This window comes from Ambystoma mexicanum, chromosome 5p, assembly GCF_040938575.1.
Source record: "Ambystoma mexicanum isolate Mex_15411 chromosome 5p, UKY_AmexF1_1, whole genome shotgun sequence".
NCBI classification, from domain to species: domain Eukaryota; kingdom Metazoa; phylum Chordata; class Amphibia; order Caudata; family Ambystomatidae; genus Ambystoma; species Ambystoma mexicanum.
The window spans coordinates 655,229,698-656,383,130 of NC_090930.1; the positions used below are offsets into that span (position 1 = coordinate 655,229,698).

The window sequence follows — 1,153,433 nt, forward strand, 5'->3', positions numbered from 1 at the left end:
TGTGACGGTGCACAAAGCCCTTTCAATGGTTCCTCCTTTACGGAAGTATTCCAAAATCTTCTCAGGACCCTTGTAGTTCAGTATTTTCGCTATTATTGGCCGGGGGGGTGTCCCCGGTTGCGGCCTCATCATGAGGGCTCTATGCACCCGCTCCACAGTAAAACCTTGTGAGAGTTTTTCAGCCCCTATTTCTTGCAAGAGTAAATTTTCGATATAGTCTGTAGGGTCTCGCCCTTCCTCTCCCTCTGGAAGACCGACCACGCGAATGTTGTTCCTCCTTGCCCTCCCTTCCGCCTCCTCCGCACGATTTTCCAGGTTAACGACCTGCTGTTTCAATATGGGAACCTCCTTTGCGTTGTCTGCGCCGGTGTCTGAGTTAATTTTCACTGTACTTTCCAGGCTGCTCGTTCTCTCCGACAATGTCCTTACATCCTGTCGTAGCAAGGCGACGTCAATGCCTACTGCGTCTATCTTGGCTTCCAATGCAGTGCGTAGGTCCGCCATCGCTGCCCCCCATGAGTCCCTCAGCTCCGTGATAGCTGCTAGAATCTGATGGTTCTCCGTGGCTACAGTACTCTCTGCTGTTGTTGCTGGCATTCCTTTAGGCACGGTGGTCGCCGGGGATAGCTGTGCCCTAGTGAAAGTTTCCATAGTATGTTGTTTATTTTTGTTCTTGCCCACGGCCCCCCGCCCGGCCATCCTGCTGGTTTAGTTGCCTTTCTGAGTCGCTCGGCCTCCGCTATAGCAATTTAGTTACACTGCTGTAGTACGACTCCAGAGTGCCATCACAGGTCTAGGTCAATTGTCCACAGGGGCACTGCGTGAGGTTATGCTCACTGGGTTCGTGCACAAACAGACTATGTCCTTGCACGATACAGTTTATGACGGTGCGTGCTAGGGCTCACTGTGCCCAGTAGACCATGGCCTGCGCAGTTCCAACTTTCGCTGTGGGCTGGGCTCACTCCACAGCTTATATCTTGTAGAACTGATTCTCACCCTGTGGCACACACAGCGTCATGTGCCAGTATTTTAGCCTCTGCACGTGCCTCCAGGTCTCAATGTTGCATCTGTGTTTATTTCAATAAATAAAGGCACGGTCGCCGTTGCTTGCACCCGCATGGCAGCCTCAAACCACACTCCAGGGCCACTACCATCGACCTCTCCACAGTGTTCGCCGCCCACCGTGTCACACACACTTGTCCAGCTTGTCATGATCTCTGCTTCCAAAAGATCAGGACTTGCCCGACTCCCTTGGAAGCAGACCCATAACCCCGGTTCCAAATGCCAGCCAGTCCCAATTGGGACCTTTTGGACCCTGTCCTGGCGCCAGTGGCACCAGGCTCATAAAGATGCCCAGTCCCAGCGCTGGAAGCGCCGGGCTCATAATGCTTGGGTGGACTTACCTGCAGCAGACCATGCTGCTTACTTACCTGCCAGTTGAACCCCTGATCCTCTTCTGTTTGGGACTACTTTTCCTGTTGGGTGGGGCAGGAGCCACTCCCTAGGTTCAGAACACTGGAACTCTTCTGGAAAGCAGGAACTCTTTTCTTACCTTGGCGTGGCTGTGGAAGGAGACACCTAAGCACTACAGGAGGCTATTTAAACCACACCCGATGGATGAATCTTGCTTTGCGTTATTCTGCATTCTCTGCAGCAGAACGCTCATCGTGTCTTCTGCTTCTGATCCTGGGCCTAAGGGAACAAAGGCTTACCATCCTGGAATCCAGTCTTCAGCAGCACCTGTAAAGACAAAGAAAGAACAGGTTAGCACTACGGTCTTCAGTGGCAGCGCATCTCTTACCTGGTCCATCGGCTGTCACCAACGCCTCGCGCTGCATTCCGGCATCTGAAAGACAAAGGCTTACCTACTCTTCGCATGCTCCGGAGGTCTTCGCACTGCATTCCGGCATCTGAAAGACAAAAGCTTACCAGCTCTTCGCACGCTCCGGAGGCCTTCGGCGCTGCATCCCGCATCTGAAAGACAAAAGAAGGTGCGTTTAAAGACATTGGGCAACTTTATTACTCACGTGCCATTACTCCTTCCCACGCCGAATCCAGTGGGTATTCCAGCACCCTTCAGCTTCTCTAAAGCTCCGAACTTGTACCTGCAAGATAAAAGGGACAGTTAGTGCGCATCGTGAAGCAGGCTACAAGCGCTTACTTACGTGCTTCCAGGCGCTTCTATTCCTCACGCGGGTTCGATCCTCAACTCTCATCAGCCCGCCATCCGCCATCGCCGGAACCCTGCAAAACGAGATATCATTACAAAAGACTTTTAAGACATTTGAAGTGCCCAGAACTTACCGTTCGTGCAGTTAACGACGGACAGCAGTCCTCTGAGGTCAAGAGGCCTGCACCCTTATCCAGTGAAGAAACTGGTTACGGCACCCTGCCCCGAGGCAGATGGAGAGCTCGGCGTTCACTTACCTAAGGTGAGGGCGTTAACCTTTGGGGTTCTACAGGAGAAGAGAAAGGGAAGAGGAGAGGGGCACCCAATAACCCCAGTTCATTAATCCCATATTTTCTATCTGCAGACATCTTACTCTTCGAGTCAGACATACAGTGCACAGAGGTCCAGCCAAAAGAGCCAACCGTGTGTTACACATCACCTTTGAAGATACGGCATTCACCCAGTCAAGACCGGCGCCTCTGCGGGAATCAGGTGAGCGTTACAGAACACAAAGCCTACCGCAAAACTCCCACCCAGGCGCTATGGAAACCTCGGATACCGACCAGCTAGCCCAGTTACTTGGGGAACTAAGAGCAGAAGTGCATGCAGCCCGTCAGGAAACGAATGCTCTAAGAAGGGAACTGATTATTTCCAAGGAGCGAACAGACGATCTCGCTAGACAATTGCTACAGTCACAAGCCGGACAAACTCCATTACCCGCATCAGGGGCAAATCTTCCTTCAACATCCTCTACGAACCCAGTGCAGATCAACCTACCTGGGAATGTACCTCTGGCTCCGCCCGAACGATTTTCTGGTGACCCAAAGAGGTTTGCAGTATTTATTAATCAGTGCCGGTTGCACTTCTTATGCCGGCCAGCAGCCTTTCCAACTGATCAAGCTAAGGTAGCTTTCGTGCTTTCGTACCTTAGTGGCAATGCGGCAGACTGGTCGATCCCTCTAGTTAATCAAGATGATCCGGTTCTCCATGATTTTCAAGCTTTTCAGCTCAGTATGGAAAAACTGTTTGCAAGACATTCACAGGGGCAGGCCTTGGACAATGAGCTCCTTTCATTGCGACAGGGTAATCAAGACCTTTTGGCTTATATTGCGTCTTTCAAAAGACTGATAGTGGAAACTCGATGGCCTGAGGACAAAAGGATTACGCTGTTTTATAGAGGTCTACGTGGAGAGCTCAAAGATGAGTTAGCCCAAGTAGTGAATCCCCCGCAAGACTGTTCGGACTATATTGACTTAGTCGTTCAAATTGACCACAGACTGCAGAACAGGAAGGCCGATCGTTCCAAGTTTGATGCTCGAGTATTTTCCAAACCACCAAGTCCTACCAAAGGAGTAGACTCCGGGGAACCCATGCAAATAGGGGGCCTGAAAGGACCACTAACACAAAAGGAGCGGGAAAGGAGAAAGCAGCTGCAATTATGCCTCTATTGCGGAAACTCGGGGCACTTTCTTCGAGACTGTCCGGAGACACCAGCCAAGAAGGCAGTAGGAGCTGCAGTTACCAGGGTCACAACCTCTGAGCAGGGAAACGACCTCGCCCGACAAGAATAGAGGTCCTCTTGCCGAGCGTTAAAACCAGTTCCGTGACCTCGCATTTCGTGATACCTATGGTCCTCATTAGCCCTGAACATCCGGATCGATTACATGCGATTGAAGCTTACGTCGACAGCGGTGCCATCGGCAATTATGTGGATCATGAAATGGTTTTGAGGATGAATCTGACTCTTTGTCCAAAGGCTGTAAAGGACGTCATTACTACGGTGGATGGTACGGAGATAGCCTCCGGACCAGTAACGCATACCACCCAAGAAGTGACGCTAGTAAGTCAAGATGGACACCATGAGAAGATCGTGTTCGATGTGATCAAGGCCCCTCAGTTCCAGATTATTCTAGGAATTCCTTGGTTAGAGAAGCACAATCCTCAGATCGATTGGCGAGCAAGAACGGTTCAGTTTCCAGAATGTGTCTCTACTTGTCACCCTCGACCTGGTGTTGCACTGGCAGCAATTTCCTCGGAGGCTCCCCAGTTACCTCCTGAATACCTAGAATTCCAAGATGTTTTCCGGAAGGATCAGGCTAACTCTCTACCTCCTCATAGGTCTTATGACTGCCAGATAGACCTGATACCTGGATCTACTCCTCCTTGTAGTAGAATTTATGCCCTCACCGAGCCTGAGAATCTTCACCTCCGACAATACCTGGATCAATACCTAGCGAATGGGTTTATTCGTCCTTCCAAGTCCCCTGCTTCCTCAGCTTTGTTCTTCGTTCCAAAAAAAGAAGGGGACCTTAGAACTTGTATAGATTATCGCGCCCTGAACCAGATCACCGTTAAGAATAGATATCCGTTACCTTTGATCCCTGAACTCCTGGACCAAGTCAGAAAAGCATGCATATATACAAAGCTGGATCTTAGAGGAGCCTACAGCTTGGTACGAGTAAAAGAGGGCGATGAATGGAAGACGGCCTTCCGCACCAAGTATGGGCTATTTGAATATCAGGTTATGCCCTTCGGACTTTGCAATGCCCCGGCCGCCTTTCAATATTTTATGAACGATGTCCTCAGAGAGCTCATAGATGTGTGTGTTGTTGTTTACATTGACGACATCCTCGTTTATTCTTCATCGGAAACTGAACATCGGAAACACGTGAAAATGGTCCTCGAGAGATTGCGTCAACACAAACTTTTCGCTAAGTTGGCGTGACTGAAGTTGAATTCTTGGGATTCATATTATCACCTAGCGGAGTGCGTATGGATTCAAAGAAGGTCGATGCAATTCTCAAATGGCCATCGCCATCCTCCGTAAAAGGTGTTCAAAGCATGTTAGGCTTCGCTAACTTTTACCGCAGGTTTATCCCCGAATTCTCTCGAATAGTCCAGCCCATCACCGCCTTGTTAAAGAAAAACAAACGTTTTGAATGGTCTACCGAGGCGGAACAAGCTTTCCAGAATTTGAAGACTAGATTTATCTCGGCACCGATCTTAAAACATCCTCGCCCAGAACTCCCCTACATCGTTGAAACTGATGCTTCGAGCCTTGCCATGGGGGCAGTTCTATCACAAAAGGACCCAGTAACCAATCAGTTGCATCCCGTGGCATTTTGGTCCCGCAAATTCTCGCCTCCTGAAATCAATTACTCTATTACTGATAAGGAACTTCTAGCTATCAAGTCCGCCTTTAAGGCTTGGCGGCATTATCTTCTGGGGGCCCGACACACCGTTACTGTGATTACAGATCACCGAAACCTGCAATATTTGAAAACCGCAAAAGCTCAATCCTCTAGGCAACTCCGTTGGGCACTATTCTTTGCCGAGTTTGACTTCATAATTACCTATCGACCTGGTACAAAAAACGGTAAAGCTGATGCCCTTTCTCGGATGGGAGTGGAAGAACATTTGATCAATCCTAAACATGTACCTATCATTCCCGAACAAAGAATTCTAGGTGTAATCGCCACACAATCCATAGAGGAAGTTAAGGATAAAGCCAGGCTACTGGTAACTCCAGCAGACATACAGAATTGCCATCTGCAGGGAAAGGACTTTACGGTGAAGGACAACCTATTATATTTCCAAGAACGGTTATACCTGCCCAGCACAGATTTACAGAAAAAGGTAATCTCTTGTTATCACGATTCTTTAATGGAAAGTCATCCCGGTATGACCAAGACCTCGGAAAAGATCAAGCGCTACTTCTGGTGGCCGTCTTGGAAAAAAGATATCAGAGACTTTATAATGTCCTGTGGAGTATGCGCCCAAAACAAGAGTCAAAAGGAAAAACCAGCCGGCCTCTTACGCCCTATTGACATCCCGCCTCGCCCTTGGCATACGCTTTCTATGGACTTCATCACCGATCTACCTCCATGCTCCGGATACAATACGATCCTAGTAATCGTGGACCTATTCTCCAAGATGGCGCATTTCATTCCACTCAAAGGCTTACCAACAGCAGCAACTCTGGCCCGAGAATTTCTCAAAAACATCGTCCGACTGCACGGTTTTCCTTCAGTTCTAATTTCGGATCGAGGTAGTCAATTTATTTCTCATTTTTGGCGAAGTTGCTGTCGGTCGGCTCAAATTGATGTGAGGCTTTCGACCAGCCACCACCCTCAAACCGACGGACAAACCGAGAGGACCAATCAAACTCTGGAACAGTATTTGCGCTGCATGCTACAACAAACTGAAAAAACTTGGAAAGATATCCTTTGGATAGCCGAATATGCCTACAATAACTCTGTCCACTCGGGAACTGGGAAGACCCCGTTTTTTCTTTTATACGGTAGTCACCCTCGAACCTCGGAGTTGGATCCACTCCAAGATCTTGGAACACCAGCAGTAGACCACCTGCATTCTACAATCACCCACGCCTTTAAGGAAGCCGTTTCTCACCTTCAAAGGGCTAAAGAACAATACAAGAAAGGAGCAGACCAACATCGGAAGGAAGCCCCCCAATATCAAGTAGGAGATCAAGTCTGGTTATCCACCAAATATCTACCTCTAAAAGGACCACGCACATTCAACCCAAGATACCTTGGTCCCTATTCCATCACTACCATAGTAAATCCAGTAGTGGTCAAGTTGGACTTGCCCCCTCACATGAAGATACATCCGGTCTTCCACGTCTCTCTATTAAAACCCGTGCAACCTCAAACCCGACTAACTACATCTCCAAAACCTATTCTAGTTGATGGAGAACTCGAGTTTGAAGTCAAAAGCATCCTGGATTCCAAGATCTCCAAATCTAAACTATTCTACCTGATTAACTGGAAAGGCTACGGTCCCCAAGAAAGATCCTGGGAACCTGCAGAATATGTCCACGCGCCTCGTCTAATCAAAAGATTTCATTGAACATTTCCTAACAAGCCCAAACCCCCGGAGAAGCCCGGTTTGGGAGGGGCCTTGAGGGGGGTGCTGTCATGATCTCTGCTTCCAAAAGATCAGGACTTGCCCGACTCCCTTGGAAGCAGACCCATAACCCCGGTTCCGAGTGCCAGCCAGTCCCAATTGGGACCTTTTGGACCCTGTCCTGGCGCCAGTGGCACCAGGCTCATAAAGATGCCCAGTCCCAGCGCTGGAAGCGCCGGGCTCATAATGCTTGGGTGGACTTACCTGCAGCAGACCATGCTGCTTACTTACCTGCCAGTTGAACCCCTGATCCTCTTCTGTTTGGGACTACTTTTCCTGTTGGGTGGGGCAGGAGCCACTCCCTAGGTTCAGAACACTGGAACTCTTCTGGAAAGCAGGAACTCTTTTCTTACCTAGGCGTGGCTGTGGAAGGAGACACCTAAGCACTACAGGAGGCTATTTAAACCACACCCGATGGATGAATCTTGCTTTGCGTTATTCTGCATTCTCTGCAGCAGAACGCTCATCGTGTCTTCTGCTTCTGATCCTGGGCCTAAGGGAACAAAGGCTTACCATCCTGGAATCCAGTCTTCAGCAGCACCTGTAAAGACAAAGAAAGAACAGGTTAGCACTACGGTCTTCAGTGGCAGCGCATCTCTTACCTGGTCCACCGGCTGTCACCAACGCCTCGCGCTGCATTCCGGCATCTGAAAGACAAAGGCTTACCTACTCTTCGCATGCTCCGGAGGTCTTCGCACTGCATTCCGGCATCTGAAAGACAAAAGCTTACCAGCTCTTCGCACGCTCCGGAGGCCTTCGGCGCTGCATCCCGCATCTGAAAGACAAAAGAAGGTGCGTTTAAAGACATTGGGCAACTTTATTACTCACGTGCCATTACTCCTTCCCACGCCGAATCCAGTGGGTATTCCAGCACCCTTCAGCTTCTCTAAAGCTCCGAACTTGTACCTGCAAGATAAAAGGGACAGTTAGTGCGCATCGTGAAGCAGGCTACAAGCGCTTACTTACGTGCTTCCAGGCGCTTCTATTCCTCACGCGGGTTCGATCCTCAACTCTCATCAGCCCGCCATCCGCCATCGCCAGAACCCTGCAAAACAAGAGATATCATTACAAAAGACTTTTAAGACATTTGAAGTGCCCAGAACTTACCGTTCGTGCAGTTAACGACGGACAGCAGTCCTCTGAGGTCAAGAGGCCTGCACCCTTATCCAGTGAAGAAACTGGTTACGGCACCCTGCCCCGAGGCAGATGGAGAGCTCGGCGTTCACTTACCTAAGGTGAGGGCGTTAACCCTATGGGGAAAAAAGACAAAGGCCCTCATTACGACCCTGGCGGAAAGGGGAAAACGATGGCGGAAATGCAATACCGCCATCGAAAAGCGCTCGGTGCGACTATGACCCGTCACCGCAAAGTACGAAGCCATTAGCGACACCGTAGTGAACGCCAACGCTAACTGCACTAAGCACGCGCGCGCGCACCATGCCAAACCGCAAACACCACCATGGTGCAACGGTACGGCAATTCCGACCCTAGCGGACATGTACCTAACGCCATCAGGCATGGCGGAATGGACCATTCCGCCATGGCTAGAAATACGGCATCGTGAACCAACCGTAAATGGCCCACTGAGTGCCTGTACTCCACTCCCTGGCCACATTGCACAACTCCTGGCAGGCGCAATGTACTCACACCATGCAACCAGTGAAATCTACAATTCACCCATGCATGCCAACGTAGAAATGCATGCAGGTGTTCGAAGCGCCCCGTGAGTGGGCATCCATGTACGGCATTTCACCATAGCCGTACTGATGCAGCACAGGCATGTGAAGGTACAAGACATCAAAATGGAAATCAAGAACACATGACACAAAACAACAGTAGTCCCCCATCGCTTGCCACCAGCGCAAGGCAACATCCAAAACAGCATCCTGAGGGGGATTGCACCAGACCTGTACTCTTGCCAGTAAACAAACCAACCATCAGCAGAAGCATGTACCACACAAGTTGGCAGAGTGACTGAGCAGCCAGGCACATCCCAAGAGGGGCCGATGGGAGCTGCAGGGCACAGATGGCATGAATACAGAAGCTATTCCAATGGACATGACCCCAGTCCCCCTCCAACAAACGCACGCAAACACAGGCACCTGTGACCAGCCACATTCTGAACATCCCATCATACCATCAATCGACCTGGCTGACAGGCACCAGTCGGCCAAAAGCCAATCCCCCGCCCCTGAACAGCACATCATGTAAACAGTCACAATGGCAGCCCCTATCCGTGACCACACTGTGCTACGTAGGCAAAAGCGGCCAGTACTGTACCACACAACTCAACTCAGAAGGCGGAACACAATGCAGATCATCTCGCAATACATACCGCCACAAATCGAAAATCGCCACATCACCTGCAAAGAATAACGCAACACGCCAAATATCGGAATACAATTTAAATGCACATCCAAATGACAAAGGCCTCACAGCAATTTGTAAAATAACACCAAAACATCCATCATCACCGAGGGCTGCATCTGCAATAATTGACCAGCTTCCACTTGTGTGACGCCCTGTACCATCATGGCACACAGGGCCAACATCAACGTTCCAAAAGGCAACATGGAAGCGGCAAGAACCGCAGGTCCGTCCCATGAGGCAGGCACTAGTCCAGCTGAAAGGCCGAAATGTTGCACCTAGCCACCAGAACAGCGTAAGGGCATGTGGCCCATTGGCGATCGTCCCATAAGATCGTAATGCTGCTCCACTGATTCACCCGAAGCTGCAGGTGTCGAGAGTAAAAACCATCTGGAGGAGTGGCGTACAGATGGCATCTGCAATAGGGCAGGAGATACCTGTCACCAAAATGAAACACAAATTAACCGATTGCACTACATGACACATGATGCATCACTATCTTCATTCAACACACCAAATCCACACCCATATGCATGCTAGGCCACTCCAAAGGAATATACACACCCCTAAATCAGTATCGATACATAACGAAACCAATCGAGGTTAATACACCATTGGCAACGTCGGTTACTGTGCATGCGTCCGTCAAGATAGAACCCATGACATGGGATTAGTAACGTGCCTAGACACAAGTGTATGAAGGCGCGTCGAGACAGGGAGGATCCGACAAGGGCAGATAGACGTAAGTCCCACTATGGCAGCCTTGCATCACATAGCGCAGGGGAAGGGGATTGAATCAAAAAACACATGTACATGGCAGACCCTAAATGGAATCATCTGTCCATGCATCCATTCATCATTCCCTCATCCCGCAATGAAAACGCATGAACATTCACTCACATAATATGTGAAACTTCCATCGCGTCTGTGCGTAATGCAGTCTGCAAAAACCACTGTGCTCCTGGCCGGATCTGTAGTGTCGTGAAGCTAGATGGACTTGGGAACGTCCTGCCTTATCGTCCACTACGCTATTGCGCATCCCATTCAATTCATGTCATTCATTGCTTGCTCGTTATGGGCCCTGTCCCAAGGACATTCAACAATAGAACGTTACATTTCCAGGCAGACCTGTGGGCGTCTCCTCACCGCTACTTCGCAACCAAAAATCCTGGCCTTCGAATTCCTCACTTGCAACATTACGTCGAAAAGGCTTCTGTGAACGCTTGCATTCACAATTACATCAATGTAGTGCGGCTGTGTGTCATAATGCTAACTGGCTGCAATCACAAATGGGACGCCACGCCCGTCGGTGAAGTACGATACTGTGCTGCATGAGGGTCGGCCATCGATCGAGCCCTACATACCACTGACTCTTCACAGGTATGTAAGCGGCTGCAATCATAGCATGTGTAACAATGGGAGCATAGCATGAAAATCAGTCAAAGTACATCACACTGCCATCGGGATTTGATACATGATTCCAACCCCAAGATGCCATGCGGCCAAATGCAGCCTTACGTGCGGGACGTGCTCGGCCAGAAGGGATTGCATCTGCCACAGATTCATTCAATCAGCACAGGTGGAGGCCATACAGGCCGACAGCACATATATAGCAGACCCAAACCCCTCCCACAACCACTCCCACTCCAAAATGCTACCGGCAGGACTAGCGATGTTGGGCCTGGGGCACCAGATAGCACTGCAAGTGCTACAACTACAAGAAGACGACGAACAACAACAGGTACAACAACCGGGCGCACAGGGGAGACGGAGGAGAAGGAGGAGGAGGAGGGCAAGGCAGGGTCAGCAAGGCCCACAAGCACTGCCACTACCACCACGCAGGCGGCCCGCAATCCCACGCCTCCGAGCTGATCCGTTCAACCTCACTGCTGAGCAGATCCACACCCTCTACCGTTTGGACCGGGACACCATAATCGCCATTGTGGACATGACACATGCTGACCTCGTGAGCATGATAGATAGCCCAACCGCCATCCCACCCCTACTGAAGGTGGTGTCTGTACTCCACTTCCTGGCCACAGGCACCTACCAGCACACAGTGGGACAGTTGCATGGCATTTCACAGCCACTGTTCTCACGGACACTCTCCCAAGTGCACGATGCCCTCCTGAAGCACGCCGACGACCACATCACACTACCACGCACGTACCAGGAGATTACCAACGCAAAGGTGGGATTCCATGCACTTGGCGGCATCCCGGGTTGCATTGGTGCCATCGACTGCACCCATGTTGAATTGGTTGTCCCACATGCCATGGAGGTCCAGTACCGCAACCGGAAACAATTTCATTCAATCAATGTGCAAATGGTGTGTGACTCCAACAAGATCTTTACGCATTGTTGTGCCAGATTTCCAGGATCTACCCATGATTCTATGGTCCTGAGGAACACAAGAATACCACGCTACATGGAGCGACACGCAGGGCACAGATCCTGGCTACTCGGTGAGTCTCATTCCATGCATGACATCGTGGCCCATTTGATGCGTCAATGACCTTGCAGGAGGGGGGGGGGGCTACTTAGCACTATCATTCCACTGACACCCTTTATTCGTCCCATACAGGTGATGCCGGGTATCCACTGAAGAGATGGCTCCTTACACCAATCCGGAACCCACAGAACCAGCATGAGGAGGACTACAACCATGCCCACTCACGTAGCCGTGTGGTCATTGAACAGGCATTCGGCCTACTGAAGGCTCGTTTCCGCAGCCTCAGCAGGTCTGGCGGGGCACTCATGTACAGCCATGAGAGGGTTTCTAAGATGGTCATGGCATGTGTCATGCTGCACAACATGTGCATACGTAGGAATGTGCCCATGCCCCCTGACGCTGTACTGCATGCACCTGAAGATGATGATGATGAGGGTGGGGATGTGGAGGGACGCCAGGGAGTCCATGAGGCACAGGATGCACGTGCAATCCGACAGAGCATCATAGATGCATGCTTCTAGCAACCACGCATGGTGCCTATTACACGGAAAGGGGACCTGTGGCACTGTGTGTGTGTAGTACAGGCACATAGTGGACTGTACGCCTATGAAGGCCTCGTACGCAAATATCAATGTCCACACATGTCATTGGATGATAATGAAGTGCTGTATTGTTAATGTGATTTGATTCATACACCCTATGGACCCGCCACCCAGTGAAGCCCAACACACCCCCTCCACCCTACTTCCTCCCCCCCCAACACCAGTGTCCAGATATGCATGCTGCCCGTGGGTAGACGCTATTGCAAGCCCCCTCTACGGGTATCAGGGGCACCCCTGCCCGTGGAGCGCAGGTTCCTGCCAGATCTGCGTTGGGGGCTGCCCTGGACGGAACTTGCCACGGATGACGTCTCTGCCTGCTCGCGTCCATGCATGTCTCTGAGGGTTTGTGAGAGCTCCGAGAGCACACGGCGCACAGCAGCAAGTTCAGCACAAACGTCTTTGGACGTCGCATGCAGTTCCCCCCTCAGGCTCTCGGTGCTTTTCTCCATTTGTGCTCTCAGGCTCTCGGTGCTTCTCTCCATTTGTGCTCTCAGGCTCTCGGTGCTTCTCTCCATTTCTCCCCTGAGGCTCTCACTACTTTTCTCTATTTGTGCCCTGAGTGTCTCGGTGGATGTTTCCATGGCTGCCCTGGAACCCCCGCATTCATTTGCATGGTCCTTGAGTAGCGTGGACGCTTCCTGCTGTTGCTCGATCAGCAGGTCGAGGGACTGTTGCCTCTGCTGGGCCATGGACATTTGCGGTGGTGTGACAGGGGGGCTGCTCAACACATGTTGCCTTGGCACAGGACTTGTGGGGGTTGGCCAGTCGTCGTCTTCAGGGTGCCCCTGCGTGGTTTCGTCATGGTGTAGGGGATGGAACATGCAGGGGGATTGGGAAAGGTCATGGATGGTACCTACGTCGCCAGCACTGTTTTCCGTGTCGGAGCATGCTGGCATGACAGCTGTGTCACCTATGGTGCTGCTACCACCAGAGGCAGTGCCATCAGATACGTTCTTTGGGGGGACCTGTGGTGCTGGGGTTGTGGACTTGCTGGCTGCTGGGGTGCCTGTTGCAGTCCCCTCCAGTGTGCTGGCACTTGATTCCTGCTGCTGCCGTGTCTTGATCCTTGCACCTGAGGTGGAGGCTCTTGGGACGTTGGTCCTGGCCCTCTTTGCAGGCGTGCTGGTAGGGGTGTCCTGCAGCTCGTCGTTGGTATCGGACCCTGTGGTGGAGTAAAGAGGGGCGAGCGTTAGTTATGGGTCTGTCGGATTTGGAATGGCAACGTGTCAAATGCATTGGGGTGGTACATGAGGCTGATATGGGACTGGGCCTTGGAGGTGGTCTCATTTTCGTGTGGATTGAGGATGCATTCATTTGGCTGCCTGCAGTTAGGGGGTGCATGCTGCACATGTAGGGGTTGTTTATGGCATCTTGATTAATTTGTTTATTCATTCTGACTTTTAGAGGGCGCTGTCAGGGCAAAGTATGTATTGCACTATGGGGTCACATGGTACTGCACATGTTCGTGGTTTGTGGATTTCGCATTGTTTCTCTTGGCAAACCTACCTGATTCTCCGGATGTCGGCACTCCTTTCTCCATCCCTCCGACTCCCTCTATGCTCTCCATTCCTATGGTGGAGGCGCAGATCTCCTCCCAGGGGGTCAACTTGATGGGCGACTCTGATCCCCCCCCGGTAGCTGTGGCGATGTTCCTGTTCGCAGAAAGTATGCTGCGTACGCGGATCCGCAGGTCGTCCCACCGCTTGCGACATTGCTGTGGCGTGCGGGGTGTTGTCCCCACCGCACTTACGCGCTGTGCCACAAGGGCCCATATGGCCTTCTTGTTGGCAAGGGCCGTCCTGGTCATTTGACTGGAGAAGACGACGGCGCCATTTTCCTGCAGGGTCTCGGTCAGCACGGTCAGTTCCTCTCGGGAGAAGTGGACCTGCCGCTTGCGATCACACGCTTTCTTGGCTACCTTTCCCATATTTATTTTTTGAACTGGGGTTGCTAACGGGTTGGGATGTGTGTCAGGGTCGGATTTTTAATGGTTGTGTTGGGATTCGGATTTTATAGTTGTGCGGCGTGCTGTTTCCCGTTCCGGCCACATGCTTTTACTTCCGTTTCCGTATATTTACGGTGCCCGTAATTTGCGGTGCCCGCTCATTACGGTGCCCGCTCATTACGGTGACCGCTAAGATGGGTGGCGGTATTGCACCTGGTGCAGCGTACGGCGGCGGTAAGGGCCGTTTTGGGGTCATTTCCGCCATCGCAGCCTTTCGGATTCCGCCATGGCGTAATGCTCGTGCCCGATGGGTCGTAATTAGCCGCACTTTGCTCCTTCGTGCAATGGCGGAAACGCTATTTACGCTGTTGCGGTCCGGTCAGTCAATTTCCGCAAGGGTCGTAATGAGGGCCAAAGACATTGAATGAGCGAATGCAAAGACATTACCTGAGCGCTCATCCAGAACTGTTTCACTTCGGGTCGGCGCCATATCTCCGGGTCTCCGAACCCCGGCCCCTAAGGGGAAAAAGACATAAGCATTAGCGCTTGCTGCAATTAGACAACGAGCATTATTATTAAGCTTGAACTTTTGAACAGAACTTTTACAGCGTCTTACCTGAACAGTCAAGCTTACCTGAACTCCCATCAATCCTCAATCCAGTGAAGTAACTGGGTTTCAACGCGCCCCTGCATCAGAAGCAGGATGGAGAGCTCATCCTTCCAAACCCTAAGGTGAGGCTTCACGGGGAATCGTGGAGGAGGTATCGTGGAGGGTTGGAAGGGAGTGGGAGGCTTGAGCATTGTTCCACAGTTGGTAATACTCCCTTTTCACGCACAGGAGGGTATCCAACGAGCCAGGGAAGCCAGAATAGAGGGGCCCTTCCTGTCCATCTTCAGAGTTCTGCGCCTTCGACGCCGCGCCTCCGTGGGAACCAGGTGAGCGTTACAATTACAGACTTCTGAGGATTCACAGCTATTCCAGACAGCCCCGCATACCGATCCATAACCTCCAAGATATACTGGAGGTTCTCCTCCGGGTGCTTAAGATACAATAGCAAATCATCTGCATATAAGGAGATCAAGTGTCGCTCCCCTCCTACTTCGATGCCTATAGTGTCATACTGCTGTCTGAGATATATAGCCAAAGACTCCAAAGCCAATATGTATAACATAGGGGACCATGGGCATCCCTGTCTAGTACCTCTGCTTAGCCGCCATCTCTCTGAAATAACAGCTCCCGTCTTAACTCTAGCGAGCGGCTCACTGTATAACATCTTTGCCCATCTTATGTATCTAGGCCCCATCCCATATTCCGCCAGAGTCGACAGCAGCCATGGCCACTTGACAGAGTCAAAAGCCTTTACCACATCCAAGGACACTACTGCCATGTCACCCTCATTCCCCCCCGCCCATTCAATGACTCGGTGGAGTCGCCTGTGATTATGAGTTATGTTCCTATTTGGAACATACCCTGTCTGATCAGGGTGTCTGAGTTTGTCTATGACTCTTCGCAGTCTGCTTGCCAAAACAGCTGTTAGTATCTTGCTGTCTTGATTCAACATTGATAGTGGTCTGTAGGAGCCACAGCTGTGTCCAGGCTTATTTGGTTTAGGAAGCAGAATTATAACTGCTTCCCTGAGCGACTCTGGCAGCTGTCCCGTCACAAAACGCCTCATTTAGCATATTCAGCATCGGAGGGAGCACCTCTGCCATGTATGCTTTATAAAACTCACTCGGAAACCCGTCCGCCCCTGGGGTCTTACTAGTAGGCAATTGTCTCACCACCGCTTCTAGCTCCTCCAAAGTGATTGGTGCATCTAGCTCGTCCCTCTCTTCAGCACTTACCCTGGGCAGACCTATATCTTTGAGTGTTTCTTTTATCCTCTCTTGATTATCCTCCTTGACGTCCCCATACAGCTCCCTGTAGTAGGTGGCAAATTCCTGATTAACTCCCTCTTGGGTGTCGGCTACACTGCCATCGTCCCTTGTTATTGCCCTAATGGTGGGTCTGGGGGTTTCGCTCTTATATAACCACGCCAGAAGCCGTCCTGTTTTATCACCACCCGCGTGCTGCCTCTCTATGTATTTCTTATAATTCAGTTTACACAACCTATCCCAATGTTCTCCACACGCCTATTGTAGTTGGAGTATCAGCTCTGCATTCGAACCAGTATTTCCATCCTCCCTTTGCGCTTGTTCCAACTCCCTCTCAGCTGCTTGCAAGTCAGTCAGGATACCGCCTTGCAGACTTTTGGAGTTTGCTATGGCTACGACTCTCAACACCCTTTTAAAGGCCTCCCATAACGTGCACGCCGAATCTACACTACCCGTGTTCTCCTCAAAGTAATTTATGATCTCCTCCCTTATATCTTCTTTGAACACAGGATCTTTAAGCGCTTCCGCTCGGAGCCGCCATGTTGGGATCCTTGCTCTAGGAGGGCAGTATTGCCAGCTGACAATCAAGGGCGAGTGGTCCGACAGGACTCTCGCTTTATATTCCACCCACTCCATTTCCATTATTATGCCTGACGTAGCAAAGACATAGTCCAATCTAGTAGACAGCTGTTGTGGGGCCGAATAGTGAGAGTACTGTTTTTCTTGGGGGTGCTTCATTCTCCATACATCTGCCAGGTCAAAGTCATTGAGCAGTGTTTGTAACACATGTGCCGCCGGGGCAGGTTTATCCAACTTTTGATCTGATCTGTCCACCCTGGGGTCTAGTACACAGTTAAAATCCCCACCCCAGATTACCACACTTCCCATGCACATGCCAAGGTTAGCACTCAGGGTTCTGAAATACGTCGCTGTATTCTGATTGGGCGCGTATGTGTTGACTATACTTATCACTCTGTTCTCTACCAATCCCCTGAGTATGACCATTCTCCCATCTGCTTCAGCAGTTTCCTGTAACACATGAAAGGGGACATGCGGAGCCACCCAGATAAGGACCCCTCTAGCATAAACTGAGTATGTTGAGCCCACCACCACTCCTTTCCATTTCCTCCTAATCATACCGAGTCTCTCTTTCGTCAAATGAGTCTCTTGTAATAGCGCAATGTCTATCTTTTGTCTTCGCAGGTAGAGCATAACCTTATTTCTCTTCAAATAACTGTTTAGACCCCTGACATTCCACGTAATTATCTTAAGTTCCCCCATGGCTTGTTATGGCACCTGCCCCCACCCCGGCCGTGCAATCCACTTCTCGTTCCCGTTCTCGTCTATTTAGGCTCGTACCCCAGTTCAAACTTCCCCTAACTACACACACCCCAAACACCCCTCCCTTCCCCCTATCCCACGCTCGTCTCTTCCCAACCAACCCCAACACCCAGCGCCTCCCGCCCCCCATTCTCCCTCCCAGCCCCAACAACCCCCTCCCCAACTGTTGCCCAGCTCCATCCCTGGATCTCAGGCACCCCCGCATCTAGCACTTTTCTGGCTTTCGCCTGTACTCGATGCTCCGCGGGGTAAGGCCGCCCTAATGGCTAGCCTACTTGGACTAGTATGGGGGGGTAGGGTGCTCACGTCCTGCCGCTCCTATTCGCTATGAACTCAACACACTTAACTGTACAATGAACACATGTGTGCACATTACTATATTCAAGTCCTTATGTTCGCCCAGGTCCATGGGATCCGCTCTAAATGCCATCCGTACCCAGTGATACCCCTCAACCATAACCATCACCCTCAGTTCTATTGAAGTACCCACTGCGCATCATGTCACGCTACATGTAATGTCCCGGCCACGTATCGTATTACTCTCGAGCTTGATCCGCCTCCTGTTCCGGACAAGCCTGAAGGTCTAGCCATGTCGTCGCTTCTTCAGGAGTGTGGAAAAAAAACATCTTGCTCTTATGTATCACTTTTAGCTTCGCAGGATACAGCAGCATATATTTGATCCCCGCCGCGCGTAGCCTTTGTTTGATCGCCACATAACTGTACCGCTGCCTTTGGACCAGCATTGTGTAATCTGGATATGCTGTGACGGTGCACAAAGCCCTTACAATGGTTCCTCCTTTACGGAAGTATTCCAAAATCTTCTCAGGACACTTGTAGTTCAGTATTTTCGCTATTATTGGCCGGGGGGGTGTCCCCGGTTGCGGCCTCATCATGAGGGCTCTATGCGCCCGCTCCACAGTAAAACCTTGCGAGAGTTTTTCAGCCCCTATTTCTTGCAAGAGTAAATTTTCGATATAGTCTGTAGGGTCTCGCCCTTCCTCTCCCTCTGGAAGACCGACCACGCGAATGTTGTTCCTCCTTGCCCTCCCTTCCGCCTCCTCCGCACGATTTTCCAGGTTAACGACCTGCTGTTTCAATATGGGAACCTCCTTTGCGTTGTCTGCGCCGGTGTCTGAGTTAATTTTCACTGTACTTTCCAGGCTGCTCGTTCTCTCCGACAATGTCCTTACATCCTGTCGTAGCAAGGCGACGTCAATGCCTACTGCGTCTATCTTGGCTTCCAATGCAGTGCGTAGGTCCGCCATCGCTGCCCCCCATGAGTCCCTCAGCTCCGTGATAGCTGCTAGAATCTGATGGTTCTCCGTGGCTACAGTACTCTCTGCTGTTGTTGCTGGCATTCCTTTAGGCACGGTGGTCGCCGGGGATAGCTGTGCCCTAGTGAAAGTTTCCATAGTATGTTGTTTATTTTTGTTCTTGCCCACGGCCCCCCGCCCGGCCATCCTGCTGGTTTAGTTGCCTTTCTGAGTCGCTCGGCCTCCGCTATAGCAATTTAGTTACACTGCTGTAGTACGACTCCAGAGTGCCATCACAGGTCTAGGTCAATTGTCCACAGGGGCACTGCGTGAGGTTATGCTCACTGGGTTCGTGCACAAACAGACTATGTCCTTGCACGATACAGTTTATGACGGTGCGTGCTAGGGCTCACTGTGCCCAGGAGACCATGGCCTGCGCAGTTCCAACTTTCGCCGTGGCCTGGGCTCACTCCACAGCTTATATCTTGTAGAACTGATTCTCACCCTGTGGCACACACAGCGTCATGTGCCAGTATTTTAGCCTCTGCACGTGCCTCCAGGTCTCAATGTTGCATCTGTGTTTATTTCAATAAATAAAGGCACGGTCGCCGTTGCTTGCACCCGCATGGCAGCCTCAAACCACACTCCAGGGCCACTACCATCGACCTCTCCACAGTGTTCGCCGCCCACCGTGTCACACACACTTGTCCAGCTTGTCATGATCTCTGCTTCCAAAAGATCAGGACTTGCCCGACTCCCTTGGAAGCAGACCCATAACCCCCGTTCCAAATGCCAGCCAGTCCCAATTGGGACCTTTTGGACCCTGTCCTGGCGCCAGTGGCACCAGGCTCATAAAGATGCCCAGTCCCAGCGCTGGAAGCGCCGGGCTCATAATGCTTGGGTGGACTTACCTGCAGCAGACCATGCTGCTTACTTACCTGCCAGTTGAACCCCTGATCCTCTTCTGTTTGGGACTACTTTTCCTGTTGGGTGGGGCAGGAGCCACTCCCTAGGTTCAGAACACTGGAACTCTTCTGGAAAGCAGGAACTCTTTTCTTACCTTGGCGTGGCTGTGGAAGGAGACACCTAAGCACTACAGGAGGCTATTTAAACCACACCCGATGGATGAATCTTGCTTTGCGTTATTCTGCATTCTCTGCAGCAGAACGCTCATCGTGTCTTCTGCTTCTGATCCTGGGCCTAAGGGAACAAAGGCTTACCATCCTGGAATCCAGTCTTCAGCAGCACCTGTAAAGACAAAGAAAGAACAGGTTAGCACTACGGTCTTCAGTGGCAGCGCATCTCTTACCTGGTCCATCGGCTGTCACCAACGCCTCGCGCTGCATTCCGGCATCTGAAAGACAAAGGCTTACCTACTCTTCGCATGCTCCGGAGGTCTTCGCACTGCATTCCGGCATCTGAAAGACAAAAGCTTACCAGCTCTTTGCACGCTCCGGAGGCCTTCGGCGCTGCATCCCGCATCTGAAAGACAAAAGAAGGTGCGTTTAAAGACATTGGGCAACTTTATTACTCACGTGCCATTACTCCATCCCACGCCGAATCCAGTGGGTATTCCAGCACCCTTCAGCTTCTCTAAAGCTCCTAACTTGTACCTGCAAGATAAAAGGGACAGTTAGTGCGCATCGTGAAGCAGGCTACAAGCGCTTACTTACGTGCTTCCAGGCGCTTCTATTCCTCACGCGGGTTCGATCCTCAACTCTCATCAGCCCGCCATCCGCCATCGCCGGAACCCTGCAAAACGAGATATCATTACAAAAGACTTTTAAGACATTTGAAGTGCCCAGAACTTACCGTTCGTGCAGTTAACGACGGACAGCAGTCCTCTGAGGTCAAGAGGCCTGCACCCTTATCCAGTGAAGAAACTGGTTACGGCACCCTGCCCCGAGGCAGATGGAGAGCTCGGCGTTCACTTACCTAAGGTGAGGGCGTTAACCTTTGGGGTTCTACAGGAGAAGAGAAAGGGAAGAGGAGAGGGGCACCCAATAACCCCAGTTCATTAATCCCATATTTTCTATCTGCAGACATCTTACTCTTCGAGTCAGACATACAGTGCACAGAGGTCCAGCCCAAAGAGCCAACCGTGTGTTACACATCACTTTTGAAGATACGGCATTCACCCAGTCAAGACCGGCGCCTCTGCGGGAATCAGGTGAGCGTTACAGAACGCAAAGCCTACCGCAAAACTCCCACCCAGGCGCTATGGAAACCTCGGATACCGACCAGCTAGCCCAGTTACTTGGGGAACTAAGAGCAGAAGTGCATGCAGCCCGTCAAGAAACGAATGCTCTAAGAAGGGAACTGATTATTTCCAAGGAGCGAACAGACGATCTCGCTAGACAATTGCTACAGTCACAAGCCGGACAAACTCTGTTACCCGCATCAGGGGCAAATCTTCCTTCAACATCCTCTACGAACCCAGTGCAGATCAACCTACCTGGGAATGTACCTCTGGCTCCGCCCGAACGATTTTCTGGTGACCCAAAGAGGTTTGCAGTATTTATTAATCAGTGCCGGTTGCACTTCTTATGCCGGCCAGCAGCCTTTCCAACTGATCAAGCTAAGGTAGCTTTCGTGCTTTCGTACCTTAGTGGCAATGCGGCAGACTGGTCGATCCCTCTAGTTAATCAAGATGATCCGGTTCTCCATGATTTTCAAGCTTTTCAGCTCAGTATGGAAAAACTGTTTGCAAGACATTCACAGGGGCAGGCCTTGGACAATGAGCTCCTTTCATTGCGACAGGGTAATCAAGACCTTTTGGCTTATATTGCGTCTTTCAAAAGACTGATAGTGGAAACTCGATGGCCTGAGGACAAAAGGATTACGCTGTTTTATAGAGGTCTACGTGGAGAGCTCAAAGATGAGTTAGCCCAAGTAGTGAATCCCACGCAAGACTGTTCGGACTATATTGACTTAGTCGTTCAAATTGACCACAGACTGCAGAACAGGAAGGCCGATCGTTCCAAGTTTGATGCTCGAGTATTTTCCAAACCACCAAGTCCTACCAAAGGAGTAGACTCCGGGGAACCCATGCAAATAGGGGGCCTGAAAGGACCACTAACACAAAAGGAGCGGGAAAGGAGAAAGCAGCTGCAATTATGCCTCTATTGCGGAAACTCGGGGCACTTTCTTCGAGACTGTCCGGAGACACCAGCCAAGAAGGCAGTAGGAGCTGCAGTTACCAGGGTCACAAACTCTGAGCAGGGAAACAACCTCGCCCGACAGAATAGAGGTCCTCTTGCCGAGCGTTAAAACCAGTTCCGTGACCTCGCATTTCGTGATACCTATGGTCCTCATTAGCCCTGAACATCCGGATCGATTACATGCGATTGAAGCTTACGTCGACAGCGGTGCCATCGGCAATTATGTGGATCATGAAATGGTTTTGAGGATGAATCTGACTCTTTGTCCAAAGGCTGTAAAGGACGTCATTACTACGGTGGATGGTACGGAGATAGCCTCCGGACCAGTAACGCATACCACCCAAGAAGTGACGCTAGTAAGTCAAGATGGACACCATGAGAAGATCGTGTTCGATGTGATCAAGGCCCCTCAGTTCCAGATTATTCTAGGAATTCCTTGGTTAGAGAAGCACAATCCTCAGATCGATTGGCGAGCAAGAACGGTTCAGTTTCCAGAATGTGTCTCTACTTGTCACCCTCGACCTGGTGTTGCACTGGCAGCAATTTCCTCTGAGGCTCCCCAGTTACCTCCTGAATACCTAGAATTCCAAGATGTTTTCCGGAAGGATCAGGCTAACTCTCTACCTCCTCATAGGTCTTATGACTGCCAGATAGACCTGATACCTGGATCTACTCCTCCTTGTAGTAGAATTTATGCCCTCACCGAGCCTGAGAATCTTCACCTCCGACAATACCTGGATCAATACCTAGCGAATGGGTTTATTCGTCCTTCCAAGTCCCCTGCTTCCTCAGCTTTGTTCTTCGTTCCAAAAAAAGAAGGGGACCTTAGAACTTGTATAGATTATCGCGCCCTGAACCAGATCACCGTTAAGAATAGATATCCGTTACCTTTGATCCCTGAACTCCTGGACCAAGTCAGAAAAGCATGCATATATACAAAGCTGGATCTTAGAGGAGCCTACAGCTTGGTACGAGTAAAAGAGGGCGATGAATGGAAGACGGCCTTCCGCACCAAGTATGGGCTATTTGAATATCAGGTTATGCCCTTCGGACTTTGCAATGCCCCGGCCGCCTTTCAATATTTTATGAACGATGTCCTCAGAGAGCTCATAGATGTGTGTGTTGTTGTTTACATTGACGACATCCTCGTTTATTCTTCATCGGAAACTGAACATCGGAAACACGTGAAAATGGTCCTCGAGAGATTGCGTCAACACAAACTTTTCGCTAAATTGGCGTGACTGAAGTTGAATTCTTGGGATTCATATTATCACCTAGCGGAGTGCGTATGGATTCAAAGAAGGTCGATGCAATTCTCAAATGGCCATCGCCATCCTCCGTAAAAGGTGTTCAAAGCATGTTAGGCTTCGCTAACTTTTACCGCAGGTTTATCCCCGAATTCTCTCGAATAGTCCAGCCCATCACCGCCATGTTAAAGAAAAACAAACGTTTTGAATGGTCTACCGAGGCGGAACAAGCTTTCCAGAATTTGAAGACTAGATTTATCTCGGCACCGATTTTAAAACATCCTCGCCCAGAACTCCCCTACATCGTTGAAACTGATGCTTCGAGCCTTGCCATGGGGGCAGTTCTATCACAAAAGGACCCAGTAACCAATCAGTTGCATCCCGTGGCATTTTGGTCCCGCAAATTCTCGCCTCCTGAAATCAATTACACTATTACTGATAAGGAACTTCTAGCTATCAAGTCCGCCTTTAAGGCTTGGCGGCCCGACACACCGTTACTGTGATTACAGATCACCGAAACCTGCAATATTTGAAAACCGCAAAAGCTCAATCCTCTAGGCAACTCCGTTGGGCACTATTCTTTGCCGAGTTTGACTTCATAATTACCTATCGACCTGGTACAAAAAACGGTAAAGCTGATGCCCTTTCTCGGATGGGAGTGGAAGAACATTTGATCAATCCTAAACATGTACCTATCATTCCCGAACAAAGAATTCTAGGTGTAATCGCCACACAATCCATAGAGGAAGTTAAGGATAAAGCCAGGCTACTGGTAACTCCAGCAGACATACAGAATTGCCATCTGCAGGGAAAGGACTTTACGGTGAAGGACAACCTATTATATTTCCAAGAACGGTTATACCTGCCCAGCACAGATTTACAGAAAAAGGTAATCTCTTGTTATCACGATTCTTTAATGGAAAGTCATCCCGGTATGACCAAGACCTCGGAAAAGATCAAGCGCTACTTCTGGTGGCCGTCTTGGAAAAAAGATATCAGAGACTTTATAATGTCCTGTGGAGTATGCGCCCAAAACAAGAGTCAAAAGGAAAAACCAGCCGGCCTCTTACGCCCTATTGACATCCCGCCTCGCCCTTGGCATACGCTTTCTATGGACTTCATCACCGATCTACCTCCATGCTCCGGATACAATACGATCCTAGTAATCGTGGACCTATTCTCCAAGATGGCGCATTTCATTCCACTCAAAGGCTTACCAACAGCAGCAACTCTGGCCCGAGAATTTCTCGAAAACATCGTCCGACTGCACGGTTTTCCTTCAGTTCTAATTTCGGATCGAGGTAGTCAATTTATTTCTCATTTTTGGCGAAGTTGCTGTCGGTCGGCTCAAATTGATGTGAGGCTTTCGACCAGCCACCACCCTCAAACCGACGGACAAACAGAGAGGACCAATCAAACTCTGGAACAGTATTTGCGCTGCATGCTACAACAAACTGAAAAAACTTGGAAAGATATCCTTTGGATAGCCGAATATGCCTACAATAACTCTGTCCACTCGGGAACTGGGAAGACCCCGTTTTTTCTTTTATACGGTAGTCACCCTCGAACCTCGGAGTTGGATCCACTCCAAGATCTTGGAACACCAGCAGTAGACCACCTGCATTCTACAATCACCCACGCCTTTAAGGAAGCCGTTTCTCACCTTCAAAGGGCTAAAGAACAATACAAGAAAGGAGCAGACCAACATCGGAAGGAAGCCCCCCAATATCAAGTAGGAGATCAAGTCTGGTTATCCACCAAATATCTACCTCTAAAAGGACCACGCACATTCAACCCAAGATACCTTGGTCCCTATTCCATCACTACCATAGTAAATCCAGTAGTGGTCAAGTTGGACTTGCCCCCTCACATGAAGATACATCCGGTCTTCCACGTCTCTCTATTAAAACCCGTGCAATCTCAAACCCGACTAACTACATCTCCAAAACCTATTCTAGTTGATGGAGAACTCGAGTTTGAAGTCAAAAGTATCCTGGATTCCAAGATCTCCAAATCTAAACTATTTTACCTGATTGACTGGAAAGGCTACGGTCCCCAAGAAAGATCCTGGGAACCTGCAGAATATGTCCACGCGCCTCGTCTAATCAAAAGATTTCATCGAACATTTCCTAACAAGCCCAAACCCCCGGAGAAGCCCGGTTTGGGAGGGGCCTTGAGGGGGGGTGCTGTCATGATCTCTGCTTCCAAAAGATCAGGACTTGCCCGACTCCCTTGGAAGCAGACCCATAACCCCGGTTCCGAGTGCCAGCCAGTCCCAATTGGGACCTTTTGGACCCTGTCCTGGCGCCAGTGGCACCAGGCTCATAAAGATGCCCAGTCCCAGCGCTGGAAGCGCCGGGCTCATAATCTACCTGCAGCAGACCATGCTGCTTACTTACCTGCCAGTTGAACCCCTGATCCTCTTCTGTTTGGGACTACTTTTCCTGTTGGGTGGGGCAGGAGCCACTCCCTAGGTTCAGAACACTGGAACTCTTCTGGAAAGCAGGAACTCTTTTCTTACCTAGGCGTGGCTGTGGAAGGAGACACCTAAGCACTACAGGAGGCTATTTAAACCACACCCGATGGATGAATCTTGCTTTGCGTTATTCTGCATTCTCTGCAGCAGAACGCTCATCGTGTCTTCTGCTTCTGATCCTGGGCCTAAGGGAACAAAGGCTTACCATCCTGGAATCCAGTCTTCAGCAGCACCTGTAAAGACAAAGAAAGAACAGGTTAGCACTACGGTCTTCAGTGGCAGCGCATCTCTTACCTGGTCCATCGGCTGTCACCAACGCCTCGCGCTGCATTCCGGCATCTGAAAGACAAAGGCTTACCTACTCTTCGCATGCTCCGGAGGTCTTCGCACTGCATTCCGGCATCTGAAAGACAAAAGCTTACCAGCTCTTCGCACGCTCCGGAGGCCTTCGGCGCTGCATCCCGCATCTGAAAGACAAAAGAAGGTGCGTTTAAAGACATTGGGCAACTTTATTACTCACGTGCCATTACTCCTTCCCACGCCGTATCCAGTGGGTATTCCAGCACCCTTCAGCTTCTCTAAAGCTCCAAACTTGTACCTGCAAGATAAAAGGGACAGTTAGTGCGCATCGTGAAGCAGGCTACAAGCGCTTACTTATGTGCTTCCAGGCGCTTCTATTCCTCACGCGGGTTCGATCCTCAACTCTCATCAGCCCGCCATCCGCCATCGCCAGAACCCTGCAAAACAAGAGATATCATTACAAAAGACTTTTAAGACATTTGAAGTGCCCAGAACTTACCGTTCGTGCAGTTAACGACGGACAGCAGTCCTCTGAGGTCAAGAGGCCTGCACCCTTATCCAGTGAAGAAACTGGTTACGGCACCCTGCCCCGAGGCAGATGGAGAGCTCGGCGTTCACTTACCTAAGGTGAGGGCGTTAACCTTTGGGGTTCTACAGGAGAAGAGAAAGGGAAGAGGAGAGAGGCACCCAATAACCCCAGTTCATTAATCCCATATTTTCTATCTGCAGACATCTTACTCTTCGAGTCAGACATACAGTGCACAGAGGTCCAGCCCAAAGAGCCAACCGTGTGTTACACATCACCTTTGAAGATACGGCATTCACCCAGTCAAGACGGGCGCCTCTGCGGGAATCAGGTGAGCGTTACACAGCTCTTCCCTCCAGACTTCACTGTCCATCCGGTGCACTCTCAGTACCTCTACCCTCCATTCCTGGGGCCGTATCATTAGAGGCTGAGGCATGCGGCGCCCACCATTTCCTACCCGAGGCCCCACGCAGCCTTCGCAGCTGATCTCCACTGCAATAGGGGGCCCCCGCCCACGCTTCGGTGCACCTCAGTTCCCTGCAGCAGGCCTGCCTCTGCACGGCCAGGCATCTCCGCGATCGGCCTCCTTCAAGCGAAATGTTACAGCACGCGAGGTGGATGGCCTCTCCAGGTGCTGGTATACAATGTGACACGCTCTCAACGTCGCACTGTTATTTCAGCGTTCCGCTGGGCACCCCAGCTAGCATGAGTTTCGGCGGCCACCGGCAACAATATATCCCGGGCTCATCGCACACCGCAGCACGTCTTCTGGAGCTGCTCCCACCGGCCGAACGTGCGCCGCCAACTATCTCATAAAGGGAGCCCCTCAGTCACAGCGAGTTTGCTGGCTTCAGTCGTTCCGGCGATCAAGGTGTTTTCCGAACCCGACGCCTTTGTCTGCCGCCATTTTGCTAGAATCCGCGTTCCACTAGGCGACCCTTGTGACGCTCACAGTTCAGTAATCGCTGCTCCACACGAACCGTCCTTTGCTCTTTTGGTGGAGGGCTGCTTCCGATGCCCTCTCTTATGTTTTTCAGTAGTTTTCGGATCATATGTGCGTTATTATCAGGATCGATGTCGGATCTATCGGAGCAGCCGCATCGGAGCACGTTCTACTCCATGGCTGGCTGGCCACGCCCCCCCATGATTTCTTATTTAAATAGAATTAGTGGTGTAAGCCTTGTGGTTAGTTGAACCCAAGCAACAGCAGCACTCTAAGTGTAATCACTCTACTTCCAAATCCTCACCGCTGTACACCAGGAATTCAAGAGTCAAAGGGCCAGAGCCAGGGTCAAGTGACACTGGGTGCCTCTTGTCGAGAATCACACAGTCGGACAGTTCACGATTCAACGTAGCCAAGAGTACTTTTATATTGTCAATGTTCTGAAGCAAAAGTTATAAGAAGGAGGGAAGACAAGGGCAAGCCTTGGAGATGAAGAAAAGGGATTCACCCTAATTCCTCAAGCAGAACACAGTACCTTATTCAGTGGAGAAGCTGGTGCCCTCGCAGTTGTTCCTGTTGGTTTCCCGCAGACCCACAGTTCCTGGAGCTTCGATGTGAAGGAGGACGTCTGAAGGGGTCTGCACCACACAGGGATGAAGCCGGCAGCAGCAACGATGAATAAAAGGTGCGCTCCTTAAAAACAGAGAGGCTCTTCAGATGGCTATCTGGACCACTACAGCAGTGTGCAGCGATTTTGACCAAGGAAGAGGATCCGCTGGCTGTAGAAGATGAGCTGGTTATCCCCACCAAGCTCAAGGGAAGAAGACTCCGGACTGGATCTTCTCTGGTCGTCGAAGGGTAGATAGCTCAGGACTGCAGCAGGGCTTCACCGGGACGGGGTAGTTGCAGCAGCCAACTTCTTCTCCAGTTCTCTTCGGTTCTTTGTAGTTCCAGTGGCGACTCTCTGACTTCTAGCCCAATAGACCTGCCTTTTATGCGAAAAACCCCCATTCACACAGCCTGGCTGTCAATCACGCAGCAAGGGGGTTGTCCAGCCCGGACAACCACCTCAGCCAATCATGGCAAAGTACGACTTGGGTTTCCTAGGATACCTTGTGCAGGGGGTGACTACAGCCCTCCCTCACATTCAGCCCACCTAGACACCCAGGTGCCTGGAGGATGGCTTCTGAGCATTAGCTCGCCAAAAGACGGTGAACAAAGGAGGCAAACCTGGTTGCCGCGCAAAGTAAGACACAAGTAGAACTTTAACAAAAAGAAATGGTGAATAAACCCGACCGGAGCCAAAAGAAAACGTATTTGGTGAAGCGGGTTTAAGTTTGAGGCTAATATAATAGCCTAAAACAATACCACGTTTATTTAATATAATCGAGTTAGAAAAGTTAGGGTAGATACCACTGCCACCAGCCAAGTCTAAATGTTAAAAGAGCAAACAATGCTCTAGGAGGCACAGATACAAAGGGATACGAAGTAAACCTTTCCAGCACTCCATGGAAGATGGGGTGTACTGGATCTGTGGTAATTTGACTAAATAAAGTCAATGGCAACTTTACCCTTTTCTGGGGGACTGTAGTCAGCCCCAGAAATGGAGTTGGTGGGAAGTCTAAAAGGCATCCCTGTGTCACTGCACTGATGGTGCTGTGTAAGACACAAAAGAAGGGGGCTACTGAAGTGGTGTACCCCAGAGTCCACAATCATAAAACAGGTAAAAGACACATGGCAAAACCTGGGTAAGAGTGGGGGAAAAGCTCATACTCTTACCAAGTGAAAGAAATTAAACTCCAGAAGTCCAGCAAAGCTGCTGGGGGACTCACCAGGTGAGGGAAATTAGCCATAAATGAGAATTCTCCCTAACAAGTGGCAGTAGCCAATGCCAGCCCAGCTGGGGTGGGCACCTCGCCGCATCCGTATGCCTGTGAGATAATATTGTGGCTTGTGTGGCATCTCTTGTGGTTGTCAAGTCTTTTTTAACATTACTTCCGATCACGCCCCCTCCTACATCCCTCCCCCAAACAGAGGAATTATAACCCACCACAACCATAACAACAATAAACTCATCGGCATCAACGCCTGGGGGCTGTTAGCTGGCCTGGCGGTGACGTACCGGAATGGGGAGAGTGTAAGGAGATTTACAATACCGTACAATTAACCAGTGTAATTAGCATGGGCCACGTGAGCGGATCCGCAGTTCAGAAGGAAAACAAGATCAAACTGTTGGTGGATTTCGGTGGAACCTAGTCTCAACTGTGAGTGCGGGTGACTATTGGCCCGCTTCCGGGCATGGACTTGGGGGTTCACATTGGGCCACATCAGTACCATCGCGGCGGTGGAGAATCAGCCAGGAAAATGTCCATGAATTTTGAAGCCTCATCTGGGATCGTAAAGAAGAATGTCTGATTCAAGTGTTCGATCCTTAGTTTGGCGGGGAAAAGCATGGAGTATTTAACCCCTTGTTCTCGAAGCCTTCTTTTTACTGCCACAAAGGTTTTGTGTTCCTGTTTCACCGCCACAGAAAAGTCTGGGTAAAGATGGATCCTTGCAGTGCCTAGACGCAGCTCCCCCTTGACTCTAACCGCTCGCAGTTGAGCATCTCAGTCACGGAAATTTAAGATTCTGGCTATGATGGGGCGTGGAGGTGCGCCAGGCCTTGGTTTTGCAGTTAAGGAGCGGTGAGCTCTTTCCTCTGCGAACTGCGGGGACAGTTTCTGAGAGTCTAAGAGTGACATCAACATGTGCTCCACAAAGTCTTCCATGGGCTTGTTGATATTGTCCTCGGGTACCCCGACAATGCGTAGATTATTGCGTCTCGAGCGGGATTCTAAGTCATCGTTCCTTTTCTCCACCACCAGCATCCGAGTGGAGAGTGAAGATACCATGGCCCGTAGGGAGCCCAGCTCATCTTCAGTGGCTCCCACCCTACTCTCTATCTCCGCCACCCGGCCATCAGTCTTCTCGATATGTGCCTTTATAAATGAGATGGTGCCATTCATATCATCCAGTTTTGAGTGTAGAGTGGTAAACCCCTCGCAAATGTATTCTAGCATCTTCTGCGAGTCGTCAGGGGCCGGCGTGGATAATGTTGCTGGTGTCTCCGCCAGTGTTTTGGCTGTTGATTTAGCTGGGGTCTTTGTGAACATGCTCAAGGAGCTCTGTTTCTTTCCCGCGCCCGCTCCTTTGGTCATGGTGTCAGTGGGCGGGGGCTCTGGGAAAATGGGCAGGTGTGGGTGGCTAGAGATGTCAAAGTTATTGCCACTCCGAGTGTAGCAGGATATACAAGGCCACCCTGGCCGGCCAGCTAAGAGAGCTACGCCGGGTCCCCTCGAGTGCGTTATGTCCCTAGCTCCTCCAAGGCGTTGTAGGTAAGCTGCAGCAGAGATTGTGCCCACGCACTAAATGTTGGGGGTCTTGCCCCAATTGTAGGGGCTGGAAAGTCTGGAAAGAGCATTATTTTGAGTGATTTGTAGTTTATTGATGTTATTGGTAGACATGCCTAGCAGTAGGACGTTGCAATAGTCCAGCTTCGTGCCAATGGTAGCTATCGCTATGTTGAGGCAGTTTTTTGGCGATAGATGTGGTTTCACTGCATTGATTATTTTAGTGGTGAGAGCAGCGGATGATGAGATGGCATTAACTTGTCTGTCCATTGATAAGTTTGAGTCCAGGTATACAGGTATACACCTGCATAATATGATGTCATAATTTATGAGATAATTATGCAATGCGTTTCTGTTATGCAACACATTACCCAGCCCAGGAGACCAGAAATCTAAAATGTTCTTTATTTGCAGGTTCCATGGAAGATAACAAGCAGACGGGAACATGATAATCGGTGTGAGGTCTGATAAGGTTAAGCGTTTACCGGATGGGATGCAAAATGGATGACCAGCGAAAGAAATAGAATGATGTTAAAATGGTGGACAGATTTATGGATTTGAGAAGGGACTATTGGTGGAATAAGGTCACAAGTCTCTTTAAGGACCAATAGCAAGAGAACTACTAAAGACTAATTTTACATGGAGCATGTCGTTTTTCTCGCTTTATTGTTCAGATATTTTTGTTATTGTTATGCTGCTCGAGCTAAGTAAAGATAAGAGAAGCATCATTTCTTTAACTAATGTGTTGAAAGTCTGAATTATCACTCCTTTCCTGTGTCATGTGCAAACAGGGTTGCTGGTAACCCAGGCCGTTGCTGTGGGAAAAGCGAGCGCAAAAAAAGGGACACAGAGACAGAGAAAACTGTGTCCGTCTTTATTCACGTCCCCTTTTTCTCTGCCGAATGTGGCAGAACCCGTTGCGCATGCGCAAGCATGTTTACTTTCTATTTGTCCATGTCCAGTGTGATGTGGCTGCTTGTCGCGCTGTCTTAACTATGTCCTTGCCAGACACGACAACTCCCAACATAGGACCTCATTACACGGATGGCGGTAAGGATTTACCGGTACCGGTAAAATACCGGTACCAGTAAATCCTTACCGCCTTACTACGAGGTCCCTTTGCGGGTTGGGGGATTTAATGCCTGCTTTTTGCAGGCGTTAAAAACCAACCCGCAAAGGGACCCAGGGAGCTAATTACGGTACCGCAATTTGCGGTACCTTAATTAGCGCCTTCCCCATTCCCATAGAGCCCTATGGGCCAAAAATGGGAATGGGGAAGGGCAATGGTGGAAGGGGGAAATACCGCCCCGCCAACCTTGGAATCGGGCGGTAATTCCCCTTTCCGCCAAGGCGGTGCCAGTATTTTACCGGCATGAACCATGGCGCTAGTAGCGCCATGGTTCTCCGCCATCCGTGTAATGAGGCCCATAGACTTGTTGTATTTTCATATGGTCAGTGAGACAGTTGGACAACAGGCATAAATTGGGTGCAACCATTACATGGTGAAATACATGCAATGCATGTTTGAGTAGGCTCAGTAATTGTTGTGGCCTCAGAAATGACTCCACACAACATTGTTGATAACTTGTTTAATCAACCAGCATTAGTTTAACTATTTACATGAGATAGTTACTTCACTTCCATATGTACCCATTTAAGTCTCTGGTCTATATTATGCTGGGGTGCAAGTAATGTGCCTTAGTGGGCCTCTTAGTAGGAATGCCAGAGTGCATCCGCTTGCTGCACTCTCTGTTGCTGTCCCCGCATCGTGCACTCGTTCTCTCCCCTCCTACTCTATGGTGCTCTCTGTCTCTCCTATCTTTTCTAACTGCTTCTCTATTGACTATCCTGCTCTCCTCACAAAATCTGGTAGGAAGAAGGTTAAAAAGGATGTCCTGGTCTCCAACCCGGGCCTCCCTATCACTGACACCTATACCAGTGCCTCCTCCAAGGAAACTCTGACTGACATCCTCTTTGTTGTTCGTTCGCCAGACCTATGGACCATACATATGGTCTCTGTGCTCTCTCCTTTCTCTTCTTCTTCCATTAATGGTGGCACCCGGTGGGATGCCCTCCTGGCCTCCTTCCATTCCTCTAAGGTCATCATTAATGTTTATTCTAATGGGACCGTCCTGGTCCAAGGCCCTCAGGCCAACCTTCACCTCTTTGAAAGACGCTTCCCACGCCTCATCAATTTCCTTTCTTCTCCTGTTGTCCCCTCTCCCCCCTCCACAGCCTCCTCACCTACCCCCACTGCCTCCTCCTCAGCTACCTTGCCCTCTCATTCCCTCTCTGCCCCCCTTTGGGCTCCTTTCACACCTCCGCAGGGCGTACCTCTGATCTGTACCCCTCCCCGGAAGTCCTTCAAGGATGGCAACCTTCTCCACATTGCCAGTCTTAACTCTCGCTCAGCTGTCAAATACTCCTCTGACATCTGCTGCCTTCTGTAAGAATTTGACCTTGATGTCCTCTATCTCACCGAGACACGGTTCACGGCCAGCTCTGTCACAAGCTTTGACACACTCCTCCCTGACGGCTACAAGATCCTCCGCACCGGAGGGGGTATAGCCCTGATCTTCCCTGAGTGGATTCCATCTCTACGCAGGCCTACTCCTCTTTTGAATGCCTCGTCTGCAAGCTCTCTCTCTCCCCTAGCCATTCCCTTACTGTGGCTACTATCTATGGGCCACTTGGTCAGATTTCCTCCTTCCTCTCTGAGTGGGCGGACCTCTCCTCCTCACTCCTGGCCTCGACCACTTAACTCCTCCTTCTTGGAGACTTCAACATCCACCTGGATGCCTCCTGTCCTCCCTCTGGACTCTTTTGCAACCTCTGCGACTCTCTCTCACTCTCTATTCTCCCCTCTGGTCCGACTCACTCTGCAGGGCAGACTCTGAATGTTCGGATTTCCTCCAATCTTCCCCTTTCTGTCCCTCTCACCACTCCTCTCTCCTGGACTGATCACTTTCTCCTTTCTTCCCATTTCACCCTCTCTACCCCACAGGCCAAGCCACTTCCATCACTGCCACCCACCTTCTCGGTCCTACGACCCATGAAGCGTGTATCAGTTGAGGCTTTCGCTGCCACTTTCTCACCCCTCGCCCCCTTTGGCTGATTCTCACCCTGACACAGCCTTCTCCACGGTCCACTCTGCTATATCTGATACTCTTGATATTTTTGCCCCTGTCATGAGGATTCACCTGAAGCCCAAAGCCAAGTGCAACTCCTGGTACGACTCAGACCTCATCACCCTTAAACACAAGTGCAGGGTGGCTGAGAGGAAATGGCGTGCTTCTTGTACATCCTCTGACAAACTGGCCTGCCGCCTTCTCCAAAGGCAATACCGGCTCTCTGTCCTCACCAAGAAGAGAGCTCATATCCAAGCCCGCGTCTCAGCGGCATATAATAACTCGGCTGGACTCTTTAAAATCTGCAAGGAACTGGCCAATCCTGCTGCAGTCTCTACCTCTCCTGTCCCTTCCCTGGCCCTCTGCACGGCACTGGCTACTCGCTTCATCTCTAAAACTCAGGACATCCTGTCCTCACTCTCCTCCTCTCCCCTCCCTCCCTATACTCCCTGCTCTTCCTCTGGCCCTCCTGCAGCCACCCCTACTCCCTCCTCCTCTGCCTTTCCCCTGTTCTCCGCAGACGAGGTTTCTAGACAAGTCTGATCTATGAAAGTCTCGTCAAAACAGGTTCACCTCTGTTCCTCCAAAACCATCAAGGACCACATTGATATCCTGGCTCATGCTCTGGCTGACTTCTGCAACCACTCCTTCGCCACTGGAGTCTTCCCATCCCCCTGAAGCACTCCCTTGTGCACCCTCTTCTTAAGAAACCCTCTGCCGATACCTCCTGCCCGGTCAACTATCGCCCAATCTCCATCACTCCCTTCCTGGGCAAGCTCCTGGAGAAACTGGCCATCTACCAGCTTAATCTCCACAATTAATCTGTTGGTTGTCTCCATGACCACCAGGCTGGCTTCAGAGCTACTAGAAGCACAGAAATTGGTCTCCTGAACATCCGTGAAGACCTGCTCTCAAACCTTGACTAACACTCCCTGTGTCCTTGTCTTGCTTGATCTCTCTTCCTCCTTTGACACTGTCAACCATGCCATCCTGCTAAAGTGTCTCCATGATAATTTAGTGATCACTGGTAAGGCCCTGGCATGGCTGACTTCCTTCCTCTCTGACCGACCCTCCCAGGTCCAACTTGGGTCCTTCCTCTCTGTTATCTTTTTCTCTACCTGTGGTGTCCCCCAGGGGTCTACCCTCTCTCCCTGGCTGTTCAACCAATACCTGGCACTCCTTGCTCACCACATTGCCACTCTCTGCCCCAACTTTCAGTGCTATGCGGATGACACTCAGCTCATTTTCAGGCTACCTTCAGGCCATCACTTCCCTGTCCCTCATCTCTGACTGTCTGTCTTCTATCCTGGAGTGGTGTGCCGCCAATGACCTCTGCCTTAATGCCACTAAGACTGAGATTCTCCTCATCAGCACACCCACTCCCTCCTTTCCTGTAGCTCTCTAGCCGGCCTCCCTTGGCCTTCTTCCTGCTCACACCTGCAAGGCTAAAAACCTGGGGGTCATCTTCAACTCCACACTCTCTTTCTCACCTCACATCTCTGACGTCTCTAAGAAGTCACACGACCAGCTGCACCTCCTCAGAGGTATTCTTCCTTTCCTCTCCTTCCCCCAGAAGCTCACTGTCTCCAGAGCCCTGGTTCTCTCCAGGCTGGACTATTGCAATAGCCTCTTTCCTAATATGCCTGCTTCCACTCTATGCCCTCTGCAACTCATCCAGAACAGGACTGCGAGACTTGTCCTTGGACTCAAGTCCAGGGATCGTATCTCTCCAGGAGTGAAATCTCTGCACTGGCACCCAGTGGCGGCAAGGATTAAGTTCAAAACCCTCTGCATCGTCCACAAGGCATTCTGGGGCCTGGGACCTCAATACCTTCAACTCTCTCTTCCTAAATATCTTCCCTCGCGAGCTCTTCGCTCATCCGCCTCCAACTCCCTCACGGCCAGTCGCTTCTCCAAGCAACGAGTTGCTTGTAGATCTCTCCCTTCAGCTGGGTCCTCGCTCTGGAACAGCCTCCCTTCCTCCCTGAAACTTGGGGAGATCCACCTTTGGTACCGGAAGCACCTAAAAACCTTCCTCTTTGCTTCTGCTTTCTCTCCCCCTCTCCCCTGCTAAAATCCTGGCTGATAATGAGACTGTACTGGTTACCTGGCCACCCATCTGATCTCGGGCCCAAGCCCTGTCAGTTGCACGCTTGCACTGCCTCCCTGGCAACCCCTGCACCTGGGGACTGTTTTCTGTATCCCTACAGTCCCCAAACTAGCACTTACGTCTGCACTCACTCTGCACTTGCCACCAGCTGGCCGTTCTTTATTTATTTTATGTTATTATTTATTGTCCCATGTACTGCGCTTCCCCCACCCCCGCACTTGTCTTTTTCCCACTTGCCTTGCACTTGCGCAATCTGAATGACACCTGGCCTATTACGATCATTGTCTGTCTTCCCTCTGTTCCCCCTCCCTTGCCTCATCGCGCCTTGAAACACTTGTGTATAGGCGTGTTTTAAATGTCATATCATATCATATCATGAAGCCTCTTGATGCTTCGGGCGGTCCCCTGGACCCACAAGACTTCGTCATTACATACCTCCGTTTGTTGAGCAGCTTGGTCCTATTCCATCACAAAGTCTTCGTACCTTACAAGCCTTCATTGCTCACATTGTTGCTGGCCTTCTTCGTTCGCTCTACCCGGTGATACTGTTCTTGGCATTGCTTCTCCACTTCTCACCAACCTCAATATGTTCTTCTTATGTTGTATATCTCTCTCATCCCTCGTGTAGTCTAACAGTCGCTCAGTCTTGTGGATCAGTTCTGACATTTTATCTTCATGTGGGCTTTCTATCAGTTTGACAGTGGACTCCTTTCTCAATATTTGTTCCCTCAATATAGGTTCCCTCAATGCGTTTGGTTTCTTGCCATTTTGTGTACATACATGATTGATGCCTCGTTGCAGTACTCTGAGAGGCCTGCTGTACCTGGACCCCATTCTGTGGTCCTTGTGAGGCCACCAAATTTTAACTATGTCTCCTTCCCTCATTCCGTTCTCAGGGCTACCATTTGCCTGTTACTCAATTCTTCATCAGTTCCTTGCTGCTTTTTAGTCTCCATCCCACATCCTCCATATCTACAGACTCATCCTCCCTTACCAGTGTGGATGCAGCTCTTCCTCCCCTTAACATGTGGAATAGTGACACGTTGATGGTTCCATTCGGGGTGAGTCAGTGGGCGTCCACTGCTTCTTTTACAGTCTTGTATGGATCTAGGCCTGAGGCCATGGGCAGTTCCAGGGCACCTTATATGAACCTATTTGTTCTTTCAACAAGCCCATTTTCCTGGGGATGATACAGGGAAGCTTTGATTTGTTTGATGCTGTTTCGCATAAATGTTTCCATTTCGTGTGAGACCAACTGAACACCATTGTCCGTTACTATCGCTTTCGGCAACCCCTCTCTCTAGAACACGGCAATGAGCACCTCCATAACTGAGTCAGTGGTATTATCAGTTACAAACTCTGCCTCCATCCATTTCAACAGGTAGTCAATCATGACCACACCATACCAATGATCAGCCAGCATGGCTTCCAAAGGCACAATTAAATCTAAGCCTAGTTTGTGCCACACGCCTTCAGGAATTTCAGTGGGAATTAATGGTGCCTGTCGTGCTTTCAATCGCTTGTTACTATTTATACACTCGTGACATTTTTCCATCCTTGCTTGAATGTCTTGATGCATGCCTGGCCACCAATAGGACTCACATAATCAGCTCCCTGTCATATTACTCCTGAGGTGTCCGGAGTGGGCTCTGCATTCCCTGATGTGGAATAACTTGGTCTCCTCTTATTAGTAACCCTTCAGATTCTTATATTTCATCAGCAACTTTCCAGTATGGCCTCAACCCTTCCGGGATTGCCCTTTCGCTTGGCCATCCTTTCTTGACCCAATCCGTCACTTTCATGGTTGTGGCATCTGTGGCCGATTCTGCATGCCAATGACTCTCAGTCATCTTCATGAACTCCTTACTCTTTAGATCTCCTATGGAAGCCACCACGCATTCATCTTTCAGGAATGTGGTTGCAGTTTCTCTTTTTTCAGGTATCTGTGACATGCAATCGGCTTGCGCATTCTTCCACCCAGGTAGGTTTACTATCTTATAGTTGTGTTCCTGTAGTTTCACCATTATGCATGCTAATCTGGGAGTAGACGTCTTTGTCCCGCCTGGGCTCAGCATCTGTATCAAGGGTTTGTGGTTGGCGACTAAATAAAACCGTGGCCCTCATTCCGAGTTTGGAGGTAAGTAACGTCCCTTACCGGCATGGCACAAATAGAGTGTCCGTGCAGGCATCAGCCCGCTAATAGAAGACTATTACGACTTCACGGGCACAAGCTTTACGACATGCCGGTAAAGTATCTTGCGCCATGCCACAAAAGGCTCCCAAAAAGCCCTTACTGGAATCAAGCATAGCGAAGATAACACTACCAATACAGTCCAATGCGTCATTAGCGGTGACCGTAAATAGCGGTGACTGTAATTAGCGGTCACCGCTATTTACGGTCACCGCTAATAAGCGGAACCGGAAAGCGTCATCGAACAGGAACGGGAAGGAGCACAGCGGCCATCTTTAAAAACACAATCCATTGCCATCCTCAGCACACAGGACCCTAGGGACACTGCTGATCATCAGAAAACTTCCTCCTACAAGACCAGAATGCCTAAGGTCCTGAAGAAGGGAGCTGCCTGCCTGAGAAAGGACCGATTTAATGAGGACGAGCTCCAGCTGCTCGTGGACACATTGCACGAGCATGCAGGCACAGTGTTCTCCAGCAACATGAGGAGAGAGGCAGTGCTACGGAAAAAAGAGATCTGGCACTTGTTGCCCTGAAGGTTAGTGCCGTGGGCAACACACCACGCACAGTGAAAGACTGCCGTAAGCATTGGGACAACCTGCGCCTAAGGGTGCGCAACATACTATCCGTCAATCGCAGCTAGGCCATGGGAACAGGAGGAGGTCCTAGTTCCCTTATAAAGCTCACCCCATGGGAGGACACATGTGCAGGCATGATTGGGATGGAATCCATGGAACACAACATTGGGCGATGGAGGTGAGTGTCCAAAGTAAACACTGCTATGCCAATCTGATGAAAGTCAACCCCAATGTCAGTCCGAAGAGTCATGCCATGGTCGCCCACACACACACACTCCCCGTAAGGTAGGCCGAAGCATCACTGATGCCTGGTGCAAGGCAACATCGTACATGACACATAGCACACAAAGTAGGAAATTCCACGAGGCACACAGCGTGCATGACCAAAATAGTATGCATGTCAGACAGCACTGTTCCTGGTCAACATGAGTGAAGCCGACATATGCCTGCATTTACCACCCATGTATCAAATGACGTGCCCTTCCAAACACAAATGCCTATTACCCCCAATTGTGTGGATGAGCAATTGTCCCAATGTATGTATGATGCCTATCAAAATATCACTCATGCCGTCCCTCTCTTTAACCCCCACAGGCAGTGACCATGTCAGCGATGGGCAGGACGCTATCCCGCACAGGTCACACCCCGGAAGAGGTCCCAGGAGGACAGCAACCGGCCGTCAACCTCTAGGGGAAAAGCCAGGGGGCACCATGTCCCAGCATCCAAGCCACCGCAGGTACACATTGCACCTGTGCCACCAAGGCCTGTGGAGGGCACAGCACCACCACCACCTCCACCCAATGGTCAGCTTGGAGACACATGTGAGACACCCCATTCGTAGGAGTCTAGTTTGGCTGGGGAGGTGGCAGCCACGGCACCCCTGACTGTGGATGACACCCAGGAGGACATCTGGGGCACCATGGAGGACGATATAATAGATGTGGTCCATACCCCAACCCAACTTGCATCCCCCCAAGTATCATCTTACGATACCGGGAACGCCACCACCCCAAAGCAGTCCGGCCATGACCACACCGAGGGACATCTCAGTCCCATTTTCAGTGTTGGGGAGGCTGAGCAGGCTGGGCATGACAGCCAGGTTCCCAGCACATCCACAGGTGCACCCGCAGGGCCGCAGTGGGCTGACTAGCTCACTGCACTCGTCTGTGAGTTTGTACAGGACAACCGTCAGGCCAGAGTTGCGAGTTAGCTGCACTAGGCCGGTCCATGACGGACAACACTGCCACCCTGGTGAGATATTTCACGGACAACACCAGTCGCCTCTGCGAGGAGGTCTCGGCCCTCCGGCATGTGTTAGGGCGCATCGCGGATGCCATGGAGGCAGGGCATGCCACCACACTACCTCAGCAGGCGGCCACACCATCGTCCTGCAGTTCCACACAAACGAGCCCACTCTGCAGGTCGGCCCGTACACAGCGCCGACCAGACATGCCGCCCCGTGGGTCAGGGAGTGCCGTGTAATAGTTATGGCAACCTCATGTAGGCTTCGGGGACTCAATGGGACTTGTATGGGGGAGCTGTGGGGGGAGGGGGGAGGGTGTGTGGGGGAGTTGTAGGGGGAGGCGGAGGGGGGTGAGGGTGGTGGAGGGTTTAGTCACTTACGTTTATATTGTTACATTCAATACACCGGTTGTGTGCAAAAGAAGACCTGAGTGGACATTCATCATTGCGCATGTGTCATTTATTCATTTACAGTGCATAGTGCACATGTACCCCCACACCCAGTGCCCTCTGTCCAACCATCTTGTCACCCTCTGCTGACATGTGTGTCAGAAATATTGTGCAATCACTGACTGGCGCACAGCATGTCCCTCCTGTGCATCGGCACCGTGATGATGTCCTGCCACATCTTCTTCTTCCCCTTCATCATCATCAGGTGGTAGCAGTTCAGTGTCAGGGGCAGGGGCACATTCCGGCGGATGCACATATTGTGCACCATTACACATGCCATGATGATCTGGGCCACCTTCTCATGCCTGTAGAGGAGTGCCCCACCCGACCGGCTGAGGCAGCGAAATCGTGCCTTCAACAGGCCAAAGGTCTGCTCGATGACCACACTGGTACGGGTATGTGAACGATTGTAGTCCTCCTCGTGCCTGTTCTGTAGGTTTCGGACAGGGTGGAGGAGCCACGGCTTCAAGGGATAGCCACTATTACCTGCATGAGAGTTAAATAAAGGTAAATGTTAGGCGATTCATGATGGACAGCTGTAATAGTCACACATGCCTGCAGGTTATCGTTGCCCACATGCACATGTCCCTGGATGCATTGACGCCATTTTCATTCCCTCAATGTGTCCTGTGCCATGGACTAATGGTGTGGGTTGCATCTTCAAGTTGATACATGGTGTGCACTGATATCTTGTTGCACATGTATCGTGTATGCTGGAGACAGTAACATGGTGCATATGCACTGCATGGTGAAGGATGGCGTTACGGAGGGTGAGGGTCGCTGATGATTGGTGCACGTGTTGTGGGATGTGGGGTGGTTTCCTGTTAGTCATGTAGTGATAGGTGTCGACCTTACTTCATTCATATGGAATTTGGGTGTCATGTACGGTTTGTGATGGTTTGGGGCACAGTGTTCGGTGATGTGCACATCGTCCAGTCACATCAACATTGGCAACATGGTGGTGTGTGCATCTCTCCCCCATTTCAATGCCAAGTGCCAATCCTGCTACTTACCAAGCAGCCAGGCACCTCGTCCAGCATGTCGCTCCATGAAGCGTGGTAGTGTGGAGTTCCGCAGGAACAAAGAGTCCGAGATATCGGGCACAACAATGTGTGATGGGGGCGTGGCTTGGACGGCCATGTAAAGGGTCGCACTCTGGAGGAGCTCCGTTGATCCTGTCTTGATCCTGATGGAAAGGTGCGTCCACGGGGGCCGGCCGATGCTGGAAATCGATGTCCAGGTGTGGGAATGCCACCACCACACCCGCTGAAAGTTTGTGATGTTTGGGAGACCGGAAACCGAAATAAATGCGATTGACTGGGATGAGCCCTGAGTAGGCGGACGAGACAAAATGGCGGCGACACTTTGCGAACACCGAGGACCGTGAAGTCATCGTCGCGATCACGAGCGCAGGACCTACGGGTCCCTTTGTGTGGGGACTAGTACACGATGAGCACCGCCTAAGACGCACGGTGGTCCGGCGAGCTGGAGGGCCGAACGGATGTAGCTGTGACGACGAGACCGTGGGCCCGGGAGCTGGGGTGTTTTGGGCGTGTTGGGTGCCCCATGGTGTGGTGGGCCAGGCTCTGCGCCCGCACTGAGTGGCGTGATCTCCCTTCGGCGCCTGGCGGGACGGGCCCCCGCCCGACTCATACAACAGTATGACCACGAGAGGTGTGAGACCCAAGGCCAAACAGCCCACGATGGAGGCCTACGCCAAATCCCCTCAGGGGCGGAAGGAGGCAAGAACAAAGAGACCCCCGTGGCGGTCGCAGAGTCGCCGGGCACGATACAGGAGGTGCTGGCGGCGATTGCGGACTTAAAAGTGTCATTGGAGACCAAGTTGGGCCTTGCCATGAAAGAGCTGCAGGAAGGCCTAGACCTCAAGATCGGTGGCGTCCAGGAGGAGGTAAATCTGCTAAGACAGGATGTGAGGGCGATTTCGGAGCGCATGGGGACCATTGAGAAGGAGACGGCCACGAACACGGCAGACTGCGCTGCTCATAAGAGGGAGCTCCACGCCCTTGTGCAACGGGTGGGCAACCTGGAGGACAGAGCGGAGCAGGCGGAGGGACGTGCCAGGCGCAACAATATTCGTATTGTGGGCCTACCTGAAGGAACGGAAGGATCAGACCCCACGGAATTTGTGGAATCCATGCTTTTGCAGGAGATTACTGGCGGGGTGCTGACCCAGGGGTTTGCAGTCGAGAGGGCGCATAGGGCCCTAACCAGGAGGCCACCTCCTGGGGCCCCCCCGCGGCCGGTGATCGCAAAAATTCTGAACTACCGAGATCGCGAAAAGATTCTTGAATTCTTTCGAAAAGGGGGAACGATTGACAGAGGATCGGCCAAGATCACGGCCTACCCTGACTACACGCTACAAATACAGCGGAGTCGGATGCACTTCGGGGCGGTGAAAAGAAGACTGCGAGAAGCTGGCCATCGCTATATGCTACTCTACCCGGCCAAATTGAAAGTTTTTTACAGAAACAGATCCCTGTTCTTTGAAACACCGACTGAAGCAATGGACTGGCTGGACACGCTGGGCAGTCCTCAGGAACCGGGCATCCAGGCGGAGACTACGGAAGATAAGTAGCTTACGGCTGTGTCGCCTAGGGCAATGGGGCCGAGACATTGGGACTCGAATATAGTCATTTATACGGCACATGGTGCGTGTGATGTGGTGCTGACTGGCTGGCCCATTGGGCGTGCCTACCTTTGGTTACATGGCTGGGAGCTCCGAGAGGCTTCTTTTGTCCCCAGTAGTAACATATCTAGTTAGTTAGGTCGCTGTTAGATCGGCGACGCCCCGCGGGGTCCTACTCCTCGAATACGGGATAAGACCAGACGCGGGTGGGCCTGAGATCCAGGGATGGAGCTGGGCTTTTGTTGGGGTGGGATGGGTTGTTTGCTGTGGTGTGTAGTTGGGAAACAGGGAGGGGGGATGGGGATCAAGGATGGGAGAGCCGGCGGAGAGTTAGACAAAGGGAGCATTGTGGGGAGGGCGGGGTTGAGTACAGACCGAACTGATGGCATCGGATAATCTTCGCATAGCTACCTGGAATGTCCGAGGCCTCAATAGCTACCTCAAGCGGAACAAGGTAATGCTATACCTGAAAAGGATGCGGATAGATATAGCCCTGCTACAAGAGACCCACCTCACTAGGGAGAAATTGGAGGTGGTCAAGAGAAAGTGGAAGGGCAATGTGGTGGGTGCCACGTACTCGGCGTATGCTAGAGGGGTTATCACCTGGGTGGCGCCGCACGTGCCGTTCCGGGTGCTTGACTCGATAGTGGACCCGGAGGGCAGAATGGTGGCGATAACAGGACTCCTGGAAAACAGGGAAGTGCATATCCTCAACTTGTATGCCCCCAATCATGATACTGCAGCCTACTTTAGATCCCTCTATGGCAAACTAGGCCCCCTGGTAGGGGGTGCGATGGTGTGGGGTGGGGACTTCAACTGCGTCTTGGATCCCAGAATTGACCGGTCCGCTGATACAAAAGGGAAAATGTCGCCGGCGGCCAAGGCGCTCGGGACATTGCTGGGAGACCTGGGACTGGTAGATGTGTGGAGGAAACTCCACCCCACAGATAGGCAGTATTCGCACTATGCGGCGCCATATGACTCATACACGAGATTGGATTATGTGTTTGGGACTGCCGAGATAGCGGGAGAAATAGTGGGGGCAGAATACAAGGCCCGAGTATTGTCGGACCATTCGCCCCTGGTGGTAGAGTGGCGACACCAACCCCCTAGGCCTCGGGTCCCCACATGGAGGCTTCGGTCGGAGGCACTGCAGGATGAGGGGTTCCGGGAGGGCTTGAGGGTTGCCATTGGGGAATACTTTGAGATAAACACGGGTAGCGTGCGCTCTGTGGGAACTCTGTGGGAGGCCTTTAAGGTAGTGGTGCGTGGAGTGGCCATCTCTAAATCCAAAGGACTTCAAGGGGGTATCGAGAGGGAGCTTCAGGACACCGAAAGGGAACTGGAGAGCCTAGCTCGTCTCGAGAACGCCACTCAGGAGGACATTACTAAGGCAAGGGACCTTCAGGTGGCGTGCAGTGCTCTTTGGGATCGACTATGCAGATTGAACCACAGGAAATACACCGAGAGTCTGCACGCGGGGGGCGACAAGCCAGGCAGACTGTTGGCTTGGCTGTACAAGAGCGAGTCCCCCCGGGTGGTTATTCATGAGATCTGTGGTGAGGACGGTTGTCTTCGCAACACTCAGGACGGGGTGAACGAGGAATTCCTCAGGTTCTACAAACGTTTGTATGAGGACACTGGGGAAGACAGGAGTCAGGACATCCTGAACACACTCGAAGACATTGGTCTGCCCACCCTAGACGACCTGGAGCGGGAGGATTTGGACGCCCCTGTCACTTCAGACGAGCTGGAGGTGGTGATCCGGGGCCTCCCCACGTGTAAGGCACCTGGATCGGATGGATTGCCTAGTGAGTTTTACAAGGTGTACGTGCAGGAGCTGCTCCAGCCACTGCTGGCCATGTTTAACGAGGCATACGAACAGGGAGAACTTCCGTTGTCCCTCGGTGAGGCCATGATTGTCCCATTACTGAAACCAGGCAAGCCGGCTGTTGAGTGTGGATCTTATAGACCTCTGTCCATGCTTAACCAGGACAGCAAAATACTCACGGCGGTGCTGGCCAACAGGTTGAAGAAGGTGATCGGCAAGCTGATCCACCCGGACCAAACGGGATATGTCCCAGGCAGGAATATCACTGATAACCATAGGAGGCTGCACCATGTTATCGACCATACTAGGGACGACATGGGCGAGATGGCGGTAGTGTCGCTGGATGCGGTCAAGGCCTTCGATTCAGTGAGATGGCCTTGGCTAAAAGCGGCCCTGCAGGGATACGGCGTGGGTCCTGGGTATATCAGATGGGTCCAGTTGTTATATAGCAGCCCGGTGGCGAGGGTCAAGACAGGAGCCACAGTCTCGGATGCCTGACAACTCAGCAGGGGGACCAGGCAGGGATGCCCTTGGTCACCCATGTTATATATACTCGCGCTGGAGCCGCTGGCGATATGCCTGCGGCAACAATACGGAGAGGTGGGCATTAGCACCGCCAGCGGCAGTCACTTAATATCTCTGTATGCGGACAACATGCTGCTTTACATGCGCTACCCGGAGGAGAACCTGCAGTATGTACTGGAGGTACTGGATCATTACGCTGTCCTCTCGGGCATATCAGTGAACCCCAGGAAGTCTAGCTTGTTCCCTCTGGGCAGGTACAGGGATGTCCCGCTGGAGAGGCTGCCTGTGTTGCCAATACCATGGCGGACCGACACGTTTAGGTACTTGGGGGTAAATATTTACCACCAGACTGAGGCGGTACACAAGCATAACACAGAGAGAGCCATAGAGGGGGTCAGGAACAGCATGGCATTCTGGTCTAGATTGCCCCTGTCCATGATGGGGAGGGCGGCCTTGCTTAAAATGGTGGTCCTTCCCAGACTCCTGCATTTCTTTGTGAACGTCCCGTATTTGATCCCTAAGAGCCTATTTGTGCGACTTCATAGTATGTGTAGGGGCTTCATGTGGGGTAACTCCAGGAATAGGGTGGCCCTGTGGAAGCTCCAGAACCCGTGCGAGAAGGGGGGTATAGGCCTGCCCAACTTCGAACTATATTATCTGGCGGGGCAGCTGTTGTATGTGGCCAGGTGGTTGTCTGATGAAGATTCGGCGGAATCTAGGTTGCTGCGGGAGGACGCGGCCCCATACTTCCTAAGAGAGGTGGTGTGGCTACAAAGGAACAAACTGACGGGAAGAGGGCGGCTGTTGAGGTTGGGATGGGAGGTCTGGCACAGAACGTGGAAATTGATGGGGGAGTCGGAACCGCTCTCTCAGCAGGCCCCGTTGGTGGCACTGTGCGGAAACGACTCCCAACTGTTTCAGTCTGTCCGTAGACATTGGGAGCCGGTAGGCCTGGCCACGCTCGGGGACATATGGCTGGAGGGGGAGGTGTTGGACTTCCAAAAGTTGCAGGATGAGACGGGGGTGCATAGAGGCCAATACATCACCTATGCCAGGCTTGTGAAACGAGTAAGAGAGAGATGGCCGGAGACGGCGCTGGCAGATGACCCTGATGCCTCCCTTGAAACTATGTATGATGTCTCAGAGGGCGGGCATGAAATATCACGGATATACGAACTCCTTAGAGCGAAGGCTGGGAAAGAGTTGCTCCAACTGAAGCATGAATGGGAGGAGGAGATGGGTGGACCTATGACGGAGGGTCAGTGGAAGAGGGTCCTGAGGTATCATAAAAAGGTGTCCCGAAATGCACGGCTCCAACAACTCCAGCTGTACATTACTCACAGGGCCTACTTGACTCCCCAGAAGATCGCAAGGTTTGGAGGCTCGATCACTCAAAAATGCCCCAGGTGTGGGGAGGTGGATGCAGGGTTGCTACACATGTTTTGGGCCTGCCCGGAAGTGTATAGATTTTGGGAGGAGGTCAAGATGAAGCTCGCAGGTGGGGGAGTGGTGTTGGACGTGGGATCGGCTTGGCCGTGTATGCTTGGGATCTTCCCCAGGCCCAGACACTCTAGGCACCTGAGCAAGATGAGGGACCTGGCATATGTTCTGGCCAAACGCAGGATTGCCATGAACTGGAAAGCGGCCAGCAGGCTGAGAGTGGAACTATGGTGGGCGGACCTCGTGAGGTGGGCGGAGGCGGAATCCGTGGTATGGTTTGAAGCGGTCACTAGAGGGGGCGAGGAGGAGATAGGGCCCTTGCTGGCCTGGAGACAATTGGTGGCCTCTATGACCAACCCACAGCAGGGTTTGGACGAATTTGAGAATTCGGATGATGGGCATACGGACAATGCTCCACCCGACGGTGCCCCGACTGATGATACAAGGGAGCCGGCTCTGGCTTGATGGGGGGTGGGGGGAGTTTTTTCGTATTTTTTTTTGTGTTTCTGTAATGTAATATGGTGCTTCGATGACGACATGCTGTAACAGTTGTATTGTGTTGTGTGCTGTTTGGTTTTCTAAAATATAAAATCAATAAAATATTTAAAAAAAAAAAAAAAAACAATGTGTTGCTGGCGTCGCATACCATCTGCACATTGATGGAGTGGTATTGCTTGCGGTTGCGGTACTCCACCTCCATGGCATGCGGGACCACCAACTCCACGTGGGTGCAGTCGAGGGCACATACACAATTTGGCATGCCTGCCAGTGCATGGAAGGCAACTTTTCTATCAAATATCTCCTGGGGAGTCCGTGGTAGGGATATGTAGCCCCTTGTGTGCTTGAGGAGGGCATCCAGCACTTGGTTTAGAATCTGGGAAAAAAAGGGTTGTGATATGCCATGCATGTGCCCCACTGTGTGCTTGTAGGTGCCTGTGGCAAGGAAGTGGAGCACAGACACTACCTTCAGTAGAGGGGGGATGGTGGTGTGTATTTCAATGAGGCTCACTATGTTGTTGTGTATCAGGTTCACTATGGTGGTGATGTTGTCCCGGTCCAGACGGTAGAGGGTGTGGATCTGCTCAGGGGTTAGGTTGAAAGGACTGGCTCTGATGCGAGGGGTTGGGGGCTGCCGGCGTGGTAACGGTGGCTGCACTGGTGGGACATGCTGGGCCTGTCTCACCCTCCTTCTCCTCCTGTGTCTCCTCTGTGGTGGCACCTGTTGTTGTAGTTGATGTTGTGGCAATGCAAGCAAGTCCTCCAGCTCCAGTAATGCTACTACTATTGGAATCATCTTGGTGTGGGAGGGGGTGTGGTGTGTGGGGGTGCTCCTTTTGTACTGGGCCTGACTCTATTTCCTCCACCTGTGCTGATTGTGTGCACCTGTGGCAGTTGGGAACACTGCTCAGGGCATTTTAAAGTAGGTCGGCGATGCCGTTATTTACGGCATGCCGGTAACCACTTTTTCCGCCTTCATGAGGCCGTTATTTGCATGTCCGCTTCACTTGTGATCTACTTCAGTTTACGGCATGCCGCTAATGCCGGCATGGTGGGTCACGTGCGCACGCCCAGACCGCTATTAATGGGATCGTACTTTACAATGCCTCTAATAGCGGTCGGGCTGGTCAGAATATCCCATAGCGGTAATCGATGCCGCTATTCTATTACTGGCATCGTTGTTCCCTTAGCTCCAAATTCAGAATGAGAGCCTGTGTGCCCCACACATATGATCTGAAGTAGTTTACCGCCCATGTGCATGCTAACATTTCCTTTTCCAAATTAGAGTAATTCTTCTCCACATCAGATAGCGCTTTGGACATGAATGCCGCAACATGTTCTGTGTCACCCTTTTTCTGGGTCAGAGTCGCTGTTAGAAAAGATTTCTTAATTGTGGGTAATTTTCCTTCCATGTGGCAACCCCTAAACTTTTTGCTGTTGTTTTTCACCATGATCTAGACTTTGCCAGAGAAGCGCAGCCTTCTGCCGCACTCCTCTGGGCTTTCGCTCCATTCTTACGGGGAAACTGACATGCCCTTAAAAAAGTCAGTACCGGGGAACATTGTTTTCCGTAGTTCTTTTATCATGTTGCAGCTTTCGCGCAACATGACACAAGAGGGCACTGTAAGCTAAGTTACTGCTCTCTTGGGTCTCTAGTCACTCTACAGGCCCTAAACACTCTCTTTGGATTGTTAACGAACGGTGCAAGTGAATCACGGACCACGAGGCTCTTTGTCCTGCCCGCTGACCGTCTTGCCCCCTTCACCTTCCCCAGGTCGAGCCGACCCGGGGCATTCCTTATTTGGGCATGTACTTTCCTGCGAAACACAGATGCTTTCGCGGGCTTCTACAGGCCTGGTGTGTGCCTCCAGGATGTGGGCTGGGATGTCTGGTCCCAATACACATCCTGGCTAGCCAGAGAGTCTAGTGTGTCGTGAATGCCTGGGACCACCGTGGTCCGTGATAGGTCCACGTATGGTGTGAGTGTTTTGTGAGCAGATCTCCTATTGGGTCCCCTCCGTTTTGGCGCTAAGGGAACCGTGGATAAGAGGAGGCTGGAAACACCACTACCATGTCGATCTCCTGAGTTCTCACGAACAAGGGATACAGAAGCCAAGTATCCTGCAACTACGAGGCTTAACCGAGGAATCACTGGTGACCCGCTGAAGGACTGCTCCTCTGCACTGCTGTCGCTCTGTGAAACCATTCTGCCTCTGATCGAACGAGAAGGCCTCTACTGGTACTTCGACCCTTTGGAATAGTGGGAACAACTATTCTCGGCATCTTCATCATCTCCTGCACGTAAGCCTTCGGAAGTGTCTCTGGGCCATGAAGTGGACTGACCAGCTTACCCAGGAGTCTTGCTCTGTTACCGCCGTCAGGTTGTGTTGTATTCCGCGTCCTTAGCACTCTCACACGATTCGTACACTTGGCATTCCCAGGTCTGAAGTGAGAAGTGCACATTGGGATGAAATACACACGGCCGCTCCGTTGCCCTGCTGTGGTAACAAACTGTGCGGGTTCACTGCGTTTGGGACATCCTCAAATCTAACTTCTGCTGCCGCGGAATCTTCACGACGCCGAGACGTCCCCTGCTCGTATCTGAACCTGCCAGCACTGAAACTGACACGGAGAAGCCTGGGTCTGCCTGCATCGGGGACCGGTGAGTAGCAACGCTAGGAACTGGTCGCCCTCCTGCAGTAGCCCGTAGCTTTTCCTCGCTGTGTTAAACAGCACACCTTTTTCGCACTCGCGTTCTGCTTCTGCCCACAAGTGGAGGCCGCGCTTGAGTAGCGGAGATCTGTTCGCCTTCCTTTGTTCACCGCTCTGAACTGCCTGACTTCCTTGAAGAGACTCCCCTTGGCCCACTGGCACCAGCATGTGCAGGTACTTTTGAGCACAAGGCTCCACTCTTCGTAGGGCTCGGACTTCCTTCTAGTTAGGTGGCCTCTGAAGGCGAACTGGGTCTAAATGATTACTTGCACTGTCTGTTTTCCTCCCCCTCTAGGTGGTCTGCATATTTCGTGCTTCTTACTCTTTAGACCCTTCGGTAATTGTATATATATTGTATTTGATTGTGATGTGTTTGTTTACTTGAGTTTTATCGTGATTCTTTGCTATGGTCAATATTACAAAGACCTTGTAATAAATGTGTCTATATTTTTAATATAACACCTGCTTGGAGTAATTTGTAAGTGTCCTTGCTTTGTGTGCTCATTGTGGGCTTTCAGTCACCCTCACCCTTCTTGAGACCTAGTCTTGACTGCTGCGATCGCTACCTTGATTGGTCTGGCTTGTCCAGAGGTTACCCTGTTCCAAGAAACTAGGCTGGCCTTCTGAACCTCTGCCCCTCCAGGACAGAGTTCAGAAATCCCTCTTAACAGTCGGTCCCAGCCCATACGCACTGGCATCTGTAGTAATGAAAATGTTCCACAGTGGGCTGACTGGTCGTGGACAAGGGGCCTCTGTTATTCTCTCTTTACCTCCTCAAAGCTCCTTTTTGTTTCTGGTGCCAGTCATACTCAGCTCCCTTCTTTAACAGTTCTCACAATGGCAGCGTTGTTTCCAAAAATCTGAGCACAAATTTGGCATAGCATTCTGCGAGTCCTAGGAATGATCTTAATTCTTACTTTTTGCCTGGCACCGGGGTCTTCACTATTGCTTGTAGTACATTTTCTTTTTCAGAATGATCCCTTCTTTTGATATTTTGTAGACTAAATATTTACTTCACCTGCTCGGCTCACACATTTTTCATAGAGCAATCTTACATCTGCTTCTTGGAGCTTGGTGAGCACCTTTCTCAATGCAGCGTCATGTGTCTGTGTCTTCAGCATATATTAGGATGTCCTCCTAAAAAGTAGAACACATTGGTGATGTTGCGTAGCAACGAGTCTGCACCAGGGGACCTCCACCAAGAGTAATCCAGAGAAAGGAAACGTAATCAAAAAAAGGAGCATACACCAAGCTCGAAGTAACGCAGATTTATTGGACCCACACAGCTGATAACTATGGTTCAGACAGCCCCGTGGAACTGAACGGAATTAAATTAGCTCAACGCTGCCCACTGCGGCTATCCTTTTTATACTTGAATTACAAAATTACCATACAACATTTTAGTACACATTTTGGGCAGGTCACAGGAGCTGACTGGTAAAACTACATCAGACCCCCATTGTGAGCCATACCATAATTGATCCTCATTAGATAAAAGCTTTCTTGGAACAAAAACACATTAACACCCCTCGTATGATATGATATGATATATGATATTTTATTTCTATCGCGCTCGTACACAAGTGTTTCAGAGCGCGACAAGGCAAGGGAGGGGAACAGGGGAGAACAAAACAGCGATCTTACTAGGCCCAGTGACATTGAGAACGTGTAAGTGGATGGGAGAGGGGGAGGGGAAAGTGTATGGAAGCGGGGAGGAGTGGAAAGTGCGAAGCAGAGGAGAAACAGATAAATAACAATAAATAAATAATAGAGGCAACAAACAGTGGTAGTGCAGCCAACAATTTGCAAGTGCTAGGTTTAAGGCAGCAGACAGGGTAGGTCTGATAAGTGCAGGAAGAAAAAGGGGGGGCTGTATGGGTACAGATACAGACCCCAGTGCAAGGGGTGGCCCGGAGGCAGTGCGGGAGGGTGGCAGGGTGAGCAGGTACCTGGGCCCGAAGGACAGAGGGTGGCCAGGTGCACGGTACCAAGAGAGAACAGATCAGCAGGGGATAGGGGGAGCGAAGGCAGAAGAAAAGAGGAAGGTTTTGAGGTGCTTCCGAAACCAGAGATCGTTCTCCTCAGGTTTTAGAGTGGCAGGGAGGCTGTTCCAGAGGGAGGCCCCAGCCGAAGACAGAGATCTACCCCTAGCTCGTTTCTTTGAAAAACGACTGACCCTGAGGGAGTTGGAGGTAGAGGAGCGAAGAGCTTGAGAGGGGAGGTATTTGCGGAGGGATAGCTGAAGGTATTTTGGACCCAGGCCCCAGAAAGCCTTGTGGACAATGCAGAGGGTTTTGAATTTAATCCTTGCATCCACTGGGAGCCAATGGAGAGATTTCAGAGCTGGAGAGATACGATCCCAGGGCTTGAGGCCAAGGACAAGTCTCGCAGTCCTGTTCTGGATTAGTTGCAGAGGGCGGAGAGTAGAGGAAGGTAGATTTAGAAAGAGGCTGTTACAATAGTCCAAGCTAGAGAGAACCAGAGCTTAGGATACCATGAGCTTCTGGGGGAAGGAGAAGAAAGGCAGAGTACATCTGAGGAGGAGCAGTCGGAAATTTGACTTTTTAGAGACCTCAGAGATGTGGGCGAAGAAGGAAAGGGTGGAGTCAAAGATGACCCTGAGGTTCTTAGCCTCACAGGTGGGGGTAGGAGGAGGGCCAATGGAGGCCGACCAGAGAGTGAGGGGAAAGGATGGTGAAGGTGTGCCGATGAGGAGGATCTCCGTCTTGCTGGCATTCAGACAAAGATCTTTGGCGGCACACCAATCTTGAATGGCAGTTAGGCAATCAGAGATGAGAGAGGGAGAGGAGGTGGCAGAGGGCAGCCTGAAAATGAGTTGAGTGTCGTCAGCGTAGCACTGGAAATTTGAGCAGAAAGTGGCAATGCAGTGGGCGAGAGTTGCCAGGTATTGGTTGAAAAGCCAGGGTGAGAGGTTAGACCCCTCAGGAACACCACGGGTAGAGAGGAAGATAGATGAAAGGAAGGACCCAAGTTGGACCTGGGAGGGTCGATCTGAGAGGAAAGAGGTCAGCCAGGCCAGAGCCTAATCAGTGATACCCAGGTTTTCACGGAGATGGTTGAGCAGGATGGTATGGTTGACCGTGTCAAAGGCAGAAGAGAGATCGAGGAGGATGAGGACAGAGGGAATGTTAGAGTCAATGTTGGAGAGCCGATCTTCACGGATGTTCAGGAGAGCAGTTTCCGTGCTTCTGGCAGCTCTGAAGCCAGACTGGTGATCATGGAGACAGCAAACAGAATTGGAATGAAGGTTAAGCTGAGAGATGGCCAACTTTTCCAGGTGTTTGCCAAGAAAGGGAGTAATGGAAATTGGACGATAGTTAGCTGGACAAGAAGGAACAGCTGTGGGTTTCTTGAGAAGAGGAGGCACAAAGGAGTGCTTCAGAGGGGAGGGGAAGGATCCCGAGGCAAAGGAGTGGTTGCAAAAATCAGCAAGGGCCGGAGCGAGGGTGTCAATGTGGTCCTTGATGGTTTTAGACGAACAGGGATGAACCTGTTTTGATGAGACTTTCATAGATCGGACTTGTCTAGCGACCTTGTCAGGGGAGAAAAGAGGAAAGGACGAGAAGGATGGTGGGAGGGTGGCTAAAGGAGGGTCAGCAAGCACAGATGGAGAGGGGAGAGGAGGGGAGTGGGTGGAGAGGGTGGACAGGATGTCCTGGGTTTTTGAGATGAAGTGAGAGGCAAGGGCATTGCAAAGAGCCTGGGAGGCAACAGGAGGGGTAGAGACTGCAGCAGGGTTGGCCAGCTCCTTGCAGATTTTAAAGAGTTCGGCCGAGTTGTTAGATGCTGCAGAGACACGAGCTTGAATGTGGACTCTCTTCTTGGTGAGGACATAGAGTGGGTATTGCCTTTGTAGCAGGCGACAGGCCAGTTTGTCAGAGGATGAACAGGAAGTCCTCCATTTCCTCTCAGCTGCCCTACACTTACGTTTAATTGTAGCTAGGTCAGAGTCATATCAGGAATTGCACTTGGCTCTGGACTTCAAACGGATCCTCATGACAGGAGCAAGAGCATCAAGCGTATCAGAAATTGAAGAGTAGAGCAGAGACAGGGCTGTGTCAGGATGTGAGACAGTCAATGGTGGAGGCGGGGGAGAGAAAGTGGCGGCAAACGTCACAAACCTTTACGACACCACCCAATAATTACATGATTGTGCTGATCCATCAAAAAACACTTATTTGCCATTGGTTGGCAGTGTTCAATTTACAAATGGTTAACCTGCTGCATACTGATTGAACATGGCACCTTGAGATGGCAAAGGGCGATACATTCTCACTGAATCCGACCAATGATGTGCCCCTTGGATATCAGCGAGGACACTTTACAATGTTGCACCCTAGGAACACCGAAACTTCTCTCCGCTAATTGGCTCCCTGTCGCGCGCCCCACATCCCTACCCCCATTGGTCTAGTCCACCCAGCTCTCTTCTCATGCCTCGCTGCCAGGCATACGTCTAGAAACGTAACCACTACCTTGAATATATTTGAATTAACTCTATTTGATTCCTTTTTCCCAGGTGCCGAGCTCGGTGGCCTCGAAAGTATCTTATGATGAGACTTTGATAGGGCTGCGTTCTTTGGGGAATCTTCAGCCTTGCAACATTTCAGCGCACTGTTTCTGCTGAATATCCAAGAAATGACCATCGCTGTCACTAAGGCCTACAGCCCTCTTATTATGAGCTGTCTAAAAACATGCTTTTTCTAACATGGGCCTACAAAAGATGGTTTCTCTACTGTTCCCATTTTGCTCAACCAGGACTTGGCCCCTTATACACCATAAACACCTTGCACCCCCACCCCTAGCTCTGTGCTACATCAGCTACGCTACACTTAAGCACGTTACACACGCCCGCACCTATGTCTTAACAACTATCTCTATACTACATTTGCCCCGTGCAGTGATATCACCATTCCCAATGTCACCTACCACGTCACTGTTTACGTCCCCACATTACTTGAGTAGCTAATATGTGTGTCCCCCTTGACAGTGCTGGACCTGGGCTCTTACAACAAGTCCACCCCTTGAAATTCTGAAGCAGCAGAAGATAACCTGAAAGGCATCCTGATAAACTGAAATCTGCCAAAACCGCTGATGAAAGCTGTTAGTGGTCTTGATTATTTATGAAAACTGATGATACGCATCCCTGATGTCTAATTTGGAGAAATACTTGGCTTCCTTCATCATCAGGATTAATTTGTTTATGCTTGGCAGGGGGTAACTGTCAGTTATCACTTCTAGATTCAGGCTGCGTAGATCGATGCATACTCTCCAGTCATTTGAGTGCTGTTTTTTATGAAGACCACTGTGCTCAGCCGTTTAGACAACTCCACTGTCTCGATTATGCCTTCTTTAAGCATCTTTTCTAGCTGCATCTGTAAGACACTTCTTGCTGTCGCTGGCACAGGTCTCACTTTGTGTTTAACTGGGACCCCATTTTGCCTTAATCTGATTTTGTGTACATAGTTATTGATTTTCCCTGGGTGATCCGAAAATAATCTTGGATTCTAATTTCTTGTCACCGATTCTCCTCTTGTTCTCACTGAGAACACGTGGTCGTCAGTGCTGGGATCAAGCTTGATGTCCAACTTCGCCTGCTCGTCCCACACCAACACGGCCGGGGCCTCTTCTTAGAAGTACACTTTTATTTCGGTTCTCCTGCCTTTAAACCAGATGGTCTCATTGATGTAGCGTAGCAGGCAGACTGAGGCACCTTCCAACACTGTGGGCCTGTACTTCGTTCTTCTTACTTCTACCTCGATTTGGCCCACCATATTTTTGTACGTGCAAATTGGCCGTATTGTCAAGTCTGACCCCACGTTGTCCATCACTCTGGTTTCATTTCCATCCAGCTTGATCACAGTGTGGCTTTTCTCTCCTTGCTGTGGAGCTGTTCAGCGTACTTTTGCTCAGCCTTTCTACTTTAGAGGATCCAGTACCCCCTGTGCTTCGATTGACGTGATTTTCTTCCTCCTCCATTTACAGGCAATTGCTATGTGGCCAAACCACCTGCACTTCGAGCGCTCTTTATTTCTGGCTGGACAGTCCTTGTCATTGGCCAAATGGGGGGTGCTAGTACACCTGTGACATTCAGAGGTTCTCTTTCCCCCCCTCTCTCAGCCCTGCCATTGTTTCAGAGCCTTTCCTTGCCAAACCTGTACTGGATAGCATGCACATCAGTGGCTTTCGGCCCTCCCACCAATTCTTTGCACCTGCTCGATGTTTCTTTGACGACTGTGGTGATTTGAACCGCCCCATCCAGCTGTAGTTCTTTTTCTAATATGAACTTCCCTTGCACCTTCCGACAGTCGGTGAGTACCGTTAGCATGTCGCAGATCATGGCCTTTGTACGGTTGCCAAATCCAAACAGTGCAGCCAATTCCCACATCCTGGTGACATACTCATCCACGGACTCTGAGTTCTCTTTCTACCTACAGCAACATTTTATTCAATGAAGTACTGTTTTTCCTCTATTGGAGAACCGCTTAACAATTCTCCTGATGGCCTCTTCATACACATCATCGTCATCACCCTCAACGAGTTCATGCTTCAGGCCGGCAAAGATTCTTTGACCTTCCACCCCCATTGCATTAAGCAACATAGCCTTCTTTCTGGCCGGGGTGTAATCCATGCCTCCCAATGCATTCAAGTACATGGCAAATAACGGTTCCCACTTGGGCCACGGTATGGCCGGCCTATGCAGGAACAGCAGGAATGCCGGTGGTGGCATCGCTCCATGCATCCTCAATGTGGCATGTCCATTCCGTACTCGTCACCAATTATGTTGTGGCCTCAGATATGACTCCACACAATGTTGTTGATAACTTGTTTAATTAACCAGCATGAGATTAGCTATTGAAATGAGACAGTTACTTCACTGCCATATATGTCCATTTAAGTCTCTGGTCTGTGTTTTGCTGCGGTGCAGGTATTGGACCTGAGTGGGCCTCTTACTCAGGAGGAGCACCAGAATCCATCCCCTTGCTGCACTCTCTATTGCTGTATCCTTGTTGCATGCTCGTTCTCTCGTGCATGCGTGATGAAGTCTCCTGATGCCTCGGGCTGTCCTGTGGCCTTGCGAGACTTCAAACTCACAGTAATCTATTTTTATAGGAGTGTACAAGGATCACACGAGGGTGTGAATGATATTTCCGAGTCTACTTTAGCAGCCACAAACTGATTGGACAAAGCTTAGTGACGCATACCAGCTGTTTACAAATCCAAGCAAACTCCATTCAAGCCAACAATCTGTCACGATTGCATGTGTCATGAAGGAAACAGTAAACAGGTGCCAGGACTCAGAGCTGCTAAAAGATTTGCTGAAGACTCAGGGCTTTAAGCAGGGCGTGGCTATTCCAGACTAGGTCCAAAGCTTGCGCCTAGGCCGGAGCACGCCCAAGCAAACTTGATTTCACCTATGTGCATGATCTGTCACCTGCACATGGCACACAGAGGAGGCCATATGACTGGAAAGGTGTGCTTCACCCTCAGACATCCATCTGGGCTCTTTTGCTTTCCAAAGATTGCTTCCAAGCTACCTTTGAAGAGTCACTTGCAAGAAATAAACCTAGGCTGATTTGTACTGTAATTCAGGGAATGACAGATGCCTAGAGCAAGTGCGGTGCTCAGGTCTCGTGTAAGGAACCGGATCATTGCTGGAATCTTAGGGGACTTGGGCATGTGAACGAGAGGAACCATGTGCAAGGGAGCAGGCATTATTTGCTCATGCAAGCTATATGGCGGTAGCTCTATAAAGGGGGCAATTGCATGCTGAGAGAAATTAATATTGTACACTTGAATAAATAGCTTGCTGAGTTTGACAAAGTTTACATGCATGAGTTGTCTTGACTAATGTTCATAGCTACTGTACCGCAACATAATTGGTGTCAAGACAGGATAACACTCATCAAGAAAACAGCGACCACAGCTACAACATGCAACACCGCCCTTTCAACCAATGCCAGGTTGGCCAGTGATTCCATGGGCACAATGTCTTCGTCTATTCGCCACATGTATTCTCGCCTTAGGAGGAGAAAAGTACCGACCAGCAATAAAAAAGGCAATGCTTCGAAATTCTATGGGAGAAGAAGGTCAGAGAATATTTGCAGGAATAAATTTAGAGCCAGTGTTAGCAGCAGATCATAACAATGATGTGCACAAAGAAGCAATGAGAAGAATAGCCAAGTGATTCACCAACAAGGTAAATAGTGTACTACACAGATTTCAATTCTACAGCTGTTCGGGCAAGTTTATTAGTAAATCGGGGGTGTATACTAGGGAGCAGCAATTGGTCAGATTAAGATTGGGATGGGAGGACAGGCAGGCGGAGCACAAGAGGTTGGGGTCACGTAGGGTGCTGCGCGTGCTTAAAGCAGTGCGTAAAAGGCTCAAGCAGCATCTCACTGGCAGGATGGCCCAGGCAATGCTGAAGACCAAGCAATACTATTATGCTTATAGGAACTGAGCCAACCGCCTCCTATTATCTAAACTGCGAAAACTCCAAAACCTGAACACAATATTGGTCCTGCGTGATAGTCAGGGGGTGGTGCAGCGGGTGGGGCAAGGCTGGCATATTGGGGATTTTTAGGCCCATTTTGGGGCCGTATTTCGGGGGGTGCCTGCCCTGGCTGAAGATAAGGCTCAATACTTGAGGGGTGCGAACCTGCCAAGACTGTGGGCTGAAGAGCGTGCGTCTCTGGAGGACTGATCCTGCCTGGGGAAGAAGAAAGGGAAATCAAGACCTTGAAGAATAAGGCCCTTTGTCCTGATGGGTTCACAGCTCCCTTCTATAAGAACATTTTGTGCTCTCTTGGTTCCCCCTCTAGTGGATCTCTTTAATTCCTTTTTGGTATCCGGTAGGGTTGCCCTCCACACATGGGTGTTTCCACAACTGTCTTGATTCCCAATCCGGGGAAGGATCCAGTGCTTTGTGACTCCTATCGCCCCCATCACCCTTACTAACATAGACTCAAAGCTGTTTTCCAAGATTCTGGCGATGATGAAGGTTCTCCCCCGATTCATAGACTGCGATCAGACAGGGTTTATTGTGGGGTGCAGTACCCATGATAATGTGAGGCGGGTCCTGAGCCTGTTGGAGATGGGTCAGCAATCAGGGCCAGATCTGGGGATTATTGTACTAGATGCCCATAAGGCCTTTGACAGGGTTGTGGAGAATCCTGTGGCTATCCCCCCAAAGCCCTGCGTCTTCACCCAAGTGGGCAGACGCTTTCTGATTCCCAATCTTGGGTGTGGTGTGCTGCGTGAGGATCACCTGGGTGGAGACAAGGCCCAGGATATTGGGGATATTTCACAGGATGAGACTATTTCAAGAGAGGTTATAGCCTGTTGCGGTTCAGGTGAATTTCCACCTATGGTCGAACCCAATCTAATAAAATCTACGTTGAAAAAGTTTAATCTATAGGGGGCGCTGTTGCGCACGTTCGAAAATGGCTGCCTGATCAGAACGCTCCGGCCCGAGAATCATCCGTTGATTAAATTGATCCTGTTTTGGAGCCCGCAACAGGGAGCTGAGCACACCGGAACGTGTGGCAGGGGTAGCAGCATCTGCACTGAAAATCCTGGAACGAGCGGGACCTTGGTTGCGGAGATACATGGCTCGGCGGTTTCAGCGGGGTGGAGCTGTGGTGCGCGCCGACCCCGGGAACCAGAAGAATACTACTGGGAGCCGCTGACACTCTAGTCAAAGGGCCATAGAGAGTGAAGCCTGCGAAAAAAACGACCGGAGCTGCGGCGGAGCAACCCAGCTCCCCTCTCCCTCTCATACCTACACCAGACCCAGCCACGGAGAAACGGTCGAACGTCGCGATAACCCGATGAGCAGCGGCTCCGACACTGCACTGCTGGAAACCTGCAGCTAGAGGCGAGACAAACCCTGCCCTCCCGACACACAACTCAGGCAAAGCCGGCCCCTCGCGCGGATGCCCCGCGCAGCCCCGTAAGGCCCCCGCTTGACTGTTGGAGCTGTACGGCGAGCCGGGTGGTGGCTAAACAGCCTAGCTCCCTGCGGATGTTAGACAATGTAGCAGGGGTGCAGAGGTCCCTACGAACCCTACGCGAAGGGCTGGCCTGTGAGGCAGACACATTGAGGAGACAAGGTGAGGCGGATATATCCCTGACGAACTCCTCCAGCGACCCCGGTGTGTGGGTCATTGAGCCTTGGCTGCGATTTGGCTGCGTTTGAAGATACACGTGTGGACCTCAAAGTACCGGGGCTGCCTGACACCCGAAACCACAGGTCAGTGAACTGTCGACCACAGGGGCATGGGGAACACGAGGAAGCAAGACAAGATGGCTGATGGAGTAGGAGCTAAGAAGAAAGGGCCAATGGACTCATATACTAGCGGCCAGGCGTGGGGCAGCGAGATGGAACCGCCGCCGACAACTAATCCTGTGACGAGTGCGGAGAATGGAGACAGGGTTGAATACTTGACCAATATAGTCCAAAGTGGCTTTTTGTCCCTGAATGTGAAACTGGACGACATCGTAACGACCATAGGGACTCTGAAAACCAGAGCTGATAAACAAGACCTGAGATTAACAGAGGCAGAGAATAGACTTGGAACAACGGAAGACACAGTCGCACGACATGACCAAGATATTGCCCAGCTCAGGGAGAACTTGAATAGGCTGCAGAACAAATGCGAGGATTTGGAATCACGCTCAAGAAGGAACAACGTACGCATAGTTGGGGTTCCGGAGTCATTCGGCAAAGACAAAATGGAAAAGCGAGTTGAGGAGCTCCTCCAAACCCTTTTTGGAGCATACTCCCTCTCCGACCACTTCTTAGTTGAACGTGCACACCGCACACTGGCCCCGGTGCCGAAACCTGGAGCGCCGCCCCGCACGATAATTGCAAGACTGCTAAATTATAGGGACAGAGACACGATCCTTCGACTGGCACAGGAGCATGGGACACTACACTACGAGGAAAACCGTATACACATTTACCCTGATTTTGCCACTGGAGTCCAGGCGAGTCGTAGGTCATATGAGCCAGTTAAAAAACTTCTAAAAGCAAGACAAGTCCCATATGCATTAATATTCCCAGCCAAGTTACGGATCCAATACGGAGGGAGGGCACACTTCTTCGAGACGCCGGCTGACCGGACCAGAACAGGGGACACCCTCCTGCAGATGCAGACTGAAACCCAGCTACGGAACACAACACATGCAAGTATCATTCTTTGAACTGCACATGTGCATGCTAACATTTCCTTTTCCAAATTAGAGTAATTCTTCTCCACATCAGATAGCGCTTTGGACATGAATGCCGCAACATGTTCTGTGTCACCCTTTTTCTGGGTCAGAGTCGCTGTTAAAAAAGATTTCTTAATTGTGGGTAATTTTCCTTCCATGTGGCAACCCCTAAACTTTTTGCTGTTGTTTTTCACCATGATCTAGACTTTGCCAGAGAAGCGCAGCCTTCTGCCGCACTCCTCTGGGCTTTCGCTCCATTCTTACGGGGAAACTGACATGCCCTTAAAAAAGTCAGTACCGGGGAACATTGTTTTCCGTAGTTCTTTTATCATGTTGCAGCTTTCGCGCAACATGACACAAGAGGGCACTGTAAGCTAAGTTACTGCTCTCTTGGGTCTCTAGTCACTCTACAGGCCCTAAACACTCTCTTTGGATTGTTAACGAACGGTGCAAGTGAATCACGGACCACGAGGCTCTTTGTCCTGCCCGCTGACCGTCTTGCCCCCTTCACCTTCCCCAGGTCGAGCCGACCCGGAGCATTCCTTATTTGGGCATGTACTTTCCCGCGAAACACAGATGCTTTCGCGGGCTTCTACAGGCCTGGTGTGTGCCTCCAGGATGTGGGCTGGGATGTCTGGTCCCAATACACATCCTGGGTGCCAGAGAGTCTAGTGTGTCGTGAATGCCTGGGACCACCGTGGTCCGTGATAGGTCCACGTATGGTGTGAGTGTTTTGTGAGCAGATCTCCTATTGGGTCCCCTCCGTTTTGGCGCTAAGGGAACCGTGGATAAGAGGAGGCTGGAAACACCACTACCATGTCGATCTCCTGAGTTCTCACGAACAAGGGATACAGGAGCCAAGTATCCTGCAACTACGAGGCTGAACCGAGGAATCGCTGGTGACCCGCTGAAGGACTGCTCCTCTGCACTGCTGTTGCTCTGTGAAACCATTCTGCCTCTGATCGAACGAGAAGGCCTGTACTGGTACTTCGACCCTTTGGAATAGTGGGAACAACTATTCTCGGCATCTTCATCATCTCCTGCACGTAAGCCTTCGGAAGTGTCTCTGGGCCATGAAGTGGACTGACCAGCTTACCCAGGAGTCTTGCTCTGTTACCGCCGTCAGGTTGTGTTGTATTCCGCGTCCTTAGCACTCTCACACGATTCGTACACTTGGCATTCCCAGGTCTGAAGTGAGAAGTGCACATTGGGATGAAATACACACGGCCGCTCCGTTGCCCTGCTGTGGTAACAAACTGTGCGGGTTCACTGCGTTTGGGACATCCTCAAATCTAACTTCTGCTGCCGCGGAATCTTCACGACGCCGAGACGTCCCCTGCTCGTATCTGAACCTGCCAGCACTGAAACTGACGCGGAGAAGCCTGGGTCTGCCTGCATCGGGGACCGGTGAGTAGCAACGCTAGGAACTGGTCGCCCTCCTACAGTAGCCCGTAGCTTTTCCTCGCTGTGTTAAACAGCACACCTTTTTCGCACTCGCGTTCTGCTTCTGCCCACAAGTGGAGGCCGCGCTTGAGTAGCGGAGATCTGTTCGCCTTCCTTTGTTCACCGCTCTGAACTGCCTGACTTCCTTGAAGAGACTCCCCTTGGCCCACTGGCACCAGCATGTGCAGGTACTTTTGAGCACAAGGCTCCACTCTTCGTAGGGCTCGGACTTCCTTCTAGTTAGGTGGCCTCTGAAGGTGAACTGGGTCTAAATGATTACTTGCACTGTCTGTTTTCCTCCCCCTCTAGGTGGTCTGCATATTTCGTGCTTCTTACTCTTTAGACCCTTCGGTAATTGTATATATATTGTATTTGATTGTGATGTGTTTGTTTACTTGAGTTTTATCGTGATTCTTTGCTATGGTCAATATTACAAAGACCTTGTAATAAATGTGTCTATATTTTTAATATAACACCTGCTTGGAGTAATTTGTAAGTGTCCTTGCTTTGTGTGCTCATTGTGGGCTTTCAGTCACCCTCACCCTTCTTGAGACCTAGTCTTGACCGCCGCGATCGCTACCTTGATTGGTCTGGCTTGTCCAGAGGTTACCCTGTTCCAAGAAACTAGGCTGGCCTTCTGAACCTCTGCCCCTCCAGGACAGAGTTCAGAAATCCCTCTTAACAGTCGGTCCCAGCCCATACGCACTGGCATCTGTAGTAATGAAAATGTTCCACAGTGGGCTGACTGGTCGTGGACAAGGGGCCTCTATTATTCTCTCTTTACCTCCTCAAAGCTCCTTTTTGTTTCTGGTGCCAGTCATACTCAGCTCCCTTCTTTAACAGTTCTCACAATGGCAGCGTTGTTTCCAAAAATCTGAGCACAAATTTGGCATAGCATTCTGCGAGTCCTAGGAATGATCTTAATTCTTACTTTTTGCCTGGCACCGGGGTCTTCACTATTGCTTGTAGTACATTTTCTTTTTCAGAATGATCCCTTCTTTTGATATTTTGTAGACTAAATATTTACTTCACCTGCTCGGCTCACACATTTTTCATAGAGCAATCTTACATCTGCTTCTTGGAGCTTGGTGAGCACCTTTCTCAATGCAGCGTCATGTGTCTGTGTCTTCAGCATATATTAGGATGTCCTCCTAAAAAGTAGAACACATTGGTGATGTTGCGTAGCAACGAGTCTGCACCAGGGGACCTCCACCAAGAGTAATCCAGAGAAAGGAAACGTAATCAAAAAAAGGAGCATACACCAAGCTCGAAGTAACGCAGATTTATTGGACCCACACAGCTGATAACTATGGTTCAGACAGCCCTGTGGAACTGAACGGAATTAAATTAGCTCAACGCTGCCCACTGCGGCTATCCTTTTTATACTTGAATTACAAAATTACCATACAACATTTTAGTACACATTTTGGGCAGGTCACAGGAGCTGACTGGTAAAACTACATCAGACCCCCATTGTGAGCCATACCATAATTGATCCTCATTAGATAAAAGCTTTCTTGGAACAAAAACACATTAACACCCCTTGTATGATATTATATGATATATGATATTTTATTTCTATCGCGCTCATACACAAGTGTTTCAGAGCGCGACAAGGCAAGGGAGGGGAACAGGGGAGAACAAAACAGCGATCTTACTAGGCCCAGTGACATTGAGAACGTGTAAGTGGATGGGAGAGGGGGAGGGGAAAGTGTATGGAAGCGGGGAGGAGTGGAAAGTGCGAAGCAGAGGAGAAACAGATAAATAACAATAAATAAATAATAGAGGCAACAAACAGTGGTAGTGCAGCCAACAATTTGCAAGTGCTAGGTTTAAGGCAGCAGACAGGGTAGGTCTGATAAGTGCAGGAAGAAAAAGGGGGGGCTGTATGGGTACAGATACAGACCCCAGTGCAAGGGGTGGCCCGGAGGCAGTGCGGGAGGGTGGCAGGGTGAGCAGGTACCTGGGCCCGAAGGACAGAGGGTGGCCAGGTGCACGGTGCCAAGAGAGAACAGATCAGCAGGGGATAGGGGGAGCGAAGGCAGAAGAAAAGAGGAAGGTCTTGAGGTGCTTCCGAAACCAGAGATCGTTCTCCTCAGGTTTTAGAGTGGCAGGGAGGCTGCTCCAGAGGGAGGCCCCAGCCGAAGACAGAGATCTACCCTTAGCTCGTTTCTTTGAAAAACGACTGACCCTGAGGGAGTTGGAGGTAGAGGAGCGAAGAGCTTGAGAGGGGAGGTATTTGCGGAGGGATAGCTGAAGGTATTTTGGACCCAGGCCCCAGAAAGCCTTGTGGACAATGCAGAGGGTTTTGAATTTAATCCTTGCATCCACTGGGAGCCAATGGAGAGATTTCAGAGCTGGAGAGATACGATCCCAGGGCTTGAGGCCAAGGACAAGTCTCGCAGTCCTGTTCTGGATTAGTTGCAGAGGGCGGAGAGTAGAGGAAGGTAGATTTAGAAAGAGGCTGTTACAATAGTCCAAGCTAGAGAGAACCAGAGCTTAGGATACCATGAGCTTCTGGGGGAAGGAGAAGAAAGGCAGAGTACCTCTGAGGAGGAGCAGTCGGAAATTTGACTTTTTAGAGACCTCAGAGATGTGGCGAAGAAGGAAAGGGTGGAGTCAAAGATGACCCTGAGGTTCTTAGCCTCGCAGGTGGGGGTAGGAGGAGGGCCAAGGGAGGCCGACCAGAGAGTGAGGGGAAAGGATGGTGAAGATGTGCCGATGAGGAGGATCTCCGTCTTGCTGGCATTCAGACAAAGATCTTTGGCGGCACACCAATCTTGAATGGCAGTTAGGCAATCAGAGATGAGAGAGGGAGAGGAGGTGGCAGAGGGCAGCCTGAAAATGAGTTGAGTGTCGTCAGCGTAGCACTGGAAATTTGAGCAGAAAGTGGCAATGCAGTGGGCGAGAGTTGCCAGGTATTGGTTGAAAAGCCAGGGTGAGAGGTTAGACCCCTCGGGAACACCACGGGTAGAGAGGAAGATAGATGAAAGGAAGGACCCAAGTTGGACATGGGAGGGTCGATCTGAGAGGAAAGAGGTCAGCCAGGCCAGAGCCTAATCAGTGATACCCAGGTTTTCACAGAGATGGTTGAGCAGGATGGTATGGTTGACCGTGTCAAAGGCAGAAGAGAGATCGAGGAGGATGAGGACAGATGGAATGTTAGAGTCAATGTTGGAGAGCAGATCTTCACGGATGTTCAGGAGAGCAGTTTCCGTGCTTCTGGCAGCTCTGAAGCCAGACTGGTGGTCATGGAGACAGCCAACAGAATTGGAATGAAGGTTAAGCTGAGAGATGGCCAACTTTTCCAGGAGTTTGCCAAGAAAGGGAGTAATGGAAATTGGACGATAGTTAGCTGGACAAGAAGGAACAGCTGTGGGTTTCTTGAGAAGAGGAGGCACAAAGGAGTGCTTCAGAGGGGAGGGGAAGGATCACGAGGCAAAGGAGTGGTTGCAAAAATCAGCAAGGGCCGGAGCGAGGGTGTCAATGTGGTCCTTGATGGTTTTAGAGGAACAGGGATGAACCTGTTTTGATGAGACTTTCATAGATCGGACTTGTCTAGCGACCTTGTCAGGGGAGAAAAGAGGAAAGGACGAGAAGGATGGTGGGAGGGTGGCTAAAGGAGGGTCAGCAAGCACAGATGGAGAGGGGAGAGGAGGGGAGTGGGTGGAGAGGGTGGACAGGATGTCCTGGGTTTTTGAGATGAAGTGAGAGGCAAGGGCATTGCAAAGAGCCTGGGAGGCAACAGGAGGGGTAGAGACTGCAGCAGGGTTGGCCAGCTCCTTGCAGATTTTAAAGAGTTCGGCCGAGTTGTTAGATGCTGCAGAGACACAAGCTTGAATGTGGACTCTCTTCTTGGTGAGGACATAGAGTGGGTATTGCCTTTGTAGTAGGCGACAGGCCAGTTTGTCAGAGGATGAACAGGAAGTCCTCCATTTCCTCTCAGCTGCCCTACACTTACGTTTAATTGTAGCTAGGTCAGAGTCATATCAGGAATTGCACTTGGCTCTGGACTTCAAACGGATCCTCATGACAGGAGCAAGAACATCAAGCGTATCAGAAATTGAAGAGTGGAGCAGAGACAGGGCTGTGTCAGGATGTGAGACAGTCAAAGGTGGAGGCGGGGGAGAGAAAGTGGCGGCAAACGTCACAAACCTTTACGACACCACCCAATAATTACATGATTGTGCTGATCCATCAAAAAACACATATTTGCCATTGGTTGGCAGTGTTCAATTTACAAATGGTTAACCTGCTGCATACTGATTGAACATGGCACCTTGAGATGGCAAAGGGCGATACATTCTCACTGAATCCGACCAATGATGTGCCCCTTGGACATCAGCGAGTACACTTTACAATGTTGCACCCTAGGAACACCGAAACTTCTCTCCGCTAATTGGCTCCCTGTCGCGCGCCCCACATCCCTACCCCCATTGGTCTAGTCCACCCAGCTCTCTTCTCATGCCTCGCTGCCAGGCATACGTCTAGAAACGTAACCACTACCTTGAATATATTTGAATTAACTGTATTTGATTCCTTTTTCCCAGGTGCCGAGCTCGGTGGCCTCGAAAGTATCTTATGATGAGACTTTGATAGGGCTGCGTTCTTTGGGGAATCTTCAGCCTTGCAACATTTCAGCGCACTGTTTCTGCTGAATATCCAAGAAATGACCATCGCTGTCACTAAGGCCTACAGCCCTCTTATTATGAGCTGTCTAAAAACATGCTTTTTCTAACATTGGCCTACAAAAGATGGTTTCTCTACTGTTCCCATTTTGCTCAACCAGGACTTGGCCCCTTATACACCATAAACACCTTGCACCCCCACCCCTAGCTCTGTGCTACATCAGCTACGCTACACTTAAGCACGTTACACACGCCCGCACCTATGTCTTAACAACTATGTCTATACTACATTTGCCCCGTGCAGTGATATCACCATTCCCAATGTCACCTACCACGTCACTGTTTACGTCCCCACATTACTTGAGTAGCTAATATGTGTGTCCCCCTTGACAGTGCTGGACCTGGGCTCTTACAACAAGTCCACCCCTTGAAATTCTGAAGCAGCAGAAGATAACCTGAAAGGCATCCTGATAAACTGAAATCTGCCAAAACCGCTGATGAAAGCTGTTAGTGGTCTTGATTCTTTATGAAAACTGATGATACGCATCCCTGATGTCTAATTTGGAGAAATACTTGGCTTCCTTCATCATCAGGATTAATTTGTTTATGCTTGGCAGGGGGTAACTGTCAGTTATCACTTCTAGATTCAGGCTGCGTAGATCGATGCATACTCTCCAGTCATTTGAGTGCTGTTTTTTATGAAGACCACTGTGCTCAGCCGTTTAGACAACTCCACTGTCTCGATTGTGCCTTCTTTAAGCATCTTTTCTAGCTGCATCTGTAAGACACTTCTTGCTGTCGCTGGCACAGGTCTCACTTTGTGTTTAACTGGGACCCCATTTTGCCTTAATCTGATTTTGTGTACATAGTTATTGATTTTCCCTGGGTGATCCGAAAATAATCTTGGATTCTAATTTCTTGTCACCGATTCTCCTCCTGTTCTCACTGAGAACACCTGGTCGTCAGTGCTGGGATCAAGCTTGATGTCCAACTTCGCCTGCTCGTCCCACACCAACACGGCCGGGGCCTCCTCTTAGAAGTACACTTTTATTTCGGTTCTCCTGCCTTTAAACCAGATGGTCCCATTGATGTAGCGTAGCAGGCAGACTGAGGCACCTTCCAACACTGTGGGCCTGTGCTTCGTTCTTCTTACTTCTACCTCGATTTGGCCCACCATATTTTTGTACGTGCAAATTGGCCGTATTGTCAAGTCTGACCCCACGTTGTCCATCACTCTGGTTTCATTTCCATCCAGCTTGATCACAGTGTGGCTTTTCTCTCCTTGCTGTGGAGCTGTTCAGCGTACTTTTGCTCATCCTTTCTACTTTAGAGGATCCAGTACCCCCTGTGCTTCGATTGACGTGATTTTCTTCCTCCTCCATTTGCAGGCAATTGCTATGTGGCCAAACCACCTGCACTTCGAGCGCTCTTCATTTCTGGCTGGACAGTCCTTGTCATTGGCCAAATGGGGGGTGCTAGTACACCTGTGACATTCAGAGGTTCTCTTTCCCCCCCTCTCTCAGCCCTGCCATTGTTTCAGGGCCTTTCCTTGCCAAACCTGTACTGGATAGCATGCACATCAGTGGCTTTCGGCCCTCCCACCAATTCTTTGCACCTGCTCGATGTTTCTTTGACGACTGTGGTGATTTGAACCGCCCCATCCAGCTGTAGTTCTTTTTCTAATATGAACTTCCCTTGCACCTTCCGACAGTCGGTGAGTACCGTTAGCATGTCGCAGATCATGGCCTTTGTACGGTTGCCAAATCCAAACAGTGCAGCCAATTCCCACATCCTGGTGACATATTCATCCACGGACTCTGAGTTCTCTTTCTACCTACAGCAACATTTTATTCAATGAAGTACTGTTTTTCCTCTATTGGAGAACCGCTTAACAATTCTCCTGATGGCCTCTTCATACACATCATCGTCATCACCCTCAACGAGTTCATGCTTCAGGCCGGCAAAGATTCTTTGACCTTCCACCCCCATTGCATTAAGCAACATAGCCTTCTTTCTGGCCGGGGTGTAATCCATGCCTCCCAATGCATTCAAGTACATGGCAAATAACGGTTCCCACTTGGGCCACGGTATGGCCGGCCTATGCAGGAACAGCAGGAATGCCGGGGGTGGCATCGCTCCATGCATCCTGAATGTGGCATGTCCATTCCGTACTCGTCACCAATTATGTTGTGGCCTCAGATATGACTCCACACAATGTTGTTGATAACTTGTTTAATTAACCAGCATGAGATTAGCTATTGAAATGAGACAGTTACTTCACTGCCATATATGTCCATTTAAGTCTCTGGTCTGTGTTTTGCTGCGGTGCAGGTATTGGACCTGAGTGGGCCTCTTACTCAGGAGGAGCACCAGAATCCATCCCCTTGCTGCACTCTCTATTGCTGTATCCTTGTTGCATGCTCGTTCTCTCGTGCATGCGTGATGAAGTCTCCTGATGCCTCGGGCTGTCCTGTGGCCTTGCGAGACTTCAAACTCACAGTAATCTATTTTTATAGGAGTGTACAAGGATCACACGAGGGTGTGAATGATATTTCCGAGTCTACTTTAGCAGCCACAAACTGATTGGACAAAGCTTAGTGACGCATACCAGCTGTTTACAAATCCAAGCAAACTCCATTCAAGCCAACAATCTGTCACGATTGCATGTGTTGTGAAGGAAACAGTAAACAGGTGCCAGGACTCAGAGCTGCTAAAAGATTTGCTGAAGACTCAGGGCTTTAAGCAGGGCGTGGCTATTCCAGACTAGGTCCAAAGCTTGCGCCTAGGCCGGAGCACGCCCAAGCAAACTTAATTTCACCTATGTGCATGATCTGTCACCTGCACATGGCACACAGAGGGGGCCATATGACTGGAAAGGTGTGCTTCACCCTCAGACATCCATCTGGGCTCTTTTGCTTTCCAAAGATTGCTTCCAAGCTACCTTTGAAGAGTCACTTGCAAGAAATAAACCTAGGCTGATTTGTACTGTAATTCAGGGAATGACAGATGCCTAGAGCAAGTGCGGTGCTCAGGTCTCGTGTAAGGAACCGGATCATTGCTGGAATCTTAGGGGACTTGGGCATGTGAACGAGAGGAACCATGTGCAAGGGAGCAGGCATTATTTGCTCATGCAAGCTATATGGCGGTAGCTCTATAAAGGGGGCACTTGCATGCTGAGAGAAATTAATATTGTACACTTGAATAAATAGCTTGCTTAGTTTGACAAAGTTTACATGCATGAGTTAATCTTGACTAATGTTCATAGCTACTGTACCGCAACATAATTGGTGTCAAGACAGGATAACACTCATCAAGAATACAGCGACCACAGCTACAACATGCAACACCGCCCTTTCAACCAATGCCAGGTTGGCCAGTGATTCCATGGGCACAATGTCTTCGTCTATTCGCCACATGTATTCTCGCCTTAGGAGGAGAAAAGTACCGACCAGCAATAAAAAAGGCAATGCTTCGAAATTCTATGGGAGAAGAAGGTCAGAGAATATTTGCAGGAATAAATTTAGAGCCAGTGTTAGCAGCAGATCATAACAATGATGTGCACAAAGAAGCAATGAGAAGAATAGCCAAGTGATTCACCAACAAGGTAAATAGTGTACTACACAGATTTCAATTCTACAGCTGTTCGGGCAAGTTTATTAGTAAATCGGGGGTGTATACTAGGGAGCAGCAATTGGTCAGATTAAGATTGGGATGGGAGGACAGGCAGGCGGAGCACAAGAGGTTGGGGTCACGTAGGGTGCTGCGCGTGCTTAAAGCAGTGCGTAAAAGGCTCAAGCAGCATCTCACTGGCAGGATGGCCCAGGCAATGCTGAAGACCAAGCAATACTATTATGCTTATAGGAACTGAGCCAACCGCCTCCTATTATCTAAGCTGCGAAAACTCCAAAACCTGAACACAATATTGGTCCTGCGTGATAGTCAGGGGGTGGTGCAGCGGGTGGGGCAAGGCTGGCATATTGGGGATTTTTAGGCCCATTTTGGGGCCGTATTTCGGGGGGTGCCTGCCCTGGCTGAAGATAAGGCTCAATACTTGAGGGGTGCGAACCTGCCAAGACTGTGGGCTGAAGAGCGTGCGTCTCTGGAGGACTGATCCTGCCTGGGGAAGAAGAAAGGGAAATCAAGACCTTGAAGAATAAGGCCCTTTGTCCTGATGGGTTCACAGCTCCCTTCTATAAGAAATGTTGTGCTCTCTTGGTTCCCCCTCTAGTGGATCTCTTTAATTCCTTTTTGGTATCCGGTAGGGTTGCCCTCCCCACATGGGTGTTTCCACAACTGTCTTGATTCCCAATCCGGGGAAGGATCCAGTGCTTTGTGACTCCTATCGCCCCCATCACCCTTACTAACATAGACTCAAAGCTGTTTTCCAAGATTCTGGCGATGATGAAGGTTCTCCCCCGATTCATAGACTGCGATCAGAAAGGGTTTATTGTGGGGTGCAGTACCCATGATAATGTGAGGCGGGTCCTGAGCCTGTTGGAGATGGGTCAGCAATCAGGGGCAGATCTGGGGATTATTGCACTAGATGCCCATAAGGCCTTTGACAGGGTTGTGGAGAATCCTGTGGATATCCCCCCAAAGCCCTGCGTCTTCACCCAAGTGGCCAGAAGAAGGCAGACGCTTTCTGATCCCAATCTTGGGTGTGGTGTGCTGCGTGAGGATCACCTGGGTGGAGACAAGGCCCAGGATATTGGGGATATTTCACAGGATGAGACTATTTCAAGAGAGGTTATAGCCTGTTGCGGTTCAGGTGAATTTCCACCTATGGTCAAACCCAATCTAATAAAATCTACGTTGAAAAAGTTTAATCTATAGGGGGCGCTGTTGCGCACGTTCGAAAATGGCTGCCTGATCAGAACGCTCCGGCCCGAGAATCATCCGTTGATTAAATTTATCCTGTTTTGGAGCCCGCAACGGGGAGCTGAGCACACCGGAACGTGTGGCAGGGGTAGCAGCATCTGCACTGAAAATCCTGGAACGAGCGGGGCCTTGGTTGCGGAGATACACGGCTCGGCGGTTTCAGCGGGGTGGAGCTGTGACGCACGCCGACCCCGGGAACCAGAAGAATACTACTGGGAGCCGCTGACACTTTAGCCAAAGGGCCATAGAGAGTGAAGCCCGCGAAAAAAACGACCGGAGCTGCGGCGGAGCAACCCAGCTCCCCTCTCCCTCTCATACCTACACCAGACCCAGCCACGGAGAAACGGTCGAACGTCGCGATAACCCGATGAGCAGCGGCTCCAACACTGCACTGCTGGAAACCTGCAGCTAGAGGCGAGACAAACCCTGCCCTCCCGACACACAACTCAGGCAAAGCCGGCCCCTCGCGCGGATGCCCCGCGCAGCCCCGTTAGGCCCCCGCTTGACTGTTGGAGCTGTACGGCGAGCCGGGTGGCGGCTAAACGGCCTAGCTCCCTGCGGATGTCAGACAAGGTAGCAGGGGTGCAGAGGTCCCTATGAACCCTATGCGAAGGGCTGGCCTGTGAGGCAGACATATTGAGGAGACAAGGTGAGGCGGATATATCCCTGACAAACTCCTCCAGCGACCCCGGTGTGTGGGTCATTGAGCCTTGGCTGCGATTTGGCTGCGTTTGAAGATACACGTGTGGACCTCAAAGTACCGGGGCTGCCTGACACCCGAAACCACAGGTCAGTGAACTGTCGACCACAGGGGCATGGGGAACACGAGGAAGCAAGACAAGATGGCCGATGGAGTAGGAGCTAAGAAGAAAGGGCCAATGGACTCATATACTAGCGGCCAGGCATGGGGCAGCGAGATGGAACACCCGCCGACAACTAATCCTGTGACGAGTGCGGAGAATGGAGACAAGGTTGAATACTTGACCAATATAGTCCAAAGTGGCTTTTTGTCCCTGAATGTGAAACTGGACGACATCGTAACGACCATAGGGACTCTGAAAACCAGAGCTGATAAACAAGACCTGAGATTAACAGAGGCAGAGAATAAACTTTGAACAACGGAAGACACAGTCGCACGACATGACCAAGATATTGCCCAGCTCATGGAGAACTTGAATAGGCTGCAGAACAAATGCGAGGATTTGGAATCACGCTCAAGAAGGAACAACGTACGCATAGTTGGGGTTCCGGAGTCATTCGGCAAAGACAAAATTGAAAAGCGAGTTGAGGAGCTCCTCCAAACCCTTTTTGGAGCAAACTCCATCTCCGACCACTTCTTAGTTGAACGTGCACACCGCACACTGGCCCCGGTGCCAAAACCTGGAGCGCCACCCCGCACGATAATTGCAAGACTGCTAAATTATAGGGACAGAGACACGATCCTTCGACTGGCACAGGAGCATGGGACACTACACTACGAGGAAAACCGTATACACATTTACCCTGATTTTGCCACTGGAGTCCAGGCGAGTCGTAAGTCATATGAGCCAGTTAAAAAACTTCTAAAAGCAAGACAAGTCCCATATGCATTAATATTCCCAGCCAAGTTACGGATCCAATACGGAGGGAGGGCACACTTCTTCGAGACGCCGGCTGCAGCCTAGGCCTATGTGGAGGCCACCATTCCGTTGCCTCCTAAAGGTCGCAGACCGGACCAGAACAGGGGACACCCTCCTGCAGATGCAGACTGAAACCCAGCTACGGAACACAACACATGCAAGTATCATTCTTTGAACTGCTTGGCCCCCATGAGGGCTCCAAGTGCTGAGAAGCGGGTAGCCTCGTGATGCAACGTATTACCCTCAGGAATATTCCTAACTGTTGTCAGGGTTCATTGTAAAGTTGGGGCAGATGATGTGGGTGGAGGGAGGGGTGGGGAGGGATGTTTTGAACAATTGCAACCACCTAGACGAGTTTAAGTCTGGGGGAATAGCAAGTGTGTTTGAAAGGTTTATGTTAACTGAAACATGGTTTCGCGGGCGCCAACGCCACTCAGATGTGAATAAATTGCATGATCATGGTCGATGCAGTAATCTACGATATGTTCGCATGGAAAATGGGTGATGGGTTAAAAATAAGACTAATGTTGTGGAATGTCCGAGGCCTAAACAATCCAATGAAAGCCAGGAAGGTAGGCAACTATGCCACCAGGCATGGGCCACACATATTGATGGTGCAAGAAACGCACGCACAGAAATTGGTTAATGAGAACTTACTAGCTAAATGGGGTAAACTGCGATATTATACCAATTACTCCTCACAGTCCAGAGGGGTGTGCACCCTCATACACCATTCACTGGGCTTTCTTGCAAAGGGCCACTTAGCGGACCCAATGGGAAGATATGTGCTGGTCTGGGGGGAAATCGCGGGGAAACAAATAACCCTGGTGAATACCTATGGCCCCAACTTAGACGATCCTGATTTCTACCTGCAAATGTTTGAGATCCTTGCTAATCATGATGCGACCACTGTTATATGGGGGGGAGACTTCAACGTTGCGATAGACCAGGCCCTGGATAGATCTTCCAAAGGGAACAGGCCACCTCCCAGAGTAGTATTTACCTTGAAACAGATCCTCTCGCAATTGTCCCTGATTGATGCCTGGAGGGTACTCTATCCAACCAGCAAACGATATACATTTTACTCCTCTGTGCATGACAGTGAGTCACGTATAGATTATTGGTTTGTGTCCTCAGACATGGCACCAGCGCTGCAAAATTGTGATATCCTGCCCCGTACGCTATCGGACCACTCCCCGGTCATACTGGAGATTATACTGAGAGAAGCCCCTAGACCGGCGCGACGATGGAGGATGCCTAGAGGTATACTTAGTGACCCAAATGTTGTCAAAACCCTGCATGAAGAAATCACTAACTTCTTTACAGACAATGTTGGGTCGGTAGCCCAGATATCAACAGTATGGGAAGCATTTAAAGTCTGGGCGAGAGGGGCGTTGATGTCCAAAACCACTGGTTTATTGAGGGGCCTACGCACGGAACTGGAGGGGGTGGAGAGGGAATTGAAAGAACTGGAAGAAACCTATAGCCACACACATAGCAGGGGCACACTGGCCAAAATACATAAACTCCTTAGAGATTTCGACAAGTTAGCAAAGCAAGAAATACAATACATGGCAGCCCCGACCCGGGCACGCAGATATGGTGAGGGTAATAAAGCAGGGAAAATGTTGGCCAACTTGGTCAAACAAGAGAAACAAGCAATCCCGATTGCCGCGGTCCAAACGGCGCAGAATGAAATAATCACGAACGAACAAGGAATGAATGACGAATTTGTTAGATATTACAAAAATCTCTATACTACCAGAGATAGGAAATCCCCTGCTGAGATCAGACACTACCTCGCGGCGCTAGACCTCCCCAAGCTCCCAGAGGAGAGCAAATTGATACTAGAGCAGCCCGTTACAGCAAAAGAGCTTACCGAGGCAATCAAGGAGCTCAAGTCTGGCAAAGCGCCGGGCTCAGATGGACTGAGTGCTGAATTTTATAAAGAGTTTCGGGAGGAGCTGGTCCCGGTGATGTTGGAACTATGGGAGGAGGCCCTGGATAAGCTAATACTGCCCCCCACAATGCGAGAGGCTATAATTACGGTATTGCCTAAACCGAGACGCCCGCCACAAGATATGGTATCGTATAGACCCTTATCCCTGATAAATGTGGATGCTAAGATGTTTGCAAAGGTGCTAGCGAACCGCATGCTACCCTTTACACCCACGTTGGTACATGCAGACTAAAGTGGGTTTATTCCCCGAAGGTCCACTGCCTTAAACGTGCGTAGGTTATTCGGCATAATGGCACAAATCAACCCAAACAAACAAGCTGTGGCGGTGTCTCTTGACGGCGAAAAAGCGTTTGACTCAGTCTCCTGGGAATACCTCTTCTTGGTGCTTGAGGCGTTTGGAGTGGGCCCCCACTTTATCAAGTATGTCAAACTGCTATATACCGCCCCTGGGGCGAAAGTATACACAAATAGAACCATGTCTGGGCTGTTCGAGCTGGGCAGAGGAACCAGGCAGGGGTGCCCCTTCTCCCCCATTCTTTTCGCTTTAACAATAGAACCCATGGCAGTTGCAGTTCGGTTGAGACATAACAACAGGGGTATAACACTGAAAGGAGTCACCCAAATAATATCACTGTACGCGGACGACACACTGCTTTATGTCCGCGAACCGAAAAAAAACATTGACCCCATCATGGCAGACATTAACGAATTTGCACAGTATTCCGGATACACGATAAACAACTCCAAGTCAGAGGTATTTCCACTCACCCCTTCCACAGAAAGCCCCGCTTTGACATGCGGCCTCAAGTGGGCGGCCCGAAACATTAGATACTTGGGGGTGTTGGTTTCAGGTGATAAGCAAACCCTCTACACGGACAATCATGAACTGCCACTGCAAACAATCAATACCAAACTACATGTCTGGAGACACCTTCCAATTTCATTGCACGGCAGAATCGCAATCCTTAAGATGATAGCACTCCCGAAACTGCTATACCTGTTTGTAAATATCCCCATATGGCGGTAAAGGAATTCTTCTCCAGGCTTAGGTCCATGGCAGTGTCGTTTCTCTGGAACGGGGGGGGTGGCCAGGATCAGCTGGGAAAAGATGACAGAACCATATGAAACAGGGGGGATAGCGGCGCCAGATTTTGAGCTCTACTGCATAGTGGCGCAGGCTAAGTTTGCAAGGTACTGGTATGATGAGGTAGATAATTCACCACACACCTGGATAGAGGAGTACACCACTGCACCCACAGATATCAAATCAGTCATTTATGATACGAGACACAGAGATGCATGTGAATTTGACCCTGTGAGCTGCACTGTTAGGGTCTGGGGGGCGACATTTAAAAGACTGAATGTAGAAATGCCATATAACCCAGAGACTCCCCTTTGGAATTATCCAAAAATCCCCCCTACATTTGATACTAGTATACAGGAGGCCTGGGACCCTGACAGAGAGATGAAAGTGGGAGATATGCATATAGAGTGGAAGTTTGCAACCCCTGATGTATTCACAAGAGGCGTGGGAGGAGGCCCACTCCGTATATTACAGTACTATAGAATGAGATCTGCATATCAAGCATGCTGGCCATCATTCCCTGACAAACCCACCTCTCACCCTTGCACACAACTGGTTACAACACAGGACGGGCTGGGTATTTCCAAATTGTATAAGGTAATACAGATCCACACCCCCACGGCCAACCGGGTGAAAGAGAAATGGGAAACAGATATGGAAACGCAAATACCTGACGACAAATGGGGCAGATATTGCGCACTCACGAAAAAGGTATCCCTTAATGCGGGACTACGCCAGATACAATTCAAAATTCTCAATAGGTTACACTACACGCCTGCAAAGGTTGCTAAATTCACACCAGACGATTCAGGCAATTGTCCCAAATGTGGGATTCCACAAGCGGGATCCTATCACATGTATTGGAAATGCCCGGAAGTGGCGCTGTTTTGGGAACAGGTGGCCGCTATGTTGGCTGATGTCACACAGATGCCTCCACATTTGTCTCCCCAAAAATATCTGTTCGGGGACATCAGTAAATGCTCGGATAAAGTCAGAAGACTGTTTAATGTATCCTGTATTATTGCTAAGAAATGTATATTGCAAGTATGGAAAAGCTCAAAGCCCCCTACCATGAACACTTTCTTGCGAGAACTAACATACATCAATGAGTGTGAGGAACAATATGTGCTTACCCAACCCAGCGTGAGCCGACCGAAGGACATCTGGGGCCCTTTCAGGACATATCTATGTGACAGGCTTACGGACAGCGAAACAGATATGTGAACGATGAACTGCTTAACATGTGATGATGCCATTGCTGTAAATTTACCATGAAATGCATTGACTGAGTGGTGTTGTAACTGCTGAGACCTTAATAAAAAGATGTTTAAAAAAAAAGAAAAAGTTTAATCTATCACATCCCCTTAACTATTCTTTGTTGTCCTAAAATGTCCTCCTCAATATCAAAGGTACATCAAGAGGAATGATAAAAGTGTGGCCCTTCAGGTTCCATCTTTCTCCAAAAGGGTTAGGCCCTACAATCCCTCTCTTAATAACATCAAGGGAGGTAAAAACATTTTTAGAAATAATAAGGAGGAAGAAAAAACAAATTTCCTTAAAAATGACTACATGTCCCAGAATCCCTCGGGGACTGTGATGAAGAGGAGGGCTGAAGGGGCATGTACAGCTAAAAGACAGGCAGGTAGGCCTAGTAGCTTGTGGTAGCATCAGGTAATTAACTTTAAGGGCCTGCACCTGAAGCCAGTTAACCCACTTGAGGGGCATAAAAGGCTCCTGCAGGAAGGAGCAGTAGAGAGAAGCTAGAGTAAGAGCTAGAAGGTCTGCAGCAATAGCAGAAGAAGAAGCAGAGCATGAGCCTGGAAGTTTACTAGGAAGGTTACCACAGAAGGGACGCAGGAGCGAAGGAAGAGCAGATTTTACCTACTGGCTCTGAGCTGGTCCTGTGCTCACAAACCCTACATTGCTGTGGCTGCATTGGAAGCGGCTGGTAGAAACTAGAAGTCTTTATGGGTGTGCCTAGTTGGTGTGAATGCAGAGCTCAAGTTGTGTATCCACCTGAGGCCTGTGTGCAGAGACAAACCGAGGGAAGCTGCAGAGAAGAAGACTGTCCATTATCGGGGCCGGATCTGAGACACATGTGCAGCAGAGGGGTGTGGGTCCCAAGTGTGCCAGAAGTAGCAGAAGCAGAAGCAAGAAAGTAGGGTAGTAGAAGCCGCACACAATCGCTGTGTCTTTAGAGCCAGCGAGTGAAGCTCTGCTCTTCCAAAGCACAAGAATTTACTTGCCGGTAACTGTAGCCAGCAGAATTCACACTTGCGTGGAAGTTGGAGCAGGTGAAGTTGTTTGCAGTTGTGTGAAATCTTCTATAACAAAGGGAATTTGTATCACAGGTTTTCAGCAAATGTTAAAGTGCTTGCGTACGAAGAGAATCTTTTCTTTCCCATTGTTGCCTTTAAAACCTTTACCGGGAGGTCGCGTGCCTCCTATTAAGCAGGAGAGCGTTATTGGTAATTGGTCAAGAAGTAGTAATTGACTTACCCAAAGTGTTACAAGAGCATTTCACTTCAAAGAAAGGTCATGTATGAGAAACTGTGTTGCCGGTTCCTTGTTAAAGCAGAACGCTACAAGAATAAAAGGGAACGCAAGTCAGAAGTAGAAGTTTACCATCAAAGAGACATCGCATATACCTAATTTCATTTCTGAAGTGAAGACTGACACTTGTAACATTCTGAACAAACATTTAATACTTGTAGAAGTTGCTGATGTCACGAACAGAACAAGCACTACCCGCCAATAGACAGTTCCTTTATTAAGCAAATCCAGCCCAATTAAGATCTGAACACCGATATTCTGAAGTTGTTGAAACTGATATCAACCAAGAATCCTCTGATACAAGGGTGGCAAGGTTATCCAAGGCTGAACAAGTGGCAATACAGCTTTGGGGTAACTACTTGATAGCAGAAGGTGTGTATAAAGCTGGGAAAGGGAACTGGGTGCTTGATGAACAATCTGTGAAACTGAGACTGTTGAAGTTGATATGAAGAAGCAGTCTAGAACCTGATACATATTTTTGTGGTAGCTGCAAGACTGTAAGGAAAGGCAAAGAGGCTGCCCTTTCTTATAACATAGGAAGAAGAGTGCCTTGCCAACCTGTGGAGGTGTCAAGTTGCCTTAACATATTTTTAACATACCAATCTGCAGCTGAAGCAGCAGAGCTGTGGTTCTCTAACATTTAGCCAGAAAATGTTGCTTTGAATGAAGTTGACTGTGAGGCAGAGGCGTCTGCTTTCACCTTATCAGTCACAGAAGGGAGTTGCCAAGGAAAGAGCAACCCCCTTAGAAGCAGCCTGACAAATTGCATTCAAGATGCAGAGTTTATAAAAGAAAAGTTGTTATTAAAGCACACGTGGTTATTTTCTTTTGAACTTTTTCATTCTATCCTGGACGGAGGTCACCCAGGACTACCATTGGTGCTGTTTTCTTTGTGGAACTTGGAAGGGGAACTTTTCAACAAACCAAGAAGGAACTGTTACCAGTGGATTTTTGTTTGAGTGAACTTTTGATTCTTTGGAACTTTTCAAGAACCGATGTAAGACTTTATTTTCCTTGGGAGAGGTTGACTTTGGACATTGTTTTTTAAATTGTTTATTGGTTAACATATCTTCAACCTTAACAATACACAAAATAAAATAACCAAACTCAAGAGGAGTAACATAAATAATACATATTTCATCTACAATCAAATAATCAGCATATAAAATCATCCCACTAAAAAAAGAAAAAACTGTATAACTCGTCTAACCTAACAACCATGTCTGCCCAGCTACACACTATTACAAAGATGCACCACCGAAACTGCAATGGAAAAAGGATGCCCAAATACACATTCCTCCCAGAATGATTCACAGTCAATATTATCACATAGGACAAAACACTTTTTATTTGTTATAATTATTTTTATTGACATTTGCAAACTTAACAAAAAGAATACCCCTCCTCCGAACCACTCCCTGACCCTTCCCCTCTCCCCTCAGGCAATGTCCAAAATCCGAGTGTTCACCAGGCTTAGTTGAATCTGATAGTCATCCCTTAGATAGTCTAGCAAATGCACCAATCCATCCTGAGCTTTTGGTTATCACTCTGCAAGTTATAGGTGACACATTTGTAAGGAACGCATGGTGGCAATAGTAAGACAGACACAAGTGACCACAGCTCAAGGGTGTTTATTGAACTTTCACAAGGGTGTGATGAACGTTTATCTAAACCTAAATCTACAGATGGGAGCAAGCTACAACCATCAAATAATTGTAGCGCAGTCCTAGTGGAGCTATTGCCAATCCTTACCACTAATTCACGCATTGGATTGGACAGTTATTTTCCTTTTCCTTTCCCTACCATAGTCTGGCTTCTGCCAGCCGATAGGGCAAGGGGTTTAGGAAGTCTGGATTATGGATGATGACGGGAGGAGAGAAATACATCTTTTTAAAATGACATTTAAAGTTGCATTTTGCAATATGACAAATGTCTTTTTACATATAATCACCATAATATATATATATATATTTTTTTATTTTTTATTTTCATTTAAACACCAAACAAACACAAAAACAAAACAAACAACAACTCACAACATTTGCTCTGGCACTTTCGGGTTTGAGTCCATATTGTTCATTATCGGCTAGGCCTCCTCCTTCTCGATCATGATGTCCTCACGCTGGCCTGTGTATTGCACCCGGGTGTGGGCGGGTCAGCTCTCGTCTCCCTCCGGGTCGCTTGAATCGCTCGTGCTGTTTCTGTCATTGTTTCCGAACAGGTATTGTACAAGAGTGTTCCACGCTAGTATTCTGGCTCCGCTATTACTTTCTCCCCTTTGCGTGGCCCTGGCAAAGACTGCTGTTTCTGCTACTGCCCACTTTTGTAGGTCCGCCCACCAGTCCTCTATCGAGGGTCCCGCACTTGCGTTCCATGCCATTGCAATGCGGCACTTCGCCAGTATTGTCATCAGATTTTTCATCTTTGCCACATGTGCCCTCTGCTTATCTCCCCTCGGGAACAGGCCCAATATGTAAGACACCGGCGACCAAGCTTGCATGTGAAATCCTGCCTTCAACGCCCTTTCTTTTATCGTGCTCCAGAAGACCATTACTCTCGGGCACGTCCAGGACATATATACCATGTCTGCTTGTTCTTCCTGGCAGCGTGGGCAGCTCCGGGTTTGTCTGTCCCCCATGTTCGACATTTTTTAGGCGTTAGGTATGCCCTATGCACTATGTAGAGCTGCATCTGCCTGAACCTTGCGTTCCTGGAAACTTTCTTTGCATACTGGAGGGCCCTGTTCCATTCCTCATCCTTGAAGGGTTGCTGAAGATCCTCCTCCCATTTTGCTCGCGTGTTCAGTGCCCTTGTGTTGATGGTGCCCAACAGTTGTTCGTAGAGCCTGGACACGGTGTGTCCCCCCTCAGAAACATCATACCAAGCGTCCAGCGCCCTTCCCATGTCTTCCTCCTCTGGTAGTCTCCCACCTCCTCCTTATTGCTTGAACCATGCTATTATATAGTATGAATTGGCCCCTGTGTATGTCTTGCTCCTCCACCAAGGACTGGAAGTCCACCCAGTGTCCTTCTTGCCACAGATCACCTATTTGGGCCACTCCTTTGTCTTCCCATTGTGTTCTGAACATTGCCAGACTTGCGATACGATGCCGGTATTTGCATGTCCACGTGGGTTGTGATGTCCTCCTATTACCGGCATGCCGGTATTTGCTCCCCGAAGGTGCGCGTGTACGCGCACATGCCGGTATGAGGGGGCACGGTACGGGCGGTGCCGGTATTGATGGGTTGTCGGTCGAAATGCCCCAGACCTGTTAACGATGCCGCTATTACCCTTCCGCCTTCCTTTTTTCATTACCTCCATTCTCGTAATGAGGCCCATATATTCCCTAAAAAAATGAAAATGTGCCCAAAAAAACGAGAACCAATGAAAAAGTTGTCAGTGACAAGTAGAGCTCTAATAATATTAATGCCTCATCTTAACAGGACTTTTAAGGGGAAGAACATCTTTTAATAAGCAGAAAGTATCCCTTTTGGCAAAGCCAATTACTTTTTTACTCCCTAAAAATGCATTTGACTCAAAGTAGGAAGCAAAATCTGATTAGAGCGCTGCTTATACCCCCGATATAGGAAGTTAAATGACATGTCACATAATAAAGTCTAAAGGTTTACCCACCCTTCCGCACCGCAGCCTATATAAAATTAAATAAGTGCCTTAGTGAGGTTTATTATGGAGCTGTGCTGAAGAAAATCACATATATATGCCTTTTAAGTTAATAGCATCAATTCATCAGAGATACAACTGATTGAGTGCCTTCTTCTGTAACTATGGATCCCTCTTCTGTATTTCGTTGTTATCTGTTAAATAAGAGGCAGAGGGATGCTAGAGACGATACACACAGAACGCATGGTTATATTGAAAAGCCTTCAGCAGCTGAGCATAGAAAGAAAAAGAAGGTGCTGTTGTATAGATGGGTACTATAATTTCCTATCCTGTAGCAAACAAGCAACACATTTCCTTCAGTGTACTGCCAAAATGTCTGACTTGATTTTTGAAATTTGATGCTTTGTTAATCTCCCGCAAGGAGTGATGACCTATGCTCTTCCACCCATACCCTTCCCCGGCCCCTGTGCTAGCCTCCAGTACTAGTTGATCGAGCACTGTAAAAAGTGAGGGATTGTAGCAGTAAACACTCACTGGGATTTTTGCAGATCCACAATACTTTGCAAGCAAGGCATATTTAATGCTTCAACATATGTACATTTGAAGAATGTCATGACTCTGCATGTACGCAATTCTTTTGCAGTGCATACAAGATTGTTTGCAACATACCCCACCCGTATATTATTGTGTAGGATTACACAGTACTCAGTGAAACCGTTTTTGTATAGCAGCGATTTACCATATAATGTGTGGAGATCTATGCCCAAAGGAACTCTGAACACTTGAAAACGAGGCAGTTTATGTGAAAAGCATTCTCCTGTCTGAATATCCGGTGCCTTGATACTATGGACGAGTAATCCCAGGCATAGTCCATACCCATTATCCCTTGTTGGCAAAGTAAATGATATTGCAATGTTGCTCTCCACTTATAGGGTAAGGTTAGTAAAGCAACAGTAGGAGACACTGAGCATCACATTGGTCTTCTCAAAATCCTTACAGGGCAAATTAATATTGGTTTATAATGTGTTTACTTGCAAGGGGGCCGCTTCAAAGCACTTGAGTGACATATGTACAAAGAAGAGGAAGCATGGGATAAAATTACATATCCAGGTAGCCTACTTACTTACAGTCAGTATCCGATATTTGAGCTGGTAGTCCGAGTGTATTGTGTGGGTGACGCTTTTGGTAAGGCACAATGAGTAACAGAAATTCTGGCACGTGAACTTTATTCAGGTTAGTCATATTAGTCATATTACAACAAACATAAAACAAGTGGATCTAGGTACACATCTTCTAACCTTTCACAGAGCCAAGAGATGAAGAGTCAAGGTTGTCCGATACTATCTTAACGTGTTCTGGGGCAGAAGTTCGAGTCAGAAGGTAAATGTGTGGTAGAATCAATCTTAGGAGTCATGGGTGGGGAGGGAACATATTTGGTTAATGTGTGCAGGCATATCTTGGTTAGATTCTTCTGTTCATGGAGCCAGTTTTTCATGTTTGTTTTTAACCTCTTATGTGTGTATTTTGCTGCTGTTAGGGATTTTAGGTGTTTACGGCCACCCTTGCATAGTAGTGTAATGCAAATGAGCAGAATATCAAGACAAGTTGCTTATTTTAAGAGAAATACAATTTCAAGTAATTGCTGTGGCTAGTGCCTTATTACATCTTTTTGACTAGGTGAGAATTGTCTGTGTGCGCTGCTAAAAATCTTCTGAGCGGCCCCCAGAAGGAAGCTGGGCAAGCGCACATGCGCACAGCTTGGGGGGAACATGGTGGGCCCTTGGCCCGCGCTGGACGCAGCGCAGCAGTAAGCACACGGACGCGCCTTTTGGTGTCACTGTAAGTGCAGAGCAGGAGACCGCTCAGCACCTTTATTAGTGCGGGCCACGTGGCCCCAACATGTGACTGGGCACAAGCCACGGCGCTCCTGCTCATGTTACAACATCCCATGCCAAGGGTAAAGGCAAACAAATGAACGTTTAAAATGGCGGTGGATATCTGGCTATGGAATAGGACGTGCTTTGTGAGGAGCTCCTGATGATCCGACTTTACTTTTGCTAAAGTTACCCGCTGAAACTGTAACGAGCGCCTAGAACTTTTGGGATCAGGGGTCGGAAGCTGCATGCTAAGTGGAGTTCGTGGGAGAAGTTCATGGTCCCGAGGAATCGTGAGATATATATGTTTTTGTTGGTACGGCTGTGTGGCTACTTCGGTGCCAAGATGGCGGCTAACAAAGGAGAGGCCTCCGAGGAGAAACGAAACGGATTCCCCGGGACTGCGGAACAAGGCTGCGGACGATTGCCTGGAGGACGAGTACAACAGGAAATATGGAAAATGTTCAAGATAGCACCGTGAGAGTGCCCGGCCTGGCGTACGCTAATGATGCCTTGGCGATCTGACTGCAGGAGGAGATAGCATTGGATACTTGGGCGACAAGGCCTACGGAAGTTGAATGGTGAGTGCGAGGCCATAGCCCACCCGTAAGACAATCCGGAGTGCCATCTTGAATGTGAGTTAGGAGACCTGGGAGCCAGACTATTGTCAGACTAAGGACAGTGCAGCAGCTGCACCAAGACGGAGCCGTACAGGAGTGGAGGGCAGCGCCATTTCGGCGAAAGGGTTGAGAGTCAAGTCCAAGCAACCCACGATGGAGGTTTTTACGAAAATGCAGCGGACCCCCTCGACATCGGTGCAGAGCATGGTCGTGACTCCCGCGGAAGACGCCCCCGAAGGGGATAAGCACCAGATCCTGGAGGCTATAACGGGACTGAGTGCTAAATGGGACTTGGCAATGGCGGACCTACGCACAGCCCTGGAGAATAAGATTGATGCTGTGGGCACGGAACTCACCCTGTTACGTCAAGATGTCAGGGCACTTGCAGAAAGAACCAGTGGTCTGGAAAGTGGGGTGAAGATCAATACCGACGTTAGCACGAACAATGTGAAGGAGATTCATGTCTTAAAACAACAGGTTGCCAACCTGGAAAATCATGTGGAAGAGGCGGAAGGAAGGGTGAGGAGGAACAACATCCGTGTGGTTGGTCTGCCGGAGGCGGAAGAAGGCCAAGACCCCACAAACTATGTTGAAAACATGATCATACAAGGGATTGGAGCAGGGAATCTTTCGCAAGGATTCACGGTGGAGCGGGCGCATCGCGCCCTAATGAGAAAACCCCGGCCGGGGGCCCTGCCAAGGCCGATCATCGCGAGGATCCTGAATTACAGGGATAGAGAAAAGATCCTTTAATATTTTCGTAAGGGCGGTACGATAGAGAGAGCATCCAGCAACATCACAGCATACCCGGACTATACGATACTGGTGCAAAGGAAGAGGTATAGTTACGTCGCCGTCAAAAGAAGGCTGAGGGCGGCGGGAGTCAAATATATGCTGCTGTATCCGGCACGATTGAAGGTGCTACATAAGAACAAAGCGCTATTTTTTGATACCCCGGAGGATAATGTCGCATGGCTGGACCTGCAGGGTTGCCCGGAACAAGAAGCGGATCGTGACCGGCAGGAGCATACCGAATGAAGATTTTGTAATACGGACATTGGGAGGGTGAGTGGGAGGAGGATCCTGATTGTACAGAGAAATTGTAACTGGCTGAACTTTGAGCACAATCCGAGCCTGGTGCTCGACATGGACTAGAATATAGTGAGTGTAACTGCAATTGATAACTGTCTAGCATCTGTATGCATAATATTTCTTAAAAGGAGCAACACCTACCCCGATAGATTATTAGTTTCCGCGCCCATTAAGGTGGCTTACCCTACTGAGCACTGAGTAGAAGGTTGTGCTAGGCAGGGCTAGATGTGGGGGTACCTGAGATCCTGGAATGGAGCTGGGCAACAGTTGGGGTGGGTGTGGTTGGGGAAGGGATGGGGGTGAAGAAGGTGGGGGGATGGGAAGTTGAGTGTGCGTGTGGTTATGGGAAGTTTAAGTTTTGTTTCAAGCCTATTTGGAGGAATCAGAATGTTGCACTTGCGGCGCATGAGGGGGCGGGATCGGCGGAAGATCGAGGGGGTGCTTACCAACGACTTATGGGAGACCTCAGGATAATAACGTGGAACGTCAGGGGCCTTAACAGTTATCTGAAAAGAAATAAAATCATGATGTATCTAAAAAGGCAGAAAATAGATATTGCACTACTACAGGAGACGTACTTGACGCGAGAGAAGTTGGACCTGGTTAAGAGAAAGTGGAGTGGGACTGTGGTGGGCTCGCCATATTCTGCGTACGCCCGAGGTGTGTTAATCTGGGTGGCACCGCATGTCCCGTTCCAATCGATACAAGAGGTAGTTGAAACTGATGGAAGGATGGCTATATTGCGAGGGCTGGTGGAGAGCAGAGAGGTATGCATAGTAAACACGTATGCCCCCAACCAAAACACAGCAGCATATTTCAGAGCCCTGTGTACCAACCTTAGTATGTGTATAGGGAGCGCGGTGATCTGGGGTGGGGACTTTAATTGTGTGCTGAATCCTGTGGTGGACAGATCTGATGGTGGGGTGGGTAAGCCTAGCCCGGCAGCAAGAGCGTTGCAGACGCTGCTAATTGATTTTGGCTTTACAGATGCGTGGAGGATGAAACATCCCACTGAGAGGCAGTACTCGCACTATTCAGCCCCACATCAACTGCACACTAGGCTTGATTATGTCTTTGCTACAGCAGATGTGATGTCTGAGATTACTCAAGTCGAATATAAGGCTAGGGTCCTCTCAGATCACTCGCCCCCGATCCTCGGATGGCAATATTGCCCCCCGAGGGCGAGGATCCCTACATGGCGTATCCGAGCAGAGGCACTTACAGATCCAGTCTTTAGGGAAGACATAAGGGAAGAGATTACCAACTTCTTTGAGGAGAATACTGAGAGTGTTGACTCCGCGGCACATTATGGGAAGCTTTTAAGGTGGTGATGCGGGGGGCAGCCATTGCTAAGTCAAGAGGGTTACAGGGTGGGGTCTTGGCTGACCTACAGAGGACGGAAACTGAGCTAGAAACAGCATTGAAGAACAGTGACGTAGACACGGAGCTGATACTCCAACTACGGCAACAATGTGCAGGGCATTGGGAAAGACTCTGCAATCTTAATTATAGGAAATATGTTGAGAGACAGCACGCGGGGGGAGATAAGACAGGCCGTCTTTTGGCCTGGCTATACAAAAGCGAGACCCCTAGGCCTCCGATTAGGACCATTATTAGGGAGGACGGGGATGAAGTGGCCACGCAAGAAGGGGTTAACAAAGAATTTGCGGATTATTACAGAGCGCTGTACGGGGATGATGAGATGAGTGACCAACGCAAGATAATTGAAACGTTAGAAGACATAGGGCTGCCCAAGATCAGTGAAGAGGAGAGAGAGGAGCTAGATGAGCCAATCACGTTAGAGGAGTTAGAAGCGGTTGTTAAGCAGTTGCCTACCTGTAAGACCCCAGGAGCAGATGGATTCCCCAGCAAATTCTATAAAGTATACATAGAGGAAATCCTCCCCCCAATGCTGGACATGCTTAATGAGGCGTTTGAGATAGGACGGTTGCCTGAGTCGCTCAGAGAGACGATCATAATACCGCTGCCCAAGCCCAACAAACCGGAGCATAGATGTGGTTCCTACAGACCTTTGTCGATGCTAAACCAGGACAGCAAGATTCTAACGGCTGTCCTGGCAAATCAATTGCAGAAAGTGATTGGTAGACTGATACATCCTGATCAAACAGGTTATGTCCCGAATAGGAATATAACACACAACCATAGGCGTCTTCACCGGGTTGTTGAATGGGGTAGCAGGAATGAAGGTGAGATGGCGATAGTGTCTCTAGATGCAGTTAAAGCTTTTGATTCCGTCAAGTGGTCATGGCTATTGGCTGCCTTGGAAGGGTATGGAATGGGGCCGGGCTATATAAGGTGGGCTAAGATGTTGTATAGTGAGCCGCTTGCCAGGGTCCGAACTGGAGCGGTGATATCCGAGAGATGGCAACTTGGTAGAGGCACCAGACAGGGGTGCCCCTGGACCCCGATGCTTTACATTTTAGCCCTGGAGCCTCTGGCAATATGCCTTAGGGCACAGTATGATGCGATAGGCATTGAGGTAGGAGAGGAACGACACTTGATATCCTGGTACGCAGATGATTTATTATTGTACTTGCAATTCCCAGAAGAAAATCTCCTATACATACTTGAAGTGATGGAAAGATATGCAGAGTTGTCGGGCATATCGTTGAACCCCCAAAAGTCTGTCATATTCCCGCTGGGTAACTATAAGGGGACCCCTGTGGATAGACTACCGGTGCTACAAGTACCATGGGCAACTAGCTCTTTTCGTTACCTGGGCGTAGATGTATACCACACGGTGGAAGAAGAACATATACATAATACAGAAGTAGCCGTCGAGAAAATTAGGAACAGCATGCAGTTCTGGGCAAAACTGCCCCTGGCGATTATGGGGCTAGAGGCAATGCTCAAGATGGTAGTCCTACCCAGGCTCCTGCATTACTTTAGTAATATCCCATACATGATACCCAAGAGGTTTTTCAGTAAATTGAACAGCATGTGCAGGGAGTTCCTGTTGCATGGTACCCGAAATAGAGTGGCGTTTTGGAAATTGCAGAACTTTTATGAAAACGGAGGTATCAGACTGGCTCATTTTGAGGTTTACTATTTGGCGGGACAGCTACAGTATGTGGCTAAGTGGCTCTCCGATGAAGTGACCCCTGAGCACAGGGTGCTTGAACAGGACTGCGCCCCGTTTTACTTGAAAGAAATTATCTGGCTGCCTGAAACCAAAATGAGGGGGCGTCCTGCGATGTTGAGGTTTGGGTGGAAAATTTGGCATAGGGCTTGTCGCTTGATGGAAGTCCCATGCCCGTGCCTCCCGCAGATACCGCTGGTTGCTTTGACAGGAGGGGATAATCAGTTGAGGGTGATTATTAGGACCTACTGGGAATCGGTGGGGCTGATAACGCTAGGCGATGTTTGGCAAGAGGGGTCCATTAATGAGTTTGTAGAACTCAGCGAAGAGGCGGGGCTACATACGGGCCAATATGTCACGTACATTAGGTTGGTGCGGATGATTAAGAACACCTGGCCAGAGACAGTTTTGATAGAAGAACCAGATACAGTTTTCGGAGCAATATATGATATATCCGAAGGAGAGCATGAGATCTCGAGATTGTATTAGATGGTGATGGCTAAGGTTGGGAAAGAATTAACACATCTGAGACTGGACTGGGAGGCGGAAGTGGGGGCCCCAATGGAGGATGGGGTTTGGGAGCGTGCCCTGGGCTATCACAAAAAAGTGTCTAGAAACGCCAGATTAAAACAAATACAGCTGTATGTAACGCATAGGGCATACATGACCCCTTTGAGGATATCCAAGTTCCGAAACACTGGAAGACAAGCGTGTCCCAAATGTAACTTAGAAAACACTGACATGACACATATGTTTTGGTCGTGCCCGATCATTGGGTGTTTTTGGGGAGAAGTGGCGCAGAAACTGGCTGATAAGGGGGTTACTCTTGTTACAGACACGGCCTGGGTCTGCTTACTGGGCGGGTTCCCTAGGCCACGGAAACTCAAGCATATTGAGAAACTGAGAAATCTAGCGTATGTGCTTGCAAAACGTAGGATTGCCATGGGGTGGAAGAAATGCCACAAGCCTAAGGTGGATGTATGGTGGAAGGACTTGTAGAAATGGGCGGAGGCTGAAACGGTGGCATGGCAAGAAGCGAGTAGCCTGGCTGGAGAAGGGGAGGCGGGCACCCTGTTGGCTTGGAAATCGCTAATAGCAGAATTGTTTGGAGTAATATCAGATCCAACAGACTCCGAAGAGAACGAAACCCGGCCGCATGTGCCAGACATTGAATGAGAGTGACAAATAGGCTCATGGGGGGAGGGAGGGGTTATGGGAGCAGTGATTAAGATAAATTGATTTGTAATAGAACTATTATGATTATGCTGCTTGTTTGGTTTGTGTTGTTTTGTTTGCATAAAATCAATAAAAGAAATTTAAAAAAAAAAACCGTTTAAAATGGCATGCGCTACAACAACTGCTAACGCTCACGCTCACGCTGTATGTAACCTCATAACACAGATATACACATTCTTTTTTTGTACGCACTAGCTACAAGGGTGCACTACCAGGGGTTAGGAAGTTAAGTTCATTGTCTCGTGAAGGGTAACTCCCTTTTACGCTTGCAGTTCTGGCCATCATTGATTTCAAGCTGTTCTACAGGGCCTACTTTACACACGTATCACTTTTGCAGTCTTTGGTCTGCTATACACTTGGGCACATATATACATTGGGGTGTAGCACGCCTATGTGCTTTGTTACTACAAACTTTATTAGTCCAATGCGGAAGTGTGGGGTGGCCCCACTGGCCGGAAATGCCGCACCGGGCTACTGGGTCCACATCAGCAGATGGTCACAGGGCACTCCCTCTGTGTCAGCTCGCCCATGGTGGAAAGCGCTCCACTAGCCGGCAAAGCCGCATCCGGGGAGAACGGTGGCCCATCGGCAGTCGTCTTGCCAGCAGGTCTCTGGCCCGTCTGCTGTAGGGTGGTCGTCCAGAGGGCCTGAGTGGTGTTCGTCTCTTCACGGCAGACAGTAGACTGGAGTCTTTCAGGCTCCGTTTCACCATGAGGATAGGGGCCAGGGAAGGACACTCTCCTTCCATCCCTCACCAGGTGAGGAATCGCTGGATGGCAGCGGCCAGACCCTTGCCCAGGTTCCCCCTTCAGGCGGGAGTTCTTACTTGTTACCGCTGTGAGGGCAGTCCCACGCTGTTGCAGCTCCCTGCTGCCGGAGTTGGCACTTGCAGCGATCAGGGCCTTGCAGTGCCCAGGCCTTCCCTCGGCTTCACAGATGGTACTTGCGTTGGAACTGTGGCGGCGACGGCCGTGCAGTGTTCCGGCTCCCCTAGTCAGGAGCTCTTCCTGGCCTGCCATCTGCCTGACCGCACAAGCACTCTCTTTAGGGCGAGCCGTGGCCTGGCTGGCTGTTGTTCTTTTATGGCCTCCCCCAGGCAGGAATTCTTCTTTGCTCTCTTCTGGTGTATGGCCACTGTGGCTGCGCAGTTGCCGCATCGCTCCCGGGTGTTGGTGATGACATGGACGTACCCCGCTGCGTGATCCGCTCCTTGCCCGTTGGCGGCAAGGATAGGCAGTCACTGTAGTTGCGTGCGTGAAGCCGTGGCGGCGCCAGTTGCTGCCGCCCTTTTCTTCGCTCGCAGGTAGGTGCTGACGGCACCCTGTTTGGTCCAGGCTCACTTTCGTGCTCATCTTCTGCCCGAACGTATGAGCACTCTCCTTGGGGAGAGCTGCGGTCGTGCCATCTGTGGGCTCCCTTCCAGGCAGGACTAGCTTGGGGCGCAGAACAGGCAGCGTTCCATGTTCTGCTCTCTGCGGGCTCCCTTGCAGGTGGGAGTAGCTTGAGGTGCTTGGGTGCAGGATGGACAGCAGTCCGTGTCATGCCATCTGCAGGCTCTCTTCCAGGCGGGAGTGTTCACTTACTGTCCTGGGCTCCAGGGTACAGCCCCAGCAGCAATGGTTCTTGCCGTGCCGCTCTACTCCCGTTGAGTGTTGGGGACGTGCCCCACTGCATGACCTGCTCCTGACCCATTGTCCGCAAGGATAGGCAGAGTCACATTGGTGGCTTCAAGGGAAAGCCCCTGCAGTGCCGGGTCTTGCTGTGCCGTGCTTCTTCTTCGAGTTTCTCCCCCAGTCAGGAGGTGCTTTAGGCAGCGTACCTCTCCTCCAGACGGGAGTGCCTTGTTGGAGGCAGTGCACCTCTCCCTCTGACAGGAGCACCTTTCGAGTGTCCACTGGTCCAAGGTGTTCCTCTGGCGGTTGCCCCAGGCAGGGGTCTGTAGTGCTGTTGCGGCATGAGCTGACAGTCCTCGCCCAGGCAGGAGTACATATTGTCCATGTGGCGGCATGGGCCGCTTGCTCTCCCCCCAGTAAGGAATATTTGGGGCGATGGAGCAGCACAGGCTGTTTTTCTCAAGTGGGCAGGAGGTCACCTGCTCCCCCTCCGTGCCCTCCCCAGGCAGGAGCAGCATCCAGAGGGATCCCTGCTCCTATGCCATCATCCCTGGGCAGGAGACTTACTTGCGCTCTATTTGATGACAGCGTGAGCCGCTTTCTCTCCACTGGGCAGGAGCTCATTCCTGTTCATGGCAGCGAGTGTGCTGCATTCTCCCTCACCCCAGGTGGGAGAAACGTGCTCCCTTCTTGTTTTTTTCTTTTCTTCGGCAGCGCAGGGAGGGACCGGGCCATGCGCTCTCCCTGTGACAGGTGGGAGCACTGCCCCTTTCAGTCTGCTGCAGCTGCCTAGGGCCTCGCCGCATCTCTCTGTTCTCCCAGGCAGAAACATTCATTCATTTCTTTTTTTTTTGTTGGCAGCGTGGTGCTGTTCCCTCCCTGAGGCAGGTGGTCATCACTGCAGGCCGCAGTATCAGCGGGGCGAGCCAGACTCGTCTCCCTCGGGCAGGAGATTCAAATGATTGTTTCTTTTTTTTGCATATGTGGTGTATGCCGCGCTCCTCACTGCTAGGCAGGGGAATGCTGCGGGTGGCGGCTCTGCTGCTTGGGGGTGCTAATTACAAATTACTGGCTCGATCGCTCCCCAGGGCAGGAGCTTACCTTTGCTGGATACGGGGACGAGGCCTGCGCCATGCTCGCGCTCCGTGCCTCCAGAAGCAGCGACGGCCAGCAGTCTCTTCCCCGCCGTGTTGGGGCTCCCTCAGTCAGGAGCCTTAAGGCAGCCAGTCTCCCTATCCCTGGCGGAGCCCCCACGGGTGATGCCGACAGGGCTCTCTGGCCCTCAGTGTCCTGCCTGGCACCCAGCACGGCAATGGTGTGAGAAACAGGTTGTGTTCTTCTTGGGATCGACATACATCCAATCCCATCCTCGTCGCCAGTTGTTACAGGGTGTTGCCGGTAGTGTGGTGACTGCCCCTTTAAGGGCATTCACACGTGGCAGAGTGACGTAACTCTGCTGCGTGTGCCTTAAATAAACGGGGCGTTCCACAGCCGTATTAGAGCAATCGTGGAGCCCGGACTGTGAGCATGCTTGTCTTTGCGCTCTGTGACAGGGAGGTTAACGGGGGCCAGGAGGGGAACCTGGCCCCTCGCAACAGTGGCAATGAGTCAAGGGAGCATTCCGACACGCGCACACGGGCGCAGGCGGTGAGAAACTCAAAGTCGTTTTCTCCGGTTTTCATGTCGCGGAGCCGGCAGATTCCATGCGATCGGCCGCCATTTTGACCACGCGGTGAAGACGGTTGCGGCTCCTACGAGGAGTGCTTGTGCACCCCCCACGTGGAATTTTTAGAACCTCTACACAGGGGACAGGGGACATTGTGCTGCACATCCTTCCTTGCACTCTTCCTGGGTGTTTGGACATTGTTGGAAGGGGCTACTGTGTGTTGGCCCTGGGGATGGGAGGGGGGGGGGGGTTTAGTGGCAAGTGGCCATACGTCCAATTTCTTTACATTTTGGACTGGGCTCCAGGCAGGGCCTTTGGTGGCTGTGTGGTGGTGGAGAGGAATCATGTGAAGTGGCTGCAAGGGCGGTGTCTGGCCAATATCATCACACTCCACATCTTGATGCAGTTTTGCCTGGAGGAGGTTATTGGTGAGGACAGCAGAGTGGCCACACTGCTTTACTCAGCGGGACCGGCGGTGAATGAAGTCTTTCAGTCCCTGACACTGGCTGATACGTCGTACATGGTGGCCAAAAATGTTGGCCGCTTGCCAACATGGATTATGAACGCTTTGTGATGTGCAGTGCCAGACAGAAGGACTATGAGTCTCTGGACAACTTCTACGGACGGCTGCGCCGGATGTCCCCCTCATGCGCCTGGGAAAATCCCCAAACAATGATTAGAAACCAAATCATACAGGGATGTTCGTCTGGCAAACTGTGCTGGCAGGTGCTGCGGGAGCCCGGACTCACGCTGCCTCGCATATTTGAGCTTGGCCGCTGCCAAGAGGTATCGGGGGTGCGTGTTTCAAGAATGGAGGCGGCTGTGCGTCCAGGGAAGATGGAAGACTTATGTGCTGTGGGCCATGGCCAAGGCGGAAGAGGAGCCCGACATCCAAGTGGGGGCTAGTAGGGCAGAGGTAGCAGGGCCCTCAAATCATGCACAAAGTGTGGGTATGACCTCCTGCACCCCGCAGAATGCCCATCGCAGGGGAAGGCCTGTGGACGGTGTGGGGCATTGGACTATTATGCCTGCATGTGCAGGGCTCCGTTGCCGGTGTTGGTACCAAGGGGGCCAGTGCGGGCAGGATTCTTTAGACCACAGCGCCCACCCAATGTCTCCCAAATAGACCAAGGGGAGGATGTGCACCTCAAGAGGAAGAGGAGAAAGAGGAGAACATCTTTTTCATCTCAAGCATCAGTGCGTTTCGTGCCACCACCAGAAGACAGCCACGGTGCCTTGTGAAGGTAAACGAATCAATGGTGCCGGTGGACACTGGGTCATCAGTTAATGTGATGGCCAGGGTGCACTACGATGCCATGGTGGTGCTGCCCAAACTACTGGCTGGGGTGTTTGTGGCCAATGTCGAGCATGGAGGGTCATCCATCAAGGCCAGATTTTATGTAACAAGCGTCAGCAGCAGCACCCTCCTGAGTTGTGTGGCGGCGGAAGCACTGGGCATTGTGAGTTTTGAGTACTCTCTGTATGTGGAAGACGTGCAAGGGCTGCTGGCGCAGTACAGCCAGCAATTCGAGGGAATTGGCTGCATGGCTGGAGACCCAGTGAGGCTGCATATTGACGAATCAAGACAACCGATTGCGCTGAAACATTGCTGGCTCCCATTTCCTCTGTCGGATCTCATTGACAAAGAGCTGGACAGTTTGGTGGCACTAGATATAATTGAGAAAGTGGATGGCCTAACCCGTGGGTGTCTCCAATTGTTATTGCACGGAAGCCCAAGCAACCTGACTGTGCGAATTTGTGTGGACATGAGGCTCCCAAATAAGGCATTTAACGTGAAAGACACATCACCCCCACAATTGATGGTATCATTGCAGAAAAGGGGCACGCTTCTTCTCGAAACTGGACCTTTGGGCGGGGTACCATCAAGTGGTATTGCATCCGGATTCACGGTACATAACCCCCTTTACCACACACAGAGGCCTCTATCAATACAAGCGCCTGAGTTTCGGAGTGTCATCTGCGGCAGAGGTATTCCATCATATCATTTGTTGGGGCCTGACTGACTTGGATGGAATCCTCAACATCAGTGAAGACATCCTGGTGTTTGCAAAGACGGAGGCGGAGCACCTGGAGAGGCTAGTGAAGACCCTGGAATGGCTGCAGGCACTCGGACTAACTGTGCACAAGGACAAGTGTGAGTTCTTCAAGAAGATTATCAAATTCTTCAGATTCGTATTCAAAGAGGAGGCGTATCACCTGATCCCCGTAAGGTCAAAGACATTGTGGAGGCAAGGCCCCCGGAGAATGTGTCTGAAGTCTGAAGTTTCTTGGGGATGGTCACTTAGTGTGGCCGGTTCATCGGCAACCTAGCATCCAGGTCAGAGCCCCTGCAGCCCTAATCAAGGAAGAGGCAACGTGGCAGTGGGGTCCCCTTGTTCCCGGATTTCTGCATCTTGTTCAGGGGTGTAGTCCTCTCATTGGGGCAGGCGGGTCCGGGGTTTGTACTTCATCATGAGTTCTGCCAGTGTTCGGCCTGTTGTATCATGGGGGGTGTTTCTGTAGCTCCTGAGCATGCGACATATCGCTTGTGGGTGTGGCATTTGGCCCAGAAGGGCCTTTTGTCTTGTCAATTTGATGGTGGCCATAAATCTTTCCACCAATTCCTGTTGGCTTGGGGCCATAGCGGGGTGATTTTTTGATGGTGGAAGCCTAGGTGGTCGGCTAATTTCCTGAATTTGTGCCCTTGAAATGGGGGTCTGTTGTCGGTCTTTGAATGGGGCATACCCGCCACAGTACTGAATAGCTCATCTATCATTGGTGCTGCATCGTAGAATGATGTCGATGGTATCTATTTGACGAATGGGAAACAGGAATATTCGCCAATTGCTACGAGTAACTGTCCTCCTTCTTCGAGGGGCCCGTAGAAGTCTATTGCAACTCTTTGCCATGGTCTTTCGGGTAGCGGCGTTAGTTGCATTGGGTTTGGGTTTGTTATTGGTGCCACTTTTTGGCAGGACTCACAGTGGACTTGGACGTCTTCCACTATTACGTCCATGTATGGGAACCATACGTGATTCCTCAAGATTTTCTTGGTGTTTTCGATTCCTCTGTGTCCTTCGTGGGCTATTGCCACTAGCGCCTTCCGGAGGTGTTTTGGGGCCACCAGTCGGTTACCTCTCAGTAGTATACCTTGTTCTGTAACCACCAGCTCTGCTTGTATTTTGGCTAGACGGGATAGGTCTTTCTTGTCAACCTCCCCTCTCTCGGCATATTTTGCATGGATGTTCCTCTTGTTACCACTGGCGAGGCATATTGCTGCCTGTATGGTGGGGTCATTCTTGCTTCTGGCAGCGAACTCCTCTGCTGAGATGGTGGGGGGCATAGCGTTGGTGGACAGGTATGCAATGTACTCCTCCACTTCTCAGACCAGTGTGGCATCAGTGTTGGCGGTCGGGTGGCGTGATAAATAGTCTGCAGGGTTGGTATCCCCACTCGGCTTGTGTATGATGGTATAGTCGTACTCTTGGAGGCTGATGCCCCATCTCTGAATCTGGGGAGGCATTTTTGTTTGGGGTTTCCGAACAGGGAGAGTAGCACTTGATGGTTGGTGATGAGCGTGAAGCCCCTGCCGATTACGAAATGATGGAACTTTTCGCAGGCCCATACGGCTGCCAGACTCTCACGTTCTGCCTGCGAATAGGCTTTTTCAGTAGGATATAGGGCTCTGCTGGCATATGAGATGACCGCGTGTCGGGTGTTGTCCCCGGGGCTGGTTTGGGTCAGGATGGCACATAGGCCAACGGGGCTGATGTCGACGGTGATGATGGTGGCCCAGCTCGGCTCAAAGTAGGCCAGCTGTCAGTGAATCGCCAGACTCTCTTTGATGGCTTGGAAGGCCTCTTGGCATTGTTTGTCCCACTTGAAGAGTAAGTCCTTCTTGAGTAAGGCCCTGAGGGGTTCGGTGGTAGTGGCGTAGTTTGGGAGGTACCCCGCCATCCCTAAGAAGGATCTCAATTCAGCAATATTCATGGGGCGTGCAGGTTGTTGATGGCCTTAATCTTTTCCGGGTCAGCCGTGATGCCCTTGTCTGAAAAAATGTGCTTGAAGAATCACAGGGTGGTTTTGTTGACATCGTACTTGGGGCCGTTGAGGGTTAGGCCTGCGTCGTGCAAGATTTTGCATACAGTGAGGAGCGCTTTGTCGTGTTGTTCCTGGCTTTTCCCTAAAATGAGAATGTTGTCACTGTAGTTTAGAGCATTGACCTCCGGCGATATCAGTTTCCGTATGGTATCTCGGAAGATCTTCGCCGCCGGGTATATTCCGAAGTTGAGGCGTTTATTTCAGAATAGCCCTTCATGGGTGACGAAGGTGGTGATTGGTCTGGAAGCTGGGTCTATGACAAGTTGGTGGTATCCCTGGTTTAAGCCTAGTTTGGAGAAATGGGTAGCCTGGTTTAGTCTGACGAGCATATCCTCTATGCTGGGTCCCGGGTGTCTCTTTATTTGTATGGCTGCGTTGGGAGTGCGCATGTCAACACACAGGCGCAGTCGACCATTGTCTTTGGGGACGACGAGTGGGGATACCCAGGGCGTGGGTCCCTCCACCTTCTCAATGATGTCATTTTGCAGGAGCAGGTGTAGTTTTCTGGTCAGCTGCGCTAGGAGGTGGAATCCGACTTTGCGTGGGTGTTGGGGGACAAGCGTGATCTATGGGTCAATGTGCAGCTTGATGACCGAGTCCTTAAGCATCCCCACACCCTCAAACAACTTGAGGAAGCCGGTCTTGTGGGTCTCCATGTCAATGGTTTGGTGGATTATTGACCTTACTTCTTGTCTGCCAGGTGGGTAGCCTTTTATTATCTCTGCCGGGTCGTATTGAAGATCGATGAGTGCCAGGGCTCTAGCCGTCCGATAGCTGAGGAGGCACCGTCCCACTGACAGACTTGGTATGACATGGATGGCAGTGCACACTGTGAGACCTCTGTGGGACAGGTCACAGAGGAACTGACCTTTGGATGCTAGTGGGAGTGTCACTCCCCATTGGAAGATGTGTGTGCGTGATTTGCATAGGGGGTAGAGGTCTGCTATTATGTGATACAGTTCTTCATTCATCACGTTGACGGTAGCCCCTGTGCTGACGATGAATTGATTCTGGGTGTCTCCCATTTGCACTGTTACTCTGGGGGCTAGTGTGTTGTCCAAGGTGCTGAGGAGTCTGACATACTCTCTATCACAGCCGTCTTGTAGGTAGAGTGGGTAGTGGTCGACTGCAATCAAGGTTCTTGGTGGTGAGTTATTATACGGGTCATAGTCCGATGTAGTGGTGGCGGGTGCATTCCCTTCTTGCTCCCTGGTCGCTGTGTGTCCTCTGACGTAAGTGTCATCAGGAGTGGTGGCCTGCAGCCCAAAGTGGGGTTGGTAGTCGTATAGCTTGTGTAGCTTCCTGTCGGGTTCAATGTGGAGGCTCTCCGGGGCCCTGACTGTATCCAGGGAGGCGGTGGGCGCCGTCAGGTAGGTCATCCATCTTTCAAATGGTCGCCGGTCATAAGGCTCCCTTGTCTGTTCTGGGTGCCGTCCAGGGCCTTGTGTTGGTGGTGGTCGGTATGATCCCACGTCAGGAAGCTTCTGCCTGCATATGGCCTGGAAATTGTTTTCTTGGCCATAGTGCATACACCTTTGAACAATTTCTGGACACGGAGCTCTGTGGGGGTACTCAAACCCACATCTGTAGCATTGTTTGTCGCTCTGAGGCCGTTGTAGTGGGCCTCTGAAGGTTTGCCTTCCCAGGGGGTAGAGGGCAGGATATTTTGGGTACGGTGAGAGGGCTGTGATTGTGTCTTTCTTCAGGTTTTCGATGGCTGCGGCTTGGACGTCGACTTGTTCATACACACGTGCTAGGTGGAGGATTTCTTGTAGGGAGAGTGTTTCTTCAGGAGGTGCTTCCTGAATAGGGATGAGATGCACCCTTCAATGATTTGCAGCCATATCGCCTCGTCATCGTTGAAATTGGCGAATTCACATTTCAGGATTTTCCTTTGTAGGCAGATAAAAAATTTGCCAATGGATTCATGTGCTTGTTGGGCGCATTGGTTGAAAGCGTAGTGCTCATAGTCTCTATTGGGGGTTACCACTAGTTTGCTATTGATGGCAGCGAGGAGGCATTGGTATGTGTTTCTTTCTTGTGCTGGTATTGTCCTTATTATGTCCTTTATTTCTCTTCCAGCTACATTTGTGAATATGTTGATCTTGTTGGGTGAGTCTTGGCTCCCTATGGCGCCTACGAAGTCTTCAAACTCTTCAACCCATTCCTCCCACCTTTGTCCCTGGTCATGATGTGGGTTGAGGGTAAATGCGTTGGGGCGTCTCATGAGACTGGCGTGGGACGTGGGACGTGGGACCAACGTTAGCTAGGGATTGTGCCCCTGCATCAGCAGCCGTGTGATCACTCATGGTGTGAGGGATGTGTGGTGGTGCTTCGCGTGGTCGCCGGGCCTTGTTTGTTGCTCATGGGGCTTTCTGCAGGGTGGGATGATCTTTCTTGGTTCGCTACGCTTCTCCTTTTGGCAGTCCTGGGTGGCGTTGTGCGGTCAGTTGGCTTGTGGCGTAGTGATCAGTGGTCTCAGGGTAGATGGTGTAGGCTCAGGCGTGAGGTTGTTGACAGTATTCAATGTGGGGACACGCTGTGTCTCTGCGGTGGCATATGAGGCATGGTGGGTCGCTATCCTCCCACTTCGTGGGTTCTCTTATGGCATTGCTCTATTCTGTTGGCCTGCGCATTGGGGGGGCCGCCATGGTCGAGGAGGTGGGTGCCCCTCGCAGTCTGTTTCCTGTTGTCCCTCTGTGGGCCTGAGGGTTGGCAGCGCTGGTGGCCTGCGTGGTGTGGCCCTTTCACATGTCCCATGTTTCTTGCACTTTTTCCATGTGTTGTTTGTTGGGTAGGCCCACGGGGCTGGCTGCTCTGGGGCCGAAGGATGTCCTTATCAATGTTGTTGGGCCTCTTCTCTTTTTTTTTTTTGTACGTTTGCGCGAGTGTGTTGGCGTCCAGTGCAGGGCTGGTTGCTGTCGCTGCTCTCAGCTAGCGGCCGCAGCGGTGGGGGAGGGCTGTGGGTTTTTTACCAGCGTGCCTGGTGTCTCCCCTTTTGGGCCACTGCAGTCTTCTCCTGGTAGCCAGGCTCCTTCGTTCCTTCTTACAACTGCTAGGCTTCCATGGCGGTCTTCTACTGCTCTCCGGTTCCTCTGTGTTACGACACAGGCCGCTGGGCTCCTCACCCCTCCATTGGCCTCCTCGCTGTGGCGCGTGCTGCTGAGCACAGTCGGCCAGCCGGGCTCCACTTCTCCTTGGACGTCCTCGCTTCAGCGCGGCAGCAGGATACCTGCCGCAAAATCCGCTGGGTGTCCCTTGGGCACCTACACAGCAATTTTACAGCTGGGCTCACTGCAACGTCGGCCCTCCTCGGTACTGCAGAGTACGATGACCCACCTTTGCTGCAGGCGCCGTTGCCTGCTCCTTCTGCTCTTCCCTGCTGGGCACACGGCCCACCCTGCCGTACACCGTGGGACACGATGGCCTCGTCACCAGTTGTTGGCCCCCTCCCCAGGGCCTTAGCACACCATTCCAATGATTCACACAGAGCCAACATCAGTTCCAACTTCTTTTATTCTTCCACTTACATCATTCCCTCTTCCCATGCCCCTCCCCTTCCTCCCTCCTCCCACAAACTCCTGCCCTGGGGTGCTCTCTTTCCCTTAAAGGGCCCGCTCTTCATTCACCCATAACTATGAGGAGAGGACTCCGGCCCCGGCAGCTAAATCCGGAGGATGAAGTGCTTGTGAAGAGCTGGCACCCTCAAGACAAGCTGTCATTAACTTATAAGCCCGGTCCAATGGACTTTGTGGCAGTGCGTGGTTCCATGGTGACCGCATTGGACAGAACTGCCATCGTCACCCGCAATGCCAGCTTCTTCAAGAAGGTTGGAGAGACAAGGCCGGAGGCCATTCTAAGAAGAGACTGTGGTGATGTACCAGACGAGGGCAGGGGCCTGGCCCATCCGCCGAGTTCCCCAGGCCGGGGGGACACAAGTGAGGAGGGCCCGATCCAGGAGGCGGGCAGGAGGTATCCCCAAAGGGTCAGTAGGGGGAAGCTTGCCCATCTCAATGACTATGTCTTGGACCCCTGAACTGTTGGCCCAGCCCATGGGTTGACAAGTGACTTATGGGACTGAGAGGAATGTGATTAAAGGGGTGTTCATTTTTATGGTGCAGTGTAATGTTGTTGAAGTGTTTGTATTTTACCTCTTTGGTTGTTTGATATGAAAGAGGAGGAGTGTGGTGACTGCCCCTATAAGGGCACACACACATGCGGCAGCGTGACGTTACTCCGCCGCGTGTGCCTTAAATAAATGGGCCATTCCACGCCCACGTCAGAGTGACCTGTGATGTCCACGAGATCTGTGACTGACAGGGTCAATGCAGATCACGTGGGCTAAAGTAAATAAAAGGGAGCGAGAAAGCCTGCCAAGGCAATCTCCACTCTGACACCAGAGCCGAGTGTGTGTCCCGTGTCTCCTTGCTACCCTGCGCAGCGTGCCCAGCCTGCAGGCCCCGCCTGCCATTCCTGTCATCCTGTAAGCCTGCAGGCCCTGCCAGCAGCGCACATCACACTGGCGACGAAGGTGGGGGAAGCAGACCCACACCTGCTGCAGCTCTGCTCATAACAGCGAGTCACGCTGACCCAGCACTGCGTCGGTAGAACGCCTGAGGAAGAGAAAAAAAGACAGTAAATGCGCTGCATGCGCGCACCGACAAGAGGCAGCATCCCTCAATCCCTCACCGCCTACTACGCTGCAACCTCCAGCCCATGGCACAAGGCCACCTGCTATGCCCCTGTCAAAAAGAGGCACACCACAGGCCAAGAAACCTAAACCTCCACAACACAAGCCACCCAAGGCGCAGTGGAACGCCTCTGGCCCCAAGCGTCCACAGCCACAAAGCACTACACAGCACCAGCCCCGAGCCTCACCCAGTGGCCCCACCAGCAGTGAACCACCACTGAACAAGGCAGAGGATGCTGCACCTATCACTGGCAAGTGACCCAGCAAGACCACTAGGCAGCGACAGAAAAAGGCACATTTGAGGGGTGTGGGACAATCACCAAGCGCACATGCCCTCCTGTGAACCACGCACCATGGCAGAGGACCCCACATAATGCCACCGAGGCAGCAAGACCGGAATCTCGACACCAACATGTGGCTAGACACAACACAAGGAACATTTATGCAGCCATTTCAACCTTTTGGTCCCTGTGCAGGGCCCCGCTGGGAGCTCTGGATCCAGCAAGTTGAGCTGAGCCTCCAAGCATGCGACATCATTGTAGAGGAGAAAAAAAGGACATTCCTTATGCTTAACCATGCACCATGGCCCTTAGACTATTCAACGGACTCCCGAACCTTGGCACAGAAGACTATGAGACGGTGAAGGACGTCCTCACAAGGAAATTCAAGCCCCAAGTCAGCCCCGACTTTGAACGGTTCAAAATGAGCCAAGCCAGACAACACCCACAAGAGAGCATCGATGACGTCCACGGCTGGTTGCGGGAGATGACCATCGGCTACGACTTTCGGGACGACCATTTCGCAGTGAGGCAACAGGTCATACATGAACTCTCCTCCAAAAAACTCAGGAGATCCATACTGTCAGAGACGAACCTCCCGCTAGAGACCATCCTGACCATGGGGCGACAATGAGAAAGAACAGACGAACACGTGGCAGAAATGGAGCAAATGATCAGTCACCTGCCACTGGATACAGAGACGCCGTGCAACAGCATGACCTCTATCAATGCCCTGCGGCAGAACAAACCCCCACAAGGGCAGGCAGCAAGCAAGCCCAGAGAATGCCTGTGGTGTGGCAGACAGCAACACAAAGGAGAACCCTGTCCAGTTTACGGCACCACGTGCTACAAGTGTGGAAAGGTCAATCATTACGCTTCAGTATGCCTAAACTCCCAGAGAACCAAAGACCATTCGCCCCAGAGGAGAGCTCAAGACTGGAGGAGCGACACAAGTCCCGAAAACGCACAAACATTCTGCCCCAGACAACCCGACCAACGGCAGCATAGACAACCCAACCGAACCTGTGACACCCGGAGAGGACGGACCCAAGCAATAGAAGGAGAAGACACAGATAGCAGCAGCAGCAATGACGATCAGCCAAGCCACATGAACCGATACCAAGACATGAGAAAGTCCACATGATCTCAGCCATCAAGCCGGCCCACGGCAGGCTCCACAACGACAGCAGATCACAACGCAGCTGCACCATCACCGTAGGAGCCATCCCAGTGATGATGATGGTAAACACGGGAGCAACCGTGAATGTCATGCACACGGTACGACAAGCTAGACCCCAGGCCACCCCAGTGGTGAAAAACTGTACAACTATTCACATACGGTTGCAAAAAGACCCTCCCAGTCGTAGGATACTTCAAGACAATACTCACACACAATGAGAAGAGCTGCAGAACCCGCATCTATGTGGTTGACGCAGGAATTGAAACGCTACTTAGCTGCCCAACTGCAGAGAGGCTAGAGCTAATCCTGTTCACCTTCACCATTCACTCCTGAGAAATGGACCATCTGCTAGCCAAGCACAGGAAACTATTCCAAGGCATTGGATGCCTAAAAGGGAGGACAGTAAAGCTCCACATCGACCCCACAGTTGAACCGAGGACAGTCCAGCACCGAAGAGTCCCCTTCCACATGAGGGTGGTAGTTGAGACAGAACTAAACAATCTTGACAACCTTCGAAAAATCGAGAAGACCACAGGCCCCACACCCTGGGGTTCCCCCATGGTTGTGACTGCGAGAAGCCCAAGCAGCCCCAAGCGTGCGGATATGCATTGATATGCGCCTGCCAAATGTGGCAATTGGGCGAGAAAGACACACAGTAGATGAACTAATTGTGGACCTGACAGGCACCACAGTCTTCAGCAAGCTGGACTTAAGGTCAGGGTACCACCAGATCCGCCTGGCAAAAGAATCAAGGTATATCACGACTTTCTCGTCACACCTGAGGCTGAGGAGATACCGTCGGCTCAATTTTGGAATTTCGTCCGCAGCGGAAGTGTTCCAACACGAAATACGAAAAGTGCTGCAGGACCTCCCCGGGGTCACGAATGTCAGAAATGACATCTTGGTGTATGGAAAAACCGAAAAAGAACATGACGGCTGACTGGCTGCCACACTACAGCGGCTGGAAGAGTCAGGACTAACACTCCACAAAGAGAAATGCGAATTTGGGAAATGAACATTAAGCTTTTTCGGGCATGTCTTCAAAGAGGAAGAGGTGTCCCCGGACACTGGAAAAGTAGAAGACATCAAAAATGCCCGAGCCCCCACTAGCGCCACCGAAGTCTGCAGCTTCCTAGGTATGGCGACATACTGCGGACGGTTCATCCCCGACCTGGCCACAATTGCCACCCCCCTGCGGGAACTCACAAAAGCAAAAACAACATGGGAGTGGAGAGCGCCCCAAGAGACAGCATGCCAAAAGATCAAGGACTCACTATCCAGCAACGCCACCATGGCATTCTTCGACACGTCCAGAAAAACAGAGCTACTAGTGGACGCCAGTCCAGTTGGCCTCAGAGCAGTCCTCACTCAGACTGACCGAGACGGGACCGTTGTCCCCATCGCATTCGCCAGCCGAGCCCTCACTCTCACAGAGAGAAATTATGCACACATAGAAAAAGAGGCCCTCGCCATCATATGGGGATGCAGACACTTTCACGTGTATATCCTGGGCCACCCCGTGACAGTACTATCGGACCACAAACCGTTGGTACCAATATTCAAGGGGTCAGCACCACACTCCCCAGCCAGAATTGAATGCTGGATGCTGCAGCTACAGCAATTCGACCTTGAAGTACAGTACTGTGCAGGAGGAGACAAGCCCTCAGACTTCTTATCCCAACGCCCCTGACCAGCCCCAGCAACAGAATGCTAAGCGGACAAGGAAACCGAAGAGCACGTATGCCAGATCATTGCCTGCGCCAAACCAAAGGCCATCAAGCTACACAAAATCGTGGCAGAAACAGACAAGGACCTCTGCCTCCAAAAGACCAAAGAAGCAATACTCTCTGGGGATTGGAAAACGTTCCTCTGCGCTGTTGCTCTCCAGACACCCCAAGCGTAGGAGATGATGCAATCCCTGTTCAGAATACGACACAAGCTGTCTGTATCTCTGGAAGGCCTAATCCTCAAAGGACACCGCATCGTACTGCCCACCAACCTTCATGAGAGAGCGCTCCAGCTTGTGTACGAGGGGCGCCAGGGCATCGTAAAGACACAGGCTTTCCTCAAATCTCAGGTGTGGATGCTGCAGATACAACTGTAAATCATGAATCTTGTTGAAGCCTGCACAGCGTGCATAGCCACCCGCAGACTAGGACAGCCAGAACCCATAGCCTGCCCCCCCAAGAAGTGAGTGTCGCTGGGACGCAGTGAGCATAGATTTTTGCACGATCGCCAATGAGACCTATCTCCTGGTGGCAGTAGATGAATACACAAGATACCCGGGAGTTGAGCCAGTCAATTCGACTGACGCAGCCTCGGTCACAACAGCGCTGGAGAAGATGTTTGCGGTCCACGGCATACCATTGTCAATAAAAAGTGACAACGGGCCCCCATTCACAAGCAATGAATTCAAATGCTTCATCGGCGATATGGGAATCCGTCACCACCATATCACAACATACTGACCCCAGGCCAACAGTGACGCAGTACGATTTATGGCATCTATCAATAAGTGCGTGAGAATCGCCAAGGACAAAAGGGGACACTGGCTACCAGAACTATACCGGTTTCTTTGCCCGTACCGGAAAACTCCTCACTCAGCCATTCAGGTCAGCCCATCAGCCCTGATGTTCGGAGTACCCATTCAGGCAAGGCTTCCCCTATAGCACACGTGGCAACCCCCACAAGTGGACCTGGAGCAAATAGAATGAAGGAGACAAGAACATAATGCAAGAGAAGACTACTCAAGAAGGGCGACACTGAGTCACCTCAAAGTAGGAGACACGGTACTCGTCAAGAACCGCACGCCAAAGGGAAAGATGACCCTCCCCTGTGAGTCTCTCCCCTGGACTGTCACCCACTGAGAAAACGGACAGGCTAGAGCCACACGAGGACCTGAAACAGTCACCAAAAACATGTCCCATTTCAAGCGGACTCCACCTACCCTATGGGAAGAAACTCAACACCCCAGTGAGGACCCACTCCATGCTGACTGAACAAACGCCACCAGCAGAAACCCAGAGAGAAACACCAGATCCAGAGACTCCGGCATCCAGAGTCAGAGAAAGGCGTCCACCTAGATCAGCAACCCCATGAAGGGAGGACGGAGGGCGATACTCACTATGGAGGCGGCTGGTACCATCCACCCAACTCCAAGGATATGTACTGCATAGCATCGACAAACGCACGTGAGCATGAGCACACGAGACTGCCACCACCAGAAACCACCAAATGTTTTAAAAGTCCTACTGTTCACTTGGTTATTGTTCATGGTGTTTGCTGGTCCAAGTTGTAGAGGGATGTGATGTCCACATGATCTGTGACTGACAGGGTCAGGGCAGATCACGTGGGGTAAAGTAAATAAAAGAGAGCGAGAAAGCCTGCCAAAGCAATCTCTGCTCCGACACCAGAGCCGAGTGTGTGTCCTGTGTCTCCTTGCTACCCTGAGCAGCTCGCCCCGCCTGCCATTCCTGTTGCCGCTCTCCGTGTGTCCCGTGAGCCCCCCGCCTCTTCACAGACACATACAGACAAGGTGTTGTAGGTTCGGGCTCCCCGGTCGCTCTGAGGCGGCCGGGAATGCCCCGTCTATTTATATCGCACGCGGCAGAGTGAAACGTCACTCCGCGGCGTGCGCGTGCCCTTAAAGGGGCAGAACAACACTCCTCCTTTTCCATAACAACCAAAACCATGAAAAGGAAGCACTAGCAACCACGCATAACAGCACACTGCACCAACATGTCCCCAGTGACCCCTTTAATGACATCCACCCTGGTTCCCAAGGTGAGCGTCGGCCATCATGGTATCCGGGACATAACACCAGTTTATCTAGTCCATTACATAGTCTGTAAGACGGGCAGGTTTCCCTCGCTATGTCCTCAGGGGGTACCTCCTGCCAGTCTCTCGGGTTGGCGTTCCATCACCATGTCCCTCGCAGGTTGGAGACCCGGTAGAGGAGAGGGGCCGCCACCTTCATCAGGCACCTCCTCCATGTCCATTTCTGCTGTAGTCTCTGCCCTGGACTCACCCAGTTTTTTAAAGAAGCTACCATTGTGGGGGACAGAGGCTGTTCCATCCGACGCCATGACCATCGACCTCTTTACTGCCACAACATCTAGCGGCGCCGGCTCATACGTGAGCGAGAGCTTTCCTTGAGGGTGTCGGTTTCTCACCAATACCTCATCCCCCGGGACAAGTCTTAGGGACCTTAGACCCCTTCAGGCATTCTCCAGATCTGTCCGTGCTCTTCTCTTCCCTTCCACCTGCTCATTATCAATGACTGCTGGCTCACGCTCCCCCACTTCTCGCAGAACGTCCCTTGGACAGCGCTGAAACATGGCATCCACAGGCACCACCCCTGCGGACGTGTGTGGGATGGTCTGGTATCCTTGCAGAAATACATGCAGCGCCCTTTGCAGACATTTGCCTTTGGCCTGAGCAATGCAGAACACTTTGTTCAGCGTTCTCATCATGTCCTCCGCCTCTCCATTGGCTGTGGGCCACAGCGGGGTGATTTATTTGGTGTATTCCGTATGCTCTCATCAGGTCCGCAAAGCTCTCGCCCTGAAAGGGTTCTCCGTTGTCCGAGCACAACACTTTGGGCAGTCCGTGGGTGGCAAAGACCTTCTCCAGTGCCACCACCACCTTTTCAAATGCAACAGACTCTACAAATTCCACCTCTGGGTATCGGGACCACTCGTCAACCACCACCAGGAAGTGTGTGCCCCTGGTTGTGGAGCCGAAGTCTGCGTGCACTACCTCCCATGGTCTTGTCCCTCTGAGCATGGTTTCAATGGTCGGTTCCCTTAGCGCAGGTGATGCCGCCTGGCACCACACACATGATGCTACAAACTCTTCCACTCTCCTTTCTAGCTCCGGGAACCAGACTTTCTGTCGGAGGCGGGCCTTTGTCTTTGGTACACCCTGGTGTGCCAGCTCGATGATCTGCTGCACCTTAGCTTGTGGCACCACTATGCGGTCCCCTCGAAGAAGCAGGCCAGCCTCCGAGAACGCCAGCTCCTTGCGCACCCTCCACAGTTGCTCCAGGGTTACCTTGGACTCTTGCGTTCTTCGGGCCAGTGAATCCATCACAGTCCTCCATGCGCCCTGCTCCATGGCCTTTTTTAGAATGCTGAAGCATTCGTCAGCCCAGGAGGCCCGCTCCAGTTCCTCCACAGGCACCAAGTTGGGCGTTGCTGCTTTGACTACCAGCCGGATATGTTCGTCCGCTTCCTCCGCACACCTGGACTGGTCGTCCCCCTAGGGTAGCTGGAGAGGTAGTCTGCGGCCTTGCTGCTGCCCGGTCAATACACCAGTGACACGCCGTACTCAAGGAGCGTCAGCATTCAGCGTTCTATCCTCGCAGGTGGTTTAGAGGACAAACCTGTTAGGAGGGGGAGCACAGGCTTGTGGTCCGTGACCACCGTCACCGGCCTCCCCAGTACGTACAGTCTGAAATGCCTGCAGCCCCACAAGACCTCCAGCGCCTCTCACTCAATCTGTGAGTATCGCTGTTCAGTGTCTGACAGTGCTTTGCTGGCATACGCTATCGGCCGGACTTCCAGATTGGCATCCACCTGGGTAAGCACCGCCCGAGACCATAGGGGGTTGTGTCGACCACAATCTCTGTCTGTAGGGCTGGATCAAAGAAGGCCATGGTATCCTCAGTGGTGAGAGCACCCTTGATGTCATCAAAGGCTGCTTTTTCCAACGGCCCCCACTTCCAGGTGACTTCTTTTCTTGTGAGTGTCCGCAGCGGCTCCGACCGCGAGGCAGGTTTCCTGATGAACCGGCCACAGTATGTGACCATGCCCAGGAAGCTTCTTACTTCAGGCACGTTTTCGGGCAGTCGGGCTTCCTGTTTGTCCTTCACCTTCCGTGGAACGGGCGACACCCCTTCCTTGAAGACGAAGCCAAAGAACTCAATGGCTGTCTTGAGGAATTCGCACTTGTCACGATGCAGGGTTAGACCCAGGGATCGGAGGCGCTCAAAGGTCTTCGCCAGCCTGGATGGATGCTCCGACTCAGTCTTGGCAAACACCAGAATGTCGTCACTGATATTGAGCACCCCTTCGAGGTCTGCGAGGGCCCCTCTGATGAAAACCTGCACAGCCCTCGATGGGTGGTAAAGGTGGTGATGTATCTGGAATCTGGATGAAGCACCACCTGATGGTACCCAACTCGCAGGTCGAGTTTAGAGAAAAGCGTGCACCCTGTAGCTCGGTGATAATGTCATCGATGGTGGGCGTCAGGTGTATTTCCCGCTTGATAGCCTTTTTGGGTAGACGCATGTCCACACATATCCTGACCGAGTCAGGATGCTTCGGCTTTCATGCAATCATGACAGGGGAGACCCAGGGAGTGGGGCCCTCCACCTTCTCAATTATGTCCAGTCTGACCCGATTGTCTAACTCCTGATCCACCAGGTCGCTTTGATGGAATGGCACTCGCCGATGTTTCAATGCCACAGGTTGGATGGAATCGTCAATGTGTAGCCTGACTGGGTCACCAGTCATTCGCCCAATGCCTTCGAACAGAGATGAATGTTTGTCCAGCAGCATCTGGATATCCTCTACGTACACTGAGTACGCAAAGGACACGATGCCCAGGGCCTCTGCTGCCGCGCAGCTCAGCAGAGTGTTGCTGCTCACCAGAGTGACATAGAACCTTGCACGAATCTTCGCCCCTCCATGCTTCACATCTGCGACAAACACACCACCAAGTGGGATTGGTTGTGCCCCCTCAAAGGTAAAGATGCAAGCCCTGGGCGTGGAGAGGCATGGCGGGGATTGCATAGCATCATAATGTTCTCAGGCTATTACATTACAGAGGCGCAAGTGTCCACATGCATCAGAACAGAGTCTTCGTTGACTAGCACATGGCATCGGGGTTGCCACCTGGACTTTGAGCGCAAGACACCCACGCTCGACAAAAAAGAACACATTTTCTTCTTCCTCCTCCTCTTCCTCACTTTCTGGCCCATTGCGGTCGTCCCCTTGGTCTACCTGGGTCACATTCAATGAGCGCTGCTGGCAGAAGAAGCCAGCACAGACAGGATCTATTGGAATAACCATCGGACTTGGGGCCTTGCACATGCAGGCAAGGTGGTCAGCGGCACCACATCGGCCACACGACTTTCCAATGTCTGGGCATTCCGCAGGGTGTGGGAGGTCAAACCCGCACTTCATGCACAAGTTGACCGGCGCCAGCCCTCTGTCATGCTGACCGCCCACCAGGCGTCGGAATCCTCTGCCTCTGCCCACAACACAAATGTCCTCCACCTTGTTGGGATACACTCCAGCCTCCATGCGGGACGCCCATAGCTCAGACACTTCATGACACCTTCCCAGTTCGAAGATGCGAGGGAGGGTGATGCCCGGTTCTCTCAAGACCTGGCGGTGTAGCTTTCCAGAGGCACACCCTTGAATCAGTTGGTTCCCGATCATTTTGTCGGGATTATCCCAGGCACAGGGCACTGCGAGCCTGCGCAGCCTCCCATAGAATGTGTCCAATGTCTCATTGTCTTTCTGGCGGGCCGCGCCCATGAGAAAACGTTCATAATCTGCATTTGCCATAGGAAGAAAGTAGTTGTGGAGGGCATCCTTCGTCGCAGCATACGAGCCATCCTGAGGTTGGAGGGACAGAAACACCTCATGCACTGCAGGCCCAGCGCAGTACAATAGGGTAGCAACCTTGCTGTCGTCGTTGGTTTCCGCGGTGGCCCTGAAGTGCATCTCTAACCTGTCCATCCACATTTTCCATCTGGGCCCCAGACTAGAAGGTACACCTGAAATATCAAATTTAGGCATTGGCTGCAGGGCCCCGGTGGTCTCATTAGAGGTCTTGGTGGCAGTGCTGGTGGTGGCTGTTGGACTACCACTGCAGGGGCTTGCTGCTGGGCCGCAGCTTGGTCGACATTCAGGGTGACAAGCGCACAGGCACCCCAGATGGATTGAATGGGGCCGCAACTCGCACCATCTCACCTTGCAGCGTGGACCTCCTTTAGTTCACCTTCAACTGGACACTGACAGGCCAAAGATGTTTCACAGGCAGTCCAGCAAATGTCCTTCCATGCCAGAAATACGAACTGGGGCAAGCCCAGACGGCTATATCTGAAGAAATGAGTAGAAAACTACAGTACCCAGTAGGCTTGGGGGCGAATGTAGTTTCAGACTCCCGCCACTAGCCAGCTGCAGGAAATTGGGGCGTTTACTAAACCGACGGCCGCCCGTGCACGGGTGCTGATAATTGTTGATTATACACAGGCCTGGACTGCCCCACCGGGACATCCCCCGGTAGGCCTCTGGCCGTAGGGCCTCTTTCGCAGTGGAAGGATACACACGTAGAAGCAGCTCGCATGATTTTGCCTCCTCCTGGGTGTTTTGCCTTGAATTGGCTACCTGCAGTGCCAGCTGCCACCACCGACCGAGGCCGGAGCTGCACTTTTTTTTTCTTACCAGCAGGGCTGGGCTCAGTCCTGCACATGAGGGCCTCTTGGACTGGCCACCGGAACCTCACATGCCCTGCAGTGCACACATTGGCAGCACAGCGACAGGTATTCAGAGAGGCTGTAGCGGGCCCCGGCGGCGTGAGGCCGCCTTGCTTGGCAAGATCCATTTTGAATGATTGTTGGCTAAGGTAAGCAAGACACTGAACGATTTCACTATATCATGAAGGAACCTTTGATATGAATGGTTCCTACTGGAAGGGCAACTGGGTGCTGCGTAGGGTGCATGAACATGAAGACTTCCACACACCCCATAAACCATTTCAGACATGCGACAGCCACACTGTTTGCAGTCCACTCCAAGGCACAGCTGAGGGATGGAAGCAAGCAGCAGTTACAGTAGACAAGCACACTTGCACCAAGTCAAGGCCAGAGGGGACATGCCAGAAACGGCACACAGTGCACTCTGTGCCACGTACTACAAGTGCGCACTGCTCCACCGCACTTCACGTGTCTAGGGCTTGGAGGTTGAGGTGCTTCTTTGGTGCGCACCAGTGATTATCTGCCTATCCTTCTTACCATCACTGGTCCCCCTCCCCACACAAGCAGGCTGTTGCAGGAGTGATACCCCCTCGAGATCAGGGTGGCCTGGGAGCCAATCAGGGAGTAATCTCAGGGGAGATGGCATTATCTGTGCCGCTTCCTGTTCAGTCCCCCTCATCCCCTCGTCTGATGGAGCTCAGCAGAACTGATCAATACTTCACAGAGGTAATATCAATATCCTGTGGGGGACAGTATTCACCGCCTCACCGTGCACATGGGTTTGAAAGGCGTAACCTCCTGACCCGGGTCAAAGGGAGGTGGGCGAGGGGCGTGTGGCCATTGTGGAGGGTATTGCCTTTGACTGTGAAGGTCTGCGCCACGGGGTATAATCACTCATCCCCATCTCAGGATGTCCCTGGAGGCCTTCCCTGCTAGGGGGCTCAGGGCGAGCCCAGGAATCGCCCCCATCCTTCCAGGAATGTCGGGATATTCCTTCCACTGCTATCAGGTCGCCCCCTGCCTGGCGGGGCATTCCTGGGGACGGGGACATCATTATGCACTAACTAGCAAGGTAGCACCGGGCAGCACAGTGCGCCCGTAACCATACCCCACACTTCCAGTACAGGCTCTCGCCTGGAGGGGCTTTCGTTTTAATGCCAAAATCTGTTTTTCATAAATAGCACACTGCACATGTTTTGCATCTTCAAAGCACTCTAAATAACAAACAATCCCGGGTATACAGTACCACAGTCTCCTTTCAGTGACCTCGGGATGGTGAAAGCTGAGTTGCCACCTCTGGGATTCAGATCTGTGTCCTGCGCCTTGCAACAGGCATTGACTCCCAACTATTAAGTCCGGTCCTAGGATTGGCAAAAGAGACAGAAGGTTGGAGGAAGAGAGGTAATTATTCGCTGACCCTCACTTGATTCTGCTCCAGTAGCACTTTTGCCTCCTTCTTTGCTCTCCTCTCCAGGTTTACCTGCCCTCCTCTCTTCTGGACCACACCCCCACCCCCTGTCTATTTCCTTCCAGACCTGTCTCCGCAGCCAACCCGCCATCTCGTAGTCGTCTTCTTATTCCTCAGTCATCAGCTGCGTCCATTCCTCTTCCCATTCTCTGTATCCTTTCCTTTAAAATTTGCCAGCTCTCGAGTCGTTTTTTTTCCCCGTTTGTCACACCTTCCTTCTTTCACCCGCAGCGAGCCACTCTCCCATTGTATCTTCTGCTGACCTATCCAGCTTCAGCCGAGGAGAAATACCCCATCCCACCCCATACCTTAACACCATCAGTTTAGCACCACACCCTTCCTCACACCTTTGAGGTAAGAGAATTAACCATCTGTACATATTTAAAATGTGAGGAAATTGCTCAAAAGAAAACCCAAGTCTCTGTTTGACTGCGTTTTGCCGTTGTCATGATGCCTACCCCCCGGGGAATCAGACCAGGTTCTGCAGCCCCGGGAGCAGGCATCACGTTCCCGGGGAAAGGCCCAGCGACCTCTGTTAGGGGCCATCTGGACACAGTCCTGGCGCCTTTGGCGCCAGGCTCATATGAGACTTCAGTCCTGGCGCCAAAGCTCATAAGGGGAAAACTTACCTGGACTTACCTGATGCAGACCATGCTGCAAGGTATCCAAGCCCTCAAGAGGCCTAGAAGGGACTACTTTACCTAGGGACTCTTTTGCCACTCGGGTGTGGCGGTGGAGGAATACTTACCTGGAACTACTTTAGAGGCTATTTAAACCACGCCCGAAGAGCAGCACACGCTTTGCGTTATTCTGCATCCTGCAGCGTAACGCTCACCGTGCCTGCAGCAGCATCCAGACTTCAGCCACGCCCGCCTCGAACCCAGAGCACCTAGAAACAAGGGAAAGAAGGAGAAAGGTTAGAACCAGAACATTTACCAGCTTCTTACCTGATTCCAGAGCAATCGCATCGTCGAATTAAAGGAAAGACTTTATTTTTAAACACGTTGCATCGCCAGCAGCAGCGCCGCGCTGCACTCACCGTTCCTCGCAGCATCTTCACGTTTCACCGCAGCCTCCTGCATGTTCCCGCCGCATTCCGGCACCTAGGGGGAGATAAAGACAATAAGATGAGCCAAGGGAACATATAGAGGAATACTGGTTACCACCCTAAGACCTACCTGATTTACCACCGGGGGAACCATTCCTCTCCTCGGTTCAGCACAGCTCCCACTGCACCATCACCATACCCGGCCCCTAAGGGGAAACAAAAGCACAACAGGGTGAATCAAAAGGACAATCAAGGGGAGCCACCTCCCGCCATAGACTTACCTCCGGAAGTATAACTCCTCGACTCTGGTTTTCTCTCAGCACCTGAATAAAGGAGAAGACCACAGATTACAGGATTGGATAGGAGTGATGGTCAGGCATTTGAACTCTTACGAACTGCATACTTACGGCGTCTTGCCGGGAGAGTCAAAACAGCCCTGGAACTCACCAATTCCTTCGACCAGTGGAGCAACTGGTCCATCACGCACCCCTGCGCTCGAAGCAGGATGGAGAGCTCACCCTTTCAAACCATAAGGTGAGACTTTAGAGGGGACAACAACAACAACAGGGGTGGGGGGGATTTACGCTCAACTCCACGGGTGGTTAATTCCCCTTTCTCCATTCACAGAAGAGTACTCCTACCGGCCAGACAAACGACACATCTCGGCCCTACGCATTACGCTGGAGGAGGCCGCAGCAGCCCAGATCAGACCGGCACCTCTGTGGGAGTCAGGTGAGCGTAACAGCCGTGGTAATAGAATATCTGCGTATTGCTTAAGCAGTGTTTGAAGTAAGGCATATCGGTGGGTTAACGTTCCTGCTGCAGGGCTCTAGGGGGGGTCTGTGTTTTCATCCTCAAACGAATAAAACAGAAGTTGCTGAATTACATGGCCTCATTTAAAGTGTGCAATAGTCAATTTAGTTTGTGGGGTGTGGTAGCAATATGTATACGTGTTTGTATATATTTCAAATAATTCATTTAAAATGGTAACGGTACCTGAGTGGGGAACTTCTCGAAGAATGCTGGAAGGTGTTCATGTAACTCACGAGTACCTTGGCGTAGGTGTCTATGGTGTTTTCCGGTATTTCGCCGAGGATGTCTTGCACGTTGGATCCTACAGCATGGTTTAGTTTCTATTCATCCTCTAGTGGTCCGGCCGCTTTTAAGCATACTTCAAAATCCCTCAGCCATCTTTTCCACCTTGATCCGAGGGTGCCGGGGTCAGTGAGGTCGAAGTTTGCCGGCCATTGGGCTAGGAGGCTGTCTGTCATCTTTCTGTGCTCTGTTCTGGCTGGAGTCACAGGGACTGTCAGTGGCTCCTCTTCCGAGCTACTCAGGGGCTGAGCCGGAGTTGCAGGGAATATCAGTGATTCCCCTTCCAATACACTCATGAGCTGATTTTAGGTGTTTCTCCTTGCGCTGGCTGTGCAGGGTGGAGCTTCCTTTTCTCTGGTCGTGGCGACACACTTTCGTTTCTGGCGGGCCGCTGCTCTGGGCATGTGCGCCAGGAGGGGGCGCTGGGCCACGTGGTGACAGCCTTGCAGGCCTTGAGTTTGATTCACGTGTTCACGTTGGGGAGGGCGCTGCGTTGTGGGCTTTGACAGCGGTTCGCGTTGGGGCGCGTGAGCTTACCCTTGTGTAGAAAGAAAACGGAAGGCCGTGTCTCTCCCTCCCTCCTCGGAGGTCCTTGTCTCTCGTTGCCGTCGGCGGGAGGTGAGTGTTCCTCAACCGCCCGGAGATGCGCTGGAGCTTCTATCCAGCTGTTGCCGTCGGCGGGAGGCCAGTGTTCCTCGACCGCCCGGAGATGTGCGCAGGGAGCCGCTGCTCCACCCGCGGGTGAATTGGTGTATGTCACGCGGGGAGCTGCTACAGGTGCTCCGCCCGCGGAATGTGCGCATGGGAGACTCTTCAGAGTTCGCGCAGGGCTGCAGGGCTCTTTTCAACAGTGGGGAGCCTTCTCGCTCCGACCCACTAGTCACCGGGAGTCCTCGACCGGGAGAAGTCCCGCGGCTCCAGTGGCGCCTGGTTGCACGCCACGAGCGCTTTGGACTTGGGGTGGCGGGCACCGTGGAGACACGTGTCCGCTTCATCGCCAATGTGATATCGTGATAGTGGACCTCCTCACGCAGCCGCTCGAGTATCCTCTCACACATGCAAGGATACTCCAACACAGGAGCTGGGGTGCAACACGTCTTTAATCAGACGATATCTGACTCGTAACCCCGCCCATCTACAACACGTGGGACGCAGCCCACTAAACGATGACAATGCAAAGAGGACTCATCCTCATATCAGCTAAACAGTGACGACACCACAATGCCAATATTCTGAAGACCCTGAGAGATAGATTTCAGCACCGAAATCGGGAGAATGCATTTTCCCCATAGGAATGCTGTGATGTCCCCGCTCGGGGCTAGGCGCGCTGCGTAGCAACGAAAAAGGCCGACACGGAGCTCTGCTATAAACGTGCTCTTTATTTCAATACAACTTTCTTATTGCCCATGCCCCGCCCTCCCGCGTCACTTCCCTTTCCCCTGCTCCCTTGTCCACCCCGCCCTGGTTGCTCCGGAGACGTCAACGTTACATCTCCCCCCTTTTTAAACAGTTACCAAACTCTTCGCAACAAGCGGCGGTCTGGTGGGTTTCTAGTCCATTTCCTCGATCCATCTGCAAGGTCTGCTCCGGGTTCGCTGCGGTCGTGCTGGTCCGGGCCTTGGTGGCGTCCTGCTTTCAGCAGTTCCTGGCCCTGTTTCCTGCTCGGGCTCGTCTGCTTCCCACGGATCGTCCCCATATTGGTCATCCGACTCTTCGTCTGACGGGGCCTGCACCCTACCACTCGGATGTCTCGTCCCTGCTTGCAGAAGCTCCTTGAAGTGGAAGGAGTTGCGGGTTACCGCTCCTGCTGACCCTTGGGCGGTGATCATTGACCCCTTCCTTTGTGTGACGAGGAGAGGCTCTTCCCGAAATGCTGGCGTGTGCTTGTGGGTCGATGGCTGGCGAACCGCCACTATATCACCTACTTCTATTTGGGACGGCTGAGCCCTCCGGCGGGCGTCAGTGTATTCCTTCATTCTGTTCTTGACAGCATCATCACGTTCTCTGACCTCGGAGTCCAATGCCGGCCGTGAGGTGATTGCTTCAGCTTGTGGCAGTCGTGTCTGCGTGTTCCGCCCAAACATGAGCTCAGCAGGTGTCTTCCCTGTTGTGCTGTGGGGTGTCCCACAGTAGTCCCACAACAGTTGATTGAGTACTTGTTCATACGGCTGCTCCGTTAGGCGCGCAACCTGCAGGGCACGCTTGAGGTTGGCCATGAATCGTTCGATCATCCCATTGGCTTGGGGCCATAGGGGCGTGATCTTTCGGTGATGAAATCCTAGATACTCCGCAAACTGAGCAAATTGATGTCCACAGAATGGAGCTCCGTTATCCGTCTTGAGTACATTGGGCACACCATACGCCGAGAACATGTAATCCAGTGCCGAAATGACCTGGTCCATTCAAATTTCTCATTCTGGTGTGTTAGTTTCCTTAATGGCTCGCTCACCGATGCAAAGTTCTTGATGTATCTGCTGCAGTAGCTGGCTAGACATAGAAATGACCGATGGTCAGATACATTGATAGGTGCCGCGGTGTTGTTCAGGGCTGACACTTTGTCCGGGTCTGGGGTCATCCCAGATTCTGAGAACACATGGCCAAAGAACTTTAGTGTGTTCTTTCGGAACTCGCATTTGTCTCTATACAGCGTGAGGTTGGCATCATGTAGGGCTTTACACACTTTCATGAGGGTCTCATCGTGTTTGTTTGCGTCAGTTCCGAACACCAAGATGTCATCGGAATAGTTGAGACACTTTGGGAAGTGCTTTATTATGTTGTGGACTTCTGCTTGGAATGTTTCTGCAGCTGAGGACACCCCGAAGCTCAGTCTCTTGTTCCTGAAAAGGCCGACGTGAGTGACGAAAGTGGTTATGTTGCAGCTCTCTGGGTGTAATACCAGCTGATGGTACCCTTTTTGTAGGTCCAGTTTTGAGAAGACTTTTGCCCCGTTCAACAGTTGGATCATGTCAGTGATTCGTGGTGCTGGGTATCTCTCCCTTTTGATTGCTTGGTTCGGGCACCGCATATCGACACACAATCTGATGGCTTCAGACCCTTTATTCGGGACTGGGACAATTGGGGAGACCCAAGTGGTTGGTCCCGTGGCTTTTTCGATAATGTCTTGCTCTAGCAGTTTCTTTAGCTCATCCTCCACCTTCTTCTGAATGTTGACGGGGATCCCGCGATATGGTTGAGCTATTGGGCATATCGAGTTGTCCACATGTAGTTTGACTTGCCGGTTCTTGAGCTTCCCTATTCCCTTGAATATCTTGGGATATAAGTTATTTATCATTTCGACGGGATCTATATACTTGTGAACCATGATGTTGTAGAGTATGTGTATCATACCCATATCTGCGGCTGCCTTGAAGCTCAGAACGCAGCCGCTGTCTGTCTCCGTGGCCAGGATGTGAATTGGAACTTTCATCTCTTGTCCCTTGTAGCGGCAGAGCCCGCTGCCCAGTCCTATGCACTTGAGAGGAGTTTTGGCTGCATAGGCGTAGATGTCGACCATGGCTGGCTCGAGCTTTGGTTTCGGGGTTAATTCGGAGTATATTTGTTCACTCATCACGCTGACAGTGGCACCGGTGTCTGAGGAATTTGGTTGGTCTTTCCTGCAACTTAATGATTAGTGTTGGGCTGTGGGCTGTCACCGTGGGGTTACCCAGGGCGTAGACATATGCCTTCTTTTTTTGGTCACTCCCTGATGAACTGGGATCGGACTCAGTAGGTGATTGTTCTACCAAGTAGCGTAAGTGTCGTCGTGATCTTCTCTCTGGTCTAGCACGCATCACAAATCTTCTCCTTTCCCTCCTTTTCTGTCGGTCCTCACCCAATTCTTTGTCCCTCTGATCGCGCAGGGCTTGATTCTGGGCAGTGGAGGTGCTTGAGGTTGGGTTGGTGCTGGACGTTCCTCCATGGCGACTCCTCATGCGAGCAGTGTTGTCTCTGGGCCGCTCGCTCCCTCGATCCCTGAATAGTCTACACACTGCCTTGAAATGGCCTTCCTCGCCGCAAGACGTGCAGTGTTGCCCAACAGCAGGGCACGTCCCTTCATGTGGGTACTTGAATCCACACTTGTAACAGAAAAGTTCTTCCGACTTCCTTTCTAGGTGCAATTTGTTCAAGTTTTCTCCCGCTGTGGTGGTCCCGAAGCTTTCCACTTGAGAGTCAATGGCTCGTTCAACCCTGGCTAGTGCCAAGATTTCTTCCAGCGTGCAGGGTTTTTGGAGCAGTTTCCTGTGGAAGGCTTGAGACTCGCACTCTGATATTATTTGAGACCTTAGGGCCTCAGTGTTCGAATAGTTGGCGAAGTCACAGTGCTTGAGTTTGGTGCGAAGTCGCATTACGTATGCGTCCATCGCCTCTCCCTTGGCCTGCTTCGTGCTCTGAAATAAATGTCTTCGTAATCAACATTGGTGTGAGGTGCAAAATAGGCTGCCAATGCTTCTTTGAGATCTTGTATGGAGTCCTGGGGCATCTTGTCTATGATGTCGCGGGTGGCAGAGCCTACGGCCAGCTTCAAGAGGCACACTTGCCTTGCATCCGCTACGGGTCCCGTGGCCCCCATATAAAGGTCGAAGTCCCTTATCCATTTGGTCCATCTGGGGCCCATATTGCTTGTGTCCGTCACGTCAAAAGCACCCGGCATCTGGGCTGCCAGAGTGTATGGTAACTGGTATGGCACATGGTTTAGTGCCGGGGGCCCATTCCCTTGGGTTTGCACTCCTCGGCCATCATCTTGGTCTGACATAATGGCAGATGCGTGTCCCCTTTCTGCGTGGAGACCTCTTTGCTGCAGTGGGAGGGCCGCCTAGTGGGGCACGAGCACCATCCCCTTGTTCTTTTATTTTGTCCGGGGCACTTCCCCGTGCATTGTCTGGTGGGTGACTCCGCTTCACCTCGTGTGAATCTGTGATGCCATGTGGGATTGCTTCCCTTCCCCCACGTGGGCCTGGTACATGCAGATCCTTTTCCCGCCGGCACTGAGCGGTGTCGCACGTGACGGTGTGGGCCTCACAGGTACGCCGTACCCTGTTGTCTCCTTCAGGGCGAGGGCGGGGCTGTCAGCTCCCGCATGCGTTCACCTCCGCGGCCCGGGCCTCTGCGTATGGACACGGGCGCTGCGTGGGGACATGGGCGAGCTCCTGCTCCTGCCGCATGTTTCCCTCTGCGTCCTGCACCTGCTTGGGTCGGGCGGAGCTCCGGCGTCTTCATGTGTTTTTCTTGCTCGGGCTTGCGTTCGCGCCGGCGAGCGCTCTGCACCCGGTCGCGGGTGTGTTGGGCAGCGCGTGTCTCTCTCTCTCTCTCTCTCTCTCTCGACGGGGGGGACAAGCGGCTCCTCATCCCATCCTCGTCGCCATTGTGATGTCCCCGCTCGGGGCAAGGCCCACTGCATAGCAAAGAAAAAGGCTGACACGGAGCTCTGCTATAAACCTGCTCTTTATTTCAATTCAACTTTCTAACTGCCCATGCCCCGCCCTCCTGCGTCACTTCCCTTTCGCCCGCTCCCTTGTCCACCCAGCCGTGGTTGCTCCAGAGACGTGAACGTGACAAATGCACTGGGGATATTGTTATTTTAGGCGGGAGACAGTAACAAATAGTACTGTTTTTAAGGAAAAAATCGGGAGGGTTGGCATGTATGTCTTGGTTGTAACATGAGCACAAACCGCTGTGGCTCATGCCCAGTCACATGTTGGGGCCTGCACTTATAAAGGTGCCGAGAAGTCTCCCGCTCGGCAATCACAGTGACACTAAAAGCTGTGTCCGTGTGCTTATTGCTGCGCTGCGTCCAGCGCAGGACATGGGCTCACGGCGCGCCCCACCAGCAGGGGCACCACCATCATGATGGGTGCCGGAGATACCTGTTGCGAGTGGCCAGGTTCCCCTCCTGAACTCCGTTAGCCCACCCCTGTCACAGAGTGTACAGACAAGCATGCTCACAGTCCGGGCTCCACGGTCGTGTGATGTGCGCTGCCGGCAGGGCCTGCGGGTTTACGGGATGGTGGGAACTGTGGCCCTGCCCCTTTAAGGGCACGCATACAGAGCAGAGTGACGTTTCACTCCGCTGCGTGCGATATAAATAAACGGGGCGTTCCTAGCCGCCTCAGAGCGACCGGGGAGCCCGAACCTACAACACCATGTCCGTGTGTGTCTGTGAGGAGGTGGGGGGCTCATGGGACACATGGAGAGCGGCAACAGTGGCGACGAGTGGGGAAGCAACCCGGGCACGGCGGTGACTTTCGGCAGTGATTTTGTTTTTGTTTACATGAATCTCACAGTTTGAAACATGACACGGAGAGGGACACAAACCACACGGTCAGCGGCCATATTGGAATCCAGGCCTAGGAAGGTCAAGGCTTAATTTTGAAGACACAGTGAGCCATCCAGGCCCAATATTTGGAAATTATTGTGGCAGACAGCCATATCTTGCACATGATGTTCTTCTTGATGTGAATTTTGAACATTTTCCCCCATTTTTGTCGAGTGTTGGGTGTGGAGCCAGGGGAGGCCTGCTGTCCTGTGTGTTCTCTGGGCCAACCCTGCTAAATTTTTGGGGCCTTTAGCCTGAACTCTGTCTGCAGCATCGCATCTGCTCCCCAATGGCTTGTGGGACTGTGCCTCTTGGGGTTTCTACATCCATGGATGCCTTTTGAAGCACTGGTGATTTTGGGATGTCAAAACCGTAAGGGATGATAGGGGATCGACCCCCCTCTCCCGAACCACAGAAGTTGAATAGATCGACCCTCCCACCGTGGTTGGCACGGGCATCTGAATAGTAATATAACAGATAACCAAGTGGAAGCCAATGGGGGAAGACAGAGTTAGGGAAAGGGTGTGGACTGACAAAGGAAAGGAGGGGAGGTAACATACAATTGACAATTCCTACGTACACCTTATCACCAGTCTGTATCCCCGATCCTGAACACCACCTACTACAGACTCACAAGAACTCTCGAACATGCATATAAACGTAATTGCTTAACATAGTACATCAGCTTTGACATGAACACATATAAGCAGTAAGCGGTGTGACACAAACAAGGGAACTGCTCCCATCTGAGATAGACATGAACGCATGGCCTGAAGGGCAGGCAAACAACATAACAACATAAAACGCAGCAAATGAGGATAGAACTCTGCACTCTGCATTCAGAGAATGGTTCCCATGGTCCGGGCTAGTTGCACAGTTATTTGGATACTCTGAGCATGAAAACGTGAAGTCCTGGTAATGTTATATATATATATACATATATATGTATATATATATATATATATATATATATATATATATCCGAATACAAACACCCTTAAGGCAAAGGTCTATTGCCAATCATAGACCCAAGAGTGAGCGTAGCGTCCATGTATTACGTCTCTACAAACTTAAACACTTCCAACAAGGAATGGAACTTGACACCCTCGTGGAATAAACATGTAACAGAAAACACCAGCACTTATCTTGTTGTCCGGGTGCCTCGTGACCGCACCCGGACTTCCAGTAGTAGCGCCTTCAACCTCCGTGAACAAGACGTCCACGGCCGAGGAAACCACCAGTGCAGGAATCGTCCCACCATGTAGCAAGGGTTCCGCGTGTTCGGTTACAAACCATGTCTCCACTCGAATTACTCCCGCGGACCGCAGCGTGACTCCAAGCAAAATGACGATCTCTCCTGCATCCTTCTTCCGAGAGCGAAACCCCGTGACCGCCCGTGCTGTATAATCAGGACCGGACTGGAAACCAAAAGAGGCCCTGTAAATTGTTTTGAAAGTGGCCCCATATTTCGCTGAACGACAGAGCACAGCACGTGAACCCAACCCTTCTATGAGGGGATTGGGAGTACCTCCGCCCCCGCCAAGAAAATGTTGAATATAATTATTCAAAATGAGTGTATTTAAAGCATGTTTTAAACATATATATGGATTAAAACGTCATGTTTTAAATAAGTTCATAATCTCTCCAAGTGGATCTGCAGTGCTTTACTTAGTTACTCACCGCACGTCTGCCACCACTTCTTCACGTTCCACCAAAATACTTTCCCTTCCCTGTCCCAGTAGCTCATCCCACTGCATTTTCTAGTGCATGTTATTGGTCCTTCTCTGTTTCTGAGTGCCACCCAGAGAAGCACTTGCTATCTAAGCCTTTTATCCACTAGAATCGTTCAAAACTGTTTTCCCTGTTTCGGTGCCCAGTTCAAATATCACATTTGACCATAATATGAAAAGGTCAGTTATATGTTCTCTATATGTTAAAGCGGAACCCCTTTTAGGGGTGCCTTCCTACCCGGCCCCTGGAAAAACCTTCTGCTCTGTCCTCTCGACGATGATAGGTTTTCTCCTGGCTTAGGTGGTGGTGCATGAAAAGGAGTCTAGTGTTAATTTTATGGTGACAGGAAGATACATTGTTGAGTGACAAGCTTCACCACAAACATTGGTGCTCAGCACAAGGCCCTCTGTCATTTAAACACGGGTAGAAAAAAAACCTGACCATCAGCCACGCTCCGTATGCCTGGTAGAAATGTGCTCGGCAGCAGTGGCAACGCCTCTACAGTTGTGCTGAGGAGCTGGCCCACCCTCTGCACCACCCGGGCAAGCTGGTCCTCCCTCTGTACTAACGGGGCAAGTCTGATGCAGGCTTGGGGGAGCTTAAGAAGCTCTCTGTCCTGCAGAAGAGCGCAGGCTAAGCGACTTCAATCAGCCCTCTTCTATGCCTGTGTACATTGGTACCCTGAATTCCACAAAAGCTTAGAAGCAGTTCCAGGTTGCAAAGTGTGACTTGCAACCTGACTCAAAAATGCAGAAGACACATATCACAAACTGTGTGGATGTGTTTTTTCCCTAAATCCTGTGTAAGGTTTCTAACTTAAAAGCCATATGCTTACATCTTTTAAACACATTCTTTTCACTGTTACTAGCTCCCCTGCTGTTCTCTATTATTTCAGAATATTATCAATACATTATAATAATGTTACAGCTCCGCCGCACCCGTGGAATATTAACAGGCATTATTAGCCCCATCTTCTAGGTGTACATTTTACCAACCTCGCAATGACAAAATGCTGAAGCTGTGGCAGTCAGATGAACCCTTTACGTAACAACTGTTCATGTAATACGATTGCTAATTTTACCAGTCTCAGAAGGATGAAAGGTTGTCATCCCTGACAGTATTCAAACACATGAGCCACAATATATACACAGATCTCTGCACCAAAAAAAAAAAAGGTTTAAATTAAAAAAAAAAAAAATTCGACCATTTTGTTTTCGATCAAATTGGTTCGACCATTTGTCTGGTGCTAGAGGCTGCCACTGAGAGCGGGTGCATTCTAAGCTATCGAGCAGCCATTGAGATGGGACTCATTCACATCTTATATCGCCTCATGGTGCACAAGTACTTAGACCCAACGGCGAGCATCGAACAAGTCTTCCCAGCACTGTTCAAAGGCCTCGGAAAACTGAAGGACAGGCAGATTGAACTTCACATCAACGCCAGCGTCCCACCAGTAGCACAACACTACAGGGGTATCCTCATCAATATTCAACAGCAAGTTGAAAATGAACTAACCAAACTGCTCGAGGCAGACATTATTGAGCCAGCAGAAGGCCCCACACCCTGGGTCTCCCCTATAGTGCCGGTGCCCAAGAGTGACTCCCCCGACATCAGGATTTGTGTAGATATGAGGAGACCAAACGAGGCCATCCTGAGGGAACGACACCAAGCTCCGAGAATAACAGACATGGTACATCTTTTGAATGGAGCGACTGTGTTCTCCAAGCTGGACCTAAACAAAGGCTACCACCAGCTGGAACTCAGCAAAAACTCCAGGTATATAACAACATTTTCCACCCACCTAGGCCTATTCCGTTACAAACGGTTGAGTTTTGGAGTGTCCTCCGCGGCAGAAATCTTCCAAGCAGAAATTCACAATGTCATCAAACACGTGCCCAACTGTTTAAACTATAGCGACGGCATCTTAGTCTTCGGCCAAACTCAAGAGCAACACGATGACATGCTAATGAGGGTCTGCATGGCCCTTGAAGAAGCCCAGCTAACGTTGAACAAAGAAAAGTGTGAGTTTCGCAAGAAGACACTCAGGTTCTTTGGACACATATTTTCTGAGAAGGGAATGACACCAGACCCCGAAAAAGTAAGCGCACTCCGTGAAGCTGAACCACCCGCGACAACCTCAGACCTCAGATCCTTCCTAGGGCTTGCAAGCTATTGCACAAGATACATACGAGACTTCGAGTCCATCAGCGAACCTCTCAGAGCCCTCACCAAGCTAAACACCGAATTTGTCTGGTCCCCCAAATGCCAAGAAGCATTCCAAATTATTAAGGACCGTATCTCTGATGCCCGCAACATGGCCTATTTTGACCCCAAGAAGACCACAGAACTCATTGTGGACGCCAGTCCCGTAGGATTGGGTGCCATTTTCATGCAATTGGACAACAGAGAGGGCAGTGGGAAGCACATAGTATCCTACGCCAGTCGAAGCCTCTCCAAAACTGAACAAGCCTACTCGCAAGCGGAGAAAGAAGGACTGGCGGTCGTCTGGGCCTGTGAGCATTTTCATCTTTTTCTATACGGAAAACCTTTTGTAGTGGTAACAGACCACCAGGCACTCGTTTTCATTTATGGCAATCCTCAGGCGAAAATGCCACCAAGAATAGCCAGGTGGGCACTTCAATTACAGGACTACCAATTCACCATCATACACAGGCCGGGGAAGGAACAAAACCCAGTGGATTTTCTCTCCCGCCATCCAAGAGAAAAGAGTGGACCAGAACCATCCATTGCTGATCAGTATATAAGATACGTCAATCACAGCAGCACACCACAAGGGCTTGACATGGAACAAATAACAAGGGAATCTAACGCAGACCAAGGAATACAAATCATCCTAAGGTGCCTGGAAACGGGGAGATGGAAACATGCAAAGCAGATCCGCGAAGCAATGAATGAGGACCCAAAACAAGACATCACATGCTTCTTAGCGGTAAAAGAAGAACTCGCAAAGTCAGAGGAAGGACTACTGCTAAAAGGGACCAAGCTCGTCATCCCGATGAGCCTACGTCAGAAGGTGCTAGAACTAGCACACGAAGGACACAGGAGCATTGTATCCACAAAAAGGATGCTAAGACAAAAACTTTGGTTTCCCCAACTGGACACATCAGTGGAAGAACTACTGAAGAACTGTCCCACCTGCACCGTCATAAAGCCGCACACATTCCCTGAACCGCTAAGCATGACTGCGCTGCCTGAAGGAACCTGGGAAGAAATAGCCGTCGACCATTTCGGACCCATGGAAGGGGGTGAATACATATTAGTAGCCGTGGACGAATACTCAAGGTATCCCGACCTGCAGATAGTCCCGTCCACCTCCGCACATCATACCATCCCAGCAATGGATAGGATGTTCGCAACCTACGGAATACCCAAAGTAGTCAAGTCCGACAACGGACCCCCATTCACTGGACAAGACTTCCACAGATTTGCAGAATATATGGGTTTTCGCCACAGAAAAGTAACACCTTTGTGGCCTCAGGCAAACGGTACAGTAGAACGGTTCATGAGCAGCATCAAACGCACAACACAGATTGCGCGCCTCACCGGAGAGCCTGTCGAAAAACTGCTATGCCAACTCCTGCGAGACTACAGGAATACCCCACACAGCACCACTGGGAAGTCGCCATCAGAAGTGATGTTCTGACGAATGATTAGAACACGACTACCCCATGTAGCCGCTAATGAAGACCAATATGAGGACAACGCTGAAATGAGGATAAGAGACACTCTCATGAAGGAGAACATGAAACAAGCTGCCGACATCACTCGCCGGGCCAGAGGAAGTGACCTGGCACCAGGGGACATGGTAGTGGTCCGACAACCTCAACAGCGCAAAAATGTAGCTCCTTTCAATGAGGAGCCACTCATCATTGTCAAGAAGAAAGGGTCACTCATCACCGCGGAAGGGGACCGCCCGTCCATAACTTGAAACTCCTCATTTCAGAAGGATGCCTGGCACTCAGTACGCCGGTGACACAAGCATGAATGACACGTTCTCTCAGTGGCACGCTCCCTATGACGGAGACAGGGAAGACTCTGGAAACGACATGGCACCTGAAGAACGGGCAGAGCCATCTGCAAGAGTGAACTATCGACCACAGAGAACAATAAAAAAACCTCATCGCCTCATCGAAGAAATGGACTGAGGGCGCAACTAAATGTTTAGTAACGGGAGGGTGTGGTGTCGTCACTGTTTAGTTGATATGAGGATGAGTCCTCTTTCCATTATAATCGTTTAGTGGGCTGCGTCCCACGTGTTGTAGATGGGCGGGGTTACCGCCCAAACGGGCAGTTCGAGTCAGATATCGTTTGATTAAAGACGTGTTGCACCCCAGCTCCTGTGTCGGAGTATCCTTGCATGTGTGAGAGGATACTCGAGCGGCTGCGTGAGGAGGTCCACTATCACGATATCACAGGCATGTGTGCAAAGAGGTTATTTAAACATTCGGACATCGCATTTTTTCTATAGGTAATTATTTCTCTTATTTAAGGGCGGTTCAATGGTTCAAACTATTTTGTAGTGACTTTCGACTTAAGTTTTAAAATTAAAACTGAATAATCATGTTGTTGCTTGCGAACGATGATGTTTAACAGCGGGCGGTATTTGTTTTATTTGAACAGTAGATGGCAGCAGCGCTTTATTTATTACACACCGGTGCCTTCTTTCCTTTTTGCAAGCTGAGAACCCCGAATCGGTGTCTAGTATTCGGGAAAACAAAAGATGGACTTGGAAAAGAACGCCTTTTTAGGCTCCCGTGTACAGCGGCCATATTGAAGTATAGCGTCTCCAGTCTTGCGAACGGAAACATTCGATTGCGTCAAGAGTGCAGGGAAATTAAAACCAAGATTGCAAACATCTTTATCATCTTATTTAAAAAGGTACCAATACACGTATGCAACGAATTCATTTTTGAGCCATATATCTTGATACACACTATATTGTAAAGTATACAGATGGGTTTCATATAGTTTTGTAGTCTTTGATTTACTCTAGCTGTAAAATAACTACCAAGATGGCCTCCTCCGCACACATGCTAGCGGCTAGACTTCAATAGGGTCTCTTTTCTGGTTCCCTATCGCAGTTTAGATGTAACTTGGTTACTTGGGTCATATTTTGGTGGTGGTGTAAGTTATGTGTAGTTATTGATTCCTGCTCTGCTTCTGGTGCCGTATGGCATATTATCCCTGTCGTACTGCAGCTTGCTAAATGGATCAACCGGTAAGATGAAGGACTGTCAGAGCCGAATGGCAATCATCAGTGCTCTAAGTGGGATGAGAAAATGTTAAGGGAGTGGGGCGGAAGTGGTGTCACTAGAAATCAATAATATGGGGGCATTTTATAACAAAAGAAGCGTGGTGGTGACACATCAAATAAGGGTCACCAGGACAATAGCTATATTTTATCAAATAGGAAGTAAACACAGTGTTTTGGGATACACAGCGCCAACCTGGTCTAAATATAGCAGAGTACTGAAAAAATGAAATATTCTATTTATGTTTGATAAAAATTGAAAACTGGCAGCACCTGTTCCGTGGAGCCTGACACACAAAAAGCAGTCTCGAGTAATGCAAAGCGAAATCTCCGGTCTTGGTGCGCTCAGTGAAGAGTATTTTTTACAATAAAAGCAATCCAATACATGCATTTCATCAAATTGTTTTAAGATTAGAACAGTGTGCAGCTCAAAGCTGCTTCTTCTACCGTGTACCTGTGCCAACATTTACCTACTGGAGCACGTGCAAATATTTTGCTGTATCTAGGCAAAAAACATTATTATTATTGAGAGTTTATAAAACTACATGAATTATACAATCTGGTCCATAGATCAGTCACACATAATCCACCTGTGAACATGCACAACAAAGGAGAAAGGAGAATAACAAAAGGGAGGGAAAAAAAACACAATTACAGCCATATTATCAAAAAGATAATTAAAAGAACCAAATAACAAATGTCAAACTTTTATATGGGAGCAGTCTATAAAAACAGTGTTCACCAGCCATTGATGATTAGCAGTGGGCAGTTAGTAAAATATTGAAAAATGTCCAGAGTGCAATACAGAGTTAGGGTGTTGGGTGGTGCTACTTTTTGGTACATCTGTATAAACTAAGGTATACATTGTTTCCACATTTTTAACCGAGATCTGGATGAGATCTGCCTCAACGTATCAACTAAAAAAAGTGATGGTCGCTTGTTGTCTAACCTATCTAAAAAATGGTTCTTTCAAAGATGTAGGCCTGTCCCCACGATGACTCTGGATTTGCAAAAATCTGCTGCAACGAAAAGCAAAAACTATTGAATACTATTGGCTGTAAACCAAAGGTTCTGTTTTATGTTATAAGATAGAAATGAGAAATTAAGAGTTAGTCCTCACTCACTCGTATTAGATAGGCTTCTATTAAATAGCATGTCAATTTTAACTTGACGTGAAAATAGAAGTGTATAGGGCCACCGTTATCTATATAAACAAGTGATTTTGCAGGACTTAATTCCTATAGATACTCCCTCGAGTCTTACCTGCCATTGCAGTGAGTATTTCTTTCAAAATGGGGGGTTCTTCATGGTGGATCACCGCTGCCATTTTGAAAGTAAGTATTTATATGAATTGCATCATTATCATGCATACGTAATGATGTCACATTTGCGTGACCGTAGACGGGACAAATCCAAAAATAAGCAGCATTCCCACCAAGATCAACACTGACGCCTGAGAGGGCGTCCCCATGAGGTCAGAGGATGATGCCCAGATTCCCCGCACTACAGCCTTTGAGATCAGCCCTCACGTTAAGATGGCCACCACCTCTTTCACCATGATAATCATTGCAGCTGTCTCGCCCTTGGCCTGCTCTAGTGGTGAGACAACTGCTTATCCAGCCGATGCGATATGAGCCGGCTGGCCCTCAAGAAAGGCTGTTGCCTGTCTGTGCTTGTCCATGCACGGCCGTGCCCACCGGCCCCAGGACCCTCTCGCTCCCCACTGCAATGAGGCTCTGCTGGTGACGCCCTAAAACTTTCTCTTCTGATCCACAGCAGCAGTTCACTTCACCTGCGGCGACCTAGCCACATTTCCTGAAGGTAAGAGGATCACCTCTGCTGACTCCTGCCACCCTCATTGTCTTGATCCCTGCCCCTCCCATGGCACAATGCCATCATCTTCACTTACTGTACCTTACTCGCTTCTGTTGCTAGTCGCAGATACTTTACTCTTCTTAACAATGTCATTCAGCCCCGTGTTGCCTGGATACTGCCGGTATCCAACCTGCCATAACAATCTTTCTTGCAGGTTCATGACTGTTCAGCCTCGTGCTGGAAGGACTTCTATCTGTAACCCACCCTCTACGACCTATTAGCCTTGTGTTGCTCCTGTACTGCATTATGCCCTCAAACTACTTAACTCGTTCTGATCAGCCTCGTGCTGCACCTGCACACGTATTATCTGTGCAGCCCACCTACTTTAACTTATCAACCTCGCGTTGTATCTGCATTTTATTAAGTCAGTAGTCCACCTACCATGCCTATTGTACACCTGACGTGGCTCCCTGTAACATGACGCATGGCTTTGCCAGACTGTGCACCTACTCTAATTTTGTCTTTTGTGTATCTGTATATCTGATGTAGCCCCCCGTAACGTGGGAAAAGGTTTTCCCAGACTGTGCACCTACTCCAATTTTGTCTTATCTGATGTAGCCCCCCCATAATATCAGATGTGGCTTTGCCAGGTTGCGCGCCTACTCTAATTTTGCCTTTTGTGTATCTGTATATCTGATGTAGTCCCCAGTAGCATGTGACGTGGCTTTGCCAGACTGTGCACCTACTCCAATTTTGTCTTTTGCATACCTGTATATCTGATGTAGTCCGCAGTAACATGAGGGATGGCTTGGCCAGACTATGCACCTACTCTAATTTCATCTACAGTGCATACTTGTACATCTGCCGTAGCTGCCTGTATCATGAGGCGAGGCCCTGCCAGATTATGCTTCTCAAGATCCACTTGCATGTTGTAACCTTTATGCGTGGTCTTGCATCTTGTGGAATCCTACTTTGCACTTACTGTAAGTAGTGCCTAGATGCCTGAGGGTTTTGTGCGCTGCTATAAATACAAATTGTCCATAGTAAAATTTGCAAAGAATTTTTTCAATTTTAATTTTCTACATAATTTGTATGCATCTACATATAAAGCCACTGGTTGCAATCTTACACTCGGTGCAAAAGACAATCTTTTTAGTAACACATTTCTTTGTCCAGTAGAAAGAGTTTTCTTAGATACATTTACAACAGTATTATTTGACCTTAACGGTTCAAGTTGTATCTGACTCTGGACCTTGTTTGTACTATTATATTTTCTCTTTGCATGTTTTTGTCCCTTTCCTCCTTTTCCTCTTCTTCTGTGGAAGAAAGATCTGTAATGCTCTAGCTGGTTTCTAAAAAGAAAAGTCACTCTTTTATAAGAAACATTTAATCCATGTTGAAATCTGTTCCCTCTTCTATAGCATTTTATTTCAGCTAAATAATTCCACTTGGTTTAGAGTCTTCCCCCCTATAAACCCCTGGTTACATCAATTTCCTCTTTACGTTATACATCCGAGCTTGCTGATAAAGTGGGCGGTGTTTGGCCTGTGGATCCTCCTATTCTGTCATATTTTGGTTGATAAGTATACATTCTATCTAACTGGCAATCCTTATTGGCCCTAAATCATTTTCTTGATTTTTTTAAAACTAAATTTCATCCTGAAAATCCCAAAGGATTTGATCTAAGGTGTTAAAATTCTTTTTTGTGGACTCTGGTCAATCCATTTTTATTATTTCCTCTTCCAATTCTATGATTTCTTGTTCTGATTTAGAATGACTTTTTTTTTCTGAATGTTTGATTAATTTCATCATGTTAAACGAGGATTGTGATAGGTTATCATCCCAAACCTGTGCTAATTCCACATTGTCGTCTTCATCGAAATTAAGAAAAATTAGTATTCTTAAACCCTATGAACCATTTCATGTTCAAGATATTCCCCCAAGGTGACTATTTCCCAATACATAGCAATTTCTTTTTTATGTACCATTTCAAGTTTCATACATTTCTCCTCGAGAGTTTCGCCTTCTGTAATTTTTGTACAAAAGGGTGTAAAGTACTTCCCTTAGGCCCAAAAAGCGCTATTCTATCTTGATCTCTTCCTGCTCTAGGTGTACATTCTATAGGATCAGTTATGGGAGAAAGCACTCCAGTTTTGTGCCATCAAGAAGATTCTCCACACCGAAAGAGGAGGACTTTTGGAAAAAATGCTTAGACAACAAGAAGCAAAACTTATCTTTTTCTTCAGATGTACATCAGAAGGCTTGAACTCTGATCATGAACTTCGTTCATATTTAGGGTAAACCATATAAGTTTAAAAAAATGTTTTGTCCCAGGTGACATTTCCCTACATTTGGTCATGTTTTAAATAAAATGTATGAAGGAAAGACCGGTCAGTGTCATTGATGATCAAAGACAATATGAGTCAATTTCCAAATGGAAAGTAAAGAAAATAAGTTAAAATTATTTACGAAGTAAGGTTTTACATTTCCCTCAAATCCATTTAAAGATGGCTCTGGAAAAACAAGTCTTTCCTTGATGTTTGTTAATGAGGTAAGAACACAATCCTCTTTCCATGTTTATGGTCAAAAATAAAAAACAAGTAAGATCAAGATGGCACAAATTTACTCAAAAAGCTAGCACAAGGTGCTTATCATGGCACTGTGTGTTCACTGTGGAAATTGGGTAAGAAGTAAGGACTTTGTAGGCAGTTATTTTTCTAGTTATAACATAAGACTATTTTCTGTGTTTAGAAATTATTTCCTGAAAAATATAAATTGAAGAATTTAGATTGAAAAATCATACGGAAACCAATTGGAACTACTAATGAAGGTATTTAGGAGTTTAAAGGTCCTTATTTATTTATTTATTTATTTATTTTATTTTACTCTCGAATTTTAAGTGAAATTTGAAATATAATAATTAACAGCAATTTGTTTTTATTAACTTGCGGATAGGTTTGGTGCCACATACCCAAACATTTGGGTTTTTGAGAAATCAGTGACAAATCAGTAAATTAGCGATCAGGTAAGCGGTCTAAATTTTTGAATAATTAATTTTAGGGATGAAATAAATAAATGCACAGGCATGTTGTTAAAGATCACTGTGTGATACTCCCTGGTGTTTAGTACCAAAATAAAGTTCTATTTCTGAAAAATTGGTTTGATATTATATGTTGTACTACGACCGTTACTAATAATGTTTTTTCATTTTTGTTCTTCGTTTGTTTTTGAATGTTGTTTTTGTAGACAGAATGTGATTTTAAAGATAGGATGAATTGTTTAATAGATGTGAAGAATGTCATAGTATGCCTTGAAAATTCTCTCTAGAGGTTACAAATTATAGATGTATCTCTAAGCAAAACGCGTGTTGGCAGTATCTAGTTTGTGATTTATTGAAAGGCAGTGTTGAGGTTGTGATTGATTGAAACTTGTGATGTACAGTTTTGTATGATGGATATTTGTTAATAAATAACTTGACAATATGTCAATTTTGGATCGGTTATCTACGGGTGTTATTCCCAAATATCAGTCAGGGGCTAGTGGGAGGGAAAACACACCCCCTAAGGGGAAGCACCATTTGCATTAAGTAGAAACATGCTGTGTGCTCCCTCCTTCCCTTCATTGGACCATGAAGGAGAAGAACATCATATATAAAGAGGTGATTGAGGCATTCCAAAGACCCTCTGGCCATGAAGAGGACCGAGTGATGGCCCTGGAGCAGTGCACTGGCAGAGATTGAGTTTACTCCCCTCATCTACTCCCAGTGGAGGGTGTTGATGACAGCGAGGATCATATGGCTCCTGTATGTAATAATGCTGAGAGGAAACCTTGACCCTTGTAGATTTTCTAGGCCACAGTAAATGTCCCCTTTGCCATAGCTGATCCAGATTCCCAGGAATGGGTGTCTGCTGGGTGTGTGGGTGAATAAGCAGATGCTTTTACTAGGGCCAAAGTAGATGCCTCCACCAGGAATAGGATGAAGCTGAAATACCCTCAAAAGTATCAATATTACACAGGTGATGGATACTAAGGGCTTCCTTTTCAAACTATGGAGCATATAGTTCTAAAGAAATAGACATGGATTAGTTCATATGTTAAAATAGTCATGTGAATGTCTTGGGTCCTCCGATTCAGATTTTGTACTTGGCAGAGGAAGCGTAGTTTCCAGGGCAGAGTCTGGATCCTGGATCTGAGTTTTCTTGGCAATGCCAATGGTTCTTTGACATCAGATGAGTAAAGGGATTTTGTTGAAGATCAATCCTAAACTCTTTGTCATAGCGGAGTCTGAAATTGTTTGTAAACTCATTTGTCAAAAAGTGTGAATATGTTCACTTCCATGGGCAGAGCTCAGGCCTCCAAGCATAGAACTTTCACTCCACTGATCTCTACCAACAGTATTCGAGCCAGAAGCTGCCTGACTGGGATGTCTTCACCCACAGGGGGTAGTAAGCAATATCTTTTTGGTAAGGACACGTTTGTTGTTTATCCTCACTTCAAGATGGAGATGATTGTACTGTTAAGGTCAGGAGATTGGTTAGTGAGGTTAGATTTGAAGGCCACTTATCTCACCATCCCCATTTCCCAGGAGCCCGTACCAACGGCAACTTTTAAATCACACTCTTTGGTCGCCCAGGACCCTGTTTGCTCCCCCTCGCCCTATTTTTCCTTACCTACCATGCACGTGCCCGTTCTAAATGCACTACCTTACTTTTCTTTCTCTCTCTCTCTCTCCCTCCACAGCCTGCACCACTTTTCTCTCCACTCTTCCCTATCCTTCAGCCTCCTCCCAAATGCTACTCAGGCCGCTCCACTCTCCCTCCCATCCCACCCACTCGAACATCATCTACTTTACCTGCTTCCCTTCATCTACTCCAGCAGCTTCTTCCTCTACTTCTCATTTCATGATCAGCAAGGACATACTCATCTGGCACCGACCAGGCACCCTCAACCACTTCTTTGATTTTGAACTTTTTTTCCTCAAAACATTCCCAACTTATGTCCCTGAATTTTAATGGGTGACATTGTGAAAAATTCAACCATCCGCACAGGAACTGTGCGCTCGCCTGTGCTTTTTTGATGAACATGAATGATGGGAGATCACTCAGAAAATGTGTGGGGCTAATCCGCACACATTTTCCTCTGCTCACCGCACAACAAACACATAGTCATGTTTACTCCGTGGGGGGCACCGCTTACAGGCGTAGTCCTCCCTGTCACATTTAACTGGAATGTGACAGCCACTAGTACATCAAAGCATCTCAAGAAGGGGGAAGGCAACACCTTCCTCTGGCCATGGCCAGCCTAATTAAAATATCAAAGGCTCCATGGATCCGCCCTCTCTATTGTCCAAGTTCTGCTGGTTGCAGCATATACTGCTGATTTTATTTTTTTTTAAACAATTTTTATTATTTTTGTTAACACCACACCAAACATTACAAACATTGAGGACATTCGCATATGAATTTTGTTTCATTATGTTCACTCGTTGTGCATCGCCGTCCTCCCCCCTCCAATCCCCTTAACTCGAGCCCCTGCTTCAATGCCACTAGCTTGCTTGTCTTCCTCAATAGTCCCCCTCATGTCATCTTCACCAAGATCTGCCTGGGGGGTTCCCACCATTGTGGCCACCAGTTGCCTCCACGCTATCAGGGGTCCCGCTTCTTCCCCCCCTCCTCTACTGATTGCTTCATACCAAGCTGCCGTCTCTTCATCTGCCCACTTCAGGAGGTCAGCCCACCACATCTCTATTCTGGGCCGTTGGGCAGCCTTACAGCCCATTGCGATTCTCCGTTTGGCCAGGATGTCTGGCCTACATCCTTTCATCTTACTAATGTGCTTCAGGTTACGTAGTCTGGCGAAAACCCCCAGCATGCATGCCCAGACTGACTCCACCTCCAGTGTGATCCCCTTTTCAGCTAGGCGTAGCTTAACCTCTGTCCAGAATCTACCCACCTCCGGGCAAGCCCAAAACATGTGTATCAACCCAGCTTCCACCTCCCCGCACCGTAGGCATTTCTGTATTGCTGAGCATCCAAACCTGGCAATCCTGCTAGGGGTCATATATGCCCTATGAGTGACGTATAACTGGATCTGTTGTAGCCTTGCGTTACAGGACACCTTCTTGTGATACCTTTGAACTCTATCCCATTGTCCATCCAGCATAGGTTCTCCCACCTCCTCCTCCCAGTCTCGCCTCAGTTGGAGCACCTCCTTACCCACCCTAGTCATCAATAATTCGTATATGCGGGATATTTCGTACCCACCCTCCGATATGTCATACATCGTCTCAATGACCATATCAGGTTGCTCCACTAGCACTTCCGCAGGCCACCTTTCCCACACCCGTTTGATGATTCTTATATAGGTAATGTATTGGCCTTTGAGCACCCCGGTATCTTCCATTAGCCTCTTGAAGTCTAGTGCCTCCCCCTCTTGCCATACATCACCGAGGGTCGCAAGGCCCATCGGTTCCCAGTATCTGCGGATCCCTATTATCATTTGCAAATCCTCCCCGTATAGCGCCACTAACGGCACCTGCAGGAAGCATGGGGTCGGGTTTCCCACCACCTGCCACGCTTTGTTCCACATTTCCCAGCCCAGTTTCAACAGTCCCGCCCTTCCTTGCAACTTAGATTTAGGCAACCATACCACCTCTCTCAAAATAAAAAGGGGGCGGTGTCCTTGTACAATAGCCTGGTTTCAGCTGTCTCCACTTCGGACAACCATCTGGCCACGTACTGGAGCTGCCCCGCCAGATAGTATAGCTCGGAATTCGGTAGGTTTATACCCTCCTGTCACACAGATTTTGTAGCTTCCATAGGGTCACCCTATTCCTGGAGTTGTGCCAAATAAAGCCCCTGCATAAGCTGTGGACTTTCGCAAAAAAACATTTGCGGAGCATGTATGGAATGTTCGTAAAAAAGTGCAGCAGTCTCGGCAGGACCACCATCTTGATCAGCGCCGCCCTACCCATCATGGCCAGGGGTAGCCTGGACCAAAACCCCATGCTATTTTGAATGCCTATCACTGCCCTCTCCGTATTGTGCTTGTGTTCGTGCTCAGCCGTGTGGTAGCATACTGATGAGAGTTAATTGAAATAGACCTGATCGCAGAACTGACAAAAGGGGACAGGAAACCCAACACCTCTTTGATATGCAATGTGTCAACTTGAAGCTAGCTCCCAACCCTCTGTTTGAAGGGCAGTGAAGGGGGCATGTCTGGGACAACTTTTTACAGTAGGCCACCCCTGCAGGGAGACCCCCTTTCAGAGGGAAGAACTATGTGAATTGATGGAGACCGAAAGTCTGTTCTCGCCACAAACTTCAAGGGAGACTTGCTGTCAACGTTTGAGGGTCTCACCTGTGTTTCCTGGTCGCTGTCGGAAACCTCTGATCCTGATAAGGCGGTTGTGAGTTCCTTGGGAGATCCCTTCTTTGTGAAGAGATAGGGTCTGTCCGGGAGCTTGCCACTTTTGTTGGACTGTGGAACAGCACCAATACGAAGGGCATGCTCCCTGCGCAGCCCTGAAAGGGGAAGAAGACAGATGGCACAAGAAAAACCTGTTTGGTGTTTCCAAGCAAATGAAGAGCAGTCCAGTAATCCAGGTAAGAGTTCCACAGAGCAAACAGTGAGACGTAGGATGGCTTAGTTCTGTAATTCACAGGAAGCGAGGATGTTTGTACAGTATTCCAGTACGGGGTCTTGAGCAGTAAGCACGAGGTACAGGACTGTAGGTGGTATCCAAAGGAAGAAGCAGCAGACCCCCAATGGCTGTTGTTCCCAGCAGGCAGGTAAGACTCCACAGAAGAGAAAGCAAGGACAGGAGGAGGCTACTTTAAGAACTCCAATACAAAGAAGCGAAGGAGAAAAGAGAGCAGGTAATAGCAGCGCACTGCGTACTGCTAGAGCAAGATGGTAAGCGTTTGAAAACAGCTCCAGCCGGTACACGTGTAGACAAGAAGGAAGAGGACAGCATAAACCCAAACGCACCGAAAGGAATAATAAAGAGCTTTGATTCCGCCTGGATGGAAGAAGGCACCGGAATCGCTGCGTAGCCCAAGGGAGGACAAAAACAAAATACCCAAAAGGAGAAATGAAGGAAAAGAAAGAAACGGAAGGGGGGAGAGAGAGAGAGAGAGAGACAGAGAGAGAGAGCGCCGGTAGCGGGGGAAGTGCAAGGCAAGCTTGCGACCGGCAAAATAGATAAAAATCAAAGGGAAAGCTCACAAAGCAAGGCAAAAGACCAGCAGAGCTGGTCTTGGAAACAAGGAGGTAGAATTGGTCAAAATAACTTTTACTGAAAGGCAAAGGCGAGCGATCAGGAACGGAGCAAGAGTTTTCCTAGAGTTGCAACGCGTAGGGTGGCGGGCCACAGAGCTGATCTAGGAAGTGGAGTAAAAAGACTAGAAAGGTACCCAAAACATCCATGGCACGTTAATGGCAGATCTTCCACTGTGTCCAGTGCTTCCAGGAACCTGCCCTCATGACACTTGCGCTTTGATCAGGAGCCACAGAGAGTTCAATTAACTAGAGAGACACTTTGATCCACAACAGACAGGAAGATGGGTGGGATTTAGTAGTACATGTTGTCACCCCTTAACTTTCCTGTTGCAAAGCACTCTGGTTATGACCTCACGCATAACAGAAGATTGTTGGTGAGGACCCAGGATTGGTTCATTAAGGTAGGCTTAGCCTGCACCAATCACTGAGGCCTATTTGGCTTTAAAAGAGGGCTGATCCCCTCACTTAGCAGATCATCCGATGACTTTGAAAGAAGTAAGAAGAAGGACACATTTTGACCCTGGCTGAAGGTACAGTCTGCCTTACAACTTACGTTAGTGAATGAAAGCCAGGATTTCCAAGAGGGAAGCAAGATCCCTCTCCTAAACATCTCCCACAAAACACAGGGAGCTACCAGACTCAGAGGATCCATCCAGCAGCTTCAAGACCGGTACCCAGCCAGCACACAGTGTGCCTTGCTAGGTTCTGCCAGCAAGCTTCCTAGGTGGGAAGTGCCAGAGAGTCTCGGAACAAAGGACAAGGCTGTTGCCTGCAAACACTCTCCTCAGCTTTGGCCCGTCCGCCTTAAAGGATGACACAAGCCCTGCAAAGAAGCTAGGAGGAATGCCACAACAACCATCAACCAGCGTACATCTTTTAAGGACATTTTCGAGGCCGTCGAGCCCTTGCATCGCGACAGGCTGCACCAGTGACTGTTGTCACCCTGCAGTTACTAAAGCTGTTCGAGACGCCTCGACCAGCGTTCCAGTTCCGCCAACCAGCACAGAGGCAACGATTCTTGACCCTGAGCCGCCGTGTAGGCCAGCCTGCAGCTGTCCGTCCAGCCTTGCTTGGCGAACTGCCTGCTGCCTGAGACCCGCCGCTGTCTCCCGTCTTGAACTCTGTCACAGGAGCTGCCAAGAGTCCTGGAACCGACTTCCGACTTAACGCTGTCGATTATCAAGATCATCTCTAGCACCAGGTGCATTGTGGTTCTGTCCCCCTGGTCTTCTCCGAAGTCCCCTAGTGACATTTACAACCCCTTACTCCCTTGATACTGAAACCAAATAACCTTGAACAGTTAAGACAAATTGCTTTACCGACTACCCTCCTGCAGTGTTGTAAGGAACTCGTGGTGGCAACAGTAAAACAGACCCAAACGATCAACGGTGTTTATTTAAACAGTAATCTAAACCTAAATCCAAGATGGGAGCCAGCTTCTACAATCGAAATAATAAGAATACAGTCCTAGTTCAGTTTAGTCAAATAAAAAGGCCTATACTAAAAAAAACTATTGCCAACACCTTACAGCTAAATTACAAAAACAGTGTGGGGCAGTGTTCTCAAGAAAAGAAAGAAGTGTTTCCAAATAATAGGTCAGGATGTTATGGCCGCAGTCTCCCTTCCCCACGTTTTCTATCACGGAACAAAGGCGGGACTCAAGCACATCACGAGGTGACAGTTCCTTTCAATGGTGCTAGGACCTTCCGGGGCCAAGTTTCTTGTCTGCCAAAGTCTTTTGCATTAAAAGGTCAGCTGCACCAAAAACAATAAACAGAAAGTTTTCTGGAAATGGCAGAAAAGTAAATACCATAAAACCGGAGGCCTTAATTATAATTAATGTGAATAGTTATTAGCCCCTTAGCCTTTAGGTTATATAATTTAAACAGTTTTTAGAATGTGCTGTGATTAAGTGCCACATTGAAACAACATAAAAATTATTATATTTTGTTTCTTCTTTGTGAGACACCACCTGTTTGTTTTTAATTGTGCTTCAGATTAGAGCAGCCTGGAAGAGACACTTAAACACTGTCATGGAGGATGCAAATTGGGAAGGGGCACTTATGTACCACTGGAAGGTCTTGAGAAATGCTAGATTTAAGATGACGCTATATGACCTAGTGCATAGGGTGTATCTGGCCCCGGTTTGGATGGCTTGAATGTTCGCAAACTACTCGTCCCGTAGCTATAGATTCATGCAGGAAAATGCAGGATTGCTGCATTTGTTATGTGGCTGCCCTGTGATACACACATTTTGGAAAAGGGGGCATATCAAAATGCGCAAGTTGAAAACTGGGACTTATTTGTATACGCCTCGGGTCTGTCTGTTGGGAATGTACCCTAGAAGAGGTCCGATGGTCCTGAACCATGAGATAAAGTTTGTAGATCTCGCATTTGTGTTGCCGAAACAGAGGATTGCGTTAGCCTGGAAGGACAGAGCATGCCTGCTTATTGAGAAATGGTTGGTGCACCATAAAAGTTGGTCACTCTCCGAAACTGAGGTCTGGATGAGAGCCAGAGGGGGTGGGGCAAATAAGGCAGACGATACACAGATGGCCTGGAATTGTTTAACTCAGTCACTGTGTCATCCCTCTGATAATAAGCCTCTGTTTACTGAAGGGGGATGGTTGACCCGCCAATACTGTTGGGATTGTCTTCTGGAAGAGACTGGAGAATATAAAAGCCCACTGGGAGTTATTGCTTGTGGGTGGCACCCGCAATAGTGAGATGAATACAGACAGGCATTCGGGAGGTCTGGGGGTTGAGTTGAGGTTGTGAGGGAGGGCTTGGTGTGAACTTGTATTAATGTTGGGGGATGAACATACTCTATGTGACAATCGGGGAACTGAGGCATCAGGATCTGTTATGTGTTTTTTTTTTAATGAAGGAAAGCAATACAGGATTTTTTAAAAAAAGAACTTCAATTCAAGCGTGAGTCCAAGGACCCCCTACCTTGACCACCTCCACATCTTGCTCCAAGCGCTCCCTTCTCCACTTGCTCACTCCATTGAATGCCCCTTTACTAAGTTAAACGTGGTCTATCTCCTTCATATCCTGCTGCTACTTCACCCATCCTGCCTCTGTCCTCAACCATTGATCTCCCTACCCATCCAGCTGCTTAAGATAACAAAGTGCTGCTGCTTATGCCCATAGCACAATGAGAGACCACACTGTTCTCACCACCTACAAGGACTCTCCACTGACCAGGACTACAAATCACAACACTGCCAAATCCTCCAATAGCACTAATCTAACTTGCTCTTTCCGCTTTGCACCCACACAAACTATCCAAAACCCTCCAGGCCATGTCCCTCTGCCCCAAGAAATGATCCATCACTCAATTTCCTCCTCTCTCCTTCTTCTCCATTAAATGCTCACCTCTTTGCCTTATTTTACCTTGCTCTGTCTCAACTGGTATCTTCCCAGCTTGTAACAGAACAGCTACACTTTCTCCTAAAGAAGCCAAGTGCTGATCCCAACAATCCTTCACTCTACAGACCTGGTTCTCCTTTCCTACGATTGTAAAATGATTGAGAGTGTGGTCGTCAACCACATAGTCAACTATCTTGAGCTATACTCGGTTGCCGATGCCTCCCTCCAATCTGCATTTCTGTATAAACACTTTATAGAAACTGCACTAGTCCTTTTTGCCAGTTCTCTTTATACTGCCTACCATTCTCACTTCCCTTCCATTCTCATTCTTCTCAGCCTATTACTTTTGACACTAGATCTTCCTTCCCTCCTTCCAAACTATTTACCGTCTTGCCTTCAAGGACTCCATGCACGCCTGGGTGTCCTATCTCTCTGAACCCTTCTGCTCTATCTCATGGGACTCCAGGACCTCCTTACCAACCCCCCTTCCTCCACCCCTTCTTCCTGTGGGTGTTCCTCACAGATCAGTCCTAGACCCACTACTCTTCACCTATACACTTCCTCCCTCGGCAAACTCATTTCCTCCTTTAGATTTAACTATCACTTTTTTGTTGACAGTACTCAGACATTCTTCTCCTTCTTCTCCTTCACCACTGCACTGCAATCTTTAAAAGCATAACTAATTTCCTCACTGTCGTCCACCACTGGATGTCTCTGCAGTGCCTCATGCTAAACTCTCCAAAAAAGGAAATACTCTTTCTCCATGCCTTTCATGGCAACCCCTCTCTCCCCTCTCCCTCCTCTTTCCCTCGACAGCTTCACCCCCTCGCCTTTGGCTTACAATCTTGTGGTTCTCTTTACAGTGACCTGAATATCTAGCAGTTCATCACTGCCACTACTACCATAGCCAGACACAACCTGCTAAACTTTAAAAAAAAATCTACACACACCTCACGCACCATTCATCTAAAACCCTCATTTCTACTCTTGTGCTCAGAAAACTGTGAGCTACGTTGCGAGTCTACTTCTTGGTGCACCCTTCTACTCTTTTGCTTTCCTCAAGAAAGTCCTCGGCTCTGAGAAGGGGATCGCTTTCAACCAATGCAGACCTCCCACCCTATCTCTACCTATGGTCCCCACACTAGATGGCTCTCCATACAAAATAGCCATTTAAATTCCTGCTACTAGTCAATAAATCCATCTGTGGTATTTCCCCCCACTGCCTCACTGAATGCATCCCACGTTACTCCCCTTTCTGCTCCCCAACTCTTCACAACCTACCAGCCCATGTGCCTCCTCTCACTTTCTTTACTTTTTCCCTATTTGCGCCAATGGAATACTCTACCCCTGGCCATTGTGACGAATCCAGGGAAGTTGTCCCTTTTCCCCAAAGGGGAACCATCCCCTTTGGGACTAGGGAGGTGAGCCTGCTTACCTTAAAATCCCCTAGGGGACAGGGCAAGCGTGATCTCATTCGGAGTGCCCCCCCACCCTCTTTGGAGACAAGGAATCCCCAGATAAAGATTTTGTTACGCCTCCCTTGAGACAAGGATCCCAAATGTTTGTAGGCTACATGGGGATTGTACAATGTAATACTGTGCAGGGGCCTCTAAATGTGAATAGCTTGGTTAAGGACCCCACTCATTTGACATTGATTCCTGCAGTGAGGAACCAATGGTGTCTCCTCTCTTGTTCCAGGGAGGAACATAAAACTTCTGAGTTCCATACACATGGGGGAAGATCCAAGCCAAGGGCGCAAAGCAGAAGTCTGTGCCATAGCTCGGAGAGGACGGATCCTGGAAGCAGGACCGCACCAACTGAGTGGTGGCTGGAGGACACCCGGAACCTGTGGAATGCTGCCGAGTCTAGGCGGGCGAAGAGCCTGAGGATCTCAGCTCTACCAAGGAAGCGAGCTTCCGCAGACGCAGCATCCAGCATTCAGCAGCTATGATGCCTAGTGAAGAAGGTGCTGAGCGACCATGACGGAAGCGCAGTTCCGTAGCCGCCTCCCCCAGCGGCAAGCACTGCAGAGAACCAGCTATGTGGCTAACCTGGTGGAGTGGGCAGGAGGGCGGTTAAGCACCGAAATTCCCCACGAGGGAGTGAGGACAATGCGCAACCCAGATGGCCAGATAGACCACACCGGGCTGGTCTACCAGTGACCTGCAAATCAGAAGTCCAGAGAGGACGGACAGCCCACTCTTGGCTGAGCTATCAGACACAGCACGAGGGGGGGGGGAGAGAGAGGAACAGACCACAGGAGGGGGCAAAAGCCATAAGAGACTTGGACTGTTTACAGGACTGGATAAACCACTGAGGGCTGAGAAACCAGATTCCCCACGGTGGGTGAGAAGCGTGATAACCCGTGCTGGGCTGAGAGAAATAGCGATATAATAGAGACTGAAACACCCTGGAGGGGTGAACACGAAACACGAGTTTAAGCAGGAATCCAGGACGCGTTGTAATACGCGAAGTCCCCTTTCCTAGAAACCAAGGGAAGTTGCAGAACTTGTTTTGAACTGCGTCTGCAGGCTGAGGCCTGAACCAGAGAGAGAAAGAGAACCAGAGACACAATTGGGTGGTACCAGGAACCATTCAGCCCAAGCCAAACCAAAAGGAGTGAAACTACTTTTTAGGTTGAATTTATGTTTTCTTCCAGTAAATAAAATAGGTACGGAGAGAGGACTGATTTTGTTTTGGTAGACGTCTTGACGAGCACCTGTGTGTTATTCTCCTTTTAATAATAGAGAACAAAAACCATAGAAATAGGGCCGGAAGAGTCATTCTGTTACTTTAATAAAACTGAATTACTGAGAACATGTCTTCATGTGGTCCATGAAAGTATTATAACCTGCTTCTAAGAGGCAAAAATAGTGCATTGCACAATAAAGAAAGGTGGATTGAGCAATGATAAGTAAATCCAATTGGGAATTGGCAGTGTTGAAAACATGCCTGTATTGTGAGTAGGCGGCACCAGGGATAATCCTTAATGAGCAAAGTGGTGAATCAAGTGGTGAGGGTACAGGAGCCAGAGCGGAGCAGGGCCAGAGCAACAGACCAGGTGTTGGAAGGAAGGAGGGGATGGGAGAACATGGTGCAGAAAATGGTGTGGGAGACCTGAGGCAGATCCAGGTAAATGACACCGCGTTCACCTACCCCCATTGACTCAATGTACGGGCTTACGAGATGTGCGAGCTAGACTCTGGCATAGGCCACAGATTTCCTAATGCGGAACAGTGTTAACGTTCGAAGGGTTATCATTTTTAACATGCAGGCAGAGCTCTGAAGCTTCCAAAATATAAATGTCGGAGACAGCCTCAATTGTTTGCCCCATGAACAGGCGTGTCCGCTCAAAACGTGGACTACTCAATTCATGACATAAGCAATTAATTATTTATTTTTGACAAAATTTCAAAAAGAAACTATTAGAGAAATTTAAAAAAGAAATCCTCATTGGGTCTACTATACACATTAATTAATACTACATTCACACCCCGGAAGGGCACTCAGACAGTCAGGTGGATGGAAAAGTAGACGATAACACTGTGTACTGCCCGCTTTTTCCAGCCACCTGAGGCGCTTCTTCCAGGTGATGCCATTTTGATTATGGAGAGGCAAAAGGGAGCATCTCCCTTTTGTGTCCCCACATCCCCCCCCCCTCCTCACCACCCCCAAAGACATCCCGCACCTTTTCCGCACCCCCCCTGCTTCCCTCCCCACTTATCTGCTGGACCGAAGCTTTGTGCTCTGAACCCGGTGCTCCTCCCGCTGGCATCCGCCATATAAATAGAAAAGGGACTAATTCCCTTGTCCAACGACTGGGGCCACCGTTTTTTTAAAAATCAGGCGTCTGATCTCGCTTAAACCACGTGGAGCCCATCGCCCGTTGAAAAATAAAATAACACTATTTGCAATCACCCGCAAACCCCAGAGTGCAGCTAGCTATCACCCACTTGTCGGGGGCGGGGGGGGGGCATACATGGCTAGAAGTGGCCCACAGCACTCGCCGAGGCTCTGGCTTCCCTCGAGCCCGTCTAGGCTCAGACTGGCTGGCCGATACTGCCCATGTTTGCCCTCCAATGTGGGGATGATTGCTACAACAAACCTAGATTTCTAACGTATTAATTAGTAGAAAAAACTTGCTAACCAATAAATAAGGTCTTATCGCATCATAAGCAATATGGCAATTCAAAACATGTGGTCGAAAAATAATGATGATATATTATGATATTGTCTGCTTTGAATAATGATGTGAAAAGATATAATTGAAAAATAATGTTTCTCTCGGCAGAGGCACCCGACAAGGCTGCCCCTTGTCACCACTATTATTTGCTCTTGCCATCTAACCAATGGCTCATATGATTAGGGAACGCCATAGGATACAGGGAATAAGGTTAATGGGACCCCCTGAAATAATTTCCCTCTATGCAGATGACGTATTACTATATGTTAGGGACCCACAAGTGAACCTTGATCCAATAATGCGTGATATTATGCGAGTGGGAGAGTACTCAGGCTTTGTAGTGTACTACACCAAATCTGAAATTGTTCCGTTATTGGCCTCCACAGGGAAACCAACTGGGGACTTCCCCCTGAAATGGTCACCTGATCAGATCAAATATCTAGGGGTCACTATATCGAGGGAGAAGAGCACACTCCTTCAGGGACACTATGCTGCTCTAGAACGATATGTTGGGTAAAGAATAAGTAGGTGGAAACCTGTAACCCATTATGCTAGCAGATAGGCTGGCTCTAGTTAAAATGATGCTTCTCCCCAAATTGTTGTACACTTTCAGAAACAACCCCCTTTGGCTGGGCAAAGCATACTTTGCTAGGCTTCACGGGACCCTTGCCCAATTCCTTTGGCATGCGGGGGCTGTTCGAAAGAAATGGAATTGACACTGCTACATGACAGAGGAGGTTCTGCGGCACCCCACCTTGAAATATACTGGTTTGCGGGCCAGGCGCAATTTGCCTCCTTTTGGTACGGGAGTGAAGGCACCCCACTACAGGTCAGGTTAGAAAATTTAGCAGCAGGCAAGACTGACACCAGAACACTGATATTGGATGCAGAGTATAAAGATGACTGCCCCTATAACCTGGTACTCAGTACTATAACTGCGTGGCAAGCTATTTTTGTGAAAATGTGTGTGACACACCCATATTATAAGTGGTTACCATTGTGGAAATTCCTTGGCCTCTCCCCCATCTGGGATAGATCAATTAGTACACACTGGGGACAGATTGGATACACGGCACTGTGGGACCTATTCCCAAAAGGAAGATTCCTTACACTGCAAACATGGAAACACAGACATAAGGCCACTGCAACCGAGATTAGCGCAGCTATTCAGGCTGAGATCAGCGGTTTCTACAAGGTGGGAGGGTTTCCCTCTTGAGCCCACGGAAAATGATTGTCTCATGTACATCTCCAATTCAAGCGGAGGACGTAGACTGTTGGCCCCCCTATACAGAATGATAATGAGTAAGGTAGATTTATTGAACCCTAGGGTGTGGCCCCAGTGTGCTGCAGATGTAGGCACAGACCTCTCAGACAAACAATGGATCCGGATGTGGATGCGCACCAAAACGCTATAGCTGAATTCCAGGTTTAAATTGACGCAATACAAAGATTTTAACAGATTGTATTATACCCCTGATAAAATCAGTAAAATATACCCGACAGTGGACAACAGATGCCCAAGATGTAAACGTGGCAATGCGGACCACTTACTCATGCTGTGGAGCTGTTGCAAGCTATGTGTCTTTTGGTCATATCTGCTGACTACTTATCGGAAGTGGTGGACGTGCCTGTTTCATTTTCACCTATGGGTGCGTTATTTGGTCAGTGGGCAGATATGCCAGCGAGATGACTTAGATCTTTCCTTAATATGGGTTGTATAATAGCCAAATGGTGTATATTGCGAAAGTGGAAGGACAAAGCCCCCCTCAGACTCTAGAGTAGTTCACAGACCTGACGTGGGTCGAGAGATTTGAGGAGCTTTATATTGGGATACTACTGTGTACTTCAAGACCCAAAGATAAATAGGGAGAACTCTGAGTGTAGGACATATTGGCCCAATGGGGTGGGGGGGGTGAGGGGGGCGAGTGCAAGTGGACTGCTCACCAATTGGGAGGAGCCATGTTTATATATGTGTTAATTCATTTGTCAATGATGTATAGACGAGAACTGCCGAGATATCCTTTTCATGATCATGTACTCTGTGATTGCCAAGCTTGAATAAAGGTTTAACCAAATATAAAGGCTAAACGTAGTCTTACGTGAATTCATATGGTGGCAACTCTTACTAGCTGCATTGGATAGTATGTGAAACAAGCCAGTAATCTATAATTGCTCCATTAACCGGTCTTGTACTGTGCTATGCTTAGTGACGTGCAGAACACTTTACCCTTACTTTGAGATGCATGTTGAAGAATCTGTAGGCTATAACGTATTGTTTCCAGCTGTCTTTCTTTGGTTATTGTCCATCAATGTTTTCTACATCATTTTGTATACATATGTTGGCATTGGTTGTTTACTGTTTTGAGCTTGCAGTCCTCTGCTGAAGAAGGGCATCAATGAACAGTCTCGTATAGACGACCATTTGGCTTCGATTTTCCTTATTTTATTATGCTCATGTGGCCAGAAAAGCATCAAAGCACAGTGAGACCAAAACCGAGAGAACTGGCAGATGCGAGAACAGAGGGGTATTGATTTTCTTTCTGAAAGGGGTCATATCATTGATGTTTGTGCCAAAGCACTGAATGTGCAACTATGAGAGATGGATTCAAATGTTTGCTTCCCACCTTTATGAAAATTCACTAATCTGTTATCGTGTGATGACATATTAACCAGTTTCTCCACAAGCATCAGTTATACAAGATGTCGTGCTGCATAGAAAGAGAGTATTAAGTGTTCTATTCAAACACATGTGGTGTCGAGGAAAGGAAGGAGAGGAGCATAATGCCCTTTCTGCTCAGTGCAAATTAATGGGGAACCAAAACCACTCATTATTTGCAATAATTTGACACAGAGAGGGCCGTCTGTCCCTGCCAGAAAGGAGTGGGGGTGGGAGTGTGGGGGGGAATCAGTTCTTTAAGCCTTAGCTGGTTGGACGGCGTGAACAGCTACACGTGAGTGAGGATACGAGCACTGCAGCTCCTGCTCAATCCCCATGAATCTCCATATGATACTGGTTAAATTTGGACTTGACAGGATGGTGGCAACCCCCAGAAACCGGTGAGTGCACCCAGAGCTGCACCCCGACGGGGCAACAGCTCACAACTAGGTTCCCAAGCTAGCAGACATATGCTACTCTGCACGAAAGCGCTCCCAAGATGGCAGACAAAGCAGCGCCTGCCATCTGAACAGCGGCCCTATGAGGAGGTCTCAACTCCTGGGAGCAAGAGGCGAGCTGAGCAGTGGTTTTGCGGCTGCTCGTGGATGTGCTTCAGCAGCTGAAGTGACAGAGGGCCAGGAGCCAACAACGCAGTAAGGAAAGATGGTGCTCCCCTGTTACTGGCGACAAGGGCACTTTGTTGGTCACAGTGGGAACGGCTGCAAGAGTGGACGGAAGAAACTGAAGAGATCAATTGGCCTTCTTGGCTGGGGCCAGTATGTAGCCCTACCTATGAACAACATAAAGAACTCATAGCTGCTTTTTTTAGAAACGTCCAAGTATGGATCTGCCCCTCCAGCCCCATAAAACAAGGAGGACATCCCAATGGGATGGGAAGCCAAAAAATAGGACTGAATAAATGCAATCATAAACCCTTATTCCTGAATCTTTGCCTATGACCGGGGTACAGGCTGCCGGATTAACATATATAAAGGTGAAAGACTATTTGAAAATGCCTTCGCCATTGCGGGTACCCTTGCAGGCAACCTGGGTGCAGAATATGTGATCTCTGCACGCACACTATTGTATGCTGAGAGATAGTGGCTTGCTGGGGGCGACTTGCCAATACACCCTTGACTAACCAGCTATTCACCCGACTGCGCCCTTGGTGAGCCTGTAATCCGCACTGCATTATCATGTGTTGAACTTTGGACACAACACCACAGACAATTGCAGATCAAATACATGCTCCTATTCCCTGCAAAACATAAGATTATTTTGAATGGGACTTCACATTTCTTGGTGACACCTGAAGGGATCAACATAATATCAGAAGCTCACCACAATGGTATAATGTGAAGAATACAAGAGGGCCCAGAAAACAATTGTGTGCTGAGCTCCAGCAAACTGAAAAACCCAGGAGAGAAGGCCCATGCTGGCACGTGCAGGTGAGATGAAGGCTGGCAGATCCTGAAACGCCACATACAAACTGGTTTAAGAAAAGTGCTGATACTTATTGTATGATTATTCGGGTTTGTAAACCAACGATAAGCAGTTAACCTCTTACAGAGGTTAGTTTTAACCGGAGATGGAAATAGCTAATGTGAGTAGACTATACTACTATCTTAAGTCTTAGATGCTGAAAGCTGTCTATATCACTGACAATACAGGGAGGGTATGGGAGATATGACACTATTTACTTAGCACTTCTTTTTGGATGAATATGCGACTTTCCAATGCATCCGATATAAAGTTTGGGGCTGGCAGCACCCCACCCTGCAAAAGTATTAAGGGGTGCACTTACTATAGCCCCCTTGAATGGGTTTGCTCACAGGCGAAGGAGAAACTGATTAAGAGATCCCTGCCGGCTGTGATTGGCCCTGAGGTAAAACAATAGTGTTACGAATATGGACAATTTGTCCCTTCTCCCCACAGGGGAGCCACCCAGAGGGGGCCTACTAAGCAAGACCCTTCCTAGGGGTCTGGGCAAGTGGGACCTTACTGGGAGTGACTCCCTTTTGGTGACGACTCCCATTCCGATAAGGAACTCCTAGTCCTTAACACCCTTTCTGCCAACATGGGTGTTGGAAAGACTTGGTTATAGTCATAACAGGGGATACCAAAGAAGTTTCTTGCACTCTTTTGGCTTCAGGTAATGCTGAGCATCATCTGAATGCCATAATCAAAGAAGACGGACACAATTCTATTGGCACTGATGATGTGTATAAGAACAGAACGGACTGTGAATGGAGGAAAGTCTCTTATGGTGGGCGGAGAGCAACCCTTACGCAGAGGCAAGCCTTTGTAGAGACAATGGGCCTCATTACGAGTCCGGCGGTAACCGAGGCGGTAAAACCACCTGGTTACCGCCGGACTCGTATTACCATTCCGCCTCTGTGATTCCCGGAATTACCGGGGCATTACAACCCCAGTTTTCCGGGAATCACGGAGGCGGAATGGTGTTAATCTCCATTCCCATTGAGTCCGATGGGACTCAATGGGAATGGGGATCATGGAAACACTGGCAGCATCTCGTAATGCTGCCGGTGTTTCCTCGTCCGCCTGCAGGCGGGCGGTGTTAAACCCACCAGGTCAAACCTGGCGGAAACATCACCTCCTGCCTTCAGGAGTCGGGATTAGGCGGTCCGGAAATAACAGTGGCGGCGGGTTTACCGCCACCGTTATTTCGGGACCGCCTGATTTGTAATGAGGCCCAATGTCCTGGAGGGGCGCATCTACACCAAGCTGTGCAATCAGCAGTGGCGTAAAGGAAGCGGACCCGTTAGTTAGAGGCTGGAAGGCAGGCATGCTGACTGAGCAAGAGGCTCCTGTCAGGAAAAAGTCAGAGATGGGAAGACTGCCATCTACACAGTTGGCGCGAGCACTGAAGAGGAGTGATGCGCCTGGTAACCGACAACACCAGACAAAGGAAAGGAGACCAGGTCCCAGAGCCCCACACGTTAAGTGCCTTTTCCGCCAAGACGAGCACCAACCGGGAAGCAAACACTCCCGATGTGAGATAGCCAGTGGAGCTATGAACTTTGGTTTCAGAAATTGTCAAAACCGAAGAGGTTACAGGAACGGAAGAAACACGAAAGGAAAGAGCCACAGCTGGGAAGAGAGAAAGGAACAGGCACACGCCTCCTGTAGAAAAGAGTGAACGAGATACAAACACTGTATACCAAGGCTGGAGAAGCTGACAAAATTATGAAGCCTGAGTAAACTGGACAGGCACACGCCCCATGTAAAAACATAGTTAAAAGGATACATGCGCTTTATACCAAGGCTGGGAAAGCCGACAAAGGTATGAGGAACTGATAAAATCGGACAGTTTGCTTCCTAGGTGAAACTGATTGAAAGGAGTATGAACGCTCTGCAACCAGGCTGGCAAAGCCAATTAGGTGACCGGTACCTGCAAAACCTGAGTGGGTAGACACCCTACGTTTATTAAATCTATTGAGAATCAAGACACCTAACAAAGCCACTGGACTTTGGGGAGTCCCAGTGCCCCGCAGGTGAGACACAGAACATTGTGTTAAAAGTGATCCTGGAGGGATTTGGACACTTGTAAATATCTGAAAAAGTAATCTAAGACACATTTCTTTCTTCCAAACAGGAAGAGAATTCACTAAAGAGGATTTCAAATTTTTTATTACCAGAATCTATCAGAAAGACTAGGAACTGTATCATCCTGTTCTAAAAGATATTTGAAACTGAAAATAAGTCATCTATGAGTTGGGCCATGCAGAAGCGCACAACGAGGCTGTTTCTAAAGCCTCAACTTTTGTTTTTAGTTCTTTTTACTTTTTTTAATGTATTTATTTTAAATCAAGGCAGGTTGACAAGCATACATCGTAAAAAAAATAGCGGAGACGTATTGACCCTCAAATATTTCCCTCCGGACCTGTCCCCCTCTCCCTCCGTTCCCTGCAAAGGCCTTTACTCTCTGGGCCCTCCGTTCTGTGATCCATAGTCTATGCGTCCCCTCCGGGATCCTCCCGGTTTCCCAGGGTCCATCGGGCGTTGATAGGCTTATAGGATAGGGCGGGAAATCGCTGCTCATATTCTAGTACCGGGCCCCCAAATGTTCTGGAATCGGTGGAGGACCCCGGCCTTTGCTGCTGTCACCTTTTCTGCTATCAGTATGTCCCATAGTTTTGTCCACCACTGAGCTAAACAGGGCCCGTCCGGGGACTTCCAACAGCGGGCCAGCACCGATTTCCTCGCTAGAAGGCATTGGTTCAACAGTTTCGCCCTGTTCCCGTAGCGTGGGTAGATCGCCGGGACCCCCAGCAGGACGGGCCCCGGTTCCGGCAGGACTGATGCCCCGTGATTTGTGTAATTGTCCCTAGGCATTGTTTCCAAAACTGATGGATTTTCGGGCACATCTACCAAATGTGGAAGAAGGAGCCTGGGTGGCCACATCCTCTCCAGCAAGAGTGGTCCAACCTGGGGTTCATGTGATGGAGCCTAAGAGGGGGATAGTACCACCTCAGCATGATTTTATATGCACATTCCTTATTGGTGACACAGGTGGAGGAGGTGTGCGCTCGGGTCCAGATGTCCACCCATGTTTGGTCCTCTATCGGGTGCCCCAAGTCGGCCTCCCACTGGGCCATGCTGCGGGTTCTCCCAGCCAGGAAATCGCCCAGAAAGCGCCTATAAGAAATATATATCCTGCCTCGGATCGGGGGATCCTTGAGCGATAGTTCCAGAGAGGTCGGAACGCGCGTTGCTGCTTGTAGGATTTGGGGCTGCGAGCACCAATGGTATGTAGGTAAATCTCTCTTTTTCCTGAAGTTGGAACTTTTCCTTATCTTTTTACTTTTTAAAGTGGTAGGGCCAGTTAGTCGACTAGGATTTGGACTGGGGACTGTTTATTTTCGACTTCGACAAGCACCCTTAGCTTGGTTTTAGAAGGTAGGGAGCTTCCCTCATAGGGCCAGATAGGCATTTTGCTTTTGATTTAAATAAAGACCCTTGACCCATGAACCACTGTAATCAGAGGTCTTCTTCTGGGTCACCCCAGTAGATAAAATATGTTCTTTTCTTTAAAGAAATATGTGTATGAGAAAAAACAAGGTTGTTTTAATTGTGCGTAATTGATGGAGTAGCATGAATGTTTAGATGTAGGAATTAGAGGTGTGTTGAATAGAGTGTCATCTCGAGAGAGTGGTGTCTAGAGGAGACACCAAAGCCTGTATTTAAGCGACAAGAACAGACAAATCTTCTAAATTTGAATTGGTATGATTCTTCCAGTGGTAGAAATTTCAAGTTGCAAGCTACTAGCCATCCATAAAAAGTAACTTGCCACTTCAATTCTAAACATACACACAGCACACCATTTCTTACTCAACAAGAGTCAAATTTTGCAAAATTAATTTTTGCAAAATCGAATTGCAAAACCTGGGCTCTAGTTCTACACACAAAGGTGATCAATCTCCTGGAATGTTTGTGGATTCAAAAAGGTGGTTTAGCAGTGTAGGGCGATGACATATCTCACATAGAAACACATTTAAAAAGCAATACTGTGAGGAGACCACCAGGGGGCATGGACCGGAAAGGCTACGTGAAGCTGCTTCTCCGCTCATGGCTCGACGAACCTGAGCTTGTTGCACTATCCCCACACCATAACTGGCCGTGACATGCCTGACCCCTCCCCTCCCCGGGGACTGTATAGGGCCATCTGTGTCTACGCCCCAAACCTCAGGTTGTGTGCTTGGCGAGGTGCAGTGACTGCAGACTGGGCCTAGAGTGAGGATAAGGCTGCACCTAGCGATTGCACCAGGCAGGTGCCGGCCGCCCCCACTCCCCCCGCTGGGAAGAAAGCAAGAGGAAGAGGGCCAGAGTCTGGGTGGATTGAGTGCTGCAGCCCAAAGGGACCATGGCAGCAGAGAGCTACCTGATGTGGAGGGAGCAGTAATCTGCCTCGAGCGAGGAGGAGCCGCTACGTGTGTCCGTGGCATAGACCGGGCCACCCTGCAATGGCAGAGCGGACCACGGCAGAGGGGACAACGGAGCAAGCAGTAAGCCGGACTGCGGGCAACAGGTGAGGGGGGGCAGAGATGGTTCCTATAGGCACTTGTCTGTGCGCAGAGAATAGCCTCCCCACTAGCTCCACGCAGGATGCGAGGGAGACAGTGTTGGGCCAGTTCACCCCTCCCCCACCTGGTAACGCGGCCGGGGGTAACCAGAGGGACAGGGATCCCGGGCCGGAAGAGGCCAGAAGAGGAGCAAAGTTCCCCCAATCCCATTTGGTTCATAGGGGGAGAAAGAAGGGGGCAACGTGGTGCTCAGGAGCATGCCCCTCTGGCTGAGCGCGCTGACTGGGAACCCGGCGGCCATCACATGCGTACCACTGAGGTGCTAGGGATTCCAGAGTGCCTGCGAGAAGGCAGCAACGGACAAACCCAGGCGATCCCCAACAGCTGCTGGAACACCGCAAGAGTCCTTGTGAGCACTCCCATGCAGGTGTGTGGAGACTGTGTACACTTGTAAAGTTGTTGGTAATTTTGCCCAGACAGGAGAATCCCATATACTGTGACACTTCTGCCGGGTCTTACTGCACACAAGGAAAATCCTCCATTTGGCACACAAGAAAGCTGTTGGGTGCCCCCAACCTTGAATCAAGATACGTTCAAGAAATGTTAAAGGTAACAACGGCTCCTGGTGCCTTTTATGTAAAATTAGGAAGCCTGCATACGCAATAATAATTTGAATTTAAAACCCGGGTACTTTTGTTGTTGCAGGCTTGAAAACGTTCTTTCAGTGTCTACAATGGCGCACTAAAACCAATTAACTCTAAAAAGTTTTATACTTTCTTCTCGATCTTATAAAAGACCTTTCGAGAACAACAACGGTAAGCATTGGTCCTTATCATTGACCAAAAAGGGTTCAACAATAACACTATTGTGTCTATACCCCGTAGTGAAGTTAAAAGTGTTCTTTCTCAACAGTTCTTGTTGCAAAAGGAATAGCACATTAACTTTCATCTCTGTGCTGAAATTGTGAATAATCCTTCTTGATGGATTACGCTCTAAATGAAAAGTTATCACTAATCAAAGAAAATAACTTTACCACTTCCATATAAACTAATTGTTATATTTGAAAAGAAATAGACCTTAAGTATGCAGGATATGGTTAAATGTTTGATACCTTTTCTTTTGCATATGCCTTGGCTGCAGTCAGTGAAGATTAAAATGTTGTGTACTGTCTACCGGGCGTTCCGCCGCTGTCACACCGTTAATGTTTTAAACAACTGTTTTTAGCAACCACTTTTTCGTGATGCCTTTCTTTGATTTATATTTTTATGTATATGTGATATGTTTATATTTGTTTATCTTGTAGTGGGTTTCGTGCCTTTTTTAACGACACAGCACGATGTTTATGAAGTACTCAACACTGTCAAATCATTAGAACATCTCGTTTCTCCTTTGTCCTGAAGACGGCTACACCTGCACCAACAGACGTTTTTTTGTGCATTGCCTGATTTCTTTTGGTGTCAATAGCCGAAACATATGTCGACTTTCACAAAATGAAACCTAAGAAATATAATAGGTTCTTTTCACATGATAGAGCTAGTTCTACCTATAAATGCTCTACCCTTTCTCAGTTGATGTTGGTCATTGAGTGCTTACCCACTGGGTCCTTATTATTTTCGTTTTCCATGCTCTTATCCCACTGATATCAATTTGTCAATCTGGTAGTTTGATTCCACTTCACCACAACCATAGTGCACATGTATTGTTGTTTTTTAGTAAATAATTTTTTAGAGGTACTGTATTGTGACCAAAAATAAAAAATTGAGTTTTAATTGCCATTATCGAGTGGTTGTTTTTCCCTTTCAAAAGAATTCCTTTTGTTACAACTTTATATGAATAAAGTTGAAATAATCTCCCGTATTTTGAATTGAACATCAGTCAATTGTGATTTTCACATCAAAATGTTTTTTTTTAAAACCCTGTTTTGTTTTAGAACAAATTAACGAGTGCACAGGTGGTTGTTTCTCCCAGCGACAGACACATCAATCACCTGACTGCAGGACCAAGGTCCCAGGGTCATCACCTCCCTCTCTCTCCCCTTGTGGGTTTTTTTCAGTGCCAGGATATGTCGTGCCATGCAGCAATAAGCCCCCAGCATTGGCATCACGGTTGTTATAGGACTCACAATCCACCCACAGCATGGCACCATTTGACGGAGAGGGCAACCAGTGATTGGGTGCCACTGGACCTCTGCACTGAACACTAAGAAGGGTCACTGGCAAGAGGGACAAAGGATATCTGAGGCAACAAAGGGGTGCGGAGGACAAGAGCGGGGACAATACATACAGAGGGTACACTGGGTCCCGGCGATCGCCAGGGCAACCTACCGACTGAGCCTGGTAGTGAGGCGTTGCCCTCGCCGGAGGAGCTGGGAAACCCTGGATACCCCGGTGCCCCAAGGAGCAGTGGAAAAGAGCCAGAAGGAGACCATCCCAGATTTATATACAGAATTAGGGTTCCACTGGGTCATGCCCAGAACAAGGCAGACATAATTGTGGCAAATACAGGGGTCCTCTGACCACGTGTGGCCCTGGTGGACAGGCGGACCAGGTGATAGCCAGAGGATACGCCAACCATTGAGGCACACCGCCGGGAGGACCCAGTGGTGGCCAGTGGATACACTGACCATCGAAGCGTACCGCCTGAGGCCAAGCTGGGGAAGGACCATAGGTTGATGAGGCATAGCAGCGGGACGCAGGAGGGAATACAGGCCCTGCAGCGTTTCCGGAGAGACCGGGCGGAAGATGAGAGAGGGAGCCAGACAGGAGGTGTCGGCGAGGGGAGGCACATCGACACCGGCCTTGACTGGAGATGACCTCATGGACATCCTCCAAGAAATCAAGGCAATACGGACAGACATTCAAGCCTCGATATGCGACCTTAACGGCCGCATAGACAAATTGGAGGGCAAGATGGAGGGAATGGAAAACAACCACCTACAAGTCGATCTACTGGATATGAACTATGAGGCTCGCCTAACAGATATGGAAATGCGAGAGGAAGAAATCACCTTGAAGCTTGATGACTTGGAAAATAGAGACGCCGGAACAATCTGCGCATCCTGGGGGTCAGAGAAGAAAAGGGCGAGTCTCCGGTGGAGGCCAGAAGGAAAATGCAAGGTCTGATCAATCAGCTCTTTGCATTGGAGTGGGGAAGGAAGTACAACTGGAGAGGGCGCACAGGGGAGGTAGCGTAGGAGCAAAGGGGCCAAGGTCGATAGTGCGCTTTCTCAGATATAGGGAGTAGATGGAGGTCCTTGAGCAAGCTAAGAGAGTGGGGAGCTTTCAGTATGAAGGGGACACGTTCAGGGTGTTCTAAGACTTGTCGGGACTCACCTTGACCCGGCCCAGAGACTGCCGCCCCTCACGCAATGGCTGACAGAAAGGGGCATACAGTATCGCTGGTCCTTCTCGTTTGCACTGTCCTTTGAGAAGGGGGAAGCTGATTACCGAGTGACCAGCGGACAGGAGGCACACCAGTTCCTCCAAGTCCTCAAAGGAGGAGACCCCGCAGAGGAGCAGGGGGGGTTGGCGGTTGAATCAGTGGAGCAGCATAGGCCGGATGGCCGCACAGCACAAAGAAGAAGATGCAGGGCGGCAGGAAATTTTAAAAACTCAACACCCCTCCGCAGTGGAACTCAGGGGACTCATGAAGAGTGGGAAGAGATTGTTTAATCAAAATACATGAGATGTTGTGTGGGAGGTGCAGGGGGGAGGTATAGTGGTTATGGAAACGACAGACTGAGCGAGCACCCCTCCCTGGTGGCCCATCACATGGTGGATGTCTCGGAGGGTAGGATAGTCAAAGTTTGGGGGGAATCAAAAAAGGGGGAGGGGGCCAAGGAGAGAGGAGAATCTAAAAGGTTCATATCGAAAGGCAAAACCAAAGCTTGCATGGCGACTTCAGTACCATGTGAGGTCCGATGGTTAGAAAGGAGATTCATGTCCTTAAATGGCGCACTCTGAGAAAGGGGGTCGGGCTGAGGTTCTCAAGTTGGGGAAGTTGAATGTTAAGGGCCTAAACTCGCCCACCAAGCGCTCACTCCTGGGGAGAGAAATGCAGAATCGAGACCTGGATATCTTGCTGGTACAAGAGACAAGGACGGTCCAAGGGGAGGAGAGACGTATCCTGGGGTCCCACGTTAGGCAGACCTTCTGGGCTTCTGGGCCCTCCAAGAAAGGGGGTGTAGGTGTTCACTTCAATTGAAGAATGAAAGTGGTCGAACCAGTGGTTTAGAAAAGAGCTAATGGGAGGACCCTGGTGATCTCGGGGTCAATTGAGGGCTTTAGGCTGTCCATCGCCTCTATGTATTGCCAGAACTCAGGCCAAATGCAGTTCCTACAAGAAACTATGGGTGAAATGGTTGGGGGAGACTTTAACATGTGGGTGGATAGGGGGATGGACCATAGTAGTGGACAGGTAATTCTTGGAAGTGGGGAAAGGCGAGCAGAGGGAGGATTTGTTGACTACATGTCAGATCAGCGGCTGGTGAATGTTAGGGAGAATTCTCTCTTTAGGCTGGATTTCCTAACCTAGTGAGTCCCCCAGCAACTTTGCTGGATTTCTGGAGTTTGTTTTTTTCTCCTGCCAAGAGTTAGACTCTCTTTCTCTCACTCTTGGACATGATTTGTGGTGTTCCTTTGACTGTTAATATGTTTTATGGGCTATGGGGTCCTTTACTCCATAGGGTCTCATGTGTTTTTACTATGTGTGTTACACAGCACCCTCCGTGCAGTAACACAGGGGTGTCATAGTGACCCCCCACCATAGACTCCATACCCTGGGACTGACTACTGTCTCCAAGGGCATGTAAAGTCACCATTGGCTTTACTAGTTCCAAATAATTATTAACAGAAACCAGTACAAACCATCATGTTGTGGACGTACTGGTCGGGGCAATTCGATTGCCCCGGGGTCTGTTAGTCGAGGGGGCACGTCTCCGACCCCCTGATCGAGTTTTGGCTGGTGGCAGTGGATACTACTTTTTATATTCGACTGCAAATATTTCCCTATGGGATTTTCCCATTGTTCGAGGCTACCAACTTTAATTATTTAATTCTCATAGCCTCGAACATACCGCCGGTTTATTTAATTAATATTAATTCGCCGGTTGGTATTTTTTGCCAGGGCTCGATTCTAAAATGGCGTTTGTGTTCTCTTCTGTGACTCCAACCCAAGTCGAGCCCTTTGTTCCACTTTTTGGCCGGATCCACTTTAAGAGGATCAAACAAAATGTGTCCAAGCTCACACGGTTGCAGTGCACAAGAGTCTTGCAAAGGTTCAAAAAGAGTTGGACCAAAAGAAAGGGACCAGTTAGGAGGTCAAGGCGGCCAGCCCAGTCCAGAAGGTTAAGGGGTTATTATTACCTTGTAGCAATCTTTAGAAAGGCAGGCCTGGCGGACACAGTACCTTAAAGTGGTGAGAATATTCCAGCGGGGGCAGTGGTTCCTGGCAGTGGATGCAAGTCGGTGCTTCGTCCGGGGGAAGAGAGGATCTCGTCGGGGAGGAAGACAGGAGTCCGTTGCACTGCTATGGAAGAAACTAGCCGCAGAGTTCTCAGGTAAAAGGAGCGGTCCTTTAGTTTGCGGTCCAGTGGTAAGTGGCTATCCGGTTCCCGGGGTGCTTGGCACGGGCAATTCGACCACAAGCCGGTCTGGGGTGCGAAGAGAAGAAGGTAAACTGGTTGTGCCCACCAGTCAGGGGAAGAAGCCTCTCCAGCCGGGAGATCTTCTCTGTCGTCGGGAAGTGGTGAGTCGGTTCCGCAGGGCTCCACCGGTGGTGTCGTCGTGGTAGGTCGGCTCAGCTTCTCCCTCGTCGGATTCTCAGGTCCTGTGGCGACTTCTGAAGTTCCAGTCCCCAAAGCCCTGCTTTTATGCAGCACATCCCCATTCACTCAGCCTAGCTGTCAATCAAACATGCTAAGTGGGGAGCCGGCCGGCTCACCACTCGGGCCAATCACACAAGAGTGCGACTTGAGTTACCAAGGTAACTCAGTCCAGGGTGCCTAAACCCCCTCCCACGCCCCCTGTGGTACCCAGACAGAGAGGCACCACTTTTGGAGGCTTCTGTGGAGAAGCCCGCCAAAAAGTGAAACAAAGGTCTCGACTTGGGTTGGAGTCACAGAAGAGAACACAAACGCCATTTTAGAATCGAGTCCTGCCAAAAAATACCAACCGGCGAATTAATATTAATTAAATAAACCGGCGGTATGTTCGAGGCTATGAGAATTAAAGTTGGTAGCCTCGAACAATGGGAAAATCCCATAGGGATATATTTGCGGTCGAATATAAAAAGTAGTATCCACTGCCACCAGCCAAAACTCGATCAGGGTGGACGGAGATGTGCCCCCACGACTAACAGACCCCGGGGCAATAGAATTGCCCCGACCAGTACGTCCACAATATGATTGTTTGTACTGGTTTCTGTTAATAATTTGGGACTAGTAAAGCCAATGGTGACTTTACATGCCCTGGGAGACAGTAGTCAGTCCCAGGGTATGGAGTCTATGGTGAGGTGTCACTATGACACCCCTGTGTTACTTCACGGAGGATGCTGTGTAACGCACATAGTAAAAACACATGAGACCCTATGGAGTAAAGGACCCCATAGCCCATAAAACACATTAACAGTCAAAGGAACACCATAAATCATGTCCAAGAGTGGGGGAAAAGAGTCTCACTCTTGGCAGGAGAAAAAAACAAACTCCAGAAATCCAGCAAAGCTTCTGGGGGACTCAATAGGTTAGGAAATTCAGCCTAAAGAGAGAATTCTCCCTAACACTCGCCCCCCCAGACTAAGGGACAGGAGGATTTAATCCACTCCTGGATGAATCTCATACCTCTAGTCGATGACATACATCCTAGAGAGACCATCAGCATTTTGGTGGTGACACCCTGACCTGTGCTCAATGGTGAAATCAAACCCTTGCAGGCAGATTGACCATCTCAATAGTTTTGGGTTTTCCCCTTTCATTTGCATTAACCATCTCAAGGGTTGGTGGTCAGTCTGAATGACAAAAGTAGAACCATACAAGTATGGCCTAAACTTCTTCAGAGCCCACACAATAGCAAAACACTCTTGTTCAATGGTTGCCCACCTTGTTTCAGGATCCTTCAGTTTTCGACTGATGAAGCAAATGGGGTGCTCCCTACCTTTCCCATCCAGTTGACTGAGGACTGCACCTATTCCTACATTTAAAGCATCTGTTTGCACAATGACAGTTTGGTGATAGTCAGAAGCTCTGAGTACTGGGGCTTGGCAAAGAGCCTTTTTCAGGGTTTCAAAGGCCTGATTGCATTTCTCATTCCACCTAACCTTTTTAGGGAATTTCGGAGAGGAGATGACATTCAGTGGAGAAGCTATGGACCCATAGTTCTCAATGAAATTCCTGTAATACCCAGTGAGACCTGAGAAGGCTCTCACTTGGGTCTGAGTAGTAGGTGTTGTCCAATTTTGCACAGCTTCAATCTTACTGGGCAAAGGCCTTATTTCTCCACCTCCTACCTCATGTCCAAGGTAGACCACTTTACTCTGTCCAATCTGGTATTTACTTGCCTTTATGGTCAGATTGGCCTTTCCAAGAGCCTGCAAATCATATCTCAGGTGGTGCACATGTTCTTCCCAGGAATTGCTGAACACTGCTATGTCATCCAAGTATGCCATGCAGAAGTCCTCCATCCCATTCAGAACCTGGTTTATCATCCTTTGAAAAGTAGCAGGTGCATTTTTCAGTCCAAAAGGCATAACCTTAAACTGGTATAAGCCAACTGCGGTAGAAAATGCAGTTTTCTCCTTGGCATGGTCTGTCAGGGCTATTTGCCAATATCCTGACGCCAAGTCAAATGTGCTGAGGAACTTGGCTGCACCAAGTCTATCCACCAACTCATCTGTCCTTGGCAAAGGGTGGGCATCAGTCTTAGTGACTGCATTAAGAGCTCTGTAATCCACACAGAATCTAAGTTCTTTAGATCCTGCTTTTGGTACTAACACAAATGGGCTAGACCATGGACTAGTAGAGGGCTCTGTTACCCCGAGATCAAGCATCTTGTTGACCTCACCTTTGATGTGGGTTCTTACATTTTCTGAAATTCGATATCCTCTGCTTTTGACTGGCAGACAGTCACCAGTGAGTATGTCATGCTGTCCCCAAGGGGTCAAGCCTGGTGAAAGTGAGAACAGAGAGGCAAACTGATTTAACATAGATTTGCACTCTTCCTGTTGCTCAGGTGTCAGATTTGAAGAGAGATTTACTCCTTCAATCTTTTCGTCTAAAGGTAAGCCTCTGATGAGATCAGGAATAGCTTCACTCTCTTCTTCTTCCTCTGATGATGCTAGAAGCAAAGCTCCTACATCAGGTCTGGAGACATACGCTTTTAGTCTGTCGGTGTGGAAGACTGTTGGAGCCTCCTTGGGGTTTCCCAAGTCCACCAGATAGTTGACCTCTCCAAGTTTACCCACAACTTTGAAGGGTCCCATCCATTTGTCTTGCAAGGCCCTCTGCCTTGTTGGAATCATAACGAGAACTAGCTGGTCCTGAGTAAACTCGACCATGTTATCCTTTTGGTCATGCCAGTGCTTGACCAATGCTTGTCCAGCTTTCAAGTTATCACTTGCTTCTGCCATCATTTGTGACATTCTCCTTCAGAGACCTATCACATAGTCAGTCACTCTGACTGGCTTGGGGGAAGGAGCACTCTCCAACCCCTCCTTGATCAGGGCCAATGGACCCCTGACCGGATGACCATAAAGAAGTTCAAAGGGAGAATAACCTACTCCCTCCTGAGGGACTTCTCTATAAGCAAAGAGAAGGCATGGCAGTAGAAGGTCCCACTTTCTTTTAAGGGGGTCCTCTAAAGCACCTATCATGCTCTTCATGGTTCTGTTGAGCCTTTCAACCAACCCATTTGTCTGAGGGTGGTATGCGGTTGAGAACTTGTAAGTAACTCCGCAGGTTTTCCACATGGCTTTCATGTAGTGGGACATAAAATTCGACCCCCTGTCAGAAATTACTTCCTTAGGAAACCCAACCCTGGTAAAAATACCAAGGAGGGCCTTAGCCACAGCCGGAGCTGTAACAGTCCTCATAGGAATTGCCTCAGGGTATCTAGTAGCATGGTCTACTACAACAAGTATAAACCTGTTGCCTGAGGAAGTTGGAGATTCAAGGGGACCAACAATGTCAATCCCTACTCTCTCAAATGGGACTCCCACTACAGGGAGAGGCACTAAAGGTGCCACATTCTTGGAGCCAACCTTACCAGAAGTCTGGCAGGTGTGGCAGCTCCTGCAGTATTTATCTACTTCAGCCCCCATCTTTGGCCAATAAAAGTAGAATGAGAGCATTTCCTTATTCTTCTTGAAACTCAAGTGACCAGCCAAAGGAATCTCCTGGGCTAACTGCAAGAACTGTGGTCTGTTCTCTTGGGGTACTACAAGTCGTTTGTTGTCCCCAGGTGCAACTCCGTTGGTTCACTGTAGAAGAGGCCATCTTCCCAGTGTAACCTATATTTCCCAGGCTCTTGCCCTTCAGCCTGAGCATCTGCCTGGTGGCGAAGACCTTGCAGTGTTGGACCTTCTCTATGTCCCTTACTGAAGTCTGCCCTGTTGGGTCCACCTTCTGCCAGTAAAGACTGCAGCTCAGGATGGTCAACAGGATACAGATCTCCAATGAGTGCCTGGCCTTCCACTAGCTCTTCTTCAGAGTCTAGTTCAACCACACAGGGTTGTACCTCCCTCTCAGCCTCAGCTGGAGGGGAAGTTACTGGTGTAACTTTGGACAACCTAGGGGAAGTCCTTGTTGGCTGCACTGGAGTGCTGGCTGTGAGGTTCTCTTTAGAAGTTTTAGGTTTCCCTTTTTCTTCTAGTTTCTTAGAGACAGCAGCTGACACCTCCAGTGGAGTAGGAGTGATCTCTTACTTCATCATCTCCTTGGGAGTACCTCTCATGGTTCTCTCCCTTGCAGGTCTGGTGAGCTCCTGTAACCTTTTACTAGGAGGTCTGGGGGTATGTGACACTACTCCAAGAGTTCAAGTCATTACCCAGCAGAACCCTTCCTGGCACCTAACTTTGTATGCTGACAGGTATCTTCACAGTCATGTCATTACACTGGATGAGAACTGGTAATTGGGGAAGCATCTGTACAGGCCCTCCAGTTAACTTGGTGAGGTGTTTGGGTGCCTTAGCAACATCCTCAGCCTGAAAAAACGATTTGTCCACCACAGTTATGCTGGCCCCAGTGTCCCTAATGGCAGAAGTCTCCTGACCATTCACCTGGACAGTGTCCTTATAATACTCTTTAGTATTATCTGGGATGGAATTATAGACATCTAAGTTCTGTTGTTCCCACAGACCCAGAGACACTAAAGAAACACTGGCTGAGACTCCAATGGGTTCATCAGCCAGTAATAGAAAGTTTCCACTTGCCATTTGTACTTCCTCCTCTGGTGCGAAGGCTAAGGAGACAAGCTGGACCCCTGAAGGTTTACCCTTACATCTGGGATCTCCTTTCACATGGTCAGTAGAGCCACAAACAAAGCATTTACCAAATGCTTTCTGGAATGGTGGCTTGTTCTGACCTCCTTCTGGTTTGGCACCAGGAGGTACACTAGCCTGATTTGGTTTCCCTTGTGGCTTACCCTTTTGGTTTTGTTTGGGGCCCTCTTTGGATTCGGAATTATTAGAATTCTCTTTGGCGTCCTTTTTTGGCTGCTTTCCCTCATCGTTTTACTGAGTAGCCCCAGAATCCTTGTGAGTGGCCCTGTTGGCAACCCACAAGTCAGCAGCCTTAGCTAACTTCTTGGAATCTAATTCCTTTGAATCAGCCAAGTGCTGTCTGAGCTCAGGAGAGCAGGCATCATAAATTGACTCCAACATTACAAGATTCTTCATTCCTTCATAAGTGTTAACTCTGTAACCCTTAATCCATCCCTCTAAGTTTTTAAAACTTTCACTCACCCAGGTAGCCCCAGGGGTACCATCATGCTTTTTGAGGGTCCTAAACCTCTTAAGGTACTGGGAAGGGGTCTTCCCAAATCTAGCTATCAAAGCTAGTTTCACACATTCATAATCCTTCTTATCCACCTCCCCAACTCCATTACCACATCAGTTGCAACAGGGGGAAGCCTAGAGAACAACCAGGGAAGTAACTCATTCCCTGTGATGTCCTGGAGCCCATGATTATACTCAAACATTTTTAACCAATCCAACACATCCAACTTAGGTTCATACATACCCACTAATTCCTTAGGCATCCGGGGTCTTTTGGGACTGGAACTCCTAGAAGAACCAGAGGAGAGAGAAGCATTTTCCACAGACAACTTTTTCATTTCTAGCTCATGATTAAGCTCTATTTCTCTGAGTCTTAACTCAGCTTGCTTCTGCTCAGCCTGGGCATTCATTCTTCTGAACTCTAGCTCTTGGTTTCTTTCAGATTGAGCAATAAAACGTTTGTACTCTAATTCAAGCTTCATTTTTTCAAGTTCAAATAAGCAGAGTTACATGTGGGACCTGGTATAGGCCCAGTAGGTACAGTAGGTAAGGCAGACAGAGGCTCAGAGTGGCTAATTTCATTAGGTTCACTTTCCTCTTGACTCATTATCAAGACTTTCATTCAGATCAATAACATCACTGTTTTCTACATTTGCCGGGGGTGGGGGGGGGTAGATTCCTCTGTACCACCCAGACTTTGTTTTTCTAACAATCTTTCTATAAGTTCCATTTTCTTGCCCTTCTCAGAGAGATTCTTATGTCTACACAATACTTTTAAGCAATCAGCAGTTTTGGCAGACAATGATTCTAGGGTATAACTCTCCATAGCAGACATAGGTAGAAAATCAGCTTTTTAGTGCTAAGCTCCGTGGTTAGTTGTCCTAAAGTGTTCACAAAGCACTCTAAAGTGTATACTCAATACAAATCCCACTGCTGTACACCAGTGTTAGGCAGAAACCTGTGCAGTTCCCTCTGGGACCACTGCAAAAGATTTAAGACTACAGGTGTTTGGCAGTAAACCCACTTGGTAGCAGTCTGTACCAGACAGATTCACTTGGTAGCTGTGGCTGAGCAGTCAGACGTCCCTCAAGAAGAGTTAGGCAGTATACAGAGTATTCACAATAGGTCAAAAAGAACACAATGGAACAAGTAAACACTGACCAGGGCTTGGTGTAAAAGAGATATTATTATTTATTTCAAACCACATCTAGAAAAACACACAGGCACTAATAGTAAGCAATTCAAAAAAACGGTCACTAAAAGATATACACTCCCTTAAAAGAATATTAGACAAGTCTTAAGTAAAGTCCCACTTATTTTCAGACAGCGGTGAGCGCTTAACGCAGATGGCACTCTAATTCGTTTTTAAAGGGAGAGAAAAGCAGAGAATAAATTGAAACAGATCCCAACACTTTTACAAGAACACAACAAGAGAGGAAGGCAAAGTAAAACCGTGAAGGTAGAGTTCAGTAGGCCGGATCCACTTAAAGAGGATCAAACGAAATGTGTCCAAGGTCACACGGTTGCAGTGCACAAGAGTCTTGCAAAGGTTCAAAAAGAGTTGGACCAAAGGAAAGGGACCAGTTAGGAGGTCAAGGCGGCCAGCCCAGTCCAGAAAGTTAAGGGGTTATTATTACCTTGTAGCAAACTTTAGAAAGGGAGGCCTAGCGGACACAGTACCTTAAAGTGGTGAGAATATTCCAGCGGGGGCAGTGGTTCCTGGCAGCGGATGCAAGTCGGTGCTTCGTCTGGGGGAAGAGAGGATCTCGTCGGGGAGGAAGACAGGAGTCCGTTGCACTGCCAGGGAAGAAACCAGCCGCAGAGTTCTCAGGTAAAAGGAGCGGTCCTTTAGTTCGCGATCCAGTGGTAAGTGGCTATCCGGTTGCCGGGGTGCTTGGCACGGGCAATTCGACCACAAGCCGGGCTGGGATGCGAAGAGAAGAAGGTAAACTGGTTGTGCCCACCAGTCAGGGGAAGAAGCCTCTCCAGCCGGGAGATCTTCTCTGTCGTCGGGAAGTGGTGAGTCGGTTCCGCAGGGCTCCACCGGTGGTGTCGTCGTGGTAGGTCGGCTCAGCTTCTCCCTCGTCGGATTCTCAGGTCCTGTGGCGACTTCTGAAGTTCCAGTCCCCAAAGCCCTGCTTTTATGCAGCACATCCCCATTCACTCAGCCTAGCTGTCAATCAAACATGCTAAGTGGTGAGCCGGCCGGCTCACCACTCGGGCCAATCACACAAGAGTGCGACTTGAGTTACCAAGGTAACTCAGTCCAGGGTGCCTAAACCCCCTCCTACACCCCCTGTGGCACCCAGACAGAGTGGCACCACTTTTGGAGGCTTCTGTGGAGAAGCCCGCCAAAAAGTGAAACAAAGGGCTCGACTTGGGTTGGAGTCGCAGAAGAGAACACAAATGCCATTTTAGAATCGAGTCCTGGCAAAAAATACCAACCGGCAAATTAATATTAATTAAATAAACCGGCGGTATGTTCGAGGCTATGAGAATTAAAGTTGGTAGAATCGAACAATGGGAAAATCCCATAGGAATATATTTGCGGTCGAATATAAAAAGTAGTATCCACTGCCACCAGCCAAAACTCGATCAGGGGGGACGGAGACGTGCCCCCTCGACTAACAGACCCCGGGGCAATTGAATTGCCCCGACCAGTACGTTCACAATATGATGGTTTGTACTGGTTTCTGTTAATAATTTGGGACTAGTAAAGCCAATGGTGACTTTACATGCCCTGGGAGACAGTAGTCAGTCCCAGGGTATGGAGTCTATGGTGGGGTGTCACTATGACACACCTGTGTTACGGCACGGAGGGTGCTGTGTAACACACATAGTAAAAACACTTGAGACCCTATGGATTAAAGGACCTCATAGCCCATAAAACACATTAACAGTCAAAGGAACACCATAAATCATATCCAAGAGTGGGAGAAAAAGAGTCTCACTCTTGGCAAGAGAAAAAACAAACTCCAGAAATCCAGCAAAGCTGCTGGGGGACTCACTAGGTTAGGAAATTCAGCCTAAAGAGAGAATTCTCCCTAACAGTAGGAAGGGAGCGGACACCCTGGGCAAAACGCTACATTTAATGGGGGCTGCAGTGAGGAGTGAGGGGAACCCAGTGCTGGTGGCCTTGGAGGCCGAGAAGGCCTTCGACCGTGTGGACTGGGGCTTCCTCCACGGGGTATTGATGAAATTTGGATTTGGAGAGAGAATGCAGAGGAGGTTATGGGCGCTCAACGCAGCCCCGGTAGGCCAGGTTACGGTAAATGGGTGCCTGTCACCGCCCTTCCCACAGCAGAGGGGTACGAGGCAGGGTTGCCCCCTTTCCCTGCTCCTGTTTGCCTTAACGATGGAGTACTGGAAGAATATTTGAGGCTGGCGCCACAGGTAGAGAGTATCACGGTGGGTGGTAGAGATTTCAAACTGGGGCTGTTTGCAGATGATGTGATGCTCCACCTGCTGAACCCGGGGGAGTATGTCCCAGTGGCCTTGGGTATAATCGAGGAGTATGGGAGGTTCTTGGGTTTCAGGGTCAACAGAGAAAAGTCTGTGATATTCCCCTTTGCTGTGGATGCGGTTAGTGAGGTAGATGCGCTCAGGCCCCTGGGACTGCAGATCCAACAGGAAGGTCTCAAATATCTTGGTATCAATATAGTTAGATTAAGAGAAGATCTGGGCACAGCTAATTACCCCCCCTCTTTGTGAAGTTGTTCATGGAGATGATCACGTGGGGAGAGGGGATGGGGGATGTGGCAGCTCTCCTGGATGGGGATGCTCAATGCGAAAGATGAACCTTCTCCCGAGGGTATTATATTTGTTTCAAATGTTGCCTATCGGGCCTCGGACCACTCCTGAGGGAAGCGAAGCTACGCATCTTGAAGTTCCTCTGGCAGGGGACGGAAGTCCAGGGTGGGTGGGACATGGGACGCTAATATTGCCAAAGGACAGGGGAGGAGTAGGGATCCTAGACTTAACATATTACAGGGCGGCACAATTTAGGGCCCTGGTCCCGCACTTAAGGGGAGACTCAGAGAGGCAATGGGTATTCTTGGAGAACCAGCATGTGCTCCCGGCAACAGTGGGAGAATGGCTCTGGGTCCCGAGAAATAGACTCCCTAGGCGCATCCGAGAGCATCCAATCCTGGGGGTCCACTGGGAGGTTTTGGGCATGGGTGGGAAGAAGGAACAGATTACTACTTGGCCCTCCCCCATGAGCCATAGCTGGGCTCCGCCAGTGAGAGATGCGATACCGGAGGTTGAAAGATACCAGTCGTGGTTTGAAGGTGGGCCTGCTAGGGTAGGTCAGTTGTGGAAAGGAGAGGACTTTATTAGCATTCACGACCTGGAAAAGGCGCTTGAGATAGGAAAATTGTTAGTACTCCTGTACCTCCGGTTAAAGGGAGCCTTCAGAGCAGAGAAGTGGAAAGATTGCATGCAGAGGGAGCTCACGCCAGTGGAAAAGTTTCTCAATGGACACACGGAAATGAAGGGCCTTATCTCACACCTTTATGTAGCCCTCCTGGAACCAAAGGTGGGGGCCATATCTGGGCTTCGTGCACGGTGGGAGAAGGACCTGGGAGTGGAGGTGGGGGAGCACCTCTGGCAGCTGATGTGCAGGAGGGCTTTTAAAACTTCCATAGCGTGTCAGTACAAGCTCCATGCAGTGAATCTGCTACATCGGTGGCAATATGATCCGATGCGCTTGTCCAAAATGTTCACCACCTTCGACCCCCACTGCTGGCATGCTTGCGGGACCAGGGCCGATTACTGACACATGTGGTGGGGCTGCCCAAGGGTGCAAGTGTATTGGACAGAGGTCCTAGGCTAGATCAAGGAGGCGGGGGAGGGGAATGTAAGCTCGATCCCTTGTTGGTGCTGTTTGGGTTAGAAGGGCGTGAGAATCAGTGGCTTCCCTTCACACCACTGGTACACTTCCTCCTCTTGGCGGCACGCGCCTGCCGCGCTAGATATTGGAAAAGAACGATCCTTCCCACAGTGAAAGAGTGGTCTAAGACAGCAAAAGACATTTATGCAATGGAAAGGATCACAGCAGCAATGCACGGGGGAAGTGCACCCATAGAAATGGAATGGCTCCAATTTTGTAATGTGTTTGGGTAAGGGGGAGGAAGGTGGTTGTTTTACAAAGAGATTGCCGACCGAGAGACTTTTAACAGTAGGGGGGCATCGTGGACAATGATATAAGGTGAAATATGGGTCTGTGGACCACTGGACATTTACTGATCTACAAGTAAAATGTCTATTATTTAGTTGCCAAAAGTAGCGTTTAGTTGAAACCCTGGGGGGAGGGAGAGGGAGTTTGGGGGGGATAAGGGGAGTTTCACGGAGGATTTGTAGAGGACATGTTCCTCATGTGGTTATGTTTTCCTCGAGATCTGTCACTGTTTAAAACCAATAAAAATGTTGATTTACACACAAAAAAAAGCAAAACTGCTAGGAAAATCACCTGACATGAGAAGGACATCGAGAAGGACAGGCTAAGATGCTGGCTAGGTGAGGAGGCCTGGGATATGGGTCTGTGAAGTCCTCCTTTGCAAGAGTATTATTGGTACGGTTATCTGGAAGTACTCTTTTTATGATGAACAAGATGCAGGGAGATAATGAATGTGAGTAGACTGGTAATGGTGATGGGTAATCTGGAGGTTAGCACGATTTGTTTGGTTACCTTCTATGCACCCAACGCTAATGCAACATATTTCTGATTGATGATAATAATTGTGATGGCAAATAGTAATAATAATATGGTGTTTTTATAAAGCACCAATATCTTCAGAAATCTACGGAATGAAGTGCTGAGTTTTCCTGACGGGTATCCAACACCTGACACACGCCATTGTCCTGTTCCCAAGGCAAGCAAGTTGTGCTTGGGCTGTCGTGTTGTCTGATTTATTTGCCACCTTTGTGTTGGACAGTGATCCTATGTGGTTATCGGTGGAGACTTCAGTTGTACAACTGGCCCCACACTAGGCCGTTCTGCGCCTTGGTGGAAGCAAACCTCATGGGCATCTAGATCAATGAATGGATTAACAATTTAGAGCCAGAATGAGTGAATATTCTTTTTATTCTCACCCACATAGACTGTGCCCACTGGATGCAAGGAATATGCATGCCATCTACGACAGGGGTGTGTAGAACATGCAACATGCAATCCTTATCACCTTGCACAGTAGATTACACGCCTAGAAATAACAGAAACTACTGTTACAGGATGTGTCAAATCTAATAGGACTTGGAATTCAATGCATGAACGTATGGGGCATGCTTGGTAGACGTGATCATGCTGCCTACTCAGAGAGACTACACTTGGATACTGAGAACGCTGGTAGGCTACTGGCATGGTTGCTTAAACAGGATCAAAACCACACAGTTATTACAAGCATAGAGTCCGAACTGGATTTCACGCAAGCAGAACTTAATGACATATGTAAAAGGTTCTACAGTGAGCTGTATGGGAAGGAATTTAGGGATATCACTGATGACTTATGAGACACCTTAAGCAATATAGAATGAACAACAGTCTCAAGACCGCTAGCATCACCCAATGGCTCCCTCTGGGGGTTGTGAAAAGCTTTAAGATCTATTTGTTTTTTATCGGGCCATGCATTCTCTGCTTATTAGCAAGTGAGTCGTGTGGAGTGGGGGGAGGGTACAGGATTCCGTGGGGACTGGCAGTGTGATGGCGATGGGTGCACTCAGTCGGGAGGGCTGGGTGGAGGCCACAAGGCGACTGGATGAACCTGGGCATTCACTGACATATTCCGCCCATGATCCTAGCCACCTGAATCGCTGAGAACACCCTTCCCCCTTGATAGCAAATTCCTGATATAGACGGGTGGGCTAAACAATATGTGCCCCTTTTACTTTCAGAACCCCCACAGGATGCGCTATTGTCCAAAAGATATGATTTGGAACATGTTTTGCGTGAGTAGTATTTTATATATGCACAAAACTTTGCTTCATGCAACAAATGCAGCACAGCTTTAAGTTAGACGAGACTGGGCGAAAAATCTAGGCTACGAACGCTTGGATGGCTGATGGACCACGATGCAGAGCTACACGAATGGGTTGTCGCACACTGATCCTTTTAAGCTATTAGGTTGACATGCCCCATGGAGGGTTCTTGACCCCAAACAGATTTCCCAAAATGTACCCACAAGCCATGCCGATGTTTCCTAGGTGCACCTCTCGAAAGGCAGATGTTACACATGTTCTGGCAGTGCCTTCATGTTCGATCGTTCTGGCTTAAGAGAAATGTGAATAATGCAGGTTGAATTCTCCACTGAAATGTGCTTGTTAGGCATGTACTGCTAGGAATAATCAAGGCAGCACATAGTAATCGATTTAGCCCTGAATCTAGCGAAAAAGAGGCATACCAATGGGGTAGAAAAGTACGTAGGGCCCAAACCTGGAACTCTGGATCATTACCTTTAGAAAGCTGTCCCAGGTGGAAACAGACCTTGGTTTCTTCACCCGGGAGACAGCGGGCTGATCTGCATGCCCAAATGCTGCAATCAAACATTATAATGCAGAGCATGTTATATCCATCTAATGACAGAGCCCACTGAGCTAACCAGACTCTAGTGTTCACGTCTTTCACTGATACTATTTGAATAAGAATACGTTTCCTGTTTACCTGATACAAGTGCATTGCATGTGCTCCCCTGTAGTCTAAATATTGATAATCCATCATATTTTTGGGTGGTTGGGAATGGAGAGGGGGGGCAGGTTTCTCTCCAATTATTATCTAAACCAGGTTGATATTGACGCATGTTATATAATTTGAAGTTGGTTAAGAATGTTTTAAAAATTCAATGAAGACATTAAAAAAAATGTCTTAAGCCGGCTGTGTGTCCATGTTTTTCTGGAGTGTGTGCGATTTCCCACCATTTCAATGCACCATAAGGCAATCTGGCACACTACATTTTGTGGTGCTGCCTATATGTGGACGTAGGTCGGACTCCATAGGGTGTCAAAGCCATGAAAATTCCGTTCTGATATGATTATTCATTTTAGAGGCCTCCCATTTGTTAATGCGTCAATTTTGTGGTTTTATTTCAGCTTTGAAGCAATGCCTTTGCCTATAGTGATGCGATTACTCTACACGCATGTTTCTCGCTCACTGGGTACCAGGCGGTTGTTTTCTGGTGTGGCAGTGGATAAAGAATGGAGAACTGCTGGAAGCGTGGAGGCACAGAAACTGAAAAGTGCAAAGAGAAAGGGCCAAACATTGTCTAAGCTGCAAAGAGAAGATGTTTCATGGGAAGAGAGGTAAGGTGGTGTCCACATTTTTGTAAGGCAACAACATAATTAAAAACAGTCACACAAAAAACACAAAATAATCTTTCCTTTCATCCCCCAACCTGCTTAGTTATAATTGATGGGGGTTCCTAGGAAGGAGGAACTGACCATTTAGGTTGCCAGCAAACAAGCATGCTCTGTTGAGCAACCATCCTTCACTTGACCTAAAAGATGGTTAGTAATCTTAACAAAGCTAGTCACTTAGAAATTGTCCGCCAGCTCCAGGAATCTGATGTAACTAAGTAAGAGGCGTGTAGTGCTCTGATTGGTTGCCTTGTTATGTTTTTCTGTGTCCATTGGGCCCAGCTCTTCAGGCGTCTATTTAGGTTGAGTTCATAGATATTACCAATAAAGGATACATATCTGTGGAATGTGCGATAAACATCGCTGTTGTATTTATTTGGCCCTGTATTCCCCTGATGTGCATTCAAGTAACCTCTGATCTCAATAAGCATTCCTGGATTGCTATTTGACTGGTTTAGTGCAGTACTGGTTGGGAGATGTTGGAACATGATCACAGGGCTCATTGCCTATAGGGCCAATGGCTGTCCCCATGCAGTGCTGAGGTTTTTAACAACCAACTGCCGCGAGCAGCACATTAGTCCATCTAACATTCAATAATGTGACCCATCATGAAAATCTACATTCTGGTTCCCCAAAAGGTTATCCTTTTTGGATACAGGGTGTCTTTAAAGTCATTGTAGTGAAGCCAGGCTTTACTTTGTACTCTTTTATTATTTTATTTACTCTTTATCAGTCATTTTGACTGAAATTGAATTTCATGATACCTTTCAAATAACTTTAGATATTTAAAAGCACAAAGCGCATTATATAATGCCAGCTGCGTACAGCGTATGTTAATTGATATTTGCAAGATGTGTGTCTGTTTTGGTGCCTGGTTTGGTGGAGTCCACCTAACCGGTTCCTGGCTTGTGGCGGCTGTGCAGAGTGTTCTGTGTGCTAGAGGGGAGGGCATAGACGGTGGCAATTCAACAGGTGTGTGTGCTGCCATCCTTCCTCTTCAACCTTCCTTTCTCCATGGCACACACTGGGGCTCATCCTTTTTCTTCTCTTTTCTGTGCCCCGCATTTCTCCTCCTCTTCTACATGTCCAGCATTGTGCACACCTTCCATTTGGTGCTCTCTGCTATGCACAATGTGGTCTCCACCTCTTCTCAGTTTCCCTGTGAATGTTTTCATGGCTCTCCATGGTGTTTAACAGGCGGAGCTTGCATTGACGCCCTTAAACATTTGTATATAGTGCAGGATAGGATACAATAACCATCTTACTGTTACTGTATGCTAGTTATGTTTTGTTTGTTAGTATCCTCTGTGCCATTCTTGAGTCCAAACCAAAGTAGACTAAAAACATGCAAGTAGGATGTGAAGATATAAGTGTCATGTTCATTAAATATATTGATAAAGTTATGCATATTGTCATGTCATATGGACAGATCAAGCTGTGTATGGTTCTATGTTTTTGTCGAAAAAGAAGTCTGTTTTAGGCAGAACACCAACCCAAAGTCCCTTCCGTAGGATCATTTTAGGCTGACCCAAAAGCCTTTCAACTATCTACTTTGAAAATGGTTAACAGTCCCAGAGCAAAACGGTGCCCTCCTTCGAAAGGTCAGGACGGGTTCTTCTTTCTTACATTATTGGATTCTAATCAAATACAGGACTTGCCATCTCTTCAGAGCACCTCTGTGTAGTCCAAAAGTTTAAAAAAAGGAAAAGGTTCACACTTTCTTCAATGTTTTTTTTTTCTTCTAAAGATCGCAATATTTCATGGCAACTCCACAACACTTAGTCTCAAGGGTTGTCTCTCCAATAGTCCTCATATTTGTCTTCGGTTTATGGTGCTCTAGGACCACCTTCAATCTTGTTGCATGTCATTTAGCCATTAATGTGTCTCTGCCACAAGCTACAGATACATACGGTAGTTTCTCTCCCACTTTTCAAGAGGGGCAAACGGGGTTATCTTCTCTAGTTCCCACAGAAAAGTGCCCGATTACCTTCCTTTCTCTGGGACCTGATCCCTTTCCTTTGCACAACCTCTTTACTTCTCCTCTGACCCCGACCCTACATGTGCTTGTTCCTCCTCCCACCGTGGGTTTAACTCCCTCTGATCAGGTTCCTATAATCATCTTCTTGTGTTTCCCATGTCCTATCGCCTGCGGATGTTTTCCTCCACCATGAGTTTGGCTTAGTCAACATCTAATCTTTCTAGTTTCTCTCCAAACTCCTTCCATGGACTCCTTTCAGAACAGCCAACTTGTTCCAAACTGCTGCCACTACTCCCTTCTCCAAACACCCACAACTTCCCTCACTAGGGCACCATTTTTATACTCTTGACATCTACATACCGGGGGCTGGGCTGGGAGTAAGGGCCTGCACATGGGTGTCCTTATTGGTCCCGGTGTGTGATTGGTTATAGTGATATTGCTATACTACTCTCTGTCATAGCCTATATCTATGCACGTCAAAGCTGGACTTAAAAGGCCCGTTGGCCATTCTGGATTCTTTGAGAATTCTCTTGCACTCCAACGTTCACGGATAGCCAGAGAGCCAGTGGAATACACATTGAGCGTTTCAAATGCTTCAAAGATGTTGGCATAACGTCTGGGGGTTGGCCCCTGTATTTTGATGAGCGTGCAGAGGGTGTGCACCGAACATGCAAAAGAATGTAGCCCATTTGTCAAAACGTTTAAAGGGCCAGTACTATGTTTAAGGGACATGTGACTGTCTCCAGTCCAGGGACAGAGGCTAAGTAAGAATGACAAGGGAATCCTCCCCAAACCGTCTTCTGTGGCCATCATCCACTAGCTCAGGGTGGTCCTGCCTTCCTTGGTCACCCCAGTAAAAATCTCCAGTATAAAGCTAGGGACTTTGTCGTAAATTCTTAGTCATCTATGAACCCTTGCAAAATCTTCAACTGCACAAGACATTTCCATCAAGCCACAGATCACTTTTAAATATTGCCCACTTTTAGACAAAGTGTGGGGTCACAACAGGCATCAGAATGTGCTCTTGCCACTAACCATCGGCTAGTGATAATTGACTCTTGGCAAGTCACAAATAGTGTGCTCCTAGTATGTGAAGAGTAAGGGGCAAGTGACTTTTTATGCTTGGCCAGTAGTTTGCAATTTTACATTTCTATCCCTACTCACTATGCAAACCAAACTCTGCACTTAAAGCATATTTGTAAGCACATTGTCCAATAAGACCCACATTACTGCTCCAGCAATGACTTCAGAAATCTCTTGGCCCCTCCCTCTTGGACCTCTTACTCATCCACTTTACCATTTGTTTACCTCTTCACACATGATCCACCCTTGATCATCTGCCATCAAACGAAAATGAAAGCCTGACTATGTACTCCTTGATCTTGAGCAAGTAAAAGTCTCCCTCTTTCAAGCTCTTTTGTCTACTTGCCTGCTCTATTGAACACGACTCGGTTCAGTTCAATGCCGCACTTGCTACCCCCTTTGTTCACTATACTGCATGCTCCTTCTGCCCTGCTTAGGCCACTGGCACAAACATCCCTCCCGACTTTTCTTAGGGCCAAAGAGATGTGTCTTGCAATCATTCTAGACACTGACAAATCTTCCTACTACACAAGTCTTGCATTCTCTCTCTGCTCGCACCCTTGCAAACTACCTTTAACTCTCCAGGCCATGCTTTATACACCTAAAAGCCACTCTTTATCTTGCTCCCTCTCTGCTGATGACATTTCCTCCTATTTCTCATCGTGCCACCCTGCCTATCCACCTGACGCTCTCATCTTCCCTTTCCTCACTTTTCCACTTATTCCCCACCACCTCTGCCAAACCCATACCCATACCCATCCATCTCTCTGCACACCCTTCTATTGATCCCATCACACCCCAAATGATCAAAGAGCTTGCGCTTGTTCCCTCCTTCTCTCATCTCTCCTCCTCCTTCAACCTTTGTCTCAACTGCTATGTTACATAATACCCACAGTCATTTCCGTACTAAAAAACACCAGTGCAGCAAAAGTGGGCAGGGTTTAGTCTGCTGTTTCTAACTTTGCCTGACATCGCACTGTCCCAGGTGGGGAATGTGGGAAACCAAAGGGTGCCTCACCCTCTAGTCCTCTGGGACTTGTAATGCAGGTGGACAGAACACGGCCATCACTTTTGGATCCAGTTCCTGGGGGTGGACCAGTGCGGGAGGATCACCTGGGTGAGGGGAGTGGGGGTGAGGCAGCTGATGGTGAGACGCAGTATTCCCCCCTTTTTAGTTCACCTAACCCATCCTATTTTCTATGTTTGTCCGAGGTCCCAACTCCTCCCCTCCAAACCCCCTCCCCCTTTTTACACAAACAGTGGGCCAGAGGAAGAGGATGACTGAGAATAACAAGACAAACTCTTCTACATCGTACTGGACATGTCCCGCTAATTGGGTCAGGCAAAGTCAGACACTTGACTCTATTAGCTCTCCTCAAACGGATAAAAGGCAGAACCTAGAGACACACTCTTCAGAAGGCAGAACATGAGTACGAGCAGAACTTCCGGTGCAAAGGCAAACCTACTGAGGAGAGCGACGGACCAAGGGACGAGAGCAGTTGCTCATAAACCCCAAGAGTTCCCTACTGGAGGTCATTGCTTCCGACAGGCCGAGAAAGAAACGTGGAGAAGGCCAGATCCCACATCAGAAGGCTGCATTGCGTTTCAAGGACGCCAGCGACCCTCCCGGGTGAACGGCAGAGTTGGGGAGGCAAGGCCAAGCCTGTGGTACTAACCTCGACTCTTGAATTGGAAGTCATAAAACCCAGAAAGAAACGCACACAGCCGGTGAGTTGGCAAGCGACCTGAGAGACAGTTGTGTGTTAAGGAAAGTTTGAAGTGGCAACATTATATCACAAGTGAAGGCTGCAAGCGTGTCGATGAGACGTGAAGAAAGGCAGACCTGTTAATGAACTTTGACGTAAAGACAGCTTTGAAATCAGCGTTACTGAGTAACGAGTGGTCAGGCAAAAGGAAGTAGCCCACTCGAAAGTTTCAGTGAAAGGTCCATAGCTTGTAACGATAAAGCAAATGAATTGCAAAAACAAAGGAAGCTAAATTAACTCCTAAAGAAGGGGAGAGTGAAACTTGAACCTTGAACTTTTAGTCGAAGTGGACTTGTAAAGGTCTGAGAAAAGAAAGCCACGCACATTTGAAAGTCTTCGACATCCGAAAGCAGTCTGAGCCAGAGTGAGGGAGACCCGAAGTGTAATAAGCTTGGGGAAGGTAGTCCCCTTGCAAGTTTTGTTGAGCTCGACAGGGAGGGACCTATGTGAACTTTTGTTGCGAAGGTCTGCGCCCGACAGGGGGTGGGTACGTAAACCTTTTGTTGAAACATTATTTGGAAGTCTGGAAAGAGAGACTTTAATGTGGAAGGCCAGGTGGGCTCGATCCACGTTTTGGAACTGTTTATTGTGTTGAAAACCCAAGCCAGAGTGTGTCATCCTGCCTACAGAGACTGCCTTACTCTGTGTTGTCTAACGTGGGGAGAAGAGGTGATTCAGCTACATTTATTCTTTTGAACACTCATTTTTCCTTTACATACATTTCTCCTTTGTAGAATTTGTACAAGAGATAGGGCAGGCATTAGGTTTTGTTAGCATAGGCCATTTTGATTTGACAGACTCCACTTGGACTGTTTTCTTTATCATTTGAGGATCGAGATTACTTCCATCTTAGTTATAGGGAAAAGTAGGAGTTCTTCCAACCCCAGAAACTTCAATAAAGGTTTTCACAAATTGCACTTATTGTGTCAGTGTCATACCTGTGACACTATGCCTCCCCTACAGGAAGAAGGGACCAGATTGACCAGGGACAAAAGGCCAATCCCCAGGGAGGGAGGAAGATAAAAGGGAATCAAGGGAAGCAGGCAGCTTCGTATTGTGGAAAAATCCACCACTGCGCTAATAATCCAATTCCAGGCTAGGTTGGTAAGCTTCTTTAACGGCAGTTGACAAAGCAGCAGAAAGACATCAACAGAACAGTAGACCAACACAAAGCACCCAATCCCAGTGTCCTTCTGGACCACGATACAGTAACCCCCCTAGCCTTCATGGCTATCGTTGGAAGGGGCGTACCAAACAACCTTCGATGGACACAGTATGCATTATATAAGCGGATCTACAGCCTGTTCTTGTTAGAGCATTTCTACTTTCATTTTTCAGATCCGTCGGAAGCGGCTCTCTTGCAGAGTGCAGCTTGACGTCTCTGGACTCGTAAGATCCTTTCCTCTAGTCTATCAGTCCTTCAGCCTTTGGTCAGGGGGCTGGCGTTCCAGCGCACCTTCGCTCAGGTGCTGCTTGCCTGTTACCTACAAAAAAGATGAGGAAACCGCTACGTAGTACTGGCATAGAGCTCACTCACACTGAGAGAGTGGCTAGAGCAGAGGCACCAGAGGAAGCGCCTCTGTTAGCAAAACAGTGCTCTGGTGGAGAGCTGTGGTCTGATGATGGCTGACCATTCTTGGCAAGCTAAAACCTGTCACGGAGCTTACATAAGTAAGCAAGAGTGAGCCCTGGCCTGCCCTCTTTCTTATTGGGTAGACTCTACAGCGTTCCTGAAGGACTGGTAGCAACCAAACCTGAAGGGGGACTCTATGCGCTTCCAATGCCATTTTCATTGTCCCTTCCAGGCCTTCACAGCCTCTCTGCATTCCCTGCTCCCCGCCCTCCCAACCCTGATTGGAGGACACAGCTGGGTCAGCTCACCTACACTAGATATTGGACCCTTCCAGGACAGCCTTGCCGGGTGGCCAGCTAAGGGCTCAGGCAAAGGGCACCTGCCTTGTACACCTCCTATATCTTTTTCCCTGGGACGACACAGCCCCTGCCAAGCCTCAACCCCTGTCTCATGCGACAATCGGTTAGGAGACAATGTTTTTGTATTTTAGCAGTGTTGTAGGCTTGCATTTGGAATCTTGCTGTTGTTTTGCACCACTACTCTGCATCCTTTTCCACAGGGTTGTGGGATTGGCTTCCATTTTGAATCTCACTGTTTTGGGCCTGTACCCTGCATCCTTTTCCACAGGGATAGTGTTGTAGGCTTACATTTTGAATCCCGCTGCTGTTTTGTGCCACTACTTTGCATCTTTATCCACAGGGATAGTGTAGTAGGCTTGCATTTAGTTTACGCAGGGATATAGGCGGTGGCCTCACAATCCACATTCTCGCCCTATTCCTCCTCACTGAACCTGCATATACAGTACTCCTATTAGAGATCTGCCTGCACTCCAAACCAGCTAGTGCAGATCTCACACTTGATTACTGTAGCGGCTATGTTTTGACCCTGCACTCTTACACCCCCCCTATGGCCGAGGTTGCAGGTCCCCCGTCACGCCTAGCAGCCCCAAAGTTAGTAGTGAACTCTGGCACACCAGAACTTCCTCCACACCATTTTGCAGACCACACACCTACATGCCACCTCACCCTCCTTATCCTGGCCCCTCTTCCAAAGAGAAAACAACCCCACCCCACGGCCCTGACCCGCCCTTCCTATTCACCCACTCAGGCCCCCCACCTGACTTTCCCAGACCACCTGCACTTTACCTTACCCTCATCCAGACCCCTTCTCCGGACCCCCATCCCCTCATTCATGCCATGACCCACTCTGCATCACTAAACCTTGTCCGTGCAATCCTAGACACCCCCCCACTCAGCCCCCCTCGAAACCTCACACACACATACCCCCCAAAATCCTCTTAAAAACAGACACTGCACCACCCGGGTGCACTCTATAATGCACAACTCGCCCTGTCTCTCATCCAGACCCATTACAGTCCCCCTCACATACGCACATGACTTCCCCCAGTCGCAGTCCAGTACACTCTCCCATGCCCCCTCCAACCTCGGTATCCACTTTCCCTCTCACACCAGGGTCTCCTCCTCTCACCCCTCACATACTCCCAGCACCCCTCACATTCTAACAAATCCCAACCACGACAACCTCTGCTCTGAAGACCCTCGACCACAGCACTCCCCTGCCACCCAGAGCCAACACCCCCCAGCATATCTCGCCACTGCTACAGCAACTATAACAGCGCAACCCTCCCTTAACCTTACTTCCATACCACCCTTTCACCTGCAACCTGGTGGCAGCCACCCCGCCTTCCTAGTCACCCCCCAGAACCTCCTCTGCTGGCATCAAACACTCAACCTAGCAACTGATTAACGTGCATCCTGATCAATGCCAGATTTATTGCAAAAACATGGCACTACATTTACGACCCAATTTCTTCTGAAGGCCCAGACATCCTCTTCATCACTGAGACCTGCTTCTCCCTAGACTCCCGGCCCATTGAACATGAAGTCTTCCCTAAGGCTACACTCTTCTTGTGCATAACCGAACCAGCAGGCCAGGCGGCATTGCTATCCCATACAGATCCCACATCTCCATTTCACACTCCAAGGAATAAGCCTGCAACTCAGACTGCAAATCACTCCTAGTCAAATTTCTCCTCACACCCACACACTCTCGCAGCTTCTTACTCATATCCAGACCCCTGGGCTACAACAACAATTTCGAAGAAAACCTCAGCAACATTTTAGCTGACATGCTGGTTTCTTACCTGCCCGTCGCTAGGCTAGGGGATTACAATATCTGGTTCGACGTTCCACATAACACCATGACATGACCCATTCTGGACAATCTGGAATCTCTTCATCTAACACAACTAGTATCTGGACCCACACACTCTGCAGGGCACACTCTAGGCACAATCTTCAGCTCTATTGAACTGATCACCACGCTCTTGCCTCAGCCACTAGTCTGTATGGGCCATGCTGCCATCTTCACTCTCTCGACCGTAGACCCTCCTTCCTTCCCAAAAGTCCCAGAACCTCCCACCTGCTGCCCTCTGTGGAATAAGGTCAAAGTAACTCCAGACCTGGCAGATTCCCTACCTTCCCTCCCACTACAGTCGGGTCAGACCTATCTCAAACAACCGGTTCATAGCTAGACTAATGGACCGAACAGCCTAAATCCAGCTATCCCTTTTCACAGAAACCAACCTCCTCATCCTCAATCCCGTCCAATCTTACTTCAGACCCATACGAGGAACTGAGTCGTGCCTAGTTTCCATCTGGGATGATCTCGAAAGGAACCTCAGACTCTAAAGGTATTGTCGCACTAATGGTTCTCGACCTCTCATCAGCCTTTGACACAATTTACCACCTCACCCCATGGACAGACTGCACTCTATCTGCATCAGGTATGCAGCCTTGAAGTGGATCTCCTCCTTCCTCTCCAACAGATCCCAAATATCACCCATGCCTCCCATCTCCTCGACTCCCTGCCTTCTTACTCACAGAGCACCACAAGGAGCCTCTCTCTCCCCTCTCCTCTTTAACTTCTATCTGAGCCTCCTCGCTGCTATCATCCTCTCACATGGCCTACCTTGCTATAACTACGCAGATGACACCCAAATCATCTTCAAGATCCCAAAGGACCCTTCCAAAATCTGAAACCATGTTCTGCGGGAAGAGTGCCTTATTCCCCTAACACAACCCTTGGCCGCCCCCTCTAGGCTCACTCCCCTCTACCTCCAACACAGTAAACAACCTTGGACACACTATGGACTCAGACCTGACATTATCACATCACATCAACTCGGTGTCAAACTCTTGTTATCTACACCCATGCATTCCCTGATGCATCCTCCCCTACCTGACCTTTCCACACAGAGTAGCTGTGATCACAGCTATCGTACTCTCACGCCTAGACTAAGATAACACCCTATACCTGAGTGCCCCTGCACCAGAACTTGGAAAACTCCAACAAGTTGAAAACACTGCAGCAAGGCTCCTTCTTGCCCCATGCCCGAGAGGCCACATCACACCCACCCTCCATGTCCTAAAATGGCTGCCATTCTGGCGATGATCCACCTTTAAGGCAATACGCATCACCCCCGAGCTCTGCACAACACAAAACTAGAATATCTACAACACAAGCTTGCACTCTAAAGGCCCACCAGAATCCTGAGAGCAGGCCCTGCTCTCCTCCTTATCATCCCAGTCGCAAAAACGACCAGAACAGGGGGATCCTCTTTCTGCGTCCAATCTCCCACCATTTGCAACTGGATTGCATTTAGCATCTGCAGCATAGAGGATCCCCTTGCTTTCCCAGAAGACACTCAAGACATGGCTCATCCCTTCTTCATCTTGACTGACCTAGTGCAATTCCAGGATGACCTATCACCCCCAGACAGGTACGTGGGGGCACCATTGAGCCACCTGAGTGGACTAGAAGACAGTACCTAGCCTGCAGAGAAAGGATTCCAGTTGATCCGTATGACATGATCTGAATACCCTCATCGCATCTAGATATCAGCTGTGATGCTCTGGTACGTAGAGCACTCCATCTTAATGGAACATAGCTGTATCCCTCCAGGGGCATAGCCACCTACCTGCATACATCTTCACCAGCTCACTACTCACCTTCATATCGCACTTCACCTCTGCCATTAGAATACAACAGAGTCCCACGAAAAAAATGCAGTTCATTTGGGCACTTAATTGGTCTCCTTGCCTCACCTACTCCCCTGACAGTCTATCACAGCACCCATCCACTATCCAGATCTCCATGGGTCGTTACCAGGGACTTAGCCACCCCACCCTACCCTTGTTCTGGCTAAAATACACACATGCATTCTAAAAATCCACCTTTCAATTCTCACACCACAGTCTTCCGTCCTCCAAGGGCGTTCACCCCACAGCGCTTTGAGGCTATACCAATGACATTAGGTGCTATATGAATGCCATATAACATAACAAACTATGTTACTCCGGTATTCTGTTACTTCTGTTATTACGAGCCCCTTTGAAAGTCTAATGGTGCATTAAGGGCACTATTGGGTGCCCTTTTCGGCCTGCTAGGTTTGCTTGTCCAGTATCATCCAGACTCACCTCACCCTCTATACCGGCACAATGGGTACCGGTGTAATTCGCCCCTAGCTTATTAAAGCAGATACGCTGCCTCTCTTAGCTAAGTGGCGACTTGGAGTAGAAAGCTTGAGCATTGAAGCCCAAGACCAAGAAAGCCCCTACTGCGACCTCAGTGAGGAACAGAAGCAGGAGAGCCAAGGCTCGCCTGCACCAGTCGCAGCTACTGAGTAACAGACTCACTCAATCAACCTTCAAATGGGTCCCAAGGAGCCAACAGCAGGTAGTGGGCCAGGGGCCTGCAGCGGGTCAGGCCTAGACCGAGCCATGGCCGGCTCTCACCAATGCAGTTGATTGGTTCGGCAGCGAAGAGCACATCTTTTCCTTTAATTACTCTGGTACCACGGCAGGCCTTGTAGAACAGCTGCCGAACCACTCTACTCAGGGCACGGGAAAACGACTGCAGCAGCTAAGGCCCCTGCTGGCCCTCTCATCAGTTTCCCAGACAGGCCCAAACTGCCATCAGCACACAAGATGGAACTAGCAACAAGACACCGTGTTCTACACGGTTCTCATAGTACGGTATACACACCAACTGCCGTCTCACGCTTGGGCGAGGGCACTTTGAAACATGGAGTGGACATATTGTGATGATTCACCAGGTCTTGTCACTTCTCCCCAGATGCAGCCCTTTCCTATGAGGCTAGAGAGGTGAGGCCGCTACACAATAATCCTGCTAGGGGGGTAATATGCAGGAGAACTCCCCTACTGGTGATAAGGACATCCAACTGCGGAAAAGCCTACTTAAAACCCTATCACCTAACCCCCTACCCTCATGGCCACCCTTTTCTCCCACCATTGATAATGAAACCATATGGAATACCAGTTTGCAAATACAATCAAGTACTGTAACGAGATGCCCCACGGGAGGCATGAAGAATACTAAAGAGACCTTAGTGAATGGTGTTGATGTTACACAAGGGCGGAGTCAACCATATAAGGCAGAAGGCAAGAAAGGACGAGGAGCGTCTCGGCGGAAGCTTGTAGTACACAAACTAAACCCAGGAAGTTCAAACTGGGAGGACCCGAGGTGAAGCAGAAGCAGAAGCATCTCGCCTGAACGATAGGACACTGCTGAATGGCCATGCGAGCCGGAAGGAGCCGACTCACTTGGTGGTGACGTGACCACGGAGAGGTGGACCGTCTGTTCCGAAAGTGACACTGAGATCACCAACCTGCCGCAGAGCCGCACAGGAAGAAGCAAGAGAGGCGGCCGCAACCCTGTGAAGAACCAGAGCCATGTCCCAAGATTCCTGCATGTAACGGGAATGTCAGGAAGGCCGGATGGGGTCCGGGTAGTGGCCCGAAATAACATCAGGAGCCATCTCCCTCAGCGCAGTGGCCCAACAAATACCACTGATGAAACAGAGTGCATTGAGAGTAACTTCCCTCATCGCAGTGGTCTACCCAATACTACTGTTCCAGTAGAGTGCATTGGGAGTCATCCCCTCATTGCAGTCGTCCATCATATGCCACTAATAGGACTGAGTATAATGGGAGCCTGCTCCCTCGCGGTACTGATACAACAAGTACAGCTAGGAAACCAGAGTCCTCCGGGAGACCTCTCCCTCATCAAGATACTGCTTTTGGAGAAACCAGTAAGGAGACATATAGAAGAAATGCAGAGAACCCCAGGAATGGTATCGCTCAACAGAATGTCAAGTGTAAGCCAACTATGGCTATGAGCTTTTTTACTCCTTGGAAGGAATTAAAGAAACTTATTTATGTTTTATACCCAAGTCCTTAAATAACACTATGTGGAGTTTTTACAGAAGGACCAGGAATGGGTAGCCATTCCCCTGGTCCATGGTAGTTGAACATTGAAGGAATTACTCCTATATTGTTATAAGTCTGAAGTGTTAACCAGGAGAAGGGAGTCCTTCTCCTGGTGAAGGAAACACAAACTTCACTTTAGTTAAAGACTTTCATTATAATGTTAGAATTAGATTAGTTGGTTTCTAACAGAGGACAGAGAACATTTTATTTTGGATGGACATTGACACGTCACCAAAGTTTTCCTAGGTTGAGGCAGGGCAATCCCCTTAGAAGTAGGGGGAGAGAAGTTTTCTTGAGTTGCAGAATACATGTTGTTATAGCCACAGTATGAACACTCCTTGTCAGTCACCTTCTACACCCTCACAATATTCAGATACATTTTCAACAAGTCAGCATATTCTGATGCACAACAATTCTCACGCTGTTCAGGCAGTGCCTGGCCTGCATAATGTTGCTAATGCTACACACTGGTACCATCTCGCTGGGCGAGGCAGTATTCTACATCTCGCTTGTCTGTGTCAAAGTGGAAATACATAGGAAGCGTGCAGACTATGATAGGAGCTGCTTCTCACAGCATACTTGATGCATCTTCTGTTAAGACATGCACACAACGGCAACGGGTTAGGCTGGTTTGAAGCAGTGTATTATAATTCAATATGGCAACAAAAGTGTAGCTAAGCTTTGCATGTATTTGATAGAAGTCATTAAAGAAATGCAGTATATGTATTTTCCACCAGAATTCTCTCAAGTCTCATCCATTTAATGATTCAGGGAGCATATAATCACACAATGGAATATCAGGACAGTGCAGATCTTTGATGGTTCTGATCAAGTACAACATTTGCGTCTTTCTCTGAGGCTTTTTATATTTCTTTTGTATAAAGGTACATAAACCTTTGCGCAGTAGGAGTAAACAATAAGCACTCGGGAAGAGAAAGAGTATCATTAGAGTAATATGTAGGGCAGGTGTATCTAACGAATCGAGGATACTGGTAATACAAGACCACACGGACCAATCGGGACTACTATTCTCATGGAGGACGTCAACAGTCTGGTGGATGTCGGATACAATATCAGTGATATTACAATCAGAATTTGGTATGTAAGTGCAGCATTCAGTTTTTACGACCGCATACGCCTCCTTTGGAAGCTAAGAGGGTTCCAGAGCCATACGGTTCTGTAGTACCATCGTAAAGATGGTGGCCTTCTAGTGGGGCAGCAGAAAGAGGTAGGAGCAGGTGGCGTTGGCAACCTCCTCTATTAGTCCGGACAGTTTAAACAGTTTCTCCAAGTTCAGTTTCACAGCCAGTCCAGGGTTGAGGTATCTGTGATGATTCATGGGATCTCGTCACTTCACCCCAGAGGGGAGCCCTTCTCTGTGAGGCTAGGGAGGTGACCTGCTACGCAACATTCCCCCTAGGTGTGGCGTTAAGCGGGACCTCGCAGGGAGAGACTCCACTCTTGGGAATAGGGACTCCCATTCAGTGAAGGAACTCCCTAACCCTCTATCCTATGAGAACTTTAGGTCATCACTACCTCAAGAACTCCAACGTGAACAGACAACTGTTTTCTATTGTAACGCCTCTTCCCTTACCCCATTAAAAACCACAACCACTGAGAAGAGGGAGAGTGAAGGAAACATGAAGAGTGCCAACAGGTTGGATCCACTCATATGAGGAAGAAGAAGAATGAAGCAGTAATAACAATCACTCCTCCATTGGAAACATACATCACTGGGAAGAGGTGGAGCCACAAAGTCATAGAGAAAACTTCATGGAGACTGAGGAAGGACAATGATCCTTTGCGGGGCAGGACCCAGCCAGATAGTATAAATATTAAACAAGGACTTGCAGAAGAAGGAAGCCGATACCAAGCAGGTGTAGCCCGTAAGCTCAAACCTGCAGGCGTGAAACCCATGGAACCAGGCTGGTCTTCAGTCGAGAGGATGTGGTGAAGCAAAAGCAGCAGCAGTCCAAGAGCCAGCAGCGAGTTGACTCACATGGAGAACTACACAATCCCAGTGGTGGCGTGACCGTGAGGAGGTGAGCCATGTGGTCAGCAAGCGACACTGAGATCTCAGAGCACCGAATGTTGGAGAGAAACCCTGGAAGCGTTTACCAGCACAGAGGCAACCCGTGACCCCAGGAAGAACCAGTGACACCAACCTGTGAAGACAAAGGTAATGGGAGGGGCAGGAGACCCGGTAGGGGACATCGGCATAGAGAAGGCAATAGCGAAGGTCAGTAATTGGGAAAACATTGCAGCAAGTCGAGAATACTATGGGATTCATAAGCTTGGAAACCAGTTAAGGAAATCAAGACTACTACGGGAGACATCTCCCTCGTCCCTGTAGTAGTGAAGTAACTAAAGTCAATAAAGAGGACTACGGGAGGAGACTGACGTACAGGATGTATTGGAGATTGCTATATAGTTTTATTAAAGGTCAAAATGAAGAGAAAACCTACCTTTCCCTATGTTTTGAGGGGATTTCCTGCCTCAACTAAAAGAGCTAATGGGACTGTCAGGATGTTGTTGCAATTTATGAGTCCACCGTCCTCCGTCCCTTACACTTCTAACTAAACTATAGAGGTAGCAGAACTTCTTGGTCTGGAAGAATGGCTCCCTTCTTCTGGAAAACGCATTGCAGTTCCAATTATTAGTTGGGATGTTTACTTGAGGGAATGACTCCCTTTCCCAGGTCTCAATCCCTTTCCAAGGTACAAAACAAAGTTCCAGGATGTAATGCTGAAAGCAGTAAAGTTCCAGTTCAAACATCAACCTTCCTTATTGCCCATAGTTATTTCTTCACTATTGGGTTCCTAGAGAGTGCCTCCCTTCTCCAGGTGTCTGGCTGTTAGTGGTTTTCCTTACACAAACCCAGGTGGAAGTACTTCCTTCCCCTCGACTCTCTATTAACTTGGCTTCACGATTTCACAATGCCAGGGGAATGACTCCCGTTCCCTGGCCTTTTCCCATGCTTAGTGCTCACACACTCCTGGGTTTACCTTCACAACACACAACATCGGGGGGAATAACACCCTTCCCCTGGTCCCTCTTGGCTTTACTTTTACAGTTCACAGTGCCAGCAGGAATGTCTCCCTTCCCCTCGCCTTTCTCACTCATATATATATATATATATATATATATATATATATATATATATATATATATATATATATATATATATATACACATACTTGGTGGTGCAGGTCCCGGTCCCAGATTCCTTTAGTCTTCGTCTGGGCTGACTCGGTTCACTCACCTGATAGGTACTTCCGCAAAGAAAGGAGTTCGTGAGGATTTCCTCCTCAAGTTGCAGGTTCCCAGCCCTGTTTTCTTCTCTGTACTGTGTTCCTAAAATACCTGGTTTACTCTGCGGCCAGGTACTACCATATGACCAATTTCTTAAAAGATTCTCCTTTGGGGGGCGTGGCCTTGCGGGAACCTAATGGAGGTCTAATCTCCGAGGCTCTGCAGCCCTGCGAAGCGAGTCAGCCTGCTGGTTGCCGTAAAAACTGCTATGAAGCCCTGATCTCAATGAATTTAGGAATTGGAACCTGTTTCCTAGCGGGGGATGTTGTCCGTACCCCTCTGGGAGGCCCCAGTCCCACAGAATTCGGCCTGTCCGATTGAGGGCCAACCTGGCGACCGAAAAGAAAATGGCCGCTGCGACCCAGAGCGGCATCAGAATTAGTGAGCCGAAGTGAGGGACAAGCAGGCACAGATCCTGAAAGAACCTCGGTCGGGGCAAGCCTGTTAGCCGGCACGGCTCCGATCATCCTCCACAGTTCACAGCATGGCCGGGATGTCAGAGGCGGACAGTATCGTTTATAACCCCCGCCAAGAATGCAGGTATGCACAGAGCGCAGGGCACTTGAAGGCGTAGGAGCTCTCGCTCTCCCTCATTCTGGTCAGGGGAGAGGAGCGATCCGCTGGGGCTGCGACGCACGCCTAGCACACATTGACTTCATTAAAAGGGGGATAATTAAGCTTGGCAGCTCGAGCCCTCTAAGATTGGATATTGCAACACCCAAGCCATAAGGAATTGCAGGTGGCGGGCTGGTAAAGCAGCCTCTAATGCCCCATACAGGATAAAAGCAGCACCTGGGACTAACCGGCAGGGAATTGTCCCTAAGCTCACAGACCACACAGATCTGCACCACCTCAGGCAATCCAGGATAAAGAGCATTAATACGTTCACCCTTGGGAAGCCTTAGGGGGGGAGTGAAACCCAAACTTCCAGCGGTCCAGTAGAAAATAGCCCAGAATCCAAAGAAAATAAGAGAGTGAACAGATACCCCCAGCAAAGATAAACTGCACAGAGGGTCTCCTCAGGAGCCCAAGACACACTGAGCAATTATTCTAAGCGCTCTCCCTAGTGGATAGCTCAAAACTGGTATATGTCAAGTGTCAACAATATCAGAGAAGCCCTTCACTACACCTCAGAAAGGAAGACCTTGGTGCACCCAGCCCCCCCACCCGCGACCCCCCGCTAAGAAATCTCACTTATGGGCAGGATGAAGACAGGCAAAACTAAGGAGAAAACGGGGACATCCATCAGGGATATGCTCCAACAACCAAAGCCACCACCAAAGCTATCACCGGCGCTGGAAGAGGAAGCCCAGCCTGCCACTAAAGGGGACATCTTGTGCTTATTCCAGTCTCTGCAAAAAGAAAATTAATCTAAATGTGACGACTTGGAAACAGCCTTCTGTGAACAAACCCAGTCTCATGATCAACTCTAACAAAGGGGGCCGGAGCACTGGAATCATACCGGCGCATGGCGGAAGACAAGCAAGAGGTTGCCGAAAATCATTCCCGAAGGAACAATATATGAATAAGGGGAGTGCCAAGAGATATCCTAGATCGCAACCTGTAAGGGTACGTTCAAGATCTATTTCAAGATATACTCAGTGACGATACGGCAGACCTTACACTGGACTGTACACATAGAGTGTTCTCCAATTTTCAGACGAAACAAAATCTCATCCCGGATGTCCTAGTGTGGGTCCACTTTTTCAAGACCAAAGACCTCATCTTTCAAAAGGCTGGAGCGATGGGTGACCTATTATTCCGAGGATCGACTTTACAGCTGTTCCAAGATCTCTCCCAGGGAACAATACATTGTCGCAGACAAATGAGGCCATTGACCATTTGGCTTTCAGAGAATGGGATTCGCAACAAATGGGGCTATCCATTCCGGATCATGTTCCAAATGGAAGGGTCCCAACACCAGTTTGCATCTCACAAGGCAGCGGTAGAAACTCTGAAGATTCCAGAAACGGACATACACCTACCAGATGAACCGACTTCAGAAGCCTCGGCACCTCCATGGTTACAACCAAAGTCAAGGAAGAGCAGGGGCAGAGACCGTAGGAGACCTTTGATGGACAAAAGAGAAAGGAGCAGAGACGAAGAAGCACCAGAGTGAACGACGGGCTTGTTGACCTAACTCAATTTAGCTCCCTCAGGAGCTACACTGTGTCTTTGGGGGTTCAAGTACTCTGCAACTATGCTACCAAGGAGCTGTATATCAATGGAAATAATTGTAACGGCAGCAGCAGGTTGATTATTTTGGCAACCATTCATACTCATGGAGGCAATAGGAACGTGTGCCCTTATTCAAGCATTGAGCTTGATGCTTACCCCACACAGGGTTATTTTTATTTTAGTTTTGTCTTTTTATTATTCTCTTTTCCTTTTTTGTTGTGTGGTAATACATCCAGATAAATAGCAGGAAGTCTCAGTTACCAAAGAGTTGGAATGTTGTGCAATATCCTAGTGAGCGTCGCTGGTGTAACAGGGCCATGGGAATGCACTTTTTTATTTTATCTGAGCTAATAGCCCCCAATAGTTGGAATAGCTTGCAAGACATGCCTGGCATGGTTATTGACGATGGCTGATATAATAATTGTATCTTTAAATGTCCAGGGACTTAACTCAACGAGGAAAAGGAAAGGAGTCCTCTCTAAATTAATCGAGCTCAAGGCGGACATTGCTCTTCTTCAAGAGACTCATTAGTTGAGCTGAGATGAGATTAGGATAAGATCATGCTGGTTCCCACATCAGTACTTTGCTTCCTCGGCTACTAAGAAAGCCGGGGTGGCTATCTTAATAGTGAAATCCCTACACTTTGAACGTGTGAAAGTGGTAAAGGAAGCCATGGGCAGATATATAGGGGTTGTTTTGCGCATAGCGGGAAAAGACCTTACAGTAGTATCAGTGTATTGCCCCAATCAACAACAAGCTCAGTTCTATACGGACCTCTTTCCTCAAATAGCACAACTCCAACCAGGGCAGCTGGTAATGGAAGGGGACTTCAACTTGGTACTTGATGGTGGTATGGATAGATCGAGCCCAGAGTCCTTAGCTGAATCGACGAGAGCGCCCCCCCCCCCCCTCAAACGGGCAATGGCCGACTTGAACCTGATCGATGTGCATCGCACCTATTCCAGAATGGATTATTTCCTGCTATCTCATTCCCTATTGGCCGGGATCTCGGCAGCCACTATAGAAGTAGCTTTAGTATCAGATAATTCCCCTATCACAATACATTTAGAGGGATACGGCCTGGATGGCAGGAAGTTCACGGGATGGAGACTGAATGATTCAATACTTACAGACCCAGTCATATGTTGTAATATTACTGTCATGATCTCTGCTTCCAAAAGGTCAGGGTTTTCCCAACTCCCTTGGAAGCAGATCCATAACCCAGGTTCCGAGGGCCAACCAGTCCCAATTGGGACCTTTTGGACCCAGTCCTGGCGCCAGTGGCACCAGGCTCATAAATATGCCCAGTCCCAGCGCTGGAAGCGCCAGGCTCATAATGCTTGGGTGGACTTACCTGCAGCAGACCATGCTGCTTACTTGCCTGCCAGCTGAGCCTCTGATCCTCTTCTGTTTGGAACTACTTTTCCTGTTGGGTGGGGCAGGAGCCACTCCCTAGATTCAGAACACTGGAACTCTTCTGGAAAGCAGGAACTCTTTTCTTACCTAGGCGTGGCTGTGGAAGGAGACACCTAAGCACTACAGGAGGCTATTTAAACCACACCCGGTGGATGAATCTTGCTTTGCGTTATTCTGCATCCTCTGCAGCAGAACGCTCATCGTGTCTTCTGCATCTGATCCTGGGCCTAAGGAAAAAGGCTTACCATCCTGAATCCAGTCTTCAGCAACACCTATAAAGACAAGAAAGAACAGGTTAGCATTACGGTCTTCAGTGACAGCTCTTTACTTACCTGGTCCATCGGCTGTCACCAACGCCTCGCGGTGCATTCCGGCATCTGAAGGACAAAGGCTTACCTACTCTTCGTGCGCTCCGGAGGTCTTCACACTGCATTCCGGCATCTGAAAGACAAAAGCTTACCAACTCTTCGCACGCTCCGGAGGCCTTCGGCGCTGCATCCCGCATCTGAAAGACAAAACAAGGTGCGTTTAAAGACATTGGGGAACTTTAATACTCACGTGCCATTACTCCTTTCCACATCTAACCCAGTGGGTATTCCGGCACCCGGCAGCCGCTCCGAACTTGTACCTGCAAAATGAAAAGACAGTTAGAGCGCATCGTGAAGCAGGCAACAAGCGCTTACTTACGTGCTTCCAGGCGCTTCTATTCATCACACGGGCTCCATCTTCAACTCACTTCAGCCCGTCATCCGACATCGCCGGAACCCTGCAAAACAAGAAACATCATTACTAAAGACTTTAAAGACATTAGAGTTACTCGAAACTTACCGTTCGTGCAGTAAACGACGGACAGCAGTCCTCTGAAGTCAAGAGGCCTGCTCCCCTTATCCAGTGAAGAAACTGGTTACAGCACCCTGCCCCGAGGCAGATGGAGAGCACGGCGTTCACTTACCTAAGGTGAGAGCGTTAACCTTTGGGGTTCTACAGGAGAAGAGAAAGGGAAGAAGAGAGAGACATTCAATAACCCAGTTCCTTAATCCCATATTTTCTATCTGCAGACATCTCACCCTTCAAGTCAGACATACAGTGCACAGAGGTCCAGCCCAAAGAGCCAGCCGTGTGTTGCACATCACCTTTGAAGATACGGTATACGCCCAGTCAAGACCGGCGCCTCTACGGGAATCAGGTGAGCGTTACATTATCTCTTGTTTCGTGGTGTTGAAGTGGACCCGAGTGATCATATCTGGTGGGGCATTTAGTTAAGTCCCCGGAAGCCCAGTCTGTGCATACGATCCAGCAGTAGCTGTGATTTGTCAATGTCGGGCAAAAGGGCTTGGAAGAAGTCTCCTATGTATTCTGGAAGGGCACGATTAGATATGGAGAATGGCACTCCATTAATACGTAGGTTATTCCTACGAGCTCTATTCTCCATGTCCTCCTGTTTCCTTTCCAGAGCTTCACCTTTCTTTTCCATTTAAGGCATTCTCTGTTGCAGGTCAGCTAGCACTGTAGAGTGGTCCAGGAGTTGGTCATCTGTTCCCCCCAGCCTCTGCTAGTGCCTCCACTAGCCTCTGGTGCAGTCTGGTTGAAATTTCAGCCATACATTTACCGAACTCAGCCTTCATATCCATGGCAAAAGCCTGCATATCTACTTTTGTTGCCAACTGGGTTGCTGAGTGGTCTGGGGATTGAGGAACTGCCTTCCCCGCCTCTGCTCTTTTCCCCTTCTCTGCAGGCATCATCGATATGGATATGTCCATGTTTTTCCTGCCTTTTGGATGCGTAGACATATCGTGTCTGTGGCCCGGATCTTCCTTCCTTACTAAAAGGAGCTCGCCAAGTTAGATGAGATGGAATTTGTGAGGTACGGCAGTCTCCAGCTTTAAGCTGAGCACCAGGTGTCCATCTGACACGACTCTGTGTGCCCCTGCCCCGCTCCACGTCCCAGGTCCTCGGTTAACTTTGCGCTCCACGGCTCTGCCACCCCCGTGGAGCCTGGGGCTATTGATAGCCTCTATCTGGATGGAGATGTCCCGCCCCGGGCCAGTATGCCCCTTGCTTTCCTCCTGAGCCAGGGATGCCGGGAGGCGTAGCCAATCACTTGCTAGGTTGCTGGGTTGCCTCTCCCTCCACACCGGCTGGATTGCAGGGGGGGTGCAGGACGAGAGCTCCCAATCTCCGATTCAGTCAAAAAGCTTCCCTTCTGCGAGCTGGCTGGGTGATTGCTGGCCCGGGAGTGATTGTAAAGCGACGCCACCATCTTGGGGACACTCTGTCGGCTGCAGGGTGACTTGGCTCCTGGACTTACGCCTTCCTCACGGCTCATGCCTGCCTCACGGCTCATGTTGAGGGTCACTGCTTCATTCCTTTTCTGAGGTTGGCAGGAAGAAAATCCACGTATTATCCCGCTTCGTGCCCAGGCTTCATGCGGAGGCCATCAGCAGCGCGAACACATCGCTGGCGCTGCTAGCAACATCCCCAGGCTAATTTGTTTCAATGGGTAGTTCTTTAGCTTCACTGGGCTTGTGGGGGAGGGGCCAGATGACATAAACCAATCCCTAGGCCCAATCTGAGCCCCCAGAGGAGCGCCCACTTAGAGAACTTGTTGACTCACAGACCTTAATATAAAAAGGGGACACATGCAGAGGATAGTGTGGGCGTATGGAGGCGCTTGGAGTGAGTGAAACAAGGTAGAGCAGAGAGAAGAGAACACAGCAGGGAGTGGTATATGTACAAGGAGGGAGAGAGCAGGATGGGGGAGGAGAGGAGAATTTGGGAGGAGGAAGCCAATGAAAAAGGGGCCATCAGAAGGAAGGACTTCAGAAAAAGCTAGGATGAGGAAGGCAAAGATAAGGTAATCAACAAGAGGAAGGAGCAAAGCACAAGCAGGAAGAGGGAAGCATTGGCAAAGGGAGAGTCAAGAGGAAGGAGTGAAGCCAACTGGTGAGAGGAGACAAAGAGGAGTGGAGAAGTTACTGTCAGGAGTGAGTGGAGAAGAGAAAATGGTAGAAACACAGGAAGCCCCAACATTGACCAAGCCAAAAAAGCCAAAGGATGGAGGAGTCCTGAGGTGAAGGTGGAACCACCTGTAAGAATACAAGGGCTGAAAGAGTTAAGAAAAACAAGAGGTGTTGGCTGGAAGGTTTAGCATTAATCTTAACCTGAGAGGAGTCGTGGCCAAGATGGTGTCGGTGTAGCAGCAAAGGACTGCTGCTCCAACACCATACCTCCTAACTACATTCTTAAAGTGCATCGACCTACCTATGATTGCCTTAGCTCGGGTGCCTTGGGCCACTGCATCTGGTTGGTTCCCAAGTGCGGTCTCCCATGATGCCCTAAAGGAAGAACAGGATCTTGCTGCAGACCTCTTGGTGCACCGAAGGCTGCTCTCCTCTTAGACTGCCTACCTGCGATTGCCTCAGTTCATGTGCTGTGTTCTGCGTTGTCTGGTTTGCTCCCAGCTGCAGTCTCCCGAGGTGCCCAAAAAGTAAAGCAGTGGCCTGCTGCAGACTGTGTGGTGCGCCAAAGTCTCCTGGGATACTCAGGTTCGGCTGAGACTGCATTGTGCCACCAGCTGGGGGCCAGCCTGCTGATCGGTTCCTTTCACAGCACTTCAAATGGGAGCTGCGACTCGGAGGCCGCGTTGGTAGTACCAGGCTATGGACGCTCAGGTCCACTCTTCAGTGTGAGGTATGTCCCCGGATCATTCTCATTCTCCATTAGGCTCTGTTACGGGAGCGGAGCCAACATCCATTTTAATGGCGGTATACAATACAACTTAAAAAGAGGAATACACAGATAAAGCGGCAGCCAACACAAATAAAATGGCAGCCATCTTTCATTATGCATAAACACATTCAGTTTAATAACTAACACCATCCGCAAAACTAGCACTCCCTCACATCTAAGAATTAAGTTGTACTACAAATGCCCAGGTGCAAATATAACAAACGGTTCATAATAAAAGGGCACCCATACGCCATACAGCAATTTTTTACATATGGGAGCGCCACATTGCATATAGGTATGAAAGCTGCAGCCCTGCAAATGCCAACAATATAAATAGTGACACCTGCGACTGCCAGTCCCTCAAATAATGACCTCAAACTGTTCATTATAGAGAGCAAAAAGAAGATCTTTAATAACCAGATTAACTCACTATCATAACATCGATATCATCTGGCAAGAAGTGGAAAAAGTTTGTGAAAGAGCGACTGCAGTGGAACAGCAAGTATTGCTAGTAGAAGATACACTCGCCACTACTACCCAAAACATCACAACAGTACAAGAGCAATATGCTGCACAGCAGCATAAAGTTACAGGCGTGGAAGACCGATCCAGACGCAATAACGTTCCTCTACTCGGCTTAGCTGAGGGCACTGAAAAGGGCAGAATGGAAACATTTCTAGAATATCTTTTACCTGATCTGCTTGATGCTGTAGAATTACATGGTTTAGTCATAGATTGAGTTCACGAAGTACCGGCGCAGCACCCTGACCCCAGCGCACCTCTAAGAGCTGTGATTATAAAATGTGTTCTTATACCGAGACAAGGTAAAGATCCTGTCTGCAGCAATAGACCATGGAGACATCATGTATAATGCTACCAGAATATCTCTATACCCGGATTACAGCTTTGCGATGCAGAAACAAAGGCAGACCTATAACAGGGCAAAAGAAATGCTTTGAGGTAGCAATCTAAAATATGCACTGCTACCACCTGCACGATTACCGATAGACTTTGATGGGAAAATAAATGTCTTCACGGATCTATGTGCATCTGCGCAATTTATTGAGACTCTTCCAAACAACATTAATTAAATGAAAATAAGATTGGGAATAGCTGTGCAATGCAGTCGCTTCGATATACAAAATGTGTTTGTGTGCGTGTCAGTTTATAAACACTTGACTGCGACCGCTATCCATCAGCCTGTCCCCTCCCACCATGCTATAATGCTGCACGTGCTGCAAAACCCATGTGGACAACTCCTATCCAGATCCTCCTGTTACTGTTTATGTCTCTATTTAATGCAACATGGAAAGCTCAGTGTACGACCTCTTCCTCCTCTAATGAGCTATTGCTGCTTTCAAGTTAGGGTATGAAATCAATGGAGGGAAAGAGTTTGTTTGCACCGTTTGTTGCTTGGTTAAATGGAGCAGTATATTTCTGTATCTAAATAATGGACATCTATACTCTATTGACGCTGACCCAGTTAATCATAATGGTAAAATGCAAAAATTAATAGCAACTTTATTTGGAATCTTAGGAGCATTAATGGGTTGATGAAGATGAACAATGTACTTAAGAATACATAGGGTCAAAATAGCTATGCTTCAGAAAACCCATTTGACAAGCATAGAGCATGTCAAGCTCAGTAACAAAATGAAAGGTCAATCATAATATTCGTCCTATGCCCGGGGTTTGGTAGTGTGGTTTGCTCCTGAAGTCCTATTTAAGCTCAAGAAGCAATATACTGATGATACCAGTACGTTTTTTGGTTTGAATGTACACTTAATGGAATAGAATACTTCCTCCTTAATATTTATATGCATGCAATTGATGAGCCCACGTTTTTCACTAAAATAATATCCCACATAATATTAGAATAGATAGACTGCATGATTATCTAGGGAAGTGATTTTAGCTGCATTTTAAACATGCGCTTAGATAGCTCTATGAGCACAGGAAGACCATTAAGTGTTGCTGCAAAAATGTTCCTGCAGATCACAGAAAGATATCCATTATGCGATATATGGAGGGAGCTGCATCTAGAGGAGAAAGGATTTTCATATTGGTCTCGAGTACATAACACGTTCTTGCACATCAATTTGATATTTGTTACTTTCCCGCAGTCCTCAGAATATCTAGATGGATCTTTTTACGAATACTCACCTCTTCAAATTTGCTTTCAAATGGGTAAGATCATCAACACAATATTACATTGGCGTTTTCAACCTTCTGCATTAAGGGATGCAGATTATAAACATATAGTACGTGAAGAAGTAATTGGATTTATTTCCTGTAACAAAGATATGGCCCACTCTAGTGGAGTGCTCTATGAGCCCTTCAAGGTCACCATTCGGGGATTCCTGATCTCAACAACATGAGGTGTGTGCCACAATCTTAATAAGGAGATTCTTAAATTGGAACATAAAGTTCAAATCCATGACCAGTTACATCTTGCAGATAGCATTATCACCAAACAGCTGATGGAGACACAGGTTAGCCTAAACAAAGCTTAAGAAAGTCTCAGCAAATTTAAATACATTGAATTTATTACATTTCAGCATGAATGGGGATAAATTGGGCACAGCACTAGCCTTGACGGTATCAAAAACTAAAGATAGAAAATCAATCACCCACATAGAAATGGAAGATGGGCATTGCATTTCTGAGCCACAAGATATTAATGAAACTTTTTAAAAGGTTTAAGCTAAACTATATACTGAGAGACCCACTCGAAAGTGAGATATTTGGGAAATATTCCTCTGCCATGCTTAACAAACACAGATCTTGCCTTGTTGGACACGCTGATCGATTTTACAAGACGTCCAATGGGCTATATTAAATGTACTGACCACTAAAGCCCCAGGCCCTACCAGCTTACCTGTAGAATTGTAAGCAACATTCAAAGATTTACTGGTCCCACATTAACGTAACATGTACATGGAAGCCTTTGACAGGGAGCTATTGCCATCTTCGCTCAGGGAAGCAATGATTATACTTTTATTAAAACCAGACAAGGCAAGGGACAAACGTGGTTCATATAGACCACTGTCACTTATAGATAACGCTAAAATCTTAAATACAATTCTGGCAGGCAGACTTGCGAAGGCGGCACCTCTGCTGATCACAGAAGATCAGGCAGGGTTCATCTCCAGGAGAAACACCAGCTTTAATTTACAAAGTCTTTTCCTGGTAGTGGATTTGATTAATATTAATTCCAGAAATGTTGCTGTGACTAGTCTGGGAGCAGAGAAAGCATTCGACTTTGTCAACTAGGATTTTATGTATGCTACCCTCCAGAGGTTTGGGGTCAGGCCTGTAGTGCTGCGTTGGATTAAGATGCTTTTTAATAAGCCGGTAGCCAGAGTGAAAACCAATGGTGTAATTTCGAATATGTTCGACATTGTGAGAGGCACCAGTATCAAACTTTCTGATTAATTTGTCTAAATCAGTACTATATCATCTACCAGGCTGAGATCAACTTCCTTCAATGAAAATACCATTGAAGATCACCACAAACTCATTCAGATACCTGGGCGTACGTCTAAATGCTCTCTTCCAGGGAATGTACCATTAATATTTGGAAAGTCTATTAGCTAAATTAAGCAACCAGATCAACTCTTGGAGCACCCTACCGCTATCACTTATTGGGGAAACGTGCCATCGCCAAAATGGTCATAATCCCTTCATTGGTATATTCCGTTGAGGTTATACCCATGATGATTCCAACCACCTTCTTTAAAATGCTGGATACACTACTACTTAAACTAATATGGGGCAAATATAATCCTTGGAATTATCCATTGAAGGTGGAGGGTTGAGAGTACCACATCTTTTGTTATCGTATTGCGCCACACAAATGCAGCATATAGTGTCATCCAGATCTGCCTGGTAAAATGATACTCAAAATGTCAAGTGGCCACTGCATACTGAATATTCTATGGGCTGACAAAAATGCAATCACCAAATTACCCACACCCGTTCCCACCCTCCATAAAATGTTGTCCAGAATGACAGCACACAGGGAGAAATCTCCTGTAACTTCATATAACATGCCATTATGGGGTAATTGTATTTAAAGATCAGATGGGGCACGCTCGTCGTAAACTGTGGGGCACTAAAGGGTGTTTATATGATGATGGTATGATGTTACCTTTTCAAATTTCTGCCAAAAATGAAACATCCCAAGAAATCAATTTTTAATTCGGGCCGCTACAGCGACAACACTCTGCAAAACTTGACCAGACTTCCCTAACCAACGACCTGTACATGGGGTAGTGTTGATGATTACATCTTTGAAGTAAGGTGGGAGGAGGGTCTTCGTACTATACAGATACAGATCACTACTTCTGAATAATGTTCCACCGACATCGAAGAGTAAGTTAAGCTGAGAAAGATCTCGGCATAACACTAGAGGATGATTGCTGGAAAAGAAATTGTCTTCACGTCTAAAAACTGTCCATCAATGCAAGATTGAAACTCATACAATACACATTTTTACACAGGTTATATTTACCTTCAACATGGATACACTGCTTTGCTTCCGAAATTCCTTCCATTTACCCCAGATGCAAATGTGCAAAGCTGTATCTTTAATATGGTTTGGGAATGTGAGCATTTACAATGAGTATGGTGGCAAATAGTGCAATTTCTAACAGACATCAATGAGCTGACATTACCTCTGACCCCAGAAGAACGCCTATCGGACAAGATACCTAAGAAGAGAAGAGGCACTGAAACATCTAAATTAGTTTCACTAGTATTGGTGCGGTTAAAAAGACTTATCAACGTACATTGGAAAAACTTCAACCCTCGAAGTTTTGACAATTGGAAGTAAAATGGTAGACAACCGAAAGAGTCCTACATAACAGGGAATAACTAGTACAGGATCGATTCTACTCAATTTGGGCTCAATTCTTAAATTCGCTTGATTACCCCTCTGATATGATGCCCTGTTGAAACATGATTTATGCATAAAATAAGCTTTAAATATTGTGAAGATTTAAACAATCAGCATATTAAGCTGATAATGTATTAGCTGGGTACACTTAGGAAATTTGATCTGCAGATTCTGACTTCAAATTATTACGCTGCACCCAGTGTTTTTTTATTGTTTATACATTGATAACTAAAGTCATGCTCATGTTTTTTGGCTTTTTGTTCGTTTTTGGTCAACTGCACTGAATCTGCAACTGGACCATTCACCGTTCTCGGCCCAGCCACTCTCCCCTGCACTGCCTCCACGGCAACCCCTGCACTACGGGACTGTGTCTGTATCCATACAGCCCCCCTTCCCAGCACTTGTCTGCACTTACCTCGCACTTGCCACCAGCTGGCCCTTGTTATTTATCCTGTATGCTGTATGCTTATAACCCTGTACTGCACTTTCCCCTCTCCCTTTCCCCCATGCACTTTTCCCTTCCCCTCTACCCTTGCACTTGCGCGATCTGAATGACACCTGGCCTAGTAAGATCGTTGTCTGTCTCCCCTTGTTCCCCCCCCCTGCCTCGTCGCGCCTTGAAACAATTGTGTATAGGCGCGTTACAAATGCCTTATCATATCATATCATATCATGAAGATAAAATAAACATATACAATAAAAATAATCATAACCTGTGGCGTTTTCTTTAGGCAACCCTCCAGACCTTCTTTATTTATCCTGTCAAGCCATGACAGAAATGACAAAAGGGGCAGTCCAGTCTGATCTGCTTTGTCATGTCCCTCCTGCATGAGACCACAAGCAACCCCACGCTTGTTTCAGTTTTGCGGTGGGACCAACCCTGATTTGTATGCAGACTTTCACCTCCTGTAATGGCATGGCAGGCTGAAAAACGATGGCCTGGAGGGTTGTCCAGAGCATTTGCCAGTGGTTATGATTAATTCATAATCTCCCAGTCATCACAGTTGTACTTCCGAAACAGGTAAGAGCATTACTGACCTGGGGCTAAGAGCTAGTGAGGCCCAAACCTTAATGCTCCTCAACCTTCAGACCAAAGTGAAGCTACACGGCTAGACAGTAGCCATAAACCATATCTGGTGGAATTGGCAAGTCCACCAATGACCAAAGAATAGTTGCCATCCAGAGTAAAGACTGAATCGAAGATACAATTCTAAAGTCTTCATTCACAAGACTATGATTGGGAACATCTAGGGAATGGCATCCTGGCAGTTACCTGGAATAACTTACCAGTGCTTTTTATTTTAGGCTGTCGGATGCTGTGACTCCACTGTGGAGACTCCGATATGAAGATCAGTTAGAGGTATGATAGCTGATGGAAAATGTTTCCTACCCTCTGTCTTCTCTCACCCTTATTTAGCCCATCTCCACTTTTAGCGATTTTTAACCAATGTATGCTGCTCCATTTCTGTCCTCTCTTAACTCTTTCATTGCAAAATTCCTGTGGAAGGCTGTTCTTATCCAGTTCATATTATATTTCTCTAGCTTGTGAATCCACTTTTATTGCTGGGATAACCTTAGAAACTTTAGACTCTCTTTTAGGTGAAATATGATGGACAGAAGAAAGTCTTACAGATGTTATCATCTCGGTTTAAGGAAATCAGCAGTGAAGAATCAGCAAATGAACAGTTTTGTTGTCCTCTGCATCCCATTGTGCCTTCGGTAAGTGTTACAGGATAATACTTGTTTGTCAAATGTAATGCAAACAGGAGAACTAACTTTTCTGGCCTCTTAGTACAGTGAAAACTATGCAACGCTATCCATGTATAAAACGGTCTTCCATTCTAGATGTGTAGCATGAGCTTCTGTCCCAATGTAAGACTGAAAGTCCCAACCTCCACTTCTGGTGGGAGTCCCTGAATTTGGGTGATGTTCCATGCTCTGGTTATTGCTACATTTTCCTTAAAGGTCCTCATTTAAGGCTAAATCCGGGTTGCAAATAGCAAACCTGAGAGACAAGAAGTCTTTTTGCATCCGGCCGCCCAGAGGCAAACTGTTTCCCTTTTGAAAATCCCCTCGCACAGCTGACGGTCTTGTCTCTACTAGCTGGTGGCAGCCTTTGTATAGATTCTAGAGGAAAACAGCGAGCTGCTCCCCGGAGTGTTCCTTTCGGGAACCCCAGTTTAAATTCAGTGCAGAGTCCAACGTCTAGACATTGTTCCCATGAGAGTGTGATGTTGGCATATATGGTGTCGCAAGTTGCGCTGAGTGGGGGATCGTAGACAAGATTAAGCTTGGTGTCAAAATAAGGATTTTTTTGATGGGGAAAGGGATATCAATAAAGAAAGTAAGTCTGTTTTTTTTTCAGCACAGACATCTTTTTTTATCCTTCTTGGGTGTTTGAGCCTCACGCCCTTGGTAATTGGAAATGGGTATGAGTAGTATTATGAAAATACAAAAACAAACAAGAGCTAATGGGGCTCATTACAAGTTTGGCAGTATTCTGGTGGTAAATCCACCGGAATACCACCAAATGGAATTACTGCTTCCACCACTTGGTGCAGTGGAATTACCGCCAGATTACAAGTGGTGGTATGGCAGTCTTGGTCCCCATTTATGGAGTCCATAACCACCTTAATTTACTTCCTCCAACGTCCGCCCAAATCTTTCTTCCTCTGATGGTCTGCCTCCTCCACTCTCCCAACAACCCCCCCGATGACAACTTTGTTACTCCAACTTCAGCCAGCCTCTCCTTCCAACCTCCACTTCTCTCCTCCTCCTCTTCTCTTAGTACTCCTTTCTCTCTCTGCTCTCCACCAAACTCCTTTCTTCAACTCCTACTTGAACATCTGAAACTTCCTCAAAGGGAAGGTGTTTCTTACACTCTAGTTTCCTCTCCTTTTGGATGGTGCTTGTCAATAGAGGTTACAACTGCTTGGTGTGGGTGACCGGTCCCTTGATTGGACCATCTGCCTAGGGACATGTTGGATGAGGGCATATGGCCTAATTTTACTTAAGGGCCAGCTGCTATTTTGGATTACATTAGGGCCCTTGATCTGCTAGAGTCCGCCCTCCTCTGTGTCCCGCTAGCTTCCAGCCATGTGACTTTGTGCCCTGGGAGACCTCTGGTTGGTAAGCTGGGAATACAGTGCTTTGGTCACAGGGAATTAATGCATTTTTAATTCTCCTGCAACACAAGCATTTGTTGGATAGAACTGTTTGGGTGTTTGCTTTCATGCACAATTACTTCTTTGAGCTGACTGCAGAGTTCGAAAATATTGGTTCCAGATTCTCTCGGCAGAGGTGCCCAAGGAATCATTGTATCGATGGCCACTGTATTGGATTCCCGTGAATGAAATTCTTTTCCCTTAAAAAGGGAACTCTGGATTTGGATGCAGCTCTTTTGGGTCTCGTTTGCTCTCTTTCTCTTGGTGGTCAAGGGAGTTTGGGAGAGTGTTAAGACTCATGTGGCCACCTCCTTGGTCGACATGGGTGTCTGTAAGAGCAGTGAAAGCATATGTTATCCTGTGACTGCCCCCTACCATAGAGTGGGGACCCATTGTGGGTGGTCTGGGAATCTCCACGTATACTTCCACTGGGTCCTGCATCCACTAGGTCATGGATGCCTCTGGCCCCTTTGATCACCACACTGTCAGTCCCCAAGGTTTGCCAAGGCTGTGGATGAAACAGATGGAATTTCTTTGTAAAAGCTCTGGAAAAAGACTGCAGAAGTTGAATATGGAACACCCCACCAGCCAGTGAGTGGAGCCCCAAAATATGGAGCCCTCGCAGTTGTGATGCAGGTGCGCAGGATATACGTAGCACGCTTTGCTTTGTCCACACTTCCGTGCTTATAAGAACCGAGGTACGGACCCTCTGCAGCAAAGCCCTTGCAGAACAAGGCCGCAGTGTTGAGTGACACAGGTGCGCAGGAGATGCTTCCCGACTATACGTAGCACGCTTCGCTACGTCCACGCTTCCATGCCTATAACAACCGAGATACGGACCTTCTCCGGCAAAGCCCTTGCAGGACAAGGCTGCGGGTGTTTAGCGGTGCAGGTGTTTGGCAGCGATGGGGTTGCGGCGTATGAAGCGTGTGTCAGTTGAGACTTTCGCCGCTACTTTCTCTCCTCCTTCTGCACCTTTGGCTGACTCACATCCTGACACAGCCCTATCTAACCTTCATCTTTTTATCTCTAACACTCTTGATGTACTTGCCCCTGTCATGAGGATCCGCTTGAAGCCCAAATCCAAGTGCAACTCTTGATACGACTCTGACGTTGTCACCGCAAGTGCAGGGTGGCTAAGAGTAAGTGGAGGGCATCGGGTGCACCCTCCGACGAACTGGCCTACCGCCTACTCCAAAGGCAATACAGACTCTCTATCCTCGCCAAGAAGAGAGCTCACATCCAAGCCAGCGTCTCTGCAGCATCTAACAACTCGGCAGAACTCTTCAGAATCTGCAAGGAGCAGGCCAATCCTACTGCAGTCTCTACCTCTCCTGTTCCCTCCCAGGCCCTCTGTACGACCTTGGCTTTCATTTCATCACTAAAACTCAGGACATCCTGTCCACCCTCTGTTCCTCTTCCTCCTCCTCCTCCACTCCTGGCCCGCCTCAGGCCGTCTCTCCTCCTCCCTTCTCTTCCTTTTCCTTGTGCACCCCAGACAATGTTTCTAGACCAGTCCGATCTATGAAAGTCTAGTCAAAACAGTTTCTCCCCTGTTCATCCAGAACCATCAAGGACCACATTGACACACTTGCTCCAGCCTTAGCTGATTTCTGCAATTACTTGTTTGCCACTGGAACCTTCCCCTCCCCCCTTAAGCACTCCCTTGTGCACCCCCTCCTAAAGAAGCCCCCTGCTGATCCTTCCTCTCTGGCTAACTTTCGCCCGATCTCCATCACTCCTTTCCTGGACAAACTCTTGGACTAGCTGGCCATCTCCTAACTTTATCTGCACACTGAATCTGTTGGTTGTCTCCACGGCCACCAGTCTGGCTGCAGAAGCACAGAAACTGCTCTCCTGAACACCCGTGAAGACCTGCTCTCTAACCTTGATTCTAACCTTCCTTCTGTCCTCATTCTCCTCGATCCTTCTTCTTCTTTTGATACTGTCAAGCATGCCATCCTGCTCAATCGCCTCTGTGACAACCTGGGTATCACTCATCAGGCCCTGGCCTGGCTGACCTCCTTTCTCGCTGAATAACTCTCTCAGGTCTAACTGGGGTCTTGCCTCTCTTCTAACTCTCTCTCTCTCTACCTGTGGTGTTCCCCAAGGGACTAACCTTTCTCCGTGGCTTTTCAACCAATACCTGGCACCTCTTGCCCACTGCATCGCTGCTTTCTGCTCCAACTTTCAGTGTTATGCAGATGACACCCAGCTCTCTTTAAGGCTCCCCTCGGCCACCTCTTCTCCATCTCTCATTCCAGATTGTCTGACCGCAATTCAGGATTAGTGTGCTGCCAATGATCTCTGCCTTAATGCCAGTAAGACTGAGATCATCCTCATCGGAACACCAGCTCCCTCCTGCCTCTCTCTGGCTGCCCACTCGGGCCCTCTTCCTGCTCCTACCTGTGAGGCTTAGAACCTTCGGGTCATTTTCGACTCCACCCTCTTCTTCTCTCCTCACATCTCTAAGAAGTCGAACTATCAGCTGCACCTCCTCAGAGGTATTCTTCCTTTCCTCACTTTCCCCCAGAAGCGGACTGTCTCCAGAGATCTGGTCCTCTCTAGGCTGGACTACTGCAACAGCCTCTTTCTAAATCTTCCTACCTCTGCTCTCCGACCTCTACAACTTATCCAGAACAGGACTGCAAGACTTGTCCTTGGCTTCAAGCCCAGGGATCGTATCTCTCCAGCTCTGAAATCTCTTCATTGGTTCCCAGTGGTGGCAAGGATCAAGTTCAAGTCCCTCTGCATCATCCACAAGGCTTTCTGGGGCCTGGGACTGCACTACCTCCAACTCTCTCTTCCTGAACATCTCCCTTCTCGAGCTCTCTGAATATCCTCCTCCAACTCTCTAAGGGTCAGTCGCTTTTCCAAGCAGATGGTTGGTGGCAGATCTCTATCTTTGGCTGGGGCCTCCGTCTGGAACAGCCTCCCTGTCTCTCTTAATCTTGAGCAGAACCACCTCTGGTTCCGGAAGCAACTCAAGACCTTCCACTTTGTTTCGGCTTTCTCTCTTCCTTTCCCCTGTTGATGTCCCAACTGCTCCACGCACTGGTCACCTGGCCAACCTCTGAACTTGGGCCCATGCTCCTGCTTGTCCAGTTGCACTTCGCACTGCCTCTTGGCTCCCCCAGCACTTGTGGCCTGTGTCTGCAACCCTACAGTCCCTTCTCTCTGCACTTATTAGCCACCCATTGGCTGCACTTTCTGATTTACCCTCACTGAGCCCGCCTCTGGCTGCACTTTTGAGTTACCTGCACTTCTGCCTCCCTCACTCCCTCCCCTTAGCCCCTCAGCACTTTTCCACTTGCCTGCACTTGCATGATCTGAATGACACAAGGCCTTGTAAGATCGTAGTTTTGTCATGCCTCTGTTTCCCCTCCTTGTCTTGTCGCGCCTAGAAGCACTTGTGTACAGGCGTGTTATAAATGACATGACATATATCATATTATGGATGATTTCAACTCTGCGTTTCAGAGTTCAGTAAGCATCTGTTACAATTTTCTATTTAATCCAGAGGTCTGCAATCTTGCCTAGTTGAAACTGAGGATGTATCCCAGGGCACAGAAGAAGACACCCAATGAAGAGCAATCAAGAGAAAGCAGTCCGGGTCCCTGCACTCTTCCAAAGATTGTCCAGATGCTGAATCTTTGTCCAGTGTCTGCATTTACTGGATATCTATCAATGAGTAGGAACTGAGAACGCTGCTAGCCATTCCCTTTATATAGCCGGATCAGCTGAGTTGCAAGTCTCAAATCATGTGCTCTTTGGAAGCCTTGAATGACCTGGTCGCTACACTGACCTGACGGTGAAGATGTGAGAGCTGTTCTAAAACTCTTGTATAAAACATACAGTCACAAAACCTTACTCAAGGTAGAGCCTGCAAGGATCTGCCCTCTGACAGACCTATGACAAATTTTCAAATTCTTCCTTTTTTTTAAAATCTGTTCTTTTCTAATTTTCCTTCTTTTCAGCAATTTCTTCCCTTCATGGGGGAGTGTTCCAATACCTTTTGTGAGGTATTGGAATGAGATGCGGACACAGTGTGTTCATAGTTTTGGCCATTAGCTGATGAACCTGGTGTTGCCCGGGCTTTAATTCCCTCATAGGTACAGGTAACTGCAAAATGTGGTGCAGATGGTGAAACGGTGTGGCATTGTAGAAGGAACAACACTTCGCCAAGCCACAGACCCACAAACCAATTTGGACTTTTGCTGACATACAGGGAAACCGGTGGGTTGTGCAGATGTCATGTAGCCAGTAATGTCTGGAGAGTCCTAATAGGTGACTGGGCAAAGTCTTGTGCAGATTGGTGAAACGGTTTGGAATTGCATAGGGACATACACAAAGCCACACACCAAGAGACTTTTGCTGAAATCCAGTGAAAGGGGTGGGGTGTCCAAATGTCATGTCACCAGTAATGTCTGGAGGGTCCTAACAGGTGACTGTGCACAATTTGGTGCAGAATGGTGAAACGGTGTGGAATTGTATAGGGAACAGACGCAAAGCCATAAACCCACACCCACATTTTCACTTTTGCTGAAATCCGGGGAAAGGGGTGGGGTGTCCAGACGTCATGTAGCCAGTAGTGTAAATAAAACACTGTTGTTCAACTGACTCTCCTCCCCCCTTTCCGGCCCCTTCTGACTTCTGTTTGCTCTACCTTTACCTAGCGCCTAGATGCCTATGGGCTATGCACGCTGCTGTAAATGTACAAATAAATAAATGTCCGGAAGGTCCTAACGGGTGATTGTGCCACATTTGCTGCAGATTGATGAAACAGTGTGAAATTATGTAGGGAACACAAACCCAGAGACTTTTCCTGCAATCCAGGGAAAAGGGTGGGCTGTCCAGATGTCATGTAGCCAGTAATGTCTGGGGGGGTCCTAACAGGTGACTGCAAAGTTTGATGTAGATTGGTGAAACAGTGTGGAATTGTATAGGGAACATAGGCAAAGCCACAAAGCCACACATTTTCACTTTTATATATATAAATAAAAGGCCTCACTATCCCTACTCACTCTAAGAGGTGTTTCCCTACCTCAACCAAAACTAAAGATATGTCCAGTATCAAGATGTCAAAAGCAAAATGTGCTGTGTCTGAAATCCTATCCTCGCCCTCACAATCTAGAACATTACTCTATTCGCACCTGGGCGCTTAGCCACTCACGTGGCTGGAACAGTAGGGCGAGAATACACTATCCCCGTCCGCTGTATCAACCACCCGAGGCCATTCGGTGGCGCTTTTTTATCCTTTCTTTTTTTTCTAACGTTGGGAGGCAACAGAGAGGGTCTCCCTGTTGCCTCCCCATGTTAAAAAAAACCCAATTTCCCTTCCCTCCACCCCAACTTACCTGAGGGACCGGAGCTTTATGCTCCGGTCCTCTATTCTCCTCCCGTCTCGCCGCCGCCATTACAATAGAAATGAAAAAGGGACTAGGTCCCTTATCGGGTGACGGTGACTATTTTGGAACATGTTTTCTTCTTCTTTCTTCTTCCGTCCCTCTCTTGTTCGTTGCACGGTGGACTAGCCTCTGCAGTCCCCTGTCTCCTGCCTACCTCCCGAGCCTGCCGGCTCCAGTCATTTTGATGTCCTTGCAGTCCCTCGGTCAACTCGGAGAGGGCTCGACTTTCCCAGGTAGCGTTCTCCCACTTCATGCTGGGTAAAGCTTTTAAATGTCTCGGCACCTATCATACGCGCACAACCTTTTGAGCGTATCTGGTGCTTCTCATTCCTGGTGCTCTGCATTACTCCATTCAGCCTCCTCTTCCCAGTATTTATAGATGTATGAGAGTTGTAGGCAGTTCTTGGTGTTTTATGTGTAGAGTATTGGAAGGTTTTACCAGTAGGGTTTGTGGATGGTTGAAGTGAAGCAGCACAATATGCCATGAAGGCCTGCAGAATGGAGGGGGTATCCAAAAGGAAAAGGGGAATACCATGTCTCATATGCTGGTGAATCCATCCCTCCCCCGACCCCTGAGGTCACCTCCCCCATGTGGTCCTCCTTCATGTAACAGCTGCAGGGTCAGGATCAGGTAGCGGCTGCCGTCCCCTGACCACATGTGGAGAGGCTACCGCCGGGAAATGAGTGATTACATCATCAGATTCATCGCACTTTCCTATGCTTCCCATTCACCGCTAACTTCAACTTTGTCCAGTCCCATACATGTTTTTAAGAACATTTGAAATTGAGTTTCAAATTTCTAATTATGAATCTGGGAGTTTTTGAGCTAAGACAAGCTTAAGTATTGCATGTTTGTTAAGGTGTAGGAAGTAAAAACAACACCAGAGTATGAAAGATTCATTTTAGCACTTAGGTTGACCTTTCATAATACTTGTTTTATAGCATTAGATTTCAGTTCTGCACTCATATTCCGCACAACCTATCCCTCAAATAGACAATTCGAGATTACACACACACATGCTGAAACAAGCAGGGGTAAAGTCCTAAAAATTAAAGTGGGGGGACTATTCAACAAACGCAATGGGATGTGACGTCACCAGAAATGTGCATATCAAGGAGAAATATGCACATTTACTAAAATTGGCTTTGCGTAAACACCCAAATTGAACAGGACGAATGGCATTTGCCTTGCATAAAGTCGACTCAAACACAAAACCAAGACAGAATATTTCCATCTAATAGTGTTTTTGAAAACGTTAAAAGGTGTGCATGTTTTAAGCTCCAAGAACAAATACAAATGTTTTCCCTGGGACTTGCAGTGCCGAAATGGGAGATTTCAGCTTTAGTTGTTTGTTATTTTTAATCAGGTTTTATAGTGCAGTGGTGAAGTGTCTGGCCTACAAACCTGATGGCTGCGGTTTGATCCCAGAGGTCGGCTTTAATTCAAAAAGGACATCCAATGTTTCTCTTTTAGATAGGGGGGACTGAGTCCCCCCTCTAGATAAAGTCCCCCCGCGTGTACCCTCGACTTGAGTCCTGGAAACCAGCACTACTCACCTCTCTGCCAGTCCTTACCTAGCTCCTACCAACCACAGCCACATTTTCATCCACTGTAATTGCGCAATATGCAGTTTAGATGAAGGCAGCAATACCATCTGCGCTTCAGAAACACTCATCATATTTGTATTGTTTAACTGTTTTAGAGCCTTTTGCGAGAGTGTTGTACACATTTATTTCATTTTTTTTTTACTGTGATCAAGTCCTCTGGAGCTTGGCCCTTACCCATGAGCCATAGGTCACTGTTGGACCCCATTGCCACGCTGAAATCCTCCAGAACCCCTAGGCCCGAATGGCCTTGCCAATATAGTAATAAAGAAGGACCCTGATAACTGGGCACAGATCTTCCTGATCCTGTACTCCAGAGCGTGCAGAGCATGGGAGATACCAGCCTTTTGGCAGCAGTTGGTTCTAATTCCTGTATTTAAAAAAGGGGTTTGCACTAAGGTCACTAATTACTGACTGCTGTCAATGCTGGATATCACGGGGAAGATCTTTACCTCTATGGTACTCAGAGAATTACATCAATGGGTCGATAACAACAAGGTACTTATCTTGGCGCAGACCGGTTTCCGGCCTGGCTCGGGTACTTCTCGTAACCTTAGGGTCTTGGACCATCTCATTTAGACGACCCGGAGCTGTAGGAATGTGACCCTGGATGTTGCATTTGTAGATTTCCGGAGCGCATTTGACCAGCTTAATAGGGACATCCTACGGGCCAAGCTCTGGGCCTTGAAATGCCCTGACTGGATCATATATATCCTGGTCCTTCTACATAGTAACAACAGTGCCAGAGTTCGGTTGGACCTAGGAGGTGGAGTCACAGACTCAATTCACATAAATATGGGAGTAAAACAAGGATGTGTCGCGGCCCCCTTATTATACAACTTGTATATATCCAACCTACTCCCTCGCCTGCTCGGGGTTACTAACTGCCAACCTAGGATCGGAGATCTTCCTTTGGTGGGTATGTTATATGCAGACGATTTAGTATTGTTTGACCGTACTTAAAAACGCATGAAGATTCTGCTTAATGAACTTTCTAAGTATGCGTTAGAACTGGGCCTGACCATCAATCTTGAAAAGACCAGCATCATGTTGATCACCAAGAATACTGTTAACAGGACCAGGATGAGCACCACGATCGGCACCATTGAGTATGCCGCTTCCTATGCATATCTGGGCTTGGGAATCCGTTCTTGTGATGATTACGAACTGATTATGACCAACAAAATCAGAAAAGCGAAGCAGCTAATACTCCAGGTGTGTACGTTTTCTGGAGGACATGCAGGTTTCTCCCTCACAGGGGTCACATTGCTATACAAGCAATGTTTTGCTCCATCACTATTGCACTGCCTAGAGGCACTTGCCATGCAAGATTTCTCCTGGCTGAATAAACTGGAGGGACTGTTCTGGCGGGCTATGTTGGGCATGGACCCTTCATGCTCGATGGAGTACTTGCACCTCGAACTCGGCCTCACATCGCTGGGTGGTCTGGCAAATCGGGCGAGAGGTTTCTATAAAAATACTCTATCTAAACCAGCCTGTGAGCTATTGGCTGCTGTGGGAAGGAACTTTAACCTGCAAAAAATATATAGAGGCTCCAATTTTGAAAAAACTCAACCAACAGCTTTTCGAAGAGATTAGTTGGTCCCCTGATCTTGGCAGAGATACTCCTCTTATCCACCTAAAGAAAGCCTTCGAAAAAAGATTTAACAAGTGGGACTTGTGTAGTAACTACACCCATCTGGCCAAACTAAAAGGGCATGAAGCTGTATCCCACGTGGTGCACCGATACAGGAAAATGCAGCCTTACTTGTTCTTATTACCTGATCCGGCTATCAGGACTTTCATGCTGAGGCTTCGAACTATCCAACTACCGGTTAGATCTATAACAGGACCTTGAACGTGCCTAGTGTTGGATAACAGATATTGTCGTATCAGTGCGGCTATGGACAAACCAGAAACTGCCAGGCACATGCTCACACAGTGCGCCAAACTACATGTGTAATCTAGGGCGTCTAGTCCATAGTTAAGAGGCGATTCTCACTACCTCCTTTTAGAATTACTGCCTTAATGCAGATCATATTACCATGCAAATCGCCCTGTATCGGACGTGGTATCATATACAAACCATTCTGGTTGATTGAGGGGGCCTGCTTTGTACCCTCCACTGGCAATCGGCAGTGAGGGAAACAGGACATCATGCTAATGTTATAGACGAGCAGTATGCCAATGCTCTAAAATTGAATGACTCCTTTTATGCCTGACATAGAGTGTGTCGACCGGAAAGGTAGCCCGATGGGGTATTATTTGGTGGGTACGAAGTCTAGTCTGGGCTCTTTTGCCTGTTAGGTAATTTGTTCTTAGGAGTTTAAAAGGGAACTAATCAGCCCATCATTGTGTAAGCTTGTGTAAATCACCAACCAACTGTTCACTTAATGGGAGTGATTGTCATGGATGGCACTCTATTAAGAGTGGCACAGGACACCCTGGAAGGGTTTGGGTGGTTGTGCCAAAGTAAAGTGGACAGAATAGTACGCACAGAGCTGAAAGAAAAGATAACGAAGAGTAGGCAAGTGTAGCAAGGAAAAAGGTACAGAATGGATTCCCTCTTGGGTTGTATGCAGATATAGGAAAAGAGTATTCCACGGACCTTAGGAAAACTCTAGCCTTCTGCACAGTTTGCTATAACAGAGGCCCACGCTGTTTGCTCATGAATTGGAACAACAGCTATGGGTGTCTGTAACGCAGAAACGAGACAAGGGAAGGGGCAAAGGTTGTCTGACGGAAACTAACAGACAAGCTCTGTACAAGAGAAGACACTAACAGACAAATCCAGGGAAAAGGAAGTCGAATAGCAAACTAGCAGAAGGAAATGAAAGGAAAGCCGTATAACAGGATTGGATAGGGATAAAGAAACAGAGGGTTGAAAACAAGGAAGAAAGCAAGGGAGCAGCAGTCAGGAAACAGGGGAACTGCAATAACTGAAAGTAACTAATGTAGGTAAACTGTTGTGGGTAGCAGAGGATGGTAGGGTACAAGGTTGAAAGCTCAAAGAAGCAAGGAAGCAATGAGCAAGCCCAAAAGGAGCTGGGCTGTAAGGAAGGAAGCCCAGAGGGAAAGGGCTTAGGGCAGCGGAGTGAAACAGGCTGCACAGCAAGGAGCCCAGACGGGCCGGGCAGCAAGGAGTGAGCCCAGAGGAGCAGGGCCGCTGATTGTAGAAGGCTGCAGAGGACTGTAGAAGGCTGCTAGACTGGAAACCCAGCGGACAAAGACTGTAGGTTGAAGGCAGCGGAGCGTGATCGGCTGCAAGGCAGGAGCCTGGAAGGCAAGGGCAGAAGGTAGCAGCGGAGCGTGATCGGCTGCAAGGAAGGAGCCTGGAAGGCAAGGGCGGAAGGTAGCAGCGGAGCGTGATCGACTGCAGGTCAGGAGCCTGGAAGGCAAGGGCGGAAGGTAGCAGCGGAGCGTGATCGGCTGCAAGGAAGGAGCCTGGAAGGCAAGGGCGGAAGGTAGCAGCGGAGCGTGATCGGCTGCAGGGCAGGAGCCTGGAAGGCAAGGGCGGAAGGTTGCAGCGGAGCGTGATCGGCTGCGAGGCTGGAAGGCAATGGCAGAAGGTAGCAGCGGAACGTGGTCGGCTGCAAGGCAGGAGCCTGGAAGGCAAGGGCGGAAGGTAGCAGCGGAGCGTGATCGGCTGCAAGGCTGGATCCAAAGTAGGGGTAAGGAGGAACCGCATACAAAGATCCGTAGCACGAAGCAAAAAGGTGCTGAAAGGACTCTCAATGCAAGAGAATGAGCCCCTGCAGGCAGCAGATTTTATACCGCCCTGTCCAGCACAGAGGCAGGCTATTTCGTTGCACCTGGCTCAGCACACCTGCAGACAATCGGCCACCTCCTTCTCTGTTCCTGAGCTGGTGGAAGCAGAGCAAATTCCTAGGGCTTCTGGGGATTGTAGTTCCGATGAAGACAAATAGGAATAGCCAGGAATAGATGGTTATAGCCAAGTGCATTATGGTAAGTGTAGTTTGTTGGAAAAAATAGAAAAGCACCAAAGTCTCGCAAATGTGGAATAAGGTCCATATTGATTGCCAATGTATGCGCCCATGGTGCAGGCATGACAGTATGCCCCTCTCCAGGCCCCTCTCCAGGCTTCCTGAAGGTTGACCAACAAGAAGAATGTCTGTCACACTGTGAAAGAGTCTTATTCCAAAAAGGCACATCTTGAGGCACCAAAAACTGTTTAAGGTTGTTAGGTGGGAGTCTTGAAGGACGGAGACAGTATCAATGTTCTGAACCTTTGAGGTAGAATTTAGAAAAGACAAAGTCTTTGAAGTACAAAACCCTACAGTGTGTTCAGAGGAACTGTGAAAGACTGCTGCAGGCTCCATGGCAAATCTTGCTTTGAAAGGCAACAGTAAGGTGTTGGAAGGTGGAGACAGAGGTACAGCAGAGTTGATTGCTCTAGAAAGGTTTTCCAAGGTATCAGACGCGGCAAAGTCAAGATTAGCCGCAGAAATTTCAGGAGTCACAGTGGCGGGTTCTCCATGATTAGTAGGAAGTTCAGAAAACACCGCAGCAGGGAGATCATGAATGACTGTAGATATTTCCGATGCTGTAGCAACTGAGAGTGTGGGTGCCGTAGAATAACCAGCGGGTAGTGACGCACCTGAGACTGACAGAGTAGAGTCTGGTAGTTCTAGTGCTGCAGAGGCACCAGCAGGAACAACCGGAGCTGTAGTCCAAAAAGAAAAGTTGTTATCTGATTTAGCAACCGGTTCTGTCCGTGCAAGCAGAAAGGAAGGGGGTGCTTCTACTGCAGAAAGAGTGATGTGAGATGTTGCAATAGTAGCAGATTTAGAAGGAGGAGCATCAGAGGTTGGGTTAGCAGATACAGTAACAGGCAGTATGATAGATGTGGGGTCAGGATAGGATAGGCGTTCTGAAGGCTGAACCTCAAAGTCTGGTGTGCTGAGATTGCTAAGTGGATCTGGGGTATTGACTGATGGAAAGGCTGTATTCCAGACAGGTTCTGGGTATTGTTCAGAATTAGAATTGTGGTCTGCTGTACAACAACCTGAGTTACTGTGGCTGGAAGGTGAAAGAGCTGTGTCAGACTTTAGAAGGGATGCATATGCTAAATTTAGGTCTTCCATCTGCTTGGTATAAGTCTGTATCCTTTTCTGCGTGGCAATTTCAGGCCTTATCATATCGATCTTTAAAGACAGAATATCGGGTGTAGGACATAGTGTCAGAAGGTCTGGAATATTGTGTCCCTTTATTAAATTTTTACTATGTAAATAAACAAATTCATCATAGAGATCTTCGGTCTGTCTTCTAAGGCGTAGGAGTTGTTCTTGAAGCAGATATGTACCATTAGCCTGATCTAAAGCTTCAGAATCTGGTGTAGCAGAACATTCGGTTGTAGCAATAGGAAGACTGACCTTAAGGTTATTGTGGTTGGTAGATACTGGGGAAGTATTAAGACAACCGATGGTCAGTATTGGTCTTTTGTACCCAGGACTAGGCAGACTAACCTCAGGATACATAATGCCGTGTCCTGTCAAATGAGGGTTTCCAGTAGACTGGGGAGCTGGCCAAGCAGATCTTGAACATATCACTCTAGCAACAGCGTACTCTGGTTTAGAGACTCCCACAATGAGTGCTATATCCTTGGCTGTAGCAGTGTTAGAAAAAATGTCAGAAGACGCAGTAGTGTCTTTCACTGTTTGGGCTAACAAGATCTGTAAGAATTCATTATCTTGCTGTAGCTCTTCAAAAGATAAGGACTGCGGATCACAGTCGCAAATGTCATAATAATTATACATGGAAGAAGGGTCAGCAAGCTAGTGAGTGTAGTACCGTGCTTGTAAATCTTTGTTAACTAAGACGAGACTGTCTTTTAGACTAATGTTCTTGTTTGCTGACTTTAGGGAACCTATGGATTTTTTCAAAGGTTTCTTAATCCGGAAGGAAAGCATCTTTGGTCTGTGTGTGCCTTTCCTGCCTATGGAACAAGAAATCTTTAGCTCTTACATTCTGTCACGGATGGCACTCTATTAAGAGTGGCACAGGACAACCAGGAAGGGTTTGGGTGGTTGTGCCAAAGTAAAGTGGACAGAATAGTACACACACAGCTGAAAGAAAAGAGAACGAAGAGTAGGCAAGTGTAGCAAGGAAAAAGGTACAGAATGGATTCCCTCTTGGGGTGTATGCAGATATAGGAAAAGAGTATTCCACGGACCTTAGGAAAACTCTAGCCTTCTGCACAGTTTGCTATAACAGAGGCCCACGCTGTTTGCTCATGGATTGGAACAACAGCTATGGGTGTCTGTAACGCAGAAACTGTTAGGGAGAATTCTCTGTTTAGGCTGAATTTCCTAACCTAGTGAGTCCCCCAGCAGCTTTGCTGGATTTTTGGGGTTTATTTTTTTCTCCTGCCAAGAGTGAGACTCTTTTACCCTCACTCTTGGGCATGATTTGGGTGTGTTTCTTTGAATCTAGATGTGTTTAATGGGCTATGGGGTCTTTTACTCCATAGGGCTTCATGTGTTTTTGTGATGTGTGTTACACAGCACCCTCAGTGCAGTAACACAGGGGTGTCATAGTGACCCCCCAGTATAGACTCCATACCCTGGGACTGACTACTGTCTCCCAGGGCATGTAAAGTCACCATTGACTTTACTAGTCTTAAATTCTGAACAGAACCAGTACAAACCATCATATTGTGGACGTACTGGCTGGGGCAATTCAATTGCCCCGGGGTCTGTTAGTCGAGGGGGCACGTCTCCGTCCCCCCTGATTGAGTTATGGCTGGTGGCAGTGGGTACTACTTTTTATACTCAACCGCGAATATTTTCATATGGGATTTCCCATTGTTTTAGGCTACTATCTTTATTTAATTATTTACGGTAGCCTCAAACATACCGCCGGTTTATTTAATTAATATTAATTCTCCGGTTGGTATTTTTTGCCAAAACTTGATTCTAAAATGGCGTTTGTGTTTTCTTCTGTGACTCCAACCCAAGTCGAGCCCTTTGTTCCACTTTTTGGCGGGCTTCTCCACAGAAGCCATCCAAAGTGGTGCCACTCTGTCTGGGGTACTTAGGAGGGGTGGAGGGGGATTAAGGCACCCTGGACTGAGTGCCTATGCAACTCAAGTTGCACTCCGTCCTGATTGGCCCAAGTGGTGAGCCGGCCGGCTCACCACTTAGCATGTTTGAGTGACAGCTAGGCTGAGTGAATGGGGGTTTTCTGCATAAAAGCAGGGCTTTGGGGACTGGAACTTCAGAAGTCGCCACAGGACCTAAGAATCTGACGAGGGAGAAGCTGAGCCGACCTGCCACGACGCCACCACCGGTGGAGCCCTGCTGGACCGCCTCACCACTTTTCCCAACGACAGAGGAGATCTCCCGCCGGAGAGTCTTCTTCCTTTGACTGGTGGGGATAACCAGTTTCACCGTCATTTCGCCTTCCCGACGTACCTCGTGGCCGCCTTGCCTGTGCCAAGCACCCCGGCAACCGGGATACCACGTTTTACCACGACCGCGAAACAAAGGTACCACCTTTAACCGGAAAACTCTGCGGCTGGTTTCTTCCCTGGTAGTGCAACGACCTTCATCTTTACTCCAAGTCGAGATCTTCTCTTCCCCTGGACGATGACGCGACTTGCACCCACTGCCAGGAACAACTGCCACCGCTGGAGGATCCTTCCCACTTAAGGTACCGTGTCCCGCCAGGTTTCCCTTACTACCCACTGTATGGGGTAGATTTATCCCCCGGCTTTTGAACCTGGGTTTGCCTGGGACACCCTGGCTAAACTTTCCTAAGCCTCTCTAAACTCTTTTTGAACTCTCTGCAAGACTTTCTAAGCCTAGTGTAACTGTGTGATCTTGGGCGCATTTGTGCTCTGCTCTCTCTAAGAGTGGGCCCAGCCTTTGGACTTTGGCTCACCAGTGACTTTTGCTCTTCTGCCTTGCTAACAGTGTTCCTAAATCTTAGAGTGGTGTACCTTTCCATATTCTGTCTTTTTCCCTCCCTTTCTCACAAACTTATTGGAGTGCCATCTAGTTAAGCGCTCACCTCTGTATGAAAATAAGTGGTGTTTTACTGAGACCTATCTGATAAGGAAAAAGGAGTGTATATATTACAATAGTAACTGTGTTTAAAATATTTTACAACAAGAGTGCTGGAGTGTTTCAAACAGTGTGTTTTTAAATAAATAATTATATACTTTGATACCAAAGCTCTGGTCAGTGTTTGTTTGTATTGGTGTGTCTGAGTGCCTATTGTGTATACTTTGCATACTGCCTAACTCTTCTTGAGAGGTCTAACTGCTCAGCCACAGCTACCAGGTAAATCTGGGTGGTGCAGACTGCTACCAAGTGGGTTTACTGCTAACACCTGTAGTCCTAAATCTTTTGCAGTGTTCCCTAAGGGAACTGCACAGGTTTCTGCCTAACAGAAACGAGACAGGGGAAGGGGCAGAGGTTGTCTGAAGGAAACTAACAGACAAGCTCTGTACAAGAGAAGACACTAACAGACAAATCCAGGGAAAAGGAAGTCGAATAGCAAACTAGCAGAAGGAAATGAAAGGAAAGCCGTATAACAGGATTGGATAGGGATAAAGAAACAGAGGGTTGAAAACAAGGAAGAAAGCAAGGGAGCAGCAGTCAGGAAACAGGGGAACTGCAATAACTGAAAGTAAATAATGTAGGTAAACTGTTGTGGATAGCACAGGATGGTAGGGTACAAGGTTGAAAGCTCAAAGAAGCAAGGAAGCAATGAGCAAGCCCAAAAGGAGCTGGGCAGTAAGGAAGGAAGCCCAGAGGGAAAGGGCTTAGGGCAGCGGAGTGAAACAAGCTGCACGGCAAGGAGCCCAGAAGGGCCGGGCAGCAAGGAGTGAGCCCAGAGGAGCCGGGACGCTGATTGTAGAAGGCTGCAGAGGACTGTAGAAGGCTGATAGACTGGAAGCCCAGCGGACGAAGACTGTAGGTTGAAGGCAGCGGAGCGTGATCGGCTGCAAGGCAGGAGCCTGGAAGGCAAGGGCGGAAGGTAGCAGCGGAGCGTGATCGGCTGCAAGGCAGGAGCCTGGAAGGCAAGGGCGGAAGGTAGCAGCGGAGCGTGATCGGCTGCAAAGCTGGAGCCTGGAAGGCAATGCCAGAAGGTAGCAGCGGAGCGTGATCGGCTGCAAGGCAGGAGCCTGGAAGGCAAGGGCGGAAGGTAGCAGCGGAGCGTGATCAGCTGCAAGGCTGGAGCCTGGAAGGCAATGGCGGAAGGTAGCAGCGGAGCGTGATCGGCTGCAAGGCAGGAGCCTGGAAGGCAAGGGCGGAAGGTAGCAGCGGAGCGTGATCGGCTGCAAAGCTGGAGCCTGGAAGGCAATGCCAGAAGGTAGCAGCGGAGCGTGATCGGCTGCAAGGCAGGAGCCTGGAAGGCAAGGGCGGAAGGTAGCAGCGGAGCGTGATCAGCTGCAAGGCTGGAGCCTGGAAGGCAATGGCAGAAGGTAGCAGCGGAGCGTGATCGGCTGCAAGGCAGGAGCCTGGAAGGCAAGGGCGGAAGGTAGCAGCGGAGCGTGATCAGCTGCAAGGCTGGAGCCTGGAAGGCAATGGCAGAAGGTAGCAGCGGAGCGTGATCGGCTGCAAGGCAGGAGCCTGGAAGGCAAGGGCAGAAGGTAGCAGCGGAGCGTGATCGCCTGCAAGGCTGGATCCAAAGCAGGGGTAAGGAGGAACCGCATACAAAGATCCGTAGCACGAAGCAAAAAGGTGCTGGAAGGACTCTCAATGCAAGAGACTGAGCCCCTGCAGGCAGCAGCTTTTATACCGCCCTGCCCAGCACAGAGGCAGGCTAATCGGTTGCACCTGGCTCAGCACACCTGCAGACAATCGGCCACCTCCCTCTCTGTTCCTGAGCTGGTGGAAGCAGAGCAAATCCCTAGGGCTTTTGGGGATTGTAGTTCCGATGAAGACAAATAGGAATAGCCAGGAATAGATGGTTATAGCCAAGTGCATTATGGTAAGTGTAGTTTGTTGGAAAAAATAGAAAAGCACCAAAGTCTCGCAAATGGGGAATAAGGTCCATATTGATCGCCAATGTATGCGCCCATGGTGCAGGCATGACAGTGATTTTGTTTTATTTAATGATCATTTACGATTATTTTTTATCACAGTGGCATTACCGATTGTATACATTTTAGGGTTTGTCATAATTTCTCACAATTTGAATACAGTGAACATTGTGAATCTGAATTTTGAATCTTAACGTTGAATTTGACTGTACTGAATTGTACTGTTCTTAACATTTGTGGATATTGACCGACTGTTTACTAGAATGTATTACTTACTGTATGTAAAGAGATTGATTTGTGTAAAGTTTTTGGTGTTTCAAGGCGCCACAAAACAAATAAGTGGAGTGGAACAAGGGAGAAGATAACAATAACGGTCCTACTAGGCCTTGTGACATTCGGATTGTGCAAGTGCAGCAAGTTTGAGGGTGAGGGCTGGGGGAGTGCCGGTCTGGTCGAAAATGCAAAGCGCAAGGGTGGGAAGAAAATTGCAGGGTAAAGAGGAGAGAGTACAAGTGGGAATGGAGGATTATGAGGGGGGAGAGGGCCACAGGGGCTAGGCAAGTGCTAGGGGAAGGTCAGGAGGTCAAGTGCCAGGTAATTTCAAAGGGTGCAGGGGGAGAGGGTCCACATGCTAAGTGCTCAGAGAGGGGCGGGGGTGGAGGGGTGGAACCCTGTAAAATAAGGTATCCAGTCACTAAAGCAGAAGGGGGTGTTAGCAAGGGAAGTGGCGAGGGAAGGAAGAAGAGAACAGGAGGGTCTTGAGGAGCTTCCAGAACTTAAGGAGGTCCATCTCAGGCCTGAAAGGGGCAGGGAGACCATTCCAGAGGGAGGCTCTGTCGGAGGAGAGAGATCTACTCCCCACTCTCTGCTTTGAGAAGTGTGTGATCTGCAGAGAGTTGGAGCTAGAAGACCGGAGGGCTCTAGCAGGGAGATATTTAGGGAGAGAGAGTTGGATGTAGCGGGGTCCCAGTCCCCAGAAAGCCTTGTGGATGATGCTGAGGGTCTTGAACTTGATTCTAGCAGCAACCGGGAGCCAGTGGAGAGACTTTAGGGCTGGAGAGATGCGGTCCGTGGGCTTGAGGCCAAGGATAAGTCTTGCAGTCCTATTCTGGTTTAGTTGAAGAGGGCAAAGGGAGGATAAAGGAAGATTGGGGTAGAGGCTGTTGCAGTAGTCCAGCCTAGAGAGGACCAGAACTCTGGAGACATTAAGCTTCTGGGGAAAGGTGAGGAAAGGGAGAATGCCTCTGAGGAGGTGCAGCTGAAAGTGGGCCTTCTTGGCAAGGTCCACAATGTGAGGAGAGAAGGGGAGAGAGGAGTCAAAGATGGCTCCAAGGTTTTTTGCCTCTCAAGAGGGTGAGGGGAAGGGACCCAAAGAGGGCGGCCGGAGGGAAAGGGGGAGCTGGGGTCCCAATGAGAAGGATCTCGGGAAAGGGGAAGCTGGGGTCCCAATGAGAAGGATCTCAGTCTTACTGCCATTACGGCAGAGATCATTAGCACCATGCCTGAATAGCAGTCAGACAGTCAGGGATGAAAGAGGAGGAAGAGGAGGAAGTAGAGGGAAGCATTAAGGAGAGATGCATGTCATCTGCATAACACTGGAAATGAAGAGAGAAGGAGGAGATCAGGTGGGCCAGAGTGGCAAGGTAGATGTTAAAGAGCCACGGGGAGAGGATAGAGCCTTGGGGGATGCAGAAGGTAGAGACAGTGTGATAGGGGAGAGAAAAGAGCCCATTTGAACCTGGGAAGGTCCGTCGGAGAGGAAAGAAGTCACCCAGTCCAGTGCCAGGCCTGTGATGCCAAGGGTGTTGCAGAGCCGATTTGTCAGGGTGGTATGATTGACAGAGGAAAGATCCAGTAGGATAAGAATGGATTGAGAGTTGGAATCAAGATTTGACAGCATTCAGTAGGGAAGTTTCCCTCCCTCTGGTTGCTCTGAAGCCAGACTGGTGGTCGTGGAGACAACCAACCTATTCAGTGTGGCTAGCTTCTACAGAAGGTTGCCCAGGAAGGGGGTAATTGAGATAGGGCGGTAGTTAGCTTGTCAGCAGGGGTTGGCAGAGGGCTTTTTGAGGAGAGGATGCGCAAGGGAGTGCTTGAGCGGTAGCGGAAAAGAACCAGTGGCAAAGGAGTGATTACATAAATCAGCCAAGGCTGGCAGAAAGGAGGCAATGTTGTCCTTGATAGTTTTAGAGGAGCAGGGGAGCACATCTTTTGAGGAGACTTTCAGTGAGGACTTGTCAAAAAACCTCATCCTGTGCTATGCGCGAGAAAGAGGAGAGTAGAAGGAAGGAAGGAGAGATGGGGGGCCAAGGGAGGTCTGAGAGCTGGGGAGGGAGTCTAAGGGATGGTACTAGAGGATAGTGAGGACAGGATGTCCTGTGTTTTGGTTAAGAAGTGCGAGGCCAGTGCAGAGGGTCCAGGATGGCAGGGGATATGTAGAGACTGCAGTAGGATTGGCAAGTTCCCTGCAGATTTTAAACAGGTCGGAGTCACACCCATTGTTGCACTTGGAGTCAGGCTTCATGCGGATCCTCATCACAGGGGCAAGGATGTCCAGTATGTTGACGATAGAGAGGTGAAGATTAGCAAAGGCAGAGTCAATGTAGGAGTCGGAGGCAGGAGTGGGAGTGGGAGTGGGAGGGGGAATTAAAGTGGCGGCAAATGCAGCAAGTGACACTTGCTTCATCGATCGAATGACAAAAGAGGAGACTGGCAGGACAGGCAGGGGCTTAGCTGGGGACCTAAGAGATCCATGTGAGAGGACAGAAGAGCATGGTCAGACCAGGAGAGGGGTTTCTCCAGGTGCGATAATTTATTGTGCTCACATTGGGTTTACAGACTTTGGTCTGTGGTGAGATGATGGTTTTAGTGGGAACTGGGGGAAAAGCAGGTGCATGAAGCAACAAGGAAGTACCTAGGTAAGGACAGGCAGGAAGATGAGAACTGTTTGTTTCTGCGTGTGTGTGTGTAATCTCGAATTGTCTATTTTGAGGGATAGGTTGTGCGGAATAAGCCATGTGGGAATGAGAGTCCATTGGCTTATGTTTATGTACTAGTTGGTGGGATTGACCTGTGATTGATGAGGCTAATTCACACATGATTGGTTAAGAAAGGAGACTGGATGGTGCAGTGTGAAAGGAAGAGCAAAAATGGTTAGCCCAAATGGAATGCCTAACCTGCCTGGCAATTATCCATTGTTGGTTGATCTTTAATATTTATAAGGCTCATTCTTGAAACACGTTGGGCCATACAAATATTAAAACAGATACTAAATTTTTAATGAATGGCCGTTTTTTGTCTAATTATTTGAGAAATATGAAAAATGTTTGTGAAGATTGAAAAATTACAAAGGATATTTAAATTTAGTAAAGATACATTCTAGACTGTTTGGCTCATTTGTTTTTGAGCTAGTGAAAGTGTGCAGGGGACGGGAGTTACTCTATTAGGAACTTATTCTGTGTCCCCAGACAGTAAAGACCCAGCCACACCAGATACTTTGGGATATTGCAGGGTAGGTATGGTCACTGAGCTGCCTGCCCCGACGCATCTGCAAGCAGGCAGATCTGGGTAGGTCCTAGTAAAGAGCTTTCCTCAGGGAACCTCTTCATTACACATGTACATTACTTGTTGTGTCACTGTTGCACTGGCCCTCCTACAGCGGTCCTTGTGCTGGCGCAGTGACCGGATTTGTGTTGGTTGTTATACTAGTGCATCTAGTAAATATGGCTAGTTTGCACAATGGTAAATTGTCAGGATGTGCACAGTTAGAAGTTCCAAATCCTCGCTTCACCAGCCAGGACCGCACAAATTAGGTAATTGTACATACATTGCTAATTGTATCCCCATCACAATTACTGCATTTGGTTGGTCTTAGCCCTTTTTCAATGACGAGGTTTGCGCCAGCGTTGGTAGTGGAACTAGCATGAACTCAGATGTGGTTGTGCTAGCCCAAACAAACGGGCAAATCATTTCACCGTGCCAGTGTACAGACCATTATTATTATTATTGTATTTATTGAGCGTGTCCTAGCGCCGAGAAGCAACGGAGCGCTTTACAGAAGTATACAACATTACAGATCAACAATGGAGTGCTTTACAGAGGTATGCAACAGTACACATGCATAACGGTGCGTTTCACCATCATAAATCTGGTTGTTTCAATGACTCTGCAAAAAGCAAAACCATCCTTATATAAAAGTAGTCGCAGACTCACAAGTTCTGACAACCCCAATCTGCTTTTCATTTAGTCCTGGTATACCCCCCGTTGGAACATGACACATCATGGTAATGCATATCATGACATGATGTATAATCGATCATATCTTAGTATATCATGATATGTAGGGATCTGCCCATGTGTTTTTAAGAACACTGCACCTTCCTTTTTTGTAGGGCGCTACACCTGCTATTTAGAGATCAAAAAAGGCAGGAGTGGTTATTATTCAATTTCCAGTAAACTCCCAGTTTGATAAACAACCAAACCTTAAATTGTGAGTTTCTTACTCTGACATATTCCATCTCTCCCAAAACCTCACCAAGTGTCCTCTTAATATACAGGCCTCCTTCCTACAACCCACTCTTCGCAGACAAACTTACTGATGGAGCAGCCAACCTGTCTGTGGATAGTAACTTTTAAGTATACTCCGTGATTTCCACATCCAGCTTGGGAAAGAACACATTGGCACTCTTCTGGAAAGACTAGAAACAAGTAACTCCACTGTCACCGCAGATAGACTAACTACCACGCCAGATGTGAAACTCTTCAACATCCACAACTTGGTCACCACCACCCTCGACAATGTTGCGACAATGAAACTGTTCAAAAACTCACAAAAAAGAAATTGGCTAAATGGTACAACCCCAAACTAAACTGCCTAGAATGGGAAAATTGTAAACTGGAGAAAATCTGAAGGAAAAAAACTATGGACAAGGAAAGTTGCCTATCATCAACAGCTATGCTTTTACAGGACAGAAGTCACCACAGACAAGAAAGCACACTGCCCAGAACGCATTGAACCAGCACAACATAGCCAATATGAAATGTTTAAGATAATCCAATAATTCAAAACCTAACTGCATGAAATAAAACCCTGACTCCAAATCAAGAACTCTGCCATCAGATTCCTGCATATTTAAAAAATAAGACTCTCCTTATCCAAGAATACCTACGGTCTGATTCACAGAGCGTCTTCGTATTTGATTGCACCATTATAAAAATGCTTCTGTGAATCAGATCCTTAGACAATAAGCGATGATCATACTCAAGTACCACCAATGATACCTCCCCAATGCTGGCCATTCTATTCATTGGCAAGTTACTGGAAATGTTCTTATACATTCCAGTTCAGAACTTCACCAAAAAAAAATCACCTCATCGACGAGACATGGCCTGGTTTTAGGCCTTCCAAAAGTACAGGCACAGCCCTGTGTGCAATCTGAGATGCTTTAAAACCAACGCAGAAAAAATGCTGAGAGCACTCTCATCCGTCTAGACATCTCAACTGATTTTGACACCATCGATCACTAGATCCTTCTCAAAAGACTTGAAGGTATTGGAATTAAAAGAAAAGCTCTCAACTGATCACTAGATCACCTCCTCCCTCACAGATAGGACAGAAACCACTATCTTTGCCCCAGACATTTCCACACCTGGCACACTAACCTGCGAGTACCACAAAGATCCACATTCTCACCTCACTGTTTCAACTTCTACATGAAAACCCTTACTGGACCTCACCATTCAATTCAGACGTACCTACTACAACTACCCCGATGACACATAACTAATCTGCAAACTGAAGAACAATCTGCAAACAAACACTCCAGATATTAAAGCCTTCCTGACTCATGTGGATGCCTGGTTGACAGAAAACAGACTGGAACTCAACCCTATCAAACAGAACTGATGCTGTGCAGCAACTTCTTTTTTTCCTCTTTTTTTAAAAACTTTTATTTATTGCTTTCATGGTCCAACTACTACAACCTTGCCTTTGAAAGGGATCCTCATAATACAGAGTTCAAAAGCAGCCTCCTGTCTCACCTGACCCCCCCCCCCACCCTGGTCAACACCTACAAGGACCTGATATTCCAGATCTGCGTGATTTTTCCGTCACAGAAAAGTCACCAAAGTTTTGTACATTTCCCATGCGAACAAACACTGCAAATCACACATACCCACACCCACGACACACACCCCACCCACACCCCCGCCACACACCCAACACACCTCCACTCCCTTACTTACCTTCCATTTTGCTGTGTCCCTGCAACGCCAGTTCAGTTTCACTTCCATGATCGGGAACTGGTGCTGCAGGGTCCTTTTCTTTTTGATTTACATTTTTTTACGGGCAGCTGCAGGGGTTTCCCCCGCAGCCCCTGATTTTTTTCGGGTGTGCAGCGGTGGTATCCCCCACAACACCCCGCTCACTATACCACACAGTATAGTGAGCGGGGTGTTACGGGGGACACCCCTGCATGTGTCATCTATTTCGCAATTAAAAAATAAGAAAGGTGCTCCAAAACCAGCTCCAAGCATAACCCCTCTCTCTTTAAAAGCAAAGGATGTGTCGAATAAAAATGTATCTTTGTGCACTCCAACTAAAGACCCTGTGCTTGCGGGTGAGAACACAACCAGTGTGACAAGCCTGTCACTACAAATTTAGCTGGATCTTTCAACATACTCCATTGATGACTCACACATTAGCACTTATGATTCACAAGGTCCACCTGCGCCCCCTGAACCTACACCAACCCTTCCGTTGTTGAGCCCTCCATCACCCCCTTCCTTACTATGGCTGAAAAAAGGAAAAGATGCCTTTGCAGCCCAAACCATGAAGGGTTGTTAGACGTGAATGCATCCAGGGGCACACATTTAAAAACATCTTTATTGCCCACCCAAAAAGTTGAAGAGTCGAGAACAGCATCCATCTTACAAGCTTACAGGCTCAGCATCCATCTTACAGGCTCAGCGTCCTCCAGCTCCTCTGGAGCCATCAGGAGTACCATCCTCTTAAACCCAACACATAGTCCACTACATTGGAAGTGACCGGAGGAGTGGGGAGCTCCCACCCTTCCTTTACTATGGCCAGTGGTACCCTTACAGGGTGAACAAAAAGATGCTTGAAGGGGCTAAAACCAACCCCCTCTTGAGGCACCTCTCTGTAGGCAAAGAATAAGCATGGCAACAGGCGATCCCACTTTCTCCTTTGAGGTGCTTCCAGAGCCCCATTCATGCTTTTGAGAGTTCTATTAAACCTCTCAACCAAGCCATTTGTCTGTGGATGATAAGCTGATGAAAACTTTTAAGTGACCCCACACTCTTTCCACATGGCTTGCATATACTCTGACATAAGGTTGCTGCCTCTGTCTAACACAACTTCTTTAAGGAAGCCAACCCTAGTAAATATGCCAAGTAAAGCTTTAGCAACTGACTTGGCAGTCACTGTCTTCAGTGGGATGGCTTCAGCATATCTGGTGGCATAGTCGACCACCACCAAGATAAACCTATTGCCAGAGGATGCCTGAGGGTCAAGGGGACCAACAATGTCGACCGCTACCCTCTCAAATGGAGGTGGCACCAATGGAATCTGGATTGTTGAGCCACTTTTTCCAGAAATCTGGCAAGTGGCACAACTCCTGCAATGACTTTCTACTTGCACCCCCATCTTGGGCCAGTAGAAGTGCATGGATAACCTTTGCTTGGTTCTCCTGGTTCCAAGGTGACCAGCACGGGGGATTTCATGCACCAAATGCAGGAGGAAGGGTCTTACTTGAAGGGGAACCACCAACCCCCTATGGTCTTTCAGTAGACTCTGTGGGCTCACTGTACAGGAGCCCACCTTCCCAATAAATCCTGTACTTCCCAGGAGGTTCACCCTCAAGCTGGGAGCAGGCCTGTCTCCTAAAGCTTTCCAAAGATGGGCACTCACGTTGGCCCTTACTGAACTCTTCTCTATCAGGGCCACCTTCAACCAATACACTTTAGAGTTCAGGATGGTCATGGGGGTTGGGTGTTTCAGGCAGCACCTCTTCCTTGTCAGGTTCAGGTGCTTGGCCAACTACCTCCACCTCAGTGGTAGGTGAGTTTGGGGGAATATTTTTTTCCCTCTTTTTTGATTTTCTGACTCCCTTAGCATTGGGTTTCTCCTTTGGCTTTGGCTCGGCCTTGGAACAGGCCAGGGCAGCTCATGTTTGTGACCTTGTGCATGGTCTCTCTGCTGTATCCCCCACAAGACCTAAGTCTCTCTGGTCATTTCCCAGCAGAACCATTCCAGGGAACCATTAATAGTCAGATTGACTAGCATTATTGGGAACTTGAGAGGGGGGCCCTCAGCTAACATGGTGGGCATCAGGGGAGCACTGGCAAGTTCCTCCTGGTTGACCAAAGTGGCATCCACCACAGTTCTGCTGGCTCCTCTATCCCTAAGGGCAGGAGTATCAGCTCATTAATCAGCACACTGTCTTTAAAGTAGTGCTTGGTGTTGTTAGGTATCTTGGCATAAGAATCTGAAACATCTGGCTCCCAGATACCCAGGGAAACTAAGGTTACCTCAGATTCTATCCCACTGGGGGAGGAGTCTGAGGAGAAGGATGCACCTGTGATAATGTCTTCTTCCTCATAGGTGGGGAAAGCCAGACTCACAGAGTGGACCCCAAGGTTCTGACCTTACATCTGGGGTCCCCCTTCACATGGTCACTTGCTACACAAGATTCACTGGGTCTTTCTACATAGGTAGGCTTACTGTAACCTGTGCTATATTTGGGAGGGTTAGTCCCACTACTCTGACTGTTCTCAGATGACTTAACCTTTTTAAACTTCTTTTGGCCCTTGTGGGAAGAAGATTTTTCAGACCCCCCCCCCACCCTCCTTATCCTTGTTCTTTTTTTCCCTCTTCCTGCTTACCAGAAGCAGGCTTGTCCTTATGGAACACTCTATATGACACCCATAAATCTGCTGCAATGACTAACTTCTTAGGATCTGTCTCCTTAGAGTCAGCCAAGTGCTGCTTAAGCTCAGGGGAACAAGAAGAAAAAATATGTTCAAGCATGACTAAATACATCATACCCTCAAAGGTGCTGACCTTGTATCCTTCGACCGAACCAGTCACGTTTTTAAAAGAATCAACAACATAAGAAACCTAAATATTACCTTCTTTCTTCTTGTATTCTATGAAATGTTTCAAGTATTGGGCAGGAGTTTGCTTAAATTTTGCAAAGTCTTTTCTGTCAGCCTTTGACATATCCATAATAGCACTGCAGCCAGAATGGAGTAGTCGAGTGAGTAACCATGCAATCTTATCAGTATCCACTACTTCTTGGACCTCACATGCATACTCAAATGCAGTCAACCAGTCCATGAAGTAATTCTTGTCATCATACACACTAAGCAGATCTGTTGGAAACCTTGGATGAGAGGAGGAGTCAGCCCCATAACCAGGCCCTCTGTTGGAACCATTGGTGCTCTGCAATTTAGCAAGCTCCAATTGGTGGTCCGTGTCCTTCTGCTTCTCTGACCTCTCCAAATCCAGCTTAGCCATGTTAAATTCAAGCTCCTTCTGCTTCTTGAATTCTAGCATTGCTTCAGCCCCAGAGCCATTCAGTGGAACAGAGGGCACATCAACATCATCATTGCTCTCTAACACAGCACTAGCAAACACACTACTGGTACTTGGGATACCCCCAGTACCATTGGAGCTATCATTAGAAGGCAAAGTCAGATTTCCCGCTAATCTTTGATCCTTTGGATAATTTTGGATTTAGTACCAGTGGCCAAGAGGCCCCTTTCGGGACAAATCTTTCTCAGTGTCTCGGACTTAGAGGTGCTTAAAGCAATGCCTGTAATTGCTTCCATACTATAAGAAAAGGCAGGTGACTTACAGTTAACTTAAGCTAACACCCTGTTGTGGGCCTCATTACGGATCCGGCGGTAACCCTGCCAGGGCTACCGGCGGGATGCCGCCGGACATGTAAATAATTACTGGCACCTGACTTCCCGGGGCCATCGGGCTATTCCAAGTCCAGCGGCCGGGAAGTCAGGCGCCGGCAATTTCGTTAATCCCCATTCCCATAGAGTCTGATAGTTCTCTATGGGAGGGGGGACACGGAAGCACCAGCAGCAGTGTTAACTGTGCTGGTGCTTCCGTGACGGCTTTGCCTGCTGTGACCACTGTGCCCGTCGGGGTCAGACCTGTCGGGCAACATAGTCAAAGACTAAGGGAAACATAGTTTCCCAGTACTGACAGTCTGAGGGAGGTGTATCCCCATAACAAGTGAGCAAAAGCCCAGGGGAGTTCAGCTGAAGGCTGGGCTCCACTGGAAAAAGTCAGGTTAGGGTAGTGCTCAGGGGAGTCACAAAGGGCAAGTGCCAGGGGAAAGAGGGGAAGGGAAAACAAGTGCGATGGACGAGGAGGAACAGATTCAGGTTAGTCAGGGAAGGGTGCCCAAGGGCAAGTGCTGGTTGGGGATGCTGAGGGGGACTGGTTGTGGAGGGCCTGGCGCCTGTAAGACTCTTAAGGGACCAGGCACCAGTTACAGAGGGACAGTAGCACAGGAGGTGGAGGGAGGAGGGGGAGAAAAGGAAAGTCTTGAGAGGTTTCCGGAACTAAGAAGATCTGGCTCATGTCTGAGGGGGGGCAGGGACGCCATTCCCTGGTCAAGTGGCACAGTGAGTAGAGCGCTCGCTTTGACATCCGTGCAGAGCCTGCTAACAGCAGGTTCGAATCCCGGCAGGGCCAAACTCAGCCTTTCATCCTTCAGTGGTCGATAAATGAGCACCACACACAGTGGGTAATAATAAGCAGCGCTCAGATACCTGAGGATTTGTAGCGCTAAATAAGTGCCAAATTATTATTATTATTATTATTATTATTATTATTATTATTATTCCAGAGGTAGGCTCCTGCCGAGGATAGGGATCTACAACCACTCTCTGCTTGGAGAAGCATCTGACCTGCCGCGAGTTGGAGCTAGAGGACCGGAGAACTCTAGCAGGGAGGTATTAAGGTAGAGAAAGCTGGATGTAGAGGTCCCAGGCCCCAGACAGCATTGTGGATGATGCAATTGGTCTTGAATTTGGTCCTTGTGTTCACCGGGAGCCAGTGAAGAGATTTTAGGGATGGAGGAATGGGGTCCCTGGGCCATGGATAAGTCTTGCAGCCCTATTCTGGATTAGTTAAAGTGGGCGAAGGGAGGAAAGAGGCAGAGGGAGGAAGAGGCTGTTGCAGTAGTCCAGCCTATAGAGAACCAGAGCTCTGGAGACATTGAGCTTCTGGGGGAAGGTGAGGAAAGGGAGAATGCCTCTGAGGAGATGGGGTTCAAAGTTGGACTTCTTAGCAAGGTCTGTGATGTGCGGAGAGAAGGAGAGAGAGGAGTCAAAGATTACCCAAAGGTTTTTAGCCTCACAAGAGGGTGAGGGGAGGTCAGTCAAGGAGGGTGGCCCGAGACTTGGGGGAGAAGGAGAGGGAGCAGGCGTCCCAATGAGAAGGATCTCTGTGTTACTGGCATTAAGGCAGAGATCATTAGCAGAGCACAACACATGAAAGGCAGTCAGGCAGTCGAGTATCAGAGAGGAAGGAGAGGAGGTAGAGGATGGAAGCCCCAAAGGAGTGCTGTGTGTCATCAGCACAACACTGGAAGAGAGGAGAGAAGGTGGAGATCACGTGGGCGAGAGGGGCAAGGTAGATGTTGAAGAGTCATTACAAAAGGATAGAGCTCTGAGGGATGCCACAGGTAGAGAGTGAGGTGGAGGAAAGGAACAGGCCCAATTGCACTTGGGAGGGTCAGTTTGAAAGGAAGGAGATCAACCACGCCATTGCCCGGTACATGATGCCTAGGGTATCACAGAGACAATTTATGAGGATGGGATGATTGACTGTGTCAAAGGCAGAAGAAAGATTGTGAAGGATCAGAACAGAGGGAGAGTTTGTGTTCAGGAGAGCAGTTTCCGTGCCTCTGGATTCTCTAAAGCCAGACTGGTGGTCGTGGAGGCAGCAGGCCGATTCGTTGTGGTGGGTCAGTAGGCAGATGACCAACTTCTCCATGAGTTTGCGCAAGAAAGGGGTGATAGAGATAGGGCGATAGTTAACCAGGCAAGAAGGGTCTGCAGACAGCTTTTTTAGGAGAGGGTGTACAAGAGCACCTGAGAGGTTGTGGGAAAGGGCCAGTGGCAAAGGAGTGGTTTCAGATGTCAGCCAGGGAAGGGGCGAGAGAGGAGATGTTGTCCTTGATAGTTCTGGAGGAGCAGGGGAGTACATGTTTGGAGGAGACTTTCATAGAGCGAACTACTCTAGAGACCTCATCCGGTGCAATGGGAGAGAAGGAGGAGAGTATGGAGTATGTGGGTGTCCGGGGGCCACGGGAGGCAAGAGAGGAGGGTGTGGGGAGGGGATTAGATGACAGTGAGGACAGGGTGTCCTGAGTTTTGGTGGAGAAGTGGGAGAAGTCTCGCTCTGATACTCTGCACTCTTTACTTCTTGGCTTATGGGGTATTTTCCCCTCTTTGCTGGGTATTTGTGCCCCTGTCATAGTGCTCTCTCTTTCAGGTTTATTTATGAATCTCTTTCTCACATTAACACAGTTCCACTTTATTGACTTCAACTTCAATGACTCGTCAATTTCACTGGGACGAGTTTCTCTTGATTTATAACGATTCTGACGGCCTCCCGTTTGCGCTGTTGCCGCCAACTCTCCAGGGGAATGTCGCTGCGGCCTGCAGTGCGCTTTGTTTGCTCTGGTTCTCCTTCTTGTCAACTCTGTCGGCGTCCCGCTCTTGGTCCTCTCTCTCCCTAGGACCTGGTACGGCTGCAGTTAAGCAGGCATCTTACTGCCTTGTAGATGAAGTGGATCCGGCATTGTTGGATGGGTGCACTGCCCACCACGAAGTCTTCGTGGCCACGCCACCACCGGGATTCAGATTCCTGTCTCCCTCTTTCCGCACTGCATGTAGACGCTGGGCCTCCAGCGTTTTGCTCTTGCATTGAGGCCACTTCTGAAAGTCGCAGTCTCCGGAGCTCTCCTTGGCTCCACCTCTCGCAGGTGTCACGGCATCAGAGGGCTTCTCCTCCTTATGCTCTCTGCTCCCTCTCTGGACTTCGCTACGTCTTGGGGACTTCTGTTCCTACTTCTTTCGGTCATCATTCTACTCGTCTGGTATATGAAATTCTCTCCTTAAAGAGACAGATCTTCATTCTTGCTTGCAGATGTCTATTTCAGTTTTGACTCTTGCCCAATCAGTGGCTTCAACAGTGTTCTGCATATCTGCCACCATGGGAAATGGCTTAGGGTGTTCCTCAAAGGAATGGGAGTCCTTTTCCTCCAAAGGGGGATTTTCTCCCGGTGATGTCCTACTTGCCTCGATGCATAGGGAGGGTGTTGGAGAGCGGGCTCACCTCCTTAGCCTCACAGGGGGAGGCGTTCCCCCATGGGGAGAAGGACGAATTTCCTTTATTCATCACATACCCTTGCCCTTACGCTTGTGGCTTCCACATGTTTATTGATAGGGAATCAGCTTAGAAAGTCGACATTTCCTTGTTCCTTCCCCTTTCGATGTTCTACGGTGAAACAGAAAGGGTGCAAGTCCAAGAACCATCTCATTACTCTTGCATTAATGTCCTTTCTTTAGCTCATCCAGGTGAATGGTGAGTGGTCCATAATCAACCTGAACTTTCTTCCAATCAAATAATATCTCAGATGCATAACAGCCCATTTAATAGCCAAGGCCTCAAGTTCCACCATAGCACATGATTGCTACCTTGGAAAGAGCTTCTTACTAGTATATAACACTGGTTGCTCATTTCCATTGTATTCTTGAGAGAGCACTGCCTCCAAACCCACCTTCGATGCATCTGTTTCTAATAGGAACTCCTTATAGAAGTCCAACATTTTAAGGACGGGTTCGGGACACAGCAAACTTTTCAGCCCATCAAAATTCGCTTGATCCTTTTTATCCCAGAGTAATTTCTGGGGTTTGGAGTTCTTTAGCTTATTCGTAAGGTTAGTGGCTAGGGTGGAATAATTTGGGATAAATCTCCTATAATAGACGGTTAACCCAAGGAAGGCCCGAAGATATATTTTGGTCTTTGGGGTAGGAGTTTTTTGGACCGCCTTTACTTTCTATTCCTGTGGTTGTATTAGGCCATTCCAGACGAAAAATCCCAGGTACTTCACCACGGATTGGGCCATATGACATTTCCTAGGATTTGTTCGTAACCTGGCTCTCCTAAGGGCACGAGTGATGGAATACAGGTGATGAATGTGCTCTGCCCAACTGTCACTATGAACGACTACTCTCCAAGTATGCCCCACATAATGCTGAGTATGGTTTTAGCACTTTGTCCATTAGTCACTGAAAAGTGGCTGGGGCTCAGTGCAGACCAAAGGTTAAAGCCTTGAATTGGAATAAACCTTGTGGCATTGAAAATTTTGTTTTTACCCTGCCAGCTGGATTTATGGGGACTTGCCAGTAACCCTTTGTCAACTCTAACGTTGATATAAACTTGCCCGTCCCCACCTTTTCGATCAGATAGTCAATCCTTGGCATAGGATAGTTGTCGAATGCTGAGATTGAGTTTAATTTCCGGAAGTCTATATAGAAACGCCGGGAATGGTCAGGCTTTGTGACTAAAACAATAGGGGAGGACCAAGGACTCTCAGAGGGATCGATGCTATCTGCCTTGAACATTTCCTCTATCTCCTCCTCGATTTATTTACAGGCTTTGGGAATCCTATAGGTTTTTAAATTAATGGTCTTCCCTGCCGGGGTTCGAATGTAGTGAAAGGAATCAGTCAACTTGCCTGGGTGTTCTGAAAATACCTAGGGAAACTGTGATGGTAGGTCACTAATGTTGGTGTGTTGGGGAGGTGATAGATCTGAGGAAACGGATGTGTTTCTATGATCAGAGTCAATAAGGAGGGCGGCCAAAGTAACCGTGGTATGCATATTATGGTCTATCTTCCACTCCTTCAGCATGTTGCCATGGTAGACCTTTGGTTTCTGACATCTATTGGGTTTGGAGATAAGATAATTCAAGCTGCCTTTTTTCCAAGACTTCATAAGGACCGTACCGTTAGGAAATCATCTTATTCTCTGACGTGGGAAAGAGAATTAAGACTGACTGTCTAACTAAGAAGGATCAGGTTACAGCGTGTTTATCGTAGACAGCTCACTGATGTTCTCTTACCGCTGTCATATGGGTTCATATCGGTACTCGGTTTCTGTGCGGTTTGGGAAGTTGGTAGAAGGGCCTCCTCTCTTTCTTCCCACATCTCTTTTAGCATGTCTAACACATCCCGGGGGTTCCCTCCCATATAGTAGTTCAAACAGGGAATATCCCAGGGAAGCTTGTTGAGTTTTCTGGAATGCGAACAATGCCCAGTGTCATGATACCTACATTTTCCAACTGTTTCCACCATTTTTCTGCAATATTCTTTTTAATTTCTAGTTGAAACTTTCTACCAAGCCATCTGTCTTGGGATGGCAGACTGATGTTCTTAAGGTTTTGTTATTAAGCAATTATAGTGCCTCTTGCATTAATCGAGACATAAAGGTAGTGCCTTGATCTGTGAGGATCTCCTTCAAAAAACCTACTCTCGATAGGAAGGGCAATAGGGGTTTTAACATTTGCTGCGTGGTTGTATTACTCAGGGGAAATGCATTTGGATAAATGAGTGGCATAATCCATGATCTTCGGGATAAAGCATGATAAAGTGGTTTCCCAATTTAGAATTCTCCAGTGGGCCTATGATATCCATCGTTATTCTCGAGAATAGAATGTCGTAGATGGATAACGGTTGTAATGGGGCTATCGCAAATGGAGTTGCTGCAGTCTTCTGACAGATCTCACAGGTCACAACAAAATGTTCAAAATCAGTGAAAACTCTCGGCCAGTAGAACTTTGGAATTATCTGACTGGGTTTTTCCCACCCGTTGATGAGCTGCTGTCAGACGTGAATGAGCTAGCACCAGAACAATTTGCCTATTTGTTCGTGGGAACAACTAGTTGTGTTTGACATATTCCCTCTGGTGTTATATCCCCCTTATACAACCCCTTTTTTAAGAAAAAGAAGTGACTTGTTTGGCTGCATCTGGCTTCTTCACTGGTAACTTTGCTAAAGGCCTCTGCGAGGACCGGGTCTTTCCTCTAGGCAAAGGCCAGATCAGGTAAGGGGGGCACCTCTTCTATCTCTTCTTGGCAGGTGTCGACTAGGGGAAGATTGGCCTCTCCGAACCCTCTTGATCCTCTAAGTTTCTTTTTGTACCTCAACCTCTTGGGGTACAGGAAACATGGTTTATTTGAGGATCTCTTGTGCTACCTTCTCTACCTCTTTTACAGTATAGGGTTTGTTTCCGTGGTTGTGTAGAAGAATTGTAATATCCCCTCGAAAGTCAGGATCAATGACTCCTGCCATAAAATCCATTCCCTATCTCCTCGCCAAGCCTGATTTCAAATCTAGTCTAATATAGGTACCTTAGGGTGGGCCAGGGTAAGGTCAGTGGGAATCGGGTGTCCCGGTACGGCTGTGGGTAAGCAGATGTCTCGCTGCCTCCTCAACATAGTGGTTTCGGCATTGTTGGGCAGGTGCAATGCCCACTACAAAGTCTTTGTTTTCACGCCACCACCAGGATTCGGATTCCTGTATCCCTCTCTCCTCACTGCATGTAGGTGCGGGGCCACATTTGCAGGCTCCGTGGCGCTCCATGGATCCATCTCTTGCAGGTGCCAGTGTCAGGGGGCCCTTCCCCTGCTTACGTGCTGCGCTCCCTCTCTGGACTTAGCTAAGTCTTGGCGAGTGCTGTTCCTCCTTCTTCTTGGCCATCATTCTACTTGTCTCAGTTATATGGAAGTCTCTCCTTAAAGAGACAGATCTTTTTTCTTGCTTGCAAATGTCTTTCAGTTTTGGCTCTTTACCAGTCCCTGGCTTCAGTAGTGTTCTGCATATCTGCCATCATGGGAAATGGCTTAGGGAGGTTCTCACATGAATGGTAGTCCTTGTCCCCAAATCGGGAGTCTCTCCCGGTGCGGTCCCACTTGCAGTGACTCCTAGAGAGGGTGTTTTGCAGAGCATGCTCACCTCCCCAGTCTCACAAGTGGGTGGGGGCTCCCCTTTGGGAAGAAGGGACAAATTCCCCTGATTCGTTACACCATACTTGATTTTTTAATTCTGCAAGCGTTTCACTGAGGACCTCTGATTACAATACTTCTAAAGCTGAGCAAGAATAGTGCTAATGTCATTGCTTGGTTTACACAGTAAAATTCTATCCCATCTGTTGACTCACAGGTTTCTTCCATTACCTTTAATGGACTTGCTCAACCAATTAGGGAACATACCGGATAGATATACCCAGATCGATCTCGGGAGACTTTCATATGTCTTGACATTGCTCGCCCAACCACTCTGTGGTAGACATGTGGTTAAATACAGAAAATGTGTTTGAGTCTCTTGAATGGCCTTTTATGTTTTTGGTCTTGCAGAGGATTCTCCTCTCTAGTCTCCTTGCCATATAAGGAACCACTGACTAGAGCCTAAGTGTATGTCTGTGCTTCTGAGCCTTTGTTATCTACCGTCAGAGCCCATCTGCTTTGCTTTACAGATCATTGCATTAGTAGGAAGTAGTACGGGCAAAGTAAGAGACAGTTCATGCTTAGAGTGTTAGTCAAACGTATTGAACAGCCAAGTTTTCAACAGTCGCTTGAATGCTGGGTAGGATGGCTCATTTCTTAAGTGTTGAGGTAAGGAAATCCACAGGACGGGGGCTGCGGTGCTGAAACGACCCCCTCCTGCTCTAGCTAGTTTAAAACGTGGAACAGCTAGGGTGAGCTTGTCAGAGGAGCGGAGTTAGCGACAGTGTTGTTTCTTTGTGATGCAATGGTTCAAGTACATGGGGGCTTCATTGTAGATGCATCTGTGCACTATAGTCAATGCTTTGAAGTCAATCTGTGGCTTTTGGTAGCCAATGGACTTCTCGTCGAGTTGCAGAAATGTGGTTCGATTTACGGAGGCCCAGAGCTGCCCGGAGAGCTATGTTTTGAAGCCGCTGTACTTTAGCTAGATTGGACGTGGATGTGCCTTTGAATAGGGCATTACAATACTCTAGTTTGCGCAGGATAATGGCTCAGGAGAGTGTGAGGCAGTTGTTGGAGCTGATGAATTGTCTGCTTAATGAGATACGTTTGGCGATGTGGGAGGTTGAGGATGTCAGAGCATTGACATGCTTTGTCATAGTTAATTCCGTATCGAGGTAAACTCCCAGGGTTTTGGCATGTTTGAGGACAGGAAAGGAAGAGTCGTCAATGATGGAGGCGTAGGAGGGGTTGAGAACTTCTAGGCGAGTGGGAGAGCCTACAATGAGTAACTCTGTCTTCTCATCATTGAGGCAAAGGTAATGGGCAGCCATCCAAGACTGAATGATGCAGAAGACTTTGTTAATGGTGTTAGTCATTAGTGTAGTTGCCGGAGAGGGGGATGAGAATTTGCATGTCGTCCACAAAGTTGGTGTTGGTGATGCCTAGGGTGTCAAGTATGTCAAAGAGGGGTTTAGGGTAGGTGTTGTAGAGGGTCTGGGAAATGCACGAGCCTTGTGGGACAACAAGAGGGACAGGGTCAGCTGAGTGGTTGTCAGTAAATACTCTGGAGGTACGGTCACTTAGGAAGGATTTGATCCATCGGACTGCCTCTGTGGGAAGTGGAAGATCCCAGAAAGGTTTTGACAGAGTAGGTCATGATCCACGAGATCAAATGCAGTGGAGAGGTCTAGGAAGAGTAGGATCGCAGTATTGCCAGCATCTCTTATGCTGTCAAGTTGCATTTTTAGATTGATAAGGACCGTTTCAGTACTGTTTCGGTCGGAAACCAGATTGTCAGATGCCAAGGAGTGTTCCAAGAATTGCTGGCTTTGTAGTTAGCGATGCGGTATAGGATTTTGAGCAGGAAGAGTACTGTGGTAATGGGCCTGTAGTTGGTAGGTACTGTCAGGTCCAGGGATTTTTTTTTTAGTTGGGCCAGGACACAGGGTGCTTTAATAGTAGTGGGTATTTTGCATGAATTGAATGAGGAGTTAACAAATTCAGTAATGATTGGGGTAAGGCTGGGGGTGCAGATCTTTATGATGTTGGCAGGGCAGGTATCCCCTTTGCAATTGGAATGTTTGAGGGCCTGGATGGTAATCAGAACAGATGTCTGTGATTTCACCAAATCCATTTCACCTAAAGGTGAAATCTTCAAAAAAAAAGTCTTCAAATGTTTTATTATGCAGGAGAGACCCCTCTGCCCCCACCTTATCCTATCCCCTTACCCCACTCTATCTGTTTTAAAATATACCTACTTACCTAACCAATTTGAAGGGAAAAAAAATCGAAGATTTCTGATTAGGTGAAACAGTACACTCCCATTCAGAACAGCTACTTGGGATACAGATTGAAAGGAAAAGCTAGGAACTGGCTTCGGAGGGGCGGTGGGGGCTAAGCTTAGCTGGTATTGAGTGGACTGCTGCGTAGGTTTGGCAGTGAGTAGGGCTTTCTTAGTCTTTATTTTGTTACAGAGTAAATTGATCTTGGTAGTTAGAGCAGTTTGAATAGTGGTGCACCACGCTTTGTCAGGCTGAAATAAGGATGTTTGTGCACAAGGGTTTTCTAATTCACACAAGATTGCAAAGAGTTCCTTGCTGTTGGAGCTTGCCGTGCTAATTCGGTTGTTATAGGAGGAGCTTTAGTCAATAAAATAGTGACCTTGTAGGTCTTGGAAGTGGTGGCGAGTAGGCAGGCATTCTTGAGGGTGGGGTGTTTCTTATGTGGATGCTCAATGGCTCTTTTCTGTCTGTGGAGCAGAACTAGTTCATATGTGAACCAGATGTTAGTGGGATTGAAAGGTTTCAGAGATTTGTTTATGAAGGGAGCATGTTGATCTAGCATGACTAGGAAGCTGTCATGGTCGTGGTTGGCGAGGGCCGTGGGGCTCTTGCAGTTGGGAGGCCGTGTTTCAATGAGAGTAAACAAGGTGGGTTTGAGAGTTTCATGAGTGAGCATCTGAGTACTTTTTTTGCTAGGATTTGGCTGGGTGGTGGTCGGGTGTTGTTCGAGGGGTTTCGAGTTTAAATTCAATCAGATGGTGATCGGACCATGGGACTTGGCTGCTGAGGGATATATCAATGGTCAAATTATTTGTAAGTATCCAGTCAAGGGTGCAACCTTTCATGTGGGTAGGCGCAGAGACAAGTTGTCAGAAGTTCATGTCATTGAGGGCTTGGACCACAGTGGTAGCTTTATGATCTGTGGGATCATTGAAACCCAGATTGAAGTCACCTAAAATTATGCATTTGGTGGCTGGTTTGAGGAAAGGTGTTATGAGGAGGGGGATTTCAGAGACAGGTGAGCTGGAGGCATTAGGTTGCCGGTAGAGAAGGAGAATGGTGAACGAAGTCTTGGAATTAGTCTTAAGTTTAAATAATAGCGTTTCAAATCCCTCAGTAGGAGGCAGAGGAATGGAGTGGATATGGAGGTCATATTTGTAGATGACAGCGACTCTGCAACCAATGGCGTTCGCACGGTCCGTTCTGTGGATTGAGTAGTTGGGGGTAGGGGGGAAAGCAATGCTGAGCATAGGGCCTGAGGCACTATGTAGCCAAGATTCTGTGATGCCTAGTAGGTCAATTTGGTTGTCGATGATGAGGTCATGAGCTTCTATAGCGTGGGTGCCCAGGGTTCTGATGTTCATAAGGGCGCAATTAAGTAGTTTGTTTTGGTCAGTAGGAGATGATTGGTTGGCATGCTGACTCATGGTAGGGGGAAGGTGTTCAGGTGGTAGAGGTTGCGAGGTCTGGTGGGATAGCCTAAGCAGTCTGAGGTTGGTTGTGATAGGGTAGGAGAGCTGTTGGAGATCAACAGGGTGCTGGGAATTTCTAGAGCTGAGGTTGTGTAATCTTAGGGCTTCTGAAGGGGTGGAGAAGTGGTCATGGGTTTAGGTCTGGGGGTTGCAAGTTGTTCGAGGGACTGAGCAGGTGGCAGGGCACTCATGGGCTTCAGCAGCACAGGATGCTGGGCACTCATGGGCTTGGCTAGCATGGGTGGCAGGGCATTCATGGGCTTGGGTAGCACAGGATGCAGGGCACTCATGGGCTTGGGTAGAATAGGTGGCAGGGCACTCATGGGCTTGGATATCTTGGGTGGCAGGGCACTCAAGGGCTTGGATGGCAGGGCACTCATGGGCTTGGGTAGCATGGGTGGCAGGGCTCTCGGGCTTGGGCAGTGCAGGAGGCAGGGCACTCATGGGATTGGGCAGTGCAGGAGGCAGGGCACCCATGGGCTTAGGGCAGGTAGGTGACAGGGTGCCAGTGCCGCTTAGTGGTCTTGGGTTGCTTGCAAGCTTTGACAGGAAGTTGCTTGGGTAGGGCGAGATTGCATAAGAGTGGGGGAGGAAGTGCAGGATGTTAGACTGAATGAAGGGTTTAGCAGGGGACAGGAAGAAAGTGGCCCTGATATGGGGCTCTGTGGGCATATCTCCTACACCAAAACAGGTGTTCAAGGCTGTAGGGGTACAGAGATAGAATTCCCAGAGTAGATGAGCAAAGCAGGTGGGCCATAAGTAGAGACTAACAGGTTGCTGGGGTGCATATTGTTATTGGGTGAAACACCCATAGCATAATCCTTGGATGAGGCACACAGAACATTGTAATCAGAAGGGGCATACAAGGCAGTGCCATCATGCTACTTTGTAGTCCGGTTGGGCACATTTCAGGCAAACATATGGGGCGGCACATGTGGCAGTGTTGAGAGCTGGGGCACGGCATGGCAGTGGTATCTAGCGAAGCGCATGCATCACTTTGCAGTGAGGTGGAGCATGTAGCGAGCTAACAATTGGAGCGGCTGAGGCACGTGAAGCAGTAACATCAAGCGAGTCATGTAACAAAATAGAGGTAACATCAGGTTCATTTGGAGCACCAAACGACATACACGGGTTGAAGGCATTTATAGATGGTTTCATTGCGCGGTCAGCTGTTGATGATGGCCGGGGTGAAGGAATGCAAACAGTAGGGGCAGGGCATATGTTGGGTATGGGTAAGAGTAGAGAAGGTTGCTTCTGAGCAAGATTGTGTTTGCTCACCAGGGTGGTGACTTGATGTGTGCTGCTGGGAGTATGCGATGCTGAAGAGTACAACGCAGTGAGGGTAGGTTGCGCAATGGACGGGACTGATTTATGCAGTGTGTGCAGCTGAGAGGGAATCATACCAAAATGTCACCACGATTGTTGCGACAATACTAATACTGCGCCTGAGCGCAGTACAAAAATCATGACCCCCATTACCCTGACTAAGGTGAGCAGGGATTGCGGGGGTGGCCTCTGCTCTCCTTAGTCAGTGTAATGGGGGCCGGGGGTTGCAAGGGTGTCCCCCGCTTAGCATTAAGGTAAGCGGCGCATTAAAAAAAAAAGGACCCCTGCTGTGGCAGCACTGCCCCACATAAGTGGGAGGAACTGACGCTGCAGGGGTAAAAGCAGTCGGTGGCGTACACAGTGCTGCAGTAAAGGTAAGTGGGGGATGCAGGTTGGAGGATTGCGGGCTGGGTCCTGCGGGCAAAAGTGATCTATCTGATCACTGCGCCGCGCCGTAATTGGAGTCGACATTTTCATCGGCGGAATTATGGGCGGTGCAGTGATCACATAGATTCGCTGAGAGAGAGGGTTAGGATAGTGGATGGCAGCGTGCAGACACATTGTGAGTGGGGGCAGGGGCAGGTTATGTGTTAGGGGTGAAACAAGGAGCCTGGATGCAGGGAGTGGAGCTGAGATGCAGTGGACAGAAAGAGGCGTGTATGAATCAGCATGGGACTTACTTACGTTAGAGACCATGAAGGGGCCGATACATGGTAGGATTTTTCTGGTGGGCAGCGTGGCAGCGAAGGAGCATGGAACAGAGAGTTGTGCCCAGGAATCCAGGTCCTGACTGGTCCCCACAGGAAGTGGCCTTGCTTTTGGGCCTTCCTGAGCTGGGCCTGCTGGCTGTGGATACTAGCAGCAGATAGGCTGATACTGGGCCAATCACAGTGCAGCTGAGGCGGGAGCTGTGCAGAGACACTCGGGGGGGGCTCTCCAGAGGACATGGTGGTGGCCATCTTGGACAGAGTGCCTTCTCCTTCCTTTAACTTAGGTTCCCTGGTTACGATATCCCTTCCATTATTGATTAACCCTGTGTTATTGAGGAAGGGAAGGGCTTTGACAGCTCCATTGGACTCCACATCAGTTAATGAAAGTCTGCAGTGTGGTCCCTGATGGAAGTCACTAAATGAGTGCGGGAAGAATTGGGCTCGGGTGATGTCAGGAGTAGGTCTGCTATCCTGGAACCCATGTTGCCAGAATATCTAGTACATTATAATTATATGAGGTCCCAGCTCTTGCAAAGATGGCTTGACGGGTCTATAGATGGATCTCGCTTCTATCTCACTTATGGTAAGAATCTCCATAATTCGATATGATCATACTACCCCACAATTTCTATACCTTTTTACTTCTATTCCCGTGGACCTGGGCATGCTAACACTATATTAAATTAGGATATTTGTGTTCTTCTCTATGAATGTGGCAGCCTTGGAGTGCATGATTTTCTTCCCAGCTGAAGTACCTACTAATCAAACTGACATGGGCCAGGAAACTCTCCAGATGAAGTTAGGATATTTTCATTCTACCCTATTCTTATGTGGTGCTCTTGGAGTCCATGATTTTGAAAAGCTACTATCTATTTTCCCAGACTCGCCATTCTATGCCTTTGTATGGTACGCTCCCAGGGGGACAGCATGTACAATTGAAATAGGTAATGGCTGCATCTGCCACTCTGGAAACTGCACTGTTAGGGTTCCCTCCTGCCAGGAAAGAGAAGATTACAACAGTATCCACAACAAATTGTGGGTGGTCCATACAGCATGCTTATATCGTCAACCCTTCCCATTGAGCTTTTTTAATTATTCATTTGCTGGATTAAAGCTATTCTCCTCACTTTGCTCCCAATATAGTAAGGACACTTTAATAAGCTAGGGTTGATGAAAATACATGATCTGTATATGAACAACTAATTTCTATTGATAGATTTAGAGATCTGAGACGATCCATAGCTATATATATTGTGTAAATTTACAAGCTGAAAAGTGTATAGTCTAGATCCTTCACTGAAGTGCCACCAGATAGCAGTAATGAAATATATTATTCAGTCAAACTCTCGCTATAAAGCTACTTACTCCATTTATAGGCTGATTTCTGAGTGTGCTGTTATGTGCTTGATGTTGCTTCCATTTCCATATATTTTTCCGTTATTTAAAGTGCTCAATAATAGAATTTAAAAAGCATATAGAGGAAATCGCCACAAAGGTCTTTTGGTAAATTTCAAAACTTTTATTCGAGGGGATTGGGTCCTCCGACATATTCCATATCTATGACAGGTAATGTCCACAGCTGTGCTGCTTCGGAAAATCTTTGGCGTCTGCGTCCTGCATCGATGATGTCGGTGCGCCGTCCCCGAGGACCTCCTCCGAAGGCTGACGTAACCCGATGTGATAAGTAGGACGCCCATAGCCTCAGTTCCGTTTTTTCCGCGAACGTGTTCGCTTCGTGAATCTCGGTGCACCTCGACTCGTTGGAGTTTGCTGTTTTCAATTCTCGGTTCGTTGAACCTGTTCGGTTTGTGAAGACCTGTTCGTGGCAATGTCTTTCTCATTTTACACCCCGCGTCTGGGCTTCAAGAACCGCGGGGACTGTGGGTCCAAGATGTCGGTCACAGACTCGCACGACGCCTGCCTCTGGTGCCTCGGGGAGGCCCACGATACGGACGACTGTGTCGACTGCCAGTCGCTCACGGCAAAGGCCTTGCGGGAACGCAAGAAGAAGCTGTCGGTAGGCCGGGTGTCTAAGCCCCGGAAGTCGAGGTCTGTGGGGCTTTCGACGGATGACTGGAGGGGTGACTCTCCGCGTCATCGTCGGAAGTCTAGTGGGTCTCCTTCCAGGAGTCGGTCTCGCCACTCCTCCGCCTCTTCGAGGCATTCCCGGAAGCACCAGCATAGGTGGCCTTCACCACCCTCTTCCGCGGACTCCACCCGTCGGCGGGTCGCTTATCCCTCCATGCAAGCGACACCGGAGGAATGGCCTTCCTTCGGGAAGCAGATGCTAGCGATTCTTGAATCGCAGGGCACCGGTCCGTCCGTGCCTCCGAGTGGGGTCGGTCGGCACCGGTCGAGAGACACCGCCCGTACGCCTTTGGGCTCGGGTGGTCGGCACTGCTCGCGGGAGAGGTCCCGCTCGGACAAGGGTAGCCGTTCTCGCCAGGCCCGTTCCAGGTCCCGGTCCTCAACGCGCTCGAGACCGCGTGATCCTGTGCCGTCTTCGAAGAAGACGTCGACTACTGTGGCACCGAGGTCATCGACGATTTCTCTCGAGGCTTTGCCTCTGAGGGGGTCGTCGAGAGACACGCTCGGAGCTCCGGCTTCGAGGCCTGTGTCGACGCCGCCGATGCTGGCGGTGCTGCAGCTGACGTTGACGCTGATTCGCTCGACGTCAAAGCCTTTTCTGTCGATGCCGGCGCCGACTCGTTCGGCGCCCTCGACGCCTTTCGAGTCGGTGGTGTCAGAGGGGCCTCGTGGCATGAGGTTTGCCCCTAGAAAGGTTATGGCTAAGGTCAGGCACTGCTTTGGTCCGCAGAGGTCTTCCTCTCCCCGCCCGGAGTACATTTCAGAGGGTGATGAAGGCTCTGACGGGGGCTTGGTTCCGGCTACGGTTCCAGATGACCTTATCTCGGGCCATAGTCAGTTTGATGATCTGCGGCAGTCGCTGCATGATGCCAGTGGTCTGGACACCTCTCCGGAGGTGGAGTTTTGTAGGCCGGAGCCTGGCACTCATGCTGATTCTTCATATCAGCGCCTTATGTCTCGGGTCACCGAGTACTTGGGTTGGTCAGCTCCCCAGGGGAGTTCGTTCAGGATGATCTCATGGACATCCTTGATCTCGGTCCCTCCACTGACCCGGTTTTGCCTTTTCATATGGCTATGCAGAGAAGGGTGGCGGTGGCGTGGGCAAGTCTTTGTCGCTAAAATACCGTCCAGCCAGTAGCGACCCCTGCTACTTGTCTAGGCACCCCACTCCGGAGAGTTTGGTGGTGCAGGCGGCTACGGCCCCGGCAAAGCAGGCGTCGTATCCTACCATCCCTCCGGATAGGGACGACAAACGTTTTGCCGGCTGGGCCGAAGAAAGTGTTTTCTTCAGGGGGTATGGCGCTTCAGGCGGCCAACTTCATATGTGCCTTGTCTCGTTTCACACACACTCTGTGGAACTGTGTTGCATTAGCGGCTGAACATATTCCTGAAGGGGACGAACGAGATGATTTCTTTGCTATGGTTCAGGATGGCAAGGATGCTATGTGTGAGGCTGTTCAGTTGGGTTTGGACTTGGCCGATTGTGTCAGCCGGTCCATGGCGGCGAGCACCGTAATGCGCAGGTTTGCGTGGTTGCGGAAGTCTGGGTTCGCTCCTAAAGTGCAGTCCCGGCTCCTCAACATGCCCTTTGACGGTGAACACCTTTTTGGCAGCAAGGCTGACGAGAGTCTTGAGAGGTTGCAGACCTCCAAAGCTGCAGCGAAGTCGTTGGGCGCTGCAGTTCGCCAACCTCCGCCTTTTCGTCCTAGGGGACAGCAATGGAGGGGAGGTTCCTTTTGCTATTACTCGGCCTTCAGTAAAGCGAGGGGAGCTAGCAGTCAAAGAGGCCATCGTAAGAGTGCCAGAGGTGGAAATAAAGGTGCTTGAGGTGCCAAGGCCGCTCGGGCAGTTGCCTCTTTACCCTCAGGCAACGCCGCAGCCGCTACCACTCAGTCATGAGGCCAGGTCCCATGGTTCGCCGGTTGGGGGAAGGCTGGCGCAGCATCTTGTAGAGTGGCAAGCCATTACTTCGGATGTGTGGGTTCTGGAATCATAACCCACGGCTACTGTCTTCCTTTTCGGCAGAGGCCTCACGACAACCCACCAGGGAACCTCTCTTTGAAGTGTCCGGATCCGCTCCTTGCGCAGGAAATTCAAGCCCTGCTGGAGAAAGGCGCCGTAGAACTGGTGCCTGTAGCGGAGAGGAACAAGGGATGGTATTCCCCTTATTTTTTGATTTCAATGAAAGACGGGGGATTGAGACCCATCATGGACTTGCGCGTTTTGAACTAACTCCTCAGGAAGGACAAGTTCAAGATGGTGACTCTTTCTCAAGTCCTCCAGGCCCTTCAAATTCAGGACTGGTTGGTGTCTCTCGACCTCAAGGATGCTTACTTCCATGTGCCGATCCATCCCAAGCACAAGAAGTACCTGAGGTTTGCGGTTGGCGACTTTCAGTTTCGGGTCCTGCCGTTCGGATTGACCTCCCCCCGAGGGTTTTCACCAAGCTCATGGTGGTGGTGGCAGCGCATCTCAGGAAAGGGGGGATTCACGTCTACCCCTACCTGGACGATTGGTTGATCAGGGGGAGCTCCGCGGAGCAAGTTCTGGATCATCTGTCCGTCACCTGCCACTCCCTTCACAGGCTGGGCTTCTCCCTCAATTTAAAGAAGTCCCATTTGGCACCAACGCAGCGGCTCCAGTACATCAGAGCAGTGCTCGACACGTCCCTGGGGCTGTTTTTTCCTCCTCAGGTGAGGGCTCTTCACATTCAGCAGTTAGTGCACAAGTTTCAGTTTGCCCAGGATCTCCCAGCGTCCGAGTTCTTGAGACTGCTCGGCCTCATGGCATCCTGCATTCTTCTGGTGCCAGAGGCTCGTCTGCGGATGAGATTTTTGCAGTGGGCACTCAAGCTCCAGTGGTCTCAGTCCTCCGGCAGGCTGTCGGACCCTGTTCAGGTGCCGTCCTCGGTAGCCCGGGACCTTCTGTGGTGGGCCGTCGAGGGCAATCTGATGAAGGGGGCCCCATTTTGGCTGCCCTGGCCGGAGGTGACGATCGTGACGGACGCATCCCTCACGGGATAGGGAGCTCATGCCAACGAGTTGACAGTCAGCGGTCGTTGGTCTCCGTCGGAGTCCAGACTCCATATCAATCTGTTGGAGCTGAGGGCCGTCAGGCTAGCCCTCAAGGCTTTTCTGCCGACTTTGCGCGGAACGAGTGTCCTGATTCTAACGGACAACACGGTGGCCATGCACTACCTCAACAAAAAGGGGGGGCAGGGTCACTTCCTCTGTGCAGGGAGGCGATGCAGCTCGAGTTCTGGGCCATCCAGCAGGAAGTTTCGATCTCGGCTGTTCATCTGGCTGGAGACGACAACGAGACGGCAGATGCTCTGAGCAGGCAGAGCACGATCTCTCACGAGTGGGAGCTGGCTCAGGAGATTCTCCTGGAGATTTTCGCCCTTTGGGGGACCCCTCAATTGGATCTCTTCGCCTCCACTGTCAACCGGAAGTGCGAAAGGTTTTGCTTGCGGGAAAAGGAGCCTTAGGAGACGCGTTCGTGGTGGAGTGGTCATTCCCACTGCTGTACGCGTTTCCTCCAGTCCCCATCATCCCGCAAGTGCTGCGAAGGTTACGGAAGTTCGGTTCCCGGATGATCCTCATTGGTCCGGCGTGGGCTCGGAGGACGTGGTACCCGGACCTTCTCGACTTGTCCATCTGCCCTCCACGTCGTCTTCCCTACCGAGACGATCTGCTCTCACGGGAGGGGGGGGGGTCAGGTTCTCCATCCAGAGGTCAGATCCCTCAACTTTAACGCTTGGCTTCTGAAAGGTTGAGGTATAAGGATTGGGACCTCCCTGAAGACGTGATGGAGGTGTTGCTCTCGGCCAGGCGGCTGGCAACAAAGTCTCTGTACCGTTGCCGTTGGAAAAAGTTCTGCGACTGGTGCAGAGCTCAGAATGTGGATCCTTTTGAATGTGACATTCCCATGGTTTTGTCTTTTTTGCTTTCTTTGGCCCACAGGGGCTTGCAAGTGGGGACCATTAAAGGTTACCTGGCGGCGCTGTCCATATTTAAGCGCTCGTCTGAAGATTGTTCCTATTTTAAGATTCCTTTAATTTCGCAGTTTTTGAAAGGGCTCACTAATGTGTTTCCTCAGTCACTTTTTTTGGTGCAAGGTTGGGATTTGAACCTTGTTCTTAAGTTTCTTATGGGTGCTCCGTTTGAGCCTTTACATTCTTGCCCTTTGAGGCTGTTGACTTGGAAAACTGTGGTTTTGGTTGCGGTTACTTCCGCTCGCAGAGTGAGTGAGTGAGTTACAGGCACTTTCAGTTAAGCCACCCTTCACTGTGTTTCATAAGGACAGGGTTGTCCTTGGAGTTCGTCCTTCTTTTCTTCTGAAGGTGGTTTCGGAATTTCATTTGAGCCAGAAGGTTGTTCTTCCGGCGTTCTATCCTCCTCCACATCCTGGTAAGGAATAGGAGATGCTCCATAGGCTTGATCCTCGGAGAGCGTTGAGCTTTTATATCTCGCGCATGTCCCGGGTCAGAGTGGACAATCAACTTTTCATTGGTTATACTGGAAAGCATTTGGGACAAGCTGTGGCGAAACAGACTTTGTCTCGTTGGATTATTTTAGCTATCTCCGAGTGTTACCGCATGGCGGGTAAGGACCCTCCGGCTGGCTTGCGGGCCCATTCTACCAGAGGAGTGGCTGCGTCCACTGCTCTGCAGAGGGGAGTTCCTATTCGTCACATCTGTGATGCAGCCACCTGGGCTTCAGTACATACTTTTGTACGTCACTATTCCCTCGATTCCATCAGAGGGCAAGATCTGGCCTTTGGCAAGGCAGTTCTCTATTCCGCAATTTGATTGGGCATGCTAAATTTGTATTCTAAATTCTTTCCCACCTCCTTGCTTGGTACTGCTTTGGGAGTCTGTGATAAATATGGAATACGTCGGAGGACCCAATCCCCTCGAAGAACAAGTTACTTTCTTACCTGGTAACGTTCTTTCGATGGGATGGTCCGACTGCGTATTCCATATCGCTCCCTCCCTGCCTTCCCCGCTGCAGAATTTCTTTTGCGATTGCAGCTTGCATTCCGCAAGGCCTTGTGTGTCTGACTGGCAGAAAACTGGTGGCACACGTTCTGGGAAAAAACTATAACTGAGGCTATGGGCCTCGTGCGTCCTACTTATCACATCGGGTGACGTCAGCCGTCGGAGGAGGTCCTCGGGGACGGCGCATCGACGTCATAGACGCAGGACGCAGACGCCAAAGATTTTCCAAAGCAGCACAGCTGTGGACATTACCTGTCATAGATATGGAATACGTCGTCGGACCATCCCATCGAAAGAATGCTACCAGGTAAGAAAGTAACTTGTTCTTCTTTAGGGATTTTGCCTCTTCGTTCACTTTGTTGAGATTGCTAATGCTGAAACTGTGTGCAAAGTGTAACTTGCTGAATATTTGAACACATGAACAGTAGTTTTTAACAATGAACAGTAAAGGAAAGTTGAAAAGAGGAAGTAATAACCCATTCCAGATGGCAGCTCAGGCCCTGTGAAATGAGGTATAACAGAAAATAGAATAGAGCATATCCTGAGAAGCAAACAGAGTTTTGGGATCGTAGAAAGGTAAGATAACTATCTCTATCAAAGACTTGGGGCATGATCAAAAAAGGTATCAAAGAGCGAAACATGGTAGGGACTCATGATCCAGCTTGTGCAATAAAGGAGTTCTGCTTCAGTTGAGTGACCTGGGCATAACATGGACCAAAGGCACAAATAGAATGGTAAGAAAGGGTAGCAGTGGAATAGTTCAGGCATTACATGGACTGATGGACTGGACCCCTCTGATTGATGCAGATCGCCATTCATCCCGTGCAACTGTTAGAGGCCACCAAACTAATGAATGACTCTTACTTTTATTGTTTATTGACTTCATACTCCTTGTTATCCCTTTTCATATCCCAGCCAGTGATAAATGGTTACCGAAACAAGTCTACCTTCTCTGTGAACAGTGGTCCAGATGGTGATCCAAAAACCGTAGGATACTACGTGCGGGATAGCAGAGGTCAGTGAAACTAAATGGCATTGAAAGAGCTTCCTTTATATGCAGCTAGTACAATCTGCCAGGCCTATATCTGCATGCTCTGTTTTGTTATGTTACTCACTTGATTTTGCATACCAAGGGATGGGAAGAGTATCATGCACAGCCTTTAGTATCAAGAAAAGAGATTGATTGGTTTACGCTTCCATCTATAACATAGCTCTTCAAGGAAAACAGCTATTTCTTTCAGTTTCTTTCAGTCGTAATTTAACCTTTTAACTGCTGAGGTTATGGGTCCTTTTCATTGCACAAGACCTGGATGCCTACATCCTTGCGGCACACATTATAACTGCGGGTAACACACTAGGGAAGAACGTCAAGTCGTGGTAAAGAGATTAGTGACACTGTCATAGATTTTACTCTTGCATTCTGCTTCACTTTCAAACTGTTTGGTCAGCACTGCTTTGTTTAATTTTAAAAAAATATACTAATTATCCACAATTCATTGAAGGATTTTAAAACTTTCTATGCATAGCAATGGAAAGTGTGCAATGTATAAGACAATAAATACAAAAAGGATGTCAACTCAATGCAGATTCCTTCTTTTATAAACACATATATACAAAATAAATCCTTCACCAAATACGTTGCTTTGGAGCAGCTCCCATATATAAGGTAAATAAAGATTTAAAAATACACACATCATTAATGAACCTGTTAAAAATCCAGATGATTGATCTGGTTGATAAAAAAAGATTGTCAAACTGCAAAGTGGATCAAACATGTTAGTGAAAGCAAGCAATGCATGTGGCTAATTAGAGTTTCTGAAGTTCATCAGAATAAGAGAGCTAGTAAATAACTTCAAATAAATCTGACCGGGAAAGAGAAGTCAATAGCATGATTAAACACATGACTGTGCCTCAGTTTCATAGTTTTCATCAGGTAAAGCTAAACTGCAAAATAAGTTGATTGTTTGTTCAGTAGAGTCATCATAACTGGAAGGTTGCATTGGCACCCTTTGATTTTAATGTGGTGCCACATTTTCTTTCCAGATAGTAACATAAATCTGGCTAAATAAAATAAAATGGAGCATGGTTTCAAATGAATTTTTCTTCTGTACATTTATCATCTGTAGTAGCAAACGTTACCTTGTTTAAGCACAAACAGGGAAATACAGTTCCGTAACTGTTTTAAAGGTCAGAAAAGGGAAGAGGTTAGAAAGTGTCTAAAACATACAATCCCCAGGACAAAGTGAGTCTCCTCTCTGTCACTAGGCAGTAGAAAACAAATATTCTCAATGCAAAAAAGTATTTTTATAATGACACAATGATAGCCTCAGGATTCTTCCAGAAGGAGTTTGTATTATACCTGTATTGTATTGGTCAAGGTCCCTTTGGCCACAAAAAATCAAAACTCAAACGTCACATCAACTGCTCAATGATATTGATATTTTCTTCCACTGTAAGAATTGAGATCATTTCATGCTGGCATTAATAATGGTGCATCAGCCTCTATTGACACCTCTCAGGTCTTCCTTTCTTCCAAATATTTAATGAATTTGGACCTTTTATCTCCTCTTGCATTTGTTAGGATTGGAACAATCATTAAACTTTCAAGATTCCCTATGGACCCTTGTCCTCATTCTATATTTAGAACTCTGCAATAAATAAATTTAGAATGTTTCAATGATCCTCCATGGGCTTCTGAACGAGTCCTTAGGAGCGGGTCTGCTCGTTATTGCATGAAATTGGCCATAGTCAATATGTCAAGACCCATAGGGGTATATCGACACCTCCTCCCGAACCACGGAAGCCGAATGGAATACGACTCTCCCACTGTGGCTGGAATGGGTTCCTGATATAGCAGTAACAGGTAACCACGATGCAGCCGATGTGGGGAAGAGGAATTGGGGAGAGGTTATGGGATAGGTAGGGGGATTTTAGGGAAACCAGAAAGAGGGTTAGGGTAACTTGATTGGATAGATTGATGGGTGGGAGGTTGGGAAAAACACAAGTAACACTCTCAATCAGTCTTAATTGTGATTTAAGCTTGTGTTTACCCCTGCCCAATCACCTACACATCTGTTACTCACCATACCATATCAACTAGGGCTGTTGAATAGACGTCCCAAGGTCAGCAAGGGGAAACAGCAAGTAGAACCTCTTGCAATCGACAGCTAGCCTGACTTCACTGAGACCCCAATAAGTCAGGCCTCCTCAACTTGAGGGAACTCTTCTTTACGATACACCCCTCTTCTGTTCTAACAATAGACAGATAGATGTGTTGATCATACAAAAGAGCGGGGAACATGCACACCTTTAAACCAATGCTGTAAGAAATGTACACAGAGATGATTAGTACCAAGATGGGACCAACAGTACACAGACCTAGATACGTTGATTACAGTAATACCTGAATAGTCGTCTTGCTAGGGCATATGGAATTTGAACCTGTATGAAGAACCAAAGACACCATAATCCCTTTGAAATGGCTGATCCCCTATACGTACCTCCCCAACTAATATAAGGGAATGTGCTTATCCCAAAGGTTCGAATTGAATCAGAAGGGAGAATTACATAACAGAACAAACAGAGGGATAAAATAACAAAGAGGAGGGTTAGTATAGGAAGAATAACCGTGGCAGCACGAGGGACGCACTAGTAACAGGTTGGTTCACTGGCCAGCAGAGCATTCGAAAGTGCACTTGTTGTTGTGGTCCTATGGTAAGTCCAAAAAGGAACCAGTACAGATTGTGATGTAGTAGTGAAGACTAAGGTCCAGAATCAGGCAAGAATGGGTCCACAAATATTGCAAAGGTAAGTCAGCAGGCTAATATTTGTAATGTGAATGAGATAAGGGATGAGAGTTTTCAAGATAGTGTGGAGTTTAATACAGTGCAGGTAGAGTAATACCGGCAATTACAAAGGCTGCAGCAGAAACAGAACTCAAGGATCTTATGGTAATTCCTAATGAGGCAAAGGAGTCCGGGAGCGGTCCGAGGTCAGTAGCCAGGAAGGAACACTGGAGGTAGAATCAAGAGGCAACGCAGTCCGGTAACGGTCTGAGGTTGGTGGCCAGAAAGATAAACCCAGAGCAGAATCGTGAGGTAAATGAGTCCGGAAGCGTTCCGAGTTACAGGAAGATCGAGGCATCGAAACACAGGATGAGGTGGAAAGGAGTCTGGGAGAACGTAGTTGAGTCGGGAAATGAGCAATTGCAGAAAATCAAATACAAGAAACGCTACAGTTAGAAGCACCTTGGAATGGATGAATGCCGGATTTAAGCTGTAGTATGAAGGCGGGACATGCGCGTAAGTGTAGCCGGCGAGATCAGCTGCCGTGTCACATGACACGGAAGGTGCGTTTTAGTTGACAGTTATCATGGCAACTTCCATTTCTGGTGGATGGAAACTTTCACGCACCGTTTCAAGTTGTGGAAATGCTGCAGGGAAAACGGTGCATGTAAACGCTGCCCATCACGCTGCCTATTGGGAAGTTGCCCATGTATGACAATAGCCCAAGCATTTAACCATAAAAGCCATCATAAAAGCAATGAGGGTTATTGTAGCCTAAACACATGGAGGCATTATGAGCAACAGACAATCAAACATAACATCATAGCCTTGTTGCCATGACAACCTCCTGAGTTGCAAGAAACATGAAATGAAACATGAAACAAACACATGCAAAGTATGAAATGAAACGTGAACTCGAGCGCATAATGATTTGTGTGTCCCTCCCTTAATAATGAGCACATATAATTTGGGTCCAAAAATAATAAGCACATGTGTTTTAACTCCGATCACACACGGACCAAAAGCATTTTTCTGTTCAAGAGGCTCACTTAACTGAAACCCGAGAGCCTCACAAGTTGTTCCCAGGCATGACTGTCTCCAGCGTTGCTGCAGCACAAACTCGTCAGGAGGCGGGCAGCAGCAATGCCGACGCAGGAACCAACTCTTGCCGGCCTCCCCATGCACCTTCCACACTCCGCCAGACCTCGGTCATGCTGTTCTCCGCATGCCTGCCGTAAATCTTCACTTATCAGCAACTACCACGGGCAGACTGTATGAGACATCTAGCGACCCTTGCGCGGCTCACGCTGCACACAGACCTTCTGGGCAACGTGGGCCGCATCTCCAGGGCTTGTTAGCCCTTTGCTGGTGGCTCTGGCCACAGTCTTCCCCGCAAGTCCCCACGACCCCAATAATCCTGATACAATACAAGTCTAAAAGAAATCCTATGGCAGACCCTTTAGAGCTGGTCAACTATCACCCAAAGTCCAATTTCCCTTATTTGGCAAAAGTGATTAAGAAAACAGTGGTTGGGCTGGCGCTAGAGAGCCAACCAAGATGGCCGCCTCTCTGTGAGCTCTGCCACACCTGGTGGGGGCCAATACACAGGGCTGGCCCCATACACAGGTCGGGATCACCCGACGTGGTCCCTCATTGCGGCGCTCACGCCACGGATACATGGGTGGGGGTCACCCCACCCGCTCTGGATCACCGGAGCGACCCACGTGGCTGGTGGCACCCAGCACACTGCGACCCCGGCTCTGGGGTCACCCAGGCCGGGGTCGCACCAGTAGCCATGATCACATGGCGTTGGCAGCCTTCAGGGACGGCGTTGCCCAGCAGGGGCACCGTCTGTAACGCTCACCTGGTTCCCTCGGAGGCGCGGGTCTTGACTGGGCGGTGAAACCGTCTTCAACGTTAGGCGTAGGATTCGTTTGGCTCCCGGATTTGGCCCCTTTCTCACCGAAAGTTTGACCTGAAGGGTGAGGTGTCTGCAAGTGGAAAATCAAGGTATTAGTGGCTGGAAGGGGGAGAAGTTCCAAGCCCCTCTCTCCCTCTTTCCCCGTGGTACTTGGTCGATTGTTGTGCTCACCTTAAATAGGTGAATGCTGGGCTCTCCATCCTGCGTCTTGTGCAGGGGCGCTGGGTCCAGTTACTTCACTGGATATGAGTTCAGCCTCTTGATTGCAGAGGTTAAGTTGAGAGCGATGCCGCCGTGTGCTGCACGAGCGTGACTTGTAAGTATTAAAGTTCCCTTTAGATTGCTCTCTTCAAATGTCTTATCTCCTTAATGTCTATGTCTTTTCCCTTTCAGATGCTGTCGGTGCCGAAGAAGATGCTCCCCCAGGTTCGTGGCAGAGAGCGTAACAAGATGATGGTGAATACGAAGGCACGTAAGTAGAAAGGCTGCTCTAGGGCTGTAGAATTCACCTTAATGTCTTTACAGGTGCCGGAATGCAGCGCGAGCAGAGTTGGAGCGAGCGTAACACAGGTAAGCAGTTTTGTAACTAAGCGTTACTAACCAATGTTCTTTGTCTTTGCAGGCCCGATGCCGGACGAGAAATGCAGAAAAAACGCCTTGAATGCTGCCGATGGATCGGGTAAGTTGAACCGCTAACTTTGCCTTTGCCTAACCTGTGCCTTTTGTTTTGCAGGAGCTGCTGAAGACTGAAGATTGGTTCCCAGCAGGTAATTTTCGTATTCACAGGATCCGGAACTGAAGATTCGCTGGAGCTGACACGGTGAGCATCCTGCTGCAGATGCAGAATAACGCAAAGCACGTTGCACCAATCGGGTGTGGTTTAAATAGTCCATAGGAGTGCTTAGGTGTCTTCTTCCACAGCCTCGCCCAGGCAAAAGAGTTCCTGCTTCCAGAAGGGGTCCAGCATCAATGATCCAGGGAGTGGTGCCTGCCCCACCCAGAAGGAAAAGTAGTCCCTGCCAGAAGAGAGTGAAACATCATCTTGCTGGTAAGTAAGCAGCATGGTCTGTTGCAGGTAGGTCCACCCAAGCACTTTCACACTTGTTATGAGCCCGGCGCTTCCTGTGCCAGGACGGGTCCATGCTATGAGCCTGGCACCACCGGTGCCAGGACAAGGTCCAAAAGGTCCCTATTGGGACTTGCTGGTGCCGATAGTATATGTTATGAGCCTGCTTCCAAGGATGTTGGGTAGGTCCTGACTCTTTGGAAGCAGTGGTCATGAGAGCACCCCCCCCTCAAGGCCCCTCCCAAATTCGTCTTCTCCGGGGGTTTCGGTTTATCAGGAAAAGTTTGATGAAACTTCTTAACCAGGCGGGGTGCATGAACATGTTCCGACGGTTCCCAAGATCGTTCCTGGGGGCCATAACCTTTCCAGTCAATCAGATAGTATAATTTTGATTTGGAAATCTTGGAGTCTAAGATGTCTTGTATTTCGAATTCCAGTTCTCCGTCCACAAGAATAGGGTCTGGAGATTTCGTCAAACGGGTTCCAGGTTGCATGGGTTTCAGTAGAGAAACGTGGAAAACTGGATGTATTTTCATATGGGCAGGTAGGCCCAATTTAACTGCCACTGGATTAATTATGGCAGTGATTGGGTAAGGTCCCAGGTATCGTGGATTGAAAGTATGCGGTCCTTTTAGAGGTAAATGTTTGGTGGATAGCCAGACTTGATCTCCCACAAGATATTGAGGAGCTTCCTTTCGATGTATGTCCGCACACTTCTTGTATTGTTCCTTGGCCCGCTTAAGGTGAGACGTGGCCTCTTTAAAGGCTTGAGTGATTGTAGAATGCAGATGATCTACAGCGGATGTCCCAAGAGTCTGAGGTGGATCAAGATTTGAGGTGCGAGGGTGGAGTTCATATAAAAGAAAAAAAGGAGTTTTTCCGGTTCCGGCATGGACTGAATTATTATAAGCGTACTCCGCAATCCAGAGAATGTCTTTCCAAGTGCCCTCCGACTGTTGTAACATGCAGCGCAGATACTGTTCCAGGGTTTGGTTGGTCCTCTCGGTCTGCCCGTCGGTCTGGGGATGATGGCTGGTTGAAAGCCTTACGTCAATTTGGGCTAGGCGACAACAACTCCGCCAGAAGTGGGAAATAAATTGACTTCCTCTATCTGAGATTAAAACTGAAGGAAAGCCGTGCAACCGAACGATGTTTTCGAGGAACTCTCGGGCCAGAATTGAAGCTGTAGGTAACCCTTTCAATGGGATAAAATGAGCCATCTTCGAGAATAGGTCCACAATCACTAAGATTGTATTAAATCCGGAGCATGGTGGTAAATCCGTGATGAAGTCCATGGAGAGAGTATGCCACGGGTGTGGAGGAATGTCTATTGGATGTAAGAGGCCTGCTGCCTTCTCCTTCTGGCTTTTGCTTTGAGCGCACACACCACAGGAATTTATGAAATCCTTAATGTCCTTTCTCCAAGACGGCCACCAGAAATGTCTTTTTATCTTTTCCGACGTTTTGGCAATGCCGGGATGTCCTTCCATTAAGGAGTCATGGTAACAAGAGATCACCTGTCTTTGTAAATCGGTACATGGTAGATATAATCTTCCTCGAAAGTATAGTAAGTTCTTATCCATTGTGAAATCTTTTCCCTTGAGTTGCCAGTCTTGCACTTCTGCTGGAGTCAGAAGTTCTTTAACTTTAGCTTCAATGTCTTCAATGGATTGTGCATTTATCAAACCCAGGATTCTCTGTTCCGGAATTATGGGTACGGGTTCAGGATTGGTCGTGAGTTCATCTACTCCAATTCGGGAGAGAGCATCTGCTTTACCATTCTTGTTGCCTGGTCGGTAAGTTATCACAAAGTCGAATTCGGCAAAAAATAATGCCCAGCGAATTTGCCTAGAGGATTGAGCTTTGGCTGATTTAAGGTACTGTAAATTACGATGATCCGTGATGACGGTGACTGTGTGTCGGGCTCCCAGGAGATAATGCCGCCAAGCTTTAAGGGCGGACTTAATAGCCAAAAGTTCCTTATCTGTAATGGTATAGTTGATTTCGGGAGCCGAAAATTTGCGGGACCAAAATGCCACTGGGTGTAAGTGGTTTGTTTCTGGGTCTCTTTGCGAAAGCACTGCTCCCATTGCGAGACTGGAAGCATCAGTCTCCACGATATAGGGAAGTTCCGGGCGAGGATGTTTTAAAACTGGAGCCGAGGTGAATTTTGTTTTTAGTTCCTGAAAAGCTTGTTCAGCCTCCGTAGACCACTCAAAACGTTTATTCTTTCTGAGAAGGCCTGTAATGGGTTGGACTACTCGAGAAAAATCAGGAATAAATCTACGATAAAAGTTGGCGAAGCCCAACATGCTTTGAACTCCTTTCACAGACGTTGGTGAGGGCCACTTAATGATAGCGTCCACTTTTCTTGAGTCCATGTGGACTCCATTAGGTGACAAAATAAATCCCAAAAATTCGACCTCAGTGACATGAAAAACGCATTTCTCCAGCTTTGCAAAAAGTCTGTGTTTTCGGAGCCTCTCCAGTACTGCTGTGACGTGTTTTCGATGATCCGCCTCAGAGGACGAGTAGACCAGAATGTCATCAATATAGACAACTACACATACGTCAGTGAGCTCTCTGAGGACGTCATTCATAAAATATTGAAAAGCAGCCGGTGCGTTGCATAACCCAAAGGGCATTACTTGATACTCGAACAGTCCATATTTAGTACGAAAGGCCGTCTTCCATTCGTCGCCCTCTTTTATTCGTACTAAATGGTAAGCTCCTCTGAGGTCCAGCTTTGTGTAGATACAGGCACTTTTAACTTGGTCAAGAAGTTCAGGGATCAATGGTAATGGATATCTGTTCTTAATCGTAATCTGGTTCAGGGCACGGTAATCTATACATGTTCTTAGGTCTCCTTCTTTTTTTGGAACGAAGAACAAAGCTGAAGAGGCTGGGGACTTCGAAGGACGGATAAATCCATTAGCCAGGTACTGGTCCAAATACTGCCTCAGGTGAAGATTTTCAGGTTCTGTGAGGGCATAAATTCGACTGCACGGAGGAGTGGATCCCGGAACCAAGTCTATCTGGCAGTCGTATGATCTGTGAGGAGGCAGCGAATTAGCTTGATCTTTCCGAAAGACATCTTGAAATTCCCGGTATTCAGGAGGCAGGTGAGGACTCTCAGAAGTAGTTGCTACTAGCTTAGTGGGAGGCTGAGGATAACAGGTAGGAGCGCATTCTGGAAACCGGATTGTCTTTGCTCGCCAATCGATTTGGGGATTGTGTTTCTCCAACCAAGGGATTCCCAGGATAACTTGAAACTGCGGAGCCTTGATCACATCAAACACGATCTTCTCTTGATGTCCATCTTGGCTTACCAACGTCACTTCCATGGTGGTGTGAGTTACTGGTCCGGAAGCTATTTCCGTAACATCCACGGTGGTGATGACGTCTTTCACCGTCTTAGGACAAAGAGATAGATTCATCCTGGCGGCCAATTCACAGTCCACGTAATTGCTGATTGCGCCACTATCAATGTATGCTTTAATGGCATGCATACGATTGGGTTGTTCTGGACTCACGAGGACCATGGGCATGATGAAAATCGAGGTCAAAGAACTGGTTTTAACGCTTGGCAAGCGGACCTCTACACTTGTCGGGCGAGGTCGTTTTCCGACTCTGAACCTTTGGCACCGTTATCGGAAGCTCCTACTGTCTTCTTCCTTGGTTTCACTGGGCAATCTTGAAGGAAGTGCCCTGAGTTTCCGCAATAGAGGCACAATTGCAGTTGTCTTCTCCTTTCCCTTTCCTTTTGGGTTAGAGGTCCTTTCACAACCCCAATCTGCATGGGTTCCACGGTATCATTTCCTTTAGCGGAACTCTGTGGTCTTGAAAAAGTTCGAGTCTCAATTCTGGAACGATCAGCTTTTCGATTTTGTATTCTATGATCCAATTGAACCACCAGATTGATGTATTCGGAACAGTCTTGTGGAGGATTCACCACCTGAGCCAGAACGTCTTTAAGTTCTCCACGCAGGCCTCTGTAGAAAAGGGTGATCCTCTTATCCTCAGGCCATCCGGTTTCAACCACTAGTCTGTTAAATGATGCAATGTAGGCCAGAAGATCTTGATTGCCCTGTCGTAGTGAAAGAAGTTCATTGTCCAGGGCCTGTCCCTGAGAATGTCTTGCAAATAATCTTTCCATACTAGCTTGGAAGTCCTGGAAATTATAAAGAATAGGGTTATCCTGAGTCACTAAAGGAATAGACCAATCTGCGGCACTGCCACTAAGATATGAGAGCACGAAGGCCACCTTAGCCTGGTCCGTTGGAAAAGCGGCAGGTCTACACAAAAAGTGCAAACGACACTGATTGATGAACACAGCATATCTTTTCGGATCACCTGAAAAGCGTTCGGGCGGGGCCAAAGGTACATTTCCTGGTAGATTAATTTGCACCGGATTAGAGGAAGTCGTTGGAGCATGGCTCCCCCCAGGGGTAGGCAGAGGAGTTTGTCCCGCTTGGGCTTGCAACAATTGTCTAGCCAAATCGTCTGTTCGTTCCTTAGAAACCACTAACTCCCTCCTTAGGGCATTTGTTTCCTGGCGCGCTGCTTGTACTTCTGATCTCAACTCCCCGAGCAACTGGGCCAATTGGTCTGTGTCTGAAGTTTCCATTGCGCCTGGGTGGGAAATATGTGGTAAGGCTTCGCGTTCTGTAACGCTCACCTGGTTCCCTCGGAGGCGCGGGTCTTGACTGGGCGGTGAAACCGTCTTCAACGTTAGGCGTAGGATTCGTTTGGCTCCCGGATTTGGCCCCTTTCTCACCGAAAGTTTGACCTGAAGGGTGAGGGGTCTGCAAGTGGAAAATCAAGGTATTAGTGGCTGGAAGGGGGAGAAGTTCCAAGCCCCTCTCTCCCTCTCTCCCCGTGGTACGTGGTCGATTGTTGTGCTCACCTTAAATAGGTGAATGCTGGGCTCTCCATCCTGCGTCTTGTGCAGGGGCGCTGGGTCCAGTTACTTCACTGGATATGAGTTCAGCCTCTTGATTGCAGAGGGTAAGTTGAGAGCGATGCCGCAGTGTGCAGCACGAGCATGACTTGTAAGTATTAAAGTTCCCTTTAGATTGCTCTCTTCAAATGTCTTATCTCCTTAATGTCTGTCTTTTCCCTTTCAGATGGTGTCGGTGCCGAAGAAGATGCTCCCCCAGGTTCGTGGCAGAGAGCGTAACAAGAAGATGGTGAATACGAAGGCACGTAAGTAGAAAGGCTGCTCTAGGGCTGTAGAATGCACCTTAATGTCTCTTTTGTCTTTACAGGTGCCGGAATACAGCGCGAGCAGAGTTGGAGCGAGCGTAACACAGGTAAGCAGTTTTGTAACTAAGCGTTACTAACCAATGTTTTTTGTCTTTGCAGGCCCGATGCCGGACGAGAAATGCAGAAAAAACGCCTTGAATGCTGCCGATGGATCGGGTAAGTTGAACCGCTAACTTTGCCTTTACCTAACCTGTGCCTTTTGTTTTGCAGGAGCTGCTGAAGACTGAAGATTGGTTCCCAGCAGGTAATTTTCGTATTCACAGGATCCGGAACTGAAGATTCGCTGGAGCTGACACAGTGAGCGTCCTGCTGCAGATGCAGAATAACGCGAAGCACGTTGCACCAATCGGGTGTGGTTTAAATAGTCCATAGGAGTGCTTAGGTGTCTTCTTCCACAGCCTCGCCCAGGCAAAAGAGTTCCTGCTTCCAGAAGGGGTCCAGCATCAATGATCCAGGGAGTGGTGCCTGCCCCACCCAGAAGGAAAAGTAGTCCCTGCCAGAAGAGAGTGAAACATCATCTTGCTGGTAAGTAAGCAGCATGGTCTGCTGCAGGTAGGTCCACCCAAGCACTTTCACACTTGTTATGAGCCCGGCGCTTCCTGTGCCGGGACAGGTCCATGCTATGAGCCTGGCACCACCGGTGCCAGGACAAGGTCCAAAAGGTCCCTATTGGGACTTGCTGGTGCCGATAGTATATGTTATGAGCCTGCTTCCAAGGATGTTGGGTAGGTCCTGACTCTTTGGAAGCAGTGGTCATGACACCGTCCACGTGCTGGACCCCGTCCTCGGGCCTACAGCACGCGGTGTGGCACCAGCATGGTGCAGCAGAAAGAATGACACCGGAGTCCTTTGTTGGAGTGACTGACGAGCCGGAAATAGCTCGTACTTTTTATTAACTTGGTCACATGGGGGACCATGTGACCAAGACAAACACACTGGGAGATACCATGGGCCTCATTCCGAGATTGGAGATAGTCATGGCGATATTTGCGCCATGACTGCCTCCAATAACTGTACCGGCACCGGTCTCGTTTAATGGGGACTTACCAGTGTAGTACGACCTTTGCGGGACCGGTAAGTCCCCATTGAAAAAGCCATTCCCCATTCCCATTTCAGCCCCCATAGGGATCAATGGGAATGGGGAAGGCGCTAATAACGGTACCACAAATTGCAGTACCGTTATTAGCTCTTAAGTCCCTTGAGGGGTCCCGTCCATAACGCGTGGTCTGACCAGGTGTTAAAGGATGGACCCGCTAAGGGACCTCATAGTAGAGAGGTTTGGGCTTACCGGCACCGGTCTCCTTAACGGTGCCCAGTATCCCTTACCGCCCTACTCGGAATGCGGCCCCATGTCTCCCTACAGGGGGTAACATGCAAACTTCCTCCTTTTTCATAACAACAAAATAAATGGAATACCAAGACGAAATACACACACTACCACTACGAACCATAACTCCCACACACATGCACACTTTATTAACCTGGGTGAGTGGGTCTCATGTCACTGAACGGCATCACTGAGGAACCCTGGCACCACATAAAGCATTCCACGTACACCGACTGTCACCAGTTTACATTGTCTACCGACTGGGCCATTTTAAGCAACTCCAAGTCTGCCGGCTCCCAGCCTTCATGGGGATGTCTACAGTGTTCATCGGCGTACCCATGGAGTAGCAGGAGACCAGTCTGGCTCCTCGCCTGTGTTCGCTTAGGACAGGCACACCACAGTTCAGTGGCCGGCAAAGCCGCACCTGGGGACACCAGGAGCCACATCGGCCTAGTCCTTCGCTGATGGAGGCAGATAGCGCGACAGGCTGCTGGCGTGGTCATGGCGGGCCAGCTCCATGTTCAGGGCAGGCAGCGCTGTACTGGGGAATGCCAGCAGCCTGTCTGATCTCTGGGTGGTTGCAGGAAGACTCGGGGAGCACGATGGCAGGGTGGGGGTTTCGATGCTGGACCACTCCCTTATTCGCTCCAGGCTCATTGATGTTCCACCGCCGTGTCCACTGGCAGCATGCACCTGGATCTTGTTCAGAGTCAAAACCCCTGAGGGTGCACAAGCACTCCCTAGGGAGCCGCTACCCTTCCTGGCTCTTCGTGTCACGTTGAGAGCCTCTGTGAAGCACTCATTGACGGGCCCGGGGCATCCTAGCCCTAATGGGTTTTCCGGGCTCATGGCATGTCTGTTCTGGACCTGGGTGGTGCTGGTCTCCTGGCCCTCCTCAGTCGCTTGAGATTTGCCCCACACTCAACTGATACCCTGGGCTGTGCCACCGAGTGAGTGATAGCCACGTCCCCTTTTCACCACGGTCACCGTCCTTTGTTGTGGTTTCCTGTGTGCCGGGTACTGTGTGGCACCTCCCTTTATTCACCCTTTCTGTCCTCACAGGCCCTGGTGGTGCGTGGGGGGCCCGCGTTGTGGTGGGGCTCTGTCTCCCCCATCTGCGGTCACCACCGCCTTTGCAGTTCTTCTCCACGGGGGAGAAAGACCACAGCTACTGCAGCTGGCGCCGCTCCCCTCTGGTTGTGACTGATGCCGTGGGGCAATCTCGCTCCCCACGGGGCACAAGGGGGCATCTTCCTCCCTCCTGGTGGTGGTGGGTGTGGCGTTGCCCCGTGAGGGTATGCGCACGCGGCGGCGTGACGTTGCACGTCGCCGCGTGCGGCTTAAATAAACGGAGCGTGCCCGGCCGCGTTAGAGCGACCGGGGAGCCCAAAACACACGGACGTGTCCTGCGTGAGGTCTGTGGGTGGAGGGGCTCACGGGCACGCACGGGGGCATCCTGAGACCCCCAACAGTGGCGACGAGTGTTCTGGATGCCCGGGCCCGGCGGTGAGAGTTATCCGGGAGAATTTTTTTCCATACGTCGGAACATCCGCAGATGTTTCGTCTTATGCCGTGGCCACGGACCATACACGCGGCTGGCGGCCATTTTGCACACGTGGCTGCGGAACTTCCAGGAGCTCCGGTTTGGAGTCGGAAGGTGATCCGAGCCAAATTTGCTGACTGCGGGCAGCCTAACCTGCAGGCCCATGCCTGGGTTTTGATGTTTTGGCCATTTTTGGGTCTCTGACGTCGTGTAGTAGCTGGGAGACGGACTGAGGTGGCTGGGCCTTCTCAGCCCACTCCAACTTTCAAGCTCAATTTTTGGAACCTCCGGCTCGAGAAAGCTTCTTTAACCCCTTCATCATCACGAGGGTGGTGGCAGTGTGGGGAGAGGTCCAAGTTGCGGCCCTCAGGACTGGAACGAGGGTGCCTGTGCGCTTGGGCCTATGAGTGATATCGGCGCCCTGGAGGGTGCGGCTGCCACGACCTCGGAGGATTCACAGGACGAAGGCTTGGCAGATCTATTTCGGCAGAATCCCCCCGCGGTAGGTGCCGCTCAACAACCCCCTCTGGCCATGGCCCAGGCCAGGGCGCAAGCGGCCCTGCAGCCCATTCCAGAATTTGACACTGCAGGTCCCCCATCCAGCCTGGGCCCCCGGTGGAGAAGCTGGATCGGACGTCTGGACATGTATTTCCGGGCCGCCCAGGTGACGGACAATGATAGTATGGTGGCTACTATGTTATATTCAGCCGGAGTCGCCGTCCAAGAGATATTTGAATCACTGACTCCGGTGGACAACTCCTACGACCAAGCCAAAGCCGCTCTCCTCGCACACTTCATTCCCCTTGCCAACGTGGATTACGAGAGATTTGTCATGCTGTCGGCCAGGCAAAAGGAGGATGAGACTCTCGGCACCTTCTATGGTCGCCTGCGCCGCCTCTCCCAAGGGTGTGCGTGGGGGGATGCGGAGGACATGATACGGACCATGCTAATCCAGGCTTGTTCATCGGGCAAACTGAGGCGGCAGGTCCTGAGAGAGCCCGGCCTCACCTTACCCCGCATCCTGGAGCTGGGGCGGTGTCATGAGGTGGCCGAGGCCCGTGCCAACAAAATGGAAGCAGGATCCCGTGCCGCGCGGCCGGAAGAGGTGTGCACCGTCTGGCGGGGCGGCAGAGGGGTGCGAAGGCCCGGTGGTGCTCCCAGAGACAGAGCAGGAAAACCCGTGGAATCATGCCAAAAGTGTGGCTATGACCTTCCCCACTCATCTGAGTGTATGGCAATGGGAAAGATCTGTGGACGCTGCGGGATACCCGACCATTTCTCGAGGGTGTGCAGGGCGACCCTACCTGTACTGATTCCGAGAGGGCAACCTCGACTATGGACTCCTCGCCAGAATCGCCCGCCCAATGTAGCTCAGGTGGCACAGGCGGAAGAGGATGCGCCGGCGGAGGAAGCTGAGGAAGAGGACGAGGAAAACATTTTCTTCATCTCCAGCGTGGAAGTCCTAAAAGGGAGGAGCAGGAGACAGCCGAGATGCGTCGTAGAGGTGAACTGCTCGCCTGTCCCGGTGCTGGTCGACACTGGGGCATCAGTCAATGTAATGGCGAGAGGACACTATGCCGCGCTCAAACCACCACCGAGTCTGGCGACGCCGAGAGCCCGCATCTTTGCATTTGTCGGGCGGGAGCCCTTGCCACTGGACGGTGCGTTCGTTGCAAAGGTGGAGCATGACGGGTCCATGATCAAGGCCCGCTTCTACGTGACTCCAGTGAGCAGCAACACCCTGCTGAGTTGTGCGGCAGCGGAGGCTCTTGGCATCGTGAGTTTCGCATACTCAGTTTACCTAGAGGACATAAACGACCTGCTGGACAAGTATGCTGCCATCTTTAAGGGGATTGGGAGAATGAATGGTGACCCGGTGAGGTTCCACATTGATGAGTCGGTGCAGCCGGTGGCTCTGAAACATAGGAGGATCCCTTTTCATCTGAGGGACCAGTTTGACAAGGAACTAGACAACCTGGTGAACCTGGACATAATCGAGAAGGTGGAGGGCCCGACACCCTGGGTGTCCCCCATAGTAGTGGCGAGGAAACCGAAACAGCCGGACTCTGTCCGGATCTGTGTGGACATGAGGTTGCCCAACAAGGCCATCAGGAGAGAACGGCACTTGACCCCGACCATCGATGACATAATTCCAGAAGTGCAGGGGGCCAGGTTCTTCTCCAAGTTGGACCTACGAGCCGGATACCATCAAGTTGTCCTCCACCCAGAGTCCCGCTACATCACGACCTTCACTACTCACAGGGGGCTCTATCGATACAAGCGGCTGAGCTTCAGAGTATCATCAGCAGCCGAAGTGTTTCAAAACATAATTCGAGGCGCCCTCGCAGATCTGGAGGGCGTCCTCAACATTAGTGACGATATTCTGGTCTTCGCCAAGACTGAGCTGGACCATCTGAAACGTCTTGCAAAGACCCTAGAGAGGCTGCAGTCGCTGGGGCTCACCCTCCACAAAGACAAGTGCGAGTTCCTCCGCCCGACCATTGAGTTCTTTGGGTTCATATTCAAGGAGGGCGGCGTATCGCCGGACCCGAAGAAGGTCCGTGACATCAAGACAGCGCGACCGCCTGAGTCGGCATCGGACGTGCGAAGCTTCCTGGGTATGGTGACATACTGCGGGCGCTTCATCCGGAACCTGGCCTTGAGGTCAGAGCCACTCAGGGCCCTGACAAAGAAGGATACAGCCTGGCAGTGGGGCCCGTTGGAGCAGTCGGCGTTCGAGGACATCAAGGGCGCCCTGACAGCAGATGATACCGTGGCCTTCTTTGACCCGGCCCTTGAGTCTGAAATTGTGGTGGACGCGAGCCCGTTCGGCCTGGGAGCTGTGCTCACTCAAGTGGGCCGAGATGGAGGAATCAGACCTGTGGCCTACGCCAGCAGAGCCCTCTCCGAAACCGAACAGAGATACTCCCAGATAGAGCGCGAAGCTCTAGCCGTCCTGTGGGGCTGTCAGCATTTTCGGGTGTATGTGCTGGGAAGACCTGTAACGGTGGTGACGGACCATAAGCCACTGCTCCCGATAATGGCTGGATCATCATCGCAGCCGCCGGCCAGAATCGAGAGGTGGATGCTTGCCCTCTTGGAATATGGCGTCACCCTGATCTACCGGCCGGGTGCCAACAATGCGGCCGACTACCTGTTCCGACACCCGGAAGGTGGTGGAGGATCAGTGCGAGACTCCTGCGCCGAGGAAGCCGACGACCACATCAGAATGGTGGTAGAGGGTGCCACTCCCAACGCAATGCCGCTACCCGAACTGGAGGCTGCCGCGGCCAACGACGAGTGCTTCCGCATATTGAGAAGCTCAATGCGATCGGGATCCTGGAAATCCGTGCTGGAGCTGGTGGCGGGGCGCACTCAAGAGGCCAAAGTGACCCTCGAGCAACTCTGGAAAGTGAAGGACGAGCTGTCCTTCTCGGAGTCAGGCCTTCTGCTGCGGGGTGATCGCCTGGTGGTGCCGGGCTCCAAAGTCAATGAGGTCATCAATCTGGCACACCAGGGACACCAAGGAGCCGCCAAGACGAAGGCGAGACTGAGGCTGAAGGTGTGGTTTCCAGAGCTAGAAAGGAAGGTGGACGACTTCGTGGCGGCATGCGTGTGGTGCCAGGCGGCCTCCCCGGTCCAGCGGGAGCCTGAGATCGAGGTAATGCCACGAGGGACCCGGCCGTGGGAGATCGTACATGCGGACTTTGGATCCACAGCTGTGGGCACCCACTTCCTGGCCATTGTGGATGAATACTCCCGATACCCCGAGGTAGAGTTTGTCGAGTCAGTGGCGTTTGAGCACGTGGTGGGAGCAGTGGGGAAGATCTTTGCCACCCATGGGTTTCCAGTAACCCTATGTTCGGACAATGGGTCCCCATTCCAGAGTGCACGGTTCTCAGAGTTCCTGGAGAGCTGCGGAGTGACACACAGGAAGGTCTCCCCGCTGTGGCCCCGTGCGAACGGGGACGCAGAGCGGCTGATGAGAACACTGAATAAAACATTCAGAATAGCCCAAGGGCAGGGCCAGCCCCTCCAGCGGGCACTATACCAATTTTTGAGGGTATACCGCACCACCCCACACGCCTCGACGGGGGTTGCCCCGGCGGAAGTCTTATTCCGACGATGCCCCCGAGGTCTCCTGCCGGAGGTACGAGAAAAGGAGCCCGGCGTGATAGACGATCAACGGGTGGATGCGGAGCGACAGACAAGGACACTCCAAGAAAATATCCGGCGAGGTCTTCGTCCACAGCGGCTGGAACCGGGTGACGAAGTGCTGATCCGGAACCGGCATCCTCATGGCAAGCTCTCGCTCCCGTATGAACCGGAGCCACTGGATGTGGTTGCAGTAAAAGGGTCAATGGTGACGGCCTCGGATGGGAAATCGGCCGTCACTCGGAATTTGAGTTTCTTTAAGAAGCTGGGTGACTCTCGAGCCGAACTCCCGCCGGACCCGGATGAGACGGACCTCCCGGATGAAGACACCCCCCGGGGGGAACTCTCGGGGTCGCCAGATCGAGGGACTGGAACCAAAGGAAGTCCTGCGGCGGAGGTAGGCGGGAGGTACCCCCAGAGGGCTGGGCGAGGGAAACCTGCCTACCTCGGGGACTATGTGCTGGGACCGATTGATTGTGTTCCGGAGTGAGGGGACTCGGGTGGCTGACATTAAAGGGGCATGGGCTCTGAGTTTTCAATTATTGTTTGTGTGCAGTGCAATATCTAGAAGTGTGTGTTATTGTTGGTCCTCCCGGAAAAAGGAGGAGTGTGGCGTTGCCCCGTGAGGGTATGCGCACGCGGCGGCGTGACGTTGCACGTCGCCGCGTGCGGCTTAAATAAACGGAGCGTGCCCGGCCGCGTTAGAGCGACCGGGGAGCCCGAAACACACAGACGTGTCCTGCGTGAGGTCTGTGGGTGGAGGGGCTCACGGGCATGCACGGGGGTATCCTGAGACCCCCAACAGTGGGGGCAGACCTCCTTCCTCAAGCGGCCGACGCCGCACACCTTGATGTACGCCGGCCGCAGAGGCTGCCACCAGTTTCTCCATGTTCACCTTTATCCCAATTTGGCTTGTGAGCCTCTACACACGCACCAGACCTACCCCGCCCCGCTCCCGATGCTTTGTCTGCCACCGGATTGGGCACAGGAGAGTCCGCCGTATTTTCACGGCTCCCGGACCACTGCTGGCCACACAGAACTGCAGCCACGCCCCCTTTTTTCTCGGGCCGCCGCGGGCCGTAGTTGCCTTCCGATTATTTTTATTTTTTTTCCACCGCAGCAGGCCCGTGTTCTTGATGGGCTGCGGCAGGCTTTTATTCCATTTTGCGTTTTTATTTTTCATATTGAATTCTCTGCGCTGGAGCAATTTCATTTTTTCCATTTTCATGCAGCCCAGGAGCGGGCCACCACACGTGTGCACACGGCCTCCCCCACCCCGCTCCCAATGCCACATCAGTGATTTGAGCAGGCAGGGGACAGCCCGCTGCGCCTCAGAGGCCACGCCCCTTTTCTTTTCCCTGCGGGCCCAGGTTGTGATGGGCCGCTGTCTCATTGGGGGCCACCTCAGCTGTTTGGCGGCCCCTGCACCTCTACAGTGCCGCGGCCAACGCCTGGTCCTCGGGACAGCCGCAGCTGTTTGACGGTTCCCATGGCACCTTCCTCCATCGCCAGCTCCTCGGAGCGAGCTCCCCTCGGCCACGCCCCCATACCCACATGGCCGAGGCCGCACCAGCAGCACCGATATTTCACGGCACACGCGCCCCACCTCATCCACAGCAGATGCCACCTCCACAGATGGGGGCTCCCAGCCTGCAAGCTCCAGCCTGCGGGCGGGACGTCCTCGTCGCCATTGTTGGGGGCCTGCCCTGGACACCGGGCAGGCCCCATACACAGGTCGGGATCACCCGACGTGGTCCCTCAGTGCGGTACTCATGCCACGGATACATGGGTGGGGGTCACCCCACCCGCTCCGGATCACAAGAGCGACCCACGTGGCTGGGGCACCCAGCACACTGCGTCCCCGGCTCTGGGGGCACCCAGGACAGGGACGCACCAGTAGCCATGATCACATGGCGTTAGCAGCCTTCAGGGACAGCGTTGCCCAGCAGGGGCACCGTCCTCGTGCTGGGCACCGTCCTCGGGCCCACAGCACGCGGTGTGGCACCAGCATGGTGCAGCAGAAAGAATGACACTGGAGTCCTTTGTTGGAGTGACTGACGAGCCGGAAACAGCTTGTACTTTTTATTAACTTGGTCACATGGTTAACCATGTGACCAAGACAAACACACTGGGAGATACTATGTCTCCCTACAGGGGGTGACATGCAACAGCACTGAAGGAGCCGCTTCAGGGAATCCTGACACATCCTTGCTTACTTGACAACAAGATGAGGAACAATATGCCCCTGAGTGCTGCTGCCAACAATCGGTGCGAAATCTGGAGGTTCAGAACTGTCTCTGGTCTGGCCCCATCATGGCGGTCAGAGCTGGCCTGCAGAGGTGGACGTGCACATATGGCTGGCATGGCCCTGGATGGAAAAAGATGATAGGGGAACGCATGAACTAGTGGCTGCAATCTAGAGGGGATCGCTGATGCGCCCTGTCTCGGCGAGGCCGGTGCTATATTATCTTTAGCCTTGGTGGATCCGTCTCCCTTCTACTGGGACCCTGGATGATGCCGGGGGCGTGCAGGAGAACTGAGCGGGTGCTGTACCATTTGTTCTGCAGACACAGCGGCACTGTGCACTCCACCGTGACGCGGGGACCAGGCTACAATGTCAGCGAGGCGAAGTTGCCCGAAGGCATGAGCCGTGTGGCAAAGTTGCATGCCGGCAGGAGAGGTGGGCGTAGAGCCAGAGTCCCAGTATCGGGCGCACGCCATACGCCCAGCTTGGCAGCAACTGAGGTAGGAGGTCTGGGCCCGGCCTGGCATTTGGGAGAGGCCGTGACAGGAAGGTGAACTGGCACGCCTCCTCAAGATAAGCGCTGTGGAAGTGATGAACTAGCAGAAGATCAGAGGACAACGAAATGTCGGGAGGATAGCTCTTGTATTGGAATCAAGACGACACGGAGCAACACAGGTTCGATTCCCAGGTCCACGCTTAGAAACCGCAGGGTATTAAACACGTTATAAATAACCCATTACAATTAGAAAAGTCCCCCCCTCCTTTCAGTAGAGCAAGGGGAAAACTCGCCAGATGCCGGTGCACGGAGGAAGGAGCACCTCATTGATCGCCGGAACTCTGAGGACTCGGACAGTGTGGGAACCGGCAATAGTCGCCTAGGGACCGTGCTGTGGCAGCCGCCATCAAGGAATACACTCTAGCACTGTCCGAACATGCCAGGGGCCGTACAGACGACATAATGGTCAAAAAGCAACAACAAAAATTGGAGTAGTGTCTGGCGAGCAGGCCCGAAACAGCTTAGATCCAGAGTACCCCAGGTGGATGAAAGCAGAAGTTTGGAATCAGCAGATGGGGATGTGACAGTGGATTGTCTACTGGAAGGGATACAGGACTCGTGTACATCCTTGGAGGGCAAAGTACAGGTGAGGGTGGATTTTAAGAACATGAGTGAGTGGGTGACTGATGTGGAATAAAGAGTGGGGGAGTCTGAGGACACAGTGAAGGTGTTGCAGGCCCAGGTTGATGCACTCACAGCGGCTACTAGGGCGCTAGAGATTCAAGCTGAATATGCAGAAGGACACTCGCGGTGCAGTAACATTCACGTGCTTGGGGTTGCCAAGATGGAAGAGGGCCCAAGCTTGGAGCTATATTTGGAGCAGCTTTTCGTGGATATGTTGGACATCAAGGGTCTCTCTATTTGGTTCACCATTTAGAGGGCTCAGAGTCCCTGGCAGGAAGCCCCCTGTTGGTGCTCCACATCGTGCCATAGTTGCAAAACTGCTGAAACTCCATGACTGGGATGCGAACCTTCAAGATGCAAGGGGAAACACAGTCTACAGGATAGGTGGTATAATGATTCTGGTGTTCCCCGACTTCACGCAGGAGGAACAGAAACAGCAGAAGTCATACAATGCAGTGAGAGGACGGCTGAGGGAATTGGCCGTTAAGTAAATTATGTTCTTTCCAGCAAGGCCTTTTTTCACCGACCAAACAAGGTATTGGACTGGCTGTATTCTGTGTCATCAGACATCCCGGGCTCTGCTTAAGAGTGGGAACGAGGGCCAGGAGCATCTGTTGGTAGTAAATCTAGGCCCCCAAGAGGTTCCCTGGTGACGGCAGGCAGAGGTCGGGTTTATGTCTGCACGGATGGCACATTGGCAAAGGTGAATGAGACACAACCTCATGAAGCTGTCAGAGATGGCAGGGTGGATGCTGTCGTGTTGAGACCCGACCACGCCTCAACCTGAGAATGATGGCTGAGAGACTGGCCTAGCATGGTTTGAAGGTTCCTTTATATGGCTTTGGTGAAGGGATTGGTGGAACACGGAGTTACATCTATGGTGCTGCAGTAATTATGTGAAGGGCTGTTGATATGTGGGGATACGAGATTGGGGACAGACCATTCGTAAAGGTGGTATGTAGGGGTAACTCCCTGGGGTGCCGAATTAGTCCCTCTGTCAGTGTTCTACCCTCACTCAAACAGTTGGCTAAAAGTATTGGGTTGCAGAGGTGAAGCTTCGACTAGTGGGGTTTGGATGATGTCTTTAGGGGTTTTCGGTTGGAGATTGGGAAACGCCCAGTGTTGGGGACGATGGGTGCGGGGGGGGCCAGTAGTCTAAAGGTGATGACAGGCCCATGGCTACTCTGAATATTGCGAGTTGGAACGTTAGAAGATCAAACAACTTGGTGAAAAGGGATAAGATCCATTCCTTTCTCCTTAGGCATAGAGTGGGTGTGGCTGTTCCACAGAAAACTCACCTTGATGCCCAGGGGATGAGTGTGTTGGGGAACGGATGGAAGAGCAGGGTGGTCGGCACAACCTTCTCATCTTACTCGAGAGGGGTATTGAAATGGATAAAGGATACAGTAATGTTCTGAATTAAATGCTGGGGTGTACAATCTTCCTTTTGGGCATATAAACTCCCAATGTGGCTGAAGCTGAGTTTCTTCAGCAGATGTAGGATCTCGTAGTCGGCTATACAATGGCCTGGGGTCTCTGGCTCAGTGATTTTAACTGCGTGTTGAATTGTAAGAGGGGTGTAGAGAGCAAAGCTACCAGACCATTGGGCTTAGCGACCAAAACACTAGCTTGGGTTGTAGCAGAACTGAGTTTATGGGCCGTATGGTGAGTGTTACATGGGGAGGCATCTAGCTATTCTTATTTCTCGCCGGTGCATGGGACTTACTCACATATTGAGTACGCCTTGGTGGGGGAGGAGGGTTTTGATCTAGTTGCATCGGCAGAGTTTCTGGATCGTCACTGTCAGATCATGCACTGCTGGTAGTGGAGCTGGTTCGGAAAATGGATAGACTGCCGATGCCTAAATGGAGGTTTGACAACTGGATGCTACTGGGGACGCCTTTCTTTTAGCGTTAGGGGATCAGACCCAACATTTTTTAGAGAATAATTGGGGATCCACGGCACACAGTTTCATGGAGTGGGAAGCGCTGAAAGTGTTCATTAGGGGGCTTGTATTTTGGCGGGGTTAGGGGCACACAGGATCCTAAGATAGGAAGTGAGGGGTCTGGGGCTGCAGATGGCAAAGCTGGAACAGTAAGTGGCGAGAGGGAAGGTCCAGGGTGAGGCACTTTCTGAAGCACAGAGCGACCTCTGCGTAGCAAGGGAGCGCTTGGACTCATGCACATATGCTGAATAGTTTGCTGGTGCTGTCCTGTCGCCACATTACATTAGTGGGGGAAACTGAGCACCCCTTCTCTTCCACAGCTCCTGCCCTTCTGGTGGTGCACATACCTGCTGCTCTATTATCTGTTTGATTGACAAGGAATTACAGCCTTCTTTTATCATGCTGCAGGGCCCATGTGTACTTATTAGGTGGTGTGTCAAATTCAGATACTTCAGAAAAATGTGCAGCTTTTTTGGTCTCTGTGTCGGTAGCTTCGTTGACACAGTAGATTACATCCTCCCCCCTTGTGTGGCCCACACACTTTACCACGGCAATGACCGGTGGGAGTTGTAGTGCATCTATGAGCCTTCCCAATAATGGTGTGTTTTGCACTGGCGTGCCGTCAGCGCTTAGGAAGCCCTGCCTTTTCCAACGTGTTAGTCCTGCGTGTATTGTTGACGTCATGTACATCTCATCCTCATATGTTTCCAAAGCTACATTAAGCGCCAATTCTGCTGCTTGCACTGAAACCTGTAAAGGCAATCTCCCACTCGCCACCACCTCAAAGTTGCAATTCTGTCTCAATTTTAACACTGCCGCCCCAGTGTGTGTCATGATCTCTGCTTCCAAAAGATCAGGGTTTTCCCAACTCCCTTGGAAGCAGATCCAAAACCCAGGTTCCGAGTGCCAACCAGTCCCAATTAGGACCTTTTGGACCCAGTCCTGGCGCCAGTGGCACCAGGCTCATAAATATGCCCAGTCCCAGCGCTGGAAGCGCCGGGCTCATAATGCTTGGGTGGACTTACCTGCAGCAGACCATGCTGCTTACTTGCCTGCCAGTTGAGCCTCTGATCCTCTTCTGTTTGGAACTACTTTTCCTGTTGGGTGGGGCAGGAGCCACTCCCTAGATTCAGAACACTGGAACTCTTCTGGAAAGCAGGAACTCTTTTCTTACCTAGGCGTGGCTGTGGAAGGAGACACCTAAGCACTACAGGAGGCTATTTAAACCACACCCGATAGATGAATCTTGCTTTGCGTTATTCTGCATCCTCTGCAGCAGAACGCTCATCGTGTCTTCTGCATCTGATCCTGGGCCTAAGGAAAAAGGCTTACCATCCTGAATCCAGTCTTCAGCAACACCTATAAAGATAAGAAAGAACAGGTTAGCATTACGGTCTTCAGTGACAGCTCTTCACTTACCTGGTCCATCGGCTGTCACCAACGCCTCGCGCTGCATTCCGGCATCTGAAAGACAAAGGCTTACCTACTCTTCGTGCGCTCCGGAGGTCTTCACACTGCATTCCGGCATCTGAAAGACAAAAGCTTACCAACTCTTCGCACGCTCCGGAGGCCTTCGGCGCTGCATCCCGCATCTGAAAGACAAAACAAGGTGCGTTTAAAGACATTGGGGAACTTTAATACTCACGTGCCATTACCCCTTTCCACATCTAACCCAGTGGGTATTCCGGCACCCTGCAGCCGCTCCGAACTTGTACCTGCAAAATAAAAAGACAGTTAGAGCGCATTGTGAAGCAGGCAACTAGCGCTTACTTACGTGCTTCCAGGCGCTTCTATTAATCACACGGGCTCCATCTTCAACTCACTTCAGCCCGTCATCCGCCATCGCCGGAACCCTGCAAAACAAGAAACATCATTACTAAAGACTTTAAAGACATTAGAATTACTCGAAATTTACCGTTTGTGCAGTAAACGACGGACAGCAGTCCTCTGAAGTCAAGAGGCCTGCTCCCCTTATCCAGTGAAGAAACTGGTTACAGCACCCTGCCCCGAGGCAGATGGAGAGCACGGCGTTCACTTACCTAAGACATCTTACCCTTCGAGTCAAACATACAGTGCACAGAGGTCCAGCCCAAAGAGCCAGCCGTGTGTTACACATCACCTTTGAAGATACGGTATACGCCCAGTCAAGACCGGCGCCTCTACGGGAATCAGGTGAGCGTTACAGAACGCAAAGCCTACCACAAAACTCCCGTCCAGGTGCTATGGAAACCTCGGATACCGACCAGCTAGCCCAGTTACTTGAAGAACTAAGGGCAGAAGTGCATGCAGCCCGTCAGGAAACGAACGCTCTAAGAAGGGAACTGATTATTTCCAAGGAGCGAACAGATGATCTCGCTAGACAATTGCTACAGTCACAAGCCGGACAGACCCCGTTACCCGCATCTGGGGGAAATCTTCCTTCTACATCCTCTATGAATCCAGTGCAGATCAACCTACCTGGGAATGTACCTCTGGCTCCGCCCGAACGATTTTCTGGTGACCCAAAGAGGTTTGCAGTATTTATCAATCAGTGCCGGTTGCATTTCTTATGCCGGCCAGCAGCCTTTCCAACTGATCAAGCTAAAGTAGCTTTCGTGCTTTCGTACCTTAGTGGCAATGCGGCAGACTGGTCGATCCCTCTAGTAAATCAAGATGATCCGGTCCTCCATGATTTTCAAGCTTTTCAGCTCAGTATGGAAAAACTGTTCGCAAGACATTCACAGGGGCAGGCCTTGGACAATGAGCTTCTTTCGTTGCGACAAGGTAATCAAGACCTTTTGGCTTATATTGCGTCTTTCAACAGACTGATAGTGGAAACTCAATGGCCTGAGGACAAAAGGATTACGCTGTTTTATAGAGGTCTACGTGGAGAGCTCAAAGATGTGTTAGCCCAAGTAGTGAATCCCCCACAAGATTGTTCGGACTATATAGACTTAGTCGTTCAAATAGATCACAGACTGCAGAACAGGAAGGCCGATCGTTCCAAGTTTGATGCTCGAGTATTTTCCAAACCACCAACTCCATCCAAAGGAGTAGACTCCGGGGAACCCATGCAAATAGGGGGTCTGAAAGGTCCTCTAACACAAAAGGAGCGGGAAAGGAGAAAACAGTTGCAATTATGCCTCTATTGTGGAAACTCAGGGCACTTTCTTCGAGACTGTCCGGTGAAACCTGCCAAGAAGGCAGTAGGAGCTGCAGTTACCAAAGTTACAAACTCTGAGCAGGGAAACGACCTCGCCCGACAAGAATAGAGGTCCTCTTGCCGAGCGTGTAAACCAGTTCCGTGACCTCGCATTTCGTGATACCTATGGTCCTCATTAGCCCTGATAATCCGGATCGATTACATGCAATTGAAGCTTACGTCGACAGCGGTGCCATCGGCAATTATGTGGATCATGAAATGGTTTTGAGGATGAATCTAACTCTTTGTCCCAAGGCTGTAAAGGACGGCATTACTACGGTGGATGGTACGGAGATAGCCTCCGGGCCAGTAATGCATACCACTCAAGAGGTGACGCTAGTAAGTCAAGATGGACACCATGAGAAGATCGTGTTCGATGTGATCAAGGCCCCTCAGTTTCAGATTATTCTAGGAATACCTTGGTTAGAGAAACACAATCCTCTGATCGATTGGCGAGCAAGAACGGTCCAGTTTCCAGAATGTGTCTCTACTTGTCACCCTCCACCTGGTGTTGCACTGGCAGCAATTTCTTCAGAGACTCCCCAGTTACCTCCCGAATACCTAGAATACCAAGATGTTTTCCGGAAGGATCAGGCTAACTCTCTACCTCCTCATAGGTCTTATGACTGCCAGATAGACCTGATACCTGGATCTACTCCTCCTTGTAGTAGAATTTATGCCCTCACCGAGCCTGAGAACCTTCACCTTCGACAATACCTGGATCAATACCTGGCAAATGGGTTTATTCGTCCTTCCAAGTCCCCTGCTTCTTCAGCTTTGTTCTTCGTTCCAAAAAAGGAAGGAGACCTTAGAACTTGTATAGATTATCGCTCCCTGAACCAGATCACCGTTAATAATAGATATCCGTTACCTTTGATCCCTGAACTCCTGGACCAAGTCAGAAAAGCATGCATATATACAAAGCTGGATCTTAGAGGAGCTTACCACTTGGTACGAGTAAAAGAGGGCGATGAATGGAAGACGGCCTTCCGCACCAAGTATGGGCTATTTGAATATCAGGTCATGCCCTTCGGACTTTGCAATGCCCCGGCCGCCTTTCAATATTTTATGAACGATGTCCTCAGAGAGCTCATAGATGTGTGTGTTGTTGTTTACATTGACGACATCCTCGTTTATTCTTCATCGGAATCTGAACATCGGAAACACGTGAAAATGGTCCTCGAAAGATTGCGTCAACACAAACTTTTCGCTAAGTTGGAAAAATGTGTTTTCAACGTGACTGAAGTTGAATTCTTGGGATTCATATTATCACCTGGCGGAGTGCGTATGGATTCAAAGAAGGTCGATGCAGTTCTCAAATGGCCATCACCATCCTCCGTAAAAGGTGTGCAAAGCATGTTAGGCTTCGCTAACTTTTACCGCAGGTTTATCCCCGGATTCTCTCGAATAGTCCAGCCCATCACTGCCTTGTTAAAGAAAAACAAACGTTTTGAATGGTCTACCGAGGCGGAACAAGCTTTCCAGGATTTGAAGACTAAATTTATCTCTGCACCAATCTTAAAACACCCTCGCCCCGAACTCCCCTACATCGTGGAAACTGATGCTTCAAGCCTTGCCATGGGGGCAGTTCTATCACAAAAGGACCCGGTAACCAATCAGTTGCATCCCGTGGCATTTTGGTCCCGCAAATTCTCGCCTCCTGAAATCAATTACACGTTTACTGACAAGGAACTTCTGGCTATCAAGTCTGCCTTTAAGGCTTGGCGGCATTATCTGCTGGGGGCCCGACACACCGTTACTGTGATTACGGATCACCAAAACCTGCAATATTTGAAAACCGCAAAAGCCCAATCCTCTAGACAACTCCGTTGGGCATTATTCTTTGCCGAGTTTGACTTCATAATTACCTATCGACCTGGTACAAAGAACGGTAAAGCTGATGCCCTTTCTCGGATGGGAGTGGAAGAACACTTGATCAACCCTACACCTGTACCAATCATTCCCGAACAAAGAATTCTGGGTGTAATCGCCACAGAATCCATAGAGGAAGTTAAGGATAAAGCCAGGCAACTTGTAACTCCAGCAGACATACAGAATTGGCATCTGCAGGGAAAGGACTTTGCAGTAAAGGACAACTTATTGTATTTCCAAGAACGATTATACCTGCCCAGCACAGATTTACAGAAAAAAGTAATCTCTGAAAAGATCAAGCGCTACTTCTGGTGGCCGTCTTGGAAAAAAGATATCAGAGACTTTATAATGTCCTGTTGAGTATGCGCCCAAAACAAGAGTAAAAAGGAAAGACCAGCAGGCCTCTTACGCCCTATTGACATCCCACCTCGCCCTTGGCATACGCTTTCTATGGACTTCATCACCGATCTACCTCCATGCTCCGGATACAATACGATTCTAGTAATCGTGGACTTATTCTCCAAGAATGCGCATTTCATTCCGCTCAAAGGCTTGCCAACAGCAGCAACTCTGGCCCGAGAATTTCTCAAAAACATCGTCCGACTGCACGGTTTTCCTTCGGTTCTAATTTCGGATCGAGGTAGTCAATTTATTTCTCATTTTTGGCAAAGTTGCTGTCGGTCGGCTCAAATTGATGTGAGACTATCGACCAGTCACCACCCTCAGACCAACGGACAAACCGAGAGGACCAATCAAACTCTGGAACAGTATTTACACTGCATGCTGCAACAAACTGAAAAAACTTGGAAAGACATCCTTTGGATAGCCGAATATGCCTACAATAACTCTGTCCATTCGGGAACTGGGAAAACCCTGTTTTTTCTTTTGTACGGCAGTCACCGTCGAACCTCGGAGTTGGATCCCCTCCAAGATCTTGAAACACCAGCAGTAGACTACCTGCATTCTACAATCACCCAAGCCTTTAAGGAAGCTGTTTCTCACCTTCAAAGGGCTAAAGAACAATATAAGAAAGGAGCAGATCAACATCGGAAGGAAGCCCCTCAATATCAAGTAGATATGATATGATATGATATGATATGGTATTTGTAACGCGCCTATACACAAGTGTTTCAAGGCGCGACGAGGCAGGGAGGGAGGGAAACAAGGGGAAGACGGACAAGCGATCCTACTAGGCCAGGTGTCATTCAGATCGCGCAAGTGCAGAGGTAAGGGGAAAAGGAGAAAGTGCAGGGGGAGGAGGTGGGGGGAAAAGTGCAGTACAAGGTAAGTGGCGTAGTGAAATAATAACGATAATAATAAATAAAAAGGGCCAACTAGTGGCAAGTGCGAGGTAAGTGCAGAGCAAGTGCTGAGCAGGGGGCTGTAGGGATACAGTGACAGTCCCACAGTGCAGGGGGAGCCAGGGGGGCAGTGCAAGTGGAGAGTGGCTGGGCCCTGGACCGAGGTCGCTGAGAGTGGCCCAGATGCAGGTTAAGTACAGAATTCAGTGGGGAGTTAAGCAGGTTTAGCAGGGGAGAGGGAGAGAGAAGGCAGAAGCGAAGAGGAAGGTTTTGAGGTGCTTCCGGAACCGGAGATGGTTCTCCTCAAGTTTCAGGGAGGCAGGCAGGCTGTTCCAGAGGGAGGCCCCTGCTGCGGAGAGAGATCTACCCCCAGCGCGTTGCTTCGAGAAGCGGCTGACCATGAGGGAGTTAGAGATGGATGAGCGAAGGGCTCGTGAAGGAAGATATTTAGGAAGAGAGAGTTGAAGGTATTTAGGCCCCAAGCCCCAGAAGGCCTTGTGGACAATGCAGAGGGTTTTGAACTTAATCCTCGCAGCCACTGGGAGCCAGTGAAGAGATTTCAGTCCTGGAGAGATACGGTCCCTGGGCTTGAGGCCAAGGACAAGTCTCGCAGTTCTGTTCTGGATAAGTTGCAGAGGGCGGAGAGTGGAGGCAGGGAGATTAAGATAGAGGCTGTTACAGTAGTCCAGCCTAGAGAGAACCAGGGCTCGGGAGACAGTGAGCTTCTGGGGGAAGGAGAGGAAGGGAAGAATACCTCTGAGGAGGTGCAGCTGGTAGTGTGATTTCTTAGAGACATCAGATATATGAGGAGAGAAGGAGAGTGTGGAGTCGAAGATGACCCCGAGGTTTTTAGCCTTGCATGTAGGGGCAGGAAGGGGGCCAAGGGAGGCCGGCCAGAGAGCTGCAGGGAAGGAGGGAGTGGGTGCGCCGATGAGTAGAATCTCAGTCTTACTGGCGTTAAGGCAGAGGTCATTGGCGGCACACCATTCCTGGATAGCAGACAGACAGTCAGAGATGAGGGAAGGAGAGGAGGAGGCCGAGGGTAGCCTGAAAATGAGCTGGGTATCGTCCGCATAGCACTGGAAGTGGGGGCAGAGGGCGGCGATGCGGTGGGCAAGGAGTGCCAGATACTGGTTGAAAAGCCAGGGAGAGAGGTTGGATCCCTGGGGGACACCACAGGTGGAGAAAAAGATGTCAGAGAGGAAGGAGCCCATTTGGACCTGGGAGGGTCGACCAGAGAGGAAAGAGGTCAGCCATGCCAGAGCCTGACCAGTGATACCCAGGTTATCACGGAGACGGTTGAGCAGGATGGCATGGTTGACAGTGTCAAAGGCAGAGGAGAGATCGAGCAGAATGAGAACACAGGGAGTGTTGGAATCGAGGTTTAGGAGCAGGTCCTCACGGATGTTCAGGAGAGCAGTTTCCGTGCTTCTGGCCGCTCTGAAGCCGGATTGATGGTCATGAAGATTACCCACAGATTCAGCATGGAGGTTAAGCTGGGAGATGGCCAGTTTCTCCAGGAGCTTGCCCAGGAAGGGAGTAATGGAGATTGGGCGATAGTTGGCCGGGCAGGAGGGGTCGGAAGAGGGTTTCTTGAGGAGGGGGTGCACAAGGGAGTGCTTGAGGGGGGATGGGAAGACTCCAGAGGCGAATGAGTGGTTGCAAAAGTCAGCCAGGGCAGGAGCCAGGGAGACGATGTGGTCCTTGATGGTTTTGGAGGAACAGGGGTGAACCTGTTTAGACGAGGCTTTCATAGATCGGACTTGTCTGGAAACCTCGTCAGCAGAAAAAGGTGGAAATGAAGAGAAGGAGGGCGGAGGGGCGGCTGCAAGAGAGCAAGAGGAAGAGCCAGGAAGAGAGGGAGGGAGGAGAGGGGAGGAGAGTGAGGACAGGATATCCTGAGTTTTTGAGATGAAGTGCGAGGCCAGTGCAGTGCAGAGGGCCTGTGAGGGGACAGGAGAGGTAGAGACTGCAGCAGGGTTGGCCAGCTCCTTGCAGATTTTAAAGAGTTCGGCCGAGTTGTTTGATGCCTCAGAGATGCGGGCTTGGATAAGGGCTCTCTTCTTAGTGAGAACGGAGAGCCGGTATTGCCTTTGGAGCAGGCGGCAGGCCAGTTTGTCAGAGGATGAACATGAAGCACGCCATTTCCTCTCTGCCACCCTGCACTTGCGTTTTAGGGTGACGAGATCCGAGTCGTACCAGGAATTACATTTGGCTTTGGGCTTCAGGCGGATTCTCATGACGGGGGCAAGGATGTCGAGAGTATCAGATATAGAGGAATAGAGCATGGAGAGGGCTGTGTCGGGGTGGGAGTCAGCCGAGGGGGGAGGAGGGGGCGAGAAGGTGGCAGCGAAAGCCTCAGCTGACACGCGCTTCATGGGTCGGATGACCGAGAAGGTGGGTGGCAGTGAAGAGGGTGGCTTAGCCTGTGGGGTAGGGAGGGAGAGGTGGGAGGATAGAAGAAAGTGATCACTCCAGGAGAGAGGAGTGGAGAGAGGGAGGGAGAGGGGAAGGTCAGAAGAGATCAGAGCATCAAGAGTGTGCCCTGCAGAGTGAGTAGGACCAGAAGGGAGAATAGAGAGTGAGAGAGAGTTGCAGAGTTCGCGAAAGAGACCAGTGGGGGGACAGGAGGCATCCAGGTGGATGTTGAAGTCGCCGAGAAAGAGGAGTTGGGTGGTTGAGGACAGGAGTGATGAGGAGAGATCAGCCCACTCAGAGAGGAAGGAGGAAATTTGACCAGGTGGCCGATAGATAGTAGCCACGGTAAGGGAATGGCTAGGAGAGAGAGAAAGTCGGCAGACAAGACATTCAAAAGAGGAGTAGGTCTGCGTAGGAGTGACAGTGGCAGGAATCCACTCAGGGAAGATAAGGGCAACACCACCCCCTGAACGGTTGGGCCTGGGCACGGAGAGGATCTTGTAGCCGTCAGGTAGGAGTGTGTCGAAGCTGGTGGCAGAGCTGGCAGTGAACCAAGTCTCAGTGAGACCGAGGACGTCGAGGTCCAGTTCCTCAAGAAGGCGACAGATGTCAGAGGAGTGCTTGATGGCAGAGCGAGAGTTTAGAGTGGCAATGTGGAGAAGGTTGCCACCCTTGAAGAACTTCCGGGGAGGGGTACAGATCAGAGGTACACCCTGCGGAGGTGTTAGAGAAGGAGTTGAAGAGGGAGCAAGGGAGGGGGCAGGGAGGGAGGGGGGAGGTAAGGTAGCTGAGGATAGAGGAGGGGGGACAGCGGGAGCGGAGAGGAAGTTGATGAGGCATGGGAAGCGTCTATCAAAGAGGTGAAGGTTGGCCTGAGGGCCTTGGACCAAGACGGTCCCGTTAGCATAGACATTAATGATGGCTTTAGAGGAGTGGAAAGGGGCCAAGAGGACATCCCAACGGGTGCCACCATTAATGGGAGAGGTGGAGAAAGGAGAGAGCACAGCGACCATGTGAAGGGTCCATAGGTCAGGTGAAGGCACGAAGAAGAGAATGTCAGTGAGAGTTTCCTTGGAGCAGGCGCTCGTGTAGGTGTCAGCGATAGGGAGGCCTGGGTTGGAGACCAGGATGTCCTTTTTAAACTTTTTCCTACCGGATTTAGTGAGGAGAGCAGGATAGTCAATGGAGAAGCAGTTAGAGTAGATAGGCGAGATGGAGAGCACCATGGAATAGGAGGGGAGGCGAACGACACGAGTATGCAGACAGGAAGTGAGTGGAGGGCACAAGTTTAACACAGTGAAGAGCAAACAGTAATGCGTAGGGGGTCAGGGCCACCTAAGTTTGAGATTCCTGCGAGAGGAGAGAAACACCCTAGTTTACCGGAAAATTAGAATAGGGGGGCGAGGCAACGTGCGGGTGAGGTGAGGAGGGATGGGCCGGAGAACAGGTGGAACTTGTAGGGGATCAAGTCTGGTTATCCACCAAATATCTACCTCTAAAAGGGCCACGCAAATATCTACCTCTAAAAGGGCCACGCACATTCAACCCAAGATAGCTTGGTCCCTATTCCATCACTACCATAGTAAACCCAGTAGCGGTCAAGTTGGACTTGCCCCCGCACATGAAGATACATCCGGTCTTCCACGTCTCTCTATTAAAACCTGTGCAACCTCAAACCCGACTAACTAAATCTCCAAAACCTATCCTAGTTGATGGAGAACTCGAGTTTGAAGTCAAAGGCATTCTGGACTCCAAGATCTCCAAATCTAAACTATTTTACCTAATTGACTGGAAAGGCTACGGCCCCCAAGAGAGATCCTGGGAACCTGCTGAATATGTCCACGCTCCTCGCCTAATCAAAAGATTTCACCGAACATTTCCTGACAAGCCAAAACCCCCGGAGAAGCCCGGTTTGGGAGGGGCCTTGAGGGGGGGTACTGTCATGATCTCTGCTTCCAAAAGGTCAGGGTTTTCCCAACTCCCTTGGAAGCAGATCCATAACCCAGGTTCCGAGTGCCAACCAGTCCCAATTGGGACCTTTTGGACCCAGTCCTGGCGCCAGAGGCACCAGGCTCATAAATATGCCCAGTCCCAGCGCTGGAAGCGCCGGGCTCATAATGCTTGGGTGGACTTACCTGCAGCAGACCATGCTGCTTACTTGCCTGCCAGTTGAGCCTCTGATCCTCTTCTGTTTGGAACTACTTTTCCTGTTGGGTGGGGCAGGAGCCACTCCCTAGATTCAGATCACTGGAACTCTTCTGGAAAGCAGGAACTCTTTTCTTACCTAGGCGTGGCTGTGGGAGGAGACATCTAAGCACTACAGGAGGCTATTTAAACCACACCCGATGGATGAATCTTGCTTTGCGTTATTCTGCATCCTCTGCAGCAGAACGCTCATCGTGTCTTCTGCATCTGATCCTGGGCCTAAGGAAAAAGGCTTACCATCCTGAATCCAGTCTTCAGCAACACCTATAAAGACAAGAAAGAACAGGTTAGCATTACGGTCTTCAGTGACAGCTCTTCACTTACCTGGTCCATCGGCTGTCACCAATGCCTCGCGCTGCATTCCGGCATCTGAAAGACAAAGGCTTACCTACTCTTCGTGCGCTCCGGAGGTCTTCACACTGCATTCCGGCATCTGAAAGACAAAAGCTTACCAACTCTTTGCACGCTCCGGAGGCCTTCGGCGCTGCATCCCGCATCTGAAAGACAAAACAAGGTGCGTTTAAAGACATTGGGGAACTTTAATACTCACGTGCCATTACTCCTTTCCACATCTAACCCAGTGGGTATTCCGGCACCCTGCAGCCGCTCCAAACTTGTACCTGCAAAATAAAAAGACAGTTAGAGCGCATCGTGAAGCAGGCAACTAGCGCTTACTTACGTGCTTCCAGGCGCTTCTATTCATCACACGGGCTCCATCTTCAACTCACTTCAGCCCGTCATCCGCCATCGCCGGAACCCTGCAAAACAAGAAACATCATTACTAAAGACTTTAAAGACATTAGAATTACTCGAAACTTACCGTTCGTGCAGTAAACGACGGACAGCAGTCCTCTGAAGTCAAGAGGCCTGCTCCCCTTATCCAGTGAAGAAACTGGTTACAGCACCCTGCCCTGAGGCAGATGGAGAGCACGGCGTTCACTTACCTAAGACATCTTACCCTTCGAGTCAAACATACAGTGCACAGAGGTCCAGCCCAAAGAGCCAGCCGTGTGTTACACATCACCTTTGAAGATACGGTATACGCCCAGTCAAGACCGGCGCCTCTACGGGAGTCAGGTGAGCGTTACAGTGTGCCTCTCTCCCGAATTCTGGTCAGTTGACAAAGTCCCATCAATAAAGAGGATTTCTCCCCATCCTATGGCATTTTCTTTAATATGGGGTATATTGGCATGGCACTCTGTGTATTTGGTGCAGTGGTGCACATAATCCCCTTCCTCCACTTGTTCTGCTATGAATGTTTCTGCGTTCACTACTCCACATCTTGATTGCTCAGTTTGAAATGATCACCTCATACCCTGGAGCTCTCTGTATTGTCAATGTGATTTTGGGTTTCTAAAGGATGGCGATTAGGGCATGCTCCGAGTATAGTGTGTCTCACTGCCCATCCTGATATTAGCTGACTTCTCAATTGCAAAGGCTGCAGCAGCCAATGATTGTTCGCAGGGATAATGACCTTTCATCACTGGATATAAAAGCCCACTGTAATATGCTAATGGGTTGTGTCCCAGCATAGTCTTCTGTGTGAGCACTGCTGTCATTACAACCCTGTTTGAATGCAAGGACACGTGAAATTCTGCACTATAATCAGGTATCCCTAGAACGGGTGCTGTGCATATTTTCAATTCATCAAATTCCACTATCATTTCACCTGTCCAGGCTAGCTTGCTGTCATCTCTCTGCGCCTCCTTGAGTCCTCTTAGAAGGGGTCTAACATATGTGCTGTAATTAAAGACCCACGCCCTGCTGCCGTTACAAAGGCCCAAATATTGCTTCATCTTTCTCACTGTCTTTGGATGCAGTGTTTTCATGATTATATCTGCTCTTTCAGGGGTAACCTTCCTGCCCTGCTGTGATATCAGAGGTCCGATGTACAAAACCTCCTCCTGATATTGTAACTTTTCCGTGTCAGCCAAGACCATCATCAGCTTTATTGAGTCTTTTTGGTACTGTTCTTTTGTCTCACTGTACACCCAAATGTCGTCTACATATTGAATTAGTGTACTGTCAAGGTACACATTCCGTAAATCCATTTGGAAGACACTGTTGAATTACTGTACTGTCAAGGTACACATTCCCTAAGCTCATTTGGAATACCCTGTTGAATATAGAAGAAGACTTACAGTACCCATGGGATAATCTTGTATGTTTACACTTTTCATTTCTATATGAAAATGAGGTCAGATCTTGTGACTCCTCATGGAGGGAGCTTGAGAAGAATACATTCTTTAAATCGATCACTGTACATTTTTTTAAGCTTTGGATGGAATGTTGCATAATATCGTTGCTGGGTTGAGAACCAATGGAAATTCTGCCTCAACAATTTTGTTTAGGAGGTGCAAATCCTGAATACATCACCACCCCTGGTCGCTTTTTCTCTGAGTACACTGCCCTACTGCACGGGGATTGTGATGGTACTAAGATTCCCTGTTGCACTAACGCAGACATGTTCAAAGATACCCTCATCTGCTTCTTTGCACATGGGATATTGTTTCAATCTTGGCAAGATTGCTCCTGGTTTCAATTTTATCATAACTGCCCCTACTCCCTTCAATAAACCAACATCATGAGGTCTGCTGGTCCACAGTGCACTTGGCACCCCCCTGTTCTCAATTCTTACCCAATAACTAATGCTTGTGTAAAACACCCCTTCATCATCTGAGTAGGCACCTCGAAACAACTCTTCATCTGTCAGGTCAATCAATCTGTGTCCCTCATCATACTCCAATCTCAGGGCCTCTACTGGAACCCCTTTGGGCATGTTCATAATTGAGCAGAGCAATTTGGCCTCCAATTTATCAAGCCAGGCAAATTCCACGTTTGGCAAGGTCTCCAAGGCATACAGAATGGCCGGACTTATACTAGTTCTATATATTTGGATGAATCCTTCTATACTGCTCCACCCCTATGCTCAACATAGGTTTTTATGGCTGCCCATCTCCTCCAGATTTTTGTACATATGTGATCCTCATATTGAGAGGCAGATGGTGTAGACCATATAGGAAGGCCCAAATACAGAACTTCTTTAACAGTTACCAAGGCTGTACCATCGAGGTGCCACTGTGGTTTTTCTGGGCGTCTTTTGAGAACCCTTCAGGCACATGGTTCTTGTTTTAGTTTTATTTATGACCATAACATTTTCTTAAGCATATTGGTTTAAGGCATTTAGTGTGGGCTGAAGGCCAATCTGCTTCTGGTAAAAAATTATGATGTCATCTGCATATGCCATACTAATCATTTTAACACCATTTATGGTCCGAGGAAAGCTGCTAACAAACTTAAATGCTTGTTCCATGTCAGCCGTATATACATTTTAAAGGATAGATCCCAAGACGCAGCCCTGTTTGAGCCCCTGGTATGTAGAGATAGATTTTGAGAGGCACCTCTCTTGGTTAAAACAGACTACTACCGAAGTATTTGTGTAAAGCGTTTGGATATAATAGAGCAAGGCAGGATCGATGCCCCAGTCCTTTAATTTTTTCCAAAGCCTACTTCTGGAAACCAAATTAAAAGCATTTGAGAAATCGACATAACAACAATAAAGCTTAGTCTTCCCTTTGGGCAATAATTAGTAGTTGTATTGTATTTTTTCCTAAATCCTGTTTGGAATATGCTCAGTATGTTATTTGTTTCCATCCAGGTATTTAGTTCCAATAAGACATTGGCGAATAGTTTATGCATTGCGGCCATCATTGCAAGAACGCGATAGTTCATTGGTATAAGTCTATCCACCTCCTTTAGAATCGACACCAAGATAGACTGGCGCCAGCTCTCAGGTATTTGGCCAGTCTTGATAATTTTCAAGAAGTATAATTCCTAAATCGTAGCCCAGAGAATTGGATTATCCTTAAGGACAAGGTTGGGGATGCAATCAGGCTCCGGGGCATGAGAAGCTTTAGATTTGACTATTAACCTTTCTAGGTTTTCTGCTGTGATCTCACCTTCTAGTTTGGCTCTTAGTGGCAATCCCATCTTGTCCCAGGCCATAGGCACCCCATATTCCATCTCCATCATTATACTTCCAGCTGGAGAATGCAGATATTGTATATATTTGGTCCAAGTTTCCTGTGAGATTGGATTAAGTTCGATCTGAGAGGAGGAATTTCTAAAACTATTAAAGTTACGCCAAAATGTAACCTTATTGTTTAGTCTCAGCCATAGAAACACATTCTGCCAATTTACAGTTCTTACAGACGCTTTATATGTTTTGTGCCAGTTTCTATATTTTGTGGCAAGATTATTCGCCATCCTCTGTTTGGTATTAGGAGATATCTGCATATTTCTTTTAACATCTGCCTTTTCCCTACGATGCTGTCTTTCTTTCCAAAACCATTACATCGAAAGGCTTGTGGCAGCAGTCATGAGGGTTATTAAGCCAGGTCTTTGCTGGGATTTATACGAGATGGAATCATAACCCTTATCATTTTCTTCAGATTACACTCAGCTGTTATTAACAAAGTGTCTACATTTTCGGCATTTTTAGTTAATGTGTCATTCACAAGTTTGATATCACTATGTGCCCAGCGTATCCTATTGCCCACTTAATTTGATGTTACTTTGGCACATTTGTGTAGTGGCTCAGGAATAACTTTTAAGATCATTGACCAGCATAATGCGCCATGGTCGCTAACCCTGCTATGGAGTACCGCTATTGGGCTACACAACAAGCTCATTTCCATATCCACTATAACATAGTCGATTAAGGATGTCACAATGCCATTTGTCCATGTGTATTCTGGTTCAATGTAATTACTTGGCATCATTCCAAGAGGTTCAAGGTCAAAAAATTTGAACAATGTATGCCAAGAGTGATTCTGCCACAAGTTGTTACTATCAGACATGTCTAATATTCGCCTATTAAAGTCACCAGCAAGCAATACGTGGCCGAAAGGTGAAGTTTACGACCATCAAAGTATTGCATCTATTATTAAGGACTGTATTGACTTAGTCAAAGAGCCTCCCGGTGGATCATAAATATTGATGATTAAAATTTCAACAATAGGGAGAGTTGAAGTCTGAAGTATGCCCATTAATACATTCAGGGACTGGTTTTCCTTTGTAAATAGTGACAATTTTAGGTGCGCCCTAGCTCTTATGGCAAGGCCTCCACTCGCCCTCCCCTTCTTAGGCCGGGTGGCATTGTTGAAAAGGATTTGGTATCCATCAATATGAAAGCTCTTGTTACACCATGTTTCTTGCAACATAAATACATCTGCCTCTTGCAAGAGTGTCTGACCTTTTGGATGAAGCAGAAAGGAGCGGTGCCCTTGTGAGTTCCATGACACCCATGACAAGTTTAAAGTAGCATTCCCTTGTCAGTTAGCTCCATTATATGAGCATGTTGGCATCCAGGGGAATGAGTGCGCTGTTTTATCCCTTACCTGTGAGCTGTGATTTTGCAGTGCTCTTAATGCTGCTCTCTCTGTTGACTATGTTAAGGTTGGTATGCTTTTCACTGCATTTTTTGCAGGATCCAATTTATGGCCAGAAGTGTTCTGACATGCTATTAGTGTATATCCTGCCTTCAAAAGCATCTCTGTATGAGTTTTCAGTATGGCCCCATTAAAGGTGATGCAAATTCTACCAGTGCCCAGTTTGTGTTGCTATTCTATCGTGGCAGTTCGATTTTCAGTAAATCTATAGATTGAATGAGCTCCAAATATGGCAACTGCTTGAAGATAGACAGTAAAGCTGATCTGTTAAGAAATGGACTGTAAGGCGTTGAATTATTCTTTCCAAGATGACCCAGGTGCCCCTGTCTTTTAGGGCACCAGGGAGGGTGATCCGCAGTACATTATTTATATCTGCTGGGCGCGAGATAATATGCAGTTCATTTCCCAGCTTTTGAGGGGCTTTACTAACCCCAACAGATTTTGTTAAGGCTGGTGAAGAGGATAGTACTTTGTTCTCTGCGGTTTGCCCTTTTTTGGGGCCCAAATTGCATGATTGTTGATTTATCATCTTAATGGTTGAATTTTTGTCTTTCGGCCCCTGCAAATGTGCTTGTTTTTCAGGCCCTTCAGCTGCACATTTTTAAAATCCAAAGCCCTTACACACACACACACTGCTTCACCACCTTTAGATTTGCTTTTAAGTTTGTCTGCCTTGGTACAACTTTAGGTATCTGCAGAGTGGGTATTGTGTGTGTTTTCTGAGGGGTGCGTTTATTTTGCAGGGCCTTTTTTAGCTCAGCAGGTGGAGAAATATGAACTGCCTCAAAATCCCAACTCTGATTAGGTTTTCCGGTTGGCCCACTAACTGTCGGTTTCTGTATAGAAACCAGTTTTCCTTTTGTGGGAGATTCATTCATTTCAGCCAGTGTGAGGAACACGCTGCAGCACACCAGTACTCTCCGCCAACACAGGAGCTTAAGAGGGCAAAGCACCTCCCTCACGCAGTCAGGCAGTGAGCAGACTCAAATAGAGTCAAGCGAAGACACTCCAGCTCGAGCAGACGCACCGCTGCTCTCCGCCGACATGGGAGCTTAAGAGGGGAAAGCACCTCCCTCACGCAGTCAGGCAGTGTAGAGACAGTGAACAGACTCAGAGTCGAGCGAAGACACTCCAGCTCGAGCAGACACACCCATAATCATTACATGTTAGAAGCCTCATTGAAGGTCCCTGTGCCCAAGGGTGGTGTGGAAGATCTTGGCCCCAGTAATTTGACCCTTAATGCATCAGGCAATAGGGTATCTTGGAATGCATGATTGGCATTCCAGGTGAACAATACCCTGGTTGAATACTTGGACTCCACCACCTCCTATAAACGGAAGAATGAGACCTTTACAGTGGATCATTTTGAGGGGTTTGTTGGTGGCATGATAAGTTCAATCTTGACTCAGACAAACATGGGTGGGAAACTTAGACCGATGTAGCACTTCCATGCCTATAACAGTGAGGTAGCCAATAGGAAAAAAGAAATGAGCGATGACTAGATCTGTAAAGAATAGGGGGAATCGGTCATCGACTGTCATTTGTGGGCACATTGAGCATACTAAACAGTGTTATAAGAATTGGCACCCGGGTAGTCGAGCAAAAAGGAGTCAAGTGGGTGCTGTAGTTATGGAGGATGATTAAGTAGATATAATATAATCAGTGGAACAGATAAACTCAGTGACCGAGAATGATTGGGTGCTTACTTTGAGGCCCATTATGTAGAGCGCCAAAGTGGTGTGTTGTGGCAAGCTGGGGATCCTGCTTTGGAAGTTAAGATTTGGGAACTGAATACTAGTTGCAAGAATTTGCAGAAAGTGTTAAAAAAGATCAGCACCTTTCGCGCTGCGGGCACAAACAAACTTTCCAATTTTCTATTCCAGGGTGAGCCAGCTGCATGGGCTACAGTATTGTCCTTTCTGTTTAAGCATGTGGTTGATACCCAAATCTTTCCAGAGTCTTGGTCTACCGTGCACATTATGCCTATCTATAAAAGAGGGGCAAGTTCTGACCCAATTAACTATCGACGGATCTCCATACTTGACGCTGATAGTAAGGTGTTTGCGTCAGTTTTACTTCAGCACCTGGAAGTATGGGCAAAATCGATGGGCATTATAAATAAATGGCAGACCGGTTTTAGGAGGCATTTGGAAACATCCTTAAATGGCCTTATGTTGAAGAGCATTCAAAATCTGGTTTGGGCCGGGAAGTATGACTCCATTTATTTAGCTTCCGTAGACCTCATGTCAGCATTTGATACTGTTGTTCGCAGAATTCTGTAGTCAAAACTTTAAAAAAGTGGGGAATCCCATCTGGATTATTACGGATGATAATTGGGCTTCATGAAAAGTCTAATATTCAAGTCTGATTAAACCAGAATGGGTTATTATCTCGCCAAATCTCAACATACCAAGTGGTTAGGCAGGGTTGCGTTATAATCTCTATATGGCAGACAATGGAGATTATCTGGAGTCAGTAGCTTTCGTAACCCCAGAATTGCATAACCTGAGGGCTATTTGGATGTCATATGCCGACGATTTCCTTATCTCTGATTGCACCGAAATAGTCCTACAACATCCGATTGCTTGGTTCAAGAGGTTTGTTAACATCCCCTTCATTCAGATTAACCCTGTAAAAATTAAAATGACGTAGTGTACTAGATGGAAAAAGGGTACAACCTTCTGTTGCAGGTTGGGTACGATCCAATGGAGAAGGTAGAGAGTTTTGTATACTTGTTTTCTTTTTAATTACCTCAAAACCTCAGAAACTGCAAGTGAGGGAGTGGATGAAAAGTTGTGCTGTGTCCCTGTCAAACCAACTGAGAAGGGTGGATGCCAGTTATGGCTAATTTCCAGTGATGCCCTGCATTAAGTTTTATGAGGAAAAATGTATCCCCAAACTCTTTTACAGCGTAGAAGTTGAAGCATTATCAGTTCTAGAAAATCCGATAACTCTAAAAAGTGCTGATCTGGAGAAGAGCTCTCCGGATTCCTAGCTTGGTCCAATTACATGGCATTAGGTATGAGCTTGGCATTACCTCAATGCAGTATAGGGCACATTGGAAATTCCTGCCACTCTATAGGAAGATCTTGAGCCCAGTTGAAGGCTCCTTGTTTGTTGATCTAAAAGGAATACTAGAGGAGAGAGGCAGTGGGCTAATCCAAGAGCACCCCATGTTATGTTATGATTTCCTTAATAAAATCGGCTCCTCTTTTTAGATGAGCTATTTGAGAATCCAGGGAGAATCAAACATCTACTATATGAATTTGACTGGATTAACTAAGCAACACTCACACTAAGCAACAAATACACAAGGAAAATATATGGCAATACAACATCGCATGAACAATATTCACAGTCTCCGAATAACCTTCTAATGTCCTAGGTGATTTGCCTTCCCCAGCATTCAAGGTCAGTTCTGTTAGTGTTCAACCAAACAATGAAATGTCTCAAATCAGTCAAAGCAAATCTTAAAGTTTAGTAACCAAAGCTCCAATGATAGCAAGTCTCTTCTCTTTGGTGAAATATCCACTTTCCACTTCCACCAAATAGCACCAATGGTAATCCCAGCCACGATGCTTTGTCACCTCTTCAAGAAGAAGACTTGCCACAGTTCAAACGAAATGCCACATCCACAACTATTAGTGATAAACTGCACACATCTATTTACTGTGCCACAGTTGGATAGTCTGATGGGACTCAATCGCCGACTACGTTAATGTGTAGCTGTCAAGTCAGCCGATAGATATTGCCCTGATCTGAGGAAGGCACATGGAATGTGCTGAAACACGTGTTATCGCAAAGGGCTATCAATAAATTGATTTTCAATATGTGAATAAGCTCAAATTATTGAAATCCAACTGTGGTGCAGTAAATAGATGTGTGCAGTTTTTTTTTTACAAACGGAGTGGGGGGAACTCAGTGTCTCCGTTTTCTGCACGCACCATTGCAACACCAGCAAGATTGGTTTATAAATTTCAAGTCGCGGAGGTAAAAGAGTGATTTTACCAAAAAAGTTCCCTGTACCATCATATTGGTGTTACACAGTTCTTGGTTAACAGTTAGTATCCTCTTAGTTACAGTTTTAGGATTCACAATGGTATATATGTCAGGATTACTTCTTAGTGCTGCTGCTTCCACTTCAACAACTTAACTTCTGCTTGTTTCACTATGAGAACAGTCACCTTAGTCTCAAAGTATTCCACTTGGTTTAGACTAGTACGATGTTGCATCTACTGACAAAGAGATATACCACCACTTCTTCACTACTTTGGACTACTACCACAGCCTCAGTGATTTGTACTTCTAGACAGGCTTCGACAAGACATACTTTAAAGTACTTCAACAACTTTAAGTGGGCAAGGCACTCTTCCTCTGAATGACTCTTTCCAAAAGGGGCAGCCTCTTTGCCTCTCTTGTCTGTCTGTCACAATGACAACCTGGGCTTGCCCTCAAACTCTCTTCTCTCTGTCTTCCCCAGTCTCTGGCACTACCGGTTTTGTCAACTTCAAAATAGTCTTTTCAAGCAACCAATTCCCCTTCACCAACTTTACCTGCACCTTTTCTTCCAGTTATCAGTCCAAGTAATTACCCAGAAGCCTTGGTGCCATTCTCCTAGCTTCACGTAATGCTTGCACACTTGTATGTTAGGCCAATGGACTGTTACCAACTTCACAGTATAGTTAGATTGCTTTCTGACTCTGGGAAAGGTTGGTTTTACTGTTAGTATGGGGAGACTCTTGGCTTGGGCAATGCTTGTTCTCTTCATTAGTTTATACACTTTTAACTTCTTATAAATGAAAGGTATGCCATGTTAGGATAAAGAATAGAATTCAGTCTTTCTTTAGGAATCACAATTAGGCACACACAACCACATCCTGATGTAGTTTTTTAAGGTTTAAAGATTGGTATAGAATTACATTCCCACGTGAAAGTGAATGTGTCATGGCCACTGGTCATGGGCCAGTTACTTCACATCTTACAATGGACCCAGTCTTGGCGCCCCTGGCACCAAGCTCATTATAAAGTATGCTCAGCACACAGACTTTGAAGGCACGTGCATCTGGACAGGGCGGGGCCCTAGCAATGCATGGAAGGCACGTGCAGAAGGCAGGAGGAGTGGCAAGGTGGGGCCTCAGGGCAGGGCCAGGCTATATAAGCCGGCCCCACCCGCATGCTGGCGCTTCGCGTTAGTCTGCTAGAGCAGCGTGTCCTCAGTCTCCGGAACCCTCCAGCATCTTAGCTTGAGGTCGACCACACCATCGCGGGAAGTTCAACAACCAGCTTTGAATTCTGCAGCTATGCGCGCATCCTACCTGAGTCAGCCACGCCACCGCTGGAAGCACCGCCATCGCTTCACTTCTGCATCTATGCGCACATCTTACCTGAGTCAGCCACGCCATCGCTTCACTTCTGCAACTACGCGCCCATCTTACCCGAGTCAGCCACGCCATCGCTGGAAGCGTTGCTATCGCTTCCCCTTCTGCAGCCACGTGCATATCTTACCTGAATCCGCAGCCATCTTACCTGAATCCGCAGCCCCTCGCGGGTGCCGCCCTGCATCCTTACCTGTCCCGAACTTCCATCAACACGGGATCTTCTTCCGACGCAGCATCCTTGCGGATCTTCATCTTCGGCCGCCCGTAGGAGCAAGGAAACCGCTCATCAAGCACTGACCAGCTGCACCTGCAAAGGGAAAGGAAGCACAAGGTTAGCACTTGCTTAGACTTTCATATTCTAAGCAGTGAGCTTCCCTGAGAGGCTACTTACCTCTAGTAGGTCCTTCAGACTAGACTCTTGTCATCACACATTCTTGGGTCATCTTCATACCTAAGAGAGAGAGAGAGGACAATATAACATTACGGACAATAATTATGGAGGGAGAGTATCACAATCAATACGAACAGTAATCATAGTTACCCTTCAAGACGGAATGGTCACAGCTGGTCTGGACCTTCACGCCAAGGGCCAGTGACGCAACTAGGTCCATCTACAGCACCCCTGCTGGAAGAAAGCAGGACGGAGAGCTCATCTTTCAATCAAAACAGGTGAGCCTGCATGGGCAAACTCTTGCTCGCAACCTTCTGGCATGAAAGGGTTGAGGGGAATCGTGACACCACCACATCATTCTCACCGTCTCTCAGGGGCAGAACCAGTATCCTGGGTCCTCAATAACGCAGCGGCTGGGGGAGAGAGCTGATCCACGGGAGCCAGGTCCAGGGAGGGCTCCAACCGTGCCCCAACGCCCCGTGGAGACCAGGTGAGCGTAACAGAATGATAGAGTTTAGTCCTCTGTTGGGAATTGCAATTAGGCACAGTCGACCACCATTCTTTAATGCAGATTTTACAAGTTCAAGGTCGTAACACTTGTATTGTCAAGGTTAGGTATTCGGTAATGGTCTTTGCCATGTTCAGTCTCCTTACTTAGGAACACACAACCACTCCTTCAAGCAGTAACCGTAGTTTGGGTCCTTGAGCTGCAACAAACAACTTCTATTCGCTTTAAATCTTACGCGAGTGGACAGGGAACTGGATACTGTTGCCGGTAATGTTTGCGCAAGGTATTAGAACGCCATGCTTCACTCACCTGCTTCTTTGACACTTGCTCTGTGGGTCGCAGTGCTTACACACCTTCTGCCACAACTTCTACTGCTTCTGTCTTGCTAGGGACCCACACCCTTCTTCTGTTAAGGTGTTTCCAGTCTGGCCAAGCATTTAGAGAACCCCTCTTTCTCCTGAGACCCACGGCTTGACAACTGCTTCTTGCCTCGGTCTCCTGCTCGGCAACCACGGCAATCAGGCTCACATGGGGAAAGACAGCTCTCCTACATGTCTTCAACTGGGCAGCCTCTGCACTTCAGGGTTTGGGGGAACAGGACCCTCCCAGAACAAGCAGATTAAATCTGCTGTCACCACGTTCCCGTGTCCCTCTTGTTCTCCCACATATGCTTGGTTTGCCAGCCTTGTGCCTTCTTCCTTCTGCCACAGATCACATTTCAGTCACAGTTCCAGCTCCTTACAATTGCCTGCACCTGAAAGGGCCTTGTATGTCTCCTAGATTCCTCAAGGTATGGGCTGTTAGACTTAATTGCCTGATTACTGCCACAGCATGCCTCTTCCACCCTCTTCCTCGTCCCAGTACTTTTAGGATTATGGGACCTGTAGTTCCCTTCAGTAAAGTTAGTTCTTTCAACAATTAAGTCATTTTTTAGAGCACCTTTAATTCCATTTAACTCATTAAAAGATGGACTGTTAGAATTGGTTGTTACAGAAGAAGACATTGGACTTAAGGCATTTTCTGTAGCTCCTTTTACCTTAGGGAGTAAGGAGGGCATTTATTCTTAACCACTCTTTCTTTTGACAAGGCTTGTTCAGATTTAACAGAGCTTGTACCCTGGGTTACAGATCTTATATGTGGGTCAGGGGCAGTATAATGACAAAATGGCATTACCTTTTTGGTGACCCAGAAAGGATAGCTCATGTGCAACGTGTTCGCCTTGGAAGCAAGATGACACAGAGCAACACAGGTTCAATCCCCGGGAACGAGCTTAGAAACCTGTGAGTATTAAGCGCGTTATAAATAACCTATCATATATCATACCTGGGAGAAGACTTTAGGCAGGGTTTTAGTGAGGGATCCGTGGGATTCTTCACAGTACACTCCCTCAATCCACCCTGGAGGTCCTGGTGACACTCTTACTTAAGGAAGGCAGGGACGGAAGAGGGTGTGCCTCTTACCGTCCCCTGTCAATGATAAACGTGGATGTCCAGATCTTGTGTAAGATACTGGCATGGCGTTGGACGTCAGTTATGCAGGGTCTGGTGCACTTGGACCAGACAGGGTTTTATACCGGGAAGATTCATCCAACAAAATCTGAGGAGATTGCTTCTGATCCTGGATAAGTACAGGAGCATGGCGGAGAAGGTGGCGGTTGTGAGCTTAGACTCCTATAAAGCCTTTGACTTAGTCACCTGGGACTTCCAATGGATGTTAATGAGTAGGATGGGGCTGGGAGCCCAATTCATAGAATGGGTACAGCTTCTGTATGGGGGCTCTGCCTCGAGAGTGCCCTCTGGCACACCTGCTTTTTGCGCTGGTCATTGGACCGCTCGCATGGGTGGTTCGTAAAAGGCCTGGAGCAGTAGAGCTGCAGATGTGGGGTCAGGCATTGTATATCGCTATATGCAGATGACATGTTGCTCTATGTAAAAGATCCTGTGATTAACTTGGGCCGGGGCATGGCAATGGTGGGTGAGTTTGGGAAAATCTTGGGTTGGTTGTGAATCACTCTTAAATCCGCGATTTACACATTGCCAGTATAGGAGCGTAGGGAGCTGGAGCATACAGGATGGAAACACTTGAAGTGGGATTCCGGTACCTTGGTGTAATGGTAGGGGCGGATTGGAACTGGGTATATCAACAGAATGTAGATAAGCTGCTGACCATTTTTAGAAAGCTTGTTGACTTGTGGGTGCGATTCCCCATCTCATTGCTGTGGTGCGCTGCACAGGTGAAGATTTTTGCTCTTCCTAAAACTACTAAATGTGTTCCAGGTGATGCCCATGGTTATACCAGCAACCTGTTTCCAGGCCCTTCACCGGATCATGACTGGTCTACTGTGGAAAGTAGAGGTACATAAGGTTGTGCTTGCCATGCTGCAGCTTCCAGCAGGGAAGGCGGGGAAATGGGGGCGCAGGATTTCAGATTGCGTTATTGGGCATCCACAATACAGCACATGGTGGACTGGTTTACTAGCCCAGATCGAGACTGACTCACTAGTTGGATTATGGCTGAGGCGGCTCCTCTGCAGGTTCTAGAATTGCTAGGTGGACGAGAGAAAAAGATTGGGCACCTTGAGACACCAATCAGTACCATTATCCGAGCGTAATGGAAGGCCACTAAGGTTCCAGAACAGAGTTATCCATTTCTGCCTGACATTCCTCTGACCTGTAGTAGGCTTGGGCGTGCATATCGTTGGAATGGCAGAAGCAGTGTGGAACAATAGGGATGAAGGGGTTCGATAGGGGATGTCTACAAGGATGACGAGATCTTTACTTTTGTAGAATTCAGAGCAGCTCATCTAATGGTGCGACTGACATTTTAACTTTAAGTGCCAAGGGCGAGGTATCCCGTCCTTGGGATTATGTGCCTGTTGCCAGGGACGAGATACCTCGTCCTTGGCACTTAAGGGGTTAATGAAACAGAAAATGTTAGAAGGCATTGAATGGCGAAATACCAAAATCACCAAAAAAGGCCTTTGCACTGGGGCGTAAAACCCATGGCAGTTAAAAGGTTAATGTTGGGTGTACAGACCGCATGAGAGGGGTTCGCGGGCAGGCCACGCACACATGGAATAAATGAAACGACGATGCGTCTGAAGGAGCGGCAGGAATGTTTCCTAACTGTATGCAGCGGACACTGGATATGAAAGCATTGGGGATTGCAGGGGAAATAGTTCATAGGGGAGGCAGTCTCGGATGGTGAATGGAATAGGGCCCTCCTATATGCTGAACAGGTTTCTAGGAATGCACACTTCCAGTGGATGCAATATAAGATTATGAGAAGGCGCATGTCATGTCGGTTAGGGTGAATAAAATGGCCCCCAGTGCGTGCCCTACCGTTGTAGATGTTGGGTGGGTGTTGGGGCGTTTCTGCATATGAAGTGGGACCTTGAATAGGGTTAAAGGGTTCTGGTAAGAGGTTCATGATGAAATCTCCAATTTGATTGCTGTGAGGATCCAACGCACTGTGCAGCACTGGCTACTGGGACTATGGGCCATTACGAAATGTAAGCGTGGGGGGACCAGCATGGGGCGCAGAGAAGATGGCAGCCTGAAAGCCATGCTCAGGCAGCCCCGACGAGAGAAGCACACGTAGACCCTTTACAAGGCAAAAAACAGAGATGTGGTGAGCTGGAGAGCACCCTCTTCACGCTGGGGCAGCATTTGGGACTCTGTCCGGGGTGCGAGTCTGTGGACAAGCGATAAATGTACATGCTCGTCCTGTGGTGGTAGCCTCGGCGCCCCTGCATGCATTACGGCGGAAAGGATTGGAGTAGATTGGAGGCCGCGGGGCACAGAGTGAACCTGCTCCGAGGTGGCAGAGGGCAGCGCTGAGTGAAGACAGACAAGGGATCCGATGAGCATGTGGAGGCCCGGGGGAGCAACGGCGTGCCTGAGGAAGATCGAGCCTGCTGGAAGGAGGAGTTGGTAAGGCGTGCTACCCATTCCGGCCAGGGAACCCCGGTGGACGCACTGACGAGCGACTACCGTTCACGGTAAAGTGCGAGGGCCGGACCAGCCGTGAAGAGGAGAGCGGCTGGTGCACCCAGGGGAGGAGGAGCCAATGCAGAGCCACGAGGCCAGGGGCCAAAAGTAGCCGCACACACTCCCTGAGAGGCGTGAAGGGCCCCGACTGGCCACAGAGGACCGCAGGGATACACACCACTACTAGAGCTGCAGGAAGGATGTCCTGGGCCTCAGAGACGTTGGGGGCCCAGGTGAAGGGGAGCGCTGGACACCGCCAGGAAGGAGCAGGAAGCAGTGTTAGGCAGTCTGGTCTGGGCAAGGCGGCCCAATAGTGAGGCATTACAGGAGGAGGCCATGGTGATGTGCAAAGAGTCTCCCTTGAACTGACCAGAGAACTTTGGAGATTCTCCACAGACCTGCATGCTTCCATGGCTGAACTCAAGGGTTGGGCGACGTTGATGGAAAAAGTGGCACACAACCAGCTTTCTGTTGACGTTCTCAAGGTCCAGATGGACTCTCACCTGCACGCCCAGGGAGATGGCACGCAGAATGGATGACATGGGGGACCGGGAGAGGCGGAATAACATTAAGATCTGGGGCCTGCCAGCTAGGGAAGGCTAGACGGTGAGGGAGCTTGAGGGGAAAGTGGAAAGACTGATGGCTCACATCCTTGGAGGGGACTCGTCGAGGAGGAATCCAGTTTGACCGTATCCACAGAGCTGGGGGGAGGGGTCCAGGGAGGGCCTCTGATCGACCCTGGCTAAGTTTCATTACAACCAAGATAAGATGGAGAACTTGGCAAGGGTGAGTCAACCGAAGCAAATCAGCTTTGAAGGTGCGGTGGTCCAGGTGTTCCAAGACTTGTCGGTGGGCATGCTCTCCTGCTGCAGGGCCTCCAGGCCTCTCAGGAAACTCCTTACGGAGCCTGACATTAGGTGCAGATGGGAGTTTCCCTTCTCCCTTTCCTATGTTAGCCTGCGTGGCATCCTTCAAAGCTCAGATGTGTCTGAGATCCTTGATATTCTGGAGGAACTGTAAGCAGGCATGGCTCTTCCTCCACTACAGGGGAAAAAGGAGAAGCAGGACAGATTCTTGAAGACTTTTAATAACACAGGGACAAGGGTCAGGATGTCGGGTTCCCAGAGGTTTTGAAAGTTGACCGGGCCCAAGAGCTGAAGATCACCTGGGGCAGGAGAGTCCGGCCTTGATACATTGTTGATCACTTAAGGTTGCAGAGGGGCACTGGAGACATGAACATGAGGGCGGAGAGGGGTGCTCTCAAGTTGAGGTTTCTGGGGATTGGTTTATTGTTGGTTTGTTTATTGGGTTTAAACTGGAAAGGGAAATTGAGGTTGCCTTAGCGCAGAGGAAGAGCCTTCATTTGGGGCAGCTGAGGCCTCCCTGAAAGTCCTGTTATTGGAAATCCCCAGAGAGGAGGGTGCAGACGGCAGCCCAGGAGTAGGGGCCGTCCACATTTTGGGGGGAGTCTATAACTATATATGAGATCCAGACTTGGACTTGAGTCGGGGGACAGGGAAGCGGGGTAGGATGCGGTGAGGGATGAGTGTCTCCTGCATGAGGGGTTAGAGGGCTTTGGGTGGTGCAACGGTTGGAGGGAGTTCCATAAGGTGCCTGGGTGTTACAGCCTTTACTCGCACCGGCATGGATCCTTTACAAGGATGGATTACTTGTGGTGGTGCCTAGGTCCGATCATGAGTCAGTCTAGGTGGAGATCGCCTGCGGAAGGGCACGACTGGGGGTACGGGGGAGAAAGGTGTGCAATGACACACTTCTGAAGGACCACCTCTTCAGCGTCTTTCTGAGGGACGAATTGCAGCACTTTATTTTTGCACTAATGATACGGTGGAGGTGAATTTGGGGGTGGTATGTGACGCGGCCAAAGCTACCATCAGGGGGTTACTGATTGTGGAAGGGACCAAGGTTAAGAGGATGAGATTCTAGCCCTTAGGTAGGAACTGCAGGGTGGGGAGAGGGATCAGGAGATCATAGTGGCTGACATTAGGGATAAAAGGCAGGACCTGGGAGAACTTGGAAATGCCAGGGTCCTTAAAATTTTAAAGGGGTGCAGAAGAAGTACTATGAGCATGGCGACAAGGCGGGGGCTATGCTGGGGAATAGGATTAGAAAACAAAGGTTAAATAAATAAATAGGCAGGTCAAGCAGATTAGAGAGAGCGGGGGTCGGGTCTCTTCTCAACCGGAGGAGATAGCGGCTAGGTTTGTGGCATAGTATAGGATACTGTGCGTACCTGAGGTTTCTTCGGGGGAGAATGACATAGCGGGGTAGTTATCAGGGTAGTTCTCCTGACTTTGACAGAGGTAAAAGCGATAGACCTGGATAGCCCAATATCGCGACAGGAGGTGGTCCAGGCTATAAAGGGCCTAAAGGCCAGGAATGGGCCAGGAGAGAACGGCTTCTCATTGTTCTTCTACAAAACAAATGCAGGCGTTCTTTCTTAACTAAGCTTTTTAACTATTTCAAGGGTGCTCACAGCTTACCGCCCTCTTTCTTCAGGGCGTTAATTGTGGTTATTTTAAAGAGTGTAAGGACCCAGTGCAGTTCTTCGTATCGCCCCATTTCCTTTTTGAATATAGATGCAAAGATCTTTAGTAAGAACCTTAGAGAAGATATTGCCCCAGTTGATCCACCCTCACCAAGTGAGCTTTGTGAGACATAGAGGTGGCAGATAACATGAGAAAGACCCTCAATCTGATGGCGCTACCATGGGATAAAAGAAGGAAATGTTTTCTGCTGACAAAAGACGCACAAAAAGCCTTTGACTGGGAAGACTGGGTGTTTCTGAAACAGGTCATAGTTAAGTTTGGCTTTGGTCTGTAGTGGCAGGCTTGGGACAGCTAGGGTTGAGGTGAATGGCACCCAATCGGAGGAGCTGCCACTCCGGAGGGGCACAAGGCAGGGCTGCGCGCTGTCTTCTCTGCTCTATGCTACTGTAATGGAAACCATGGCGTTGCGTTTGATGGGGAACCCAAGGGCAGAGGGCATCCATGTACGGGACGTCCAATACAAATTGGCCCTGTTCACTGATGATCTGCTACTATAAGTCAGAGATCCCTGCAGATCTATGCTAGAAGTAAATATGATGCTCGATGAGTATGGGAGGAGGTCAGGCTTTAAAGTCAATTATTCAAAGTCCACGTTTTTTCCATAGGGGAGACTTCGAGGGAAACATTGTGGTATATTAGGCACTCAGGGTTTGGCCCTGAGGAAGTCTCGTTTAAGTACTTGGGTGTCCACATCACAAACCCACTAGACCACCTGATTAGGGTGAACTACATCCCGTTGGGCGAGGAGATAAGGGAGAATATGGAGAGGTGAAACAAGTTGGCCCTGTCCTGAATGGCATGCCTTAATATTATTAAAATGAATATACTCCCGAGATATCTCTACTTGTTTCAAATGCTCACCATAGCGGCAGCGCCGTCTTTTCATGGCGTCCCACGTAAGCGGGTGGTGAAATTCCTATGGCGGGCGAATCAAAGGATAGCGGACAAAACTGTTACTAGGCCATGGGAGCAAGGGGCAGTGGGTTTCCCAGAAGTTGTTACGGATGAGGCCTTGAAATTGCTTGTTTAAAGTTATGCATTGTTGTGAACTCTTATGGCTCATATTTGGAATTGTTTGTTTCTTGTCTGATATTTGTGATGAAAACCAATAAACTTGAATTTGGAAAAAAAAGAAAAGTAAGCGTGGTAGGGATGTTCTCATAGTGGTATCTCTGGGGCTTATACTGGCCGAAAGGGCGGTCGCCTTGGCTTGAAAGGCAACTGTGGGACCCAGTATGAGTGATTGGCGGAGATAAATTAGCAAATGGTTGCAGGCCTGGGACAAGCTTGCATTTCGATCGGACTTACGCCCTGTGAAGGCATCATGAAGCAAGACACAGACAGCAGACTTAAAGTTGAAGCAAAAGATATTTATTAACTTAAATGCCAGGATGGTAAAAGGCCTAACTTGCCCTATGCGAAGGTGGGTTTTCCCTACCTGAACAAAACTAAGGGAAGTGAGTTAAAGAGTTCAACTTAAGTCTCTGTGTCCAAAATATCAGTAGAGCAGTGATGGTACTATCTAGATAAAACAAAACCAATAAGGAAGACCGATCAATTAGTTGTCTTCTTAGCTAGTGATAAAGAAGAGGATCCTGTCTCTAAATCAGCTATTTCAGGAGGGATTGTAAACTGCATCCAACTTTGCTATTCTCTGTCCAAGAGAACTTTACCATTCATTCCTAGAGCACACTCAACTCAAAGTACCGGTGCTACTCTAGCACTCATTGCAAAAGTGCCGTAAGAGGCTATTTGCAAAGCAGCAACATGGAGTTCGATTCACACTTTAACTCAACATTACTGCGTGGTTACTCATAAAAGAGGTGATTCTCAGGTGGCCAAGGCATTGGTAAGACATCTTTTTGCTGCTGACATTATAACAACCCACCTTCTTCTTCAGGTGCTGCTTGCTAGTGTAAGGAAGGCATGGCATCAATAGTAAGACAGGCAAAACGGACCACAGTTCCAGGGCATTTGAAACTTGAAACTTGAGGAGAACCATCTATGGTTCCGGAAGCTCCTCAAGGCCTTCCTCTTCTCTTCTGCCTTCGCCCGCTTCTCCCCTGCTGATCTGCCTTTTTCCCTCGGCACTCTGCACCTGGCCACCTTCTGCCCTTCGGGCCCAGGTACCTGCTTACCCTACCATCCTCCTGCACTGCCTCCGGGCCACCCTTTGCACTGGGGCCTGTGTCTGTACCCATACAGTTCCCCACCCACTCTTCTTCTGCACTTATCAGATACTCCCTATCTGACTAAGCTAGCACCTTTGCCTCTTACAAGCTGCACTACCACTGCTAACACTCTATTTAATTATTTATGTACTTACTATTTATTTTGTTTCTCTCCTATGCTCTGCACTTCCCCCTTTTTCTCTTCCCCATACACTTTACCCCTTTTTCCCTTCCCCATGCACTTGCGCGTTCTCAATGTCACTGGGCCTAGTAAGATCGCTGTTTTTGTTTCTCCCCTGTTCCCCTCTCTTTGCCTGGTCGCGCTCTGAAACACCTGTGTAAGAGCGCGATATAAATAAAATATCATATCATATCATACATCATTTATTGAACTTGAACAAGGGTGTCATAAACGCCTCTAAATCTACATAGCACGTTACGACCATCGAAGAATAATAATGCATTCTAAGTGGAGTCTCATTAAAAGAAAAGGGCCTATACTAAGTAAAACTATTGCCAATCCTTATCACTAAATACAATTAGTGTAGGGTAATGTTCATGAAAAAGAAAAGTGTTCACAAAATATGTCAGGATGTTCTGGCCATTGGCCTCCCATCCCCACGTTTTCAGCACAGGATAAGGCGGTTCACTCGAGCATAGCACACTCTCAGGCTTCTTCGGCACGAGGACACAGTTCCATTACCAGCATGAGGGCCTTCCGTGCCCAGTGTCTTAAGTTATCAAAGTCTCTTTATTCAGAGGGCTTGATGTACCAAAACAAAGAAAAGTTCCTTTCCTCTAACAAGTACTTAAGTTGGGTGATTCACCCTTGGGATATTTCTTCTCTGTGAATGATAGTGAGCTAAAGACTCTGGGTAAGTCTCTCGTAACCAGGACTAATGTCTGGCAGAGGGACTCCCAGGACCCCCCTTGTTAATTTACATCTATCTGGGCCATGCCCTAAATTTACCTTTTCCCCCGTTGGGACCAATGAAATTATTTATCTTTTAGGGAAACTTAAACCTGCCAATTTAGGATATGATCCAATTTCAGCCTATCTGGCCAAACAGCATGCTACTAAAATCCTACTTTAAAACCGATACTTTCAAACTGATGTAAAGACATACTGTTATACTGGCCCCTATAAAAACCTTGACAAATGACAATACAAGGGTCACTTGAACATACCTCAAAGATGTGCGAGGATAAGGAAAGAGTGTCAGAACTTGCTGCTATTGCCTAGTACCATGAATACTTAGGCACTGAATCTGTACACAGTCTACTCGTATGTGCCGTTGCAAGTTTCTGAAGGTTACTTCTTATATCTCCCGACAGCCAAGAACATTATCTGTGTGCGAGGAAATCACCTTGAGAATTTACCGGAGAAGCACAAACAAGTGGCACAAGTAAGAATGGACAAATGCAATAGAAAGCTCTGAAGTGGTTGAGCGAAATATGAAGGCAGAAATAACTATGAAAAAAGAGCTTTTGTTAAAAGATGATCGATTTATAACAGTTTGTGTATGTGCCAGAACAATGATGGTTTGCTAATGTTAAGGTAAAGCTGTACCTTTCCCTATCACTTTAGGTCCCTGCCTACGTTAATAAGGTGTTTGTCAGTCGTGAATGTCCAATTAAACAAGTCAGCTGTCCAAAACTACCCTATCTGACCCTACCACTTATGCAAACTAACCTAATTCAGGAGAATTACTCTTCTCCAAAAGGTACTCCTGGTACCATATATGTGTTCCTTCTTTGTATTTGATTCGCAAATAGTATCTTGTGACTTCGTGAATTAGTCTCTTTAGTTCATCAACTGCATTATTAAATCGTCCTTTCTCTTTGGGCATCCCTTTTGGGACTTGTTTTTATTCTTTGAAGCGCAGACCTAGCTCGAGAGAAGGACAGCGCTGTGCAGAGTGTGGATAGCCGGCATTTGGGCTGGAATCTTTTAACAGCGCAGTACTATGAGGTCTGTGCGTCGGTATGTGCATCCATGGGAATTAGTCCTTGGCCAGGTGTTGTTGAAAGATCAATCTTTTGAGAGATTTGCAAAATTAGAGAATTGTGGGGGAATTCCGAGCCAACACTGGGATCGAGTTCCAGAAGGTAGGTGCATGACAAGAGGAGGATTGTTTGCAGGTCCTCTCTTTGCTGACTAGCTGTGATTCATGCCCCTTGCTCAATTTGATGCACGAGGAGTGTGTGCCACCAGGTACTCTTTCAGGCTACCTTCATCCTCCTCCTCTTCCTCGCTCATCCCTGACTGTCTATCCTCAATCCAGGCTTGGTGTGCTGCTAATGATCTATGCCTCAATGCCAGTAAGACAGAGATCATACTCATTGGGACCCCTGCTCCTGCTTTCCCACTTTCTCACTGGCCAGCCTCCCTTGGCCCTGCACCCTCACCTACCAATGAGGCAAAGAATCTTTCGGTAATCTTCTACTCCACTCTCTCCTTCTCTTCGCGCATCTCGGACATCTCCAAAAAGTCTAACTACCAACTGCACCTCCTCAGAGGTATTCTACCTTTTCTCACTTTCCCCCAAAGGCTCATCATATCGAGAGCCCTGGGTCTCTCTAGGCTGGACTATTGCAACAGCCTCTTTCTCAATCTTCCTACTTCTACTCTCCGCCCTCTACAACTCATCCAGAACAGAACTGCAAGACTTATCTTTGGCCTCAAACCCTGGAACCGCATCTCTACGGTGCTGAAATCCCTCTACTGGCTCCCCGTGGCTGGAAGGATTAAGTTCAAGACCCTCTGCATTATCCACAAGGCTTTCTGGGGCTGGGGCCTGCATTATCTAAAACGTCTCTTCCTAAATACTCTCACTCTAGAGTCCTCCGCTCGTCGTCCTTCAACTCTCTGCGGGTTAGCCACTTTCACAAACAGAGATTTGGTGGTAGATCGTTATCCTCTGCAGGTGCTTCCCTCTGGAATAGCCTCCCTGCCCCTCTCCGTCTTGAGCCGGAACACTCTAAGTTACAGAAACTCCTCAAGACCTTCCTTTTCTCTTCCTCCTTCTCTCTTCCTCTCCCCTGCTAACCTCCTTTCTTTTCTCTCAGCCCTCCTTCTCCTCCCTAACTCTGTTCAGTTTTTTGCTGACTGGCTGCCTGGTTCACCTCCAGATCCTACAGATCCCAGGCTCTCCCGCCAGTCTTTTGCATTTGCCTCCGGGCCACTGCACTTTGTTCAACATGACTGCACTTTCAGCGTACGCTCCTTGAGCGGGGAAACCTCTCTGCACTTAACCCAGGGCCCTGCTTGACCGGAAACTTTGCCCCCACCCTTCTCTGCACCTCTGTCTGTACGTATGCATGACCTAAATGTACTAGGACCAGTTAGTTCGTCTGTCCTGTCCCCCAACGCCCCCCCACCATTCCCCCCTGAGCTTGGTCTCAACTGTGCCACTTCATGCACTTTCACTAGGAGAAATGTCGTCAGGCCTAGTATGCTAGTTTTTCTGTTTACATCATTTGGCATCTTCAAGGCCTAAGAATGATTACTGTATTTCCTTTGTTATCTTCCCGCCTTGAAGTGCTTTGAAGCACTTCATCTGTGTATAAGCGCCATATAAATAAACAATACATAAATAAATAAATAAGGTACACTGGTGTGCTACTCGTGCTTGCTTTGTAGATTGCTGTCATGGTTGAAGCCTAAAGATTTAGCTGAGTATGAGAGTTGTGGATCAAATACTTGAAGATGCATATCATTGAGCCATTGTCTGACAAGTTGTTTTTAGCAAGAGGCCTGATGAGGTTCAGTCTTGGATGGGTTAAGCCTGAGGTAGGCAGTCGAATTCCAGGACTGGATGATGGCTAGGTAATTGCGGAGACAAATGATGTCCTGCGTGCTATTTACTCTTTATGTACAACTGAGTATCGTCTGCGTATTGGTGGATGCTATTTTGGGATCTTTGAAAACAGTGCTCAGAGGCTCCATGTAAAGGTTAAAAAAGATTGGTGAGAGGATAAAGCTTTGGGGGACTCTGCAGGAGACCTGGAGTCTGTTAGAACGCAACAAGTTCTTCAGGACAGCCTGGTTTCTGCCTGAGAGGTGGGAGGTAAACCAATTCAAGACAGTGCCAGAGTATCCCATCCTGTCAGCAAGGAGGAAGAGAAGGACGTGGTGGTCAACGATTTTCAATGCAGCCTAGAGGTCAAGGAGGACGAGGAGGCATGAGTAGCCCTTATCCATGATTTGGAGAGCATCATCCACCACTTGGATATTGGCTGTCTCGATGCTACACTTTGGGTGGAACACTAACTGATACTCATTTAGGAGGTAGAGTTGTTTGATTCTAGAGAGTAGTTGTTTAGCAACTACCTTTTCCAAGATGTTCCAATAAACAGGAGGTTTGTAAAGGGTCTGTAGTCGACCAGGTCTTCTGGATCTAAGGTGGGTTTTTTCAAAAGGTCATATGAGACCAGTCTTGAGCGTGTTCGGGAATGATCATTCTGCAAGGGAGGCATTGATGATGTTGAGGAGCACATTGAGTGCCAGGCCTGTCAATTGTTTGATGATGGAGCCCGAAATGATGCAGTGTGCATGCCGGGGTGCAGGGGATGCTAATGGTGTGAGAGATTGATTCGATGGTCTCTCTGAGTTTGTCTACAAAATGTGTTTATTCTGTTGAATTTTTCCAGAGTTGCTGGTACTTCGGGGTCAAATGAGAGTTTGGTGCAATGTTTTACTACTTCAAAGAGGGTTTTAATCCTGTTAGAGCCTGCCACAATGGTGGTGGAGTAGTAAGCAGCTTTTGCCTCTGTAATCAGAATTTTACAGTTTGCGCTCAAGATTTGAGGTTGGCGAGGTCTCCTGAGTTATAGTTTTTGCACCACTGTTTCTCTAGTGCTCTGAGCGTTAGTTGGAGGCTAGCTCGGGGGTGTATCATGGGGCGGATGGTGTGGTCGAAGCCTGGCTGGATTTTAGGTGTGCATGAGTGTCCACCAGTTTCATAGCAGAGTTGCTGAATAATTCCAGGAGGCCTGAGGCATTCCCTGTGGTGGGAAAGTCTGCAAAGTTTGCTTCTAGCTCATTGACCAGGAAGGTTTTGAATGAGTGGTGTTGAATAATGGGGCGATTAGCCTGACCTTTGTGAGCCATAGTCAAGTGGGTGACTGATAATGGGATGGCGTCGTGGTCGAACCCGTCAAGTGGGATAGGCTCGGCACAGGTGCTGCATGTGGATGATGTGAAGGCTAAGTCTAGGGTGTTGCCTTTGTGCGTGGGGGAGAGCACAATCCGCTTAAGGTCCATGGAAGCAGCCTGTGACTCTGGGACATTAAAATCACTGTGAAAGACATTATTTGAATGTGGTAATTTGGCAGAGGAGAGTAAGTTGGAGATGTCTGCAATGAAAGAGTCACTCCTGTGAGGTGGTCTGTAGATGAGGTGGAAGGTGATGGATTCTTTGTGCGATAGAGGGAACCAGCAAGCGATTGATTCAAATGAGCTTGTTCTAGGAGAGAGGATGATGGAGCATGGCCAATCGCTCCTGTGGATGATTGCCACTCCGCCTCCTGCCCTCCCTGGCTGATCAGCATGTTGGATGCAGTACCCTTGGGGTAGGAGGATATCGAAAACATGTTGGGAGGATAGGGTAAACCATGGGCCTCATTACGGGTCAGGCGGTCCGGAAATAACAGTGGTGGTAAACCCGCCGCCACTGTTAATTCCGGACCGCCGGATCCGGAGTCTTGCAGGCGGGAGGTGATCTTCCCGCCAGGTCTGACCTGGCGGGTTGAACACCTCCCGCCTGCAGGCGGACGTGGAAACACTAGCACCATCACGAGATGGTGCTGGTGTTTCCACTTCCCCATTCCCATTGAGTCCTATGGGACTCAATGGGAATGGGGATTAACACCATTCCGCCTCCGTGACTACCGGGACACCGGGGCTGTAATGCCCTGGTAATTCCGGGAGTCACGGAGGCGGAATGGTAATACGAGTCCGGCGGTAACCAGGCGATTTTACCGCCAGGGTTACCGCCGGACTCGTAATGAGGCCCCATGTTTCAGTGATGAGCAAGGCATCAGGTTTGTTGTACGAGATGAAGTCGGTGATCTCTGCAGCATGAGCAACTGCTGAGTGAGCATTGTTCAACATGAGTGGGTGTGTGCATGTGGTCCGTGGATGTTGCATGGGGTGACAAGGGCACTATTGATGAGGCAAGTGCAGCTTGTCGGGGCTGGCGAGGGCACTTGGCCATTCGAACCCTAGTGAGGTTGCGATGTGCTGTGGAGGGAGGAGACACGAGTAGCAGAAGTAGCAATTAGTTTGTAGGGGAAATGCAGGATAGCGGGTCAGGCCCTTGGCCCTATGAGGCCCGAACAGGCACAAACCGGTGAGGTCCTTGTCTTTGCATGTCCTTTGCTGAGGACGGCGGCGATGAGGATGCCTTAGGAGGACTGATTAAATAGGTGGTGGGTGGAACAACTAAGCAATGTTGTCTGCCTGGAGAAGGACTACAGTCCTTAAGTAGAGGCTTGGAAGGCACGAAAACTGGAGGTGGGTGGAGCAACTGAGTTGCAGGGCCTGGTCACGTGACCAACAGCCTACTCAATGCTGTCAATATCTTGTTAAATTATTTTTGTTCTGATGGGTTTTCGCTCCTGCACAATTATATAGCCCCTTCAATTGGGCTACTTCTCTTGTTATATATTCCAATTGTCTATCTCTCTGAGACTCTGCTTCCCACTTGGTTCTCTCTTCCTCTTTATACTCTTCTTGTGGAAAGTTATTTGTTAATGTCCCCTTTTCCCAGGATATTTCATCCCATTGCTTTTCCTTTGTTTTGTTTTTCAATGGTTCCCTTTCTGGTATCAATATGATTTGAAGTTCATTTGGTTCCAAATACACTCTGTTTCAAATTTGTCACTGAGACGAGTTGTTCGTGTGGTTAATGATGCCCTGGCTGCCTTCCATGCTTCCTTTCCTTCCCGTTACCTTCATTCCTGACGGGAAACATCTTCGGGAGCTTTGTCGGTCGGACACCGCTTCTCCACAGACGGTTGCTTGCTATCTTTCGCTGGCGTTTCTCTCTATGCCTTCAGTTGCTTCTTCATAGTGTAGCAGTATTTCACAGCATGGCCAGACATCTATGGACTTGCTTTTACTTGTGGTTTTGGCGATCATCGTTTATGGGAGGACTATCCACTACAGTTGCTTGTTCGTGGTCTTGCTACTACTTCTTTTCAGGCTCCTGCCTTGCTGGCTTCTCTCCTTTCGGGTTTGCAATGTCAAGGGCGCCCCACACTGTGTTCTATGGCGTGTTTGACACTCACAGGCTTCCGGGTTTCCGTCTTCCCAAGGTGTGACATAGCAGTGAACTTTGTGTTTTGGTGAGTGGGCATTGAGTTAGAGGCTGTTAAGAAGTGTGGAGTCTACTGGTGGTAGTGTACACCGAGTAGACTTATTAGGTCGAACAGATAGGTATGCTGTAGAGGGTGGAGTTGATTTTTCTTACATATTATTTCATGGGTTATAATCAATATCCACTATCTAGGATGTGGATTTGAGATTCATGACAGATTTGACCCCCAATTGAAATGTGTGTTGATTCCCAAACACCATTGTGTTGCTCAATAGCACCTGCTCACCTGTTCAACACTCCTCTCCAACATGGCTGACCCGGTGGAGTGCTAATTGTCCCAGACTTCAGGTCATTACGCTTAACTGCTGTGACGTCCGTAGGTCCGGAATCGGAGCCAAGGTTACCATAATAACCTGTACGTTTACAATAGCCAGGGTGCTTGAGGCGCATGGACACTTCTCCCACAGCCGGGCAAATGTCTTACTGTGCCAGACACAAGCATTTCTTGCACTTTAAGGTACAGGTTATTCTGATATGATCATCCTACTCTGTCTATCCTTGCACAATGTACTGATTTCAGACATTTCCCTACAAATAATCGCGATCCTTGGCTGTCCAGGGTCTACCCTTATACCGATATTTACGAGCCATGCAGGTCAGATTTTCATTTATTTCCTTTATTTCGTATAGAGCACACACTGTTTACTTAGTCTACTAATGGGACCAGCACGTTGCATGACGAGTGACACCACAGACACATTATTTAACGTAACGCTCAGCGCTTTATTTATTTTTTTTAAACATATTTTTATTATTTACCATCGTTCACATATTACATAATAAATTGAACATCAGCTCCTCCCATACCTCTCTTTGGAGTGAGGACTTCCCATTAGCTTTCCTATTTTTCATTGGATTTACAAAATGTCCATTATCCTAATCTTATGCGGACACCATTGTAGCATGTAGTCACTTTGTAGATAAGTCAGTATCTGCCCCCCAGTCTCTTTTGAAAATATCTGGTCTCCCTGGATCTTATGTTTCCCATTCCAATGAGACAAAACTCCACACTTTCTGTAGCCAGTCCTGGGTTGTGGGTGCTGATTGCTGTTTCCACTGTTGTGCTATCACCAACCAGGATGCTATCAGGAGGGTCATGAATCCCTGTTTTGTGTTTTAGTGTACACTTTCGATCCTGGATCCCACATCCCACACATCCAAACCTTTTCCCCTAGTAACTCTGTTTCCTGAAACATCTCCTGCATCTGACTCTTCACCCCAGCCCAATATGATTGTAGCAATGGGCAGCTCCACCACATATGCCTCCATTCCCCAGCGCCTTACGCCCCCCTCCAACATAGACCTGATGCCAAGGGAAACATTCTGTGAATTCTTTCGGCCGTGAAATGCCATTGAAGTAGCACTTTAAACCACATCTCCCTCACCTGAATAGAGCGGGTTAATTTCGGTATTATTCCCCACACATATTCCCACTGCCTTCCTGGAATGGTTTCCCCCAGAGTACCTTCGCATTTTTCATATATTTCCAATTAACTATTTCTTCGTGATCGTTTAGGTACTTATGGAGGTTTGACACCAAGCTTCTTGTGTCCGTGTGTGCCGTTATGTATCCTTTAAAACGGGTCCGCTGTCTTGGTGCTGCCTCCTTAATAGATGGGCTAAGTAATCAGTGTTTCAATTGGTTATATTTAAAACAATCGTTCTCCGTTAACCCCATATACTGCTTCCATTCCTCAAAGGTCCTCAGGGACTTCCTCTGATACATATCTCGTATCTTCTAGCATTGCACCCCGGGCCATTCTATGAATGCCCCTTGTTCCATTCCCAGCTGAAATTCTGGATTTCCAAACATTGGATAACATGGGGATGGGTTTACCATTAAGGCCCCTCGCTCACCCCAATTATTTCACTTTTCTTGATATTTGGGTGTCTATGCTGTTTATTCAACCACAATAACCCCGAGAGGGAGGATCCCACTACCGCCCTGTCCTATCAAGCCCATATTCTTTGTCAGTCATCTGCTAACCATTTTCCCGCCACCCGTAGTTGGGCCTCCTCGTAATATCTATGGAAATGGGGTAGAGCTAAGCCCCCTTGATTCTTAGACACCGTTAATGTAGACATCGACACCCTTGGGGGTTTCCTTTTCCAAATGTATGACATTATGGCTCTGTTCAGGGATCTGAAGAAGATCTTTGGAAGCCTAATAGGCAGTGCTTGGAAGTAATCTAACAATTTTGGTAATATCACCATCTTTATTGCCGTCATTCGTCCCCACCATGTTATTGTCAGGGGGTTCCATTTCATGAGATCTGTTTGAATTTTTTTCAACATTTGCGGGTAGTTTGCCCCATACATATGCCCTATCATTTTTGTTAATATTACGCTCCAATATGGAATTGGATCTGTTTTAGACCCCAGCCTATCCATTGCCTTTCGGATTTACTGATAAATTTAGGGTTTACGATTTCTGTCTGTTGATCTTTAGCCTAGATATTGCCCCAGATGCTTCCAACTCCTTCATGAATTCTGGTAAGGAGTTTTCCGGATCTGATAATGCCACCAACATGTCATCTACAAAGGCTATTGCTTAGTGCGCCTCTACCGCCATTATTATTCCCTTCACCTGATCCGCCTCCCGTAGCTTAGCCAATAGAGGTTCTAGGTATATAGCATATAACAGTGTTAATAAGGGGCATCCTTATTTGGTGACACGCCCCAATGTCACCTGTCGTGACAGCATCCCATTGAGAGCGATACAAATTGTTGGTGAATTATAATTTGCCTGTATCATTTGTATGAATCCCATACCAAACCCCATATGCATCAATGTGCAATATTTCTCGGACCACTCAACCCTGTCAAAAGCTTTTTCTGTGTCTAATGGCATGAGTATTGCGGGATTTTAGGTCATACCTGTCTTTTCTATTAGATGGCAGATTCTGCAAGTGTTTTCAAACGTTTGCCTAGTTGGTATGAATCCCGATTGATATTGTCCTATGAGTTTCGGCAGCAAGCGTGTTAGTCTATCCGTCAATATGTCCGTATACAATTTTGCATCCACATGTATCAGTGCTATCGGCCGATCTGAGCCTGGATTTATCGGGTCCTTACCCTATTTGAGAAATACCACCAGTTTAGCCTCGTTCATTGATTGTGTGATGGAACCCCTTGTTCTGAATGTGTTAAATAGGTTTGTAAGCCTCAGGGCTAAAATTTCCTGATATTATTTATAAAAATACCCTGGACCCATCCCAGCCCCAGTGCCTTGTTTTTCAGTAGGTTTTTCATGGCCTTTTATTTTTACCTCTTCTACCCGAATGTCTTCCTCTATAAATTCCCTTTCCTCCTCGTAAATCTGGGGAAGCTTGAGCTTCTTGAAATATTCCTCCTGTTTATCCCCCAACGGGCTATCTGATGTATAAATGGCCTGATAATATTCCCTGAAAATGTCCCTCATGTCCTTGTTCATCGTCTTGACCTGATCTTGACTATTCTGAAGCTTAATAATTGTCTGAATGCGTCCCTTCTCCTTCAGTTCTCTGGCCAGGTGCCTATCAGCCTTGTTGGCCTTCACATAATACCACTGTTTCAAGTATAGTAGCGATTTCTCTGCCTGTTTCCTTCGAATCATCCCTAGTTGACCCCTGGATATGTCTCAGAGCCAATCTTAATTTGTTCGTCAGGTTTTTGGACATTTCCCCCTGAATATCTCTCACCTTCCCCTCTAGTTCTTCCTCCCACTGCCATCTCTGCTTGTCCCTCCCTGCTTTTAATTCTATTAAGTACCCCCTCATTACCGCCTTAAAGGCATCCCATACTATTCCCTGTGGCGTATCTGCTGTTTCGTTGTCTACAAAGTACTGGTCTGTCTTGTCTCCAATCCACTTGACTAGAGCCTGATCTTGTAGGATTTCTGTGGGGAACTTCCACTTACATTTTTCCTCTTGAGTCCCCTTACATTATATGTTTACACCTTTAGGTCCTTCATCCTAATGATTGTCTCCCCCTTACCCCCTTGCATTCGGTACATCATCCCACTTTTCCCCCCTACCGGCTTCCCCCATACTATCCTCTACCCTTACCCCTCCCCCCAATCCCCAACTATCACCATGAATCCCCAACTTGTACCTCCCCTCCCGCCCCTTCCCTTCCCCTAAGGGGGTCTCAGGTTCCTAGGACCGCTCGTACGATGTGTCCGCCGCACCTGGCCCTTATAGAATCCCATAGAAGTCATTGTAGGGACTACTAAACCCCACCAGAGATTCCAAGTTCCATCCCCCATCCCAACCCCTCCTGTAACTAGCTACATGATAACGTGTATTAGTCTTTCCCCTCAGCCGGGGTTAATCATAAGCGCGCTTTCCCTCCTGGATCTGTTCATCTTGCTGCATTGCATTTTAATCCCGGACCTTCGCTTCTCCTTCACATACTATTTTCCCCCTTTTCCTTTCTTCATCCCTATTTTCCGCTCCCATGGTTTCCCGGATCCACTTTCTCCTTTCCTTCCATCCCTCGAAATGTGGATGCCTCCTCCCTTAAAACAATGAGTAGTCCTCCCCTCTCAAATGTCATGGTGGTTCCTCCCCGTTGTTTAGCCAGATATAATCGTTAATTTGGGGATTACTTGCCATATTATTTCTTGTCTCCACCCTTGCCTTTCTTTGTAATTGTCTTCCACTCCCCCGTTCCCGTGTGCATGTTTCTCTTCTTTGTGAGCTTCCACGCCCTTCCGTATCTTCCTCTGGTAAGTCCAGTATCCGTGCTCCTTCATCACATGTCAAGATCCTAAATTGACACCCTCCCCACGACAACAGGAGGCCGAAGGGGAAAGTCCATTTTTACCTAATGTGTTTCTGTGCCAGGAATCTCACCACCGGGCCCAGCTCCCTCCTTTCCTGTAGCGTGGATTGAGCTTCTATTCTGTTGACATTTGTTGGGCACACTGATTTCAACGCTCTTAGAATCTGCTCTTTCTGGGTATAAGAGGCTATTGCCGCTAGTACATCCCTTGGGCGTGAGCTTGGTTCCAAACTTCGTGGGCCCACCCGATGTACCTGATCTATATGGACTGGTTCCACCAAGCTGCTTGTCAAGATGTCTTCAAACAGTTGTTGCACAGTATCTCTCAGATCTTTATCTGCATTTCACTCTGATAGGTTCTTAATACTAATCTTGGATCTCCGAGAACAATTTTCCAAGTCCTCGCACTGGATTTCCAGATTGTATGTCAGACGAGAGAGGCGTTCAAAAGCTTCATCGCTCTACTGCGTATCCTCTTGCATGCGCTGGAATGCCTTTTCCATCGTGTCTGTTCTCTCCTCGAGTTTCACCACATCCGTTTTCAATTCCTGCACCAACTGTTTTTTTGTCTTCAAAACCTGAAATTGGGATTGAAAAGATATCATGAATTGTTCTTGAAATTCCCTAAACCAGCACTGCAAATCTTCTTTTCTCATTGTCAATGCCCCCTCCTCTCTACTCCCTTGCTGAGCCATGTCCTTCCTTTCACCACCAGCCACTGCCTGTGGGTTGTTCCCACTTCCCACATGCTTTTTATGCTGGTTTCTTGGCGCACTTGGGGGGCTTTGCATCTGACCGATGCCTCTATCTCCTTGTTCTTGTACATGTCTTTGTTCTCCTTGCTTCTGAAGGCGTGTGCTCCGACCCTTGCTGCTTCCTAGGGGGTTGCGCAAACCTCTTGTCGTGTTGAGTTATGTTGTGACTCTGTGTCATGTATTCAATTGTTTTCCCTTAAATTGGGTCACTTTTATCCCTCCTAGGCCCCTCCTGGTCCTGGCCTCACCAAGGTATTGTGGAGGACTTGCCTGACGCTTGGGCCGTCCCTCATTTGTCCCTCAATGTTTGTAACAGCGTTCTCCACAGCCGCACAACCTGGGGAACCTGCCCGCTCCCACAACTCATTATCCACCACCGTGGGCAACAGGGTCCCACACAAGTTGTTCCCCATCAGGTCCAGCACTACTCTAGCACTACTTCAGCCCTCCTCCTGTGCCGATCCCTTCTGCTTAGCAGTAGTGCATTATGTTTCCTGGCTGCCGTTTCATGCCTGGATCACTTGACGAGCAAATAATAAGTCACTCCTTCTCCTTTGCGCTAGGGTGGATAGTATGTTCTCAGCCTTTCACAGTCACTGTTAACCCTTTCTCCTCTGCTTGGGGCTACGATCTTGCATGCCCCCTGGCCCACCTCCATACATTGCCCCTCCCATCGGTTTGGAGTGTGCCAGCTCAAATCTATCTGTATTTGAATTCCCTTCTCAGGGGGTAACGCTGCTCATACACGGGAATATTGCTGTCGCTTGCCATGTTGCATCATTGCCTTCTACTTTTGCACGTCCTCCTCCACCCGCCGCCATTTTGGAATCCCAGAGTTTTATTTTAAAACATGTATCACACATGAACATCGCTCAAGTGCTCTTGGCCGGCACTCACACTTCACTCTATATATTGCATTAAATAGATATGGTACACCGCCCATGTTGTTGGCAGTTTACCACCCCCAAATGATTGGCACACCCGAGCACGTAGTTGTTTTTATGAACTAAATAGAATCAGAGGAGTTGAAGAAACCGTATTGCTGGACATAATTGTACTAAATGAAGTTTTATGTGTCTTCTGTTTCTTATTTTTCTTCTTTATACGTTATCTCTCTGTTGTTATTTGTTGTATGTCTTGGTGTCATTTACTGCTGCAATAACTAGATATTGATGTTTCTTGTACTTTTGAATGTGGTGCAGGCTAATTTTGCGAATACATACCATATTTTGAACTATATGCTTTTGGGTGCAATTGTGGGACCGCAAATGTGGAACCCTACTTAACTACCCCCTAACTGGCGAATTTAATTTACCTGGGTAACTAATTGGTGACACATTGCACATGCCTACTAACTTACTTTACTGTATATATTGACTGACTCATGGACATATATCACTGAACTATTGAACTTTGATGACAACTTCATTGGCCGCAATTCATATCTGTGTGAACGACTTTTGCTTTGTGCATGGTGGGACTGAGGGGGGAGGGGGGGCTAATGTTGTGAACATACTGTGGTTTACGAAAATAAAATGGCTTATGAATGGTGTTTTGAATATAACTGTGACCACACGAATTGACTACTGTTGCTACGATCAGATGACCGTATTATGCCCTGATGAAGGACTCTATATAGTCCGAAATGCTTTGGCAATTGTTGCATCTGCACTTACGTTCTAACTAATAAACCATAGCAAATCTTTGGATCAAAACAGTATTAGGAATATTATTTACAAGAAACCCCTTACTGAGCAACTATATAAGATACTACACCAAAACCTTTTAACTAAACCACATAGTGGATGTTAGTGAGTGCAGCCCACACCAAAGGCTAGATAGCCTTGGTCCTTTTTTCTCCATTAGCAGGGAGGTTCCCCACGCCTACGTACATGCTTGTGTCTCTCTGCCGCTTGTTGCCTTCGAACAGAGGACTCCATAATCAACTTCCTTGTCTCAGTAGATTGGTCACTTTTATTTAAAGGGATATACTCTTCTCCCATAAGATAATAGCAACGGTTAGGTGCTTCTTCATCCCAGTCTTGATACTTCATATCTTCACGTCCTTTTGAGCATCCCATGTATGCTACAATATGTCCAGTCTTGGGGAGTTCCTTGTCCCCAAAGTGGAAGTGTCTCCCGGTGAAGTCCCACTTGCCTCTACACCTAGGGAGAGTATTGCGGAGCAGGCTCACCTCACTAGCCTCATAGGGAAAAGGGACAAATTCCCTCGATTTGTCACAGAATGTGAAGGCTATGCTTTAACTCCATTAATGATTGATGCCTTGGTACACACATTTCTTGCCTTGGCAGGTTATTTTATTCATTTATTTATTTAGGTATTTTGTACAGTGCACTATGCACATAAAACCACTTTAAATCACTTTTAGATGAAATTAACACATTTCAGATAAAATGAAAGCCCCATTTGATATTCTTCTTTACCCAATTGTTGCATAGAGTTGGCGATGGGTGGAAGCTAACAACTATGGGGTTATATCGTACCGATGGGTTCAAATAAAACCAATAACAAAGTTGTCTATTACTTGGAACTCCGAAGTGAATTCTATCCGATAGTTAAAAGCTATCAGTCTATTTTATGTTTTGTATCCCCCCACATATGCTCTTTTTATCTCCTGCTCTGTCCCCGAAGATCATTGCAGGGGTGGAGAGAGGAGGCCAGGGGAGCTGCATAAAAAGTTAAATAATACCAGGTTTTCCCAAAGCAACCCAAACAGGAATAAAGAGAATTTCTATCTGACAAAAGAACTATAACCCCCTCTGCCCTGATGTCTTGGCAGTCGAGTAGGAATTCCATAATCCTCACCCTGGCGTCTCAAAGGGATAATGCAGCATTCAGAAAAGAAAATAGTTGCTATGGAAATAATACGCATTCATTCTTTTCATTAACATGTAAAGCAGATTCCTAAATTATTTACACACATACACACACACACACACACACACCTACTTCTATTCAAACTAACAAATAATATCAATGTAAACAAGGTCTATGTTTATATCAATAACTAACATGTTGTTGTCTTGCTACCATCCTGACTGAAATAGTACTGTGCACATACAGTTTCAGAAAACTTTACCTGGTATGGGCACCTCCTAGTGACACACAGCAATTTAAATAGAAGACTTTATGTGAGTCCAAAAGTTCAACCCCATAATTGGCAGGAGAAACTGGGTATTTTGGATTTTTAACTGATTTTTTCCTGATCAGCCCTCATCTGAGGCCCCAGGGCATCCTGTTTCCCTCCAGGAATCTCCCAACGTAGCTGGCTGTATGCGCTCTATTGGGCGGTGGCAACCCTCATGTAGATACTGCACAGAGACTAACAGCTAGAGGATGTTCCTATCAGAGAGTGAATGGGAAATTAATATTGCCATGATTGTTCATGGATGCAGCCTGCCTTAAAGAACAAGGACTCTGGTTGACGAAAACAGAAAGGACCTGTTTGTAAATGATGTTTGCATGCAAGCCTGCATCCTCACCTGAGAAAATGCCAGTGATATTTGAATGTGGCAGCCCTCTAGTTATTTGGTGACCACTAAAAGTTTGAATGTTTGCACCCCTGTGATTGAAATCTGAGTTACCCCTCTACTCCGAATCTTCCATAGAACCTGAGGGTCTGCATCTTTATCTCGACGACGTGGAGTACGAATTACAAAGCACAGTAGAAGATGCCTACCGGAAGAGGAATCTTGAGGCATCTCTTACAGTGCTTGAACCCTTATAAGAACTGTTCTCATGTTGAAGTCATGCCCAGTATCTGTGGATGCCGGACTCCGATTGACTAGTGGAAACTGGGGAACTTGCGCTTCATTCCATTGAACAGGCAGGAACAGCCAATCTGCAAGCCCTTAACAATGCGCTGCTCCCAGGAACGCCTTGCTGAGCAGTCCCTGTGCTTACAGGACGCACAGAGCCAGACATCTATTGTTGGCACATGAGACTGGGATCTAAGTTACAATAGGCTACAATGGAACTCAATAATAACCTTGTAACTCAGAGGAGTTTATCTTCTACTTAAAGTGCTTCTGCTGGACACTGTCTCTATTTCCCGATAGATGCATCTTCAGCGAACCAAGAATCTACACCATACCTCAGCTCCAGCTATATCTTTTCTCTTTGGCCCAGCTGCAACACCACCAGCTCCACAGCATTTATCCTTTCTATAAGATAGTCTTCTTTGTTACTGGGCCGACCACTGGCCCACCAGAACACAATGACTCCCACTGTAGACCTCTCACCTTGCAAGGACTCTCATTGACTTCCAATAGTCGAAAATAGCGAAAGATCCTGGAACTACAGTTCCTAACCCACCCACCCCCCACACTAATCTTCGGGATCACTCTGGTTCCTTTCCGAAAGCAAGACATTTCCTTAACATAGATCCTTATATTTAAGATCAGGCCCCATATTTACCATTGGGGACCATGCTATATTGAGAACAGTATCCTGTTCAGCCAATCATAGCTGGAAAGTCTCTCCCATTCATTCATATGAGAGGAGAGACTGAATCCTCTTATTTTTTCTTTTTTTAATTGTGTGCACTTTTGTTAATTTATAACCTTTCACAAAGTTTAATTAAATGACATTACCATATTATACAAGGTACCTTAAGTACATGTGTACATTCACTTGCCATTAAACATTTCAGAAATCATACAATCGCATAACAAAATACTATTGATGCAGTACACGTAAATTCATATAATTAGAGGAATAATTAAAAGGTTATGGAATAACGATATCATCAAACTATTAACAAATGAAGGATTAAATGAGCAACATCTCATGAGACCTCCAGTGACGCGATTTTAGTTAAAATAGCGTCCCAGTGGCATTGGAGAGCGTTTGTCAAAGATATCCACTTACCTGACTTACAATAGGACCAACAGTGTTGCAAAGGTATGTAACCAGTTTTGTGTGTATAATTCCCAAGAAGCCTTGCATAAAGCTTGAAGAAGTAAGGACATTGAGTCACAAGATGTTAAATACTTTCCAAAATATTAGTGGATCTGCACGCCTGACCAGTACTCAACTCTTAGGGCACCCCTTGCCAGGATCCTGCAATGAGCTAGGAGGGTAGGACATTAAACAGTAATAACATCAAAAATCTATGTGTATTTTGGCATGGATATATCCTTATGTATTTCGGTTGAAGAGCCACTGGCGTCAGCAGCTTAATGTAGTCAGTGTATGTTTTTTTGCAGCCAAATACTCAAGATTGTAGCACCAGTCTTAGTTCCATACATTTTCTTTCATTTGGGAGCAAAGTAAATGTTCCCAATTGGTGGCAAAAATATTGCGGCATGCCAATGTCAAATGCATCATCCCAATCAACTTGAAAGAAACGTACAGAAGCACTAAAAAGTCAATACGCATATAAGTGAAAATTCAGCAACTCACACAGCCACTACACAGACGATAGCCAGCTATATAGGACCATGTAACACGAGACTAAGGAACACCTGAAAGATCTGATCAATAGGAATGAACAAGCACCATGAGCTATTTCTTCAATAGCCAAGAATAGAACCTTGAAAAAGGCTGAGAATGTCAAAACATGTGTCGGCCATGCCGTAGTGGCTTTACAAAGAAATAAACCTAGCTTGTGTGAGAAACCAGAAACCCGCTAGTCCCTGGGGAGGCTGAGAATGTCAAAACATGTGTCGGCCATGCCGTAGTGGCTTTACAAAGAAATAAACCTAGCTTGTGTGAGAAACCAGAAACCCGCTAGTCCCTGGGGATCTGTCATCCAGGGGGCCAGGACACGGCCATCGTTTTTGGATCCAGTTCGTGGGAGTGGACCAGTGCAGGAGGGTCACCTGATGAGGGGTCTTTGGGGAGTGGGAGTGGGACACCGGATGGTGAGCTGGAACACCGGATGGCGAGATGCAGTATCCCCTTCCCTGTAACACCTTTTACCAATCATACCAAGTAGGATACTTGGGAACTTAAACCACCCGGCACTCTTTCCCGACATGAACACTTTCTCACGGACAGCTCACTGTGAGAGAAAACAGACTAACACCTGAGCCGTATACCTGACATGCCCCAACACAAGGGTCAGGCAGAGTCAGGCAATTACTGATAATTACATACAGCTGACTTCCTCACACTTCCCCACACAGACAAAAGGCGGAGTACGAAAGCACACTCTGACCAAGGCAAAACACACAAGGAACCAGCAGTTCTGAGATAGCAGTTTAAAAGGAGGAGAAAGACAGCAAGACCGGAGAGGGTTGCAAGGAGCGATGTCCCTTGACCCCACAAGGCCTCGAGAATAAGAAACAAAAAAAACGTGAATTAAAGCTGAAGATAAATCAACATGAGTGCATACCCTTTGTGATGAATCCGATGGTGTTGTCGCTCCTTTCCCAGCAGTGACCTCTCCCCATGTCGCCAGGGGACGGCAGGCTCTACCAGATCCTGACCCTGGGGCCGGCTATGTGAGGGAGTTCACATGGGGGGAGGCAACTTTCAAGGGAGTGACATGAATGCATTGGATGAGACATGGTATCCTCCTTTTCCTTCTAGGGATACCCCATCCATTTTCCATGCCTTAATGGCATATTGTCATGACTCCCTTCACCTCCCCCGTGAAAGCCACCGAGAATACCTTCCCATACTCTGTATACAAGTCATCACGAACTAATTTCTCTTTCCCTGGATGTAAAAGTACTGTGATGAGGAAGTTGAGCGGAGTAATGAAGATTGATAGAGGCTAGAAGCACAAGCTGCGCTCTAGTGGTTGCACGTGCATACTTGATAACTGGACATTTAAACCACAGAGCAAGTTGGCTAGTTGACAGAGGGGAAACTCTGGCTGTGCAAATCTCATCCTCTCGGTAACGACCGAGGGACCGCTGTGCTGTAGAAAAGTCTTTGGAGCCAACCGGCTCACGGAGGAGGCCGAGGAGAGCAGACTGCAGGAGCCAGTCCGCTGCAAGGACGCCACAAGAGGAAAGGAGGGGAAGACTTCCTGGTGTACGCAGGCACCATAAAGCAGCCTCCACGCCGCTCGAGCACTGAGAAACCCAGAGCAGGCAAACGGGAGCTGCGAGGGATGTGGAAGCCACAAAGCAGAGGCGGCAAACCCGGGAAGAAGGAGCGGGATGCCGAAGAACCACTACATGCTTATTGCGGGAGAACCGACGCACGCCACAGAGATCCGGTGAGTCCACCCAAGGGAAGCTGGGATACGGGGGTATGTCAGCAACCCTACCGAAGGCCAATAAGAGTAAATGAAGCATATGAGAGACTCAATATTCCCTAATGAGACATAACGGAGTGAATACAAAATATTGTCAAGTTTGCAGGTGTGTCCAGTGAAACATATGAGACTGTCCTGGCAGGAGAATATACCAGGCAGATACAAGTTGCAAATTTGTTAAATGAAGCACAGAAGAAACCTGGCAGGAGAGTACACCAGGTATCCATGCAACATTAAGACTAACAGCCAAGTTGTTTCGCATACAAGTTGTTTTTGCTGACCAGAAAAAGCCCAAGGAAAACTCATATCCTTAAAAAGTGTAAAGCGTACTGAAGAGAAATCCAGGGGAAGGGAGTCATCCCTGGAACTCTGAACTTTATCCATCTGGAACTTTTATTTTGAAGTTACGCCTCTTTCCTTTTTGAACATTTGTACACTTTTCAAGGCCAAAAATAGTCCCCCTTTCACCTTAGAGCTAATTTATAGAATGTGAGGGCCAGGATAGTATTTTAGACAAAGGACATTTTTGCATTGGACATCTTGACATTGGACAGGCCCTTTGTTTTGTTTTAGGCAGGGAAATACCTCCTATTATAGAGATTGTGAGGCATTTTCCAATCCCTTTTTGTTTCAATAAAAGTTTATGACCAAAACCATGAGTTATTCATGTCTGCATCTCATTCCTGGCTCCTCAAATTGTACCCTGATAATCTCAATCATATTTAGACACAGGGGAATCTGGGGTAGTACAAACGGATGTAAACATCTGTTCTGCCAGAAAGGCATCTGCAGAGGAGTGCTTGGAGACATTGTCCTGCACAATACGTAATTTGCAGTTAACCTTCAGGTACTTCTCCCTTGCGTATGGCCCTATGACCTTCTTAATTTTGACCTCTAAAGAAAGCTTTGTCCGTTATGCCCTCAAAAAAATTACAAGTCCTGGGCCCTTCTTGTAGACGCTGCCCTAGACATGTACATTGATTGGATGCTTTGGGGTGTGCAGGCTTACTTGAAAAGTGTATTTTCTTTCTGAATACTATCTTGTTGAAACTTTCCAGGGCAACTGTAGTCCCACCAGTGAATAAGATATCCTTGAAGACTTTCATCCATATCTTCATGTGGGCCACCCGCTTTTCCTTGTGGAGGATCATAGGGCAGAGCATGTTGCTGATGCGCAAGACATAATTATAAACAATTAAATGAACACTGTCTTGGGTGGGGTAGAGTTGGTGAGTGGGGCGGGGTGGAGTTGAGTGGTGAGTCAAGTGGTGTAGAGTCGGGTGAGTTAGAGCAGAGCTGCCAAACTTCCAGGTTTTGCCCAGAGACTCTGGGTTTTTGACATGGGCGGCTTATCCATATTGGGCGATGGGACGTCAACGCGCTCCCATTATGGACAAGCCAAATCAACCCTGAGAAAACAGAGCTCTTCCCCAGCTGCAGCAAGCAGGTGAGAGAGAGCTCCTGGACTGTCTTTAACTGAACTGTCAAAGAGAAAGGTGGCCTCCCTTTGACAGTTCAGTAGTACGGCAGCGAATGCCCAATGAGCCACGCAAGGCTGTGCCGTTTTGCTTCTGCAGCCTTGCATGGGCTATTGGGGATACTGGCTGGGGGTATTGCAACTCGGCATGTGCGAGAGGGTGCTCTTGCGCGTCCCTGTACATCCAGGGCTTGAGGGGCGGTGTGATGGAGACGCTTCGGCTCCTACATGCATATGCAGGAACCAGGAAGCACTTTCTGTTGGAGCCAGAGAGCCTTCATTACAGAAGATAGAGTGAGGCCTGGAAGGCAGGAATCCGGGGCAGTGTGCATTTTCGTGTGCATGGTGTTTGTGTTTGTAAGTGGGTGTGTGAATGAGAGAGTGTATGTTGTTTGGGTGTGCGTGTTTATGTGAGCATATGAATGCTGTTTGGGTGTGAGATTGAATGTGAGAATGAATGAATAATGAATGCCATATGAATGTTGATGCTCGTGTGAATATGGGAGAGTGAATGAAGAATGAATGAATGATGTTGTATCAATACTGATGCATGTGAGTGAATGTGGGGATTTTACTTATGTAAGGAAGGCATGGTATCATGAATGAAGACCGATACAAATGATGCACAGTTCAAGGGAGTTTATTTAGCAAAGATAGGGTGGTAGAACGCCTATCTAGCACTATATCTAAGGATGGGAGCTAGCTCGACCATCAAATAATAAATAACGAATTCCCAGTAGTGTCTTGTCAAATCAAAATGGCCTATACTAAAAATAAAACGATTGCCAATCCTTACGCTATTACAAATGTGGGCAAGGGAAAAGGTGTATGTAAAAGAAAACAGTGGTCAAGAAAGTGTTTATCAGGATGACTGAACCTTTGGGTTCCCTTCCCCACGTTGTCAGCACGGGACAAGGTGGCACACTCGGGCTTTGGAACACTCTTTGGCTTCTTCGGCTCAAGAATGCAGTTCGGGACATAAGCCAGGGCCTTCTGCGACAAAATCTCTTTGCAAAACAAAGTCTCTCATTAACAGAATGCCTGGGCACACACAAAACAAAGTTCCTTCTCTTTGGGATCTCAACGTTCTCAAGGCTCAGGTTCACAGTTCATATTGGGTCTCCCTCGTTTGAACTCAGACCCCTTTTAAACACAAAGTCACAATAGGTCTCCCTCGGTCAGGCTCTGACCCTTTTAAACACAATGTTTGTTTATAGGGCTCCATCAGTCGGGCTCGGACCTTTCCCAAGGGATTGAAAGGTTCCTGTAGGTCTCCCTCGGTCGGGCTCGGACCTCATTCAACATGAACCACTTGATTCCACGTAGGTCGGACCTTGCAGTCACAACACTGGTAGGGGTTTCCTTGCCCTACACCTCCAATCCTCCAATCCCTTTAATTCACAGTTTCCCACAGTCTTAAATGTTCGTCTAAACAGAGACTTTTGATTGGGCACTTTCACTATGCCGGACTACTGTGTTACTCTGTAGCTTCTGTCCACAGTTTACAAGTTATAGGCAAGATGCAGATGTCTTTGTGGTTCCTTATGGTTAAATAGTGGATTTCATGCTCACAAGAAAAGTTCATATATATCTGAGAAGTTCCTGCTTCAGCCTCACACGCGTGCCAGATTTCCCCTCACTCAGAAACTCACCGGCCATGCAATGCTGTTGGGAAAAGACTTGCTGTTCTCAGATCTGATGTCAGGGTCTTGCCATCTGCCCCTCTGTCTCCCTGGGGATCAACATCCACCCAGGGAAACCAGCACTGGCCTAAATCTGGCGTGCTGCAAGCAGCTCTCCTTGCTTTTTGGCTCTCTCTCCAGGGTGCAATCCTCCAGCCACCCTGGATCAGCGTTCCAGCGTCTCGCTTTTTCTTGGCCCAAGTAGCAAGTGGAGCTGGGATTGAGAAGGGATCCTGTGCTTGACTGAACTGCGCAGCCTCCCTTCAGTTCTCTCAACTGCTGCTCCCTGCTCTGTCAGGAACTCCACCTTTTATACACCTGGGTTTCTTTAACAGGCTCTATGTGTGAGTTCTGGGCTGGTCTGCCCGTCCTTGCCTGACTCTATTAGTGGGACAGTGCAGTATTATCATGAGGCTGTCATGATCTCTGCTTCCAAAAGGTCAGGGTTTTCCCAACTCCCTTGGAAGCAGATCCATAACCCAGGTTCCGAGTGCCAACCAGTACCAATTGGGACCTTTTGGACCCAGTCCTGGCGCCAGTGGCACCAGGCTCATAAATATGCCCAGTCCCAGCGCTGGAAGCGCCGGGCTCATAATGCTTGGGTGGACTTACCTGCAGCAGACCATGCTGCTTACTTGCCTGCCAGTTGAGCCTCTGATCCTCTTCTGTTTGGAACTACTTTTCCTGTTGGGTGGGGCAGGAGCCACTCCCTAGGTTCAGAACACTGGAACTCTTCTGGAAAGCAGGAACTCTTTTCTTACCTAGGCGTGGCTGTGGAAGGAGACACCTAAGCACTACAGGAGGCTATTTAAACCACACCCGATGGATGAATATTGCTTTGCGTTATTCTGCATCCTCTGCAGCAGAACGCTCTTTGTGTCTTCTGCATCTGATCCTGGGCCTAAGGAAAAAGGCTTACCATCCTGAATCCAGTCTTCAGCAACACCTATAAAGACAAGAAAGAATAGGTTAGCATTACGGTCTTCAGTGACAGCGCTTCACTTACCTGGTCCATCGGCTGTCACCAACGCCTCGCGCTGCATTCCGGCATCTGAAAGACAAAGGCTTACCTACTCTTCGTGCGCTCCGGAGGTCTTCGCACTGCATTCCGGCATCTGAAAGACAAAAGCTTACCAACTCTTCGCACGCTCCGGAGGCCTTCGGCGCTGCAACCCGCATCTGAAAGACAAAACAAGGTGCGTTTAAAGACATTGGGGAACTTTAATACTCACGTGCCATTACTCCTTTCCACATCTAACCCAGTGGGTATTCCGGCACCCTGCAGCCGCTCCGAACTTGTACCTGCAAAATAAAAAGACAGTTAGAGTGCATCGTGAAGCAGGCAACAAGCGCTTACCTACGTGCTTCCAGGCGCTTCTATTCATCACACGGGCTCCATCTTCAACTCACTTCAGCCCGTCATCCGCCATCGCCGGAACCCTGCAAAACAAGAGACATCATTACTAAAGACTTTTAAAGACATTAGAATTACTCGAAACTTACCGTTCGTGCAGTAAACGACGGACAGCAGTCCTCTGAAGTCAAGAGGCCTGCTCCCCTTATCCAGTGAAGAAACTGGTTACAGCACCCTGCCCCGAGGCAGATGGAGAGCATGGCGTTCACTTACCTAAGGTGAGAGCGTTAACCTTTGGGGTTCTGCAGGAGAAGAGAAAGGGAAGAAGAGAGAGACATTCAATAACCCAGTTCATTAATCCAATATTTTCTATCTGCAGACATCTTACCCTTTGAGTCAGACATACAGTGCACAGAGGTCCAGCCCAAAGAGCCAGCCGTGTGTTACACATCACCTTTGAAGATACGGTATACGCCCAGTCAAGACCGGCGCCTCTACGGGAATCAGGTGAGCGTTACAGAGGCATTCTGTCTTCTGTCTCTCAGTGCTGTGTTGAGTAATCTTTATTCTTCTTAGTCGTCTCCTCTTCTTCTAAGTGATTTTCGAAATTGGGGAGGGGCAGTTGTGATGGAAAAATTGTCCTTTAAAGGCAGAATGGGTGAGATTGTGATTGAGCGCTTGACCCTGCCTGGTCTCAGTGAAGCAGGGTCACTGCATATTACTAGATCTAGCACTATATCTAAGGATGGGAGCTAGAGGTATTCTTTCTAGTTTTAGTACATGGGTAACTCAGTGGGGTAAGGGAATTATGGGAGTTGTAGTTTCCTGTTGTGACGGTAGATAGCTTGTGTACAGACACGTCAGAAAAGGAGGGATGTATTTATTTTTATTTGTATTTGGTTTGGACAAAAACCTTTACAAAACAGTGGAAATATTATGACATAAAATGAGTAAAATTCATCCAAATAAAAAGAACATCTTACATATTTACATTACAATTATTACACAAGATCATTTACATGGTTCAAGGACATCAATCAGAATTCAAGCAGTTCCAAAACAAAGCATCATGACTACTACAAGATTACAGAAATATTTCATGCATCATATAAAATTAGACTTATTATTCATCAAGTTGACCGTTACAATTTGGCGAATGTACTCATTGTTGATCTCAGATTGACAGAGTTTCTTGTTAATGAATGTCAAAAAAAGAGTGAGAGCAAGTATCAACGACTGGCTTTCACCCCACATCTACCTCCACCAGAAAAGGTTTCTCGACAATTCAGAGTTACTGATGTTCTCTAGACCAAATATTTGAAGCCTTTCAAATTCAAAGTGAGGAGATGTGGTGATAAGATGTATTAATGTTTCCAGTTGAGTATCATTTGAGCAGAATCGACAAGTTGTATTCTGAACCCCCTTCACCATTGAGGCCCAATATTTTGTTTTGAAGTGATTAAATTAAAACCTCATATAGAGAGCCCAAACTTTATTGCACGAGAATCATAGCAAATAAAAACAACTCTGAAATCTTTTGCGTGGAAAACATGCATATTCTCGATGCAAACTTTAGCTGCCCAAAGAGTTAATAGTTAAAATACCAATCGTAAGTGTATAATTTTGTTTTAACGCTCTCAGGTCGTGCTCTCATCTTCACAGGCTCCTATGTCGACCAGCACTAGTTCCATTCCTAGCTGAAATTCTGCGACAGAGGGTGGGGGAATGCCTCTAAGCATACCATTAAGATCTTCATATAAGGAGTTATTAGGCGGATCAAAACATTTGGAGTAGTCAAGCAAGAGCCTCCAAAGGAATCTGGATGATAGTGAGCTTAACCCCAACTCATGCCTTATAATTGCATTAGGTAAAGAACTGGAAAAACCTAAGACCTCCTTCCAAAGACATCCTTGAATACAGTTAAAAAATTCACCCGTGTCTAAGAGGCACATGTCTAGACCATACAACAATGTTGGTTCAACCTTGGAAATATAGTATTCAATAGCAGGCATCACAGAGAATTTACAGAGTTTATTAAAATGAAATTTCACCTGAGACAATGGCCTTAATTTGTGTGTTAAAGAATCCCTCCGCATCGCCTGAGAGGAGATGTTACAAAAGTTATAGCCTAAGTATCATAAATGTGATTCACGTTCAATGCCTTCACCACCCATAGTCCAGGTCATGGTTTTTATTTTTTTGCAACGTGGAAACACAAACATTTTCGATTCTCTGCATTTGCCTCTAAATTATGTTTTAGGGCAAAAACTGTGAAGAGCTATAGTTTAATTTTTAGCCCACTCAGGGTTCTGTCAAACAATATCAAGTCATCGGCGAACGCCATCCAGTTTATATGCAATTTGCCCAATGTTATGGGAGTGATCCCCTGATCTTGCCATATCTCATCGAGGTCACACAAGTAAAGATTAAACTAATTAGACGCCATGTTGCATCCCTGTTTGACACCTATGTGTGTTCATATAGCACCCCTGAGTGAATCCCTCCCGATTGATGCACACTGTATATGTTGTATCCTGATGCAACAGAGACACAAGCAAGATCAAATTTGAACGGATACCATATTTTGCCATCTTTTGCCATACAATTGATCGAATGACGCAGTCAAATGCAGATGTCATGTCCAAAGAGGCCATACATATTGGCCCAATTTGGCTGTGTTTGACTCTCTAGCAAATGAGCCAATATGGTGGCGTTGATTGCAGTACCCATCCTCTTTCGAAATCCTACTTGGAATCGTGAGAGTATGGCAGATTTTCAGATAATATTCTCAAGATTGTTTAGGCTTGATATAGAAAATACTTTTGATGTAGCATCAGTTAGGGCAATTGGTCTGTAGTTAGAGGCATTCAATGGATCACCCTTTTTATAGATCGGCACAATGAGAGATTGAGTCCATGATTTGGGAACACAGTCAGTCTGGAAGGGATGTATTCAATGTCCTCTGGGTTTAGAAGAGGGGGGACTAGGTTACTTTTAAGGGTCAAACGATGGTTTGATTTCCCATGGTGTTTTCTCTTTCCCTTTTCTAAGTTAAAGAGTTGGGGTGCAACAGGATTCTGCTGACAATATCCTCCAAAGATAGAGAGGGGATATTGGGTTAGGGGCGTGTTGGACACAAGGGGGGGAATACCGCCTCTCACCTGAGGGCATTCCTCCAACAGTACCCAAGTACCCCCTGTCCAGGTGATCTTCCCGCACAGGTCCACTCCGAGGGTCTGGTTCCAAAGGCTATGGCCATGCCCTGGCCACCTGAACAAAGAATCCCCGGTTCAATATGTGAAATCACCCTCAGGTTTCTCACACTTACAAGTAATCTTTATTACTTCTAGTCCAACACTTCCTCGTCACTTAATAAGTACTGTGATGGGGAAGAGGTAAGTGGAGGTAATGAGGAATGAATCATGGGGGGGTGGGGTGTGTGTGTGTGTGTGTCCACTTTGAACAAATATTCACTGTTGCATATCATTTTGTTACTCTGCAACAAATGGAAAAGCAGCATAATGAGCGTTCCTTCTGGTACTGGCCCATATTGTTGGGTCTAGTCTGGACATTAAGCTTGACTGTGGCATGTTTTTTTAACCGGTGTCACGCTGCCTCGCGCCATGCGCCCCACTCCACACAGGACAAATTTGCACAACACCACACCCCCAAACACACAAAAACACTCAAACTAGCATGCATCCATACGCACACACCCTTACCTGCGGCACGTTGTATCCCCGGTGGTGATTGGGTGTTGGATCAACCGGAATGCACTCTGGTCAGGTACATCAGCGTTACATGGGTGCAGGCATGTTTGTTTGATCAAGCATGCACGATGGACCGGTTCCCGGGTTCTGCGCATTTGCGGGATAGCCATCCAAGCATACGCTGTTTGGAGAAAATGCCAACCAACTGTTGGCATGCCTGCCTGCATGAATGCCCTTTTGCGTGATTGGTTGACTGAGCCTCGCTCAGCTTGAGTGAATGGGGAAGAAATGTGTATAATTAGGGTCCCTGCGGGGGGCGTGGCTAACTAGCCATGAAGTAGGACGTGCTCCGGTGCAGCAGCTCCTGTTGATCCGACAGCGATCCGTGGTAACGCGCTTAAATTGATCTAAAAGTTCCTGGAAATATTAGCAAAGGCTTCAGAATGTGTGCCCCATGACATCAGCAAACTACAAGCCTATCGGTGTAAGCATGCCGGAGATATAGTCTTTTATGCGTGTGACTTGGTGGGCACGTATTCCCACAAAATGGCGTACAACAAAGGCATCGAGACCCCGACCACTGAAATTACGGAGCTGGGCTGTGAGCAGTGAGTGAAGAGCTGGCTCCAGACGGGGTACCCAGCGGAGCACATATTTATCACAGTATCAGCTCGCGTTGAGTAGCAGGGTGCGGCAAGCCTGCGAGCGGAGGATCGAAGACATACTGTAGCCGCAGGTGGAGCTCCCCGAGCGTTCCATCGGAGGGAGCTGGCTGCGCGAAGCTGATGCGGCTGGCGCCGGGGGACAGAGATTATTAGGAGCAGCTATCCGAATGCTTCCTCGTGCGGAGAACAGGCGCCGCGGACCAGTACTGCACGATACATTGTAGCAGAGGCAGCAGGTGCGCCGCAGGAACGCGTGGCAACATTAGTAGCGGATGCCTGGACTGGGATGAAAGCGTTTGGGATGGCCGCGCAGAGAACGGAGGTGCGCGAGAGTCAAGCTGAAAGACAGATTATTGGGATTCCATCAGAAAGGGCAGGTGGTGCAAAAGGCGGCTGCTCATTAATAATATCAGCAGCTGAAAACTGTGGAAACGGACACCTTGTAGCAATGGCTACGGAAGGACACATCACTGATGAAGGGGATCTTGTGCTCCTAGAGACAAACAGGAGTACAATATTGGGAGCTGTGGGCACTCTGTGGGGCTGAAGACAAGCAGAAAACCCTAAGGAGTGAAAGAGCCAGAAAGTGGACGCCACCATAGAAAGGCACGGCATACAGGGTGGATCCAAGCTGATGATGATATAAGAGAGACTGCTGCGGATAGAGGCAGTGGTGTGAAAGAGTGCAAAGAGCCCAAAAGCTGGGTGATCACGATAGGGGAAAGAGTAGTCTTCAAGACGCAGGAAGACAATTTGAAACGTGAGAGGACACAACCCACTCAGTGAAATAGCCCAACAAACACAACCTTATACAGGGGCTCCTCTAGGATAATTGCCCCAGATGTGGAGCGATACACTGGTGCCGCATCAAAACAGAGCAGCAGGATTGATACACCAGAGACCAAGCAACCTCAGACACATAACTGAGACCGCAAGATGGCAGGGCGAGGGGCCGTAAGCAAGAACAAGAACAAACAATCCACAATGGAAGCATTCGCCAAAACGCAGCAATCTCCTGCGACCACAGCGCCCAAAGGCGCGACAGCACCGGTGGAGAGCACCGTAGCGACTGAAAATCACCAGATATTAGCGGCTATTACGGAGCTGAGAGACTCATGGGGGCTAGCGATGTCGGACTTGCACACTTCCCTGGAGGCTAAAATAGACGCAGTAGGCATAGAAGTCACCCTGCTGTGAAAAGATGTTAGGGCTTTGGAAGAGAAAACGAGCAGCCTGGAGAGTGCAGTGAAAACCAACACGGATACGAGCACCAACAATGCAAAGGAGGTTCACGTACTGAAGCAACAGGTAGCTAACCTGGTGAATCATGCGGAGGAAGCGGAAGGGAGAGCAAGAAGGAACAATATCCGCGTGGTCGGCCTGCCGGAGGGGGAGGAAGGCCAGACTACGTTGAGAACCTAATCTTACAAGAAATAGGGGCCGAAAAACTCTTGCAAGGATTTGCAGTGGAGCGCATACACACAGCCCTTATGGGAAAGCCAAAGCCTGGGGCCCCTCCCCGGCGATAATCGCAAAGATACTGAACTATGAAGATTGCAAGAAGATTTTGGAGTACTTTCGTAAAGGGGCAACGATTGAAAGGGCTTCAAGCACCATCACAGCGTATCCTGACTATACAATGTTGGTCTAGAGGTACAGCTATGTGGCAATCAAAAGGAGGCTACGCATGGCCGGAATCAAATACATGCTTCTGTACCCCGCAAAATTGAAAGTGTTGCACAAAAGCAGGATGTACTTTTTTGACACTCCGGAAGAAGCAACGACATGACTGGACCTTCAGGGTTGCCCGGAACGAGATACGGAGCAGGCTCAAGAGGAACACGATAAGTGATTGGGATATTGCATGAATATTGATATGACGCAGAGCGGGTAACCCAGCAGTGACTATGATAGAGATTAAGATAAAGGGGTGCGACCGAGTAAAGTTGATATTTGGCTGTGATACCTTTGACTGTATCGAACTTAAGGGACTGGAATATAGCAGTTCGTATACATACGTAAATTGAGTGGCAATGTGTGGTTGAACTGAAGCAAACAGGAGCGGCAGGACGAAAGCACCCTACCCCCCGGGCAATAGTAGTAGTAGCAGTAGGTTAGCCATTAGGGCGACTTCACCCTGCAGAGCTTAGAGTACAGGCGATAGCCGGAAAGAGCTAGATGCGGGGGTGCCTGAGATCCAGGGATGGAGCTGGGCAACAGTTGAGGGGGGTGATGTTGCAGATGGGATGGGAGGAGGGGGAATGGGGAGTTTGGTGTGTTGTTGGTTAGGGGGAGTTTAAACCGGGGAACTAGCCTATACAGAATGGAATGGAATTTAGATTTAGACTGCACCTGTGAGAGGTGGAATGGAACTCGAATAAGCCATGGGGGATCTTAAAATAGTTACATGGAATGTAAGGGGGCTCAATAGTTATCTAAAGAGAAATAAAGTCATGTTGTACCTGCGTAGGCAAAAAATAGACATTGCACTGCTGCAAGAGACCCACCTGACACAGGAGAGAATGGGAGAGAATAGATACGATTGCTGGGAAGTGGAAGGGGGTGATGGTGGGCTCATCATATTCTGCTTATGCCAGGGGAGTGCTTATTTGGGTGGCGCCACATGTCCCATTTCAACAGTTGCAAGAGGTAGCTGAGACAGATGGGAGGATGGTTATATTGAGGGGACTGGTGGAAAATAGGGAGATAAGCATAGTAAATACTTATGCCCCGAACCAGAACACAGCGGCGTACGTCGGAACATTGTGTACTAATCTGAGCACGTGTGTGGGGAGCGCAGTGATCTGGGGTGGGGACTTTAACTGCGTACTTAACCCAAGGGTGGATAGATCGGATGGGAAGATGGATAGACCCGCCCCTGCTGCCAAAGCGCTGCAGACATTGCTGAGTGACTTTGGTCTAGAAGATGCATGGAGAATGAGACACCCCCTGGAGAGGCACTATTCGCATTATTCTGCCCCGCAGCAGTTACACACTAGGTGGGACTATGTCTTTACTACACCTGAAGTGATAACAGAGATTACACAAATAGAATATAAAGCAAGGGTTCTTTCGGACCACTCTCCCCTGATCCTCGGATGGCAATACTGCCCCCGAGAGCGAGGATTCCGACATGGCGCCTACGAGCGGAAGCACTGAGAGACCCCTTTTTTAGGGAAGACATGAGGGAGGAGATTGTAAACTATTTTTGGTAGTGTGGACTCGGCAGGAACACTGTGGGAGGCCTTCAAAGTTGCGATGAGAGGGGTAGCCATAGCAAAATCTAAAGGTCTACAAGGCGGGATTCTAGCTGATCTACGAGAGACGGAGGAGAAACGGGGAGAGGCTTTAAGAGGCGAAGATGGCACTAAGGAGAAATTAGAATTGATTCTCATGCTACAGCAAAAATGCGCGGAGTACTGGGATAGATTGTGTAACCTCAATTATAAAAAATATGTAGAGAGACAGCATGGGGGAGGGGATAAACCAGGAAGACTCTTGGCGTGGTTATGCAGAGTCACAATCAGGACCATAATGAGGGAAGATGGTAGTGTAGCGGACACCCAAGAGAGAGTTAACCAAGAGTTTGCAGACTATTATATGTTATTATATGGAGACGACGGTAAGAGCAGTCGCGCTACGATAATAGAAACATTGGAGGATATAGGATTGCCAAAGATAAGTGTGGAGGAGAAAGAGGAGCTAGATGCACCAATTACCCTAGAAGAACTGGGGGAGGTGGTGAGACAGTTGCCTACTAGCAAGACCCCGGGGGTGGATGGACTCCCAAGTGAATTTTATAAAGTATACATGGAAGAGGTTCTCCCCCCACTGTTAGAAATGTTAAATGAAGCGTTTGAGACGGGAATTTTGCCAGAGTCACTGAGAGAAGCGATTATAATACTGCTTCCCAAACCTAATAAGCCTGGGCACAGCTGCAGCTCCTATCGACCTTTGTCGATGCTGAATCAAGACAGCAAGATATTGACGGCTGTCCTGGCAAATAGATTGAAGAGGGTTATTGGTAGACTAATACACCCTGATCAGACGGGTTATGTCCCAAATAGGAACATTTCTAATAATCATAGACGACTCCAACGAATTATTGAGAGCGGTAGCGAAAACGCAGGTGAAATGGCAATTGTGTCCTTGGACGCAATAAAGGCCTTTGATTCGGTCAAGTGGCCATGGCTGCTGGTGGCCCTGGAGTGCTATGGGTTGGGGCCTGGATATGTACGGTGGGCGTGGGCGAAAATACTGTATAGTGAACCGCTGGCTAGAGTCAAGACAGGATCAGTGATATCGGAAAGGTGGCAGCTTCGCAGGGGCACCAGACAGAGATGTCTGTGATCTCCAATGCTCTACATACTGGCCCTGGAACCTCTAGTAATATACCTGAGACAACAATATGATACCATAGGCATTGAGGCGAAAAGGGAACGACGTCCCTATACGCAGATGAAATGCTGTTGTACTTGCGGCACCCGGAAGAAAATCTCCAATATATTCTAGAAGTAATGGAGAGATATGCGGGGTTGTCTGGTATAGCGGTGAACCCCCCATAAGTCTAGCATGTTCCCACTAAGTGGGTACAAAGGGACCCCAGTGGAGCAGTTACCCGTATTGCAGGTACCATGGGCGGTCAGTACATTTCAGTACTTAGGGATAGACATATACCACACAGTGGAAGAGGAGCATAGGTGCAACATGGAGGTGGCCATTAAAAAAATTGAAAATTGCTTGCGATTTTGGGTGAGGTCGCCCTTAGCAATGATGGGGCGTGGAGCACTGCTCAAGATGGTGGTCCTGCCTAGGCTCCTGCACTACTTTGGGAACATACCATTCCTGATGCCTAAGAAGATCTTCACCAAACTGAACAGTATGTGCAGGGATTTCCTGTGGCATGGCATGCGGAACAGAGTGGCGCTATGGAAGCTACAGAATTTCTATGAAAAAGGGGGGATAAAACTACCCAACTATGAGGTTTATTGTGTAGCTAGCCAACTGCAGTATGTTGCCAAATGGCTTTCTGATGAAGAGACCTCTGAATCCAGGCTGTTTGGACAAGATTGTGCACCATTTTATTTGAAAGAGATGATGTGGGTACCCAAGGCAGAAATGCAAGGGTGCCCCAAGATGATGTTACTGGGGTGGAAGATGTGGCGTAGGGCATGCCAGATGATGGAGAACCCTTCTCCATGCTCTCCGCAGGTACCGCTGGTTGCATTAACAGGGGCAGATGAACAGCTAAGAATGATAATCAGAAACCACTGGGAACTGGTTGGGTTAGCAACAATGGGGGATATTTGGCGGGAGGGTTCTATTATTACCTTTGAGGGGCTGCGGGAAGAAACTGGGTTGCACACGGGTCAGTATATTACATATCACAGAATGGTGCAGAGAATTAAGAGAATATGGTCCGAAACTGTGCTGGAGGAAGAACCAGATGCCACCATAGATATGATATACGACATAGCGGAAGTGGGCCATGAGATATCTAGAATATATGAGATGTTGATGTTCAAAGTGGGGAAGGAGGTCACACAGTTGAGACTAGATTGGGAAACGGAAGTAGGAGCCCCGATGGAGGATGGGATGTGTGAACGGGCTCAGGGTTATCATAAGAAGGTATCTAGAAATGCGAGATTGAAACAGATACAACTGTATATTACGCACAGGGCATATATGACACCCCAGAGGATATCGGGGTTTGAGAATGCAGGACGGCAAGCATGCCCCAAGTGTGATGAGGAGAACGCGGGCATGGTGCGTATGTTCTGGTCATGCCCGGTCATTGAACGCTTTTGGAGCGACGTGGAGCGGAAACTGGCAGAGAAGGGTGTCAAGATTGTAGTGGACACAGCGTGGGCCTGTTTGTTGGGGGGGTTCCCAAGATCACAGAAGCTCAAGCATGTGGGTAAACTGAGAGATGTGCTTGCAAAGAGGAGAATCGCTATGGGATCGAAGACATGCCATAGACCGAGAGTGGAGGTGTGGTGGAAAGATTTGCAGAAATGGGCAAAGGCAGGAACCATGGTATGGCAAGAAACGAGCAATGCTGGGGGGAGGAGACCGAGTCCCTGATGGCCTGGAAATCATTGATAACAGAGCTGTTTGGGTCAATAGGAGACCCAGCAGAACCCATGGAAGGAGAGACCCTACCACAGGACGCAGAAACAGAATGTGTAAAGTAATAGGCTCGAAATGGGGGGTGGGATAAGGGAAGCAGCGGCCAGAAGTAAGCAATGTACAATGGAACTGTTGATATATGCACTGCCTGTTTGGTTTGTATTGTTTGGTTGAAATTAATAAAATGTTTTAAAAAAGAAAAACTAGGGTCCCTGCACTCACCAATTTTTTTCGGAAGCTGAAGTCGAAACCAAAGCTGATGCCTGGAGTCCAGCTGGTGGAAGAAGTTTGCGCCTGCTTCTCTTCTTTGAAATCCAAAAGCTGCTGTGCCGCTCCAAGGACTGATCCAAGAGAGGATCTGCATAGGAGACCTCTCCCCAAGCTACGAGGGACCATCGTACAACCTGCTGCTCTTCATCAGAAGTACCCTGGAAGCCAGACCTATGTGCTTGACATCCGGTGAAGGGGTCTTTGTAAATCCAGAAGAGGAGTACCTGGACATCTCGAGTTGAAGTCCATCGGTGTCACCCAGGGTCCGGAAGAGCCTTCGTGACCACTGGAAGCCCGTTGCTGCGTAGCGCCCAGAAGAAGGGTACTGGCATAGAGCTGCTGGACACCCGGAGCTGTGAAAGTTCCAAACTGCGGAAGAATACTTCAAGGGACATCCTTGCCATCATCACTGACCAGTTTATCCTGCCGGAGAAGGTCCAGGGTCGCTAAGTGCAGAGGATGGTCTGCCGCTGGGTTTCCCGCCACCAGAATCCAGCAAAGACGTCCCGAGGGTCCAGACCTGGTGAGGGTCCCTGGTCCACTCGAGTCATCTAGTCCAGGTCATCAGAAGCCATCCAGAGGTCCATGCTGTGGCTGCAGCACCGAAGAACCGAAACGTGGAAAACTGTGATATTTCGAAATCCAACACCAAAAGTGACCTCTGCACCTGTTAACACCAGAAGTCATCGTAGATTCCGAGGGGACTTACTCTCATCTGCCAAGCCTTTTAGGAGCCCACAGCAGGTTTTCTCTTCCCAGGACTCCTACAGTCCGAGAAATCGTTGACCAATGGTGAGCAGCGTGAAGAGCAAATCTGCTGCGCTTCAGAAAGACTTTGGTTCAATAGAAGGGAATCATCGAGTGAAACTGAGAAACGCTGCCACTTCGTCTGCCAAGGCACCAAAGGGACTGTGACAAGGAAGAGCATCTTCTAGCCTCAGGAGTCGTCCATGGGTCCCAGATTCATCTTGAATACTGTTCTCCTGTGACTCTCAGTTACTTTGGGGTGGTATAACCTTTCAAAAGAAAGTAGTGTTATTGGCATTTTTGGTCTGGGCTATGAAAGGCAAGATAAGTTACTCCCTAGCTTTTCCCTTACAGGCTGCCCAGGTGGAGGGGGGATCCTCACAGAGAATTGTGAATCTATTCTAAAGAAAGCATTTTGCCACTGTTCATAAGTAAACTGCCTTTCTTCCCTAATCTATGCTGTTACACCTCACTTAAGAATTCACATCCCTATTTAAAATGGTCTGCAGTTGGTGCATTTTTTACTGAATTTAAGTATGGTGTGGTACCACATAGATTGTATACATTTGCCATTCTTTGAATAGGACTGCCTGAGTCCAGAGTGTTATTATTTATATGTATATGTATTACGGAACCTTACTTTATATAAAGAAGCTGTGTTATCACCAAACATAGTCTGTGGACTTTCCTTTCTGGGGGCTTGGGAACTCACTGTACTTAAGAACCCACCTGCATCACCACCTGAGTGCTTAAGATTTGGTTGCTCGTCATTCAAGCTACAATTTTGAGAACCTTGGCTGGGGTGCTCTGTTCCTTTGCCCAAACCATAGAAGTACAGATACCCCCCTCCAGTCTTTACACTGGTGGTACAGTGGTGGGATCACTGGTTTTAAGACAGTGTTTAACCTTGCTACTACAACATATCCACACTTCTTTACTACTTTAGGGTTTAGTGGTGTATACTGATAACTACAAACAATGGAAACTATTGCAAATGGTAAATTGACTAGGATTGTCACACTCTGAGTCCTCAGACTCTTGGCTCACCTGTTTGTTTCTTGACGCTTTCTTTCTTGTATTTGCAGGTTTCTCCTTCTTTATGGAAGCTTGGGTCTTGTACAGGAATGGGCGTGTCTCCTCCGACACCAGTCTGTAGGCAGGTAATGTGTAGATGTGATCCCGGGCACCTGCCGAGGAAGGATGTGATGGCCCGGAGCGTTTAGTGTTCCAGGAAGGATTCCAGGAAGGGCCGGGTAGCAAACCAGGAGGGAAACAGAGTCCAGGAAGTTCAAAAGCTGCTCGCACGGCTGCATGAAAGTGGAGATAGCGGGGAGCGGCACGGAACAAATGCACCAGGAAGGAAGGGGAAAGATTTAACCGCATACGAACCCAAGGATTAGGGATAGCGGGACGAGGGGAAGGAACCAGGAAAAGAACTTGCCAGAATGAAGAGCACGGAAAAGGTTACGGTGAGACACGCCGAGCCGCCGGGGCGTGTCTCTTTTCAAGGAAGCAACAGACAACAGTACTAGGAAGCTAGACCGTGTGTTTTCCCAGGGCGTCGGCCATGTTGGAAGTACACATTGATGCAATACTACAGTGTTTGAGGGACCAAGTTGTCCAGAAGGGGTGGAATCGGTGATTCATGACAGCATGCCTCCTTCGAAACTCCGATCCCCCAGGTTTGCCTGTATGGGTCAGATGGAATCGCCGCAGCAGGGGGGAGGCGTTGATGTTGGATACAGGCTCCCATGTCCGTTCACTGGGTGGATAACCCTTCCACTCCACCGGGTATTGAAGACGACCTCTCCTATATCTTGAGTCACATATCCTGGAGACCTCAATTTCAATCTGATCGTTGACGAGAGGAGGGGGAGGTCGAAGAGCTGTCCACGTTTACTGGTGGTATGGTTTCAATAAGGAAGTATGGAAAACAGGATGAATTCTCTTCCAGGATTCTGGTAGTCAGAGTCGAAAGGCCACGGGGTTAATGATTTCCATCACTGTGAATGGTCTGTAGAAGCAAGGTGCCAGTTTGTTGGGTCTTAGGTGTTTGGGCAGTAGTCGAGAAGACAGCCAGACTTTGTTACCGATGGCATAGATAAGGCCAGGTCGCCGTTTGATGTCTGCATATTTTTTAACGTCCACCCTGGCCTTTTCTAGATGTCCCTTTACATCCTTCTGCACTGAGACTAATTGAGCTATCCAGGAATCGACTGAGGGGACTAGGGTGGCATGAGGCAAGAGTGTGGGCAGAACAGATGTATGGAATCCTTGATTACAAAAGAAGAGGCTTGTCCTGGTTGCAGAGTGGTCGGAGTTACTGTAGGCAAATTCAGCTACTGGGATCAACACTGACCAGTCGTCCTGGACTTTAGATGCAAAACATTGTAAATACTGCTGAATGGTTTGGTTTACCCTTTCGGTAATGTCATTGGTCTGAGGATGGTATCCCGAGGATAAGGCATGTTGAATACCCACCAGCTGGCATAGGTACTTCCAGAACCTTGAAACCTTGAGACATATAGGGGTCCATGATCCAAGATGATTTTGGAAGATTAGCCATGTAGCGGAAAGAGTCGGGTCACAAAGATCCCCGCCATTTCTTGTGCCGAAGGCAGCTTGAACAGAGGAGTAAAGTGGGCCATGTGGGAAAACAGGTCGGCAGGTCTGGTTGATGGAGTAATCCTGCTGGTTTCCTGTTATCGGACTTGTTCTGATTGCAAACTGTACATGCCTGTATGTACGATCTTCGATCATCCTAGGCTACCAAAAATGTCTCTGAATGGTTTGAAGGATGGCCTAAATACCACGATGGCCGGAATGATATGTATCATGACAAAGGTTCATTATCTTGGTTCTTGTGATCCGAGTAGGAAGAACCAAATTCTTGTCTTTGAAGAGGTAGCCATCCTTGGCAAACAGGGCCAATGATTGGTTTCAGAGTATTCCTTCCAGAGGTCCGAAGTCGGGGTCTCAGCCGTATGTTGTCCAAAAGCGTGTCGGCCTGGGCAATGAACACAGTGTCTGGGAACATCTTGAGAAAGGTGCGTGCTTCTTCTGGTACATAATCTGGTCGTCTGGATAGTGCATCAGCAATTATATTGGATGTCCCGGGTACATGCTGAATGCGGAACTGGTATTGGACGAAGAAAAAGGCCCAACGGGCTTGACGGCTGTTTCTACATTCCATTGATTGTAGGACCTGCTGATTCCGATGATCAGTCCGTACCAGTACTGGGTGTTTGGCACCAAAGAGGAGATGGCACCATTCCACAAAGGCTTGTCGAAGTGCGAGCAGTTCTTTTCCCAGGACCGAATAATGTGTCTCACAGGGTGCAACGTCCGAGACAAATAGGCAATGGGGTGTTCTTGATTATCCCCAGATTTTTGTTTTAACACTGCTCCGATTGCATACTCCGAGGCATCTGTTTCTACAAGGAAGGGCTTGGTTGTGCCTGGTTGAACCAGGATGGGTCCTTGAGTGAACTTGTGCTTTAACTCTTGAATGGCAGCTTCTTGAACTGTTGACCAACGAAAGTGAGTGCCTTTCTTTAGTAAAGAAACAATAGGTTGCACAATGGATGAAAATGTCAGAATGAACTTCCTATAGAAGTTAGCAAGTCCCAGAAATGAATGCACTTGTTTAAATGAGTTTGGAGCGGGCCCGGATAGAATGGCTTCTACCTTGGCTGGATCCATTGCCACTTGTTGGGGACTCAGCACGAATCCCAGATAACGTACTGTAGACACATGAAAGATGCATTTCTCGGGTTTGGTCAGTAGATGATGGTCTTGTAAACATTGCAAAACCAAGGTAACATGTTCCTGATGTAAGGCAGGGTTGTTGGAGTAAATCCATATGTCATCCAAATAGATGATCACAAAAGGGAATAACATGTCTGAGAAGACTCGGTCCATAAAGCGCTGGAATACAGATGGGGCATTAGCGAGTCCGAATGGCATGACTAGATATTCAAAATGTCCAAAAGGTATTTGGAAGGCAGTCTTCCATTCATCGCCCTCTTTTATACGCATCAAAAGGTCAGCACCCCGTAAGTCCAGCTTGGTGAAAATCACAGCACCAGGTAAGGCTTCCAGAATGTCTGAAATTAGTGGTAAGGGATATCGGTCCTTTAGGGTACATTGATTAAGACCGCTGTAATCCAGGCATGGTCAGAGCTCCTTAGTGTTCTTTTTGGGCTTGAAGAATAGAGAGGCTCTGGCAGGGGACATGGAAGGACGAATGGTTCAGTTGGTTAGATTGGTATCCAAGTATATTCTCACAAGGTTTTTTGCTCGGGTTCAGAAAGGATGAACATCCTTCCGAAGGGAATGACCGCATCCTCTTCGGTGTCGATAGCACAGTCCTCGGGTCGGTGAGGAGGTAGGGACTGGACAATGGGAGAATTGATGGGAAATCTCAGGTACCTGAGTGATGTTGGAAACGGTGATATGTTGCTGTTCCGGGATTCTTTTTTCTGTGGATATGGTGTGTAGACTTTTCCAGGAAAGACAATGTGAAAGGTAAAACTCAGATTCCAGGAATAAAGATCCAGCAGCCCAGTTGATGTATCGGTTATGTCTCTGCAGCCAGGGTATGCCCAGAACCATTGGGTAATGAGATGCTTTTATTATATCAAATCGTAGCAACTCCTGGTGATTGTGTATGGAAAGCAAAAGTTCTGTGGTTTGTTGAGTTGTGGGTCCTGATGATAGTGGTTTCCCATCTATCCCTTCTACCGCCTGGATGACGCCTTTGGATTCTCTCGGGATATGATGGTTCAAAGCCCACTTGTCATCCAGGAAGATGCCCATGGCTCCACAATCCACCAAGGCCAGGACGGAATAGGTTTCCTTGTCGGCTGTGGACAGGCATATGTGGAGTACAACCAAGGAGTTCTTCGGAAGTGAGTCCAAGGAAAGAGATGATTCAGAGCAAGAACCAGCCTCCCAAAGCTGGACTCCGTTCAGGATTGGGAGCTGGCGTTTCCCGCACGTCTTGGAGGGGCTATTGGGCAGTTTCTTACCAGGTGTTCGTCAGAGGCACAATACATACACAGTCTGCTGTTGATCCAATGAGTTCTTTCCTGGGAAGTGATAGGTCCCCGTAGGGAACCCAGTTGCATGGGTTCAGGTTCCGTGAAGTTTTATGTCGCTGGCTCTTTGGAACTAGGATATTCAGATTAGGGTTTCTGTGGAGGATTCCGTGTCTTTCTCTTCTCTGCTTTTCTTACTTGTATCCTAAAATCGATTTGCAAGGACAAATCTAAAAGGGCCTGCAGGATCCTGGACAGGCCACTCTAGCCAATTCATCTTTGATCTCCTCATTTAACCCACGTTGAAACAAGGTCAAGCATGCTTCGGGGGTCCAGTCAGCATGCTTGGCCAGTTGTTTGAAACAAGTTACGTAAGACAGCATATCTTGATTTACTTGTTGAAATTCCAACAGTTTCTCTTAAGCACAATACACCTGTTCAGTGTGGTTAAACATGGTCTTAAAAGCATCTATGAAACCGTCATAGTTGTCAAGTAAAGGGTCCCCCCGGATACAAGGTGTGTTGCCCAGGCTAGTGCATTCCCAGAAAGGTGGGGGATCACGAAGCCCACCTTACCACTGGGCATGGAAAAATAGTAAGGTTTAAATGTGAAGTGTACCAGGTATGAATCAAGGAAAGAGCGCAATGCCTTAGGGGTTCCATCATATTTGTCCACAATGCCTCCCACTGATGCACTCTCCTGGTATACCGAGTCCCTGGACAGAACGAGTTGTTTAAAAGGTGCATTCTCAGCCTTGAGGTTTTGGACCTCTGTGGATAACTCCTGCATTCCTCTCATGAGGTCCTGTAGAGCAGTCTCCGTGTTGGGTTCAATGTTAGGCTGTTGGCATTTCAAACTGTCACACTCTGAGTCCTCAGACTCTTGGCTCACCTGTTTGTTTCTTGACGCTTTCTTTCTTGTATTTGCAGGTTTCTCCTTTATGGAAGTTTGGGTCTTGTACAGGAATGGGTGTGTCTCCTCCGACGCCAGTCTGTAGGCAGGTAACGTGTAGATGTGATCCCGGGCTACTGCCGAAGAAGGATATGATCCTTCAGCCCATGCCTCCTCAATATATTCAGTACTGGGCGAACATTCAAATTAAAGTCAGTGGAGAGAGTGATGATGCCTGTGGGACTCCACACTTTAACAACAATATCTCAGAGAGAAACCCTCCAACGGTCACCCGTTGGGTCCTATCCTTCAGGAAGGAACTAAACCATTCCACGACTGGCTTCAACACTTTCCCAACTTTTTTAATAAGGCGATTTGCTGTGTTTGGTCCCAAATTGTGGAATCAGTTAGCACTAGAAATCGGAGCTTGCCAGACTCTGGGATTATTCAGAAAGATGTTAGAAACCTTCCTATTTAAATAAGCAAGTCAGCCATAAATTGTATGTAATATCTACATGTTCGACTCCTGGTGGATAGTTAGAATCTGCTCCCAAATACAGTTAAGTCTGTTTGGTGCATGCTAGAAATTCTCAAGATCAAATCCCAGTGGATCCAATTCAGTTCCCTGCATTCCTGGCACCTGTTGGGACTGTGGGATCTTGGACCACAGAAAAGGTGACCCCAAGTGTAAAGGTAAGGCACTTGTTATCCAGGCTGTCAGACTGACCTATCATTACCCTATGCCTGAGCTGGAGGCCACTGTCTTCCTCTCCAGGAATCACCTTTGGTGCTCCTGCAGAGATTTCCTTAGTGTCCATTGGGGCCTGGGACCATTACTCAGAAGTACTGGCTACTATCCCACTGAACACATGTCGATTTTTGAGAAAGGTATCCATAAATGGCCGGCCTTCCACTGGCTTGAGAGACACTGGGACTAGAATTACAGTGGTAGACAGGACTCTGCCCAGGCCAGAGGACTATGGATGTTCTCCTCTGAAAACCACCAGGTTAGCTGGTAGGCCTCCCAAACAGTCTCCTGTAGCCCTAGCCATTCAGATTGATGACAAGACAGCAAAGCTTCATGTCTTGGTACAGGCAATGTTCATGGCAACATTATGTTGGGGAATGACTTAGTGAAGAGGGGGTTGATCTATGATGGGCTGATTTCAGTAGGTCACAGGTCAAACAGGTTCTGACTGGCAGTCAGTTACCCAAGGCTAAGAGGAAGAGTAAGAAGACCACCTCTGTGAAGGGGGCTGCTTCTCTTCCAGCTGTTTCAGCAGCACCCACTGTGGTCCCAGCTCCTGAGGGACTAGGCCCAGTGGTGTCCCTAGACTCAGCTCCTGAGGGATAAGAGCCAGAGGACCCTCCTCAGAGAGCGGTACTCACCCCAGAGGATGACCCAAACCTCCAGTGCTTGTTAGCTGAAGGTGGGCCCTCAAGCGCGGATATCTGTAAGGGTCAGAGAGAGTACCACTCTCTTGAGGGCCTAAGGAAACATGCCCAGGCCCATGCACAAGGTGAGGTGCCTAGGTCTTTTAAGATTTGTTCGGAGGGTGTGCTCCTTTACAGTGAGCCCACTCAGCCTGAACATGGTGCAGTCAAATGGTTGGTTGTACCCCAGGTATAGAGGCCCTTCCTTTTGCAGTTGACACAGGAGGTGCCCTTAGCTGGTCATCTTGGTCACCTAGACCCTCCAACATCAGGTGGACACGGGTTCATCCTGGTCCTGGTAGATCATGCTACCAGGTACCCTGAGGCTATACCCCTTCGGACCATAACTGCAAAGGTAGTTGCCAGGGCTCTCCTTGGCGTTTTCACCAGCGTTGGTTTTCCTAAAGAGGGGATTTCTGACAGAGGAACCAACGTCATGTCTAGTTACATGCAAGCTATGTGGAAGGAATGTGGTGTACCTTATAAATTCTCAACCTCGGACCATTCTCAGACCAATGGTCGGGTGGAGATATTTAACAAAATGCATGGCATGTTGGATGCTTTGGAAGAGCCACTAAGGAGGAAATGGGATCTCCTCCTGCCATGTCTGCTGTTTGCCTATGGAGAGGTACCTCAAGAGGGTGTTGGTTTTAGCCCCTTTGAGATCCTCTTTGGACATCCAGTCAGGGTGCTCCTTGCCTTAGTACGAGAAGGTTTGGAAGCCATCCCTTCAGGTGCTGCCAAGCAAGTGGGGGCTATGTGTTTGGCCTCCGAAGGAGGATGGCACAGATTATGGGCCAGGCAACAGCAAATCTTAAGGCAAGTCTAGAATTGAACAAGTACTGGCATGACCTTAAGGCCTCACAAGTGGATTGGACTCCTAGTCAGGAGATCCTTGTGATTGAGCCTACCAAGCCTCGACCTTTGGCAGATTGGTGGACTGGGCCCTTCAGGATGATCTCCAAGATGGGTGAAGTCAACTATCTGGTTGACATGGGTGTTCCCTGTGGTAGCCCCTCAAGTTGTCCATGTCACCAGGCTCAAGCCTTTCCACAGCAGATGAGTCACATTCCTCTTGCTAGCTTCAGAGCTAGAAGGGGGTGGGTGTGACCCCCTTCCTGATTTGCTACTTCACAACCCTCAGGATGGCTCAGTGGAGGTAGAGCAGCTCTTTCCATATCTGACACCAGAGCAGCAGAGGACTTGTAGGGCTTTGCTCCAGCAGTATACCCCTCAGTTCTCACTTACACCACGCCTCACCCCATGGGCATGTTATTGACACTAGTGGCAGTGTACCTGTCAAAAGCAGATGCAACAGGATGTCAGACACTGTTAAGTACCACATCCTGGCAGAGGTAGCCAAGATGTTGGACTTGGGTGTCATTAAACCCTCAACCAGCCCAGTGGTCCTTGTCCTCAAGGAACGTTCCTAGGCAGGCACCAAAGATTGGAGGTTCTGTGTGGACTACTGAGGAGTCAATGCAGTCACCAAGACTGATGCATACCCATTGCCCAGTGCTGATGAGCTTGTGGACAAGATAGGTGCTGACAGGTTTGTGAGCACCTTTGACTTCACATCAGGCTATTGGCAAAGAGCTCTAACTGACCAGGCCAAGGAGAAAATGGTTTTCTCAACACCAGAAGGGCTTTACCAGTTTAGGGTTATGCCTTTGGGTTGAAAAATGCCCCTGCCACCTTCCAAAGGTTAGTCAATCCTGCTCTCAATGGACTGGAGGCCTTTTGTGTGGTCTACCCAGATGACATTGCTGTCCACAGTCCTACCTGGGAAGAGCATTTTACACACTTGGGTAAGGTGTTGTTGGCCATGAAAAGGTTGCCAACCTCGCTATCAAGGCAACTAAGTGCCAGATGGCACAGGGGAAGGTTACCTACCTTGGCCATGAGGTAGGAGGAGGTCAAATCCAACCTCTCCCTAGTAAAGTACAAGCTGTGCAAGACTGGGAGACTCCCTCTTCTCAAACCAAGCTGAGCGCTTTTTTTGGGCCTCACTTGGTACTACAAAAACGTCATGGCAGACTATGGCACCATAGCTGCTGCCCTTCTGCCAGCTCTGACATTACCCAAATGGCCTAAGAAGGTTCATTGGAGTGAAAACTCTCAAAGGGCCTTTGATGGCTTGAAGAGAAGTCTGTGCAGGGCACCTGTCTTGTGTGCCCCTGACTACAGCAAACTGATGCCTGTGATACTGGAATTGGAGCTGTCTTGTCTCAGACGACAAAGGGAGCGAACACTGCATCATTTACATCAGTAGTCAACTCAAGGGTAGGGAATGTAGGTGGGCCACTGTTGAAAAGGGGTGTTTTGCATGATTTGGGCACTTACGCATTTTAGGTTTTACCTTACAGGGTCTGCCTTTAAGATCCAAAATTACCATAAGCCATTAAAGTTGCTTATGAGGATGAAGGTTGAACACCCAAACTGCTCAGGTGGTCCATTAGCCTGCAAGGGCTAGACTTCACCATTGAGCATAGGCCAGGGAAGAGTCATGATAATGCAGATGGCCTTTCCAGAAGGTATGTTGACCGTCTAGATGAGAGTAACAATCTCGTGGGAGATCAGTCGCCCTAACTTCAGTCTGGAGGCGGCTAATGTGATGCTAGAAATGCCTTTTGGAGGCAAATGGCCTCCTAGCCCTTGTCCTACCACTTCTCTGTGTGTGTTTTCTTTGTTTTCTGCCACTGAGGTCCAGACCTCTGGCAGTGCAGCTCTTCGTGTTTTCCTTTTGGTGAACAACACCCATGGGATACCCTTATGGCACCCATGGGTGGGGATACACCCTTGTACTCATTATGTGTGTTTTTGGGCACCTTTGTATTGTCCACAGAGCAGGGTGCGGGCTGGTGGCAGCTACATGCTGACTTGACAGTGGCTCTGAGTGTCCTCCCATGTTTGGGACACCCAGTCCCTGCCATAGGAATCAATTGATTCCAGAAGAAAGGCAGGATGGCCACTGTGGCCGCTTGGTTTTCTATTGCCTTTTACCATCTTTCCCAAAGTCCTGCTAAACCCTGACACTGTCCCTTCCTCCTGACTGTCTGTTGGATGGAAATACCATATATGGCTCTCGGGCTGCCTCCTGTCAGACTGACTGGATCCTTCCGAGGGGCTGTGTGTTGTGGGTGCACCCTTGGGGTGGGACCTGTGTGGAAGTCCGAAGTGAACTTACATTCTGTGTTGTAGGTGTCTGGTTTCTGTGTGTGACATGCCTGAGACAGCCCTGGCTGAAACTGACGTGAATGCATTGTGGATTGCTGAAAGGCTGGCTGCTTACCCCAATCCACATTCTTTGTTATGAGTATCTGGTGGAGTGAATGGCATGAATGCCTGTGAGCCTGATTGGCCGCCTGCCTGCTTGAATGCCCTTCTTTGTGATTGGTTGACTGGACCTGGCACAGCCTGAATGAATGGGGAACAGATGTGTATAACTAGGTTCCCTGCACTCACCAATTAGTTCAAAAGCAGAAGTCGAAACTGAAGCTGATCCCTGGAGTCCAGCTGGTGGAGGAAGATCGCGGCTGCTACTCTTGATCGAAATCCAAAAGCTGCTGTGCTGCTCCAAGGACTGATCCAAGAGAGGACCTGCACAGCAGACCTCTCCCAAAGCTATGAGGGACCATCGTGCAACCTGGTGCTCTTCAACAGAAGTATCCTGGAAGCCAGTCCTGTGTGCCTGCCGTCCGGAGAAGGGGTCTTCGTGAATCTAGAAGAGGAGTGCCTGAACATCTCGAGTTGCAGACGTCCATTGGTGTCACCCAGGGTTCAGAGGAGCGTTTGTGACCACTGGAAATCTGTTGACCTGTAGTGCCCACAAGAGGGGGTACCCTGGCATAGTGCTGCTTGACACCAGAGCTGCAAACATTCTAAACTGCTGAAGAATACTTCAAGGGACATCCTTGCCATCATCACTGACCACTTTTTCCCACTGGAGAAGGTACATAGTCGCTGAGTGCAGAGGAAGGTCCGCCGGTGGGTTTCCCGTCACCAGAATCCAACAAAGACATCCCGAGGGTCCAGACTTGGTGACGATCCGTGGTCCACTCCAATGGTCGAGTTCAGGTTGGCAGAAGCCATCCAGAGGTCTGGGCTGCGGCTGCAGCACCGAAGAACTGAAAGGTGGAAAACAGCAACATTCCGTAACCAGACACCAAAAGTGACCTCTGCACCCGTCGTCGCCAGAAGTCATCGAAGGTTCCCAGGTCTTGTGCTCTCATCTGCCAAGCCTTTTAGGAGCCCACAGCAAGTTTCATCTTCCCAGTACACCTACAGTCGGAGAAATAGTTGACCAACGGAGAGCACCCCAAAGAGCAAAACTGCTGCACTTCAGAAAGATTTTGGTTCAATTTTTCTTCTTGGACTCAACATCCCAGTGGCTCCTTCTTCCAAGGGAGGGGGGGTCCATCCTCGCAGGGAATCGTTGAATGAAACAGAGAAACTCTGCCACTTTGCCTGCCAAGGCACCATTGAAGGGGCCCGTAGGGGACCCTCGCGTTGTGGAAACAAGGCAAATCACCACTCGCAAACTGATACGCCAGACACGAGGTTGTATTCCCAAAAGCTAGGGTTTATGGGACGCAAAAGAGCAAAAAACATACATCAGTTACATATATACAAAATGGACATCTTACAATCAGTCATGACATGTTTAACACCACCCATTGTATAGTTTCGTTGAACTGGGTCTGATGATTGACGATTTCGACGAATATGACGCCTTCGAACATCTATTTCAGCAACAATATGCAACATTGCGAGTCTAGAGACATATTTCTTTGTTGAACAGAACACAGTGCTTCTGTTCTTGCGAGCAAGCTGCATACGGGGGAAGAGTCGCATTGCAGGCCTTGCTATCTCCTATTTGCTATTCGTGTGCTGGGAGTCAGCACGCTGTACTGGGCTTAGGAAAGGGGGGCCATTGGAAAAGCATAGGCTATATGTGGGAGGGGATTGGGCATTCCTCTCTGTGGCTGCCTATGTTATGTTTCAACGAATAACTCCCAGCCTCGCGGCCTTGCTCTTTCGTGTTTGAACAACAATGTAACAGTGAAGCAGAATAAGCAGAAAAAGCTATCGGCTAAGCAGTTTAGAACAAAAAGCAATGAGCAAACGTTAGAGAACAAAATGGCGGTTCTTGCTACATTAAAATGGCCGCACGTTGGTTAAACTTATGAGTCTGTATTTCTGACGTTCAGTACATGAGACAGTTGGTTTTCGGCCAACATGATACATTGCCATTCATCGTGAGAGGTATCTATTTTTCTAGACTGACAAAATGGGTACTGTGATTTGGAAGAGCATCTACAAGCCTCAGGAGTCGTCCAGGGGTCCCATATTCCTCTTGGATCCTGTTCTCCTGTGGTCTCTCAGGTGCTTTGGAGTGGTAGAACCTTTAAAAAGAAAGTAGTGTGTTATTGAACATTTTTCAACTGGGCTGTAAAAGACAAGATAAGTTACTCCCTAACCTTTCCCTTACAGGTTGTCCAGGTGGGGGGGATCCTCACACAAAATTGTGTATCTAGGCTAGAGAAAGCATTCTGCCACTGTTCATGACTAACCTGTCTTTCTTCCCTAATCTATGCTGTTACACCTCACTTAAGAATGTACATGCATATTTAAAACTGTCTGCAGTTGGTGCATTTCTTACTGAATTTAAGTATGGTGTGGTACCACGTAGAGTGTATACATTTGCCATTCTTTGTATTTTGTATTGGTATTTATTTTATTTATAGAGCGCACCAGGCCCGAGGGCATCCGGGCGCATCACTTAGTTACAACATGGTAAGGCAAACAGAACATTACATTTACAATTTAAGTTACAGTTATATACATAAGGCAGTTACAGAATGAGCAGAATAAGCAGTGACCTATATACATGAATTGAGGCTGGTGGCTATTGCATGGAAGGAAGTTGGCGAATGGAGAAGGGGGGGTCTTGGGCGGACAGCCAAGCTTTGGCCATGTTTTTGAATCTATGGAAGGAGGGTTCGGCTCTTAGCGAGTTGGGGAGCGAAATCCAAAGTTTAGCCGCCATTACTGGGAAACTGGTTCCACCTGATCTTTGAATAGGACTGTCTGAGTGCAAAGTGTTATTTATATGTATATATGTTACTAAACCTTACTTTATATAATGAAGCTGTGTTATCACCTCCCTAGTGTTTGGACATTCCTTTGTGGGAGTTTGGGGACTCACTGTACTTGAGAACCTGCCTGCATCACCTTCTGAGTGCTTAAATCTTGGTTGCTCGTCCAAGCTACCATATAGCAAACCTTGGCTGGGGTGCTCTGTGCCTTTGTCCCAGCCATATAGAGGGAAGAAGTACAGATACCCTCCTTCAGTCTTTACAATGGTCTTACTTTATTTATAGTGCTTTGGTTTTTATAAAAAACGTACACATTTCTTACAGTTTCTTAGAAAAGACTTACTAACAGTGAATTCATTAATTACATTGAGAGTATACAATTCTTATAAAACAATTGTTTACAAATAATAATGCACAATAAGAAATTTCACCCAGCATACTGTGTATATATTTGATAATTTGCAAAAGAGCTAAAATGAGCGATATCTCCTGCCAGGCGGCGCCCCAAACCATATCGTTGTTCTATGTGTCAAAGTCAAAAACAAACCCTTGTAACCATCAACACCTGAGCAGGTAAGTGGCCTCAGACTCCAGCAGAAAGTGCTTCCAACTTTCGTCATCAGAAGATTGACCAAAACAGCAATGTCTGTCAGAGGAGGAGACTATATCATATTCATTAAATCGAAATCTCATGAATGTCATTTGACACCTTCTACAAGGGAATTTACCTAAATAAGGTGAAAGCGTGATAACTTCCCTTATCATGTACTTATAATGATTATAAACCTTGTATTTTCTAACAGTGCATGCTGATTAGTACAATCCAGAGGATGATTTGAGATTTTACTCTGTTGGCATTAGATACCAGTTCCTCAATGTTCAAACTTTTATAGCCTAGGCACACTTTTTTATTTGCAGGAGCTCAGCCAATGTCGCTGCCATATTTTCTTATTGTGGTATGGCATTTGGTACTGGTAAAGCCAACAGGCGTATGTTCTGATATGGTAATACTGGCATATATTGGTACAACCTCCATGGACATGTATGGGCACAGACAACATTAATGTAGCTTTCAGGCCCCGGCGGCGGGGTGGGCATGGGATTTAACGGCCCACTAGCCCAAGCTTTGTATGCCCGAGTGAAGCATGTGCCTCACCTCAGGCTGCGGGACGTTAAATCCCATGTCCACCCCGCCGCCGCGGCATGAAAACTATTTGCACCCCGGAATTTCCCGGGACGGGGGGGGGGATAGTTTTCATTGTTTTTTTCTTCTGATGGGGGATGTGCTCAGCGCGAGCACATGTCCTGTCGGAATTACATTTTTTTTTAAATGGCTGCCGCCATTAAAATGGAAAACGGACTATGTCCCTTTTCTGATGACGGCGGCCATGGAAAACAGGTTCCAAAATGGCCGCCGTCATCCGAAAAGGTACCCAGCCCTTCTATTTTTATTTTATTTTTATTTTTTAACATTTTTATTTTGAAACAGTTGCACCAGCAGAGATAGCACATAAATATTAAGAATAGATTTTGTCATAACACAAAAACTATTTTAGGACTGAGTAGTCACTCATTGGCTCCTCCCTTCCCCCCCATCTGATCTCCCCCTCACTCCGCCAGTTCAGGCATCCCCCTGACCGCACAGGTCAGGATCATTCGTTGCTAGTTCGGCGCTATCTTGTAGGGCCAATCAGGCAGCCTGAGGTTTATAAGTCTGTGCCGGGAACTTCCGGTCGTATTCTATAAGCGAGGCCCAAATGTCTGTAAACTGGCGTAGGATACCTGCTTTGGCTGCCGTGACCTTTTCCGCCACCAAGATGTCCCAGAGTTTGGTCCCAGGGTATACTGAAACATATTTGTCCAGAGGTTTTTTTTATTTTACAAAAGTATCAAATTTGATTTACTAAGATACATTATTTTTTCAATGAATTAATCATCTATTAATATACACATTAAATTACATAAATGTTGCAGGAGAGCATGGTACACCAGATTCTAAAACAACCTAACACAACTAACTTTCTTCAACAATCAAACCATCATTTGTACCTCAAATTCATTCACAATAACAATTTGGACCAAACAATTGGTGCAATATATATGTGTAGTAGCACTTCATTGAATAGCCCCACATAATCTTTGACATTTAATTTCATCCACATTCAGTATGTATTAGCACAATAATTGTCCAAAATGTGCTCTATTCCGCGGGGTGGGTGCATTCAACAAAAAATGACAGATCCCATCCCCGGATGTTCTTCTACCGGTTTCGACGTTTGAGGATAATTAAACCAACGTCTTCATCAGGAAAACCAATTATTGCAATATAACAACTGAAAAAAAACAAAACAAAAATACAACAATTATATGCAATTGCCTAAACTAGCTGGCTCAAACTGACAACATACAATTCTTCAATTGCACTTTTAAAATTTTAACTAGAGTCACCAAGAAGTGATCAGTCCCAAGGTGTCTCTTATTGTTCCAGAGTATAACAAAGAAGGGGGGGGGGTTGTGAAGCCCTAGCACCAAGAAAGACACTGGGCCTCATTACAAGTACTCCGGTCCGGAATTAACACTGCCGGTAAAACCATACCGGCACCGTTTCCATGTCCGCGCAATCATGACCCGCGGCCCCGGTAATAGCACCACCCTAAACCGCCACCGCGGAAATAGGGTTCCCCTTAAATCCGTCTGCACGGAAACCCCTCCGTTACCGGCAACACTAAACACCGTGAGCATCACAACTAGCACGGACACGGAAATACCGGGAAAAAAATGGCGTAAAGACCGTGATCACGGTGGCGGAACCGCCGCCACCGCGAACATGGCGTTATACACTGCCTGCTGAACTGAATCAGGGCACAGGTGCACCAAATCAGCCCAGCTGGACTTAGCAGGCCACTGGGAGCATACAAAAGGGCCACACCCAGCCCAACACAACACAGCACCATGCAGGCAGCAGGTCTAGTAGCACTGGGACTGGGCCTACTCAACCAACAGGCAGTACTGCACATGGTGGCAGTAATGGCGCAGAGGAGGAGGCGGAGGAGGCGCGGGCCGCAACCAGCCAACCCTGCAGCTATGGCAAACCCCATTGCCCAGCCAGGCCGACCCCGCCGCCAGCCACCAATACCACGCATCAGGGCCTCACCCTGGAACCTCACCCCAGGACAGATCCACACCCTATACCGGCTGGACCGTGCAACAATCCTGCACATCACCGCCATGATTGAGGACAACATCAGCAGCCTAATTGACACCCCCACCGCCATCCCCCCCCTCTTGAAGGTTGTCTCAGTTCTGCATTACCTTGGCACTGGCACCTATCAACACACGGTTGGTGAGCTGCACGGCATATCACAACCGTGTTTCTCAACAATCCTGGTACAGGTACTGGATGCCCTGTTGCGCCATGTGTCGGAACACATAGCCCTACCCTGCACCCTCCCCGAGGTCATTGCCACCAAGTTGGCCTTCCATGCCATAGCAGGCATGCCAAATTGCATAGGCGCAGTTGACTGCACCCACGTCGAGCTGACAGTACCACATGCAATTGAGGCGGTGTTCTGCAATAGGAAACAGTATCACTCTTTGAATGTCCAGATGGTTTGTGATGCCATGCAACTGATTACACACTGCTGTGCACGTTTCCCAGGCTCATCACATGACTCAATGGTACTGCGGAATTCCACGTTGCCACGGTACATGGAACGCTATGCCGGACAAAACACGTGGCTATTGGGTGAGTACAGCTGACGATGCTACAACCCTGTCAGAGTGGTGTGTGTGTGTCCAGGCCAATGAGCATTGTGAGTGTGCCGCTGTGACCGCACATGCATCACCCCCCTTCCATCTACCAAATACACAGCGGATGCCAAACATCATGAAGGAAGACATGACAGGGCACCACAATGTGCCCGTGCACACGCTGCCACAGCCAATCCCGTCACTGTCCCATTAACCCTGTGCCACTGCAGACACCCACCCTCAATTGAAACACTGCCCCAAAAAGCACGGGAGGCGTGTAAATGAGACGACGTGTATTTACTACTTCCATACAGTGGAGTCACTCTGCCATGTGTGGACAGCACTGCACCATGACATGCACACAATCACATTTCACCCGCAGGGCACAGTAAACATGCAAGTTAATGTGTAGGCCCATATGCAGTCAGCGACATACCTCGTGATGCCCAAGACATACCTCCATACACTGCATGGTACATATGCATGAATGAATGATGATACAAGAATGCACAGCAGCAGATGAGGACATCATGCCACAAACACTGACATGTTCCCCCATCTACATCCCATGTAGGTGATGCGGGATATGCACTCACACCATGGATGATGACACCTGTACGGAGACCAAGGAACAGGCATGAAGAGGCATACAATAGTGCACATATCCACACACGTGGAATGATTGAGAGGACATTTGGACTGCTGAAGGCCCGTTTCCGCTGTCTGAGCAGATCTGGCGGATCACTGCTGTACAGCCCAGTGAAGACGGGCAAAATCACGCTCGTATGTGCCATGCTGCACAATATATGCCTGCGCAGGAACATCCCAATGCCACCAGACGCAGATGAGGAAGATGGGGATGGGGATGGAGATGGGGATGGGGATGGGGATGGAGATGGGGATGGGATGGCACCGCCTCCCCCTGGGGGTCCACATGATGGCCAGAGAGCACGGGATGCCCTGATTGGCATTTACTTTTGAGTCACAGCACATTCACAGAAATGCACAAACATGGTGACGACAATGAATTAATAGTTGCACTGCTAAATAAATGATCAATGTCCACACATGTATGTCTTGATTTGAAATAGAGATGTATTGATGTGATAACAACAGGGAAGAAGGTGCATTGGTTAGGGAAGCTGTACACCCGGGGCCACCCACCACCCAAACGTGCCCGCCCCCACCCAGAGCCCATTGTCCAAACCCCCAAAACTACCTACCCCACCACCCAAACCTGCCCACCCCTCTCACACCCTTGTAGTCCACATGTGTCCTGCACTGCCCCACACACATGCCATCACTTCCGTGTGCGCTTCTGTGCCTGTGCAACCTTGCCCGAAGGACCCGTTAGCCTACTCGAGCGCCTCCTTGGACTGGCAGTAGTGGCAGTAGTGGAGCTGGATGGGGTGGTAGTGTTTGATGGGCCGGAATCTGGGATTGAGGGCATCCATGGCCTCTACAAGCCTGGAGGTGTGGTCGTTGCCCTCCCGCACATGGCGTGCAAGGGTCACTATGGTGCTCGCAAAGCGTCCAATGGACCTCGACAGGCGACGCACTGAGGCGCTGTAGCTCTCCCTCTGCAGCCTGGATTCCTCTAGCTGCCTCTCCACCAGCTGGGTGAGGGTAGCCTGCTGGTCCTCCATCCGCTGCATGACTCCCCAGTGAAGTGGGGCTGAACCCCAGCTCATGGAAGGAGCACAGGTCTTCCAATGTGGGCATCTCCCCCTGTGGCCCCGTTTCCGAGTGCTCTTGCGGGGCACTGTTATCACTGCAGGCCGCCCCCTCTGCAGTGCTGCTGCCTTCGGTGTTGTGTTGGGTGTCCATGATAGGTTCCCGTGGCACCTGTCTAGACTCAGCCAGTGTGGGGATGTCGGTGGTGGTGGTGTGCCGCACATCTGTAGTGGCTGGTAATGTGGCCAGAGGTGCAGAACTGCCGGCAGCATCCTCCTGTGTGGTGGCGGTGGCTAGTGTACTTGCCGATGCAGATTGGCTGGCCTGTTGTGCAGTATCACTGTCACTTGAAACGGCTGTGGGGACACAAAGGGCATGCAATTAGTGTTGTTGTGGTGGCAGATGGGTGCATCACATGCGTCATTGAGATTGTACATTGAATAGTGTTAGTCACATGCATCTGATTGCTGGTGTCTGCATTCAGTGATATTGGTTGCCATATGGATCATGATGGGTCCTTTGGCCCACACATGCACTGCCTGGGGGGGGTTGTTAATGGGTCCTTTGGCCCACACATGCACTGCCTGGGGGGGGGGTTGTTAATGGGTCCTTTGGCTCACACATGCACTGCCTGGGGGGGGGGGGTTGTTAATGGGTCCTTTGGCCCACACATGCACTGCCTGGGGGGGGGGGGGTTGTTAATGGGTCCTTTGGCCCAGTACTCACAACTGCATATTTACATGTGGCATTAATGTTTGGGCACTTACCGGCATCTGCAGGTGGGCTCACTCCAGCCTCAGCCTGCCCGATCCCATGGATTCCCTCTAGGTGGAGGACGCTGCTGCAACGCTCCTCCCATGCTTGCTGCCTCAGTGGGGAAGGGGGTCCTCCGCCTGTCCCACTGCTGCGTTGGCGGTGCGTGGAAATGAGGTTGCATACCCTCAGCCTCAGGTCGTCCAAACGCTTGTGGCAGTCCTTCACGCTCCTCACTGCCACGCCCACGGCGTTGCACTTGCGTGCAGCTTCGGCCCACACCTCCTTCCTCCGCTGCTGTGTGGCACGCCGTTGGTCGGCGCTGAACAGCATCTCAGCATTGTCCACAATGTGCTCCACCAAGACGGTTAGCTCCGCCTCGCTGAAGCGCTGTTTGCGCTGCCTCTGTGCAGGAATCCTGGCAGACATGCTGGTGGTCCCTTTTGGCTTCTCAGAGTTAGGATTGTGCTTGTGCTGGCTCTGGATGGCAATGGTTTGTGCTTTTATATGATGGCCGCCTCTCTGTTTCCTGTTTTGGGGATCATGGTATTTCCAGTTCCGTGTCCGTGGTGGCGGAGGCGGAAACGGGTTTAGCGCCACTTGTGGCTTCGTTATTTCCATTTCCGTGGGGTTTTCCGTGGCGGTGGTGACAACGTTTCCGAGTCCGTGTGGTGCGCGCGACCGACAGCGTGTAATCGGACGGTTTTTCCGCAACCTTGCGGACACCGAAACGTTTTTACCGCCGTCACGGATTTTGCACGGTCCCGGACTGGCAGGTTGTAATGAGGCCCACTGTGTCTAAAGTGAAATTACACCAACACCATGGAGAACCAGAACACCGAGACACAATGGCCGACACAGCCATGCTAAACTGATTTCCAGTATCAAATGCTCTCAATTGTTGGAGCCCCAAATATGACTCAAAACGAGTTCAGAAGGATTCCAGATCTAAGAAATGTATGTAAACCATGATAGGTTAAAGAGTATTTAATTGAACCATAGTTGGACCAACCACTCACCCCGGGCCAGATGTCGGAGATATTCCAGTACTGAGCCTACCAGTGCCACGTGTGCCATTGAAGTAGATAAAAATTCAACTTGCACGGATCAAAGTTTCATTGTTATCTTTGCAAAAAAGGGAGGGGGGGAGAATAAATATTTTTAAATTAATTCTAGAGCCTGACGTTTAGCAGTCAGTCATAATAGCTGTATTTAAACGGTTGTGTTGAAATAGAAACACATACGGTTTACAAAAACGAACAGGCTTTCCGTTTTGCGGCTGTTAAATTTTAAATTGAACGGAAGCTGGAAGAGATAACATTTGTACCGCATAGGCGTGGAAATAAAATTCAATTACTTACCACTACCGAATGCTGGACAAAGCCTTGCATACTACAGAAGAATACTTCCAATTTGGACTCGTTTCCGATGTCTGCGGCTCTGGATCTCACGCAAAAATACTGATTGCGTGCAGGCGTGGGGGCGTGGTGTTGAACGGGTCTCCTTGACATGGTCATGTGATTACTACAGAAGACGATCACGTGGGTGAAGTTCTGTAGTAATTAAAGGCACCCGTCTTAATTTGAGAAAACAAAGGGGAGGTGCACTATGTGCTACGCCAAAGAGCATCTAAGTGGTGTTAAATTGTCTCACTATGCTAAACATTCCACTATTTAAACCGCCAGGCAAAAGACGGTGCATTTACTAAATATGAATTGATTGGAGTTAAAATATAATCAAGTCAAAACAATATTTTAATTTTTAATTTTTGAGCTGGCATGAAAATAAATCAAAAGGTAATGGTGAGAAACCCAGGTGCAAAGTGTTTCATATGCTAAGTGTAATGAGATTACGAATAAGGCAATTTGGGGATGATGTTTTAAATCATTGCACTTATTTTTATTAGTAAGGCTAAAAGTTAGTAATCCAAAAGTCCCACTTTACAGATATTCCGGTTATAGGGGCAACTAACTAAAAACTAGTGCTTTTACTGAATGAAACGAAAATATAATTAGAACAAAGTTAGTCAAGAACTGAGATAGCTATTGTACTTATTGTTATGATCCATCGTACTAGAGAAACCAATATAGATATTATGATGTGTACAGAAGCAATTGCTGCGTGATGTTGGAAACACATGCAGAAAAAGGCACGCACACAGGAAGAAAAGGGGTTGGGAGTCAACCTGAGTTGAACTCCCAAGGGTCCAGCGTGTTAAGCCCCCTATCTAACGTTTTAAGATTAAAAATCCACAATTGTTCTTTATATGTCAACTTGTTCCTGGTTTGAGCCGGTCCACTAGTGGCAATTTTCTCAATGCAGAACCACATAAGATCTTCCACACTATGACCTGTCTCCACAAAATGAAGAACCATGGGCGCATTAAGGTTCTGAGTGTGAATTTTTGAACGGTGTTCGTTAATGCGAACGTGGACCTCTCTTGAAGTTTTTCCTATGTATAACCTGTTGCAAGGACACTGGATCGCATACACCACATTTTTGCTTTTGCAAGTGGTGAAAGTGCGTAAGTCCCATGTTTTACCTTCCCCCACAAAGGTGGTCATTTTCCTTGAATATTTGCAAGCTGTACACGAAGTACAAGGGTAATGCCCTACTACTGGGTTTAAATTAATGTCTCTGATAACATCGATTAGCGCAAGTCAATATTGTCTCAAGTGTTTTCCTTTCTTAAAGGCAAATAGTGGTTTTTGAAGTTTCATTGTAGTCGAATTCAGGATTCTCCAATTTTTCAAAATGATACCTTTGATCGCATGACTATACTGGCAAAAGGTAGAAACACATACCAATTGCTCTGGGTCAGAAATCTTAGTCTGCGGGTTAAGGAGTACTTCACGGTTCGTATACCGTACTCGCTTCCTGGACTGTTTGACTAGTTTTTTGGGGTACCCTCGTTCAATTAGCCTAGTTTCCAAGACTTGTGCATGTTTGTTGAAGTTACCCATATTGGAGCAATTCCGCTGAAGCCGTAAGAACATTCCATATAGGAGATTCTGTAGTAGGCTTTTGGGATGTTGGCTGGAAAATTGCAATGTGGTGTTTCTTTCTGTTGGTTTCCTATATAGCTTCAATTGTATATGACCAGATTCATTATAGATGGAGAGGTCCAAAAATGAAATTCTCATGACAGAGAATTCAAAAGTGAAATGTAGATCATCATCTATCTGGTTGAGCCAATTCACAAATTGGAGAAGTGTGTCAGTATTACCTTCCCAGAGTAGTAAAATGTCATCTATGTATCTTCGGTATAGCTTAATCTGTTTGAAGAATGGATTGCTGTCGTGTAACACTTTATTTTCTTCAAATAAAGCCATAAAAATAATTGCCAAATTTGGGGCAAATGTACAGCCCATTGCAGTGCCCTTACTTTGCAGAAAAAAAGTCTCTTTAAATTTAAAGAAGCTATTTGCTAGCACTAAGTCCGCAGCTTGACACAAAAATTGAGTTGGCACATTGTGTGGTAGAGGGCGTCTGTCCAACATAGTACGCAAACGATTAACCGCTTTATCCTGAGGGATATTGGTATAAAGTGCTTCTATGTCAAGAGTGACAAGAATTTGTTTATTGGGATCAAAAGCCATGCCTTCCAGCAAATTAATGACCTCTCTAGAATCCAATAAGAATGTTGGTGTTGTCATAGCCAAAGGCTTAATGAAAAAATCAATATATCTAGACAAGGGCTCTAAAATAGAGCCGCTTCCTGATACAATAGGGCGCCCAGGTGGCTGGCTGGTATTTTTGTGAATTTTAGGGATTATATAAAACAAAGGGATGCGTTCTTCCAAATAGTTAATAAATTCAAACTCTTTTTTCGAAAGGTAGCCATCCCCCTGGGCTTTTTCACTAAGTGCCAGTATTTTTGCCTTTATTGACGATGTAGGGTCACTATTAATTTTCAAATAGTGGCCAGGAATGTCCGACAGTCTTTGTACTTCTTGATCATATAAGTTGGCGTCCCAAACAACAATACCCCCGCCTTTGTCGGCTGCTTTGATGACTATAGAAGGATCCTTTGACAAGGTATCTATGGCCTGAAATTCGGCCAAACTAAGATTTGGTCCACCACTATTTCTAGGGGATTGAATAGATTTTTCAAGTGCTTTAAGTACAATTTTTTCAAATGTCAATACTTCCACTGGAACCTCTGATGTAGTGGGAGTGAAGGAAGAAGATTTGTCAAACCAGATAGGTTAGTCTCTCTAGGGCCATCTCTATCTGCAAAGTACGCTTTAAGTCTGACTTTTCTCAAAAAATCTTTCACCTCGCTAGTAAGAGTCATTGCACTAGGAGTCTGTGTGGGCACAAATGAGAGACCCCGTTTGAGAATTGAAAATTCAGGTTCAGTGAGTGTTCGTGATGATAAGTTGAACACGGGTAATGGTTCATCTACCATCGATACGCTCAATTCCGTTTTTGAAATTCTCGGTGGGTCAACCCTTGTGGGGGGGCATTCTGCATTTGCATATTGCGGATTGCCCTGCCTTGTGGGAAACTTCGGCGGCCTCTCCGGCCGCCCCTTCCTCGAAAAGGATGGTCTCCCATGGTGGAACTGGGGGCTTCCTCACTGCTTGAATTGCTAGATGAAGTGTCTGAAAAAGTGACCCATCTTTTTCGACCCAAGCCGTGATTCTGACTATTGTTCTGTTTCCAAAAGGTCTGTGGATTAAAATCATCCATCAAATACGGATATACTATTTCTTTCTTAAATTGAGCAATATCTTTCTTCAATTAATTTGTCTTTTTTTCAATAGTCAGTTTTTTAAATTCTTGAAAAGATTTATCTATTATTTCAAGTTTTTGTTTAGTTTCAGTTATCAGCACATTATTCAAGAACTGTTTTTCCTTCTCCACCAATGTTTCTTTAATTTTTGCACTTATTCTTTGAGCTGTAGTTATTGTGAGTACTAATAGATCTCTGCTACACTTAGTTGCCACCTGACTAAATGCCACCTTATACTCTGTGTCATCTAAAAATAAACATGGAATGATCTTAACTTGTAGCCCTTGCGGTATTATACTGGACTTTAGGTATTCTTTTAATACGTGTCCATGCATTTCCATACGGAATTGTTTTTTCTTTAACCTAAGTAGTGCTTCGGATGAAGTGCTACTATCTTGATTGGGTAATTCTAGATTCTCAAAAAATGACAGGCCTTCGATAAGTTGATGACGGGCCTTCGAGTTTGGTCCACCACAGATTCAATGAGGGGCCCTCAATTGTTTTCCAGGTGTGGACAGTCGTAATCCTCCTTGCTAATAGCATTTGCATAAGAAGACTGGCAGTCCTCCCAGTCCTTGATAGGACCCCGGCGATGGTGCACCCAGTAAGATAATTTCTGGTTCACTGGGGATTGTCACTTGAGGGATATCTTTTATAGTGGTGATGCACTGGTTCCAAAAGGTTTGCACTGCGGGGCAGGTCCACCACATATGTAGGTATGACCCGGGCTGTCCGCATTTGTGCCAACATTGGGGGCTAAGGGATCGATTAAATTGATGAAGGCGTATTGGGGAGTAGTACCAGCGAAGGAGCAGTTTATAGGCACATTCTCGGTTAGTAATGCAGGAGGAGGAGGAATGGGCTCTAGTCCAAAAAGTCCACCCAGGTTTGGTCGTCCAGTGAGTGCCCCAGGTCTGTTTCCCACTGTGCCATATATGGGGGCCTAAAGGAAAGGAAGTCGTTTTGTAGTAGTTTGCAGAGACTGGAGATCCTACCCCTAGCCGGCATCCCCTGCAAGGTAAGCTCGAGAGGGCTGGGATTTCGTGTGGCTTCCTGTCAGACCAGAGGATGAGTACACCAGTGCCGAAGCTGTGCATAAGAGAATAAATCTGTTTCGGCTACAGGCAGTAATTCGCCCGATGAGAGATCTATCTTGTGAGGACCATCTTTCGAGGTTCTTTTCCAATTCTTTAAAGAGAGGAGGGAAGTTCAATAGGTATACGGCTTTTGGATGTGCCGGGATCCGGACCACCAGGTAAGTTATAGATTTCCCGTTCCATTGCATAGGGCATAGGGAGTTGAGGGCCTCCATTTCCCCCGGTGTCAGGCCCACCCCTAGGGCTGCAGATGTCCCAGAGTTAATGGCGAACCCTGCCACCTATCCAAACCTGCGAAGCTCTTGGAGAGAGGATGTCAGAGAGGGACAGATATCTGTTATAGACAGCAATACATCATCCGTGTAAAGCGAGATCTTATGCTGGAAGGTGCCAATTTGTAGTCCTTTAATATTGGGGTCCATTTGAATCCACTGGGCGAATGGCTCCATTATCAGAGCAAACAGAAGTGGGGACAGGGGACATCCCTGTCTGGTTCCAGAGGTCATGGGAATAGGTTCCGATAGATTATGGTTAACCTGGAGCGAGGTTTTCGGAGATTGGTAGTTGGCCAGCCCCATGTTACGGAAGCTTGGGCCAAAGTGAAAGGCTTCTAAGGTGAGCTGTAGGAAAGACCAATCTACTTCATCGAAGGCTTTGGCCGCATCCAAAGCTAACAGGGCCAATTTGTGTGAACTTTGGGTCGCTATGTCCATTAAGTCAAGGGCTCTCTGAATATTCTCCTCGATTGACCTATTTCTTATAAATCCCGTTTGATCTGCATCGATCAGTTTAGGAAGAATGGCTGCCAGGCGGTTCACCAACACTTTCTAGTAAATGTTGGCGTCAATATCTAATAAAGAGATGGGTCTATATTAACTATTTTCCCTGGGGTCTTTACCGGGTTTAAGCAGGAGAATGGTTACAGATTCTTGCATAGATGAAGTAATGGCGCCTGATGTGCCAAAAGAGTTAAAGAGGGGTGTTAGCGGGGCAATCAGTTGAGGGCGGAACACTTTGTAAAACCTTGTTGTGAACCCATCCGGGCCTGGGGCTCTAGGCTTTAGAGACTTAATGGCCGCCTCCACCTCCTCACCTGTAATCGGGGCGTCCAATCCCTCCCTGTCAGATTCTTCGAGTTGTGGAAGGGTTGCACCCCGCAGGTAACTCATTTGTTCTGCTTTGTTTCAGGGCGATGCCGACATCGTTTCCGAGAGTTGGGCTGCTGCCAATTGTAGCTTATTGTGTTCGGCATAGTGGATTTTGCCATGTGGGTCATGCAGGCTTGTTGTTCCTTCTCTTTGCCTTATCCAGTTTATCCACCAGGAGTCTATTTGCCTTGTTGTGTTTGGCTTAATAGCCTTGTTTGGATTTGGCCAACATATGTGCCGTTTCCTTTGCATAGTGGGCCTCCAATTTCTTCCGGGCTGTTTGTAGAGCACGATGGGTTTTAGGCGTCCAGCCTTTTTGTTTGTGATGGGCCTCGGCTATTTGGACTTCTTCTTCCAGCTTCATGCAAGTCAGTTGTTTTCGTTTTCGATATGCTGCCCCGTGGGCGATCAGTTCTCCCCTGCCTACGGCCTTGATGGTGTCCCAGGTGTTAGCGGGGGGTGTGTCCTCTGCCGGGTTCTCCTGAAAATAGTTCCGGATCACTTTGGCTATATCATCTCTCAGTGGCATATCGTTTAGGGATGGGTTGTACAGATTCCAGCGCCCTCGGGGAGGCGGTTCAGGGTTGTGTGCCTGAAGAGTTAGCTTGACTGGAGCATGGTCCAACAGTATCTTCGTCCCTATGGCTACTTCATCCACAAAGGTAAGAATCTGTCTGGGAGGACGTTCAGTGTACATGCGAGAAAAAGGAAAAGTCCTTCACGCCTTGATGTAGCACCCTCCAGGAGTCCACCACCCCCAGTGTCCGGAATAGGTGGAGGAGTCCAGTGGCAATTTGTAGTCTATGGGGGACAGCGGATGTGATCTGTCCCATAGGGGGTCCGGGATCCCATTGAAGTCACCTCCAATGATTATTTGGCCTTCAACAAGGGGAAGGAGTTTGCTCCCCAGTGCCTCGTAGTAAGCCTCTTGTCCTTCATTGGGGGCATAGACTGAAATGAGAGAGTAAAGTTGTCCATATATGAAGCCTTTGACTGCTGTATATCGTCCTCTGGACAGCATAGTGTCTCAAGTGCCCTAAACGGTATTCCTCTTGCTAGGAGTATGGCTGTCCCCGCTAGAGGCCAAGTATTGGAGAGGAAATTGCCTATGTCGGAGGCGTATGAAGTCTGTCGGCGGCTAGTGCGTCTCCTGCAGAAAGATCACTGAGCAATCCATATCCTGGAGATGTTGTAATGTCGATTTCTGTTTGGGGGGAAATTTCAAGCCTTTCACATTCAGCTAAATAAAGTTCTGTTTTTGGTGAGGCAGGGTTTCCTCCGGGGCGCTTGCATTCTGTGGGTAAGAGAGATGTCATGATCCGCCGACCATGGAAGTTGTGGAATCAATGGAGGAAGGGTTGAGCCGTATTATCTCATGGTAGAAGCGAATGCAGCATTCTAGTGTTTCCACTTCCTGTTAGTGACGTGTATTTAAGCGCGTCGGCAGCTTTCGACAGTGCGTTGCAACCCTCATTGCTTTCGGGTTTACACGCTGTCAAGTTCTACTCTGCATACACTTGTGCTCTTTTCCTTCCTTGCCCTCCTCTCCTGTCTTCCTCTGGTTCCCTTCCTCCCCTACGTTCCGCTCCTCGGAATGTATCCTTTCCCGTTTGGTTTCACTTTACCTCTCGGGTTTCCGATCCACTTACCGCGCTTCCCGCGGTTATTCCTTGCAGCAAAGGCAGTTCTGCTCCGGACCCTCAGACGTGCCTGGAACCTTCCTCGCTCCGTCTTTCTGTCGGAGCTCCCTACTCTATGTTGGATCACCTTACTCTTCTACACCTTACCGGGATAAAGATCTCACCGGTGCATGCTGGTCCTTGAAGTCCTCCACAAAGAAGACCACCACTTTTCTACGTCACCGAATCCAGTTAAAACCTCCGGATTCTGCCAACATTGTTCTACATAAACAGGGTTTTTCAGCAAAGCTTTTCCCTGCCTGTGTGGTGGTCTCCCTGGAGGTCCCCACTGCCGAGCAGTTGCATCAGGCAGGGTGGCCTCCGGAAGAGCCCATCCTAAATTCCCCAATAAAAAGCCTGCTGCAGCTTGGAGAGAGAGAAGAGACATTCCTTCTGACGAATCATCCGAAAACGAACATTCAGGTGAGGAGGAGGAGGAGGCGGGTGAAAGGGAAATTCAAGCAGATATTGAGAGAGAGGGGCCGGGTGTAGTTCAGTCACCATTCCTGTCTTCTGTTTTCATGGTTCCATAGTGCAACCAGGGTTTTAACTTATGCTTCGAACACTTGAAGCTGTAACAGCAAACTTGTAATTTCCTTAACAAACTGTAACAAAATTGCCTGCAATTCACTCCAAGGATTTCCAGGTGACATCCACCTCGGAGTCAGGCATGGGCCGTGTGAAGCCTGCTGTAAGTATCGAGATACAGTGTGTTCCTTATCATTTTGGTACCCATTAGACAGGCTGTTGGGGACCACCAGCTTAGCTTGACGCCAGTTGCCGCACCATTGGTTGTTTCATGCACTCGGACTGCCGGGCCACGGGGATCGGTTATCTCGCCTTCCGGCCCTTCTGAACCTTTGACCAGGCTGTTCGTCTCGGCATAGGAGGGAGTTCTTCAGCACTACCATCAGGAGAGTTGGGGGAGGCGCTGTCTCTGTTTTCATGTGAGGTAGGGTGTAGGATCATCTTTGCATCTTCCAGATGCCCATCGTTCAGGAAACCCCTTTATAGGAGAATTGAAGTGGAGTTGGAAAGATCCAGCGGTACTTGAGGTTTTGATCATGAAGGAATAACATCAAAGGTCTCAAGGGCCTCTGTTTCTGTATAGATGCTACAGCCAGGTCCTGGAAAATTTGCAGGGGAGACCCTTGAAACGACAGCTCATCTCGGGATCGACCTATCGCCATGATTGCCTCCTTGGTCATGTAAAAATTGACCCGGGTGATCACATCTGTGGGGGGGGATCCGGATCTATTCCTCAGCAAGGGCGCAGTCTGTGGGTGCGGTCCAGTATAAGCTGGGACTTTTCAAGATGTGGCAGAAGGGATTGGAATAGATCACCCACATATTCCCCTAGGTTTTGGTCGGGAATAGAGGAGGGGATCCCCCGTATAAACAGGTTGTATCGTCGGGCCCTGTTTTCCAAATCCTCCTATTTATATTGTAGGATCTCATTCCTGTCAGTCAGGGCTCAGATTTTGCATTGCACCGCAAGAAACGTCGCTGAGTGTTCCTGGGTTACGTCCTACATCTCCCCCACTCTCTGTTCCACCTCCAGCACCCTCTGGTCGGTCTGCTCAAGCTTGGTAGTGAGCTCTGACATGCAGGATCGTAAATCTGATTTGATGTGTAACATAAAAGCCTGGATGTCACCTTTAGTGGCCAATTGGACAGTGCCTTTCGGGGAAGCTTGAGGCACAGATTTAGGAGTTTCTGGTTTCTTTCCCTTTTCTGTCGGGATTAGCATCGTGGAGATATCAGCGCTTTTTGAAGTTTTAAAATGTTTTGACATATTGACGGGATCCCGGGGTGCCTTGATGGACCCTCCCTGAGGTGTAGAGGGTAGGAGTTGCAGGACGCTTTGCCAGGTCAGGGGGGCATCTGTCCCACCCTGCCCCTATTTCTCAGGGCACTTAATTGTGTTGCTCAAGTGTGGTGAGTACTGTTGCGTGCTCCAGCCCCAAGTTACCTACATACAAGGGCGGTCTCGTCTCTCTGGTGGGACCAGGGCCCACGACACAAAGGGGTAGCAGATCCCCCACCCCTCATACAGCTCAATATAGAGTAGGGTTCCACTGGAACTCACGTGTCACTCTCTCAGGGTAATGAAGGGAGAAGGAAGGTAAGTAAGATGATTTATCTTCTGGTATCCCGGTTAATTCCGTAGGGGATTAGGTTGTGACTTCCATTGTGAAGGGCCGGGGCCACTTCATAGAATTTTCGCTTTATGTTCTTCTTATGAACTGCAGCCATGGGTGCATTTGAAGCAAGTATGGCGGCTCTGCGGCTCCCGTGGGTTTACTCTGCTCGGGTTGGACCCAGGGTCAGGTTGCCCCCCCATGCCTGGAGGGGCAGCCACTTAATGGGGCACCAGGTCTACAGGCTATTGGAGAAAGATGGCTGTGTCAGCTGCGTGCCACGTTGGGGAGGTGGGGTTTGCACCTCTGTGCAGCGTGGAGGAGGGAGAGAGCACCTCCTGCACCTGTGTCGTCGGTCGATGCTTTAATGGCGTTACGGCTGCTGAGGGTTACCAGCTCTGGAGCCCGTGCTGCTCATTGGGGCCGGAGAGCGCCAGCATCAATTCGCTGGCTGGATCTTTATCGGTCCGCATCAGCTGCGTCTTGTATGGGTGCGCCTCTGCTTCTGCTCCTCGCAAGGTCTGTCGGCCATCTTGGCTAACAGATGTCACTGGGCGCCGCGTTCAACGGCTGCGGTCAAGCAGAAGGAATATACGTTAGTGGCACATATTCTAGCTAGTGGTACACTAGCCATTCCGGTCACTCTGGATAGCTTCACCTGCCTGTTTCATGGAAGGAAAACGCTTTTATATTGAATTTGGGTTTTTTTTACACCGCAGGTGGTGAATGCACAATTGCCCACTGTAAAGGTGGATTGTGATTGATCAATCTGTCTTTCCCAGGTGCGAATATGTTTTTTATACTATTGTGTGCAAAGGCATCATGAAAATTAGCTGGAGAATGCTCCTGTGCAGTGTTGGTGACTTCCATGTATTGGATATTTTTCATGTTTTATCCTATAATGCCCGTTGCAAACTGCTTGCTTGAGTTTTATCCAATTTTCCACAGAAAGTGTGTTGAAAATACACGATTTTAACCCACTATATTGAAACATGTCTCTGGGACAACCCTTCCCCTCCAAAGCTCTCTTGTTTAGTTCGGGCTGCCACATATTCGGGGAAAACATTTATATTTCCGCCCCTCCAGTAAAAAAATTCACCAGTCGCCACTGTTTTTTTTAGCCTTCTCTGGTCTCTGAGAGACTGCTGGGTTTTCGGTTGTGCAGTGCGAGTATGCAGCTGTAGTTCCTCCTACTGCATTTGCCTATTGCCAGAGCGAAAGAAAGTCTCCCCTTCTCAATCAATCACAATCTGCCTTGCCTGAAAAAAGTGTGTGGTAAAAAATACAAATATGCTTGGGACCCCCAACGGAATTTGCACCTGTTCCTTGCCACGTAACACAATGTTGATTGTTGCAGATTTTTTAAGTGGGATGATGTTCAGTCGCCTGTACCTCACCTCCTTCAATTGCACAAAATAGCATTTTTTCAGGGGAGGCCTGTTACTGTAATAAACAGCTTAGTTGGGCTAGCTTAGTGTGTTAGAGTAATATTTAGTCAAATGGAAATTCAGAAACATCTGTTTTTGTAATGTATGCTTTTTATTAACAAACCATGTATTTTTCTTCCCACAAGCATGGGCTACAAACATTGCTATCTTTCGTAATGATGAATGCAATATTGTCATCACAAATCCTTTCTTCTACTTTCAGTGTGCATACAATTATGATATGGTGCACCTAGAAACTGAATTCCATGGGGCACATTTAATTCCAGTATTGCATCGATTATTGCTATTCTAAGGAAAGAAGATTTGTAGCCTAGTATCATATTCTATAATGCAACCTAATAGTTAATTATGATATCCTTTCGAACGTGTTAGAACATACCTGATCCAATAAAGTGATCAAGGAATTCTCTTAGGAAGGAACCTAACTTAATATAGTAGGTTATATGTTGTTTATCAGTCAAATAAAATAAGTAAGAAAGTGTCCATAATCATTATGCCAGTAGTAGGAGGATGCTCGCCAATTACAGTGTATGTTATTGGTGATATTCCTTTTCATTGAGTCAGACTGCATTTAGTCTTCCCATCAAGATGGGGTGTGGGAATAAACGTGCAATTGTACTCATTTTGCTTAACCCATTTTTATAAGGTTTTATATATTTGTCAAGTCGGTTTGTTATGATTTGTGTAGTTTTTAAAGGCCAACATGAACGCACCTCTACCAACTAGACCTGGGAAGATATATGATCAGTTCCGTTTTTTTTACCAAATAGGTGATCTAGTATTTAAACACAACGAACACCTCCAAACTGTATCCCCACCTGGGTAATCTTATATATTGCTGTTTTGTTCATAATTAAAATAAGAAATGAAGCACTCATTCTGTTTAATTATTAGATCATATTTTATTTGGGGGGCGCTGTTGAGCGCCGAACAAGATGGCCGCCTGAAGCTCGAGCTCCGTGGCAGGCAGATCGCAAGATCCTAATTCGGCACTTCCACCACCAGGCAGCCGACCCCGGTTTACACGCTTTTGGAGCCGCTGCCCCAGGGACCCTGCAGACCGAATCCCGACGGAAAGCGGAGCTGTGGAACACTATCTCTGGGCGCCGCCGTGACTATCCCCCCGCCTGCAGCGCTCCTACGCGCCAAAACCTGGCCCCGGCGGAGTGGCGGACAGACTCGCCTGGGGGCCTGCGGCATGTCCTTGCCCCAGCGGGTGTGCGCCGGTGGGCGGCGGTCAGCCTCTGTCCTGGCTGGCAGTGAGATCTGGAGGCAGCCTGGGCGCATCCTGAGGCCGCGCACCGCCGGCTTGGGCGGCCGCGACCGCTGGTGCTGGGCGGCTCGGGGCGGGCTGCTCCAGCGCACTTGGAGGGACGTCTGCCCTGCATCGGGGCTGCCCGAGCCCTTTTCCTCGATTGCTGGGCTTCACCGTGGAACCTACTCGGCGGGAGTCTTCCCCCCCGCCGACAGTGAGACCTCAACGCTCGGGGTGGAGCTGCGGTACACAAGTGGGAACCAGGTACTGCGCTCCCCCCGTCGACACACGCTGTGCTGCCGGATCCTTGCAGCCATCAGGTACGTGAAGAGGGGAGGCCCCGCAGACGCCCCTGGGCGGTAGCACTGCCTCACCCCCTCCCTGCAGTACCTCACGGATTGTCCACCGGCGGCCCCCAGCCTCAAGGCCCATTAACAATTGGTGTCACCCTGAGCTTGGCGTGCTCGAACTTACCCTGGCCTGCATTTATCTGAGCGCCCCCCTGCCTCGCGGACTTGCCTTCACCCCTTCGCCCTAATGGGGGAGCCTTAGGCCTCGCGGGCCACGTATATCTTCATTCTTGGGGGACTCCTACCTTCTGAGGGGGCCACAGTGATCTCAGTGCCACTACTCTACGCAGGTGTAACGCTCACCTGAATCCCTCGGAGGCGCAGGTCTGGGCTGGGGGTTCTCGGAGTCTTCTAGGGTCACGCGCAGGCCTCGAATGCCACCCTGGAAAGGCCCTCTCCTCACTGAGATCTTGATCTGAAGGGTGAGGTGTCTGCAATTGGGAGAGCAAGGGGTTAATAGGATATAGAAGCCTGACTGGGCAAGCTGACTCCCCTTCCTGGTACTCCCCACGTAGTTCGTAGGCTAAATGTGCTCACCTTATATAGGTGAAAGCGGAGCTCTCCATCCTGCGTCTGTGCAGGGGCGCCGAAGCCAGTTACTTCACTGGTTAATTGTCCAGCCTCTTGGTTGCAGAGGATGAAGATTTGGAGCTAGGCCGTCGTTAGCAGCACGAACGGCGGTTGCTTGAATGGCGAGCGATGAAAAGGCGAAGGTATTGCAGGCAAGTAAGTAGAAAATGTCAATTCGAAGTTTAAAGCACTTCTTAATGTCTCTCTTCCTTTTTCAGGTTGCAGAAGCAGCTGGGTAGAAAAATAGATGTCGAGGAATGCGCCGAGGAGTGAGAAAGATGAGAGCTGCCCAAAACACGTGCGTATGGATGGAGTTTTGTATTTCTTAATGATGTCCTTTTGTTTTGCAGATGCGAGTAGCAGCGTCGGCGGAGGCGAGAAGAATGCAGCGCAGGTAGGGAAAGTTTCACGATGATTACTAACCAATGTCCTTGCTTCCACAGGGTGCCGAAAAAATGGAAAGCTGCAGCCCGTGGCTTGAGATGCACCGATGGATTGGGTAAGTGCTGCGCTGGTTGTTATCTCGTGCTAACCTGGTGTTCTTTTCCCTTCTCAGATGCTGCAGAAGACGAAGATGGTATTTCAGAAGGTAAGATTACGGATTTCTCTTCCCTAGATGCCGAAGTGGAAGATTCTCTGGAGCTGACACGGTGAGCGTCTTGCTGCTATTGCAGAATAACGCGAAGCACGTTGCTCTGATCGGGCGTGGTTTAAATAGTCCCCAGAATAGTTCCAGTATCCAGTCCCAGGGAGTGGTGCTGGCCACACCCAGAAGGTAAAGTAGTTCCAGCCATGGATGGATGAGGATTTCATCCTGCAGGGGAGTGAGCAGCATGGTCTGCAGCCGGTAGGTCCACCCAAGCACCATTCCTTACATCATGAGCCCGGCACGTCCTGTGCCGGGACTGGGTCCCCTTATGAGCCTGGCGCCACTGGCGCCAGGACAAGGTCCATAAGGCCCCTCTGGGAGCCGATGGGTGCCTGAAAATGAAGTTGTGACCCAGCTTCCGAGGCAGTTGGGCTAAACCTGACTCCTTGGAGGCTGCGGTCATGACAGTACCCCCCCCTCAAGGCCCCTCCCAAGCTTGTCTTTTCCGGAGGTTTTGGCTTGTTGGGAAAAGCCTGATGAAATTTTCGGACTAAACGAGGTGCATGTACATATTCTGAGGGTTCCCAAGATCTCTCCTGGGGTCCATATCCTTTCCAATCAATCAGGTAGTTATAGTTTTGATTTGGAAATTTTGGAGTCCAAGATGTCTCGAATTTCAAATTCGGATTCTCCGTCAACTTGGATTGGCTCAGGAGGTTTAGTCAAACGGGTTCCGGGTTGTACAGGTTTCAGGAGAGAAACATGGAAGACAGGATGTATCTTCATTCGAGTAGGTAATTCTAGTTTGACAGCCACTGGGTTAATCACGGCCGTGATCGAGTAGGGTCCTAAATATCTTGGGTTGAAGGTGCGTGGCCCTTTTAAAGATAAATTTTTAGTGGACAGCCAGACTTGATCTCCTTTTTGATATTGAGGAGCCTCTTTTCGATGTTGGTCCGCTCCTTTTTTGTATGATTCTTTAGCTCGTTGAAGATGAGCTGTGGCTTCTTTAAATGCTTGAGTTATCGCCGAATGCAGATGGTCAACAGCAGGAGTTCCGAGAGCTTGAGGTGGGTCCAGATTTGAGGTTCGAGGATGACTTCCATACAGCAGGAAAAAAGGGGTTTTTCCTGTCCCAGAATGGATTGAATTATTGTAAGCGTATTCAGCAATCCAAAGGACATCCTTCCAAGTACCCTCGGATTGATGCAACATGCAGCGCAGATATTGTTCTAGAGTTTGATTAGTTCTCTCAGTCTGCCCATCGGTTTGAGGATGATGGCTGGTGGAAAGTCGTACATCAATCTGTGCTAAACGACAACAACTCCGCCAAAAATGAGAAATGAATTGGCTCCCTCGGTCAGAGATTAGTACTGAAGGGAAACCGTGCAACCGGACAATGTTTTCAAGAATTTCTCGGGCTAGAATGGAAGCTGTAGGTAAACCCTTCAGTGGGATAAAATGAGCCATTTTTGAAAAAAGGTCCACGACCACTAGAATTGTGTTGTATCCGGAGCAAGGGGGTAAATCCGTGATAAAATCCATCGAGAGCGTGTGCCAAGGGCCTGGTGGAATGTCTATTGGACGTAACAATCCTGCTGGTTTTTCCTTCTGACTCTTGTTTTGTGCGCAGATACCACAAGAAGCCACAAACTCCTTAACATCTTTCCTCCAAGATGGCCACCAAAAATGCCTTTTCATTTTCTCAGAGGTTTTGGCAACTCCAGGATGTCCTTCCATTAGAGAATCATGGTAGCAGGTGATGACCTGTTTTTGTAAGTCAGCGCAGGGTAAGAATAGTCTTCCTTGGAAATACAATAGGTTCTGATCTATTGTAAAATCCTTTCCTTTCAATTGCCAATTCGATGAATCTTCGGGAGTTATGAGTTGATTGACCCTTGCTTTAATCTCGTCGAGGGATGATGTGTTGATTACTCCTAGTATCTTTTGTTCAGGAATTATTGGCACCGGCTCCGGATTAGCTGTAAGTTCGTCTACCCCTATCCGGGAAAGGGCGTCTGCTTTTCCGTTCCTAACGCCTGGTCGAAATGTGATTACAAAATCGAATTCTGCAAAGAATAAAGCCCAGCGTAGTTGCCTCGAAGATTGAGCTTTAGCTGACTTCAGGTACTGGAGGTTACGGTGATCCGTGATTACAGTTACTGTGTGCCGGGCTCCCAAAAGATAATGCCGCCAGGCCTTAAAGGCGGACTTAATTGCCAAGAGTTCTTTGTCCGTAATTGTGTAGTTGATTTCAGGAGCCGAAAATTTGCGAGACCAAAAGGCTACAGGGTGTAACTGGTGTGTGTCGGGGTCTCTTTGTGACAGCACCGCCCCCATTGCAAGACTGGAAGCGTCTGTCTCGACGATGTAGGGAAGTTCTGGACGGGGATGCCTTAAGACTGGAGCAGAGATAAATTTGGTTTTTAATTCTTGGAATGCTTGTTCGGCTTCTGGAGTCCACTCGAATTTTTTATTCTTTTTCAGAAGAGCCGTGATAGGTTGGACTACCCGAGAGAATTCAGGAATGAACCTTCGGTAAAAATTAGCAAAGCCCAGCATGCTCTGCACACCTTTCACGGAAGCTGGGGAAGGCCATTTGGTGATAGCATCCACTTTTCTTGAGTACATGTGAACTCCGTTGGGTGATAAGATGAACCCTAAAAATTCCATTTCCTTTGCGTGAAAGGTGCACTTCTCCAGTTTAGCAAACAAGCGGTGTTGGCGAAGTCTCTGTAAAACTGCTGTGACGTGTCTACGATGATCAGATTCTGAGGCTGAGTATACCAGGATGTCGTCAATATAAACGACTACGCACACATCAATAAGTTCTCTGAGGACATCATTCATGAAAAACTGGAAAGTGGCCGGTGCGTTACATAGTCCAAAGGGCATTACTTGATACTCAAATAATCCATATTTAGTGCGAAAGGCCGTCTTCCATTCGTCGCCCTCCTTAATGCGTACCAAATGGTAAGCTCCTCTGAGGTCTAACTTTGTGTATATGCAGGCGCCTTTTACCTGGTCCAATAATTCAGGAATCAAGGGTAACGGGTTTCGGTTTTTGACTGTAATCTGGTTCAGGGCGTGATAATCGATACACGTTCTTAGGTCACCTTCCTTTTTCGGGACGAAGAACAAAGCTGAGGAAGCCAGGGATTTCGAGGGGCGGATGAATCCGTTAGCCAAGTACTGGTCCAAGTATTGCCTGAGATGGAGGTTTTCTGGTTCAGTGAGGGCATATATTCTACTGCACGGAGGGGTGGACCCAGGTATCAGGTCTATCTGGCAGTCGTATGACCGATGTGGAGGCAGGGTGTTGGCTTGATCTTTCTGAAAGACGTCGCTGAACTCTTGGTATTCCAGAGGTAATCGGGGGTCCTCGGAAGTGATGGCTGCTAGCTTGATTTCGGGCTGAGGATAACAGGTTGAAGTGCATTCTGGAAACCGAATCACCTTGGCTCGCCAGTTTATCTGAGGATTGTGCTTTTCCAACCAAGGCATTCCCAGAATCACCTGAAACTGCGGGGCCTTGATTACATCAAACACGATCTTCTCCCGATGTCCGCCTTGACATAACAACGTTACCTCCACGGTGGTATGAGAAACTGGTCCGGAAGCTATTTCAGTACCATCCACTGTAGTGATTACGTCCTTTACCATCTTGGGACGTAGGGGAAGCTCCATCCTGGTAGCCAAGTCGTGGTCCACATAATTACCGATTGCTCCGCTATCGATGTATACTTTGATAGCATGCATGCGATCTGGTCTATTGGGACATATGAGGACCATAGGCATTACCAAATGCGAGGTCAAGGAACTGGTTCTAACGCTCGGCAAGCGGACCTCTACGCTTGTCGGGCGAGGTCGTTTCCCGATTCCAGTTTCTCAGCAGTTTTATCAGAAGCTCCTACGGTCTTCTTGACCGGTTTCACTGAGCAATCACGAAGGAAATGTCCAGAATTCCCACAGTATAGGCAGAGCTGTAATTGCCTTCTTCTTTCCCGTTCTTTCTGGGTTAATGGTCCTTTTACTACTCCTATTTGCATTGGTTCCACGGAGTCATTCCCTTTAGCGGAGCTCTGAGGTCTTGAAAGTACCCGGGTTTCAAATCTGGATCGATCGGTCTTCCTGTCCTGTAGCCGATGATCTAATTGGACCACTAGGTCGATATAATTTGAACAGTTTTGCGGCGGATTCACCACCTGAGCTAAAACGTCTTTTAGTTCCCCACGTAGACCTCTGTAGAAGAGCGTGATTCTCTTATCTTCAGGCCACCTGGTCTCAACCACCAGTCTATTAAAGGACGCTATGTAAGCCAGGAGATCCTGATTACCTTGTCTGAGTGACAGGAGTTCATTGTCCAAGGCCTGCCCCTGCGAATGTCTTGCGAACAACTTTTCCATACTGGTCTGAAAGTCTTGAAAGTTATAGAGGAGCGGGTCATCCTGTGTCACGAGAGGAATGGACCAGTCGGCAGCACTACCGCTAAGATAGGAAAGTACAAACGCTACCTTGGCTTGGTCCGTTGGGAATGCGGCGGGTCTACACAGAAAGTGCAAGCGGCATTGATTGATGAATACTGCATATCGCTTTGGATCACCGGAAAAACGTTCGGGCGGGGCCAAAGGCACATTCCCTGGCAGATTAATTTGCACTGGATTACTTGAGGTTGTAGGAGTGCCGCCCCCTCCATAGGGAGGCAGTGGCGTCTGTCCCGCTTGAGCCTGTAGCAACTGTCTGGCCAGATCATCAGTCCGTTCCTTGGCCATGATCAACTCCCTTCGTAAAGCGTTTGTTTCTTGGCGAGATGCGTGTACTTCTGCCCTTAGTTCCCCAAGCAATTGAGCCAGTTGATCTGTGTCCGAGGTTTCCATTGCGCCCGGGTGGGAATATTGCGGTAGGCTTCGCGTTCTGTAACGCTCACCTGAATCCCTCGGAGGCGCAGGTCTGGGCTGGGGGTTCTCGGAGTCTTCTAGGGTCACGCGCAGGCCTCGAATGCCACCCTGGAAAGGCCCTCTCCTCACTGAGATCTTGATCTGAAGGGTGAGGTGTCTGCAATTGGGAGAGCAAGGGGTTAATAGGATATAGAAGCCTGACTGGGCAAGCTGACTCCCCTTCCTGGTACTCCCCACGTAGTTCGTAGGCTAAATGTGCTCACCTTATATAGGTGAAAGCGGAGCTCTCCATCCTGCGTCTGTGCAGGGGCGCCGAAGCCAGTTACTTCACTGGTTAATTGTCCAGCCTCTTGGTTGCAGAGGATGAAGATTTGGAGCTAGGCCGTCGTTAGCAGCACGAACGGCGGTTGCTTGAATGGCGAGCGATGAAAAGGCGAAGGTATTGCAGGCAAGTAAGTAGAAAATGTCAATTCGAAGTTTAAAGCACTTCTTAATGTCTCTTTTCCTTTTTCAGGTTGCAGAAGCAGCTGGGTAGAAAAATAGATGTTGAGGAATGCGCCGAGGAGTGAGAAAGATGAGAGCTGCCCAAAACACGTGCGTATGGATGGAGTTTTGTATTTCTTAATGATGTCCTTTTGTTTTGCAGATGCGAGTAGCAGCGTCGGCGGAGGCGAGAAGAATGCAGCGCAGGTAGGGAAAGTTTCACGATGATTACTAACCAATGTCCTTGCTTCCACAGGGTGCCGAAAAAATGGAAAGCTGCAGCCCGTGGCTTGAGATGCACCGATGGATTGGGTAAGTGCTGCGCTGGTTGTTATCTCGTGCTAACCTGGTGTTCTTTTCCCTTCTCAGATGCTGCAGAAGATGAAGATGGTATTTCAGAAGGTAAGATTACGGATTTCTCTTCCCTAGATGCCGAAGTGGAAGATTCTCTGGAGCTGACACGGTGAGCGTCTTGCTGCTATTGCAGAATAACGCGAAGCACGTTGCTCTGATCGGGCGTGGTTTAAATAGTCCCCAGAATAGTTCCAGTATCCAGTCCCAGGGAGTGGTGCTGGCCACACCCAGAAGGTAAAGTAGTTCCAGCCATGGATGGATGAGGATTTCATCCTGCAGGGGAGTGAGCAGCATGGTCTGCAGCCGGTAGGTCCACCCAAGCACCATTCCTTACATCATGAGCCCGGCACGTCCTGTGCCGGGACTGGGTCCCCTTATGAGCCTGGCGCCACTGGCGCCAGGACAAGGTCCATAAGGCCCCTATGGGAGCCGATGGGTGCCTGAAAATGAAGTTGTGACCCAGCTTCCGAGGCAGTTGGGCTAAACCTGACTCCTTGGAGGCTGCGGTCATGACAGCAGGACCTTTTGCTTTCCGGGCCCCTGCCCTATCCCACATCGCTGCACACGAGGCTGCCGCCTGTCTACCCTGCGGAGCATTGTGCTGGGAGGTGTTCCTCTCCATTCATCGCACTTGGTCACTCATATTTGGATTCCTGCTCTCACAGTGTCCGCTGGGCATCATCACCCCATCCCTGGGGTCTCCTACCCCCGAGGTCTCCTGGCGTTGTCCCCCACGTCTCCCTGGGTTGGCTGAGACCCCACGGTCTGCACTGGTAGCCGCAATATCTCATCTATACGGATTCACAGCCATGGCTCCCTCTGCATTACTCCCTGTTTCATACCATACCTCGCATACTCCCTCACGTGGTACAGGGTCCGAGCTCCCCCCGCCTCTCTCCTAGGGCTGCTGGTGTTCCCCCATCACCCCCACTCGACTTCCAACATCTTCAAGATGACCAAGGGGGGCGTGAGGAAACGGAGCTCCATCAACATGTTTGCGAAGGCTGCGGCAAGATCGTCAGAGGAGACCACTGAGCAGGCCCCTGTTGCATCATCACCCGCCACAGCACCGGAATCCCAAAATATGATGGACTTCATCCGTGAGGGCTTCACTGCACTTCACTCAAAATTGGATGACATGAACTGCACTATATCCTCTATTAAGGCCTACATCGAGAGGACCGATAGTCGAGTGTCAGAGGTCGAGACACGGGTCGGTTCTGCAGAGGATGCACTTGGCGCCCTGCGCTCCGAGGTCGTCGCTCTCTCCAGCCGAGTCCTTGAGGTGGAAAACAAGAACGAGGACTTGGAATCCCAATCAAGGCGTAACAACCTCCGCATTATCGGGGTTCCCGAGAATGAAGTTCATGAACCAATGGAGGTCTTTGTTGAGCATACATTGGTCTCGCTCCTGGATTCCCCCAAGCTTTCCCCGCACTTCGCCATTGAGCGGGCACACCAAGCCCTGACGGCTAAGCCTAAGCCCGGTGCTCCACCTCGGCCCATCATAGCCCGGGTGCTGAACTTCCATGACCATGATGCCCTCCTCAGGGCCGCCAGACTTAAGGGTGAGCTACTACTGGACGGCGCAAGGATTCATCTTTATCCGGACTTTTCAACGGCCGTCCAACGTGAACGCAAGACTTTGCAAGCTGTGAAAAGTAGGCTGCGAGACCACTCAATCAAATACGCCATGCTCTATCCTGCCAAACTCCGCATAGAACACGCCAACCAGGTGTTTTTCTTCACGATCCCGGAGGAGGCCTCCAGGTTTATCGATGAACATTTCCCTGGCTGACCCCTCTCCTCTGATCACGGTTTTGCAGTTACCCTTCTGTCCCGACGGGGAGAGGCCAGGCCCGGCCGCCTTCCTGCATCGGGGCCACTTTGATCCTCTATTCCGTATCTGCTTGTTTTGTTCATCTTACAAATATGTGCCACACCAACATGTGCAAAAACCCCGTTCAAGTTACATGCAAATTTCTACTGTAGGCACCTTTTGTCTTATTTGGATCTGCCGCAGCCCGGAGTGCGGTGGCAAGTCCGGCCTTCAGGCCCCCAGGCGCTGATGCCTCTGGTTTGGTTTTGGTTGAGGGGGGTTGGGTTTGTCATCCCTCTGTTTGGGGGGGGATGTGGGTGGGGGTGGGTCATGTTGGGGGTTATGTTATTAAAAAGTTGACGTTGGCAGCGAAGGCGGACCGCGAGGTGTTACTCAGGACTTGGTGCCGCAGGGCTGTGAAATTGGCCCGCTGGGTATTGACATTTTTTCTTATTCAACCACCACTGCATCTGTGACCGAGAGTGACCTGACTTTCATGAGCTGCAACGTACGTGGGTTGGGCAATTATAAAAAGATGAGGCAGCTCCAGTTGCAGGCCGAGCGTCATGGGTCCAAGATTCTGTTTCTACAAGAAACACATGCTCGCACGGAACAGTGTATGCGTTTTGCCAAAACTTGGGGTCCCCATAGATTTTTTACCGATTTATCTACCCAAAGCCGCGGGGTCATGACCCTCATTCACAAGAGTCTGAAGTTTACTCTTATTTCCTCACAAATAGACCCTCAAGGTAGATATGTGTTGCTTCATGCCACGCCCCAACACAGGGAGGTGGTCCTGCTGAACATTTACGGCCCTAACTTAGATGACCCGGATTTTTATGTACAGGTCACGTCCCTCCTTGATGGCTTCCCCCTTGTCCCCATCCTGTGGGGGGGTGACTTCAACACGATTTTCGATGTAGCCCTCGATAGATCTGGATCCAGGCCCCGTCAACTTTCCAGGGCAGCCTACGCTGCACTATCATCCCTGCCCCGTCTCGCCATGGTAGACGCATGGAGGTTCTTCTACCCGGACTCCCGTGTGTACTCTTCCTACTCCTCAGTCCACGATTCCTATTCCCATATTGATAGATGGGTGATCTCCACCGAATTGGTTAAGAGCGTTATACAGTTAATGGTCCTTCCCAGAACCCTGTCTGACCATTCTCCAGTTACTGTTACCATCGGTTGGGGTCCTGATCCCGGCCGGACTCGCAACTGGAGGTTGAAACCCCTCTCCTTACTGGACCCGGAGTTCTGTTCCAAGCTCGAGCTGTCGATTGAAGAGTTCTTCGAGACTAATACGGGCTCCGTAACGTCTCAGGCCACTTTATGGGAGTCCTTTAAGGTTTATATTAGAGGGATTGCGTTGTCCAAAGTCGATCCGGAGAGATCTTGCCGCTAGTGAATCCCTCTCGACCCTGGAAGCTACATGCTCACTTCACTCTACCCCGAGCAGCCTGGCTGACATCGGGATGGAGTTGGACACGTTCCGATCCCTCGCAGATCGTGAACATAGGTTTTTGGATAGTCCTGGCATGGCAAGGAGATACGGGGAGGGTGAACGCCCCGGTCGATTTCTGGCACGACTGATCCGTCACGAGACGGGGTCCCCACACATACTTGGAATTGAGAGGCCTGACGGCTCCATGGCTGTCTCTTCACAAGACATCAACAGGGAATTTTTCACATTCTACGAAACCCTATATTCTAACTCAGATGAGGTGTCAGTGGCGGAGATCGACTCCTTTCTCGATGCCCTTCCTCTGTCTACCCTGTCTCCGGAGACCGCGGGTTCCCTTGACTCCCCACTCACACTGGAGGAGCTGTCAGACGCTATTTACTCCTTATCCTCGGGGCGAGCCCCTGGCTCGGACGGTATCCCAGTCGAATTTTACAAGCATTTTAAGTCACAGCTGCTCCCTCACTTGCTGGCTCTTTGGGAGGAGTCTGTGGAGGCCGGTGTATTCCCCCCTTCACTCCGTGAGGCCACAATCACAGTACTACTTAAATCTGGTAAATCCCCGTTGCAATGTGGTTCATATCGCCCGCTCTCACTTATAAATTGTGATGTCAAAATATACGCCAAGGCTCTGGTGCTCCGGTTAGCTCCCTTCCTGCCATCTATCATCCATCCAGATCAGGCGTGTTTCATCCCAGGTCGCTCTACCTCCCTGAACCTGAGGCGTCTATTTAACATAATTAACAGAATAAGTCCCGAGACGCACGCAGTGGCTGTCACTCTTGACATGCAAAAGGCGTTTGACTCAGTTTCATGGAGGTATCTATGGCGGGTTCTCGAGAGTTGCAAATTCGTCCCCTCCTTTCTCTCCTGGGTCAGATTGCTTTACTCTACTCCTGTGGCCAGGGTCCGCACCGACGACCATTGCTCCCCCTCTTTGAGATCGTCAGGGGGACGAGACAGGGGTGCCCCTTCTCTCCCTTGATCTTTGCTATAGCAATAGAGCCCTTCGCTGATATGCTCTGCCAATTCCACGCTCATAGAGGCCTCCGCACTGCGGGCCAGACGGACATAGTGTCCCTATATGCGGATGACACATTGTTGTTTGTGCGTTCTCCCTCCATCAACTTACCCCCAATACTGGAGGACATCATTCAGTTTGGTCGAATCTCGGGCCTTAAAGTGAATTGCTCGAAATCCACTCTTTTCCCACTCACGGAATGCACTCTCCCTCCTCCTGACACCCTTGGTTTCACATGGTCTCAATCCACATTTACCTACTTGGGGATAGTGGTAACACGCCAGCAGGCGCTGACCTTCCAGGAAAACTATCAGAAGTACCTCACACACCTGACGACTAAGGTCCGGGTCTGGGACAAACTCCCGATTTCCCTGGCAGGCAGGATAGGGCTGTTGAAGATGGTGGTGTTGCCCCAGTTGCTTTACAGGTTCACTAACGTACCCTTGTGGCCAGGGGGGAGCTTCTTCTGTGATTTGACCCGTACTGTGAATTCCTTTCTTTGGCACTCGGGTGCGGTCCGCCTAAAAATCGATACCCTGTCTACCCCCATGTCAAACGGGGGCTTCGGTGCCCCTGACTTTCTTAAATACTGGCTGGTATCCCAAATCCAATATACATCTTACTGGTTTAATACAACGGACCCTCCCCCGCATGTCCGACTTGAGAAACTTGCGGTCTGTGATCGTGACATCCGCTCCTTGGTGATACAACCCGCTCCCTTGGCACTGGACTCACAGAGCCCCGTCGCCTGCAAATCCATCGCATTAGCGAAAATGTGGAGGCTGGCCGGAACTGCTTACGCCTTCCATGGCATCCTCCCTCTTTGGAATTTCCTCCCGGGGCTCCCGCGGGTCCCACCAGGCACGGTTCGTCGCTGGGCGGACGCGCGCTACAAGTTGCTACGTGATGTGTTTGACCAGGGTATATTTGTTGAATGGCCCGATCTCCCATTGCCCTTGAGGAGCGGCCAGAGTGTATGGCTCCAATATAAATCCCACCGCAGGACCCTCAAGCGTAATTACCAAACGTTCCCAGCGTTGCCACCGGACGACCCTGCCATTGAGGAGCTCACCTCCCCCGGGCCCACGAGGGGTAAAATTTCCAGGTTATATACTATGTTACAATCCAGATCTGTCCCAGACTTTGCCAAACTGAAGCGTGCGTGGGAGGTAGACCTTGGTGTTGAAATGTCGGATGAGCGCAGGGCACACCTATGCGAGCGCACACATCGAGTGTCCTTCAACTCCCGGTTGAAACTCATTCAGTTCAAAGTACTACATAGGTTTCACTACACCCCGATCAGACTACATCGCATGTCCAGTGATCACCCTTCCAGCTGCCCTAGATGCGGCCAGGACGATGCCGACTACATTCACATGATTTGGTCCTGCCCCCGCCTCTCACAGTTTTGGGAGGCAGTTTGCTCGACAGTGTCTGCTGTGCTCGACCATCCCATTGTTCCTTCCCCGGTGTTATGCCTCTTTCATGACCTCCCAGGTCTCTCCAGTGATTCCAAAAAACTAGCTGGCCTCTGCCTGCTTCTCGCGGTGCGCTCCATCCTGCTCTGCTGGCTTCGCCCCTCACCTCCCACACACGCCCAATGGCTGAGAGAGGTCACGTGGGCCTCGGACTCTGAGGAAGCCTGGTCCCATATGCAACCCACCCACTCCAGGCCTAGGAATATCTGGCTCAGGTTCCGCTCTTACATGTCCGATCTTATCGCGACACCGGATGCCCCCCCCACCCACTTCCCCCCACCAGCTCGGATCCTCACCCTTATCATAGTCTTATGTTGCCCTCTCCATGCTGTGATTGTGCCCATTGATTGTGTTATTATGTGTAGTAACCTCTGCGCACCTACATTATGTACACTGTATTCATATTGTAATTGCCTGACGCTGTTCGCCTGTGTTTTGCTGCCACGCTGAATAATAAAAAGAAGTCTAAAAAAAAAGATCATATTTTATTTGATGCAAACCAGGATTTGATCAAATATCTTCTCAGGACTAGTGTACACACATAACCATTTTTGTCCCCGAGTTGGGACACTGGAAGAGTTTTGAAAACCTACGGTCGATGATAGGCATATGCCACCCACAGAAAAACATTTCAGGCTTTTTTATATTCTAATGTAGGCAGGTATGAGGACGAGTGGGTGAGGTGGAGTGTTTGAGTTTGGCAAGAAAGTGTGGGTGAACACGGTACAGTAAATGACCTTGCAGCCCTCCACTTCCAGCCCAGAGCACGGTGAGCACAGTAAATGGCACCTATGCAGACATTCTGTGATCACGCAACAGATTTGCCTTTAGCCGCCAGACCGTCCTCTTGTCTTGCTGCAGCAGCTAGTCTGTGATCTTGCACAGATGCCTAAAGTAAAGTATAGTGTACATTTTACCATGTGTGGAATGTCCAGTAGAATGTAGAACGTAAAGGGAAACATGCAGTATGTGATTCAGTTAAGAGGGAGCCATTGATGTATTCGATGGGGTTAACTTGAAGCTCGTAATGAAAGACAAACAACTACTTACAAGTGTCTTGGATCCTTTCACTGGTGACGAGGATGGGATATCCGCCACTGGCCCCCCACCGAGCACCTCCGGTGTGATCCGAATCCACTTTCCTGCTCCCGGAAAGGAAAACGTTGGAGAAAAATAAAAGGGAAGCGCGTCACTGAGTTGCTGTACTTACTGGACAAGGTGAGAAGCGCATTGCCAGCTGCCACATGCCCTTCCTGCCGCCATATAGGGAGCTTAATACGAAATTTCCCATACCCTCTCTAACTGAGAAACTAAACCCTGAAGTAGAAGCAGCAGCGCGAGGACAGGCGCGGCACTGCCTGTGTTTGAAACAGCGCCCGGGCTCTTCCCAGTCGGCGCACGCTTTAAAGGAAAGCACCCTGAAACATGCTAAAACGTGCCACCATCACCTGGACATTTCTGTTGTTCCTAAGCTAGAAGCGCTCTCTGCAAGCAGCAAACCCTCCAACCTAAAAAAAAAGAAGAAAAGGGAATGAAAGAGAAGTGCAAGAAACATTATTTTAGTTGATGAATAAGGCAACATCCCATTTTACATACACTATATTGGTTGGTGAGCAAGACAACACCACTTTAAAAAGGTTGTTGTATTAACAGCATGGCAATACAAGGTGTGACCCCTCCAAATTATTTCATGGCTGTTCAAGGAGAACCTGTCATTTTGTGGAAGAGATGGAAGAAACGTGATGACCACTATGTACTTGCAGCACATGGATTAAACCTTTCTGCAGAAAGAAAAACATTCCTTTTAATGCACAATTTGAGAATGTGCCTCCACTGTCACAGGACGAGTCAATGGGTCTCGCAGAATATGAGAAGTGTATAAGAATGCTTGACAAACATTGAGAAGTCAGTAAGCATTATTTTGGAGTGGCACCAGTTTTGCAAAAGGAAACAACAAAATGGAGAATCAGTAGAACAATACATTACAGCTCTCAGGGGTTTGGCAGCCTCATGTGAATTTGGTAATACCCTAAATGAAAGGCTATGACACCAGCTTGTGTTGGAATGTAGTGATGAGAATGTGAGGGAAGCTCTATGGTCCAAAAGTAACCCCTCGATTGATGAAGTGATTAGAGTGGCAAAAGAAGTAGAACACACACACAAATGTGTGGAAGAATTAGAAAAAAGAACTGAATCGCAGGTGAGGAGAACCGAATAAGTTATGGAGGTCTCTACTGTACAACCAAGGAGGACCGACAGAAAGAAGCAAAATGTCAAAAGGAACTATGCTAAAAAAAGATTCTAGTAAGGGCTCTCTTCCGAGAAAACCCTTTCTCACATTCAGTGCACTCATGAGAATGCTCACCTGTATGTGTTCTCTGGTGGCTAGTAAGAGCTCCATTCTAAGCAAACCTTTTCCCACATAAACTTAAGGAGAACCATCTCTGGTTCCGGAAGCACCTCAAGACCTTCCTCTTCGCCTCTGCCTTTGCTCCTCCTGTCCCCTGCTGATCTGTTTTGTCTCTCTGCATCATGCTCCTGGCCACCCTTTGTCCTTCAGGCCCAGGTACCTGCTCATCCTCCTGCACTGCTTCCTGAGCCATCCCTTGCACTGGGATCTGTATATGTACCCATACAGTCCCCCATTTTTCTTCTGCACTTATCAGATATACCCTATCTGACAAATTACGCACTTGCCTCTGCCTGTATTTATTTTATTTATTTATTGCATTTACTTATGTATTGCAATTATTATTTATCCTGTTCTTTCCTTTGTGCCGCCCTTTGTACTCCTCCCCCTTCCTCGCAATTTCCCCTTTTCCTTTTCCATGCACTTGCGCGTTCTTAATGTCACTGGGCCTAGTAAGATCGCTGTTTTTATTCTACCTTGTTCCCCTCCCTTTGCTTGGTCACGCTCTGAAACACTTGTGTATTGAGCACGATATAAATAAAATATCATATCATATAATTCAGTGCACACATTAGGTTTCTCACCTGCATGTGTTTTGTGGTGGAAAATAAGGTTTCCTTTCTGAGCAAACCCTTTCCCAGATTCAATGCACATGTGACGTTTCTCCTCAGTATGCATTTTTTGGGGGCAGACAAGTGTATCATACAAATGGACGCTATTCTCAAATTCAGTGAACTGATAAGGTTCTTGAGAGGGCAACTTTTCCCATATTCTGATTCTCCAAAAGCAATGAAGCAAAGGAGGATGACAATAGAAAGGATGATAGAAAGAGATGTTTCCGCTGTGACAGTTTGTTTCACTTCACAAGTAGTGACAATTGCCCGCCCATCAAGGCTTTATGTAAAAGGTGCAACAGGAGAGGACATTTCCCATCTTGTTGCAAGACCAAGCCTGAAAATATTGACTATGTAGGTGAGATGTGTGATGCTATGGATGAATGCACATGTCTAGTAGATGGTACGATTGATGACACTGCCATAGGTGGTGATGATGATGCAGACGTGGAGAAACCCATGTCGACCATTGAAATTGAAGGGATAGAGATTGGTATGGTGATAGATTCTGGAGCTGAATACACCTTGCTCCCAAATCTGTTTTTGACACCAAGCTTCAAGGAAATGTTTCTCTCAATACCGTTGACATCAGACATGTAGCTACCGGAGGGAAATGAATAGAACTAGAGAGTTGGTTTTGGGCAAACATGACATTTAAGGATAGGTCAGACAAAGCCATGATCTATGTTTAAAAAAAAGAGGAGTATGAAACACTCTTAAACTGGTCACACCAGAGAAGATCGAATATTAAACTTGATCCTAATGCTGAAGAGGCAGTCTATGCAATATAAAGTACGAATGATCTGTGGCAACATAAGGTATTTTCGTGAAGAGTTGGGCAACCTTAAAGGTGTCATGCACAGAATTAGATTGAAAGCTAACTCAGTCCCGGTTGTACAAAAAATGAGGGCTGTACCTTTAGCGGTTAGGACTGCCGTAAAGGAGGAACTAGAATTGATGGAAAAGCAAGATGTGATCGAAAGAATTGAAGCTTCAGAGTGGGTTTCTCCCTGAGTAGTGGAACATAAACCAAATGGCAAATGAAGGCTCTGCATTGAACTCGGGTCCGTAAGTCTATGTGCGATACCCAACAGACACCCCCTGCCCAATATAACAGAAATGTTAGGAACCTTAAAAGGAGCAAAAGTTATTAGTACCTTAGACCTGAAGTCGGAATATCACCAAATTGTTTTACACCCGTCCTCCAGAAGTATTACAGCTTTCAGCACACCAGAGACCCTGTTTCAATGTTGGCGCATGTATTTTGATTTAGTGTCCGCTGCCTCTGTTTTCCAGCGCATTATCTATCAACTTTTCCACGATGTGAAAGGAGTCCTGTGCTTTCAGGATGACGTTGTGTTGCATGGAGAGAGTCAAGAAGTGCATGATATGCGATTGGGAAAAGTGCTTGATATATTCATGAATACAGGTTTCATCTTGAGCAAAGATAAATGCAAATTGAGCAGGTCCACAATTCAATATTTGGGACATGAAATCTCAGCATTAGGCATAGACCCAAAACGAATTTGGTAAACAATATTGTGGGTTTTCCCAGCCCTACAGATAAAGAACAAATAGTATAATTTCTGGGTATGGCTGGATATTATACCAAGTTTATCCTAGGTTTGGCAAGCAAATCTAGTCACGTGAGAGGTTTGGTGAAGAAAGGTGTGAGGTTTCTGTGGTGTGAGCAGTGTGAACAAGAATTGCAGGAGGTCAAATTGGCCTTAGCGAAAGCTCCCACCCTGACAATTTTGATGCAGGCAGACAGTGTTGTAACAACTGATGCACGCAATCATGCCCTAGGTGCTGTGCTATCCCAAAAGTATGAAGGAGGTGAGGGCACTGTTGGGTTTGCTTCGAGAGTTTTGAGGGATGATATGATATGGAATTTATAACGCGCCTATACACAAGTATTTCAAGGCTCGACGAGGCAAGGGAGGAGGAACAGAGGGAAGACAGAGACAACAATCTTACTAGGCCAGGTGACATTGAAATCACGCAAGTGCAGGGGAGGGGGAAGGGGTAAAATGCGGGGGGAGGAAGAGGGGACAGTGCAGTACATGGGATCAACAGTAAAAAAAAAAAAGCAAAAAGTGCGGGCCTCTGGTGTTAAGTGCAGACATCAGGTGTCAACTGCTGGTTGGGGACTGTAGGGATACAGAAAACAGTCCCCAAGTGCGGGGGTTGCCAGGGAGGCAGTGCAGGTGTGCAACTGGTGGGGTTTTTGGGGGGAACTGGGCCCGCGATCAGAGGGTGGCCAGGTGACCAGTGCAGTATCAGATTTGCTAGGAGTTCAGCAGGGGAGAGGAGGAGAGAAAGCAGAAGCAAATAGAAAGGTTTTGAGGTGCTTCCAGAACCGGAGATGCTTCTCCTCATGTTTTTGAGAGGCAGGGAGGCTGTTCCAGAGGGAGGCCCCAGCCGAAGAAAGAGATCTACCACCAACTCGTTGCTTGGAGAAGCGACTGACCCTGAGGAAGTTGGAGGCGGATGAGCCAAGAGCTCGAGAAGGAAGATATTTAGGAAGAGAGAGTTGAAGGTATTGAAGCCCCCCCAGGAGGCCTTGTGGACAATGTAGAGGGTTTTGAACTTAATCCTCGCAGCCACTGGGAGCCAGTGAAGATATTTCAGTCCTGGAGCGATACAATCCCTGGACTTGAGTCCTGTTCTGGATGAGTTGCAGAGGGCGGAGAGTAGAAGCAGGCAGATTTAGAAAGAGGCTGTTGCAGTAGTCCAGCCTACAGAGAACCAGAGCTCTGGAGACAGTGAGCTTCTGGGGTAAGGAGAGGAAAGGAGGAATACCTCTGAGGAGGTGCAGCTGGTATTGTGACTTCTTAGAGACGTCAGAGTGTGAGGAGAGAAGGAGAGTGTGTAATCGAAGATGACCCCAATGTTTTTAGCCTCACAGGTGGGAGCAGAAGAGGGCCAAGAGAGGCCGGCCAGAGAGTGAGATGAAAGGAGGGAGCGGGTGTGGGCTGATGAGGAGAATCTCGGTCTTACTGGCATTAAGGCAGAGATTATTGGCGGCACACCACTCTTGGATAGCAGACAGTCAGTCAGAGATGAGAGAAGGAGAAGAGGTGGCTGAAGGTAGCCTGAAAATGAGCTGAGTGTCGTCCGCATAGCACTGGAAGTTGGGGCAGAGAGCGGCAATGCAGTGAGCAGGAAATGGCAGGTATTGGTTGCACAGCTAGGGAGAGAGGCTAGACCCCTGTGGAACACCACAAGTAGACATAGAGATAGAGGAGAGGAAGGACACAGTTGGACCTGGGAGGGTCGATGAGAGGAAAGAAGTCAGCCAACCCAGGGCCTGACCGGTGATACCCAGGTTATCACGGAGGTTGTTATGCTCACCTGGACCCCACAGGGGTGTCGATCGGACCCGGACAGCTGCGGTCTCCGTCAACGTGATGCGTAGTGCAGAGATGACTGTCTGGACTGGCCCGCCTAGTCTTGTCTGCTGGACCCGAAGAAGTATTTTCCTGCAAGTGGAGACGGGGATTAGCCACCTGTGGGTTTTAGTGGTTACCAGACATTTGGTCGAAAAAAATTGGTCGAACCAATTTGGTCGAAAACCAAATGGTCGAATTTTTTATTTTTTTATTTTCACCCCTTTTTTTTTTTCTTTCCCCCAACCCCCTTTTTTTTCTAAAAACCCATTTTTGTAAAAAACGAAAACCCGAAAAATAAATATATAATTAAAAAAAAAAATCGACCATTTGGTTTTCGACCAAATTGCGTCGATCAAATGTCATTCGACCAGTTTTAGGTCGACCAAATGTCTGGACACCGGTTTTACTGATGGCCTCCCAACTGTTCCCGCTCTCCCCCACTAATCACCTCCGATATCCCCTTAGTACCCTCACCTTATGTTTGTAAAAGATGAGCTCTCCATCCTGCGTGTATTGCAGGGACGCGTAGATACCAGTTACTTCACTGGTTTGAAGGCGTTGGGAGAGTTCCGGTAAGCATTGACTCTGAAGTCCAAGGCGGGATTGGTAAGTATCAAGTTCAAAGAGTTCAATGTGCCCGATGTTCACTCTTGTCCCCGTCCTTCCTTAAATTGCAACTGAGTTTGTGAGAAGAAGGTCTCGTAGCTGCTGCTGCCGTTCAGTTAAGGAGTCTGTGTTACCCAACGCTGTCCGGTAACTATTGTATGCATTAACGTGTTGTTTTTCTCCCTCTTTACAGATGCGGCATATGAAGATATGGAGAATAATACCGCCAGTGGTAAATCAGGTAAGTCTATGGTGGTAAGAGGTATTTGTTGATTCCCTTGGCTCACCTTGTTATTCTTGTGCCCCTGGGTGCCGGAGTACGGCGAAGAAATGATGGAGACAGTGCCGGATCGAAAGATGCTGTGAGAACTGGTGAGTATGGCACTGTGCTGGAGCTGGCGAAGCGACGCGTGCAGGACTGATGTACTTTCCAGGTCGGGAGATGAAATGGATCCGGAATCAGGTGAGGAATTTGAAATAAGTTCATTTTCTAACCTTGTCCTTTTGTTCCTCTTTATTCCAGGAGCTCCGGATTCGAGGCGGGCGTGGCAGAAGATTGGATGCTGGCTGCAGGCACGCGGGCGTGGCAGAAGACTGGATGCTGGCTGCAGGCACGGTGAGAGTCACGCTGCTGGATGCAGAATAACACGAAGCATGTGCTGCTGTTCGGGTGTGGTTTAAATAGCCTCCAAAGTAGTCCAAGGAAAGAAGTTCCCCAGGACCACACCCGAGTAAAAAATAGTCCCTGTAGTAAAATAGTCCCATCCAGGCCTCACGTTGGCTTGGATTTATTTGCAGCATGGTCTGCATGAGGTAAGTAATGTCTATGAGCCTGGCGCCTATGGCGCCAGGACTGATTTTTATTATGAGCCTGGTGCCTACGGCGCCAGGACTGAACCCAGACAGCCCCTAGCTGGGGCTGCTGGGGTTTTTGTAAAAGTCTGGATGCCTGCTCCCGGGGCTGATGGGCTTGATCCGGATTTGCGGGGGTAGGCATCATGACAGCACTCCCCCCCCCATGGCCCCTCCTAAAGTTGGCCTTCCCCTTGGCCCTGGTTTGTCTGGGAAGTTCCGATGGAATTTCTTCACCAACCGAGGTGCATGAACGTGGTCACTAGGCTCCCATGACCTTTCGTGTGGTCCGTAACCTATACAGTCGATTAAATAAAAAACTCTTGATTTAACCAACTTAGAGTCCAGGATATTCTTTACCTCAAATTCAGGTTCTCCATCTATTAGGATGGGGTCAGGTGGTTTGGCAAGTCTTGTCCCGGGTTGAACTGGTTTCAGAAGTGAAACATGAAAGACAGGATGGATCCGCATATTAGAGGGTAATTCCAACTTGACGGCCACCGGGTTGATAATGGCCTTAATAGCGTAAGGTCCCAAATACCTAGGATTAAAAGTCTGAGTTCCTTTTAGAGGTATGTGTTTTGTTGCCAGCCAAACTTCATCCCCGATCTTATATCGTGGAGGATCGCTTCTATGTTGATCAGCATTTTTCTTATATTTCTCTTTCGCTTGTTTCAAATGTTCTGTTGCCTCCTTAAAGGCTTGTGTAATAGTAGAGTGTAAATGACTAACTGCAGGAGGCATTTCTAAGTGCTGAGGCGAATCGAGTTCTGAGGTTCGAGGGTGATGTCCGTATATATGGTATAGAAGGGGCTTTGTCCGGTTCCAGAATGTACTGAGTTATTGTATGCATATTCGGAAATCCATAAAATATCCTTCCAATTGCTTTTGGTCTGGTGCTGCATGCAACGTAGGTACTGTTCAAGGGTCTGGTTGGTCCTCTCTGTCTGACCATCGGTCTGGGGATGGTGACTGGTTGATAACCTCACGTCGATTTGCGCCAATTGACAACATTTCTTCCAAAATTGTGAAATAAATGAATTGACTGCCTCGGTCAGAGACCAATACGGAAGGAAATTCGTGTATTCGAACAATGTTTTCGAGGAACTCCTTGGCCAAAATTGAAGCGGAAGGTAATCCTTTTAAAGGAATAAAGTGGGCCATCTTGGAAAAAAGATCCACAATAACTAGGATGGTGTTAAATCCATTACATGGAGGTAGATCTGTAATAAAGTCTAAAGACAAGGTGTGCCATGGTGTAGGTGGAATATCCAAAGGTTGTAAAAGGCCAGCAGGTTTTTTCTTCTGGCTTTTGTTTTGGGCGCAAAAGCCACAAGACATCACAAATGACTTTACGTCTTTTCGCCAAGTGGGCCACCAGAACTGTCTCTTAATTTTCGCTTCAGTTTTTGCGATACCTGGGTGTCCTTCCATCAGGGTGTCATGGTAATTGGAGTTGACTAGTTCTTGTATTTCCTTGTGTGGTAGAAATAGTCGTCCTTGATAGTAAGGTAGGTCATTGACGACTGAGTAGTCTGGGCCTTTCTTTACCCAGTCCTGCAGGGTTGCTGGATCGAAGAGTTGTTGGATTTTTGAATGAATATCTTCTAGTGTCTGTTGAGTAGTTATGCCAAGAATTCTTTGCTCGGGAATTATTGGAATCGATTCCGGGTTTGCATATGCTTCTCCCATCCCTCTTCGGGATAAGGCATCTGCTTTGCCATTTTTGCGGCCTGGTCGATAAGTGATCACGAAATCGAATTCGGCAAAGAACAATGCCCATCGAAGTTGTCGCGATGATTGTGCTTTGGCTGTTTTTAAATACTGCAGGTTCCGGTGATCAGTGATTATGGTAATGGTATGCCTGGCACCAAGAAGGTAGTGCCGCCAAGCCTTAAAGGCGGATTTGATAGCTAATAGCTCTTTATCGGTAATCGCATAGTTTAACTCAGGTGCTGAGAACTTTCTGGACCAAAACGCTACTGGGTGAAGTTGACCGGTTTCAGGATCCTTCTGGGACAGGACAGCTCCCATGGCTAAACTGGATGCATCAGTTTCTACTATGTATGGAGGCTCAGGGCGTGGATGCTTTAAGACAGGTGCTGATGTGAATTTCACTTTCAGCTCTTGGAAGGCCTTTTCAGCCTCTTCGGTCCACAAGATTCGTTTGTTTTTTCGCAAAAGTGCTGTGATGGGGTGTACAACATGGGAGAAGTCCGGAATGAATCAGCGGTAGAAATTAGCAAATCCGAGCATGCTTTGTACCACTTTGACTGAACTGGGTGATGGCCACTTGAGAATTGCGTCCACCTTTCGAGAGTCCATTCGGACTCCCTTTAGAGTCGGGATAAATCCAAGAAATTCAACTTCTGTAACATGAAAAACACAATTTTACAATTTTGCATATAACTTGTGCTGGCGTAGTTACTCAAGGACTGCACGCACGTGCTTAACATGGTCTGATTCTGAGGAGGAGTACACTAGAATATCATCTATGTATACAACGACACAGATGTCAATGAGTTCACGAAGGACACGTTCATAAAATACTAGAAGGCTGCTGGTGCATTGCACAACCCGAAGGGCATCACCTGATATTCGAATAATCCGTACTTGGTGCGAAAGGCAGTCTTCCATTCGTCGCCTTTCTTGACACATACCAGATGATATGCCCCTCGGAGATCTAATTTAGTGTAGATACAAGCATCCTTTACTTGGTCTGGTATTTCGGGGATCAGAGGCAATGGCTATCGGTTTTTTACCGTAATCTGATTTAATGCGCGGTAATCTATGCACGTTCTAAGGTCACCTTCCTTTTTTGGCACAAAGAATAAAGCTGAGGATGCAGGAGACTTGGAAGGATGAATAAAGCCATTAGCAAGGTATTGGTCCAAGTATTGCCATAGGTGAAGATTTTCAGGTTCCGTGAGGGCGTAGATTCTACTGCATGGGGGTTGTGCACCGGGTAGGAGGTCGATTTGACAATCGTATGATCTGTGAGGAGGTAATGTATTGGCCTGTTCTTTTTGAAAAACATCCTGAAATTCTTGGAATTCCTGAGGTAACTGCACGATTGGGTTAACGACTGTAGCCAGGCCTTTGTTCAAAGTTTTCTCCGGGTAACAGGTGTGTGCACAATCCGGGAAGGTTATTCTCTTCTCTCGCCATTCTATACAAGGATTATGTGTTTCCAACCATTGCATCCCCAGTATTATCTGGAACTGTGGGGCTTTGATTAGATCAAACACAATAGTCTCTCGATGCCCATCTTGACTCAACAGTGTCATCTCTGTAGTGGAATGAGTTACAGGCCCAGAGGCAATCTCAGTTCCATCAACTGTGATGATGACATCCGAAGTGGTCTTTTTGCAAAGAGGTAGATTCATCCTTGACACCAATTCGTGGTCCATATAGTTTCCTACGGCCCCGCTATCTATGTATGCCCTTACTGCGTGCATACGCGATGGCTGCCTGGGATCAAGTAGGACCATTGGGATGATCAGATGCGAGGTCTGAGTGTCCTTCTTTAAGCTCGGCAAGCGGACCTCTACGCTTGTCGGACGTGGTCGTTTCCCAAATCAGGCTCTATGTGGCTTTTATCAGCAACTCCTACCACCTTCTTGGGTGGTTTTGTAGGGCAATCCCGTAGAAAATGTCCTGAGGTTCCACAGTACAGACCCAACTGCATCTGTCGTCTTCTTTCTCGTTCCTTTTGAGTTAAGGGTCCTTTAACCCCCCCGATCTGCATAGGTTCAGATGCATTTGTTCCTTTGGGGGCAACGTTGGGTTTAACCAATACCCGATTCTCGAATTTAGCTCGATCAGTCTTTCGGTTCTGAAGTCGGTGATCTAGCTGGACCACTAAGTCTATAAATTCTGTGCAATCCTGAGGTGGGTTCACAACTTGAGCCAAGACGTCTTTGAGTTCTCCCCGAAGTCGAAGTCCACGATGAAACAATGTAATTCGTTTTTCCTCCGGCCACCCGGTTTCCACCACCAACCTATTGAAGGTTGCAATATAGGTTAGCAGATCCTGGTTACCCTGTCGTAAGGATAAAAGGGGCAGGGGTATCACTACATATTATCCCCACAAAAATATCGCTGTACATATGGTCGTCTGGGGGGGGTCATTTTTGGGGTTTTCGGGAGCAGGGATTGCGGGGGTGTCCCAGGCTCTATGTGGCTTTTATCAGCAACTCCTACCACCTTCTTGGGTGGTTTTGTAGGGCAATCCCGTAGAAAATGTCCTGAGGTTCCACAGTACAGACCCAACTGCATCTGTCGTCTTCTTTCTCGTTCCTTTTGAGTTAAGGGTCCATTAACCCCCCCGATCTGCATAGGTTCAGATGCATTTGTTCCTTTGGGGGCAACGTTGGGTTTAACCAATACCCGATTCTCGAACTTAGCTCGATCAGTCTTTCGGTTCTGAAGTCGGTGATCTAGCTGGACCACTAAGTCTATACATTCTGTGCAATCCTGAGGTGGGTTCACAACTTGAGCCAAGACGTCTTTGAGTTCTCCCCGAAGTCGAAGTCCACGATGAAACAATGTAATTCGTTTTTCCTCCGGCCACCCGGTTTCCACCACCAACTTATTGAAGGTTGCAATATAGGTTAGCAGATCCTGGTTACCCTGTCGTAAGGATAAAAGGGGCAGGGGTATCACTACATATTATCCCCACAAAAATATCGCTGTACATATGGTCGTCTGGGGGGTCATTTTTGGGGTTTTCGGGAGCAGGGGTTGCGGGGGTGTCCCCCGCTTATTTAAAAATAATGCAGAGGTTGCAGGGGTGTCCCCGGCAGATTCCATGCGTTAATATTGCCGCAAAAATATTGCAATATTTTTGTATGGCGATATTTTTGTGGGGATATTAACACATGGAACCACGGCAGGCCAGTTTGTCAGAGGATGTGCCAGAAGCACTCCATTTCCTCTCAGCCACTCTGCACGTGCGTTTGAGGGTGATGAGGTCTGAGTCATACCAGTCGTGCTGAAAGACATTTTTCCACAATAACTTTTAGCCATCAAATGGCCATTGAAAAGTGTTGTTCCTTTTTGTGGGGTGTCAGATTTACGGTACGGTCAGACCACAAACCCCTGGAGGATATCCTTACGTTGAAGGGTTTGGATAAGGTTTCATCCCGCATTCGCAAATGGGTTACAAGTTCACAGGAATACAATTGGGAGATAGAGTATCTTCCGGGTATTAAGAACAAAGCGTCAGATTGTCTCTCAAAACTTACCAATGTAAGAAAATAAGGAGGATCACGTTTTGAACATTAACCAAGAGGTAGTGATGGAAAGTGAATGGTGCGAAACCATGTTGACAGATGCTGTTATGGTAATTGTCAAAGAGAGACTTGAAAGTGGTTTGAAGAGTAGTGACATTAAAAGCTGTGTTATTCCTGATGCTATTATACATGTTTTTGATGAGCTCCTCATTAAAGATGGTTTGGTCCTCAGGGGTGACAAATTGTTTCCTCCCCTAGGAATTCGGGGTACGATTTTGGCAATGTCACATGAAGGTCATCAAGGAATGTCCAAAACTAAACAGTTACTAAGACAGGACTACTGGTGGCCTGGTATGGATTTACAGGTTGAGAGGGTCATCCAAGAGTGTGTAGAGTGCGAGACCGCAGTCAAAGGGTGTGTTGTGAGAGTAGAGCCTGTGATTTTGATGTCAATTCCTTCCTTGCCCTGGGAACGGGTAGGATTAGATATCATAGGACCCATGAGAACTCGAGGTTTGCTCAAGTTTTGCATAGTTTTGGTCGACATGCTTTCACATTCGGCAGAAATTTCCTGGGTGAAAAATGTAGGTACCAAAGAGATCATTAACTTTCTGGACAAAGTTTTCAAGAGGGAGGGTGATCCCACTACCATTGTAACGAACAATCGTGTTCAGCTTATTTCTGATGAGGTGAGAGATATTTTGAGAAGTAATGGCATAAAGCACAAGACCAGTTCCATATATCATCTGTAAACCAATGGAATGGTCAAAGATTTAATATAGTGGTTAAGGAAAGCAGCAGGTCTGCCATTTCAGATGGGATGGATTGGAGAAAGGCTACGGAATACACTGTGGTGGCTTATAAATTCACCCCTCATGCCAACACTGGTGCGTCTCCTTTTGGGATATTTAGAAGGAAGCTCAATACCACGGTTTGCCTAGATTGGTTTGGAAGAGCATGCTTGAAAGACATTGATTTGGATACTATCAAAGGGAATATTAGTAGGAAGCAGGTGTACAATAAAATGTGTTTTGATGTTAGAAATGCCACAAAGAGATGTACGCTCAAGAGAGGTGGTTGGGTGTGTATAAGACTCCCTCACAACAGAATGGGAAAGGAGATAAGTTGGTCTAAGCCAGTAGAATTCATCAAGCGACTTCATGGTGCTGTAAAGGTAGCAGATGGGAGAGTATGGAATGTTAACAGAGTCTGCAAGTGTGTAGAAAGGCAAGTATGTGTCCAGAGTATTCCAGAAAGGAATGACGCAATTGTACAAGACTCTAGTGTCCACAAAGAGAAGGATCTATCGAGACTGTGTGATGTGAAAGATCGGCCGTCACAGCTGTGTAGGAAGCTTGTGTATCGGAGTGACTATGTGGAATAAATGTGTACTCAATAAGGGTTGGTTCCACCTGGAGTGTTACCTATCACCCCACCCACACGGGACTGGCTTTTCTGGTATGGATGCAACTTCAGTCGTTTGTAATTTTGTCTTTTGTAAATACTTTACCCCATTTGGGCCTGTAAATAACTTGTTTCTGTAGCATATTCACTTGTGGATTTTTTTCCATCTAAATCTGTCAATTTGGGAAAAAGGAAGATGTGTACCATTTTTACCATGTGTGGAATGTCCAGTAGAACGCAAAGGGAAATGTGCAGAATGTGATTCAGTTGAAAGGGAGCAATTTATGTATCCAATGGGGTTAACCGCTTAACAAAAGACAAATAACTACTTACCAGTGTCCCAAATCCTTTCAGATAGAAAAATGAATTCTGCTGTACAGTACTACAGAGTTCTATAAGGGGTATTTGGTACTTCTTGAATTATAATTTTGCCTCCATGCTTCAATATAAAGGGTTGTTTTAGTTAGAAAATATTGACGAGTACATACAAGAATGAACAGCCTTTAGACAAGCTTATATAAAACCAGAAAAGCCAGCAAAATGACAGAGCGAGAGGGCATTTCAGGAGAAATATGAGCAGAGCTGAAGTGGGGGCTAGCCAAGGGAATGACAGAGATGGAGAAGCCTGAGAGGAGATGTTAGAGTGCGTGTTAACGTCCAAGCACGTAGTTCTCGGCAATGGACATGAGAAATGTCCAAAGAACTTGACCCCCTTACACTTCGATCTCGAACTATAGCACAGTCAAGCTGTACAACACTTCCACGGCTTGGTGCTTTATGATGTTCTTCAATGTGGTCAAAAAATGCCAGACCGTGAAACTGAAATCCCAAGAAGGGTAAGCCTTTGCTATAGTTCCGTAATAGGGGAACCAGAGCCATTAGTCTCCTTGAGGTTGTTTATCTTCAGGCTGATGCAATTAGGCACCTCTAGGAACCAGCGTGCAGGCATCACAGTAAAAGCAGATGTGCAGGGAGAAGGTACAGCTTGTGCAGTAGCTCAAGCACTGAAATATCGAATGAATAACTGTAAGGCTCTCTCCAGAATGAGGCTCTTTAAATGGGGTAGAACATAGGAGGCGGGTTATTGTGTTATGTACAGCCATTAAGCCATGTCGCCTTTTTTACAATTTAAAATGTTCATTCCTGGTAGAGAGTAAACACCCATGTCAAAAGGTGTGAATACTTTGCAAGTGACCAAAACTGGCTGCAGGCAATCTGCAGGAGGTTAACATCCCAATATCAAAGTGGATGGCCTCACCACACTGCAATGGGAACATAAGGCCAGAAAATACCAACTGAACCATGGCTACTAGAAGTCCAGATCATCAACAAAATTAAAGAGAGTGTATTGTGATGTAGGATTATGGAATTATGCTTTTCGACGTATTCCCTGGCCTTATTAGACCACCAGAGGAGGGAGTGTGGAGTGACGGGGGGAGGGGACAGGATTGGGCAAAGTGAAGGAGCAGCAATGGAAGGGTATCCATCCCTGGGGGCAGAGAGACAGCAACATAGGAGAGGGCAAAGCAGCAAGAGGATAGCAATGGGGGTGCAGCGCCACAGAGGATGGGGTAGCAAACAAAGGAACATGAACAGGTGATTGGGGGAGCAGAAACGAGATAGGGCGTCATTTGGAAAGAGATGACCAGCAGAACAACTGGAGGAGAGCAACAATTTGAGACCAGCGGACAAAGTCTATGGGTTAGTAATACTGTGAGCAGGGTTGGAGTGATTCAAGGAGGGAATTGTCAGCCTGTGGAGTGAGCAACAAGTGGGAGAGTGACAGGCAGGACAACATTTGAAATAGTGGCAATGGGCGAGTGTTAGGGAGAATTCTCTCTTTAGGCTGAATTTCCTAACCTAGTGAGTCCCCTAGCAGCTTTGCTGGATTTCTGGAGTTTGTTTTTTTCTCCTGCCAAGAGTGAGACTCTCTTTCTCCCACTCTTGGACATGATTTATGGTGTTCCTTTGACTGTTAATGTGTTTTATGGGCTATGGGGTCCTTTACTCTATAGGGTCTCATGTGTTTTTACTATGCGTTTTACACAGCACCCTCCGTGCAGTGACACAGGGGTGTCATAGTGACACCCCACCATAGACTCCATACCCTGGGACTGACTCCCAGGGCATGTAAAGTCACCATTGGCTTTACTAGTCCCAAATTATTAACAGAAACCGGTACAAACCATCATATTGTGGACGTACTGGTCCGGGCAATTCAATTGCCCCGGGGTCTGTTAGTCGAGGGGGCACGTCTCTGTCCCCCCTGATCGAGTTTTGGCTGGTGGTAGTGGATACTACTTTTTATATTCAACCGCAAATATATCCCTATGGGATTTTCCCATTGTTCGAGGCTACCAACTTTAATTATTTAATTCTCATAGCCTCGAACATACCGCCGGTTTATTTAATTAATATTAATTCGCCGGTTGGTATTTTTTGCCAGGACTCGATTCTAAAATGGCATTTGTGTTCTCTTCTGTGACTCCAACCCAATTCGAGACCTTTGTTCCACTTTTTGGCGGGCTTCTTCACAGAAGCCTCCAAAAGTGGTGCCACTCTGTCTGGGTACCACAGAGGGTGTGGGAGGGGGTTTAGGCACCCTGGACTGAGTTACCTTGGTAACTCAAGTCGCACTCTTGTGTGATTGGCCCAAGTGGTGAGCCGGCCGGCTCACCATTTAGCATGTTTGATTGACAGCTAGGCTGAGTGAATGGGGGTGTGCTGCATAAAAGCAGGGCTCTGGGGACTGGAACTTCAGAAGTCGCCACAGGACCTGAGAATCCGACGAGGGAGAAGCTGAGCTGACCTACCACGATGACACCACCGGTGGAGCCCTGCGGAACCGACTCATCACTTCCCGACGACAGAGAAGATCTCCCGGCTGGAGAGGCTTCTTCCCCTGACTGGTGGGCACAACCAGTTTACCTTCTTTTCCTCGCATCCCAGGACGTCTTGTGGTCGAATTGCCCGTGCCAAGCACCCCGGCAACCGGATAGCCACTTACCACTGGACCGCGAATAAAAGGACCGCTCCTTTTACCTGAGAACTCCGCGGCTGGTTTCTTCCCTGGCAGTGCAACAGACTCCTGTCTTCCTCCCCGACGAGATCCTCTCTTCCCCCGGATGAAGCACCGACTTGCATCCGCTGCCAGGAACAACTGCCCCCGCTGGAGTATTCTCATCACTTTAAGGTACAGTGTCCGCCAGGCCTCCCTTTCTAAAGATTGCTACAAGGTAATAATAATCCCTTAACCTTCTGGACTGGGCTGGCCGCCTTGACCATCTAACTGGTCCCTTTCTTTGGTCCAACTCTTTTTGAACCTTTTCAAGACTTTTGTGCACTGTAACCGTGTGACCTTGGACACATTTCGTTCTGATCCTCTTAAAGTGGATCCGGCCTTCTGAACTCTAACTTCACGATTTTACTTTGCCTTCCTCTCTTGTTGTGTTCTTGTGAAAGTGTTGGGATCTGTTTCAAATTATACTCTGCTTTTCTCTCCCTTTTTAAAACGAATTATTAGAGTGCCATCTGCGTTAAGCGCTCACTGCTGTCTGAAAATAAGTGGGGCTTTACTTAAGACTTGTCTAATATTCTTTTAAGGGAGTGTATATCTTTTAGTGACCGTGTTTCTTAACTGCTTAACCTTAGTGCCTGTGTGATTTACCACATGTGGTTTTAAATAAATAATTATATCTCTTTTACACCAAGCTCTGGTCAGTGTTTAATTGTTCGACTGTGTTCTTCTGACCTATTGTGAATACTCTGTATACTGCCTAACTCTTCTTAAGGGAAGTCTGACTGCTCAGCCACAGCTACCAAGTGAATCTGTGTGGTACAGACTGCTACCAAGTGGGTTTACTGCCAAACACCTGTAGTCTTAAATCTTTTGCAGTGGTCCCAGAGGGAACTGCACAGGTATCTGCCTAACAGCAAGCAGAAGAAGAGCGGAATAGGTCTTGAGCTTCCTAAAAATGGTACCAGGTAGAGGACACCATGAGTTGAGTAACAGAAGGCGGTAAACAGATAGACTAACTTTAGTGTTCTAAGAGAGTGGTACAACAAGTAGAGACCAACGGTTTATGATTTGTGTATTAAAAATGGCATCTATTGATATAAAAAAAATGTTTTTTCAAAGACCACCAGAGTACTGCTTGCCTATGACACAATAATAATATCAACACGTGTAGCGCATAGCTGTTCCCGTTTGTTATTTACCGCTTAAACTTTGACTTTACAAAAGCAAATGAAATTAAAAGATAAAATAAAAATGATGTTGGATTGGAAGGCGGTTCAGACCGTGGCAAATAACTTTGAATAGGAACTGTTATCTATTGAATTCCTTTTTACCTTGGCCATCCAATCCACAAGATTAGTTGCACTATTTAATAATAAAGCATATTTACTGAAGTGATGTATTTCTCTACCAATATAAGAAACAATACATGGCCAGTTCCTGAAAGGCATTGTCGGAGATGGTATTCAAGCAGTTCTCTCATGAGTGCGCAAAGGCCCAGGGCAATTCTACTTTAACTCACACCATCTGAGTGAAGGCGCTGAAGCGTAGATAGAGCAAAGCACATTGTGACGTATGGGGATGGGTTGATGCTTTTTTACGCTTACTTCACTGTAGTGTTGTACTTATCTATTTGCACTGTGTGCACACAATGCTGCTGATGGTAGAACACAGCTATGTCATATGGAATGTGATGGGACCTGAAGGTTCCAAGAACTACAGTTGGGGACACAGGATGGGAGAACCTGACTGAAAGGATGTCATCTGTTTAGCTCTCTGCCCCTTTCTACATAACTAGCCCTGTAACTCTGTAACTTATAAATAAACTTACTCCTTTTATATATACTGGTCTCCTGTGCCTTACCTGAATCCAGATGTCTTCTTACCATCCCCGATACTACAAATGGCGACGAGGATGGGATTAACAGGCGGTTGCTGGTTCCAGTTGGACTGATATATGTTTGCCTGTTGATCCCAAGATAAAAGGACCCACTGATGGAAATTCTGATGACTCCTGGCATCATAACAATGCTTTTGGCATAGGTCCATGATGAGCCCAGCAGTGGCACAGTCCAGCGCCTGCTTCCAGTGAGATACTTCATATATCAGCCTACACAAGGTATAAGTCCTGCCATTTTTGTATCTATGTGGCAGGCAGCCGGCACGCAAAAGACTGTTGAAGAGCATCGATTAAGGTACTGTGCGGCATGCCTGGGGAGTTGCAGCAGCGTTTAATTAAGGGCTAGGGTGCTCATTGCAGCTGCTGAGTTACAGGGCTATGGAAGGATTACTACTCCTCTTTTAATGTAGCTACCGTTGAAGTACTGCGTGTGTTCAGGCAGCGTCTATGGGGAATGTGTTTTCCCTGCATCCTAAATGATAATTGTGCTTGGTTATCGATGCCGGCGCGCAAGCATATATGTTCCCGTCATGTTTGCAGACGCAGCCCCATTAGCACTGTCACTGTGCTGGCCGAGATCCGCACTGCACAGTGATCCTGTACTTAATGATGACGTAGCGTAATGCAGCTGCCGGTATGGCGAGAGCGCGAGCATTGAGGCTGTAAAAGTTCCAAACCGTCATATGGAACTGTTGGTGTTCAGGAGTGCATTGTGCGGTTTCGTCTCTGAATCGGAGTAGATTCATCAGAGGAATGGCCTTGGCAGCGTGATGTGCGTGATGACGTTTTCAGGAAGGAAAACATTGATTATCTAATATTAACTCCTTGAGCAATGTTACACGACGGCTGCATATTTCGGTGTAAGTCAGGACTTTATGACCGTTGTATTGGATGAGACACCGGTCTATTTTTAGCAGAGCGATCGTTGAAGAGATGCAAGGCGAAGATAAATGACCTGCATGCTGCATGTTTATCTGGAAACTTTTAATGTACACATCCGTTGTGCATGTCATGCTGACAAGGAGCATAAGTCCATTAAACAAGGAAATAAGGATATACTTTACTCCAGCCGACAGTACATTTTTAATGGATTTTTGGATGTTGCAGTGCCATGACCGTCATTGTCATGAGAAATATTTATAAAATGAATGCCGTTCCGTTTGCTGCTGTGGTTACAGTGTGTTGGCAGTACTTCATGGAGAAATGGACGAATTGACAGGTACTGTGTTTTTATAAACCGCAGCGCTGCCGAGTCAAGGTTAAAGGTTAATGATTTACTTAGCCATTAACCTGCCAGAAGTTATTTATGATACAAAATGAAGGGGGCATTAGCAATGCCTTTCACACTAATGAAAGCGGTGTTTATTCCACGTGTAATTCATGGACATTTTACTTTTAAGTACAGAAATGTTTATGGCTGATTTCTCATGTGTAATTTATGCACTTCAATCTATTTAAATGTTTAATAGTAATGTCATTTTATAATGCTTGAAACTAATAGGAACCAGTCAGTGTTGACATAATCTGAATGTTTAGGGTATGTGCCACGGTAATATATGTTACTTTGTATTGATGCATATGCGAATATTTTTAAGGGTGACTGGGTGTGATTTAATGTACTATATGAGGATGAGTGGGTGTATTTATGCATAACACTATATCTAACCAACAAACACAAAGGAAAAAATGATTTTTTCCAGCGTGTAGTGTTTAACAATATTATAGGATTTTCAGGTCTCCAAATGCTGCATTTCATATATATTTGCAATGCATATTGATATTTTAAATGTGTTATCAATCCAAAGGGGAAATATGTTCATTAATGATATATTATCCATGATGTGGATTGTAATAAGTATAATTGAAGTGGCACAGCATCATTCTGATGCCATGTTATAGTATAATATTTTGACACAGCATCGTTCTGATGTCATGTAATACATGAGTGAAAATAATGAGTGATTTTCATGTTAAATGAGAGAGCCCTATGGTTAAATGTGACACAGATGTTGCGTGGTATGTATACAATTTTTTTTGGGCATATTACTTATGGCATGCATATGAATATTTTACCGGTTTAGATTCCTTGGCCTAACATGTTTTTTAAACCTTGGATGCTTTCATTTTTTTGGCTGCATTCAAAACAATTCTGTTTTAAAAGATCTTTTGCACTTGGACTCAGATCTGATCAGTCTCTGTCGCGGTGTATTCTCTTCTCGCGCTGTTCTTTTCCAGCTGCGTTGTTTTAATGTGATCTTTGTTTTGTGAGTTTTCTTTTCTGCATTTTCCCACTTTTCATTGTTTCTTATGGCAGGGTGTGTATGTGAATATGTGATGGCGCAAACCACAGGTGTTTCGGAGAGGAATGGTGGTGTATGTAGTTATGCAGTTATGGTTGTGAGGCAAATGTAATGTTGATAAGGATAAAATATAAGAGGTTCATATGAATGTTAGATAGTTCCTTATGGTTGCGTGAGTACACGGTTGTGCTGGGTGTGGCAGACCCTTGTCTCCATGTGGCAGGAGGAGTGGGAGGAGATACGCTTTGATGGTTGAGAGTGTGGCAAGGAACGTATCTGCTTGCAAGTGGCAGTTGTGAGGCCCGGGAGTGGCAGTCTCGGGCAGGTGGTGATTTGGTACTTGATTGTTTTGATTGTTAGTTACGTGAATGTGGATACGCTTTCTTGGTTGTGAATGTTGTAATGGTTTTACGGATTTGCAGGAGTGTGTAATTTTGAGAGCCTCTTTTAATGCTTGGTTTGTGATACTTTGTTTGGTGTTCAATTGAAGAGAGGGAGATGTGTAGTGTTGTACTTATCTATTTGCACTGGGTGCACACAATGCTGCTGATGGTAGAACACAGCTATGTCATATGGAATGTGATGGGACCTGAAGGTTCCAAGAACTACAGTTGGGGACACAGGATGGGAGAACCTGACTGAAAGGATGTCATCTGTTTAGCTCTCTGCCCCTTTCTATATAACTAGCCCTGTAACTCTGTAACTTATAAATAAACTTACTCCTTTTATATATACTGGTCTCCTGTGCCTTACCTGAATCCAGATGTCTTCTTACCATCCCCGATACTCTACCAATATAAGAAACAATACATGGCCAGTTCCTGAAAGGCATTGTCGGAGATGGTATTCAAGCAGTTCTCTCATGAGTGCGCAAAGGCCCAGGGAAATTCTACTTTAACTCACACCATCTGAGTGAAGGCGCTGAAGCGTAGATGGAGCAAAGCACATTGTGACGTATGGGGATGGGTTGATGCTTTTTTACGCTTACTTCACCATGCATTCAGCCTTGTTTCCTAGATGCAAGTTTTTAGAGTATGTTCTCATTTCGGTCAGTTATGTCTTCTGTGGTGAGTCAGAAGAAGGACACGGACACTTTGTGGACATGATTCACAATCTCTTAAAGTAAAGGATAAGTCGTAGCTTTCCCCATCTCTATGGGTGGTCCCTACCTGTGTTACTAACTAAGGTGCTTGTCAGTCAGTCGTGAAAGTCCAAAGGAAACAGTTCGTAGTCCAAAACTATCCTAACTGATCCTACCACTATAAAAACTATAGAACTGGAAAACTGAGAAATGAACCCTGCATTGGAGGTGCACAAAAAGCCGAAAAATCTAGTTAAAAGAGAAAATCCAGATATGTGTTGAGAAAAAGGGGGTGGTCGTGAGGTATGCAACAGCAGAGAGGATATGAAGGGGTAATTTCTCAAAAAAAACCTAAAACTAGTTATGCATCATAGGTCAGATTATCCTCATTAGCCGTGCTTCCAACTGATGTCGAGTTGTAATCAACTTTAAGGGAACTAACAAACACAACAATTTATGGTTTTAGACGCTGTTGTTTTGGCCAGCATTTGACTTTCAAATTTTAATGATAGTATATACAATCACATGTACAAATTCCTGAAGATCTAAAATAATTCAGAAGTGGCTGAAAAGACACCAAGTATTGGTTCCTGAAGGTCTAAAATAACTATAAAGACGTCAACATGTGTTTCAATCCTACTGGGTCGTCCTTAGGGCATATAGGTTAGCTGAGAGCTCTATACCTATCTCAAACATTTTTTTATAACCAATGAGAGAATGAAACATAAAGCAAATACAATAATAACAAATGACATGATAGTTGTGCAATTGATAAAGAAAGGAACATGGAATGGTTAAGGAAAAGAAGAAAGAATTGAGAAAAAATAGAGGCAAAAGAGGGAGGGAAGAGAAAACAAATTTATGAATATCATTAATAGTTTAGTATTCCGGTGAAGTCATAAATAACACATATAAGCTTAAAGTAAAGTCTCCACAGATCAATACATTTTTGCCTGACTTTGGCTTAGGTTGGATGCTCATAGTTCTGGCAAAGTACCTAAAGTGCGTAAGTTAACACATAATAAACATGGTTAACAAATGACCCTGCGAGAGAGTACCCCAAATGAGTACATGTATGCTTAATTTGCACTTAGATCAGTCACCCATGGTTCCAGCAAGGTACCCTCAGTGTATAACATAACAATTGGTAGACATTCCCATAATCCATATACCTAAAGCGAAACGGAAAAGAAAATTACCTGGCAAGTTTAGGCGAGGTAATACGTTAGAGTATTTTCCTACACAGGAGGTAAGAGCATGTGCTCTTCGGAGTAACGAAATCAGTAATTTGTGGTTTCTGAAAACAGAAACGGGTTGTTTAAAGGACCAGCATATGTATATTTTATAAATGTCATGTGACTTTTACCATAATCAATATATATATAGAGCCATGCAAGCAAATAGTTAGCTTACCTGCCTGTCGGTATGCTAAATAGTATTTCTGTGCAGTATGCTAGTAAAGCACCACAGATAGTCGTGCCCGCAATATTTGTTGAAACAAACCCGTAGGTTTGTTGATTGAGTGTGTGGTCTCTGAAAAAAAGGGGAATGAACGTTTCCGCGCTAAAACGTATACTGCTGACTCGTTAGGTTTTCAAATTGATATTTAGAAAGTATTCGCTATTGATGACTGCAGTACTTACAATATTCAGGATAGCATGATCTAATCATTTTTGGCATTCAAATTTGTTGTGTTAACCCAATACATGTAATTTAAGAAAAACTCTCCAAATCAATCGCATAGTTGCAAGTTCACAAATGTTTCTGCTGAGGAGAAGTCCGTAGCGTTACAAATGCTGTACCCAGGGCGTTGGCTGAACGGACCTATAGTAACTCAGAGCAGATAATATATTTGGTCACATGATTATCCATGTGACCGCATATTGCATAGCAACGCTAGGTTGCTAGTCTAAAACGTAGACGAATGGGCAAGCCTGGTAAATAATATGCCTGTTCTAAATTGTTACGCTCACCTGGTATCCACGGGGACGCCACCCAGCCCTGGTTGGATGATTTGCACTCTCGAACCCTCTCCCAGTCCCTTGGTAAGGCCTCTGGTTAAAGATGGGTCTGCAATATAGGAGAGCTGGATTCAATACCAGATTGTCTTTGTTTTCCCACCTCCCTTGGCATCAACTACTTCCTCCCCCTTGGGCCCTCTCCTCACCTTAATATTGTAGAAGGTGGATTCTCTGTCCTGCTCCTCATGGCAGGCGCGTGTAGATATGGGGGGCGAGCAGCGACCAAGTTAGTTCACTGCTGCAAGCCCCCCCTGTGGGAATCCAGGCCTGCTGCGACTCTGTAGGTTTGCTGCTTTACAGTCTTTATATGCAGTTCTTATGTTCCTCTTAGCTCGAATAATAATGTCTTGCTTCTTTCCTTTTAGGTATGGAAAGGTATTTTGGAGTTGTCATGCAGTTTGAAGATGAGCATGGGCCGGTAGGCGAAAGCGCTGTGTGCGTGAAGCTGTCCGGTGAGTAATGCGCAATGCGCAGCGCTGTTTTGCCTTTTATATTGATAACCTGTGTCTTTTCTCTCCTTGCAGGTTGCGAAGTTCCTCGCCGAGCGCCGTAATGTTCCAGCAATGATACTGACCAGGAGATGACTGCCCAGGTAAGAATTGTGTGGCTTTCTTCATTCGAAAAGAAACGTGAGTAAACGCTTACTAATGCTGTCTTTCTTTCTCCTCTTTCCAGGAGATGGTATTCCAGGATGCATGCAGTGCCGGATGATGGAGTTCGTACCTTCAGGTCAGTGGAACTGAAATCGGCGATGGATTGAAGACAGGATACTGTTCCAGGTAAGTTTCGTAGTGTTCTTTCTCTCTCTGCAGGTCCTTGGTTTCAGGTAAGCTGGCATCAAAGAACTGGACACAGTGAGCGTTACGCTGCCCACAGCAGAATAACGCAAAGCATGTTCTGCTGTTTGGGTGTGGTTTAAATAGTTTCAGGTAAAGTAGTCCAAGTAGAATAGTCCCAGGCATGGCACACCCAAAGTAGTCCAGGTAAAGTAGTCCTAGGCCTGCCACACCCAAAAGACTAGACCGCATAGCTCAGTTCCTTGTAACTGAGCTATGTGTGTGCCTCCATGTTGGCTGCACCTCCCAAGTTAAATAGTCCCAAGTAAATAGTCCCATTCTAATGTTGGTCTTCATGATGGTTATGAGCCTGGCGCCAAAGGTGCCGGGACTGACTCCAAGAGAGTCTTGAGGTTTTAAGGCCTTTGACCTGGCCCTAACTGGAAGGCTGACTTGCCAGTGAGGGCCAGGGGCAAGGGTCATGACATAAATATATTTAAAGCACACGTACGTTAGGTATTTAACACAGCGCATTTAAAAATTCCATTCTATATGAGCGTGTTACGAATGTGTTATCTGGATATTGATCGGCGTTGGCCCCATGAACCAATTAGAATTGGAAAGGCAATGGATGCTACTGGGACACATAATCCCTCCTGTAGTTGTGTGTTGCCTGGCAACACTTGTAAACATAGTAAAACGGCAAAACATGTTTGTAAAGGCTAATTAAGCCTGATTAGGAGGTGTGCGCCTCAACTGTAATGGTGCTATAATTTACGGCTGCATTTAGATTATGTGTGCATGTAAAAATGATCTGAATTCACATAATTAGACACATGCGCGTAGTGCTGTCATGGACAGAGTGGTGGTCTAAAGTATCTGTATTCGATCAGTAAAGATGAGATGTGTATATGTGTTATGGGAAATCACCAAGTGTTATATGTAAATAAGAAACATCAAAATTCAGGGTTTAAGAAGGTAAAATATGAATACATTGCACCTAGAGCCTATAGAGACACCAGAGTTCTATCTAAGCACTAATACATAGTAAAGAGTAGTGTTCAGACAAATGCTATGTCATTTCGAATTCTTATTACACCTTTTTGACCTAGATGTCATTCATAGAAATACATTGAGCTTATGTTCTTGGTTTAAGCCAAGTTGTAAGCAGTGTAGTCTACAAATCATGCATGCTTCTTCCTGGCGTAGGGTGAGTTGTCTGTCGCCACCTCTTGAATGTTGTTTGATATGGTTCAGTCCAATAAATTTGATGTCCTGACGATGGTCCAGTTGGTGTTCGGTTTGCCAATGGATTGCAAACGGGAGTTTGGCATCTTGACTGTTTAAAACAACTTGACATCTGTTGGAAGCACGGCTAATGAGGATAATCTGACCTATGATGTACTATGAAAACTAACCTGTATCCGGAGAATGTCTCCCTTCTCCTTGTTGGTACTTTTAATACCAATCTGTAGAAAGGGCCCCATCATGAGTTGGTCTGTAGCCCTTAAATGCTGTGCTAACGGTATTACCGCCGCTTTTAAGGGCTGGTCCGATCACGAGTTGAGTGCTAAATTGGCTGTTTTACCTCCAGCTTTTTTCTTGAGGCGAAAATCCCTGTTTTCGGCGGTATTACAGCCGGCTGTATTAGCCTGCAGTATTAACACTGAAAATTCCCCATTGGATCCAATTAACCCAATCAGGAATGGGGATTTACTGTTAAGGCCCAACCTGTGATCCGGTTGTAATACCACCGGGCCGGTTGGTGCTAGGGCTATTACAGTCGGCGGTATTACAGCCGGGTATACAACCCAACTCGTGATGAGGTCCTTTGTATGTATTTGAAAGTCTAATAGGCACATGAGATTTCTTTGAGTTCAGTAATTCTTCAGTTGCTTTCTGTACTTTTCCCTTCTTCTGCGGACCCCATTTTGGGACTCTTTCCAAGCTACTGAGTTTTCGAATCAGTTCCACTGTGCCCTAGAAGGATACTACTATTCAGATAATCTTTCTCTCTGGGCGAATTAAAATTCTGCTTGCTTTGCTCTTGTATCACAACAATTTAGGTTCCACTGATCATTCCCCATAATGGCACTTTTCTCTTGTATCACAACAACTTACTTTCATCTGTTTCAAGGATAATTCTGTCACATAATTTCTACTGGGATGAGTGGTCTGTACCATATAACAATCCCTTTTCGATCTCCCGTTGTTCCTGTGTTCCCCGTTATCTTCTACGATGAAGGGGAACGTCCTCTGGATGTTTGTTGCTCTGTGACCTCTTCTCGGGCTTCTGAGCATGGACGTGTTGCCATTGTCAGCATGCTTCTCTTTGTGGTCTCTTGTTCCTATATGGTGCTCCGGTCTTCTGATGAGGGGCTGAAGACTCTCAGATTTTCTAGGCGTATTGGTATCAGCGATGTTTCAGGGACTGTTTGTCCACAACAGGCTTTCTGTGATCTCGCCACCACCTTCTTCTCGGGTTTCCCTCTTGCTGGCCTCTCACCCTGAGGTTGTGCTGTGGCTTGGGCATCCCAGTCTCTCATTCGGGGCTCCTGCCCTGCTGCTTTCTCATACTGGCATTGCGCCACAGCACCAGTGTTCCAATCTCTTGTGCCAGGCTCCTGCCCTGTTGCTTTCTCATACTAGGGCTGTGCCATGACTTTGGCGTCCCAGCCTCTCGTATTAGGCCTTTGCCCTGTTATTTTCTCTGCCAGAGCTGCACCGTGACTTTGATATTCCAGGCTGCTCTAGCGGGCGAGTTTGAAACTCGCGTGTTTCCTCACTGGCCCACTCTACCCTGCATATATGTTCATCGCTCTCTCTCTCTCCATGGCACGTTATTTAATGTACTCGTCTCAGTAAATTGCATCTCTCGATATACTTAAAGGGACATGTTAATTTTTAATAAGATAATGGCATCCCTGAGCAGTTTCTTCATCGCAGTCTTGATATGCAAAGGCCTCTGGTGCTGTAGAGCCTGTCATGTAGGCCATTGTGCGTATAACCGTGCGTTCCTCACGGGAGTCCTTGTCCCCAAAGGGGCAGTCTCTCCCGGTGAGATCCCACTTGCCTCGACCCCTAGGGAGGGTGTTGCTGAGCGGGCTCACCTGCCTAGCCTCACACTGTAAGGGGCTCCCCCTTTGAGGAGAAGGGACAAATTCCCTCGATTCATCACAATTCATAACCTCTTTGCACAATTTGTAGATTGGTGAGTATAGTTACCTTCTGCCAGGTATTTTCTAAATGCGATTTTTTTATATTTTTTTAACATAAGGCAGAAAGTTGAAATAAGGAAACGTTACACCCCGAAAGTAGTTTGTAATTCATCCAATCCATTATTCCAACTGACATTTGCAATGTTCTCCCACCTCCTTAAAGTTCCGCTGTGATCATTAATCACGATCACCTCTGACCGTCTGCCAGAAATGTAGTGAAAGTGACACTTTGGGGACATGAAACTGCAAAGACATGGTTTATATCCAGACTTAACATAGTGAGAAGTTTCAACTTGTTGGTAAAATGGGCAAATGTTCTACTGGAGCTACTACAGTTCAGCACCATTTGCTTTTCTCACTGTTGCCTATGAACAGGTTTATGATGCCGGAATGTTTAGGGGCAGTTTTTATAGAACACAAGGAAAGTTGATGTGAATATAACATTGTTTGAAGGTTTAACAGTGGGTGATGTGGTATGAGGAGGAAGAGATGATCTGTCTATTATAAAATCTATTTGGCACCCCTTCTAACAATTTGTTTTCTGTCCTCCCTTAGTTCTACGAGGAGTTTATCAAGCTCTCACCCTTGGATCCTTGCCTACTTTTTCACGAGGGTGGGCACTGGCGTGAAATCTCTGTGCGCACCAACAACATTGGACACACTATGGCGATCATTACTTTCCATCCCCAAGAGCTGAGTCAGGTAAGATAAAGATCCTGTTATCTAGAAATGTGCATAGTAAATGTTGAAAGAGAAGACCTGTGCCACAGCACCTTGCCACTCACTCACTGTGTCCATGCATTGCTCGTGTATAAACCAGTCTGCTGTGCTGCTCGCTATTGAAAGCAAGCGTCCCCAAACAGCACGATCCTCCCCGCAATGAGAGACAATGAGGGACTCTCCCGAAATGGGAATAAGGCCAAGACAGAGTGCGGGTGAGCGTAAATGGGAGTTTATCAATCAGAATTGGGCATGCAAAGAACTCTGCAAACTCCGAGAGCGCTCTGTCTGACAATAGCAAAGACAGGCGTATATATCTACAAAAAACGTCATCAAAACCTACATACTATAGGGGGCACAAGTTCATTGGGATTGGGTGGCGACAACTAACTATAGGTGCTGCTGCGGTGTGGTTGGTCTTGGCTGGAGGACGTCATTGGTCACCCTCGTGGGTTGGGCTGGGCCTGGCAGGTCGGCTTGAGTTCATCCGGGCGGTGTTGGTGTGCCGAGGCGGCCTGTGGCAGAGATGAATGTCTTTTCTGACTTACTTGCCCTCTGCCATGCACACCGCAGTTATTCAGTCATTTACAGTTCTATTCTCTTTAGTAAATCTTTCAATAGGTTAATGCAACACAGGAGGAATGCACCATGTGAGGGGTCTGGAGGTAATTTATCGAGGCCTGGTTACTCGTGATCTGTTGACCGGGACCGTAGGTTGAGGGGCTAAGCTTCGGGGACTGGGGTGGGTGGTACAAGTCATTCTGTCTTGTTAGAAGTGGTTATGGATGTTTCGCTGTGTGTTGTCAAAGTGTTGGGTGTCCTGATTGCACAGGGCCATAAGTCTGAGACAGTCCGGTGGGCTGTGGGGTTTACGAAGGGGTGCTTGAGTTTAAACTAAGGTTTACTGCTGTGCTGTAAATAATGCAGGTGGCTGGCCGCGGCCTTGGGTGCTGCAGTGGGGCTACAAGTCTTTGAAGCGGCTCCAGTCGGGTCAGGGGAGGCGTGATAACGCAGAGCGGGGCTCTGTTCTCATGTCTTGGCAGCCTTCTGAGGGAGGGAGGGGGATACATCGAGACCTTGTACGCTTTCACAAAGGTATCTCCCTCGTGTGTTGCCGAATATAGGAAAAGACATCGCAAACATTTGAATACTTTCTATAATACTTATTTAAAGTCACTTCAAAACATGCATTTAACCTTTGCTGGGTGCGTTTCGATTATACCCAGTCCGAGCACCATTTTCGTACATCATATTCTAGCAGCTACAGTGTTTTAGTTACATGCATATACATTCGTAGTAAATGAGGTAGTGGTTAGATCAGTGGAGTACATAGAAAACGACCTGCCACTGTACGTGACGGAGGTGGCATATGAGGGGCTCAGACATTCACACATGATAAGTGCACTCTCGCACATTCTTTACATGAGTTCATAGTATAGTTGCATCTGCTTTCTCGTGTACTCTTAGCAGCATTAGCTTTAGTTATGGCGCGAAACCATGTGAGGTAGGCTGCCTAGTGATACACGCAACGAACAGATCCCTGGAGCGTTCCTTTATCATTGGCATCCACCTGTAATGGTGCGAGCTCGCCGTTGCTTATATCATGGGAGCATACTTTCTCATTCTAATACATTCTACAGGCATTTGTATTTTGTGGAAGAAAGAAGTAAGGCAAGAGGTCTTGACACTAATATATACATATATATAAAGACTGTCTGCCATCAGAGGACCATTTTACTGTTCTTCCCATTGTTCAGGCCTGCTGGCCGGGTCAGGCTGATAGTGATGGTACACTGCGGGAGGTGAACTGCTACAATGTTAGCGTATTGCGCTAGCTCATGTCCGTCTTGTTCGTGGGAACGTGCTCGCAGCGGATCTGCCAGGGTGCTGCGGCAACAGGGATGTTCTCCAAGGGTGGGGGCCGCGCTACAGTGCGCTGAGCTCACACCATCTTTACCAGGCAAAGAATGGTTTCTGGGCCTAGCTAAATTTGTGTTGTAATCAATACATGTGGGCATTCGATACGTGTGGGCAATGTCTCCAGTGGGTGAGCCCTCCACCACCTGGGCCCGGGTGGCATGAGGGAACGCCCAATGGGCCATAGCCCTCACCTGGGGAAGAAACGCAGGCGAGAGAGGGGTCTCCTGGACCAGTCCTCCCCTACATTTCCCCCCTTTCGTTACTTAAGTAACAAATTCTTTAAATCCTCTATCCTCCTACATTCTGCTTCGTCCATCACCGCCTCATCCCATGCAGGAGTTCCTTTGATAGGCATCCATGCTCTGCACACCCCCCTTAAGCTCTCACCTCTCCTGGCGTATTCATCTGGAGTACACGTAAGATATATGCACCCACCATCTCCTTCCAAATCTACCCATACTTCCTCGTACCATTCTAGTATGCGGGGCTCTTTGATGGTGGTGTGCCAAAGCTTATCTACAATATCCTTGTCGTGGTACATGGGCACCAGTTGGTACCTGGGTGTGTTGTCTACCCCTGTCTGCACTTGTGCTTCTTGCATCGTTTTTATTGTACCGTGTGAGTTGCCCATTGTCACCATCATCATTGCACCATTTGGTACTGCGTTGGCACAGACTCGAAGACCCACTTGGCATAGGCAGAAAATCAAAAGGAGGAACACCACAGCTGGCATCAAAAATTTCATCGTTGTTCCAAGCCATGAGGGGACCCAGGAGAAGAGGGTATCAAACCATGTACTATCTTCTGCTCCGCCTTCCATCTTCATTTTTTCTCCTAGGTTGTGGACTGCTTCGATCACATGGGACAGGGAGCCGTTCTCTGCGTCTTCAGAAGGTACGAAAGTGCAGCAGGCACTTCCTATTTTTCGGCAAACACCGCCGTCCATCGCCGTCAACAGGTCCAGGACATACCTGTTTTGCATGGTCATCAGTCGCAGAGCTCTTAGTTCGACCTTTATTATGTTAAAACCTTCTTCAGTGTCGTTCGCCAGCTGAATTAATTCCCAGCGGGTTATCTGGAGCCATTTTGCGTTAGCCCTTGCTTGGACACTTGATACGAGCGAGGCAAAAAATGTTTCTGCTGAGCTGAATAACCGATATTTGTCTGGAATCTGGGCCAATAGTTCTGATGATGCCTTCGATATATAGTTTGATGCTCGTCTGTTGCGGGTCAGCACCTCTTCCTTGCTTCCAGAAGACAGGACATACATTTGTGGTTCTGCAGTTGGTTGGGCCACACTCTGTTGTGTGCGTTCCTGTGTCCTTTTGCTTCCATTGATGTGGCTTTCTGGTATCACCATTAGAGCTGAGTGCAGAGTGGCCATTGAGCAGCTGCCACTCCACGACGGGGGGAGGTGTAGGTATGCCTGGTTGCCGCATACCCAATACGTGTCCATAAGGGCCGCAGTCCCTTTTCTTAGGTCTGGGATAGTGAGGGTTTTGTTGCACTTTTTGTTCGTCCCCATGGGCGTTCTCCCCTCTCCTTTGAAACATAGTTCATAGTCTATTTCGCTCTGCAACTTGAAAGGCTTTTCGATGGGCGTAACCCAGGTTAGTTTTGAAATGTGTTCTCTCCATACGGGTGTGCATGTTTCTTCTATCCATTGCAATTTCTCCGGTGCCACACCCCTCAGTGCTTCAGCTTTACACATTACTTCTTCGTTCTTCCACTTGTTATCAGAAAAAAGTGTCCCTTCTATTGCAAAAAATGGTTCTTTCAGACATACAACCCCTGACGGTTTTGGGTAGCACGTTTTCTCGTTCTGCAGCATTTGAAAAGTCACTTCGTGTGCCTGGAAGGTGTTCTTAATTCTGCACAACGTGAGATGAAGGAGACATTGGGCATCTATAATCGGCAACTCTTTGGGTAACAGTACCTTGGGTGTACCTGATGCGTGAGGGATGAGGGAGCAAACATAACAGCTCTCGTTTGTTGTTTGTTTAGCTGTGGCACTCATGTCTGCATACCACTTATTTGTTTGGTGGGGGTGTCGTGGGTCGTCCATCTTATCTAGACCTAGCCCATAGTACTCATCATACTTCCTCCTCTCCGCTTCCCTCTTCCGTCTATTGTTCTTATTCCTCATATACTTCCCGATTCCCTGGGCAAGGGACAACCTAGACCCCCCTTTCTCATTCCCGCCCCCCCTTCACCCAGTCATCATATAGTATTTCATGTGTTTCTCTCATTCTTTGATTCTCTATGGCCGTGGGGGCAGGTTGGCTGGTGGGGGTATTATACAACCAGGATATGGCAGAGGGGTTTCGGTCGTTTAAGCTGTGAGCATTGTAATTAGACATCTCAGGTGGGGACAGTGTGTTGTTTTGTTTTTCACCCTTTGGCCCGCCATCGTGTGAGATGACAACACTGGATGACGTAGTATAGTAGCCCCACACAAGTTTAGTTCCGTCCCATATCAAAAAATCACCTTCCCTTGTAGTTGCATTGACACTTGCAGTTGTATTGGTCCCAGTAGTTGTGTTGCTCCCTCCCCCCTCGTTCATCTCGATAGAGATGAACGCTATCAACCAGTATGTAACCAGACCAAATAATAATGTAAAAAACAATACAATGCACGCAGATAGTCCACATTCATACCAATATATACATTTCACAGTTAACCATTCTCTAATTCTAGTAAATCTATCCGTTGCAGGCCGCCCGTTAGATGCCATGGAAGCTCCTGTTTTAAGATATAAAAGTGCATTGAGTGCATACATGTAAACATTTTGTTGGCACCATCAGTGCCAATATACATATGACGGGGAATGGAAGCGGGTGGGGATACGGGGAGGGGTATTCACAGACAAGGGTGTATACAAGCTCATAGTTTGGCATTTTATTCAAAATATATATATATATATACATATTCACACTCAACAAGATGAAAGTTAAAACAAAATGTTTCCTTTTTTTTTTTTTTTTTTGTTTTGCATCTTTATCAGTTGTGCATTTCTTAAAATTCAGTACCAGCACATACACGCAAGTTCATATTCAGTCATTCTGCTCAGTTGCAGCGTTTGCTGTTGTCTGTGCCTCCCCATCTACCTCCTCTTGTACGTTGCTATATGCCTTCCGTACATCGGTCAAGTGCACCCAGTACCTCAACCCTTTGACCTTTACCGCTGTAGGCGTGCAAAATATTACTTCATATGGGCCATGGAATCGTGGTGCATTCCACCGACGCACAAAACTTCTGACATATATCCAGTCGCCGGGCATTAGCTGTAGTTGTTGCCCTGGCTCTGTGTCAGCGCCTGTTGCGTTTCCCTCTTCTCTAGTGAAGGGTGGGGACAATTGCTTTGCTATCACGCGCGCTGCCCTTGTCAGTTTCTTTAAATAGTCTGTGAACTCATCTCCCAATATCGCGGCGCTTCTGTGAGCGTCTGAGTGTTCGCGCAGTGGTGAATGTGCTGTGTTCATCCGTCTCCCAGTCACGATCTCGTGCGGGGACAAATGATGGTCTTTGCTTGGCTGGTTTCGTAACTCAAATAGCGCAAGCGGTAGGCAGTAAATCCAATTCTTTTTTAATGAAAAGCATAGTTTTGATAACCTGCCCTTCAACAGTCCGTTCATCTTTTCCACTACGCCTTTACTTTGAGGATGATAAATCGAGCATAATTTGTGTTTTATTCCCAACAATGTAGTCACTTCCTTAAAAAGCTCATTCACAAAATGAGTGCCATTGTCTGAGCGGATCACGTCACAAATTCCCCAGCGCGGGAATACTTCCCTTACTAGAAACTTGGTGGCGCTCTTGGCATCGGGGCGCGCGCAGGGTCCTGCTTCCACCCACCTTGAAAATGGGCACACGACCACAATCATGTACCGTGCACCATTGCACCTTTCCCCCATGTCTGCGTAATCTATGTGTAGTTCCTTGAATGGGCCAATGGGTTTAGGGATTGTTCCCCGGAGAGTGCGTAATGTCATCCCTGAATTGTATATTTGGCATGTTGTACATTCCATTGCCAATCGAGACACATGCTCCTGGAGACAGGGCACGAACCATTCTTCCTGTATTTCTGCTGCGATGTGTTGTTTGGTGTTATGTGCAGGGAAGTGTAGCTGTTGAAATGCAATCTCTAGTAGCTGAATTGGCATTACCACCTTCCCCGAGTTATTTTGCCTCCACAGCAGGTCTGTTCCTGACTTGCTGCACCCTCGCTTTGTCCACAATAGTTTTTCCTCTGCACTGGCTCCTTCCTGCAATTCTATTATTTGTGGTATGGGCATGACATTATATCCCTCTGGGGGCTCTTCGTTTGTTTTGTCCTTGAGCATGTATTCACCTGTGTCATTCTTCTGAAAATAGGAAGCCTCCTTGGCGGCAGCGTCCGCTGCCGCGTTCCCTAAAGACACAACATCTGTGTTGGACGTATGTGCTTGGCACTTTACTATTGCTACTGCAGTGGGGTTTTGCAGGGCCTCAATTAACTCTTTTAACAATTCTGCATGCTGTACAGGTGTTCCATCTGCCCTCCTAAAGCCCCTCCGCCCCCATCTCGCTAGGCCTCCATGTACTGTCGTTGTCATGTAAGCTGAGTCTGTGTATATCGTCACTGCACAACCCTTTGCTGCATGTAGTGCTTCTATTAGCGCAATCAGTTCTGCTGCCTGCGCGGAGTAATGTGATGGGAGGCGGTATTGTACCAGTGTTTCATACTCACCGTCTTCTAACCTCACCACTGCCATGCCAACGTGTTTTTCTCCCGTGTCCGCGTCAATTGATGCGGACCCATCCACAAAGTACACTTCCCCTTCGCTTAGAGCGTTCTCACACACCACTGTCTCCTCCCCGCTTCCTCCTGTGTAGGTTGCGCAATCGTGGTTCTGCATGTCTTCGAGCGTGCACGCTTCTGTAATGAATGTGGCGGGGTTCACTGTCTTGCATCTCACTATATGGATGTTGGCACTGGACAGTATAATCTCGTAGGCGGTCGCCCGCTGTGTGGTCAGTGTGCTTTTTGATCTCTCGAGTATTGCAAATAATGAATGTTCCACAAACAATGTCACAGGGCAGCCCATTACTATTGTGGCACTTTTCTCAATCGCGAACGCGGCTGCAGCGAGTGATTGCTCGCACGCGAAATGGCCCTGCATCACGGCATCTAAAGTGCCACTATAGTAAGCCAATGGCTTGTGTCCTAAGGATGTTTTTTGTGTCAGGACTGCTGTCATCAGTGTTTCCTTGCAGTGTGAGAATAGGTAAAACTCGCGTCCATAATCAGGGTTTGCGAGTACTGGGGCGCTTGAAATTAACTCCTTTAGTGTTTGGAAGGAGGAACTCATCTCTTCCGTCCATTCCACCTTCCTGTTCTCCTGTTGAGCCACCTTTAGTGCTTGTAATAAGGGCCTGGTGTATGCTGCATAATCTAATATCCATGCTCGGCAGTAATTGCACATTCCCAAAAATTTCTGCATGTCTTTTACTGTTGTGGGTTCTTGTACTGATCTTATGGCTTCTACCCTGTCTGGTATTATTCTTTTCCCATCTCTTGAGATCAGCTGTCCTAGGTACAGGACCTCTGTCAGACAGTATTGTAGCTTTCCCTTGTCCACTTTGTACCCCTTGTTGGCCAGCAAAGTCAATAATGTTATTGAATCTGTTCTGCATGTCTCTTCGTTTCGTGCGCAGACTAGTAAATCATCTACGTACTGAATAATGGTGCTCTCAACTGATAGGTTTCCTAAGTCTTCATGTAATACGCGATTGAAGATGCTCGGGCTCTCGCAGTAACCCTGTGGTAATCTGCAATGCTCATACCTTTTACCCCCCAGTGTGAAGGCGGTGAGGTATCTACTCTCTTCAGCCAGGGGTATAGAGAAAAATGCGTTTTTCAAATCCACTACTGTGAAATGTGATGCCTCTTTCGGGATGCTGCATAGTATTGATGCGGGGTTCGGGACTAGAGGGAACTCCTTCTGAATTACATCATTGAGGGGGCGTAAATCCTGTATCATCCTCCAAGACCCCCCTTTTGCTTTTTTGATCGGATAAATACACGTGTTACATGGGGAGTTTGAAGGCACTATTATCCCCTGTGCTAGTAGGGCATTTATTGTCTCTTTTATCCCTTCTTCAGCTTCACGAGACAGAGGATACTGTTTAACTTGTGGTAAAATTGCTCCTTGCTTTAACTTTATTACCACAGGCTGTACTCCATGCAACAGTCCCACATCATGGGGGCCTGTTGTCCATAAGTTGTTTGGTACGAGCCTCATGTCGTCATCAAAAAACGACGGCGGTGCTCCTACCACTGTCATCAATTGGACGGGAGTCTCCCTTGCTTGTATTAAAATATCACAGGGCATCACTATTTCCATCACTATTTCACCATCCCCTTCTGAGTCTGAAAAGAGATCCTCATCTGTTACCTCTAGCAGGGCGATGTTTGCGTTTGTGCATAGCACTGTGCGCCACTCACACCCTTCCTCGTCCACTCCGATCACAGCTATTCTTTTTGCTGACACTTGCACAGCGTGCAAATCTAACGATACCACTGATCCTGGTGCTGTGTTGGGGCATACTATGGGGCGGAAGAGGAACTCTGCCGGGATCCTCCAGTCCATGCTTCTCAGCTCGGGAATTATGAGGGCCAGAGTCTTCAGCCCTTTGATAAACATTTCCTCATTTTGCGGCAGTCCTCGTATTTCCTGCGTGGTTGTGTAGGCTTGTACTACCAACATTGCACGCAAGGGGCATATCCCGGGTGTGGAACACACTATCCCTCTCTCGGTAAATGATATGGTCATGTTGAGTTTACTCAGGAGATCCCTCCCTAGCAAGTTAATTGGGGAATGTTCGTAATACAATAAGGGTGCCTTCACAGTCTTACCCCCCACTGTTACATCCAAAGCTTCTGTGTAAGGAACTTCAACTACAGCCCCAGAGAACCCCTGCGTCTCTAACTTCCTGTTAGATAACGGGAATCGGCCCTCTCTGATACATGATTTCTCCGCTCCCGAATCAACCATGAATATAAACTGCTTGTCTCCTATCTGCGCCCCTACCAATGGTTCCTCTGCTGCATTGTAGGTGGTGGATAGAACTGGACACGCAAGTGTTCTCTGTGGGCTGTCCTATGCGGGGTATCTCGTTGCCCCTCCCTCATTAAAGACATTTCCGGAAACTACCGACATGCCGCTGTAAGGTGCTGGCGCGGGGGCCCCGTTTGCTGTTGTCGCGAAAGGGTTACCTGGCGTGTATTGCATACTGTCATTGTTTTGGGGGTGGTTCTGTGTCCTATACTGGTGTCCTTGTTGCTGGCCCGTGGTACCCTGGCCGGGGTTTCTTAGTTGTTGCTGTCCCATTGGGAGACCATATGGGCTTCCCGGGTGCGGATGACCATAAGTCTCCCCCTCCTGGAACCCAGTGTTTTGTCTACTTCTGCACTCCCTGGAGTAATGACCCCATCGTCCACAGTTCCAGCAACTCCCTTGGGGGCCCCTGGGACCCTGCCATCCATTTCTTCCCATTCCCCCATACCCCTGTCCGCCTCCTCTCTGGCCCCTGTACCCACCTCGTCCCCCTCGAGGGGTCCACTCTTGCCACTGCGGGCTTCCACCTTGCTCCTGCTCAGTCCACTGCCGCTGTGCTGGTCCTGCCCAATTAGTTGCCACCCTTCCTCGGAGTGCTATCAGCCCCTCCTCCTCCTCATCTCCCTCTCTGCTGTGTGGGAGCGCGGCTACTGCTGCTGCAACCTTCACTAACTTTGACTGTACTAACTTCGCCTCGTCTGCCAATCTTTTCTGCGCCACCTCCTTCTCCCTCTCCTTGATTCTTTTACAATGGTGTACTATTATGCTCTGAATTTCTGGCCATCCCTTTGCTTCAATACCTGCTATCTTGTCAAGCGCCTTCTGCACTTCCTTTGGGAGCCCTCTCTTTATAATAAAATAAAATAAAGACGTCGATTGATACCAGGGCGTGCCCGTTTCTGCTCTCCACATCTCTTGGACCTGAAAAATATAATCCATAGCCTCTTCCCCGTCATTCATTGTACACTGCATCACTGACTGCAAGTCCGGTGTGTCTGGGAATGTTTCGCGTAAGGCATCCCACACCCTGGCACGCACCGTGTTAAAGGATGCCCCATCATGGCGGTCACAGTCTAACGTTACTCCCGGGAAACCGGCCTTAACCCATACCCTTTCAGCCTGGTCACCTACTGCTGATACTAGTAGACTTTTTACATCTCCTATGGCTAGGGGTACCCCGGCAGTATGTTTCTCAAAGGCATATATCCACTTGCTTGCCCCTCCTCACAACGGGGGCAATAGCTTTAATAAATTGGCTTTATCCATCTGTGCCCATGGGATATTGTTAGGCCTCCCTCCTCCCCTGTGTATCAACGGGAGCTGTAGCCTTCCTTTTGTCGTTTCGTCCGGACCCGTTTGAGCCGTTGATGTCCCCAGTGATGCCATTTTTCCCACTCTGTTCCTTAGTCGCCCCGTCCATTCATCATCCAGAGTTCTCAGTGAACACGTACCTTCCTCACCCTCGCTTCCCCCTCCTATCGCCATACTCAACCTGTCGCTTTCTTCTACCTCGTCTCTTATATCACACAGCAACTCTTCTCTAATTCCCCCCCGCCTTCCTTCGCTTGCAGCATCTCCCTCTCCGGGCCCTACTTCTATTATTCACGTTGGTTCTTCCTCAATCCTGAACAAAATCTCGCCCTTTTTCCACCCCTCTTCGGGCTTTCTATTTTCACCTAGCGCTCTTGACGTACGTCCCGATTTAGTTGCATCTAGTGCCGTTCGTTCGCATATGTCTTTTATCCTCGAGAGCTCATCCTTTGCTATCGTCAGTCTTGATTCTAAATCATCTGTGAGTTTCTCTATATCTACCCTTTGTGCGCCTGCCTGGGCTCGCTCCCTCGTGCTTTCGTATGGCGGAGGTGCCGTGGGCCGGAGGGGTGTGGTATCTCTCGGGGGAGGTATGTAAGTGGGATCAATGTACCCCTCTGCGGGCACAGGCTTCTTTATTATCGGGTACAAACTTATTACCTCTACTGGTGGCGCTACACTTGAGCCTTCTTTGACATCTTTTTGTATTAGCAGTGGATTGTCTGTGGTGGACGGGAGATCAGGATTTAGTGCTGGTGTCTTAGGCGGTGGTATCTCTTCAAATAACCTCCAGAGATCTAATATTTCCCTCCTATTTTGCAGCTGCTTTCCTTTGTATTTTAGATAAATGCATGTGGCCACTGTATCCAGGACACTTTTATCAAACGACCCTCCCTCGGGCCAAATCTGAGGTAACCCCTCCCCCTTTAGCTCGGTCACCCATTGGTCGTGATATTTTTTAATCCGCTCCACGTATCCCGGGAGATTCTTACAAATATGTGATAAGGGTGTTTCAGCCCCCATCTCTGTGCCCTCCTAGTGCTGATGTGCCTAGTGTGTTTGCAACTACGATGTGAATGTAGTATCAATATTATTCTTTATATTTTACTTTACATTCAATGTTGAGTCCCTTTGGGCTCTCCCCCTCCCTGACTGCACAATACAAAACAGGCCGTACACAATTTCTGTTATGTTCTTTTTGAGGGGCACATACAAGAGCCACCCATTCTTTGATTTGACAATATCAGACTGGAAATCAAAAAGGTACTCACTCACTCCACTATATTGGCGTTATCTGAAGAGAGAAAAAACTTTTATCCGACCACACTTATCATGACCACTTAACTATTATGCACTTATAATCGCTCACACATTCACAACGTCAAAATCTCTTCTAGCACATACGAGGTGCACACACCTCTTGGCACCATTCACCATTCAAGCTGCCCTCCCTTTCCTCCCTAGCCGGCTGTCCCAGGACTCTGTTTCTCTTACTGTCTCCCTAAGTCTGTGCTAATCACAGTTCTCTATTCTCCCCCCCTACCCTTAAGAAAAGGAAAAAAGTAATAGCGGTCACTAATGTACTCTCAGTGTCCCCTTTTGCTGAACACTTTTATTTTATACTCCACTTCTTCATATATTCCCAGTACTAGTCAAGATAGCACTATGCGGCGCCGCCTTCCACCCCCTTTCGGAGCTAGGTTCCCGTCACTTTTATCTCTTATTCACCTCTTAATCCTAATGGCCATATGCAAAGAAAAAGCAAGGAAAATTTAGGATGATCTTTAGTAGACCTGCGTACCCCCTCTTCGTTCCCTGTCCTACACTTCACTCCCCGCTCCCCTTAAGATCGCTCGCACTCAGTACTCACGTGCCCGTCTTGAACCGATACTCTCCGAAACTGGGTCCGTCCAGGCAGTGTCGCCGTCAGCTCAACAGTCAGCCCCGGCTCCGGCGAGCGGTACTCAAAGGGGATTTTTCAACCGGGATCCCGTACCCCTTCTCTATTGAGTGCGCACTTCTTAGTGTACCGGTCGCCGTTGGCGGGCAGCCTCCCGGAGCCGGCTCACCGTGCGTATCCCTTTTCGACCGGAGATTCTCGTGCCAAACGGGGACGGTTATAAGGAGTTTAGGAAGAAATAAAAATCACGCTATCGGGGTCACCACTGAAAGCAAGCGTCCCCAACCAGCACGATCCTCCCCGCAATGAGAGACAATGAGGGACTCTCCCGAAATGGGAATAAGGCCAAGACAGAGTGCGGGTGAGCGTAAATGGGAGTTTATCAATCAGAATTGGGCATGCAAAGAACTCTGCAAACTCCGAGAGCGCTCTGTCTGACAATAGCAAAGACAGGCGTATATATCTACAAAAAACGTCATCAAAACCTACATACTATAGGGGGCACAAGTTCATTGGGATTGGGTGGCGACGACTAACTATAGGTGCTGCTGCGGTGTGGTTGGTCTTGGCTGGAGGATGTCATTGGTCACCCTCGTGGGTTGGGCTGGGCCTGGCAGGTCGGCTTGAGTTCATCCGGGCGGTGTTGGTGTGCCGAGGCGGCCTGTGGCAGAGATGAATGTCTTTTCTGACTTACTTGCCCTCTGCCATGCACACCGCAGTCATTCAGTCATTTACAGTTCTATTCTCTTTAGTAAATCTTTCAATAGGTTAATGCAACACAGGAGGAATGCACCTTGTGAGGGGTCTGGAGGTAATTTATCGAGGCCTGTTTACTCGTGATCTGTTGACCGGGACCGTAGGTTGAGGGGCTAAGCTTTGGGGACTGGGGTGGGTGGTACAAGTCATTCTGTCTTGTTAGAAGTGGTTATGGATGTTTCGCTGTGTGTTGTCAAAGTGTTGGGTGTCCTGATTGCACAGGGCCATAAGTCTGAGACAGTCCGGTGGGCTGTGGGGTTTACAAAGGGGTGCTTGAGTTTAAACTAAGGTTTACTGCTGTGCTGTAAATAATGCAGGTGGCTGGCCGCGGCCTTGGGTGCTGCAGTGGGGCTACAGGTCTTTGAAGCGGCTCCAGTCGGGTCGGGGGAGGCGTGATAACGCAGAGCGGGGCTCTGTTCTCATGTCTTGGCAGCCTTCTGAGGGAGGGAGGGGGATACATCGAGACCTTGTACCCTTTCACAAAGGTATCTCCCTCGTGTGTTGCCGAATATAGGAAAAGACATCGCAAACATTTGAATACTTTCTATAATACTTATTTAAAGTCACTTCAAAACATGCATTTAACCTTTGCTGGGTGCGTTTCGATTATACCCAGTCCGAGCACCATTTTCGTACATCATATTCTAGCAGCTACAGTGTTTTAGTTACATGCATATACATTCGTAGTAAATGAGGTAGTGGTTAGATCAGTGGAGTACATAGAAAACGACCCGCCACTGTACGTGACGGAGGTGGCATATGAGGGGCTCAGACATTCACACATGATAAGTGCACTCTCGCACATTCTTTACATGAGTTCATAGTATAGTTGCATCCGCTTTCTCGTGTACTCTTAGCAGCATTAGCTTTAGTTATGGCGCGAAACCATGTGAGGTAGGCTGCCTAGTGATACACGCAACGAACAGATCCCTGGAGCGTTCCTTTATCATTGGCATCCACCTGTAATGGTGCGAGCTCGCCGTAGCTTATATCATGGGAGCATACTTTCTCATTCTAATACATTCTACAAGCATTTGTATTTTGTGGAAGAAAGAAGTAAGGCAAGAGGTCTTGACACTAATATATACATATATATAAAGACTGTCTGCCATCAGAGGACCATTTTACTGTTCTTCCCATTGCTCAGGCCTGCTGGCCGGGTCAGGCTGATAGTGATGGTACACTGCGGGAGGTGAACTGCTACAATGTTAGCGTATTGCGCTAGCTCATGTCCGTCTTGTTTGTGGGGACGTGCTCGCAGCGGATCTGCCAGGGTGCTGCGGCAACAGGGATGTTCTCCAAGGGTGGGGGCCGCGCTACAGTGCGCTGAGCTCACACCATCTTTACCAGGCAAAGAATGGTTTCTGGGCCTAGCTAAATTTGTGTTGTAATCAATACATGTGGGCATTCGATACGTGTGGGCAATGTCTCCAGTGGGTGAGCCCTCCACCACCTGGGCCCGGGTGGCATGAGGGAACGCCCAATGGGCCATAGCCCTCACCTGGGGAAGAAACGCAGGCGAGAGAGGGGTCTCCTGGACCAGTCCTCCCCTACACTATCATCAACCCCTCCACATGCAATCTTTTTCTTTTGAATGTGAAATTTTATTAATGTTCTGAAAGATCACCCCAGTGGATTGTTAAGGCACAATTGTGATATTGTCACGTGGCCCAACGGCATCGTTGCGCCTTCGCCATGTATTGAAATAAAAATGGTTTGGTCCCACGACACGGCAGTGCACACCGGGAGCCCGAGACGAAGAGTCTTGTGTCCGTGTCCTTCATTGAAGGTACTGGGGGCAAGGCCTTCCCACTGGGGTCCCGGGGCTTATTCAACCATCACAACAATAACTTTTTCACAAATGGGTTAGTTACAATGTAGATGAGGTCCGGAGTGGAGCCGCTTGCCAGGTTAAACAGTTATTCACACCTATTGCCACTAGAGAGCAAGAGGAAAAGTTAGAGAAGTAGAACCTGAAGTGGGTGACTACAACAACAAGCACTGCCTTATTTGCATACAAAAATCTATTTTATCAGTGCCTACATATTGATCTCCATAATGTAAGATATGAGGTTGTTGGTCAGCATTAGGAAAAGTGCTACAAACTAGGTGGGTGAAAATGCACACATCGGAAGTCATCCGCTATCTTGAAATTCTTTACCAGCACATGCCACCGAGATTCACGACTTGATTACAGACCTGGATCTTGATGTTCTCGCCATTACTAAAACTTGGCTGCGTGAAGCCTCAGGCCCAGCCATCTGTCTTGCCCTCCCACCTGGCTATACCATATTCCGTCAGGACAGATCCATTACTAAGGGAGGGGGTGTTGCCCTCAGCATCAAGGAATCCCTTGATACAAGACAAATAAAATCTTCAGTAGGTGAAAACATTGATGCCTTATCCGTTAAACTTTCTCTCTCGCCTAACAATACTAACACCCTCCATATCATCTATCGCCCCCCTCGCCCTTTACTCGACTTCCAAGGAAATCTTCTGCACCTTCTAGGAGATAACCTAAAAAACAACACAAGAGCCATCCTTATGGGAGATTTCAACCTTGGTTTCAATGATCCAAAAGACAAGCAAGGCAAAGCCTTTGCCAAAGCACTCCTTGACTTGGGTTTCAACCAAAGAGTCACCAACCCGACTCATACTATATTAGACTGGATAGCTGACCACAACTGTACAGCAGATTACAGTTCTAATACTCCACACCTATGACCGACCATCACCTCTTACACTTCCACATTCCAACTAGAAACCTCTGCAAACTGATCACACCAGTGCCTTCGGCCTTGGCCAGATCCGCACGACTCCTCACCAAAGATAGGATCCTGCCACTCCTAGAGGCCTCAGCCCTGAAGCCCCCTTTCTCTAATAACCCCCTGGCTCTGGTAGAACTCTACAACACCACCCACAAAGCAGCAGTAGATGCCATTGCCCCTCTAGAGAGAAAAAGAGTGAAAACCAAAATACGCTCAACTCCTGGTTCACTGAAGAGCTACTTGAATTAAGATCCCTTAAGCGCTCAGCGCTCACAAAATGGCAATCCTGCCCTCAAGACTCTACACGAGTGGCCTACAGAACTATTGCCAAACAATACAAAAAGGCTATCACCCTAACAAAATCCTCAGCTTACAACTTCAGAACCTCAAATGCCAAATCTGAGTCAACAGAGATGTTTGCAATATTCAAGGAGCTGGCCGCACCTCCAACCAACACCCAGGAAACAGTGAAAGACGAAGCCTGGTGCAACAATATCCAAACTGCCATGTTGAACAAAATACACATCCTCCAGGATAAAATCAACTCTCATTGAAATGTCTTGCCCAAAGCTAGTCAACATCCGGACAACAAAGACAAAAGGTCCTTTGCTTTCAGAAGAGTAACCGAGACCGAAGTCCTTGCTATCATGAAACATATCAAGCCGTCTTTTTGCAAGGGAGATATCTGCCCAGCCAACCTCATAAAAGACTGTGCAGACTCACTAGCCCATTTTTCATAGCATTTATCAATGCCTCTTTCGCCTCGAGTATCGTACCCCCCGCCCTCAAGGAGTCGTTGGTTTGCCCACTAATTTTTCCCTTGACCCAGATTCACCCAATAATTACAGACCCATAACGACTGTGCCATTTTTGCTATAAATACTAGGCAAAGCTGCTTACTTGCAAATCCAACCCTTTCTGGAAATCACCAATATCCTGGGGAAGAGGCAATTTGGATTCCGTCCATGTCACGGTACTGAGTCAGCCCTACTTGACCTTAACAACCAATTACAAGAAACAATGGACAAAGGCAAGCCAGCGCTGCTCCTGCTCCTTGATCTGTCTGCAGCTTTTGATCTTGTTGATCATAAGACCCTCTGCAGACATCTCAGGGATGCCGCCCATTTTTCCGAGGAAGCCACATCTTGGATCACTTCCTTCCTTGAAGGAAGGTTTATGAGAGTCTTCTCTGATCAGACCTGTGCTGCCCCGTCCCCCATCCACTGCAGAGTCCCACAGGGCTCATGTACCTTGCCTACCCTCTACAACATTTTCACCCTACCTCTCTTCAATGATCTAGACAATCACGGCATAGCATTTACAAACTATGCCGATGACACTCAAGTTATTCTCCCCCTCTCCGGTTCCTTTGAACAAGATGCAGCTACCCTCATAAAAACGTAGACCCTCATCCAGGCCTGGATGGCAGCCAACGGTCTGTCTCACAATGGAAACAAAACGGAAATCCTACTGGTAGGCCCCAAGGAGATTCTTAGCAAGCTCGATAGTCAATACAGATCCTTCAGCATTGAGAATACCGTAATCACGGCTTCTGCTGCAGTCAAAACACTGGGAGTTTACTTTCCACCCTCTCGATGAAGCGTCAAGTCAGTGCCATCTCCTCGTCAGCAGCACTTGCTACCAAAATCATAAATACAGTTAAACTATATCTCTCATCTAAAAATTACCTTACCATAGCCAGAGCCGCAATTGCGGCCAAGCTGGACTACTGTAACATTTTGTTTTTAGGCACCAAACTGCCAATCACCCAAAATAATGCCCTTAGAGCGGCACTAAGCATTCCCAGAAGGGAACATTATCTCCTAGGCTAGACGGGACGTCCACTGGCTGCCAGGTAAAGAGTATATACGCTTTAAGACCCTCACTATCACACACAGGTGCCTCTCCCTCACTGCACCTCTGTACCTATCAGAAAGAATTCACTATGCCACTTCAAATAGACCCAAGCGGGGCCAGCATTCCTACCAGCTCCTTGTCCCTAATTTTAAAAGAGCCAAAGCTGGAGGCGCGAGCTTTCCTGTTCTAGCACCCAACAACTGGAACGCTTTACCCCTCACTCTCAGGAAGGAGACCTCCCTCACAGGGTTCCGAAGAGCTCTGAAAACCAAGCTCTTCAACTAGACCTTCCCTCCTTTAACAATTTCAGACAGTTCTCATGGAAACCTGGAACTTACTTACTCATATCCTGTAAACGTCTTCACAACTGTTGTAATGTATCTATTTTTCAGTATCATTGTATCTAAATGAATCCTCTGTAACAGTTCCACAATACCCCAAGGCTGTTACGCGCTTTATAAATTCAAATAAAAAAATAATTGTGGCATAGGTGTTATTCCAGGCACTTACCCGCCATTGGGAGAAAAGAGGGTGGGATCTTCTTGCTTTTTAATTCTTTGCAGTGGATAATCCAGCTTATACTAGACTAGTGGTATTCAAACTTTTTCATACCAACCCCCACCCCCCACCACCTTTGGAGTAAAAATATTTTTTCTGCCCCCCCCCCCCACCTAGAAGTCAGCCTAGGGGGCCAAACGGATGTCCAGAGGGCCTGAGGCTCTTTTAAATATATTATTATGTGACTTTCTATTCATAATTTCTATTTAAAACAATCTGCTTATATTGCATATTAAAAACAGTCACTTTAATCCATTTTTAAGTGAGTCTGGTCCTCCCTACTGAGTCCAGCCCCCCAGTTTGAAGACCACTGTACTAGATAATGTGTAACTACTTAACTACTTAAGTGGTGCATACTGGTCACCATCTCCCAGCAATGTAATTACATTTCCAAACAGGAGTTAAATGTTGGTAATCTTAATGTATCATAGTACCTCTTTCAAGTAGGGATGAATTGCATAGCATTCCCACCATTTCTGAATTATAGTCCCCTTTGTCAATAAACACTGCCAGCAAAAGGAAAATTGGGCTTGGTAAATTCAGTACAACTGCACTGGAGTGAGATGCCAACCGAAGAATAGCTTTATGAATGTTCTTTAATCTGTATAACCGGGCAACATGTAATCGCCCTCGGCTATATATTTTCCCAGAATGCTTTTTAAATTGGAGATTGTAGGTTAGTATCATATTGAGACCTGTATGTATGGAGGGTACAACATTGCTGGGAGCTATTTAGCTCCTGCTTCTAGCCTAGGAGAGCCTGGTTAGCTTGAAACCAACAGCTACCAGGAGCTATGTTTGGCTCCCCAGGCCAACTGGTGCCTTACAAACCATATACATGTACCTTGAACGTTGAGTATTTGACAATGCTAATAAAGAAGAATTAGTATACATCTAGTACCCATTTAAAAATAATGGATCATAATGGGCAACAAGTTAAAGTTTGCCTCTCCTGTGGAAGTTGGATTTGCAGTGTACTGTGTACTCGCTCCTAGTTCCACAGTGGTAGCTCCTGCCTACTGGTTGATGCCCGACACACATGAGCTGGTTTTAGCTCCTTCTCATTGATTCTTAATTTAGAGCTCTGTGTATGTATGAATGAATGTGTTATCCAGCGTCATATAGAGAGCCCAGTGTCTCGGAAAAAGGAATTTGAGCTAGACAAAGCTTTCACATTTTATCATTTCCCTTCCACTCTCCCCTTTCACCTACATTAAGCATATCCAGTGTCTCAATAGGCAGAATTGAAATCTCTCTGATTCATAAATAGAAAAATGTCAGCCTCCTAATGCGATCTTGCATGCCAGACCCATGCTGGATCTCCCAACCAACTCTACACAGCACTCTGCCTAAACACAATCTGTACTTTCCCCTCCCGCTTTAAAAATGGTTTCCATTTCTATTCTTCATTCTTATCCCTTACTCTGAGCTTTCTTCTTTAGTCTTTCATTTGTGCCTTCCTGCTGCCTTTTGCACAATCCACCCTTGACTTTCTCTTCCCAACTGTACCTTTTGGAGCTATATTACTATTCTCTACTTCATTACTTGAACTATACACAGGTATATACTGGATCTTTAAATGTAAAAATAGCCATCAGTGGGTTCAAAGTAGATCCTGTTAAAATACTCCAGTAAAAACGAACAAGTTGTAAAACACAGTGTTACATTAAAATGAATGTAATTATTAATAACAAAGACAGCAACAATTTTGAAATTAGCCCTAATGCCTCCATTTTAAAAATTAGCTCCCCGGCAATGCATTTTGGTTTGAAAAGGGGAGACATAGTAATTGTAAATAACATGTTAAAATGAGACATTTTCCTGAACAAACGGCTTCCTGTAGCATTAGCCTCCAACAGTCTAGGTCTACATTTTGTTCTCCTTGACCTCGCCAAGCTGCCTCTTGCCACACTGAGGTCTCAGCCAGCGACCATTTTGGTAGATCATTCCACCACAGATTATCTTCCGGACCTCTGTGCGCTTACCAACCCATTGCTATCCTACGTTTGGCCAGGATATATGCTAGGTCTTTCAATTTACTGACTTGTCTTGCTTTCTTCGGTCGTGCAAAAATGGCAAGCATACAGGCCGTGGGAGACCGCATATCTAATATTATACCTGCCTTGGCTAGGATCTAAGCTATATGTTCCCAGCACTGTCGAATCCTTGCGCAAGCCCAGAACATGTGTACTAAATCCGCATTAATCAGGCTGCATTTTGGGCAAGTCTGATCTGTTGTTTTACTAAATTTAGCAATTTTGTTAGGAGTTAAATACACCCTGTAGATTATGTACAACTGAATTAGCTGCAGTTTTGCTTTTCTGGACACTTTTTAAGATAAGCCAGCACCCTCCCCCAGACTTCATCTGTCAATCATTCCTGCAGATCTGCTTCCCAGTTTCGCCCAGTCTGCACAAGCACATCCCCATGCCGGGACATCAATCACTCGTATATTCTCCATATCGCATGTCCTCCTTCTGAAATGTCATAAAGCGTTTCTATTATCTCATCCCCCGGGGGGCGCTGTTGAGCAGCCTGCAAAATGGATGCTTAGCCGTTGAGCTCCGTGCCCGGATAACGACCATTGGATTCCATCGGCAGCGAACAACACCATCCTGCAGTGAAAACATATGCCACGGGTAGCAGCGGCCCCAGGCTACACTTCCATTCATTCCTGGCCGAAATCGGACAGGTACAGCCTTGCTACGGCGACTTGCTAGCTGGGCTGGGCTGGGCGGGCTGTGGAGGGGCCTACCTTGACTGCGTTGTGCAGGGACGCTGCCCATCCGCTGGAGTGCGGCTGCCTGGAGGTGCCATCCACCTGCCGCCTGGGACACGGCGACTCTCTCCTTCTGCCCTACCTGATTGCCTGCTTGGGGCTGCCGGGGCCGCACCTTCTCTATTTGGGCAAGCTGCACCTGGCCCCTGGCGGGTGCTGTTCATCGTGGGCTGCCCCCCCTGGCTCCTACACCCAGCTGCCATAACACCCTCAGGGGGCCTAGGCCGCTGCTATCTACCACGCTGCTCGCCGGCGCCCCAACCTACTAGGAGACGCGACCAGCACCCTATGGTGGACCCCACACAACACGCTGCACATCCTATACCAAGTGCACCCAGGCAGGCAACAGCTATTGATATAAAGGGGGGATCCACCCCTGCCTGTGGGTCAGTGCCACCCTAAGCTGCGGGCATACATCAAGTGACATCCACGCTGTGCATCAACCGCCTGTGGTGGGCTCGACCCCAGGCCTCACATCCGGATCTTCGGTCACGGAGACCCCTCATACTTGCTCTGCGTGGTTTGGCTGAGCGGGCCTATATTACTCTGCCCCGTGTGGCCCCCCTCCACTATCTCCCCTTGCCTGTTGCCTACTCTGCCTTCTCTTTGAGTCCGTTCCGCCCCTGTTCCCCTCCTTTGCTGTGCCTGGGGGCGGGCGGTCTTCCTACTGCCTCTTACCATTCTGAGGTGGTTGAGTGGTGCTCCCTGCCCCTGACCTTGTGGCCGACCCGGCTGGAGCCCCCCTCGGGCAACACTGCGAGACATCCACCTACGGGTGCGTCAGCACTTAGACAATCCAGCCTGTACCCGCACCCTCTGCCTCATCACACCATCGATCTAGGTGCCCAGAAGACCTGTTCCCCAGGCTCTATAGGTGGCACCTGCCTACATCGGCATGTATCTCATCGTCCTGCATTTCCCTGTCTGTTTCCGGCCACTTTTGCTTTAGCCTAGTGAGGAGTGAAGCATATATTATGTGTTGTCCTTCATGTACACTAAAAAAATGGGGTGCATGCTGGCTGTAGCAACAGAGTGTCTTGGTTCTGTTCGTCAGACAGCCAGCGCATAACAAATTGAAGTTGGGTCGCTACGAAGTATGCTTCAAAATTGGGCACTTTTATAACCCGCTGGTCATATAGTCTCTGCAATTTTCGTTCTTGAATTATGCCATAAAAATCTGTGACATATAGTGTCAAGTTTCTTAAAAATACTTTTAGGTATGTAGTACGGGACGTTAGTGAAAAAGGGAAGGAGCCTCGGGAGCACCACCATCTTTAACAGGGTGGCACTGCCCATCAGTGAGAGCATTAGTTTAGTCCAGAAGGCCATGGACTTCTCTGTTATCCATCACCTTCTGTGTGTTCTGTATATGTTCTGCCCTGGGGTCATGGAAAATTTCTACTCCTAAATATTTAAATGTGTTCACTTCCCACCTAACTGGCAGCACTGGCAGTGTTTTCAGAGGTTTCCCTTTATACCCTGCCAAGGGGAACAAGCACAATTTCTGTGTGTTAATCGTGATGCCTGAAAGGTCTGCGTAGCGTGTAAACAAATCAGAATATATTGTAAATTAGTCTCCGGGTGCTGATATAGGAGCTTTCATCAGCGTATAGGGAGATCAAGTTCTTACTGCTATGTTAACTATGTTAACTATGCCTGCATCTTGATACTCATTCCGGAGATACACTGCTAAAGGTTCTAAGGTCAATATAAACAACATAGGGGACAAGGGCAGCCCTGCCTCGTACCCTTACCTAGCAACCATTGATCTGAGATATGGTGGCCTGTCTTAACTCTTGCTACCGGACTGCTATACAGCAGCTGTACCCATTTAATGTATGTGGGCCCCATGCCAAAACTTCCCACTGCAGCGAACAGCCATGGCCATCTAACCGAGTCAAATGCCTTAACCGTATCTAGCGAGGCCACAGTATAAAAAGGTTGCTGTGGTGCGAACTGCGTGGTTTGTGCAGGTCGGATCGCTCGCAAGTGAGCGAGAGGCTGTGTTAGCAAGTGGAATGCCGGTACAAATGATTGATAACTATGATAACCTGAAGGCTAAAAGAAATGAATGAAAGGATTTTGTGAATACCGAACTGTAAATTAAATTAAACTGACAAGGCCAATGAAGGGCCAGGAAACCAGTGAACTTTGAAAGTGTGAATAAGCTTGTGAACAGGGTGCAAATTCCCAACAGGAGACTAAACTGGGAATTTGACGTTTTATTTAATGTGACTGATTGAAACTATTTTTGAATTCCGAAACGAAAGCAAGCAATTGTAATTGAATACCAATTGGATTGAAAGCAGTTGGTGAAGTTCCCTGATACAAAGGAACGGTGAACTGTTTAAACTGAAGAAAACAAGCACTGGCAAGTGCCATAAGAGTAAAAGGAAATGTGAATTGTGTAGACAGAAGAGAACCAGAATTGACAAGAGCCATAAGAATACAAGTGAACTGTGTAATTTGAAAGATTAAGCAGTGGAAAAAGCTATGGTAAATTTGATAATATAACAAGTGAATGGTGGCAAAATAAGTATTAAGAAAGCTGCAAGAGAATAAGTCCAATACAACTGTTAAGCTAAAGCAGTGGTAGTGTAACTGTGGAAAAGAAGCAATAAGGTGTGTAGTTGAGGAGCATGGCCTGGAGTGCCATCGATGTGGCTGCTCCTTTAATGACCTACGTGGGAAGCCCGCTGCTGAAGTGAAAATATGCAGTGCCCGTTAAATAAACGGGCCGGTGATAACAACTAAGGCAACCGTAATGACTCGAACACTACTGTCTTCAAACTGAGCTGCCAACGTTCATTCCTTGTTCCCGAAAGCAGCCGATGAAAGCGGCGCCCAGCAGCGTTTGAAATTCAAGATGACGGACAGACATAGCAGTAAGGAGAGGAGGATGCGCACTCTGGCTTGACACGTATGATCGGTGCAGTGAGGATCCATACACCGAGTGAATACCCCCCGGTCCCAGCGTGCAGCCCGGACACCAAGACTGGTGGCCTACAGCAGCCACAGTGTTACCGGAGCACCATCTGACAGGATAAGCACAAGAAGTCACTTCTCCCTCTCCCGCATTACACTGAAGTGCGGATCCAGGCTCCCAGGCGGGGGCAGCCACTAATTCAGCGACCTAGAGGCCTTGTGTCCTGCTGGCGGCTGTTCCCTCCATGCAGGGGAGACCAACCTGACTGCAGAACCGACCCGAACGGAGTCCTCGGGAGCCGCCACGCCATACATTAAAGGCGCCCACGGTAGCAGTGCAGAAGCAGCACAACACGACACACACCAAAGGTGAGTGCTGCAGGGAAATAAAGCAAAAGCAGTGTAAAGCAGTACTGGGCCCCAGCTGAAGAGGACATAGACCTCTCAATGAGGAGATGGTGCCTGCCCCACATGGAGTGAACTGGGGAATCCAGGGAGCAGACCATCTTTCCCACCCTCTCTCTCCCCTCATTATCCAGAAGGAATGGTATACAAAGACAAGGATGACATTAATCCATATTGAGCTGAATGGGGGGTGGAAGGTCTGCTCCTCCCCTACACCGTGGGCCTTGACCCTGAGGGAGAGACGAGAAACCCCCCCACGCAGTTAACTCGGGCTGGCACCTGCAATAACACTAACCACACTTCGGCCCTGCATTCAAGAGCCTAGGGTTATAGAGGCAAAGAGGGACAGATGCCCCCTGTCCTGGAGAGGCCTTGTGCAGCTCCTACCTTCTATATCTCAGGGAAGACCCAGCGAAACACTCCAGGAACACGCTACTATGTCAAAACACCTCAAGACTCCTAAGAGCACAGATACCATGTGGCTACCGGCAAGAGAGGGGGAGATATCGAAATCTCTGCCTCAAGCTTTGCCTGGGGGCGATGGACAGCTGGCTACTAAGGGAGATATCCAGGCCTTTATGATGGACATTAAATCAGAATTCCGATCCTGTATATCGGAGCTCATCACCAAACTTGAGCGCAGGGACCAGAGGGTGTTGGAGGTGGAACAGAGAGTGGGAGAGATGGAAGACCTAATGCAGGAGCACTCAGCGATGCTTCTTGAAGTGTAAGGTAAGCTCCAGGCCCTGACAGACAGATATGAGATCCTAGAATACAAGCAGGAGGATTTAGAGAACAGGGCCGGAGTAAATAACCTGCGTATAAGGGGGGGTCCCCTCCTCGATCCCAGACCAAAACCTAGCAGAATATGTGGGGGCCCTGCTCCAATCTCTCCTGCCACATATTGAGAAGTCCCAACTCATACTGGATCGCACCCACAGATTGTGCCCCTGAAGAGGATTGGAGACGGATTGCCCCCAGGTCTGATCACCCGGGCCCACTTTTACACCACCAAGGAAGCAATAATGGCGATAGGTCGCTCCCGAGACTCGCTGTTGTTTCAGAGATCCCCCTGCAAATCTTTCAGGACCTGGCTGCAGCAACAATACAGAAGTGGAGGGCATTGAGACCATTAACGCTATTCTTTCGAGACCAAAAAATCAGATATCGCTGGCTGTTCCCAACTGCTTTTCAATTCTCCTACAAAGGGGTTTCCTGAACGATTGCACATCTGGAGGATGCAGAAATTATCCTGAACCCCCACCCCACTGGAGAATAGGGATGGCGCTTCCCTCGTCTCTCCTGAAGGCGTAGAAGAACTCTGTCCTAAAGCGAGGCGGACGGCCTGGTCAAAGGTCCAGAAAGGTTGAAATGCAAGATAAACGGCCCCCGCAGCTCGACAGTCCAGGTGCAAGAGGCTGCCAAGGTTGCTGTAACCGTAATCACGCCAGGCTCGTGGTCTCAGACTTCTAGCCTAATGGATGTTTAGGTAATAGGGAACACAAGGTATCTGCAATAGGCTTCAAACAGTTCATGTCTGACTCAAAGGTGGATGGTACTTAAAAACCCTTGGAGTGGGGCGTGGCTTGGAGCACCATCAGTGTGGCTGCTCTCCTAGATCCATCCGTGGGAGGCCCGCCGCCAAAGCGAACATATGAAGTTTTCTGTAACGCAGCTGGGTCGCTGTTAACCGCCAAGATGGTCTTAACATCTCAGGCACCACCGGTCCAAAGATGAGAGCATAACGCTCCCTCATTACGCTGGAACTCCAACGAAGATCCTGGGCAGAGGACGGCACCCGAATTTCCAAGATGGCGTGCGCATTTCCATCGAATGAGCAGAGGTGGAGCTGATCCTGATGGGTGCCCTGGCAGTGGACGCGCTCTGGTGCCCTGAGATGTGCGCGGGCCGCCCGGACCCCGCACCCATGGACCTGGAGCTGCCGAGAACCCACAGCAGCAGCGCCCGATAGAGGCAGCGGGAGAGGCGGTGAGGGCCCCGCCTCTGTGAGACGCCGAATTTAGACCCGGCTCCCAGCGTGACACGCATCAGGGCCCGCAGTGCCCTTCCAGGCTAGAGGGACTCCCGCGGCACACTCCGGGGGGGCCCGGACCCCCGTGAGGTGCTGCACCAGGGGGGCACAGCTATGTCCTGGGTGCGACGGTGCTCTGCGGCATCACAGGAGCACCAGCACTGGCATGGAGGCAGCGCGGATGTGGCACTTTCGGGGTAAGCCCATGAGAGGGTGAGCCTGTGCTTCAGCGCGGAGGTCGGGGAGAAAAAGAGCTGGCTATATAAGCCAATACAACGAGGAGGCCTCAGGGAGGGGAACATTCCCCCACCCCCTTCACACCCTCTCCCCACCCCCTGCGAGCATCCCTCGAGCCCGGCTGGGACACTGCCACACCTCCAGCATTCCAGCAGCACTGGAACCATACCACGGTCTGCATGCATAGCTGCAACAACAGCTCTCTTCTGGAACTGCGCGGGGACCTCGCACTCACTTCCCCGACCCATACCCCGCTTAGTTCCTCTCCCCCAACTAAAGGATCGAGGGAGAGTAGCGTATTGCTCTCGTCACCACAGGGAATATAACCTCCCTCCCCTCCTCACCGGACAGCGGGAGGCCATAACTCACCTAAACTTCGACGCTATCTGAGCTGAACCTCCGCCTCCGAGTTCTCCACATCAAACTCCTCACATCCTTCTCTTCATCAAACTGTGCCCCCCCCCTCTCTGCCTCGCCCATCAGCGGGAACCCGGACCCTCCACGAGAACTGGAACCCGCAACCATTCTGCAACAGAGGCAAGTGGATCTACCAGGTAGTGAAACCCCCCTCCCATCCCTCCCTCAGGCAGGTGGCAAACCATCCAGGCTACCATAAGGTCTCTACGGCGGTGGGGTGATCTCCGGAGCCTGCAACTTCTTTCCTAGCCTGGACATGGCTTGGTCCCTCGCCCCCTCCCCTAGAGAGTGGGTAGCAATCCTGCACACTCCTAGGACAACGCTAACATCCTTTATTTACTTCCTGGGGCGCCCCGGCCCATATCCCCCATCAATTGCTTTCCCCCAACTTAAGGATCGAGGGAGTCTAGCGTATTGCTCTAGTCACCACAGGGAATATAACCTCCCTCCCCTCCTCACCGGACAGCGGGAGGCCATAACTCACCTAAACTTCGACGCTATCTGAGCTGAACCTCCGCCTCCGAGTTCTCCACCGTAACGAACCCTAGGACCGTTACGCCCTAACCACAACCGGTGCTCTCTGGACTGAACCCAAATTGAAACTTCTAGCAACGCCTCTCCCCACGAACCGGCGCCATGACCAAACAAGCAAAAACCGGTAACAACACAGACATTGCCACCATGCTTACAGCATCAGACAGAAGAAGAAAACCCGAATCCGCCAAGCTCACCCCACAGAAGCCCCAGGAGGAGGGAGATCCTCCTGCCACCAGAGGAGACCTGCTGGCTTTCATGGCAGAAATTAAGGCTGAATTTAGGTCCTGTATGACTGAACTCACCACCAAATTAGAACATACAGACCAAAGGGTGACAGAGATGGAGCAGAAGCTGGGGGAGATCGAAGACCACTCTCAAGACCAGACAACTACACTGGGGGAGATTCAACATTCAGTCAGAGCCCTTCAAGATAAGTGCAAAAACCTTGAATTTAACCAGGAGGATTTTGAAAATAGGGCCCGCCGCAACAACCTCCGGATCCGTGGGATCCCATCCTCTGTCCTAGACAAAAACCTTCCGGAATATGTGGGAGACTTTTTCCAGGCTCTGCTTCTGCACCTGGACCGCACCCACACACTGCGCCCATGTCGGGAGTGGATTCAGATCTCCTTCCAGATGTCATCACCAGGGTCCATTTTTTCACCACAAAAGAGGCCATTTCAGCCATTAGCAGTTCGCGCGATGATCTCTCCTTTCAGGGCTCGCCTCTCCAGATCTATCGAGATCTCTCACTCCTCACCCTCCAGAAGAGAAAAGCACTCTGGCCCCTGGCCCTTTTCCTCCTGGAACACCAGGTGTGGTATAGATGGCTATTCCCAACGGCCCTACAGTTTTCATATAACGGCACGCTCTGGAGAATCGCCCATCTTGAAGACGCCAGTAAGATTATGCGCCCGTCCTCACCCAAAGAGACCGCTTCATCAAACCCGGAGGCAGAGGGAGACCTGGAGGCCGCTCCCTCCCCGAAACCCAGGCAGTCCTCATGGTCCAGGGCACCAACACGGAACAACAGGAAGAGGTAGACAGGGATGGAGTTGCACTACATGTAACTCTGCCTCACACACTAACCGGGTGCCCAGATCTCGCCCGCAGTGAGTCAACATTCCCGACCCAGCAGACGACCGCTACTGACCACGGCAGCGGGCTTTACCCACCGCCCATGCCCACTCCAAGGTACGTTCCATCTCGGTGTCCTTGGAATTCCGAACTACTTCTAGTGACTTGATTGGCCCGGTTGGCCAGGGGTTTGGCCGCACTCACAATGTAGACCACCCCGCCAGTTAGTTATGTCCTCCCGTTGGGGGCCTGTGTTAATACCCCAAGAGCAGGACGACAAACACATCTAACCCTCACCCGTGATGGCGGCTAGTCTGCTCTCCTCTGATGCTCCCTCACCCCCCAAAATCCAGGGCGGGCAGAACTCTAGCCTAGGAACACCAGAACCTACAACTCCTCTTGCTCAATGTCAATGGGCTGAATTCCCCCGCCACGTGTAGGTCGCTCTTACAGAAACTTCAAGACGAGGAGGCAGGGGTGGCTATGCTCCAAGAAACTCACCTTCTCCCGACAGACTTCGGGCGACTCCGCTCCCGAATATATCCACATCAGTTCTTTGCCTCGGGAGGCTCCAAGAAGGGGGGCACTGCGATGCTCTTTAGGAAAGGCCTAAATCCCCAGGTTCTGGACTCAAAATCATGCCCAGAGAGCCGATTCATAGCAGTTAAATGCCTTTTACTAGGAGACCTCTATACCTTTGTCTCAGTATACGCCCCTAACTTGGGGCAGGCGATTTTCTATGACTCTGTGGAGAAGCCCGCCAAAAAGTGGAACAAAGGGCCCGACCTTGGTTGGAGTTACAGAGACGGACACAAACGCCATTTTAGAAAAGAGTTCTGGCGAAAAGACCCAACCGGTGATCTTATATTAAATAAATAAACCGGCGGTATCTTTAACATTGCACCAAAAAGTGGTGCGTTTAAAATCAATGGGAAAATCCCATAGGAAATATTCTGGTGGAATATTTTGCATGGTAACCACTGCCACCAGCCAGAAACTCGACAAGGGGGGACTGGACAGTGCCCCCTTGGAAACAGACCCAGGGGCAATCTAATTAACCCCTTCCAGTACTTCCACAATATGATGGTTTGTACTGGTTCTGTTCACAATTTTGGACTAGTAAAGCCAATGGTGACTTTACATGCCCTGGGAGACAGTAGTCAGTCCCAGGGTATGGAGTCTATGTTTGGGGGTCACTATGACACCCCTGTGTTACTGCACTGAGGGTGCTGTGTAACACACATACCAAAAACACACAAAGCCCTATGGAGTAAAAAGACCCCATAGCCCATAAGCACACAATAAGTCAAAGACATACCTCAAATCACGCCTAAGAGTGGGAGAAAAAGAGTCTCACTCTTAGCAGGAGAAAAAAACAAACCCCAAAAATCCAGCAAAGCTGCCGGGGGAGTCACTAGGTTTGGGAAATTAGCCTTATAAGAGAATTCTCCCTAACAATCGGCCTCCCCCGGGAGGAACGGGAGGCGCTAACCAAGATGTGCCCAATCACATGGGAAAGACAGTCCATCCCTTACCTAGGAGTTCATATTACGGCGAACCCAAAAGAGACATACCAGGCCACAGACTGTTTCGGGAACTGGAAGGGGATTTGAAGCACTGGGCAACACAGGAAATTTCATTGATGGGGTGCATAACAGCCTACAAAATGAACTTGCTCCCGCGATTCCTCTGTGCCTGCTCCTCCCTTGCAGTAGTTATGCCAGCACCAGCCCTCCGAGACTTGTAGAGGAGAATGCTGTGCTTGCCCGCTTCTGGAAATCCCTGGACGGCCCCTGTGCGGCTCAGTGGTGGGGGAAGCTGTGGGACGTACTGATCGTGGAAAAGGGGACCGCGGCAAGGGCAGGAGTCCTCCAGAACATTTGGGCCGCAGTGTTGGAGTATGATCAGCAATTCCCCGCCCTGACCTACAAACCTATCAGTACTCGGTGGGCCCTGAAGGATCAAGAGGACCCATGAGGGGGAAGCATGGAGGGTGGGTCAGAGAGGCAGGGAACACGAAGGGAAGGAGCCTGAGACCGGGGGAGGGAGGGAAGAGGGTCGAGTCAAAAGGAAATGGGGAAAGAGGTGAGATATGTATTGCAATACTGTATGTTTTTTTTCGTCTTGCCGTGGTTTAAAATAAACATGTTTAAAAAAAAAAAAAACCCTTGCCGTGAACTGCAGGCAGTTTTGTTCCAGTTTGTTGAGGAAGTTGCCGACAGCGACAGAAAGTTGTCGGTATCCTACCAGTTTGTTATTAAAGCTTCATGTTCGAAGCTTAAGTTAAAACCCTGGTTGAACTATGGAGCCATGAAAACTGAAGCCTCTAATGGTGGCTGAGTTGAACCCGGCTTCCTCCCCTCTCCCGCGGAATTCAAGCATCCTGGGGGACCCGCCGTCCCACCATAAATTGAACTTTATCTCACTGAATATGAAGGGCCTGAATTCTCCCCCTAAACGGAAATTGACTTTGCAAGGGCTCCAGTATATGGAAGGCTCAGTGGTCTTCTTACAAGAAACCCAACTGTTGCCACTGGACTTAATACGCCTCCGAAATAGGCAGTTCCCTCTTCAATGCATGGCCTCCAGTGGAACCAAGAAAGGGGGGACAGCCAAACATCTAGCCAAGGGAATTCAGTTTAAAGCACTGGAGACTATGTTGCCCAGTAGGACGATATACAGCAGTCAAAGCCTTCATATACAGACAGCTCTATTCTCTCATCACAGTCTATGCCCCCAATGAGGGACAGGAGGCGTTCTACGAGGCGCTGGGGGTCAAACTCCTTCCCTTCATTGAAGGCCAAACAATTATTGGAGGGGACTTCAATGGGGTCCCGGATCCTTTATGGGACCAATCGCACCCACCAACTCCCAGGAACGTCTAGATCACCACTGGACTCCTCCAGTTCTTTCGGACACTGCGGGTGGTGGACTCATGGAGGGTGTTACATCAAGTTGAAAGAGGCTTCTCCCTTTTCTCGCATGTGCACCGGACATCCTCCCGGATAGACCTTCAGCTGACCGACCCACAAATTCTCACTTTCGTTGATGAGATGGCCATAGGGACGAAAGTTCTGTCAGACCATGCTCCGGTCAAAATAACCCTTCGAGCCCACAACCTGGAACCACCTCTGCGACCACGCTGGATTCTGTATGACCCAATCCTGAACGACATGTTACTGAGGGATGCTATAGCCAAGGTGATCCGGAACTACTTCCAAGAGAACCGGGTGGAGGACACGTCCCCAGCTAATACCTGGGATGCCATAAAGGCCGTTGTCAGGTGGGAGCTGATTGCCCATGGGGTGGCATACCGGAAACATAAACGGCAGACCCTCAAGTCAAGAAGCTCGAAGAAGAGGTCCCAAAGGCTGAGGTCAAACACAAAAAAGGCCGGTCGCCGAGGGTCCATCGTTCCCTGGAAATAGCCCGGAAGAAGCTGGAAGCCCACTATGCGGAGGAGACGGTGCAGCTATTGGTCAAATCCAAAGAAGGGTACTACGCTAAAAATAACAAGGCGAGCAAACTGCTGGTGGAAAAATTGGCAAGGCGAAGAAAAGGAATACCATAGAGAGCCTACGGGACCTACATGGCAAGGCCCACTATATTGAACACGTCAAGCTACAGTTGGCAGCAGCCCACCTCTCCGAGAAGATGTCAGCGACCCCCTGTGATAAAGCAGAACAAGTAAACTATTTGCAAGGTGCCTCCCTTCCACATCTCGAAGAACCCGACAAAGAGGGACTGGATGCCCTCATTACAGGCGAGGAGGTGGAAGCAGCCATCAAATCCCTGAAGCCCAGAGCCCCCGGGCCCAGATGAATTAATGATGAGATTTTATAAGGTGTTTCACCCCCAGCTGATAGCCCCGCTGACTGGCCTTTTTAACTCTTTCGGTTTATCAGGCTTTGTCACTCCATCCATCCAGGAATCTACAACCATCCTCCTTCTTAAACCCGATAAAGACCCCAGAGACAATAACTCATATAGACCAATCTCCCTATTAATAATTGATGCTAATATCTATTCAAAAATGTTGGCAAACCACCTAGGATCCATTATACCTAAACTGGCTGACGCTGATCAAACAAGGTTTCTAACAAATAGGTCAACGGGGGACAATATCCGTAGAGCCCTAAACTTAGTGGACATAGCGACCCAAGACTCACGTAAACTGGATTTGTTGGCTTTGGATGCATCCAAAGCCTTTGATAAAGTAAATTGGTCCTTCCTACAGCTCACTCTAGAGGCATTTCACTTTGGCCCAAACTTTCGTAATATGTTTTTGGCCAGCTACCGGTCCCTGAACACTTCTTTAGGAGTTAACCATAATCTATCAGAACCTATTCCCCTGACCTGTGGAACAAGACGGGAATACCCCCTATCCCCGCTCCTATTTGCCCTGATAATGGAGCCGTTTGCTCAACGGGTTTGCTTGGACCCCAACATTAAAGGTTTGCTTATTGGTGCCTCCCAGCATGAGATTTCACTGTACGTGGACAACGTGCTGCTGTCTATCACAGACATCCGTCCCTCACTAGTAGCCTCCCTCCAAGAGCTATGTAGGTTTTGAGAGGCAGCAGGGTTGGCTATTCATTTTGAGAAGTCTGCAGCCCTGGGAGTGGGTCTGGGACCCATGGAAATGGAGGCCTTCAAGCCCCTATGCCCCATTCAGTGGAACGGGAAATCTATACCTTACCTGGGAGTCCAGATCCCGGCCCGTCCAAAGGACGTGTATCCAATGAACCTCCCCCCTCTCTTTAAAGAATTAGAAAATGATCTCAAACAGTCAACCTCCCAGGAGATATCACTTATTGGGCATATCACTGCCTGCAAGATGAATCTCCTCCCATGGTTCCTTTACTTCTGCTCCTCTCTGCCCACCACAATCCCATTACCCCCTGCACCCCCGCTCCTGCAGTTACAGAGAAAAATGCTCTGTTTTATATTGAGAGGGAAGAAAGCAAGAATATCTCAAAAAGTAATGATGGGCAGCTCCCGCTTGGCAGGTCCCTAATCTACATAAATACCAAGTGGAATCACAGCTGGTGCACTTCCAGGCCTGATGCTTAACGACAGAACCCCCAAAATGGGTGGAATTGGAGCAGTCCCGACTCTCGCTTTCTCCATACATTCCGCACCTGCTGCGGAGGACTTGGTCGGGATCCTCGCCTCCACGAAAACTACGCTCAGTATGTGGGATTGGACGCTAAAATCCAAGGGAATCGCACATGGCCTGGGCCCGAACACCCCGATCTTCGATAATCCGGCTTTCTCTCCCTGGTCTCACCCTTCGAATTTTAGAAACTGGGCCAAGGGAGGACTAGAATTTCTGGGCCAACTTTTCAAGAATGGCCATCCCAGCACTTTCGAAAACTGAAATTGACCTTTGAACTGGACAAAACTGACAGATTCTCTTACACTCAACTTCGGCATTGGTGTACTCACTCCCTAGTCCGAGAGGGAGCCACACGAAATCTCAGCCCTCTCGTGCTTACTTTGTAGGAGACACCAGCGAGAGGTAGGATCTCCAGCCTATATAAACTGTTAAAATAAGATGTGCGCTCTCTTTGTCCCACATAAACTGATCTAGGGCACCCTGTGGAGGATCAAACCTGGGTGGACATATGGACCAGAACCCACTCCTCCTCATTTCGCATCACAAATTGAGAATGTGCCTATAAGCCGCTCCTTCGCTGGTACTACTCCCCAGTACGCCTCCACCAGTTCCAAAAATCTCTCATGCCTCAATGCTGGCGCAAATGTGACAGCTCGTTGTTAGGCAGAATCCTGTGCAGTTCCCTTGGGGAACACTGCAAGAAGATTAAGACTACAGGAGTAAGCAGTAAACCCAATTGGTAGCAGTCTGCACGACCCAGATTTACCTGGTAGCTGTGGCTGAGCAGTCAGACTTCTTTCAAGAAGAGTAGGGCAGTATACAGAGGATACACAATAGGGCTAAAAACACAGTAGAGCAAGCAAACACTGACCAGAGCTCGGTATCAAAAGTATATAATTATTTATTTAACACACACTTAAGGAAATAGGCTAGCACTATAAATCAAAGCAAGTTCAAACACAATCAGAAAAGTATACACACCTCCCTTAAGAATTATTAGACAAGTCTAAGTCAAAACACCACTATATGTAAAAACATGCGAGCACGTAACTTAGATGGCACTCCAATAATTAAGTTAAAGGGAGAGAAAAGGGCAGGTCATGAAAATAAAACTGTTCCCAACACTTTTCTAAGACCAAAACAAGTTAGTGAAGGCAGAGTCTACTGTAGAGCCAAAGTTCATAGGCCAGGCCCGCTTTAAATGGAGCAAGGTGAAATGTGCCCAAGATCACACAGTTTAGAAATGCATTCAGGTCTTTGTAAAAATGTTCAAAAGAGGTTGGGTTGATTCATAAGGTAAAGTTAGAAGGTCTGGGGGCCAACCCAGTTGGAAAGCCAAGGATTTAAGGGTCACCTTTAGCAAACCGTAGAAAGGGAGGCCAGGTGGAACACAGTACCTTTAAAGTTGAGGAAGCTCCGGCGGTGGCAGTTGTTCCTGGCAGAGGGTGCAGTTCGTGGTTTCGACCAGGGGAAGAGAAGATCTCGTCAAGGAGGAAACTTGGAGTCGTTGCACTGCCCAGGGAAGAGACCAGCCGCGGAGTTCGTCGGTTATAAGGTGCGTTCCTGTTATTCGCGGTCACAGTGGTGAAGCTTGGCTAACCTGCCGCCGGGGTGCTTGGCACTGGCGATTCGACCAAGAGACATCCTGGAAGGTGAATGGCGAACTGGTTGATCCCACCAGCTCAGAGGAAGAAGACCCTTTCAGCAGAAGATCTTCTCTTGTCGTCGGGAAAGTGGTGAGGTCGTTGCAGCAGGGCTCCACCGGTGGTGTCGTCGTTGCAGATGGCTCAGCTTCTCCCCTCTTTGGATTTCTTAGGTCCTGTGGCGACTTCTGAAGTTCCATTCCCGAAAGCCCTGCTTTTATGCAGAAAAACCCCCATTCAACAGCCTAGCTGTCACTCATACATGCTAAGTGGTGTGCCGGGTGGCTCACCACTGGGCCAATCAGAACAGAGTGCGACTTGAGTTGCTAAGGCAACGCAGTCCAGGGTGCCAATTCCCCCACCCACACATCCTGTGGAACCCAGACAGAGTGGCACCAGTTGGAGGGCTTCTGTGGAGAAGCCCGCCAAAAAGTGGAACAAAGGGCCCGACCTTGGTTGGAGTTACAGAGACGGACACAAACGCCATTTTAGAAAAGAGTTCTGGTGAAAAGACCCAACCAGTGATTTTATATTAAATAAATAAACCGGCGGTATCTTTAACATTGCACCAAAAAGTGGTGCGTTTAAAATCAATGGGAAAATCCCATAGGAAATATTCTGGTGGAATATTTTGCGTGGTAGCCACTGCCACCAGCCAGAAACTCGACAAGGGGGGACTGGACAGTGCCCCCTTGGAAACAGACCCAGGGGCAATCTAATTAACCCCTTCCAGTACTTCCACAATAAGATGGTTTGTACTGGTTCTGTTCACAATTTTGGACTAGTAAAGCCAATGGTGACTTTACATGCCCTGGGAGACAGTAGTCAGTCCCAGGGTATGGAGTCTATGTTTGGGGGTCACTATGACACCCCTGTGTTACTGCACTGAGGGTGCTGTGTAACACATACACTAAAACAGATGATACTTTATGGAGTAAAAAGACCTCATAGCCCATAAGCACACAATAAGTCAAAGACATACTTCAAATCATGCCTAAGAGTGGGAGGAAAAGAGTCTGATTCTTAGCAGGAGAAAAAAACAAACCCCAAAAATCCAGCAAAGCTGCTGGGGGACTCACTAGGTTTGGGAAATTAGCCTTATAAGAGAATTCTCCCTAACACTCGTCTCGTACTTCCATATGTGGTGGACCTGCCCCACTGTGCTAACCTTCTGGAACCACTGCATTTCTGCTATAGAAAGTATCACTCAGGTGACAATTCCCAGGGAGCCGGAAGTCATCCTATTGGGCGCACCAGCGCCAGGGCTTTACCCTAGATCAGGGAAAACCGCCAAGCTCCTTGCACAACTTTTATTAGCAGAAGGATCATGATTGCCCGCACCTGGAAAACCTCTGAGGGCTCCTCAATGATTCTATGGTGGACCAAACTCGGGGACATATTAGTGGCAGAGAAGGTCACGGCAGCCAGAGCAGGCCTCCTGCATAGGTTTATAGATATTTGTGCCCCGATTATAGAGTACGACCAGAATTTTCCAGCGCAGACTCATAAACCTTGATCCATTCGAGTGGCCCTACAGGACAATGCCGGACTAGAAATGAATGACCTCAAAATCCTGGCCCAGAGGAATGCATGAATTGATATAGGGGGAGGGAGATGAAAAGGACGGGGGGAGTGGGTCGGAGAGGTACCACTCAACCTTAAACAGCCTTTGTGTTATGATGTTATGTACGCCTTGTACTTATGCATTGCCTCCACTTGTGCAACAGATTTAAAATAAAATTGTTAAAAAAAAAAATAAGGTATGTAGGTTGCGTGACCTGTAATGGGTGGACCGTGTGGTCCGACAACTGCGCCTAGACCAAGTCACCCACGTAAAGGAAAAGCCACTGAACTCATCTATAAGTTTGTGATCAAATGTCACAGAAAGCTTGTGTAGTTTGAACTCAAGGAACTGAACTTTGTGATATTGGTGAAAGACACAGAAGCCTGAAAAGCTTGGAAGTATCCCAAGGAATTGTGTTCTTTTGCAACATGGAGAGACTTGAAAGCTTGGGGAAGGGAATCCTCTTTTTTGGTAAAGTGAACTGTCATGAATCCTGGGGAAGGTAGAACACTTTTCCAACCAACAGCTGGAAGAAGCTCTGAACTATTGATGCTGACATCCCTACACATTTTGTACAAGTAGATGTGAGGGAAAGTGCAGGTTTTGGACATAGACAGACATTTACTTTGAACTTCCTGGCACAGACTACCATTAGTTTGCTAGGTTGGGAAATCCCACCTTAGCATAGGACAAGTTATGCCTTTTCCCAACATTCTTTTGATTTTAATAAATGTTTGTAGCCCAAACTTTACTCAGTTGTCTGTATGTACTTTCTTTTTTTTTTTGTAACATCTGTTTATTGGAGGATTTTTTGCATATACATCACAGTACATCGTACACAATGAAGAAAATGAGGAAAACATTTCCCAACTCATATGAAGCGACCCCCCAGGACTCTCCCCCTTCCCTGTTGAATACATGGAGCGGGTAGAGGTCATGCCCCAAGTCCCTTATTGCCCACTGTTGTACGCGCCCGCGTGGATTGGTGCAGAGTCCCGCAATCCCCCCTCCTCCCAACCCCACCCCCGAACTATGTTTATTTACTACAACTACTTCTAATACAACTGCTCGGGATCATGTTACCTGTCTACGGTGGGACATCGGGGGCGTTATCGGTGCGTGGGTGGGCCAGTAGTGTATATGCTATGGAGAATCTCGCATATGGATTGTGATGGCCGTGTTCTGCTTGAAGGGGGCACCGGCGTCAGGTGCTGTGCGTCTGCAGAATATCGCAGTCGTCTTAATGGCATCTCCCTCCCCTGTGTGGAGCGGTCCTTCTATGTGGGATGGTGCAGCATATCCCAATATTTGTCTGCGAGTTCCGCTTTGGTAGGGTTCATCCATTTTGAGGGCGCTTTTTTCTAGGGACCATGTTTTAGCCAGCATGGCCGACAATTGTAGTTTAATGGGTGTCTCTGTAGATCTCCAGTTTACAATTATGAGATTGCGGGCAGCGAACACCGCTGTGCTCATGACTCTACATGCCAGAGAGTCTGTATGCCAGTCTTTATAGATGATCCCGAATATCATGTCCTCCGGGGCCAGTGTTAACCCTACTTCTGGGAAGTATGTGGTCATTAGTTTGTGGACCATTTGCCAGAATTGTTCGATCTTTGGGCACGACCATATGATGTGTCCCATCGTGCCTTTTGCTCCGCACCCTCTCCAGCAGAGTGGGGATTGTGATATCCTCATTTTGTGCATTCTGGACGAGGTATAATATATGCGCTGGATGATTTTGTATTGGATTTCCCTATTTTTTATATTTAGTATATTTAGTGAAGTCCCAGGGATAGCCGCGAAATACGATATATGTCTCCCGTCTCGATCTGGATTCCAAGGTCGCTTGACCATGAGTCGGCAAGAGCGGAATTCCTCCCCATGTTTCGGAATGGCCATGGAGTAGAACGTGGAGAGGGGCGGGTGTGCTCGATTGTGTCGCTCTAGTTCGAGCTCACAGGGGGCCGAAGAGCTTGTCTGGAGACTGTTGAGACATGTTGTGATATTTTGTGATATTGTGATATGTTGTGATATTGCGGCGTAGACCGTACCATATTGTCCTGTCCTGCATGTAGGCCTAGCAATCTGCCGCTCTCAGCGAATGTTTGTATTGTCGGACGGTCGCATATTTCGATAATTCTGACCAGTGCCCAACGGGTGTCTTGTTGCGGGTGGTGTTTAGTTACTCGGTCGAGTGATAAGAGGGTTTTAATTGATATCCACGTAGGTGCCTTTTTGATATCGGCTCCTTGTTGAGCACAGAGTCTGTTTCATTGGGTTATGGCCTGGCCGACCACGGGGTGAGACTTGATTCGTTGTGATAGGTTCGCTGGGGGGATGGCGAGGACATCTAGAGGTGTCAATGGAGGCATCAGCGACAGTTGCATCCCTTTCAAACCTGAGCTATCTTCGGGGTTCAGGCATCGTTTTGCCCAACATATTTGTGCGGCCTGGTAGTATGTTCACCATGATGGTAGCGCAAAGCCACCGTCCGATTTGGAAGCTGTGAGGACCCTCAAGTGTATTTGCGCTTTCTTGCCCCTCCAAATGAATCTCGAGAATGCAATATCTTTGGTTTTGTATAACTTTGGGCTTGGGGTCCACGGCAGCATCATCACTAGGTATATGAGTTTGGGCATTGAGTTCATTTTAATGGCATTGATCCTGCCGGTCAGAGACAGTGGCAGGGTATCCCATTTAATAAGATCTGGTTGGATCCGCTCCACAATGTGTGGGTTATTAAGGTCTCAGAGGTCTTCAATGCGGGCGCTGATATTGACCCCTAAATATTTGATGTGGCCTGTCAACAGCTGAAACAGCGTTACCCATCCCGGATCCCAGGAGATGTCGGGTCTCAGTGGCAATATCTCGTACTTGGCCCAGTTTACCCGATACCCCGCCATTGGGCCATATTGCTGTAGGAGGTATTTCACTCTGGGGAGGGAAGTGGGGGTATCGCCAATGTAAAGGAGGAGGTCGTCGGCGTATAAAGAAACCCGTTGTTCCACACCTCCTCTCCACAGCCCTCGCCACTGCGGGTCAGTCCGCAGGATCACGCCTACTGGTTCAATGGACAGGGTGTAGAGTTGAAGTGATAGTGGGCACCCCTGACGCGTGCCTGAATGGAGATTAAAGGGAGTGGAAGTAAGACTGTTGGTTGTCACCGTCGCTTCAGGACCCATATATAGTAGTCGGATTAGATTGATTAGCGATGGGGGAAGGCCAAAGTCTGCGAGGGCCAGGAACCGCTGGCTGCCTCTTCTTATCAAACACCACTATGTTGGCGCTCAACATCGAGTCGGCCCTTATTGGCTGCCTCCGAGAGAACCACATGGAGTCTCGGGGCTATATCATCTGCTGCAAGTTTATATAAATCTATCAGGATACCGTCGGGGCTTGAGGCCTTGCCTGGGTTCATGGCATGGATCGCCCGTCTGATGTCAGCGACTGTTAGTGGGGTGTCTAGCGCCTCGTATTGGGCTTGGGTGATTTTGGGCCGCTGAATCGAGCTCCTGAATCCCTGCATCGCCTGGGGGGCGGACAGGTTGGGGGGGAGTGTTTCCGGCTTTGCTTAGAGATTCACATAAAATTCAGCAAATCTAGAGTTGATGCCCACGTCCCCAACGATCAGGTTCCCCTCCCCCATCGTGGATAGAAGTGATCGCCGTGATTGCCTGGCATTGTTTTAGGGCAAGCGCCATCAGGCATAGGGGCCTGTTGTTTTCCGCGTAGTACCTTTGGGACCAGTTCGAGAAGGATTTCTGGACTTTGGTGGTTGTGATGTCTTGGATGTCTGCTCTAATCTTTCGCATTTGTGATAGTATCTGCTGGTCTGGTGTTTTTTTGTGCTGTCCCTCTAGGGCTTCTAGGGCGGTCATTGATTGGTGTTCCTCATCTTGCCACTGTTTCGTTTTGTGTGCCCACCTAGAGATGCACTGGCCTCTCATATATGCCTTGAAGGCATCCCAGCATGTAAGAGTGGTATATGGGGCTTTGAGATTTGTCTCCCAGAACGTTGCCATGTCCCCCTTGATGTGCTCTACGAAGTCGGGATAAGCTAGGACTCTCATATTCAGTTGCCGGGTTGTGGGGCGTGTCTGGTAGGAATATTCTGATTTTTAACCAGTGCATGATCCAATATTGTGACGGGGAGTATAGAGCACTCTTCTAGTGTGTGGAGCATTGTATTTGGGGCCAGCCAGTAGTCTATGCGTGAGTAACTCTGGTGTCTGCCTGAGTAGAAGGTGTAGTGTCTGTGTGTGCTGTGTTTGTACCTCCATACATCTTCCAGCCCCAGCTCTGTGAGAAGAAAGGTGAGTGTGGTTAGCTTTTTTGATCTGCCCATACTCCAGGAGCTCGTACTTTGTCCAAGTCCAGATCAAGTGCCACATTGAGGTCCCCTCCAATCAGTGTAAGCCGTCTCATAAATGGGGTGCAGGTGGTGAAAAAGTGGGTGAAGAAAGCCAGGGTCGGTCGTCGGAGCGTAAATGTTGATGAGTGGGAGTGGGTGTTGATGTAAGAGGCCCTGCACAAGGATGTATCTCCCCTCCCTGTCCACTACCGTGTGCTGAATCACAAAGGGCACTTATCTGTGGAGCAGTATGGACACTCCCCGTTTGCCCCGAAAGGGGGCGTGTGCGTCAGCCCCGACCCAGCTCCTCTCAAGCTTGTTAGATTCCACCTCATTGAGGTGGATCTCTTGGAGAAAGAAGATATCACCCTGGAGGTCCGTTAGGTGGTTTAGGACTCCTGCGTTTTATGGGATGGCCCATCCCTTGCACGTTCAGGGTTATTAGGGTGAACCTAGCCATCAAAGTAGTATGGTGGGCCTATTCCTTTTGACCCCCCGCCCCCCGTGCCCGAGGTCTGAACCTGTATAGGACTCTTTGGAGCAATGTGGTGTAATGGCGCCACCTGGATGCTCGGTAGCCATATTTGTGTTTTGATCCCGAGGTGCTAACTAAACTAAAACTATAAACCTTAACTAAAACTGAGGGAAGAAACATTTCCCTTGTAACATTGGGAGTGGGTGTTCCACCCCCAATACTGGGCAATAGAGCCCATGCATGGTGTGTTTGAATGCTAGCCCACGTGGATGCACTCCTTTCCATGACTAGCAAAGATCTCTCCACCTGATGAGGGCGCTAGTGAGCCGATCAAGATGGCCGCTCCTTAGTGAGCTCTGATGCGGCCCTGAATTAATCCTGTCGAATCCTGGTGTTCCGGTGTGAGATCAACTCAAACAAACTCATGCAGCTGCAGCTGACAAGCCTTCTGAGCCAGAAAATAAAAACTTGAGGCGAAATGAAATCTTCTCCAGGCCCGGACGGCAGGTCATTGGTGCCACCCAGATTTGCCTAGACGCTGAGGCCGACTAGCCCACGCCCCTCAGAGAAGCCACAATCGGTGTGTGGAGCGGAGAGACTCCGGCACCCCAGCGGCGGCCGTCCTGCGACCAGATCTCCCCTGCACCCCCAACTGTCAGCAAGCGATTGTGCCACGGCCCCGCTCCGCGACTGGAATCCAGGAGCGGAGCACTGGAAAATCTCCCTGACACAGGGGCATGTCGCGGTGCGGAGGCGGGCCGGAGCCCATCAACCGAGCACCCGCTAGCAGATCCACCCGCAACCACTGAGCTGGCGTCACCAGCCGCGGACACTGATATGACAATTTAAATCCTCGGGGCCCCTTCCCACAACAAGATCGAACAAACAAAGCAGTCTCGGCTGTGGGGGAAGACAAGGAAAGAAGCACCAAACCAACGAAGCAGGGCCCGTTGGGGCTCCGGTGCCCTCCGCATCCCTGCTTGCCCCAGACCGGCAAGGATAGAGGGAGCGGTTCAGGGACAACAACAACAACAGAGGAGCGGGCGCCCCTCTCCCCACGGATCAATGCCGGCCTGCAGCGCGGAATAACGGCATTGAATCTAGAAGACACCAGCATCTGACGGACACACTTCCAGAGACCACAAATTAAAGTAGCAAAAGGAGGGCAACCTACACACACTCAGTCGGAGCAGGAAAGGAGAAGAGAAAAACATACCGCTGATATCCCAGGACCACACAAGAGGTGAGAGCCTGCGCAGCGTACATGGACAAACAACACCCTTGTGTCCCAATACCCTGCAGCGATTCGAGGCGGGTGGCCCTCCTCACATGCTCACAACTGCCTTCCTCCGCACCTTCTTGGGTGAGCAAAGCCCCACCATGCACCAAGCCATGATGAGCCACTTATATCAAAAATTATAATAACCAATGTCGAGAGTCAGCAGGAACAATCCCAGACCCCACTTGACTGTGGACTGCTGCGAGGAGAGGATGGGCAGGAGCCCTGGCCTCCACGAGACCGACACGGATCACCCAGCCCCTCTGTGATGCACACGACATCACTCGCCTGATTCAACACGGTGAGACCGATGAAATCTGCGCATCGCGATCTGTCTATCTTAATTTGCACTCCTTGATCTATATGTGCATTCATCTCTTATGACCATCGTGAAATCACCAGCAGAAGCTGATTCCAAGCGCTCCTGGCCAATTTTAGAATCCACCCCTTTGAATAGCGCTCGAAATCGCCATTACAAAATGGCCGCCGATTTCTAACACCTATCTAGGTGCAACATCCGACCATCTGCCTGCTCAGGATTGGCCAGCCCCCCCTACAATAGCAAATCATTGTGGCCGGTAGGCGGGAGCCGGCACATCCACACAAAGGCACAACATCAACAAGGCACTGTCTGTGCCTGTTTCGACTGTGGACTGCTGTGAGGAGAGGATGGGCAGGAGCCCTGGCCTCCACGAGACCGACACGGATCACCCAGCCCCTCTGTGATGCACACGACATCACTCGCCTGATTCAATAAGGTGAGACCGATGAAATCTGCACGTCGCGATCTGTCTATCTTAATTTGCACTCCTTGATCTAAATTTTTTTTTTTTTTTTTATTTGCATTTAGTTCATTTACAAGAATAATTTCGAGTAGAACCTTTGCAAAAGAACAAGTTAAAATCCATGTATAAAGAAAAGAAAATTTAAACATTTGAAATTACATTATTTTGCATTAGCACACAATACTTTAAAATGCTTTAAAATACAATTTAAAATACAGGTGCAAGAGAAAATATACCAATCAGTTTACCAACTAAGCATTTCATTCTCCAGTCAAAATAAGTTCTTTTTCTATATGCTTACAAAAACTTACTAATTCATAAATTAAACGGTTGTGTGTTCCTTGCATCATGCGAGACCATAAAAACTCAAGGCAATCCTCAAACCCTATATCAACAAATTTCATAAATCTTGCTGTACGTATTTTGTTAAAATGGGGAGAATAGAGTATGAGATGCTTCATTGTTTCATGTGGTTCGTTGCACTCATCAAATCGACATCCCACAGCAAATGTGGTGGCATTTGTTCGCCAGTTCTTTGTTCTATCTCTAGTATGGTAAAGATTAAATCTAAATCGAATATATGCCTTCCTGGTAGTTTCACAGGGGAATAAAGTGATATGTGCATAGCGAGGGATGCGCTGTTTAACAAAGGCACCATATTCTTCATAAGATTGATATGTCATAATCCGATCAATAGTTACACACCAGTCTAAATCAAAAAGTTTTTTTTTTTGCATAGCACGGGCGAAGATGGATATCATTCACTGTAATATTCACTTCACTTAAAAGTTGTTGCATTTTCAGTTGATAATTATAAAAGGAAGGAGGACAGTGGGTACCCAGCATCTTATTCAAATCAGCATATAGCGAATTAGTCGGTGGATAATTCATTTTTGCAAAATGAGATAACTGTCTCCATTTCCATCTAGACGATAGTGCCACCAACCCCAATTCATGGCGTATGATGGCATTTGGAATGGACATAGACAAGAACATTGCTGCTTTTAAAAGTGAACCTTGTACACAATCCAACATATTAGACATATCACACAAACATATATCTAGTGCATAAAGAATGATACTCTCAGTCTTCAAGGACATAAATTCAATTAACGGAGTTAATGAGAATTTGCAGAACCGGGTATAGATCCTTTTCATTTGCGAAAGGAGTGTCCTGGTTTTGCATTTGATAATGTCTGTCCATACCTTGATAGAATTCTGATCAGAGAGATGATACCCCAAATAAATGGCGTTGTTAATACAAGATATCTGCGTATCCATAATATGCCATCTAAAACTGCCCTTTTTCTGCTTCACTCCAAATTTCATAATGGCAGTCTTTGCCGGGTTGGGAGTCAAATTGTGGTCCTTTGCAAATTCCTCAAAAAGTGTTAATTTCGTTTGTAAGCCTACAGGAGTAGGGTCAAACAAAATAATATCATCTGCAAAGGCAATCCATTGTAAGGATATACTCCCAACCTTCACAGAGAACAAGTTCATATTTTCCCAGTTTTTATCCAGATCCGCCATGTATAGATTAAACAGGGTTGCTGCAAGGTTGCAGCCCTATTTCAAGCCCAGTGCTGTTCCTATTGGAGCTGTGGTGCCCCCGTCCTGTGATATTTTTATTCTATAAGATGTATTGATGTGCAATTTCATGATCCAATACATTAAATCTTTTGGAATTCCGAAAGCCAACATTTTCATCCACAATAAGTTGCGGACAACATTATCAAAGGCCGCACTCATGTCAATCATTGCGATATATACCGGATTGGAGTTCTTATTTTTTGCTCCAGCAATGACGTGCGCAAGGATAGTTGCATTTAAAGTGGTACTCATATTCTTTCTGAAACCCGTTTGAAATTTAGAATAAAGACCCTTGGACTCAATAATTTTCTCCAAATCGTGAAGAAGTAGAATCGCAAAGATTTTAGCCTCGGTGTCGATTAGAGAAATCGGGCGATAATTTTCAGGACAGGAAGGGTCACCCCTCTTAAATATCGGGACTATGTTTGCAGTTAACCAAGATGGTGGAATTTCCCCAGAGTAGAAGATGGTTTCGAATTTGGTATTTATAATTTCTGCCCACATGGCAGGGTCCGCTTTATAGAGACAAGGGGGAAGCCCGTCTGGTCCTGCAGCCTTAGAATACGACAGCCTCGAGATTGCCCAAATTATGTCTCTAATGCTCCAATTAAACCGAGGGATCGTGGTGGAGTCTAGCATTATACCAGGAAGAAATTGGAACTTATAAGGTAGTTGAAATTTTGCAGTTATATACGTCTGCCATGTCTGATCAGAAATACAATTTGGCATAGATAACACGGCATTTTTTGGGTCAGCTTTTAGAGTACGCCATATAACTCGAGTGTCATGTGACGTGATGGCACGAATTAAAGTACAGTTATCTTCATTGTGTCTCGAGATCCAGGCGAATCTTAGGTTTTGTTTGTACTGTGAGATGATTTGATTCCGCCTTTCTCTGAGTCTTTCAGTGCCTAAAACATTATATTTTAATTGTCTTAGTGCTTTGTTTTTTTCCCTTTTCAACAGTTTACATTTCTGATCATAAATGTGTGTGTGTTTCGCACTACTGCGGTTTTTACAGAATTTGAGCAAAACGGTGTCAACTATTTCGGAGTAATCCCTATCAGATAGTTTTATTCTTAAATTGGCACCATATTGGTCAACTTGCAGTGTTTCTCGAGATATGTGTTTAACAATCTGATCGCACAAGCCATTGTTCCACCTAATTGAGTGCTGAGGGCGATCAACTTCTACTGCTGTTAGTGAACTATTTGCCTCTAACAATTGACATTTCAATTTCAATGATGTTATAAGTTGTGCATGATCACCGATCAATATAGGCTCTATTACTAATGGGGCCATGTAAGCTATAAGATTACGAGATACAAAGATAAAATCTATCATTGACTTCTTAACTCCTCTTTCCCATGTGATTTTGGATTTCATATCGTGTGTCGCCAAGAGATCCATGTCCCAATCAGTTAAGAGTTCTCTAAACTTGGCTCCTCTAATGCATGCTAAGGTTGCGAGTTTGGATTGACTAGTTTCATTCACATTTCTACAGTCGCAGTTAAAATCGCCACCAAGAATGATCTCACAGTTCTGATATATACTAGCGGAGAGTTCCAAGCATGCTTCAAGATCATCAAACATCTCTTCAATAGTTAAATTGGCAGGGTTCCAATATAGTGAGATGATAATTAATGATGGGTATCTTAAGATGAACCCCTAGTAAACTCGGAGAGTTCCACACTAAATTAGGTTGGGCTTTAAATGAAGTATTTATTGCAATCGATAAGCCCCCAGATGGGCGGCCTGATAAATGTCTTTTAGCTAATGAGTTAAAAGTAACATAACCAGGGATGAGTAGTGGTTCTGTTTTCATCGACTCTTGAATTATGATTATAGTTGGTCGTTCATCACTAATAAGATTGAGATGCCAGTTCATTAAATTCACAAAGCCACACGAATTCCAGTACATGATTTTAAGTTCTTTGTGATTAGATAGCTATGTGACTGGTTTAGTAGGTAGTGAAGTAGTATTAGAAGACAAAATGGCCAAGAGCATAGGTTCCAACCAAGGAAGGCCATTGGTTTGAGCTACAACTTTCAGAATCTCAGCCAAATCAAGTCCAGAGCCCGTATTTGTTTTAACAATGGGTACGGTCATATCAATACAATTTCCATCGATCACTTTTGGTGGATCTAGGAATAGAGCAGCATCATCCTCGGATCCGAAGTTAAGTAAAACCAAACCTTCTCTTTTTATTTCCTCCCGATTGGACCAAATAAATTTCATTACTGCCTCAGAACCAAGATAACATAGGGCCCTGAAGTTGTTAATTCTGGCCAGGGAGACTCTGGTAATATCATTGGATTTAACCATTCTCAATTGAGGTATTTTTGAGAAAAGGGAGAAGATAAATGAACGATTAATACGTTTATCTACCAATTCCTCAGCATTTCCTTCAAATCCTATGATGTATTCCTTCATCTCATCTGACTGCAAGGGCCTGTGTGAAATTGGTGCTGAGACAACTGAAGTTCCTGCTTCAATAGCAGGATTGATTAATAAATTATTAGGTTGTTTTAATAGGATCTTGCTATGATTGTTTGTGTTCTGATTGTCCATATAGAAAGTTTTACTCAGAGCTACAGAGGCTTCGCCATTTTTATACAAGAGTGGATTGATATTCGTATATTGTGGTAGTGTTCTCCTTTGCGCAGGGCCATGTATAAATATAGGATTTGGAGTCATTGCATTATCAATTGGTCCAGTTTGATCGAAGCAGCTGAACTTAGGACTCTCCTCATGAAGCACGGCCGATGCCTCAACCAAAGTAGTTCTTTTTCCCGTGCCATTTACTGCAATTACCGACTTGGACATATTCACCTCCTCTTCTATGTTATTAATTATTTCATCTACCTCTACCTTCCCTATTTTACCAATGCCATTTACAGCGACTAAGGGTATATTTTTGGACTGTTCAGAGATATTGTTCGCAGAGAGTTCAGTAGTCACATCGCTCGAACATACTTCACTATAGGTTTTCCTAGTAAGTGAACTCGAATTGTCACTACCATGAGGGCCCGATTGAATAATGTTGTTTTTCATCGTACGACATCTCCCTATAATCGGGAAAAAGTCCCTTAAGTTATTTTTTACTGCAGAGCCGATAACAGGTTCAATTAGAGTTGTTGCACATCCATTGTCCTGATTATCTAACACCTTTAGAGACCTTTCACATAATTTTGATTTGGTCAAAGGTTTAGAAATCGTAATTTCCTCAGTTATACTATTCACTGGATTAACGATGCCAGATTTAAGATTAGCAATCTGAGGAGGGACGGCACCCATCATTAGTGACTTGGTAATAATACCATTTTGACTTACTTCCTCCGATGAATTAGTAACCGGGGTAAGAGCATCTTGGCTTTCTTTGGACAGTTGTCCTACATCAATATGATCTTCATCGATTAATTCTATACTAGGAACCAAGGAGGTATCCTTTCCACGTCCATCATTCTTATGTAATAGTGCTTCCTTCCTACGCTTAGCATATCTCTTAACGGCTCGCAAGTGATTTTTTTTGACTCGACGGGACATAAAAGTAAAAGGTTCCTCAGAAACACAGTGTTCTGTCTCTGTTTTTTTTTGTGATTCAATTTCTTCAAGGAGAGCAGATGGGCTATCGGGAAACCGCATTAAAGGTTCCCTTTTGGTGAAGTGAGTTGTAATTGTGAAGTTCAGTGCGTCGACTGATGCCTTAATTTCTTTCAAGTCATTGTCGCACTTACATTTCACAGGTTCAATTAATGCGTCCTGATTGCACTGTTCCAAACTGTTTACATGAAAATCGTGTCTCCCTGCCTCTTCATTGCTATGGCCTTGCCCTCTAATTTCAGATTGAATGGATCTTAGGGTGTCAACTGCAGTGATAAACCCCTCGATTTTATCCATTTTGGAGCAAAGATAGTGCAAGATGGCCTTAGTTTCCTTTAATTCAAGATGAGTGAGCTCGTGACCCTTGTCAAGGAGATCTAGAATTTTGGTGATCACCGGAAGAGGAGTTGGGGATTGATTTTCAGTTCCGCGCACACTATTCATACCTACTCCAAGATCATCAATTGATACTTTATTTGAAACATTAAATTGATCAGGCGAGAATGAAAGCGTGCGCGGAATGACTCCAATTGGTGCCTCATCCGATACATCATCATCTATTTTGGTATGATAACTCCTATTAGTATTTCCAATGGTGCCAGAGTTTGTTGTACCATATACTAGTGGAGTCATCATACTAATAGTTTGATTGACTTGTGCATTTAATGCAGCCATCTTCTGCAAGGTAGTGCTAAATTGCACTTTGTTAGGGGTACATGAATCCGATCGAATCATACTATCATTCGTATTTACATCTACAATCTCTTTTTCCTCAACCTTTGTTGGGGCATACATAACAACAGAGGAAGTAGCATGCACTTGGGCTACATGAGTAGAGCAGTTACCATTATCTAAACAAACCATAGGGGCAGTAGGTATATTGTCATCTACCATGTCAACTAATGGCACTTCATGATATGAAGTTCGACCTTTGCATACCGTAGAGTCAATGCTGGAAGATGTTAAAATATTAGTTATTGCCTCAATGCAACGCCCACTTCGCAGGCCATTGGCCATTGTAAAAAGGAGGTACACCAAGTATAAGAATACTTTTTACAAAATGTCAGAAAAAGCAAACACCTTTCCTATTGATGGGTCAGAGAATTTAAACGTAAAGTAACAGCCTTCTCAAAGTAAGCAAACAATTCAGCACTGTGCGCTATCACGAAACAGTACTTCTCAAGAACTTAGCTCGTGCCAGTTGCCCAGGTCACAGCCAAACAGCACAACAGCGACTCCAGCCCTTACTGCCTCCAGGGCTTAACGCCGCAAGGGTGGTTGTGCCGGCGATTTCAGTGCTGGTTGAAGTCACGTGACCAAACACGTGTCGGAGTTCAGCTCCGCCCCCTCCAGGAAGCGGTTACTGCAGCAAGAGCAACGCTCGCAGTGCTGCCAACGGGGTGCGCAGGGTGAAAATGATAAAATGACACAGCGCTCCTTGTAAGAGTGAAAGAATCCGCCTCACGGGCGGTTGTGCCGGCGATTTCAGTGCTGGTTGAAGTCACGTGACCAAACACGTGTCGGAGTTCAGCTCCGCCCCCTCCAGGAAGCGGTTACTGCAGCAAGAGCAACGCTCGCAGTGCTGCCAACGGGGTGCGCAGGGTGAAAATGATAAAATGACACAGCGCTCCTTGTAAGAGTGAAAGAATCCGCCTCACGGGCGGTTGTGCCGGCGATTTCAGTGCTGGTTGAAGTCACGTGACCAAACACATGTCGGAGTTCAGCTCCGCCCCCTCCAGGAAGCGGTTACTGCAGCAAGAGCAACGCTCGCAGTGCTGCCAACGGGGTGCGCAGGGTGAAAATGATAAAATGACACAGCGCTCCTTGTAAGAGTGAAAGAATCTCTAGAATGATCTAAATGTGCATTCATCTCTTATGACCATCGTGAAATCACCAGCAGAAGCTGATTCCAAGCGCTCCTGGCCAATTTTAGAATTCACTCCTTTGAATAGTGCTCGAAATCGCCATTTCAAAATGGCTGCCGATTTCTAACACCTATCTAGGAGCAACATCCGACTATCTGCCTGCTCAGGATTGGCCAGCCCCCCCTACAATAGCCAATCACTGTGGCCGGTAGGCAGGAGCCGGCACATCCACACAAAGGCACAACATCAACAAGGTACTGTCCGTGACGGTCCGTGACGGTCCGTTACATCGCCCGACGCCAGGAACCTCTGATCCAGCCTCGACTAACTGTGAGTAACCTATGCTTCACAGACTATCTGCTTCTCCGACCACTGGCTTCACACCTGTCCAAGACACAACACGTCTACCATCTCAGGTAATGAAAAACAATTCCTATCTTTGCATCTAGCCCAAGCTCTGCCTGCTATTGTGTGGTCCCAGCCACTGCTTACCTTTGAGGAATACACTTCTACCAATTGTAGTCAGTGGCAACTGTACTATAACTCTGGAACTCTTCTCCTTATCGACCTGCCAATGTGACCACGTGCCTTTCATCTATAGCGGCACACCCACGCGGCCCCTCACTGCATCTGCAGCTTGCACGAGCCACCGTGACACTGCCTGCTACAAGTAAGCACCTATACTCGGCGCTAACTTTATATCATTACTTCTGTTTCACTTCATTGCCGGAGCTTCCCACTCAGCACGAAACATACGGTGCTGAACTCCTTTATACCACTAGCCCTACCTGTACTGGAACTAAATACTCCCGCTACACTGTATGCACTAACGCCAGCCGTGCAGGTACTATACTTACACCTTTCGCATAATCAACAACGGAAGACCATACGTACATATGCCCATTGCCGCTAAAAAACGTTCATTTATATCACTGTCATGGCTATTTTAACATGATGCCTTATTTTGATAATACTGCTGATTTGATGTGTTTAGTGTTTGGCCCTTCACTTGCCCACAATTGCCTGCTCCCTGCACCTATTGTATCCATTCCGGATATTAGCCTCACCGTTCCACATTACTAGATGCCTTTTATCTTGCATGCATTTAAGCTACAGTTGGGATATACTTTTTAGCCACTGCTGGAATTGCAAATGAGGTGCCCTTGATCATTCATGTTCTATTAGTCACAGTTGGGACACTCAAATTAGATGCCCTTTATCCTGCATTTCTTAGTCATTGCCGGGATATGCATCTTGAGTCATTGTAGGGACATGCTCTTCTAAGCACTGTTGGGATTGCCAAATCTAGATGTTCTTTATCCTGTATGCATTTTTAGCCACAATTGGGTTATGTATCTTGGGTCACTGCTAGGACATGCGTGTTTAATCACTGTTGGGAGTGCCAAATTTAGATGTTCTTTATCCTGTATGCATTTCTAGTCAACATTGGGACATGCACCTTAGCCACCGCTGGATTTGCTAAATTTAGGTGCCCTTTTTCCTGCTTGCACTCCCGATTCTAGTTTGCAGTATAATTGTGCCTTACACATTACCCGGTATTAGTAAGCTTACGCTAAAATTGCCCATTACCTTAACAGAATGCAGGCACTGCTAACCTTAACTATGTTCCCATTCTGCATTATACCATCTGCCACCCCTTGTACCAGGGGTCATTACATTAAGCTTGACGAAGGGTTAGGTAGACTGAGATGCCCTCGTCACCACCCTATCCGCCGCACTACACCTTTCCTTCCCACACTACCCCCCGTTCCCACACCAATCACAAGCAAACTACATCCAACCTCCACTATGTGCACCACACATGCAAGGTTGCCCCCTGTGCCCATAGCCTCTACCGTTTCCCCTGCTGACATCTCCAAGCATAACGAGAGACTAACCAGCAGACTACCGCTCAGCAGGCACTTAGCAGTAGAATATACCCATAAATTAATATGCTCAGATCGCCCTAGATGCACTGATAATAATCGCAGGCACATTAAGAAAAGGTGTACAGCCACACTGAACAACCTTGGGGACATTAGCCCTAGTTTACCAATGAAGGACCCACAAACACAGCCCATTATGGGAGCATTACTGAATGTCAGGTCATTGGTAGCACACGCAACTGAGATTGCCGACATTATTGTGAATAATAACCTTGACTTCCTTGTAATGACAGAAACCTGGCTGCATGAGGCAGCAGGCCCTTCTATTGCCCTAGCCGTCCCAGATAATTATTCCATTCTCCGTGTAGACAGACCCATGGCCCGCGGAGGTGGAATAGCCATTATCTTTAAAGCCACTCTCAGTATAAGACCAGCCACCCCTATGTCGATGGCATCATGTGAACTACTCTCAGTTAAATTCCAAACTTCACCCAACAGCACTCACACTACACATCATCTACAGGCCTCCAGGACCCCTTCGATCCTTTGAAGAAGATATCACAGCCCTAGCAGCCGACACCAAACCCACGGCGCAAAATATCATTTTAGGAGATTTCAACCTCGGTTATAAGGACACTAGCGACCCACATGCCATCTCCCTAGCCTCTGCACTTCTAGAACAAGGCCATACTCAAATTTGCACCAAACCCACCCACGAAAAAGGAAGGATACTTGACTGGGTTGCGGTTCTCAATTGCACCATCATCCCACAAGATCCAACTCCACTAGTATGGTCAGACCACCACCTCATCACCTTTGAATTGTATATCAACAACTTGGAAAAGAAAATGCCCATTACTGCTCTCCCTTGCCTCACAAGGAACAAGCCTAACATCACTGCAGATGCTCTAGTTCCTTTGGTAGCCCCCCTACTCAACACCCTACCGGACACTGATGATCCTAACACTCTAATTAACATCGACAATGAGACCATGACTAAAGCCATTGATGCTATTGCCCCGCTAAAACTACAAAAGAGCAAACCCAAAGCCCATCTTAACTCGTGGTTCACTCCAGAACTAAAAACACTCCGTACTGAAAAGAGAAAATGGGAAGCACGCTGGAAATCATCCCCTACACTAGAAAACAAAACCAACCTTACCATTACCACTTCCACCTACAAAAATAAGATAATCCAGGCTAAAAAGAAACCTATAACGACAGAATAACCCAAGCCAGCTCCAGTACTAAAGAATTATTCAGCATTCTAAGAGAATTAGAGAAACCCAACCCACGGCCAGATACATGCACCAAGGATAAAGCCTGGTGCACCAGCATTCAAAACGCCCTTTCCAATACAATTAAAGGACTGCAGACCAAAATAGCTGACAAAAGATCCCAACTAACAATTATTACACCAGCACCTACCCCCACCCCTCACATTAACTCCGGTTTCTCATTAAAAAAAGTCACCATTCCTCAAGTCCACAAAATCATTGCATCTCTCAAACCATCTAATTGTAAGGGTGATAGTTGCCCAGCTCAGATTATAAAAAATGCAGCGAGAGACCTTGCCCCATTCATTACCAAACTTGTTAACCCCTCCTTCACTAACAACTCCATCCCTAGCAACCTCAAACAGTCCTGGGTTCTACCACTATTAAAAAAACAGACCCTTGAACCGGCTATACCCACTAATTACAGACCTATTATGACAGTCCCCTTTCTATTGAAAATTTTGGACAGAATAGCCTACCTGTAAATACAAGATTATCTTGAAGCACACAAATTACTCGGTACCCGTCAATCTGGCTTCAGACCCCAGCACGGTACAGAAACCGCACTTGTCGACCTCAAAAGTCAGATCGATGAATTAAAAGACAAAGGAAAGATGGCCATCCTACTTCTACTCAACCTCTCTGCAGCTTTTGATCTGGTGGATCACTCCATACTATGTAACCACCTATCCTCAGCTGCCCACTTGCCTGGATCCAATCCTTCCTCGCTAACAGAACTATGCGTGTGTTCTCACCCTCAGCAGCTGCCGATCCCATCCCCATCACCTGTGGAGTCCCCCAAGGATCCTGCGTTTCGCCCACTTTGTACAACATCTTTACAAAGCCACTATTTGACAAACTGGACTGTCTGGGTGTCACATACACAAATTATGCGGATGACACCCAGATACTCCTACCCCTCTCAGGAACCTATGATATAGACGTTGCGCGGATTATCGAAGTCTACATCATCATTCAGGCATGGATGGCCACACATGGCCTCTGCCTGAATGATGATGAGACAGAACTACTCCTAGTCGGATCATCTAATAACATTCTCAAATTAAGTCCTCACTACACAAATATCCTCATCGATGGAAACAGTATACCCATCGCCAAACATGTAAAAACTTTAGGTTTCTACCTCAATGCCCAGTCTAACCTGATTAACATGACCTCATCGGCCACAGCCTACACTGGCAAGTTGATCAGAGCCTGTAGACCTTTACTATCCCCCACTAGTTGCCTTACTCTAGCGAGAGCGCTCATTCAATCTAAATTGGATTAATGCAACACTCTTTACCTAGGAGCTAACAAAACCATCTTAAATAAACTCCAGATCATGCAAAATAACATGCTTAGAGCAGCGTTAAATATTCCCAAAAGAGAGCACATTTCAGAAACTAGAAAGCACTACAGATGGCTCTCTATACATGACAAAATTGACCTAAAAACTATCTGCCTCACGCACAAAGCGCCAAGCCCCCCCACCCCCCATATCTCACGGATAAGTTCACATAGAAGGTCTCCAACAGAATCACTAGATCATCCAACATACCATGTCTGGCGGTACCTAGATATAATCTAGAAACAGCCGAAGGCTCTAGCTTCCCGGTATTAGCCGCTAAACTCTGGAACGCTCTCCCTCAGACTATTCAAGCATTCAACAAATTCAGAAGCCAGGTCATCACATGGATACTCAACAAAACATAATTTAACTGCTCTTGATACCATTGACTGCCAGGTGGTCTACACAGATAGTATGTACCATCCATCCTTTACTTCTATTACTACCTATGTATAATATGTAATTCTATCCTTGAATGTTCAAACTCTATTTATGTAATCAAATGTCTATAATATGCCTGTAACCATTGCTATCCTTTAGCGCCCAATTACCTCTGGGTCAGGTGCGCAATATAAATAAATAAACAAACAAACAAACCCCGGTCATCAAGCTAGTAAATGAAGGGAAAGCGATAGCATCCCAGCCTGTACACAAACACAAGGCCACCTGAGCACACAGCGACCAGATACCAACCACAGGCAACGCAGCAGCGAACAGCGCCCAAAGCAGATGACCAAGGAGCACTCATAGTGCCACAGAGAAAACACACTGTTCCCAGCTGATAGCAACTTAACCACAGGCAAGCCTGATACTCAGGTGAACACACCTTTCAATACCATAATACGAAAATCTCACCGGTGCAGGCACAAAACCAGGGAGCTGGTGGCAGTGGGCAACAAGCCTTGGTCAGATTGAGGCCACACTAAACAAATGAAAAGTCCCACGAACAGGCTAATGCAGATCAGTCAACTGTGCCCTCGGAGTGCTCCAGGCATTATCACGAAACATACGGACAACGCAAGCATCAATCCAAAATAGGCATGACCCAAACACTCGACTACAAAGCCAACCTACAGCAGCATTACCATAACGGATACTTCAAGGCCCCAACTCGAATTGCATCCAGGCAGTAAGGTTGCGGGAAAAAAGTGACACCTAACGCATCTTTGAGGGACGCCAGCCCAGCCATTTCCGTAAAAATATCATATAAACATGTGAAGTCCTCCCACACATCAACTCGCAAATAAGGACCTGAATCATTTCCTCGCAGCCATCAGAGGCCATTCAATAACATATCCCACCTCACAGGCACCATGGGAAAGACGGATAAATCACAGCGTAAGCTGAACTTTGAAACTGGGTCGACATCTAAAACACCATGCCGCAGCGAAGAAACAGAGGTCCCATTGCTCACAACTACTCAGGAGATCGAGTCCTCCCAACCCATCGATATTAGAGAAATCCATTTAGAACGGAAGGCGGGAATCGGAGGCCTCGGCAGCAAAATAGACACCCTCTCCTCCAAGGTGGACCAACTACAACACTGGCTCAACAATCACTCTGAACGCCTAGACACGGTCGAACAACGGGTATCTGACCTCGATGATGGCGCAACGGCCATGAGCGCCAGGGTATCCACTGTAGAATCCCAGATGAAGATCGCAAACACCCGGAATGAAGACCTGGAAGGTCGCTCGAGAAGGAACAACGTGCAAATTGTAGAGGTCAGAGAACAACAAATGCAGAAAAGAATGGAAGACCACATAGAAGCGATGTGCTTGGAGCTCTTTGGAGTGGAGGCGCTGTCCCGCCTGTTTGTAGTTGAGAGGGCTCATAGAATCCCAACAACGAAGCCGATCCCAGGGGCACCCCCACACCCTATCATAGTAAAATTACTGAACTATAAAGACTGAGACACAATCCTGCGTCTGGCGAGGGAAACGGGTGAGCTACAACACGATGGTGACACCGTCCACTTCTATCCGGACTTCTCACCAACCGTCCAGGCACAACGGAGAACCTTCACAAACACAAAACGCAGACTCTGCGACAATCAGATTCCCTATTCGATGCTCTTTCCCGCCATACTTAGAATACAACATAACGGAAAAGCCCAATTCTTCCAGACACCAGAGGAAGTCAACTCATACCTGGATCAGGCCGGCTGCAGGCCAATAAGCAACAACCCAGCTTTGCCACAAAGAGAGAGAGCTCGGAGAAACCCGCCATGACCCGCCACTGCTAATTCAAGAAAACAGAATCACAAGCAACATCTCCACCGGAACATAACACCTGGGTGTTAGGCAGAATCCTGTGCAGTGCCCTTAGGGACCACTACACACAATTAAGACTACAAGTGGTAATACAAGTTCACCTTTGGTACAAGCCTGTACTACTATGTTAAAGTGGTAGCAGTAGCGGAGCAGCCAGGCTTATCCCAAGAGTATATGAGCAGTAGCAGAGATTACACAAAGGGACCACAATTACTGTGACTCAAGCAAACACTGACTCAAGGTTTCAGGTAAAAAATATAAGCAGAGGGAGGCCACCAGGGGGCGCACAGGCAATGGCTGCCTGAGTGCGCAGCTCCCACCAAAGCCAGGTGATCTGAGGGGACCAAGCCCCCCACGAGCCCCTCCCCCGGCGGGCCCGACTTGGTGGATCGCCTTGGTGGCCCCCCCCCGGGCATCCGGAGAGCGAAGGAGCGGTGCGGGGACCCCGGGGATCCCGAGAACGAGACCCGGGGCTCCCGGGCGGGAAACACAGCGGGGCCTGGGCAGCCACGGAGTTGGGAGGGCGGCCTCTCTGCCGGCCTCCCCCCGCCCCGCGACTGGTTCCCACTCCTTGTTGCGGGGACCCAAAGGAACAAAGCGGCGGCCCCGGTGCGGAGGTCAGCTTCCTCCGCCCTTCTCCCCACACCCCGGGCCGGAGCACAACAGGCTTGGGCCCCCGCGCAACAGGAGGTCCGGATAGACCCGCCGCTTGGGGGCCTGAGAGGGCGCAGCTGGAGCCCCAGCACCCCCCCACCTGGGCCTGCTTGGACAGAGAGGAGGAGGTGGAGCGGGCCTCCCCCAGGGACCATCAATGCGGGCATCCACATCCTGTGGGAGAACGTGGCTGCGGCAACACAGAGGAGCAGGAGTCACCCCCCCCACAGGTGAGCGAGCAGCGGGGAGAGGGCCTCCGCGAATACTACTCGGGCAGTGGGAGGCCCCTGGAGCACATAGGCTAAAGCCAAGAGGGACAGGCTGGACACTCCAGGCCCCCCCGCGACACAGACATCGCATTCAGACTTGGGAGCCACCCGGGTGCGAGGCCCCCACCTGCTGTAGGTGGTGCGTGTGCCCACCCGGGAGTGGGACCCCCTACCCTCCCCCCCTCGAGAAGAGGGCCTCCAACCTGGGCACGAGAGCCGCGGCGCCCTTCCACCCCCCTTACTCAACAGGAGGGGCCCTCCTGAGCTGGCCATACGGACCCGTTTGTTGTCGACATCTGCTGCCACGAGGAGCTTTGACGGGGTGTGAGGCCCCCGCCTGGGGACAGGTGGGGCGTGTGCCTGCCCCCCCGGATAATAACAGCCCCTAAGGGGCACTCAGGCAGCTTCAAAATCAAGTGAGGGGCGACCTTGCCTTGCTTCCCCCCCCTACACGCATCCCCTTGGGCCACCCCAGGAAGGACATCGAGGACTTGCCCGGAAGGGACCCCTCACCTCCAGCCGGGGCCTCGGCGGCCAGGACGGCTGGGCACAGGGAGGCACCAGATGAACTGGCGGGAAGCCTTACAGGGATACCGCTTCCAGGAGATTGCAGGGGGCAACAAAGGCACGAGCCTCAAAAGAACCATGGACCAATCAGAAGCCGCGGCACCTTCCTCAGCGGCAATGGAGAGGGGCTTCGCCTCGATCTTGCAGGAAATGAGGGACATGCGCTCCGACATTGCCCAGAAATTTGAAAAAATGGACCAAAGGGTGGACAAGGTCGAGGATAGACTGTTACAGGTCGAGACCAACCAATCGTCTACATCAGCCCAAGACATTCAGATAAGCATGAGGCTGGAGGCCCTGGAGAAGAGGGACGAGGAAAGGGTACGGCAGATGGACGATTTCGAAAACAGGAAGAGGAGGAATAACCTCAGAATCTTCGGGGTGCCTGAAATGGAAGGGGAAGCGGAAAGGGATGTCACCCGAGCGGTGCGTGACATCATCACCCTCCTGTTCGCAGAAGAGATGACAACAGAGCTCACATTTGACAGGGTGCACAGGGCGGGGGCAGAGCGGGCGCCCCCCCCCCCCCGTCGATCTTGGTCCGGTCCCATTACTACTCGGAGAAGACAAAAGTACTGGAGGAAGCCAGGAAAGCCAGAGAAATCACCTACAACAATGCTCAGGTTTCTATATATCAGGACCTCTCTGCCTACACGCTGGCCAAGCGCAGAATGTGCCTCCCCCTCACACAGCTGCTTAAGGAGAAGGGGGTGCGCTACAGATGAGGCTACCCTTTCTCCTTGTCTTTTGAATACATGGGCCAGCGATCAACCTTGATTACGGAAGAAGACATAAGGGGCGCTATCCAGGAGTACACAGTGGACACGAACCCCTGGAGAGGACCATTGGGGCCGGAGAATGGCAGACCCAACGGCCCTGGCCCGTCTGGCGATAGGAGAAGGCGCACTGGGGCGAGGAAATTCAGGAAAATGAACACTCCTTCCCCAGCGAAGGACGGAATGACTCCGAAGGCTGAGAACGGGGACGACCTGCTAAGTCCTGGACAGATGTGCGCAGATGCAGTGAATTGACCACTAACATCGTCCCCACGAACAGCAAGTATATGGGGTTCATGGAGGGGACGCAGCCGGGGGGGGAAGGAGGGGGCTCAAGATGATGAGCTTCTTACGTGGATCGCCTGGCCGAGGTGGGCAGGCTGGTGGTCCGGCCAAAAGCCAGCGATGGTGGAACTAATTGGCTGGACGCCGGGGAGGGGGGCGGGGGTGTTCTCGGAAGTGGTGTTTGTTCAGTTTTGGTTTGGGGAAGGGGGGCAGTTGGGGATGTGTTCTAAGCCCACCCGGGGGGGGGAGGGGAAGGGGAGAAGGGTAACATAAAGCAGAACCAAGGGAGCGCACAAGGAAGAGCACAGTGAAGACGTTGACCGAGAGGGAAGAAATTCTAGATCATGGCTGACAGTCTGCCCGCCCTGGGTGTGGGCACCCTTAACATTCGGGGCTTAAACACCCCCACAAAGAGATCCCTGGTCTGTAGGGAGTTCAGAAGGGCTAACCTCGACGTTCTCTTCCTTCAAGAGACTCACTGGCCACGGGGGAAGGAGCCCAAATTGCGGGGAGGAGGAATTGGGGAGGTCTTCAGTGCTTCCCATAAGAGCAAAAAGAGAGGGGTGGCCATCTTACTAGCAAGGAACGTGGGCTTTGAGAAAGAGGCCATGCTGAAAGACCCAGGGGGCCGCTACCTGTTAGTGCGGAAGGCCAAATTCAATTTTGGGAGGAGGTGAGGGATAAACTCAAGCTTTTTGTCCAAGGCACGGTGGTGGTGGGGGGGGACTTCAACATGGTCCTGGACCCAACCCGGGACAGGAAGCGAGCTGGGCCTCAGCCCTCCAGGGCGGCAGACGAGACCATGGCACGCAACTTCCAAAGGGTCAACTCAGAATTGGGCCTGGTGGACTTGGTCCCGATCCCCAGAGTGGACACCCCCGCTTTCACATATTACTCAGCCATCCACACGTCGTTCTCCAGGATAGACTACATCCTGGTGGATGAGGCCCTGCACCCATTCATCTCTGGACACAGAGTTGACCCCGTCCCCTGGTCCGATCATGATCTGGTCCGTGTCACCGCAGCAAGGGGAGGGCTACACGAACGCAGGGGGAGATGGAAGTGTAACGATTCCCTGTTAAAAGATGAGGTCCTATCTCAGGAAGTTCTCGAGGCCATTACAGAATTTTTTTAGCTCAATGATAACGGGGAGGTAGGTCCGCACACCCTATGGGACGCTTTGAAGGCAACCCTACGGGGAGTACTGATCAAAATGGGAGCCCAGGAAAAAGGAAAGGGAGGCCCAGGAAAGGTCCCTGAGGTAGAAAATCGCCCAACTTCAGCCGGGGGCCCCCCCGCGGAACCCTTAGACCGCGATCAGGTGGCCGCCCTGGATAACTATAGGCTCCAGTTGAAGGACCTCCTCCTTCACAAAACGGAGAGTCTCCAACTGGTCAAACAAAAGTATTATGAAAAAGGGGACAGGGCGGACAGGATTCTGGCATGGAAACTGAGGGGGGTACAGAGAAACAGAATGGTGAAAGCTGTTAAGAATGAGGGGGGGGTGGGCTATGATACACCCCACATTGGAGAGGCCTTCCGCCGATACTATGAAAAGTTATACTCATCTGAATACAGTGGGGACGAGGTGGAAATTGAGGGGTTCCTGAATTCTATACAGATCCCGGCCCTGACCAGGGAGGTGGTGGAGGGGCTGGAGGGTCCAGTGACCGAGGATGAGATGGTGCGTGTGATCAGAGGTATGAAAGTGGGGACTTCCCCGGGCGAGGATGGCTACTCAGTCTTCTTCTATAAAAGGTTTCGCTCGACCCTTGCCCCCACTTAGTTAAGGTGTTTAACGCGGTACTGGAGGGGGGGGTCCCTCCCGGACTCGATGATGGAGGCAATTATCGTGGTGCTCCCCAAGGAAGGCAGGGACCCCACGGAGTGTTCCTCTTACCGCCCAATCTCCCTATTGAACATCGATGTTAAGATCCTGGCTAAGGTGATCGGGGGGCGAATGGAGGCGATCCTGCCGAAACTAGTCCATGGTGACCAGGTGGGGTTCATCAGGGGTAGACAGGGCTCAGACAACATCCGTAAAACCATAAATTTGCTTCGCTATGCCCAGTTGTCGGACCTAGATGCGAGCGTCCTGTCCCTGGACTCGGAAAAGGCGTTCGACAGGGTCGAATGGAGATTCATGGAACTCACCCTCCAGAAAATGGGCTTCGGGTCACATATCGGGGATTGGGTGGCGGCGTTATACAGGGCCTCAAAAGCCAGGGTTCAGGTGAATGGCAGGTTATCAGATCCATTCCCCCTTTCGCGGGGAACAAGACAGGGTTGCCCACTCTCCCCCCTAATCTATGTCCTCACCATGGAACCCCTGGCCATAGCAGTCAGAGCACACCCAGACATCAAGGGGATTAGGAGAGGCGAAGTAGAATTCAAGATTTCCCTGTTCGCGGATGATATTTTGGCTTACCTGGTGGACCCGAGATCTTCACTCCCCCCCTTCTGTCCCTGATGGCCTCATTTGGGCGCTTCTGGGGTCTAAAGATTAATGCAACTAAATCAGTCCTGCTCCCTATGAGAGCCCGGTACCCGTGCCTGAACTCCCCGGACAGGCTGCAAGGGGTAACAGTAGGGAAGGCCTCCATCCGATACCTGGGTGTCCTTCTCACCCGGGACCTATCTAATCTTGCCCCTGCCAACTACGACCCCGTGGTGTCGAGAGTCTCTGCCGATCTCAGGAGATGGGGATCTATGATTCTGTCCTGGTACGGCCGCATGACTGCAGTGAAGATGAACATACTTCCACGTTTACTATATCTTTTCACCGCTCTCCCAACTAGTCTCCCCGACCAAACCTTCAGGGCCCTTCAGAACGCGGTGCGTGAATTCATATGGCAGGGCAAGACCCCGAGGACCGTGAAGGCCGCCCTAACCTTACCAAGGGAGGAGGGAGGGTTTGGACTGCCAGACTTCCAACATTATTACCGCGCTGCCCAACTGCGCAACCTCCTGGAACACATGAAAGAGGGGATGGGCACATATTGGTCATACTTGGAGGACATGGACGCTCATCCACTTAAGGTCCGGGATCTCCTTTGGGCCCCAAGCAGGTTTATCCCGAACAGACTCAAATCCCACCCCACGCTGGGAGTTCTCTGGGCAATCTGGAAGGAAAGCCCCCAGACGGCACACTTAACGTCGTGGCCGTCCCCGATATCATCACTCTGGGGCCACCCCCTCAAACAGGGAGGCAGGGGGTTCCGTAACGCACAGTCCTGGTCCGATTCGGGGTTGGAGTGGGCGGTGCAAATGTTTAGGGAAGGGGAATTCCTTCCATATGAGGAATTGAGAGACGCCCTCAGACAGGGGTCCCTCTCCATATTTGAATATCTCTGCTTGAAGGGAATCCTATGCGACCAAGCATGGGGCCAAAACCTGAAAAGACAGCTGACCCCCTTTGAAAAGCTATTGGACACAGCGACCTCCAGGAAGGGGGCGGTATCAGGGATGTATAAAATATTGAACACTGTTAATCTGGGGGAGAGGAGGGCGTTCCGCACTTTCTGGAACGATCTGGCGGGGGAGGAGATCTCGGAGGACGCCTGGTCAAGGATATTTAAAATTGCTTTCCATGGGAACCTATTTACAGCAGACATGGAACACAACTTCAAGATCTTCTCAGGGGTGGCATAGAGATCCGGCGAAATTGTCTAAAATGTTCACGGGAGTGTCCCCCGCATGCCCGAGGGGATGCGGCCAGGTCGGCGCGAGAGGGCACATGTGGAGGCACTGCCCGAAAGTACAGGCATATTGGGAGAAGGTAAGGGGCTGGATCGCTGAAGTCTCTGAGGAACTACTTCCCCAGAACCCTTTGACAATGTTGCTGGGCCTCCCGCCAGAGGACACAGACATAACCAGATACCCAAGAATGTGGGAGACCATGTTGAGGGCGGGGAGGGTGGCCCTAGCCCAGAAATGGAAAAGCCCGATGTCCCCCTCGAAGGAGGACTGGTTACAAAAGGTCAAAAGCATGTTCTTGATGGACAAATTAAGGCAATGATGAACAATGACCTGGGCTCATTCCAAGCGAACTGGTTTGGGGTACAGCAGACATGGGGATGGGACGTCCACTGATCCACATGGGGGATACATGGATGGAACGGGCGCCCGGGGGAAGGCGGACGAATTTCGGCCATACAGGCAGTCAACGCTTACGCTCTTTCCCGTGCTCCGGACATACAGAGCTTTCAACGTGCTTCCCTAAAAAGAGGGTTCAACTGGGACTAAGTTAATTGGGGGGAGGGCCTGTTGTGGGTGGGTGAGGGGGGGGCGGGTTATTGGGCCAGCCACTTGTATAACCTTTGAAAATGCTTTGAGCCTGTTTGTTTCATTATGAAAATGCTAATAAAACAAAGTTTAAAAAAATAAATATATAAGCACATTTATTTTTAAACCACCTGTAAAACACAACACTTGTATAAATTCAAAACCACACGTAAAATACAGTGCAAACAACCAATTCACTTGGCACAGAATAACTCATGGTAAGTACCCTATGTTTTAACGGACTAGTGTTGTGAAACAAAAGACGTTACTGGGAATACACATGCGATCACTTTTTGACAGTAATGACAGTTCGGTCTTACGAAAGATACGTGTATCCGCGGAAAGAAATGTTACCGGGGCAAAAACACACTTAGCACCTGAGTTAACCAAAGAGAGTTGGGGGCAAAAATCATAGGCAATACTTTTGTCAAGGCAGACAGAATCAGAGAACACTTGCTGACAGAAATGCAAAAGTCAATAGGCCGGAGCCAGTGTCAAGTGAAACCGGGTTCCTGTTGTCGAGGATCACACAGTCAGACAGTTCAAGATTCAACATTGCCAGGAGTACTTGGATATTGTCAACAGAGGAAGCAAAAGTTATAAGAAGGAGTGAAGACAAGGGCAAGCTTGGAGGAGGAGAATAGGGATTCACCCTAGTTCCTCGAAGCAGAAAACAGTACCTTATTCAAGGAAGAAGCTGGTGCCACGGCAGTTGTTCCTGGTAGTTTCCTGCAGACCCATGGTTCCTGGAGCTTCGGTAAGAAGGACGACGTCTGGAGGGGTCTGCACCACACAGGGATGAAGCCAGCAGCAGCGACGGTGAATAAAAGGTGCGCTCCTTTGAAACAGGAGAGGCTATTCAGATGGCTATCTGGATCACTACAGCAGTGTGCAGCGATTTCGACCACGAAGAGGATCCTCTGGCTGTGGAAGATGAGCTGGTTGACCCCACCAGGCTCAAGGGAAGAAGACTCGGGACTGGATCTTCTCTGGTCGTTGAAGGGTAGATAGCTCAGGACTGCAGCAGGGCTTCACCGGGATGGGGTAGTTGCAGCAGCCGTCTTCTTCTCCACTTCTCTTTGGTTCCTTGTAGTTCCAGTGGCGACTCTGACTTCCAGCCCAAGAGTCCTGCCTTTTATCCGAAAATTCCCCATTCACACAGCCTGGCTGTCAATCATGCAGCAGGGGAGTTGTCCAGCCCGGACAACCACCTCAGCCAATTCTGGCAAAGTGCGACTTGGCTTTCCTAGGAGACCCTGTGCAGGGGGTGACTACACCCCTCCCTCACATTTAGCCCACCTAGACACCCAGGCACCCAGAGGAGGGCTTCCTGGCAGAAGCCTGCCAAAATACGGTGAACATAGAAGGCAAACCTGGTTTGCCGCGCAAAGTAAAACACAAGAAGGACTTTAACAAAAAGAAATGGCGAATAAACCCGACCGGAGCCAAAAGAAAGAGTATTTGGTCAAGCGGGTTTATGTTCGAGGCTAATATAATAGCCTAAAACAATACCACGTTTATATGGTATAATCGCAGTAGAAAAGTTAGGGTAGATACCACTGCCACCAGCCAAGTCTAAATGTTAAAAGAGCAAAACGATGCTCTAGGAGGTACAGATAAAAATGGCTAAGGATTAACCCTTTCCAATACTCCATGTAAAATGGGGTGTACTGGATCTGTGGTTCAATGACTATGTAAAGTTAATGGTAACTTTACCCTTTTCTGGGGGACATTAGTCAGCCCCAGAAATGGAGTCGGTGGGACGTCTCAAAGACAACCCTGTGTCACTGCACTGAAGGTGCTGTGTAACACACAAAAGAGTGGGGCTACTGAAGTGGTGTGCTCCAGAGTCCACAATCACAAAAGCAGATGAGATACACATGGCAAAACACAGGTTAGAGTGGGGTAAAAGCTCACACTCTTACCAAGTGGAAAAAAGTAAACTCCAGAAAACTAGCAAAGCTGCTGAGGGACTCACTAGATAAGGAAAATTAGCAAATTGAATGAGAATTCTCCCTAACACTGGGTAATACTTACCCCAGGACCGCAGGACCTGGAAGACCCCAAGCGCCCCCCGCACAGCAAAAGTTAGTATCCACCAGTTATATGTTAAGGGGAGGGGTAGAGATGACGAGCAAGTTGGGTGTTGCTCGCGTGAAATGGGGGGCAAACTACACAAATTGGGATACACAAAGTTAATCAAAGTTAGTTATCACACACATGCACTGGCCACAAGATGATCACACCACACCCAGCTCCGACAAAGTATGTCCCAACAACACAGCACTCCAAAGGAGATACCAGAAATCTTAGCCAATCGATTGAAAAACAGGCTGATAAGTTCAATTTAGCCATGTGGAACATTAAAGGAGGCAACCAACCAACCAAAGTGAGGAAGGTGACTCAACATCTACGTCGACACAAAATAGATGTAGCATTCATCCAGGAGACCCACCTGCGCCCCACATCCGAACACCTCTGGGCTAGAGACTGGGGATGCCACAGGTACTTTGCTTTGTATTCCTCACATGCCAGAGGAGTAGCCATCCTGATTAACAAAACAACGAACTTCAGATTCATATCGACAAAAAAGATATGCAAGGCAGATCACTTCTAGTACATGGAACAATCGATTGCGAGGAGATCCTCCTAGTAAACTCCTACGGCCCGAATACTGATGGCCCCAACAACTTTGAATGGGTAATGACACACCTAGAAGCAAACAGGAGAGCCGCAATCATCTGGGTCGGAGACCTTAATACTCCGCTCAATCCCGCCAAAGACAAATCCCACAACATTGCGACGGCTCCCTCCAAAGCGAGCTTACAAATCAGGGAGAAATGTAAAGCCTATGATCTCACAGATATCTGGAGAGACAAAAACCCAGACACCCAGGAATATACATTCTACTCCTGGGTCCACAAAACCAACTCCAGAATAGACTACCTCCTTGTGTCCTCCCGCAGCCGCGTCCAGTGGGGGGACTGTCAAATCCTACCAAGAGCCCTATCGGACCACTCTGCAGTAACTCTGGAATGCGCCACAACTCGAACCAGCAACGCCAAACCCCACTGGCGATTCAAACCCAGAGCCCTGCAGGACATGGTCTTTGCTGATGAACTGCGAACTGAACTATTGTATTTTATCGAAATTATCCAAGGATCAGTGTCCTCACCAGGGACACTGTGGGAAACCCTTAAATGCTTTACCAGAGGAGTATGCCTCGCAAAAGAAAACGGGATTCTCAGACTAATACGTAGAGAACTAAATGCAAGTGAGTCCCACCTCAAAGAAATAGAACGCGCACTCATATCAGACCATAATCCACAGAATTTAGCAGAATTTAAGAATGAACTAGAAACATTTCGAACAGCTGCTGAGAGAGAAATAAAGTTCCTTGCCAGTCACCACAGGATCCGCCAGTACGGTGAGGGACAACAACCCGGGGCACGGCTAGTAGCGGCGGAGAGGAAACCCACCATTGTCGAATCAGTCATCGACCAAGCCGGTAAACCGTCTACTCTGCGGAAGAAATAGTCGAAACATTCAGCCACTTCTACCAGGGCCTAAACGACTCAAACTAACCAAGCGACCCCGCCGAATTAGCGTGATACCTAGATATAGTTGAACTGTATTGGACGGAGGCCGGTCTTAGAGAACCACTCAACATGCCCATCACCACGGAATAGATACTTGAAGTAATTAAAGAACTGCCTAATACCAAAGCACCTGGTCCTGATGGCCTGACTGGCGAATTTTATATATTTTTCGCAAACCTCCTGGCCCAGCTCCTATTACAGGTCTATGATGAAGCACTAAAGAAGGACCAACTGCCACCAACCCTTTACATGGTCAACATAATCCTGCTGCACAAATCCGGCAAACCCAAAGACAACTGTGGATCCTACAGGCCGATCTCGCTGATAAATTTAGACAACAAAATCTTCACAAAGATCCTGACCAAAAGACTTCTGCCGCTGATGCCTGCCATGGTCCTAGCCGATCAGGCCGGCTTCATCCCACGCAAAAATACCTCCTATGGAATATGAAGAATGTTCGGAGTGTTGGAAGCTCTCGATCCAGAGTGTCAGGCGGTAGCGGTTCTACTGGACGCCGAAAAGGCCTTCGACTCCGTTGAATGGCCCTTCCTCTTCGCAGTCCTGGAGCATATGGGTCTCGGCAGACGCTTCATCCAACTAATCTCACTTTTATACAAACAACCAACGTCAAACATCACGCGCAAAGGAGAACCTGAACCCAGTGATGCGCGCTGTAATACGATTCAGACATTTCTCGGGGCTGAGAATCAACAACACCAAATCACTACATACTCTGACTCTGTCAACTCGACAGGGAGGACTAGCCCTTCCCGGTATCGAAAGATATTACTGGGCCGCTCTGTCTCACTACCTTAGCCACTGGTATGCCGCATCCTTCATACGACCACACGTTCAGGTCGACAGAGACCTGGCAGCGCCACACCTCCTTTGTGCCATCATCTTCGGCCAATTCCCAACGACTCAGGGATCAATGAATATTGTTTCCACGACATACCTCACCTGGAGAAAGATCGGCAAGAAAAGCGAAATAGCAATCAGATTTTCCCCTCCCGATCAAACACATCTCAGGCATCCCCGTCACCGCAGAGAAAATTTAGCAGCAGTGGACCGAAAAACTGCAGTTACACAACATGAGTGATCTCTTCCCGGATGGCACGTTTTTGTCTACACAGCAGGCTCATGACCTGGGAAGCAACAACACTCTCGACACCTTTATCTACTTCAGGTTAAAACTCGCTTTACAAGCTATCATTCTGAACTTTCCGCAACAGCCACCAATATGGCCACTACTACATAACATGATACAAGCCCAAGGAGAAGGCCACCTGATTACAAGTATCTACAAGTTTCTCCTCCCTGAACTGAAACCCACTTGCACAAATGCCAAGAGAAGATGGGAAACAAAGCTAGAGACTACGATCACAGACGGAGAATGGAACTATATGCTAAATCTCACTCAAACAGATACACATCAATTTTCTTCACCAAACATACTATACCCCAGCAAAACTCCTTGCCCAAAAAGGAACAATACTGTTAGGCAGAAACCTGTGCAGTTCCCTTAGGACCACTGCAAAAGGCTTAAGACTACAGGTGTTGGCAGTAAACCCAATTGGTAGCAGTCTGTACCACCCAGATTTACCTGGTAGCTGTGGCTGAGCAGCCAGACTTCTCAAGAAGAGTTAGACAGTATATAGAGTATACAAGATAGGTACTAAAATACAGTAGCACAAGCAAACACTGACCAGAGCTGTGGTATCAAAGTATATAATTATTTAAAGACACACTTATAGAAACACTCCAGCACTATTATTGTAAGTAAGTTCAAAACACAGTCACTATTAATATATACACATCCCTTATTCCTTATTAGACAAGTCTTAATTAACACCACTTATTTTCAGACAGAGGTGAGCGCTTAACTAAAGATGGCACCCCAATAAGTTATCAAAAAAGGGAGGGAAAAGGCAGAAATTAGAAAAGCACACAACACTAATACTTTAGAAGCACCCAGCAAGGCAGGAAAGTCAAAGTCTACTAGTGAGCAAAAAGTTCAGAGGCCAGGCTCCCTCTTGGAGAGAACAGAACACCAATGCGCCCAAGATCACACAGTTTAAGAGGCTTTGAAAAAGTCTTGCAGAGAGTTAAAAAAGGAATTAGTTCAGCTCAGAAAAGTTCAGTTAGCCAGCCTAGGGTCAGCCCAGGTGGTAAGTCGAGGATTTAGTAGTCACCCCATACAGACCGTTGCAAGGGAGGCTAGGCAGACACAATACATTCAAAATGGAGAGGATCCTCCAGTGGGGGCAGTTGTTCCTGGCAGCGGGTGCAAGTCGCGGGTCGTCCAGAGGAAGAGAAGGTCTCGACGTGGAGGAAAGCTGAAGGTCGTTGCACTGCCAGGGAAGAAACCAGCTGCAGAGTTCTCCGGTTAAAAGGTACTACCCTTTTATTTGCGGTAGTGGCAAATTGTGGTATCCCGGTTGCCGGGGTGCTTGGCACAGGCAAGGCGCCCACGAGATGATCCGGGAAGGCTAAAAGACGGGCAAACTGGTTATCCCCACCAGTCAAAGGAAGAAGACTCCTCAGATGAAGATCTTCTCTGTCGTCGGGAAAAGTGGTGAGACGGTTCAGCAGGGCTCCACCGGTGGTGTCGTCGTAGCTTCTCCCTCCTTGGATTCTTTAGGTCCTGTGGCGACGTCTAAAGTTCCAGTCCCCAAAGCCCTGCTTTTATGCAGAAAACTTCCATTCATCAGTCCTAGCTGTCACTCAAACATGCTAAGTGGTGAGCCGGGCGGCTCACCACTGGGCCAATCACGCAAGAGTGCAACGTGAGTTGCCGAGGCAACTCAGTCCAGGGTGCCTAAACCCCCCTCCCACACATCCTGTAGACCCAGACAGAGTGGCACCACTTTTGGGGGCTTCTGTGTAGAAGTCCGCCAAAAAGTGGAACAAAGGGCTCGACTTGGGTTGGAGTTACAGAGGCGAACACAAACGCCATTTTAAAACCGAGTTCTGACAAAAAGACCCAACCGGGGAATAAATATTAAATAAATAACCCGGCAGTATCTTTAACATTGCACCAAAAAGTGGTGCGTTTAAAGTGAATGGGAAAATCCCATAGGAAATATTCCGGTGGAATATTTCGCGTGGTAACCACTGCCACCAGCCAGAAACTCGACGAGGGGGGACTGCACAGTGCCCCCTCGAAAAACAGACCCAGGGGTAATCTAATTACCCCTACCAGTACTTCCACAATATGATGGTTTGTACTGGTTCTGTACCCAATTTAAGACTAGTAAAGTCAATGATGACTTTACATGCCCTTGGAGACAGTAGTCAGTCCCAGGGTATGGAGTCTGTTTGTGGGTCACTATGACGCCCCTGTGTTACTGCACTGAGGGTGCTGTGTAACACACTTACCAAAAACCACATGAAACCCTATGGAGTAAAAGACCTCAGAGCCCATAAAACACATTACAAAGTCAAAGGATATCTCAAATCATGTCTAAGAGTGGGAGAAAAAGAGTCTTACTCTTAGCAGGAGAATAAAATAAACCCCAAAAATCCAGCAAAGCTGCTAGGGGACTCACTAGGTTTGGGGAATTAGCCTTAACAGAGATTTCTCCCTAACAAATACCAGCGGCATGTGACAGATGTGGGTCACCAGAAGCAGACTTCCTACACGTGGCATGGTCCTGTCCACCGGGGGCAGCATTCTGGAGCACCGTGCTGGAGAAAACATCGGCAATAATCAGAATAAACCTGCCCCCAGACCCTAAAATAACAATGCTGGGCCTGACCAACAACCTACCTAGCACGGTGAGAAGGCTGACAGATCTACTGCTAGTATTGGCACGGAGAAGAGTAGCATGCATCTGGGGCAGGGGACCGCCGCCAATCCTACAACACTGGCTAAAAGATATCACATACAGTCAAGACGTAGAAACTAACTTCATCAAGACGCTGCCACTACACTCACGACCGCCAGACATTTGGGGCCCGTACATAGCATATTTGATCTCAACCAATGATGACTTAGACCCGCAACCACTGTCCCCAGCGCAAAGTGCGAGGGCATCTCCACCACACACCACAGGAAGCACTCAATCCTCATAAGACAGACTACGAGGCAGAGAACTGGTATCTCCTCACCAACAGAGCAAAACCCGGCAGAAAAGGACAATAAGGAAGGAGAGAGAGAGGGTGGGAAGGGAAGGCTGGGGATATCAATAAGGCCATGTTCGGCGCTGGTTGTTAAATGGCCTTATTGTGTGTTTTGTTGTTTGTTTTAAAAATTCTCAATAAATAAAGTTTTAAACAAAAAGATCTCTCCACCTGGGGCTTCTAATTGTGTGGGCCTGCTGGAGTGCCTGGGCCGGACGGTGGTGACATTGGTGCCCGTAGTTGATATGAAGGGCAGTCCTCCCGGCACTCTCCGGACCCAGTTGATGTTGGTAGGGCGGTGGAGGGGAGTTTTGGAGCAATGTTTGTGGGGGCGCAGATGCCGGAAGGTCCGTCCTGCCGTGCAGGCCCAATACCATTCACGTAGCGGAGCATTCATGTTGGCCTACCCCGGAAGTGGTCGCGATTGAATGTGAATCCAAGAAGTAGTTCAGTGGCAATGGTGTGCTCCTAATGTCATTTTCGATGGATAGAACTGGTCTCGCTCCTAAGGTCGTTGTTGGCTGTCGTGTGGTCGTTATTCAGTACTGGAGACTCAGGTATTGCCCACCCGGGGGTTCAGGTTGCAGGCTCCCCTTGTCCCCGGCCAGGCCCCCGCAGCCCTCTGCCCGCTCTTTGTCTCCTGCCTCTGTTTCGTAGTAGGTGAAATTCAGACAACGTTGTTGCCTGCAATGCTGTTGGCCTCTGGTCGTTCTATTTTAGGTAGTCCGATGTGACTAGATTTTGGCATTGCAGGAATCTCCTGGCGTCCTCAGGGTCATCATATGACTGCCACTGGCGGTCTATTTGGATGTACCATACCGCCGGAAATTTCAGGTCGTTCTGGACTTCTTGGCCCCTTAATGCTTTGAATAGGGGATTAAATCCCTTCCGCTGGCGTGAGGCCTCTGCGGAGTAGTCGTTGAACAGTCTGACCCCTTCGATGTTGACTTGCCCGACCTCTCTATACGCCTTCAGAATCGTTAGTTTGAGCTGGAAGTTTAATAATCTGAGCGTGATCAGTCGCGGGTGTTCCCCCGTCACTGGTTTCGGGATCTGCGCCCTGTGGATCCTTTCTACAGTCAATTCTCTGGGGTGTTCGATGTGAAGAACGTCCTGCAGAAAGTTATACATGAAGGCTTTCAGGTCGGGTCCCTCTGCATTCTCCGGAAGGCCGACCATGCGGAGGTTATTGCACCTGGACCTGTTTTCTTGGTCCTCCATATTGGTGCTGAGGCGTTGGACCTCCCTGATTACCCCGTCTAGTTCGGTCGCCATCGAGCCTTGGTCGTCTTCCAGCGAGCTAATGCGCTGCTTGTTGTCAGTCGTCCCCTCTGCCTGGACATTAAGTCTCGCCTGGACGTCCTAGAGGTCCCGTTTAATGTCCTGGACCATTGTGTTGGTTTCTTGGGTGTGTTGTCCTATGAGTTTCATTTCTACCACGATGGCCTGAAGTTGCGCCGGAATGTCCATTGCTGCCTTGCCTCTTGTAGACCGATTGGGAGTAGGCTCTGCGATGTCGTGGTCTCCTGACGGTCTTGACTGGCTGTCCCTGGTCTTTTTTCGCATAGACCCTCAGGTGCCGTCTGTCGCTGGTTGTTTGAGTGTTCTGGTGCCACAGTCAATGCAAGCGGGTGGTTTCGTGATCCGCCTGGTGAGTGGGTCGCCCTTAATCCCCTATATTCTCCCCCAGGCCGTGTCTGGTCTGCTTATCCCTTCAAGACTCCAGGGCAGGTGCACTACAGCTGATTGGTGTTAGCGGGTTGTGGATCCATGTAGTGTGGGCCGGTGGTGGGAGCAAGGAGGCTACTGGTGTACCCTTCCAGTGTCAAGATTGCACAGGGGTAGGCTTTGGGGCCGGCGCACCCCCCACCGCGGTTGGTAGTTCTAATCTTGTACTCGTGATGGTTGGGGTTTGGTCGTTGATTGGACTGCCTTCTAGCCGCGGGACTAGATTTGGGGTGATGCCATGGTGATATGCTGGAGGCAGTGGTGGTCAAGTCCCCCTGGTCTCTGTGGAGGCTGCCCCCTCTTTCTCTGTGGTTGCGTTGGCCGCTGCATAGGTGTCCCCTGCCCTTTGGACGTATGCGATACTGAGCCCCCCTGTGCATGCTTAGTCCCCCGGCCGAGCCCCAGTGACCGCCTGGCTCAGCGTGGAAGATGGGGGCGGGGGGTCCGTGAGGTCTGCCTTCTGAGCCTTGGGCCTTCAGCTGATGTGGAGGGGCAGAGCTATCCTGGAGTCCTTGCAACCCGCTGTTCCCTTCCTTCCAAGCCGCGAGTTCCCACTTGGCCCATTCTCTGGCCCCGCTTTCCTGTTGTCGTAGAGAGATGCCAGCACCCACCCCCCACAGCGGGGTGTCCTCTGGGGTCAGGTAATGGTGTGGGCCGCAAGGAGGTCCAAGCTATGCCCATGGCCTATGCCAGTGTAGTGCTAGGGGCCTGCGCTCTGACCCCCCACTGTTCCGGATTGGGGGTGCGCTTTCTCACGCCATCCGGATCTAGGGGGGGCACCACCTGGATAGACAGAGTCAATCAGCGCTCCCCTGCTGCGCGGCTGCCACCCCACGGAGCCTCTCCTTACCTCCCGTGGTCTCCAAGCCGTGTCCGGGCATGGGATCTGTGTCACACTGATCTCGTAGTGTCGGGACTGGGAGCACAACCGTTGGCTTTCAGGGTAGCCACCAATCGAAATGCCTCTGTGTCTCGAGTCCCCCAACGTAGGGTGAACGACGGTCCAAGCGGCTTGTGCGGACCACCCTTCTGTATAGGCTACCCGGGGCCGTTGCTCCGACTGATTAGCTTGTGTGGGGGCCGGTGTGTTTAGGCGGCCCTAAGAGGCAGTGTTTGATGGTGCCCAAGTTCCTTGTAGGTGTTCCGGGTGCAGTACTCATTCCCTGTTCCCGCTCTTCACTGCAGGTGGCCGACGGGCACCCTCTGGTCTTCCGTTTCTCTAGTGGGGGTCGGTGCCTCTCTAGCTCCGCCGGGTCAGCGCCGAGCGCAGGAGGGAAAGGCTTGTGCGGACTCTGCCAGGCTAGCTGTTAGCCGGGTCGGCTCTCCTGCCCTCGGGTCTGCCCCGCAAGCTCACTCCAAGAGTCGGTCCAAGGGCAAGTCTAGAGGGGGCAGCTTCCCTCGGGTCCGCTGCGCTGCGGTTCCATCTAGGCTGCATGCATGGGTGGGAAAGTTACTGTGCGGCCCGCGGTAGCCAGCAGAGTTCGGTGGTGTCGGAAGGCATCATAACTTCAGGGCACGTTGCCAAGATTTTCAGGAGTTGCCTCAGAGCGTGTCTGCTTCTCGTAGACTCATTTCCAGCCGTTTTCCGGGGGTTTTAGAGGGTGTTTCGCATGCCGTGATGGCGGGCTCACATGGAGCTTTTAGACCTGCGTCTATCTTCGTTTGGGCTCTCGAGTGCCCCCCGTCTGTATGTACTTTCTGATGCCTTCACAGGGCATACACGGATCCGTACATTTTAGATGTTCAGACTCTATGAGCATACTAAAGAGCTGGCCCTGACGAAGGACTTTAACTCCGAAATGCATAGGCCTTAATGAGCTCTTTTTTGTATCTGCTTTGATAAACAATACAGCTGCCAAGTACTAATAATATGAATTAAAATCTTAAAACTTCGCACAGAGTGTAAACATTGCATTTGAAGATTCATTATTTCGGACTAAACAACATTGAATATTCACACCGCGTACTGGTGTCTTGGGAGTGCAGCCCGCACCGCTGGCCTAACGGCCTTGGTCTTCACCATCATACACAGATACTGCTCATCCTTCATATCCCACTCTAGAGGGATGGCCACATATATATGCCGCTCATTGGACTTCCAGCTATATGAACAGATTGGGGACAAGGAGGCGTGATATCTGATCCAGGCTGGGAAATTTGGGGGATACAAATTCTCCTTAATATATATGCTCCTAATGTTGACAGCCCATATTTCTTCTAGATTTGTGCCAACCACCTGCATACTTTTCTGAATCACGAGGTTATCTGGGCGGGCGACTTTAACGTTGCATTATCCTTAGACTTAGATAGGTCATCTACAGCTCAGCTCATGCTTCCCAGAGCCGCCACTAGATGGGGGCGGCTATAGTCGACTATCATAGGCTGTTCGATGCCTGGCGGTTCATGAATCTAACCGCTCGAGAATATTGTTATTACAACGGAGTGCACGACACCTCCTCCAGAATTGACTGTGATTCTCTGCGGATATTACTAGAACGATGGTGGAGGGTAAGATTTTACCCCAGACGCTATCCGATCACTCCCCAGTGATAGTCTCTTTTCTCTGACCTGCACAAGACCCCAAACACCTGCGCTAGCATTTTAGAGGTTCAGCACTGGAGGACACAGCCTTTTGGGAGGATCTTAGACAGGATATACAAGCGTTCTTACAATTGAATGCGGGATCTGTCCCGGACCACATGGTAGTGCTGGAAGTGTTTAAGGTGTATATTAGAGAGTGCTGTATTTCTAGGGAGTGGGGAGTGCTGAAATCCCTCTGCAGGTCTATAGCACTGCTAGAGGAAGAAGTCAAGGGCCTGGAATCTCAACAAGGACGCAGTGACACCCCTGCCGTCTGCACCCAGCTCCAGGAGAAAAGGGGGAACTGGTCTTGTTAGAGAGGAGCGGTTCCTGGGAGACCACATTGCTGCAGCTGCGTGCTGTGAGCGCGACCGCCGAGCTGAACATTAGCCTTGGCTATGAAGCGTGAATGCCAACAGGGAGCCATATTAGAGATCGAAACCCCGGCCGGTACACCCACTAGGGACCTCAAGGAAATCAATTACGCCTTCTGGAAATTTTATGAGCACTTATATTTATCCCAATCTCTATCGATGCACAATTACATTATACAATAACCGGACAGGGTAGTGTGAAGCATCAAGAAGCAAGACACAGACAATGGATTCAAAGTTCCAAACAATCTGATTTATTAAAGTAAATGTCAGCTATTGTAGAAGGCCTAACTTGCCCTATGCTAAGGTGTGATTTCACTACCGGAACAAAACTAAGGAAAGTCTGAGTCAAAAAATTCAACCTAAAGGTCTGTGTCCAAAACAGATTCTTGCCCTCACAACTAAGCAAAACAATGTGTAGGGATGGCAATAACCAAAGAAATAATGATCAACACAAAGTTCTGAGCTTCTTCTAGCTTCTTCAGATCCCCTTCCCCAAGTTCAAAACAGTTGCCTTTATCCAGTTCAAGGCAATACAGTTCTGCACAGTTCTCTGGGTTCCCTTACCCAAGTTACACGCAACACAGTTCAGAAGAAAGAGGTCTTGAGGCTCTGTCCTCAAGACAGCACTTGCAGATCCTCAAGTCTCAGGGTTCCCTTCCCCAAGACTTTAATGTAGTAACAGGTATTTGTTTTAGTCTTTTCAAAATTGTCCAACACCACTCTTGGCTTGTTTCACAATGTCTTTCGTTTTCACAATTTAAGGTTCACTGCTCTAGGCACAGTTGTTAGACCACACAGTCCACCCATCAAAGGTCACGCAACCAGGATCCCTAGGCTCCTCATCCCACACAGGTTCTTCTCTACTAGTCTAAGAGTCACATTCACTTAGCTCCTCTTTATTTGCCTCTTGGCTTTATGTGCAGGCTTACATGCCTATGGCTTCTCCTAGTTGGCCACTTGGCTTGGCCACCACGTGTCACACACCTCTTGCCAATCCTTGGCCTTGTTGTGCTGCATTTGTTCATAAAGTTCACTTTCAGGTGGTCCAATTCATGCCCCAACTTTGTTACATTCTTTCTCACTTGCGCTCTTTTTCGTAGGTTATTTTCTCTTGGGCACTTTCCTGGTTTAGCTTTCATCAGTTACTTGCTTTGCCAATAAAGTTTTATTTCCATTAAATGTTCAGAATGCTTAATTTCATGTTTTCGTTCAATTTAATATTCAATATTTCTAAACCTGCGTAGTTGCTCTTTTTCATTCAGTTCGGTACGCAATATGTATAATTCAACTAAGTTTCAAGTTTGTATTTGTGTCGGTATTCAATATGCATAGTTTAGTTTAAATTCAAGTTTGTATTTGGTTCGCTATTCAATTTACCTCCATTCAGTCCACTAGGAGCGCCCCTGCTTGTGAGTCTCTTCCTTTGACACCCGCCGGTCCTCGGCGTTCGTTTCCGGCGGCTCCCGGTGCTTCCTGCTTCTCTGCGATCCCCGCTCGCATGCAGGGTGATGTCTTCTGCATGCCTGCGCTTCCAGTGCTCCTAAACAGACACAGATGGTGTCCTCTCTCCTTGCTCGCTCACAGCTCTGGCTGCTCGCTTTCCACTCTGGAGGCTCCCACACCTGTGGAAACTGCAAGGTCCACTTGCCCTGGGCTCCACAAGCTCTCTGGGATATCGGCCAGTGTCCTGGTTCCTTCACATGTCCCACCATGGGTACCTCCTCACGACACAGGTCCCCTGCTGGTTTCCCGGTTGCTCCTCTTGCTTGCTGAACTGGTCACCCTTTATACACCTGCAACCATATGGCAGGATGCAGGTGTGGAATCCCAATTGGATCTGCCTGACTGTGATTAAAGGGACATGCCTGACCTTGCCAATACTCTGCAGATATCTTCTTTGTCCCAATAGTAGAGTGGTAAAAGGAATGTTTAGTGTTCATTACTCTTAGTCGCCTCTTCCTCGTCCCAGAACTATCAAAGGTTGAATATGGGGAAATTAGGGGGGGGTGTAGCCTAGGTGCATGGAGTGAGGACGTGTCTCTCTCGAGCTCCTGCCCGATCCTTCTGCAGATCCTCCAGACATACGGCCTGATCCACGCCAAACTGAGGAAGAAACGCCTGTCTGCCTGAAACAACTGTTTTCACACTCTCGGACATCAACTCTGACAAAAATCGGAGCCGGCATCCCTGAAAACGCAGCCTCTGAATCCAAGCCCCCCGGGGACTAAAGATGGCGGCCGCAGCAGCGCTCTAGCCCCGTGATGGAGGAGAGGCCGCGTGCAGAACAGGACGCTATCCCGAGGCTCGCGGTGTGAGGCGGCGGCGAGGACCCTGCGTCCCTGCCCCCGGAGCCCTCTACTTTCGCCTCCGTTGGCGTCCCCCACTGCCGCAGAGTAGCATCTATCCACTCTCGGCTGGCTGGTGCCGGGCGGCGAGCGACTGGGGGCAGAGCTGTGGGCCCGAACCCCCTGCAAGCCCTCCTGTGGGCGAAGAGATAAGGGTGGGGTGCCCCTGACAGCCCATCCGCGTGGTCTGTGGCAGGCGGGCTCCGGTCGCCCCGGCTGGGACCCGGCACTCATGTCGCACCGGAAAAAGCATCCACAGCGTGCTGTCCTCTGAGAGCAGAGGGCACACAGGGAAGTCCCCGGACCGCCCGACCTCCAGCTCCATTGCCCCCCCCTAATACAGTCAACTCCTGGTGCGGTTCATGCCTGGCCGCCTCCGCTCAATGAACTGTAACACAAGTACCCAGCGAACACCCAGTGCTGAGGGGCTCTGACCTCGTGTATGCACCTGAGAACACAAGTAAGGAGGAACACTTCCAGGAGGGGGTGGGGAGATAGAGCCTACACCTAGCCTCAAACGATACCCAGAACCTTGGGAAAGGCCCCCACCGGAACATCCACAAGGGAAGAATCCCACTCACCAACCCTGAGCCATCAAGATGGACCTGGCACCTACCTGAGCCTAATCCGCAGGAGCCGCATGGTGCCCCAAAGATCCTAATCTAAGACTGCAGCTCAGTGTCTCGCACCCGGGGTCGCACAACCCCAATTCCCCATACATAAGGCATAGCGCGGGACAAAATCAGACCCTGGCACCCAAACCAGTGGCCTTTAAAGGTGATCCCAGAAGAGCTTTAAGGTCTGTCTCACAGACGCCCATACGCACACGCAACGGCAAGATGCCCCCTAAATAGCGCTATCAGAGAAGTCGCCACAATGGAAACCGTTGCACAAAGGAATAGGGCCCCATGCAGGAAACGCAGAAATATAGACCAATAACTGCACTGCACACCGGACGCCTCCCGTCCCAAACACCACATGTAACCGGAGATAGCCTACTGGAGCCCAGAAAAGTTATCCCAAGATCCACCGCCTAAGACCCACGCCCACAAGCCAAGGCCCCGACTGGACCTCTGGGGACACGCGACGCTCCCCCGCCCCGCAAGCTGTGCGGCGCACCACAAGTAGCTATGCCGAACTCCAAAGGCAAAACCAAAAACACTATCATGGAATCCTTCACTGCAGGCAAACCCAAAGAACCGGATCAAAAGTCCAAAGATACTCATTCAGAGCCACCAATATCAGAAGGGAATGACAAAGACAGCCAAATACTGGAGGCCATCAATGGACTACACTCCTTCATAGACACCAAAATCAAAGAAGTGAAATCCGACGTGATGTTGATGCGCCAGGACTTACGCAACCTCATGGGATCGTGTGACATCCACAGAAGCCGTGCAGCAGGAGTCGACTGAAGCCCTCAAAGACATGCAAAGCAGGGTCTCAGAACCCGAGAAATGCAACAAGTTCCTAGAGGAGAGGGCCGAAGATGCCAAAGGGCATTCCAGATTCAACAATGTGCACCTACTCGGATTTCCTGAGGGAATGGAGGGCCCCAACCCTACCAACTTCATAGAAACCCTCATACAACAAGAAATAGTCGTGGGTCATCTCTCACAAGGCTTCGCAGTCGAGCATGCACACAGATCCTTACAGAAGAAACCACTGCCCGGATCCCACCCACGCCCAATTACAGCCAGAATCCTGAACTTTCAAGACAGTTCTCGCGAGATGGTGGGGAAATTGAGAGACAATGCAAGGATCGCCATCTACCCGGACTACACGCCACTAGTACAAAAGGCGAGGAACTCTTTTGTTCCAATCAAGGCAAGACTGCGCCAGCTAAACATCAAATACAGGTTAATGTACCCCTCGAGGCTCAAAATAATTTATAAAGGCAGGGCAATTTTCCTGGAATCTCCAGCCGCGGCCACCATGTGGCTAGAACATAATAACATGGCGGATGGTGCAGAGAAGTCCCCATAACTCACACCCCGAAACTACAGGACAGGATCACCCAACGACAAACCGAACATGTGGATCGATCCATGTATAGCACGAAAGGCAGGAGGGTACCAGCCCACCAGACCGACCTAAACCACCCCCCTGCGAACGGATTTGCGGCAGCACTCAGCTGACGCATTACACCCGCTCATGATGACCCGGATGGGCCCTGACAGAGCGGGGACACCAGAGCAACTGCTGGGTGCAGTTGGTCCACTTGGACTAGTTTTGTTTGTATTATTTTTTGTTTCTGGTTGAAAGGTCACACAGTCTCTGAAGCATCCATCATACGGAACCAAGGAACATATTACAAATACCCCTAGGGCCAGTCCAACAGAGATGGCAGCTGACATTAAGCTGACATTAAGGTATTGAATTGGAATGTCAGGGGGATGGGCACCTATATGCGCAGAAACAGGATTAAGTCCGTCCTTCCTAAGGAGAAAACGTATCTCCACAGCACTGCTTCAAGAAACGCACCTCATCGCAGAAGTCGACTGGTGGGGTGGACAGGGCTTTGGAGCAACATACTCTTAAGTTTTCCCGGGGAGTGCACACATGGATAAGTGATGCTGTGCCCTTCAAATTCTTGTCCAAAGAGGCTGACCCCGAGGGCAGATACCTTGTACTCCGTGGGAGCATCGAACAACGTGAAGTATGCTTAGTCAACACATACCTCTCCAATCATGGAACCTCAGCGTACCTGGCCAAATTGCAACTAAAGCTGGCGCCCTACAGAGACTGCCTCTTCATATGGGGTGGCGATTTTAACAGCATAAGGGAGACTTCATCCTCGACAGATCCACCCGCAACCCCCCATGTCCCCTCCCCCATTGCAGCCGGCCAGTCCATCCTCCTCCGTTTTACAGAGTCGTACAAGAACTAGACCTGTCGGAAGTGTGGAGGGAACTGCACCCCGAAGGTAGGGAATTTTCATACTACTCATCCCCACACAAGGTATACACCCGCATAGATTATCTACTGATAGATGAAGCATTCTTACCCCAAATAGAATCCGCCTCCTACCTGGGAAGAACCATATCTGACCACTCGCCGCTCCTCATGGCCTGGAAACTAAAAGGGTCCAGACCCATGTGGCAAATGCCAACGGAAGCATTAACCGACAGGGCATTCAAAGAGGGGCTTCGAGATACAATAACAGAAAATATTGACAACAAGGTGGGGAGTGTGAGCAAGTGGAGTATAATCTGGGAGGCCTTGAAAATAGTAGTAAGAGGGGAGGTCGTAGCCAGTGCCGGTGGAATCCGCAAAACATTAAAAGTAGAACTGGAGGCTGGCGAGGAGAAGATCAGACAACTGGAGGCCATGACCAATAAGTCTAAAGAACTCGAAGTGGAAATGGCCACTATGAGGAAAGATTGTCAAGAAGCTTTGGCCAGACTAACTAAATTTGACTATATCGCAAAAACCACCAGGGCCCTCTCGGAGGGGGACAAACCAGGCAGGCTACTCTCGTGGCTGTGTAAAAACGAGAACCCAAAACTGCCAATTCTTGAAATCACAGACCAGACAGGTGCACCACACACTACACAAGCAGGGATCAATGACTCCTTTAAGCACTTTTACTCCCACCTATACAGCCACGACTCCACCGTACCCCAGAGCGACATATACGACGCACTTGATGAGATAGGCCTCCCTACACTAGATGAAGCCCATAAAGACATACCTAATCAAGAACTAACAGTCAAAGACATACAGGAGGCGATTAAAACACTATCCACAAGAAAAACCCCCGGGAGCGACGGCCAACCCCCGGAGTTCTATAAAACCTTTGCAGCGGAGTTAGCCCCAATCTTGTACGAAGTCTTCAAGTAAGCCTTCGAGACTGGATCACTACCCAACAGTATGAACGAGACACTAGTGATCCCCATACTTAAACCAGGGAAACCCCCAGTTGAGTGCGGTTCATATCGGCCAATAGCCATCCTCAACTACAACATAAAAATCCTGAAGACCATGCTTGCCAATAGGCAGTCATGAGTCATAGGGACCCTGGTACATAGAGATCAGAACGGATTTGTCCTGGGGTGCAGCACAACGGCAAACCTACATAGACTGCAACACATCATTGCACAAACAGCAGGCTCACAGGAACCCTACGCAGTAGTCTCCCTAGAGCGTTCTCCCTATTAGAGCGTTCGACACCATATACTGGGAGTGGCTCCTAGCAACCCTGAAACAATTCGGCCTGGGTGAACACTTCATCCACTGGATTAAGATCCTCTACAAGACACCAGTGGGCAGAGTCAAAACTGGGAGAACGGTATCAGCACGGTGGAATATACAGAGGTGCACTAGGCAAGGATGCCCCCTCTCCCCAATGCTATACATCCTGGGACTAGAACCTCTAGCAATATACATTAGGAAACAATTCTTCGACGCAGGCATAAAAATTGGGGCCTCATACCATATGATCTCGCTATATGCAGATGACGTCCTACTTTACCTTAGGGACCCACAACTCAATATTCAATATCAGGGATATCATTCAACCCTGAGAAGTCTTGCATATTCCCACTAGCAGGGTTAGCCGGGTCCACAGAGACAGCACTCCCAGACGTTGGGATAAGATGGGAACCACACACATTTAGATACCTGGGCGAACAGACTCATGGGGGTAACACCCTCCCTGCAGTACAAAGGCCCAAGAAATCCACTAAGTTTTGTTCCAAACTCCCATTGTACACGATGGGCCAGTGGCCATCACCAAAATGATTGTGCTACCACGCCTCCTGTACTTCATCCAAAATATCCACTACTATATGCCAGCCTCCTTCCGGCTGCTGGGCACACTACTAAAGGACCGGCTATGGGGCAACTCTAGACACAAGCGCACCCAAGATACACTGACGCTACCATACAGGGCTGGCGGAGTCCAGCTCCCAGACCTGGAGCAATACTTCTTGGCGGCACAGCTCACTTTCGTGGCCAAATGGCTGGCAGACAAATTTACTGCAGAGACAGATCTCTTGAGCCAGCTGGTAACCCCAGTGCCCCTGAAGGAAATCCTTTGGGTTCGATGGAAACACTCAGAGAGGACTCCCCTACTTGCCCAACTGGGACGGAAAATATGGGACAGGACGTTGAAGTTGCTGAAGACACTGAATCCGTACTCCCCAGACACCCCACTGATCGCCGATGCTTGCTCCAAAAGAGATGAACTGGCACTCATAAGACTTTGGGAAAGACATGGCATCTACACCTGGGGAGATATGCACGAGGAAAACTCCTTCAGGGAGTTTGAATCCTTGGAAATGAGCGAGGGACTCCCCAAAGGCCAATACCTATGCTACCGGAATATCAGGGAAGTGGCAAAACAGAAATGGAATGACTGGCCACAGGAACCCGAGACGGACCGGACCCTAACCCTAATGCACAACCTGGGAGAAAATTGGAAACCAACCTCTAGAATATATGCTCAAATCATAGACCGGCCCAATCCCAAAAGCGACACCCTAAAGAGCTCATGGGAAATAGACTTGGGAGTGAGCATAACTGAGAAAGAATGCGAAAGAATACTACACTACCCCAGAGAAGTTTCAAGAAACGCGAGATTCAGGCTAATCCAATTGAATGTCCTCCTTAGAACATACATGACCCTGGGCAGAATGGCTAAGTTTTGCAAACCCCCGACTCTGCTATGCCCCCGATGCAGTTCTGACACCGCGGGAATGGCACATATGTTCTGGAGTTGCCCAAAAATACAACACTTCTGGGCCAGAATCGAACAAGCCTACAGAAGAGCGGGTCTGACCCGTTATGAATGGTCGCCAAAGGAATGCTTGCTAGGGGCCTACCCACGGTTAAGCAAAAAATCGAGCACAACGTCAAACTTATGGAAATGGCCTATGTGCTGGCATAAAAGAGCCATCGCTATGACATGGAAAGCACCGACCGGCCCCAGATACGCCAAATGGCTCAAGGAACTTGAACACTGGTCAGAGGCGGAAACTAGAATATGGGGAGAATGAATAGCTAAGACCAGGGAAGACCCGAGCATGACCTATGAAGCCTGGAAAGCTCTGGTATGGGACATGTTCCACCCATCCGACGACAAACCCCCATGAGCAGAACCCCTAACCCACATGATTAGACTTATATTCGGCGCTCAAACCCAAGATACCGATCAGCCCCACCCACTCGACATTCCTCTGATAATGACTCCCCATTCGCCCTGCCCCGTTGCTGAATTGACCTCGAAAGTGGACACAAGATCGCGATGACCTACTTGTTTAGGGAAAGTTAAACCATTAGTTATATGTGTTTTTGTTCTCTTTTTCTTTATTCCTTTTCACTGGTATTCATTAATTACCAATCACTACAAGTTTAAATGTTCTTTTGAAATGCCAATTAAAAACATTTTTAAATAAAATGGGGAAATTAGGGGAGAGGTTCTACATTAGCCAATAAAGGCCAGGGGAGGGTTAGGTTGGTCTTCTATAGGGAAAGGTGGATACCATGTCTCGCCTGTGTGCACCCCACTCCCAATCCTCGAGGACCATCCACCCAGGTGACCCTCCCTTGTTTTTCCACCCCCAGTGTCAGGATCCAAAAGCGATGACCTTGCCCTGGCCACCTGAGAAGAGGTTCCAGGGGGAGTAGGAGTGAGAATACCCTCAGGTTTCTCACAGTAGCGCTGGGCTGGCTCTGATGAAGAAATCGGACGAGTGATGCTCTCTCTTCCCAGTGGCAAGGCCCGCGGACTGGATGGGATCACGGACAGATGTATAAAGAATATACTGATCTCCTCATACCACACTTACGTAATATGTATTAAGCTGTCAAGGGATCCGGGGTCCTTCCTGAGTCGAGCAGAATGGGCTTGGTGATTGTTTTACTCAAACCCAACAAATACCCCTTGAGATGGTCCTCATATAGGCCATTGTCATTAATTAACACAGACAATACAATCCTGGCTAAATTAATGGCAGATAGACTTTTTCCCTATATGCCAGCATTGGTCCTCCCTGATCAGACAGGTTTTGTCTCGGGGAGTTTCACTCAGAATCATTTGAGACGTATTTTTACTTTTATACATGATGTCAACTTCGAAGTCCCGCTCGTAGTCGCCGCCCTGGATGCTGAAACGCCCATCGACTCTCAGGAGTGGCCTTTCCTTTTTGAAGTCTTGAGGCACTCTGGAGTTGGGCTGACCTTTCTCCAGTGGATCTGGCTACTCTATTCTGTGCCTGGAGCTGCAGGCAGCACAAATCTAATGGTGTCTGACTATATAGTCCCCACACGGGGCATTCCCTATCCCCCATTCTTTTTGCCCTTGCGGTTGAACCATTGGCCTGCTGCCTCAGAGAATACCATGCTCACAAAGGAGTTAAGATGTATTCCCATGTTTCAATCATATCTCTTTATGCAGACGATATATGCTTCTGCATGTTAAAAACCCGAGGCAGAACATCCAACCATTAGTCCAGGAGATCTGCCGATTCAGAGAGCTATCTGGGTTGAAAATAAACTGGTCAAAATCAGAGGTTCTCCTGCTGACTCCCGGGGTGCGGCAGACTGGCGTAGGGGATGCCTTTAGGTGGTGCCTGCAGGGAATTCGCTATTTAGGGATACAAGTGGCACTGAAGCCAGCGGCTCTATATCTGGAGAATTCTATAGCCGTGCTGGAACTCCTGGAGCATAGGGTGGAAACATGGATACTTCTTCCTATATCACAGGCCACTCGCATTTCCATGACTAAGATGGTGGTCCCTCCAAAACCTTTTTTTAGTTTTAATAACGTACCAGTCTCTCCCCTCGTCGGCTTTTGGGCATGGCTGAGAAGTCTAATGGTGCAATTGCTTTGGGAAGGCAAACAGGCCAGGATATCCTATGATGTGCTGACCCAACCATACGAGAAAGGGAGCCTGGAGTACCCTGACATATTACGCATACTATCTCGCTGCGCAGGTCCAATACTATGTTTGGTGATGGTCTCCGAACTCTGAGCTGCCTCATATCCTGCTGGAACGGGCGACCACGCACCTGAGTGATTTAAAAGGACTACTATGGGGAGGTTCTGGAGGTAGCGAAGAGGACTGAGATCCAACCAGTGAAAACCATGTGCAGGGCTTGGCATCAACTGAAGCGGTTAGTGGGATTGGGAGCACTCTGTTCTCATGCATTCTACATCTATAGGTTGAGGGTAGTAGCAGTTACTTTTGAAAAGATATTCCAAACTCAATTTGAGAAGCTAGGGGTGCGTACTCTTGGAGACTTGATTCAAGATTTTGAATTGGTAACATGTGTGAGAAACCTGGAGGTGTCTCCCTAACTAGTTCACAGGGATCTGTCATCAGGACACGGCCATCGTTATTGGATCCAGTTCCTGGGCGTGGACCAGTGAGGAAGGATCACCTGGATGAGGGGTCCTCGGGGAGTGGAAGTGGGACATTGATGGGGGAGACTCTGTATCCCTTCTTCCGACACCTTTTCCCCATCCAACTTGGACATTCAGAAACACTGTCCCCTGCTTTTTCACACAAACAATTTCACACACCACGAAAGACGACGGACAAACACCAAAGCCGTTTAACTGGCATGTCCCAACACAAGGGTCAGGCAAAGGTCAGGCAATTGACCAGGATCACACACACCCGACGGCCCTTTCCCTTCCCCACAGGGATAAAAGCTGGAGCATGAGAGCACAATACGAGCAAGGCAGACCGCACAACGACACAGCTATCCAGTCACAGTCGCTCAAGAGGAGGAGAAAAACGGCCAGAATCGTAAGACCACGAACAATAGCCCAAGTGTGTTGCAGCAGATGTCAACGTACACAGAGCGTTCCTACACTGATAAGCAGAGGGAGACGCCTGCTACCTTGGTACGAGCCTTGATTCCCGATACAAGGAAAGCCAAGAGGTTCATCACAGCCGGTGAGTTGAGAACCGATACAGAAACCAAACTGTGTTAATCAAAGTCGCAAAGTGGCACATTGAGGAAAGTTCAAAGAACTGTAAATTGTTTAGGGAAACCCAGCTGCAGAGGCGTCGGGCACCACGTGGGTGCTCACTCGAGAGACTCTGGCTAATCCTGTGTTTGAAGGAAACTACTGATACCAGAAGGCCCTAGGGGAGTCGCGAGGAAAAGGTCAAAGTGGCCATACAGGCGCCTAGCAAAACCCCCATACAGTCGTATGTCTTTGACCGACAAACCATCGAGAAATGCAAGGGAAGTGAATCCCACAGCAAGAGAAAGTAAAAGGAATTTTGAAATGGCAAGAGTGAACCCGACAGAGGAATGCCAATAAAGAGGGGTGAGGTCTAAAGTGCCAAGAAACTGTGTGTTGACAAAAGTGAACCGGTAGAGGCATGTCCATGGTGAACTGTTTAATAAGATATTAAGATTTGTGAATGCCAAGGAGAAAATATCTTTGCAAAAGCCGTAGTGAACCCGACGGATCAAGGCAAATGTTTGAAAAGGGTCTGAGCCCAGAAGAGGGAGATCCAGAGGTGAGAAGCCATCACCCCAACATGTGAATGCAATCGAGAAGTCATTTTGAAAATAAGTCGGAATGAACCTGACCAGAGGGAGGCTGATATTTGAGAGGGGTCTGCGCCCGGAAGAGGGTAACCCAGGGGTGAAGAATTATCACCTCAAGTGTAATTTGAAAGGAACTTTTTGTTTGTTATATTTGAACATATCAGGCCCTCGGAAGCAAGAAAGTCAACCACGGAAGGTCCTGAAGTAGAGGGTGAAAAGCCATCACCCAACGTACCTTTGAAAATAACTTTTTATTTGTTCTTTTTGGAGCACATCGGGTCCAAGAGACTTTTGTAGAAAAGACACTTAACCACCAAAGGTCCTAATAGCTGAACCTGGAAAGCTCGAACATGTGCTGTGCTCAGGAGTCCCACCTTGTCCTGTGCTCAAAACGTGGGGAAGGTTGAACCCCGGCTACCCCATCCTTTTCTTTTTTTTAAATATCTTTTTATAGATTTTTCAAAGAGAAAGAACCAGCCACGGTCAATATTTGAAGCAAGGTCATTGACAGAACAAAATCACAGTGCATAGGTACATTACATTGTATTGTTCGGATTGCAGAGGGTGTACGGAACGTGCCACCTCAGGGTTCCACGGTGGCGGAGGAGCGCCAAGTCTCTATTCCTATGCCCGTGAGCACCCTGCCCCCAAAACCTGCAACCTTTCCGGTGTCTTTTGGCTATGCGTTGTCAGTCCATCTACCCGAGACCTTCAGGTTCTTCCCAGGGCAGCCCCATGCATTGTAGGTGCATTTCTCCAGGGATGCGCAGCAATCCATTGCACTTAACCATCGGGTAAGGCACAGCCCTTCTGTGGACCCCATCATGGAGGCTATAAGTCTTTTTCCCAGGCCCAGTGCCACCGATATTAATGGTTTTTCATATTTGGTATATTACACTTCTCCCCAGATCCCAAGCAACACCAGCCTTGGATCCCCGGGGACTGAGGACCCCCGAACCCTGTTGATCACCCGGCTACCGCATCTTGACTGCTTTTCATTTGTAAACACTTCTTTCTTTCTTGCGAATCCTATCCCACACTCTATTTGGTATTTAGTTGTAAGGTTTGGCAATCGTTTTTCTTTTAGTATAGGCCCTTTTATTTTGACAAGACACCACTAGTACTGCCTTATTTTGATTTGATGGTGATAGTTTGCTCCAATCTTAGATTTAGGTTTAGATTAGATGTATTCCAACCTGCATAAAGAGTTTAATAAACACCATTGAACTGCGATCACTTGTGTCTGTCTATTCTTGATACCATGCCTTCCTTATACATGGAACAACCATGGACTTCCTTACACATGGGACTTACACATGGGCAAGTGGAACTGGACGGCAGTGACCATGCTGTTATATTTTAGATTACAAGAGGTACTAAAGGCAAAATGGCCAAACTACCCAGATGTTCCTCCTATTTTCCCACTAGTGCAGTTTATTACTGAACCACCAGCTGTATGAGGCTAGTATCCTCTATATACAGGATTATTAAACAACAGAAGGTGGATAAAGAGGCACATTTCATGGCCAAGTGGGAGGCCGCATTGGGTAGCTAACTGTCAGAGGCACAGTGGAAATTAATATGTATGCAGTTACGCAAACCTGCTCTTATAGACTTGTTTTCGTGTCACCCACTTTATATTCCTTCATTAGGTTTATTATTCCACAGCTTGGCTGTGTAGATATTACCCTGATAGATCCGCCCAATGTCTTAGATGTTCCTAAGACCCAGTGGATTTCCTGCATGTGGCATGGAGCTGTCCACGTATTAGGCCACTGTGGGACCAGGTGGGTAAAGCTATGGCCCAGATGATACCCAATCCAATACAATATTCTCCAGAATTGTGTTTGCTGTTATTGGTAGAAGAGGGGTATCATGCTGGGAAAAGGCTGCTGGGCATGGCATCTATTGGGACAATTGTTGATTGCAAGGGCCTGGGGGAAGCGCAGGGCACCATGCTTTCAAGAATGGCTGACTCTCCTGAATTTGTGTGAGAAAAGAGATGCAGTATGCTATATCCCTGCGAAGCCAGAGCAGACCACTGGACTATTGGGGCCCCCTCAGAACTTTCATGTCCAGGGGTGCTGGGAGCTCGGCGGCGGCATCCACGCTTGTTGAGGACTTGGTTGATGTCGGATAGACAGTTTGTGGCCACCTCCCTGTGTGTATGATTGGAAGTTGACAGAAGGTCCTTAACATCTATAAGGAAGGAAGGCTGGTGGGGTGGATGGCGTTTGTGTATTGATATGCTTGGGCAGTCGGGTGGAGGGAGGAGGGAGACGGGTGGGGTTAGATCAACATTTAACCTTATGGGGAATATGTTTTTGCTTTATGTCCTTGACTGGTATGCGCTGCTTTTTGTTTGTGGGGGGATGTTGGGGTGGGGTCTGGGTGGGGCTACTGTTTAAGTTTGGAGAAAAAAAGCAGCCTCTGTACTCCAGTCACTCTTACCTCCTCTGGTCTCTTGGACGTCCTCCTCCACCTCCTGTCCTCACCCAACTAACCCACGCCTACACACTCACACACACACCTCCTTAAATACCCCACCCCCTTCCTGGATTGGTTTCTCAACCAATCACTTACCTGGCTCAAGGGGGAATGGCAGGGGAGTGTATAGGGAGGCTTCCAAAAGGAATTGTAAGCCGTGCCCCCTTTTCTGGAAGCATCTCTGGCAAAGAAAGTGGAAGAGATTCTGAGGAACTGGAGTCCCTATTCCATATGGCCTTCTAATGGGCCTTTTCAAACTTAATATCTCTGGTGAGCTGGTGGGGGCCCCATTAATAAGGCCTTTTTTCCTGAATGTGTGTAGATTTCTAGAGACTTTCCTACACCGCTTTCTCGCATGGCCGTTGTTGGGCTGCTGGCTGTGTGTTGAAAAGAAATGTAAACTCTTGCTGCGTGGTGGCTTCCCTCTGCTGCCTCCGCTGCAGTTTCCCCCATCAGTGTTCGCCATCATCATAGGCAAGGTGGGCATGGGAGGGGATCTGTACACACGAGCACCAAGGAATGTTTTGGTGGGCTCCCTCCCCTGACACGGCCTGTTAGCAGGCCTTGTCACAGTATATTGTTGCAACGTGAGCAGGACTCAAGGTCATCGCACTTTTTCAGTGTTACTGTGATTGCCTTTGTGAGCGTCGCTAGTTTCACCTTCATGGAATTGGTCTCTCCTCAACCAGGCTCACCCTTGTTTCCACCTCCGTAATTCTGCCCTGGTCTTCCTCCATTTTAGAATTAATAGGGGTGATGCTGGTTAATATGTCATCCACTTTAGTATTTACCAATTTAAATCCCTCTGTCATGCTGGCCAAAATTGTTTGAAGGTCGTTGGGCATGGGTGGGTACATCCCATCTTCAATATTAGTACTCTGCCCCAGTGTTTTGGTGTTGCCTTAGTTAAAGGAACAAGGCTACTTTTTTTGTGTGCACTTTTTAACATTCCTCCTTTATTATAAAACAAACAAACATAACACTAACTTGCATCAACTGTGAGTTCAAACATCGGTTCACGCTCTTAACCATTAACTGCCCGGCCATTAGTGTCCGTGGTCCAGGTACCTTACACTACCACACATAGTCATTTAACTTGGCCAGCGGTCTCGTGGCAGATCTCAGACCGTACCGCCCTTCTCGGGGCCTGCACCCCCCCTCCCGGCTCCTGATCTGGCTCACCTTCACTGGTCAGGTCCTCGAGGCCGGGGGCCTCCAGCGGTTCCCAGGTTGCATCCATGTCATGATGCCTACCCCCGGAGCACCAGGCCAGGCCCAGAACCCCCGGGAGCAGGCATCACGCCCCCGGGTAAAAGCCCAGCGGCCCTTTATAGGGGCTCTTTAGACTCTGTCCAGGCGCCATAGGCGCCAGGCTCATAAGGGGAAGTGTTTGGTGCACTTACCTGAAGCAGACCATGCTGCACACTCACCTGATACAGACCATGCTGCATGAAGAACCAAGCCAAATGAGGCTTAGGAGGGACTATTTTTCTGAAGGAACTATTTTGTTACTTGGGTGGGGCTGTGGAAGAATACTCAACTGGAACTTCTTCCAAAGCTATTTAAGCGACGCCCGGACAGCCACACGTGCTTCGCGTTGTTCTGCATCCCAGCAGCTGAACGCTCACCGTGTCTGCTCCTGCACCTGGACTCCAGCCACGCCCGCCTCGAACCTGGAACACCTGTAAGGGAATAAGAGAAGAGAAAGGTGAAAACCAAGAATTTATTCAACCTTCTTACCTGCATCCGGAATCTTCACGCCAGCATTCCTGAAGGAAGACTTCCATTTAAAAGCACTGCGTTGCTCGCTGCAGCGCCGCGCTTCACTCACCTGTTCCCGAGACGCCGCCCGGCTCCATCGCGGCTCTCGGCACCGGTCGCCACATCTCTGCACCTAGGGGAGAGAAGAAGAGACAAAAGGTGAGCAAGGGAACACAAGAGGAAAGCCGAATTTTCAGCCATATTACTTACCGGCTTTTCTTGGTGAACCATTCCACATCTCGGGTCGGCGCCGCATCTCTGGCAGGTACCGCACCCCGGCCCCTATGGGGAAAGGACAAAGGACATTACTGGGGAATTATGAAGACATTTAGAGGGGTCGCCCTCATCACTAACTCACCTGATTTTACCACCGGCAATTTAACCCCTCAACGCATCGCCTTTGTTCTTGTTCTGCACCTGAAATAAAGGACAGAAAAAACAACATAAAAGGAGGCTCACACTTGAACTTTTGCATCTTCATACTTACGACGTATGGCTCAGAAAAGTCAAGTGGATTTGCCAGCGCCATTCTGAAGACCAGTGAAGTAACTGGACGAACGCGCGCCCCTGCACCAGAAGCAGGATGGAGAGTTCATCCTTCCAAACCATAAGGTGAGCTTAAACCGGGGGTTTTGGAGGAAGTCAGAGAAGAACGAAGGGGGATAGGAGGGAGCAAGCACACTATTCAGCAGACAGTTAATCCCCTTTCTCATCTGCAGAAGGATATTCCTACGGGCCAGACAAGCAAGATTTGGGGGTCCTATTCTGTCGGTGGTCCGAATTCTGCGCATCACGCTTGAAGAGGCCACAGCAACCCAGACCAGACCAGCGCCTCCGTGGGAGCCAGGTGAGCGTTACAGAACGCGAAGCCTTCCTACAAATTCCCACCCAGGCGCTATGGAAATTTCTGAGACTGACCAGTTGGCCCAACTACTGGGGGAATTACGGGCCGAAGTACACGCCGCCCTTCAAGAGACTAATGCTCTCAGGAGGGAAGTGATTGTAACAAAGGAAAGAGCTGATGACCTGGCTAGACAGCTTTTGCAAGGTCAAGCTGGACAAACTCCTTTAACCGGTTCCGGAGGGAACCCCGCTCCTGTGCTTTCCAGTAACCCGGTGCAGATTAATCTACCTGCAAACATGCCGCTGGCCCCACCCGAACGCTTTGCTGGGGACCCCAAACGATTCATCGTATTCATGAATCAGTGTCGTTTGCATTTCCTGTGCAGACCTGGGGCCTTCCCTAATGACCAGACCAAGGTAGCCTTTGTATTGTCATATCTCAGCGGCAGTGCTGCCGATTGGTCAGTTCCACTGGTAACTCAAGATGACCCGATTCTTCGTGATTTTCAAGGATTTCAAGCAAGCATGGAAAGGTTATTTGCTCGTCACTCCCAGGGGCAGGCGCTAGATGACGAACTTCTATCTCTGCGACAGGGCAATCAAGACCTCCTTTCCTACATTGCAACCTTTAATAGACTAATTGTGGAAACTGGGTGGCCAGAGGATAAAAGAATCACGTTATTTTATCGAGGTCTATGCGGACAACTTAAAGATGTCCTGGCCCAAGTTGTAAATCCGCCCCAAGAATGCTCAGAATATATAGACTTAGTGGTCCAATTGGATCACAGACTGCAAAACAGAAAAGCAGATCGGTCCAAGTTTGAGACCCGGGTGTTAGTCAAGACACACGCTAACCTCAAGGGGGCTGAAGCCTCTGAGCCAATGCAAATCGGAGGAGTTAAAGGACCTTTAACTCAAAAGGAACGTGAAAGAAGACGGCAGATGCACTTATGTCTTTATTGTGGATCCTCTGGACACTTTCTACGAGATTGCCCGGCACGGCCGCCCAGGAAGGTGGTAGGAGCCGCTGATAAAATCCATGAAACCTCTGTATCGGGAAACGACCACGCCCGACAAGCGTAGGGGTCCGCTTGCCGAGCTTGAAAACAAACTCTCAGACCTCGCATTTCAATGTGCCAATGGTCCTCGTAGATCCGGAACAGCCTAAGCGGTTGCATGCAATAAAGGCATACATCGATAGTGGGGCTATAGGAAACTACGTGGATCGTGAATTGGTCTCCAGGATTAACCTCCCCCTGCGTCCTAAAACCAGCAAAGATGTCATCACCACAGTTGATGGAACCGAAATTGCCTCGGGACCGGTAACACATTCCACAGCTAAGGTGACACTTGTAGGTCCGGACGGCCATCGGGAGGCAGTTGTGTTTGATGTAATCAAGGCTCCACAGTTTCAGGTTATTCTCGGAATCCCTTGGTTAGAGACACATAATCCTCGAATTGATTGGCGAGCAAAGAGAATAACCTTTCCGGAGTGTGCACGAACCTGCTACCCAGAAAATCTGAAGATCAGTCTAGCATCAGTAACCTCTGTCTCCATGCAACTACCTCCGGAATACCAAGACTTTCAGGACGTCTTCCAAAAGGAACAGGCCAACACGTTACCTCCTCACAGATTGTACGATTGCCAAATCGATCTGGTGCCCAGTGCACAACCCCCTTGTAGCAGGATTTATGCCCTTACTGAGCCGGAGAATCTGCATTTGAGACAATATTTAGATCAATACCTAGCCAATGGTTTCATTCGCCCGTCAAAGTCTCCGGCATCCTCGGCTTTGTTCTTCGTGCCAAAAAAAGAAGGCGACCTTAGAACTTGTATCGATTACCGCGCTTTGAACCAGATAACTGTTAAAAATCGTTACCCTCTGCCTTTGATCCCAGAACTCCTTGACCAGGTGAAGGACGCTTGCATATACACCAAGTTAGATCTCCGGGGGGCTTATCATCTGGTACGAGTAAAAGAAGGCGATGAATGGAAAACGGGCTTCTGTACAAAATATGGACTATTCGAATACCAGGTGATGCCTTTCGGGTTGTGCAACACGCCTGCTGCCTTCCAATTCTTCATGAACGATGTCCTTCGGGAACTCATCAATGTCTGTGTTGTCGTTTATATCGATGACATTCTGGTGTACTCCTCTTCGGAATCAGATCACAGAAAACATGTCAGGGCCGTCCTTGAGAAATTGCGCCAGCACAAACTGTTTGCAAAGCTGGAAAAATGCGTTTTCCACCACCGAGGTTGAGTTTCTTGGATTCATCCTGACACCTAAAAGGGTCCGAATGGACTCACGGAAAGTGGATGGCATCCTCAAATGGCCATCACCTAGTTCGGTGAAAGGTGTCCAAAGCATGCTTGGTTTTGCCAATTTCTATCGCAGGTTTATCCCGGAGTTTTCACGGGTGGTGCAACCCATCACTGCACTCTTGCGGAAGAATAAACGTTTTGAATGGACCGAGGAAGCTGTACAGGCCTTTCAGGAATTAAAAGCTAAATTTACGTCTGCACCTATTTTGAAACACCCGGGTCCTGATCTCCCATATATAGTCGAAACCGACGCATCCAGCTTAGCCATGGGAGCTGTCCTGCCTCAGAGAGACCCCGAAACCAACCAACTGCACCCCATAGCATTTTGGTCCAGAAAGTTCTCGCCGCCGGAGATAAATTATGCAGTCACCGATAAGGAATTATTAGCCATTAAGTCCGCCTTTAAGGCTTGGCGGCATTATCTTCTTGGCGCCAGGCATACCATCACCTTGATCACTGATCACCGAAATTTACAATATTTAAAAACTGCCAAGGCTCAGTCTTCACGACAGCTCCGATGGGCTTTATTCTTTGCGGAGTTCGATTTTGTAATCACTTACCGTCCCGGCTGTAAGAATGGCAAAGCGGACGCGCTATCTCGAATTGGAATGGGAGAAATGGACACAAACTCAGAACCTGTGCCGATAATTCCCGAACAAAGAATCTTGGGGATAACCACTTTACAAACCCTTGAAGACATTCAAGCACGGGTAAAACTATTCCAGGAATCTTCAGCCTTGCAGGATTGGATCAAAAGGCGGGTCTGCCTTTTCAATCAAAGATGGCTTACCTTACTTCCAAGGACGTTTATTTTTGCCAGAAAAGGAATTGCAAGAACTGGTTATTTCCCGTCATCACGATACTCTGATGGAAGGACATCCTGGCATTGCCAAAACAGAGGAAAAAATTAAACGACAATTCTGGTGGCCGTCCTGGCGAAAGGATATTAAATCTTTCGTGATGTCCTGTGGAGTTTGCGCCCAAAACAAAGGTCAAAAAACAAAACCCGCCCGTCTTCTTCAACCCTTAGACATTCCACCAGCACCTTGGCACACCTTGTCACTAGATTTTATCACGGACCTGCCCTCTTGTAATGGATACAATACTATTCTGGTTGTGGTGGATTTATTTTCCAAGATGGCCCATTTTATTCCGTTGAAAGGATTACCTTCAGCTTTTGTTCTTGCCAAGGAATTCCTCGAAAATATCCGTCTGCATGGATTCCCGTCCATACTAATCTCCGATCGGGGAAGCCAGTTTATTTCTCATTTTTGGAAAAAGTGTTGTCAACTGGCACAAATCGACGTAAGACTCTCAACCAGCCACCACCCACAGACCGATGGTCAGATGGAGAGAACGAACCAGACCCTTGAACAATATCTACGATGTATGTTGCACCAATCGGAGGGTAATTGGAAGGATATTTTATGGGTGGCTGAATATGCATACAATAACTCGATACACTCTGGAACTGGTCAGAGCCCCTTTTATACCCTATATGGACATCACCCTCGTACTTCAGACTTGGACTCACCTTTGAGCCTCGAAATGCCCGCAGTGGACCATTTGCATTCTACGATTACTCGAGCCTTCACGGATGCTACTGTACACTTACAACATGCAAAAGGGAAATACAAAAAGGAGGCGCCTCCATACCAAATAGGGGATCAAGTATGGTTGCCTACCAAACACTTATCGCTCAAGGGATCTCAGACTTTTAATCCAAGGTATTTAGGCCCTTACTCGATCAAAGCTATAATTAACCCAGTGGCAGTCAAGCTAGATCTACCAGCTAACATGCGGATTCACCCCGTTTTTCATGTGTCGCTTTTGAAACCAGTGCAACCAGGAACCAGATTAATAAAGCCACCAGAACCAATCCAGATAGATAGGGAGCCTGAATTCGAGGTGAAGAACATTTTGGACACTAAGATCTCAAAATCAAAACTTTTCTACCTAATTGATTGGAAGGGGTACGGGCCTCAGGAAAGATCTTGGGAACCCAGCGACCACGTACATGCACCTCGGCTAGTAAAAAGGTTCCATCAGAATTTCCCGTACAAACCGAAACCTCCTGGGGAAACGACCTTGGGAGGGGCCTTGGGGGGAGTGCTGTGATGATGCCTACCCCCGGAGCACCAGGCCAGGCCCAGCACCCCCGGGAGCAGGCATCACACCCCCGGGTAAAAGCCCAGCGGCCCTTTATAGGGGCTCTTTGGACTCTGTCCTGGCACCGTTGGCGCCAGGCTCATGTTGGACATCAGTCCTGGCGCCATAGGCGCCAGGCTCATAAGGGGAAGTGTTTGGTGCACTTACCTGAAGCAGACCATGCTGCACACTCACCTGATGCAGACCATGCTGCATGAAGAACCAAGCCAAATGAGGCTTAGGAGGGACTATTTTTCTGAAGGAACTATTTTGTTACTTGGGTGGGGCTGTGGAAGAATACTCACCTGGAACTTCTTCCAAGGCTATTTAAGCCACGCCCGGACAGCCACACGTGCTTCGCGTTGTTCTGCATCCCAGCAGCTGAACGCTCACTGTGTCTGCTCCTGCACCTGGACTCCAGCCACGCCTGCCTCGAACCTGGAACACCTGTAAGGGAATAAGAGAAGAGAAAGGTGAAAACCAAGAACTTATTCAACCTTCTTACCTGCATCCGGAATCTTCACGCCAGCATTCCTGAAGGAAGACTTCCATTTAAAAGCACTGCGTTGCTCGCTGCAGCACCGCGCTTCACTCACCTTTTCCCGAGACGCTGCCCGGCTCCATCGCGGCTCTCAGCACCGGTCGCCACATCTCTGCACCTGGGGGAGAGAAGAAGAGACAAAAGGTGAGCAAGGGAACACAAGCGGAAAGCCGAATTTTCAGCCATATTACTTACCGGCTTTTCTTGGTGAACCATTCCACATCTCGGGTCGGCGCCGCATCTCTGGCAGGTACCGCACCCTGGCCCCTATGGGGAAAGGACAAAAGACATTACTGGGGAATTATAAAGACATTTAGAGGGGTCGCCCTCATCACTAACTCACCTGATTTTACCACCGGCAATTTAACCTCTCAACGCATCGCCTTTGTTCTTGTTCAGCACCTGAAATAAAGGACAGAAAAAACAACATAAAAGGAGGCTCACACTTGAACTTTTGCATCTTCAAATTTACGGCGTATCTCTCGGAAAAGTCAAGTGGATTTGCCAGCGCCATTCTGAAGACCAGTGAAGTAACTGGACGAACGCGCGCCCCTGCACCAGAAGCAGGATGGAGAGTTCATCCTTCCAAACCATAAGGTGAGCTTAAACCGGGGGTTTTGGAGGAAGTCAGAGAAGAACGAAGGGGGAAAGGGGGGAGCAAGCACACTATTCAGCAGACAGTTAATCCCCTTTCTCATCTGCAGAAGGATATTCCTACAGGCCAGACAAGCAAGATTTGGGGGTCCTGTTCAGTCGGTGGTCCGAATTCTGCGCATCACGCTTGAAGAGGCCACAGCAACCCAGACCAGACCAGCGCCTCCGTGGGAGCCAGGTGAGTGTTACAATCCACCGCTCCTGTCTCATCCGGGATGGACCTAGGCTTGTCTTCGCTGGGTTGAGCGTCCTCGTCTTCCAGGTGGCACTCACTGTCAGTCCACAGGTTGCGAGGCACCGTCTTGAACCACGGCGAGTTCCTCGTCACTTGACGGTGTCCTCGGGTCACAGTCACCATGGTTCTGTGCCGATCGCTGCCGGTCCATGGCAGTTCCTCGTATCTGGTGTCGAGTTTTGATTTGGTGGGGTTTCGTAGCATGACGACTTGGTCCCCCACCTGATGATCGGACTGCCTCGCTCTCCTCTTGCCACTCATGTTGGCACTCCTTTTCCTCATTTCCGTGCGTCCTTCATTGACCTCGTCCGGGGTCCTGCTTGGATGGTGCGGAATCGAGGATCGGATGACTGTGCCGAACATGAGATCCGCCGGCGGTATGCTGGTTGTGCTGTGGGGGATATCCCGATAGTTCCTGAGGAACCGGTAGAGGTCGACCTTCCATGGGCTGGCGTTCGCCTTGGATACCCTTAGCACCTTGTTAATGGTTCTCATGAAGCGTTCGGCGTCCCCGTTGGCCTGGGGCCACCTCGGTATGATGTGGTGATAATTTATATTAAGGTCCTGCAGATAGTTTTTGAATTCCTCCCCGGTGAACGGTGGCCCATTGTCACTTTTGATGGAGGTTGGTAGTCCGTGAGTTGCAAACATTTTTTCTATGGCTGGAATGACCACTTCCGCTGCTGTGGATTCGACTATTTCAACTTCCGGATATCGGGAGTGGTCATCAACGGCTACCAAAAGGTGGAGGCCTTCCCGTAGCTTGTAGAAGTCAATGCTGATGGCCTCCCACAGAGAGAGGCCGCGTGCCGCCGATAGAATTGGTTCCGGTTCTGGTGTGGCCCCCGTTATCTGACAGGCTAGTCATGTACCGATGAGTGCCTCGACCCGTTCCTCGATCTGGGGAAACCATACCCTGTGCCGCATGCGGGCTTTTGTCCTTGCCAGCCCTTGGTGTCCTTCATGCGCTAGGGCCACTATCCTGTCTTGTATTCTGAGAGGGATTACGATGCGGTTACCCCTTAGTATCACTCCGCCTTCTGTGATTGACAAGTCTTGCCGGACGGTAAACATGCCGGACAGAAACTCTTTTGCTTCCGCTGTTCTGTTGTGTGTGTGTCTCATGAAGGTTTTCCAGTCCCCTGAGATTATGGCATCTTTCACTAGATTGCAACAGGGATCCTTGTTAGTTTCTGCCTCGATGTCTTCGATGCTCACCGCCTTTGGTCACATTGCTCGAACCACTTCGCATATATGTTCCTCTGTCTCTTCGGCCACTTGGATCTCTTGTTGTGTTGCCTCTCGCGGATGCCTCGAGAGGAAGTCCGCGGGGTTTCCACTACCTGGTTGGTAGATCAGATCAAAGTCGTATTGCTGGAGATGTAGTAGCCATTTGGTGATCCGTGCCGGAGGGTGTGACGACGTTCCCATGAAGATGGGTAGTAGGGGTTTGTGGTCGGTGACTGCTGTGAACCGCCACCCATATAGGTAAAGATGAAAGTGCCTGCACCCCCACAGCACGGCGATGGCCTCTTTCTCAATGTGGGAATACCTCTGTTCGGTTTCCGTGAGGGCTCTCGAGGCATAGGCTATCAGTCTTTTCTCCCCTTCTCTCGTCACCTGCATTAGGATGGCACCGAGCCCAACGGGGCTTGCATCCACGAACAGTTCTGTGGGCAGCTCGGTGTTGTAATACGCCATCTTGGTGTCGACGGACAGGGATTCTTTAATACTTTCAAACGAGTCTTGGCACTTCTGCCCCCAGTCCCACTTGACGTTTGCTTTCGTCAGTTCCCGTAGTGGCTCAGATAGGGTGGCCAGGTTTCGAATGAACCTCCCGCAGTAGGTTGCCATCCCTAGGAAACTGCGTACTTCTGTGGGGGTCATCGGTGGGCTTGCCGCCTGGATGTCTGCGACCTTCTGGAGATCAGGGGAGATGCCCGTGCTGCCAAACTTGTAACCATAGAAGGTGATTTCCGATCTGAGGAACTCGCGCTTCTCCCTGTGTATGGTCAGTCCAGCCTCTTGTAGTCTGCCCAGTAGGGTATGAAGCCTTTTGAGGTGCTCCTTCTTGTCGGTGCGTGAATCAGAATGTCGTCGCTCACGTTGAGGACCCCAGGGATGCCCCGGATGACCTCCTGGATAGTTTGCTGGAATACCTCAGCAGCGGACGAGATCCCGAAGCTCAGGCGTTTGTATCTCCTTAACCCCAAACGCATCGAGAATGCTGTGATGTAGCGTGAGTCTCTGTGGAGTTTGAGTTGATGATACCCCGCCTTCAAGTCAACTTTCGAGAATACACAAGACCCTGTGAGGTCCGCCACAATTTCGTCGATCGTTGGGGTGATGTGGCGTTCTCGCTTGATGGCAGTGTTAGGTAGACGCATATCAATGCAAATCCGGACCTTTCCGGGCTGTTTAGGCTTTCGCGTGACGACCATCGGGGAGACCCAGGGTGTGGGCTCTGTAACCGTGTCTATGATGCCAGCTTCCTCCAGAGCCTTGAGTTCCTGCTCCACTTGTTCTCTCATGTGGAAAGGTGTCCTCCGATGCAGTACGGCTTTCGGCTGTAATGTTTCGTCAATGTCCAGCCTGATGGTTTTGCCCTTCAAGCAGCCTATTCCATCTTGCAGCTTGGGGTATTGATTCACCATTTTCTCCACCTCTTCGGCCTCATCGATATGGCGGATGAATTTGACCACTCCCAGATCTTCTGCTGCGTCCCCACTCAGGAGGCTTTGAATTCCTGCCTTCACGACATAGACTTTCGACCATAGTCTGTTTTCGCCGTGCTCCAGCGTGGTGCGGAACCTGCCTATGACTGGTAGGGGCTTCCGGCTGCCGTATGCATACAACAGCATGTCTGTGCTTTTCAGGACTGGTTGAGGCTTTAGAGTCTGGAATATGCTTGTGGGCATAACATTCACTGAAGCGCCGGTGTCAATGGTCATGAGAATGCGCTGGTCTTGGACGGTGACCATGCACTTGCGCCTTCGGACAGATTTTCTTTGTGTTTCTTGACCTTGGCTTAATGCGGACACCAGGTATATCTTTCTTCCTTTCCTCTCGTTGTCCTTGCCGGGATCTTGCTGCCCTATCGAGACATCATCCCCTTCTTCCTCCGTGGAAGAGTTGGCCACTGCGACCCTCCTTGCACTGGCTTGCTTCTTTTTCTTGGTCGTGTTTTTTTCTGGAAGGTTCTGTGGGGGCTGCGTGGAGGCGCCCGATGATCTGCACACCTTTGCATAATGATCCTTCCTGCCGCAGGCGCCGCAGGTGGTGCCTTGCGCACAGGACAGTTGCGGCGGCCATGTCATGGGCCACCACACCAGCCACACTCTGTGGGCCCAGGAATGCGCGGTTGCCACCTGTTCTGGCCATATCCCCCACTGTATTCATCCCTCGAGGATTGTTTGTTGGTGATCTGGGCCACCATGGCTGTGTTGAGAGCAGGTTGCAATCTGTGCAGTGTGGCCTCCATGTTGGCCGCTCTGGTGTGGGCTAGTTCCCTTTATCGTCCTAGTTCAAGGATCCGTTGCAGGGGGATGCCTCTCTCGCTGAGTATTAGGCGCCTTAGTTTTTCTGATTGTATGCCGTTAATGATCTGCCTCCTGATCTCCCTCTCAACATTTGTGAACTCGCAGGACATGGCCAATTTTCTTAACCGAGTGTGGTAGGCATCCAGGGTCTCGTCCGATGCCTGTATGGTGGTGCAGAAAATGAAAGTCTCATAGTCCGGGTTCAGTTGGGGGAGAAAGTGAGCCGTGAGGGCATCTTTTGTGCTTTGGTACGCATCTTGGCCATCGGCCACATTCAAGGAGTTGAAAATGCGCAGTACCTCGTCACCCACACTGAGTAGTAGGTGCGCCTTCATCTTCCTGGCCGACGTCACATCTTTGCACTCCATCGCCATCTCAAATTTCTGGATTCACAGCTGCCATCTAGGTCCACTCGAAGATGGGTCGGTAAAGGGGTCAAAAGGTTGGACCAGTGTCAATGAGCCTCCTTGTGTGCGAGGCTGTGGGGATGTCCGCGATAGGTTTGCCGCAATTCTTTACGGCGTGGTGGGCCCAGGGGTGGACTTACCGGCCGCCATGTCGACGTGTACCTGGTCAGTGCTGGCGTGAGCTCTGCGAGCAACCACTAGCGCAGCGAAGTTGGGCCTTCCCTGGAGTTGCTGTGGTATCCAACCGCTGTGCGGAAAATTCAGGTGCTGGTTTTTCCATGTGGTTTGGTTCCGATGCCACTTCTTGTTGGTGCCCCTAGTGTGGGAGGCCAGATGTCAGATGGCTCCACACTGCCCGGCGGGCACTTGGAGGGCGAGTGATGAGGAGAAGAGAGAAGGAAAAAAAACATTTTTTTTTTTTTGTGGGGTGGGTCACGTGTGCGATTTCCCCCCCCCCCCCCCAACGGGTGTCCAAAAATTTCGCCGCGATGGCTGCGGGCCATCTATGCGCCGTGAACGCCGAGCACGTGTTGGTCCTCGTTCCACCTCGTCGCCATTGTTATGTTCCAGCCCTCGGCGTGCGGGGGCTGGCGGGGTTAGGCTAGGCCGCACGGCCTGTGGAGCAGCTCCAGCGGGAGCTTCAATGAATCACTCGCACACGTGTGGATGGTCTGCCCCGGAACTGCCTCCCGAGCGCGGGGGCGGGCTTTTATTAGGCATGCCCTGCGTCACCGCGTAGCGGGACGCAGGGCGGAACATAACAGTGACCAAGCTGAGAGCTTTAAGAGACGCGGCCATCTTTGATGACACGCAACAGCAGCTCCCGCAGACTGAACATTTATGAAGGTAAGTGATGTGGTTTTTTACAATGCAAATCTGTTTTAGAACACAACAAACCTAGAAGCATCAAGAAATGTATACGGTTCAGTGTTGCCTCATGAATGCTTTTTTCTCTTGTGGACAGAAGGAGCTTTGTGTTCAGAAGGAGTCTTTGAAGGAGTTTTTCACACATGGCCCCGGTTCAGTTTGTAATTTGACATCTCTTTACTTCCAAGAAAGGTAAAATACTAATCTTGAAATGTAACATGTTCCTTTTTTATGTATTATACATTGTTTGTTAGATGATTGAATTAGAAAGAAAAGGAGATGTTCACATATTGATTGAGGTATTTATATAGCGCACTAAATGAACGAAATTGTATTAAGGCGCAGATATTAAAATAAACAAAACAATAGCTCTATTATGACCCATCAAGTCATCAAATGTACTCCCCACTCCCTTGGTACTTTGTTCGCTAGCTTATTTAAACAGATTGCTTTCGATTTTTTTTTCGGAAAGATGGCAAAGATTCCAATTTCCTTATCTCCAATGGAAGACTATTCCATAGTTTAGGTCCAAATACAGAAAATCTACAGTCTCCTCCGGACACACAGCGCATTGATTTTAAGGACCGTGTTGTTTGATAAAAATGTAGCTTGTCCACCAGATACATAGGAGCCAGATTATTCAAGCATTTGAAAATCATGCATCCAGTTTTAAAATTAATCCTGTCCGGGGCGCTGTTGCGCTGAAGCAAGATGGCCGCTTAAGCGTTACGCTCCGGACTGGCAGAGCAATCGATCCTTATCTCCACCGCCCAACGCTGCACATAACCCTGCAGGGCTACCTACGATCCTTCGGGAGCCTTCCTACTGCGAGCGTGTGAGGTTTGGAGCCTCTACGCGCCCCGGGGACAGGACTACGCCTCTCTCCCCTGACTGCGGCTATGGCCTCCTGCTCTCCCCGCCCCGCGGCTCCGGCGACGCCGGCTCGCCCGCCCACCTGAGGCCGCGGCGCTGCGGGCCGCCGTGGGGGAGGGGCGCCAACCCCGCGAGGCGCTCTGGACCATCGCGGCTGTCGGGGCTGCTCCCCACTTATTTCACGACCTGCCTCGGGACGTCGGCAGCCGCCGGCCCCTCCACTTCGCCCGGCGACCCGCCAGCTCCGGCGGCACTCTGGTTCCGCGCCCCTGCGCCGTGTCCTGCGGCGCTCCAACAACAGACCCGGCTCCCGCTCCCCCCCCCCGCCGCTCCTCCACACGAACAGCAGCATCGGAGTGCAGCGAGGTAAGGAGCGTGAGGGGGAGGGTGTGCCTATCTCCTGCGGCCCCTGCGGCCGCCCTCCCGCAGACCGGAGGCCCACTCTCTCTTCTGTCTCAGAGGTGGTCTCCCTGCTGATCCGGCGCACACGGGCTGCACCCCCCCCGCCCCGCTTACCCGCACAACATCATTGCTCCCACCTGATGCCGGCTGGGGGACCTGAACACCAAGACCCACCGGACCACGATGCGAATTTAGGTCCCCCACTGCAACATACCCTGATGTTGTCCGCATCCCAGTACTGCTGGGGCCTGTCACTACGCACCTTCTGGTTTGCACTAACGCGCCCATGGGCTCAACTGGAGGACCGTGCCTACCGTTGTGACATTCATCGCCTGGCTGCGCTTGGCCTTACACGGGCGGTCCACCAGTCCCCCTCCTGCTGACCACCCCTTGCCACCCACTTCAGTGACGCCTGCTCGTCAGCCCCTATGGGGCCACAGCCTCATTAACTCCTCACTACTCGGGCTATCGGTGGGCCCAACAGCTGCCCCACGCCTGCACTGACTCTGCACATGCATCGGACCTTGCGATCTGAGGAGTGGGCCCTGCGCTAATATCAAGCTTTCACATCTCCCCTGGCTGCCGCAACATCTTACACTCATTGATCCACGGCCTCTGGTTGCTTCCTGTTCCTAACTATATTTTATACACTGTGTTACGAGGTGCGGGGTCCGTGCCCCCCCTGCCTTCTCCTCGACCTCCGATACTGCCAGGATGACCAAGGGGGGCACGAGGAAACAGAGCTCCATCAACATGTTCGCGAAGGCTGCGGTGCGATCGTCGGAGGAGGCTGCCGAGCAGGCCCCTGTTGCCTCGTCCGACGCAGCCCCGGAATCCCAAAATATGATGGACTTTATTCGGGAGGGCTTCACCGCACTTCACTCGAAATTAGACGACATGAACGGCACTATATCCTCTATTAAGGCCCACATTGAGAGGACTGATAGCCGGGTGTCGGAGGTTGAGACGCGGGTCGGATCCGCTGAGGATGCGCTGGGTGCCCTGCGTTCGGAGGTCGTCGCCCTCTCCAACCGAGTCCTTGAGGTGGAAAAGAAAAACGAGGACTTGGAATCCCGCTCGAGGCACAACAATCTCTGCATCATCGGGGTTCCCGAGGATGAAGTCCACGAGCCAATGGAATATTTTGTTCAGCGCACACTGCTGTCGCTCCTCGACGAGCCCAAGCTTTCCCCACACTTCGCAATTGAGCTGGCACACCGTGCTCTGGCGGCTAAACCTAGGCCCAGCGCTCCACCTCGGCCCATCATAGCTTGTGTGCTGAACTATCATGACCGTGACGCCCTCCTCAGGGCTGCAAGGCTCAAAGGTGAGCTACTACTGGGCGGCGCAAGGATTCACCTTTACCCGGACTTTTCCACAGCCGTCCAACGGGAACGCAAGACTTTCCAAGCGGTGAAACGTAGGCTGCGAGACCATTCAATCAAATATGCTATGCTCTATCCCGCCAAGCTCCGCATAGAACACGCTAACCAGGTGTTGTTCTTTACAATTCCAGAGGAGGCCTCCAAGTTCATTGACAAACATTTTCCTGGCTGATCCCTCTCCTCTGACCACGGTTCTGCAGTTACCCTACGTTCCCGACAGGGAGTGGCCGGCCCCTACCGCCTTCCTGCATCGGGGCCACGCTGATCCTCTATCCCGTAATCTGCTTGTTCTGTTCAACTTACATAGACCTACCAGATCACCATGTACAAGTACTTTGCCCAAGCTACATGCGACTCCTATTGTGGGCATCTTTTGCTCTACTGGATCTGCTGCAGCCCGGAGCGACGCGGCCAGTCAGGCCTACAGGCCCCCAGGCGCTGATGCCTTTGGTTTGGTTTTGGCTGAGGGGGGTTGGGATTGTCATCCCTTTGTTTGGGGGGGATGTGGGTGGGGGTGGGACATGTTTGGGGTTTTGTTATTAAAAAGTTGGCGCTGGCAGCGAAGGCGGAATGTGGTGTGGCACTCAGGAACTGTTGCCGCAGGGCCGCAAATCTGACCCTTTGGTCATTGACATTTTCTTTGTTCCAAACGTCACCACATCTGTGATTGAGAGTGCCCTGACCTTTATGAGCTGGAACGTATGGGGGTTGGGTAATTATAAAAAGATGAGGCAGCTCCAGTTGCAGGCCGAGCGCCATGGATCCAAGATTCTCTTTTTACAAGAGACTCATGCCCGCTCCGAACAGTGCATGCGCTTCGCCAAGACCTGGGGCCCCCATAGGTTTTTTACTGACTTCTCCACTCAAAGCCGTGGGGTCATGACCCTCATCCATAAGAGTCTCCAGTTCACCCTCATTTCCTAGTTAATTGACCCCCAAGGCAGATATGTACTGCTCCATGCCATGCTTCACCACAAGGAAGTGGTTCTGCTGAACATCTACGGCCCTAACCTAGATGACCCGGATCTTTATGTGCAGGTCACCTCCCTCCTCGATGGCTTCCCCCTTGTTCCTATCCTCTGGGGGGGTGACTTCAACACGATCTTTGATGTAGCTCTCGATAGATCTGGCTCCAAGCCCCGTCACCTCTCCAGGGCAGCTTACGCTGCAATGTCATCCCTCCCCCGTCTGGCCATGGTGGATGCATGGAGGTTCTTCTACCCGGATTCTCGCATCTACTCTTTCTACTCCTCTGTCCATGATTCCTATTCCCGCATTGACAGATGGGTGATCTCCAACGAATTGGTTAAGAATGTAATACAGTTAATGATCCTTCCCAGAACCCTGTCTGACCATTCTCCAGTCTCTGTTACCGTCGGCTGGGGTCCTGATATCGGCCGGACTCGCAACTGGAGATTGAAACCCCTCTCCTTACTGGACCCGGAGTTCTGTTCCAAGCTCGAGCTGTCGATTGAGGAGTTCTTCGAGACTAACACGGGCTCAGTAACCTCTCGGGCCACTCTATGGGAGTCCTTTAAGGTTTATATTAGAGGGATTGCATTGTCCAAGGAGAATGGGGTCCTTAAGTCGATCTGGAGAGATCTTGCCACTAGTGAATCCAGACTATCAACCCTAGAAGCTACATGCTCACTTCACTCTACCCCGGGCAACCTGGCTGACATCGGGATGGAATTGGACAAGTTCCGTTCCCTTGCGGACCGTGAACAAAGGTTCTTGGATAGTCCTGGCATGGCGAGGAGATATGGGGAGGGTGAGCGCCCCGGTCGATTTCTGGCTCGATTGATCCATCGTGAGACGGGGTCCCCACACATACTTGGTATTGAGAGGCCTGACGGCTCCATGGCTGTCTCTTCGCAAGACGTCAACAGGAAATTTTTCACATTCTACAAAACTCTATACTCTAACTCAGATGAGGTGTCGGTGGCGGAGATTGACTCCTTTCTTGATGCCATTCCTCTGTCAACCCTTTCTCCGGAGACCGCGGGTTCCCTTGACTCCCCACTCACACTGGAGGAGCTGTCGGATGCTATTGACTCCCTATCCTCGGGACGTGCCCCTGTCTCGGACGGTATCCCAGTCGAATTTTACAAACATTTCAAGTCACAGTTGCTCCCTCACTTGCTGGCTCTTTGGGAGGAGTCTGTGGAGGCCGGTGTATTCCCCCCTTCACTCCGTGAGGCTACAATCACAGTACTACTTAAATCTGGTAAACCCCCTTCGCAATGCGGTTCATATCGCCCGCTCTCACTTATAAATTGTGATGTCAAAATATACGCCAAGGCTCTGGCTCTCCGGTTAGCTCCCTTCCTGCCATCTATCATCCTTCCGGACCAGGCGGGTGTCATCCCAGGTCGCTCTACCTCCCTGAACCTGAGGCGTCTATTTAACATCATTAACAGAATCAGTCCCGAGACGCACGCAGTGGCTGTCACCCTTGACATGCAAAAGGCGTTTGACTCACTTTCGTGGAGGTATCTGTAGCGGGTCCTCGAGGGTTGCAAATTCGACCCCTCCTTTCTCTGCTGGGTCAGATTGCTTTACTCTACTCCTGTTGCCAGGGTCCGCACCGACGACCGTTGCTCCCCCCTCTTTGAGATCGCCAGGGGGACGAGACAGGGGTGCCCCTTCTCTCCCTTGATCTTCGCTATAGCAATTGAGCCTTTCGCCGACATGCTCCGCCAATTCCACGCTCATAGAGGCCTCCACTCTGCGGGCCAGACGGACATACTGTCCCTATATGCGGATGACGCGTTGTTGTTTGTGCGCTCTCCCTCCATCAACTTACCCCCAATACTGGAGGACATCATTCAGTTTGGTCGAATTTCGGGCCTTAAAATGAATTGCTCGAAATTCACTCTCTTCCCACTCACGGAATGCACTCTCCCTCCCCCTGACACCCTTGGTTTCACATGGGCTCAATCCACATTTAGCTACTTGGGGATAGTGGTAACGCGCCAGCCGGCACTGACCTTCCAGGAAAACTATCAGAAGTATCTCACACACCTGATGGCTAAGGTCCGGGTCTGGGACAAACTCCCGATTTCCCTGGCAGGCAGGATAGGATTGTTGAAGATGGTGGTGTTGCCCCAGTTGCTTTACAGGTTCACTAACGTTCCCTTGTGGCCAGGGGCGGGCTTCTTTCGTGATTTGACCCGCACTGTGAATTCCTTTCTTTGGCACTCGGGTGCGGTCCGCCTAAAAATCGATACCCTTTCTACTCCCATGTCTAACTGGGGCTTCGGTGCCCCTGACTTTCTTAAATACTGGCTGGTGTCCCAAATTCAATATACTTCTTATTGGTTTAATACAACGGATCCCCCCACGCATGTCCGACTTGAGAAGCTTGCGGTTTGTGACCGGGACATCCGTTCCTTGGTGTTACAACCCGCTCCCTTGGTACTGGACTCACAGAGCCCTGTCATGATGCCTGCCCCCGGAAGACCAGACCAGGCCCAGCAGCCCCGGAAGCAGGCATCATGCCACTTGGAGCATGCCCAAAAGCCCCAGTTAGGGGCTGTTTGGGTGCAGTCCTGGCGCCTATGGCGCCAGGCTCATAAAGATAAAGTCAGTCCTGGCGCCATTATTGATAACTTACCTGAAGCAGACCATGCTGCATACGCACCTGAGGCAGACCATGCTGCATGAAGACTCAAGCCAAATGAGGCTTAGGAGGGACTATTTTACTGAAGGGACTATTTTGTTACTTGGGTGGGGCTGTGGAAGAATACTTACCTGGATCTTCTTCCAAGGCTATTTAAACCACGCCCGGACAGCCACACGTGCTTCGCGTTATTCTGCTTGCTGCAGCGTAACGCTCACCGTGTTTTCAGCAGCTCCAGTCTTCAGCCACGCCCGCCTCAGTCCTGGGACTCCTGAAACAAGAAGAAAAGAAGGATAAAGGTTAGAACAGGAGTTTTAACTTTTTTCCTTACCTGAATCCTGATCCATTTCGCCACGGAACTGAAAGACAGAAGTCTTTGAAGCATCGCTTCGCATTCCTACGGCGCCGTGCAGAACTCACCTGCTTGGCGGTACTTCAGCATTCCATCACGCTCTCTCCATCTCGCGGCCGCCCTCCGACACCTAAGGAGACAAAGACAGCAAGGTGAGCAAGGGGACTCTCTAAGGCTATACAAGCTACCCCACAAAACTTACCTGATTTACCACGGGGGTCTCACCTCATCTCGGGTCGGCAGAGTCAACTCTGCTTCATCGCCGTACCCCGGCCCCTAAGGGGAAAACCACAATAGACTTACCTGAATCTTACCAAGTGCCATTTGGAAATCTTCTAGTGGATTAATCGGCAACCTGCAAGGAATCGGACAGAGTGAAGATCAGACATTTGAACTCTTATGAACAATTGGACTTTAGAGTCAATACTGGAACTCACCAATTCCTCTACGCCAGTGAAGAAACTGGTCATCAACGCGCCCCTGCGGTCGATGCAGGATGGAGAACTCATCCTTCCAAACCATCAGGTGAGACTAAGGAGGGGACATCAAGAGTGATCTGTGGGAAGACAACGGGAGTGGGGAAGGCGGGTTGACACTCAATTCCACGGGTGGTTAATTCCTCTTCTCCTTTGCAGAAGAATATTCTTGCGAGCCAGACAAACTAGGCTGAGCGGGCCAGTCCAGTCAGTCATCTCGGCGCTACACGTCACGCTGGTGGAAACAACAGCGGCCCAGTTCCGGTCGACGCCCCCGTGGGAACCAGGTGAGCGTAACAGAACGCGAAGCCTACCCACAAATACCCACCTGGGCGTCATGGAGACTTCGGAAACTGATCAGTTGGCCCAATTATTAGGGGAATTAAGGGCCGAAGTGCATTCCGCCCGCCAAGAAACCAATGCCCTCAGGAGGGAACTGATAGTGTCAAAAGAACGAACTGATGAGTTGGCCAGACAACTATTACAGAGCCAGGCTGGACAAACACCTCTACCAGGACTTGGGGCAAGTCCAGCTCCTGTACCATCGAGTAACCCGGTGCAGATAAATTTACCTGGAGAGTTCCTTTGGCTCCGCCTGAATGCTTTGCCGGAGACCCAAAAGGGTTTGCAACATTCATGAATCAATGCCGCTTGCACTTTTTATGTAGACCTGGAGCTTTCCCAAACGATCAGGCCAAGGTAGCCTTTGTACTATCATATCTCAGCGGCAGTGCGGCGGATTGGTCCATTCCACTAGTTAACCAGGATGACCCGAATCTTCGAGATTTCCAGGGTTTTCGAACAAGCATGGAAAGACTATTCGCCCGACACTCCCGAGGACAGGCTTTGGACAACAAACTTTTATCCCTACGTCAAGGTAACCAGGATCTTTTATCTTACATTGCAACTTTCAATAGATTAGTAGAGGAAACCGAATGGCCTGAAGCCAAGCGAATCACATTATTCCATCGAGGACTTCGGGGAGAACTCAAAGATGTTTTGGCCCAAATCGTGAACCCGCCTCAAGACTGTGCTGAATATATAGATCTAGTGGTCCAGCTCGATCACAGACTTCAAACCAGGAAGGCTGACCGAACCAAGTTTGAGAACGGGGTGTTGGTTAAAACCCACGTAAGCTCCAAGGGAGTAGATGTCTCAGAACCTATGCAAATCGGGGGGGTTAAAGGACCCTTAACCCAAAAGGAGAGAGATAGAAGACGGCAACTGCAATTATGTTTATATTGCGGAACTACTGGTCATTTTCTTCGGAACTGCCCTGTAAAACCACCCAAGAAAGTTATAGGAGCAGCAGACGAAAACCATGTGAAATCTGACTCGGGAAACGACCACGCCCGGCAAGCGTAGAGGTCCGCTTGCCGAGCTTAAAGAAGGATACTCTGACCTTGCATTTCACCATACCCATGGTCCTTGTAGATCCAGAGCAGCCATCACGCATGCACGCGGTAAAGGTGTACGTAGACAGTGGAGCCATAGGAAATTACTTGGACTGGGAATTGGCTACCAGGATGAATCTATCTCTCACCCGCAAGACCACGGCCGATGTTGTCACCACTGTAGATGGAACGGAAATTGCCTCTGGACCCGTAACTCATTCCACTGCAGAGATGACATTGCTAAGTCAAGATGGGCATCGAGAGGCTATGATGTTTGACTTAATCAAGGCCCCACACTTTCAGCTGATACTGGGGATACCTTGGTTGGAAAAACATAATCCCTGTATTGATTGGCGAGAGAAGAGACTAACCTTCCCAGAATGTGCTCACACCTGCTACCCAAGGAAAACTCAAAACTCAGTCCTGGCCCCAGTAATTCCAGTAGCCATACAATTAATTACCTGTTGAATACCAAGACTTTCAGGATGTCTTCCAAAAGGAACAGGCAAACACCTTACCACCTCACAGATCGTATGATTGTCAAATAGATCTTGTACCTGGAGCACAACCACCTTGCAGCAGAATCTATGCCCTTACGGAACCCGAAAATCTCCATTTACGCCAGTACCTAGACCAGTACCTTGCTAATGGCTTCATTCGCCCGTCCAAGTCCCCTGCATCTTCAGCTTTGTTCTTCGTACCGAAAAAGGAAGGCGACCTTAGAACATGTATAGACTACCGCGCACTGAATCAGATCACCATCAAGAATCGATACCCACTGCCTTTGATCCCAGAACTACTAGACCAGGTGAAGGACGCTTGTATATACACGAAACTAGACCTTCGGGGGGCATATCATCTGGTACGTGTCAAAGAGGGTGACGCATGGAAGACTGCTTTTCGCACCAAGTACGGACTATTTGAGTACCAGGTGATGGCCTTCGAACTATGCAATGCACCAGCAGCCTTCCAGTTGTTCATGAACAATGTCCTCCAAGAGCTTATCGACGTTTGTGTGGTCGTTTACATCGACGACATCTTAGTATATTCTTCATCAGAATCTGAGCATGTAAAACACGTCTGAGCAGTCCTAGAGAAGTTACGCCAGCATAAATTATATGCTAAACTGGAAAAGTGCATCTTCCACACTACCGAAGTGGAATTCCTTGTATTTATTCTGACCCCGAGAGGAATTCGGATGGATACATGAAAAGTGGATGCCATTCTTAATTGGCCTTCGCCAAGTTCAATCAAAGGAGTTCAAAGCATGCATGGCTTTGCCAATTTCTACCGCAGGTTTATCCCGGACTTCTCGCACATTGTACATCCCATTACAACGCTATTGCGAAAAAACAAACGCTTTGTGTGGACAGAGGAAGCCGAGAACGCCTTCCAAGAGTTAAAAGCTAAATTCACATCTGCTCCCATATTAAGACACCCGCGCCTCGAGCTTCCCTACATAGTGGAAACAGATGCATCCAGTTCAGCCATGGGAGCAGTCCTTTCCCAAAAGGATCCCGAAACTAACCAGCTTCACCCAGTGGCGTTTTGGTCAAGAAAATGTTCAGCCCCCGAATTAAACTATGCCATAACCGACAAGGAGCTGCTGGCCATCAAGTCCGCCTTCAAGGCTTGGCGGCACTATCTACTGGGTGCCAGACATACCATCACGGTCATCACCGATCACCGCAACTTACAATACCTAAAGACAGCCAAAGCCCAATCTTCGCGCCAACTCCGTTGGGCATTGTTCTTCGCCGAGTTTGATTTTGTAATAACCTATCGACCAGGTTGTAAGTATGGTAAAGCAGACGCCTTGTCCCGGATTGGAATGGGAGAAGCAGAAATAACTTTAGAACCCGTACTCATAATTCCGGAACAGAGAATCCTTGGCCTGACATCCATACAGACACTGGAGGACATTCAAAACAAGATCCACCAACTCTTTGATTCCGTTGCCCTACAGGACTGGGAAAAGAAAGGTCCAGAGTACTCTGTCATCGATGATTTACCTTATTACCAAGGCCGGCTATTTTTACCGCAAAAGGAACTACAGGAACTTGTCATTTCCCATTACCATGACACCTTAATAGAAGGGCATCCGGGTATTGCAAAAACCAAAGCTAAAATTAGGAAGCAATTTTGGTGGCCCACCTGGCGAAAGGATGTCAAGTCATTTGTCATGTCTTGTGGCATTTGCGCACAAAATAAAGGGCAAAAGAAAAAACCTACTGGATTATTGCAACCATTAGACATACCACCTACCTTGGCATACCTTGTCATTAGACTTCATCACGGATTTACCCCCGTACCAAGGTTTCAATACCATTCTAGTTATTGTAGATCTTTTTTCTAAAATGGCCCACTTCATTCCTTTAAAAGGGATACCTTCAGCTTCAATCCTGGCCAAGGAATTCCTTGAAAATGTTGTCCGCCTGCATGGCTTTCCTTCAGTGTTAATTTCAGATCGGGGCAGTCTATTCATTTCACATTTTTGGAGGAAATGCTGCCAACTGGCACAAATTGATGTTAGGCTTTCGACCAGTCACCACCCTCAGACCGACTGTCAAACGGAGAGGACCCACCAGACTCTTGAACAGTACCTCCGTTGTATGCTACATCAGTCTGAGGGGAATTGGAAAGACATTCTGTGGATCGCAGAGTATGCGTACAATAATTCCGTACACTCAGGAACTGGACAAAGTCCTTTATTTACCATTTATGGGCACCATCCTCGAACCTCGGATTTGGACTCACCCAGCATTTAGAGATGCCCGCAGTGGACCATCTCCACGGTGTTATTACACAAGCCTTTAAAGAAGCAACCATCCATTTGCAAAAGGCTAAGGAAAAATACAAAAAGGATGCGGATCAGCACAGAAGTGAAGCTCCTCAATACCAAATAGGGGACCAAGTATGGTTAGCCACTAAGCACTTACCACTCAAGGGGACTCGGACCTTTAACCCCAGGTATTTGGGACCTTTTTCTGTCAAGGCAATTATTAACCCAGTGGCCGTCACGTTGGACCTACCTGCTCATATGCAAATCCATCCCGTCTTCCACGTGTCTCTTTTGAAGCCAGTGCAACCAGGAACTAGGCTAACCACTCCACCTGAACCTATCCTCATAGACGGGGAGCCCGAGTTCGAAGTCAAGAATATTTTGGACTCAAAAAGAGTGAGATCAAAACTCTTTTACCTAATTGACTGGAAAGGTTATGGTCCGCAGGAAAGGTCTTGGGAACCTAGTGACCACGTGCATGCACCTCGTTTAGTGAAGAGGTTCCATCGGGAATTTCCAGACAAACCACAGCCAAGGGGGAGAATGACTTTGGGAGGGGCCTTGAGGGGGAGTGCTGTCATGATGCCTGCCCCCGGAAGACCAGACCAGGCCCAGCAGCCCCGGAAGCAGGCATCATGCCACTTGGAGCATGCCCAAAAGCCCCAGTTAGGTGCTGTTTGGGTGCAGTCCTGGCGCCTATGGCGCCAGGCTCATAAAGATAGTCAGTCCTGGCGCCATGGGCGCCAGGCTCATTATTAATAACTTACCTGAAGCAGACCATGCTGCATACTCACCTGAGGCAGACCATGCTGCATGAAGACTCAAGCCAAATGAGGCTTAGGAGGGACTATTTTACTGAAGGGATTATTTTGTTACTTGGGTGGGGCTGTGGAAAAATACTTACCTGGATCTTCTTCCAAGGCTATTTAAACCACGCCCGGACAGCCACACGTGCTTCGCGTTATTCTGCTTGCTGCAGCGTAACGCTCACCGTGTTTTCAGCAGCTCCAGTCTTCAGCCACGCCCGCCTCAGTCCTGGGACTCCTGAAACAAGAAGAAAAGAAGGATAAAGGTTAGAACAGGAGTTTTAACTTTAATCCTTACCTGAATCCTGATCCATTTCGCCACGGAACTGAAAGACAGAAGTCTTTGAAGCATCGCTTCGCATTCCTACGGCGCCGCGCTGAACTCACCTGCTTGGCGGTACTTCAGCATTCCATCACGCGCTCTCCATCTCGCGGCGGCCCTCCGACACCTAAGGAGACAAAGACAGCAAGGTGAGCAAGGGGACTCTCTAAGGCTATACAAGCTACCCCACAAAACTTACCTGATTTACCACGGGGGTCTCACCTCATCTCGGGTCGGCACAGTCAACTCTGCTTCATCGCCGTACCCCGGCCCCTAAGGGGAAAACCACAATAGACTTACCTGAATCTTACCAAGTGCCATTTGGAAATCTTCGAGTGGATTTAATCGGCAACCTGCAAGGAATCGGACAGAGTGAAGATCAAACATTTGAACTCTTATGAACAATTGGACTTTAGAGTCAATACTGGAACTCACCAATTCCTCTACGCCAGTGAAGTAACTGGTCATCAACGCGCCCCTGCGGTCGATGCAGGATGGAGAGCTCATCCTTCCAAACCATCAGGTGAGACTAAGGAGGGGACATCAAGAGTGATCTGTGGACTCAAGATGGCCGCCGGCACTCTCCGGACCCAGGAGCATAGGGGAGCCCACCGCCCCTGTCACAGGTGTTCTTGGTGAATGAGACACCTTACCGGAGAGTGAGGGGAGTGCGGAGAGCAATTTGGAGCTGGCATAAACCCTGGGGGCATCCCCTGGAGGCCTTGGATGTGAGGCTGCTGCGTCATACGGGTCCAGCCGTGGAGGAGGTTGGAGGCCGTGGGTGCAGCTGTTGGCTGGGGCTCGCAGGGAGGAGCAGCGAAGTGACGAGGAGCGAGGCCGAGGGCTGAATAGAGCAGGACCCGCGATCTGGATCTCGCTCTGAGTGCTCCGTGGGGGACGGGAGAGGAGCTGCGGGGGAGTGTGTGAGCGCCCCCCCCTCCCTCTCCCGCAGGCGGAGAGGCGGTGGAGCGGCTCCGAGTCGGATCGGGGTGCCGTGCAGAAGAGGATTTCCAATGGTGAGACGGCATGAAGATAAGGCGGCAGCTGCAGGGACTTTTTTTTTCTTCTTCTTCTTTCTCCACGTCGCGAAGAGTGGACACTGTGTAGGGGGAGCAGGCTGGGGGAAGTGCCTGCCTCCCAGTCACTGCAGAGGACCCATTTGCAGAGGGGGGGGGGGTTCGGAGCATTGCCCCCTGGTGGAATCACCCCCCCTGGCATCAGAAGCGGCGGGTAGATGGACAGGGGCCGCCTCACAGGGAACCTGGATCGCGGTCTGCGGTGTCGCGCGACCCACGTGGGACCCGGGGGACGGACCTGCTGGTGATACCCTTGCCTCCCCGCAGATACAGGCGCTCCTGCTGCAAGGGACGGGCGGGAGAGCGGCTCCCCCCAGAGGGAACTGTGAGGACTTCAGGGAGGCGCTTTTAGGAGACTGCCACGGGGGTCAGTGTAATCGGTGGTGCCCCGAGTGGATCTGCCATCCGGCTGGAGGGGGAGCAGGGGGGCACCACTGGCAACTGTAAGGATTTAAAGATTTGAAGGTCCTCTTGCCTATTTTTTTTTTTTTTCTTCCTTCACAACGCTGCTCTGGGTCCCCGGTGGGTTAAGAGGTGGGATCTGTGGACTCCGGCTCATCCACGAGCCCTGTTTGGGTCTGGCAACTCAGGAGGTGACAGAGGGGACTGCTACAACATGGCCACCAAATCCAAAAACAAAGGTGGGAAGGGAGCGCCAGCCGGAGGTGATTTAGTTGGAACACTACCTGCAATTTGGCCGGCGCATACCCCAAGAGAGGGCCCTGGAGAAGCCCGGGAGAAGTCGGGCGACGATGCAGATCAGGATATGGCGGAGGGGCGCACAATGATGACTAGACAGGAATTCTTGGGAGAGCTCCATGCCTTACAACTGAATTTAGCCAAGACCTTTCAAGATCAATTTCAACTAATGAGATCAGATCTGAATGAGGCCCTGGGAGAGATAAGGCAGGAAACGCGCCAATTGGGGGAAAGGACAGATACCCTTGAAAAGGGCCTCCAAGAGATAGAGGAGGAAACCACGGCCAACAGTGAAGCCATAGAGCGTTTGGACATGGCTACGAGGAATCTGGAGATCCAACTCGAGGACTTAGAAAATAAATCACGTAGGGTTAACATCAGAGTGAAATCGTTACCAGAATCTGTCTCGGATAAGGATCTAAAGGAGGTTCTCCAGGGCATCTTCTCGGGCATCTTGGGCGAAGGGAACCCTGAGAAGATCGAGTTGGACCGGGTTCACAGAACCGGGCGGTTTGTCAAAAGCCAGACAGCGAGACCCAGAGACGTCCTGGCGGCGTTTGGTAGATATGCCCAAAAGGAGGCAATCCTACATGTGTCAAGAAGGAGCGAACCCCTTATGTTTGAAGGCCAGCAGATTGCATTGTTTCAAGACTTGGCAGCTAGTACTCTTGTGAAGAGGAGGCAAATGGGTCCGCTAGTGAAAGTGTTGAACGAGAAGGGCATTCGATATAAGTGGACTTTTCCGTTTGGGCTACTTTTTGAATGGGAGGGAGCCCAGAAGCGAGTGACAACCCTGCAGGAAGGGGCCGACGTACTTCACATTGAACTAGAGGAAACTCCGACGAGCTCAGGAGCTAGGGGAGCAATAGGACGCAACAGGCCGAAACCATGGAGCTGGTCAACTGTGGGAGAGAGGAAGAGGAAAAGTGGCAAAGATGGTATGAGGAGGCAAAACGGACGTCCTAATGAAGAGCGGCGTAGCTCTCCCAATGTCTTATAAATCTAACTTGAAAGGAGAGGCGGTGGGCCTCAAGAAGGAGAAATGAGGACTTGGGTCGGAGGAGGAGCAACCATTTTGGGTACGGTAAGGGCAGAGATGCCCGAGTTGGGAGTGATGAGTAGGCGGGAACGGGGGGTCTTCCAGGGAGGGGGAGGGGAGGTTTGGTGAGGGAAGGTGGAAGGGGGGGTGGGAAGGGGTGAGGATGGGGCGCGACATTCAAGGAGAAGAAGGGAGGGTAGACAGTTGTCCAGAGGAAGATCTCAGTCGTAACTATTAACCTCCTAAGTGGATAACGCATAATGTGCATGGATTAAACTCTCCCCTGAGAAGGAAAAAATTGGAACTCTTTGCGAGAAAGGAGAGGCCCGATATTATGGGACTCCAAGAAACGCACTTGCTTTCCAAAGACCAGGGTCGGTTGAAGCTGAGAGGCTTTGATCAGATATTGCATGCCTCAGGTCATAGTAAAGCAAAGGGGGTGGCACTGGCTATCCGGAACACAGTTAATTTCAGAGTGAGAGAGGTCACGAGAGATAAGGAGGGGAGATACTTGGTGGTTAGAGGGGAATGCCAGGATACCCCTTACACAATAGCAGTGGTATACAGTCCCAACTCTGGTCAGGAGCAATTTTTACTGTTGGTGTTGAAAGTGTTGGAAGAACAGTCCTGGGGGCAAATTGACCTATTGGGAGACCTGAATATTGCATGGGATGGGGTACGGGATAGAAGTGGTTACGGATCCAGAGGTGGAGGAGCAGTCCTGTCGGCAGAATTAAAGGATAAGATAAGGAACCTGGGGATGCGGGATGTGTGGCGGGAGATAAAGGGAAACGCGGAGGGATATACTTTTCTATCGGGGGTCCATGGATCTCAATCTAGAATAGATTATATATGGGTCTCAGCTGGGTTAGTGGGTTATATTCGGGGTGTGCAGGTAGGACCGATTGGAATAGCTGACCATAAGGTAGTATCAGTGGTGATGGATTTGGGTAGAAGGGGGAGGGGTGTATGGGGCTGGAAGTTTCCTAGTGCGCTTTTGAGAGACCCGGTAGTTCGGGGAGAAATTGAGGAGAAGATTAAGACCTTCTTTGCTATAAATAGGCTGGAGGACACGGGGGAAGGGATACGGTGGGACGCTTTTAAAGCGACTATCAGAGGGGATCTAATTGCTGCATCTGCTTTTCGAGTGAAGCAGTTAAGCGCTTTGGAGGTGCAATTGGAGGCAGAGGTTGAGGCAGCTAGGCAGATAGCAGGGGCAACTCCATCCCGGAAAGCTATGCGGGAATATAGGAAGGCGCTGGGCCAGTTAGAATTGCTACTTACCAAAAAGGCGGTAGGGGCACTCCTAGCCGTGAGACAAAAGTATTATGCAAAGGCAAATAAAGCGAGTACGCTTCTAGCACGGCTCCTTAGAGGAGCAAGGGCCAAAAATGCCATCACGGCCTTGAAACTGGGCAATGGGGTGAGGATAACTGAGAAGGAAGAATTGAAGGAGGCCATTGCAGAGTTTTATGACTCCCTTTACACGTCCCAGAACCCCCTTAGTGAGGCGCAAGACAGGTTTCTACAATCCGTCCAGCTGCGGGAAATAGAGGGCGACTCGAGGGAACCCTTAAACAGAGTAATCACGGAGGAGGAAGTAAGGGGGGTGGTCAGGGCTCTCCCAGTAAATAAAGCCCTCGGCCCCGACGGTTATACCGCTGCCTTTTATAAAATGTTTATTTCACAATTAGCACCGCAGTTGACTACCCTATTCAACACGTTTCGACGGACTGGTAAGATTTCCCTGTCGATGGAAGAAGCAAAGGTGACTCTCGTCCTCAAGCCGAATAAGGATCCAGAGGAGAGAACGGCTTATCGCCCCATTGCTTTGATTAATATAGATGCCAAGATTTATACTAAAATCTTGGCAAATAGGTTGAACACTATTTTGCCCTCGCTCGTACATCCCGACCAGACGGGTTTTGTCAAATGCCGGCAGACAGCAGATAATATCAGGCGGGTGGCTCACTTAGTTGAAAAAGTCCAAAGGACATCTACTACAGCGGTTTTGGTGGCGCTTGACGCGGAAAAGGCCTTTGACCGTGTGGAGTGGCCTTTTCTGTTTCGCGTAATGGAAAGGATGGGCATTAGAGGAGAATTTCTCAAGATGGTCCAGGCCAATTATCAAGCACCATCCGTTAGAATAATGGTTAACGGGTCAGCTACTAGAAAGATCAACTTGCAGAAAGGGACTAAGCAAGGCTGCCCTCTATCCCCTATTCTCTATGCGCTGTACCTGGAACCCCTTCTGCAAGCGATCAGGGAAACACCGGATATACGAGGCATCCCGTTTGGGGGGGAACAGCAGAAGGTCGCAGCTTTTGCTGACGACATGCTGCTGATGTTGACGGTGCCCAAACAGTCGCTTCAGGTTAGTTTATCCCTATTAGAAAAATTTGGGGAGGCCTCGGGTCTCAAGGTTAACGCTACCAAGTCAGAAATCCTCAATCTAACGCTTAGGGGACTAGAACTTGAGGAGATGAGGGAAAGTACTCCCCTATTGTGGAGTCCGGGTGGGATTAAATACTTGGGGGTAAAGATTACAGCAACAATCTCAGGGTGGTACTCAGCGAATTTCCCCCCGCTCATTAGAGCTTTTCGCAGTGACTTTCGTAGATGGCGGAGCCTTATAGTGTCATGGCTAGGGCGGATCGCAGCAGTGAAAATGGTTGTGCTCCCGCGACTGCTGTATTTCTTCCAGGCTATCCCACAACCTGTCCCACCGAGCTTCTTTAGGGAGCTGGGGACTCTGACGGGGGATTTTGTGTGGGAAGGGAAAAGACCGAGAGTGCGGGGCGGCCTGTTAATGACATCTAGACAGGAGGGGGGCCTGGCTTTGCCGAATTTTCGGCGGTATTATGAGGCCACTCAGTTACAGATTGTCAGGGAATGGCTGCAGGGAGAGGAGAGCCAGCGAGAAAAAATCTGGGTGAGAATGGATAGAGCTGTAGCCCACCGTTGTCTCTCGGAGGTCCTATGGCTCCCGAAGGAGCATAGGCCGCGGCACCTATATGAAAGCACGATCACCAAACTACTGGTGGACATTTGGGATGCCATGGTGCGGGCCAAGGGAATTACTTCTTTCCCGTCTCCATTTACGCCGCTATTCGGAAATGGCGACTTCTCCCCGGGCTTGGAGAGAGGGGCTTTTGTGTGTTGGCAGGAAGGGGGATGTGGGAAGTTATGTGACATGTTCCGGGAGGGGGCATTGTTATCATTCGAGGACTGCAAGAGGGTTTTTGCAATACAGGAGAAGGAAAGATTGCGCTATGCTCAAATAAGACATTGGGTACTACATCCGGGAGTTAGGAAAGCGGCAACTAGGGGTCCGACAAAATTTGAAAGGTTTTTGCTGACCAATGACGGTGCGAAAGGCCTTATCTCCAATATCTATAAGATCCTGAATAGTTCCGATTTCCGATCTTCAGTGGCCATATATGCAGAAATGGGAAAAGGCTCTAGGGAGGGAAATCAGTAGAGGGGAGTGGGAAAGTCTTTGGAAGAAGATACCCAAATTAGCCAGAGCCTTCCAGCTCCAAGAAGCATGGTACAAGCTTCTATTCCGATGGCACTACACCCCAGCCAAACTGCATAAAATGTTTCCCACGAGACCGGATGGATGCTGGAGGGGGTGTGGGCAGGTAAGCATGGCAGAACACGTTTGGTGGCAATGTCCCAAGATTGCTTCTTTTTGGGCCGAGATACAAAGGGCGCAGGAGAGGCTTTTTGGCCCAAGAGACACGCGGACCCCGATGTAGATCCTCCTGGGCGTCCGAGGGAATTCTGATGAGGGGAGGATGGGGAGTAGGGAGAAAGCAAGAGTAATTTTGACGGCTGCAGCCCTTTTGCTGATAGCCCAAAGATGGAGGAGCCCAGAGATTCCAAAGGAACAAGACTGGCTGCGGAAAGTTTGGGACATAGTAGCCTTGGAGTGGGCAACATATGCCATGGAAAATAGAGCGCAAAGTTTTGCTGCCGAATGGGGAGAGATATTGTCTTTTCTCAGGATGACTACAGAGTGATATGGTGTCCTCAGCGACTGAGACTCCTTGAGCTACAATAGGGCAAGGGAACTGTCTGGGAGAGGGACTATGAGGGATTTTGAATGCTTGTCGTCCTGGGTAGGGGAGGGGTTGTAGGGGCAATTTTTCTTTCTTTCTTGTTGCATTGATGTTAAAATCTGAAAAGTTCAATAAAAAGAGTTTTCAAAAAAAAAAAAAGTGATCTGTGGGAAGACAACGGGAGTGGGGAAGGCGGGTTGACACTCAATTCCACGGGTGGTTAATTCCTCTTCTCCTTTGCCGAAGAATATTCTTGCGAGCCAGACAAACTAGGCTGAGCGGGCCAGTCCAGTCAGTCATCTCGGCGCTACACGTCACGCTGGTGGAAACAGCAGCGGCCCAGTTCCGGTCGACGCCCCCGTGGGAACCAGGTGAGCGTAACAGACCGATCGCTTGCACATCCATCGCATTAGCGAAAATGTGGAAGCTGACCGGAACTGCTTACGCCTTCCATGGTAGCCTCCCTCTTTGGAACTTTCTCCCGGGGGTTCCACCAGGCACGGTTCGTCACTGGGCGGACGCGGGCTACGAGTTGCTATGAGACGTGTTTGACCAGGGTATATTTGTTGAATGGCCCGATCTCCCCTTGCCCTTGAGGAGCGGCCAGAGTGTATGGCTCTAATATACAGCCCTCGGTAGGACCCTTAAGTGTAATTACCAAGCGTTCCCCGCGTTGCCACCGGACGACCCTGCCATTGAGGAGCTCTCCTCCCCCGGGCCCACGAGGGGTAAAATCTCCAGGTTATATACTATGTTACAATCCAGATCTGTCCCAGACTTTGCCAAACTGAAGCGTGCTTGGGAGGCAGACCTTGGTGTTGAAATGTCGGATGAGCGCTGGGCACATCTATGCAAGCGCACACATCGAGTGTCCTTAAACTCCCGGTTTAAACTCGTTCAGTTCAAAGTACTACATAGGTTTCACTACACCCCGATCAGACTACATTGCATGTCCAGTGATCACCCTGCCAGCTGCCCCAGATGCGGCCAGGACGATGCCGACTATATCCACATGATTTGGTCCTGCCCCCGCCTCTCACAGTTTTGGGAAGCAGTTTGCTCGACAGTATCCGCTGTGATCGACCATCCCATTGTTCCTTCCCCGGTGTTATGCCTCTTTCACGGCCTCCCAGGCCTCTCCCGTGATTGCAAGAAACTAGCTGGCCTCTGCCTGCTTCTCGCGGTGCGCTCCATCCTGCTCTGCTGGCTTCGCCCCTCACCTCCCACACATGCCCAATGGCTGAGAGCGGTCACGTAGGCCTCGGACTCTGAGGAAGCCTGGTCCCATATGCAACCCACCCACTCCAGGCCTAGAAATATCTGGCTCAGGTTCCGCTCTTACATGTCCGATCTTGTCGTGACACCGGATGCCTCCCCCCCCACCTGCTTCCCCCCACCGGCTTGGGTCCTCACCCCTATCATAGTTTTCTGTTGCCCTCTCCATGCTGTGACTGTGTTCATTGTTTGTGCCATCATGTGTAGTAACCTCTGCGACCCTACATTATGTACACTGTGTTCATACTGTAATTCCCTGACGCTGTTCGCCTGTGTTTTGCTGCCCCGCTGAATAATAAAAAGAAGTTTAAAAAATAAAAATTAATCCTGTCCTCCACTTCCAGCCAGTGGATTTATCGATGAAGTCCTGATATTGGTGTGGATTTCTTTACCCCAAACACTAATCTAAGAGCCACATTTGGTGCTTTTTGCAGCCAATGTATTTGTTTGGCAGGAGCCCCAGCCAATAAGATGTTATAATAATCTAGTTTAGAATTTACTAGGACTCTTGCCACTGCTGCATGATCTTTCTGGGGGACATGAGGAAGGGCCTGCCGAAGAAGCCATAAGTTGTAAAATAAAAAACAGCCTGCACTTTGGCTGTGAACTGGCCTTTACAGCCCTGGTCGCTTTGCCATATGCACCCCAGGTTCTTTACCCTGCAGGCATACTTCAGTTCTGATCCCAAAAAAGAAGGCGATGGAGGACATCTGTTTTTCACCTATAAGTGCTTTGGACCGAACAAAATTACCTCAGTCTTGTTTGGATTAAGTTGGAGGCAGTTGGTGGACATCCACCCTCATACTACTTTCAAACAACTGCTGACCCGTGAGAGGGATTCCTCTACGTCATTTAACCTCAGAAACACCTGGGTGTCATTCGCATATGACTAAAAACTAACCTTGTGGCTTCTCAGGAAGTCTGTTAGGGGGCGCAAATAGAGATTAAATAACAATGGTGATAAAGAGGACCCTTGTGTGGCCCCCACAGTGCTGTGGGAGGGTATCTGAAAGGAACCCCCGCCCCGACTTTACTTGTCGCCCTGATAAAAAGGAGGTAAACCATTTAAGAGTGCTTTCCTCATTCTATATCAGTATTCTTTTGTGAGGAGTTTCTGCTATATCTGAGACATTTTAATTGTCATAATTAATAGGCATCCTCATAGTTTCATATTACTATTTTCTTATTTGGGTTTCTACCCATTATCTGCAATATCAGTTAGATCTAGTCCAAGAAGTGTGAGACACCTGAAGGTGTCTCACCCGCTAGTCCCCGGGGATCTCTCATCCAGGTGGCCAGGACACGGCCATCGCTTTTGGGGGTGTACCAGTGCAGGAGGATCACCTGGATGAGGGGTCTTGAGGGAGTGGGACACTGCATAGTGAGACGCGGTATCCCCTTCCCTGTAACACCTTTCCCCATCCTACAAGGTAGGATACTTAGGAACTTATCCCCCCGCCTTTCCCGACACTAACACTTTCTCACGGACAGCTCACCGTGAGCAAAAAGAGACTAACACCAGAGCTGTATACCTGACATGTCCCAATGCAGGAGTCAGGCAAGGTTAGGCAATTTCTGATCATTACTTCTGTCACACAGCCCCCACATGGATAAAAGGCGGAGCACTAAAGCACGCTCTGAGCAAGGCAAAGCACACGAGGAATCAGCAGTTCCAAGATGGCAGTTTAATACGAGGAGAAAGACGGCGAGACCAGAAAGAGTTGCAAGGAGGGAAGTGCCCTTGACCTTTTCACACCATTACTTTCATGAACCTTGGAAAATATCAAACCTAAGACCTGACACTAAAGCTGAAGAAACCTGCATTGTGTGTCGGAGGTACCTGCGGCTCTCCCACCATCGATAACCAAGGCGCGGAGGAGCGTTTGCCGCTATGGTACTGTTCTTGGCTCCTACAACAAAGCAGCACCACTAAAGACAGCACAGCCTGTGAGTCGGAGAGACTGATCCCAGACCAGTCTGTGCTAGAACTAAGGTTGCCAGCGGCAACATTGGATGAAGAAATCTAAAGAGTGAAACGTATGTGACAAGAGACACAAATATAATTGAAAACTAGAGGAGTGACTGAACTTTGGAGGCCAAGAAAGGTACCGTAGACTAGTAGTCCAGGCCACTTGGGTGCTCATTCAAATGTCTCTGTTAGGTTTCCAACTGGTTGCCAACTGTGAAAAGGGAATTTTGAGATCGAAGTGGTCCTGCAATGGGTTAAGCTAAACCCTGTGCACATTCGAAAATCTTTGATAATTTAATGCGAAATGAAATTGGTCTGAGCCCGGCTGAGGGAGACTAGTTGTATAAGAGGAAGGATATGAGCCTGGCTGAGGAGGATCCAGGGTGAACCGTGAGTCACCAGAGAAAACATGTTCTCTGAACATTGTAAAAATGGGGATCTGAGCCCAGAAGAGGGGGATCCACAGTAACAATCATGATATAAAAGGGATCTGAGCCCGGCTGAGGGGGATCCAGGGTGAGGTACCTGAATTGAATACTTATGAGAGGAAAATAACTTTGTGTTTTGTTTTTGTACATCAGGCCCTCTGAATCAAGATACTTTGATATGTAAAGATACTTGGGCACAGAAAGCCCTGATGCTGGTAATGGAACTGTATCCTTGTGCCAAAGAAGCCACAGTGTGTGTTTTGCTCGAGTGAACCACCTTGTCCCGTGCTGAAAACGTGGGGGAGGGAGGCCAACGGCCTGAACATCCTGACATATCATATTGTGAACACTTCTTTCTTTTACATGAACACTACCCCACACTATTTGTATTTAGCGGTAAGGATTGGCAATCGTTTTGTTTAGTATAGGCCCTTTTATTTTGACAAGACTCCACTAGGACTGCATTAATATTATTTGATGGTGTAGCTTGCTCCCATCTGAAGATTTAAGATTAGATAGGCGTTTTTTACACCATTGTTCAAGTTCAATAAACACCCTTGAACTGTGGTCACTTGTGTCTGTCTTACGGTTGATACCATGCTTTCCTTATATGTGGTGTCAGGAGTTGGATGTGACTCAATTGAAACAAATTGGGGAACCTTACAATTCCAGAAGCCTAGTAATAGAGCCGCCAACACCTATATTGCCATGAAATAATTAATAGGCTTTGATAACTGTAGCAGTAGAGAGGCTACTATCCCTCCTGGGAAAAGAGGAATGATTCCACAGACTTAGTTTTGATACCCCCATCTGAGTGTTATATGTGGTTGGCCCCGAAATTTGGCTTGGTTTGGAAGTTCAGTGTAGACGTTCTAGCAGGCGTCATCTATCCTGACTCCCGGGAGACATAAAGGTTCTCTTACAAAACCATGATGAAATCCCATTTGAAGTACATCGTGGGGACAAAATTGCCCAAGGGATTCTTGAAAAGACACTATTTCCTAATTTTAAAGAAAGTGAACCAGAGGAAATGGAGAGCTGTACCTTAGGCTTCGAGGAAGCTGATGAACCATCTACCACTGAAGAGAAAAAGGGAGAAGAGCTTACCATCTAACCCGAACTGGCCTTCGCCCAGCAAAATGACCCAGCCCTGGCTGAGGCTTTCTTACAAGCAATTCCTGAAGGAGAGGGTGTAGAGAAGGGAAGTCCTTTTTTCTTTTTAAAGCAAGGATTGCTATATACAAAAGAATCATCCACAGAAGGCTTAAGTAAAACTCAGTAATCTCCAAAAAACCCCAGAAGATCATACTAGAGATTACGCATTTCCATCTGACAGGGGGTACTTAGAGAACGAACAATAGTAGACCCATAGGATAGGGAATGGCACATCTTACATATTTATCTTTTTAAATATATCAATAAATGTCACACTTTAAATTCAAATACATTTTATTGTCATACACAAATATATAATATAAATTAATAAAACCAATATCAAAACAATGCATTCAAAATTCAAATCACATACACTCAATCCTACCATCCATTCAATATCACTTTCTTAAAAAACATACATATCACACCTATCCCTCTGATCACTTGGTCAACAATATATATTTTTTCACTGTGAAATGCCCTCCACCTGACTCTCAGATGGTTCTATCTGTGTGTAATCAATTGCACAGATATAATATATATGTGCAATTGATTACACACAGTTGTAGCATAACAAATGCCTTCTTTATTTGTTTAGAACTATGTCGCAGTTCCTCCTCTATAAACACTAAAATACAGGATTGCAAAGACATGGGTTCATGCAAAGCAAACATCCGAGTCATATACATATTAATGTCCTTCAAATACTTTTCCAACTTTGCCAGTCTCCGAGCATTCCACCTCTCCTCCAACACCTGTCTGATAGGGATAGTTTCATTTTGTGTAGATGTGGCGGTGTGTAATGCCATTACCTCATTAATTTATACCAGAATTCTCTTATTTGCAACGATCTGGAAAGTTTAGGTATTACCTACCACAGCCCATCCCATTCTACATCCGATATTTCCTGTTCAATGTTTGATGCCAATGCTGTTTATATCTAAGTGACGAAGTCTGTGTTGTATCATACATACGTTTATGCAGGTTCAAAATGAGGGCTCTATTCTCTAGGTTGGATGTCACAAATGTCTCAAAAGGCGTGAGATCTCTTACTGACACTTTTCAGACCCGGGGGGGGGAGGGAGGGTTAGAATCCAATGTCTGACTTGGAAATATTGCAATAGACTTGATTCTTGAAGAGCAAGCTCCTGTTTACACTCTAGAAAGGATTTAGGGTCCAGTCCCTGAAAGATATCCTGTAGTCTATTGCAAGCCGCGTGTTTCCATTCTACAAATGCCCTAGGGTCTAGACCGGGGGTGAATTGTCGATTGAAAGAGATTGGTGTAAGAGGTGAGGGGAATGTTGTCAGGTGATATTGTTTGACTGCCTTATCCCATACCTCTTCAACCAGATTTGTAATAGCGCTTGCATGCAGATTGGGGGATCAATATTGTTTTGTTAACCAAAGTTTGTCCCCAAGCCGAGGACCGCTGATCGCCCTCTCCATCTGCATCCATCACTTACCCACCTCACACCAATCCTTGAGAACCCGAAATTGCGACGCCTGATAATATTTCATAAAATTAGGGAGACCCAGCCCACCCTTATCTGGCAGGGTCATTAACGTGCTAGGGCTAACCTTGGAGCTTTGTTATTCCAAATGGACCTCAAGATTGCTTTATGCAATTGCTTAAAGATTGATTTGGGGACCCGAAATGGCAGTGCTTGAAACATATAGTGTGACCATCTTAACCGAGTTAATCTATCCGAGCCAAGAAACAGACATCGGACCCCACTTCGACAGTTGACTCTGGATAATTTTTAGCAAGGGACGGTAATTAGTTGTGTACAGCCCTGTTAATGTTGGGGTTAGTTACCCCTAAGAGTTTGATCCCCTCCTGTGCCCAGCCGTATTGTGTATGTGTGCGTAATGTTAGGATTTGAATAGGAGAGAGGGACAGATTTAATATCACGGATTTGGATTAATTTATCTTTATGCATAGAGCCCCCAGAGTCGATCCATCTGATTTCGTCCATCTGTCTGACCCTGGCCAATAATGGTTCCAAGCAAATTGCATATATTAATGGTGATAGTGGGCATCCTTGTTTGGTTCCCCTTTGTAATAAAATGGGAAGGGATAGTTGGCCATTAAGTAGTAGTCTCGTGGTGGGTTGTATATAATTGGCTTTGATGTATTTTGCACATCTTGGCCCAAAACCCGTGTTTGTGTCACGACCCTCGCCCAAAACCCCCTCTAGCAAACCCATTGACCAGGTGGAGTCAGGACTCGGGCCTCTAGAGCTTGACATCCTCTTCAAAAGCCCTCATGGGGCGAGTCCTGGCGCCTATGGCGCCAGGCTCATACACCATGAAAAACAATGTGCTTGGGAACTACTTTATTGTCACTGTCAGCCAACATGGAGGCATCCACATAGCTTGGTTCCTAGGAATCAAGCTATGTGGTATAGTGTTTTGGGTGTGGTAGCCTAGGGACAACTTTACCTGGACTATTTTGTTGGGGCTATTTAAACCACACCCGAGCAAGACAACACGCTTCGCGTTACTTTGCAGCTTGCAACGTGACACTCACCGTGTCCAGCTATTCCCTCGAACCTCGGAAAAGCAGAACCTGCAAGGAGACAAAAGGAACATCATTAGCAGCAGCATCTTACCTGCAGTCCTCATGTTTAAACACTCACAGCTACTGAGCACAGCTTCCTCGAATCTGCACGCCTCCTGGACAGAACAACCTGAAAGAGGAAGATAGAGGCAACATTAAAGAAAGCAGTAGAGACATTTACAAATTATGAACTGCTCAAAAGGCTTACCTGGCTGGTCGCCTCTTGGCTGGTACCACTCCGGACATTCCACTTGCGCTGAAGAACACCGCGACCTACAAGGAAGGAAAACACAGGTTAGCAAAGGCAAGACTTTGCAGCGTTGCACATAGCGCTAACTTACCGCATCATAGCGCTCTTAATGCACCATCATTTACCAGCGGGGCTCAACCAAGCCAGTTCGCGGCGCTGAAGCTCTGCATACCTAAGGGAGAAAAAAGACATTTTAAACAAAGAAAGGCATGCAGGATAGCAACAAAACTAAACAACAGCAATAAGACCTACCTGAAAAATATCAAACGGGCCGGCGTCAGTGAAATAACTGGACCGCACTCGCCCATGAAAGACAACGTGACCCTGCAAAGAAGGCAGGACGGAGAGCACGCCTAATTCTACCACAAGGTGAGGCGAGGGCGCCAAAGGGACTGAAATCATACGGGGGTGGAGGGAGGATACTTAACCCAGTTGGTTAGTCTTGAACACAGTCCTCCTGTAATTTCAGGCAGAACCTTCCCCGCAGACCACATCAGGGCAAAGCTGAGAAGCATACCAACGAGTAACCCGGCTGGGTGGCGTCCCTGTGGATACCAGGTGAGCGTAACAGTTTGCCAGGGTGAGAAAGCGGGACGACCACTCAACTTGATCGAAAGCTTTTTCAGTGTCAATTGAGAAAAGCACTGCAGGAAACTTTTTCTTCTCTACCTTCTCTATGATGTGAAACACTCTCTTTATATTATCATGCGTCTGCCCGCTGTTTAATAAAACCCGTCTGATCTGTCTGTATTAATGAGGGTAACAAATCCTCCATCCTATTGGCGAGGATGTTTGTAAAGATTTTTGCATCTAAATTTATTAGAGCAATTGGGCGATATAACCCGCAATTATTCGGGTCTTTGCCAGGCTTAGGGAATATAACTATTTTTGCCTCTTCCATAGTAAAGGAAATGCAACCGGTATGCGCAAAGGAGTTGTATAATTGTTTAATCTGGGGGCTAGTAAATTCAGATATGTTTTGTAAAATATAGCCGGGTATCCATCCGGGCCGAGCAATTTATTCAGAGGAAGATTGGTAACCCTAAGAATTTCATCTTGCGTGATATCATGTTCCAATCCTTCCCTATCTAATGATGTTAATTAACGGAGGTCAATCTTTAGTAGATATTCCTTCTGTAAGTGAGAGTCTGGATGTTCCGATCAATATAGGTACAAATAAGATGCGTTAAATAGTGTAAGTATGTGAGGAGTTTCGGCAATTATATCACCTGAGGGGAATCAAATCTGTTGTATAGTCTGTGATGTCATTTTCCGAAGAAGCTGATTAGCCAGCAGTCTGTCCATTTTATTAGCCTTGATATAATACTTTTGCTTAAGGTACAGCAGGGATTTTTCTACTTTCTTAGTATTGTGTAAATTGAGCATGCCTGCCGTAGCCATATATGCGTTTTGTTTGATCAGACCTGTGTTTGTTTCCAAACTTTTCATTGCCCTTCTAAAATCTTCCTTCAATTCCATTTCCAACGCTAATTTCTGCTTACGTCTGTTGGCGACTTCTGCTATTAAAAGACCCCGAACGGTCGCTTTAAAGGCGTCCAATGTAGTATTTATAGAGGTTTGGCCTTCCAGATTCAAGTAAATAAAACTCCTGTATCTGCTCTGCAGTTTTATCCCCAATAACTTGATCTCTCTGTAGCTCTCCAGGTCCATAAACTCTGAGTTTTTCGGGAGACACTTATCTCTGTCACTATCGGAGCATGGTCTGACAGAGTAATAGGATGTGTTGTGATGTGGATAATTCTACCTAATTAGTGGATTGAAACCCATGCATAATCTATACGCGAAAGGGAGCGATGTACATGTGAATAAAATCTATAACCTTTATCCGCTCCTCTGAGAGTCAATTCAAAGTTCATAAATATAAATCGTCCCTCTTTGTGATTCTTAGTATGATATACTTTAATACAAGCCTCAGCTCTAATTGCAATAAACTCACCCGCAACCTTCCCCTTTGTATTCAGCTGCACAATATTCGGGGAAAGCGAAATTTATACTTATCCGCTCGCCGAACGTGGGTTTCTTGGAGGGCCACCAAGTCCGGTTGATAGCGTCCCAATGAGGCCTCAAATTTCCGGCATTTCAGTGTGGTGTTAACCCTGTTAATATTCAATGAGAAGCATTTGAATTAGGGAAATTGTGATACGTTTCTATGGGGTTGATCACTGTAAACTCCTAAAGCCCTCATAGCACAGCGGTTATCCCCCTCCCCAATTCCCCTCCCCAACCCACGTTCCCAATATTTCGCCCCAACTCCCCCCCACCTCCATCCCCATATTCTCCCATGGAGCGAGTCACAGTACCTATTGTACCCTGGAGTGAAATGCCCCAGCCGTGACTCACCTTTTCTCCCAAGGCAGAGTGTGGGATGTCCTAACACCCCCATTTGCTACCTGAACGGATGCAATTCCAAGATGAAACACTTCATCTCTTCTGGTCATAATTTTAGTTCAACCATGTCTGAACTGTGTTCTTCTATGTTCCTTTACAAGGCCTCTGTGTCACTGTTTGAGAATGAAGCCCTCCAAGACGGACTCTCCGGTTCTCGTTTTGTGTACCTCCTTCCATGAAAGGAGTCAATCTACCGTAGACCATTCCCACTGTTTGATACATGGCGCCATTGTTCCTGAAGCCTCTTCCAGGAATATCTTCAGTTTCCTCTTCCTCAATTCGAAGAAGTGCGATTCCAGCCTCCCGGGATGTGATCCTGTGTTGTCTCCCTGCCAATGAAAAAGCCAATCCAAATAGGAATGTCCAACTGTATTTAATATCGCGTGTGCAAAGAGCTTTAAACACCACCTGCATTTGCCTTCATTTTTGGAGGGTCTTCGGCAAAAGATCTTAGTACAATTGTTTTGGAAGTAGTAGATGTTAGGCAGAAACCTGTGCAGTTCCCTTAGGGACCACTGCAAAAAGTTTAAGACCACATGAGTAAGCAGTAAACCCAGTTGGTAGCAGGCTGCACCACCCAGATTTACATGGTAGCTGTGGCTGAGCAGTCAGACTTCTCTCAAGAAGAGTTAGGCATTATATAGAGTATATACAGTAGGGCTAAAAATACAGTAGCACAAGCAAACACTGACCAGAGCTTTGGTATAAAAGTATATAAATATTTATTTAAAACACACTTGTAAAAATACACTGGCACTAATATGTCAAGCAAGTTCAAACACAGTCACTATAAGTATATACACCTCCCTAGCCCTCCCTAACACCACTTATTTAGCAAAACAGAGGTGAGTGCGTTAACGTAGATGGCACACCAATCATTTTTTTTAAAAAGGGAGACAAAAAAGGCAGAACAGGAAAATAACACAGTACCAACACTTTTAAGAAACCACAGCAAGTCAAGAAAGGCAGGGTCTACTGTAGAGCAAAATGTTCATAGGCCAGGCCCACTCTTGGAGAGAGCAAGGCAGGATGTGCCCAAGATCACACAGTGGAAATGCACTCAAAGTCTTTGCAGGAAAGTCAAAAAGAGGTTGGATCAGTTCAGAAAGGTAAAGTTGGCAGGTCTGAGGTCAACTCCAGAATAAAGAGTCGAGGATTTACGGGACACCTTGGACAATCGGTTGCAAGGGAGATCAGGCGGGACACAGTACCTGAAATGGTGAGAAAGCTCCAGCGGGGGCAGTTGTTCCTGGCAGCGGGTGCAAGTCGGGGCTTTGTCCAGGGGAAAATATGATCTCGACGTGGAGGAAAGCTGGAGGGCGTTGCACTGCCAGGGAAGAAACCAGCCGCGGAGTTTCCCGATTAAAAGGTACAACCCTTTTATTCGAGGTAGTGGTGAATCGTGGCTATCCGGCCGCCAGGGTGCTTGGCACGGGCGATTCGACCACGAGATGATCCAGGAAGGCAAAAAAGGCAAACTGGTTGGTCCCACCAGCTCAAAGGGAAGACGACTCTCCTGGAAGAAGATCTCCTCTGTCGTCGGGGAAGTGGTGAGTTCGTACAGCAGGGCTCCACCGGTGGTGTCGTCATTGTAGATGGCTCAGCTTCTCCCCTCTTCAGATTCTTTAGGTCCTGTGGCGACTTCTGAAGTTCCAGTCCCCAAAGACCTGCTTTTATGCAGCAAAAGCCCCATTCATCAGCCTAGCTGTCACTTAAACATGCTAAGTGGTGAGCCGGGCGGCTCACCACTGGGCCAATCATACAAGAGTGCGACTTGAGTTGCTAAGGCAACTCAGTCCAGGGTGCCTAATCCCCCTCCCACACATCCTGTTGACCCCAGACAGAGTGGCACCATTTGGAGGGCTTCTGTGGAGAAGCCCGCCAAAAAGTGGAACAAAGGGCTCGACTTGGGTTAGAGTTTCAGAGGCGAACACAAACGCCATTTTAAAACCGAGTCCTGGCATAAAGACCCAACCGGGGAATAAATATTAAATAAATAACCGGCGGTATCTTTAACATTGCACCAAAAAGTGGTGCGTTTAAAATGAATGGGAAAATCCCATAGGAAATATTCCAGTGGAATATTTTGCGTGTTATCCACTGCCACCAGCCAGAAACTCGACAAGGGGGGACTGGACAGTGCCCCCTTGGAAAACAGACCCAGGGGTAATCGAATTACCCCTACCAGTAGTTCCACAATATGATGGTTTGTACTGGTGCTGTTCACAATTTGAGACTAGTAAAGCCAATGGTGACTTTATATGCCCTGGGAGACAGTAGTCAGTCCCAGGGTATGGAATCTATGTTTGGGGGTCACCATGACACCCCTGTGTTACTGCGCTGAGGGTGCTGTGTAACACGCATACCAAAAACACATGAAGCCCTGTGGAGTAAAAGACCTTGTAGCCCAAAATAACACATTACATAGTCAAAGGACATTCTCAAATCATGCCTAAGAGTGGGAGAAAAAGAGTCTCACTCTTAGCAGGAGAAAAAAATAAACCCCAAAAAATCCAGCAAAGCTGCTGGGGAACTCACTATGTTTGGGAAATTAGCCTTATCAGAGAATTCTCCCTAACAGTAGAGAAGGAGATCAAGGAGATGGAGGCTTTGGAAACTACTAGACAAAAGAATTTTAAGAAACTTAATGAAATTGTTAGGAAACATCAGGATGAAGTGAAATTAAGAAAATCTAGTAAGGTGTCACGTGATGACAGGCACTATAGGTTGGATAGGGTGTACACCTTCCAACCCAAATATGATGAACAAACTAGGGTTCCATCTACAAGTAGTACGCCGGGCCCATCACCCTCTAGCTCGGATGGGGGAAGTGATGGAGATGGGCGATTGCACAATGTAGGTAATTTGACTAACTCTAATGTCAAAAAAGATTTTTTAGACTAAATAAGGCGTTTTCGCAAAGGGGATCTTACTCCAATCAAACATGTAAGATTTCAAAATCCAGTACATACAAGTATTACACCAACAGGACCCACTCAAGGTGCAAAGGGGGGGGGGCAGAATATCTAACAGGGCAACAGGAAACAAGGTGGGTGTGCAGGCCAAGTTAGAAGCCAGGAAGGACAGAATACCACAGAAATAAGGGAGGGTGTCAATTTGGTCCTTAATTTATCTGACCGTATTCTCTATGAGACTGAACTGAGGGTGTTTCAGGGTTTGTCCTTCGCACTGACAAAGGAATTTGACCATACTAATATACAGATTGATATTTATAAATACACCAGGAAACTGAAACTTAGGATGTTTTTCCACAATTCAACATGGAAAACAAAGAGAAGAGTTATCGTCCAGAATTAAGTACTTTCACTATTAAAGATGTTCAGAACACTGCACTTGCAATGTCTATTTCAAACAATTCTGATACATGTCCTGAAGTCATCTTGGATGACTTACAGATTGAAAGTACTATACTGATTGAAACTAATTTGAAACCTAAGTCGCTTTTCGTACCACTGACTCAGTACAATTGCTTGATAGATACATACCATCAAGCAGTAATCAATGACATCCATTCATTTTCAGACAAAAAAGCAATAGGGGTATCCCGTCTGGGGGCAATTTAAGCCATAAAAACAAGCAGCTGTCAAGAAGCTATGCAGCTATGATGAGGTCATTATTAAGGAGGCTGATAAAGGCAGTAAAAGTCATTTTTAATAGAAGTGACTATATCAAACTAGCTGAAAAACATCTATGGCAACCAGGTTACTACGAAAAAACTAATCTTGATTTTGTGATAAAATCCATCTATGGTTATAAAGAACCTTTGACAAATGGCATAGATTGCAATTGATTAAAGATGAGAAGGGTTCTTGGTATGTGAGACACCACATAATTTATTTTTTACCAAAAGTGCATAAGACGTATGCAGAGCTGCCTGACGTACGACCAATTGTGAGTGGAAATGGTTGGATAACAGAAAATCTGTCTTGATTTATTGATATCTTGTTGAGACTTGAAGTTTTGAAATTATAGTAACTTGTAAGGGATACTAGGCATGTATTAGAGATCCTAAGAGGTATTGAATGGAACACAAATCAAATTCTACTACAATTTCTATTAATTTGCATTTTTAAAGCGCTCACACAGCCCGTGGGCATCGAGGCACTGTTACAGGAATTTTGTTTTTTTAGTTGCGTAATTGTGTTTTTTTTGTCTTAGTTGCGTATTTATAACGCGCTTAAACACCCAGAGGTTTCTAAGCGCAGACCCGGGGATCGAACCTGTGTTGCTTCGTGTCATCTTGCTTCCAAGGCTCGTATGTTGCTGCTGAGCTATCCTCCCGGGACAGTGGATGTCAAGGCGTTGCACACGTCTATAGATCACCAACGAGCACTGTCAACTATTGATTATTTTTATAATACCAAATCTGATTCCTTCATGAAATCAGTTACAATGCTGAAAGAGTTTGCATCACAACATTTTTTTATTTGATCAAGTCTTGTACAAACAGATTAAGGTTGTGGCAATGGGGGCATGGTGTGCACCTCCCCTGGTGAATTTGTTTATCGGGGAATTTGAATATACACATTTGATGAAATATCCACATGTGACTAACAAAGTATGTACATGGGTGAGTTACATTGATGATATTCTGTTAATATGGAATGGTACCGATGACTAACTTACAGCCTTTAATGAATATCTTAATATCAATGCGTTTGGCATTGAACTGACCTTGGAAAAAAGCACTAAACATGTAACATTTTTGGATTTACATATTACTATTGATGGCGGTAACCTACACACCTTTACGTTTAGGAAGGATACATAAGTGAAACCCAATCTTATACTCAACCAGCTGTCATAAAAAAGTGTTATAGACAACATTCCGAAAGGTGATTTTTTTGCATGCAAAACGGAACTGCAGTAGAACATGTGATTGTAACAATGAGAAACTGCATTTTGAGGAGAGATTTGTACAAAGAGGTTATGCTATGAATATTGTTGATGATGCCAAGAAAAGGACTTACAATGCAAATAGAGATTTGTTACTAACTCCTAAAGTAAGAACTTTAAAAAAAGAAACAAAGTCTAGAATGATAACCCAGTTTTCAAAGGATAACCAAATAATTTTAAAATCTTCAAAAAGCATTCGCCGATCTTGCAATTAGATGATGTTTTGAAAAAGTATATTGGGAACAAACCAGATTTTGTGTACAACAAGGCACCAACATTAAACACCATTCTGAGTCCCAGCTTTATGACTAGTAATGTAGATTATGCACAAAGGGGGGAAGCCAGTGAAGGGCATTTTCAAGTGCATGAATTGCACTGTGTAAATACGCATTAAACAATGTGCAAACATATGTGACGGGAGACAATCGGAAGATACAAATACAGGATCTAATTAATTGTAGAATCAAATTTGTTATGTATATTGTTGTCTCTGTCTGCAATAAATTGTATGTTGGTTCTACAATTAGAGAATTACGATTCCGTATTAGAGAACATTGGAACATGTCTATTACGTCAGAGAAAAGAGTGCCACTAAAAGAGCATTGGGATAAGGTACATCAGATGGACAATAAGGAACAAATGAAATTCATTGGAGTCAAGAACACACATTCCAGAAACAGAATGGGCGACCGTGAAAGAATTCTAAGACAGGAAGAGCGAAACTCATCCGCAGATTACAGAGCACAACAAATGGGCTAAATCAGGACACGGAAATTGAGATGTATTCATGATTGATGATTATATTCAGTTCGAAGAGATGCATGTTGGGTACTAATTATATGATAATGCATATGATTGGTTGAATTGGTACCAACCTGAAATGGTATAATGTGTATTTGTTTAGAAGTATGGTATCAACAAACCCAAATTAAGTATCAATAATAATTAACTTTGACTTGGGGACCATGCTTAACACTGACTAGATTACACCTCCATACGAATGACAGACTTGGGTTAATGACCCATACCAATATTATACAATTTTACTCATCTGATAATTGGGATTCAAGTATAACTTTAGATGGCTGATTTGTGACTAGGAAAACTGTATATCATAAATTTTGTAATATTGAGAACTATTACCGAGAACAGATTAACTGATAACAGCTTTTCATTTTTTTGAATTGACAAATTACACTTCTAATTTGTCTCATGGGAATTGGCGATCGTCAACCATTAAACATGGATGACATAATGTAGTGGGTAGGACAAACCTTTTGTTTGAGCAGGTCTAAAATGACCGGCAAGCGTCAGCACGGCATTGAACATCACGCAAATAGTGACGTTCTAAATACAGTCTTAAAGATGGCGGAGGTGATCCCAAACAGGGGACACCGCTGACATGGGTGATTCAAATCCGATGAAATAGTTTCATGAGCCATGTAAGGTAAAGAACTGCTAGCAAAGGAAATACCAAGCTTTTCTAATTCTTAGTGTTATTATAACATGTACAGTGTTTTTTTGGATCGGCGTAGTAGAATTCTGAAAAGGGTTTTTTCATTAACTTTTCTAGCAATACTAATCAGGAGACAGAATGCAGCATATGTCTTGCATTTCTCGGCACTTTTTTGTGATATCCCTGGGCGCGCTCCCACATCCCATCACTCATTGGGGCACGCATTTCCTCTTCCCAGTCTTGCCTGAGTTGTACCACTTCCTTCCCCACTTTGGTCATCATCAGCTCATATATTCTTGAAATTTCGTGCCCCCGCCTCTGCTATGTCATATATCATATCTATGGCGGCATCTGGGTCATCTGCTAATATTTCCTCAGGCCATGTCTCTTTAATCCGCTGCACCACCCTATGATATGTGATATACTGTCCCGCATGTAACCCCGTTTCCTCCACCAGCCCCTCAAAATCCCTTATACTCCCTTCTTGCCACATATTGCCCATCGTCGCTATCCCCATAGGCTCCCAGTGCTTCCTAAACATTAGTTTAAGTTGCCTTTCTCTTCCCGCCAGCGCGACCAATGGTACCTGCGGGGAGCACGGGGACGGGCTGACCATTATCTGACAGGCTCTCCGCCATATCTCCTACCCGAGTGTCATCATTCTTGGCTGCCCTTCCATATCCGATTTAGGCAACCACATCATTTCTCTGAGGAAAAATGGGGTGCAATCCAGTTGGAACAACCTGGATTCAGAGGTCGGCTCCTCAGAAAGCCATTTAGCTACATACTGAAGTTGACTTGCTATCTAATACATTTCATAGTTTGGTAATTTTATGCCCCCTTTCTCAAGTGGGCTTTGCAGCTTCCAGAGGGCCACCCTGTTTCTTGTCCCATGCCAGAGGAATTCCCTGCATATGCTACTCAACCTAGCAAAGAATCTCCTAGGTATCAAGTATGGGATGTTCCAAAAGTAGCGCAACAGTCTTGGCAGGACCACCATTTTCAGCATTGCCCCTCTTCCCATCATTGCCAAGGGAAGCTTCACCCAGAATCTCATACTATTTTCAATCTCCGGACAGCCTTATTAGTGTTGTATTGGTGCTCCGCTTCCACCGTATGGTATATATCTATCTCAAGATAGCGAAACGTGCTAACCTCCCATGGTATCTGGAAGATTGGTAGTTGTTCCAACGGGATCCCTTTGTCCCTACCCAGTGGGAATACACAAGACTTTTTGGGGTTCACAGCTATACCTGAAAGCCTTGCAAATCGCTCCATCACTTCCAGGACATACTGGAGGTTTTCTTCAGGGTAGCGCAGATACAGCAGCATATCATCAGCATACAGGGAAATTAAATGCGGTTCCCCCCTTATGGTGATTCCTATTGCATCATACTGCTGCCTCAGGTACATTGCCAAAGTCTCTAAGGCCAGAAGGTACAACATGGGGGACCACGGGCATCCCTGTCTGGTGCCTCTACTAAGTTGCCGCCTCTCTGATATAACTGCCCCTGTCTTCACTCTGGCCAGCGGCGCACTATATAGTAATTTGGCCCATTTAAGATACCCCGGCCCTATCCCATAGTTTGTCAGAGTAGCAATCAGCCATGGCCATTTGACCGAGTCAAAGGCCTTTATTGCGTCCAACGACACTATTGCCATCTCACCCGTCTCCTCGTTGGCATGTTCAATGACTCGGTGGAGTCGCCTAAGATTGTTGGATATATTCCTGTTGGGGACATAACCAGTTTGGTCGGGGTGCATTAGTTTGTTAATGACTCTCCTCATTCTATTTGCCAGGACCACCATCAGTATTTTACTATCCTGGTTCAGAATCGACAGGGGTCTGTAGGAGCTGCACTCACAGCCAGGCTTGTTTGGTTTGGGGAGTGGTATGATGATCGCCTCTCTCAGGGACTCTGGTAGCCTCCCAACTTTGTATGCTTCGTTGATCATCTCTAAGAGTGGGGGGGAGTTCCTCATTTTTATACATCTTATAAAATTCACTGGGGGGGTCCATCACACCCCGGGGTCTTCCTAGTGGGTAGCTGCCTCACCACTTCTTCCAGTTCCTCTAGAATGATTGGTGCATCAAGCTCCTCTCGCTCTTCAGCGCTAATCTGCTGCAATCCTATATCCTCCAGAGTTTCGCTTATTTCCTTGCTGTCACTTTCCTCCACATCCCCATACAGGATGCGGTAATAATCTGCAAATTCTTGATTCACTCCCTCCTGGGTATCTGCTATACTTTCATCCTCTCTTGCTATCGTCCTGATTACTGGTCTAGGAGTCTCGCTTTTGTATAGCCATGCCAGGACCCTGCCTGGTTTATCCCCCCCTGCATGCTGCTTCTATATGTATTTTTTGTAATTGAGATTGCACAGCCTTTCCCAGTGTCCTAAGCATTCCTGCTGCAGCCTAAGTGTGACTTCATTATCGTCTTTAGTGTTACCTCCTCTTTTGAATGCCATTGCTAGCTCTGTTTCCACTTTTTGTAGTTCCGGCAGAATCCCACCCTGTAACCCCTTAGACTTGGCTATAGCTATCCCCCTCACTACCACTTTAAAGGCCTCCCAGAGCACACCCGCCGACTCCACAATACCTGTATTAGTCTCAAAATAGCTTATTATTTCCTCTCTCATGTCCTCTCTAAAAATGTTATCCTTCAGTGCTTCTGCTCGGAGGCGCCATGTCGGTATTTTTGCTCTCGGGGGCCGGTACTGCCATGCTAATATCACCGACAAATGGTCCGAAAGGACCCTCGCTTTGTATTCTGTCTGTGCTATTTCTGCCATCAGTTCATGCGTGACAAACATATAATCCAATCTGGTGTATAGATTCTGGGGGCTGAATAATGCGAATATTGCGGTCTTGTGGATAGTGTGACCGCCATGCATCCTCCAACCCGAAGTCTGCCAGCAGGGACTGCAAAATCATGGCCGCTGAGGTTGGTCTTTCTATTTTGGCATCCAACCTATCCAGCCTCGGGTTCAGTAGACAGTTGATGTCTCCTCCCCTGATCGCCGCCCCTCCCAGGCTCACGCTGAGTTTGCTATATAGGGTTCTAAAGTATGCCGCTGTATCCTGATTTGGGGCGTATGTATTTATAATACATATTTCCTTGTTTTCTACCAACCCTTTTATTATTACCATCCTCCCATCTGGTTCAACTGTAGATTGCAGTAGCTGAAACGGTACATGCAGTGCAACCCAGGTAATCACCCCTCTAGCATAAGCCGAGTATGTTGCGCCCACGACAGTCCCTCTCCATTTCTTCCGGACCACCTCCAGTTTTTCTAGCGTCAGATGCGTCTCTTGCAGTAAGGCTATGTCTATTTTCTGCCTGCGCAAATGCATCATAACCTTATTTCTTTTTAAATAGCTATTGAGCCTTCTAACATTCCAGGTAACTACTTTAAGGTCGCCCATAACGTATCCGGGTCCCACTCCACCCTCCACAAATACCAGCCAGCTCTCAGTTCTCCCCTTTTTTCATGTAGGCGTGTTCCCCAATACAAACTTCCCCTAACTATTAACACTTCCCCAACTCCCCACTCTCTCCCACCCTCCTCCCTTCCCAGCCCCTTCACACTCACCAACTCTACCCCAACTCCCCATTTTCCCCCTCCCTTCCTTGCCCCAACTTACCCCGCCCTTCCCCCCCAACTGTTGCCCAGCTCCATCCCTGGATCTCAGGCACCCACGCATCTAGCCCTTTTCCGGCAGTTGCCTTACTTGCAGCTCAGCAGGGAGATGTCGCCCTAGTGGCGGTCCTCCTATTCTGACTTCCGGGGGTAGGTTGTCTTCGTCCAGTTGCTCCTTATTTAAAAATAAAGCTGATCGCCCCTTCCGCGATTCTTTTTACATTACACATTCTATATTCCAGTCCAACATGTTCAAATGTCTCATTAAAGTTACCCATTACCCGGCGCCCTTCTCTTAACACACATAGCTGTTGGATCACTTATCGTATCCCTCTCGATCCCGCTCCTCATCTCTCTGAGGGCAGCGATGTGCGTCCAGCCACGTCGCTGCTTCTTCCGGGGAATCAAAAAAGTGCGTTTTGTCTTTGTGGAGTGTCTTGAGTTTTGCAGGGTACAGCAACATATATTTAAATCCAGCTGTGCGCAGTCTCCTCTTGATCGCCACGTAGCTATAACGCTGTCTCTGAAGCAGCATAGTGTAATCAGGGTATGCAGTGATGGTTGCAGACGCTCTTTTTATCGTCCCTCCTTTCCTGAAGAACTCTAAGATCTTTTCCCTGTCCCTATAGTTCAGGATCTTTGCTATGATTGCTCTCGGAGGGGCTCCAGGCTGCGGCTTCCTCATCAAGGCCCTGTGCGCACGTTCAACTGCAAACCCTTGGGAGAGTTTATTTGCACCTATCTCTTGTATGATCATGTTTTCCACATAGTTTGTGGGGTCTTGGACTTCTTCCCCTTCCGGCAGACTGACCACGCATATGTTATTGCGTTGCACTCTTCCTTCGGCCTCCTCTGTTCGGTTCTCCAGGTTGGCTACCTGCTGCTTCAATATGTGGACTGCCTTGGCATTGACCGTACTAGTATCTGCGTGGATTTTCACCGCACTCTCCAGTCCGCTGGTCCTCTCCGCCAATGCTCTTACATCTTGTCTCAATAGATTTACCCCCACTCCAACCGCATTTATTTTCGATTCTAGTGCAGTCCTCAACTCTTCCATCGTCATCCCCCACGAAGCTTTCAGTTCCGTTATGGCTGTTAATATCATGTGGTTTTCACTTGGCGTTGCTGCCCCTGTGGATGCGGTAGCCACACTTTGCATTGGAGTGGCGGGGGACTGTTGTGGTTTAGCGAAAATGTCCATTGTGGCTGCTTACCCTTGGCATTGCCCCCCCTCACAGACATGTCCGTCTTGTTATGCACTCTCGAGTCTGATGCACCAGCAGTGTTCAGGTCTGTGCTCCTTTGAAGTCTTTCACCTGGCTGAGGGTTCCGTGTGATGTGGCCCGTCCCGATTTCCGTGCTGTCTCCATGTGCTCATGGAAGACGCCCCAGGCGTGCCTTCTTTGTCTAGGGGCACCCTTAGTATTCCTGTCGTCGGGTTAGCTCCCTGACCCGCAGCTGGCACTTTGCTTCACTGGCTCATAAACTGCTCCAGGCTGGGAGCGCTGTGGCACCTCCTTGCCTCTTGTCGAGGAATATCTTCTCTTTTCTCCACCCCACCCATGGCCTCATTGTCGTCTGTTAGCTATGGGAGATCTCCCTCTATTTGCCGCCACAGGTGCCGTAGGCATGTATTCCTCAGCAGTGTGGCTCTCTTTCTTTCTGGGGATCACCTCCACACCATGCTTGGTGCTTGCTCGCCTGTGCCCAGCGCTGCCATTTACATTGGTAGCTTCATGCCAATGTGCACCTGGGGCAGTGCCACCGCCCCTGAGGTCCCAATTCTGTTGCCACCATCCTGCGGGCCACTGCTCACTCCTTAACGTTGCACTGTGCCTCCTCCTTACCACGAGGGGGGACCACCTCTGCACGGGTGGCCCGTGCTATAGTGTTAGTGCCTACAACTTCCGGCACTATGGCTGGGTTAGGCAACAGGGATTTCGTTCGCTTGCCTATTGTTTACTGCAGCCAACAGAGATTCCATTTGAAGCAGCTTTTCTTCAATCCTCCGCACCTAGGTTCTGTGGAGTTCATTTATTGTATTGTATGGAATGTACTTCACGTTACCTCAGGCAGCCTCTAAGAGCGCACCCGCGCCTCCTGCACAGTGCGCCTTTACAGCAACACAGCTGCACGTCCTTTGTTCTATGTTCCTGCTCTGCCGTGTAATCCGCGGCTGTTCCACTGTCCTCGGGTCCTCTTTCTTTGGTGCAGTGTCTGAGCGCAGCTTGTGCTTGCGCTCGTGCTGAGGTTGGATTCTCCGGCGTCCGCAGGGCCTTCCCTCCCGGTTGCCTCGGTCCAGGCGCTCCGGCACTTTATTTTATTATGTAAAATTGAATTTTTTTTTTGTTCCCCGTAGTGTAAAGCGTATTTAGTTGTAAACTGAAAAGGGCGTTCGGGTCGAGCAGTTTTAAATTGTCCAGATAAAAGGCTTTTGGTCAAGGGCACCACCGTCCATAAAATGCCAAGTTTATCGTTGCCTCAGCCAGCCCTCCGGTGTGCACCCGCACCTCCTTCGCAGTGCTCTTATCATCCATGCGGCCGCGCGTCCTGCTCCGCCGTGTAATAAGCCTTCTTTCCACGCACCCGGCATTCGTGTCTCAGGGGGCCCCGGACTTTATAGCGCAGCTTGTGCTTGCGCTTGTGCTGGGATTAGGTTCGCCGGCACCCGCAGGTCCTCCCTCACATTCACCTCGGTCCGAGCGCTCCTGCGCTCCTTTCCATAAAATGCTTATGCCGGGTGTTCTTAGCTCTCAGGTAGACGTGCTCCTCCACTGCTGCAGTGCTTTTTGTGGTAGGCACGATGCGGCTCCTGGAAGCTCCTTTGTTTACTCTACGCCGCCATCTTGCTGCCAGCCTTTCTTCCACCGCCGAAGGTTACAATGTAGCACAACTTTCCTCCCTGACACTCGATCTTCTCGGCAAACGATGCATCTGGCTCAGCTCCGATTCGCATTTGTTCTCGTCTCCTTTCTTTTCGAAACTGACGGACTGTAAGCATGCGATCGCACGGATCAATTGCTGGATCCAGGACCTCCGAAGTAGAGCAGCCTATTCCATGGCTGCCAAGCCATGCCCCAAATACTATTACTATGATTTATCTGAAATATCATAATGGGCTGGAAAAGAGGTCGAGTAGCGGTTGTCACTATTATTTTGATTAGAACGTTTGGCCATGCGGCATAACTAACAGTATGTTGGGGGTGTTATGACGTGGGGTGTAGGCCTGTAACCCAAATTACACTTAATTTTATATATTTTTATATGTTCATTGAGTGATGGATTGGCCTGATTCTTTTCCTTGATATCTCATAAAGCTATGTGTTATTTTCTCCCTTTTTCCTTTAGATAACGATCTTCAAAGCCTATGGATTTAGGGCAATGAATTAATTGTCAGGATTGATACAGATAAATTGTACATGTGAATTGGCAATGTGGTTTCAGTAGAAAATATCTACTGGCGGTGTGTAACTATAGCAATGAATCTAATTACCTAGACAAAGCCCAGGTGGGCGAAACATTGGCACATGCTGTCTAATCAGTTATTGTAGGAAATAGCCATGTAGGATATGGAAGGATATTTTTGTCATTTTAATTGATCTACTATAAATTGTGAACCACAGCGCATTAGTGTCTGGATTCTTTCTTTTCATTGTTGTCTACAATTGAATGGCCACTCCATTATATGTTATTGGAGCCACTGTTCTGGCCTACCCTAAAATCTGCTCCTTTTGTGCACATGTCACAAGCACATCTCCCGGGCGGGCTCCTAGATCTGTTCGCTTCGGGCCAGTCCGATAAACCCGGTCCAACTGGATACCCTCATGCTCCTCTCCAGCTATAAGGTTCGAGAAGATCTGAGTGACTACCTCTTTGAGGTTCAGATCTGACACTGTTTCCGTCAGGTTTCTTATGCAAATATTAGAACGCCTCGAGAGATTTTCTAAGTCTTCACATTGAATTTCGAGGTTTTGTGTGATCCTGGATAGGTCTATCAGAGCCATCTCGGCCTGTTTGCTTTCTTCTGTCAGCTCTTGTATTGCCCGCTCATTTGTATGAACACAATCACCCATGGATGACATTTCCTTACTAAAGTCAGCAAGCAAAAGGCGTAGAAATTTGTCCTGGAAATCTTGAAAGCTTTTAGCGAAGTCTGTTTTAGATGCTGCCATGTGGCTATCTTCTGAGTGGAGTTCCGGTGTGAGTTATTCAGCAGAGGAGTCTGTGGTCACAGTTCTATTAGTGTCTCTCCCCCAGAGTTTTTCCAGGGGACTAGCCGGTTTTCGGAGAGGCTGTTTTCGGCTGTCCGGGGTCTGCTTCTTCATACCTCTTGGCATGTACCTGGCTACCCAAATCACCTATTAAGTCCAAATACCCACAACAAAATGAGTTATGTAGTAGCGGATTTGAAGTCATAGGGGAATACTGCGTTGGCGCAAGGTTTGGTGTTTTCTTCAGATTCTGTTGTCAGGATACACTTGAAAAAGAGAATGTGCGCTGTGGTATACAGTGTGCTGTGCACCACAAGTATAATCAGTCAAATTTTATGAGCAAGCTCATGGGTGAAGTCAAGGAGCAGCTCCATATTACCACCTTACGAACCATAGTTTACCATCTCTAAACAAATGGTTAGGTAGAGAGATTCAATAAAACACTTAAAATGTTCTTAACAAAGTTGTTAGATAAGGACGGGAAGGACTGGGACCGTATGATCCCCTGGGCACAATTTGCAGTAAGACAAACCCCTCAGGCATCCACTGGATTCTCTCATTTTGAGCTACTTTATGGTAAAGAACCTAGAGATGTCCTGGACATTGTCCAGGAGACCTGGCAAGAAAGAGAAGAGGCACCCATTCCCCTTTTGCAAACTGCTACCAGATTGCGAGAGCATATGAGTCTTGTTCAAAATCTAGTCTATACTAAGGAAAAAAGACCCAAATCCAACAAAAGTCCACCTATGACAGAAAGGTAAACTTAAGATCGTTTTCCGTAGAGGGACAGGATGCTGAAAGCGGCGGAGACAAACATATCAGCACTACAACAACGAATACGGCTGAATATCTGTGGACTACAGTTACTCTCGCCTAAAGTGGTAACTCATGATATATAGCCAGCGAGCACCCAAGGCATGAGGTGACAGAAAACTCCGGAGCACCAGAGCTCCTCGACGGGCAGATCCCTCACACGCACAGGTGGAATACTGCACCCCGATTGCAGATCAAGTCATACGAAACTCCAAGTTACTTTTCTGGTGTGTCGGTGACACAGATACCTTGTGGAAACTACACTTACACGCATAGACCTCATATTCGATTGTGGTCCGGACGAACTCAAAACAATACCAGCATTTGTAGCCCGTAAAAACGCTTGGACAACGAAATCGCCCCCAGGAGTTCCTAAGCCCTGGTGATCATCGACACGCACGCTACAACCCTGGACACAGCTGGCAAGACTCGTAATACGGGCGCGGGTTCTCCACTCTGCGTAGAGCGGCTGCCGACTCTCCTCCATAGCAGTGAAGGCTGCTCTGAGGACCCAGATACCGGGGCAAGGTAAGGAGTGGGGGAAGAGGGTAACAATAAGGGCAATTGACCATCGCAGTCCCCGGCCCACCCTCTTGAACTTCAGGAGCTCGCAATCTACGGGCCCCCCCACCAAACCGGAAGAGAGCCCAGTAACACAACAGCGCCAAGGCAATATGGGGAAAGATAAACCCAGGAGAACCACCACACAGAGCAGGATAGACCAATACGCCACCACACCACTCTCTCTCTCACTGGAGCGCCCGGCATCAATTGAACCTGATGATATCTCCCTCAGAGATGTCATGAGTGCCATCGCCAGCTCCAGAACATCAATGGAGAAGAAGATGGACAGCATTGGTGCGGACGTATCCCTACTGAGACACGACCTCCAAAAACTGACCTCACGTACTGGTGAGGCCGAGGCACGCATCTCTCAAACTGAGGATGGCCTTCGTGGAGTCAATCGAGGCATGTCTGGAATGCTAGACCGTATCAAAATCCTGGAAGCAAGAGTGGATGGAAGTGAAGGAAGATCCAGGCGCAATAACATCAGTATACTCGGCCTCCCTGAGAAGGCAGAGGGAGCAAGTATGGAACTTTTTCTTGAGGAGTGGCTCATGGACATATATGACGCAAAATCCTTCTCCAAATTCTTTTCCATAGAGCGGGCGCACCGCATTCCAACGGGTAGGATTATACCAGGAGCACCACCACGCACGGTCATCGCGAGATTTCTAAATTATAGGGACACAGATGCTGTGCTACAGATGGCAAGGGCGAGAGGAACTGTCACTTATAATGGATCTAAAATCGCCTTCTTCCCTGATTTCACCAGAGAAGTGCAAAAAGCGCGCCAGTCCTTCGACCCACTCAAAAAACGACTGCAGGCTATAGGTACGAAATATGGCCTAATCTTCCCCGCCCAGCTTAAAATCTTTCACAATGGCATGACAGTATATTTTACGGACCCAAAAGAAGCGTGGAACTGGGCGGAAAACCACATAGAAGGCGACTGGACTGCCAGAAAGAAAACAGGAGGCGAGCGCAACAGACCACATCCTGAGAGGCCACCGTATATCAGACCCCAACAACAACAGGACGCCATACCGCCACAAGGAAATGAATAACAATGTACGGCAACATTTGAAAATAGCACAACCACTGTAAATTGGAACATAATGGATCCTCTGCTTCAACGGAAGCAAATATCAACGGGCGCAAAACGGCTGGCGGCCAAAGTAGAGCTGCCCCCCCCAACGAGGAAGCGACTATACATCAGCGTGCAAGAGTACTGGGCTCCCAAGCTTCAGTGTATACACACAAACTGTGAGGCTCAAACAGTACGGAGCTGATCTACATTAGAAAGTTTATGCTTTAGTTTAAGCGGAAGTTAGGTTTTACTTATGTTTGGGCGACAGGTACTTCGTGTTGGGGTGGAGTATGGGGTGGGGGAAAAGGACAGTTCAGGTTGTTTTTGTATTGTTTTAGAATGATGGTGCATTCATGGATTCACTGTGCCACTCAGACCAACAAGTGTTGCCATGTGCTATCCCCAAGCGGCAACACACCCTCCCCGCGACCAGCCCCCGCCTAATGCCCCTATGCAACAGCTCTCAAGAACCTGTGAACCCGACCCTAGAAGTTATGAATGCCACCTACAATGACCCACTCACCACTCCATGAGCGACCCAAATCCCTCAAATTGATCACATGGAACGGGAATGGGCTAGGCTCCGGAATTAAGAGACGTCTTGTGATGCAATTCTGAACAGACACTCCCCAGACATTGCCCTACTTAATGAAACACACTTAGCCGGTACCAATTGCATTTTCTTTCGAATAACTAATTACCGTGTGGCACTACATGTGGGATACACCATGGGATCCAGAGGGACACTCATACTGGTTCATAAACGCCTCCCACTTGAAGTACTGACAGTAGAACGGGATCCCAGTGGTCGTTATGTGGTAGCAATTGGAACACTAGGGGGAGAAACCTTGGCCATAGCATCAGTGTACTCTCCGCCAGGGCTCAGAGAGGAGTTATTAAAAGACCTTGTTGTCCTCATGGCAAAACACCAATCCGAAATGTGGGTGTTGGGGGGCGATTTTAATGATGTTGTGTGCAACAGTAGGGACCGCACTCACATCAGAGACCGCAACCCGAGCGCCTCCACTAATCTGGCCAAATTTCTCTCAGCTCTGGGCCTCCGAGATGTGTGGCGACACCTTCACCCTGACACCCAGGCATACTCGTTCCACTCTGGTGCACATGGCTCCATGTCTAGATTGGATTACTTTCTCCTCCCGAACACCGACATACACAGGCCGACGGCCGCGCTCATGCTCCCATGTGGCATCTCAGATCACTCACCCCTGACAATGGTGTTGGGGATGCAAGGCAGTGCCCCTCCCAAGTCATGGAGATTGAACAGTTACTATCTGGGCTTCCCGACTTTGTCGACCGGGCCGCCGAAACAACAAATGAATACTTTGAAAACAATACCACCACAGTGGATGACCCCGTTATCATCTGGGAGGCATACAAAACAGTGCTGAGGGGGTAGATAATCTCCTGGACAGCAAACAAAAAGAGGGAATGGCTCCGGGAACTAGCAACCGAAATGAGTGACTGGGAGACCAAGTATGTTCTCGACCCATGCTCTGAGACCCTTAGATCCTTCAAGGGCGCTAGAGAAAGGCTTCGGAACATCGAACTAGACAACGCTAAACAGGCCCATCGGGAGTCCAGAGCGATGGTCTACGAATATGGTGACGAGGTGGGGAAAATGTTGGCTTGGCTTGAAAGGAGAGATGAGGGTCAACGCCATGTCAGAGAAATTATAACTCCGCAAGGTGAGAGATGCCATGCAGACCGCGCAATAGCGAAGGCGTTCGCGGACTTCTATGCCGCGCTGTATGGCGCCCCGATATCTCCATTGAACCCTTCTCTCCTTGAGGATATTGCACTGCCCCAGCTGTCGGAACAGCAAAGGGAGCAATTAGACGCGGCTCTGACTGAAAACAGAGATAGCTGAGGCTGTAGCCCAATTACAGTCCGGGAAAACACCGGGCCCCAACGGATTCCCGGTTGAAACTTGGAAGAAACTGGGCGGGGAGAAACTAGCACCATACCTCCAGGGGATGTTCCTCGGGGCTCGGGAGCAGGCTACCCTCCCGCCAGAACTGCACAAAGCCACGATCGTCGTCATTCCCAAGCCGGGAAAACCACCGGAGCAGTGCGCCTCTTATAGGCCCATCTCACTACTTAACACTGAAACCAAAATCCTTGCCAAACTCCTAGCTAACCGGCTACAATCAGTCATTACCTTCCTGGTCCATCCGGACCAATGTGGGTTTATGCCACACAAATCAACGCGGATGAACATACAACGCCTTCACCTACTATTAGAAAGAGCCCCAGTCATAGACGGACCGCTGGCATTACTGGCCATAGATTTTGAAAAGGCGTTCGATTCGGTTCGCTGGGACAGCCTCTGGGAAACCATGCGGAGATTGGGTGTTGGAAACAACTTCCTGAGCTGGGTACAACTCCTCTATACAGACCCACATGCAGAGGTGAAGGTTAACGGGTGGCCCTCGGAGTCCTTTCCCCTCAGTAAAGGCACGCGACAGGGTTGCCCCTTGTCGCCTCTCCTCTTCGCTCTGGCAATAGAGACACTCACTTTATGGCTCCGCCAAAGCGAGGAGAGGACCGGATTTAGATGGCCGGTGGGACATGAGGATAGGGCGCCTCTTTATGCTGACGACCTTTTGATCTACCTGGGGGACCCGATACAAAACTGCCCCATAGTGACGCAGATGCTTGTTCGCTTCGTCGAATTTAGCGGGCTGAAAATTAACTGGAGCAAGTCAGTCCTCTTCCCGGTGAAGGGCGGTACACAAGCCATTCCCCAGGACTGCCCGTACAAAATAGAATCAGCCGGATTCCGATATCTGGGGATTTGGGTATCAGAGGACTTGACTCGTTACACATCCCATAATCTCCAACCAATCATGGACCGTTTTAGAGACGATGTCTGCCACTGGAAACTCCTCCCGTTGACACTTATGGGCAGAGCCGCCCTCTTTAAAATGAATACCCTGCCCAGATTTCTTTGTGTTAAAGAATGCCCCGCTTGAAATCCAAGACTCCAAATTCAACCGCCTCGACAATCTCCTTAGAGAACTCATATGGGGAGGAGGTCAACCCTGCATTGCATTAGCCACACTGCAAAGATCAATCTGGGAGGGAGGAATCGGCGTGCCCTGCCCCCGAGTATACTACTGGGCTTCGCAGCTAGCTGTGGTCAATGACCTACTGCACGGGGACCGGGAGCTACCACATATAAAGGCCGAAATAACAGCCCTGCACGATACAGACCCACTTCACTTGCTCTATCAGCCCCTGGGAAGACCCTCCCCACAAACAATGGCAGCGCATGTTGCCATGGCCTGGAGACGGGCACATGCTTTTGTAGGTTGGAAAGACAAGATCACTACCTCACAACCTCTGTGGTACAACAGTAACCTGAAAGAGCTGGGTAAACTTAAACCATGGTCCAAATGGGAGAAGGCTGGTATATCCAAGATCGGGGACGTCCTAGAGGGCAGGGAAATTGCTTCATTCGACACTCTGCAACTAAAGTTCCAGATCCCAGCGACTGAACAATATCACTATACTCAGTTGGCCCACGCTCTACGAACACATTTTCAGTCGAACTTTGCCATTCCCGAAAGCACACCCATAGAACGCAACATACTCCCGGCATACATCCCCACCAAATGCACCTCTATATTGTATAACGCAATGGCCTCATTTGCCACCCCGGAACTTCCTCACCTTAAGTCCAAATGGGAGGAAGACGTGGGAGGCATAGACCCGGAGGACTGGATCCAAGTCCTAATGCACCCCAGGGAAATTGCAATCTCTTCCAGGCTCCGCCTGGTGCAGTTGAAAATCCTACATAGAATATATGACCCCAGAACCATAATATACAGATGGGGGCAGGCCCCAAACCCGAACTGCCTTCGATGTGGGACAGAAACTGGAACATTTATACACATCCTTTGGGAATGCCTCCGAATCCAGACTTTCTGGGGTGAATGTTGTGGGGAACTGTCCAGAGCACTGGGTCGAAGCATCGCACTAGACCCCAAAATGTTATTGTTAGGTACGCCCGATGAAAACATTGCAAATAAATGGGAGGGTCTGCTCCTGGCAACAGCCGCAGGACTGATGAAACGCAACATCGCACAGAAATGGGGAGCTCTGGACTCCCCGACACTGGATCAGTGGGCAGACGACATGGACACTTGTGCAATGCTGGAACATAGAATCTACAAGGCACGGGGATGCCACACCAAAGCTTCCAAAATCTGGGGGAAGTGGGAGGAGCACGACTCCCGGTAGCTTCTACTAGTCGGCGGAAACGCGCACTGGGAACACATGAAGCCGGCTAAAAAGGGGACTCGTCGGACTCTGACCATAATTCATTATTGATTTAATCTTCTAATGCACAAGTTTTGTTTTGTTTTTTGTTTATTTTTAAGATCTTGTCTCTTGGCTTGTATGTTAACTGTGTTTGTTGAAGAAATCAATAAAATATATTATTTTAAAAAAAATATTGTTTTCCGTAGGACAAAAAGTATTGGTCCTCTTGCCTACCTCTGAAAACAAGCTTGTCTCTAAGTGGCATGGGCCATATGGAATGCTGAAACGAACAGGAACCTTTACTTATTAGGTAGCACAACCTGAAAGGCAACAGAAGGTCCATCTATATCATGTAATCCAGGGAATGCATGATAGATGAAGTCACAATTCTGGACCTAGACGCAATCGGTAGAAATGTTAAGACCTTTTTCAAAACTTTTAGTTTTGGGTAGTCTAGTTGGCAGACTACAGAGATCTGGGCTTCCCTAGAGCCTGTAGCCATTAGTTTGATCCCTATGCTCTTCACTATTGGAGTAGGCCCCAGACATGGACCCAGGGAGGAAGGCCAATAGTCACAAGTCCAGGGCTGTCCCACAATATTTGATCCAACCAGGAGGACCTCTGTTTAATCTCCATTAAGTTTGAGTCAATTATTGGCCATCCAGTCCCAGACCGCAGCAAGGCAGTTTTTCAGTTTGTTAGGGGGTCAGATGATGGCACATTAAGGCGAAAGAGGATGTGAGTATAATCCGCATAAGAGTAGAAATGTACTCCATAGCTGGCGATCAGAATAGCCCGAGCCTTCATATACACATTAAACTGAAGAGGAGACAGAGCAGAACCCTGGGGAACTCCACAGTTCAAAACAATGCGCGTGGAAGTGAAAGGAGGAAGAGAGACTGTTTGAACCCGTTCAGACAGAAAGGAAGAGAACCATTTCAGCGGAGTGCCTGATATCCCTGCCTCCTGAAGACATTGACGCAGGTTCTGATGATCAACAGTGTCAAAGGCTGCAGAAAGGTCAACGAGAATTAAAGCCTCCACCTCTCTGCTGTCCTGAAGCAGAGGAATGTCGTCCATAAAAGCAACCATCACGGACTCCGTACTCATACCGGGGCGGAATCCGGACTGAAAAGGATGGAGAAGATGATTGGATTACAGAAAGGCAGAGAGTTGAGGGGTCACAATAGATTCCATCAGTTTCATTAGAACCGGAAGCAGTGAGATAGGGCAGTAATTTTCCACTATTGGAGGATCAAGATGTGATTTTTTTAATAGTCAAGAAATCACTGCATGTTTGAGGCGCTCAGGAATATGCCCTGTGGAAAAAGAGTAATGGAGTGCAGCAGTAAACAGAGAAATAGAGTTATTAGAAGCTGCTTGGAGAGTACGGAGGGGAATAGAATCCATGGGAGAAGCAGAGCAAAGTTTCAGCAGTGCCGAGTAGACCATACTGTTGGTCACTGTACTGAACTTTAAGGCACTAGGTTGTCTCTCTTCGGTGGCAAAAAATAAAACTGGGGCGAATGTTACAAATGTTATCCCTAAAAAAGGAGGCAATGCGATCGCACTATTATGTGAGCCCTCAGAGAAGCTGGCCTAACTGCCAATCCATCCAAATGCAGACTAGCCCAATCAGCCGTGAAATACCTTGGCTTCTGTATAGGGAATGGTAGTGCACATCCTCAATGTGAGAAAGTGAAGGCTGTCCTAGATGCCCCTACACCTAAAACTAAAAGAGATCTCAAAGCATTCCTAGTGTTAATAGGTTATTGCTGTAGGTTTATCCCAAACTTCTTGGACAGGGCAGCTAGGCTGACAGACAAATTAAAGAACGCTGAACCCCAGAAAATTGATTGGACTGACAAGGATGATATATGTTACAACAACCTAAAACAAACCCTGGCCAGAACCTGATCCTAAAGGTAGTAGATTTACAGGGCTGGGAGCAGTCTTGTTTCAAATTTGCGACGGATTGATACATCCCATCTTATTTACAAGCCACAAACTTTTCCCACGTGAAATAAATTACTCTGTGCTGGAAGTAGAGGCCCTTGCCATCAAGTGGGCCTTTATCCACCTCAGATACGACCTTGTAGGAAGAAAGTTCACACTTGTCACAGACCATTCTCCTCTAGTTTGAATTAGCCAACTAAAAGATTCTAACCCTCAAGTCATGCGATGGTTCTTTGACCTGCAACCCTACTGTTTCACCGTGGTGCACCGTGGTGCACTGAAAAGGCAAAGATCAAGGGAACGTGGATTTCCTCCCTCGGTTCCCCTGTGAAACAGATGCGGCTACATCGCATAGGGAAAGGTTATGTGATAAACATGAAGGTGTCTCACCTGCTAGTCCCCGGGGAGCTGTCATCCAGGTGGCCATCACTTTTGGATCCAGTTCCTGGGTGTGGATCAGTGCAGGAGGATCACCTGGATGAGGGGTCTTTCAGGGCGTGGGAGTGGGACACCGGATGGTGAGACACTGTATCCCCTTCCCTGTAACACCTTTTCCCCATCCTACCAGGTAGGATACTTAGGAACGTAAGCCCCCGCTCCCTTTCCTGACACAAACGTTTTCTCACGGACAACTCACCGTGAGCGAAAAACAGACTAACACCAGAGCCGTATGCCTGACATGTCCCAATGCACTGGTCAGGCAAGGTCAGGCAATTACTGATCATTACACACACCTGACTTCCATCACACTTCCCCACACGGATAAGAGGCGGAGCACACGAGGAAGCAGCAGTTCCAAAATGGCAGTTTAATACGAGGAGAAAGACAGCGAGACCAGAAAGGGTTGCAAGGAGGGAAGTGCCCTTAACCTTTTCAGACCGTTACTTTCGTAAACCTTAGAAAATAAGAAACCTAAGACCTGGGAATAAAGCTGAAGAAACCTGCATTGTGTGTCGGAGGTACCCGGGGCTCTCCCGTGTCGATAACCAAGGCGGGGAGGAGTGTTAGCTGCTGTATTACTGTCATTGGCTCCTACAACAAAGCAGCACCAGTAAAGACAGCACAGCCGGTGAGTCGGAGAGACTGATACCAGACCAGCATGTGTAAGAACCAAGGTTGCAAGCAGCAACATTGTATGAAGAAATCTAAAGAGAACAGTGTGTGAAACGTATGTGACGAGCGACGCAAATATAATTGAAAACCAGAGGAGTGACTGAACTTTGGAGGCCAACAAAATACTGTAGACAGAGTAGTCCGGCGCCATGTGGGTGCTCATTCAGAGGTTAGGTATCTAACTGGTTGACAACGGTGAAAAGGGAATTTTGAGATGTGGTGCTGTAACGGGTCAAGCTAAACCCTGGGCACATTCAAACGTCTTCGATAGTTTAATGCAATTTGAAATTGGTCTGAGCCTGGCTGAGGGAAACTAATTGTGTAAGAGGAAGGGTCTGAGCCCGGCTGAGGGGGATCCAGGGAGAACCACGAGTCACTGAGAAAGAATATTCTCTGGCCATTGTAAAAAGGGAGATCTGAGCCTGGCCGAGGGGGATCCAGGGTGAATCACCTGAATTGAGTACTTATAAGAGGAAAGGAACTTTGTGTTTCGTTTTGGTACATCAGGCCCTCTGAATCAAGAGACCAAGAGACTTAGCGACTTAGGCACAGAAGGCCATGATACTGGTAATGGAACTGTATCCTCGTGCCGAAGAAGCCAGAGTGTGTGCTTTGCTCGAGTGAACCGCCTTGTCCCGTGCTGAAAACGTGGGGAGAGAGGCCAACGGCCTGAGCATCCTGACCTATAATTTTGTGAACACTTCTTTCTTTTTCATGAACACTACCCCACACTATTTGTATTTAGTGGTAAGCAATGGTTTTTTTTGGTATAGGCCCTTTTATTTTGACAGGACTCCACTAGGACTGCATTATTATTATTTGATGATCGTAGCTTGCTCCCATCTGTAGATTTAGGATTAGATTTAGGATTAGATAGGCGTTTATCACACCATTGCTGAAGTTCAATAAAACACCTAAGCTCCTTTCTGATTACTATCTCTGCCAACTTGAACATGGTGTGTCCATTTAAAAAATACAGCATAAAGCAGAATCATGACACTAGGACAGCCAATCAAAGCTATTCAGTGGATCTTGCTTTCCAGAAAGGGCATATTTGAGGCTCAAGAGTTTAGAAGGCAAGCCGCTTTTATTAAACCTGAACATCGATGAATCAAAAGTGATGGTATTTAAGCTCAATTTTTCTTAAAATAAATCTGTTGCCCTGAAAGTTAATGATATTATAATGGAGCAAGTTGTGCATTTTGATTATCTTGGTGTTTGCTTCCAGCATAATGGTGGGTGGGGAGGACAGTCTCTGAAATCAGTGATCACCTTGGAGAAATATTGAGGTGGCATTTTGTGGTTCTTTTATAAACATGGTAGTGGGGCCGTCACGCCAGCTTTGGACCCGTTTCACAAACAGGCTCTTCCAGCTTCGCTTTATTGTGCTGAACTATGAGTCTATATAAATTACAATGGGATAAACTCTTGCAAAAATAAGTTTCTTAAAAAAGTATTGTTGCTCCCTGCCAATGCCCCATCAACCCTCCTGTATCTTGAACTCAATTATCTTCAAGTTACGTCTCAGTTGTCTTTCAAACCTGTTTTGTATTGGCTCATAGTGTGGCATACCTTAGGTGTGTAAAAATATTGTGATGCACATATTGGATTCAAATGGGGGGAAAAGTCTAAAATGGTTTGCTCATGGAAAATTAACCCTCCTGAATTTGGATAGATTGGACCTTTGGGATAAGCCACGGGTCCTGCTTAGACAAGAGACTAAGCAGCTTAAAGCATGCATAAACTCAGGAGCTTATGATCATTTACTAGTGGATGCTGCTAAATTAAAACTGGGCATAGTGTATTTCAAACTCAATCATGTGTGTGGTTTTAAAGCCTATCTGCATATCATTTCTCCGCCCCTGGAGAGATCTTTATATTTGCGTTTTATATTGGATATATTACCAGTTTCGGCCTTCACCTTATCTCAGAGGGCTGATGCCTCTTTGAGGTGTCCCCTTTGTGGATTTCGCACTGAAACTTTGTCTCATTTTGATATGACATGATATGGCATTTATAACGCACCTATACAGAAGTGTTTCAAGGCACGACGAGGCAAGGGAGGGGGAACAGAGGGAAGACAGAGACAACGATCTTACTAGGCCAGGTGACATTGAGATCGCGCAAGTGCAGGGGAGAGGGGAAGGGGAGAAGTGCGGGGAAAAGGAGGGGAGGGGGCAGTGCATTGCATAGGATAACAGTAAAATAAATAAAGATAATAAATAAAAAGTGCGGCCAGCTGGTGGCAAGTGCAAGGGTAAGTGCAGACATCAGGTGTCAAGTGCTGGTAGGGGGCTGTATGTATACAGAAACAGTCCCAGAGTGCAAGGGTTGCCAGGGGGCAGTGCAGAGGAAAGGAAGAATACCTATGATGAGGTGCAGCTGGTAGTGTGACTTCTTAAAGATGTCAGAGATGTGAGGAGAGAAGGAGAGTGTGGAGTTGAAGATGACCCCAAGGTTTTTAGCCTCACAGGTGGGAGCAGGAAGAGAGCCAAGAAAGGCTGGTCAGAGAGTTACAGGAAAGGAGGGCGCAGGTGTGCCGATGAGGAGAATCTCGGTCTTACTGGTATTAAGGCAGAGATCATTGGCGGCACACCACTCCTGGATAGCAGACAGACAGTCAAAGATGAGAGAATGGGAAGAGTTGGCGGAAGGGAGCCTGAAAATGAGTTGAGTGTCATCTGCATAACACTGAAAGTTGGGGCAGAGAGCGGCAAAGTGGTGGGCAAGAAGTGCTAGGTATTGGTTGAAAATCCAGGGAGAGAGGCTATACCCTGGGGGAACACCACAGGTAGAGATAGAAGAGAGGAAGGATCCAAGTTGGACCTGGGAGGGTCGATCAGAGAGGAAAGAAGTCAGCCAAGCCAGGGTCTGATTGGTGATACCCAGGTTATCCAGGAGACGGTTGAGCAGGATGGCATGGTTGACCGTGTCAAAGGCAGAAGAGAGATCAAGTAAGATGAGGACACAGGGTGTGTTGGAGTCAAGGTTGGAGAGCAGATCTCCACGGATGTTCAGGAGAGCAGTTTCCGTGCTTCCGGCAGCTCTGAAGCCAGACTGATGGTCATGGAGACAACCAACATATTCAGTGTGAAGATTAAGCTGGGAGATGGCTCGCTTTTCCAGCAGTTTGCTCAGGAAAGGAGTGATGGAGATTGGACGATAGTTTACCGGGCAGGAAGTGTCAGCCAAGGGTTTCCAAAGAAGAGGGTGCACAAGGGAGTGCTTCAGGGGGAAAGGGAAGACTCCTTAGGCGAATGAGTGGTTTCAGAAGTCAGCCATAGTAGGAGCAAGGGTGTCATTGTGTTCCTTGATGGTTTTGGAGGAACAGGGGTGGACAGGAGAGGTTGAGACTGCAGCAGGATTGGCCAGCTCTTTGCAGATTTTAAAGAGTTTGACCGAGTTGTTTTATGCCTCAGAGACGCTGGCTTGGATGTGTGCTCTCTTATTGGTGCGGACAGAGAGCCGGTATTGCCTATGGAGCAGGCGACAGGCCAGTTTGTCAGAGGGTGTACCAGAAGCACACCATTTCTTGTGAGCCACCCTGCACTTGTGTTTATGGGTGACGAGGTCTGAGTCGTACAAGAGTTGCACTTGGCTTTGGGCTTCAAGCTGATCCTCATTACAGGGGCAAGAACATCGACAGTGTCAGATATAGCAGAGTGGAGCATGGAAAGGGCTGTGTCATGGTGTGAATCAGCCAAGGGGCGAGGGGGAGTGGGAATGTGGCAGCGAAAGCCTCAACTGACACACGCTTCATGGGTTGGATAACCGAGAAGGTAGGTGGCATTGCTGCAGTTGGTTTGGCCTGAGGGTGAGCTGGGATGAAAGGAGAAACTGATCACTCCAGGAGAGAGGAGTGGTGAGAGGGATTGAAAGAGGAAGGTCTGAAGAGATCCAAACATCCAGAGTGTGCCCGGAAGAGTATTGGATCAGTGGGGAGAATAGAGAGTGAGAGAGAGTCGCAGAGGTCGCAAAAGAGTCCAGAGGAAGGATAATAAGCATCCAGGTGGATGTTAAAGTCTCCAAGAAGGAGGAGTTGAGTGGTCGAGACCAAGAGGGAAGAGGTCTGCCCACTCAGAGAGGAAGGAGGAGATCTGGCCACCGTAAGGGAATGGCCAGGAGAGAGAGCCTACAGAGGAGGCATTTGAAAGATGAGTAGACCTGCATAGAAATGACAGAGACAGGAATCCTCTCAGGGAAGATACGGCCTGCACTCCCTCTAGAACGGTTGGGTCTGGGCGCAAAGAGGATCTTGTAGCCATCATGGAGGAGAGTGTCAAAGCTTGTGACAGAGCTGGCCGTGAACCATGTCTCGGTGAGACTGAGGACATCGAGGTCAAGTTCCTACAGGAGGACGCTGAAGTCAGAGGAGTGTTTGACAGCTGCGCGCGAGTTTACAGTGGCAATATGGAGAAGGTTGTCGTCCTTGGAAGACTTCCGGGGAGTGGTGCAAGTGAGAGATACGCCGAGTTGCTATGTAGAAGAAGCCCGAGGGGGGGCAGAAGAGGAAGGAGGAGAGGGCAAGGTAGCCAAGGAGGAGACACCAGGGGAAGGCAAGGAAGCCGTTGAGGGAAGAGAAGGGACAGCAGGAGAAAAAAGGAGATTGATGAGGCAGGGGAAGCGTCTAGCAAAGAGGACCAAGACAGTACCATTCAAGTAAACATTAATGATGACCTTAGGAGTGGAAGGAGGTCAGGAGGGCCTCCCACCGGGTGCCACCAATAACGGGAGAAGAAGAGAAATAGTGAGGAGAGCAGGATGGTTGATAGAGAAGCAGTTAGAAAAGATAGGAGAGACGGAGCACCATAGAGTAGGTAGGGAGAGGAGAGAAGTGGAACGGTGAGGGAGGGGGCGGGGAGAACACTAGGGAAGGACACAGGGAGGGGCGCAAGCAGATGAGAACAGAGAGAGAAGACAATAGTAGAAATTGGACAAGACGACAGGAGCTTAGATAATGGTTGAAAAGATCTCTAGATGAATGCTTTGCTAGGAGGCAAAACCACAGAGCGGCACTACTTCACAATGTAATTTAAATAACGGAGCAACACACACCTAAGTCTGAGAGTTCTGTATAGTGAGGAAAAGGCCTAGGTTTCACAATGCATTTTAAATAACGGAGAAAAAACACAGCTGAGTCTGAGAGTCTGCTATGTGGCCAGATTTGTAGGGTAGAGTGAAGGCTCTATTCGTAACCGGGCCACTCCTACCTTACTTAGTCACTGCTGGTTGATGGCTGGCCACTGGCTTCCCCTGCTGACACCTACAGACACAACCAGGAGCCGCCTCTGTGGGAGCCGCCCTTTGCCTTGGGGCCCTTAGCCGCAGGGGCTGTATGGGCAGAGGGCTGCCCTGGGAGCATCTGTTAAGTGTGGCAACACACCAATTGGGGGAGGAAGGCAGGCTGGGAGGTGGGAGGGGATGGGGAAAGACACCAAAAGGGGGTTGGAGGGAAGCTAAGTGTGTCTGCGGTGGCTGGGGGCCGCAACAAGGGCTAGCCAGGTATTAAGTAAGGCCCAGGAGCCTCTCGGGGCATGCTCACCTCACCGCGGTGCGCCAGGTGCAAAATAAAAATAAAAAATATATGTTTTATTGATATGTGAGGTCCCAATGCGTTTGAAACAAATTTACTTGCTGCCATTATTTTTAGAGTTTGCCATCCATCATGTAACATCAACTTTGTTGTTTTTAAGTCAATGCGTGTCCCTGCGAGTTAGGATCTCCAGATCAGGAGTGCTGTCAGATCCCATTAAGATTGAAAGAGGAGTGCGTCAAGGGTGCTTGATTGCGACTTTTCTCTTTATTCTTTTTATGTCCGACCTATGTCAATGGTTGCAAGAGATAAGCCTAATTACCCCAAGAATTGGGAACACCAAAATAAACTGGTTGGCGTACGCCGACGATGTTGTGGTATTAGACCACTCTCAAGTCGGGTTGCAACGTCTATTGTCCGCATTGGCGGACTATGCCAAAAAAACAATATAAAAATGAACCCAGAAAAGTCCAAGGTGTTAATTTTTAAACATCCAAAGAAGACCATTAAGTCTTATAGCTGGGAACTGGATAAACGGCCAATTGAAATAGTCACTGAGGTGACCTATTTGGGTGCCGTAATTAAAAGCTACCCAACAAAAATCATCTTCTTTCAACCATTGACTAAAGGCTATTAACCTGGGGTTACAAATGAAAAGAATTCATTCCAAATTCTGTAAATTCTCCATCCGGCCGATGGTGAGGTTTTACATAGGAAAGGTGGTCCCCATTATTTTATTTGGGTTAGATTCGAATCCATTATCCGCAGACACAGATCGGGACAAAAGTGAGGCTAAGCTAATGAAGAGAACCTTGAATCTGCCCAAATGCGTCCCCATAATATGCCTAAAATACAAATTGGGATTGATCTCCCTAACGGCCTGGATGGAGTGGAAATGGATCGTTATGTTGAGGTTAATTATAGTTCCGCCATTGGGCTCCCTCTATGAAGATGTGGTGTCTTTAATGCAAAGAGCTGACAACACGTTCCTTAATAACTTTAGATCAAAGTGTTGTGAAATATTGACTAACTCAGATTGTACAATTGATCTCCTTATCCAAAATCCTTGTAAAGTAAAAGAATGTAAGAAATGTATGGATTGGATACGGACGATTGGCAAAATGAGGTTGACTAAGATATCATCATCACTTACGCAAACTGATAAACGTAGGTCATTACTACACCGCTATTTAAATAAATCGTCAGATCCAGTTTCAAGATCAGAATTTCTGAGACTTAGATTAAATCTGCATCCAACTTCAGAAATCTTATGTATTACAGACAATGAGGAATACCCCACCAACGTATGTGAAAAATGTGATGAAAAGGAAAGGCAGACACTCCAACACCTACTTTCGAAATGTCCAAGGAACTGGATCTTGAGAGTGGCAAGATTTCAGAGATTTGTTCATGAGATATGCTGGTTAAATGCAGATATCCTTTGGGACAGATTGGTATCAGGAAATGACTTTCCTGATGGCTGAAGTTGTTAATCTTCTGAAGGATTTAAACTTGGGGGTAAGAGGTGAAATCCAATCTAGTAAAAAGTGAAATCAAATGGATGACTCTCCACTGTTGCCCTGAATAGCTCTCACTGGGAGGTTTGCTTTTTTCGCAATTAGATCAAATGCCTGATGTGTTTTTGAAATGCCTGGTTTATTGAGAGTTATTGCTTTTTGCCTTTTTGTGAGGTTTTTTTCGTATTTTATTAAGCTCTTTGACGTTAAAATGATTTTTTTTCTTTTCTTCCTTCTGTGAGAATAATTCTATTGATTCTATTGAGACATTGGGGTCATTCCAAGGTTGGAGGTAAGGAATTACCGGCACCGGTAAGGGTGCTGATGCCGGTAATCCCTTACCTCCGTATTCCGAGGTTCCTTTGCGGGTCCTTCCTTACCTCCTGCTTTTAGTAGGAGTAAAGTACGCGACCCGCAAAGGTACTTCGGAGGTAATTACGGTACCGTAATTTACGGTGCCGTAATTACCTCCTTCCCCATTCCCATTGAGCTATATGGGGCAGAAATGGGAATGGGGAAGGGCAAAAGGTGAATGGGGAATTACCGGTCCCTCCAACCCTGGAATGGACCGGTAATTACTCCATTCACCATGCCGGATTTGGGACAGTTTCGGAAGCAACCATGGAGCTAATTACTCCATGGTTAGCTCCAAACCCGGAATGAGGCCCATTGTCTCGAGCTATATATGTGTAAGGTCTGTGTAATATGATTTACTACTATATTATGAAGTATGTTTTTTTTTATCTTATTTGCTGTCAGTTCAGTTTTCATGATTGTGAAAGTTAAGAGTTATTTTTGTAATATGAGATTTTTATGCTGTAGATGTGTTAAAAGTCCTAATTTTGTTTTATCTTTTTATATGGCTAAAACACAATAAATAATAAAAAAGATCAAAAAGAAAGTTCTTTTTTGCAACTGCATGCTATATATTCAGAGCATGGTGGTGGAGAAACAAAGTGTTAAAACTAAATGGCAATATTGGGGTTAATAGCCAAATGTGATTTTATCATGATTGTATTTTACCCCTCTTTTTATTATGATGTATGTTTTAATATTTTTGTCATTTGTTTGTTTCTGTCTTTTGAATTTGCTTGAAGGTTTTTATTCCATATAAAAGCTTTGTTGACTGACAATGTCATTATATGTGGCCGACATTTTATTATACATCCGAGACAAAATTAGCAGGAGTGATAGAAACTGTAGTGGACTTGGGTAGATACTCGGATCTACACTTGAATAGCAATAAATCTGAAATATTTCCATTAACTGAAAACACCAGTACCTGTGTTGGGGTTTGATCTAATTGGTTTTAATTGCATACATATAGATGTTAAATAGTGGTGGAATGACAAGAGGTATGTTCTGCACTCTATACATTGTGATGTTGTAAGATTCTGTATTGGAAAGTTATTCTTCTTGTTATGTTCTATATGTGGGCAGTTGGAGCCTACCTCTGAAGGAGGTGCCTGCTGTCATTATGAGCTCTGACTTAATAAAGTACTGAAAGCTTACATTGTGCCCGGCCCTTATTCTCAACATTGGCGACGAGGCTGGCACTACGGGCCAAATGTTCAGAATAAGGGCTGAGCACGATGTAAACTTTCAGTACTTTATTAAGTCAGAGCTCATAATGACAGCAGGCACCTCCTTCAGAGGTAGGCTCCAACTGCCCACATATAGAACATAACAAGAAGAATAACACTCCAATACAGAATATTACAACATCACAATGTATAGAGTGCAGAACATACCTCTTGTCATTCCACCACTATTTAACATCTATATGTATGTAATTAAAACAAATTAGATCAAGCCCCAACACATCTCCTCCCTTAACATAATGACCGATTCACTCAAGATAATAACCTTTTAACCTGAGAGGTTTGTTTCGGATCCTCTCCAAATTTGTATTCAAATTATATTGCTCACTTAAGTTCCTGCTCACACTTGGTTTGTGCAACAGCTCATTGTCACTGCTCTCTTCAAATTCCTCACCATCCTCTGCCTCACCATTATTATTGCACCTAACCAATCTTGACATGGACCAGCATTCTCCTCCCTCTGTGATGACAACATTACCTCTTATCACAGCAATTCTTTTTGGGCCAATAAATTTACTCTCAATGCATTTTGGAGACATCCTGGGATTCTTGACATAAACCTAATCACCTTCCTTCCACAACATTTCCTTGAATTTCCTTCCAGAATTAAACCTCTCCTTGTACTCATTCTGAGCCTCTCTGATGAGTGTCATAATTTTATCCCTGTTCGCATGTACACTCTTCGCCAAGTCTAACCAACCCGGGCATAATTTTGTCCCCGGTTGCCTACCCTTGAGAGACATAAAAGGTGAGGCTCTGGTAACAGTGTGCGGAGTCGTGCAATAGTTCTACACCATCTCCCTTAAAGCCGTCTGCCATTTTAAACCTGATGCCATTGCCAACTGCAAACCCCCTTTTATAAATCTATTCGCCCTCTCCACCAGACCATTTGCCCTGGGTTGGTAGAGGGCCGTCATGTAATGCTTTATGCCAAAGGTTTTGAAGAATTCCATCATCCTGTCAGAATAGAACTGAACCCCATTATCCGATACCAGTTTCGTGGGAAACCCTTCCCTATAAAATTCCTCTTCAAAAAATAAAATCATCTGAGAGGTGGTAGCCTCCCGAACTGCCTTCCACTCAATCCACTTCGAGTGGTAGTCAACAAGCACAATCAAATATTTGAGATCTTCTCCCAACTCCTGCAGAGGACCCATTAGGTCCACGGCAACCTTCCTCCAAGGTTCTCCTGGAATGCTCACCGGCCTTATAGGAGTTTCACTAATGACCTTACTCTTGTCACTCTTTTCACATTCTTTGCAAAACCTCACACACTTCTCCACTTCACTGTCAACTCCTGGCCACCAAAAGGTTTGCCTGAGATGCCTTTTCGTGCCTCCCATACCCAGATGACCTTGGTGTGCAATGTTTACCAACTTGGATCTAATATCACAGGGGGGAACCACCCTCATGCCTTTCCTGAGGTGAAGCCCATCCTCTGACAGACTCAACTCCTCTTTTATACCAAAGTAGCAGTCATATTTCTTCTCCACCATGTCTTTCCTGGGCCAACCCGTTTTTGTCCACAATTTAACTTGTTTCAACATTTCATCTGCATCATCAGCAAGCTCCCATTCTTCTCTTCCTATGGCATTATATTCAACTTCACAGATACCCAAAGTAAAATCAGAACTCACCTCCTTAGAGTTCTTGTCTTGTACTGGTAGCCTTGACAGACAGTCTGCTACAACATTTTCCTTTCCAGGTACACAACCCTAAAATCATAAGCTAGAAGTTCAACCATCCACCTTGATATCCTAGGCGACCCTTTTGCCCATTCCACACTGCCCAACAATTGGTCCAGAGGTTTGTGATCCGTCCTTACAGTGAAGGTTTGACCACAGAGATAGAATTTGAAATGTGCAACAGCCAATGAGACTGCTAACGCCTCTCTTTCCACAACAGAATAATTTCCTTCCGCCCCCCTCAAAGGTTGAGAGGCAAAGGCAATAACATGTTCAGATTTTCCGGAATCATACTGGGACAGTGCAGCACCAAGACCCAAAGTACTTGCATCCACAGCTAAAACAGTTCTCCTACCAGCAATAAACCCGCCCAAAGAGGGTGCTGTAACAATACAATCTTTGATTCTTTGAAAAGCATTCTGACACTCATCAGACCACACATACTTTGTGCCTTTTTTTAGTAAATCTCTCAATGGGGATGACAAAGCAGCAAAACCATCAACAAATTTATGATAATACTCCGCCAACCCCATGAACGAGCGCAGATGCTCTTTATCTTGTGGTTGGGGAGCACATCTAATACTATCTACAAGAGATCTCTTAGGAGAAATACCATCACATGAAATTCTATGACCTAAGTAGTCCACCTCCTTGACAGCAGTTTTACACTTCTCCCTCAACAGTCAAACCAGCTTCTCTGAGTCTGACCAAAACAGCCCTCAACATCTCATTATTCTCAAGTTCATCCTTAGCAAAAATCAGCATGTCGCCCAGGAAATAATAGTCAGTTTTTTGAATCCCCTGAGCACCTCTTCCATTATTCTCTGAAAAACAGATGCCGCAGAGGCCAGTCCAAATGGCATGCGATTATACTTGAAAACACCCTCAGGAGTGATGAAAGCAGTCAAATGCTGGCATTCTTTGGACAAAGGAACCTGATGATAGGCTGATGACAGGTCAATAATGGAGAACAACTTTGGCTCCCCCAACGTGGAAAGAGTCTCTGAAATGTTTGGCAACGGACGCCTCTCAACAACTATGCTCTGGTTTAGGCTGCGCAAATCAACACACAATCTCAATTTTCCATTCGCCTTGGTAACCAAAATGATGGGAGATAGCCATTCAGTGGCCATCACCGACTCAATCACTCCTTTGCTGACCAAACAATCCAATTCCTCCCTTAGTTGACCTCTTACTTTCAATGGTACTTGACGTACTTTGTGTACAACAGGCTGAGCATTACTTCTAAGCTTGATATGATGTTCAAAATTCTTGAGTTTCCCCAACCTCTCAGAAAACACCTCTGGAAACTCTTTAGTCCAGACATCCCCCACCTCAGCAATGGTAACTGGATCCGGTGCACTAGCCTGCACTCGCACACCCAATTTTCTCTTTTCCTCCCAACCCAACAAGGAGGCTCGTCTTTTCGCCACCAGGATAGTAGCTCGACAGTTCCTTTCCTTGTAAAGTATTCCTGCTGGAAATTCACCCAGAATCTCTATAGCAGATTCCCCATAACCACAAGCTCTGATGTTGGTGGGGCGAATCACAGTATCGCTCTTTCCCAGGGCACCCACCAATGTGTCTCGGGATATGATAGTCCAAGGGGAACAAGTGTCCGCCTTCATGATAAACTCACACCCATCAATAAGAAATGTGTCAACAGGACCTTTGGTTTCCCCAGAAATGGCAGAAATGTCAAAGATATATTTGGGGACTGACTCCTGTGTTACTTTATGAATGTTGTAACCCCTCCTGACACTTTCCTCATCATTGTCTCCCACTCTGAGCTCCACCAGGTTGACAGAAGCTGCCTTACAGACATTGGCGAAATGCCCTTTGCCCTTGCATTTAAAGCATTCTGCGAGCTTGGCAGGGCAGGATGGGAAGTTTGCACTATGTCTGGGGCTTCCACAGCGGGGACACGGATTTCTCATGTTCCAGTTCCCCCTCTTTGTTGTGGGGAAATTTGCCTTCCTCCTCTGATCAATGGCACACACCCGAGCTAGCGAAACTGCAGGTTTGTTAACCCTAAGTTCCTTGACGTACTGGGATTTTTGTTCAATGCTCCTGGCCAACTCCACCGCCTCATCCAATTTCATATCTTTGGCAAGGAGTTTCTCTTGCACCCTTCTACTGTTAGTGCACCTGACCAACTGATCTCTAATCAGCGAGTCCGCCAACTGTTCAAACTCGCAGGAATAACTTAGGGACCTCAAACAGGCAACATAAGATTCCACAGACTTTGATTTCTCCTGCACTCTCTGGAAAAATGTGTGCCTCTCAAAACTGATGTTCTTCTTTGGCTCAAAATGATCCCGCAGTTGATCGAGGGCCAATGCATATTCATCCACATCACCAGCTTCAGGCACCTGGTTCCTGGTCAAAACATCAAATATTCTGCGTCCCTCCACACCCAAATTGTGAAGAAGCAGGGCTCTCTTGCGTGCAGAAGAGAATCTGTCACCACCCATTGCCACCAGGTAATTCTCGAACATGTCTTTCCACCTGTCCCACCTGATGGAAGGCCGACCAGGCTCATTTAGGAAAGACAAGGGGGGCGGAATGGATGACGCCATGTTTGCTGAGGCCTGAAAATATTACAATTGCAGTATTTGTTGCAAACATGAAACACCAAACGAAGCAAAGGAGGCCACAATATCCCCACCAGCACCAATGGCGGCTCACTACTGGTTGCAGACAAGGAAAACATTTTTTAAAAAATGGAACCTTGTGCACACACTAGTCTTTCAGCACAGAACCATAATCCATGGGGTGCACACTCGGATGCCTTTTCTCCTTTACTTCACTTTTATTCTTTGCAGCTGTGCTAAGCAATGCCAAAAAGAAAAAAAAAAACCCAAAAAAACTTCCCAATCCAAATGCTGGCCAAGCACACAATAATAGAACTCTGCCGTGTCACACGGGCTCTCCACAATGCTAAGGAACGAAACTGAAGTAGGAATTCTTCTCCTGAATTGTTCAGGCGTGTGGATGTGGTTGCCGAGCAACCGACGTCACAATGGGGAGGACAGGAGTTCATGGGAAGCAGACACGCCTCCAGCGCGTGCGCATCACAGATGCCGGCGCGCGATGCGGAGTCAGAGCTGTACGAGGCTCCGCTCGCGCACAACCCGCACCGAGGACAGCTGCTTTCCCATTGCAGGGAAATGAATTTCGCTTGTCACGCGCACCATCTCCCTTAGCCCAAACTCACTCCTGACTTGCCTGAACGTCCGGGAGGATTCGCCTGCTCCCCCTCTCCCTTCCTGCACCTCCGCCTGCTGTCATGCACACAGGAGGGAGGGAGGACAGCGATCCGATGCAGGAGCACCACACAGCAGGGCAATGGAAGCAAATCCGTGTGTGAAGAATCCTCAAGGCAGGCCCATAGTGCCAATCCTCGTCGCCAATGTTGAGAATAAGGGCCGGGCACGATGTAAACTTTCAGTACTTTATTAAGTCAGAGCTCATAATGACAGCAGGCACCTCCTTCAGAGGTAGGCTCCAACTGCCCACATATAGAACATAACAAGAAGAATAACACTCCAATACAGAATCTTACAACATCACAATGTATAGAGTGCAGAACATACCTCTTGTCATTCCACCACTATTTAACATCTATATGTATGTAATTAAAACAAATTAGATCAAACACCAACACATCGTCCACAACGTCCCAGTACGTCAAGGAACTTAGGGTTGACAAACCTGCAGTTTCACTAGCTCCGGTGGGTGCCATTGATCAGAGGAGGAAGGCAAATTTCCCCACAACAAAGAGGGGGAACTGGAACATGAAAAACTTGTGTCCCCTCTGTGGAAGCCCCAGACATGGTGCAAACTTCCCATCCTGCCCTGGCAAGCTCGCAGAATGCTTTAAATGCAAGGGCAAAGGACATTTCACCAATGTCTGTAAGGCCGCTTCTGTCAACCTGGTGGAGCTCAGAGTGGGAGACAATGATGAGGAAAGTGTCACGAGGGGTTACAACATTCATGAAGTAACACAGGAGTCAGTCCCCAAATATATCTTTGAAGTTTCTGCCATTTCTGGGGAAACCAAAGGTCCTGTTGACACATTTCTTATTGATGGGTGTGAGCTTATCATGAAGGTGGACACTTGTTCCCCTTGGACTATCATATCCTGAGACACATTGGTGGGTGCCCTGGGAAAGAGCGATGCTGTGATTCGCCCCACCAACATCAGAGCTTGTGGTTATGGGGAATCTGCTATAGAGATTCTGGGTGAATTTCCAGCAGGAATGCTTTACAAGGAAATGAACTGTCGAGCTACTATCCTGGTGGTGAAAAGGGGAGCCTCTTTGTTGGGTTGGGAGGAACAGAGAAAATTGGGTGTGCAAGTGCAGGCTAGTGCACCGGATCCAGTTACCATTGCCGAGGTGGGGGATGTCTGGACTAAAGAGATTCCAGAGGTGTTTTCTGAGAGGTTGGGGAAACTCAAGAATTTTGAACATCATATCAAGCTTAGAAGTAATGCTCAGCCTGTTGTACACAGAGTACGTCAAGTACCATTGAAAGTAAGAGGTCAACTAAGGGAGGAATTGGATTGTTTGGTCAGCAAAGGAGTGATTGAGCCGGTGATGGCCACTGAATGGCTATCTCCCATCGTTTTGGTTACCAAGGCGAATGGAAAATTGAGATTGTGTGTTGATTTGCGCAGCCTAAACCAGAGCATAGTTGTTGAGAGGCATCCGTTGCCAATCATTTCAGAGACTCTGTCCACAGTGGGGGAGCAAGAGTTGTTCTCCATTATTGACCTGTCATCAGCCTATCATCAGGTTCCTTTGTCCAAAGAATGCCAGCATTTGACTGCTTTCATCACTCCTGAGGGTGTTTTCAAGTATAATCGCATGCCATTTGGACTGGCCTCTGCGGCATCTGTTTTTCAGAGAATAACGGAAGAGGTGCTCAGGGGTCTCAAAAAAGTGACTGTTTTCTAGGATGACATTCTGATTTTGGCTAAGGATGAACTTGAGCATAATGAGATGTTGAGGGCTGTTTTGGTCAGACTCAGAGAAGCTGGTTTGACTGTTCAGAGGGAGAAGTGTAAAATTGCTGTCAAGGAGGTGGACTACTTAGGTCATAGAATTTCATGTGATGGTATTTCTCCTAAGAGATCTCTTGTAGATAGTATTAGATGTGCTCCCCAACCCCAAGATAAAGAGCAGCTGCGCTCGTTCATGGGGTTGGCGGAGTATTATCATAAATTTGTTGATGGTTTTGCTGATTTGTCATCCCCATTGAGAGATTTACTAAACAAAGGCACAAAGTATGTGTGGTCTGATGAGTGTCAGAATGCTTTTCAAAGAATCAAAGATTGTATTGTTACAGCACCCTCTTTGGGTGGGTTTATTGCTGGTAGGAGAACTGTTTTAGCTGTGGATGCAAGTACTTTGGGTCTTGGTGCTGCACTGTCCCAGTATGATTCCGGAAAATCTGAACATGTCATTGCCTTTGCCTCTCGACCTTTGAGGGGGGCGGAAGGAAATTATTCTGTTGTGGAAAGAGAGGCGTTAGCAGTCTCATGGGCTGTTGCGCATTTCAAATTCTATCTCTGGGGTCAAAGCTTCACTGTAAGGACGGATCACAAACCTCTTGTCCAATTGTTGGGCAGTGTGGAATGGGCAAAAGGGTCGCCTAGGATATCAAGATGGATGGTTGAACTTCTAGCTTATGATTTTAGGGTTGTGTATATACCTGGAAAGGAAAATGTTGTAGCAGACTGTCTGTCAAGGCTACCAGTACAAGACAAGAACTCTAAGGAGGTGAGTTCTGATTTTACTTTGGGTATCTTGTGAAGTTGAATATATTGCCATAGGAAGAGAAGAATGGGAGCTTGCTGATGATGCAGAGGAAATGTTGAAACAAGTTAAATTGTGGAGAAAAACGGGTTGGCCTAGGAAAGAGAAACTCAAGTCCCCGCTGTGGAAGCCCCAGACATGGTGCAAACTTCCCATCCTGCCCTGCCAAGCTCGCAGAATGCTTTAAATGCAAGGGCAAAGGGCATTTCGCCAATGTCTGTAAGGCCGCTTCTGTCAACCTGGTGGAGCTCAGAGTGGGAGACAATGATGAGGAAAGTGTCAGGAGGGGTTACAACATTCATGAAGTAACACAGGAGTCAGTCCCCAAACCAAGTGTGAGCAGGAACTTAAGTGAACAATATAATTTGAATACAAATTTGGAGAGGATCAGAAACAAACCTCTCAGGTTAAAAGATTATTATCTTGAGTGAATCGGTCATTATGTTAAGGGAGGAGATGTGTTGGGGTTTGATCTAATTGGTTTTAATTACATACATATAGATGTTAAATAGTGGTGGAATGACAAGAGGTATGTTCTGCACTCTATACATTGTGATGTTGTAATATTCTGTATTGGAGTGTTATTCTTCTTGTTATGTTCTATATGTGGGCAGTTGGAGCCTACCTCTGAAGGAGGTGCCTGCTGTCATTATGAGCTCTGACTTAATAAAGTACTGAAAGCTTACATCGTGCCCGGCCCTTATTCTCAACAACCTGCTGATACAAAGGGGCTGAAGTGGCCTGAGAAAGCATTCAAATACTTGGGGATATTGATAACCCACACGGCATCCCTGGCAAAGTACATGAATTATGGGACCTATGTGACAGCTGTGAGAACTACATTTCGGTGATGGGGGAACATCCTGATGTCATTGGCAGGGAAATTTTCGCTGATTAAAATTATAATATTACCTAAATATTTTTGTGGCCCTGTTGTGCATTCTTTACAGAACTTACCAGCGCATGCACATTATTCCTTTGTTCGAGTGGCTGAGACCACATTAAATGGGTGCTCTTAGCCTGCCCTTATGATGTTAGTGGGCTTGCTGCCCCCGACCTAGAGCTGTACTGTTTAGTGGCACAGGCGCACTTTGCTAACTATTGTTCGGCGGAAGATTACAAAACACTGTATATTTGGCTTGAACAAATGCAAGTGGGCTCCACATCACTATTGTCATTACTAGCAGGGGTTCATATCAATGTATGCACCCATTGGACACAGTAGGTACCACCTGGTGCATGGAAAGAATTGAATAAAGGACTGGATATAATGACCCCTTCTGACAAACCTGTGGGGGACCCCCAAGCTATCATCCACCATAGACTGTGATATAAAGAAAGTCTGACGTGCAAATCATCTTCTCAAGCTAGAGGGCTTAAACATAGAAGGGCAGTTTGTGGAATGTGAGGAGCTGAAGGTGCATATAGGAAACAACCCTCTGCAGCTACTCAACTATCTCCAGGTGAGAGCTGCATTCAAGTCTCACTGGCCGACATTCCCTGAGGAGCCTCCCTCACATGCATGTTCACCATACATACCAACTAATGCATCTGGTAGAAAGAGCATCTCTGCAATATATAAAGTGGCACAAACTATGGACACATGAATAGTGATGTGTGCTAGGGGTAAATGGAGCGGTGATCTCCATACGGAATTTCTGGACTCACAGTGGAAGGCAATATGTGGTTTAGCGAAAGGAGTGCCATTGAACTCAAAGTATTGCTTTATACATGTTAAAGTTCTCAATAGACTATATTACCCTCCATCCAATACACAATTATTTCAAACGGATAATGTAAAGGTGTGTCCCAGGTGTAGCAGTGTGGATGCCATCTTACTACATATTTAATGGACATGCCCGAAACTGGGTGAATACTGGTCCATGATCTGCAATACCTTGACAGATAAAATAGATTGACAATTGTACCTAACTGTGGGGGGTTGTATGCTGGGTTATACAGGAAATTGAAGGTAACCAAACACAGGTTTCTAAACTTGGGGCTACTGTTAGCCAAGAGAGCTATTTATTTATTTATTTATTTATGTGTATGGCGCCACGGGCATCAGTGACGGGACAACAAATAAGTATGTGTGGTTCAGATGTTTGGTGTTTGTTTTAGTGGGGGTTTATTTGAATAGGAAGGCTTTCCATTTTTTTTAAAGCCTAGCAACTTTGTTTTGGATCTTAAGGTCTCAGATAGTGTGTTCCATTTTGCTATTGCTTTGGTTGACAACGCCCTAACTAGGCTGTTAGTTTTTTTTAGATAGCTTGGCCTGTAAAAGTCCTTTATTCATGGATCTGAGGTTTTGAATCGGTTTGTATCTCTTGAATTGTTTTTGGAGGTATATTGGGCCATTTCCATTTAGGCAGCAGTGAACCAGGGTCAAAGATTTAAATGTGATTCGTTCATCTATGACTAGTCAGTGCAGGTCTCTCCTTTCTCCTGTGATTTGTTTGGCGGTTATGGTTCTTACCACATTGTTCTGAATCACGTAGCACTGATTTATGCAGTTTTTACTGGCTCCCAGCATTAGGGCATTTCCATAATCTAGTCGTGGGAGTATAGTGGCCCTAGGTATGGTTGTGCTGTTTTGCTTATTTAGCAGGGGTTTGATTTTCTTCAGGAGTTTTTGGTAGTATTGGCAATTTCTTTCTTTATTTTTTTATTTTACATTTTTTATAGTTTTACTTGAATAATATAGTATTCAATAATAAAGTCATTGTATCTGAAACATAATGCAGTAATCCATTGGATGAACTATTGATAAGATATAGTTAGACAATAGAGATTCTTGAGTACATATAATAGAATGCAACTATAAACATAGTTTGCTTATACATTTCTTGAACAGTGTAACCTTATAAATAAGAAATAACCGAAAAAAATATAACCATATACTTTGCACAACTTAGCATAGAAGGATTTCTGCATTAATATAGATTTAATAGAGGGGAGACAAACACTGGATGCACATAAGACAAACAAGAGATGTTAAATAATGGGCCAATGTAGTCAGGTGACCGCGATGGGAAGACACATGACCGGGAGACTGATCATGTGACTATATCTTGTCCATCAGGCTAGAAAAAGGACTATAGATTTCATGCCGGCATTCTCTCAATGGTATGCAACTGCTCGACATAGTAAACTGGCTACACATTAAAACCCATGCGCACCAAGACAATCCGGTACCTGATACTAATCGAAATAGTTAGAAACCACCATCTCTGTAGGAAAGAAACAGAATCTTTTTACAGTTCACTTCAATGGTCAACAACAGTGACTCAATTGGAGATGAGGCAAAGTCTGGTAACACTTATATCAACCAATTATAGAGGCACCTTAGGAGTATGAATACCCTGGTTCTAATGTATTGAGACCATTAGTTAATGTTTTCAAATTAAAGATCCATAACTGTTTTTTGTAAGTCAATTTCTTTGTCATTTGGGCCATATTAGGAGCTGTGACTTTTTCTATGCAGAACCACTCGATTTGTTCTGCAGTATGGCCCATTTCTACAAAATGGATCACCATGGGGCATTCAAATTCCAGGTATTAATTTTCGAGCGATGCTCGTTAATTCGGGTGCTTACTTCTCTCGTAGTCTTTCCAATGTACATAATTTTGCAAGGACAAAGGATTGCAGAAATGACGTTTCTTCTTTTGCATGTTGTGAAAGTACGTAGGTCCCAGGTTTATTTTTCATTAAGAAGGAAGTCGTTTTTTAGAGAACTTACAGGCAGTGCATGAAGTGCATGGGTAGTGCCCTATCACTGGGTTGAAATTGGTGTCTCGAATCGCAGTTGTCTTAACCGAAGTTCTATTTGCACGGGTCATTTTTTGTTTTAAATTTTTGCCTTTCTTAAAAGCAAATAAGGGTTTAGGCAAAATCATGCCCGATACCTTAAGAACCCGCTAATTTCTCAAACTAATGCCTTTTAATGGCATTACTATATTGGCAGTAGGTCGAGACACAAACCAATTGTTCTTTTTTGGTGGTATCATTTTTGGGTAGCAGTAACAAATCTCAGTTTGCATATTGGGCTCTCTTTCTAGAATGTGTGATAAGCTTTTTTGGGTAGCCACGTTCTAATAATCTGTTTTCTAAAATGGTAGCATGTTTGGTAAAGTTATCAATATCAGAACAGTTCCGGCGTAGCCGTAGGAACATGCCAAATGGTAAGTTCTGGAGTAGACTAGAGGGATGTTGGCTCTCAAAACAGAGTGTGGTATTCCTTTCCGTTATCTTTCTGAATAATTCAGTTCTAAGAACACCTCCCTTTTTCAAAAATAGACAAATCTAAGAAAGCAATCCTCGTAGTGGAGTACTCAAATGTAAAATGAATATCTGGATCTACTTTGTTGAGCCATTCCACAAATTGTAGTAAAGACTGGGGACTGCCTTCCCATATTAAGAATATGTCATCGATATATCGATGATATAACTTAATCTATTGTATAAAGGGATTGGAATCCGCCAAGATTTTATCTTCCTCAAGCAATGCCATAAAAATAATGGCTAAATTTGGAGCAAATGTACAGCCCATAGCAGTCCCTTTAGTTTGTAGAAAAAATTCCTCCTTAAATTTTAAAAAGCTGTTAGTTAAAACTAATTTGGCAGCTTTACACAAAAAATCAGTAGGGACGGCATGTGGGAATGGTCGTCTGTTAAGCATAATTTGTAAACTCTGCACAGCTCTCTCTTGAGGTATGTTAGTATAGAGAGCCTCAATATCAAGTGTTACCAATATTTGTATATTGGAATCAAAGTTCAAATTTTCTACCAAATTAATCACATCTCTGGAATCAAGAAGGAAGGTGGGTGTTGACATGGCCAGAGGTTTGATGAAAAAAATTGATATACTTCGATAGTGGTTCGAGAATCGAGCCGCACCCTGAAACAATTGGACGTCCAGGCGGATTTTCAATATCTTTATGCATCTTAGGCATTATGTAAAAAAACCAGCCATACACGGATTTAGCTTTTTACTGTGTAGTCCCATTTCTATGACATTGAAGGGACTCTATTTAAATAAGTCGGTCAACAGTTTCTCGGAATCTGACACGGTTACAATCCGAGACAGATACTGACTGCCTCGGCACTGCGGCGGAGCATTGGGAGACCTAAGAAGCGAGGAGAACCTCCTTACAGGTAAGGAACAACTACACATCTACTTTTCTTTTACCAGTACCACGCGGTTCCGCGGACCCGCGTTGAGTGTAGCTCTGTATTGAGCCATATACAAATAAGCGGCGTAGTCAGCGATATATGACTCACAGGCTTGTTTTGTTTAGACAGTCCAGAAACTCTGCTACGAAAATGATGCAGGATAACTAATGGTGTGTGGCCACGTGGAGCATGCGAAACGGCCATTTTTCTTTGACTGATCCAAGACACTGGCCCCTGGCATGGTTCACATTTGGGATTTGGTGATTCTGTGATTTAATATCTTCTGAGAGAGGAGTGACAAACACTGCCTTTTTCTCTTTCTTTTTCTGTGGTGATGGGTATCAACGTAAGGGGCACATGGCGGCACATTTTGGGATTTTCGATATGCCGAGAATTGAGGAACTTGTAGGTACTAACAGGAGCGGTCTTTCTTTTTAGACACTGCTCAGAAAACAGTGTTGCGATTCCGACTCTCAATATGGGCGAGTGCTACCTCCCTCATCTATAATAGTGAATGTATATGATATGATATGATATGGCATTTGTAACGCGCCTATACACAGGTGTTTCAAGGCGCGACGAGGCAGGGAGGGGAGGAACAAGGGGAGACAGACAACGATCCTACTAGGCCAGGTGTCATTCAGATCGCGCAAGTGCAGGGGTGGGGGAGGGGGAAAAGTGCAAGGGGAAGGGGAGGGGGGAAGTGCAGTACAAGGTAAGTGGCGTAAAGTAATAAATAAATAGGGCCAGCTGGTGGCAAGTGCAAGGCAAGTGCAGAACAAGTGCTGGGAAAGGGGGGGGGGCTGTAGGGATACAGAGACAGTCCCGCAGTGCAGAGGGGTTCCAGTGCATCAGTGCAAGTGGAGAGTGGCTGGGCCCAGGACCGAGGCCGTTAAGAGTGGTCCAGTTGCAGAATCAGTGCAGTTTCAGCGAAGGATATTAGCTGTTCAGCAGGGGAGAGGGAGAGAGAAAGCAGAAGCAAAGAGGAAGGTTTTGAGGTGCTTCCGGAACCGGAGATGGTTCTCCTCAAGTTTCAGGGAGGCAGGAAGGCTGTTCCAGAGAGAGGCCCCTGCCGCGGAGAGAGATCTACCCCCAGCTCGTTGCCTCGAGAAGCGGCTGATCCTGAGGGAGTTGGAGGCGGATGAGCGAAGGGCTCGGGAAGGAAGATATTTGGGAAGAGAGAGTTGAAGGTATTTAGGACCCAGGCCCCAGAAGGCCTTGTGGACAATGCAGAGGGTTTTGAACTTTATCCTCGCAGCCACTGGGAGCCAGTGTAGAGACTTCAGTCCTGGAGAGATACGGTCCCTGGACTTGAGGCCAAGGACAAGTCTCGCAGTTCTGTTCTGGATGAGTTGCAGAGGGCGGAGAGTGGCGGCAGGCAGATTAAGATAGAGGCTGTTACAGTAATCCAGCTTCGAGAGAACCAGGGCTCGGGAGACAGTGAGCTTCTGGGGGAAGGAGAGGAAGGGAAGAATACCTCTGAGGAGGTGCAGCTGGTAGTGTGACTTCTTAGCGACGTCAGAAATATGAGGAGAGAAGGAGAGTGTAGAGTCGAAGATGACCCCAAGGTTTTTTGCCTTGCAGGTAGGAGCAGGGAGGGGGCCAAGGGAGGCAGGCCAGAGAGCTGCAGGGAAGGAGGGAGTGGGTGTACCGATGAGTAGAATCTCAGTCTTACTGGCATTAAGGCAGAGGTCATTGGCGGCACACCATTCCTGGATAGCAGACAGACAGTCAGAGATGAGGGAAGGAGAGGGGGAGGCTGAGGGTAGCCTGGAAATGAGCTGGGTATCGTCCGCATAGCACTGGAAATTAGGGCAGAGAGCGGCGATGCGGTGGGCAAGGAGTGCCAGATACTGGTTGAACACTATTATCATAATCATTCTAATTAGGCCATCTTGTTATAGGTTAATGACCATCTATCTTTAACCACATCAGATGACCGTGTTCCATCATCTCTTGACATCTAGAGGAAGTAAGTTGCCTTTTGATGTCATGTTACATGTAATGTAGATATTATTTGTGTATCCTTCGGCCCACGGTCCATGTCTAAAACTAAGAGAGTTCACTCTGGACTTTGTAGGTCGTTTCTGAGATCCTAGTGTGAAGGTTTCATGTGGTTCCAAGACCACTACGTGGTGTGTGAAAACCATAGGGGCAGCTTTGCCCGATATACACAAGCCCCCTGTAAATACTAGCCAGAGGCGAGTGTGGTAGAACACAACAGATTAAGTTACGGTTGTGCTGCATGAATTTAAATATGCTGTTAATAAGAAATAGAGGTTGGTTGGTAATCAGTGTGTTTTGTTTGTTTTATTACTTTTAGGTGACTGAGAACTATAGAACCTGTGAAAAACACCTATCACCTACAGTTTGGCACGAACAGAGTAATTTAATAACTATTCTGTATATTACAGTTTGTCCTGAAGAAGGTCCTGAAAATCCAGGGCAATAACTGTGCCATTTAAGGACTGAAACAGATCTACACAGGGGCCACCAGTATAGAAAGGTGGCTTGAGGAAAGGCACCTAATTGTAAAAGAAAATATAGGGCCGAAATTAACATTTTTTGTAAATAAAACTATTACAGTGTATAGTACACTGGTGATATGTGCTAGAAAAGTGTGGATAACATGGGAATATGAGATGTATGAAAGGTGGTTATGAAAGGTGTGGTCCAAACCAGTTGGACATATATAGTTTCTATGGTTGTTTTATATTGTACAAGTGTATATTGAAAATAAAAAGAATATATTTTTTCTTTAGACCCAAATTTACAGTGGAGTTTATTTCATTTTATTATACCTATCCAACCTTATTGCTCCCAATCCATGTGTCTGATTTAAGCTATATTGTTTACCTGAAGGGGTTTGGGGGCCATACAGGTATACCTTTCTGAGTTTTATAGTTGAGGCAGTCCCTCCATGATGCAAGTGGACTGGACACTTCCCCGGAAGTGGAATTTGGTAGACCTGAGCCTGGGGTTCATGTGGAGACTTCTTATAGGAGACTCATAGTGCGAGTCTTGGAGTATCTGGGCTGGTCTAGTCCTCCGGAAGACTTTGTGCAGGATGATCTGACTGACATCTTGGATCAAGGTCCGTCCTCTGACCCTGTTTTGCCATTTCATCTTACCTTACAGAAAAGGGTGGCAAATGCTTGGCAGTCCCCGGAATCTCTTCCAGCTGTTAATAAGTCTTTGACCAAGAAATACTGCCCTTCCGTTAGCGACCCCAGCTATCTATCTACTCACCCCACTCCCAAAAGTGTGGTGGTTCAGGCAGCTACGGCGCCACCTCGAGGCAGGAGGCGTACCCTGCCATCCCTCTGGATAGGAACGACAAGCGCTTCGACGGTTGGGCCCGGAAGGTATTTTCTGCTGGGAGCATGGCCCTGAAATCAGCCAACTCCACGTGTGCCTTGGCAAGGTTTTCACACACTCTGAGGAATTGTTTCTTTGGCGTCTGATCATATTCCTGAGGGGGAAGTAAGGGATGGGTTCCTTGCTCTCGGGCAGGACGGCAAGGATGCCATGTGTGAATCCCTTCAGTAGGGTTTGGATACGGCCGACACTGTTAGCCGATCCATGGCTGTGAGCACCATTATCCACAGATTTGCGTGGTTGCGAAAGTCTGGGTTTGCTCTGGATGTGCAGGCCTGGCTTCTCAACATGCCCTTTGATGGCGCACATTTGTTTGGCAGCAAGGCTGACGAGAGCCTTGAGAGGTTGCAGACCTCAAAAGCTGCGGCAAAATCTTTAAGCGATGCAGTGCGTCAACCTCCACCTTTTCGTCCTAGGGGACAGCAGTGGAGGGGAGGTTCCTTTCGTTACTACTCCTCCTTTGGTAGGACGAGAGGGGCCGCCAGTCAAAGGGGCCAGCGAAAACGTACCCGTGGTGGTCGGGAAAATCGTGGTGCCAAAGCCACTCGGGCAGCTGCCTCTTTGCCTTCACTCACTGCTGCAGCCACTTCTAAACAGTCGTGTGGCCATGTCCTATGGTTCGCCGGTTGGGGGCAGACTGTCTCAGCATCTCGAAGAATGGCGTGCCATTACTTCAGATACGTGGGCTCTGGATACCATTGCCCACGGTTACTGCCTTCCCTTCCTTCACCGGCCTCACGACAATCCACCGGGGAAACTGTCTTTGAAGCTTCCGGATCCGCTCCTTGCACAGCAGATTTTGAGCCTGCTGGAGAAAGGCGCTATAGAACTGGTGCCTGTAGCGGAGAGGAACAAGGAATGGTATTCCCGTTCTTTTTTTATCCCAAAGAAAGACGGGGGAATAAGACCCATCATGGACTTACATTGGTTTAACAAACTTCTCAGGATGGTCACTCTTTCTCAAGTCCTCCAGGCCCTTCAACTTCATGGTTGGTTGGTATCTCTGGACCTCAAGGATGCTTACTTCCCTGTGCCGATCCATCCAGCGCACAGGAAGTACCTGAGGTTTGCGGCTGGCGACTCGCACTTTCACTTTCGGGTCCTGCCGTTCGGATTGACCTCCGCCCCGAGGTTCTTCACCAAGCTCATGGTGGTGGTGGCAGAGGACCTCAGGCTAGGGAGGATTCATGTCTACCCCTACCTGGACGACTAGCTGATCCGGGCGCGCTCTTCCGAGCTGGCGTTGGATCATCTCGGTGTTACCTGCCACACCCTCCACAGGCTGGGCTTCTCCCTGAATTTCAAGAAGTCGCATATGACACCTTCCCAACAGCTCCAGTACATTGGGGCTGTTGTAGACACGTCCTTGGGGAAGTGTTCGCCTCCCAAGGTAAGGACTCATCACATTGTGCAGATGGTGGACAAGTTTCAACATGCCCGTAGTCTCCCGGCTTTCGAATTCTTAAGGTTGCTCGGCCTCATGGCATCCTGCATTTTTCTGGTGCCAGAGGCCCGGCTGTGGATGAGATCCCTGCAGTGGGCTCTCAAGACGCAGTGGTCACAGTTCTCCGGCAAGATGTCGGATCCCGTTCAGATTCCATTCTCGGTCCCCCAGGATCTTCTCTGGTGGGCCAACGAAGGGAAACTGATGAGGGGGGAACAGTTTTGGCAACCGTGGCCGGAGGTGACGGTAGTGACGGATGCTTCACTCACAGGATGATGCGCTCATGCCAACAACTTGACCGTCACCGGTCATTGGTCTCCGTCGGAGTCCAGACTCCACATCAATTTGTTGGAGCTGAGGGCCATCAGGCTCGCCCTGAAGGCGTTTCTGCCCTCTGTACGGGGGATGAGTGTCCTGATCATGACGGACAACACAGTGTCCATGCATTACCTCAACAAAAAGGGGGGTCGGGTCACTTCCGTTGTGCAGAGAGGCAATGCAGCTCTGGTTCTGGGCCATCCATCAGGAAATTTCGATCCTGGCAGTTCATCTGGCCGGAGACGACAATGCGGTGGTGGACGCTTTGAGCAGGCAGAGCGTGGTTTCCCGCGAGTGGGAGTTGGCTCAGGAAGTCCTTCAGGAGATCTTTGCCCTTTGGGGTACCACGCAAGTGGATCTCTACGCCACCAGTGTCAACCGGAAGTGCAAGAGATTCTGCTCAAGGGAATTTCCTCCAAGAGGAGCCTTAGGAGACACGTTTGTGGTGGATTGGTCATTCCCACTGCTGTACGCGTTTCCTCCAGTCCCCGTCATTCCTCAAGTGTTGCGGAGGTTCGGGTCCCACACGTTCCTCATTGCTCCGGATTGGGCCAGGAGAGCGTGATACTCAGACCTTCTGGAAATGTCCATCTGCCCTCTACGCCGTCTTCCCCACCGAGAGGATCTGCTCTCTCGCGCGGGGGGGGGGGGCAGGTTCTCCATCCAGAGGTCAAGACTGCAACAAAATCCCTGTACCGTTGCCATTAGCGTAAGTTCTGTGACTCGTGCAGAGTTCACAATGTTGATCCTTTTCAGTGCTCCATTCCTATGGTTTTGTCTTTCTTACTGTCTTTGGCCCACAGGGGCCTTCAGTTAGGTACCATTAAAGGTTACCTGCCGGCGCTGTCTATCTTTAAGCGCTCGTCTGAAGAATGTTCTTATTTTGAGATTCCTTTGATTTCTCAGTTTCTTAAAGGACTGACTAATGTATTCCCGCCGTCTCCTTTCCAGATGCCGGTTTGGGATTTAAATTTAGTTTTGAAATTTCTTATGGGTGCTCCGTTTGAACCTTTGCACTCTTGTCCTTTGAGATTACTGTCCTTCAAGACTGTGTTCTTGGTTGCGGTTACTTCCACTCGCAGAGTGAGTAAATTGCAGGCACTTTCATCTAAGCCATCCTTTTCTGTGTTTCACAAGGACAGGGTTGTACTGCGAGTACGTCCCTCCTTTCTACCTAAGGTAGTTTCTGAATACCATTTGAGTCAAAAGGTGGTTCTTCCATCTTTCTACCCTCCTCCTCATCCTGGTAAGGAAGAGGAGCGACTCCATCGATTGGATCCTAGGAGAGCTCTGAGCTTTTACATTTCTAGGATGTCCAGGGTCAGAGTGGACGATCAACTCTTTGTAGGATATGCTGGACACCGATTGGGCCAGGCTGTTACCAAACAGACCTTGTCCAGGTGGATTATCCTCACCATTTCGGAATATTATCGATTGGCCTGGTAAGGACCCTCCTGATGGGTTGAGAGCTCATTCCAGTAGGGGGGTGGCTACTTCCGCCGCCCTCCAGCGGGGTGTTACTATTAGGAATATTTGTGATGCTGCTAATTGGGATTCCATCCACACCTTTTTAAAACATTATTCCCTGGATACAATCCATGGTCAGGATATGGCCTTTAGTAAGGCGGTTCTTTATTCCGCAATCTGATGGGTACTCTAAATTCGTTTCCCTCCTCCATTTACTAGTACTGCTTTGGGAGTCTGTCAAAGATGTGGAATGCGTTGGAGGACAGAATCCATTCGAAGAACAAGTTACCAACTGGTAACGTTCTTTCGACTGGATGTTCCTCCAACGCATTCCACATCGCCCTCCCAGCCTGATCCTCAGGAGAATTTCCTATGTAATTGCAGCTTCCATTTTCCGCAAGGCTAAGTGAAGTCCAGTTCAGACTGGTGCCACACGTTCTGGGGGGAAAAAACCTAAACTGAGGCTACGGGCGCTGTGCGTCCTATTTATAACATCCTGTGACGTCACCCTCGACGGAGGGCTTCGAGGGACATGGACCCGACGCCATTGACGCAGGACGCCCTCTGCCGAATAGTTTCCGAAGTGCCCAGCTGTGGACATTACATGTCAAAGATGTGGAATGCGTTGGAGGAACATCCAGTTGAAAGAACTTTACCAGTTGGTAAGTAACTTGTTCTTTGCTTTATTTACTTTATGTAATAAATACCCAGTGTACTCAAAATTAATATACTAAGTATATTAATGCGCAAACCTGGCATATAATTAGAAGCATGCCTCGAGCATTCACTCAGAAAGAGTCCTGCAATCCATCTTCTACACCGTGCTGCCATAAGGAAAGACAGGTCTTGCATACAGTGAAATTCTATCCTATGTTTTTCCAACTATGTTGTTGTGCGTTTGTGTGTTTGTGTACATGAATGCGTGTGGGCAGTAATTTTATGTTAATGGATGAGTTGATTGGCAGCTAAGGAAAACAAATACAATGAGAAAACCCAAAGCAAAAGAGCAGAGAGAAACTAAAGCTAGTCCATTCATGTAATACCTGTGACCGCATTAAGAAAAATGAAACGACCTTAGGTTCATTTTGCTTTGGATTTTCTTCTTCTAGCACGATGACTCGCTGCCCCCATGAGCAGTCTCCCTACCAGCTCCTCTATGGAGAACCACACATCTTTGAAGAAGTTCTGGGACAGAAGTTCCGAATATCTCCTGATGCTTTTTTTCAAATCAATACAACAGGAGCCGAGGTTCTCTACAAGACGATTGCTAGTCTGAGCCATGTGGACAGAAATACAGTCCTACTTGATGTCTGCTGTGGAACTGGTGAGCAAAGAAAGCCTCTAATTCTGGAAATTGGTCTGCTATAGCTGGTCGGGAAAAGATGATGGGTTTGCTCAGTGCAACTGCTGTAGCTTTCCTCGTTCATTCAATGTGAGTGAATAAGGAGAGGTGCAGAAGCTGACAAAACAAGCATTGGTAAAGCCAATAGTTTGGGCCCGTATTGCTGTTATGATATGATAGGACATTTATAACGCTCTTTATACCCAGAGGTTTCTAAGCGCGGACCTGGGGATCGAACCTGTGTTGCTCCGTGTCTACCTCCCAAGACATTCTTTGCATTTTGCATTTATAGGCACCCGGGTGCAAGGAGGAGAGTGCAACGTTTCAAAAGAGGATGTGGTAAGGGGTGCAGGTGTGCAGGAGAATGAGAAGGGGAATAGAGCAAGAGAGGAAGCGATTGAGACAGGGTTCCATTGATGATAAGCCAGAGGAAATAGAGCGAGAAAGAGTGAGGGTAAGAAATAAAAGGAGAGTGTAAGAAGAAGGATGAGAGGGGCTAGGGTAGGTAGATGTGGTTAGAGAGAGTGGAAGAGGGATGGATGGGAGTGGCTAGGGAGAGTAGGGGGGGTTAGAGAGTAGGGTGGATGGGTGAAGGTAGAGAGTGTGGTCTTAGGGAGTGATAGAGTGTGGTGCTTGGGTGGGGTAGAGAGTGAGGGTATGGTGGGCTGTGGCAGAGAGTGCTGGTAGGGTGGATGGGGATAAAGAGAGCTGGGGTAGAGTGGGTGAATCAGGATAGAGAGCAAGGGGGTAGGGTGGGTGGGGGTAGGTTTGCCGGGTATGGGAGGGGATAGAGATAGTGGGGATATGGTGGGTGGGTGAGGCTTGAGAGAGTAGGATTGGTGAGGGTAAAGAGAGTGGTGGTAGGGTGGGCAGGTGGAGCGACAGAGCATTGGGGTAGGGTGGGTGGTATAGCAGGCATGGAGGTAGGGTGTGTAGAGAGAGTGGGGTTTCGATGGGTGGGTGGCAGTGTACTGTGGGGATAGGGTGGGTGGGTTAGAGAGAGCGGGGGTAGGTAGAGTGGGTGGGGGTAGAGTAAGGTGCGTGGGTTTAGGGCGGGCTGTTGGGGGTAGAGAGGGCGGGAGTATGGTTGGGGGCATTAGAGAGGATGGGGTAGGGTGAGTGAGTAGGGATATTTGGGTGGGCACCAAACATGAACAAAGCAGCCTCTGGAAAAGTAGCCCATAATATACAAAACAAAACCCAACCAACACACATAATGGGGTGGGGTAGAGAGAGTGGGAGTGGGGTGGTTGGGATAGAGAGAGTGAGGGTAGAGAGAGTGGCCATGGGGCATTTGGGTTGAGGTAGAGAGAAGAGAACTGCCGCCAAAAATAGCCCAATCATCCGCAAATAGCCCAAAATCAATGAGCAGCTGGGAAATGGAAAGCCCACCACGACTTGCTTCTTACAAAGCTGCTGATATGAGAAGATATTGTTAGAGGACTCCTCATTGGGTTGTACAGTGGAGGGTTTGTAAAAAGAGATTTTAGTGATTTGGGTATTCTCAGTTCAAAATCAATCTCTCTCTCTCTCTCTCTCTCTCTCTTTCTTTCTCTTTCTCTTTCTCTCTTCCCACCAAAAGCCCCACCCCCCCCCCCTAACAATGGTTTCGGCAAGTGCCACAAAGATTCGCCAGAACCATATATGGCACATAACCTTCATTTATCAATGAACGTATGCTGTCAAACGTGGTGCTGCTTCGGTCACTACTTACAAGGTTATACGAGGGGGTGGGCTGATCTACTGACTAGGGTGAAGTGAAAGAGACACTACACTGTACTTTGTGCCAAAGTTTAAGAGTGAAAATGTATATCACCTGTCCTCTAGTATGAATCTGCACTCCCTTCGTCTGGCGAGTAAGGAGGAGGCGGTGAGTACTGTTTGTGGGATAAACATAGTAGGGAAATCCACACAGTTTCCTGTTTTGATGCTACTTTTCAGCCTTGATTTAGTTACTGGGCAATGCAGATGTGTGGCTTTATACGGATGTATTTATTGCTTTGTGTTTTCTTTTCTGCTTATGTTTAATAAAGTTACAACAAATGAAGCGCATAAGAAAGGAGTAGGATGTGGGAAGCCATGGTACTCACGCGAGTACACTGACTGGTAGGCCATGACGGTCCACAAAAGAAAGCCACTGAGGCCTAAGGGATGTGGGGTTGGCAAGGTGGATCTATGGAATGATGAGGTCTGACCAGGGGACCACCAGGTCCGGTGGAGAAAGACTGTCCACGAGGGAGGGTTGCATGTTAACACTTAGATGCAATATTGTGGTTTGCGGAAATGCAATGGTTAAGATACAAAAATGTATTAAAATATTCATGCAAGTACCACTTCAGATTAGAACGTGTGGGAGACCATGAATAAGAAATAACATGGAAAGGTACTGAATTTTTATAAACTATTTCCAGTTTGTAACAACTTATAAGATAGAATTCAGAATACACTTTCAAAGACTACGAGTTATATTGTAGTGTAAGTACAGTGTGTTGGTGTGTTATTTCCTGCGGCTAGCCTTGTTTTCGGACCATTTAGAATTATGGTCATGACAACAGACATGTATCAAATTACACATGCTTGTCAGACATCAGAAAACTACGTGTCCATGAAACTACCAGCCCCCACGACACGTGCTAGCAAGACATCTAGCCCTGCGTTTCTGCTCAGCATGTTGGACTTGTAGTTTTGCTTTTGCCATTTTAAATTCAGAAATACAAACCCCAGAATTCAACGAAATAAATAGAACTGGATACAATGGTCACACATGGCATAAGAACAATTTCAGCTCTGACTAAGTCAAGTTCTCACGGCTGTTCTCGGTCGCCTGCGCACCGACAGACACTCATATGCGTGAATGTACAGTTTCCTTTGCTTGTTGACTTAGTGTATTGTGAGGCACGCTATTGTTCTGGAGTATTATGAGGCACGATGGACGCTGCTAATGAAGAAAGAAGAACATTTGGTCTTAAGCAGAAAAGGAACATGTCTGTGGCAACTAGCAACCCCCTGCTGGCACGTGGGTACCAGACCGGCATGGCAGCGTGTCTGTGATGCACCCTGCGGCTGAAAAGTTAAAACCCTGGCTCCTGGGCGCACACACATACACGCACAGTACGGCTCCGCCTCACAGGCCCGTTTGAACAGTCCACTGTACTGGAAGAGGCAGAGATAATGAAAAACAGCAGGAACTGACTGAACATAGAGGTGTTCGGTGGGATCTCTTGTCAGGTAACTGACTAACGGTAGCCTGAGGGGGTTAAGAAAAGGGTTTTCACAAGCCAATGACAATGCGTCCATGCAAGCGAACCACAACTTGCATACTAATCGCCCAGCCAGATCGCGTCATTAACATTGATTCACACCAGTGACACGTTTATTGGCTCAAATTAATGTGACATTACATTGCTGAAACACGGTGCAATACATTGAAATACATAGTTCACGTATACGGGATAAAGTAACGTCATTATGTGGGAAGACCGGGCGCTGCTGCGTGTCATATTACGTCCCTATCTCCCCTCCACCCCCTCCTCTGCTGCAGGTATGCAAGGCTCACCCCTAGCTCTGCAATCATGCTTGAACACAGCATTCCCAATCCAGGCAACAGAAAAGGGTAATAACTGTTGAACCCAACCATATGCAACAGACTTACATTTGTTGTTGTGCGGTGTGTGTGTCATGCCTTACGGCCCTTGCCCTCCCCATGAAATATCATACCACAACAATTTGGTCAAGTGGTGGCAATAAAAGGCAGTAGGTTTTTATTGATACAGATATGCTTATGGGAACATAAACAATATTCATATATCATAATTAATCATCTTTTTGGGCACGGGTTCAGAGGTTACCCCCTCCGGCCTGTGCCGCCACACACGGGCAGGTTCTCGGCTGTCTGTGTTCCCCCAAATGTTTGTTTACTTGCAGCCCCTGTTGGCTAAAGTGGAGGAGATTTCTGTAAAGAAATGCTCCATGCCCTGTACTGATAGTTGGGTGCCGTCCTTGTGAAAAAGGTTGGGGTCCCCTAGTGTTATGGATGGGTGTTTTATAAACCACAGGCCCTTGGCTAAGCAGAATTTCTATAACCCTCTGTTCAATTTCCTTCTGGAAATGTCCACTGCTTTGTAGCAGATGGCCCCTTGCCATTTTCTTCTAGGCAGGATCGATGAGAAATACATTTCTGTGTCCCTCCAAGTCTGAGAAATGCCTGATAATGAGGCACAGATTTCCTTGTATAAATTTGTTCTTCCTACGGACATCAGATTGTTGCCCCCAAGGTGTAATATCAGGAATTTCGGCGGGTCCCTGTATGCAACCTGATCGACAGGTTTGTCATGGATGTCTGCCCATAGGGAGGCCTCTGTAACCCCACCAGGATGCAATGGTGTTTTTAAATGGAGGGCCCCCCTTGGTTTCTTCAGCCCATCGCCCTGTCCTGAACACGAACAAGTGTCCCACTATGCATGCTGATCGCAGCGGGGTCTTCCGTCCATCTGGTGTCTTTGAGGGTTGCGGGGAAGAGAGAAAAATGGGGCGGGGGGGGTGAAAGGAACTACATTAGTTCTGGTCTGATGTATCTTTTATAACAATCTGACTTCCACTCTCCTATGCTCTTAAGTTGCTGGGTGCTCAGCCCTCCCTGCCATGCCGAGGTTGCGGCCCCAATCCTAAAAGAGTACGTGCCAAAATCCTTTGGATCCCACCCCACCTTACTGATCGCTTTTGTCAGCACCCCTATAAATTGATAGAGCTGAGGAGTCTCTATGAATTAAATATCTTCCCCCAACTTTGGGCCTTTGTACGTAATAGAGATTAGTGATGCATACAGGACAATTTGGCGCATTGTCAATGCAACAAATGTTAATTGTTCTTTTGGCCCCAGTTTTTGACTGCTGTATCTCTATGTTGACGCTGTCCTGTCTAACCCTGGTCTCCATGATGCCCAAGCCATTGTTGGCCTTGGTGCTGGATGCGATGAGCTCTTCTATTCGAAACGCCCCAAAGTATGGCAGAAAAAATGCTGTTTTACATAACAAAATCTCATACGGATGAAAACATATGCTTTCTAGTAGGTTGGTTATTATTATCAGTTTATCAAAATCTAACGGGCGGCGGGTGTCTACCTGGGGTCCCTCCATTTTGCCCCAGCCTTTCATTGCATATGTGATTAAAGCGCTCTGGGTAGGATCTGAGTCACCCCGTAGCTTTGAGAAATAAGATATCGCTACCAGGTGTCTTTGTGCCCAATCTTTTTTAAACCCCTGATCATGTGCCCACTTCAAAAAGATTTCTATACCTTTTATACTTATTAATTCTACATGATTCAGACCCGTTGCTCTAAAAAACGTTTTCAAGCACTTACTGTACTGTGCTGTGGTGATGCTTGCCAGCACTTTCTCTGCCATCTCTGCTAGGAACCCCGTGGCAGGGTTCTGGTTTTCTGTTGGCAGCAGACTGCTGACACCCGTTTTTAAGGTGCCTGGTCTTTGTTGTGCATCTCAGCCTTGTCCCTCTGGCGATGGCGTTGATGCGATTCCTTTAAGTTTCCCATCATCGACCAACCATCTGGCAGTATTACTGTCATCCGTTCCTGGGCGTGTGGTGCTAGCATCCGGAATCTTGTCCACTGAAAGCGAGATAAAGTGTCTGCAATGTTATTATCTGCTCCAGTGATATGCTTGGCTTTGACAACAATGTGTTCTTGCAGAGTGACTGTTGTAATGGCTTGTAGGACTTTCAGCACTAGCTGGCATTTTGTGGTTCTTCTGTTCAAGATGCCTACTACCACCTTGTTGTCACACCAAACCAAAAGTTCTGTGTTAGCTAGCCGCCTGCCCCAGATGTGTATGGTTAGCCAGATGGGAAATATTTCCAGCAGGGTGATGTTCTATGTCCACCCTGCCGTTTGCCATGACTTGGGCCACTGCCAAGCCACCCACTCCGTGTCTAATATAGCCCCAAAACCCCTGCTCCCGGCTGCATCTGTGAAGAGAACCCTTTTTGCCCATGTGTTCAATGGCGCGCGCCAAAGTGTGGTCCTGTTTAAGTTTTTTAGGAAATTCATCCATACTTTTAGGTCCTTAGGTCCTTCTTCACATCTTTGCCCGGCCGGATATGTAGGTTGGGTTTGGTGCATGTCTTGGTCTTAAATTCCAGGCTTCTGGAAAATACCCTCCCTTGTGGGATGATTCTGGCTGCAAAGTTGAGACTGTCTGCCAGTAATTGAATTTCTCTTACTGTGCCTTTGTTCTTGATGCTCATTTCTTGGATTTTCCTCAGGAGTTCTGCTACCTTGGTTTGTGGGATTCTGCATACCCCCACTGCAGAGTCTATCTCTATACCCACAAAGATAATGCTTGTGGATGGCCTTGTTGTCTTCTCTGGTGCCAAAGGGATGCCCCATTGGGCGGCCATCCCTTCCAACTCTGCCAGGGCCCTCTTGCATTCTCCTGAGTCTGCTGGTCCTATTACCATGAAGTCGTCAAGGTAATGGACTACCTTGGCCCCTGGTAGTTGTTTCTTAAATGCCCACTGAAAAAATTAGCGAAACTGCTCAAATAGGGCGTAAGACACTGCACACCCCATGGGGAGGCATCTGTCGACATAAAATTTATTTTTGAAGGATAACCCTAGCCATTGCTGTGAAACTGGGTGAACTGCTAGGAGCCTGAAACCAGATTCAATGTCAAGTTTGGCCATAAGGGCATTCCTACCACAGCCCTGTATAAGTCTCACTGCTTCCTGGAAATGTGTGTAGGAAACTGCAGATTCAGTGTGGGGGATGTCATCGTTCAGTGATTGGCCTTTAGGGTAGGACAGGTGGTGAATTAACCTCATTTTACCGGGTTCTTTTTTGGGAACCAGGCCTAGGGGCGACACTAGGTATTCTGAAAAAGGCATGGAGTCCCGTGGCCCTGCCCAAGTGTAACTCTTTCTCTTTTGTTTTTTACCATCTCTGGGTTGTCCCTGGCTGACTTTAGGTTTCTTGGGATATTACGGGACCCTGTTCCCATAAAAGGAATGACAAAACCCCATTTGAAACCCTGCTCGATAGTCATGCTGGTTTCCTGTCCGGATAGCTCATTAATACATTGCTGAAATTGTTAGGGTTGATGGGGGTTCTGCCTGATTCTAACACTGGATGTGCTATGTTATCACCAATCAGCTGTATGTTTGGCTGGTAGTCTGTTGTTGGCTGGACCGGGTTGTTTCTAATCTTTTGTATTTTTGGATGGGAGTCTGGTGCAATTGACAGCTGGGTGATCGCTGTTGTAGTTCGTGCAGGTGTGCTTATACCAACAATCCTTCCTCCAAGTGCATAGGTTTTTGCTGTCTGTGGGCATTTGACTTCGCCGCCCATGGCTGGTTTCTCTGAAAGGGCTGCTCCCCTTTCTTATATTTTTCATTGTCAGCACTTCTGTGCCCTTGTGAATTTCTATTGGTTCTGGAAGTAGCTTGGGCAGCCTCCTTTTCCAATGGAGGCTTGGCATTTAATATGTATAAATCATTCTGTACCTCATTCCATTCTATGGCTGGCCTCTCTGACATACTCAGTCTGAATCTAATATCATATGCCAACCCGCTTTTACCTTTTTGTGCGATTTTAACTTCTCTGACCTTGTCCATGTAAGCCCATAGTTTGGCACCATCACCGGGGAATTTTTCAAGGTATATGGTGGCTAAAATGGCAAAGGATTTCAACCAATTGTCCCAGTTTGGTTCTACCTGGGCGTTTCTGGCTATCGCCTTTTCCACTATTTTTTTAGGATCCCTAAAAGCATCCCTCCCCTTGCGTTGGGCTTCTATTAGTGAAAAGATTTCGATAAACTCTTTTACCCATATAGCCTTTTGGATCGTAATGTCAATGTTCCATGCTAGACATCTTTTGTGTCTATTGAGAATTTCTGTATGAAAAGATTTAAATTTAAGGTCCAGTTGGGCGGTGCTGATCATCAGAATGTCAGATGCGCTGTAGCTGTTTGTTTCTGGCTGCCCTGGTGTGCTTGTACTGGGGGCTACCCATGCTTTTAATGCACCTGCCAGGTCTGGTGCTGCTGTTGCCACCATGGGTGCGTGTGTAACTATGGCTGCTGGCGTCGTTGGGGCTGTCGTAGTGTGGGTCAGAGCTGTTATTGGATTTGCGGGGGCTACTGTCACAACCGCTGGGTTCTGGCGGTTATGGAAGAGGTGGAAACATGGCGGTCGTCAGACCGTGCCGCCACGTTGTGCTCACTAGCGCTGTTTACGTTCTAGTCCTTTCCAACATGGCCGCCGCTGTGTGTACTTCTCTGTTCACGCCCGGCGGTTCGGCGCGTTGCAACTTCTGTATTCCTCTTCGTTGCGTGCGCTCCACAGTTCTCTGCTTAGCGGAGTTCCGCTCCTATCCTATATTCCTCCCGTTGTCCTCTCTCTCTCTGACCGGTGCTCCTTCTTGTACTCGGGCACGGTTGCTCTCTTCCCTTCTTTTCCTCTTACCTTACTTGTTATAGTTCCTCTCTCTCTGGCCTCCCCCCCCTCCTGCTCTACCTTCATTGCCTCTCCCTTCCGTCAGTTTTGCCGGTATCCCGCATTCCATCTGGCTTTGGATATTCCTCTCGTTCCGCACCATCGGATACCAACACTCCAAAGGGGTTTTTGTGCCGTTAGGCTTTTCCCCTTGCCGCACTTGTCTGTCGCGGGGGGGAGTCCCCGCGGATTCATTCCCAAAGGGTCGCGGTGGCTTCCTCCCGAGGCAGACCCTATCTACACAAGGAGAGGAGGACTTTTACTCGTCGACCTCGTGGAAGGAAGTTGGACTTCTCGTCTTCATCAGGTGAGGAGGAAGGGGAATTAAAAGACTCTCAGGGTTTGAGTGGGGTGGACCCCATCACGGACAACCCTGCATATACACCCACAGCGTCAGACGTTGTTGATAGCTTGCAACGCCCAGATACAGACATGGCAACTCCCCAACAACTTCAAGAATTGCTCGCGGCGGTACAAAACTTAAACCTGGAAGTTCAAGCACTTCAAACTGCAAATACCGCTCTCCAACAGAGAGTCACCGCCAGAGAACAGCAAGTCACTGATTTACCGCCTTTGCCTCTGGTGTCGGGAAAATTCGACGGATCTGAGAAAAAAGTCAAAGAATTCTTGGAGGCTTGTAATATTCATTTTACATTCAGACAGAACACCTTTTCATCTGATCATGCCAAAGTGGGGTTCATGATCACTCACATGACTGGAAATGCCCTAGCTTGGGCTACCCCTCTGGTGTCCCGGTCCGACCCAGTATTACAGGACTATGCAGCTTTCAAAGATCTTCTCAAGCAGGCATTTCTTCGCACTGAAAGCGCTCACCAGGCTAGTGAAGACCTGTTGGATGTACGTCAGGGTGGTTCTGACCTACTCACTTACATATCCTCCTTCAAAAGACTAGCTGCTGAAGCCGGCTGGCAAGAAGAGGCTCAATATACCAACTTCAGGAGAGGTTTGCGTGAAGAGCTAAAGGACGAGCTCGCTAGAATCCCTCGCCCTGATTCTTTCTCCGATCTCATAAAAGCAGTGGTACGAATAGACTTTCGCTTGTCTGAAAGGAGAAGTGAAAAGAGAAAGAACCGTAACGTCAATTCCTACCCCGAGACTCACCCATCGACCTCCTCACCTGCCGCTCGTCCATCCACCCGGGAAGAACCTATGCAGATAGGAACAACCAGATCGCCCTTGACTGCTGAAGAAAAGAAAAGGAGAAGAGAAGGCAACCTGTGTCTATACTGTGGCTCCTCCACTCATCTATTGAGAGACTGCCCAGATGTACCTCCCAGACGTTCGGGAAACGAACGCCCTCGGTAGTTGGTAGGACGGACTACCGAGGGGCTTTTCTCAGTTCCTATGTAACACTTTCCGTTACTTCTGCTCAATCCTCGGAGGACCAACGTCTTATGGTGTTATCCGTCCAGCTTCAGTTCAGAGGAAAGGAAATAGAGACCCTGGCCCTGCTGGATTGTGGAGCAGCCGGTAACTTCCTGGACACCCTATGGGCCGACAAGATAGGCCTTCGTAGGATAGCCAAGAAGGTCGACCAGAAGGTAGAGGGTGTGGATGGTACCCTTCTGTGCTCCGGCCTCATTACCCATACCACAGAGGAAGTACGAGTATCCATTCAACAACACACTGAAGTACTGAACTTCGACATAATCCGAGCAGCTCATTTCCCAGTCATTTTGGGGATTGGATGGCTCCGACGACACAACCCTACCATCGATTGGTCGGCTAATCTCCTAAGTTTTAATTCGGCCTTCTGCCAGGAGAAGTGTCTTCCAGGACCCTTGTTCGAAAGTGTCAAGATGGGGTGTGCCCCAGAGAGGAGCACGATCCACTGTATCCCGAACAGTTTCCAGGAGTATGCCACGGTGTTCCAAGACCAACAACCTATGGAACTTCCTCCTCATAGACCGGAGGACTGTAGGATAGAGTTAGTCCCTCAGGCTCTGGTTCCGTTTTGTAGGATGTATCCCCTTTCATTGTCGGAAAAAGAAGTCCTTAGACGTTACTTAGATGACAACTTAGCCAATGGGCTTATCCGACCGTCCAGATCACCAGCAGGAGCATCTTTATTCTTCATTCCAAAGAGGGACTCCAAAGACCTAAGACCTTGTATCGATTACCGAGGGCTCAACCAACTTACCATCAAGGACCGGTACCCTATGCCCATCATCGCTGAGATCCTAGAGGCCGTCCAAGGTTCGGTAGTGTTTTCCAAACTTGACCTACGGAATGCCTATCATTTGCTCCGCATAAGAACTGGTGACGAATGGAAGACGGCTTTCCGCACTCCCTATGGACTGTTCGAATATCAAGTAATGCCGTTCGGATTGGTCAACGCTCCCTCAATCTTTCAAAGGTTTATGGACCGGATATTTTCGGATCTTTTGGGTCAAAATACCATTGTCTATTTAGACGATATTCTGGTTTACTCCCGTCAACCCGAAGAACATACCCGTCATGTAAAGGAAGTATTACGTAGGCTGCAACATCATCATTTATTAGTCAAGCCGGAAAAGTGTGCTTTCGCTAAGTCCTCTGTCTCCTATTTGGGCTTCATCTTGTCCAGCGAAGGAATCGCCATGGATCCTAAGAAGGTCGAAGCTATACTAGACTGGCCCTCCCCTTCATCGGTTAAAGAGATCCAAAGATTTTTGGGTCTGGCCAACTTTTACCGGAAGTTTATTCCCGAATTCTCCCGACTCACCCTGCCCATCACCTCCTTACTGAAGAAAGCCTCCAGGCCATTTCAATGGTCCAGGGAAGCCGAAGAAAGTTTCATCTGCCTGAAAAAAAGGTTCTGTTCAGCCCCTATACTGCGACAGCCGGACCAACTGCTCCCCTTTATTCTTGAGACTGATGCCTCTGCGAGTGCCGTTGGCGCCGTTCTCCTACAAACAAATCAGGGTCGAGAACATCCCATCGCCTATTACTCTAAGACCCTCAACCCTAGCCAACAGAACTACTCTGTGATAGAAAAAGAACTTTTAGCCATGAAACTGGCTTGTCTTGAATGGAGACATCTTCTCCAAGGAAGCTTACACCCATTCCTGATACGGACTGATCACAAGAACCTCCAGATCCTACGCCAACAAGAGTGCTATAACACCAGACAAGCCCGATGGGCACATTTTTTTGCACAATTCCATTTTCTCATAACATACATACCCGGAACCCAAAACCAGGTTGCGGACGCATTATCTCGCAGAGATGAGGCCTCTCTGGGATACGAGAAAGAACTCATGTTTCCCCATATCAAGATCATTTCCGCCGTATCGTCTTTCCTGGAAAAAGTGAGAGAAAGCTCTCTTTCCCCTGAAGAAACACTCCTGCAAGTGGGGGGGACTCCGGTGGATCTGAGGGACGGTCTGTACTTCTCTCGAGGAAGGCTTATCCTTCCTTCACAGGACCTCAGAATACAAGCTCTCCAGTGGTGCCACGACTCAAGGGTAGCCGGGCATAGAGGATTACGAGGGACCCTGGAATTACTGCAGAGATCCTTCTATTGGCCCGGTATGCGAGCCGACACTCAGGCATACATCCAGACCTGTCTTATCTGTATGCAAAACAAGCATTCCACACAAAGTCCCCTTGGCCTACTTCAACAAGACCCGATTCCTCCAGGCCCCTGGAAACACATATCTACAGATTTCATCGTAGACCTACCTAATTCCCAGGGCTGTACCTGTATTATGGTAACTGTGGACTCCTTCTCGAAGTTGGCTCATTTTTCCCCCCTACCGAGAATACCTTCGGCCTCCCTTATGGCGGAAGTCTTCATGAAAGAGATCTTCAGATTACATGGTCTTCCCAATAAGATCTTGTCTGACCGTGGGAGCCAATACACCTCAAAGTTCTGGACAGCCTTGTGCAGACTGCTGGGTATCGAAAGAGCTCTATCTTCTGGGTTTCACCCACAGACCAACGGACAGACAGAAAGGCTAAATGGTACTCTTGAGCAGTATTTGAGGTGTTTCATCAACCAACAACAGGACAACTGGGTGTCCCTCCTACCAACAGCTGAGTTTTCTTATAACAATTCAGTACACAGCGCACTGGGAATCAGCCCTTTCTTTTGTACGTATGGGTACCATCCTAAATCCATAGTACCTACCTTCTGGACTGAGACTCCCATACCATCCTTGGAACACTCTTTGTCTAGATTAAAGGAAGCCCATAACACCGCCAACCAAAGTCTTCTAAAGGCCAATACCCGTAACAAACTACAAGCGGATAAACACCGGAGACCTGTACCGGAGTGGAAAAGAGGATCTAAAGTCATGCTATCCACTAAGTTTTTACCCCGCTGGGTACGCCCTTCTAAACTATCCCCCAGATTTATTGGTCCCTTCGATGTTCTATCCAGGATCAATCCGGTGGCTTATCGCCTCAAACTGCCTAACAGTCTTAGTCGCATACATCCGACCTTTCATGCCTCCCAATTACGTCCCTTCAAATCAGGGAACAGGAAACAGAATACCCCCAGTCTCCCTACTTTGCCTGCTCCCATCTCTGAAGAATACGAGGTCTCTCATATCCGGGATTCACGTTATCGCAGAGGTCGCCTTGAATATCTTATTCATTGGAAGGGATATCCTACCTCGGAAGATACCTGGGAACCTAGGGTCCATGTACATGCTCCTCTCTTGCTACGTCAGTTTCACAGATTACATCCCGGCAAGCCGGGGGGAACCCGACTTCGAGGGGGGCATACTGTCACAACCGCTGGGTTCTGGCGGTTATGGAAGAGGTGGAAACATGGCGGTCGTCAGACCGTGCCGCCACGTTGTGCTCACTAGCGCTGTTTACGTTCTAGTCCTTTCCAACATGGCCACCTCTGTGTGTACTTCTCTGTTCACGCCCGGCGGTTCGGCGCGTTGCAACTTCTGTATTCCTCTTCGTTGCGTGCGCTCCACAGTTCTCTGCTTAGCGGAGTTCCGCTCCTATCCTATATTCCTCCCGTTGTCCTCTCTCTCTCTGACCGGTGCTCCTTCTTGTACTCGGGCACGGTTGCTCTCTTGCCTTCTTTTCCTCTTACCTTACTTGTTATAGTTCCTCTCTCTCTGGCCTTCCCCCCCCCTGCTCTACCTTCATTGCCTCTCCCTTCCGTCAGTTTTGCCGGTATCCCGCATTCCATCTGGCTTTGGATATTCCTCTCGTTCCGCACCATCGGATACCAACACTCCAAAGGGGTTTTTGTGCCGTTAGGCTTTTCCCCTTGCCGCACTTGTCTGTCGCGGGGGGGAGTCCCCGCGGATTCATTCCCAAAGGGTCGCGGTGGCTTACTCCCGAGGCAGACCCTATCTACACAAGGAGAGGAGGACTTTTACTCGTCGACCTCGTGGAAGGAAGTTGGACTTCTCGTCTTCATCAGGTGAGGAGGAAGGGGAATTAAAAGACTCTCAGGGTTTGAGTGGGGTGGACCCCATCACGGACAACCCTGCAGATACACCCACAGCGTCAGATGTTGTTGATAGCTACAGCTGTTGGCAATAATGTGGGGGGATCTGCAACTATTATGGATTCCACCTGTACGTTGAGGGTTGGTGGCCCATTTGTGTCTTTGGAGAGTTGTTCTTCCCCCCTAATTTCGAGTAACATGTGTTGCATCACACCTAGGTTCTTGTATAGTTTTGACAATTTTACCCCTTTATTACCTTTCCCCGAGCCCTCTGCTGATTTCCTTCTTTTTGGCGGCACAGGATTCTCTTTGCGGCCGGGTGGCATGGGCACCCCTTCCTTCGGCAGGCCATATCGATTCTCTCTGACCCAGGCCCAACCATAGTGTTCTGCTGCCTCTATTGCCGCCAGTAGGTGAGGAGATTTGGGTTTCAGTGCGTGGATTAAAGGTTCCTGTGGTTTCCGTTTGGGAGCCATTTGGTTTCCTGTTTTGCAAAAGAGACAATAGTTTTTCAAAATATTTGTACTCTGTGTGACTTTCTGAAGCACAATACTGTCTAAAACTGTACTCGTATACTGTCCAGGCTTGCTTGTCAGCCTGAGAGCTTGTGTTTGCTTGTTTCCCCCACCAATGTGTGGAGCCCTTGGGAGGATGTGCTATTCCCAGTACTGTTTTTTGTTCAGGTGGTTTTTCCCCAGTTTTAACGGCCAGTTCTCTTAAAACTGCTTGAAAAGTTTGTTAGCTGTAAAAATGCCCCCACTTATGCCCTGATTTCCCCAAAAATTATTCTTAAACCATCGTGACCTATTCAAAAATGCGCCCCCCCAGCTGCCACAAGGGAATTTTGTGCAATTATACAGCGCTAACACACTTCAGCGCTGCTTATTATTACCCACAATGTGTGTACTCATTTAAGATCTCGGAAGGCTAAAAAGCAGAGTTTGTCCCTGGCGGGATCCGAACCTGCGTCAGGCTCTGCACAGATGTCAAAGCGGGCGACTCTAGTCTATGCAGCCTTAAAAACAGAGGGATTTATGCAGTGCTTACCACCTTAGGTTCTCTTACGCGGTGTGCTGCAACATTATTACCAACCTACGCGGCGACCGCGCTTCGAACCCACTAAACTGTTATGACATGCAACTGGACTTGCAATGATTTATAAAAGCACGCTCACAGTGTAAGAGCTGGAAAATAGACTTCGACTTTAAGGTACGAGTCAGAACACTGCTTGACTGTGCTAACGAGCCTGGCTCATGCAATTCAGCACCCCCTGCCCTGTACTATGCTACCAACGCTATGGTGCCTACAGCTAAAAGGCTTGTATATTGCTGCCAAAACATTAGCCCCGCTTTGTGACTAATTTTTTTCCAACAACGTGTCAATTTCAGCTTGCGCAGAGCCTGCTTCGTGTTTATATGTTATTTAATGAAGCGTCAGTTTCCATTGTCGCCTTGTCTAGTCCTGATTTGTGCTTTGTTTAATCAAACGAAGCGTCAGTTTTCGCTTGCAGAGCCTTGGGTTGTGCATGCCCGGCGCCGCGGCAGAAACTTACTTGAAAGAATGTAGCAAGTCGCTGCGGCGCCGGGTTTCTTCCTCAGAGCACTTCACTCCCCGGGGGCTTGGCGTGTACTTCACACCTTCTTAGGCCAGCACAAACGCTTGTCTCCCCTCGAGGGCACTGCCGGATTTCCTCAGGCAAAGCGGAGGGGAAGTTGTAGTCCGTTTCCTTCTGCCCAAAGCAAAGCAAAGTTCTCAGAACAGGCCAATGTTCTGTTGAAATAGAGTTTTAGCTGTGACGCCGCGTACACAGCGAACACCTCTAGCAGAATACCAATGATGCTGATTGAACAGCAAACGTTGGCAGTGAAACTAGTAAGCAAGACCAAGAAAGAAGTAAAGAAAAAGAGCAGGAAGACGCTGAATACACAGCGAACTTCCTTATACTGTTTGAGTCCCCATGCAGGGACGACAAACAGTTTGTGTCTTTTGGAGCTGCAAGCAGCTCATTATATAGAACCCTGCGAAGGCCCTGGGTCTTTGTAGTGTGGGGGGTGCTGTGCACCGACCCCCCCCAGGCCAGCCTGCAGCTGACTAATTGGGTCCCCTCTGCCCCAAAGGGGGGGAGGGAGGATCCCTTTGTACTTCCCTGCCTGGTATCCTGGGTCTCCTGGGTGCAATGCACCCATATATTCTCCTCGAAGGGTGAGGTATTTATACCTCACCCTTCCGTTTTGATGTGCCAGGCCCTGCTGACTGTCTCCCTTATCCGCGGAGCAGAAAGGGGCACTGACCCTGGAGGAGGGATGCTGCCCCTCTCTTGACCCTGCTGCCATGTAACAACATTTACCTGGCCTCGCCTGGGGCAGCCCGGCGGATTTACCCAAAATGGAAGAAAACCCTAATTACAGCAAACGCGTGCAGACAGCATTGATACTCATAAGAAGAATTTGCTATTTGCAGAGCTCTTGAGTTTTCCAAGCCACCCTGTCCTGGTTTTCTGTTGGAATTCAGTGAAATATAGTTTCTTTTCCATTTTAAATTTAAGAGTACAAATCCCAGAATGCCAAGAAAAACAGGCTCCGAAAATGCAAATTACCTTAACTATTTGAAACAATTTATCATTTTATTTGGAAGATGCATGGTATACTTACCATTCAAAGATGACTGGCTTGTTTCCAGAGAGCTTCCTTAGAGACATTCATCCAAGATGGCTGCCTCCATGCTAGAGCTCACTCAAAATCAAAGAGTTCAGAAATGGGCAGGAATGGGTTGGATTAGCCATAGGGATTACTTTGTCTAGGGCCAGGGAATGGAAGGGATTACAACTCTGTATCCCTCCTCAAATATCAACCCCATTTGAAAAGCATTACAGACCTTCATTCAAAGCCCATATGTGAAGCTCATATGTTAATGACAATAGGTACGGTTTTTATGGTCGCGCTTTCAGCCCCACCTAATAGCCCAAACCAATCTGTCGCATTAGGAAACGTATTGTATATATGTTATATGGTAGAGTATTTTGTGTGGCAACTGTTTTGACATAACTAAAGTTTTCTGGGGTCTATTGATCCGGCCGACAATAAATGTATAGTTTTCATTTGCACTTGTCTAAGAGTAATTTATGGTTTGTTACTGTATGTGTTCATTGTGGGCTTCCGATCACTCTCACCCCTCTTGAGGCTTACCACCTTCCAAGCTACCTACATTGGTCTGGCTTGTCCAGAAGGTTCCCCTGTTTCACTAAACTAAGGGTTGCCTCCTAAACCTCTGCCCACCAGGTCAGAGTCTAGAAATCCATCTTTTTTTTTTTTTTACTTTGTTTATTTTAAATCAAGGCAGGTTGACAATTACGTAACATATTAAGCAATAACTTAGGCATGTTGATCCCCAGATATTTTCTTCAAATCTCTTCCCTGCCACCCCCCCTTCCCGAGGCCGAATTCCTCCTCCCTAGGCCATCTGCTCTGCGCCCCATCGTCAATGCGTCTTTTTCGGGGTATTCCTGGTCTTTCAGGGTCCACCGGGCTTTAGTGGGTTTATAGGTCAGGGTGGGGAATCGCAGGTCATATTCCAGTACTGAGGCCCAGATGTTCTGGAATCGGTGGAGGACTCCTGCTCTTGCCGCCGTCACCTTTTCCGCGATCAGTATGTCCCAGAGCTTTGTCCACCACTGGGCCATATGGGGGCCCTTTGGGGACTTCCAGGAGCGGGCCAGCACCGTTTTCCCTGCTAGTAGACATTGGGTCAGTAATTTTGCTTTGTTTCCGGAGCGTGGGTAGATCGTGGGGACCGGTACTCCCAAAAGGACGGGCTCTGGTTCTAGCGGGATCGCTGTTCCGGTGATTTCTGTGATGGTTCCCAGACACAGTTTCCAGAATTGCTGGATCTTTGGACATGTCCACCACATGTGTAAGAATGAGCCTGGGTGACCGCATCCTCTCCAGCAGGAGTGGTCCAGTTGGGGGTTCATGTGATGGAGTCTAAGGGGCGGGTAGTACCACCGTAGCATGATTTTGTATACACATTCCCTGTTGGTGATGCAGGTGGATGAGGTGTGTGTTCGGGTCCAGATGTCCACCCAGGTCTGGTCTTCTATCCGGTGTCCCAGATCCGCCTCCCATTGGGCCATGCAGCAGGAAGTCGGCCAGAAAGCGCCTGTATATGGTGAACACCCTCCCACGAGCCGGGAGGTCCCTGAGTGTTAGTTCCAGGGCGGTGAGAGGGCGCGTTGCCGCCTGCAGAGTTTGGGGGTGCGAACACCAGTGGCGCAATTGGATATAGGTGAATCTGTCCCTTTCCTGGAGTTGGAACTTTTCTTTACATTGCTGAAATGTGAGGGGTACCTCTCCCGCATACAGCTGGTCTATAGTCTCCAGGCTGCCGTTTATCCAATTTTGGAAATTGCGGGGGTTCGCTCCAGGTGAAAAAGCGAGGTTGTGGAAGATCGAGGATTGAGGGCTTAGACCTCTCGGCACTCCCTTTCGTTTCAGTGCACTATCCCAGGAGCTTAGAGTATGTTTGGTTGCTAGGAGAAGGTCTCCCCAGTGAGTTCTGAGAGGGTGTGGGATATGTGTCAGGAATCATAGGGGTAAGGGCACTTGTGCCTGCTCCAGTTCTACCCACCTAGGGCGGTTTGTGATTGTTTGCCACATATGGATCTGTGCTAATTGGGCCACCACTCTGTAGGCCTGTAGGCCTGGAACCCCCAACCCTCCCAGTTTGGAGCTCCCCAGTAGCGTCTTGAGGGGGATTCTCCCCTTCTTACCTCTCCAGATAAATTTCAGAATCTTCCTCTGTAGATCTCGAAGGGTTGGGGCGGGGATTGCCACTGGGAGGGAGGCGCAGGCGTAAAGAAAACTCGGGAGGAGGTTCATCTTACAAGCTGTTATGCGTCCCAGTAACGAGATCTCTTGGGTCGCCCAACGTTTCAGGTCTCCTTCCAGTTCTTTGAACAACTGGGGGAAATTAGCTTTATATGTGTCTTTCAGGTCTGCCGGGATGTAGACCCCCAGGTAGGGGATAGACCCTTTTTCCCCACTTGATTGGGCACATATTGGCTAGAGGTTCCTGTTCTCCCGGGGTGAGGCCAATGCTTAAGGCCGTTGACTTAGCAAAGTTTACTGAAAAGCCGGATACCTCTCCGTAGCTAGCTATTTCTCTCAGCGCATGCTTCAGAGACGAGCAAGCCTCCGAGATCATGAGCAGAACGTCATTGGCATATAGGGCGATTTTGTGTTGTGAAGGGCCGCCTTGTGGGTCTTTGATCTGATTGTTTCACCTAATTCTCTGGGCGAAGGGCTCCATAGTAAGGGCGAAGAGAAGAGGTGACAGCGGGCAGCCCTGTCTAGTTCCACAGGACAGGGGGATTGGTGCCGAGCTGTATCCGTTGATCCTCAGGAATGTCTTTGGTCCTGTATAGTTGGCCAGGACCATTGTTTGGAATGCTGTTCCAAAGCCAAAGGCCCCCAGAGTGTGTTTCATGAATGTCCTATCCACCCTGTCAAATGCCTTGGCCGCATCCAGAGCCATTAAAACCAGTTTCTGGGAGTTCCGGGAAGCAAGGTCCACCAGGTTTAGGGTCCTCCGGACCTGCCACCCGGTGTAGGATGAAACCTGCCTGATCCGGGTGAATGATCTCCGGTAGGACGTGACCCAGGCGATTTTCCAGGATTTTAGAGTATAGATTTGCATCTATGTTCAGTAGTGCAATTGGTCTATATGAGGCCAGGTCTCTCTGATCTTTCTCTGGCTTGGGCAGGAGGATGGTGGTCGATTCCTGCATGGAGGGGTAACCGAGCCTGTTTCCCTGAAGGAGTTGAAAAGTGTTACCGGGGGGCGGGGTTCAGCTGGGGTCTGAATAATATATAGAACCTGGCCAAGAATCCGCCCGGGCCCGGGGCTTGTGTTTTGAGCGACTTAATGACTTCTTCAATCTCTTCCCCTGTGATGGGCGCCTCCAGTTCCTCTCTTGCAGTGTCGGGGAGTCTGGGCAGCGCAGCCTTTTGCAAGTATTCCATTTGTTGCGGTTGGTTCCGTGGAGTAGCTGTCATGACCTGGGTGAGGTGGTCCACCACTAGTTGTTGTTTTTTGAGTTCTGAGTATTGAATGACTCCTTTGGGGTCGCGCAGGCCAGCGATCATATTAGTTTGTCTTAGTTTGGCCAGTTTATCTAACAGGATTTTATCTGCCTTATTGTTCTTTGCATAGTATGATTGTTTGGCCTTGGCCATGAGTAGTGCGGTTTGTTCCGCGTAGTGAGCTTCTAATTTCTTCCTGGCTGTGCGTATGGCTCGTTGTGTCCTGGGGGACCAGCCTTTTTTCTTATGGGCTTCCTCCGCCGCCCGCAGCTCTTCCTCCAAGGCTATCCCGGTCCGCCGCCTGTTCCAGTGATAGGCCGCTCCTTGGGTGATCAAGGTGCCGCTGATCACTGCCTTCATAGCGTCCCAGTTATTCGCTACCAAAGGTATCTGAAGCTAGGTTTTCTTCTAAGAAGTCCTTGATCGTCTTTGCGATCTTTTCCCTAGTTGCCAAGTGATTGAGAATTGGGTCATATAGAGACCATCTACGTGGGTTGCTGGGTTTGGGGTTCTGTGCCCGGATCTCCAGGATTACTGGGGCGTGGTCGGATAGGGCTCTTGTGCCGATGGACACCTCCTTGACGAAGGCCAGGGTTTGAGGGGAAGTTAGGAGGAGGTCGATCCTCGAGAAAGTTCGGTGGACGTATGAGTAAAAGGAGTAGTCTTTTTTGGTGGGGTGAAGCACCCGCCATGCGTCCACCACCTCTATGGATCTGAACAGCTGGAGGAGGCTCAGCGCCTGGGTGAAGTCACTCGGAGTCGGGGGGTGCGATTTGTCTCTTGTAGGGTCTGGTACACCTTGAAGTCTCCTCCGATTATCGTTTGGCCTTCCACGAAGGGAGGGACCCAGTGAGTCGTAGAAATTCTATTGACCAGCGTTGGGGGCATATACCGAGACGAAGGTGTACAGATCTCCCAGCAGAAGGCATTTGACTGCTACGAATCGGCCTTCTGGGCATGTTTTCGTTTCCAGTATCTGTGGGTTTAGGTCATTCCTAAAGAGGATCGCTGTGCCTCCTTTTTTGGTTCCTTCTGAGGCGAAGAATTGGAGTGGGAATAATCGGGAGCAGAGCCGGCTAACATCCGCCAGTAGCAGGTGGGTCTCCTGGAGCATGGCTACCGCAGCTTCTTCATCTTGGAGTTTTAGTAGGATTGCCTTTCGTTTGCTGGGAGAGTTCAGCCCATTGACATTTAGGGAGAGGAGTCTTAGGGTTTGGTGGTCCGATGCTAAGTCTCTCTCCGTCATTTGCATTGGAGGAGGGGGTCGAAAGAGGGTGAGTCAACCGCCATTTCCGGCATGAGCTAGGGGTGTGTCATCCTGCACTTGGGGTTTTAACAAGCGCCTCAAACGGGAGGCCGTAACTTTAACCAATGGCTGGGCCGACATTGTGTGTGCGGACGCACCCTTGGCCAACTGGGCCAACTAACAAATTGAAGTGGTGTGTACTGTGGGTTTCCAAGGTCCTCGAGTTGGAACTGTCCTTGGCGTGGGTATGAGCCATGGTTATGGCCTGCCACTACCGTGTTTGGGATCCATTTATTTAGAGGTGAGCTGGTGGTTCCTTATTAGGAGAAGCCAGGTGGCCTGAGGCCGCTGTAGTGTAAGTTCATGTGGCGCGGATCCGGCTCTGATCACCTTTTCCTATTGTTCCTCTGTATCTTGGACCATGACGAGCGCCTGGGCTTCGGGGAAGGAGGTGGTTTAGGGTCCCGAGCAGCCTCTGAATTTGGTGAGGAGGTCTCCTGGGTGAGGTTGGATGCATAATTTTATTTGTGTCTTCCAGGTGGATAATTTGTCGCATAGTGCCTTTGTATGAGAATTGCAGAGCCGTTGGGAATAGCCATCTGTATTGCACCTGTTGATCTTGGAGAAAGAATGCAAGGGACGTAGTGCTCTTCTTTTCTGAAGGGTGAGTAAAGAGAGATCTTGATAAATCTGAAGTGAGGTGCCCTGGAAGGAGAGCTCCTATACGGCTAATCGCTGAGATGGCCTCTTTTGTTGTAAAGAAGTGGACCCTGGTAATAACATCTGGCAGGAGGTCTGAGTCCACTCCCCAGTGTGGGCGCAGTCTGTGGGTTCGGTCTAATAAGAGCTGGGATTTGTCCAGATCTGGGAGCAAGGCTTGGAAGAAGTTCCCTATGTATTCTGCTAGCATTTTATCGGGGATGGAGGATGGAACGCCTCGGATACGGAGATTGTTGCGACGCGCCCTGTTTTCCAGGTCCTCTTGTTTAAACTCCAGGATCTCATATTTGTCTTGTAGGGCATGGATAGATCGCTGGATTTCCCCCAGAGTGGTTGTGTGATCTTGTGTACGTTCCTCGATCTCCCCTAGCTTCTGCTCCACCTCTGTTACCCTCTGGTCAGTCTGTTCTACTTTGGTGGTGAGTTCTGACAGGCAGGAGCGAAATTTGGATTTGATGTCAGCCATGAATGCCACTAGGTCCCCTTTGGTAGGTAGGGCATCTCTTTCCTCTTGATGTTTCTGCGGAGTGAGTTTAGGAGGGTCCTGTTTCTTACCTTTGACTGATGTGGTGAACATAATGGCTATGTCCGTGCCTTTACTGGCCTTTGTTTGGACATGGTGGCTGTGTGGGGGGGGGGCAGATCTGAGGAGGTCGAGGTATCCTCCAGGGGGCACTAGGATTGTGTAGGAGGCCAGGTGGGGGAACTATCGCTGTGAGCTCCCCAATAGGTCAGGTCTTGTGGAGTCTTGAGTGTTGTTGGGCTGGTCGGTTGTGTACTTCCAGAGTTAGATATCGTGGGGCTTTTTTGCGTGAAGGGAAGTGCTGGAGGTCTGTTCTGTTGCCCTGAGCTGAACCAGCCTGCTGAGTGGGTATGTGGGCCAGGGCACCCCAGGAAGCTCGCGGGGGTTGGGAGTTTGTGTTAGCTGGTAGACTCCGCTGTGTGCCATGTTGGTCCGGATGAGCGTAGGTTTGTTATGGGCATGATTTGTTTCTTCGATGGAGGGTGGGACCCCATCGGGGGGTCCCTGACTTTCAGTCCAGGCCTCTGCTCTGTCGGGGGGGGGGGCCCTCGGCCTCCTCCACCAGGGGGGGGGTCTGAGTTCGATGTGGAGGGCGGGGTGTTTTCCCGTTCTTCTGGGTGATTCCCCAGTGCTGCCCGTGGACCGGAGGAGTCCCTCCCTGTTGGTAATGAGGCCGATCTCAGGTCAGATGCTGGCAATCCTCTGTAATCCTCTGTAATGGGGAAGGACCTTGTGGGTGTGCTGGTGGTCTGCGTCAGTGGGGCCGGTTCCTGTGTTGTTGGTGCTAGTCTCCAGAGGTGAGAAGGGTCTGTAGGCGTAGCTGGCGGCCCGTGGTAATGGGGTCAGTGTTTGGGTCCCCGACAGGGGTGCCCGGCAGTGTGAAGGGATCTGGGGATGTTGCTGACAACCCCTGCTAGTGAGGCAAGCCAGGACTGGTTTGGGGCACCTGGTTATTTTACTGGGGCTGACTGTGCCTCACGAGTCTCCTGGGGCTGAGGCCAGTTTGCGTGCTGGGAGCGGGCGGTTGGGCTCCATCCGACGCCCCCGATGCTGGCTCATTTGTAGGGGGACTCCGGTCTTCTTAGCGAGATTCTCCCATATGGCTGGTGCTTCTGGTATCAGGGGCCGGGAGTAGCGCTTATGCCTTTTCTTGGAGCGGGCTGGGGGGGACCCCCACCCGTGTCATCTGTCGCTGCTATTCCACAGTTGTATGGGCACCCTCGCCAGGGCCCTGGCCGAGTCGGGCTCACGGTGCAGTCATCTTCGGGGCTTCGAGTCAGCTCGGGGGAAGAGGGGGGAGGTAGGGATCCATCCGCTCCATGTCGCCTGCTCCTGCCGGCGTCCCGAGCACGAGCGGATCCCGGAAGGTGCCCCCCCGCGGCTGTGACTGCTGTGTGCTCCGAATGGGAGCCGAGGCTGGATCTCCCGTTTAGGGCCCCACCTGCACTCTCCTCGCTCCGGGTCGCTTAATGCAGCCTGGTCTGGGGACGCTTGAAAGGTGTCAGATGACAGTCCGCTCCTCCTCTCCGGCTCCTCAGCACTCCGCTCGCATGCCTGTCACCGCAAGGTCCGCTTCATACTCCTGGGCTCTTACGCGGCCGTCATCTTGGCCCTCCTGGAAGGCGCAGGGTGCCAAATTTTGGCAGCTAATTTTGGGCATAACGCTCAAGCGTTAGACGGTCATCCTTGACCCAGTTGTGCTCTGGTGGTTCCGATCACCCTGGATGGCATCATTGGCCTGATAGCCTCAAAGGAACAGCATGATTTTAACGGCGGCGGCGGGTGTCCCACGGGCGGCTTCAAAGGAGCGACCACATTGATGGTGCTCCAAGCCACGCCCCCGAAATCCATCTTTTTTAAAAATGTTTTATTTATAACTCAGCACATCGGAAAACATGTACATTAACATATCTTAACTTTTGATTAAGACCCCTTAAAATGCGCCCCAGGATGACCCTCCCCCAGTCCCACCCCCTTTGTCAATGTCCCCGGCTGGGTCTTGTCTTTCAGTCCCATTGAGTCAAGCCCGACTCTCTGCCTTTGCCGGATGAGTGAAGGGCTCTCGCGATCAGACGTGGCTTGTGGGTCAGGGCCGGATAGTTCTGGTCATAGTCTAACAGCGGTGTCCAGATGTTCCTAAAATGGTGGAGTAAGCCCGCTTTGGTTGCAGTGACCTTTTCAGCTATGAGAATGTCCCAGATTTTAATCCACCACAGGGTTGTCAGGGGGCCCTCCTCTGTTCTCCAGGTACATGCTATTGTGATTTTGGCCGCTAGCAGGAGTTGAGTGATCAGTGCTGGCCTCCGACCTGTTCTTGGGTAGGCGTCTTGGGATCGGGATCCCTAGTAGGACCTGTTCGGGGGTCAATGGTATTACCTTTTGGGTGATGTCCTTTATTGTAGCGAAGCATTGAGACCAAAACTCTTTTATCTTGGGGCAAGTCCACCACATATGGAAATAGGTTCCTGGCTGGCCGCAATGGCGCCAGCATAATGGGTCCAACGCCTGCTGAAAGTGGTGAAGGCGGAGAGGAGGGAAGTACCAGCACAGCAACAGTTTTTGGGCACATTCCTGATTAGTGACGCACAGGGATGTCATGCGCGTCATGGACCAGATGTTCATCCAGGTATGGTCCTCTATGTCGTGACCCAGGTCCGCCTCCCATTGTGCCATATACGAGGGCCTGGCCCAGAGGGGGTCATCCTGAAGTAGTGTATAGAGAGCCGTGATCTTCCCTCGGGCTGGCAGGTCGTTTATTGTCAATTCCAGCAGGACAGGTGTTTGGGTAGCTGCCTCTCGGGTTAGCGGGTGGGAGCACCAGTGCCTCAGCTGGGCGTAGGTGAACCTGTCTGTTTCTGCCAATTGGAAGCTTTGTTTGTGTTGTTCGAAGGTGAGGGGGAGGCCTCCCTCAAAGAGCTATCCCAATGACTCAAGGCCACCCGCCACCCAGTTTCGAAAGTTTCTTGGATGAGTGCCAGGGGAGAAGGCTGGGTTAAGAAAGACAGGGGAAAGAGGGCTCAGGTTCCCTGGAATACTTTTATGCCTGCGGGCCCAGTCCCAGGCCTTGATAGAATGTTTGGTGGAGGACAGCAGATCTGGCCAGGCCTGGCATAGGGTGGGGGGGTGAATGGTAGAAAGCAGAGGGGAAGAGGGAGGCGAAATTGTTCAATTTCTATCCATTTTGGGCATCCCTGGGCAATTCCCCATGCCTGAAGGTGGGCTAGCTGTGCTGCGATTTGATATTTGCGAAGGTCCGGCACCCCCAGACCGCCCAGTTTCATACTGCCCATCATTGTCCTTCACAGGATGCGTGGTTTTTTGCCCTTCCAAACAAAGTCAGGTATCTTCCGTTGCAGCCGCTGTAGTGGGGCGAGCGGGATCGAGACGGGAAAAGCTGAGCATGCATAGAGGAATTGTGGGAGAAGGTTCATTTTGCATGCCGTGATACGGCCCACGAGAGAGATTTCCTGCACCTGCCAGCAGTTGAGGTCCTTTCCCATTTCTGCGAAGGGGGGGAGGGGGGTTGTTTGGAACATTTTTGCTGGGTGGGCGGGGATCTGAACCCCCAGATATCGGATAGATTCTGTGTTCCATTGAAGTGGGCTTCGTTGCTTCAGGGTCTCCCTTTGCTCCGGGCTCAGTCCCACCTCCAGCGCCACTGATTTCCCGAAGTTAATCTCGAACCCTGCCACTCTCTCAAAGTTATGGATTGCAGTGAGGGCCCTCTGCTTGGAAGCCGCGATATCAGTGACCGTCAGTAGCACGTCATCTGCGTAGAGCGCAATTTTATGTTGGTTGGGGCCCACCTGTAGGCCTCTAATCTGGGGGCTTCCGCGGATCCGCTGGGCCAAGGGCTCCATGGCTAAGGCAAAGAGCAGAGGAGCCAGGGGCAGCCCTGTCTAGTTCCACATGTGAGCGGGATCGGGTCTGATAGGAGGACATTGACGCTCAACCAGGTCCTAGGTGTTTGGTAATTTGCTAGAACCATTTTACGAAAGGTTGGGCCAAAGCCAAAGGCTTCAAGGGTGAGGCGTAGGTAACTCCAGTCCACCTTGTCAAAGGCCTTGGTTGAGTCTAGAGCCAGCAGGGCGAGTGGTTGCTTTTCTTGGTTGACAATCTCTACCAAGTCCAAGGCCCTCCGGATGTTCTCTTTTGTCGCTCTATGCGATATAAATCCTGTTTGGTCTGGGTCTATGATGTTAGGAAGGATAGGCGCTAGGCGGTTGGCCAGGACTTTGGAGTATATATTAGCATCCAGATTTAATAAAGAGACGGGTCTATATGAGCTAGTGTCCTCAGGATCTTTCCCAGGTTTGAGAATGAGGACTGTGGTGGAATCCTGCATGGTCGGAGTGATGGTCCCGCTTGTGGCAAATGAGTTAAACAGTCGCGTTAATGGCGCCACCAATTGTGGTTGAAATAGCTTATAAAAGTGGGTGGAAAATCCATCTGGGCCCGGGGCCCTGGATTTCAGGCATTTGATGGCTTTGTCGACTTCCTCGCCTGTGATGGGGACTTCCGGTCCTTCGCTTGTCGTGGGTGCGTGGGGCGGGAGAGCAGCCTCTTTGATGTAGGCCTGTTGTTCTCCTAAATCCCTTGAGGTGGCCGTCATTATTTCCGATTGGTGGGCGACTGCCAGGTGCAATTTCTCGCATGCCGCAAATTGGGTCACCCCTTGTGAGTCGCGGAGGCCCAAGATGGCATTACATCTCTTGACTTTGGCCAGTTTGCTAACCAATAGCTTGTTGGCCTTGTTGTTGTTGATGTAGTACCATTGTTTTGTCCTGGTCAATAAGTTCATCGTGGCGTCTGCATAGTGCGCTTCCAATCTCTTCCTTGCCACCTATAGGGCCCTGTATGTTCTGGGGGACCAGCCCTTTCGTTTGTGAGTGGCTTCCGCCTCTTGAACCTCTGCCTCCAGAGTGGCGCGGGTCGTCCGGTTTCGTCTGTGGAAGGCCGCGCCTTGAGCAATCAATTCCCCCCGGAGCACCGCCTTCATGGCGTCCCAGTTGGTGGTTGGTGAGGTGTCCTCTTCCCGGTTTTCCCTGAAGATTTGAATCGATTTGGCAATGGAGTCTCTTACCGCCATATCATTCAGGATGGGGTCGTAGAGGTTCCATTGGCGGCGGGCAGGGAGGTCCGGATTATGGACTTGAATGGTCAGTGAGACTGGTGCATGGTCCAAGAGGATACAGGAGCCGATGGAGACTTTGTCCGTAAAGGTTAGGAGTTGGGGGGGGATCCAGTAGTAAGTCAATCCTAGAGAAAGTGCGGTGCACATATGAATAGAAGGAGAAAACCTTCTCTTCCGGGTGTAGTACCCTCCAGGTATCGACAATATTTAGCGTCCGAAATAGGTGAAGCAGTCCAGTTGCTAGTGTTAAGTCCCAGTGGGAGGAAGGGTGTGATCTGTCTTTGAGAGGGTCTGGTACTCTGTTAAAGTCTCCCCCAATGACGACTTGTCACTCGATGAATGGGAGGAGGGCCTGCTCTAAATCCTGATAGAATCCTCCCTGATGGTTTTTCGGAGCGTAGGCTGAGATGAGAGTGTAAAGTTGGCCAAAAATTATGCACTTCATTGCGATATATCGACCCTCCTGACATCGTAGCGTGTCTAGGATCTGGGGATTCAGGTCCTTTGCAAAGAGAATGGCCGTACCACCCTTCTTAGTGCCATTAGATGCTAGGAATTGTAAGGGGAAGAGTCTGCTGCGTAGGCGGGTGAAGTCGGCTGGTATCAGGTGGGTCTCTTGCAAGAACGCCACGGAGGATCCCTCATCCTGCAACATTTGTAGGATAGATTTCCTCTTCCGGGGGCAATTAAGGCCTCTGACATTCAGAGTGGTAAACTTCAACTTCCAATGTGGAGGTAGATTCCCCGTGCTGTCCATCGGTGAGGGGTGGCTGGGGGGAGGGGCCTTGTCAGCCATGATCATGGGGGGTGTGATGCGTTGGGTTCTCCTGAGGCTGAGGGTTTTTAAATGGCCTCCAAAGGGAGGAGCGAACTTCTAACTCGGGCCCCCAATGAGGGGCCAACATCTTGGCAAGGGGGACCGATTTTGGACTATCGTGAGGCCCCACGCCACCCGGTTAACGATAGCCAATCCAGTTGGCATTCTCTCCAAGGGTAGCATGATGACTTCCATCTTGGAGGAGAGTGTGGACCGCATGGGGTCCTCGGCAGGCTTCAGAAAGCTTTGATGATTCCGTCACCATACAGGCTTCAAAGGCATCGCTTTAGGGGGTCATTTCGGTTTGCGATTTCTCTGCACTCTCATCCAGTGGGCGTGTTTCGGCTTGGGGGAAGTTGCGCCCAGGTCGGAATTTGTTCCGCCAGGGGGGGGGGACGACCCTACGGGCCCAGGGGAGCCCAGGCGCAAAATTGATGCTGCATCGTCCAGGTGGCTGATGGTGCGTGGGGTGTCTTTATGTGAAAATTGTAGCGCCGTGGGGAACAGCCACCGATAACGGATTTGCTGGTCTCGGAGGAAGGATGTGAGTGGGCGCAGCATTCTGCGTTTCTGCAAGGGTAGAGGGGAGAGATCCTGAAAAATTTGAAGTGGGGAGCCCTGAAAGGATAGTTTGTGGCGTGAGCGACCAATCGCCGAGATAGTTTTCTTGGTAGTGTAAAAATTGACTCTTGTGATTACGTCTGGTGGGGAGTCGGAGTCAGTCCCTCGACGGGGGCGAAGCCTATGAGTGCAATCCAGCAGGAGCTGAGAGTCGTCCAGATTCGGCAACAATGATTGGAAGAAGTTGCCCACGTCCTCGGGAAGTTCCTTGTCTGAGATCGATGTGGGCACCCCCCGGATGTGTAGGTTATTGTGCCGGGTGCTATTTTCCATATCCTCCTGTTTAAATTCTAGGATCTCGGTTCTGTCCATTAGAGTCTGGATGGTGCGTTGGACCTCCGCCAAGGAGAGTGCTCTGGGGCCAGTTCATCAGACTCCCCCATCCTGTGTTTGATGTTGCTAACTCTTTGCTCCGTTTGCTCTAGTTTCACGGTGAGTTCCGTCATGCAGGATCTAAATTCCGACTTGATGTCGGCCAGAAGATCATCTTTGGTCGAGAGGGTCCCTCTGTCTTCTATAGCCTTCTGTGCTGTGAGTTTGGGGGGTTCTGGTTTCTTTCCCTTTTCCGTTGCCAGCAACATGGTGAAGATATCCGTGGATTTTGGCGGTTTCAGCGCTTTGACCATGGTTCCAGGTGGGGGGAGCCTGCAGTGAGTGAGCCTGAGGTTGACGTATAGGTTGACAGGTAAGGTGCTGATTGATCTGCTGGTAACCTCAGGGTGTCCGTGAGGCCAGGGGACCCAAGGGGAGTGGCAGCTGATGGGGGACGCGGCGGGCCGGGGCACCTCTGAGACAAGCAGGCAAAGTGGGCTTCCCAGCCACAGAGGGATAGTGGCAACACCAATAGGCTGGGGAGAGAGGCGGACACAGGGCTCGCAATGGTGCAGTGCTGGTACGCTTTCAACTCACCTCCTGCCGCAAGAGTCCAGGTGGAAGATGGGGGGTTTAGGTCTCCCCAACAGCTGTAAGCAGGAGGTGGGCAGGGGCGCCCGAGGAAGCCGAGGAAGGCGTCAGTGCAGGGCGAAAGCAAACATCGGCGGAGGGTCCGTGAGGTTTGGGACCCCTGGAGGGGCTGCTGGAGTTCAGGTAGATGAGGGGTGGTGGTTGTGGGCTCCAGGGAGGCCGCTGCACCCTTCTCCACTGGTGCATTGGTAGGGCAGTCGATGGTAATTGGGCCGCGCCACCGAGGCAGGTGCAGGGCTCAAAGTGGGGTATAGGTGGTAGGCCTTCGTCTCACCCCCTGCCGCCAGAGTCCGAGTGAAAGATGGAGGGGTTGGGTCCCCCCAACAGCTGTGGGCCTGAGGTGGGCAGGGGCGCCCCAGGAAGCCAAAGGAGGCGTTGGTGCAGGATGGCAATAAGCTGTGGTGGAGGGTCCGGGAGGTCCGTGGCCCCCAGAGGGGCCGCTGGAGATCAGGTGGGTGAGCGGGCGCAGCCACCCAGACAACCCCGATAAGGGTCCAGTAGAAGGTGTCAGAGCTGATAGGGCCCCGAGGTCAGCTGCCACAAATGTAATGTCCCGCTCCCGAAGGATGGCCTTATGCGTCCTCAGTGCTAGTTGCCGGCGTTGGAGGACTCACCCCAGCATCGTTGTTCTCCCCAGCCGGTGGTTGGGGCCCCCCCTCCAGGAGGACACCCCGCGATCCGGGGTATGCTGCATCCGCTCCCCAGTGAGTACGCGGCGGTACTATGCCGGCGGGTCCCTTCGGAGCACGGGTGGAGGCAAGTGGAGCTCAAGTCCAGGTCCCCGGAGCCCCCACCATCCAGAGTCCTGGTAGAGAGGAGCCAGAGCGCTCCGGCGCTGGCGAGTGGCGACTCGCAAAGGCAAGTCCAGTGGGGGGGGGCTAGCTGGGGATAACGGAGCCGGAGCGCTGCCTCTGGGGACCCTCTGCACCCGGCCACAGTGCAGGCGGGGCCCGCGGGGCGCCCCCTCCCGTGCATCCGCCACCGCCGGCGGGCAATGACGATTAGGCTCCATGAGCAGGCCCCGGGGGCACCCCGCCACACGAAGCGGCTCAGAAGCTAGTAGGGGCCGCCCGCTGTCAGCTGAAGGAGGGCCATAGAAATGTGGCTGCCATTTTAGGCCGAAGTCACGGACGAGGGTGGCAATCTTCCTTGCTGCGTTTTGGCTGTTCGCGAGGGCGTTAAGCTCTCAATATGCTGTCTTCAGCACCCCATGTCCTCCGGGGCCGATACCCCGCCGATACATCTGAGGAGCCTAACTGGAATCGGAGTTATTAGGGCTTAACCGCGGGCCCATGCGGAGGCCATCAAAGGAGCTGCCTCATTGCCGGCGCTCCAGGCCACACCTCTCGAAATCCATCTTAACAATGAGTGTCTGTAAATGTGCTGTAAGCTTTACATACTAAATTGTTCTTTTTCTCTATTATTATTTAGGGCTAAATCAAGCCAAGATACCAAAAGGAGGACACATTTTGATCATCACTTAAATATTTATACTGAATTGCATGAAGACCTGTATTCAAGGACTTATTTTTTCCTCTATGCTGGTATTAGCTTGGGTGTCATCTACACCAACTATGCAGATGACACTCAAGTCATCATCCTCCTCACAGGTTGTTGTGACCATGACTCAAGACTACTGAACGATATCTATCTTGAAATCCAAGCTTGGATGGCCACCAACAGTCTATGCCTCAATGACGACAAGACTGAGTTAATGATCGTAGGTACTCAGGCATGATTGAACAAACTTGACACCAGGTACTCATCATTCGTCATTGACGGTAATATAATTAATGTTTCTAAAGAGATAAAAACACTGGGTGTCTACCATGACTCTACACTTTCCCTCAAAAAACAAGTCAGCAGTGTAGCTTCCTCCGCTGCCTACACTAGCAAACTGATCTACAGCTGCAAATCTTACTTATCCACAAGTAGTTGCCTAACGTTAGCCAGAGCACTTGCACTGTCCAAACTCGATTACTGCAACAAACTCTGAACTCTTGGTTCCTCTGAACACAACTTAAACAGACTCCAGGTGCTCCAGAATAACTCCCTGAGAGCAGCACTCAGTCTTCCCCGATCCTGCCATATTTCCACTCAGACAAAACGCCAACTGGTTGGCCATCCGCGACAGAATCACTTTACGCACTCTGGCCATCACGCACAAATATCTCACAAACTCAGCCCCGAAATACCTGTCCGACAAAATTTGTAAACACCTTCCAGTACGCACCACTAGATCATCTCATGCCCACAACCTGGTCGTACCAAGATTCAATCTAAAAACAGCCGGAGGATCCAGCTTCCCAGTCCAGGCTGCTAAAGGTTGGATTTCTATCCCCATCCCTCTCAGACAACAACCTTCTTTCCTCTCCTTCAAAGCCAAAATAAAAAAAACTGGCTGAACAGTAAGCCTCCTCACTAAGATCCCAGTATTATGCTCTTCTGTCCACCACCTATTTATGCATTGTTCACTGTCTGTACTGTACTGGTCACCCTTACTATTGTATATTATCTCTTCTACTGCATTGTACATTATCTCCTGCCTTCTGACCCATCTGTAACCAGGGTCCATCTCGCTATCCCCACACCTGATTGTAATGTAATTTGCTTTTCCTCATCATGTATGTAACCACTAAGTTTCTCAAGCGCCCAGTTACCTAAGGGTTTGGTGCGCGATATAAATAATAAACAAATACAAAATACAAATGTATTATTTGCCAGGCATTCTTTTCAAATTCTGGTGGTAGATGCCTAACGTTCCCCCTTTTCTGGGAGAAATCGACTGGACTGAGATTGATGATCTGTAAAGGAGCATCCTATAAAGCCTAAAACGTTATGAGATGGAAGTCTTATTCAGAGTTTACTTGAATTAATCTAGCAACACGAGACCCCCTCCATAAGATTCATGTTTTCTATTGATTTGGCAGAGAAATCTAAACAATGTCTTTGTGTTACCAGGTGCAATTGGCCTGTCATTGGCCAACCAGGTATCCAAGGTCATTGGAGTTGAGCTGATTGAACATGCAATTGAGGATGCCAAGTGGAATGCAACTTTCAATGGTATGTAACATGTTTCAGGAAGCTCTTCGTCTGGGAGAGTCTGTTCTAAGCAAATAGTGAGGCATTTCTGAGATGACAAAAATGAATGGTCACAGTGTGAATGTTGCTTGCTACTGTTGAACAATTCTAATGTCATTGCATGAGACTGCCCTTATATATGAACATTCCAGCCTCTTTGGAATCACTATGATCCCGTGTCCACTGTAAATACTGTTTATCAAATCAAATGTGTTTTTAAAATAAGCAGTCAGACCTTTACCGAAAGGTCAAATCATAGGATCTATGTCCAAATGGTGCTTGCAGAAGAGTGATGTTTCAGAAGGGCGCCATCAGCGGGCCACTCTCTCCCACGATGCCATTTTGGGAGTCTCACCTCCCTGCATCCTGCATTCCCGCTGCATGGCTGTCCCTCACTCACCTACCCTCCATTGCCTCGCTCCCACCATACACACTCCCGCCCCTGCTGTCCCACTTTCCTGCACCCCCACTTGTGCTCCAAAGGCCACCAGAGTGAAGCGCAACATGCGTATGCATGTTGGACCACACACAACACTCTTTTGTTTTACCCGGGCAGCCACCAGACCAAACAAAGTCATAATTTTGCAACAAACCCCGTTTTGTTCACAGCAGCAAGGAAGTGCCAACGTCAGCACATATGGCTCCCTAAAATGTGTTTTGCTTTGGTTTTTGTCTTCACCAGAGATTACCTTCTCCTTCTCACTTCTCACTTCCTACCTCAACTCTTTGCTCAGAAGATGTCCTAATATATGCATGTCTGTGACAGGGTTAGGAATCAAACCCTGTCCAAGAGGGTGAAACACTTGTGTATAGGCGCGTTACAAATGACTTATCATATCATATCAGGGTTTGGGAACTCCCTCCAGCTTGGGATAAGAGGCCTACCAGGGCCTTTAACAGAGCCAGTTCTGCACCACAAGTGAGGCATGGGAGTTGGGAGAACCCCAGTCTCTTTCCCTTCTACCCTTGCTTTGCCTGAAAGAAATGTTTTTATTTGCCCCTGAATTGTTATACACAATGCTGGCTAGTTTCTCTCTATTACTCTGGAAGGTCTACGTCACCCATAAGGCCTGGTGGTGGAAGAGAGAGCGAGCAGCCCACCTGGGAGAGAGCCAGCAAGGGACTGCAAGATTGGATTACAGAGCAAGCCACACATCCAACCGGCAACCCCAGCGTACTACACAACACGAACTGTGACAATAATCGTACCTTCAGCTGGCCCGCTGAGTGATCACTAGAAAACGACTGCCCAGAAAACAACTTCAGATCTGCTGTCCAAGCCTTGATCCTCTCCCACATGGATGTTGGCAATGCCCTTTTGGAAGGCCTTCCCGCGACTACCATGGCTCTCCTGAGATGCGCCGTGCATGCTACAGCACAACTCATTCAATGACTCTGCAAATTCGAACACATCACCCAGACTCTCAATGAACCGACTTGACTTCCACTCCAAGCTCACCCACTGTGACACTCTGCGTCTCCAGAGGGTATCTGGTCATTCCATCGAAATCAGTTTCATCTAATGCATTACCATCGAATTATATCCAATGAAAAGCATTTCCATCGAAATGCCTTTTCATTGAATATAATTCGATGGAAATTAGATGGATTTTTTAATTTTAAAATTAGGGTTAGGGTATGGGGTAGGGCAAGGGTAAGGGTTAGGGTAAGGGGTAGATTTAGGGTTAGAGTTAGTGTAAGGGGTAGGTCAAGGGTTAGATCTCGGGTTAGGGTTACGGGGTAGGGCAAGCGTTAGAATTAGGGTTAGATTAAGGTGTAGGGCAAGGGTTAGAATTAGGGTTTGAGTTGGATTAGGGGGGGTGTTTTGGGAGTTGTTTTTTTTTGGAGGGGAACCCCTCCACAAAAAATGCAACGGTACATGAAGCTGGCCAGTGCTAAAATCTTTTGAAGATTTCAGCACTGGACAGCTCCATGTAACGTTTTAACGTTACCAAAAATGCATCAAAATGCTGTTTTTTACATTTAAAAGCGCATATCCATCTAAACTTGTCCGTTTAGAAATTCGGTGGACTGGTTTCGATGGAAATGAACTTTTAAATGTAAAAGATAGCATTTCGATGGAAAGGCATTCGATACTTTTGCATCGATGGAAATGCATTTCGATGCATTTGAAATCGATGGATTGACCATAAACCCTCCAGAGGCCTATGGTCCACCAGAAGTAAGGACATGTGTAGATTTGAACTCCGTCTGGTACAGGAAGTTAAAAAACAGAGGACGACCATCTCTGTCTACACCCCAAGACTCTGAAACCTCCTCCCCATCAACATCCAACTCGTTCCCTTCTAGAGTTCAGGAAGGAGCTCAAGTCCCTCCTCTTCAAGGAATGTCTCCCCCCCCTAACACCTAGATCTATACACAGGCCTCTCCCCTTCATACCTAAGACTTGGTGATCTGATCTGCACTGTTTCCTCCCCTGGGTACTTGTAGATCCATTGCTGACAATTGCCATCCCTCCCTTGTTTTTGGATCCCCACTCCCTAACCGTGTTCTTCCCCCTATAATTGTAAAGCAATCCATTGCCTCCCAAAGCTAGGTATGCGTTCAACAAATACCGTAATAATAATAATAAAATCCCCATATCAAGCCCTTGCGTCAGACTCTCCGTTCGATTTGAATAGGAACTTTGACATAAACGGGGGGCGTGGCTAAGTAGCCATGGTGTAGGGCTTGTTCCAGTAGCGCTCCTGCTGATCCTACATGATCCTTGGATGCAGGTATATCGAGATGGTGTATGGTGGACTAAAAATGGCACAGCTGCTGTGGGAATGTGTATAGCACACATTGATAAGACTGGCGACGAGAAATCGGGTGAAGAAACAAAGATATCAGCGGATAGACAACGGAGAAGAAGTCACAGAGGCAGACTCAAGATGGCGCCCACACCAGAACAAAGGGGTGATCATAACAACGAAGCTGAAAAGGAGTAAATCAGTCGAGCATGCAGAGCTGACCGGGGGTGACAGATGAAACAAGCAGCTGCAAGAAATAAATATACTCTCTCTGAATGAGGAATGCGAAGGCCAACCCAACTCTGACACGAAACAGGCACGGTGCACCCCATCGGTGTCACACGCTTCATTGTGGGAGCGTAGCAACGAACATTCGCAACTAACAATCGTCGGATGTGGGCGTGGAGAACGAAGCGAAAAGACACATAAGTGCCAGACGGGACGGCGAAAAATTGTGAAAAGGCATCCGTCAGGCGGGCACAGAACAAACAAGTGTTATGGAGCCTCGCAGCGACAAGAAAACACAGTTTACAGGACGCACCAAGCAATGTACTGTGTAGGACAGAATTACACGCTGGAGGCGGTTAAACATGAGAGTGGTGGTCGAGACTGGGCACTACAAAGGCAGCTGTTGGTAACTGTGAGCAGCCTGCACCCCGACTGAAGCCCAAAGGGATCAGAACCCAAGCTCTACGAAGTGTGTGAAAGAGATGTGAAGAGGCTGATACAAAGTATCATGCGAGAGACGCAGAACAGCGGCTGAGGCCCCAGCTGCATGGAAGCAGACGAACGCTCGGAAAGTAAGGTCGTTCTCCCACAGGTGCGCCTGTTCCATAATCACACCAGATGGAATATAGAAACACTGAAGACACGTCCAGTCAAATTGCAAAATAGAGCAGCACAGCAGAACTGTAGGCAAGAACTCGGGGGCAATGCTTCCTTTAACATAATAGTCAATAACAGCAGCATTCTGGGCATGGAAACCAACACAAGGAAGTTGAATCTGCAGTCCCGCTGAACTGTTTACCTGCGCATCCCGAACTTGGCAGGTGGAAATTAGTGAGGGGTCAATGACCATACAGCGAGTACCTGGAACACCCGGACCAAAAGCGAAAGGGAGACAAACCCGCTAAACGCCCGGGCTAAGAAGAAAGAAGCAGAATCACAACAGAAATTGGTTGGTGCACGTGTGGACAGGCCCTGGAAGGTAGTGAGCTGCGGGGATGAGGGTCTACAGAATGGCTTCAGCAGCGGTACTCACTGTCAATCAGTGTAACAGCGGGTAGCGAGGCCCACAAGACACCTGCAGCAGAGTTCTCCCTTTAGGATATCAGGGGTTCCAGCGGTGGGACAGACACAGTGACACATGCCATAAAACCTGGCATATTGGAATGCTAAGATCAGAAATTCGGACCACAAAGGGAGGACAAACTACGGCTGTAAAGTAAGGATAGAGAGGAGGCATTGATTGAGGAGCTACATGCAACAGTCATTGCACAGCGAGTAGCCAAACACAAGTGGGTAGCTGCCCTATGTGTTGAGACCATCAGCCCCGGATGGAGAAATGGGTGAACACAGCCCTGACAAGTAAACTAACGAGGTGTGCCGCATCATTGCACACCCGGACTGTATGATTGAAAGACCTACATAACCCCTGGCTGGAGTAAGGCCAGTGGGACGGCGTCCAAGAACAGCAAGGTTAAAGGGAAACAACCTACGATGGACATTTTCACCAAACTACCACAGTCACCGGATGTGTCCGCACACACAAAGGGAGACACACGAGGGAAAACCACCCCATCACGCAATGATGACCAGATCCTAAAGGCCATAGCAGAGGTGAAGTCCTCATGGGGGAGCAAGATTGACGCGGCTATGGCGGAATTAAAATCTGCACTGGAAATCAAAATTGACGCGGTCAGTGTGGACGTGAACCTTTTAAGACAGGATGTAAAAACGCTGGAAGAGCGTACCAGTGGCCTAGAAAGTGAAGTGAAAACTAAAACAGAGGTCAGCACGACCAATGCCAAGGAGGTGCATATATTGCAGCAAAAGGTGCGCAACCTGGAAAGCTGAGCCGAGGAGGCGGAAGGGCGATCACGACGTAACAACATACGGGTGGTCTGTCTGTTGGAGGGTGAAGAATGAGCAGACCCGACAAACTAAGTGGAAAACATGCTGATACAATAGATGGGAGCAGGTGTACTCACCCAAGCGTTCACGGTCGAGAGGGCGCACAGAGCCCTACTTAGGAGGCCCCAACCAGGAGCCCCTCCCCGAGCGATCATTGCTAAGATACTGAACTATAAAGACAGAGAGAAAATCCTAGAACATCTCGGCAAGGGTGGAACGATAAGCAGAGCATCAGCGACTGTTAAGCCGTAACCGGATTACACCATGTTGGTACAGAGGCAACGTCTACACTATGTGGCTGTTAAAAACTGCTGCGGGAATCTGGTTTTAAATAAATGCTCCTGTATCCTGCGAAACTGAAAGTCTTACACAAGAGCGAGGCGTTCTTCTTTGAGACATCCGATGAAGCGGCGAGCTGGTTGGACGCACAAGGTTGCCCAGCTGATGCAGATGGTCATGACCAGAACAGACAGGATAAGTGAACCAGCTTCCTACTGTTGATTATCTAAGCCGATGTTAAGTTAGCGGCTCCAGTATTTACATGACCATGGGGAAGTGTTGACACCCAGAAGGGCATATAAAAGTGAATGTGGATATTGATCACTGGGTGCGCTCAGTGTGTGGACCCCTGGACTTGAATATAATATATGATAAATGTAATGTACAAGTGGGTGCCAGACATAGGCGTGCGTAGTAAATTGTAGCATTAGTGCGGGAGAGGCGGAGGTAGCGCGTTCTTACCCCCAGTAGTTGGTTTAGTAGGGGAAGCAGTAGGGTGGTATCCCCCTGCTGTGTTCCAAGGCAGGACTAGATGCGGGATAGCCTGAGATCCAGGGATGGAGCTGGGAATCAGTTGGGGATGGGTAGGGTGGGAGGGGGGAGGCAGTGGAGGAGTTTGACGAGGTGTTAACAGTTGGAGAACGAGCTTACACCTATACACCACTGTGAATGGAGCGGAGGACAAGGAGGCACAGGGGCGGAACAGGGTACGGATAAGGTGGGAGACCTCAAGATAGCGACCTGGAATGTCAGGGGGCTCAATAATTATTTGAAAAGGAAGAAGGTCATGATGTATTTGAAGAGACAAAGGGCCTCATCACGACTTTGGCGGTAACCCTTTAAATCGTCGGTAACGCTATTAGCGCCGATTTTAAGGGTCCGTCAGATCACGAGTCGAAATACCGCCGGCGCCATTACAGCCGGCGCAAGTACAGCCGGCTGTACAAGCGCCGGCCATAACAGCGCCAGGAACCATTCGCGCTAAAACATCAGCAATCACGAGTCCGGCGTAGGCGCTATTAGCGCCAGAAAAGCAGCGGATAATCCGCCGAAAATACCTCTAGCAAAAAGCTGGAGGTGACAGAACACAGGCCACAGCAACAAGGGCCCAGGTGGAACCAATGCAAATCAGAGGCCTACAAAGGAGCCACCCATGCACAACACACCCTCCCCAACACCATTACACCAGCAGGAGCAGGGAGGAGACCGCAATAGGGGCCCAGGTGGAACCATTGCAAATCAGAGGCCTACAAAGGAGCCACCCATGCACAACACACCCTCCCCAACACCATGCTGCCATTTGGAGCCGGGAGCCTTGATGTTGACGTCTACCTGCTGCGCCTGGAGCTACAGAAGCCAGCCAACCAGGCCAGGGCCCTGGGAGTGCAGGGGGCAGTGGGGATGAGGAGAAGGAGGAGGAGAGCAGCACCAGCAAGGCGGCCAGCCATCCCCAGGGTCAGACCAACACCCTGGGCCCTGACTGACGGTCAGTTGGTGACAGAATATCGGCTGGACAGGGCAACCATCACCCAGTTGCTGGACACAATCCAGCGTGACATTGGCAGCCTCATAGCCACCAGCACGGCAGTACCTCCCCTAGTGAAGCTTGTGTCTGTGCTTCAATTTCTTGGGACTGGCAGCTACCAACATACCATTGCCATGATGCATGGAATGGCCCAGTCCACATTCAGTGCCATGCTGGGACAAGTGCTTGATGCACTGTTGAATCATGTGAACAAACACATTGCATTGCCAGCCACACAGGCACAGGTGCACCAGCTGAAGGGTCAATTCTATGCCATTGCCCAAGTCCCAAATGTAATAGCAGCCGTGGACTACACACATGTGGCACTCGTACCACCCCAGGCACATGAGGCTGCCTATAGAAACCGTAAACAGTACCATTCCCTCAACGTGCAGATGACATGTGGTCCTGACCTCACCTTCAGCCACTGCTGTGCCCGCTACCCAGGATCCACCCACGACTCCATGGTCCTGCGCAACAGTATCCTGCCGGCGTACATGGAAAGGCACCGAGGCCAAAACACATGGCTACTGGGTGAGTACAAATGTATACCATAAAGCATGTCAATCCACAACTGATGGTGCCTGTCACAGAATCCATTATTCCCAATAGGCAGCAGCATTACTGCAGCATTCACATTCAAGCACCTTGCACGATAAACCTTGGACATGTCCAACACAGCAGAACACCCATGCAGGATGTAAGACATGTGGCGGCACAGTGACATATGGAAGCGACATATGGAAGCCCCACCACAATAAAGCCTCCTGTGTGAGTAGCACCATGGCTCCCAACACTGAGACAGTACAGAAATCCCACCTTGGCCATCCGACAGTAATGAAATTCCAAACCATAAACTGGCACATCCACAAATGCACCACACATAAGTAGGCCAAGTAATGACAATGTACATCCCACGAGCACTGTCCCCAAAACGGCCTGGGAAATGCATGGAGAACAGTACAGAATAGTGACGACCAGCAAATGCAACTGTAGCCAAATGGATTTGCAATGAAACATAAGGCAGCCACTTCTGTCATGCAGAAGTAGATGGAAGGGCCCCCTTATCCTGCGACAAGTGAATGAGTACTGTTACATACAGAAACATAGGCGTCCCAAGTGGAGAGTACCCCATTAATTCAATCGTGCACGTAGGACAGCACACTCCACAATGTCATAGGCCAAATGACAAATATGGCAAAATCACACTGATGACAGAGCTCTGTACACCCACTGGACTTACCTTGTCCCCATACCGGCTTTCTCTCCCCTGCAGGTGATTCTGGATATCCCCAGTACACGTGGCTCATGACCCCTGTGCGTCACCCACATACGGCGGCGGAGCGGACATACAACCTTGCCCATGGCCGTACACAGATCTGCGTGGAGAGGGCATTTGGACTGCTGAAGGCACGCTTCCAGTGCCTCGACCGCACGGGAGGGGCAACAATGTATGCACCAGAAAAAGTTGGCAAAATTGTACTGACATGTGCCATGCTGCACAACATCTGCTGTCGCAGAAATGTGCCACTGCCCCCTGATGTTCATGTGCAGCCACCTGAGGATGGTAGTGAGGGCGATGAAGTGCCAGAAGGTGTTGAACATGCACAAAGGATTGGGCTGAGGGAGGAGAGGTTGGCAAGACAGGGATTGATAGATGGATTCTTTTAGAAATGGGTAATGGGTAAATTGGAAATATGTCACTTCAACATTAAATTGCATTAGTAACAATCACTACTGTCCATGCATTGGGATTTTTCTAACGTGATTTATTTTCCGTCCAACAAACCCCCCTCCCCCCAGTAAACACCCAGCACACAATCCCCCCTCCCCCAGTAAACACCCAGCACACAATCCCCCCTCCCAACTGTGCAGATAGGCACATGTGTTTTATCAGGGCACCAACAACGATGCCATCACCACTAGGATGGTCGTGGGTGCTTTCCTTTTCCGGGCCCCTCTGGTGTGCGTGCCCTTAGGTGGCGCATGGACCGGCGCCTAGGAGTTGGCTCGAGGGAACCCTCCGTGGGTGTGGTCGATGTCGAAGGGACTGAAGGGGCGGCCATCATGTGCTGTCGCATGATGTTGTTTCCCTCTCTTGTTTGCTCAGCAAGTGCTGAGACTGCCTCCGTCAACTCCCTCACTCGTTGCCTGAAGCCTGCCAGGGCAGCGGCACATTGTTCAACGACTCTGCATGTGCGCGCATTGTCCCACGCTATGTATTTGCACCCATGCCGTATAGATGCACTGACAGCCTTGATGTGCCAGCTCTGTACCTTGGCCATTGATTCCACCCTGGCCTGCTTGGCCTCAATAATGTCGAGTCGGCCCATCACTGCTGCCCCAGTGACGAAGGGCACCCCTGGTGTGTCATGTGCTGGACTGCGACGTGTGTGCTGTCGGTGGGGGAGGGGACTGCATGGCGACATGGCGCCAGCTTGGACTGGGCTGCCTGGCTCAGAGTGCCGGTCTTCTGGGCTGCCATATGATGGCGTGTCCAGGTCCGGCTGTGGTATGCGGACACGACGCATAGGCACATGTCGACTTAGTGCATGGTGTGTGCCTGGGCTTGGGCTTCCCTGGGGTGTGACCATCCCTTCAGCCTCACTGCTTCCGGGAGAGTGCTGTCCTCTGGCATGATGGCCACGTGGAGGTGTTGCTACCACGTCGGGCTCAGATCCAGACCTCTGTCCCTCAGCATCGGGGCTGTGACTGGTGGCTTGAGGCGAGCTGGCGGTGGCCTCCCTGCGGCCATGTGGCTGCTGTCTGGTGGGGCTGCGTTGGGGTGAAGTGGGTGTTGGCCTGGGTCGTCTCCCTTCCATGCAGCCTCTTTGTGGGGTGGTGGTGCTGGTGGAGGCGCGCTGCCGTGGGCGCTGTGTTGGTGTGGCCTCCTCCCCATCATCTTCGTCCCGTTGGGATCGACGTGTGCCTGTGGGGTACATAGGGTGTGGTTTGAGTTCAATGCCACATATATTTGTGTGATGCAGTTCATGCCAACAAGTGTGATTGAGGACAGTATCAATGACGCATTCAACTTGCATTCTGTTAAGTTGCCATGTGGTGCTTGTTGAGAGTGTGTATGGAGGTACACTGCATGGGAATGTCGGAGTGACAAGATTGCATGTGTGGTTGGGGTGCAATGCACTCTGGATTTTGGGGGTGTATTCATGCACACTCAAACTCTACGTAGCTGTCCTATGGCTATGGATGTCTATCCCCTGCTCCTGTCATTCATGCACTGCACGTGCAGGGTCGTCTAGGCAGCACCACGGTTCAATGTATGTAGGCCTCACTTATGGGTGTATGCAGTACCTCACACACATTTATTCGCATTCATTCACTCAGGGTCTGCATGTGTGGTACTTTCAGCTGTTTGCATTCGGGAGTGGGACTCACCTGCAGTTGGGTCGATGCCAGTGCCTGCCTCCGCTCCATCAATGCCCTCGATGGTGCCAACATCTATCAGGGCAGTCATTTTCTCCTCCCAAGGTGTGAGTTCGGGTGGGGGTGGTGGTGGGCCTCCTCCAGTGGCCCTACTTGCACTCCGGTGCTGTGACAGGATGCCACGGACTTGCATGCGCAGGTTGTTTAGGTGCTTGCGGCAAACCTCCCCATCCCAGGGCACGCGCCCCACAGCACTGACCCTTTGGCTGATTGATCGCCAAATTTGTGCTCTGCGCTGGCCACTTGTTTTGCACTGCTGCAGTTCCTCGTAGTGTATCTCGTCCTCCTCGACCAGTACAGCTAGCTCCTGGTCACTGAATTTGGGCTTTCGCACCCTGTCCAGGGCGGTCTTGCCCCTAGTGCGCTCTTGATACATGTTTTGGGGTTGGATGGCGTGGATGGCTTCCAGGGGCTGTGATATCTGATGGATTGTGATTTCCAAGATGGCCGCCGCTTTATTTCCCATTCCGGTGGTGACGCGTTTCCTGCGCGCTATGAGCGCGATATGGCAGTAGCGCACGGTGCGCCGGATTTAAAGGTTCGCGCTATTCGCAATACCGCCATGGACCGGGATTATCCGCCGGGGGCCTTGGCGTTAGCACTATTTACGTCCGGCGGATAATCCGCTGCATTACCGCCGAAGTCGTGATGAGGCCCAAAGAATCGATATTGCTCTGCTACAGGAAACTGACCTGACAAAAGAAAGGCAGGAACTGGTGGGGAGGAAATGGGGAGGGACTACCATAGGAGCAACATATTCAGTGTACGCCAGAGGGGTTATTACATGGATAGCACCACATGTCCGTTAAAGTTATTACAGTCTACCATAGAGCAAGATGGGAGAATGGTGCTAATAAGGGGACTAGTGGAAGTATTTAGAGCTGAGTATTTTTAACACCTATACCCCGAACCAAAATGCTACAGGCTATTTCAGGACTTTATACAATAAGATCAGCCCATATATTGGGGGGAGGGCAGTCATATGGGGAGGGGACTTTAATTGCACGCTGGATCCCAGAGTTGATAGATCAGATGGGAAGATGGGAAAGCCTACCACAGCAGCTAAAGCCCTGCGGACCCTACTGAGTGATTTCCATCTAGTGGACGTATGGAGGATGCACCACCCACAGGATAGGCACTATTCCCACTATTCGGCCCCACAAAACCTGCACACGCGGCCAGACTAAATATTTGCTGCGCCAGAGTTGATGGGGGAACTAGTGCGCTCGGAATACAATTCAAGAGTCTTCTCAGACCACTCAACCACTGATTATAGCATGGCAATACTCGCCACCCAGAACACGGATCCCAACATGGAGACTTAGGGCCGAAGCTTTGAAAGATACAGTATTCAGGGAGTACCTGAGGAAAGAAATAGTGGAATACTTTGAACATAACACTGGAAGCGTAGAATTGGCTGGAACATGGTGGGAGGCATTTACGGTAGTGGGGAGGGGAGCAGCAATATCCAAATCTAAAGGTTTACAGGGTGGAATAACACACAAGTTACACAAAGCAGAAAAGAAACTAGAGACAATAAAGCATAAGGGTGGACATTCCCCTGAGGAGGCCGTAACCATACGACATCTACAACAGGATTGTAGGGAGTATTGGAAGAGGTTATGCAACCTGAACTATAAAAAATATGTAGAAAGGCGGCACGCGGGGGGAGATAAGCCGGGTAGGCTGTTAGCCTGGTGATATAAGAGTGAGACATCCAGACAAACAATTAGAGCAGTACAGCGGTCAAATGGACAAATACTGGATACCCAAGAAGAAGTGAACAAATGCTTTTTGGAGTTTTACCTTGGCCTTCCCAAACTGGGGGCGCTGGAGAGGGAGAACCTAGAGATCCCAATTACATTAGAGGAATTAGAAGCAGTGATTAAGCTTTTACCTACCACTAAGGCTCCAGGGGCGGATGGACTCCCTAGCGAATTCTAAAAGACATACAAGGCGGAGTTGCCCCCCCAGTTACTGGCAATGTTAAATGAAGCGTGGGATATGGGGACGCTGCCGGAATCGCTGAGGGAGGCAATCATCATCCCGATTCTTAAGCCTAATAAACCATGCATGGACTGCAGATCATATAGACCGCTGTCCATGCTTATTCAGGATAGCAAGATACTTACGGCAGTGCTGGCGAATAGGGTGAGACCGGTTATCAATAAACGTATACAAAACCCGATCAGACCGGGTATGTTCCGCACAGAAGCATATCCGACAATCTTAGAAGGCTCCATCATGTTATAGAACAAATGGAAAAGGACCCCCAGGAGGTGGCAATAATTTCGTTAGATGCAGTAAAGGCCTTCGACTCCATCAAATGGCCTTGGTTGATGGCGGCCTTGAAGGAATATGGGGTTGGGCCTACGTACTTGAAGTGGATCCAACTGCTATACAGCACACCACTAGCTCGAGTTAGGACGGGAGCAACCATCTCAGATCAATGGCAACTCAGTAGGGGTAGTAGACAGGGATGCCTGTGGTCCCCGATGCTGTTTATTCTGGGGCTGGAACCCCATGCGATATATTTAAGGCAACAATATGGAGAGGTGGGGATCAATACGAGGGGAGGACAAAACCTGATATCAGTGTATACAGATGATATGCTGTTGTATTTGAGATATCCTGAGGAGAACCTAAAATATATTCTGGAAGTAATTGCGCGATACGCGATGTTGTCTGGCATAACAGTGAACCCCAAGAAATCATGTATATTTCCCCAGGGTAGATACAACGGGATACCACGAGAGGAACTGCCGGTATTACAAATACAATGAGAGACTGAGATCTTTAGCTACCTGGGGATTGATGTATATCACACCATCAAGGCCGAATACAAACAAAATACACAAAAGGCGGTGGCTAATATAGAAAACAGCATGAGATTCTGGGCCAACCTCCCTTTGACTATGATGGGGAGAGTGGCACTATTGAAGATGGTGGTGCTGCCTACGGTGTTGCACTTATTTGTGAATATACCATATATGATACCCAAGCGATTCTTTGTTAATCTCCAAGGTATATGCAGAGGATTCATATGGCACAATGCTAGAAATAGAATTGCACTATAGAAACTGCAAAACACATATGATCAAGGGGGCATTAAATTGCCCAACCTTGAGATTTACTATTTGGCCAGCCAATTACAATATGTGGTTAGATGGTTATCGGAAGACTCTACATCAGAGTTTAGATTGTTGAGGGAGGAATGTGTCCCGATTTGGCGACGGGCTTGTCGGGTCATGGAGAACCCGACTCTGGGGGTAATTCATAGAATTCGGCGCACAAGTGGTGCACACGGCTGGTGCACAGTGTGCGCGTGCGGCAGTCTGCGCCAGCTGCGTGCGCCACAACCCATTTCAGCGCACAGCATATTCATAGATTTCAACATCCATAAGCAGCTGTGGCGCAGAGTGGCGCAGCGAACCTGCACCAGCACCAGTTACGCCCCCAACCCCGTACCGTGCGCCATGACCAGCGCACAAATCCAGTACATGGCGCAAAAGCCAGTGGACCAGCATACAGCCCCCCAACCACGAAAACGCGTGTAAAACTTCCCACGCACGCCCCAGAATACACGTACCCCTCCCGTGCAACGAAAACACGTTTAAAACTCCCCGCGCACCCCTCAGAATACACGTACCCCTCCCGCAGCAGCGGAAATGCGTGTAAAACTCCCAGCGCACCCCTCTGAATACACGTACTCTGGCTTGCATTTGACTCATTTGGTACAATGTGCATGATGAACATGTTTTCTCAGATTGAGTATGTGTTATTGTGAATATAATTTTTTTGTATTTTGGCTACTTTCCCTTGCCAATCCGACTCCCCTCTCCTGCCCCTCTTTCTGGTTATCCTGCATACCAATGCTTGTCCAAACAACATATCCCTGACCCTCCTTCCCCGCCGGGGTCTCAGAGGCCTGTGTAAGTTTGACCTTGAAGGCACCCAGACCACGGAGGGGGTGGTTGGTTCATGCCACTCCTGCGCCTGGACACCGGAGCTGTGACCCTACCCATCAGTTGTTGTATCCTCATTTTATGTTATGTACCGTATGGTACCCATCCTGTAGGACCATTGTTCAACTGTGCTACCTTGGTTGTTCTATCATTGTGCTTGGACCTGTGCGTTGACATTTCCTGCTACTTCAAGTCATCTACTGGAGACTCTTCCTATTTTTTTTTGGTGCCTACAGGCTTTTTCCCTGGTTTGTGGGTTTGGCTCCTTGGAGTTCTCTGTGATTTGGTATTTTTACCAGTCAAGGTGGCCTCTGAGGGGGCTGGACCCTATTTACACGCAAGCTGGAACATGGAGACCAAGGGGTAGGGTGATCATGTAGCCAGGTAGACTTGAAGGAAGAAGGCTACATACCCCAGACACAGTTGTTCAGAAGGTCACGGTGATGTGTAAATGAGAGAGGGTCTTTTGTGGTTGGACAGTTGGCTTGGGCTACAGTGTATTGGGCACTCTGACATTGTAATTGTGGGGTACTATGTACATGATGTGGTGTGCTGGTCAATGCCTGTTCCTGTGTTGTCTTTACTTTTCAGGTATCAGGGGATTGCTGTGGTTTGACATGCTGGAGTGTTCATATGGGCAATGTTCACATGTGATGTGTACAGGACACTGAGGGTCACTTTATTTCACATGCATATATTGAGTGCATGTCTCTAATGACACACACAGTTGCACAATGATCCACCACACGTACAACCACCCTTCCATGGCCACAGGTGCACACAGATTACATTCTCGGGCCCGCTGTGTCACTGCAACACATGATCTATTACCATGTGGGTATCCTGTACATGCGTCATTTGGTTATTGATTTGATTTGTCATTTTCATGTGATGCTCAAGGTGTATCTGCAACACAATGGCTGCTCAATGTGCTGTGTGCTGAGCAGTGTGTTGCAGGAGACACACACAGCACACGGGTTCGGGAGTAGGGATTTTGCCATGCCCAATGTGCATGTAAACAGGCATTCAGTGTTGTGTTCATGCTACGACTGGTGGAAAGCATTTGTGTCTGACTTTGTATGTGTGGGAGGTTGTTGGTCAGTCATTTCATCTGATTCCATGTCAGGCATCATTGTCTCATGCCAGTTTTCATTTATGACATGTCACTTTGTATCTTATTGGTCATGTGTTGGCCTTTTGCTATTGCATGCCATGTCATGGTGTGGCAGACAAGGGCGATGTGGGTTGGGAGGGTTTGGGTGACATACCAGGGATTGTGATGGCCTGTTTTGCGGGGGGGGGGGTGATACACACCTTGCATGGGTTCCTTATGATCACACAGGATTGGTTATGTTTAAGTAGCTAGGGATGCACACATTGTAGCACTTCCGTGGCAAAATTCTCAGGGTGGTAAGGTTGTGACAGTTGACTGTCTTTGTCATCATCGATTGTCACCTGGTATGTGCCAGGCCTGTGTGCACTCCGCAGGGGTGGGAGTTTAGGCCACAAGCTGGGTCCAGGCTGCCTCACCACGTGCCCTTTCCCCTCCCATGGGCAGCGCCTGTGCCTGTGGTTGGGGATGTGGGGGCACCACCATGTCCACCGGTACCTCCCGCCGTGTTGCAACATTGTGCATGACACATGCTGCCACAATGATCCTGCACACTACTGGGGGTGCATATAGTAGCTGGCCGCCAGAGCGGTCAAGGGAGCAGAAGCGTGACTTGAGCACTCCGAATGTGCGCTCCACTATGCCCCCAGTTGCAATATGGGCAGCATTGTATCTTACCTGGGGTGGTGTGGTGGGGTTCTGGATTGGCGTCATCATGTGGTTGCTCAGAGGGTAGGCACTGTCCCCTGGGGAGGTGATAATGGTTGTGACTATTGGGGTTTGTGTATTTGGCTGTGTGTGACATACATGCATGTGCACAGGCATTTGTACTCACCTAGGAGCCATGTGTCGCCATGCTGCCCAGCTTCCAGGGCCCGGCTCATGGCAGACCTTCTTTATATGAAACTGTCATGGGTAGAGCCAGGGTAGTTTGCATAGACAGAGGTGATGATTCCCTTTGCATCGCATATGACCTGCACGTTGATGGAATGCCAGTGCTTGCGGTTTTGTCATGATGCCTGCCCCCGGAAGACCATACCAGGCCCAGCAGCCCCGGAAGCAGGCATCATGCCACTTGGAGCATGCCCAAAAGCCCCTGTTAGGGGCTGTTTGGGTGCAGTACTGGCGCCTATGGCGCCAGGCTCATAAAGATAAAGTCAGTCCTGGCGCGATGGGCGCCAGGCTCATTATTGATAACTTACCTGAAGCAGACCATGCTGCATACTCACCTCAGGCAGACCATGCTGCATGAAGACTCAAGCCAAATGAGGCTTAGGAGGGACTATTTTACTGAAGGGATTATTTTGTTACTTGGGTGGGGCTGTGGATGAATACTTACCTGGATCTTCTTCCAAGGCTATTTAAACCACGCCCGGACAGCCACACGTGCTTCGCATTATTCTGCTTGCTGCAGCGTAACGCTCACCGTGTTTTCAGCAGCTCCAGTCTTCAGCCACGCCCGCTTCAGTCCTGGGACTCCTGAAACAAGAAGAAAAGAAGGATAAAGGTTAGAACAGGAGTTTTAACTTTAATCCTTACCTGAATCCTGATCCATTTCGCCACGGAGCTGAAAGACAGAAGTCTTTGAAGCATTGCTTCGCATTCCTACGGCGCCGCGCTGAACTCACCTGCTTGGCGGTTCTTCAGCATTCCATCATGCTCTCTCCATCTCGCGGCCGCCCTCCGACACCTAAGGAGACAAAGACAGCAAGGTGAGCAAGGGGACTCTCTATGGCTATACAAGCTACCCCCAAGGACTTACCTTATTTACCACGGGGGGTACTCACCTCATCTCGGGTCGGCGCAGTCAACTCTGCTTCATCGCCGTACCCCGGCCCCTAAGGGGAAAACCACAATAGACTTACCTGAATCTTACCAATTGCCATTTGGAAATCTTCGAGTGGATTATTCGGCAACCTGCAAGGAATCGGACAGAGTGAAGATCAGACATTTGAACTCTTATGAACAATTGAACTTTAGAGTCAATACTGGAACTCACCAATTCCTCTACGCCAGTGAAGTAACTGGTCATCAACGCGCCCCTGCGGTCGACGCAGGATGGAGAGCTCATCCTTCCAAACCATCAGGTGAGACTAAGGAGGGGACATCAAGAGTGATCTGTGGGAAGACAACGGGAGTGGGGAAGGTGGGTTGACACTCAATTCCACGGGTGGTTAATTCCTCTTCTCCTTTGCAGAAAAATATTCCTGCGAGCCAGACAAACTAGGCTGAGCAGGCCAGTCCAGTCAGTCATCTCGGCGCTACACGTCACGCTGGTGGAAACAACAGCGGCCCAGTTCCAGTCGACGCCCCCGTGGGAACCAGGTGAGCGTAACAGAACGCGAAGCCTACCCACAAATACCCACCTGGGCGTCATGGAGACCTCGGAAACTGATCAGTTGGCCCAATTATTAGGGGAAATAAGGGCCGAAGTGCATTCCGCCCGCCAAGAAACCAATGCCCTCAGGAGGGAACTGATAGTGTCAAAAGAACAAACTGATGAGTTGGCCAGACAACTATTACAGAGCCAGGCTGGACAAACACCTCTACCAGGACTTGGGGCAAGTCCAGCTCCTGTACCATCAAGTAACCCGGTGCAGATAAATTTACCTGGAGCCGTTCCTTTGGCTCCGCCTGAACGCTTTGCCGGAGACCCAAAAGGGTTTGCAACATTCATGAATCAATGCCGCTTGCACTTTTTATGTAGACCTGGAGCTTTCCCAAACGATCAGGCCAAGGTAGCCTTTGAACTGTCATATCTCAGCGGCAGTGCGGCGGATTGGTCCATTCCACTAGTTAACCAGGATGACCCGATTCTTCGAGATTTCCAGGGTTTTCGAACAAGCATGGAAAGACTATTCGCCCGACACTCCCGAGGACAGGCTTTGGACAATGAACTTTTATCCCTACGTCAAGGTAACCAGGATCTTTTATCTTACATTGCAACTTTCAATAGATTAGTAGTGAAAACCGAATGGCCTGAAGCCAAGCGAATCACATTATTCCATCGAGGACTTCGGGGAGAACTCAAAGATGTTTTGGCCCAAATCGTGAACCCGCCTCAAGACTGTGCTGAATATATAGATCTAGTGGTCAAGCTCGATCACAGACTTCAAACCAGGAAGGCTGACCGAACCAAGTTTGAGAACAGGGTGCTGGTTAAAACCCACATAAGCTCCAAGGGAGTAGATGTCTCAGAACCTATGCAAATCGGGGGGTTAAAGGACCCTTAACCCAGAAGGAAAGAGATAGAAGACGGCAACTGCAATTATGTTTATATTGCAGAACTACTGGTCATTTTCTTCGGAACTGCCCTGTAAAACCACCCAAGAAAGTTATAGGAGCAGCAGACGAAAACCATGTGAAATCTGACTCGGGAAATGTCCACACCCGGCAAGCGTAGAGGTCCGCTTGCCGAGCTTAAAGAAGGACACTCTGACCTCGCATTTCACCATACCCATGGTCCTTGTAGATCCAGAGCAACCATCACGCATGCACGTGGTAAAGGCGTACGTAGACAGTGGAGCCATAGGAAATTACTTGGACTGGGAATTGGCTACCAGAATGAATCTATCTCTCACCCGCAAGACCACGGCCGATGTTGTCACCACTGTAGATGGAACGGAAATTGCCTCTGGACCCGTAACTCATTCCACTGCAGAGATGACATTGCTGAGTCAAGATGGGCATCGAGAGGCTATGGTGTTTGACTTAATGAAGGCCCCACAGTTTCAGCTGATACTGGGGATACCTTGGTTGGAAAAACATAATCCCTGTATTGATTGGCGAGAGAAGAGACTAACCTTCCCAGAATGTGCTCACACCTGCTACCCAAGGAAAACTCAAAACTCAGTCCTGGCCCCAGTAATTCCAGTAGCCATACAATTACCTGTTGAATACCAAGACTTTCAGGATGTCTTCCAAAAGGAACAGGCAAACACCTTACCACCTCACAGATCGTATGATTGTCAAATAGATCTTGTACCTGGAGCACAACCACCTTGCAGCAGAATCTATGCCCTTACGGAACCCGAAAATCTCCATTTGGCCAGTACCTAGACCAGTACCTTGCTAATGGCTTCATTCGCCCATCCAAGTCCCCTGCATCTTCAGCTTTGTTCTTCGTACCGAAAAAGGAAGGCGACGTTAGAACATGTATAGACTACCGCGCACTGAATCAGATAACCATCAAGAATCGATACCCACTGCCTTTGATCCCAGAACTACTAGACCAGGTGAAGGACGCTTGTATATACACGAAACTAGACTTTCGGGGGGCATATCATCTGGTACGTGTCAAAGAGGGTGACGAATGGAAGACTGCTTTTCGCACCAAGTATGGACTATTTGAGTAACAGGTGATGCCCTTCGGACTATGCAATGCACCAGCAGCCTTCCAGTTCTTCATGAACGATGTCCTCCGAGAGCTTATCGACGTTTGTGTGGTCGTTTACATCGACAACATCTTAGTATACTCTTTATCAGAATCTGAGCATGTAAAACACGTCTGAGCAGTCCTAGAGAAGTTACGTCAGCATAAATGATATGCTAAACTGGAAAAGTGCATCTTCCACACTACGGAAGTGGAATTCCTTGGATTTATTCTGACCCCGAGAGGAATCCGGATGGATACACGAAAAGTGGATGCCATTCTTAATTGGCCTTCGCCAAGTTCAATCAAAGGAGTTCAAAGCATGCTTGGCTTTGCCAATTTCTACCGCAGATTTAACCCAGACTTCTCGCACATTGTACATCCCATTACGACGCTATTGCGAAAAAACAAACGCTTTGTGTGGACAGAGGAAGCCGAGAACGCCTTTCAAGAGTTAAAAGCTAAATTCACATCTGCTCCCATATTAAGACACCCGCGCCCCGAGCTTCCCTACATAGTGGAAACAGATGCATCCAGTTCAGCCATGGGAGCAGTCCTTTCCCAAAAGGATCCCGAAACTAACCAGCTTCACCCAGTGGCGTTTTGGTCAAGAAAATGTTCAGCCCCCCAATTAAACTATGCCATAACCGACAAGGAGCTGCTGGCCATCAAGTCCGCCTTCAAGGCTTGGCGGCACTATCTACTGGGTGCAGACATACCATCACGGTCATCACCGATCACCGCAATTTACAATACCTAAAGACAGCCAAAACCCAATCTTTGCGCCAACTCCGTTGGGCATTGTTCTTCGCCGAGTTTGATTTTGTAATAACCTATCGACCAGGTTGTAAGAATGGTCAAGCAGATGCCTTGTCCCGGATTGGAATGGGAGAAGCAGAAATAACTTTAGAACCCGTACCCATAATTCCGGAACAGAGAATCCTTGGCCTGACATCCATACAGACACTGGAGGACATTCAAAACAAGATCCACCAACTCTTTGATTCCGTTGCCCTACAGGACTGGGCAAAGAAAGGTCCAGAGTACTCTGTCATCGATGATTTACCTTATTACCAAGGCCAGCTATTTTTACCGCAAAAAGAACTACAGGAACTTGTCATTTCCCATTACCTTGACACCTTAATAGAAGGGCATCCGGGTATTGCAAAAACCGAAGCTAAAATTAGGAAGGAATTTTGGTGGCCCACCTGGCGAAAGGATGTCAAGTCATTTGTCATGTCTTGTGGCATTTGCGCACAAAATAAAGGGCAAAATTGTCATTAGACTTTATCACGGATTTACCCCGTACCAAGGTTACAATACCATTCTAGTTATTGTAGATCTTTTTTCTAAAATGGGCCACTTCATTCCTTTAAAAGGGATACCTTCAGCTTCAATCCTGGCCAAGGAATTCCTTGAAAATGTTGTCCGCCTGCATGGCTTTCCTTCAGTGTTAATTTCAGATCGGGGCAGTCAATTCATTTCACATTTTTGGAGGAAATGCTGCCAACTGGCACAAATTGATGTTAGGCTTTCGACCAGTCACCACCCTCAGACCGACAGTCAAACGGAGAGGACCAACCAGACTCTTGAACAGTACCTCCGTTGTATGCTACATCAGTCTGAGGGGAATTGGAAAGACATTCTGTGGATCGCAGAGTATGCGTACAATAATTCCGTACACTCAGGAACTGGACAAAGTTCTTTTTTTACCATTTATGGGCACCATCCTCGAACCTCGGATTTGGACTCACACCAGCATTTAGAGATGCCCGCAGTGGACCATCTCCACGCTGTTATTACACAAGCCTTTAAAGAAGCAACCATCCATTTGCAAAAGGCTAAGGAAAAATACAAAAAGGATGCGGATCAGCACAGAAGTGAAGCTCCTCAATGCCAAATAGGGGACCAAGTATGGTTAGCCACTAAGCACTTACCACTCAAGGGGACTCGGACCTTTAACCCCAGGTATTTGGGACCTTTTTCTGTCAAGGCAATTATTAACCCAGTGGCCGTCAAGTTGGACCTACCTGCTCATATGCGAATCCATCCCGTCTTCCACGTGTCTCTTTTGAAGCCAGTGCAACCAGGAACTAGGCTAACCACTCCACCTGAACCTATCGTCATAGACGGGGAGCCCGAGTTCGAAGTCAAGAATATTTTGGACTCAAAAAGAGTGAGATCAAAACTCTTTTACCTAATTGACTGGAAAGGTTATGGTCCGCAGGAAAGGTCTTGGGAACCTAGTGACCACGTGCATGCACCTCGTTTAGTGAAGAGGTTCCATCGGGAATTTACAGACAAACCACGGCCAAGGGGGAGAACGACTTTAGGAGGGGCCTTGAGGGGGAGTGCTGTCATGATGCCTGCCCCCGGAAGACCAGACCAGGCCCAGCAGCCCCGGAAGCAGGCATCATGCCACTTGGAGCATGCCCAAAAGCCCCAGTTAGGGGCTGTTTGGGTGCAGTCCTGGCGCCTATGGCGCCAGGCTCATAAAGATAAAGTCAGTCCTGGCGCCATGGGCGCCAGGCTCATTATTGATAACTTACCTGAAGCAGACCATGCTGCATACTCACCTCAGGCAGACCATGCTGCATGAAGACTCAAGCCAAATGAGGCTTAGGAGGGACTATTTTACTGAAGGGACTATTTTGTTACTTGGGTGGGGCTGTGGAAGAATACTTACCTGGATCTTCTTCCAAGGCTATTTAAACCACGCCCGGACAGCCACACGTGCTTCGCGTTATTCTGCTTGCTGCAGCGTAACACTCACCGTGTTTTCAGCAGCTCCAGTCTTCAGCCACGCCCGCTTCAGTCCTGGGACTCCTGAAACAAGAAGAAAAGAAGGATAAAGGTTAGAACAGGAGTTTTAACTTTAATCCTTACCTGAATCCTGATCCATTTCGCCACGGAGCTGAAAGACGGAAGTCTTTGAAGCATCGCTTCGCATTCCTACGGCGCCGCGCTGAACTCACCTGCTTGGCGGTTCTTCAGCATTCCATCACGCTCTCTCCATCTCGCGGCCGGCCTCTGACACCTAAGGAGACAAAGACAGAAAGGTGAGCAAGGGGACTCTCTAAGGCTATACAAGCTACCTCCAAGGACTTACCTGATTTACCACGGGGGGTACTCACCTCATCTCGGGTCGGCGCAGTCAACTCTGCTTCATCGCCGTACCCCGGCCCCTAAGGGGAAAACCACAATAGACTTACCTGAATCTTACCAATTGCCATTTGGAAATCTTCGAGTGGATTAATCGGCAACCTGCAAGGAATCGGACAGAGTGAAGATCAGACATTTGAACTCTTATGAACAATTGGACTTTAGAGTCAATTCTGGAACTCACCAATTCCTCTACGCCAGTGAAGTAACTGGTCATCAACGCGCCCCTGCGGTCGACGCAGGATGGAGAGCTCATCCTTCCAAACCATCAGGTGAGACTAAGGAGGGGACATCAAGAGTGATCTGTGGGAAGACAACGGGAGTGGGGAAGGTGGGTTGACACTCAATTCCATGGGTGGTTAATTCCTCTTCTCCTTTGCAGAAGAATATTCCTACGAGCCAGACAAACTAGGCTGAGCGGGCCAGTCCAGTCAGTCATCTCGGCGCTACATGTCACGCTGGTGGAAACAACAGCGGCCCAGTTCCGGTCGACGCCCCCGTGTGAACCAGGTGAGCGTAACAGGTTTTGATAGATGTGCTCAGTGGCCCTAGGTGGACGTAGGGCCACATGGGTGCAATCTATGGCACCGAGCACTTTGGGGAAGTGTGCCACCCTGTAAAAGTCCTGGACCACGGCCTGCCTTTCTGCAGGTGTCCTGGGCATGTATATGTGCCTGCGGACTGAGGGGCGCGCAGCAATGATTGCCAACACCTGGTGTAGGCAGCGTAACTGCGTGGCCTGTGAGACCCCCCCACCCCACTATGGCAGTTGTCCGCTGAAATGACCCAGTGGCCAAAAAATGCAGGACATTGAGCACCTTCTCCAAGGGGCTCAATGCTTGGGAGCACAGGGTGGGTGATGTAAGGTCATCTTCCCACTCCCTGACCAGGTCTAGGATGATATGGAATGGAAACCTATACCTGCCATAAACCTGGTCATCAGGCATCCCAAAAAGGCTAGTCCGGGGGAAAAAATGTGGCCCTGGCTATTCTCCTCCTCCTGCGGTGTCCCACGATCAGTGCTGCGACAAATGGGGCATTCATCGTAGCTGGATATACATGTTTGTTGTTTGCACGCACTTTTATACTGTGCGCGGGGACACTTCCGCCTGCTTTCGTGTGGCGGACGTGTTGACGCCTATGCGCGTCTTTTGGCGTGCGCGGGTTTCCCGTATTCGATTCCATGAATTCGTGTTGTTCGCGTGCGTGTGGGCGTTCCGTGTATTTCCCTGCAGTACTTCCCCAGTTATGCCTTCTTTTTCACGCGTTGTTCCCCATTCCGCGTGTTACGCCCCCATGTGCCGCCCCCTTTTTGGTCTGTGCGCCGACGTGCGCTTTCCCTGTGCTCGTAGCGCACAGCGTTCGGGATGTTGCAATGACGTGTGCACCCGGCACAAAATTTGGCAAACATCCTGGGGAAAACACGCGTAGGCCCTTCATTGAATCGCACGCGTACGCTTGCTTTTTAACGCTTGCACCAGCTTGCGCTGTGATTTTCAGCGCACATTTGTTCCATGAATCGGCACCTCTGTGTTCCCCACAAATGCCGCTCGTGGCACTGAATGGAGTGGACGAGCAATTGAGAAAGATAATCCGGAGGCATTGGGAACCGATTGGTATAGCAACGCTGGGGGATATGTGGCATGAGGGGAAGGCAGTGGAGTTTGACACACTGGTGGAAGACACTGGTCTACACCGGGGACAGTATATCACTTATACTAGGTGTTACGCTCACCTGGTCTCTGCGGAGGCGTTGGGGCACGGTTGCAGATCTCCCTGAACTTGAATCACCCCCTTCAGGCCTCTCCCTCAGTAGAAAAGCTGTGAGCTCCTGCAGAGATAAGTGTGTTAGTGCGCCAATCTGTGATTGTTGTACCTCTCGAACACTTTACCCCAAAGTACGGTTTCTGTGAGCATACGCCGGCCCATAAAGCTCTCCTGTGAATTATGGAAGATAAGCTCTCCGTCCTACTACTTCTGGCAGGGGCGTGTCGAATGGGATCTTGTTCCTTCACTATCCCTGATAAGGATTAGTCCAGTCCAGCTGCGACTATGCTTCCCGTTATGATTGGTAAGTATGTCTTGAGCTCTTGTGATGCTGTTCGTTCTGTTCAATGTCTTTATATGTTGCTCCTATTTATGCCTGCAATAATGTCTCTCTTCTGTTTTTTTCCCTTAGATGGAAATGCGGCCTCAATGCAGCTGTGAGACGCAAGATGCGGCCGGATGGAAGATGGATGCTACCGCAATGTTCGACAGCAGGTAAGTGATGGTTTAAGGAAAAGCGCAAAGTATGGCAAAGCACAACCTTAAACTGACTGTTTTTTCAATGTCTAACCTTGTCTTCTGTTTTTCCTTGCAGGTGCTGCTGTCGACGATAGAGCGTATCGTGCTGTGGTGCCAAGATGAAGATTTCAGCATTCCGGAAAGTGTAAAGATGAATACTTGATTTTCTGAAGAGATGTACAGGTAAGAACAGCTTCCCCCAGTTGGTAAGTATGCTGGCAGGAAGCAGGATGTCCAGGAAGCAGGATCTTGAAAGGTAAGTCTGACCTCAGGCGACGGTGAGGGTTACGCTGCTTGCAAGTACAGAATAACGCAAAGCGTCTGTCTTGAGGATCGGGGCAGCTTATATAGCTGAGATTGTGCGCACGCCCATTGGGTCCGGCTTACCAGACACACCCTGCCCCTCCTAGAGAGTGAGCACGTGCAAAGGCAATCCATTAGCAGCCCCACCCAAGAATACACTTGGGGCTGCTTAATGGATGGAATGTTCAAGGTTAATGCATCCTGCTTAATGGATGGAATGTTCACGGTTAATGCATCTGAAGTGCTATGTCCATAATAAAAGCTTTTTGGTGTTAAATTGATGTTCTTGTTTACTTTCGTTCATGAGCCAAAGGCGCCAGGACAGTGTCCACCCAGATCTCCTGTGCATGCGACCCCTGCATGCCTATGTCCCTGACTTCAAGACCATGGCACTAGGTTGGTGCGGAAGATAAAAGACACTTGGTCGGAAATAATGCTCGAGGGTCAGCCCAACACGGTCATAGAAACATTTTGTCATGTATCAGACGGAGGCCATGAGGTCTCTGAATTTACGAATTGCTGATGTCAAAGGTGGGTAAGGAGGTGCTCCAGTTGAGACGGGACTGGGAAGAAGAAGCCGGGGAATCCATGAGTGATGGGTTGTGGGTAAGGGTTCAGGGATATCACAAAAAAGTATCTAGGAACCCGAGGCTGCAACAAATCCAGTTATATGTTACTCATAGAGCATATATGACCCCTCAAAAAATTGCACGGTTTAAGAATGCAGGAACACAAGCATGTCCTAAATGCGGGGAGATCAACGTGGGACTGATACATATGTTTTGGGCGTGCCCGGAAATAAGGAGATTCTGGGGGGAGGTAGCCCACTGTTTGAACGAGAAGGGGATTAAGCTAGAGGTGAAATCTTTGTGGACGTGCATGGTGGGGGGATTCTCTAGGTCGCGTAAATTGAAACGTGATTAAACTCAAAGACTTGCCTTATATACTCGCCAAGCACAGAATTGCCATGGGCTGGAAAACAAGCGATAGACCACAAGTAGAAGTTTGGTGGCACAACCTCGAGAAATGGGTGGATGCGGAAACGGCGGTGTGGAGTGAAGCAGTTAATAGAGGGGGAGATGAAGAAGCAGAGACATTGTTAGCCTGGAGGCACCTAGTAGCTACACTGTCTGGGTCTGCCCAGACCTGCCTAGTAGACGAGGATCTCGTGGGGGAAACGGAGGGGGGAGCACTCCCAGATAGAGTGGCGGAAGGTGGTGAGGGGGAGTAGGTTCAAGATGGGGGGTAATGGGTAGGCGATGGACATATCATGATTCTGTATACAATGCTAGAAAGCTATGATTGTTGTTCACTGTCTGGTTTCTTGTTACGCTCACCTGGCTCCCACAGAGGCGTCGATCTGAACTGGACAGCTGTGGTCTCCACCAATGTAACGCGTAGGGCCGCGATGACAGACTGGACTGGCCCACCTAGCTTCATTTGCTTGGCCCGTAGGAATATTCTTCTGATGGTTTGAAAAGATGAGCTCTCCATCCTGTATTGAGAGCAGGGGCGCGTTGATAACCAGTTGCTTCACTGGCTCGAAGGAATTGGTGAGTTCCAGAACAATATTGACTCCGAAAAGCATGTAGTTCGTAAGAGTTCACATGTCTGACTTTCACTCTTGTCTGATTCCTTGCAGTTTGCAGCTTGACCCCAGCAAAGAGTTCCTCGTGGTAGCTGACGAAGTTCAGGTAAGGATTTGGCTTATCCTACACAGTTCAATAAAATAAGGCCAGAATGTAACCTGTTGCTTGCTCCCTTATTCAGGTGTGGAGAGAAAATATGAAGTTCGTGGAATAATGCCTCCGGTGGTAAAATTAGGTAAGTCTATTGCGGTGAGAAGAATTCCCCTTGTTTGTCCCTTTGTCTCACCTTGTTGTCCTTTTGTTCCCCTTAGGGGCCGGGGTAGGGCGAGAATGCAATGGAGACTGCGCCGACCCGTGAAGATGAATAGTACCCCCGGTGGTAATCAGGTAAGTCTATGGGGGTAGTTACTATTGCCTCTGTTTATTCCCTTGGCTCACCTTTGCTGTTCTTGTGTTCCCCTTAGGTGCCAGAGTGCAGCGGGAGCGTGCAGAAGGATGCAGTGGATCACGAGGATGCTGCGAAGGCCGGTGAGTTCAGCGTGGCGCTGCAGCAGGCGAGGCGGTGCGTGCAAAATGCTTCTTTCTTTCAGCTCGAAGGCGCGGTGGATCCGGAATTCAGGTAAGGATAGAAGGTTTCGAGGGGATTGGGTCCTCCGACGTATTCCATATCTATGACATGTAATCACCACAGCTGTGCTGCTTCGGAAACTTTTTTCGGCGTCTGCGTCCTGCGTCGATGACGTCGATGCGCCGTCGTCGAGGACCTCCTCCGACGTCCGACGTCATGCGATGTGATAAGTAGGACGCACGACGCCCGTAGCCTCAGTTCCGTTTTTTCCGCGAACGTGTTGCTTCGTGATTCTCGGTTCACGCCTCGACTCTTTGGAGTTCTGTTCTTCTCGGTTCTTCGAACCTGTTCGTTTTGTGACAATCCTTCGTGTGAAGATGTCTTCTACTTCGTCTTCGACCCCGCGTCCGGGTTTCAAGAAGTGCGGGAGTGTGGGTCCAAGATGTCGGTGACGGACTCGCACGACGCCTGCCTCTGGTGCCTCGGGGAGGCCCACGACACGGATGACTGTATCGACTGCCAGTCTCTCACGTCCAAAGCCTTACGCGAACATAAGAAGAAGTTGTCGGTAGGTCGGGTGTCCAAGCCCTGGAAGTCGAAATCTGCGGGGCTTTCGACAGATGATTCGAGGGGTGACTCTCCGCGTCATCGTCGGAAGTCTCGTGGGTCTCCTTCTAGGAGTCGGTCTCGCCACTCCTCAGCCTCTTCGAGGCATTCTCGGAAGCGCCGACACCGGTCGTCTTCCAGGTTCTCTTCGGAGGACTCTGCCCAGCACGTCGCTTACCCCACCAGCCGTGCGACGCCGGAGGAATGGGCTTCCTTCGGGAAGAAAATGCTGGCGATTCTTGAGTCGCAGGGTACTAAGCCGTCCGCGCCCCCGAGTGGGGTCGGTCGTGAGAGGTCGAGAGACACCGCTCGCAAGAGTGGTCGGCACGAGTCATGGGAGAGGTCCCGTTCGGACAAGGAGACTCGTTCTCGACGTACCCGTTCCAGGTCCCGGTCCTCGACGCGTTCGAGACCGTGTGCACCTGTGAGGTCTTCGAGGAAGACATCAACGTCTGAGGCGTCGAGGGCGTCGACAGGCTTTCTCGATGCTCCGGCTCCGAGGAAGTCGTTGATACCGTCGACGCTCAGGTCGTCGAGGGACACGCTCGGGGCTCCGGCCTCGAGGGCTGTGTCGACGCCGCCGATGCTGGAGGCGCTGCATCTGACGTCGACGCCGATCCTCTCGGCGCCGATGCCGGTTCTCTCGACGCTGGCGCCGATTCGCTCGACGCCATCGACGCCTTTCGTGTCGGGGGTACCCCGTGGCACGGGTGAACCCCCTAGGGAGGCTCTGGTTAAGAGCAAGCACTCTCGGGTGCCTTCTTTTCGCCACCTGGACTATATTTCAGAGGCGGATGAGGATTCTGATGGCCTGGTTCCTAATCCGGTTCCAGATGAAATTGTCTCGGGCCATAGTCAGTTTGACGATTTGAGACAGTCACTGCATGATGCCAGTGGACTGGACACCTCTCCGGAGGTGGAGTTTTGTAGGCCTGAGCCTGGCTCTCATGCCGATTCCTCGTACCGGTGCCTTATGGCTAGGGTTTCTGAGTACTTGGGATGGTCTGCTCCCCCAGGGGAGTTTGTGCAGGATGATCTGACGGACATCCTTGATGTTGGTCCCCCAACTGATCCGGTACTGCCGTTCCATATGGCTTTACAGAGAAGGATGGCGGCGGCTTGGACTGCTCCGGAGAGTCTCCCGGCGGTGGGCAGATCCTTGTCGCGAAAATACCGTCCAGCCAGTAGCGACCCTGCTACTTGACCAGGCACCCCACTCCGGAGAGTTTGGTGGTGCAGGCGGCCACGGCCCCGGCAAAGCAGGCGTCGTACCCTACCATCCCTCCTGATAGGGACGACAAACGTTTTGATGGCTGGGCGAAGAAAGTGTTTTCTTCTGGTGGTATGGCGCTTCAGGCGGCCAACTCCATTTGTGCCTTGTCTCGTTTCACACACACTCTGTGGAACTGTGTTGCGTTAGCGGCTGAACATATTCCCGAAGGGGACGAATGGGATGGTTTCCTTGCTATGGTCCAGGTTGGTAAGGATCCCATGTGTGAGTCCGTTCAGTCGGGTTTGGACTTAGCTGAATGCGTCAGTAGGTCCATGGCGGCGAGCACCGTGATACGCAGGTTTGCGTGGTTGCGGAAGTCGGGGTTTGCTCCTGATGTGCAGTCCCGGCTCCTCAACATGCCCTTTGACGGTGAACACCTTTTTGGCAGCAAGGCTGACGAGAGCCTTGAGAGGTTGCAGACCTCAAAAGCTGCAGCGAAGTCGTTGGGCGCTGCAGTTTGCCAACCTCCGCCTTTTCGTCCTAGGGGACAGCAGTGGAGGGGTGGTTCCTTTCGCTATTACTCGTACTCATCCTTCAGTAAAGCGAGAGGAGCTGGCAGTCAAAGAGGCCAACGCAGGGGTACCAGAGGTGGACGACAGGGTACCCGTGGTGCCAAGGCCGCTCGGGCAGTTGCCTCTTTGCCCTCAGGTAACGCTGCAGCCGCTCCCACTCAGTCATGAGGCCATGTCCCATGGTTTGCCGGTTGGGGGAAGGCTGGCGCAGCATCTTGTAGAGTGGCAAGCCATTACTTCAGATGTGTGGGTTCTGGAGATCATAACCCACGGCTACTGTCTTCCTTTTCGGCACAGGCCTTGCGACAATCCACCGGGGAACCTCTCTTTGCAGAGTCCGGATCCGCTCCTTGCGCAGGAAATTCAAGCCCTGCTGGAGAAAGGCGCCATAGAACTGGTGCCTGTAGCGGAGAGGAACAAGGGATGGTATTCCCCTTATTTTTTGATTTCGAAGAAAGATGGGGGTTTGAGACCCATCATGGACTTGCGCGGTTTGAACAAACTCCTCAGGAAGGACAAGTTCAAGATGGTTACTCTCTCTCAAGTCCTCCAGGCCCTTCAGCTTCAGGACTGGTTGGTGTCACTCGACCTCAAGGATGCTTACTTCCATGTGCCGATCCATCCCAAGCACAAGAAGTACCTGAGGTTCGCGGTTGGCGACTCGCACTTTCAGTTTCGGTCCTGCCGTTCGGATTGACCTCCGCCCCGAGGGTTTTCACCAAGCTCATGGTGGTGGTGGCAGCGCATCTCAGGCAAGGGGGGATTCACGTCTACCCCTACCTGGACGATTGGTTGATCAGGGGGAGCTCTCCCGAGCAAGTCCTGGATCATCTGTCCGTCACCTGCCACTCCCTTCACAGGCTGGGCTTCTCCCTCAATTTAAAGAAGTCCCATTTGACGCCAACGCAGCGGCTCCAGTACATCGGAGCAGTGCTCGACACTTCCCTGGGGCAGTGTTTTCCTCCCCAGGTGAGGGCTCTTCACATTCAGCAGATGGTGCACAAGTTTCAGCATGCCCAGACGCTCACAGCGTTCGAGTTCTTGAGGTTGCTCGGCCTCATGGCATCCTGCATTCTTCTGGTGCCAGAGTCTCGCCTGCGGATGAGATCTTTGCAGTGGGCACTCAAGACGCAATGGTCGCAGTCCTCCGGCAGGATGTCGGACCCGTTTCAGGTGCCGCCCTCGGTCGCCCGGGATCTTCTGTGGTGGGCCGTCGAAGGCAACTTGATGAAGGGGGCTCCATTTTGGCTTCCCTGGCCGGAGGTGACGATCGTGACGGGTACATCCCTCACGGGATGGGGAGCTCATGCCAACGGGCTGACAGTCAGCGGTCGTTGGTCTCCGTCGGAGTCCAGACTCCATATCAATCTGTTGGAGCTGAGGGCCGTCAGGCTAGCCCTGAAGGCTTTTCTGCCGACTGTGCGAGGAAAGAGTGTCCTGATCCTGATGGACAACACAGTGGCCATGCACTACCTCAACAAAAAGGGGGGGGCAGGGTCACTTCCTCTGTGCAGGGAGGCGATGCAGCTCGAGTTCTGGGCCATCCAGCAGGAAGTTTCGATCTCGGCAGTTATCTGGCCGGAGACGAAAACGTGACGGCGGACGCTCTGTGCAGGCAGAGCACGATCTCTCACGAGTGGGAGTTGGCTCAGGAGATTCTCCTGGAGATCTTCGCCCTTTGGGGGACCCCTCAAGTGGATCTCTTCGCCTCCAGTGTCAACCGGAAGTGCAAAAGGTTTTGCTTGCGGGAATTTCCTCCAAAAGGAGCCTTAGGAGACGCGTTTGTGGTGGAGTGGTCATTCCCGCTGCTGTACGCGTTTCCTCCAGTCCCCGTCATCCCGCAAGTGCTACGGAGGTTACGGAAGTTCGGTTCCCGGATGATCCTCATTGGTCCGGCGTGGGCTCGGAGGACGTGGCACCCGGACCTTCTCGACTTGTCCATCTGCCCTCCACGTCGTCTTCCCTACCGAGACGATCTGCTCTCACGGGAGGGGGGTCAGGTTCTCCATCCAGAGGTCAGATCCCTCAACCTTCACGCTTGGCTTCTGAAAGGTTGAGGTATAAGGATTGGGACCTCCCTGAAGACGTGATGGAGGTGTTGCTTTCGGCCTGAAGGCCAGCAACAAAGTCTCTGTACCGTTGCCGTTGGCGTAAGTTCTGCGACTGGTGCCGAGTTCAGAATGTGGATCCTTTTGCATGTGACATCCCCATGGTTCTGTCCTTTTTACTTTCTTTGGCCCACAGGGGCTTGCAAGTGGGTACCATTAAAGGTTTCCTGGCGGCGCTGTCCATCTTTAAGCGCTCGTCTGAAGAGTGTTCTTACTTTAAAATCCCTTTAATTTCACAGTTTCTGAAAGGGCTCACTAATGTGTTCCCTCCATCACCTTTCCTGGTGCCCGGTTGGGATTTAAACCTTGTTCTTAAGTTTCTTATGGGTGCTCTGTTTGAGCCTTTACATTCTTGCCCTTTGAGGCTGTTAACTCTGAAAACTGTGTTTTTAGTTGCGGTTACTTCCGCTCGCAGAGTGAGTGAGTTACAGGCACTTTCAGTTAAGCCACCCTTCACTGTATTTCACAAGGACAGGGTTGTCCTTAGATTTCGTCCTTCTTTTCTTCCGAAGGTAGTGACGGAATTTCATTTGGCCCAGAAGGTTGTTCTTCCGGCATTCTATCCTCCTCCGCATCCTGGTAAGGAAGAGGAGAGGCTCCATAGGCTTGATCCTAGGAGAGCTTTAAGCTTTTATGTTTCACGCATGTCCCGGGTCAGAGTGGACGATCAACTCTTTATTGATTACGATGGAAAGCGTTTAGGGCAAGCTGTGACGAAACAGACTTTGTCTCGCTGGATTATTTTGGCCATCTCGGAGTGCTACCGCTTGGCGGGTAAGGACCCACCGGCTGGCTTGCGGGCCCATTCTACCAGGGGTATGGCTGCATCTACTGCCCTGCAGAGGGGTGTTCCTATTCGCAACATCTGTGATGCAGCCACCTGGGCTTCAGTACATACATTTGTGCGTCACTATTCCCTCGATTCCATCCGAGCACAGGATCTGGCCTTTGGCAAGGCGGTCCTTTGCTCAGCTATTTGATTGGCTATTCTAAATTTTGATTCTAAATTCTTTCCCTCCTCCTTGCTCTGGTACTGCTTTGGGAGTCTGTCATAGATATGGAATACGTCGGAGGACCCAATCCCCTCGAAGAACAAGTTACTTTCTTACCTGGTAACGTTCTTTCGATGGGATGGTCTGACGACGTATTCCATATCGCTCCCGCCCTGCCTTCCTCGCTGCAGAATTTCTTTGCGATTGCAGCTTACGTTCCGCAAGGCTTTGTGTCTGACTGGCAGTTGACTAGTGTCACACGTTCTGGGGGAAAAAACTTCAACTGAGGCTACGGGCGTCGTGCGTCCTACTTATCACATCGGATGACGTCGGACGTCGGAGGAGGTCCTCGACGACGGCGCATCGACGTCATCGACGCAGGACGCAGACGCCGAAAAAAGTTTCCGAAGCAGCACAGCTGTGGTGATTACATGTCATAGATATGGAATACGTCGTCGGACCATCCCATCGAAAGAACGTTACCAGGTAAGAAAGTAACTTGTTCTTTGCTCTTATTCTAACCATTTTTCCTTCTGTTCCTCCCTTTTTCTAGGAGCTGCAGACTCGAGGCGGGCGTGGCAGAAGACTGGATGCAGGCTTGCAGACACGGTGAGCGTTACGCTGCTGGATGCAGAATAACGCGAAGCATGTGTTGCTCTTCGGGCGTGGTTTAAATAGCCTCCAAAGTAGTCCAAGGTAAGTATTCCTTCCCAGTCCCACCCGAGTAAAAAATAGTCCCTAGGTAAAATAGTCCCTTCCAAGCCTCATTTGGCTTGGAGCTCTGCAGCATGGTCTGCATCAGGTACGTTTTACTCTGATAGGCGCCAGGACTGACTCTCCATATGAGCCTGGCGCCATAAGCGCCAGGACCGCACCCAAACAGCCCCTAGCAGGGGTTTTTGGGCTTGCTCAAAATAACTTGATACCTGCTTCCGGGGTTGCTGGACATGGTCTGGTTCCCCGGGGGTAGGCATCATGACATTTCTTTTGGTTGTTTTTGTTTGTTAAACTAATAAAAATTGATTAAAAAAATATAAAAACTTTGATATAAACAGCATTCTGAGCGGTCCACCATTACCAAATGCTGGCAGACCCGTACACGCAGAGGGGCCTGGGCCTAGAGTCCATTATGTGTTTTCTCACCTACAGCCCGGTTCATGGGAAGAAGGAAGCCAGCGATTGGCCTGGAGAACCAGCTGTGACGGGGGGACCAGCTGAGGGAGAGAACAAATAGAAGGGGAGGGAGCAGATCAAAAGCAGCTTAGGGCTCAATGCAGTTTGAGGAGTTGGGTGAGGCCAAGGGAAGAGGGTGACAGCCAAAATGCCAAGCAGGCAAAATATGGTGCAGAGGAGCATGGAGGAGGATTGCTGAAAGCCTGTGCAATGTGAGGTATTGGTTGGTTTGAGAAAGTTGTGTTTGGGTGTGAGAGTGCGTGCAAGGTCTGTGAGTGAGGCTAGTAGGGGGTGAATGAGACTGACTGGGAAGGTTAGTGATAGTGAATGGAGGATGACTGAGGGAGAGGGTGTAGGTGAAGTGTAGTGTAGAGTAGTTAGTGTGGAGAGGGGGAGAGTAGTAGGGTGGTGTAGGATGAGCAGAGTAGTGTGGCTAGGGGAGAGTAGTAGTGTTGCGAGGGGGCGAGTAATAGTGTGGCAAAGGGGAGAGTATTAGTGTGGAGAAGAGACAGTAGTAGTAGGCAGCAGAGGAGAGTAGGAGTAAGGAAGAGAACATCGGAGGGGAAGAGGGAGAGAGAAAGGGAAGTGGGAGGTAGGGAAGCGAGCGAGGTGAGTAGAAGGAAGGAAGAGGAAGGATCATCAGGGAAAGAAACACATAAGGGTGCAAGGATAAGACAAAGTGAACTTGGGTGAGTGGAAGGCACCTCTTCTTGATAACATTCTTATTGTGAATCCAAGGTTAGATTCACCTAGATTATTCCGAGAGAAAGAGCGAGAGAAAGGGTGTTTGCCCTTACGCCATCATAACCAGTCAGATATTAAGCAATAGAGGTTAACAATCTCTAGTAATCATCTTAGGGTTTACGGAGGCAAGGGCTATGGAGAGAACTGCCCAGGAGAGACGAGGGAGAGAACCACGGCCCTTAGAAGCCCATTACCAAGTAACAGTCTTTAAGTGCTTGTGTGTTCTTGATGCCATCTGTGACAGTGTCTTAAAGGCTTTGACATCAAATATCACAGCTTGCATATTCTGGGTTCTCTCCAGTCATATCTATTTAGTGGTACCCTGCAGTTACAATAGCTTCTAAATGTGAAAAAATGTAAAGTCGTGTCCCCCAGGCCTTTGCATCACCTATGTGCTGTCATAAGGATGAGCAGGATCAACAAGACGCAGGCCAGTTAGTCAAATGCAATGAAGAGTTTTAATTTAAGATGACTACCCACTGTGATCCAGTATAGCACACATACTTCCCACAGTCCCCTTATGTAAAACAAACTGAAAGTCTTCTCCGTGATTTCTAATACTCTAATAAAAGGTATTTAGGTGATAACTGATGTGGCAGGATTGCTATGCTATGTTATGCAGGATTACTATGCTATACTATGATATGCAGGATTGCTATGTAGTACTATGTATGTTATGCAATGCTATTAGGCTCTCCCATACAGTTAGGCCTCAGACCCTACATGTCACCTCCCTTGGCCTCCCTGGGCCTGCTCTACAGGACACCCCAGACAGGCCCAAACCCCTCCTAGGGCAGCTGACATGTCAGACCTTCCCTTCCGCTTATTCTCTACAGGTTTAGCATTAGCCCCATATGTGGGAGATATCAGAAGGGGTTTCTGCAAATGCCGCTTATTCATAATACAAATACAATGGGCCTCATTACGAGTCTGGCGGTAACCTGCCGGTTTTTTCGGCTCGGTTACCGCCAGGCTCGTATTACCATTCCCCCTCCGTGATTCCCGGAATTACCGGGGCATTACAACCCCGATGTCCCGGGAATTCCGGAGGCGGAATTCGGTAAATCCCCATTCCCATGGAGTCCCATAGGACTCCATGGGAATGGGGACCATGGAAACACTGGCACCATCTCGTGATGGTGCCGGTGTTTCCACGTCCGCCTGCAGGCGGGCGGTGTTAAACCCGTCAGGTCAGACCTGGCGGGAATGACACGTCATCCTGCAGGACTCGAGATCACCCGGTATGGAAACAACGGTGGCGGCGGGTTTACCGCCACTGTTATTTCCATACCGGGTGACTCATAACGAGGCCCAATGTCCCTGCAGGACTGCTTCGCAAGGTCACAAGGAAGATGTCGACAGTTCTTGCCAACTGTCTGTAATTTTGTGCCAAATAACAAACCAGTGTGATAGTACAGAAACATATTAGTGTTTTCCTCTGATATGCTATATAAACCTGCCGGAGGGTGGGGGCTCGAGAGAGAGCTACTTGTGCCGGCTGCCCGAACACTTGCCTGCTGCATGCTGTTTTTCCCTGCTGATAACTCTGTATGCTGTGTATTTGCAATATGAATACATGAAGCTTGATTTACCACTCAGGTGTCTGATCTCCTTATTTGCTGCAAACCGAGGCTGGCCATGGGGTCCTTATCTTGGCCACCACAGAAATGGTGTTGTGACATCGGGTCAGGACTGCACAGGAGTTTTTTCTGGGGGCTGCCCTCAACCCCCACCACGGCCGGTTGACTACATTAGGTCCTCCATCATACTGAGGTTGCTGTTAAGAAGCATTGGCACACCTGTTGTCTGCAAAGATGCCAAACTCAGTGGTGTGATTGGGAAGTGGCCTCCAGCAGAGGCGTTGCTAGGGGAGGGGTAAGGGGGCTATAGCCCCTGGTCTTTTGGTTGTAGCCCCGGATAGAATCACAGGAGCTACAACCAAAAGGCTAGCTAGCCCCCAGTCCCGACAGCTCTGACATCAGCGTAGCCCTGGGTCTTTTCCAGACCTAGCAACACCCCTGGCCTCCAGATAATCTCCTTTGCAGAGCACGACCGTGAACCTGTGTGGATTTTCCTCAGATGGAGTGATAAATAACAACCTCCTGCTTATGGCACAGTGTTTTCTCAGCACTGCATGTTATTGTGACTAAAGTTGTTTTGCAATGTATTATATGCTTTTTTTCTCGCTACTTACGTGCCCTGATGTTATGTGTTGAGTAGTTGTATGTGATAGCAGCACGGCAGAGGATTTCAGCTCTGTCGAGTGCATTCATTGTGTTTGTCTGTCTGTTTGTGGGCTTCTAGGTGCTAGATGTTGGCTTCGGTGCAGAGATAAAATTGAATAACTAACATTGAGTGCACCAAGCTATCTTGCCCGTACGGATTTCTTATTTTATTATTAGCCATTTACTGGGAGATAAATAGTATAACAAGTTCATGTACAGTTTATAGGAGGCAAATAGAGATAGTGTCCCATAGTATAGCAGAGCAGTGCCCCTGCATTTTTCCATGATCCCCTCTTCCCTGTATAAGTGCATGTAACGCTCACCTGGTATCCACGGGGACATCAGTCAGCCTGTTCTGACCTTTTATGGCCTCGAACCCTTCCCTGGAGTCTACTCGACTGGAGACGGGGCCTGAAACACAGGATTGGTAGAGTTTAACTCCCTATTGTCTCTGTGTGCTTGAACCCCTTCTTCCCCAGGGTCCAACCCTTCCCTTTGATCCACAGCTCACCTGTTTTCTTGGAAAGTCTGCTCTCCGTCCTGCTTTCAGCGCTGGGGAGCGTTGATTGATGCGGGCTCGTTGCTGCCTAGTTACTTCACTGGCAAGAGTCCGACAGGCAAGTATAATGAGTCTTTTGAACAGTTCTCTAACTTCGTTCCTTTCCTTCCTTAGATGATGGCCGGCATCCGGGGATGGCGACGTGCTGCTGAGATGAGTAGTGCTGAAGGTGAGTGAGAGCGCGATGCGACCCTTTCGTATTTGTATTGAACTGAGTTCTTTTTCCGTGTCTTTTAGGTGCCGCGACGTTTTCAGCATGGATGCCGGTTATGAAGAAGAAATGCGGTGAGTAAACGCGGTACACGGCGCCTCTAGATGTTTCCACGCTAACCTGGAGTGTCTTTTCCCTGTTGCAGATGGATGAGAAGTTCCGGAGACAGAGTTCCCCCAGAGCGGCTGGGATTCAGGTAAGCGTTTGAAGTGTGTGCAGTCTTTAAAAATAAGCGATGATTTGCTGAATGCTTACTAATGCCTTTTTTCTGTTGTTTTCCCTTTTCCTTAGGAAGCGGCGTGCCGGGATGGGAATGACACCGCCGGAGATGCCCGCAGAACAGAAGAAGCGATGAATGACGTGCAGAAGCGCCGCAAGGTAAGGCTGTTCCTAACAGTGTTCTTGTTCTGTCAGGAGCTGAGCGCAGAAGAAAGATGCAGGCCTACTGGAGACCGATCCGAACACGGTGAGTGTCACGCTGCAGGTGCAGGAAACACAAAGCATGTTTCTCAGCCTGGGCGTGGCTTAAATAGTCTCTGGGTATCTATCCCAGGTGTCTCCGGGCTGAACCACACCCAAAAGACTAGACTGCACATGCAGTTCTGGGAACCGAAATATGTGGGGGCATCCAACTTGTCCCTATCAATGCACTACAAGTCCAATCCCCAATGTTATCCTATGGGAGTGAGTGAGTCTGGTGCCACAAGCGCCAAGTCTGACTCCAAGTGAGTCTTTGGAGGGATGGAGAGGCCCTTGAGGGCCATTTAGGTGATCGTGGTCTGGCTCCACCCTAACATCTTGGAGGGCTGGGGACATGAGGGACAGGAATCATGACAGTGGAGCACGATCTGAAGGTGGAAAACGCTGGCACAGCTCAACATCGAAGCCGAATGTTTAATGTTCAGTGTTTAATGTTTTCGCAAATGTTTTTGACAAACATAAAACAATGATAAAGTCAAGCTCTGGACTACAGAAAGCAGAAGAGAGGTTGTTTTTTTTAAGGAACCTTTCTGACGAACAATTTATCTATCATGTAATGTAATTTCTTCTATTTGTCATATTCTGAGTAAGAATGAAGGAAGTGTTGTTGTTTATATTCTGGTAAATTTGGTATTGCTTGCTGCACTGGCTGTTTGGATTATAAATTTGTCATGTTGGGTTTAACTGTTTATGTTGCGGTTCGTTTTGCTGCTCACTCTGTTTAAAGTGGATGTTTAGATACTGATTGCGTTTTCTTGTGATTTAGGAAAGGGGCTTTGTGCTGTCACGGTAGATTTCTGGTTTTGGAGCTAGTGAGACATGATGCTGTCTCCTAGTTTAGTGGGTTTAGTCACTGAACCTGTGGTATATGTGTGTTGTCACATAAACACGGTTTGTGACTAGGTGTGGGGGGGTCCAGGTGTGTTGTCACAGGTCCCCCAGGTTGCAATGCATTTGCCACTGTCTGGCTATTAAGGGTACTTTCTCAGATTGATTGTTGGACATTCCTGTGGGTTGCTGTTTCCAGGATTGCAGCAGACAGGATTTGTCTTGTGTTTTCTTCTTTCTCTCTCCACCACCGTATTTGATTTTTTCCTTTCACCATCTATTTATTTATTTTTTATTTTTCTATTGGTTATACAGTTAAACCTTTAACAATTTTCCATTTTATTTCATTTCCCACTCTCCATCTCCTTCCATCTCCAAACCTAATTTCAAGGATTCCACAAATTTTAGAGCATCAATTGTTCAGCCCACCATTTCAAATGTCAGTAGTCTCTCCCAGTACTCTTCCTCCGTATCTGGAGAAATTTTGGCTGTGTAACTCTCCATATCCATCGAACGTTTCAGTGCCAGGGTTAGCATCACATGTCGGATGGACTCCAGGTGATCTTTGTTTTCACAGAACCTGCAGTACGTGTTTGACTTTTCCATTAACTTTCTCCTCTATTTTACTTCTCTAGAGGCCCAGGTATTCAATCTGCATCTCAACAAAAGGTCTCTGTAATGATTTGATGGAAACTTCTTCAGGTAAGGTGGGAGGGTATTCAGTGTTTTTCACTCCCATATGATATTATGGCACATATTGTTTGCCAGTTTCTTTTCCTGAGTTTCTTCCCAGTCTTTTTCCTGGATAGTTCGTTTTGCCTTGTCAGGATTGTATTTCAAGGTATCCTCCCAGATATTAAGCTGTTTCAAGGTGTTATTACATATGGTCTTCCAGCTTTGGAGTATCGTGTCTCTATTTGTTGGATCTTTTTGTGCTAGTATTTCGTAAGGTTGTGGTGGTTTGTCGAGAATACATTTTCTGTAAAGAGATAATGATTTCCATAATGCTATAGACGCCAGGGATTGGAGCCTTAGTTTGGTTCTTATGAGCTCAACAGGCAGCGAGTTTGGAAGCTTCAAGATTTTCCGCCAAAAATATGACTCGCATAGGCTCCAAACTTCCCAGCGCAGGGCTAACAAGGCCTCTGCACCATAGGTGATTACGGCTACTACCTTTTGTTTGTAAAAGGTTAAGATGGGCGTCAAGGAAAACTTTCCATATCTTTGATTTATTAGCCCCTGGTTAGTCAAGGTCGTTAGCTTTTCCCGAATCAGTGCATATTGGCCTTCTTCATTGCAATTTTTGTTTATCCTTACTCCAAGATATAGAGTAGTATCAACCACCTCCAATTTTTCGTTTTCTAACGACCAGACAGGACATTTCCTTGCCATTCTTTTTCCCTGGCTTGACTCCATTATTAATACCATGGATTTTTTGATGTTTATTTTCATTTCATTTTCTGTTAGGAACTCATTGAAGGCCTCTATCCTTCGCTGAAGACCGATGGGTGTTTGGTCGAGGAATACCGCGTCATCATCGTACAGCATCCACGTCACTTCGATTCCATCGATCTTAGGGGCGAAGGCACAGGTCTGGTCTTGTAAAATCTTCATGTCGGCCATATAAATGACAAAGAGGAAGGGTGCTAAAGCACATCCCTGTTTTATCCCTCTGAACATTTTGATCCTTCTGGTAACCCCACCATTTGCTGTTGTTTGAACCTGTATCATAGTGTTGGTATACAGGGCTTGGATAGCTTCTAGAAGATCTACCGGGCATCCCCATCTTTTCATTTTTAGCCACAGGCGGTCGCGGTTTATCCCATCGAATGCCTGTTCGAGATCAATAAATGCTAAATAGATGGCTTTTTTTCTTTCAAATTTCCAGGACCTTTGCTTTCATAAGATTGATTAGGAACAAGTTTAGCGATGTTCCCACTCCACTGATGAAAGTTGTTTGCCTCTCATCCAGGATTTTGGCATCTGTCGCCCATTTGATCAGGTCTCTTAGCAGAATAGATGCAAATAGTTTGCCTATTGAGTCCAGCAACGCTATCGGCCTATAATTTCTGGGATTACTTCTGTCCTCTTTTTTATAGATTGTTAGGATGTATGCCTCTCTCCAAGAGGTGGGGATTTGTCTTGATCGTCTTATTTGTTGGAACAATGCATAGATTAGGTCTGTCCAATCTTCACAGTTATCGTTAAGCATCTTGTTCGAGATGCCATCGGGCCCCGCTGCCCTAGAGGCACTTCGTTTTTTTATCATCCCTACGATGTCATCTCTGTCAAATTCAATTGCCCATGGATTTTCTTCATGGTCCTTCTCTGTATCCATTTTCTTATTTTTCCCCTCATATAGGGTGGTGTAATGATTGAACCAATTTTCCTCCGAAACTTGGTTTACGCCTATTGCAGATTGGGATAGTTCCCTGTTGTTAATCATATCCCAAGTGCTTCTTGCATTATTTGTTGATATGGCGGCGAGCATTTTTTCAGCATCACCTTGTGCTCTCAGATATCGTGTGGAACGTAGCCAGTTTTTGTATGTTTGCCGAAACGTCCTTAGTTTTTCATCTTTGCCTAGAGAATTTTTCTTTTTATGCATGCCAAGTCAGCTCTGTATTCTCTCCTTTTGGCCACTAAGAGTTCATCATATGCGTGCTTCCTTTTAATTGTTTTAACTCTATTTGGATCGCACTTGACCTCAAAGGCTTCCAACAGCCATCTGTATTCAACCTCAGCTTTACCATCCCCTATGGCATTGTTGTATTTTTCCACAGGCTTTGGTATAGACTGTTTTTTTATCCTTAACCGATTTCTTCCCCAAGACACTTCCGTCTCCATCACTCCTGTTCTAATTGTTGATTTTCTTATTCTCCAAGAGAGTTCTGTTTCCAATAGACTGTGGTCACTCTTTGCTTGCTTCTTTATTGTAAAGGAGTTTACCCATTCAAGGGTATTACCACCTACAAAACAATAGTCCAAACAAGCTACCAATTTTCCGCTGTGCCATGTATTGGTGCCCATCAGATGTCCTCTCATCTGGCTGTTTAACATCTTCATGTCTCGAATTCGTTTTTCTTCCATCCATTTCTGTTCTTTCCCTACCAGTTGTTCGACCACTTTGATTTTACCCTCTTGGTCCAGTAGTTTAATATTTAAGTCACCACTGAGGAGGATCAATTGGTCTTTGTCCACTGTCATTGACTTATCGATGGCATTCATGATGACTTTTAGGTAGCTTTCAACTTTTGGCATATTTTCACTCCAGCAGTAGGTATTGATCAATAACAACTTGGATGGATCTTCACTCTCCTCTGGTTGAAATGTTATTTTTAATATTTGCACAAAAGGATTTGGTATATGATGTTCCAAGACTTGTAGATGGCTGTCTAGTCTTTTTAAGATCATCAGACCCGCAAAAGGTCTCCCTTTTGGCCCTATTCTCGACGGGTTTATGTACACTTCGTATCCCTCACATACTGGTTTTTCTCGCAGTCAAGATTCCTGTATACATATGAGATTGTATTTTCCCAAGAAATTACTATCGTCAGTAAACAGATGTTTAAAGCCTCTGGTGTTCCATCAGGCACAATAAACATTTCTTTGGGGCTCCTCCTCAATCTATTGTTTTTTCTTAGTATTTAAGGCTTTAGCCATCCATGTCCAATAGTTAGTCTTCTGTTTCCCTTCATTAGAATTAATTTTGCTCTTATTCGTGTTTCCTGAGTTGTCCACTGTGAACCTCAGAGTTTTCATTCGCTCAGCACTTTTTTCTATTTTAGGTGATTGTTCCCTTTGGGTTTTAGATAGAGCTTTTGGGTTTTATCTTAAATCCTTTTTAGTTTCACTCTCTAGGATCAATCTAGATTTTTCACTAGTTTCCTTTTCGGTGTCTTTTGTCACTCTATGTATTATATTCTCCCCCTTAGTTTCTTTTTCTTCCCTGTTTCTTTCTTTTGTACTGGCTTGTTCAGGTTTTTCTTCCAATGTTTCTAATCCAAATCCCTTTTTTTTGAGGATGTTGCTAGCCTCCAGCAAATTTTGCTTTGTCTTGTGACAGTTTATGTGTAGTATAACCTGATCCATCTGCTTTTCTGTTACAAATTCAACAATTTGTATGCCCACCATTGTTACCTTGCATAGAATTTGTACTTGATTAAAGAGTGTCATCACGTAGCTCCTATTTAGCACTACCCTTTTAGGGCCTTTTCATGTTGTTTCTAATTTTAGGTACCAACCTTTAGGTGTCCTGGCTTTCCTGACACTTCGAGAAGAAGAGACTTCTCTCTGATCTTTTTCACTCCCCCCCATTTTTTTGGATTTTTGGTTTTTGAGGGGCCTTTCCCTGGTGAATGTATTTGAGCTTTCTTTTCTTCAATATCCTGCTGCTTCCTTTTTTGTTCCAGTGTTTTAAACGGGGTAGTGACTCTGTGTTTTTCACAGAGGGGAGTCCTCTTTGATGGATCTGTCCTTATATCCGGCTTCAAATCTCCCGTTGTCAATTTGTCTCTTTGGGTTTTCTGCTTGGTTTGGTCTTTTGCTTGTACTCCCTGATGGGCAGTTTCCCAATTGTCTATGGTCTGCCAATCAGATAAACTGATATTTCCCCATTCCTCTTCTTCCCTGTTTTTATCCATTATTTCAATGAGATCACTTAGATCTGCAGTTTGCTCCGACTCAGTTTCATCCTTGTCTATTTCAATGGTCCTTATGGATCCGTTTGCCCTCGGTTCGTCCGGAGGGTCTAACTCTATGAGTGTCATTTCCCTTCTGGGCTTCTTTGCACATTGCAGGTTTTCTCTTTTTGGTGGTGTTCTTATATTTCTCAGGAAAGCTCTGGAGCCATTTACTTTCCGTTTTAGGGTTTCATTTCTTTGTTTTTTTTCCTTTTCCAATTTTTTGGGCACCTCATTTCCCCCCTGGGGGTCCTGGGCATTTGAAGTTAGACTGGTTTAGTTTGGGTGTGGCATCTCCTCTTTTAGCTGCCTGCTTTCGTGGAGAGGTCAGGATTACATCATCAGGGTTTCGACCTGTTTGTTTTAGTTGAACATCTCCCTGTTTCAATTTCATTGGACCCTTTCCAGCCTTTATATTGTCTCTCAACATGTCCAGCTTGTTTTCCTTTTCGTGTATGCTTCTCATCTATTTGCAGTCCTCCAGGACTGCCTCCATCGGTAATGATTTATCATGAGGCGTCTTTTCTCGCTAAATCACTAAGGCGGTTTTGCCAAATTTGTGTTAGCTCAGCTTCCTTATCCATTCTTATATCTAGTCTCCTCAGGGAGGATTCCATTTTCAAGTTTGCCTCTTTAATTTACATTTTGGTGCAAGCTACTTCTTGTAAAGAGTCCTTTATGACCTCATAAAATTTTAGGAATGGAGTAATTGTTATGTTTAGGGATGCCATGATCACATTTTGGATGTGCGCAACATCCTTTAACCTTTCAGTTTTACTGGCCTCACTAATTAATTGTGAGGTTTCCTCTTTGGACATCCCTTCTTGGATCGACCTTTCTTCTACAGCAGCCAATGTTTGAGTCATTTTAGTCGATGTTTGTTTTGCATGTGGATTGGTCGAATTTTGTCATGGTTTTCATCTCCCAAACACCCCATTCTTGCTTGCGATCTTCTCATTTATAAAGGAGAAGCTTTTCCTTTTCTTTCTTTCTATTTTCCCCGTTAAGACTAAGATATCTTGTATGATTTTATTTGCCAGCCTTGAGTTTCTCAGATTTACTGCAGGAGTATTTGTGTTTTCACTTCCTCTTAAACTCTCAGATGGTTTGGGTCTCACTACCGGTGTACTCTACCCATCCATAGGCAACTCCGTCCCTCTTTTATGAAAGGGGTTCGGATTTTCTCTCCCTTTATCCCTGCCAGTTTTCTCATCCGTTACCCTCTCTACAATTTGTTGGTTTTTCAATTGTGGGGTAGATTTATGTCCTTGATTTGGGTTCTCTCCCATATCTTGCATAAAAATATCGTTCCTTGTGGGTTCTATACCCACAACTTCCATTTGATGGAATTGATTTGCTTTTAAGATAGTGGGTTCCTGCAGGGCTTCTTCCAAGTGACCTAAGTCTGCAAGATCCCAAGGACCTGCATTTTCGGATAAGGCCTCCAAAGAGGCAGTTCGGTTTGGGGTTTTATTAGCAAGATCCTTTACGCATTTGGGGCCACCAATGGATGAATTTGACACCTTTCCTGGAGGGCTTTCAATCACATTTCCCGTTAAAGGGCCAGTCTTCTCTTTGGCTGGGGGGACCCTCCCCTCCTGGTCTGCAGTGGTCTGGTCCAAATCAATCACAGTTTTAGATTTTTGCCCTAAGCTCTGATCGCATTTCCCCCCCTCAGGGGTTTGTGGCGCTCCGCAGGGAATCTCCTTTTCCCATTCTAGATTTTTCACATAGCTCTCGGATCCCCGCCTCGATTTCATTTGACGGCCTATCCTGAGCTCTATCAGGGGTCTCAGATGTTTCCTCATTTGTTTCTATCATACAATCTCTGTGCTCTTTAGGAGGGACAGAGCTTTCCGTCAAGACATTTACCCCTAAATAACTATTACAATTGTCTCCCCGTTTCACCTTTACCATCCTTTCCTCCACCCTTTGGTTCATTTCCAAGTCCGTTAATAGATGGTTTTTGGTTTCGGCTGGTATTGGGATGGGAAGGGCATTTTGGGGGTCATTAGGCTTGATGATTTTGTCTGATTCTACCTCAGTTTCCAAGGGTAGCATTATGTCGTTTTCAGCGGTCATTTCAGCCCCCACAGAGAGGCTCTTTCTCTTCTTTGTTTTGAATGGTAGACGTGTCTGTTTTAGCACGGGCAGGTCTTTTTGCACCACTTTAGTTATTTTTTCAGGATTTCCCTCTACTTCTGGGAGGGAGGTAAAACTTTGTATTACCTGAAGGCGAGTTCTTAATCCAGAGGTCGATGTTTCCACGGCTGCAGACTTCATTTTCGTAGTGCAGCTCCTCGTATAGTTTACCACGCCGTTGAGTTGTCAGTGACGGGGGGCCTCCAATTATCCACCGTCTTGGAGTTAGATGCCCGCCTCAGTCGCAGCAAGGAGCCAAACAGCAGTTGTCTGGACACTGCAACAAGCCCTTTTCACACAAGGGCTTAGTGCCACAAGGATGCCTGGGAGCCTGTTTTAACAGCTCACTTCCTGCTTGGGGCGGGTCCAGGTGCAGGTGGGCGGGGCCTAATAGCGCGACGGCGCTCTCCTCCCCTCTCCCTTCAGCTCGTCCTTGGGTCCTTTGTTGCTCTGATGCACTGAAGCTGCTTTAGGGCACAGGGATAGCAGCCACAGCGAAACAGCAGTTGTTTGGACAAGCCCTTTGCACACAAGGGCTTAGTCACAGTCTATTGCTGGTGTTTACGAAAACAGGGGACATGTCGCTGCCCCCAGATTGAGTGAATTGGTCATTCATTATCGCCACAGGTACTACAATTTTCGTCTTTGGTTGGTGGTATCATTGGACAGGATCGTGCTCAGATTTCGATGCAAATGTCCTTCACTGGTTATTAGGAGTTCTGTGTCTGTGTTCTGTATCAGCACACTGTCACTTTTTTATTTCGGTGGTGCACAGCTGATTGATTGACCGTGTGATTATTCTCTTGTCGCCAAGTTAGTTTTGACTTTCTCCACGCTGTGACTTACATTTGCCACTCATTCAAAGGGTTGCAGTGGTATGCCATTACCACGCATATCCTTGGCCTATGCCAGACGTCTTTAAATTGCTGCCTGAGAGCCTGCCTTGTTTAGAGAATTGCTAGATTCCCTTGGGGTTGTAATTGTCAAGGGGCCATGGTTCTGTCCTTACTATACACTTACTTCTTAGCTCCTATTATCTCCTCTGTTGGTGTCTCACATCATTTCTATGCTGATGATACCCAGCTCTTTCTCTCCTTCTCCTCTTTCTCTCCTGACATCCACCATAAGCTTTCTTTTTGTCTCTCTGCTATTAAATCCTGGATGTCCTCTCACTTCCTTACTCTAAATGCAGGCAAAACCAAAGTCCTATTCTTCCCTGCCAAAACACTTCCTCCTCCCTCCCCTCCTCCTTTCCTTTCATTCTCTTTTCCCCCTCCCAACTCCCCTTCTCTCCTCATCCCCAAAACCTTGGTCTTCACATTGACCCCCAACTCTCTCTATCTCGCCACATTTCTCTTACTGCCAGATCTTGCCGCTTTCACCTTTATAACATCAGTAAAATTTGCCCCTTCCTAGCCTTTCATGCGACTAAACTCTTAACCACCTCCCTCACCTTCTCCAGACTTTTCTACTGCTCCACTCTTTTCTTTGGACTCCCCTCCACTCACCTCTCCCCCCTCAAATCTGTCTAGCAGTATGCCATCTGCTCCCTCTGCCTTCTCTCACCTCACAACTCCATCTCCTCTTCTCTCACCTCACTAGGTTGGCTCTCATTTCACTCCCAGCTCAAATTTAAGTTCCTCTGTCTAGTGTTCAAATCACCCTATGGTCTTGCCATCCCTACCTATCCTCCCTTCTCACTTTCTATACTCCTTCTCGTTCATTTCCAGCTACTCGCTCCTTTCCACTGGAACCGCCTCCATCTCCCCATCTGCTCTACTCCCTCCTACCCTACTTTCCGCACTTCTCTAAAATCTTATCTTTTCCATTTACCTCCCTAACACCTTTTTGCTTCCTCTCTTACTTCTGTTTCTACCACTATCCACAACTCCTACTCCCTCTCTCACCTTGGTCCCTCTCCACTCACGCTTAACCTCATCACTAATGTAAATTGTTCTTTCTACTGTTTTCTGGTTTTGATTCGATTGTTCTATATTTTGCTGGTTCCTCTTGTAAAGCGCTTTGTTGTAAAGTGCTATATAAATGTAATAAATACTAAATACTAATTGTGATTTTTTTTTTAAAGAATTGACTTTGGATTTTAGTTTCTTGATTTATGGTGGGCATTTTGCATGCACTGTGCAGGATATAGCAAGCTTAGTACCACAGAAATACCTCTATGCTTTTCTTTTTGTTACAAACTTTATTTATTTCTCAAGAGTGCAAATTATAAACATATATATGGGAGCAGCAAATTGTTTTTTATCCACATTCCCCCCCCCTATTAATTCCCATCTTTATGGTCCACTCGCTCATGAGTTTAACTGTTATAACTCTCCCCCTCGCCAATATAACTTTTCATCAATTGGGTGAAACACAACATCTCTATTCAGCACCTGTGGGTGTAATGCGGTCCCAACTTCCTTCCAAAGGCTTTTCTTTTTACAGGATAGACACCCTGTGGAGTAGCCTGGGTTTAAAGTACATGTGTTCCCTGTCGTCCATGAACTTGTGGAACGGCATCCCAGTGTTCAAGTATTTCGAGTAGGAGCCATATGCCATAGCAGTTACTTTTTCCATCGCGTTCATTCCCCACAGTCTCACCCACCACATGGCCACCACCGGCCCGTGTTTGTTCTTCCATGCCTGTGCCAAAATGATTCTGCCCGCACTCAGCATGTGGTTGAGAAGACTGGCCCTATTCCCTGTGTTAGCATAGCTCCCTTCCACTGCTTCGCCCAGTAAGACTACCACTGAGTCAAGAGGCAACGGTGTCCCACCACCTCTTTGATATGGCTCAGAATCTCCTTCCAGTATGTCTCTGCCACTGGGCAGGTCCACCACATATGTATTAGGTCCCCGGGTTGCCCACAGTCCCTCCAGCATAATGGGGGGTAGTCTGGATTGATGGAATGCATTCGATGTGGCGTCATATACCACCTCAGACAGAGTTTTACGCTTCCTCTTTAATTGAGACACATTTGGAGACCTTGGCAACTCAATACCATATACGGCTCCATGTCTCCCCCGATATTGATTTCCCCACATCTAACTCCCATTTCTGCATATATGACCCGTTTTTTTCCGGGTCCACCCTGCACCTCAGCCACCCTAGTCTAGACACCCCTTTCTCCGGACTCCCTTCTTTTACAGTGAGTTCCAGCCCCATTGGGTCCCAAGTTGCTCCCTCCCGGACCTTTGCGTTCGTGATCCAATGTCTAATTTGGATGTAGTGGAAGCATTCCCCCTCGGGGATGTTACATTTTTCCTTCCAACCCTCGGATGTTAAGGGTGACCCAAAGTTCTCCCAGTGTTGGGGCTGCTCCCCTACCCCCCCAATGTGTCCAGAGGTCAGGGTGCATTCCTGGAGTGAAATCTGGGCTATACCACTGGTGTTAGAGGGCCTCCCCCTATTTTCATCCCTTTAACCCGTAGCGCTTTATCCCAATACCATAGGGTGGCTTTAGTTGTTTCCAGCAGTGTACCCCCTTTACCTCTATGCCTCGCTGTGAGAAATCCCAAGCTCTCCAGGGGTATCCTAGTTGCTTCTCTTTCGAGGGTCGCCCAACGGTTTTGGTTCTCTCTGGGCACCCACTGCAGCATGGGCGCTACTTGAGCTGCCCATAGATATCTGCGGAACTCTGGTGCCCCCAGCCCCCCTAGTGCTTGTGGCCGAAATAAGACTTTCCTGGGGACCCTGTTTTTTTTATTTTTCCAGATAAAAGACATGACTTCCTTTTGTATGTTTTTAATTGCTGGGCCTTGGATACGTATTGGGAGAGCTCCTGTCACATATAGAAACCTGGGGAGGAGGGTCATTTTGACTGCTGTTATGCGTGCGAGCCAGGATAGCTTCTGCATATCCCAACGTTTGAGATCTCCTGTCAGCGTTTTCAGCAGGTCCGGCATATTAGCCCCATATAGTCTCTCATACGTGGGTGTTAGGTGTATACCTAGATATTTTATAGATTTCTGTTCCCATTTCAGTGTGTGGCGACTTTCCTAGTCTAACACGTGTTCTGGGTCCTCAGTAATATTAAGCGCCTTGGATTTGTGATAGTTACTGTGGAACCCAGAGACCCTAGCAAACTCGTCCAACAGCTCTATCGCTTTTTGGAAGTGCGTTTGTTGTATCCTTTAGGAACATGAGGACGGCTCCATGGCCATAGCGAAAATCAATGGTGACAGTGGGCACACCTGCCTCGTGCCTTTTTCGGATAGGGATACTTTCAGTGAGCTGTCCATTAATCATCAGCCGCATGGTTGGATTCCCATAATTAGCCAGCACCATGCGGGTGAATGTTGGCCCGCACCCATACTTTTCAAGGGTCAGTTGTAGGAACTTCCAGTTTAAGCTATCAAAGGCTCTAAAGGCGTCCAATGCCAGCACCGAAAACCGCTGTCCTGATCTACGTCCCCACTCGATGGTATCTATAGCTCTACGGATGTTGTCGTAGGTGTGCCGCTCTTTCACAAAACCTGCCTGGTCCGGGTGAATTCTCTTCGGGAGGATATTTGCCAGCCTCTGGGCCAGGATTGTGGAGTACATTTTTGCGTCCCCATTCAGTAACAAGATAGGGCGATAGCTCGCACATTCCGATGGGTCTCTATCCGGTTTTAGCAGTATCACCGTAGTGGCTGGGCCCATGTCCCCCGAGGTTCGCCCCGTGTCTCGTATGTGATTAAATAATTTTGTTAAGGGGCCTACCAGGATAGTTTTAAATCTTTTATAATATGCATTACATAGTCCGTCTGGGCGTGGGGATTTATGTCCCTTCAACCCCCTTATGACCTCCCCCACTTCTTCCTCATATATGGACGCTTCTAGCCTTTGTCTGTCCAATTCAGTGATCTGTGGCAAGGTCACTTGCTCCAGGAATGCTACCTGCGCCTCTCTCTCCAGGTTCTCCCCTTTCAGGTTATTGATGTAGTATGAGTACATGACTTCAGCTACCTCTTTATCCCCTCTCGCTAAGTCCCCTCCCAGGTGTTTAAGTTGAGTAATGTGATTCTGTGTTTTCTGCTTTCTTAATTTGGCCACCAGAAATCGATTGGCTTTGTCCCCGTTTATATAGTAAGATTGTTTAGTTTGTAGAAGAAGTTGCAGTTTCGTCTGCCAAATGTGTCTCCAAGGCCGCTCTAGCTTTTTAAGTTCCCGCCATGCTTTCTGTGAGCCTTTATCTCTATACTCTGCCTCAGCCTTTGTTGTTTTGGCCTCCAATTCCCGCCTCACTGTCTCTTTTCTTTTTACATAGTTTTCAGTGTGCGTGATAAACACGCCCTGTACCAGCGCTTTGCTGGCATCCCAAATGGTGGCCCAATCCACCCCCTGTGTAACATTTTCATGGAAGTAGTTCATCAGGACCAGTTCTATGTCTGTCCTGAGGGCTTGGTCCTTTAGGATTATTTCATTTAGACGCCATGGCTTCCGAATCTGTTGCTGCGGGGGGATGGGTTCCACCCTCAGGGAGACCTGAGTGTGATCTGACAAACACTGCACCCCAGTACCTACATGCTTTTCTTCCAGACACAGGGAGGCCTTGATTGACAAGAAAAAAAGTTCCTGCTTAACTAAATTTGCATGATTGGCCTCCCACTTCAGTACTTAACTTATCACAACACTCAGAGCCCTGCAGTCTATATCACTGTTATTATTTGAACTATAGAGGCGAAGTGGAGGGCATTTTGGCCATTTGAAAGTTAAGTGTCAAATGTTATTGCTGAGATAAGCCGGACGCGGTTCCTCTGGTCCTTCCTGTATACGACTTTAACTTTATATTCAGCAAACTCTAGCAATACTTGCTTGCTCCTGTCTCCCTTTTGTGTACGTCGTCTTCTGTTTGTCTTTAAGCTGTCACTGCCTGCAAATAATAGTTGCCGAGAGGTTGTTTGCAATACCCCTCTTGGTCTGCAGTACCTGCAGGCCTAGCCTCCCTTTCTGTCTCCCCCACTCTTTTGGATTTCAAGACTTGGCTATGGGCTCTGAGCTTTCCACGACACAACGTCCTCTTGCATTAGGGACAAATGCATTCTTCATGTTTTCGACGTGTGGGCCATTCACTTGTAAATATTTCAAAGTATGGAATTTTTTGACTCTGGGTCAAAAGGGGTTTCAGTGGCCACTGGAGGGGTTGTTTCAGGTGGACCACCTTGTTGTCTTGCGCAAGGCCTTGGAACAAAGAAAGTGTAAAGTGTCTGATGCTCATTGGCCAGCTTATTTTGCATGTTACAAATTGTCTATGGACAGATTGCATGACAGTCAGACTAGATCGCTTAAGAACTCTCGGGCTAGGTTGGAGAAAGAATTAGAGCAGAACAGGCTGTTCTCAAAAGCTGCCCGGCAAAAGGGTACACCCACTAGCAAAACAGGCCTTTACCCAAGTGCCTCTGCAGATACCAGTAGAGATGCTGGTTCAGGATGTTTTGGGATTGTGTGGCAATGCTGGTGTGTTGAGAGTTCAGGCTGGTTCCTTGGTCTGAGTGTCTGTGGTAGGCCTGCTGCAGACTGTGGGTGTATTGGATAGTGGATTGGCCGCATTGCAGGCCGCTGGAGAGACTATGTAGGTGGGAGCATGAGACATGTCTCCTTGTTCTTTGGAATGGAGTGAGTGGAATTTGGATTGGAGTTTTGGAGTTTGGAGTGGAGGTACCCAGAGTGTTGTTGGTTTCATACTTTGGTCGCATTACCCCGTGTAGTTTCCCTCGCACTTCTTTCCGTGCCTTTATCTTGGTTTCTGTTGAGGAGGGTCCCAGGAGGATAGCTTAACAGCAACGTGCGTGCTTTGGAAACAAGACGACACAAAGCAACACAGGTTCGATCCCTGGGTCCGCGCTTAGAAACCTCTGGGTGTTTAAGCGCGTTATAAATACGCAACTAAAACAAAAAAAAACAATTACGCAAAAAAAAAAACAATTCCTGTAACAGCGCCTCGATGCCCGTGGGCTGTGTGAGCGCTTTAAAAATGCAAAGTAAATAAATAAAAGGGAGATATGTTTTGTCTTGTGTTCCCTGCTTTGGTCCTGCATGAATGCTTGTCTGAGAGAATGCCTGATGGAATGTTATGCCTATTGAATGTTTTGGTGTGAGTGTCCCTGTAAGCTCCATGAAGGTCAGTTGAAGTGAAGCAGCCTTTGAGAGAGAAGGCCAGTGGATGTCTCCTTTACTTTCCTACTTACTTACCCTTGGAATTACCTGATGTATATACCTTGTCACTGGAACTTAGCAAAGAGGTTCACTTCCCTTACCTGCGTATCAGACCATTTAATTTCACCCTGCAACACTCGCCTCACCTGATGGCCCGCAAACCTCCTTTTCCACCCCTACCCGCCATGCCACCGCCAACTGTCACACTCCCCCCAACCGCCCACGTCACAGCAACCTGCCAGACCAGCTACTCTCCACCACCCTCCCCTACCTCTCACACCCCCGCCTGCACCCCATACGCCTCATTTTCCTTTCCCACCACAACCTCATCTTCCTCCCCCTGCCCCACCTCCACTTCCCCCCCAGCGGCTTCTACTTACACGCCTCCCTGGACCCGCTCTCAGCAAAGAAGGTTTGCACCTCAATGTACATCCACTGCCCTTTCTACTCCCCAGTGCTTTCCAGGCAAGATATTCAATTGTCACATTCATTTACGTCTGAGCAACCCTCGCTACACACTGTGGGTGCCTCAACATCCCCTGCTCCATCCACCCTCATGCCTATGCGCACCTTCTCTCAGGCTAATACTGATGCGGAACCTATGAGGATTCACACTCCCTGGAGCTCCACTCCTCACGTTGCCTGAAAACCACCACCGCTTTCATGGAACATTTGGACACAGTGATTGCCTGTTATGATCCCACCATTGGGAACCTTGAAAGTCTTACGAGCTGTGCTCAAAGACACTCTATACAAAAATGAATTATGGACAAACTGCAATTGCCTGACACACTACCAGAAGGTAAGAATATTATCGTTCTTCCCGCTCTCATCAAAGAAAATACTTGGTCAAATCTTACTGAGCAAAGACTGCATCTTTCAAACAGAACCAATGTGAATAACCTGTGACTGCCTATCTAGACTGACTGACTTTTCTTTATTATTTACCAAATTATTTTGTGACAAGTCTGCTTCTGGTAATTTCTAACGAAATAAAAGGCTGGAAAAATCTCGATCCGACGAGAAAATGAGGGATTCAACAAGTCAGGGCTCCAGTCCATCGAGGGTTCCCTCAAAAAAGCATAAAAACTTGACTACTCCGACGCCCTCGCTAACCCCATCGGCGTCGGAGCCGTCAACACGTGTCGAAGTCGACTCTGACAAAATCGACTTCAACTGCAAAGTCGTGGTTGACGATTTCTTCAAAGTTGTCGAAGCCAACAGTAACACAGGAAAAGGTTTTCAAACCCATGCCAAAGAAATACTTTTTCAAGTCTTTAACCTCAATCTATGAAGACAATGAGCCTTCAGATAACACACCATCATTTGGGTTGAAATATAGCACCCCTAATGTGCCAGTAGAATTGAAGAGTCTAGGTTAAAAGACTTGCATGATAACTTACAATCAGCCAGTGGTATAGATAACTCTTTAGAACTGGAATATGGTAAACCAGATCCAACTGATCACACTGACTTGTTATATAGGCAGCTAATGAGCAAGGTGGTAGCATTTCTAGTTTGGAGCAGTCCTACACCTTCTTTCGAACAGGATGACCTGATAGATATTTTAGATCAGGGTCCCCAAAGAGATACATTTTTACCTCTTCACATTGCACTACAAAAAAGTGTCTCATCAAATTAGGAGATGCCAGAGACTGCGGCTGCAGTAAATAAACATTTTGCAAAAAAATATAGGCCATCCAGCAGTGACCCAGAGTACTTAACAAAACACCTAATACCAGAAGGTTTGGTGGTCCAAGCTGCTACATCAGCCAAACAATCAGCATAGCCCTCTATTCTTCCTGATGGGGATGATAAGAGAGTGGATGCCGGACCGAGAAAAATATTCACTGCTGGTAGCATGGCTTTAAAATCAGCAAAAGCAACTTATTCCATGTCAAAAATCATGTTTACCCTGTGGGACTGCATAGCTATGGCGGCTGACCACATCCCAGAAGGGAAAGAAAGAGATGGCTTCCTGGCTATCATCAAGGATGGTAAGGAGGCAATGTGTGAATGTCTCCAGTCAGGTCTGGATACTGCAGACACCATCAGCAGATCAATGGCAACTAGAACCATGTTGCACAGATTTGCATGGTTGAGGAAGTCCAGGTTTGCACTAGATGTGCAGTCTAGACTCCTCAACATGCCCTTTGACGGCTCGAGGCTGTTTGGCAGCAGGCTGATGAGTGTTTGGAAAAGCTGCAGACCTCGAAAGCGGAAGCTAAATCTCCGAGTGTCGCCCTTTGAGAGCCTCAACATTCCTACTCCGGTTCATCATCTTGGCAGGGTAAGTCCTTTCAATTCTACTCCTCAATTGGAAGAAGAAGAGGACAAGCCAGTCTAAGAGGTCAGACAAGATTCCCTCTTGGTGGGCCAGGGAGAGATGCTAAGTCAGCCCAAGCATCAGCAGTTTTACCCTCTGCCGCCCCAAAACCACTTTGAGGCCTTGACTCATGACCCCGGTGGGATGCAGACTTACTCAGCATCTGAAAGAATGGCAGAGCATTACTTTGGATGCTTGGGCACTATAAACCCTGGCCCAAGGTTACTTCCTTCCTTTTGAAAAAAGGCCTCAGGATCACCCACCGGGGCCGCAACTCTTTCAAAGTTTAGGAACCGCTTCTTGTGCAGGAATTGTTGGCCCTGCTAGAGAAAGGTGCTATAGAACCGGTACCTGTGGCAGAGAGGAACAAGGGTTGGTACGCCCCGTATTTTCTGATACCAAAAAGGATGGAGGATTGAGACCCATCTTGGACTTAAGAAACATGAACAAGTTCCTCAGAAAGGACAAGTTCAAGATGGTTACCATTTCCTAGATCCTTCAAGCTCTCCAACTCCGACTGGATCGTGTCATTGGACCTTCAGGATGCTTACTTTCATGTGCCTATCCATCACAAGCACAGAAAGTACCTGAGGTTCGCAGTTGGCGGTTATCATTATCAGTTTAGAGTTCTGCCATTCCGCCCAAGGGTTTTCACCAAGTTAATGGCGGTTGTGGCAGTTAGTCTTAGGAGAGGAGTAGTCACGTCTATGCCTACCTGGACAATTGGCTGATCAGGTCCCGTTCACCCAAAGCAGCCCAGGAACATCTCAGTGTAACCTGCCACTCTCTCCACAAACTGTGCTTCTCTGTCAATTACAAGTAGTTCCACATGATACCATCTCAAAGACTCCAATTTATTGGAGCAGTCCTGGATGCTTCATCAGGGAAATCCTCGCCAACCGAGGTGAGACCTCAACACATTCTGCAGATGATCACCAAATTCCAGAGTGCCCAGCGTCTTCCGGCCTTTGATTTTTTGAGGTTGCTCTGCCTCATTGTATCCTGCATTTTCTTGCTGACAGAGGCTCGCCTGGGAATGAGATCCATCCAATGGACTCTCAGGACTCATGTTCCCAATTCTCAGGCAGAATGTCAGACCACCTACAAGTTCCAAGCAGAGTTGCTTAGGACCTTCTGTGGTGGGCTTGCAAGGAAAACATTCTCAAGGGAGAATCTTTTGGCAGCCATGGCCGGAGATAAGAGCCTCACTCACGGGTGGGGAGCCCACGCCAAGGAGCTGGCATTCAGCGGTCGTTGGTGTCCATTAGAGTCCAAACTACACATCAACCTATTGGAGCTGAGGGCAATCAGACTAGCGCTGAAGGCCTTTCTGCCATCTGTACGGGAATAATGTCCTGATAATTACGAACAACACAGTGGCCATGTACTACCTCAACAAGAGAGGAGGTGTAGGGTCCATGCCACTGTGCAGAGAGGCAATGCACCTCTGGTTCTGGGCCATTCAAGAATGAATCTCCCTATCAGCAGTTCACCTGGTCGGAGAGGAGAACACGGCGGCTGACTCTCTGAGCAAGCAGAACACGGACTCCCGCGAGTGGGAACAAGCTCAGGAAGTCCTTTGAGATCTTCACCCTTTGGGGAACCCCTCAAGTGGATCTGTTCGTGATCAGTGTCAACCTGAAGTGTGAACTGTTTAACTCCAGGGAATTTCCTCCAAGAGGAGCTCTTGGGGACACGTTCGTAGTGGATTCGGAGTTTCTACTCCTGCACACTTTTCCTCCAGTCCCCGTCATTCTTTATGGGATCAGGAGGTTGAGAGAGTTCGGGGAATACATTAACCTAATATCCCCGAATAGGGACATGAGGATGTGGTACCCGGACCTTCTGGACATCTCCATCTGCCCTCCAATTTGTCTTCCACAAAGAAAGGACCTTCTCTCATGAGAGGAGGGTCGAGTTCTCCATCCAGAGGTCAAGGCTCTCAACTTTCACGCATGGTTTCTGAGTGGTTGATATACAAGGATTGAGACCTTTTGGAAGGCCAGCAAAAAAATCTGTGTACCGCTGCCGTTGGAACAAGTTCAGCAGTTGGTGCAGGGATAAGGATGTGGATCCCTTTCTATGTGATACACCTATGGTGCTTTCTTTTTAATTAATTTGGCTAATCTGGGGCTCCAGATTGGAACAACTAAAGGTTACCTGGCGGTGCTATCTATTTTCAAGCACTCTTCAGAGGAAGATTCATATTTTTTAATCCCTCTGATTGTTCAATTCCTAAATGGTCTTACTAATGTATTTCCACCGGTTCCATTCAAAGTCCCTGTTTGGGATCTTAACCTTGTGTTAAAATGTCTAACATGCATTCCTTTTGAGCCAATACACTCATTCCCATTAAGACTATTAACCTTGAAAACTGTTTTGCTAATAGCAATAACGTCAGACCGCAGGGTAAGCGAGTTGCAGGCACTTTTCTGTAAACCCCCACATAATGTTTTCCATAAAGACAAGGTTGTTCTCAGAGTTAAACCTTCTTTTCTACCTAAGGTAGTCTCCGACAACCACTTGTCGCAAAAGATCATTTTGCCAACTTTCTATCCCCCTCCTCATCCTGGGAAAGGAGGGGGAAAGATTACATACACTGGACCCAAAAAGGGCTCTCAGTTTTTATATATCAAGAATGGCTAAATTTCATCCAAATGACCAATTATTCATTGGCTATACAGGCCCTAAATTGGCGTTAGCTGTGACAAAACAGACCCTATCCGGATGGATCATCCTGGCTATTAGGGAATGTTACAGTTTAGCAGGCAAAGAGCCGCTGGAAGGATTGAGAGCACATTCCACTAGGGGCATGGCTACCTCTGCTGCTCTTCAGAGAGGAGTTCCACTCAAAGATATTTGTGCAACGGCCACTTGGTTGTCTGTTCACACGTTTGTGAAACATTACTGCCTGGATTCTTCTTCCAGTCAAGGAGGACAATTTGGAAAAGTAGTCCTTCATTCAGTCCATGATAACAATTGAGACAATTCATACTCCCACCACCAAATGATTACTGCTTTGGGAGTCTATCATAAGATGAGGAATACGTGGGAGGACACAATCCATTCGGAGAACAAGTTACTTACCCCTGGTAACGTTCTTTCGATTGGATGTTCCTCCGACGTATTCCTCATCCTCCCTTCCAGCCTGCGCCGCCATAGAATTTACATGTCCTTACACTACGCTTCCTTGGATCCTACGCTCTATGGTACGACTGGTAATTACTCTACTGGAGGGCTAAAACAGAACTGAAGCCAAGAGGTGTTGCATGGGCTATTTATACTGATGATGACATCGACAGTCGAACGGAGGCCCTCAGGGATATCGACTTGATGAGATGGCACACAGCTCTCTGAACAAAATAATTTTACAAAGCAGCTGATGCTGGAAGGATAATTATCATAAGATGAGGAATACGTGGGTGGAACATTGAATTAAAAGAACATTACCAGAGGTAAGTAACTTGTTCTTTCAAAGAATATTTATTCAGTTAGTCTGGTCAAAACGACTTGCCACACAATGAAGTAAATTAACAAACTGACCCACATGGGCCAGAAAAGTGGCCCACTTTGACCAAAAAAAATGCCCTACACTTGCTTTTTGTGTTTTTTGTTCAGACATTGCCCCTTGCCGTATAGGCCAATCCGAGCTTGCTCTACTGCATAATAATGTGCTCTTTCATAATAATTTTAATTGGTTTTAGTTCTTAAAGGTCTTGATTAGTTATTCCCATGCAGCTCTTTAGTCCTATTATCGGATTGGTTATTCCCCTTGCAATGCGTTTCCTTTCATATGCTTTCTTTCTGCCGCTTATGCCTGGCAGCTTAAGCTGATCATTCTGCCTACTGGTACTTGTGGGTAATTGGTGCAGGGGTGTCAAGGGCGTACGAGACCCTGTCTTCCATTTTGGAGTCAGGCAGATATGAAAGGCGGCATGGCGGCTCCACTTTGCAGGGCCCAGTGGTTCCTTGTAAGACTGATTCTGCTCATGAACACACAGGCGTGTTTGTGTCTGAACTGAGAGTCTGCACCAAAACAGTTGTTGCACTTGCAACCTGGCACAGTGAAGCCAGCGAACGCTGCCATGATCATTAAACAGTTCTCTAACATGGCAGACTAATACCTATGCCAAAGCTTGGCAAAAGGGCTCACTTCACTAAGTGTTATAACTATCTATCTTGGAGGCTGTTGGCAGTATTTTCTTTAGCATCCATAAAGCTTGAGGGAATTGGGTGGGGTGTAATGTAGCTTGTTGTTAACTTGAGACTGTGTCAGTGTTTTGACTTTTAAATGGAAAAGCTGCAAGCTCAGTGCTGCTGACTCTAAAGTAAATCCCCCGTTCACTTGTGTTACTCCAATAGTAGCTGCCCATGGTCTTAGATTTGCTCCAAACAAAGAAGTGTGGCAATGTATCCCAGGCCCTCCTACCACCGCAGGGCTTTGCACTGGGGCCTGGGAAATAGTGAAGCAAATCTGTGATTTTCGGCACACACTGAAAAGATAATTAATATTGGTTGTTTATCAGATTGTATTGGTTTTAATGTAATTCACAGGCAATACACTCCACGTGCTATGCTACCTTACTTAGATGAAACCGGCATTTGTGAATAGATATATTCTATTAGGATGCATAGAATGGATTGGTGGTAACCTTAGAGATGGATATGAGAATTTGATTGTTCAGTTAAACATTTAAAATATGGCACATTTAGCTTCATGCAGTGAAAGAATTGGGCAGGAACAAGATGGTGCTGTACTCTGGCTAAGATTGGCTTGCTGAAGCGCTGTTATAAAAGATCTTTTTAAAACAAAAATGTAATAAAAGCTGCATTAAAATAATTTAGTAATCCAGAACTATTCACATTCACAGGTTGGTGAAGCCAGCCCAACCCAACTCTGTGGTCAACCAAAAGCCCTGCTTGAAGGTTGGTTGTGGAATGACATCATGGGCTCAGTCCAGATGGACCATTCACAGTGACATGATTGAGAAAGGTAGCCTGAGGGGCATCTGTCAGCAAGCCCTTGGGAAAAGAGTTCAAGCGCCAGTCTTAGTAGTTAGATATTGATAGATTAAATAACATGTTGAAAGATTAAATAAAATCACTGTGCATTTAAATAAATGACAATGTATTCAAATAGCAGGTAATGGCAAAAATAATTTTCAGAGGATCTTCTAGTTCATTTTGTGCATTACGTGGGTTTTTAGAAACCATCTTTTGAAGGGATTGGTTTCTCCAACGTATTCCACATCTATGTCAGGTAATCACAACAGCTGTGCTGCTTTGGAAAGGTTTTCGGCTTCTGCGTCCTCGAGGGCCTCCGTCGAGCTGACGTCACCGGATGTTATAAGTAGGACGCACGATGCCCGTAGCCTCAGTTCCGTTTTTTCCACGAACGTGTTCGCTTCGGAGATCTCGGCGCACCACGGTTCTTCTGTTACTTCTATCGGTTCTTCGAACTTGGTGTTTTGTGAAGATATCATGTCTAAGTCTTCTTCTACCCCGCGGTCGGGATTCAAGAAGTGTCGGGACTGCGGTTCCTAAATGTCACTCATTTACGGACCCGCACGATGTCTGCCTCTGGTGCCTCGACGAGGACCACGCCACCGATGACTGTGATGATTGCCAGTCGTTAACGTCGAAGGCCTTGCGGGAGCGGAAGAAGAAGCTTACAGTAGGTAGGGTTTCCAAAACTCCGAAAGTCGAAATCCACGGGGCTTTCGACCGACGATTCGAGGGGCGACTCTCAGCGTCGTCGGCGTAAGTCCAGGGGGTCTCGGTCCTGGAGTGGTTCCCGCCATTCCTCTGCCTCCTCGAGGCACTCGCGGAAGTGCCATCACCGGTCGCCTTCCCCGTCCTCGTCCGACGGCAGGTTGCTTGTCCCAACAAGCATTCCTCTCCTGCGGAATGGGATGCATTTCATACGGAGATGATGGCGATTTTCCAATCGCAGGGCTCCGTTCCATCCGTGCCTTCGAAAGAAGCCAGCAGGGAACGTGGTAGGGCCACCGCTCGCACACCTTCGTGCTCGGGCGGTCGGCGCGATCATCGGGAGCCTTTGAGGCCCCGATCGGACAAGGTGGATCGCTCTAGCCATGCCCGCTCCAGGTCCCGGTCCTCGACGCCCTCGAGACCGGCGGAACCTGTGAGGTCTTCTAGGAAGACGTCGACGACATCGGCGCCATGTCCTGCCGAGGCCGCCGAAGGACACGCTCGGGGTACCGTCCTTGAGGCCAGTGTCGAAGCCATTGGTGCCACGCTCGACGTCGGGCCCTCGACACCTTTTGTGGAGGCTGTACCGGAGTACCCCGTGCATCGGTGGAGACTCTGAGGAAGGCCCTGAAGAAGTCAGTGAGGCCTGTATTTGAACCTTTTTCTGTGCCCTCATCCAGGGATTTATTCCAGCCTCTGGATTATATCTCTGAGGTGGATGAAGGGTCTGAGGAAGGTTTGGTACCTGATGAGGTTCCTGACAACCTGTTATCTGGTCATAGCAAGTTGGAAGACCCGCATCAGTCTTTGCACGACGCCAGTGGTCTTGATACCTCCCCGGAGGTCGAGTTTGGCAGGCCTGAGCCTGGTACGCGGGCTGAATCTTCGTACAGGCGCCTCATGTCAAGCGTGACGGAGTACCTGGGGTGGTCTGTGCCACCAGTGGATTTTCTGCAGGATGACTTGACAGATATCCTTGACAAAGGTCCATCCACTGACCCGGTGCTGCCATTTCATATGGCTTTACAGAGAAGAGTGGCGGCGGCTTGGTCTGCTCCGGAGAGTCTCCCAGCAGCGGGCAAGTCATTGCTGAAAAAATACGACCCCGGCTACTTGACTACACACCCCACTCCGGAGAGTTTGGTGGTGCAGGCGGCTACGGCTCCAGCAAAGCAGGCGTCGTACCCTGCCATCCCTCCGGATAGGGAAGACAAACGTTTTGATGGCTGAGCGAAGAAAGTGTTTTCTTCGGGGGTATGGCTTTACAGGCATCACATTTTCATGAGCCACAATGATCCTCTTTTTAGGGGCTGAGTGGGTGAGGATAATCAAACACAAAATCAGAAAGAGTCCCACAAATCAGCTTCCTTCCCTTACCGCTACGAGTGAGCTACCCTAGATGTATACACATTTAGTTCTTTGCATTTTTTACCCCAAAACAAGGGCTCTTAACCATGTAGATGTTGAAAAAATATACATATTTTAATATTTATCACAACATATTAAATACACAATGTTAAAACAGTACATAGATTTAGCCACATATTATTGTGTGTGCATTTCCACTGAAGGCGTACAAACCAAACAAATAAGAAATCTTAATTATGCCTTACTATGGTGGATACTCCACAAGGAGCCACCGTTCTTGTTCATGCCCTTCCCAATCTATACGGGCAAAAAAGGAATGTGCCAACACTTGATACAACAATGTGTTTCTAGAACCAACATGGAGATGTATCTCTTGACAGAATAAGCAAGGCCAATATTCCCTATTGCGTATCCCGTTGGTCCTGTCCTCAGGGCACTCGGGCTTAATTCATGTTCTGGTTTTCACACATTAAATGGTGCACCACAATTTGCAATCTCTCTAAAAGGCAAAAAACAAACAAACTGCGCTTAAAAACATGGTATTCAACTTTTTGTGCAAAAGAATACTGTGAAACATCTATAACAACTTCATCTCTGTTATTTAAGCAGCAGGGATATATTCGTTCTTGAATGGTATCATTATTAACCACTTTCACACTTTTCTATAACATTAGATGTGATTTACTCTATTTATATCCAGTGTCTATAATTACACATTCTCCCTCTAAGGTTTACATTTCATTAATCCAACATTATTTACCTGTCATTAGTCCAACATTTTTTGAACAAGAGCGGTTTGTCACTCTAGCCTATCCTTAGGGCAACACTTATGCAATTGTTTTAAACCTCCACTGATCAAGTGTACCTTTGTACTTATTTCTCCCTCATTTGTGATTCACGCTTCCCAAATGCTCACCTTTTGTTGACTTTTCAGCTGTTATGTTCTTATTGGAATTGCTCACCTGTCTACCCTATAGGCGATGTTGCCTCCCAAATGTATCCTTTGTCACAGACCAAGGCAAACCGTCTTTTGTTTAATACACAATCTTAATCTGTAATAGAAACAAGGCTCTATGTTGTTTATCAATAATCACCTCAAAAATTCTTACTTGAGAGAAAAAGTGCGTCTTCAACATCTTTGCAATCAGGATGTAGCTTACCCATAAGATTTTTCTATCTTCAAAATTGTTTCGATGTAAACGAGAAGAGCTTCGTCTTTCTTCGCTCTTAGCCTGGCTGTGCTGAGCGTGATCTAAATCATAGCAATGAACAACAAAGAAGGGGGCAAAAATAAGTTTCCCTTCTAGGTGCCTCATGACTAAACATGTGCATAATGCCTGTCTCTCACCTCAGCGTTTAAGCTGCAACCTTCCGTCCCGCTCGCGGATGACAACTGCTTCCCAGCAGTGCAGCGAGCCTACTGGCGGGTTGGTCCGTCTTTTATGGCGGCTCTATTAGTATCACGTGATGTGCGCACGCAATAATGTGCCGTCACATCACGTGTCTCGATGCTGTGTATTCTGCAGATGTCCTTTGTATAGCGCGATTAGTGCCATGTTGCCGCTACAAAAGCCTCTGATTTCCTCCCTCTTTATTTTGACATAAGTACTTCAAATTATTTTGTGATGCACCGCATGATAACTTGCCGCAATGGTACGTGACCCGCGGCCATCTAACTGTGGGCATCTTATTCAAAGATGGAACCTTTGAACGTAGAAAATTCCATTTGTATGAATTCAATGCCGCCTTAAATGTACCTGCGGTGATGTTCACCAAAGTGGTGTACCATGTGCCACAATCACCCAAAAACAGCGGCCATTTACCTGTGGGTATATCATCCAACAGTGTAGTGTGATGGACTCTTATCCTAAATGTATCCCTATAGAAGATGTTTTGCCTTATTTAACACAGGGCTTGTATGATAGTTGAACTTACAGCTCCTATATCTCATTCACTTTCTATGGTGAATGAAGAGCGACCATTCAATGGAAATGTTTAGTCCATTCTTAACAGTATCTAGGGAATATATCCATTTCTGTTCTGCTTGTCTTAGTTTTAAATCCATGTTCCCGCATCTGGGTTGAGCTAATATTACTTCTATGATGAACCAATTAATATCTTGCACTCCATGATGGGCATTTTTGAAATGTGCCACTAAAGGTTTTTCAGGTACCTGGTTCTTAACACAGAATCTGTGTTCACAGATTCTCTGGCGGATTGGTTTCTTAGTTTTACCAATATATAACAAGCCACATGGGCATTTAATCCCATAGACTACCCATTTTGAGTTACAATTTGAAAAATGCTTTAGTTCCCATTTTCTCCCTTTCAGGTCTATGTGTTTCATATTGGATGTTAATTTGCAGACCGAGCATTTTCCACATTGAAAATGGCCGACTACCGGAGGTAAATTCCACAACGTCAATTGACTATTATGCCTATCCCTGATTGGTGCTCTATATGTATGTACGAGCTTATCTCTCAAATTTGGCATGCGTCGAAACGCAAAGCGTGGTTTGCTAATTGAAAAATCTTCGGTGTTATCCGAGAGGTTATCCACCAAACATAGTTCGCAGGTCTATGAAAAGAGCCAAAAACACTCCTAGAAATAATTGCTTGACACCTCAACCACGAGTCACAGAGGATAGGATCACTTGTGTGTCCACATTTTCGCCGATAAGAACCGATTTGCGGAGATGTATATTGAAGAATTGGAACATCATTAACACTGAAGATTTTTCAATTAGCAAGCCACGCTTTGCGTTTCGACGCATGCCAAATTTAAGAGATAAGCTTGTACATACATATAGAGCACCAAGGGCATGAACAAGAACGGTGGCTCCTTGTGGAGTATCCACCATAGTAAGGCATAATTAAGATTTCTTATTTGTTTGGTTTGTACGCCTTCAGTGGAAATGCACACACAATAATATGTGGCTAAATCTATGTACTGTTTTAACATTGTGTATTTAATATGTTGTGATAAATATTAAATTATGTATATTTTTTCAATATCTACATGGTTAAGAGCCCTTGTTTTGGGGTAAAAAATGCAAAGAACTAAATGTGTATACATCTAGGGTAGCTCACTCGTAGCGGTAAGAGAAGGGAGCTGATTTGTGGGACTCTTTCTGATTTTGGCTTTACAGGCAGCCAACTCTGTGTGTGCCTTAGCACGTTTCACTCACACTATGTGGAATTGTGTGTCTTTGGCGGCTGAACATATTCCCGAAGGGGAGGAATGGGATGGTTTTCTTGCCCTCGTTCAGGATGGCAAGGATGCCATGTGTGAATCCGTTCAGTCAGGTCTGGATGTGGCAGACTGTGTCAGCCGGTCCATAGCGGCGAGCACCGTGATGCGCAGATTTGCATGGTTGCGGAAGTTGGGGTTTGCTCCTAACGTACAAGTCCGGCTTCTCAATATGCCCTTTGATGGTGAACATCTTTTTGGCAGCAAGGCTGACGAAAGCCTTGAGAGGTTGTAGACCTCCAAAGCTGCAGTAAAGTCGTTGAGTGCTGCAGTTCACCAACCTCTGACTTTTCGTCCTAGGGTACAGCAATGGAGGGGGAGGTTCCTTTCGATACTACTATTATTTTGGTAGATCGAGGGGATCTGCAAGTCAAAGGGGCCACCGTAGGAGTACCAGAGATGGAAAACAAGGTACTCGAGGTGCCAAGGCCACTCAGGCAGTTGCCTCTTTGCCCTCAGGCACTGCCGCAGCCGCTTCAGCTCAGTCATGAGGCCATGTCCCATGGTTCGCCGGTTGGGGGAAGGCTGGCGCAGCATCTTGTAGAATGACGTGCCATTACTTCAGATGTGTGGGTTCTGGAGATCATAGCCCACGGCTACTGTCTTCCTTTCCGGCAGAGACCTTGCGATAATCCACCAGGGAATCCCTCTTTGAAGAGTCCGGATCCGCTCCTTGCACAGGAAATCAAATCCCTGCTGGAGAAAGGCACCATAGAATTGGTGCCTGTAGCGGAGAGGAACAAGGGATGGTATTCCCCTTATTTTTTGATCCCGAAGAAAGACGGGGGGATTGAGACCCATCATGGACTTGCGTGGTTTGAACAAGCTCCTCAGGAAGGACCAGTTCAAGATGGTCACTCTCTCTCAAGTCCTCCAGGCCCTTCAGCTTCAGGACTGGTTGGTGTCTCTCGACCTCAAGGACGCTTACTTTCATGTGCCGATTCATCCCAAGCACAAGAAGTACCTGAGGTTCGTGGTTGGTGACTCGCATTTTCAGTTTCGGGTCCTGCCGTTCGGATTGACCTTCGCCCTGAGGGTCTTCACCAAGCTCATGGTGGTGGTGGCAGCGTATCTCAGGAAAGGGGGGATTCACGTCTACCCCTACCTGGACGATTGGTTGATCAGGGCGCGCTCTCCCGAGCAGGTCCTGGATCATCTGTCAGTCACTTGCCACTCCCTTCACAAGCTGGGCTTCTCCCTCAACTTAAAGAAGTCCCACTTGACCCCTACCCAGCGGCTCCAGTACATCGGAGCAGTGCTCGACACTTCTCTGGGGCAGTATTACCCTCCCCAGGTGAGGGCTCATCACATTCTGCAGATGGGGCACAAGTTTCAACATGCCCAGAGTCTCCCGGCGTTCGAGTTCTTGAGGTTGCTCGGCCTCGTGGCATCCTGCATTCTTCTGGTGCCAGAGGTCAGGTTTGCGGATGAGATCTCTGCAATGGGCTCTCAAGCTCCAGTGGTCGCAGTCCTCCGGCAGGATGTCGGATCCCGTTCAGGTGCCGCCCTCAGTTGCCCAGGGTCTTCTGTGGTGGGCCATCGAAGGCAATCTGATGAAGGGGGCTCCTTTTTGGCTACCGTGGCCGGAGGTGACAATCGTGACGGACGCACCTCTCACGGGATGGGGAGCTCATGCTAACGAATTGACAGTCAGCGGTCGTTGGTCTCTGTCGAAGTCCAGACTCCATATCAATCTGTTGGAGCTGAGGGCCATCAGGCTAGCCCTGAAGGCTTTTCTGCCGTATGTGCGGGGGAAGAATGTCCTGATTCTGAAAGACAACAAGGGGCCATGCACTACCTCAACAAAAAGGGGGGGCAGGGTCTCTCCCTCTGTGCAGAGAGGCGATGCAGCTCTGGTTCTGGGCCATCCAGCCAGAAATTTCGATCTCGGCAATTCATCTGGCCGGAGACGAAAACGTTGCGGCGGACGCTCTGAGCAGGCAGAGCACGGTCTCTAACGAGTGGAGCTGGCTAAGGAGATTCTCCTAGAGATCTTCGCCCGATGGGGGACCTCACTAGTGGATCTCTTCGCCACCAGTGTCAACCAGAAGTGCGAAAGATTCTGCTCGCGGGACTTTCCTCCAAGAGGAGCCTTCGTAGTGGAGTGGTCCTTCCCTATGCTGTACGCGTTTCCTCCAGTCCCCGTCATTCCACAAGTGCTGCGGAGGTTACGGAGGTTCGGTTCCCGAATGATCCTCATTGCTTCGGCATGGGCCAGGAGAACGTGGTACCAGGACCTTCTCGACATGTCCATCTGCCCTCCACGCCGTCTTCCCTACCGAGACAATCTGCTCTCACGGGAGGGGGAGGTCAGGTTCTCCATCCAGAGGTCAAGTCCCTCAACCTTCATGCTTGGCTTCTGAAAGGTTGAGGTATAAGGATTGGGACCTCCCTGAAGACATGATGGACGTGTTACTTTCGGCCAGAAGGCCCACAACGAAGTCCCTGTACCGCTGCCGTTGGATAAAGTTCTGTGACTGGTGCAGGGTTAAGAATGTGGATACTTTTTCATGTGCCATTCCTGTGGTTCTGTCCTTTTTGCTTTCATTAGCCCACAAGGGCCTGCAAGTGGGTTCCATTAAAGGTTACCTGGCGGCGCTGTCCATATTTAAGCGCTCGTCTGAGGAGTGTTCTTATTTTAAGATTCCTTTGATTTCTCAGTTTCTGAAAGGGCTCACTAATGTGTTCCCACCATCACCTTTCCAGGTACCCAGTTGGATTTTGAACCTGGTTTTAAAATTCGTAATGGGTGCTCCGTTTGAGCCTTTACTTTCTTGTCCTTTGAGACTGTTGACCTTGAAAACTGTGTTTTAATTGCGGTCACTTCCGCTCACAGAGTGAGTGAGTTGCAGGCACTTTCCGTTAAGCCACCCTTCACAGTGTTCCATAAGAACAGGGTTGTCCTTAGGGTTCGTCCTTCTTTTCTTCCGAAAGTTGTGTCGGAATTTCATTTAAACCAGAAGGTCATTCTTCCGGCGTTCTATGTTCCTCTGTATCCTGGTAAGGAAGAGGAGAGGCTCCATAGGTTGGATCCTAGGAGAGCTTTAAGTTTCTACATCTCACGCATGTCCCGGGTCAGAGTGGACGATCAGCTCTTTGTGGGATACGCTGGAAGGCGTTTGGGAAAAGCTGTTACTAAACAGACTTTGTCTAGATGGATTATCTTGACAATTTCTGAATGTTACCGCTTGGCGGGTAAGGACCCTCTGTTAGACTTACGGGCCCATTCTTCTAGGGGTGTGGCTGCCTCTACTGCCCTGCAGAGGGGTGTTCCCATTCGTAACATTTGTGAAGCAGCCAAATGGGCCTCTGTCCATACATTTGTCAAACACTACTCCTTGGATTCTATCCATGGGCAAGATTTGGCCTTTGGCAAGGCGGTCCTCTATTCTGGAATTTAATTGGGCATTCTAAAATTCTAAATTCTTTTCCCACCTCCTTACGTTGGTACTGCTTTGGGAGTCTGTCCTAGATGTGGAATATGTCGCAGGAACCAATCCCTTCGAAGAACAAGTTACTTTCTTACCTGGTAACGTTCTTTCGATGGGAAGTTTCAACGACATATTCCACATCGTACCCTCCCAGCCTACCCTCTACAGAATTTCTTATGCGATTGCAGCTTCCGTTTCCGCAAGGCTTTCTGTAGTCATACTGGCAGAAGATTGGTGCCACACGTTCTGGGAAAAAACTACAACTGAGGCTACGGGCGTCGTGCATCCTACTTATAACATCCGGTGACCTCGGCTCGATGGAGGCCCTCGAGGACAGCGTATCGACACAGATGCCGAACATTTTTCCGAAGCAACACAGCTGTGGTGATCACCTGTCAGAGATGTGGAATACATCGTCGGAACATCCCATCAAAAGAACGTTACCAGGTAAGAAAGTAACTTGTTCTTATAAACTGTGCCTCTTCCCATTCACTGCCAAGGCACAATCTTCAAGGTTGATGCTGGAGCCTCCCCCTTAGCAAACGGTTTGTGATTTCTTCTTCTTTCCTGGTCAGGAATCTCAAACTGCCAGTTCCACTCTGGGAAAGCAGAGGTAGTATTGCCACAATTACTCTTGTCGCTGCAAGAAGACCTTCCTCTCACTGCTGTGGTGAACCCGTCCAGGTCCGGCCTGCGTAAGTAACACACAATAAATATTACAACAGTAGCACACATCATGCCAAGTACTTGCGTTGTGTGCATATCCTATCCCAAACAACATGAATATTCTACTGGCTGGTCAAGAGTGGGTGTGATCTGTGGACTAACATGGGTAATCTTTCCCCCGGGTTCTATTGTACTGTATACATAATTGTCCATGCAACAATGCATTTTCCACGAGCCACAGAAATCGACAGGATTTTTATTTGTAAAATACTGTTTGAAGGGAACTTTCAAAATATACATATATGTGTATTTTTTTAGACTACCACGTAACTAGAGCGATCCGAAACTGTAGGAGGATTCAAAGCCTGGTTTATGTTTCCTGCAAGCCTGAAGGAGAAGCCCAAAGGAACTTTCTGGAGTAAGGCGCTGTTCATTGTTATTTGTCTCTTTGTGGTATCAAGTTCTCCTGTTTCCACCCACGCATACCTTGCTTTCTTTCTTGCTCTGTCTTTCTATTCATAATCAATGAGTTGGGTTAATGTGATGGCCAATTATTTATGTGCTATGATGTAATGGGTTCTAGTGGTATACAAGATCTATCAATTACTATTATTATCTGCCCAGGTCATATTTTTGCTTTCTGAAGGACTATAACATGTGCTCTCCGCTGCAGAATCTTGGCTGCTCCAGTACTTTACTGTTGTATTATATACCATGCACCATGGCGTAAACTGGCCATTCTAGATCTGCTTTCTGAGTCATAGGACGAAGCCATAAGTGAGGGCTTATAATACGGGGGTGACCTCTACCAAAAGGGCTACAATTGAAATCATTTAATGGTGGTGCAGTGGGCCTATGGAAGCCAATATGAACAATATGTCACTCCTTTGTGTGTAATGGAGCTCTGACCATTCCAGTGCTATATGATACATACTCTTGTGCAGTGGAATGATCATAGGATACACAAAATAATGTAAGGTTTATTTTAAAAGATGCACATTTGAAATCTTTATATCCACACTACTTTCTGATGATTTTAGAGCTGCCATAGGATACAGTTTGAGTTAAATACAACTGCTTGTTGTTATCCCTGAGTTAAATAGCATCTCAAGAGGTCTCCATTTTTAGAGAGACAGCAGGTAACTTCTTAGACAGGTGATTGTTTTTAATTTGGGAATGTTCATAAATCCTCTGGTTATATTAAATGAATATAAGTATATGCCATCTGCCTACAAACAGAATCCAGGAAGGTGATTGAGAAGCTTAGTTTTGAAAGCAGTCAGTACCTCATCTTATCTTTCAGGCTGCTGTGTAAATTGTGTTGACTCCACATGCATACTGTGAACTATACACAAATTCATTGAACATGCTACAAACCTAACATCTTTGTTGAACCTGTAATTTCAGGTTGTGCTGTCCCCCAAACGCTCAAAAGAAGCTCTTGGGTGAGCCTTTCAAGCTAGAACGTGCCGTCCCTGTTGACATGTTCCCACACACAAACCACTGCGAATTAGTTCTGCTTTTCGAGAGGTGACTTCACAAAGCTGTTGGTCGAACAGTGCCCAAGGAAGCACATTCCACACAATAGAAATGGAGACATTGTGAATGAGGCTATCCTTTACAAGGAAGATGAGACAAAGAAGCAAATGTAGAATGATCTGGATTCCGGCTTCTACCAGACTGAAACAAAACCTAAATGGATGGAATGATGGCACAAAGGAACCCAATAAGGTCAATAATTATTCAGATGAAATTAAGTGCTGGCTAAAGAGAGGATTGTCCGTGTTACAAAGTACCACATTTTTTATGTTCTTGCTGTCTTTTTAATTTTAAAATGTGATAAAAATTCCATAATGTAAAATGAATAAAAGATTGAGTGGCTCCATACAGATATCTTAAAAGGCCTTTATCTGTTTTGTTTTTATTAGTGATTTGTTTTATCTAACAGACAAAGCAGTGCCATACTATTCTGTCATTGCTCATAATGGTGGCCATATCCCAGAAAAAAGCTGATCAATTCTTTCATAAAGGTTCTCAGTATTTGGAGAAGAAAACACAGGCTGGGAAAGTCAGACACGGGATTGGTATGTGAAAATTACAATGTTGAAAGGAGATGGGGATTTTTCACAATGTGATGGTGGAAATTGGAGACTCACAGGTGGCGGAGATGCATAGTTGAAGGTGGTGTTTCAGAGAGGATCAGAGACACAAAGGAGGTTAGGGGAAGATCATGAACAAAAGAGAACTTTTTGATTAAATATAATTGGCGGTCGAAGGTTAAGACTTAAAAGCTCACAGTGACTCCTAGATGAAAAGGCACAACACAACCCACACATGTATATCATTGCATCTAAAATACATTATTTTATTCATGTCCAACAGATACATCAGTGTTTTTCTCATTTACAAGATTAAAGCGTGTGTGACTAACATTATAGATATTGTCCCTAATGAATGCAGATACTTCTTGAAAACTAAATAAGGAAGAAGTTATGACGGCAACCAGTGACACTGAAATTGGAATGCAAAGTTGACAACAGATGCAGAAGTTAAACATTTTTTATTTAATGTGTTTATAAATATGCCATGGTTTCAGCGATAAAACCTTTCATGCTATCTAATATACAAAATACATACAGTACAATCAAATGAACATTAAAATACATATTACTTCGGTTCAAATTTCACATTCTACATTGTTAACAGTAATTCCATTTTGAAAACAAACCCAAACCTCAAGTACAATGTGAGGAGTCTGGAATGAAACTCAGACACAAGTTAGCCATGTTGTTGGTTAAAGACTTTTATTGAAACTAAAAGGTTTAAAAAAAGGCCTCTCCGACCCTGCTCTAAGAGGAATTTCCCTAAATAAACCAAAACTATAGATCTGTCTGTGTCAAAATCAAACTGTCCTTGTATCCAAAAGTTCTATTCTGACCCTCACACTAAAACTAAATTATAAAGGTGAAAAGGGAAATGTCTTTTATCTTTTGTAGTTCTTGCAAAAGTGTTCATAAAAGAAGAATAAGTGGTTCCAACACAAAATGTTCTTTATATCAGGAGAGCCTTTGCGCAACAATGGGGTTCCCTTTCCATGAGTTTCTCTTCCTTGAAGTTTCAACACAAAAGGTTCTATACATCGGAAAAGCTCTTGTTCCACAATGGAATTCCCTTCGCCTGGGTTTCTCTTCCTTGAAGTTTCAACACAAAACTGTCTTTACAATTGAAGAGCTCTTGTTCCACAATGGGGTTCCCTTGCCCTGGATCCCTCTTCCTTAAGTAAAACAGTTCCTTGTGTCTTGTTTGCTGCTCAATTGCACTGCCACAGAAGTTTCCTAGCATTGTAATCCTTTTTGTCAGGACTAGGATTTTCTTGATATGCTTAACACAGTTCTGATATTTCTGTACTTGGGAGTTCTTAACATACCTGTCTTTGCCTGGTATACTCTCCTGCCAGGACTTCTGCTTTTTACACACTTCTAACTTGCCTGGTATACTCTCCTACCAGGACTTTCTCAGGTTCACACACTCTTGTTATTGCCTGGTATACTTTCCTGCCTGGTATTCTCGTATTTGCAAACTGCACTTGCCCAGTTTTTCTCTATCTAGGGGTTTCTTGCAATCTCATAAAGTTTCTAACCATTTCCACAACTGTATATTCACTTGATTGGATATTACATCCTCTTGATATACCTTACGTCTTGGTACTGCCATGTATTTACATTCCATACATTCACACACTGATAAGGGTTTCACGTCTCTTCCCCTTTTTACAGTTTTTTTCTTCATTTTCTCTCTTTCTGTGATTCTTGTTACTGTTATTGGTATTTGGCGCGGTCGCCGATACACCCCAGGGTCCCCACTGCCGTTGGGCTGACTCACAGGCTCTTGCTGGCGTTCTCAGGCTCGTTCATGGCCGTTCAGTGAAGGTATGCCGCTTGGTTTCCCTTTGTGGCTGTTTTCTGTTTTGCTTCTCTTCTCCTCTGGCGTCTCTTCCACACGCCCGCCTGCCCTCTGCCTCTGGTAAGCAAGAGTTTGCTTGCAGCGGTCGGCAAACACCCATGCGTCTTCCTCTGGCTCCTGGTGTCTCAGCAGCATGACCCGCTCTGCGAGCATCTCTGCTCTTCTCTGCTCGTGAGCGGCACGGCTCCGCCACACCTGGTTCTGATTTTCTGTTCTCTGAGCCTCACTGACAGGTGAAATGTGTTCTCGCCAACAGTAGCCTCTTACATCTGGTTTCCGTCCTTTAAATTTCCTGGGCACAGGTATTTGCAGGGGAAAGACTCGAAGGTTCGCTGGGCTTCTGGTTTCTCCCGTTCTGTGTTACTCTTTCCCTCTTCTTCATCCCATTACTTGAGGAGTTATGGGACAAGAAGTCCTTGCTGGCAATTGATTTCTAGAGCTGGATTAGTCATTTGCAATAGTTTTAAATGATAATGTATTGTTGGATGATTGAAACATGGACCTGGAGAAGGTGGGATTATCATTTCTACAAGATGGATCAAGGTTGGAGGTTTAGATCATTTGATGTGGGGAAAGGTTTTCCCTACGCTTCAAAGGGGGAGGTGTAGATGAATTACAATAAGCCATAAGGGTCTTCGGTATTGGAAGATCATCCTCAAGGGAAAATGGGGGCTACCATGTCTCGCCCGATGGAGTCAAGACATCTCCCCAGAGGCTGCCTCTTGCATGTTATCCCCCCTCATTTTACCGCCCCCATGGACAGGGTCAGGTAGCGGCTGCTGTCCCTTGGCCACATGAGGAAGTTCGCTCCGGTAGATCAGTGATGACTGCACTGAATTCATCATAACAGCCAGGGACAAACAGATCTCAAGTCTTCGGAGACAGCGAGGCCAAAACACTGTAGGAACATTAAGTGTCCCCGATCGCACATCTTTAGAATAGAAGTTTTTTTCTTTAGACAACACATGACATTAAGTCAACAAGTGTTTCAATCTTGCTCTTATCCAAACACAATCTAAAGGTTCAATGTTGACGAGAGGATGCCATTGTGGCTATCAGAAGCTACAAAAAGTCGAATTAAGGCAGAATAGTGTACATTTCCTGTCCAACACTGAATTTTGCAAAAGCTGAATGTATCACTGGGGGTTTGATTCTTTGGGGAAAACCTCCAGATGTACCAATGCAAAGCTTTTAGATTTTCCTTAGAAAACTATCCCACTCCTTGAAGTTCATGAAGTAAAGCATTTGGAAAGTGAAAGATTATGGGCTTCCGTCTGCTGTGGTTCCTGATGCAGAAGCATGACCCATTTTTAACATTGTCTCCTTGTCACAACTCAAATGCATTTCCCCATGCCTTTCATGTGATGGTAAAGGCCTTCTGCAGCCCCATTATCAAGTAACCCTACCTGGATCAAACGCCTGCATATATCACTTGCATACGTTTCCCATTTAACTCTTGAATTCGATTACAGGTGTGAGCCATGAAACCTGTTTAACCCTCACTCTGACCACACAAGTTTGTTTTTTGTCCCTACATCTTTCCCACAAACTGTCACAGATGGCCTCCCAGACTACAAGGTGTGATTCAAGGTTTTCTATCAGAAACAATATAAGGTATTCAGATTTCCAAGGTATTTTGTCATTGGTGGGGGACACTAGGGGACAGCCCTCTCTCTCTCTCATCCTCCTGTGGACTCCCACCTCCCTAGCCAGGCTTCCCTAACCCCCAGTGTGATGACTAGCAATAGGTACCCCCTAATAGTTATAATATGGCTAAAGGGAGGGCCTAAAAGCTGTGGGAATCTCTTTTTGACACCCTTCAGGTCTTCTAATGGTTTCCCTCGCCGGATCAGATGGTAAATGATTATCACTATTGTGTCTCTGCAGGATGCTTTCTCTCTGTCCACTGTGCTGTCTCTCTCTCCTTTCTCTCATGTTCCTATTTTCCACTCTATTATACTCATACCCATCTCCCTCTACTCCTCTTTCCTGTCTCGACCCACTCCTCTGATCTGTCCTTCCCATGTTCAAACACTCTCCTTTCTAGCTCCCTCTACTTTCCCTACACCCCACTCTCTCCCACCTTTTCTCTTTCCTCATCCTACTCTCCACTCTCCTCACACTTGTTTGTTTGTTTATTTATTTATTTTTTTAATTTGTGTTTAATCAAAAAGATTGTTTACAAAAAGAATCACATAAAAACAAATTCTCAATGAAAAATGCTGATCGTGTCAAGAAACGGAGCAAAGTTCAAAGTCTGTGGACAGTTTTGCTAGCATGCTAACTAACTAGGCGGGTCCTGTGAAAGTAGAGCCGTATTTATGTAATTCAAGATGTTAAAAGTTGCCAATTGCCAGCTTGTTCTGTCCCCGCCTATTAGTTTAGCCCAGCAGTTGTCTTGGTCACTTAATACAAAGTCACTCATAATATCTGGTAAGTACTGCGCTCTTAGGCCTTGAGTGCCCGATTATTCCAGGATTAAATGCCGAATTGTCTCTGTTGCAACTTGATCAGTGCAGAAGCGGCATTCTTTTGTTGGTGAGTTACCTCTAATAGCCAGGATTTCGTTTGTTAATAAGAGGTTCAGTCTTGCTCTCATGAGCAGATCACGAGCCCGTCTTGACGGAAACTTTTAATATAAGGTTGTACTTCATTGAATCTCCTTGTGTTGGGAGGCAAGTGTTGAGTCAATTTGTTGTTTGATGCTATTTCTCTTGTTCTTATCCAGTCTAGTTCTTTCAATTTTTTCTGGATTTTAGTTGGATTTGCGAACAAGGTTTCCTCATCACTTTCAACTGATGCTAAAGTATCTTGATTCAAAGAGAACCAGGCAGTTCATGTTTGTTGGTACCTTTCTCTGCTTCTTTCAATATCAGGTTGTATATTGAGTGGACTTCTGACATTTTACATTTCCTAAATAGCATCAAAGAGTTGATTTTTACTATGCCTCCCAAGGACAGCAAGCTTAGTTCTTGTCTTATCACTGCCACCAATGTAGAATTTGGAAGTCCTAATATTGATCTCCAGAATAAAGCTTCTATTTTTGGCCACAGGGTGGCTGGTAGAGTTGGCATTGCGTCAGCGCCATATGTTAAGGATGGGACAACCTTTTTCTTGTAAACCTCAAGGACTGGTAACAACGAAAATTTGCCAAATTTCCTATTGATGGCCTTCCCTTGACCAATCAGTTTTTTTGTTTTCAATTGTAAATGAGTCTGCATCGCTTTTTCAGAACTCAAACTGTCCAGGATTACACCTAGGTATCTGAATTCAGTCACCTTTTCAATTGGTTCTTTTGCTAGGTGAAGTGTAACCTTTTCAGATCTTCTGGTGTTGGCCGAAAGAATCATAAATTTGGTCTTTTTTTCGTTTATGTCCAGATTGTTAATCCTCATGTACTCCTCAAGGCCGCTCAGCTGGCGTTGCAGCCCAATAGGTGTTTGATCCATCAATATTAGATCATCTATGTATGTGGTCACTCCCCAATTTGGGGGAAAACATCGGACTGTTGAGTTTACAAAATGTAAGTCGCCCAAAAAAGCCAAAAACAGCGCAGGGGCTAGAGGGCACCCCTGTTTAACTCCTCTGGCTGTTGGAATGGATTTGGAAAATAGCCCTTGCTGGTCTCACTTCACTTTCATGCTGGTATCAGTGTACAGGGCCTTTATTGGATCCAAAATCGCTTGAGGACAGGCCCAGTCTTCAAGTTTAGCCCACAAAAGGGCTCGATCTACGCGATCGAAGGCCTGAGTGAGATCAATGAAGATTACAAAAATGCGTGGGCCTCCGTCAAGTACTCTGCTCTTTAGAGCACTTAATAGCAGAATGTTGGCCGTGGTGCCCAGATTTTTTTAAAATCCTGTTTGGAGGTGGTCTCTGCATGGCGCAGTTTTTGCCCATAAGTTAAATTCCTCCAGTAGCAACGAGCCAAAGACCTTCCCTATGCAATCCAGTAAGGCTATTGGCCTGTAGCTTCTCGGGTCTGCTTTATCCCCCGTCTTATAGACTGGTACTACATTAGAAGATTCCCAGGATGGCGGTATTGATTTTAATTTTGCACATCTTCTGAAAATTTCGCTCAAGAGTCTGGCCCATTCTGATGGAAAAGCCTTAAGATCTATATTTGTTATGCCGTCTGGGCCAGGAGCTCTCGAGTTTTTCAATTTCGTTATCATTCTTGTTATTTCTTTTTTATCATCTAAGCAGATCCAATCTGTTGTATCAACTTCATTCGATGGCCTTAACATAGTTTGTGTCTTCTCAAATAAACTCAGGAAAAAATTCACCCAAGTACTTTCTCCGATGTTAGAGATAAATGCTGGTTTAAGTTGAGAAGAGGCCGAGTTTAGGAGAGACCAAAACTCTCGGCTGTTGTTAGATGTTATTGCTTTTATGATGTTTTCAGCGTCTTGTTGATACAGATTTGCTCTGTGATGGTGGACCCAAGTTTTATATTGGCGTTGACTCTCTTTCGCTACTTTTAGTGCCACTGGGGTTCCTATTTTGATTGCTTGCCGCTTCAATCTTTGCATTTCCTTTTTTTTTCCACCAGTTTTGGATCGTATCTGTGGATATGCGCTTTTTTAGGGGCACCTTTTCCCGTTTGGTGGCTGTAAGTAATTAACAAAGGGAGGTAGTCAATCTGTTTTTCAGATGTCCCATATGACTGCAGATGGTATTTTGACTTAAGGTCACAGATCGCTGCTGCCGATAATTTCAGTCTTGTACGCTGCGTGTTAACTCCTAGTGAAAGCTGTTCCATTTTTGCTTCAGCCCTTTTCCTGAGCCAAGTGGCACAAAGAAGGTTGTGATCACTAGCTGGTGTTTCAATCACTTCAAATGCCGTCAAGACCGATAATAAGGAAGCTGATGCGAATATGTGATCTATGGTGGCCATCGAAGCATCTCGTTTCCAGGTCGGAGGCCGAAGAGGGTCAGGAAACACGCTGTCTAAATTGTACATCTCTCTTGACTTCATCAGTTTGAGCCAAGCCAATCCTCGTCTAGACCTTTCCGACTCATGGGAAATTGATGGATTAGTGGCCTGTGTACAGGTGGCGTTTAGATCCCCACAGTTCAAAAAGTAGGGTGCCAGGTGGTCTCCTATAGCTTCATCAATTGCACTTTCCAGCATTTCCAGATAGACCAAGTCAGTCAATGATGCTGGATTCCAGTAGGTATTTGCTATAATAATGACTGGTGCCTTTCCCTTGTTTTCTTTCGAGATGCCATCTGACCATGTAGCCTTAACCAGTAATAAAGAAGTGTTACAAACCAGGATTTCTTCCAAGGCACGTCCGCAGCCCTGCCTGCAGGCTATTAGGAGACCAGAGGATGGTCGACCGATCGGCCCTTTCTTAGCCGGAGAAAAAGCTATTGCATAGCCGTCTAGTGTTGGTACTTGTGTGAGCCATGTTTCTTGGAGACACAATATGTCATAGTCAGCCCGTTGTATGGCTCCCTGTGCAGTCAGGTGGGAGTGCCCTCTGGTGTTCCATGAGCCTATTCGAAAGAGTGGTCGATGTTTCGCCTCTTCATTGTAGTTGTCGCTCGCCTCAGTTTTAGTATTGCACTGCTATCTCTTAGCCTCCCTCTGGAGGGCTTTTGGTAGCCATGCCCATATTCAATGAGATGTTTTCGTCTCTGAAACTGATCCGTGGTTTACCTTTGCTGCTGGTTTCTCTATGGTGCTTGTCATCGTGATAGCCGTTTTTTTATCACTCATGCTTCTGGCACTTTTGTAATCATCAATCTCTTGGTTATTTGCTGTCAGAGTTTTTCCTTTCCCTTCTTTAGATTGTGCCAAGTGATGATCCGTGGTCTTCCCCCGGTATGTGGCTTTTTTTCTGTCTTTTTCGTACTGTTTCTCTTCTTCTTGTTGGCTTTCTTTGTAGAGATGGCTTTCTTTCAGATCGGCTTGAAAGGTGCCCTATGTTAAACTTCCTTTCTTCAGGTTTAAATACCTTGTCACAGCTGGTCTTTGACCTCTGGGCTATCGACCTTGACGATTCAGTGATATCGTAGCCCAGTCGTAATAGGGACTTAGTCTCTTCTATTAGAAGGTCGTGTACCCTTTTAGAGGATAGGTATAGGTGAGGAATGGCTTTTCGGTGGATCTGACTTGGATCGACAATCAGCAGCTCCTCCGATTTGATACCTCCTAGCTTTGGAATGAAGGCAAAAAGTCTTAGTACAGAGCCTCGGTTCAGTGTCACGTCGTCTTCATTTCCTGGAATTTGTTCTAATTTGAGCACCCATCTCTTCTTTGCAGGGTCCGTCTCCTTATTGTGATGGTAGTCATTTTTTGTTGATGTAGAAGCGCTACTCAAGTTCTTCTTATAGCTCTTATTTTCAGGTATTGTTTTGTACAATGACATGTCATTTTTAGATGAGCCGATTTTTTTGCCTTTTCGGTGTATGTTCCTTGTGGTAAGTCTCCCCGGACTTCCTCTTAGTTTCACTAAAATGTGTGTTTATTTGACTCTTTTCTTGAATGCAAGTTGAATTTATTGTGGGCTCATGAGTCCATCCTATCGATTTGGAAGTCAACTTGCGTTGCTCCTCCAAGGTTAAGGAATTACCAACTTTTGCCTTTTTTGCTGGATCTTTTATCTGATGTAAGTGTTTTCCAGTGGATGAAGGAGAATTCTCTTCTCTTTTTTCATCTGTCATGTGCTGACTTAGATTCATCATTTCTTTATCAGCCAGAAAGTCTTCTATCGACTTTGGGGAGCCCGCTGCTCCGTGAGTGACCCTAGAACTTGCACTAGGGGGTCCAATCTCTTCCTTCTCAGCCAGGACCAGTATGAGGTCTTTTGTGTTGGAACTGGGCACGACGACCTTCGACATGAGGGCTTTTTTAAACACTGGAGCCAGTAAAGTTTCTTTGTTTGTCGATCGAGAAGCGCTTATGTTGTTTTTCTTTGTTGCTATTGTTTATTTTTCTGTAGTATTTTGATCACCTTTTCCAGAAGCTCCTTTTTTCAATGTGATGTCTCCTGTTTTAGTGTTTGCTGGCTCTGGTGTGATGTGATCTATTACATTGCTAATGCACGGCCCATGATTAATAGAACTTTTTGGCCCCACGTTGTAGTTTTCCTCTGTCAGGTCAATCCTTAGTTCAGTTTGCGTACTGGTCGATTTTTTCATTTCCATGTTCAAGCAAGTAGGTGGTACAGAAACCAGAGAGGAGTTTATAATTACCTTTCCCAAAAGCAGTTCGGCCTCTAGTTTCTCTCGGGCCATGATGTGAGCTTCCAGGTATGTCAATTTATTGATCATTGTTGCTTGAATATTTGTGTGATCTTTCAAGTTTTCGCTTATTGTTTCGTATAGCTTCATAAATGGATTTAAAGCTATTATCATCGCCGACATTGTAGAGAACATGTCCCCTTTCTTCGTTGGTGTTTCCGGGGGTGGAAGGTTTGATGAGTTGATGGGTTTTGCTTTATCTTGTAAGTCTTGAATCCTAGACTTTCTCATAGGTTGATTGTTCATTATACACCCCACAGACCCTATCGAATGTCTGCGGGATTCTTGCAAGCGTGGATTTTCATTGATGTTTGGTAATCCAATCGATGGTAGATTTATGGACTCTGTGCCATGCTTTTGGAGTTTTTGTTGAAAAATTTCTAAAGGTGACGGCTCTATTGGGCTCCAAGGGGTTGGAGGTACTTTATCAAACTCGGGCCTTGTCAAAGGGGAAGTGGTTCTTCCCATCAATCCGTTTTCCTTATAGGTCGAAGTTTCCATCTGTGCTGCTGAAGGAGTTTCTGTGGTTAGACAACCACTTGTCTCTCTAAAATTAGCAGCACCTTATTTAATTCTGGCCTTATCAAAGGTGGAGTAGTTGGGCCAATGGATCCGTTTTTCTCACCAAGTCGGTCTTCAATGTGGCCCACTAAAGAGAGTTTATCTGATGCAGCCCTAGGCTCATTAGATAACTTCCCCAAAAACACTGGCTCTGACAAAGGTAAAGGAAGTGGGCCACTTGTTCCGGTTTCCTCCCCAGTTCGATCCTTAGTGAGGGCAACTGGAGGTGGTTTATCCCGAGATACCTTAGGCTCGTTGGATATTTTCCCCAAAACCACTGACTCTGTCTCGGTTTGGTCAGGGGTAACCTTTTTTGCAGAAGTTTGATCTTCGATGGATTTGCATAGGAGAGTGCTTGGTGTGGGGCTCTGGTTATCTCTTAATGGCAAGTTAGTGTCCTTTGATCCTATGAGGCCCTCATTTTCCCCTTCTTCTATTAGATCTAAGGACTCTTCCGGGAAAGGACAGTCAGACTGATGTACCGGCTCAGCCAGTCTTCGCTGTTTGGCTAGCGGCCAAAAGTCCTTGACTGCCTGTAAAATTTCGGCGTCCGAAAGTTCATCTAATTGCGGTCTGTGAGGTTTTTTTGGGAAATACTTTTTTAAATTATTCCCTTCTTTCAAGCTTGCATTTTGGGCTTTAAGTAAGTTGTCGCTTTGGCACTCTCCTCTGATTTTCACTAATTTCAAGGCTTTTTTTATAACGGGCTTCAGCGTTGTTTTAGATTTCGCCCGAGTATTACTGGTGTCTTGCTTTCTCCGCGCCTTCCCCATAGCTTCTGTGTTGGTGTTGTTTCTTTTTCTTTTTAAGCCTTTGTTTACTACCGGCTTTGAACGTCCCGGGAGCCTGTCTCCGGCTCCTGATCTAGCAAACCACTCAGGCGAGATGTGGGTTCGCAGGAACCATATGGAAAGTGGACCGTAGCTTGAACCGAGACTGTTTGACCAGCAAATTGCTGGTTTATATCTGGGGGCGGTGTCTCCGAAGCCGGCGAGCCTCCGACTTCCTGGTCCGTCGCCAACGTTGCTCCCCCTCCGCTCGACACCTCGGTCAGCGGCATCCACCTCTTTGTGGCGATAGATGCCTGCTCTCCCCGTGCCCCGCACGGCGTCCGGGCCACACTCTCCATACAGATCGTAACTGAGGAGGGCCGCTCCACGCCATCCCGCCCCTCCCTCTCAACAACGTCCCGGTCAGCACCGCTCAGTCCCTCTCCCTCCCGCTCACCCGCCCGAGCCAGTCTCAAGACAGGCAGCCCGGGGACGACAGCCAAACCTGGGAGAGGAGGAGCGGGGCCACAGGGGACCGGCAGAGGTAAGAGTTCTGAGGGAATTTGGGGCTGCAGTGATGTAAATTGATGTTGATTCTCATTAGGTTGCATGTGGACAGATTTATGCAAATGTTGTGAACGCTCACCTTTTTTAACGGTGCCTGTTACTGGCTTGACAGTCAAAGTCTCTGAACCACGCGCGGGCGGAAGCTGCGCAATTTCCTTGTGTCATCCTCTTCTTCCGCCGAGGAATGGTCCTTCATGCCTGACACGCATGACTGCAGGACTGCTCCTACTCGACTCCTACTCCGCTGCGCTTCAGAATGGAGTTTTTGTCTATTTGTTCCGCCCACAATGAAAGCAATAGACACTGTAGACACACTACTCCAGTAGCACAGGGTGGACTGCAGGACTGCTCCTACTCGACTCCTACTCCGCTGCGCTCCGCTTCAGAATGGAGTTTTTGTCTATTTGCTCCGCCCACAATGAAAGCAATAGACACTGTAGACACACTACTCCAGTAGAACAGGGTGGACTGCAGGACTGCTCCTACTCGACTCCTACTCCGCTCCGCTCTGCTTCAGAATGGAGTTTTTGTCTATTTGCTCCGCCCACAATGAAAGCAATAGACACTGTAGACACACTACTCCAGTAGCACAGGGTGGACTGCAGGACTGCTCCTACTCGACTCCTACTCCGCTCCGCTTCAGAATGGAGTTTTTGTCTATTTGCTCCGCCCACAATGAAAGCAATAGACACTGTAGACACACTACTCCATTAGCACAGGGTGGACTGCAGGACTGCTCCTACTCGACTCCTACTCCGCTCCGCTTAAGAATGGAGTTTTTGTCTATTTGCTCCGCCCACAATGAAAGCAATAGACATTGTAGACACACTACTCCAGTAGCACAGGGTGGACTACAGGACTGCTCCTACTCGACTCCTACTCCGGTCCGCTCCGCTTCAGAATGGAGTTTTTGTCTATTTGCTCCGCCCACAATGAAAGCAATAGACACTGTAGACACACTACTCCAGTAGCACAGGGTGGACTGCAGGACTGCTCCTACTCGACTCCTACTCCGCTCCGCTCCGCTTCAGAATGGAGTGTCTATTTGCTCCGCCCACAATGAAAGCAATAGACACTGTAGACACACTACTCCAGTCGCACAGGGTGGACTGCAGGCCTGCTCCTACTCGACTCCTACTCCGCTCCGCTCCAGAATGGAGTTTTTGTCTATTTGCTCCGCCCACAATGAAAGCAATAGACACTGTAGACACACTACTCCAGTAGCGCAGGGTGGACTGCAGGACTGCTCCTACTCGACTCCTACTCTGCTCCGCTCCGCTTCAGAATGGAGTTTTTGTCTATTTGCTCCGCCCACAATGAAAGCAATAGACACTGTAGACACACTACTCCAGTAGCACAGGGTGGACTGCAGGACTGCTCCTACTCGACTCCTACTCCTACTATATATATTTATATAGCGCACCGTACCCTGGTGGTCCTTTCCCCACTCGGCTCTCCACTTTCTCTTACCCCCATCACTCTACACCAACCCCACCAAACATTCCCGCGTTCACAGTCTCTCTCAGTATCTGGTACCACTTTCTCTCAATACGACAACCTAACCTTTAACAATCTCCACCATAATCTCAACACTTCCATCCACCTGATCTCTCGTTCCACCTTCCACCTCCTCTCCTCCTGACATCACTTGAGCACACTTCACTTTGTCTTTCTTTAGACAGTCTTTTATACTCATCCTGTCCAGGTTCTAGGATTTCCCCTCCCCTTCATTGGTCCGGTGTCTGTACTGTTCCCCGGGGTTGTGTTTTGTGTTGTAAGCCTTGATAAACACCTTTTGGCCCAGCTGTCTTTTTCATCGCAACATTCGAAGTTGGTTTTGGGTGTTAGGGAGAATTCTCATTTTATGGCTAATTTCCCTTACCTATAGAGTCCCCCAGCAGCTTTGCTGGATTTCAAGGGTTTGTTTCTTTTTTTACCTGCTAAGAGTGAGACTCTTTTTCCCACTCTTAGGAATTTTTGCTATGTGTGTGTTCTAGGCTATTCTTGTGTTTAATTTCTATGGGACTTTCTCTCCCCCATAAGAACCATCTTTATGCACATGTGTTACACAGCACCCTCCGTGCAGTACCACAGGGGTGTCGTAGCAACCCCCAAACAAAGACTCCATACCCTGGGACTGACTACTGTCTCCCAGGGCATGTAAAGTCCCCATTGACTTTACTAGTCAATTTCTACGAACTTAACCAGTACAACCCATCTTACTATGGAGGTACTGGAAGGGGTTAATAGATTTTCCCCTAGGTTCATTTTCGAGAGTTTACCCTACAGTACCTCTCTAAAAGGTTTCTGGCTGGTGGCAGTGGTTGCTACCAAAAATATTCAACCGCAGATATTTCTCTACTGGATTTTCCCATTGTTCGAGGCTACCACTTTTTCTGACAGCCTCTAACATACCGCCAGTGAATTTGAATATTAACTTTGCTCCGGTAGGTTTTATTTGCCAGAACTTTGATATAACTTCTTTTTCGTGTCTTTCTCTACAATCCTAACCCAGGTCGGGGATCCTTTGTTCGTCCTTTTGGTGGGCTTCTACCAAGAAGCCCTCCTTTCGGCGCCACTGAGTCTGGGGTGGGTCCATTGTGTGGGAGGGAGAGTAGGACCCCTGGACAGGGTTGCCTCAGCAACCCATGTCGCACTCTATCCTGATAGGCTGGAGGGTCTCCCGCCAAGATGACCACTCCACTGTGTGAGTGACAGCTAGGCTGTATGAATGGGTCTCTTTCTGCATAAAAGCAGGGTCCTGAGGACTGGAAAAGCAAGACGTCGCCACTGGAACTACGGAACCGAAGGGGAGAGAAGCCACAGACATCTTCAGCATCTACACCACCGGTGAAGCCCTGCCGGATCGTCTCACCACTTTTCTTCCACACGACGAGAGGAGATTTTCTGCGAAAGAGCCTCCTTCCCTTGAGCTGGTGGGAACAACCAGTTCGCCCATCGCTTCTCCGGACCTGCCTTGGTCGAATCGACAGTGCCCAGCACTTGGAGACCGGATGGCCAGGCAGCTATCGACCTGGACCGCGATTAAAAGGAGCGTACCTTTTAAACTTTGTTTGGCAGCACCACGGTTGGTTTCTTCCCTGAGTAGTGCAGTACTTCGAACCTTCCTCCACTACGAGAGCCTCTCTTCCTCTGCTGGATCCTCCGAACTGCAGGAACTACCAGGAACAACAGGAGCCACTTCTCCACTTTTAAGGTACATTGTTCTGCCAGCCCTCCCTTTCTTTGCGGTAGTGCTAAAGGTGTTTTAAATCCTTTTCCTACCTGTAGGGTTGGCCGCCCTTCTCTCTTAACATTGTCTTCCACTTTCTGCAACCACCTTTTCAACATCGTTAACCAAAGACTTGACTGCAGCTACCAGAACATTTTGCTCCTGGGCCCTTGCCCTGTACCAATAACTCTGGCACAGGCCTATTGACTCTGGTCACATTTGTTAGACCTGCTTTCTCGAGATTGATTCTCCATTCGCACTGTGTGGTGCAACCCTGTCTTATAACTACCCTTTCCTTCCCACTGCATAATCATTGTGAAATGCCATTTTGCTCAGTTTCCATTCTCAGTATTGCTTATATTGATGCACTGTCTTGCTGAACTAGTTCACAACTGATGGGAAGTGTTGCTAGGGTGTATAAGAGCCTATTTCTAGATAACTTGTGTTTTCCCTCCCTTGTGTGAAATTGCTAGAGGTTCCCTTGTGTGTAGTTCACTGTGCCGTTTTGCTCAGTTTTCACTTTGGCTTACTTGGTCTACAATTTATATAGGGAGTGTGTATATTTTTCTATTGACTTAATTTAACTTGCTTGATACTTGTGATACATGTGTTTACTTAGAAGTGTATAAAATAAATATATATTTACTTTTTAACTACAAAGCTTTGGTCAGTGTTTCCTTGTACCATTGTACAGTAGGCCTATTGTGTAAACCCTGAATATTGCTCATCTCCCTCTTGAGATAAGTCTGACTGCACAGCCACAGCTACCAACTAAATCTTTGTGGTACAGACTGATTCCAAAGGGGATTTATTGCTCTGACCTGTAGTCCTAATCTGGTTTAGTGCTCCCTAAGGGAACTGCACTCGATTCTGCCTAACATGGGGTTATAGGCAAGTTGGTGTTTGTTCCGTCATAGCTACTTTAGGCGTCATAGTGAATTCCATTGCTTATGTGTGGTGTGCAGCTCCTCGAGTGATGGATGTTTGGAGATGTTTCTGTGGCCGCCTGTTTCTCCATTCGTCTCACTGTGGTATTTGATGGCTGCAGAGCATACTAGAATGGGTAGTTCTGAAATAAAACTGAGTACGGGCCACCATCGATTTGGCAAGTTTTGGAGTGATTGAAAGTGGCATCATATTCATTCAACATGCACATACAGGGGTGGGGCTAGGGCTGTGATCTTCTCAACTGGCTCGCCCCACCTCTGGGGGCACGACTGGCTCTGGTAAAAACCCTGGTAAGCTACCTGCACAGGCTGGGCGGAGTACCTGTTTAGCTCAAATGTGGTGAAGCCTGTGGGCCTGTGACAAGACACATCTCATTATTTTCTCTATTGACATACTACAAATGCCTTTGCTTTGCCCTCATCTGATTCTTTTCCAATGTTGCCACATTAACAATCCCATCCCCAGCTCAGAATTAATTGCTATCACAGTCGCTACACAGATGATACCAAAAGCTGCTTTCCCATCTTCTCTGCCTTCATAAAAGCATGTTTGAATATGTTATTAGCTCTCACGTTGACATGGGTTTAAGACAGTTTTCTAGGCTTCAAGTCCACTTACAAGTAGCTTTGTTGCAGTCTTGTGTTGAAAATGTGAGGCTGAACACTGGTGCTTCTGGAAGCCACCAGCTTTTTCCTGATAGTGCAGGCAGTCTGAATACACTTGTTATCATTCCCCATCTACATAGACCCTTATGTTTCTGCCCCTAAATAAGCTGTGAGACTTTTGACCCTGCATGAGGCCAGCAATAGCAACCAGACAGGATATTATGATGTGAAGATGCCATCCCCAGAACAAGCAATTGTCACAGATGGCCTTACAAACTCCCAGACCTCAGTGTGGTTCAGTAGTTGTATTGAAAATACGATATGGTGTCAGACTTATAGTTTTTGGAGATATTGGAGCACAATAATAGTCAGCCCTCTCTCATCTTTCCCCGGGCTTCCCACCTTCCCACCTCCCTAGCTCAGGTGTCCCTAAACCACAGAGTGGTAACTAATGACAGGTAACCCTTTCTACTTAGGGACTAGCTAAAGTGAGGACTTAAAGGCTGTATTATTATTGGTCTGTCTCCCTCTGGGATTCTTTTAAGGGCTTCCTTATCCTAGCATTCACATAGGCCGGATTGTGCAAAGCTGTGTGCCTCACAGATGACTGTCTCCTACCTTTCCCTTAACTCGCTCTCTCCCGTTCCTTTCCCTTATGTTCCTGTTCTTATTCTCCACTCTGCTTCTACTCCTGCCTATCTCCCACCTCTCTCTGTACTCCTTTTTTCCTATCTCCAATCCCTCTCTCATCTGTCCTTCTGATGTTCACACACTATGCTCTTTCCTTCTCCCCTCTACACTCCCTTCTCCAGCTCTGCACCTTTCTCCTCCCTCATCTCCCCTCTGTTCTTCCTCCTCCCCCTTTTCTTCTCCCCTTTCCTCTAATCCCTCTCTCTTTACACCTAGTCCCTTTCACTCAACCCACCAAACTCTCACTCACTAGCAGCTTCACTCTCACAATCTAGTACCACTCTCTAATAACCTCCTCCACAATCGCTCCACTGTCTTTCCTCCACCTGGTCTCCTGACCTCACCCGAACACCTATGACTCTGCTCTTTGTGGGCTGGACTTGTATATCCTCTCTTCCTGCTTGTATCTACCTCCGCCCCTCCAACCCATTGGTCAAGCTCCCTACCTAAGCTTATGGGCCAATCCATGGTACCTTTCCCCTTTTGTGGGCATTAACATGAAAGTCTTGATAAGCCCCCTTCTGGCATCTGAATTCAATTTTGGGTCCAAGATACTGCAGTGCTCATTCTTCTCTGCCTCTCTTCACACATCGCAGTAAGTGTGTTTAATGTAGTGCAGCAAGCGGCTCTGTTAATGCGGGTGCTTCGGGGATCATAGGAGGACATCAGGTTTCTCTAATCAAGTTGTGGTGGTCTCTGACAGTGGCAAGTCATGCTGGTCTTTGTATTTCTGAAACGAGATGAAAAGAACTCAGGCCAGCAAAAGAGTGGATAGGTATGGAATGATTGACAATGGCACCATATTCATTCCACATGGCAGCTGCAGTGGGGGCAGTGACTGCTAACTCCTTCACCCTACCTCTGGGGCAGGACTGCCTCTGGTAAAAAGGTCCTTGTTTCCCCCTGATAAGGTAAGCCCCGAACCCTGTCACACAATGCATTTTATCAAGCATACCAATCCCTCCTGAAGGACTCTGAAATGGGAGGTGGTAGGTGCCCAAGGCTGTGCATGTGAGGTGCAGTTGCTCGAAGTGTTGAGAAACACTAAGGAATGCTGCATGATTATAGGCAAGAGAAACAAAGGGAAACACTGTGATATTAAAATGGCAAAGTGTCAGAAAGATGCTCTTGTTTTCACCAATATCCCCTTAACTCAGAGCTGTGGGTCTACCATTTTCAATGGGGCAGAAATGTGCAGCATGTTTGGTAGGTAGCAGTACCCCCAGCCTTATGTTTATTAGGACTCAAAGAAACCCCCTTTTCTCTGAGGACTTGTTTAAGTGCCTTTTGAGATGGCAGTGGAAATGCAATGGGGCCTCTACCACAAAGTGCTGAGCTTAACAAAGGGCAGAGACCCTTAATGGCCTTGTTTGAGGCCCTGTGCTGAACACAATAGCACCAAGTACCAGAATTGATGCAGTAAACCAAACATGCAAACACATGACAAAAGATCTTGCCCTTCAAGAGCAAGAAGGGGCACTTCCTAATGCCTCAATGAGTTGTGCATGCACGGCTGACCCATTCAATGCAGAAGGAGAGAAATGTTGAGAAGCCAAAGTATGCAAGCTTCTGTGTTACTAACTAAGGGCCTTAGGACTTGCTGGAAGAATTGCCAATGAGGAGTGAAAGGCTGTTTTAAAAGGATTCAGATCCAGGCTGTGGTGTGATGGTGAAAACCATGATCAGTCAAGTCTCAACTAAATCAGAGATGAGTATGGTGGTCCATCATGATCCAGAGGTAATATAAAGATCCTTCAAGCGGCTGCAATTAAAAAAAAGCTCAAATTTAATAAAACAATACTAATGTCAGTGAAGAGTCAAGTCAGCTGAGAAGGCATGTGCTTCTAATTCAAACACCCTTCTTGGTAAAAGGTATCCAGGCCACAGTCCAAATGGCTTACAAAGGTGCGAAAATACTCTTCTTCATGCAAGCAGAGTCTGCTCAGACTTTTTGGTACAGGCTCACAAACAAAAAAGTGAAGATTAGCCATGCATTACATTTAAATATAATTGTGAAGATTAGCCATGCGTCACATTTAGATAGCCATCAGCGAGTATCTAAGCACAGACCATTACATACCGATGTTGTTCCAAATATCCCTCCGTTGTTTGCTGCCTTTCTCACTTTCCTACAGCCGCAATGTTTATATTCACCATGTTCTAACTTGCGACAATTGTTATTCATGCATAACTGATTTGTTGTGATAATAAGTTACTATTGCCCATGTAACATGCACTTGATGTTCCCTAGCAATCTTGTGCAATCTGTGCTCAACTCGCACTAGCATATTCTTTGTGTCCTGTGCAACGTGTGCTGGACTAGCTTAAACTCATTGTCCTTCATTGCATGTACAACCTGTACCAGTTTACTCTGATTGTACTCCCATTGTGCATTGTTTCCTCAATACTCCAGTCTACTTAATGACCTTGATGATCACATGCTTTATGCACCAGCCCACTCCCTACCATACAGGCTCATCATGGTGACCTGGCACTCTGCCTTAACTACCAACAAGACTTATCTTGTGCCCTGCCACCTATGTCATGAATAGTATATGCCAGATATCATAGGACATGTGCCTGCCTAGTCATAGCCTAGTGCTTTGATGCTTTGAGCAATAAATGCCTACCCTTTGCTAGATTACCGCTCTGTCACTCCTGAATTATTTTATATTTGCCTACGCAGATTAATACGCATTTGTGCACTGTACCCTCATTGCTCTAGCATTCCAACTACTGGCGACATGTGGGATCACAAGCTACAGACCCCAGCATACTTCTAGATCACAACCTGAACTTGGCACCTACTAGGTCTTTGCCTCAGGTGACTATCGACCAACCCTCCGTTCCTACCTAGCTCACCAGCTGACTTATCATCCGCCCCTTCTAGCAACTCCACTTTTGTTCATAACCTATGCCAAACTCATCTCTACCATGGCTGCATTCCACAGAGTCACCCTCGCCATGATCTCCTTCCTCCCACTGTTCCACACGATCACCCCAACACACTTACTCCCTCCTCTCCAACGTGCTATAAAATACATCCCCACAGAGGGCACCCTCACGAGGAACACATCCATGCCACTACTCAGCCCAACTGAATGGATTCAGCATTTCACCACACCCCCCCCCACCACTTATCCCATGTCTGGTTGACATCAGAAACAAGAGACTAGGCTCTCGCTTCCCCAACCACAAAGCAACCTTAAGGTTGCCCACCCGATATACCACCCAAGGCCAACAAGCACTTGCCAATTACCTGTCTAGCAGCAGCCTCACAGCCTCTGATCTCACCACCCCCTATCACCATCACGATGGCCTCCACTATGAACTTGGCACCTTCCTCATCAGGAAATCTGAGCCCAGAAGGGCCGTCAGACTCTTTACAGCTGCCCACCATCAAAGGAGCACTCATTAACGCTCGCTCACTAGTTGTCCATGCCCTCAACATTGCTGACCTTATCACAGCCAACTGTCTGGACTTCTTGGCCATCACCGAAACCTGGCTTCACCAGGCAGCAGGCCCAGCAATCTCAGTAGCCCTCCCTGAGGGATACACTATCATTAGGGCTGACAGAAAATCAGGTAAAGGAGGAGGAGTGGCCTTTATTACGAAAACCCATTTGGGCCTCAGAGCCATCTCCCATTCCAGCCTTCCATCTGCAGAACTTCTATCTGTTAAATCTCACATTCTCACCCACCCAAACAATCGTTATGCATCCCGTCTACCGTCTTCCAGGCCCGATCTCTTCCTTCGAGGAAGACATAATTGACCTCCTTTCTGCCAACACCAAGCTTGGTTCCAAAACTATCCTCTTGGGGGACCTTAATCTAGGACTTCTCGACCCTGATGACACTCGTGCCCTTGTGTTAGAAAATTCCATCTTCCATCTTGGCTTCAAACATAGTCACAGAACCTACACACATCAAGGGGCGAATCCTGGAGTGGGTGTCAGATCTCAATTGTTCCTTAACAATACTTCAGAATGAACCTGTCGCGTGGTCTGACCATCACTTCATATGGTTTACTATCCAAGGGATAATACCCCCCTGCCCGACCTTGGCTCGCCCTATTCTGTCTAGAAACTGTGGAAACGTCACAATCTCAAGTCTCCGGCCTCTTATCAACAACCTCTTTGACATATCCAATTACAAGAGCCTAGAAACAAATAAGTTAGTGGACCTATCCAATGACACTCTTGAATCAACCCTAAACGTCTCTGCTCCACTCAAGCTAAAAAAAGCCAAACCAATTGCCCACCTCAACAAGTGGTTCACGCCCGAACTAGAAATCCTAAGAAACACCAAAAGGATGGCTGAGTCCACCCGGCGAAAGTCACCTACCGCCCATAACAAAGCCGTGTTCACTAGAGCGGCAGAATCCTACAAATCTGCCATCTAATCCACACAAAAAAGAAGCCTATAACACTAGAATCCTTAATGCCAAATCAAGCTCTAAGGAACTATTCAGCATCTTAAAGAAATTAGAATCACCAGCACCTCCAACGGAGGATTGCATCAATGATGCAGCCTGGTGCACTAAAATCCAACAAGCCCTATCCGACAAAATAGCGCTACTACAAAACAAGATAGAAGCTAAAAAGAGCACCCTCTCAATTAACCAGCTCCTTGACCCAGATCAAGAGCAGTCACCCCCTCAAAGTCCACCGTTTGTGTTCTCCCAAGTGACCCCAAAAGAAGTGGAAGACATTATTAAGCACCTGAAACCCTCTCATTGCCAAGGAGACACCTGTCCTGCCTCCATCATTAAGGAAGGAAGGAACCAAAGAACTGTCCCCTTTCATTGCTACATTACTAGATTCTTCATACAAGACCAACCAAGTACCTAACAATATCAAGGAGGCCTGGGACATGCCCCTTCTAAATAAAACAACTTGGACCCAAATATTCCAACAAATTACAGGCCAATCTCCACCATGCCCTTCCCATTAAAAATCTTGGATAGAGTTACATAGCTACACATCCAGAATCATCTGAAAGTAAACAACCTATTAGGCTTCAGACAATTTGGTTTCAGTCCAAGACATGGAACGTAGACTGGCCCACTATGCACTTGTAGATTTTCCCAATTCCCATTGTTGCTTCCCCTTCCAGGGTTCTGGTTCTGCCCTGTGCTCATTGCCTGTGACACTTGCAACGGTGCCTGCTGGGATTGTCCTTGTGGAAAATTCCTCATGCTCTGAAGTTGCACTCCTTGTTGCGTTCCTGGCGCTTGTAGTTGCACTGTGTGATTCTGTGCAACGCCCTGTTGTAAAACTGCAGGTGGATTCGCCATGCCTACTCCCATTCCTTGGCCATTCTGTATCATGCCTTGATTTCTGCATGTGCGCGCCAAGTGCCCTGTCACTCCACATAGCCAACATACTGGCGGTGGTCGGATTATTTGCCAATTTGACATATCCGGGTTTCATTTATTGCACATTTTGAAAGCCTCCTTGATTATTTTGGAAGCCTCCCTGACTACTCTGCCATCATTTTCCCCTAAATCCGCTTCCCTGTGGGTAAAACCCGACGTTACCTTTATTATTTTGTTGTGGACTAGCCACCTGCTGCATGTTTTGTTCAGCTGTGCTAGTTAGCATGGCTCCTTCAAGAGCATACTTTGATAGTTTCTTCTGCACCAATTTCGCTTCCTCACCCTTTCGAGTTGCTTCCTTTTTGCGATTCTTTTCCTGTAATAGTCTACAATAATGTGTGATAGTTAACTGTATTTCACCCCAAGGATTAGCCTCAACTCCTACCATTTCTTGAGTTGTTTTTGTACCGGTTCTGGCAATCCTTGGCACAATATATAGTAAAACACAGGTATGGATTTTGTCCAAGATTCATGCGTTTCGAGCACCCACGCGTCTTGGAAATTCTGTATATAAATTAACGGATTTTCCGAATCCTTCATTTTTCGAGTCATTATAGCTCCCATATCGGAAGTATCTGGGTAAAGTACTTGTAGAGCTTTCCATACTGCTGCTCTACAATTGTTAAATGGTTCTCCATCATGCGCAGTATTAATTGTGGTTACGCCAGGGTAGCCTTCTCGTGCCCACACGTCGTCTGCTCTCTCACCAAGTATGGCGATTAGGAGACCCTTAATGTCCCCTATAGCTAGCGTGTTTCCTCCTGTCATTTTTTCTAACTCATGTATCCACTTTCCGGCTCCCGATGTCAGCATTGGAAGCTTGTTTTTCACATTTTCCCGATCCATGTGTGGCTATGGAATATATTGTGGTCTTACTCCCCCTTCTCTAGTAGCGGAAATTGGAATGCGTAACTCTCTTTGTCTTCTCTCATTGTTCTGCTGCCTATTGCAGGGGTAATATTCCCACATCGCTGTCTATCTGGCAATGTCCTTAGTCTGTCTACATAGGGCGGTGAAGACACCCCCCTCTGACCATGAGATACTTCTTCATGTCGGTCAGACTGCGTGGCTGACCCTGATGCTCTCGGTGCAGACTCGCTAGTGTCTGACCATCGTATCCCTTTTTCTCTTGGGAGTCGTGTTTCGCTCTGCCTCCCTTCATCATTTTCCTTGCGCTCCTCTCTTTCGGAGTCAGACATTGTTTGTTCCCAATTCGTGCAACTTATTCCATCCTCTTTATTCCTACTTATTTCTAGCCTAACCAGGGAGAGGTCTCTATTCCCACTACTTCAGGTGACATCCTCAGTGTCATACAGTTGAGTGCTTTCCAAGCGCTCGCCTTCCCTCTCTCCTTGGGGCATTTGTTCTAGCCCCATTTCATCATATATTTTATCGATCGTTTCTCTGATGCTTCTGGTGTTGAAGTCATCATCAATATTCGCCCTAGACGTACCTGGTACTGAATCGTACGCAGGAAATAATTCTTCAATGTCTTCCCATTCTACAACTGGATCAGGTTTTTTAACTTCCCTCTCCAAATATTCTTTTTTTTTTTTATTTATTTATTAGTTTAATAAGATGAAAACAGAACCATCATCATTCAACAACTGGTATGCTTATCAGAAGTATAGTCCCAAGCTTACCCCTGCCTCTCCACCCACTCCCAAGACCATGGTTAGTCCTCTGTTCTCCTCGAGTCTGTGCCCTGGTCCGGGCTACCCACTCCGCCCGAGTCGCTATCAGCTGACTCTGGATGAAGCAAGGACACTATCAGCACCACCCAACGGTGCAGTTCCTCGCTGGAGTCCAGCCTCTGTACTTGAATTGCAGTTTCCCATGCTGCGGTTTCAGCGGTGATCCACTTCGTAAGATCTCCCCACCATAGGAACTTGCACAGACCTCTGGGGCTTTTCCATCCCATGGCTATGCGTCTTTTCGCTGTTATGTATGTAAGGTCTCTGAGCTTGTTTAGGGGCTTGTTTTTCCTGCTATGCCTATATCTGCCCAGGATACAGACCATAGGCTCATTCACCTCCACTTCGATGTCTGCGCTAGCCACTTTGTCCTTCACTTGTGTCCAGAACTCCCTGATCACTGGGCAGCCCCAGAACATATGAGTCATTCCTGCCCTGGGCTCACTGCATTTGGGGCATACTTGGGTTTCAGCTCCCGTGAACCTCGATATGACTTCCGGTGTGAGGTAAACCCTGTTGGTGATATACAGCTGGATGAGCTGCAAGCGGGCATTTCTGGAGACTTTCTTATGGTAGTAGGTTATTGCACCCCAATCTTTGTCTTCAAAGACGAGGCCCAGTTCAGTTTCCCACTAATTCCTGCACTTAAGATAGTCCCTGGTCGTGCCCAACAACAGGGCCTCGTAGATTCGTGAGGTCTCGTGGCCCCCTTCAGCGGTGTCTAGTATTGTTTCTATGCATTCGTCCTCCGAGGTCCGGTCGGCAGCATCCGGCCGCCTATTGTTCATGGCCTGCACCACTACCCTGTGCAACAAGAACTGCCCTACTGGAAGGCCTGTGGCTTCACTTAGTTCTGAAAATGTTAAGGTCTCTTGTTCTTGGATCAAGGCCCCCAGTGTGGCCACCCCGTAGGGTTCTCACTGGGAGCGTGTTTCGAATTGCCCCCAAGAGTGATTTGCCATAAGTGTTGCAATGGGTATCTGCGGGGAATACGGATCCGTCGACCCAACCAGCTTACAGGCCCTCTTCCAGAGCCGAATCCCGAGCTTGACGAGGTAAGGGCTGTGTCTCAGAGCTCCCTCCCAGGCCCACAGTAAATCTCTTAGTAGCAGATGGGGCAGGGCTGGCTGGAGGAGGCGAGTATCTTTCGTGCTCTCGTCAGCCATCCATCGTGTCACATGGCTCAGCTGGCTTGCAAGGAAGTAGAGCTCAGTCCACCCTTCTCGTAGGATCTATGGAGAGTCTCTAGTGCCACCCTGTGGCTGCCCCACTGCCAGAGGAATCCCCTACAGAGTTCTTTGATGTTTTTAAAGAATGAGGGGGGATGTTGAAGGGAACATTTGTGAAATTGTGTAGTAGGCGAGGGAGAGCAACCATCTTAAGGAGACCCGCCCTCCCAGCCATTGAAAGCGGGAGCCTACCCCAGAATTCCATGGATTTCATAAGAGAGTCTTTGGCCCTGACAGTATTGAGGATATGTTCTGTGTTGGGATTGCGGTGTACAGTTATCCCCAGGTATTTGAAGGATGTCACCTGCCATTCGAGATCCAGGGAGGGGAGGGATCTATATACTTTGCTGTGTAGTGCTGCTAGGGGGTAGAGGCAGGATTTGCTCCTATTGATCTGGATCCCGGTGTGTTTGTGGAAACAGTCCAGGGTCTCTAAGATGTAGGGCAAAAGGTGCTCAGGGTCATGTAGGTACAATAGGGTGTCATCTGCGTACATAGAGATGAGGTGGGTCACCCCGTCTATCTCAATGCCCCCATCTCCATATTCGTGTATCAGGTAAGCCGCCACTGGTTCCGCGGCAATAATGTAAAACATGGGGGACAGTGGGCATCCCTGGCTGGTGCCCCTGTGAAGGTACCATTTTTGGGAATAAGTTTTATTAGTGCGCACTCTGGCGGTGGGGTTAGCATAAACCAGCTGGGTCCAATTTAAAAAGAACGGGCCTATCCCCATTTTAGCCATGGTAGCATATAACCAATCCCACCTTACAGAATCAAAAGCTTTGGTGGCATCTAATGACGCCACTGCAAGTTTCTGCGGCCTTCGCTCCGTGCTGTATATGACATGGTGTAACCTGCGCAGGTTCTCAGTGATGGAGCGCCCCGGGACATATCCAGTTTGGTCTTGATGGATCAACAGGGGGATTACTCTGCGCAATCTATTTGCAAGGAGGGCAGTGAGGATCTTCGAATCTACATTTAGCATGGAGAGGGGCCTGTATGAACCGCAGTCCGCCCCGTCTTTACCTGGTTTGAGTAGGGGAATGATCACACCCTCACTCATGGAGTTCGGGAGGATACCGCGCTCGAAGGCTTCGTTAAAGACCTGGGCTAATAGTGGGGCAAGTGTTTCCTCATAGGTTTTATAAAATTCCCCCGGGAGGCCGTCCATGCCTGGGGTTTTCCCAGCCGGTAACGATCTGATTACCACCCTGACGTCGTCGGGAGTGGCGGGTTCGTCTAGGGCCTCGGCCATTTGCAAGTATAGTTTAGGCAGATCAATGACGTTTAGGACATCTTCGATCCCGGTGTCAGAAGGGGGCGGCGCCTCGGAGTAAAGGTTGCGCTAGAAGTTAGAAAAAACCAAGTTGATTTCTTGTTGAGTGTGCACGGTAGTGCCGTCTGGTGTGAGTATGTGGCAAATAGGTGACCTGGGGGCCTCCCTCTTATAGAGCCACGCTAAAAGTTTCCCTGGTTTGTCTCCCGGGGCATGGGTTCTCTCCGTGTGCTTAGCGTAGCTCAGTTTGCTGAGGGATTCCCAATGAGTTAAGCAGGTTTGTCAGCCCTGCCTTCAAGCATACTCAGGTCCCTCTCTGCGCGCTCTAGAGAGGTTGTGATGGATCTCTGGGCACCCCCAACAGCTGCGATCATCTCGCCCCTCATGACCACCTTGTATGCCTCCCAGGTTGTGCTCATGTATTTAACGCTATGCAAGTTATTTTGCCAATTCTCCTCAGTACTATCCCTTATGCGTTTAAAGGTGTGACTTCATCAATCTTCAGGGAGGCTGAGTTTCTTTGTTTTTTCAGGCGGGTCTGCATTTCTGTTTCAGGTGTGACAAGTTAATTCGCTCTGAGGATTCTGGTACTTGTATTTTTCTCACTTGATTTTGCTGGCAGGTGACTGGAAACAACTCCCTCCATAGCACAAATCTACCCCTTGATGGGGGGAGGGGGAAAGCCATGGTTGTGGCTCTACAATATAAGGCATGGTGGCCCTGCTGCTTCTGCCTTGTGAGCCCGGGACTCCTGGAACAATGTTTAAAGGTGTGAAGGCAGGCGCTCAGTTACCAGTCTTTAGCTTCTCCTCCTAAGGCACGTTTTAATGACTTCATAAATCTTCAGGGAGGCTGAGTTTCTTTGTTTTTTCAGGCGGGTCTGCATTTCTGTTTCAGGTGTGACAAATTAATTCGCTCTGAGGATTCTGGTACTTGTATTTTTCTCACTTGATTTTGCTGGCAGGTGACTGGAAACAACTCCCTCCATAGCACAAATCTACCCCTTGATGGGGAGAGGGGGTAAGCCATGGTTGTGGCTCTCCAATGTTACGCATGGTGGCCCTGCTGCTACTGCCTTGTGAGCCCGGGACTCCTGGAACAATGTTTAAAGGTGTGAAGGCTGGCGCTCAGTTACCAGTCTTTAGCTGCTCCTCCTAACGCACGTTTTCATGACTTCGTCAATCTTCAGGGTGGCTGAGTTTCTTTGTTTTTTCAGGCGGGTCTGCATTTCTGTTTCAGGTGTGACAAATTAATTAGCTCTGAGGATTCAGGTACTTGTATTTTTCTCACTTGATTTTGCTGGCAGTTGACTGGAAACAACTCCCTCCATAGCACAAATCTACCCCTTGATGGGGGGAGGGAGAAAGCCATGGTTGTGGCTCTCCAGGAGTCCCGGGCTCACAAGGCAGTGCAGCAGGGCCTTCATGCCTTACATTGGAGAGCCACAACCATGGCTTTCCTCCTACCCCCCATCAAGGGGAAGATTTGTGCTATGGAGGGAGTTGTTTCCAGTCACCTGCCAGCAATATCAAGTGCAAAAAATACAAGTACCAGAATCCTCAGAGCTAATTAACTTGTCACACCTGAAACAGAAATTCAGACCCGCCTGAAAAAACAAAGAAACTCAGCCTCCCTGAATATTGATGAAGTCATGAAAACGTGCATTAGGAGGAGAAGCTAAAGACTGGTAACAGAGCGCCTGCCTTCACATCTTTAAACACTATCCCTTATGCGTTCCCGGAATACTATATCAAATAAGGCCTCTGCTCTCAGCCTTCACGTGGGTACAGGGGGTTTGGGCGGCAACACCTCCCAGGTGACCAGCAGGGGGAGTGGTTGGACAGCACCCTAGGTAAATAGCGTGCATCAACAAACATAGCCTGTTGTGTCTGGCTGATAAAAATATAATCCAGCCTGGTGTGTACGGCGTGCGGTGGGGAGAAGGAGTATTCACGCTGCTCAGGGTGCTGGTCCCTCCAAAGATCTCTAAGTAGAAGCTGTTGGATTAGTTTGGATAGTATTTTGGCAGGAGGGGAGGGACGATCGTGTTTGTTGTCCAATCTATCCTTTAATGGATCGAGAGTGCAGTTGTGGTCGCCTCCCCATATCATGATTCTATCCATATAAGGGCTGAGTCGTGTGTAAAGGGAGTGGAAGAAGACAGTCGCATCATGGTTGGGTGCGTAAGTGCTAACTAGGCATAACTCCCTGCCCTCGATGGAACCGCACACCACCACCATCCTACCCTCATTGTCCGTCTTGGTGCTAGTTAGCCTGAATGGGACAGTGGGGGCAATCCAGATCAGAACCCCTCTGGCATAGGAGGAGTAGGAGGATCCAATTAGGGTTCCATGCCAAGTTTTGGCCAGGGCTTCCAGTTTCTTTGCAGTTAGGTGTGTCTCTTGTAGCAGGGCGATTTCGACCTTGCATCTCTTTAAGTAGGCGTGGATACGGCGCTATTTAACAAAGCTATTCAGGCCTCTGACATTCCATGTTACAACCTTTATTGTGTCAGCCATAGGTGTCATGCGGTTTGTTGTAAGCTGCAGGTGGTGCTCGAGGTCCTGCTAGTGATGTATTGCATATGGGTAGTCCCCGTGGTCTCATTACTCCCCCATATATGTTCCCAACTTTTGAACTAACGCCCCGTTTCCTGCCCCCCCTTTAACTGTAAACGCCCCAAACATAGAACAGGTCCAGCGAGGTTTCCCTCGTTATGACAGTCCGGTTTCCGCTCCGTTTGACCGTACATTGGTCTCCAGGTGCCCTACGGGCGGGTATATATACCCAAAAGGAAACTTCCAGGGGGTGGAGTGACCTTAGACTCTGGTGTCTCCGTGCAGAGGATCCATTCAGCTGTGTAGAGGCTCAATTCGTCTGTTGGCAGGCAGTGGAGAATGAAGAAATCCCGCCATGCATGGTTAGAGAAGCATTATCGCGGTCTCTGCTTCTTTTCCTCGATGTCAGGGATTTGTAGTCCGCCCATCCAGTCTCTGGCTTGTGCCGGTGTGTCAAACAGGTGAGCCTTGTTGTTGTGCAGCACTTTTAATCTAGAAGGGTACAAAAGCATATAGCGCAGTCCAGCTGCTTTCAGTCTGGCCTTCGTGTGTATGAACTGTGCTCTGTTCATTTGGACCTGAAAGGTGTAATCGGGGTAGATGGCGATTTTTGCAGAATTTCGTTGGATTTGACCTGATCGAGAAAAGGCCAGGATAACTTCCCGGTCCCTGTAGTTGAGTACTTTCACTATCACCGACCTGGGTGGGGCCCCAGGTGGTGGTTTCTTTGCCAGGGATCTGTGAGCCCTTTCAATAGTGAAGCCTTGGGAGAGTTTCTCTGCTCTGACTTCCTGCTGCAGAGGTTCTCTATGTAGTTAGTAGGGTCGGGGCCTTCAGTGCCCTCCGGCAGCCCGAGGAGATGTATATTGTTCCGACGAGCCCTCCCTTCAGCCTCCTCGGCTCTGTCCTCCAAGTTTTTGACCCTTTGTTGAAGCTCATCGACGTCTCGAAGGAGATGAGTTTTGGATTCTGTGTTTTCCCGGACTTGTATTTCGAGCGCTTCAGTCCTGCCAGCCAGGGATCGGACGTCTTGGCGTAGGAGGCCTAGATACGTGGCCAACGCATCAATTTTGTTCTCCATTGTTGCCTGGAACAACTTAATGGCTTCTAGAATCTGGGTATTGCTAGGCTCAGTTGCCGCTGCCATGGGGCCAGGTTGGGTATCTGACGCCACCATGTTTGAGCTCTCATGGTTTGAAGGTTCGCTGGCCGTGAAGGTATCTATCGTGGTCTGGCGTTGTTTAGGCCTTGCGTTTTTCCCGGACATTTTGTTAGTCAAAGACTTCACCCTGCTCAGGGCGCAGGTGGCATGGGCGGGAGGCCGCCAGCAAGAGATGGGGAGCGGTGTTACGTGTTGCCGCTGTAGAACCGCCTGAGGTAGCACTGTACGGGGCTGAGGTGGTGGTATAGGCCCGTCCAGATGCCTCAGGGAGCTGGTGTTGAAAGAGGCAGGAAACCTCTGCGCTGTCGCAATAGTTGGCTGCGCCGGCCTCAGGTGGTGAAGTGAGTTACTGTGTGATCACCAGTATTGAAGGCTATCTGTGGGAGCAGGAGTGCACCCCTCCGCCGCCCGCTGTGCTGTATGTGGGTAACATCTGCTGTGGTGAGTATGTTGTGCAGACCCCGCAGCATAGTCTATTGTTAATGGCCAGGGCCCTGTGCATCCACGGCGCCCAGGGTAGCGAGGCCGGGGGGTGTGCAGGTCCCTCACCCCGGTCTGCCGGGCAAACGTGCGCGGGGTGTCAATGCGTGGGTCTAGGCCGGTACCAGGAAGCCCAGGATGCTGCAGCTCCAGCGGGCGCAATGTGCACTGGATGGCACTCCACCGTTGCCAGCGGAGGTCCCCGAGGCGGTTCCTTGATGATGGGGGAGCGTGGGGATTCTTCGTGGGGAGCGCCTCACAGCCCAACTGTGCGTCAGCATGGCAGGTCGGAGTCTGTAGTCCCCGCACCCTCCGCCTCTCTATGATGATCCGTGCGGGCGGGGGAAAGAAGCCAAAGTCTCTGCACCCCGGTGAAGCAGGTCAGTGTCCCCGCGTCGCTGCGGGCGGCGAAGTCGGGCGCAGGGGGGCAGGACAGTGCGCGGCCACGGGTCCCACACACCCAGCCACGAGTGTCAGTGTCTGGGCTGGTCCCCCCTCATGCCCGCTTACCTTTGCGGCACTGGCTCGCCTCTGGTCGCGGCAGGATTCTTATCGGCTCTTCAGGGCCCTCTGCAGCCCATGGGCAAACCCGCGTCCCAGGCAGCCCGTTCACCGCAGGCAGGGCGCTGCTCGGCGGGAGTTACGGGGTCAGTCCACACCAATTTATGAGCCCAGCTGGTCTGCTCACACCTCCCGGCCCCAGCGCCAAGTCGGCAGCCCGAGATCAGTTCTTCAGCCAGTGGGCAATGTCCTCAACAACGTTTTTGTGCTCCGGCCCAACCAGGGGATCAGGGTGCGGGAGCGGCCATTTTGGCATTCGTTCCGACACTCTTCGCTCACCGAGTTAAAGTGCTCGCTGACTCTTCCAGGCTTGGGGGGCAGCTTGCGTAGCTGCCAGAAGGAGTCTACAGCAGACGGTGCAGCTTGCAGGGTTCAGGGGCACCTCAAAGTCATATAGAGCAGCTTATTTTGGCACATCTAACGGAGCTCTCTGGAGACACATCCACTCTACATGGCAGCTAGCCACGCCTCCCTCTCCAAATATTCAACATCGCGTGCTCTCTGTCTTCGCTTACGTTCGATATCGTAATCACATTCTTTGCGCTTCCTCGCCTCTTCTCTGACCCTATCTTCTTCTTGTCTCTTTTCATTTCTACGTTAATCTGCCCTTTGTATTTCCTTATCTCTTTGTCTCCTTATCCTTTTCTCACATATCCTTTGCTCTTCTTCTAACCTTTGCTGTTTCTTTCTGTCTGGATCGTAGGCTGCTCTTGGGTTGCGATCAAGCTGTTTTTCTTGCTCCTCGCGATATAGCTGTTCTCACCTTTGTCTGTCTTTCCTTCTTATCCTTTCATCTTTTAACTCCTTTTCTTTCCCCTTTCTCTATGTCTCATCTAACCTCTCCTTTTGTCTTGCGTCATCAATGCCTTTACCATCGAATTTCAATAAAATGTGTCCTCTCATCCATTCGTCTTTTGCGAATGCTATCTCATCAGTTCTGTCTCTGCTCCCTTTCCATTTCTTCCCTTCTCTCTCCTTGTCATGAGATGCACTTGTCTGTGCCTGATCTTTCCTTTCATCATCGCGCCTCCCCTTTCCCTCGGGACTGTGGAGGTAATATTATTGTTCTTATCCCTTCCCTTGATTTTCATCACTACTGTGTGTAGGTGACTCATATGCGGGCTTGCTGTACCCCGTGGCTGCTCTAAGTTCCCTCAAGGGGTATAATCCCTCGTTCTTACTTCCTTCAACTTTCGTTTCGGGTGGGGCAGGTGGCGCAGTAGGCGTCTCACCCCCTCTATGCATACATTAAGTATCCAATCTGTTGGCGGTTCTTCCTCCTTTACCTGTTCGTACATTTTCCACAATTCAAGAACAGCAAGGCGTTTTTCTAACTTCTTGCCTGTATATGTTGCATGCAAATATGTCGTCATATGTTGTAAGACGGCTTTAGATAAAGACCCATTTTGTGGCCACGGCATGAACATTTTGTGGGCAGTACCTTTAACCCACTCGGTGCTATATTTCTTTAGCTTGGGTGCATGTTTTGGCAATTGCTTGCATAAGTGTGCTAATGGAGTTATGTCTTCCATGCTTAAATCTGTTCCCTTTCCTCTTATATAACACTTGTCAATGCTTTTGTGTGGTTTAAACAACTTGTGACAATATGAGCGAGCACCAAACACTGCAAGCTCCAATTCAAATTTTTCCCCCAAATTTTTTATAATACCGATTTGTTCAAAAAACATCAATTCATGTGCGATTCTATCTCAGCTATTAAATTACAACAATTTGAATCAGTTTTCTCCCAAAACAATTCACATATGACATCACAACAAAACATATAAGACAGACGTTTGACAGACTAGACGGACACCAACTGGACACAGATATATCTGCCTCTAATCATTACCCCTTCATGGAGTGTAAACGTACCCCTGTCACGACGTCTTTAAACGTTGTGCTAGCCTAATTGTTCCCCATTATGTGGGACTCTGGGTACACGTTTCTTCTAGCCGCTATATTTAAAGCGTAGGAATAAGGTGAATCCTCTCACTTCTCGGGTGTATGCCCCGGTAACCTCTCTCTTCTCGGGTGTCCTCCCCGGTAACCTTTATTTATTTAATTATTCTCGAGTCATTATCCCCTTATATATATATATACAGTCTTCTCTACTTCTAACTATATTTTGTTTTCCCTCCTCCCTATGTTACCTTTTTCCCTTTACTTGTTCTAAGGCATGCACTGTTTGCCAAAGCACTATATTTTTTCTTCACTCACTGTTCGCATGGTTCGTCTCTGGATCCTCAGGATCACCGCCTTCGTTACCGCCTTCTTCAGCTTTTCGATCGATCAGCTCCCCGTAGGAGTGGGAAGGGATGTGTTGGGAAAACGGGTCCCGTGGGGTCCTAACTGCAGTCTCTTGCTTATGCTACCATTGTCTACGGGGAGCTTCATGGTCTACTCAGCCGAATGGCAAAGGACTCGTGATTTTGCTGAAGACCTAGAGTTACTTTATGTCGACGGTCAATAGGTATCTTACTTCAATCAATAACCGATAGTCGATAAACCATCCGATCTTGCAACCAAGTGTACTGGAGAGACGCCCGGCTGGCTCATAGAGTAAGGGTTTGCTCCGCAGTACTTTAAGACGAGATAGCTGCACCTTGAGATGGATGGGGGTGCAGGTTTTCTTACTCCAACACCAATCAATAAGGACAACTCAATGGTTTGGCAAAGGGGAGTACGTTTAATGACAAGTACAAAAAACGGGGAAACATGGAAATCAACAGTGATGCGATAGCCAGTCTCGCTTCAACTCCCTCGAACTTCATACAAAACATAACTTTTATACTCAAAACGCGTCATAATCTGACATGTAACACTCAAAAGTTAACATGCAATTCTATTGGTTGGAAAAAGGTAACTTTAATATAGGTGCTATATCTGTATATGGTAACAGAGTGAGGGGATTGGGTAAACACTGTCAGGTGGGCATCTAAGCCATTCTTTCAAAATTGACTACTGTAGATGTCACAAAAAGTACAACGTCTCATTGGTTCTACTAACTATAGCACCCTAGATTATTTGGTCCATTGTGATTGGGTTGGAATCAACACCATGCATAAATCTCCACTTTGCTTAGCAGCACACAGAACGGTCAACCAGGTGCAGGGTGTCCCCCAATTCACCCTGCCTTCCTTCAATCAATCATCACTTTATGGGCTATGTGTCAATTAGTTCACTGTGGTTGGCCTCGAAACTGCATCTTCTCTCTGGAAAAAGTTCGGATATCTCTGTCTGAGCCGGTGCCAAGCGTAGGTGTGAAGAACAGAATTTTCAAATCACCTTCTAGCACACCTTACACGTGTTTCACCAAATCTATTGGCTCCTCAGGAGGGATTTATAACAGAAAATTCAATTCAAATTCATTGATTTAGATATAAACATGCCTAATGATTAAATATTTGCATTCATCTAGAGATCTTGGTCCATGTTTAGATTCCAAATTAGTTTGAAATTAGAGTGGTCTTGGTAACATGTGTATTTGGGGTTTCCCCTGTGCTGTTCTACCCCAATAAGTCTTTCGATTGAGACTTGAGAGCTTCTGAAAATCGTCTTGTTTCCCATAGGGCTCAATGGCAATGGGGAGGGAGGTAACAACGGGCACATCATTAGTGTCCCGTTGTTACCTCACTCTTCCCCTCACGGGACCCGGAAAAGATGACTGGTTTTACCAGGCGTCTATTCCGGGTCCTGCAAAGGAAACCTAGTAATCGGCCCTGACGGAATGAAGGGGCCCGGTCCCGTTCTGGCCCCCTTCATTCCGTCAGCACCTGCCTCGTAATGAGGACCTAAGTCTTTGTTCTGTTTATGGTGGGAATTCGTTAATGTGTTTATCTCCTTCTTTTCAGGTGCAAAGGTCTTGATGCTGGCGTGCCGGATGGAGAGGCACGTTTTCTGGGTAAGAGAAAGCGCGAAGTGCAGCGCCTTTATTGTCTTTTAAAGCTAACCTGTGTTTTCTTCTTCTTCTCCTCACGGGCCGCTGTGGTGCTGCAAGTGGATGAGAGCGCGATGAAAAACAGGCTCCCCGGAATCCTTTAAGGTAAGTACAGTGCTGTGCGGTTGTTTAAAATTGAAAGCGAACCTGAATATGTCTCTTTTCCTTTGCAGATGTTGCTATGGTGCTCCGGATGGAAGCGTGGCGTAGCACGATGGAATTCAGGTAAGACTTTTGGAATTCGATGTTTTGGAAGCCTGCGTTCTAATATTGTTTTTCCCTTTCTCGTTATTGCAGATCGCAATGTTCGAACAGCAGCTATGGTAGAGGTTCGCCGGAAGTCCTTAAGCTAGTACTCACAGGTGAGTGATGTTTCTTCTTCTCTCGGTTTCCACAGATTGCAGCCCAGTTGAGATGCTGAGTGCTGGATGGTGTTTTCTCAGATAAGGAAGAATAATCTTGTTTTTGTTCTTGCACGATTACAGGAAGATGCTGAAGACCAGGAGCTGGACACAGTGAGCGTCACACTGCGGGTTGCAAAATAACTTGAAGCGTGTTCTGAAGTCAGGGTGTGGTTTATATAGCCCAGGTAAAGTAGTACCAGGGAAAGTAGTTCCAGGCCTGCCACACCCAAAACACTTGAACGCATAGCTTGGTTCTTAGAACCAGACTGTGTGGGTCCTTCCATGTTGGATTTAAAGGCCCATGAACATAAATGGGACCTAGTTTGAACAGCCCTTCCTTCCTACATATGAGCCTGGTGCCAAAGGTGCCAGGACTGGCTCCTTTTTGCAGTGGTTTTAAGGCCCTCAGGGTTCTGGTGGGAGCCTGCTTGTGGCACAACTTATGCCCCCTCACAGTGGTCATGACAATAATGGCACTTGCCGCTCTGTTCTTCTACGTAGCATAGCAAGCCACACTGTTTTCTCAGCTTTCTTGCGGTTACAAGCGTATGTATATGTGTTAGCTGGTAGAATATCTTCTTCATGCTTTCAGCTTAAGCTCCCTTGTATTTCAACAACGTTCTCTTCCTTTAGTTTAACAATATCTTTATTCATGGTGTTTCGTCTCTTTGTGTTATCCTTGGGTCGTCATATCTTCTATGGGTGCATTAGTCCAGGCCCTTGTGACGTCACCATTCATCTTTCATTAAGGACCTTTTGGTTTCTTCCTGTACAGTACTTAAACAATCTTCATTTCGTTTCATTTGCTGGTAGGGTTTTCTCAGTGGATACCTTACTGTCTATGGTTGTTTGGTTATTGGTACTTCAATAGGTATTGTTCTTCTGATAGGTACTGGGCAGAGCCCTACTGCGGCTCTCTGCTGGTTTATCTGCTCATGATACGTCACATATCTCGGTGTGAACGTTCCTGGTACTTCAAAATGGGCGACTAGAGTGCAGGCTATATTTGGGACCTCCTCTACACCCTCCCCTTATCTTTTAGTTTTTCTTGGAGGTCCCATATCTCGCCAAAGTTCGCAGCATATTTTGCATATGCGTCTGCTGTTTCATTACCTCTTGATATTGGGTCTTCCCCATTCGTATGTGCCTGACACTTCACCAGTGCCACCTTTGCTGGATATCTGAATATGTTATTACTTCTATTAGTTCACCCAGGAGGAGAGCATGTTGCACTCGAGTACCATCTGCTCTCCTAAATTCTCTTCTGAGCCATTGTTACGGCCGCTCCGGGCAGACGACCGCAGCCATGGTCACTATGGCAACGATGGAGACGGATCTTGTGCATTTACTCTACTTCCACCAATATGGAGAACACCAGGAAGAGCAGCACCCTAGTCGTTCAAACCAGGAAGTACCAGCAAGCTCCGCCCCCTGCTACGGAGAACGGATTTCTGTCAGGTGCCTCTTCCAATCAGCACGTTGCTACTGTTAGCAGAGGCCACGCTTGTAAGTCTGCCACGTTAGACTTGCTTAGTTTCTAATAGGAAGACTTCAGTCTTAAATCTCTTTCAACCCTGTCTCTCATTCTCTTTAGTGCCAACGCTCGCCTCGATCATACTCCTCAGACAAGCTCCTTCAACCTCTAAAGACAGGAAACACTTACTCCCGGTTCAGTACGTCTCCCTCTCTTCCTCCATTAGATCCTTACCTCCACGCACACCTATCGAACACTAATCTGTTTCTTTTCTCATATACAGTCCCCCGGCTCCGGTCGGGACTACATTTCCCATCCTGCAGTGCAGTAAGACGGAAGCTAGTCAGTTTGCAGTCCACACTTGGTAGGCTTGTGTAATAATACCATTCTTTCTATCGCAATTCTCTTATCTTGCTGATACTAACTCTCTCCTCCTGTTTTTCACAAAGAACCTAGACCCTCAAACTCAGCACTTTCATTTGTCCGGCAGACAGCTGATTAACCGAAGTAAAAGGTACTTAACACTCTAAAAATAGTTTACTCTCCACGTACCCCGTATAACCGCTCTGCATTCCTTGTTCCGGACAGATGGAGATTCCGAGTACCTCCCACTGACCCAAGGACGCCGGACACCCGAAACCAAAGCCTTTACTGAAGGAACTCAACTCCTCGACACAACAGGGTTTTTTCCCCTGTGAGGGTTTCCCAGACTTCTTCTCATTCTGCCTATTCCCAGGCGCAGTGAGAGGGGGACAGGTGAGCTTTCTACTCTTCGATAGAAGACAAAGAGTTCAGGTTAGTGCACTGCTTTGTTGTTTCCTAAGCTCCACACTAGTGACTGTGTTCTACGGCTACTTATATTGGGAATATTTACAATAGTCCTGTAGAAATTGTAACAGCCATTTTATTAAGCCTGAGGGTACCGTCGAAGTGACGTATGCACTATCAGAATATATTGTAACTCTTTTTCCGTTGCTCTCTTCTAAAGCCAAAATTACAGCTACCAATTCTGCTGCTTGTGCTGAATATTGTTGGGGTAGTTTAACACATTTCACCGGAACATATGTCCAATCCTCCCTCAATCGCACTACAGCTGCTCCTGTCCTCCTTATACCATCGCTTTGATCAATTGTTGACGACCCATCAATGTATAGTACCTCACCCACCTCTAGGGCATTTTCCCCTACCTTTCGGGTGGATGGGAAATATTCAATTGCCTGTGTACAGTCGTGTGCATAGTCTCCTTCTGCCACTTCCTCTGCTATGAACTGTGCTGGATTGACATTACTGCACCTTACTGTTTTCAACTCAGGTCTAGATAAAATAATGTCATACCCTGTTGCTCTCTGGGTGGTCAGTGTGGATTTTGGTTTGTTTAGGATCCCGAAGAGGGCGTGTTCCACGTATAGTGTGGTGGAGCAACCCATAGTAATTGAAGAAGATTTCTCTACTGCAAAAGCTGCAGCAGCCAAGTGTTGTTCACACGGGAAGTGTTCCATCATCACTGGGTCCAAGTGTCTGCTGTAAAATGCTATTGGTTTGTGTCCCATTCTTGTCTTTTGTGTTAGCACTGCCTTCATTACTGCACCATCGCAATGTGAGTTAGGTATGGGTACCCAGAACTCGTGCCGTTGAAATGGCCTCTATAAGTTCATTAAATGCATCAGTCATTTCTCTTGTCCATCCCAACTTTTTTGCCCCAATCTGTGCCTCCCTGAGAGCCTTTAATAGGGGCCCTATGTATGTGCTGTAGTCAAAAACCCATGCTCTGCAGTAGTTGCACAGGCCAAGAAATTGTTTCAATTCCCTTATCGTTTGTGGCTGTGGTGTATTCTTTATTGCTTGTGCCCTTTTTGTGGTGCGATGTTCCTTCCTTTTTGTGAGATGATCTGCCCTATGTATAGGATTTGCTCCTGACAATACTGCCATTTTTCCTTGTCAACCTTGTACCCTTTCTCAGCCAGAACTGTGAGCATTTTTACAGAGTCCCTCCTGCACTTTTCCTCAGTGGTGCTGCAGATGATAATATCATCCACATACTGCAACACCGTGCTTTCCATGTCAATATTCCCTAGGTCCGTCTGTATAACTCTGTTAAAGATAGATGGTGACTCGCAGTTTCCTTGGGGTAATCTAGTGTGTTTCCATTTTGTGTTGCGGTATGTGAAGCTTGTCAAATCTTGCGAGTCAGGGTGTAGTGGTATTGAGAAGAACGCAGGTTTTAGGTTGATCACAGTGAACGGTGCTGCCTCTGCTGGTATTCCACACAATATTGTGGCTGGGTTAGCTGCTATCGGCTAATCTGCCTCTACAATGTGGTTAAGTGGTCTCAAGTCTTGTATAAAACGCCAGGACCCTCCCTTAGTATTGTGCACGGGGTATACAGCAGTGTTGCATGGTGACTCTGATGGTACCAATATTCCTCTTTCCACTAGGGCACTTATTTGGCCTCATTCCGAGATTGGAGGTAGTCATGGCGCTATTTGCGCCATGACTGCCTCCAATAACGGTACCGGCACCGGTCTCGTTCAATGGGGATTTACCGGTGTAGTCTGACCTTTGCGGGACCGGTAAGTCCCCATTGAAAAAACCATTCCCCATTCCCATTTGAGTTCCCATAGGGCTCAATGGGAATGGGGAAGTAGCTAATAACGGTACCGCAATTTACGGTACCGTTATTAGCTCTGAAGTCCCTTAGCGGGTGCCGTCCATAACACCTGGTCAGACCAGGCGTTAAAGGAGGGACCCGCTAAGGGAACTCGTAGTAGGGCTGTAAGGGATTGCCGGCACCGGTCTCCTTACCGGTGCCCGGTATCCCTTACCGCCCTACTCGTAATGAGGCCCATTGTCTCATAAATCCCTTCATCAGCTTCCTTTGATAATGGGTTTTGCTTCACTCTGGGTAGCATTGCTCCCTTTTTTAGCTTTATTTTTACCCCTCCAACACTTTTTATGCATCCCACATCATAGGGACTAGTAGTCCATAGTGAGGCGGGTACAACTGCTAAGTCTTCCTCGTATAAGTCTGATTGTGCGGGGAAGGGCGTTTCTAGTGCCATTTCCATTTTCTGGGCCACCTCCTTGTATGTCACCCTTAACCAAACATAGACGTTCATCTGGAACACCACCTCCCCATCTCCTACTTCGTCTGAGAACAGTTCCTCGTCTGACACCTGCGTCAGCCTGCATCCTTCAACCAGTGCTATCACTGCCCTCCATGCTTTTCCTTCCCAATCCTGGGCGTGAACTGCAATATAGTCTTTTGTTGCTACAATACTTTCGATGTCTACTGATATTATTGCCCCTTCCTCCTCACTCGTGGGTGTCTCTGGCCTGAAAAGGTATGCTGCTGTTCTCCTCCATACTTTACCCTCAATCCCCGGTAGCCATTCTATTGCCATGTCTGTTCCATATTGGAAGACCTCCCCGTCCACTGGTTCTGCCCTTGCCACTGTTTTACCACAGTAACCCTGAAGTATGTGTCGTGCTGTGAGTATGTGTATGCCTGGTGTCGAGCATACTATTCCTTTGTCAGTGAAAGATATAGTCATATTCAACCTGCTCATTGTCACACTCGCTTGTGTCTCTGCAGGAGTGATGGATGAGCCTCCCTTGACCACACATCTTCACTTCCCCTGTTTCACATGGAGGAATACCTGTCAAATACAAGGTGTACACTCAGACCTGAATTCACCAGATTACCCTGGGTCCTTCCCTTCTCTTTACTGTGTGCTGTGATGTCCCCATATGGGTTTACCTTGATTTTTAGTAGGGTGTGCACTCCATCCTGCATTTGCAGGGGCGCGATTCACTCATGTGATTGGTGCCAATGTCTGTAGGCTGAGTTCAGATACCAAACGCTGTTTTATGCTTTCACAGCGAGGCCGAGAGTTCAAGGCGCCAGTTTCTTCACTGGCTAGAAAGTCCTTCCCACAAGTGAACGTTGCACGGAGAATGTTGAGTGTCCAAAATTGTCTGTATTGTCTTTGTTTGCCGGTATTTTTGTGGGTGAGTAGCGCTGCGTGTAGAAGCTAGCTGCTGGTAGGTTTGCGCAGCACCTTGAATTTGAGCACACCTGGTAATGTCTCCCTTTCCCTTGCAGGAGAAATTATGTGGTATTAGCGCCTCGAGTCCGGTTCAGCGCTGAATGATCCGGAGCAGGTAAGCAGAAGTAGGATGATCCGGTGCAGGTAAGCAGAAGCAGGATGATCTGGAGCAGGTAAGCAGAAGCAGGATGATCTGGAGCAGGTAAGCAGAAGCAGGATGATCCGGAGCAGGTAAGCAGATGCTGGCTGATCGAGAGCACGGCAAGTGTGTTGCTGATACAGCTCACAGTAAGCAACACAAAGCACTAGAAGAATCTTGGGTGTGGCTTATATAGCCAGCCACACCCAAACACTAGAGAGCTCATGAGTAATCATGCACTTCCTGTTTGGCAACAGGAAGTGGTAACCAGGAAGTTACTACAAATACTAGGAAGGAATGAAAGGGAGGGATTTGTTATAGGTTCTTTGTGTGCCTATGCCAGGCCTACCAAGCCTCCACCCAGCTTGCCCCAACTACCTGCCTGATACCCATGACACTCATGATGTCTCACCCTAGTATATTTACTGGTGATTGTTTTGAGTATAGCAGGGGCAGGGATAGGTCATGTCCTCAGAAAGATAAGGAGATGTTATCAGTAAAAGGAACCACCCCTCGAGCCCCAGAGAATCCTTGAGTATGCATGGCATCGTCTGACAAGTTGAACTTCCCTTCCCTAATACAGGATCTAGTGGCCTCTGTGTCAACTAGGAAAAAAATGTTTTGTCACCTATCGCCACCTTTATGCGTGGTTTCTCCGCAGGGTTAGGTGTTACCGACAGGATGGGACACAACAAGGACGTCTGTGGGCTGGCCTATTGGGGGTATAATGATTGTCTGTTCCCTGTGTAGGGGTTATTACCCAGAATTGTTACCTTCCCCATTTGTGTTTGTGGTATTAGCATGTCCATTAGTTATGTGTTGTCTTGTACTTATGTGAGCTGCTGTACCGTTTGGATGTGTTGTTGTTGTGCAGCTGTCATTTGTAGTTGTGCTTGGTGTTGGGCTGGTTGGTGCTGTATTTGCTGTGCGGTGGTTGTCATGTACGTTTGCTGTTGTGTTTGTGGCAGTTGTTGTGTCAGTCTTCCTTGCTGTTCCATGTGTATTTCACCCGTCTGTGGTAGTTGTGGTTGCTGGTAGTTATTTGGTCCCCCCGCTTTAACCCTGTGGCCCTTGCTCTCCCCATCCTGCTTGTGTTGTCCTTGCCCTGCATGTGCGTGATACGTGCCCTACTAATCCATAAGTCCAGCATGTGGGTGGCTCCCGAGTTTGCCATGGGTACCCTCCTGTGCTATCCAAATACCCCTGCTGTCTATATTGGTAATACCCTCAAAACCATCCCCCTGGCTGGTGTGCTGCTGGACCAAACCCCCTTCATCTTGTTAACCCTCCCCTACCTCTGTAGTTGTTTGTGTAGTCATTACCCATTTGCTTGTATCCTCCCCCCATGGGTGGTGCGTATATGTGTTGTGCCGTGTATGGGGGCGGGGTGGCAATTGCTGTGTCATAATGGGTACTTGCCGTGGCGTGTTGCTGGCGGTAGTTGTTGCTGTGCAGGGACTGGTGCCGGAGGGGCGGGGCTTGTTATAAGTGCACCTTCCAGGCAATATTTTGACAGTTTCTTCTGGACCAGTTTTGCCTCATTTTTCTTCCTATCTTCTTCTTTCTGTTTCATCTTTTCTTGCCATAACCTACAATGGTGTGCTATTGTTAATTGTATCTCTGGCCATGCTTTTTCTTCCATCCCCACCAGTTTTTTCAACTGCCTCTGCACTGGTTCTGGGAGCCCTTGTATCAGTATGTGGTAAACTATGGCTAGTGTTTTGTCCCATGGCTCCCACGTTTCCAGGCGCCACTTCTCCTGAATTTCCTGGAAGTTATTAACAGATTCCTCGTTCTCGCGCATTTTACTTGATGGTATTGCCCCTATGTCTGAAATGTCGGGGCATTGTACCCTCAGCGCTTGCCATGGGACGTGTCTGCAATTTGCAAAGGGTGCCCCGTCGTGTGATGTGTCGCTGATGGTCACCCCTGGGAACCCCACAAATGTCATCCGCAGCGTCACCCAAAATTGAAATTAATAACCCTTTGATGTGCGTTTGTGTGGTGTAATATGTATGTTGTCACTCATCTCCTCCATATCAGATAACTCATCGATAAAGTCAGTAATGTGTCATACAAGCTGTGTGTCTCCTATGCCCTTATGGCCTCCCCGTTGACCCGCTTGGCCCTTGTTGTGTGCTATGGCTGATCCTTCCATCCTGCGCCCCGGGAGGTCTCTACGTCTGTTGACATATGGCGTGTGCTGTGCTGGTGGCGTTATTGTTCGTAGTGTCCCTTCCCTCTGTGAGCTTTTGCCCTCTCGTCCAGTTGTTTCTTCTTCTTGTGTCCTGCATTCCCATGACGACCCGAAGCCTCTGCGTGTGATATACAGTTTACTTAGCCCTTCTCTGCTCCCATCACTCTGTCCTCCGCAAGATCCTTCCTCCTCCTCATCACTACAAAATCCTTCTGAGAATGTCTATTTTGTGCGTGGGCGTGTGTATCCCACTGTTAATGTTTCTAAATCTATGTCTGTGTACTTACCTGTATCCTCTGTGCCTGCCCCCACTTGTGGCGTTGCTACTGCTTCACCACCACGTGTGTTGGTCTTACTCCTGGTTGCTTGGTTGCTTCCTCTTAGCCCTTGGTTGGTTGGTTGTTCACCCTCACTCCCTAACTCCGCTCTTGCTCTGCAAAGTTCTTTCATTATTGCGTCGCTTACCTGTCCTAAAACCCTTCTCTATCCTTGTCACTCCTTGTCCCGCCCTCTTTTGCCAGTATACTCTCTATTATTCCCCCTTCCTCGTACTTACGTGCGCTTTCTGACAGAATCTTTTTCTTCCAGAGCGTCATTTCCTTGTCGATCTCTTCTCGTTCCTCTTCTTTCCTCCTAATCTCCCGTTGCTCCATACGTGCTACTCTTTCTGCAATCCCCCGTATGCGGTCCTCCTCCCTCTTCTTCCTGCTGTTTTAATCCTGTTCGTGCTTCCCTCTCTTCTCACATCTTCACCTTCCTCTCCAGTTCCTTTTGCTTGAGCTGCCTAATCAGTATGTTCCGCGCTTCCCTTAAAGCTAGTTTTGCCTCCAGTACCGCCACTTCTTCCTTCGTCATGTTTCCCGCTTCCCTGGTACTCACCTCATTCTCTCTCGGAGTGTGTCCTACCTCCTCCTTATCTACCTTCTGCATCACCTCCTCCTCTTTTCCTGTCACCGTCCCCCAAAGTTTCAATAACACCTGTGCTGCTATCCATTCGTCTGGTCCTATACTCGCAAAGTCTAGCTGTGTCTTCTTTAAGCCATCAGAGCTCACCTGTGTCTCCTTGGTGTCTATTTGTATTTGGTTTATTTATAAAGCGCAACCAGGCCCAGGGGCATACGGGCGCATACGTTTTTTGATCATGTTACATAAGAGTACAGTTACATTAGCAAGCAGTAGGCAACAGTTACAATAGTTGCAGTTACAAATAAATACATACATTGGTATTACAGGTACAAGCATACATGTTGCAATTAAGGCGGTGGGCCCAAGGTGAGACAGATAGTAATATTATTTACAATATGTACAGTGGGTAGGCAGTAAATCTAAGCTCTAGGATGTTAAGCTGTCAATGTGTCCAGGTCATGAAGCCAACGTTTGGTGTTGCGTTTAAATAGGTTGAAGGAGGTTACAGACCTGATTGGAACAGGTAGTGTGTTCCATAGCTTTGAGGCTTGTACAGGGAAACAAACTCCTCCCGAGTTATGGAGTTTGAATCTTGGTATAGACATAGTGTTAACTTGAGCTGTTCTAAGTGGTCTTGTAGATGTGTGTGGGGTAAGTTAGTTAGAGATGTAGGATGGTGCGAGGTTAGCCCTGGCTTTGTGGGTAAGGGCAAGAGCTTTGAGGGATATTCTGTGCTCTATAGTGAGCCAATGCAGATTACGTCTAGTCTCAGAGATATGCAACTTCTTAGGGATGTTGAGGGCTGCCCTAATGGCGTTATTTTGAGTTACTTGTAGTTTGTGAATATTTTTGCGGCTAGTGCCTATGTAGAGGGCATACTATACTCTCTGCACCCAACCCCTTCTGGTAGTTGTCTTCTGGTGCATACGGTGGTGGGCTGTATGCAGGGTTTGAGTATCCCTCAGAGGCTGTTAACTGGGGTCATGCAGCGTCTCTTAATTCTCTCATTGGATATAGACCTTCAGTCTCTTTCTTTACTTCTTTAATTGGTGGTGTCTCTCCCTCGCTCTCCTTTTTTATTTATTTAATGGGGTATGATCCTTCTGCCTCTTCCTCAATCGCCTCAGAGCTGGGAGGGGGAGGAGCCTGTGGTGCGCTACACCCCTCCCCTTCGCACACCTCCTCTTCCTTTACCTCCTGCAAGCTCATCATCCCCGGGCTATACCCCTGAAACATTCTCCATAGGTCGAAAACTTCTAGGTGGCCTGCTAACTTCTTCCCCTTGTATGTGTTGTGTAGGTACGCTAGCAGTGAATGTTGAGTTGTCATGTCAAAACTACTGTGGGGTGGCCACGGTATCCTAATCCTTTCATCTGTCCCTCTAATCAATTCAATACTGTATTTTACTATTTTATCTCTGTGTGGTAGTAGTGTTGCGCAGATGTGCTGGAGTGGTGGTGTTAATGTGCAGACCCCGTAGCCTGCCCCTATCCCATAATACGATGACATTTTAAAATATGCAGATTTGTATACCACCGTTACCTGGCCCCTTAATTGGGACTTCCGACTTTCCGCTGTAAAGAAAAGGAGTTCACGTTTCAATACACTCAGGCTGTTCGCTACCGCTCTCCTGTTCTTCACAGTGCTATTGCCCATTCGACACCCCTCCCTTCAGAGCTAAGGGTCCCCTTTGACCCGTGGCGTGCGAGGTCCCCTACGTCCTTGCGCCCAGCGCAGCGTGCTTTAGGGCCGCTGCACCTTGTCAGTGCGGCCATTACTCGGCACGCCCATGTTATTCTTCTAACCCCTCCTCCTCTCCCCACTGCCTGCGCATTTTGATCGAGGACGTGCCGGCGTTCTCTGTGCGTGACCGCCTGTCCCCCTTCACCCTGCCTTAGCCGCGTGCCACGGCTCCAGTTTCGCTGGAGAAAAAAAACGTGATGTCCTATGCAAGCCCTATGGGTGACGTCACCATCTAGTACAACATGCTATCGATACATACAGTTGCAAAATATAATGCGCACCAATTTGGACAATATTATTCCCCACAATCCCCACAGCTGTCTTCCCACCGCACCCGGAGTTGAGTATTCATTAATCACTTTTGTTATTATAATTGTGCTGCACCTGCTGCGTCGCCTCACGTGTGATATGCCCCCTCGCCAGAGGAGCTTAGCCAGCCAACTATTTTCCACACTGAGTAACAATCTAGCTACCTCTTGTGGGAATACGTCATCTATTCACCGAGCTAAAACACTCAATTAATGGGAATCCTCCTCTACTCATCGAACTACAACGCTGACTCATAGGAATGCTATACATGTGTCCGTGTCAGCGCGACCCGCCAGTCAACACGTGGGAGCTTGACGCCCCACCCAGTACGCTCGATAACACCAGAAGGGAGGGCCTTTGTTCCGTTCCCTACTACGCTTTACTTGTCGATCACTGCTAATTGACCAGATTTTTTGCAACACTGTAAAACCACCCTATTCACAATTCCTCCCGCCACCCGCACAACATTATACTGCTGGTTGCGTGTGCCATACTCACATCAGGCTCTCATCTGCCGGTGCTGCTCGCTGTGGGCACCCCTCCCAATCAGCTCACCGCCTCCCCTCGTCTGGACCACGCTTGGATACTTGCCAACCGCGGGTGGGAAATTTCTGAAGTCGGCTCCCAAAGGCCAATCTCCAGATTGCGCTGTCCGGTCGTCTTGCAGTTCCGCAATGGTCCTGCAGTCCTCCAAAGGGGGCAATGGTAGAGGGGGCCGCGTTACTGGGCCACCTTGACGCAAACGGTCTCACTGTGCTCTATATCGCAATCGCAGCAGTGCCTCCAACTTGTCGGGGTAATTTCCCGGAGGTCGGCAGGGCCGTCCTCGGACCTTGTTATGTACTGTTTATTCTAGCTCGTGGAACTCTGCTTCCACGAGCCCAGTGTTCCAGCCCCTATCCCCACCCAAGATTCCTACCTTCCCGTTCTGTTGGGTTGCTCTGGTCCGACCTCTAGGGGCCCCCGGAGCGCATCGGACTGCCCCAGCTGCCAGCCCCGTCCCACCGCAACGAGGCGATCTCCGCTTGCCACCGCCGTATACATACGGCCGCGCCCCTCCCCGATCCCGGGTAGAGGGCGGCGCAGCCGCAGAGCAGGTGCCCTGTGCCAGCAAGCAAGGTATGATTTATTTGGGGTTTTGGGCACCAGACACCTCGTCACGCGCCATTACGCCCACGCGCAGCACCAACGGCAAAAAAAAAAAAAAGGAAAGGACCGCAAAGCGTGCATTACGTGCAGCCATTTTGTTGTCCCTGTTGCCATAGTGACAACGTTATCGAGCATTTCCCGTTCCTCCACAGCCGCTAAACAAATCCTTTGCCGACACAAAAGCCCCCATCTGCTCTTAATAAAGACCAAGAGCAAGAGACTCAAACCAGATGTCTTAATCATATAAAAACAGTTCCAGAAAGGAAGACAACAAATAACGCCTTTTCATACCCAGTGACTTTTGCAATCCAGAGACACACAAAAAAAAAAAAAAAATTTCCAGCCTGCCTCTTAACATAGTTTTCAGCACAGTTTTAACACAGCTTCACATCTCCCATCATGCAAAACATCCCCCATCCGGCCAAATTTCTCCCGTGCCCTGGGACACCAGCCTCTTCCTGGAAACAATGGATCGATGGGTTCCACATCTACCTGAGAGCCATTGGGGGCAACAAATTCAATGATGACCTCAAGGAAGCAACACTCTTGAATTGCATAGGAGCAGAGGCACTAACACTGTTTAGGGCATTACCAGAACTGGACGATGTTGGAGGTGATGGCAACCACAACCACAAATTCGACACGGCCTTAGCCAAGCTCACCAAACATTTTGGTAACAAGACCAACATTGTACTAGAGAGGTACAAGTTCTTTACCAGGAAGCAACAAAAGAGTGAGTCGATCGACTCTTACATTGCATCCTTGAGAGTACTAATGTCAACGTGTGAATTCACTGGCGTCAGCGATGTGTATCTGAGGGACCAGCTTGTCCTCAATGTAGCCGATCCTCGTATTCAGTAGAAACTGTGGCAGATGAAGAATCCCTCCCTGGACCAAGCCTGGAGTTTGGTGACCACTGCCTGAAGGAGAGACTCGCCCAAAAGGATTGTGTGAGGTGAAATCCGTTGAAACCAATCCAGAGGCTGACAACACTGAGAATTTGCTCGCCTTGGTCAGGAGGGCTCCAGCCTTCCGAGGCTCAAGAACTAATTCCAGGAGAGGAAAAGGTCCATCCAATGACTTCAGGGACCCTGCTCATTGCCAACAATGTGGATGGTTCAAACGCGAAGACCCTGAAAAGACGTGTCCCGCAAATAATGCTGAGTGTTACAAGTGTGGCCGCTGCGGACACTTCGCCAAGGTTTGCAACAGTAACAGGGGTAGAGCAACCAGACCTCCTAGATACAATAGAGGCCCGTCTATCAGATCTGCCTCGGTGAGATTCATAGAAGATGACCCCAGTTACGATAACATGCTGCTCATCGACCGAGACTCCCCTCCAATACAGATACTCACCATCACTTCCTCACGTGACGCCAAGGACCCGTGGGTCGACATGTATGTGGATGAGACGCGTCTTCAAGTAATGGTAGATACAGGTTCCCCCTATACAATGGTGGATGTCCAAACATTTTTGGGAACTCTCTCTAGGAAGATACAAGACCTACGCTGCACGCCAATAAAGGCCACAGGTTATGGCAAGACTCCTATCGAAATAATTGGGTATACCTGGGTCAAACTCAAATTTTTCGAGAGAGAGACATATTGTAAACTCTTCGTGGCCAAAAATGGCTCTTCAGTTGTTGGTTGGGAGGAGCAAGCTGCCTTACAAATAAAGATCCACCCTGGAGAAGAAGTTCCAGTCCTGAGTGTGCTGAGCGACACCGATGCTACTACCAGCTTGGAGACCACCAACATAAAGTCCACTTTAGCCAAGATGTTTCCAAAGGTATTCAACAACAAGGTGGGACTCCTCCGAGGCTTTCAACATAAGATAGTCTTGAAGAAGGACGCCGTTCCTGTAGCCCATCGTGTTCGTGGAATCCCCTTTGGCACCAAAGACGCCTTGAGGAAAGAGCTCACCCGACTTTGTGAGGAAAACATCATCCAACCCATTGAGAGTTCCGAGTGGCTCGCACCAATTGTCCTTGTCGGCAAACCAGACAATTCGATAAGGATGTGTGTTGACCTATGTGACTTGAACAAGAACGTATGGGTGGACAGACACCCTCTCCCTAACATATCAGAACTCCTCGCAACCATGAAACCGGCCAAATACTTCAGCACCCTCGACCTCTCGTCGGCATACCATCAGATTGCATTGGAGGAGAACTCAAAAAATCTCACTTCCTTTGTGACACATCTGGGGGCATTCATGTTTAACAGGATGCCTTTTGGCCTCGCATCAGCCGCAGCTGTTTTCCAACGGTTAATGTTGCACCTGTTTGGAGGTCTCGACGGTGTCCACTGTTTTCAGGACGACATACTCATATCTGCCGAAAACGAAAGAGAAAGGAAAGGGGTCGGGGTATTACATATGGAAGCTGTTAATAATATAAGAAGTCTTGGTTGAAGTTTTGTATGATCTTCCGATTCCTCTTCGATAGTCTGCTGTTGAGGGTTTTCTCAGTGTCCATGTGGGAGCTATTGTCTTCACGTTTGCTATTTGAGATGCTCCCGTGGAGGAAGGAATTGACTCTGACGGATTTCCAAATGGTGCGTGCTTGGAGGTACTCGGTCTGTGAACGTCCATTGTTATCTTTACTATGTCGTCCAGGAGAGGAAAGGGTCCATCCAATGACTTCAGGGACCCTGCTCATTGCCAACGATGTGGATGGTTCAAACACGAAGACCCTGAGAAGACGTGTCCCGCAAATAATGCTGAGTGTTACAAGTGTGGCCGCCGCGGACACTTCGCCAAGGTTTGCAACAGTAACAGGGGTAGAGCAACCAGACCTCCCAGATACAATAGAGGCCCGTCTATCAGATCTGCCTCAGTGAGATTCATAGAAGATGACCCCAATTACGATAACATGCTGCTCATCGACCGAGACTCCCCTCCAATACAGATACTCACCATCACTTCCTCACGTGACGCCAAGGGCCCGTGGGTCGACATGTATGTGGATGGGACACTTCTTCAAGTAATGGTAGATACAGGTTCCCCCTATACAATGGTGGATGTCCAAACATTTTTGGGAACTCTCTCTAGGAAGATACAAGACCTACGCTGCACGCCAATAAAGGCCACAGGTTATGGCAAGACTCCTATCGAAATAATTGGGTATACCTGGGTCAAACTCAAATTTTTCGAGAGAGAGACATATTGTAAACTCTTCGTGGCCAAAAATGGCTCTTCAGTTGTTGGTTGGGAGGAGCAAGCTGCCTTACGAATAAAGATCCACCCTGGAGAAGAAGTTCCAGTCCTGAGTGTGCTGAGCGACACCGATGCTACTCCCAGCTTGGAGACCACCAACATAAAGTCCACTTTAGCCAAGATGTTTCCAAAGGTATTCAACAACAAGGTGGGACTCCTCCGAGGCTTTCAACATAAGATAGTCTTGAAGAAGGACGCCGTTCCTGTAGCCCATCGTGTTTGTGGAATCCCCTTTGGCGGGGAGGCCCCAACTCCTCCCGCGTCCCAAAGGAGAATGAGGCACACACAAGAGCAAAGAGTTACTGCTCTTTATTGCATAGAAACAGACAGGGACAGGTTCTTGGAGCGTAGGTACCCAGGAACGTCTCATTGGAAATGGGCTCGCAGGACCTTTTTCTAGCTGGGTGATGCCGCAATGTGTGTCACCTGACAAAACGTATCCCCAAACCTAACGCTACCCCGGGTTGGTTCCCCGAGTGGTAGGGTCAGTATAGAAGGAAATATTATTGGTAGAGAAGGGGTCAGGTGGTACGCTTGGCTCGTCCCTAAGAATTGTTACATGAAAATAGTTACATGAAGAGAGTTAGTGATTGGTTGTGTTATGGTGTTGTCAGTGGTTAGCCCCTCGTGTTCTGATTGGTTCATCCGCGAGCCCCCAAGCCTGGGACCATCGTCGTTCCCAGCTCGTGATGTACCTGGTGCTGGCAACAATGTGTGACTATGTGTCAGTGGTGGACAATGGACAGGTTTTGCTACTGGCTGTTGGTGCGCTTCTTTCCCATCGCAGCCGGTGTCCAACGTGTTACTTCGTTGTTGCAGCCTGGGTCCCAGACGTGAGACACCAGAGCTTCTCTAGTCCTTGGAGCTTGGCATCGTATCAGGTCGGCCTGGTCACGCATTGAGAGACCGTGGCTGACGCAGAATTACGGGTATTTGATTTGTATTTCTGCTCCGAGAAGTCTTTAGCAGTGGCAGGTGTAACCTTGGCGCCGAGAGCGCGGCATGTTGATTGCAACTTTGCGGCCTGGGCTGAGGGGCTCTCATCGGGGTTGTTCTGCATGATCAGCACCTTGTAGCTCCGTCTGAGCTGCTGCGGGCCTGGGGACTCTGGTTTGTGGCCTAACTTGGCCTAGTTATGGGTGGCGACATCCAGTCCATAAGGCGAGGGTCGCGAGGTGCAAATTGGGTCCTTATACATTAGTCCATGTACAGGGTGTCATCTTCAGGGTTTTAGTAGCATGAAGCGTCTGCAAGCATGTACACAAGCTCTTCTGGCGTCTTGCTTTTCTGCGGTGCGGTAGTTGGCCTATGTGGAAAATAACAGCGATGCATGTCTGTGAGTGTGAGCGTCCTCTAAGTCATAGCACTGAGTGTGTTCTTCGTGTGGGTTAGTGTGTGTCTCATCCAGGTGCTTGGCAGCACGTGTGTTCTTGTCCGTCGGTGCTATGTCGTCATGTCATCTCTAATGATGGCCGTATTGGTTGGTGACATTTAGTCGAGTTGGTCCATATGGTCGGCCTCAGCTCCACCTAGTGTCCCACCACGTGCTTTGGATGGGGTGCGGCTGGCTTGTGGAGGCGGGGCGTGGCCACGATGGATCTTGACGTCCGGGGCAGCAGTCAGAGGGTCGAACTCATCCCGCGGTGGTTGCTTAGATCGTGACGTCATTGGCCATAGTTTGTATGGGGATCTGAGAAAGGGATTGTCCCATTTTGCCTCTTCAAGGTATGACTGGATATAACAAGAAGAGGAAATTCTAAGGTACCACACTTTTAATGAATATTAAACAATCCTGTCTAGATAAATGTAACACCTTGCCCAGATATCTCATGAGGATTCTGGACTGCAGATATATTCTGCTTCGTTTTAGATTGAACATCCTAAGAACTCTTGAAAGAGTAGGCGGCTATTGTGGCCTGGGCAGGGACGAGAGGATGTCACTTTTGTAAATCTGGGACCCTCCAAGAGACGCTTAAAACACTTGTTGATAGAATGTAAGAAAATGGAAAACCTAAGACAATGCATACTTGAGGAATTTGTACACAATACTTTGTTGTTGGGTTCAGTGTCGTTTTGGTTTCGGTTATTAACAAGTGATCTTAATAGATTAATTTGTGCACTGATTAGATGCATTTTACATATTCATAAATTGTTTGGTGAAGATTTATCTCTAGGTTTTACATGTATTTGATGGTGGTGTCCTTTTCATATGTGTGTTTTCTTATTAGATTACTTTTTGTAAGTTTGTATTCTCCCTATTGTGAAAGGTTTTCAACAAACTGTATCACAAAATTAAAAAAAATACCCCTTAGTTTTCAAAAGATCATCTAATTCGTAGTGACCGGATGGGATATTGATAGCATGGGTTAAATCGAAACCTCTCATGCTATAAACATCCCATCTCATTCCAACTTGTATTTAGGTGCTTTTTTTGTTCTTAAATAAAGCTACTTAAAATATATGTTCTTACCGCTGCTACCGTAGTGCTGTGCAATTTATTGACATGTTAAAGGTATTTGTACCGCACACTGTCACACCCGGTTGGTCGCCAGGTGCACTGGTGGATTTAAAAAGGGTAGGAAGGTTAGTGAGATTGAGCAGGAGAAAGGCAAGAGAGCAGTTATGTGCTGTTGGCAGCCTCAGTTCAGTTTGCACCATTCGCTGAGCTTAGGTGTGCTTTTCAGTTGGGAGAAATTGTGTGCTGTTGTGTGAGGCTATGTGTAGTATATTTTGTTAGTGAAGGGTGTGCGGATTGTTGTGCATTAGAGTTATGGCTGTGTTTAGTTAGAGTTTGAGATGTGTATGCAGGGGGGTGTCATTGTTAAGTGGGTTGGTTAGTGGCATCGCTATTTAGAAGTGACGCATGCTAAATCTTCACAATCCTGTCTAGATGTGGCACAATGTTAATCTTTACAGTTCTATCTAGATATGTTGCAATGCTAATCTTCACAATTCTGTCTAGATGTGACCAATGCTAATCTTCACAATTCTGTTTAGATGAGAGGCGAGCTAGCATTACTGTTCTCTCTAGATGGGACAGAGGCTAATCTTCACAATTTAAAAAAAAAAAAAATTAAGCATTATATTAGTTTACATTTAAACTTGAGACCATAAAAATTAAATAATATATAAATCAGTTAAAAATTTCAAGAGAAAAAATATAAATACTAAAAAACACACAAAAAACTCTATCTTCGGCATCAGTCAATTTTCCTTAGATATTCTCTTTTTCTGTTATCTTCAAGAAAATGTCTTTAACAAAAGTAAATAGTGCTAAAATTTCAGTAGTTCTCCCCTGAGTCAAATAATCCCAAAGTTCCCCGGATGAAAGTGTCATTAGGTGCTGTTAAAGTGGGCTCAAATATTTTGTTCTCATTACTGTCAGTGCTCCGCATTCTGTCACCAAGTGTGCAAGAGTTTCCCGATACCCCAGGCAAAGCCTACAAGTGTAGACACGCTCCACTACTGGTTTCCGTCTCTCCATGACCTCCCTAGTAGGGTAGAGGTTAAAGCATAACCTCCTAAAGTCTCGCCTCATACTTAGTGAGGGTGATTTGATTAAGTATCTGGGTAATTCACCTCGTTTCCTGTTGTCTCGAGTAATCCCTTCCCCACTTTTCATGGTGCGAATTCTTTCCCCTGTGGAGATCGAGTCTAAGTCAAACAATTTTCTCTTTACAAGAACTGGATTTGTCATTAAGGAATCTTCATTTAGAGCAAGGCTTTTTAAGATTTCAACACAGGTATTCCTCCATTCCTTAAGAATCTTTTCACAGTCAGAGGACATAGCTTTATTCAGAACCCTATAACCTCCTTTTCCAGACGGGATCAAACATTTTCTTTTGATTTCAACACCATGATGGAATAGTGAGGTTAAGCCCATCTCCCATGTTATCACCTCGAATGGAAGTGATTTGGGCATATTTAAAACCCCTCGCCAAAAGAGTCCTTCCATTTGTGACCAAACAACACCTGAAAGTTGCAACTGAGCTTCTGAGCCGTAGGTAAGGATAGGAGTCACCTTTAATCTATAGAAATGAATCACCGGTAACAGGGAAAATGTACTGTACTTCCGATTGATTATTCTGGCCTGGGTTGCCAAATGTGTTGATTTTAATTTCACATTGGCTTCTCCTTGGGAATCAGTCATGCTGGTGTTTAATGTTCATCCTATGTACTGCATAGACAGTACCTCTGGGATTTTCTCCCCTTGAATGCACCAACTTCTCTTCACACCTTTAGTACCTCTTGCATCTCCAATAACCATGATTCTTGACTTTATAGGGTTTATAGATAGTTCATTTCTTCCCACATATGTTGAAAGGGCATTCAATTGCCGCTGTAGTCCTATCTCTGTTTGATCGAGGAGCAAGAGGTCATCCGCATAGAGGAGTTTTCCCACTGTTGTTCCTGCAATCTTCAGAGGAAATCATCTTATATCCTCAAATGCCTCTCCTACATCAGACGTGTATAGGTTATATATTGCTGGCGCCAGTCGACAACCTTGTTTAATTCCCTTTGAGGTACTAATTTCGTTAGTCAAGGTTCCAACCCTATCCAGCTGGACTCTTATTGTTGTACCCGAGTGTAACTGCTCCAGGGCCTCTCTCAGATCAATTGGACAGTCCCAGGATCTCAACTTCTTCCATAATAGGTCTCTATAGAGAACTTGCTTTTTTTATCAGTATCAAAATCTCTTCTTTATCAAATTCAGTTCCAGATTGTATTGGAAGGTGTTACCATATTATGGCCTTCAATTTTTTAACTTAAAAATAAGGTCGCAAAGTGAGTTTCCCAAGTAGAGGCTGGAACCGAGTTCTCAAGAATAGCATCCTGCGGGGCCATGATCTTATTCAGTAGCTTCCAGATCTCCACTGTATTTTTGGTAGCTAGCAGGCCCATCATTATTTCTCCGTCCAGCTGAAGCATCTGGTATCGATAGAATTGAATCCAGTTCTTATACGACTGTTTTTCCGTCTAATAACTTCTCTTGCCTCCGGTGTACCTTTTTTATCTGCTGATCGAATTAATTTTTTTAAGGCCTTTTTTTATCTACAATTTCCTGATTATATGTATGTTGTCTCGTGTAGATCTGTCTCAGGGAAGTGACTTTCTTGTTCTGAAATGCGTTGAGTACCAAAGGGTACTGAAGTAGGTGCGACTATTAGCCACTGGGTCTGTCTAATAACAATGACCTAGTAATGCCGGTAATGGCCTCTGGCATAATTCTAAGCCGATTAAGGCCAGGTGTAACCTACAAACTTGGGGTATAAGGCCTTTGTGCCCCTTCCTGAGGCCCTCCCCTCTCTTCCTTTCCCCTCATTTCCAACAAATTATGGTCACTGTTAGCAGAAGCAACCACCTCCATGTAACCCATCTGATCAAAGAGTATCTCAGAAGCAAACACATGGTAGATTATTTTAGACTGTTGGCCTCTCTTCTGTGGGATGTTCTAACCCACTAGTCTATGCCCTGCAACATCACTGTCTTCATCAAAAACAACAGGATGGCCGCCAAAAAGATCTATGAGGCAACAATCTTTGAAAAGTGCGCAGGGAAACCTGAACACTAGGCCGCCAATCCATTTTGCCTATGTCATTGGTAACACAGGAGACCACTGCCAAAACCGATCATTGGGCTGCCCACACAGTAAAATGAAACTACTTGAAAAAGCAGTGCTGCATTGTAAGGGAAACCCAAAACTGCTCAAATCCATTTTTCCTTGGCTGTTAAATTTGCAAAATAATGATTCTCAAACAGCAGAAAAAAATCCAACATCCTTGTTGGTTGTTAAACATCACTTTATTTTAAGAATCTACCTGAGCACAATGTCAGCAGAAGCACATTCATCAGAAGAAAATCCACATTCAAAGGTGCTTGCATGGGAAAAATATGTCACAAATGCGTGCAGTATCGCTGCTCGCCTATGTCAGAAGCTGGCATTTACCTATACTGTCATTTAAACTTGTACATTAAAATCAAAGTGTGGAAAGGAAGACACTCCCCATCAAAAGCAATATAGGTTGATACAATTCAATCTCTATGTTTTATATTTTTTAAAAATGTTAATTGTATTTTAGAAAAAAGACTATTTTAAACAGTGTTTTAAAAGTGATTTAAAGCCAGCCACACTGGGCTTCAAAGACATTCCACAGCTTCTCCCAAACAAAGGAATCTTCCCCCCTGCTCTCTGCTAAGGAACTGGCAGGGAGTTGTGAAAGGAGGTGGGAGGAGAACTTTGGCCTGTTGCTCTGACAGGAGACAAAAGACTCCCTTGACTGAAAGGAAATGCAAATTTGGGCGTCAACAGAAACCAGCTGCTGGCAGGAAGAGGCTCAGGTTGCTCTTGGCTCAGCCAAACCTTGGAGGCGGGGCTAGACTGAATTGTGGAACTGTGGAAAATATAGTTTTGAGAAAAAGACTCATAGAAAACTGTGCCAAATGGGTAAAGATCTGAAATGTATAGGTTGTTAAAATGAAAATGTTGCTCACAAGTAGAAACTACTGTGGAATGTGTGCGATGTTCAGAGACCGGACCACTAAAATGTTGACTTTGTAGCAATTGTGATAACGCTAGGAATATGAAAATGTACAGGAGTATGCCCAGATGTTATGCTCATGTATGTGGAAACATTTGTACAGATCTGACACTGGGTAACCAACCAAAAGGGTGAAAAACTGTCATTTGTGAACCAAAACTCTTAAGAAGATGGCACTTGGACAGATACATGCCTTATTTAATCTGTAATGTAAATATGTATTATTAGCAAGTTGGTGATATTGTAAATATGCTTTATTTGAAAAATATATTTTCTGTGTCGAAACAAAAGGGAGGTTTTTCCCTGGACCATAAACACAGCATCATCATGACACCTCATGACACTCTGGTTTCCTTCTCAAATCAGGAGAGAGGGACTACTTTGACCAATCAGTTTCCTAGATGGTGTACTTAGTATAATCAGCCTATCCACCCCCTTGGGAAATACATAAATAGGGACTGTTGAGGTCCTAGACAGACACACATTCACCCATCAACTGATTTAATGGCGAAGCGCTCTGCAGGAAGAACCCAGATCAAGACTCCAGAACTCTGAAAGCAGACGGCCCAATCCTAAAGCTGAACCCTTCTCAGCTGGCCTTTAAAATCTTGCAATCTGTTTTTAACCCCAAACTTCCAATGGGCACAACAAATTCAACAGCCGGGCTGTGCTGTTTTTCTGCTTCTTGCCAACAACTCTTGCTAGAACCCAGAGATCCAAACCAATAGAGCAGAGCTGGAAACCAGAGCCAACCCGTCAGATTCAGTCCAAGAGGCCGTGCAGAGACCAGAGTGCCTTGCTGAGTGCAGAACCAAGTGCCTGAATCCTGTCCGGTGGCTAGCAGATTCCAGTCCAAAACCCTTGACCAGATCCTGACGGGCCTATCCCAAAACCATAGTTGTGAGTATTTAGCATAGAACTGTCCATAGCCAATCTCTTACCTTTAAGTAATCCTATCCAACCCATTCTATCATATCCAGAACTGCATTGTAGAATCTCTTTTGTCTGTACTGAATCCTTCTCTCATCCATATAATCCTGTGATAATTGTAGTGATAAATCATCTTTGCGCTAATATATATTTGCTGAAGACAGGCAAGTGTCGCAGCGGGCAAAGATCAGACAGAGGATCCTCTGGACTGGTGGCTGTACCGTTGGTATCTCGCATTTCATAGCCCCTTAGTGTAAAGCCAATCCTTGTTTGTAATCTTCAAAAGCGCATCTTTCAATTGAAATCTTGACTCTTTCTGAAAAAAATCGACCTTTACTAAAACCTTCATAACTTCTAAACCGTACATGCTGGAACTTTAAGTGTCAAATTGAAGCTAACATCCTCAGCTTTCAAACTAATCCAAAACATTTCAACTCCTTATAGTTGTGCCGCAATCGCGCTTAAGGCGCGCGGAATAGTTTGCTGCGATTCTGCATTTGGCTCAATTTCATCACATGTAAAATAGCTATTTCTTGCACTCAACCTCTGAATCCAATTTCCTATCCGCTAGTTATTCAACCATCATTGCTAGTGTTTACCTGAAGCCATCCAAAGCGGCTCCCACTAGTTCTGAATCCAATTTAGCGAATTAGTCATTTTTCAGTGTTTTTCCCATTCATTAGAAGCCACATTCAAAAGCATTTTGGCCTGTTTTAAAATCATTCCTGTTTCTCTCTAAGCTTGCTGGGGGAATTGGGATTGAAACTGCATTTAAGAGTGTTTATTCCTGAAACCTGTTTTCTCTCCTTCCATTTCTATATTGCATATTAGGGGGGATTGAGTAGTATCAGGGGGAAAGAGTGATTGCATTGCATTTTATTGAACACATATCAAGTTTTATTTCTGTGCTGCATTAATTTCCTATCATTGCATTCATTGAACCCACACAAAGTTTTATTCTATGCTACATTATTCTTCTCATCCATACTCCTATTGATTAAAGAGATTGTTAATTGTCATATCACCCAAAGCTGATCATTGTATAAATATTAATAGTGTGATATCTAGATATTGTCGAAATTCATAAAAGTGTGATATATATATATTGTTCAATTCATAAAATAAATCTTTTAACTTTGCAAAACAACCTACTTCTTGGTTCAGTGAGACCGGGGCGATTCAAAGAGAGGGGCGTGATATAAGGGTACATCATTCAGAAATAAAAGAACTTTAGACATAAAAATATATAATTAAGGGTTCCAGCTGGGCATCTCACGCCAGGCATTGACTTAGGTGGAGTGCTGGGTTGAAACCACTTACACTTCCATGTTGCTTTTGGCAGAATATCCCCCTTTTTGTTGGCATTCATTAAATTAACATTTTTTTTCCAGTGCTACTCTTAAGCAAAGTCCTCTTTGAATTTTTGGGTTGACATTTTTTGGCGTATCAACAATCAACTCCTTCATCGAATTGAAACATTCCACAGTCTTATGGCTGACTCTGATCTCATCAATACAACTCATGACTGTATCTGGTAAACTTGCAGCCTTCGGGGATACAGGGTTCCAATAAAGATTACAAATGAGTAGGTACCACTTGTCAGATTTAATTTTTTTTTCCCAATAACACAAGTTGAACAAGAGGTGAGGGATTTTGTGAGAAACTATTTGTCCATCCATTTGCTCTTTTATTAGCTACAAGAAGGCCCGCCACTGATCTCCCATTCTGCCCTTTTGTTGCTGGGTTCAAGAAAATGTCATACCCCTCCAGGGTTAGTTCAGCCATCAACCAGGTTTCCTGGATGCATAACAAATCAAATTTCCCAAATTTAATTCCCCCCTGCCCAAAAAGGTGCGCAAAACCCCTAGTATTCCAAGAGCAAATATTCAAATTTCCAAACAAAGAGGGTTCTTTGGTCTGTAAGGGTTATGATTTAGAGGCTAGGGTCTTTGCTAACCAACTCCAGTGTTCACTTTGTATGAAGTTGGACACTTCACTCTTCTGAGTTTATTTTATGCCTTACATCCAAATCAACTTGCAAGCTCCATCTTAAAGGAAGGTTTATCCATCCATTCGTTTTTCCCGTCTTGTTTTAGATCTTTCACATAATCCTTTCCTCCAGTAGTTCTTTTTTCAGGGTTTCTCTTTTTCCCCTGTGAAGAGTTCATGGGTCGGCCCTTCTTGGGCCTCCCTTTCTAAAGTTTCTTGTTCCTTAAGCCAAAAGCCCATAGTTAACAGTCTATGCCCATCCTTGCGTATAATCTCCTTAGTTTTTTGATCTGACAAGTGAATCATCACTTTATCTAAACGAACTTCCTCTGGGAATTCTATTGATTGGATGTAACTAAGTTTGTCAACTGTTCCCAAAAGCCTCATGAGGTTGGTACGGTTCAGAAACAAGTTGTCATTAATTTTTAAGACCCTTTCTAACAAGAATCAGGAAGCAGCTGTATTGTCGCTTTTCCCAATTGTTCGTGTGATCTTAATGTTGTCGTTTATCTTTGTTACTTTCCTCTCTCCAGGTGTTTGCATGACTTCAATCCTTGTCTTAAAGCCTTTTCTTTTCTGTTCCCCAATTTTTATATTCCTCAATTGCCAATAGTTCGGGGTCCAAGATATCGTTCTCCCTTACCATAGTCCAACTTGTAGAGGAGGGTGTCTTCGTGGTGGTTTATGTCACTATCCTTTCACTATCTGAAAATCTTACTATTAATAGTTTTTTTTGCAGATGCTGGATTTAAGACTACTGTCATGACTCGCAGGGATCACAATAGGTTTCCCAGTCCCCCCTCTACGGTGTCTAACCCCTCCCGATCTCATGCCCAGCTCCGGGATTTACCAGCATCCTCCTCGTTTAGGTTGCCACCACATGGTCCCCAGCGTGTTGCAACCCACCCGCTACGGCGCCCGCTTCACTGGCGTCTCCCATGGAGATTGAGGGATCGACTCCGTGCAGCCGCACTTCCGCATTCCAGGAATGCTTCACGTTCCCAAGACATGGCTGTTGGTCACGTGACCCGGAAGGTACGCACGCGTGCGGCAGCAGATCACGTGACCGGAGGCTGCGGGTCACGTGTCCAGATGGGGAGCGAAGCGCCAGTATTTAAACGACTGCGTCGGTGCAACCAGCGCTTCACAGCTGTTTAAATCCTTGGACACTGTGCTACGTACCTGATCTCTTGAATTCCCGGATACCGACGTTGGACTGCTTCACGGAATTGCTTTTGGATCTCCTTGGCTTTGTTTTTTGAACTACCGGCCACGAACCACGGACTGCTTTTGGACTTTGTCTTCTTTATCCCTGGCACTACGATCACTGGTCCTTGTTCTGAACTTTGACAACGGGTGGGCCCGTTCCATCTCAAGTACGTTGGACCTTCTGGCAATACTTCCCTGATAGGGAGGGTTCTGGAGAATCCCGGAAAAACCCCATAGGTATACCGGAGTACCTCACCGCTCCACTGGGTAAGACTGTTCCAACTTGTTATTGTATTGACTAGTGGTGGTTGTTGGGCGCATAACTTAACCAGTGCTTTCTTTGCAGTGGTCCGGGGTTTCTGAGGGTCTGCGGTTCCGGAGGAAGACGATCTCCCACCTGTGGCCTCAAGGGTTGCACAGGGAGTCTTTTTGCTCCTCCCTGTGCGGCACTTGTGGACAGAGGTCTCTCCTGACTACACGACAGTCAAGTCACAACAACTACCGACCCTGACTCATCTTCTTTCTATCTCTACAGATATCCCATCTGTTACTTCATGTTGGCCTTTTCTTTCAGAGCCCTCATTCCAATGATGGGAGTCAGGAGTATTAGATCCAACTACTTCTATATCATCCGAGTAAGTTGATAAGTTGAGTAGGGTTTCATCAGTGTTGTCTTCTTGTGTCGTTTCTTGTTCTTGGATTTGCGTTTTGGTAACCGAGTTTCCAACCTGGACGTCCACAGCCCTAATGTTGTCCGTTCTCCTGCTGGATGTTCTTTCAAAAATCTCTGCGTCCCTCGGACTAAGATGTTACGGACTGTGGTCGTCACTTTCTTTTTAGAGACCTGCTTACTTGGTTGCGCTTTTACTGTTTTTCGTCACAGGCGTCTGTTTTACTTATGTATCTTTTGCCGCAACTTTTCTTACCTGATCCAATTTTTTCCAGAAAGCCAGTCTCTTCGTTTATGGGGAATCCAAGGTCTTATTTCCATCTTTATCCCCCTCACTTAGTTTGTCAAATTTCTTTGGTGACAGCTGTGCCACGGTCAACTGCTCTTCTCTCTTGTCTCCTTCAGACATGATTCTATCCGATTCTTGTGTATGCGCAAGCGTCGTCGCGGTGGGGAGTAGTTCAAGACTCCCCTCCTCCGCATCGTATGCGCCCACTATTTTAGTAGTGTTCTGGCTTTCATTGTTGACACCCATAATATTCTCTTCTTGAGAGTTCGTTTGTCTCTTGTTTTCGCCCATCGGCAACCCCTGTTTTGTTCCGGGGTCCTTATTCTGGTTCTCATAAGTAGACGAGGACTGTGCATTAGTTTTCAAGAAGAATCTTTCAGAACGTCTTCTTTCTTTTTCCAAAATTATAGGCTCCAATATACCTTTTAATGATGTTGATGTTTTGTTCAAATCTAGTGAAGATTTAATAGCAGTAATTAATCCTTCCATGAATCTTCACAATTCTATTCCGTCTAGATGTATTTGTTATACTGTATGCCAATGGCATATCATCTGGACAATTTACAATAAAACAGTGTAACTTTAAATGGTGGCTGCAAGGTTAAAGCATCGCCACTCTCTGTCCCGTAATGACGTGCCCTCTTATAGTGCAGAGCTGAAACCTTAGCATATGAGGCTTCCTTGCATCGATCTCGGGTTGTGAGCAGGAGGCACTAGGACCCATTGGGTGATTTTCCTCTGACTCCCGAAGGTCTGTCGCCGGCTGTAAGCAGCATCTGCCGTCCTCGCTTCCTTCGCCTTGTCCGACTCGGGTGACGGGTTCAGTTGTGAGTGAGGCTGACCCGGCAGACCCTGCGCACCCCGGCCATCCGCATCCAGTCTTCGCCCATGGCCTCCCCCAGGACCGTAACCATCGTGGCCCTGTCCGTGGCTCTCGGGCTCTTCTTTGTCTTCATGGGAACCATTAAGCTGACCCCCCGGCTCAGCAAGGATGCTTACGGGGAGATGGTAAGTGGCGCTGCGCGGCATGTAGGCATGCCTTTTTCCGGCCTTTTGCCTCTTTCATCCCGGACAGATTGCCGTTGCCAGGGACGGACGGACACGCGCAGGGCCGTGGTGGTACATCTTTAGCGAGTCGTTTCCTCTGGCGCAGCCGCGGCCGCGGCCGCTGTCAGTCGTTTTCAACGCAGAAAAGGCGAGAATGCAATGTCTGTCCCGGTAGATGGGGAGTCCCCGGAGTGGAGTTCTAGCCATTCCGGTCACCGCATTGTTATTGTTTGCAGAGCGGAACGAAGACGCCCGTCCTGAATCCGTTGCCCGTCTCTGCGCGCTTTGTGTGGGTCAGGTCAGGTCACATGGCCAATCAAGTGGGGTTGCCCCGATATTTGTTGTAATGCAGAAGGTTCGGGAAATCGCGGGACGCTCAAATGACTTCTGAGCCTTGCCGCAGATTGGTGTAGGGTCAAGACACGTTCCTATAACCGCTAGTGACCGAAGGGGGGAGAATTTGATTTTTCACCCTTTTTATTTTGCTCATTAGCGAGAGAATGCTTTGTTTTCGTAGAAATGTCAACGCTCTGAAATAAAACATACATGATGATGTCCTGTTCTAAATGGGCAGTTATTACATTACCATCCGTTACAGAGCGCTACAAGAGAGCACTTACGTTAACGTACATATTGCATAACATGGCACCTATAGAGGTTTAAAGCTGTGCTGGACTGCTCCGAAGTGCTTGGCTAGCGCTAGTTTCTAGCACTTTCTGCGTGCAGACGAGCCAGCACCTGCCTTTAACACAGACACGCCTGCTTATTTCGCACCCTCTTCCCGCCAGCCTCCTGCTGTATGTGAATATCAGTGCTGCTCAACATCTTCAAATTACTCCATAAAACTGGATGGGAGGCTGAGCTGAATGGTTCAGTTGCAAAGCAAGAGGGTGGAAGGAGGAGAACGGAAAAGCTGGCGTGGCTCAGGGTGTTTTTAAAAATATGAACGGGGCCACAGGGACGTCATTTCACCAAAATGCCAGGGGTAGCGGAAGTGACATCACAGTGCCACACCCCCAAGAGTGACATCACAGGAAGTGATGTCATTTGACCACACCCCCACAGGAAGTGATGTCATTTGACCACACCCCACAGGACGTGATGTCATTAGACCACGCCCCCACCATGACATCACAGGAAGTGGCCTAATAAAGCATTATCCCTCAGTGCATTAAGGTCAGTCCTATCTGTCAGGGTAATACTTTACATGTGAGAGATTAACAGTTGCAACCTGTTCAAACTCTGCCCCTAAGAAAAAAGGAAACCTGTGGGTCCCAAAAAACTGAAGTTAAGCATGCGTTCAGTGTCATACAGTTTGAAGTTAATTTTGTGGTGTTTCCTGATTAAATGGAAGAGAAAAAGCCATATTTAGTGTTGAAACAACTAGGACAAGGCTGAAATGCATAAATAGATATGGACTAACAGATCAGATCATTAACATATGCTGTACATTTTCAATATGTTGCTTCACGTTCATTTACCTCCCACAGCGGTCACAGATAAGGCTGGATGTCAGCTGCTCAATGGTGGTACTGTTTGCTGGCGTTGAGAACACAGAAAGGAAGGAACTCCCGCACGAAGATGCAGGTCTGAAAATAATAACAAAATATCAGAAAGATTAATTTGTGCAACACCAGACCATATTAATTTTTAATAGAGTTTTAGAGTTCTGGGGCGCACGCATCATGCAAAGACAAACTGGACCACAGAGGCTTTGCACATGACAGACCTAGAGAATGACTTCAGGCCAGGCAAAGATTCATCATTAACCTTCTGTAACTCAGAGGGATGCATGTTATGCACCATTGCCCTAGGATCTCTAGGAACTAGCTCTGTAGGCCGCAGCAGGCCCATGCTGAGTGTGTGGCTCGGGCAAGGAGCAGTTTACATAATGTCGTGTCACAATGTAAAATCCTAGTTAAATGCATTGCAAAATGTATAGGCTGCAGGCCACAAATGACTTGGATTTCATCTGCCTGTGGTTAATTTAAGCAGTTTAATTTGCATAAACTGTTGCTGTAAGCTGGGCTCAGGAGGGCACATGAGCACAGTGGCAAGGGGCACATGGACACAGTGACGAGGGGCACATGGACACTGGCTGGGGTCGGGGGCACATGGAACCGGCAATGAATTATCTTACAGCAGGAAGTAAAAATGCCTCGAATCCCGCCCCAACATGATCTATAAAAGACAAAATGTAACGTTAGTAAAACGAATTTGGTGCTGCCGGCATCAGCGGCTTGCTTACTTTCCCTAATGTAAAGCCCCTGCCGTGCCAGCACTGAATTCATTATACTAACATAATTGCCAACCCTACAGATTTAGGTAGTAGGCTACTGCTTTTTAAGCAGTCCTACCGCCTACAGATTTCAGTGACAGATCCTACTGCTTTTTACAGTGGCAGGTAATGTATGTGACTCTAAGGCAGGCTGCAGGACATAGCATGCAACACATTAGTCTGTCTGTACAGAGGCTGGTAGGTGATTACTTTGATTGGACTCAGAGCAATCCAGTGACCTGACAGCTATGTGACTCTGCCCTGCCTCTGCCCTGCCCTGCACTCTGGCCGGACAGGCCTTAGGTGAACCACTAACAAAGGCAAGTGGCAGAGCGTAACACAATCACACCGCATCTGCCTGTCACGTAGTCACTTATTCTGTACTTGAGTTTCTTTCTCCTGACCTTTCTGCCTAAAATGTTCCTCCTTACATATACATTTTAAGTGTGAGTGCGGGACATGCCTAATCGCGCGTCTGGTCCTAGGGGCTCTAGCTAGCAGGGATGGCATGACCAGGCTTCTGCGAGGATGGGCATTTGAGCTCAGCAGAGTGGATAAATGACACACTTTGATGGGGAGACCAGAAAGGGTTACTTAATCTTGGTGGTTCTTACAGGTCCATATTTCTAAAGGAGTAGGTAAAGGCAACTTTTTTTTTGGCAGAGCCAACCTCTGATTTCTGGATGGGCTCATAGGGTTCTGAGTGATCCTAGCAGGTGTTGTGAGTACAGCCAGAAGGAAAATGTCTTATTGCAATGGCAGAATACTGGCCTTTATTGTGGGCAAAGGAATCATGAAAATGCGTTAGAAAATGCTACCGTGCACTGTTGGTGACCTGACAATTTTTTCACGTTACCCTACAAAACCGATTGCCAATTCCATGGCTTTTTGCCAAATCTTTCACAAAATGTGTGCTGTAAAATGTACCATTGTAGTCCTGGATGTGTAGCTCCTTCCTACTAGCCTGGGTTTATGAGGCGCGCTGTGCATTTTTATTGCTGGGGATGCATGGGGTGGTTTGGTGGGGAGTCCCTGAAAGCTGTCACACCGAGACGAGTTTCTGATGGGTTTAATGGATTGGCACATGAGCTGAGGTCTGGAATGCTAGCAGGCTGGAATGCTTCCCAAAATACACAGGACAGGACACCTATCAAGCAGTGGGGGTTGCGGTCCGATGAACTCAAGACAGTTTGCGACGTCCATTGAGGAAATATACAATGTTGTGTTGTATTTCTCCAGGGTATGCGAGTGCACTGATCGGGAGGTCTTCCATGGGAAATGGGCTTCTTGTGGGAGGCAAGTACCTCCCTGCACAATATGTGTGTTCAGAAAACTTAAAAAAAAGAAATAGCCTAGAGTTTGAACATCTGTAATAGTGAACGTTAATGTAGCATGCAAAGTCAGCATATGCGACGTCTGTAGACACACAGTAACACTATTTAGACTGGTTAGCCTTTCATTTGTGAATCTTGTCACTTGCTGGTGCTAATGTCCTGGGCTGTGCACTCAAAAATCCAGCTGTTCTTGTTTCCACTGGAGGAATTAGTCAATGGAAACACGAAACGGCAGGGGGACGGGATTCCGTGCGTTTCCCTTGCAAGTGTCTCTGGAGGCAGGGTATGACACAAGACGTGCACAGAAAGGGCACACATCTGCACCCACAGCACCACACCACTGTGTGAGCATTTGGGGGGGGTCAACAAGTGTTTCAAATGTCTTCACAGGATGGTGCTGCGGTGCTTACAGTTTACACCTGACCATGTTTACATGATCACTGCAATATTATATGTTTCATAATATTCACATCCGTTGCAATGTGCCCATGTGAAGTGTCTTTTGAAAGTACTTCAACTTTGCAATAGGGGGAGAGGAATATGTTCAGCCGTCTGTTCAAGCGTGCTCTCCTATAAAACAAGCTGTTTGCCTTTTCTTGTCAAGTTTTTTTTATAACATACTGGCCGTCAGCACTGGCTCAGTAACAGGAAAAGAGGCAGGGAGAGTAGGACGGGGGATTATAGCATCAGAAGAAAAGGGCAGAGAAGGGAGGAAACGGGAGATTACAGAAACAGAGGAAAGGGAGCAGGGAAGGACGGAAGGGAAGGATTGCGGTAACAGACGAATGGGGGATAGAGAGGGAAGAGGCAGAGTACAGTAACAGAGGAAAGGGATACGAAAAAAAGGAAGGGAAGATTACAGTCGTAACAGAAAAGTGGGACGCCGCGAACCAGGACAAAGAACTACATGTAGAAAAATAAAGGGGGAGAGAGGAAGAGATGGGAAGGAAGAATGTGCAAGGAGGTTTGTGGAGAAGAATAAAACGGAGAGACGAAGATGGGAGAATGGTGCGTAGGAGGGGGGAGGAGATAAATAATAAGAGCAAGGAAAGCGGAAGGTTTTCGACACAGATGCAAGAATGACACCTTTCATAGAGCGCTTGTTGCCACAGGTCGTGCCGTTTCGAAGCGCTGTAACTAAGAGGAGCTGTTTTTCATGATAATCTACAGGCGCAGGGAGGATAAAAGGCTGAGTCGTTTTTTAGGTTTCCAGCACCGGACTGGCAGATGGAATACACATTTTACGTTGAGGGCTGGGGGTGGGGGGGTAATTTACGAGCTTTCAGAAGGAAAATTCAAACAGAAGCCATCAAAAGGGCGGGGTGGGGAGCGAGAAAACAATTAGGAGGACGCGTAAAGGCAGAGTATTGGAAGAAAGGAAAAGGCTGAAAAGAAAAAATAAACACAGTGAAGGAAGATGAGAAGGACACGAAGGTGAGAAAGTGGGGAGGGGGGCAGGGCAGGAAGTACCAGGCCGAGAAACAAACAAAAAGAAACATTATAGGACGGGAATAGAAAACAAATTGAAGAAAAATAAGAAGACGGTGAGGAAGAGAAAAGTAACGAGATAAAACGATAAGAGGGGTGGAGAGACGAGATAAAAACCAACAAGAGAAGCGGGGGAGGGCAGGGGTTTAAGAGGGGCAGAGAACAGAGGGGCAGAGAACTGAGGGGCCGAAACAAAGGACGTGAGAACCAGGGGAGAAGGGAAGACCAGGCGACGGGGAGAGGGGACACGAAATAACCGAGGGGAGAAGCTGGCGGAGGGGGGGGCGGAAGCAAGCAGCAAGTCGGCGGGGAAGGGAGAGAGCCGCGAGGAACAGGACCGGGATAAAGACAGACCCGGTGCAAGACAGAGAGGCCGCTGAACGCGGACACAGAATAAGGCACCAGAGCCGGGCTCTGGCCCCCGCGTAATATAGAACACACGGTGGAGTAGAAAGGGAAGAGAGGGGGCGACAGAAGAGCCCCCGGGAACCTCCAGTGCCGGCATCTCGTTAATAACAGCACGTGTCTGAGTTTCCCCCAGGTTTCTCTCTAATGGGACGGGGAGGCCGGCAACTCAGAGTCACCTGCGCAGGCAAGACCCAGGCCGAGTTGTGACACACCTCAGCCTGGGCCTTTGGCTAGCGGCGCCGCGGCCACAGGGGAGTTCAGCACTAGAACCCGCCGCGGCAAGGACGCCGCATTTCCGACCCCACTCACCAGATCCCAACCCAGCAGCACACTACACGTGACGTGACGACCTGAGAGACAAACATACATAAATCTAATAACTTTAACTGACTTACCGTGTTTGTTGTTTGTTGGACAGCGTGAAGCAGGAGCGCCGTGCCACACCACACGTGCTGCTCACAAAATGGAGGAACGCAGCACGCAACGCTTGGTGGCTGAAGCCACGCCCCTCCCAGAGGTCGCAAGAGAGTGACAGAGGTCGCTGTCCAATCAGCAGAGGTTGCTCTTGCGACCTCTGGCGACCCCCAAATGACGTCCCTGCGGGGCCAGTTACAAATCACATTTTTGGGACACTATTTAAATAACCAGAACACTGAAAAAGAATGTCCTGAAAATCTGTATTTGATGCGTTTTCAGACGGGGCACTATGAGAATTTGAGTGAATTACTTACTTTCCTGTAATCTTTACTTCTGGTCTTACTCTTCCTCGTCACAGTACGTATGTATGCGGCAACGGCCCCCATGACATAACCCATTTGTAAATGTATTTAGCCCCCCTGCCCACTCTTCGTGGAGGTATATAATCTCCACGATCTCAGTTGAGTTCTCCATGATGGCCCGTAATGTTTCCGGAGGGCAAGCCGTGAGGACGAGGCAGGAGTACGGACGAGGAATAGTTGGGTCAATCAATAAAGATAACCCTTAAGTACCCGACTCGTTACCTCCACGTAGGAGTGTTTAGCCACTGGAGATGTCTGATTATTTGTACGGGTGATAGATTTATGTTCTGTTAGTCTTTCTTTGATTTTGCGAGTGGTCTGTCCTACATAGATCCTGCCACAAGGGCACATTAGACCATTTATTAGAATTTTGAAATCACAGGTGGCAAATTGTTTAATATGAATCCTTTGTCCTGTTCTGGGATGTCTGACTTGGTCTCTTTTTTGGATGTTGTTGCAGTGACTGCAATTTAAGCAAGGGAAGGTCCCAAACTTAGGTTTGCCCAGAAAGGTTTATCTACTCTGATCTGTTTTTTTTTTTTAGCCTTCACCAGATCGTCTCTCAGGTTTCTGCCTCGTGTATATGCAATTATTTGTGGTTTGGGAAATAATGTACACAGTTGAGAATCTAATCTCGTGATCTTCAAAAGTCGATTAATTTGCCAGCTCTGTCTGGAGTATTGCATGAAGTGTACGAAGGTTGGATCCTTATCGTGTATTTTCGGTGTCAAAAGACTGGTTCTGGTTTGCATTGAACATCTGTTTCTAGCCTTTTCCAATATATTGTCGGGATAGCCTCTGCTTTTAAATCTTTTGGTCACTTTTGCTATGTTTTCACGGTAGGTCTGATCTCCTGAGTTAATTCTTTGCATTCTCAAACATTGGCTCAACGGTACATTTTTTTTTCAGATGGTCAGGATGATAACACGTATAGTGCAACGTGTTGTTCACATCCGTAGGTTTTTGGTACATGGAAATAGTGTATTACCACTGGGTGTGACAGACAGTTTCTAGCCCTCTACAAAATACAACTCCTATAAAAGGAACACAGACAGACGGACAGTTCACGAAGGAAAGGGATGCACTCTGGATATTGACAGGAGGGTAGTTGGTAAAGTAATCAGTCTTACTGTTCAAGGCTATTGGTTTCAGCACCAAGGGGCAAATTGTTGTAACTGTCTCTAGGGGCCTAGCATCTAAAACAGAGTTTGTGGTGAAAGACAGTTGCCGGTATCAGGCAGTAGGCAGTTCGGCAAGCAAGGCTGGATGGACGGTTGCAGACTGGCTGGCGCTGCGGCTCGGCCAAGAATCGCTGTCTCTGCTGGTTGGCGCATCTGCTTGACGAGGCGGCTCAGACGGCTCTGGTGACTGCAGCGTGACCACATTCAGTGGTGCACGCAGATCTGGTTCGAGGGCTCGACTGTCTCGAAAATGTTCCAAAAAGATGGACACTGGTTGATGCTTGTGTGGCACTCCTGCTAGCTTCTTCGCAAGACTTGTGGCGTCTTTTCAAGGCGGACAGCCCAAAGCTTTGCAGGCAACAGCCTTGTCCTTTGTCCAGAGACTCTCCGGCACTTCCCACCTAGGAAGCTTGCTGGCAGAACCTAGCAGGGCACGCTGTGTGCTGGCTGGGTACCGGTTCTGGAGCTGCTGGATGGGTCCTCTGAGTCTGGTATCCCCCTCTGTTCCCTGCGAGATGTTCAGGGGAGGGATCTTGCTTCCCTCTTGGAACGCCTGACCTTTCTTCACTTGCAGAAGATCTAAGGTAGACTGTACCTTCAGCCCGGTTCCAAATGAGTCCTTCTTACTCCTTTTTGTAGGCTTCGGATGATCTGCTAAGTGAGGGGCTCAGCCCTCTTTTAAAGCCAAACAGGCCCCAGCGATTGGTGCAGGATAAACCTACCTTATTGAACCAATCCTGGGTCCCCACCAACAATCTTGTGTTATGCATGAGGTCAGGACCAGAGTGCTCTGCAACAGGGAAAGGTAAGGGGTGACAACATATACCCAAGTCCCACCCATCTTCCTGTCTTTGAGGATCAAAGTGTCTCTCTGGTTAACTGAGCCCTCTGTGACTCTTGATTAAAGCGCACAGTCTCCCTTGAAGTATGTGGCGAGAGCAGACTTCTTGCCTCCCTAAAATCACATACTTCTCCCCTCTGAAAGGGGTCAGCTATGCAGGGGTTTGCCTACGGTAAATAGTGGACCCAGACATGCATTTCTCTGCCTTTCATACATAGGGGTGGGAACTAGCTTCAAGTTGACACATTGCATACCAAAGGGGTGTTAGCCTGCCTTCCTGTTGTCTGTTCCGGCAACCAAGCCTCTCCTCCAGGCTTGCTTTAATTATTCCTCATTAGTATGCACTGCCACCAGCCGGATTAGGGAAAGCCACTCCATGAGGCCTTTGATATTTAAATTTAGGCCGCCCATGGCTGGAGAAAAGTGTGCCTTCCCCTTCTTGAGTTGCTTTGATGTACCCGTGGCTGTCACATTCCAGCTAAATATGACTGGGGAAGACCGCGCCTGTAGGCTGTGTCTTCCCAGAGTACACGTGACTACGCGTTTCGTGCAGTGATCAGATAAAATGGGGGCGGAATGGCTGCACATATTTTTGGATGCTAATCTCCCATCATTCATTTTTATTAAACAAAAAAATCAAAAGTCCAGACGAGCGCATTCTCCCTGTGTGGATGGTTGAATTCCTCACATCCAGACCATTCGCAAAATCAAAGAAAGACTAACCGAACATAAATCTAACATCTGTACAAATAATCAGATGTCTCCAGTGCAAAACACTTCACAGAAATGCAACATTCCATTGCACAACTTAGGTATGTTGTACTAGAAACAATCAAAACTCCACCTAGAAGAGGGGATATGAACTCTACACCAGCAAAAAGAGAAATGTTCCAGATCCATAGACTGGACGCAATGGTCCAAATTGGCGTAAATGATAAATACTTGCTAATATCATTTCATTGAACACATATCACATAATTTGACTTATATTGGACACTTACCCACCAGATCATATTGCCACACTTACAGGGACAAAGTGGACATCCTCTAATGATCCAAATAGATTATCTCTGTACATTCACCTGTGCATACATTATGATAATATAATCTATACATTGAGATTTAAGTATTTCAGCAATGCAGTAAATAAGGCACTCTTTCATGTAAATCGAGGTAATTTAGTGATAACGTTACTGAGCAAGGTTATTCTCTACTTTTGTAACCTCTTTGGAGAATAATACACTGTATTCTTTTCCGATTTAAAATGAGCTTAAATTCACTTTTTGATATATTTTGTTGATCGATATTTGATTAGAAAGAAGACTAAACTGAGAATAATGAATGCACTATTCACATGTGATGCTACCATTGTCAAAACTCTGCATGCTCTCGTTAATCATGGTATCACAATGGTGACCACACCAAATGAGATGAAGCCTAATTTCAGCAGAGGCATCTGATAGTGTAGGACAAACATTCACTGACAGCCAACTCCTAGTTGTCAATTTACATCCACTAGCAATCTGGCATCATCACTGTAGCCAACCAAAGCGCATCTACCGTGTTTGTTTACTTAGGACGTCAATGCGCCCACTGGGACTGAGTGGATACACCGCTACTCGTTCCTAGAGAGTAAGTATTAACCGAGACGCACGCTTGGTTCATATAACCGCTATTAAGAATTCCTCACCTTTCACCACATCCATCGTACTTCATTAAATTACAGAACGTTGAACCTGGTACGCAGCGACACACACCCTGACAACTAATCCGCAACAGGGGGTCTACTGCAAGATAAGCGGGTAAGAGCATATTGCCCCCTACATTTATCTAATTACTGAGCCAATTTGACATACTCTACAGTATATACTCTGTCTGTTGCCTTCAGATCAAAATCAGAAAATGCCTTGCTGGGACTTGTGTGACCACACAGCAATAAACTAAGCAGAAATTGACCGACCTCTTTTAACAAGGAGGAAGGCAATGAGACTTTTTACCAGTTTGATGTAATTGGGTCATATCTTCTGGACAAATGGCATTCGCTACATACCTTTTGTAGGCTGTCGAGGATTGGGGTGTCTCTAACGCTTGATTACCAGGACATATGACCAATGATCTTCATTGGAACACAGCATTCACGTGTGCCATATTAGAGAGCTACGCTCGCTCTTAAGTCTCATGATCTCTATTTGGCTAATGGTCAGCAGGGTGAGACATTCTTTTGTTTGATTCGTTTGCTTTTCTGACAGACCCTGAAACTCTGAACACAAGATTAGTTAATGGAATTGACTCATCTCACCATTGTTTGAAAGTTCTTCCACACAGGTAATTTCCTGTGTATGTATAAAAAAACGGTGGTATCATCTTTGAAATGCACTGTGAATCACATACTATATAGATCGATTTGTAATAGTCTGGTACGAGCCTCCAATTTGCCTTGTAGATACTGTTGGAGTTTGAAGAATGAACATTTTGATAAAAATTGAAGTATATTTGCTCCTGATGAAGGGATATGTATTCCGGAAACACGTTGAGCTTCTTTTTACTATGATTTGTTGAACTATTGTACCTAATATTAAAAAACGATTGTATGGGGGGCGTGGCTAGGCATGCCATCGAGCAAGATGGCTTCCTAAGTGCCTCGGACGAAGTGAGGATGGGAAATGTCTAGCTATCCCCTCTCCCCGCGTTGCATGGCTCCTGAAAACCTGCTCGGCAGTTCAGTGTTCTTTTGGCCCCAATCAGAGGGGGTGACCCAGAGATCGCACTGAATAGCTGGCGAGCCGGCATTCGCTCCCTGTTCCCGCCGGATTGTGAGGTGCTGATGGCGTTGCTGGTGAGAGGCGGGCGCGGGTCCACTGTTTGAGTCAGACCAGTTATCCGAATCTGCAAGGGAGTCGGTGGACCAGAGGTGAGTGGGCCCATGGTGGGGGGCTGGCCCATGGACATTGCGTGCTGTGCCTCCTCTACCTGGCCGCTCTGCCGTGAGCCGGCATATGCTGAGAGCGTAACCTGCGAGTGTGGCTGAAGGGAAGAAAGCAGCCTTGGATGTGTCGGATGGGGGCTTGGCTGTGGAATTGGTGGCCGGCCTGGACCGCGGTGGTGCTGCGGGGGCCTGGCACACCGGAGCACAGTGGCAGCCCCCTGGTCCCCCCCACCCCCTGCACTTGGGGCGTGGGGGGTTGCCTGCTCGCTGGAGTCTGGCCCTGTGGCTTCCCTTCCCAGTGGGCGTAGCGGTGCGCTTCGGGCGTGTGAGGCTGACCACCTGGATTGCTTTTGGACTAGGGAGTGGCACTGATGTGGCTTCTCCGACAATGCTGCATACCGTGACCTCATGTGTAAAGCAGTCTGTGGCAAATGATGTGGACAGGGCCCAGTATGCAGACTGCACTTTTCCTGATGCCCATGTGAACCGCGCTCATAGCCCTCATACACAAAGCAGCCCATCCCGAATGAAGAGAACAGGACCTGGCGTGCAGATGGCACCTTCCCTGATGTCCATGTGATCTGTACCATCTCCTACAAGGTGTCCAGTCAATTCGTCGAAAAAAAACTGGTCGACTGTAATTTGATCGACGCAATTTGGTCGAAAACCAAATGGTCGAATTTTTTTTTTATTTATATATTTATTTTTCGGGTTTTCGTTTAGTAAAAAAAGGGGTTTTTAGAGAAAAAAAGGGGGTTGGGGGGGGGACCCCCCAAAAAAATAAAAAAAAGGGTTAAAATAAAAAAAATAAAAAAATCGACCATTTGGTTTTCGACCAAATTGGTTCGACCATTTGTCTGGTCGACCAAATGTCTGGCAACCCTCCTACAATGCTGCACACCGTGACTCTCAGTCCTCATAAGTAAGCAGCCCATTCCAAATGAATTGATGAGGGCCCAGAAGGCCCAGAGTGCAGTCAGCACCTTCCCTAACATCCACGTGAGCTGCATTAGAGCCTACAGCCTTGCAGGAAGTACTCCCCAGCAGGGTTAGTGGGGAAAAAACTGGCTGCCTCTGGATGATAGCAACCTGGATGATAGCAACCTGCATCAAGTGCCTGGGTGGCTGTTGAAGGTTACAGGGGATTGAGGGTACTGTACCCACGGTGTGGGTGCCCCTCCACAGTCCTCCCAGTGTTTTTTCCTGTGCTTAGCTTGAGTTCTGCGCCAAAATATCTGTCCGAAAGGGTCCAGTGGCGGTCTGAAGACAGGGGTGGGGGGTTGAATAGTCCCTCAGATACACTGCAGTGGCACAGGTTCACCAGCGCTTAAGGAAGAGTTGAGCAGTGCTTTAAAGGAGAGGTGGAGCACCCTTGGAAAGCCTGGACCCCTATGTCGAAAACACCCAAACAGGGGAAATGGGGAGACATTGCTGTGATGCTGCAACCCGCCGACAAAATGAAGCGCTCCGAGGTGGTCACTGCTCAGATTCATGGAACTGACCCCCTCCCGGCCATGCTTGTGCAAATGACCATCAAAGCTGACCTCCAGGAGCTGATGCCGGAAATATGGAAAGAAGTCCATAAGGGCACTGAGGAACTCTTGGATAAGCTTCTCGCCCTAGACAAAAGAGTAACCGAAGCTGAACGGAGGGTGTCGGAGATGGAGGACACCCTGTGTGAGCAATCCTACGAGGTGGGTGAACACTCGAACAGGCTGGAGGCGCGATGCGTGGCCCTGGAGAGGGGAGGATGGGGAGAATTGCTCCCGCAGGAATAACATCCGGATCCATGGAATTAGCGAGGGGATCAGAGATGATCAGCTGGCAGGTGTTTTGGCAGACCTCTTTCGGAACTTGCTGAAGCTGCCGGAGCACTCAGCGATTGAATTAGACAGAACTCATCGCACCAGATCCAGGAACTCATCAACTGCAGACAGACCACCGACGTCCTCACAAGGGTACACTTCTTCCAGATGAAAGTCCGCATAATGGCGGCTGCTCGGCCACTGGCAAGCATTCCCTTCTGAAATATGTCAATCTCACTGTTTCAGGACCTGGCCTCTACAACCTTATCAAAACGGAGGGCGCTTCACCCGGTGGCTGAGTGGCTGCGAGATAAGGGTGTCCCCTAAAGATGGGGGGCGGGGGTTTGCAACTGCGCTCCACTTCTCATATCCGGATAGGAGATGGATCATCCGATCAATGAAAGAGACCGAAGAGTTGATAAATCCTGGGGAGGCCAAGGGGAGTTCGCCTGAAGGGGAAGGGGGAGCCCGGGGTGAGTGGCTGGTGTCTTAATGAAAATAGCTGAAAATGGGGAGAGGCAAGAGGCTGAAGGGCCTGGTCAGGAAAACATGAGTAGCCTTATGGGTCCATAAGGATAGCATAAAGTTGGACTGTGGGGAGGGAAAGGTTTATACCTGGAGTGGGGCTTGCCGCTTGGACGCAGGTGGGAATCAAGAGTTACCAATGGATTGGTCAGATGAGGTGTGGTGGAGCGGGGGTGGCGCAGGGCGGGCAGGATAGAAGTGGCGGGGACTAATCGGTAACACCTTAACACTCTGTCTTGAGCGGTCATTGCTGTGTGTTGAGTTGAATCAGGAGTGGAGGCTTATGTTGTAGTTCGGGGGTGTTGGTGGGGTGAGGGTCCTGCAGAATTGTGGTATTTTTCGTTTTCTCGCTCTCCATGTTGGGTTCCTGACAAAAGTTTCCAGATGTCTGGAAGATGTTCATGTTTGAGCATGGTTAGGGGTTTGGGGAAGAGGGGCGGACGGTCGGTTCTTAAAATTGGTTGTAGGTCGGACAGTTATTTTATACAACTAATTTGCAGGCAGGGCAGGGGGTGGCAATGAAGGGCGGGAGTCCAGTTTGGCAGTGTGATGTTGACTGAAGCAGGGGTTGATGCGGGGGTGGGGGAGGACCTTGTAGTGATGGGCATGTGGAATGTACAGGGCTTGAATTCCCCTGTTAAACGGAAATCAGTGCTGGGTAAATTAAGGGACATGTCCCTTTCCATAGTGTTTCTGCAGGAGACCCACCTGCTTGCGTAGGATATGAAGCGAATGACAAACAGGGCTTTCCCCCGCCAGTTTTTCACCTCTGGAGGGGAAAGAAATGGGGGTGGGGGGGTGGCCATTTTGGTGGGTGAGCAGGTCCTGATTTAAAAAATCAAGGTCCTTCGGGATCCAGAGGGGCGCTACGTATGCATCAAAGGTCTATTATGGGATTGAATGTTCACGATTGTGTCCCTGTATGTTCCAAATGTTGGCCAGGAAGTATTTTTGAAAAACCTCTTACTTAAAGTGCTCCCTTTCGCTGAGGGGCAGATCTTGCTAGGTGGGGACTTTAACTTGGTACCCAACCCTCTAGTTGACAAGTCTCTCCCCCTACCAAGCTGGATTTCAAAAGCTCCACAGCTTGTTTCCTTTTCCTTCGTGAATTGGGGTTAGTTGACACATGGAGGCTGGCACATGGGGAAGACAGGGACTTTTCTTTTTACTCACATGTTCATGGGGGATTCTCTAGGTTGCACCTCATCATTATTCCTAGCGCTCTATACCTGTGCGTTCGAGGGGTGGAGATGGGTACATGCAGATTGTCTGATCATGCTCCTGTGTCGGTGGCCCTGGTGATAGGCCCGAGAGGCCCAGGCGCCCATGGAGATTATATGGCCGGGTGCTTAGAGAACCTGTTTTGACTAGCGAGTTGGGGGGAGGGGGGTCATCTCCAATTACTTTAGGGAAAATAAGAACTCTGGTCCCTCACAGGATATGGGGTGGGACGCTATGAAGGCTATAGTTAGGGGGAAGCTCATTACCAAATCGGCAGCCTACACTAGAGCGAGGCAGCTGATTCAGGTGGATTAGAAAGGGAGGTTGCCAGGGCTGAGCCGGTGCATAAGAGGTTGGGGTCTTGCGGGGCACTACGAGAAATCCGGGTGGCACTAAAGCAATTGGAGGTGCACCTGGCCGACAGGACTGTTCAGGCAATACTAAAAACCAAGCAATTCTACTATGGCAATGGGAACCGATCCAATGGTCTCCTGATGGCCAAGCTGTGCTAGCTCCAAAACCAGAACGCAGTGTTAGCCTTGCGGGATGAGCAAGGAGTGGTGCAGCGGGGTGAGGCCGATTTAAAGTGGTGATCTTTGAGGCTCACTTTAAGTCAGTATTCAGAGCGCGCTCCCCCGGACAGAAGCCCAGGCACAATATTTGTGTGATGCACACCTGCCCAGTCTTTCTTGCGAGGATCAGGAGTCTCTTGAGGCGCCGATCTCGCTGGGGGAAGTAGAATGGGCAATTAAGACCCTAAAGAATAAGGCCCCGGGTCCCGATGGATTCACAGCTCCCTTTTACAAGAAGTTTCATGACCTCCTGGTTCCCTCCCCCCCTTGGTGTAGCTTTTTAACTACTTGATGACCTCAGGATGGGTCGCTCTGTCTATGGGACTTTCTACGACCGTCCTGATCACCAAGCCAGGAAAGGACCTGCTTCTCCCCATTACCCTTACTAATTTAGACTCAAAGCTCTTCTTGAAAATCCCGGCCCGTTGTATGATGGAGGTCATTCCTGGGCTCGAAAACACTGATCAAACAGGTTTAATTGTGAGTTGTATTGTACAGCATAACTTGCAGCAGGTGTTAGGCTTGCTGCGAATGGGGAGACGATCAGGCAGAGATCTGGACATTCTCGCTCTGGATGCTCACAAGGCCTTTCACAGTATGGACTGAGGATACCACAGGCGGGTCTTTGAGTGGTTCGGGTTTGGGCCAGGGTTTACTAGTTGGGCTATGGCAATCTATCAATACCAATCCACGCATTTTAGGGTAAATAGGGCACAGTCGTCTAGGCTGTTAATTACCAGGGGTACGAGACAAGGCTGCCTGCTTTCTCTGTTGATTTTTGCATTATGTATGGAGCCATTTGCCAGTCACATTAGAGCTAATGGGGCGTTAGAGGACGTTTGGGTTGGGGAGATGGATTAAAGGTGTCCCTTTATGCAAAAGATGTCCTGCTCACCCTGGGCAATCCCCGCACCTCTCTGACGGCGGTGCTACAGGAGCTGGAAGTCTTTGGGCAGATCTCTGGATTCCAGGAAAATTCTGGTAAATCGCACGGGCTGGATGTGTCCCTGAGGCCCCAGGAGAGGAGTGCCTCTCGGGGCTCTTTCCCTGGTACAGTGGAACCGGGAGTCCATCCCCTACTTGGGGGCACACATCCCTTGTAAGACCACAGAGATCTTTTGGGCCAATTTGCCACCGCTGCTTCAGGGGCTAGCTGAGGGTAGGTGGGGTCGCCAGGAGATATCTTGGCTTGGTCGCGTCGCAGCGGTCAAGATGATTCTAATTCTGCGTCTGCTCTACCTGTGCTCGGCACTGCTGGTGAGCATCCCTGCCTCGGATCTCTGCGCGCTCCAGGGGAAGATCTTCAAATTTATCTGGGGAAACAAGTGCGCTAGGATATCCAGGAAAGTGCTGTTGAGACCAGTGAGAAAGGGAGGCCTTGAGGTTCCTGATGACTTTGGCTATAACGTAGCTGCGCAGCTTTCCCATGTCTTTGCCTGGAGTGAGCCCAGTCTGTTAACGAAGTGGGAAGTAATTGAATAGGCCCAATTGGCGGTGGACTTGGCCCGGTTACCTTATATGGATAGGAGACATCTGGGGAAGGAGCAGGGATTCTCTCCCTGCTTGGAACAAACACATGCACACTTTACTACATGGGGAGAGCTCTTCGCAGGTCGCAGGTGGGGAGTGTCAATGGGATTGGGGCCCCTTAGACCTGTATGGGACAACCCGTGTTTTCAGCCTGGCGATGAGCGAGGGGGGGCTTTGGGAAGTGGATAGTGGGGTGCCTGGTAAACCTACAACAGCACTATTAAGATAATTGCCCAATGTCGTTCGATGAATGTAAACGCACCTTTGACCTGCCGGAAACTGAACGGTTTTGCTATGCACAACTGTGGCATTGGGCTTCTCACCCACTCACAAAGAAGGTGGCTACCAGGCCACTATCTGCCCTTGAACTATCGTTGCAAGAGGGGCTGCCAAGGGGTAGGATCTCGAAGTTATTTACATTACTTGAAACAGGTGACCCTGTTAAACGCCTGCCATATATGACTAAATGGAAAACTGACCTGGGTGGGCCCATTGAGGACGAGGTATAGCTGAGAATATGGGGTAGGATGCTTAAATCTTACAGATGTGTTACAGATAGGTAGTGTTCCTACACATTTTGCTACAGATGGTATCTCACTCCAGAAAGGTTGCACCACATTTTCAAAGATTATTCTGCTAATTGTTGGCGGGGTTGTGATGCTGTGGGCTCTCTTTCACATGGTGTGGTTGTGTCCCAAGGTGCGCCTCTTCTGGAAGGAGATGCTCTCTAGAATAAATGTATTTACAGGATTGTCACATCCCATGGTAATTCTGGGGGATGCGGGCGCTGAAATATTCTCCCTTACTGGTCCAAGGACCACTTTGATTGGGCATTTTCTCTTGGCAGCGAAATTGACCGTTGCCCGATCCTGGAAGTCTGCTGAGGGCCCGGTGGCCAAATGTGGTGGGTTAAGATGTGGGACATCTTGGTTGTTGACAAAACTACAGCATTGTGTGAAGTGCGGAATGCCAAATATGTCTCAGTCTGGATCCATTCAGTGACTTTTCTGAGAATTACCCTGCGATTGTTGCCACACACCTCTTACTACAGCACTTTTCTTCCTTATGAGGCTGTTCATTCACTGGAAGGGCCTTGTTGCAGACACTGTAAGTTGGGGGGGGGGGGGGGGGGGGGGAGTGGGTTGGTGTGGGGTTCCGCCTTACATAGAGGGCATCACTTGCTTTGGATGGTTCCCCATCGCCTGTATTCCCTGTACTGTGCCTGTCATTTTCGTTTCTGTACACACAACATGTTAAATTAAATAAAGGTTTTTTTGGGGGGAAAAAAACAATTGTATAGAATTTACGATTGACTATAATTAATTAAAAAAGTAAAATTGATGGTGTATTTTGTTCATTGGTACAGCCTGTATCATTGCAAACGATTATATAAACTACACATTTTTGAATTATTGTCTGATGGTTGCCAGTACAAAGGGTGTGCAGGGGACGGGAGTGTCCATCAATTGAGGACACTTTAGCCTTTGCAATTAGTCAGATGACAGCTAGTGTCAGTCATTTATTTATTTTCTCCCTTGCACCTTTTAAACACTCCTAAAATCTCATTGAAACCATTATTTTTCATAAAACAAGGTGTGCGTCACCCCATCCTATTCTGTTTACCAGGGGATGATCCCAAGCTGAGAATCCTGCATACTGATGGTTTTGTCAGAGACAATCTTTTTAATGGACTGTTCACCAAGTTCACACTTCTTCTAATCCTTCCAATGGTCCCTCAATGCTGTGACTGCCACTCACTGGCCCCTCAATGATGATTCTGCAATATCCTTTCAAAATCCATCCTTGGAAAACTGGAAAACCTCAGGAATCCTGCATTGTAATGCAGGGATGTTATTCCTCCCACACCAAGCTCTAAAATTAGCCCAATGCCTATCATATTCGCCTGGACCCTGCACATTGGAAGGTTCTTGTTCAGCAAAACCAAGATTTAGCAACCCTCGCCTCTCAACCTCCACACTGACCCTTTGAAGGAGCTCCATCCTCCCACCTCTCAACCCCTGTGGCGACTTCAGGGTAGTTGGCTGCTTCATGATGACACAAAATGGAGCTTTTGACAGCTCCAGCAGAGCCACAAACTAGCCTTTCTCTGTCAGTATGATACCGTTAGGATCACTTCTGATTTGCATACCCATATCTTTCTCAGGATTCTTGGAATTATCAGTATCACGGGAGTGACATATAGGCGCACCTGTGGCCAATCAAGTGTTAGCGTATCCACTTTTCAAGCTCCTTGAGATTGTAGCCTCTAGCAGAACTTGCCCAGTTAGGCTCTCGTAGGAGAGACAAATTGATCTGTCTTGGGTGCCTCAAACCTCTTTCATATGGACTGGAAGATCATTGGAAGATGAGAGCTGCTGTGAGCACAGGAAGATCCTGCTTGGACTGTCTTCTCCCACATTCTCTACTCCTCTTATGTGTACTGCCTCTAGTGATAGCAGATTAGCCTCTGCCCACCCCTCAGTCTCCCTTAATAGTCTGCCTATCTATGCAAACAGAGATCCCTGACGGTACAACCTCACTGACAGTTTTGATATGCCATTGCAGAGGAGTTGTCTGTTCCAGTGACCATGGCTCGGATCTGCAGTGCACTTCCTATTGCTGCTACTTCTCTGCAGTTGGAGGCAGGACCCACCTCTCCTGAATCCCACATCTCATGATGTGACCATGTCCCCATCGTGGGGCCCCACCCTATACTGCTTATGTCACTGGTAACTATGGCCTTGCCTTGTAGGGCAGATCTCACTCCATCCCTCCCACGTTTGAAGATCTGAAGCTTGAGACCAACACTGTTCTACTAATCCTATTATCTTTGGCGATTTCAATATCTGGGCTGACTCATCCACCCACTGTCTCATCATCACTATTATTGCTGGCATGCCCACCTTTTACCTCAACCATCATGTTTCTGGTCCTACTTGCCCTTCTGGCCAGGCTCATGATCTTAGCTTTGCTACCCCACATTGGATTCTGCCTGTGATTTGGCCTACTCATTTCTATGTACTGTCACAATGCCGAGTAGGATCAACTACAAGCCAGATGCAAAAACATTTTCTTCATGCTTTCTTTATAAGGTGTATCTTGCAGAGGAAAACCAAATCAACTCCTTCAATGCTAAAAATGTACAAAACATAACTCAATATGGTTAAAGCTCAGGGTAAACTCAAAAGTTAGTCTCTTGATAAGGTTCAAATGTGTTGAAAGTAAAAGTTATTAAGACTGTATGGGGTCCTTTCTGGGGGAATTGCTACGTCCTAGCTTAGGGCAAATGGTCTATGTTCTCTGGCTCTCAAACTCAACTACATCTCTTCTTTGCTGTCTCTTTGAGCTCCTATCTAGGGTTCTCTTCCCCCTTCGTCAGCTGTTCTGTCTTCTCTTGTACTTCCTGTGCTTCTGCTATGCGTTAATTTCTCCAGCCACCTTACTTAAACTACCCTTAAGCATGGGCTACACTCATCTCCTTAGCTGTTTATTCCCCCTCCTCCTCTTCACCTCTTCCTCCACATCTTTCCTCCTTACCAACTCCTGCTCAAATATCTCTCTCTGAGGCAGCACCAGTGCCTGCTTCTTCTCTGCCCCCTCCTTAACTCCTCCTCACCACCACATCTTTAGCTTCTTTTTCTTTTTTTTAAAAGACAGAACTTTATTAGTTTTAACTGGACATTCTTTTTTTTAAAACTTAATTTGTATTGTCATTTTGTTAAACAAACCAAGTCTCTACTGCCAAAAAAAGGAACCTAACCTTTGGTCATTAACCCCTCCCTAATCTCCCCTTTTAACCGATGGGCCGGCATGTCCCATCCCCAAGCCTCAAAAACCCTGGCCTTCATATATTTACTTGCTCTAAATAGCAGAGACACAGATTGTCTACAACATAACATCCACAGTCCCCCCCTTCCCTGCCTCTACCTCCCCCTAACTTAAATAGTGTTCCAACAGTATTCATTACCTCTGTGTCCCAGGTTAGTGAACCTTAACGTCTCAGGAGCTTCAAATCCTAACATACACATACTTCTTGGCTCAGCTCCCCCACATTTTTCTATGAGTCATCCCGGACATGAGAGATCTTCCCTGTCACACTCCCATCTTGACAGCAAAGTGTCCCATTCCTCCCTAAATATCCCCAAATATACGTTCACTATCGCCGTCAATTTCTCCATCACCATCATGCTGTGTAACCTCTGTTCCCAGTCCCTCTTCGTGGTAAGCTTTTTGTCTTTCCATTGCTGGGTTATAGTCAGCCACCCAGCACTGATCATTGGTTCACAGAACCTGGGGAGCCTATGCTCTTCTCTGTCCTTCGCTGGGTTACCCAAGAGCTTTTGAAGTGGATCTAAGTCCAGCTGAATTTCCGTCATTTCTTTCATTCAGCTCAGGACTTAATCCCAAAAAATACATACTTAATGGCAGATCCACCACACATGGGAAAAGTGAACCCACCTGTCTGCATTTCCTCAGGCAGAGTGGGGACGCCCCGCGAACATTCTCAAGAGTTTCAGGGGATACCTATGCCACCCCAGTAACATTTTATAGTTGTGTTCCATCGTGGAGGTGAATAGATTACCATGAAAGGTTACTCTATAAATCTTTGTCCATTCATCTTCCGTTATTTCCTCTCCTACAAGCTCTACTCAAAACCTCGTAAAAAGTTTGTCTCCCAGTTAGACATGCCGTGTTCAAGGCTTTATAGATTCTCGACAAGATGCCCTTTCTTGAGGATGATGCATCAAGGTCTTTCTCGAATGGGGTTAACTCCCTAGTCAAATAAACTCCATTTCGGGTCGTTGAACATACCTTTTAATGCTATTATAATCAAAAATTGAAACCGCCTCTTTCCACAGTACGTCTCGGCTAGGCTCAAGTTCTAAGAAGACCCCCATTCTTAAATAACTGGCCCACCCTCTCGAGACCCATGTCTAACCACCGTTGGGAGAATTTCAAACCCTGGCGTGAGATGCTGATTGGGCGGCCCCCATACCGAGGACATTGGTGAGGGCGACGAGTAGAGGGACCGATTGGCATCACATTTATGCCAAACTGCCCAGAACACCCCAAATTTGGAGTGGGCTTTGAGCCTCCCAGGAACGTCCATGGGCGGGGCCCAAGGATCGATTACCTTCAGACGGTGTTCCACTAGATCCTCAAGGTAGGTCCTCATGTCATCTCTTATATGCTCAAGTATTACCCGCAGATGAGCAGCCTTACAATATAGGTGAAAATCAGGCAAACCAAACCCCCTCCCATCCCTCTGGAGCATGAGTGTCATCATCTTCACCCTGGGTGTCTTATTTTGCCATATAAATCTACCGCGCTCACTTAGATTCTGCAAGCTTGGTCGGGAGGGTAGAGAAAACATACAAAAGACGGGGAAGCGGATTCATTTTGATGGAAGTCATACGTCCATACCACGTGTCGGCGGCGTCACAGTTTGAGGTCTGTTTTTAAACATCCCAACAAGAGGTCATAATATGCTTTCGCTAGACCCCCCCGAGATCCCTCGTCAATCGGAACCCCAGATACTGTTATGCCCTGTTGTTCTACCCTCATACCTAGATATCTGGCCTGGGAATCCAGATAGGAGTCATGTATCTTTAAGGGCATTGTGCATGATTTTCCCACGTTAATTTGGAGACCTGAGAGATGGACATAGATCGAGATTTGTTCCAGTAACGCCGGGAGTGATGAGCGTATCAAGATGTCGCCCCTAGAAAGGGAAAGCTTAAACTCGGGATCCCCACTCCGTATGCCTGAAATCTGCTGGTTCTCACAAATGGAAATCGCTAGGGTTCCATGGTCAATACATACAGCAGAGGCGAAAGGGGACACCCTTCTCTTATACCTCTCGTTAGTCTGAAGGTATCCGTTAGCACCCCATTAACATGCACTCTCGCTTTAGATTCTCTATAGAAAGCCGCATTCCAACATAGGAAATTAACACCAAACCGCATTTTCTCCAGCCCCTTCATCATGAATTGGGCACTATGTACTAATTCAATAGTTTTCCGTTTGTTTTGTGACCCGTGCCTCCCCTAGACAAAAGATGGTTGATCTCCATGTGCCAGCGTCGACAACCACTCCTCCAACCTCGAACCCAGGACATTTGCGTCATTGTTCATTGTTTAAGAGGGAGATGGGTTGGTACGAAGAACATTGTGTTTCCTTTTTATATGGTCACTATGGTTGCCATCATCATCGTGACAGGTAGAGCTTCTCCTCTCAGGCACGCATAGAAAACTCTCACCAGGTAAGGGGCCAAAGACGAGCAAAAAGAGCAAAAAATAATAAAAAATTTCATGGAGAATCTGTCTTCGGCCGGGGCTGTCCCTGACTTCATACCCTTAATGGCTCGTTTTACCTCATCCTCAGTAATAGGCTGGACTAGACTTTCCGTTGCATCACTCGAAAGGCCTGGGAGTGAGTCAACCCTTCCAAAAAAGAGGCAATTTACCAGTCTTCTCCCCACTCCCCCACTCAGAGGAGTACAGTTTCTCATAGTATTTGGCAAATTTCCTCCCATTACCTTCCGGATCATACACTGCAAGTCCCTTCTCCGACTTAATAGCCCCAATCATCTTCTGTTTTTTCCCTCCCTCAGTCTGCAAGCGAGAATCTTGTCTGCCCTATCCCCCCTCTCGTGGTACTTCTGCTTCAAAAAGAAAAGTTTATTCTCTGTGTCTTGTACAAGGATGATAATTACTTTTGCTCTATCTTCCTGTTCCCTTCTCTTGTTCTGCCTCTGGGAGCCAATCCGTATCGGGACCCCCACTGAATAGTTGCTTTAAAGCCCTCCCTTAGTGACTGCATCCTTACCTCCCCATTATCATTAAAAATAAAGTATTCTTTAATTGCTGTGAGAAGCTCCTATGTCACGTCCCTATCACTGAGCAGGAAGTCATTACATCGCCAGTTAGCCGGGGGATCCAGTCTTTGTCTCATTCCAATTACGGCCGTCACTAAATCATGATCTGACCACGGGATTGGAGCGATCTGAGGGTCCAGGACCTTGCCTTTAAATCTGTGTCCACTAATATTAAATCTATTCATGAGAAAGAGTTCTGCACCGATGAGTAGTAAGTGAAGGGTCCATCACCCTCGGGGGTGAGGGGAGTCAATGAGTCTACCCGTGCCAGATCCCGATTCACCCTGCGAAAGTACCTGGTATCTGCCACATGGGTGAGGAGCCGCTCCCTTTCCCATTCTCTTCTCTTACGATCCTTCACCGGATCCAGAACCATATTTAAATCCCCCCCCCCCACCCAACCACCAAGTGACCCTCCACAAATGGAATCAATTTATCCATGACACTCTACCAAAACTCACACCAACCCGTGTTCGGGGCGTACCCTGAGCCTATCGTGAGCTGTGAACCATTCAGCTTCCCCATAACAAATACGAAATGGCCGTTCTGGTCAGTCAGTCGGCCTCCTCCATCGAGAACCCCAGGCGGGCTGAGATTAGAATAGCCACCCCCCTTTTTACCTGCAAAGGACGCTGTAAATACTCCCCCCCCCCCCCCCCCCCCACCCCTGGCACACTGAGGCAGGGCTCCTTTCCCTCCTGCCAATGCATCTCTTGTAACAATAAAACATATGATTTTGTCCTTCTGAACTCCCGGAGAACCATAGACCTCTTAGACGGTGAGTTAAGACCTCTTACATTGAGGGAGCCAACAACCACTTCATCCATTAAACTCATTATTCTGTCTCGTAAACACCACACTAAGCCCTCCCCCCCACCCCCCACACACACCCCTGAGATCCCACAATCAAAAAGCCCACCTAACCAGGGCCCTAGAAACACCTTGAATCCAATTAAAGCACTCCTCTTCGAACAAACATTATTATTATTTTTTTTACTTCCAACGCAACCCCCAACAGTTCCCATGCCCTCTCCCAGGCACCCAATCCCATCCGGATTCACTACCCAAGTCAGGATCCGATCACCAGTGCTCCTCCCTGCGGTTGGACCGGCTCAGCTAAGCCCCAAAACCTGAGTTCCCATACCAAATCACCCTCCACTTCTCCCAATTATCCCAACTCAATATCTTCCCCCAGCCCCCCGTTTCAGCAAGAAACTCCAGGGACTGCTACGGATCCCCCATGTTACAGGCCCCCACATACTATCTCCCTTTTGCACAGCTCAAACTGGAGTTCACTCACTCTTCTTCCCCTGAGGGGGGTGTTGAGTTTATTTAATTTGTGCGAGCCAGGGATCTTCCGCCTGTCCCCTGCCGACTCAAGGCCAGGCACCACATCCGTCTCCTCCCCCGGGCCGTTCAGACGATCTTGCAGGTCCTCCATTATTTCTCCAGTGACTCTCTGAATGTATTCTTCAGTCACCAGCTTGTATTTATATCCTTTGTACTCAAAGAACAGAGAAAGGAAAGCTCCAGCGGTATCTCACCCCCTTCTCATTCAACCACTTAGTGAGGGTGCTGCACTGCTTCCGCCTGGCCAAGGTGTAAGCCGAGAGATCATGATAAATGGTGATTTTAGCCAGGCAATAGTCAAGCGGGCCCATTCTTCTGGCGCTCTCGAGGATCTTCAGCTCCTCCGCAAAATTGTAGAATCTAGCTAAAACTGTCCTCAGACCCCTGGCACTTCTGCCTTTGCGGTGTGCTTGTTGATAGTGGGCTCCTCAGTCGCGTCCAAACCAAACAAGAGTTGCAACACCTCCGTTGTGGACCTCTTTATGTCATTCTCAGTTTCTCCCTCTTTTTCCGGAAACCCAAAGAAGTTAAGATTATTCCTGCTTTCTCTATTTTCAAAATCGTCAATTTTGAGCGATTTGTCATCTTCCCTCCTCTCAAGTTCTGATAGTCTCATATCAATTTGGGCCTCCATAGTGTCGAGCGAGGATTTATTGCTCTCCAGGCCCTGAACCCTCACATGCAAGGAGTCCATCTCCTGGTCCATAGGATCAAGTCTCTGACCCAGGTCCGCTCGTATGCCCCTAATTTCCTTCAGGAATGCTGCTATGTCTTTTTTGCGTGGCCACCGGGTCATCTGCCATAGCTAAAACTGGGACGGGCCCCGTTGTATCATCCTGCGTTGTAGTGGCCTGGATTTGGAACCTCTGTAACAAAAGTCTCCAGGTCATCAAGGCCCGGAGGCCGTCTGGATACCCTTGAGTTTCTTGTCCCTTTTAAGCCCCATGCTCCTCCTGCTCTTCCTTACGTTTGCTAGGCGGCTATTCCTTTTACCACGATTTCTCCTCTTACCTCGGTACTCTGCCAAGTCCTTCAGGCTTGCTGGTCGGTATGGGCAAAACACCACCAGGCAGTGTTTGCTTACGCTACTTCAGCACTTTCCACCTTTCCTCACAGGCAAGTGACTGGGTTGCCCTCGGAGTGGGGGGGCCGCGGTCAAAGGATGCATACAATCCTCCTCAGTCTCTGTTCATCTGGGCCACCAAGTGGTCCTTACTGTGGTGTGGTGGATTCACTCCGCCGCTCTACCACTCCTCTCTGGTCTGTAGAAGTAGTGTCCCCCCTACCCCCAACTGCAGTGCCGTGAACACCCCCTTCGTCACCAGGCCACTGCTGCAGGAATCGGTCCGGGGCACCTTCTGCCCCCTCAGACCATGCAAGTCAATCCCGGTCACCAACCATGGGTCATCTCTGCATCTCCGCTGGTAATATACAACTTCTTAAAAGTGTTTGACAGAGCACTAATGGCGGAGCGTTGTGCGGGGTGCTCCTAGTTTATTCACCAAGCAAGACTTCCAGATCTTCCGGAGTGCCACAGAAGCCCCACCTCACAGGGGAGGGTGGAGGGGCTATATGCGGCAAACACATCACTTCTGTATGAGGGGGCTCTCCCCCACTTGTAAATCTTACTGGCTTGTCACCTCTCCTGGCCGGATTCAGCCGACTTCAAGGCCTCCTAGTCTTCTTTCTGTGTGGGGGCCTGCTAAGTACCCTGACCCTCACTCCGGTAGCCCTCTCCCTGCTATGTCGGATTCCTCCACTGAATTGCACCCCAGCGTTTCCACCTCCAGGTTGAGGTATGCACATCCGGGTGATCCAAGGCCTAGCTCTCTCTGCCGGCCAGTACTGCTTGCACTGCTACTCTACCACCTGCAGGGGTTCGCACTCTGGCCGCCTCTCACCGCTGAAGTTTCGATCGCCACCAGCACCGGTCCTCTCACTCAGACCAGGCTGAAAATTTAGCAACTTGCCCACGGGTGGGGGCTCCCTCAATCCTCACTGGGTTGCTCACTGTTGGGGGACAAATTGGGGGGGCGGGGCACAGATCCCATCACTGTCCGTTACGGCGGGAGCTGCAACAATTAGGTTGTCATCTGCTGTGTGCCCCGTGGTGGCCTCTAATTGGACATTCTTAACATCTGGCTATCCACCAGCCGTTCATGTATATCACATCATAAACAACACACAGTCCATATATTCCCCTTCCTCCACAGGAGTATTCAGTAAACATACAACAGGTACAGTAACTCGGGTAACCCTGGTGGTGCTCATTGCAACGTGTATATTTCAGGGCTTAGCTATAAGGTTCAGGGCCTTCAGTCTCCTAGGACACGAGAGGGCATTAAAATCTCTCTGCATATGAGACAAAAAGGGAGACCACACTGCCATAAACGACCACTGGGAGTTCCTGGTGTTCGATGTACGTTTTGCCATCCCCAGCATAGTCCATCCTAGTCCACACCTTGTCCATCCATAGGTGCGTCGACTGGGCCAACTGGAGTATTGCCAACTTCGCTGCCAAAAGTAAGTGAGCCAGTAATGTCCACTCCGAGGCCGTTCCCATTGGAGACTCTAGTTGAATAAGCCCCAACACGCAACACTTTGGGTCGTCTGGCACCTCAACATTGAGTATATCCTTTTATTCTGGATCTCACCTCCAGCCAATAGTCTAGGATAAGTGAGCAGCCCCACAATACATGTAATAGTCGCGTTCCCTCCCCCTTACCTCTCCAGCAGAATTTGAAGTTACCGGGGTGGCTGCGGTACAGGCGAGATGGGGTTTTATACCACCTTGTTAAGATTTTGACCTGCATCGCAGCTAGTTGGGGTCCCAGAGCTGTAGTCATTCCTTTATATATACCTTCCCAGCTCAAGGTTCGTCAACTGCCTAGTTACACACCCTCAATGCGATCTTCAGCACTACAAAAATATCTACCCAACCCTCCAACCGCCTATCATGGACTGATCGCTCAGCAATTTACTTCTCCATACCACTGAGCACAACGGTTGGCGGTCAAGGCCACACGCGACCACCACCAACCAGCTCCCCTATCATTCCACTATGGAATAAAGTCGTAATCACCCCAGACCTAGCACACTCACTCCTCAACTCTCTCCATACACTTTCACTCCAGGAAGGACCTCCAGCAATCCAAACATTCAACCTCTGGCTTACAAACGCCCTCACACCCCTCACTCCAACAAAACGGACCACTCGGAGATCAGGAGCAACACCCAGGTGGTTCACTGCCAAACTCAAATCACTAAAAACCCTCAAGCACTGTCTGGAACGGACCTGGAGAACCGACCCTACAGCACAGAACAAAACCGCCCTAGCAAGAACAACCAGAGCATACAGACTGGAAATCAGAAAAACCAGGTAACATTCTACGGGAAATCCCCGGCATGCTCAAGCCACCTCCCACCATTCTCCCAAGCCCTATGTGACACCTTATCACTGCACTTCCACAAAGTCACTATTGACGGACACTCCACCATCATCTCTAAATTGAAACGCATGCCCCCGCCACCCACCCACAGACTGACCTTCCCCAAAACCCTGCCATGCTACAAATCTTTGATTCTTTCTCTCCCTCCTCACACCAGGAGTTCCACTTGCTCATAGCAGATAGCCGCCCTTCTGACTCCCCTGAGTACCCTTGCCCACCCGCACTCATCAAATACATCCTAGCCACTACCTGTGCAGGTAATATCGCACGCTCAATCCTCAATCACTCACTCACTTCAGGATCTTTTCCGGAAGCCCTAAAAACCTGCTACATCAAACCCATCCTCAAAAAAACGACACTCTACCCACTCCTCCCCCAGTACTACCGGGCAATCTCCAACACACGTTTCATCGCCAAACTCATGGACCGCGCAGCATACAAGCAGCTTGGCCTCTTCACCAAAGCCAACAAGCTCCTAGACCCTGCACAATCAGGGTTCAGACCACTCAGGGGAACAGAATCCTCCCTAGTGTCTGTCTGGGACGACCTAAAAAGAACAGCCAACGCAGAATACCATCAATCACACTTTCCTACTAGACCGGATAAACACTGGGAATCAGACACAGTCCTCTTGTGGATCTCCTCTTTTGTCTCAAATCGCTCACAAATCATGCACTTCCACCAGTACACATCCACCTCACGACCAGTAAGAAAAGGTGTCGCACAAGGAGCATCCCTTTCTCACCTAATCTTAAACTTCTACCTAAAACCCCTGTCCGCAATCATCTGCTCATACAATCTTACTTGCTACAACTACGCAGACGAAACCCAGATCATACTTAAAATCCCAAAATCTCAAGGCTCCAGCAATCCGGCCTTGTCGTCATGTCTTTGAGATGTTGACCACTGCATGACGACCAACCACCTCATCCTCAACCCTGGGAAAACTGAAATCCTAGTTTGCGGGAAAACAGCCCTCCTTCCCCAACCAATTACGTGGCCTCAATCCCTAGGACAAGCACCGGCAACCTGTTTCTTCCATCTCCGGATTCTCAGGCGTATTTTCCCTTATCGCACCTATCCGCACTGTATTTTGGCCATCAAAGCCATCATCCTATCACGCCCAGTCTACGCAAACTGCCTCTACCAAGGCGCTCCAGCGTTTCAACTAAGGAAACTCCAAAGAGTCCAAAACGCAGCAGCACGCCTGCTCAGTAACCTACTCCCCAGAGAACTACACTAAAAAGTCCTCCATTGGCTCCTGATCGGTCAACGCATTACCTTTAAAGCCATGTGCATCACCCACCGTGCCATCCAGAACACCGGCCCGGAATTCCTTCAAGACAAAATCCAGCCCTCAAGGAATCTCGGATCTCGCACAGCATATCGGCTAGTGGTCCCACCTAGCAACTCCTGCAGGCTGGGCGGGTCCTCGTTTTCCGTCCAAGCACCAATTATCTGGAACTCCCTACCCCTACACATTCGCAAACTGAAAATCACTTCAAATTTAGAAGGACCCTAAAAACCTGGCTCTTCCCAACTTGCTCCTAAGCACCTCCCCCCTCTCTAAGCTACACATTCCTATACACCAATCACAGCTCTGATGCCGGCAGCACTCGCAGCGGCTCACCTTGACAAACTGTCGCCCCATGCACAACAACACTCCTACACGATAAATACTGCATGGAAGCAAGCAGCATTCGCTGAGGCACACCACAATAAACCTTACTCCTCCTCCAACTACAAAACAAACGACGGCAGCATTCGCATCGGCTCACCCTGACAAACTGTCACCCCATGAACAACAACACTCCTACCTGACAAATACACCAGGGAAGCCAGCAGCTTTTGCTGTGGCACCCCGCAATAAACCTCACTTGCCCTCACCCCTCACCCCTCAGACTCTCGTACCAGAGAGACCGCGAATAATGAGACCATGCCATCTACACTGGACAAAGGACGTTGCAGCCGAACTACATCGAAGCATACGGTACGTATACCTTACACCACGTCTGTGGACACAGGCCGCAGGCACGGACAAACATCCATGCACCGTAGAATGTAGCTACGGCTATACCCTTCCGGTCTAGCAGTGCACATAGGCGTCCACACTGAAACACTTGACGTAACTCAACACCTCTCCCACTAGCATACAGCGATTACCAACAAAAAGAAATTCAGTATCGCTGGCCACACATCGACTCTTCAACAGTAGCACTCTATCGCAAACCACCAACTGCAAAGAAAATTTACTCTCTACCAACCCACTCGTACCCTTCCCTCTCAAACCACCCGGCGGGTGGCCGTACCTCGGTTTAAGTTGGCCCGTAAGGGTGGCCGTGCTTTCTCAGTTGCTGCTGCAAGATCGTGGAACAACCTTCCTAGTTCTTTGCATGACATCTCTGATCACCTTGCCTTTCGTCGTGGCTTAAAAACCTTGCTTTTCTAGCTGCGCTCTGGCATTTCGCCTTGCGTCCTCAGCGCCAAGATGCCCTCGGGTGTACGTGCGCTTACAGTAATTCACATAACATAACACCAACAGCGCCCACCCAGGTGCCTGACCTTTTGGTCTGCTTAGTCGAGCCTAGCTAGCCAGCTAGTCCTAAACCGGCGAAAATGCACACACGCATCTCTTAATCTAAAACTCTTAGTACCTCCAGCACATTGACTACTGTCACTAAGGGCATTCCAACCACAAAGCACATTGAGGACATACAAATGGGGAAAGAGCGCTCTATAAATAACTGAATACAATACAATCTAAAGCCAATAAAAGAGAATGTACCGCATTCCGTCCGGACTCGTCCACCAGATGAAGAACCCTTCATGCTTGTTTTTAAGTTTCATGTTCGCCTTCCTCACATCGGGCCGGGTTGGTGGTAGGAGCGGTCTGGAGGAGACGTCTTCGCCATCTTGGCCACCTTAAGCTTCTTTTAACCTCACCTCTTTAACTTCTCCCACCACCATCTCACAGTTGTCTCCTTGTCCCAGCCTCTGCCTTTCTCACTCTGCCTTCACTCCACTTGCCTCCTCCTGCGGCACCTATATACTTTTGCCACTTGCACTCCTCAACCTCCAGGGTTTCTCTCTCCAGTCCCATTTGTCTTGCCTTCTGTGGAACCTGGGGTTGGCTAATCCCTTCCCCTCAGGAGGACTCGTATAGCCTAATCCGTTTTAGGGGTACAGGTGTGGGGCGCTTGTGAGGTGACTGGTTGACTGTTCAAATTCTCTCTTAGTTCGGCTCCATCTCTTTCCTCTTGTGGTTTTATGTATGATTCATACATACATGCAGGCAAGTAGAAGGTGCAGGTGTGTCGGGCGCTGGCCCACATTGACCTTCTTAAAGGGACAGCAATTTCTAAAGTAGCAATATGATAAGCCGCTTCCTCCCATGTGACATTGTGGAGTGGACAGGGGTTCATCCCATGCTACCCCAAGCCCAGAATCATCTGGCTTGTAGTGGACCCCTCTCCCGACCCTACCATCCACTAGTAAGGTCAGGCAGGGGACTCAGTCAAAATCACTTTGACTATTTTTCCCCCTCTCTCCACTTCCTCTGTGGTTTCTTCTGTACATGCCTGGAAATATCTTAATCCTTCTGATTTCAAATCTAATCTGGCTAACTGTCCCTTCCCTATCACCCTGCCCTACTGCAAGCCTTGAATCTTTCAATACCTGGATTACATCCTTCCTTCTATCATTCTTCCTTAAACTGTACCGAGACTCAACAAACCTCTGTGTGCCAAATAGATTTCTTGAGAGCTCAGTCTTGTCAAACCCTTTACCAAACTAGCAGGACAGCTATGGAGAAGCGCACATGATCCTTCCCCAAAACAGCATACTGCCTTCATCTCTCCAAGTATTCTAAAAAGCCTATCACCTCTGCAAAGAGCATTTTTCTACTCCTATCGACCCAGTGCCCATCCTCCAGAGAGAACTATTTACTGTTCTTAAAGAGCTTTTCCTGTCTTCAGTATCTGCCGCAGCCATTCCTCTTCAGCATATTATTATTCCTTTGAAAAAAGAGTCAGCATTTGTGCTAACTTCTCTAACTCTCCTGCTACTTCACTGTGTCCACTTCTAATTGTACTGACCCCTCTTACCCATCCTTCACTAATATACCACCACTTATGTTTTGGACCCTCTTACATTATTTCTTAAATAAAATCTGGCTCCTTATCGATCCATGTCCACTGAAGACCCTTAAAATATGACCTACAATCATTTGTCAAACTCCTCTCCATTCACTTCACTAGCCTGCCGAGTAGACAAAAGGTTGGAGGAATGCTGGCCCCCTCTCCCCGAGGCTGAAATAAAAAGATAACAACTAGTCAGACCGTGTAATGCAGATAATTAATTCTCCCCTCCCAACCTTCCTGCAATGTTTACACTATACCTGAATTTTCTGGTGGAAGAGGACCAACCCAGGTACACTAGGAGTGGGGAAAGGCCGCTTGGATGAGCACCCAGAAAGACGCACAGAAACCCCTCTGAGAGGGGTAGGGAAGGAATCTGTCCCAGACGGCACAACGCCGCCACAGGGGGAGATTATGGGAGACAAAATAATGTTTGTAAACAAATGGGCTCAAGTGTTCTCAGAATCCTCTCCTGAAGAAATAGTCTGTGATAGTTCTCATGAAAGAATACACCCAACAATCCAAAGTCTGAAATGCAGACCAGAGATCAAAAACAGTCCAACACCAAAGTGTCAAGCCACAGGGGAATCCCAACTCAGTCCATACACTTTCTGAAGTCCTTGTCCAACACGTTTGCCACCTTGCACATAATAGAAATCCAAAACACAATCCAAGGGTTAATTAATGCCGGGTTATAATAAACAATGAATGCTACAGCAACTGATTAGGAATCGAGCTGAAAAGTGCAGGTGCTTTACTTACTTTGATATTGATATTTTATTTCTATCACGCTCGTACATAAGTGTTTCAGAGCGTGACAAGGCAAGGTAGGGGAACACAGGAGAACAAAACAACAATCTTATTAGGCCCAGTGACATTGAGAACGTGTAAGTGCATGGAAAGGGAGAGAAGTGGAAAGTGCAGAGCAAAGGAGAAACATATAAATAAAAAGGCAACAAACAGTGGTAGTGCAGCCTGCAATTGGCGAGTGCTGGGTTTAAGGCAGCAGACAGGGTAGGTTTGATAAGTGCAGGAAGAAAAAGGGGGGGGGCTGTATGGGTACAGATATAGACCCCAGTGCAAGGGTTGGCCCGGAGGCAGTGCGGGGCTGTGGCAGGGTGAGCAGGTACCTGGGCCCGGAGGACAGTGGGTGGCCAGGTGCACGTTGCCAAGAGAGAACAGATCAGCAGGGGAGAGTGGGAGCGAAGGCAGAAGCAAAGAGGAAGGTCTTGAGGTGCTTCCGGAACCGGAGATGGTTCTCAAGTTTTAGAGTGGCAGGGAGGCTGTTCCAGAGGGAGGCCCCAGCCGAAGACGGAGATCTACCCCAGCTTGTTTCTTTGAAAAACGACTGACGCTAAGGGAGTTAGAGGAGCAAAGAGCTCGAGAGGGGAGGTATTTGCAGAGGGATAGCTGAAGGTATTTTGGTCCCAGGCCCCAGAAAGCCTTGTGGACAATGCAGAGGGTTTTGCATTTAATCCTTGCATCCACTGGGAGCCAATGGAGAGATTTCAGAGTTGGAGAGATACGATCCCAGGGCTTGAGGCCAAGGACAAGTCTCGCAGTCCTGTTCTGGATTAGTTGCAGAGGGCGGAGAGTAGAGGCAGGTAGACTTAGAAAGAGGCTGTTGCAATAGTCCAACCTAGAGAGAAACAGAGCTTGGGAGACCATGAGCTTCTGGGGGAAGGAGAGGAAAGGCAGAGTACCTTTGAGGAGGTGCAGTAGGAAATGTGACTTTTTAGAGACATCAGAGATGTGGGCGGAGAAGGAAAGTGTGGAGTCAAAGATGACCCTGAGGTTCTTAGCCTCTCAGGTGGAGGTAGGAGGAGGGCTATGTGGGGCTGGCCAGAGAGTGAGGGGAAAGGATGGTAAAGGTGTGCCGATGAGGAGGATCTCCATCTTGCTGGCATTCAGACAAAGATAATTGGCACACCAATCTTGAATGGCAGTTAGGCAATCAGAGATGAGAGAGGGAGAGGAATTGGCCGAGGGCAGCCTGAAAATGAGTTGTGTCGTCAGCGTAGCCCTGGAAATTCGAGCAGAAAATGGCAATGCAGTGGGCGAGAGTTGCCAGGTATTGGTTGAAAAGCCAGGGCGAGAGGTTAGACCCCTGGGGAACACCACAGGTAGAGAGGAAGATAGATGATAGGAAGGACCCAAGTTGGACAAGGGAAGGTCGATCAGAGAGGAAAGCCGTCAGCCAGGCCAGAGCCTTATTGGTGATACCCAGGTCATCACAGAGACGGTTGAGCAGGATGGTTTGGTTGACCGTGTCGAAGGCAGAAGAAAGATCGAGGAGGATGAGGACAGAGGAAATGTTAGTCAAGGTTGGAGAGCAGATCTTCACGGATGTTCAGGAGAGCAGTTTCCGTGCTTTTGGCAGCTCTGAAGCCAGACTGGCCGTCATGGAGACAGCCAACAGAATTGAAATGAAGGTTAAACAAAGAGATGGCCAACTTTTCCAGGAGTTTGCCCAGAAAGGGAGTAATGGAAATTGCGTGATAGTTAGCTGGACAAGAAGGATCAGCTGTGGGTTTCTTGAGAAGAGGATGCACAAGGGAGTGCTTCAGAGGGGAGGGCAAGGGCCGGAGCGAGGGTGTCAATGTGGTCCTTGATGGTTTTAGAGGTACAGGGTTGAACCTGTTTTGATGAGGCTTTCATAGATTGGACTTGTCTAGCGACCTCATCAGGGGAGAAAAGAGGAAAGGACGAGAAGGAGGGTGGGGGGTGGCTGAAGGAAGGTCAGCAAGCACAGATGGAGTGGAGAGAGGAGGGGGAGGGGTGGAGAGGGTGGACAGGATGTCCTGGGTTTTTTAAATGACGTGAGAGGCAAGGGCATTGCAAAGAGAGCGGGAGGCAACAGGAGGGGTAGAGACTACAGCTGGGTTGGCCAGCTCCTTGCAGATTTTAAAGAGTTCGGCCGCAGAGACACAGGCTTGAATGTGGACTCTTCTTGGTGAGGACAAAGAGTCGGTATTGCCTTTGGAGCAGGCGACAGGCCACTTTGTCAGAGGATGAACAAGAAGCCCTCCATTTCATCTCAGCCGCCCTACCATTACGTTTAAGTGTAGCTAGGTTAGGGTCATACCAGGAATGGCCCTTGGCTTTGGACTTCAAATCTGATCCTCATGACAGGGGCAAGAGCATCAAGAGTATCAGAAATTGAAGAGTAGAGCAGAGACGGGGCTGTGTCAGGATGTGAGACAGCCAGAGGTGGAGGGGGGGAGAGAAGGTGGCGGCGAAAGCCTCAACTGACACACACTTCATGGGCCGGATGTCCGAGAAGGTAGGTGGCAGGGTTGGGGTTGTCTTGACTGGGGGGTGGGGAGGAGATGAGGGAGTGATCGCTCCAGGAGAGAGAGGAGTGGTCAGAGGGATGGAGAGGGGGAGGACAGAGGAGATCAAGACATCGAGTGTGTGTGCCCTGTAGAGTGATTCGGGCCAGAGGGGAGGATGGAGAGTGAGAGGGAGTTGCAGAGGTCACAGAAGAGTACACCGAAGGAACAAGGAGAGTCTAAATGGATATTGATGTCACCGAGGAGGAGGAGTTGAGTGGTAGAGGCCATGAGGGAGGAGGAGAGGACCTCCCTTAATGCAACATTTCAACATTTGTTGCCTCTTCCGGTGCGCAGAGCGACTCTCTGCATGTCACGGGACCACAGGCTGTGTGTCACGTAATGAAGATGAACCCTGCTAGTTGCGCAGGGAGTCTTGATTCTATTAAAGACTAGGAGGCAAGCATTATGCTTCAACTTCTATTTATTTACTCTTCAGCAGTTTCAGCAAAAACATAAGAAAACACTGAAAAGGATCTTCTTCCTTTCTTTTCTTTTCTTATAAACTATAAAACCCAATTTCTCTGTAGTCCTATCATGCTCAGTCCAGCTAGGACACCCTTCCTTTTCCAGGACTCCTCCTCTTCGTTACATTCTCTGAACTGCATTTCTCGAACATCTTACAACAATGTCCTACCAACTGAGCGAACAAATCCAACTCTCCGCAGACTCCACGTAGCTGCTTCACGCCTGTGATATTCAGCTTCTCTCAGGTCTTGCTGCCTACCGATCCTCGATTCTCAATTATTCTTCTGGTCTTCCCCTAAGGATCATACAAACAACAATGTCGAGGTGGAGTCCTTGTACTGTCGCTCAGCCATAGTTAATTGCATATAATGTAGACAGTACATGAACGGGTGGGAATTTAATGCTCGGCTCCTAGTCTTTAATAGAATCAAGACACCCTGCGCAACTAGCAGGGGTAATCTTCATTCTATGTCAATACTGTAGGTGAGCATTGTGCTTGTTCAAAGCTTTCCCAATACAGTCGTGGCTAATCCTTCAATTAGCTTGAAATAAAGCTCTTAAAAAGTATAATCGCTAGCCCAATCTCTGCTTGCATAATATCCCGCAGAGACACCCCTGCTGTGAACCCCTCATGGAATGCGCCCCTTACATTTCCAAGTCAATGCCTGCTAGCTGCATCGCCTCCCTCACCCACCTTGCTGTGGTGGCTGTAGCTACTACCTGAAAAGGTCTCCTGTGTGCAATCAACAGCTGCGTAGTACAGGCTGCCCTGCACCCTGCTGTCCTACTCTCGTATTCCTTAATACACCTTGCTACGCACCATTTGGGATTACTCGGAAAATCGGGATAGTGTACTGTAGTAGATCTGGTCTTAGTCCTTCTAACTACTGAGAAGGTCACTCCTGCTAAACCGAAAGACTTCTGGTTAATCTCAAGCGCCTTGATGTCTGCTACTTGTTTGCAAGATACTAAACATAACAACATTGCTAATTTGCCAGACAGTTGCTTAAGTGATAGATACCTGTCTGCTGGCCAGCTCGCTAGCAACCGCAGCACTACTGTACGTCCCACAACTGATTATATCTCTGCTCCGGTGGTGCCTTATATCACACCCCTTTCATGAGTCTGGCTACTGCTGGATGTTCCCCTGCTGGGACCCCTTCAATCGGTTGGTGGCCTGCTGAAATGCCGACCTGTAGACTCCGATGGTACGAAAAGCTTTCCCATCTTGCAACATATGTGCTAGAAAATTCAATATAGCTACTACAGGGGCTGAAACGGGATGAAAACATCTCCCTCTACACCAGCTCGAACACTTGGCCTAAGCCGCGCCGTAGCTCCTGCTAGTGGATGGAGCCCAAGACTCGGTGATGAGCTCTGCAGCTTGAGACAAAATGCCCAGCAACGCCCAACATCTCCTGATATACTGCATGCAATTAGCGGGAGAGTCCCTCTCACTCTCAGAGGATGAGACGACCCAGCTGGATCCGTGAGAAGCCGTTCTCCGTCCTGGTTCCATCAGCGTTGGAAACCAACCTTGTGACTTCCACAGCGGGTCTATCAGAATCATCTCTGCTTTCACTCTCTGACACTTAGCTAGTGATCTGCTCAACATCACAAAGGGAGGAAACGCGTAATGCAGTTCTCCTGGCCACCTTTGGAGAAATGCATCCGTGCCCGGGGCGCATGGATTCAGTCTCGAGCTGAAGTAGCTGCGCGTCTGTGCGTTGAAGCGAGATGCAAACAGATCGGTGTGGACTGGACCCCACAGCTGATTCAGATGATGAAAGACTTCCGTGCTCAGTCTCCAGACACTGGAGTCTGTCAGGTACCTTGAGTTCTAGTCGGCTTCTCCGTTCAGTGCCCCTGGAAGATATTCTGTTATCACTGAAGTCCCTGACTGGAGGCAAAAATGCCAAGTCTTTTGCTAGTTCTTTTAGCAATTTATTTGGATCTTGTTCCTCCTAGGTGGTTTATGTACCTGACTGCTGATATATTGTCCATCTTGAGCAGGACACATGAATTCACTCTGCCTTTTCGTGAACGCCTTGATAGTGAAGGAACCCGCTAGAAGTTCCAGGCAGTTTATGTGTAGACAGAGTTCCTCTTTGCTCCATTTCCCTCCAGTCTCTAGAGACCTGCATCTTGCATCTTGCTCTCCAGCCCACTCGGCTGGCATCCAATTCTATTACTAGATCCGTTGATCTCCGAAAATGGCACGACCATTGCAGGCGTCCATATTCTTCAATCACCATTCCAGTTCTGCAATTGAGTCTTGATTTAAGTGTATTAGTTGTTGGTATTTCAGACCTTGCTGCAAGTGCCTGATCTCTGGCCTCGGAAGCGCACGATAGTGCAGGGGACCTGGAAAGATAGCTTGAATCGACGCTGCTAGCATCCCTACTATCCTCGCTAGTACTCTGATCGATATTGTCTGCTTGCTCAAGCAGTCTCTGACCTCTTTCTTGATGTCCCTTATTTTTCAGGCTGGTAACTCTAGCGTTGCTTTCCTGGTATCTAAGATGAAACCTATATAGTCCAGTCTTTGTGCCGGCGTGGTGGCAGATTTCTCCAGTTTCTGTGGGAATCCTATGTACGTCAGGAGGTCCCGCACCCATGTGGTCTGGTATATCGGTGTTTCCCGATCCTCTGCTAGGAGCAGTAGGTCGTCTAGGTATGTAGTCATTCTGATACCCTTCTCTCGGATTGCTGCTGCTACTGGTCTCAGCTTGGTGAAAGCCCAAGGCACTAAGGTTAGCCCTAAGGGCATTGTTCTGAATTGCCATAGTTGCCTGTTCCAGCGGAAGGTCTTGAATTCCTCCTGTACTGTCACTGTCAGGTACGTGTCCTTAAAGTCTAACCTTGTTAGCCAGTCCCACTCTCTTAGGGAGTCTCTGAGCTGGTGTATTCCTTCCATCTTGAAATGGCAGTACACGATCCAGCCGTTCAGCTCTCTTCGGTTTATGACTGGTCGCACTTTCTTCTTTCTGTGGACCAGGTACATATTGCTTACGAATCTGGGGGATGCTCTGCTTGCGCTAGGCGCAGCTAGTATGGCTGTATAGGCTCCTGAATAAATTCCAGATGCAAACCTCTGACGGTTTGCAAAACCCATGTATTGCTGGAAAGTGTGCGCCAATTGTTCCAGAAAACCACTGTTCCCCAAACCCCCCCCAACCCCCACTGGTGGGTATTTCGTGACTCTCACCTTGGGTAAAGCTTTTGCCTCGGCCAGCTCTTCTTCCTCTGCGACCTCTTGGGAATCGTCCTCAGGCCGGAAAGAAGGAGTCCTTTTGCTTATTTCCCCAGTATTGCGCTATGGAATTCTGGGGTCTTCTTCCTCCTTGAAAGCGACCAGCTGCTCAACCCTGTTAGCGGCCCATTCCAGGAAAAAAACTGCCCGGGAAATCTTTTCGTATTGATGCTCGAACTTTCTCCAGAGATGTATAGGTGCAGTCAAACCAGTATCCCTGGCCCTCTCCGCCAGATCCATTATGTTAGCTGGTGGGCCAGATATATCTAGTACTTTTTCCTGGCAGCTCCTCCCAGACCTGTCTATCCCCCGAAACGAAAGTTAGCATCTTGGGGTCGAATTCTGGTGTCTCCGGCAATTTTCCCAGGAGTTCCGGCCGCAGGCATTCTGCTCGCAAACGTTGCTTCACCTCTTTGTCTAGGGCCTTTCTTAGTCTCAGTGCCATGTACTGTGTTACTCTGGGGGAGAGCTGCCAATCAGAGGATCTGGGATTCCTGATACTGTCTGGGTCTAACATATTGATGATCTCCTCTGGCTCTTCGTCCAGATGCTCCTCCTTGCAGGCATTCTTACCCCTGCTGGGTCTCGCCCATTCTTCTTCTGCTTTTTCTTCCTCCTCGTGGGAGGATAGATCGCCTTCCGCCGGCCCCTCTTCTGAGCCTGGTCCTTCCTTGCCCATATTCTCTTCCCCTGGGGAGAGGGTCATGAGCCTTGGCACTGTCGACCTTTCCATAAATGCTTCTCTCAGCTTGGCAAACGTCGACTGCTCTGGGGTCTTTTCGTCCACGCAGGGGGTCAGTAGAGAGTTTCCTCTTGGGGGTCTGATTACTCCCCTTCGGCCCTGTTTTCAACGGTCCTGTGGGTGTCTGTATCTCTGGTGCTCTCTCAGGGCTGGCTTAGTATTTCCAGCCTTTCTTGTAGGGGTTTCACCACTTGTGCAACAGCATCTATCAACGAGCTCCCCAGCACTTCTTTAAAACGGGCAGCGAAGTCTAGAGGTTGTTCCTCATTGCTCCACTCGAATTCAGACATGGTTTTGTGTGCTGTGTGCCTGGTACCTGAATCGGGTGTCTGCCGCGCCCCCACTGCTACGTTGGTTGAGATGATTTGCTTATCAGTAAAAAATCATGTCAAATTGAAATACCCAATAGCCTTTCAATCGCTAGCCAGACATTATACATTGCTATTAAGTACTTCAAGTGAGTAGAGTTCAAACTATGCCACCAGAATATTTCATCTTTTATATGATCTATATTGTGCACATACTTCCCGTAACATTTTTTTATAGATGTTGGTCATCTTTGGACAACAAGTCAATACATGTTTCCCACACTCGATCAAGTCTTTGTTCTCGCATAATCTACACAAGCACTCAGAACATATACATTTGTTTACAATTCTAGTGTTTTCCCTCAGTGGGATATGATTTATCCTAACCAATAGGATACATCGCCTGAGTCTAACTCCCGGGCACAGATTGAAGTGTTATTGTTTTTTTTGTATGTATACAACATGTATTTCACACATTGATTATGTTTTTAATTGTTCCAGGTGAGCATAGTTTTCTATCCAGTCACCCAGATCTATTTTCCTTGACAAAGCCGATTTAACTGTAGAGGAGAACTCACAATATCGCTTACTCCAACTCAAAGGGTTTAATAATTTTTCAATATTGGTTTTTAAGGGCGACTTCCTCGGTTCCTTACATAGTTCTTGCCACAAGGAAACCAGGGGTTGGTTTGAAGAAGTACTATCCAACTTCAAAAAGTTCTGCCTTTCTCGTGAGGACCATTGATTTCAAGGATTGCAGCCCCAGCTCGAGTTGGATGATGGCCATTGGGATACAGGAGGGGAGGCCCAACATTTCTTTCCAAAATGTACCCTCCAATAACTTTAGCCACATAAGATCAATCTTCTGAAGAGTTTCAAGACCATATATCATCATGGGGGTAAACACCTGTTGAACAATAATCGTGCCGCCTGTAGGCTAAACTAACCCCCGCCCCCCCATGAGTTAAGGTAAAGCGATAAACCAGAGCCGTAATTTGGGCAGCTCTAATTTTCCTGGTCTGGATGCATAATGAATAGTCATCAGTGGTCTCAAACTCAATACCCAGATATATATAATGGGGAGTATACAGTATGACTAATACTTGCACTTCAAGGAGTACACGGGCAACCTTTTTACAGCTGAAAACCATTACTTAGGTTTTTTCCAAGTTGATTATAAGATTGTTCCTCTTTGTATATAACCATAGGGCTTCAGCTGATCGTCGTAGGCCACTAAATGTGTGGTCTAGAATGACAAGATCGTCAGCGTATGCAAGTACCGGGCATCTTTCGGCGCCTATTGGAGGAGGACAGTTATGCACCACTAATATCGCCTCGGGGAGATCATAAACAAAAAGATTGTATAGAGTGGGTGCTATGACACAGCCCTCCTTGACCCCAAAATTCTGTACCACTTGGGCAGTCACATTGCTTTGCTTCAGGCAAAACGTGTTGTTTTTGTGTAGCAGTCCAAGATAGTAACGAAGACCTTGCGCGCAACCAAGTTTTTCCAATTTAGTCCAAAGCAATTCTCTGCGTACACGGTCAAATGCTGCTTTAACCCCTACAGTGCCAAGGACGAGATATCTCGTCCTTGGAATTGCACACGCAGTGCCAAGGACGAGATAGCTCATCCTTTTTGGCACTCTGTTTTGAGCGGGTTGTATTTCAAGCCGGAGATCGAGGCGGGTATAGTTGGAAAGGGGAGATGCGCAGATGTCTGACTTGCGTGAAGGGGCAAAGAATGTATTACCCAGAACCCCAGACAAAGTGAACATTGTGTTTTTCTCCCACCAAATATCACACTTTGTCGGGATTGTGGCTAATAAAAACTGGGCCGATTTGCGCAAATCATACCTCTGTGGATTCCCACGGGTGTCCTCTTTTCGGAAATGCATGGGGTTCTGTGTTTTCCTTGGTGGCTTGGACACCCGAGGCCCATATCTGTATGGTGTGCCGGTCGGCAGAGAGTCTGAAATTCTGGTCTGAAAACAGACTTGGGGTTACTTGTGTTTTAGGCTTTCTCCTTGGCTCCCAGGTAGGTGCACCCACGCATGTGAGGTACCGTTTTCATCGGGACACCTGTGGGAACGTGGGACGGTAGGTCATGTGTTGTTTGTGTGGTTTTTATAACGTTTTGACCCATTTGCTGGTGCCCTTTGTCACACAACCCTTTCATTTCCCAAATGTGACCTACATTTAGTCGCTGCTTTAGGCACCATACACTTTTGTAACCTGCACAAGTCACCTAACCTTGAAAAGGTCGGCCTGTGCTCTTTCAAAAAATGTATGCTTGCCGTTCCTCATCACATTGGTTTTCCCGATTTACACATGCTAAGTGCGTTTGTTCAGGCCGTGAGCGTAAAACTCCTGTGTACCATGGCTCAGTGTTTGGCTTGTGGTATTGCTTGTTTTGTAAAACACTACAAAAAATGTGTGCTCTCCTAACTGCAAGAGTTGTGGAAATGTAGCGGAGCATTGCTTTTCTCAAAATTCATAGAAGCAATTGCCGTACCAAGCCAACCATGTCCAACACATACCTTTTTTTTCGGTCATTGTCATTTTCCCGCTTTTCCCCAATCTATGGCAGTTTCCCCTACCTAGTTGTTGCCTGACCTACGCAAATCACCCCTTCCTAAACTTGGAATTTTGTTTACTTTTCAGAAATATATGCCTTTCTGTCCTCCAATTCGGCTTTCCTACCCTTTTCTTCCATTCCGTCCATGCATGTCCAATTGGCAAAAATGGCCAAAATCGCCTACCTCTCACAAAACGGTTGATAACCACATCAAAATATTTTTTTTTCGTTTCCTCTCAACCTGTTCTTGAAAGACAGGAAATTGGGGAATTCAGCACAGCAAACCATTCGTTCCTAGCTCTTACAAGGAAAAAACCACAGGCTTCTTTGTACATCATTTTATTGGCATTTTTTGAAAAAACCCAAAAGTTTCGCCCTTTTTGCTTATTTTCTCTCTCTAATTTTAGATTTCACCTCCAACCAAAACGTTTGGATAACCGGGCAATGCCACCACATGTGGGCTAGGTCTCCCTTTTCCCCACAACCATGCCAACAAGCAACAGGGTGTTCCGGATTCATTGCGTGGAGCCTGCTTGGAGGCAGATACCACCTAAAACAGACTTTAACAGCATTCTCTTTCATGATAGTACAACGTGAGCTTTTCTGGGCCCTATGCCATATTCGCTGCCAGGACTCCTCCGGGATTTCCAGACCCAATTCCTTTTCCCAGGCCTTCATGTAAGGAAGGTTTTCTTCTAATGGGGCATTCTCCAAGAGTCTATAGCAAAAGGCTACTTTGTGAGATTGACCTCTAGAACCCACAGTTCGATACTAATTGGGTTTCTTGCGGCAGCGTGACGAGTGTCCTTATTAGTTAACCAATGTCTAAGCTGTATGTATCTGAAACGTTCAGTTTCCGAAAGCCCACATTTTTCTTTGCACTCTTGGAAGGTTAGAGATTCTTGACGTACATAGGTCTCTCAATCTTAAGGGCTTGTCCGGGCTTCAGTTTTGATATGCTCTAGCACTAAGGCCCGGGCTAAATGCTGGGTTTTGAACAATGGAGGGTAATAGGCCTAGGCCTGATGTGATACCTCTCTGTGTGCGTGCCCTATCTCAGTTGCGAAGCATGACTAACATAGTGGGTAACATCTCATCCCGAAACTTCCGAGCCTCTTTAGGGAGAAATGGAATTTGGGCCAAGGAAAATGAAGAGAACTCTTGTTCAATCTCCTGCCATTTAGGAGATTCCCCTGGGTTTCCCCCATGACATCGGTGCCACTTGAGCTGCCCTGTAGTAGCGTGAGATTGAGGGGAGTCCCAGCCCACCCACCATCCTCCCTCTTGTGAGGAGCTTACTAGGAATTCTAGTTTTTTTCTGCTTCCAGATGAACCGCCCTATCTCTCTTTGTATGTCTATAAGATCATTCTCAGGAATTAGCACTGGCAAGGATTGGAACGCATAAAGGAGCCTTGGAATAAGGGACATTTTTACTGCACTAACTCGACCCAGCCGCGAGATCTCTTGGGAATCCCAACGTTGTAGCCACTCTTTTGCTTCTTTCAGAAAGATAGGGATGTTTGCTTGCCTGCATAGGTCGGGGTCAATTTTATTCCCAAATAAGAGATATCGGTATGGGACCATGGGATATGATACGCTGCCTGAATGTCACCTAGCCTAGTGAGAGTTTCTGTTTGGGCCTTTCCTACCGATTTCATTGGGTTTACTTTAAAACCCGAAATGTGAGCGAACTGGGCTAAACGTTCCATAAGGGGTGGAACAGAGTTAGGAGCATCATTCAAAAAGCAGAGCATATCATCTGCATAAAGAGCTATTTTATGACATTGTCCCGCCACCTCAAAGCCATGAATTCCCAGGTGAAGCCTAATGTGTTGGGCGAGGGGTTCCATCGCCAAGGCGAAAACCAGGGGCGACAGGGGACAGCCCTGTCTAGTACCCTTGCCTAAGACTATCAGTGGGGTCCAACCTGTATTTAATCTAACTCTAGTCGAGGGGATTTGAAAATTCGAAAGTATTAATTTTGAGAAGCCGCTGCCAAATCCTAACCCTTCTAGTACTGCCTCGAAATACCCCCCAAGACATGCTGTCAAAGGACAACCGGGATAATCTCCCCGGGACATTCGGGGCCTGCGTGATTAAGTCTTTAGCTCGGCAGACATTATCATATGTTGAGCGGTTGCGTATAAAACCAGTTTGGCCTTTCCCTATCAATGATGGGTGTACCCCCCTCCAGTCGCCCCGTGATTATTTTACCTAGTATTTGCATCTGTATTTAACAGAGCGATAGGCCGATAAGATGCACAATCGGCAGGATCCTTCCCTGGCTTTAAAATCAGTGTTGTGGCAGATTCAGCCATAGATTTAGTCACTGCGCCCACCGGCCAGATCGCATTAAAAGGTTTTGTTAGATAGGGGGAAAGCACGGTCTTAAATGTCTTGTAGAATTTGTTTGTAAGGCCATCCGGCCCTGGGGCCTTACCCAGTGGAAGAGACCGAATGGCTGCCTCTGTTTTTTCCAGCGTAATCGGTTCCTCTAAGAGGGCACAGACCTCGGGGGAAACCCGGGGTAGGTGTGCGTCTTGTATGAATTCATGGGTCACTTCTGAATCGGTGGGATGAGAGGCTGTGTGTTCCTTTAAAAACTTTTCCATTACTTGAAGTTTTTTTGTCTGAGTAAACCTGTTTCCCCTTTATGTCTCTCGGGGATTCTAGGTGGTTACGCACAGCTTGGTTCTTTAGTTTAGCTGCCAAGAGGCAGTAAGCCTTGTTTCCTTTTGAATAATAATATTGTTTAGTGCGCATTATACCATAAACTGCCTGGTTTATAATGTGAGCTTCAAGGGCCTTCTGAGCTTTTTGAACATCTCTAAGTAATCACCGAGTGGGTCTATTTTTGTGCAGTTCCTCTCTCTTCTGTAGCTCAAGCTAAGTCTCCCTCTGTCTACTGTCTGAGCTATAATCTGGCCCCGGATCACTGGTTTTCCCGCATACCATACAATAGCATAATCCATTCCTTCCTTATCATTCTCAGCAGAGTATTGGGTTATGGGATCTGTGATGCCGGAGCAGAATTGGGGGTCTCCCAACAGGAATTTATTCAGGCGCCAAGTACGTATGGGCACTGGGAGGTTAATCAAAGGCGTCATCGTTAATTCTACAGAGGCGTGGTCCGATTACGCCTTAGGGAGGATCTCTATACCAATTATTTGGGGGGACCAACTTGTCTGAGATGAGAAACATATCTAATCTAGAGAACCCCTTATGCACTGCATAGTAAAAAGTATAATTCCGCTCTCCCTGATGAAGGAACCGCCAAGCTTCCATAAGTGAATGCTCTCGAAGGAGTGTTTTGAGCGCCAAAAAGTAATTTTTATCTGCCGCAGTTGGTGGCAGGGATTTATCTTCTAATGGATTAACCACCGTGTTAAAATCCCCTCCCACTATTAAGTCCCCTTCCCCATATTCATACAGTACTTTAGACATGGAGGCAAAGAACGCGTCTTGTTGAGAATTGAGCGCATATAATGATACCAGAGTCACAGACCTCCACTGTAGCATGGCTACCACCAAGATATATCTGCCATTTCCATCCCATATAGTTCTATGGATCTTCAGAGGGGCCCCCTTTCTGACCAGAATGGCTACTCCGCATCCCTTGAACTCTGAGGAAGCACAAAACTTAGTAGGATAAAGTTTATTAAGCCGATTATATCATCAGAAGATAAGAGGTGTGTCTCCTGGAGGAATGATACCATGGGGTCAATAGTAGCCAGACGGTAGAACAGGGCTTTGCGTTTTAGGGGGTCAAGCCCTATACATTCAGAGTGAGGCAACTTATATTCGGAATAGCCATTCTGATATCTGTTCAGATCTCGTGTATAGCCACAATCTCGGAGTTCTCACATAAACCTCTCCCCAGTGAGCTCCCTCATCCCTCTTCCTTCGCCTATATAGCGAATAGTGGCCTGCATTGAACCATGGCAAGTTTCCAACCGTTAGGGCCACCCCTGTTGTTGCACATAATAACTGCTTTACTCAGTCTTCATAATCTGAATCGAACAATGTAACCAGTAGGACCCACAAGTATTACAACAGAACCCTGAAATTCCATGAGATAACTTGTAAAACATAAAGAACAGAGAACAAAACATGTAATCGCCAGACTTTAGGCATTTCCATAAATTCAAACAGTAATTCATTCAATACATCCATCTCGGGCATGATCTGAGTGTTGGGCGCCCAATATTATCAAGCCTTACTTTCATCCCTTTTACCTTTTGATTGAGCGATTCTCAAGGAGAATCTTTGTGCATAGGTGAAAACCAACCTCAAAGGAGGCTTTCCAGAACAACCTAATAATAACTATAAGCAATTCATTGTCCTGAAAAGTCTTTGGGTGTTTATAGTCAGGGTTGGAGAGTCTTCTGCAGTAATCAAAGACCTATCTCTCAGTTCTTACTAGGGTGTCCAGGCCTTCCAATGTAGAGCCCCATACCTCATCCAAAGAACTAAGCTCAAAACTGCCAGGTCCAAGGTTCGTGTTGACAGAGGATTCTACACACAATAGACCTTCACGCAAGTCTCAAGTAGGGCTATCAGCCGTAGGCAACTTCGAATTCACGTGGGGGCCTCACTTCCTTTTGATCCATCCATCGTCCCTTTCACCACGCTCTAGCCTTTCGATTTCCTATTTGCATCTTTCGGCATAGGGTTCCGAGACCGATCCTCAGAGGAACCAGCATTTGCGTTCGTACCTCCTCCATCAGGCCCCATCATTAACTGTTTTGCCTCTTCCTCAGAACATATTGTCTAGGGTCGATTACGATAGTGAAATAGCAGTTTGCATGGGAATCTTCACCAGTACCGAACCTTGTCATCCTGTAGCCAAGCTGCAACTTTCTGAAGCCTTCTACGATTTGCCACGGTGGAGGTAGAGAGATCCTGAAACAGACTCACCGTTGAGCCCCGGAATTATACCGGCTCCGCCTTTCTGGCTGCAGCCATATTGTCTTCCTTCTGTCGAAAGAAGTGGACCCTGGAAAGGACATTGGGCAAAAGATTTTTCCGTTGCCGAAATGAGGAATAGATTCTTTGGGTCCTGTCCAGGATCAGAGTCCTCGAGGCCTAATAGAGACTTGAAGAGAGCTTTAAGATATTCTGCAAGATCTTGATCCTCTATTTGTATCGAAACTCAGCGCAGGCGAATATTATTCCTTCGGGATCGATTTTCCAAATCTGCCTGCTTTGCCACCAATTCCTCTAGGCAGTCTTCTTTGTTCTGCGTTCTCTTGGCAAGACCGTCGTAGTCATGGCCTTGTTCACAGGATGTCCTCTCTAGGTCATTAACTCTGTCTACCAGCCCGCTTAGATGAGTATTCAGATCTGCAATAGAGCGAGCGAGGGAATCCTTGGAGGATTTTATCTCCTGATTTTATCTCTTGCGTTATGTCTTGCTTAAGAGTTCAACATCTCGAGAGGACTGACTCTGTCAGGGGCTCAGATGCTTCTTGGGTATGCAGTTCAGCCTTTGCTAGTTGCATTTCCGCGTTTCTTAGATCCCCCAACTCTCAAGTATGTCACAATGTTGTTCTTTTTTGGTTTCTACTCGGTTCTGGGCATCGCCAATATAGATGTTTGTGCCCCTGATATGTGCTGTTAATCAGTGTTCAGGACTCAGTTCAGGGGGCGCCCGAGAATGTGGAGACTGGCATAAGCAGGATCAGACAAGTGAATAATTATTCTGAGTGTACAAATGTAGCCATTAGGGTTCTCGAGGCCATAATCAGTAAACCTTCAGTCAATTTCAATCCAATCTGTCACTTAGGGTGCGGGGGAAGCGCACCGCCTCAGCAGCGCTCCTCAATCACCAGCCAGCGCTCGCTTCTCATTCTTCCTCGCCTTACATGTCCCAGACCAGCGATGTGCCCCGTTTTCGGGAGCCTCCGGCACACTCAAAGCGCATGCAGCAGATCGACTCACTCACCTCCACTTGTCAGCCGTTTGCCAACATGTCCGCTGTGGAGATTTAAGTGACCCCCTCCGGCTGGGCGCTAGTACGCCTCTAGTGTTTTCCAAGTCCGGGCTGTATCTCTTCTCCAACCGCCGGTAGGTCTACAGTGTTTTCGCTTGCAGGAATTCAGGAGAGGCGCTTTGTTCGGGCTGCTGAGTTCGCTGTTTCGGACTCTTCCCACAACTGGATGTCTCACCCTATGCGCTCCGCCATTTCCTGCTCCTCGGGTCGGGTGAAGCACCGCTCTCTGCAGTTCGCTTGCGGTAGTCACAGGCTGGAACACCACCGCTCTTCGTCTGAATCGAGCTTTCTGCGTCTATTGGGTCATCCGGCATATTAATGCCCCGGTTCTGCGACCATCCGCACTTCTGGCTCTTCACCTATGCCGGGTCGGGAGTCCGCCTGCCATTTTACGCACTGGCAGTCCGGCAGGAGTTTCCAAAGAAAAACAAATTCCTCGCCAGCAAAAGACCCTACAACAAGTTCCTGACAGGACATTTTACGGATTGCTTCCCATGCCAATTCCAATCCTTTGGGATGCCATAAATAGCAGGTTTAGGCACCCTCACTCGGAAGCCTACAGCAGATGCTGCCGCATGGCGCGTTGCCTAGCCACGCCCCCCAGCAGGTTGTTTTTCAGTGTAACATTAGCCAGTCCATTTGGCCCGGGTGCACAAATGATTTTAATTCTTTTATTTTGTGACTAAGTTGGTCCAATGTAATTGACGGCATCGATGGACAGCTGCCTTTCTCTCCTTCAGGGATATTCTGTTCCTGCAGGAATCCTTCCAGTGTCTGAGCTCCAATTGGATTTATCATTGGGGTTAGTCTGCTTCCGCTAGAATCCCCCTGGATTGCCCATATATTGCAGGTGTTCTTAGTACATATATCTCGCACTGTGTCCTGCCATTGCTTAAGTTTACTTAAGTATCTTTTTTGCTTAATCCACGCTCTGTATTTCTTCTTGAGTGACCTACTCGTATTATGAAAGGAGACTAAGGTTGGGCATATATCCTTTGCTTTTCGAATTGTGCTTCTCAACTCTTTTAGCATCCCTAATTTCAACATCAAACCCTTTTTAGTCTTCGTTGGTCAGCCTAGGCTATCCCCACATTGGCTGTAGCGTGTTTAATAGAAAATGCAGATATCCAATTTTCAATGTTGTCAATAGTCATTTCCTGGAGGGTGTTTGTATCTGGATGATTCAACTCCGCTATGGCCGGACAGCTTTTGCAATATTTTTCTCTGACCAACTAATTTGAGTGGCCACATGATTTACCCTCATATTCCCCAGTGAATTTGAAGTATGCTTAGAATTAGACAGGGATACTGTCAATGAGAGTAAAGCGTGGTCACTCCAATTATTATCCATTACTTCGAAATCTTTGACATATGCAGCCAGTTCCAGTGACAGTGCTCTTACATATACCATTTCCCCAAGTTTCTTTACTAGGATTATCACCCTTCGATCTTCCATTTATCATTTCCATATCCCAGTGTTTAAAGAAACTCAACCATTGCAGACCCACAGGATCTATTCTCTTATGCCGCATGTTGTTCTCGGGAATTAATAAAGGGTTACTTGATGAAAATTACCCTCCCAGAATGTGGCAGTTGAAATCCCCCATGATGACCATACATTTGTTTCCCTGCTTGAGGGACCAACTAATCATAATCTCATGGAGGGATTCTTGCATGATTTCATTTTGAGCCGCACCCGGTGGAGAATAGAGTGATTAACGAAATATTTTCTTTGCGCTCAGAAATTCGCAATTCAAATTCCACAGCAACAAGAAATTCGTCCAACTTGGTCTAAATTTGACGCGATTTCACACTATGGATAATTCCCACCATCAGCCCTCCATAGGGTCTCCCCCGAAGTCCCTTATTAGCAAAGGATTGATATAAGGTAAACCCATTTAATATACCACTTGAGAGGTCGACCATGTTTCCTGCAAACAGAAGCATGGATACTTAGTAACTGTAGACGGTTAAACCTCTACAGTTCCAAGACGTAATAGAAAAGTTTCATTCATTATTACAGGCCGCTGGGAGGGCCTCCATCAGCCACTTCAAGACATTCTTAATGTCCTCTATCTGTGGGGATTTCTCTTTGGGTATCACAGGTGACATAGGCCTAATCTTAGGTTCCACAATCTTCTTCCTTGGGCACATGTCGTCTTCCTTTTCTTGATCTGCATCAAGTTGGACATCCACCTCAGCCAAATTGTCTCTGTGTTCTCATCAATTGTATAGTAGATTGAAATTTGCAATGGATGGCAGAAACATTGGTATTCACACAACTAAGCGGTTCTATAAATTCAAAATCCTCTGATCTTAACACTCGCAGTTGCGGGATCGAGTACAATATGGTAAGAAAATCAGTTCTTGTAAGCCAGTCTGATTGACTTTTTTGGTAGAGGTTCTTTATGATGCATGTGTTCTTATTACTCCCTGCCCCTCCTGGGGCTGCCCCCCTCATAGTTAGATTGACCTTTTCTATTGTGTGTAAGGACTGATTTCTACTACATGGAATAGAGGAGGTCTTAGCTGGTTCCTCTTTCCTGTAGGATACTGAAAGCCCAGTTGAATTTCCTTCCTTCACCGCAGCTTCCTTGGCCTTATCCGAAATCAACCAACTAGTCCAGCAGCTCTCCTTAGCAAGCTTTCGCTTCCTTGCTCGTGCCACTTTTTTCTTAGATTCTTTTTAGTATTCTTACCAGGCTCAATAGTCACAAATGGCTGCAATGCTTCTGCACCCTGTCGCTTCCTCATGCTAGCCCTTCTTGCCAATCTCTGCTGTTTGCGGGAGAAGAATATCTCTGATTCACTGGACACATTAATTTCTTGGATAGTATTCTCCTTAGCCTCTGCCGCTACCAAACCCACGGCTATGGACCCATTATTCTCAGCCTCATCCGTCAATTTGCAATCCGCATTACTTGCGTGAGCCATATTGATGGTATTCTCAAGAATGCATCCGCACATTTTTAATACTGGAAGATAACCTCAGTGCAGGACTAACAAAAATGTCTTGCATAGAACAGGATACTTAACTACAAATGGAGTACTAAAGGGTTGTCCTTGCTACTGCACACTGGGCACCAATACTCAAAATGGACTCTCAATGCAGGTCTGACGCGAGCAGTTCAGAGAAAGTGTCACTGATGGTCTCAAGAACATACCTACTCACTCTCAAAGACAGTTCAAGGGTTTTTAGTTTCAGAATATTAAAGGGGCTCGCTAAGAGGCGTACCTCTCTCTTCTAGTGCAGGTGCTTCCTCACTATGCCAGGCATCCTTCTGCCCCCGGATTGAATCTAGAGATCGGTAAACCCTACTATCTAAGAAGCTGTCGGTCTAGCAGTCGGGGCCTAAAGGCAAACTCTGTCTCATTATAACTCCCTATGGGAACAAACTAGGTGGTTCTTGACCTAAGTTGGTAAAGCAGTACGCTATAAGGATTGCTGACTTCCAGACACTCGGCTTCAGCTGGTCCTTACCGTCCACACCCTTATATTGCTCTCATGTCTGTCTCTCCCCCTTTCCGCCCTACTACTCCACCCACAGTCTCCTCTCTCTCGCCCTCCCTCTTCTATCCTCCGATTGTCATCTCTCTACTATCTACCTCCACCCTCTGATCTTCCTCTCAACAACTCTCCCTCTACACCACTACTACTTCACCTCTACACTCCACTACTCTCCCCTCACCACTCCACTACTCCCCACCCACACCTTCTCTCACATTCACTCTCCTTTCACTTCCGCGGTCACCTTAACATTTACTCCCTACTCTCTATCAATTCCTCTCAGACACCTTGCATGCACATTCAAACCAAAGTGCCACTTTCTCACCAACCAATACCTCACCTTGCACACTACTTCAGCAATCCGCCTCCAAGCTCTTCCTGTTGGTCCTCCTTCTCCTCCCTTGACCTCACCCAAATAACAAACATATTCCTATTTCCTGTCCCCCCTTCTTATTCTCCTCCTTTCCTCTCCATTGGCTCACTCCCTCACCTGGCTCCCGGGGCCAATCACTGGCTTTTCTTTCCGTAGGGGATGTGTTGCAGGTAAGCAAAAGAAGAACATGGGTCTTAAGCTCTGCTCCTTCCTTCTATGAGGGTCCACCAGCTCTAGTCAATGGTGACTCGCTGCAGTAAGAATTGCTTTCAATGTCCCTGTTCATGTGAGGTCCTTCCCGCGTATATGATATACCGGTTTGACAGCAGGACCGCTCTGCGTCACAGTCGATCTGAAACGTATTCTTCTTGTGGGTGAACGCATTGAGATTGCTGAAAAGTTGAATGGAGCGCTTTGTGCTCTTGCGGTTGGTAACCTCATTGTTTGAGTCCTGGGTGCATGGGCCGCTGGGATTGCCGGATTGGTGTATGTATCGTTCCACAGTCTGTAGCTTTTTCGCTGTCTCTCCCCTGGCCGGGCTGTTTGCTCACTCTTCCACTGCTGGGTATTTTGGGAATTGTAGTTTCCTAGGATAAACAGAAACAGCCTGGCCAGAAAGGTGCACAACAGGTACAGGGCAAGAAAAGGTGGTTCTGATTTCAAACATGCAGGTGCGTTTAGAAGGGACAGGGCCTTGGGACCTGCCAACTACCATACCCCTCCGCTGGGGCAGGTCTGGCTTTGGTGAAAATCCTAGTAGGCCTCCCACCCCAGGCTGAGAGGGGGTCCCAATCCCACACCTGCCGCACACTACGGGACTGAAACCAGTGCACCTCACACAGGTCACCAATCAAAAGTGACACTCACTTCAGTGCCAAAGTAAGTGCTACCCATTCAGATAACAATACTGGCATACAAAACGCTACCCCTCACTGTAACGGCCATAACAGTGCTTCTCACAAAGAACACTATCAATGGAAAGTGACCCACACAGCAAAACACTAAAATGAGATTACCTCCGACAATCTGTGATTCAACTAGTTTCGTCCCAATAGGCGGCCCTCGCTGCATGGTTGAAATAAGAGCACCCGATTAGTTTGCATTCACTACCACTAGCATAAAACAGATTTTTAGTCCTCACCTAAATCGATGACCTCTCACCCCCATCCTGCCTCTCAGCAGCTTTGCCATTTGCGTACTTTATTCCACTTGTTACCTTCCTTCGTCAGATGAAACTTCATTCACCAGCTCAATTCACTGAATGGCATTCTGTCCGGTCCTATCCTAGTTAGTCATCCTTGCTCCCATCCGAAGACCTTTAAGTTTGTTTTTCTTTTGTGTGAGGAACAGCATCAAAGGCTTTTCTGAACTCATAACTCATGGACATCCATTGTGTGAATGGTAAAGCTGTAAGGTTTTTTTGAAAGACTAGAAGGTCATGGTGGTAGGTGGTCTGCTGCAAGAGAAAGGATGTCGCCATAATGTATTATTCATTTTTTTTTTTTTTTTAAATCGACTTTGTCCTTTTGAATCAGTTATGTTTTTTCTTGCATGCTGCCTACTCTCATCCTTCTGCAGTTACTGAATGGAATAGTCATTTAAGCAGATTACCCTTCAGAAATCCTGTGTTTTCTTTGCCTTTTAACAAAGGACCAGTATCTTAAATGTTGTGTCTTTACCACCCACCCTCCTATTGAGCTTATGCAGTATTTTTAACAATTTACTGCGTGCAGTAATTACCACAAGAAGTAATGCCTGCAAATCAATGATATTCCAGTTTTCCTGCTCTTTTCCGTTCGGTGCCCTGCCGATGCATCCAACATGAGGCTGCCTGGCAGACATGAACAACCCATAGTAGAAGGAAGGTGTACAGTACAGTTGCATCACTGATAGATGGAAAGGATTATTCAATATTTATATATTTTTGGTTTGTAAGAAAGTAGGAGGGGAGCCAGAGCCACCACAAGGGAAAGGAAGGCAGGTTCTGATCATTCGCTAATTTGTGCATTGCTGATCGATGAAGTGCAAGCGATGGTCAAAGGGAAAAGTGCATTTAGCCATGAACCCTGTAGGAATGTGATAGTCGAGGTCAACAACCATATAGGGGTTTAGTCTACTTTTGCATGCTTGGAAGAAAACAAAGTTTATGCCGATTCGCAGTCGGAGCATTGATGGTCAATGAGGATCCAATGTTCGCGAGACTTGAGCCACTGCTAAATTGGTCAGTCATCAAGTTAATCCAGCGGTAAATGGAACTTTGAATCAGAAATGCCCATCTGACACTACTACAGAACTTGAGCGGACTAGCCCAACAAAGAATCAACAAATGATATGGAAAAGATTGAAGTGCATAGATTTTTTAGGGGTAAAAACCTCTGTGGCTGGTGAGGGACTGGACCGAGGATCACAGTCCTGGGGTGCATGCTGTCCTGCTGCCTCTGCATTGATAAAAAAACTTTGACGAGTAAGCTCACACAGACGGCTGATGTGAACGCTTTCTTTATTTGGAAAGTACAATTGATCAAAAATGTCATGCTTTTTGGAAATAAGCTCTCTTACCCGTCCCAGCCCCTTTGCTATCCATTTGTGCGGGGTCAGAAATGTGAGACGGACAACTTTGTGAATGCCTTTCAACAAATGCCATTTTATTAAATTAAAAGGTGGGATAAACGGCTCACTGCCTCTACCCTAACAAGGATTTCCCTGCCTAAAATAAACTAAAGGAAGCACTCTAACAAAGGATATCTGTCCCTCACACTTACAATAAACAAACAAGGCAGTGGCAGTTCAAAGACTAGAACAATAGTATAATTATTTATTTTGTAATGTAACACAGCCCCTCATAACCTGGGTGAAATTAAGTAGGATACTGTTCCACAGTTCCAAAAAAGAAATAAGGAAATCATGGTTTGCAACAAAGTTCCAACACAGTTCTTTACAACTTCAACTTGTCAACAGAAAGTTCCAACACTCCAGTGATTCAACAAAGAAAAATAGAAGATTCTTTCTCTTCCTTGAACAAGTGTAAGATTGATCCTCTTTATTCAAATAAAGAAAGTTTTCTCAGTTCATCAATAGCACCAATAATTGTCTTCATCAGGATGATTTGCCACAATTGAGTAGCTCTAAAGAAATATAACTCCTTTACAGCAGTTTTACTAAGTTCTTTCCTCAGCACCACAAGCAACATAAATTGTCTTTGTCAGGATCTCTTTATAGCACTTTGGCATATAGCACTCAACTTCTACCTGGGTTACTCCCATGCCATGCCTACTTCTTCAAAGGGTTACCATCAGGGTGTACTCTCCTGCCTGAACAGCGTTTCACAACAAGTGCTTTTGTAGTTAAAATCAACTGACAAGAGGTTCACAACAGCTACACAGTATTCATCATTTTGCATTTTCAAACTTTATCAACTCTTCAGGTAAAACACGATTCACATTGGTGCTCTTTAATACTCCTCTGGAATTAGTGCTACACTCCTTCTGGAGAACCTTTTTTCAGAAGGGCAGCCGTTTTGCCAGTCTTGTTTATCCACTGTATAAGTAACCAAATGCTGATAGGGGTTGATTCTGCTTCTCCCTTGGCTTTGGCAATGTGAGTTTATACCAGCTTTTGCTATATGCTGTACAAAGTGTGGGCAACAACTTATGGACCTTCCCTTAGCCCCTTTTGCCTTTGGCAATATCTCTTGGATTTGAATTGCCTTGATTTTATTCTCTCTTGGCTTGGGCAATGGTTGTATGTATTAGTTTTTAATAATATTGCCCCATTGGGTTGCTGTGTACTCCACAAACTGATATGCTTAAAGATCGTCATTTGGTTTTGTTAAATGTGGCTTTTTCTGCTTTTTAATAGTTCGGTATTCAAATTCACTTTTTAGAACCATTTTCACTCATACACGAGTGCTGCTTATGAACGCCTGCCTTGAACACACAAGCAGATGCTGAGTGCTTCGGGGTCACTACTGTGAACTCATCGGGTAAGGCGTGCGTGTCCGATCCCCTTGCTGCTCGCAGGACTTCTGCTTCTGTGGCTCCTCGCAACCCGGCAAACTGCTTCTCCTGGTCCGCCCTCGCTTGCACTACCTGCAACAGGAGCTCCTTTTGCTCCCAATGCCCTCTGGTGTACACCAGCCACCCGAGACCGCCTCCTGGGAAGGAGAGCTTCTTTCGCTTCCCGCTGTGCAGCCTATGCCGAGCAGGTTAGAAGAGGGCAAGCTTCCCTCTTCCACGCTTCCCGCTGCGCAACCTCTACACTTTAGACCTCTGGGGTTACAGATGCTCTCGAGACCGGCAGCTGATTTCTGCTGAACAGTGGTACTGGGGTCTTCTCCTTCCTTCAGCTTCTGCGTTTGCTACCTGCACGAATCACACTACTTCTGATTCTCGCTATTGCCCTTACTCTTCCTCTTGCTAACGGCCTGCACCCGAGGGGGCCTTTTAAGCCTCTCAGTCTACCTCAGGTGTGGGTCATCTGAATTAATGATCTGACCACTCCTGCAACATTGTACCTTTTTAGTCCTCTTCTTCGTCCCAGTACTTGGGGAATTATGAGACTTGAAGTCCCTAGTGAAAAAGTTAGTTTTTCGGGTTTGATTTTCATTTTTAAAGTCGTATGTGTTCCTTATAATATTCTTTAAAGGAATATCATAAGGATCAGTTACCAGACTTGATTGAAAAGAGGAAGGCAGTTATTTTAAGGCTTTATTATTCACAGATCTCATTTCACTGTACCTTTGGGCGTTAGGGAGGTTTTTTTTTTCAAGATTTTGTGAGGGTTTTGTGAGGGTTCTTAAACCTCCCAATGCCTAGAACTTTGTGATTTTTCTCACCCATATTTATATGTTTAGTTTGTGCAACAAAAATATGGTTATATGGTTATTACAGCAATCCATTACACACTTTGGCACTGAGGAGATGTCCTCCCTAGAGAAGGGCAAATACTCTATCTCACCCCACAGAGTCCTCTCCATCCCCTGGGCCATTTCTCCTCCCAGGTGATCCTCCCGCAGAACACCGCCCCCAAGGTCAGGATCAGAAAGCGTCTGCCTTTCCCTGTCCACCTGGGAAGAGACTTTAGGCATGGATTTAGTAAGGAGTCCGTAGTGTTCTTCACACTGCGCACCCCACTTGTAATTCCCTGGGTGTGTCCACTTTGTACAGTGTTACGTTGCTTTTTAACTCGGTTTGTGCTTGATAAATCCCATACATGCATACAAATAAAAGTGCTGGCAAAGCATGTAAAGAACTCTCCCAGTTACCAAACACCAACCCTGTATTTCCACACACACATCTCACTTAAATCTTCATATGAAAAAATGTGAAGGCAAGGCGGTAGAGACCTCCAAGAGAGACAACTGTACATTATTTCTGAAAGTCTTTTCTGTTTTGTGAATTTGTTAGTGTTCGTTGACTGTTTTTTAAAAACTTCCCATCATTGTGATTTTCTGAATAACATCATAATATTTGTATTGATGTTGTATTCTACAATTGACATAATAATACTCTGTGTCGCATACATTCGGGATAAGCAAAACAATATCTGCATCTACAATCTGTATGTCTGATTTACCATTTCAGTAGATCAGTTGCTACCTTATTTCCTCACTAGAGAGATCATTCCCAAACGTAAATTAAAACTCCATAAACAATACAATGTTCCCGAATGTTCACAACGCCTCTGTCTTTGTTCATCATTGTTATTTTATTTGCCTTCTGTTCCCTCCCCCTTTGCCCTGTGGGCACTTTGAAACACAATTTATTGATTTATTAGTGCCTTACAAATGCACAATAAATACGTAAAATAAATAAAGCATACTGCTACATCGTGAACTATAATTGCATCTTGGTTTCCATACTACTAGACTGAATGTACATTAGCCTGGTATTCCAATACTGTCAAATATACGTTTTTAAGTCAATACTTGATGAATCTGCCTATACTGGATATAATCATGGTGGTATCTGGAGAAATGGTTAAATCCATTGAGCATTACTCCCCATGTTTGAATCAACTCCTCTGCTGTTCCTTCTTATAAGTTATGCAGCAATATATTTTGCTCAATAGTGGCCCACTCTTTCATCTCCTTAAACCAAACCGTCACTATGGAAAAGTTGCTGGAAAGCCATCACATTGCAATTAACCCTTTTTCTAGAATAGCTAGAATACAACACACTTGTGCAAACTTACATGCCCATGTATTGTGTTTCTATACTTTTAAACAATCCAAAATACACTTCTCAGGGCCTGTTTTACCTGTAGCCATTTCTGATACTTATACCGCCTCCGACCAGAATTTGGATATTTCGTGGCACTATCATAAAAGGTGAAAGACTGAGGCATCTTGCAACCTACATTTGGGCCATAACCCTGGAATACAGCTTATGATTGACATGTGGAGTGATATATGGATATTTTGGGTAAAGTGTTGTACTGTGTGTCGCAAGTTGTAACCAATGACGCAACCAGTATATTCAATTGGATGCCTTTTATTTAAGGTGGCAAGATGGTTTGGGTTTGTTAATGTGACCCAACACTTCATAAGCACACTTTATTTTCTTCTTTCCTGGGTTATTCCCCAGGGGACCTTTCATTTGCTTCACCTCCTCCTTCTCGCCTCTGTCTCCTGGAGTAGAGTCTCCACCCTTTCATTCTCCGCCGCCTCTGGGGCACCTCCTCTTTCTCTATTTCAGGGCCCGTTTGTTTTCTTTCTCTTGTCGTGGTCTGTGCCCTTTCCTGATTTGCCTTTTCCTTGGTTAAAGCCTTTGTCTTCACTGTCTCTGTCTTTCCCTCGTCGAAGGCATCTGCCTTTGTTTGCTCTGCCCTTTTCTTGACTGGGGCTGGACAGGTCTCTAGTCACCTGCCTTTTAGTCTCTGCTTCAATCTCCTTCCTTTTATGTATTTCTTGTATGTGGCTTTTAGTCTCCTCCTGTCTCCAGGTTTTACAATCAGTCTCTCCTATCCAGGAGTTAAAACCTGCCCAGCAATCTTCCCCCTCCTATCTGGTTCTTGCAATTTGTTCTTTCACTACTGATCTTACAGCCAGCCCAGCAATCTTCCTCTCTGCTCCAGCAATCGCCTTCCCCTTTATCACCACAACTCGCCTTAGCACAAAACTCCCTTCCACTCTTGTCATTGGAGCTGGCCTTCTATTCTGCTTGGACCGAGTAGCAGGAGGAACATTCCAGGTTGAAAACTACTAGCCATCCATAAAAAGTCACTTGCCACCTCAATTCTCTATAAATAGACAGCACACAATTTCTTACTCGCCAACAATCAATTAACACCAGCCAATTGCTAGAGGTGTGTGTAAAATGTGCGCCCTGTGAGTAGCTTCCTGCTGATTAGCCACAGGGGTTGCATGCCTGCTCTGGGCATGCCTCATAGCCAGGATACTTTATATTCCTGAGCTAATGGGGTAGCCACCATCTTGGATCCCACTTTAATCTGCATTTGTTGCTGGCTGGGAATGGGCCGTTGGTTTGTTGCCCTCTTTCAGGCTGGAGTTTTTCCCTTCTGAATTTCGTTTTGATGACCCCTTATGCAACACAGCTCAGGGTATGTATTGAGTAGTACTCCGGTGGGGCAGGATTTTGAAGTTCGTTTTAATGGGGGGAGTGGCTGCTGGTGATTCTCCCTTCTGCGGTCAGTTGTGAGGGAGACATGAGTTCTCCTTTTCCCAGTGTTCCTGGTAGTGAAGGAGTGAAGTGGGGCTCTGTATGTGTGTCCATTAACTGGACTTGTGAGGACTGAGCTTCTTGCTGCCACTCTAGATGGTGAATGGGTGAGGAGTGTGTCCCCAAACACTGTTAATCTGAGGGGGTAAAAAAACGTCTGTGGGTTACCCTGGTCTACCCAATTATCTTCCTGATTGTAAATCTGTAAGCAGGCTTTGTTAGTATGGTCCTGGTTTTCCTATTTTTAGGAAAATAGGATTATGGGAGATGTAGTCCCTTTCTTGTTGGTTTGCTAACATAATGTGGGCTATCTGACCCATGGACACACGTTCCAGCCTTCTTCCTGTCCTGGGTGACCTGACTGGGTCAGTATGTCTGTACCCTCCTTGGTTGACAATTTTCATTTCCTTGATAGCATCCGGGTTTTGATTGTTATGGGAATGTAGATTTTGCCGTTTTGTTTTCCCCGATAGATTGGTCTATGCCTGGGGATATGCTTTCAGGCCACACAACTGCTGTTGTGGACCTGGGGATGCCATACCTAGGTCAATGTGGCAAAGTTAATGTGGTCACTTTGCCACATGTATTTATTTAAAACCTGCATTGAAGCAGGACTCAAAATTAGCAGGATCCACACTTTAAGTATAACTTTCAACATCTGCATTACACACCTACTTGACATCATCAGTAAATCGGGTATCTACTGCTACAACTATGTGGATGACACACAAATTATCCACACATTTTTGAACCACCCATCACCAAACGCCCCAGACATTAAAAACTGCCTAGTACAGGACATATGGATGACAGCAAACAGGTGAAAACTCAACCATAGCAAAACAGAGCTTATGTTATGTAATCCTACAGGTTCTAACTCCACTACAATCCCATAGCCTGACGAGATGGGACCCTGCCAAAACCTGTCAACCATAGTAAGAAATCCTGGAATGAAGGTAATCTCGAGACATTTGTGGAACTTTCTTGAACTTGGGGAAGGGGAGCTGAAAGGGAAGCTAGGAATTTTGTGTTGATCACCATTTCTTGTATTATTGATCTCCTCCCTACATATTGTTTAGCTTTAGTTATGAGGCAAGGCTGGGTTTTGGACACACACAGACAGACTTTGAAGTTGAACATTCTGACTCAGACTTTCCTTAGTTTTGTTCAGGTAGGGAAATACCACCTTAGCATAGGCCAAGTTAGGCCTTCAACCATCCTGACATATGATTTAATAAACCATTTTATTTTTAACTTTGAATCTGTTATCTGTGTCTTGCTTCATGATGCCTTCACAGGGCCAAACTAGAGAATTGGTGGGCCTTTTGGGAGCTTGGGGAGGCAGGGGCCAAAATTAAATATGCAGAAGTCTGAGATTCTTGACCTAGCGGCGGGATGCACAGCACACTAGCCTGGCACCCAGGGCTCTCCCTTTGCCTGGGCCAAGAGGGCCATTAGATACATATGAGTATTCACCCACTCAACTCTACGAAGCACATTTTCCTGCTTTGTTAAAAGCCGTTGCTGCTGACTTGCGGAAGTGGAACCATTTTAACTATCTCCTAGTTAGGCCGTATAGCTACAATAAAGATGGTTGTTCTCCCCGGGGTGCTTTACTATTTTCAGGCAATAACAGTACTCCCCAATTCATTCTTTCTGTCTTTGAACAGGATAGTGACATCATTTCTTTGGCATAATAAGAGGCCCTGCATAGCTCTTAGAACATCAATGGCTCCTCTCAATAGAGGCGGTTTGGGCCTCCCAAACTTTCAGAAATATTATGAAACTGCTCCGCTTCGGGTGGTAAAAGAATGCCTATCCGGCGATAGAGCCAAACAATGGATACGGATGGATAGGGCTATTGCACGGACTGCACCCAAAGGGATACTTTGGGTAAATAGGTGGATAGGTCGGCGAATGTCAAGCTTAGCAGTATGCTCTCTCGGTGCATTGATGCTTGGGACAGGTTGGTTTCTCAGGGTGTTTTATCAACACAACTGGCTCCCTTCACCCCTTTGTTTGGGAGCCCCCAGTTTCCCCGGGTATGGAATGTGGGGTATTTAGTCATTGGCAAAGGGCTGGATGCACGAGGCTGCGAGACGTCCGGTATGGAGCAGAAATTAAGTAGTTTGATGATCGGAAGCAGGATTTCGGGGTAAAAGAGGGGGGAAAGATTGCAATACTCGCAAAATCTGCATTGGTTATCGAATCCGGTAGTGAAAAAGGCAGCCTCCAGAGAATTGACAGGGTTTACATAATAAATTATGACTCACATGGGGGACATGAACCTGATTTCGTCTCTTTATGCTATTGGTTGAGGAAGGGTCGCAAGCACATTGGTCATATATTAAAAAGTGGGAAGCAATCTTTGAGGGCGACATTTCGAGGGAGCACTGGTAACATCTCTGGGGCAGCATCTATAGACTGACCCGGTCGATTCAGGTGAGGGAGGCCTGGTATAAAGTTATGGTGCAGAGGCATTACATCCTGTAAGTGTTGCATAGGATTTATGCCAGCACATCACTACTTTGCTGGAGGGGCTGCTCATGGAGTGGAAATGAGGTGCTGTGAGAAACCTGAAGGTGTCTCACTTACTAGTCCCTGGGGATCTGTCATTCAGGTGGCCAGGACACGGCCATCGCTATTGGATCTAGTTCCTGGGGGTGGACCAGTGAGGGAGGATCACCTGGATGGGGGGTCCTCTGGGAGTGGAAGTGGGACACCGACGGGTGAGGCACAGTATCCCCCTTCTTATTACACCTTTTCCTCCTCCTACCACGTAGGATGCGCAAACACTCTACCCCCTAACCCCCTTTACCGACACAAACACTTTCACACATCAAGAAAGATGACGGACAAACACCAGAGCCGTTTACCTGACATGTCCTAACGCCAGGGTCGGGCAAATTCAGGCAATTGACCAGAATCCCACACACCTGAAGGCCCTTCCCCTTCCCCACAGGGATAAAAGGTGGAGCACGAGAGCACAATATGAGCAAGACAGACCACACGACAAGAGAGCTAACTCAGCACAGCAGTTCAAGAGGAGGAGAAGGATGGCGCGAGCCGAAAGGGTGACAAGGAGAGAAGCGACTTTGCCCTTTCTGACAAGGCCCGTGAAACCTCCACAGAAGGGATCGTAAGACCACGAACAATAGCCAGCGTGTGTTGCAGCAGTTGTCAACAGTACACGTGGCCCTCCTCCCTAACAACCAAGCCGGGGAGAGACTCTTGCCACCGTGGTACTGGACTTGACTCCAGAGACAAGAAAAGCCCAGCGGTTCATCACAGCCAGTGAGTTGAGGTTAGAACTGATAAACTGAACTGTGTTGAACAAAAGTAGCAAACGGCTAATTGAAGAAAGTACAAAGAACTGTTAACACGAGAGCGGAACACCAGCTACAGAGGAGAATGCACCATGTGGGTGTTCACTTGAGAAAGTCTTAGCGATTACTTGATTGTTGAAACTACTGTTACCAGAAGGCCTTGGGAACAGTGCGAGAAGAGGGACAAAGTGGTCACACAGAGGTCTAGCAAAATCCTCCATACAGTCGAATGTCTTTGACCGGCAAATTAAGGTAAAAATAAGGGAAGTGAATCCTGCACTGTGTGAATTGCAAAAGTTGGCAAGAGTGAACCCGACGGAGGGATGCCGATTAAAAGGGGGCAGAGTCTGAAGTCCCAATAAATAGTGTGTTGAAAAGAGTGAACCCGGCAGAGGGATGTCCACAGTGAACTGTTTAAAAAGACATTGAGATTTATGAACGTTAGAGAGGAGATTGTGTTGAAAAGCCGTAGTGAACCTGACGGATGGAGGCAAACAGTTAGGCGAGGTGGATCCAGGGGTGAAAAGCCATCACCCACCGACCCTTGAATGCAACAGAGAAAATCCTTGCATCAATGCCAGAGTGAACCCGATGGAGGGAGGTTGATATTCAAGAGGGGTATGAGCCCGGAAGAGGGGAACCCAGGAGCGAAGAGGTATCACCCAAGTACAATCAGAAGAAGGACTTTGGAACTTTTGTTGAACTTATGTTTGGTGATTTTGAATCCGTCAGGCGCTCGGAAGCAAGAAACCCAGCTACCGAAGGTCCTGACATCATTAAGAACTTTTTGTGGATTTGAGGCCAGAAGAGGGTGATCCAGGGGTGAAAAGACACCACCCAATGTGCAAGCAGATAGGAACTTTTGTTTATTATTTTTGGAATACATCAGGTCCTCTGAGACAACTTCGGAGACAAGAGACTTTTTGTAGAAAAGAGACTTAACCATCGAAGGTCCTGATACCCCAGAGCGAAACTTTTTAGTCTCGTGCTGGGAAAGCTGACACGTGTGCTCTGCTCCGGAATCCCACTTTATCCTGTGCTCAGAACGTGGGGAAGGGAGACACCAACCCCTGCATCCCGACTTCATATTTATGAACACGTCTTTCTTTCTTGTGAACCCTATCCCACACTCTTTGTTTGTATTTAGTGTAAGGATTAGCAATAGATTTTTCTTAGTATAGGCCCTTTTATTTGACAAGACGCCACTAAGACTGCCTCATTATTATTTGATGGTCGTAGCTTGCTCCCATCTGTAGATTTAGGATTAGATAGGCATTTATCATACCCTTGTTGAAGTTAGATCTTGATATGATATGATGGGTTATTTATAACGTACCCAGAGGTTTCTAAGCGCGGACCCAGGGATCGAACCTGTGTTGCTCTGTGTCGTCTTGCCTCCAAGGTGAGCACATTGCCCCTGAAGTTCAATAAACACCCTTGAACTGTGGTCACTTGTGTCTGTCTTTACTGTTGCCACAATGAGTTCCTTACAGTGCATATATGGTGGGGATGCCCGATCATAAAACCATTTTTGGGACACAATTGCGGCTCTATTGAGAAACCTATTTCAAGCCAACAGAGAGCTCAGACGTCCGGAGTCTTGGGGCTCATGGACCCAGACTTAAAACCTTCGCCTAAATCCTGCAAGAAAGCATTGATGATCCTCCTTGGCTTTAGAAAGTCTGTCATTTCTTGGCAATGGAATGGGTCACTTATACCCTGCAGGAGGACAGTGTGGCATTTAAAAAGGATTGGGGATTCATTCTTTTCTGCGAAGTGACTTTATGTATCAATGATGCCTTCATAGAATAAGAATTCTGGATATGTTGTAGCCCCTCTTTGGCTAAGGTGCTGCCAGGACCTAGAACTGTATTTGGAGTGGCTCCTCTGATGCAACGCAGGGGGAGGTGGGTTTTGAGGTAAGGGGAGTTTGTTGTCGTATGTTTAACTATGTAAAACTCAATAAATACAATATATTTTTTTTAAAACAACTAAAAAAGCAGTTACTACAAGAACACCACCAGTAACATTTCATGTTACAGAGCAGTCATTTACTGCCAGTATCCATGTTAATATGACTATATCGTGAGGATATACTGGTCAAGCAGAGCAATCAAGGAAAGTGCACATCTAGCTGTCGGGTTATCCTGATTTTCAGAAACAGATGGCAGATAAGCAGCGGGAATCCAGTTAAGTAAGGCAGCTCTCGTTGTCTGGCCATAGCATTTTCTCTGTCACCAGTTCACCCCATGCCCGATGTATTCAAGATGTGTGCGCTGCAAGCAGAACATATGTTATTGGTCTTGCGAAATGTACCCAAGAATAATCTTTTAATCAGCCATTACACTATCACTACATTGTGCTCTGTGTAAGAGCAGTGTATCCACGGCATAAACATCTCCCAGTCACAATTCAAGGGCCCATCCACGTGTACAAATGTTTCAAATAAAACTGAATATCACAAGCTACAGACAAATCGTAGTAATCTTGGTCTTATCGGACACAAATGTGCTTTACAAAAAGATGAGACATTTTTAGCAGTGAGTTCTGGACCAGCCATGCAAGACTGCTTATGGTTACTCAGCGTTATAATCGGCTTAAATTATTAGTTAATTAAGGTCTTCAGAACGGATTTATTTTGGCACCAAGCAGAAGTGCTCAGAACTTAGAAACCATATAACTTCACGAAGCACGAGGGTCACTAATTCAGCTGTAGAACAGCAATGTGCGTGTGGTATAATATGTATGTTCTCTCTACAACTGCTCACGAAATGGAGTTATTGCTTGGCAGCGTTTGTTTTAGGGAGATTTTCTTTTTGCGAATCTTACCCTATGTCCTAATTTCCCAGCACTTCTGCTTGACTCACTGGGATTTTTTCATTGACTATGGAAGCAAGTGAAACTTTTTTTATCTCACTCCCCTTCTGCATTTACCTTTTGTTCTGTGAACAGTGGCTCCTTCTTCCAAGGTTCTTGTGTGGGGAGATTTGGCTCTCAAGCTTTCCTTGGGCAGCAACCGCTGCCTTACGTGGTGTGCTTCCAGGGACCCTAATGCTGTCTTGGGCTCAATGGTTAGTCCATAGGCCCACCATTACAGGAGCGGTCATCTCCCTTTTATTGGCCTTAATATTTTACTGTTTGCAACACAAGCCATCTTCCATAGAGTTCTTCGGGGACACATTATGTCCACTTCTCTTTGTTATAAGTAGAAGTTCTTTCCAGGCATCCTCTGAACAGGCTGGTGCCAGTCGTTACTTCTTAATGCATTATCCCAAGCTGACTTTTTAGCCACAATAATGCGCGTGTATGTGAGTCAAACCTGCGAGGTGCCTTCCTCCCTAAGACTGGCGGGACCAACCAGTTACCTCTTCTGCTTGAGGTACAGCACCAGTTTTTGGTCACCGGAGAGTGCATCGTTGTTTTCTCGGTAAGGCCCGAAACCAGCTGTCTGTCGTTGCAAGAACTTCTGGATGCCTTCCGGATCCGCCTCCAAACCTGGTGGGCCCTCAGCGCTTCAATCCCCCTCTCATGGTGCTTGAAATTTGCGGTAGGATGAGCCAGGGACAGGTCATCCCCGTGCCCATGCTTACATGTACCCTCCCGCAGGTGAGTTCATATATGCTGAATTGGGCCTGCTTTGGGTGGGTACCCCTAAGGAGAGCATGTCAAATAAAACTAATTGTAGGCCGCACACACAAGCCTCCTCCATGTGCCCGATGCAGACATGCAAAACTTTGGGAGCCCCTGAGAGGGAGATCTCACCACAGCAATCGGGGAAAATGTATTTTTCCCATAGGATTGCATTGGGGTTATCATTATTTTAGGCGGGAGACAGTCCAAAATAGCCTGATTTTTCAATTAAAAATCAGGAGTCTCCCACCTAAATCGGGAGGGTTGGCATCTTTGCCGATTGGCCTCCTGCACTATCTGGTGCCAGGTGCTGCTGCCCACCTCCTCTCACCTTACATTCCATTGACTGCCAAAGGCCCTGTGCCGCCTCTTGTTTCTTAGTAACTGGGAGGGGCGGGGAAAGCCCTATGCCCTGGGTGTTTTCTTTGCACTTGCTGGCCCCTTCTGAGCTATCCGATGTCTCCCCCGCCTCCACCTCACTACTCCTGTGTCGGGGAGCGATCACATCCGTGGCAGCCTCCTCACTGCTTATTAACCACTCTGTGACTGGTCTCCGCCCGCTCCAAGGAAGCCGGCGACAGCGCGTCTGCTGTTGCTCCGGGCCCGCCTCCCTCACAGCTGCGGCCCCTCGCGGCTCCAACCTCCCAGGCTGCCTGTCTTCCACTGTGTCGCTGCACGGGTCCAACTGCACACTTGCACGTCGCAACCGATTCCTGCACCCTTCTCGTGCGATTTTCCCCACCTGGGGAAGGATTCTTTACTGATCAAGCTTTATTTTTGGCGCAAGGGAGATGAGAGCTCAGCCTTCACGCTGCTTTCCACCTGGCAGCCATCTTGGGAGTCCCTTTAATATTTTTTTAGATATTACTTGTCTTTGATCTTAAATTAATAATTTTCAGAAAAATAGGTACATTATTCATGACGATTTCATTTCAACACAACTATTTCTAAATATGCATTGCTTCAAATTTACATGCATATTCTTTAATTTGATATCATATATGAATGGTTGTGACTAGATGTATTGCCTTAAAAAAAGACCTTACGGTTTGAAATCAGCACTTAATACTATGACAAATAGTATAACTTTTTTGCAAATCATTGATCTAATGATGGTTCCTATGAACATTGAGAAATTATATCTCGTATTGCAAGAGACAGACGCAGTAGACCAAAATCTATGGTTGAACTTGATGTTTAGATAATGGTATTTGCAGTATACCATCAATGTGCTCATTTGCAGCCGTTTTATACATGTGTACACTGGGACGGCAATCTCTTTTTTCAAATATGCTTATTATAACTGACAGTGCCTGAGTTAGCATTTTCTCTTTGCATGATGTCACATTTCAAGATGTCGGATTTCTCAGTTTTTCTATTACATGGATCTAAAGTAAGAATATTTTATGGTGCTTATTTTACAATTTACAAAGCCATGCTATGCCTGAGAATGTAAATGCATTTTAATTACTATGTAATGAAGCCTTTCAAAATTATGAGTATACCAAACGTGTGCTCCTGGTAATTACTCAGCCAATTTCCAGCTGAAAAAAGCTATTCAGCATTGGCTGAATGTTCCCTTGCTCTTTGGCTCTTGCCAAATACTGTCCTCATTTCAATACAATGCACCAGCAACTCAGAGAGGCAAATAGTTCAGATTGCAAAACAGAATAAAATTAAACATTGATATTGTATCAGGAAAATTAAGGTGCATATGCTTGGGAAATGGAGAGAAGGAGTGGCAAGGATAAGTGAGAGCGGAGCAGGATTTGTTCCTATGGGACATGTCTGTGGAGAAACTAAATTCACAACAGGAAATGGAGGCCAGTAGGACTAAAGTAGTCAGTCATATGTGTGATGAATTCAATGGAGTCATCATGGATTCTTCAGCAATGACCTCCTCTCATGTGGCCAGGAGACAGCAGCCGCTACCTGGTCCTGACCCAGGGGGTGGCTATATGAGGGAGGATCATATCAAAGGAGACAACTACCAGGGAGATGTCATGACTTCATTGGACGACGCGGTATCCCTCCCCTTTCCCATGAGGAAGACCCTCTAATGCTCAAGAACCTAATGGCCTATTGTCAGATGTTTGGTCCCCCTTGTGGAAGAAGTAAAGAAACCTCTTCCCAATATTCTTTAGGTCAATCTGCCATCCATGACTTAAACACACAAAGCTCCAACAAAACCCTTTTTGCTTCTGATATACCTTTATGTGAAACTGTTCTCTCATGTTAAACCACTGAGAAAACGCTATATTATTATTATATGTCCAATGGACTTCAACTCCCATAATCACCAGTACTGAGACGGGGAGGATGAAAGAGTTAATACAAGGTAACAGGAGCCCAAAGCTCAACATGCAGACTAGTTGTTCTACAGAATAACTTATGCGCGGGACATTTATAGATGGCAACTGCACTACTGAGGATGGGAGTGCAGAAGAAGACGTTGGTTCCTATGCAGAGACTTAGGAGTGCGGGAGACGCATATCGGTGTGGCGGAGCAAACGAGTCCGCTGAGACGGAAGGAGAAATGTAGTGCGCAAGCAGGATGTGCCATGGAGACGCTGGGAGCCGCGAGAGAGTTCCTGGGAGCGCGGCAGCTCGAAGAGGCAGCGTTCTGTGTACCGGGCCATGAACGGAAGCATGTGTGTGTGACCGTGGGTCTGCGAAGGAAGCCGGAAGAACATCTGCTCAATCCAGAGTGGGAAGCGAGCGACAGAGCCACGCTGCAGAAGCTCGAACTGGACCATAGAAACGGTGAGTCAACCTAACGCCACTGGGGACCCCGGTGCAATCCTGCGACCGTGCCAACAACAGTTTGAATGTTATGAGATTGCTAATACAGAAACTACAAGGGGATTGTTTGAGTGCAGAAAAGGTAAAGTACAGATTCAATCCTCAATGAGCTACGGATGTATGAGATGCAAGTGTGGGGCAAAGTTTGAACGGGCATTACTGCATACAGATATACCGAGCCAAGAACGATATATGCAGTTTTGGTGATACAGTGGAACTGTGAAACACATAAGAAGTCCTAGCAAGTGAAGGATACCAGGCAATTGAAACACGTAAGAAGTCCTGGCAGGGGAGTACACAGGCAAGTGAAATCACAAGAGAAGTCCTGGCAGGGGAATATACCAGGCGATTTGCAGAGCTACAAGAAATGCCAAAGGAGGACAGTGTTTGCTAGACAAATGAGAAACTTGTGTTAAAGAAAGACTGTTACAGAACTTGTTGCTAACAGGAACATTATGAATCAAGGAGAGACACAAAGGAGCTGTTAGTAAAAGAGACATTGCCATCCCATTTAAGAATCCAGGGGAAAGGAACCACCCTCTGGATCCAAGGTCTTTCACCTTGGCGAACATTTTTCTTTAGAGTTGTCCTAATTTTTAGTTGTGAACAATGTTTGTCAATATCAGGTTGAAGACATTTCCTTTCTCACTTAGGTGTTTCGTTTGTAGTGTGAAGGTCAGGATAGGACGTTTTGGATATAAGGACGGCTTTTTTTGTGTTATTGCCATCCTGACATAGACAGATCCTTAGTTTTTGGTTTTTAGGTAGGGAAACTCCTCTTCAGAATAGGGCCAGAGAGGCATTTTCCCAACCCATTTTCATTTAAATAAAAGTCTTTAACCAAAAACATGACAACTTTGTGTCTGGCTTTCATTTCTTACCCTTCACATATGTCAGAGTGACATGTGGAGGAACCGGAGGGCGTCCTCACTTCCATTCCCCTGCAATCCTCCTCTCGGGTGGCAAGGGAAAGGCCGTCGCTTTTGGAACCTGACCCTTGGGGTGGATGTGCGAGGGAGGATCACCTGGGTGGAGGGAACTTGGAGAGTGGGGAGAGGACGTCCTTAATTTAGACATGGTATCCCCATTCCCTTTTCAGAATTTAACCTCCATTCCTCAAGCCTTTGTGGGCTACTGTCAACCCTTTCCCCTCTTCCTCCCCATCCCCCAAATGTCCCCCAGAAACACCACCTCAACACTGGGACGAGGGGGAGGAAACGGAGTAAAAAAAAAAGTGTATTCGTTTTATCAAAACAAACATTGAAACATTCTTAAAAACTGCCACCCGCAGGTCTGCAATAATCGCATCAAAGCTCTGCATCAAGTTCCCCCACAACCAACCCCCCTCCCATACCCTTATTCTTTCCCTGCAATTGTTCTCTCACTGCTTTATATCGCTAGGAGAAAACACTGCGTTATGCACACTTACTTTATTAAGGCAAACTTTCCCAAACACCATTTTCGTACTGGCACGAAGAAGAGGAGTCCAAAATTAATGCAGACTACATGTGACTTGTTTCAAGGTGAGCGGACTAGCTGTAATGATCCCAAGCCTCAGTGCTGGATATTTAAAGAGCTTAATGGAGATCAGCTGTGTAGCAGGAGAGGAGGGCAGAGAAGGCAAAACAACTTCCCTGACCGGAGCATAGAGAGAGCGCCGTGGCATGAGAATCTCTGGAGAACTAAGACCAGGTGCAAGTGAAAGCAGTAGAAAGTGAGGCTGTTGAAAGGCATGAAAATGTCATCCAGGTGTGGATTTTCTCAGAGATATCAGTGAAGGTGAAAATGTGTGCATATTCGAACACTCCCATGAAGAGGTTGGCTAATGAGGGTGCGTAACTGGCACCCATGGCCACTTCCTTCGCCTGCCTGTAAAGAGTATTATTAAATAGAAAGATGTTATGTTACAATTGTAAGGAAGGCATGGTATCAAACGGTGAAGACCTACACAAATGATCACAGTTCAAGGGTGATTATTGAACTTCAATGGGTTGGTAAAACGCATATCTAAATCTAAATCTAAGATGCGTGCAAGCTACGACCATCAAATAATAGTAACGCAGTCCTAGTGGAGTCTGTCAAAATAAAAGGGCATATACTCATAAACCTATTGCCAATCCTTGCTTTTAAATGCAAAATGGTGTGGGATGACAATGTACGCAAAAGGAAAGTGTGCAAGAAATGATATGTCAGGATAGTCGAGCATTTAGCTTCCCTTCCCCGCGTTTTCAGCACGGTGCAAGGCAGCAATTGCGGGCTTCGCTACATGTTAGCTTCTTGGCCACAAGGTAACAGTTCAACACACAGGCATCGGGGCCTTCCGCCAATGTCTCTCTTGCAATGACAGTCTTCTATTGCAGAGGGCCTGATGCAGCAAACAAATCACATAAGTTAATTTCCTTTGTCAGGGTTTCACTTTCGCAAGTTCAAGACTGGTCTCCCTCCTTCGGGCTCAGACCATGGGCCCCCCTCGTCCGGGCTCAGACCCCTTTTCTACAATGTTCACAATTTGGTCTCCCTCGTCCGGGCTCAGATCCTCTTTTCCACAATATTCACAACTTGGTCTCCCTCCTTTGGGCTCGGACCATGGATCCCCCTCATTCGGGCACAGATCCCCTTTTGATACCAGAATCGAAGACTTTCGAATGTGCAGCGGGTTTTACTTAAACCTTCGCAGAACTTCGATTTACTTAATACAATTTACACTTCACATCGATCTTCTGCTTTAGCTTCATTTTGTCAAGATACTGTACAGAGACCTTCGATTGAGCACATTCATGGTGCCGGACCACTCTGTCATCACTATCGTATCCTTTCTTCTAATTTTCAAATATTCACCAGCAATGTAGCTTCACTCGCGTCTTTCATCAGACGCGTTTAGCAATGTTCCATCCAGCGCTCACTTTACAGTGTTGCCTCTCGCAACCTCGACTTCAATACAGACCGGTCTCCCCAACTCACTGGCTGTGTTGTTCTGTCACTTCTTTGTTCTTGGAGCCAAGGACTAGACCACAGCGTCTGCTGTTCCTCCCCGCCTTGGTCAGTTACGCAGGAGGGCCTTTGATATCTCCGACACACAATGCAGGATTCTTTAGCCTTGTTTACTGGTCTTACATTTTCTGCCTTGAAGGTTTCTTGAAAGTAATGGCTTCCTGTCAACGAGATCAAGGGTGTTGCCCCTCTCACAAACCCCTCGTGCCTGGCCGTCTTTCTCCCCTCGTTCAACTACCAACTCGAGACTGCTGTACCTTTGTGTGTTTTGCCTCGCTCAGAGTGTGCTCTCGGCTCTACCTTTTATCTGTGTGGGGAAGTGTAATGGAAGTCAGGCGTGAGTGATTTACTTGCATAGTATCATTCACATATGATGGTAATTTGTATACTTCTGGTCTCAAAACAACATCAATAAAAATGGAAATTATTTCAGTTAACCAATCCGTGCCACTTACAATGGGACATACTTCAGGTAAATTGCCATATGTCTTGTGAATCTTGAGAAGGAAATATATTGTTGGTATTCTGGGATTTTTCATAACTAAGCAGGCTTTTTCATCATCCGTTAACAGTGTTGTGTGATGCCATTTAAGTATTAAGTCATTCAATGCTTTAATTATACTCGTCACACAACTACGATTTATTTTCTCGCAACAATTGGGTAATGCTAAATACTTTTCTGCCATCATAATGTAGTCTTGTTTATCCAGTATAACGATGTTACCCCCTTGTCTGGCTCCTTGATCACAATGTCATCATACCTTTGCAATCTGTTTAGGGCATTAAGTTCTTCATAAATCAGATTAAAGGGTACATGCCATTTCTTTTTTGATTTTATTAATTTTTCTTTTTTTTTTCTTTTTTTTCTTAATTTGTGAATATCTTTATTAATCACCACCTGATGAAATGTATCAAGCAGATTACTCTCAGATGAGGGTGGAACACTTTTAAGGAAGGTTTGAGGTATACTTCCTGACAGTACTTTCTATCCCCAAATCCTCTATCAGTTGCTTCACCGTCACCTTGTTCCTGCTTCTAAAGACATACGGTATTGGATATTGTGAAGATCCTTGATCGTAAGGGCTGATATTTCTGGATGATATCTAATGTTAGTTTATCTCCAATTGGTGTTGTGGAAATAGTTTTTAAGTTTGAGTTTCCTGATGAACTTGTGTCTATTTGTATGTTTATAAGATCACTGTTAATTGTCAGACAAAGGAAAGCCCATTATTGAGCATTTGCGGAGACGTTCTACAACCTCCATCAGCCACAATTATTGGGGATTAGTAACAGGGCATTCCTGAAACAAAGTATCCAGACAAGCCATCATCAGGACCCACTAGTGCAACATAATGGAAATCTGCTTCCACTGAGTATGGAATTTTGTAATCCTGCTCGCACCACATAGGTGACTGATGATTCAAGTCTTAATCGTAGCTTTATCGGTGGATAGGAACATGGACATGAAGGGGCGAGCCAATGGTAGAAACTCTGCCCACACTCAGACTAAACTACTGCTACTGGGTTAACACCTAGAGCATGTGGTGAGTGGATGGGTCTAACAATTCTTTTCTGTAAGGGGGCTAGGCCACAAAGGGTAGGGATGGGCCAGCTGTTTGCCAATATGCCTCCAAGAAGGTTGATGGAACTGGATCCCACAGGCTCTCACCCTGTCCCCTCTCGAACATGCCAACAGTCCACCCGGGACATCCCTGATACAAACTATAAAAACGGATTGGAAATCCCAAGCCTCTTCAGGCAATGGGGCAAGGAATCATGGGTTCAAGCACAGTGACCCGAAGAAAAATACTGTCAGTTTCCGGAACACTGAGTCCACGGACCATGAGGATATGATTCACCTCACTTACCTACAGCGTTTAGTAAAGAGCAAAGCAACCACGCACCTCATGGTCAAGCTTGGAAGACTCCGGAGCCCGTTTCCAGACCATTGGGAGACGTGTAGCACTACACCGGGAAAGACAAGATGGTTTGGATGTCCTGCAGCACCTTTAATACTGCAGAAATGACCAGTAAGACTGTTACAAAGATTAACCAAGGCAATGAAGTTGCCCATCACTCATAAGGGTCAATTCGGAGACCATAATAAAAGCCTTATCGGAATGGTCGATGCAACGCACTAACCGCCCTAGCTAACTACAAGTAATGGTGCACATACACACGCCACCTGAGAACTATAAAAGAAGCTGGATGAAAGGAGCGAGGATAGAACAGGAGACAGGAGTGTTCCCCGCAGCTCCTTGTGGAGACGGGAAGGCCACAACCTGGTACAATGTGGCCACCTTGTTGAGACCTCCCATGACCCTGATAAAAGGGAGTAAATCATGCCAGGTCTAGCAAAGACGTGTCAGTTAAATGCAGATAGACTCTTGCCTATCCAATGGTGTGTAGAATCAGGTGTGGGAAAAGATCCAAGTGTAGTGAGGCATTGGAGAATACTTAGAGCACAACCTGGAAGATAAGAGGCAGATTAGAGACATAAAAGGGTGAAACACAAGAGGCCACAGAACCTTTCTTTGTGCTGTTTTATAGATTAGGTTTGGACATTTGTAGAGTAGGATTTTTGTGAATTCTTGTTGACCAAGAATTGGAACATTTACGTTTAAGCACAGAGCTAGCCAAAGAGGCTACAGACTTGCTAAGACCAGGTTCATATCTATCTGTTGACCATCTCCATTGGACATTGCTTTGCAGTGGGGCAAGGACTCTTTAGGTCTAGGTTTATGAACTTCATGATTTCTTGCAAGCCTCAACAATAGTGTTGGTTTCTACAGGAATATCTCGTTTTTGGATGTCCCGTCTCTGACCCTGTTTTACAAAGTACATCATCATTTGTCGATTCTCCATTAGTACTTGGGCCTTTGGTCCAATCCCTTTGCTGTCTTAACAAGGAATAAGGACTTTTGAAATCCGACCTCTCGTGTCACTTAACTCAACCTCCCTACATATGATAGGATGGAATGATTATCCGAGAACCAAGAAGGATCACGATTCCGGTATAGCAGTAGACCACTCCAGAGATTTGGCCTGGACTCTGGAGATCTTAAATTTCCTTAAGTAGTCATCAGCCTTAGTTCCAAATAGTGCACATTACATTATCAAACTGTATAACATCTTACTATGAACATGTACAAAACATTCTGATATATCAAGAAGTGGAGCTTAATCACACTGTGCACATTGCTCTGTCCAGTCAACACAGGCATCAGTTTGTATTTTTTTGTGCATTCTTGCTGATTAGAGATCACCTCCAGCGGAGGCTCTTGGGTCTCTTCAGACATGCTGGACTGCCTCGCAAATCACATTTCATCAGCTGTGGGAGTAGCGTGCCAAAGTGCATGAGATGTTTTTTTGGCTTTAACATTTCCCTAGAGCCTGTGAAAGCCTCAGAAACTCGTGCCATTGATTCTGCTGACAATAAGCTGAAGGCCAGGAAGAGTTCCGATGTGTCTCATGTGCGGTCTTATGTATACTGCTTCGACCCTGAGCCGCCCTGAAAGTTCAAATGCGAGTCACGTAAATCCTGACCGACTCTATGCACAGGCCTAGCCATGATTGTGTCTCTTGGAAACGCTAAATTTCGTTTTATCATGGAATACCCGTGGATTTAAACACTTGTTCAACAACTTTGAGGTCTCTTTAGAACAAGTCTTTGTAATTTGCCTGCAAGAGACATGGTTATTAGACACTCCCTGGATAGATGGGTTTACTATGTCAATTAACCCTGCGGTTAAAAATGCTCAAGGAAGACCAAGTGCTGGGCTAGTAATAATGACTCGCAATATTGATTGTGAGAAAAACTGGTAATCTCCGATCTGTTCAAATCCTAATCCTTATGTACAAGGCATCACTATGCACACAATGAATTCCAATTTAGCGACAAAAAAACATCTTCTAATTGCCAACAGCTATTGGAACTCTGCAAAAATCAGTGCAAAGGCCTTTGTCAACAGTGTATGTAAATTAATAGATGATGCATTGTTGTCATATAACAATTTAACAATTATTTGTTGTGGGGATTTTAACTGTTCTTGGTTTCAATTTGATCAGTCAACTAATTGCTACAAGCGGCGGCCATTGAGGGATGTGGTGGCCAGAGGGCAAATGTGGGCTGACGCAATGAATTCGCGGGCCTGTGTTCTGTTAAATGGTGCTGTTAGTGGCGACATCCCTCCCCAGCCAACTTGGCATCGTGAGCCCCACCACAGCATCATTGACTATACTTGGGTTTCAAGCAACTTTGAGTTGAAGTTTTTAAGCCTTCAAATCCAAAATATGGCCAACAGTAATCATAAGCTTCTGAAACTTGGTTGTCTTTTAGATACCACAATTTCTGAGCATGTATATCACCTCCCACTTGAATCCAATAGTGTGGGTAATCGTCTCCGAATAAATGCCTCGCAGATCAGCTGCTTGACAGATAGATTTACCGGCCTATTGAATGGCGTTGATTATCCCACACTATTAACTGAGCATCAATTCGCCATTAGGGTTCAAGGTCAAAAGCATTCCCAACACAACCATGGGCTCAGTTTAAGCATGCACGAGAAAAAAAAGCTCTGCGTCGAGATCTGTGCCTTATAAAAAAGAACTCACCAAAGAGCAAGGTACTAGATGCTGTGAGACTCAGAAGAGCCATCTATAGGAATTGGGTAACCTCGCATAAAGCCATTATCGAACAAGTTCGTGCTGAGTTGATGATGAAGCTTATAATTACTAAGAATACTCTGGATATATGGCAGATATTAAATATAGGCACAGGTGACCGTTTAGCCACACCTCAAAATACAATTTCTGGCTATAGATGGTCCAGTCACTTTTCTGGTGTTTTTGCTAGTTCATCTACCCCCTTAGAGTGTCACACGGCTGCAAGCCATGGGTCTTGGGCTGTAGAAATGCTGCTCGATGAAATTGAATCAGCAATCAAGATTCTAAAGAACTCTCGTGCTGCTGGCCTTGACCTGATTAGCAATGTGATGCTTAAAGAGAACTTAATGGTCTGGGCCCTCTTTATTGAACGGTTATTTGCCAGCATTGCCTTGCAAAAATGTTTATCTGTGTTATGGTTAACAGCCATTATTGTCCCCATTCACAAGAAAAGTAGCTGGGATCTCCATGACCACTATCGACCCATTGCCCTTTTAGATTCAATTGGGAAGATCTTTGGTTCTCAGCTGCGACTGAAGCTTATTCAATGGACGCAGTTGGCTGGCATCCTTGACGTACGGCAAACCGGCTTCACAAAAGGTGTGGGTGTCGATGTCAATCTTTTGATTCTCACAATCCTGAAACTTGAAGCCCAGAAAGCCAGGCACAACATCTTCCTAGCATTTATCGAGACCTGCTCTGGAACAAATTAAGAAAGTGGAATTGTCCTTCAAACATTCTGGATCCAATAGTGACTCTTCATTCGAACACCTCAATCCGTATATGCCTAAATAGAAGTGATGAACTGTCCGATTCCATTCTGACGGCAAGGGGCGTAAAGCAGGGGTGTCCGCTTGCCGCGGACTTGTTCAAACTATTTTTGGCGGATTTACCGGATCATCTTGGACACGTCCACTGTTTTCCTCCATAGATTAATCGAGTTCCAGTAAGTTGTAATGCTTATGCGGATGACCTAGTGTTGATTGATAGAACTCAAATTGGGCTTCAAAGGCTTCTCAGCTCTCTACATGAGTATCTATCGATCAATGAGCGCACAATCAACACAGAAAAAACAAAAATTGTGTCAATTGGCATTGTCTCAAGAAAAAAGGCAAAGGTGTTTAGGTGGGCTGTAGGTGGACAGTTTCTTGATACCGTTGATTCTATAAGATACTTGGGTGTGCAGTTCAACAATTCCATCTGTGAACACCAATGGGTGAAAGACTTGAAATTAAAAACCATGAGTCTTGCCATCCAATCGGCAAAAATAAACAAAAGTTATGGCAAATTTTCTCTGTCCCTGGTTCTGACGTTCTACCTACAAAAGGTAGTTCTTATACTAACTTTTGGAGCCGAGGTTAGTTGGCATATCAGCGAGCAAATCTGGAACTCCTTAGAAGGGCGTTTTTGGCGCTATGTCCTCCACTTACCACAATGTGTTTCAATGATATCCCTACGAGATGAATTGTCACTGAATTCTTTATATAGCTATGTGATTTGGAAATCAATCACATTAATGCAAAAAATGTCTGAGAATCCAATGCCCGCCTATCAAATATTCAACAAAACCTATGTTGACAACAATGTTACCCTATTAAGACATGTGGCGTCTCCGAGTACAAGCCTGGGTCGATCCTGCAGGAATCTGAGTTTGACCTTCTCATTAGACCACAACATGCAAAAAAGAAATTTGATTCTTGGGCTTGGATCGTCAACCTAGACAAACGGGAAAAATTGTCCTCTACAAACTGGTCAGGCATTGGCCAAAAAAAGTTAAACATTCAGTCGCATTATCTAATGCATTATCCATCTCGCTACCATCGTGAGCAAATCCTAAGATTTCGATTGAACATCTTGAAATCTAAGGAAATTCTCTGTCTTTTACCAGTTTGTCTTTTCGTTGCCAATCTGTCGTTTTTTTGCTCATTGGCAGTTGAATCATGGAAACACTTAGTTATTGATTGTGAGAAAACCAGTGCCTTGCATTCTGTACACCTTAGTCAATTTGCTCCTCTTGATGATGATATGACCGCTTGGTGGCATAAGATTTAAGCAGACTTGAGCAGTGATCCCCATGCTTCTCTTGTCTTTGTGTTTTGGAAGAAACAAATTGGGAAAAGAATTGATACTTTTCATGCTCTGTACAAACTGGTTGATGTGTTCTCTCTTGTTTTTGTGCATCTATCTCCTTTCCCTGCTGTGCAGGGCTGTTGGTTTTCTAAGAGCTTTTTGAGTTGGGTTAATGGAATTGAAACAAAAGTTTTTTTACGTATGTTAAAACTAGATTTTTCAATAAAAATATGGTCAGTCCGGATGAAATCTGGGCCGGTGGCAACTTTAGAAGAGAGGCAAAATATACTTAATGCCATTTCTGGTATTGCGTGTACAACTGATTATTGGAGTGATGCAATTAATATCACCCATGGGCAAAGCTCCATATAAGATTTGGAAAGGAGTATTTTACTCCCATTTTATTTCATTTTTGTTGAAGTAATATTACATTAGGGAGTAAAAAAAGTAATTCCCATTCTCAATGAAGATAATTTTTTCAGAGCTTAAAAATAGATTTGAAATTTAAAATTGAGATGTTTGTAATCCATGCATCTTTGCACCTAAATACATCTTTTTTTTTAAAACACTTTTTATTGATTTTATTACGACCAACACAAACCAAACTTACAGTGCTCTTGACAAGATTGATACACATCATTTTATCCTGTCCACTGTGTCTCCCCCCCCCTTCCCACACTCCCCTCAAGCCTACTTCCCTTCCTGTTCTGTTTCTTCATCATGTGATAGTGTTTCTACATCGATTACTCCCGCTGGGTCCTGGTCACTAGCCCCGTCCTGTGTGGGCCCAAATAATTCTGCAATTAGTTGTCTCCAAGCCATAAAGGTTTCTGCTTCTTCCTCCCCACAACATTACTCCCCTCTTGCCATACTGCTGTTTCCGCCTCTGTCCATTTTTGTAGATCCTTCCACCACGTTTCTATTCTTGGTCTGTGACATGCTTTCCATCCCATTGCAATTTTCCTCTTTGTTAGTACATACACCAGATCTTTCAGTTTACTCACGTGCTTTAGCTTATGTGATCTAGGGAGCCCTCCCAATAGACAAGCCCATACTGTATCTACCTCCAATTTGATCCCTTTATCTTCCATCCTGCGTGCTACTTCTCCCCAAAAACATTCTATTTCTGGGCATGATCAAAACATGTGCACCATTCCAGCATTTTCATTACATTTGGGGCATGATTGTCGCCCTGCATTTTTAAATTTAGCTATCCTTTGTGGTGTCATATACGCCCTGTGGGTGAAATATAATTGTATCTGCTGTAGCCTGGCGTTTCTCGACACTCTTTTGTGATATGACTGAGCACGCTCCCACATCCCATCACTCATTGGGGCCCCCACTTCTGCTTCCCAATCTTGTCTAAGTTGTACCACTTCCTTTCCCACCTTGGTCATCATCAGCTCATATATTCTTGATATTTCATGACCCCCCTCTGCTATGTCGTACATTATGTCTAAGGTAGTATCCGGTTCACTTGATAGTATTTCTTCAGGCCATGTTTCTTTGATCCGCTGCACCACCCTATGATATGTAATATATTGTCCTGCATGTACCCCTGTTTCTTCCACCAGCCCCTCAAAATCCCTTATATTCCCTTCCATATATCCCCCAAAGTCGCTATGACCACACTCTCCCAATGCTTCCTAATTGTTAATCTGAGTAGTTTTTCTTTTCCCGCCAGAGCTACCAGCGGCACCTGCGGGGAACATGGGTAAGGGACGTCCACCATTTTACACGCTCCGCCATATTTCCCACCCAATCACCATCATTCTCGGGCGCCCTTCCATGTCCATTTTAGGCAACCACACCATCTCCTTAAGGAAGAATGGGGCGCAGTCCCGTTGGAACAACCTGGCTTCTGAGGTCGGCTCCTCAGAAAGCCATTTGGTTACATACTGGAGTTGGCTTGCTATATAATAGATCTCATAATTAGGCAGTTTAATGCCTCCTTTCTCGTGTGAGTTTTACAGCTTCCAAAGGGCCATCCTGTTCCTTGTCCCTTGCCAAAGGAATTCCCTACATATACTGCTCAACTTAGCAAAGAATCTCTTAGATATCAAGTATGGGATATTCCAGAAGTAATGCAACAGTCTTGGCAGGACCACCATTTTAAGCATTGCACCTCTGCCCATCATCGCTAAGGGAAGTTTCACCCAAAATCTCATGTTATTTTCTATATTCCGTACAGCTTTCTCAGAATTGTGTTGGTGCTCTGCTCCTACCGTGTGGTATATGTCTATTCCGAGATATCGAAACGTGCTGACCTCCCATGGTATCTGGAGGATCGATAATTGCTCCAGCAGAATCCCTTTATACCTCCCCAATGGGAACACACAGGACTTTTTGGGGTTCACTGCTATGCCTGAGAGCCCTGCAAATCGGTCCAGCACTTCCAGGACATACTGTAAGTTTTCTTCTGGGTAGCGCAGATACAACATGTTATCAGCAAACAAGGAAATTAAATGCGGTTCTCCTTTAATGACAATGCCTATTGTGTCGTATTGCTGCCTCAGATATATTGCCAAAGGCTCTAAGGCCAGGATATACAACCTGGGGGACCATCGGCATCCTTGTCTGGTACCTCTACTAAGCTGCCACCTCTCTGATATAACTGCTCCTGTCTTCACCCTAGCCAGCGGTTTGCTATATAGCAATTTGGCCCATCTTGGTACCCTGGTCCTACGCCATAATTTGTCAAGGTAGCTATCAACCACGGCCATTTGACCGAGTCGAAAGCCTTTATTGCGTCCAGTGACACAATTGCCATTTCACTTGTCTCTTCACTCGCGTATTCAATGACTCTATGGAGTCGCCTGAGATTGTTGGATATGTTCCTGTTGAGAACATAACCAGTTTAATCAGGATGTATTAATTTAGTAATGACAATCTTCATTCTATTTGCCAGGACCGCCGTCAGTATTTTGCTATCTTGGTTCAGCATCGATAAGGGTCTATAGGAGCCGCACTCAACAACAGGCTTATTAAGTTTAGGGAGCGGTATGATTATCGCTTCTCTCAGGCACTCTGGTAGCTTCCCGACTCTATATGCTTCGTTGAGCATTTCCAAGAGTGGTGGGAGTACCTCATTTTTATACATCTTATAAAATTCGCTGGGGAGTCCATCAGACCCCGGGGTCTTACTAGTGGGTAACGCCTCACCACTTCTTCCAGTTCCTCTAGAGTAATTGGTGCATCTAGCACTTCTCGCTCTTCAGCACTAATCTGCGGCAATCCTATATCCTGTAGAATTTCACTTATTTCCTTATTATCACTTCCCTCCACATCCCCATACAGAGTATGGTAATCGTTTGCAAATTCTTGATTCACTTCCTCCTGGGTGTCTGCTATACTTCCATTTTCTTTCACTATCGCTCTGATTACTGTTCTGGAAGTCTCGCTTATGTATAGCCGAACTATCCCTGGCTTATCTCCCCCCGCATGCTGTCTCTCTATGTATTTTTTATCGTTTAGATTGCACAGCCTTTCCCAGTATCCTGCGCATTTATGCTGCAACCTAAGTATTGTTTCATTATCCTCTTTGGTGCTGCCTCCCCCCTTTCAGTGCCTTTTCTAACTCCTTTTCCGCTTCTTGTAGGTCTTCTAAATTCCCTCCTTGTAGCCCTTTGGACTTGGCTATTGCTATCCCCCTCACCACTACTTTAAAGGCTTCCCAGAGAACTCCCGCCGACTCCACACTGCCTTTATTGTTCTCAAAATAGCTTATTATTTCCTCTCTCATGTCCTCCCTGAAAATGTTGTCCTTCAGCGCCTCCGCTTCGAGACGTCATGTTGGTATTTTGCTCTCGGAGGTCGATACTGCCTTGTCCGTATCAGCGGCGAATGGTCCGATAGGACCCTTGCCGTGTAATCTATCTGTACTATTTCTGTCGTTAGCTCATGCGTGACAAACACATAGTCCAATCTAGTGTGTAGATTCTGGGGGGACGAATAATGCAAGTATTGTCGATCTTGCGGGTAGCGTATTTTCCAAGCGTATTCCAACCCAAAGTCTGTTATCAGGGACTGCAGTATCCTGGCTGCTGGATTCAGATCTATCTATCTTGGGGTCTATTACACAATTAAAATCTTCTCCCCAGATCACCGCCTCTCCCAGGCTTGCGCTAAGTTTACTATATAGGGTTCTGAAATATGCTGCCGTATCCTGATTTGGGGCGTAGGTGTTTATCACACATATCTCCCTGTTTTCCACCAACCCCTTTTAATATTACTATCCTCCCATCTGCTTCCATTATAGAGTGCAACAGCTGAAACGGTACATGTGGTGCCACCCAGGTAATTACCCCTCTGGCATACGCCTCTCCACTTCTTCTGGACCACCTCCAATTTCTCTTTTGTCAGGTGAGTCTCCTGCAACAAGGCTATGTCTATTTTCTGCCTACACAAATACATCATGACCTTATTCTTTTTAAATAGCTATTGAGCCCTCTCACATTCCAGGTTACTACTTTAAGATCTCTCATAACATATTCGGGTCTCCCCCCTCCCTCCCCAAGTACCCACCAGTTCCATCAAATCTAAATTCTTCACTTTTCCGGTGTAGGCTTGTTCCCCAATACAAACGTCTCGTAACTACTAACTTCACCCGCCCTCTCCCACCCCCTCCCTTGCCGACCCCATCACACTCCCCAACTTTTCCCCATCTTCCCCTCTTCCACTCTTCCTCCCTAGCCTCAATTTACCCCGTCCCCCCCAACTGTTGCCCAGCTCCATCCCTGGATCTCAGGCACCCCCGCATCTAGCCCTTTCTGGCAGTTGCCTTACTTGTATCTTAGCAGGGAGGTATCACCCTAGTGGTGTTCCTCCTAATCTAACTCTTAGGGGTAGGTTGTCTCCGTCTCTTGCTCCCTATTCAAAAATCAGGCTCATCGCACCTTCCACTCTCCTTCTTTCGTTACGCATTCTATATTCCAGTCCAACATGTTCAAGTGTCTCATGATGTAACAACCCTCCACCCCACGTCTTATTCTCAATATGCATGGCTATTAGATCACTTATCGTTATTTCCGGGACCCTCATTCTGCTCCGGACAGCCATGTGCATCCAACCACGTCGCTGCGTCTTCTGAGGGTTCGAAAAAGTGCGCTTTGTCTTTGTAAAGAATATTGAGCTTAGCGGGGTACAGCAGCATATATTTCAATCCAGCCGTTGCCAGTCTCCTCTTAATTGCTACATAACTGTAGCGTTGTCTCTGGACTAGCATAGTGTAATCAGGATATGCAGTGATGGTCGCAGATGCTCTCTTTATCGTGCCCCCTTTCCTGAAGAACTCCAGGATCTTTGCCCTGTTTCTATAATTCAAGATCTTCGCTATAATTGCTCTCAGAGGGGTTCCAGGTTGCGGTTTTCTCCTCAAGGCCCTGTGCGCACGTTCTACCGCAAATCCCTGGGAAAGCTTATTTGCGCCTATCTCCTGCAGGATCATGTTTTCCACATAATTTGTGGGGTCTTGGCCTTCTCCTTCCGGTATGCCAACCACGCGTATATTGTTGCGTCTCGCTCTTCCTTCTGCCTCCTCTGCTCGGTTTTCCAGGTTGGCTACCTGCTGCTTCAGTATGTGGACCGCCTTGGAGTTGTCCTTGCTAGTAACTGTGTTGATTTTCACAGCACTCTCCAGGCCGGTGGCCCTTTCCGCCAGTGTTCTTACATCTTGCCTTAGTAGGTTGACCTCCACACCAACCGCATCTATTTTCGTTTCCAGTGCAGTCCTTAATTCTGCCATCGCCGTCCCCCACAAGGCTTTCAGTTCCGTTATTGCAGCCAGAATCATGTGATTGTCTCTTGACATTGCCACTCCAGTGGATGCAGTGGTCCCGCTTTGCATTGGGGCGGTGGGCGACTGCTGTGACTTAGCAAGAATATCCATTGTAGGCTGTTTGCCTTTCGCCTTGCCCCCTCTCGCCGACATTTCTGTCCTGTTACTTCTTTTGGGTCTGGTGCACAGGTCGCATTCCAGTCTGCATTCCTTTCCAGATTTTCACCTGTCTTTGGGTCTTGCATAGTGTATCTCACCGCTATTTCCCCATTCTCCTCCAGGAGTCCCCTCCTCGCTACGCCAGCAGCTCGCTTGCCTGTACCTCTTTCGCCTCATTAGTAGCCCCAGGTCCCCGTATCATTGCCACCAGCTTGCTGGTCACTTCTCAACTCTTGTCATCACACTGTATTTTAATGTTGGTGTCCCCGCCTTCCGTCACAGTGGTTGGGTCAAGCTGCAGAGGGTTAATTTAGGATGATTTACATCTGTATTACGCAGTCAGGCTCCGTGGCATTGGTGTGCTGTGGCTCGGGGGGATGGCCTTCACTCGCCCCAGCCAACCCACAGTTCTGTGTCCGCTCCTCTTGCGCAATGCACTTTCCCTGTGACACAGTCACCAGTCCATTCTATTATATGCATGCCCAGGGGTGCTGCACCGCTGTCCCCCGCTGCTTTAAGGCTGCTTTCCGTGCTTCAGCAACTATGCAGCTCGCGTCTGCCTCTCCTCCAAGCCCCTAGTACTCGTGTCCAGGGGGGGCACTAGGTCACGTGGCGCAGCTCGTGCTTTCTCTTGTGCCCAGAATGGGCTTGCTGACCTCCACAGGGTGCTTCTTATCACACTCTCATGTGTTCACAATGTATGCTCACCCAAAGTTCGTGCTGTTGTACGCTGCAGAGGGCGTTTCGGCCACACAGGGCCAGACGGTTCTATTCCACGTACAGTTTTGGGGCATGTACTTCCATGAGCAGCAGGGTTTCCGAGTGCCGTGACCAGCTCACTAGCATACCCGGTGTCTCTTCCCTAGTTCGGCTGACCATGCGCACATCCGTATCCCATTCATCGCACTTATTTGTTCTGCCGTGTCATGTTTATACTTTATTCCAGCGTCGCAGTGTCCTTGTCAGTTACGTTAGCAAGCCCTCCGGGCGCTCAGAGTTAACATGGCAGGAAGCCGCGGTCCTCATAGCGCTGTGCGCGCACTCGCTTTTATTGAGTTCGGGTTTACCGGCGCCCGCGAGGTCTTCCTCTCCGTTGTAGGCAGCCCAGACACTTCCACGCTTCGTTCTCATCGCATATACGCTGGCCGTCCTTCCCTCTCGGACAGCCGCGTATCACCTCCGTTGCAACGCTCAATACTATCGACGCGGTGCAGGCTCCCGGAGATTCCTTTGTTCCTACTCCGCCGCCATTTTGCCATCAGCCTTTTCTTCCCCGGCAGGGGTTACAATGTAGCATAACTTCTGCTCCTGACATATGATCTTCACGAAAGATGATCCATTCAGCGCTGCTTCTTTTCCTATTGATACTCGTCCGTTTTCTCTTTAAATTTGGCAGCTTAAAGTTGTGCGAATCCACGGATCAATTTTCGGATCTGGGAGCTCCGACAAAGAGCAGCCTATTCCATGGCTGCCAAGCCACGCCCCCGCTAAATACATCCTTCACATGAAAAGATACATTTTTACTTTAAAGTTTCTAATTAGAAAATTAGTGCACCTTCCTGTGGCACTGCTGTGCTGGCAACACTAATCTGAACATATCTGTTGAGCTGTGTGGGTGGAAGCAGGGTGACAGGCTTCTATGTATCAGTTATTACCCATTTTTAGTACTTTTAGTCCCTATTGTTTTGTTGGGAGTATTTGCCTGATTTTAAGAAGTAAAAGTGCCAAGTACACCGCTTATTTGTAGGGCTGCACACGGGTCAGAAACTATGATCCTATCACATGGGGCTTCTATACTGAGTGCATGCTTTGGCTTAACTGCATGAATAACATTGTAAGCATTACTCTATTAGGTATCACCTTTGCTGTGTCCTGTTCATCTCTGCTGTGTCCATTCATATTTCGGTTAATTGCTCGTTTTATCACAGTTGTGCTTCATCATGTTTGCCCAAGGAAGAGGCATTGTTCTCTTTTATTTGACAAACATAATGAGTTCAAACATGCTATAGTTCATTAGCTTTTAGGGCCACATAGGTCACTTAGTCAGGATAACATATAAAGAAGAAATATGTGTGGTTTCGAAACTAGTTGTTAGTCACCATTTTGGTTTTCTTTGTGTCAACCCTACAAGAGATATGAGTCTACAAAAAACATGTGCTGTTGAAAACAAGGTCATATGTGAGGTGCCACATTGTCAACACACGCTCTAAATGATTTGGTTTTTTTTTGTATGAGGAATATTTTTTTTAATGTTTGAATACTAAAATATTGTTGAACAGTATTTCTGCATAGCCACATACATGGAAGCGTTCTAATGGATTAAGGACTTTGAGGGCCACTGTACGTAGGAAGGGGAAATTAGTTTTACTCCCCAAAATCTCCCTAAATTAATGATGTAGTGTGCTACCAAGCTAATAGATAGAAATATGGGACAGATTGCAACCATACCCTGCAATATTCCCCCAAGAGCATGTCATTCTAGAAGGGAAGCCAAGTTTCAAACTCCATTAACAGTTATGACAAAGCCCCCGCCTGATTATGGGGACTTCTAGTAGGAGGACCTGGGGGCTGGGTACCTCCGCAAGCCAGAGCTCCTTCTAAAGCTCAGGGGACAGTGATGGGGAACGCCAAGTTGACATTGTCCCTTTTTAGCCTGCTAGATCTCCATGTGCACTCGGGCAGAATAGCCAATCCCAGCCATCATCCAAGTAAAATATGCAGGTGAAGACACTTGCTGAAATTTCCACCAGGGGGTGGTGGGAACACTGTATAAAAGCAGCCCACTCCAGTTTCTCAGTGTTCAACCCATAGTTGCAGGGTGCTCCTGCTTGTTGAAGGCTGGAAACTGGAGAGCAGTGGAAGGACCAGAGGCAGGAGAGACAAAGGGGAGTGGAGAGGTGACAGCAGTGGAGGTGGATAGTGTGAAGTGTGAAAAGGAAGAAGTGCAGTTTCATAAGGAGAAAGTGAACATTGGTGGTGGCATGAGTTAAAGTGAAGGAAGTCGTAACATCACAGAGAGATTGTTGACAGGAGTTAGAGCGAGTTAAACAGGTAGCAGAGGAGGTCATAACATCAGAAAGAGAGCCGTTGCACGAAGAATTATAACATCACGAGAAAGGGCGTGGAGGACAAGAGAAGGTATTAGGATTGAGGGTGAATGAGTTGCTGATAACATGTTGCAATGGACACAGAAGAGGTTACAACAAGGGGGAAATTGGCTCAGAGGAGGTGGAAGAAAGGGCATCGCGACATGGAGGTGGCAGTGAAGGTGGCAAAGTGGAGGTTGGAAATGTAACAAAAGTGAAAGAAGGGAATACCCCATTGAAGGCAACGCCCAGAAGAAGAGGTGGCTTAGAGGTAATAATAGGTAGAGAGACCAGAGCAGACCAAGCAGTAACATCCTTAGAGGTACAAGCTGAGACGAGCACATCAGGTGGCGAGGAAATGGTAACGGTGAAGCAACACATAGTGTGCAGAGCAGGCCGGTCCCAGCAGGCCTGGTTGGCCATACAGAGGACCAGACAGCAGGAGGAGGAATGGGTTTGGATCAGGGAGATTACTGTAGACCTAGATTGGTGACGTGAGGAACAGTCGAGGGGTTACATGGTGTTACAGACCTAAAGGGTCGCCTCTGTCTTTTCCGTCCTCCTTCACCAGCGCCTGGACCAACTGACTTGCCTGTGGAACAGACTTCCAATACTGAGTAGTTCTTTGGTGTGCATTACCCTGGAAGCCTCAGTACGATAGCCGACGGAACTCTGTTTCGGGAATAAAACCTGCAGTGATACACTCACTGAAGAAGAATTTGGGAACCTTGAAGTGAATCCTGCAACACCCACAGAGGTAACAAATGCCTCTTTTGAATGGTAACAGCCGGACATTTGATTTAGCGGCTGACAAGGCCCAAATACTGGTATACCATGGAAAAGTTATTTTACACGGGAAGGGACTCTGATGTAAAATGGGGCCTTATCCCAAATCGGTGAGAACCATCAGGACTACTGTTTTGTTTGGGAACAACCCTTTTTTTTTGTTTGAGCTGGCCATTGTGATCTTTTCCCCAATGAAACTACTGAAGTACAACATAAGGTCTTACATCTGTGAGGAACGGTGGCAACAATTAAGACCGACACAAGTCATCACAGTTGAAGGGTGTTTATTGAACAATGAATGCGGTATGCAGGTTGGGAAAAAACGCCTATGCTAAACCTAAATCTAACATGGGAGCAAGTGTCGACCATGAATTGAAAAATAAGGCAATCCTAGTGACGTTGGGTCAAATAAAAAGGGCCTATACAAAGAAACCTATTGCCAAACCTTACCACTAATACAAAAAAGGGTGTGTAATGGTTTTCAAGAAAAGAAAGTGTTCTCAAATAATATGTCAGGATGTGCTAGCTTAGATCTCCCTTCCCCACGTTTTGAACATGAGGTAAAATGAGATCTTGGAGCACAGCACACACTCAAGCTTTACCCAGCACGAGACGACGGTTCCACTTGCAGCTACCAGGAGCCTCAATGGCCAAGTCTTGTTTACCTAGAAAGTCTCTTGCCTTCGAGGGCCTGACGTGTTCCAATAACAAAACAAACACACATTTCTGTTCTATAAATGCTTTGGGTGATGGCTTCACCCTGGGTCCCCTTCTTCTGTGTGCTGACCCCTCAGACAGTTTGGGTGATGGTTTCACCCTGGGTCCCCCTCTTCTGGGCGCTGGCCTCTCAGATACTTTTACTTGCTTACTCAAATAGTTCCTTTTTCAGTCAACTTTGTGTGATGACTTCTCACCCCTGGATCTCCCTCGGCCGGGCTCGGATCCCAAATGACAATCGGGATAGTGTACTTTTCCTGTCTTGTGTCACTTGGTTTCTCCCTCATTCGGGCTCGGACTCCAAATGACAAAAGGTACAGTGCGCTTCCTCCTTGTCTTCACAGTTCATAGGCCAAAGGCTTTCGACTGTATGGGACTTTTGCTGGACCTCCTATTTGACCACTTTGACCTATCTTGTATTTTTGTATTTGTATTGATTAAGTTTATATAGCACTATACGCCAAAGCGCTTCACATTACAACAACAAGAATACATTAGAAGCATAAAATTACAAAACATGAGACAAACCATCAGAAACAGTATGTAGAACAATTTATCTAGGTCAATATAAGAGAAATAGAGCATATAGAAGTAGTGAGGGAAGTCTCTACTATGGCCTTCTGCTATCTGTAGTTTCACAGGAGGTGGAAAGCCACAAGAATTTCTCGCTAGTGCTTTCCCTTTTCTCTTTCTACAGTTTGTTTGCAAGTTTCAATTGTTATTCAACACAGTACAGTTTCTTTTGCGTTATTGAGTATTTTTTTTCTGTGCATGTCCCACAATGCACTCACTGGGCTCTTGGGGCTCCTGGATCGCTCCCCTTCCTGGATAACCTCCCAGCGTAGGTGCTGTTCTGTGGTGGGGTCCTCGTGTCTCTTCGGGATCAATCCCTGGTTTGGAGGCCTCCCCAGTGCAGGTTTCAGTCTCTTAGCTCTGTGTTCCCCGCTTCACTCTTCTAATGCTGCACGCTCCCCAAGTGTCACTTGTCTTATTTCTCCAGACTCAATCTGAGCAGCGTTCTCTTTTTGTTATGCAGGATTGGGGTCAAGGTCTTCACCCCCTGCATCTCAGATGCCTTTGGGGTTGGTTGTGGACCCAATGAGCTGAGTCCTGCCCTGGGATTGACCAACAGAATGCAGGTTGCGCGGCTCCGGCTTCATGGAGGCCCGGCTCCCTCGCCATGCTACAGCCCTTAATAAGTGTTGGGCCAGGGTTTCTGTGAGCCCCTCTCCTGAGGCCACCAGCTCCTGCTTCCTTCTGTTCCTGGGTCTCCTGTCTGGGCAGTAAACCTTGCTCCTGCCGAGTGCTAGGGATTTAGGTAGGGATCCCCTGCTGGTCTCTGCCTTGCAGCCTCCCTCCTACCTTCCCAAGAGCAACTGCCTTCCTTCTCTCTGCAGCCTTCTTTTATACACTTGGAAGTTCTTAAGTAGCTGCAGGTGTTTGGTCCGGGTTAGGTCTGCCTGACTTTGCCTGGCCTCATTAATGGGAAAGTCTGTTGTTAATGGATGGGTTGTCCTCTGTGTCTCTGTAGGCTTTCCCTTGGCAATCTTCATTCCCCTAGGCAACCTCGTCTCTTCTTTGTCATTTTCGAAATTGGGGAGGAGGACTTGAGAGAAAAAGAATAACCTTTAAAATGAAAGAGTTTCAAAGAGAAAATGAGGATAGGGAGAAATGTATTTTGGGTAACTCAATGGGAAAAGGGGATTATGGGAATTCTTGGTTTTCCTAAGTTTCGTGGAAAAGGGGTGTTCACACATGTCAGAAAAGGAGGGATGTCTTGAAAGATAAGAACTCTGGATTTTAGATTTCTATCGAGCAGTTAGAGGTGAAGGTGTTAAATGTTCTTTGAGTTGTGAAGAACGGTGTACTGGGTTGCTGTTAAGGGTTACGGAATGGTCTAATTTCCCGATGTGTTTTACCCTTCCCCTTTCTAAGGTAACAAACTGAGGCCTGATGAGACTTGTATGACAACATCCCATGAACGCAGAGGGAAGGTAGGAGGAATTGGGAGAAAAAGGTAGGGGGGAATACCATATTCTGTATTCAGGTGCTCTCTCCCCAGTCCCAAAGGACCCTCTGCTCATGTGATCCTCCCTCACTCGTCCGCCCCCAGGGTCGGGATCCAAGGCAATGGCCCTACCCTGGCCACCTGAACAAAGTATCCCAAGGGACTATCTGTGAGAACACCCTCCGGTTTCTCACACATCCTTCTATAGATAGATCTTTCAGGGTCGGTGAGAGCAACTCTGTAGTTATGGTTAAGTTGCTCTCCCCATAGGAAGAGCACTTTATGGGCTGCTAATAACTTTGTGCCATTAAACAAATCCACACAATTTCCCCAAATAAATATTTATTTTTGTGAGATTTCATAAGTGGGGCAGGGCGAAGTTATAGGGGTTCCCAAAATGTGAGAAATACTGATTAACTTGCATTGAAAAATAATTATGTCATGCCTACAGCCTGAAACAGATGGATGGATTTTCATCAAGTTTGCACTAGTAGCAGCACCCTGGTCCCCAGTGTGCTTTTGCAACTTTGATGCAAATCTGTAGAGCGATTTATTTAAAAATGTGCAAAAGGTAGGTAAAACAATGAGTGATTTAGTTAGAAAACATATAATGTGATTGGTTGGGAGGCACGCATAACTTTTCAAAAAATCGCAATTGTGGTTTTCAAACCTTTTCCGTGTCCACGAATTTCACCTGGGTTTGTTTGGCATTTTGGAGCCAAATTGAGTTGGTGGGTCCCAAAGAGGTGTAATATGCCCCTAAAATGTCAAAAACCAACCAATTTTACTGCAGTATTCACAAACATTTGCCATGTTCGAAAGCACGACTTCAGCTTAGTTAAAGTGGCCATTGCCCTGGTTGTGGCCCATTGGCTATTGTGGGTGAGGTGGTGGGGCCAGTGCCCCTTGGACCACTTATCCATAGGAAAAGCCATTTGTTTGTGGTTTATAACATGGCTAGATTTTCTGCGGTATGGCTTAAGGCCATGCCCCGGGCAATCTGGCCAGCGACCAATGGATCCTTTATGGAGATTACGGCTACTGTGGATGTCTAAGTGGGGCCTAAAGGAAGGCTGAATACCAGGCCCCAGGGAAATTGTCCGGCCGTGGCCAGTGGCCCACAGACCAGTTAAGGGGACATAGGCTACTCTGCGTGGCTAGGTTGGGCTTGGGGGTATAGCTACAGCCCACGCCCGAAGAATGTGACCACAGGCCTTTGCCGTAGCCCACAGACCTGTTATGGGGTGTTATAAAACCTGTGAAATTCAGTGAAAACACTTTGTTAAAGGCATGTTACGAATAAATTGTCTTAATAAAAACCTGTGAAATTCAATGATAAAAGCTTGTTAATGAGACTTTATTGTGTAGTGCAAAATCAAAAAAACATAGAAATTTGCCAGTTATGATGAGCTGCACCACCATAACTTGCAATCCCACTGTGTACTGCTCATAGACACACAAAATCACAAATGTCATCATCTGTGAAAATACATGTAACATTACCAACCTGTAGACCTCCATGTGTGTCAGTATGTACATTGTGTGGTGGGGGCTCGGGGTATGGCTGTGTAGCTCGCCTTAACTGGCACATTTTTATTTTTTTCACGATTTTGCACTGCAGCCATAATGTCACCTTAATGTTTTTTCATACCATATAGGTCTAATGTCAGCGTGAAGAAAATAATCCCTATGTAATCCCTCATACATAATACAAAATAACAGCTGACGGGTAAACCAGGTCATAAAAATACACACTAACATATATTGGGAAAAAATGTAAATAATTTGGTTTTAATTCTCTTTTTTTCCACTTTCCTTGTTTACCCCTGCCAGTTGTGTGAGAAACCTGAAGGTGTCTCATCTTCTAGACCCCGGCGATCTGTCATCTAGGTGGCCAGGACACGGCCATCGCTTTTGGATCCAGTTCCTGGGGGTGGACCAGTATGGAAGGACCACCTGGATGGGGGGGTCTTCAGGGAGTAGAAGAGGGACTCTGGAACGGCGAGATACTGTTTCCCTCTCCCTGTAACACCTTTCCCCCACCCTACCACGTAGGATACCTAGGAACTCAATCCTCACACCCCTTTCACAACACAAACACTTTCTCACGGACAGCTCACAGAGAGAAAACGGACTAACACCCGAGCCGTATACCTGACATGTCCCAACACAATGGTCAGGCAGAGTCAGGCAATTACTGATCATTACACACTCCTGATTTCCATCACACTTCCCCACACCGATTAAAAGGTGGAGCACACTCTGAGCAAGGCAAAGCACACGAGGAAGCAGCAGTTCCAAGATGGCAGTTTTAATCGAGGAGAAAAACAGCAAGACCGGAGACGTTTGCAAAGAGGGAAGTTCCCTTGACCTTTCCAAAGAAAGACAATTACTTTCATGAGCCTTCGAGAATAAGAAACATAAGACCTGGAATTAAAGCAGAAGAAACCTGCATTGTTTGTCAGAGGTACCAGAGGCTCTCCCGCGTCAATAATCAAGGTGGGGAGGAGCGTTTGCCACTGTGGCACTGTCCTTGGCTCCTACAACAGCAGCGCCAGTCAAGTCAGCACAGCCGGTGAGTCAGGGATGCTGATACCGGACTGGTCTGTGTTAGAGCCATGGTTGCAAGTGGCAACATTGTATAGAGAAATCTGAAGAGAACATTGTGTGAAGCGTATGTGACGAGCGACGTGAATAATTAAACAGCAGATGAGTGACTGAACTTTTGAAGCCAAGACAGATACCGTAAACAGAGTGGTATGGTGCCACGTGGGTCCTCATTTGAAGGTCTCTGTTAGGTATCCAAATGAGAGGTGGCAAATGTAAAAAGGAATTGTGATATCGAAGTGGTCCTGCAACAGGTCAAGCTAAACCCTGTGCACATTTCAAAGTCTTTGATAGTTTATATTAACAGAAATTAGTCCGAACCCGGCTGAGGGAGACTAATTGCGTAAGAGGAAGCATCTGAGCCCGACTGAGGGGGATCCGGGGTGAACCGTGAGTCACCAGAGAAAGAATATTCTATGAACATTGTAAAAGTGGATCTGAGCCCGGATGAGAGGGATCCAGGGTGAAGAGTGAATCATCTGAATTGAGTACTTGTAAAACGTAAAGAACTTTTTGTTTGTTTTAGTACATCAATCCCTCTGAATCAAGAGACTTTGATAAGTAAAGCGACTTGGGCACAGAAGGCCCTGATGCTAGTGATTGAACTGTATCCTCATGCCGAAGAAGCCCGAGATTGTGCTACGCTTGAGTGAACCGCCTCGTCCCGTGCTGAAAAAATGGGGAAGGAAGGCCAACGGTCTGAACATCCTGACATATCATTTTTGTCATAAACACTACCCCCACACTATTTGTATATAAAAAAAACCTGCGCATATTACCTCAGATTATTAAAAGCCATTAGGCCTTATTTGTCAGAGGGTAATTGTGCCATCATAGCAAGGGCTTCCATTCTATCACGCCTGGACTATGGCAATGCACTAATTCTAGGGTCCCACAAACAATGGGCCTCATTACGAGTCCGGCGGTAACCGTGCCAGAAATTCCGGCAGGTTACCGCCAGACTCGTATTACCATTCCACCTCCGTGATTCCCGGAATCACCGGGGCATTACAACCCTGGTGACCCGGTAATTCCGGAGGCGGAATTTGGTAAATCCCCATTCCCTTGGAGTCCTCTAGGACTCCAAGGGAATGGGGAAGTGGAAACACTGGCACCATCTTGTAATGGTGCCAGTGTTTCCACATCCACCTGCAGGCGGGTGGTGTTAAACCCGCCAGGTCAGACCTGACGGGAATGACCCCTCCCACCTGCAGAACTTGAGATCAGCCGGTCCGGAAACAACAGTGGCAGCGGGTTTACCGCCACCGTTATTTCTGGACCGAATGACTGATAATGAGGCCCAATGTCTCCACAGCTATCAAGTTGTTCAGAAAAACGCAGCGAGGATCATTAAGAAAAAAACCAGATCCGAACACATCAGCGACTTTAAAAGAGAGCTACACTGGTTAAAAATTGAAGACAGGGTTCAATTCAAGGCTTTGACACTGGAGCATAGACGCATCCAGGGGAAAGCACCAGCCTATTTAAAATCCATAATCTACATTTACGCACCCAGCCGAATGCTCAGATCCTCAGACCAAGGCAAGATCACAGTGGCTATAGATGAGCGCAAATTTGGTTCAGGAAAATTTTCCCCATTTTAGCCGCTGACCTGTGGAATAACCTCCCTGCACATATAAGAATGGAAGCAAATTACATGCGCTTCCGCAAACGAGTGAAAACCTACATCTTTAACTAATCTGCACTTTTCTAATTAGGCCCCTCTCTTTCTGCATGTCTTGTCTCGTATCCTTGTTCTAATTTATGTCTGTACTTCGTGTCCTTGTTTCTTCACCTCGAGGCTTGCAAGCTACCGGCGTAATACAAATAAATAAATACATTTAGAAGTAAGGGGTGGCAATATTTTCTTTTTTTAGTATAGGTCCTTTTATTTTGACAAGACACCACTATGACGGCGTTATTATTTGATGGTCGTAGCTTACTCCCATCTGTAGATTTAGGATTAGATAGGTGTTCATTATACCCTTGTTTAAGTTCAATAAACACCCTTGAACTGTGGTCACTTGTGTCCGTCTTACTGTTGATACCATGCCCTCCTTACAGTTGCAATTGTGTTTTATTTATGAGGATTACTTTCTTCATTGTTAGTTCAGTATGACACTTTTGTCCCATTTGCGAGTATTGCTGAACACCGGTACAATTTCATACACTTCCTTCATTCCCTGCTGTTGAAGAGTAATTGAATATATTGTCCAGTAAGTGTCCTCATAACTGCATTGTATTATCTCTTTGTAGTGCCTTAGCATTTTCTAAGGAGAACTGATATCATGTGCACTGCTAATCTTTCATGTTATGATTGAGGTTTCTAAATAGATTGTTTTCTTCTGTTTGATTCTAGAAACGCGCCTACAAGAGCTACATTAAAGCTCTGCCAATGCTAAAGAAGATGGGGATCAACTCTATTCTTCTCAGAAAGATAATTGGCTCTCTGGAGGTGGCATGCGGCATAGTCATGACATTGGTTCCTGGTCGACCTAAAGATGTGGCTAATTTTCTCCTCCTCTTACTTGTACTGGCAGTACTGTTCTTCCATCAGCTGGTTGGCGACCCCCTCAAACGTTATGCCCATGCCTTGGTGTTTGGCATTCTGCTTACCTGTCGGTTACTAATTGCCCGTCAGCCTGAGGAGCGACCAAAGAAGAAAGCTGTCATATCAGACAAGGAGGAGATTATCCCACAGAGAAGTGCATCAGAAAAGGGAAAGATGAAGGTCTCCTAATATCCTGTTTGTAGCCACTGTGGACATTCTACTGGCAGCAACTGCCAATGAAAGAACGATACTTTTTTAATTTTATTGTTTTATTTTATTTATCAAATACACCATGTTGGATTTGAAAAAGAATTGTAGTGCTAGTCTTTGCACCTGAAATCTCTATTGCTTTGTTAATCTGGAGGAAGTGTTATGTTAGCACATGTGGGATAGGAATGTTCCCTGTTGAAGCAGTTTTAACGTTTCACTCGTCACCAAGCAATGATCAGTTTAGAGTTGGTACGAGAAGTCTCTGATTTGTCAGTTTGTTACAGCTTTGCTCCTCCCTGATTCCCTTTAACAGGTTTTGCATTCAAAACTTTGCAAGTGAACCCAGCACCAAAGCAACAGTGGTCACTTCTTAGGGGCTTTGGCTGATAGTACATTGAGAACCACCTCTTTAGTTGTTACTCTGCATATGAAATGGAAAGGTGATTTGATGTGTTCACAGAACAATACGTTCATGACCTTGCGTAGACCATGAAACAAGGAATTACGGGTACTTTGCTCTGCCTACCTCCATAATGGGAACACTTGTGTGGCCATGTTTACAGGGTGACATTTCATGGCAAGAGGTGGTGTTTCTCATAAAACGGACAGTATTAGCTATGCCACTGCAGGCAATTCACTAAAAGGAGCAGTGCAGAGTAGTATTATTTCTTTTGCAAATAAACAGTTTACTGACCATCGGCGTGATGAGTAAGGAGACCAGGTTTTCGTCTCATGTTCAAGACTGACTTTAAATTGAAGGCAATGAAGACCACATCTGACAAGGGCCAACCGAATTGCGCTTACAGCTGATGGTGTCTATTAGATGAGTGATGGTAACAGCCTCTGGGAAGAAGGGAATCATCCTTCCCATTTAAATAGTTGCCACTCGTGACTTCAAAGTAGCACGTCCCAGTTATTGGGATAAAGCTGGGCAAATAATTGAGACCTGTAGTAACACCCCCACACTATTATGTTGCTGCCTGTGGTACTTTATTGACCCCTCTGCAGTCCAAATAGTATGCGATTCTTAAAATCAAGAACTGGGTTTGTGGATGTTGAGGATGAAGAGTACTGAATATCATGGTTGTGATGTCAGGAATGGTTTCGTGTAAAAAGAGTATTTCTGTAGTTTTCACTATATTGCTGTTTTTCTTAGTCTGGTGTTCTAGTTGCAAATGGGTGATGTAGTATTTTATTTCTTGTTCATGTTGGCTGGCCTTTTAATTGATTTCCACTCTTGAAATAAAATCTTTTTGAACTGTGTTGGAGTCTTTACTGAAAATCAATTTTGAAAAATTATTTTGAGGCTTATGTTGACCACAGGTACATTTTTTGAAAACTTGTATCCTTTCTATTAATCAGCAGAGCAATTCTGTGGGCCATGGTTTGTCTTACCACAATACTAATTTGACAGTACATACAGGGTTCGAAATTGAGATTTGATGAGCAGGAGCTAAAACCAGCTCCTGGGAGTTGGGCATCACCCTGTTGTAAGCAGGAGCTACCGCAGGGGAACCAGGAGCTACCAAAGATATTCATTTAACTTTTTGTCCATTTTGTATGAACCATTGTGTTTAAATGTATATTAGATGTGTTGTAATTCATCTTTATTAACATTCTCGAATACTCAAAGTTAATGTCACAGTTACATGTTTGGAAGGCACAAGTTGGACCTAGGAGCCAAACGTAGCTCCTGGTTTCAAGCTAACCAGGTTCTCCTGGGTTAGAAGCAGGAGCTAAATGGCTCCCCTCAATTTCGAACCCTGACATATCACCTGGACATGTAAGGTTCAAATTTTGAAAAGACATACTTTGTAAGAGGTTGTTTATTGTAGGTCATACAAAAAAGGATACTCCACATTACTATTCAACAAAACCTGCTACGAATTGATTAAGGGTTCTATAGGATATACCTTTTAATACTCCAGAATCTTTGGGTGAGCTTGGACCAAGCTGTCTATTTCTTTAGTGCCCAGAGTTGGATTTACTGGTCTCCAACTAACATGACCATTCTCAATGTCGACGTCTTTGGTTTCTCGCGTTGCTAGACTCTTCTTCATGCTTTGCCACATACTGGTACCCTGTGTGGAATTCACACAACCCTCAAGCAATGAATGACTCATTTTTACTTTAAAAAGGAGTCATGTGATTTGTTACCTTAATCAAGAGATTGATGATTGATTCCAGTCTGCAGGGTATACATACTTCAGAGTCACAAGTCCTGGTCAAGGACATTTGAACACTCTGACATAAAAGAAATGTAAGTTAATGGGCCTCATTACAAGTTTGGTGATATCCTGAAGGTAAATCCGGCAGATTACCATCAAGCGGTAAAACCGTTACCGGCACTTGGGTTTGGCAGAATTACTGCCATATTCTGAGTGCCGACAACACCATTCCACTGAGTCCGATCGGACTCCATGGGGGGGATCTCCTGTAATACCGGCTCTTTTTTGCCGGTGGAGTGGCAGACTTACCTCCAGCAAGGAACTGGAGGTAAATCTGGCCACCCCACCAGTAAACGTGTAGTTTACTGGCACGTTATTTCCCCACCGGAAAACTTGTAATGAGGCCCACTATATGGAAAGACACATTTCTGGTTAATAACCTGTATGTGAGAACATGCATGCACACCATGGCCATTTAAAGGTAAAGAAACAAAGTACTTACAAACATTGTAACGTGACCTGTTGGCAGTAGTACAACATAAGTACTTCAATTGAGTTACGCGTGGCAATAAAGTATGCATTGACATGCCCAACCTGGAGCTGTCAGTTTGGGAGAAATCCACATAAATATCAGGGTCGTCGCTGATAACTATTGCCCCCAACTCCTCCTCACCTGTATCTTTAGCTGAAGTCTCGAATCTTTTCCCACCCTTCTTCTTGTCTTTAAGTCTTTTTCGTAGAGGTAGGGCCTACCTCGGTTCGAAGCCACTCTGCTGCCTTTCGGATGATGGCAAGCGAGAGGAGCTCCTCCCGTGACACTGGGAGATTCTGTGGCTGACAAACTGTAGTAGCACAAGTCCTCCAGATGATTAAGGGTTCAAGCGGGCACTCCAAGTAACAGCACGAGCCCCGGGTGTTAATGGGCTCCAGACTGCAGCGGGTAAACTTCCAGGCAATAGGAATGAAGAATACTCTGGAAGGGCACTGGTGAAAGGACAGGATCTCAGACAGGGAAGCTCGGGAAAAGAAGAGGAAACCAACCAGAAGGAGGAATGCGTACCGCGGAAAGAGGCAGACTGGATCAAATTCCGGGAAGAAAGGGTGGAGAGAAAGTCAGAGCCCAAGACTGGTGAGAAGCCAGAACGAAAGGAACCGGCACAGACAGAAGCAAGCAGAACGAAAACTCGGAACAAACAAAGGTATGTACCGAGAAAAGAAAAGGGAGGGCAGTACGGATAAGGCAAAAGAGACACAAGGAAAGACACTACGAAGCACGGGAAGAAAAACACTAGCGTTAACCACACGGAAAGCAAAGGCAGTGGGTTGCAACAGAAAGCGGGGAAGAAAGTGGCAGAGCTATAAAGCGGAAGGAGGCAATTGAACACAAAAGACTAGACCTACGCTTCCAGTAGAATGGGAGCGTAGTGGAACATTCTAACGGCGATACCGTCGCCAGGCCGGCCAGATGTGCCCTGGAGAGCCGGTGCGTGACAGGAACAGACCTCGTCTCAGAACAACCTTGATTGTCTTTTCTTTTTACTTTTTTAATTTATTTTATTTCAGGTTTTCACAGAATAGAAACAACCAACTTTTGTGAATACAATGACAAGAAACCCCACATTTCCCCCCCTCCCATTCTTTCCTCCCTAGCAACAATGTCTTCTCTAAACCAAAAAGTATTAACCACAAAACCCTTCGGTTGTCTACAGCAGAAAATAAAATGATGAATTCCATCGTTGTCCGTGGCCACCACACGCGCCATTCACAATTCCTTCGGCCATAATCCGGCTTACATGAAGTTTCCTGAGGGGTAACTCCTCCTTGTTGTTCCTTTTTAGTACGGCACATGCCGCAAAGCCTCAGACCTCATACAGAAAGTCACATTACTTCATTTGTTCAAATATTTGGTCATGAATTCTGCTCACATTGTCTCATGGGATGCTACCCTCCCGTGTAGTGCTGCAGTGATCCTTTCCATAAGGCATATATTCAGCGCCACATTGACCCAGTCCCTTTTACCTGGAGTCTGGGCATTTTTCCATTTCATCACCAGGCAGGCACGCGCTGCAAGCAGCAGGGGCGATGTCAACCCCCCCAACCTTGACCAGTTCTTCCTCAATTTCCTCCATACCAAACAGGATCAAGAATGGTGTTTTGGCTCGCGTAACCCCGTCAAGTTCCTTGATCCATTCTAACATTTCCTCCCAAAATATCTTCACTCATTGGCATCCCCACCACATGTGCCAGTAATCGGCCCTACCCCCACATAAGCACCAGCACTATGGACTCACCGTCTGAAACATCTTTGAGAGCCTGACAGGGTCATATTGCCACCTGTGGAGGAGCTTAATGGCGTGCAGCTTGTATTGGCTAGAAATCTGAAAGGCCCCTCTGCACAATCTCGGCCACAATCCTGGGTCTATTTCCCCCTCCAGGTCGCTTTTCCATTTCCGTCTCAGATTTTCAGTGGATCCCTTCCCTTCAATCACCAGTTCTTTCTACATGACCGAAATCGGGCCCTTCATTTCCGTTCCTTTATCTAATATCTTGCCGAAAGGGGTGAGGCCCCACTGTATCCTATCCCTCCAATTTACACTTGTGAGCACTCCTTTCAACTGAAGGTAAGAGAAGGCTGACAAGGTACCCAGGCCCAGCTCCCCATCTAACTCAGTTATAGTGACAAAGGTGCTCTGCCCCTCCACAACTGACCTACCCGCTCAAGACCTGCTTCAAACCACGCCTGGAATCTCTCTGGTTTTAGAATTGCGTCACGTATTTCTGGCACCCACAGGTGGCTCAAGGGAGAGGGCCAAGTCGTCACCCCCGCAATTCCGCACCCTGTCTCCACAGGTCCCGTATTGTGCCCAGAATATGGTGGTCGCGGATTCTGCTGGGGAGCCTGCCCCCCTAGTAACCACAGCCGTTCCCAAACTGACACCGGGGACAGATGGAGATTGTCCAAACCTACCCATTGATATTCCCTCTGCATTCTGAGGTGTGGGATGAGGACCCACAGTTGTGTGGCTTTGTAGTACAATTTCATATTTTGAAGCACCAGTCTGCCCCTGTCTTTCGGGAGAGCGAGAGCTTCCCAGGAAATTCTCTGCTTTTTCCCCTGCCACAGGAATTTCACAATAGCCACCTTTAGGTTCCGGAAAAATGCTTCGGTGATTCGTATAGGGAGCATTTGAAATGCATGGAGGAACCTCGGTAAGCACACCATCTTCAAGGCGTTGAGGCGTCCTAGCCACAAAATAGTCAATTGTCCCCACTTTTCTAGGTCTGTCCGAAACCTGGCTAGCAGTGTGGGTAAATTGGCCTGAAAAGGGTCTCCCAGATCTCTCGTGAGGTTAATCCCCAGGTATCTCAGTGTGTCCTGCTTCACCAGGAGTCCCAAAGGGGAAAACCTATGCACTTCTCCATCCCCCTCCCCGACCAGTGGGAAGATGACTGATTTTGTTTGACCTATTAATTTTGAATCCGGAAAGAGCTCCATATTGTTCAATCAACCCGATTACCCTGGGTATGGAGGTTAGGGGGTTCTTAAAATGCAAAAACATATCAGCGTATAACGCTACCTTATATTGCACACACCCCACCGTTAAACCCTTTACACGTTGGTCCTCCCGGATTCTCTGTGCAAGTGGTTCGAGAGAGAGCGCAAATAAGATCGGTGAGATAGGGCACCCCTGTCTCGTGCCCCTCCTCAGAGCGAACCAGCAGGAAAAGCCACCATTAACAGCAACGCAAGCCTGGTGGGACTCGTAGACTGCCATGATACCCTGTCTTAAGCTGGGGGCCAATCCCACCTGACCCGATACCTCCTTGAGGAAGCCCCACTCCATCCTATCAAAGGCTTTTTCCGCGTCCACCGAAAGGAGAACAGGGTCTCCCCCCCCATACCTTGTGCCTCATGGATCAGATGCAAAGTTTTCCTACATGTATCTGTGCCCTGGCGTCCCTTTGGTATGACCGTGATCATTGCTCGGTATAAGGATTCCGGGGCTTCCCTCGGCTCCAGGATATCATTGACTAACTCTACCATAAATGGAACAAGGGGGGTAAGAAAAGACCTATAAAAGCCTGCCGAGAAGCCATCTTCCCCTGGGGTCTTTCCCATTGGAATCCTTGCCACTGCCTTCCTCATTTCTTCAGCCGGTATTGTATTGGGGCTTCCAATGCCTCAGTATCCTGCAGGGGTAGACTGGGCAGCTGAATTCCCTCCAAATAGTTTATTTCTACAGTGTCCGCCTCAGTGCCTCTTTTGTAGAGGTCTTCGTAGAAGGATGCAAACGTCTCTGGGATCACGTCATTCCCTTGGTCCTGCGTTCTATCCACCCCCTCTATGGCTGACACCTATCGTTCGGCCCTCGGTCCCCTCAGTCTTGCGGCCAGCAATGTATCCCCTTTGTCTCCTTTTTCATAAAAATCTGCCCCGCCTGAAGGAGATGCAGCTCTTCCTGCTTCCCCCTCGCCTCTAAGACCCTTTCTTCCCTCACCTCATCAATGTCCCTTGCCCTCTTTTCTAACTGGGCGATGTCGTCCTGCAGCCTGTTTTCAATTAGTTTCCGTTCTCGCTTTTTCCGTGCCACTTCCCTAATCAGGACGCCTCTCCATGTCGCCTTCCCAGCTTCACACACCATTCTCCTAGAGACCTCGCCTGTATTATTTGTTTTGAAATATTCAACAATGAACCTTGGAAAACTCTTGACAAAACACTGGGTCTTTCCATAGGGATTCATTGCATCTCTATTTTGACCCCCATGGTACTGTCCCAGTTCAGATCAACTAAAACCAGATCAAGGGTTGACCACATGATCAGGTAAATCTCTGCGTTCAGTACTTCCTCCCATAACCCCCTTGAGATATACAAGTAATCAATTGTTGTGAAAGTACCATGTGGGGCAGAGTAAAATGTGTACCCCCTTTCATCCGGATGTAAATACCGCCATATATCCCGTAAGCTGTAAACTTCCAACATTTCCAAGACCTCCCCCACCCCTGTGCTGGTCCAGGAACCTCCTATGTCCCCCCCCCCCCTCTTGGACCTGTCCATCAATCCTAAAAATGTGCCCACATATTGAAATCACCCCCTCAAACCCTCAAGTATTATATGGCCAGAGGCTTGCAAATGTAAACCCCAACTTATTTATGATCCCAGAGACCAGGAGGGCCCTTCCCACTTCATCGGCCCAGACCTTCGTGGCCTCCATTTTGAACCCTTTGCCAATAAGGTTTCTGACACCCGATTTTCTTAGAGGGCCTGGTCCCCAATACTCCTGTCACAGTGCGCTGCCCGGGACCCTCTGTTCTTCCTCTCTTGCGTATTTTGTTTCCTGAAGTCACCTCTCCAGAACTCCCTAGCTACCGGAGATCTTAGTGGGTGAGTTCATCCCCTTCACGTTCAGCGTCCCTACCCTCAGGAGGCCACCGCCTTATCGGCCAGGGTTACTGCTATTCTCCAGCTCCAGAATCCCCTTAACATTCTAGGCGGCCTACACACATAGTTCCACCCCGCAAACACCACTTTGAGAAGACCCGTATTCTGCCCCATTCATAAGTAACCCCCCACCGTCCCTGTTAACCCACTTAGGTGCCCAATTTCCCCCCCATGTTGACATCACCGGAGTAAGATCGGTCCACCAGTTTGAATCAGATCCCCTCCCATACGCAGAACACCTCCTAAACTTTGAGTCCCTGTTACACCGATATCAAACCCCCTTCTCCCCTTTGAGCTCTCACAGCCCCCCTCCCAAGACACTCGCTTAAGGGCACAGCACCCCTCCGCTAGGAGGTCCCAGCCCCCTACTCATACACAGCTGAAGCGGGCCACTGCAGTGACCTGCTTGATCATACTTCAGCCAAATACATCATTAAGAAAAACACTCTGATCCCATGTCCACGCCCTAGATTTTTTTTTTTAACCAGTTTTTATTATTTTATTCCAAACAAAAACACAAACCAAACTTGAAGTGCATATAACATCTTTTCGTGTTTACATCATGCCATGTCCACTGCTTCTTCCCGTCCCACCCCCTCACCCGAGCCTACTCCCTTTCATGATCTATATCTTCAACTTGCAGTAGGGTTTCCTATCCTGTGGTCTCAATGGAGTCCCGATCGCTTGGCTGTTCCTGCCTGGGCCCAAATATCGTAGCTATTAGATGTTTCCAAGCTATCAGGGTTTTTGTTTTGCTTCCTCCACCCCTCCAGAATTACTGGCTTCCTGCCATACTGCTGTCTCTGCCCATTTCTGTAAGTCTTTCCACCATGTCGCTATTATCGGTCCATGGCATGCCTTCCATCCCATTGCGATTCTCCGCTTTGCAAGTATGTATGCCAAGTCTTTTAGTTTACTGACATGCTTGAGTTCATGCGGTCTGGGAAACCCCCCTATCAGGCATGCCCACGCTGTGTTCACCATTATCTTGATTCCCTTTTCCGCCAGCCTTCGTGCTACTTCTCCCCAGAACCTCTCAATCACTGGGCATGCCCAAAACATGTGAACCATTCTGGCATTCTCTACCTCACATTTGGGGCATGAATGTCGTCCTGTATTTTTTAAATTGGCTATCCTCTGGGGTGTCATATAAGCCCTGTGGGTAATATATAGTTGTAACCTTACATTTCTTGACACTTTCTTGTGATACCCTTAGGCCCGCTCCCACATCCCATCACTCATAGGGGCCTCCACTTCTTCCTCCCAGTCCTGTCTCAATTGTATCACTTCTTTCCCTACCTTGAACATCATCAGCTCATATATCCTAGATATTTCATGCCCTCCTTCTGCTATATCATATATTGCATCTACGGTGGCGTCCGGCTGATCTTCTAGTACTACTTCAGACCATGTTTCTTTAATTCGCCGCACCACCCTATGGAATGTTATGTATTGTCCCTTATGTATCCCTGTTTCTTCTTTCAGAATCTGTCTTTTATTCTCCCCTCCTGCCATATGTCTCCCATCGTTGCTATTCCTACCGGCTCCCAATGCTTCCTAATAATCATCCTCAGTTGTTCTTCTTTTCTGGACAGTGCAACTAATGGTGTTTGCAGGGAACACGGGAAAGGTTTCTCCATCACCTGGCAGGCTCTACGTCATATCTCCCACCCCAGTTTCATCATCCTTGAGCGCCCCACCATATCCGATCTTGGTAACCACATCATTTCTTTTAAGAAGAATGGGGCACACTCCCGTTGAAACAGCCTGGACTCTGAGGTTGGTTCTTCTGAGAGCCATTTTGCTACATATTGCAGCTGGCTTGCTATATAGTAAATCTCATAGTTTGGCAATTTTATGCCCCCTCTTTCGTATGAGTTTTGTAGTTTCCAAAGGGCAACTCTGTTCCTCGTCCCATGCCACAGGCATCCCCTGCATATGCTATGTATCTTGCCAAAGAGTCGTCTTGGTATCAGATATGGGTTATTACCAAAATAATGCAGCAGTCTGGGCAGGACCACCATTTTCAGCATAGCCCCTCGTCTCATCATCGCCAAGGGGAGTTTTACCCAGACCTTCATACTGTTTTCAATACCCCTGATCACTTTCTCAGTATTATGTTGGTGTTCTGCTTCCACTGTGTGATAGATATCTATCCCAAGATACCGGAACGTATTGACCTCCCACGGTATCTGTAAGACAGGTAACTGATCTAACGGGATCCCTTTGTATCTACCCAATGGGAGTATACAAGATTTTTTTGGGTTCACTGCTATGCTATATAGCCCTACAAATCTCTCCATCACTTCCAGAACATATTGTAGGTTTTCTTCCAGGTAGCCCAGATACGGTAGCATATCGTGTTTATATAAAGAGATCAGGTGCGATTCCCCTCTTATGGTGAAGCCTATTATATAATATTGCAGCCTCAATTATATTGCCAGAGGCAACCTTGCCTAGTGCCTCTGCTGAGTTGCCACCTCTCTGATATTACCGCTCCCTTCTTAACCCTGGCTAGCGGCGCACTATACAATAGTTTAACCCATTTGAGGTATCCAGGTCCTATTCCATAATTGGTCAGGGCTGCAATTAGCCAAGGCCAATTGACTGAATCAAAGGCCTTTATTACGGCCAGTGATAAAATTGCCATTTTGTCTGCGTCCCCATTTGCATGTTCTACGACTCAGTGGAGTCTTCTGAGGTTATTGGATATATTCCTATTCGGGACATAACCAGTCTGGTCGGGATGTATTAATTTAGTGATAATCCTCCTCATTCTGTTTGCCAGAACTGCCGTTAGCATCTTGCTCCCCTGATTCAGCATCGATAGTGGTCTATATGAGCCACAATCACTGCCAGGCTTGTTGGGTTTAGGGAGCGGTATGATGATCGCCTCCCTCAGGGACTCCAGTAGTCTTCCTATTTCATATGCCTCATTTAACACTGCCAAGCGCGGGGGGAGCGCTCCATTCTTATACATTTTATAAAATTCGCTAGGGAGTCCATCGGCCCCCGGAGTCTTGCTAGTGGGAAGCTGCACCACTACTTCTTCTAGCTCCTCTAGAGTAATTGGAGCATCCAGCTCCTCTCGCTCCTCCGTGTCAATTTGCAGCAACCCAATGTCTTCGAGTGTTTCACTTATTTCCCTGCAGTCGCTTCACTCTATCTTCATAAAGGAGTCGGTAATAACCTACAAATTCCTGATTAACTCCTTCTTGGGTGTCCACTATGTGCCCATCTTCTTTAGTTATTGTTCTGATTACGGGTCTAGGGGTTTCGCTTTTATATAACCACGCCAGGGGCCTTCCTGGTCTATCCCCTCCTGCATGCTGTCTCTCTATGTACTTTTTATAGTTGAGGTTACACAATCTCTCCCAGTGCCTAGCACATTTCTGTTGCAGCCTAAGTATTGTTTCAATATCTTCCTTGGTATCCCCTCCTCTTTTCGTTGCCGCTTCCAGTTCTTTTTCTGCATTCTGCAAGTCAGCTAGTATCCCTCCCTGTAGTCCCTTGCACTTCGCTATGGCTATTCCTCTCACTACTACTTTAAAGGCTTCCCAGAGCGTACCCACTGTCTCAACGCTGCCTGTATTGATCTCAAAATAGTTTATTATTTCCTCTCTCAAATCCTCCCTGAAAATTGTATCTTTCAACGCTTCTGCTCTGAGGAACCAATTTGGTATTCTTGCTCTCGGGGGGCGATATTGCCATACCAGTATCAGTGGATAGGACCCTCGCTTTATATTCTGTCTGTGCTATTTCTGTTAACCCCTGTGTGGCGAACATGTAGTCCAGCCTGGTGTGAAAGTTCTGTGGGGCCGAATAATGCGAATATTGCCTGTCTCGCAGGTGACTCGCCCTCCATACATCCTCAAATCCGAAGTTTGTTAACAGTAACTGCAACGCCCTTGCGGCAGGTGTGGGTCTCTCTACTTTACCATCTGATCTATCAATTTCAGGTTTAGCGTGCAGTTGAAGTCTCCTCCCCAAATCACTGCCCTGCCTGTATGCATGTGCTGAGTTTGTTGTATAGGGTTCTAAAGTATGCCGCCGTATCCTGATTCGGGGCATATGTGTTTACTATGCTTATTTCTTTGTTTTCCACCAGTCCTCTTATAACCATCCTCCCATCTGCTTCGACTGTAGATTGTAACAGCTGAAATGGGACATGCAAAGCCACCCAGGTAATCACCCCTCTAGCATAGGCCGAATATGTTGCGCCTATCACAGACCCCCTCCATTTCTTCCGGATCACTTCCAACTTTTCTTTTGTGAGGTGAGTCTCCTGTAAAAGGGCTATGTATATCTTCTGCCTGCGCAGATACATCATAACTTTGTTCCTCTTTAGGTAGCTATTGAGCCCTTGAACATTCCAAGTAATTATTTTAAGGTCCCCCGTGATATATTTGGAACCCGCTCCTCCCTCTGCAATTACAGCCCATATCTGACAAGTTCCTCTTTTCCTGTAGGCTTGTTCCCCAGCATAAACTCTCCTTAACTATAAACACCTCAACTTCCCCAACTCCATCCCCTCCCCCCCTTCCCACCCTGCCCCAACTTCCACTGCAATCCCCTCCCGTCACTACCCTTCCCCAACTGATGCCCAGCTCCATCCCTGGATCTCGGGCGCCCCCGCATCTAGCCCTTTTCCAGCAAGTGCCATACTCACGGCTCAGCTGGGAGATATCGCCCTAACGGCGGTCCAACTACTCTATTTCCCGGGGGTAGGCATTCTCCATCTTGTAGCTCCTAGTATACTTCGTATATAGCCCTCATCGCTGCCCATTTTGCGTTCTGCAGGTTATATTCTAGTCCCACATGTCCAATTGTCACATTTTTAGCATCTCCCGGTACTATTCTGTTTACCAGTTCTGTAGTCTCTGCCCCCGGCCCCCTCCTCCCTCCTGCCATCATACATGGCATTGTGATCACTTATTGTGTTCTTGCTGGCCTTGCTCCTCATCTCGTTCCGGACAGCCGTTTTCATCCAGCCACGTCGCCACCTCCTCCGGGTAATCAAAAAAGTGTGCTTTGCCTTTGTGGAAAATCTTGAGCTTTGCGGGATATAGGAGCATGTATTTGTATCCGGCTGCGCGCAGTCTCCTCTTGATCGCCACATAGCTATACCGCTGTCTTTGCACCAGCGTGGTGTAGTCAGGATATGCAGTGATGGTCGCGGACGCCCTTGTTATCGTCCCTCCTTTTCGAAAGAATTCCAAGATGTTCTCTCTGTCAGTGTAGTTCAGGATTTTTTCTATAATTGCTCTAGGGGGGGCTCCAGGTTGCGGTCTCCTCATCAAAGCCCTATGTGCGCACTCAATTGCGAACCCTTGGGAGAGCTCGCCTGCTCCTATTTCTTGTATTATCATGTTCTCCACATAGTTCGTGGGGTCTTGCCCTTCCTCTCCCTCTGGGAGACCAACCACGCATATGTTGCATCTCGCTCTTCCTTCGGCCTCCTCCGCTCGATTCTCCAGGTTAGCCACCTGTTGTTTCAATATGTGGACTTCCCTGGCATTGTTTGTGCTGGTGTCTGTGTTGGTTTTCATCGCACTCTCTAGGCCGCTCGTTCGTTCGTTCGTTCGTTCGTTCGTTCCGCCAGAGCTCTCACATCTTGTCTCAGCAGATTGACCTCAATTTCCAATGCATCTATTTTCTTTTCCAGTGCAGTTCTCAGGTCTGCCATTGCTGCCCCCTTGAGGTTTTCAGTTCCGTAATGGCTGTTAAGATTACGCTGTCCTCCTGTGGAGAGGCCACATCTGCAGGTGCGGTTGCCGTACCTTGTGCTGGGGTGGTGGGAGGTTGCTGCGACTTGGCAAATATGTCCATCGTGGGCTGCTTGCCCTTGACTTTACCTCCCCTTACAGACATTGCTCCACCCTGTTTGTACCCCAGGGCCCGTCCTCACGGGGTCAGCAACTCCTACTTCTGGTGTGTTTCCGTCCGTTGCCATAGGTGTCAATGCTCCTTAGTGATTGTTTTCCCAGGCCGTGTCTTAGCGCCTGGTCATCAGCTGCACCTTCCCCTTACTGTAGTCGCATTTAGTGTCTCATGCTGTGCCGCTGCCTGCACTTCAGCTCGCCCGTTTCTTCAGCTCTTCCTGGTGCGTGTTATTTATGGTTTTATTTGCTCTTGTGTCCCTCTCACTGTTTCTTAAAGATTTTACTTGGTCACTTCGCAGTGTGCATCATCTCAAGGGGGCAATGTACAGCTCTACCACACCTTTCAGGAAATCCTCGTGCTTGTCGACCTCGGGGGCGGGGGTAAAAGGGGCCACGGCTGTCCAGTTCTGTCCCAGCGTTATCTCAGTGTTCTATGTATGGCTTCTGGGTCTCCCCCTACTCGGCTCTCCTGTGTGCGTTGGGTACAGGGCTTTGCTTCCTGTCCTTAGTGTGGTGCTGCACGCACCATGGCATTTAGGCTTGCCTTTCCCTTTTGGGTTGCATGTGTTCACTCTGTGGTTGAGCAGTGCCTTTTTTCTCATCCAATTTGCATAATAGTCTGTCAGCAGCGCTTTCTTCGTTTCACAGTGTCCGTTCCCCACCCCTTACTGTGTTTGCTTCCATTTGGGCTTCTCTTTGGGTACGGGTGGCCACCTGCAGTGTTCCTCATTGTTTGTCTCGTTTTACAGTGTCATATCGCATTCACTGAACTTGGATTGGCCTGCCGCCGCTTGCTGGCAATGTGGTTTTCAAGGTTCCTGCTGCTTCCATCTTCAGTGGCGCGCACCCAATCCGGCTCCCCAATGCGCTTTCTCCAGCCTACATGTAGCCGCGTACGGGTTGCCTTAATGTCCGCTCACGCTCCCCGGGTCGCGTATCACAGCACCATCTAATAGTCTATTGATCTTGGGGGCATGCCTTTCCCAGGCCGCATGCTCTCTACTCCTTTATTGGTATATTTATTCCTCTCTGCCGTGTGCAGTGTGCCATTCAACAACTGCCCCCTCCTTTCCAGCGTAAAACTTACGGTTCCCGGACCGCAAGCCCCAGACACGCTGTTGTCCTCGCGGGTGTCCCCGCCTTCAGCAGTGCATCCCATGCGCGTATGCACGCTGCTTCTCTTGGGGGGCGCCTACAGTGTGTCTGTGCCTCCCGGTCCTAACGGGGGCCAGGCCTGCAGTTCTCCCGACCGGGCTTGGCCCGACGTGGTCTCCGTGCACGCATGGCAATGAGCCACCATGCGCTCTACCTGCCGTGCCGTGCAGTCTGAAGCGTTGTCCGTTCACCTCGGGTTTCCGTGCTCCGCATCCTCTTCTGCCTGGGGGCCAGTGTACTTGCGCTGTCACTGCAGCACATCTGCTTACAGCAGCTTGTAAATTGTACCTCCCTTAGCGGCCCGCTCCACCAGCGCTCCTGTTGTCTTCACGGGTCTCTTTGTTCTGGGGTCGCCGCCATCTTGTTGTTGCTGCTGTTCGCGGTCCGGGGCACAAAGTAACTAATCTCTCGTTCGCCTGAATCAATTTGTCCGCAGATACGTGCTTCTTATTCCCTTCACATTCACACATCCATGATTCTGTTTTGGTACCGCAATCTGCTGTCAGGCAGCTCGCGCTTACTAGGATCAATTGCCGGATCACGGAGCTCTGTAGAGATGCAGCCTACTCCATGGCTGCCAAGCCACGCCCCCCAGTCCACGCCCTAGATACATCAGACTGGGCCAAGTGTCAGCAGTGGGTGACATGTTCAACTTTCTATATTTCCTGGATCCCTACATGTGTCGTCTCCTAGGACCCTCAACCACTGCCTGGCGCCAGCCACCTGATCTCCATGCTTCTCTGATGTGCCGGCTTCTCCGAGCAACTGTCCATTGACTTTCTGAATGTCTTCCTCGGTCGTCAACCTGTAGTTGTGGCCTTCAAATTCAAAGGGAATGACGAATGGGAGCCCTCACCTGTACTGCACTCCTTTCTCGTTCAACCCTTTGGTCAGGGGAGAGCACATTCTCTGCTTGGTTAAGGTCAGGGAGGACAGGTCCTGAAAGATCATCACTCTGGATGGGCCGTTTAGGTGCGGGCCTTGCAGCCTCGCTGTTTCAAGAATTTTCATCTTGTCGTTGTACTTGTGAAACTTGGGGAGAACCGACCTTGGACCACCAGCAGCTCCCCCCGTCCGGTGAATCCTTTCAATTTTCGCTTTGTCTATAGTGTTGTGTTCAAAGACTAGTTTTGTAACCTCATATAATGCTCTCCTCAGGTCGAGTTCTGTTCCCCCTCGCAATCCGGAATACCAAAAAGTCTGGGGTTGTTCCGCCTCTCCCATTTTTCCAAGTCATCCATCTTCAGTCTGATTTCTTCCTTGCGTCTCTCCATTTCAGAAAAGCGCATGTCCATTTGCGTCTTTAGAGTGTCTAGCGAGGATTGATTGTGCTCGACTTCTTCAAGCCTCTCCTCCATTTTGTCTATTTGTTGGGTGATCCTATCAACCCTGCTCCCAATGTCCACCTTCATATTCCTTATTTCCTCCATTTAAGCGGCGACATCTTTCTTAGTTGCACCGGATTCCTCTGTGGCGGTGGCCATGTTGAGCTGTGGTATCTCAGGGGCTCCCAGGCCACTTGGGTTCTACTTATAGGCCGCCAACTACTGCCTTGCCTCCATGCACCTCCTCCAGAGGCCCCCCATGGGTCTAGTATGGGGTGTTTCCTCGTTGGGAATGGCTGGTACAGGTCCTTCTTTGTCCCAGTCTGTTTCATCACCTCAGGGAGGCGGGCACACGCCCCCTGTAAAAGGGGGCCCCTCACCTTCCTCTGACTACCGTTCATGGACCCTGAGTCCTCCTCTCCACAGGCTTGACCTTTCCTTGTGGATTTCAAGAAGGGAGCCACCTTTGTGTGCACAAAACTTGATAACTCTGTGTCTGTGTTCGGGCCAGGACCTGTACTCCCATAGTCACAGGTATTCCTTCATTGGGTCGATATGTGTCCTGCTCGGTTCTTTATGTGCCCCCTAAGTAAAGACCCGCGCAATGCACAGCTTCCCTGGTTTGCCTTAGCCGAGGGACCCAGGGGTGCTGACTGCGCATGGTTGTGGGAGTGCGTTGGGGGTCCCCTGGCTCGCCTCCCCTGTCGGGGCAAAAGTCCACAAGCAAATATGTTGAGACCCTTTCTGGAAGGGCTGTCGGCAGCCAACCTTCTTGTAGATGGATTGACCAGCACGGGGACCAACAATATGTATGCTGCCTTATCCTCCAATGGGTCAGACTTTTCAAAAAAATGTTAGCGCTTGATATTATCCCTCTGCGCCCACCCTTGCCCAAACAAGATTGTTTGGTAGTGGCCACTGGACTTTCTGCAGTTCAGATCTTTTGGTTCCCACAACGTGATTTCCCCTTCTATGGGTTGTTGCAGCAGCACTTTATTTCCACCTTTCTTTTATCTCCTTCGCCCCCTTGTCGCTCAGCCTGCTTCTTACGGCTCGTATCCTGTGGCTCCTCGGAAGGCATTCCAGGAAGTTTCAAAAAGTGCATCCGCCCTTGCTCCCCCCCCCCCTTTAAGCAGACCCGATGTGTCTTCCCTCCAGAAAGCAGTAAAGAAGGGCTCAACTCGTGAGCTGGGAAGCCAGTCATCCCAGTGGGAGGCCTGCTGCCCTCTGTTTTCAATAGCTGTGCGAGAAAGATCCTCTGGGCACCCCCTGGATAGTTCCCACACAGTGAAACCTGGCGTATAATGTCTGCTGCCCTTATTTCCCAACTTGCCTTCTTCTCTCCATCAAACCATCATTTTGAATGGACCGTTTTGTAGTTGGGGTATCAACTGCCCGCCCCCCTCCGTGTCACACAGGGTACACCTAGCGTGACAGGTGAAAGTCAATGTGGGAGAGTGTCCTGGGGAGCCCACACACACACACACACGAACTGGGGGATAATAGGCTAATTAACAAGGGGGGTCCTGGGAGTCCCTCTGCCAGACATTAGTCCTGGTTACGAGAGCCTTACCCAGAGTCTCTAGCTGACTATCTTTCACAGAGAAGAAATATCCCAAACATATCATTCGAAGGGATTGGTTCCTCCGACGTATTCCACATCTATGACGGGTAATCAACACATCTGTGCTGCTTTGGAAAAAAAATTCTGTGTCGATACGCTGTCCTCGATGGCCTCCGTCGTGCCGACGTCACCGGATGTTATAAGTAGGACGCACGACACTCGTAGCCTCAGTTCATTTTTTTTCCGCGAACGTGTTCGCTTCGGAAATTTCGGCGCGCCTCGGTTCTTCTGTTCTCCAGCATGGATTCACATGCTCATGAATATTCCCCGTCGTCAGGCTGGGAATCGTCGGTAAAGAAAAAAATCAGTTTCAGTTTCGTTTCTCAACTGTCTTTCTCCAAATAACCAATCACTGGGCTCTGGGTCATACTGCCCCCAGCCAATGACTGCCCTGTACCTAAGCCCCTCCTCTGGCAGCCATCTTCAGATTCTTAATGCACGTTCAAGTGTTGGGAGTCCTCGTACTATAGCTCTCGAGCTTTTACTGCGTTTTGCGATTTTATTTTATTTATTTATTTTTTTCAAAGAGTTTAATCTCATTTTTTCGGTCAATCGAGCCTCAAGCTCCACCGTTTCTACTTCCGATCAACGGGGACCCGTTTCGGAATTTTCTACGCCCCTCAAGGGCAAAGTTTTCATCGAGTTTCGCTTCTTGGAGGATTCCAGAAGATCTTTGAGGCCTACCCCGCGTGGAGATGGCCCAGGACAAAGGAAACAGGACGCCTGGATCCAAGCTGTTCAGGAGCTGCCCTGGATGCGGATTGCAGAATGTCTTCAAGAAGGATGAGCCTTCCAGATGTCTCTACTGCCTTCACGAAGACAAAACGCACATGGAGAAGGACTGTGCGTTTTGCCAGAACATGTTGGAATGGACTATGAAGGATCGGCGTGTCCGGCTCACCAACTAGCTGGAAGGGAAGAGCCCAGCGGTAGTTGAGAAGAAGTCGTCCGAGCGGTCTTCTAAGAACTTTTAGGCTGCTCTGGCGACGGGGGCCCAACAAAAGGCAAAGCACTGCGAGTCTGCGGGCACCGGGAGCGCCGATCGGTCGGGCTCCTCGGCTGCCAGGCAGGGCGCACTTTCACTGACGCCATCAACCACGTGCCAATGCTCTGGCTCGGGGAAGAGTAAGTCGGAGAACCCGGGTAAGCTTCGGGAGAAGCCCCGGTCGATCCTGACGGAGACAGCTGAGGGGGAGCGAGGCGGTGACCCCCCCCCCCAAGGGGAATGCCTCAGGCACGCCCAAGGTCGTGAAGGCCTTGATTCACCTGGCTAAGGCCTCTATCGAGGGAGTCGCAGCGGCCCTGGCGCAGCCTGTTGAGGCTACCCCAGTGGAGGCGACCTCAGGGCCTACAGTTTCCCTGCCACCACAAAGGGAATCGTCTTTTCAGCCCATTGATAAAACCCGGTGAAACCCCGTGTGGAAAAAGAGGGGGGGGCCGGTGGCCATCACTGAGGAGGAGCTGGCTGGAGTCGCGAAGATCCTGAACAAGAAGTTCGAGGAAGTCAGGTCCCACGGGAGGGATCCCGACGAAGCAAACGAGGAAAGCGACGGTGGTGCCGACGAGGAGCCCGTGGAGGCGGAGGATTCCACTCCCCAGCCGTTGCTCCCGTCGCAGCCGGTACCTGGGCCACAAGACAACTCAGGAGCGATCTTGATGGTGATCCAGGCCTTGTGTACGGAGATAAGGACAAGGTTGCCCATACCACCAACGGACGATCCAGCGGAGCCTGGACCATCTGGAAGCCCTCCAAGCAAGCGGAGGAAAATTCACCCCCCACCCCCGCCCTTCCAGCCTTCACGTCCTTCTCAACCTTCATCGCCCTCTCCTGATCCGAGGGATGACACGGGAACGGGGACAGATGGCGACGGTGGTGACGACGGGATGGGCTTCCATCACCACCTCCTCGGGCCTCCCCGCCCGATGAAATTGGCTCTTTCCACGCCATGATCGCCAGGGCATCCGAGCTCTTCCAGCTCTGCCCTGAGGAACAGAAGAAGGAAGGTTTCCTCTATCAACAGCATGAGGCCAAGAGGAAGACGGTCCTCTCGATTCCCTTACTTGACATCTGGGACGTGGGGCTGTTGCTCCTGAAGAACCCATCCACGACTCCTGCCAGGAGAGACCGGTACGAGAAGAAGTACCGGGTCCCGGATTCCGCCCCCATGTGCCTTAGGGCGCAGCTGACCCTGGATTCAGTCGTCTCCGCGGCAGCCAAGAAGAAAGCGGCCGGGGCAACGGCTTCAACTTCGACCTCCCCGCCGGACAGCGAGGGGAAGAAACTGGACGCTATGGGATGACAGGTCATCTCGTCGGCGATAACGATTAAAGCTGCCAACGCCCTCACGATTGTGGCCCGCTACGACAGGGAGCTGTGGTTTAAGATCGCTCCCGTGCTGGACTTCCTCCTGGATGACAAGAGGGATGAGGCCCTGGAGATCCTACAGGAAGGCGAGGTGGCGTCGTGGCCACTGTTATGGCGTGGTCCGGACATTGCTGACACCGGTTTTTGCCAGATGGGAACAGCATTTGCCTTTGCCGGCGTGGTTGGCTCAAGGCAACCAATTTCCGCCAAGATGTGCAGACCAGGGTTCTGGACATGCCCTTCAGGGAACCATCTGTTTGGCAAGACCGTGGACGACTCACTGCAGGCCATCAAGGCAGAGACGGCTTGGGCCTTGGGTGTTCTGCAACAACGACGGCCACCAATTCGGAACTCCGGAGGCAAGCAAGGTGCCTCCAAAGGATTCGGTGGCGATTCCTCGACGTACCGCCAAGCGGCCTGCTCCTCGTCGCAGGAGGCCTACAGTGGATGCGGCAAGTCAGGAGGATCTCGTCGTAGTCACCAAGGCGGCAAGGCCGCGGCCAAGCAGGACTGAACTGGCCGTAGCGTCGGGCCCCCAGCTGAGCACCCCGGTGGGAGGCCGGCTGGCGAAGTTCATCAGCGTGTGGGAGTCCATCTCCACCGACCGATGGGTGCTGGATGCCCTGGCCCGCGGGCCCACCCTCGAGTTTCTAAAGAAGTGCCCCCGCATTCCACCTGTGGCCAGGAAGTAAAATCACCTCTCTCAACTGCTGCTGGAAGTAAGGACGATGCTGAAAAAAAGGAGCCATAGAGCTCGTTCCAAAGAGGCTCCGGGGCTCTGGAGTGTACTTACGATACTTCCTTGTAAGAAAGAAGACCGGTGGCTGGCGACCCATCCTGGACCTTCATCGTCTAAACAAGTTCATCAAGTCCCAGAAGTTCCGGATGGTCACCCTCCAGCACGTGCTGGGACAGCTGGAGGAAGGCGACTTCCTATCGTCGCTGGACTTGGAGGATGCCTCCTTTCACATCCCCATTCTAAAAGGACATCGAACGTTCCTGAGATTCGTAGTCCAAGGGCGACACTATCAGTTCAAGGCCCTTCCCGCGGCAGGGTATTAACCAAGTGCCTAGCACCAGTGGCGGGGCAGCAGCGCCTGCAGGGGATACATGTCTACCCCTACCTGGACGATTGGCTCATCCGAGCAAAGACAAGAGAACTCGCCGTCATGCACACAGCAAAGAACGCCCAACTGCTCACGGATCTGGGATTCTCGATCAACTTCACAAAATCCCACTTAGTGCTGTCACAAGTCGCCCTGTTACCGGGAGCCAGGCTTGACACAGTGGCGCAATTGGCTTCCCCGTCGGAGGAAAGGACGAAGGCCATCCTGGGCAAGGTGCAAAGGCTGTCGACCATGGACGTGGCCAGGGTGAGGTCCATCAAGTCCCTGTTCGGCATGATGTCCTCGTGCATCTACCTCGTGCGCCTGTGCAGGTTGAGGATGCGTCTGCTGCAAGAGTTCCTTGAGGCCCGTTGGATGCAGGCAGCGGGCAGCTTCGAAGACAGGATCTCGCTCAACGTGACCTTCCGTCAAGCAATGTGCACCGGTGCCCCACCACCGGATCTGGCGGCGGGTATGGACTTCTAGCCCCTGGCACATCAGGAGACGGTGACGACGGACGCCTCCCTGGAGGGATGGGGAGCGCACACCGGAGACCTTCACGCAAGAGGCCTTTGGCTCCCGGAGGAGAGGTCACTGCACATCAATGTCCTGGAGCTCCGGCCCGTGTTCTGGGCCCTCAGATCATTCCTCCCGTCCCTCAAGGGCAAGGTGATGAGGATCTTCACCAACAACACCACCACTATGTTCTACAGCCGGAAGCAGGGAGGCACCAGATCCCCAGCCCTGTCCAAGGAAGCCCAGAATCTGTGGCACTGGGCCGTCGCCAAGGGGATGTTTCTGGTGCCCTTCCATCTGGCAGGAATAAAGAACACCATCGCCGACTCGCTCAGCAGGGAGCTATGCTCGTGCCACGGGTGGGAACTGCGTCAGGATCAAGTGGATCTACTTTTCCAACGATGGGGCAATCCCCAGATCGACCTATTCGCGAGGGTGACAAACACCAAGTGCCGGAGGTTGGCCAGCAGGTTTCCCCAGCCGGGGAGCATGGGCAACGCATTCTCATTCCCCTGGGACGGCCTGGGACTGTGAACCAAGGGAAGGCCCTCTCGAAGGCTTCCATTTCCAGATGGCTCGCCGGCTGCATCATGCACTGTCACCGGTTGGCAAACCGACCGCTGCCCGGCCGTCCGAGAGCCCATTCGACCAGCGCGATCGCTGATACCACGGCGTTCCTGTCTGGTGTGCCCTTGCTGGACATCTGCAGGGCTGCTACGTGGAGTTTGACGCACACCTTCACGAGATTCTACTGTGTCGACCGGGATTCCAGGGAGGCATCCAGAGTCGGCCAGGCAGTGCTGCGCAACCTCTTTGCCTGAAGGTGGGCCTGGTGAAGGGCGTAAGAGATGCTTAATGTTGAGTTGATGTAAATACTTAATGTTGAGCTTTGCCACCTCCCGTGGTTGTGCATGGGTGTACTGCTATGTATTCTTGTATTCATGAGCATGTGAATCCATGCCAGACCCCATGCTGGAGAAGGAACAAGTTACTTACATGTAACTGTTGTTCTCCAGCCTGGGTCTGGCGTGGATTCACATGCGAACCCTCCCTCCTACCCCTCTGCGGCTCTTCTCTTGGTCCTACTGCCACTTTACATGCTACCAAATCTGAAGATGGCTGCCAGAGGAGGGGCTTAGGTAGAGGGCAGTCATTGGCTGGGGGCACTATGACCCAGAGACCAGTGATTGGTTATAAGGAGAAAGACAGTTCAGAAACTAAACTGAAACTGATTTTTTTCTTTACCGAGGATTCCCAGCCTGACGACAGGGAATATTCATGAGCATGTGAATCCATGCCAGTCCCATGCTGGAGAACAACAGTTACAGGTAAGTAACTTGTTCCTTACTTCTATCGGTTCTTCGAACTTGGTGTTTTGTGAAGATATCATGTCTTCGTCGTCTTCTACCCTGTGGTCGGGATTCAAGAAATGTCGAGACTGCGTTTCCAAGATGTCACTTACGGACCTACACAACATCTGCCTCTGGTGCTTCGGCGAGGACCACGCCACCGATGACTGACGATTGCCAGTCGTTCACGTCGCAGGCCTTGTGGGAGCGGAAGAAGAAGCTTACTGTAGGTAGAGTTTCCAAACCCTGAAAGTCAAAATCCGCTGGGCTTTCGACCGACGATTCGAGGGGCGAGACTCCGCGTCGTCGGCGTAAATCAAGGGGGTCTCGGTCCCGGAGTGGTTCCCGCCATTCCTCTGCCTCCTCTCGCGGAAGCGCTGTCACCGGTCCCCTTCCCCGTCCGAGGACTCCGCCAGACGTCAGGTTGCTTGTCCCAACAAGCATTCCTCTCCTGCGGAATGGGATGCAGTTTGTGCAGAGATGTTGGCGATTTTCCAATTGCAGGGCTCCGTTCCGTCCTCGCCTTCGAAAGAAGCTGGCAGGGAAAGTGCTAGGGCCACTGCTCGCACGCCTTCAGGCTCGGGCCGTCAGCGCGATCATCGGGAGCCTTCGAGGTCCCGATCGGACAAGGTGGATCGCTCTAGCCATGCCCGCTCCAGGTCCCGTCCTCGGCGGAAGGAACCTGTGAGGTGTTCTAAGAAGAGGTCGACGCCATTGGCGCCATGTCCGCCGAGGGACTCTCTCGAGGCTCCGCCTCCAAGGAAGTCGTCGACGCCATCGGCACCGAGACCGTCTAAGGACACACTCGGGGCACCGGCCTCAAGGCCTGTGTCGAAGCCGTCGGCGCCATGCTGGACGCCAATTCCGTCAAAGTCCTCCACGCCTTTTGTGGAGGCTTTACTGGAGGTACCCCGTGCATCGGTGGAAACTCAGAGGAAAGCCCTGAAGAAGTCAGTGAGGCCTGTATTTGAACCTTTTTATGTGCTTTCATCCAGGGATTTATTCCAGCCTCTGGATTATATCTCTGAGGTGGATGAAGGGTCTGAGGAAGGTTTGGTACCTGATGAGATTCCCGACGACCTGTTATCTGGTCATAGCCAGTTGGAAGACCTGCATCAGTCTTTGCACAAAGCCAGTGGTCTTGATACCTCCTGGAGGTCGAGTTTGGCAGGCCTGAGCCTGGTACACATGCTGAATCTTCATACAGGCGCCTCATGTCGAGGGTGACAGAGTACTTGGGGTGGTCTGCGCCACTTGTGGATTTTCTGCAGGATGACCTGACAGATATCCTTGACCAAGGTCCACCCACTGACCTGGTGTTGCTATTTCATATGGCTTTACAGAGAAGGGTGGCAGCGGCTTGGACTGCTCCGGAGAGTCTCCCAGCAGTGAGCAAGTCGTTGCCTAAAAAATACCATCCAGCCAGTAGCGACCCCTGCTACTTGACTAAGCACCCCACTCCAGAGAGTTTGGTGGTGCAGGCAGCTACGGCCCCAGCAAAGCAGGCGTTGTACCCTACCATCCCTCCCGTTAGGTATGACAAACGTTTTGATGGCCTGACGAAGAAAGTGTTTTCTTCAGGGGGTATGGCTTTACAGGCAGCCAACTCTGTGTGTTCCTTAGAACGTTTCACTCACACTCTGTGGAATTGTGTCTCTTTGGCTGCTGAACATATTCCTGAAGGGGAGGAACGGGATGGTTTTCTTGCCCTCGTTCAGGATGGCAAGGATGACATGTGTGAATCCGTTCAGTCGGGTCTGGATATGGCAGACTGTGTCAGTCGGTCCATGGCGGCGAGCACCGTGATGCGCAGATTTGCGTGGTTGCGGAAGTCGGGGTTTTGCTCCTGACGTACAAGCCCTGCTTCTCAACATGCCCTTTGATGGTGTACATCTTTTTTTGGCAGCAAGGCTGACGAAGGCCTTGAGAGGTCAAAGTCGTTGAGCGCTGCAGTCGGCCAACCTCACCCTTTTCGTCCTAGGGGACAGCAATGGAGGGGAGGTTCCTTTCGATACTATTTGTCTTTTGGTAGATCGAGGGGAGTGGCCAGTGAAAGGGGCCAATGTAGGAGTACCAGAGGTGGAAAACAGAGTACTCGAGGTGCCAAGGCCGCTCGAGCAGTTGCCTCTTTGCCCTCAGGCACTGCCGCAGCCGCTTCAGTTCAGTCATGAGGCCATGTCCCATGGTCCGCCGGTTGGGGGGAAGGCTGGCGCAGCATCTTGTAGAATGGCGTGCCATTACTTCAGATGTGTGGGTTCTGGAGATCATAGCCCACGGCTACTCTCTCCCTTTCCGGCAGAGTCCTCACGACAATCCACCAGGGAATCTCTCTTTGAAGAGTCTGGATCTGCTCCTTGCGCAGGAAATCAAATCCCTACTGGAGAAAGGCGCCATAGAACTGGTGCCTGTATTGGAGAGGAACAAGGGATGGTATTCCCCATATTTTTTGATCCCGAAAAAAGACTGGGGATTGAGACCCATCATGGACTTGAGTGGTTTGAACAAGCTCCTCAGGAAGGACAAGTTGAAGATGGTTACTCTTTCTCAAGTCCTCCAGGCCCTTCAACTTCAGGACTGGTTGGTGTCTCTCGACCTCAAGGACGCTTACTTTCATGTGCCGATTCATCCCAAGCACAAGAAGTACCTGAGGTTCGCGGATGGCGACTCGCACTTTCAGTTTCGGGTCCTGCCATTCGGATTGACCTCCGCCCCGAGGGTCTTCACCAAGCTCATGGTGGTGGTGGCAGCGTATCTCAGGAAAGGGGATTCAAGTCTACCCCTACCTGGACGATTGGTTGATCAGGGCGCTCTCTCCGGAGCAAGTCCTGGATCATCTGTTAGTCACCTGCCACTCCCTTCACAGGCTGGGCTTCTCCCTCAATTTAAAGAAGTCCCACTTGACACCTACCCAGCGGCTCCAGTACATCGGAGCAGTGCTCAACACATCCCTGGTGCTGTGTTTCCCTCCCCAGGTGAGGGCTTCCCACATTCTGCAGATGGTGAACAAGTTTCAACATGCCCAGAGTCTCCCGGCGTTCGAGTTCTTGAGGTTAATCGGCCTCATGGCATCCTGCATTGTCTTGGTGCCAGAGGCCAGGCTGCGGATGAGATCTCTGCAGTGGGCTCCTCAAGATGCAGTGGTCACAGTCCTCCGGCAGGATGTCGGATCCCGTTCAGTGCCGCCCTCGGTCGCCCAGGATCTTCTGTGGTGGGCCGTCAAAGGCAATCTGATGAAGGGGGCTCCATTTTGGCTACCCTGGCCAGATGTGACGATCGTGATGGACACATCCCTCACGGGATGGGGAGCTCATGCCAACGAGTTGACAGTCAACGGTCGTTGGTCTCCGTCAGAGTCCAGACTCCATATCAATCTGTTGGAGCGGAGGGCCTGTGTGGGAGAAGAATGTCCTGATTCTGACGGACAATACAGTGGCCATGCACTACCTCAACAAAAAGGGGGGGGGGTCTCTCCCTCTGTGCAGAGAGGCGATGCAGCTCTGGTTCTGGGCCATCCACTAGGAAATTTCGATCTCGGCAGTCCATCTGGCCAGAGACGAAAATGCAGCGGCGGATGCTCTGAGCAGGCAGAGCACGGTCTCTCACGAGTGGGAGCTGGCTCGGGAGATTCTCCTGGAGATCTTCGCCACCAGTGTCAACCGGAAGTGCGAAAGATTCTGCTCGCAGGAATTTCCTCCAAGAGGAGCCTTAGGAGATGCATTCGTAGTGGAGTGGTCCTTCCCACTGCTGTACGCGTTTCCTCCCGTCCCCGTCATTCTGCAAGTGCTGCGGCGGTTACAGAGGTTCGGTTCCCGAATGATCCTCATTGCTCCGGCATGGGCCACGAGAACGTGGTACCATACCTTCTCGATATGTCCATCTGCCCTCCACGCTGTCTTCCCTACCGAGACGATCTGCTCTCACGGGAGGGGGGGGTCTGGTTCTCCATCCAGAGGTCAAGTAACTCAACCTTCATGCTTGGCTTCTGAAAGGTTGAGGTATAAGGACTGGGACCTCCCTGAAGACGTGATGGAGGTGTTGCTCTCGGCCAGAAGGCCTGCAACGAAATCCCTGTACCGTTGGAGAAAGTTCTGCGACTGGTGCAGGGTTCAGAATGTGGATCCTTTTTCATGTGCCATTCCTGTGGTTCTGTCTTTATTGCTTTCGTTAGCCCACAAGGGCCTGCAAGTGGGTACCATTAAAGGTTACCTGGTGACGCTGTCCCTATTTAAGCGCTTGTCTGAGTAGTGTTCTTATTTTAAAATTCCTTTTGATTTCTCAATTTCTGAAAGGGCTCACTAATGTGTTCCCACCGTCAACTTTCCAGGTGCCCGGTTGGGATTTGAACCTGGTTCTAAAATTCGTAATGGGAGCTCTGTTTGAGACTTTACATTCTTGTCCTTTGAGACTGTTGACCTTGAAAACTGTATTTTTAGTTGCGGTCACTTCCGCTCGCAGAGTGAGAGAGTTGCAGGCACTTTCCGTTAAGCCACCCTTCACAGTGTTCCATTAGGACAGGGATGTCCTTCGGGTTCGTCCTTCTTTTCTTCCGAAAGTTGTGTCAGAATTTCATTTAAGCCAGAAGGTCATTCTTCTGGCGTTCTATCCTCTGCATCCTGGTAAGGAAGAGGAGAGGCTCCATAGGTTGGATCCTAGGAGAGCTTTAAGTTTCTACATCTCGCGCATGTCCCGGGTCAGAGTGGACGATCAGCTCTTTGTAGGATACGCTGGAAGGTGTTTGTGAGAAGCTGTTACTAAACAGACTTTGTCTAGATGGATTATCTTGACAATTTCTGAATGTTACCGCTTGGCGGGCAAGCACCCTCCGGTAGGCTTACGGGCCCATTCTACTAGGGGTGTGGTTGCCTCTACTGCCCTGCAGAGGGGTGTTCCCATTCGTAACATTTGTGAAGCAGCCACATGGGCCTCTGTCCATACTTTTGTCAAACACTACTCCTTGGATTCTATCCTGTTACGCTCACCTGGTATCCACAGGGACACCACCCAGCCAGGTTACTCGCTGGTATGCTTCTCAGCTTTGCCCTGATGTGGTCTGCGGGGAAGGTTCTGCCTTGTGGTAGAATTAGGCGTGCTCTCCGTCCTGCCTTATTTGCAGGGGCGCGTTGTCTTTCATGGGCGAGTGCAGTCCAGTTACTTCACTGACGTCGGCCTGTTTGATATTGTTCAGGTAGGTCTTATTGCTGTTTTTTAGTTTTGTTGCTATCCTGCATGCCTTTCTTTGTTTAAAATGTCTCTTTTTTTCTCCCTTAGGTATGCAGAGCTTCAGCGCGGCAAACTGGCTTGGTTGAGCCCCGCTGGTAAATGATGGCGCATTAAGAGCGCTATGATGCGGTAAGTAAGCGCTATGCGCAGCGCTGCAAAGTCTTGCCTTTGCTAGCCTGTGTTTTCCTTCCTTGTAGGACGCTGTTTTCTTCAGCGCGAGTGGAATGTCCGGAGTGGTGCCAGCCGAGAGGCGACCAGCCAGGTAAGCCTTTTGAGCAGTTCGTAGTTTTTAAATGTCGCTACTGCTTTCTTTAATGTTGCCTCTATCTTCCTCTTTCAGGTCGTTCTGTCCGGGAGGCGTGCAGATTCGAGGAATCTGTTCTCAGTAGCTGCGATGAAGACTGCAGGTAAGATGCTGCTGCTTATGATGTTCCTTTTGTCTCCTTGCAGGTTCTGCTTCCCCGAGGTTCGAGGGAATAGCTGGACACGGTGAGCGTCACGTTGCAAGCTGCAAAGTAACGCGAAGCGTGTTGTCTTGCTCGGTGTGGTTTAAATAGCCCCAACAAAATAGTCCAGGTAAAGTAATCCCTAGGCTGCCACACCCAAAACAATAGACCGCATAGCTTGGTTCTTAGAAACCAAGCTATGTGGATGCCTCCATGTTGGCTGACAATACAATAAAGTAGTTCCCAAGCACTTTGTTTTTCATGGTGTATGAGCCTGGCGCCATAGGCGCCAGGACTGGCCCCATGAGGGCTTTTGAAGAGGATGCCAGGCTCTAGAGGCCCGAGTCCTGACTCCACCTGGCCAATGGGTTTGCCAGAGGGGGTTTTGGGCAAGGGTCGTGACAATCCATGGGCAAGATTTGGCCTTTGGCAAGGCGGTCCTCTATTCTGCAATTTAATTGGGCATTCTAAATTCTTTTGCCACCTCCTTATGTTGGTACTGCTTTGGGAGGCTGTCCTAGATGTGGAATATATTGGAGGAACCAATCCCTTCGGAGAACAAGTTAATTTCTTACCTGGTAACGTTCTTTCGATGGGATGTTCTGACAACGTATGCCACATCGTACCCTCCCAGCCTGCCCCTCTACAGAATTTCTAATGCGATTGCAGCTTCCGTTTCCGCAAGGCTTTCTGTAGTCATACTAGCAGAAGATTGGTGCCACACGTTCTGGGGAATAAACTATAACTGAGGCTACAGGTATTGTGCGTCCTCCTTATAACATCCGGTGACGCAGGACGCAGACGCCGAAAAATGTTTCCGAAGCAGCACAGCTGTGGTGATTACTAGTCATAGATGTAGAATACGTCGTCGGAACATCCCATCGAAAGAACGTTACCAGGTAAGAAAGTAACTTGTTCTTCTTTGTCCTGCCCTGGGGCAGTCCAGCACCAAAATGCTAGGCATTCTCCTATGAACAAGAGTACCAACAGCAACCCCAGACACGTGTTTCGGTCTGGTTGGACCTCATCAGTAGGGTGGAGCTGTGCCTCTCTGAGAATAGTGAGCAATAGGCCACGCACAGGAGCCATGCTTGTTTATCCTGCTTGAGGTTTGTTCAAACTACCTCTCTCCCCCCTCATCAGGGGGTAGCGTTATGTGTGTCCTCTCGCCTCCTCAGCGATCCCAATGAGGTGCCACCATGTGAAATTGCAGGGCCGGAGATTCTGTCGGCGGATGGCACTGGCGTTCCCCTGCCCTCTTGGGGAGCAGGTCGGGGAGGTGTGCTGCCGGCTCCCGCGGTGTAAAGCTCACCTGGTATCCACGGGGACGTCACTCAGCCTGTTCTGACCTCTTACGACCTCAAACCCTTCCTTTGAGGCTATTCGACTGGAGACTGGGCCTGAAACACAGGATTGGTAGAGTTTAACTCCCTATTGTCTGTCTGCTTGAACCCCTTCTACCCCGGGGTCCAACCCTTCCCTTTGATCCACAGCTCACCTTGTTTTCTTGGAAAGTGTGCTCTCCGCCCTGCTTTCAGCTCAGGGGCGCGTTGATTGATGCGGGCTCGTTGCTGCCTAGTTACTTCACTGGCAAGAGTCCGACAGGTAAGTATAATGAGTCTTTTGAACAGTTCTCTAACTTTGTTCCTTTCCTTCCTTAGATGATGGCCGGCGTCCAGGGATGGCGGCGTGCTGCTGAGATGAGTAGCGCTGAAGGTGAGTGAGAGCGCGATGCACCCCTTTCGTATTTGTATTGAACTGAGTTCTTTTCCTGTGTCTTTTAGGTGCCGCAACGTTTTCAGCATGGATGCCGGTTATGAAGAACAAATACGGTGAGTAAGCGTGGTATGCGGCGCCGCTAGTGGTTTCCACGCTAATCTGGAGTGTCTTTTCCCTCTTGCAGATGGATGAGAAGTTCCGGAGACAGAGTTCCCCCAGAGCAGTTGGGATTCAGGTAAGCGTTTGAAGCTCGTACAGTATTTAAAAATAAGCGAAGATTTGCAGAATGCTTACTAATGCCTTTTTTCTGTTCTTTTCCTTAGGAAGCGGCGTGCCGGGATGGGAATGACACCGCCGAAGATGCCCGCAGAACAGAAGGAGCGATGAATGATGGGCAGAAGCGCCGCAAGGTAAGGCTGTTCCTAACGGTGTTCTTGCAGGAGCTGAGTGCAGAAGAAAGATGCAGGCCTACTGGAGACCGATCCGAACACGGTGAGTGTCGCGCTGCAGAAAACACAAAGCATGTTTCACAGTCTGGGCGTGGCTTAAATAGCCTCTGGATATCCCAGGTGTCTCTGGGCTGAACCACACCCAAAAGACTAGACTGCACATGCAGTTCTGGGAACCGAAATATGTGGGAGCATCCATCTTGTCCCCATCAATGCATTACAAGTCCAATCCCCAATGTTATCCTATGGGAGTGAGTGAGTCTGGTGCCACAAACGCCAAGTCTGACTCCAAGTGGGTCTTTGGAGGGATGGAGAGGCCCTTGAGGGCCATGTAGGTGATCGTGGCCTGGCTCCAGCCTGACATCTTGGAGGGCTGGGGACATGAGAGGCAGGAATCATGACATGCGGACCCGGCGCGCCGCGGGATCAGATAGGCTCAATGGGTTTGTGAGGGCTGGGGCGGCCTGGCCGTTAAGCCCTTGCCGTTGTGTAGAATGGGCCCCGGCTCTGCCACCTGCCTCCTAGACATGCCTCACTCGCCTCCACCCCGGCGGCACTGGAAGGATCACCACTCTTCTCGCTTGTGGGGAGGGGGCGAGGTAAAGCGAGCTCCGCAGCTCCACGAGGGCCCAAGGGGAAGTCGGCTTCGCCACGACACAGCTCTTCTCCCTCTGCCTGGGTGGGAAGTGATGATGTTTTTCGGCACCCCCTCCCCTCCCCCCGACGGCTTGGAGGCCAACGGCGCACCTTCTTTCTTTGGTGGGCCAGTTCTCTGGATCCCTGCGGTCCCAAGAGACCAGAACTGGGACGGGGGAGCTCTGTAGCTTCAGGCACACCCAGGGGGGTTGGGGGGGGTCTGTTCCCTTCTTTGGGGCCTTTCTGGGGTGCTCTCCCTGTAATTGGGCCCGTTGGGACGGAGCAGCACTCGGGAGCAGTGCATTCCTGCGCCCCCTGGTGGCCAAACCCCGCCTTTACTGTTTGTAATGAATATTTGTTTTATTTTTTAAAAACAATGCCATTAAATACTAGTGAACAATAGTATCATCTTACATCAAAGTAAAGCAGAAATATACAAGACAACACACAGCACTGACAAGCTGCAACAAATAAGCAACCTTTTACAACAAAAGCTTAATTTTAAGGGATTACTAGCTATTGTGAGAAACCTGAAGGCGTCTCCCTAATCTCTGGGGATCTGTCATCCAGGTGGTCAGGACACGGTCATCACTATTGGATCCAGTTCCTGGGGGTGGACCAGTGCAGGAGGATCATCTCAATGATGGGCCCTCAGAGAGTGGAGGTGGGACACTGATGGGTGAGACGCAGGATCCCCTTCTTATAACACCTTTCCCCCATTCTACTCGGACCCTCTACCACCTCCTCCACCTTTTCCGACACAAACACCTTCTTACATGACGAAAGACAACAGACTAACACTAGAGCCGTTTACCTGACATGTCCCAACACAAGGGTCAGGCAATTGACCAGAACCACACACACACCTGATGGCCCTTTCCCTTCCCCACAGAGATAAAAGGTGGAGCACGAGAGCACACTACGAGTGAGGCAAACCACACAACGAGACATCTATCCCAGGGAGGCAGTTCAAGAGGAGGAGAAAAACAGCGAGAACGGAATGAGCGACAAGGAGAGAAGCAAGCTTGCCATTTTCGAGCCAGACTCACAAAGCCTCCATAAAAGGAATCATTTATTTTAAAATATTTTTATTGGCATTTATATATACATAGTCATACATATTTCGAGTGTTTCTTTTTCATCAGTACAATTTACTTATTTGTATATAATTTGCATGCCTTTCACAACATCGAAACAAAACAACCAACACAAACTGTCTTCACTTGGAGGGTTAAACATTCTGCCTTATCTCACTTCTTATAGTGCAAATATTCAGCGGTACATCTTGGAACATATCATTTATTTTCATCGGGGCGTCTCATATAGAGCAACATCATTGGCGTGCAGTTTTCTGGCTACACATTAGGACCTTGCTAACTTATAAGTGGCATACAAACGTTCACAGGGGTCTGTCGCCTGAGAGGTGGAACATGTACCAGACCAGTGTTTTCCAGGACTCATAGGGGGCACTAGCATTTGCCTCTGAACTGTCAACCACACCACCTCACATTTGTTTCTACCTCTGCCCAGTGTTCAAATTCCTTATGTCAGCGTATATATTGCGGGCCCTTAGCTGATTTCCACGCCATTGCAATGCATTTCTTGGCCAGTATGCATGCCATGTCCATTAATTGTATGGCATGCTTGAACTTACTATCCCTAGGGTATGCACCTAGCAAACATTCCTTTGGGTTCCAGGCATACCGTGTAATCCCCGCTCTTCTACAAGCTTGTTCTATCCACGCCCAGAATCTCTGTACATGCACGCATTCCCAGAACATGTATTAAGTCCACTCTAGCCATGCCACACTAGGGGCACATTGATTGTGCATTATTATTAAATTTAGCGACCATATGCGGCGTTATGTAGGTGTGGTACAATACATTCAGCTGAATTAATCTAAAGCGGGAGTTCCTGGACACTTTCCGGGGGTGTAGCAATATACGTTCCCATTCCTTCTCTCCTAGGTCTTCTCCCAGGTCTGCCTCCCAGCGTTCCTTCAGCACTGTACTCTTAGGGTTGGGCCTATACACCAGGAGTTTGTATATTCTGGATACCGGTTTCCAGCCATCATCCAGATTGTGCATCAGGGTTAATAAGGGATTTATTACTGGTTGCCCCAGCCAATCCACCCTCTTCCCTTTTGCAACCCTTCTCACACTTTGGTACCACAAAAATTGCCCTTTGGGAGCCCCTCCTGCTCAAGTAAAGACCCAAATTGCCTGACCACTCCTTCCACATATATGTCACCCAAGGTACAGATACACCAGCCTTCCCAGTTTCTCATCGCCACCAAATCCTCCCTGTCCCTGCAGACATCCGCTGCTATTGGGGTCTCAGATGAATAGGGATGCTCAAGTGTTAACAGTCTCAGGGTCCTATGCCATACCCGTCGTCCCATTGTCACGAGCATAGGTGTGTTACCCAGGCAACTCCGTGGCAACCACAGAATTTCCTTGAGGCGTGCTTGGGCTACCAAGCGCTGCAACAGCACTGATTCTGAAGTAGCCTCATCCGAGAGCCACCTAGCTACATTGCTGAGTTGCACTGACAGATAATATCTCTCCAAGTCTGGTAACTGCGTCCCCCCTTCCCTGTGGGACAGGCAAAGCGCTGCGAGCGGGAATTTATGGTGAGCCGTACCCCATAGGAATTCCCATAACAGCACTTCTAACAAGCAGAATGAGGCCTTGATGTAGTAGTGGACGTTATTGAGGAAGTACAACAATCTCTGCAAGATTATTATTTTAGTTATAGCAATCCTGCCCATCAATGATAATGGTAATTTGGACCAAAATGTCATGGGCTTCCTAAAGCCGTAACCACATTTGCTGTGTTACACTCATTCATTACCTCAGGTGTATGCCTTATATTCACCCCCAAATACCGGAAAGATTCCAGTCGCCATGGGAGCCCCACTTCTGGTAGATCTCCTACACCCATCCCTCTGAGGCCTGCCAGCGGGAATATACAGGACTTCTTTTTGCTAAAACATAGTTGTCCAGCACCTCCAGTATCAATGGTGCGTTTTGACGTGGATTCTTCGGGTATAGTAGTACATCGTCCGCATGCACCGAGATCAGATGTCCAAACCCTCCCACCCATATACCCACCTCTAGGAACTGCTTACAAAGATAGATTGCAATTGGCTATAATGCCAGCACATGTAGCATGGGTGACAGCGGGCACCCCTGCCTTGTGCCCCTTTGTATATCCCAAGCTGACGACACTAGCCTCCCAGACTTTACCCTCACCACCGGCGCAACAAATAGTATCTGTACCCATTTAATAAACTGCTCACCAAACCCAAATTCCCGTAATACTGCAAATAGCCACTCCCAATATAATGAATCAAAAGCTTTTATCGCATCTAGCGAGATTATTGCATATTGCTCTTGGGAATCAGTGGTCTGTGCAATGACGTGTTGTAGTCGGCGCAAGTTCATGGCTGTACTGCGACCCGGGATGAAACCATTTTGGTCCCTGTGTATCAGACCTCCGATCGCCTTGCATAGCCGACCAGCTAATATTGTAGTCAAGATCTTCATGTCCTAATTTAGCATGGCCAAAGGCCTATAGGAATCTCATTAGTCAGTGGCTTTCCCCGGCTTAGGTATCAGGATCACTAGAGTATCCCTCATACTTGCCGGGAGCACCCCCTTTGTGTAAACCTCTGTGAGCACCTCGTGCAACACTGGGGTCACAACCGACACATATGTTTTGTAGAACTCCAGGGGGAGTCTGTCACTGCCTTGGGTCTTTCTAGTGGCCAATGATTTAATTGCCTCACCTATTTCCTCGACTGCAATGTCTTGTTCTAATGCTTCGTGTTGTGTTGTACCCAGGCTAGGCAGCCCTATTTCTTCCAGGGTGCCGAATATATCATCTTGGGGAACCAAAGTTTCGTGTTTATAGAGTTGGGAGTAGAATTTGGCAAATGTATCATTAATTGCTTGCTGTGTCCTGTGTATGTTGCCCTCCTCATCTTTAAGTTCTATAGTTGGGTGTCTCGGATGTTCCCTCTTGCATAGCCAGGATAACAATCTGCTCAGTTTGTCCCCCTCTGCGTGTGCCCTAGTGCTTTTAACCATGTAATCGAATTTAGCTAGTCTCCCCCAGGCGTAAGTATTCCTCCAGCATTGTTTTGAGCCCGTCCCTGAAGATATGATCCCTCAAGGCATCAGTGGGAATGCGCCACAATGGTATGGGAGGCCTTGGTCCTAGCATCTTCCACTTCAGCAATAGCGGTCAGTGGTCCGAGATCGTTCTGCCTAGGTATTGTGCTGATACTATTTCCGCCAGTTGAGTCCTACCCACAAAGAGGTAAACTTCTGGTGTACAAACCATGGGGTGAAGAGTAATAAGAGTAGCACTTATCCCCAGGGTGAAATTCACCTCCATAGGTCCACAAGGTCCAGATTGTGTAGTACTGTATTGAGTGCCGGGCCTATGTTGCTCACGGGTGGGATTGACCTGTCTAATCCTGGGGTCTCTAACACAATTAAAGTCTTCGAGTATGCCACCCCATATCTCTGTCCCTCCCAGCGTTCTTTCACCTTTGCCATTTTTCCCCCTCCGTGAGGTGGGTTTCTTGTAGTAGTGCAATGGCCACCTTTTTCCTGTTGAGGAAAGATTCCACGCGATTTCTGCGCAAGTATGTACCCATCTCCTTTACATTCCACGTTAATACCCTAATGTTAGCCACTATATTCTTACATAGCTATGCCCTTCTACCTTCCCAGGTCCGCCGCCCAACCACCCATTACAGTCCCATCCACCCCCACTCCCCACCTTAGTTTCCTTGCCCACCCCTCTTCCAACTGCCCTCTCAATTAGAAATTCCTCTTTGGTTACCCTTTTGCGTGACGAACCTAAAACCGTCCAAACAACAAACAAAACAGAACTTTTGCACCCAGCAGCTGCTCCCTTCTCACAGCGCTCGGGCACCCCTCGCACCTTCATTGTGCGCGGGAAAACAGGTGTTAGCATCAGGCCAACAGCAACTTATGCTTGGGATAGACCTTCGAGCCCAAGGCAGGTGGCCAAACACTGCCCCCGTCCAAGTTGTGGTCCGCCGAAATGGTTTCAATTGTTACCTGTTCAAACTCAGCAACCATTGGCAACAATGTTAGCAAACTTCAGAGTTCCCCGGCTCCCACCGCCCCCTTGACGTGGTCTTCTGCTCACGTGACAGATTCTTCTCCTCCATCCAAGTTCTGTTCTAACCACATAGTGGCCGCAGCCGGGGTTTCAAGGAAGACTGCCCTGCCTTTATAGATCACCTTGAGTCTAGATGGATACATAGGCATGTATTTGATGTTCAATTGTCGAAGCCTGGCTTTAATTGGCAAAATGGAATTTCTCGCCCTCTGGACTGCCGGCGTATAATCTGGGTATATGCCTATTTTAGAGTTATCTCGTATCACTCCACCTTCCCGTGAGTATTTCAGTATGACTTCCCTGTCTTGGAAGTTTAGAATTTTTGCGATCATTGGGCGAGGGTGCGACCCCGGCTGAGGTCGTTTCTGTAGGGACTGATGGGCCCTTTCTACCACAAATTGCTGTGAGAGGTTGTCTGCACCAACTTGTTGTAGCAACAGATTCTACACGTACCCTGTGGGGTTCGGGCCCTCTAACCCCTCAGGAATTCCTAGCAACCTAATATTGTTCCGTTGAGCCTGCCCGTCTGCATCTTCAGACCGCCGCTCCAACACATTATTCCTCCTTTCCAGCTCCTTTAGTCTCATTTCCAGATCTTTTGTGGTCTTGCTGGTTTCCTTCAGATTGGTCTCGGCGGTCGTTACTCTCTCTGCCAGATTGCGTACATCCTGTCCCATCAGCTGCATGTCAACTTTTACCTCATCAATTTTCATCTCGCGAGACGACCTCAGTGCCGCTATTGTCGCTAGCACCGGTTCATCTTTGTTGCCAGGCTCTGGCATCTCCTCGTCCTTCTGTGCTGCGTTGATTCCCGAGCCTTAACAGCATTGTTGAAGGAGTTCATGATTGTAGACTTATTCTTCCCTTTAGTTGGAGACATGTCTTTGCTTGCTGGAGTTGGGGCAAGTCTTTAGCAGTGGCTCAGTATTTGACTCTTGTGGTGTTGCACAATTTTATGACCCCTTTGTCCGCAGCACTAGCACGCATTTCCGCCACCCAATAGTGCTCGTCAGTTGCTGCACTGTGTTGTTTACAATACACTTGGGTATCAGTCTGTCGTGGTCGTGACCACCTCTGGAACCGCAGAACCACTGCCAGCCAGTGCCCTCAACTGCTAGGTCGGGGTATCTCCCAGCTCATGCACCTCTCATTGCTCTTTGCAGCAGTTGCTACCACGGCTGGTCCTCAGTCATCCACCACTGCATCACTGTTGACGGCCCTCTGAGTCTGTCAACGCGGTGATGTCCAGGCTCTGTGTCAGTCTTATTTGCATAGGGGGTCAGCGTCCCTGATTTATTTCATTCAAGAGCTCACAGCAGGCCTTGAGTGTACTTAGCCTTAGCACTTCCACATTGCTCCTGGGTCCACTGATGCTCTATCCCTTCCAACAGTCACAGCAATCTCCCTTGGCCACATGCCTATACACAGCTGTGGCTACTTCTGGGCTGTATTTACCACTGTTGTGCTAGTCATAGTGTGAGTTTCATGATATTGCCTCGGTGTTGTAGGTTTCTGATGCTGTTCAGCTCTCCAATTGCCAGTGTAGCTGCACCCTCACGCAGAACCAGTCCAACGAAGTTGTTGACTAGAAATACGTTGCACCTCGCCCAGACAGTCTAATGCCCTTGGCCAGCACAGGTCGCCCAACACCTCCTGCTAAATAGTGGTGCTGCTCCTCCTATGCTGCGCATTGGTCCAGGCCCTCTCCGTACTTAATAGCAGTTTATAGTTTAACAGTGTGAACAGTCCCACAGTTTCATGCCCGCACTCCCAGCAGGTCGACAATGCACTGAGCCGTAGCTTCACTTCCCCACTTCTGCGTCTGCTGGTACTTTCCCCACCCAGCTGTCACAGTGGTTTTGCTTGAGCCCACAACTTTACTTAGCTGTGTCTACTCCAGGGCAATATTTGTTGGCAACTTGCTGTCCATATTACGCGCACCTTGCTGTTGCCACGGACTTGTAGGCCTAGTACTCTTTACAACACTTCGTTTGATAATTCTGCCAAACCCCCAGGCAGCACCAGACCATCAGTGTCACTTCCTAAGAATCTGTTTCCATTCCACCCCACCCATGTGGTCTTTTGCGGTTGGCCAGCACTTAACGCCCAACGCCTCCTGCTGAATTCTGGGGCTGTGCCTCATTCATTGCGCACTGTTTCACACTCTCTGCATTTTCCTTCCGGCGGCTGCTATCCCCGTGGACACAGCCGTACGATGGCTGCAGTTTACCTTCCGGGTAGCACCACAGCCCTGTTGTGCCAGAAGCCCACCACCATAGGCCGTGAACTTCTGGGTGCCGGCGTTACCTCGGGGGCTATCTGGTAGGGTGGGTCATGTAGTCTTATGCACTGCACATACTGAACTTGCTCCTCCGTCATACTGCAGGGCTCCCAGCTGCTTCGTCACCGCACTGTGCATTCTCTCAGGTTGTCTGCACTATGACCTGGTATCTTTGCAGCCTTCCAGTCAGTTAATACTCGTCTCAGCTCACTATAACGGGTTGTGGCTGCAGCATAGATTGTGTCTGCATGTGTATACACAGTGCCTCGTCGCTCTCCTTCGCCAGTTAGCAGGTCCAGGCAACACCACCTCACCGAACAGATCAGCAGTTGCCTTCTTTGCTCATCGATTTGCCCCCTGCCAGTCTGCCAACCTTTCTGTGCACTGCCTGGGTCTGCGCACCGGCGGCCATGTAGCTGGTTTGCAGGCCACCCCGCGGCTCACTCTACCTCGCGGTGCCGTCTGCCATATTTGCTCACCAGGTGTCCCTGACTTCCAGGTCGCCTCGAGTTGCAGAAAAGCTCTGTTTTCTGGCAAAATCACTGCCAGGGTGTAGGCAACCCCTTCCCACACCTGTAGCTCGCTTCTCTACCTTCTAGGCACCACCACTTCATCAGGTTATAGGATTGTTGGAGGATCAAGAGGGGAGCTTTGTCGCTTCACTTCCTCACTCCATGCGCTCAGGCCACGCCCCCTCCGTTAAAGGAATCGTAAGACCACAAACAATACCCAGCATTTGTTGCAGAAGATGTCAACGGTACACAGAGTCCTGCACCAATAATCAGGACAGGGAGAGGCGCTTGCTGCCGTGGTACCGTCCTTGACTCCCGAGGCAAGAAAAGCCAAGCTGTTCATCACAGCTGGTGAGTCGAAGGGAGGACCTATAAGAAACTGAACTGTGTTGAACGAAAGTTGAAAATGGCAAATTAAGGGGAAAACCAGCTGCAGAGGGGTCCGGCACCACGTGGGTACTCAGCTGATAGACTCTGGTTGAGTCCCCAATTGTTGAAACTACAGATAGCAGAAGGCCCTAGGAAAGCCGCAAGGAAAAGGTCAAAGTGGTCATACAGGGGTCTAGCAAAACCCCCTGTACAGTCGAAAGTCTTTGACCGGCACATAATTGGAAAGCTAAGGGAGATAAATCCTGCATAGTGACAAAGGAGAAGGAACTGTGTGGTTGGCAAGAGTGAACCCGACGGAGGGATGTCCACAGTGGATTGTTTAAAAAGACAGTAAGATTTGCGAAAGGAGAAATCCGTTGGAATAAAAGCCGTAGTGAACCCGACGGAGGGAGGCTAACATTCAAGAAGGGTCTGAGCCCGGAAGAGGGGGATCCAAGGGTGAAAAGGCATCACCCAACGACTTGTGTACACAGCAGGTGAAATCTTGTGAATAAGAGCCATAGTGTAGCCGACAGAAGGAGGCTGCTATTCAAGAGGGGTCTGATCTTGGAAGAGGGGGATCCAGGGGTGAAAAGCCTTCACCCAACATATAGACGGAAAGGAACTTTTCATTTAGTTATTTTGAACTCATCAGTTCCTCAGAGGCAAGAGACTTTTTTTGTAGAAAAAAAGACTTAACCACTGAAGATCCTGATACCTGAGAACAGAACTGTTGTCTCGTGCTGGGAAAGCTCGAGAGTGTGCTACGCTCAGGAGTCCCGCCTTGTCCTGTGCTCAAAACGTGGTGAAGGGAGACCCCTGGCTATAACATCCTGACTTATCATTTGCGAACACTTCTTTTTTTTCTTGTTAACACTATGCCTCACTCTTTTTGTATTTATTTGTAAGGATTGGCAATTTTTTTTAAGTATAGGCCCTTTTATTTGACAAGACGCCACTAGGACTGCCTTATTATTATTTGATGGTCGTAGCTTGCTCCCATCTTAGATTAGGTTTATATGGTATCAGGTAATAATATCCCCAACAAAAATATTGCTGTAAATATGGCCGTTTGGTTCGCCATAGGCAATATTTTTATTGGGGATTTTATGTGGGAGTGGGGGTCGTGGGGGTGTCCCCCGCACATTAAAAAATGATGCTGGGGTTGCGGGGGTGTCCCCCGCAGGGTCCATTGTGAATTTCGCCGCAAAAATATGGGGATATTTTTGTATTGCGATATTTTTGCGGCAGAATTATCACATGGAACCGTTTATATTAGGTGTTTTTCCTCCCCCCTACCTATACAGTTTATTAAACACCCTTGAACTTTGATCACTTGTGTCTGTCTTTACTGTTGCCACCATGAGTTACTTATATATGGTGTCAGGTGTGGCATATGATTCAACTGATAAAGATTGAAACCCATGCTAATAATTGTGGTACCACCGGAAGTGGAAAATAAAATTGTTGATCTCCTAGATTCTGACCGCGTATCCACACTGAAAGAGGTATTGTCCTCTCAATTGCTTGTCCCACCTAGTCAACAGGATCTATTCTTCTAAACTCAAGTGTTTCTAGATACCCTTCCTCTCTCCCATTACAACATACAGCCTTGGGACCGAATAATCCTCAGAGTTCGACCTATGTTTTCATTTATGAGACCTAGTGCTCTGAATCCCCCTCCCTCCGAGCCTTTTTTGTTTCCAGGGTTCCCAGTCTTTATCCGTTGCGACACCATCAGGTTTAAAAACCAATTTACCCCAGTCTACTCCTTCGACCGACGGATTTTGAATCCTTATCCGAGGGAAGCGAGAGTTGTTTTTTTTCTGATTCGGACAAAACAAAAGGACCCTTAACACCCCCGTGCGAAATGGCCGACCTAGCCAATATCATCGCCCAATTAGCAGCCCATCCGATACAAGCCGAAAATAGACTCCAAGAAAATGTAACTAAAGGAATTGAATTACAAACAAGGCCCTTACTGGTACAGGGCATACTTCAACCATATCTTGAAGGCAAAGATTTAGGATTTTCTTTTTCTAAACTTCGTACTCCTGGCCGATCAATGGGGATGGGAAGAGAACCTGCAAAAATGCTATTTGGGTCCCTTGTTGAAAGGCGCACTCCAAACTTCCTATTAACTACTTAACCTTGCTCAGGGAGCCACCTTTCTATCCATCAAGGAAGGATTGTTAAGAAGAGTTGGGCAGACCTGCAATTTTTATCGGCAGAAATGATGGGCCATTAGGTTGAACCCAGGAGAAACCCCTTTAGGACTAGGTGAATGCATTAAAAACAGTGGCCCTATGGATTAATATCAAGTCCTTAGAAGAACTAACAGAGATGATTACCTTAGAACAATTTACGAATTCCTTACCCCCTTTTCTGCAAAAATCTGTTCTTCATTTAAATCGACCTACTCTAGCCAAGGCCATTGAGACTGCACAAAGACACTCGGATGCAGTTAAACAGGGCAAAGAATGGGAAGAACCCGAGGAAGAGCTAGAGACGTTTAGCATTTGTTTGTGCCAAACTCCTACTGAGTTCACATATGAAAAGGCTTGGGTAAATGAGAGGCAAGTAAGGCATTGATCGACTCGGGTAGTAAGCCGGCCCGCCTACTACAAGGCCCGACATGATAAGGCTGGAGCCTGTCTCTGCCTGACTCGCCGCACGAGGCACTAACCCATGCCCGCAACCACATCCATCTATGAAAAAACCTAACAATACATTATATGCGGACTGCCACCTTCCTTGTGCTCATCACCCTGTGTCTACAAGGCCGTCTGCTTCGCACGTGCCGGCTCCCTACTATCCAGTGGACTACACGCCATGCCTGGACCTGCCCGCCCCCACAGCCACTCGTAAGCATACTACTGTATCAATCATATGCCATGCTAAGATTGCTAGCCTTATGGATAACTGCCCATATCTACCAACTGCCAAGCTGTTAACTGAACATTGATATAAGCCACGGTGCTACATCCTAATGCGCCTTACTTACCTGTATTGTGTCTTCATTTTTGTAGCCATACCTGATTGACCAATGTAAGCATACCGCACGTTAGCCAGACTATTGCATACTTCTATGCACACTCCCCATCGACTATGCGTATTGCTCACATCTGCCATATGACTGTGTTCAGCTGCCCAGTTCCGCTTCAACGGGCAAATACTGGCCTGTAGCCTGGGCTCAGTCCTATAACTGCCCACACCTAGTAGTGCTCCTAAACCATTCTTGAAAATGACTCCAGCCCACTCCTGTGTAACTGCCACGAGAATTTCTCAAAATTGATCTCAGCCCACTCCTGTGCAAAATATTTCAATCTCAAGCTGTAGATTCGTTGTTAGCCTATCTCAGTGCACTTGATATTAGAACTACTTTTTACCTGTAATTGATACAAGTCACTTCTGCTACCGCTACCTAACCAAAGCACAACCTGCCCTCACCTAGCCCAAGTCGAATTTGCCTATTTTGTATGCACCTAGCCCAAGTCGAATTTGCCTATTTTGTATGCACCTAGCCCAAGTCGAATGTGCCTATTTCCTGATATCTGGACCCCTCACCCCTACCCCAGGCCACATCCACTATACTTAACATGGCCTCCAACCACTCCAACAGGCTTCCATGTTCTGACTCCATTCCTCCTACTCCAGTCCTACCAGCCTTATTCACACACGAGGGCCACAGCCACCAATCCACAGCTACCCCACCCACTAACGCTGTCCCCAAGCCTAAATCCACTGCCAGAATCACATCCTGCACATAAGAAACACTAGATTAGAAGCCTGCACATTCTCAGCACACATCAAAACTCACAAACTCACACTGCAGTCACTCCTCCCACCCACTACAATCACTCCTACTCCAAAACCCCAACATCCCAACACCGCTAAACCGAGCACACATGAACCCTCCCAAATCCAACTTGCTCTCATTAATGCTAGATCTTTACACGCCCATGCCACAGAAATACATGACTTAATCTCTGACCTCGAGCTAGACGCTCTAGCCATCACAGAAACTTGGCTTCATGAAGCTTCTGGACCAGCCATATGCCAGTCCCCCCCCCCGGGTACATCATCCTCCGTCAAGATAGACCAACACACAAAGGCGGAGGTGTGGCCCTAATAGTCAAAGAAACACTGAAGGCTAGACAAATTAAACCCATCACATCCGAGAACTTTGATGCCCTATCAGTAAAAATCTCCTTCTCACCTAACGACACCGTGAAAATGCACCTCATCTACCGGCCTCCAGGCCCACTCTTGAACTTCCAAGCCGACATCCTACACCTCTTAGGTAACAACCTCAAACTAAATACTAAAACCATACTCCTGAGAGACCTGAATCTTGGATTCAATGACACAAAAGACAAACACAGCAAAACCTTTGCTAAAGCCCTTCTGAACCTACAATTCATCCAGAGAGTTGACTCTGCCACTCACACTAAAGGCCGCATACTAGATTGGATAGTCAACCACAGCTGTAGAGTAGATATCAGCTCAAACACGCTACAACCATGGACCGATCACCCCTAATTCACTTCCACATCCCAAAGAATGCAGCTGTTACTCAAAACCTTCCCATGCCAGCTGCCCTAGCCAGATCTAAAAAACTACTCACTAAAGAGAGAATTTGCCCACTCCTAGAAGTCTCAGCATTAGCATCACCCATCTCTAATAACCCTAAAAAACTAGTCGAACTTTACAACACCACTATTAAAGAGGTCATCGAAACAATTGCCCCATTAGAGACTAAAAAATCGAAAAAACTCTTCCACGCCAACTCATGATTCAACCAAGACCTATGAGACCAAAAAACACACAAAAGACAAGCTCTTAAAAAATGGCAATCCTTCCCCTCTACGTGACTCATACCTAACTATTGTTAAACAATACAAAAACGCCAAAGCTAAAGCTTCTACATATAATACTAGAATTGACAATGCCTAATCACACTCAAAAGAACTATTCGCCATCTTCAATGAGCTAGTCATACCTTCCACGTCCAAACATCAAACGGTCAAAGACGAGAAATGGTGTAATGACATTCAGAAGGCTATGCTTGACAAAATAGACCTACTCTAAAAGAAAATCAAAGCCAACCTTGACAATCTACCCAAGTCTCCTCACAAAACGCGGACCGCCCCTAACCCTAAGCACCCTATCCAACACGATAGCAATCCTCCACCACCATTTAGAAAGGTAACCGCTCCTGAGGTCTTATTCATTGGGAAACAAAACCCTCACTCTGCAAAGGGGACATCTGTCCAGCAAACATAATCAAAGACTGCGCTGAGTCCCTAGCGCCGTTCATTGCAACCTTTTTTCAACACATCATTTGCCACTGGCTCAGTACCCTCCTCTCTCAAGGAAGCCTGGGTTCGCCCACTCTAGACCCAGATTCGCCCAACAACTACAGGCCCATTACAACAGGCTGCCTATCTACAGATACAAGCCTACCTTGAATCTCACAACATCCTAGGCAAGAGACAGTCCGGTTTTCCTCCACGCCATGGCACAGAGTCCGCGCTACTCGACCTAAAAAAACAACTCCTAAAAAATATGGATAAAGGCAAATGTGCCATCCTCCTACTCCTCGACCTGTCGGCTGCGTTCGACCTAGTCGACCATTAAACCCTAAAGACGCACCTCACCAATACAGCTCACTTCTCTACTAAAGCCACAACATGGATCTCATCCTTCCTGGAGGGCAGAGCTATGAGGGTCTACCCAGACCAAGCGTCAGCCACTCCCTCCCCCATCAACTGTGGAGTACCATAAGGTTCCTGCACCTCCCCCACACTATACAACTTTTTCACACTCACTCCATTCAACGACCTAGAAGAATTCGGCATAACATTCACCAATGTTCCCTCTAAATATTTTTCTCCATGTGCGCAACTGACTAATGAGGTAAGCCACTTTGTGAGCATACGTATTTAGTGAACTACCGTTGCAGAAGAGAGTTTGGAAAGGAATGTCCTATTCCGAGCCACTGCAGTTCTTGACAAATCCTACAACACCTTTTCCAAACACATAGGCTAAAATAAAATGTCGTATGTGATTAAACAGAAAACTTATCAATCAGTCCAAGACTTCAACATCTGCCACACTACCTTTGAAACATTTTATGCCACTGGAAAATCACTAATATGTACTACAAAACACAAATATCTTTTGTCATACACTGATAAGGTTGTCAAGAAATTCAGGCAGAATTCAACATTTGCCAATGGATAAATGGCAATTAAAAGCAATGTGTCAAAAAACATGCTGATAGGAGTTCAACTGCCACTTTACAGAAGTAATTCAAGGTCCAGGATACCATACTTCTAATAATTTGTGTAAGGATAATTGCATCAGAATAACTGCACCTCAGAATATGATCATCAAAAATTCCTGTGCCTCTTCTTACTATCCACAGTACGTTGTCCTGTAGGTAGTGATAAAACCAGCCTTACAGCTAAGAGACATAGGGCCTCATTACGAGAAGCGTGGTAAAAACGGGGTCATTACCGGCATGGAGGAACGAGCGGGTCCGTGCTTGTATGACGCCGCTAATAGCGGGTGATTATGAGTGCGCAAGCATGCGCAAACCCCAATGCCGGTAATGGCCATAACGGCATGCCGCTAAAGGCCCTCCAACCCCCCGATAGCGCCATCACGGGACCTTACCGATACTGCCACCGCCTAGGAAGAACCCCTAAATACCGACCTGGTAATACGAACATACTAATACTGGGCTCGTAATACCGGACCCGGAAATAACGTAATCGCGTCGGAACGGGAAATGGGCCGGCGGCCATCTTTAAAAACAATCCATTGTAATCCTCCCAAACCACCAGTTGTTTCCAGGAGCGTTCAGTGGCAATACTTGTATAATGTCTAAGGCAACCCGGAAGACCACCCCCCCGGGTGCGGAAACAGCACTTTTCCGATGCTGAAATAAATATGCTTGTGGACACCCTTGCCGCACATGCAGATGTCATCAAATCCCAGAACCTGAAGAGTGAGGTGCAGCAGCAGAAGAAGGACATCTGGCAGGAGGTAGCCCGCAAGGTGTCCACTGTGGGAACCACCCCACGTAGTGTCAAGGATTGCAGGAAGAGGTGGGACGACCTCCGCCTTAGGGTCCATAACATCATTGCAAGCAACAGGAGGGAGGCCATGGCCACAGGAGGGTTCCCCACTCTCCTGCCAAAATGACCACCTGGGAGGAGACCGCAAGCACCTTCATAAATCGAGAGTCCATCAAGGGATTTGGGGAGATGGAGACGGGTGCAGCATCATCACCAGAAGAAGGGGAGTGACCCTGCAGATCCCTGTAGGGGAAACCATGACATAGCACAAGTGATGTGGAAGAGAGTCTAGGCAAGGACATGCATGTCCCAACACCCACATGAACATATCCACGTCCAGATGGCGGACCAAACCCTGCCAGACAGAAATGCATGCTGAGTGCCAATCCCATAACCAACACACATGGACTGTGCCCATGTAATGCATCACAAAAACCCCAACTCAACGGCATGCCACCTGCTATGCAGAAAATGGCAAAATGCCCCCTCAGACTACCCTGTGTGACACACCTGTAAGACATAAATGCATGATTAAATGAATAATGAACAGCACCATAGTATGCTTCTGGCATGTAACACCATCACTGATGCCCTGCATCTCTTCTACCCCCCCAGGCACCGATGGAGAAGATGCCAGCCAAGACACTAACGTGAGGGCATCCACGTCCCGCCCACAGAAAAGGGCTACTACCACCACCACCTCTGGGGCAGCGACGCAGCCCACACCTACAGGCAGTGTGTCTGACACAGTCGAGACCCAGCTCACAACACCTACAGCCAGTGTGCCTAACCCAGTCGAGACCCAGCTGCCCACAACTACTCCAGTGGAAGGGGAGTCCCTACAAGCACTGGCCACCACTGAAGATGACTTGGAGGAGAATGTGGACCAGGAGGGAGTCACGGAAGTGACATGTCCACCCACCCCAAGCCCCGTGTCCACTCCCCTGCCCCAAACTCAGCCCTCACCCACCTACAGCAGTGCTGATCCCTGCCTGCATGATTCGGACCTGAGCCCCTTCCTGGAGGACAGCACTGAAAATGCAGGCCCCGTGACGGCACCCTCCACCACTCCTGCTCCCACCAACACCCTCGAGTCACGGCTGGCGAGGATGGAGGCCCGACAGGAGTCGATGTTGGAGCTCCTGCGGCAATACATAGCGGATGGCGAGGACACCAGGCAGAGAATTGCCACAGCCATAGCGGGGACCACTGCCGCCATTACAGCCAACACAGCCGTAGTGTATGCCTTGGCAGTGCTGATGAGGGACTGTCTGGGGGCCATAACAAAGGTGCTAACATCTATCCTGCTGCACATGCAGCGGCCACGACTTGCAGCAGGCGTGGAAGTCCCCACTGACTCCTCATCAGCCACCACACCTGCTGCCTCAGTCCCCACCAGCCCTGTGCGTCCTACCAGAAGGAGTGCAAGGCACACCGAAATGCAGCCCCCGGAGAGCAAAAAGTCCCGTAAATAGTGTGGGAGGACAATGGGAGTGGGTCACATGTTGTTGGGGGTGGATGGGAGCATTTGGGGGAGTTTATTGGGGGGTTTGGGTTAACTGGGGGGTTTGGGAGTTCACTGGAGGGTTTGGGGGGGTTTGTCACATTTTTGCAGTTTGAACCAATACACCCGTTGTGAGAAATAACATAATGCCTGGACATTGTTCATTTTGTGTGTATCCATTTATTGTATGACGGTGTTCAATGCCCAAATCCCAACATTCCCTGTGTGCATGTCCACATGGACCCTGTGTGTCACTGACACATGTCTGTCAAAGTCCCAGTGGTTCAGAAGTATTCGTGAATCAGTGATTGGCGTACTGCATGGCCATCCTGTGCATCACCTACTGGCAAGGGTGCTGCTTCACCTCCGTCTCCATCCTCATCATCCTCACCCGGTGCATGCATATCAATGTCAGGTGGCAGTGGAACATTTCTCCGGACGCACATATGTGCAGCATGAAACAGGCCATGGTGATCTTTGCCACCTTCTCAGGCCTATAAAGGAGTGCTCCACCAGACCTGCTTAGGCAGCGGAACCGCGCCTTCAACAGGCCAAAGGTCTGATCAATCACTACACGGGTACGGGTGTGTACCCGATTGTACTCCTCTTCATGGCTATTCCGCAGGTTTCGCACAGGGGTAAGTAGCCACGGCCTCAAGGGATATCCTCCATCACCTGCAAGCAAATACAAATAGGTGTGTGTCACTCTGAGCTACCACCTTCAGGAATCACAGTCATGGCCGCAGCTATTTGGTGTGGACATGCACATGTCCCTGTACGTATGCACGAATGGCATCTAGATGCATACTATACTGCTATGAGGTGTGGTAGTCTGGATGGCATTCAATTGATGATGCAGGGTGAAATGATGCATGCTGAGGGGGATGTACTGTGGTTGTACGACAATGTTTAGCCTCCCATTTATGCTGTGTATACTACACTGTGCATGGACACAGTAGCCACATTGGCACAGTTGCATTGCTTGACATACAAATGGTGGTCAGGTTCTGTGTCTTACATGTGGTCATTGATATGCGTTAATGGTCAGATGTGTGCCAATGATGTGTCCTGTTGGGGTTGGGGGTTCAGGTCAGGTGTCAGTTCAGCGTGCATTCTCCACTCACCGTCCATTCCCACCCAGGTGGTGTATGCACCCCCCCATTCCAATGCATCCCCCGATTCCCACCCAGGTGGTGTATGCATCCCCCCCATTCCCACCCAGGTAGTGTATGCCTCTCCCCCCCATTCCCACCCAGGTGGTGTATGCATCCCCCCCATTCCCACCCAGGTGGGGTATGCATCCACCCACTCCCAACCAGGTGGTGTATGCATCCCCGCCATTTCCACCCAGGTGGGGTATGCATCGCAACACATCCCTACCCCAATGCACTGCCATGGCCCACTCGGGCAACTCACCAAGCAGCCAGGCACGTGGTCCAACATGTCACTCCATATGACAGGGTAGCGTGGAGTTACGCAGCACCATGGCATCATCTGTTGATCCGGAAAATCTGGCACATCAATGTGTGATGCTCTTGCTGGAGTCGCATACCATCTGCACATTGATGGAGTGGTATTGCTTGCGATTGCGGTACACCGCCTCTACGGCATGGGGGACTACCAATTCGACATGGGTGCAGTCCAGGGCACCAACACCGTTGGGCATGCCTGCCAGTGCACGGAAGCCTACTTTGGTGTCGGCTATCTCCTGGGTAGTCTGTGGTAGGGATATGTGTGTGCTAGCGTGCTTCAGGAGGGCATCCAGCACTTGGGTCAGCATGCATGAAAATATCGGTTGTGAAATGCCATGCAGCTGGCCCACTGTGTGCTGGTAGGTGCCTGGTGCCAGGAAGTGGAGCACAGACACCACCTTTAGTAGCGGGGGGATGGCAGTGCATATTTCTATGAGGCTGGCAATGTCGTTGCCTATCATGTCCACTATGGTGGTGATGGTTATCCCGGTCCAACCGGTACAGGGTGTGGATCTGCTCAGGGGTTAGATTGAATGGACTGGGTCTGATCCGAGGGATTGGCGGCTGCCTGAGGGACTACTGGCTGCACTGGTGGTAATTGCTGGGCCTGTCTCACCCTCCTTCTCCTCCTGCATTTCCACTGTGCTGCCTGTTGTTGCTGCTGTAGTTGTTGTTGTAGTTACTGTTGTTGCTGTAGTTGTAGCAGTATAGGCATGTCCTCCAGCGCCATGATTGCAACAGCTAGTGGTAGCATTTTGGTGTGGAAATTGGTGTGGTGTGTGGGTGTACTCCTTTTATACTGGGCCAGTCTCCATTGAGTGCACCTGTGGTGATTGTGTGCACCTGTGGCATTTGGCTTGATTGCTGTTTGCGGGTGGTCCGCGATGCCTATATGGCCGGCATCGTGCAGCCCTGATCACCGCCTTCAGGATGCCGGTATTTGCATGTCCACGTGGGTTGTGATGTCCTCCTATTACCGGCATGCCGGTATTTGCTCCCCGAAGGGGCACGTGTACGCGCACTTGCCGGTGTGAGGGGGCATGGTACGGGCGGTGCCGGTATTGATGGGTTGTCGGGTCGGAATGCCCCAGACCCGTTAACGATGCTGCTATCACCATTCCCCCTTCCTTTTTTCATTACCTCCATTCTCGTAATGAGGCCCATATACACCATCCATTTTTACTCCCTAAAAAAATGAAAATGTGGCCAACAAAAACAAGAAACAATGAATAAGTTGCCAGTGACAAGTAGAGCTCTAATAATATTAATGCCTGATCTTAGCAGGAATTTTAAGGGGAAGAACATCTTTTAATAAGCAGAAAGTATCCCTTTTGGCAAAGCCAATTACTTTTTTACTCCCTAAAAATGCATTTGACTCAAAGTAGGAAGCAAAATCTGATTAGAGCACTGCTTATACCCCTGACATAGTAAGTTAAATGACATGTCACATAATAAAGTCTAAAGGTTTGGCCACCCTTCTGCACCGCAGCCTAGATAAAATTAAATAAGTGCCTTAGTGAGGTTTATTATGGAGCTGTGCTGAAGAAAATCACATATATATGCCTTTTAAGTTAATAGCATCAATTCATCAGAGATGCAACTGATTGAGTGCCTTCTTCTGTAACTATGGATCCCTCTTCTGTATTTCTTTGTTATCTGTTAAATAAGAGGCAGAGGGATGCTAGAGACGATACACACAGAATGCATGGTTATATTGAAAAGCCTTCAGCAGATGAGCATAGAAAGAAAAAGAAGGTGCTGTTGTCTAGATGGGTACTAGAATTTCCTATCCTTTAGCAAACAAGCAACACATGTCCTTCAGTGTACTGCCAAAATGTCTGACTTGATTTTTGAAATGTGATGCTTTGTTAATCTCCTGCAAGGAGTGATGACCTATGCTCTTCCACCCAGACCCTTCCCCGGCCCCTGTGCTAGCCTCCAGTACTAGTTGATAGAGCACTGTAAAAAGTGAGGGATTGTAGCATTAAGCACTCACTGGGATATTTGCAGATCCACAATACTTTGCAAGCAAGGCATATTTAATGCTTCAACATATGTGCATTTGAAGAATGTCATGACTCTGCATGTATGCAATTCTTTTGCAGTGCATACAAGATTGTTTGCAACATACCCCACCCGTATATCATTGTGTGACATATGTACACAGAAGCGGAAGAATGGGATAAGCTTACATATCCAGGTAGCCTGCTTACTTACAGTCAGTATCCGATATTTGAGCTGGTAGTTTGAGTGTATTGTGTGGGTGACGCTTTTGGTAAGGCACAATGAGTAACAGAAATTGGCTAGTGCCTTATTACATCTTTTTGACTAGGTGAGAATTGTCTTTGTGCGCAGCTAAAAATCTTCTGAACGGCCCCCAGAAGGAAGCTGGGCAAGTGCACATGCGCACAGCTTAGAGGGAACACTGCTCTGCATTTTAGATTGCTTTCTGGAAGCTGTTGTCTTCATTCAGCATTCGTCCTAGATCAACTATCTGCTTTCTGGATACTTAAGAAATGACTTTATCTTTCTCCCTAGAACCAGTTTTTTCACCAGTCGGGATGCAAATGTTCCTTTATCATGAAGAAAAATGACCTCTGCAAGGCTCTACGATTTCTGCTTCATATATCGGCTCCCAATCGATGCCTTGAATCTGCTTCAGTCCAGATGACATGTTGCTTCCCTGTCAGCATGAACAAAAAGTTTTGTCTTTGATTCACTTCCTCGATATATCCCTCGGAGGAAAGTTTCTACAACGCTGTGTGATTTCTTTCAGAATAGATGCTCACCTGGATGATGATACCTTCCAAGATTACATTCAAGTTTGCAATGTTTCTTGGATCTCTCAGAATAGTTACCACATCCGTGTGTCTTCCAACAAGATGCAGATATTCTTCAATTAGATGAACGAACACCACACTGACCAGTCTATGTGCTACGTCGGCTGATAAGGGCATTTGTGTTTTCTTCACTGTACTCGGGTAACTTCAAGAATTCTTCAGTGATGATTATAAGCAATCTTCTTATGATTTTCTCATTGTCAGGATCTCAAATGAAAGCTGGTATGCAGCAAGTTCTCCCCATCAGTGACGGATAAGAACGCAACACCAACTCAAAATACGTAAGTATGTTCCTGGAAAGGTCATCACTGGGTAACACCATAAATAGATCCAAACAAGAACTCTGTGTGGAAATAATCTGGGTATTGTACCCACTTCCAATAGCTGTATCCTCGATCAGAATCTGGCATACTCTTATTCTTATCAAGGCTTTAAGTATGCCTCAGTCCAAAATCAATAAGCTACTGTGGCTTTAAGAATGCCGATCTTCCCTTAACTCTGTAACTAAGATGCACAGAGTGTTTGAATGTGTCCTTTGACCCCTTTATTTATAGCTCAAAAGGGAGTGTCCAAAGTCAAGCCACAGTCCAACTAAATGGTTCTTTACACTTTCCACTTGTCAGTTTATGCATTCTTCTTCGTCATTGATCTCGTCTGCACGTGCTGTGGTTCTTCCCCAATCATTGTAGCTTCTTCGCAGAGGGGTGTAGGCAGAGGGGTTTCTCCAGAGTAGATCTTTATGTCTCCCAAGAAGATCCAAGCGCGCCTACCCTGCAATTTAACAGCAGATGGTGTTACGTCCTCAACGGCAAAAGGACCGTTGAACCGGGGCTCATCCTGCTTTTTCCTTGTGTGGTTACGAACTAGGACCACATCTCCGGGGTAAAGTTGCGAAAGATGAAATTCCGGAGGTTGGGTTGTTGAAGCGTCGCCTTCTGTTTTCTGTACTGCCCTACACCCTCGTCTCTGCAACTGTCCTGAAATTACAGAAAAACTGGAAGTTATACAGTTCAAATTGTTTTGCTAGGGGTGTTCTCATTCGCCTTCCTGTCACGATTTTGTGAGGCGTAAAATGGTGGTCAGAACCTGGTTGGTTCCTTAATGCATATAATGCCAGCGGTAGGCAATGCAACCACCCTTTCTTCAGGGTAAGGTTCAACTTGGCTATTCTTTCTTTTAATAGGCCGTTGAGCTTCTCACAGATTCCATTTCCTTGCAGATGATAAGCCTAAGAAAACGTGTGCTTTATATCAAGCAACAAGCTGATCTGCTCGAAAACTGTATTAACAAAACGAGGTCCATTATCCGATCTCATTAACACGCACACTCCCAATCTAGGAAACACTAATCGCAGTAAAATTTTGGCTGCACGGGTAGAGTCTGGGGGTGTGCATGGACCTGCCTCTATCCATCTTGAGAAAGGACACACTACAACAAGCAAGTATCTATATCCATTGCATACTTGTATCATTTTGACATAGTCGATATGCAAGTGCTGAAAAGGGCTATTGGGTCTTGGAATGACTCCCCTCAATATGTGCAGTGTATGCCCAGCCATGAATTGTTGGCAAACAATACAATTTACCATAAAAAATGCAACATATTCCATTAGGTTCGGCACAAGCCAATCCTTAGCCATAGTTACAGCAAGATTCTCCCTAGTTGTATGCGCTGGGTAGAGTGCCTGTTCTAGCGCCACCCTTAACAAAGCTAAAGGCATCACTGGTTTACCAGTGCTGTCTTGTCACCACAATTCTTCAGAGGGGTTTAAAGAACACCCTCTTCGCTTCCATAAATTATTTTCCTCTTGCAGTGCCTCCCCTTGGAGCTCCATTATCTGTATTTTAGGCATATGATTATATCCTTCAACCACATTCATCCTTTCATTCACATCAACGGTCTCAACATTCATCATCCCTATGTCTGTATATGCTATGCGCTTGGCTTCAGCGTCTGCTGCTTCATTTCCGTGCGAGATAAAATCTGTCCCTTTCGTATGAGCTGCGCATTTAATCACTGCTATGCCTACTGGGAGTTGTGCCTTAATAAGCCTGTCCAAAAAGGCTGCGTGCTGCACCGGCGTGCCGTCTGATTGGAGGTAGCCCCTCCTTGTCCAACGTGCTAATCCTGCGTGCACCGTCGATGTCACATAGGCGGAGTCGCTGTACTCTTACTTCCTGGTCTGCGTTATTCTCGATCGCAAGTATCAACACCAATCATTCAGCAGCTTGTGCTGAATAATGAGATGGCAATTGAGTACTAACGAGCACTCAAAATTCTCCATTTGCCATATGTTTCACTACAGTGGCACCTGTGTATCTTTGTCCATCATTTTGATGGATTCTCGAAGACCCGTCAATAAAAACAATCACTCCCCCTGCTAGTGTTCTCCTTTACTGTAGGGAGCTCCACGCGGAACTCTTCATAGTTTGCACAATCGTGCATGGGGTCTCCTTCTATGATTGGCTCAGCTATAAACATAGCTGGGTTCACTATTTTACATCAAACTATTTGAATCGCTGGATTTGATATGACTACCTCAGAGGCAGAAGCCCTTTGAGAAGTCAACGTGCCTTTCGGTTTTTCCAAAATGGAAAATAGTGCGTGTTCAACAAATAATGTCATAGAACATCCCATCACTATGCTTGTAGCCTTTTCTATGGCGAACGCGGCGGCTGCCAAACTTTGTTCGCCTGGAAAGTGACCTCTCATTACTGGGTCTAAGATTCCACTGTAATATGCAAGGGCCTTGCCCCAATGTGGTTCTCTGTGTGAGCACTGCTGTCATAAAAGTACCATCTGTATGCGAGAATAAAAATAATTACTCTGCATAATGGGGGATCCCTAGAACTGGGGCTGTGCAGATTGCTTTTTTCAATTCATCAAACCCTTCTTCCATTGCCTTAGCTCACACAATTTTTTGTTGAGTTGCCTGTGCTTTCTTCAAGGCCTGTAAGAGAGGCCGTGTATAGGAGCTGTAGTCAAAGACCCATGCCCTGACATAATTACATAGTCCCAGAAAACTCTTCATCTATTTTATCGTGTGGCTTAGCTGTTTTTAAAATGGCCTCTGCTCTTTCAGCTTTCAGGGCTGACCTTCTTTCCCTCATGTGAAATTAATTGGCCTATGTACAACAGTTCTTGTTGACAATATTGTAACTTTCCTTTGTCAACCTTATATCCTTTGTCAGCAAGTATAAACATCAGCTGGGTGTCCAGGCAAAGTTTCGACGAAACAATAGTTTTGAATTACAAAGGTTCTGAAACAAAAGTTTCGAAAGAAAAGTGTTGAATGTATTTTTTTAATGTTAAAGGCTTTATTTTAATTTGTATAGTAAAATAAGTGTGTTTACAAAAAAAACAGGGGATTGGGGGGACCCCCCCCATAAAAAAAATACATTCGAAACTTTTTTTTTCCACACTTTTGTCTCTGAACTTTTGTCATTAGAAAATGTGACTGTCGAAACAGTCACTATGAACCCATCAGCTGAACAGAATCGCATCTGCACTCTTCCTCTGTGGTGCTGCAAACTAAAATGTCATCTACGTATTGCAGCACAATGCTTTCTAAAGCAATATTGCTCAAGTCCATCTGGATGATTCTGTTGAAAATTGATGGAGACTCGGAGTACCCCTGGGGCAGCTTAGTGCTTTTTAATCGCACTTGTCTAAAAGTAAACAATGTCAAAACTTGTGAGTCTTTGTGCAATGGGATTGAGAAAAACGCATTTTTTAAGTCAATCACTGTGAAATATAGTGTGTCAACCGGTGTATTACATAGAATTGTAGACGGGTTTGGGACAAAAGGGAACTCAGCATCTACAATTTGGTTTATTGGCCTCACATCTTTTATTAAACGCCACGACCCTCCCCTTAGATTTCTTGATAGGATAAAGTGAAGTATTACATGGTGATTCTGACGTCACTAAAATACCTTGGTCCATAATGGCGAAAATCATCTTAAAAATGCCTTTATCTGCCTCTTGATACATGGAATATTGTCGTTCTCGAGGTAAAATTGCTCCTGGTTTCAATTTAATCTTCACCTCTCCAACCCCTTTCAGTAAGCCTACGTCATAGGGGCCAGTGGTCCATAATGAAACTGGCACTTTCGCCATATCTTCATGAAAATATTCAGGACGCTTCTGTGCTAGCATCATTCTCTGCTGAACTTCTCTCTTGATCGCCTTTACCCAATAAGTAATGCACATTTCAAATATCACAGAATCATCAGAAAAGTAATCTTCAAACAATTCCTCATCAGTGACATCTGTCACTCTGCAGCCTTCTTCGATGGCAATTATTGTGCTCCATTGTCTACCCTTATCATCAGTTGCGTCAAGTAAAGCCATATTTCCTCGGACTAGGGCTGCTTCTATGTCTAAGGGAAAATGTGCCCCTCCTCTTCATCCATGGGTATCTGAGGCCTAAATAGAAACTCATTTAGTATCCTAATGGTTCTACCCACTAGACCTCTGGTAGCCATGTTAACAGAATACATATCCCATAATGGAACACCTCAGGTTCTAGCGGTATTGCCCTAGGAGCTATCTGCCCTGTGAATCCCATGATCATTTAGCACACTTTTGAATAATGCATTCCCGGTGTTGAGCATACTATGCCTTCGTCTGTAAACAAAATGGTCATATTCAATTTTGTCATCAAATCTCGTCTTAATATGTTGATAGGTGTTTGCCTCGAATAAAGCAGTGGCACCTTCATATTGCATTCTCCAATGGAGACTGGTAATTCTTCTGTGAAAGGAACTCAACTCGTTGCTCCTGTGAAACCCTGAGTATTCATCGCATTGCCAGACATTAAAAATGTGCCTTCCTATATACACGAGCGCATTGCACCCGTGTCCACCAAGAACGAAAAAGCTTTGCCGCCTATATTTACATCTATCCTCGGTTCCTCATGAGGCTTTGGCGTTATAGATAGGACTAAACACATCAGGTCTCCCAGTGAGCTGTCCTATTGCGGGTAGTCTCACTCCATCACTCGTGAATGGATTTCCTCCATCAACAGTGACGCCTCCTATTCTACGAGTCATTGGCGGTTCTGTGTTTGTGTTCTGCTGAAGTTGCATAGGAGATTGCTGCGATTGTGCTTGCGGTTGGTTACCTGCCATTTGCTGAGATTGCAAGCCTTGCTGCACTTTCTGTGCTTTCTGCTGCACTGTTTGATTTTGCGCAAATCCATTTCCACTCTGCTGCGAATATGCAGGTGGATTCGGCATTCCCTTTTTTGAAAACTGATCATTCTGCACCATCCCTTGGCTTCTACACATACGAGCCATGTGCCCTGTCATTCCACATGTCCAACATGTAGGCGGTGGTCTCCTCATCCGCACATATTGCATATTCTGATTAACGTTTTGCATATTCTGAAAACCTCCCTGACTATTCTGCCAATTCCCTTGATTACCTTGCCAACCTCTTCCTCGATATCCCCTTACTCGTGGAGCATATCCACTATTTGTCTGATCAACTGTCTTTGGTTATTCACTTGTGTCGTGTTCACTGCCTGCTGTGAATTTGATCCGTCTACGCTAGTTAACATTGCCCCTTTAATGCCGTACTTGGAGAGTTTTTTATGACCAATTTTGCTTCCTCACCTTTTTGCGTATCGTTTTTTTTGCGATACTTTTCCTGCAGGAGTCTGCAGTAATGTGCAATGGTTAACTGGATTTCCGACCACGGTTTGGCTTCTATACCCAGTAATTTCTTGAGCTGCTTCTGTACTTGCTCTGGCAGCCCTTGGCATAATATATGATAAAATACAGGTATAGATTTCCCCAAAGCCTCCCTAGTCTAGAGCGGCCAGGCGTCTTGGAAATTTTGAATGTAAACTAACGGATCATCTCCTTCCTTCATCTTTTTGTCATTATAGCTCCCATATCGGATGTGTCCGGATATAGTACTAGTAGCGCTTTCCAAATTGCTGCTCTGCAGTTATTAAATGGTGCTCCATCATGCGCGGTGTTGACTATAGTCACACCAGGGTAGGCTGCCTGTGTCCATACGTCATCGGCTCTCTCACCAAGTATGGCGATCAGAAAACCTTTAATATTCCCTATCGCTAATGTATTCCCACCTGTAATTTTTTCTAATTCATGTATCCATTTTCCAGCGCCGGAAGATAAACTCAGGAGTGTGCACTTTAAATTATCTCTGTCCATTTGGGCCACGGTAAGTAGTGTGACCTGGCCCCCTCCCTTTTCTAGCAAGGGGAATTCTGACACTCCAAACTCATTCTCATCTCTATAATTTGTCTATCTACCGTCGGGGTAATATTCCCACATCGCCCCCTACCTGGCAATGATCTTAACCTGCTTACATAAGGTGGAGACTCCCCTCCTCTGGCCGTGGGGTTGCCCCTTATTTCGGTCTGACTGTGTTAGTGGCTCTAGTGCCTTAGACATAGGTATTTTTTAATCTGACCACCTTCTCTCATCATCATCTCTATTGAATGTTAGTCTGTTTAAAGACAGCTCCTTGTGTCTCGCACTACAGGAGGCTTCCTCTGTGTCATACAACTGAGTACTCTTGCGATGATCATTTTTTCCCTTCCCTTGTGATTCTTTCCGGGCTTGTATTTCGTGGTATACTTTGTCGATCGCTTCCCCAATACTCCGCGAGTCAAACTCGTTTTCTAGATTTATTCTAGACAGGCCTGGTAATGACTGAGGAATAAATTCCTCTGTCTTCCCATGCTAACTGTGGATTGGGATTTTGTACTTCTCTTTCCAAATAATCGAGATTGCGTGCTCTCTGCCTTCTTTTGCGTTCGATGTCATCATCGACTTCTCTGTGCTTTCTCGCTTCTTCTCTCACTTTGTCTTCCTCTTTCCTTTTCATATCCCTTCGTATCTCCTCATCCCTTCGTCTCTGTATTCTTTTCTCTTATCCTTTCCTGTTCATCATCTTCTATTCCTTTTCTTCCTTACCTTTCCTGTTCATCGGCTGTTATTTGTCTATTGTCAGGCTTTCTTTGCTCTTCTGCTCTCTCCTGTTCCCTTTTTTGTTCATCTTGATATAACTGTTCTCTACTTTGTCTATCCTTTCTTTTCGCTCCCTCATCTTTCAATCGTTCCTCTTTTTCTTTGTCTTTTCTGTCTTGTTTGTCTTGATCTCCCCTTTGTATTACATCTTTGATACTTTTGCCATCAAGTTTAAATAAAATCTGACCTCCCATCCATTAGTTCTGTAACAGTGCTATCTCATCAGTTTTATCCTTGTCTCCTTTCCATCTCTTTATTTCTCTCCTTATATCTAGCGATGTACTTGCTCAATCACTTCTCTCCTTGTCTCTCGGGACTTTGGAGGTTGTATCTTTCTCGGTATCTTTCTCTGGGCCCTCGTCACTACTTTGCATAGGTGACTCATATGACGGATTGCTATATCCCGTCGCTGCTTTAAGTTCCCTTAATGGGTACAACCCTTCGTCATTCTTAGTTTCGTCTTTTATTTCAGACGGGGCGGGCGAGCTAGAAGGCTCTTCACCTCCCTCTTTACATATGTTGAGAATCCAATCTAAAAGAGGCTCCTCCTCCTTTTCTTGTTCATACATTTTCCAAAGATCTAGACTTGCTAGGTGCTTTTCTAACTTGTTTCCTGTATACGCTGCATGCAAATATGTCATCATATGCTGCAGAACTGTCTTCGATAATGATCCGCCTTGTGGCCATGGCATAAATATTTTATCTGCAGTTCCTTTAACCCACTCTGCACTGTATTGTTTAAGTTTAAGCGTGTGCTTCAGCAGCTGTTTGCAAAGATGCACTAATGGAGTAAGTTCTTCAATTTTTAACCTTCACTTTTCTCTTTGATACCACTCGCTTATGCTTGAATTAGTTTCCAAATTACGTCTCAATCAAGATACACCTATGAGTGAGCACCAATCGTTGCAAGCTCCAAAAATGTTAAAACACAATTTATTACTTTAATCTTGCTAAAAAACAACCATCAAAGTTCAATTTTAAAACAATCAATTTTCGTGTCTCAACTTCACGCTTCTCTATTACATAAAAAATGTTCTTTCAACTCCGACATCATCAACCTTTCAATCACATAAAACAAACAGACAGATTTGACCGGCCACATGTACTATTCACGATCTTCTTCTTAAGACTCATCTTGCCCTCTAAGATTGCTCCGATTGGAACTTAAACCTATCTCTTTCTGAATTGTCTTTAAACGATCCCGTCTCCTACATCATCCACTTTATGTGACTCGAGATAAAGGTTTCTGCTAGCACTCTTTAAAGTCTAGGAACAGGGTGTATTCTCTTATCGTGGCCCCACTCACGACTATTCTTCTTTATATATTGCTCGGCCACATTCAAGTCAATATTTTGTTTCCCATATACATTTTATCCCACCTCCCTCCATTACTCTGTTTTTTTAAAAAAAACATTTTTATTAATTAATTTCAACCAAACAATACAAACCAAACAGGCAGTGCATATATCAACAGTTCCATTGTACATTGCTTACTTCTAGCCACTGCTTCCCTTATCCCACCCCCCTTTACGAGCCTAGTACTTTACACATTCTGTTTCTGCGTCCTGTGGTAGGGTCTCTCCTTCCATGGGTTCTGCCGGGTCTCGTATTGACCCAAACAGCTCTGCTATCAATGATTTCCAGGCCATCAGGGACTCTGTCTCCTCCTCCCTGCCTGCATTGCTCATTTCTTGCCATACCAAGGTTTCTGCCTCCGCCCATTTCTGCAAATCTTTCCACCACACCTCCACTCTCGGTCTGTGGCATGTCTTCCACCCCATGGCGATTCTCCTCTTTACAAGCACAGATACCAGATCTTTCAGTTTACCCACATGCTTGAGCTTCTGTGATCTTGGGAACCCCCCAACAAACAGGCCCACACTGTGTCCACTACAATCTTGACCCCCTTCTCTTCCAGTTTCCGCTCTACGTCGCTCCAAAAGTGTTCAATAACCGGGCATGACCAGAACATATGCACCATACCCGCGTTCTCTTCATCACACTTGGGGCATGCTTGCCGTCCTGCATTCTCAAACCTCGATATCCTCTGGGGTGTCATATATGCCCTGTGGATAATATACAGTTGTATCTGTTTCAATCTTGCATTTCTAGATACCTTCTTGTGATACCCCTAAGCCCGTTCCCACATCCCGTCCTCCATTGGGGCTCCTACTTCCGCTTCCCAATCTAGTCTCAACTGTGTGACCTCCTTCCCCACTTTGAACATCAACATCTCATATATTCTAGATATCTCATGGCCCCCTTCCGCTATGTCGTATATATCATATCTATGGTGGTGTCTTCCGCCAGCACCGTTTCAGGCCATATTCCCTTGATTCTTTGTACCATTCTGTGATACATAATGTACTGGCCCGCGTGCAGCCCACTTTCTTCCCGCAGCCCCTCAAAGGTAATAATAGAACCCGCCTGCCAAATATCACCTATTGTTGCTACCCCAACCGGTTCCCAGTGGTTTCTGATTATCATTCTTAGCTGTTCATCTGCCCCTGTTAATGCAACCAGTGGTACCTGCGGAGAGCATGGGGACGGGTTCTCCATCATCTGGCATGCCCTACGCCACATCTTCCACCCTAGTAACATCATTTTAGGGCCCCTTTAATTTCTGCCCTGGGTACCCACATCATCTCTTTCAAATAAAATGGTCCACAATCTCGTCCAAACAGCCTGGATTCAGAGGTCTCTTCATCAGAGAGCCATTTGGCAACATATTGCTACTGACTCGCTACATAACAAACCTCATAGTTGGGCAATTTTATCCCTCCTTTTTCGTAGAAATTCTGTAGCTTCCATAACGCCACTCTGTACCGCGTGCCATGCCACAGGAAATCCCTGCACATACTGTTCAGTTTGGTGAAGAACTTCTTAGGTATCAGGTATGGTATGTTCCCAAAGTAGTGCAGGAGCCTAGGCAGGACCACCATCTTGAACATTGCTCCACGCCCCATCATTGCCAAGGGCAACTTCACCCAGAATCGCATGCAATTTTCAATTTTTTTAGTGGCCACCTCCGTGCTGCACCGATTCTCCTCTTCCACTGTGTGGTATGTCTATCCCCAAGTACCGAAATGTACTGACCGCCCATGGTACCTGCAATACGGGTATCTGCTCCAATGGAATCCCTTTGTACCCACCTAGTGGGAACATGCTAGAATTCTGGGGGTTCACCGCTATGCCAGACAACCCCGCATATCTCTCCATTACTTCTAGAATGTATTGGAGATATTCTTCCGGGTGCTGGAAGTACAGCAGCATATCATCTGCCTATAGGGAGATCAGATGTCGTTCCCCTTTCGCCTCAATGCCTATGGTATCATATTGTTGTCTCAGGTATATTGCTAGAGGTTCCAGTGCCAGTATGTAGAGCATTGGAGACCACGGACATCCCTGCCTGGTGCCCCTGCGAAGCTGCCACCTTTCCGCTATCACTGATCCTGTCTTAACTCTAGCCAGTGGTTCGCTATACAGTATTTTTGCCCACCGTACATATCTAGGCCCCAACCCATAGCACTCCACATATTTTTTATAATTGAGGTTACACAATCTATCCCAGTACTCAGTGCATTTTTGCTGTAGCATGAGTATCAATTCTAATTTCTCGTCAGTTCCATCTTCGCCCCTTAAAGCCTCTTCTAGTTTCTCCTCCGTCTCTCGTAGATCGGCTAGAATCCCACCTTGTAGACCTTTAGATTTTGCTATGGCTACTCCTAACATCATAACTTTGACGGCCTCCCACAGTGTTCCTGCCGAGTCCACACTACCAGTATTCGTCTCAAAATAGTTTACAATTTCCTCCCTCATGTCCTCCCTAAATAAGGGGTCTCTCAGTGCTTCCGCTCGTAGGTACCATGTCGGAATCCTCGCTCTCGGGGGGCAGTATTGCCATCCGAGGATCAGGGGCGAGTGGTGCGAAAGGACCCTTGCTTTATATTCTATTTGTGTAATCGCTGTTATCACTTCAGGTGTAGTAAAGACATAGTCCAACCTCGTGTGTACTGCTGCGGGGCAGAATAATGCGAATATTGCCTCTCCTAGGGGTGTCTCATTCTCCATGCATCTTCTAAACCAAAGTCACTCAGCAATGTCTGTAGTGCTTTGGCGGCAGGGGCAGGTCTATCCACCTTCCCATCCGATCTATCCACCCTTGGGTTCAGTACGCAGTTAAAGTCCCCTCCCCAAATCACTGCGCTCCTCACACATATGCTCAGATTAGTACACAATGTTCTGATGTACGCCGCTGTGTTCTGGTTGGGGCGTATGTATTTACTATGCTTATCTCCCTATTTTCCACCAGTCCCCTCAATATAACCATCCTCCCATCTGTCTCAGCTACCTCTTGCAACCGCAGAAATGGGACATGTGGTGCCACCCAAATAAGCACACCCCTGGCATAAGCAGAATATGATGAGCCCACCATCACCCTCTTCCACTTCCCAGCAATCGTATCCATTCTCTCCCGTGTCAGGTGGGTCTCTTGCAGCAGTGCAATGTCTATTTTTTACCTACACAGGTACAACATGACTTTATTTCTCTTTAGATAACTATTGAGCCCCCTTACATTCCATGTAACTATTTTAAGGTCCCTCATGGCTTATTCGAGTTCCATTCCTCCTCCCACAGGTGCAGTCTAAATCTAAGTTCCATTCCATTCTGTATAGGGTTGTTCCCCGGTTTAAACTCCCCTTAACCAAAAACACACCAAACTCCACGTTCCCCCCCCCCCACCTCCCATCCCATCCCCAACATCAACCCCCTCAACTGGTGCCCAGCTCCATCCCTGGATCTCAGGCACCCCCGCATCTAGCTCTTTCTGGCTCTCGCCTGTACTCGAAGCTTTGCAGGGTGAGTTCGCCCTAGTGGCTAGCCTACCGCTACCACTACTATTGCTCGGGGGGTAGGGTGCTTTCGTCCTGCCGCTCCTTTTTGCTTCAGTTCAACCACACATTGCTACTCCAATTTACGTATGTATATGCACTGCTATATTCCAGTTACTTAAGTTCGACACAGTCAAGGGTATCCCAGCCAAATATCAACTTTACTCGGTCGCACCCCTTAATCTTAATCTCTATCATAGTCACTGCTGGGGTACCCGCTCTGCGTCATATCAATATACATGCAATATCCCAATCACTTATCGTGTTCATCTTGAGCCTGCTCCGTATCTCGTTCTGGGCAACCCTGAAGGTCCAGCCATGTCATTGCTTCTTCCGGAGTGTCAAAAAAGTACATCTTGCTTTTGTGCAACACTTTCCATTTCGCGGGGTACAGAAGCATGTATTTTATTCCAGCCATGCGTAACCTCCTTTTGATTGCCACATAGCTGTACCGTTGCCTCTGGACCAACATTGTATAGTCAGGATACGCTGTGATGGTGCTTGAAGCCCTTTCAACCATTCCCCCTTTACGAAAGTACTCCAGTATCTTCTCACAATCTTTATAGTTCAGTATTTTTGCGATTATCGCTCGGGGAGGGGCCCCAGGCTTCGGCTTCCGCATAAGGGCTCTGTGCGCACGCTCGACTGCAAATTCTTGCAAGAGTTTTTCGGCCCCTATTTCTTGTAAGAGTAGGTTCTCAACAACATAGTCTGTAGGGTCTTGGCCTTCCTCCCCCTCCGACAGGCCAAACACGCGAATGTTGTTCCTTCTTGCTCTCCCTTCTGCTTACTCCGCACGATTCTCCAGGTTAGCTACCTGTTGCTTCAGTAAGTGAACCTCCTTTGCATTGTTGGTTTTTACCGCACTCTCCAGGCTGCTCGTTCTCTCTGCCAACGCCCTAACATCTTGTCTCAGCAGGGAGACTTCTATGCCTACGGCGTCTATTTTAGCCTCCAAGGAAGTGCGCAAGTCTGATATTGCTATCCCCCATGAGTCTCTCAGCTCCGTGATAGTCGCTAATATCTGGTGATTTTCAGTCGCTACAGTGCTTTCCACCGGTGCTTTCACACCTTTGGGTGCTGTGGTCCCAGGAGATTGTTGCGTTTTGGCAAATGCTTCCATTGTGGATTGTTTTTTCTTGTTCTTGCTTACGGCCCCTCGCCCTGCCATCTTGCAGCCTCAGTTATGTGTCTGAGGTTGCTTGGTCTCAGGTGTATCGATCCTGCTCCTCTGTTTTGATGCGCCCCCAGTGTATCGCTCCGGGTCTGGGGCAATTATCCCAGAGGAGCCCCTGTATAAGCTTGTGTTTGTTGGGCTATTTCCAGGAGTGGGTTGTGTCCTCCCACGTTTCAAATTGTCTTGCTGCGTCTTGGAGACCACTCTTTTCCCTTGTCGTGATCACCTAGCTTTTGGGCTCTTTGCACTCTTCACACCGCTGTCTGTATCTGCAGCAGTCTCTCTTACATCATCATCAGCTTGAATCCACCCTATATGCCGTGCCTCTCTATGGTGGCGTCCACTTTTTGGCTCTTTGACTCCTCCGCACAAGATCACCTCCATCAGTGCCAGCCCAGTGGTCTGTTAATGTGTCCTCCAGTAGCCGTTGCTACCAGGTACCCGTTTCCACCGTCATCAGCTGCTGATATTGTTAATGAGCAGCTGCCTTTTGCATCAGCTGCCTTTTCTGCTGAAACACAATACTCTGTCCTCCAGCTCGACTCACACGCGCCTCCGTCTTCTGCGCGGCCATCCCGAACTCCAACATCCCAGTCCTGGCAACCGCTATTAATGTAGCCTCACGTACCCGCTAAAATGTATCATCCAGTGCTGGTGTGTGGCGCTTTTTCTCCGCACAAGGATGGCCGCTCCCACTGATCCCTGTCCTGTGGCGCCCGGCCACATCAGCCTCGCGCAGCCAGCCCCCACCGATGGAACTCTCAGGGAGCCCTGCCTGCGCTACAGTATCTCTTCAATTCACCTTTCACAGGCTTGCCGCTCCCTGCTGCTCAACGCAAACCGCCACTGTAATAAACCGATGCTCCGCCAGGCGCCCCGTTTGGAGCGAGCTCTTTGCTCACTGCTTACAGCCCAGCTCCGTGATTGCGGTGGTCGGGGGTCCCGATGGCTTTGTTGTCCACCATTTTGTGGGACTACATGCCCACCAAGTCACGCATAGAAAAGCCTATATCTTGGGCATACTTACTCCGATTTGCTTGTCGTTTGCTGCTGTCGTGGGGCACACATTCCGACGCCTTTGCTAATATTTTCAGGAACTCTTAGATCCATTTAAGTGCCTTAACACGGATCGTCGTCGGATCAACAGGAGCTGCTGCACCGGAGCACGTCCTACTCCATGGCTAGTTAGCCACGCCCCTCCATTACTCTCCGTTATTTACTATACATGCATCCCTTTGCCACACTCTTTGGTCTATTTACTCACTGTTCGCATGTTTTTCTTCTTCGGACCCTCGGGATCACCGCCTTTGTTACTGCCTCTTCGAGCCACTTTTCGATCCGCTTCTCGTAGATGTGGGAGGTGTTTCTTTCTGAAAATAGGGGTCCCATCAAACCGTCCCTTGCAAGGAGTTGTCTATTCTATCCACTTCTACGGGGAGCTTTACATCCTGCCGGCCGAATGGCAAAGGTCATGCAATATTGCCGAGACTCTAAAGTTACTTATGTCAACGGCCGATGGTTATCTTATCTAACCATCCTATCTCTACTACCAAGTGAGCTGGGTGTTCTCTCAGACAGCCCTTTAAGATGAGTAGCAATACCCTGGAGATGAATGGGGATGCAGATTGTATTCATACATCAATAATCAAGACGACACAAATAGCTTGGCAAAGTTTGTCTGTTTTAATGCCAAGTATCTGAAATGGGGAGTACAATGAACATCAGCAATCGCTCGATACTCTGACTCTACTTACTTCATAAAAAAACTGGGCTTTTGTACCCAAAATTGGTGGTCATTGACGTTTTGACCTGCGTCATTACCAACGTCATCCTACGTGGCAAACTACATAAACCTAACGGAGGGTGTGATTGGGTCTAAGTGAAGTTCTAAGTATAAGCTCTATATCTGTATGGAGTTACGAAAGAAGGTGGTAGGATAATTATCATCAGGTGGGGCAACTAAGCCCTCCCCTTAAAATGGCCACTATGAATGTCACTAAATGTACAACATCCCATTGGCTACACAAGCTATAGGCCCCCCAACTATGTGGTCCCCTACCATTGGTTAGCTTCCAACCCCCGTCAGTACTTTTCCACCTACGTCTAGCAGTACTCAGAACTAGGTGCCGGTGAGATCGTTTTAGCACAAGCTTCCCACCAATTAGCATATCATCCATCATCACCTCAATGTTCCAGTGTCAACTAATGCTTTGAAGTTGGCCTTGAGTTTGTACTGTTCTCTGAGACTTTTTAAAGAGTATGGGCACCAGCCGGCCTTCGTGTGTAGGTGTGATCATCTTGTTCGTCCAAGTTCCTTTTATCGCGTGACTGAACACAATTTTCACCTTTTCGTGTATTTGATTTTATTCTCCAATAGTCCTCTGATGTCTTTTGTTTTGCTTGACCTTTCTGAACAGGAGCTTCTGTTCTTTCACGTTAATTGTATCTAATGTCAGCCAATTCCAGTTTGATAAGACCTTGGCTTTCTTGGCTCAGTCAACTCCTTAGCTGAACTTTTATTCTGTTTTAATTCAATTGCTTTTCTTAACTGTGACACTGAAATGAGGCTTTCTTGCTTTGTTCAGAGTGTGCTTATATGCGTAGTGGAAACATCCATCCTTTATTTATCTATATATGTATATGTTGGCGCTTGCCGCGGTCTAACTATTCAAAAACATGTGGCTAGCTTCATGATTGCTTTGCTGCTTGCATTTTCTTGCATCTGTACATGTTTAAACTAAGTATCTTCATCAGGTCTTTGGCCTAAGTCTCTTCATCTTGATCCCAAGATGTCACTTATCCTTGGTACTTCTTTGTGTTTTATAAATTGTCTGCCTCTGTGGTCTGGTTATCTTTTATATATTGGTGTCGATTCAACTTTGTATGACGTCACCATTCATCTTTGCCATTTAGTTTCTCTGCTCTTTCAGGAATCTCGTTCAAATGGCCATCATATTGTCTTGTATGTAGGTATGGTTTCCTCAATGGGTACTTTACCTCCCATATGCTCTTAGGCATAGGTATTTTTATGGGTACTGCACAGAGTGCACGATCTTCTCTCTGCTGGTTTAATTGTTCAGTATACGTCACATACTTTGGTTTGTTCTTTTCAGGTAATGTAGGTGGGGCAGTTGGAGTGGGGGTACTTGACTCCTCCTCTACAGTTAGGAGCAGTTTTATTGAAAATATACGATTCACTAGTCGTAAACTCTTCCCACGTGAGAAGAACTACTCTGTGTCGGAATTAGAGGCCCTTGCCATCAAATGGGCAATCGTCCTTCTAAGATAATATCTTCTAGGGAGAAAGTTCACACTGGTCACCGACCACTCACCTTTAGTATGGATAAGTCAATGAAACGACTCTAACCCTCGAGTCATGCAATGGTTCTTAGACCTGCAACCCTACTGTTTCAATGTGGAACACCGAAAAGGTAAAGAACAGGGAAGCGTCAATTTCCTTTCCCAGTTTCTCTGTGAAACAGATGCGGCTATATTGCATAGGGGAAGGGTATGTGAGAAATCAGAGGGTGTCTTACCCACTAGTCCCTTGGGATCTCTCTCTCAGGTGGCCAGGGCACAGTCATCGCCTTTGAATCCAGATCCTGGGTGTCACACATCGGGGTCTGAATGACCCGCGCACCTCCTCATCACGCCAGGTGAAACGGACCACTTTCAAGGTACCTACCAAAGTCGTGACGCTTCGCCACAGTATCCGACGTTTCTCAGCCCCTTACTTCTCTCGGTGGCGGTTACCCTGGAGATTGGGCTCAACAACATCAAAGGTATCGACAACTCAGCCTTTGCCTACAACTCCCAGGAAACCTACCTTTTGCGTGTAGTTCCGACTATTCGGAACGTGTACTCTGACGGGCTTACGACGCTCCGCCTCCTGAGTATATTAGGCACTGCAGCGGGAAGGACGCTGCTTCTGATTAACGTTGCAACCGGCATCCGAAGTTTCGTCTTCTGTGCCTTCCTAATCATTGCCTTCCCGTGTACCAATTCCTGTTTTTCCAATTACGGACTGCCTTGAGACTTCTCAATTCTTCTGCCTACCTGTGTACCGGACCTTTGCCTGTCCTACGGTATGTTTGCTTCCTGATTCTGTACTGTCTTTAGCCCGCCTGTGTACCAGATCTCGCTGCCTGTCCACTGGATTGCCTTCTGCTATTTCTTACCGTACAGAAACTTCTGTTCTGAATTACCTACCACCGCCTTCACCTGGTTTTTGTCATGATGCCTACCTCTAAGGAGCCAGGCCGGGCCCAGCAACCCCAGAGGCAGACATCATTTTCCCCAGGGAAGTCTCAGCGGGCCCAAGTCGGGGCCCTTTGGACTCAGTCCTGGCGCCTTAGGCGCCAGGCTCATAGCGGACCCCAGTCCTGGCGCCTTAGGCGCCAGGCTCATAGAAGAGGATATGTGTTTAAGTGCCTGGGTGCACACTTACCTGATGCAGACCTTGCTGCTTCATCCAGGCCCTCTTGAGGCCTGAATGGGACTACTTTACCTGTAGGACTACTTCACCACCCGGGTGTGGTCGGGGAAGGATACATACCTGATTGGTGGAAGGATACATACCAGGAACTTCTTCCAAGGCTATTTAAACCCCACCCGAACAGCCACACGTGCTTCGCGTTGTTCTGCACCTAGCAGCTGGATGCTCACCGTGTCAGCTCCTGCATCCTGACTTCAGCCACGCCTGCCAGCACCCTGGGACACCTGCAAGGGGAGAAAGGAAGAGAATAGGAGAAGAAAAGTCCTTACCTGCTAAATCTGCATCCCGGAGTCATTTCTCCAACGGCCCTGAAAAGGAAGACATCATTTTAAAGGCATTTCGTTTCGGTGGCTGCAGCGCTGCACTTTACTCACCTTGGCAAGGCGCTTCCATCTTCAGCAGCGATCTTCCGGATTCAGCTACGCCCCGGCGCCTAGAGGAAAAAAGACAAGAACAAAGGTGAGAGGGAGAAAAGGAATAAGGAAAGCTCAGTTTCCTTTTAAGTCTTACCTGTTGGATTATTCCCACTGCATTTCGGGTCCTGCCGCTTCCTGGCATCTCCGGACCCCGGCCCCTATGGGGAAAAAAGACAGACATTGAATGAGCGAATGCAAAGACATTACCTGAGCGCTCATCCAGAACTGTTTCACTTCGGGTCGGCGCCATATCTCCGGCACTCCGAACCCCGGCCCCTAAGGGGAAAAAGACATAAGCATTAGCGCTTGCTGCAATTAGACAACGAACATTATTATTAAGCTTGAACTTTTGAACAGAACTTTTACCTGAACAGTCAAGCTTACCTGAACTCCCATCAATCCTCAATCCAGTGAAGTAACTGGGTTTCAACGCGCCCCTGCATCAGAAGCAGGATGGAGAGCTCATCCTTCCAAACCCTAAGGTGAGGCTTCACGGGGAATCGTGGAGGAGGTATCGTAGAGGGTTGGAAGGGAGTGGGAGGCTTGAGCATTGTTCCACAGTTGGTAATACTCCCTTTTCACGCACAGGAGGGTATCCAACGAGCCAGGGAAGCCAGAATAGAGGGGCCCTTCCTGTCCATCTTCAGAGTTCTGCGCCTTCGACGCCGCGCCTCCGTGGGAACCAGGTGAGCGTTACAGTTTTCCTCACCTTCCCAGCTGACTCCAAGTACTGGGAACTGTTTCCTTCTTCAATTCCAGTGTTCTTTTGTGGATTCCGACTCCATTCCGTTGTTTTGGATTTATTCCCTCAAGTGTACGCAAGGACGCTTTGCTGATTGTACACGAAGACTCATTTCTGAAAGTGCACACAGGGACGCCTTGCTGAGAAGTGCACCTACCTGTATCTAGTGCGCTCCTCGTGCCGCCCGGGTATAGCATCCCTACTAACCTTCCTGTTTGTTTTGTACCTCTGTTGTTTCTAACCTGGATTGATTAGGTTATTTCAATTCCTGTTCTGGTAAGACTTCCTTAACTTCTCTTTATTAATTCCTATCTGAACCATCAAAATAGAAGCTAATATCTTTTCTGTACTTACAGGGGAAATTCCATTTTCTGTTCCTTTTCAATTACAAGGGGAGTGGGTGACCCAGGTACTTTCTGCTTTTGTGAGTCTTTTCTTGTGGTGATCTTTGCTCTCCCCAAGTATTTACCAATTGTCTTTTTCTTTTTAGCTGGGACCGTGGCGGTGTGTTCTCCCTGCTCTTTTGGGTGATCAGTCTCTCAGACTGTGATTTAGTACAGTTGAGTCATATCATCAAAAAAGAGCTTATTTCCCTCAACAGAGAGGAGGCTCATGTGGAGGCTCCATCTCGAGCTCTTCATGCAACATCCAGTACAACCGTCCCGGTCGCTTGCCCAGATTTCTCGCCGGCCGGTGAGTAACACTGGGGGTGGATCAGTGCGGGAGGATCACCTGGTTGAGGGGTCTTTGAGGAGTGTGGGTGAGGCAGCCGATGGTGAGATGTGATATTCCCCCCTTTTGGTTCATCTACCCAATCCAATTTTTTAGGATACACCGAGATCCCAAATCCCCCCGCCCCCACCCTTTTTACACAAACACTAGGCCGAGGAAGAGGGTGACTGAGAGCAACACGACTACCTCTCATATATCGTACTGGACATGTCCCGTTAATCATGTCAGGTGAAGTCAGGCATTTGACTTCAAGTGCATATACCTGATACCAGTTAGCTCTCCTCACACGGATAAAAGGCAACACCTAAAGACACACTCTGAGCAAGGCAGAACACGAGTACGAGCAGAACTTCCGGGGCGAAGGCAAACGTGCTGGAGCAGACCGACAGACCAAGGGATGAGAGCAGCGGGTCGAAAACCCCAAAAGTTCCCTACTGGAGGTTGTTGCCTCCTACCGGCTGCGAAAGACACGTGGAGAAGGCCAGATCCCACAAGTGAAGACTGCATTATCTTTCAAGGACGGCAGCGACCCTTCCAGGTGAACAGCAGAGTTGTGGAGGCGAGGCCAAACCTGTGGGTACTAACCTTGACTCATGAATTGAAAATCGCAAAAGACGCACACAGACAGTGAGTTGGCAAGCGACCTAAGAGACTGGTGTTTGTAAAAGATTGAAGTAACAATATTATATCGCAAGTGAAGGCTGCCCGCGTGTGGATGAGACTCGAGGAAAAGCAGACCTATGAATGAACTTTTGAAGTAAAAACAGCTGTGAAACCAGCAATACTAAGTAAAGGAATGGCCGGGCGAAAGGACATAGCCCACTCTAAAGTCTCTGTGAAAGATAAATTGTTTGAAGTGATAAAGGGAATGAACAGCAACAGTGAAATAAAGAAGATTAAATCCCAGAGAAGGGGAGAGAGAAAGTTAAACACGTGAACTTTTAGTTGAAGTGGTCCTGCGGTGGTGAAAGCCACACACATTCGAAAGTCTTCAACATCCGAAAGTGGTCCGACCCTGATTGAGGGAGACCCGAAGTATAATAAGCTTGGGGAAGGGTGCCCCCTTTGCAAGTTTGTGCTGAACTGTGTTTGTGAAAGATCTTAGCCTGACATAGGTGGACCAGCCTGAAGTCTGAGCCAGACAGAGGGGGACCTACGTGAGCTGTATGGTGAAAGGTCTGAGCCCGACCGAAGGGGACATTTGTGAACTCTTTGGTTTAGTCAGGAAAAGAGACTTTGACGTGGAAGACCAGGTGGGCCTCGATCCACGTTTTGAACTATTTTGTTGTGTTGGAAGCCGAGCTAGAGTGTGTCATACTGCCTACAGGAACCGCCCTACTCTGTGAGATCTAACGTGAGGACGAAAGCTGGTTCAATCACATTTATTCATTTGAACACTGATTTTTCCTTTTGCATACATTTCTCCTTTTTACACTCTTTTTGTACAAGAGATAGGGTAGGCATTAGGTTTTGTTAGCATAGGCCATTTTAATTTGACAGACTCCACTAGGACTGCGTTATTTATGTTTTGATGGTTGAGACTACTCCCATCTTAGTTATAGGGCAATGTAGGAGTTTCTCCAGCCCCAACAATTTCAATAAAGGTTTTTCAAGTTGTTCCCATTGTGTCAGTGTCATACGTGTGATTACCATGCCTTCCCTAAAGCAGTGATTCCAGTTGAGTCAGTAACGTGAACGAGAAGAGCAGATTTGGCTATTTAATGTTGTTGATCACTTTTATTTATTTTTCTTGGATTGAGAACGTTTATTTGTTGCCATCCAGGCCTGGATGTTTCAGAGTCAATTGCCAATATAGTTACTATCTGTATATCTGTATCGTTGTCATGTACTTCAAAGAAAAGTTGTGTGTTGTCTGCATAGAGTTGGAAGCATTGGCGATAGTCCTCTAGCAGGATTGTCAGGTGGTGCATGTATGTATTTAAAAGCCATGGCAAGATTGAGGAGCCTTGGGCTACCTTGAACGTGATTATGTTTACTGATGGGCCAGTTGTTACCCATGTTTACCTGAGTGATGCAGTCTGTTAGGAGCAATTTAATTAATTGGGGTGGGGTGCTATGTATGCCGAAGGTACGGTTCAGTCTTCTAAGGAAGATCTCGTAGTTCACTGTGTCGTATGCCTCTGATAGGTTGAGGAGAATCGGTACCCAGTTTGTATCTAGTATATTAATGGCAGCTTATGTATTGTCCAGTAGGCTGGACTATGTGCTTCTTATCTAGTCTGAAGCCTGATTGCCTTTTGTGAAATAGGTTTCATATTTCACAATAATAATGCAGTTGGGTAGTTGATTGTTTTTTTGAGGATTTTGGCCAGGAAGGGAAGATTGGAAGTATGTTATGAATTGGGTAGGTCTCAGGATCACCATTTGATCTTGCTTCATGAGTGACATTATCATTGATTGTTTAGAGCTTCAATTTCATTTTTAATAATTGAGGCTGGGCATGGTGAACCTAGTTTGTGGGAGGTATTTAGTGTACTGGTTGATGTCTGGTAAATACTACCACAGTTCTCTGTGTGAAGGTCAATAAGGCATGAGAGACTTCGTCATTGAAGCTAGAATAAACACATCTAAATAACTGTTCTTAAAGTGTGAGGGTTAAAAGATAACCAAAAGAAGTTACTGGAATATTGACAGGATCTGAAGCTAGGCTACCAAAAGTCTAAATGTTCTGTTATATCGTAGTTAATGGTCAGGTAGCACTCTTTTAACCAATGTAGGAGTCATTCACAGTTCTGAAGATTGTCGGGGTTTCTGGCATCCCCATGTCCCTAGCTAATGCTGGAGTATGGTGGACCTCCTGGGCAGTGATCGCTGATGAACTTGCAGATAACAGTTTATTTCTTCCCATTCTGTCACGGATTGGATTTTCTGGCCGTCATCATTCTAGTCCTCCAAAAAGGACCATCTAGTGGAATCGTGCACGCCCTACTAATTCAAGTCCCTCTGGAGCTAGGGTATCTTGTGAGCCCCCTAGCTCAGGTTCTCCATGAGTTCACAGGGAGCTTTCCTAGTTCAAATTCTTAGTGAGCAACTACCATTTCGTTTTATTGGTAGGCTTGCCAGTCCCACTAGAGTATAAAGTATGGCTTCTGGCTAGCCACTTTTGCATTCTCCGGCTCCCTCTCCCTTCCTCTTTTTTCTCTTTTCATTCTTTTCTCTGCCTCCTGCTATCCCGCTCCCTTTCGTGGCGATCTTTAGTCAGCTTTTGACACAACACAATACTAAGCATGTCAACAAGGCTCTCCACATCTTTAGCGCTTATACTTTGGATGCAGCTGAGCTCAGTAAGCACTGGTTTGCACCTGCCTCTCAGCACCAGCTCTAGTCTTTGACCCTCTTAACTTGGACAATCCTTTTCTCCTTTGAACCTCTCTGTCCACTTCCTTCTCCCTGCCTTCAGACTCTTCTGATGCCCTCCTTTTTCTACCACTTTTCCTTCAAACTCCTTCAGTATCGCCTTTCCTTCTCCTTCCTTCACCACTGTCCCCCCTAAAATGCCAAACCCTTCCTGACAAGTCCTTCTTTCTTGCCGATCTTCCTCTCTTTCTCTGTCCTCTCTTGTCCTCCAGCACCATCGTGAACCTTGCAGTCCTTTCTTACTCCTGCAACACGGTCCCTCCTCTTGCCTCCTTCCACCACTCTGCTCCTTGCTCTCTCAGCAGCCCTCCAATGTCTCCTCTCAAATTGCCACACTCTCATGTGGTCCCGGCCCCTTATTACACTCAATTTGTATTTGGGGATTGATTAAATTAGGTCCACAGTGTAGACAACCTGCACGGGATAATTGTCCTCCCATTGGATAGTATTTGTGTCCTAAAACCAGCCTCCAACCCATCTCTGGCTCCCAATTTATGAATCACTGATGGTTAGCCCACTGGTCTGCAGGTCCAGTCTATAAAAATTGGTACTGTAATCTTGGAATCAGGTGGTCCTGTTATTGTGGCCACGTGATTCTGCTGTGGTTCCCTCCAGCAGGCTTCTGTGTCATCAGCCATTTGCTAACTGTTATTTGTGAGGGATTGCAGCTTCTGCTGCCCATCTTGCAATTGAGATTGCCTAGGAATGTCTGTCCAGTCTGTGAGGAATTAAGAGAGCCAGTCTAGTGTGGTTCCTTTGAATCTGATGTCCAATCTTTTTAGCAGAATTCAATGTCTGATGGTATGAATGCCGAACAGATGTCTAGTATGAGTGCATTTGGCAAGTAGTTTTAAACTATATTTGTATAATTTTCAAAGAAATAGTGCAGGTCCGTACACATCTTATGACTTGGTAAATAGCTACAATACAGTGACAAATGATCAATCAAATGTATTACAAAATCAAAGTATAAAAGCATATTGATATCACAAACGAAGAATATGACATTTCACTAACATTCACATTGATTATAGATGCATGTGATGCGCTCCATCATAATATGTAACGCCAACAGAAACATTTCCAACTAGTAGTGTTGCAGATAGCAATCAATATACACAACATCTTGCGACACCTATGAGCCGAAACTATTGCATTAGAGTACACATAGGGAGGAATGGCATTTGAGGAGGGACACACAGCCTGTAGTTGTTTGGTTATTTGTCCACCCATTGACTGCCCATGGACATGCAAATCCCTATAGCCATTCCCACAAAGTCCCTGCCATTCCCTGCTCAAAACACCTCCTCATGGGAACACTTTGAGCTCGCTTTAATCAAGCCTTACCGTCAAAGTTAGCACTCGACCTGCCTGGCAGTGATTTTTTTCAAAACAGTCTTCTGAGAGTTCATGACTTAATTGAAGCTGTAAACCAGCTACTGGTGTAATAAAAATATCTTGACAGGTCTGTCTTCAGCCACTCGATTTGTAAACACTCTGTGTGTCCTTCACGAAAGTCATGCTAAAAACAAGCATTGGCAAAGCCAGTGGTTTTGGCTTGTGAGAAGTATTTGTCATTTGCCAGGCAGTGCTATTGGATGCCCAGAAGAACCTACTAGTCGAATGTACTTGGATTGAATAGGTGAAGGGGTTTATTTGGCAGTTAGGTTCTAGCCTAATTGGAGTTGGTCTGATCATATAGAAAAAGCAAATATGATTCTAGTTAGGCAATTGTCATTCATATCTTATCTAACTTTGCAAGATCACATGTGTCATATGAAATGAAGGCAAAACAAGCTTATGGTGCAGGGCTATGGGGATTTAGGCTCTGCGCGCCACTCCATAAAACAGAAAACTGTTTCCTGAAAAAAATATTTTCTCTCTTCCTAAGAATATGCCTACCCTGCCGCTGCATCTTGAGACCAACCTTGAATATATATTGATTGTGATATCGCATCGAGACCAGGTTTGTTCTGGCTCTGGTTATGGATGACTCACTCCCTGTGTAATACAGAGATGCTATGCAAGACCTCCTGGGACAAGGTAGAGTTACCTCACAACATCACAACACTGGCATCCCGTAATGGTCATTGTGAAGCATGGTCTGATCCACATTCTCTAACATTGGCATCTAAGGCACTGGTGAAATCGACAAATGTAGCTAGAGAAGAAGAAATCAGATATCTTTCCAACTGCAACAAAATGTGGTAAGTGTGAAGCAGTAACAAAGGTAAGTACTCTGTTGCTTTTCTCCAACTGTTTGCTATTAAATAGGTTCTCACAAATGCCCTCTCCACTGCTAGTCTGGAACTGCGAGAGCTTCACTGAGGAACAACATATGTACACATATTACATTCTATTACATCATAATGTACCTGCCTGAGCAGGAGCTGTGAACTGAATGTAAATGAACAACATTGAATGATACCTGCAAACCCTAAAAACTAGAACAGCATGGCAGTGTATTCAAGTAACCACAAACTGTTGATATGCCCAGGCATATGCCCTGGCCACCTGAGAGAGAGATCCCTGGTGACTAGCTGGTGAGACGCCCCCTGGTTTCTCACAGTATCAAGAGATGATACAGGTTGATCTTTTAGCACCTACATTAAGAGAGGCAGTTATTCAATCTTACTAAAAACAGGGCTAGACCCTCAAATCTGTTCATCATAATGTCCGCTCTCCTTATTAAATCTAGATCTGAAAATGTTTTTCAACGCCCTAGTGATGTCTAGTCAGTGTCATCTCCCAAAGCTGGTGAAGCTAGAACAGGTGGGGTTTCTACCAACTGTACCACTGCGAATAACCAAAGGTGAGTAGTGCATGGTGGACATGTTCTCTACTCTCTTAATGTAGGTGCTAAAGATAAAGTTAGATGAAAGAGGATCCATACTAAACGCTGAAAAAGTCTTTGATTCTATTAGCTGGTGCTTTGTGTTCCGCACCTTAGAGAGAATAAACTTTGGCCCCATGTTTTCTAACAATGTTAGATTTCTATACACAAGGCCCACAGCTAGGATTAAAACATGGTGCAGAAAGAAATGGCTACATAAGCATCTCGCTTCCTGCTCCAGCATTGAAATGGAAGCGCCATCACCGCTATAACTGGGATGGTTCATGATAGCCCCTAGGCTGATTCGGTAGGGCCGCGGCCAGGCACATAGGATTCGCGGTAAAATCAGAGGGCATTCCAGAGGATCTAGATCCTACCGGGCTCTTCCCTTGCGTCCCACTGATTGCGCCCTCCGACCTGCGACACAGAGAGGCCCTGGTGAGAAGCCGCCGGCAGCGGAAAGTGCTGAAAGCCCTCCTCTCTTCACCCACGGTGGAGGACAGGAGCCTGCAGCAGAGAGGGACATGACGAGCACCAGAGCTTGGACAGCACTGTCGGAGGCTGGGGTCCTCGCTGGAGTGGGCCTCAGATTAATGTTGCAGCCCCTGAGGAGCAGAAGATCTTCCTCTCCCTCTGTGAAGGAATTGCGGGTGGACTCCAGCCTGGGGAGCCTCGGGTACAGAAAGTTGTAGCAAGCGGCTGTGCCCCTAGGCACATGGAGGGTGGTGGCCGAGCCATGGACCGGAACCCACGGGCGAACACGACCCTGAGGCAGCCTACTCCAAGAAGCCAGGTGACATCTTACAGGTGGGCATGCAGCCCCAATCAACTGCGGGACAGCTAGGGCCCTGCATCTAGATATGCCCAGGCAGTGTATTAAGAAACATATGAATGTATTTTGTCTATATTTGCAGATTTGTTTATGTATGTTTACTTACTTGTGTAAATATTTCTCATTTATGAAGCCAATAAGCGGCTATATTCATGTTTTCTCCTCTAAATAAAAGAAAAATATATTTTTTTCTACATATTTTCTGAATTTTGTATTATATGTGCTACCAACAATAGGCACAACTGAGGTTTATATGACTGGTGATATAAGTATATATGTCAAACTGAATGATTTGTTTTAGTTTTAGCTATCAGTTGAATATGCACTGACAGCTCCCTAAATCACTTTATAACTTAAGCCATACGGGAACATCTTTTGTTATATCCTACCTACAAAGACAGCCTTACTCTTTGAGGTTTAACGTGTGGAGGAGAGCTGGTTCAACTACCTTGATTCTTTTGAACACTGATTTTTCCTTTACATACATTTCTATTGATTTTTATACTTTTTTGTACAAGAGATAGGACAGGCATTAGGTTTTGTTAGCATAGGCCATTTTGATTTGACTGACTACACTAGGACTGTTTTGTTTATCGTTTGATGGGCGAGACTACTCCCATCTTAGATATAGGGGAAAATAGGAGTTTCTCCAACCCCAACATTTTCAATAAAGGTTTTACAAATTGTATCCATTGTGTCAGTGTCATAATTGTGATACCATGTCTTCCCTACAATACACTGATACTAGTTTTGGAGTAAATAATTTTATATAATTTTATAACACGTGGCAGGTAGCCCATCATAACAGATATCTTTTCCCTGGTTCATAGATGGTACTGCCATTTTTAATTCTTAATCAGTGATGGGAAATTCTAAAACATTCATCTCATCTGTTAGTTTCACCAACCCTTAAAAATCAATAGACATGTCCATCTGTTCCGGCTCCACGTCTGGTGAATTAAATGACTTGTAATGCGTGCAAAACAATTTATTTGCATGTGGCTAAAGACTTTTGTCTCTGATAGATGTTATAATATGGCTACTATCCGGTCTCTTAACTAACCAAGCTAGTAAGCATCCCAACAAATCTCCATTTCCGTCCATTGCATATTGCCAGCTTCAATATTCTAGTTTCTGCAATGTTGCCATCGCCCTAACATGCTTCAATAACTTCTCTGACAGCCTTGTTTGCTGCTCTTCTGGTGAATTACTTAACCTGTCTAGTTCCCCAATATCCCCTTCTAGGTATGACTGTAACAACTGCCTCATCCCGGACCAGGTCGATATGTAGGCAAACTACCAGCTTAACAGCTTCCAATTACAACGTGTGGTGTCATTTCCTTTCCCATCTTCTCATTACAAGCCAGATATTTTAATGCTTCTACTCCAAACATCCACTGAAGAATTGCAAGGCTTCAACCCTCGTCCCTTGAGTGCAGGCAATGGACTGAACTAACCCCTGCTAGATACCTCTATTCACCAAATCTGCGAGACTTAGACCGATTAACAAATATGGCATACATTACTCTCTGTAATCGTATTTCTGATGATTGTATCTGCTTGTGTTCACATGCTGTGCATATAGTCTGACATCTAGTGGTAATCATGGAGTACTGTATCTTTCTTTTGAAGACCGAAACGGGACTTTGACATGGGTGTGACTGTAACACTTTCCCTAACGTGATGTGTCGTGTACTCAAAATCCTTTGCGTGTTGACATCCTACCAGTGTTTTTTGTTCTGCAGTGAGGGAGCCTTACAGAATGTGTGAGTACAGAAGAAAAGAAGGTGTAAGATGTTTATGTTTCTTCTACTCCAAGACGGGAGGAAAGGTGGACACATGTGAATCTAAGCAGATACAATCATCAGAAATACGATTACGGTGAGTAATGTATGTCGTCTGATCCTTGTGAATCTGCTTAGAATCACATGCTGTGCATAGACTAGCGAACAGTACCAGGAGATGGCAGTAGGATGTGTAAAGGAACAGTAGCAAAGAGATGTTTTAGCACCGCCTGTCCCACCTGAGAATCAGAATTGGAGTGTCTGTCCAAGCAGTAATGTTCAGTGAAAGTGTGAACAGACTCCACGTTGCTGCTTTGCAAATTGAATCAAGAGGAACATCTGCAATAAAGACTATTATAGCTCCTGTGCCTCGAGTAGAGTGAGCTGTAAGCATAAAGGGTAAATCTCTCTTGACAAGAGAGTAACAGTGTGATGCATTTAACACTCCATTTAGAAATCGCTGATTTATAGTCAGGGTCCCCTTCTCTACCAGCGACAACAGAGAGAAAGAATTGGCTTGTCTTAGTGGTTTCGTTTTCAAGGTAATATACCACTGATCTCCTAACATCTAGTGTATGGAGGCTTCTTTCAGCTGAATTGGTGGTATTCTGAAAGAAAGTTGGAAGTTTGAAGAACTGATTCACATGGAACTTGGAAATTGTTACGCTCACCTGGTCTCTGCGGAGGCGTTGGGGCATGGTTGCAGCCCTTCCTGAACTTGAATCACCCCCTTCAGGCCCACCCCCTTCAGGCCTCTCCCTCAGTAGAAAAGCTGTGAGCGGTGGTACGTGGTGATACTGCCCCTGCGTGGAGATAAGTGTGTGAGTGCACCAATCTGTGATTGTTTTACCTCTCGAACCCTTCACCCCAAAGTACGGTTTCTGTGAGCATCTACCGGCCCATAAAGCTCACCTGTGAATTATGGAAGATGAGCGCTCCGTCCTGCTATTTCTGGCAGGGGCGCGTCGAATGGGATCTAGTTCCTTCACTGATCCCTGATAAGGATTAGTCCAGTCCAGCTGCGACTATGCTTCTCCTTATGATTGGTAAGTCTTTCTTGAGCTCTTGTGATGCTGTTCGTTCTGTTCAATGTCTTTATATGTTGCTCCTATTTATGCCAGCAATAATGTCTCTCTTCTCTTTTCTTCCCTTAGATGGAAATGCGGCCTCAATGCAGCTGTGAGATGCGAGACGCGGCCGGATGGAAGATGGATGCTACCGCCAGCAGGTAAATGATGGTTTAAGGAAAAGCACGAAGTATGGCGAAGCGCAACCTTAAACTGAATGTTTTTTCGATGTCTAACCTTGTCTTTTGTTTTTCCTTGCAGGCGCTGCTGTCGATAATGGAGCGTGTCGTGCTGCGGTGCCAAGATGAAGATTTCGGCGTTCCGAAAAGTGTTAAGATGAATACCTGGTTCGCCAAAGAGATGTACAGGTAAGAACAGCTTCCCCCAGTTGGTAAGTATGCTGGCAGGAAGCAGGATGTCCAGGAAGCAGGAACTTCAAAGGTAAGTCTGACCTCAGGCGACGGTGAGAGTTACGCTGCTTGCAAGTCTTGAGGATCGGGGCAGCTTATATAGCCGAGATCGTGGACACTTCCATAAGGGCCGGCTTACCAGCCACACCCTGAGAGTGAGCACGTGCGAATGCAATCCTTTAGCAACCACACCCAAGAATACACTTGAGGCTGCTTAATGGATGGAATGTTCAAGGTTAATGCATTCTGCTTAATGGATAGAATGTTCAAGGTTAATGCGCCTGAAGTGCTATGTCCATAATAAAAGCTTTTTGGTGTTAAATCAATGTTCTTGTTTACTTTTGTTCATGAGCCTGGTGCCAAAGGCGCCAGGACAGTGTCCACCCAGGTCTCCTGGGCATGCGACCCCTGCATGCCTGTGCCCCTGACTTCATGACCACGACAGAAATTAATTTAGGCACAAAGCGTGGGTGCCCACTTCCAAATGTTATGTGAAAGTTTGGATAGCCCTGGAGAGTGAGTGCCCTCTTGTTTGTTCAGATAGAACATGGTCATGGTGCTGTCTGTGAGGACAAAATCTGTCTTCGCCTGTAGGCGTGTTCAGAAGGCTTTCAGTGCTTTGAACACCGTCAGTAGTTCCAACAGATTGATATGTTTGGATGCTACTGACGGAGACCACATTCTGTGGGTTGTCTGTTGTAGGAGGTGTGCTCCCCGCCCTGACAGAGATGTGTCCGTGGTGAGAGTGGCTTCTTCTGTGGTGGTGGTGAAGGATTTCCTCTTTAGAAGGTTTTCCTTTGACCACCACTGCAAAGAATGAACAAGTGCTTTCAACCACTAGATCATCCCACTGACCGCTTACCTGACACCATTGGCTCGAGAGCCACTCATGCCTGGGGCGCATGCTCAGATGGGCGTGTGGAACCAGGGAGATGTAGCATGCCATCATCCCCAGTAGCTGCATGGCTTTCCGCATGGTTATCCAGCCACTGGCTAAATAATGAGGGATCTGGAACAACATGTTTTGAACCCTCTCATAGGAGGGCAATACAAGGCCGTCCTCTGTCTGAATTAGTGCCCTTAGAAACTGCTTGACTTGGGACCAGACTTGACTTTTTCTCATCGATTGAGAATCCCAGATTGAAAAGGAGATCCACTGTCTTTTGATTGTTCTCCAGAAACGTTCCATACAAGTCTCCAGTTATGAGCCAGTCGTTGAGACAAGGATATACTGGAATGGACTGCATTTGCAGGTGAGCTGCCACTACTGCTAGTACCTTTGCAAATACCCTTGGGGCTGAGGCAATGCAGAAGGGGAGTACCTTGAACTGATAGTGAGTGTTCTCTATCTTGAACCTGAGGTACTTTCTGTGCACTGGCAACATTGAAATATGAAAGTATGCATCTTTCATATCCAATGTGGCCATGTAATCCCCCTGTTGCAGCAGTGGGATTACTTACTGAAGAGTTGTCATCCTGAATTTATGAGGTCTGACATACTTGTTTGCAGGACGTAAATTTAAAACAGGGCGCATGGTTAGATCCTTTTTGGGTACAAGGAAGTATATTGAATAAATACCCTTGTTTACCTGAAGATGAGGGACAACCTCGATGGCTCTCTTTTCTAGAAGAATCTCAACTTCTTCTAGCAGGATCTGCAGTTGTCCTGTAGACAGCCTTCTCTTGAGTGGATGGTAGTGAGGTGGTTGCAAGAATTCTATGCAGTAACCGTGGGCGATGGTTTTGAGTACCCACTAATCAGAAGTGATGCTCTCCCATGTGGTGGGTAAAAGATGTTAATCGCTCCCGACCGGGAAGACATGGGAGGCGATCTGTACTGTTGAGTCATTTGTTGGCTGGGGCTTGGGAGCCTCTGGCTGCAGAGTTTCTCCCTCTACCCTTTCCTTGTCAAAATCCCCACTGTTGGGGGGACTGAAAGCCGCTCGAAGTACCTTGTCCGGAAAACCAGAGAGCCCCTCCTGTTCCATAATGCCCTTGGAAGGAGCAGGAAAAATATTGCCTGTGAAAGGACCGGCGGGTGTTAAAGGCACCTCTTTAAACAAAGGGCTTGGCAGAGATCCATGATTTTAGTGTCTTGTGCTCTTTTTTTGCGGTTTCCAGTGCCTCATCGACCGCCTTACCAAAGAGAGCGGAGCCTTCCACAGGCTTGTTTATGAGAGAAGCCTGAGTCTTTGCCTTAAATCCTGAGTTTTTGAGCCATGCATGGCGCTTTAACAGAGTTCCTTATGCAACATATCCTGCCATCTCAGCCAAATCCAGAGTGTTCTTGAGGATGTTCTGCATCACCTGATGCCCTTCAGCCACCACTGTTAAGAGTTGTGTGCAAGTAGGTTCTGGGACACTCTGCAGGCCTTCCTCCACAAGACCCCATTGGGCATTGCGATAGCTCACAAGGAGCGTGGTATTATTGGTGATGTGGTGATCTGTTTGCCTAGAGCATACAGATTTTTACAATCCTTGTCGGGAGGAATCTCTGACGAGGATAGTGGCACCCTGCCTGTTTCCTGGTGGTTGTTACAACCAGGGAGTCCGGAACAGCAAGGCCTCTGACATACCTAGGATCTGAGGGCGCTGGGAGGAAAATCCTTTCCACGAGAGGGTTGAAAGCCTGAGTGGGCGAGGGTGTAAGCAAGGAGGGAGCCAGGCGTTTCTTCACTGAGTTCAGGAGGGGAATTGCCTGACTGACTCTGACCTTTTCCTTAAGGATATCCTCCATGAAATCTGTACCAGGTACAGCCTCCTGGTTCATGATCTTGAAGTGGTAAGCAGCCTTCTTAAGGAAGTTGTTCAGTAACATCTTTTCGTCGATGGACGACGAGTCCCGGGGTTGAACTATAGGAGGAGTGTCCAAGAGAATGTTGTCAGGGTCATGGGCCGGGGTAGTGTGCCAAGTGCCCTGATCATCAGCGGGCACCCAGTCTGGGTCCTCGCAGACTGGGTACTGTGAGGCCTGATCCAGATCAGGGACATAGTAAAGGTCATCATCAGTGTCATCCTGGTCATCATGGAACACATCCACAGGAGGTTCGAGTGGACATTGTTCAGAGGGGGATGTAAACTGCACCTGGTGAAATGAGGACTTTAGAGGTGTAGGACATGTATCTATAGGCCTATGCTTCTTAAGAATTTCATCAAACTGGTTTGAAAAGTTGATAAACTAAGACATCTTCTTCATACAGGCATCACATTTCTCCCTAGTCCATCCAGAGGAAGAGGACTCATCAGGAGGGGGGGAGTGGAGCACCTGAACAGGATCCTGCTGCAAGGCCTGAGTCAGGGGGTGAGAGAGGCTGCGGAATACCCCTCGGGTAAAGGGTAGCCTTTTTAGGGTCCAAGTCAGGAGAATTGACCTTAGAAAGCTTCTCCTGGAGCTTTCGAAGCGTTTTGGATTGGTGGGCCCGTTTCGGTGCATTGTTCAATGCTACCACACCGAGGGCCGAAGATTTATGGGAGTCGCCCATTAATGACGAAGTCTTGATGCCTTACGCAGGCCACGATGGCGGGGACGCAGCAGACCTTCAACCGCAAATGTCAGTAGGCCCATCTAATATTTTGATGGGCCTGCGGACGGCAATGACTTCTTTGACGAATCCGTCGAGTGAAGCTTAGGGGTTGGGTGTGTCCTTGTCGCCGGGGTGTTTACTCCTCATCGCACTGCTGGTGGCATGCTTATCTAGGCTGGGGACGGACACATGGGAATCTGTAGACTCCACTGTTAAGTCTACGGCTTCCGAAACGGAGCCATGGCTGCCGATAGACTCTTCGTCAGAGGCGAAGGCACCAGTGGGGGAGTAACTCTCAGTCTGCATGGCATAGGCCGCCCACCACTTAGTGCGTCTGTCTTTTAGGGATTTGGCCTGAAAAAGTTTACAGACCTTGCAGCGCTGCTCATCGTGGTCAAGAGAGAGGCACTGATTGCACTCCTTATGTGTATCCTTACAGGGAAATTTGACATTGCAAGACGGGCAAAATTTAAAGGGTGTTCGCTCCATAACAGAGAGAAAAGGCAGCCAGATCAAAGGAACTGGAAGAGGAGGGGCAAAGAAGAGGCATTCTCAAGAGAAAGTCAGTAAAATAGACCCCACTCTCCTTACTGCGAGGCTGGGCCAGGGGGGCCAAGGCCGAGAAGAGCACAGTCACTGAGTCACCAGAGATGTAGTGTCGGCGAGGCAGGATCAGTCAATGAGAGGATGCTGAGTAATCGTCGAGGCAGCCGTCAAGGAAACTTAGCAAGTACCGCTAAGCAAAGATAAAGCAATATAAACTCTATAACGAGTTCTGCATTGAGGGACCGGCTAGATAGGCGGAAAAAAACAATCTGTGGGACCTATACCTCAAATTAGGGATAGTGTTACAGTCACGCCCATGTCAACGTCCGTTTTGATCTTCGAAAGAAAGATGCAATACAGTGTGATCACCACTAGATGTTGGACTATATGCACAGCATGTGATTCTAAGCAGATTCACAAGCATAAGAAATAATAATAATCATTATTATGTTATTTATTGAGTGCAGACCTATCTTCGAGAAGCAACGGTGCGCTTCACACAGGTATACAACAATACTGATACATAAGGGAGTGCTTTACTGAGGTATACAACACTACAGATACATAACAGAGTGCTTTTCAGAGGTAACAACAGAACAGATATACAGGGGCTGCTGGGATACAGAGGGGCACAGTCGAGGGGTACAGCTGTACCAGGTGGTGGGGAGGAGAGGGGCAGGCGGCGTCTAGCCAGTCAGGTGCGTGAGCAGCGATGTTATGGCCTAGGTGTTGAGGTGGAAAGATTCCTTGAAGAGATGGGTCTTGAGTTATTTTCTGGATTGTAGGAGCGTGAGGGCGGGCGAGTCTAATGCTGACGGGGAGGAGGTTCTATAGTCTTGGGCTGTAGGCACAGAAGGCTTTTTTTCTGGTCCTTTCCTTTTTGCAGCAGCAGATTTCAAGTCTCTATATGTCCTGGCTTCTGATGATGTGCTGTCCACGGAAGATATTGTGTTTCTCTGCAAGGTAGCTTGGTGAATTGAGGGAGACTGCCTTATAGATGATGCAGCAAGACCTGAAGGTGATTTGTGTGTGCAGTGGGAGCCAGTGAAGGTCGATGAGGGCCAGGGTGATGTGGTTGTATCTGCACAGATCCTTGGTGAGGCGTGTGGCTCCATGTAGGACACTTCTCAGGGGCACAAGGGAGTATGGGAGGCCTCCGAGTAGTGCCTTGCCCCCATCCAGGTGGGATACGACCAGTGCTTGAACATTGGATCTGAAGCTGTCCGTCGGGCGGAAAGGCTTGACTTCCCACTGGAGGGTGAACCGATATGAGCAGAGTTTTCTTAGCTATTTGTGTCTTGAAGGAGAACTGTTTGTCGATGTGGAACCCAAGGGACTTGGTGCAGAAGGTGAGATCAAGTGTGAAACCCTCAGATTTCATGGTTGATAGCCAGGTCTGTATGCCTGGGTGTTCGGTGTTGCTGGTGAGGAGTAGGAATTTGGTCTTGGAGGGGTTGAGCTTCACGTATGCACTGGACAGCCAAGACTGGATCAGCGAGAGGCAGGTTTTGAGCCTTAAGGATGTCCTTGATGGAGTTGATCTTGAGCTATAGCTGTGTGTCATCAGCGTATTGGTGGATGTTGTATGTGGCTAGGAGGGCTCCCAGTGGTTCCATTTACAGATTGAAGATCACTGGGGAGAGGATGGAACCCTGCAGGGGTACCGCAGCATTGGCGATCTAGAGGAGTCCATCTGAAGAAACTGCTGGTGGTTGGCGAGGTAGGGCTTGAGCCCGCATGGGACAAGGTTGCTGATCCCCATGCGCCGATGTAGGGTGTCTGTATGCGCCTGGTGGTCTACTCTGTCGAAAGTGGCTGAGAGCTCGAGTAGAACCAGGAAGCAGGGGTGGCCATCATCGAGGATGTTGAGGGCGTCGTCGACCACCTGTATGGTTGCTGTCTTTGTGCTGCATCTGGGTCTGAACCCGGATTGGTATGTTTGGAGGAGATTGTTGGTGTCGTTGTGCTGCTGCAGTTGTGTAGCTACTGCTTTCTCAATGATCTTACCTAGGAAGGGAAGATGGGTGATGGGGCGATAATTACATAGGTTGTCGGGATCCAGAGTGGGTTTCTTTAGTAGAGGGAGGATTTGTCCTGATTTTAGGTTCGATGGGAAGGGGCCTTGAGTTAGGAAGCTGTTGATGATCTCCAGGTAGGGAAGGAGAGCTTCTGCGGGGAGGGGCTTGAGAATGGCTTTGAGGGCAGCCATGATTTCTACCAGGTCCTCTGTCAAGAGTATCTTGAATGTTGGCCAGGATGTGGAGATTTCGCAATGAGGGGAGTGAGGTGGATCTGTGGATGCAGACCTAGTGTCTATGTGCTAGCGAATCTTACCGATTTTGTCAATGAAGAAGGTGTTGATGGTGGTGCATTTTTCGATGAAGTGTGCTATGGCAGGGGCAGATAACAGGTTGACGTAGTTCTTGACCGCTTTGAAGAGGGTTCTGCTTTTGTTGTCGGCTTCTGCTATGATGTTCTGAAAGTAGGAGGCCCTGGCTGTGTTGATGAGTTATCGGTAGGTTGCTCAGAGTTCCTTGAGGAACGCCAGGTCGGATGCGGTCCAGAAGCAGTGCCAGGTTTTCTCTCGTTTCCTGATGACTCTTTTGTGAGGTTGAGTTCTTGGGTGTACCAGGGTGCTGATGGTTTTGGTTTGCAGGTGCATTGTTTCAGAGGTGTGTGTCGGTCAATGGAGGCTGAAAGGGTGATGTTGATGTTGAGTGCTTCCAGTAGAGAGTCTCAGAATGGTTGGGGGTGTTCGGTCCATGGAAGTTCTTGAAGGACCTGAAAGTTTGTCTGATGGGTTTCAGCTGGGAGTCCTTGACTGGGGTGGTGTGCAGGATGTTGGAAGGCATGGCTAGGTGGTGAGACGAGTCAAGCGGGATAGGATGGAAGTGGAGTGATGATTAGGTTGAGGATGTGACCTTTCTCATGTGTTGGGTCTTTTGTGTGCTGTGTGAGACTGAGGGTGTCGAGAAGACAGAGGAGAGCTTCCTACATGAGTTTGGTGGCCTTGTTGCTTGGGAGGTTGAAGTCACCTAGGAAGATGTTGTTGGTGTGCGTGAGGGACATGGTGGTGACCAGGTCGGTGAAGTCTCTGATGAAGGCGGTGTTGGGTTTTGGTGGTCTGTAGATGAGATGGAAGGTGGCTGTATCTGTTGGGGAGAGTGGGAAGTGGCAGGAGAGGACTTCAAAGGAGCCAATGTTGTTGACGTGAAGTCTGGTGCAGGGCAACAAGGTCGTGTGGATGACTGCGACCTCCACCTGTCTTGTTTGGTCTGTTTCTGTGTTGGATGCTGTAGCCATTGGGGACAAGGACGTCTCTGATGAGGGTGGAGGTGAGTGCCAGCCAGGTCTCAGTGCTGAAGATGGCATCAAGGTCATGTGTGGTGATGAGGTCGGTGATGTCTGTTGCAAGGGTGATAGCTGAGCGGATGTTGGCGAGCATCAATGGACAGTGAGAGGGTACTGATGGACTTGGGGCAGGTGTGGGTGAGGTTGCTGCATTGCGGAGTCCATGCCTTAGAGGAGGGAAGATGTTGTTGACACTGACGTTGCCTGATGATGGTGGGGATGGCCTGTGGGAACAGAGACGAGAGGCGCCCTCGATCTAAAAGTTAAGAGCAGAAAGGAAGTGGCAGGACTAAGAAGGTGGGCGGGGCTTAGGCCAGGTGACCTAGATCCACTTGTACCTGCTCACCAACTGCAATAGAAAAGAGGCTGGAGGGCTGCTTAAGTAGGGAAAAAGCGCATCAAGCTAGGAAGGCACCAACAGTTTAAAGTAATTGACAGGTGGGCGAGGCTTAGGCCAGGTGACCTAGATCCCCTTGCACCTGCTCACCAACTGCCTTGAGTGTAAGAGATGGAGAAATTAATAAAAGGAATATTTTTGCTTGGCTGGATGTTGCAGCCACCACACATCCAACAGCCTAATTTGTCTAACGCTCTCTATAATGCCTTTCTTCATTTATTATGATTACCATCAACAGGGTTTGATCTAGCCAGGGATCCATCTACTGGACAATTAAAATCCCCAGTCCACAATCATAAGCACGCCAGGTGTCCCAAACCTTTGGCAGCAATTGCCTGAAAAATGAACTCTGAGACCACCACTGCCATCTTTAAACGGTCTTTCCATTCTCCGAAGAGGCTTCAACTTGCTTGAGTTCACCATCAAGCTCAACCCTGCACCCGATCTTATGTCTGTTGATCTCACCTCTCTCCTACCACCATTGGATGCTCCTTGCCACCCTTGCTACTTTACTCTTCGTTACTGGGGTGACTTAGCCACAAGTGACCCAACCAAAGGGCGATCAGCTAAAAGACAATCTCCCAGCCTTTACTCCCAGCCTCTTTGCCTCTTTGGCTGTGAGCCTTTATACCAGCTCTCTCCTGTTCCACCTGGCAATTACTAAAATCCACCTAGTATATTGTGCGCTACCCCCTACTACTACTGACATAAAATGCATTCTCTTATCATCCTCCTCATTCTCATCCTGCTATTCTCTCCTTATGCTCTCTCCAATCACGCTACAACCCCCACCTTTCCTAACCCTGTCATAAACCTCACAACTCGTCACTCTCAAATCCTCCCAATACCACCCCTTCTAACAAATACCAGCCAACAGACCACTAAGCTCCCATCACCTGTCCACCCCACCTCTCCTACTCTGAAACTAAACACCCCTACTCCTCCCTGCCACATCAACTGAACATTGCACTGTGGAAGGCTCAGTCTGTTTGCAAAAAGACTTCTTTCACCGCAGACTAGTTTCATTTTAGGTATCCACCCCTTGATGTCATTGCTATCACTGAAACCTGGATCTCTCCCTCTGACACTGCTAACCTTGCAGCACTTCATGACTCCAAACCTTCCTTCTCTCACTCTCCTCCTCTGACAGGCAGTGGACTTGAGCACCTATTTTCTTCCTACCTTAGCATCTCGCCCCCCCTCCTCAATGCCACATCCCCTACCACCTTTGAATTTACACTCTCAACTATTTCTCTTCCTCGCTCTACTCACTTTATTTCTATCGCTCTCCTTGCCCCTCTGGACCATTCTTTGATGAACTCGGGCATTGCCTTAATTCTCTCACCCCGGCACATCACCTCATCCTCTTGGGTGACTTTAACCTTCCTTCTCCTGACATCTGCAACAATCCGACCTTCAATCTTTTCTTAATAAACATGCTATACTTTCTATCATAACCTACCCACTCACTTTGCAGACAATCATCTTGACCTACTGTTCATCTCCAACTCTCTCTCAGCAACTAACGCTACTGTCACGCCATCTCTTTTGGACCACTCCATTGTATGCACCACAAGTTTTCTTTCCTCCCTCTAACCTTTCTTCCCCACCTACCACTCCCACTTCCAAGAGAAAATGGAAACTCTCTGCTATCCCTCCCTTTATCTATGACCTTCAACTCCTCCTCCTCTCCAGATCCTTCCTCCACTGACCCTGCTTTCTCCACCTTCCACTCCCTACTTCATGACTCCTTCTCTTCTCACTTCCCACTGCTAACTTTCACCCCTAAATCCCAGCGTCCCCAACCTTGGGTTTCCCCATTCATATGCGGTCTCTGCACTGACATGTGATAACTCCTGCGCAGATGGAGGTGCTCCCACTCTCATGAGGACCTGCAACGGTATCTCTCTGCCCTTGACTCTCAAGTTTTCTCTTGATAGTGCTAAAAGGGATTTTTACATTTCTCTCCTTGACACACACTCCAACCATCTTCGCTGACATCAAAGCGCCCTAAACTCAATCCTTAGTTCTCCTAAACTGTTAGGCTCAGCTGGTATCCACAGGGATGCCACCCAGCCGGGTTGCTCGCTGGTATGCTTCTCAGCTTTGCCCTGATGTGGTCTGCGGGGAAGGTTCTGCCTGAAAATACAGGAGGACTGTGTTCAAGACTAACCGACTGGGGTAAGTATCCTCCCTCTACCCCCGTATGCTTTCAGTCCCTCTGGCGCCCTCTCCTCACCTTGTGGTAGAATTAGGCATGCTCTCTGTCCTGCCTTCTTTGCAGGGGCGCGTTGTCTTTCATGGGCGAGTGCGGTCCAGTTACTTCACTGACGCCGGCCCGTTTGATATTGTTCAGGTAGGTCTTATTGCTGTTCTTTAGTTTTGTTGCTATCCTGCATGCCTTTCTTTTTTAAAATGTCTCTTTTTTCTCCCTTAGGTATGCAGAGCTTCAGCGCGGTGAACTAGCTTGGTTGAGCCCCGCTGGTAAATGATGGTGCATTAAGAGCGCTATGATGCGGTAAGTAAGCGCTATGCGCAGCGCTGCGAAATCTTGCCTTTGCTAACCTGTGTTTTCCTTCCTTGTAGGTCACAGTGTTCTTCAGCGCGAGTGGAATGTCCGGAGTGGTGCCAGCCGAGTCGACCAGCCAGGTAAGACTTTTGAGCAGTTCGTAATTTGTAAATGGCTCTACAGCTTTCTTTAATGTTGCCTCTATCTTCCTCTTTCAGGTCGTTCTGTCCGCGAGGCGTGCAGATTCGAAGAAGCTGTTCTCAGTAGCTGTGAGTGTTTAAAGATGAAGACTGCAGGTAAGATGCTGCTGCTAATGATGTTCCTTTTGTCTCCTTGCAGGTTCTGCATCTCCGAGGTTCGAGGGAATAGCTGGACACGGTGAGCGTCACGTTGCAAGCTGCAAAGTAACACAAAACATGTTCTGCAGTCAGGGTGTGGTTTATATAGCCCAGGTAAAGTAGTCCCAGGGAAAGTAGTTCCAGGCCTGCCACACCCAAAACACTAGACCGCATAGCTTGGTTCTTAGGGCACCAGGCTATGTGGATGCCTCTATGTTGGCTGACAATACAATAAAGTAGTTCCCAAGCACATTGTTGTTCATGGTGTATGAGCCTGGTGCCACAGGCGCCAGGACTGGCCCCATGAGGGCTTTTGAAGAGGATGCCAGGCTTTAGAGGCCTGAGTCCTGACTCCACCTGGCCAATGTGTTTGCCAGGGGGGGTGTTGGGCGAGGGTCGTGACATAAGCCCACAACTTTGGCCTGTACTTTTTCAGCTAGTGACCTTGTTGCATGCTTTGCTTCAAAAATTTCCAAAATCAGGGAATCTCTCCTCACCCTCCTCTTACGCTCTCCTACTTTCCTCACTCTACCTACTCTACAATTTTTCACTGCCTCTATTTCCATATCAACTCATTCTTTAAACTGTTGGTGTTCCACAAGGCTCTTTCTTGGGTCCCTTGCTCTAAACACTCTAGAACCTCTGCTCTTGGGACACTAATCTCCTCCTCTGCGTTCTCATACCAACTCTTCAAGGATGATACACAAATCTTCTCTTTTGCTCAACTCACCTCTGGTGCCTCTATAAAAATGTCTAACTCTTTCTCTGCCATTAAATTTTGATTGGCTTTGCACTATTTGATGTTAAACTCTACCAAAACAAAAGCGTTGTATTTCCTGCCAAAGACCCTTCTCACACCTCCTCTACTTTCATCTCCAAAACTGCAATGGTGGCTCGCCTCAATCGCCTTAATATTTTTTAAAAAAATAAGGCACCTCCTTCCTTTTAACACAGCCAAGTAACTCTTAACCACTCTTGTCTTCTCTCAACTGGACTTCTGGGCCAGCATCCACTTTGGTCTCCTCAACTACGCCTTCTGTCTGTCCTCTCGACAAGATCATTAACTTTGCTACTAGGATTCTCTTTGAACTCCCTCACTTGACACCTACTTAATCGTGCCGTCACCAGGCTGGATGGCTGACGATGCAAAACACGGCCAGATTTAAGTTTCTTCTCCTGGTTCACAAATCTATCCTCCGCCATCCAACTACAAACCTTTTCATAATCTCTGCTCTGCCTCTACAACTACTCTTGTGGCGCCACACGCTCAATATGCCCCCTCTTGCTTCTGCTCTTTCTCTCTTCTTGCTCCTCTTGCATGGAATTCTCTTCCCAGAAATCCAAGAAACAGCCCACACGGATTTGTTCAAAACTATAAAGTAAAAGCCAACCTCCCTGCCCCTGAGTTACCCTCTTAACCTACCTCTCATCTAAAAAATGTCTTGCCTTTAACCTGCCTCTGTCCCTCACTTTCTCTGCCTCCACTCTAGCACTTCATCCATCATTTTCACATCCCTAACACAACTCGCTGTACGGCCTACCTGATCTTAGAAATGTCTGTTGTTGATTGTCCTTAATCTATGTAAGTACACCCATGTATTGTCCCTGATGACTGTTCCATTTAATCCCCTCCACAACCTGATCAGAATGTCACTGGAAGTCACCCCATTATACAAAGCTCAGGGTGGTCTATGGTTGATCTGGCAGGGGCGTATCGGAGACAAAAGGGGGGTAGTCTAGGTAGGAAGTGAGTTGGAGGAATGGTGAGTTAGGGAGTGTGGATGACATTTGCAGTCTCTGTAAACTGGAGGGGGGAGGGGAAGTACTTCCAGTTGCAATTGGTTACAGCTTGGTGGTTGCCACAGCAGGCGATAGGTTGAGGGAAGTCCCATATTAAACCTGCACAAGTTTCTTCTAGTTAGGGTGTGAGATTAGTCTTAGCAGGTACGCTGTGGGTGTAGGTTCTGTTTCAGGGGGGTCACCAGTGGGCGCATGTGTAATGATACAGATGCATTGGTAAACAATTTGGGGCACAATGGTGCTACAATTATGCAAATACGTGAGCAGACAACATGAGGCACCATGGTGCTACAGTTATACAAAAGCGTGAGTAGGCACTGTAGGGCACAGTGGTGCTATAGTTATGCAAATACGTGAGCAAACAATATCAGGCCCCGTGGTGCCACAGTTATACAAAAGTGTGTGTTATTCAGATGCGTGTGCCGGTGTTGGATGCTATCCTGCGTCCCATGGTACACCGCCAACGTGAGGCACAGTGGTGCAGCAGTTGATCAAGTGCATACGCAAACGCACCATAGTTGAGAAATTGTTCAATGACACGTATAGTTGGCACAGTGTTTGTGCTGTTTAGCAGTTAGCCGCGTGTAGAAGTTTAAATTAAAACTGACTGTGCGCCCTGCTACGCTACCGACCTTGTCCGAGCTAACAGAAATGCACATACGGACGGTCTCCACTCTTATACTCCACAAGCTCCGAAAAAGATGACAAACTTTATCCTCTATGCGCGGCTTACTGCTAAACAGCACAAACACTGTACTATACAGACCTTCCAGGATTTTGCGGCATGAAATGGCAAATTTTGCGGCACAAACCTTTTATTTATTGCAGCATTTTTGCAGGACATTTTGTATTAACTGGAGGGTGTAAGATTGTCACATTTCAGGAAATAGGAGAGTACAAGGCTACAAGAGAGCCAGGGTATCATTATTATGTATCTTTTGTATTAATTTAATGGGAAGAGTCCCAGATGTCTCTGGCTTTGCAGAACAGTGTTTGATTTGGCTACATTTCTGGTTTAATGTTCATGCCTATTTAATAGTATTCACTAAATTGATCATTATCAATTGTAATGCTGAAAATATTCCCCTTCTATGTTCTCCAATCCCCCAAACACCCACACACCTCTCTCACCAACACACATCTCACCAACTCGCCATCACAATTTACATTCCTTAAACTCTCACTCTGTCATACAAATACTCACGTGCTATATCACACTGTCAAGTCACAATTTGCACTGCCCAGCAACTGCCACTCTCCGAATCATACTCCCAACTCACACCTTACACTCTACAATTCCTCCCGCAATATATTGTCCTTCATTCTTTTGTGCTGCTTCTGCATCTTGCATCCTTTCACCCGTTCTATCACACTCTTCCCTCATCCTTTTTCCCAATCTGCAGCTCACTGCCTCTTTCTGGCCAACCGCTTCCTCTCTGTTTTCTGGCTCACGGACCACACGCTCCCTCTACTTTCTGTACCTCTGCTCTCCCTCAGATTTCTGGCCCAACGCATCACTGCTTCCTCTGCTCTCTTGTGCAGCGCTTCCTCCTCTGACCCACTGTTCTCCCTCTGCTTTCTTGCCTATCACTTCACATCTCACCCATCACTCTCCCTCTCTCATATAGTCTAAACATTTTTTTAAATGTAGATTTTGACCCAGTTCCTCAAATAATGGGGCATTTAAAAAAAGAACGGAGGATGTGCTATTTTTAGACAACCCATTTTTGGAAATGAGCAGGTCACCTTATTCTCAAAGGTGACCGGCGCATTTCCACAGGCTTGAGCTGTAGCGCAAATTGTGCACTGGCCAGCTGCTTTGAATGTTGTTCTGGGTTGTTTGACCGAAGTGTAATTGTTTGCGGCGGAATTGACTGTAGTCAATTTCACTGCAAATTGATTTGCACTTCAGCCAAACAACCCAAAATGTACCTTTCACCACCACCCCCACCCCCTCCCCTACTTAACTGCTTGGTCACTGCCGCTTCCCCTGCAACCCTGCAGTGCCAGATCTGTCCCTCTAACAAGGGTCCGATCTGACTCTGCAGGATCCCTTTTTCGTTATTTTCTTTTTTTCTGTCCCCGCCTCCAATTTTGAAGGAAAAGGGGAAAACACTTCTGCAACCACCCTAGACCAAAAATACTGAACATGGAGAGCGGGTGACACCCCCGCCACACATGTTCAGTATTTATAAAAATTGATTGAATAGTACTGGACGAAATAGGTCAAATTGTAACATTCGATAGATTTTTGTCATCAAAATGGGCAGTACTTTGAATAGAATCGCTCTCCCGACAGTGTTCTGCGAGCGCCCCGGCCCTCCAGGTAAAATGCGACACAAAAAATGCATTTTTATCTTATTTGAGGAACAGAAATGCAAGCGACACAGCAGCGGTTCATACCTTAAGAGAAATGCATGACAGGGTCAGGAAAGACCCTGTCATGCAGTGACAGCCCCACATCCCGTGCCCGTAGGGTTGCCTACAATTTCTGCACATTTAAAAGTGCATCTTGCTTGGAAATGAGGGAGGCGCTTTTTTGGGGCGCAAGTGATGAGATGTGTTAGCGCATTTCATTTCTTGTGTAAAAAGACAGTTGAGAACCTGGCACCCTGAGTATTATTTTTTTTAAAACAGTAATTTTTGCAGATTACTTTAAAAAAAAGTAAATGTTTTTTTTTTTTTTAAAAGATGCTGTTTTTGCACAAAATTGCCGTTTTTGCGGGATTCTGCACAAAACGGCCGTTTTCGCAGCATTTTGCGGGATCGCAAAATCGCTATAAACTGGAGGGTCTGACTTACAGTTCATTGAACAATTGCTCCACTATGGTGCGTTTACGTACGCACTTGATCAATTGCTGCACCACTGTGCCTCACGCTGCCGGCACACGCATCTGAATAACATATGCTTTTGTATAACTGTAGCACCACGGTGCCTCATATTGTTTGCTCACGTATTTGCATAACTATAGCACCACTGTGCCCTATAGTGCCTGCTCACATTTTTGTATAACTGTAGCACACCAGTGCCTCATATTGTCTGCTCACATATTTGCATAACTGTAGCACCATTGTGCCCCAAATTGTTTGCATACGCATCTGTATCATTACACATGCGACCTCTGGTGACCCCCCTGAAACAGAACCTACACCCAAAGCCTACCTGCTAAGACTAATCTCACACCCTAACTAGAAGAAACTTGTGCAGGTGTAATATGGGACTTCCCTCAACCTACCTCTATGGCTACCCTATATAACCAGACCATCCTAGAGGCTATCAACAAAGTAGCCCTATTAAGCACTCGTAAAAAAAAAACCAAAGCACATGCTAACCCTTGGTTCTCTGCGAACCTAAAAACCTTGCATGCTTCCAAAAGATCAGCCGAATATAAATGGAAAAAAAATACCTTCTAATGCAAATAAAGATCACTTCGATGCCCTTTCTATCGAATACAAGGAAGCAACCACCAAAGCTAAATGGGACTCCTACAACCAGAGAATTGACAATAATCAATCTAGTTCTAGAGATCTTTTCACTGTACTTGGTGAGCTGGAATCACCCGCCCCAAACCCTGATCATTGCATTAAGAACCAGCAGTGGTGTTCTAATGTCCAAAACACCCTTGCTAATAAAATCACCCTCATCCAAAACAAAATTGAAGGTAAAAAAAACAAACTTAACCATGACATCTCTCCAATAGACACACTCGCCACTTCACAGCAAATTGGACACAAATTCAATTTTACACCCTTGACCACCTTGGAAACTATCAATATCATCAAAGGTCTAAAACCTTCAAGATGTCAAGGAGACATCTGCCCTGCCACCTTCATTAAGGACTGTGCCACCGAGCTAGTGCCTTTTAGTACCTCCCTGATCAACAGCCCATTTGCCACGAGCAAAGTGCCTGATGGCTTAAAGGAAGCCAGAGTTCTCCCATTGCTGAAAAAAATAACCTTGGACCCAAACATCCCCACTAACATTCAACCTATCACTACGGTCCCATTTCTCTTGAAAATATTAGACCGAGTAGCCAACATACAGGTACAAACATTCTAAGGCCTCAGACAGTCTGGCTTCGTCCGGGCCATGGTACGGAAACAGCACTTCTGGACCTTACAATCCGAATGGATCAAATCAAAGACAAAGGAGACCTAGAGATCCTCCTTCTGCTTGATTTAACCGCAGCATTTGATTTGGTTAACCACAAAATCCTATGTCAACATTTAGCAACAGCCGCTGAATTGCCACCAAAAGCCATAGAGGGGATTGAATCTTTTCTCTCCAACCTGGACGAGGAGAGTCTTCTCCACTTCATCAGCAGCCAACCCAACCCCAGTCTCCTGCGGGGTGCCCCAGGGATCTTGTGTGTCGCCTACATTATACAATGTATTTACCAAGCCTCTTTTCGATAGTCTAGGTAAATTGGGTATTACGTATCCAAACTATACGGACGACACCCAAATACTCCTACCTATCACAGGCTCTTATGACACTGATTTCAAAATACTTAACAATTTCTACCTCACCATCCAAGCTTGGATTGCGCAAAATGAGTTATGTCTCAATGATGAGAAAACTGAGCTGCTCATCTTAGGTAGCTAAGCCAAACTGAACAAACTACCCCAAATATACAAAGCCTTCAACATTGATGGCAACATCATCAATGTGGCCAAGGAGCTAAAAACTCTAGGCGCCTACATTGACTCAGCACTTACCTTAACAAGGCAAGTCAACGCCATAGTCTCCTCTGCAGCCTACACGGCCAAACTAATCAGAGCTAGCAGGCCTTTCCTTTCCCCCGACAAATGCATCATGCTTACAAGAGCACTGATCCTATCCAGGATTGATTACTGCAACTCCCTTTTTGCAGGATCTAATGCCAGAAATATCAACAAACTGCAAGTTGTACAAAACAATGCGATCAGAGCAGCACTTGACATACCAAAACATAAACACATCTCGTCAACCAGACGCAACCTCCACTGGCTCCCAGTACGAGATGGAATTAAATTCAAAATCCTCTCACTGACACACAAATGCCTCTCTAACAATGCCCCAGCATATCTAATAAATCAAATATCAAAAACCCAATCCAACAGGCCTACCGCAGCCACCTACGCCAGCCTAATCACCATTCCCAGATTTAGACAGCAGAAAGCTGGTGGCTCCAGCATCCCAGTGGTTGCCGCCAAACATTGGAACTCCATGGCCCTACCACTGAGGACAGATACATCATTATGGTCCTTCCGCAAAAGTCTCAAAATCTGGCTGTTCACCCAAGCTGGTAACTAACTCGCACATCAGTGTAGGGTAAGCGTAGGGTTACCACAGGTAGCTCACAAGGACATTTCCAACATACCCGCTGCACATCCTGTATGTCCTAACCTATTTGGCTGCTACCCTACTTCACACACAACACATGTAACTCTTGCAACGAAGAACTGCTCCAGAAAACTTGGAGATACTATAAGATAAGGCTGTAACCGGTTTCCTTGTTATCACATATGACTGTAACTGTAATCGTGAATGTAACCAATTTCTTAAGAAAAAGCGCCTAGATGCTTCTGGGCTATATACAGGGCAAAATAAATAAATAAAAATGAATACTGCTTCTCGTCAGTTTTGATTTCTGATCTATTGTATGTTCTTTCCTGAACATAAATAAATAAGTAAAATAAATAAATGTCAGTCATATCAACACTGAGGAAGTCATTACAATGCTGATGAAGGCTAACCTCTCCTGTGCCCCATCAGATCATCTTGTGCCTCAACTTGTCAAACCTATTGCCCCTCTAGTGGCTTCTCACCTCGCTGGTCTCGTCAACCTGTCCTTCGACTCAGCCTGCTTTCCCTCTACTTTCAAAACGGCCATGGTCATCCATTTCCTGAAAAAGCAAGATGCTGATCTAAACCTGCCAACCAACGTTTGACCTGTGTCACTCCTTCCTCGCTGCTTAAAGCCTTAGGGATCCACCCCCCACCCCTCGAGTGCCAATGCCTTTTTGGGGGTTTTTGATATGTCGCTATTCAATCCCTTGTAACTTTTTTGTTACATGATATATCTTGGCCAAATGTGGCCCCTTTTCTTCCCACATGTAGTTGGTCGTAACACCACCATGGAATCCTAGTTTGCTGTAGCGGGGTGCGAGAAAATAACCAAAAAGGAAGAACATTTGGGTTTTTTCATAAAATACCAATAAAATAATGTACAAAGAAGCCTGTGGTTTTTTCCTTGTAAGTGCTAGGAACAATTGGTTTGCTGTGCTGAATTCCCAATTTTCCAGGCTTTCAAGAACGGGTTCAGTGGAAACCAAAAGAACATATTTTTATATGTTTACCAGCCGTTTTGTGAGAGGTAGGCGATTTTGGCCTTTTTTTCCAATAGCACATGCGTGGACGGAATGGAAGAGAAGGGTAGGAAAGCTGAATAGGAAGACAGAATGGCATACATTTCTGAAAAGTAGACAAAGTTCCAAGTTTAGGAAGGGGTGAGTTGCGCAGGTCAGGCAACAACTATGTAGGGAACAATTCCATAGTTTGGGGAAAAAAAATCGGGAAAATTACAGAAGAAAAAGGTATGTGGTGGACATGGTTGGCCCGGTAAGGCAATCGCTTCTGTGAATTTTGAGAAAAACAAATGCTCTGCTACATTCCCCCCGACTCTTTCAGTTAGGAAATCACACATTTTTCGTAATGTTTCACAAAACAAGCAATACCACAAGCCAAAGACTGAGCAATGGTACACAGGATTTTTATGCTTACGGCCTAAACAGACGTACTTAGCATGTGTAAATAAGGAAAACAAATGTGGTGAGGAAGGGCAAGCATACATTTTCTTAAAGAGCTCAGGCAGACCTTTTGAAGGATAGGTGACTTGTGCAGGTTACAAAAGTTTATAGTGCCCAAAGCAACGACTAAATGTAGGTCAAATTTGGGAAATGAAAGGGCAGCAAATGTGTCTAAATTTTATAAAAACCATGCAAACACAAAAAATGTCGTACCTTCTTGTTTTGCCACAGGTGTCCCGACGAAAACAGTACATCACATGCGTGGGTGCACCTACCTGGGCGCAAAGGGAGAAGGCTAATCCACTGGTAACCCCAAGTCTTTTGGCAGAGCAGATTTTGAGGAATTCTGCCCATGTGGACAACCTACAGATTTGGGCCTAGAGTGTCAAAGCCACCAAGGAAAACAGGGAACCCCCTGCATTTCCGATAAGAGGACACCAGTAGGAATCCACAGAGGTCTGACTTGGGCGAATCACCCCAGAATTTATTACCCACAACCCCCGGCAAAGTTCGAAATTTGGGGGAAAAATCATAATTTTCAGATATTTGACTGTGCCCACCCACCAAAACACACCGCCAACCCCCCTTGTCCTACCTTCCCGCCTTCCCACAGGTGTCCCCAAGAAAATGGTACCTCACATGTGTGGGTGCAACTACTTGGGCGCAAAGGGAAAAGGCTAAATCACTGGTAACCCCAAGTCTTTTGGCAGAGCAGATTTTGAGAAATTTGCTCTTGTGGACAACCCACACATTTGGGCATAGGGTGTCGAAGCTACCAAGGGAAATAGGGAACCCCATGCATTTTCGAAAAGAGGACACCTGTAGGAATCCACAGAGGTGTGATTTGCGCGAATCGCCCCAGAATGTATTACCCACAACCCCTGACAAAGCCTGAAATTTGGCAAAGAAACCACAATTTTCAGACATTTGCCTCCGCCCACCCACCGAAACACGCCGCCAACAACACATGTCCTACCGTCCCGTGTTCCCACAAGTGTCTGCACGAAAACGGTACCTTACATGTGTGGGTGCACCTACCTGGGCGCAAAGGGAAGAGGCTAAACCACTGGTAACCCCAAGCCTTTCGGCAGAGCAGATTTTGCTCATGTGGACAACCTACAGTTTTTTGTCTAGGGTATCGTAGCCACCAATGAAAACAGGGAACCCCATGCACCTCAGAAAAGAAGACACCAGCGAGCACCCCCCTTTCTACCAAAAACATGCATCTAGCAATCCGCTAGCAATCTGCCCCCAGGGATGGCTACATGAGATGACCCGCATCCATTTGGGGGAGGGGGAAGAGGGCCACCCCTCTTTCCACTAAAAACATCACTGGTGGTTTAGTGGCCCCCCACACCCACCCACAACAAGTTATATATTGTTTTTTGCCCCTTTCCTAGGGGCAGATGGGCACATAAGTGTGCTCATCTGCCCCCAGGGTAGGCAAAACATACTGCCCCATGCATTGGAGGGCCATGTCAATGTTTTCTGGTGGTCCTCTCCCCCCCACCCCAAATGGATGAGGGACATCTCATGTACTCCTTTCTAGGGGCAGATTGCATTAGCAATCTGTCCCCGAAGAGTGTCACAACTGAACTTAAGGGAGGAGGATTTCAATCCCCTCTCCCGAACCACAGAAGCCGAATGGATCGACCCCTCCCACCGTGGTTGGCACGGGCGCCTGGATGTTCGAATTACAGGTAGCCACGTGGCAGCCAATGGGGGGGAAGAAGGAATTAGGGAAAGGGGATGGGCAAATAAAGGGAAGGAAGGGAAGACAACAAGACATAAACAGCAAAAGACCCCTACAATTCCTGACTAGATAGCGTAATACTCCTGCAACCTGACCTGACTCTATCTTCAGTAATTAGTAGAACATAACATAACCTTCATACCATATATAACTCATTATACATGACCTCCTGTATGTTAGCAATCATGACGTAAAGCCACAATACACAGATCGTGAGCAAACATGGATTAACATAACACACTGCACATAGAAAGGTGCTTTTCTCCATGTGGAAAAGCCAAATAACTGGAAATGCGGATTAGTAGGGATGTTGGCACTCATGACTTAAAGCCACAATACACAGATCGTGAGCAGAGAACATTGAGACATACACATGCCTCACAAACATGGATTAACATAACACACTGCACATAGAAAGGCGCTTTTGTAGAAAAGCCAAATAACTGGAAATGCAGATTAGTAGGGTTGTTTTTCCCTGGTATTTAGAACGTGAAGAAAACAATGTGCCTGCAACCAGACTGGCATTTATCTTGCCCAAAACCTCGTTATCACATTAGACCAATGATTTATGAGAGTTCACTTAACTCATGGTCCGGACGTTTTCCTTGTTACGTCCGGACATAAATGCTTGAAGCATCTGTTTCACTCCATATCACCGCCGCAACCCGGCAAAACAAACAAACACAGAAATACATAACTGATGGTCCGGGAGCCTCCTGCGGCTGACCTGGACCTGTAGCACTGGATCAGGTTAAGGAGTGTGCACCGCCGCAACCCGGGGAATAAAGATGCCTGGAGGCATAGCCGGCGTGACGCCTTCACGCCGCCCGCTTACACCTCTAGCGTTGCTGCTCCGCTCCTGCCGCCGCCGCCGCCCGTGCTCTCCAACATTAATCAATAGCAACTGAGCATGGGCGGGTGGCCGTTAAGAGCCCAATCCCTAATTGCAAAGTGCCGGCAGCTGAGTACCGGCAGGGCCAAGGAAATACACATTCCCCATGCCTGCTGGGAATTGTAGTTTTTAGATATGCCGTACCTGCTTCCTCCTGCACCACAGGCCCTTATTCCTGACATTACCTCCCCTTCCAGGGCTCTTCCCAGGACCTGCTTTTTCCAGATATTTTGCATGAAACATTCTTACCAGACGAGGTGCATGAACTGCACTAGCAGGTTGCCAGGAGCAGTCTTCCAGTCCATATCCAGCCCACTGGATCAGATACCACAACACTTGTCTCCTCCTTTTTGAGTCCAAAATCTGCTTTACTTCATATTCCACATGACCCTCTTTGTGGATGGCTGGAGGTCTCTGCACGCGTGTTCCAGGCGCTGTGGGTTTAAGCAGACACACATGGAATACCGGGTGGATTCTCAGAGACTTAGGCAAACACAATTTCACAGCAACTTCTGACACGATTTTTACTATTTCATAGGGTCCAATAAATTTAGGAGCAAATTTTTGAGATCCTATTAGAGGCAAATTGCGTTTGGATAGCCACACCTTATCCCCCACCTTGTACTGAGGAGCCTCCCGTCTCTTTTTGTCTGCATACATCTTATATTGAGTTTTTGCATATTCAAGATTATCTTGCGCTTTCTGTCTAATGGTTAGAAGCAATTGTTTTCTGTTTTGGAGTATTGGAAAATTTTCAACATTTGGTAGCTGCTCCGGCAACATTTCCTGTACCTGCCCATACAAGCACTCATTGGGAGCCATTCCCAGGGAAGCATGTTCAGCATTATTATAGGTGAATTCAGCTAACCATAATGCTTGAACCCATGACTCCATTCCTTCATGTAAATAACAGCGCAAGTATTGCTCCAGCGTCTGGTTAACTCTTTCAGTTTGTCCATCGGTCTGGGGATGATAACTAGTGGACAGGGCACAATTGATTCCTAACATCTGACAGAAAGCGCGCCAAAACCTTGATGTAAACTGCGGTCCCCTATCAGACACAATAGTATGTGGTAGTCCATGAAGGCGAACCACATGCTGCAAAAACAATTCTGCCAATTCCCCTGCTCCTGGAATGCCTCTACAAGGCACAAAGTGAGCCTGTTTAGATAAGTAATCCACTTTCACCCATATCGTATCATACTGATCATCCGGTGGTAAGTCTGTGATAAAGTCCATTGATATGTGTGTCCATATTTTGGTGGGAGTGGGCAATGGTTTAAGTAAACCTGACTTCTTGGTGTGATCAGCTTTACTTTGTACGGATGTTTCACATTCCTGCACGTACCTGGTTACTTCTTGTCTCAAATTGGGCCACCAAAGGTATCTTTCCACTAGAGTCTGTGTCTTTTTACTCCCTGAATGTCCAGCCAAAGGGGAATTATGGCACCAATGCATAGCCTTCGTTTGGAGTTCCAAAGTAGGCAAATATAATCTTCCATCATAATAAGGGAGATTCTCTTTAAATGTTTCCAAAGGGTTATTCACTCCCCAACTCTGATTCTTTTGATTCCTCATTGCCTGTTTCACCTGCTTCATCAACTTAGAGACTACGGCCCCTACATCCCTCTCTGCCGGGATTATAGATTTTGTTTCAGATACCATGTTGTCCATGTTTTGTTGGCGTACTAAGGCATCTGCCTTTCCATTTCTTTTTCCCGGGCGGAAGGTCACCACAAAATCAAACTCGTTGAAGAATTGAGACCACCGTAGTTGTCTAGGACTCAATGTGTGAGCCGTCTTAAAGTACTGTAGATTTTTATGGTCTGTCACTACCAACACCTGATGTTTAGCCCCCAGTAAATAATGTCTCCATTCCAAGAAGGCTGCCCTGATAGCTAACAATTCTTTATCAGTGATGGAATAATTTTGTTCACATGGAGTGAGCTTTCGTGAATAGTAGGCTACTGGATGCCAACTTCCTTCTGGATCCTTCTGAGATAAGAACGCCCCTATGGCCACATTGGACACATCAGTTTCTACTTGAAACATCCTATCCAAATCTGGATGTCGTAATACTGGAGCTGAGGTAAATGCCATTTTTAATTCTTGAAAAGCTTTTTCCGCCCCCAAATCCCAACAAAAACTTGTTGCCTTTCTTAATCTTGTTATAGGTGCCACAATCTGAGAAAAATTAGTAATGAATCGTCTATAGAAATTGGCGAAACCCAAAAAAGATTGAATATCTTTAACACACTGGGGTTTGGGCCAATCCAGGACTGCTTGCACCTTGCTTTTGTCCATAATTATCCCTTCCGGGGGCAATATGAAGCCCAAAAACTCCACTCTTTTCACATGAAAGGCACATTTTTCCAATTTCACGTATAACTGATGTTCTTGTTATTTCTTTAACACTGCCCTTACATGGCTCACATGCTGTTCTTGTGAATTGGAATAAATTAGAATGTCATCAATATATTCAATAACAAAGATGTCCAAAAACTCACTCAAAACCTCCTGCATAAAAAATTGAAATGCCGCAGGAGCATTACATAAACCAAAAGGCATAACCAAATATTCAAATAATCCAAACTTAGTTCTAAATGCAGTTTTCCACTCATCACCTTCCTTGACATGAATCAAATGATAAGCTCCCCGTAAATCAAGTTTTGTGTACACCACTGCGGTTTTCACTTCATCCAGCAGTCCAGAAATTAAAGGGATTGGATATCTGTTTTTACTGTCACCTTGTTCAATGCACGATAATCAATACATGTCCTCAACGTACGTTCTTTTTTAGGCACAAAAAATAATGGGGATGAGACTGGTGATGTGGAATGTCGAATGAATCCTTTCTTTAACATATCATCCAAATACTCTCTCAGATGTTGGTTTTCAGTTTCCGTTAATGCATAGATTCTGCTACATGGCAGTTTAGCCCCAGGTTCTAACTCTATAACACAGTCATATGGACTATGGGGAGGCAATTGTTCCGCTCCTCCTTTGTCGAACACATTTACAAACTCTTGATATTGAGCCGGAACCTGTAACCCCACAGCCCCCACCACTTGCACTGCCCGTGGCTGATCTGCCAAAAACAATGCAGGGCTCACCTCCTCCTCAATGTGACCAATGCATTCTGGATTCTCAAAAATCTCTCTAGCTACCCAATCAATTCTTGGATTATGCTGAGTCAACCAAGGAATTCCTAAAATATGACCAAATTGGGGAGCTGCGATTAGATCCAGTACAATGTCCTCCACATGTCCAGACTGACACCTCATTTCTATGGGTTGAGTTTGCTGACAAATGGGTCCTGAAATTAAAGGCGACCCATCCACCGACTGCACCCCTTCCACCTGAGTCTTTTCTCTCAATGGCAACCCCAGTCTTTTGGCCAAATCAATGTCAATAAAATTTCCAGTTGCCCCTGAATCTATCATGGCTGACACCATCTGTTTTGTACAAGCAATAAATAAAGTTACCAGAATATACAAATGAGAATTACCTTTTCGTGAAGTATTTGCTACCCAAGTGGGGAACTTTTCAACCACTAAGCCTGACACCTGTGTTCCACCTAAGGCCGGCCCAATCCTTTTCCCGACTCGCCTTTGCTCTTATCTCCACCACCTATCTTCTTGGGAGTATTTGGACAAGTACGAATATAATGTCCAGGTTGACCACAGTACAAGCACAAACTGTTAACCTTCCTCTGCTCTTTTTCTGTAGCCGATAAAGGTCCCCTCACCCCTCCAATCTGCATAGGTTCACCTTCACCATTTCTGTTCACCCTTCCTCTATCCAATCGTACAAAAGGTACCACCTCTGGTTTTTTCCTATCTCCCTTTCGTTCATTCATCCGATGATCCAACCTTAATGCCAAAGCAATCATAGCTGTACATGTGTTGGGCTGAGGCTCCACCTGTGCCATAGCGTCTTTTAATTCTTCTTTCAATCCCTGATAGAATAAAACTGTATGTTTATTCTCTGGCCAATCTGTTTCAATTACCAGTCTATTGAAGTGTGTCACATAAGAAACCAAATCTCTGGTACCCTGTTTTAGTGCCAATAACGCCTTGTCTTGTGCCAATGACACTTCCCTTCGGTCAAACTATCGACCAAATTCTGCCAGAAAATTATCCCAATTATACAATAATGGATCATCTTTCTGTACCAATGGCAACGCCCAAGCGGCCGCATCTCCTGTTAGGTATGAAATTACAAAGGCAGTTCTTGCTTGAATAGTCTCAAAGGCCGATGGTTTACACAGAAAATGTAACCTACACTGGGTCAAGAACGTCATGTATTTTTTTTTGTCCCCAGAAAAGCTTTCGGGCGCTGCCAAGGGCACACTACTGGGAGCTTGAACCACAACAGTGGGCGTTCTTGTTCCTGTTCTACCGGTAGAAGACCCTGCTTCCTCCAACTGAGTCCCTTGTGCTACCAATCCTTGCATTCTTCAAAGTGCTAGATTCCTGTCTGAGATGTATCAATTCCACCTGAATATCCTGTGGTGCCTTTAGCACTTCCGCTAACGAGGGAGGGTTATCCATTTGGCCTGGGTGGTTCACTAATCCCGAAATCGGGGGCTGTTGATTCTGTCACAACTGAACTTAAGGGAGGAGGATTTCAATCCCCTCTCCCGAACCACAGAAGCCGAATGGATCGACCCCTCCCACCGTGGTTGGCACGGGCGCCTGGATGTTCGAATTACAGGTAGCCACGTGGCAGCCAATGGGGGGAAGAAGGAGTTAGGGAAAGGGGATGGACAAATAAAGGGAAGGAAGGGAAGACAACAAGTCATAAACAACAAAAGACCCCTACAATTCCTGACTAGATAGCGTAATACTCCTGCAACCTGACCTGACTCTATCTTCAGTAATTAGTAGAACATAACATAACCTTCATACCATATATAACTCATTATACATGACCTCCTGTATGTTAGCAATCATGACGTAAAGCCACAATACACAGATCGTGAGCAAACATGGATTAACATAACACACTGCACATAGAAAGGTGCTTTTCTCCATGTGGAAAAGCCAAATAACTGGAAATGCGGATTAGTAGGGATGTTGGCACTCATGACTTAAAGCCACAATACACAGATCGTGAGCAGAGAACATTGAGACATACACATGCCTCACAAATATGGATTAACATAACACACTGCACATAGAAAGGCGCTTTTGTAGAAAAGCCAAATAACTGGAAATGCAGATTAGTAGGGTTATTTTTTCCCTGGTATTTAGAACGTGAAGAAAACAATGTGCCTGCAACGAGAATGGCGTTTATCTTGCCCAAAACCTCGTTATCACATTAGACCAATGATTTATGAGAGTTCACTTAACTCATGGTCTGGACGTTTTCCTTGTTACGTCTGGACATAAATGCTTGAAGCATCTGTTTCACTCCATATCACCGCCGCAACCCGGCAAAACCAACAAACACAGAAACACTTAACTGATGGTCCGGGAGCCTCCTGCGGCTGACCCAGACCTGTAGCACTGGAGCAGGTTAAGGAGTGTGCACCGCCGCAACCCGGAGAATAAAGATGCCTGGAGGCATAGCCGGCGTGACTCCTTCACGCCACCCGCTTACACCTCTAGCGTTGCTGCTTCGCTCCTGTCACCGCTGCCGCCCGTGCTTTCCAACATTAATCAACAGCAACTGAGCACGGGCGGGTGGCCGTTAAGAGCCCAATCCCTAATTGCAAAGTGCCGGCAGCTGAGTACCGGCAGGGCCAAGGAACTACACATTCCCCATGCCTGCTGGGAATTGTAGTTTTTAGATATGCCGTACCTGCTTCCTCCTGCACCACAGGCCCTTATTCCTGACAGGGAGGGCTACATGAGATGCCCCACATCTATTTGGGATGGAGGGGGAGGGCCACCCCCCTTCCACTAAAAACATCCATGTTGGTTTAGTGCCCCCCACACCCATCCAAAACAAGTTATAATTTTTGTATGTTTTGTTTTGTTTGGAATGCCAAAAAGGACGAGCTATCTCGTCCTTGGCACTACAAACATAATGTCAGGATGAGATACCTCGTCCTTGGCATTTAAAAGGTTAAGGTGTTGGAAAGAGTTATTTAATACCACCTTACTAACTTTGACACAGACAACCTTTGTGACTTTTGTTTCCGCTCTTGCCACTTCATTGAAACTGCTCTCAGGAACGTCTCCAACTTTATTGGCTCTGCTAAACGTTCCAACCTATCCTCTATCCTAATCCTCCTCAATGCATCTGCTGCCTTTTGATACTGTCGATCACTCAAATCTCCTCAACACTCTCTCTGCTTGAGATTAGTGATCGAGCACTTGCCTGGCACCTCATCATTTCTATGTTTCCTGGAAGAACAACAGCTCTCAACTCCCCCTTTTACTTTTGGTGTTTGGCAAAGCTCTATCTTGAGCCCCCCCCCCTATTCACGCTGTACACTTCTGCTCTCTGGCCCTTATCTCCGCCTTTGTGTTCTCATACCATATCTATTCAGATAACACCCACATCTTTTTTCTTTTTCCTGAACTCTCCACTGACCTATCTACCAAACTCAATGACTGTCTTCCTGGTATTAAATACTGGATGACCTCACACTCTCTTATGTTCCCATCACAGTGCTGACCCAGTGAAACCACCTCTACTGTGGCAAGATAACACAGACCAATAAGCAACCCAAACCATGACAACACAGAGAAATGGGAGTAATAAGGCTCAGTCTTCATATCCAACAAAAAGAGAAACCCAGGATGAGACTGCGCCCAGTTTTTCAAAAACGTGGTTTAATATGTACATTTTCCAAAAAGTGCCCTTTCAGATGACACGTGTTTCGGTCCCCTCTGAGACCTTCTTCAAATCAGGGCTAATCATTATATCACAAAAAATAAAAAATTTACATTTCCAAACATATTCAAACATCAACAAAAAATGGTATGTTAAGTCACATGTTTACATAAAAGATGCAAATAATACACTGAAGTAAGAATTGTTCATAGAAAAGAATGATAAATAATAAATCACAAATAAAATTAAAAGGAGAGACAAAAATAGGGTTGGAGATTGGGAGGGAAATGGAGGGTCATGGGATCAACAAAGATACCTTAATTAGTCAATGCTTGATATAGGGTCACATTCTTATTTTAAAACTGTAGCAAATGTTTTTGTTTTACCTTGATTTCTCTAATGCCCCTTATTTGGTTTAGCAGAAAAGTATCCGCTCTTCAAATATCGGGTTAGATCCCTTTGAAAAAATAAATGTATCATAATATCACTTCTGGCATAATTACGGGATCTCTTATAGGCCTAGTATTTGTTTAAGTGAGAACGTTACATCCTCAGCCTAAGTTACATTTGTTAAGTTACTTAGGTAATGTTGTCTCTGATGCGCGTTATTTAACTTGCATCCTAGACCGCAATGTGGTCCAAAATACGGGTGCTCATTTCTATTTTGGAAAATATAAAAGTTCGTCTGTTTTGCAAAGCATAATAATTGCGTATTGGTTTTTAACAAAATGAAACGTCTGGTTTAGAGATGTTCTAAAAGTATAATCCTTGCGTGCGCGCATGAACGCCACCTTCTGCAGAAGTAAAGCACAGAGTGAGCTATTCTCTATCTCGCACACGGACGTGCGGAGTGTAATTGTACAGGGATACACAGTGCCGCAATTCTGAGACGGGCTCTAACCTGATGCCAGTGGTCTCGCGTTCGATCGCGTGCTGCCAAATGTCCAGAGGGGCGTCTGTAGGCGTCCTCTCCCTTGTTATTCTATTCCTCAGTTGCCATGACAACGGGCCTGTGCATAAGTCTGTTTTCTATGGCAAGTCTAGCTATTCCACTATATAATATGGCGGCCATTTTAAGGTGGTGATTTTAACCATACTGTGTGCTACATGATCCTATTGTAAATAATCGAGGGGAGTACAAGATCAAACAAATCCAGGATCACAAGAAAATATAAACAAAAGATTCACCAGAGAGAGCACAAAAGAACAAAACAGAACAAAATAGGACAGAACCTTGTCCTGAACCTATCCAGAAGAGAGATATCTCTGGAAGAAAATAAGTTACTTAACAAAGGACTGTCATTCGCCCCTACGGCGAAGCATAACGAGACGGATTTACGCATAGATTTATTTAAATTTTTACAAAAATTCAAACTTAAAAAGTTTTTCGCCACCAAAACACCAGGGACTTATAAACAACAAACAAAGATACAACCAAGTGACCTGAGCATTAAAGAAATAGAAGAAATTCACCTACTCAGATCATTGCAGAGCCTGCTGAGTATGACATCACCCAAGTACTACGAGACCTGAATGTGGAACCAGACATGCTACCGACCAAGGAGCTGAAACCAGTTTCAAAATTTGTACCTCAATTTGCAGCAGACAATATTATTGACACCTTTTACAAAGCGGTATCACAGGACCTCTATCGGACAGAGCTAAAAAGACATCAGATAAAAGCCAACAGAACCTAACTATCAATGAACAGGAAGCCCTCCACCATCTAGAGACTGACCGCTCCATCGTAATAAAAGAAGCGGATAAGGTAGGGAACATTGTTATTATGAATAGAGAGGACTACTTAGAGATGGCCAGGAAACATCTGAAAACTCCAGGCTGCTATGAAACACTGTCCACCAACCCAACCAAACCAATAGTACTGAAAAAATCAAGAACTGGCACCACAAGGGTCTCCTTACAGACGACGAGAAAAGTTTCCTTATCATCAAGGATTCCACAACACCGATCATGTACTTCCTGCCAAAGGTGCACAAGGAATAGGACCAGATACCTGAAGGCCGACCAATTCTTACTGGAATAGGTTGGGCAACTGAAAATATGACCCAATACCTGGATAATATCCTTAGACCCAGAGCAATGAAATTGAAGGCATACCTAAAGGACACTACCGACGTCATATTCAAGCTAAAACCTTTAATTTGGGAAGAAGATCATCAACTTGCTACATTGGATGTAAGGGCATTATATACATCTATTCACCATGCATGGGCTTTGAAAGCAATATATCACACTTTCAAGGAAGACTCGGCATCAATGTATCAACAAATCCAAATGGTAAAAGAAATGTTGGAACTAACATTCGAATGTAACATCTTCAACTTTAATAACTGTTATTATAGACAGACCAAGGGTGTTGCAATGGGCACTAAATACGCCCCAGCCTTAGCGAACATCTTTATGGGTCTGTTTGAAGACACAGTCATTTATCAAGATAAAGCATATCAGAAAGAACTTGTGCACTGGATGAGATACATCGATGATGTACTAATAATATGGAAAGGTACAACCTCAGAATTCACAAACTTTAAGGACAGAATCAATCACAACAGAATGGGCATACAATTCACAGGCATCTGCAATAAGACAAGCATAGACTTTCTGGATCTCACATTATATATTGAGAACAACCAAATCAGAACTCGTACATACCGGAAACCAACGGAAGTGAACACGACTTTACATGCAGAAAGCTGCTGCTACAGACCCACCATCCTCAATATACCTTCAGGGGAATTTCTAAGAGCCAGGATAAACTGTCAGACAATGGACCATTTTGAGAAGGAATGCACGCTTTTAACATCGAGATTTCTGGCAAGGGGCTACACGGAGCAATGTGTCAAAAGAGCTTTAGATAAAAGCATAGCAACAACACAAGAACAAACGCTAACACCCAAGAACAAAGTGACGGAACTACCAACGATTGGTTTTATCACTAAATATAGTAGTGACCATAGAACCTTGTATAAAATCTTAGCCAAACATTGGTACCTTCTCAAACTGGATGAGAACATTGCGAACAATGTAGACGACAAACCAAGGATTATTTATAAAAAGGCACAAACCTTGAAGCACAAACTAAGTCCCTCAAACCTCCCAGACCTAATTATGGAAGAGCCATCAAACTGGTTGAAAACAACAACAAACGGATTTAGAAAATGTGGGTCATGCACAATGTGAAAATATGCGCACAACAAAACAGACTAATTTTCTGGCGCAAATAATAAAACTCTGAACATTTTACAATCTATTAACTGCAGGTCAAAACATGTAGTCTATGGAATCATATGTGTCTGCAGCCTGGTGTATATTGGCAGCACGATCAGAGAATTAAGGATTCGTGTCAGAGAACACTTAGCTAAAATCGGCAGTCAGGATCCAAGACTACCACTTGCATGCCATTGGCAAGAGAAACATCAAATGGACAATAAGGTGGATATAAAATTCATTGGCCTCCAGAGAATCACATTAGGTAAAAGAGGTGGGAACAAGGAAAAGAAACTGAGACAAGCAGAGGCGAGAATAATCTGTAAACTAAACTCTACAGTCCTCGGCTTGAACACGGACAATGAGATGGTGTCCTTTCTTTAAGGGACCTCACATTACAGTATGGCTCACCTATTAACAAAGAACAAAGGAAATGGGTCTATATACATAGTCAGACAATCTAATTACCACCATAAGATGTTCTTCGAAATAAAACACAGTAACTGATAGTCTGGATAGGCCATAGGACGTACTAAACCTCACCAAGATTTCCGAGATAATTTATTCGGGATGTTTTTGGGTGCTCATTATTCTTGATAATTAACTATGGTTTTAGGACCAAATGATCTGCTTTTGGAAATCAGTAAATATTACTATATAGCAATTGTTTGCATCTTAATTTGGGATGTAACCTACCCACTGCATTAGAGAGCATATTATTTGGGGCCTCCGAAGGGCGCGTAGACAGCACAGCTGAATGCGCATACCACCACATTACAACCATACCCGACATCTGTTGAGCATATTTCCTGGCTGGCATCATAGACCCTTTGTGGTCATAGGTAATTGTAATTGTATATACACGGAGACCATACCATTTGGCACCTACCAGAAGGGTTCTGACAACATTTTTCTCAGACGGGATTAAAATATGTAAAACAATATCTTCCGTTTCTGCATCATTTTGGATACAGACACTGACAGTAATTCCTTAACCCATAATATCTCGCAATGAAGGAAAACCATTATTTACAATAGGATCATGTAGCACACAGTATGGTTAAAATCACCACCTTAAAATTGCTGTCATATTATATAGTGGAACAGCTAGACTTGCCATAGAAAACGGACTTATGCACAGGCCCGTTGTCATGGCAACTGAGAAATAGAATAACAAGGGAGAGGACGCCTACAGACGCCCCCTCTAGACATTTGGCAGCATGCGATCGAACGCGAGACCACTGGCATTAGGTAAGAGACCGTCTCGGAATTGCGGCACTGTGTATCCCTGTATAATTATACTCTGCATGTCCGTGTGCGAGATAGAGAATAGCTCACTCGGTGCTTTACTTCTGCAGAAGGTGGCGTTCATGCGCGCATGCAAGGATTAAACTTTTAGAACTCTCTAAAGCAGACGTTTCATTTTGTAAAAAACCAATACGCGATTATTACGCTATGCAAAACAGACAACTTTTATATTTTCCAAAATAGAAACAAGCACCCGTATTTTGGACTACATTGCGGTCTAGGAGGCAAGTTAAATAATGCGCATCAGAGACAACATTACCTAAGTATCTTAACAAATGTAACTTAGGCTGAGGATGTAACGTTCTCACTTAAACAAATACTAGGCCTATAAGAGATCCCGTAATTATGCCAGAAGTGATATCATGATACATGTATTTTTTTCAAAGGGATCTAACCCCATATTTGAAGAGCGGATACTTTTCTGCTAAACCAAACAAGGGGCATTAGAGAAATCAAGGTAAAACAAAAACATTTTCTACAGTTTTGAAATAAGAATGTGACCCTATATCATGCATTGACTAATTAAGGTATCTTTGTTGATCCTATGACCCTCCATTTCCCTCCCAATCTCCAACCCTATTTTTGTCTGGCCTTTTATTTTTATTTGTGATTTATTATTCATCATTCTTTTCTATGAACAATTCTTACTTCACTGTATTATTTGCATCTTTTATGTAAACATGTGACTTAACATACCATGTTTTTTTGATGTTTGAATATGTTTGGAAATGTAATTTTTTATTTTTTGTGATATAATGATGTAGCCCTGATTTGAAGAAGGTCTCAAAGGGGACCGAAACACGTGTCATCTGAAAGGGCACTTTTTGGAACATTTACATATTAAACCACGTTTTTGAAAAACTGGACGCAGTCTCATCCTGGGTTTCTCTTTTTTCGCACTTACATTTATATGTGGTCCTCTCTTGGCTAAACCACTAACCCAGTGAGACGCGACCTGTGGCAAACTCTTGAATAAAAGTGAATTTAAGTACTACTGGAATGAAAATGTCGCCATGCTATACCAGACCAACATAGCCAAGAATCTGTGAAACTTCATATACAACAACACCAAAACTGATCAAAAACTGTCAGATCAAAGAAAAAAAAAAAAAAGAAAAAAAAAAAACTGATCAAAAAAAGACAGATCAAAACTGTCAGCAGGATAAAGAATATGGACTCTCTTATGTTGAACTCCTCCAAAACAGAGGGGCTTTTCTTTCCTGCCAGGTTCTCTCTCTTCTCCTCCCTATACTATTTAGTTCCCACCTGATACTCTTGCCTACTCCTCTTCAGTTAGAAACCTTGGTGTCATCTATGTAAACCTTCAAACACACTACCTTCATCTCTAAAACTGCAATGGCGGCTCTCCTCAACCCCATAAATATCAGGAAAATCAGGCACCTCCTTCCCTTCAAAATCACCAGACATCTCATAACCACTTTTGTTTTCCCTAAACTGGACTACTGTGCCAGTATCCTCTTTGGTCTCCAAACTATGCATTCTGTCCCCTTGACAAGATTATTAATTTTGCTGTTAGGACTCTCTTTGAACTCCCTCGCTTCACCCCTACTACTTCCTCCTAACGGTATCCGGCTGGCTGGCTAACTATGCAAAATAGGGCCAAATTCAAATTCCTCCTACTAGTGATCCATCCACGGTACAGTACCGCTGTATCTATCCTCTTCTATCAACCCCTATAAACCCTCTTGCAGCCTTTGCTCTACCTCCTCCATGACACTTGTGGCACTTCGCCGACCCTGTGCTTCCTCTCGCTTGCGCTCTTTCACTCTTCTTGCTCTGCTTAAATGGAATTCCATCCCCTCGCTAATTCAAAACACGGTCCACATCGATGTATTCAAATGCCAATTGAAAGCCCACTTCCTCACTTCTGAGCTATCCTCTTGGCTCACCTCTCCAGCCTTACTACCTACTCCTTCCCTCACTGCTAACCATACTCTTCCCTGAGTGTTCCCCTCCACACTAGCACTTAATAGTTTGAAGTCACAGTTCATGCTTAGCTGGCTAGACTACATACCTGCTGACACATACCAAGGACAATACAGTGGACACATTTAGGACAAGTATCTGTCCAATTTACCCCTTCTAAAATCTGGCCATCATGCCACTCAAACTCTCCCTATAATAAGACACTCATTGTCTTCCATGTATCTACTATATGACCTTTGATATGCTCCTTTGTGACCAAAAGAGCTTGTTTATCTGTATGTACACGTGCAAGTAAAATACATTTAAAAAATACTGGCGAGCATATGCACACAGAGGAAAGGATGGAGACAGAGTTCTGTGCAGATACATATGGATGCATTAGGTTGGGGGACAGAAATTGGTACACTCTCTGCTCCCACTGTCCACCTGAGTGTAATGCCTGGCTTTGGCAGTAACCCTGGTACGCCTCCCACCCCTGGCTGAGAGTGGATCCTGTCCGCCGTATTTACAAGTTCAATTTCTTGGCATGTTACACTATGGCTATTACAAACAAACTCATTATCTGAATCATGAATCGTGAAAAATCCTCACTAACCCACTCCCTCCATCTGGACGGTGTTTCCGGACCCCTTATCATTTTTTTTTGTGATTACACACTCAATCCCAGTCCAGCACAGCATGTACCAAACTTTACCTTAGACAAAATATATGCTTAAACTCTGCTCCTATGTTCTTCTCCGATGTAACGTCTTACATATTCAGGGTTTGACAGTGGCAAGATGCCAAATCAAAGAACCTATCATGATACATGCTCCCCAATTAACCCTTCCAGTAGGGAATAAAACAATTTCTTAGATATTGATGTCCTATTATTATCTTTGATCTTACTAAGCATGCACACATCCCACTAAATATCATCCCAAGAAGATTTATCACCCCCCTCAAAGTCAAATGACACCTTGTATTGCTCGCCAAGACTGCACGGACAGTTATTTATAACCAGTACATTTGCAGGGCAGAGCAAATACTTTGAACGCAGGTAGACGAAAGCAATGACTCACACCCACACGCACAATTAGAGAATGAGTGCTCTTATACAACTATTTATTCATAGTTAAACATACATAAAGCAACAAGTGATAACACAGAAATAAATCACAGAAAAGATAATAAGCTAACAAGAATACATCACCATGGGCGTAACTGAATTCCTCATCTCACCAGAAGCGGCTGGAAGACCCCAGTAACAGCCAGGCCGAGAGCACAACAGCCCACAGGTATTTCGGAACAAGGCGTTCCTCCTCCGACTGAGGTCTTTGTGCTTTTTGTGCGTGACCTTTCCAGAGCTCTGTATTATATGCCCTCCTCAAAATGGGTGCCAATTTCTCGAACCTTCTGGCATTTGTGCTTGCGTGTTGTTGAGTGAACGTTGGGTGCCGGCCGGCTCGACCGATGGTAAACCCAAGGAGCAAAGCGCTTCCCTCTCCTAAGGCACCACAGAAAACAATTCCATAACTCATCCTCAACTTTGGCACGGGCATAGCAAACAATAACAAACCTTTTAGGGTACCAGCCGGCGAGGGGTGTGGCCTGGAGCTCATGGTGGACAGAGGCTGAGGCGCCGAGCTCCGGACGAGACGCCGCATCTCGATCCTTTTTCGCCATGAGCAGACATAACTCCGGGGCCTCATCAGACCACGGTGGTGCGGAAACAGAATCTTATCAAGAGACAGTGCCTCCGATAAGAAATCGGGACGCAGAACGTCCACAATCCTGCCCGTTCTACCCTACCCCCCCGTCCCTGCCGACACTTAAGATGGCGACCGTTCCATGACGCCGCATCAACCCAAGACCAGGCAGCCAGCTATTCCCGCCGCAGCGTCCGCAGAAGGAGAGAGGCGTCACGACCGCGGTCGCGGCACACATGAACCCGCTGAGGCACTGGAGACCGCTGCACTCTACCGGCCTCTGCAACCCAGACCACGCTGCAATCGTGTGCCATCCCCGTGAGAGGGTGAGACTCCACACGCAACGCATCGGGCATCAGACAGCCAGACACGGCTTTTTCCCGCATCCGACCGCAGAAGCCCGAAACACGCTGGAAAGCACATAGGACTTTGGGAAAGTCCAAATCCACGAGAGACGTAAGGGGGAAACCGCGAGGAGACACAGCATCAGCCCCCTGCCATTTGTGAGATCCCTACGTTGCCGAGTCCCGCGGAGAGCAAAGCCAAAGTCACTGAGGTGAGGAGACCTGGGGGGCACGCTACCAGACTAAGGGGGGTATATGAACCACCACATTGCTTCGTGCCCCGTGGCACCCTGACCACAAGCCCATGGCGCCCCACCTACAGGAACCACTAGAGGAAAGAGGACAATAATCCCAACCTGCTGTGCGAGACCCCAGGCCCCTAACATTGGGTACTCCCCAAAACATCCATTAGCAACAAAGAGACACCAAAATCATTTGGAACACTCACGCTACTGCGCCACAAGCGCCGCAATTTGCGTGGGGCCCGCGCCTCTCCAGGCAACTGCAACAGTACAACCCCCACGAACCTACCGGATCCTGAGACTCAGCATAAGGGCCATAAGCGAGAATAGAGGCACGACTCTCACTAGACAGGCCCAGCGCTATAGCGCCAAGACTTTAACATGTCCTCCGGGAGCAAACCGAAACCCCCCACAATGGACACGTACGTCACCACCAAGTCAAAAAACCCAGTGTAACGCTCACCTGGCTCCCACGGAGGCGCTGGTCTGGTCTGGGTTGCTGTGGCCTCTTCAAGCGTGATGCGCAGAATTCGGACCACCGATTGAACAGGACCCCCAAATCTTGCTTGTCGGGCCCGTAGGAATATCCTTCTGCAGATGAGAAAGGGGATTAACTGTCTGCTGAATAATGTGCTTGCTCCCCGCTTTCCCCCTTCGTTCTCCTCTGACTTCCTCCAAAACCCCCGGTTTAAGCTCACCTTATGGTTTGGAAGGATGAACTCTCCATCCTGCTTCTGATGCAGGGGCGCGCGTTCGTCCAGTTACTTCATTGGTTTTCAGAATGGCGCTGGCAAATCCACTTGTCTTTACTGAGCGATACGCCGTAAGTATGAAGATGCAAAAGTTCAAGTGTGAGCCTCCTTTTATGTTGTCTTTTTCTGTCCTTTATTTCAGGTGCAGAACAAAGGCGATGCGTTGAGGGGTTGAATTGCCGGGGTAAAATCAGGTGAGTCAGTGATGAGGGCGACCCCTCTAAATGTCTTTATAATTCCCCAGTAATGTCTTTTGTCCTTTCCCCATAGGGGCCGGGGTGCGGACCTGCCAGAGATGTGGCGTCGACCCGAGATGTGGAATGGCTCACCAAGAATAGCCGGTAAGTAATATGGCTGAAAATCCGGCTTTCCTCTTGTGTTCCCTGGCTCACCTTTTGTCTCTTCTTCTCTCCCTTAGGTGCGGTGCAGAGATGTGACGACCGGCACTGAGAGCCGCGATGGAGCCGGGCGGCGTCTCGGGAACAGGTGAGTGAAGTGCGGCGCTGCAGCGAATAACGCAGTGCTTTTAAATGGAAGTCTTCCTTCAGGAATGCTGGCGTGAAGATTCCGGATGCAGGTAAGAAGGTTGAAATAGTTCTTGGTTTTCACCTTTCTCTTCTATTATTCCCTTACAGGTGTTCCAGGTTCGAGGCGGGCGTGGCCGGAGTCCAGGTGCAGGAGCAGACACGGTGAGCGTTCAGCTGCTGGGATGCAGAACAACGCGAAGCACGTGTGGCTTAAATAGCCTTGGAAGAAGTTCCAGGTGAGTATTCTTCCACAGCCCCACCCAAGTAACAAAATAGTTCCTTCAGAAAAATAGTCCCTCCTAAGCCTCATTTGGCTTGGTTCTTCATGCAGCATGGTCTGCATCAGGTGAGTGTGCAGCATGGTCTGCTTCAGGTAAGTGCACCAAACACTTCCCTTTATGAGCCTGACGCCTATGGCGCCAGGACTGATGTCCAACATGAGCCTGGCGCCAACGGCGCCAGGACAGAGTCCAAAGAGCCCCTATAAAGGGCCGCTGGGCTTTTACCCGGGGGCATGATGCCTGCTCCCGGGGGTGCTGGGCCTGGCCTGGTGCTCTGGGGGTAGGCATCATGACAGCACTCTCCCCCAAGGCCCCTCCCAAGGCCTTTTCCCCAGGAGGTTTCGGTTTGTTCGGGAAATTCCGATGGAACCTTTTTACTAGCCGAGGTGCATTTACGTGGTCGCTGGGTTCCCAAGATCTTTCCTGAGGCCCGTACCCCTTCCAATCAATTAGATAGAAAAGTTTTGATTTTGAGATCTTAGAGTCCAAAATGTTCTTCACCTCGAATTCAGGCTCCCCATCTATCTGGATTGGTTCTGGTGGCTTTATTAATCTGGTTCCTGGTTGCACTGGTTTCAAAAGTGACACATGAAAGACGGGATGAATCCGCATGTTAGCTGGTAGATCTAGTTTGACTGCCACTGGGTTAATTATAGCTTTGATCGAGTAAGGGCCTAAATACCTTGGATTAAAAGTCTGAGGTCCCTTGAGTGATAAGTGTTTGGTAGCCAACCATACTTGATCCCCTATGTGGTATGGAGGCGCCTCCTTACGATGCAGATCCGCATTCTTTTTGTATTTCTCTTTCGCATGTTGTAAGTGTGCAGTAGCATCCTTGAAGGCTTGAGTAATCGTAGAATGCAAATGGTCGACTGCGGGCATTTCGAGGCTCAAAGGTGAGTCCAGGTCTGAAGTACGAGGGTGATGTCCATATAGGGTATAAAAGGGGCTCTGACCAGTTCCAGAGTGTATCGAGTTATTGTATGCATATTCAGCCACCCATAAAATGTCCTTCCAATTACCCTCCGATTGGTGCAACATACATCGTAGATATTGTTCAAGGGTCTGGTTCGTTCTCTCCGTCTGACCATCGGTCTGTGGGTGGTGACTGGTTGAGAGTCTTACGTCGATTTGTGCCAGTTGACAACACTTTTTCCAAAAACAAGAAATGAACTGGCTTCCCCGATCGGAGATTAGTATGGACGGGAATCCATGCAGACGGATGACATTTTCGAGGAATTCCTTGGCAAGAAAAAAAGCTGAAGGTAATCCTTTCAACGGAATAAAATGGGCCATCTTGGAAAATAAATCCACCACAATCAGAATAGTATTGTATCCATTACAAGAGGGCAGGTCCGTGATAAAATCTAGTGACAAGGTGTGCCAAGGTGCTGGTGGAATGTCTAAGGGTTGAAGAAGACCGGCGGATTTTGTTTTTTGACCTTTGTTTTGGGCGCAAACTCCACAGGACATCACGAAAGATTTAATATACTTTCGCCAGGACGGCCACCAGAAATGTCTCTGTTTTGGCAATGCCAGGATGTCCTTCCATCAGAGTATCGTGATGACGGGAAATAACCAGTTCTTGCAATTCCTTTTCTGGCAAAAATAAACGTCCTTGGAAGTAAGGTAAGCCATCGTTGATTGAAAAGGCAGACCCCCTTTTGATCCAATCCTGCAAGGCTGAAGAGTCTAGGAATAGTTTTACCCGTGCTTGAATGTCTTCAAGGGTTTGTAAAGTGGTTATCCCCAAGATTCTTTGTTTGGGAATTATCGGCACAGGTTCTGAGTTTGTGTCCATTTCTCACATTCCAATTCGAGATAGCGCGTCCGCTTTGCCATTCTTACAGCCAGGACGGTAGGTGATTACAAAATCAAACTCAGCAAAGAATAAAGCCCATCGGAGCTGTCGTGAAGACTGAGCCTTGGCAGTTTTTAAATATTGTAAATTTCGGTGATCAGTGATCACGGTGATGGTATGCCTGGCGCCAAGAAGATAATGCCGCCAAGCCTTAAAGGCGGACTTAATGGCTAATAATTCCTTATCGGTGATTGCATAATTTATCTCCGGCGGCGAGAACTTTCTGGACCAAAATGCTACGGGGTGCAGTTGGTTGGTTTTGGGGTCTCTCTGAGACAGGACAGCTCCCTTGGCTAAGCTGGATGCATCGGTTTCGACTATATATGGGAGATCAGGACGCGGATGTTTCAAAATAGGTGCGGACTTAAATTTAGCTTTTAATTCCTGAAAGGCCTGTTAAGCTTCCTCGGTCCATTCAAAACGTTTATTCTTCCACAAAAGTGCAGTGATGGGTTGCACCACCCGTGAAAATTCTGGGATAAACCTGCAATAAAAATTGGCAAAACCAAGCATGCTTTGGACACCATTCACCGAACTAGGTGATGGCCATTTGAGGATGGCATCCACTTTCCGTGAGTCCATTCGGACCCCTTTAGGTGTCAGGATGAATCCAAGAAATTCAACCTCGGTGGTATGGAAAACGCATTTTTCCAGCTTTGCAAACAGTTTGTGCTGGCGCAATTTCTCAAGGACGGCCCTGACATGTTTTCTGTGATCAGATTCCGAAGAGAGTACACCAGAATGTCATCGATATACACGACAACACAGACGTCAATGAGTTCTCGAAGGACATCGTTCATGAAGAATTGGAAGGCAGCAGGCGCGTTGCACAACCCGAAAGGCATCACCTGGTATTCGAATAGTCCATATTTTGTACGGAAGGCCGTTTTCCATTCGTCGCCTTCTTTAACTCGTACCAGATGATAAGCCCCCCAGAGATCTAACTTGGTGTATATGCAAGCGTCCTTCACCTGGTCAAGGAGTTCAGGGATCAAAGGCAGAGGGTAACGATTTTTAACAGTTATCTGGTTCAATGCGCGGTAATCGATACAAGTTCTAAGGTCGCCTTCTTTTTTTGGCACGAAGAACAAAGCCGAGGATGCCGGAGACTTTGACGGGCGAATGAAACCATTGGCTAGGTATTGATCTATATATTGTCTCAAATACAGATTTTCCGGCTCAGTAAGGGCATAAATCCTGCTACAAGGGGGTTGTGCACCGGGCACCAGATCGATTTGGCAATCGTACGATCTGTGAGGAGGTAACGTGTTGGCCTGTTCCTTTTGGAAGACGTCCTGGAAGTCTTGGTATTCCGGAGGTAGTTGCATGGAAACAGAGGTTACTGATGCTAGACTGACCTTCAGATTTTCTGGGTAGCAGGTTTGTGCACACTCTGGAAAGGTTATTCTCTTCGCTCGCCAATCAATTCGAGGATTATGTGTCTCTAACCAAGGGATTCCGAGTATAACCTGAAACTGTGGAGCCTTGATTACATCAAACACAACTGCCTCCCGATGGCCGTCCGGACCTACAAGTGTTACCTCAGCTGTGGAATGTGTTACCGGTCCCGAGGCAATTTCGGTTCCATCGACTGTGGTGATGACATCTTTACTGGTTTTAGGACGCAGGGGGAGGTTAATCCTGGAGACCAATTCACGATCCACGTAGTTTCCTATAGCCCCACTATCGATGTATGCCTTTATTGCATGCAACGCTTAGGCTGTTCCGGATCTACGAGGACCATTGGCACAGTGAAATGCAAGGTCTGAGAGTTCGTTTTCAAGCTCGGCAAGCGGACCCCTACTCTTGTCGGGCGGGGTCGTTTCCCGATACAGAGGTTTCATGGATTTTTTCTGCGGCTCCTACCACCTTCCTGGGCGGCCTTGCCGGGCAATCTCGTAGAAAGTGTCCAGAGGATCCACAATAAAGACATAAGTGCATCTGCCGTCTTCTTTCACGTTCCTTTTGCGTTAAAGGTCCTTTAACTCCTCCGATTTGCATTGGCTCTGAGGCTTCAGCCCCCTTGAGGTTAGCGTGGGTCTTGACTAACACCCCGGTCTCAAACTTGGACCGATCTGCTTTTCGGTTTTGCAGTCTGTGATCCAATTGGACCACTAAGTCTATATATTCAGAGCCCTCTTGGGGCGGATTTACAACTTGGGCCAGGACATCTTTAAGTTCTCCGCGTAGACCTCGATAAAATAAAGTGATTCTTTTATCCTCTGGCCACCCAGTTTCCACAATTAGTCTATTAAAGATTGCAATGTAGCAAAGAAGGTCTTGATTGCCCTGTCGCAGAGATAGAAGTTCGTCATCTAGACCCTGCCCCTGGGAGTGACGAGCAAATAACCTTTCCATGCTTGCTTGAAATCTTTGAAAATCACGAAGAATCGGGTCATCTTGAGTTACCAGTGGAACTGACCAATCGGCAGCACTGCCGCTGAGATATGACATTACAAAGGCTACCTTGGTCTGGTCATTAGGGAAGGCCCCAGGTCTGCACAGGAAATGCAAACGACACTGATTCATGAATACGGTGAATCGTTTGGGGTCCCCAGCAAAGTGTTCGGGTGGGGCCAGCGGCATGTTTCCAGGTAGATTAATCTGCACCGGGTTACTGGAAAGCACAGGAGCGGGGTTCCCTCCGAAACCGGGTAAAGGAGTTTGTCCAGCTTGACCTTGCAAAAGCTGTCTAGCCAGGTCATCAGCTCTTTCCTTTGTTACAATCACTTCCCTCCTGAGAGCATTAGTCTCTTGACGAGCGGCGTGTACTTCGGCCCGTAATTCCCCCAGTAGTTGGGCCAACTGGTCAGTCTCGGAAGTTTCCATAGCGCCTGGGTGGGAATTTGTAGGAAGGCTTCGCGTTCTGTAACGCTCACCTGGCTCCCACGGAAGCGCTGGTCTGGTCTGGGTTGCTGTGGCCTCTTCAAGCGTGATGCGCAGAATTCGGACCACCGATTGAACAGGACCCCCAAATCTTGCTTGTCTGGCCCGTAGGAATATCATTCTGCAGATGAGAAAGGGGATTAACTGTCTGCTGAATAATGTGCTTGCTCCCCCCTTTCCTCCTTCGTTCTCCTCTGACTTCCTCCAAAACCCCCGGTTTAAGCTCACCTTATGGTTTGGAAGGATGAACTCTCCATCCTGCTTCTGATGCAGGGGCGCGCGTTCGTCCAGTTACTTCACTGGTTTTCAGAATGGCGCTGGCAAATCCACTTGACTTTACTGAGCGATACGCCGTAAGTATGAAGATGCAAAAGTTCAAGTGTGAGCCTCCTTTTATGTTGTCTTTTTCTGTCCTTTATTTCAGGTGCAGAACAGCGGCGATGCGTTGAGGGGTTGAATTGCCGGGGTAAAATCAGGTGAGTCAGTGATGAGGGCGAACCCTCTAAATGTCTTTATAATTCCCCAGTAATGTCTTTTGTCCTTTCCCCATAGGGGCCGGGGTGCGGTACCTGCCAGAGATGTGGCGCCGACCCGAGATGTGGAATGGCTCACCAAGAATAGCCGGTAAGTAATATGGCTGAAAATCCGGCTTTCCTCTTGTGTTCCCTGGCTCACCTTTTGTCTCTTCTTCTCTCCCTTAGGTGCGGTGCAGAGATGTGACGACCGGCACTGAGAGCCGCGATGGAGCCGGGCGGCGTCTCGGGAACAGGTGAGTGAAGCGCGGCACTGCAGCGAGCAACGCGGTGCTTTTAAATGGAAGTCTTCCTTCAGGAATGCTGGCGTGAAGATTCCGGATGCAGGTAAGAAGGTTGAAATAGTTCTTGGTTTTTACCTTTCTCTTCTATTATTCCCTTACAGGTGTTCCAGGTTCGAGGCGGGCGTGGCCGGAGTCCAGGTGCAGGAGCAGACACGTTGAGCGTTCAGCTGCTGGGATGCAGAACAACGCGAAGCACGTGTGGCTGTTCGGGTGTGGCTTAAATAGCCTTGGAAGAAGTTCCAGGTGAGTATTCTTCCACAGCCCCACCCAAGTAACAAAATAGTTCCTTCAGAAAAATAGTCCCTCCTAAGCCTCATTTGGCTTGGTTCTTCTTGCAGCATGGTCTGCATCAGGTGAGTGTGCAGCATGGTCTGCTTCAGGTAAGTGCACCAAGCACTTCCCTTTATGAGCCTGGCGCCTATGGCGCCAGGACTGATGTCCAACATGAGCCTGGCGCCAACGGCGCCAGGACAGAGTCCAAAGAGCCCCTATAAAGGGCCGCTGGGCTTTTACCCAGGGGCGTGATGCCTGCTCCCAGGGGTGCTGGGCCTGGCCTGGTGCTCCGGGGGTAGGCATCATGACACCCAGCCACCCCACACCCTCACACTCCAGAACCCGCACAAACAAAGGGTGCTGACTCCGCCGAGAGTCAATCCCAAGTACTAGAAGTCATAGCATCGCTGTGCACATTTATCGATTCCAGAATAGACAAATTCAGGTCAGACATCCAATTGATGCGCCAAGATGCTAGAAACAACAGAAAGGGTGACGAACTCCGAAACAGCCATAAAACAGACGACAGAAGAAACTGTTGAATTGAGGACCAAGGTCACAGACCTCGAAAAGCAGGTCGCCATCCTCGAGGCCAGAGCTGAGGAAGCTGAGGGACGTACTATAGACGGGGCAACGTCAGGATACTGGGAGTGCCGGAGTCGACGAAGGACCGAACCCAACAGCATATGTAGAGGCCTTCCTACAACAAGAAATAGGCGCAGGAAAACTTACACAAGGCTTTGCAGTTGAAAGGGAACACAGGTCCCTCCAGAAGAAACCCCCCCCCAGGATCCCACCATCGCCCGATAATCGCCAAAATACTTAATTTCCAGGACCGAGAAACCATCTTGAGGCGCTCCAGGGAATAGGGCCCCATAGAACGTGGCAACGCCAAAATTTCTGTCTATCCAGACTATACTCCAAAGGTGCAAAGGGAGAGAAACTCATTCGTACCTATCAAGGCCAGACTCCGGCAACTGAACCTAAAATGTATGTTACTCTATCCATCGAGACTAAAGGTCATCTACAAGGGCCGTGCGATTTTCCTAGAGTCCCCAGCAGCTGCCAATATGTGGATGGAAGACAACAACCTCGCAGAAGCCGGGGACACCCATCCCAAGGGTAAATGAGGAAATCCACTTATCCACGCACTTGACACATAAGCGCATACCGCACCACAACCCTGTAACAAACATGAGCAACTTACAACCAAGGAGGTAACCTACACCACCATTTACCAAATAGATGCGGTCCTCGCTTGGCCTCAAACCAGGCACAGGACCTAGCCCCCACGAACAGACCAGGACAGGCAAGTTGCCTGCCCGACCCCCCTCGAGCCCGATACCCGGATGGGACCTGACGGCGCGAGAGCGCCTGAGCACCGCAAGAAAAACGCAGTCGCTGGGCGCACCAGTTCCAGTTTTGTTAAATGTTACTCTAGTTACATAGTCTTAACACTAACGCAACCAACAAGGCAGAGGGTAAGACCACCATAGATCATAAGCAAGACCAGAGCAATGAACCGAGATCTGGGAACCACCGAGGATAATCAACAACCGCTGAGAAACGTCAAAAAGGGCAGACGCACAGAGTGCACCACTTCATCCCAATGGCGACACAATTGAAAGTGATAACGTGGAATGTACGGGGTATGGGATCATACTTGAGAAGGAATCAGATCCAATCCTATCTACGCAGAAAGAAGGTATCCATTGCACTACTCCAAGAGACCAACCTGACGAAGGAGTCTTCGTCCAAGTTGGCGGAGCGATGGCGAGGCACCGCGAAAGGAGCACCCTACTCTAGCTATGCTCGAGGAGTTTTCACGTGGGTGAACCCGAATGTGCCATTCTGTCTACTGGGCTCGGAGGCAGACACTGAAGGCAGGTATCTAATAATATGGGGAACCATTGAACATATGGCGGTCTGTATAGTGAACTCCTACTTTCCACAACACGGAATTCCCTCACACCTCAAAACGCTCTGTGCCAAAATGGCGCATCACAGGGAAGGGACCTTCATATGGGCTGGTGACTTCAACTGCTACAGAAACATGGATAGATCCGCACCCCCCCCAACAACTGCGAAACCCCGCCACTCAAGCACTCAACGATGCGCTGGATCACCTTAACTTGGTTGACATTTGGAGGGAACAACACCCCACTGAAAGAAGCTACTCATGTTACTCGGCCCCTCACAAGATTCACACAAGGATCGATTATCTGTTTATCAACAGAAAGCAAACCTCAATGGTAGACGCAACAGCATACCTAGGCAGATCGATCTCTGATCATTCACCACTAATCATGGAATGGAAATTAAGGGGACCCAGACCACCGATCCCAACATGGAAAATGCCCATCGCAGCCCTTACGGATCAAGAATTCAGGGAAGCCCTCGGTAACAAACATGAGGACTACATAGACAACAATAAAGGATCTGTATCAACCTGGAGTACGCTCTGGGAGGCGATGAAGGTAGTGATAAGAGGAGAGGTGATATCAGGGGCTGGAGGCATTCGGAAACACCTGACGGCAGCGCTAGAAGAACGAGAAGCTGAAATAACACGCCTCAAGGCATGCATTGTCGCCACCCCGGAAATGGAAGAGACCTTGCAAGAAATTCGCGAAGAATGTTGCACAACCTGGGACAGGTTAGCCAAATTTGAATTCACAACAAACACTGCCAAGACCCACAAAGAAGCCGATAAACCAGGCAGATTACTAGCTTGGTTATGCAAACGCGAACAACCAAGACACACTCCTACAGAGATCTTAACCGAGAATGGGACAACATGCAGGTCCCAACAGGATATTAATAACGCCTTTGCGGAGTTCTACTTTAAACTATACTCCCACAACAGGCAAATATCCAGAGAAGAAATTAAGAACACCCTGGAAGAGATTGGGCTGCCGAGACTATCCGAGGAACAGAGAGAAGCTTTGGAAATGGAGATTACTACAGAAGATGTTAAGGAAGCTATCAGGTCGCTGGCCACCTGTAAGACTCCTGGCAGTGACGGCCTTCTGCCCGAATTTTACAAAGCTTACGAAGATATCATCACTCCGATATTGCATGAGGTCTACACGGAGGCATACGAAGTAGGGATACTCCCTAACACTATGAAAGAAACAATCATAATCCCCATGCTCAAGCCCAACAAACCACCTACGGACTGCGATTCATACCGCCCATTAGCAATGCTAAACTACGACAGTAAGATCCTAACCACTATCCTAGCCAACAGACTCGCAAAGGTGGTGGGAACCCTGATTTACGACGACCAAAATGGCTTCGTCCCGGGACGCAACACCACGGCCAACCTAAGAAGACTCCAACACACTATGGCGGAAACCACCACGAGAGACGAGGATCTTGCGGTACTCACACTCGACGCCGTCAAGGCCTTCGACTCCATATTCTGGGAATGGCTGGTCGAGGTGCTAAGGGAGTTTGGATTTGGAGAGGGTTTTGTGAGATGGATCAAGGTGCTCTACAACTCACTGATGGCAAGAGTGAAAACCGGAGGGATGATCTCGAAGCCCTGGGAGATTCAGAGAAGTATTAGGCAGGGATGCCCGCTATCACCGATGTTATACATGTTAGGCTTGGAACCAATTGCCATCTATTTTAGACAACAGTTCTTTCGACGCAGGTATCAAACTGGGCAACCAACACTCCATAATATCCCTATACGCCGACGATGTACTCTTGTATATGAAAGACCCACAAATAAACGCACAAGTCATACTAGACGTCCTCGACAACTATGCACTTTATTCAGGAATCAAGTTTAGCAGATCGAAATCCTGTGCATTCCCGCTGGCACGACTCAGAGGCCTGGCAAAAACGGATTTACCAGTAGTGGGGATAAAATGGCAACCAAAAGCATTCCGATACGTTGGAATAAACATCCATCACACCCCAGAGCTCACACACGACCACAACACCGAAATGGCGCTGAAAGGACTCCGTAACTCTATGAAATTCTGGTCGAAATTGCCACTCGCAATGATGGGTCGGGCGGCCATTGCAAAAATGATAATTATCCCCCGCTTCTTATACTTCTTCACGAACATTTGTTACTATATTCGCCCCACCTTCTTCAAGACACTTGAAATATTAATCCGGGACTTCCTATGGGGCTGTCCAGACATAAACTACCCCTCTCAATTCTCACGCTGCGACACAAAGAAGGCGGAATACAACTCCCCGACTTTCAGATTTATTACTTAGCTGCACAGCTCAGCCACGTGACAAGGTGGCTTCAAGACGAACAGAACAACGAGTCTGAGCTACTAAGGCAAATACCCTCCAATCTTTTCCCCAAGGAAGTACTCTGGAACCCACTCAAGCAGACACAGAATGTCCCCACGATTGCAAAATTGGGCAGACAGATCTGGACCAGAACTCGCTCCATCCTACAATCGAGCCATCCATATTCACCCAATTCTCCTATCCTAGCGGATGCATGCAAAACCACGACGGACCTAAAGGTAGCGAGAAGTTGGGAGAGAGCCGGGATCTATGTATGGGGGGACATGTTTAAAGAGGACAAATTCAGAGACTTTGAATCGATGCAGGAGGTTGAGGGACTCTCCAGCGGCCAATTTCTATGGTATCATCGACTCAAACAGATCGTCAGAAGCAAATGGGACAGCTGGCCCGAGGAACCCACCCCGGATCCGTTACTACAGGAGATGTACAAGCTAGCTGATGGATGGAAACCGGTGACCCGGCTCTACAGCCGACTGATGGACAAACCCAACCCCAAAGGCATAGCACTCAAGGAGAGATGGGAAGTGGACCTGGGCATCACACTAACCGACAAAGAATGGGGAAGAATTTTATTGTACCCAAAAGAGGTGTCCCGCAACGCCAGATTCAGGCAGATACAATTGAATACCCTCTACAGGCCGTACATGACCCCACAGCGGGTGGCTAACTTCAACAAGAAAGTCTCACCGAATTGCCCCTGGTGCGGCAATGACACAGCCGACATGATCCACATATTTTGGACCTGCAATAAGGCCATGAAACTCTGGTCCAGAGTTAGGCAGACTTGCACAACTGCTGGCATAACCAGATATGAGTGGGACCCGAAAGTCTGCTTATTAGGAGCTCACCCCAGAATAAGCAAATACAGACATTGTCATGATCTCTGCTTCCAAAAGGTCAGGGTTTTCCCAACTCCCTTGGAAGCAGATCCATAACCCAGGTTCCGAGTGCCAACCAGTCCCAATTGGGACCTTTTGGACCCAGTCCTGGCGCCAGTGGCACCAGGCTCATAAATATGCCCAGTCCCAGCGCTGGAAGTGCCGGGCTCATAATGCTTGGGTGGACTTACCTGCAGCAGACCATGCTGCTTGCTTGCCTGCCAGTTGAGCCTCTGATCCTCTTCTGTTTGGAACTACTTTTCCTGTTGGGTGGGGCAGGAGCCACTCCCTAGATTCAGAACACTGGAACTCTTCTGGAAAGCAGGAACTCTTTTCTTACCTAGGCGTGGCTGTGGAAGGAGACACCTAAGCACTACAGGAGGCTATTTAAACCACACCCGATGGATGAATCTTGCTTTGCGTTATTCTGCATCCTCTGCAGCAGAACGCTCATCGTGTCTTCTGCATCTGATCCTGGGCCTAAGGAAAAAGGCTTACCATCCTGAATCCAGTCTTCAGCAACACCTATAAAGACAAGAAAGAACAGGTTAGCATTACGGTCTTCAGTGACAGCTCTTCACTTACCTGGTCCATCGGCTGTCACCAACGCCTCGCGCTGCATTCCGGCATCTGAAAGACAAAAGCTTACCAACTCTTCGCACGCTCCGGTGGCCTTCGGCGCTGCATCCCGCATCTGAAAGACAAAACAAGGTGCGTTTAAAGACATTGGGGAACTTTAATACTCACGTGCCATTACTCCTTTCCACATCTAACCCAGTGGGTATTCCGGCACCCTGCAGCCGCTCCGAACTTGTACCTGCAAAATAAAAAGACAGTTAGAGCGCATCGTGAAGCAGGCAACAAGTGCTTACCTACGTGCTTCCAGGCGCTTCTATTCATCACATGGGCTCCATCTTCAACTCACTTCAGCCCGTCATCCGCCATCGCCGGAACCCTGCAAAACAAGAGACATCATTACTAAAGACTTTAAAGACATTAGGATTACTCGAAACTTACCGTTCGTGCAGTAAACGACGGACAGCAGTCCTCTGAAGTCAAGAGGCCTGCTCCCCTTATCCAGTGAAGAAACTGGTTACAGCACCCTGCCCCGAGGCAGATGGAGAGCGCGGCGTTCACTTACCTAAGGTGAGAGCGTTAACCTTTGGGGTTCTACAGGAGAAGAGAAAGGGAAGAAGAGAGAGACATTCAATAACCCAGTTCCTTAATCCCATATTTTCTATCTGCAGACATCTTACCCTTCGAGTCAGACATACAGTGCACAGAGGTCCAGCCCAAAGAGCCAGCCATGTGTTACACATCACCTTTGAAGATACGGTATACGCCCAGTCAAGACCGGTGCCTCTACGGGAATCAGGTGAGCGTTACAGAACGCAAAGCCTACCACAAAACTCCCGTCCAGGCGCTATGGAAACCTCGGATACCGACCAGCTAGCCCAGTTACTTGGGGAACTAAGGGCAGAAGTGCATGCAGCCCGTCAGGAAACGAATGCTCTAAGAAGGAAACTGATTATTTCCAAGGAGCGAACAGATGATCTCGCTAGACAATTGCTACAGTCACAAGCCGGACAGACCCCGTTACCCGCATCTGGGGGAAATCTTCCTTCTACATCCTCTATGAATCCAGTGCAGATCAACCTACCTGGGAATGTACCTCTGGCTCCGCCCGAACGATTTTCTGGTGACCCAAAGAGGTTTGCAGTATTTATCAATCAGTGCCGGTTGCATTTCTTATGCCGGCCAGCAGCCTTTCCAACTGATCAAGCTAAAGTAGCTTTCGTGCTTTCGTACCTTAGTGGCAATGCGGCAGACTGGTCGATCCCTCTAGTAAATCAAGATGATCCGGTCCTCCATGATTTTCAAGCTTTTCAGCTCAGTATGGAAAAACTGTTCGCAAGACATTCACAGGGACAGGCCTTGGACAATGAGCTTCTTTCGTTGCGACAAGGTAATCAAGACCTTTTGGCTTATATTGCGTCTTTCAACAGACTGATAGTGGAAACTCAATGGCCTGAGGACAAAAGGATTACGCTGTTTTATAGAGGTCTACGTGGAGAGCTCAAAGATGTGTTAGCCCAAGTAGTGAATCCCCCACAAGATTGTTCGGACTATATAGACTTAGTCGTTCAAATAGATCACAGACTGCAGAACAGGAAGGCCGATCGTTCCAAGTTTGATGCTCGAGTATTTTCCAAACCGCCAACTCCTTCCAAAGGAGTAGACTCCGGGGAACCCATGCAAATAGGGGGTCTGAAAGGTCCTCTAACACAAAAGGAGCGGGAAAGGAGAAAACGGTTGCAATTATGCCTCTATTGCGGAAACTCAGGGCACTTTCTTCGAGACTGTCCGGTGAAACCTGCCAAGAAGGCAGTAGGAGCTGCAGTTACCAAAGTTACAAACTCTGAGCAGGGAAACGACCTCGCCCGACAAGAATAGAGGTCCTCTTGCCGAGCGTGAAAACCAGTTCCGTGACCTCGCATTTCGTGATACCTATGGTCCTCATTAGCCCTGATAATCCGGATCGATTACATGCAATTGAAGCTTACGTCGACAGCGGTGCCATCGGCAATTATGTGGATCATGAAATGGTTTTGAGGATGAATCTAACTCTTTGTCCCAAGGCTGTAAAGGACGTCATTACTACGGTGGATGGTACGGAGATAGCCTCCGGGCCAGTAACGCATACCACTCAAGAGGTGACACTAGTAAGTCAAGATGGACACCATGAGAAGATCGTGTTCGATGTGATCAAGGCCCCTCAGTTTCAGATTATTCTAGGAATACCTTGGTTAGAGAAACACAATCCTCTGATCGATTGGCGAGCAAGAACGGTCCAGTTTCCAGAATGTGTCTCTACTTGTCACCCTCCACCTGGTGTTGCAGTGGCAGCAATTTCTTCAGAGACTCCCCAGCTACCTCCCGAATACCTAGAATACCAAGATGTTTTCCGGAAGGATCAGGCTAACTCTCTACCTCCTCATAGGTCTTATGACTGCCAGATAGACCTGATACCTGGATCTACTCCTCCTTGTAGTAGAATTTATGCCCTCACCGAGCCTGAGAACCTTCACCTTCGACAATACCTGGATCAATACCTGGCAAATGGGTTTATTCGTCCTTCCAAGTCCCCTGCTTCTTCAGCTTTGTTCTTTGTTCCAAAAAAGGAAGGAGACCTTAGAACTTGTATAGATTATCGCTCCCTGAACCAGATCACCGTTAAGAATAGATATCCGTTACCTTTGATCCCTGAACTCCTGGACCAAGTCAGAAAAGCATGCATATATACAAAGCTGGATCTTAGAGGAGCTTACCACTTGGTACGAGTAAAAGAGGGCGATGAATGGAAGACGGCCTTCCGCACCAAGTATGGGCTATTTGAATATCAGGTCATGCCCTTCGGACTTTGCAATGCCCCGGCCGCCTTTCAATATTTTATGAACGATGTCCTCAGAGAGCTCATAGATGTGTGTGTTGTTGTTTACATTGACGACATCCTCGTTTATTCTTCATCGGAATCTGAACATCGGAAACACGTGAAAATGGTCCTCGAAAGATTGCGTCAACACAAACTTTTCGCTAAGTTGGAAAAATGTGTTTTCAACGTGACTGAAGTTGAATTCTTGGGATTCATATTATCACCTGGCGGAGTGCGTATGGATTCAAAGAAGGTCGATGCAGTTCTCAAATGGCCATCACCATCCTCCGTAAAAGGTGTGCAAAGCATGTTAGGCTTCGCTAACTTTTACCGCAGGTTTATCCCCGAATTCTCTCGAATAGTCCAGCCCATCACTGCCTTGTTAAAGAAAAACAAACGTTTTGAATGGTCTACCGAGGCGGAACAAGCTTTCCAGGATTTGAAGACTAAATTTATCTCTGCACCAATCTTAAAGCACCCTCGCCCCGAACTCCCCTACATCGTGGAAACTGATGCTTCAAGCCTTGCCATGGGGGCAGTTCTATCACAAAAGGACCCAGTAACCAATCAGTTGCATCCCGTGGCATTTTGGTCCCGCAAATTCTCGCCTCCTGAAATCAATTACACGATTACTGACAAGGAACTTCTGGCTATCAAGTCTGCCTTTAAGGCTTGGCGACATTATCTGCTGGGGGCCCGACACACCGTTACTGTGATTACGGATCACCGAAACCTGCAATATTTGAAAACCGCAAAAGCCCAATCCTCTAGACAACTCTGTTGGGCATTATTCTTTGCCGAGTTTGACTTCATAATTACCTATCGACCTGGTACAAAGAACGGTAAAGCTGATGCCCTTTCTCGGATGGGAGTGGAAGAACACTTGATCAACCCTAAACCTGTACCAATCATTCCCGAACAAAGAATTCTGGGTGTAATCGCCACAGAATCCATAGAGGAAGTTAAGGATAAAGCCAGGCAACTTGTAACTCCAGCAGACATACAGAATTGGCATCTGCAGGGAAAGGACTTTGCAGTAAAGGACAACTTATTGTATTTCCAAGAACGATTATACCTACCCAGCACAGATTTACAGAAAAAAGTAATCTCTTGTTATCACGATTCTTTAATGGAAGGACATCCCGGTATGGCCAAGACCTCAGAAAAGATCAAGCGCTACTTCTGGTGGTCGTCTTGGAAAAAATATATCAGAGACTTTATAATGTCCTGTGGAGTATGCGCCCAAAACAAGAGTCAAAAGGAAAGACCAGCAGGCCTCTTACGCCCTATTGACATCCCACCTCGCCCTTGGCATACGCTTTCTATGGACTTCATCACCGATCTACCTCCACGCTCCGGATACAATACGATTCTAGTAATCGTGGACTTATTCTCCAAGATGGCGCATTTCATTCCGCTCAAAGGCTTGCCAACAGCAGCAACTCTGGCCCGAGAATTTCTCGAAAACATCGTCCGACTGCACGGTTTTCCTTCGGTTCTAATTTCGGATCGAGGTAGTCAATTTATTTCTCATTTTTGGCGAAGTTGCTGTCGGTCGGCTCAAATTGATGTGAGACTTTGGACCAGTCACCACCCTCAGACCGACGGACAAACCGAGAGGACCAATCAAACTCTGGAACAGTATTTAAGCTGCATGCTGCAACAAACGGAAAAAACTTGGAAAGACATCCTTTGGATAGCCGAATATGCCTACAATAACTCTGTCCATTCGGGAACTGGGAAAACCCCGTTTTTTCTTTTGTACGGCAGTCACCCTCGAACCTCGAGTTGGATCCCCTCCAAGATCTTGAAACACCAGCAGTAGACTACCTGCATTCTACAATCACCCAAGCCTTTAAGGAAGCTGTTTCTCACCTTCAAAGGGCTAAAGAACAATACAAGAAAGGAGCAGATCAACATCGGAAGGAAGCCCCTCAATATCAAGTAGGGGATCAAGTCTGGTTATCCACCAAATATCTACCTCTAAAAGGGCCACGCACATTCAACCCAAGATACCTTGGTCCCTATTCCATCACTACCATAGTAAACCCAGTAGCGGTCAAGTTGGACTTGCCCCCGCACATGAAGATACATCCGGTCTTCCACGTCTCTCTATTAAAACCCGTGCAACCTCAAACCCGACTAACTAAATCTCCAAAACCTATCCTAGTTGATGGAGAACTCGAGTTTGAAGTCAAAAGCATTCTGGACTCCAAGATCTCCAAATCTAAACTATTTTACCTAATTGACTGGAAAGGCTACGGCCCCCAAGAGAGATCCTGGGAACCTGCTGAATATGTCCACGCTCCTCGCCTAATCAAAAGATTTCACCGAACATTTCCTGACAAGCCAAAACCCCCAGAGAAGCCCGGTTTGGGAGGGGCCTTGAGGGGGGGGTACTGTCATGATCTCTGCTTCCAAAAGGTCAGGGTTTTCCCAACTCCCTTGGAAGCAGATCCATAACCCAGGTTCCGAGTGCCAACCAGTCCCAATTGGGACCTTTTGGACCCAGTCCTGGAGCCAGTGGCACCAGGCTCATAAATATGCCCAGTCCCAGCGCTGGAAGCGCTGGGCTCATAATGCTTGGGTGGACTTACCTGCAGCAGACCATGCTGCTTACTTGCCTGCCAGTTGAGCCTCTGATCCTCTTCTGTTTGGAACTACTTTTCCTGTTGGGTGGGGCAGGAGCCACTCCCTAGATTCAGAACACTGGAACTCTTCTGGAAAGCAGGAACTCTTTTCTTACCTAGGCGTGGCTGTGGAAGGAGACACCTAAGCACTACAGGAGGCTATTTAAACCACACCCGATGGATGAATCTTGCTTTGCGTTATTCTGCATCCTCTGCAGCAGAACGCTCATCGTGTCTTCTGCATCTGATCCTGGGCCTAAGGAAAAAGGCTTACCATCCTGAATCCAGTCTTCAGCAACACCTATAAAGACAAGAAAGAACAGGTTAGCATTACGGTCTTCAGTGACAGCTCTTCACTTACCTGGTCCATCGGCTGTCACCAACGCCTCGCGCTGCATTCCGGCATCTGAAAGACAAAAGCTTACCAACTCTTCGCACGCTCCGGAGGCCTTCGGCGCTGCATCCCGCATCTGAAAGACAAAACAAGGTGCGTTTAAAGACATTGGGGAACTTTAATACTCACGTGCCATTACTCCTTTCCACATCTAACCCAGTGGGTATTCCGGCACCCTGCAGCCGCTCCGAACTTGTACCTGCAAAATAAAAAGACAGTTAGAGCGCATCGTGAAGCAGGCAACAAGCGCTTACTTACGTGCTTCCAGGCGCTTCTATTCATCACACGGGCTCCATCTTCAACTGACTTCAGCCCGTCATCCGCCATCGCCGGAACCCTGCAAAACAAGAGACATCATTACTAAAGACTTTAAAGACATTAGGATTACTCGAAACTTACCGTTCGTGCAGTAAACGACGGACAGCAGTCCTCTGAAGTCAAGAGGCCTGCTCCCCTTATCCAGTGAAGAAACTGGTTACAGCACCCTGCCCCGAGGCAGATGGAGAGCGCGGCGTTCACTTACCTAAGGTGAGAGCGTTAACCTTTGGGGTTCTACAGGAGAAGAGAAAGGGAAGAAGAGAGAGACGTTCAATAACCCAGTTCTTTAATCCCATATTTTCTATCTGCAGACATCTTACCCTTCGAGTCAGACATACAGTGCACAGAGGTCCAGCCCAAAGAGCCAGCCGTGTGTTACACATCACCTTTGAAGATACGGTATACGCCCAGTCAAGACCGGCGCCTCTACGGGAATCAGGTGAGCGTTACAGACATGTAGTCAAACTGATGGACCTATATTGCATCCCTTCGAAAGAACCATAGCAATGGCCTGGAAGTCCCCAGGGGGTCCGAGGTATGAACGCTGGATTAAGAAATTGGAAAGGTGGACAGAGGCAGAGAGCAGAGCATGGCAGGAAGGGGCCAACTATGGAACAGATGAAGCAAACAACACCCTTGAATCATGGAAGGCCATCCTAATAGATGTGCCCTTTACCGCAGACCACAAACCCCCCTGAAGGGAACCCCAGAAACAACATAACTCCCAAAGACGCCCGACTTGGCCCAACCTCGGCACCCGAACTCACAAATTCACCTACCTCTGCCCCTGTATAGACACTGAAGATATCACAACATCTAATGAAGACTGTTTTGTTTGTTTGTTTAATACCTTATTTCTTGTTAAATGTTATCTACATTTAAATGCCAATAAAATACATTTTAAAAAAAAATAGGGTACCAGCCGGCACCTGTGGATCCTAGCTGTCCCAACGCCGTGTCCTTGGCTGAGGCATGCATACCAGTCTCAGCAACGAATAACGTTGAAAACATGTTTTTCAGTAAAATCTGTGTACAAGTGCAGCTTTCACTGAGGCATGGAATAAATATCCATTATGGCTTTCAGTGCCCCCAGAATGCATTGCACACCAGCGCCATGTTTTAGCTCAAGCATCACACACCTCGATCATGGCATCTGAGGATCAGTTTATTTTGCTGGCACTTCCTCATTTGGAAGCTATCAGTTCACAATCCGCGTTCATTGCCTTAGTGCGCCCAGGTTCAGTCAAAGCATCATTATTTATTCCATTCTCTGTCAAGTCTGGACTTCTACTCAAGAATTGTGTGTTTGTCGTTGAGTCTTAGGAGACTACCACGCACTTCTCACTCTATCCCCTGTGATGTAGAATCACCATTATATTGTAGCTAATCTGCAAATTTAATACACTCATCTGGTGGTGCTAGGGGACTTTAATTTAAAATACTGTCCTCCCAGGCCCCCTGTTCTCGACTTATTTGCTGAAAGTAGGGTTGATCTCCAACTCCATCAACATGTTGATAACCCTACTAATAAATTGGGCAACACACTGGATTTGGTATTTGCGCATAAATCCCTTCTCACACTTCAGTTTATTGAAACCATCTCCTGGACTGACCATTTCCTGGTCTCTTGTAGACTGGAAATTATAGGCAAACCTGTCAAAATTCCGACAGAGAAAATTTGGCAGCGCTACTGGCGTGCGGTGGACACCACAAATCTGGCCAATTTGATCCAAGCCAAATGCAGCCATGTTGCACTAATCTTTTGAAAGAAGAACTACACCAGTCAGAACGTAAATGGCATAGATCATACGATCCTGCTTTTAAAATTCAATATAAAAACACATTCCGCTGCATATTCAGCTAAAATTAAAGCTGCCAAAATGGCACATTTTACTACTAATATTGAGTCCTCTCTTTCTCAGCCAAAGGCTCTGTTCGCTGCTGTTAAGGATCTTACCTCAGTGGAGAGGCTCACCCCTATTGTCACACCCACTCAGGAGCTCTGTGATGTTCTATCTCACTTCTTTATTTCGAAGATTGACCGCTATCAGACAAACCATTGCTTTGGCAGTGACAAGGTCTGGACCCATTAACACCATCCCTTTCCTCGCTGTCTCTGATCCCATCATTGTTAATACTTGTCCATCTTTCCGACTTATACCGAGGAAACCATCCTAACGGCAATTGAAAAAATCAAGTCATGCTCTCCCTCGGATGCTATTCCTTTACGGATCATGAAAGGCATTGCCCCTGATTTGCTATCAGAGATTACCAAAGCTATTAACGACTCTTTTCAAACAGGATCTGTCCCTCAGGAGTTGAAGTCTGCTATGGTGACCCGTCTTCTGAAAAAACCTACCTTGGACCCTGGTATTCCATCTAATTTCCATCCTAGCTCGCTTCTCCCTTTTCTGGCTAAGCTTTTAGAATCATTGGTGACCCCCTTCTATCCACTTTTCTAGAATCTTCAAATTTTCTGGACCCTGTTCAGTCCGGGTTCCGTCCCGGCCGTGGCACGGAGAGTGTCTTGGTCACCGTCTTGTTAGACCTATCAGCGGCTTTCGACACTGTCGACCACTCCATCCTGCTATCTCGCCTCTCCCAGTTTGGTATATCTGGACAGGTACTAGCTTGGTTCAGTTTGTTCCTTGCGGATCGTACTCAGACCCTCTCGATGCCTCCTTTTCTCTCTGCTCCTTGTCACCTCCGTTGTGGAGTGCCCCAAGGCGCTTCCCTGTCGCCTATTTTGTTTAACATCTACATATGGGCCCTTGTGTGTCTCATCAGGTGCTACTCCTATGCCGACGACACCGAGATACTGATCAGATTAGACCTTGATCAGACTGAGGTGTCGTCATGCTTGCGGGGGTGCCTTACTGCTGTTGGAGATTGGATGAACCACAACGGGCTCAAACTGAATGGTGACAAGACTGAGGTGATGGTGGAGGGCTATCCCCCCGATCCTACACTCTGGGTGTCCTCCTCCCTGGGACCCCTACCGACTCTGGTTAAGAAAGTGAAAAACTTGGGTGTGGTTCTATCTGCATCCTTTTCTATGGACCAACAAGTCTCTGCGGTCTGTCAGGCTGCTCATTTTCAGCTGAAAATTCTGAGAAGAGTATTACCCCTGATCCCGGCCCCACTGCACCCTCCCGTGGTTGCTGCTATGGTTCTATCACGAATAGACTATTGCAACTCTCTGTATCTAGCCCAACCCAAGTGCCTGATTAAATGGCTGCAGCGGCTGCAAAATTTGGCCGCAAGGGTAGCCACTGGTTCCCTTTTGGAGCACACATCTCCCCTGTGTTACGGAAACCTGCACTGGCTCCCTGTAGCTCAAAGGGTTGAATTTAAGACCTTGTGTATCGTACACCGTGCCATTTATGGTCAGGGTGCAGAATACCTTCAAGCCAAGTTTATGCGCTATCATCCTACTCGTCACCTTCGCTCAGCCACCTCCGAAGAACTGGTTGTTCAAAAGCACAACAGAGACCGGGTTGGAGGCCAGGCCTTCTCTATTGCTGCAGCAGTTTTGTGGAATAATCTCCCACTTATCATAAAGAAAACCCCTAACTATCTGTAGTCTAGAAGGCAGGTTAAAACATACCTATTTTGATTCCCATAGGGCTGTCTCCATCTCTCCTAGCGCCATGATGCCTTCGGGCGACCGTGCGCTTTATAGGAATCACTAACATAACATATGTGCAGATCAAAGCCCTTGTCGCTCCTCCCAGTTCTCTACTTCTAATGGAGCGAGGAATCACTTTTGATTTAAACAGAAATAGGAACGTGTACCAAACCCTGCATTGCTGTACATATTTCTTCATATTGTAGGAGCTCCTAGCCCTTTAATCCTCCTGAGTGTAATCTGGGAATATTGAAAGCTGTAGCCCATCTGATATGCTCTGCATTTCTGACAAATCGTACTAGAACTTCATCTGCATAATTCAGAACCTTTGCTAATATGGTCTTTGGTGGTGTTAGTTGAAGTGGGTTCTTTAATAGGGCCTGTGTGTCCTTGGCACCAAAAAGCAGGATGAGAGCCTTTTAGCCTTTATTTCTTTCACAGAGAAACTTTGCAGAAAGCCAGCCGGATCCCTACCTTCCTCTCACACAGGAAGGCCAACTCCTTGACCTGCTCTCTGCATCCTCCATTTTGCGGTATAGCTTTTTTGTGTGCTGGAGTACTTGAGACATCTCACCATGTAATGTCTTGACCATGGTCTCCAGCACCAAGGCCTTAGACTTCATTGTGGTTACACTTTATGGCTTTGTAGAAATCATGTCAGATCAGCGGCGCAACCCCAATTTTGGCAACATTTGGCTCCAGAACTCCGAATGAATGCTGTTTTGCCTGCAACATTTTGCAATAATGCAGATGATTCTCATACCCAGTTGTTTTCTCTTGTGAGCGACTGTCATCTCTGATGTCATCTCTGATGGCTGTGGCTGTGCACATGTTCCAGCTTAGCTTGTTTGCTGGATCCCTTAGACATCTTGATCCTTGTCATCTCTATCAGTAATCAACCAAACAACAGATAAACAACCGTTAGCTGCAGGTATAAAACTCTAAGCAGTAATCAGAACTTGGATCACAGAGGCCGCTAACCTGGTCAGCAGGCAGTCCCTGGGCGTCTGGGAAAACTTCCCTAGGAACCTTTCCGCCCTCCACCTGAGGTAACAGGAACGGAGTGTGGCAAAATCCCCAGGGAAACTCTCTGGGTTAGAAAACCCTGTTGCTGGATTCAGGAGCGGTGTTAGAGCCCTTTCACTGGACTTGTGTGTGAGGTTGGCACTGGAACTGGAGTCTTCGGCTAAGAGGAGGACGGGAGTCCCTTCTGATATGATAAAGAGAAAAGGTAAGCAAATGTACAGACTGAGGATAGGATAAAGAAGGAAGGATATCGTAGGGTATACCTGACACTGATGCAATTGGTTGCTATCAGTAGCTTGATGCAGCAACAGAGGCAGCAGAGAAGGGAGCAAATTGGCAGCGGGTGAGGAAGGGAGGAAGTTACCCAGACGGGTGCTGAAAGGCTATGGAGGTAAGAAAAAAGTATATGAAGTACCCACGTCTCTGACGTATTGCCCGGACACCTATCTCTGAAACCTACCTCGGCTGAGTTAGGGAGAAATGTGGCATGACACAGTGGAGCGAGCGCTTCTTTCCGGGGGCACGCTGATTCAGATGCTGGTGCTACGGAAAGGATTAAAATATAAGTTCTAGGTTGGAAGCGGCTGATGAGTTTTCAGCGGAATGATAATAATAATACTATACAGAGACGGATCCTGCAGAAGAGAGTCACTGCGGCTACACAAGCTTAACTAGGTAATGGGCGGAGGATTCCTTCGGACAGATCTGGGCGTGGACCAGGTAAAAGAGCCACGAAGGAGAGACAGAGTAGATTTGGAGCACCTAACAAGAAATAAGAAAGTTAGCAGGCAGGCAGAAAGGTTGGAATAAAGTTTCCCCTAGCAACGAATTTACGAAGCCTCATGGAAGACAGTAGCAACGCATTTGGATGCTTGAGTTTGGTGTTAATATACGGTCACATGACCGCCGGGAGGCAGAGACTCCTTAAATGCAGAAACAGTAGTAGGTACAAAACACATGCAGCGTGAAACCACCGCCATTTTGGGGGAATCCTTATCACCCGGACCACAGGGAAGAACTACCCGTGCATTAATGTAACAAAGGCAACCCCGTCGCCACCAAGACCCGCGGGCATAGGGAGACGTGACAGCAGGATCTATATATCCGTGTCTAAATCTATTCCCTGGACGTGTGGTTTTGTAGCCAAAGTTAATCTAAGATATCATCCATCCCTGCACATAGGTCTCAGCCTGCAACCTAGCCTCTCATTCTCTAACTTACTGTCTCCACTGCAGCCATGGTTCACACAGCTTACCAGTCTAGTGCTGCTCACCATAGGTGGAGAGGGCTGCCTTACCAATTAGGTTAGCAACCAAAGCAGAATTGTACCGGTCAACAGGTATATACACCGTTCCTTGCAAGTGGGGCTACCCTCAGCCAGCAATCCACTATTTCTCAACATCCCCTGTCACAACAAGTTTCCCCTGAATTGCAAGGTACCAGTCAGCCCCAGACCACTGATCATAAACCTGTTAGACCCCTGATTGTTCAAGAAAGATAAGAAAGATCAGAAAGCAGGACTTTCTGCCTTCACTCTTGGGTCACGTGATTTGTGCTGCAACGTGCAAGGAGGGATACAATTATAGCTCAGAAGATTCCCACTGCTTCCGGTGTCACATGCAGCGGATAGCTCCCTTTTTTTTGAGCCAGTGGGGCTATTTATTTTTTATATATATAGCGCCTTACAAAAGAAATAAGAACGGTACAATGAAATGCAAATGGCAACAAATCAATCATAAAGAAATGCTCTTTGAGCTGGGTTTTAAAGAGGGGGAAAGAGAGGAGAGAGTGAAGAGCAAGAGGGAGAGCGTGCCAGTGCTTCGGGGCCAGAAGAGAAAAGGAACGAAAAGGTGAGGGGAGATCAGGGGGGACGGGAATAACAAAAAGAAAAAGGGATTGTGAGCACAGAGAAAAAGACGAGCGAACATTAATAAGGGGGAGCTAAACCATGACATTTGAAAACAAGACACAAAACATTTAAGACAAGACGCGCATCAAAAGACATCTATTGGAGCTGGCGAAGCGAAGCAAAGCTAGAGTCCCAAAGGGAGAGAGAAAAAATGATATGGATAGAGGAAGAGTAAATGGATCTAAGAGGGAGCAGACTAAAACAGTAAATCAGACGAGAGAAGACAAGACCAGAAATAAGTAGTTCAGAAGCATGGTGTTTAAGAAACTGATGGGCCTTACGAATGTTAAAAAAGCTGGAAGCAGCAGGAGCAGGCATTGAAAGAAACATGAGAAGAAAAGGACAATGAAGAATCAAAGAAAACACAGAGGTTATGGGTAGAGGATGAGATAGAAGGGCAAAAAGAGATGAAAGAGAAGGAATCATAGTCATAGGAAAGAAGAGAACCACAGCTTTAGAAGGGTTGAGAAGTAAGAAGTGAGCGGCCATCCAAGATTGGATGAAGAGGAGACAGGCAGTGAGGGAAGAATGAATATAATTAGAAAAGGAAGAAGAAGAAAGAAAAATGTGGGAGTTGTTGGCATAAAGATAGTAAGAAAAGCTGTGTGAGCAAAATAACAGAACCAAGAGGTGAAGTATAAAGAAACAGAAAATGTGCTATCAGTAAGATAAAAGCGAAACCAGTTTGAGTAAGAATCATGAAAGCCAAAACAAGAAAGGGAGGAAAGAAGAATAGATTGGTAGCCCACCACTCCCTCTGCTTCGCTGCAGCCCTGTATGGTGCACTTCTACTGTCCCACTCAATGTTTCTCTTCCACCACTTTAAATGCTGAACTCTGCTGGTCACTTTGCTGCGGTGGGCCCCCAGAGCAGGGTCTGTAAGCAGAAAGCCAGTGTGTAGTCTCTCATGGGTCTTGGCCATTTTACGGCTTCCAAAGTGCAGCAGCTGTCCAGATTCTACACCAGGCACCCTTCAGCAAGCCTAACTGCTCTCTGGGTGCTACAGCTGCCGTTCCAAGATTGGGCTGGTGCAAAAGCTGCTCACCGCTCTAAAGTAATGATACCAGCATGGAGTTGCTTATTGTCATCAGCATCAGACATGCCCCCATGCTTCTACAATTCAAAAAATAACTCCCGGGGGATCTGTCATCCAGGTGGCCAGGACACAGCCATTGTTTTTGGATCCAGTTCCTGGGTGGGCCAGTGCGGGAGGATCACCTGGATGAGGGGTCCTCAGGGAGTGGAAGTGGGACATCGGAGGGACTGGTCGCTTCAGGCCGTGACATAGGAGATCAGGTGAACATGCAGACGTGAGTACACCTCTCGCAAGGGATAATAATGAAGGGTATGGTGAGTGGGGGAGGGTGGTGTGTATGAGTGAAGGAGGAGTGTGGTAAGACCACATGGCAATATTCAGTTTTATTGTTATTTTTTGGTAATTTAAGAGGATTTTATGGAGGAAAACAGGAGTGTGGGAGCCTTTTCCGAGTGAGGGAAGATGATGGTGCCATTTGTTTTGTGGTAAAGAGATAAAGCAAAAAATTGGAGCTTTGTATAATTAGTGACCACTCCAATTCAATCAGAGGGAAGCCACGACCTACGTGACTCATGAGGTGTTTCCTCCTTAGATGCCACCCGTAGGAGTGAAGGAAGTAGCGATACTGTGGATGGCAGCCCGTGACAGTGGAGGCATGAAGCTAACGAGTTTGGAAGCCCTGTTGTTTCGTCCACTAGAATTGGAAGTCTGGCGGAAAGGACAGCCAACAAGGAGCATGCCGTGTTGGGCACCCATTTATGTGAGTCGCATCAGGAGTACACAGTGGTGATGTCGAGGTGATTCCGACTTGCAAATATCTAGGAGGAGTACTGCTGCAGGTACAGCCTAAAAAGTCACATAGGTCATGGCTTGCCTCTGATTGCATTGGAGTGGTTTCGGGGTATATCAAGGAATCCAGTTATCCTGAAAACGTGGAATTGATTTTCAGCACTTGTGCAATCGCCACCATTTGAAAAGTGGAGACAGTGTGATACCGTTGAAGGAGCGAAGACAGCTTCCACTGAAATTTAATTATTGGAGTGAGGATATGGTCACTCCTTATGTTTGTCCTGAAAAAGGTCGACTAAACATCAGGCCACAGGAGTGTGCCACTTTTCGACCGAAACATATGTAGACAGAGGAGGTCTATATGAGAACATCAATGGACTTTTGTGCATATTGTAAAATCTAAGAGCGCAACACATTTATAAAAAAGTGTTGTTAAAGTGTTGAGAAAGACTGCATTGATAGCTATCTATTCTGTTCACTAAACATTGTTGGTGCAAGAGTGTGAGTATGTTGGTATGAATGAGTATGACAGGTGGAAAGTGTTGACTCTGTGAAAATATAAGAGCTCTGGACGGTATTCGCTCATTTTTATGGTAAATGATTTGAGTAACAGATGTGAAAATAAATTTTGTATTAAGTTTTGTCTAGTATTTGTTTAATAATTCAGCCTCAGAACCACAGTCCATTTTTGTGATTATAGACACCGCACAACAAGACAGCTGTCCAGACCGGCAGTTCAAGAGGAGGAGAAAGACGGCAAATGTCGACAGGCTGCCATTTTAGACACAGACCCGCAAAACCTCTGCAGAAGGAATCGTAAGACCAAAGACAATAGCCCAAGTGCGCTGCACAGGATGTCAACGGTACACAGAGCATATTGACGCTGATAAGCCGGAGCGTTGGAGACTCCTTCTTCCGTGGTACCGGCCTTGATTCCATTAAAGAGGAAAGCCAAGCGGTTCATCACAGCCAGTGAGTCGAGGGGAGAGCCGAGAAGAACCGGGCTGTGGTGAATGAAAGACACAAAGTGGCAAAGTGAGAGAAGTTCAAAGAACTGTAACATTGTAAAGGGGAGACCAGCTACAAAAGGGGACTGGTACCACGTGGATGCTGCTCCGAGAAACTCTGGTCAATCCCCATCTGGGTGAAATTACAGAAACCAAAAGCCCGTAGGAGAGCCACCAAGATAGTTTGTAGTCTAAGAGAAACTGGCACATGGCAACTCCACATATGTTAGTTTTTAAGAATAGTTTTCATGCAAAATAAATCCCACTAGTGAGGCTACTTCACTGCAAATACAATGTTATTAAGGAGGGAATAGTTGTATTTTGCGCCAACAGTATTCATCAAAAGATAGGTTTTGCCAGTTGATTGATATTGTATTAATCCACTAGTGCTGGTCTTGTTTCATAAATCCCAAAAAAAAGTATTTTTGTTTTTCTGTAAATACACTCTCAACACGTGTTTCACCATTTAAATTCCAAATGGCTCATCAGGAGAGGTTTTCCAATTATTATCATATAGTGTTCCTAAAAAGAAAAGTTTATAGACATAATGTATATTCTATTTATCCTTTTTCTATTAAACAAATAAAATGTGAATAGATTTTGGGTTTCTTGAGGTCGTGACCCATACGAGGAAACTCATGGAAGAGACAGGCCAATGGGGATGGGGTGATAGTGCATTCAAGTAATTGAGATATGGTTGAACACACCTCTCTCCAGAACGAGGAAAGGTTTGGGCAGGACCAAAGCATGTGTATGTAATATGCATTGTCTGCACTACACCTGGGGCATTTAGAAGGGGGTTCCACTGACATGCATGCAGCCTAGCAGGGGTGTAGTGGTATAGGTGGAGTATTTTAAATTAGATTAAGTTAAATCTGGAGTTAAAGGAGACCTCTTGGGTGCAGGCACACATAGACTCCCATCGTTGGTCTGTTATTTTGACGCTGAGATCCCTACTCCACATCTCCCTGAGTCCCTCCCATGAGTAGTCCATTCTGTCCCAGAGGAGGCTGTACAGTCTGGAAACCCTTCCCCTGGAGGCCCTACCCAGCATGATCTCAGCTAGCAGGGAATCATCAGGGGGAATCAAGGAAAATACAGACCATCTGCTCTTGAGAGAACGGCAGAACCCCGCATATTGAAGCCAGCGGGAAGGCCGTCCTTGCAAGGATTCAGGTAAGTCAGGCAATTGAGTGAAGGTTCCCATGGTGAACGCATCCCGTACTGTGGCAAAGCCCTCGTTAACCCAGTGGCGAACCGTAGTGGCGTCCACACATGGGGAGTCAGGAAGATAGTTCCACAGGGGGAAGTTACCATGAAATGGGAGTGGGGTGCTTGTCCTTTTCCATATTTTGTCCCAGGCCATCAACGTGGATCCGGTGGGGTCCATAGGGTCTAAAGCGGGACTCAGGGAAGGGAGAACCAAGGAGTGAATATCTAACTCGCCTGCCGCCATGCGCTCTAGTTTAACATGGGGGGAATCCATCGGAATCGAACCAAAATGCTCCAAAGTGGGCTTGCTCTCCCTTTCCAGGTACCCCTCAAAGTTGGGGGTACCAAACCCACTCATTGTAGCTGGAATGGCTAATGTGTCAGATTTCAGGGGAACCACCCCGGTGTGCCACAGGAAGGCATTAACGGTCCGGGTCAGTGACTTGAAGAACTTGTGGCCTGGCCAGAGCGGAACATTTTGGAATCTATACAGGAGTTGTTGTAAGACAATCATTTTGAGAACGGCCACCCTCCCAGCAAGTGCAATCGGTTGCTTAGCCCAATCAGCTGTTTTTCGGGCATGAGAAGTGAGGTAATTCCCATAATTGAGATAATACAGAGGGGTCCGGTGACGTGTGACCGCTACCCTAAGAAAGGTGATTTCTGTTTGGGACCATGCAAACCTATGTAGATTTCCGGGGGCAGCAGTGGCATCAGTCAACGGAAACAATATGGATTTGGTGCAATTAACCTTTTAGCCCGACAGCTCATCAAAAAGGATGACATCCTCTAGTATAGGGGCCAGATTGTCTTCGGGAGTACGAATGTAAAGTAAAGCATCGTCCGCGTAAAGAGAGATAATCTCGGGAACCCCAGATAATCTTATACCCCTGTGGGCGTGTCGCTAACGTATACGGTCCGCCAAGGGTTTAATAGCCAGCGCAAATATTAGAGGTGAGAAGGGGCAACCCTGTCTGATACCTCTAGCCATCTCAAATTGGGGGAACACCGGTCTTCGGTACGGAACCTGGCCACAGGGGAGGTATATAACAGTTTGACCCAGGATATGAAATGGGGGCCGAAATTGCACTTCTCTAGCACCAACCATAGAAACCTCTAAGAAACCGAGTCTAATGCTTTTTGCATATCTAATGTGGCTGCCACGGCCTGTGCATCTGGGTCGATTTGAGCAAGAATATGTGAAGGATTTCAATCAGGCGACGCACATCTTGGTCTCGACCTAGTATCTAGCGCACACATGAGATGCTTTACTCCTTATTTTATGCAGATTCAATTTCAGATGGTACACAACTCGTATCACTCCCCCTTTTCAAATAACCCGGGTCACAATGGACTATGGACCAGGCTAGTTGGTGAAATATAATATTTATTTATTTATTTTAAAATTCAAAAGAAATCATACCATTTTTAATATGGGGCTGCAATCACCAATGGGGTGATAATTACAATGAGAATGTAAGCAATGCACTTTGTTTAACCTTCTAGTGGAACATATACAAAACACCTGGGAATAGGAGCTCTTTTTGATTTAGGAAAGATAGCACCCAAGTTAGGATTTCCCCCTGCAATGTTCCCTCAACCCACAAATAATCAATTCTGAGTGGATATAAAGAAGCAGCAGGTAATCAAGAAAAAGAGGCAGGAAACAGAATCAAAATCCTACCTTTCCTCCCCAAATAAGAGGGAAAAGGTATTTTAAACCCCTTCCAATGTTATGAAATGACACTTGGAAATGGACAAATAAATAATTAATGTGTGTTAAAAACCTTAAAAAAATACAATTCCTTACTAAAGCAACAATGCAAAGATACTAACAATCACAAGCAATGGATTACCAAGAGCATACAATTCGAAAAACAAATAGAAAGTTTAAAACGGATTGCAGCCAAATGACACGTGTAAAAGTTGCATTTCCTTTCAATGTCCGTGTAAATTTACTCAAACGGTTTCTTTAAAAAAAGGGTGAAATATTGCAAATTGTGATACGGTTTTTAGTCTGGGGGAGCAGAGGTGCATCACAGGGATATTACAGAAGTGAAAGAATGGGGGTAGCTGCAGTTTTGAATCAGATTTTCAGGTTAAAATGGGGTTCAGTTTTCAGAAAACAAAGCCGTCAAAATGAAGACTTCAGTTTTGAAAGGTAAATGTTACTTGAAATTAATTATCTAGACTACATTGTTTTTTTAATACCACATTTTATTGGTTTTGTAACAATCATACAACATACAAACAACTTCCCCACCGCCCCTCCATAACCTCGAGTGGGCCCATCGAGCCGTTTGTGTCGTGCCACTTCATACTCATCCTTATAGCTGCATAGTCTTGCTGTATTCCCTAATACCCTCCCAATCGCCCTCCAGCCTTGTGGCATGGTTTCTCAGTCCGCACCCTCTTCTCACTTTCCCCAGATCTTGTCCGCCTTTGTCGGGCACCCCCGTGCAGTAAATATTCTGTGTTCCTTTGCAGCAAAAATGTCCATTTCGGCGGACCATTGAGCCAAGGTCGGATACTCTGGGGCTCCCCATTTCTTTGCTATATCTCGCTTTATCAAACCCACTGCTGTAGATAGGAAGATAACCTCCCATTTGTTTGCAGTGTTTACATCTGGGACCCCTAATAGCAATGTTGCAGGTTCTAGTGCCACCGTGCAACCCAGGATCCTTGTCAATGTTCGACAGCAGTGTGTCCAGAAGGTTTTAATCCGGAAGCATTCCCAGAGGAGATGGATGAAGATGCCCTCCTCCCGCCGGCATCTCAAGCAGTTGGGATCGGAAGTACGTCCCCAGCCGAACAGGGCCACGTGGGGATAGTAAACCCAGTGAAGTATCTTAAGCTGTACCAGTCAGATTTTGGAATCTATTGCGATTTTTGCACGGGTGCATAAGGATTTGGGTCCAATCCTCTGGTTCTATGGTACCAACATCCCTCTCCCACTTAGTTCTGAGGCTAGCCAGCTCCGGAGTGGCGCATGCAGTTATGGCTTTATATAAAATAGGGGTGACTTTAGTGGAAATGCATTGTGTAAGTAAGTTGCATTCCAGAATTTCTACTGCAGTGTCTCGAATGGGAGAGTGAAACCATCGGTTATAACATATGGTTATCCTGGCTCCACCCACCGAGCCCATGCAGCAAGCTTCCGTACTTCAGTGAGCATATAATTGTGCCGCAGTGGTTGCGCTACAGATTTCCTATTCCCCCAGCCTATGTGGGTATGTGCCTGCCTCCAGGTGACCGCGATATGTGCTAACATCGTCTGTGGAGGGGGTCTAGGGAAGGTCTGGTACAGTGTAACGAGTGGCGGGGTATCATGGGTATTGGGTGTCTCTGCTCTAATGTGTGGGAGGTCACGGTCCCCATGGAGCAGATCATTGACTACTGTTAGCTGGCTAGCCCAGTAATAGCACCGAAGATGCCGGACTCCAACACCCCCCTCCCAGATGGACCTTTGTAGCGTAGTCAACACAATGCAGGGTTGCACACCTTTCCATATCAGTTTCCTGAGGAGGCATTCCACTCGAATGAATTCCGAGTTAGGTATCGCAAGTGGGGCGTTCTGCAGCACATACATGAAACATGGGAGTGCCATCATCTTAAAGAGGCCGCGCTGCCCATAAGTGTAAGGGGGAGGAGCATCCAGTGTTTCACATCCTCCGCGAAGCGATCGGTTAGTGGGCGCAAGTTACGGGACACATAGTCTGAGAGGTTCCCAGAGACCCATATACCCAAGTAGCGAAAGCCCTCCCTCTCCACTCGATAGGGGGCGTCTTGGGGAATTGCCAAGTCACCACCCTTTATTGGGAACGGAACCGATTTTCTTCAGTTTACTTTCAGACCACTGAAGTCGCCAAAGGCTGTCAACATCTGGGTTATTATCGGACATGCGCGCTTCGGGTCACTCAGATAAAGTGATAGGTCATCCGCGTAGAGGGAGACCTTATCTTCTCGTCCTTCTGGCCATCGGAACCTGAACCATGTGGCATCCTATCAGCGCCACTGGGCCAGTGGTTCAATTGCTAAAGCAAAGAGGAGGGGAGATAGAGGGCAGCCCTGCTGCATGCCCCTGCTCAGCGGGAAGGTCCTGGAGGACCAGCCGTTTACCCTTACCTCTGCTGTGGAGCTTCGTATAGAAGTTGAACCCAGCTAAGAAAGGTTTCTCCAATGCCCATGCGCCTCATCGTCACCCAGCGGCTTTCCCATATCACCGAATTGAATGCCTTCTCGAAGTCAATCGCAAGAAGGGCAAGTGGCAGGTCAAGAATTGTGTATCGTTCCAGCAATAAGTCAAGTCGGCGTAGATTCATTCTTGTTGACCTGTGTGGCATGAAGCCGCAGTGATCAGGGTATACTAGGGAGGATATGACCGACTGAAGTCTGATAGCTAGTACTTTGGCTAGAATTTTGGCCTCACCATTAATAAGCGTTATCAGCCTTTTTTTGATGTGCATAAGTCAGGAGGTTTTCCCTGTTTAGGAATAACCACGATGCTGGCCCTTCACAGGACGGGCGGGAGAGTGCCCTGTTCTCTAGCCGCAAGGAACATTTTATGGAGGGGCATCGCCATCTTATCGCTGCCCAGCTTTTTCCATGTCTCGACCGGGAATGCGTTGGGACCCGGTGTCTTCCCGGATTGTAGCTGGGTCATTGCCTCTGCGATTTCGGTTTCGTCTAGATCTCTATCAAGGTGTGTTCTCTCCTGCTCCGACAACTGCGGGAGCACAATCTCGTCCAGGAAGGTCAGATCTGTCGGGGATGTTGGGGCCCTATAAAGATTGGCATAAAATTTGGTGAAAGCCTCTGCTATATGCGGGTCTGTTTGGGCCGTCCCATTCAGGCTGTCGACAATCTGTCTGACATGTCTATGTCCCCCCTCACGTTTCTCCAACCAGGCCAGTAATTTGCCTGCTTTATGACCACATTCGTAGATTCTAGTCCTCGACTCCCAGTGTGCCTGTTTTGCGGTATCTATTGCCATATTGTGAGGGATTCTCTAGCTTTCAGAAGAGAGCAATGTGTCTCCGGGGTGGCATCCAATATATATATAGTTCCCCATTCCTCTACCTTTGCCTCCACCACTTTCCTCTGGTGCTCTCTTCTTTTATTGCACGTCCAGGTAGTCATTTCCCCTTTAAGCTCTGCTTTATGTGCCTCCCACAGTATGACGGGGTCCTCTACAGTGCCCGCGTTTATTTCAAAATATTCATTGGATTTCTCAGTAATATGTTCTACAAATTCAGGGAAGCCCAAATAGTAGTTGTTCAGCCTCCATGTCTTGGGAGGTAATGGACGATCCATGCGGAACACCATCTCCATAGGAGAGTGATCGGAGATACCACGGGGGAGCAGCTCTGCATTAGTTACCCTATACGCCTCAGAGGTCGGAAGAAAGAAGTAATCTAACGTGGATAATGATGCGTGGGCACCCGAGTGAAAGGAGTAACCTTGATCCGTGGGGTGGAGCTCCCTCCACACATCACAGAAGTCTAATACGGATGTAAATGTCACCAACTTTGTGGGTATATTTGGATTGGGATTCCAGATCTGAGTCCGGTCTTGAATATTGCACATCACATCATTGAAATCCCCCCCGGGATCCACAAATCCAGTTGTTGTTGCGCCAGTGTTAGGCAGAATCCTGTGCAGTTCCCTTAGGGAGCACTACAGAAGATTATGACTACAGGTATATGCAAGAAAATCCCCTTTGGTATCTGTCTGTACCACAAAGATTTAGTTGGTAGCTGTGGCTAAGCAGTCAGACTTATCTCAAGAGGGAGATGAGCAGTATTCAGGGTTTACACATTAGGGCTACAGCAGTATGGAACAAGGAAACACTGACCAAAGCTTTGTATCAAAAAGAATATATATTTATTTTACACACTCTGATATTCACACACAAATCACTACTATTAAAGCAAGTTAAATCAGTTAAGAAAAGTATACACAACTCCCTATTTAAATTGTAGACAAGTTTGAGCAAGAGTGAAAACTGAGCAAAACGGCACAGTGTAAACCAAGCAAAAATGGCACTCTAACAATTTCTCAGAAGGGAGGGAACGGACAAGTTATACAGGTTTAGACTCTAACACACCAGCAACACTTCCCAAGTAGATTGTTAACAAGTTAGGCAAAGCAGTACTTTAGCATATGCTATACTGAGGTGAAAACTGAGCAAAATGGCACTTCACAATATTAAAAAGGGGAAGGAAAAAGGTGGTTATAAGAGTTAGGTGCACCAACACATTTGTAGGTGAAAAGCAATCTAGAGAAGGCAGTTGTAACAGATTTAGCCAGAGTGAATAGGCCTGTGCCAGAGTCAATGGTACAAGGCAATGTGCCCAGGATCAAACTGTTCTAGTAGCTGCAGTCAAGTCTTTGTTTAACGATTTGAAAAGGCGGTTGCAGAAGGTGCAAGACAATGTTAGATGATAGGGGCGGCCAACCCAGTAGGTAAGTAAAGGATTAAAAACACCTTTAGCGATACCCAACTAAACGGGAGGCCTGGCGGAACAATGTACCTTAAAAGTGGAAGATGTTCCTGCGGTGGCGGTAGTTGCTGGCAGTTCGTGAGATCCAGCAGTGGAAGAGAGGCTCTTGTCATTGAGGAAGGTTCGAGTTACTGCACTGCACAGGGATGAAACCAGCTGCGGTGCTGCCGACACGAATAAAAGGTATGCTCCTGTCATGACCACTGCTTTCAAGGAGTCAGGACCTACCCAACATCCTTGGGAGCAGGCTCATAACATGTCTTATCGGCACCAGCAAGTCCCAATAGGGACCTTTTGGACCTTGTCCTGGCACCTGTGGTGCCAGGCTCATAGTAAGGATCCGTCCCGGCACAGGAAGCGCCGGGCTCATATCAAGTGTAAAGGTGCTTGGGTGAACCTACCTGGAGCAGACCATGCTGCTTACTTACCAGCAAGATGAGGCTTTACTCTCTTCTGGCAGGGACTACTTTTCCTTCTGGGTGGGGCAGGCACCACTCCCTGAATCATTGCTGCTGGAACCCTTCTGGAAGCAGGAACTCTTTTACCTGGGCGAGGCTGCTGTGGAAGAAGACACCTAAGCACTCCTATGGGCTATTTAAACCACACCCGATTGGTACCACATGCTTCGCGTTATTCTGCATCTGCAGCAGGACGCTCACCGTGTCAGCTCCAGCGAATCTTCAGCTCCGGACCCTGTAATTACGAAAATTACCTGCTGGGAACCAATCTTCAATCTTCAGCGGCTCCTGCAAAACAAAAGGCACAGGTTAGACAAAGGCAAAGTTAGCGCTTCGACTCACCCGATCCATCGGCAGCATCCAAGACGTTTTTTCTGCATTTCTCGTCCGGCATCGGGCCTGCAAAGACAAAGAACATTGGTTAGTAACGCTTGGTTACAAAACTGCTTACCTGTGTTGCGCTTGCTCCAACCTTGCTCGCACTGTATTCCGGCACCTGTAGAGACAAAAGGGGACATTAAGGTGCATTCTACGGCCCCAAAACAGCCTTCCTACTTACGTGCCTTCGAATTCATCATCTTCTTGTTACGCTCTCTGCCACGAATCGGGGAGAGCATCTTCTTTGGCATCGACAGCATCTGAAAAGTAAAAGACATAGACATTAGGGAAAAAGACATTTGAAGAGAGCAATCTAAAGAGAACTTTAATACTTACAAGTCACGCTCGTGCAGCAAACGGCGGCTTCGCTCTCAACTACCCTCTGCAATCAAGAGGCGGAACTCACATCCAGTGAAGTAACTGGATCCAGCGCCCCTGCACAAGACGCAGGATGGAGAGCTCAGCATTCACTTACTTAAGGTGAGCACAACAATCACCTGAGTACCACGGGAAGAGAGGGAGAGAGGGGCTAAGAACTTCTCCCAGTCTTCCAGCCACTAATACCTTGATTTTCCACTTGCAGACACCTCACACTGCAGGTCAAGCTTTCGGTGAGGAAGGGGTCAAATCCGGGAGCCAAACGAATCCTACGCCTAACGTTGAAGACGTTCTCACCGCCCAGTCAAGACCAGCGCCTCCGAGGGAACCAGGTGAGCGTTACAGAACGCGAAGCCTCACCATACATTTCCCGCCCAGGCGCAATGGAGACTTCGGACACAGACCAATTGGCCCAGTTGCTCGGGGAGTTGAGAGCAGAAGTACACGCAGCTCGCCAGGAAACAAATGCCCTAAGGAGAGAGCTAGTGGTTTCTAAGGAGCGAACAGACGACTTGGCTAGACAATTGTTACAAGCCCAAGCGGGACAGACTCCTCTGCCTACCCCTGGTGGTAGCCATGCCCCAACTGCTTCCTCTAATCCGGTGCAAATTAATCTACCAGGAAATGTACCTTTGGCTCCGCCCGAACGCTTTTCAGGTGATCCGAAAAGATTTGCTGTTTTCATCAATCAGTGTCGTTTGCACTTTCTGTGTAGACCTGCCGCTTTTCCAACGGACCAGGCTAAGGTGGCCTTCGTGCTTTCATATCTTAGCGGCAGTGCCGCAGATTGGTCTATTCCTTTAGTGACTCAAGATAACCCTATTCTGTATAATTTCCAGGACTTCCAAGCTAGTATGGAAAGATTGTTCGCAAGACATTCTCAGGGACAGGCCCTGGACAATGAACTTCTTTCACTACGACAGGGCAATCAAGATCTTCTGGCCTACATTGCATCATTCAACAGACTAGTGGTTGAAACCGGGTGGCCTGAGGATAAGAGAATCACCCTTTTCTATAGAGGCCTTCGTGGAGAACTTAAAGACGTTCTGGCCCAGGTGGTGAATCCTCCACAAGACTGTTCCGAATACATTGATCTGGTGGTGCAACTGGATCATAGAATACAAAATCGAAAAGCCGATCGTTCCAGGTTTGAGAATCGAGTTTTTTCAAGACCACAGAGCTCCGTTAAAGGAAATTATACTGTGGAACCCATGCAGATTGGGGTGGTGAAAGGACCTCTAACCCAAAAGGAAAGAGAAAGGAGAAGACAAATACAATTGTGCCTCTATTGCGGGAACTCAGGGCACTTCCTCCAAGATTGCCCAGTGAAACCAAAGAAGAAGACAGTAGGAGCTTCCGATAAGGGTGCCAAAAGTTCAGAGTCGGAAAACGACCTCGCCCGACAAGTGTAGAGGTCCGCTTGCCGAGCGTTAAAACCAGTTCTTTGACCTCGCATTTTACCATGCCCATGGTCCTCGTGAGTCCGGAACAACCCAATCGTATGCATGCCATTAAAGCATACATAGATAGTGGCGCAATCGGCAATTACGTGGACTGTGAATTGGCCGCCAGGATGAATCTATCTCTTTGTCCTAAGTCGGTGAAAGACGTTATCACCACCGTGGATGGTACGGAAATAGCTTCCGGACCAGTTACTCACACCACCATGGAAGTGACGTTGGTAAGCCAAGATGGACATCAAGAGAAGATCGTGTTTGACGTGATCAAGGCTCCACAGTTTCAAGTTATCCTGGGAATCCCTTGGCTGGAGAAACACAATCCTCAAATTGATTGGCGAGCAAAGACAATCCGGTTTCCAGAATGCGCACCTACCTGTTATCCGCAGCCCCGCACGAAGCTAGCTGCAACTACTTCTGAGAGTCCTCACCTGCCTCCTGAATACCGGGAATTTCAGGATGTCTTTCGGAAAGATCAAGCTAATTCGCTGCCTCCTCACAGATCATACGACTGCCAAATAGACTTGGTTCCAGGATCCACTCCTCCATGCAGTCGAATTTATGCCCTCACAGAACCTGAAAATCTTCACCTAAGGCAGTATTTGGACCAGTACTTGACTAATGGATTTATCCGTCCCTCGAAGTCCCCAGCCTCTTCAGCTTTGTTCTTCGTGCCAAAAAAAGAGGGAGACCTAAGAACATGCATAGATTACCGTGCCCTGAACCAGATTACGATTAAGAACAGATATCCGTTACCATTGATCCCTGAACTTCTTGACCAGGTTAAAAGTGCCTGTATCTACACAAAGCTGGACCTCAGAGGAGCCTACCATTTAGTACGAATAAAAGAGGGCGATGAATGGAAGACGGCCTTTCGTACTAAATATGGACTGTTCGAGTATCAAGTAATGCCCTTTGGGCTTTGCAACGCTCCGGCAGCCTTTCAGTATTTTATGAATGACGTCCTCAGAGAGCTCATTGACGTATGTGTAGTTGTCTATATTGATGACATTCTGGTCTACTCGTCCCCTGAGGCGGAACATCGAAAACATGTCACCGCAGTATTGGAGCGGCTCCGAAAACACAGGCTCTTTGCAAAATTGGAAAAATGCGTTTTTCACGTCACGGAGGTCGAATTTTTGGGATTTATTTTGTCACCTAATGGAGTCCACATGGACTCAAGAAAAGTGGACGCTATCGTTAAGTGGCCCTCACCAACATCAGTGAAAGGAGTTCAAAGCATGTTGGGCTTCGCTAACTTTTATCGAAGATTTATCCCAGAGTTTTCTCGAGTAGTCCAACCCATTACAGCCCTCCTCAGAAAGAATAAACGTTTCGAATGGTCTACAGAGGCTGAACAAGCTTTTCAGGAACTAAAAACAAAATTCACCTCGGCTCCAGTTCTAAAACATCCTCGCCCGGAACTTTCCTATATAGTAGAGACTGATGCTTCCAGTCTCGCAATGGGAGCAGTACTTTCGCAAAGAGACCCGGAAACAAATCAGTTACACCCAGTGGCATTTTGGTCCTGCAAATTTTCAGCTCCTGAAATTAACTATACCATTACAGATAAGGAACTTTTGGCTATCAAGTCCGCCTTTAAAGCTTGGCGGCATTATCTCTTGGGGGCCCGACACACAGTCACCGTCATCACGGATCATCGTAATTTACAGTACCTTAAATCAGCCAAAGCTCAATCCTCTAGACAGCTTCGCTGGGCATTGTTTTTCGCCGAATTCGACTTTGTGATAACTTACCGACCAGGCAACAAGAATGGAAAAGCAGATGCTCTCTCCCGAATTGGAGTAGATGAACTCACGACCAATCCTGAACCCGTACCCATAATTCCGGAACAGAGAATCCTGGGTTTGATAGGTGCACAATCCATTGAAGACATTGAAGCTAAAGTTAAATTTCTGCTGACTCCAGCAGAAGTGCAAGACTGGCAACGCAAGGGAAATGATTTCACAATGGATAAGAACCTACTATACTTTCGAGGAAGATTATATCTACCATGTACCGATTTACAAAGACAGGTGATCTCTTGTTACCATGACTCCTTAATGGAAGGACATCCCGGCATTACCAAAACGTTGGAAAAGATAAAAAGACATTTTTGGTGGCCGTCTTGGAGAAAGGACATTAAGGATTTCATTAATTCCTGTGGTGTGTGCGCTCAAAGCAAAAACCAGAAGGAGAAACCAGCAGGCCTCCTACATCCATTAGGCATTCCTCCACACCCATGGCATACTCTCTCCATGGACTTCATCACGGATTTACCACCATGCTCCGGATTTAATACAATCTTAGTGATTGTGGACCTATTCTCGAAAATGGCTCATTTCATCCCATTGAAAGGGTTACCTACAGCTCCAATTTTGGCCCGAGAATTCCTCGAAAACATCGTTCGGTTGCACGGCTTTCCTTCAGTTTTAATCTCAGATAGAGGGAGTCAATTTATTTCCCACTTCTGGCGGAGTTGTTGTCGCCTAGCCCAAATTGACATAAGGCTTTCGACCAGCCACCATCCCCAGACCGACGGGCAGACCGAGAGGACCAACCAAACCTTGGAACAGTATCTACGCTGCATGTTACAACAATCAGAGGGCACTTGGAAAGACATTCTCTGGATTGCGGAGTACGCTTATAATAATTCAGTCCACGCCGGAACTGGAAAAACTCCGTTTTTTCTTTCATATGGAATCCACCCTCGCACCTCAAATCTTGACCCACCTCAGACTCTTGGAACACCCGCTGTAGATCATCTGCATTCGACAATCACTCAAGCCTTTAAAGAGGCCACATCTCACCTCAAGCAGGCCAAGGAGCAATACAAGAAGTGTGCGGATCTACATCGAAAGGAAGCTCCTCAATATCTTGTGGGAGATCAGGTCTGGCTATCCACCAAACATTTACCCCTAAAAGGACCGCGTACTTTCAATCCACGATACCTGGGGCCTTACCCAATCACTGCCATAATCAATCCAGTGGCGGTTAAATTGGGCCTACCTGCCCATATGAAGATACATCCAGTTTTCCACGTCTCACTACTGAAACCCATGCAACCTGGAACCCGTTTGACAAAATCTCCAGACCCTATTCTTGTGGACGGAGAACTAGAATTCGAAATACAAGACATATTAGACTCCAAGATTTCCAAATCTAAATTATACTATCTGATTGACTGGAAAGGTTATGGCCCCCAGGAACGATCTTGGGAACCGTCGGAACATGTTCATGCACCCCGTCTGGTTAAGAAGTTTCATCGAACTTTTCCTGATAAACCAAAACCCCCGGAGAAGACGAATTTGGGAGGGGCCTTGAGGGGGGGTGCTGTCATGACCACTGCTTTCAAGGAGTCAGGACCTACCCAACATCCTTGGGAGCAGGCTCATAACATGTCTTATCGGCACCAGCAAGTCCCAATAGGGACCTTTTGGACCTTGTCCTGGCACCGGTGGTGCCAGGCTCATAGTAAGGATCCGTCCCGGCACAGGAAGCGCCGGGCTCATATCAAGTGTAAAGGTGCTTGGGTGAACCTACCTGGAGCAGACCATGCTGCTTACTTACCAGCAAGATGAGGCTTTACTCTCTTCTGGCAGGGACTACTTTTCCTTCTGGGTGGGGCAGGCACCACTCCCTGAATCATTGCTGCTGGAACCCTTCTGGAAGCAGGAACTCTTTTACCTGGGCGAGGCTGCTGTGGAAGAAGACACCTAAGCACTCCTATGGGCTATTTAAACCACACCCGATTGGTACCACATGCTTCGCGTTATTCTGCATCTGCAGCAGGACGCTCACCGTGTCAGCTCCAGCGAATCTTCAGCTCCGGACCCTGTAATTACGAAAATTACCTGCTGGGAACCAATCTTCAATCTTCAGCGGCTCCTGCAAAACAAAAGGCACAGGTTAGACAAAGGCAAAGTTAGCGCTTCGACTCACCCGATCCATCGGCAGCATCCAAGACGTTTTTTCTGCATTTCTCGTCCGGCATCGGGCCTGCAAAGACAAAGAACATTGGTTAGTAACGCTTGGTTACAAAACTGCTTACCTGTGTTGCGCTTGCTCCAACCTTGCTCGCACTGTATTCCGGCACCTGTAGAGACAAAAGGGGACATTAAGGTGCATTCTACGGCCCCAAAACAGCCTTCCTACTTACGTGCCTTCGAATTCATCATCTTCTTGTTACGCTCTCTGCCACGAATCGGGGAGAGCATCTTCTTTGGCATCGACAGCATCTGAAAAGTAAAAGACATAGACATTAGGGAAAAAGACATTTGAAGAGAGCAATCTAAAGAGAACTTTAATACTTACAAGTCACGCTCGTGCAGCAAACGGCGGCTTCGCTCTCAACTACCCTCTGCAATCAAGAGGCGGAACTCACATCCAGTGAAGTAACTGGATCCAGCGCCCCTGCACAAGACGCAGGATGGAGAGCTCAGCATTCACTTACTTAAGGTGAGCACAACAATCACCTGAGTACCACGGGAAGAGAGGGAGAGAGGGGCTAAGAACTTCTCCCAGTCTTCCAGCCACTAATACCTTGATTTTCCACTTGCAGACACCTCACACTGCAGGTCAAGCTTTCGGTGAGGAAGGGGTCAAATCCGGGAGCCAAACGAATCCTACGCCTAACGTTGAAGACGTTCTCACCGCCCAGTCAAGACCAGCGCCTCCGAGGGAACCAGGTGAGCGTTACAGCTCCTTTAAATCACGGTCGTGGTGGACAGATGCCTGGCTATCCGGTCTCTGAGTGCAGAGCCCTGGTGATTCGACCAAGACAAGTCCTGGAAGATGATTGGTGAACTGGTTGGCCCCACCAGCTCAAGGGAAGAAGACTCTTGCAGGCAAAGATCTTCTCGAGTCGTCGGAGAAAAGTGGTGAGGATCTGCAGCAGGGCTTCACCGGTGGTTCAGTCGTTGCAGATGTCTTCAGCTTCTCTCCTCTTCAGTTTCTTAGTTCCAGTGGCGATGTCTTGTCCTCCAGTCCTCAGGACCCAGGACCCTGCTTTTATGCAGCAAGACCCCCATTCATACAGCCTAGCTGTCACTCACACAGTGGGGTGGCTCTCCTGGTGGAAGAACCCCCAGCCTATCAAGGCAGAGTGCGACTTGGGTTGCGTAGGCAACCCTGTCCAGGGTGCCTACTCCCCCTCCCACACATCCTGTCTACCCCAGACTCAGTGGCGCCGAGAGGAGGGCTTCTGTGCAGAAGCCTGCCAAAAGGACGAACAAAGGATCCCTGACCTGGGTTAGGATTTCAGAGAAAGACACGATAAAGAAATATTATTAAAGTTCTGGCAATAAAAACCTACCGGAGTAAAGTTAATATCAAAATAAACCGGCGGTGCGTTAGAGGCTGTCAGAAAAAGTTGTAGCCTCGAACAATGGGAAAATCCCATAGGAAAATATTTGCGGTCGAATATTTATGGTAGTAACCACTGACACCAGCCAGAAACTTTTGGGAGAGGGACTGTACGGTACCCCCTCGAAAATGAACACTAGGGAAAAACTATTAACCCTTCCCAGTACTTCCATATTAAGATGGGTTGTACTGGCTTAGTTCATAATTATTGACTAGTAAAGTCAATGGGGACTTTACATGCCCTGGGAGACAGTAGTCAGTCCTAGGGTATGGAATCTATTATTTGGGGGTCGCTACGACACCCCGGTGGTACGACACAGAGGGTGCTGTGTACCACACATGTTAAAAAGATGATTCCTATGAGGGTGAGAAAAACCCCATAGACCAGAAGCACACATGATAGCCTAAAACAAACACTAGCAATCTGTCTAAGAGTGGGAAAAAAGGGTCTCACTCTTAGCAGGAGAAAAAAAATAAACCCTTCAAATCCAGCAAAGCTGCTGGGGGACTCTATAGGTAAGGGAAATTAGCCTTAGAAGAGAATTCTCCCTAAATCTCGCCCCCCCAGACTAAGGGACAGAAGGATCTAATCCACTCCTGGATGAGTCTCTTACCTCTAGTTGGTTAAAAACATCCTAGAGAGACCATCAGCATTTTGGTGGTGACATCCTGACCTATGCTCAATGGGAAAATCAAACCCTTGGAGGCAGATTGACCATCAACAGTTTTGCGTTTTCCCCTTTCATTTGTATCAACCATCTCAAGGGTTGGTGGTCAGTCTGAATGGTGAAAGTAGAACCATACAAGTATGGCCTAAACTTCTTCAGAGACCACACAATGGCAAAACATTCTCTCTCAATAGTTGCCCACCTTGTCTCAGGTTCCTTCAGTTTCCCACTGATGAAGGAAATGGGGTGTTCCCTACCTTTCTCATCCAGTTGACTAAGGACTGCATCTATACCTGTATTGGAGGCATCTGTTTGCACAATGAAGGGTTGGTGGTAGTCAGGAGCTTTTAGAACTGGAGCTTGACAAAGGGCTCTTTTTAGGCTTTCAAAGGCCTGACAGCCCTCCTCATTCCATTTGACCTTTTTAGGGAACTTAGGAGATGAGATTACATTCAGTGGAGAGGCTATGGCCCCATAGTTCTCAATTAAAGTCCTATAATACACAGTGAGACCTAACAAGGCTCTCACCTGGGTTTACGTAGTAGGTATTGTCCAATTTTGCACAGCTTCTATCTTGCTGAGCAAAGGCCTTATTTCACCACCTCCTACCTTATGTCCAAGGTAGACCACTTTACTCTGACCAATTTGACATTTGCTTGCCTTTATGGTCAAATGGGCCTGCTCAAGAGCCTGCAAAACATATCCGAGGTGGTCAACATGTTCTTTCCAAGTAGGGCTGAACACTGCAATGTCATCCAAGTATGCCATGCAGAAGTCCTCCATCCCATTCAGAACCTGGTTAACCATCCTTTGGAATGTAGCAGGTGCCTTCTTTAAGCCAAAAGGCATAACCTTAAACTGGTATAAGCCAACTGGGGTGGAGAATGCAGTTTTCTCCTTGGCATGGTCTGTCAGGGCTATTTGCCAATATCCTGAGATTAGATCAAATGTGCTGAGGAACTTGGCTGAACCAAGTCTATCCACCAGCTCATCTGTCCTTGGCAAAGGATGGGCATCAGTCTTAGTGACTGCATTTAGAGCTCTATAGTCCACACAGAATCTCAACTCCTTGGATCCAGCCTTTGGTACTTACACAACTGGGCTAGACCATGGACTAGTAGAGGGTTCTATTACCCCCGAGATCAAGCAGCTTGTTGACCTCTCCTTTGATGTGGGTTCTCACATTTTCTGACATTCTGTAACCCCTGCTTTTGACAGGTAAACAGTCACCAGTGTTTATGTCGTGCTGGCCCCAAGGGGTCAAGTCTGGTGAAAGTGAAAACAAGGGGGCAAATTTATTTAACAAAAATGTGCACTCCTCCTGTTGTTCAGAAGTCAGATTAGAAGATAGATTAACTCCTATTTGCTCATCTAGAGGCTTGCCTCTGAGAAGGTCAGGCAGAGGTTCACTCTCCTCCTCTTGAGATGAAGCTAGAAGCAAAGCTCCCAGGTCTGGTCTCGAGACATAAGCTTTTAGACGGTTGGTGTGAAAGACTCTGGGAGCCTCCTTAGGATTGCCTAGGTCCACCAGATAGTTAATCTCTCCATGTTTTCCCACAATCTTGAAGGGTCCTATCCACTTGTCTTGCAAGGCCCTCTGCCTTGTTGGCACCATAACAAGAACTAGCTGGTCTTGAGTGAACTCAACCATGTTGGCCTTCTGGTCATGCCAATGCTTAACCAGAGCCTGACCTGCTTTCAAGTTATTACTTGCCTCAGCCATCATGTGTGACATTCTCCTCCGGAGTCCTATCACATAGTCAGTCACTCTGACTGGCTTGGGGGAAGGAGCACTCTCCAACCCCTCCTTGATCAGGGCCAATGGACCTCTGGCCGGATGGCCATAGAGACGTTCAAAGGGACTGTAACCCACTCCCTCCTGAGGGACTCCCCTATATGCAAAGAGAATGCATGGCAGTAGAAGATCCCACTTTCTCTTAAGGGGGTCTTCTCAAGCTCCTATCATGCTCTTCATGGTTCTGTTAAACATTTCTACCAACCCATTTGTTTGAGGGTGGTATGCGGTAGAGAACTTGTAGGTAACTTCACCGTTTTTCCACATGGCCTTCATGTAGTGGGACATAAAATGTGAGCCCCTGTTGGATATTACCTCCTTAGCAAACCCAACCCTAGTAAAAATACCAAGGAGAGCCTTAGCCACAGCCTGGGCTGTAACAGTTCTCATAGGAATTGCTTCAGGGTACCTAGTAGCATGGTCTACTGCAACAAGGATAAACCTGTTGCCTGAAGAGGTTGGAGGGCCAAGAGGCCCAACAATGTTGATTCCAACCCTCTCAAATGGTACTCCCACCACAGGGAGAGGCACTAAAGGTGCCTCGTTCTTTGAACCACTCTTACCAGAGGTTTGGCAGGTGTGGCAACTCTTGCAATACTTATCTACCTCAGCCCCCATTTTAGGCCAATAAAACTAGAGAGAGAGCCTTTCCTTGGTCTTCTTGAAATTCAAGTGACCAGCCAAAGGTATCTCATGCGCTAGTTGCAAGAACTGGAGTCTGTTCTCTTGGGGCACTACAAATCTTTTGTAGTCTCCAGGGGTTGACTCAGTTGGTTCACTATAGAAGAGGCCATCTTCCCAGTGTAACCTATACTTCCCAGGCTCTTGCCCTTCAAGCTGAGAAGCTGCCTGGTGGCAAAGACCTTCCAGAGTTGGACATTCTCTTTATCCCCTACTGACGTCTGCCCTGTTGGGGCCACCTTCTGCCAGTAAAGACTGCAGCTCGGGATGGTCCAAAGGGCCTAGATCTCCAATAAGATCCTGGCATTCTACTAGATCTGAGTCCTCAGGCTCTAGTTAAACCACACAGGGTGGTACCTCCCTCTGAGCCTCAGCTGGAGGTGGAATCACAGGAGTGATTTTTGACAACCTAGGAGATGATCTGGTTGGAAGCACTGCAGTGCTTTCTGCTGGTTTCTTTTTGGAAGTCTTGGGTTTCACCTTTGCTTCTGGTTGCTTTGAAATTGCATTCAGTAACTCCAGTGGAGTAGGAGTGATTTATTTTTCTAACATCTCCTCAGGAGAGCCTCCCAAGGTCCTCTCCCTTGCAGGTCTGGTGAGCTCCTGTAATCTCTTACTAGAAGGTCTGGGAGTACTTGACACTACTACAAGATCTTTGAGATCATTGCCCAACACCCTTCCAGGTACTTCAGATTGGATACTAACAGGTATTCTGACAGGCATGTCATTGCACTGGATGAGAGCTGGTAACCGGGGAAGCATCTGCACAGGCCCTCCAGCTAACTTGGTGAGGCATTTGGGTGCCTTTGCAACATCCTCTACATTGAATAAAGATTCATCCACCACAGTTATGCTGGACCCAGTGTCCCTAATGGCAGGGGTCTCCTGACCATTCACTAGGACACTGTCCTTATAAAACTCTTTAGTATTATTTGGGATATAATTATATACATCTAAATTCTGTTGTTCCCACAACCCCAAGGATACTAAAGATACACTAGCTGAGACTCGGATGGGGTCTTCAGCTAGTAGTTGTAAGTTTCCACTGGTCATTGGTACTTCCTCATCTGGAGTGAAGGCTAAGGAGACTGTGTGGATCCCTGAAGGTTTACCCTTACATCGGGGATCCCCTATCACATGGTCAGTTGAACCACAAACATAACATTTTCCAAATGTCTTTATAAATGGTGGTTTGTTCTGACCCCCAAGGTACACTAGGCTGATTCGGTTTCCCGTGTGGCTTATCCTTAGAATTTGGTTTGTGGCCCTCTTTGGAATTTGAATTATTTGAATTCTCTTTGTGGTCTTTCTTAGGCTGCTTTCCCTCATCCTTTTTTTGAGTGACCCCTGAATCCTTGTGAGTAGCCCTGTTGGCAATCCACAAGTCAGCAGCCTTAGCTAGTTTCTTAGAATCCAGTTCTTTTGAATCAGCCAAGTGCTGTCTGAGCTCAGGAGAGCAGGCATCATAGATAGACTCCATCATGAGCAAAAAGCAATGGCTGCGAAATCTCAATGTGGTTGATAACCACTGAACAGGTTATCATGCCTTGTTCTTTCGAGAGAAGGGCGCCTGCTACCTTTTTTGTATTTTTGAAAGGAACTTGGGGTTGGTCACCCTAGGTTACCTGGGGGCAACCAGACGTGGACTCCCTGTGCTTAGAGAGGCTCAGCTTCACCTCACTGATGATGCTCAACAAGGCTGAAACACGTGTATGGGTTGCTGATGGTACTCTTGTTCAGAGAGGAATTGCCATAGCATTTCAGTGCTGGACTGCCCTTGTGGGCGGGACAAAGACTGATATGCAAATGGATATTTCCCATCTGTGAAGGTACAGTGAGCAAAAAGCAATGGCTGCAAACTCTCAATGTGGTTAATAACCACTGAACAGGTTATCATGCCTTGTTCTTTCGAGAGAGGGGCGCCTGCTACCTTTTTTGTATAGACTCCATCATGACAAGATTTCTCATTCCTTCATAAGTGTTCATCCTGTAACCCTTAATCCATCCCTCTAAGTTATTCAAACACTCATTCACCCAAGTAGCCCATGGGGTACTATCATGCTTTTTGAGGGTCCTAAACCTTTTAAAGGTACTGGGAAGGAGTCTCCCCAAATCTAGCTGTCAGAGCTAGTTTCACACATTCATAATCCATCCTATCCACCTCCCCCAACTCCATTACCACATCAGATGCAACAGGGGGGAGCCTAGAGAATACCCAGGGGATCAACTGATTCCCTGTGATTTCCTGGAGTCAATGATTGTATTCAAACATAGCTAACCAATCTAACACATCCAACTTAGGTTCATACATACCCACAATCTCTTTAGGCATCCGGGGTCTTTTTGGGCTGGAAGATCTAGAGGATCCGGGGAGAGAAGCATTTTCCATAGACAATTTCTTCATCTCTAGCTCATGATTGACCTCCATTTCTTTGAGCCTTAGTTCTTGATGTTTCTGTTCAGTTTGGGCACTAAACCTGACAATGGTCCAGTAGCCACAGGTTGAGGCCTTTGGGCAGGCAGAGGGCCAGAGGGGATGACATTGTTATCCTCCTCTTCCTCATCTGCTACAACAATTACATTATCTTCCTCAATGTTTGCTACATTTGCTGGAGGGGTAGTCAGTGCAGCCACACTCGCCAGACTTTGTTTTCCCAACAATCTTTCAATCATTTCTGATTTCTTGCCTTTGACAGGAAGACCTTTCTGTCTACACAGATCCCTTAAATAATCAGCAGTATTTGTAAGAAGGGTCTCCTGGCTATAGCTTTCCGTCTTTGGCTTTCTTTTTAAAATTAACTTTTAGTGATTGTTAAGCCTTGTGGTTAATTGAACCAATGTACTAGCAGCACTCTAAAATGTAAATCCAATACTTTTATCCCACCACTGCCACCAGTGTTAGGCAGAATCCTGTGCAGTTCCCTTAGGGAGCACTACAGAAGATTAAGACTACAGGTATATGCAAGAGAATCCCCTTTGGTATCAGTCTGTACCACAAAGATTTAGTTGGTAGCTGTGGCTAAGTAGTCAGACGTATCTCAAGATGGAGATGAGCAGTATTCAGGGTTTACATATTAGGGCTACAGCACTATGGAACAAGGAAACACTGACCAAAGCTTTGTATCAAAAATAATATATATTTATTTTACACACTCTGATGTTCACACACAAATCACTACTATTAAAGCAAGTTAAATCAGTCAAGAAAAGTATACACAACTCCCTATTTAAATTGTAGACAAGTTTGAGCAAGAGTGAAAACTGAGCAAAATGGCACAGTGTAAACCAAGCAGAAATGGCACTCTAACAATTTCTCAGAAGGGAGGGAAAGGACAAGTTATACAGGTTTAGACTCTCTAACACACCAGCAACACTTCCCAAGTAGATTGTGAACAAGTTAGGCAAAGCAGTACTTAAGCATATGCTATACTGACGTGAAAACCGAGCAAAATGGCACTTCATAATATTAAGAAGGGGAAGGAAAAAGGTGGTTATAAGAGTTAGGTGCACCAACACATTTGTAGGTGAAAAGCAATCTAGAGAAGGCAGTTGTAACAGATTTAGCCAGAGTGAATAGCCCTGTGCCAGAGTCAATGGTACAAGGCAATGTGCCCAGGATCAAACTGTTCTAGTAGCTGCAGTCAAGTCTTTGTTTAACGATTTGAAAAGGTGGTTGCAGAAGGTGAAAGACAATGTTAGAGGATAGGGGCGGCCAACCCATTAGGTAAGTAAAGGATTAAAAACACCTTTAGCGATACCCAACGAAACGGGAGGCCTGGCGGAACAATGTACCTTAAAAGTGGAAGAGGCTCCTGGCAGTCTCTGCAGTTCGGGAGATCCAGCAGAGGAAGAGAGGCTCTCGTTGTGGAGGAAGGTTCAAGTTACTCCACTGCCCAGGGATTAAACCAGCCGCGGAGCTGCCAACATAAATAAAAGGTATGCTCCTTTAAATCACGGTCAAGGTGGACGGGTGCCTGGCTATCCGGTCTCCGAGTGCAGGGCACTGGCGATTCGCCAAGGCAGGTCCTGGAAGGCGATTGGTGAACTGGTTGGCCCCACCAGTTCAAGGGAAGAAGACTCTCGAGTCGTTGGAGAAAAGTGGTGAGGATCTGCAGCAGGGCTTCACCGGTGGTTCAGTCGTTGCAGATGTCTTCACCTTCTCTCCTCTTCGGTTTCTTAGTTCCAGTAGTGACGTCTTGTCCTCCAGTTCTCAGGACCCTGCTTTTATGCAGCAAAACTCCCATTCATGCAGTCTAGCTGTCACTCACACTGTGCGGTGGCTCTCCTGGCGGGAGAACCCAATAGCCTATCAGGGCAGAGTGTGACTTGGGTTGCATAGGCAACCCTGTCCAGGGTGCCCATTCCCCCCTCCCAAACATCCTGTCTACCCCAGACTCAGTGGCACCGAAAGGAGGGTTTCTGTGCAGAAGCCCGCCAAAAGGACGAACAAAGGATCCCCGACCTGGGTTAGGATTTCAGAGAAAGAAATATATATTTTTTTTATTTATTTTTTTTTAAATTAAAGTTCTGGCAATAAAAACCTACTGGAGTAAAGTTAATATTAAAATAAACCGGCAGTGAGTTAGAGGCTGTCAGAAAAAGTGGTAGCCTCGAACAATGGGAAAATCCCATAGGAAAATATTTGCGGTCGAATATTTATGGTAGTAACCACTGCCACCAGCCAGAAACTTTTGGGAGAGGGACTGTACGGTACCCCCCTCGAAAATGAACACTAGGGAAAAACTATTAACCCTTCCCAGTACTTCCATATTAAGATGGGTTGTACTGGTTTAGTTCATAATTGACTAGTAAAGTCAATGGGGACTTTGCATGCCCTGGGAGACAGTAGTCAGTCCCAGGGTATGGAGTCTATGTTTGGGGGTCACCACGACACCCCGGTGGTACGGCACAGAGGCTGCTGTGTACCACACATGTTAAAAAGATGATTCCTATGAGGGTGAGAAAATCCCCATAGACCAGAAGCACACAAGATAGCCTAAAACACACACTAGCAATCTGTCTAAGAGTGGGAAAAAAGGGTCTCACTCTTAGCAGGAGAAAAATTAAACCCTTCAAATCCAGCAAAGCTTCTGGGGGACTCTATAGGTAAGGGAAATTAGCCTTAGAAGAGAATTCTCCCTAACAGCCAGTAAGGTGGTCACTTCTCTCAAGAGACCCTCCCCCAGCCCGGGCAGGGAGTATACTGCTAGTATGGCTAATGTCTCCCTCCAAAGCGTGTCTTGCAACATCACAAACCGACCACAAGGTTCTTGCTCCACTGCACGCAGTTCGAACAGGAGATGCTTATGCAAGAGGATCAGGCTTCCCGGGATCCCATGGTGTACCCTGCGTGAAACGCTGGGTGATAATTGGTTCTACGGAAGAACTGGCAGGTCGAGCCTGCTAAGTGGGTCTCAGTGAGGAGGGTCATGTCAGGGGAGCACCTGTTAAGGAATTGAACAATGAGGCAGCGTTCGTTTCCCGAACCCATACCATTTACATTCCAGGTGAAAAGTTTAAGGGATTTGTAGCGATCAGTGATTGTCATTGGAGTCCGTGTATCCTCCATGAGCGACTGGTGCGCTTGCAAGTGGAAACATAGTGGTCGTGTGAGAAGGAAGTATAAATAGCAAGTGCAGCGTGAGTGGTGGCATTGTGATTGGCAACAAACTTGTGTAACATCCCAGAAAATAAACGGTGAAGAACAACTTATCTACCCCCCTCCCCATACTCCTCCCCAACGTGAAGTATCTGTTGCCCAAACTCAACTGGCGATCGAAAAACTATGTCGCCAGATCAACTTAAGTAATATAAGCTATTTCTGATTTCCCACAGACTTACTGCTCCTAATGTGGGTCAAGTGTTTTGGGTCGGGGGTCCTGGTGTCCACTAATGGCATGGCATATTGGCGAAGATGACGTATGACCAACCTAATCATCGATCCGAGGCCAGTAGTGACACCCCGTTATTCTTGTGCAGGTCGGGTGCTTTGTTTCAAAGTGATTTGCTGAAATAGAAACTGGCCACGGAGTATGCCGATAGTTCACATCTGGTCTTGCATCTATAGAGTGCCATTCTTAAGAGTTCTAGGGGTCTGCGTCTCCGTCCGGTTCGTCCTGGACTTCCGATATAGGCTGTCGAGCAGGTCTTCCTCGCCTCGGGTGGGGTTGCGGTCTTCCCCGTGGGTTCGGGTTAGTCCTAGTCCAGTCGCAGTCGATGTGGTTCCCTGCCCAATTTCAGGCTTCCTGTGGATCAGTGAAGTGAACTGTTTTACCGTTGTGCTGGATCCTCAATTGGGCTGGAAGAGTAGCCCATATTTGACATTCATTGAGTGGAACTTCTTCTTTAAGTGTTCAAAGGATTGTCTGGCCTTCTGCACCTCGTGGGTCTAATCCAGAAAGAAGGCAATTCTGGCTCCGTTGTATGTGACAGTTCCTTTTGTTCGGCAATTTGCAGAATAGCATCTTTCTCGCGGTAATTGAGAAGCCTAGCAATGACTGTTCTTGGGGATGTGCCTGTAATCGGATGGCCCACTGGTATTCGATGTGCACATTCCACAGAGAAGAAGTTTGAAAAGGGTTTTGGTGCAAAGAGATCGGCCAGCCACTGCTCCAGAAAGAGTTCCATGCTAGGCCCATCCGTTTGCTCCGGTAGGCCAAGGTTACGAATGTTATTACGAGAGGACCTGCCCTCTCCCTCGTCAACTCGCACCTCAGTCGGGTCAGCACTTGTGACAGCTGTTGGTGCACCCCTCGGGACGAGAGTTTTTGAAGATCGTGGCGGAGGAAGGATACCTCAGCAGAGATGCCGTCCATTTTCTTCTCCATCGAGGAGTGAGAGTTGGCAATAGCAGCCATCATGTCTTTCAATGTTGAGGGGTCATCTGGCGGGGAGGAGGTCGCCTCCGGGTTCGCATCGACCGGTACAGTGGGTGTACTTGTGGCGTACTGGTCCATGGTACTCTGCGTAGATGTTTCTTACTCTTATCTTTGCCCATGATGCTGCTCAGCACAGACTAGCGGTGCAGTGGGAGTTCGGGAGGTGTGTCCTGCTCCGTTCCGGAATCTGCGCATCTGTAGTGACTGCGTATCGTGATGCCCCATATAGCGTCTTAACTATGGGTGGGTGCGGAGATGCCTCCCAAGAGCACTCCTATATTGATCAGCCCGCTCTCTGCTGGCGTGTGTAGAGCCACAGCATGACTGGCATGGTTATCACACGCAGGTGTTTGAAGCCACCACTTATAGGATTTAGTGTTCGGAGGGCGCACCAGGACCCCGTGGCTTGTAGTGGTCCTTTAGGGCCGACACGGCGGGTTGAGGTAGGGTTAGCCCTTTCAGTCCCTTCGTATGTCTCTGTGGTTTAATTAAATAGTTCTGTACAGGATGGAAGAAGTGTGGTGGCCGTCGCAGTGATATCCGTCAGGTAGTAGGTGGGAAGTAGCAGTGTCGCAGGTCCTGTGTATACACTTTATTAATAGTCAATGTACCGGGCTGACAGCGTCCACCTGCTTCTCGTAGCCGGTGAAAGTGGCTACATCTGGGCCTTATAGCAGTATTTGTGTTTCATAAACCCGAATAGAGAGCAGCCAAGTATAGTTTGGGAAGAACTGCAGGCCCGGGAACGGGAGGCAGCTGTGTCATGTGTCGGCCAGTCTAAGTATTATCTTCGTATGTGGCTGTATCTCCTCCTCACTAAGTACAGGTCCTGGACGTTACACTTCCCTGCCGTTGGTTTAATTGGGAGAAAGGCTTGTTGCTACTAGGACTCCTCCCGCCCGCGCCAACCGATACTATTCTCAGGTGTTAGCAGGAGCCTGAGCTGCCCCCATTGTTGTTGTGGATGTCAATGCCACTGTTCCACCAACAGACGTTGCCGTTCCTTCAGCGGGTGCGACTCCCCTCTGATTACAGGAGAGCAGATTTGTCTGCCAGTAGATGCTTCTTTACTTGGGCAGCCGGTAAGGCAGTGCTCAGTAGGGGGTTAGGCGGTGCGTTGCTGGCGAGTTAGATGAGCCCGCGCCAACAGTCAGATGTCCCCTGAGAACTCCCAGCCGCAGCTGCGTGCCCGATCGGGTCTCCAGTGGGCCCTGCCAGCCCCAGGTGCATCGCAGCTGGGCACGTCGATAAAGTCCCTGAGGAGGGGGAGGGGGGCTATCGGGCCCAGTGATCAGCCGCCTCAACAACCTCCTTATCTGCACCAGATCATATCTCACGGTTGGTGGTACACATCCACAGGGTGCAGTGTTCTCTGCCAGGCTGCCTGCACCAGGCGTCCCCCGCTCCTGCATGCTCTTACTTGGAGGGTTCGGGATGGTCTTGGATGTGCTGGGCCCTTCTCCTCTTCACGGCGGGTGTCTCCAGCGGTGGGCTGAGGCCTCCGGGAGCACCGGAATCGTCCCTCCGCTCTCTCGATTCAGTTATTCGGTAGGTAGGCTGGTGGGGGTCCCCAGGGGCCATGTGACGCCGACAGATGAGCCCCCCCCCCCCAGCACACTCCTGGCGCAAGCAGGTCCAGTGGGAGGAAGCGCCACAGCCAGCAGTCTGTAATAACGTAGTTCCCCACACATGTAAGTTGTTTGGATATCTTTATTCTTCAGACCCGAACGCCATACATCCTCTCCTCCCAGCTCCTACCCTTCTCCCCAACCGCCACCCGGAACCTTCATCCCTCAACGTTCCACACATTAGAACTTTAGGAAAGGGCTCGCGGAAGCGCGAGCAATTACTACACATCTCCCCCCGTAAACCTCACAATGAATATTCATTAAATATGAACATAGATTAAGGAAATTGAAAAGTAATAACGAAACAGTAATATGCAGAAAAGACATATATATATATATGGAATATTGATAATTATTTACATTCAAGATTAATCATCTGCAAATTCTAAAACAAAATCCTTGTACCTCGCTGGAATCTGCTTTATTCGGGTTGGGCGATTATTCACCTCGTTGGAGGATTCTGCTAAATTAGAATTCCCACACAGTCTCCTTCCTTGTGAAACCAAACCCGTATTATCTGACACAAGCACTGAAGGCTCCTCTACAACCCTTGTCTCCTCACCAGTCAAACCCAGAGCACCTTCTTCAGAATCACACTCAGCATATCCATCCTCTCCTTTATCACCATGTCCCTCTTCTAATGGTGCAATATCATCACTTTCCGAGGCAGACCCCTCCATACCTCCATGCTCCACCCGAGTAGCCTGCACATGAACTGTCTCAGTCCTATCACTCTGTAGGGGAACCACACTCTCAGACGCACATTCTGGACCAATTCCAACTGTATCACCACCTCCCTCACAACACTGGTCCTTAGTATCCGCCATCTTTCCCTTAATCAGGACCACCCTCCTCAAACTCCATCTGGTACCATCTTGTAGTTTAACATATCCATGACCTACTTTGATCACAACACATGGCTTCATAAATTTGGACAAACCTTTGGCTACAATTCTTGGATTTTTCACCACTACAAGATCACCAACCTTTACACGCAGGGGTTTCTTTTTGGCAAGCTGAGATTCCCTGAAACGGGATTGTTTAACACGCACCTTGTCAAGAACTTCCTGCATGTTGATGCAACTTTGTACACCACCCCCAAGAGCGGCCACCCGGAGTTTAGATCCTGGTTTTCTACCTCTCATTAATTCGAATGGAGACACCCCGGTAAATGATGTAGGGGTAACCCTGTAAGCCTTTAGAGCTTCAGTCACAACACTGCACCACGGCAGACCATTCGCAAGTGCCAACTGAACCGCCCCTTTCACAAACCGGTTCATCCGTTCAACTAATCCATTGGCCACAGGATTGTACAAAGCCACCCTATGGTGACGTATTCCTAGTTTTGAGAGGAACTCTTGCATGGCAACTGATACAAATTGGGGGCCATTATCGGTTACTACTCCAGCAGGAACCCCTTCCCTGTCAAACACTGCTGACAAGAAGTCAATCACCTTTTCAGTGGTGACAGAGGACAGGGCCGTGGCCTCCACCCACCTAGATGTATAGTCAACTAACACTACAAAATACTTGAAGCTTCCACCCAAAGTATCCATTGGACCCATAATGTCTATGGCCACCTTTGACCACACGTCTTGCGGCACTTCCACAGGCTGTACAGGTTGGGGCGACGTTGTCCTACTCTTATCACTGACTGAACAAGCCACACAATCCTTGACTACTTTCTCAACCTCCTCATCCATCTTGGGCCACCAATACCCTTCTCTTAGCCTTCTCTTCGTCATAGATCTACCGATGTGCCCTTCATGAGCCAACTCCACCAACTTGGCCTTAAGAGATTCAGGTGGTATTAACCTGGTACCCCTGGCAATGCCCCACGGACCCTCAGACAGCTCAGACCATACTTGTCCGAAGGACTTGTCCAATCCATCCATGCCAGCACCGGTAGTGAGAGCAGTCTTGATGTTGTTCAATACGGGGTCCATAGCACACTCTCTACCCCATTCTTGCTCATTGACAGCCGGAAACACCTTGGCCACCAATACACATTCATCACTCGTCACATCCTGTTTTGAATTTTCCACATATACATCTTGACGGGGAAAACGAGAGATCCATCTGCGACCATATTTTTAGTGCCAGGTAAATACTCCACCTGGCACTCAATGGACTCCCGCGATCTGTTCCGCCACGCAGCAGCACTCCAGCCTGCAGTGTTCCTTCAGCTTTGCGGGTCCACCACTGGGGTATTTGAAGATGACTAAGGCCCTCTATGCCCCTTCTCCACTCTCGGCACTGAAGAGTGATGTTGAAGCGGGCAGAGTGCAGAGAGCGTCAGCTTCTTCTTCTATCGAAGACAATTCACCGTGGCCATTTTGCTGGGGTTTTCCACACCGGGCGCCGGGCGGGCATGGCACTCTGATCGGAGTAGCTCCGCCAGGAGTGTCTCCTAAGTTCCCCTTGTTAATCAAAACTTGCCAATGGCAAGACTGGAAAGCATGGCGCCTGTAAACTGATATTTAGACTACGCGCCCTCAGTTGCCAGGCCGTCGTTGGCCCGCCCCGCGCCACTATCGATCCTGCCCTGCCTACCTCCGCTCTCATGCCGAGCTTCTAAGAGCGCACATGTACCAGTAATGGCATTCTGGGACGTGTAGTTTCGCGTGCTTAACCAGGCGCAAAGCGCCCCTATCAGTCAAGTCAAGCCAATGCATACCAGAACTAAAAGGAAGGGGGGGGGCAAACAAAACCCTTGTGGCGATGCCCTGGCACCCCTAGCTCGTAATTGGAAAAATTCACCGTTTGCAGCAGCAGCCAATAATGTATTCAGAGCCGCAAAACATACACGTGGTCCGTTCGTGCGTAAATCATACAAAGGAATGGGGTATTGTCCTTAATTCCGAATATTTGTGATACCAATCGCGTGCCTTTCATCAAATTGCTAACAAGCTGAATTCCTCCTGAGCTGTGCCATATCATGCTAACCAAGACAATAAATGATAACCTTGTGTCTTCAATTAAACCAATGCAACCCATTCAACACGTTTTAAACAAACCCCCGCTTGCAATGTCAACCCCCTGCGCGGACGCCACCTATGCCGCCTGTGTTTGCCCCCCCCCGTCTCTCACCGTTCAACCAGGTGGCCCTCCCCATCATGTGTCACATCATGTGTCACAAACTGTGACCACCGCGTACCGTGTTAACCCTACTTAAAATATCCAATTATTTGTTTATTTATAACGCCCTGGGCGCCTTACTCAACCTTGTGAACTCGGGCAAAACTCACCCGTGGAGACCTTGTCCTGGCCCTTTTTTCCGGCATCTGCACGTTACCCTTGATACCCTGAATGAAAACTAATGCTAGTAAGTCAAAGCGTTGTTGGCGCTAGGTAATCCGGAAAATCATCCGAGCCGGCAGCATGCCAAATGTCACATCTTCCTAAATTTAATGAAATGTTCAGCCGTCCCAATTACTACCAACCCCTTTGTGATGCAGCACGCCACAAAGGAAATGAACCCACGCACCCGGCATCCCCAACCTGATTTGCCCACCCAACACAACTGGCCTCAACCCCGTTCCGACCCACTGAGCAACCCCCATCCCAAGCCTCCCCCCACGTGCCCCAACCTTGCTGGTCCGGACCCCCAACCGCATCCGAGCTAGCGAACCTAGCTGTACGCAGCCTGCGCCTTCTTCCCCTCTGCAGGGCCCTCCTTCCTTGCCCACCCCCACTATAAAAGCTGCGGTTGCACAGGAGTCAGGACCCATTACACTGGCAGGCGAACAATTCTTCCCACCGCGTGTGCCACCCCCGTCAGCCACCAAAACCTGCCCGCCCCAATCCACCCCTCCCCCCTGGGGGAGATCACCAACATCGGCATGCGCCATCCAAGGACCCACTGCTAGCTCCCCCCAAGCTGACCACGATGCCCAGTCGCAGTTCCCCCAATTACGGCACTCCGCTGCACCTAGTTCCCTGACCTCCGCCCGTAACAAGCCAGCAAGGTACCGCAGTATCCTCTGCTAACTACCGCACCAGAAACCAATACTGTGATGTCGGGTCCCTGGTAGTGTGTGGGGCCCAACCTTTGGGGGTAGGCCCGGCTTGGGCCTGGCTTAGTGCGCCGCGGTGCGCAAAAGAAGACGCGACCACACGTTTCGCTGCATAAACCCGGACTGGCGTTCTAACGCCAGTTCCGGTGATTCCTTTATTTCCGGTGTGTCACGTGACCCGGAAATAACTGGGCACGTGACACCACATTCCTCCCCAACTTGGAGGTGTTTACACTACTATTAACAACAAAACATTAGAACGGTACCGTGCATTCAAACTGACTCTGAGTTCATCTTGGCCGGGTTTTCTTTAGTTAAACTCCGTCCACCACGTATCCTTGGAGACGGGAGGACGGTCTCGGTCTCTCTCTCAGGAGGTATCGGGTGTTTCCTCTCTCTGGCGTGTCTGCCCTTGGGAGCTTAGGTTCAGTCCTACCTTCTTGCTGGTGTGGCGTCTCGGGGTCTCTTGGCGTGGCATAGATTCTGGGTGATACTTGGTCTCGGGGCGTGCAAGGTGCCATCGTCTCTCTTCTTGGGGACGCTGGGCACTCTTCCCACAGTTCGGGTGGTACTTTCCTGAAGTTTGACATATTTCTTGTCACTGTTTCGCTCCCTCGGGTGGTGGTAACCATGCTGTGGTTTGCCGCACTGACTGTCCACGGTTGGAGTTCAAAATTGAGGGACATCTTCTTGGGTGTTGCCCGGTTTTTGACGATGACAGTGTCACCTGGCGTTAGCGCTCTGTGCCTGGCTCGCCTGGTAATGCTTTCTTGTTCATTTCGCCTCAGTCGCATGGCGTCTATGGCCGGGATGTCAGGTTCGGGGGCTACCCACTGAGGGTGCATGGGAAGCTCTGCCTGTATGGGTACCCCGAGCATGAGAGCAGCAGGGCTAATGCCTGTGGAAGAGTGTGGGGTTTGCCTGTGGGTCCTCAGGAAACGATATACCGCTCTCAGCCATGGATGTCCTCGTTCTTTGGCGATGCGAATTACCTTATTGAGTGACCCCATGAATCTCTCGGCGTCGCCGTTTGCTTGGGGCCATCTTGGGGTGATTCGCTTGTGTTTTACATTTATGTCCTTAAAGAAGTCGCGCAGCTCTTGGCTGGTAAATGATGGTCCGTTGTCGCTCTTTATCTTTCTTGGAATTCCGTGTGTTGCGAAGATCTTTTCTAGCGTGAGGATTGTGGTCTCCGCGTTGGTGGACGCCACGTGTTCTACCTCAGGATACCTGCTGAACTCGTCAATCACCACGAGTAGATATCCTTCGCCGGCAATTGTACAGTGGTCCATGCTGACTGCATCCCACCGCTTGCTGCTTCTTGGGGCACTCCTGATGGGTTCTGGGTTCTCAGGCCTTCTGGAGGCTTGGCAGGCTGCGCAGGATTCTACCAGCTCCACTACCCGTTGTTGTATGTTGGGCATCCACATTCTGGACTTTAGGTATGCCGTGGTTTTGACAATGCCCTGGTGTCCGCTGTGAGCTAGCCGGAGGGCTCTCTCCTCTAGTGATGCTGGCAGTATGATTTGGTGGCCTTTGAGGAGTACCCCTTTGGGGGCAACAGAGAGCTCATGTCGGATCCCGAATATTGCTCGGAGTTTGGCTTGAGCTGACGTGGTGCGTTGGGCAATGGACGTGAGGTAGTTCTTCCAATTACCTGACTGGATGGCGGTGGTGGTATGTTGCAGGATGGGATCCGCTTCCGTTTCACATGCTACTTCTTGTAAGGTCAGGGCCCGTGGTCGGGCGCAGGCGACTACGTGGCACACATGTTCATCAGTTTCCTTCGCATGGCGTTGTTCTCCTTCCGTGGCAGGCCTCGGGTGACGGGACAGGTAATCGGCTGGGTTGTCTGTCCCTGGGCGATATTCAACTTCTATATTGTAGGGCTGCAGTTGCAGCATCCATTTCTCAATGCGTGCTGGTGGGTGAGGAGCTGACCCTCGGAATAGCGGGATCGGGGGTTTGTGGTCCGAAAATACATTTGCTTGCTTGCCCAGCAGGTACACTTTGAAGTGACGGCATCCCCACAGGATAGCGAGTGCTTCTTTCTCTATGTGTGAATAGTTCTGCTCAGGTTTGGTGAGTGCCCGACTGGCAAATGCGATGGGGAACACGTTGCCTTCATTGTCTGTCTGGGTTAGTACCACCCCAAGGCCAACCGGGCTGGCATCTACAAGGAGTTCGGTATGCCTTTCTATGTTGAAGAATGCCATGGTTGTGGAGGCTGATAGTGAGTCCCTAATTTGTTGAAATGCTTGTTGGTGGATCGATGTCCATTCCCACTTCTGGTCTTTCTTCGTTAGTTCTCGGAGTGGGCTTGCAATACTGGCGAGGTCTGGAATGAACCGCGCGCAGTACGTCGCCATTCCCATGAAGCTCCTTACTCCAGTGGCAGATTGAGGTGCCTTGGTGTTCTTTATGTCCTCCACCTTGGAGGGGTCAGGTGATACGCCTTTTGCGTTGAAGATGTACCCAAAGAAACATAGTTCTTCCTTTGCGAATTCGCATTTTTCTGCGTTTAGCGTCAGGCCTGCTTCTTCCAATCTGCCCAGGACTGCTGCCAGGCGTTTGTGGTGCTCTCTCTCGTTTGACGCGTACACAAGGATGTCGTCGCTGATGTTTGTGGTGCCCTCTAGGCCAGCGAGGACTTTTCGGATTTCGTGTTGGAATACCTCCGCAACTGACGATATCCCGAGGTTAAGCCGTTTATACCTTCTTAGACCGAGGTGAGAGGAGAATGTGGTAATATATCTCGACTCTCTGGCTAGTCGGAGCTGGTGATAGCCGGATCTAAGGTCAAGTTTGCTGAATATTGTTGCTCCTGTGAGGTCCACAATGAGCTCATCTATCGTTGGAGTTATGTGGCGTTCTCTTCCGATGGCTGCATTGGGAAGCCTCATGTCTATACAGATTCGTACTGCGTTGGGTTGTTTGGGTTTTTGGGCAACCACCATGGGGGATACCCACGGGGTTGGGCCTGACGTCTTTTCTATTATTCCTGCTTCTTCGAGCTTGGCCAGTTCCTTCTCCACTGCCTCTCTCAAGTGGAACGGTATCCATCTGTGTCGGACGGCTTTCGGCTCGATGGTAGGGTCTATGTGGAGCTTGATGGTTCGGCCTTTCAGGCATCCGATGCATTGGAATATCTTCTGGTATTGTTCTAGTAGGCCGTCGAGTTCTTTGTGTTGAAGGCTGAAAGTGAAATGTATTAATTTCAGTTTTTCCGCTGTTTTACAGCTTAGCAGCGTTTCACAGCCAGCATCCACGACATATATGCGTGCCCGGCAACTGGTGTTATTATGAGAAAAGTCTGATTTAAAGGATCCTTGCACTGGTAGGGGCTTCTTGCATCCGTAGGCGTATAGTCGGACCTTCTTCTCATGGAGTTTGGGCTTCGGGCGGAGCTTGCCGAATGCTGTCGTTGGCATTACATTCACTGTTGCGCCAGTGTCGATGACTACTTTTAGTGGTTCTCCATTGGCGATGACTGTACATGAGGGTCTCTTCCGTTGTCGGGATCGATGTGGTTCAACGGCCGAGATGAGGTGCACCCGGTGTAACCGCTTGTTCCCTCTTTTCCGTCTGTCTTTGTCTCTCCTATCAGGGGATTCGCTGTCATCGCTGTCGTCACTCTCGCTTGTGTCCGGGGATCTTTGGGAGTGATCAACGGCTCTGGCCTTTCCTTTCTTGTTAGGCTGGAATGGATTTTCTCTGGGTGCAAACTTTTTCCGGCGCTCTTGCCCTGGTCGCGGAGTTGGCTCTCTGTCGTTTCGGTTCGGCGGGTTTAGACAGACTGCAGCGTAATGATTAAGGCGGTTACATTTTCGGCATGTTGACCCCCATGCGGGACAGGATTCACCTTTGTGCCACGGGCCGCCGCACCATTTGCAGGCTTTTTCCCTCCCTTGCGGCATGTGGGCCTTTTGCTCAGGCTTCACACAAGTGTTCCGGTGTCTGGATATGGCTGCAACGTCTTCTGTTGGTCTCGGGCTGTCGAGTGGAAGTCTCTGGATCGCCGCTTCGATCACCGCTACCTGGTCTTCCATCTGCTCACAAAGGCACGCCATTTCCAGGATGCGGGATAGGTGTACATTCCTCTCTGAGAGGATAGCTCTCCTCAGTTTTTCTGAGGATATGCCGTTGATTATTTGGAGGAGGATGGCGAACTCCTTGTCAGGGAACTCGCAGCCGACCGCCATCTCGCGCAGGCGTGCATGAAATTTATCAACCGTCTCGGTGTCTCGCTGCCTGGCCATGCAGAAATGAAAGCGTTCATAGTCCAGGTTGAGGTCAGGTTTGAACATGTTAGTGAGCACAGTCTTTGCAGCGTCGTAGTCGTTTCCGTCTCCGCGGTTTGGGATGGCGTTGAACAGGCGTAAGGCGGCAGCCCCGATGTTGAGCAAGAGGAAGGTGCGTTTCCTCTTTGGTACTGTGATATCTCTTGCGTCGAGGTGCATTTCAAACTGTTGTAGCCAGATTTCCCAGCGAATGGCTGCTCCAGTGGTGAATGGGTCAAACGGAGGCATGAGCATGGTGAGCGCTGGGTCGGGGTGATCTGTGGTGATGCTCCTTCTGGATGACGAGCTAGTGTTGACCCTCGAGGGGCTTAACTCTCTGCTGGACATGTTGCGTTACTGGGGTGATGGTGCAGCCAAAAATGCAGGCTTGTAGGGCTTCACTCACCAGTGTCGTGATGCAGGTGCCTGGGTGCTTGAGTGGTGTCTTCCGTTGACTTTGTTGGCTTGGTTGTGCCTCCTGATATTTTAATTGTTCAATAGGAGAAAAAAAAAACCTAAATTGTTCTTGGGTGAGGCGGGACTTGCTGCAGCCACTTTGTTCCGAGCGCGATGCTCCTAGAACGTTGGGGGGCTGAGAACGAGGCTTCCAAAGTTTCCGTCGGTCCTGCGTGTAGGTTTAGAATGTTGGGGGTGTGAAAACGAGGCTCGGATGCTGAGCGTGTTGATACGCAGCTCTGCTCACGGGCTCTTCTTCTTTCCCTTCGTCGCCAGTGTGATGTCGGGTCCCTGGTAGTGTGTGGGGCCCGACCTTTGGGGGTAGGCCCGGCTTGGGCCTGGCTTAGTGCGCCGCGGTGCGCAAAAGAAGACGCAACCACACGTTTCGCTGCATAAACCCAGACTGGCGTTCTAACGCCAGTTCCGGTGATTCCTTTATTTCCGGTGTGTCACGTGACCCAGAAATAACTGGGCACGTGACACCACAAATACCACCAAACCATGCCCATCCCTCGCGACTCTCTTGCTTCCTGCCCCTCCCAGTTACTGCAACTGCGCCCAAAACCTCGGCCATGCGCTCCATGGTACGTGGCGCTTCCCAGTGAAACCCAATTAGGGGGGGGTATTATCTATCTGCCCCCCCCCCCGCGGCAAACTGCCCTCCCCCACAAAGCTTTGCTCATGATAATACCAGAAAAACATTCCACACCGCGGTACGGGACGCTTCCAAACTTGAGCGCTCTCCCCACTCCTGACCAATGCCGTCCATTTTCGTCCCCAATTTTCCCCCCTCCCGGTGCACGCCTTCCCATGCTGCATTAATGGGTACCGCTGCATAGCCCTATTTTGGCTGGGCCCATTGACCCCTGATCCCGGCACCATGCCCCTGCATCCAACCGGCTAAGGACCCGGGGTACCCTCCATAAACACGTTCCCGAGCAGTCCGCCGCCAGCGTGTCCCGCATACACAGCATCTTGGCCAATCCCCCAAAGTGCCACTGCCCGCAATTTGCCAATTAATTCATTCCTACCTACTACTTTTAATCCGATGACCCATCGGATGCCCCACTTCACGTCTGCGGCGCCTTGCCGGTCCACTGCACTATCTAGGCCCTTCATGTACCTCCTCCATATGCTGGCCCTCCTCCCCCAACCCCCACGGCCATTACCCGGCAGCATGCGACCCCACAGCCCACACTGCCTACTTGCCCCAACTCCCTTAAGAACAGGTACTGACTTGCTGCCCTGCGTTCCACTAACCTCTGCATCCCGTCAGTGTCAGCCGTCTAACTTGCACCCACGCCCTCAGCCCACACATTCTACAACCGATGTCCTTATTCTAGCCCGTACCTGTAATACCGCGCAACATGACCGCCCGACTCAATGCAGCGCCCTCCTTCAGGAACCATGATACTCCTGCGCCCTAACTCTGCAACTCCTCCTTTCTTGCTGGAAAACAGGAACACAGCAACGCAACAATAGTGGGAGTCGGCGGAGAACATACATGCCAACCCTCCCGATTTAGGTCGGAGACTCCTGATTTTTAGGTGAAAAATATTGCTATTTTTCACGGTCTCCCGTCTAAAATAACTGTAGCCCCAATGTATTCCTATGGGGAAATATGCCTTTCCCGATTTCCCTGTGGAAATCTCCCTCCCAGGTGCTTCTGAATGTTGGCATCTATGGGAGAATGAGGCTGCATTCATGCACAGAGCCCTATTTATAGGGGCTAGGGCGCATTTCCTTGCGCCGCTCATCGATGAGGTCACCCACCCCCCTTTCGGGCTGGTGACCCGCATGGCCTCCGCCCCCCCCTTGCTTCTAATACAACGCCGTGCCCAATGAGAGCGTTGGCACTAAGGGGGGCCCCGCCAAGGAGCCATTCTTTGAATGGCGCGGGAGCCCGTTGTTTCCCACGTGGCCCGGCAACTGGATGACTCTGTGCAGAGGGTGGACCAGGCCACGGCGTCTCATACGCGGGTGGCGGTACGGCCCCGCCGGGCAGGCTGGGTGAATGCACATTACGATGGGCCAGCCGGGTCCAGGATGCAGGCTCTGACGGGAGACCTGCAGTTGCACCAAGAGAGTGGCAGTGAGGGGTATGATGTTTCTCGCCTGCTCCAGGGTCCAGTGATCGTCAGGGGGGACCACACAGAGAGCCCTGCAGTCCGGAGCTGGGGAGTCGTACAGGCTCCTCCCCTCGGCAAGGCCAGAGAAACAGCACCTCTCTAGAAGCCTGGAAGCCAGTGCGCCGTGCAAGTGTGCTGCGGATTGCAGCTCTGGAATCAGACGGCGGGCAGATCGAGGAGGATATCACTGTTACGGCTGCAGTGTGAGAAGCAATGATTTGGCAGCTGTGGTGCAGTGCTGTCAGGCACCAGTTCTGTTGGTTAAAAGCATGAAACGCTGCACCGATAAGGATATTTAGAACATCAGGATGCTGCTCGAGTCAGAGCTGCACGTTCAGGCGGTCATTTCTTGTCCGTGCAACAGCGCCCCCCCAAGTTGCCATTTTTGAAAGACGTACGGGGGATACAGGGAACAGAGGTCACCCCCGTGAGCGGTTTGAATGCCTGAGAGATAGAGGTAAAACGCGGAAGAGGACCGGGAGATGACAAGGATGCCAGTGAGGGGAGGTCAGGCAAGGGAGCCAGGCATAGTGGATGGGGCAAGGGAGCCATGGTGTGAGAGGCCATACGGTCAGGAGGAGGCGAGTGAGCCAGGGAGGCCATGGAAACAGATGGCAAGGGAGCTCATGAGGAGGAGGGTGAAAGTTGTTAAGGAGAGGGAGGAGCCAATCAAAAAGTAGGAGGTTGGATTGAGGCTCTTGTACCAGGATGGTACAATTCCAATAGACATTTATGATGACGCTGGAGGTGGAGAAGATGGCAAGAAGGACCTCCCAGCGGGTGTCACCATTAATGTGCGAGGAAAAGTAAGGAGAGAGCAGAGAAACCTTATGAAGAGTCCATAGGTCGGGTGAAGGAACGACAAAGAGGATGTCGGTGAGAGCCTCTCTAGCGGAGGCACTGACGTAGGTGTCAGTGATAGGCAGGCCTAGGTTGGAGCCCAGTGTGTCCTTCTTCAGTTTCTTCCTGCCAGACTTAGTGAGAGGTGAAGGATAGATGACAGAGAAGCAGAGAAGATGGAAGAGATAGAAAGCACCATAGAAAGGGCACAGTGTGAGGTACACTTAACTAGTCAGAGCAGTTGAGGTATGAGGGGCTAGGGGAGTTGGCAGGAGGCGTACAAAGGAAATACAAACACGACTGGGGAAGTAAACAATGGGAACTGAAAGGGTAAGGGAGCAGAAAAACAGACAGAGCAGAGGGCAGAGGAGTGACCAGTCGTGCAGTCACAAGCAATGCAAATGAGAGCTCAACCTAAAATCAAATTTTATTTTTTTGTAATTTTTTTTTTTTTAAACACTTTATTTTTGGATCAAAGGCATGCAGGTACAATAAACGGTTCAGAAATATTAAGTTATCGTTATAGTTCAGCCTCTCTTTCTTTCTGATATTGTCCAAAGATGATCAATGTCTCTTAGCCTTTGAATGTTTTCATTTTTCAGCTCCTTCACCCCTTTCCCTGCCCCTCCCTCCCCATTCCACCCCCCTCCCTGCTTTAACCATCACTTCAAAATATTACAGAGATCAACATGTGTGAGGTCCATGGGTAGGGTTTGATTTGTGCTCATTCCCTCTTGCTGTTGATGGGACTTATATGACATGTGTGCTCCTGAGAAGACGGCGTTTGAAGTATTGGGCCACTCTGTCGCTCACGCACTCGTCGTCTGGCGTCCAGACCGTCAAGAATTTTAGGTATTTTCCCGCAGTGAGTGTGCATATTTTCTCCATGGCCTTCACTCCCCAGACCTTGACCCACCACCATGCTATTATGGGGCCCTCTTTGTTTTTCCAGTTTTGCGCTAAGGTCATCCTTGCTGCTGATAGCAGGTAAGTGATAAGAGTAGCTGTCGCCCCTGACATTGCATATTTGCCATCTATCGGGACACCTAGCAGGATGGTTTTCGGGGACATCGGGAGTTCGACGCCAGTGATGTCTTTAATATGGCTCAGTATTTCCTTCCAGTAGGCCACTGCTTTGGGGCATGTCCACCACATGTGGATTAGGTCTCCTCTCTCTCCGCAGTTTCCCCAGCAGTTTGGCGAATAGGTCTTAGTGATCTTATGCAATCGATATGGGGGCATATACCACCTGGGACACAGTTTATAGGCAGATTCTTTAATCATGGTGCATGTGGTGGCTCCATATGCTCGTGACCATACTTTGCACCATTCTTCTTCCGTTAAGGACTCTTGCAGGTCTTTTTCCCAGTTCACTTGGTATGGGAGGTGGTCTGTCGTTTGGGAATTTGAGAGGAGTTTGTAGAGTCTGGTAACCCCTTTTTTTGTCTGACCCGCCTGCAAGGTTAGCTTTAGGCCGGACGGTGGTCGTGTGCCCGCCCTTTTCACCGTCGGATGGGTTATCCAATGCCTTATTTGCACATATCTGTAGCGCTCCCTTACCCCTATGCCGAACTTCTGCTGGCAGTCTGTGAAAAATAGTGGGGAACCATCTTTGTACATCTCCGCAAGGGTCAGGGTCTCAGCTCCGTTCCAGCCCTCCCAGTCTTTTTTCTGGAGTCCCGGGGAGAAATCCGGGTTATGCAGGATAGGTGAGTATGGGCCCAGACCTTGTGGGGTATGTGTCTGTTTCCTGGCCGCATCCCAACTCTGCAGTGACCCCTTTGTTGATTCCAGAAGAGCTCCACCTCTTCCTCTGTGTTCAGCTTTCAAACCCAGGAGTGTGATCAGAGGGATCAACGTGACTGATTGTTCTATTCTGCACCATCCTTTGTCATTCTCGGGTCTGGCCCAGCACAATATAGGGGCTAGTCGTGCAACTAATATGTATCTATCCACGTCTGGTACTCCCAGGCCCCCCAGGAGTGGGGGACGCATTAATATACCCTTCTAGATCCTGGGCTTTTTACCTTGCCATATGAATTTGAGGATTGCATTTTGCAACTCTCTGGTCTTGGTTGGAGGGAAGGGCACTGGGATTGAGCCCAGCACATAGAGGAGAAGTGGGAGGATGGTCATCTTGACAGCAGTGATGCAGGCGAGCCGCGATAGTTCCTGGGACTCCCATTTGAGCATATCGTCCTGTAGTTGCTTCCATAGGGGTGTGATGTTCGCCCGGAATAGCTTGCTTGGTTCCCTGTTGAGTCGTATTCCCAGGTATTCAAGAGAGTCTTCCACCTTTATCTACGGGGATGATTGCTCTAGCATTTCAATCATTTCCCTCTTTGCCGTGATGTTCATAGCCTTTCACTCTGGGCATTGTGTCGCCTGGATCTCCCATGTAAAGAATGATGTCATCCGCGTATAATGCGATTTTATGAGTCTCCGAACCTAAGGTCACACCTTTGATGTTGGCTTCTTGTCTGAACAGCGTGTCACATGGTTCCATTGCCATTGCAAATATTAGCGGGGAGAGAGGACACCCCTGTCTCGTGTCTTTTCTGATCTTCACAGGGTCTGTTTTCCGACCATTGATCATGAGGTTTGTCGATGGGGTTTGGTAGTTGGCTAGCACTATCTTGGTGAACTCTGGGCCACAACCGAAGCGTTCTAAGTTTAGAGTCAGATATCTCCAATCCATACTATCAAATACCCGGGAAGCGTCCAGGGCGGCCACTGCAAACTCTTGTTGTGTCCTTCGCCCCGCATCTATAACGTCTATTGACCTTCTTATATTGTCCTGTGTGTGGTGGTCCGTGATGAAACCCGCTTGATCATCATGTATTATGTATGGGAGGGTTTTCATCAGTCAGGTGGCACGTATCTTCGCATACATTTTGGCATCAGTGTTCAGTAACGCTATGGGACAAATTTTCCTTTTTTTAAAAACTTTATTAAGTGCTCAACAAGGTGACACGGGCAATCTTAACGGAGGCATTATACAAGGCAGCATGAATTTAGCAATTATCTTATTCCCAATTATGTTACAGCTCATTACTGCAGTGCGGCGCTTAACAAGGAGTGGTAAATTTGTAACTAACACATGCAGCTGACAAAGTTCAAGGGGGATCAGGAGAATCGGGGGGGTTCAGTGTCTCTCGGTCCATCAGTGGTGATTGTAGGTAAGCTCGGAAGGAGGGCCAGATGTCCGCTGGCATGCAGCAGGTTGGCTGCAGGGAGATCCAGCGCTCCTCTACCTCTGATGCCCAGGTGACATTGCAGAGCCATTGTTCGATGGTAAGACTAGTACGTCTAAGCTACAACAACAATATACTTTGTACAGCAAGGATTATGCAAAGAATAGCAAGTTTGCGACAGGTTCCCTGAAGTACCGGAAACTCATTGAACAGACAGTTCATAGGATTTGGTTCAATTGGGCAGCCTAGCATAGCAGACACAGCAGTACAGACCCCAGCCCAATACCCCAAAATTCTGGGACAGTCCCACATCATGTAGAAGTAGCCTGTGTCGTCTATTTGGCATCTAGGGCATCAGGAAGAGTGATCTTGAGACATAGAGTGCAGCCTGGCTGGGGTGTAGTGAAATCTATGCATCACCTTGAATTGGATTGGCATTACGGGAAAACTCCCGGGTTTGCATTCACATAGCTTCCCAGCCTTCGTCAGTGATATTACTTCCCACTTCCCTGCCCCATGTCTCACGTAGCTTAGAGAGCGGTTTATTAATCCGGTCCTGAAGCAGCTTGTATAGTCTAGATATCACCCCAGTAGGTACTACACTTCCCGTAATGAATGCTAAAAGTGGTTTGTCAGGGATTGGGGAGGGGACTCCTTCCATGTCTTTCTAACTGCGCGGCGGAGCCCCGCATACTGCAGCCACCGAGAGGACTGCTTACCTGGACGTTTAGGTAGATCATCGATTCCCACGCAACAAATGAGCCCATTTCGTACATGTCACTTAGAGTGGAGTAGCCATTAGCTGCCCATGGGTTCACAGCAGTCCCGCTTATTTTAGGGAATCCCAGGCAGAGGTTCCACAGTGGTAAGTCCCTATGGAATGGGTGAGGGTTGCTGATCGATCTCCTTATGTTATCCCTGTAGCTGTAATAGCCGTTAGACTGGGTGCCCACGGAACTTTCCATAATGGGGGTAGTACCAAAGACCGAAGGTCCCGGGGCCCAGTAGTATGTCGCTTGATTTTTACGTGTGGTAGTGGAGGACCATCAGCGAACCAGTACACTGCGTATAGAGCCTGGCTGCCAACCAGTACTTCTCAAAGTCTGGGGCTACCAAACCACTGTAGTTATATGGTCACGTGAGTGTGGCCCATTTTAGTCTTACCGCTCCAGCATGCCGCAGGAAACCGTTTATCTCTGGCCTTAGCTCGTCAAACAGCACAGCACCAGGTCATATTTGGATATTCAGAAAGCGGTACAGTAATTGCAGCAGTATTATCATTTTAATGAGAGACACCCTGCCCATGAGGGTTATGGGCAGCTTAGCCCAAGTACGCAGTTTTGCCTTAGGCTGTTGTAAGGAGGCTCCAACATTTTGAGTGTATAGTGAGCCTTGCTGCCTCTTGATTATAATCTTAAGGTATTTGGTCTTGACGGGAGACCAAGTAAACCCCATAAGGTCAGCTGGGGCTGTAGTATTGTCAGTTAGGCAATTCAGACTTGGCACAAATGACCCGCAACCTGGACAGAAGTCCAAAGTGGAGGATATCGCGCATGATGGGAGCGAGGATACTTTTAGGATCAGGATCCCTGATGTAGAGGAATGCGTCTTCTGCGTACAGTGAAATGATCTTGGGGGAGCCCATAAGCCGTATCTCTGTGCGCATGCTTCCATAGTATCAGATCAGCTCAAGGTTCTATGGCCACTGCAAAAATAAGTGGGGAAAGCTGGCAGCCTTGTCTGACCCCCCTACGGATATCGAATGGCGAGGAAAGCAGCCATTGGTGCAAACGCGGGCTTTCCGGCTTTGTATAGAATAGGCGTATCCATGTGATGAAGCAGAGGCCAAAGTTGCATTTGTCGAGCACTGCCCAAAGAAACCACCAGGATACCGAATCAAAAGCCTTCTGGACTCCAAGATGGCCGCCGTGGGTAGAGGACGTATGTGATCACCTCTCCCCACGGGGCCGTAAAATAAGGTGAACATAAGCGACATTGAGCATCTGGACTGCCCCCCAGCCCTGTGGAACAACAGGCAAACAAAGAGGAGCGGCATCCGGCCACCAAACGGCGACCCCCAGAGTTAGAGTGTGACAGGGTGACGATGCGGAGCAGCGCTACCTCCAGAGCAGTGCACGATTCGAGGAGGAGAGAGCGTGGGCCGGCGACCGCGGCAAGGGAGAGTGAGGGACAGAGACTGCCACCAGTACCAATGCAGGACGCCCCGAGTGGATAAATGTTGGCACAAAAGCACCAAGGCCAACAGAATTAAGGGCGACTCTCCCCACAGCCCGCCACAGCAGCAGAAGAGGCAATAGCAGGGGGAGAAGGAACGAAAGGAGGTTGGCGCAACGGCCCCCCCTACCCCAGCAGCATTGCAACAAAGGTAAAATGAAGCAAGGGAAAGGAGCGCCCAACGCGGAGGAGATCCACGGCTCACCGCACAATTTAAAATCACGGGATGAACGGCAGAGGTGGCAACCAATGAGGAGCCCAGATGGATCCAGGCGAGGAAGATCTGGATGCACAAGGGGGAAAGACCAACAGTAAGAAAGCTGCACCCCCCATCACAGGTATAACACGCTGCAAGAGACTGGCACAAAGGGGGACTGGGACCCAGTGGCACACAAGTGGAGAGGGCTACACCCTATGCAGGACAAACACCCTCGTGGTATTGGGGGCAAACCTTAAGGCCCCAATATCAGACCCCAGCAACTACAACAACTGGAGGGGGGTTCCCGCCCCACATGAAACTTGCATAAGCAGCGAAGGAAGATGTTGGCAGTAGGTGCATAAGGGGGTAAATTCAATACAGAGAAATCTGCATCCCCCCACAACAGACATAGCAAGGGAAGTGCCCCACCACCACCCCAAATTGGAAGAGACAGGCACACAGGGGGACGGGGAACCAGCCTGCACAAAAGTGGAGAGTGCCCAAAGCAACCCATGATAAACGACTGCACGGTACTGGGGACAAATCAGGAAGCCCCAAGCACAGAAGCACCCCAACAAGTAAAACAACTGGAGGGGGAGCCCACAGGAAATGCTCACAAGCAGCAATCTGCGGAAACCCAAGGGACACACCAACAAGGCATTGCCACCAGGTAGGAAAAGGACCAAGGAAACAAGGCACATCCAGTATACCTACCGTTGGCGGTGAAAGAGACAAAAAAGGACCAAGAAATACTGTGCAAAGCCCCAACAGGAGGCGTTTAACCAATAAAGGAAAGGGACCTGGGGACCCAATGAAAGGACACAAGATAGAACGGGGCAGAGAACCCAGGAAGGCGAGAAAACAGCCGACACCGAGCGAAAGACCTAAGAAACCCTGGACGAGTGGACCAGCCAACCAACGGGACCATTTCCCCACATGTCCAAAACGAAAGGAAAAGCAGCGGCGGAGGCTAATCAACAAAACCCCCAACCGAAACAGGCAGTGAGCATCAAGCAAATGTGGAGTGCAGATCCACTCCAGACCCCAAGGCTAGGTGGGAAAAAGCAAATTTCACCAAAGAAACAAGAGCAGCTGGCACGATGGCTGTGACCAAGGAGGACATGCAGGGATGGTTTAAGGAGTTCCAGGAGCAGTTCATGACCTCCTTCCAATCCCAATTTGAAAGTTTGAAAGTAGAACTCACACGGTCCATCCAAGAGCTAAAAACAGATGTCTCAAAATTGGAAGAAAGTATGGACATAGGGAAAGAGGGCTGCAGAGTGTCAAAGAAGACTCAGAAGACAGGGGCAACACTAGAACGTATAGCATGCCTAACACAAAATCTAGAAATACAGAGTGAGGACTTGGAAAACCGATCAGGAGATCCAACATAATAATTAAAAATCTCTCGGAACGAGTCGAAGAAAAAGACTTGAAACAAACAACAGCAACTGTTTGCAGAAATCCTGGCGGAAGACCCAGTCCAGATAGACCAGATCCATAGAATCGGCCCACGGAGAACCGAGGAAGAGACCTCGGGACGTCCTAGTCGCGATCACATCGTACACCCAAAAAGAAAGCATTTTAAGGAAGGCAAGACTAGCAGGCCAGGTTCGAATCAACGGGGAAGAAGTGCAACTCTTCCAGGATCTGGCGCAAGTCACGCTACAGAAAAGAAGGCAAATGGGCCCGGTGGTGAGATACCTAATATCCAAACAAACGAGATACAAGTGGACGTTCCCCTTTGGACTGCTGTTCACGTGGGAAAGGCGCCAACACAGAATCACCACTTGTGAAGAAGGGGAAATGATTTTGAACCTGCAAGGAGACACTCAAGACGCGGATGGGGCGCAACAAAAGGGGGATAAAACCTGGAGGAAGCCATGGGAATGGAAAAAGGTCAGAGTTGGGGGAAAAGGAATACATGAGGGTGCAAGAGAGGCTGGCCACTGGAAAAACATCCCCAAAGACATACAAGTAAGAGGGGGGAATGGACGGCCAATGCTCTCTAGAGCAAGGGCCCTGAGGGGCTGGAGAGACTGACACTTGGAACCTATAGTGGGGGTTAGTCTCACCCACGAGAAAACCCCTCGGTGCCACCATTAATGGGAGAAGAAGAGAAAGGAGAAAGCACAGAGACCATATGAAGAGTCCATAGGTCTGGTGAGGGAACGACAAAATGAATATCGGTGAGTGTTTGCCTGGAAGAGGCGCTGGTATAGGTGTCAGCGATAGGGAGGCCTGAGTTGGAGACCAGGATGTCCGTCTTAAACTTCTTCCTATCAGATTTAGTGAGTAGAGCAGGAAAGTCGATAGAGAAGCAGTTAGAAAAGATAGGAGAAACAGAGCACCATAGAGTAGGTAGGGAGAGAAGAAGAAGGTGCAGGGAGAACACTAGGGAAGGATAAAGGGCGGAGCGCAGGCAGACGAGACAGAGAGAGACGGGGCAATAGACAAGATGACAGGAGTTCAGCTCTACTTAAGGGAGATACTGTGGGTGGAGGGCGAGAGTGCCTATGGCCTTTTTCCACATAGACAGAGCTCGTAGGACGTTTTTGTGGGCGGGTAAGAGATGCAGGATAGCTTTGCAAGCGCTGCAGGGTAACCATGCTGAAGGGGGGATAAAGGTGCCAAATTTTGAGGCATATTATTTAGCAGGACAACTACAATTTGTAGTAGGATGGATGGCGGACGAACCTACGATGGACACGCGGCTGCTGCAGCCATGGGTCAAACCCCTCTATTTAAGGGAGATACTGTGGGTGGAGGACGAGAATCTCAAAAACATGCTGCATCTGGTGTCTCACGGGAGGAAGATCTGAGAAAAGGGAATAGAAGTTGATGGGCGCAACAGACCCCTGTTCCCGCACATTCTATTGGCAGGGCTGGTGAATAAGCGTCCAAGAATGATGGAGGTGGTTAGAACCCACTGGGAAGTAAGAGCGGTAGCCACGGTGGGAGATTTAATAGAGGAAGGGAGGCTACGGGAATTTGAGGCCCTGTGAGATCCTGGTAGGCCAGTTCCAGACATATATGTGCATGGTGAAAGGGATTGTAGGAAGATGGCCTGGGGTAATGATTGGGATGGAGCAAGATGACACACTAGCAACCATGTATGACGTAACGGGGGGTCACACAGTTTCTAGAATATATGACCTGCTAATGGGCGGGGGGGCAGAAGCTAACTAAGACAAGAACAGGGTGGGAGATGGACTTGGGCAGAAATTTCACTTATTAGGGATGTTTCCAAGGGGCAAAAGAGGGGGAGCGTATATGGCAAAAATGAAAGATTTGATCTGTATATTGGCCAAAAGAAGGACAGCCACGGCCTGGAAACAGGCAGGAGGCCCAAATTTAGATGCAATAGGGGGGGATACTACAAAGATGGGCAATGGCAGAAACAGTAGTGTGGCACAGGGCGATGGACAGAGGCCAGCGAGAGAGGAGCAATGATGTGCTGGAATGGACTACGCTTACCCAGAATATGTTTGAGGTTAGGAGTCTGAACACTCACAAAGGGGAAGAAGATCAAGAGAGAGAGGGGGGGTGGTCACACCGCGTCAACCTGAGAGAAGCTGAGAGGTGGTGAGAGATGGCAGTGCCTTCAGAAGGATTGTACATTATGGTGGAGGGTCATATGAGGGGTAGGCCGGATGACTGTGTGAAAATTGGGACGGCGCATGAGGTACAACAGGGGTAAAACAAAGAGAATCTGCACGAGGGGGAACCAAAAGTTGCATAACCCAAGACAGCAGAGTGGTTTGTACTGTTGCGAGGCTGCGCTGAACAAATGTATATGAGCAACATACGCAGTGTTTGATCGCTTGGAGGGCGGGGGCCGAGGGGGGATGGGGGAGTTCGGGACTGTTTGTGTTGTTTATGTAATGAAACTAATAAAAACGTTTTTTAAAAAAGTGATCACAGTTCAAGGGTGTTTATTAACTTCGTGGTTGAAAAAACACCTAATCTAAACCTAAATCTAAGATGGGAGCAAGCACCGACCATCAAATGAAATAGTGGCGTCAAGTCAAAATAAAAAGGACCTATAATAAGAAGCCAAACCTTACAACTAATACAAAAAGAGTGTGAGTTGGTTTTCAAGAAAAGAAAAAGATGTTCACAAATATGTCAGGATGCGGTAGCTTGGGTCTCCCTTCCCCACGTTTTGAGCACGGGAAATAAGGGATCTTGTAGCACAGCACACTCGAGCTATTCCAGCACAAGTCGACAGTTCTGTTCCAGTCTATCAGGAGCTTCGATGGCCAAGTCTCGTTTCTCTGGAAAGTCTCCTGTGTTTGAGTGCCTGACATATTCAAATAACAAAACAAAAGTTCCTTCAACAAAATGAAAGTTTGTTTCCTGGTTCTACTTAGGATGAGGATTCTTCACCCGTGGGTCCCGCTCTGCCGGGCGCTGACTTCTCTTTATTTTCAGCCTCCCTCCTCCGGGTTCACTATGTCTTATCCTTTCACTCACAAATCTTACTGTCTTTTGAAACAGTTCCAGTGGACATCCCTCGGCCAGGTTCACATTTGTCAACACACTGTTTCTTGGGACTTTAGACGTTGCCCCCTTCTCGTCAGCATCCCTCTTCCGGGTTCACTCTTGCCAACTTCACCTTCACATTTACTTTCAATGTTTACGGGATTCACTTCCCTTGCTTTGTTTATAGTTCTTAGGTCAAAGGCATTCAACTGTACAGGGATTTTGCTTGACCTCCTGTATGACCACTTTGACCTATCTTGGCCACTCTCCTACGCCCTTCTGGTATCTGCAGTTTTTACTCAGATGGGGATGGATCAGGGTTTCTCGGAGCAGCACCCATGTGGTGCTGTTCCCCTTCTGCAGCTGGTCTCCCCTTTTCAATCTTACAGTTGTTTGAACTTCTCTCACTTTGCACTTTGCGACTTTCATTCATCAGAGCCCAGTTCTTATCGGTTCTCCCTTCGACTCACCGGCTGTGATAAACCGCTTAGTTTTCCTCATAACTGGAGTCAAGGCCGGTACCAGTGTAGCAAGAGTCTCCCTCGCTCCGGCTTATAAGCATCAATATGCTGTGTGTACCATTGACATCTGCTGCAACACACTTGGGCTATTGTCCTCAGTCTTACAATTCCCTCTGCAGAGTTTTCACGGGTCTGCGTCGAAAAGGGCAAGTCTGTGTCTCTCCTTGTCAGCCTCCTGATATTCGCTGCCTTTTTCCTCCTCTTGAACTGCCGGGTCTGGATAGCTGTTTCGTCGTGCAGTCTACCTTGCTTGTACAGTGCTCTCTTACACCACCTTTTATCCCTGTGGAGAAGGAAAGGGCCATCAGGTGTGTGTGATTCTGATCAATTGCCTGATTTTGCCTGACCCTTGTATTGGGACATGTCAGGTAAACAGCTCTGGTGTTAGTCTGTTCTCTTGTGTGTCGTGCGAAAGTGTTCATGTCAGGAAAGGGGGGGCGGACAGTGGTTTTGAGTGTCCTACGTGGTAGGATGGGGAAAAGGTGTTGAAAGAAGGGGGATACCGCATCTCACCCGTCGGTGTCCCACTACCCGAGGACCCCCCATCCAGGTGATCCTTCCTCACTAGTCCACCCCAGGAACTGGATCCAATAGCGATGGCTGTGTCCTGGCCACCTAGATGACAGATCCCCGGGGATAGCTAGGGAGACACCTTCAGGTTTCTCACAGCAGTAACATGTTGGAATAATGCATTGAATAAATGTGTGCCGTTATCTGATCTCAAAACCCCGCACACACCCCAGCGTGGGAAAACTTCCTGCATTAGAAACCTTCCAGCACAATTGAATGTCCTACGTGGTAGGATGGGGAAAAGGTTTTGAAAGAAGGGGGATACCGGGTCTCACCTGTCGGTGTCCCACTCCCCGAGGACCCCCCATCCAGGTGATCCTTCCTCACTAGTCCACCCCCAGGAACTGGATCCAATAGCGATGGCTGTGTCCTGGCCACCTGGATGACAGATCCCCGGGGCTAGCTAGGGAGACGCCTTCAGGTTTGAATAATGAATTGAATAAATGTGTGCCGTTATCTGATATCAAAACCTCGCACACACTCCAGCGTGGGAAAACTTCCTGCACTAGAAACCTTCCAGCACAATTAGCATCCAGGTGTGCTCATGGCCCTGCTTCCACCCACCTCAAAAAGGGACAGACCACCACAATGAGGTACCTAGATCCATTGCAACGCTCCACCATATCGGCACAGTCTATATGTAACTTCTGGAACAGCCCAACAGGGCGTAGGAAAGTGCCCCGTAATGTCTGTAGTGTCATCCCTGTGCTAAAACATTAATATATGGTGCAGTGGACAGCCATATAAGTGATGCTCTACTGAATATTTGGTGTGAACCAGTCCTCCTGTCTGTCTGCGGCTGTGTGTTTTTTCGAACTATGGGACAGGTAGTGCAATTGTTCAAATGCTACTGCTAGCAATTCCTGTGGCATCACTGCCTTCCCCAACCTCTCCTGTCTCCATAACAGATCTGTCAAAGACTGCTTACATCCTCTCCATAGCCACAACTCCTTTTCCCCCTCTGGTGCCCTTCCTTGCAGCTCAGTAATCTGGGAGATGGGTAATGTGGTATAACGTACTGGATGCTCATCTGTTGGTGGGACAGTCACAACGTATTCAGTGGATACTTCATTTGACTGTTATGCCGCCATTTTGGCTGTGTTCCTCCTTGATATTTCGACCGTCCCGTGAGTATGGGCGGCACACTTGATGACCGCCACAACAGATGGCTGTGATAACGTTCCTATCAGCATCTGTCAGAAGCTCCCTTTTTTCTCACCTTAAAATCCTTGTTGGCGTTCTTCCGGGACACAGCTTCTTTCTTCTTCACCGACCGTGACTTGTATAAGCTGGAACGCGAGTCTTCGGGTTCCAGCGTGGAAGCTGGCTGCCAAGCCGGTAGCGTTCGAATATCCAGGAACAATGGCAATTAATCCAGGAAGGAAGATAACGAAGATAAGGAATAGAAGGGGGGGATCCAGGAGCGAAGGAAGATAGAATGCACGATAGCGAACTCGAACACGTCTAGTAACTCGTAGGGGTAGAGTTGAGACGGGCGGAGCTGCGGGGGCATGCCAGTTTTCTAGAAAGCTGGCAAGTGCATGCAAAAGGTAGACGGCCGCAGTTCGGTGTCGGCGGCCATTTTGGATAGGTTGCAGAGTTAATGCCGCGGTGCATCAAGGACCATGAAGTCCAGAAGGGTCGAACCCGGCCATTCATGACAGCATCTCTAATAGCGCTGCGTGCTGCACTGGGGACCCGTCTGCCCTCCGAAAGCCCCTCCTCTTCCAAAGGGAGAGACCAGCATGTACCGTTGTTGTAACATACGCCGAGTCCGTATACATCATGACCTGACGCCCTTGTGACGTCTCAGTGCTTCGAATATGTGCAGAATATTGTGTAGGCAACCTCTTCATAACTTCCATCTTGTACTCTCCTCCTTCAAGTCGTACCACTACTGCCCCTGTCCATCTCTGTCCATTCACCTTATCAATTGTGGACGACTGGTCAACGAAAAGTACCTCACCCTCCGTCAATGCCCTATCCCTTGCTTTGGTGATATCGTCTTCGTCTCCTTCATATGTGGCTCAATTGTGTGCCGTCAAGTCCTCTGCCGTAGGCATGTCTGTTAAAAAGGTGGCAGGATTCACTGTTTTACACCTAATCACGTGAATGTGGGGTTTCGAGATGATAATCTCATATGCTGATGACCTTTGCATAGTCAGGGTGGGCTTCAACCGTTCTAGGATGGAAAATAGAGAATGTTGTACGTGCGTCATTGAACACCCCATTACGATCGTAGAGCTTTTCTCTATAGCAAAGGCAGCAGCCTTTGCATCACAGCATCCAGCAGTGCCACTATAATAGGCCAGTGGCTTATGGCCCATAGTGCTCTTCTGTGTCAACACTGCCGTCATAAACTGACCATCAGAATGTGAAAACAAATAGAATTCCGGTGTATAGTCTGGGGTAGTCAGTACGGGTACCAAACTGATGACTTCTTTTAAATAACCCAATTGTCTAATCATTTCTGTCGTCCACAATAACTTGTGGTCCTTTCTATTCTGTGCTTACCTTAGGGCCTGCAAAAGTGGCCTTGTGTATGCCACGTAATCGAGGATCGGGCCCTGCAGTAGTTACACAGGCCCAGAAACCTCTGCATCTCCTTAACTTAGGCGGGTCTAGGGGTGGCGCGTACCTGTCGGGTAGTATCTTCTTCCCATTGGCTGATATGAACTGCCCCAAATATATTACTTCCTGCTGGCAATATTGCAATTTGACCTTATCAACTTTATACTCCTTACAAGCCAGTCATTTTAGCAGTACAACCGAGTCTCTTTGACAATGCTGTTTAATGTCACTACACACTAGCAGATTTCCACGTACTGGATAATTGTGCTGGGCACCTGTATATTCCCTAGATCAGCATGCAGTAATCTGTTAAATATGCACAGGCCCTCAGAGTACACTTGAGGTAATCTAGTATGTACAAAACTCATTTGACCCTGCGTAAATGCCGTAAGGTACCTCGACTCCGGTTGGAGTGGTATCGAGAAAAATGCATTTTTCAAATCAACCACAATGAAATATGTAGCCTCCTTGGGGATGCTGCATAAAATTGTTGCAGGATTTGGAACTACTGGACTCTTTCTGTACCACATCATTTTGGGGGGGCGCAACTCTTGGATCATTCTCCAATTGCCCCCTTTTGATTTTCTAACTGGGTATACCACCATATTGCACGGGCTCACATCATGCATGATAATACCCCTGTACAGTAGAGCCTGTATTGTTTTTCTGATGCCTTCTTCTGCCTTTCTTGATAGTGCATATTGTCTTGCCTGGGCCAGCACCACAACTGGCTTTAGGGTTATATGCACAGGTGTTACATCCTTCAACAACCCTACATCATGTGGATTTGTGGTCCAAAACTGTGGGGGCATGTGCCGTAACTCTCCTTCTAAAAATGTGGATGGAGTTACTACTGCCATTAAGGGACATTGCACTCTTCGGTACTGTATCATTATGTCACAAGGGATGCACATTTCCAGTATTGTTTCCTCCTCTGTCATTACTCTTAAATAATTTGTCATCCGTCACCTCCTTTAACTGCACTGTTCGGTCTACACAGAGCACTGTGCGCCACTCACACCCGTCCCTACCCATTCCTAATAGGACAATCCTTCTGTCTGACTCTAACACACCCTGCAGGTCCAGCGATAGTATCGTCCCTGACACCGCCTCGGGTGACACAGTTGGGCCAAAAAGGAAATCGGTGGGCACTCGCCAGCATTGCTTGGCAATCTGGGGCACCACCTTCATAAGCACTGTGATACCATAAATAAACATTTCTGGGTCTACGGGAATCCTGCAGACCACCACCTCCCTTGCCATCGTGTGTATTATCAACATTGCCCTCTCAGGGCACATCCCAGGCGTGGAACAGACTATTCCAGGATCTGTGAAGGATGCCAGCAGATTGACTGCGGAACTCTCACAATATAGTAGGGGTGCCCGTACTACCTTCCCTCCCACCTGCACTTCCAGCTCCTCAGTATATGGAACCTTGGAAATAGCCTTGGAGAACCCCTGTGTGTCGAGATATTTTTCCGGATAGTGGAAAGTTGCCTTCATAATACATGATTTAGTGGCACCAGAATCCACCATAAATATGAATTGTTTGTTTGCTATTTCCGCGTCACCAATGGTTCCTCTTCAGGGTGGATGGCTGTTGACAGGACCAGACACGCAAGTGCTCTCTGTGGGCTGTCCTAATCGGAATACCTGCTCATTCCAGGGAACGAGAGAGGGTTACTTCCTACTACGGCTGCTCCCCCAAAGGGAGCAGTCGCCCCACCTGGCGCCCTAATTACCAGGGCAACACCACCCTGCTGTTGTTGTGGCAGGTGTTGCGCGTGTGTGTCCGGCGCTTGGGGCTGATGATTATAAGTTTGGTATTGCCCCCGAGGATATTGTGGCCCATAATTAACCCCACCGCAGACCTGCTCATGCACTCCATTGCGAAATGGCCCCACCTTGAACAGTTCTAACATTGAGACTGTCCGAACCCACCTCCCCTGGGTCCAAACCCACCTCCTCCTCTTGCTCCTCAAAATCCCTCTCTTTTTCACTGTGGCCCTCCTTGCTGCCACTGCGGGCCGCGGTACTCTTGCCCCACGCCCCACTGTCCTTGGTTTCCATCCGCCAACAGCGTTGCAATAGTGGCACTCACAACTTGCTGTGTACTTTCTCTCCCTCCACCTGTACTGGCGTTGGCACGGGCAACTGAACTGCCACTTTTAGCAATTTTTTCTCTACCAACTTTGCTTCATTCTCCTGATGCCTTTGCACTGTTTCCCTCTCCAGCTCCTTAATCCTCTTGCAATGATGCACTATTATGCTTTGCATTTCCGGCCACCCCTTTGCCTCAATAGCCACAATCTTAACCAGTGCCTTCTGCACTTCCTCCGGCAAACCCTGCTTTATGATGAAATAGAAGCACAGTATTGATCGGTCCCATGGCCCCTCAGTCTCTGCTCTATATTTCTCTTGCATTTTGATAATAAATCCAGCTGGGTCCTCATCATCCACCATGCTGAGCTGCATCAAAGACTGTAAATCGTGAGTGTCCGGGAAGGCCCTCCGTAATGCATCCCATACCATTTCAATGATGCTCCATCATACGCATCATCTCCCAGGGTTACTCCCGGGTATTCAACCTTAACCCACACCTTCCTAGCCTGATCCCCAATTACGGCAACCAATAAACTCTTCAGATCCCCTTTTGCTAGGGGAACCCCTGCCGTCTGTTTTTCAAACTCATATATCCACTTACTCGCCCATGCTGTAATTTGTGGGATGGCTTTTAAATTCTTCTTATCCATTTGGGGCCAGGGCAAATACTGTGTCCTCCCTTCCCCCTTATGTATTAGAGGCATCTGCATTTTTGTTCTACTTTCCACACCCTTACTCGTAATTCCTCTCCTCTTTACCAATGCCATCCGGCCGGCCCTTTTCCTCAACCTGCCTCCCGCCCATATACCTTCTACTTGGGGGGGGGTATTTTCAGCCACCTCTTTACCCCTCCCTTCATCTTCACTTGGGTCTTCTGTGAATGTGCCAGCATCCCCTCCCTCCACATTTTCTCCCAGCACCGTATTCTCCTCCCCAAGATAATCCACCCACCCAGGCTCTTTTCCTTCTCAACCGCTACACATTTTATACCTTCATTGTCCATCTTGAGCAATAGTTCCCCTAATTTCCCCTCTCCCGACCCATCTCTTAGTGCACCTATGTCAGTTCCTGTTTCTGGGGATGTCTAACCTTTGCAGATCTGCTAGCAAACCTGTCAACCTGAAACCCCTTAGACCTGCACTCTGTCAATGCTGGTACTTAACTTCAGGTGGATGAGTATACGGGGTTCGGGGAGCGGTAGCCTGTGATTTTACTAACACTGTGGGGGAACCTACTGCAGCAGAAGGGGTTCCCACCACAACAGGTACATAACTCAGATTGGTATATCCTTCTGCAGGATATGGTGTTAAGGGATATAATCTCCTACTCTCTATCTGCGCCCCACCTTCCCCTCCTCCCTTTCCACACTTTTCACTTCTCTGTGCCTCCGTTTCATTCCCTTGATCCTCTGTATCTTCGAACATACGCCAAAGATCAATAATCTCTTTTCTCTTCTGTAACTGCTTCCCCTTATATTTCGTACTAAAATTGTAGACATGGGTTCCAAAATGCTCTTGTTGTGCAATTCCTGTTCTGGCCATGGGCAGGGCACCACCCCCCTCTTCCTGTCTCTGCGATCCACGGCTTATGATACTTTTCCACCCTGTCACAATACAGTGGTAGGGCCTTATACATGTGCTCTATTGGTGATCCTCCCCCGTGCTAGTGACATCTATCCCTCACATGCCCCTAAAAAAACATCTAATGCGCCATGCAGGCTGCTTCTTGCTTATAACAACAAAAAAAACAAAAGAATCAACCCCCACCCTTCTCTCGCACCCTTCCATACGCACACACACCGCTCTAAGAGATCGGACAGCACCGCATCACACTGCGACACACACGATTACCGCCCCCTCTAGGGCCTACTTTTCACCCAAGAAACACAACTACCACAAACTAAACCAACGCGCTACTCTAACAATCGCTGTTTGTTCCAGGCCTACTACTTATATGAGACCACTACTTTGTATTATCAAGAACCTCCTTTAAATATTATTCTGTCTTGTGGTACTATCTTCCCTACCCTTCCGAGGAGGGGATCCCTGTTTTACCTTTGCCTTAAAGTATAATGGCTTAACTTATAATACCTTACCGACCCAATCAACTAATAATTCACATTTTCACCACCAATAACCCTAACCTCATCCACATTACATCAATGAACTCGCTCTCCATGGACTCACACCTTTCACACTTCCCCATACATCCGTCCCCTACTTGTTATCTCTTACAAGAGTCTACTCACATGTGCGTGCTCACCCGAACTCCTCCGTCACAGGGTTCCAACACCGGCCTGAACTCTCCTCGGAGCTGTGCCCGCTTCAAAGAGCAGAGATGACTTTTCTTAAAATGGCTCCTACTAGACCACTCAGAACGCATGTTTTTTTCAGGGCCAGTCACTGTAGGTGGGCGCGGCTCCTTCTGGAGAAGCAGCCTGGAAGCCCCTGCAGATACGGGGGGCGTTGGGATCACATTGGGGTCACCAATTCAAAGTAAGCCCCTGAACGCTCACACCAGAGAAAAAACAACCTGCTAGGGAAGAAAGGCCCAAGTCAATTTTGTAAGGATAACAAGTTTAATTTCATGCGCAGATGAGAGCAACAGCAAAGAACTTTGCTGCCAAGAACGTTCTGCCAAAAAGAGGTACAAGCAGAAACATTTAAAGCAAAAGATCGTCATAAGTGATGCAATACATACTGTGACAACCCACGCGGCTGATTGGGTGGACCCTTTATTCATATGGGATGACAGTTTATTGGTCCCAGCCCAGTCCGTCCATCTTCCATCACGTGGGTGCTGCAGGCTCATCTTCTTCTCACATCAAAGGTCAGACAACAAATTAATCATACTCCTACTATGAAGCTTGTTTATCACTCACACTGTGCACTTGGCAGGCTTCAAAATGGACACACAGGAGGTTCCTGGGCACTCTAACCTTCACACACACATTTTACACACTCCCTCTGCGCCATCCGGCTCCAAGGTTTCCACCCTCGTTTTGAACTACAATTTATCCCTCCCCGCACCTCATAATACAAATCACATGATTGTTGCTGTCGCGATACACCATGTCCATCCTCTTTCAACATTTCAGGACTTTTTACTTTGGGGTTGGTGGTCAAAGGGCACCTGGTGTCATGGAATTCGGGGACCTTAGGGTTTAGTCCGTTACATGGGCTATAATTCATGGTCACTCGGGAAGAGGCCGGGTCATGCTTGGGCCAAAGTGAAATAACATGCACACCAGGCGACAGCATCTGATCGCAGCCTGCTATGTGCAGGACAGACACTACTCCTCTCCCCGATCGGTGGCCCGCTGGGCAATGTAGTCCACCTTAGCAGCTACTGCCAAATGCAGTGACAAAGGCCCAGGAAACAAATTGAGCACGCTCTTGAATCATTCTCTTGCACACAACCTGGATCTTCTGCAGCAGGATGATGTTCATGTTATGTCGCTCTAGGTATGAAACCAGTTTTCTCAAATCCCATACATTACAACGTATCAGTCTTACAGCACACGTGGCCCCAACTACAGTTCCTCTCGTCATTGCATCCTTAGTGTGGTGTGTGACCCTCCCAAGTGAGTTGCCCCTTTAAGGGAATGTGTCCCTCCCATATGTATTGCCCTTTTAACATGGGCCATTACTCTGTTATGGCCCAAGCTAATAAAAGGAGCCCCTGCAGACAGGTGCACCAGAACAGCTGCAGACTCCCAAAGAGGAATGACTGGTCTGTCTCTCATTTAGGCCTGAAGGCCCACACCGCGTGAGCACGGGCCTGCAGGCCATGATGCTGTGTGACCCTCGAGCCAGCAAGGTGGCAAGGGTCTGCATGGTGATGGTTATGGCCCGCCCTGCCCCCACTGAAGACCGAGTGTCCCCCGGCAACCCTCTAAAGTGCTGATGTGACATAGCACCCCAAGGCCCCCATATAACACCTAGAAAAACACAATTATGAGTTTACTGCCAGTCATCCTTTTAACTACAAACTGGGTAATGTAAAGAAGATGCAAAGTACATTTTAAACATTTTTGAACACCCATGAACAAACAGCCCACACCCAGCCTTACTGCAGTCCCGAGAGTTACAGTGCATCCCAACCCATCAAAACAAAACACAAATAGCACAACCATACTGAGGGGCATACAGCGGGCAACCTGTGCTGCCAGCTGGAACCAGAAATTAGGATCGTGCAACAAAAAGCGAATACATATGTTATTTAATAGCTATTCCACCGTACTCATAAATTAACATATATCAAGCAAATAGGGTGTTGAATCACTTCACTCTGAATCAGGGGAGTTTCACTGAGGACTTTGGCTCGGGGAACCATGGAATCGAAGCCAGTATTAAGAGACATTTCATTCAATGAATGACACTGGCCCTCATTACGACCCTTGCGGAAAGCAACTGACCGGAGCGCCACAGCGTAAATAGCGTTTCCGCCATTGCACGAAGGAGCAAAGTGCGGCCCATTCCGACCCATCGGGCACGAGCACCACGCCACGGCGGAAGTGCAAAGTCCGCGATGGCGGAAATGACCCCAAAACGGCCCACACCGCCGCCGTACGGCGCCCTAGGTGCAATACCGCCACCCCTCTTAGCGGTCACCGCAGTGTGCGCCTACCGGAAAGTACGGTGACCGGAAATATACGGAAACGGAAGTTAAAACATGGGCCCGGAACGGGAAACATCCCGGCGTACACCTATAAAACCACTAAAACCACACAACCACTAAAATCACTACCCTGAAACACACCCCAACCCGTCACCCACCCCAGCGAAACCAAGACAAATGGGAAAAGTAGCGAAGAAAGCGTGCGACCGCAAGCGGCAGGTCCACTTCTCCCGCGAGGAACTCACCGTGCTAACAGAGACCCTCCAGGAGAATGCTGCCGTCGTCTTCTCCACGCAAATGACCAGAACGGCACTTGCAAACAAGAAGACCATATGGGCTCTGGTGGCACAGCGGGTAAGTGCGGTGGGGACCGCACCCCGCACCCCACAGCAATGCCGCAAGCGATGGGACGACCTGCGGATACGCGTCCGCAGCATACTCTCTGCCAACCGCAACATTGCCACAGCCACCGGGGGAGGTCCTGAATCACCCATCAAGTTGACCCCCTGGGAAGAAATCTGTGCCTCCACCATCGGAATGGAGAGCATAGAGGGAGTCGGAGGGATGGAGAAAGGAGTGCAGACATCCGAAGATTCAGGTAGGTGGGCCAGATAAAACAATGCCAAATCCACACAGTCCATCCATGTGAAGTACCATGCGTCCACATAGTGCAACAGAAACACATGTCCAGGAGAACGGCCACACACATCGGCCTGATAGCGCACGTTAAAACCCACAATAAATACATAAATAATTAAAAACCCCTAATACACGCACTACACGTGCAGCAGGCACACCCTAACTGCAGGCTGCCAAACAACTGCACCCTCACTCCACACACAAATCAAAGCACCTCCAAGGACCCGACCCAAATCACCCTCAGGTACCACCCCAGAGCATGTGATACAATGCCATTCCAATTCCCACAGACCCATCATTAACCCTCGCCCTCCTTTACTCCACCACAGGGTCCGATCCAAACGACGAGCTACAGGACACCCCTACCAGCACACCTGCAAAGAGGGCCAAGACCAACGGCCAGAGACCCTCCACCTCAGCTGCACGCATCAAGACACGGCAGCAGCACAAATCAGGTGGCAGCACAGAGGAGGGAACATCAACAGGCACCCCAGCAGCCAGCATGCCCACAACACCACCACCACAGGTCCCCCCAATGGATGCCACAGAAGGCACTGCCTCTGGTGGCAGCAGCACCATAGGTGACACCCCATTGATGGCAGCATGCTCCGACACAGAAAACGGGGATGTCGAAGTCAGATCCATCCATGACCTGTCCCAATCCCCCTGTCTGTCCCATCCCGTACAACATGAGGATACCACGCAGGGGCACCCACAAGACAACGACTGGCCATCCCCCCCAAGCCCTGTGGCAAGGCAACATGAGGACAACAGCCCCTCTGTGACACCCCCGCAAATGGGCATGGCCCAGCAGAGGCAACAGTCCCTCGAGCAGTTAATCGTGCAACAGCAGCAAATGGCCACGCTCCTCAAGGACCATGCCGATGAATGTGGGGGCACTAAGGCAGACATAGAAACATCAACTGAGACACTTAGGGCAGAAATGGAGAGAGGCACAGAGACGCTGAGGGCACAAATGGAGAGTAGCACCGAGAGCCTGAGAGTCCAAATGGAGAGAAGCACCGAGAGCCTGAGGGGGGAACTGCATGCGACGTCCAAAGACGTATGTGCCGAACTTGCCGCAGTGCGCCGTGTGCTCACTGAGCTCTCGCAAACCCTTAGGGACATGCATGGACGTGAGCAGGCAGACACATCATCCGTTGCAAGTTCCGTCCAGGGCAGCCCCCAACGTAGATCTGGAAGGAACCTGCGCTCCACAGGCAGGGGTGCCCCTGATACCCGCAGAGGGGGCTTGCAATAGCGACAGCCCACTGACAATGAGCATCTTTGGACACTGGGGTTCGTGGGGGAGGTAGGAGGGTGGAGGGGGTGTGTTGGGCTCACTTGGGTGGCGGGTCGATAGGGTGTTCAACATGACATCACATATGCCATAAAAAGTGCACGATCAACCAATGAGATGTGTGGACATTGATTTCTGTGTACTAGGCCATCATAGGCGTACAGTCCATATTGTGCATGTCCCAGACACGCACAGTGCCACGAGTCCCGTGTCCATGTATCAGCCACCAGGCGTGAGTGCTAGAAGCATACATCAATGAGATGCTGACGAATGTCACGGGCCTCCGGTGCCTCGCAGACTCCATGAGGTGCTGCCACATCCCCACCCTCATCATGACCATCATCATGTGCTTGCAGTTCTGCGTCAGGGGGCATGGGCACATTTCTACGTACGCACATGTTGTGGAGCATGACAAATGCCATGACCATCTTTGCAACCTTCTCATGGCGGTACAGGAGTGCCCCGCCAGACCTGCTGAGGCAGCGGAAACGACCCTTCAGTAGGCCGAATGCCTGTTCAATGACTACACGGGTACGTGAGTGGGCATGGTTGTAGTCCTCCTCATGCTGGTCCCGTGGGTTCCGGACTGGTGTGAGGAGCCATCTCTTCAGTGGATATCCAGCATCACCTGTATGTGGACGAGAAACGTATGATGTGGAATGCCATTGCTACGTACGCACACCCCCCCCCTTCCTGCCAGGTCATTGCCAAATCACATTCCCCACATAATCATGCATGTAATGAGACTCACCGAGTAGCCAGGATCTGTTCCCTGCGTGTCGCTCCATGTAGCGTGGTATTGTAGAGTTCCTCAAGACCATAGAATCATGGGTTGATCCAGGGAATCGGGCACAACAATGTGTAATGATCCTGTTGGAGTCACACACCATTTGTACATTCAGGGAATGAAATTGTTTTCTGTTGCGGTACTGGGCCTCCATGGCATGTGGGACGACCAATTCCACATGGGTGCAGTCGATGGCACCAATGCAACCCGGTATGCCGGCAAGTGCATGGAATCCCACTTTTGTGTTGGTAATTTCCTGCTCCGAGCGTGGTAGAGAGATGTAGTCGTCTGCGTGCTGCAGGAGGGCATCGAGCACTTGCAATAGTGTCCGTGAGAACAGTGGCTGAGAAATGCCATGCAACTGTCCGACTGTGTGCTGGTAGGTGCCTGTGGCCAGGAAGTGGAGTACAGACACCACCTTCAGTAGGGGTGGGATGGCGGTTGGGCTATCTATCATGCTGACAAGGTCAGCCTGTGTCATGTCCACAATGGCGGCTATGGTGTCCCGGTCCAGACGGTAGAGGGTGTGGATCTGCTCATCAGTGAGGTTGAACGGATGTGCTCGGAGGCGTGGGATTGCGGGCTGCCTGCGTGGTGGTAGTGGCTGTGCTGGCGGCCCTTGCTGGCCCTGCCTTGGCCTCCTCCTCCTCCTGCGTCTCCTTCGTGCGGCCGGTAGCAGTTGGTGTTCGTCTTCTTCTTGGAGTTGGAGTAGTTGCAGTGCTATCAGGTCCCCCAGGGCCAACATCGCGAGTCCTGCCGGTAGCATTTCGGTGTGGTTGTGGGAGGAGACTGGCTGTGCAATTTATGTGTTTTCAGGCTGTATGGCCTCCACCTGTGGTGATTAATTCCACCTGTGCAAGCTGCTCTCCCCTTTGGCCGAGCACGTCCCGCGCACAACGCTGCAAATCTGGGAATGGCATCTTGCTATTGCAATCATGTATTTGTACCCGATGGCCGTGTAACATTGGTTGACATGTTCATTCTGCTGTGGTCCCATTGTTGCACATACTATCTGTGCAGTCGCGAACAGACTTGTGAAGGGTCAGTGGAACGTAGTACTCGAGTAACGGTGGGCCCTCATGCATCACTTTACCGAGTTGCAATGACGGGCGGGGCGTCCCATTTGTGGGTGAAGGCAGTTGCCATTTTCACACACAGCCGCACTCGATGGAATAATTAGTGATTTCAAACGGCCACAGATGCCTTTTCGGCGTGATGTTGCAAATGTGGAATTCCAAGGGCGGCGCTTTCGGTTTCCAGCTAGCGGCGAGGAGATGCCCACAGGTCTGACTGCAAATATAACGTTCTGTTGTTCAATGTCCTTGAGACAGGGCCCATGGCGAGGAAGCAATGATTGATATGAATAGTTTGGGATGCGCAATTGCTACGTGGGCGATGAGGCCGGCCGTTCCCACATACATGTTACTTCACAACACTGGAATTACGGGCTGGGGCACTGTGGATTTTGCAGGCTGCATAACGCACAGACTCAATGGATGTTTCTAATGTTATGTGAGTAATTATTCAGGCGTTTTGATTCCGGGATGAGGGAATGATGAATGGATGCATGGGCAGGTGATTTGATACAGAGTTTGCCATGTACAGGGCTTCTTGGGATCTATCCGCCTCCCCTACGCTATGTGATGCAGGGCTGCCATGGTGGGACCATCGTCTATCTGGCCTTGTTGAGCCCTCCCTGTCTCGACACGCCCTCAGACACTTGTGTCCATGCACATTAACATTCCCATCTGATGGATTCTGTTTTGACAGACGCATGCACAGGTACACTCGTTTGTGATGGTGTTTGCACCTCGATATAGATGGTTAGGAGTCGCAAGTGGTTTTGGGGTGGTGATGATCCTTTGGAGTGGGCTAGCATGCATATGGCTGTGGATTTCGTGTGATCATTGAAGTGAGTTGTTGGAATGTAGTTCTGATGGCCATTCTGTTCTTTTTCTTTTCTTTTGGTTGACAGGTATCTCCTCCCCTTTTGCCACTGCCATCTGTATGCCACTCCTGCAGATGGGTTTTACTCCCGACACCTGCTGCTTCGTGTTAATCAGTGGAGCAGCATTACGATCTTATGGGACGATCGCCAATGGCCCACATGCCCTTACGCAGTACTGGTGGCTCGGAGCAACATTTCGGCCTTTCAGCTGGACCAGTGCCTCCCCATTGGGACGGCCCTGCGGTTCTGTGCGCTTCCATGTTGCCTTTTCGTACGTGAATGTGGCTCTGTGTACCATGAGGGAACAGGACGACACACAAGTAGTGGCTGGTCATTTCTTGCGGATGCAGCCCACAATGGTGATTGGTGTTTAGGAGTTCATGGCCTGATGGCTGTATGGGCTTGGTGACTTTGATGTGCATTAAATTTCTATTCTGATTTGGCCCGTGTAGCGTTTTTCTTTGCAAGTGATGTGGCATATGCCTATTTGGGGGGCGATGTATTGTGAGGAGATCTGCATTGGGTTCCAGCTTCGGAGTTTAGTTGCGTGGTACTGTACTGGGCGCGTTTGCCTACTAAGCCCGTGAGGTCAGGGATGGTGGCTGCCAATATGACAGTTTGAATGTTGTCATGCTCAGGGGCGGGGGATTGGGTTTTGTGTAACAGATGCCGGTCAGCCAGGTGGACTGGTGGAATGATGTGATTCTCGGAATATGGCTGGTCACAGGTGCCTGTGTTTGCGTGCGTTTCTTGGTGGGGGACTGTGGTCATGTCCATTGGGATGGCTTCTGTATTCGTGCCATCTGTGCCCTGCAGCTCCCATTGGCCCCTCTTGTGTTTCTTTTGTTCGTTGCCATGCATGGGTGACTTGTACATTTCAATGGTTGCATTGTGGCTTCATTGCACCTACGGGGAGTTGTACTTTGTGGGCAGGGAGCGGTGTACAGGCACTCAGTGGGGCCGTTTACGGTTGATTCGCGATGCCGTACTTCTCACCATGGCGGAATGGTACATTACGCCATGCCTGATGGCGTTAGGTACATGTCCGCTAGGGTCGGAATTGGCGTACCGTTGCGCCATGGTGGTGTTTGCGGTTTCGCATGGCGCGCGCGCGCGTGCTTGGTGCAGTTAGCGTTGGCGTTCACTACGGTGTCGCTAATGGCTTCGTACTTTGCGGTGACGGGTCATAGTCGCACCGAGCGCTATTCGATGGCGGTATTGCATTTCCGCCATCGTTTTCCGATTTCCGCAAGGGTCGTAATGAGGGCCACTGTGTCGTTTGGGATGGTGAAGAAATGAAACTTAAAGCAATTGGTATAGTGGACACCCCCCTTAGTTATAGTAATAATTATGATAATCTTTTCCATATATACAAATGAAGTATTTGGAGCACACAAGTATCCACATTGGCACTATGTGGTATATGCACCAATAGATAATAAACCAAGAAGACACCTCACTGGTAGTGGGTGCATCCATTTAGTGTTTCACACTGCTACTAATAATGAGTAAAACTAATGTCACTTGTACTTTCCCATTTTAATTTAAGAACACATCCATTTATATACAAGAAAAAACAGATGGTGGTGCCCTGTCCAATGCACTTCGGATCTCACTGATCTTTCAGAAATGCATGAACAGGCTTAAGAAATGCTATTCAAAACACAACATGACCACTTTTCTTTCATCAAACCTGTATGCAGGATGTAAAGAGCATCTATTTTTTTTTTTTAAAAACAGCCCTTTACGATATAAGCAAAATCAAGACAAAACCAAAACAAAAATTAGTCCCAATATTGAACATTTTCAAAGGATAGTAATTCAGAAAATTATTACTCACCGAGAATACAATCCGCAGACAATCAAATAAATAAAAATACCTCTTGCTCATAGATTTTAAGGGTCAGGAATGAAACTCGGACGTGTATACATTATAGATATGGTTTTGGCTAAAGACTTTTATTGATGAAAATAAAGGGGTCGGAAAAAGACCTGGCTGTTCCTGTGCTAGAGGTGTTTCCCAACCTAAACCATAAACAAGATGGCAATGCCACAACGGTATGACCTGACCCTATTCGCGGGCCCGTAATTAGTGCCTTCCCCATTCCCCTTGAGCCCTATGGGGGCTCAAATGGGAATGGGAAATGGTTGGTTGAATGGGAACTTAATGGGTCCGCACAGGTCGGAATGTCCCGGTAAGTCCCTATTCAACCAGACCGGTGCCGGACCTGGTTTTGGAGGCAGCCATGGCGCAAATGGCTACCTCCAAACTCATAATGAGGCCCATATATGTCTCCCTCTCCAGGCCCGAAGACACAGTGAAATAACAGCTAAAATGGAACAAATTTGATGTGCAGTGCACTCGTTATCGTGTGGGAACTCCTCAGGCAACTGCAGACAAGATTCTGTGAAAAACTGTGGTGTGCATCCAGGCGAACACACCCTGCAAGGGGAACGTCCGACGCAGACTCGGCTCCCCCAAGATGGCGGACTCCCACCAAGCTTGAAGCGGAGGAGCGGCGGACCCCTGGCGCGAGTAGCGGCTGAGCAGGCAGCTCAGATCCTGATTCCTCTGAGCCGCTGGGTCGAGGAAGGGCTGAAATATACCCGGTAGGGAGCGAGGAGGGGTGCGAGTATCTCAAGCACGGCCCCTAATGCGTACAGCATTATTTCCCCTCCCCTCCCCCCACCGGCCCGCTTGAAGCTATACATGGGTCTCCGCTCGCTGGTATAAGCTTGTAACCAGCTCGCGACACGAGCTGCCTGCGAACAGATAATGGCTGTCAGCGCCTGTCTCTGCAGATACTGACATCAGGAGTCGGCTATCCAACGAGGGGGAGGAGGCATCAGCAGGCCACCTCCGGCCCTTCTGAAGTACTGTATTACTCACGGCACTGTGCGCACTCATCCTCATACACGCATTTTTTTTGGTAAACATTTTATTAGCTTCATCACAAACAAACAGTGCACCTTAACATGGTGTGTAAACTACTCAAACCCCAACACCCCTCTTTTTCTTCCCCTCTTTAAAGTCACTGTAAAAAGGCCAACACGGTCCACTAATCCACAACTGTCTCTTCTCCATAATCCAGGGAGCTATCCATGTCCAATTCTTCGGGTCCCATGCCCCTCTGAGATGCAATCAGATGCTGCTACGCCATCAATGATTCTGTTTTCTCCTCGCCCCCTCTACATGCTGCCTCCCTCCAGACCACCGTTTCAGTCTCGGCCCACTGCAGAAGGTCCCTCCACCAGGTATCTACTTTGGGTCTCGCCTGAGCTTTCCATCCCATGGCTACCCTTCTTTTTGGTAAAATATAGGCCAGGTCTTTGAGTTTGCACACATGCTTGAGTTTGAGCGGTCTAGGGAAGCCCCCCACCATGCATGCCCACAAGGAGTCTACCACTAGTTCAATCCCCTTAGAAGCCAGTCGATCCGCTATTTCCCTCCAATATTTCACAATTTCGGGACAAGCCCAGAACATGTGTACCATCCTGGCATTTTCTACCCCCACATTTCGGGCTGGGTAGCTACATTTGTGAATTTAGCAATTCACTTTTGGGTCATATGTGCTCTATGAGTAATATACAATTGAATCTGTTGTAATTGGGCATTCCTCGACACTTTTTTGTGGTACCCCTGCACCCTTTCCCATAACCCATCGCTTATTGTTTCCCCCGCTTTCCTCTTCCCAGTCTCGCCTCGTCTGAGCTACCTCCTTTCCCACTTTAGACATCAGTATTTCGTAAATTCTGGAGACCTCATAACCCCCGTCTGACACCGTTTGGAACAATTCTATAGCCTCGTCTGGCTGCTGGGTCAGTTCTACTTCAGACCACGTCTTTTTAACATTGCCATCAATCTCACATATGTGATATACTGCCCGCTATGTAGGCCTCATACGTGCATTTAATTACAGACGCTCACAGAGGAAGGTACACGAGGTCAAAAAGCCACATCCATTAACCATAATTAGGGAAAGCAAAAGTGCCCGCAAATTAGCAATCCATCAGTCCAAGTAAGACTTTTACAGCTCAGTCTCTGCCACCCATTTTCACTTGCTCCCACCTTGACATAACAGAAGTGGCAAGCTACTGCAAGACATTATAACACTCTCCCTGGATACGCCCAATTCTGCTTCTGAAGTGTATTGTACTAAGATCCCCTATAAAACAACAAAGTGCACGGGGAGGCAGTTGAGGGTGCCTTTGCTGGTCACATAATTGATATACCTTAAGCAGCGAACTCCAACGGTCCAAACCCCCAGCACACACCCTTTTTTGCGCAAAAGACTCCAGTCACCAAACGAAATCTCATCCCTGGGGCTGGCAACTAGACGTACAAACCCCCGCACAAGAGGAAGGGTAATAACTAAAGGGCCAAACAAGAAGGCGCCATTGTAAAGACTGGTAGGGGGTGTCTGTACTTCTGCTCTCTATATGGTAGAGGAGAGGCACAGAAGACCCCAGCCAAGATTCTCTATTACGGTAGCAATGGACGAGCAATCAAGGCCTAGCTTCTCAGGAGGTGATGCAGGCTGGTTCTTAAGTACAGTGTAGTCCCCAAGCCCCCACAAAGGAATGTCCACACACTGTATTGGTTAGAACACAGTCTTTATATAATCAATATTCAAGGTTATGTACACTTATCATAATAACTCACTTTGTACTTAGGAAAATCAACAATGGCAAATATATACAGTTCTAAAGTGGTACCACCCTTTGTATTAGATCTCATGAAAAGTGCATCAACAATACTGTAATCATGTCACACAGATCAATAGAGTGAAACCAGCAATAGAGAGAAGAGAGAAAATAAGGTGGTTGAACAATAGGCAGAATACTGGCCCCTACCACTAGACACAGTTCTGTGTGGAGATCCCCCCACCTGGGCAACCTGTAAAATAAAGATATAGCACAAGCCCAGTCCATATATTGTTCTGCAAGTCTTATTCCCTCCTATAATGTTTTTACCCCCCCCAATGTACCTGGTGGAGTCGAGTTCTTCGAGGAGGCGTCGACAGATCCTTCTTGAGAGACCCCCTTTCAAGCGGGAGTCACGGATCGTCGAGAGGCGTCGAGGAACTCGGCGTTCGGCGGCGGGGAATCGACGGCCCTTCTTGAATGCCTTCCCTTTCAAGCGGGAGACACGGGGCGTCGAACGTCCGTCGACAAACAGGGTAGAACGGCGTCGATGAGGCGGCAGCTTCGTCCGAGCGGTGCTCGTCGGCGTCGGAGCGTCGGCGTCCTGCAAGGCAGAGGCGTGCGGGGCACCTCGGTGACAATAGTTCTGGACCGCAAAGATTGTGGAGACGGAGGCCCAGCCAGGGCGTCGAGTCGTTCGAGTCTTTGTGGTCTTCGGGTGGCGGGAAACCCACCGGCAGGTTTCTCCTCGGCGCGTTGGTCGTCCTCGACTTTCTCCGGTAGGATAAAGCGGTCGACGGTGCGGACGAGGGAGTCCTTCGATTCAAATGTTCTTAGGCAAGGAGCGGACGGCTCCGGTCGTCGGCGGCACGGCGTCAAGTGGTTCCCACGGCTGGGCAACACAACTTCGATGGGCCTCCAGCGGTTACACAAACCTGCGAACCCTGGTCGACGGCAATGGACTTCGACGGCGTCGATGTCCGGGTGCTTCACTTCGAACTCCTCGGCGGTCCCGTCTCGGGTCGGCAGCCTTTCGAGGGTCTGTCTTCCAGGGCGCTTCGGCGAAGATGGAGCGGTGCTCGATGGTCCCTCGGAGCACGGGAAGAGGGCGCCTTACCAGGTCCTCTCTCGGGTCAGTCCTCGACGAATTCGGCAACCTTCAGATCTGTCAAAGCAAATGCAACAGCAAGTCTTCTTCTTCCAGCTGGACGTCGAGGATCAGAAATTCCAGTTACTCTTGAGTGGAGACTCAGCTTCTGAATGCTTCTGAACGTTCCTGAACGTTCCTGAACCATTACCAGTGGTGAGAGGTCCCCAGATATACTATTCGGTCTCTCATCCACACTGCTGGCATACACTCAGCAGCCAATCATACAGAGGGGCATTCATGCAGTCAGTCAGCCAATCAGGCACACAGTGCATTCAGGCCACACTCCTCCCTTTCAGACACTCACAACAAGGAATGTGGATTGGGACAAGTACCCAGCCATTCAACACTACACACTGCATTCAGGCCAGTTTCGGGCAGGGCTGTCTCAGTCTTTGTCTCTCATGCCAGAAACCAGACAACCACAACAAGGAGTGTATATTGGTCACACACTCCATTCACCCAGGTCCCACCCACAGGAGGTACCCACAACATACAGTCACTGGGAAGGCTCCAGTCAGTCTAGCTGGGCCTTCACAACAACACCATATATGGAACTTCCACCCAACAGCCAGTCAGGGGGAAGGGACAGAGTCAGGGCTTCCCAGGACTTTGGGAAAACAAGGTAACAGGCAATAGAAAGCAAGAGGCCACAGGGGCCATCTTGTTTCCTATCAGGAATCAACTGATTCCAATGGCAGGGCCTGGGTATCCCAAAATGGAGGACACCCAGAGCACCTGTCAAATTCAGCATGGAGCTGCCACCAGCCCATACCCTGCTCTGTGGGCCACCCACAGGTGCCCAAAAACATACACTAGGGGCACAGGGTTGTACCCCTACCCAGGGGTGCCATAAGGGTATCCCATGGGTCTGTTCACCAAACCAAAAGAGAGAGCTGCACTGCCAGGAGTCCCACATGGACTCCTGGGCAGAAAACATGACAGAACACACGATAAAAAGCAGTAAAGGACAAGGATTCAGAGGCTCTGTCCCTCTGATGCATTTCCAGCATCACAGTCGCCCCCCACAGACTGAGGTGGAGGGTGTCTAATCTCCCACGGGATAGACACCCTCATCCAGACGGTCAACATACCTTCTGGAAAGGCCATCTGCATTATCGTGACTCTTCCCTGGTCTGTGCTCTATGGTGAAGTCTAGCCCTTGCAGGCTAATGGACCACCTGAGAAATTTCGGATTCTCCCCCTTCATCTGCATAAGCCACTTCAGGGGCTTATGATCTGTTTGGACCTTGAAGGTAGACCCCGTAAGGTAGGGCCTAAAACGCCTAAGGCTCCAAACTATACTAAAACACTCCTTTTCAACAGTAGCCCACCTGAGTTCTCTACCCTTGAGTTGTCTACTGATGAATATGATAGGATGTTCTCTCCCTTTGTCATCTAACTGGGACAAGACAGCTCCAATTCCGGTGTCGCAGGCATCCGTCTGGACGATAAAGGGTCGGCTGTAGTCAGGTGCACACAACACAGGTGCCCTACACAGACTTTCTTTCAAGCCATCAAAGGCCCTCTGACAGTCTTCGGTCCAATTAACCTTCCTAGGCTGTTTGGGTGAAGTTAGGGCTGTCAGGGGTGCAGCTATGGTTCCATAGTCTGCCATGAAATTGCGATAGTACCCAGTGAGGCCCAAAAAGGCTCTCACCTTGGTTTGAGTAGTGGGAGTCTCCCAGTTCTGTACATCCTGTACATTACTGGAGAGGGGTTGGATTTGACCCCCTCCTACCTCATGACCAAGATAGGTAACTTTCCCCTGAGCTATCTGGCACTTGGTGGCCTTGATAGTGAGGTTAGCCCTTTTCAAGGCCTGCAACACCTTATCCAGATGTGTCAAGTGCTCTTCCCAGGTGGAACTGTAGACGGCAATGTCGTCTAAGTAAGCCACACAAAAGGCTTCCAGCCCACTGAGCGCATGGTTGACCAATCTCTGGAAGGTGGCAGGGGCATTCTTCAACCCAAAAGGCATGACCCTAAACTGGTAGAGTCCCTCAGGTGTTGAGAAGGCCGTCTTTTCCTTGGCATGGTCCATCAGAGCTATTTGCCAATAGCCTGAGGTAAGGTCAAAGGTGCTCACAAATTTGGCAGCACCTATGGTGTCCACGAGCTCATCAGCCCTGGGCAATGGGTGCGCGTCAGTTTTGGTGACGGCATTGACTCCTCGGTAGTCCACACAGAACCTCCAATCCTTGGTACCCGCCTGGGAACTTGCCTTGGGGACAAGGACCACTGGACTGGACCAGGGACTGGTTGAGGGTTCAATAACACCCAGATCCAACATCTTGGCGACCTCAGCCTGGATGTGGTTCTTGACGGTATCTGACATACGGTAGCACCTGCTTTTGACAGGCACACTGTCACCAGTGTCAATTTCATGCCTACACCACGGTGTAAGGCCTGGCGTCAGTGAAAACAGAGAGGCATACTGTTGGAGCAAAGCCCTGCAGGCCCTCTGTTGTCAAATCCGGAGAGAGATGTACTCCCTCCACTGAGCCATCCTGAGGGTCGCTGTGCAGCAAATCAGGAAGGGGCTCACTCTCATCCTCTTCTTGCCCTGAAGCTAGCAAGAGACATGAGACTTCTGCTCGCCGGTGGAAAGGCTTGAGCCTGTTGACATGGAATACCTGAGGGGCTACCCCAGAGGCTCCCATGTCAACCAGATAATTGACTTTGCCCATCTTGGAGATGATCCTGAAGGGTCCAGTCCACTTGTCTGCCAAAGCTCTAGGCTTGGTAGGCTCCATCACAAGGATTTCCTGTCCCGGAGTCCAATCCACTTGCGAGGCTTTAAGGTCATGCCAGTACTTATTCAATTCCTGGCTGGCCTTGAGATTTGCTGTTGCCTGACCCATCATCTGTGTCATCCTCCGTCTGAGGCCTAACACATAGTCCCCCACTCCCTTGGCGGGACCGGGAGGGGTGGCTTCCAAGCCTTCTCGGATCAAGGCGAGGGGCCCCCTCACGGGATGTCCAAAGAGTAACTCAAAGGGGCTGAAACCAACACCCTCTTGAGGTACCTCTCTGTAAGCAAACAGCAGGCATGGCAGGAGGAGATCCCATTTCCTCCTTAGGGGTTCTTCCAAAGCCCCTAGCATGCCCTTGAGAGTTTTATTAAATCTCTCAACCAGACCATTGGTCTGGGGGTGGTAAGAGGTGGAGAACTTGTAGGTTACCCTGCACTCTTTCCACATGGTTTTCATGTAACTAGACATGAAGTTGGATCCTCTGTCAGAGACAACCTCCTTGGGGAATCCAACACGGGTGAAAATGCCCAGGAGAGCCCTGGCAACCACCTTGGCAGTAACAGTCCGAAGGGGTATTGCCTCAGGGTACCTGGTGGCATGATCTACCAAGACCAGGATGAACCGATGTCCACCTGAAGTGGGAGGGTCAAGGGGACCGACGATGTCGATGCCCACCCTCTCAAATGGTGTGCCAACCACTGGCAATGGCTGCAGTGGGGCAATGACCTTGCCTCCAGTCTTGCCAGACAACTGACAAGTTGGGCAGGTCCTGCAGTGGGACTCCACCTCTACTCCCATCCGTGGCCAGTAGAAATGGGCAGAGAGCCTCTGCTTAGTCTTCTTGGTCCCAAGATGACCAGCCAAGGGCACCTCATGCGCCAACTGCAGTAGGAAGGGCCTGTAAACCTGGGGTACCACCAACCTCTTGGGGGCACCAGGTTCAGGCTTAGTGGGCTCACTAACAAGGAGCTCACCCTCCCAATAAATCCGGAATGTCCTAGGCACTTCTCCTTGTGCCTGGGACAGGGCCTGTTTCCTCAGTCCCTCGAGAGAGTGGCACTCTCTCTGTCCCTTACAGAAGTCTGCCCGGGAGGGTCCCCCTTCAGCTAACAAGCATTGAAGGTCGGGATGATCCTCCGGGTTGAGAACCTCTCCCACAGGAGAGTCTTCTGTCTCTTCTCCCACAGGAGTTGAGTTTGGGTTTTCCACTGGACCCAGCCCGTCCGGCGCATGGATCCCGATGGGTGCTGTCGGAACAGCAGGAAGAGAAGGTGTTCCCTCCACAGAGGTGGCCTTCTTGGTCTTCCTTCTTCTTGCCTTAGGCCTTGCCTTTGGCTCGGGTACCGGACCCACAGCCAGACCCGGTGTCACCTGTGACCTAGTGACTGCAGCAGCAGTCATGGGAAGACCATCCGAGATCAACCCTAACTCTACTAGATCATTTCCTAACAGAATGTTAGCAGGGACATTGTCCTGAACCAGGACAGGAAGCTTTGCTGTCTTGTCTCCAATCATGAGTGTGACTAAGGCTACAGGCGATAATTTGGGAGGCCCACCAGCTAACCTGGTGGTTCTCAGAGGAGCACCTACATAGTCCTCTGGCTTGAGCAGGGTCCTGTCCACCACTGTCATGCTTGCCCCAGTGTCTCTCAAACCAGTAGAAGGCTGGCCATTCAAGAGGACACTTCTCAAAAACCTACGGGTGTTCTGTGGGATAGTCGCCAGTACTTCTGCATACTGGTCCCAGGCCCCAAGGGACACTAAGGAAATCTCTACCGGAGCACCAAATGTGATCCCGGTAGAGGAGGGGAGGACAGTGGCCTCCACCTCAGACACGGGGTAAGGGTAGGTCAGGCTGACAGCCTGTACTCCAAGTGCCTTACCTTTACACTTGGAGTCACCCCTTTTGTGATCCAGAGCCCCACAGTCCCAACAAGCGCCAGGAGTGCGGGGTACGGTACTGGAACCACTGGGAGCCTGCTTTGCAGCAGGTGGACCACTACTCTTATTCCCACCCACAGATGACTTATCCCCACTAGATTCTTGGGTCTTGGGAGAGGAAGGTTTAGGTTTACCTGACTGTGACTGCTTGTGGGACTCCTCAGCCTTCTGAGAGGCCCCCTTTTCTTTGTCCTTGTCCTTCCCACTGGAGTCCTTAGGGGACACCCGGTGGGAGACCCACTTGTCAGCCAACCTAGCCAGCTTAAAGGGGTCCAAAATGTTCTGGTCAGCCACATACTGACGCAGCTCTGGTGAACAGGCTTCAGAAAAATGCTCAAAAAATAAGAGGTGGGACAATTCAACAAAAGTCTTAACCTTGTACCCATCGATCCACCCCATCATGTTCATGTGCGCAGCACTCACCCAGTCAACCCAAGACACATTCTCTCTTTTCTTAAAATCCCTGAACCTTCTAAGGTATTGGGTAGGTGTCTTGCCAAACTTGGCAATCAAAGCAGACTTCATACACTCATAATGACCCCTTTCTTCCACACTCAGCTTCAGAATACAGTCATATCCAGTTTGAGGCACTCTGCTTAACAAACACTTAGCCCAATCTCTTTTATCAACATCGTGAATCGCACAAGCCATTTCAAACGCTTCAATCCATTGGAGGATATCTGAACCCTCCACAAATACACCAACCAAATCTTTCATAAACTTGGTGGCTGGGGACCTGACACTCTCACTGGTTTTAGCTGAAGTCTCCACTCTAGCTTTCTCTAGCTGGATTCTCTGACATTCAGTGTCCTGGCTCTTGAGTTCAAGATCCCTATTCTTGAGCTCCACTTGTTGCGCCAACTCCTCTTTCTTAAGCTCAGCATCTATTTCCAACTTGCGGTATTCAAAGGCCAATTTCATCCTTAATAACTCAAGCTCCAAGGAATTGCTGGGGTTTGGAACAGAGGCAGCAGGAATGGCGGCATTCCCAGAAACAGATTCAGTAGAAACCCCAGGGGCAGAGTCCTCATTGGTTGCATTCCCCCCCTCATCAAGAGTTTCACTATCCGTCTGGTAGTCCACCAGGGCAGCTATCAGCTCAGCCCTAGACTTATCCACAAAGTCTAACTCCCTGGCTTCACAAGCACTCTGGAGAGCCTCCAAGCTCATCCGAGTCAATTTGCCATTTGCAATAGACTCCATTGTTTGTAATGCAGTTATCTTGTACACAACTAAACCTTAATTTAATAAAGTGCAGATATTCTTTGTAAGTGGCACTGTTATACACTGATTCTTAAAACCATAAGCATCCCACCACTGCCACCAGCTGTAAAGACTGGTAGGGGGTGTCTGTACTTCTGCTCTCTATATGGTAGAGGAGAGGCACAGAAGACCCCAGCCAAGATTCTCTATTACGGTAGCAATGGACGAGCAATCAAGGCCTAGCTTCTCAGGAGGTGATGCAGGCTGGTTCTTAAGTACAGTGTAGTCCCCAAGCCCCCACAAAGGAATGTCCACACACTGTATTGGTTAGAACACAGTCTTTATATAATCAATATTCAAGGTTATGTACACTTATCATAATAACTCACTTTGTACTTAGGAAAATCAACAATGGCAAATATATACAGTTCTAAAGTGGTACCACCCTTTGTATTAGATCTCATGAAAAGTGCATCAACAATACTGTAATCATGTCACACAGATCAATAGAGTGAAACCAGCAATAGAGAGAAGAGAGAAAATAAGGTGGTTGAACAATAGGCAGAATACTGGCCCCTACCACTAGACACAGTTCTGTGTGGAGATCCCCCCACCTGGGCAACATGTAAAATAAAGATATAGCACAAGCCCAGTCCATATATTGTTCTGCAAGTCTTATTCCCTCCTATAATGTTTTTACCCCCCCCAATGTACCTGGTGGAGTCGAGTTCTTCGAGGAGGCGTCGACAGATCCTTCTTGAGAGACCCCCTTTCAAGCGGGAGTCGAGGAACTCGGCGTTCGGCGGCAGGGAATCGACGGCCCTTCTTGAATGCCTTCCCTTTCAAGCGGGAGACACGGGGCGTCGAACGTCCGTCGACAAACAGGGTAGAACGGCGTCGATGAGGCGGCAGCTTCGTCCGAGTGGTGCTCGTCGGCGTCGGAGCGTCGGCGTCCTGCAAGGCAGAGGCGTGCGGGGCACCTCGGTGACAATAGTTCTGGACCGCAAAGATTGTGGAGACGGAGGCCCAGCCATGGCGTCGAGTCGTTCGAGTCTTTGTGGTCTTCGGGTGGCGGGAAACCCACCGGCAGGTTTCTCCTCGGCGCGTTGGTCGTCCTCGACTTTCTCCGGTAGGATAAAGCGGTCGACGGTGCGGACGAGGGAGTCCTTCGATTCAAATGTTCTTAGGCAAGGAGCGGACGGCTCCGGTCGTCGGCGGCACGGCGTCAAGTGGTTCCCATGGCTGGGCAACACAACTTCGATGGGCCTCAAGCGGTTACACAAACCTGCGAACCCTGGTCGACGGCAATGGACTTCGACGGCGTCGATGTCCGGGTGCTTCACTTCGAACTCCTCGGCGGTCCCGTCTCGGGTCGGCAGCCTTTCGAGGGTCTGTCTTCCAGGGCGCTTCGGCGAAGATGGAGCGGTGCTCGATGGTCCCTCGGAGCACGGGAAGAGGGCGCCTTACCAGGTCCTCTCTCGGGTCAGTCCTCGACGAATTCGGCAACCTTCAGATCTGTCGAAGCAAATGCAACAGCAAGTCTTCTTCTTCCAGCTGGACGTCGAGGATCAGAAATTCCAGTTACTCTTGAGTGGAGACTCAGCTTCTGAACGCTTCTGAACGTTCCTGAACGTTCCTGAACCATTACCAGTGGTGAGAGGTCCCCAGATATACTATTCGGTCTCTCATCCACACTGCTGGCATACACTCAGCAGCCAATCATACAGAGGGGCATTCATGCAGTCAGTCAGCCAATCAGGCACACAGTGCATTCAGGCCACACCCCTCCCTTTCAGACACTCACAACAAGGAATGTGGATTGGGACAAGTACCCAGCCATTCAACACTACACACTGCATTCAGGCCAGTTTCGGGCAGGGCTCTCATGCCAGAAACCAGACAACCACAACAAGGAGTGTATATTGGTCACACACTCCATTCACCCAGGTCCCACCCACAGGAGGTACCCACAACATACAGTCACTGGGAAGGCTCCAGTCAGTCTAGCTGGGCCTTCACAACAACACCATATATGGAACTTCCACCCAACAGCCAGTCAGGGGGAAGGGACAGAGTCAGGGCTTCCCAGGACTTTGGGAAAACAAGGTAACAGGCAATAGAAAGCAAGAGGCCACAGGGGCCATCTTGTTTCCTATCAGGAATCAACTGATTCCAATGGCAGGGCCTGGGTATCCCAAAATGGAGGACACCCAGAGCACCTGTCAAATTCAGCATGGAGCTGCCACCAGCCCATACCCTGCTCTGTGGGCCACCCACAGGTGCCCAAAAACATACACTAGGGGCACAGGGTTGTACCCCTACCCAGGGGTGCCATAAGGGTATCCCATGGGTCTGTTCACCAAACCAAAAGAGAGAGCTGCACTGCCAGGAGTCCCACATGGACTCCTGGGCAGAAAACATGACAGAACACACGATAAAAAGCAGTAAAGGACAAGGATTCAGAGGCTCTGTCCCTCTGATGCATTTCCAGCATCACAGCCATTTGCACCAACACAGCCTAAAGCACTCCTCACATCTCGAAGCGCGCCAAGCAGCCTACCACTACGAAACACCACCAACAGATCGGATACAGCTCCCTTCAACGCAACAACACTCTGCCAATCCCAACAAACTGGATCCACACACCCTAGCAACACTGCAGAAGTTCTGTCGAGCAGGCACTGCAATGGATCAGAACGAAGTACAGAGCACCTCAGAGATTCCAGGCAGCGACCTTGACAGCGCCACAAAATCTGACATCCGGCACATCTGTGAGAGATCAGGTCGATCAAAACTAGTCTCACAGAAACTATCACCGACCAGCAATCAAAGATGGCCAAAGTGGAAGACCGACTAGAGGCCGTCGAGAGCAACCAGCAATCAGGGGACATTACAACAATGCAGTATGAAGCCAGGCTCTTAGACTTGGAACAGAAAGAACGAGACATGGAGTGTTAGATTGACGACCTGGAAAATCGGGAGCGATGATCCAACATAAGAATCATAGGACTGGAAGAAGCGCAGGGGGAAACCCCGGCTGGTCTTGAAGGCAAGGTCAAAGCCCTAATCTTATCCCTGTACGACGAAGCAAATCCTCTCGAGCTCCAATTTGACAGGTGCACAGGGATGGTGGCCCACCGAGTGGTCCCTGCTCAGTCCTCATAAAATGCCACTACTACTTGCAAAGACAAGATATTCTACTAAAAGCAAGAGATAGAGACACAATAGAATTTGAGGGCTCGAAAGTAAAACTATTCCAAGATCTCTCTGTAATGACTTTAACCAAGAGAAGAGGATGTCGCCCCCTCACGGGATGGCTGCAAGAGAAGGGGGTGTGCTATCGCTGGGGCCACCCCTTTTCATTATCATTCGAGTTCGGCGGCGAGGAGTTCAGATTGACTTCAGTGGAAGAGGTGGAACGGGCTCTTCAGCACCTACAGGGTCCAGCTGCAGGCTCAAACTCTGACTCCCGGAGAGAGCCTACAGGTTCAAGACAAGTCTCGGCGCCAAAACCTTCAAGACGTGGCCGAGCGCAATTAAAGTGGAAATACAAGAGACTAAATACTCCATGAGGAATGTGCATGGAACCTTTGAGCACAACAGCTTCTGACAAGTCTCCTCTAAACATTAGCTTCAGTTTCTGGTGCTTCCCGCTAACGGTTAAATGTTCAAATGAATCGGAGGTGCAGCTTGATCTCATGCGATTTCCGCATTAAGCACATCACAAAAGTTGTTTCTACTAAGTATAAATGTTGATATTCACAATTATTGCCTGGAGAGGGGTCTCACTAGTGTGGCCCTTCTTAGTTTAGGGTGTCTCATTTTGTCTTGAAAGAGAATGCTCCCAGTAGTATCTCACAGGGGGGGATCCGGAGGGGAAGGGCAGGGTGTGGAAACAGTCAGTCTTACAGAACAAAGATTTTAATCCACTATACGAATCTACACATGCAGGGAACACTGATGCAGCATAACATCCCTAACCAAGAGGGAGAATGAGGACTTCCCTCGCACGGACTACAGCGGAGCGGGGCAGTACACGCAACTCAAATTAGTCGGCATGGCTTGGTCTGATGGAGTAGTCTTTGGATCCCTAAATGTTAAAGGCCTCAATTCACTGCAAAAAAGGTCTATGTTGGCACAACAGTTTAAACAATCCAAATTCAATGTATTATTTGTGCAAGAGATAAAGTATACCCAGGGGGAAGAACGCAAGATTGTTGGAAAGGAGATTGGAAATATAGTGTGGGCTTCAGGCCCCAAGAAGAGAGGGGGGTGGGAATGTTGTACAAAAAATCCTTGGGTCTCCAAATAGAACACACACACTGGGATGCCCAGGGAAGATTCGTAGCCCTGAAAGGAAGGTTGAGATCACGCATGGTAACACTCTTCTCTGCTTACGCCCCCAACCAGGGATAAATCGGTTTCTTTGAACCATTGTTTGACTTTTTAGAGGGCTGGAGGGAGGGCACCCTGATTTGCGGAGGGGATTTTAATGTGGCAGCGGAACGGGAAAGGGATTGGTATTCAGTAGGACAAAACATGAACCCCCCCTAATTGCCTCCAAGGTAATAGATTTCTAAGCCAGTTGAAAGAACATCATCTAATTGATACATGGCGTACAGCTCACCCAGATGGTAAGGCCTTCACCTTTTTCTCTTTCTTTTATTGAGAGCCGAAGATGAAGGCGCCATTCTGGGATCAACCATAGAAGTAGTGGGCTGGTCCAACCATGACCTATGCACGTTATACCTCGACCTGGGCCCCTTGCCTAATCCCGAGCGAATGTGGGTTTGTAATGATTTCCTGTGCATGGACCCAGTGTTCAAGGAGACTCTAGCGGACGCCATCACAAATTATTTTGAAATCAACGATGTTGACGGGATGTCATTGAACCCAGTCTGGTGGTCTGGGACATATGCAGGGGCACTAGGCAGGGATGTCCACTATCCCCCATGCTTTATGTACTAGGACTGGAACCTATTGCCATCTATTTTCGGAAACAATTCTTCGATGTTGGGATACGTTTGGGGGGAGTGGACCACATCATCTCACTTTATGCAGACAATGTGCTGCTATATGTTACGGACCCACACAATAACGTGCCCACAATGCTAGACGTCTTAGACAACTTTGTGAAGGTCTCAGGCATACAATTTAGCAGGGCGAAGTCCTGCCTCTTCCCTCTAGCTGGCCTCAAGAGCAAGAATATTGTAGAACTTCCTTCTGTGGGGATACAGTGGGAGGTCACCTCATTTAAATACCTGGGAATACACATAATGCACACTCCTGCACTGATGCACGAACACAACACTAAGTCAGCAATCCCCGTTTTAAGAAAATCCATGAACTTCTGGGCAAAACTTCCCGTCTATGATGGGCAGAGCCTCAATAATTAAAATGATTGTCCGCCCCTAGATTCCTGTACAGGTTCCAAAATGTACATTACTACATCAACGCTTCCTTTTTTCGCCTGCTAGAAGTGATACTCCGTGATTTCCTATGGGGAAAGGAAGACGCAAGATAGCACTCACCACCTTGGTCCTACCACATAGCCAGGGGGGAATTCAACTCCCAAACTTCGAGAAATATTATTTGGCAGTTTTGTGACCAAGTGGCTAGCAGACGACACCACATCTGAGACGCCCCTGCTACAACCCTTGGTCTCGCTGATCCATTTGAAGGAACTTATTTGGGCCCCAAGCCATGTGATGCGAAGTGCCCCCTTGTTGGCTGCCCTAGGGCGGAAAGTATGGCACAGAGCAGAGGCACTCGCCCACGCAAAGCATCAGTACTCCCCAGACATACCAATGATCTCGGACCTATGCAGATCCGACATGGACCTGCAACACCTCAGACGCTGGGAAGAAAAAGGGATATATACGTGGGGAGACCTATACGACGATGGCACCTTTAAGGAATTTGAAACACTACAGGAGGAAGCTGGAATCCACACGGGCCAGTTTCTGTGGTATCAAAGGGTACGGACTACAGCACGAAACAAGTGGACAACATGGCCGGAGGAACCGGAATCAAACCCTCTGATCACACTATTGTACTGCTTGGGAGAGGGATGGAGACCAGTGTCCCAGATCTATAGCCACTTGAGTGACACCCCCAACCCATGAAGTGCCGATCTGAAAAGAAGATGGGAAACGGACATGGGGCGGGAAATGGCTGACAGAGAATGGGAGAGGGCTCTAGCGTACCCTAAAGCAGTCTCCAGAAACCACAGATTTAGACAAATACAACTGAACCTGTTATACCGAACATATTTAACCCCATCCAGGCTCGCGAAATTCAATAAATCACCACACTCTGTCTGCACCTGGTGCAGAGAGAATAATCCGGACCTGATTCACATGTTCTGGTCGTGCACCAAAACACATTCCTTGTGGACCACCGTACAGCTGACAAGCGAAAAAGCAGGGTTGACTGGGTACAAGTGGACCCCGGACGAATGCCTTCTGGGAACGTACCCCAGGCCAGCCAAACTTAAACACCTGGCCAAATTAATGGACATCATGTGCATACTGGAAAAAGGACAATTGCAATGTCCTGGAAAAAACCCGCAGGACCCCAACAAAAGGTATGGCACAGAGAATTGGAACTTTGGGTACAAGCTGAAACAAAGGCATGGGAAGACAGTGTTGCCAGGTCCATGGACGCCTCGAGCATGACCCTAACGGCCTGGAAAGAACTCACAGGATCCTTGTTTCACCCCTCGGATGACAAGTCCCCATGAACAAGAACAAACCTATGGAAAACGGATTCACAACCAACATCACAGAACCCCGAGTGCAACTAGCCACAACTTCACTGGGTCCTTACAAGCTCAAGTCCCCTCTCCCCCCTCCCCCTGGCTTGCCTAAACCTCTCTGAACCGACAGACTGCCCTGTCATGATGGAAGGAGCACTTGGAGACAGTTAAAGTTGAATTGTTAAATGTTAATGTCTTATTACGAAATGCTTATTATCCTCTAACTATGGACATATTTCATATCATGCAAATGTGAAAATGATAAATGCCAATAAATAAATTTAAAAATAAATTGAACCCAGTCTGGGAAGTAGGGAAGGCCACAATAAGGGGACTCTTAATAGCAGAGGGCGTGGCCAAAAAAAGACTCAGGCAGCTCGGAGAGGGGGTATTAAGGACAAAGATTTCTTCCCTGGAGCCAACCCTAAGGTGCCACCCGACCCACATTGAAGATTTGGCAAGTCAAATTAAGGGGCTAAGGGGAGAATTGAGGGACATATGGCAGTGCAAGGCACTGAGGCAGCTTAAGTACCTTAAACAGAAATTCTTTGAGAAAGGGGACAAAGCCCACATGATGCTGGCAAATCGCTTGCGAAAGCAAAGAGCAGACAGAGCAGTAGACAAAGTCAATGATGAATCAGGCGTCCCCCTCACAAGCCCGCAGGAGAAAGTTAGCAGATTTACAAGGTTCTACTCTAAACTGTATACGGCGGAAGGAGATAGTCACTCACCAGCAATAGAAGGATATCTATCTGCACTCCCTCGCCCGCCAATAACTAGAGAACATCTAGAAATGTTAAATGACCCGATCACTACCCTAGAAGTTCAGGGAGCCATTTCCAACCTAAAGGCAGGCTCAGCGCCGGGACAGGATGGATACATGCCAGCCTTTTATAAATCCAACAGTAGCACCCTGTCCCCCTTTCTTACCAAACTCTTTAATTCGATCCTAGATATAGGCCAAGCCCCCAAAACATTCACCGAATCTACAATCATTGTTATTCCCAAAGAAGGTATTCCCTAGAATGTTCTTCTTATTGCCCGATTTCCCTTATAAATGTCGATGCAAAAATGTATTCCAGCATTTTAGCGGCACGCTTAGCTTTAGTAATTCCCCAACAAGTTCACTCTGATCAGGTTGGGTACGTGAGAGGAAGGCAAGGGGCGGACAACATCAGAAAGACCCTAGACCTCATGGCGACTCTTCGCGAAGCTGGAGACAACCCCCTTCTGTTATCGATTGATGCCAAGAAGGTGTTTGATCACGTAGAATGGCCTTTTTTATGAGCAGTACTGAAATGGGTAGGGCTGGGGGCGGCATGGATCCAGGGAGCCGGAGTGCTGTATCACACGGCCCAGGCTAGCATCTCGATCAATGGTTTCACCTCAAAACCTTTTGTACTCACACAAGGCACAAGGCAGGGCTGCCCACTCTCTCCCCTAATCTACGCTTTAGGTATTGAGCCATTTGCCCAAGCCATAAGGTCATGTACCTCGATTCATGGTATCCCTCGAGGGGGCAAGGAATACAAATTGGCCATGTTTGCGGATGACATCCTATTATATCTCACCCAACCATTAGAGTCTGTCCCTGCCCTATTTCAATAACTACTTCGATACGGGGCCCTGTCAGACTTCCGGGCCAACCTACAAAAAACCATAGCACTTCCCTTAAAGTCGAATGTTGAACTATTAGAGTAACTGAAGACGAACTGGAGATTCCAGGTGCAACCCCATTCTGTTAGATATCTGAGTGTAAACATTACTGTCCCCCTCTCAGGACTCTTCAAGGCAAATTACGTCCCCCTATGGCACACCATCCGGGCCGATGTAAATAGATGGACCAAATTACCATTGTCTTGGCCAGCTCTCTTCACCTCTATAAAAATGAACGTCCTGCCAAGGTTTTTGCTCCTGTTCCAATCCCTCCCGATAGCCATTCCCGAGTCATTCATGGCAGAGGTATAACACACACTTCTGAAGTATCTATGGGCCGGCAAGAAGCCCAGAATTCCATACACCACAATGATCCAGCTCAAAGAGTCGGGAGGCATGGGATATCCGGACCTGGAGGAGTATTATAGGGCATCCCAGCTTCGAGTTCTGCCAGACCACCTTTGGGAGAACCCCGTAAAACAGTGGGTAGCCATACAAAATGACATCTTTGCACCCGTTAAACTTGGGGAATGGTTGTGGGTCCCACTGTCAGCGATGACCTGCAGAATCCGAGAGCACCCAGTTCTAAAAGTGTTATGGTCCCTTTGGCGGCCTTCCCGATCATTGTGAGGTGTCACTTCTTGGCCTTCCCCTCTTAACCGCATCTGGGCACCCCCCATCCATGACCTGATAACCGAGGTTCATCGCTTCCAACCATGGTATGAAGCGGGGCTTGCACGGGCAAGAGACAGATGTGGAAAAAAGCTACCCTCATTTTTTATGATGAATTAAGGGAAGCTTTGCAGAGCAGTGAGGTTTCTCCCATGTTGTTCCTACAGCTACGTAGCATTCTGAGCGACGCAAGGTGGGGCACCTCTCGAAAGCACCCCCTTACCCCATTTGAGCAGATACTGAGCACCTCCCAAACAACGAAGGGTCTCATTGCATAAACGTACAAAACCTTGATCACGAGAGGGCACCTGATGCGTCCACCATCAGAAACCAAGTGGGAGGCGGAACTAGGTCTCGTGAACGAGTCGGGGGTCTGGGAAGCCATACATAAAGCGGTGTGGCCATCATCCATTTCTGTACAATACAAAATGCACAAAGCACGTCTGCTGGTGAGGTGGCACTACACTCCCCTACGGCTGTCCAAAATGTTCCCCCGTACATCTCCCCTCTGTTGGAGAGGCTGCAGTGAAAGGTGTGACTATTTACATCAGTGGAGGGATTGTTGCGAGGTGAAAATGTATTGGAAAGAGGTCCTGGGGTGGATTCAAGTCATAGATGGGATACTCAGAATCCTTACCCCAGTTTTGGTTTTGTTTGGAGTCGAATCGGAATATGAGGATTCTAAGGTGACACTCACACACATGCCCCGTAACTCACTACTTGCGGCAAGGGTTTGTCTAACGGTTAAGTGGAAATCTCCCTCCCTTCCCACAAAAAGAGAATGGTTAATTAAAGCACATGCCATTTACGAAATGGAGAGCCTCACAGCCCCTGTGCAGGAATCTAGAAAGAACATAGACATGCTATGATTGCCCTTCTTAGAATTCTACAGAGCATATTGGGATTCCGTAAGACCAATTGACCAGGCTCATCATTGTGAGTAATAAGTAATGCCGACGAAATTGTCCCAGGTGGTCCATTGTAGAAAATCTGCAAGGTGATTTATCCCCTGCACATTATGTGGTTCAAATGGTGCAGAGTGAAGCACCCCCTGTTCTGTCCGACTTGTTCTTGGAGTTGTAATGAGTGAGGGTGAGGGGTGGGAAGGGAGAGTGAGGCCACTCGTCAATTGTCGGCGTTTTCCTTTCATTTCTGTTGTTGTCTTTTATTCACAATTACCTTACAAATACTACATTTGCTTGTGATTGAACTGTACTGTGAAGTTAACATGTACTGAGTTGCACTTGTTGAAGAAAATCAATACAAATTCATTAAAAAAAATGTTTATTGTGATATGGTTTACAGCAAACCTTACACAAATTGCAATTAAGAAGAATAACGTTTTTACACAATTCAAAACACAATAGAAAATTAAATAAATTAGATCAATTAATCTAAAACACATTATAGGATATACAACTGTATAAATCTGTAGAAGAAGAACTGTGTCTTAGTAATAACAATCATACCAGTTGTTCTAAAACCGCAGTTAATAAAATGGTACAAGAGAGGGGGCGCGGAGGAAGATGTGCGTCCCGGGCTGCTGCAGTGAGGCAGCCTCAGATCAGCTGCCAACCAAACAAATAGATCCGCAGGCCCGCCCCGACAAGGAGAGAGTGGCCAGGGCCAGCAGGCGCGCAGTGAGGTGGAATCACACCCGGGGAACGACGCCCACCCGCACCAGGCAGAGAGAGCAGATGAGGAGCACCGGCACCGCTATATGGCAGGAAGGAAATATATCAGGAGAAAGTCCCAGTGGGGGAAGACCACCCCCCACTGCACAACAGTGCAGAGGTTTGAGGGGGCCGGCGGAGGGCACAGCAGGAATCAGGTGTGGCAGAGACCTCCAGCCCAGGACAGACAGCGGTGGGGGTGGCCAGAGCTGGAGGAGCGGGCCCCTGGGCGCACGCAGCCCTGCAACAACAATGGTGAGGACCCAGATAAAGGCACGGGCCTGGCTGAGGACCGGGAGGCCAGAGACAGCACCAGGAGGAACTCTGCCAGAGTGAATCCACCACCCAGGGGATTGAGGGGGCCCACACACCCACCAGGCCTGAGGTGGAGGGGGGTCCTGCTGCAAAAAGTGAGATGGCGGGGAAGCGGGCCAGAATTAGGGGCCCTGGGAGTCCTACATTAGGACATCCACACAGTACTCACGGAGCTGCAAGCCTTCAGGGCTGAGGTCCAGGGCTCAATGGGGGTAATTTCAGAAAGAGTAACCAAGGAGGAGGACCGGACTGAGGCACTCAAGCACACGCAACAGGCGGCAGACATACTAGACGTGGAGGTCGACATGAGGATCAAAGAACCTGAGCGCAGGGACATCCGGCACAAGGTGGATGATATGGAAAACAGGGAACAGAGGAATAACCTGCACATTTGGGGGCTCCCTGGCAAGATCACGGAAACGCCACAAGATCTGGAAAAGTCCCTGCAACGACTGCTGCGCAAGCTATAATGGGCCTCAGAGGAGAGGGAAATCAAATTTGACAGGTTCCACAGGGGCGCAAGGTCCGGGATGGGACCGTGCTTAGTGGTGGCTAAATGCCACTGCTATCGGGACAAAGAGGAAATCCTCCAAAAGGCATGGGGGGGGGCACGACAGAATGTGAAGGAGCCCAGGTGACAATCTATCAGGACCTATCGGTGTACACCCTAGACCAAAGCCGGAAATGCAGGCCCTTAACAAAATGGCTCCAAGAAAAGGGGGTGAGATATCATTGGTGTTTCCCTTTTGCCCTGGCATTTGAGCTCAAGGGTGAAGATTATGTTTTGCACCAGGGAGAGGAAGCAGACAACCTCCTTAAGGAACAGCAAAGTGAAGAAATACAGCCAGAAAAGGAGAGTCAACGCCAATTAAGGGAACGCTTCACAAGTGCATTTGTCCAGCCCAAGGAACGCAGGAGAGAGGAGAGCTCGAACGGATCAGAAAATCAAGGGTGCAGCAATCACCGCCTCCAAAACGAACAGAGACAAACGCTAAAAGGGGGCCCTGCACAAGGATGTGCTCCCCTGCATATTTATATACTCGTCGGGGTAGAGGTGGCGGGGCCTACCGCAAGCCTCCACATACCCTGGTGACCTGGAGATATTTAGGTGTCTCTACTTGGTTGGGCTATTTGCCCGGAATGTTTATGGTTTCCTTTTGGGTTTTTCGTTGTGGGCTAGGGAAGGCAAACAGGGAGGAGGGACAAGGGGAAGGGGAGGAAGTGAGAGGATCTAGCACATACAGGGGTTGGGCAGCGGGGTTCCTGGACAGGGCGGAAGTTCTGGGTATAAGAAAACATCCCAGAAAAGGATATGGTTTAGCGCAAGGTGGCAACCCTCAATCTTAAAGGACTCAATTCACCAAACAAAAGGTTGCTGACATACAATATGTTCCGGAACCTCCGGTTGTCCATTTTGTTAATACAGGAAACGCACTTTAAACAGGGGATGGAACGGATATTGCGGAAAGGAGTGGTAGGACAGAAGTTCTGGGCCTCCAACAAAGAACATAAAAAAGAAATGGCGGGAATTATGCTGGTGAGATCCTTCCAGATGAAGGGGCTCCATGTCGAGAGAAGATTTGGGGGGAAGATTTCTGGCTCTTAAGAGACAGATGGACAGGGTTATGTTCACACTGGCCGCGGTATACGCACCCATCTCAGGCCAACTCCCCTTCTTGTGAAAGGTTTTTGTGACGTTAGAGGAGTGGGGGGAGGGACACATGCTGGTAGGGGGACTTCAATCTGGTGGCTGACCCGAGGTTGGACTGGTGGTTAGTAAGAGGGGGATCAGACAAGCAAATGTGGAAGGAGAATAGGGATTTTGCAAGCCTCCTGGAGGACCACTTCTGGGTAGACATTTGGAGGACCTCTCAGACTCAGGAGGCGGGCTATACCTTCTTCTCACCCCCCACTTGACCTACACTAGGATCAACCTCTTGCTTATCCCACAGGAACAGGCAGCGACATTGTCGCCCCCAAGGTGGAGACAGTCACGTGGTCAGACCACGAGATGGTCATGGCATCCTGGAAGATCGATACCAAAAGAAGGGTCACTCCAGGGTGGCAATGCAATGACACCCTGCTTAGGGACCCGGTTTTTAGAGAGATTATGGGGAAAGAGATCTACGCATTCTTTGAGACCTATGATACAGGGGAAGTACACCCCAACGTGGTGTGGGAAGCCACCAAAACCACAATGAGGGGGCTGTTGATAGCGGAAGGGGCACGGAAAAAGCGGGAAAGGGGGCTCATCGAGAGTAGACTATGGCCAGATATACAGGGGTTTAGGGCGCAGCTGAGCGGGTGGACTGGAGACAGAACAGCCCTACTGTATGAGATCAGGGATAGGAGGCAGTAGTCCCTACATACTACACTAATAGGGGAGGTAATCAAGAACATAAACTAAACAACAATACTACGGGAAGGGTGACCGGCTGGGGCGATGCTGGTCAACAGGATCCGGAGGTGTAGAGGGGACAGGAAGGTGGTGAAGATTAGAGACGGGGAGGGTAAACTGGTGGGCCCGCAGGAACGGAAACCGGATGCTTTGCAGAGTACTACAAGGTACTGTATAGACAGGCATCAGAACCGGGGGACAATGCGGTTAAAGCCCATCTGGAAGGCCTGGCCATCCGAAGCTCTTCACAAACGCAATAGAGGTCCTGGAAGCCAAAGTCCCGGACAAAGAGATAGTGACAGCTATAGGTAAATTAAAAAGCGGGAAAGCCCCTAGGGAAGATGGCTACACTGCAGAGTTTCACAAACGGTTTCAAGAACTGCTGGCTGGACCACTGGCAAAGGTGTTCAACGCCATTAGCGACAGTAGTGAGGTTCCCCCTCCTTTCTGGAAGCTAAGATAGTAGTGATACCAAAACCAGGGAAGGACCCACCTATTGTCAGGCGTGCAGACCCATGTGGCTCCTTAACGTCGATGCAAAGCATCCAGGTTGGAAAGGTATCTCCTGAGGCTGATTCACCCCAACCAGACGGGCTTCATCAGCAACAGGCAGGGGGCCAATAACCACTGTAAAAGCCTTCACATTCACCAGAGAACAAGGAGCGCTAATATTATCGATCAACACCGAAAAGGTTTTCAATCAGGTGAGCTGGTCGTTCTTGTGGGGGGGGGGTCTTGGCAGCGGTAGGAATGGGAGAGAGATGGGCGAGCTGGGTATCAGGTCTATATTCGAGGCTCGGGCGAGGGTGGTGGTGAATGGGGAGGAGTCACAGCCTTTCGGGCTAGGAAGGGGAACGCAGCAGGGTTGCCCCCTATTGCCTCTCCTACATGCTCTGGTAATGGAACCATGGGCGATAGATGTTAGGACGCATAGCCACATCCGAGTGGTCAGAGTGGGAGAGGTGGAATATAAACATAGCCTTTTTGCAGACAATGCTCTCTTATACATCACCCAACCCCAAGTCTCCCTTCCGATATTGCTAAAAAGGTTGGAAGTGTATGGACAACTATCTGGGTTCAAGATGAATCGCAGCAAATCAGTGGCACACCCGATAAGGCCAGGGAGGGACCAGAAGGGAGCCTACAAGAAGGGGCTGGGTTTCAATGTCAGAGGAGACGGGCTACGTTACCTAGAAGTTGAGATCCCGAGGGACCTTAGCAACCTGTTCAACAAAAACAATCCCCCCTTGTGGTAAAAGGTTAAGCAAGACCTAGATTGCTGGTCCAGGCTTAACCTATCTTGGATGGCCAGACTCAACTGTTTGAAGATGACAGTCCTCCGAAAATTTATATTTTTGTTCCAGATGCTCCTGGTAATAGTCCCTATACACTCCTTTTAGAGACAGTCAAACAAAGATTCCTGAAATTTCTGTGGGCAGTTAAAAGACTCAGAATAGCGTTTAGAGTACTCACACTTGCGAAGGAAGAGGGGGGGATGGACTCCCAGATCTAGAGGCCTATTATAAAGCGGCCCAGCTACGTATACTTATAGACCATCTAGAACTGCAGTCAGAGAAGCAATGGGTGGCCATGGATAACTTGATCCTCACCCGGTCTCCCTGGAGGAATGGCTATGGGTACCCCAAAGAGAGATCCCACGTAGAATCCTGCAGCATCCCATCTTGGAGGTGTTATGGACGATCTGGAAAGAAGGGTACAGCATGCGATGGATCACAACATGGCCCTTCCCAATGAGCAGCATCTGCCCTCCCCATTGAGAAACTTGATAGCGGAACCCCTGCAGTTCCACAAATGGTATGAGGCGGCCCTTAGGAGAGCGGGACAGATGTGGGATAAGGGGGGAGTTCCTATCTATGGAGATATTGGAAGACTTTCTGCAAATTGGCTGGATCTCCCCATTTCATTATTTGCAGTTGAAGGGAGCCCTCAATGACTCACGATGGGGAAGCAATTTGCGTAGAGATCTCACCCCTTTTGAATCAGCACTTATACAAAACAGAGACACAAAGGGCTGCATAGCGTGCCTGTATAAGGTGTTGCTGAAGATGGAAACCCTCCAAGGCCCGGTGTCTATGACACAATGAGCTAAAGACTTGCAAAGGGAAATAACAGATGATCTATGGCTCACCATGTGCAGAAGGGTTACACAATCCTCAGCATCTCCCCAAAATAGGATGCAGGCAATTAAGATCATACACTGTTGGCACCACCCACCGGCCCTACTAGCTAAGATATACCCAGGAGTGGAATCACAGTTCTGGAGATGCTGATACCCAGTCACTGTATGTGGTAGGGATGTACTCATAGACAGATCTACTGGGGGGAGGTCCTCATGGATCAAGGGGATCGATGGGATTTCAAGAGGACTGTTACCATGGGGCCTACTTTTCGGGGTATGGGATATAAATGATGGGGAAGACCAGGGAAATCACATGTCCCACACCCTGATGGTGGCAGCCAGGTGCTGTGTGGCACAATTTTGGAAATGAGACTAAGTCCCCACTGAGGAGGAATGGCTAAGGAAAGTAAGGGGAATATATGAAATGGAATATATGAGGCATATTCTTAACGAGTCCAGGGTTAATATTGGAGAAATGTGGTTACCCTTTTTTGCTAAATATGGTAATTAATCAAAATGAAGGAATGTTCCAAGGTGGAAATTGTAATGTTTTGTAACTTCCTCAAACCTCACATAGTGATATTTTGTTTTATGTGCTGTGCGCTAGACAGGGTGAGGAGGGAGGGAGAGGGGCGGTAATAGCATATGGAGGGCAGCCAGGAGTGTTATTGAGCTATTGATGTTATTGCCCTATATTGTCCATTGCTATGTTATAAAATGCTGATAAAATTTGATTTAAAAAAAAAAAAAAGGATCAAAGCGATAATAAGTGACATGTTTTCCCCAACATCAACCTGGACCAAAACAGATTCATCGAGTACTCGTTGTCTAAAACCACTCCTTCCTTAAAAAACCTCAATCTAATGGTATTGAGAGATAGACACACTGTGACCCAATGTTTTATGGTTTCAATCAAAATGGTACTGGTGCAAAATCTACAACCCTCTAAAGTGCTTAGTGTATTACTATCTTTGCAATGTTTGGTCCTTTCCCTAGAATGCAATTGAGTCAACCTAAAACTCATATATATGGGCCGAACCTTACTGTAAGGTGACCGCTGCAGATACAAAGGTAAACATTCTCTTTTGTGAGGGAATTTCGCATATTCAAAATAAGAGGAAAATGAATTGATAGAGTCAATGGTCAACACCCAATCATGCTTAAAAGGTTTCTGCTTTACTGCTCCAGGGCCATGAAGGAGCTCTTCTTTCGATGTGCCAATCTCAGCTAAAAGAACATGCATCTTACTCTTAAAACAGATAATCGTTTTAATATTTGCTTTCCTCATGATCATATTCAAGTCACCATATAATGAGTTGTCCGGAGGGTGCACAATTTCTGAATATATTAACAACTGTCTCCAGAGAAATTGTGCCCTTTAAGAGGTCAAGCAATGCTTGTGTCGCATAACAGAATTGGGTATTGACAAAGATAGACACAACTCTTCCTTCCATATCTTCCCCTGGATCATATTCAGAAAATTCCCCAGGTCGACTAAACACATATTAAGACCATATAATATAATCGACTCAATCTTCTGGAGACAGAATCGCAAGAGTGGTAAAATTGAGAATTTGTACATCTTAAAAAAAGAGACATTTCGTTTGTGAAATTAGCAGACGAATCTTAACATTGAGATTATCCTGCCACCCTTGCATCAATGCCCTATTTAACAGATTGTATTCCAGATATTTTAGAGATGAGACCCTCTCAATTTTCTCGGAGCCCAATCTCCCAAAGTAGTTTTTGGCTTTTGACAACTGGAAAATATGACCACCTTTGATTTAATTCCATTCGGGATCCAGTTATTGGCTAATGCATATTGGGCAAATAGATTCAGCTTATGTTGTAGGCCCATAGCCGTTTTATCAAAAAGAATAAAATTATCAGCAAAGGCTAGCCAATCTAAACGTAATTTGCCCAGCCTAGCCAGTGATATGGACGGCCCCTGCCACAAGGAGTCTACATACGTAGGCGCAAGATTGCACCACTGTTTTAGACCCAGATGTGAATCAATAGGACCAGAGAGAGACCCTTCCCATGTTAAACGGATCCTCATAGTGGTAACTGCTCCAATTTGAGGGGTATATTCATTTTAACAATTTGGTCCACAGAAGTGAGCGAATAACACAGTTGAAAGCACTCTACATGTCCAGAGAGGCCATGTACACAGAGCCCACCTGGTTTTGCTTTGCATTGTGCATTAAATGTGCCAAAACAGTTGTGTTCAATGAGGTCCCCATACATTTCTTGAACTCGACTTGATATCTGGAGAAGGCTTGAGACTGTTGTATAGCAAGATTTAAATCACTCAAGAGTAGCATAGCAAAAACCTTGCTAATAGCATCAGTTAACACTATCGGCCTATAGTTAATCGAGTTGAGAGGGTCACCTTTTTTGAGAATGGGAATAATAACCGATTGGCTCCAAGTCGGAGGAATACCATGGGTCCTAAAGATTTAATGAAATAGCGGTTTCAAGAGGGATCCCCATAGAGTGGGAGAGTGTTTCAAGACAAAGGGAGTGGAGGAGGCCACCAGGGGGCGCAGGCAAGATGGCCGCCTGAGCCGATAGCTCCGCACCCAGCCCCGGGACACTTGCGGAGTTGAACAGGAAGAAGGAGCCCATCCCTTACAAGCCCCTTAAAAAAGACTGTGTGAACCCTTTCCCCCCAGGGGGTCCAAACCAGGAGTCTCTACGACACCCACGGGCCGATTTCGGCCGCCTGGAGTCACCGCAGCCCCTCCCCCCGCGGTCCCGAGCAACACGCAGGCGGCGCACGCCAAGGCCGCAGCAGAGAGCATGAGCGGGGGAATCACTGCGGCCGCCTGCGGGGTGTGTTCCAGGTGAGAGGTCCTTGGGCCAGGACTTTATGAACTAGCCCCCACGAGCGCCGCTTGATTAAAGGGCCCCCCCATACCCCGCCACAGAGGACACCCGCTCCCCACCGACCACGACCAGCCATCTAGTTGTTTCCCTATTCACGGGGGGGGATAAACACGCTCTCCCACTGGCGCTGAAGCCCTAGAGTTACTCGGCGGCACATCCATAGACAGTCACTCCGAAGGCACTTCCCCACCGTGGATAGCTCCGTTTTCTCCTCCTACACGAGTCCCACCGCAACTGTGGGCCCCACGGTGGACAGATGTCACACTCTGCCGCAACCAGCACCCCATGAGTTGGAAGGAGCCCCCTTCCAAGTACCAATTTGCGGCCGGAGGGGACAAAATGGCCACCGGGTGCCCATCAGTGCTGCCCCCCGACCTGGGAGCCATCCAAAATAATATCCAGATGATCTTGGAGGAGATACGTGGGATTCGGACCGACATGGGAGCTAAGCTGGCTGACCTTACCACTAAAGTTACCACTCTGGAAGACCACGTGGAGGGAGTCGAGAACAACCAGCTCTCTACGGCGATCCTGGAGACGCAAATGGAGGCCAGGTTTCAAGAGGTGCATCGTCGGGAGGAGGAATTACGGTTCAAGGTAGATGACATGGAAAACAGGGAAAGGAGGAACAATTTGCGTATTTTTGGCCTAGTGGAATCGGAAGGGGAGAGCCCACAGGGACTGGAAGGCAAGGTTCACGATATCATAAGAATCGTCATGGGGGCGGAGGCCGACACCGAGATTAAGCTCGACAGGGTGCACCGCGCTGGTGGAGGAGGCAGGGGCCCGAGGTCGGTGCTGGCCCGACTGCATTATTACAAGGACAAAGCCAGGATCCTTGAGAAACCAAGGAACTTTGGTGATATCCAATATGGAGACTCTAAGGTAGCAATCTACCAGGACCTCTCAGCCCTCACCCTCGCAATGAGAAAGAAATGGGTTGCCTTACCAGATGGTTGCAGGGTAAGGTGGTCAGGTATCGCTGGAGGCATTCGAGTGGTCGGGGGAAAGACACCACCTGGTGACGGAAGAGGACATTCAGCGGGCCACTGGTGACCTGGTGGGCGACTGTGCCAGCCCATCCGGCGGACCAGGGGGAGAGACCAGGAACCCCGCACGGGGCCCCGACAGACTGGGGCAACCCAGTGGCAAGACCAGTGTCAAGGGGGCGCGCAAGTTCGAAAAAACCAGGCACCCATCATCGGCCTCTGAGGATCATCTGAAATGACAGCAACATCACTTCATCACTTGAGCATGAGATTTCCCAGTGACTAATGTCACTGGGTGTTACGCCAATGGCTCTGTAGGGCCGGTGACCAGGGGTCACATGGGGGAGCGCCAAGTTGGGCCCGCGGGGTTTTGGGTCTGGTTACTGATCTTCCACAATGTTTATTGACTTGTTCGACGGACCCGCACAAGGGGTCTGTGCCTGGGGACACAGGGGGAGGTGGGGGACCTCGAATGCAAGGTCGCGCCCCACATATTTGTTTAAAGTGTAATACACGTACATTCTGAAAAGAAGGGCGTGGGTTATCCACGCGTTTACACTACCCGGGGCTGGGGTAGAGTCCTTGGTGGTTCGTTGACAGTCCCTGAAGGATATCGGGAGACGTGGACGAACGCCTCACGATGGAGGGGATGGGGGTGGGGGAAAGGACAGGAGGGGAGGGGGGAGAATGACCACCATAAAGGCCAAAACTGTAACACCTAGAGGGGTCTACGGGGGGGGGGATTAGCCAGATCGAACAAGAACCTTCTACTTTACAGCAGGCCGCACATAAGCATTACATTACGGTGAGGATAGAGATGGACTCCCTAGACGAAAATGGTTGAAGGCAAGATAGGCACACTCAATCTCAAGGGCCCCAACTCTCAAAACAAGAGGTCATTGACCAGTAAGATGTTCCGCAAACAACAGCTAATGGTGCTGTTCCACCAAGAAACCCACTACAGACAGGGCAGGGAATCACCCATCAGGGGGCGGGAAATTGGAGCCAATTTTTGGGCCTCCCACAAAGTTCGAAGAAGGAAGGGGTAGGGATCCTCTTGAGCAAAACATTCCACCTCACTAACATTGAAACCAAAAGAGGCTTTGGGGGGAGGTTCCTGGGGATTAAGGGTACCTATGAAGGGGAACGCGTAACCCTGGCCACCCTCTATGCTCCCGCTCCCAACTCAGGTCAGATAGGGTTCTTGACCCAAATCCTTGGGGTAATGGACGAATAGGCTGAAGGGGCCATGATACTGGGGGGCGACTTCAATCTTATACTAGACCCCAGGCTAGACTGCTGGACGGCAAGAGCGACTGAACCGAAAGGGACAACTAAAGATAACCTAACGATGCAGACCCTTCTGAGGGAACATTACTGGGAGGACGTCTGGCGAGTGGCACACCCAGAACCCGGGGGATACACATTCTTCTCCCCCCCACACCACACCTACACCAGAATCGACTTCCTTTTAACTTCTAAGGAGGGGAGTGGGGTAGCTACAGCCCGAAGGGTTGAGGCAATAACGTGGTCCGACCATGAGCTTCTTGTGGCGGACTGGTCGCTCCCCCTGAACCCCAGATCAGCCCGTTGGCGGTGCAACGACACGCTTCTGAGGAATCCGGTCTTTAGGGACTTCCTGAGAGGCTAAATGGTGGCGTACTTTGAGACGAATGACAATGGGGAGACAGATATGTTGACAGTGTGGGAGGCGGCGAAGGCCACCTTTCGTGGTCTCCTCATAGCTGAGGGTTCCAGGCGCAAAAGCGGGAAAGAGGGCTCATTGAAGCCAGGATACGGACGGAACTTAAGAGCCTGTGGGGCAGGCTTACCCAGGACGGGGCTGACAGGGAGTCCCTCCTATCGGAAATGCGAGAGAAGCACCAGGCCCTACATACGTTCCTCATAGGGGAGGTGGTCAAGAAACTGAGGTACACGCGACAAAGGTACTACGAAAAGGGAGACAGGGTGGGGACATTACTGGCACGTAGAGCCAGGGGTTGTAGACTGGAGAGGAGGGTCGGACCTATTAAAGACGGGGAGGGTAAGGTCCTCAATAAAAAGGCAGAGATAGTGGTCTCCTTTGCAAACTTTTATAGGGACCTGTACGCAAAACAAGGGGGGGGGAATCGTTGGGGGAGATCCGGGCATACCTGGAGGAACACCGGCTACCCCGCTTAACGGAGGCTGAATTGCAGGATCTTGAGGGGGACATAGCGGTGGAGGAGGTGGAGGCAGCCCTCAAGAGACTTAAAGCAGGGAAGGCCCCGGGGGGAGATGGGTACACGGCTGATTTCTACAAACAATTCCAACCCATATTGATGGGGCCCTTGGCCAAACTGTTCAACCAAATCCGAAACAAAGAGACGATCCCCCCCACATTTCTACAGGCTCTCATCACGGTAATCCCCAAGCCAGGAAAAGATCTGACAGAGTGCGGCTCCTATAGACCCATCTCCCTCTTGAACCTTGATGCTAAAATCTTTGCCAGGATCCTGGCTACTCGCCTGGAGAAATGTCTGCCCCGCTTGGTTCACCCAGATCAGACAGGCTTCATAATAAATAGACAAGCCTCGGACAGCATGCGCAAAACCCTCCATGTGCTACATTCAAGGGAAACCCGGGACGAGGGGGTCCTGCTGCTGTCCCTGGACACAGAAAAGGCCTTCGATAGGGTGAGTTGGGCTTTCATGGGGGAGGTTCTCTCGGCAATAGGGATGGGCCAGAGGTGGTTGTGATGGATGGCGGCACTATACTCCGCCCCCACGGCCAGGGTGGTCACCAATGGGATGGAATCAGAGGCCTTCCCCTTGGGACGAGGAACGAGACAGGGCTGTCCACTATCCCCCCTGATATACGCCCTCGTCATGGAACCCTGGGCGATCTCAGTACGCAACAATGAGGCTATCACTGGAGTTCAGATGGGCAGCTCCCACTGTAAGATCAGCTTATTCGCCGATGACGCTCTGCTCTATGTCACTAAACCGTCACAGACGATCCCTCATGTGTTGCGGGCATTGGAGCGCTATGGGGACCTTTCGGGGTACAAGGTTAACCTAGGCAAATCGGGAGCTTTCATAGGGGGTCGACTGCCGGAAACCGAGAAGGAGTATGTGGAGGATCATCCCTTCCAATTGCAGAGAGAGGGGTTCCGACACCTGGGAATCCAAATCACACCTAACCCAACGGACCTCTTCCCGAGCAACTTCACCCCTTTGTGGACAGAGGTCAAGAGAGATATAGAGAGGTGGCCGGTCTCTGGGTTCTCATGGATGGCACGACTCAACCTGATCAAAATGGTGGTACTTCCCAAATTTCTGTTCCTCTTCCAGATGCTCCCCACTCAGGTGCCTACCATGTTCCTACATTCAATGAAACGCACCCTGCTCAGGTTCCTCTGGGCGGGAAAGAAACATAGGATCTCCTACGATGTCCTAACGAGGCCCAAGGAAGACGGAGGGGTGGGATTCCCAGATTTTGACACATACTACAGAGCTTCCCAGTTGAGGATTCTGGTTGACTACTTCAACCCTGGGTTAGAAAAGCAATGGGTGGCACTGGATAATAGGCTACTCGCCCCGGTCACGCTCGACGAGTCGTTATGGGTCCCGAGAGCACATATCCCCAGGCGGGTTCTGGACCACCCGGTACTGGGGGTTCTATGGTCCGTCTGGAAGGAAGGGAGCTACTACAGATGGCTCACAACCTGGCCCTCTCCGTTGAGTTGTATTTGGGCACCACCATTCCTGGCCAAAGTAGCATAGCCTGCCGCCTATCAGAGGTGGTACGAGGCGGGCCTCGTTAAGGCCTGCCACTTGTGGGTGGTTGGGTCCTTCATGCCCCTTCTGGATCTTGAGGAAGCCCTGGGGCTGGGCAAGCTATCACCTTTCCGCTACCTTCAACTGAAGGGAGTTCTCTCCGAACCCTCATGGGGGGACACCCTCAGGAGGGACCTCACGGACTTCGAGAAAATGATAATCTCCACTTGAGGTTCCAAGAGGGTCATATCCCGTTTGTACAAGCTCCTCTTGCTCTCGATACCAAGGGATCCCCCGCCAGCACGGACACAATGGGAAAAAGACCTGGGCATGGCAATAGATGACAAAAGGTGGACTAAAATGTGCATCCGCTCAACGACCTCCCCCAGTACAGACACCAAGCTCTAAAGGTTTTACACAGATGGCACTACCCTCCACAGTTGATAGCCAGAATGAGCCCGGGTTATGACCCTCACTGTTGGAAATGTCAAAAGGAAAAAGGGGACTACATGCACATGTGGTGGTCTTGCCCAAGGGTTCAATCATATTGGGGAGAGGTCTTGTCCTGGATCAAGGCGGTGGATGGTGTCACTAGACCCCTGTGCCCCTGGTTGCTTATCTTTGGCATCGAGGTGGGAGATGACCAGGAGGACACCCAGGGCCACATGCTACAGGTCATGCTTGTGACGGCCAGGAGCTGCTTGGCCCAGAAATGGAGGAACCCGCACATGCCCGAGGAGAAGGAATGGGTTGTAAAGGTTCGGGCGATATACGACATGGAGTTCCTAACCCATGTCCTGGATGAATCCAGATCTAACATTGAGGAACTCTGGCTCCCCTTCTTTGAAAAATACGAACGGCCGACCTGAGGGGTGAGCCCTTGATCCGTTGACCTGTCCAGGTTCCAGGCCAGGAGGAGTTTGGGGACTTTATAGGTACCTATTGTACGAGGCACGCGCCCACTCATGGGGCGCCACTAAGTTGAGCTCTAGACTATGTGTGCACCAGACTATTCGACAGTCTGAACTTAAAAATGCACAATGCGACCCTGCAAGACAAGTTTGAAATCGATACCTGTTCACTGGCGATGGGGGGTTAAGGGGTAAAGGTTATTGACTGAACGTTCTTTCTGGGAATGGAATCGAAATGAAATGATATGTTTGTTGTAATGAACAAAAATACCAATAAAAATTATATTTAAAAAAAAAGACAAAGGGAGTGATACCATTGGGTCCATGAGCCCTGGAGGGTTTTAGTTGGTTAATTACCCCAGCAATATCCTCCTCAGACCAAAGGCACCGACCCATAATTACATCACCCTTAGTGGGGTCCTTCCGGTCTCTGAAAGGCTCGAAAGGAAATACTTCTGTTCATAAAATTTTACCCAATCTTGAGCACAAATGGGAGAATCCCTGTTAGATCGCTTCAACCCCAAAGTCTGATTCACAGTTGCCCAAAATTCTCCCTCCCTCCCATTACAAAGATTGTGCAACATATACTGATTGCCCCATATATTTGCCTCCATCCTTAGAGATTTGACCAAATTCCTGTGTGTTTGACCAGCCTTTTTGTTGGCATTGAGATACTCCATAGGATCCAACCCCTGCTTCAATAATTGAGCCAATTTCTTACATTTCAGCTTTTTAGAGGCAGATTTTCTGGGATCAAAGGAATGAGTCAGTGATTTAAGATTTTCAAGGAGTTTAGAGTGCACAATCTTATTTAGGCAAACCATGATAATGTGAAAACAATCTTCTGCTGGTCTGCGGGGAGACACGTCAACATGAACCTGCAATCCTGAGTTTAGATACATGTCCTTCACGAGGTGAGTAAACCTAACCTTCAAACGATAGTTCCATTTTAATAAGCCAAGACTACACCTCATTTGAGATTAATGGTAATATCATCAAGGTGTCCAAGGAGGTGAAGACACTTGGCTTTCATCTGGATGCCACCCTCTCCTTCGACAAACAGGTGAACTCTATGGCATCTGCCACCGCTTATACATGTAAGCTCATTAGAGCAGGCAAACACTTTCTCTCAGATAACAACTGCCTTATCTTAGCTAGAGCCCTAATTCTATCTAGGCTCGACTATTGTAACGCCCTCTACATTGGTGCTACTAAATCTATCACCCAAAGAATTCAAATCCTACAAAATAACGCCTTGCGAGCAGCCCTTGGTGTGTCCAGAAGATCGCACATATCCAAGATCAGGCGACAAAACAACTGGCTGTCCACCCAAAATAAAATCCATCTAAAAGTGGCATCCCTTGTTCACAAAGCTCTGAACAATGCCGCACCGAGCTAACTCACAGACAAATTCCTAAAAAGAAGTTCTGCACAACCAGCTAGAACCTCCAATGCCAATAGCCTCATCATACCAAGATTCAGGCTAACTAAGGCGGGAGAAGGTAGCTTCCAGGCTTCCAGGTTCGAGCAGCCCAATTATGGAACTCATTGCCTCACCCTTTACATGAGGAGCAGCCCTTTCCGAAATTCAGATCCAACTACGTCAACCTGCTCAAGTCTGCCAATGACTAGCCCACTTGCTCGTACTTATCTCTTTGTGACCTCCTAGGAGATACGCTACAGACCTGCCTATTTGTTGCTCATGCGTACATTTTCACTTTCCCCCTCTGGCCTATGACCCAATGTCCTCTTAGTGCCTTCACATATGCTGTCCTCATTGTAATATGTATTTATTATGCCTGCATGTACTCCGTAATTGACTTTCTATGTCCTGTAAATATAGTGTGCTCTGCATGTAATCCATGACCTTGCTACCTTCGGGTTTGGTGCGCATTATAAGTGAATAAAACAAACAAACAATATAAGCACCACCCCCCGGTCCAAAGTGAGACAGGATAGGGGCAGGTCTCAGCTCGTAAGGACAAGACGGAAGGTCCAATGGAGAATACAATAGAAGACGGTCTCCCAAGCCAGGATCGTGACAAGACACAGGGCCACATTTGACCATCAAGATGGAAGAAATTAAAGAATCCCAAGACATCTCTCTACTAATATCACACCATGTAGAGTGAGGGAAAGACTTAGAGGCAATCCAAACCGATCCCTCTGCACAATTAGAATTGAAGTCACCCGCCAGAATTATGTGGTTCTCATATCCCTTGGCAAACCAATCCCCAAAATGTTCTGAAAGGCTTTGATGGATACACTCCAAAGAAGTTCTTGTGTGATTCCAGTACATATCGACCATTAACACAGAAACATTAGTTGAAAGGGAGGTGAGCTTAACCGCCAGAAACCACCCATTCGAGTGGAAGTCTTCGCAGATCAGATTCAAATTGGTATCGACAGATACTGCCAAGCTCCTGCTCGGTCACCCAATGTCAGCTCTAATAGCAGAGCTGGTAAAAGTTAAAAGTGCGATAACCTTCCAAATTAAAATGGCCAGTACACATGGCCATACCACAAACATTCCAGGTTACAACATCAAATCCAGAAATGCTAGGATTGGCATAACCCCTTACTGATCACCTTAAAGGCTTTTAATGCAGGACCCACCCGGGACCAATCAAGGCCCGTTTGCAATGCAACAGAGTCTGGAAGAGCAGTAGAAGACCTAGAATTAGGAGCCAATGGTATCCGCAGCACCTGTTCCCTCACATTGCCTGCAAGACATTACAGCAGCTCACTTTGAGGCCCCAAGGCCCATGCAGAGGGGTCTGCCACCAAAGAGGCAACACCCTAAACCACCAGGGAGCAACATGCCAACCCAGAGGATTTTGCACCACCAAGCCCGAGCACCACCAGGGACACGGCAAGTGAACACAGATTACAAGAAGGGAAACGACACATCACCCTGCCATCATGAGCAACCCAGATGCACCACCGCCCATTGCCCCAGCCCCCCACATCCAAGGCGGCACTACTATGCAAGCCGCTCCCGTTCACCCTGACACCCCAATCCGATAAAGTGCTGAGGTGGATCGAGTGGGTGGAGGACTTCAATCACTTTGGGAAAGCAGCAGCAGAAGAGAAATCTCTGAATCTCAAGGCATGTTCATTAACCTGATTGGCAGTGAACTCAAGACCACTGTCAAGACAATTCCACCAGAAGACAAGACAGATTTCACAACATTGATCACAGCCCTAAACAGAATACTTATTATCGAACCAAACAGAGACTGTGAAAGATACATTTTCAATCAATGCGCCCAAAAGCCAGAGGAGACCGTCAATGAGTTTATCCCTTGCCTCAGACTAAAGAGCACCCATTGCCAATTCCACTTATTTTCCAACGATGAGGCAACCAGACTATGCGTAATTAAAGGATGCCTTTCACCAGCCCTCAGAAAACAACTACTAAAGAAACCTCTCTCCATTGATGAAGTGAGTGAGATGGCTCAGATCTTCGCGAGACTATATACACAAGCGGCTTTCATTGAAAAAAACCTGAACACCAAACACGAAAAGGGAGAGACCATCGCCGCCATCCAACCAATACCTCAACGACCCACAGTTCAGGGGATGACAACCAACAGAATGGCTAAACAGATGGGGTTCAGGACGCAGAGACAATGCTACTGCTGTGGCATGAGCTTCCCGCACTCTGGGACCAGTGCAGCATTATCACTAAAGTGCTTAAATTGTGGCAGGCAAGGGCACTTTCAGTCGGTCTTCAGAGAAGAAAGACCGTTCCCCACCCCCCGACTTAACGCCCAGCCTCCAAGCAGTTCCATCACAGCCCAGCCTACCAGAACCGACCAAACATACCCTACTACCCAGGCCAGCGGCGATACATCAGAGAAATGGAGGAGACTTCCCCACAAGAGAGCTAACAGGGCTATGACCAGTACAACCAGTACTCCCGTTGAGGAGATGAATATGACAAACCACCAAACACATTCAAAATGTATGGAGACCAGCACCATTACTTCCAGCAGTATGAATATGAATAATTTGAACATCAATGTTGTAAAAGTTTGTTGACAAACTAAATACAACTAATAAAAAATAAAAAAAAACCTTCCAGCAGCAAGCAGGGTATGAATACGACCAACGCTACCTGGATGAATACGTCAACCTCATCCAGGATGACCAGAAAGCAAGAAAAGCGCCCAGGATAGCAGTCAATCTGGGCAACAAACAATTCTGTTATCTCATTGACTCAGACGCGACAGTTAACATAATGGGGGAACAGGAGTTCCTGCAAGTGCCGGAGAGGCCTGAACTCTCTAAAGCCAACTCAAGGATCTTCCAATGGGGAGCAGCACTGCCTTTGCACTCAAACGGACAGTTTAGAAAACACCTGACACGCAACAGGCTAACATTGGACACTAGCATCCACGTCATACGGAGTCCCAAGAAAGGCTGCTGTTTCCTCAGCTATCACACAGCGTGCTGCCTTGGGCTCATTGAAACCGTTTCCAGGAGGCTGAGGTGATTGAGTCGACCACGTCTGCTGGGAACAATGGAGAATCAGTGTGCATGATCAACACCACCCCGAAAAAATGAAATGACATCACAATAGACACAATCTTGGCCAGATTCCCAGACTTGTGTAGAGGTTTAGGGAAGCTCAAGTGGGCACCTGTGAGATTGCACATCGACGAAACTGTCAGACCGGTCCCTCAGCACCCCAGAAGGGTAGGATTCCGGCTCCAGGACGCAGTATCGAAAGAACTTGACCAGCTCCTCCGGGACGGTATCATAGAATCAGCAATGGATCCCACTTCATGGGTATCCCCAATAGTCATCGTACCAAAAGAGGCAGGACGTCTGAGACTGTGTTGACATGAGAATGGCAAATACCGCCATACAGCAGGAAAGGCACCCAGATTTGTGCATCAAGGACATGATTGTGCTATTAACCAAATCAACCACATTCTCAAAGCTCGATCTCAGACAAGGGTACCATCACCTGGAACTCCACCCGGACTCAAGAAGCATCACTACATTCGCCACACATGAAGGACTCTTCCGATACCGGCGACTACATTTCAGCATCTCATCTGCCGCAGACATTTTTCAAGAGGCCATAAGGCAGGTCATCTGCCCAATCAAGGTTGCACTAAATTACAGTGACGATATCTTTGTGTTTGGCACGTCGAAGGAAGACCATGACACAGCGTTGCTGGAGAAATGCGAGGCACTACACAAAGCTGGCCTGACACTCAACCTGGAGAAGTGCAGGTTCGGTAAGAGAAAACTAAAAGGCTTTGGCCACATGACGGCATGGCACCTGACCCAGACAAAGTTAGTACCATCACCAACCTACAGGAACCAGCTCAAGTAGCAGATGTGCAGTCATTTCTCGGCATGGCCGGTTATTGCGCATGATACATCCCGCATTACGCTTCCCTCACCGAATCCCTAAGAAGAGTGTTGCAGAAAGACACTAACTTTGAGTGGTCGAAAGACTGTCAGACAGCATTTGACAACATCAAAACGGCTCTAGCCAAGACACGTAATCTTTCATACTTTGACCCCACATGGCACACAGGGATAACAGTGGACACCAGCCCAGTGGAACTAGGTGCCATCTTGGCACAAACCAGTGGAGAGGACACACACCCCAGACACATCATCGCCTACGTGAGCAGAGCCCTGTCAGTCACGGAGTCAGCATATTCACAAGTCTAGAGAGAGAGCTTGGTAGCAGTCTGGGCATGTGAGCACTTTCACAATTTCATCATTGGAAAGAGGTTCATGCTGGTCATCGACCACCAAGCGCTGCTTTCACTCTTTGGAATCCCCCGCACAAAAATGCCACCCAAGATAGAACAGTGGGGCATCATTTTGCAGGAATACGACTACACCATCATCCACAGACCAAAATCCAGCAGACTATATTTCCCGTCATCCATCTGGGGCACCAAAGACTCGCAAATGAGACGCTGAATACATTAACTACGTTGCTGCCAATGCCCTGCCGCCCGCACTGTCTTTGGAGACCACAGCTACAGCATCGGCAGCCAACCCATCGATGGCACTAGCCATCAGTCTCACATGCAACAACAAATGGAAAGATTACTGCTGCGCGGTCCAGAGCCACTTGGGGGTGTGCAAGGAAGAGCTGGAGAGGCAGGCGACAGTGCATAACGAGCTGGCATTCAAGGACTACTCCATTCTGTTGAGAGGGTGTCAACTGATCATTCCTGCGACACTCCGGGCCGAAGTCATCAAAACAGCTGCCACGTATGTTTCCCATTCCTAGACTCACTAGTAGGTGGGTCAAGAACAAGAACTGTCTGCCCTGTCAATGTACTGCACAAGCGGAAGCCCCCATCACGCTTCAACAGACACACATACCAGATCGACCATGGGTCTGGGTAGCTGTTGACTTCTATGGTCCAATGGAGTTAGGGGAGTACCTCCTAGCATTTATTGATGAACACAACACACAAGATTTCCCATTGTAAAGAAGTTGACAACAACGGCATACCCCCAGGTAGCCACAACCTTCGACGAGGTACTCAGCGAAAGGGGCATTCCATGGTCCATCAAGTCAGATCATGAATCCCCATTCAACAGTCATGAGTTCGCAGAATTCGCAAGACACATGGGATTCACCCACCAAAAGATTACCCCTGGGTGGCCACAAGCCAACGGCATGGCAGAACGATTCATGGCATCAATTAAAAAGACAATCCAAAGAGCTTGCATAGAAGCGGCCAATCCGCACCAAGCAATCTGTAGGCTGTTATGGGACTATCGCAACACGCCCCATGAAGCCACCAACAACGCACCTGCAGAAATTATGATGCGCTATCAAGTCCATACTAGGATTGTGAGAGAAACCAATGAGCAAGAGAAGGACAGTGATGAAATCATAAGGACAGATACAGAGAGAAAGGAACACGCAAAAGCGGATACAGGCAGAAGAAGAGGAGCGATACCTAAAGACTTCCAGGTCGGAGATGACGTCCTAGTACAACATGCCATGACCAGGAAGACAGATGCGAGATATTCACCAAAGGGTCCATGGTCACAGCCCAAAACTCATCACATGAAATAACAAGGAACAGTTCACAGTTCAAACATCTCATCAAAAGAGAAGAACCCGACCTACTCCCACCAGAACCAGACCCTGAACCCAGAGCATCCCCCCCGAGGTAGATCGGCGAGAAACCCAGGACTCATCGAGAGCACCAGAGGCAGCAGGACATGGCGAGACGTGGCTACGCCCACAGCGCATAACCAGGAGACCTGCACGAGGTGGAGGAATGTTTAGCCCGACAACAGAACATTTGTCTGGGGGTGATGTTAAGGGTCTCTGTGCCTTTAAGGCACAAACAGGGACACTGGCGGGAAGCAGGAGCGAGGGAGGAAAGGGAGGAGTCAAGGAGGAAGTGGCAATTAGAAGTTAACGGTTGTATAAAGTGGAGGTGCAGTTATTCCGCTGATGCCGCGGCTTTCCTTTGGGTGTAAGTGCCACTTACAACACAGAGTTCAATACAGATGCGGACTCAGCACTCGTGGGCACGGCAGAAAGGTACTTGCCTTTCTGCGATAAACACTGTGGTTGCACCATCTATAAAGACATGCCTGAATTTCGAAATATTACTGCTTTATACAGCAAGCCCACTTGAAGGCAGCAGACCTTAGTATTACATGTATATAGCTTAAAGAATAACCAACTCTAAACTACACCAAGACCCTTTAAAAGGCAAAAACAATAAAGGCAACACAAACTCTACTTGTGCTTCACTGAAACACACTGCACTGCCTTCCTTGTCGGGGGAAATGACGCACACTGTCTATGTAGAAAGTGTTATGTATGCAGCTAATTAATCCCTGCTCTCTCTCCACAAGTCAAGGCTGCAGGCATGTTTTCTATTTGCACTAAGTGGCCTGCCAAGCTAGGAAATGAATGGCTGGAAAGACATCCGCGTTTGCCGACTAAAAGCTCCATCTACTTCCTCAGCCTGAAACTCACACCAATCTCCCTGGAACAGTTGTTATGTAATATTTGGTATCCCACACCAATCTGCTGTCCCCGGTCTTCGGTTTTGTTCAGCTCATCGCTGATTGGCTGTATTAAGCCTTAGCACGGCCCCTGTGAGCCTGAGCACTAGCCCCTCTTCTGAGCTATCCCAGACAAAAGCAGCAGAGGTTGGAGAAGGGGTAGGAGCCGAATGTGACATGTGGCTCGTGCCCCAACGTGACACAGCATGTCACCAATCTCTGGACTGGCGGATGTAAAATGTACTGTTTAAAGGACTTCAAACACATTAAGAAAATGAATAATACCCTCTCAATCATTGTGGGATATTATAAATGAAATTATTAAAATACATATGTACATTTTCAGATACTGCACTCAAACTTCAAACCTCATGCTTTGGGGGCCTAGACTCTACCTCTGTATTAACAGTCTGCATAGCAGCTTACATTTAGACAGTTCTTATAACCTTTTCAGGCAGCAGTTTGTGTTAGTCCTTTTTCACTGTCAATATATTCCATATCTTGTCATGCCACCTACATTTCTCTTGATATCACCTTGAAATTGGTCTTCTCTTTGCTTCAAATAGTACTGCTGGCCTCACTCCTCTTAGCCTCTTGTCTTATGTTAAATAACTTTCAGTAATTGCATGGTTTAAAAAGCACTTATAACACAAGCGTGCCACAGTATGTCACCAATCTCTGGACAGGCTGATGTAAAATGTACTATTTAAATGACTTCAAACACATTAAACAAGTGAAAAATACCCAAGGAAAACAGTAATTTTCCATCACTGCATTCCAACTACAAACCTCATGCTTTGGAGGCCTAGACTCTGAAACACTTGTATATAGGTGCATTACAAATCCCATATCATATCATGTCATATCATATCATATCATATCATAGATACCTACAATTTTGGTGGGGAGGCTAGAAGTAGGAATTCACATGCCTCCCATTTGGTCTAGCATCAGCGCCCTGGGCCTTTATGAAGTTAATGCAGACATTAGTGGGTCACCTCAGAGAACAAGGCATCAGACTGATAGTATACTTAGATGATTTCTGTCTGATGGGATAAAACAGGAGGAGACTGGTAGAACAATCAGAGAAGACAATCCAAATATCTTAATAAATTGGGAGAAATCTGCTTTGGAACCAGTACAGACAATAAAGTTCCTAGGATTTGTGATATACACGAGAACAGCCACACTCAACCTACTGATAGACAAAGTGAATGCGATCAAGAAAGAGATCAGCTCTATAATAGCGAATCACGCAGGGAGCTAGCCAGACTAGTAGGGAAACTAGCATCATCCATTCAGGTGATCTTCCCGGGGCTCCTACACTACAGAGCTCTTCAACGCCTGAAGATCCAACATCTGAGAAAAGGGTTATCATATGAACAGAGAGTACCAATCTCCTCAGAAGTGAGGACAGAACTATGGTGGTGGTTCAGACACATGGAGACCTGGTGTCATACACAAACCAGTCCCGCCACCATGCACAGTCACACCAGCACACACAGGTACTGCCCCTGGGTTGCAGACCACCTCACGGGACATTTCCATACCTAGGGTGCGAGGGAGTCGCCATGGTCAACGAGGGCGGGCAGTGCGGAAGGTCCGACCCGGTTTGTTGCCTCGTTACCATTGGCAACTCCCATGGAGACTACGTTCGAGCTGGAACACCCGACTGCGTTTACTTCCTGGTTCCGCGGCGCTCTCCCGATCACGTGCCCAGAATCCCGCTCACGTGATCAAGAGCCGGCACGCATAAAACCGGGAAGTTTGAGTTCCATCACCGCTTCACAGCTGTTCCACGACTCTGTTCGGCTTTTGCAGCATTCACGATACCTGGATACAACGGATTTTTGGACCTTGGCTTACGGATTACGGACTGGCTTGCTGACTCCTCGGATCTTGTTGCACGGATATTGTTACTTTGGACCCTCGGCTTTTGATTAACGGATTGCTTACGGATCACCCTTTCTTGACTCTACGGTTTTGGCCACTGGCGCTAAGTGGCAAACTCAGGTGCTCACCTAGTCACAACCAGCCACTACCATCTGGGTTACGGTTGACACGGCTGTCCAGACCTACGGCTCTCCCTCGCACCAGGCCCCCGGCACCCCAGAATCATCCCGGTTGGGTTTAGGTAAGAGATTTATACACGTTTCTGCATATCCCAGTCTTGTGTCTGCCTGTGCTAATCTTACCTTCCCTTTAACAGCCTCCGGGGTCCAGGACGTCATCAGATCTGACGAAGAAACACAACACCTGTGGCCTCAAAGCTCGCACAGGGAGTTTCTTTACTCATCCCTGTGGGTGATTTGTGGACAGAGGTCCATTACTCTTCACTACGCGGCAAGTCACGACAGACTGTGAAGCCGTTGCGTCGTGGAGAGTATGGAACCGGAGGACCCCGTGGCTGCCTTGGTACAGGCACTCACATTACTAAGAGCTGATATGGTTGCCGCCACTGCTACGATACACCAGAGGTTAGATCTAATACAGAGCACACAACACCCCTTGCCCGCTGATGCTGAGTTCGGGGAAGCTGCTGCTGCAGCGCAACCCCCAACTGCTCAACAGCCTCCTACTGCTCCTGCCGCACCCCAGGTTCCAATACTCATGTCCACGCCCTTTCCTTTGGCTGCCCCAGAAAGGTTCCATGGTGACCCCAGAAAGTTTCGCACATTCGTAAACCAGTGTAAACTGCATTTCCTCTGTAGACCTCAGGCTTTCCCTGACGCCACCACTAAAGCAGCGTTCACCTTGTCCCACCTGGCCGGCACCGCGGCAGAATGGGCCAATCCTTTGTTGGAGAACGACAACCCCGTCCTATACGATTTTGACCTACTAGTCACAGAATTGTCCCGTGTGTTCGACACGCGTCACAAAGCCCAGTCTCGGGACCTCGAGCTGTTAGATCTGACTCAAGGGAAGAATACCCTCCTCGAATACATAGCTCGTTTTAATCAATTAGTCGCTGAGACATCATGGCCTGAACCAAAGAGGGCGGTCGTTTTCTATAGGGGGCTTAATAACACCATGAAGGACGCTATGGCTGTGGTTCCATCTTTGCCCACGACCCACGCTGAGTTAGTGGATCTCGCATTACAAATCGACGCAAGACGTTCCGAACGTCGGTCTGAAACAGGAATCCCTCTTGCCACTCCACCCTCCTCTTTCTCTGGTACAGGCATTGAACCCATGCAAATAGGCGGCATTCGCAGTCCCATCACGCAATCAGAAAGGGAACGCAGAAGAACTGACCATGCCTGTTTTTACTGTGGTCTACTTGGCCATTTTGTAAAATCATGTCCCCGACGCCCTAAACTCAAGAATCCGGTTTTTCCGAATGCTCGACCCTAGATCCGGGGACTGGATCGAGCAATGTTCCCATTTCCCCGGATAGGAACCCCGCTTTTGGCAGAATCAGACCAGTGTTGGTACAGGCCATGCTTAACCCTACACCCGATATATCTCATGCCGTCTCGATTTACATCGATTCAGGCGCCACGGGCAATTATATTGATATAACTTTGGCCAGATCCTTAAACTTACCTCTGATCTCCAAGCAACATCCTGAGCCGGTACAAGCAGTAGATGGTACAGCACTGATATCAGGCCCTATAAAGCAACAAACCGCCCCCATCACCCTCACAATACAAGACACACATCAGGAAATCATCGCCTTCGATTTGATTATGATGCCACAGTTTGGTATCATCTTGGGTCTTCCTTGGTTACATCTACATAACCCCTTGATTGACTGGAAGTCGGGGCAAGTCCATTTCGAATCTGAGACATGCCAGAATTTTTGTCTCACCGCACCTGATGACGCTGAATTCCCCCCACGGGCCCTAGGGGGCATAGCACAGCTCACTCTGCAAGAGGATATGCCTATGGCTCTCGAACCCCATGTAGTGGGGGCTGTTGCCGTTGGTTTCCCTGCGGATTACAACGATTTCCGTGAGGTATTCGACAAAGGTTCCTCGGAGGTGCTACCACCACACCGACCTTATGACTGCCCCATAGACCTAATTCCTGATTCCGTGATTCCCTCAGGCCGCATCTACTCCTTATCTCCATCAGAAGAACAGGCATTAAAAGATTATATACAGGTTGCATTGAAGGTCGGTCATATACGTCCCTCCACCTCTCCGGCTGCTAGCCCGATATTCTTTGTCCCAAAAAAGGAGGGCGATCTGCGTCCTTGTGTGGACTACCGCCGACTTAATTCCATCACCGTAAAAAACCGATACCCAATACCCTTGATCACTCCCTTACTGGACAGGTTAAGCCACGCTACCATATTTACAAAACTCGATCTCCGCGGAGCCTACAACCTGGTCAGGATCCGCTCCGGGGACGAGTGGAAGACGGCTTTCTGTACACGTTACGGATTATTCGAATACGTGGTCATGCCCTTTGGGCTTTGTAATGCCCCTGCTACCTTCCAACGTTTCATGAACGAGGTATTTCATGATCTGTTGGACGTATGCGTGGCAGTATACCTTGACGACATTCTCATATACTCACAGGACATAAATGAACATATAGTACACGTCCGCGAAGTGCTGTCCCGTCTCCGCCAACACTCACTCTACGCCAAACCTGAGAAATGCCTGTTTCATACTGAAAGCGTTGATTTCCTGGGATTCCACATTACACCTGGGGGTTTGGCCATGAACCAGTCCAAAGTCCGTGCGGTTTTGGACTGGCCAAAACCCGGCAATCTCAAGTCCTTGCAATCATTCCTTGGGTTCTCGAATTTCTATAGGCGTTTCATCCAAGACTTCTCATCTCTGGTAGCTCCTCTTACAGCCCTAACCAGCCCCAAATCGCCTTTTGTTTGGTTGGATGAACACCAGGCTGCTTTTGACGCCTTAAAGTCTGCATTTACTACTGCCCCTGTCCTGAAACATCCCGACCCAGAACTCCCGTTTATTGTGGAGGCCGATGCGTCCTCTTTTGCTCTCGGGGCAGTCCTGTCCCAACGTTGCCCTCATTCGGGTCATTTGCATCCGGTGGCATTTCATTCACGGAAATTCTCTGTTACGGAACTACATTACACTGTCACGGAGAAAGAATTGCTCGCCATCAAAGATGCTTTCTTGGTCTGGCGGCATCATTTGTTGGGAGCAAAGCACACAGTCATGGTGTTCACCGACCACCGCAACCTCCAGGATCTGGCCTCGCTCAAATGTATTAACAGTCGGCAGGTGCGGTGGCATTTATTCTTTGCGGCCTTTGACTTCCAGGTCAAACATCGTTCCGGTCTGTCCCATGGGAAAGCGGACGCATTGTCTCGCTCTCCGGGTGGGGTATCCTTACCTGTGTTTCCAGAAACCCTGTTAAACCAACATGTTATTTGCCTTTGCACCCCTCCTTTATCTCTATTGGACTCACTTCGCACATGGGTTTCACAACATCCCGATCAGGTCACCGAGTGGGATCCAGAGTTTCATGAAGGGTTGCCCTATATCCGAAACAGGTTGTGGTTGCCTTCTACCGACACTCGTAACCTTGCTCTGAAATGGTCCCACGATAGCGCCATCAATGGTCATCCAGGACAGAAACGCACGTTGGACATGCTCAGGCGTTGGTGTTGGTGGCCCTCCATGAAACACGACGTTGAAGGGTATGTTAACACCTGTGCTATATGTGCCCAGTGTAAGCATCGTAGGGGGCGTCCACTGGGGCTTCTACTTCCGTTACCTGTACCCCCCAGGCCGTGGCACACAGTTTCCATGGATTTCGTAACCGACCTGCCCCGGACAAAGGGTTTCGACACCATATGGGTGGTGGTCGATTCGTTTTCCAAAATGGCTCGCTTCATTCCTTGTTCTGGCATCCCTTCTGCCCCAGCTTTGGCCGATCTCTTCTTTAAATCGGTCTTTTGTTTCTTTGGGTTGCCCACGATTATTATTTCGGATAGGGGGCCCCAGTTCACTTCTCGGTTCTGGCGAGCTCTTACGGCTCTCCTGGGTATAGATTCCCGCTTTTCCTCCGCTTACCACCCGGAGACGGACGGCCAGACTGAGAGGGTGAACCAGGCCATGGAACAATATCTACGTTGTTTGATCCTGCAACACCAGCAATCCTGGCTCGGTTTACTACATCTTGCTGAGTTTTCGTATAACAACTCCACACATTCCTCCACTGGCTCTTCCCCCTTTTTTGTATTGTATGGCCAGCATCCCCGCACCTTACCTATCCCGGACCTAGCCCCCTCTGACAACCCTGCTGCTGTCGCCTGTGCCCGCGACCTATCGGCTGTTCAGGCTCGGACCCTTACTCATCTGCAGGAGGCCCGGGAATCCATGAAGGCCATGGCGGATAGAAAGAGGGCGGTAGCACCTTCCTATGTTGTGGGGGACAGGGTTTGGCTCTCTTCCCGTCATCTTAGGCTACCTGGGTGTCGCAAACTTTTACCCCGTTTTGTGGGCCCGTACAAGATTACTGCTGTGATCAACCCTGTAGCCTACCGACTCTCAGTCCCTGCTTCCTGGCGCATACACCCCGTATTCCACACCTCTTTGTTGAAGTCCTGTCCGGCACCTACTCGTCTCCGGTCTACGCCTGGCCCGGTGGCGGTGGGTGACTCCGTGGAATATGAGGTTTCTGCTGTCTTGGGTTCTCGCTTTGTCAGGGGTGGGCTCCAGTATCTTGTTGACTGGGTGGGTTTTGGCCCCGAGGAGCGTTGTTGGGTTCCTGCTGGGGACGTCCATGCCCCGAGGCTTGTTTCACGTTTCCACCGGGATCACCCTTCCTGCCCACGTGGTCGTGGGCCATTGAGGGGGGGCTCTGTCATACACAAACCAGTCCCGCCACCATGCACAGTCACACCAGCACACACAGGTACTGCCCCTGGGTTGCAGACCACCTCACGGGACATTTCCATACCTAGGGTGCGAGGGAGTCGCCATGGTCAACGAGGGCGGGCAGTGCGGAAGGTCCGACCCGGTTTGTTGCCTCGTTACCATTGGCAACTCCCATGGAGACTACGTTCGAGCTGGAACACCCGACTGCGTTTACTTCCTGGTTCCGCGGCGCTCTCCCGATCACGTGCCCAGAATCCCGCTCACGTGATCAAGAGCCGGCACGCATAAAACCGGGAAGTTTGAGTTCCATCACCGCTTCACAGCTGTTCCACGACTCTGTTCGGCTTTTGCAGCATTCACGATACCTGGATACAACGGATTTTTGGACCTTGGCTTACGGATTACGGACTGGCTTGCTGACTCCTCGGATCTTGTTGCACGGATATTGTTACTTTGGACCCTCGGCTTTTGATTAACGGATTGCTTACGGATCACCCTTTCTTGACTCTACGGTTTTGGCCACTGGCGCTAAGTGGCAAACTCAGGTGCTCACCTAGTCACAACCAGCCACTACCATCTGGGTTACGGTTGACACGGCTGTCCAGACCTACGGCTCTCCCTCGCACCAGGCCCCCGGCACCCCAGAATCATCCCGGTTGGGTTTAGGTAAGAGATTTATACACGTTTCTGCATATCCCAGTCTTGTGTCTGCCTGTGCTAATCTTACCTTCCCTTTAACAGCCTCCGGGGTCCAGGACGTCATCAGATCTGACGAAGAAACACAACACCTGTGGCCTCAAAGCTCGCACAGGGAGTTTCTTTACTCATCCCTGTGGGTGATTTGTGGACAGAGGTCCATTACTCTTCACTACGCGGCAAGTCACGACACCTGGAATGGGAGAGCGATATTTGGCTCATCCCCGGACCTCATCATAGAATCAGATGCCAGCCATTGGGGATGGGTAGCCCATTGTGTAGAGATGACAATGGGAGGCAGGAGGTCAGGGAAGGAACTATAGCTCCATATCAATTGTCTGGAGCTGATGGTGGGGTCCTTTGCAGTGAGATGCTGGACCCAGGAGAAGGTGAACTGTTGCGTGCTACTAAATATGGACAACGTTTCAGCAGTAAGGTACATTAACAGGCTGGGTGGGACGAAGTCCAGGATGCTAGCAGAGCAAGCACAGGATTTCTGGCACACGTGCCTAGAGAACAAGATCAGCATTACAGCAGAGTATCTCCCGGGTCTGCAGAACGAAGTGGCAGACTGGAATTCAAGACAACTGAGAGATGCCAGGGATTTGCAACTAGACAGCACAGTATTTGCGTCCTTAGTGGAAATGAGAAGACCATGCAAGACAGATCTGTTTGCATCCAGGCTGAACACTCAGTTGAAGCGATTCTTCAGCTGGAGGCTCAATCCAGCAGCAGCAGAGGCAATGGACGCATTTCTACAAGAGTGGGGACCGGACAAGGAATATGCGTTTCCCCCATTTGCAATGATTCAGAAAGTGGTAGCACAGGTCAGGAGACAGCAGGTGACATTAATTCTAGTAACGCCAGACTGGAGGAGTCAGGTATTGTATCTGGACCTTCTCAAATTGTCAATCGACAAATCTCTGGTGTTGCTCCAGTTCAGGGAACTGATTCAGAATCCAGTGGATCCAGAGAATTGCCCACTGAACCAGGAAGGGGAATTGAGACTGATTGCATGGACGATTTCCGGGTAGTCTGGTAAAAGCCAGGACTTTCGAGAGACGCTGAAAGATTAATTGAGGAAGCCTGGGCACCAGGTACCAGAAAGGCCTACAGATTGGCCTGGACAAGGTAGAGTAGCTAGTGTGTGGAACGGCACAAACATCCCACTAGACCTGATGTAACACAGGTAGTGAATTTCCTAGTGGCTTTGGCAGCACAAGGCAAAACATACAGAAATGTTAACACATGTAGATCAGCCATATCTGCCAGCCATCCTAAGATTGAGAAGATGGCGGTAGGAGAACACCCACTTGTATGTATACTCCTTAGGGGGGTGAGACTTTTAAGACCATCGTTACCCAAATACTCACAGACATGGGAGGTGAATACAGTCCTAAATTTATTTAATAACTGGCCAGACAATGAGCACTTGACAAGAAAAGCAATATCGGCAAAGCTCACTACACTGCTCTGCCTCATATCTTGCAAAAGAGTATCTGATGTAAGAGCACTCAAAATAGACAGGAGACCCTTTAGCCCTTCAGGTGTCACATTTCACATTAACAAGAGAACAAAGACATGGTGGGGTCGCTTCATAGGATAATGCAGGAGCTGGATCTGGTGGAGGTCTGGAGGGAGAAGTACGGGGAGGAGCGGGGCTATTCCTATTATTCCGGGGTGCATGGCTCATATTCGTGTTTGGACTACATTGTAACTGGTAGGAAGTACTGCCGACATTTTGGGGAGGTGGAGTATTTGGGTCGCGTCCTGTCGGACCACTCACCCTTGGTGGCTACGTTTTTTGGGGCTCATGAGAGGCCCCCACAGCGGCTCTGGCGTTTGCATAGGGAGGCATTACGAGATGGGGCTTTTGTGGGCGAGCTCAGGGAAGATATTAGGGGGTACTTTGAACTGAACGAGGGTTTGGTGGGTCCCAGGGGGGTGTTGTGGGAAGCCTTTAAGGCGACAATCAATAAGAGGAAAGTGTTAGTCTATGATGGTGGGGAGGCATAAGCGCCTCCAAGATACGTTGCAACGTATAGAGGTCCAGGTGGCTGAGTTGGAGGGGGAAGCGGCGGGGGGGCGGAGGTGGGGGAAGTACTGGAACGGAAGCTGGAGCATTATCAGAAAATCCTGGCGGAGTTGTCGAGTTTTGATAGTAGTCGGCGGGATGTTAGATTGCACGGGGAAGGGGATAAGGCGGGTAAGCTGTTGGCTTGGTTGATTGGTAGGGAGCACCCGAATCGGGTTATAACTCAGCTTAGGACGAGTACGGGGGAGGTAGTTGGGACCCAGAAAGAAATTAATGACACTTTTATAACATTTTACAGGGAGCTATATACGAGTGAGGACGGGTACGTTGAGGTGGAGGTTGAGGACCTCATGGAGTCGTTGATGCTTCCGAAACTGGGGGAGGACATGAGGGAGGGATTGGAGGCTCTGATTGGGGGAGGGGGACCTTAGATGGGCGATCCGCACAATGAAGAGGGGCACAGCGCCGGGCAGTGACGGGCTCCCGGTAGAGTTTTATGTAATGTTTGCGGATTTGTTGGTGCCACAGCTCCACAGGATGTATGAGGAGGCATTCCAGAATGGCTGTCTCCCGAGTCAATGAGGGAGGTAGTCATCACAGTGATTTTGAAGGATGGGAAAGACCCGAGGGATTGTGCGGCGTATCGCCCCATCTCCCTGCTGAATGTTGATGGGAAAATCTTGGGTAAAATCCTAGCAGCGGGGCTGGCTGGGGTAGCACTGCTCTTGATCCACCCAGATCAGTGCGGGTTTGTTGGGGGAAGGAACACATCGGGTAATCTCTCCCGTCTACACCATGTTATGGATCTAGCGAAGTCACATAGGCGCGACATGGCAATAGCCTCGTTTGACGCCATGAAGGCTTTCGACTCCCTGGAGTGGAGGTGGCTGTTTCAGGTGTTGCAGGAGTTGGGGTTTGGGGAGGACATTTGAAAAAGAAAAAAAAACGAAAAAGAAAAACAAGTGAACGAAGACAGGTATCAGAACTGTTTCCTACTCGAATGAAGAGATGACGGGGGCTCCTAGAGCTATGGGAGTAACACAATTGTTTATCTCACAAAGGAAACCATTCAAGGCCATAACAGGGGCAACTCTAGCCAGATGGGTCAGATGGTGTATGCTGCAGGCAGGCATTGACATAGGAACTTACGGGGGGCATTTTATTAGAGGGGCTACGGCGCCCAAGACGTATAATGCAGGGGCTAGGTTGGAAGACATCCTAAAGGCAGCAGACTGGTCTAGGGCGTCAAGGTTTAAACAATTTTATTTTAGACCAATAGAGGAGATGTCTGCGTTGGTGGTAAGTAAGCTTTGAACAAGCATAATCCGAGCCTCCGGTCTTGACATAGAATACTGATTTTCCATATTAACGCTATAGAAAGTCAAGATTCTATTAAAGACACAGAGGCGAATGATTATCCCACCCGAGCAATCGTTATATGGAATTTGGGACAGACATGTAATGCGTATTTGGTATACAGAATTTTTGGAATGTGATGCATATTTGTTATAGAGAATTTGTGTCAGACATATAATGCATATAACATAAGAGAGACTAAGGTTGTGAGGATTGGTGGTGGCATAACAATTACCCACCCTATCACAGTTAGCCTCAGCTTGTTGCTTGATTACTCTACTGGAACGTAGTTGAAGAATACAGGAACATGAACAGGGAAAGAGAAGGCCAAGGATTAATACAGCGTCTACCGGTTGGGGCGCAGAAGTTAAAGTTAGAGACAGACAAAGAAAGAGAAAGGACACAGGAATGTAGAGGAAGATAAGGGACATGGTGCAACGCGATTGGTTAAAAATGTCACATGGTTTATTTGACATATCAAAAATGCACTACGCACAAAAAGACTTTGGCCCTCATTCTGAGGTGGGCGGTAAGGGATACCGGGCACCGGTAAGGAGACGGGTGCCGGTAATCCCTTACCGCCCAATTCTGAGGTCCCTTACCGGGAACTGTAAAGGACGTGTGGTCTGACCACACTTCCTTTACGGGTCCCGCTTAGGGACCAGGGGGCTAATAACGGGCCTGCTATTTGTAGGCCCATTATTAGCGCCTTCCCCATTCCCGTTGAGCCCTATGGGAGCTCAATGGGAATGGGGAATGGTTTGGTGAATGGGGATTACCGGGACCTCCAGGGTCGGAATGACCCGGTAAATCCCCATTCAACCAGACCGGTGCCGGACCCAGTATTGGAGGCAGCCATGGCGCAAATAGCGCCATGGCTGCCTCCAATCACGGAATGAGGCCCTTTATCTGGGAAATGTTGTTTTTTATTGTGTGAATTTTTACATGGTTTGTAATTGCTTTCAATGCTGCTCGAGTTTTAATTAAAGAGAGAAAGCATAATCCTTTGCCTCCCCGTCTTTGATAGAATCTTGACTTTCTATAACGTTAGTATGGAAAATCAGTATTTCTCTTCATATCACCTTGAAATCGGTCTTCTCTTTGCTGGCCTCTCTCCTCTTAGCCTCTTGTCTTATATTAAATATCTTTCAGCAATTGCATGGTGTAAAGAACTTATAACACAAGCGTGCCACAGCATGTCACCAATCTCTGGACTTGCTGTTGTAAAACGTACTGTTTAAATGACTTCAAACAAATTAAACAAGTAAGAAAATACCCCCTCAATCATTGTGGGATATTATAAATGAAATTTAAAAAAATGTAATTATAATTCCAACCCTGTTTTTGAACTCCAAACCTCACACTAGAAAGGCCTAGACTACCACTGTACTAATAGTCTGCATAGCACCCTTCACTGAGCAAGTTCCCATAACCTTTTCAGAAAGCAGTTTTTGCTAGTCCCTTTTCACTGTCAATGTTTTCCATGCCACCTACATTTCTCTTCATATCAACTTGAAATCAGTCTTCTCCTTGCTTCATTTAGTACTGCTGGCCTCTCTTCGCTTAGCCTCTTGTCTCATATAACTTTCAGCAATTGCATGGTTTAAAGAACTTATAACACAAGCGTGCCACAGCATGTCACCAATCTCTGGACTGGCTGATGTAAAATGTATGTTTAAATGACTTCAAACACATTAAACAAGTGAAAAATACCCTATCAATCATTGTGGGGTATTATAAATGAAATTATTAAAAGAAAACAGTAATTTTCCATCACTGCATTAAACTACAAACCTCATGCTTTGGAGGCCTAGTCTCTACCACTGCATTAACAGTCTGCATGGTAAACGACACTGAGCCAGGTCTTATTATCTTTTCAGACAGCAATTTTTGCTAGTTCCTTTTCACTGTCAATGTATTCTATACCGGGTCACGCCACCTACATTTCTATTCATATCACCTTAAAATTGGTATTCTCTTCTGCTTCAAATAGTACTGCAGGCCTTTCTCTTCTTAGCCTCTTGTCTTATATTAAATAACTTTAAGCAATTGCATGGTTTAAACCCTTAAGTGCAGAGGATGAGGTATATCGTCCTCCACACTATGTTTCCAGTGCGGGGGATGAGTCAGATACCCTGTTCTACGCACTGCTTACCTTTGGGGGGCAGATCACCACCCCACCACCACTACCACCACCACCCCCCCCCTCCCCCCTGCTCCAGTCCAGGACTTCCCCTTCCGTGCCTGAGGGTGGAGGGGTTGCCATGATGACGTTGGTGCACGCTACGTCCTACATTAGGAAATTGAAAGGCTTCAGCATGTAATTTAGCAGGGATGCCGAAATTTAGCAGAGACTCATTTGCATCCTGCAAGGGCATGTATTGCCCAATTTGGCCAAGTGAGGGCTCGTTGGAAAGGGCAGACCAGCAATCCCCACTGGACCACCATGGAATTGATTTTGGGGTGGGGCCCCCCAAACCAAACAGGCCCCACTAAAATAATAAAACAAAGTGCATCAAGTGATTGCCGTGATTGTGGCTGTAATCTATGAGTCTGTCTGCCGTGACTACTGAAACACTGCAAGTTGCAAATTGCACACTGTCACTTTAAACCTCTGGGAATAAGAAGGCTCCCTGAAGCGAAGCGACGCAAACAGAGTCAAGTGATTGGCATGATTGTGGCTGTGATCTACGAGTCTGCTGGCTGTGACTACTGAAATACTGCAAGTTGCTAATTGCACACTGTCACTTTAAACTTCTGGGAATAAGAAGACTCCCGGAAGTGAAGCGACGCAAAATGCGTCAAGTGATTGCCGTGATTGGCAGAGAGATGGGTGATACCAGTTTACGGTCATAATGCGGTGATCACTTCTTACGGCCACCACTCATTTGAGGTTGGCCCTCTCCCCCTGTCACTCCCTCCCTTTTTCTTCCTCAGCATTTGTCAGGATAAAACGATCAAGGAAACGCAGGACAGCGGGTAGCGAAGTGACCTACCAGGACTCCGGAGGAAAAATAAGTCAGACGCTGTATGTTCTGTGTTGTGGTAGTCAGGCTTTTACCTTTTTAAACAAATGATTGCTGCAATTAATATGCCTCTCTTGCCAGCTCCCGAGAGTACTTTAAGACCGTTGCTCACGAATGAGATTGTAATTGTAAAGCCTGTGACAGGCCAGACTGAGACACATCTGGCCTTACTCCCGGAGGATCCCAAAGCCCAGAAGACAAAACCTTGCTCCAAGCCAATTGAAGCATATTTTCCATCTAAAGGGATACAGACCCTCAGAACTGGTCTGGCACTGGTACTAATTGGAAACAACGAAATACTGGCTCTATCACTAGGAACTAATAGTGTATCAAGGTCCCAAAAAGAGAGTTTGAGGATAACATTTCACCCCTTGAGGCCCATAGCTGGAATGATACTCCTCCAGAACCCCACCAGTGTTATGTGCCCGAGTTTGACTCCTCAATCTCCTTGCTGGACACATCTTCACTTGCAAGGAAGTTCGAGATTCCATTCACTTCAAATACAGGGGTTGATATCCCTGATGCAAATTCATTGATTGAAATAAATCAAGTACTATGTATATTGTTGAGCCTACATGAGGATTTAAAACTTGAAACTAAATCAAACCCAGTACTCCTTGAATTGCTGCTATTTAAATTTGAGTGTATCAAGCTTCATATGACGGTGAAAGATTTCCTATTTAATCAAAAGTTACAAAAAAGCAAGAAGAGGGACAAGAGCAAACTGTTGCACATACGTCTGCTTCGAATGTGGAGGTTATTTACACCTCTGCAGACCAAACAGCTAAAGCTGTTAGGATGACCAGGACTACACATCCTGTCTGCCATGAGGTTCCCTCCAGCACTGCTGAGCATTGCAAGACATCATCTATTCACACACAGACAAAGGCAATTGACTTGCTAATAGAGGTTGGAACAACTCTTCTAGCACCAGTGAAAGTGACTGTACCCCTTGGGCAGAACTTGGATGTTATCTGCCGGGATGACATACCTGGGTGCAGGAGCACACAGAATGAGGCTATCTCTACCCATCTTGGTCATTCGAATGGAAACTCAAGCAAGAGAGTTAAATCCACTATAAGGAAGATCCCACAATTGAAGAAACCAAAGAAATGCAAAATCTCAAAAACCAGAGGACCTCTACAACTACCAAATAACGAGTATTTTGCAAATATATCATTGCTGAAATCCTCTGAGTCACACGTTAAACTGGGCCCTATATCCACAGTGGTAGGAACGGCAATTATGAAACATTGCTTGCCTGTGGATTCAGATTCTGTTCTCCCTGCAGCCCATCAACTACTGCTGGGTGATCAACAGAATACCTTTCCCACAACGGTTATGGCAGCACAGCGTGACTTATCAATAATTGGGGTAATGGAATCCTCTGCCGGTTTATCATCAAGTCTAGAGGCATTTAAGGCCCCCGCCCAATATCACTGTCATTGGGGAACATCAAACCTACAGCTGCTTTGTGCCAATATCTAGAATCTTTAAGAGCCTCATGTAAAGAAGATAATGAAACTACTGGAGCTCATAAACAATATTCATTAATGAATTACAACGCTTACAGCATGCCTGGCCATTCAGGGACATTGAACAGAAGGGACATTGTACAAGGGAAACAAAACATAATGCAGAATAAAGTAGAAAACCTCAACAGACTTCTAATTGAAAGTGTGATACCAGAGAATAAATGTTTAACTCTGAACAGGACAAACATATTGCACTTACTTCAGGAGATTCCCAGCTTGCAAGGGATCGCGACCAGGGACATTGGAAGGGTTTTCTTTTTTGATAGGTATAGGACTGATAGATGTGTTGTTTCTCTAAACTCTAAACTTGTATATGATCTAGTATTACAAGCTCGGGACTCTCTTGGAACCTATGGTTTTGATCTTTCCCCTTATTTTGACGGTATTAAATTAGGTATGCAAGATCAACCTAATAGTAACCAAGGGCGTGATGAAATTGAATCTCAGTACTGGTCATGGTTATTCAATGCGACAACTAATAAATAACTCTCTTACCTATGATAGCTCCGAAATTTTGGATTCAAAATGGTCGATATTATCTTGGAACACAAGAAGCCATACTAAACTCTTCTCTGAACTTAGTGTGGGGGTGGAATTCATGTTACATATGGTGATATGTCTCCAGGAGACTTGGTTGATGCATCCACCTTCCTTTGATGGTTTCGCTGTGATGTTTCAGTCAGCCCGACAAGCCAACCACGGTCGACCGTCTGGAGGACTGCTAAACCTAGTGAAATCGGATAAGCGGTTTACTGTGTGAAAAGAACCCAAGATGATGCAGAGGCTATGCTTAATACTCTTTCAAATAAATCAACCCAAGCCTTCTGGAGATTAATTAATAAAAATCAAGTCATCCCAAGTACGTCATCAAATCAGTGCCATTGCAGAAGTGTTTGGGTTTCCCACTATGAAAAAATATATGACAAGCCCTACCTTGACAATGAGGTAATCCCCTTAGACTTAGACAGTCTGGAGAAAATGGCAACATGTATGTTTGGTCATGACATTGTTTTTGATATAATTTAAAAGATCTGTTCCTCCCGGGCCCAGGGACCGAAAAAGCTCTCAAACATTTTACTTAATGGGACTCTTGACGCCTGGGCTAGTATCCTCTTTAGCCATTTTGTTGATATAGTTGATTCATGCTCCTTTCATGATACTTGGTCGCTCGCCCATGTTGTTCCTATCTATAAAAGCGGAGACCACACTTCCCCTCTTAAATGCCATTCTTGATGCCGACCGCAAGGTTTTTTCATGCATTTTGCTGTCCCATTTAGAAACATGGGCTTGTGAAGTTGGTAGGCTAGAGAAGTGGCAGACGGGTTTCCAGCAAAATCTTGGTACATCCCTTAATGGTGCAGTAGTCAACATTGTCCAACAGCTTGCCTGGGTGGCGAAATATAAAAATCTATATATCGCCTCAATTGATTTTTCCTCCGTGTTTGAAGAAGTTCATCGGACATTATTATGGTCTAAATTAAAGTTGTGGGGTGTTCCAGTCGGTTTGTGAAATTTAATAATTGGCCTTTACTCCTCCTCTAAATTCCAAGTACATCTTAAGCATTGTGGGGCACTGTCATGACAAATCTCAACCTTTCATGGCATTAGGCAAGGGTGTGTACTAGCCGCATGTCTATTTAATATAAATCTCTCAGACATCGGCGAGCACCTAGAACCAGCCACCTTCATCTCGCCCAAAATCCAACAATTTAAACCATGTTGGCTGTCATATCCAGATGACTTTTTTCTGTTGAATGTACTGCTGTTGGTCTGCAGAGACTATTGAATGCATTTACAATTTACACAAATAAACATGTATTAAGTATAAATCCAATCAAATCAAAAGTTTTACAGTGCACTAAGTCTCGAAAAAAAACCTCTTATCAAAGGAATATTGATGAGAAGGCAATTGGGAAGGTCAATTTACTCATTTACTTGGGCTTCTTTCTATCTTCCAAACCAAGCAGAGTCAGCCTGTTTGAATGGTTGAAGAAGCGCGCCCATAACTTAACCAATCAATTGTTCAAATGTTGGGCAGAAATGTGGCAGATACACTTTAAAGCTAGTTCTAAGGATCTATGAATTTAAGATACCAAAATGACTTTATGGGGCTGATATTTATCAGCTAGTACGTTTGGACTATTTACCCACTTTGGTGGCCTTGATTTGACAGATAGTGGTATGGCTGCCTAGCTCTGTACCAATTGAAGCAATCAGGTATGACCTTGGTATTGTGACATTGCATGCTCGTGCCATTTGGAAAATGTTGTCACTTATACGAAACATTTTGTTTCCTTCTGTGGCATCCTTATTCGAAGACTTGCAAACTATACTTGAGGCGCAGGCAAGCACATGGCTTGGAGGAGTCCACTCTTTTTGTATCCAACTCTAGACAGAACTGGGTAGCTCTGTTTGGGACCTGAGGGATAATCCAATGCATACCAAAAAACTATTATTTGACTCAGATTGGATTGTAACTATTGGTAAATTCCATTTGTATCCCTCACTTAATCATCTCCAATTTGATCATAGGAATCTCAGAATTCTGGCCCCTGTTCTTTCCATAAATCCAGCCAAATCTACTAGACATGGTTTTCTAAGATTTCAGCTGAATCTATGTAAAACAAAACAAATCTTATCAAGATACAGGGCTATTAAAGAAGATGAGGTGTGGTGCCGCTTGTGTAAGAACGCCTCTGGCCCATTTGTCTTTCTGGACACACAACTTCAACAGTCTTAGCGGTAACTAACTTTATTACTTCCCTGGACCTGGAGTCTAAATCTCAAGTATGATGGGCACTATAAGGGCAAAAATTGGTATTAATGACCTTAGACTAAATTAAGAATTGTACACTCATCAATGTGTGACCACGAAAGTTGAATGTAGAGAATCCTTTTATCCTTTTTAGCTTGTTGTTAACATTAGTTAGCTAACTTAGTATGATGTGTATTATATTTAAGTGATTGTTCTTAAGATTTGATTAATTGTTTTATGAAACTGGTGATTGAAATTTACAATTGCTATCTCTTTACCTTTTATGAATTGTACCTTTTATGAATTGTAATATTAGGTAATGATTTGTAATGCTTACATGTTAAAGGTTGTTTTCAACCAAATAACACTGAATAAAAAATAAATAAAAATAAATAAATAAAACAAAGGGGGAACAACGTTTTGCCTTCTGGTTCGACCATCCCCAAGTCCAGCGGCAGTCGCAGGGAGCCATGACAGGATCCCAACCCCTCCCCGGAGGGAAAAGCTGGAATGCAGCCCAGGCAGAGCACCAGGAAGGCTGGGGGTGATATTGCAGTCCTTGGGCGCGTGTCTCCCATGTGGGTCGACCATCCCCAAGTCCAGCAGCGGTTCCAAGGTGCCCCAGCAAGGTCCCTCTCCATCCCCAGAGGGAAAAGCTGTGGCGCAGCCTAGCCGGAGCTCCAGAAGAGTCAGGGTGCAGCCCCCGGCCTTGGGCGCCTGTCTCCCTTGTTGGTTGACCCTCCCCAAGTTCAGCGGCAGTCCCAGGGAGCCCTGGCAGTGTGCCAATGCCTTCCCGGAGATAAAAGCTGTAACACAGCCCATCCAGAGCTCCAGGACAGTCGGGGCTGCTGCTCCTGAGTTTGGACACGTGTGTCCCTTGTTGGTCGACTGTCCCCAAGTTCAGTGGCAGTCCCAGGGAGCACTGGCAGGGTCCCCATCCCGCCCTGGAGGGAAAACCTGTAATGCAGGCCAGCCAGAACTCCTGGATGGTCGGGGGTGATGCCCTCAGCCTTGGGTCGCCTGTCTCCCATGTGACTCGACCGTCTCCAGGTCCAGTGGTGGTCTCGGGGAGCCCTGGCGGCATCCCTGTCCCTGGCCCGTTACAGATTTTCCCTCTGTGAAGGGATGGGGACCCTGCCAGGGCTCCCTGGGACTGCTGCTGGACTTGGGGAAGACCGACCCCCATGGTAGACAGGCGCCCATGGCCCAGGAACATCACACAGACTGTCCTGGAGCTCTGGCTCTGCTGCCTTACAGCTATTCCATCCGGGGAGGGATGTGGACCTTGCTGGGGCTCCCTGGGACCGCCGCTGGGCTTGGGGACAAATCAAACCACATGGGAGACAGGCGCCGAAGGCCAGAGGCAACACCCCCAGCCGTCCTGGACCTCTGGTTGGGCTCAGTTAAAGCTTTTCCCTTCAGTGAGGGATGCAGACCCTGCAAGAGCACCCTGGGACCGCCGCTGGGCTTGAGGACAATATACCCTTTTTCTTTTCAGCGCAGGTAAGCAAACACACATGTGAGGTACCATTATCGCTGGGACACCAGTGGAAACGTGGAAAGGTAGGACATGTGTTGTTGCCGGCGTGTTTCCGTGGTTTCCTGGTGGCAAATGTCTGAATATTGTGTTTTTTCCCTTCATTTTTGACTTTACCGGGCCTTGTGGGTAATATACTCTAGGGCGATTGGGGAAAGTCAGACCTCTTTGATTCCCTGGGTGTCTTGTTTTCAGAAATGTATGCGGTACCCCATTTTCCATGGTGGCTGTGACACTCCAGTCCCAAATCTGTGTGTTGTCCACAACACCAAATACCATAAGAATGTCCTCTTCCTAGGACCTTTTGGTGTACCAGTGGTTTAGTCTTTTCCCTTTGCACCCAGGTAAGTGCACCGAAACATGTGAGGTACTGTTTTCTTCAGGACACCTGTTGGAACATGCTAAGGTAGGGTGTGTTGTTGCCAGCGTGTTCCGGTGGTTTCCTGATGGCAAATGTATGAAAATTGTGTTTTTTCTCAAATTTTGGGGGTTTGCTTTGCTTTTCTTTGCCCTCCTTTTCCTTGTTTCTTTGGCTTCCCCCTGCCCCCTACCCAATGCACTTTCCCCCCCAGATCTCACTCCCCACTGCCCCTCCTGCTCTGCTCCCCGTGACTGTTCCAGCTGCATTTGCAGCCCCACTACCTCCTTCTGCAGGGCCCAGAACAGTCATATCACTGTAGTAGCCTGTGAACGCAGGTCCTTGGGCCTGCCTCATGTGAGTGCTGCCCCATCCATTTAGGCCTTTGCCCGCCTTTTCTCTCTCTCTCTCATTCTCTTTTCCTGTCCTCTACCCTGCTTCCTGGCTCGTCGCTGTTTCCCGCCCATAGCATGCCCCGACCTCATTGGCTGCTTAGAGCCTTATTAGTACAACCACCCAGGCCAGCCCTTCTGCCCGGGCAGCCCCTTTGGCTAAGGGCCTGAGGCAAAGGGTAGCTCCCGAAGAAGCAGCTCCAGTCCGTGTTTTCCCGAATAAAGCCTGCACTCCAGTCGCCCATTTTGAAGTACCAGGAAAGTTCACACCAACATATGTGACGTATGATGAGCAAATAAACCAGCAGAGAGCCGCAGTAGGGCTCTGCCCTGTACCTATCAGAAGAACAACGCATATTGAAGTCCCAGTACCCAGAAAACCATGGACAGTAAGGTATCCATTAAGAAAACCCTACCAGCATATGAGACAAAATGAAGATTGCTTAAGTACTGTCCCTGAAGAAACCAAAAAAGCAAGATGCAAGACTTAATGCAAGACGAATGGTGACGTCACGAGAGCCCGGACAGACTCACAGA

The 1,153,433-nt window shown here is 48.2% G+C and overlaps 3 protein-coding genes across 12 annotated transcripts; all 3 read left to right on the forward strand.

Annotated features, from left to right (window-relative positions):
* Positions 1-129,253: 129,253 nt before the first annotated feature.
* TRMT2B (tRNA methyltransferase 2 homolog B) lies at positions 129,254-714,142 on the forward strand. Of its 9 annotated transcripts, none has more exons than XM_069613012.1 (15): positions 129,254-129,431; positions 129,641-129,841; positions 134,985-135,054; positions 175,630-175,839; positions 205,442-205,496; positions 205,736-205,855; positions 255,177-255,276; positions 311,460-311,530; positions 421,841-421,987; positions 526,649-526,743; positions 608,984-609,198; positions 642,200-642,301; positions 712,151-712,270; positions 712,560-712,659; positions 713,649-714,142. In XM_069613012.1, exons 4-15 carry the CDS (start codon positions 175,640-175,642, stop codon positions 713,773-713,775), a joined length of 1,452 nt encoding a protein of 483 aa, XP_069469113.1. In that variant the 5' UTR covers positions 129,254-129,431; positions 129,641-129,841; positions 134,985-135,054; positions 175,630-175,639; the 3' UTR covers positions 713,776-714,142. The 9 variants fall into 9 exon arrangements, with proteins under 9 accessions (XP_069469113.1, XP_069469111.1, XP_069469116.1 ...); XM_069613011.1 differs by lacking the exons at positions 129,254-129,431; positions 129,641-129,841 and adding exons at positions 129,973-130,181; positions 134,781-134,859; XM_069613010.1 differs by lacking the exon at positions 129,641-129,841.
* Positions 648,113-650,781, forward strand: LOC138481690 (putative nuclease HARBI1). The gene is made up of 2 exons (XM_069613828.1): positions 648,113-649,543; positions 650,286-650,781. The coding sequence occupies exons 1-2, from the start codon at positions 648,775-648,777 to the stop codon at positions 650,678-650,680; spliced, it is 1,164 nt and encodes a 387-aa protein (XP_069469929.1). The 5' UTR covers positions 648,113-648,774; the 3' UTR covers positions 650,681-650,781.
* A 62,777-nt stretch (positions 714,143-776,919) lies between the features above and the next one.
* Positions 776,920-876,943, forward strand: TMEM35A (transmembrane protein 35A). Of its 2 annotated transcripts, XM_069613019.1 has the most exons (3): positions 776,920-777,323; positions 778,853-778,949; positions 875,279-875,413. In XM_069613019.1, the coding sequence occupies exons 1-3, from the start codon at positions 777,204-777,206 to the stop codon at positions 875,302-875,304; spliced, it is 243 nt and encodes an 80-aa protein (XP_069469120.1). In that variant the 5' UTR covers positions 776,920-777,203; the 3' UTR covers positions 875,305-875,413. The 2 variants fall into 2 exon arrangements, with proteins under 2 accessions (XP_069469120.1, XP_069469119.1); XM_069613018.1 differs by lacking the exon at positions 778,853-778,949 and having other exon boundaries at positions 776,950-777,323; positions 875,279-876,943.
* The last annotated feature ends 276,490 nt before the right edge of the window (positions 876,944-1,153,433 follow it).

What these genes read in the sequence shown, in the direction of transcription:
- TRMT2B (XM_069613012.1), top strand. Translation starts at nt 175,640, where the DNA reads ATGCCTTTGCCTATAGTGATGCGATTACTCTACACGCATGTTTCTCGC. An exon ending in TGCATCCCATTGTGCCTTCG is followed by an intron (nt 205,856 to 255,176) that starts GTAAGTGTTACA and finishes TTCATATCCCAG; the next exon opens with CCAGTGATAAATGGTTACCG. An exon ending in TGATGTCTGCTGTGGAACTG is followed by an intron (nt 609,199 to 642,199) that starts GTGAGCAAAGAA and finishes TTGTGTTACCAG; the next exon opens with GTGCAATTGGCCTGTCATTG.
- LOC138481690 (XM_069613828.1), top strand. Translation starts at nt 648,775, where the DNA reads ATGCTGCCATTTGGAGCCGGGAGCCTTGATGTTGACGTCTACCTGCTG. An exon ending in CCAAAACACATGGCTACTGG is followed by an intron (nt 649,544 to 650,285) that starts GTGAGTACAAAT and finishes TCTCCCCTGCAG; the next exon opens with GTGATTCTGGATATCCCCAG.
- TMEM35A (XM_069613018.1), top strand. Translation starts at nt 777,204, where the DNA reads ATGGCCTCCCCCAGGACCGTAACCATCGTGGCCCTGTCCGTGGCTCTC. An exon ending in AGGATGCTTACGGGGAGATG is followed by an intron (nt 777,324 to 875,278) that starts GTAAGTGGCGCT and finishes GTTTGATTCTAG; the next exon opens with AAACGCGCCTACAAGAGCTA.